The 1,039,247-nt window shown below is 45.3% G+C and overlaps 2 protein-coding genes across 3 annotated transcripts; one reads left to right on the top strand and one right to left on the bottom strand.

Moving 5' to 3' along the window:
* Positions 1-377,920: 377,920 nt before the first annotated feature.
* On the bottom strand, positions 377,921-393,499 carry C23H1orf94 (chromosome 23 C1orf94 homolog). The gene is made up of 6 exons (XM_065421889.1): positions 393,234-393,499; positions 385,755-386,422; positions 384,345-384,514; positions 382,039-382,113; positions 379,663-379,847; positions 377,921-377,996 (listed from the first exon to the last, which is right to left on the bottom strand). The coding sequence occupies exons 1-6, from the start codon at positions 393,497-393,499 to the stop codon at positions 377,921-377,923; spliced, it is 1,440 nt and encodes a 479-aa protein (XP_065277961.1).
* Positions 393,500-442,986: 49,487 nt separating this feature from the next.
* On the top strand, positions 442,987-961,779 carry CSMD2 (CUB and Sushi multiple domains 2). 2 transcript variants are annotated; one of them, XM_065421845.1, is made up of 69 exons: positions 443,008-443,195; positions 491,335-491,447; positions 561,246-561,440; positions 576,641-576,848; positions 669,616-669,728; positions 685,321-685,398; positions 694,904-694,991; positions 696,138-696,262; positions 706,766-706,887; positions 718,592-718,695; positions 724,488-724,600; positions 740,610-740,792; positions 752,426-752,752; positions 757,072-757,266; positions 760,266-760,404; positions 765,365-765,552; positions 767,061-767,249; positions 768,324-768,440; positions 777,885-778,100; positions 781,384-781,572; positions 787,354-787,523; positions 791,764-791,920; positions 792,651-792,842; positions 795,640-795,766; positions 810,174-810,376; positions 814,510-814,701; positions 816,958-817,096; positions 819,090-819,277; positions 838,513-838,707; positions 839,761-839,877; positions 843,102-843,215; positions 844,855-844,950; positions 848,637-848,840; positions 849,694-849,818; positions 855,458-855,554; positions 857,062-857,166; positions 865,808-865,926; positions 866,038-866,107; positions 868,841-868,957; positions 870,666-870,875; positions 873,215-873,403; positions 878,287-878,464; positions 880,430-880,575; positions 888,464-888,544; positions 889,677-889,790; positions 891,638-891,826; positions 892,872-893,018; positions 895,834-896,022; positions 904,440-904,625; positions 905,511-905,705; positions 907,333-907,506; positions 907,957-908,130; positions 912,336-912,509; positions 914,000-914,188; positions 918,019-918,192; positions 921,579-921,761; positions 933,615-933,791; positions 934,629-934,808; positions 937,844-938,017; positions 940,237-940,410; positions 944,624-944,697; positions 946,650-946,761; positions 949,928-950,107; positions 950,781-950,846; positions 952,929-953,090; positions 953,836-953,948; positions 955,707-955,794; positions 959,723-959,861; positions 961,620-961,779. In XM_065421845.1, exons 4-69 carry the CDS (start codon positions 576,781-576,783, stop codon positions 961,777-961,779), a joined length of 9,972 nt encoding a protein of 3,323 aa, XP_065277917.1. In that variant the 5' UTR covers positions 443,008-443,195; positions 491,335-491,447; positions 561,246-561,440; positions 576,641-576,780. The 2 variants fall into 2 exon arrangements, with proteins under 2 accessions (XP_065277918.1, XP_065277917.1); XM_065421846.1 differs by lacking the exon at positions 950,781-950,846 and having other exon boundaries at positions 442,987-443,195; positions 949,928-950,143; positions 952,920-953,090.
* Positions 961,780-1,039,247: the final 77,468 nt, after the last annotated feature.

Below are 1,039,247 nucleotides of genomic sequence, written 5' to 3' on the forward strand. Positions count from 1 at the left end.
TGCTTCAGAGGAAGGAGATTAAAAACCCCCAACAGAATGAATGGAGGGGGGAATATCCCTTCTGGACCCCTGTGGGGGGCCAGCTGAAACCCTGAAGCATGAACTTTGGGAACGTAAGATACAAAGTGGAAGTGAGCACCAGGGCATTTGAGCCCTGCCCCCCACCATCACAAACAATCCTGACATACAATTCCACTCATAAATTGGTCCAACTCTCTCATTAAACTAAAGAAGTTGTTTGCCCCACAGCTCCTGTTGGGAGGCTGTCCCAGAGCCTCACCCCCTGTTGGTTAGAAACCTAATTTCCAGCCTGAATTTGTTCATGGCCAGTTTATCCCCATTTGTTCATGGCCAGTTTATCCCCATTTTCCTTTCGCTTCAATAGCTCATCACCCTCTCTGGTATTTGCCCCCCAATATATTTAGGGAGAGCAAAGCATATCCTCCTCAGCCATCTTTTTCCTGGACTAAACAAGCCAAGTTCTGCCAGGCCTGTCTCCTAAGCCCTCAGTTCCCCGACCATTCTCGTAGCTCTCCTCTGCACCTGTTCCCCTTCAAATTCATCCTTTTTGAACAGGGGTGACCCGAACTGGACACGGTGTTCCAGCTGAGGTCTTAGCAGTGCCTTGTACAATGGCACTGTCTCTCCTAGAAACGCCTCACCCGAGGCATCACATTTGCCTTTCTCACAGCCGCATCACAGTGGTGGCTCATAGTCATCCTGGGATTTGACCCATGCACCCAGGTCTTTCTCTTCCTCTGTTCTTTCCGACTGATGAGCTTGCAGCAGAAATTCAGCAGACCCTCAGGGCATGATCTTACGCTTTGTCCCATTGAATTGCATCCCATTTCTGTCACCCCCATCTTCAAGGCCATCCAGATCTTCCTAAATAATATTCCGATCCTCCTCTTTACAGACTATCCCTCCCAACTTTGTATCATCAGCAAATTTCCTTAGCACACTCTGACTTTTTGTGCCAGAGTCATTAATAAAAAGAAGTTTGATAATTCACCTTTCAGCACAACCCATTGCTGTCTCCCCTGTAGCCAGTTCCTCACCACCTGGTAGTTCTTGTTCTGATCCCCATCTTCCCTTCCACTCGGCTCTTCTTGTCCACCCATGTACAAAGGGTTCATCTGCATGGTCACTAGGACTGTCTATCAACATCTGAAGGGACAAATAACAAGGAGTCAATGAAATTCACGTCACAACCTTTTCTGCCTGTTAACACATCATGATTTTTGCCCACTCTGGAAACTTTACTCAAGCAACCTTAAAAGACTCTGCTCTCCAGAAGACAGGCGAACAAAGACCTAGAGCTAATTAGGGGTACAGGTGGGAGGGCATCAGGTCTTGGAAAAGCAAAGCATTGTGGTGGTCAAGTAAGTACTTCTGTTAGCCTTCTGTGCCCTCCCCTTTCTCCAGGTGAGCCCAGATAATAACACATATAGCACTTTTCATCAGTAGATCTCAAAGCATTTTACAAAGAAGGTGAGAATCATTATCCCCATTTTTACAGATGGGGAAACTGAGGCACAGAGCAGCAACGTGACCCACCCAAGATCACCCAGCAGGCCAGTGACAGAGCCAGGAATAGAACCAAGATTTCCTGAGCCTCAGTCCAGGGCTCTGTCTCCAAAGAACGCAGGGACAAACCATGCCAGGTTGACATAAGTAGAGCGGAAGCCAAAGGCATCCAATTAGCACTAGGGGAAATGAACATGGGCAGTGTCCAAGGAAGGCAGCATCCAGCACTAGCAATGCTGCCTGGAATCGTATTAAAGCACAAAGAGAATCATCTAGACCATTAAAATCGCTGGTGCACGGATCAAAAGAAGAATCCCGGCTTTTTTGTCTCTGCTGTAGGTATGTAACTGAGCTGGAGAGCGGTGCCCTGGTCGGAGAAACCTGCCACTTAACCTTGATTGCAGGGGGCTATATAGTGGGTAATAACATTGATTTTTTCCTGTTAAATAATAATGGCAGGGCTGAGTCACAGCTCTGAGGTGAGCGGAACATTCTCACTACAGCCAGGGCAGGGTGTGAAGCCAGGCATGCTGCTGAGAGCAGAGAAGCTGGCACCTTTCCCCTGCCCCTCTTTCACTTGCCCTCTGACGCCCTCGACTGGCCAAAAGCCCAGCCTGGTCTCACAGTACAAGCTTCCGCCTGCTCCACAATGTAAAAAGGCGGTGGGGTAGGGGACAGCAGAGACAAGAGACGTCAGTATTCGAGTAATCTGGGGCAGAGACTGTGGGCTGTCTGGTTTGTACAGCACCTTGCACTATGGAGCCTGAAGTTGGTTGAGGCCTCTAGGGTCTACCACCACATAGGTGCTTCATAATTAGCGAAATCTCTATTTTTCCACATGTAAAGAGCACCCATAAACTTTCAGATCTCAAGTGACAGCTGTAGAGGAGAATGGGATGGGAAGGAACCCACGCAACAAGAACCAAAGTCTCCAGGCCAGAGCACAGTGTGTGCATCTCTGTAACGTGCTGCAGCAGCTTGGAGAACAAAACAGCCGCTGTCTCGGCACGCAGAGGGCTTAGAAATTTAAAGGTGCAGTGCACAAAAAAACCCAAAGGCACAACTACATGTGAGCAGGTCATGCTGGAGTCTTGAAGGACTTGCGTGAGAGCAGTAGCAAGCTGGAATGGTGATGCAAGTCAAAGGAAAGTACAAACAGGAGGAAAGAGAGATGCAGTGATGGGTGGGTTAGAAATACTTAAGGCATTTGAGTGAGTAGGTCTGGACCATCTGCTAACACACTGTCTCCCCCTAGTGGATAGACCGCACATGTCAAGGTTTATGAGCGCTACCACCGTCACCCTTTAGCTCAAATAGTCGCAGTTTGTGATTTTAGCTCAAGATAGCCCAAGTTCAGTCCCCTTAGACAACTCATTATCGATAGCTCTTGCAGATAGATAGGTAGCCTTTCCCTGCTCCGGATAACTCACTGCTCTGAGTGGCTGCCACTCATCCTGACAAAGGCAAGGGAATTATGGCCGTAGTGTTGGGGAGAAAGCCAACAGAGTGACAACGTTTCTTGGCGCATAGACAGAGTATTTCTGGGGAAGAGACAGACCGTAAAACGGTGTGTTGGAACAGACTTTGCAGGGCCACAAGGCAGCTGTCGACTCCTCTCTGTTAATTTAATCAAGCTCTTTTATATCGGTTTAATCTGGTTTCTGAAGAGCCGGTCTGCTTAGGAGGGGCTGGAGAGTGTAATACGAAGCCCTAGAAGAGGTAGCCCTTGGAAGCACAGCAGGGAAGGATTATTGTAATATACAAGTGTAACCCATCCTGCTTGAGGTGGTGCTCTGTCCCCCTCTAGTGGCACATACTGATTGATGAGTCTGCTACAGCCTTGGCTAAGAACCACGTGGCTTTTGGCTCATGAATTTAGCTCCCGAAGTCCCAGGTTCGATCCCACCCACCACCAACTAGGGTCTGTCGGTCTTACACAAGCTTTTGGGGGCAGGGCCCACCTTTTTTGCTCTGTGTCTGTACAGTGCCTAGCACAATGCAATCCCAGTCCATGACTGGGACTCACAGGTGCTATTGCAATATAAGTAATAATAGTAAGATTAGCGCCTAGGGTATCAGTTTCTGGAAATACCAGTAGAATGAAGGAGGTGGGCATTGAGAGAGAGGGGTGCCATAGTTCAGAATGCAGGATTTGCAATAGCAGATGCTTTTCTTTTTGGTGCACTGGCCTTGATTCTCCATTGCTCTTGTACCTTGCGCAGTCATTTACGTTTACACCACTATCAAACGCTGCCATGCTGATTTGCAACTAACACCCACTCTGCTGCGGCGTAACCGACTGCGCCAGGGGCCTGGCGACTGAGAACCAGGCCTTCGTCCGGACACACACATCAGCTGTTTCCCCCTCATTCTCGCTGCACCTCTCCCAGGGCAGGATTGTTCCCTGTGGCACATTGTCTAGTGAGGGGCCCTGTCTACTTGCCAAAGGCCCAATCAACAGGACTCCTACTACTTTCCTGGGGGAGACTATTCCCCCACCTAAATAGCTCCCTGCTACTCTGCATACTTTCCCCTGCTTAATTCCATCCCAGCCCTCTTGAATATCCCCCCGCCAGCCCGTATCAGCCACAATAATTTCTGCCTCTCCTTGGCATTTACACCATTCCATTTCCTATCTCTTCCCTTTGCCCCCATTAATTTCATCCTGGATCAAAGCCCAAAGCCAGTCGGAATTTTGATGGTGTGAGAACAGAGCAAAGAATTCAGGCTTCTGGCCCAGAGAGAGCTAGGGTCCTTTCTTTCACTACACATACACCTTTTTTGCTGTCACTCACTGAAACCCCTCCAAGTTTATACCTGGAGATCTACTTGCAAGCTACCTCCACCTCTGGCAGCTTCTTCACTGGACATGCAAACGCAAATAGAGTGATGTTGAGTTACCTGAGCTACTACCAGCCCTGTCTTACCCCTAATTCTGGACATGACTCTCTGCCTCTTCCGGACTGCTGGGTCAGCAGCAGGAGAGCCGGCTGGCTGGCAGGACTGAGCCAGAATCGTGTGGACTCAGGTGTGGATTGATGGTGTCGCGCTACAACAAACCAGGCAATTAGACCTCCAAGGCCTGTGGCCACACACTGCAAAAGTAGCTTTCCTATCCACCCGCCTTCGCCTGCACTGCTTCAGGAGGACAGTCAAGATCAACTGGGTGGCTACAGCCTTTGGCAGATCGGGGGTTTGCAAGGGGCACTCGCTCTGCCGATCATTGCAAGGAAAGCCACACTCGCCCCAGAGCTCAGGGACTGTCCTCTGGCAGCAGGAGTGAAGAGGAAAAACCTCCCAGCTGATACTGAACCGCGTGGACAAACGTGGCCTGAGGCTGCCAAGTGGCAGAGGTGAGCGTGGCCCGGGGAGATGGATAAGCATGACAAGGACAGAAAGAAGCCTGGACACATTGGGTCGGGATTCATGCGTGCTGCCTTTTCATGCATATTTATGGGGGCTCGGGGAGGGTTGATAAAACAGGAAGGGGGGGAGGACTTATGGACAGCCAAGACCCGAATGTCTGAGCAACTTCGGGCTGCTCAGATGAGCGCGGCCTGATACAGGGAAATGTGACATTTCTTGTCAGCGAGGTTTTTAAGGCAGAGTGGCAGAATAAATTAGCACCAGCGAGGAGCCAGCACATTTCTTTTAATGATCAGGAAAGGTTCCGAGGCATCAGAGTCTGTTCACTCTTGCTGATAGAAAGGCATTTGTCACAGCTCCCGTCTCAGATGCGTTGTTTACTCGGAGCAAGCCAGCCAGAAAACAAACACATGGGGGGGGGGAAGCCAAACTAACAACCGTGCCCCACCCCAGCCCTCGTGAACTTGTCAAGCTCATGGCGATGACACGGTGACAATGACAAAGTCATCAGCCGGGTCCAGAGGAACAGGCCTGTCTGTGAAGAGCAACGGAAGAACATTTCAGCATGCAGCAGTGTCAGCGAGTGAGTCTCAGCCTGTCACTCAACAGCAGCTAGGCAGAGCAGGAACACGGGAATTTCCACACTGGATCAGACCCAAGGTCCATGTAATATCCTGTCTCTAACAGTCGCCAGTATCATCCGCTTTAGAGGAAGGTGCAAGAAACCCTGCAGTTATGGGGTAACCTGCCCCCAGGAGACATTTCTTCCTGACCCTCATTAGTGAGAGGTTGATTTATGTCATGAAGCATGAGGATTTATGTCCCTGCCAAAGCTCTCTGAGTCTGCTCCTCAGCTGGAGTAAGTCAGCATAGCTCCATTATTCAATAGATCTGGGCCAGTTTACACCATCTTTCTTTTTAAATGCACACTGTAGTCACTCTGGATGTTCTGGAGAAAATGTCTGATCCTTGCTAAGTGCTTGGTGGGAATGAAGTCTTGTGGCAATGAGCTCCACAGGCTTCTTGGGTGTTGTGTGAAAATGTAGGTACCTGGAAGAGTGCAGCTCTGGGGAAAAAACCTAGAAAGGAACTGGGGCCAAATACGAACATATTGCTAGGCTCACGTTGTTTATTGCACCGTGCGAAATGGGCCAGTGACATGCCCCCGTGCTACAGCACACACTGGTGTACAGGGACCACTCTACTGCCATCAGCAAAGTTAGATCAGCCATGAACTTGACCCAGTGTGTTTTCCTGTGCTCTCTTCTTCATGCCCTCGTGGGTGCACAGCTGAGCCCAATATGCTACCTGCAGCAGTAGGTCTATCCCACTCTGCCTGATATGCATGGACGTCCTCGGAGTGAAATAGACCTGGTGCTTCTGCATGTCACGACTGAAGTGCACGGGGGAAGCCAGCTGTTGAGCTGCCCGTGACTGCGATCTGAGAGGATGCAGAAGTTCCTTAGGACTGAAGCGAATTTGGAGATCTGTGTGGAGGCCAGGAATGGCATGGCAAAGGGCGCTTAAAGTCCGAGCTGCTGGGGAGCCCATCACTGGTGTTGTGTAGCAGGAGGCAATGCAGATGTGGACTGAGGCCCCAGCATCTGGAATAACTGGGAAGCGGGGCTGCAGTTCTAGACTGAGGGGCACGGGGCAGAGCAGGGACTGTAGGAGGATAGCAGGGGATGGAGGCAGTTCTGCACTCAGGTGCTTGGCCAAGCTGTTGGGGAATGCAAGGCTAGCAGCCAGGGGTGCTGCAGGCACAGACTTGGATGCATTAGGGGCTCTGGGGTGGGGCCTCCAGGACCTGGCACAGTAGTGCCAGGAGCTTGCCAGTCGCAGGCCAGCAGTTGCTGTGCTCAAGCCAATTGAGTTTACCCCTCATAGCCCCAGTTGCTAAAACATCTCCAGTTCACCCCCAAGATTCTCCCTGCTCCCCCAATGTCACATAATATGAGTTCCCAGTGTCTGCCCACACCCCTTCCATGGGAGCAGATCTCACTGCAAAGCAGAGTTTGGGAGACACCACGAGGCCAGGGGGGTGGCTCACTCCAGCTCGCCTGCCATCCTAATTAACAGCCACCAACACTGTTTGTCCGACGGGGACCCTTAACCTTCTGCTGATGGTGCCAGAGGGGCTGAGGAAGGGGCCACGCCCGCTCTGCGGAGGCAGTGAGATAAATACCTGTCTAACTAACCCTTAGCGGGGGGGGGGGGGAGGGAGTGGCAGATACAGATGAGGGAGCCAAGCAGATGTCACTCATCAGCCACTCTGTCATTCTGATTTCACATCAGGCAGAAGACGCCGGGGACTGATTTCCCTACTTGTCGCCCAGACACAAAAGCTCTCCCGGTGGGGACCCTCCAGGCTGGAGCCAGACCAAGGGTACGAGTCAGGACTCCTGGGTTCCTTTCCCAGTTGGGACCCAGCCTTGCTCTGAGATCTCACACAGGTCTGTTGCCCAGTTTACTCTACCGGGTGATGGGGAGGAGAAGCAGTCACCAACTCCCCGCTGGTGCCGTTAGGCTTAATCAACTGATTAATGAACATTTGTGAAAGTGTTTCGAGATCCCCAGCTGAGAGGCAGTGACTGTGAGTGAGAGGCAGTGAGAGGCTGCAGGGAAAGTCTGGGGGGTTGACACAAAGCTCGGATTTTGGAGCGCTACGCTCAATTCTTACCCGTGCCAGAGATGGCAGGTGTGACCTGGGGCGAGTCACTTGATCTGTCATGTGTAAACCGGCTGATGCTAATAAATTACACTTCTCCAACCCGATTTAGAGCATAGGCTCGTCAGGGACTGTCTCTCACTATGTCTGTGCAGCGCCTTGCACCATGGGACCCTGATTGCAGTTGGGCTCGCTAATAAAAATGCGAGGCAGAAACCTTTATGGGATCTGCTAGGCTGCCGCCCCAGCTCTGGACTTACCCGGAATATTTTAAAAAATATTCAATATAAAACAAAAGATGCTCTGAGCAAAAATGGTTCCCTACAAGGCGGAGTGCTGGAGAGGAGGCTCTAAATGCCTGTCTCTGCCCAGAGTCCAATGTAATATGCTGTAATTCCATACCAGGCACTCTTGATTCAATCATCAAAACGCCTTGCAGGGGATTAACTACCAGTTTCCTCTTAATCCCTATTGATATAATGAGATGAAGACATTCAGCTTGGCGGGGGAGGTGGGGTGCTATTTGTCAGGCGGGTTTTGCTGCTCGGCACTTGGCAAAGGCTTACGAACCCAGCTGAGGTATATGAAATGCAGAACCATAGGGGAAGGCGAGCAGGTTTGGCTGGGGAATGTTTCCGAGTGAGCGCTGTTGCCCCAGCTTCCCTGTGGGAAAAATCAGCAAACCGACAAGGTGGGATCCCACTCGGGTTCCTGAGGTCACTCTGGACAGAAGTCCATAAGTCAATGGCAGTTTCCACATGTAATGCTGATGTCCAGATACCCAGCAGCAAACTTTGGCAATGGGACAGCGTGAGAGGGGCTACAGGCTGTAACCCAGATCTTCAGCCACCTAGAATTTCTATGCAGCGTCTCAGAACTAACCCACAGAACAATCCACATTGCTGAGTCCATCCTGCTGGTCCAGAGAGCTTTCTTCCAACCAGCCCAAGTGAACACGCACTGGCCCTCGGATGAAGTTTGAACTGGATTTGCCAGGGCTGTCCCCATATCAGAAATGTGTGTGTCTCTTTAAAGAATATTTAGGCACTTCTTTGGGGGTCTACAAAAGCCCCCTTGGAGATCCTTCGTGGAAGGAGAAGTGCAGCATTCACTATACACTTCACCGCGTCTGCCAGCTACCCAAGTGACTCCTGGAGGTTCAGTGGTAGAGGTGTGTGTTGCAGATCTTTGGGCCAAATACAGCAGCTGTCCTGCATGGGGTCATTGGGCCATACTGAGGGCAATGGAAAATGGAGTTCTGCTAGAGATTAATTTGGCCCTGTGTTTCCCTTTGTTTAAATTTCTCAAAGGGGCAGCACTGGCCTCACCTGTTTACAGTGATACTTTCTTAGTCTCCTGGGGCTGCCTCCTCAGCTGGCCTAAAGCAATGCTGACTTACATCAGCTGAGCACCTGGCCCATTGACTCCAAGGGATCTACTCTGATTTACACCACCTAGGGATGTGCCCTCCCTCTTCTTTGCTCCTTCCGAAGAATGGGGCTCTGGCATTTCCCCTGCAAGGTGATTTGCAAGCCCTGCTATAAGGCAGATCCTTGAGGATGCTAAAAGCATGGCATGTAGATAGCACTTCCCTGCCCCCCTCAAATCCTTCTCAGGTACCAAAATCAAAAACAAGGATATTAAAAATGTAATTCACGGAGCAATAAATCCTTCGATAAAAGAAACACTAAGACGGAAGGAGAGAGCCAAGTTTAATCCTCAGATAGTTTCGCTCTTTTTTCTTCCACCAGGATGGCTGCCTTTCAGACAGGAAATGTTTTCTATCAGAAATGATCCCCACCCAGCCTAATCTCCCTATATGTAAAAATTGCCAGGCGGATGCGGCATCAGTCTCTTCCCTGGGAATTGGGTGATTTCGTTTGAAACCCTCGTTCGGGGGCACAAACTGGTTTCTGCACTTCCCTCAGTGTAGAAGGACGTTCTGCCAGGGTTAGGCATTGGCAGCAAAGATTAAAGGGACAAATTCTGTTCTCAATGGGGAAAATTCAGAAGGCCTATGTCCCCCTTAAACCTCATGTGGTGTTGGAGGGTTAAACCCAACTAACCCCCCATGCCGAAGGGTCACCACATTATTATGAATTATGTGTACTGCAGTAACATCTGGGAGCTCCAGTCTTAGAGCGGAGTGCCATTGTGCTGGGTGCTGTACAAAAACCGAACAAGACAGCCTCTGCCCTAAGCAGCTTACTATCTCCACATAAGACAAGAGATAACAGCTGGATACAGATAGACAGATGGGGGAACCCGAGGAAACAACAACATGAGCTGCTTTCCCTTTCTTGGTGGCGGGGCACGCTAGGGGCAGAAGGGGCGATATCGGTGGAGGGGCGACACTGCTGCAGCCAGTGAGTAAGTTAGAGCAGTCTTTGGGATGGACAAAAATAAATGCCAACCTAAGTGGTGAATATGTAACAGCTCCCATCTTAACCACCACTCTGTGGCTTGAACTGGGGCCCTCCAGAGATTAAAAGCACCAGCTACTACAGCTTGAACTGAAGAGCCAGGCTCTGGCGATAGGACTCGCATCCTCTGTGGATGGGGGACAGAAGGGGACCTCTAGTACATTCACCAGGGGGTTACGTACAGGCCTCCCACTGCCAGCATCTGGGTTCCTCGAGAAATCGGTGATGAGGATGTTTCATTCAGATGTAGCTTATAAGACTCTGCCTTAAAAGGGAAGATGTCGAGGGGAAGAACCCAGCAGGGTTTGAGCTCAGCTCTTCAGCACCAAAGCACAGACTTCTGCCACTTGAGTGACTTGGGTAGCTGGCAGCAGTAGTAGGCTGTTATCCTCTATCGAGCAGACCAACCCCTGGCTAGGGGACATAATAGACACCGGGCCAATATTATATAGATCTACTGGAATAGAAGAGAAGTTAGTTCTCTCCCCTTCCTTCCCAATTACGAGGGGTATCAGTGAGCTTAACAACAGACTGGACCCAGCTCAAACTTAGTGTAAGTGGATGGAGCTGAGCCCACAAACACTGGATCCAGCCCCAGGAGTTGTTCTAACTGATGCCTGGGGTGAAACTGTCCCCAAGGGACCACCCAACAGCCCAGAACAGCCAGAGGACATTGTTCTCTGTTTTCACTTCCTATTCCCCCAACCCCCAGGGCTGTGAGAGGATCCACATAAGGCCATTATGTCAGCTGTGCACCACTAGATCATCCCTTTTATGCCAGGGGCACTTCCCAGGGGGGAAATCTAACTGGTTTCCAGCGCCTTGACCCTGCTGGAGCGGGTTAAAGAGACTAGGATACAGGCCTGAATGTGGATCTGAGAATCTACTTGCTGTGTGCCGAAAAATGAAGCAAGTTTGTAAAAGACAGTCCACGTTGAGCCAGGGATCCTTCCCCCAGGCTCTCCTCTCACCCTGTCTGATTCGTAGAGAGTAAATGCCCGTGACATAAGGATTATAGTTTTTACATCATATTTTGCCTAGGGCAAGGGGAAAGAAATAGATCAGAAGTGGCATGATTCATTATTATGAGGCGAATCAGAGTTGGGGATCACAAGGGCAAATTTAATAGAAAATGTATCCAATCCACGGTGGTAAATTTAATTGCGGCTATTAATGAAGCCTATTTAGAATGTATTATGTATCTGGCACTTTAGATGCAGCCCTCAATTCATCTTCGGTGCCAGATGTCTGCTTGCATCAGATCGAGAGTCTGATGGAAGATTTTTTCCCCTTCCTTGGGAACAATTGGGGTCAAACAACAACCTTGTTTAATCAATCAAATGTGATCAGCCAGCAATCCACTGCAAGTCCAGCGCATGATGTGAATGCGGCGTGCTTCCCTGAACAGAGACAGGATCCAGGAAACACGGACGGAGAGGGAGCCTTGGAAGAAATCCCTTGCTGTATGCAACTTTAGATTGTCTTTGTGTTGTACTGAGACTGTATTTTTTCTCCTATAGACCTGAAAGGGCTTTGCGCAGGCAGGTGAGGCATTATCATCCCTACTAAGGGTGGGGAAACTGAGGCAGCAAGCGAGACAGTAACTCACCCAACGTCGCAAAGCCGGATATGGAACCCAAGAGGACTGACTCCCACATCCTATACCTTGGGCCATGCTGCCTAGACTCAGTGTCCCACAGCTACAAGGAAGTGGATTCTCTGTTGTCCTGCGGCTTGTGAGGGTGGAACAGATGGGTCCTGGGAGTGTCAGCCACAAGAAATGGGGAGAAGGAACTTTGGCTTGCGGCCTCTTTGATGGGACAGTGACTTCACAATGGCAGCCACTCGCCACCCGCTCTCTAGCACAGCTGTGCATCATCAGCACCGTGAAGAGCTCAGTGCTGGAACCGGGCACATGCTCAGTCCAGGAGCCAAAAATCATGGGGCTACGTCTACAACGCCAGCCAGGGATACGGTTCCCCGGCTCGTGTACAGAGTCTTGTGTTTGTACTCGGTCCAGCTCAGCCAGGCCTCGCCTGCCACCACCAGTGCTACTGGGGCCACATAGCTATTTACACTCCCACTAGCTCGCTGGGGGCCAGTGCGAGGAGTATGCATACACAAGCAGGGAATTACACCCCAGCTCGTAATGTGGATGTAGCCACAGAAACATGGAGACTAGAGAGAGGAAAAAAGACCGACTCTTTCAGCCTGCACCCTGCCAATGCCCGAATGAGCCCTTCCCTAGTGTCTTTTGAGGCATCCTGCTGCATTTGGAACCAACGGAGGTTTCCACAGCAGTTGCGTACCCATCACTAGAGCGGTGGGAAGAAGGGATTGGTCCGTTCACTGGCGATGTTGAAAAGTTCAAAAAAAAAAAAATCATTTTGGGTTGAGCCGAACATTTTGCTTTGACAAAAATCGAAACATTAAAAGACAGTCAAAATTGAAATGGGTGGCTTTTTAAATTAAAGGAAACTTTGACATCAGAAGTCTTTAAACCAATAATCAAAATATTTCATTTCCGAAATGTGAACTGAAAACATCAATTCTTGGGGTGTTTTTCCCCCCACATGAACAATGCAGTGAAATGGACAGATTTGCAAAATATTTTGTGTCATCAAATCCGCATTTTCACCCCCTCCTCCCCCCAAAAGTTTACCCAACTCTTCCCATCACTCCAAGCCTACTTCACTTCCTTCCCCTCAAAGAACTGTCTGCACAGTCCTCCAGCCAGCAGATCCCCGCTGCTTGTGATTGGGGATGAAAGCCTATGTGCTGGTTCCTCTGTCTGAAAACCAGGCTTTAGGGATGCTTTGCTGAGAGAATGCTAACAAAATGATTGAAAAATACAAGTGTTAACTTAATCAGCTGAACTGGGTTAAACGGGGGAATTGATATCGGCATTGCTGAAAGGAGGCGCCTGCTGCTCAGGAGATGGGGAGCTTTGATGTTGGATTCACTGCCCAAAGCTATACATGCCTAGAACACGATGAACCCATTTCTCAAGCCGTCCCACCTGGCACATGTCAAATCTCAATGCCTCTCTGAGTTCTTAGCAGGCACCTGATTGGGAGAGAGCCCTGCTTTCTCGTTCACATGGCACTGCTTGAGTTCCTTTCTGTCTTCGTCAGCGATAAAGAGAGTCAGAGGGTGGATGGCATAGCTTTGAGCTGGCGGGTGATGCTCTGGGAGCTTGGAGCATGAATCGCCTTTGGCGGGTTCAGATGTGGAAGTAAATTCACTAGTGGTAGGTGGAGTCGACCGCCGAACACCCAGGAAAAGTCTGAGCCTTTCCAAGCAAACAAACTGGGATGAAAAATGGAAAGGAGATGGAAATAAGTGGTTTGATGGGAAGTTCCATCAGGTGATGGCATGATGGTCAACAGACCAGGCCCAGAAAGCGGAGGCTCAGGGTCTGGGTCTGTGTGCTAGCTTGCTGACAAGAGATGTCAGGCAGCGGTAAAGCCCGGCTCCACATGCTGAGTCGAAAGGAAGGACGGTTTTGTGTTTAAGGGACCAGAGGGGGAATCTTAGGAGACCTGGGGTCACTTCCTTGCCCTACGTCAGACTCCGAGTGTGACTTCAGGCAAGTCACTTCGGCTCTGTATCTCAGCCCCCTCCCTTGGAAAATGGAGACGAGAGCATCACTTATTAGCTCCATCACAGGGGCGTTGTTACGATTAATCCTATGCATACAGTGCTTTGATCCTATCAGATGCTACAAGTATTATTGGCTGACAAGGTTTCCCTTCTCCAATCAGGAAGCAGAAAGAATGCCATGTGACCGAGGCGACCACTCTGTCATCCACTCGGTCCTATCATACCTGGTGCTGAGGTGCTCTTAGAGGTGTTGAGTTTCTTCAGCTTCTGTTGGCTACAGTGGAAGTCTTGCGGTGTTAAGGATGGTTTAAGGACTTGGGTCTGAAAATCTGAGTCGGTATCCCTGTACAAGGAAGGGAGAATCATGTATTCCCCCTCCCCACCACATAAATCTCACTGGAATATTTCTAGCTACAATGGTTTCTCGGCCAACAAGATAACGAAAGAGAATGCTTGTGAGGCTGAGAGGCAATTACAGAGTCCCTCAGTCCCTGGCCAGCAGTCCATTTGAACAGCTTCTTGGTTCCCTCCACCCTGTATATTTCTTGGCAATACTTTGGGAATTAAGCAAAAATTGTCATTACTTTCTGTAGTAACAAAGGCTTGTGAGGAAAAAGCCAGTGATAGATTCCAGATTTTATCAAAGCTGACAAGGAGCATTACTTGGGCTGCATTAGAACTGGCACTTCGTCAAACAAGGAGGTCTGCTGTGACCAGCCCCTGGGGATGAATGGACACAGGGATTCGGTCTTTTTAAACCTGGAAATTAAGCATGCAGGTGGGATTGTTCTGCTCGGCTCTTGCGAGTGAAGAGACAGGGGGTGGCATGCAGTTTGTGGCTCCCTGGCACTCCTGTATTCTGCCCCTGCCCACCTGGGGCTGGCTGGTCAGGACTTGCATTGGGGGTGGGGGACACTCCAACCAACACTAGGGTTCTGCAAGAAGCCCTGATGTTCACTCAGTTGGCAGCACACCCCTCCATGAGTCGACACCCCACCATGGTTCTGGGGGTGGACTTGAGGTCCCAGCTTCTGGATGAGTTGTAAAGACTTCAGAGAAGTTACTCTACTTTATGGCAGGCAAAAGCCTTGCCCTTCGGGTTTTCACCCACCTAGAAGATGGCTCTCCCCCAGCAACCCTGCCTCTCCAACTCCAGCACCATGGTGGGACTTCAGGTTCCACATCAATACAGCGACAGTGACTCCCACCAGCTGGGGACCTGGACCTTTAAACTGTTCTCAGTCATTTGCAATACTTACACATCCCGTGACCTCTCTCACTTGCTGGGGTGGGAGCCTCGGTGTCCAGGCTGAAGTCCACGTTGGGTCATTACATGCAGCCTCCCTTATCTAGAAGGATTTTAGATATTCTTCTTCACTTCCAGTCCTAAAACATTGACCATTGGGGTGTGGCTGTGAAACATTCATCAATTCCAGTCCAGAACGAGCTGCATTTCAGCAATGAATAAAGCAGTTACTCTATACCCGATTCGTCTTTTGGAAGTCACTAACAAGCATAATAATACTGTTTTACAACCACTTTGCACAGGTGGAAAGGACTACATGAGGTGCAGAGACAATGGAGACTCAGACCTATGATTTGTAAAATCAGGTACTTCCAGTAAGATTCTATCCCTGTCTGGTCACCGGCACCGTTATCCACCTGGAGAACTGCTGAAATAATGAACCATTCTTCACAGTTCTAAGAATCTAATTCCCTTGTCTCGGAGAAGAAGCTCAAGAGTTCATATTTGTTGTTCTCTGTAAGTCTAGGTGTGGGCAACAATTTATTCATCCAAATATTCATGGACCCCAAGTTTTATCATGAATGAAAAGTCACAGCAGTGAAGTATGGTTTAGAGCCATTTGCTATTTCTCTGGATGATGGACACTTAAAACAATCAAGAAGCAAAAGCAATACCATCTGACTTAGGGAACCAATCATACGCCATGAAAAGAGATGGTGGGGGGGGGGACCATGGGGGGGAGGGGGATTGTAAAAATATCCCCTCCCCCCTTCTACCATTGTGAAATTCAAAACTTCAATAATATTTTTAGTTGAGATTTTGAAATTCAAAGACATCTTGACCACCTTTAACCATGAGTAACTGCTGAGCGGACAGTCAAAGAGAACCCCTTATGAGTACCTCCACAGGCTGAAATTTGTTGACTCAAAGTCTCTGGTTAATACCCACGTCACAAGACTCACCATCCTGGAGCACCCCCTTGTGGTATGGAGTGGCACTGCAACACTCCCGCCTCAGTTTACCCACAATGACCTTCAGCCTCCTCCTGCCATAGAGGGAATTTGGCCCTTCAGCCAAGCTACTTTAGAGAGTTCAACCCTTTCTGAGGTAACAGAGTCCTATAGATAAAGTCCAACCAAAAGCACAAAAACAAAGAACTCTTCAGCCCAACTGAGCTCAGTCTTCAGCCCCCTTCCTTACAGGCAGGCCTCCAGTCACAGCTGCCTGTCTCCCTGCCGGCTCCTGTCATCTGGGTCAGGTTTATCCTCCTACCAAGGGCCTCCAACAGGCTTCAGTCAATTCCGAGCTCAAATGCAGTTTCTTGCTTCACATCAGGGCAGCCTGTTCACTTTCCTCCTCTGTTGGCCCATCTGCCCTCCACCCCGGCCAGCTCTCAACTGCCGAGTTTTCCTCCTTGTAAGTCCCACACCTTGCACAGGCCTTGCAAGGTGGGGCTAAATACAGGGCTGACTGGCCCAATGCTTCATGGCCCTTAAAAACCAAACCAACCTTGGTTGGCTTTTCCCTTTATGTGGTTGCATCGGTGTTGTTTGGAACATTAATTCTACCAGTGACCTATATAAAGTCCATACTGATTCACCTAGAGCTTCTCTCTGGTGGGTGTTTACACACGCACCCCTTAGAGTCATCTCTGGGCTGCATTTATTGTTTTCTTGGCATGATGGAGAGTGCCCAAGCTGCTCTTGGATATGGGCCCTGCGCTTGGCAGACTCGGCTTGTTGAAGCACTGCCAGGGTTGGTCCCACGCTAGTGGCCATGACAAGGGCTGTCTCCTCACTTCATAGTTCTCTCTGTGTTAAAAGGATAGGCAAGGGGGCGGAAGAGGTTTTGTTTTCAAGTGACCTTTCTGAAAGGGCACAGGTTTTACAGCTTGAGGGCTCATCCAATGCCAATGAATGCCAGTCATCATCGACGAGACTTGGAGAGGACTCGACCGTCAGCCAATGAAAAGAACATGCCCTGTCAATGCTGGGAAGGAAGCAGAGCCAGTGATTTGCAGTGCATCATGTACTCAGCAGATTGAACTGTTTTTTCTGCTTTGTGGGATAGTTGCAAGCAGAACAGAATTTACATTAGAACAGCCATACTGGGTCGGACCCATCAGCCATTTAGCTGAGTATCCTGTCTCCAGTGGCTTGTACCAGAGCTTCAGGGGGAGTGTACAGAACAGGGCAATCTTTGAGAGATCCACCCATCTTCTCTTCCCAACTTCAGAGGTTTAAGGTCACCCCCAGCATGGGGTTGTATCCCTGACCATCTTGGCTAATAGCCACTGATGGATCTATCTAGCCCTTTTTTGAACCCCGTTATACTTTTGACCATCACAACATCCCCTGGCAGTGAGTTCAACAGTTTAATTGTGCGTTGTGTGAAGAAATACTTCCTCGTTTGTATTCAACTCGTTGTCTATTAATTTCATCAAGTGACCCCTTGTTTTTGTATGGTGGGAAAGGATCAATACTATATCTCTGTTCACTTTTTCTGCACCATTCATGATTTTATAGATCTCTATCATAGCCCCTTAATCTCTTTTCTAAGCTCTAATCTTTTTGGTCTCTCCTCGTGTGGAAGCAATTTCATACCCTTGAACATCTTTGTTGCCCTTCTCTGAACCTTTTCCATTTCCGCTGTATTCTTTTTGAGATGGGGCAGCCAGACCTGGACACAAGGTGTGGGTGCATCATGATTTGAAATTATTATTCACTGACTTTCTGTTCAGGCTCTAGACTGATCACAGGTTTCTGAGACTGTAATTCACACACACGCAGAGACACAGCACAAAGTCCTTTGCACCACATAATCCGCACTGAAGACTTCAAAATACAGCTGGAACTGGACATAAGAGGTGCATACTCCTTTTCCCTGCAAAACAGGGACTTTTGCCCTCTTAGAACACTGTAGGTCTATTTGGTAGAACAGGCCTCATGAATTCAAAGTGGAAGAAACAAACAGCCATATATTTTCCATTATTCATAGTTCCCCAAAACCCCATTTTTCCCCTTTCTTCATTTTTTCACAAAGAAAGATCCAAAATTTTCCATTTTTTCCCACAAAAATAAAATAAAAACCTAGAACAAAAGTTTCAGTTTTTGGCTTTTCAACTCTTCTTTCTCCACCCCTCTTCCCCCCCCCTTTTTCCTTTATTCTAACTTCCCCCATCCCTTTCTTTCCATCTTGCCACTGTAAAAGGGAGAGGAGAAGGGAATAACCCTCCCACCCCAAAAATGTGGGGTTTCATTTTTCATTAATGAAACAGAAAATGAAGAAAAAAAACCACCTTAAAATTTGTCAATACATTTTTTTTTGGCTAAATGGTCATTTTTCTTTAAAAAATGAACAAAACATTTCAACCAGCTTCAATTCTGTGTCTGAACCCTGGTCTGCCTGAGAGTTTAACCCACAGCCTATAATTGTGAGATCCTTAAATGGGGAGCTGCCAGAGAGGAGAAAAGTGCATTTTATTAGTGCTATTAAAACACACACTATTATTTGTATTGCAGAAGCACCTGGAGGTGCCCCATTGTGCTAGGTGCTGTACATACACATAGCTTGAAAATTCCTTGGCCTCTTGCAAACCAAGCAGGATTTACTCTTGTGCCCATTTTACAGCTGGGAACTGAGGCACAAAGAGAGTCCGTGACTCAGGCAAGGTCACAGTTTCTGTGCTTCAGTTCCCCACCTGTAACAAGGGGATAAGGACATTCTGGTCCCACAGAGGTGTTGCACGATAACTAGATAAAAGGCTGTGAGATGCTCAGTTAGAATGGTAATGGGGATACCTTAGATAGCTCTATCATATCCACAATATTTTAATCTTCTATCAGCCCTGACTATATCCCTTTAAAGAATATTGTTTGGTTTTCACTGGCAAAACAGGTTAAAGAGGAAAAAAAGCAGGGAGGGAGGGTGGAAGGAATAATTATGTTCCATGAAATTAAAGAAAAGAAAAATGATGTAAAGAAATTAGTTCTCATACAAAAGGGTATTTTATAATGGACCTTTAAAGTATTCCATCAAGCAAAACTAACATTTATTTGAAATGTTAAAGAAGAACCTTCAATCAGAGAACTGCATTTTACACTGTAATGAATTCAATTGACCTTTGTGTAGCAAGGAAAGAGCGTTGGTTGCGGGGGAGGGAAGATGCCTTGTTTGAAACACCATTTTATTTGTATGGGCATCTGCCTGCTAACTGCTGACTAATTCCTTGGGGGTAATTAGGTCAGGCCTCCCAGTTCAGTGCGGAAAAGGGATGGCCCAGCCCCTTCCACAACTCAGAATCCACTAGTAATGGGTTCTTTAGGCCAGAGGAATTAGCTGAGGGAAAAAGAGGGGTCTGTGGGGCAGGAAACAGGGGGATCCTTACCCTTCTAATGAAAGAAATGCCGATATTAAACCTAGCAATCGGTGAACAAGTTCCGATAAATTAACTCCCTCCCGCAACGGTCATAAAACTTGAACTGAAAACTTCCATGAGGTCTGAAAAATTGTGTCTCATTTTCTTTGTTCCCAAGGCGTGAGGAGATGAGCTGTTCTCATGAGATTCCCAGCTCAATTTCACAGTCCCAGGAGGTTCAAAGAAGCATCCAAACCGCATGGCACCTTTTCCAAACCATGCCTGAATTCCAAACGTTTGGGTGTTCATCCAAACGTACAACACCCAGCACTAGGATGATCAGACAGCAAGTGTGAAAAATCAGGACAGGGGGTGGGGTAATAGGAGCCTATATAAGAAAAAGACCCAAAAATCAGGACTGTCCCTATAAAATCGGGACATCTGGTCACCCTACCCAGCACACGAGGGCACCTGTCCTTAACTGGGGTCCATAGGCACTATGATAACACAAATAAACAATCCCTAAGTGAAAGCTGGTGGAGTGGACTGTTATTGATTAGTCATATTACACAAGCACCTAGAAGTGCTAGAAGTGGGGGCTGTACAAACGCAGAGTAAGAAACAGTCCCAGACACAGAGATTCATAGAAATTCTGAGCTGGAAGGGACCTCAAGAAAGAATCTAGTACATCCCTCCCATGCTGAACTTTACCGCTCGAATAGTAAAGAGCTTTCAGTCTATACAACCAAGACAGTCAGCGCCTGGAAGAAAGGAACCATTGTCTTCCCATTATTCGGAAAGAGAACAGAAGTACATAGAAATTAAGTCAACTGCCCAAGATCACAGAGGGAGATAGTGGCAGAGTCAAGAACTGGGCCCAGCGCTCCAGTTCACTATCTTAACCACCAGACCATGCCTTGGTGCGTTGAGGTATGTTTATCCTGCAGTTTAATCCCAGGGTTCAAACTCAGGCTCAAGCCTCCCCTCCCCCTTCTGTTGACACCACAAATTGCACGAACTCAGGTCTCGTACCCAGGACCCCATGGAGGTGGAGGGTCTGAACCTGGGATAAGCCAGGAGCCAGGGTTCTGGCCCTCTTGCTCGCAGTGTAGATGCAACCCCACTGGACTCATACTTTGGGAGTCCGACAAAAGTATCCCACAATCCCACAGGCCAACTTTGTGTGTCCGCTGGACAGTCAAATTTGGTGGGCCATCAAAGTCTTCCCACATGGCACCACGAACAAAGGGCGAGAGCGGTCACATTTCAGGAGGGCACTAGGCAGTCTGGGATACAGATGGTTGAATTTGGGCCCACATAATGCAGTGTAGATGCAGGAGCCCCAGGTTGGGACCCAGGGTTCAACAATTTCTAGCCTGGGGTTGCAAACAAGTGTAGACGCTGAAGCCCTAGGTTAAACCCAGGATCTGCTAACTGGAGTTCCACTAACCCTGGGCTCACATTGCAGTGTGGACGTACCCTCACGGGGTTCCAAAGCCCATGCTCCAGCCCAGGCCTGAACATCTACATTGCAAATTATAGCACTGCAACCCAAGCCCCATAAGCCTGGGCCAGTTGCGCATCTTTTACTGCAGTGTAGACATGCCCTTGGAATCCTTGCGTAAGGCTCCTCCGACCCTTGTGTGCTACTGAGTCTGTACGTGCTGAAGTCATCAGCTCACTTGTGTGTCCTGCCCAGCACACGGTGAGAACTTTACAGCTAAAATAAACACGATTAATAAATCATCCTTGTGCAAAGAGGTGGTGCCCTGTACTGGAGAAGGCTGGCATTCACTTGGGTGAGGCGACAATTCCTCTCTGGATGATCAACCAGGACATGAGTCCAATAGCCAAGGACTCTCTCTGGGAAGGGACATTTCTACCTGGCTTTGTTAGATCTGCGAAGGGCAATCTCCAGTCACAATGAGCTCAGCCCCGACTTTTGGAATCCCCCAAGGCAACAGAGGGGTGACGTGTTATGGTTAAACATCCAGGAGCAGGACTCAGGGACTGGGTTCTGCTCACATCTTGACCCCCCTCCCCCACCCACGCTGCTCACAGAGTGAGTTCAGCCAGTTGCATCCCATACCCAGTTTCTGAGCATGGAAGATTCCTCTTGCCTTAGATCATATTCCGATCCCCACGTCTAGCACGAGGACCTCGGCAGCTGTCCCGCTGATGCAGTCGCTCTCACAAGAACTCCAATGATTTCCAGCGCAGAGCTGCCTTTCGCTAGGCCCATTTTTCAACACAATGAGCAAAGAGGTTGCAAGGAAGCTCCCTGCATCCCCGAGCGATCCTGCTAGCTATGGGGCTGCCCTTGGCTATCTGTTCATCGCCACGACGCTCATTGCCACAGTACCAGAGTGCCTCTGCCCCTATCGACGTCAATGGCAAAAATTCCCACTGGCTTCAAATAGGAGAGTGGACAGACCCTGTGCAATGGAAGCTGTAAATCTCTCTGCATCGGGTTCTCCAGGCCCACTTCCCCTTTCCAACACAGTGAGCTTATTTCCACCTGTCTGGGCCCCGCTGTTCCAATCTTGGCGAGCCAGCCTGTTGCATTTCTATTCCTGGAGACAGCCACAAAAAGTCCAACTCCTCTTTGCCATTGGCTCTCCACACCTGGCCTCATCCCCTCTCATTAGCTCCCTGAACCTGCCAGACCTGCTCCTCTCAGAACTAGTGATCCGGAAGTGCCTCTGTCTTGCAATTCCCCCAGCTCCCCTGGGCCCAGGTAACAAAGGAACAGGGGACTCCCATGCAATGACCACAGTGCCAGAGGTGACCCAGTGGTGACAAACTCCTTAGAGCTCTTGAGGCTTGCACAGCTGCCGTCCAATGGAAGATGAAGTTCCCTCTTCAGCAGCACCGGCTTGGCAAACGAAGGGACTGAAGTCTGCTGACCACCTCCAAACAAGTACCTGATTCAGTGCTCAGTGAGCTGGTCAAGGAATCAGAGCTGGAACTAGAATCCAGCTCTCCTGATGCTGAGCAGCTGTAGGACCTCAGACAAGTCACCTCGCCTCTCTGCTTCTCTCCTTGTCTACCAACTACTGTGGAAGGGATAGAAAACCTTCTGCTTGAGGGCTCCTGACAGGCTAACTATTAGGGGCTAGGATGAGACCTTCATGGGGGCAGCTTATCCCCATATCTGCCTGCTGCAGGGTTTCTTGCACTTCCCTTAAGCAGCAGGGGCTGGCCCCTGTCTGAGACTAGATCCTGGGCTAGCCGGATCTGATTCTGTCTGTCCCATCTATTTAGTCTGTAAGCTCATGATGCTTCGACAACTAGAACACCCTGCAGGGGGCTAGCCTAGAAGGGAAGGTGATGTTTGGAGACATCTCAGGAACGTTCTGCCTTCCCCAGCTAGTGGAAATCCTTCTGCAAATTCGTTCATAGGGAAGGAACCAAAAGGAAAAAAAAAAAAAAAACCCCACCGCTGAGGTTGAGTCTCTGCTCCCAAAGCAATTATCATCCGCTAATGTGAGCTGGGAATCTCCTCTCCCCTTTCACAGACTGAAATCGCAGTTTGTCTCCCCGCATCGCAAATGGAAGGGGATTTGAGATTAAATCTGTGGCTCAAGTTTCCCATCCCTGACGGTCTAAGATGGATCACAGGCATGAGCAGAAAAATAGGAAATGGAGCCAGAGGGATAATGGTCTCTTAAGCCGGTTGCCTCAGCATTCCTGCTGGAAGAGTCAGCGGGGAGGATGGGCTAGGGAAGGAAGGCAGGCAGGCAGGCAGGCGAGCTGAGAAAGTGTGGCATCTGAGCAGAGTGCCCACCCCCTCCTGTTAACCTGGCAATGTGGAGTCACATGATAATACATAGCACTTTCATCCAGAGATCTCAAAGCACCTTGCAAAGGTACCCTAACCTCCCTTTAGAGCTGTGGAATCCAAGGCACATGAAGGTTAGCAGGCAGCCATTTCAAATCCCAGCTTGGAAAAGAGGCAACTAAGGGGGGATATGATAGAGGTCTATAAAATCATGACTGGTGTAGAGAAAGTAAATAAGGAAGTGTTATTTACTCCTTCTGATAATACAAGAACAAGGGGCCACCAAATTAATTAATAGGTAGCAGGTTTAAAACAAACTCAAGAAAGTATTTTTTCCACACAACACACTGTCAACCTCTGGAACTCCTTACCAGAGGATGTTGTGAAGGCCAATATTATAACAGGGTTCAAAAAGGAGCTAGATAAATTCATGGAAGAGAGGTCCATCAATGGCTATTATCCAGGATGGGCAGGAATGGTGTCCCTAGCCTCTGTTTGCCAGAGGCTGGGAATGGGCGACAGGGGATGGATCACTTGATGATTCCCTGTTCTGTTCATTCCCTTTGGGGCACCTGCCATTGGCCACTGTCGGCAGACAGGATACTGGGCTTGATGGACCTTTGGTCTGACCCAGTATGGCTGCTCTTATGTTCCCAGTGTCTACAGCTGGTCTCTTATGTCTATGTATAGGGACCAGAACTAAGTGCTCTAATTTCTAGAAGGGCGGAGCAACTTCAATGACCTAGAAACTGCTGATCCCTTATATCTGAAAATAGGAGAGGACCCAAATCAACCCCTAGAGCTGAATCCCTGAGGCCACCCCTTCCCGCCCAAATCCACCAAACTCTAGGGAAGTCTGGATTCAGATCACAGCTGAGGGGGAAAAGCCAAAGTCCACGAGCTTCATCCTTGGGCAGAGGGCCTGTAGTCTGTGTCCTGCTGCCCAGGGCTGAAGCCCAAGCCCAAGCCCCACCGCCCAGGACAGTGGGGGCTTGCAGGACGCCATTAAAATGGGGTTGGGGCCCCGACCCACAGTTTGAGAACCGCTGCTATAGGTGCTGAGTGCTCCCCCTGCTATGCACTGTCTGTCCTCCTGCATCACAGAAGTCCACTGTCTGCCTCAATATAACACCCTGCTGTCACTCGATTCACCCTGTCACTTGAGTATAGGAATAGGGTAGTACCCCTTTAAATAGTCAGTGTGGTCTACATTTTAGAAGCCGTAAGCTCCCAGCAGAATTGATGTCGCTGGCCTTGCACTGTGGCATAGATTTAGCCGACATGGTTATTAGAGACCCAACAGTACTCCTGTGGTTTCTTCATATTAATTCTGTTGTGTATAGAGCAAAAGACAGAGTCGCCTTTAGAGCACTGTGGCTAGGAAAGAGACATTTTGTTGAGACCACGTTGCAAAAGCAAGGTCTAAATGCAGCCACCAATAACTTAGCACAAAGGCCTATTGTTCATGGCATCACTAACAGATTCTTAAGAGGTGATGCCATGACCAGCTGTTGCAAAACATTGTAAAGGATAGATATTGTGCCAGCATTAAAAGATTAATGCAGGTTCCTAAGCTATTATCAAACAGTAGCTATAAACAGCCATACGACTTAGTAGGAAATGGAATAATTTATAAATTATTCCTTCTGCTCTTGCCCTAGCCAGACTCCCCTTCCAGAGGCATTTAAAAGTCAATCCTTCAGGTTATGATGTTTTTGCAACGGAGTATGTTATTGCGGTTCTAATTAAGGTTCATGGAGCTAGGGTTGCCAACTTTCTAGTTGCACAAAACCCGCCCTGGGGGAACGAGGGGCGGGGGGAATCCCACTGGCCAGGGTTACTTGCATTCTTCCAAAGCATTCAGAGGCCTGCATGTCAGGGTACATCTACACCACAACAAGACCCCTGCGGCTGGCCTGGTCAGCTGAGTGGGGCTGGCAATGCTCAGGCTGCCAGCACCAGCCCAAACATCTGCACTGCCGTTTTATAGCCCCACAGCCTGAGCATCGTGAGCCCAAGGCAGCTGACCCTGGGTGTTTTATTGCAATGTAGACATACCTTCAGAGGCCTGGTTGCAGCAGCAGGCCCAGATTAAGCTACCAATGTGCCAGTCACTCACCGCTAGCTCTGCGCCCTCGGGAGCGCGACTCCAAGCTGAAAAAGGTCTCCAGGGCGGTTCTCTCAGCACCATTCCCCTGCTGTCTCAGCATGGCTATGGAAATTGTCTGCATTCACCCTTAAAGCAGCTTTACATATTTCCTCCTTAAATTGTCCAAAATTCTACTGCTCAGCTCCTAATTACAGCCCCCACAAGCCTTTAATCTTGAGTTATCTCCTAGATGAACAATGCAGTGTGGCAAATAATAAGAGGTAGTAAAATATACACACACACAAAAGGCATATGCTACGGAGTGAAAAAAAACCCTGTAATTGCACCAGCGATAATTAACATTTACAAGAAGCACATTCATAATAAACATATATTAACCTTTGAAGCATATATAACTTCTGAAAACTCTATCTATTGTGATAGCAGAAACAAAACACTGAATGCCAGATTTTATTACTGCAAATGCCAAGACTGCCACTCCTTGTGTGAGTGAATTTTACCGGCACTTTTCCAAAGTCGTTTCAGCTTCTCAAAGTCCAGCTTTTGAGATTCTGGTTCCTAAAATGTCATTTGTTAGAATTATTTATAGGACAGGACCACCTGGAGGCATCTGGGTCCCACTGAGCTAGGCTTTGTACAAACACATAGGAAGAAAAGGGTCTGCCCCAATAGCACTTATCATCTGGACAGATGCTGGGAGAAGGAATATTTGATCCCCATTTTAGAGGCAGAGAACAGAGATATTAAGAGATTTCCCCGAAGTCCGTGGCAGAGCCCGGATTTGTACCATTACTCCTGAGTCTTTGTCCAGTCCCTTAACCACAAAACCATCATTCTGATATGGTTCCTGGGTCAGAGGGTGGCTCTAGGACTGTGTTCCTCCTCCGGACTTTATCCCCACTAGAGAGGAAGCAAAGGGGCACCTGCAGGCTCAGAATGGCAGCTCCAGAGCCCGTTCCATGGCTTCAGAGCAGGATTCTTGACCCCCCACATCCTGGCTCCTTTAGTATTTGGCCCATGGTAAAGACCAGTCTCTGAGTTCATTCGCTGTAGGTTCAAAGGGCCACATGTCCCATCACTGCACACAATAGCCTGCTCCAGAGTCCAATGAAGTCAGTGCAAAGACTCTGGTGGGTTTCCGAGAACGTGGGACCAGGCTCTAAGGGCTCAGCACCTTTGACTTCCCTGGACATCACTGGGTGCTGAGGGCTCTATCACCTCTCCAGCCTTGAGCCTTATTTCCAGCTGAGCTCAGAATGGCCATGGAGGTCCGAGAGGGTAGGTCAGCACTGCAGTAAAACCCGTGTCAGCTGACTCGGGCTCAGCGCTATAAAAGGGCCCGAGAGGCCAGCCACAGGTATTGGATTGCAGCCTTTACCTGTGCTCAACTGAAAGAGCAGCAAATGCTGCACCGAGATCCAGAGTGACCCATGGCTTTTGGAACGTGCATGTTTATTAAGAGTCGGACATGTTACCACCCCCAGCTTCTCCCTCACTGCAAACATCCTGGTGATTTTCAGAAAAGGTCAGTTAATAAAGTCCTCGATTCAACAATCCTTTTATTTCTGAACCACGATGACACCGGAGAATTTTTCTACTCCTTGATCTATAAGTGTGACTCCCCCATCAGAGTCAATGAAAATTGTTCACCTGGCTTTTGAGGCTCTCTCCAATGCCATTCATTGCTCTGTTAAATATCCCCAGTACAAATTGCCTCCCAGAGACTGCAATCAGTTTTCATCACTAGCAACACAAAAGACCCAGGCGGGGGATTGGGGGGAATCTTGTCCAAGATTTAAATTAAAAATAGCAATCAATATTTTTTTCTGAATGCAGAGAGAAGGGAAGGGAGGACACTAAAACATCCTTAGAAATTCTAGTCAGCAAAGTCTTTTGCTACATTAGTTCCCAGTCACTTTCTTTGTTTAATGGGAAGGCTGTAAAACGTACCAAGTGTCCTCAAGGAAAGTGGAAGAGATAAAAGTGTGAAGGACATTTGGGCAGCACTTGAGTAAACTTAAAGCTAGGATGGAATTCTTACCTCTGTGTGGCAACAGGAAAGGAAAGAAATTTCTTCGCCTTACTTACCCATTTCCTCCCCAGGCAGGTAAATTGTCAATGTCACACCTCATTTAACAAGAAACTAATAATGATCAATAATGGTGCTTTAGTCTAGTCTTGTCTCTGCTTTATTACTGGAACTGGCAACCTTCCCACAGCTGATCATTAACACAAATGCACGGCAAGGCCAAGCTGATGAATGGCCATTCATGCTTAGAGGCACAACTCCAGATTGCAGAAACCTAATGTTAGTCTTTGGGAGGCAGAAACTGATCAGGGTTCAGTGAATGAATTGTGCACATCTGGATACACACACAAGCGTGCACACAACTTTCCTCCTCAAGAGTTCCCCCTCCTACTTGTAAATGTATTGTCAGATGCTACTGCAGTTTCTCTCTCAGACCCAGAACCCACATCCATAGACCCAATTCATTGACTTTCAAACTTTTCCAAACTGGGCCTGTCCAGATGCTTCTCTAATAACAGGATTGATCTGGGACCCCCTTTCTATGTAGCAAAATGGGAAGGACAGATTGGTCGCAACATCTGTTTGTGGCCCCTCCTAGTTGAAAACCCCCTGGAATAAGTCTTCTTGGATAGGAGGAGTTCCTTCCTTCCTTCCTTCCCCCTTGCTCTCAAACCAAAGAGTCCTTTGCCTTAGTGCAAGGCAGAGTGTGAGTCCATGGGGCATTCAGGTCACCCTATTAAGTGCATTCAGCACCATGGACAGTGCATGGCGGATCCCTATGAGAGAGGCTGCCAGGCACAAAAATGAGGAAGAAAACAAGGTGGATCAGTTCCTCAGCTGGTGTAAATCAGTGTAACTTTATTGAGGCCAATAAGGTTACAGAGATTTACACCAGCTGAGAGTTTGGCCTGCTGGTGATTCTTACTATCTATCCATCTTGGGGGGTGGGGTTTGCACTGTTTCCCCATTACCCCAGTATCCGAGTCCCTTCCCATGTGACATACAGGACGGTGAAGTCCCTCAGCAGGAGAATTGCTGCATTTGGGGCCATGTTTTTAGAGGGTGGCCTTTTTGCCCCTTGAAAATGTGCTGCTGTCACTTTGCAACCCTCAGTGTTGTGGAGTTAAATCTGAGTGCTTGCTCCTCCACTTGCCTCATTGGGGTCCCTGCTAGATGGTTAAGAGATGCCAGTACTTGATTTATACTTATCCTAACAAGTCATTGCATAGGCGCAGAGAAGCAGCATGGTCTTATGACAAAGGCAGTGGTGTCAGTAGATTCATGTAGGAAGGAAAGTGCCTCCTACAGAGTTACCGACACTGCTCCCTGCAGTACAGGGCCTGCTAACACCAGGATGGGGCATTAGCATCAGCGCTGAATCAGGGGAAAAAGCATCCTCTACTGAATCACCAAGACCTCTTTCTGCAGCTCCATCAACTTTTCTAGCCCAGACTTGCTTAGCTGGAAGGTGCTAACTAGACCATATCTTGGCATGGTCTGGCCATATGCCAAAAAGGAATTAGCTATTATGGTATATTTTCAATGGTGACGCTTCTCAAAATAAGGTTATTGGATTCCATCTTGGGGCAGAGAAGGGAGAGGGGAAAGGCCAAAATGATATACACATCCCAAATTCTAAATTTGTGTTGGTTGAAAAAAAAGTTGAGAGAAAAATTTGGACCGGCTGTAATTGAACACAGATAAAATCCTAAGTAGCAGAAAGGGCATTTCATCTCCTAGTCCAATCAAGGCCTGAAAGCCAGTTGGCTTCCTGTGTGCACTGAGTTTGGAGGGGCTTAATCCAGTGTCCCCATAACAAAAAGCCAGCCACATACACAGCACGAATTCACACCGTTGTGGACAGAGTCCTTGGACTCGAGTCTATGATTGTGAAGAGCCTGCTCCCGCCCCACCACTAGAGGGTATTTTTCCAGCTCAGGGTTATATCCGTATGACAGGGCCACATGCAGGAAGCTTGGAGCTCCCAGCTTTCAGCAGCACTGGGTTCACTGCTGGAACCAACAAACCTGGAGAAGACCATTATTTTAACAAGCTGCTCCCTGTAGTGGAGGGGAAGGGAACGGATTTGCGAAGGACCTGCTCACTCCCTCACCTCTCCTTTTCCAGCTGTAAAACGGTATTCCTCTCCCCAGTCTCTCGGTGCTGGGAGTTATTACTTATTTACAGAAGGGCTTCAATATTTAATTGAGCTGCAGCTGTCTGTTCCCAATGCAGATTTTACCTCTCTCCATTCCACTATCTGGCTTTGCCAGGAGAACTCTTCTCCTTCCCCAGAGATCAACTTCTATGAACTCACACCCCAAGCAGCCCCCATGCCCATGCTTCTGGCTGAGTGAAGCATTCACTAGAATACCCCAATTCTGTGCTTCTCTTCCCCCCCCCCCATCATCCTACTCCCGCTACTACTCCATGCTACTAGACTTTAATCCCTTCCTGCCTATTGCTTCATTGCCTTTCCAGCAGACTGTTCTCTTCTTTACCACAGGCATTTGACCCAGAGACACCAGTTGCTTCCAGAACATTTGAGCCTGCAAACCTCTCAGTTTTCACAGAGAAATACCGGCAAATTCTCCCAGGTTCGGCGCAGCCTTAGCATCTAATGGGAGGCAGCTTACAGGCTGGTTGAAGCTCTAAAAAGAAGCAGACATGCACTTTTCCATATCTCCTTTGGGATCCCCTGACACTCAGGAGAAACAGCAGTGGGACATGGAACACATGGTCTCTGGGTAGCTGGTCCCAGCCCAGCAGTGGGCAGAAGTTATTACCATCTCATGGCTGGCTCTTCAAAGTGCTCAGATCTGGGCTGTCCTGGCAGAGGAGCCAGGGAATGGGTTGACCTGCCCAACCCTAGGGTTCAAGGATGGGGCACTGGCAAGGTGCAGTTACCCTGCCATTGCCCAGGCGGGGCTCGTACCATGTATCTCACCAGCTAACATCCCACCCCTGCCTCCACAGGGACCATCTCCCCACCACCTGGGAAACACTGCCACTGTGCAATAGGCAGGTGAAGCTGAATGTAGGGCGTGGATCCAGGAATACATAAGGTAGCATGAAACAAAAACAGGGAGCTGTCAATGCACCAGCCCAGAAGGGGGAAGCTTTGGGAGGGCTGCTTACTAGGTTGACCATATTTACCCAAAGGGAAAAATGGGACACCGTGCGAGGCCCTGCCTTCTGCCTCCTGCACGCACGGGATCAGCCGAGAACCCTTGCCACCCACACGGGCAGGGTTGGTCCAGCCAAAGCCGCTTTCCTGAGCCCTCCCTCCTTTCCACTAAGGGCTGGTTGCTGCTCTCCGGCCTCCACCCCACACATTCCTCGGTACCCCGCTATGGTTCACACCCCACTTTTTTGGCAAAACTGATGATCAGTTGGCAAGAGCAAATGAGACAAATGTCCAGTTTTGCCAAAAAAGTCAGGATGGCTGGGACAGGGCTTAAAAAAGGGACTGTCCCGGCCAAAACGGGACATATTCACCACCAAGTAAGGTAGGTGGAGCCCCCCACACTGTTAGTAGAGGGGGATACACACTCCTCCCTCTACACATCAGGTGACACAATGCCCCATAAAGATTCCCAGAGTCAACAAAAGGCAAAGCCATTGAATTCCATATAAAGGAGAGAGAAAGACCAAAGACTTTTCAGAGGGAACAATGAGGCACAATTATGCTTATCTTGATCATTTGGGTGAAATTCTGCAACTCTGCAGCCTGGGTGCCAATATCAGTTAATTTCACAGAGTCTTGATGACATACTAGAAAGATTTAGATGTTCTAATTACTCTGGTGAATACAGGGGTGCAGCAGAAGATGCATAAAATAGCCAAGCAGCTATTAAGGAAACACTAACAAGGACAGAGGGCTAGCAAGCTCTTTATAAAAAAGCAGGGCAGATGAAATACAGCTGGGTGACTGACTCCTTTATTGCCCAGTCTGAACAGGCTTTGCCTCCAGCCTGGGAGAGGTTTATATGCAGCAGCCCAAGAAGAAGGAATGAATTAAATAGGACCCAACATGAAATTCAGCCCCATCTTAAAGCAAACCTGCTGTTAATAGCATTATGGTAGCACCTACAGCTTTGATCAGGGCCCTGTTGGGCTCAGTATTGGACCTACAAATGTCAAGAGATAATCCTTGTCCCACAGAGCTCACAGTCCAATTAGTTGGTGGGTGGGAAGAGACACAGATGGAGCAAAGAGCTGACGGTCAAGCAGCAGATATGTGGTTGAATCAGGGAGAGAACCCAGGTCTCCTGCTTCCCAGTCCAGTGCCTGAGCCACCAGACACCCTTTTCCTCCCCATCTTTAAGCCTCTTTCATCAGCCATTAAAGGAAACAGGTTTACAGGGCTGGCAGCCCTGCTGAGGTAACTTTTGACAAATCCAACAGGTCAGACAGCTGCTCTGTTCTCTGAGAGCACACCATTGGTATTTTACCAGGCCTTTATTCAGAGTTTGACGAAGAAGCTACTGCCCAGAGAGCATTAATTACCCTCACTCATAGTTGCTCCAGCTTTCCGGACAAGGCAGAAGTTATGGTGGAGTTCTGGGGCTTAGCTGCTCTGAGAAGCAATGGTGATTGTGAGCCTAGCGGATTGGCTTTGTGTGCGTGAGTGAGATGTCGCCCTCTAGAGGGCATTTAATACATCAGGTGCTTGGGGAAAAGGAAGTGTCTGCAATACTACTGCCGTATAGATAAACGCTCACCTTCAGTCTCTACCATGGCATGTGTGTGGCTCCTTTCACTTCCCCTGGACAGCATCTGCAGTACATCTGCACCAGAGCCAGAAGCTGTAAACTGCAGCTCAAGGAGACATACCCCCACTAGCTCTGACCAAGCTAAAAATAGAAGCCCGGCCCTGGCAGCATGAGTGGCAAGAAGAGCTAGCTGCCCCGTGTACAAACCCGCCAGCACTCCCCGAGTATGGGCTCGCAGTGGGAAGCCCCGTGCAGCCACTCATCGCTGCCCCTGGTGCTGAGGCGACACTCCTATTTTTAGTACTGTAGCTCAATAGCACAAGTTTGTCAACTCAGGCTAGGTCTAGGCTAGGTCTACACTACAGCGGGGGTCCGACCTAAGATCACGTAGCTGAAGTTGCGTGAATACCGTAGCTGAAGTTGCGTATTTTAGGTCGGCTTACCTGGCTGTGAGGACGGGGGAAAGTCGACCGCTGCCGCGCTGCCGCCGACTCCACTGCCACCTCTTGCCGTGGTGGATTTCCGGAGTCGACGGCAGAGCGATCAGGGATCGATTTTATCGCGTCTTCACTAGACGCGGTAAGTCGATCCCCGATAGACCGATTGCTACCCGCCGGATCGGCGGGTAGTGAAGACGTAGCCTTAGGCTGGGAATCACACCTACAGCTCCACGTGTAGACACAGCCTCAGTATCTGGATAGCCTCTTCCCAAACAAGGCATTGTGCAGCAAGGTTCTCTGCTCACTCTCCCATCTCCCCCTCACCCTCCTACTTCCAACTTTGTGCAACGGCCGCCATCTTGGCCAGCACCCTGGACCTCCAGAGCTAAATGCATGAGCGGTTACGGCTTGAGCTGAAGAGGCCAGGCTCCCCAACAACAGACTCATGCCCTCTGTGGATGGGACCTCTAACACACAATCACCAGTGGGCTGCACTTTTGATTTGCCCTGTATTCTCTCCATACCAGTGTGACGGGTTGGATCACAGAAACCCCCTGGGAGCTGCCACCTGATGTGCCCAGACCACTTCTCCCCCTGCTTTCCCTGCCGGCTCAGGACCCCAGCACCCTGTCTTGCTGAGCCAGACACGCCCGTCTGCTCCAACAAAGACCCAGGGTCTGAATTACTTGCCCCAAAGCTGCAGGCTTCACTGAAAACAGCTCACAGAAGTGTTCCTGTCTTTAATACTCAGATGCCCAACAACTCCCAATGGGGTCTAAACCCAAATAAATCCGTTTTACCCTGTATAAAGCTTACACCGGGTAAACTCATAAATTGTTCGCCCTCTATAACACTGATAGAGAGATATGCACAACTGTTTGCTCCCCCAGGTATTAATACATACTCTGGGTCAATTAATAAGTAAAAAGTGATTTTATTAAATACAGAAAGTAGGATTTACGTGGTTCCAAGTAGTAACAGACAGAACAAAGTAAGTCACCAAGCAAAATAAAATAAAATGAGCGAATCTATGTCTAATCAAACTGAATACAGATAATCTTACTCTCAGAGATGCTTTAGTAAGTTTTTTCCTCAGACTGGACACCTTCCAGGCCTGGGCACAATTCTTTCCCCTGGTACAGCTCTTGTTCCAGCTCAGGTGGTAGCTAGGGGATTCTTCATGATGGCTCCTCTCTCCCCTTTGTTCTGTTCCACCCCTTTATATATCTTTTGCATAAGGCGGGAATCCTTTGTCCCTCTCTGGGTTTCCAACCCCTCCTTCTCAATGGAAAGACACCAGGTTAAAGATGGATTCCAGGTCAGGTGACATGATCACATGTCACTGCAAGACTTCATTGCCCACTTGCCAGCACACACGTATACAGGACGACTCACAGGTAAAAAACACACCCATCTGCAGACAGTCATCACGATTCCAAACCACCATTAATGGCCCACACTTTGCATAATTACAATAGGCCCTCAGAGTTATATTTCATATTTCTAGTTTCAGATACAAGAATGATACATTTATACAAATAGGACGATCACACTCAGTAGACTATAAGCTTTGTAATGATACCTTACAAGAGACCTTTTGCATGAAGCATATTCCAGTTACATTATATTCACTCATTAGCATATTTTTATAAAATTATATAGACTGCAACGTTACAACCAGTTCTTCGCCCCCCCCTTTCCTCCCCACTTCTGGAAGGGCAGGCAGCAAACGTGGTTAGGACAGTGCATCCAAGGCCCGCTCCCTTCACCCACCATAAATCCACACCACATTCTTCCAAGGCTGCATCACACGCTTTAACAAACTCTGCCCCACTAGTGTTTGGTTCTGGGTCAGTCCTGGTGCTCCTCCTCTGCAGACAGCGTCTGTGTCCTTCGGATGTTTACCCTCTGCTCCCAAGCGGCTGCTCATGGCCTACTTACTACTTCCCAGTGGCCCGGAGAGTGAGAAAAAGAACAACTGCATCCCCACAGCAATGTCATTAAGCACCAGGTGGAAGCATTCCCTTGCCTGTTCAGAGCTTCGCTCCAGATGGAATTTCTGATTTAATCAAAACCTTTTTCTTCCAACCAGCCTGAAACCCACTTAGAGACTTGATGGAAGACTAGAAAACCGCTAATAGGATACAGATTCCTCACCCCGGCCCTTCCTCAAGTCTGTCAGTAGCAAGACCCTTTCAAAAGAATACGTGATAAAGGACTAAAGCCTGTGAAAATGAATAGGAACTCTGGCCCCGGCTAGTGGAATGCAGTGATTACCAGCCCTGTCAGAAGAATAAGCATCTGCTAAATGGTTGTCTCTGCTGGGATCTTATGACAAAGCTTCCCCGCTAGGGTGCCTGAGGTAGAGAGAGCCTGTTAATGGAGCAGCATGTGAGGAGGCCACACGGTGTGAGCATGGGGTGCTCATCTCTGCAGCTTCTTCTTCAAAGGTTTCACAGCAGAGGGGTGTGTGCAGGAAGTATGGCCTAGTGACCAGGGCAGTGGACAGAGCTGGGAGACCTGAGTTGTACTCCTTGCTCCGCTCCTGGCCTTAAGCAAGTACTTTGTCTGCATGTGCCTTGACAGAGACAGTCCCTGCTCTAAAGAGCTGGTCAGCATAGACCAAGGAATTACTATAAATGGGGACTGAGGTGCAAAGAAACTCAGCAATTTCCCCAAAGTCACACAAGGAATCTGTGGCAGAGCTGGGAATCAAATCCATGTCTCCTGAGTTCCAGTCCTGTGCTGCATGTCCATCCTGCCTCTCCGGTAGGTGTTTGGAAGGCATGAGGTAACAGGTATAGCAATGATACCTGCAGGTAAGTTCACAGCTGAGTATGTGATATGGCAAAGGTAGGCAAAAATATTATTACTATGCATGGATGGATACAGGTGATGGATTAATTCCATGTCAATGTCAAGCCTGAGCCTTCAAAGATTCACCCATCTCTAACCAGAAATGCCATCACTGCAAATGTAGACGTCAAAGTTTGCTCAGACTTTGAAGCCCCTAAAGAACTTTCCTTCTGGATATCGCTCTTCAAATGTATCCTTCCCAAATCCAGCTCCAATTCCAATTAGAAAAAGAAAGTGCCTCTGCAATGATATGGCCCACTGACCATACTCTTATAACCACGTAAAGAAAACCTGTCCCGTCGCTCAGCTATTCCTCTCATAATCTCACTAAAACTGGGCGATTTGATCTGACAGATAGCTTGAGACAAGGTTACACAATGGCCCTTTGCATTCAGGACCCAGGAAAAATAATTATAGCACCATAGGACAAGGGGGTGGGGAGAGAAAGAAAAGAAAATGAGAAGAGGAAGGCTCTTGAAGACAATGAGAAGGGATTTTCGCCATGTGGAGTCAGGTGGAACTAGGTGAGGTGATGGGAGAAGACAGGGGAATAGAGAGTAGGTGATTAAATGTAATTAGAATGTGGTAAACTCTCAAAGACCATGGCATGAAACACAGTTGGATGCAGCCTTGCCAGGGGAGAATGTGTTCACCTCTTTGGCCCCTTTTGATTGCGCTCGCTTCCTGCATTATTATTTGTGTGGAAGTGGCGCCTAGCAACCCAAATCCTGGACCAAGCCCCCTTGATGCTAGGCATTGTATGAATGGAATGAGAGGACGCTTCCTGCCCCCTGGAGCGCACATCCGGTGGGTTTATTCACTTTGTGGCTTTTCAGGGGGAAAAATAGGCCACCCTCTTGTGGGAGAAAGAGGGGGTAGTCTTATTTTTGTTGGGCAGGAGAGAAATGAAAAACAAAAGCAGCAAAAGTTTAAAAACAATCCCATGAAGCTGCACTGTTATTAATATTTATTATACAAAGCTGCATTGATATTACTGCAATTATTAACATCACATAAAACCATAGCATTAAGTATTAAAATCACTATGTAACACCGCATTACTATTAACACAACCATTAATATATTAATATTGTTTTATAACTTATGATTTCCTGCATTTTTTTTCATAAAAATAAATATTTGGGGAGAGTTATTGCCTAGAGCAAACCACGGTTATTTAATATTTCTATTACTGTAACACAGAGAAACCCCAATCAAAGATCAGGACCCTACTGTGCTCAGCGTTGAGTTTCCCGCACCAATCAAGCACACAATCAAGGTGAAGCAGGACACAACAAGCCGATGAAACAAACAAATGGAACAGTGGGTGAAGGGACAGATTAGAGCACCCAGCAGCGACTGCGAATCTCGAATCTCTTTGGTCACATCTACACCTGGAGATTGTTTGCATCACGTTTCCTATTGTGGCTACCACTGCTTCGGCTCCTATGAGGGGTAGTTTCAGTGGGAGCAGTAAATTCAGCAAGGTGCCACAGGTATGTTAAGTGCTGTGCCATGCAGACCTGCTCTCACCATCGCAAGCCTTTGTGTGTGGTCACTATGGCAGACATAGCAATTTCCTGGGCAAACCTTACTGAATTCAGGGTAAGTATCTTAGGAGTTTGTTGTATTAAAGATGTGAGTGTTTATGTATTATTGTGGGATTGTATGTAGGGGGGGAGACATGGCCAGTGTCAACCTTGGGAAGTGTTTGGGCTTCAAAAGGACTATTTTAAACAATATGCCAGAGAAAGTTGAGGGATTCCCTGGGAGGAGGTGAATGCGAATTACCACCTCTGGTTAAGGAAAGACCCAGCCTTTGCCCTGAAGCGAAGACCATCGTCTGGCTGATTACCTCGGCAGATCAGAGACCCAGACTGTATAAGGGAGCGACTCTCCAATTGATGAGGGTGCTGGTTCTGAGCCAAGGCAATTATGAACTGGTAACCCCAGAAAAAGCCCTTGCTGGGGTCGGAAGCACTGATCCCTGCCAGAGCCCTTGCTGGAGATGGGGTGATCTCTGGTAAGCTTGTTAGCATGCGCGTAGGTTCTTTGGACTTGTTTTCTCTGGAATACTTTCACCTCAAGAATAAATGTGCTTGCTTAGGAAAGTCTGCATGGTCCCTTATAAGTGTGGGCATTACATGGAGGAGAAGTAAAGCAGGCCGGCTTAGGCAGTCTGATTTGCTGGGGAACTCAGGATAGGCAGGGAACTGTGCAGTCTGCAGAGGAGGGAGAGAGATGCGAGTCTCTACCCAAGAGAGGTGATGGCTGGGGAGCTTGAAGCCTGAGAGTAGGTGCCCTTGCTGAAGCCTAGTGGAGGAATACAGTGGCAGTTGCCCTGAACTGTGACAAGCCCAGCAGGGGCTGGTGGGGGTTTTGCCATTGCAAGGATCAAGAGTAGAATTTAAACACTGTCAAGTCAGTGCTGGAAGGGGAAGTTGCTTCGGGAAGTGGTGCTCTAATCCAGCAGCTCAAGAGACCCCGCCTGTCTCACCGGGATGGCTTCCTGGATTATTCCAAATACAAGCCCAAACTCCACTGCTGCTCTTCGGGAAGTTGTCACTATTCACCCACGTAGCCTATTCCCCTCTTGGGGTTTCCCACCAAGACCAGCCGCTGTCTCCCCTCCCAGTGAGAGGGTGTAATCAGAGATTGTGACCGTACATTTCACCTTCAGCATGGTAATCAAGATGCAGGAAACAGGAGACAACAGAACACCGAGTCCCAGCATGCAAGTTCCCTGAGGACAGCATCATAAATCCTGACACTCTACAAATTGTATTCTGCTGGGCTTTGTCCCAAATCACAATAACGCTTCACACTGAGTCTCTCCTGGGTTGGCAGGAAAACTGCAAAAAGGGCAGGCGTGGTTCCACTTGTTCAGGTGGGAGAAGAGTCGGCGCGACAGAGGGTAAATGAGCCGGCGCTGGGCTTTCCATGCATCTTGAGACCTCTCCGCAAGCAAAGTCAGACGTGATTGGGTTTAAAGTTACTTAAAGAAGAATTCGATCCTGTGGATGGTGCCAGCATTCATCGCCTCAGGCTGGCCCAGAAAGCGAGCTCCTGGATCCAGCCGCACCGGGAGAGTGGCCACAAAGTAGAAATGGAAGATTACCAGACCCACAAGGAGGGACAGCTAAGCCCTTTCCAAAGTCCTGTTCCTTCGGCTCACGTGTAGAGCACCTTTCACCCAAGGAGTTCAAATGCTGGGTAAACCTCAACACCCCAGGGCAGGAGGTCAGTACTAGTACCTCCATTTTACAGAGCAGTAAGACACGCCACAGAAAGGTGAAGAGACTTGCCAAAGGACACAGAGTCAGTAGCAGAGCTGGGAATAAAACTCAGGAGTCTTGACTCCCAGTCCCTTGCTCTAACAAGCAGACCAGACTTTCCCAGGAGCCTGAGTCCCATTGACTTTCAGTGATTTCAATGGGAGTTAGGAGCCTAAGGAGCAGAATCTCAAAGGTATTTAGGAGCCAAAGCTCCCTTGATTTTCAATGAGATTTCCTAAATCACTTTTGAAAGTTTTACCCTTATTCTTTTGGTGCCTCTGTTCCCCCATCTCTAAAGTATGTCTGAGAACATCCCCTTCACGACAGGGACCACCTCTCACTCTATCTGTACAGCACCAAGGACAGTGGGATCCTGATCTCACTTGATGCCTCTAGATGCTACCAAAAGAAGCATATTATATGTGCACTGAACTAACATCCAGCTTTCCAGGGCATGGAGCTTGTAGATTCCATCTTTGATGTGACCTACAGCATTTCAACAAACAATAGTAATCAGCAGCTGGGACTGTGATTTCTCTGGCAGCAGGAAGTGACTCCTTTATTACTTACCAGTGTAACCCATAGTGCATGGGGGCCTTGACTCCTAGGCACTTCCTTCATAGAATGAATTGGAACTAGCAGGATTACCAGCCCTCACTACTCCATAGCAAGTCATGGGATATTTGGTGCTTTTCTTAAAGCCCCAGCTCCTGGAGTAAAGGGATTATGTGAAAAATCTCAGTTGATTTCATTTCATTTTTAAGTTCGTAGCCCTTCTGGATGTGGGGAAGGGCTGGAAAACATGGCCCGAAAGGCTCAAAACCCAGAAGGCAAATCGAAAGTCCTATTAATCTCTTTTTTGGGGAGGGAGGAGGAGGGGAGAGGTGACAGGGCCTGACTCATGATTATCACAGATCTCAAGTGCTTGATACTGTAAGGTGGCCTAGTGGTTAGAGCAGTAGACTGGTTTTAGGACCACTGGGTTCTATTCCTGCCTCTGCTACTGGGTGACTGTGGGCAAGTCACTTCCTGTCTGTCCCTCACTTTCCCGATCTGTAAATACAGGAATAATGATACTGACCTCCTTTGTAAAGTGCTTTGAGATCTATAGAAGAGAAGGGCTTGGTAGTCCCAGGATTGGCATGGATGGCTGCACAGAACAGAAGAGGCTGGACAAAGGAGAGTGTCCCAGGTCTGCAAGGAAATACTGCATTCTATATACTGACTTACCTCTCGTCTCAGATGAGTCATAGAAATAAAGTCTTCCACTCTCCCCTTGTCTCCTGCTGTTTCAAACACCTCCCTTCAGGAGCAGATAAATACATAATAGAACAACTTTCATTTCCTTCGTGATCAGGGGCGGGTATTTGGGTCTTGATATATTAGCGTTTGATGCTCTGGATAACTGTAGACTTCTGAGGGCCAGAAAGACGACATTAATGCATATGCGTGTCCACTTCTGGGTTTAATAAAAGCACCGGTGCTTTTAATCTTCTTTCAGCTCTGCCTCCCATTGAATTTCAATACACTGGCGAGACAGAGAACCAGCTATACCACCCAGCAGCTTCTCATTCAGAACTCCTTGGCTAGCAATTCCAATGGATGGGGGAGCTGGAGCGCAGCCCTTATGCATTAGGTGTCTGCCACCCACGCATAGAATCTATTCTCACGACAATGAGGATAAGCAAAATGTTTGAGTGGCTAAGTGCCTTAGGAGCCTGAGGTTCATAGGTCACTTAGGTGCTTCTGAAAGTTCTGCTCCACTCGAAAGGCTAATAGTATCTTCTCCCCCAACAAAGAAGAAAGTGACATGCCCTGCACCAGCGTGAGGGGGACTGGAGAAAGAGCTCAGGTTTCATGAGACCCCAGGAGTTCCAGAATGCAAGCTACGAGCCAGGCCACTCCCAAACACCAGTCTCTTGGCATGCAACACTGGCGTCTATGCATGCTTGTTGAAGATCTTTCCCTCTATAGCCCTGCCTGCTGCATCACTTCGTGCTAATGGAACACTGGAATGAGTAAAATGTTATAAGGTTGCATTAGCCCGATGATGACCTTATCCAAGTGACGTGATGGAACAGAGATTGTCAAGAAGCCAGAGAGAACTGAAATACTTGTAGAATTACAGGAACACCTGGTTGGCTCCATGGAGATGGAATATGGGAGGCAGTGTAGTCTAGTGGCTAAAGCTAAGGCCTGGGACTCAGGAGACCTACGATCTATTCCCAACTCTGACACTGGCCTACTGGGTGACCCTGGGCAACTCATGTCTTCTTATCTATAAAATGGGTGTAATGTTCCTGACCTCCTTTGTTAAGGACTAGGACACCTACAACTGAATAGGTGTTTTTTGTTTTTTTTTAAATATCAACAAAAAACCCTCCTAAAGCAAACCAACCAAAATTGATAAAAAACCCTAAAATCCCCAGTAGACTTTTTACCCTTGAAAGGGGAGAAGTGCCAGAGATGCAACAAAATCCACTAACAATTTGCTATTGCTATGCATTTGACATGGACTGTGTCCAGATACTACAATGAAACCGTACGATAGAGATCTCAGTCATGACCCCATTCTGGTAGGCGCTGGATGTATACACATTGAGGTCTACAATAAAAATGCTGACTAATAATTGCTATGAAATCCATCTATGTCTTTTAAACAAAGGAATAAAAAACACAATGCTCCTTATTCTGGCTCCTTTGGTTTCTTATTATTAGTTAATTCCAGGATGGGGGAAAAGGAGGAAAAGCCTTCTAGGTTGTTGCACTGAGCCATACTTCATTCACTCCCCTCCTCTGTCTCTGCTGAATGGCTCAAAGGGATCCAACTCCCTGCAGCTGGCCAAGTGTAGATACTGAAAGTTTCAAATAAGAAAAACTTCCTTATCTTGCTGGGGAGACAGCGCTGGCTTTTAAATGCGACACGTTCAAACAGAAAATGTTCTTCTTTAGCCTCTGAAGAGCTGTACACAGAACACAATCTCAGTTCTTATTTTCTAACAACAGAAAGAAACTTCTCCCGTGGCTGTGTCCTTTTAGGTTTATTTTTAAGTATATATTTTCTTCCTTCCCTCCCTCCCCAACCAGCCCATCACTCAGTACTGTCGCCACCTCCCAAGGCTCTGACCCTCTCAGATGTCATGTTAAGCAGGTTTGGGCTCAGATAGGAAAGCAAGTGGAGGAAGTGCTGTCAGCGAAGGCAAGGAAATGGAAGGCAGTGCTGCCTAATGGCTACAGCAGTGCTGCTCAACCAGGGGTACGTGTACCCCTGGGGGTATGCAGAAATCTTCCAGGGGGTACATCCAGGGCCAGCTCCAGGCACCAGGCAACCAAGCTGGTGCTTGGGGCGGCACCTGGAGGGGGGCGGCGCGGCGCTCGGGCCACCGGGGAGAGCGGGGCCACAGCCGGGCTCGCTGCCCTCCCCCCGGCGCTCTGGCCGCCCTCCCCCCCGCGCCCTCCCCCCGGCTGCCGGGGGGAGAGCCGAGCCCCAGCCGGGGCTCGCCGCCCTCTCGCCGCCCTGCCCCCGGCGCTCTGGCCGCCCGGGGGAGAGCCGAGCCCCGGCTGGGGCTCGCCGCCCTGCCCCCGGCGCTCTGGCCGCCGGGGGGAGAGCCGAGCCCCAGCCGGGGCTCGCCGCCCTCTCACCGCCCTGCCCCCTGCGCTCTGGCCGCCGGGGGGAGAGCCGAGCCCCAGCCGGGGCTCGCCGCCCTCTCACCGCCCTGCCCCCGGCGCTCTGGCCGCTGGGGAGAGAGCCGAGCCCCAGCTGGGGCTCGCCGCCCTCTCACCGCCCTGCCCCCGGCGCTCTGGCCGCTGGGGAGAGAGCCGAGCCCCAGCCGGGGCTCGCCGCCCTCTCGCCGCCCTGCCCCCGGCGCTCTGGCCGCCCGGGGGAGAGCCGAGCCCCGGCTGGGGCTCGCCGCCCTGCCCCCGGCGCTCTGGCCGCCGGGGGGAGAGCGGAGCCCCCGCCGGGGCTCGCCGCCCTTCCCCCGGGGCTCCGGCCGCCCTCCCTCCCGGCCGGAGGCTTTTTTGCCTGGGGCGGCAAAAAAGCCAGAGCCGGCCCTGGGTACATCAACTCTTCTAGATATTTGCCTAGTTTTACAACAGGCTACATAAAAAGCACGAGCGAAGTCAGTACACACTAAAACGTCATACAGACAATGACTTGTTTATATGGCTCTATATACTAGACACTGAAATGCAAGTACAATATTTATATTCCAATTGATTTATTTTATAATTCTATAGTAAAAATGAGAGAGTCGGCCATTTTTCAGTAATAGCAGCCTGTGACACGTTTGTATTTTTAGGTCTGATTTTGTAAGCAAGCAGTTTAAGGGAGGTGTACCTTGGGGGTACGCAAAACAACTCAGACTCCTGAAAGGGGCACAGCTGTCTGGCAAGGTTAAGAGCCACTGGACTGTGACTCATGAGATCTGTGCTCCTGCCGAACTCTGCCAGCTATGTAACAGGAGGGAGCGTAGAGTAGGAGTTGGCTTCTACTCCAGGCTCTGTCTGATCTTGGGCAAGTCACTTCATACCTCGGTGCCTCAGTTTCCCCATCTGTAAAATAGGGATAATGATACTGACCTCCTTTGTAAAGTGTTTAGCAATTCAACATGAGCCATTTCCCCCTAAGAAGCATTAGGTAAGTAATGTCCCCTAAGGAGCACCGTGCTGTTGAAGACCCCATCTTTAACATGAGTTGTTAAACAGAGGTCCTGACCACTTGGGTTCACTGCACACCGCATGGCACTCCCCACACAAACCAGAGCCAATAAATCTGGTGCCGTGAGCAAATGTCACCTTGGGTAAATTATACCTGAGAAATGGAGAATTTTATGAGCTGATTCCTGGTATCTACCCCATTCCTATTTGTTGCAGTGCAACAGCAAGGTTGTGCAATAAGCAGCAAGTTCAGAGGAATTTTTTAAAAAACATAACACCCAGATATATTCAAATAAATATTTAGCAAAAACCTACCTTCTGTAATTCCACGGGACCCTTCTGCCAGAAACTCTCACCCTCAGCTGGAAGGGAAGCCAAGAAGTTTTGTAGAGGGTTTCCCTACCCAGAAGCCTTTGGGGGGAAAGAAGTCCCTCCTCTGTCTCTCTGGGTGAGTGACAGCCCAGCTGGCCAATCAGCTCTCTTTCCTTCACTCTGGGCCCTACAAGAGCTTTATCCCATCACACCACTGTAACTCTGATGAGTCCTTCCTCTCTCCTCCACAGCCGAAGAGCCCGTGTCAGAACCATAAACCGTCTAGTGAAGGAGCACAGCAATATGATATATGACCAGCTCATACACTACGCTCATAGCCTTTGCTTTGCCCAAGGTACAAGAGGCAGGCCCTAGTGGTTATTTTAATAATGGTGTAGTGGTAACAGTACTGGACTGGGAGTAAGGACACCTGGTTCCATACCCAGCTTTGCCACTGGCTCACTCTCCTCCTGGGCAAGTCACACAATCTTTCCATGCCTCAGTTTACCTGCCCATAAAACAGGCATAATAAAGCTTCCCTACATCAAAAAAGGAACGATTGAAGTGTAATGGAGATTGGTGGTCCAAAAATAAAGCCACTACAGGTGTTTGGCTTAGCTGATGAGCAGATGCACAGAAAAAAGAGAAGAGGGTGTGGGAAGCAAGTCTGTTTGGTGGGGAAGAGTTGTGTGATCACAGAACACCGCACCCCAGATAATGCCACCTCTCTGCTATATTTGTGGGAGCTGCAGTTTTTGTGGCATAGTGGCTTTAAAGCACCACAAAGGTGAAAAGCACTAAGCCCATCCTACCTTTGATTCTGAACCTGCTTTTTTAAAAAAAGACCCCAAAATATGTTTAAAAATAACTCAGCACAGGACCCACACATTCACAAAACGTGAGTGGAAATTCAAGCGGTCAGTCCATAGCTGCTATTAAAACCAGCTCTCCTAAAAGAAATATATCTTCCTGACAGCTTGACAAGCTATCCGAGGAAGGCAAAGTTATGAACTCAGTGCAGGCTCGAGCTCTGAGGAATTCCTATGCTGTATTTCACAGCGCCGTGGGTGGGGCACAAGGATAACTGTATTTCAGCTGACGAAACTAACCGTCATGAAAACACGGAGTTTTGTTTCTTTTGCATCTAGGCATTTATTGGGTTTTTTTGTATTTATCTGGTAATAGTTTAGTGGGGAGTTTTTCCTAACAGGGAGAGAAGGTGCTAAACCCTTTCATTGCAGGGGGAATTTTGTTATCTTTCCTATAGGCCCTGAATCAGCAACACACTTCAAACGGGCTTCTTTAACTTAGGAGAACAACTATAATTGTTTTGAGACTTGTGCTCCTAAGTCATATAGGTGCTTGTGAAAATCCCCACCAATGCATGGTCTCATTGACTGCAATGGCATATGCTTTGATGTTTTGCTGAATTGGGGGCATTGTTCCAAAAAGCGCACTAGGGGATTTGCAGACAGGAACGAAGGCAAAGAAAGGCCCTACCCCACACAGCTTGCAATCTGGTGCCCTGATCCTGCAAACACAATGGGCTGTTCTCTTAGTTGATACAAGGTATTGAAGCAGGTATCTAAAGAGCTGAAAGCCTGACCTTCTCCAGTCAGACCCACAGCCTCCGTAACTGGGTGCTGAGGGGGATCGGTGATACACCCAGAGCAGTGGGCTACGCAAACACACATGGATCTAGTCTCCAATGGCGACTGGTCACCTGTAAGATTTTGTAGTGGGCGAGGCTAAGCAGACCTTGTAGGGAACACAGTGGTGGAATTTTTGTTCGGATTTCTTCTCACCCCATCTTCTCATCTCCACAGGGAGACACGGCTGCCTTGCTGGCCATGGGGGCCAGGGCCTCATGTGAGGACTGGGGGAAGTGGTCTCACTTCATTTGAGGCAGAATTTCAGTGGGGTGTGTGGCCTGAGGATATCTTAAAGCAGGGGTTCTCAAAGTGGGGGTCCAGAGGGAGGGATAGCTCAGTGGTTTGAGCATTGACCTGCTAAACCCAGGATTTAGAGTTCAATCCTTGAGGGGGCCATTTAGGGAACTGGGGTAAAAATCTATCTGGGGATTGGTCCTGCTTTAAGCAGGGGGTTGGACTAGATGGCCTCCTGAGGTCCCTTCCAACCCTGATATTCTATGACCCCTGAGGGGGTCACAAGGTTCTTGCAGGGGGGGTTGTGAGCTGTGAGCCCAAACCCCACTTTGCCTCCAGCATTTATAATGGTGTTAAATATATAAAATGTGTTTTTAACTTATAAGGAGGGGTCGCACTTGGAGGCTTTCTATGTGAAAGGGGTCACAGTACAAAAGTTTGAGAACCACGGTCTTAGGGCTTGGTGCACAAGCCTCATTTGATCCCTGTCCCAGGGTTCTATTTTCCATCCCATACTCTACCTTGTATTCTGCTCATCAAAAGCTCTTGGCCACATGCTCTCCTCCATTGCATGCCACTCTGCTGAGGTTGAAGTGGTGTTGCACTGAGGGAGGCACACAGCCGACTGACTGAGGTGCAGGGGTATTACGACGTGTTCAGAACCATCTACTTTGCAAGATCTAATGCGGCGTGAGTAGCACTAAACCCCAATATGGCAAATTCTGATTTTACGACCCGGGCAAAGGGCTAGGCTGAGGGGCAGGAGGAAAATGTCAGTGTTCTCTGAGTTAGTCTCTCTAAACCAAAATTAAATTTAATAAACAGAGCAAGGGACAGATCCTCATCTGCTGTGAATCAGCATCGACTGCAGCAGAGCCACCGCAAATTAAAGCCCATGAGGATTTTCCCCAAGTGGATATAGGACAATAGAAGTTGTATAATTTGATTGTTTCCATTCATGTGTTGCTTGTTGTCTTAGACTGTAAGATCATTGGGGCAGGGGCTGCATCCATCCCTATGTTCAGTGCCTAGCACAACTGATGCTGACTGGGACCCCCGAGTGCTACCGTAATATATTTAATACAAACCTCTTTTCAATCCCAAACTCCTTTGCATCCCGCAGCCCAAGAGCAGCTTGTTGTGTCAATCAAGGCTTTGAATGATCGTTTGCATTACATTAACACCTCGCCGCCCCAACTGAGGTCAGGACGCCGCTGTGCGGGGTGCTGCCCATACACATAGTTAGAGACAATCCTTTTCCCCAAGAGTTTGCAATCTATGTAGACAAGGGTCAGAGAAAGGAAGACAGGGGAAGAAAGACAGAGCGATTAAAGGGCAGGTTCTCCAAAGGACTCAGCATGCTGGGTGCGGCCTGTGGGCGCTTTTGAAAATCTGGCCTTTATTTAGGGGCCCAAATCAGATTTTTGAAACGCTAGTTTAAATTGGGGTTGCTGAGTACTAGAAAAACCCCCAGCTTTTAGAGACTTAGCAACAGGCTATGGTTGAGATGTCACTTGAACCCAGATCTTGAGAGAGCCAGTACTGTTCCCCCAAGACCACCGTTGCGGCCCAGGGCATGTTTGCTTTTATATTTTTATCCGTTTCAACTGTACATTCCTACCCGCACCTAGAGAAAGAAAGACATTCATCTCCTGTTGAGAGCTGAGGGGAAAATAAATAAAAGGTCCTTTGGCTTTGAGTCGCAGCCCTTCAGGATCTCAAAAGCTTTTTCTCTCTCCACAATCCCGAGCGGCACCGGACGTATCTTCGTCAGCTCTCACCTAGTCCATAAGAACATGATTGATTCCTGCATTCAAGACCAGCGCTGTCTCTTTCCAAAAGGTCAGCGGACGGGCTTTTGTTGAGCTTGTCTATTGTGATCCCTTCCCTCTGCTTTCGCTCACTTTTACTTATTTCCTTTGGCGCTGTGCCCTGCAAACTTGACACCCTCCCGTGGAACTGTATGCTTAATTTCCACGCTATTGGATTTCGCTGCTTGCGGGGAGCCATGAGTCAGCGCACGAACCGGGGGAGGGAGAGACAGAGATGGGGAAGAGGCGGGGGAGGGAGAGGATTTTGGAGGGGAAGCATTAATAGCTTGTCCAGCATCCATTACAGCGAAAATGAAAAATGGGAGGCTATTACTCACAGACACCGCTCGCTGCCTGAAAATCCCAATATGAAAGTCTTCAGCAGCAGTGGAGCTGGGGATGCTCATTAACATTGGATGAGAATTAGGGATGAGCTGCTAGCAGATCAAGGTCCCCTTGGGGAGAGGAAGGAGAATTCCCTGAAGGGCTCAACCTAAAGGGAACCTGCTTAAGCAGCAGTGGGTCGCTCTCTGGCTTCAGCTGGCTGCTTCTGGGATTCAGCAGGATGGGGAAATCTCTGGGCACAGTCAGGATCAGCACTGTTTTAATTGCACAGCCAAGATCAGGGGTGGGTTTTTCCCCATGTGCATTCACCAGTTTTAAATTAAGCCAGAAGGGGTAACACCAGGGTTCGAGTTGCTCTTGACAATAATGCACTACGTCGGATATTAAGAAACACCCACAAACTTTGTTTCAAGATTGTTAAGATGCATCAGGGCCCGTGCCCTCAACTCAAACCTGAAGAGCGTGGCAGTAACAAGTTAAAGGCAGGTCTCCTGTGCTCCTTGCAACTTTCACATGGCCCACAACACAGTCAATAATGCGCTCCCTCACTCCAGAAGGCTTCTCATCCACCTTCCACAGCTACCAAAAAGCAACACATACATAACTCTATCCAAATGCACAGTCCAGGGCAAAGACACACTTGCAACCTCACACACGCTTGTATCAAGAGACTTGCACAGCTGACTGATGTCCCAGACACGTGGGAAGTTATTCCAGCTAGCTCTCTACAGTGCTTACATGGCCTCTATTACAGTGGTATCGGAGTACCTCACAAGCTTCAATGTAATTACCCTCACAACTCTCCTGGGAGATAGGGCAGTGCTACTGTCTGCATTTTACAGAGGAGGAACTGAAACACAAAAAGGCTAATTGACTTTCCCAAGGGAGCATACGGAGCTTGAAGTGAGGTCTTCTAATTCTTAGGCTAGTACCCTAATCACTGGACCATTGTCCTGTCTGCCAGTGCCTTCCTATTGCTGAGCCGCAAGCATGTGAGCCTGCGTTCACCCACAGGCATTTACATGTCTGTGCATTTAGTTGTGAGCATTAGTATATGAGTATGGGTGTTTGGGAGGTCAGTCACTCCACAGTTCAGTTCTATTCTATTCAGGTTCTTATAACACCTTCCTCAGCATAGTACATGCGCACCTTCCGCTAGTGCATTAAGCATGAGGTTACATGTGGTTCATTCTCTTTCTCATCTTTTCCCCAGGGGAGAGATTGTTTGCCCCCCCCCTTTTTTTTTTTATTGCTCTGTGTTAATGTAAGAGAAGGCTGGTTGGAGAATTGTGCCTGGCCCTTGCAGCAGAAGATGGAGAGGGTTGTGATGACCCTTAGTTCTCACGGAAGTTAGTTCCACAGTCTGGGACCTGTCCCCAAGAAAGTTCTGTGTCCTGTGCAGATTGAAGACAAGGGACCAAGATCTCAGACTTGACTCAATACTCAATGAGAAGTCAGTGTAGAGCCGAGGACAGGTTTGGAAATGCTTGCGCCAGGTTTTTGATGCATCTTCACGAAACACTAGAGCGGTGCAGCTGCATCGCTGCAGTACTAGAAGTGTAGACAAGGCCGATGACTAGACGCCATGACCTGTAGGTGAAAATCCCACCCTGCAATGCATCAGCCATGAAAGCCCTTTAGGAACCACAGGCAGAACAAGCATCCATCAGGGCTGATGCTTAAGCAACGAGGAAATAATGCGGTTCCAATTAAGGCAGGCCAGCCTCTCGTCCCACTTTTGTTTTGCAATCGAAAACTGTTGGAGACATGTCAGAGTTCCTCATTCTCATCCTGCTGCCCGGGGTCACTGGAGCTGCTGCGTGAGGAGCATTTGAATTCCGCTCAGGATTAAAAATTCAAAAGGATTTAGATTTAATCCTGTTCAAATTTTCATTTTCCTTAAGAGAGAAAAACCAAAGCAAACCGCTCCCTCTTGCTAAAACAAATCAAGGTAGAGTGACTGTGAATGTGGCAGCAGTTGCTTTACACTTCATTTCATATGCAGGGAATAAACATAAATCCCATGAGCTGGGAGTGGAATGAGACTCCGGTTACAAGTAACTCAGCCTCAGCTGAGGCTGCCCTAGCAGGATTAATGTGTCCATTTAAATGAGATGATCACCGGGTGTGTGTTCAGACAACAGTGCATTGTTGCGGGGAGGGGGTGAGAGTCAGTGAGGGGCATTCTGGGAAGAGGTACTTTCAGGTCTTCACCAGAGATGGATTCATTTTGGGAGGATGCTGGGCACAAAAGGAACTTTGTCTTTCATGTACCGTGTGCTGGGTAACAACAGGAGAGGACTCCATGTTTCTAAAACTAAACTGGTTCTTTATTCAGAGACCTATTTACAGACGTGCTACAGCTGCAGCCAGCATTCCAGCCACGTGCACACAGACTGGCTTCCTGGTGGCTCCTCTAAACTCTTCCCTATCGCAACCTGTGCTCCTCCGTCCAAGCTCCATGCAGGTCGCTACATCAGGAGGGTAACGGAGTCTCCTCCTCAAGTCCTGGAGTGCACATGTAGAACTCCGGGCAGCCTTCACAGCAGGGGCAGAGAAGTAAAGGACTGAGAAGTGACACAACCGAGGAGGAGTGAGGGGCATAAAAAAAGCCAAAGGGATGCAAAGGACACACATTTTACATGCTAGATTTATGAGGCTCAATTCACAACTGCCCTGTGTGGTACCTCAAACCTGGCTTCTGTTGCCCTGCCCCTTGTTTTGTCATTTATACCTGTGCCAAGGTGCAGGGCAGTGGAGCAGTCTTAATTCCTGGTGGAAAGTGGGTGCAAGATGCTATCAGTGGGTGCAGGGTCATGATGAATGATTTAAAAGGTTTCTCTGCCTCACACAAATATTGCAGACCAAATCAGCTAGCAGCTTTGACACCGTTTGCTCTCCCTCCTGTTAGAGGCCTGATTCTGCTAAATGCTGAGCAATTCTTGAGGGGCGCTGAGTGGAGCTGGTGGGAGGATTTTTTGATGAAACCTTTCTCCATCAGAAAATGCCGAATCATTGAAACCAAAACTGTTGGCAGGAAAGGGTTGATTTTGATGAACTTCCCATTTCTAAATTTATTTTTGGGGGGAGGGGGGAGAAAGGGTTTGAAATTGTCAAAATGTCCCATTTTGTCATTTTTAAAACAGTTCCGTTTTTTGGTTCTGAATGACTTTTTGTATAGAAATGTAAAGTTAATTTATGGTTAAAAACGTTAAAAAAATTTAAAAGATCAACTACAAAACACACGTTGATTGATCCAGTCCATTCCCCCCCCCCCCCAAATTTTCAGTTTGCTGAAATTTTAAGGATTTTGACATTTCATCCCAAGTTGGGTCAGGACATTTTTCCAAAGTCTTGAAACTTCTCATGGGATGGGAGAACCATTTCCTGTAGCCCTGATCTCCAACAGATTTCCCCTCGTGAAATGATCCCAGGATAGGGGCCTCCTAGGCCAACCCCATTTCCGTGTATGTGCGCGCGCACCCCCCTCCCCAACATGGTTTTCTGAATGACCCAACTCAAACTGCGGGAGCAGCTGCTCACCTTCTGCATGACAGATGTGCACCCGGAGGGGGTGCTGTTTGCACCGCTCCATGTAAGGGATGTTTTCTATCTGCTACTCAGCTCTGTGCCCGTGGGAATGCTCCTTGCAAAACTGTTGCCTGACAGTACATGAAAAGCAGAAAATTAGATCTATAGAGCGAGAGCCATCATGCAGACCAGAGATGCCTGGCATGGATCTAGGAAGAAGCAGGGAAATCAGAGGGGGAGGGCAGGAGAAAACTTTGGCAGTCAGATGCTTTGAAGTGAATGTCTTCGCTATTCTTGCACCCGGCAGCATCTCCCCCCGTGAGAATCAAGACTTCCCTAACTTTTAAAAACAAATTAGCTGTATTTTGTATTCTCGCTGGCTAAAAACCTTGCCTCCCCTATTAATATAATTGGGAGCTGCAGCTGCCTCCTCTCCAAGGATCCTGCTACGACTTGCCAGACTGGTCCTTCCTGCAGATTGAAATGTGTTTGTGACACACGCTGGGAACCCATTAACCTTCAAAAGCCATGAGGAGACCTCAGAGCCAGGCGCCACTAAAACTGCAAAGCGGCCTCCTTCTCCTGGTCCTCCCTTTTAATTATTTTGGAGAGTGTTTCACAGGACCAGCTGGGCTACAAAGGGGCTTCAAGCCAGTACCTAGGGAAGTGCACCCCCCACTTGCCCGCTTCAGAGCGCTTAGGAAAGTCATCTACAGGCAGCACTGCTGTGAAATCTACGCATAGCGCAGGCAAGCTTTGTCCAGGCTGCTCACGGTCATCTCTGCCACTCCTAACCTGCAGCCATCTGCCATTCCAGTGCTGCCCCCGAATCAGCTCGACCCTCAATCCCAATTTGCAACCCATGCGATTACAGTCTTGGCCCCTTCCCCTCAGTTCTGCTAGTGACTCTCAATCCTGACCCTTGCTTTTAAAATTCTTGGCCCAAAATGTATCCCAACCTGTTCCTGAGAGGAAATACTTGCTCTCCATTGAGATTGGTGCTAGGTTTGCTAGTTTCTGACAGCTCTGGAATGCCCTGCGAACAACCTGCCTTGTGATCTCTCAGTATTTCTGTTCCCTTTGCCAGACCAAGCTAGGAGGACACGAGATAGCCCCAGGCCAGAAAATACAGATGTGGATCTACATTTCAAACATCCAAAAAAGACAGGGGCTTGGGATCCAGACACCCCCTGAGCTGCCTTGGGGAAGGCCCCTTTCAAGCAGACACACATGAACTGAAGTGTTCAGAAAACAGGATTTCCATTCCATGGGAAAACCTGATACATTGACTTTTGTTTTCATCTCAAATTAGTATGAAACATCAAAATATCCAACGTTTCATTTGAATATTAATGTTGGTACCGAATGAAACTTTTCATTTCACAATGTCAGCTTTTGTCGTTGCTGACATTTTTGAATGTTAATTCAAAAACAGTGTTTGGTTTCGAATTTTCCCCTTGGAAAATTCGAAAATGTAGTGGAAATTGATGGTTTCCTATGAAAAATGTTGATTCTGATGAAACCCTGTTTTATCAGGCAAATTTTTCAGTAGATAAGTTTCAATCAATTCTACACATGAATGTTTAGGAAGAAAAAAAAATAGTTTGGCCAAACTTTTTTCCAACCTCCCAAAGGACTCTGGTCAGATTCAGCTCAAGGTGTGAGCAAAGGAATGAAACAGTCCTTATTCTATCCAAAGGAATGCACCCAGGCCTTGCTCACATGGCATTTGGCATGGACTATGCAGTGTGCCCTCTGTAACAGACAGGGACAAGTCAAAATACTAATTACTTAAGCTGTGTTTTTGCTGCGCACCGCTCTTTTTATCCAGATGAAATTTACAGCCTGCCTGATCATGCCCAACTATAAGTGCTCATGGAGTCAAAGTGCCTCTTTTGTCCACTGATTGTAAAGTCAATTTAAATTTTAAACAAACAGAGACAATCAAGTAGTGTTGGATGAGAGTGAAGGAGAGGTGAAATCAGAGAGGAAGCAAGCTTTTGGGAGGAAGACATGGACCTGGGATGTAGGGAATCTGGGTCCAATTCCTAGCACTGCCATAGACTCGTATCACCTTGGGGAAGTCCCTTAATCTTAGGCCATGTCTACACTATGCAGCTTGTAGCAACACGGCTGTGTCGATACAGCTGTGGCACTAAAAGTCAGGCAGCGTAGCTGCTGTTTGTCGGCTCTTTTGCTGACAAAAAATACTTCCACCCCCAATGAGTGGCATTCGCATTGTCGGCAGGAGAGCGCTCTTACTGACAACACGCTGTTCACACTGGCACTTGCCGCGGCAAAACGTTTGTCTTTTTTGGGGGGCTGGGGAAGAGGGGGTTTAACACCTCTGAACGACAAAACTTTTGTCTTTCAATTGCCAGTGTAGACATGGCCTTAGTTGTCTAGCTGTAAAATGTAAGCTAGCAAGACACAGTCCTTGCCCTGAAGAGAAGTGTACACAGAAACGCCAGACAAAGGGCAGGGGAAAGGAAGTAGTACCCGTAAGTTCCATATGGGGAATTGAGGCACAGAAAGATTAAATGATTTGGCTAAGGTCACAACAGGAAATCTGCAGCAGGGCCAGCAATTCACCCCGTCCCCTGAGTCCTTCCCATCTTTCCTACACCAGCTTTATCACCAGTGAGCCTTTGGGGGGGACAAGACTTGAGCACCTGGATTCTGATGGGAGTTCTTGGCTCTGAGTAGCCTAGAGCAATGTGAATGACAACAGATGCAAGTGTAGAGAGCCGGATCCAAGACAAACTACACGTGTCCTATGCCTCGTTCCAATGGTTTTCAACATTCTTTCTTCCTCTCCCCCCAAAACCACCAAATACTCTAAGGATTGTCTCTGCATAATTTAACAACTTAATAGACTGTGCGTGTTTGCTAAAAGCCTCTAATTGCCACCTTTGATCTATACTCTTCCAATAGCAGCGTCCCTGATAAAGGCAAGATGCCAACGTGCATGGAAATACTTGCAAAGGGAATTCTGAAGTAACAGAGCATAGAAATTCCCATTGAATCCATTTTTTTAAAGTAGGTTGCTGGTTTGTAGCTATCAGAAACCCTTCTAGAGGGTTTAGTCTGGTAAATTCAGGAACCTTTTATTTCCTGATGACTCTGATAACAGTTTTTCCACACAACTAAACCGATCTACTGATTTTAGGCATTTGAACACCTCGCAATCTTTATAATTATTCTCACAACAGCTCGGTGAGGGAGTATTTCTGGCCGCCCCATCTCAAAAAGGAGAGAGTGGAACTGGAAAATGTTCAGAAAAAGGCAACAAGGATGATCAAGAGTATGGAATGGCTTCCATAGGAGGAGAAACTAAAAAAGGTCAGGACTGTTCAGCTTAGAAAAGAAACTAAGGGAGGATCTGACAGATGTCTACAAAATCATGACTGGTATTGAAAAAGTGAAGAAAGAAATGTTATTTAGCCTTTCCCATGATACAAAATTACATCAGGTGACCCTGGCTTAACAGACAGGCGGTTTAATACAAACATGAGGAAGTTACTTTTTCTACACAACTAACTTGTGGCACTCATTGCCAGGGCATGTTATAAAGGCCCAAAGTATAACTGGGTTCAGAAAAGAACTGGATAAGTTCATGGAGGATCAGTCCATCAATGGTTATAAGCCAAGATGGTCAACCCCGTGCTTGGGGAGACCCTTAACCTCTGACTGCCAGAAGCTGGGAGTGAAAGACAGGGGTGGATTTCTCCAGAATTGCCCTGTTCTGTACACTCCCCATGGAGACAGGATACTGCACAAGATGGACCACGGTCTGACCCAGGATGGCAGCTCTTGTGTTCAAAGTCACAGAGTCTGTGTTAAAGGGAACCAGGATCCCTTGAATCCCAAGCCAGCACCCGAACCACTGGGCCATCCTTCCTCTCACTATCTAAAGCAATGACATAATCTGTATGCTTGTGGTAGAGAGAACTAGGAAAATGCTGATAACAATCAGCCGGTGGAACTCACCAGCACAGGATTCAGCTGAAGCAAACAGCAAACTTCAAAATGGGAATATGGCAGCAATCAGAAGCCACCAAGGGCCCCAGCACATGGCCATTTGGAAATTCACAGGAACAGTAAAGACAGAAATTGGACTCTTCTTTTCCAAAAGCACAGACACCCTCCCCTCCCTCTCCCAATACTTCATGAGCTAAAGGAGAATCTCTGCTAGCAGTACAGAGCTTGTGACACGCAGTTGAGCAATTCTTATTCCATCCAGCAGAGATGCACAAATACCCATAAATACTAATTAACTTACTATTTGCTATTGAACTACCGAGCATAAAATTGGCAAGAGCTCTCAGCCCTCATGCTTCAGCAATAACCAGCTGATCATCAGCTGGGGACACACACACACACACACACACACACACAAAGTCCATTGTACATTGCACAGCTAAGGTGCACCTTGTGGGAGATGGGCTGTGCCTTCCTCTGAAGACTGAAACATTGCTCAGTGAAAACCGTTTCATTCATTTATTTTACAACGTTCCTCTATGTGCCTGCAATGAGAATGCCACAGAACTGTGCTAGCGGGACCAGGCAGCAAAACTGACTAGAAACACCATAGTCTGGCTTCATTGTCACAGCCCAGAGAAGGTGAGAAATTAACCAAAGAACACAAATGGGGATGCAGTAAGCTGGCCAGGTGTCTCTTTGTCCCCATATAGTGGCTGAAGCACATAAGGGAACAAGCATAAGAAAGTTCACAATAGCAAACAGCACTCACACATTGTAGAAAGGTCCCCAAATCATCACAGGAGCCCAAGGAAGTTAGGTGTCCAACTCCTATTAAATTGGGTGCATGAATCCACAATCCCAGCTGTAGTCCTTTAGTTCAAGTGCTGGAGGCCTAGATTTTGGAACTAAAGGTCTTGGGATCCTACTGATCACCCTCAGCATGTGGCAGTTACTGTGAAAAGAAATCGAGGGGCCTAACGTTCTATTCTGCTCCTCTGGCAGCATAAAGGGCCCATATACAAGGGGTAATAGTACCCTTGGGAATAACCCTCTGCCTAGCACGGGCAAAGATGGCAGCCACTTGGCATGATGGCTGTCTTAGTATTGTTTATTATTTGTACGACCACAGCACTTAGGAGCCCTCGTCATGGACCAGGACCTTATGGTGCACCAGCTTCCTGCACTCAGTGCAGAAATGGAACAACTGGGAATAAAGACTAAGGTGTTTACAGTTCTTCCACCTTTAATAGCCCTCTGAGGGCATGATATAGAATCATAGATTATCAGGGTTAGAAGGGATCTCAGGAGGTCATGTAGTCCAATCCCCAAATAGCCCCCTCAAGGATTGAACTCACAACCCTGGGTTTAGCAGGCCAATGCTCAAACCACTGAGCTATCCCTCCCCTGTAGTGTGTGAGTGTGTGTGAGTGTGTGAGTGTGTGTGTGAGAGAGAGAGAGAGAGAGAGAGAGAGAGAATGGAAAATTGGTTTTCAACTAAATGAATTTTTTCCCCGTGAGGTTTTGGTATTTTGACAAAAAGTTGGAAAAAGCAACGGTGTGATTGTAGCATGGGCGGGCACACCCATGCTAGCTTTAACCTATATAGCATGGAGCAATTGAGAGGCTGCAGCATCAGCTAGCAACCCAGCCTGCTGGGGAAGACGGGTACATGCTCTGGTTGCCAGCCTGTACTGCCACATCGGCATTACGCTTGGTACCCATGCCCGCTAGAGTAAAGCTAACACACGTATGCGTACCTGTGCTACCACCACACCTTCACTTGCAGTGTCAGCGTACCCTCGATCTCTGCCTGTGCCAGTTCCCCATCTGCACAATGTGGAAGATACCCCTCCGAGGCAGGACAGGGTTATCGTGAGGTTAAATGCGTTGAAGATTGCAAGGTGCCCAGATACTATGGGAACAGGGGCCATATCAGTACATGGATGGCATCTCAGGAATCAGAGACTTTCTAGGTGTCTGGTATGCTCTGCCTAATAGCTTTGTTCCCAAATGGGTCCTTGCACAACAAACAGTGTTATGATTGAATTGGCTTTCGTTGCACTGTATCTTCACCCCAGTGTTTGCTGCCTTTGGCACTGTAGAGCCCCTGTCCCGTTTAATTCCGCAAAGAAGTTTGGGAGCAGGAATAGGCTTTGCATGAAGAGTGCTATGGAAAAATAAAGTTTTGTGGGGCTCTGTTTAGAGGGGAAACAGCCCCAGCACAGCAGAGTGTACAGATGAAGGTGTTTGGGGTGGTTACGGGATTAAGGACACAGGTGTATTGGATGGAAGAGAGGACTGGAGACAAGACTGATTGCTGTGGATTTAGTGTGATCTTCAAAGTGGGAACATAACGTGGGTGCATTATAAGGCCAATGATGTCATCCCTACATTGCTGCTGTGATTCTACCCTGGCTTAAGGTGTATCAGTGGCCCCTCTATGCCACTGGAGTGGCATAGAGGGGCTCAGGTAGGACAGGTGGGCGAATGCCTCCCACAGATTTTTGCTCTCCCTTTCTATAGATTTATCCATTTCAAGGCAAGAAGAGACCATTAGATCATCTAGTCACACCTCCTGTATAACACAGGCAGAGAACCTCACCCACCTACCCCTGCACTGGGCCCAGCCACAACTCAAGCAATGCTCTGGACCTGAAGACATCAAGAGATGGAGAATCTATCACTTCCCTTGGTCGTTCGTTCCAATGACTAATCACCCCCACTGGTAAATTTCTTCACCTTGTTTCTGTTTTGTATTTGTCTGGCTTGAACTTCTAGTCATTGTTTTTTGTTGTGCTCTGTGGACATCTTCATTATTTCCCCAAATACAAGACAAGGCCATAAACTCCAGGCCTGACCTGAGTTGACACAAGTACAAAAATGAGCTGCTGTTGCATGCCTGATTGTAACAAATGGATAAGAAGCATGGACAGGGCCGTCCAGATGTTCAAGCCATATGACACCATGTGTAGGGCTGTGGCATGGTATGCAAACATTGGGGGTATTTGTGGTACAGATGGCTCTAGGTAATGCCTTAATAATTCACAAGCCTGCAGCAGCTGGTCCTTTCCTCTGCTCGACGTCAGAGTTGGACGGATTTGATGCTTCCCCTCCTTTGATGGTTATGGCAGGTGACACAGGTTATGTTCAGTGACACAGAACCTTGAGCAATTGGTAGAAACACCCAAACATTTGACTGTTTATCTGAACTGAACTCACACCCAAACCTTTGGAGTTTGGTTCATTGCTGCCCATTACCAACTGGAAATCCAAAGTTGATTTGGGATATGTGCTTAAATCCAGGTGCATTGCAGAGACAGGGGATGATATCACTATGTCAGGGCCAGGCCATAGGCATAGGCCAAGTAGCAGAGCCAGGGGCAAGCCAGGTCAGGATACCAGGATCAGGCACCAAGTTGCAAGCGGGAGGCAAGTAGCAGTCAGGTTCGAGCTGGGTGAGGCAAGTAGCAGGGTCAGGGACAAACCCGGGTCAGAAGCCAGAGTCTAGGGTCCACATCAAGGCAAACTCTAGAGCAGGAGCTAGCAGGCAGCCCACATCATTGCTGAGATAGCTCCCCCAGCTGGCTTCCTGGTTTATATACCAGGATGAGCCAATCAGTGGGCTGCAGGGGGCCGCCACTCAGGCCTTGCAGGGCGGTACTTCCTGCTGTGTCTAGCTTCACAGGTTTCTCCAACAGATACTCAGGCCTGAGCTTCCAAAGGCGATGCAGAAATGTTTGTAGCTTACAACCCCTCCACTGCCAACATCCTGAATTTTAGTCCCACAGGTTCTTGCACCTTGGAACTCAGAAATACAGTCCCCTATTCCCAGCTCTGCCTATGACCTTGGACACATAACATCCTGTATTTGTTTCCCCCTCCCGCCCTCTGTTTAGGTCGTAAGCTCTTTAGGACAGGGATGTAGGAAGCCTAGCACGATAGGACCCCGATCTCAGCCAGGCCCTCTAGGTGCTACCAAAAAAGCCACTAATAAATAATTTCACAGAGCGCTGCATCATTAGCATCTGTGTTTTATAACCTCAGCTGCAAAGAGAGGGTTAGCGCATTGTCTAAAGTAGGTGGGATTATTATGACAACGATCAAATTATCTTAATGGCTTGTCAGGCAGCTGTCATATCCCGAGTCTGTTTATGACAAGGACTGGAAAGTGAAAGCAATCTGTTTAGTTTGTTTACCGTCAGGATGATCCGGACATGCCGGAGTCACTAAAAGAAGAAGAGGCATCTGAAGAGTTGAGGCTGTTTAATTATAGCAGGCTGGCCGAGCTGGCTTTCTGCAGCACAGCAAAGGACTCTCCAAGCGCATAAATCAAAACCTGCAGCAGCGTGAAATTTGACCAAAGCAAACCAAATTAAGTGTCCAAACCTATACATGAGGATTTTTCTTTAGTAGCTACTGCTTCACTGCATTCTTCAATGGTGTGTGTGTGTGTGTGGGGGGGGGAGGGCAGTGGAGGGGGCGGCTTCTTGGCCTGAGATGATGATAATCTCTCAGGGGGGGCTGACCGCTGGGCATGGTGCTGACAATGGTGGGTGCGGTGGGATGTGAGGAAGGGAGTGAGGTGGCATTTGGTAGGCACGGGGGGAGCTGTACCTCAGACAAGCTGTATCCCCAGAGCAAATGCAGGTCCAGTGAGGTAACTGGAGAATCCCGCCAAGCCTGAGGGGCGAATTCCATTGAGTAACACTGAGTTCTTTCTGGTAAAGACAGAACCATCCTGTGGGCCAACTGGAATGTTGGGGGCGGATTCTCATATGCAACTGAGGGCCTGAGGAGCAGGTCTAGTGGTTGGGGCACCATCTTGGGAACTCCGAGACCCTCATTCAATTCCCCACTCTGCTACAGACTTCCTGTGTGACCAAGTCATCATGTATCCCCGATGTGCCTCAACTCCCCTCCCCCCCCGTAACATGGGGATAATTACCCTGCCTCACAAGGGTGTTGTGAGGATCAAGGCAGTGATGAGGGCGAGATAGCCTGGAAGTCCCATTGACTTTTAGAGACAGGGGCTTCGAAATCTCTTTGGTGCTTTTTGGAAATCTGCCCCTAAGGGTTTCGGTCTCTGCAAAGTTCAGATAAAATAGAGCAGCAGCTGGGAGGAGAGGTGGGGTTAAAGGAGAAAAGGTGTCAATCAGCCTAGCTTCACTGGAGTCAAGGGAGCCACAAGGCTTTACACCAGCTGAGGATCTGGCTTGCAGATGGCATTTAAAAAAAAAAAAAAAAAAAAAAGAGATGAGAGTCAAGGATGGAGAAGAGTGCACGGGGCTAGTCCACATGGCAAGAGCCCCTGACCTCATGGGCAGAGAAAAGCCAGAGGAGAGGCAGATGCTGGATAAGTGGGGAAGGGAGCTAAGCCCGTGGAGAATTTAACGAACAAGCCTTGGGTGGGCTTTTCACAAGCACCCAGCCCATCAGGCGCAATTCTGCTCCCTTTGAGCACCCCTGGCTTTCAACAGGAGCAGAGGTAGGTCAACCCTGAGCACTCGTGAAAATCCAGCTGAAAAGAGCAGCATGGGCTGGATTCTGAACGAAAGGGAGAAGATGGTGGAAGTATGACAGAAGCCAGGCTCTTTGCCTGTGCCAGCATCAGGAGCTGGGGCTCGGGAAGGGCAGGGTGGAGACCAGAGTCATGGTGAAGGCAACAGGAGGCTGCATGGTCCAAGCAGCAGCAAATGAGTCCTGCAGGGACGATCTACCTGCCCCCCCCATTGCTGTTGTACCAGAGCACCTGGTGAAGTAAGGCAGGGCTATAATCCTCATTTTACTGATGGCACGAAGAGTCGAGTGACTTCCCCAAGCTCACACAGGGAGCCTGTGCCAGAGCTGGGAACCGAATCCAGGGCATCAGAGTCCCAAGGTAGCACGTCAAGCGCCAGAACGTCCTTCGTCCTGCTGACGCCAGTCACCCCGGCTGCAGGTTCCAGCTGGGCTCAGCTCCTGCGTGTCACATAGCACATAATAGCCCCCTGACAAATGACAGTCCTGTAGCACATGGTTTGGGAGAATGTAGTTACTGAGTGGAGAGCCCATTCACTCATCTTTACCAGTTACCCAGACATGCGGAGAGAGGTACAGAATGCCCACCAAAGGCAGGAGAATAAAGCAAGAGGGTCTAGGCTCAGAGTTTTAAACCTCACATTTAACACAGGTTTGACACAGGAGGAGGTGCAGCTTTGCAAACCTGTCTCACAGTCCATTGCAATGATCTGTATCCAAGGCAACAGTGGCTGCCTGGGGGGGAAAAAAAAAAAAAAGGCACCCAGAAAGTTAATACAAACACAAGCGGCTTTCTGAGGAAGTTTGGGGTAATGAGAGCAGATGACATCCATTTGCGGTGCTTTGCACTGGCTGCCAGTCATCTAGTGGGGGCGGTTCATGGGCAGGTAAACGAGGAGCAGATTTCTAAATGTATTTAGGTGCCTAAAGATACAGATCGGCACCTCGAGAGATTACAAAAGCCTAAGGCACAAATGCACTTTAGAAAATCCCACTGGGCACCTAGCTGTATCTTTAGGCACCAAAATAGCTTTAAGAATCTGGTCCCAAATCCAAAGCCCTGAACAGTCTAGGGCTGAGCCACCTCCAGATTCCGCCTCCGTGACCCGGGGGGGCACCTGTCTTCCGGATTCTTATTTGTATTTAGAACTCATTGAAAGGTTTGGATTTTCAAACGTGTTGAAAAAATCAGTGAAGGTTGCACACACAACACACACACACACACACACACACAATGTTGGGAAATATTACACTGGCATTTGAACCAGCTGTGTTTGAACTACACGAGCACCCAGACGCCAGAAGTGAGATCAGGGCCCCATTGTGGTAGGTGGTGCAAGACACAGAGGAAGAGCCAGTCACTTTTCCCCAGTCCAAAGAGCTTACAAAACAACTAGACAAGGAGATCAAGGAAACCGAGGGCAAGCAACTGGCCACACAGCATGTTAGCAGCAGAGGATGGAAGAGAACCCAGGCGTCCGACTCCCAGGCCAGTGCCCTGTGCACTAGACAACTCTGCCTCTCATGTAGCCTAGCTAGATAATTGGCTAAGGGTGAGCTCGAGGGAGCTGGGCCCAAAGCAGTGTCTGGAGCAGACACTCCCCACAATGGACTGCACACCCATCAAAAATGCAGCTAAAATGAGACATTCATGAAAACCGGAAGGGGCTCTGATTCCCCTAATACTCACCTCATTTTCCTTTTTTCCCCTCAAGAGAGAGTTGGTATGATGGGATCGGATATTGTAGCTTGTCATGCAAACCTTGCTCCACTACCACAGCCTTCGGTGCTGTATAAATAATAACGAAAGTCCCAGCTTTGAAAGAGAATCAGTGCTTGGGCGTTACAGGCAAGGGGCCCTGGAAAACCAGAGCGACAGCTCAGATTCTCAGCTTTAAACACTAGGCTGCACTAGAGCACTGTCATATTGAATCACTTCTGTATGTGGGTTGCTAGGTGCGTTATACATCCCAGGGTTGGGAGGACTGGTCAGAACGCTCATACGTTGCGTGCACCCAATGGGAAAGGAAACCCTCCTGGAGTCAGATGGGGAAAAGCGACTTCAGAAGTGGTTTGTTCTTGCTTAGGGCTAAAATCCTGCCGCCCTCATCACAGAGGCCACATTCCTATTGAATTCAAAGACGGGCACCCAAAGACAAAAATGTACATCTCTCTTCCCTTTGTGCCTCTTCAGAGCCATGCAGAATTCAGAGGCTTTGATTTGCAAGGGGGTTGTGCAAACTTTTTCTTTGTTTTGACCGTCTTGGGCTTTATCCTGCCTGAGTTTTGGGTTAAGATCTCACGGCAGAGGCTGAGTCTTTCTGGGATTTGCACTGAAGTCAGTAGGAATTGGTCATGAGTTCCGAGCCAAATCTGTACATCTGACCCATGATTGCTCAAAACCAGGTAAAGATTCACTTTAAAATGAACTCCTATTTACTGGCAGCTGAGCCCAGGATCAAAATGCTCAGCCAGGAATCAGGCTAGTAGATTAGTGTCTGTGCTTTCTTTCACTTAGCATTCTCCTGTTTGTGCATTGGTTTGCATGTTGCTCCCCCAGCTTTCTGGCATAAACATTTCTGTCCTCTTTGGAGAGGAGTCAGCAAAAACCAGAGAAATTAGGGATGGCAAAGACCTGTCCAATCACCTAGCCAGGGCAGATTGGCCTCTACTGTTCAGTTATGATAGTTTTGCAGACCATTTTGAAAAGAAGGGACAGGAGGTTCACTAAAGGGAAAATGGATTTACTACATTATTCCAGTTTTAGCCCTTGAGTCAAGAAAACACTTAAGCATATGCTCAAAGTTAAGCATGTGCTTAATAGCCAATGTCTTCAGTGGCAGACGTGCTTAAGCCTGTGTGCTTAAAGTTAAGCACATCATATGCTTAAGTGCCTTGCTGCATTGGAAGCTTACACCAGAGCAGCTCTGTTGAGTGCAGTGCGATTACTGTGACATTACACCCCATATTCATGGAAATATGGTAATGATAAGAATATGGTATGACTAAGATATACTTTATGCAAGATGGCTCATGTAGGGTCTCATTGGAAAGGGGATGATTTACTGAACGTTGTTAGGTGCCTTATTCCTTCACCTGCACACTTCCCTGGTCCTTCTCGCATGAACAGAGAGCAACAATGCCCGAAGTCCAAAGGTACAAACAATTCGATGTTTATTGGGGTGAACTTCCAGCAAGCAATGATCTCAATTTCCTTCCTTAGTGTCCCCCTTCCCAGCTCTGACACCACAGAGCCTTGCCTGTGTCCCTGTTCCCATTTCCCCCCCCCCTTAGTAAGTCCCCCCCATTCCCTGTTCCCATTCCCCCCCTTACTTCCTGATTGACTGCAGACTATATAGTAAAACTTGAGTTCTGCTTAGCTATACCTTAACCAATCATTTTACTGAAATTTAACTAACCAATCCTAATTTATTGTAACATGATTATCTAACCAATTATATCCCACCACCTTAATTAGTTTATACCCAGCAAAATTAATTATACAGCAGACAAACAATCACAGAACCAGACAGAGATTATACAGACAAACAATAGGGAAGTGGAGACTAAAATGATAGAACAACAAAGAAATGAGGATTTCACACCCCAGCTATTGATAAGTGAGTTCTTGCCAGACAGGATGCTATCAAACAAAGTTTCCTTTTACATTTTCTAGGCTCTTCCCTTTCTCTGGAGGTGATAGGCATTATTAGGACAGGATTGTATTCCTAACAGCCCAATAGCACCTTATTTCAATGTGACTAGCTTGGAATGTAAGGATGTGACCATACATGTTCCAGCTTATGGCTGCCTCTGCTGGTTAGCCAAAGATCTTAGCCTAAGAACACGGCCTTAGACTATCATAGTGAGAGAAGGCCTCTACACAGGCAGACTGTGATTTTGATTCTTGTTTTGTACCTCTATAACTAGCTAAGTGATAAGAATACACCTACATTCTTAAAGTATAGGCCTTTACAGACAGGTCTGAATATCTATATCCTAACAAATGTGTTTATCCAATTTGTATGCATGTAGCATTGTTGTACCTGAAGCTGGGAACATTGACCATGTCTCTGTATTTCAAATGTGCCATGTTGGATGAGGCCAAACAATATTAGTGGCTTACTGAAGAAATGTGCCAAGCACAAGGATTACCCCAGGAACTGTGTGCAATAGAAACCTCTCAGAGATAGCATTACACAATGGGAACGGTTTGACCCAGGTCACAGCAAAAAAGCTTTCCAGCAAGTGGGGTGGCGTGGGGGGGAAGAGATATAAAAGAGGGACACGAGGGGTCCTCACTCTCCCTACAACACCACACCTGAAAACACCTGAGGAACTGGCTAAGATCTTTAGCTTGTGTAATTAAACCTGGGAAAGCCTGAATCTGCCAGCCTGTTTACCACTCAGGGTGAGAATTTGCTAATTTGTAACCAACCTGTCTAGTGTGTTAAGCTCAGTCAGCGGCTTTTGTTTATTTACTAAGGGAATCGGCTTTGTTCTGTTTGCTCTCTCTTTAACCACTTAAAATTCACCTTTTGTAGTTAATAAACCTATTTCTGGTTTATAATAAACCCCAGTTTATGCAATTTCTAATTGGTTGGGGGGGGCAAGAAGTGTGCACATCTCTTCTTCACATTGAAGAGGAGGGTGGATTTTTAGGAGCTTGCGCTGTGCAGATTTTTCTATACAGCACAAGACAGTATTATTTGGGGTTTATCTCCCCAAAGGGGGTGTGCATGTGAGTGCTGGGGGAGTCCTCTCATGCAGAGCTGACTTCAGTCTGTGTCTGCAGTGGGGGGTGGCCCTACCTGGGTGTGGGCTGCAGGAGGCCAGACAGCTTAGTTCAGCAAAGCAGGGAGAGGGAGCCCAGGCTGATTGAGCAGCGGACGCTCAGTGAAATCCCAATACATCAGGTGACATCCCAGAAGGGGGGTGCGACCCGTCACAATGACATTGGCAAAACACTGGAGTGATGCAAGTGGGAATCAGACCCGCTGGTACAATTTGATCAACGGCATCTTCCAAGGAGCTCCTTTCCCCCAGTACACACACTTTTAGTCTGCACTGGAGTGTTCCCGCAGGGCTGTTGGTATCCAGGCTTCTTGTGACACTGCTCTACTTCCGCCACTGAGGGCAGAGTTCGGTCGTCTTGTAAGGACTGGTAGGGAACACCTGTTGTGATTCCCTGAGAAGCATCACATTGGGAAGTTACATTTTATTAAATTAGTTTAAAATAAAGCAGAACATTAGTGCAGAGAAGCTGCCATTGGGGAGAGGAGTGGGGCTAGAGGACAGAGCCCCGGACTGTAGGGGCAGGTGTACACTACCGCTGAAGTCAATCTAACATAGGTCACTGGGGAGTGGGGGTAAAAAAAAGACACCCCCCCCCCCGAGCGATGCAAGTGACAGCCACCCAAGCGCGGTCTGCACTGGTGCTAGGTCGGTGGGAGACGCTCTCCTGTCGGCATAGAGTATCTTCACCAGACACACTACGGCGGCACAGCTGCATGGATGTAGCGCTTCTAGGGTAGACTTGCCCCGAGTGTGAGGAGACCTGGGCTCTCTTCTCAGCTCTGCACTGGACTTGCTTACTTGGACAAGTCACTTTACTGCTCTGTGCCTCAGTTTCTCCGTCTGCAAAATGGGGATAATGATACAAAGGAGGGCAGTAACACACTGAGATCTATGGATGAAAAGTGCTACATAAGAGTTAGGCATTATTAGCAGCTCTTGTTTATGATCTACTCCCAGAAATCTCTTTCCTTCATTTCATTGCACTATTATAGGATTTTTTCTTGCCTCTTTGCGTAAACTCACATCTCTGACTTAGGGGCAAATTCCCACTATGGACAAGGCCTATTACACCAAGCAATGGCCAGATATATAGCTTCACAAAAACTCCAGGCATAGACAAGAAAAGCCATGATTTGCATCAATGGAGCTTATACAATGGTTTCAAGCACGGATGAATTCCACCAGTTCAAACAGCAGCGTTACCTGTCTGCACCAGAGGTTTGCATAGGGGCAGCTACATCACTGCCTAGTCATCAACTGCTGGAAAGGGGGCAAATTCCCAATCTAGACAAAGCTTTGGAAGGGGTAGACAAACTTCAAAAGGTTCAGGGGTTCTGTTTGGAGAATCAGAAAGGTCCAAATGATAAAGAAAGTAGGTAACTGGATTTGATGTATTTCTGCGGAAAGCAGTTTGATTTAAACTTTATAGGAGTTGCTGCTTTTGGAATCTGATGCTTTGTTTCTAGCAGAAACTGAGCAACCCCAAAGGCAATGCGCGATGCTAGGCTAGATAGTACCATATTGTGGTATCTTCTCCTTTCATTCTAGCCCCTTTGGACCATCTCCTGTCTACGAAAGCGAACATCCGACAGCTGGTGCAGTCTGCAAACAGATGCTCTTCTGCTTCCTTGAACTTGCCCTCAAATGTATCAAATGAGAAAGGTTTGCTTAGAAGGAAGATGAGAGGGAAGTTTCCATTTGCTCAGTTGAATTACCATTATCTTTGCCACTCTGCTTTGTTGTTTCTTGCAGCATGTTGCACCAGAGTAACACAAATCAACATCAGAGCAAGGGACGACCGCAGTGTGTCTCACAGTGCATGGCCTCTCTTCTGGCAGCAGGCTTCCATGGCCCGCTGCAAACCACACTAACAGCACAGTCTGGCAGATCCAAGCAGGGTGCTGCAGCAGCCTTCTCTGCACTGCTGCAAATCAATAGAACCTTCATCGACAGGGGAGAGATAGTGGGCCAGTGCGGGGAACCCATACACGGATGGGGTTGATCTTCACTCCAGATGGAATAACCACACAGCCACCGCCGGTGCATGCGTTCGGTTCCTGGCCCCACTGGCTATACCCTGTCCTTTCCCCTCCTTCTATGCTCCCCATCTATGGGCCCACAAAGTGAGTCACCTGTAGAGCAGATGCCGAAGGGCTGAACCATGCCAACTCCAGTGCAGTTTGCACCTGGTATGCGATGGGGACAAATCCTGAGAAGTGCATTGGGGGCGGGGGGAACAGACACCCATGCACCCATTCTTCCTTGCTGGAGGGATTCAGAGAGAATTCTGCCAGGAAAAAGCGCAGCTTCCCCGGTTTGGTCCAGTCCATTTTCCCACTGACACATCTCTGCTTCCCTCTCGGCTGCCTTTGTTCACAGCTCAGGGCTTGGAGAAGAAGCAGGAGGGAGACACCGATTTCACCAGCAGCTTTGGAGAACCCACGTTAACGCTACCACAGCTGATGGCGGCTCTACTGACCTCCATCTGTGCTCATCTCATCTTGCAGTCTGAGCTGGACTCATCCGATGCAAAAATGTTCAGTCTCTTAGCCAGCTGTAAATCAGCCCTGCCCTGTTGGCTTCACAGAGACTCCAATTTCCACAGCTGAGGGTCTGGCCCTAGAGATGTATTGTTCAGAATGCTGGTTTGGGTCTTTCATCTCCAAACCTTACTTGGTGCTTTACTGGCAGGTGAATAAAGAGGCAAGGAAACAAAGGAAAGAGACGAGGCCAAAGCTGCCTGTGTTTGCTGGCTTCCAGGGGGAAGCAGCGTTTGCAGGCCAAGACTTGCTGAGTGTCAGAGGATCTGGGGCCCTAAGGGATATTTTTATCAGGTTCAGTGCAGGAAACGCCAGTCAGGAGGTCAGACTGAACAGTGATAGTGATCCTTTGAAAGCCAGAAACATGTGAGGATTGAAAGGTGCCAGGAGAGCTCTTTGTCTCTGGCATCTCTAGAAGGAAACGCAGAGGGATCTTTTTTTAATAGATGTAAAAAAAAAAAAAAGCAGGCTAGCAATCAGACTGTGATCCCTGGGACAGCATCTTTGCAGCTTATTCCTCTCACTGTGGGGGACTGATGCAGGCAAACTTTCCTGACTTGCTGCAGTGCATGCACGAATAATTTGTTTCCAAGGAAACAAGGATCTTTTGCATGTCCAGCATGTGGCCGGAGCTTGGGAAAGACTGTGGAATCAGACTCTGGCTTTCTGCACAGCTGATCCCTCCCTCCCGGCCCCCTCCGCCCCTCACATTCCTCCCACTCTGACAGGGCTAAGCTCCTCTAACAGGTCCCTGTTCCAGTCTTAAGGAGTATTATCAATCTGGGGGCAGAGACTGTGTATCCACAGCATCTGCCCATGCAAATATATTTGAAGAGAGAAGTTCCCATAAAGTCCTGCAATTTTTATTTTAATTTGGAGAGGGAAGGGCGAACTGGGGAAATTATTGTGATGTATATTGCAACGGTGCCTAGAGGCCCCATCATGGTATGAACTGTTCACACAGAACAGGTGTCAAAGGAGAACACGTCACCTGTTGTCAGTGGCAATTTAGCCTATGGGCTGTCTATAAAGTTTATGGACTAAACGTCTCCCCAGCAGAGCAGATGACACATTCTTTCCCAAGCACTGAAACAACCGAGATAGAGATACGCAGGCTTGGAAGGATTAGGTCTTAATTGTTAAATGTTGATTAACGTCAATTTCACCATGTGCACTCAAATGGGGGAAAAAGAATATTTCCATTGATAACAGAAGCTTACAGATAGGCAAGGAAAGAAAAATCCCGCTTGACAAAGTAGGAGAGTTGGACTTAAAGATACGTACTTTGTATATTTTGACAGCGGCTGCTGACAATTTGTGTTTGAAGAATTATGAAGTGTCAACTTTTTGAATCTCAGCATCTGTTATTCAATCGTTATTGGCTGACCTCCTCTATTGTCTGACCCTGCCAATGATTTCCCACAACTGTCAAAATGTAAATCGACAAAAATCAGAAAAAATGCTTACAAATAAATATTGATATTAACTGTCTAAATTATAAAAAAAAAAAAACCCAAGTTGTACCAAACCTGGATACACACACAATGATGGTATTGCATACAGGTTCTAGGAGTATGAGCCAAGGAAGTGTTACTCATTCCACATCTTCCATCCTCACTGCTCCCTGCAGAGAATGAAATTCCTTGGAGGAGGAAGAGGAATTTACAATCCAGGACCATCGTTCCATAGCAGCGTGACAGAACTTAGCAAACAGCCTTACGGGGGAGAGGGGCTTGTCTAGTGAAGCCCCTGACTTTGGACTCTGGAGAGCCGGGTTCCATCCTCTTTTGGCTACAGACTTTGTGAGCGGCCTGGAGCAAGTCACTCAATCTCTCTGTGTCTCAGTTCCCCATCTGTAAAACACGGTGATCATACTCCTTCTGTTGGCGTTGGCTATTTAGATTGGACGCTCTTTGGGGCAGGAACTGTCTCACTATTTATTTGTACATTAGCTAGAACAGCGGAGCCCTGTCAGCTGGGTTCTTTGTGGGTTACCCTAATACACACGCTGTAATTCTCCTATGCTACAGTATAACTGGCATTTAACATGATGTCTAGAGATGTGCTCAAGCCATAAAAAACAGAGTGAAATCCGGGCCTCTTTGAAGTCAATGGGAGCTTTGCCATTAATTTCAATGGGGCCGGGATTTCAGCCTGAGCTCCTATCTGGACTTGGAGCACTTGGATTCAGGACTTTAGGCCATTAAAAGCAATAGTGGCCACTTTGATTTATTTGGAACCAGATGTCTTAGCAAAGATCCCTGCCCCCAAGTCACAGGCACTGGGATACAGCAACAACAAACTCCCCTTTCGACTTCACCTTTCTCCCTTTTCTGCTTGTTTGTCAACCACAGAGAATGGCCCAGATTCTGCCCTTGAATTGTAGGTAACGCTAAAAACAGTGAGATACAGTCTCCATTTATCCTGCATGTCGATAGACGCGGGGGAGACTAGAGCATGGGAGACTGCTTCAAATCAGTGAAAAGATGCTTTACTTTGAGCACGGCTCACCTAAAGGACAAGCTACTTCCCTCTTATTTTAAATCTCAGGAAATATGCACCCACTTCCATCAATACCAAGCTTTGAACAACTTTCATGACCTTTTGTAGTGAAGCAAAGAAGCTTGCTTTCTTTTTCTCTCTCCCTTTTTTGTTGGATTAGACTGTGGCTAGAACGTAGACACAAAGTACATTCTAATCTGCTCAAATATAGCTATTCATAGGTTCATATGTTATCATCATGGTGCACTTCTCTCTGCTTGCTTGGCACTTCCATTAGAAACGGATCTTTTTAGGAGTCTAGACCTTGGCTCCAAGAATTTGTTCTGCGTTAGAACAATCCGTCTGGATGGGGTTATTTTAAAGTTGGAAGAGCATGCGATGAGAAACAAAAGCTGGTTTGAAAAGTTATCCTTCTTTTCTTCGGCATTTGTGTCACTCTCCAGAAATGGGCTTTAGTTTTAAAAAGAGGAAATTGTACAGGGGATCAAAATGTATTTATAACTAGGGCTAGGCAGGAAATGGGTTTTGTGTCCGATGAGAATCAAGATACCAAAAAAGTTTCCCATGCCAAATCGAGACAGAGTTGAAATTGCAAAAATCTTCATGAACTGGCTAACCAAATTGTTTGTGGGTGAACTGGAACATTTCAGTAGCTCTGAAATATTTTGTTTCGATTTAAACTTTTTCCACCTTTTTTTAACCTCTTGCAGCCTAAATTTATTACAGTTTCAAAACAAAAAGTTGATTTGACTTGAAAAATCTGAAACTTTTCATTTCAGAAAATGTCAAAGTGGAATGTTTTGACAAGCTTGAAACCCCCCCCTCCTCCCGGATTTTCAAGCGGGAAGATTTGTCAAAATTGCCCCTGTTTCGGGAACAGTTTTGGTTTTGATTAACTGGCATTTCTCAGCAGAAAAAAAAAAAGTTTGATTGAAAAATTCCCGACGAGCTCTACTATGATCATTATTAATTATTCGCATTGCAATAGCCCAACAAAGAGCATCATTGTGCTAGAGGCGAAACAAGCTCACGGCACCAATGAGTCATTGCTGGTAATAGACTCAAGGTCTTCGGACTCTTAGCCCAATATCTAATCCACTCGGCTGCATTGGCTCTCCGAAATTCATACCCCTAACAATGGACCCTTTTCAAATCTGCTTATCTAGCACCCATCACTGGAGTATCTGAGTGCTGCACAACCACTAATGAAGTCTTCCTCACCACCCTCCGGTGAGGTAAGGAGGGGAACCTGAGGAACACAGAGAGAGAACGCAGCTTTCCAAAACCTCACTTTAGTGCATTGACCGCAATACCATCCTTCCAGCTGAGGAGCTCAACAGTCTTCACAAACTGTAATTCACCCTTGTGGGGAAGGTAAGATATGGATCACAGATGGGGGAAACCGAGGCACAGAGCGGCAAAGGGACTTGTCCAAAGTCATACTAAGGGTATCTCTGCACTGTAATCGGAGGTACATGTAGACACACCTGAGCTAGCTTTAATCTAGCTACCTTGATTGCCAATGGCAGAGCCAGAATTCTTACCCAGGTATCCTGACTTCCAGGCCGTAGAGTGACTATTTGTATGTAGCGAGGCACATTCAGGACACAACTTTGCTCTTTACTCCCCTTTCATGGGCCACCCTCTGGTGCCTCCAATCCTCCAGGGCAGTGTTTCCCAAACTTGGGATGCCGCTTGTGTAGGGAAAGCCCCTGGCAGGCCGGGCCGGTTTGTTTACCGGCCGTGTCCGCAGGTCCAGCCGATCATGGCTCCACTGGCCGCGGTTCGCCGCTCCAGGCCGATGGGAGCTGCTGGAAGCGGCGGCTAGCACATCCCTTGGCCCGCGCCGCTTTCTGCCGCCCCCATTGGCCTGGAGCGGCGAACCGCGGCCAGTGGGAGCCGCGATCGGCCGGACCTGTGGACGCAGCAGGTAAAGAAACCGGCCCGGCCCACCAGGGGCTTTCCCTAAACAAGCAGCGACCCCAGTTTGGGAAACACTGCTCCAGGGGGTAATGTGAGACCAATGCAATCCCTGCCACACAGGGGGGGTGACCAGCTGTAATTCATGCAGCCTAAAGCACTGTTAATAAAAGCCCCTTGTAGCTCTAAAGGGTAGCTGCACATGTCCACAGCTATATGTTTGCACACATGGTCTATCTATAATTAATGTTTGTGCAGTGCCTCGAAGATAAAATGGGTTGCAAGTGCCAACTGTCATTCTTAATACATCTAGATCCATCTTGATTTAAACCCACCAAAGCCAGGAAAGGGGGAGTTGAGAGTCCCACAGTCTGGTCGGAGATTCCTGCCTTAATTCACATACTTATGCTTTTGCATTTGGCTCTATAGGGTATGTTAAGTCTCGAGAGCCAGCTGTGGATTTTCGGCCTTAGCCCTGAATTTGCGGACTTCTACGGCTTTAAGGGAGAAATCTCTCACTGAGGACATGCGGGGTAAGGCGGGGTGGAGACAGTAAAACATTCTTACATTGCATCTATCCAATTTATGTGGCCCATCCCATTACCATAACATCTGAGCCCTTCACAGTCTAATGTATTTATCTTCATAACACCCCTGTGAGGGAGGACAGTGCTGTTATCCCCATTGTATGGATGGGGAACTGAGGCAGAGACTAAGTGACTTGCCCAAGGTCACACAGGAAGTGTGTGGTGGAGCAAGGACTTGGAGCCTCTAGTTCCAAAAGAAATCTCAAATAAGGGGCAGGGGAAATCAGGCACAAAGTGCTCTGGGAAATCCTGACTATGCAGTTGCCTCTCCCCCTCGCTGTGCTATTGATTGGTGTTTACAGCCTGGTAAGAAAAATACTCATTGTAACGGAGTTAATTTTAAATGTCAAACCATGCGGGTTGGGGAAGACTAATTAGCAGGGGTGTGTGTGTGTGGGGGGGGAAAACAAGGAGTTAGGAAACTTTAATTTCACCAGGTGCAGCCAACCCTGAAGAGAATTCAGAGCTTGCCATTAGCTACACTTCCTTAATTTGACTCCAAATGTTAGTCAATACCCTTAACAAATGGGAAGAGGCCGGCACAGCTACTATCAATGTCAGGCAGGCTCAGAGCAAGCTTCTAATTGGGGGCTAACTGGGGGACGTGAAGGATTAATAACCCTCCGTCCAAACAGCCTCCCAAAGCTTGTTAGGTCGGGATGTGGACTGAGGTGTGCGGCTCTCCCAGAGAGCACGGTGTGACTCACGGGCTACAATAGAAGCGGTGTTGGAAGCTTCACGTAAGTGCTCCTGCAGTCAATGGCTTTCATGGTCATGCAAAAAAATATACATATATATAAATGAAACAGACCAGCCAAGGACTGAATGAAGAGGGAGGCTGCATTGTCCTGCCACCAAAATCAAGGTCACAGGATATAGTCTGGGAGGTGCTGGAGGCCGACATTTGCCTTACCCCTCACATGTTATTTCCACCTAGTCAACAGGAGAAGAGAACAATTTATTGCTTTTCTTTCCAGAGCTGTTGAGGGTTTTCGTGTGAGAAAGCATCAAATTGGTGCATTCATTGCCCTTCTCTCTCTTCCTTCCGATTGTAAGCCTCAGATCTCTGGTGACGTCTCATCAAAGGGATGAGACAGACAAGGTCTTTCCAATAGTTCCTGGTGTCTTAGCGTTGCCTCTCCCGTCCTCTGCTTTTGGTTCATGCCTCTGAATCTGTGTGAAAATAGCCTTCGTTGGAGCACCACTGGTGCTGACATGGGCAGGATACTCCCCAAAAGAGGGGCAGTTCTGTGAGCCCCTGAGCTTTAAGGCTGAGAGGTAAATCAGTCGCATTTTATTATCTCAAAAATGGACCCATGCCATTCTCATTTCCGTGCAGTAGTTCAGAAAGATAGCATTTGTCTCATCTTCGAAAGATACAAAGCTATTCCCTTTGTGGTGGTGACCAGGGCCGGCTCTAGGATTTTGGCCGCCTCAAGCAAAAAAAATTTTGGCGGCCCCTGTTTTTTTTGTGCCCCGCCCCTGGTTCCGCCCCAACTCCACCCCTTCTGAACCCCTTCCCCAAATCCCTGGCCCCACCTCCTCCCCTGGGGGTGCCGCATTCCCCCCCCCATTGTTTCCTGCGAGCCCCCCGTGACCTCCCACCCTAGCCAGGGCAGGCTGTAACTTTTTTGCCGCCCCAAGCAAAAAAAAACAAACAAAAACAAAACGAATGCCGCCCCACAGTAACAACCCCCCCCCCGAGCGCCGCCTCGCTGAAACAATACAAACAAACAAACAAATCCCTAGCTCTGCTCCGCTGAAACAACCCCCCCACCCCGAGCGCCGCCCCGCCAAAACAAAACAAAAAAACCGGAGCACTGCCCCACCACCCCAAGAATGGCCGCCCCTTAGAAAGTGCCGCCCCAAGTAAGTGCTTGGTCGGCTGGTGCCGGCCCTGGTGGTGACCTTTCTATTTAACAGCCAGATCCAGGGGCTGGGATAATGATCTAGGAGTTGAGATCCTGGGTTCTGTTCCCACCCATGCCATTGACCAGCTGTGTGATCTTGAGCAAGTCATTTCAGCCCACATTTTTCAGAAGAGGCCACTAATTTTGAATGCACCTTAGATTTGGAGCAAGCAACTTGAGACAGCTGGGGCCTAGTTTTCAGAGATTCTGAACACCCTTCTGGTCCAACCGATCTGGATGGAGCCCTCAGTACAATATGGGAAACATGTCTAAAAACTGCACATTATTCTGGAGTGACTACTAGCCCCTGCTCCAGGCCCTGAGGAAGCAGAGGCGTTTTGGGTATACTGGCAGATCTGCATGGGGGCTCTCCTCTGGACATTCTCCACATCTTTCCCGAAGTGTGGTGCCCAGAACTGGATACAGAACTCCAGCGGAGGCCTTATCAGCAGGGAGTAGAGTGGAAGAATTATTTCTCGTGTCTTGCTTACAACACTCCTGCTAATGCCTCCCAGAATGATGTTCACTTTTTTTTTTTTTTTTTTTAAAACACAACAATATTACATGTGGACTCATTTAGTTTGTGATCCACTATAACCCCCAGATTCATTTCTGCAGTACTCCTTCCCAGGCAGTCGTGTCCCATTTTGTATTTTGCAGTTGATTGTTCCTTCCTCAGTGGCGCACTTGGCATTTGTCCTTATTGAATTTCATCTCATTTATTTTCAGACCATTTCTCCATAAAGATTGATCAAGCATGATGATAGGCCCTTTGTCAGCACCTTCCATCTGAGAATCTCCCAGTTACCCAGTGCTGTCCCTATCTAAAGGCAAGGAAACTAAGGCACAGAAAGGTTAAACGATGAAGAACCCAGCTGCTCCTGACTCCCACGATCTTGCTCTAGTCATATGATGGGTTTCCTCACCTATCACCAGACCTATTTTTGCATCAACCCCAAGGTACTGTTAGCTGCATCAATCATCTAGTTTCCTTGCACAGTGGACCACTGACTGGTCAGCACCAGTATTGTCCTGGATCTCCATACCCTTCTGTGATTCAGAGCAGACTGCCACCACCCGACAGACGTAAAGAGGGTCAGTTTCTCACACACTAACCGTTAACCCACTCCTCTTGACTTAGCAATGCATCACGGCATGATGTGAAATCCAGGAGAACATCAGATGGGGGAGACCGGCTGACTTTTAAGAAGGTGAGTGTGTTATCCGTTAACAAGCTCCTGAACCCTCCTCCCCAATTTCTCAGGCAGGTAGAAACAGCCACTGTAGTGGAGGAGCTGACCACATTAAAAAACAAACAAACAATTGAGCACGATTAATTGTTCACCCATCACTCTGAAACACAGCTAGGGTCACTCGTTAGCTTTTCCACTGGTAGCTTTACAACGACATCAGGTAGCATCCAGCAGTAAAAGACAGTGGACTGGGCTAGGATTGTTCAGCACCACACGTAAGTGTACCTGGTAGGTGCATTTTACTTGAACGTACCTAATTCGCTAAGGATCATGCCACTTGGGAACACAGGGCACTGTGGGCATTCTGAAGAGGAAGGATGGTCTTGTGGTTAAGGTGCTGGCCTGGGAATGAGATTGTAGCTCCCACCTCAACTCTGCTCTAGACTCCCAGTGTGACTTTGGGCAAGTCACTTAATTGTTCTGTGCCTTGGTTTCCCCCATCTTTAAAATGGAAATATTAATCCTTCCTTTGTCCGTCTTGTCTAGTTAGACAATCTTTTCTTGGTAGGGACTGTCTCTTACTTAGTGAATGTAGTGCATTGCACAGTGGGACCTTGATCTTGGTTTGGGCTTCTAGATGCTACTGTTATATAAATTATTACACTTAGCCCCACTGAAAATGCATCCTATGGGCAGATACCCAGCGGAGTCATCAGATATGCAGGTGTGTAATACTGAACCGCCTCAAGAGGTTGGAAGAGTACCCTAGTGGTTAGAGCAGGGAAGTGGAAGACAAGATTCCCTGGCTTCTATTCCTGACTGTCCAAGGCTATGTGAAATGCATAGTTTTAAAGGGACATTGTGATTATTAGTCTGACCTCCTGCTTTAACATAGCTCATGGAATTTCACCCTGTAATGTCTGCATCAAGCCCATAAAACTTGTAGATGAGCTAACAGCCCATCTTTTAGAAAGACAGGCAGTTTGGATTTAGAGGTTTCAAGTGATGGAGAGACCTTCACATCCATTGGTAAATTGCTGTTAACAATTGGCCTCTTATCCCGGCCAAATCACTTCATTTTCCAATTCATCATTTTATCCATCTGTAAACTGGACACTCCGATACTTACCTTACCCTTGGTGTCTAAGGGTGTGACATCTGTCTGCCAAGCACTAAAGAACCCTTCAATGAAGGGTATTACAAACTGCAAGTGTGACGCGTTATTATAGCATCTGCTCAGTTTGTGTGAAGTCTCTCTCTCCGCTTTCACTGAGGAGATGGAAAGTAGGATTCTACAGATGCATATATTTTTGTCTAGCCTTTTATCTGCTTGGGGCGGGCAATGGTTTCTGATGCAGCATGTGAAAGCTATTATCAAATATCAACACAATATAACTATCTACCTGCAGAACTGACAGGCGTATTTCAACAGTGGTATATTATCAATTATGAGCTTAACAGAGCATGTTCTCCCATCGGATTGTTAGAAAAAGTCACTTGTCAAGGGCTGGTAAAGACCAGCGCCGTGTTCTTCAGACAGACAGCACTGTAAGAGATGCACGGCTGCTGAGTTACAATACTTTTTTATTGAGAGTATAATAGGAAAGAACAAGCGGATTTCTCTAGCATCTTTTATACCTATGATGTTTTACAAAGCAACTAGTTAGATACTAGTAGTGCAATGACCATGCTAATCAGACACCACAGTCACTGAGGGCTCAAATAGAGCTGATTCGCCCATACAATCTCCCATTGTGTGTTTCTCCCCGGGCCCCTTTGAACAACACTGCAGGTATCTTGCAATTTCCACCGGAGTCATGTAAAACAGGTGTCCTCTAACCCTATGGTTCTATGGTTTAATGAGTAACCACTGAGTCCAGCCCCTAGCCCAGTGGTACTCAGACCTCAGTGGTTCCAGAGCCAAATTAGGGACCAACATTACCCAAAAGAGCCACTGTAGAGTGAATTCATTGGTTTATAGATTCATATTTAAACAGGAGGGCAGGGGAAATATTTAGTTTTTTTATATCTATTATTCTCACAGCAAAACAACCGACCAAGCCTTATTTTACAGCTACAATCGGTTAATCACATAGTGAAAGCATCCTAGCTGGTTAATAATTAAATCACACCGTGATTTAATGTCATGTGCTGCAAAGAGCCGGAGGAGACGCATTAAAGAGTGTGGCAGAGCTCTGACCTTGTCCCCGTGGGTCCTGCGCTTCTAGGCAGTATATGCTAGCCTCAGTGGCTCTCTGTGACCCTCCACGTAGCCCTTTTCTCTCAAGGGCCAGGATTACAGTCTACTGAGCCCTTTTCATCATAAGCCAGCAAGGAGGTTGGTGAGAGAATTCCCACACTCTCTGTTGTCTCTAGGGCTTGTTTTAGAACAGTTTAGCCTCCTGTCCTGACAGGGGCCTGACTTCCCCTCCCAGGAGGTGTTCCTGGAGTGGTGGGTTGGGGGGGAACCCGGGCCCGCCCTCTACTCCGGGTTACGGCCCAGGGACCCTAATGGTAGCAGCTGTTGGCAGCCAACCTTTCACTGCCAGAGTTGCTACATTTCCCTGGGCCACTTCCCCACAGCTCTCCTGCTTCTCCCTTACCTTAGGGTTCCCTTATCAATAACTTGAGGGTGTCTTCATTAGCCTGTCCTTCAGCCACACTTCCTCTCCTCTGGCTCCCCTCTGCCTGACTGGAGTGAGCCCTTTTTATAGTATTAGCGGGCCTTAATTAGAGTCAGGTGGTCACATTCGCTTAATGGCCTCGCCTGACTCTTCGCAGGTTAATTGGAGTCAGGTGTTCTCATTAGCCTGGAGCAGCCCCTGCTCTGGTCAGTCAGGGAACAGAAAACTGTTAATCCAGTGGCCAGTATATCTGCCTTCTGCTATACCCAACTGGCCTGGGTCTATCACAAGAGCAACCAGCAGCTAGTGAGCCTCAGTCTGAGTGTCACGTCCCTCATCCCATGTGCACGCACACACACACACACTCCTGCAATGCTCCTGAGCTTAAGTCTAGTTGCGGGGCTTGAACTCTCTAAACTTCTGGCTTGGAAATGAGAGGCTGACTAGCAGGCATGCTCTCAGACCCACTGAACTAATGGGATTGGAGGGGGGGGGAAGCACAGGATAGGGCACTGGGAGAGCTGGGTTCGGTCCCTGGCTCTGCCACAGACTCTCTGTGTGACCTTGGGCGAGACACTTTCCCTTTCTGTGCCTCAGTTGCTTTATCTGGAAAGCAGAGATAATGACACCTTGTTTTGTAAAGACTCTTGTGAGCCTTGGATGACAAGTCCTGTGGAAGTGCTAAGTGCGGTTAGGTGAAGGAGGAACTTCCTCCCGTCTGTTTAGCTGGGTGTGGAGAGGAGGCTTGCTTTGGATCATAGACGTGAATCAGTCACAGGGATTCCCCCAGAGCCCCATGCACAAGGTGGTGAAGATAGCGTGGGGCCTCATTCTGATTCTCCCCTTGCAACGGGCTCAGCCAGATCTAAGCCCTGTTGCAGCAGCTCCCATCCAGAAACATCCTGCCCTACAATGGAGAGGACACAATGCAGCAGCTGACGCGTGGCAGATGGCCAGTTGCGATTACTGCTCCTGACTCCTCAGCATTGCAGGCATCTGATCCCTTTGGTTGTTCTCTCTCTCCCTCCACCCACTTAGCTCATCTACTGGTTATGGCTTGTATTTCCAGACTGCAGGCAACTTGGGGGAGGGACTATGGTGAGTCAGTCCTGGTTAGCACTTAAGCACTGTTGCAATAACAGCCAATAAATGAAGCATTCACCAATGCTGGCTATGTGTGGAGACAGGCTGTTGGCCTAGACTGACCATCACTTCAGATTATTGCAGCCATTCAGCTGGGCTCTACGAGAGGGCTCAGTGCACAGACAAGCACCCAGCGTGCATAATTTCATTCCACAAAAGCTTCCCTCAAACTAAAAGGCATTAACTTCATAATAAGCCCATTCCTTCAGTATCACTCAGAGGTAACTAATGATCATATTTGTCATAATGGGGACAGGTTTGCTTATTACCAATTTGCTGCTGTTGTGCATACATGTCTATATGGATATAATGCCAATTGCAATTATTTGCTGATGGGATAATTTTTTATTAAAAAAAAAAAACTTTTGCAGTAAAAGAGGCTTAATCAGCTTTGCTGTTGGAGTTGCCTCGAATTTGTAATTCAATCAAACACCCTGTAGCAGTGAAGATGGCGCATTCTTGATATCCACAGGAGGCTTCCAGGAGCTACAACCCGAGAGATTTATTCATATACTTTCTGCATTAGCTTAAGTCTATTTTGTAAGATACAAACCTTCTGCTTCCCCCCTCCCCTGACCCACAGCGGTGCTCCAGCAAAGCTAGTTTAATATTAAAACAATTCACTTACCATGACGTGGTGAGAACGCCGCTTCTGTGGAAAGGGTCTGTTTGCGAGGCCGTGCCCCAATGGACCTCTGTTCTGGATCAAAGAGATGTTGGTCCTTTTCTCTTAGGGCTATCATCCCCAAGGAACTTATTGAAGAGTTGAATTGATCAACAAAATAGGATTACTGGACTGGGTGGTTTTGCTCATCATTATACTTAGATGGCCACTGTAAACAGCTGCTGTCCCAGACCGCCCCCTCATGATCTAGGATGGTCCTGCAGGCACCCTGCTTCCATTTGTCCCCAAGTTCCAGGAATAATCACTTACACTCAGAGCAGTTCAGAACAATATTCCCCCGCTCCTGGGGGCTAGTTTATTCAGATTCACCAGCTCCCCACCCCCAAAGTGCTTCCTTTTAGATTCAGGATTTCACAGCCCTCTTTCTTGGGGCCTGTGTGTTTTTAGCCCTGGCCCACAAACTCTCCCTTCCAGTTTGGATATTCACTGCCCTCCTTCTTAGGATTGTGTCCCATCCCCGTGCTTCCTCTCACGTTCAGCAGCTCCTTTCTTGAGTGAGCTTGGAGCCTCTTTTAGTCACACACCCAGTCAGCTAATCACTCTCTTGATGCTCCTCAGCTGGGTCTAATAACCCCAAACACCTGTCTGCCCTGGCTGGGAGAGAGCGGAGCGTATGCCCTCCCGGAGAGCCAAACTCTTCCTTTAATACCATTTTCAACATTACCTCCCCAAAGGGACAGGGGGTGCCAAGCACCAACGGAGAGAAATCTCAAGGGGCTGAGATATTTGAGGGACAATCAAAGCCACAGTTTGAGACCCAAAATGGGAAAAATGCTGGGTTTTGGAGGGGCTGTCTCTTGGGAACCCCTTGCTCAACAGACACTACCCAGCACCCTCGTGAGGCACAGCAATCGTCAAGACACTCGGAATAAGCCTGGGGATTTTAGAGAATCCTCCTTTAAACAGAAAGCACTTACTAAATAAAGATGTTGCTGGCTCCAGAGTATCAGATATTCTAGCAAGGCTTTGCAGGTGAGTGGCTTGTCCAACCCCTAGAGGATTAGAAAAGGGAAGACCATTCGGTGGGGAGGAGAGGAAGTGCTTTTCACTTCAAAGGGGACATTATCCCTGCTCTATGCGATCAGGAGGAGGGAATAACAAGGCTAGAGGATAGATTAACCTTCTCTTCTTCCTCCTGTTTCCTTCAATCCATGCTTACCGCACCAGTTAATTAAACATTAAACAAGAAGCCGGAGTGTGAGAGATCAGTCCAGCCCGATGTGGGAGATTTTCTTATGCCTCCAGCAGCTCCGGCTGCACATAGAGTTGTTCTGCTTCCCTGGTTCTACAGCTAGCAATAGTGCTGGGGTGGGAGGTGATGGAGAATCAAGGCATGGATACCATGATAACTGGCACAGACTGGAAAGATGTAGAATCAGTTGAACTAGTCATTGAAAATAACGGGCCTCATTCTTCTTAAATTGGCAAGGTAATGGATGAGTCAGATGGAGGCAGAGAAGAGGTATCAGACAGGGAGATGGAAAAGATGTGCCCACACTCACAGGCGTCATATATAAACTATTGTTGATATCTAGCCTTATGTCTATATCTGCATAATCTTTATACCAATAACTGTACTGAAACAGAGAGAGACTATATAGTTATTGATATTAAGGGATTATGCAGATACAGATATATGGAGAGATATAGACAACAGGAGAGCGAGAGAGAGACAGAACTTTGACAGAAAAGACAAGACCACTGGGTTAGGAATGTTTTATCTTTCTCTCTGGATCTCAGAGGTAGCAGAATGAAAGTCGTGATGTGTGTAGAGAAACTGCCAGCAGAGGGAAGGAAGGTATCAACAAGGGAGTATCTCATTTTCCCTGAGGACATTGTTATTTTCCAGCCTGCCAGCACAAACGAATGCCTAGTGTATGTGCCTGCAGTCTGCAAAGGGATAAAACTAATCTTCACACTAGTCATTCTGCAGCGTGGCAGAAACATCTCAGCAGCGAGAGCAGAGGCAGGGTGCTCTGCACATTGCCAGAGTGGAGGACAGGATGGCAAGCAGATGAACGAGTGTGCAGGAGCATGTTAGACTATGAGACGTTGTGATCTGCTCACAGGCCTAGGAGCCAGAACTACTCTGTTCCCATCCTGGCTCTGACTCCTGCTATCCTGCATGGACTTGGGCAAGTCACTTAATCCCTCTGCCACAGCCACTGATCTACCTCCCAAGGGTGTTGCTCAGATACCGTGGTAAGGCGCTCGGTGAAAAAATCTGAATGGAACATGATTGCGAACATTTATTAGTGGGCTCACTCTTGAGCCATGCGGTGGTCCTGTTGTGACGCTCCTATGGTGTAAAAGTCCAGAATGCAGCTGGAGCTCCCTAGATGGGAAATCCCTCATCTTCCCACCCAACATACACCCTACAGCCCTTCCCTCCCCTTTGCTGTAAAATTGACAGATGGGGAAACTGAGGCCTGGGGAGACTGAGTGATTTGACCAAAGCCACGTGATGAATCAGTGGCAGAGCACAGAAAGAAATTCAGGAGTCCTGACTTCCATCCCTGAATGTTAAATGCCAGACTGTGCTTTCTCCCTCAAATCAAAGGGCGGCGCCAAACAATCAGTTCTCATGTAGCAAACAGAATGATGAGAATCTAGTAGTCCGCCCTAACCCGTTCCAGCACTGCACCAGCCTCGCTAAGCAAGAGCTCTGTGTGGCTTTGAAGGTCAAATCCAACTCTCACTGAAGTCACTGAGATACCGTCCATCAGCATGATGATTGTTATTGTCAAAAGAGCATTGTTTAGAGCTCCCTACTGTACTTGCAGCCTCATTGTGCAAGGTGCTGGATGTACATACAATAAGAGACAGCTGGGAGGGAATAGAGAGACAGTAAATTGTCCAGGTCACACAGAGCCAGGAACAGAACCTAGTTTTCCCAAGTACTATGCCAGAGCCCTGACCACTGTCCCATGCCAGATCTATCCCTAAGGATATCAGAATATACATTCTCCTACTGATAAAATGGACCTAGTGGGATGGGGGGAAAGCTTGAAGATATGTACTTGATAACAGTGAACGACCCACAGTTCAAAACTATTATTGGCATTTTTACTCTGCACTGAAAGGTCAGTCTTTCAGAAGCCAGTAGGTACAATTATAGTAATTCCCCTCTGTAAAATAGTTCTGGCACAGCAAAATAACAATAATTAGATAGTATCAGAGGGGTAGCCGTGTTAGTCTGAATCTGTAAAAAGTAACAGAGGGTCCTGTGGCACCTTTAAGACTAACAGAAGTATGTTAGAACATACTTCTGTTAGTCTTAAAGGTGCCACAGGACCCTCTGTTACTTTTTAATAATTAGATAAAATCAAAACCCCGTTAAAATGATCAAGTGAGCTATTGACCAATATAGATACACACTTCGTTCCAGGCCCTCTGGCTCCATAGCCTTTCTTCCAGGTGTAAGAGCAGGGTCCTTTCTGATCTGACATTATCATTTGACAGTTCCTCATTGATCCACTTGTAAAACAGCCTAGATGAAGCAGTTGCATGTTGCATACAGGCTTATCTCAGGCTGTGGGAGAGATTGCAAGCTTAATGGGCAAGGCCCCAGCTTATCCCAGGCTGCTACACTATGTGGACTTTGGTGTTGCTACAGTACCTCATCCTGTTTGCCAGCATCCTTATTTGTACCAGTACCAGCATGGACCCCGTAGCCCACTCTGTTTGGTGCATCCAAGGATTCACCTCTGGAGATTCACTATCCCAGATTCAGCCAGACCAAGCAGAATAGTGATTTGGATCACGTGCAAAGCTGGGATTGAACACAACCGTCAGGGCTGCTCTGTGAATTACACAAAGGCGCTTGGGGTTTCCAAGCTCACCGGGCCTTACAATGTACAAAATGATATTTTTCTCTCCCCAGACAAGGGGACTCACTGGCTGGGGCTCAGGAGAGCTGGTTCTATTCTCAGCCCTGCCCCTGCCCAACTCGGTGACTTTGGGTAAATCGTTTCGCCTCACACCCTTTTTACCAACTTGTCTGTTTAGGCCCCCGTGCAGGAAATCACTTACCTCTGTGACGTCGCTTTAAGCCTGTGCTTTCGTCCCATGGACCACAGAGTTAAAGAGGTGCTTAAGGGCTTTCCTGAACAGGAGTAATGTCAGGGCCTTCAGTATCTGTGCAAGCTCTTTGGGGGCAGGGGCTGTCTCTTGCTATGACTATGTACAACCCCCAGGACAATGGGGCTCCCGTCTTGGTTGAAAGCTCCAGATGATTCTGGAAAACAACAACAACCACATTGGTTCTGATACTGTCCCGTTCAAGTCAACTGCTCTGTTCCAATGAAGCCGATTCGGCTCTTACTAACACTTTGTAACTACAACGACTTCAGTAGAGAAGCTCCTGAGTTACACCAGGGTAAGGGAAAGTGGAATTAGGCCTGGCCGCTGTAATGGGTCCTCAAAATCCACAAACATCCCAACACAAGACATCCTCATGCCCCCTCTTGGGCTCTTCCTCAGACCAGCCTTGAAGCTCAGTCTTCAGCCCCAGCCTGGGATTAATAGTCCGCACATCAGGCATGTAGCCCACTTCCTTGAGGCTGGCAGCGGTATCCAGGCCAACCCTCCACCCTGGTGACCAGTCCAGGGGTCCAGGGTTAAGCAGGTAGGTCTGCTCCTTCGGATGTGCTGCTGTTTTCCTTGCCCGCTTCCTCTCTCTGAACCCCTTGCGCTGCTTCTCTGCAGCCTGTGCTTAACCCAGCCTCTCCTCTGGTCCCAGGCCTCTGGCTTCTCCCTAACTCCTCTCAGCACCTTCTTTCTCTGCTGGAACGTCGAACCCTCTTTTGATGCCCCCTTTCCATGGCCCACCACAGAGCTTAATTCCATCCCCATAGCCTTCTTCAGTCTGCATTCCTCAGGCCCTTCTGAAACCAAAGATGCTGCCCCCACTCCCTTTCCTGGACCTTCTCTGTAGCTTTCACCTCCACCTTTTAACAAGACCTACCTCCTCCTTAGCTGGGTCTAATAACAAATCAAGCCTGACACCAACTCCAGGTGCAGCAAGATGGGTCAATTGGGTCTCCAATTCTTGTTGGCCTGTGTGGGGCAGCTGCCCCAAATCAGTTACACTTCTTTCCCACTCACACCAGTTTTCCACCCCACGTATGCCCTATCTAAGTCACAGCTTAATTTGTCCCAGAGATCTATTATTATTAGTCGTATTTAGAGTCTTCCACCATGATCAGGGTCCCATTGTGATGGGTGCTGTACATACATATTGTGAGAGACGGCCCCACCCAAAGAGTTTGCAACCTAGATAAACAAGACAGAGGCACAGAGAGTGAAATGACTTGCCCAAGGTCACACAGCCAGAACTAGAACTCAGGTCTCCTGGCTCCCACATAAGTGCTTTCTCCACAACATCATGCCTACAACTTTCATGGGATCTTCACCCGCTTACACCAGTGGTTCTCAAAGTCGGTCCGCCGTTTGTTCAGGGAAAGCCCCTGGTGGGCCGAGCTGGTTTGTTTACCTGCCGCGTCCGCAGGTTTGGCCGATCGCAGCTCCCACTGGCCGCAGTTCGCCACTCTCAGCCAATGGAGGCTGCGGGAAGCGGCGCGGGCCGAGGGATGTGCTGGCCGCCACTTCCCGCCGCCCCCATTGGCCTGGAGCGGCAAACCCCGGCCAGCGGGAGCTGCAATTGGCCGAACCTGCAGACGCGGCAGGTAAACAAACCAGCCCGGCCCACCAGGGGCTTTCTCTGAACAAGCGGCGGCTCGACTTTGAGAACCACTGGCTTACACCACTTCGGAATGTGGCCCATAGAATTCAGTGGATCTGATGCTATGCTACGTCCCTGTATATGTTGGGAGGTGAAGGGGGAGGGCAGACCGTTACATGTGCTCGCATGGTTGTACACACAGTCCAGTAAATCTAATCACCACACACCACACCTAGAGGCTTTAGCTATTGTGAGTCATCCGCTTTAGTTATTTTGAGCCTCTCACACTTTACCGGAGATTAGCAAGTGACAATTATTTTCATAATCCCCCAGTAGGTGCAGCTGTGATCGCTCCGATCTCTGGGAGACGCGTCCCTTGTTTAAAAATAATGAAAAATGTTTCTTTGAAGAATCAATTCAGTTTTTGCTAATTAACCTTGCCCCCAAACCTTAGATAATCACACTTTACAATGATGCTGTAACCCTTCGATAATATTTCCTAACTAGTTTTGGTTCCAGGGTGGCCCTAGAAATACAAGTGCACTTGAAACAGCTCGAAAACTCATTTGTATTTCCAGGAGTGACTGGATGCTAAAAATTAAATTGTCCAAGTCCCTTCCCCAGGGCCGCCCTCCCACACACATTGCAAAACCCTTTTTTATCCAGGGCTCCCCAATTACTTCACCAGTAGTTATGGGAATAACTGATTTTTCACTTCACTGGCCTAACCAAAAAATCCATCCAAACGTTTGTTTGGGGTTAACCTGAAACTATATTTTTTCAAATTTTTCAGTGAACTGAAAATGTTAAGAACCCCACCCCGCCATTTTTAAACAAAACCGCTGGTTCCTCTTTTGAGTTTTTTAACCTTTTCAAATTAAAGTAAAATTTGAAACAAAAAGTCATTTAAAATACCAACATTGAAACGCTCTGTTTTGGACCCACTCAGCTCAGTGCTGTTAGACCTAGACGAGGAAGTCTATCGATGACTACCTCCAAAGGCCCCCCGACAGTTTGGAGATGTGTTATACTCTACTTCTAGAGCATTTGATCCCAGGTCTACTGAAGTTAATGGCAGGTTTTCCATTGATTTCAATATGCTTTGGATCAGCTTCTTAGGTTGGAGGGGTTGGTGGCATAGTAGATAGATCGCTAGATAGCCACAGCACACTGGGATTCAATCACATCCCACAATGGGGCCTTTGGCCATTGGAAGAACTGGTATGAATTTTGGCCAACGTGCTCCAAACGCTGAGTACCTAGAGCCCTATTTAGACACCTTAATCAAAATGCCCTGCCTTTGAGAAGTGCCAAGAGGCCACAACTCCCCTCCTGATCCATTCTGCGGTTCCTTGTGCCTTCCTCCAAAGCAGCTGGTACTGATCATTGTTGGAGACTGGAGAAGAAGGACCCTGGTTGGGTTCAGTCTTGCAATTCCTATGGTCTTGTTGAAGCTGATGGTAGCCCAGAAAATCAGGCTACTTTCACTTGCTGAGCATCTGCAGGTCCTGTTGAACTCAATAATCGCTGCAGGTGCTCCGCACCTCTGAAAATAGCCCCATTAAGTACATAACGTCAGGTCCCCAAGTATGAAGCTTTCAGGGGATTTTTTTGCACAGTCCCATCCCCGTCCTTGCTTGCCATCTCTCTAGCGCCTCATGGTTTTCAAGGCTTCCAAGATTCTGTGACGGCTTCAGTCTCAGGCTGATTTGGTTCACAGCCCTCCTTTAGACCAAATTGTTGTACAATACTTGACCTTGCTGACAGCAATCTTATACTGGGATCCTTGTTAAGTGTCCCATTTTTCTCTTATTCCCAGGAGCCCCTTGCTTGTAGTTTTCATCATCCCCAAATTTGCTGGGTAGTTGTTTTCCTTCCTTTCCAATAATGTCATCAATGACATTTTCAGCTCCCTCTTAGTCTCTGGAATATATTTATTGGGCTTTGCTTGTCAGGTTCATCTGTGGCTGGCAAGCAAAAAAATAAAACAACTTTGCAAGACAGACAAAGGGATCCCTGCCTGAGCTAATAGGAGTGTTTGAAGTGCATGAGGGAGAGTGATGCACAATTCCATCTTCCAGCCTTAACAGCTGGAGACCACTGCCAACATCTGGGAAGTGACAGAATTGGTTTTCTGTGATGTGAGTCAGTTGCCATAGTGAGCACCTAATAGCAGTCAGACACTAAAGAGGGGTTTTTACACTGGAGCGAACCTTAGCAAAGGGGACTTAACCTGAAACCATTTGATTTATTGATGTATCTACCTACCTACTTGTCTATGTACTGCCTGCCTTCCTCTCTCTCTCTCTACCTACCTTTGTTCCTTTATTTCTACCTATCTACCTGCCTTTCTATCTACCTGCCTGCCGTTCTCTCTCTCTACCGACCTGCCTGCCTTTCTATCTGTTGTCATATATTCAGGTTGCAAGCTCTTTGGGGCAGACACCACCTTTTTGTTCTGGGCTTTTATAGTACGTAGCTGGTCCTGGTCCCTGATTGGGACTCCTAGGTGTTATTGCAATACAACAATAAACATCTACCTGCCTACCTGTCTATCTAGCTGCCTAACCACCTACTATTCTATCTACCTACCTGTCTAGCTACATATTTATCATCTACCTACCGATCTGACTATGGAAGATACCTCCCCATCCCATTTATAACATGCCGGTCACTATGGTATGTAGGAAACATAAGATACAAGAAGCGCTTTACTTTTAGATCACTCCACTCCTTTACTATCACCGGGAGCATTAGCTATTAGAACGAAACATTAAATACACTGTTTGTCCTTTTAAACAGGCTTCTTTTCTTGGAATAACTCATGGGACAACCCTTCAGAAAAGTTTCCAGCCCACTAAGGAGCAGGCATGTGTCTCTCCACATCGCTGGAGGAAGAGGAGCAGCAAGAGCAATGTTGGTAGCACAAGGCCGTGGGAAGAGAAAAATCAGCCAGAAAGAAAAGGCACAAGGGAATAGTATGAGTCTGGAGAAGAGATAGAAAGGATTAGAGGGAAAAATCAGAGCTGGCTTAGAGCTAGCAGGATGAGGGGGAGGCAGGGTGGGCAGGTTAGACCAGCAGACAGAGAGAAAGGAAGTGAACAGAGCAAGGCTTTTATAAATTGCTGGTTGACTTTAAAATCTCAGCTTTTTATTCCTCCTCAAATGATTTCTGCACAAAATAGCCAGCTCCCCTCTGGGATCTTTATGACTGGTTCACCACAGAGGAGGCTCAGACTGGGCTAGGAAGCTAAGCAGGCCAAAATTTCCAATTCGACCACAGTGAACCTCCTCCTTGTGCATGCTTTCCCGGTGTTCTTTTCCATTTTAAACAGTCGAGGGTGATGTACAGAAATCCGTTCCCCTGAACCAGCAGCAAAAGTGACTGGCAGCCTCTGTCTACCTATGTGTAGAAAAGGAGCCAGAGCAAAATCTTGGAGCTCACTGCTCCTGGACTTGGAGGTGCCTGACATAGACCCACACTCCCAATATTTGGCACAATCCCATCTCGGCTGATGTGCTTGATGTTGATGTTCATTTTTAAAACTCCAGGCATCCAAGAAAGGAAATGCTGAGGGTGAAGCCAGGGTGACCATTTCCAACACCTTTCCCAGGCCCGTCCTTGTATGGAATTCAATACAGGGAATAAAATATAAGCCTGACATTTTCAAATTTTAGGCATCCAAATCCACATTTTGCCACATGAATAAGTGGCCTGATTTCCCAGAGGTACTGAACTCCGGCACCTACCTGGTAAAGTCAACAGGAGCTGAAGGGTCCTCAATGCCTAATAGAACATCAAGCTACTTATATAAGTGCCTTAATGAGGATGGATGTGCCTCTATTTAGGCACCTAAGTTTGAAGGCTGAGATTTGCAAAGATGCCTAAGAGATTTGGACCTTCATTGCCAATTCACTTTAATGGGAATTGGGTGCTTGAACCCCCTAGGCAGCTTGGAAAATGTCAGCTGAAAATATTGGCCTAAATATACCTTACAGACCAAATTCTCCATTGGTTTATGTCCTGTGGCAGAGGTCAACCCAATGACTGTAGTGTACAATATTCTATTATATAGGCTCCATATGTCACTATATTTGTTTTTCATTTTGAAGGGGAATTCAATGCTATTGTCCTAACTTGAATAAACCGGTTCTGAGGAAGGAACAAAGGAACTTCCCTGTCCTAACAGACCAAGGGTCCATCTCATGTTCTCTCAGAAAATTGCCAATCCTGGATCATTCAGAAGGGCAGCGGGGAGGCTACAACCCATAGTATACCTGTTTGTGCAACAATGCACCATGTGAGGAGTCTTGTTTCAGTGAAATCTTGTGGCAATGAGTCCCAGAAATTCATTTTGCAATGTATTTTGGAAAAATAAGTCTTTCCTCTTGGCATAACCATTTCTCAAGGTGGCAGCCTTAATCCAAACACGTTCCATGAATCCGCACATGAGCTTTGTCTCCTAAAGTGAATTTAAGGCAATTTGATTTAACTCAATAAGAATTAGATTAAATTGATTAGCTGGTAAAACACGCTGTGGTAGGCAGATCCACCGGTACACACCGTGCACCTATTGTACAGGAAAACCTAGTGAGTCAAACTGTGATCTTTTTGCCTACGTAAAAATTTTAAGCACTTTGCTTCACTTGTTAAACACTTTTGTTTGGGATTTCCAAAGGGAGTCAAGGGAACTTGGCCTTAATTCTCTTAGGAGCTGCTGAAAACGGTACACTCAGGACACTGCAGCTACGCCACTGTAGCACTGTAATCCAGACGCTTCCTTCTTCAATGGAAGTGGTTTTTTCATCTCTGTAGTTAATCCACCTCTCCACCTAGAGAGGGTAGTTAGACTGATGGAGGAGTCCTTCTCTCGACCGAGGCATGTCTACACTGAGAGATAGGTTGATCTTACTATGGTGCTCAGGGAGTGACATTTTTCACAGCCCTGAGCGACATAGCTGGGTTGACCTACATTTTAGGTGTAGACTAGGCTGAGTTTCCAAGGTGGAAAGAAGTTAATTACCCAGTAACTTCAGTGGCATATGCTGATGCTTTGCATCACACACCCTATCAATCACTTGGAATGTGTTGTCACTGATAGTTCTGACGAGGTGGGTGAAGTAGTATCTTTTATTGGACCAACTTATTTCAGTGGACAGTCAGACCCTTCCCAGCCAATCAGAATGACAGATGGGGCATTGAAGCCAATGACTGGTCATTCCATTCCGAGCATCTTCAGCCAATCACAATGTGAGGCCTCATTTGTAACTCGGCATAAGAGAGTCAATGGTGGGGAGGCAAAGCCCGCCCGGTTAGAAACAATAGCTTCAAAAATATCCCTGTTTCTTTTGTTTTGTGAATAAGGTACATTTCACACTGAGTGCCAGCCAGCCACATTTCTCTGTCTGTCTTAAGAGGACTCCATAAAGCTCACTTCACTTGGAGAGGAGAAAGAGATAAGCAATTAGGGCCCTAATCAATAATTTTCACAGCACTTCCTCCTTTGGGTTCCTTAATTGGCATCTCAGACATGTGGGAGGTGAAATTAGGTCTTTGAAAGGGAAGGAAGAACTAATCCCCCTGCTTTAGACTTAAAGCGAAAACAACTCCTGAAGCAGGATGTTTCAGCTCAGATGTAAGGTTTGTTCAGTGCTGGAAGACAGGATTGTAATGGGAGATAAAGAGCTACAGCCTTTTCCACTTGGGACAACACTACTGATCCCACTCAGGCCAAATAATACAAGTCTAAAATCTATTTTTATGCAATATTTATTGTGATGTTTTCTCAGTCCAGACCTCACCATCTCTCGGTTATCAGGTGCGCTACAAAATAATCCTAAATTTATGGAGCACCTTTTATTCACAAGGATCCCAAGGCATTTCACAGCCTGATGTACCTAGTTGGTTGTTTGCAGCTCTGATTTCTAGGATTCTCTCTGTCAGTCTCCACCATCCCTGCAATATCCGACTGCCATAAAACCAGTCCCAAACTCCCATTTGACACTAGCATGAATAAGTATCACATAGGCCCTCTAGCAGTGGCTTTGAATGGACAAGGTTATGCCAACTGGGTGTTTCGGCCATTCTTTCATACTGACTCTTCCATTTCTCCCTCCATCCACTGTTTTACCCATGGGGCTTCTTTCCTCATCTTCCGCCTGCCATCATCACTCTAGGAGACAGAGAGGCCAATTAGGACATTAGCATGCTAAGGAATTCATCTTCCATTCAGACTCTCTCCCAGTTGTGATCAAGTTCCCCTGAGGGGCCTTGGTTTACCCTATTCCTGCTGATCTAACTCAGAGTCTCTGTAAAATAAGCTTCCTATAAAACTGAGGGAAGAGAGAAGAGGTTTTCATCTTTTGTGCTCATTTACTGACTGTAAATTATTATTACTTTTACTACAACGGGCAGCACTCAACTAACTTATTCTTTTTCTTTCTTTCTTGAAACTGTAACCCAGAGCGCTGGTTGGGAAATGATTTTCTTTCCCTGTGAATAATTTTGACAACATTGATTTTTTAAAAAATTTTCATCTAAAATTTTTCTTTGAATTTGTTGGTGGGGTTGTAAAAAAAAATCAACAAAAAGATTGTTTTTTTGGTGGTAATTTCAATGTAATCAAAAAATCATTTTTCATTAAAAATAACCCCCGTTTGAATGGAAAATTAGCTCTAATAGTCAGCATTCAGGCCCCATTTCAGTAGAGCACTTGCTTAACTTTAAGCATGTGCTTAAGTCCATGCCTGTTTGAGAACGTGTTTAACCATGTGCTGAGCACTCATTGATTTGAATGGGACATAAGGACATGCTTAAAGTTGAGCGGGTGCTTAAGTGCTTTGCTGAACTGAGGTCTTCAAGAACAAAAGGCCAGACCCTCAGCTGGTGCAAACTGACCCAGCTCTTTTGACATCAAAGTCAATAGAGCTGGGCTGATTTGCACCAGCAGAGGATGTGATCCAAACTCTCTTACTGAAGCATTAGACCCAGCATGGGCCTGTCATTCATAACCAACCTAGTCCATTACCAGCGGAAGCAGAATGAAGATGTTAGCATTCACAACCCCTAGTCGTCCTGGTCCCTCCAATTTCATAGAGGTCATTGTCACGCCATTAAGAACCCAGCTCCCAGTGGTACGGCTGAGGACACAGTCTGTAACCTTTCGTCACCACCTAATCAGGTTCTTGCTGCAACTCCCAGACAACGCTATGCAGGAATTTGTCAAGGTGGTAGGGTTTTCAGTGCTTACAGATGCATCACTCTGCTTAGCTTGTCACCGCAGACTCCACCTGGGAGACAAATAGGCAGAAATTAGAGGCAGCTAGAAAAAAAAATCTTAATATATCAAGTTGCTCCCTGGGAGGCAGCTTTAGAGGGCCTGCGAGACAGACTGTCAAAAGCGGCCCCTAAGTAAACATATTCAGTTCAACTTCTTTGCACTGTTAAGTGCAGAAGGAATGCTGTCTGTCACTCAGCACAGCTGGAAAAGGGAATCCAAAGAGGCATTGCTGTATTAACTCCCCCATGAGGAGGGGACAGACCAAAGGACTTCAAACTGACCATCTTTCTGCTTCACAGGCCACGCCTGCCGTGTTGCTGGTGGTGCACTGTGTGACGAAGTGGGGGGTTTTCTTGTTTTCTGTGGAGTTTCAATGGTTTCCATGCGAAGGGGGTGGGACTCAGTTTCCCTGGGTGTTACTGGTTTAACGAGGTGAGGGGAGAGGGAGTTTGTTTTGCAGAGGACCGGAGAGAGGACTTGGGGACCCAGCCGATGGCCTGGAGGATGGATACCCCAGCGACCGGTGACCTGGCGACCTGGTGACCCGGAGGCCCAGCTGAGGAGACGCAGCCGGTTCTGGCCAGTGGGCGGACAATGGGCTGCAGAGTGAGGACCCAGTGACCTAACCAGCCGGTTCCAGCCAGAGGACAGAAGCGAGGAGAGGAGGCCCCGGTTTACCACCCTGTTTACCTGGAGAGAAGACAATGGACAGAGGCGGGGCCTAGGGCCGGTGATCTCAGATGCTCAGCTGGGAAGCAGGGGGGCTCTGGGCTGGGGAGGGGGAGCAGGCAGAGCCCACCTGGATGCAGGGGAGACTGGGATGTGCTGGGCTGAGGGAGGCCAGGCCTGAGGCCCTGAGAGTTTCCTGTGCTGTGTTCAACTCTCAATAAATCCTCCTGTTTTATGCTGGCTGAGAGTCACTCCGGTCTAGAGAACAGGGTTGCATCAACCCCTTCGGGGGTGGAGGCCCTGAGGGTCCAGAGCGAGTGGACTCCCTGAGGGGGCCCACGGCAGAGACAGATGTGCTAAGGCTCAGAGAGGTGCGGCTCCAGGAGGTGGAGGGGCCTGACCCCGAGAGAGAGTGGATGCCCGAGAAGGGCTGTTGCACAAAAAGGGGCACCCCCCTCGGACCGCACGGGGCCAAGAGTGGGCACGATCTGTGAGTCTGTGACACACTGCAAAACGTACGAGGAGGAATCTTGGGGGGGGGGGAGTATTTTATGGGCATGGGGGGTTAGCCTCAAGCCACACTGTGTGTGATGGGTGGAATTATTAGCCAATGAATTATTCTGACAGAATGAAGGAGGGTGATACCTTTGTAGCTCTGCCTTTCGTGTCTACAGCCTAGGAAATCTCAGAGTGATTTTTTTTGTCTCCCTTCAAATACTCTCTCTTCTAGCCAACCTCTTCTTTGCTTTCAGGTGACCAGGTCTCTAGCTCAGCTTGGGGCTGGTTTGAAAACGGTGACCCTTTTTCTCCCCAGAGGGAAGTTGGCTGTGCCGTTTCTTCTTGGGGGCAGGTGGACTCCACTGGCTTCCCTTCCAGAATGGTCCCAAGAAATCCCTTTCTCCAGGACACCTTTCCGTAACCCTGGGCTTCTCGTATCTTATAAGCCCTTCGTACCACCCACTCTCCCCAGTAAACTTTCCCTTTACCAAATGCAGCCCCCTCTGGGGTGGAGGGGCACAGAAGGGAGGCAGGAGGGGATTTTGGGGGGCAAACTCCCACTGTTATTTAACTCCCTGGGGAGGGATGTGAAATGCCCCAGAGCATTTGAATTTTACCCCTTGGGAAGGACAGAGCGGCTTGCCTGGCCAGGCTGATATGGGGCAGAGGGAAGTGAAGTGCTGGAAGAGATACTGTAGATACATGAATAAATCCAGCCTCCTTCTCGGACGGAGCCAGATCCTGGCCTCGAAGCAGAGAATGCCTGCCTGCCCTGCCCATTCCACGCCCCATGGAAACCATGCTTCAAAACTGATTGTCACAGGGCCTTAGGGTGACCAGATAGCAAGTGTGAAAAATCGGGACAGGGGGTGGGGGGTAATAGGAGCCTATATAAGAAAAAGACCCCAAAATCGGGACTGTCCCTATAAAATTGGGACATCTGGTCACCCTACAGGGCCTGGCTTCCCATTGTGCCCCTTTTGGTCGGGTGCTTCAAGGACTTCCTGCCTCAGTTCCCCCAAACTCACGCCCGCCATCACTTTGCCGTTGTTTTCAACGGTCAGTCACTCGCCTGCCGTCTCCACCACGTGCTCACCATCCTAGAGGTGCCCCTGTGTGGCATCAGCAGGAGCCTGCCTGTAAGGCAGGGGACTCTGGTAGCCTCTCTTAGGGGGCCTCCCTACAGACCCTGCTTCCGGTCCCCATCCTTGCCTTAATGACAGACCAGCTCTTCATAGGGAACACTGTCCCCCTCTCAGCTGCCTCTGCTTAAAGCAACATCAATACTGCCTAACTACCTGACGTGAGGACAGGCGTAGTACACAGCGGGGTTTTATTTCATCTTCTCGTACCCCACCCTCATAATCCACCTTCCCCAGCCGCTCCTACGACTGTCCACTCCCCTCCTCGGCCAAGGGGGGAATTTCCACTGTGGGAGGGGGACGCTCTGGGCACTTGAGCAAGGGACGTGGTTACAAGCATATGAACCCGTGGTCTGCAGAGATAGAACGAGGCACAGAGCAGGGACAGAGGGCGAGCCACCATCACTGTGTGCGTGCTGGGAGGGGACACTTGCAAAGACTTCCCAAAGATTGCTGGGAAAGCATTTTATTCTTTAAGTTTCCCCAGCCCTCACCCCGGGGTTTATCCTAAGATTTTAGTCCAAGGGCGGGAGAGGCCCTACCATTTTGTATGGGCTTCTTGATTCAGACTCTCAGAAGCACCAAACACCCAGAAACTCCCGCTGACGCCAATGGGAGCTGCACGTGCTCAGCAGCGGAAAAATCAAGACTAAGGTGTCTTGAATTGGGCATCCCAAAATTAAAGCACCCCAAATTAGCTGCCACTTTGGCTTAATTGTGCAGAGTCTAAGCTTCCCTTTCCATGTTCCTGCAAAGGGAAAACCCGCCGGCCACACGCAAGGTAAGCTAGGAACACGTGTCTTGTCTGATGGGAATGGATCTGCCCCGTCTCCATCTTCCTATCTGCTGTAGCCATCCCTCTGCCTTCTCTACTCTTCATTGCTCTGACTTCATGCTTCAAGCCAGAATCCTGTCTCTTAATAAATGCTGTCCCAGGTAGGGCTCACTGCTCAGGAAAATTCATGCCTGCTAAGCAGCCAGGATGGATTTAGGGAGGGTGGACGCTCAGCTCTTGTCTGTCTCTTTCAGGGCCTTGAGTTGGTGTCAATCGTCTGGAGCAGTCAGCCGGCGGGGAGGTGGGGATGAAAAATCCAACTGGCTGAACGCCGAAGACAATCAGAGGCAGAGAAACTGTGCAGGTCACAGGCTGGATGGGAAAGTCAATGGGCTCCGACAGAGGAATCTAGGGAGTAAATAATAGGGGGTGGGGAAAACAGATGAAATCTGGTGGTGTTATTTAATGCTTTTGAGAAAGAGATTTGGGCTCTACAGAATGTTGAATGTAGCTTCTGACGTGCGGAGGCTTCTATTTATCCACAGGACAGATACAATATGAGCAGCAGTGATGCAAGGTTACTGCCTGCCTCCCCTCCCCCCACCCCAGCTGATAAGTCCCCATGGCCCTTTAAGTCTTTGCTCCTCTCTGAGCTGAGGTTGCCAATCCGGCTAGATATTTAAGTACTTAACTGGCCCCTCCCCACCACAGTATCTGAGCGCCTCACAGAAGTCCATGCATTTCTCCTCGCAGCCCCCCCATGAGACAGGGAAGGGTTATTCTCAGGACACCCCATCCTGATCCGCCAACGCACCATGACTGGGGACTGTAGCCTCCCCTTTGTTCAAGGCCTAGGGGTTTCCTAACTGGAGGTGTGTCCAGCCCGCTGGTGGAGACGTGACTATCATGAAACGCAGCAAAGAAAAATGTCATTGGAACCTGAATCCCCAGTTACATTCCTGCCCCTTTACGCCCCTCTGGCTCCGTAGAGGGGTCTGAAAGTGGGCATCCACCAACGAATGTAATGCAAGGCTCTTTTACACTGCCAGGAAGGTGTAAAGGGATCTTAGCATCCATGAGAAGCAGGCTCAAAAACTAACTTTAAATGGGGGTGGGAGAATAAACATTTTAAACAAGGTTTCCTCACGAGGTCAGGCTGATGGGGAGAGGAGATTCTCCGTTGCCCTGCACTTTTCATCATCCCTTGTGCCAGTGCAAAGTGCTACCATAGAAGCATGACATTCACTGTGCATGGGGCCAAATGCATACACCAGGGGCAGGGCATTGCAGAATTAGGCCCGATGGCTCTATGAGGAAATCAAGATGTTCCCGAGATGGCAGCTGGGTAATTTTGCCCCAACGCCCCAGCTGGGCCTCGTGTGTCTGTGACGCTGGCAGCACATTTCCCTGCAACTTTCCCATTTGCATCAGGCCAGTGACCGCTGCCCCGCAATGTGTACCTAAGGGACTCTGCTGTTGTCTCGCCTGGCAGCGTTCAGCACAGCGTGCTCCTCAATGTCAGTGCTATTTGCACTCATAAACTCTCTCTCTGTCGACGCTATTGACCCAGGCTTGCCCTGTGCTGTCTGGAGGCGCTTCTGAGGAAGACGGTGCAAAAGAATGGGGTAAGATGCATGCTCTCCCAGAATTCCATGCTTCTAGGGGCATGGCCGGGAGAATGATTTTTGCAGCAGCATTTGGAACGTATTTAAGAGGAGGACGAGGTTGCTTTTGTCCAAACCAGAAAGAAGGAGCTTGCAGGAGTTGAGAGGTGAGATAATGAGAACCGAGGCAAGAGTGTTGGATGATACTGTTGGATGGGTCATTACACAAAGTAAAACTATTTCCCCATGCTTATTTTTCCCCCAACGGTTCCTCACACCTTCTTGTCAACTGCTGGAAATGGGCCATTTTGATTACCACTACAAAAAGTTTTTTTTCTCTCCTGCTGGTAACAGCTCACCTTAACTGATCACTCTCATTATAGTGTGTATGGTAACACCCGTTGTTTCATGTTCTCTGTGTATATATCTATCTTCCTACTGTATTTTCCACTGCATGCATCCGATGAAGTGGGTTTTAGCCCATGAAAGCTTATGCTCAAATAAATTTGTTAGTCTCTAAGGTGCCACAAGTACTCCTGTTCTTTTTAATGTTGTCCATGCTGCCCAGTGGCATGACAGGCTTCTCTAGCCTGGCCCACCATTCTGCTACTTAGCAATTTAACTGGCAGGGATCATTATAAACTGCAGGAGAATGAGCCACAGTCATTAACCAGGCACTCTATTTATTTACTAGCAGAGCTGCTTACCCAAGGAATGGCATAAAGTACATGTGAGAAATTAATAATTCCTACTGGTTGAGTTTATACCTAATGAAATTATAGTGAGTCTATTGCAATAAAATCATGCATTTGCCTGCCCATGCTGTTCCTATGTAGGGTACATCAGGACCGCATGATATGGAGGTCGTAGGTCAACGGTGAGACTATCATACCATACTTTTCTGATGACATATGACTCAACCTTCAACTCCTAAAATAATAAAATTCTAATGGGAGAAAAAAGCAAGTATCTTTATTTGTATATTACATCTAGGGAGAATATTGATTGAGCTCATAGTTCTAATAATAATAGTAAAAGAGGACAGATGGACTGATGATTAAAGAACTGGATTGCGATTCAGGAAACCTGCATTTAATTCCCAGCTCTGCCACAGATTCACTGTGTGACCTTGAGTGAGTCACTCAGGGCTAGATTCTTAAAGCTATTTAGATGCCTAACGATGCAGATGGATGCCCACTGGGCTTTTCAAAAATGGCTAGACACCTAATGTCCAATGGAATTGAAAGTCTCACTAGTGCCTATCTGCGTCTTTAGGAATCTGAATACCTTTAAAAATCTGGCCTGCAATCTTTCTGCTCCCCATCTGTAACACAGTGATGGTAACACACACTTTCTGCCATCCTTCCTCTGTCTTGGCTATTTGGACTGTAAGCTCTTTGGGGCAAGGACTGTCTTGTACTATGCGTTTGTGCAGCACCAAACACAACGGGGCCCTGATCTCAGTTGTGGCCTCTGGCTTCCACTGTAAAATGAATAATAATACTTTAAAAATAGCATCCAAGAATCTTACACCACTTTACAGTCATTTATAAAGGAAACCTCATAACAGTCCTGTAATGTAGAGAAATATTCCTCATTTTACAGATGGGGAAACTGAGGCACAGAGTTGTGAAGTCACTTGACTCAGGTCACCCAATGAGTCAGTGGCAAAGCCAGGACTAAAACTTGGGTTTCCTGATTCCTCGGCCTCTCTTCTTAACCAGTAAACCAACCCCCTGTCGGAAGCTCATTGCAAAATGCCCTGGTCTTTACTTTGCTGAATTCCAGCGTGAGTAAAACACCTCAAGAGAAGAAGGAATTATTTATTGTTGAGCCTGTTGTTGAGTTTGGCATGATTTATTTTAATACGTGCCATTAAACAACAGAACGGGAGGCTGTGTTTCCAGCACTCATACTGTGGAGTACTAAAGGAAACAATAACAGACCCTGTTATTGTTACTGTGGGACTTCTCCTGCCAATTACGATGAATTATAAGTTTCAGTTAGGGGATATAAAATAATTAGTTTCATAAGGTCGAAGAAAAATTGCTTGCTCTATATGAAGAATCTTCTTTCTTTGGGGTTTTCTGCCAGCACTGTGCGTAATGACTGCCATAAAAATCTATGTATTATGCAGAGTTCATGTAGGAGATGATTTCATTGCTTTTCATGCTCACTGCAGTCTTATCTCAACGGGTGCAAAGAAAGGTCTGCAGGAGCATACGAGACGGTAAATTGGCCCCCCATTCCCTCCATTCTCCTCAGTGACAGAAATTCCGTGCACAAAGGATTATAGATTCACGACTATATATATTTAGTGAAAACTGCCTGAGTCTTGGCATATGAGCTTCAGCTTAACGCAAAAAAAAAGAAAAAAAAACTGAAGAAAAATGACTTTTTCCTTGGGTATCTCCAGGTTTTGGAAACTTAATTAGAAAGAACAAATTCACATAGAATGGCCCAGAATGGAAGACATGACACAGTAATACTCTTAGATTGGCATCGAAAGAGATACTGTAAGAGAGATCAAAAACGGAAGGAGAGGACTGTGGGAACAATTGTTCTGAGTCTCTTCTATAGCTAGTCAGCTCCTAGGAAACAATGGCCTGGCCTCAGGATCTCTGATTGGCCAATAACAGCTTGTTCTGATGAGGTAATGCTCCTGTCTTGTCTTTCACTGGTTGAGTGTTTCATTCAATATCCTGCGAGGAGCATAGAGTTTTTGTGACTCATTTGGGATTGGAATAATCCTCCTGCATCTGAAGTTTGAATTTGTTTTAGCCAAATGCAGCTCTTGAGAAAAGCCAGTTATTATTTTGTTGTCTAACACACATACAAATAGGTATGTGATCACATAATTAAAGACTGTATCGTAATTCATAAACATAAAGGGGCCAAATTAAGGTGACACTGACTAATTTTGAGTGCTTGAGCTTGCCTTATGAACAATGTTCTTTTAATGTATGGTTTTTGTTGCACGAACTATATCAATATATAGAATAAGCAATAAACAGAGCACTTCCAAACCTCAATAAAGCTTTGGGATTCTGTTTAGAACTGGCTGGGAAAAGGTTTTCATGTCCCATGAACATTTTTGAAAAAAAAAATTTCCCATCCAGAATTGGGATGAAAAGTCGAAATCCTGAAAATTTTAGTGAACCAAACATCCCCCCAAAAGTTTTGATATGTGTTAAGTGAAACATTTTATTTTGATAAGTCTAACACATTGTGTTTAGATTGCAACATTTATGATGTTTAAAGAGTCTTTTAAATATAATTAGCTTACATTTCAAAATAAAATTCATTTTGAACGGGAAAACTGGAATTTTTCATTTAAAAACTGTCAAAACAAAGCATTTTAACAATTTTGCATTTTTTCCCCAAAAAATTTTGTCAAGAAATTCATCAAAACCAATCCTTTCCCAAGAAAAGTTTCCACTTTGACAATTCAGCATTTTCCTACAAAAAACAAACAAAGAACCAACCAACCAAACAAGCAAGCAAACAAACAACACTGTCAAAAATTTCCTAACCATCTCTAGGTCTGTTGACGTTTTAGGTGAAGATTCATGTTAGCTATTTATCCAAACTGGTTTGCCTAGCCATTAAAACAGGAACAATCTTTTCTTCTACTACTACAGGAAACAACAGAAGCTACTCTATTTATTACTGTGCAGAATTCTCCTGCTGGACGTACCTTACAGAACACACTTCTTTTCTTGCAGAAATGTCATGGCAGTGCAAACAATTTGAGAGTGGAAGGGTTAATATAATAATGCTCTGCAAAATGAGAAAAAAAAATCAAATAAAACCTGAAATGGAAATTCTGGCATTCATTCCCAACAGTGCAGTGCCAAAAAAAGATGTTTTAATTACCTATAAGTCTCACAACAGCAAATGAACGTGCCCAAAGAATCTTCACCTCCAGAAATTAAAAATACCCTAATTTATCAGAGCTGGCTCTCTAAGCCTTATATATACGCTGTCACAATTCAACAGACTTTGAAGAAATAGAATAGCATACCCCAGCCATGCGGGGTACTTTGTCTGCATGGTCTTTCCCACCCAATAAATGGCAAGATATTTGTATTTAAATGCAAGTCTTTCTCCTTGAGACTGGGCAATGTATGGTGAGTAATAATGATGGGTGACTACTGATACTGTGTGAGAGCCCAAGAGCACATTACTAGCTTCATGGTGATTCACCCTGGCCAGATGCCAGCACAAAACGTGGCCATCCCCCATGTTCTACTTAAACCCAGAGAGAGACTTAAGTCCTTCACGGGCCTAGTGCCCACGGATGGATTTCCCGCATCAGTGATTCTCACAATGAGAAGTGGGCAAAAGGTGACATGTTTTCCCGCTGCAAGGAAAGGAAGGAAGGAGGGTCAGTTTCAAGAGACCCAGACTCAATTTCTGGCTTAGCCACACCATGTGCCTTGGTTCCTCATCCATAAAATGGGAATTATACGGTCCTGCCTCCCAACGGGGTAGTGAGGATGAAATCCAGGAATGACTGCCAGCAAGGGGAGCCCCAACCACAACTGTGAGGTGCTCAGATATGATGATGAGGAGGAGGGGCAGATAAATACATAACACAGCTTTTCCCCTGCCGAAACCTGGAAGCATTAAAGACTTCTGTTGAAACATGAAAGAAAAACTTACCAGAACATTTCAGGGCCCCAGGAAAACTTTGGTTCCATACGCATTCTTTTGCTCTGATCCGTCCATCCAGTTACATTCTCTCAGATTAAGAAACCAATTCAGAGCTGCTGCAACTCACCTGGTCAAGCTTTGGGGAGGCCTCTCCTTGGCACTTTGCACTCTCAGAAATTGCTGTATTGCGAATCCAAGCAAGCTGCTTTGTCTTATGCCTATTAGAAAGTTCATGACAGGAACAGCTACGCTAAATGGACTCTGTCTGGTTTATTAAAGTCCTTCAGCGTCTTAGATAGAATTGAACTGGCACCGCTGTACACCACATGTATGCCTCAGAAAGCTTGGAAAGGCAGGGAGATGCTGGTTCCGAGATGCCCAACCAGCCAGTGCTCCACATCCTATTACATACACTCAGGTTGTTACTTAGAGTCCTGTTGAAAAGTCTGCAAAGAAGATTCAGTTGCCAGTGAAATTAGCATAACAAAAACCTCAGTATGACCAACCTCAAGTGTTTTGAAATGTATCAGTTTTTCTGGATTTTCCCCCCCCCCCAAAATGAAAATCTTGGCAAAATCAACAGGAATTCACAAAACGTTTCAATGTCTGCATTTTTCAGCGAAAAGATGTTCCGGCTGAAACATTTCGCCCAGCTCTAAATATTGCATCTCATCAGCCCGGCACTGGAGAAACCGGTAAATCCTGTGTCTTACATGGCCACTTACGAACAAAACAGTGCCTTGTTTTAATAACAAACCTACAGAATTTGCTTAGTTGTTGTGATGACCGTGTCCTCTGGGGTGTTTGCAATGGCACAATAAGCTCCTTGTAATGCTATCATTTTAACTAGAGTAATATTCTCCATATAGTTTAGTTGATTAATTTGATGGTATTTTTCTAATCCATTATTGGATGAATATTTTAATCCGTTATTCGCCCACGGGGGAAAGCTTGGATTTTCCTGTTGAGTCCATATCTTGAGGCAGAATTTACAAGAGGGAGTGTGTGGCAGTGTTCTCTTCTCTGACTCAGTTACAGACACAAAGCTGGTGGTGGGGGAGAAATCACAATATAACACTCCTGATATATTTGCATCTTTTGTAAATGCGAACTCATTAATGAACAAGCCAAAGGGGTTTTCCAGGAGCTGCATAGTTTCCTATAATATCCCCTTTGGCCTCTGGAGTTTCAGAGAGTCATTGGGTTAGAGTCTACTTTGGACATACACAACTATTTGGCCACCAAAAAAGACTAGTATTTTGCCTGCAGCATAAAGCAGATGCATAGTATTGCACCTGGAGATAGAAAGAACTGACCAGAGAAAGAAAACTATTAATTACTATTTAGAGCGGTGATTCTCAAACTTTTGTACTGGTGACCCCTTTCACATAGAAAGTCTCTGAGTGCGACCCCCCCCTTATAAATTAAAAACACTTTTTAATATATTTAACACCATTATAAATGCTGGAGGCGAAGTGGGGTTTGGGGTGGAGGATGACAGCTCATGACCCCCCACATAATAACCTCACGACCCCCTGGGGGGTCCCGACCCCCAATTTGAGAACCCCTGATTTAGATGCTTGTAGCACCCACAGCACAGCAGGTGTTTTCCAGACACAGTCGCTGCCCACTAGACACCGAATTTCTAAAGTGGTGATCAGGGATGCGGTGAAAGGGGCCGTATAGTTAGCATGGACCCACTAGTGCCACTCCCGAGCCTCCCGAGAGCATAGTGTCCCCTTTGCCCATTACAACACTCTATGTACAAAGCTAGAAAGGTCCGTACCATCCCAGCTCATGCTCCGTCCCTTCCTTACAAGTAATGACCCCGGCCTCCTGAAATCTCCAACCCCCACTAGTTTAAATTAACCAAGAGGCAATCTAGGCCCAGTCCCCAAGCCAACCTCCTCTGCATACAGGTCTCTTATACTGAGATGCAGTTCTGGACATACCTTACTGGTGCTGTGCGTTTTTGTGCAGTGTGTGTGTGTGTGTGTGTGTGTGTGTGTGTGTATCTTCTCTCAGTCACTGCCTCACACCCGTTGTCATGGAATCTGCTCCTGCAGGATACTGTTGAAGCAAATCGCTTGGTGAGCTACAGAAAAGGATGTGAATGAGAACAGATCTGCAGATACGCAAGCTTGGATCAAACTCAGACAGGTTATCACTTAGTTCCTTTGTCCAGATGGAGTGGGTGTCAGGCGCACACAATCAATGGCCTGGCAGTGGGACTGGACCTCCAGAATTTAGGGATAGTGGATTCTTCTCATCCACTTCCTCTGTTTCTGTTTGGAAACCCCCTCCCCATCTCTCCCAAAAAGAGAATTCCGGGCAATGAGGGCTTGATCTCACATCCTCTGAAGTCAAAGGGAGATTCTGTTGGTATTAACGGGCATTGGATCGGGGGACACAGAAACGGATCAGCTCCCCTGGCACAGTCCCTCATCTCAATCCAGTGCAATGCAACTTTATTTGTTTATGGCTCCTTACAAGCAAATCTCCACATGATTTAAAGAGTTACACATGGAAGAAGAAGAGTGAAGGGAAGAGGTGCAGGTGAGAGAAAAAACGATGGGTGTTCAGGCTAGGCTGAAATGAAGTGTCGATGTGATGAAGAGAGGCAGGGATGCTGTTCTGCACATCCGGGGCTGCGGAGGAGAAGGCTTTCACTAACATGACAGAATGAAGGAGAGAGAGGAAACCAGTGATAGTGGAATGGAAAGAGCATGGATGTATTATATAAAAGAGAGAGCACTAGGGACTTCGCTATTGCTATTGATTTTACATGGAAGGCATTCAGATAGTATGGTGATAGGTAGCAGTATGAAACCCTACAATAGATATATAGGTGTGATACAGTCTGGAGCCACTCCACAGAGAGTTTTATAACCCAGGAGGGCTGTTTTGAACTAGATCCATTTAGGTCTGGCATAGCCAGTCAAGGTGTCTGAGGCAGTTATATAGATCCCGTCCCATCTCATTAATTTCACGCACCAGCCTGAACCCCCTTTTTCAATTGAAAATGTATTTTTGTTATGAACCTTCCTCCTTTGCCTCAAAGTTTCAGCCATTTAGGAAATAACTAGCTGTGATACGGCTTTGTTTCCTGCCAGGTTAGCATCTCAGCTGCATATTTATTACTGCTTTTGTTTTCTTTTGATTTCAAAGTCTTTGGGCCCTTGACAGAAAAAAACTGCTGCCTTCCTGTTTGGCAGCTGTCTGTATTCTGCCTCCTCAACATGCTGTAATAACTATTTTCATATATTAAAACAAAGGTCTAATAAAATGATTTTTCTTCATCTCTTTTTGTTTCCTTAGACACCTGTTCACCTTCCACTGTTTCATGGTATCAAACCGATTCCTAAGAGGGTTTTGCTGGACCCTGGGGCCTGAGCAACTTTTCATTCTGTAATCATTTTTCAGAAAATGAGACAACAAAATACAGAAAACTGACAAATGGAAATATCACTAATACCATCATGGCCACAGAGGAAAGGGTAATAAAGAGAAATCTGACCGTGAAATTTTCTGTTATGAGTCTGCTGAAGTTCTTTGTTTCATGAGTGTTATGGCCCAGATCCTCAGCTGGTGTAATGTGATGTAGCTCCACAGAAGTAGACAGAGAAATGCCAATCTACACTAGCGGTGGATCTGGCTCTCTGACTTTTAAGATGTGTTTTTCTGCATGTTATATTTTGCATTTAAAAAGCAAATGCAGTGGGGGAGTGGAAAGGAGGGGGTCAGTCTTGCTTTCTTTGCACAAACAAAAAATGATTTGTGGATTTGTTTAATTATAGGAAGGGCTTTGTCAACATTAGGGAGAAAATAATCATCTAATTTAATGGTAATGGCCAACTTTACTAGCATTAAAAGCCAGAGTGTTGGACATTAAATGTATATCTAGCACTGCAGACCAAAGTGTGTGGGGCTTTTTTGAAAGTCACATTATCTTATTTGCAGGTGTAAAAGCTATTGACAAGGCTGTAAAAACAGCGATGTTAAAATGGTGTTACCAGGGCTTAAATTCAGCTGGAGCTGTCCGGAGCAGAGCTCTGGTAAATATTTTCAACCCCCCTGGAGTTTTTATAGCATGGAGGGGGCCATTGGGGGGCTTTGGGAAATACTCTATGAGAATTTAAGCCCTGGATGATACCTGCTAGAAATGTCACATCCCTTTCAGCATGAGGGGTGCAATCTTGCAAGCCCACATTAAGAAGTCAGTGGGAGTTTTGCATGCCCGGATCTTTTAGGATCAGAGCCTTAAGCCATGATTCAGCAGAGGACACGCTTAAAGTTAAACATGCTTCAATGCTTTGGAACCAGTTCAGCAAAGCATTTAAGCCCCGTTAAAATAACGCTCAAGTTCTCTGCTCAATAGAACTGGACTTGAGCATGTGCTTACAGTTAAGTATGTGCTTCAGTGTTTTGATGAATTGAGGCTCTAAAGACAAATGAACCTTGTGTCGGATAGGGATGGTCGTTATTTATTTATTATCCGTTTAAAAGTTATTGATTCAAATAGGACTGTGACTCACCAATGTACCAGAAGTAGATAGATAGATAGATAGATAGATAGATAGATAGATAGATAGATAGAGGGGGTGGATGGGGATAGATAGATAGATAGATAGATAGATAGATAGATAGATAGAGGGGGTGGATGGAGATAGATAGATAGATAGATAGATAGATAGATAGATAGATAGATAGATAGAGGGGGTGGATGGGGATAGATAGATAGATAGATAGATAGATAGATAGATAGATAGATAGATAGAGGGGGTGGATGGGGAGAGAGAGAGAGAGAGAGAGAGAGAGAGATAGATGGGGTGGTTGGAGATAGATAGATAGATGGGGTGGATGGGGATAGAGAGATAGATAGATAGATGGGGTGGATGGGGATAGATAGATAGATAGAGGGGGTGGATGGGGATAGATAGATAGAGAGATAGAGAGAGAGATAGATAGATAGATGGGGTGGTTGGAGATAGATAGATAGATAGGGTGGATGGGGATAGATAGATAGAGAGATAGATAGATATATGGGGTGGTTGGAGATAGATAGATAGATAGATAGATAGATAGATAGATAGATAGATGGGGTGGATGGGGATAGATAGATAGAGAGATAGATGGGGTGGTTGGAGATAGATAGATAGATAGAGGGGGTGGATGGGGATAGATAGATAGATAGATAGATAGATAGATAGATAGATAGATAGATAGATAGATGCTGCCTTGCCATCTATAGGTTGAGGAGACCCAGACTTATTCTGAATTTGGTGGCCAGTAGACTACCTGAAGTGAAAACAACGGCAGAGAATCACAATACAATTTAACAAACCCCCCCAAATCCTTTTACAAACTTCTCACAATCAGGGCTCAGAATGTGTGTGTTTGTGGGGTGATGGGGAATAAAGTCTGTTTTCTATACAAGCTCCTCCCAGAATTCCAAATTCCACCCATAAGACTAGTCACCTGCTGTGGCTGAAATCACGACCACTGTTGTCATTAGGTATCTTTCTTTATGGACTGGATGAGATACATTTTAGGGATTTTTTTTAAAAAAAATCAAGTTAGCTGGGAGATGTTTTGAAGTCTTGATCATTAAAGGCTCTTTGTTTAAATGGGTTAAAATGTGTTTTGCGTGTTGTGAGAAAAAAATGTAACACCACTTTTGCAAAGTACATAAAAACTCCCACCAGTATTAATGATTTATTACCCTCTGGGCTCTCTCAGACTCCTCTGCTGTTAAAATGGGCGACGTTTTAGCCCTTTGAAAATTAATTGCAGACAACTTTCTCCCATGATGTATATCTCCTGAGCTAGTCTGGCAACTGACGGTTGCTGTACTGCACATCTGTACTAAACACTGCCTGATAGCCATAAATCCCCTCTGCTCCCTTGGGTTATGCAAGCCTCTGTCATCCCATATATATTCCAAAGGGAGATGAAAGACAATGGGGAATAAAAATAATAACCAGTCAGGAGTGCAGCCATTTTACACTCAACTGCAGTAAAGCAAGGGTGGCCACAGGACACGGAGAGCTACTGTGATGCACTGATCATTGATCAAGAGATCTTGGCGTCAGCATGGAGAGTTCTCTGAAAACATCTTCTCCATGTACAGTGCTAGTCACAGAGGATTTTGTGGATTTTTTTCCCCCTGCCCCAGAGATTTAGGGGATTTCTAAAGGCCCCAGGGCTTTTGGGATTATCGGAGGCCCCAAATCTTTTGGAACATTTGGGATTATCAGAGGCCTCCTTATTTGGAGATTTTTTGGAGTCCCTGGTGCTCTTGGAGGTGCCAGGGATATAGGGCTTTTAGGCAGCAGGTTTAAAACAAACCCAAGGAATTACTTCTTCACACAACACACAGTCAACCGGTGGAACTCATTGCTTGGGGATGTTGTGAAAGTCAAAAGTATAACTGGGTTCAAAAAAGAGAATAGGTCCATCAATGGCTATTAGCATGCATGGTCAAGGATGCAACCTCCGTGCTCTGGGTGAATAGGCATGATGTATGGGAATTGAATTTTCCTTTAGATAAAATCTTGTGAAATCTTACAATTTGTCCTTCCACTTGTTTTTTTTTTTTTCCCTAACTGATTTTCATGCCCCTGGATCTCAGATATATCTGAGTTTCAGTGATCTCAGAACTGGATGTCCTTATGGCACACACTCATATAAGTTGTACAGTGATTGTAGGTGAGCACTTTTTTTTCTAAATTCCCCAGTGTAGACCAAATCTGAATTTGTAATCTGAATTGTGGCTCCGTTGAATTTCAGAGGACATTAGATTTATGGTATGTCTATACGGCAATCACGGGGTGTGATTACAGTGTGAGTAGATACAGCCAAGCAAGCATGAATCTAGCCAGCTCAGGTCCCAGAGGAGTGAAACCCTGGTCATATGAGTGGGTTGCAAATTGGTGAATTTCTTTAGTTGCTCGCTTAGCAGGTGCAGGTTAAACTTTCAGCCTCTGCCATCATTTGGGTTCATTTTCTTTTCCTGCTGTCCAGAAAAATTATTTCTGGTTCAAGGGGAGCTGCTAAATACCTAGCGTCGGAATTTCAAACACCTTCTTTTATTCCGCTGACTGAGGCACAAAAGGAAATAATAGGTAAAATGTGAAATATGTGGCCAGCGTTTGTACCCATAAAGCCAAGAGGAAGGAATAACCGTTTAATAATGGCTTCCCTATTAGCAACCTAGGAGATCCGAAAAAGACAAGGAAAAATTCATGGCATGATCCAGGCAGCTGAAAACATCCACCTATACCTATTGCCTCTCAGGTCCCCCATATTCCCATTAGCTCATTCTCTGGCTCTATGCTCTTACCCAGCACTCTGACTTGAGTCACAGACTGCAGTCTCGTGTGAGCTTCTGTTAACCGATAACCTTGGAGTGCACCTGAAATAAGAATTATAGGGAGCCTGGGATGGGAAGTGGAGGGAGATAAACAATTTCTCCAGCAGTGAAACGGCACATGGAACAAACTGGAAAGGAATAAAGCTGCCAGCACATTATCAAACACCCAGCAGCATTTGCAGGGAGCGAGAGACATGCTGCTTTCTGGGCTGCTGTGGGGAAAAGTGCTGAGAAGAGATAAAGGATTAGAAGTGAAAGAAAGAAAGTTAGAGACAGCTGCGGCACGGTGCGTATCACCTTTGCACACTCCTGATTTCAGAGGAATTCAGCACAATTAAACATTGTGTGGAAATGGCTAAAGGGGAGGATGAGAGTTTTTAGGGAGGGATGGGGGCATGCAATTCAGATGCACTGGATTTAATACAGGGCTTGTCTACTTTAGGCAACATGCTGCATTGGAGCTGCCTGTACCGATACAGACAGAGCCTCAATCTCTGACGATTCCTGCTTATAGGGGGCAGCAGGAAAATGCAGGGGTGTCAGCCCCCAAACCCCAGTGCTGCTTTGAGGGCTCGGGGGGAGTGTTTGCAGACGGAGGCAGGGTGAGCAGAGTCTCCCCGGAATGATACCTGGGGCAGATTCCATCCTAGGAGCGTTCTTGGGGAGGTACCCCACCGCTGCTGGGTGTGAGGAGATCTAAGAAGTAGGGAGGTAAGAGGATGCAGCACCTGTGGAAGATGTGGCTGCTACTCTGAACTGAATGTCCAAACCCACACTAGTCTGTCACTCTCAGACCGAGGCCAGCTCAGCCTTTTTTGCCCCTTCCCTGCCTCCTTTCAGGCTGCAGCCTGCTTATCTCTTTAAGCCTTGCAGGGACCTGAGCATGTTCTCTGCAGCGCCTTTGCATAGACAGCAGGTGCTAGGTGGCTTGATGGGCCCAGAGACCCTTTGGGCTTGGCTACCTTTCTAGGGAGCAGTAGATGCAGTTGCACATTCCCACCAGCCACTGCCTTTTGTGCTGCTAGGCTGGAAGGGAATGGGCCCATGGCAAGGGCTACAGACTTAGCCTCACTTCCTCCACCCATGAGTTTGTTGTCAGCATCATGGAAGAAGTCAAGCTTTTTTTCTTTTTTCTTTCTTTTTTTTTTATGCACAGGAGGATAAAAATTAAAGTAGGAGGGCGAAAAGGCGGGAAGGAAAGGGAAAGGGTGTGGCATGGAGAAATCAGGGATTCTAAACTGTTCGAAGGTCAGCCTGGTGCAAAGCTCTAATAAAAGAACCCAGGAAAGAAGCAGATAAGGAACAATCAGGATGGGAGGAGATGTCACACAGACATACAGGCTTGCTGTAGGTTAAATGCCTTTACTTTTTGGCCGTTCTCTGTCTAAAAGAGTGAGACAACGAGGGAGGGTTTATTTTGCAAAACCAAAACTGGAGCAGGAATGTGGAGGTGGGGAGATTGTAGCCTTCACCGGGGTCCCATTTTAACCTAAGCGCCAAAGTTTGAGTGCTGACAGGTGGGTTTCGAGAATTGCCTGATTGGTTCTGGCTGATTTCTAGTAAGAGGATGCTCTGTCTTGGCAGCAGTGGCTTGCTTTTGCAAGTCACTAGGGTCCAGAACCTCAAAGGTATTTAGGTGCCTACCTCCCATGGCCTAGATGAAATATCTGGTAATAAATTGTTGTCCGGGTTATTAACTGGCAACAAACAAATAATTTATCTGATGAATTTGTGTTTCTTTCTGGTCATAAGTTGTTTGCAAACAGATCCTGGGGTTTTCAGTGTATTTCTTCAGAATTATTTGCTGAAAAACTCCTCTGAATAATTCTTGGCCTGTAGGTTGTTTGCACACAAACTTGCTATGAATATTTGATATTCAAACTGATTTGTTGTGACGTTTAGGCCACAGGTTAGTGCTTCTGCTTCCTGATTGGATGTCTGAAGCAGTCAGATTTGGGTATCCAAGATTATGAATTTCAAATTCGCCTTCTATAAATATTTTGCAATATATGCTTAAAACGAACTCTTTCCAGGGATGTTCCTGCCAGAGATTCATTTTGCTGGGATGCCTATCGTAAGGGAATCAAGCTAATCAACAGATTCCATAGATTTTGAGGACAGAAGGGATGAACAGATCTTCTCATCTGATCTCTGACATAACACAGGCATTAGAACTTCAGCCAGTTACTACTGTATTGAGCCCAATAACTTGGGTTTGACTAAAGCTTGGTTGAAGTTATTAATGGAAACTCAAGCAATATTATCCTAGCTGTACTGAAGAGTGTTCTCCACTTCCACTGAGTATAATGGGAGATAAATTAGTCCGGTGCCTTACAGCACTGCATATTAAGGGGTGATCACCAATTTATTTAAAGGCACATTCGCCTTCCTCAATATGTGACTTTTCCCCTTATCTCTGTATTTATTGCCTGTTTAAAGCATGGTCCGGCAACTACCAAGGACCCACATTTATCTTGATATTTTCTCTGGGGCTGGGTAGTTTTTCATCTGGGCAAACCAAAACCATGTCTCTCTGCAGCAATTCCACATAAGCTGCATTGCAATTCACTCTCTCTCTGCAGGTTGTTGCAGCAGGTTGCACGGGGCATGCCGTAGAGACCACTTTACAAATAGCGTATTGACATTTGAACGAATAATAATGGATTACATTACTTTTTGTAATTGGCATGTTTTCAGAAGTCCCTGCTTCTGCCGTCTCACCCTCTTCTGCTGCCTTCATTATAGGAATTAGTTTTCTGTGATCTAGTCATGTTTTGGAATGCATTGGATTCTCATGAATGCTCCACGCTCCCTTCCTCCTGCTTGAGTTTTCTGCCATATCCATAATACTTCTCTGGCTCCTTTCATGTGCTTTAGAAACATGGATGAATTATACCTCCCAACAAATCTGAGAAATAAAGGATCTACAGGGATTAATTTCACCAACCATTAAAGGTCAGCCACCTCTCGTGTGGAATGCAACAACTGTTTAACAGCATACAGCAGCACTGTGCAATGTTTTGGCACAAATACCTGGTCTAAACATAAAGTTGCAGCAGCTTAACTAAAGGTGTGATGTGGAATCAATTTACTGAAACCAGTGCAACTTTAGTGTGGACACTTGTATATCCATTTAAACCTGCCTTACATCAGTTTAGCTTGCCACACCTTTAGTTAAACCAGCACAACTTCTGTGTCCTGGGTCACGTTTGGCTTGTTAGTGTTGGTATAGCCTGCAGGCAACAAGCACTCTGAAAGAGAGCATTGTTGGTCAGACACATTAAAGCAGAACAAATTTCACTCATGATATCCTCAGCAGCTAAAATATATGCATCATGGTTGACAATACACATTTCTCCAAGATCTAACTCCTGTGCTTTCAGATGAACAGATCTATCGTGCATATTGAAAAACTAGCACCATCTGGTGACTCCCAGTAATGCTACACCCTGAACCAGCATTTAGGTCAGGAAATGAGAATCAGACAAAACTGCAGGCAGTGGGGGTTTAAAGAGGCAGAATGTCATTACCCTATTTGAAGTTTGGTCTAAAAGTCAGTTAACACTCTTGGCTGTCTGGGATCTTGAATAACTACAAGTTAACAAGTTAGAACATTTACATCTCATCATAGAGGCAGGCTCTCCAGCCTCAAAACAAACCCCTAGTGACACGTTTAGCGCAGAGTCATTACTGATTCAGAAGTGACAGTCCCAGCTAATGAACTACCAGCATCGCTCTCTCACGGAAGATTTTACTTTGGTTCAATCTGAGAGACTCTTCACTTTAGGTTAAAGAGAGAAAGTCTAGCATTAAATTGGCTTATAGAAAAATTTAACAAGCTAACTCCAGCTGAAACCAACCCCCCCACCCCACAAAATGGTCTGTTAGTTTAACTTTAAACACTGCCCTGCATTTTAGTCAAATTTTTGTTTCCTCCTTCTGATAGGAAGGAGAGGGAGAGAGTCTATCTGTCCTTGTAACATGCTAGTCAAGGCATGGGTCAATTCCCCCTCCCCCCCAGTAGCCTGTTCAAATATAGGACCACAACCTATAACTGCTACTAGCTAATGGTGTTGCTACTTCAGATCAAGTAGCAAAGATCTGTACTGTGGTTCTGAAAGCTCATGGTTTGAACCCTGCTGACGACTCCTATTATATTCTAGGCTGATTTTGACACTCAAGATGCTTGGTTAGTTCAGAATGGAAAGAGGAGTTCTATGAGATGACATTTCTTCTTGTATCTCCCTCCTCCGTTATCTGAAAATAACAACACCCAAGCCAGCATCACCTCCATCCACAGAAAGGGCACTGAGTCTATTTCTGAAATAACTGAGTACCTAGCTGCTAACATCTTTCTCCATGAGCTATCCCCACAGTTACATTGTGTTTAGGACTTGATTTCAATCACAGCCCTATTTTCATGTACAGCCTTAGCGTCTTTTTAGGACTATGTAAGTAAATGGTTCATAAATAGCTTCTTGATTTTCAGCGGTTCATGCTGATATCATATCATACCTATTTTTCTCCTCTAACTTTTTTAGCTTTCTTGTGTTAATATGTCACACTGCATTCTGCCCTTATATGCTTTGGGGCAGTAACAGAGTCCCCTTAAAGTCCAAGAGGCAGTTGAGAACCAGCATGAGCATAGTTGCTTCTACAAACAGCCTCCTGTGTCCTTTGGCCATAAGACAAATGGCAGGCTGGCTAGGTATGGTTAATTCTACACCAGTCATGATATAATGCAACTATATAGCCACAGTGCCCCTTGTTAAACATATCAAGTTATTGCTATATACCTTAATTGTACCTACTGTACTGTGTCGGGTTCATTTGAAAAGGGTTTTTTGGTTTTGTTTTTATTGATACTAGCACTTATATGGTACTCTTCATAAAGGTGGGGAAGTATCAATCTTAGAGCTGGTCAGAAAGTGGATTTTCCATTTCACAAAAAAATTCAAGATTTCGGGGGGGGAAAAGCCAATATTCTGAAATTTTTCATGAAAGAAAATTCTGACTCAAGTTGCAGTTTGGATCAACTGAAATGTTTCCTTTTGATACATTTTAAATGTTTCATTTTGGTTTCAACCATTTTAATATACTTTGAACTTGTTTATATATAAAATCAAGTCAACTTCTAAACGACAAGGCATTTCAAAAATGAAAAACTGAAACATTCCATTCTGAACATTTTGAAACAGGACACATCAACATTTAAAAAAATATTTCCCCCCCCTTTTTTTTGGCGACAGAAAATTTCATCGAAATCGACGTGATTTTGCAAAAAAAAAAAAAAAAAAAAATTGGTTTTGTCAAATTGCCATTTTCTGACAGAAATCTGTTTCAGCAACAATTTTTCAACTAGCTTTATTCATGATCTGCATTGTACAGATGGCTTCGATTTTTCCACTGCCTTGCACCTTGTGTATCATTTACACATGTACAAAATGAGTGGGTTGTCAGATCAGTGCAAATGAAGGCTAGCAAGTGGAAGTTTCCACTCACATGGATGGTAGCATTTTAGACCCACTTTGTCTGGACGCCAATATAGAAATGAAGCTATTCTGGACTGCAAGCCTATCCTTTGCTCTTTCGGTATGGAAATATAACAGAATCAAAAGTGAGGTCTGCTGCATGGTAGGGCAGAGCATTTAGCGCTCCTTACAGAGCAAGGAAAGCTTTACTATGATATATTATGAAGTGCTGAGTCTTCTTTCCTGGAACAGGAATAACCTTGGGGCATTGCCACGAACCTCACCAAGGAGTCATTCCTGGGTCTGGTATTATTCAATAATTTCATTAACAACTTGGGTAGTGGAGTAAGAGTACGCTTATAAAATTGGCAGATGACACCAAGCTGGGAGTGGTTGTAAGCACATTGGAGGACAGGATTAGAATTCAAAACAACCCTGACAAATTGGAAAATTGATCTGAAATTAACAAGATGAAATTCAGTAAGGACAAGTGCAAAGTACTTCACTTAGGAAGGAAAAAATCAGATGTACAACTACAAACTGGGAATAACTGGCTAGGTGGTCGTACGGCTGAAAAGGATCCGGGGGCTAGAGTAGATCACAAATTGAATAGGACTCAACAATCTGATGCAGTTGCGAAAAAGGCTAATGACATTCTGGGGTGTATTAATAGAAGTGTTGTGTGTAAGACACGGTAGGTAATTGTCCCACTGCACATGGCACTGGTGAGACCTCAGCTGGAGTTCTGTGTCCAGTTCTGGGCTCCACACATTAGAAAAAATGTGGACAAATTGGAGAGAGTCCAGAGGAGAGCCACCATGATAAAAGGTTTAGAAAACGTGACCTATGAGGAAAGGTTAAAAAAAGCCTGGGCATGTTTCATCTTGAGAAAAGAAAACAGATGGGAGACCTGATAACAGCTCGTACTATATTTGAAAACTGTTATTTAAAAAAAACAACCCTGAGATCAATTGTTCTCCATGTCCACCGGAGTTAGGACAAGAATAATGGATTTAATTTGCAGCAAGGGAGATTTAGGTTAGATATGAGGAAAAACTTTCTAACTACAAAGATTGTTAAGCTTCGGAACAGGCTTCCAAGGGAGATTCTGGAATCATCACTGGAGGTTTTTAAGAACAGGTTAGACAAACACTTGTCAGGGATGGCCTAGATTTACTTGGTCCTTCCTCAGCACAGAGGGATGGAGTAGATGACCTCACAAAGTCACTTCCAGCCCTACATTTCTATGATGCTATAATGGTTACCAACTCCTCATATCTTCACAGATTCCTCTGCTGTTAATTCTAGCCCTTAACTGGGCTTTAACTGAATACCCCAGAGAGCCAGATTCTGCTCTGTCAATCCAGTCACTCCTCTGAAGTCCATGGAGTTAGTCTGCATTTCTGCCCATGTGACTGAGAATCTTATCCACAGTCTCTGGAGTGCCAAGTGACCTGTTTTCCATCTGAGCATATCTTTCTTTTGCCTCCCTTCCTCACTGTGTGTATGTGACTCAGTACCAACCACCCCCTTTAAACAGCTATAAACAATTTCTGGTTAGTTTGCTTAGGGAGAAGGTCAATATTCCTGAGCTACTGGCATTTGACTGATCTTGCTAGTTCTACTCCATCAAGAGAACAACAACAAATGTAAACAGGCCAGTACAAGGCCTGGTCTACACTATGACTTTAATTCGGATTTAGCTGCTTTAATTCGAATTAACGCTTGACCCGTCCACACAACGAAGCCATTTAATTCGAATTAAAGAGCCCTTTAATTCGATTTCTGTACTCCTCCTCGACGAGAGGAGTAGCGTCAAAATCGGTATTGTTAATCCGAATTAAGGTTAGTGTGGCCGCAATTCGATGTTATTGGCAATTAGAGGTTATTGGCTACCCACAATGCAACGCTCTGGAAATCGATGCTACTACGGTAGCTTGGACGCACACCACCGAATTAATGGTGCCTAGTGTGGCCGAATACATTCGAATTTATAAAATCGGTTTCCTAAATTCGAATTATATAAATTCGGATTAATCCCGTAGTGTAGACATACCCCAAATGTAATTCTTGCCCTGTTTTTATTCTTTCAACCTGAGCAGATTTATCATGCCATTAACAAATGAATAGTGAGTAGGTGATGAAAGAACCATCATGAGGGAGTGACTAATGATCCTCAGAAAAGTTATTAGTAGAACAGCTGCAGCCAGGGGCTTGTGGTGCATTATGGTTGGGTAGCCCTGAAAGACTTGAGCCGAACAGTCACAAACAAAGCCTCCCGGCAAAAAGACAACATGAAGGCTGAAGAGCAGAATAGTCTTGTGGGTAAGACACTGGCGTAGGACTAGAATGTAGAAGCTCTGGGTTTAAATCCTGCCTCAGACACACCATGTAACCTTGTGCAAGTCACCTAATTTCTCTCTGCCCTACCTGCAAAATAGGGATGATAACCTGTCCCTACTAGAGCGGGCTGAAATATTCTTCATTTAAAAAAATTAGATTTCACTTTTTAAATACTGTGAAAATCATCCTGAAAAGTTTTTGTTTCTCACATGGGAATACAGATTACTCCCAATTTTCCAAAACCCCATGAGCTGAACGTCCGCATTATCGAAATCCGTTCTTTGTCCCCCGGGGAAGAGGAAGGGATTCGGACAATGGGGCGGTTCAGCTGAGAGAGAAGAGACCGCAGCTGCGGCAAGGCCATCCTACTGCCGAATGGCCCCTGCAGCAGTGCAGGGAACCCTCTGCAGACCTGCGGCCACCGTCACGGGAATAAGGGAGCAAGGTGGTCACATACCCTGCACTGCCCCTCCTGGCCTCTTGATTATCCGAATAAATCCCATGTCCCCGGTGCTATTCGGAGAATGAGGCATGAGCTGCACATCGGTGCAAACATAGGCTTGAATCAAAACATTGCATCCCAACATCCCGAGTAGCAGATTTTCCAACGTGCGCAGCATCCAGGCTTATGGACACGTTTTCCCAAGAGCACAACATCCAAAGCGTATTTGGTGCCTAAACTGGAGCTGAGCTCTTCTGAAACCTTTCACGTCTGGTTCAGGATTGGGCCCATCTCTAACCCTAAACCCTTTATGGCACTTTAAAGGCTTCCTGGGCCTAAAAAATATATTAAAAAAAGGCAGACGGACTCATTCCTAATAAAACAACAATATGAGCTTGCTGCTTTGCACCTCCCGTTCATTTCAAATTGATCTCGATTTCTTTCCCAGGGATTTTCATGTATGCAATAAGCAGAACATGAAAAAACGTGACCTGGGTCAGATTCATTTAGTGGCCACACGCCAGCAGGTTAGCTACATGCAGCAAAAAATTCTTCTTCTTCCTGCTCCTGGAGAGATTAAGCAATGGGAAGAGGAGAGGCGCATCCTATCTGATGGCAGCACAGAACTGCACAGTACTCTCGTTTTTCATTGGACTGGGCTGCTACAAATCGGACGGAGCGCAGAGGGAGCTGTCCTCAACTGTTGAATGAGTGAACTGATTCTGTGGTTCCCTTGCTAATGGCTGACATTCAGCTCCATCTTATAACCCCCCAGATGCTCAAAGATACTCGAGTCAGGATCTACATACACAATCCTGCAGGCTTCCAATTGCCGCTGAGTCCTTATAAACAGAGACTCAATGAAATTCCCTCCTGAAGGGCAGGAAAATGCCTGTGGGACATTCCTCACCGCCTTGCACTTTGTGTAGGCACTTACACCAGTGCAAAGGGGGTGTGAGACTCTACCCAGTCAGAGTGGTTGCATTTTACACCAGTGTAAATAGCTGCACATGGCAATGGAGAATCAGGCCCCTAGATCTTCACACCGCCAAGACTGCGTATGCCAGACATACAATTGCTTCCATTCAGGGGTGAAAGTAACTTAAAGTCCTGAGCGGGGGTGTGGCCTCAACCGGAAGGGGCGTGGCCTCAACCGGAAGAGGCGTGGCATTTCAAGATTTAAAGGCCCTGGGGCTCCGTCTGTGGCTGGGAGCCCCAGGGCCTTTAAATTACCGCGGAGCTCCCAGCTGCAGAGGTGGCTGGGAGCCCCGGGGCTCAGGGGCGAATTAAAGCTCCGGTGGGGATTTAAAGGGCCCGGGGCTCCCCGCAGCGGCTGGAGCCCTGGGCCCTTTAAATCACCACCGTGGAAGCCGGTCCAGTCCGGCATGGCGTACTGGCTCTTTCCGGTATGCCGTACCAGACCATACTGGCTTACTTTCACCTCTGCTTCCATTTCTAATCCAAGCTTCCCTCTGCCCTAGAAAAGTGCTATCAACAGCTCTCCAAGTGGCACAACTTTATTTGTGTATTTATTTTTAAATCTAGAGAGAGCTTTCTTGTAGGGGAGATGAGTGACATTTTATTTGGCATCCTTCTTAGGCTGAAAAGGATTCCTTACAGAATGCAACTTACCAAAGACACTTGCTTGTCAGTGAAGGTTACAAACCTATTTAATTAAAGCCAAAGCCAGGGACTGACAGCTGGACTGAGCGGCTTTTTTTAAATACTGCGCAGAGCCTGGAATGGGTTTAAAGTTTCTATAATACCCCCGTATTTATCTCTGAAAGGGGGAAAAGGAACAACCTGCATTTGCATTTTGCACAGTGACCAAAAGAAAATGGACACAAAGCAGATGCTTGAGAATAACTTTCTGCTTTGCATTAGCTCTTTTCCAGGATGTTGTTTTACAAATGAAATGCCCAAGACTCTGTACATTTGGGTTTGTGCTTTGCAAAGACCTGACACATCCCAGATCATGAATGCAGAAAAGTTAAACATGGGATGAAAGAAAAATCAACAAGGTCTCTTGCAATCTATTGGCTGACTCACAGGATGTGCCAATTTGGAAACTGGGAACTCGGGATGTTACCCAAACTAAATAATAATACTTTGCAGTTCTTTATTGTCTTTTACAGGATCTAGACCACTTTACAAACACCAGTTAGGCCTCACAATCCTTCTGAGACTTGGGTGCTATTTTACCCTAGTTGATAGGTGGGAAACTGAGGCACAGAAAGGCAAAGTGACTTCTGCAATTTCACAGAATGAGTCAGTGATACAGCCAGGAATGGCATTCAGAAGTCCTGACTGAAATTCCCTTGTGGTGACCACTAGACCGCACTGCCTTACTTGAATACTAATATTTTGCACTTCTACAGCAGCTTTCATCCAAGGATCCCAAAGCACTTTACAGATATGAAAGAAGACAAAGCAAGTTCCTGCAGAATTTCCCATCAACACCAGAGTGCAGGAGCAACCCATGCTGGCACAGTTCATTTGATGTCCCTTTCTAGTGGCTTGTCCCGATAAGAGCCTACTAGTGCTGCCAGCTAATGGAGTTACTCAAGTGGTTGCGACTAATGCTTCCAGAGCCAAAGGGGCTGCATTCAAACGTGGCTGCTGGCCTAGACTTGGAACCATTACATAAAAGATTCTGTATTCACTGTACTTCTACTCTGAGGGGTAAAACCCACAAGATACTCAGCATGTGAACTCCATTTCAGATCAGTGGGGAATGAGGTGTGTTCAACACCTTCCCTGAATTGGGCCCTACTCAAGCGCCAGAGAAAGTTTGCTATTGGCATCTGAACGGAGCAGTTTGAAAGTCTATCCCACCTTGAAGTGGGGGGAAACAACTCAAAAGTTTTCCTGTCCCAAATCAGGATGAAAAGTCAAAATTTCTAATTTTTGTGTGAGAATAATAAATAATAAATACTACTACTAATAATCATTAATAAAAGGTTTGGATCAACTGAAACTTTTCATTCATTTAGATTTCAACTTTACATTTTTTTTAACTATAATGAGTTTCAGTTTCTAAACAAAAGTTCATTTTGAACTAGAAAACTGGAATTTTTCATTTAGAAAATGCTAAAACAAAATGGTTTGACCATTTCAAAACCTTTTCTTCCCCCCAAAATGTTTCAAGTCACAAACTTTGTCAAAACCAACCCTTTCCCGCAAAATGTTTTTGTTTCAATGAATTGCTATTTTTTGACCAAAAAAAAAAAAAGTTTCCTCAAAAAATTCCCAGCTAGTTCTGGTCCCGTCCCCAGTGAGAAGACATGCACAGAGAGGGACAATAAATATCACAAAAGCAGAACTCAGCCGGTGAACTCCAGGTAACCCACATATGCATTGTAGTTTGGCCACAGCTGCCTGTATAAAGACATCTTGCAACTGTTCTCCAACTACGACCTAATTGAAACATAAAACTGTATTTCGGGTTTGGGGTTTTTTACAGCTAGACAAATATTGTTCCTCCTACTGGAACATTTGAACATCCAGAATGAGCAGGTGGATCGATAATTCTTCTATTAGATAATTGAAACATGTCTCTTGGTTTACACTAATGCACTTGTTAAGCACTGAGTAATCAGGCCTTGGGCAGGCCTGTGTTGCTGAAGGAAAGATTTGATTTAATGGTCTGTGAGTAGGTACAGAGCTAACTCACTTTGATGCTGTGTGCATAACATACTGGCTCAACCACACTTCATTCAGACAACACCTGACGCCTGCCTTCAGAATCACAACCCGGACTTTTGCGCTGCAGAGACGGGCCAGCGTGCACCTATTCTGCGATTGTGTTTAAATGGGTGTGATTGGTCATTTAGCTACCACTGGTCTGGTCCTAAATTTTCAGATGTGACTAGTTTGGATGCTTCAAGCACCGGGAGGGACCCTACGTGAGATGCCTTAAGGGGCCTCACCTCTGCAGGACAGAGCGGGAACATGAGCTGTGCGCATGGAGTGGAGGTGGGGAGGGCAGACATGGGCGATCGCTCTGCTGAGCGTGCCCTCTCTCTTCATTTAAGATCAATATCTTTTTTTTTTTTAAAAAGACTGGGTTTCAGGCTATTTGCAGGATGAAAGCACACAGTGGGACAACACACACAGTTGGACATTAATAGGTATAATGCACCCTAAACCTGATCCTCCAAAGGGATGAACCCCCTCCTCCCCCCCAACCTAGGGGGCGGGCTGTCCTCAACCCCAGTTGAGGGTTGGAGAGTTTCAGAAAGGAAGACAAATACTTTCTGAGTTTTGAGTTCTTTATCTTGGGATCAATTAACCCCTTCAGTGTTGCAGCAACTCTTAGATGCATTGGTTCTTCATTCCACTGGCCTGGCTGTTTCTTGGGACTCCTCCCTGGCTTTTCACAGGCTCCTTTCCTGATTTCCTCTCAGCTGGGAGCTCCGTTACTGGGTTTGCCAATTCGCTCTCAAAGTGAGGTTACGTATCACATTGCCCTTTCCCCAGCATTCCTTGCTTCAAGCCTACAGTTCCCATGCACCTTGGGGACTACAATTCTCAGCCTCTTTCCTGGGCTGAAACCAGACTCTGTTAGACCTGTGACCTGCATTAAAGGGCCAGAGAGCCTTGTTACTGCTAAATTCAGAAATGTATACACAATGGTAACATTCACTTTGCAGCTAATCGAGGAGCAGAAACCTTGCCAGATGACTTCACCAAACCAGGACGAACTGTAGCAAATTCTTCATGAGACACCTGCAGGTCGAGAACTCGTTCCTTGAAAGAAACTCTTGAATAATGAATCAACACGAGGCTGCATGATCTGTTTATGAAGCAAAGCAAAGGCAGAAGTCGTCAGATAAATTATTTGTGGTGAATCATCCATTCAGCTCTATTACTAAGCGGCGTTGGGAGATCTGGGGAACTTCAAAAAGAACCTGACGGAGAGGACTTGGCAAGCGTATTTACATAAATAAGGTTGAAAAGATCAGATCCAAAGGGCTACTTCAGTCACATGGGTTCACCGAGGGCTTCCTTTCTCCTTGTTTACCCAGCAATTTGCCTGTAATTGAATTGGATAATGGAGTAAGTCCTTTTAATTACACTTGTTAGAATGTAGGGTTGGTGACCCGCAGTGCACAGCTCTCTCCTTCGCCTGGAAATTTGTTCCGTATCTCCTTCCAAAGAACAAACTCCAACCTTGTGTAGCACGCACACCAAACACAACAAAATAATGAGCGAGACTCAGGGAAAAATTATTTTGCTGTACTGAACTAATGAAATGCCAAGGTATCTGAGCACAAGGTGAGGCTGCGAAACCAACACAGGCGGCATAATGAATCCCATGCTCATTCAAATTGGTAGGAAACACTAATAGGATTGCATAGGCCACAGCAACCGCGTGGCCAGCAGTAGAATGGCATTGTTCATGTGGGGGACACCGTTCCCTACCCCAGCTTTCAGCAAGGAACTTGGCCGGGAAAGTATTTTTAAAAGTCTAACTCAGCCCATCCTCCAGTCTGTATGTAAAATCTTTTAAAGGGACACCATCAGGTTAAAAAATAAAGGACCAGATGCTGATTTACACCAGCTGAGGATCTGACCTATGGTGCTTTTAGAGAACAAATATCCGCACGTTGGGTTACAAAAAAGCACCATAGATCAGTCAAACTGAAAGGAGTGGCAAAAGCTAATTTCATTTTCAGTATTTAATATGCTTTTGTCTCTCTTTCCCCTTGTGTTTCTCTCCACACGGCCAATGAAAGGAGATTACTCTTTTTTTGTTTCTGGTCAATGTTGTTTCCCAGTTCTCCTGTGCTAGCGCAACACTGACATGTTTGCATTGCAACGTGCTACAGAGGAAAGTTTTTCTGCTTCAAATGGAAGGGGGTTGGAGAGAGAGTCATATCCTCCACTGGTATAAATCAGCATTGCTCCATTGAAGTCAAAGCCCCAGGACTTTTAGTAGCCAGGGTATTAAATTCTCTGGACTAAGGCTCCCCCTGGCTGGAGTTATGGGAACTCTGTAAACTGGCCAGTGCAATTATTTGAATGGCAGCAGATACAATAGCTCCCTTATTTTCTTTCCATCCAGGGTCTGGTGAATCATTTCCCATTGTATGGACGTGCACCTTCTGTTACGAGAACTCCTGAAAGTCTTTGCTCCCAGTGCAGCTCCATAATCCAGCCACTTGTGATATGGCTCCGCCCTGGATCTGCGCCTGACACTGGCTGTTGCCTTATGGAAATACCAGAGTTGCGGCACCTGAACTAGAAAGCTATTAGCTGAGCAATGACTTATGGGGGTGAATAGGCCCCGCTGAGCATCCTTAGGGGCAAAGCATCCCCTCTTGGGGGTACGTTTTACAATATCGCCGAGAGGCCCTAACTGAAATCAGGCTTGTGCTGGGCACTCTCCAAAAACGGCCCAAGAACAGAGCTGGGAATGGAAGCCCAGTCCAGTAGCCTACCCACTAGACCACACTGCCCTCGCGGGTGTCAAATGGGGATCCACTGGGCAGGACAAGCAGAGGCTGGCCAGACTTGCACCTTCCTCTTAAGGCCACTCGGGCCAAGATTTTCAAATGCAGGTGCCTAAAGCCAGTCCCCTAAGTCCACTTTTAGTCACCTAAATAAGTGGCCTGAATTTTGAGAAGTGCTGAGCACCCAGTAGTCCCAGCTGTGAGATTGCAAAGCAGTGGCCAGGGTGAGCGCTGGGGCCCCTCCCAGAGACTAGGGGCTGCCCCAGGGAACAAACTCTGGTGACACAGGGCCTTTCATCACCATTTAACCCCCCCCCCCCGTCCTGTCTGTATTTAATTTGCCACCCAGAGCTGCACACACACGGCATTGATCGCTTGTGACCGGAAGTCGCGCCGAGAGCCGGGAATGACAAGACAAAGCAAACTTACTGGCAGCCGGGGCCAGCGAATGGATTTCCATCCATGCAAGGCAGGCGGGCACCTCGCCCTGGCAGGATGGCCTGACTGCCAGCACCGCAAACACGTCCCTCAACTCATCTCACAAGTGATGCTGGCACTGCACTGACTCACACGGGGAGATGCAGCTGCAGCAGAAAGAGATGGGGCTCAGGTAGGACCAAAGCAGCAAGGGACATCTTTAATTAATTATTCGTACTCTGGTAGCATCTACAGGCCCCAGCCAAGATCAGGATCCCACTGTGCTAGGCACTGTACGTACACAGAGTGAGAGGCAGCCCTGCCACAAAGAACTTGCAGTATAGGCAGACAAAGGGAGCATTTGTATCCCCATTGCACAGATGGGATCTGAGGCACAGACAGACTGAGTGGCTTGCACAGGCAGGCAGTGGGAGAGCTGAGAACTGAATGCAGCTCTCCGGAGTCCCAGACTAGCATCTTACCTAAAAAGTCTATCAGGATGGAATTTTGCCATGCTCCTCTCCCAGATCTGAGAAGAGAACCCAGGAGTCCTGACTCCCAGCTCCTGCTTCTCTGTCCCCTAGACTACGCTCTTCTACCAGAGCTGGAAGGAAAATTCCCAGTTCCGTGCTGTATCCTAGACCAGACCACGCTCCTTTCCTAGAGCTGAGCACACAACCCAGTCCCTAGCTCCCTGTTCCAACTGCTAGCCAACCTCTCTCCTGCAAGTAAATGAGGCGGTTATCTAAGAGTGAGCAGGGAAGACTTGGTTTGCTTTGCTTCATTAGGACATAATTCTTGAGTTAAGGACACGTATGCAAATGAAGCAATTTGCATGGATAAATAAGGAGCTCTGGGCAGTAACCCAGTGGCTGCTGAGCGGAATGAGCCCCTTTGGAGAGTCATTTGGTCGACTTCGGTGGCACATCATTTCGTTTGACCAAGTGACTCATTAGCCCTGAGTGGTGGTGGGGAGAGTCCCTCTCTTCCCCTTCTTAAAGGGGTGTAAATATTAATCGGTGTCTGCTAATGGCCCGGCTGAATGAGGGGAGATGTTGGCTCATTACAGAATCATTTTTAGCTTTGAGAAGCAGATGCTCCTGATGTGACGGTGCAAAGAGAGGGACAGATCGTCTTCTGCCCCGGCCACCCAATCACCCTGCTCGTCTTTTGCTCAGCGCAAGCTTCTCTTCTTCCAAAGGCTCTCTGAGCATAATGAGGACAGAGCCAGCAGCCGGAGGAAGATCAAATGGAGATGGGGGGCCGATCTGCGCCTGGCCTGCCAGCGAGCACTGTCGGTTCCGTGGGCTGATTTCTGGTTTGCGTACGCAGCAGCCCTCCAGCGCAGCCGTTGCTCATTAAAACGCCTCTGCTCTGACTGAGAGACCGGGCAGATTCGAAGCTTCGCCCTCCCTCACGCCATCCCCTCCTGGTTGGCACGTGACCATCCCACTCCCAGCGCCCTCATTACACAGCACAAGAACCTGGCTGCTGCTGGCTCGGACTGACCCACTCCTTTCCCCATTCTGCAGGGCTCACAAAGGTCCAGATCCTCACGACCAGATTCTCCTCCAGCTCAGGGTCAGAGTGGAGGCACCTTGCGCTTTCTTCCTGCCCACACAGAGGGGTTGGGAGCTGGAGTGGCAGCCCAAGATACATCTCTTGCCTCAGTTGGAGAATAGCTCTGGAGTGTGAACATCCTGGCCATGCCCTCGCCAGCCCCCTCCAGCCTGCCCCGTCCTGTGCCCACTGCTCTGTGCATTGAGCTGTTGTGGAGGAAGCACCACAGGTAGAATAGCCAGCTCTGCACCGGGCGTAGGGGGTCCATACACAGAACCAGCTCTGCACCAGGCGTGGGGGGTCCATACACAGAACCAGCTCTGCACCGGGCGTAGGGGGGGGGGGTCCATACACAGAACCAGCTCTGCACTGGGTGTAGGGGGGTCCATACACAGAACCAGCTCTGCACCGGGCATAGGGGGGGTCCATACACAGAACCAGCTCTGCACCGGGCGTAGGGGGGTCCATACACAGAGCCAGCTCTGCACCGGGCATAGGGGGGTCCATACACAGAACCAGCTCTGCACCGGGCATAGGGGGGGTCCATACACAGAGCCAGCTCTGCACCGGGCGTGGGGGGGGGGGGTCGATACACGGAGCCAGCTCTGCACCGGGCGTAGGGGGGGTCCATACACAGAAGCAGCTCTGCACTGGGTGTGGGGGGTCCATACACAGAGCCAGCTCTGCACCGGGCGTAGGGGGGGTCCATACACAGAACCAGCTCTGCACTGGACGGGGGGGGGTCCATACACAGAGCCAGCTCTGCACCGGGCATAGGGGGGGTCCATACACAGAACCAGCTCTGCACTGGGCATGGGGGGTCCATACACAGAGCCAGCTCTGCACCGGGCATGGGGGGGGGGGTCCATACACAGAACCAGCTCTGCACCGGGCGTAGGGGGGTCCATACACAGAACCAGCTCTGCACCGGGCATGGGGGGGGGGGTCCATACACAGAGCCAGCTCTGCACTGGGCGTAGGGGGGGGTCCATACACAGAGCCAGCTCTGCACCGGGCGTGGGGGGTCCATACACAGAACCAGCTCTGCACCGGGCGTAGGGGGGGTCCATACACAGAGCCAGCTCTGCACCGGGCGTAGGGGGGTCCATACACAGAACCAGCTCTGCACCGGGCATAGGGGGGGTCCATACACAGAGCCAGCTCTGCACCGGGCATAGGGGGGGTCCATACACAGAGCCAGCTCTGCACCGGGCATAGGGGGGGTCCATACACAGAGCCAGCTCTGCACCGGGCGTAGGGGGTCCATACACAGAGCCAGCTCTGCACCGGGCGTAGGGGCTCTTATACCTGCTTTGTGGCCCCTTACGCTAACCTAAAGGGTCAGTGATGAACACGGGATCTTAGAGTTTATACAAACTCTTTCCAGCCGCCCACCTCATGGCCAGAATTTTGCCCTCCTTTCATTTTCTGTGTCTCACGTGCATCTCTCAGTCTCTGTCTCCCTCTTCCTCGGAGAATTTTGTAGAATAATATCGAGTGAAGAAGTCATTCATAAAATTAACGACAAGTGCCCGAGAGTGGCACCGAATCACTCTTCTCCTCTGCACACAATGATAAATCAGCAGGCTGTTGTGCTGATCCTCCAGAAAACCTCATCTCCAGAAAGCCTCTCCCAGCACTTTTCTTGCTGAACTCAGGGAAAGGCAGCGGAGGGGCTGCGGAGAGGACAGCTGATCTGTAACATGTTCCAGGGCTCCTGTTCTTTGTCGATTCACTAACCCCTCCTGACCGACCGTTGAACCAAAGCCTGTCGCCCAAACCCACAAGTGGGAGATGCACAAAAAATAAATAAATCATCAAACTCTTTGAAGGTAAATAGGACATCAATTAAACAAGAGTGCACTCACCTGGGTGAAATACACAGGCCCACTAAAGCAAGAGCTATTGATTATTCCACTAGACAGTCTGGACTTAGTTAGCACACGCCTGGGTTATTATTATCCGTGGGAGATAAGCAGGAAAAGGATATTTCCCGTTGGCTTTATTGTATGCTCTGTTTTGTTGTTGTTTTAAAAAGCAATTGTAGATTGAAAATATATTTGATGGTAGCATTTCAGAAATTGCCACAGCAAAACCACTTTGAAATTACTGGGGCAGAGACTCAGCTGGTGTAAATCACACGGCGGTGTCTTCACTTGAATGGAGCCATGTTGATTTATACACCTTGGGGATCTGGCCCCTAGAATGCATTTCAGCCCAGGATTTCAAAGCACTTCATACTTACGGAATGAGTCTGATTGTCCCCATTGCAACAGATGGAGAGAAACTGCGGAATAGAGAGTGGAAGGTGATTTGCCCAAGATAACTGGAACAGAACCCAGGCGTCCTGTCTCCCTGTCCCTCTCCCTAACTACCCAGCATGTATCTCCAGACCTTCCAAATGCAGGCTGAGTGAGCTGCTGGAGGTTCCAAGGGCCACATTTTCTGAAGTGATGTGAGCACATTGCTTACATTTGCCAAAGTTTATGGGGTTACCTGTTTGCTTCTGCATGCAATTCAACAGGTCACTGTTGATCTAGGAAGCCCTACATGACTTGGGGCCTGGCTATGTGGGAATTGTGCCTGTCTCTCTATGCATTACCACAATAGTTCCCACCAGCTAAGGAGCTCTTGCTAACAGTCAATAGAGGGGGATAATCTGGGGGTTGGAGACAATTGGTCTAAGCAAAAGGATCTCAGTTCAGGTATTCTCTCCCTCTGTTGGTCTACAATGCAGCAAACCAGCTATCGCACTGCAGATGTGCTGTTGTAGCACCACAATGTAGACACTTCCTATCTCAACAGAAGGGGTCTCTCCATCAATGTAGTTAATCCCTCTCTCTAAGAGATGGTAGCTAGGTCAATGAAAGAATTCTTCTGTAACCTAACTATGTCTACAGCAGTGGTTCTCAACCAGGGGTACATGTACCCCTGGGAGTACGCAAAGGTCTTCCAGGGGGTACATCAACTCATCTAGATATTTGCCTCGTTTTATAACAGGCTACATAAAAAGCACGAGCGAAGTCAGTACAAACTAAAATTTCATATAGACAATGACTTGTTTATACTGCTCTCTACACTAGACACTGAAATATAAGTACAATATTTATATTCCAATTGATTTATTTTATAATTATAAGATAAAAATGAGACAGTCAGCAATTTTTCAGTAATAGTGCGCTGTGACACGTTTGTATTTTTATGTCTGATTTTGTAAGCAAGTAGTTTTTAAGTGAGGTGTACCTTGAGGATATGCAAGACAAATCAGACTCCTGAAAGGGATACAATAATCTGGAAAGGTTGAGAGCCACTGGTCTACACTAGGGGTTAGGTTGACTCAAAGTAGACTCAAATCCATTGACCTTTGATCACAGCAGTTGAGACTTTCAGTGCTCCCTAGGAGATTTAAACACGTATCTTCCTCTTTTGAAATGAATGGAAGAGAAGTGTCTAAATCCCCGAGATGGCGCTGTGGCTAGGGTTTCAGACAGGGCAGCAGTAGCCTCCCGCCGCTCATGTTATCACGTCTATTTATAGTGCACTAGTTCAATCAGAGTCAGTGCGAGAATGTCTACCCGGGCAGGAAATTACAACTCCAGCTCTAGTGAAGACAGCCCCTTCATCAGCTGAATACACACTCCAGGGCGCCCAGCGCCTGCCACTCCCAGTGACTTCCAGCTTCTCTGAAAACCAGCTGTACCTTCGCCAACGTTAACCTTCTTTTATTAAAGTGGCCCCGATTCGATTGAGTTTAATTCACTTCCAAAGTGAATTAATCTAAACAGAACTAAGGCCACCATAACTCTGAATAAGAGCATGCACTCAGGGGTTTAATGTGGCTTAATCGTTCCACTTTAAATTCACACCTTTCGTTAATTCAGATTAACTTTCCAGCGCGTCTCTGTGAAGACAAGCCCACCGGGTACGTTTACACTGCAGTCACAGGGCATGATTGCAGCTTGAGTAACCAGACCTGAGCTAGCTTTCATTTAGCTGGCACAGTGGGCACAGCACAAGCTCCACAATCCTCCCAGAGCCCCCGTGGGGCCAGCCCATGCTTAAGCCCGTGTGGCAGCATTTTTGCTAAACCCAGGGTTGTGAGTTCAATCCTTGAGGGGGCCACTTAGGGAGCTGGGGCAAAATCAGTACTTGGTCCTGCTAGTGAAGGCGGGGGCTGGACTCAATGACCTTTCAAGGTCCCTTCCAGCTCTAGGAGATAAGATATCTCCATTAACTAATTAATAGGACCCAAGCTAGCTAAACAAATGCTAACTTGGGTACACCTGTGTGAGTTGCAATCACACCCCATGCCTGCCGTGGAGACAGGCCCTAACGGTGTGTCCAGACGGCATAAAGCACAATGGGGCCAGGATCTCAATTGTGGCCTATGGATGCTACTGTAATACAATAATAAGGTGTTTTAAAACCATGTGACTGGGTTTACATTGCTGTTAACTAGAACAGATGACGGGTCTGATCCAAAAACTCACTGAAGATCAATTCCCATTGATTCCAATGGGTTTGGATTATGTCCAACAACAGCCCCCTATCTGTGGAAGAGTAAATATATTAGCAATCAAGGAAAAGAGGCTTTAGCACCTTTCCATCAGCCCCCCCACCCCCAAAAGCATTCAGTGGGTCGGCTCTTTGATCAATCGCTGCAAATCCTAAAAGCATTTCAAAGGTGCCTCCTTTAAGCCATTCGTCAAGCAGGATCCGGCACTTTTTAGTCCTTGTATTAGTACCGCTTGTGGGAGAAATTCACTCGGAGCCCTTGGTTAATGCAGTGAGCGCAGTACATATTTCTGTGCTAGAGCTATCCATTATTCACCCCAGCACAGAGATGTGAAGGGGATTTAATGAAGCCCTGGTTTGGAAGGAAATGTGCTCCCCACCCGCGGTCCCTTCTTTGTGCATGTGTGTGTGTTTCCCTTCATTCTGCACTTCGGCCTCAGCGTTCACTTAAATTGACACATTTGAAATGTATCGGAGGTGACTGAAAACCAAGCATGTGTCTGTGAAATGAAGGGAAGTGCAGGTCGGGTTCAGCACTCCTGCCAGTGAATCCAACTCCCTATGCAATCAGATCATCTTGGCGGAAACTGGATGGAAAGAGGTGATGTAGTAATGCTGCCTTATTATTAATGATCTGTAAGGAGGTTGAACCCAGAGATCCCAACGAAAGCCAGGGCCCCATTGTGCGAGGCACTGTACACAGAGACAGTACCTGCCCTGAAGAGTTGGCAATCTAAAGAGACAGATTACGATCACCCCTATTTAAAACATGAGGAAGGCGAGGCACAAAAAGATTAAGTGAGTTGCCCAAGGTCACATAGGGAGTTTGTGGCAGAGTTGATAATTAAACTTGGATCTCCTGAGCCACAGTACAGGTCCTAAACCACGAGACTGCTGTCCCTCTGCTTCTGGTCAGCCTCACTAGATTGTAAGCTTTTCTGGTTAGATTGTAAGCTATCTGGCGCAGGTGCTTTCAGTTACTATGTGTCTATACAGCACCAAGCACAATGAGGCCCTGATCTCCCCTGGGACCCATAGGTGCTACAGTAATAAAAAAACTAACAATAGAATGGGGGGATTTACAGGTGTCATCTGGATGGGATGGTTCCATTAGTTGCTCATTTCTGCGTTTGCAAATCTTTTGTTGCGTTCGGACAAGGACACGCTTCTCTCTCATGTGCGCCAAGCTCGGATGACAACTGTGTGGTGCTGATGAGACCTACAAGGGACAGACACATGCTTACGGTCGCTTTGGGCAAACCAACTACTGCAGCCTTTTGAAAATCACACAGTCACCTCAGCAATCGGAATAGTGCTAACCACAGTGCTTTGCCTTCCAGAGATTTACTCTGTGTGTGTGTGTGTGTGTGTGTGTGTGAAAGAGAGAGAGAGAGAGAGAGAGACCCTAACCTTATCCAATATCTCTCTCTTGACTGAAAGGGGCTAACATTTTCTCTGTGATAATTGAAAACTACTGTACAAATATGATGCATGAAGGATATCTGTGGGTGGTGTTAAATCTGGGATGGTGTCTGTGCTTAACTGGATAGCCCTTCTGTGGTACTGCTGTTTAATCTTATATGTACTGGGCCAGATCCTCATGTACCAGGCCAATTCCTCAGCTGGTGCAAATCCTTGCAGCCCCAGGGCACTCAGTTGAGCTATGCTGATTTATGCCAGCTAAGGATCTGGCCCACAGTATGTGTTTCTTCCTAACCTCATTAGGAATATCTATACAGTGTCCTGATTTCATTTCACCCGATCAGGTATAGACACAAAAGTTGTGAATTATGGTGCTGATCCTGCCAAATTTTGCTCATGCCCGTTCTTTCTTATGCAATTCACCTACTGAGCTTAATGGGACTGAATAAGGGAGCCAGGACAATGCCTATGACCCAGGATTTGCAAGGTCAGCTCTATGACCCCAGTCCACCAAAGCACTTAAGCAAGTGCGTAACATTAAGCACGTGAGTATTCCCGTTGAAGCCAATGGGACTATTCACGTGGTTAAAATTAAGCACTCGCTTAAAGGCTTTGGTGGATCAGGGACTATGTCTTGAGCATAACTTCAGCATTTTAGTGGCATTTGTATAGGAGATGTGGATGGATCGACAACTAGAAATACCTTGGGCCTCATTTTCCTCTGGTTTGCACAGGCATTTACACCTGTGTGGGAATCCAGCCAGACCATTCACTTATTACCAGCGTAGTATTTTATGCTCACTTTCCACAAGTGTAAAGGACTGCACAAGGTTTAAGGATTGAATTTTAAGATCTTTGAGTTGTAGCTTAGGGAGAGATTCTAGACCCTTTAACTGATTGGCTCTAGGCACATTCCGTTTGGAGGACAGTGAGATCAGATGGCAGCTTTGCCTAGCCAAGGAGCAACATGTCCTGGGAAGAATTCTTTTACCTACTAACCTGAAGGGGGAGAGGAGCCACCAACTAACAAACAGATGAAAGAAACGGCCTTTTCACCGCCATAGAGCAAACTGACACACCACCACAACAGGAAAAGGAAATGGAGCAACAGATACTAAGGCACGAACTACCATCAGAAATGAACTCATGAGAGTCAGAACCGCTGATCTGACATGGAGAACAAAGACTGGGAGACTCAGGGCAGGTGAATAAGATACTCATTGAAAAGAGAAATCAGTCACATTCCTGCAGGAGTAAACAGAGAGATCCTCCCCCCGAAGAGAGATTGGGACAGTCTGTGATTTTGGAGTGAACTGAGAAAGGATGACTGTGAGGGTGTAAGCAGTCAGCACACTTCTAAAGTGACTTAACAGACAGTAGGGAGTGTTTGGGTATGGAATCCAGGAGCTTTAACAGCCTTCCCTGCAAACTTTTAGATCATTCTCCGTTCCCAAAGGTAGGAATAAAACCCAGGAGTCCTGGTACGCTCCTAGGTCACCCTCACTTCCCAGAGCTGGAAAGAGAACCCAGGAGTCCTGGTGATCTTGCAACTGTAGCCCATTCTCCTTTCCTAGAGTTGAGACCAGAACTCAAGGGTTCTGACACTCACGCTAACCACTCTTCCTTATTACAGATAACTCCAGTCCAAGGGAATGTGGAGAAACTTTATGATTTTAAAATACAACCTTTTCTGAGACACAGATGTATTGGCACAGGGCAAGCATATGTGTGAGGCCCAGGTGATTGCTCGGTATACAGAAGTTATGCAGACAGTTTATTTATCCTAGGACACAACAGGCTTTTCAAGTCTGTGAATGATTTCTGAATTGTGATTGTATTAATTACCAAGCAACACTTAGGCCAGTTTCAACTGTGTTGGCTAGTCTAATTATTATTACTGTTAAATGCATTTGATTACACATTAGCAGCCATGCAGGATATATTATGTGGATGTTTAATTCAGATAAAAATAATGAATGATATTTAACACAGAAAGAAATAGCTAGCTGGCACAGGGCTAAAATCCCTGCTGACCCATCCATCATTCAGGATGTGTCTACACTGAATTCTAAACCTGGGTCTGTGGGACCTGTGCTTGTGGACTCAGTCTTTTCCAACCCATGCTTGAGCATCCACACTGCATGTAAACCTGGGTTTACAATTGCTGGACCTGGGTCTCACAACCCTGCTAAATGCAGTGATACTGCACTGTGCAAATCTCCCAACTCAGGTCTAGGGTTTGAGCTACTTCCACACTGAAAATTGACAGGGCTTGAACCTGAGTTTCAGCAGGACTTGGGCTAAGACCTTTCTCCTCCCTTCCCCAGGTGGGTCCTAGGACCTGGATCTGAGCGCTTGCTGACCAGACAGATTTGTGTGTGGACCGTAAGGGGGAGGGTGTGGCTCAATCCTAAATTAGAGCCCGGGTTTAACAATGCAGTGTAGACATACCCCCATAGACATTGTAGTGTGACCGATTTAGCCAATGCAAACTCTTGAACTAGTCATGAAGCCTCTATTCTCTATCATCCTCTTTCTACCTGGATAGGATGAATGCTTCCTCGAGTAGCTACATGCACAGAGTTCAATGCTACGTGTAGTAGGAGTGGGGCCTGTTTGTTGGAAGGCAGGCCAGGCCCTTAGGGTCTAGCTCTAACCAGAGCTGTGCGAAGAAAGGCCATTCTGTTTCATGGAGGATTTCAGTATCTGGTTTTGTTCCAAGAAGAAAGGAAAACCAAAACCCAAAAAGTTTGAAATTCTCCATGAAAGGGAAAGCCCTGGGGTCCACAACTCAGGGACAGGCCACATGGCTCGCTGCTCCAGAAATGCAGACCCTAGAAGCCCGAGGGTCTCTGTGCCCACAGCAGGCTGCCCTGAAGCGAAAGACCATGAAATCAACTGTATTTCAACCTCCAGAGTCACAGTGCAGCTCAAGATGCTTCCTATCATTTGATAGGCAAAACAGGGTCTAATCTTTCAAAAGGGCAGAGCACCCACCATTCCCAGAGATGCCAATGGGAGCTGTGCAAGGGACACATATTTCACCCTCTACTCCCTCTTTCGCCTTCCCAGTGGGATTGATGGTGCATTAGCATCGTGCCCCTTGGAATGAGCCATCGGGCCTAAGGTGTCTCAAGTTGACCACCCTAAAAATCAGGGCATCCAGAATCAGTGGCCACTTTTGAAAACATTGTCCTTAAGCTCCCTGGGCCTGAGATAAAGCACTGGAGTTACTCCAGCTCTTCATTGGGGCCACTGAGATCACATCTGCACCCATTTATGCCATAGATACGCTATCATTCATGATCATCATCTATATTATTATTTTGCACCAAGCAGCTCTCCCAGGTTCTGAATCACACTATCCAAAGTGTAGCTAAGACTTGCGGGGAATCCTGTCCCCGTTCAGGACAATGGGACTTTTGCCATTGACTTCAGTGGGGCCAGGATTTCACCCTTACACTGTAAAAAGAAAGGGCTTGAAAAAATATGTATACTGTATTGTGAATGGGAATGGAAATCTCTTCCTGACTACGCTATAAAGTAGCTTTGGAGGAACCTGGGTGTATTTTCCTATCACAAACATCTGATCATCACAATATAACAGCCACCTCACCTCTGCCATCAGAGCTATAAATTGCAGAGATTGGAAATAACAGGTTTATTGTTTCTGAGATGATAGTTGCTGAGGAATTTTATGGTGCACTAGAGAGATGGGGGTGCTTGTTTATAGGCAGGTGGTGCTTTTTGAAGGACTGCGGGACTCTATGAAACTTATCCTGCTGCTAAAGTCCCTGGTTTAAAGAAAAGCTATTCCCTTTGATTCATTTCTGAAGTGCTACAATCAAATCCAATGATTCAAATTCAAGTACATTTAGTGATGGACTCCATGTCCATTGAAATCAATGGGAAACCTCCATAGGTCATTGGATCTGGTTGCAAAAGCAACAATTTTACAACCTTATGCACACCAGTGAGCTATAGAAGCTAATAAGTAGCTTCATTTACTGGTGTGAGTAAGCACTCACCAACCTAAGTAGGAAGCTCGGATCACTGCCTTTGTATTTATTATCAGGAATAGTAATTTGTATTACGGTAGCACCTGGAGGTTCCAACCAGGATCCTGGCACTGAATGTACAGTAAGACAATCCCTTCCCCAAAGAACTGTTTACCAAGCACATCCCATCCCTGAAAGTATTTAACAGCCATCCATGATCTGCCGTAGATCTCCTTGTCTGTCTCAGCGTATGCAGTGGGGGATGGATGTGTGCAACCGGTCTTTCCACGTTTGGTTCCTTAATGACTTTTTTCAGCTTCAAAACCTCTAAGGACATGATGTCTGCTTCCTTGGGCCATAAATAACGCCAGGAAGTATGAGGCCGTGGCTGCGGCAGTAACTTTGAGTGATGGCTTTTAGGTCTAAATGTTCCTTTAAAAGCCTATTCTTTTCCAGACCGGTGCGAACACAAGCCATTGGCTCCCGTATTTATGTGACAGCATTCAGCGAGCGCAGGGAGCTGATGCATTAACGAAGGAATGTTTCATGTGTGTTCCTTTTGGGCTCCCGCTATTCCCTTCGCTGTTCTTCATCTTCACCCTCTTGCACGCTGGGGACATGTGGTTCCCCTTGCCCTCCCTCCTTCTTCCTTCCTTCCGATATGGTGACTTAGCATTTCGCTCTTCGGGATGAGTCTGAGATTGCTTGGTATCTTCCCACCGGGGCATGATTTTATTTTCTGGGAGCCTCTGCTGCTCTTGTATGGCCGGCTCTGCAGCCTAGAATCATAATAAAGCAGCCAGGGAGATGGTTCCTGGAAGGTGCTGAGCTTCTCCAACTTCTGCAAAGTGCTGAGCCAGCAGCAGGCACTAAGGCTCTGGCAGGATCGAGCTTTGCATTCACCCTTCCCCCATCTCATTTTTTTATGGACATAAATTAAGTTTAATACCAGAGCAAATGTGCAATGTTATTCAGGGCCGAGTGAGCCCATGAACTGAGCACTGTACTAGAGAATCACTTTTTCCCCCCTTCTCCTTTTTGCATTTTAATGCTTGATCTTTTCCAAAAATAGCTGCGCTGCTTGGCCCTATTAATATGGCCTTAATAAAAAGTGCTCTTAATGAGAAGATCTTGAAAGCTCTGCTTTGGATTTAATAAGCCAGGCAAAACAGTTATCCCAGCAACCAAGCTGAAGAGCTCCTCAGGAATGTGACCGCATCCTCCCCTGGGCTGCGGTTGGAATGGGGGGGGGGGGCACAGAGGTGGGAGACACAAAGCAAAATGTGTGGAGGGAGAGTAGGGTGACCAGATGTCCCGATTTTATAGGGACTGTCCCAATTTTGGGGTCTTTTTCTTATATAGGCTCCTATTACCCCCCACCCCCTGTCCAGATTTTTCACACTTGCTGTCTGGTCACCCTAAGGGAGAGAGAGAGAAGAGGCATCTCAGAAGAAACTGTGAAGAAGAGGAGGAATGAACAAAACACAAACACACCCTTATAAGCAAAGAGGGCATTACGCTCAAGGCAGCGGTGTGGGACATAGGAACGGCCATACTGGGTCAGAGCAAAGGTCCATCTAGCCCAGTATCCTATCTTCCAACAGCGGCCAATGCCAGGTCCCCAGAGGGTCGTCATCAAGTGATCCATCCCCTGTAGCCCTTTTCCCAAGAGCTTGGGGTTCAAATCCCAGCTGCACCACAGCATAGACAAGTCACTTCCCATCTCAGTGGAGGGTACTAATAATTCCCTTTCTCCATACTGTCTATTTACATTGCAATCTGCCTGACGCAGGGACTGTCTCTTACTCTGTGTACAGGCAGCCCATAGCACAAAGGGGACCTGATCTCGTTCAGGCTCTACTGTAATCCCATTATTATTAAACAGGAATGTTATAATATAGCGATAAGGATAATAAAGTAAATGTCTAATTAGCATTTGTGATTCACAGCAATTGCTCCCCAACCCAGACCAGGGTGGGAGGAAGGGGCAGAGAAATGAAGGGAAAAGCAGAGGGATGTTAGATGAACTGAGAAATGTGCACAGCGAAGAAGCGTTTAAAAATCAAGACTTAGCAGGAGGACTCTAGCAGGTTCCCACCCGGGTCATTAATTACAGTTTTGTGTTGGCAACATGCCACAGCAAATGAAATTTGATTAAACGCACTCCTCTTGCTTCTTCCCACGCAAAGACAATTGGCCCAGGTCGGATCTCACACTAGTTTTTACACTGCTGGGTAACTCCATTACCTCTCATTTAGACCAGAGCAGGAGGGACACGGGGCTCAACGTTACCTTCTGCCCTCATCCCCTGTTACACTGGTAAGAAGCAACAAGCAGGTGGTAGGTTTGATTCACTACCACCCCTTAATGCACGTATACATGCAAATGTCAGCACCCCCTGGGATGGAGGGCCTGTAGCGGTCCCTCACTCTCCAGTGGGGAGGGAGGCCACTCCACCTCATTGTAGGGGTGGCAGTCTTCAGGCTCGGGCCGGGCCATACGCAGTCTATGGTTTGGCGTCTGTCTAACAGAAGTAACCACACAACAATAGTCTGGGCTCCCGTCCCCACCCTTGGGTGGGGCCGCGCCTGACGCAATCTTTAGCCCTCAGCCCGGGCTGACACTAATTAACAGTCTGAGGCCCCGCCGTGGGGCAGGGCCGGGCTCGTAGCAGGCTATAGCCTATGCCTCTGGGACGAGGCAGCCAGCAATTATACACAATCAATAGCCCAAGCCCTTTGGGTGGGGCAGAGCAGGGAGCAGGCAGCCAGCAAACACACAGGATTCAGGTAGCGGTGACCACCCACACAGCCTAGGGGGCTCCAAAAGGGTTGAGCACCCAGCAGGCAGTCTAGGGTGCTGACAGGGGTGTTCAGAGAGCACAGGCCTTCTGACCTAAGGTGAGGAGTCAGCCACCCCGGGGGATGCGGGCCCACCCTACTCCACCGCGTCCCAGCCCAGGGCCCTAGAGAGGTCTTCCACTGGGTCGGCAGGGATCCTGCCGCAACACGCCAACCTAGAAGTGGTCAGCCCTGTAGCCAGCCAGTCGTTGGCTGCCCTGAGCTACTTCCTACCTCCCCAGGTTTGGTATCTCGGGCATCCACCGGTCCTCGGGCTCCTCGCGCTACACCTCCGACGGTAGTCCTGGCAACTCCTCATCTGGGTCCGTCTCGTCCGGGATAGCGTAGATTCAGCTCCTGGGCACTGCATCAGGGCAGAGGCATCTGGCTCCTGCTCAACTGAGCTGCAGGCCCCTCCCTTTATAGTTCCTGCCCCGCCCCGGTATTTCCGGCGAGGGGGGCAGGGTGGGTTCAGCTCCACCTACCAAGGGGAGTCTCGTGGTCCCTCACTCTCCAGGCTGGAGGGAGGCCACTCTGCCTCACTACAGGGCCAAATTCAGCAATGGTGTAAGAGGGTGCACCTATATCGACTTCAGTCTGGAAAGGCATCCAAACTCTTCGGGGATACTTTTGTGAGTAAAGCTTCCGTGATTCCCATATTGAGGTGAACGAGGACATTTTTTTTAGAAGGACATGCGCTTTTAATGTAGAGACTAGAAACAATGCAGAATCCATCCACCCCTGGGTACCTTGTTCTAGTGGGTAATTACCCAGAATGCTCATCGTTTGCATCTTATTTCCAACTTCCCCCTATGCACAGTGTCGGTGAGACTGATACTGGAATCCTGCATACAGTCCTGGTGTCCACATTTTAAAAAAGATGTTGAAAATTTGGAGAGGGTGCAGTGAAGAGAGACAGAAATGATTCCAGGGCTGGAAAAAATGGCCTATAGTGAGAGATTTAAAGAGCTCAATCTGTTTATCTTATCAAATAGAAGATCAAAAGGTAACTTGATTAGGGTGTGTAAATTCCTTCACGAGGAGAAAATACTAGGTATTAAGTCTTTAAGCAAGCAGAGGAAGGTATGCGCGCGCGCGCGCGCACACACACACACACACAAAAGGTGGAAGTAAAAGTCAGCCAAATTAGAAATAAGACACACTTTTTTTTTTACAGCCACTGGAACAAATTACCCAGGGAAGTGGCGGATTCTCTGTAAATCCAGGTTGGCTGCCACTCTGGAAGATGCTTTAGCCAAACACAAGTTATTCGGCTCAATACAAAGGTGGTGGGTTGAAATGCCTTGCCCAGTTTATGCAGAAGGTCAGATTAGATGATCGACTGGTCCCTCCTGGCCTTAAAATCTACGAATGTTTCTTTCTTCATCTTGCAGCCATTATTAGCTCTTTCCTGATGCTGAAGAATCTCAGAAACCATGATGAAGAGCTGTAGAGAGGAACCCCAGTGCAGCTACGTCACATAGCATGCACATGGTTAATGTTCGGATAGGAAGAATGCACTGCTCAAGCCAGCCCAATAATTATGGCCCTAATTGATATAATATTACATAGAAAGAAAGGCAGCTTTGAAACAGATTAATGCTCTCCACATCAAATTAGCAACTCTAGTTTGGATGCTCATTGGCAGGACTAACTTTTGCATCCTATATAAAACTCCTTGGTGTCTCTCCCTTGAATTCAGATATCTTATCATTTGTTTAACTTACTGAATAAAGTAATTAATACCAAGGAACCTGGATTGCTCGTCAGAATATATTGTTACAGCTAACAAATTTGATGCCTGTAAGCTTCACAGAAGAATTTGATTTAATTTGTCCCAAGGTTAAGACACTCTTGGAATAATTTATCACCCTCACCTTTGACAGAGACACACATCCTTCCTGAATTAAGTCGGCCTTCGAAATTTACACAATCGTCTTTGCTTTACCCGCTTGTGCATCTCTTATCAGCAGCTGTGTGTGCAAATTCCAGTGTGTCTCCCTGCTATAGGCAAAGGGAGAGATGGCTGCATGCCCCAAATGGGATTCAAATTAGCATCATACTTGGCATGCCAGGAGCGCCGTTGGGATGAAAACTGCAGTCTTACCAGCATTAGTTAATTAAGACTCAAAAAGACCTCTGTGAATTAGGTAAGCATCATTAGTAAGGCTGCTCAAAAATGTTCCATCTAAATTGTTTTTGATGGAATATTATCGAGTTAGATTTTTTTCCCCAAAAAGTGTCTGCTTTCCACAAAAAAATGTGAAAGCCCCAAAACTAAAAAAAATTGCTTCAGATATGCCATGCGAGCTGTAGTTCGGTTGCCTCAAGTCCCCATTCTCCTCTGCGGGCCAGGATTTCAAGCCAGACAATATAATATCTTCCATGATGCACTACCTCACCTCACCAAAGGGAGTCCATGGTGCATGATAGGAGATGTAGTCTGACAAGGGAGCCCAACCTATAGATAGGAATGGAAACACGATGCACCTGAACTACAGCTCCCATGAAACACTGTGGCAGCATTTTTGAATCAAGCAATTTTGGCCAATACATTTCAGTTTTTGATTTTTTGCCAAAAAGTCAAAATTTTCTACAGAAACCCCCCATTTTTCAGCCATCTCTGGGGAAACCGAGGGGCTAATGGCTGCTGAATATCACAGCTCCCATGGGTGAAATTCATCCCTAGGCATGAGGCCAGAACAAGGCCTAGGCACCACTTAAGCCCCATAGGTCTTTGAACCCTGCAACACCATGCTGAAACTTGGCTCCAATGAGCTACTGCTCCAAGTGAGCTCCTGCCCTTCTGAGCATTGTCCAGGTACCATAGTCCCACAAGCTCCAGCCTCTTCAGAGCACTGGGTTGCGACTCAGTTCACACAGGCTTCTTGACATGCTGGGATTCTGAGTGACTTGGATTAGTGCTCCTCACGTGATCTCCCAGCTGGTCACTTTGGATTGTGCCCTAGATGAACGAGTGTCTCACCAAGAATACAGGCTTCAGGATTCATAGTATGTGCTAATGTCAGTAGGCGCATGTGCCTGGGATTCTGACTCTAATTACTTATGCTTCCCGATAAGGGAGTTCTTAACATGATTTATTCTAGAGGCTATAGAAAACGACAATTGCTGATCGCTTAAAATAACGCCCTTTCCAAGTGCCCTGACAGTTTAAATGGTGAAAAAGTGAGAAATTGGTGTAAAATCCATTGCCCTTTGATGGTGCTACATCAAGTTACACCCTCAGAGGGTTGGCCCAAGACAATTTAACTCCCCCCGAAAGGCGCCCGGAGATGATCAATTCGGGCATCACCGACATGACTTGGAGAGAGAGCTGGGTGCATGCCATTCGCATCTGAGTCTTGGCATTGTACAGGAGAGGCAGCCGGCTGGCATGGTGTATGTTACAATGCAGAGGGAAACAGGCCATCAGTTACTGTAGCATTCTCTGCAAATTGCCCTCTCCCGTATCTCTCACTGAGAGCGAGCGCTCAGCGGGAATGCAGGGAAGGAAGATGCAAAGTGGCAGGACACTGGACAGAAGGAAGACACAGCATATGCCAAAAGCCTTATTAACTTAGCTCTTTGTCCTTCTCTAATGACCCCCTTCTGCTTGAGATAGTTGCTTCAACAGACCGGTTTGGGGCTTATATAAACTTAAGCTTCCTTCACCTCATTACACTGATCATATTCATCTCACCGTTATCTGGTCCTCCTTGCGTCTTTACGTCCCTCCCCCTCTTGGCTCTCGTCATCTGTGTAGCTAGTAAGCTCTTCGGGGGAAAGGGCTGTATTTTTGTTACATGAACGTACAGCACCTAGCACAATGGGGCCTCGATCGCTGATACAAACAAATAATTAATCATTAATCCAGTTGGGGCCTGCCTGGCCGATTTCCTTCTAAAAAGTCAATAAGGCAAAGTCACGTGGATGCAAACAGATATAAAATGCCGACTTCCCAAATACGTGCATTTATTTGTCTCCGTTTGTGAGGCTGAGGTGGAAGGAGCTGTTAGCAATGAACAGGATTTGATTAACATCGTAAACTCCAAGTCTGTGTCAGCTGGATGCATCTGAAGATGTAGTTGATGCACGCTATTTTTTGTTTAGCAGGGGTGCAAGATTTTGCACGGATCAGGATAAAGTCTTGTTGAACCGCTGGGTGTGCTTAGGGTGAAATTCACCCTTGTGAAGCAGGAGTGCCTATGCACTGCCCTCCATACTAGGGCAGAGTGCGATTGAAGTGGGTTTTATTATGATTATTTATTTGGATTATAGTAGTGCTTAGAAGCCTCTCCCAAATCAGGGCCCCATTGTGCCAGGTGCTGTACAAACACAGTGACAGTCCCTGTCCCGAAGAGCCAACAAGAGTCAAAGGGTGGGATGGGAAAGGAGGACACAGAGAGGTGAAGGGACTTGCCCAAGGCCACCCAGCAGGTCAGCAGCGGAGATAGGAATAGAAGTGGTGCATAGGCCTTGTGTTAGCTCTCTACTCACCCTTAGAGTTATAGGACAAGAGCTGTAGCTGGTGTGAATCAGCATCGCCGAGGGGATTAAGGATCCAGCCCTTATACTGCTTGCTTAAAACAGTGACCCGACCCCATCCCTATTGAAAGCCACCAAGAACTCTCAGCCAACACGCCTCTGATTCCCAGTTGTGCCGGCCCTTTCTGCTTTAGCTGCAAGGGACATTTTCATTTCATTTCATTTTATTCTTTTTTTTTTTTTTTGGTAATGGTTCAGACTTATGATAATGTTAAGAAATAGCTATTGCAATCAGCCATTGTTAATCAGCAAATTACAGCCTTTCATGTATTACAAAGCATTTAACTACCAGCTGCTTATTACCGCATATTTATGCGGGAACAACTCTGCAGAGCAAGTTTCATGTCTATTACAGAGCTATTAAACCTCCATAAATAGGGCCTTAATGACCAACCGGTATTTATTTAAGGTGCTATAACCTGTCTGTTACAGTGAATCAAAAGTTAGACATGCAGGTAAGTGCGTTGAAGGCGCTGCATTGGAAGTTTTATGGCAAAGCAAATAGGAGACTGCCTGCTGTCCTGGCTGCATTAGTAGCTTTGGGGACGCTATTTTGCAAGGTCCAGCGTAGAACAGGCCAGCATGGTGCACTCCTTTCTGCAGTCTGTGACTAGCTACACATTGAGCAATAACCATATTTGTGGCTCTGAAAGTTAAGGGTAAGCAAATCTCAAGCTTCATGGCATAAACTGATGGCTGTAGGGGTCAGGGAGGAATTATTTCCCATGGGAGCAATTTGCCAAGGTAGTTAAGTCCCAGGCCTTCTTCTGGCTCCCACTGACTTCACTGGGGCTAACTCCAGGTTTACCCCAGTGTGAAAGCTGAATTTGCCCCTTTGGGTTCTGTCCCATGTTCTCTGGCAAATCCTAGAGATGGTGTAACTAGGGGGTTCTGGTGCATAGAAGAAAGGCAGGGTGGGATTTGGGGAGCAGATTTCCTGTACCCGGAGAGCTTAGCATCTTGGGGCTCCCTGAACACCCCCATGAAGTGGGTTTCGTGGGCCTAGCAAGAGAGGGGAAACTGAGGAAAGGGCTCAGGGCTACAGTAAGAGCTACGCAGTATGTCTCCTGCCCCTCCACAGCTGTGGGGAAAGATATCTTCCCACCCATGGCCTAGTGGCATAGCCCTGCACCAGGCCTGGCCCACGTCATTGAAATCAATGAGAACTGGATTGGACCCTTAGGTGAAATTCACCCCACATAGGGGCCAGCACAAAGTCTATGCACCACTTACATCCCAGTGCATGCCGGAGGATCCAGCTGGAGCCCATGTTGAATGTTTATAAGCTCATATTGCAGGACACAGACAGTGCACAGGGCTTGGGCTAGCTGTCTGAACAAGGCTGAATTCCAGCCTTTGGGTCCAATCAAAGTCCCACTGAAATCAACCGAAAGCCTCCCAGTGACGTCAGTGAGAGCTGGATCAAGCCCCTGTACAGAGCAGTGTTGGCACAGGAAGCAGCTGATCTGTTCACCCAGAACTTAAGTCCACAAAACCGGGCTTTACTGGAGCCTATAGACCTGTAGTGCATGTCTGCACGGGCATGAATTCCACTTTTAAGGATGGACCAGAGCCCATATTAAAGTTCTATGATTAGTTTTGCTGTCATGCTCAGGAGGCCCAGTTACAGGCCAGAACCCCATTGTTCTAGGCGCCGTAAACCACAGAACAAAAAACCATGGCTGCATGGACTAGCCCCACCCGCCCATCACCCCGGCTTACCTACTTGAGCAGCGGCTACCTGTGCTGCGTGGTTTCACTGCTGTTACTCTAGCTAGCTTTGTTCTAGCAACATGGGTATGATCACAGCTAGCTCGGGTATGTCTTACACATGCTGCAGTCAGCCCGCCCGGTGGCAGTGTAGGCGTACACTCAGTCATGAGAGAACAGGTGGGTACAGACCGATGGGGAAGCACGAGTACCGAATGAGACAACGCTGCTCGGCATGACCGGCAGTGATCTCAGCACACCAGCGGCCTAACTCGTGTCAAGACTTTTGTAGGCGTCACCGCCAAGGAGAGATATAGGAGGTGAGCTGTCGGAAGGTGATGGGCTAGCTATTACTAGGATGCTCCTCCCAAGCATGAGGAACTGCAAGCTAGAAGGCCAATCCATTTGTGGAGCTGCCACGCTGGGCGACAGCGAGATGGTTTAGGTCAGTCTGTTCCTTTCTCACTTCCCAAATAAGAAAATTGCCATTTGTGGTATTTTTTTAACCTATAACTGGAGAGAGAGAGAGAGAGAGAGAGAGAGAGAAGAATTAAATTGCACTTTTCTTTCAGCCAGAAATTGCAAATCATGTGCTTTTTAAATACCTCGTTCTGGAAAACCATCGTCTCTCTCCCCATTTTCCTTCCCTTTGTCGTTTTAACTTCTCCTTTCTTTTCATTTCACAGCTTTGAACCTTGCCCAGTTGTCTTTCTTAAATACAAACAAATGCTCTTATTCAGCGAGGGAAATGGTTTTCAATTTTATTTTCTAAATGTCTACACAGGAGTTGGGGGTGAAGGGGGAAAACAGCAAAAGGTCCCTCCAGAAAAAACAACGTATTTCCTCTCTCTCCCTGGGGAAAGGCAAGTTCGGTTGCCAGATCTGAGGAGTGACCCTCTGGTAATCAATAGTGTTTGCAGGATAATTAACCGAAGGGCAGGGGCGTGGAGGGTAAAATAAACTTGTGCAAGGTGGCTCCACTGTGTCCCTGGTGATTGTTCTGGAAGGCTGGAAGGTGAGGAAATTATGATTAATTCACCAGGAGAAGTGGGCTGAAGAGCCTTTGTGTAGTCGCAAGCTCTGCTCGGTGACTCCTGGAACACAGGTGGCTTGGTAGAGCTACAGATGGTTTGTAGTTAAGGCACCAGGCTAGGCTGCAGCAGACATGGATTCATTACCAAGAGGTGCCACTGTGTGACCTTGGGCAAGTCATTTAGGGATAGATTGTGTTACCTTCATGCCCGTGCAAGGGCGAAGACCCTACCCCAGTGGTCACCTCAGATAAGGGAGCTCTGTGTGTCACTCACTGGTGAGTGTGTGTTACAGGTCCCCCTCGATGCTGGATCTACTGAGGACACGAATTTGCTGCAGCCTCAGCTAGGAAGCCTGCAGGCTGTAGCAATTCAGGCTTTTAGCACTGGCCTTCCCCAGTTCAGTCCCTGATGTGTCAGTCCCGATAGTGGCCATCACAGGTAAACAGGGGTAAGCAGGCTCTTTGCACTCACCTACCCCTCCATCCACAGGCAGGGGGGCAGAGAGCACTGCTTTCCCCATCCATGCCAATAGGTGTGAGGGGGGAATAGTATTCTCTCATTGGTAGGGGTCTTATTTGCATAAAGAAAGGCAGCAGTGAGCACAGACAGTAGTTTGGATGTTTCCCACCTGCCTTGGCAGAAGACAGGAGGAAAAGGTGCCCTCTTTCTGAGCACTCAGGTGGGTGGCTGTCACCCAGAGGAGAGACTGTAGAAATTGAAGCTGAAGAGACCTGCAACTGAAATGGAACTGGGATCCCCCCCCCACCCACACACACACCATTGCAGCAGTGCAAGATGATGTCACTCACAAGGTTGTGACATCATACCACAGGCATTGTGTCAAGTCATTGCATCATAAAGTTGCACAGTTGCATCACAACGGCAGTTCGTTGCATCACGTTGTTGCTTCATTGACTGAAGATGGAGCCTAAAAGCTAAATGTTGTTATAGATTTGTTCTTTTAATGGCACATTGAGCCATTTATCAAGCTGAAGTCAAGTGAGATGCAGTCATCTCACTGACTCTTCAGGGCTGAGTGGATTAAGGCAGGTAATTGTAATAATAATATAGATTATTTCCAACATCTAGACACAGGTCAAAATAATCAACGAGCATCAGCGGGGGGCTTTGCAGAACCTACATCTTAATCTGCCTTTCAGAGAACATAGAGTAAGTTTGCCAGACATAAATAATTGAGAATACTTATTTTAATTATAACTAGATGGAATAAATTAGAAATTCAATTACAGAGCCACTCACTGAAGAGACATTCAAAATGTTTGGACTATTAGTTGCACAAATTATATGCAAAAGACAACAACATTTGTGGGAAGTGACCTCACACCCTTGTTTTAATGAGAAAGTCAAGGTGCAAGGCATGACAGATCAGTTTATGCAAAGGACTAACCCTACCACCACTGTCTAAGCTCCGTATGACACAAGCGTCCACCATCCCTTTATAGAAACAACTAGCTCAGTGGTTCTCAAACTTCTGTAGTGGTGACCCCTTTCACACAGCAAGCCTGATTGTGACCCCCCCTCTTATGAATTAAAAACACTTTTTTTTATATTTAACACTATTATAAATGCTGGAGGTGAAGTGGGGTTTGGGGTGGAGGCTTACAGCTCATGACCCCCCAGATCATAACCTTGTGACCTCCTGAGAGGTCCCGACCCCCAGTTTGAGAACCCCTGAACTAGCTGATACACATGGGACAATTCATGGCTTGGTGGATAGGAGACAAAGTGTAGCTCCTCCCTTATGTCATTTGCATACTGAAATCCTATTGGTTACAATGAGTCATGTTCAGTCATGTTCTCAGAGGTAGCTACTCCCTTCTCAACTCATTTGCATACTGTTATCTTATTGGTTAAAATGATACACCTGTTCAGTTTTGCCAGTCTATTAAGCCTGCAATTGACTAGATCCATATAAGATGCTTTGGTTTTTGCCTACCAGGGTTTAACTGAGCCAAGGTTTTCCAAGAACTCATCAGTTAGGTTTTGATATTGCAAAACCCCAAGCCAGGGTATTTCACATCTAGGTTTCTTTATCTAATTTACCAAACTTTTGTGGGTGGATGGAGGGGAAGGAAGAGAGAGAGAAATTGTTCATGTTTTCATCTCTCTCTACTGCAAACACTTTCTTTTATCTTGATTGATACGGGATTCATCCCCCCAACTGAAGTTTCAAAGTTAAATGGACCTCAAAGCCAAACCTCCACCCAAATCACTGGTTTTATGTTAAAGCTCCACAAGAGGTTGAAATACACACGACACAAAACCCATGAAATTGCATCAGTTTCACTGAAAATGGAACCCAGATTTGCGCTAAGACTCATGGACCTCAGCAGAAATTTGCCAAGAATCTGGTTTGTGTTCCAAGACCATTTTAAACTTTCATTACAAACACAGCTCTCCATTTCATGTCCGGCCACGGTAGGCCAGACAGGCAGTGCTATAGGTCTAATGAAACCAGGACCAAGGCCACCGAAAGTAAGCAACTGGGGGCAGATTCTCAATTTGAGGACTGTCATAGCGCCTCTGACATCAATGCAACTATGAGATCTGGAGGAAAGTATCATAGCATTTTTTTTTGTCACCAACATTCATCTTTTTCACCAAATTTTGAAATCTGAAAAACACTGACCAGTTATATAGCTGGCCCAGGGACATGAGAAAATAGCACGGACATTTCTTCTAAATGTCTTTTGGGAGTTTATTTGTCTGAAATTGAAATTTCAACAAAAAAGGTCATAAAAAAATTGAATTTCAGAAAATACACACCTGTCCTACTTTCAGAGTATTCCAAGGGTTTCCAGGCTTGCGGCTTTCATTGTTTAGTGAAAGAACCCAGCTGTTACAGGCAAAGGATTATGGATCATGTCTAGCTGCTCTCCTGCCCGTGGGGGTTAGAGTCTGCTCTCAGCTACATCAGTGTCAATCCTGAGTAACTCCATTGAATACACAAGAGTCACCAGTGTAATTAAGAGCAAGATTGGAACCCTTGACTTTCTACTGCCTCTTAGCTGGCTGCATGGAGAGGATAACCCCAGAAAGCCACTGTTTATTAAATCACACGTCTTCACGCCTCTTCTTAAGGGGTTGTATCCGGAGAGTTACTCTCCTCACCTCTCCAGACCCGACCCGATATGAATAATGCACGAGCTACCTGAGTGCCAGTTGCTTGTTGAACTGTGGCCAGCCAAAGGGCTCGCTCATCAAAACAGAAGCCAATCAAGTTCATTTCAATATTTATTTTAATCCTCCCAATGAAAACCATAAATATTTAATCCTGTGCCCTTCCTATGGAAACGAAGCTGAGGCTGGGAGAGGGAGTAACCACGCAGGCTGCTTGTTCATGCTAATGGCTGCCCAAGCAGGCACGGCTGATTTGGGCCATTAATATTCTTCAATGAATCTAGCTTGTTTGTTTGAGTCCTCTGAGAACCTATATAGCTAGAGGACAGAGCCAAGGACCTGGAGGCAAGCAGCAAGTCAGGTTTTGTTCCCCATAGTTGGGGGAAAGGGGAACTTCCAACCCTAGAGATAAATGTCTATAGCAAAATCTGTGTGCCCCAATATGCTTCTGACAATGCTCCGTTACCCTGACCACCTGCTAGTGTAACCACCACAGCTCAGTCCGGACCTGCACCAAGGGTCATCATGTAGCTCTGCCAACACCCCAGCAAAGGCTCCTGTGATTATTCGCCTCAGCAAAGCAACATGCAGCTGCCCTCATGGGTGAAAATCTGCAATGACCTGTGCACCTCTCTTGCACTTAGATTTTAGGGAGATGGGTGTTGTACAAAACTGATAGTTAGACAGGTATGCAGGGCAAATAGATAGATCGATGAACCACGTCATTTTCACTGCCACCCAACCCTTACCCACCTGCAAAGAGGTGAGAAGAAGGGCAGTGAAAGACAGAGGCAGAGATGAATTGAAGATCTAAGAGAAGAACCTGGACAGTAACTCATAGCTCTGACCAAACATCCCACCAATCAGTATTTAAGGACACGTGGCCGATTTCTAAAGAACAGCATTAATAAATCAGGCTTTTTGACAGGGATTCAGTTTTCCAGAGAGAGCCATTTAATAAGTTTCACTCAGGAAGTCTCTGCTCCCAATAAAGACTTAGCAAAGTTAATTATACTAAACAGTAATTATCGTGTCCCTTCATTGTTCAATTATCTTGCTGAACTGGTGTTTCCTGATTAATTTTCTGATTAAAATGTATTAAACTGAGAAAAGCTTGCAAACACGAGATGACAGATTTTTCCACCACTCAGTGAGATTTCAGGCAGCCGGGAAAGCAAGAACGGGACGATGCCAGCTTAGGAACCAAGCCATTCCCTGACAGCACACATGCGGTGTTTTGGCTGAGGAAGAAGAGCGAGCAGTTGATGGGAGCAGAAGATGTTAAGAGATCCCTGCATAATGCTCAGAAGCGAGGAACTCAGCTTGTTTTACACTCCTGAGTTGGGCAGGTGAACTCACGGCGGGGAAAAGAGCTGGGATAATATTGGGAAGGGGTTGTGCAGGCTGTACCCCAAGAACTCTGCCAATGCACCTCAAACCTAACCTGCAGCAATCCCGGATGTTCCAGCCCTGGGCTCGACTGATGCTGATCTGCCTTATCTCTTGCTATTCCAGCTGTGAGCACCCACCACCACTTTGCCAGTGCAATGCAATCCTCCTGAAGCATCTCTTGTTTATCTATCCCAGGCCTCCACACACCTCTGCCAATCCACCTAACCTTGACATTATACCCCCTGGTAGTCCAGGTTTGGATCCCCACACTTTCTCTTGGTGCAATTTGGGTCTTGCTTGGCACTCTCCACGGTCGCCCACACACTGCTGTGCTGATTCTCCGTCATCCTGCTCTAGTTCAAATAGGAATTAACTAGGGAAAATTCTCTGACCTGTGTTATGCAGGAGGTCAGACTAGATAATCATAAGGATCCCTTCTGGCCTTCGAATCTATGTACCACAGCTCTTCCAGTCCTGGTTCTTGTCTAGGGTGACCAGATGTCCCGATTTTATAGGGACAGTTCCGATATTTGGGGCTTTTTTTTTTATATGGGCTCCTATTACCCCCCACCCCGTCCCGATTTTTCACACATGCTGTCTGGTCACCCTATTCTTGTCTCAGTAATGCCATGCTCTCCTGATACAGACAAATATGCACCAGTACTTGACTGCCCAATTCATCTCCACATTTGACCTAAATGAAGGCCTGGATGTTCAGCATGTCCCTGCAGGCGAGCGCCTGGTTCCCTGATCCACCAGGGTAACACTTCTGCATGAGTGTTGCTCAGGCGCCAGAACAACATGGCTTTCCATGGGGACTGTTTTCGTATGCACTCTTAGCAATCCGGTAATCATCGGCATTTTGATCAGCTGCTGATGCCATTTGCATATCCTTTGTAAGACTAAATCAGAAAATGGGATTAATTTGTCTTTCTTCGCTTAAATATCACCTGTGGCTGGGGCAAAAACAAACAAATTCCTCGCCTCCTTCCCCAAATCCGTACGATTAGGTTATTAGAGCCCAAGACTTAAAGTAAATTATCGAATGGATGCTGCGGAGGCCAGACCCCACGATGGGCTTATTTTGAGTTCCATAATGCTTGTAAGTCTTGATTAATTCACTGCTAGCATGAGGCAGGGAGGATGAGAGAAAGGTTGGAGGCACCGGCGTGATTAACACCAGAATAGGTAGTTTGGCTCTGAATGAAATATTCAGTTCAGGGCATGGAATAAACACCCTTCCAGAAGAGGGTTTAACAGGCACATGGAAGAATTTTTTTCCTGTTTGTTCCTGAAGAAATTCAACAGAAAGCCTGTCGCTATTGCTGAGGCTTTGGTCCAGACCCTCAGCTGGTGCAAATCAGCAGAGCTCCGTTGAACTCAACGGATCTACAGCTGCGGATTTAGGGCAGTGGAGGGCACGTCTGCATTGCAATCAGAGGCGTGACTGCAGCATGCGTAGACACACCTGAGCTAGCTTTCATCTAGCTCGCTCCAATGGCGATAGCAGTGAAGCCGTAGCAGCATGCGTGGTGATGTACAACCAGCAAGCCAGTGCTGCCCGGCTTCGCTGCTATTGTTATTTAAGCTAGTCGGATCAAAGCTAGCTTGGGGGTGTCGATACATGTGGTAGTCTTCTGTCTTATGCTTCGATTGTAAGCTGTTTGGGGCAGGGACTGTCTTTTTGTTCTGTATTTGTACAGCACCTAGCACAATGGGATCCTGGTCCATGACTAGGGTTCCGAAGCGCTACCGTAAATAATAAAAATGTTCATCTTACAAATATAACTTTCCCTTTTTAAACTTTGAAATCTTTCTTTTGATTCTAGAAAAGAAAACCGGCGTTTCTAGCCAATTTTCACCAGTGTCCCTTTAATTCATTTGCTTCTGCAGGATGTTGTATTTTGGCACCGTGCAACATTGTTTGTTTGTTTGTTTGGTTGTGCGGGTGTATACTGTAGGCGGCAGCTCTTCCCCCAAAAATGATTTTGCTCACTCAGAAAGAGACTAAGTCAGGCAAGAAGCTGACTTTGCTTGTGACATGCTCAGCTTCTGAAAAGAACTACATCGAAGCTAACAACAAGCATCTGTCAAAGTGCTAACTGCTTATACATTCAGAGGAATCATAAGCAACAAGGCCATCTGCAATAGAGTCTTCTACTGACTTCCAATAATGTTCCAGGGGACACATTTTTACAAACATCTTACATTTGCAGCAACTTTAGATCCACTCAAAAGGCTGCACAACTTGGTTACAGTTTTAATTTCCAATTCACAAAGCAAAAAATTCAAACGACCAGAGTAGCGTTTAGATTTGTTTTCATTAATAATATAGTTAAGTAATGAATCAAACTGCATTTGGGTTCCAAACTATTATTTGGTAAACAATTACACTTATGACAACCAAACCTAAACGCAATGTTTTAACATGACCCCATGTTTACCAGCTTACAGTACTATTTATCCTGCATCAGGCTGAACGGAGGTGTCCGTAGGGGGTTAGCTGTGAAATGTTTGATTTCAAAAGCCTCCAGCAAGCTGATTCAGGTCTATTTAATTTTTCCAGGCAGTTGCACTGGCGTGAGTGTGTGGATGTGTGTTTATGTGCGTGTGTATCACAAAGCCAGCAGCTCAGTCTTACCAAGCTGTGGAATACTGCGTACCTTTAATTAAAGCACATGCACATATGGGGAAAGAGTGAAGGAGTGGGGGGGAAATCCTATTATCCTCGTTAAGCCAATATTTTTGTGCTGAAAACAGAAAAAGCCATTTTCTATCAAAAGGCCCAAACCAGCACTTTTAAATTATGCTGGAATTCACTGCATAATCAATTTAAATCTGGGGGAGATTGTACGTTAGCACAGAGCCCAGTACACATTGCAACAGAGGTTAATTAGACTGAACTAGCCAAGCTCTGTCAGTCCCTTACTCAATGCCGGAGTTTATGGATGCTGTGAAGCAGCGTTCACTCTCTGACAGGTTAACTGTGCTATAAAGACAATATCACTATACGGTACCCAGCTAATGGTTACAAGGCCATCTTCCGTATCTTCTGAGCATGGCAGCAATACAACTGTCTGCCATCAGAGAGTAAAAGGCAGGTCCCGATCCTGCAGTCTGATCCACTCGGACTGATTCCTGCATCTACGCAGAACTCCGTTCCAATCAGAAGTGTGCACGGCTGGAAGGGCTGCCCATGAAGATCCAATTGCAAGCTCAAGGCTTTACCATTGCTACTTTTTATGTAATTAGAGGAAGGATAGCTCAGTGGTTAGAGTGCCAAGGGTGGTACTCTGGAGACCAGCGTTTAATTCCTTGCTCTGCCACATACTCTGTGTATGACCTTGGGTAAACCATTTAGCCTGTCTTTACTTCATTTTCCCATCTGTAGAATGGGGATAATAGCACTGCGCTACCCTGTAAGGGGGTATTATGCGGGTAGATAAAGATAGTATGTTAAGGTGGGGGCGAGCATACAACATAAGTACCTTGGACAGATAAAAACCTTCCATGTGGCAGGACCAGCCATGGGAAATAAGGTATTTCCTACTTAGAAAAGTGAAGTAGCACACACAACTTTGAAATGCTCACTGAGAATTCAAGATCAGTCCTATTTTTGCAATATTTTCATGCTAAAATGAGACCAGGTGCAAAGAACCTATTTATAATAGCATTCCAGTCGTGTCTCAAGGCCTTCTGAGATCAGGGCTGTCTCATGCTAGGCACTTTATAAAATACATACTTAGGGAATATCCCTTCCCCAGAGTGCTTACTATCTCAATAGACAAGATCTATTGGAGGCAAAATAGAGACAGAGAGAGGTGAAGTGACTTGCCCTAGGTCAAACAGCTGGTCAGTGGCAGAACCAGGATCAGAACTCAAATCTCCCAGTGTCTTAGCCAGCAGGCCACGCTGCTAGATAAATGCAGACACAAGTTCTTTGGAAAATCTGGCTTCCAGTATAGCTATAGGACATGGAACATAGAAAAAAATGAATTTCTAAGCTATGCTCATTTCCAAACAAGTCCAGAGTACATTATTAACTAAGACAAATAAAAAAGGTCCAACTCTGAGATGCTACTCCATAGTATACTGCAGCAGGGTACATTTTGTCCAAACAGCTTGTTATATTAAAAGCATATTACATGATTAATACTGCAGGGAAGATCTCCTTTGCATTTATTTACTGAGTGTTCATGAGTCCCTCTCCCAGCAGCTCATCGCATGCTAACGGTGCATGACAAACATCAGGCACATTAAATGCTGTTACATCTAACAATACACCCCAGGAACCACAGCGACTTGACACATGAACAGAAAGAGACCTCTGTGCAACAGGGGGGCCATTAGGCCCCATTAAAGCCAGAGGAGCTGAAATCCCATGAGGTACCATTGTGCGGAGGCTGTGATGAATTTTGCAGGGTTTATTTCCGACGGCGGGATATTTATAATGCAACAGTTTGTTGCTGATGATTGCTGTTGTATTTTTTCCTTTGACAAACGCATTCAGGGAGGGAAGCAGACTAGAAAACCTCCCCTTAAGGGCTCAGTTGTTTAAGGAAGAACACCAAGGAGCTTTCATTCTGGAAACAAAACAGGATGCTCTGTGTTTGATTCTGTCGGCACAGGGAATGCTCCTTGCTAGATGCCCTTAGCGGACATTGGCTCCACCCCGCAGCCTTGGGTCCCTCCAAACACGCTCATTTGCACTCACATTTTCCCCATTCACAGCTGCTTCATTGTGGCTATGGGAGAGATTGGCAAGGCTTGACTGTTGCAGATGTATGGACCGAATACTGCTCTGCAGGGTGCTTCACTATCTTTACTGCAAGAACAAATAGGGCTGTAAAACGGAAGAGGCCCTCATAAAAAATACACTAGCTGGAACTCAGAGGTTTCTTTACTCTTAACTTAAGCCCACCCCCCGGATCTGGCTGGTAGGGTGGAGTACAGTCAGGCTGCCATCCAGAAAATGTTTGCTACAGCCAGAAAAATGCTATTTCAGCTTTCCTTCTCTGCAGCAACAAGGATGCAGGGTGGGATTTTCAAAGGAGCACAATGGATGTATTTGGGTACCTAACTCCCTTTGACAATCCTAGCCAACTCCTGGCTAGGAGCATATGCAGGCCCAATGAAAAGGGGCTAAAGTCTCCTAGGACACCTTCCATTTCAGAACAGAGAAGAGGGTGGGGGTTGGTATAGTGGCTGATAGCTCATTTCAAACTCAAGGGGCCCAGTCCTCCTTCCAGGCCAGTCTAACACTGGTCTGACTTTCAGTAATATCACTCCTGATTGGCACCAGTATAAATAAGAGAAGCAGAAGAACACCCAGCTCTTGCGTAACAGTTTTTCATCCATAGATCTCAAAGTGCTTCACAAAGGAGGTCGGTATCTTTATCGCCATCCTATGCATGGGGAAACTGAGGCACAGAGCAGAAGCGACTTGCCCAAGGTGACCCAGAAGGCCAGTAGCAGCGCTGGGAAAGAACTCAGATCCCCAGAGTGACAACCTAGTGTTCGATCTAGTAGGCTTCCCTGCCTCTCAAATCCAAGCTCTTCCAATGCATTTACCAATCAATGACTTGCACACTGGACCATCATTGCTGAGGGGAGCCTAGTCTCCCCTTTGTAAAAGGAGAACAATATAGCACCTGCTTTGCGAATTTGGATTGTAAAATTTTGGACAGGGCCTGTCTCTCGCTTTTGACAGTGCCTAGCATCCGGGTTGGGGCCACTAGGTTCTACTGTAATACAAGTAACAACAGTCTAGAAACAAATGCTCTTAAAAGGAAAGCCACTCATGGCTCCAACCCCTGTGACGCTGGTTCCCTTAGACGCAGATGCAAACAACAAAGATAAAGCAAGGAATATTAATTAATAATGGTTTGCCTTGGCGGACAGAGGAGAAGAAAGCCACGTAGCAGCGCTCCAAACCCAGCCCTATTCCATATAGAGAAGCCATTATACAAAAGAACAGCTTAATAAGGAACAAAACCGCAAGGAATAAATGTTCCTAGTGTATTTAACGATGCTCCAGCCTCTGGTGTATGTAAAGAGCAAGGCAATTAATAAGGTATATTTAGCATGCTAAGATGAGGTGCTCGGCTCCCACAGCAGCTGAGATACAGCAATTTAAATAACATTTATCTTAAAGATCACCCTGGCTCTGACTGCCGTTGGAAATGCTGGCTGCTGCTCTGCAAAAAGCCCACTTCACGCCCCGCTGCACTAGCCCCTTAGACATTCAGGACGCTGGATCGTGCTCAGTACCCCGAGCAAAGGGTCAGGTGCCAACTGCACCAGCCCGGGAGCCGCTACAGACAGGGAGACACCCTCCGAGTAATTAGTCCCTCCCTGTTTCTTCCTTGGCCTGGGAATGCGTGGCTGGCCCGTGCAAGCCACTCCCTGCATTGGCCAGAGAGTAGGAGGGTGGAGCCAAACTTCTAAGCATTCCCCACCCCTTCCACTAAGTCCTGACCCCGCTGCTCTGTGGGGTAATTTCCAGCATGGGTAGACATACAGACACTAGCTTTGATTACACCTAGGGTGGTCCGTGGCTACGCTGCCATTTTTAGTGTCCTAGCTCAAGAAGCAAGCACGGGTACACCTACCTGACCTGGAAATTTCCCCTCCAGCTTCAGAGTAGATAGACTCCCCGTGTCTATTTACTCCCGTGTGCCCACACAGGTGTGTAAGGCATGGCCAGACTCCCCCTTGCTCCCTTGGGTGTGTAGCCCAAGTTACAGCCTCACCCCCAAGACCCCAAAGAATGGCTCTGCCTTTTGGGGGGAAGGAAAGAAATGTTACATACAAAAACAAGAACATTATAAAGATGACAAGGCAGGTAAAAATACATCAACACATCTGAGTGACGAGGTTCAAGGGTTGCTACCCTGGCTAGAATGAAATTCTAAAAGGGTCTCAGTCCTCATACTTCAAGGCACAAGCTGATCACCATCCGGGCTCAGGAGGGAATTTCTTCTCCTGGCCATAGTATTGTATATTTCGGTGCATGGTGCAGAGGATTTCCTTTTGTCCTGAAGGAGCCACATGTCTTATCAGACTAGACGACTCACGGGATCCATTTCAAAGCAGCAACCCCCACATACACAGGGCCGGCGCAACCCATTAGACGACCTAGGCGGTCGCCTAGGGTGCTAACATTTGGGGGGTGGCAACCACGGGGGCCGGATCTTCGGCCGCCCTGGTCATCGGCGGTATTTCGGGGGCAGGACCTTCCGCCGCCTCTGTTGGGGGCGGCATTTCGGGGGCCGGACTTTCCGCCGCCTAGGGCGGCAAAAACGCTGGCGGCGCTCCTGCACATACAGCTGAGCAATTGTAGGCAATAACTGAGTGGAAGGAAGATAAATGCTCACACTTCAGGGCAAGGTAGAAATTTGTCCTCTAGGGTTTTCTTGGACCATATGCTCTTCCAGCATGTGCTGTCTGAGAGAGGGGAGGAAAAGTGGAGGGATATTTATCTCCTTGGCAGTTGTAGCCCAGATCCTTCCTGGGCCGTTTATACCAGAGCAGCCCTTTTAGTGGTTTACTAAAGAACCACCCTCCCTCGGGGCTTTGTAAATGGCGCAGCTGAGTCAGTAGAAGAAAGTTCAATACATGAAGTCATTGGGATTTGTAATTGGGTGAAATGACTTTTCACCCTGACCTTGCCCACTCCCAGCCTGTGCCGTTCCAATCTGCTGTCAGGCTGAGCGGTGCTGCGAGTCTTGGCTTGACTGAGGAAGCCTTCACTGCTGCTGGTTTAAAAAAAAAATCCTGAAAAAAATGGCTTTGATGAGAACCACAGAATGGAAAGAAAAGGTTAAAAGAGAGAGAGAGAGAGAGCTGCTCTCAGAGAAATCTGTAGGCAAACAAGGAGTTAAACTTCCAAAACGTGATGTTATTGTTCTGGAAGTAAGAGTCATCGTACTGACTTTGACTTCTGAAAGGAGATGAAGGCCTGGAACGTATGGTTTTGGGGGTTGTTTTGTTATTATTTTAAGGGCTTAGCTTTACAGCAGTAGCAGAGCTTCGTGTGTGACTGATGATCCAGCCCTGATTCATACAGACCCAAAGGCAGATAGGTTTGGTGGGTTTTTTCCGGGGTGAGTGTAAAACTGAAGAAGTTGCTGGAGGAAGGGGGTGGATTTTATATAAATGGCAAGAGGGGAAAGGGGTCTATCCCTGATTTTTGAACCCTGTCCTAAATTACAAAGTCAGGGGTTCCATTCTTTATTAATATTTCACTAACTGCAAACCTACCAATGCATCGGACCCCGCATGTTATTTTGTGCCGCCATCCAATCAGATCTCGCTAGTAAATCAAGGCACATAGTGGCAATGAGAACTGTTATAAAGTCCTTATTACCAGCCATTCTATGCTCCACAGCCATCTGGTCCCTTGGTGGTAAGGTAGATAGCAAAGAAGACTGGAGGTCCTTCTAAAATTTATCCTCCAGATCAACCACTAGTTGCCAGGTTTCATGCAGCGAAAACAGAGTGAAATGTATGGCCTGTGTCATGCAGAAGGTCAGACTAAATGATCATAACCATCCCTTCTAACCCTAAAACCTATGAATCCGCAACATCCCCAGCTAGCAGACAACATATTGATCCACTTAACCAAGGGAGGCAACACTGTCTAGTAATTTCAGCAGAAGACTAGGAGCTAGACCTCTGGGATTCTATTCGCCGCTGTGACATTGATTTGCTTTGTGGATTCTTACTAGCCTCTGCCCTTCCATGTTACCCTCCCGTTCTGCAAAAGGTATCACTCCTACAAGTATCTCACCGACGCGTTGAGAGAATTCACTAACTCGCGTTTTCAAAGCGCTTTGGGATCCTCGTGTGAAAGGGAACACGTGAGCACACGTTATTGGGATGATGATTAGCACACGCTGTTCCCATGCAGCAATGCACAGATATGCACCAAGAGGAGCGAGCAGTGGAATAGGATACAGATTCTGAGCAGAGAACGACCAATTGTGTTCAGTTAAAGGGAGCGATTCCACTAGTCAGCCTGGCTTGTTTGGTTTTGAAATGGTTTTGAACTTAAGACATAAGGGGAGAGGTTAAGAGACCCAGACACATCTAGGACTAGAGAAAAGAGGGGAAGCAGAAAGTATTGGCCACTACTGGGGATAGTATGTAGGGCTAGATGGATCCCTGGTCTGATCCAGTGTGAGAATTCCTTTGATAAGGGGACAGGGATTGAGTCTCACCGGTCCACAAGGAGAAAAGAAATTGTACAGTCACAGTCTTAAGCTGCAGAAGGGCAGATGTAAGGGGATACTTTGTAATTTTAAGAACAAAGAGGCAATGGAAGGAGCTGGCAAAGGAGATGTTTTTGGGAGAGGTTCATTGTTCCTCTCTTAGGGATGGTTTAGCAATAGTGAAATCAAACCCACCATGAGGCACTGGGATGGGATGGGATGCTGTGCACAATGGATCAGAACCATGGGCTCAAGGGGTCAGCAGAATCCGAACCACAGGCCCAAGCGATTCAAACCCCACTAGTTTCAGGACCTCCAGAAAAGTATTCTTGGCCCCCATTTCCATGGGGATTTTAGCCACTGGTGGAGCTGCATGACTGCAACTCTCTTACTTAGAAACAATCGACGCTAGTACTGTGGAGCAAGTGGTACTGGTACAAATCATGCTGCACCAGTGTAAATCGCGTCCACACCAAAGGTTTGCACTGGTGTCGCTAAAAACCCATTGAAGGCAATGGGGAAACTGACTCTAATGGGGCCAGGATTTCAATCCTTGCATAGATCCTCTGTGCTGCTTCCCACCTGCTAGTATTGGCATCACAGCTGGCATATTGCCACACCACTATATGCACCAAGGGAAATTAACAACGCTCTCCTCTGATGCACATACTCGTGTTTGCACACATCTTTGCATCACCTGTTTTTCTGTGAACATTCCTACAGACAAATCTTTGCTAGCCCCGTGGTTCATGGAGGGCTGATAAAGGGGATTTGCAAACACCAACCAAGTCACTTTGGGGGTTTTATATCAAACAAATGGTCACACATCCTTTTTTTCTTTTGCAATATTTTCCCCAGCTCTACCCAGTGCTAATAAACAGTCATTTTTCTCGTGTTAAAATCACTCCTGCAGCTCTGGGAGATTGCAGTTTGTTGCTGACCTTAGCCCTCTGTTCCCCAAGATCTCACAAAACTATTAAAGTTCCACTAAAATTGTAACAAAACATCTGTCTCCTTTATAGCAGCTGCCACCTGGAGTATACAGCCGGAGAAAAGGCTGTTCTGACCTCACTGCTACTAGAGTCTTTGGAAACGACAGCACATCTAATAGCAGCAACAAGGACATGCTGCATTTCTGCACCAAGGAACCGTAAAGTGCTTTGCAAACATTGAATTAGCCTCATCACACCCTGTAAGTTATTATGTCCATTTTACAGCTAGGGATATCATGGCAGGGAGAAGCTAAGTGGTCTCCTGGAAAGCACATGGGTGATCTGGGAACAGAACCCAAAAGTCTTGATTCCCAGGCCAATCGCTGTAACCACTAGGCAACATTTGCCTCCCAGACCAGGGAACAGAAACCAGGAGTCCTGATTCTCGTCCTCTGATACCAGAGCAGAGGCAGTGTGTTCTAGTGGGTAGCACACTAGAAATCAGGAGACGTGGATTCTATCCCTTGTGTGGCAATTGAAGTGCTCTGTTACCTTCAGCACACTACTCCATCTCTCTGTCCCTCTGTTTTCCCTCCCTCCCTCTGTCTGCCTGGTCTATGCTGTAAGTTCTTTGAGGCAGGAGCTGTCTGCTCTAGTATATTTGTATGGCACCTTGCACTATGGGGCCCTGATCTTGGCCGACACTTCTAGGCACAAACTGGTCTATTAATTTATTAGTATAGTATAGTCCAGGGATCGGCAACCTTTGGCACGCAGCCCGTCAGGGAAAGCCGCTGGCGGGCCAGGCCGATCGCAGCTCCCACTGGCTGTGGTTTACCATTCCAGGCCAATGGGGGCTGTGGGAAGCAGTGGCCAGCACATCCCTTGGCCCGTGCTGCTTCCAGCAGCGCCCATTGGGCTGGAACGGCGAACCGCGGCCAGCGGGAGCTGCGATCGGCCGAACCTGGTAAAGAAGCCGTCCCAGCCTGCCAGCAGATTTCCCTGATGGGCCGCGTGCCAAAGGTTGCCGATCCCTGGTATAGTCTGACTACTACTACTATACTCTCCCTCTGACAGCAGGGAATATATACCTGATTCCCAGTCCCCTGCTCTAACCACTAGCTACACAGCCACATGACACCTATGACGGCACCTGCAACACACTTATACTTGAAATAATGTAATCTCTTGTGGATAACTGACCAGCAGCAGTGAAAGATGGAGGGCTGTAGACTACAGGAATTGAATGTTTTAAAAGGGGGGAAATAAACAGACAAGAAAAATGTAGGACAAAATATAAACCCCATTATAAAGCAAACAAAAGCAGCTATATATTAAAAAAACAGACAGACAATGCAGACCAAAAATATTCTTTATGCTGCACTGACAGATAGACAGCAGGCTGAAATAATTAATTGTATCCTATTATAGCTGAATGAGCGACCAGATGTGAGTGTTGACAGAACGATCTTTTTTTTTTCCTGGGGTGGCAAGTTGCAAACTGTGGAACTCATCACTCTGATAAATGTAAAGAAGGAAATTGACAAATTTTACTGGCCTGTTCTATGCCGGTAATATAGATGGCAACTCAGCTAGGCATGAGGCCATTGCGAAGGGAATAGCATATCTGCTGTTAACATGAAGTTTGGAGCTATTGTTCAGTTGTAAGACTGCAGAGTTAATTGAGCAGAATTGGGGTATAATCTAGAGGTGAATTTACAAAATCACATGAGCTGGGAGATTTCAGAGATACCTGGGTTTATTTAAGGATGCCCACAGACACAGACACACAGACAGACAATCCTTGCCCCCTCCCCTCCCCAAATCTTACAATCTAAGTAATTATATAGGATGGTTCAAAACAATCTATAGAAAGGGCATACTTTATAAGGCTTTTCTATACGGGAAGGTATGTGAAATAAAGTTTATGGACTAAAAGCAGGCACGTCTCCATGTCAGCTCCAAGACATGCCAAACGTCTCCTAAGAGCTACCAAAAGCAAAATCTTAAGGCAAAGGGAAACTAAAGAAGTCCTGTTCTCTTCTGTATATAGCTACAAACTTCAGCTGAGCATCATTAATTAAGAATTAGAGAGAAGCAGGATGCAAAACTACGACTCAATGGGTAGTGATCAATGACTCCATGTCTAGTTGGCAGCCGGTATCAAGCGGAGTGCCCCCAAGGGTCGGTCCTGGGCCGGTTTTGTTCAATATCTTCATTAATGATCTGGAGGATGGCGTGGACTGTACCCTCATCAAGTTTGCAGATGACACTAAACTGGGAGGAGTGGTAGATACGCTGGAAGGTAGGGATAGAATACAGAGGGACCTAGACAAATTAGAGGATTGGACCAAAAGAAATCTGATGAGGTTCAACAAGGACAAGTGCAGAGTCCTGCACTTAGGACGGAAGAATCCCATGCACTGTTACAGACTAGGTACTGAATGGCTAGGCAGCAGTTCTGCAGAAAAGGACCTAGGGGTTACAGTGGATGAGAAGCTGGATATGAGTCAACAGTGTCCCCTTGTTGCCAAGAAGGCTAATGGCATTTTGGGCTGTATAAGTAGGGGCATTGCCAGCAGATCAAGGGATGTGATCATTCCCCTCTATTTGACATTGGTGAGGCCTCATCTGGAGTACTGTGTCCAGTTTTGAGCCCCACACTACAAGAAGGATGTGGAAAAATTGGAAAGAGCCCAGCGGAGGGCAACAAAAAAGATTAGGGGTCTGGAGCACATGACTTATGAGGAGAGGCTGAGGGAACTGGGATTGTTTAGTCTGCAGAAGAGAAGAATGAGGGGGGATTTGGTAGCTGCTTTCAACTACTTGAAAGGGGGTTCCAAAGAGGATGAATCTAGATTGTTTTCAGTGGTACCAGATGACAGAACAAGGAGTAATAGTCTCAAGTTGCAGTGGGGGAGGTTTAGGTTGGATATTAGGAAAAACTTTTTCACTAGGAGGGTGGTGAAGCACTGGAATGGGTTCCCTAGGGAGGTGCTGGAATCTCCTTCCTTAGAGGTTTTTAAGGGCAGGCTTGACAAAGCCCTGGCTGGGATGATTTAGTTGGGGATTGGTCCTGCTTTGAGCAGGGAGTTGGACTAGATGACCTCCTGAAGTCCCTTCTTACCCTGATATTCTATGATTCTATGATTCTATGAATGCATCAAATCTCACCTCTGGAGACCTTAATACCAATTCTGATCTCTCACAACCGAAGAGGACTTTGCTGTTTTTTTTCAATTCATCCCAGCCCCCACTAATGCACATTAAAAGACCATCCAACAATGTAGAATGGCAGAGGGTCTCTGTGCAGCAGGGGACCAGGTCAGCAATAGTTGGAGGTACTGAAGGAAAGAGGGTGGAGGTTCACTGATGTGGAGGCCAGGAATGGAAAAGCAAGGGGTTCTGAAGTGTTTTAGCCAAGCTCTATCCTCAGGACCAGGGATTATGCCAACTCGGGTAGATTGGTAGAACTGGAACAGTCCAAGTTGCTAGAGGGAGGGATTGAGGTGTTTTGGCAGAGCTGGGTGGGGGTCTGGGGCTGGAATAGCAAGGGTTGCTGTAGGGAAGGACTGATATGCATTGGCAGAGCTGGGTGAGTTTCACAAGCATTGAATTTACTTTTTTATTTTATATGTCAATATCAATTAAAAATTGCAGTTGAAATTACTGTAAATTATTACACACCAAGCCAAGTAACTGTTGGAGATATTCCAGACTGACTGAGTGAATTCAGATGGAAATCCAGAGCAACTCTTCTGGGGTTACTCCACATTGACAGTAATGTACATGAGATCACATATAAATCCAGACTAATTCTATCAAGTTTACTCTGGGCTGATACTAATGTAAATAAGATTAGATGTAAATCCAGAATAACTATTAAGGTTACTCCAGTTATACACCAATGTACATGAGATTTGATGTGAATCCAGACTAACAATCCTGGGGTTGCTCTGGATTTAAAGCCAATGTAAACAAAAACAGATTCTGACCCCTAGCACCCAGCACATTTTTGAACTCTAAACATCCCCCATACTATATGTAAGGGACTGTTGGCCCCTTACTAAAACTCAGTGGGGTTTTTTGTTTGCTAGCTCCCAGAGCGGGGTGACGGGCTTTCTTTTAACCTTTCCCATTTCCCCTTCTTTTTTAATTGATTGCTGTTTAATAAATCATATTTGCTTTGAACTGTATGTAATGATCAGTGGGTCAGAGAAGCGTCCTGTGCAGAGAGAGCACCCCAGAGTGGGGACACCCTAGCCCCTATCCTAAGTGACCACAACAAGGTTGGGAGTCGAGCCCCCGAGGAATCCTGGGCCCAGCCTTGTTGGGGTTATGAGGACTCTGCCACACGGGAGAGTAGAAGGGGAGTCCTCAAGGTCAGGCAGGACTCTGGGTAAAGGAAGTGGGAGCGAGGACTCAGATACTTTCACTAGCCCATTTCACCGGGGTAGGGTATAAACCTGGAAAGTTCCCCACAACAGCTGGACTATTCCCCCGCTTACATATACACCAACCTTTCCTTAGCTTACGTTTTCATTTCATAGAACAGAAAATTCCACTGCCAATATTACAATCAATAACTGCCTTAAACACACCTGCTGTTTGACCACGTAAATCAACCTGAAGGCCATTCACCAGAACCACGACAACACCTTTAATTGCAATTAAAGGGATGATGGCCAGGAACACTGGGATTGTAAATATTCATGTCGCCTGTGGAGCCTCCTCTGCGAAAGGTCATTTGAGATTAGATAAACAGGCTGTCACTGATACTGAATGATTCTGTCTGCATTTTGAGGGTGTTGTAAGACACAAGCTTAATGGACCCAGACAGTGTAGGTGATTCACGAGTGCAGTGAGTCTAACTACACCGAATTCCTTTCTTACTCCCAGCCAGTTCCCTCCAGGAGCCCCATAACACCTTTAATTTAAAAGTGCTGTAATCTATTCCCTGTCTGCTACCTCTTAAAGTTGTGTTGATTTCCTCCTTGGTGCTTTGCAGACATGACGTTTTCCACTGTGTTAGCTTCTTCTTTTGTGCGGCTTCGTTTGGATGAGAAGCCGCAGGCCTGCATTTTTCCTCTGTTCTCCCTTTCTGTCAAGGTACTCGTACACAGATATTTTTTTGTCCCTAATGCACAAAGACACAGAGCCTGCAGCTGGAGGTTGGCACACTCCCATCAATCCCAGGCAGCACGGGGACGTCAGTCACACTGTGAAAAAGAAAATTAAAAAAGAAAATAAAAAATTCAAATGGCACTGGTTGATTTGTTTTGTTGTAACTTGGGGTAAATTTTAGTGCTCGGGAACGACAAGGACTGTATCAGTGGGATGAGCCAGACTGAATCAGTCATCGGCCCAACCAAAAACCTGGGCCCGATCCCCATGTGGTGCAAATCAGCAAAATTCCATTGATTTCTGGGTTATGCCAGTTGATGGTCTGTCCCCCTCGGGTTCAAACACTGTATTGAAGCACCTAAAAAAGTGGCTTGATTTTCAATGTTTGCTGAGTGCCTGCAGCTCCCATTAATTTTAATGACATTTGTGGATGCTCAGCACTTCTGAAAATCAGGCCACTGTTATTTAGGTGTTTAAATATGGATTTAGTTGCCTAATTTAAGAGCCCAAGTTTAAAAACGCTGGTCTAAATGACTTGCCCATGGTAACAACATAGTGACCCAGTGGGAATAGAACTCATGAATACAGATACCTCATCTCCTGCGCTGACCACTGGACTCTCACATGCTTCCTGGATCACTTCAGGCTAGTTAAAACGTTTCATTTTGATAATGTTGAAATGTTTTCTTTCCATTTTGGCCTTCTTTTCTTTAACATTTTTTTTTATTCTAAATTTTACCAAATGTCTAAAGCAAAAGTTGTTTTGACTCAAAAAGACCCAACGCTTTTTGTTTGGAAAATGTCAAAACCAGGACATTGTGACAATTTCAAAACTTTGTTTCAGTTTGGGAGTTTCGTCAAAACCAACCCTTATTTCTCGAACAGTTTTGGTTTTGACAAAATCAGCATTTTTCGCCTAAAAAAGCAGTTTGTCCAAAAAAATGTGACTAGCTCTACCAATAGATGAAAGAAGGACTGTAAAGAAGTGATTTTAAGCTCAATTGGAAGTTTGGGCTCCCACGCTCCTGCTGTAACCACTAGACCCCATGTGCTCCCAAATCATGGAAGAAGGGAGAGGCGCTGTACACACACAGTAATCAGAACTAGAAAGAAGCTCTCTTTAGTCTGACTGACCATATGTTTCCCAGTGGAAATCACAAACTTTCATTACAGGGTTGATATCGCAATGGGATGCTGGGTAAATGGTTCTTGATGCCACAGAGAGAAAACTGTTCCCTTGAGTATAGAATAAGCAATAGGAACAGATAAGCATTTTACAAGCAAAGCTCTTGTTTCCATGCAAATAGCCTCAATAATAAAAGGACAAGGGGAAAGAGATACAGAAAAACATCCGATTAGCTATGCAGAGTCCTTAATGCACAGACAATGTGTTTGTAACATTCTCAGTGAGGCATTTTCTTAGTGCATCTTAATGTTTGACATCATTTATACATATATTTGGAGCTATTGTGATCAGGCTTCCACTTCAGCTCCTACAAACCCAGGCTGATAAGCCTTCCGGGGTGGTGTGGGTAACCCATCACGCGAGTTACAGTCTGCTCCTCAGATTTGTATCTAGCTATCCCAAGAATGTTTGGGGCCTGATTCAACACCCATTGAACTTAATCGGAGTCTTTCCATGGACTTCAATGTGTAATGGTCTGGGCCCTTCTTTTATGGCACAATCCAGCTTTCTAGCTCCCTCTTTAATGATGGCGTACTATGCCAGCAGCACTTGTGAAATACAAAAACCCTGGTGTTTTAATCTTCATTTGGAAAATGTAACCAACACATTCACTCCAGCTACTTGCCAACGGGGACCCAAGGGGTCTAGTTCAATTCCTTACCTATTGCAGCATGTGTCTTTGGGGAGTTTATTCAAAGTGGTTGTTTTTATGCCCAGAACCTTCAACGATGGAGTTGTTAAGTGTGTTTAAAAGGAGGAACTGGTCCCGATAATGCTTGGACGTAATTAGTTACAAGCTAATGTACTTTGATGACAAAGGGGCTTTGAACTTGCGGACTGTTCAGTACCAGGTTCTGTAGGGTATGCCAATTGCTGATAGCAGTCACAGCAAGGCAAACTCTGATGTTACTCTGATAAAGGCAGAGTCTATGTAACTCAACCAAAATTATATCACTTGGGTTTAACTCTCCGGCCAATGCCCGGACTTTGGCAGACACCCTTAACAATTAACATTTTGTTTTAAAGCAACAGATAAGAACTAGAAACACAGAAAATAAGCAAAAAGAATCCAGCCATTCTTGCAACAGGCAGTTCTCTGCACTGAGCCTGGACTTCTGGCAGGTAGCAGTAGCCCAGCAGAGAGAGGTAATAAAAAGAAGTAAAACCGGTTTTCCCAAGAGATCTGTTCATTGTTTCTCATTGTGCCTTCTCTCTGCTGCATGGAGTTTGGGGCATTGGGAGCATTCATCATGCCATGTGCTGCAGGGACTGGGAGGAATTTGCCAATGAGCAGCATTGTCGCTTACCTGTGAATTTCCATCCAATTGACCAAGGGCCTGATCCAAACCCTGCTGAAGTCAGGGGCTGTCTTTCCTTTGTCTCAGTTGGGACTTTTGAAGACAACGTCCCTTGGTCCAGGAAAAGATCAGTGTAGTTTGTTTGTATCTGCGAGAGAGAAAAGAGATTGGGTAGAAAAATGAGGGGAGCACCGCAGGAGGGGGGTGGGTAGGGAAGGAGAGCCGCTGGTGGATTGAGGACATGGGGTGTTCAGAAGCAGGCAGAGGGGAAGGTGAGAAAGTGAGTGGGGAATGGGGAAGCTCAGACAGCTAGTGGGGAGAATTCAGGCTGTTGGGAAAGCTCAGACGATGGCGGAATGCGGGGTGCAAGCGCTCAGTAAGCAGATGGCTGGAAGGAGAGATAGCATCTCAGGTCCCATGGGTTGCCAGCTATGGACAACAACTCCTCAGATGTGCTCCTCTGTCCCTCCCGAAACACAGCAAACTGAGCAGAGCAACAGCACAACAAACTAAAGTCATCGTTGCCATGTCAACTGCCAACCTCCAGCTGACGGATGAGGAGTTTGTGACAGATGAGTCTTCATTCCCATTCTCCATTATGTCTCCTCGATGCAGTATTAATGTCATCCCATCATCATCACAATCATCCTTCCTGACCTTGGCTACAGCTCATCCTGGTTTGCCGCAGCACTCTGCCAACGGGAAGGCGATACCCAGGACTCCCGAAATGGGTGACATCTCAGGGTCTGCAGGGCTATGGTATATCCAGCCTGACTGTAACAATACTAACCCCTTCTGCTGCAAACATAATCAATCTGAAACTCACCTGCCACTCAACAAAATAGCCACGGATGGGTATTAATCTTGGGGACAATCGAGCAATGCGGACGCAGGGATATTTTAACAAGTGGAGACATAAAAATTACCTCAGTGTCATTATTCCTGCAGGCCATGGTGACATTTCAATCTCCTGACCTCTTGATCTCAGTGCTAATGACCACAAGGTCATCAAATGAAATAATATTTCTTTTCTGATACGGTGGTCTCACTTACCAGAGTTCCGGGCTCTCGTTACATTTCTGGATAGTTCTGAGTTTGTTTGGTCCCTCAAGTGGGAGCTGAGGGTCCCAGACAAATCTTATTACCCAGTTTTATGTCATCAGAGCCTCTCAAAGTTCCAACCTGTCGGCTTTTTCTTTTCAAACTGACAATACATCTTGTTAGGCGCACAGACCTTGCTTTGCAAACATTGATACCCAAACTCTACATCCAAGAGCAAAATTCAACGCCAAATCCTCAGCATCACTCCTCTAGCTTCAGTGCATTTATGCTGATTTGTGCCACTCAAAATCTGACCCATTGGCACAAAACCAATCAATTTAAACTCCTAAGTGCAGATGGGAGCATTCAAATACATTGCACAATGGCCGGGTGCATTACGGGTGGGGGTTTCTTCTTTCCTCCCTGCAATGGTACTAACCAAGCAATATCTCAGATCAGGGTAAGAAAAACACATGATGCTAATATTTCCATACACTGTACTATATGGATGTTCGACACAGATAAAAGCAGCAGAGTTCAGAAGATCCAAACTTTCCCAAAGTTCTGAGGTGTTAAGGCTTAGAATGGAGCTGGGATCTGGACTTTCTCAAATTTTGGGGATTCCTATTTCTAGGATTTTGCATTGGGCTCCTCTCTGATATAAATACTTGTGTAAACCAGAGGACCAAAATGGTATGGGCTGGTTATTCCATCACTCACAAATCGCCAGGAAGAAGATAAGTTGCTCAGGGGTTTTCTTGAATCCCCTAAATCCAATGACCTCCTCCCAGAGTCTGTTCCTAAAGAGTTCATATGGTTGATACCACTGTTGAATGTACAATTAACTCGCTGATCTGAGGCTGTGATAATAGATGTCTCTTGAAACTGAGCATACATTAAACAACAGAGGGAGTGGGAGCCAATAATTCCTCTTGTCATGTCGATGACATGGAACCGAGACAACTAATCTCAGCAATGCGGGGTCGGGGGAGTGGAGGAGGGTTAGAAGCCATTTCCATATTTATTGACAAATTTAATTTACACCCTGAGTTTTCACTTTGGAGAGAATATATTTCACTTTAAATATATCAGTCTTTAACAGTCAGCCCGGCAATAATGATTTCTGCGCCTGTAGACACTTTTATACTGGGATACTAAATTTATATGTAACACTTTTGAAGAAAATGATATTAAAATTCACCATTTAGAACCAAGCTGTAAATGTACTGTAACCAAGAACAAATGAGGGGGTGGCAGAGGGACTTTCATTTTCAGTTTTTAGGATGTAATTCCATTAATACAACATGCCCAGCTGAGCTCGTATTAGCCCTGGTACTAGTACGAGACTGGGTGTTTAGGGAGCAGTGTCGAGAAGGCTAGAGTGTCCCACCAGGCAAGGCCAAAGTTGAGTAACAGCCCCCCCTGCAGTTCCTGTTGCCACAGGAGGTATAAGGACATCCCTTCTGACGTACCAAAGAAGAATCAAGATGCAAAACAGAATCTCAGCTGCAGGTACAGAGTTGAAATGAAGTCAGATCACTTCCAGTCCCTGTTTCAAGGCAGGTGAGAAGACAGCATGGAAGAATGTTCTCACACTTTTCATCTGGCAATTTCAAGGCATCTGCCAAACAAAAATCATTTAGAGACGCAATACCCACTGTGAGACACCTAAGAATTATTATACCCATCTTACTGACTGGAGGAGGGTCAGAACCCACGGACAACTACCAATTAGGAGGAGTGTCCCAGGAGGCAAACTACACAGAGAAAGAGAAAGCCTGTGAAAAGGGAATTCCACCAATCAAATTAACACCTTGGAAGTTTAAAAGGGCTGGAGGAGCCAACATTTGACTTGCCTTCCCCCTCAAAACACTCTCTTATACTTTTACATAAAATCTCTATATCTCTTTTTGGATTTTTTTTTATGTGTTTCCCACATAAAATGCAAATGTATGCAAATGCCTTAGCCACCATCTTGGCTAGAACACTGGGGATTGAAGCCAGGACCTCCAGAACGAAAAGAATAAGGGGTGGTGGTGGTGGGGGGGCTACAGCTTGAGCTAAAGAGCCAAGCCTCTGTAATCAGCGGTTGTAACAACTCATGAATTAGCAGAGAGGGGGAACCTGTAACAGAAGCTCATGAGAGGATTACACAAATATATTTTTCAGTTAAAAATATAATCAGTGCCAACAGCCCAGCATCCTATTTTGAGCAACCCTATAACAACAAACCTACGCACTCATAAGCAACCCTACAATAATGAAACAGTATACTCATGAAAAACCCTATGAAAACAAGAATGCACTTATGAGGAACCCTACAATAACAAAACAATGTGTTCCTGAACAACACTATGATAATAATCCAGTGCATCCCTAAACACCCTAAAATAACACACCAGTTTTCCCATCAAGAACCATACAATAACAAAAACGAATCTTAAGTGAAGAGTGCTCATGACAGTAACAAGCCACTATGCTCCTGAACAATATTACAAAAATGAAATAGTGCAACATGAGCAACCCTACAACAACAAACCGAATTACGATCACACAGCAGCTTGTGTGGGTGGTGGTGGGAGAAGATACTGTTAAGGGAACATTAAAGATCTGAGCTTCTCCAGCGTCACCAACTCTCACAATTTTATGGCAACTCTCGTGGTATTTTGTGTTTATCGGAAAGCCCCAGCTCCTGGAGTCATGTGAATATGTAAGTTTCTAGCCCTTGTGGTTGCAAAAACCACTTGGAAATATGAGCCGTAACGACTGAAAAAAGCAGAAGGCAAATACATTTGTTTTTTAAAAATCCCATGATTTAAGCTGATCTACTGATTTTTTGGACCCTGCCTCACAATTTTTGACTGCCTGGTGCTGGGAATGCTTCTTCTGAGATGTTAACAAGGAGAGAAAATAAATGATGATGATGATTTAACAATTATGGGACGTATCATTAGCTGGTGTAAATTGGCAAAGCTCCACTAACATCACTGGAACCAGACCAGGGCTTAATTTGTAATGAAAGAGGTGCCGGGGCTCCAGCAATTTTTTCTCTTTTATCACAGACATGGCAGGCCCAGAGGTGCCATGGCTATGAACTGCCAAGCCTAGAGGTGCCGTGACTATGAACTGCCAAGCCTAGAGGTGCCGGGGTTCATCCCTCGCACAAATTAAGCACTGAGCCAGACCAAATTACACCAGCTCAGGATCTGGCCCTATGACAAAAATATCTTTCTTAATTTCCATCTTCCTTCAGGAAGAGCCTTAAAAAGCACCTTTCTACCCACCTGCTGGAATCTGGGCAGATCATTTGCAGCTCTCCAACTGTCCTGGCTAATAGCCATCCCATTTCAGGAGGATGAGGAGAGTGCTTCAAAACATAACAATAACTGTAAAAGCTGTGGTTACTCAGGGTAAACCTGACCCAGTCTGTTTCCTAGAAGTATATCCCACTGCATCCTTTTTGACACATAAGGGGCCTGTAGAGAACAATAATTGTAAGTGGAAAGCAAAAGACTCATCATAACAAACGTTTTTTCATGGGCATAGAGTTTTCTCTTCTAAGAAGTTATTCCGGAGAGGATGAGGTCTGGTATATACGGGGATTTGGTGCGAGGGAACAAATGAGGCCTCATCCGTCCCTGCCCTCAGGACACCAACTTCTCACCAACATTCAGTCATTAGTGAGCTATCTTGTCATGCACTCGCTCAGTTAAAGGGCCAGGGTATGCTTTGTAGGGCTAATAGACATTTTATACCTCATTAAAATAATAGCTTTAGGTTACAAAATGTCACGTGCACCTGTGTACTTGTTACACTGTTCTCAGTTACTCTGGGGTAAATCACAGAAATGCAGGGCTAGAAGGGACCCAAGAGGTTATCTCCTCCATTACTCCATGTTGAGGCAGGACCAAGTATATACAGACCATCCTGGACAGGTGTATGCCTAAGCTGTTAAAAACCTCCAATGACGGGGATTCCACAACCTCCAATTGTAACCTGCTCCAGAACTTAATTATCCTTAGAGATAGAAAGTTTTTCCTAACATCTAATGTAAATCTCCCCTGCTGCAGATTAAGCAGATTACTTCTAGTCCTACCTCCAGTGGACACGGAGAACAATTGATCACCATCCTCTTTGTAACAGCCCTTAACATATTTGAATACTGTTATTAGACCCCTTCAATATTCTTTTCTCAAGACTAAACATGCCCAGTATTTTTTAAACCATTCCTCATAGGTCAGGATTTCTCAGCCTGGTATCAGTTTAGTTGCTCTCCTCTTGACTGTCTCCAATTTGAGACCATCTTTCTTAAAGTGTGGCACCAAAATTGGACCCAGCACTTCAACTGAGGCCTCACCAGCATCAAATAGAGCGGGGCAATGACCTGTGTCTTACATAGGAGCCATTTGTTAATACGCTCCAGAATGATATCAGCCTTTTTCTCAGTTGCATCACATAGTTGGGTCATAGTCAATGTGTCATCCACTATCATTCCTTTTCTGCACTATTACGGCATAGCCAGTTATTCACCATTTTGTATTTGTGCAAATCTATAGTAATGTCATTTAATCTAGAACCAGTCTGCTTTCCGTTACATTGGTGTAAATCGATATTAACTCAATCCAGAGCAACTCTGGTCTCAGTTACACGCGTATAAATCTATAAACTCCATTAATCTCGGTAACTCTACTCTTAGATTCACTTGTGTAAATCTGAAGTAAGGAATTTGGACCAACCAGTCTCTGAACAGCCCGTATCATGTTCAAAGAATGTCAGAACCAAAGGCTGTCCCCACCCAGCCACAATTCCCACCAAGCGAGCATTTTTCAGCAGCTTAGCTCATTAACATTGTGCTTACTGCGGACTGCCAGTCCACTCGGTACAAGCCAACTCCTCTCCAGGGGGCTGTTCCTAAATGAGCGTTCGAACCATTCATTAGCTCTGCGTTCTAGCTCCACTTGCTACTCAGTTATCATTGCCAAAGAAGTAGAGCAGTGGGCTGCAGGAGCGTGCGTACTTATAAACAGGGGAACAAATCAGCCTGGCTTTACTAATCAAATATTGCCGGCCGGTTTAGGTCTCAGAACTTCGCATTCCAACACGGTCAGAGGGGACTGCCAGCATGTTCCCTGTAGCCTTTCCTTCAACTGATAGAGAGACACAGTGTATATATTTTAGCAGGAAAGCAATTATCCAGTAACCTTACCACCTACGATTTGTTTCATATCCACATTCATTTAGTTGTTTCTTTGATGACTGGCCATGTAGCAACTGCAAGAGGGAAACCTTAAACCTACCAAGAGATTAATGACAGGCTCTGATGGAACAGATGTATATGAATAGCAAATGAGGCCACTGAAAGCTTCCGATAAAACTAATGACAGAAACCTTCACTGCAGCAGAATATAGTAGCAGAGACAGAAAAGCTCATCCCACAGCTCACCAATTAAGCAAGGCTTGGAGTAGGTTGGAGGTGGCACTGCAATTGTGTCCCATATGCAAATCTTCAAAATTAGGGGCCAGGTCCTCAGCGGGTGTAAACTGGCATAAATTGATTTCACTGGAGCTGCACAGATTTGCACCAGCTCAGGAATTGGCCCATCCTGCTGTGTTCCCCCCCCCCATACGTTTACTGCTAACCTGGATATTACACCATATGGGCTGATCTCCTACAGTGGTGAATATTGGGATGAATCAGGAGCTGTACAGGTAATACAAGAAACCTTGAGCCAGCTCTTCAACTGGCCCTTAATCTTTAGTTATTTGGCTGAGCACGCAAGGCCCTTACACTCAACTTGTGGCATTTCTCCATCTGGCTGTAATGCAATAATTTTTGAAAGTTGCATCTGATCAATGCCAATATTCCAGGGAATGTTCTAGGCCTCATTGGGCAGAAGTGTACTGATTTTTGTGAAAATTGGGGGGGGGGGAAGAGGGCAGGGGGACATACAGAGCCCCTGACATAGGGGGAGTGGGGAGTTACACAGTTACACAGAACCTTTGGCAGAGGGGAGCATGGGGGATGCCGGCATGGAGAGACATGAGGGGAAGAAGGTTTGGGGGCAAATGGGGTTGCACCCAGAGGCCATGGCTTGGGAGGAGAGGAGAATGGGGAAGACCCAGAGCCCCTGGCATGAAGGATGGAGTGGGGGAGTTGTAAGGAGAACTAAAATAAAGGGGGATGGGAGAGAGGCACCCGGGGAGCTTGTGGCGGAGAATGGAGGGATGCTAGAAGCACCCGAGCTCATCGCACACATCCGGCCTGTAGGAGCAACAAAGTCTTCGATCTGCGGCCATAAAAAGAATACTTGTTATTTATTTTAGCTCATCCATGGGTAACACACTATGGAAAACTGGACTCTGTTAAAGAAATGGACATTGGTGGTAGTAGCAGGTATTTCCAAATCTGTGCCTCTCTGGTCCCTTGCTAAAGGCACTGACCGCATGAAAACCACCGGATGAATTCTAAAATTATTCCAAACCCATTCACCATCCCTTCTTTTCCCATCGCCTCTGGAAAGTCCCTCCTCAGGCGGGGGAAGGGGAATACACTGAAGTTTAGCCCGTGCAAATTTTATGTTTTATCTGCCTCATTCTAACGCACTCGGCTCAGAAAGACAGGAACAAAAATCACACTAGATGACCATGATGGTCCCTTCTGACCTTCAAGTCTATGAGTCAAAAAAAGGCAGCAGTTAGCAAAAACATTGCTAACGCCTCATGGACCATTACCACTTGCAGAACAATTTGAGCTCCTTAGATGAAAGAGGCTAGAAGTGCAAAATACTAGAAATGGCTTTGGAGAGCTCTGCGACTGTCCTTTTCTGCTGAAAGTTGATCAAAACTGATTATATTGTTTCTTTTTCTCAAGTCTATATTCTGTATGGCATCAGACACATGGACTGAGGCACACAAAGACACTCAAATACATTCCCACTCAAATACAAATTCACACACACAGAGGCAAACACACACTCAATTACAAATGCGCGTACCCAGCAAGACAGATTTGTCATATTAACTTACATCCAGAGACACTAACACACACACACGAGCAAATGCACCTCATACACTACACACACACTCACTTAAAAACTCATATGCCTGCAAACACACGCACTCAAATTCAAGCATGCGCGCGCACACACTCGAATCCAAGCGCATGCACGCGCGCACGCACACTTTTTGTCCATAAATCCTAGGCAGCAATCAGGGATTTATTCCATGAGTCAGACATTCACAAATCAGGCTGCCAGCCCTGAATAAAATTATACAGGTTGGAGCATTCTGCCATCTATGGAGGGTGTTTTTTCTCCTCTCAAATGAGGCCCTGGGTGAATCTGAATGTTGATCATCTGGGAAGTGAGAGAGCATGGGGAGAAAAAGCTTCATCTTGATCAGCCGCTGACACCCGAGACTTCATTTGCAGTCCTAGTAAAATTCAATCCAGTGTCCGCAACTCTCTAAAAATGCCAGTGCAGCAATACGCGCTCTCAGTCCTTTAGCAGCTGAGGCAGGGGGTTAGGGTGGATTTTGTTGGGGTGAGGAACTCCCTCTTTCATGCTGTAATTCTTGCTATAAGGGACTTGATGGGGTGTTCTTACTCTGCTCGTCTTGTGCTGGAAATGAGACAAAGGGAAAAGACTTGGAGGTCTGGAGACAAGCTCTTAAAGCATAAAGAGATGAAAAGTCAGGATGTGAAAATGTCACCAGGTGCCTGGCAGTCTTTAACAAGCAGTGACACTCAGGAGACAGAGAGAGACTCCACTCTCAGATACACTGACATAAATCGGGAGTACACTCCTCTGAAATAATGGAGTCACTTTGGAGTGGCAGTGGCAGTGTTGCCAGCTCTCACCATTTTATTGCAAATCTCAGAGTTTTCTTCTTAAAACCCCAGCTCCTGGAGTCATGGGGTTATGTGAGAATCTTGCTTTATTAAAAAGGAAAGCTCTCTTTCTAGCCATAGTGGATGCGAAGGAAATCTAGGAAATCTAACACATTCCCCTCCCCAGAGGCACAAAACCCAGAAGGCAAATATAACAAACCCTAAATTAAAAAAAAAAAATTTGAAAGCCAAGCTCATGATTTTGAGGGTATCTGATTAATGATTTTGGAGCCCTTGGAGCTAGCAATACTGCATTGGTGTAACTGAGATAAGAATCGAGGAAGGAAGGAGAGGTAGAGAAAAGAGAAGAAGAGGAGGAAAGAAACGAAGACTCTGAGGGTTGAGTTGTGCCTTTTGTTGCAGGGGATGAGGTATAAGTTGCACCACACCAGGAATAGCCGCAGGAAGCCTCATCACCCAAAGAGTCACAATTCATCCCCTATTTCCTCCTTGACATCGACCATCAGCACATTATGACACCGTCCTACTGTGGCTCACTTGCAGTGACCGAAGTTAAGAGCTCTATGTAAAGAGCCATCCAGCTGAAGCCTTTTGCAGTGCTCAAGAACCAGAAGTTTTACTGGGGGCCTAGAAAACCCAAGAGCAATGATGCATATGCTTGAGTGCCATCTGCTGGCGCCTTATCTATGAACTAGCTATTTATGTATGCATGGACCTCTCTCTTTTCTGGAACACTCTAGTGACAGCCGGTGCATGGCCCGAGCGGAGGCATGGCTCCGCCCACTCTCCACCCACTGCCCCCCCAAAGCGACTTGAAATGAATTTTCCAACCAAAAAATCTTCCCATCATAAAAATGCAATATTTGGGGGGACATTTTTCAAATGGGCACAAAAATTGTTTGTTTAATTTCAAATGGCATTTTTCCTTTTGGTTACTTGGTTATGTTCTGAAACATCGCCCTCCCCCCCCCCGAACCAGAAGCGCCATCTTTCAAACTAGATCTAAAACTGAGGTCGCTGGGAGATGCCTAGATACTATAGAAGATCTCAGATACAATGGGGATGGCTGAAACCGAGAGAGAGAGACGTAGACAGGCCATTTGTGGTCATTAAGGAGGCCACTGAATTTTTCATCCAGAGTTGTCTGTCAAGAACTTTGGATGAAAGCTGCTCAGTGTAAGACATTGCTATAATCTTAGTAGGAGATAGTAGGCTTTGCTACGCTACAGGAATATAGATAATGAGCACTGGAATGGGTTACCTAGGGAGGTGGTAGAATCTCCTTCCTTAGAGGTTCTTAAGGTCAGGCTTGACAAAGCCCTGGTTGGGATGATTTAGTTGGGGATAGCTCCTGTTTTGAGCAGAGGGTTGGACTAGATGACCTCCTGAGGTCCCTTCCGACCTTGATATTCTATGATTCTACAATAATCAGTAACCTCTCTGGTCAGCTTTTCCCCCCGTCACCTTCTCCTTTCTAAAAATCAAAACTGAGAGCAGTTAGTAGTTCGGGGTGTGGGGGGGAAGGCTGATATATTTTGCCATTAAACTCAATCTAGCTTTCTGGTTTTCATAACAGATGTTAGTCTGTGAAAAGCACATCCCTGTGCTTCACATTTATGGCTCAGCTGGTGACTTGTGTATCAAATCCACTCAGTTTAAAAGTCAAAACAGGATCTCCCGGCCCTAAAATACTATTGATCACATTACAACAAGGACAGAGTCAGACCCTAATTGAACACACAACATGATACCCGGCTTTGTCCGTGCATTTGCAGGCAGAGCGGAATCAGTGTTTTATCACTGATGCTGTACATTTGGCTCAGACACAGTGGGCCAGGTCCTCATAGACTGTACAGCAGCTTAGCTCCATTAACTATTATGTGTATCACAGTCGAATATACAGACCCCAACCAAGGTCAGGGACCCCGTACACTAGGTGCTCTACAAACACATGGTACTAGATAGCCTCTGCCCCAATGAACATACAACAGAAACTCACAAAAGGTCAGAGGGGGACAAGAAGTGAAGTGACTTGCCAAGAGTCATACCATAGGTCAGTAGCAGAGCCAGAAACAGAACCCAGGTCTTCTGAGTCCTAATCTAGTGACCTAGTAGTCCCTAGGTCACATTGCCTCCCCAAGCTAGCTACTCCTATTTACAGCAACTGAGAATCTAGACCGGTATGTAAAACAATTCTATGCATGTCTTTAGGACCTTTTATCTCATGGTCCCTTTTCATCACCCAAACATTATGGGCCTCGTTTTTAAAATGGACTCCAATTATGCACCCACAAATGATTGAGGCCCAGCTGAGAACTTTTCAAAAAATCAGCCCTAATTAATTAAGCCTCTGCCCTGCTGTGTGGTAAATTAGTATCCTTAACCCCATTTTCCAGACTGAGAAATGGAGTCACAGAGAAGTTCAGTGACATACGGTGAAATACAAAGAGAAGAAAAAGAAAAGAAAGTCACGTGGGATGTATTTACTGGTTACCAATTTGATTTAAATAGAAGAATATAAAACCAGAGCCCCTTGCATTTTTACTGAAATAAGAATTTCTCCCCTAGGGAAAAAAAAAATAACCCTGAAACAAAAAAAATCCATTGGTCAAGATTTTCAAAAGCAACTAGTGTTTTTGGGAGCATCAATTTGTAGGTGGCCAACTTGATACACCTTAAAGAAGCCTGGTTTTCATAGAGTAAGTGCTCAGCGCTTACTGAAAATCAGCCCATTTAAGGCATCTCTAAATTGGGCACCTGAAATCACTAGCCATTTGGAAAGTCACAGCCACTTATTTTTGTACCAGTTGTGTCCAATCCATCCCTGGTGTAAACCCACACCTCTGATGAATCGCTCTGGGGAGGACCATGTCAATCAGTGTAGCTGAGGATCTAGCCTCAGTCTTCCTATGGCTTTGTACAGCACCCAGACCAATGGAGCCCCACCCCCGACTGGAGCTTCTGGGCACTACTGCCGTATGAATAACACTAAGGAGAAGTCCCTTGTGGAGCTCTCTTTCTAAAACTGTCAGGCTCAGTGTGAGATCTGAACATCTAGCAGGGCTTTTCCCACCTAAAACACGTTTACCAGGGATTATGCCGCTGAATGCAGCTAGACTGTGTCTTCTATGCAGGCAGCACCAAGAATGCTGTCCTTGCCCATAACCTAAGCAGATCGGCTGTAGAAGTGGGCTCAAATTGCAGGATCGGGGCCTTGGGCTCCTGGTTGCCAATAAAGCTGAGAGCTAGCATGTTAGCTCTTCATGGGTGTGAAAAGGAAGAACAACACACAACTAAAGAATGAAGAACGTCAAAAAGAAAAGCAGTGTCCCAGGGCAAACAGCATGACCATTCTCAAAAAAGATGGAGTCTCTCAACCCAAACACATGGAAGGATCTATAAAGGAAGGGCCAGATTGGCTGGGAGCACAATAATCAACACGTGAGGCTGCTTGGATGCATTTGGTATCTGCATCTACTTTAAAGAGGTTTGTGATGAAGGCATTGGGCCTTTATTTTACTCTTGAGGTAGTGGGCAAGTGCCATTCAAGAAAGAAAGAAAGAAAGAAAGATTGTTGAAAAAATGAAACTACATTGCTCATCACCTCTTTTTTCATAGCAAGAAAAAGCCTAGCACAGTTACTTAACCTGAATCTGTGTCACTCTAGCCCTTTGGCTGAGCCAAAGGAATCTCACCGCTTCAGCTCCACTTGGCCGTATCGTACAGGTGTTGTCATGGCAATGATTTAGGCAAGAATTAGTCACCGCTGCAGCACTTCTACAATAAGATGAAAAACAATGGGAAGATTGTAACATGTGGAAGTGCTTGTGACACACAGGTTGAGGTTGGGGAGGAGATAGCACATTTCCTTTTCCCCAAACAATCTCTCCGTGACATTTATACAGCTCAGAGAAAAGTTAGTCCCTAATCAGAAATGTTATTAATAGTAATCTGACAATAAACCAAACTTCATATTAAACTTTGCCAGCAGCTGCCATAGCAAATTCTCTAATGGCCCATTCCTTTACTAAACTTCGATTGGGTAACAGTCAGAGCGGGAGATGAAATTATTACATTTACATTGTTATATAAGAGGAAAATTGGAATTTCTTGGCGATGGGGTCTGCAGGCTCTGCTGTGCCTTGGGGGGAGGCATTCATGAAGGAGATATAGCAAAGCAAAATTGCAAAGCTGCATTTGTCTCCTGTTGGCAAGATCGGCCCAGACAGGAGACCCCCAGTAGTTTACCAGGGCCTCTAAGGATATGTCTACACTGCAACAACAACAACAAAAAGCCAAACAAACCCATGGCGCCAAATCTCAAAACCCAGGTCAACTGACTCAGGCTTGCCAGATCCGGGCTGTGGGGTTAAAAACCCAGCCAGGGGTATAAGTCAGAAAGTCTGTGTAATGCAATAGGGAGGTGTTAGCATGGCTGTGAGACCTGTGCCAGAAATTGTAAACCTGGGCTTACTACTCAGCGTGGATGCTCAAGCTCCGGTTTCGAAACACCAAGTCCACAAGTATGGGTCCTACAGACCCAAGTTTACAGTGTAATGTAGACATACCCCGAGGGATTTTTGTAAATGTGGAAAGCAGGTTAGGATCCTTTGAGAGGAAAGCCAGCCAAAGGAGAAGGCTGAGACTGTGGCTAAGGCCCAAGAGTGGGATTCCCATGAGATCTGGGGGTCACTTCATGGCTCTGCAACTGATTGTTCTCAGACACTGGTCAAGTCACTTAATCTCCCTTGGGTAAAATTTTCAACAGTGCCTAAGGAACTAAGGAGCTTAAGTCCCATTTTGAAAAGTAGCAGGCGATTAGGAATATAAATCAGTGAAAGTCAGTGGGATTTAGACCCCAGATCCTCAACATCTATTTAGGCGCCTAACTCCGATAGTGTCAGTGGGAGTTAGGCACGTAAATACCTTTGACAATCTGTGCCTAAGTGCCTGAGTCACTTTTCAAAATGGAACTTTGGCTCCCGTGTCCCCTAGGTACTTTTGAAAATTGTATTATCTGTGCCTCGGTTTCCCCATCTGTAAAATGGGATGAATAATGCTCGATTGTCTGCCTTCTCTAACTAAATGGTGAACTCTTTTTTTTGGGGGGGGGGCACTGTCTCTTACTAAGAGTTTGTACTGCGCATGCTGGAGGCTTCAGCTGCTACTGTAGTATGAAAACTGTCAACCACAACGTTGCAATCCAATAGGAGCATGATAGCACCAGCACATAGCTGAGAACAGCATTTTGCCCTCTGAGTGTACGGCAGTAATCATTAGCAATGGGTGAGGTTCAAAAGTGCTTGATCCAGTCAATAACAACACACATGTAGGGAAAGACAATGATGGATGATCAGATGAGCACAGCATTCGGAAGACATTAACACACACTATAGGTAGTGATTTATTCTTGTTTTCTTAAAAGGGCCAGATATAAATCACCATCATCCCATTGATTTCAATGGTGCTCTACTGATTTACACCAGATAAGGAACTAGCCCTGGATATTTGGATGCTATAACAAAGGAAGTTCATTTAAAAAGTCAATTTCAGTGACAGTTATACTGAAAACTATGTTAACAGAACATTAAGGTTGCACTTAAAAGCTAGGAAATGCCAGAATTAAGGTTGCCTGTGCAACCTTCATTTGGCCCTCTTGAGCATATGCATTATGAGGCAGTCTTTAATGACATGATCACATCCTAATGTTTCCATGTTTAAAGTTTGGCAAACTTAGAAGCAACTGAAAACAGTGTTTTATAATAATGGGAAGTGTCTGCAACTTTAATAGTAAGCAAAGCTGCCAGCTCCACTTGTAATACAGGGTCCAATTCTGCGCCCACGTATTCTAACTTCTTCTAGGCACCTAGGCTTGATAGCAAGCTATGAAGCTATGGACTTCATTCCTCCTGACTTGCTGGAATGAATTCAGAGATTTACCCCAGTGATGAACTCAGAATCAGACCCAACAGGTGTGAATTGAAGTTAAGAAAAGATCATTCAAAGCTAAGGTTGAAAATCTGGATCTCTCTCTTTCTGCCTATTTTCCGCTGTGTTCTTCTTTTTATTGTCTTCACTGAGTCGAGGTGGTTATGTCTTCCTACCTCGAACATGATTTTCCCTTTTCTCTTGTGGGTTTCGCTCACCTCCTCATGGCTCCATGAACAGAGTTCTTCTGGGACTCAGCTTACCATTAATGTCTATTTCAGCTGACAGATCGATACACCCGAGAAAGCCCAATCTGCCCCTTTCCAGCTTATTGACAAGCTACAAATGCCAATAATTCCTCCAACCACAGTCCCCTCACAAGCCTAGACTTTGCAATCACTTTCATCCTCTTCCTCCTGAATTTTATTTTTTGACTGGCAGTAAATCTTTACTAACTTCTTAATAGTTTTTAAACATATGCATTGTCATATGGGTTTACCATCAAACTCAGCCGTTAAGCCTAGTGTAAGCCTCACGGGCACAGAACGTATCTGTTCAAATTATATCAGTTTGCGTGGATGTCTTTGGAAAATAACAGATCTGTACTATGTGCTAGTGCTTCGGCAGAGGTAAAACATCTCCTCTCCTGGCTGCCTTTAACCCATTTCACGCTGGACATCGCTGACCAGGACACGTGGCTGGTTAGCACTTGGAGCCCAGACAACAGGTGGTGGTGGAGTGCCCATGCTTCTCCGACGTGAAGCTCAGGGTGGAGGAGAAGATGGAATGAAAGCAGAGGTGTCCGTCTCTGTTCTCAGCCTTTCTTCAACTCACACCGACACCTTTGGCGTTTACTGGAGCAAGGTTGGGTAAATGCACAGGGATCCGCCACCTCAGAGCTATCACAAAATCCTGGAGTCACAGCAACTTTTCATCACCTGAAGTTTCAATGGCTGACTTTGGTGGTCACTGGTTGTAGACGTGCCTTGGGACATTTGCCTTCCACATTCTCCACCAGGACTCTGGAAGAGCCAGTCAAGCAGCTGCAGCACCTAGAAACTCTCCCCAGGTTTTGCACTGAGCCCAGCACTAGATGGGATAGAGCTTTGAGGGGGTCAGTCAGTGCTGTGGGGTTAATCATGCCATGTACAAAGGAACAATAAAACTCATAATCCTGAAAACTGCTATTAGTTCTCACTGACACCTCGATGCTCCAACCAAGCTTGGGGCCCAATCGTGGTAAGTGCAATACACACACACACGTAGCAAGCTTCAGTCCCTGTGCTGACAAATTTAGTCACACAAGAGTGATTAGCTCCAGTTTACAGATGGGAAACTGGGCTAGCGAGAGAGAGTACGGGTCTTATCCAGGGTCATACAGTGAGCCTGTAGCAGAGGTGGGAACTGGATCCAGATCTCCTGGGTCCCAGTTCCGTGCCTAAACCACAAGACCAAGCTTTCATCTTTGTACTGAGTTAATTTCATAAGCCCTCCTCGATGAGAGCGGTTCTTGCCGAGCCGTCAGAGGTGTGGGGCTAAATCTTGGACGTTAATCCGCCAAGCAGTCACCAGCCTCAGATGGGGATTCTGGAGACCGTAAACAGTAAGTGCCCTTCACATCTAGCTCCATCCCCCAGGGACTAACACATCTGGCTCTGACCCATGTCTACTCATCCCATTTCATTCCTGTTGCAGAGAAGGCAAAGAGGGAGTTGGGAAACAACAGGAAACCAAAAGTAAATGCCCAAATTAGACATGCTGAGGGCTTTGCCTGCTAAGCCGTGTCACTGATGCTTTCAAACAGATGCCCCAGGAGGTCCCTCACTTGTCAAGAGGCCACGGGCAAGCCCCTCTGTTCCAATGCCCACTGCATTCCCTATAGTGCTCAGATTCAGGAGATGATCTCCCCATCTGGTGCAACAGCCACGCGACTGTCCTAAGCCACTTGGACCCATGTGACTTGAGGATGTCCCTCGCGTGACAAAGACAAGAGAGGAGCATTAACTGGGCACAATAATGCAATTGCATTTAAGTCAGCTGGCTGATTCCAGGCACTACAGAGTCCGGAGTCACGGCCATCCCCTTCCACAATGGCAGCATAAAAGCGAGGCTGTTTCCAGAGCGCTCAGAGCAGCCTTTGCCCAGCCAAGCAATTGGATGGTGCCAGGGCCTCTATTTCCCAGCCTGCTGGGCAGCAGCTGCTTCATCCGCTTGGCAGTAAAAGGCTTCTCCTGGTAGCTTACAGGGCATGCTGGCAGATTGCTCGAAGGCTGCAGGTGGGTGATGGATGATTGCGAGATTGTGGTTTGGGGTTGGAGTAGCAGTGTTCCCCACTGCGGGAAGGAGGGGAGGGGGAGAGTACACCTGAGTAACGTTGCTGTAAGCCAGGAACCCTAAATTCAACCTACCTTGCAGGAACAGCAGCGATTAACTGCAGAAAAGCCACTCCCTTCAAACAGGCCGGATAGATCAGAGGGGCTAAATTCCTGGCATCACCGAAGTCCATTCCGAGATTCCCATTGACTTCAGTGGGACCAGGATCTTAGCCTGACAGGCTAGCCCCCTTTCACATGGGGCAGAAAAAGCTGGGTGAACGATTCTGAGTGAATCTATTCTGCGATTTCAGCCTGGGATTGGTTTGGTTTTTTTTAACTGGAAAAGGAGCTGAGACCAGGCTTCTCTGAAGAATGTGTTCAAAGATACTCAGCACATGGCTGATACAAAGGTGCCTCAGCCTATGGGTTGCTCACTAAGGGCTAGATTGTGCTTGTTAAGTGTGTAAGTGTCATTAACCAAGGACTAGCCCCAGCAGGGACCCCTCTGCCAGGCCTTTGCTCCTAATTTGCTGCTTGACTACACAAGTAGTAAAATTGTAACAGTCCCTGCACTGGCTTAGCTGAACTGTCTGGTACATGGGGGTGGAGCCAAGGCTCGGCCAGACCCCACCTCACCCACCTGCTCTGTAAGAGAGCAGTAAGCAGACACTTATTCCTACATGCTTAGATCCAAGACCTGTTCTGGGTGGTCATGGAGTCCAATTCACAGTCTTAGTTCTAAATATTTCCCATGTATCTTGCTTTAAGTATTTGCTCTTCATACTTTGCACAGTGTGACGGGTTGCCTAAGGCACATGGGCCCAGATTTCTATAGGATTTTGTCTCCTAAGTGCCTAAATCCCTTTTGAAAATGAGACACAGGCTCCTGAATCTGTTAGGCGTTGCAATGCTGAGCACAGCAACGCCTAAATACTGTTAACAAATCTGGAGCACAGTAACGGCTCAGTTCTCTGCCTGGATGATTCCCAAACCTGCAAACAGCTGCGAAGACGAGAACGCGAGAACTTCTGGAACAAGCACACGTGAAAATGTGGATCTGCACCCCTGTCTCCTTCTGCAAACAAAGCTTAGGTCACAGAAACATCTCCCAACGAAGGCATGGTTTTCTAGGGATAAATGCCCAAGCACAGCAGTTTTCCCACCATGCTGTTGAAATGCTGGGGATAGCACAAGCCCTCGGTGTGTTTTTGAGACCCAAAAGACTGTCCTAGGATACAGGCCCCCGGCTGCTCCCTGACAATGCCCTTCTGAATCCTCGCTCCTGGAAAAACATTCTCCTCGCTGCATCCAATTCGGAACTGGGGAGCCGTGAGCCACCTCCCTGCTTATTGCAACAGAACAGCAAGCAGCTGATTAGCTTCAGCCAGGGCCCCTTCAGCTGCTTGATGTTATTCCTGAGGGAACACAGGATGGAATCAGCATCTTGGGCTGGACCCTGATCTTCAATGGAGCTATGCCAATTTCCTCGAGCCGAGGAGCGTGCCCTTTAACCCAATTGCACGAGGCTGATAGGGGTCTGGGGCACACACAACATCTGACGAGCACAGCTGTGTCCGGCTGTCGCCGGGAAGGATCCTTAGCCTTGCTCTCTTCTATAACTGTCTCTCATTGCAACCAGCTGCACGGACATTTGTTCGTCCACCCGACTGACAAGTAGCCAAGCAGTGGGGAAGCAGCCATTGGAAGGCAGAAGAAAAGCCTGCCTGGCAGGGTTTTATCTTGTGCCTGGAAACCTACGTCTCAGACATGCCTGAGCACACAAATGAAGCTGCGGATGCAAGCGGCACAGTTGGCTGGGAAGATCTGACCTGCACAAATGAGATGCTTTTTTTCCTGGGTGGCTAAGAGGGATGGCTCTGGGGCAACTTCCTGGTGTGAATAATTGCCATGTGAGAAGCAAAAGGAACTTAATGAGGAAGCGGACTAGCCTGGCGTGTATTAGGCATGGTCTGTGCTACTGTGTGGGGGCTTTTTCCTCCCCGCTCCTCCTATTCGTTACGTGACACATTGTGCCATGCGAGAGGGGGACCTTGCAGGCAATGAGCTTAGGAAGACGGCATCGCGTCTCCTGACCATCAGCTGTCAGGCAGCCATGGGCTGACTCGCTCAAGTGCTGGCAAACAAAAAGAGCCCTTTTTGGAGCTCCTGGTGTCAGGGCTGTCAGCAGCTGACCTGCGGGCTGGCTCAGCAGTAGAGAACATGATTCTTCCTTACAGACTTCATGGCCTCAGGTTTGCATGGTGCGTTTCAAACAGCGTCAAGACATGGGTTAATGCCCAGGCAGCTCAGCTTGGCAATAGAGCCGGTCAAACTCTATACTGGCCTCCATTGGTGCAGCTGCACTCACTCCAAACTACGCCTGCAGAAAATTTGGCTCCGAGTCTCAAATCTGGCTCAATTTTTCTCTTCTTCTCCTTCCAGCATGTGCGGGAATTTGTCACTGGTGAAAGGGGATGGCTCAACAGCTCTGGTTGCTGAAGATCTGCACAGAACAGGTGACGCTCAGACAGCAGCCACGCTAGATTCCTACACGTGGTCTCCCCACCACGGCCTCTATCCTACCTATCGAAACTCAGCGGCAGAAGATCAGGCCCTAGGTATCTCAGCCCTCCCTAGGTATCTAGGCAGAAGATCAGGCCCTAGGTATCTTCTCTAGGGCCAAGAGGGCAGTTCAGCCCTGCAGTACTTCTCCAACTCAGAATAGCCACCCAGGAAAAAGCATGTTTTGATGGCGCACGAACTGCAAGTTATAACAGATACGATTCTCCGGGGTGCAACATACAGGGCCTAATATGGTGTTGCTTGGTGCGCGGAGGATTTTCTGCCATTTCCCAACCACGTAGCTTCTCCTGTATACAGACCTCCCAACAGACCCACACAACCCCCTGTCCCAGCTGCAGCATCTCCCATCCTGTGGGGCTGGCTGGGCTTGGCTCGCCACTCTGGGCATTACGACCTGGCCCCCAGTGCGCGGGATTGCAGCACTGCTCAGGTGCAGTTGGGCCGAATGTCAGTGAGTGGCATTGTGACCCTGTGGGCCAGAGGCCAGATTGCAACACCCAGAGCAGGGAACTGAGCCCAGCCAGCCCCATGGGACAGGAGCTGCAGAAGTCACGGGTGTGGGGTGAATGAAGGATAGGCTCACTCTGCAAATCCCTCCCTGGCAGACATGCCAAACCTGCGGAAAAAACACAGAAATTAGGCTTGTTTTTGGCTTAACTGGCGTGTGAGTTGCTTGTTGGCTAGTTTTTGGCTTGTTGCTTCTTTTTTTTTGATTGGCTCCCAGCAAGCAAGGGCAAAGGGGGGCAAGCGGGGCAAGGGTGGGAGAGAGTCAGTGGTGCACAGTGGGCCCACCACCATCCCAGACTGCATGCTGGGGGGAACTAGTCACATAGGGTGTTGGGGTTCTTAGGGATTGGCTTGTTTTGAAATGGGATTAGCTTGATTTTTCGCTTATTGTGAAAGTCGGGGTGTTTATTTACTGCGTGAAAGTTGGCAGCTGTGCTGCCTGGTCTATGCCCCACCCTCAGGGGAGCAGCACCTATCCCATGTTGGGGGGTATGTTTATAAACCTGTCTTTGACTGGCACTTAGGAAAGGTTGGAACCAGCAGACAACCTCGCGAGCGGGCGCAATGCCACCCATATAGCTGGGGGATTAGATATGAGCATTTAGACAAACCAGCCAATATAGGACTCAGGTCGGCGCCATGAGCAGCCAGCTCCCTGTTGATGACTATCAGACAAGCAGCCCCACGCAGAGCTGGAGTAAGAGATCGGGTCAGCCGTCAGTACCGTTTCCAGCTCGGAGCCAGAATCCCTTTGAAAAGTCATAGATAGCGTCTGCCAGGGGCACAGACTGTAACGTTGGGCTCGTGTGACTTAGGACTAGTGCTCCACATGGGGAGGAGAGAAGGATGCTGTAGTGAGGCTCCAGCCCCGAGAAGCTATGAGCTAAAAGTACTCGCAGACCTGGAGAAAATCAGTTCTGTGATCCAGCTCAATAGTCTAGAAACCAGAACTGGGACACGATTTTATCCCATCCTTCCTCTCTCATTGGTCACTTGCACTTCCTGGTCTCACGCACGACCCCAGGTCTTGTGCCAGAGTGCCCATAAACGCGTGGAAATGTTCTGATCTCCTTCATCACCCTGGCCCCCAACCCTCCAAAAATTATTGCTTTGGCTGCTTAACCCTTTTTAAAATGTAGAAGTCGACCTTTATCTAGAGCAAATTGGCAGAGCTCCATGCAGACCAACGGGAACTAAGCTGAGGATTCGACAGAGGACAGGACTAGATGACCTATCAAGGTCCTGTCCAGTCCTAATTTCTGTGAACTTCAAAGATCATTGGTGTGCAATTGGTGCCAAAAGTGCAGGCCCATTTAGCAAACCTGTGTGTGCAAATGGGCACGCCCTGGGCAGAAATGTGTTTAATTCACCACTGCATGTAGAATCATTGAGTTTAAACCCAGAAGGGAACCCAGATCCTCTAGTCTGACCCCCTGTAGAGCACAGGCCACTAACACCACCCAGCACCTGCTTGCTAAACCCAGCAACCAAAATTAGACCAAGTCTTACAGCCCACAGGAGACTAGACCATGATGTGCCACAGGCAGAGAATAGGAGGGACCGACGTGCATCAGTTTCCGAGGCCTCCGCATTGGCAGGGAAATAATTAAGTGAGATATATACTGGCAAGTGACCTGCACCCCGATGCTGCAGAGGAAGGCAAAAAAACCCAAGGTGACTTCCAGTCTGACCTGGGGGAACATTCCTTCCCCACTCCACATATAGCGATCAGTGAGCATGTGAGCAAGAACCAGCCAGTCAAACCCCTGAGAGAGAGAAAACGCTCAGTGCCACTTCAGAGTACTGGCCCACCCCACCCAATGTAGCATCTCCAACCATGGCTGTATCTGATGCTTCAGAGAAAGGAAACCAACCCTCCACCCTGAGTACACTGTGGAGGAGAATGCCTTCCTGGTCCCATCAACCCGCCACAGATGGTTGAACACTCTGAGTTCTTTGTTGGCTGATATGGTAATATTCCCGTTATTGGTAATATTGCTTGGGGTGCAGGAGGGGGTATGGGTGCTGGCTCCAGGAGGGGGTATGGGGTACAGGCTCTGGGAGGGGGCTCAGGGGTGGGGCAGGGGATTGGGGTGCAGGAGGAGGCATGGGGGACTGGCTCTGGGAGGCTGCAGGTTGGGTGGTGGAAGAGCTATTCAGAACCTGCCCATTGAAGGAGGCGGCACTTACTTCGGGTGGCCCCGGCCCCACGCCACTCCTGGAAGGGGCCAATGCGCTCCTGCAGCCCCTGGGGGCCCCACGTGGCTCTGGGGCAAGCAATAGAAGTAGAATTACATTCATATTAATATCTTAAACTGGTTCAGAGCATTTCAGCAATGTGAGCTGGCACTGGACCAGGAAGTTACAGCAGCAAGGTGATTCAGGGCAGGTAATTGCTAAAAACAGAGCGCGAGATTAATTAATAATTAACAGTGTAAGTAGAACTCGGCAGAAAATATAATTAGCACTGCACAAACTTGATGCAACTCTGCCTTCTTAAAGGCTAATAAAAGGGCTCCGATGCTCCTTAGGAGGTAGATGGGTTTTTAAAACTACATGGGGCCAGATCATCAGCTGGGGTAAATATGCGTAGCTCCAGTGACTTTGACAGAGCCATGCTGATTTACCCCAGCTGAGGTAATGGGGCCACGGTATTTCCTGCCTATGTACAGTGTGCGTAGATATAGGCATTTATTCTTGTATTAGGCAACTTCATCCAAAGACCTCAAAGCCTTTTATGGATATCATGGAAGGCTCCCAACAGACTTCTGAAGAACATTAATTATTATTACCCCTGCTTATTTCTAAGTGAATGGAGGTGCAGAGAGGTGAAGTGACTTGTCCAAGGGTCGCCATGCCAAATAAGCACTTGCAGAATCAGGAACCCAGGAGTCCTGGACTCCACATCTCTAAGTGGCACTTTGCTCTGTAAGCAACTATTCACTAAGGTGGGCTGAGTAATCAGATATTAGACAGAAAGGACCAATATACAACCCTGTCCTTGGGACATTCTTCACAGCCCAAGAGACCTCGATGGTCCAAGTGACATCTCATTTGGTCATGAACTTCTGCCATGGAGCTTTAATGTCATGGGTCTTTTGTCTGGACTGGTACATGAAGAGTTGGAAACCACGGTCCACATCCTCAGCTGGAGTAAATAATAATAATAATAATAATGACAAGGACTTGTAAATCAACATATCTCCATTTAAGTGGAAACTGTCCCAGTTTTCACCGACTGAGGATTCTGACCCTGTAGCTCATAACACTGCAGTAGGAAATAACTGGGACAAAGTGTTTTCGACTAAATACCCAAGAGGAAGCATCATGCGACAAGACTCACACAAAGCTATACGAGGGTCACCATGACCCAGAAATCATCTGTGAACGGTCCAAGATGATGTGCTATGGATACGTGAAATACACCAATTTAGTTAAATTCACCAACTGAACGAACAATTCTAACCAGCCGTCTCAGACTATCAGCGCAGTGCAGAAGGCCGCTAGCAAAGCTAAAACAATATTTTTGTTCTGACAGGAAAATTAGATAGGGCGCTGTTAAAGCAAAACTCCAAAGGGGTTTCAAAGCAGAATGACACATCTGCCATCAGCGTGTGCTATCTAAATCTGGCAGGATTCCGAACAACCATTTTGCTCTCCCAACTCCGACTCCTGTTGCAAACCTAAACCAAATGAATCTCCAATCTCAAACCTGTATCCCCACAAATGATGGAAGGAGGAGCAATGGTAGTCTTAGGCCAAGGTGCAAAAAAACAAAAAGCATGATAATGAAACTTAACACTAAATCTAAAATGTTAAAATAGTTACAAGTAAGATTAAAAAGGACAAAGACCATTAAAGTGTATGTGGTTACCATGCCACTTGCCTTTTCCTTACTTTAGAGGCTGCCCATGCAAATAGAGCAACTACTCGGATCACAGATATATTGTCAGTTCCTAACAAATATTCTGTTTTCTGAGAGGTTGTAGAAAAAGGCATCTTGGACAAAAACACAGCAAGCCATTTTGAACTTCCAGTGGCAATATAGATTACAATGTAATAAATAATGGAGAAGGTCTTCCACCTGCCCTAAGACACGTGGGCAGAGGCAGTTACATTTCTTAGTGCCAGTATATTGGCCTTCTAAGTAAGCTGTCTGTATGGATTGAAAGCGGAGAGCTGTAAATGCCCTCCTTAGCGTGTTATTACACAAACTATCTAAATATCTGGCATACCAATGAGTCCATTTAACAAGGGGAAACCAAGGTGACATATCTGAAAAAGAAACTACCACCATATCCAGCAGTTTATTAATATCCTCTATTCTCAGCTGGATTATGGATTTCACATTTTTAAACTTAAATCTAATCATTTCCGATTCTGAGAAACCTAGAATAAAGGAGGAGCTAATATTGCCCCCGGCGTTGCCACCTCTCATGTTTTTGTCATGAGTCTCATGATAATTATTGTTTTACTTAAAGCCGCAGCTCCTGGAGATAAGTGGATGTGATGATTTCAGCCATCACTCTTAAAGATAAAATAAGTTTCTAGCCCTTGTGACTGTAGAGAAAGCTTCAAAATGTGACCCCAGCGTGCACTAAAGGCTCAAATAGCAGAAGGCAAATAAAAAGAACCCCAAATCTATTACTTTTACATAATCTTATGATTTTGAAGCTAATCTCATGATTTTTGGTGAGCCTGACTCATGCTTTTTGAACATTTTGAGGTTGACAATGCTGTGCCCATTAGTTGGGGGAGGGGACCAGGAGGTCGAGCTTCCAGGTCCTTTTCAGGTTCTGCCAATGACTTTGCTTTGTCCTTGAATGGGACTCATCAATACCTCCCAGGGCTGCTCTAAGGATTCATTGGGCAATGTTTGCAAAGTGCTTTGAACATGAAAAAACTCGCGCTTTCTGTGCCTCTGTTTACACACCTGTTAAAAAAGTATCAGAATGCCCACCCTAGAGGGGGGATGGCAGGCTTAATTACTTCATGTTTGCAAAGCACTCCTAGATCCTAGATGAATGATGCTACAGACGCAAACGGTATGATTGTTATTAGAGACAGGTGCAAGCTGGAAAATTCTCAGCCAGGTCCAAACTTCTGCAACGTTTGGAAAGAGTCCAGAACTGCAGTTTTGATTTGGATTCAAAATCTGGGTTCCAGGGACCTGGAGTTTTCTCTTCAGGTCTTTCTCTATTTTGTTATCTGCATAATGCAGGTAGTAAGTAGTACTAGTTAAAAGCAAAAACAAAAGCCTTACCAGTCAAAGTCAATTGGCTGACTGACTGTGCATTTTTAGTATGGTCGTACCGACCGACATCAGCCGTGACCAAGGCCCCATTGTGCTAGATGTTGCACAGACCCATAGAAGGAGACAGTCCCTGCACTGAAGAACTTACAAGCTAAGGATGGGACTTCCAAAGGGGCCTTCGGGAATTAGTCAATAGGAAGTGGGCACCTACTGTCCTTAGACACCTTTGAAGATCCCCGCTTAAAACAAACAAGACGTGCTAAGAGAAGCATCATTATCCCCAGATGGAGAACTGAGAGGCAAAGAGGGGAAGTGACTTGCCTAAGGTCACACACTGGCGGTGCTGGGAAATGAAACCAGATCTCCTGGGTCCCTAGTGCTTGAATTGCAAGACCACGTTTCCCATCATCAGCGGACTGACCGGTTCCTTCCTCCCGGATTAAACAAACAGAACCAACTAATCTTATTTCCCAGTAGCCCACCCTTTGGGGTACAATGTAAATTACCACTGAGTTTACACTCTGGATGGCGTGTCTTTACAAGCGTAGAAGGCACGGCATATGCATCTGCTTCCTTGGAAGAGCATGGCATCTGAGCTGCGTGGCTTTATTTTAATTACCAGAAACAAATGGATGCCCAAAGGTGTTTGCTTCAATCATTTGGCATCGCTGCATGCCTCCAAGCTCCTGGGGTGACCGGTGATAAAACTAACCATGGGTGGTCAATGGCTGTCCGCTGTTCTTTCTCGGAAGTGAAATGCATCATATTGCTGGAGCCAGCTCGCCCTGCTGAATTCTCCTCTTCCCAGCATAATGACTGCATCGCTCTTTGGAGATAGCTTGTGAAGGAGCTAATTATGCTGCACCGAGGAAAGCCGGTGCACATTGCTCATGTTTCGGTTGCTCCAAGAGGGTACAACCAGGAGTAATGGGGTAAAATTAAGCACAGAATAATCTAGGCTGAACATTGGGATAAACTTCCTAACAGTGATACACACTCGATGGTGCAGTGATCTGACATGGGAAGCACGGAAAGATACATTTTAAACCAGACAGGATGCAGCTGCAGCAGCAAGTGAAGATGCTGTAGGGAACAATCCTGCATGGACATAATGCTTACTAATCTCTTAAATTGTGCAAGAGCAGTTTAGGGGTCTTATCCTTCCTTGGAGACAGATTGGCAGCGGGGAAAGAAATATACAACAAGAAGCCTGCCCATCTGTACAAATTGCAAACAGATCATTTCGTCCATGCACCTGGTCACCAGAAAAAGGAAAGAAAGTGCAGTACTTGGGAAATGGCTGCCGAGAGCCAGCTCTAAGAATCTGCATTCAGCACCATGGAGAGGGCTTGGGCGAGAAATTACCGCCTGAAGAAGGCGCCAGAAGACAATACACACACTGGGCATTAACTGAGCTGGGGCAGAAAAGCAAGAAATAACCCTTTGTTTACAAGATCTTTATTCCAGTCATCTATAGGACTGTGGCCTAGTGGTTAGAGAAGACGCTTGGAGTCAGGAGGCCTGGGTTCTTTTCCCATCTGTGGCAGAAGAGTGTGGTTTGTACAGATGTCAGCAAGCTAGGACTCCTGGGTTCTCTTCCCAGTTCTGGGGGGGGGGGTGATCTAGTGCTTAGAGAAAGGGACTGGGAGCCAGGTCTCTTTAAATAAACTAAGAGGAAGTAGAGTTTAATTTATTGCAAAGGTACAATGAGTTGGTAGCAAAGTCTGGAATAGAATCCAGGAGGCCTGACCCCCTTCTCTGGCCACTTCAACACACACTGGCCCTCCGACCTGGAAAAAATGAGGAAGTGGGTTTTTTGCCTCTCTAATTTTTCTGGATCTCTCAGGAGTGGTGCAATAGGGAAAATCCTTTTCTTTCCCCTGCATTCCAATTGTCCCCAATTTCTGTACCGTCTCTGCTGTCAGCAAACATCAACGGCACCGGGAAGCAACAATAGTTTAGCTACTAATAAATGCAGAGCAGGAACATACTGTGGCATCCATGCTCTTTGTTCTCTTGTCATTAACAGACTCTTGACAACCTCGTTTACATCCTCGTAAAACTCGGTGGGGCATATTCGTGCCTTTGGAATCAACCGTCCCCCAGCTCGGTGGTGTAGAGCGCGCAGGTAATTCTGATCTGCTCCTCTGCCTTAATGAAACTGCTTTTCAAGCCACCTCTCCTGGTCTGTCAATAACCCATTCCCCATGGGACCCCAAGGATGGCCGAGTGAATTCAGGCCGAGATTCCAGGCCAGGCGGGATGGTTCTAATCAGCAAACCGGGACTATGCTTTCTAGGGCTTTGTTTGTTTGTTTACAATGAAAGACAGAGCAGCCTATGAGGCTAAGGGGGGATTAGAGGGGATAAATCCTACAAGCACCTATAATAATTCCAGCACCACAAGGCAGTAACCAGAGAAATCAGTAACCCACAGGCAAGATTTCTGCCATCAATGAACATGGATTTTTACTCCCTGGCTGATGACGTGACATGAAAAAAAATTATGATGATGTGTATTACAACTTTCCAATGAGGCCCCAAATGAGATCAGGGCCAAGTGATGCTATATGCTTCATGTACTAAGAGACAGCCCCTGTCCCAAGGAGCTTCCGATCTAAACAGACAAAGACCAGGGAAAAGGAAATATTATCCCCATATTAAAGGTGTAAAATGGAGGCACAGAGAAATAAAGGCCCTGATTTAAGCAAGCACCCATTGCCCCCTGACCTGATCTTGGAAGGTTTATAGTTTGGGGTTAAACATAATTGATTTGCTACGCATATTATAGGAATAATAATGGAAGTTATGAAAGCTGTAGCAAATAGGAGAGCACACGTAACTGGGTTATTAGCCTTTGCAATGGTTAAAGACTTATTTTATTGGGGTGAGGCCTTGCGGGAGTAATCAGGCTAAAGGCTGAATTTTAGCTAAAAAGTTTGCAGGCCCAAGAAAATAACCTCAGGTCGCAAATTCTGCACTCGCATTTGGAAGGACAAACAAGTAACCACAAAATGTCCAATACACTGCAAGTTATCCAAGCTAGAGGGGACTTGGGGGTCTTTTGTAATATGGTAACTAGAGAGTAATGAGACAGTTAGACCACGGTGATGCACTGGAATGATTAAGAAATTATTAATGCAAGTTATTAATATTAATGATTAGGGGTATGATTATAAACACCCAGAATGCCGCATATGAATAATAGGCAGATATTAATCCTGTTATGGTTAAGGAAATTGATCCGATATGGTTGTATAGCCAATAAGTTACATAAAAAGGGGTACAAAAGACCCAGTCTAGTTTCCTAATTTTGCTGGTTCATCAAGTCCCCCAGATGGTGTAAACTGAATCAGGACTTCCCTTCTGATGGACTCCACTTACTTTTACTTCCACCTTTGTTTCCAATAGCCTCCACAATGCAAGACTCTAAGTATGTACAAAATAAGATTGTAAGTAGGAACAATGCAGAAAACCACTTTAACTGCACTCATCTCACTCTTAGGGATATTGATTTTTTTTTTTATGATTTCAATTATATTTGTCTGAATTAACTATAAGACCATAAAGTTTCTGTGTGTGCTTCACCAAATTTTATCTTCTCAATTAACTCTAAGTAGCGGCCCGAAAAAGGAACCTGTCATCTGCGACAAGTGCACGCTGCACTCCAATAAATAATTCTGTAATTATAATAATTGATCAGGCTACACACCTAAGCACATCCTTGAGTCTATCCCTCCTGTGCTTAAAGTTAAGAACATGCTTACGTGCCTTCTTGAAGAGGAATGAACTGAAGCATAAGCTGAGCTGCCTTTCCTGAATCAGGGCCTACATGACTTTTCCAAGGTCATGCAGGGAGCCTGTGGCGGGGCTGGGAATTAAACTCGGATCTCCTGAGCCTAACTCCACTTCCTTTAAACACAAGATCACCTTCCAATTTGATATGGGGTGTGAATGGATCAAGCGCCATCCAGGGCTAGGATTATGATTTAATAGGTTGCCCTCTAGTGGTGGGTCTGGATACAACTGGAGAGATAGCAATGGGATAAAGATGGATGAGCTAACCAGTCTATTCTCGTACTGTCAGTGTTGCAGGCTTTGCCTGAGGCACTCAAAGATAGGCTGTAAAGCTGTCTAGAATCCCCTAGCGTTTGCTAGCAGCTGTCGGGCCCAGCAAGCAGCAGTGATAATGAAGAGCCAAAGTGCAAGAGTGATTTTTAAAAAAACTGGCAGGAAGGTCCCCAGCTGGAGAGCCAGCGCCACGCAACCCCATGTCAGGACTGCAGTTTGAATCCCGGCTTGGCCTTCTGATTCATAGTCTCAGCAAGAACTGGGAGAGTCGCAGCTAGCCTCTGCAGCACGGGGAGAGCAGAGTTTTAATAGCTTAGGAAAGACCAAACACTTAAACAAGGCAGCGGCCTGTGGCTTTATTGGCTTCAGCTTCTAGCCCAGGCTGGCGCTGCAGGGAGGGACCTGTCTCTGAAGTAAGGACGGTTACAAGAGCAATACAATACGGTTAACTCTTCAGTGTTTGAGTTCATTACATGGCGGGGGGGGGGGGGTGGGATTTAAAAGAAGGGAAATATTATCTAAGGTACTTACATGGCCCACATTACCTGAGCGCACCTCAGCCTAGAATGTATTTATCCTCACAACACCCTGCGAGGTAGCGGAAGGCTATTACCCTCAAGGACGATGGGGAACGAAGGCACAGGGAGACAAGACTTGCCCACGGTCACACACAAAGCCTGTAGCACAGAAAGGAATTGAATCCAGGTCTCTTATGTTACAGGTTAGTGCCCTAACCACTGGAATATCCCTCCTCTCTGGCACCTAAAGGGCATCTTCAAGCCCGCACTTTGGATGAACTGGATGGGGCAGGACTATGGATTCTATCGAAGTAAGAAATGACAATACTAATTATGAAAATAAACCCCAAATATCCAATTAAAGCCACGAGGATTTGGGGAGACACGTGACTATTATTGAGGCTACTGACGAAATCTGAAGCCAGAGCCTCAGCTGATATAAATCCGCAGAGATGCACTTAACGTCATTGGAATTCCCACCAGCAGAGGTCTGGGGCCTTATGATTGTTTTAACAATAACACCTGTCTCTTCAATAGCATTTGCCAACTACGGATCTCTACACAGGACAGCGAGCATCACGACCTCCATCTAGCAGATGGAGAAACTGAGGAAGGGAAAGATTAAGTGACTTGCCTGAGGTCACTCGGAAAGACAGGAGCAGAGCCCGGAATTGAAGCAAATCCAGATCTTGTGCTTCCCAAGCCAGCACTTTACCCACATGACCATCATTCTACCCTAAACTATGACCCATTGATCTTATGTCACATGAGCCACCAAACACTCTCAGCAAATATCTCCAATGGCTGGAGATGGGACCCTAGCTGGGGAGGGCGCTGAGTTACTACAGAGAATTCTTTCCCTAGCATCTCACTGGTGGGTCTTGCCCATATATCAGGATCTAATTGATCACCATATTTGGGGTTGGGAAGGAATTTTCCCCCGGGTCAGATTGGCAGAGACCCTGGGGGGGTTTGCGCTTTCCTCTACAGCGTGGGGCATGGGTCACTTGCAGGTTTAAACTAGTGTCAATGGTGAATTCTCTGTAACTCGAAGTCTTTAAACCATGACTTGAGGACTTCAGTAACTCAGCCAGAGGTTCTGGGTCTATTTCGGGAGTGGGTGGGTGGGGTTCTGTGGCCTGCAATGTGCCAGAGGTCAGACTAGATGATCATGATGGTCCCGTCTGACGTTAAAGTCTATGAGTCTATAGTAGCAACTTCCGACTCCGATAGGAGAGGTTCTCTGGCGAGTCCGTGCTGAGGATACAAGAAGGGCAGGTATCCCCATCAGCTCTCTCCAGGGGTAGGAGGCTAATTCAGAGTGAGGCGCTACTGTTCCTTTCTCCTCATTGCCCTTTCTCGGAACAAACTCACTGGAAAACTCTTTCAAATGATGCATAAAACTCAAAAGCAGATTTTAAATTTACAAGCACAACCTTCGGAGCGCTGCTGTGCCCTAATAACTTAACAGAGCGGAGAGGATTCGCCAGCATGCTTTAAACTTTTCATGGAAGCAGGGCTCTGAACCCAGCCTCCTGCTTCTGTTCCCTCACACGGAGAATTATGCAAAGCCCCCTCTTTGTTTTATGCCACTTTGCAGAACGAGTCTCTTGGTTGCAGCAGAATTGACAGGCTGGCTGAGTGGCAGATGATTGGCAGAAGCCACTGAGGAGATGTCCACTCAGAGTGGAAAGGAGGGTGTAGCTAGCAGGGAATTATCCAGAGGGGCAGGGAAGTCTCTGTTGTGATATTCTCTCTCCTCGCGAGTCAGCTGCAGGTGGTGGCCGGGGCTTTGATGATAATGGCTTTGCCCTGGGGTTGCACCCAGCTGTCCTGCTATGGAGGAGTTAGGGGCCCCTTTGTGCAGATATGAATAAAAGAACACAATGCAATCTAAAGCCCCAGGCCCGTGATATGACCAAGCTGGCTGGACTGCTGGGCCCACACACAGACTTCAGTGCAGCATCAGGTTCAGAGTGAACGGCTCCTTCCCAGGGGCAGAGGGGAGAGAGCTCCTGCTTGTACCATGTACGCCGCCGCTATCCAGGGGTGGCTCCAGGCACCAGCGCACCAAGTGCGTGCTTGGGGCGGCAAGCCGCGGGGGGCGACCTGCCGGTCGCTCTGGGGGCGGCAGGGAGCCTTTGGCGGCAATTCGGCTTCGGCGGCAATTCGGCGGCGGGTACGCTGAAGCCACGGGACCAGCGGACCTCCTGCAGGCATGCCGCCGAATCCGCGTTACCAGCTGGACCTCCCGCAGGCATGCCCCAAAAGCCGCCTGACTGCCGTGCTTGGGGTGGCAAAATACATAGAGCCGCCCCTGCCGCTATCCTTACCATCCCTAAAGCTTTTCACCCGCAGTTCTCCAAGCAGCCTGATCATCCCCTATATTGTACAGAGAACAGAAGGGGAGGCCCAGAACTACCCACAGCCACACCCGGGAACAGAACCCGGGAGCCCTGTCCCCCAGTCCCATTCCCCACCCACTGGCACATGCGGCTTTGCTCAAACAGACCGTTCCCCTCGATATCCCCTAGAATGCTGGATGGAGCTGTGCAAAGGGAGGCCAGGTGCTTTCTGCTTCAGCATTAAAAACATAAATAAAAATAGCCCCTGAGCTCATCCTTTTTAGACTTGCTAATTTGTCCATAGGCAGAGGGGATTGGCTGGGGTAGGGGAAACCAGAGCACTCCCTGTACAGTTATAAAAATAACAAAAAGTGATGAATGACCCTGCACTGCACAGGATGGAGAGAAGCTGCTTTGTTCAGCGCAAGATAAATTGCTCCTGTCACAGCAGGTAGCGTAGTGATTTACCCGCAATATACCTAGGCCAGCTTGGCTGTGACCTGGCTTTGCCGGCCTTGCTTATTTCATCCCCAAAGGTTTGGTTTAGTTTCAAATCGCAATGACCACAAGGCGGCTCTAATTTACACCTGGACCCAGGATGTAAGCAGCTTGATTCACCATTGTCCTGCACCTTGTACCGTCACTTATGTGAAGAGTGGCTGTAAAGACCTCCCAAAGGAAGCTATGGGCAGTGCACAACACTGGACTGCGCTGGGCGTCCAAAGCCCAGAAACAATGCTACATATTCCCGAGTGCCATCTACTGGCACGTTTTTATTAACCTGCGATTTCCCTCTATGCAGAGAGCACACTTGGAACAATTGACACCAATGGAGCTTGCTACCCTTGGCCTTGCACCTTGGGCAATCATTGACACCAGTGCAAGGTGGCTATGAAACATGCTTTCATGCTCTGTATGCACTAGGTTTAAGGACGGCCCAATACGCTGGGCACCAGAGAATCAAACCCAGAGAGTGCAAAGGGGGCTTAAAGACACCGAACCACCTACCCCACACCACGTCCCAATTGCAGCAATGGGGGCCTCGATCTTCAGAGAAGAAAGGCTGGTGCATTTAACCCTTCTTATCCCCATCACCACAAGTCAATGTTACTGACCTAGAAGGACCTAACCAGAGGCAGCGGAGGAGGAGGAGCATGAGGGAGGGACTGTCTTTTTTTTAAAATTATTTCTTTGTATTACTGTTGCTCCTAGGAGCCTTGCTGATGGACCGGACCATCATTGTGCAAGGTGCTGTACAAACACAGCCCCCCAAAAGCTTACAATGTAAGTGTCAGACAAGCAACAGCAAGTGGATACAGGCAGACAGATGGGTGAATACAAGGAACGAATACGACAGTATTGGCCAGCAGGACAGGCGGTGGTCTCAGCGCCCCAGTGGCCTACACCTGGTCACGTTTTTTGCAGGCATCAGGGCAAAGGAGAATTTAAAGGAGGGGTTTGAAGCAGGATAATAAGGCAGCTTTGTGGATGTCTGCAGGCAGCGCCTCCTAAGTACGAAAGGTAGCATGGGAGAAGGTACAAAGGTGCTTATTTGAAAACGGAAGTGGCTTGGTTCTGTTTGTACAGCGCCTGGCACAATGGGGTCCTGACTGGGGCTCCTAGGTGCTACCCCAATACAAATTAATAAAAAGAGGGGAGTGACGACGAAGCCATGGCTCAGGAGGAAGAGCTAACAGTTCACAGGAGACATAGAAGACCTCCCCTTGCCACTCCCCTGTTCTGCATTTAAAAGGTTTGGCAGTTGCACATGGAATACCCATTATCTCTGGCCTCTTCCAGGCACCGTGCCACCTAATGCATTCATGTATGCAAGTTGGGGGATTGATATGGTTTTTTTTGATAAGCTGCTTCCCTGGGCCAGAATTCGCTTTCCATTAATGTGCTGATGGAGGAATAAACTTTTAACTCCAAGGATCAATCCTGTCAACCAGGAGACGTTCTCTCCCTGGTGATCTGAAAGAGAAGTGAGTCGAGAGCCGAGATCTGCTCCAATCTAAGCAGGGGGCCTGCTGGTCAGCTTTAACCGGCCTGTCACAGCTGGTCAGAAGTGTTTTCTTGCTTTCAGATCTACCTCTGATATCTGGCTTCTTCCGGTAGGGTGTTTGGCCATGGCCGTGCTTCTAATTTGCTAATCTACAGTGTTCAGTGGTTGTAACATGGAGCAAAGTCCCCGCTCAGAATGACAAGGCTTTGGACCAAAAGAGACTCCAAGAGAGAGTGAGATGGAGAGGAAGGTGTGAAAGAAACAGAGACACTCAGGGTACGTCCAGACTACCCGCCGGATCGGCGGGTAGCAATTGATCTATCGGGGATCGATATATCGCGTCTCATCTAGACGCAATATATCGATCCCCGAACGCGCTCCCGTCGACTCCGGAACTCCACCAGGATGAGCGGCGGTAGCGGAGTCGAAGGGGGAGCTCCGGACATCGATCCCACGCCATGAGGACGGGAAGTAAGTCGAAATAAGATACGTCGACTTCAGCTACGCTATTATCATAGCTGAAGTTGTGTATCTTACATTGACCCCCCCAGTGTAGACCAGCCCTCAGAAAAAGAGACAAACAGAAAGGGAAAAGGTTACTTCTGCAGGGAGTGGAGGACGTAGCTACTACAGAGGGAGAGAGAGAAAGATTGACCTGGGAAGAGAAGGAGAGGAAGTCTGTGTTACTGCAGATAGTGTAACGACACCCCTGAAACGGTTAATTTGATCCAGCTCTCACCCACCCTGGTGTAGATCAGGAGTAACTCTTGTAAGTTGAGTTATAGGGTTGTGAGAGCAGAATCGGGCTCGATAGCGGCTAGAACCAGGAGCCCAACCCTGATCTCATTTGCCCCCGTGTGAATCTTGAGTAACTCCACTGATCTCAAGGACGGTACTCCGGGTTAATGCTGGAGCAACCCAGAGCAGTATTTTACCCAGCCTCCTGCTCTCAGGGTAGGATCAGCCCATCAGAGATGGAGCTGATGAACCTGGGGCCCAGTTCTTTGATTTAAATGAGGAGTGGCTCCATGAAAGCCACTAGAGCCACACCAAGGTCACAGGGAGGAAAACCAGGTCTTTTGTTACTGGGTTGCAGAGTCTGGATGAGGGGAGGGGTTAAGGTCTGTGGGAGCCATACAAACGTTCTCTCTCCCAGTCCTTCAGACTATGCATTCCCCAAGGCAGACGCCTATTCAAACCCACAGCCTTAAGCAAAGAGATCAGGGTGATTGACTTGGGGGATGGCTGGTGCTTTATTTTCAGCACTGAGTGCAAGCCACAGTTCTCAATAATTTATTGCACTATTTATCCGCTAATTCAATAAGTCTCCATCGGAGAGGCCTCTGAGTCCAGTTTTTGCTCTGCATCTGCTTGTCTTTTTGTTTGTTTGTTTTTTTGGTGAATCATGCGGCTGCTTGTGAAAGGAAAAAGCACTGAGTAGCGGTGGGCAGAATGCTCGCACAATGCAATGGCCCAGCTCTGCTAACACAATCCTGACCCCTCCTCCGCCATCACTATTCCAGTCTGGTGCACCCACCCACCCACCCCTCTGCTGATGCACCTCAAGCCTGATCCACAGCCTGCCTGCTTTTCCAGTTGAGCCCCTTCCCCCCTGGACTCCAGCTCTGCTAACACACTTCGTTACTGATCCACAGCCTCTCCTGCGATCCCAGCCCCGGGCTCTCCACCACCCAGAGCTCTGCCAATACCTTCCCATCTCAACCCACAGAGCCACCTGCTAATCCAGTCCTGGGTTCCCCACACAGTCCTACTGCTGTTCCTTAATTCTGCATCACCCCCACCCTTCGGGTTTTAGGCCCTGCCTGAATGGAGGCTGCCAGCTGTAATTACTCATACTAGTCATTAACACATAGATGGCTGCTTTCCACCCAATAGTTTCTTCATCGAGGAGAGTGGGCATTAATAGTCCTATTTTATAGATGGGAAAACAGAAGCACAAAGAAGTGAAGTGACTGCAGAAAATTAGCAGCGCCGCTGGGAGTGGAACCCAAGAATCCTAAACCAGCCCTTGACCATCCTGCCGCCCAGACTGGCAACCTTTTCTCATTCCCCCTCTCCTGATATTTTTGACCAGGCTAATCATTGACAAAGAACCTGACTAAAGGCCTGATCCATTGCCACAGTCACTGGGAGCCTTTCTAGTGGCTTCTGTGAACACTGCATCAGGACCTAAGAGACCACTACATCACAGGGGTGAAGGGCAAAAGGGACCCTCCAGAGGGGGAGCTAGTGATAAAAGTGTAGGAAATTAGGCCTGCTTCCCACTCAGCCCCCCAACCTGTTCTGTGGCTACTTAGCAACAACATGGATCTAGGGCTCCACTACAATTAAGTGAGCAAAAATCTGCTGTTGGGAGAGATCCAGGCTGAAGATTCCAAACAACCCCCGTCTGAATTCCCAGCTGTTAACAGATGTGATGGGTCCTTTTCAAGCCATGCAGGAACCATCTTCCTGTGGTTTTCACATATCAACACACACATGCATAAGTTGTTTTCCTCCATTTTTCATACAGAATAATTTATTTCATTTCCATATACACACACAGATACACACACAAATCAGGTTTCAGAGGGGGAGCCCTGTTAGTCTGTATCAGCAAAAACAATGAGGAGTCCTTGTGGCACCTTAGAGACTAACAAATTTAAGCTTATGCCCAAATAAATTTGTTAGTCTCTAAGGTGCCACAATGACTCTTCGTTGTTTTTACACACAAATCAGTTTCCTGGTGTGCTCTCTCTCTCTCTCTCACACACACACACACACACACACACACACCACTTTCCAGGTGAAATGTAACATGCATCTAAGTTGTGTCTCTGGGAGACATGTCAACAACACATAGTCACTTTTCAGTTTTCCTTCCCCCTGGAAGATGTGTGTGGATGACACAATGACTCATCCTGGAGGTAAAAGACCCCCAGCAGAAAACACACTTAACTTGTCCTTACGAATCCAGTGCTCCCCCTCCCCTCCACTTGTTTGTTTCAGTTTAACATCTTTAGGGCAAGCTGACGAATGGGGCTGGATGCAGAGGCCAGCCAAGCTTTGATCGATAGTATTTGACAATAAAGTAACCAGCCCTTTTTCACTTTTCAATTTAACTTCAGCCCTTCCTATCACCGTGCTGGAAGGAGAAAACCTGCAAAACACTTACCCCAGGGGCAGCTGGAAAATTACTTTTCTGATGCCGTCTGTCATCATGACGATCTGTTGCAACTTAGAGCGATGCCAGTTTCCATAGTGGACTGAGGGGACCTGAAATTGTTCGGGGTTCAATTCTGAGCAGCACCCTAATGTCTGGACAACTTGTGCAAAGTTGATCCAAATTATCCTGATGCCTTGGCTCTGTTAAAGTGTGCAGGAAATCACACTCCTGTGTGTAACCCAGCATGGGGCCCATGCACCATTGACGATCCACTGGGACTTAAGTGATGCATAAGCCTTGTACTATCTATGGTATTTATATTCTAGTATCCGAGCACGGCACAATCTTTAATGTATTTATCCTCACAACACCTTTGGGAGGCAGGGCAGTGCTAGTATCTCAATTTTACAGATGGGAAACTGAGGCCCCGAGAGGTTAAATATCTTGCCCAAGGTCACACAAGAAGTCTGGGGCGGAGCAGAGACGTGAAGCCAAGTCTCCCAAATATTTGGACACTGGACCATCCTTCCTACGCACTGCTGTGGAGTGAATTGCATCCCTGATGAATTGGTTCAGTGGATCAGTTCTCAAAGGTCCTGATGCCACCTGGAAATGCCGTGAAATGCTGGAAGCTGAACTGACCTTGGCACAAACACAGAATTAGCGGGGACGGGGGGGGGGGGGGGCGCGAGGGGAAGAACCAGGGGGAGGGAAATTGGGGAACAAAGTAGTTTTTTTTTTAATACCGTTTCATTTGGATTGGTTTCCAGAAGTGGGAAACGGTTCTGGGAGGGTCTTTGTTACATCAGAGAAAAACTTGGCAAGTTGTTCTTCTCAGGGGTTCAAGGCCACCCCCAATATGAAGTTTATGCATCAGTTTCAGGTTCCATTGACACTGAAAGCCCCAACCCTGAGCGTGAGTTCCTGATCCACCCCGGGTTCGGATCTGCCCAGAGCCCAGCCTAAACCAAGCAACAAATCTGGGGGAAGGTCCAGTTGGGAACTGGATGTCAAACCCCCCTGTTCGGAGTGTTCGGAGCTGGGGTTCTGGTTCAGGGGCTAGGGGATGGTATAGCCCAATTTTGGCAATTAATTGATCTTTGACTATTAGCGGTAAATATGTCCAATGGTCTGTGATGGGATGTTAGAAGGGTGGGATCTGAGTTACTACAGAGAATTCTTTCCTGGGTGCTGGCTGGTGAGTCTTGCCCACATGCTCAGGGTTTAGCTGATCACCATATTTGGGGTCGGGAAGGAATTTTCTCCCAGGGCAGATCATCAGAGGCCCTGGGGGATTTTCGCCTTCCTCTGCAGTGTGGGGCACGGGTCACTTGCTGGAAGATTCTCTGCACCTTGAAGTCTTTAAACCATGATTTGAGGAATTCAGTAGCTCAGACATAGGTTAGGGGTTTGATACAGGAGTGGGTGAGTGAGATTCTGTGGCCTGCATTGTGCAGGAGGTCAGACTAGACGATCATAATGGTCCCTTCTGACCTTAAAGTCTATGATTTAGCCAACTAGAGAGATGGGGCCAGACCCTCAGCGGATGTCAATCTACTGAATGCTCATTTATACCAGCTGATGTCCTGGCCCACGAAGTTTGGCTCTGGCTTATTCAGTCTTTGGTTCCTCTGCTGAGACTATCACTCAAGGGGGCAAACTAACATCCAGGGTGGTAGTGGTTTCATGGTGCGGACACTCATGCACTTGAACTGCCCAGTGGCCACTAGACTCATTTCACACGGGGGCCACTGAACAGCTGTCTGACCTCAGAGGGGTTGTAGTTGGTGGTCTCACGTTACAAGGCTCCCACTTTCCTCTGTCAGCCCAGCACTTCGGGAATCTTTTCTCCTCTTGAGAAGCACTGGCTCTGGCGTCCATCCCAGCACAGGTCTGTCAGGCGGACAATTCACAGCCAACTTTTGTCGTTGAGTTTGTTTTCAAGCATGAAGTCCCGAGGTCCTGTCAGGCCTTATTCAACCCAGCAGGGGCAAGAAGTGGCCGTTCCCTCTGGTGCAGCAGGAGGGTTTAGCAATAAAAGCAAATCAATACGCTGAATGAAGACATAAAACGCCAGATGTTGCTCAGAGCTGTGTAAATTGTGTCAGTCAGAGGAGGGAGGGGAAAGGCAGAGGAGCAAAAGCACAAAAGACCCAGGGAGAGAGGACAGCAAAGACCCATAGACACAGGCAGCAGCCTTCAGAAGGATGAGCAGTAGGATTTAAAATCAATTTCCCAGTCAAGACAAATCCATCCTGCTAGAGTGAAATATAATGTTCAAAGCATAAAGGAGAAGGAAAGAGAGACAAAAATTTCCTTCTAGCTGCCTGCGGCTCCACAGTTTATGAGACAAATAAATAACCTCCTAGACAATCTGAGTTGGGTCACTCGATCTAGCCGATTTCAGAGTAGCACCGGATCCGTCCATTTGACGCACAAGCCCTCCCGGTTTAGACAATGTCATTCAGTGCCCATTGCCAGGCCCCATCCCACCCGGGCAGCGATGGCGATTGCTTGGCGCTGGACACTGCACTTTGATTAGAAGAGACAGGCGCCCAGTAATAGTCTTATGCCTCGTGGGGACTCCTGCAAGATGAGGCAGGGAACTGGTGAGGCCAGCACCCTGAAGAACTTGGTCAAACACTGCCTCCCTTATTCATGGGAAGTAGTGACGTACACCATGCATAGTCCTGATGAAACCCAGGGGGTTATTAGTGGAGTGTGATGCTACGGGGAGGGGGCAGAATCTGGCTCTTACTGTTGACGGACTGTATTCTGTTCTCAATTACACCAGGATAACGCCGGAACAATTCTATCCCTGTTAGTAGAGTTACACTGGATTGAGGAGGGCATGATTGAGAACAGAAATGGCCCTAATTTAGGGCCTGCTTCTACAATCCTTATTCACTTCGGTCTGGGTTCCTGAGCCCTTATTCACACTGCTAATAGGGTTGTCAACGTTGGTTGGATGAATTCCTGGAGGTTTCATCACATGAAATTATCTTTAATTAAAGATTAATCTTTAATTCCTGGAGACAGTGGGACAATCCTGGAGGCAACCCTAACTGCTAAGCAGCTGTTCACCTCAACAGTGCTCTCTGCAAAGAGACTACTCATGCGAGCGACTGCTTAGCAGTGTAAGAGGTTCGCAAGCCAGTCCCTGGAGCACCACCTTCCCCTGCAAGCCGTCCCCTCGATCTCAGTGTGACTAATCACAGAATACCTACCGTTCAACAGGTGAGATTCCCTCTTGCCCTGCACCTAGTTCACACTAGTGCAGGACAAAAACAGAATAGCATCATTTTGCTCTGGTGTAAATGACTGCAAAGGTGCAAGGCTATGGAGGATCAGGCCTAATCTAAATAAGTGTGGCAGAATCAGACCCTTCGGCAGCACAGCAGAACCTCAATTATTGGAGCCTGTTGTCCAAACCTCTCCACCTTCTCTGGCCCCCATTACTAGAATCTCTGAGCGCCTCACAAGCTCTAGCATATTGACCTTTGCAGCCCCCCTGTGCAGTAATGCAGAGCTATTATCCCAAAGACGGGAAACTGATGCCCAACGATATTAAGTAACTTGCCCGAGGCGTCTGTGATAGAGGCTTTGAACAGAATGGAATCCAGGTGTCCTGAGTCCCAGGCAAGTGAACCATCCTTCCGCTCTATCACCCAAACCAGGGAAAAATCTCTTAACACCACTTAATAGTTACAGTGGGGAGCCCCTCGATTCTCCAAACCTTTGGCTATTCAACCGTTCCCCATGGCCCACGTGCCCTGGGGACAACGGAAGCTGTAGAGTATTGCCAAAGAGCAGGGGCAAAGGATTATTACATCCATCAGTTGGACGAGTTCGGCTAGGCAAGCATATGCCTTTGTTTCCTCTCCCTACCCACGTCGGAAACGTTCATGGGACTTGGATTTCATTTTGGACGGTATTTCATAGCTGTGGTCTCGGCACTGGGAACAAGAGTTGACTGGTTAGTGGTGGCAGAGGAGTGTGTTTTGAGGAGAGGGTGCAGGAGGGAGAGGTACCTTAGCAAGCAGGCGACCACTGATTCCTTCCTATCAGAACTTCGGAGCCGGGATGGGCTTTAAAAGGAATAACACTAGATGGTCAAGGCCAAAGCCTTTCTGCTTACTACCAGCAACATTCCTCCTCTCACCAATACGCTCTTCCCAGGTTGAAAGTCTGGCTGCAGGAAGAGTCGGGGCAGGGAGGGGCTGAGATTTCAGTTTGAGGCCTGGGAACTGATATGTATAAACAAAGGCTGGGGCATTTTACAGCCATTAATAATGTTTGTCGTTATACAGTCACAAGGTTAAGGATAAATCAACCTCATGCTTCAGGGCATGAGCCAATCATCACAAGGGCCAGGAATGGGGCAGCATTGTTCCACCCACATGCACAGCTCTGCACAGTTAGCCAGGCGTGCTATGGGAAACTATCACCTTCATCTGAAGCCTGAGTATAATCACCCTAGATACTGTGCTTCATGGACCACTGGCATCTAAACTAATAGATCACATTGTTTAATAATAATGGTAATAATTTGTATTGGATAGTGCCTAGGGACCCCAATCGTAGACCCCACTGTGTTAGGTGATGCACAAACGCTCAGCAAAATGACCGTCCCTTCCCCATAGAGCTAACCGGCTAGTATCACTTACAGCTAAACCTTCCTTCTTCCAGTTTCAAAACACCTTCTAGGGATTTCCCATGTGTTGTTTTACCCATGACTCATTGCCTAATCTCCATGTTCCAGCATACCCATTCATTCCTGCAAACCACTGGAGGAGTTGAAAGCCAAATTTCCAAAGAGGTATCAACCGTAGCTATCTATCCCCATGCCCACCCATCTATCTATCCATCCATCCATCCATCCACCAGGTTTTACACCCCCTCCATTTCCAGGGTACCTTTATCTCCTATACTGAAGAGCCCTCTATTATCAAATTTCTGTTTCCCATGTAGGTACTTCTAGACTGTGAACAAGTCAGCCCCTTAACCTCCTCTGTCAAACTAAACAGATTGAGCTCCTGAAGTCTTCCACTACAAGGTATGTCTTCCAATCCTTTAATCATTCTCGTGGCGCTTCTCTGAACCCTTTCGAATTGTGGCCACAAGATCTGGACACTTTATTCTGGAAGTGGTTGCACCAGTGCCAAATGCAGAGACAATATAACCCCCTTCCTCCTCCTCAGAAGTCACTTGGTTTTGTGACATTGCTTTCAAACCGCAGCAAGCGCCACAGCCACAAGGAGAGGAAAAGAAATAACCGCAACAGAATTAGGCGAGTCCCAAAGTCCTTGTGGTGAAGTGTTCAGCAGCAGAAACCCAATGAACACAGAGAATTTTGCTAGTTAAAGCTCAGCTGTTTTTCTATTGCAATCTGTGTCTCTGTGCAGGGCAGGGACAGGTGCCTAGTGTGAGCTCTTACCAGACTGAGCAGCATGAGAAGACTGGTGCCTCACAAGAAGACATCAAGATACGGTATCGCTTCTAGTGGTCAGAGCTGATTTGTCACAGAGTCAAAAGGGGGGATAGGATACAGGGGTCCTGATTCTGTCTCTTGTTCCAGATAAGCTAAGTGCAGAAGATGGAGTGCTATTCAGGTCCTTGCCATACTAGATTTTTTCCCCCACTGCTGTAGCTGCTCCGATGTAACAACACCAGTGCAACCCCCCCAGTGCAGATACACTACACTGATGTAGGATAGGGCTTGATTTACAGCAGGAAAGCAGGAAGAGAATCATGCCCAGTGACTTACAGCTGAGGTATTTCGGATTTATTCAAGGCAAATGAAAGGAGAATTGGACCTACTGAGTTCAGTGGAGTTACTCCTGATTTACACCAGGTGAGAGAGAGGAGAATCAAACCCACTGTGCTTACAATGGTGTTACTCCTAATCTATCCCAGCATACGTGAGAGGAGAAGATCCCTGCAGCCTTAATAGAAAACTGATCAGTTTGTTAGACAGGAAGAAATAGGAGGTAAAAATTCATGAGAGCAAAAACACGCCGTACTTATTAATTCCTTGCAATTTCTGCTCATTCCTGCCAGTCTCTCTGGTGTCCTTGGCTGTCCCAGAATAGCCATTCCAGAGGTGGCGTGAAGATAAGGGTGGGTTATTAGACCTTATTTAAATTCCCTGTTTCTGGCTCTCTGTGTTTAACTGCTTGTTTTCTCCACACTGAGCTTAGATTTTTATGGGGAGGAATAAAAGACTGTGGGAAGTAGTGTGGCTCTGCAGAGCCAGCTCATAATAGCGGTTACAGAGCTATGCAGGCTTGTAAAACGAAAGGGAGCTAACTAAAGGCTCCGGAGATGGTCGATCCTATACAGGAGGCTGCTGCACTTAATCTTCTGGCCCTTTAACAACCCCTAAAACCAGCATAAAAGGGAGAGAGCGAGAATAACTCCAAAGCAGGGATTTGATGGCTCCAGTTAAAGCTCCTTGCAAAGAGCAATGGGTTGGCAGCAGGGGCCACCAGCAGTTTGTGCCTAGAACACGCACTCTGGCACTCCTCAACTGAAAATAGAGTCCCTCACTCAGCCCCGCACAGCAGAGCCAGGCTTCAGCCCAGAGGTGACTTGAAAGGGATGTCAGCGAGATGGAACTGTGTGTTCCAGCTGAGGGTATGAAATGCACAGGGCCTTTGCCTGGGAAAATTGCCCTCTGATGGTTTTTTATGCTCTTTCTCCGATAGGGTTGCCAGCCCTCCAGGCTTGTCCTGGAATCTCCAGGAATGAAAGATGAATCTCCAGGAATACAGCCAACCCTATCGGATACACTTGCTTTTTGTCTTTCACATTCTCCCTCCCTTTCTCATTCTCTCTCTCATACACAGTCTTCCTTTTCCTTTCATTTGCTCTCCAACTCCCTGTTTCTCATTCTCTCTCTCTCTCACACACACACACACGCACACACGCACACACGCACGCACACACGCACGTATGCAAGTGTACAGCTGGCAACGGGAAGAGCAGCACTTCCAAAGGGCAGTGCTCTCTGAAAACCTACCCAAACCCACCTTTTCTTAGGCTCTTAGGCAAAAAGTAGGATCACAGAAGCCCATTAGATCATTGATTCTGTGCCCCTGCTGAGGCAGGTTACAGGCCCTGGTAGAGGAGGATACGTTAGAGACACTAACCCAAACTCCATTTGTCCTTGCAGACATTAGGGATAGGATGGCGTGTGCCAGCATAGGAGTTACATATATTGCTAGGACCATCTTTTGCCACCTCCTTTGAAAGCATGGGGGAGGGTTAGCTCAGTGGTTTGAGCATTGGCCTGCTAAACCCGGGTTGTGAGTTCAATCCTTGAGGGGGGCACTTAGGGGTCTGGGGCAAAAATCTGTCTGGGGATTGGTCCTACTTTGAGCAGGGGGTTGGACTAGATGACCTCCTGAGGTCCCTTCCAACCTGGATATTCTATGATTCTATGGCATGAGATACATCCACTTCCAATTGCCCAAGCATCACATCCCTGTTTCTCTGGGCAGATGCACAATTACACACTGTCTGATCACTAGCACATGGGTGCAGATAGACAGAGGGATCCAGCCATGTGTTAATAAAAGGCCTGGTGAAGAACAAAGCAAACCTGCCAGTTGTCATGAGGAAACACTGCTGTATAAATAAATATGATGTAACGCACCCATCTGTAGCTGTGTACAGACACGCACTCTCATTCTTCACCTAGCATAAAAAATCCACCCTTCGCCCATGCACAGCTCTAGCAACTGGGCCTGGTACATGGGGAGCAGATAGGGAGACACACTCATTGCATCCCATGGGCTAGAATAGCAGCTGCCTCCCCTACCTACCCTCATATGGGGATGTCAAGCCAGTGAACAGGCCTAGTTCTCAGTTACTCCATTCCTGCACTTGGAACAGGGATGCAGCAGTGAAAGACGGGGTGGGGCGGAAGTGTCTTGAAGCCACCTTCATGGGTCCAGGCAGAGGTCAGCCCAGTCCTTGGTATAAGTTAGAGGAGCCTCGAGGCTGCTCTAGTTATCCTTTGCTTCCCCTAACTCCCAAGAAAAAAAGAATAACCATAGTGCAATGCGCTTTGGCCACACCCGACCTGATCCACCCCAGATGGGGAGGTCTGTGTTTGGGGCCTTATACTAACTCTATGGCTGTGTAGGAGGAGGGGGATGTTCACAGGGCCTTTCCCACATACTCTAAGACTTCTTTACATTGCCAGAGCAGAATGCTCTAAGAATAGATAGGGAAACTTGGACAGATGGCTAGGGAGGAGTATAAAAATATTGCTTGAGCATGCAGGGGTATAATCAGGAAGGCCAAAGCACAATTGGAGATGCAGCTAGCAAGGGCTGTGAAGGGTAACAAGAAGGGTTTCTACAGGTACATTAGCAACAAGAAAAAAGTCAGGGAAAGTGTGGGACCCTTAATGAATGGGGGAGGCAACCTAGTGACAGATGACGTGGAAAAAGCTGAAGTACTCAATGCTTTTTTTGCCTCGGTCTTCATAGACAACATCAGCTCCCAGACTGCTGCACTGAGCAGCACAGTATGGGGAGGAGGTGAGAGGCCCTCAGTGGTGAAAGAGCTGGTTAAGGACTATTTAGAAAAGCTGGACATGCACCAGTCCTTGGGTCCAGATCCCCTAGGATGCTGAGGGAGTTGGCTGATGTGATTGCAGAGCCATTGGCCATTATCTTTGAAAACTCGTGGTGATCGGGGAGGTCCCAGATGACTGGAAAAAGGCAAATATAGTGCCCATCTTTAAAAAAGGGAAGGAGGAGAATCCAGGGAACTACAGACCGATCAGCCTCACCTCAGTCCCTGGAAAAATCATGGAGCAGGTCCTCAAGGAATCCATTTTGAAGCACTTGGAGGAGGGGAAGGTGATCAGGAACAGTCAACATGGATTCACCAAGGGCAAGCTATTCCTGACCAACCTGATTGCCTTCTATGATGAGATAACTGGCTCTGTGGATATGAGGAAAGCGGTGAACGTGATATACCTTGACTTTAGTAAAGCTTTTGATACGTCCTCCCACACTAGTCTTGTCAGCAAGTTAAAGAAGTATGGATTGGATGAATGGACTGTAAGGTGCATAGAAAGCTGGCTAGATTATCAGGCTCAATGGGTAGTGATCAACGGTTCGATGTCTAGTTGGCAACCGGTATCAAGCAGAGTGCCCCAGGGGTTGGTCCTGGGGCCAGTTTTGTTCAGCATCTTCATTAATGATGATGGGATGGACTGCACCCTTAGCAAGTTCTCAGATGACACTAAGCTGGGGGGAGGGGTAGACATGCTGGAGGGTAGGGATAGGGTCCAGAGTAACCTAGACAAATTGGAGGATTGGGCCAAAAGAAATCTGATGAGGTTCAACAAGGACAAGTGCAGAGTCCTACACTTAGGACGGAAGAATCCCATGCACTGCTACAGACTAGGTACCGAATGGCTAGGCAGCAGTTCTGCAGAAAAGGACCTGGGGGTTACAGTGGATGAGAAGCTGGATATGAGTCAGCAGTGTGCCCTTGTTGCCAACAAGGTTAATGGCATTTTGGGCTGTATAACTAGGGGCATTGCCAGCAGATCGAGGGAAGTGATTATTCCCCTCTATTCGGCACTGGTGAGGCCACATCTAAGTACTGCGTCCAGTTTTGGGCCCCCCACTACAGAACCTTTGCATTAACCACTAGATGGCACTCCCTCCCATCGCCTTACCCCAGGAGCTTTTCAGTGCCCTAGTCTGACTGTAGTTAACGTTTTACCCCATCTACTAAAGTGACGTTCCTTCAACAACCATTACATCTTGTGCTTAATTATTTGACTAACGATGGCACCTAAAACCCAAGGTGAGATCAAGCCCCATTGTGCAGGATACTGTTCAGATGTGTAGTAAATAGCAATTTCTGTCCTGAATATTCATAGATTAACTGATTAAACGGCCAGAAGGGACCACTGTGATCATCTAGTCTAACCTCCGGTCTAGCTAGGCTTTCAATTTCAATGGTTAGTCATCAGTAAACATCGATTTCACCTGGCACACACAAATTGACAACAGAAATAGCCATTGATAATGGCAGGCAAGACCACCTTTCCTGGACTGGGAACCTCAGCTCGGTGCTTTCCAAGGAAGGATATAAAAGGTTTAGCTCAAAGATGGGGGAAGAAAGTCTTTAAATCAAGCCACAATTATGGCCAAATGGGGCAGCAACCTTTCCCAAAGAGCTATAAATAATATATTCAGCACATGCATCCAGGGTGCATCTGAACTTCTCTATCAGTCACTGTGCTGAGGAATGAATTTTGGAAGGGGCCAGCTCGTTACAGACCAGATGTGTTTTCCTTGTGGCTTCTTCCCTCTTCTCCCACCCAATTAATAAACGGTCAACAGAGAGCTCTGGTGAGTTGGTGTCCAGAGTGAATTAGCTGCGTGAAGGCAGCATGTGCTGGGTGAGTGCAGAAATGGTGACTCTCCTGGATATTATAAGAGAAGGTTTGTGAGCCCCTAATCAGAATGGGTTTGCCACCTCTTTACGGCTGTCTCATTAATGGCTCGAGGGTTGCTCAGAGTCACAGTAATTGTTCAATCATTTGAAAGTTATGATTTCCAGATTATTAGTATTCATTAAAATGTCCCTTTTGATCTCAGCAAAGGGCCCACCAGCCATCTGGGAGCTCGGCCTGTTTGGTTAGAGCGGCAGAACAGACCACTCGCAGCTTTGCAGGCCAGTGTCAAGGGCCCTCTAACTGGGATGTTTTCACTAGGGGCAGGTTAGTGAGCACTGGAAGTTGTCAGCTTGGGCAAGACTTGTTTGGGGAATTGAAAAAAAAAAAGTGACTTAAATCAGCTCAAGAAACGTTGTTGCTTTGCTCTTTACAAACACCCAGTGGCGTAGCCAGGATGGGACTCCTGGGTGGGCCCTGACGTCGGGTGGGTGGGCAATGATGGGGTCAGAGGGCAGGGGGGACAGGAGAAATCGGGGCTGCTTCCCACCCAGCCTTACAGGGGGCGATGGACATGCTGGCCAGGGGTCCCTCTGGGCCCAGGCATGCACCTGGGGAGCAGGGTTGGGGCACGGGGGCTTGCCCTGCTCCGCCACCCAGCGCTCCAGCCAGGGAGCGGAACACAGATCTAAACTGCAAAATCCTCCACGTTTCCGATGCTCAGTGTGAGACTCCTGGGGCCTTTAATGGTTTAAGTTGTTCAAAAGCTTTAAGGGGCTTAAGAGGGACATTAGTGGTGCACAAGTGTTGTTCTACCCTCCTGGGTAGGGGTGAATTTCACCTGCATGGAATTACAGCACAGTCAAAATCCCCCTCCTTCCCCCCCAAACACACGCTAATTGCAATCTAAAGGCAGCAGAGCCGGGTGGAATCAGAGAAGCCCGGCAGCGCCTCTTAGCCTTTGCAGCTGGGTTATGAGCAAGAGACACATTTATGGCCCCATACATTCCCAGGATAATCACTTCAGTGACTCAATCCCTGCACCATACTGCTGCGAGACTGCGCTAAAGCACCCCACTTATTAGCCAGGTCGTACCTTGTAAGTGGTTTTGAAACCGAAGAGGCAGGTAGCACATGGAGCTCCCTGGAGCTGCAGCCTGCCCCGTGCCTAGCAGAAGGATGAGGCGAGAGGTCTGTGGATAGGAAGAGATGCAGGAAATGGTTAAGGAGGAGAGGTCCAAAGGCACACGTTGGAATTAAGCATCCAATCTCCCTTCGTTTTTTAATGGGATTTGGGCACCTACATCCTTAAAACATCCCAGCCTGTGTGTTGCAGTAGCTAATAAATGCGCTGTGGGTTTCACAAGTGCTATGGGGCAGGGGGGGTAGAAATGAGCATCGCCAGCTGGATAAGCAGGCCCTACATCTTCTCTCCAGGTCCCTTCACCTTCTGTTCCAACAAATCGTTTTGTGCACCCAAAGACCGCTCTGGCTTCCTAAATGCAACAGAAAGGTCCTGATTCTCTGCTCCGTTACAACAGATATACATGGAAAATCTGCGGGGTGACCCCAGGGAAAGGGTGGCGTGATGAAGTGCGGAATCAAGCCCAATATGTTTACACTGATCAATAAAGCCTTGCGAGCATGGGTGGCGGGTATCAAAGGCAGGAGAAGGCGGAGCCTCCCCAAAACAGCCTTGCATGCCCCCCCCACACTCCTTCCTGCTTCTGTTCTGCTTCCCCGTGTGGACGGGCCCCCAGGCTGGGGCTAATGGGGACCAGCCTGTGCTCCGGGACTGGGGGGGGGGGGGGGTTCACCCCCATGCAAAGAGCAATTTACCAGTTATGTGAGAGTCACATAGAACTGTAGGACTGGAAGGGATCTCGCGAGGTCATCTAGTCCAGTGCCCTGCACTCATGGGAGGACTAAGAATTATCTAGACCATCCCTGACAGGTTTATATCTAAGCGGATCTTAAAAATCCCCAATGATGGAGATTCCACAACCTCCCTGGGCAATTTATTCCAGTGCTTCACCACCCTGACAGGAAGTTTTTCCTACCGTCCAACCTAAACCGCCCTTGCTGTACTTTAAGCCCATTGCTTCTTGTCCTATCCTCAGAGGTTAATAAGAACATTTTTTCTCCCTCCTCCTTGTAACAACCTTTTATGTATTTGAAACCTGTTATGTCCCCCATCTTACCAGGTCTTTTCTTCTGCAGACTAAACAAACCCAGTTTTTTCAATCTTCCCTCATAGGTCACGTTTTCTAGACCTTTAATCATTTGTGTTGCTCTTCCAATTTGTCCACATCCTTCTTGAAATGTGGCGCCCAGACCTGGACAATACTCCAGTTGAGGCCTCATCAGTGTGGAGTAGAGCAGAAGAATTACTGCTCGCATCTTGCTTACAACATTCCCGCTAATAGATCCCAGAATGATGGTGCAGAGGCTGTGGTATGGCCTCTCGACATAGGCAATTAATTCAATACTAAATAGTTTATCTGAACAATTCCAGCCCCTGGGCTTGACCATTGACCATAACTGTTCATCATTTGTCATGTGCCATTGGTCACTGCAATCACCTGGTGTTGCCCCTGCTTGGATGGGTGGAACTTTCTCTCTCCATTTGGGAACAACAAATCATTAATTTTAACAAGTGTGCTAATGAGTGGTTAGTGTGGCCTGATGGGCAGAACACTGGCCTGGGATGCAGGAGACCTAGTTCTAGTGCCAGCTCTGCCACTGGCCTGCTGGGTGACCTTGGGTATGTCACTTCCCTGCTCTGTGCCTCAGTTTCCCCTGAGATAATGATACTGACCCTCCTTTGTAAAATGCTTTGAGATTGATGGCTGATAAGAGCTAGGCATTATTATTGATGGGGGAGCCCTCACCAAAGAGCTCTTGTGTAGATAACTCCCATGATCCCAAGAAAGGCACTGGGCCAAGGGCCACGTGGTGATATGCACAGGCCCTCACATTTCCTTAACCTGGCCCTGTCAAGAATGCTTCCTATTGACAAACTGTGAGACCAAAGTTCTTGACCTGACCACGAGCAACCTCAAACCAGTCACTTCACCTCATTGTGCCTCAGTACCCCCATCTGTAAAGTGGGGCTAATGATACCACCCCTCCCTTGTGATATGCTTTGAGAACTACAGATGGAAAACTCTCTATACAAGCTAAGTATTATTATTAGGTACGGAACTGGAATGATAACCCAGCCTCTGCTGCATGGTCTTGCACAGTGTTCTTGGATAAGTAATCTCCATGGCCCTGGCCCATTGGAATGCATGTGCTGTTAAAAGGCTGGGCGAGCAGCCTGCTTTGCTGCCCAATTACTGTAAGCAACACATCCCAGGTGTATCATCCTTAATTAGGAAAAAAGTCATCTCCTATACAGAATTAAATTTTTGATCCCCATGGCTGATCCCTGGCTTGCCTGCAACCTCCCCTACCGTTACAGAATAACATATTGAGAGAGAAAAGCTTGAAAGCATGATCTGAAATGAAGACAACACTGGTCTAGGTTTACTTGGTCCTGCCTTAGTGCGGGAAGCTGGACTAGATGACATCTTGAGGGCCCTTCCAGCCCGACATGTCTCTGATTCTATTATTTTTCTTCCTTGTCTGATGCATCTTGAATGGAAGGAGCAGGACAAATGGTATATTCCCTGTGAATTATATTTTGTCAGCTCAGTTTCTCTCTTGTTCTTCCTTCCCCTTTAAGTTTGTGTCCTGTCTCAATGCCTTTTCCTTTTTCCACACTTCCCTCAAGAGTTGGAGAGAGGGAGCGAGCGAGCGAGGCCTGGAATATTTTATGTCCAAATGACACAGGATGCGATTTTCAAAGTCACTGGGACTTGTGCTCCTAACTAACTGAGGCACTTTTGAAAATCCAGCTCTTTATACCTTTCTGCTAACCCTTGTGCATCACCAATTAGCTGAAGGTCATGGTGTTCCTTGTTAAGAGAGGCTGGCATCTTACTTCTCTCATTGCTGTCAGTCCATCGTACACCTAAAGATTCTGGTCAAAGCAGATGCTAAATCTCGATGCACAGCTTGAGACCTTGGGTCCTGGTTTTCAGCCCCCACAGCTGCCACTGACTTCAACCAGAGTTGTGTGGTTGATCAGCACGTCAGAGTCAGCTGGGCACCCAAAAACCATGCAGAAAGGTATAAAGAGCTGGATTTTCAAAAGTGCCTCAGTTAGTTAGGAGCACAAGTCCCAGTGACTTTGAAAATCGCATCCTGTGTCATTTGGACATAAAATATTCCAGGCCTCGCTCGCTCGCTCCCTCTCTCCAACTCTTGAGGGAAGTGTGGAAAAAGGAAAAGGCATTGAGACAGGACACAAACTTAAAGGGGAAGGAAGAACAAGAGAGAAACTGAGCTGACAAAATATAATTCACAGGGAATATACCATTTGTCCTGCTCCTTCCATTCAAGATGCATCAGACAAGGAAGAAAAATAATAGAATCAGAGACATGTCGGGCTGGAAGGGCCCTCAAGATGTCATCTAGTCCAGCTTCCCGCACTAAGGCAGGACCAAGTAAACCTAGACCAAGCCTCACAGTTTGTCCAACCTGTTATTAAAAACTCCAATGACAGGGATTCCACATTCTTCCTTGGAAGCCTGTTCCAGTGCTTAACTATTCTTAGCATTAGAAAGGTTTTCCTAAAATCTAACGTAAATCTTCCTTGTTGCAGATTAAGCCGATTACTTCTTACCATCAGTGGGCATGGAGAACAACTGCTCACCATCCTCTATAACAGCCCCTAACATATTTGAAGACTGGTATCTGGTCACCCCTCAGTCTTCTTTTCTCAAGACTAAACACTACCAGGTTTTTTACTCTTTCCTCGTAGGTCGAGTTTTCTAAACCTTTTGTCATTTTTGTTGCCCTCCTCTAGACTCTCTCCAACCTGTCCACATCTTTAAGTGCAGCACCCAGAACTGGACTCCAGCTGAGGTCTCCACAGTGTGGAGTGGGAGAATCACCTCCTGTGTCTGGCACACAACTCTCCTATTAATACACCACCAAATGATATTCGTTTTTTTCGCAACTGCACCGCACTGTTGACTCATTCAATTTGTGATCTACTCTAATGCCCAGATCCTTTTCAGCAGTACTACTTCTGAGCCAGTTACTCCCCGTTTTGTTGTTGGGCATTTGATTTTTCTTTCCATCCTCTTGCAGTTCTTTGCCCTTGTCTTTGCTGAATTTCATCTTGTTGATTTCAGACCAGTTCTCCAATTTGTCAGGGTCACTTTGAGCTGGTCACTCTCTTCCCACAGCTGCTTCCCCAGGAGACAGGCACAGGGGGAAATTCAGCCTCGTACAAAGATGTCCAGCACAAGGCCTATGTGACTCTTGAGGGAGCTTCAGTAAGACTTAAGTGGTGCACGTCTCATACTGGCTCTTCTGAATTTCACCCATTACGTATATTCGATGAGAGCTGATCACATCTTCAGATTGAAAGCTCCCAGGGGCAGAGAGGATGGACCAGATCCTCAGCTAGTGTAATTCAGCTCAGCCCCACCAATGGAGGTATAGTGATTTACACCAGCTAAGGATCTGGAGTGTCATTACTGAGTTCTGTAGCACTGACGACATGATCCGTTCTTGGCAAGTAATACACAACAAAAATAAAATCTGCAGGAGATACAATTACAACTGTTAGATAAGGGGGCGGGGGGGGGGGGGGGGGTTGTATCACAGTTGTGGCTGGAGATGCCAACCAAGATCAGGGCACACACACACACACACACACACACACGGTAAGTGCCTTTCCTGCCTCTCCTTGTCATCGTCTCCTGAAACGGTTTGCCTAGCATTAGGACGAATCAGCCTGGCCACACCCATACATCATTAATCCAAGGGCATAGCCAGAGAAGCGGCAAGCGTCATTATACAGCCATGCTTGAGATTTAAACCTGGGTTAATTGACTGCACACAGCTCTGCCACTGAAAGGTTTTGCTGCAGCGCTGGCTGCCTCCTCCAGCGCCCCTCTCTTGTCCTGTTTGTCACTAAATGCTGGATGTGGAAAAATAAATCCCGAGAGGTCACATCTCAAAAGTCTAATGAATTGGGGGTGGTTTCCTGGGGAGAGCTGGACAGACTATTGCAGGGGGGTCTCAAACTTCATTGCACCGTGACCCCCTTCTGACTACAAAAATTACTGCATGACGCCAGAAGGGGGGACCAAAGCCTGAGCCTCACCACCCGGGCAAAGCCAGAGCCCCAGGGCTTCAGCCCCAGGCAGGGGGCCTGTAACCTACCCTGCTGCCCAGGGTTGAAGCCCTCGGGCTTTGGCTTTGGCTCTGGGCCCCGGCAACTCTAAGCCAGCCCTGGCGACCCCCCAAAATGGGGGTCGCAACTCACAGTTTGAGACCTGCTGGACTATTGTTACTCTCCTTGATTATCTGTATTGCCATAGTGCCTAGAGACCCCCAGGCCCACTGTGCTAGGAGCTGTGCAAATATGTCGTGAAAAGGCAGTCCCTGCGCTGAGGAATTTACTGTCCAAGTGGTCCAGGGCTGTCAGTTCGGATACCACCCAGTTGTGCCCTTTTGCCACCACCGCAATATAAAGATTAAATAAAATATAAGGCAAGATATAAGGTGGATATAACACGTCCCAGAGCACAAGGTAAAGAGTGATCAGTGTGGTAAGCAGTTGTCACAGCACAGCAGCTGCCTATCCATTGTTGGACTAGCTGGAGCAAACCATGTATGTTACCTATTTAATGGACTGGGCAAAAATACCTTGTGATACGAGACAGAGATAACCACACACCTTGGGGGGAATGGTCTGGACGCAGGCCTTGTGGTCCTGCTAAGTAAGTAACGAGCAGTAATTCTCTGGCCTGTGCTTTGCAGGAGGACCGACAAGATGATCTAATGGTCCCTTCTGGCCTTAACATCTATGCATCTAGGTGAATATTGTCCAAGGGTGAAATCCGCCCCTGTGCAAATTGCCTAGGTGCTATTGAAGGCCCACATTAGCCTTCCAAATCAGGAAGAGTATGAAAAGGAGTTTGGAACATAAGTGATTTGGGGTTCAGCTCTCTTTTTGCTACCGCTAGCATGAAAATCAGGAGGAACTCTGTTAAGTTAAAAAGAACAGGAATACTTGTGGCACCTTAGAGACTAACAAATTTATTTGAGCATAAGCTTTCGTGGGCTACAGCCCACTTCTTCGGATGCACAGAATGGAACATATAGTGAGGAGATATATATACACATACAGAGAGCATGAAAAAGTGGGAGCTGTCTTACCAACTCTGAGAGGCCAATTAAGTAAGAGGAAAAAAAACTTTTGAAGTGATAATCAAGATAGCCCAGTAGAGACAGTGATAAGAAGTGTGAGAGTACTTTCATGGGGAGATAGATTCAATGTTTGTAATGGCTCAGCCATTCCCAGTCTCTATTTAAGCCTAAATTGATTGTATCTAATTTGCATATCAATTCAAGCTCAGCAGTTTCTCGTTGGAGTCTGTTTTTGAAGCTTTTTTGTTGCAAAATTGCCACCCGCAGGTCTGTCATTGAATGACCAGACAGGTTAAAGTGTTCTCCTACTGGTTTTTGAATGTTATGATTCCTGATGTCAGATTTGTGTCCATTAATTCTTTTGCGTAGAGACTGTCCGGTTTGGCCAATGTACATGGCAGATGGGCATTGCTGGCACATGATGGCATATATCACATTGGTAGATGTGCAGGTGAATGAGCCCCAGATGGTATGGCTGATGTGATTAGGTCCTATGATGATGTCACTTGAATAGATATGTGGACAGAGTTGGCATCGGGCTTTGTTGCAAGGATAGGTTCCTGGGTCAGTGTTTTTGTTCAGTGATGTGTGGTTGCTGGTGAGTATTTGCTTCAGGTTGGGGGGTTGTCTGTAAGCGACGACAGGTCTGTCTCCCAAGATCTGTGAGAGTGAGGGATCATCTTTCAGGATAGGTTGTAGATCTTTGATGATGCGCTGGAGAGGTTTTAGTTGGGGGCTGAAGGTGACAGCTAGTGGTGTTCTGTTATTTTCTTTGTTGGGCCTGTCTTGTAGGAGGTGACTTCTGGGTACTCGTCTGGCTCTGTCAATCTGTTTTTTCACTTCAGCAGGTGGGTATTGTAGTTTTAAGAATGCTTGATAGAGATCTTGTAGGTGCTTGTCTCTGTCAGAGGGATTGTTAAGTTAGTGGAGTGACTCTGGTGTACAACTATTGTAAGAGAGGAGAATCAGACCCTGTGATTCTAGGTAAGTTCTACATTTCGTAATTTGAGTTCCCCCCTCCCATCCACACATGGGACCCAATCCTGACCCCGTTAGAGTGAACAACTAACCTTCCACTGACTGCCGTGAAAGGAAGATCAGGACTAGTGCTGCTTACAGAGGAAGGGGGGTCTTGTGCTTAAAACAGTGGCCTGGGCAGCCGGCAAAGATGGGTGCAATTCCTCTCTGTGCTACAGACTCCCTGTGTGACCTTGGTAAACCACTTAATCTCCCTGTGCCTCGCTCCCCAGCAGGCAAATGGGAGGCAGACTGGCCTTCTGGATGGAGCACTAGAGTGGGACTCCGGAGAGTTGGGTTCTAGGCGCAGCTCTGCCACCAGCCTGCAAGTCACTTCCCCTCTCTGTAAAAAAGGGATAATGATGCTGTAAAGTGCCCGGAGAGCTGCTGATGAGACGAGCCAGGTGACTAATCCCGCCTCGCTGCCACCTTGTCTGGTACGATCGTTAGCTTGTTGGGGGAAAGCACAGCCTCTTGTGCTCTGATCTCAGCTGTTATTAGTAATAAAATAAATGGGGATTAATTAAAGGGGTCAACCTTTAAAGAGCCTGTAAGTCAGGGGGACTCCCTCGACTTCCTAGCAGGGACAGGCAGCATTCGCTGCCATTTCACGTGGCAGTTCTCTTTCCAGCTTTAGCTCCCCCGCCGCCATCCGGGGTTATCTCCAGGGCCCTTTACTGTCCTGGAAAATCCAAAGGCTCTTCAGTGAGCAAAGCTCTTTCCTGCCACCAGAATTGTTTATTTTCTCCTGAAGCCGCGTGATAAATCAACCTGACACGCTTCAGCCGCCATGAAGCCTCCTCAGCTGTAAGAATAGCGTCACGACACCTTTTGTCCACCTTGCTCGGTACATTGTCAACATTTAACTTCTATTTGGGCAAGCCGCTCGAGTCAGCCAAGATGGATGAGGCTGGCTAGCTAAGCCCCTTTCCTTATTCACGTAAAGCTGGGAAATCTGCCCTGACTGTGCCATTAAACTACCCCAGAGCACTCACAGGGTTACACCAGAAATGTACCCACAAGGATATCGGTGCTCTGGCTGTCCAGCCCAGTGGAGAATTCTCTCTACACTGCAGTCCACAATGTCTTATAGGAGCATTGGGTCGGATTCTCAGCGGATGGAAGTCAACATAGCGACATTGACATTAAAGCGTTTCAGTGCCTTTTTTCTTTAAAAAGCAGGCAAGCAAACAAAAACCAGCCAACAGTTTAATACTGAAGCATTCCCCTATATCCACCTAGCACAATGGGGCCCTGGATCCAGGATTCGGGCCTCTAGGCACTCCTGCAACACAAATAATAAATAGTAATACTACTACTGTACAATATCAAGCCAATGTGTGCAGACAAGATTTCATCAGGAGTCTTATACTAACAGATGCATCTCCCAGACCTCACAGGCAACCCTATAACAAGCCAGTGTTCACAGTCCAACCTTCATGAACAATCTAGCATTAACAAAATAGTACGTATATGCATTCAGATGCTATGGCTAATAGCATGGGCCAGGAACCTAGAGAGCATAGCTGATCAAAAAACAAAATTTCCATCGCGTGGGATAAACTCTAATATTTGAGCAGGGGATTGGACTCTATGACCTCCTGAGGTCTCTTCCAACCCTAATATTCCACGATTCTATTTCAACATTTGTCTTTGTTCCCAAAGTCAAAATATCAAAACTTTTAATGGCACAAAAAGTTCAGAAATATTTCACTTTGGAAATGACAAAATGTTTCATCTTGGGTTGGGTAGACATTAATCTCTGCACCCACCCGAGATGCCTCCTAGGAGTTGTTGTAAAGATTCCCTCTTGCCCCCATTCTTCCCTCTAGGCCTTGTTCCAAAGTCAAACTACATCTCCCAAGATGCATTTCAGCCTCTCCCCGTGGTGGAGTCACTGTAGTGCATCACAGGATTCACACCATGAACCACAGCAGCTCAGGCACAGGAAGAGACTGCCATGCATCATGGGATAGGTAGCTCAGGTTGCGGAGTGGGATCAAGTCTTATAACGGGGTATGGTGGACCCAGAACTACAACTCCCATGAGGTGCCATGATGGCGTAGGTAGATGCAGAGATTAATGTTGGCCCAACCATAATCAAAACGCGTCATGTAGGTTTGGCCTTTTCAGCTTTTTGTGTGAAATATTTTTTTCTTAACAAAATCCCGTTTTCTGACGTAAAAATGTTTTGTTCAAAAATTTTCAACCAGCGCAACTAGAAAGGGAGGGAGGAGCTAAGATAGATAGCTAGCTAAGATCTCATGAGCAACCCTATGATAACAAACCAATATGCATAGGCAGTGCAGCTTTTATGAAATTCTCTCTGCAATAAAGTGACTGCACATCAGGCCCTTAAACAAGTCCCTGTAGAGCATCGAAGGTTTTATTGCACATTCGGTGGCCTCAGAGGCTTGAGGCAAAGAGTTAAACTTTCTTCCCTGCCTCTTCCATAAAACCTTTGTTCCGGGAATGTAAATAAAACAAGAACATTGTTAAATCTGTCCTGTGTGTTTTAGGTTTTTTTTTTTTTTTTTTTTTTTTTAAATAGTCCCACCTGCAATAAAAACCGTTTTCTCAGTGAATCGGCAGCTCTGAGTTCCCACAATCCCTTAATCCCCTGGTGAAAGAGCCCCATTATCTCTCCAGTACAAGACACATTATTAATGGATTATGTTTGCAGCAGGTAAAGGTCGTTTTTAATGCTTTTAATGATTTAAACCCGGATTTTCTTTCAGATTTACTGTTTTCAAGGAGCCTGGCTGTGAAATCCTTGCCAAATAATTAATTTGCATCCAAAGGTGGAGACACGAGCCTATTTAATTCTCCAGTGTAGTGGCCTGGGATGGAAAGTATACACCACCAACGCACGGTTTTCCAGTAGAGATGTAACAAGCCAGTCAGGACAGAAATTAGGGGTCAGATTTTCAAAGCGCCTCTGAAATCAAGGATTCACCAATTTAAAGAGCAATCTCACAATTTTGCATCTTCTGTGTAGACAACGGCCTGCTTTGCATGGGCAAATGCCACTTTCTGCTGCGCGGATATTATGGAGTATTATTTCTCAGGTCTCTTCAGAACAGGCTTAGCCAGCATCTGCCTGCCATGTCTCCTGGGTGGATTATACTGTGTTTGCCCCTGCTCCGCTCACTCGTCATGTGGTCTCCTATCAGCTTTGCCAGGATTGTGCAAAAGGTCTCCTACTTTCCTAGTGCACAGGTCACAATCCTGCAAAGCACAGTCCTGTCAAAGCGGATAGGAGGTACGAAGCTGTTCAGGCTTTAGAGAGACTGCTAGCCTAGGTCTGCACAGAAAGGTGCACCGGCAGGGTTGCCAACCCTCCTGGTTTGGCCAGAAGTCTCCCGGAATCGGGCTCCATCTCCCGGAATCGGGCTCCATCTCCCGGAGGCTACCGAAGCTAATCCGGGAGATTTTAGACCTCTAAAAGTCCGGCAGCACAGTGGGGCTACGGCAAGCTCCCTACCTGTCAAAAGTATGTTGCACTGATGTTGCTTATTCCACAGCACCTACGCTAGGCATGTGCACTAGCACAGTTCTGATGTGGCCACCTCTGGGCAAACACATCCAGGGTGGATGAGTCCTCAGGTGTATTCCTGGGCATGCTGTGATCTGCTAGGCCAGCGTGAGCTAAAAGAAGGAGAAGCAATGAAATAAACGTCATCCATTCTCATGCATCGGGCGCCTCCTCATCCTCTGTGCTGCTTAATATCTGAATGCGTTTCTCCCAGTCATTGCAGCAAAGTCTAAGAACATCTTGCTTAATTGGGTTGTCCAGCCCCTTCCCCATTCACGAGGAATCAGGTTGACAGCGTGACTCACACAGACAGACTGGAAAAGTAATAGAGAGGGGAAAAAAATAAAAGACACTGCTTTGGGAAAATCACCCAGAATCAGAACCACACAAAAACAGAAGGAAGAGGAGAGAGGAAAATAACCTCATAATTCAGCCGGCTCTGGTCCTGCAAGAGCATGCACCACCCACCGAGCAACTGGAAAGCAGCAGTACATTCCTTAAGAAATCCATCTGCAAGGGACCGGATCACAGCCGCCCCACAATGCCGTCTCCTAGCTGAGCCAATGGACAGTTATCAGCCCCAAACAGGCCTGCATCCCCTGCCCAACCCAGTCCTTCCACGCTGGAATCTAGTGAGGATTATTTCTACTACGGTAGCATGTAGGAACCTCAGTCAGGAATCAGGGCCCCATGGCGCTAGACATTCTATGGATAAGTAGCAAAGAGGACTGTCCCTGCCCCATACAGCTCCTGGTCTAGGATCCTGATTCAGGAAAGCACGTAAGCACTTCCTTAACATTAAGCACATCCTTAAGTGACCTTCCTGAACAGAGATACTACGTGGGATTTTCAAAGGTGCCTGAATGCCTTAGGAGCACAAGCCATTGGGATTCGTGCTTTTAAGTCACTTAGGCACTTTTGAAAATCCACCAGCTTTTCTGAACTGGGGCCCAGGCGAGAGCTTAGAAACTAGCTTCACTGCCCGACCAATTCACTGGAACCCAAGTGCGGTGCCTTTTAGAACAGCGTTTCTCAAACTGGGCTCGCCGCTCGTGTAGGGAAAGCCCCGGCGGGCCAGGCCAGTTTGTTTACCTGCCCCGTCCGCAGGTCCGGCTGATTGCAGCTCCCACTGGCCACGGTTCGCTGCTCCAGGCCAATGGGGGCTGCGGGAAGCGGCGCGGGCCGAGGGACTTACTGGCCGCCGCTTCCAGCGGCCCCCATTGGCCTGCAGTGGTGAACCGCGGCCAGTGGGAGCCGCGATCGGCCGGACCTGCGGACGGGGCAGGTAAACAAACCGGCCCGGCCTGCCGGGGCTTTCCCTACACAAGCGGCGACCCCAGTTTGAGAAATGCTGTTTTAGAAGGTGAGACAAGCTGCATGCATTTTACTAGCGATAGGTGAAATTGATTCCTGTTCACACCAGGTGTGTGAACCATTTAAATCCTTCTACAGGCTGCCTGCACCCGTGTGAATTTCACTGTGTGTGTGTAAATGAACTGGACTTGCCTTTTGAGATCAAACGCTGTTGCCGTTAGTTCTGTTCCCCCACCCCCATATTCCCATCTGCCCATCTGTCTGATACTCTCCACCATTTACCAATTCCCCAACCCAACTAATCAGCTCTCTCCTTTATTAATAATAAAGATATATGAAATTATAATAATACATCATTAGGGGCCCATTGCCCTACTGGAATGTCACTGTGATGCATCAGCAAGAGAGGCTGATATCAGACACCTGAGACCCAAGGAGACGCATTTGTCCATTAAGTTTTATTATACAATTTAAAACCCAGCCTCTGTGGAAGCAGAGCACTGTTTGAAATGCAGGCTTACTTTAGGAGAGCCCAGGAGTGAGCTGGGAAGTCACAAGGTACATGAAAATAGGTGCTGCCGATAAGGTGACAAAGGAAACAACATTGACTTTAAAAAAAAGGACACAGGAAGCGATGGGCAAAACCAAGGCTGGAATTCAGGGCTCAAATCCCATTAAAATAAATGAAATCAGCATAACTCCATTGACTCTGATGGATCTACATTGATTGACACCTGCCCAGGACCTGGCCCATTGACGCCCAGGGAGCTACACAGATTTACCGCAACTGGGCATCTGACCCAAGAGGAGCAGAGTGGATTTGGGTTTTGGAAACCTAAAACCAAGGGTGGTTTAGACCCTTGGTTCCATTTTAGCCAAGTCACTGAAGGTCACGCGTCATGATACGCAACATACAACAAATACAAGGGAGAGACAAATCAGTATCTCTGTCACATTGCAAAGTTCCCCCTGTTCCTGGAATTAAAAACACACCCTCATTAGGGATCTTTTAAGCGAAGAGAAAACATCTTTAGATCATTAGGGGGAGGAATAATCGCGCTAGTATCCAAAGACTGAGTAAAGCACCATTAGTCATTGTTTTGGTTTGTGTTTTTTTTAACTCTGATTTTCCCCAAGCTATTTTGTTTGTATATTTCAAAATATGACGGATTGCACTCCGGGAAAGCAAAGATTTTGTTAAACGTTTCCAATATAAATTACAATTAACAGCCAGACTTTCACTGGAAGGCATTCATTTCAAAAGACTGTTTTAAATGTTATTTAAACAGGGACTCTAGTGCGCATGAAGGCAAAGGGTTGATGCTGCAGGTGCCCTCTGTTCCCACTGACTTCAGTGAGAGCTCAGCACCTTGCAAGATTGCACCATACGATCAAACACTAACTGGGAAAATGCTAAGCTAGCTTCCCTCAAGCGGCTTTACCTATGCACTTCAGTGCAGACCTGCAACACCCACTGCTATTCCAGTCCCTGTCCCCCCACCCCAATGCTTTGCCAGTGCCTCTTCATTCTCACCTGCAGGCCCTGCCCCTGCTCTTCCAGTCTTGGCGCCCCCAGGCCACTCTGCTAATACACCTTAGTCCAGACCCTCCCCCCTGTTATTCCAGTCCATGGCCCCCTTTCACTTCAGTGAAGATATGCTGATTCACACCAGTGCAGCATCTGGACCATAACGTCTGCCACATTTGCCTAACAGAGTCACTGCATTATCAGTACATTTAGTCATTATTTCAAAATGCTTCATAATTGCTTGGCAGGCTGCCTTGGGAGAGATGGACCAGGAACGGGGATGTAAAAAGAAGCCACGCTGTATTGTTCTCTGCTATCCTTTCCTATTATTCATAACAGATCATTTGATATTAAATGTGACTATGTCTTTTAAATGGAAGGTGGATTTTTAAACACCTTTTTATTTATTGCAATTTTTCTGGCAAATAATATATAAAAAGGTTGTAATGTGCCATTTCTGCCTGACAGCCCTCCAGGCTATTATTCATGTTAAATTACCCCCCAAAAAGGGTTATAATTTAAGCCAAGAGATCTCATAAACATAACAATACTTTATATTTATACAACATTTTTCATGCACTGATCCCAACGTGCTTTACCAACATTAATAGCCTCATTTGGCATCAGCCACAACTGAAAAGATATCAAACAAAGAGAGGAAGAATTTTCTCTGATGGCCAGTCGACTTTGAAGTCAACGGAGATAAGCTGAGTTAGCTGAGAGTCTGACCCCTTAGCTGGAATTTTCAGAAGGGCTCAGCACCCATAGAGGGGCCCAAATTTTTCCAAAAATCTCAGCTCCCTCTCAGTCACCTGAATAAAGCATGGCTTAGTGGATAGAGCACGGGACTAGCATTCAGGAGACCTGGGTTCTGTCACTGGCTTGCAGGGTGTTTGAGGGCAAGTCACTGCCCTGCTCTGTGCCTCAGTTTCCCCATCTGTAAAATGGGGATAATGATGTTGCCCTCCTTTGTAAATTGCTTTGAGATCTACTGATGAAGAATGCTATATAAGAGCTAAGTATCAGAGGGGTAGCCATGTTAGTCTGGATCTGTAAAAAGCGACAAAGAGTCCTGTGGCACCTTATAGACTAACAGACGTATTGGAGCATAAGCTTTCGTGGGTGAATACCCACTTCGTCAGATGCATGTGACGCATATAAGAGATAGGAATTGTTATTTTCCAAATGGCCAGTGGCATTGGATGTGAGCCCTATTGAAGATCTGGTCATCTGTATCACAACCGGAGCTGCTGGGTTGTGAGCAATGGCCCTTATGTGCCCACTTAAATGGGAACTTTGCACTTGAAAAATCTACCTGAGTACTTTTGGGAGTCTGGCTCCATCGCATGCTCACCATCAGCTCCCACTTATGAACATACAGATCCAAATCCTCAGCTGTATGAACAAACAGGAGATGTTAGCCAGGCAGCTCATAGGAAGAAATGTTTGCTGGTGAAAGCTGTGCATCAGGACTCCCAGCTTCTCTTTCCGGCTCTGCCACTGACTTACTCTAACCCTGGGCAAGTCACTTAACTTCTCTATGCCTAAAATCCCAATTTATAAAATAAGGAGAGTAATTATAGCTTGTGCAAATGACGGATTTTTGGATGTCTGGAGGTTCTGCGAAAATTTAAAAAACAAAAACCAGAGAACCAAAACATTTTGATTAACCCCAAACAAAACTTTTCATTCAACCTGAAACTAAATTTTTTTGAGCTATTTAAAAAATGTTGAATTGTTTTAAAAAATGAAATTGGGGGGAAAGTAATTCTGAATAAAAAAAGTGAAATTTTTCATTTTGAAAATATCAGAAGATAATATTTCATTGTTTTCTAAAATTCTTTATTGTTTTGTTTGGTTTAGGTTCCTCCCCTCAGCCCCCAAACAAAACTCGGCAAATTTGACACAAAGTCATGAATATGTATTTTTTGCCAAAAAAGCTTCAGAGGAAAAATTTTGACCAGCTCAAATAGAGAGCGTTAGGTCAAACCCGTAGAAGGTTTGGAGATTGTCAGATGAAAGGTGATAGAAGTAACAGGATGAGTGTTTATCTGTTCAACAAATAGGGAAACTGAGGCACGGAGAGGTTAAGTGACTTACCCAAGGTTACACAACAGAGCTGAGAACAGAAGATCGGAATGCTTACTCTGACTTCCCCTGCTTGAACCACTGAACACTCTCCCTCCGGGAATATAGACAACAATAAAGACAGTCTTTATGATCTCATAGACACACCCAGTGCAGCACTCGTGAACCCACAAATCTATGCTGCCTGGATGCTCCTTCGAATTTGTAGCACAGAATTCCAAAAACTGTGTCTCTCCATACGGTATATTACATTAAAACCTTCAGAGGGCCAGCCTCTAAAGAACTGATGTTTAAGTGGGACAATAGCCAAATGCCAAGGACCAAAATACAGGCCAGATCCTTAGCTGGAGTATATTGGCATAGCTCCTAGGGGGTAGTGGGGAACAAAGCAATGTGTCTTCTTTTCTTTCTACAGCACCGTTCGCAGTGCCATTGTTAAGCATTTGCAGTAATGACTAAAGTTACGCCTAGGGCATTAAGCAAACATGTCAAATATTATGGAGCTAGGCCAGTTTACATCAACTGAGGATTCAGCCCCGTAAGCCTCGCTATCTCATCAGCCAGCTCCTAAAATAAATTAAAATCATTTGTTTCCTTCCTTGTTTCACCTTACAGCCCTTTTCCCAACCCAGGCAGCAGGAGTCAGAATTCATCCCATTTTCTGACGAAAGAAAAGTTACCTAACAAATCTGTTCATCCCGACGTCCTGCATCTGGTAAATAATTGTCACTTACTGGATGGGAGGTGATAAGGTTATAAGGGGGGAAAAATAAAAAGAAAGAAACCTGATGGTTCCAGGAAGTCAAATCACATGGGCAACATTATCGCTTTCCTGCGAGTGGGCATTCAAGCGGGCCGTGGTAATGAGTTCTCCTGGTGCATTCAGAATTGTCTCCACGCAGTTTATTGATTTTAAAGCTGTAGCTAGAGATTGGCAGGATTGCATGTTGCAAAATGTGAACGTTTTAAAAAGGGATGTGGGATTCAATAAAATATTCAAAATAAGGAAGCAGCAGCAAACAGTGCTTGGATCACTCCAGGAGGGATGGGACATCAAGCAAACTGAGGTCTGAGCAGATATTCTGTGTTAGACAAAGTTATTAGTCTTTACTTGACTGGGATCCTGATCCAAAGTCCCGGCATTAGGCTAGTGCCATGGTTCTCAGCCTTTTCCATACAGGAATTCCACGCTAGAACAGCAATAAGACTAGGGACCTCTCACCCATCTAGCCATAAGAAACGGGGGACATGTCATGATTAGGGTTGGTTGGGAAGTGGTAGTGGGAGGTTTCCCACAATTTTTTTTTTTTTGGCAAAAACAAAACGTCTTTCATGTCTGTCAGTATTTTTCTACAATTTTGGGGGGGAGGTTTTTTAATCGAAAAAACAAAAATTGAACATTTTTTAAAAATGGAATTTACTGCAATTTCAGCAGGTTGGGCAAGATGTTGGTTTACTGACATTTTTCTCCTGACTTGATGGAAATTTTGCAGCTTCCAGTTGCGGAAAACCAAAAAGTGTTCGGTTTTCCCTAAGGAAATCTCCTCCAAAATTTCATCGGAAATGAACATTTCCATTTTGACGTAAAAGCTATTTTTCATTGAGAAAATGTTTCTTGTAAAAAAGTTTCTACTTGTGACCCACTGACACTTTTTTACCACTCTCCCCACAGGGGTCATAACGAAACCCAGGAGCTAGAAGTGTTGAGTTCCATCTTTTGAATGAGGTATCAAGTGACACTGATGACCAGGGTTTTGCTGTGCTTTCATCGATTTCAGAGCTTAACACCAGAAGGGGAACATTAGATCATTTAGTCTGACCTGCTGCACATCACACGCCATTAAATGTCACCAAATATCCATTTATTGAGCCCGATGACTTTAGACAAAGCATGTCAGTCCTCAGGAGACTAAACGGTTATGCCACAAGCAGAACATGGGACACCAGGGCCCAAGGCCCCGGTAACAACAAGGAATTGATCAGGTGAGACATGCCCAGACAATCCCAGCAGGAGATCCACACCCCATACTGCAGAGGAAGGTGTTACTGTGAAGTTGCACCCCATAATGCTTTATAGAAATATGCTTATGAGTGTAAATATGACATAACTGGAATATGTTTTATGCTAGGTATGCCATGTAACATATCTTTGCAAAGGTTATGATCTACTGAATGTATTCGTCCTATTTGTATGCATGTATCATTTTTATATTTGAAGTTATGAGCATTGGCTCTATGCTTGTATTTAAAGTGTTTGCTGTAGGAAGCACATAAGGCAGATTTGGTCAACATAGTGTGAAGGGGTTATTCAAGTAATTGGAGGTACTTAACTAACAATGGACTTTGGGAGATGCCAGCCCACATCTAAGCTCTCCTGGGAACATTCAGACTAACATGTAAACACTGGCGTGGGCCTGCAAAAAGCTGAATCATTCATAGACACGTGACTTGCCCAGCTGACTGCAAAACTCCATCTTGTAGAGGGGTTTCCACCCACAAAAGAAAGACTATATAAGCCCCTGGAAACTCCTCCATTTTGTCTTCAGCTGGCTCAGAAGATAGCCCCCAAAGAGATGCCTGAAAGAAACTGGAACAAAGGACAGTAACTACAGGGGTGTGAGTGATTGCCTGACCCAGACTAGGAAGGAGTCTAGTCTTTCAAAGAAGCTTATTGGAACAAGTCTGAGGGTGAGATTTACCTGCATTTAGTTTCCTACTGTATTAGGCTTAGACTTGCATGTTTTATTTATTTTGCTTAGTAATTTACTTTGTTCTGTCTGTTATTACTTGGAACCACTTAAATCCTACTTTTTATATTTAATAAAATCACTATTTACTTATTAATTAACCCAGAGCAAGTAATTAATTCCTGGGGGAGCAAACAGCTGTGCATATCTCTCTATCAGTGTTATAGAGGGTGAGCAATTTATGAGTTTACCCTGTATAAGCTTTATACAGAGGAAAACAGATTTATGTGGGGTTTGGATCCCACTGGAAACTGGGTATCTGGATGCTAGAGACAGGAACACTTTTTAAGCCATTTTCAGTTAAGTCTGCAGCTTTGGGGGGGCATGCTTCAGACCTGGGTCTGTGTTTGTGGCAGGCTAGTGTGTCTGGCAGAACAAGACAGGGTACTGAAGTCCCAGGCTGCCAGGGAATATGGGTTCAGAGGTAGCCTGAGCATATCAGGTGGCAGTCCCAAGGGGGTTTTCTGTGACCCAATCGGTCACAGTAACCACCCCCCCCCCCGCATGATCCATATCAATCTCGCCTACGGTGCTGCAGGTTTTCAGAGGCCATGAGAGTGAGGCATGTTCCCACACAGCACACCTGAAGGCCAGACAGCAGGAGCGCTCACAATGATGGTTCAGGTCAAAGAGGATTGGGTTTTAAGCCTGCCTTGGTGCTGGAGCATGGCAGACAGCCACAGTCTGGCCACGAGGAAATGTTGGGGTGGTCTCTGAAGGCAAAGCAGTTGCTGGGAGAAGCTGGGGAGGCAGCCCCCCCACAAAACACTTTGATTGGATATAATTTCAGTCCTGGCCATCTGGCAATACCTGCCCTCCCAGGCACATGAAGGCGTGAGTGAGAGAGCTAGTAAGCAGAGCACAGAAGGCGGCTCCACTCACTCAGAGGTGCCGTAGACAGGCACGGGAGCAAAGAGACAGATCTCTCAGAACGATCCCCTCCTATTCAGAGAGTCACCTTAAAAAGAGATTTTTTTCTAACCCACGCGCAGCGAGCAAATCCATATTTGTTTGCTGCAGAGGCAAAAGGCCCCAAACCAGACAGTTATCCATAATAAGTGCTGCCAAACAGCATTCAAAGCCTATTGATCTCCAGCACCAGGATGCATTGGCTGAACCGAACGATGTGTCATAACAGGGACCGTCTGAAAAGTCTTCTCGCTATTGGAGGAAGTAGCCTGTCAGTTTAGCCCCATGTGGTGATCTTGATCAGCTGGGGTTAGGGTGACCAGACAGCAAGTGTGAAAAATTGGGAAAGGGGTTGGGGGGGGGGGGCGGGTAAATAGGCTTCTATATAAGAAAAAGCCTCAAATATCAGGACTGTCCCAACAAAATCGGGACATCTGGTCACCCTAGCTGGGTTTTACTTCAATCTCTTCGTTAGGCAAGACGCAGGCTGCAGAAAATTAAGTCACAGAGAAAGGAAATTATTTTGGTTTGTGCCAGCATCAGTCGGTTTTCTTTCCCCTGCAGCAATCACTTCGTTGTTGCATTTGTTTTTTTCCTGCTGTCTGCGTTTTTTTCTTTGAGCAAATGCCCAAGGAAATAAAGTTCAGACAGAAACCTTCTGCCGTTCATCTGTCCACCCACGGCAGTGAGCGTGTCCTGCTCACTCCCCTTGTTATTCTTTGATTGCCACTGTGCCGAGGGGTCTCAAGGCAGATCAGAGCCCTGTTGTGCTAGGTGCTGTACATACACATAGTGAGAGAGACAGCCCCTCCCTTGCCCTGCACAGCTGACAAACTCAATAGACCAGACAAATGAAGGGTGGAAGAAAGGAATGATTATTAGTCTCGTTTTCCAGATGGGCTACTGATACGTAGATCCATGGGGTGTGTCATCACTGAATAGCCAAGCCATGTTCTTACCCAGGTTTTGAACCCAAATCCTCTATCATCCACACAGAAAAACCCCTGACTTGCATATGGAGGCGCAGAAAGCCTGGGCTAGATGACTTGGCTGGGGCTATCGGTTGGAGCCCAGGCTCTGTTTTGACAACCCCTGCCTGCTTGGTGTGGCGCTCTGTCCCCAGCTAGTGCCCTGAAAACAGCGGAGTGGTGATGGCAGCATGGGTGGGTGCTTCGGAGGCTAGGCCAAGACGTCAGGGCCCCACTGCTGTTTTTAGCATAGTCGCTTGAGCACAGCTAGCAGGGGCACATCTACCCGAGCTGGGAATTACCCCTCCCAGCTCCTGGGTAGACAGGGCCTCAGAGACAGCCCATGTCCTGAAGAGCTTACGTTTCAAACAGACAAAGGGTGGGAAGTGAAACAGAGGCAAGGAGAAGTGACCTTCTTTTCTCAGGTCACCTAGCAAGACAGGGGCCAAGCCAGGAATGAAAACAGATCTGTTGAATCTCAGGTCAGTGCCCTATAACCAGTTGACCACACTGTCTCCATATCAATCAAGGCTCCCCCTCCCCCATGACAAGGTTATGCCATGCTAAATAAATTAAAGAAATGGAGCCATAAACAATGTTGGACTTGAGAGACCTAGTAGCCTGAGAAAAATGCCAACGTGGTTATTTGCATTGACCATCCGCTGCCTTGTCGAGATGGATACCTAAAAACACAGCTGTGGAGCTTTCAGCTTCATGCCGGCTGCTGTTACAAACAAACAAACAAACAGGGGCAGCATTAGCAGCAGCCCAGATCATTCCTGTTTGGGGGTGACGGTTTCCTCCTCTGGTGCAAACCATTCAGTAATCAATAGCACATGCTGAGCTCCAAAGACCCTCCCTTTAACTGTTGCTAAGCTGTGGCTCTCCCTCATTTCTTTTGAATGAGAGGACTAGGGGATTCTGCTAATAAGTCAGTGGCCATTTTTGTAGTGATTATTGACCTGGCCCTTTAATTTTGCCTGCAGGAAGGGGACTGTCCAATTTATAGGAACTCACTGTTATCCAATCGACTTCTCACTGCGGGACAGAAGGGATTTTGGTTGCGCGTGTTCTTTTTTTAAAGGGCTAGAAACTAACTATAGCATCAGCTGTTGTTGAACGATATGCAATTGTTCTCCTAACTGTACATGTCATGTATTCACAGAAGCATCTGATTTACTCAGGGTTCATGCTTTCAGAGGGACGAGAAAGAAAAACATGTTCTTTCCCACAGCATTTTTTCCAACTGCTTTTAACGTTCACTAAAATTGCTTGTTCTTCTTTGCTTGCCCCAAGCAATCCATACAATCTGCATGCTAAACAAGAGATGGTATCACCTGTCACACTGCATCCCAGCCACCGGAGCATATTATAATATCAGGCTTGCTGAGAAATTCTACAGGACGATCCCAAGGCAATAGGTTTTAGGTTAGTTGGAAAGAGCGGAATGAATTGACTTTAAAGATGACGGTCCAGATCTTCAGATGGTATAAATCAGTGCAGTTCCACTGATCGTACACCAACTGAGAATCTGGCCCTATATTCCTATTTCCTGACCCTTTAGTTTCTTTTATGAGATTCCTGTTTCAGCTGTCACTTTCTTGGCTAGTATTTTCCTTCTGGCCAGAAGAAGCTGTTAAGGATTCAGCACTCAAAAGGTCTGTGTACAAGGCACATCACCAATATTAAGTGGATAAAAATTGAAATATCTTTCCCTATTACCTGGGGGTTTGTGGAGGTTTTTTCAGCACTCCTTTCGTGTTTCCTCTTCTCATTTATCACACTAACTTTATGAACCCTTTCAGACTAGCTTCTGCCACGTTATTCTTTGCAATAAAGAATATCAAGGGATAATGCAACAGCTCAGACACTGGATGTTTTATGATTAACCATTTTGGGGATGTGTGTTTTCAGTGGTTGTGTGATGTGCTCAGGCAATGCAGTCATTCTATTGGCAAATAGGCAGATATTTTAAATTTGTTTCATGGCTATACAGAATTCAGTTATCCATCTGTATCAGTGAAATATATATATAGAGAGGCCTCAAATATAAGCGAACTGAAGGATCACACCTTTAGTCTTCAGTACTAGATGCTTTAGTAAAAGGCTTTCATAAAAGTATATAGTAGATAGTTGTCTGTTTGTCCATCCTTCACTCACCTGGAAGTAGGATGGATGGATAAATAGACCGACACTTTCCCATTGTAACTACTAAAGTTTGATTCAAAAGGTGTTTGTTATAAGCCTGCTTCCGCAAACCCTCAGTCTAACAGTCCCTTAGTCAGACGAGTAGTCCCATTAGTAGGGCGCTTCCAAAATTCACAGCCGTGAAAAACACGTCACGGACTATGAAATCTGGTCTCCCACATGAAATCTGGCTCTTGTGTGTGTAGGGGGGGGGAATAATAGTATTGCCACCCTTATTTCTCCACTGCTTGCAGAGCTAGGAGGCCAGAGAGTGGCAGCTTCGGGTCAGGCACCTAGGCCAGAAGGCAGCGCCACCTCCAGCAGCAGTAAGGGTGGCATGGTATGGTATTGCCTTCCTTACTTCTCCGCTGCTGCTGGCATCAACACTGCCTTCAGAGCTGGGTTCTTGGCCAGAAGCCACTACTCTCCGGCCACCCAGCTCTGAAGGCAGGGCAGAAGCAAGGGTAGCAATACCATGACCATTCTACAATAGACTTGGCCCTGACCCTCTATTTGGATCAGGACCCCCCACAGCTACAACACTGTGAAATTTAAGATTTAAATATCTGAAACCAGGAAATTCAAGATTTTAAAAAAGCTATGACCGTGAAATTTACCCAAAATGGACCGTGAATTTGGTAGGTCCTCCCCATTAGCGCCAATGGGCTTGGTATTTCCTATCCTATCACAGATATCTATAAATCCCCCCCCCCATCCATCCAGGCTTCCATTTTATCCTTTAGTTCTGTCTAGCCAGCTAGCCTTGTTCTTATACCACACCCATCGCCATGGCATCTGAGCACTACTACAGTCACCACAGTCTCAGGTTCCTCTCTGCTAATCCCTCACTGCTTCTCCCCCAATCTCTTCAGCCTTGCGGAGGTTTCTCTTAGAAGGTCTGCATTACACGCACTACTTCTGCGCCAACAGATGTCCTCCCTCCACATAAGTGATTATGCTCGTCTCCAAAAATCTCCTTACGCTCTATGTTCAGGAAGAATAAAACTTGCTGGTAGATGCACGAAGTTGCATTTGGGGCTGGTGTGTCAAGTTTTCAGAGTAATATATGGGATTGGCATAAGGTGCAATCCTGGCTCAGCATGTGATTAACAACTGTTTCTGCTGCAATTAAAACCAAGAACTTTGGTGAGTAATTATCAAGCTAATAGAGATGTTGACTGTCTCTGCAGGAGAGGCTAATTTATTGCACCAGCACTTTAAAAGTAATTGCCGGTCTGAAAGGGGATGGTGGCCATGTTCAATACCTACATAAGAACGGCCATACTGGGTTAGACCAAAGGTCCATCTATCCCAGTATCCTGTCCTCCAACAGTGGCCAGTGCCAGGTGCCCCAGAGGGAATGAACAGAACAGGTAATCATCAAGTGATCCATCCCCTGTCGCCCATTCCCAGCTTCTGGCAAACAGAGGCTAGGACACCATCCCTGCCCATCCTGGCTAATAGTCATTGAAGGACCTATCCTCCATGAACTTATCTAGTTCTTTTTTGAACCCTGTTATAGTCTTGGCCTTCACAACATCCTCTGGCAAAGAGTTCCACAGGTTGACTGTGTGTTGTGTGAAGAAATACCTGGAAGACACTTCACACACAAAAAAGCACCTGGATGGGGGTGGAGCTGTTACCCATGTCTAGACAGACTATGTATACACACACTAGGACAGAGCTTCTGCTGGTATAAACCAGCATAGATGTACTGATTTCCTGGTTTACACCAAATGAGAATCTGGCTCATTACTGTAGATACAGCTAGGAGTTGGCTAACTATGTGTAGTCCCAGCTTTATCCCCCACCCCCTTCCTGGGGTTTGGCTTTAATGATAACTCATCAGCAGAATCTAGCCCGCTCCTCAGCCTAAGCTTTCTCCCCAAAAATTGGTTGTTCTTTTTGTTTCCTTGCAGGACCTCCTGTGTCCCAAAATTTTTAAAAAGCTATGACCGTGAAATTTACCCAAAATGGACCGTGAATTTGGTAGGTCCTCCCCATTAGCGCCAATGGGCTTGGTATTTCCTATCCTATCACAGATATCTATAAATCCCCCCCCCCCATCCATCCAGGCTTCCATTTTATCCTTTAATTCTGTCTAGCCAGCTAGCCTTGTTCTTATACCACACCCATCGCCATAGCATCTGAGCACTACTACAGTCACCACAGTCTCAGGTTCCTCTCTGCTAATCCCTCACTGCTTCTCCCCCAATCTCTTCAGCCTTGTGGATTATTCATTATAGGTTTTCCCACTGAACATTTGCAGGATTTAAACCCTTTTAGGATCTGCTATGGGTTGAATCACAGGGGTGGGGTGGGGGTGGGGGGGGAAGCTGGGTTGACATACAATTTTGGAGAAAAAGGAACACCGCTGGATAGCAAATCTGTAATTGCCATGTCAGGATGACACCTTGTGTGAGGATGAATGTTCACTGACCTTAATGTCACTTTAAAATGCATGGACACCAGCCCACGCCATTGAATCAATGTTCAAAAGCATCATATGTCAGTTTCCCTTTGTGTTAGAGTCCTAGTGGAGGAATGAGGGATTAGAGCACTCCTTTTTACCTAGTTATTTGTTTGTCTATGCTACACGCTCCATTTGGGGGGGGGGGGACGACCCACACTTGTCTAGCCAACAACTTTAAAAAAAAGATTCTCATTTTCTGCAGTAATATAGGTAAAGAGAAAACTTTTCACAAACACAACATTAAAGGGATACCACCATGATAAAAATCATACATTGAAAACTGAAGGTTCATTAAACTGAAATCATAATATATTTCACCATTAGGTCTGTGTGTTTTACTGTTTGCACTTAGTTCTAATTGGACACAGTGCAATTAACAAATACTGTTTAGTTTCACTTCATCTTCCTGGATCACATCTAAAGCGCCTTGCCATCCTTTTATTGGATTTGGGTTTCTAGCACTGCAGGAGGGTAAGTGTTTAAATGGAAAGAAAGGAACCTCTTCAGCGTTTGAGTAACTCTGGCTTTACACTGGCAGAACGGAGATCAGAATCCATCCAGATACCTCAGCGGTAAAGAGATGCACATCAACCATCTTGTAAAACAGACAGTGCAACTTTAAGTACTGGAGGTATTCCAGCAGCAAAATGCCAGTTTATGCTCCAAAGTACGAGCAAAATATTCAACCACCTTTTGTGCTTCTAAAAACAAACAAACAAGCAAACAAAATACTCCTACCCCATTTAGACATCCACCCTTGTTTAAATTGGTGACATACAACAGCGTAAGCCCATGCCCAAGTCTCTTGTGGCTAGTTTGTGTAGAATGCAACATGGTGGAACTTTCAGGAAGCGAGCAGTTGCCTTTATTCTCCAGGAAACTAATTATTTTTGACATCCTTCTTTAAAACAAACCAAAGAAAGATTTCCTTTTCATTTAAAGAAGTTGGGCTCCTTTGGACAAAGGAAAGAAATATGAGGACAAAAACATAGCGAAGATGTTTTAAACAAACACCATAAAAAGCAGGTGAAGCATAAGATCTTATCGGAAGCCCCAGCTCAGGTGGGAAGGAATAATTTATTAAGTTACAAGCAATGCACAACGCAAGCACTGTTTCAAGTTTGACAGCTGCCTCCTTAGCCAACACGCCAGTGATTGAACCAGGGATCTCCAGAGTTAAAGTCATCAGAGGCTACAGCTAGGGCTAAAAAGCCAGGTTCTCGCTGGCGGAATAATAGACAACTCCTCTGTGAATGTCAGCACAAAGAGGAGCTTCCACGAACGAGCTGTACAATGTAAGAATCCCAAATACAGGAATTTATTCATCAAGGGTGAATTTAAGCCTGTGCAGAGGTCCAGCAGAAGCCCTATACAGCATGTAAGTCCCACTTAGGACCTCAAAGAGCACAGCTTAAAGGGGGCCAAAGGCCCTGTGCCGTCTTTCTGCAGAGGGATGAATTTTACCCCAAATCTCTAGAAAAGGGCAAGCTGCATAAAAATCTCTACGCTGCAAACTGAACAGTGTCTAACCGGGTATGTATCCGACAACACTGCACACAAATCATCCTAAGGCCTGGTCTACACTTGAAAGTTATCCCAGTATAACTAGATCAGTTAGGAGTGCGATTTTAACCAATAGGGTGAACACAGTTATATCGGTATAAAGGTGCCTTATACCCATATAGTTATCCCCCCAGGCCTGGTCTACACTAGAAAATATTACTGGCCTAGCTATGGCGATTAGGTGGGGGAAAAAAATAATCATACCCCAAACCAGCATACCTGTGCCAGCAATAGCCTTAGGCTAGGTCTACACTACAGCGGGGGTCCGACCTAAGATACGCAACTTCAGCTACGTGAATACCGTAGCTGAAGTTGCGTATTTTAGGTCGGCTTACCTGGCTGTGAGGACGGGGGAAAGTCGACCGCTGCCGCGCTGCCGCCGACTCCGCTGCCGCCTCTTGTCGTGGTGGATTTCCGGAGTCGACGGCAGAGCGATCAGGGATCGATTTTATCGCGTCTTCACTAGACGCGGTAAGTCGATCCCCGATAGACCGATTGCTACCCACCGGATCGGCGGGTAGTGAAGACAAGCCCTCAGTGTAGCCGCAGTTATACTGGCAAAATAGTGCGTTGGCCAATGTAGCTTATTCTGTTCAGGGAACTGGTTGAAGCTATGCCTGCAAAAGAACCCTTTTGCTGGTATAAGCGGTGACTCCACTAAGGGGGTTTGCTGGTACAACGATACTGGCTTAATTATACCAGTAAACATTTTCTAGTGTAGACAAGTCCCCAGTAGGAAACATCTTTACACTAATAACTGCATCCATGCGCCTAGAGTTTCTCTCAGCCCTGGGAAGCAGAGACTGGCCACAGTGGAGTACGTGATGGCCATATCTCTGATATACCACCTACACTGAGGGCCAAGAGCCCTTACCCCAGCCGGGGAGGGCATCTGCAGAGGAGTTATTCTCAGTGGGCTATTTCCACTCACTGTAAGATCCCAGAATAGTTACACCAATTTACAGAGGGCTGGGAGTAGACCTTACGAGTCCTGCCTCAGTACCAGCCTTTGCTTTAACCACTAGCCCAATATTAGAGGAAACCAATATTAGAGAGACCCAATATTAGAGGAAACTCAGATGAGTTTCTAACAATAGAGAAGATAAGCATGTTGGTGAAAAGTATTAGGAAAAGACGTTCCTGGGACAGATCCTCAGCCGGTGTAGATCAGCACAGTTCTATTGACACCAGTGGAACTACAATGATTTACCCCAGTTGAGAATCTCGCCATGTAAACACACGCACTGGACCTGATGTTCCTCTCACTTTGGCTGGCATAAATCAGGAAGAACAACGCGGAGATCAGAGTTACACCGGTGTAAAACTGGTGGGAGTGATAGAGGAATCAGACAAAAAATCGCTGACCATAAAAAAATAAAAAATATCAGTGAATGAAATTTGATCTTTCCACTATGGATTTCCACTTTGCATTGATTTCCAGGCATTTGTACAAATTTATGTCAGTGAAATAGACCCAATGAATTTTATCAGGTGGCATTTTTTAAACACAGGGTCTAATTCACCACTGCATTGCTCCGGTTTCACTACTATTTGAAAATCAATGGACTTTGACAGGTTTATAACAGCAGTACCACACTGATGAATCTGGCCTAGAAACTAGGGATAAAGCCAGTTGAAATTGTTTTGTCTAAAAGATTCCCAAGAAAAATGGCTTTTTGGCCCCAATGAACATTTTAATTTGGTCTAAATTTTACAGTTTTTCAATGAAAATCAAAATCAGAAAAAAATTAGTTTGGGGTTTTCATTAAAAACTGAAAACTATTTGAGGTTTTTTATTTAAAGTTTTTTTTTGTTTTGTTTTTTAAACTTCCCATGAAAGACAAATGGCATTTTTCAAAGAGCTCTTCTTGGGACCCTTCTTTTCTTACCCAACGCATTTGTGTTGATGCTGAATGGAAAGGCTAATGGAATCAAGACTTCTGTTTCTTCCTCTTATGTGTAGAACAATTGCATTAATGTGATGCAAACAAAGCAAAGATCATTTCCTTGCTCACATGAGTCATGGTTTCTCTGCACCTCATTTCCCATTCTATAAACATGTCTGGTTTTTCCCCTTCTCTGACATAAGCTATTGTTTTGCTTTCCTGGTATTTCAAAGTGTACAATGTGCTAAATTACCTCACACCGGGCCCTAGATGCCGGCTGTATGTTATTAACCACTTTAAATTTACAAGGTTTCCAACACCTGTGTATTTCCTTAGCTGCCCAGTTAATCACTCAGTTTAAACAACACTATCCAAAATTCATTTATTACATTACTGGCCTTGTAACACACAACTGAACAATTTAATCCAGCTCTCTTTGATATACAATTCTATGATACATCCCCAACTTTGTAGGCAGCACAGCGAAGATGACATGATCTTCTCAGATTGCATGATAATGATACAAAACATCCTATTTTAACATTTATTTCAAACAGCTGCTGAATCGGAGTCGCGCTGGTATTTATGAAAGCAACCCAAGGAAATGAAATAATTTTTATCATCTGTCTTTTTGAGAGCAGTATTTTTTTTACAAAATATCTAGACAGCTCCTGCAGACTGCAAAATATTCTGTTGTTCCTGTCAAGTTTTGGACAAACCAACTTGTGGTTTTTTTCCCAGAAACAATTCTCTTCCCTTTCTATTTTTTTTCTTTTATGGCATTCGCTGAAGGAAAAAGGCGCATTATCAGTAATAGGGTCTGCACATGATGAAATCTGATTGATGAGCTGTAATAAAAGAGATTATAATTCAACCAGTGACTCCAATGAGGTAGCCAGATATATCAAAAGTGGAAGAAACAGGAGGGAATATCTGCAGAAAGTGATTATAGCTTTTGGCTATATTACTGTTTTCCTCTATGCATCTCGTGAAGAGACAGCAGTAGCGAGATAACCAATTTGCAAACTGCTTGCAAATAAAGGCCATGTATACCAATCACCTGTATAATATTACTAGTGACAGCTAAGCGGATTTTTTTTTTTAAATAGAGCCACTCATTAAAATACACCGTGGATGGGAACTGGATGGCTCAGGGGGTTGATATATGACTGTGAAGCCTTAGATCAGAAGGAATCTAAAGTCACTGGGTGGGTCACTGGGGATTCCTGAGAATGTAGAAGACTCAGCTATGCTGCCATTTTACCTACCAGACCCAATGGAGCAACAAAAGAGGAAGGAAGCAGCCACTAGCCACACCACCAGAGGATCCCTCTTAAGCTGGGTAATCCTTCCATCAGCAGCCCTGCCAGTTTTAGAGCCACTTGGCACAAAGTGCCATGGTGCCAAGGGGCTGCTCCACAGTGCAGAATCTGGGCCAGTGTTTCTCAGGGAGTAAGGAGCTGGCGGGTTCACTCCGGATCCCAGTGAAAAAATGGTCACATTGCAAAAATCATGACCTCAAATGGACCCCCTTGCTGGCACTCTAAATGGAAAAGGCCTTGCCAGGCCACAGAGAAGGAATTAACCTCTCACTCATGAAGATTTTCCAAAGGGCTCAGTTCTCATCAGCTCCCACTGGGACAGCAAAGGCTTGAATTCTCAGCCTGCCAAGGCCCAAATGTGGGAGCCAATGTGTGACAAAGACCCAAAATGGGTGACCGGGGAGGGGGGGGAATGGGACACAAAAATGATGCATGCAGAAATAATGCTGGGGCATTCCTTGCTCTTGTAAACAGCTCTTTCTGCAACCTCCTAGAAAACCAAAGTGCTTTAGCAGCCTACTCCAGGAAAAAAATGTATTCTGTCCCTGAAATCGCAGTTGATGGCACACTGCTTAACGCAGTAGGAAAACGCTGCTGTCTTCGCAGCACTTTATCTAATAATACCCTGTTCAATGAAGAAATCATGCTGTGCATTTTTAAAGCCAGTTCCGCCTATGGGAGACTTTGTCACTGCCTGCAGAAGGAGTTCGACGTCACACCCAAATTAGCGTCTATCATGCAATCGTGTTAAACACTCTTCTCTATGGCTGTGAAACAGGGACACTGTATAGCAGGCACTTGAAGCAACTAGAGGGGGGGAGGGATAGCTCAGTGGTTTGAGCACTGGCCTGCTAAACCCAGCGTTGAGAGTTCAATCCTTGAGGGGGCCACTTAGGGATCTGGGGCAAAATCAGTACTTGGTCCTGCTAGTGAAGGCAGGGGGCTGGACTCAATGACCTTTCAGGGTCCCTTCCAGTTCTAGGAGATAGGATATGTCCATTAATTTATTAGAGCATTTTCACATGCCCACGCTGTGTCTCGTGGTCAGACAGGATACCAACATTCAAAGTCCTGGACCAGTGGTGCATGACTAGCGTTGAATCCCTAATCATACAGGTGCAACTTCTCTGGGCTGGTTGCTTCATATATAGGGATAAAGGACTCCCAAGGCCATATTTTAGGGCCAGTTGAAAAGGGCAGCACGTACACTGGGAGGCCAGTGAAAACAGTACAAAGACACTCTCAAAGCTCACCTAAAAGCTGGCCAAGTGGACCTGAACATAGGTTCCAACAGATCAAGATGGCAGCAGACCTACTGGTCTTCGGTTAAAAGCCATCATGAACAGCAGAATGGAAAAAAACAAAAGAGAAGCGTGAGGGAAGAAAGCAGGCTGCAGCAAAAACACTTGGCCCTGTCTCTTGGACGTGTGGACACATCTGCAGATCCCTCATTGCTTTACATTCGCAGAAGATGATGCACTCAAACAAACTGGCTCATCTGTCAACCACTATGGGAGACTCCAACCACGGGGCCTCCCAGAACTGGAAAATTCAGCTACCATATCTTGAGCTAAGGAGCAGGGGGGCTGTAAGAACTCATACCCTCTGTGAATGGGCACAGACAGAGATCTATAATAATCATCCACTCACCCATGGGATACATATATACAACAGTAAGCACAGCAGGGCCCTAATCTCTGTTTGGCCTGAAGTTGCTATTGTAACAAAAAGGGGGCTTCCTTTTCAGAAGGCACCTGGAGCCGTGGGTGTTCAGCACCACTTGAAACCAGGCATTATTATTATTATTATTCTTTAATTCCTCCTCAGGTGAAATGAAGACAAAGCTCATTTAGTACATTACTAAATGAGTAATTTAGTACTGTACTAAACGTGTACATCAATACAGAGCCAGAAGTGGCAGAATTGTCGATTGCGTTGAAGTGATGTTAAAATAGCATAAATTAGCAAATTTTAAAACAAAACACACATCCAAATTGGCGGCAGAGAAGAGAATGAGCTTTGTTTTACTTGTCACGAAGCACAGAGGGGAAAAAAAAAATGCACCTCCCCTCACTTCATACATCTCTGGTCCTCTCCCCTTGCATCGTGTCCTTTCTCTTTACTCACTCCAGACATTTACACAAGTTATTCCTTCAAGCATGAATGCTCTTTTCCCCCCTCCTTCTTCTTCTTCCCCTAGGACATTATCTTTTTACAAAGTCCTTTTTTTTTTTTTTTGGTCTCATGCTGTTGCTTTACAGCAGAAAAGGGGTACCTGGCTGTTAACATCTAAACTGCATTAGGATTTTTTTTTTCCTATGGAGAGAGGGAAAAAAGAATCAGACCAGAGAAATTTGGTCAGTTCATTTAAAAATTAATGGGCCAGGGGAGTGCTGCAGATGGCTCATGCCCCTCAACAGCCAGGGGCCCCTAATGCAGAGTGCAGTGAGCGATAAAGACCCAAAATGGGGAAAAAATTATCCATGCAGGAATTTAAAATTCCTTTCGTCAGGTAAATAACTCAATTATTGTTGTTATAGTAGCACATATAGGCCCCAACTGAGATCGGTGCCTCACAGTAGGTGCAGTACAAAAACACAGACAGTCCCTGCCCCAAAGAGTTTACAGGCTAAATAAAGAACGAACAGCAGGAGAAAGAGAGAAGGGAAGAGATTTGGCCCCCAGGTCACATAACAGAGCCAGGAATAGAACATCAATTCCATGGGTCAAAGGTCAACACCTTATTTACTGGCCCATGCTGCTTCTGTTGCCCTGCGATATAGAGAACTTTCATGAAATTCAAGCTGATATAAGTCATGGTGCTAAACCAATTTACACCAGATGAGAATCTGGCCCGATAAAAATGAATCCCCACCCTGAGATATTGTGACTCAGTCAATGCTTCCAAAGAGTTGTGAGCCCTTCGACAAAAATTGCACAGAATTGTTCCTCCTTTGACAATTGACTCCTGCACACTTAGTTGTGCACAGAATAGTTTGCCTGCATCCTCCTTCATGCACCACCACGTTTTGCTTACAAAAGATATTTTGATGCACTTTTTTATTATAGCTTTTAAAAATCATCATCCCCAACTGGCCATCACAGACTCTCCTCTTCTGCATAGACAATCTTATACCTCCCTCCCATCTCCCACACTTGGAGAGTGATTAATCTCATTACGTTTGCCTAGGACTGGTTTAATCTGCAGCGTTTTTTAAGGGATTGTGGTACAACAATTGATAATCCTATTCCCAGCTCACCATCTGAAGCCTAACTTCCACCATAGACAGTGAGAAGGTAGCCTCATATTTCACTTCTAGTCTATTTTAACCACTTTGATTTATATTTGATTCCTCTCACAATGCACCTTACTAGCCTGCCTGCATTCCCCACTGCAGTTGTGTACTGGGCTGCAGAGAATTTTCCATAACAGTTAGACGTTGTTCTTGGTCAGTTTGTTACAATTGCCTGTAATCCCCCCCTGTCCAAACAGACTTCGCTACCAAACCGTTTGCTACCTTGCGTCAACTGAGATCCTAATTCAGGGCAGTACATAAGTACCCTTCTTAAGACTATTTAAAGTCCCTGGGACTTAAACACATGTTTAAAGATAAGCATGTGTCTAAATTTAGTCCTGAACAGGGACGGAGCCCAAGCAACGGATCCTCAACAGGTGCAGATTGGCAAAGCTCCACAGATCTCAATGGAGCTACATCGATTTATACCAGCTGAGAATCTGGCTTCTAGACTTTTGTCTTTGTGAAAGACACATGGAATGTCACAGCCTTTGTGGAAGAAGTTAAGACTCAATTACGGTCTGCAAGTCCCTGCATGGGAAGAGAGTTCTGACAGCAGACATCTCCTAAATCTAGCAGAAAAAGGCATACCCGATCCAATGGTTGGAATCTGAAGCTAGACAAATTCACAGTAGGAATCAGGCAAAAATGTCTAATAGCAAGGGCAATTAACCATTGGAACAATTTACTGAGGAACCTTGTGGGCACTCCATCATCACTTGACAGTTTTAATCCAAGACTCAAAATCTTTCTAAAAGATGAATTACAGCTCAAGCAGAAGTATAAATCCCAAGTAACTCCACTGATTTAAACTGAGTTACTCCGGATTCAAACCGGTGTATCTAAGGGGAGCATTTGGCCCTACACTGTTTAATCATGAGCCAAAATTTCTCCGTGATGTAACGCCATTGCCCGAGGAACAGGATTACACAAGGAGTGAACGTGGCCCAATAGACTTTGCCTTCATCTAATGCACCACTGGTGAAGTAGGTTGTTGCAGTAGGTTAGTGCACCAGCATCAGCCTCAGAGAATTTTGTTTGTCACCAGTAAAAGTAGATTTGGGTTTCACTCTAGTGAAAATGTATCCTCTCCACAAGTGGCAGGCGTTTAACAGCAGTACCCCCGCCCGCAAGCAGTAGGTGCTGAAGTAGCATCAAGAGAATGGAGCATGGACTGGACTAGCAGGGTGAGCTGTGGTTTGGGATCAAGGGGAGCTGTGGTAGGGGGAGCCCAGGAATGGAACAGCAATGGTGTTGGCAGAGCTGTGGAGGGAGCCCATGAGCAACAGGTCCTGCAGGGCAACGCCGAGAAGTGCTGGCAGAGCTGTTTGTCCGGAGCCCAGGACTAGAAGTGCAGGGAGATGGGCGGTTTCTGTAGGTCAGAAGTGGGGTGCACTAGCAGAGCTAATGCAAGGCACCTGACTGCACTATTCCGAGCTCTTCTCAGTAGGATTAGTCCCTCACTAAATCCACTCATGAGGGTATTTTGCTGTTGCCCAAACCCAGTCAAAGCCATTAGTGGTCAAGAAACCCACCTCACGCATCAGCGAGATCAGTAGTTTTTTCCTTCCTTCTTGTTTTTTCTAGATCATGCAATATGGTGCCTTGCTAATCAAACTTCACACGGTAAGTCTTCATCGGTTGCCAATGAGACAAGTGAGCTCAAAGAAACTACAGAAATAAAAAGACCCCCCCCCACACACACCCCCGCAAAAAAAGCAAGTTGGGATGAAAGGGGCTTCCAAAATTACTGGTTTTTCCAATCTAATATTGTTTTTATTTATTTTCTACAGGGAACATTTTCTGCCAGAAAAGAGTAATGAAATATACCGCCCAAGCAAACTGGCTTCATTAGTTCTATTTTTCTGGGAGATTTCATCTGTGAGTCTCATACCAAAAAATAGCTCTGCCTTCATGTCTGTACAGAACAAAACTTTCCCTTTCATTCACTGCATTTTCTTATGCTTTAACAATCCCCAGCGTCAATTGTAGAGCTTCCATTACCCAACTACTTTTCTTCCTCCACAATCCTCTCCAAGAGGCAAAGAAAAGCCAGGTCTCTCTAGGTTCCTAAGTGACCCTCATCACCTAAGCCTCTAAGTACGTCATTAATGGATTTTAGTCTTAACCTGAAGAGGTAGGAAAGTATTAGCTTCATTTTACAGATGGGGAGCTAAGGTACGCAGTAGGTTAAGTGGCTTGCAGAAAGTCACATAGGAAGTTAATACCTAAACCAGAAATTAAAGCTAGCTCTCTCGAGTTTTAGTCCAGCAACAGATCCATTGGAGCATCACTATCTGGGGCTTGAGGAGCAGTAGGACCAGTGTAGATCCTGTAGGCCAGTTCTGTACCAGCCTGGGAGTCCCTCCATGCAGAGGATATTCTCAGGGGGGCATTTATGGGCCTTTGCAGCTCCTTTAAACTACTGAAGTATACCTGAGAATCAGGCCAGAGTCTTCCCAGCTTAACAATGAAGTCATCATATAATGACCCTGTAAAAGTTTGAGACAAGGGGGTAGATTGCTTAGGTAAGGTCTGTGAGTTCTCAAGAGGTCTGTGAGTTCTCCACCTGTCCTCAGGGCCTACCCCAGTCTGCATCTCTATAAAGGTGCATCGGAGGCAGCTGAGTTTGTTGACTCAGTGCTTTGTGGGTCGTTTTATATCTTCCCCAGCAGCTTATTGTTAAACGATGGTCCAGATGCAGCATCTAAAAGAGAAAATAACTACAGTTGTGTGGAATGAGGTGGCAGTTCGAGAGACATCTGCTTTTCCAATAGAAAAAAGGATCTTTATTTCTGCTTTAAAGTGCCCATAAAAACTTAAGGATCCATGAGAGGCTAAGAGAAAACGCCACAGTCCCCTCTGTAGCATGTACAGAAGGATTTTTTAAAGTGCATTTTTAATTATTAAAATCATGAAAGTTGCATATTTATCACTGCCGCAGCGTCCGCCCGACGCTACGGCATTTTTCAGGGATGCAGTAAAGGCCCATTTCAGTCACAACCCAATTTCCCTTGTCGCTAGAGGAGAGCCCTTGCCACAAAAATAAATAAATAAACCCCGCAAATGAATCAGATCATTATTTTCTGCAATTTAAAAAGGTTTCCTGAAGGAGCCAGGCAGGCGGGTAAATGACCCTCACTAGCAAGGAAAAAGACACTTGTGGTTTCCGAAAAGCGATAGCAGCCTTAAGAAAAAACAAACAAACCAACAACACGGATGAAAAATACCATTGGTGCTTAGCTGCCCTTAAAATGATCTGGCTGAGGATAAAGAATTCATCAGCTGCAGAGAATAGATACGAGTGCTAGGTAAATTACACAAACACATACACACACACACACACACACACACGGGGGGGGGGGGGGAGGGAGCTGGGGAGACCACTCTGCTCCATGAACAGAGGCCTTTAGTACTTGAGCCAAAGGTAATCTCTTTTGGCTGTTACAGTAGGTACGTTAACCCCAGTGAAGGCTGGTCACCAAGGGCAAAATTCTCTCTTACATGCACCTTTTATAATTTGCAAAATCATGGGCTTGTTGATTTTTTTCTTACTCTTCTCTTTCAATTCTACCCTTGAAAGGCTGGAAAATGAAATATTTTCCTCTACAAACACACACCTCTTGTTGTACCAAGCACACACTCATGTGTTGTCAAGCCATTGTTCAGAAGTGCACACCAGCTTGTGGCTGTCTCATGGGAAGTGGCCTACCCATATTTTTACTTATTATGTTGCAGTAGCACTGAGAGGCGCCAACTGACAGCAGGGCCCCCATGTGCCAGACACTGAACATACACATAGGAAGAGATGGTCCTTGCCCCACAGAGTGTGCAACTTAAACAGACAAGACAAAAAGTGAGAGGTAGGAAGTGTCATTATCCCCATTGTACAGATGGGAGAACTGATGTACACAGAGGTTGAGAGGAAGGATGGTACAGTGGTTTGGATGCTAGCCTAAGACTTAAAGATCTGGGTTTAAATCCCTGCCCTGCCACAGATTTGCCCTGTGACCTTAAGCTAGCCACTGCTCCTCATCTGTAAAATAGGGATACGTAGCACTTATCTTCACAGCACCTCTGTGGGATGGGGGAATACATTTAAAAACTGAGGGGATCAGATAAAATGGCAATTGGGTGGCGTACAAATACCACATAGAAATAGATTTGGCCAGAGAGACACAGGGAGTTTTTAGCAGATCCAGGAACTGAACCGAGGTTGCCTGTGTCCTAAGCACTGTACCAGCCTTCCTCCCGATCATCATGCCTACATTGAGCCCTGATTCCCAGTCCAGTGCCTTCATTGGAAGATATTTCCTCTGTTTTAAAACAGCGAAGCAACACATCTGCTAGGGGCAAAGAGCATGCAGAGAGAAAATCCAGAAGAGACGGACTTTCTAAACAGACCAAAGAAATAAAAGACTTAACAATGATCCTTTCAACACAAATCATTCCTTGGTGGATAAAAATTATAGCTCGGGAGGGTAACGGATGCAAAGCCAAGAACACGAGGCCTTCGATAACAAAGCGTTTTTCTGCTCAGAAGTAAAATGCCTTTTGAAAAGATTAGGCTGAACTCATTTCGCAGATAATGTACGTTACAGCTTTCCAAATGAATTTGGCATAAATATTTTACATGACACTACAATAAGCTTTGTGCAGAGAGCCTGGAAAATGTGGGTTTTATTTACCATCATTCTGGAAGAATCAATTTCAATTGATCAATTTCTACAGTCAGTGTCATTGTGCTTTTATTTTTGAAGCTGTTGCTGCTGCTGTTGTATTTAGTTTAGCTGTTAAACGGTGGAAATGGAAGTGGTTTCTTTCTTATACAAATAGCCCACTGCAGACACTCTCTTCATGTCAACCAAGGGAACATGCATAATATTTTGTAATAGAAGTTCAAGCATTTGAAAAGCTTAGAACTGACTAGGGAATCGATTCTGTAAAGTGTTCAGCAACCTCACTGAAGCCACTAAGGGCATGTCTACACTGCAATGTAAGCCCAGGGTTAGCTGGGACTAGAGTTGGCTCACCCGTGTTAGGGAAACCCTGGGCTTGAGGATCTACATTGTATTTTAACCCTACGATAAGACTTTTCTAACCTCTGCTTGAACCTAGGGCTCTGGAGTCCACACTGCAATGCGCACAGCCGCATCAAAATGAAGGAGGATGTATTACAACTAATCTAAGAACAAAAGAATGGCCACACTTGGTCAAACTAATGGTCCATCAAGCCCAGTATCCTGTCTCCTGACAATGGCCAATGCCAGATGCTTCAGAGGGAAGGAACAGAGCAGGCAATCATCCAGTGATCCATCCCCGATCATCCACTCCTCCCTTCTGGCAGTCAGAGGCAAGGGACACCCAGAGCATGGGGTTGCATCTCTGACTATCTTGGCTAGTAGCCATTGATGGACCTATCCTCCAGGAACTTATCTAATTCTTTTTTTAACCCTGTTATAGTTTTGACCTTCACAACATCCCCCAGCAAGGAGTTCCACAGGTTGACCATGTGTTCTGTGAAGAAATACTTCCTTTTGTTTTTTTAAACCTGCTGCCTATTAATTGCCTATTCATCTACTCCTATGACTGCTGTTAACTGGATCAGTGTGGTTCAGTGGATAGACCGCATGAATGAGAATCAAGAGGTCTGGATCCTGGTTCTGATACTGACTCTGTGAGGGACCCTTGGGAAAGTCATTCTCCCCCCTCTCCGTGCCTCAGTTTCCCCATAGCTAACATTGGGTTGATGATGCTTACCAGACTTTTTAGAGACCAATTTCTATGCACTATTATTATGCCCATTTTACTGAAGCCTCTGGCAATCCACCTAGACTTTTATATCACCCAAGGCCAGACAATAAACCTTTGTCACAGTTAGAGAAAGAACACAGGAGTCCTGATTCTCACTCAGTTGTGCTAATTAAATGCACATCCCTCCCAGCCTTAGTAAATGCCATTGCTTAAACAAGGATTATTGTTATTATGTTTCAACATGTCTTGGCAAATGTCTTAGCAGAGAAATATGACCAAAAAGAGCCTGTCAGCTGTTTATAATGCCATCAAATTTAAAGTTTCTGTTGTTTAAACATGGTAATGCTTGTCTCAATGGCTCATGCAACAGAGAGATTGGGACTGGAGAAGGGAAAGCACCCAGCATGTTACAGGAGTGGAGGTGGAAGCCAGGTGCATGAAAAGAAGTCAAACCGGCAGAAAGCTAATGAGCAAAAGACATTGATGGGGATGGGAAGGATGTAATTTGTCATTTTCAAAAAGGAATCATGACGACTCAAGATTGGGTAGGAAGAGAAATTCTTCAGAGAGCCGATTGTTCTGTCATTGGGATGAGCGGTGCTAACCACATGGGTTCCAGCTATGGTGTCCCTCATATCTTTGTTCTGGTTCTCCTGAATAGCCAATGTAAAGCACAATGGGCTACACTCTTCCTTGATGTATAGAACTGAAGCTAGACAAATTCAGTCCAAGACTAAGTAGTTTTTAACAGTGAGGTTTAACAACTATTTGAATAACTTACCTATGGCCTTGGTAGATTCTTCAGCACTTGGGAGTCCTATCAAATCAAGATTGGATGTCTCTCTAAAAGATAGGCACTAAATCCACCATACGAGATGGGCAATTACTGCTTGAAATTCTATGTCCTGTGTTATGCTGAAGGTCAGGCTAGATGATCATAAAGGTTCCTTCTGGCCTTAAAAAATAATAATAATAATAATAATCTATCCTTTCCATTGATTTCAATGACATCGCTTCTCAAGAGGGGTGGACCAAGATTTTTTTTTTTAAAAATGAGTGCTCTCATGTGAAGTGTCCTTAGACACAGGTGAATCTCAAAAGGGAGAGGTGCTTATCTTGAGACGTTTTTGTTTGGAAATCTCATGCGATTCCATATTTCTATTACTTCCTGCTGCTGCCCAGGCTAGAAATACAGACTCACTCATTGGATTTGATCAGCAGAAGCTTGGAATGGCAGAAGGCAGCCGAAGCGGCTGGGAGGTAGGTCGCCGAACTCTTCCGAACCTTTAGAAGGACTTGAGTTCCTTTCAGGTTTCCATTAAAGATTTAGGCCCATTTTGGTCCAATCCAAACCATCTTTCCACGTGCTAGCATAACCCAGTGGTAAGGATGTGTTACAGGGCTCCATTTGGGTTTAATCCACAAAAGATGAGTCTGTTAGAGAGCCATGACTCAAACTCAAGCAGCTCTGGAGATCCTCAGCATGTTGACAGCTGTCACGCTGGTTTATCCAACCACCCCACTCTCCCAGCAAGCACCAGTGTACAGAGAGCTCTAGAAAGGTGGTGGGGGATTTGTTTGCATCTTTCATTTGAACGATTTCCTTTAACAGCAAGAAAACAAAAGAAATACATGAAAGAAAGCGAAACTGCCCCGCTGAATTGAATCCCAGCCCAGCAACACACTGCTCCCTTTTAATTCATTAAACCCCCATTTTTATTGCGGAGCCACATTAAGGAAGGAAAATAAAAAGCATTTTATGTTGCTGCTGCATTTCATGACTGCCCCCAGGGTCAGTTTTAATGTTCGCCCCTTTGCTTACTGTGTGCACAAGAAGCGAGAGAGAGCCCATAGATACTGCATTTAATGGCACCTAGGAATTCTTCCAGCACACGTCCAGTCGCACCAGCTTTTTCTACGGTGCTCAGGCTGCGCTCACAAAGCGGAAGCACACGAGTATGCAAATAAATCACCATCCACATGAAAAGGATCTGTGCCACAGCAGCAACACCTGTAGGCAGCCTGGTTCCAGAAGGCACATTGCCGCAGGGAGCTTTGGGAGGCACAGAGGGCGTTTGCCCAATGCAAGGCGCTTACACTGGTGCCTGCTGTGTAGATGATCAGGGAGCCAGAGACCCTGGGTTCAATCCCCAGCTCTGCCAATGACCTCCCTTGTGACCTTGCGCCAGTGATTTCTCCTTTCTGTGCCTCCGACTTCCTTCCCACCCCTTGCCTAATCGGCGTGTAAGTGCTTTGGGCAACGACGCTCTCCTACTCTCTGTGTGTGTGTGTGTGTGTGTGTGTGTGTGTGTGTGTGTAACACAATGAGACCTGGCTACTATAATACACAATCATCATCTAGTCCACAGAAGCCACGGATAGTGCTATCGTAGGACAAAAGCAAGGAGATGAGGATGATGGGCTCGCCTCCATCAGGGGAACAGAGAAAGAACAGAACGTCTTCAGACCCCCCCAAAACTTTGGCTCAGGAATAGTTAAAGTTTTGGGCAGAAGCTTGTGAGGGGAGGAGAAATGGACTGGCTCCTCTTTTACCTCCAGCACTAAAGGGCCCCAGATAACAGTGAGTAACAAAAAGCTGGGCCAGCTGCAGTCAAGTCAGGATGAACGTTGCCGTGTTAGGGAGCGTCCTGTGACCGCTCCCCTTGGGTCTCCCACCCCAGCTGCTTCACGCACCTTCACAAATAACACACGCCAAGCAAAGACTTTTTCTTCGCTCTCCGCACTGCGGAGCCCATAAAGCCACAGGCGTTGGGAACCAGAGGAATGGCTGCAACGAACCCATGGCCGCACAGGACACTGCAGTGTTCCGCCCAGCATGACTCACTACCCTCAGTACTTAAGATTCAGGAGCCTTTGCAGCAAAGCCACAGCGGTCTCCTGTTGCTGGTCATTGCGTTGGGACCCAGGGGTGGGATTCTCACCCCAAGGAGTTAGAAAACAACTCCCACTAGCTTTCTGTGGGACAAATGCTAGAGCAGGATAGGACACCCAAGTAGGCCAGACGTTCCTTCCCGCAGAGGCACTCATATTGGCATTCGAGTTGCAAGGATGCTAGGAATGGGTGGGAAGATAACCTGTCAAGGATGCACTAGGTTAGCTGTGGGATGGAGAGAAACCAAGACCGGTATGAAGGAACCAGGACAAGCTCCTGGTTTCTTGCTCTTGAAGAATTCCGTCTACCTCTCCTTCAGTGGCACAGCTAGGTCCCGACATCTGGAACCCCCAGAAGCAAAGGGCTGATGACAGCGTGGTGGGGCGGTCTACCTCATTTGGAGTTGGAGGGGATTAGGGACACAGAAGTATGCTCTCTCCTGGGGGCTGGGAACTAGGAAGGTGAAATCTTGATGACCCTTCTCAGCAGGACAGAGTTTAATATCCCAATGTGTTATGTGGACTTAAATTCCAAGACAATGCCATATAAAATGGATCCAGGTTATTTCTTGGACTCCCTGCTGGTCTATGCAGAAGGGGCATTTTGCCGGAGATGGGTGTGCAGTGGTAGGAGTAGGGAGAGAGGCTGCTGCTTAACAGAGGATCTGGGATTGTCCCATATCTACTTCTCTTTGGACAGCTGCTGTGATGGAAGCTGCCATGACCTTAGACTCCATAGGCAGGCTGATCCCAGGCAATCATGCTGCGGGCAGCTCTAATTCTTTGCACACTCCAAACTAGTGAGAAAGGGAGTTGGTGCCTCCTGTGGTTAACCAGAGGTGCCAAAAGGGCTGGTTCTGAATCATTTGCCGTGGGAGTCATCCCCTTGCACAATTATGAATTGCACCATCCTCTCAGACATTTCACAGGCTTGCCCGATGTAATTCCTCTGGACTCAATAGTTACACCACAAATGAATCTGCCCCATGGTGAAATGACTCCCTTTACTCCACAAAACAGGGTGGATTATTACCGTTTTACCTACACGTCGAGATTGTAGGGCAAAGGGCGATCTTCTTTATTGTCTGTACAGCATCTAGCACAGTAGGATTCTGCTTGGCCCTTCTGTCATGGACTTGCTTGCTGCAGGACTGCTTTCATAAAGAAGATGCTTTTCTAACATTGGCTGGTTTTCTTGAGTTGTGAATGGGCCCTTTAATCAATAATGTGAAGTGATGTGTTTGAACCTGATCTGGTTTTGGGTAGCGTTCCAGAAGGAGAAATTTCATCTGCATCTTCCCCCCATTCCTCAATTGTTCCCTTTTTATATAGGGAAAATATTTGAAAAATTCTGAAACTTTGAAAGCAGCTCATTTTGGAGGTTCTGTATCTCAGGAACCCCTCAATGGAACAGCCTCAATTTCCCCCCACAAATTCTATCCTGGGCCTATCAACTTTCAGGCTGATATGTCCCTTTCTGTATATTTTAAACAGAAAATAAGGTCCAGCCTTAACAGGAGAACTAGCAGCAATTCCGTAATGCCCATCATTACTGTGTACCACTCCATTAATTGAATTTATTGGTGACACGGTTTGCTTGCCCCGCTGAGAGTCTATCTGTACTAATTTTACTGCAAATGGCTTAATCAAATATTAATTTTAAAGGAAAGGAAAGGCTAGCGGCAGTCCATCCATGTGATGTTCAGCACATCAACACTGCTGCCAGCATAGTTCTCTGGTAGCCATGTTGCTGTATGAACAAAACTCCTTTGTTTCAGCTTTCACTACACAATTGAGATTCAGACCAGGTTCATCAAAAGGGTTATCACAAACCTTTTTGGAGAGCCTGGATGTCGCTCAGAGACCAAGGTGACAGGCCCAGAATAAGAACCTCAAAGATGTAGTTTGGAAGCTTAATCAGGTGAACTCAGCAATTTTGACTGAGTTTCCCCTTGAGATTCTAAGTCCAAACTCAGAAGCAAATTTCAGGGACTGGGAACCTTGCACCAATCAGAAGTGAAGTCACAACCCCCACCAAGTGAAACAGGCAAGGTTTGCTCAGGGTCAGAACATGGCAGAAAGAGCACAGCTTGGTTCTCAGATGCTGGTTTGAAGCCAGCTGGGCTGGCAGTTAAACCAATTTTGGGTTCAATTTCTTCCATGACAGCCTCACTTCACAAACTGAAGGAGAATTGATATGGATCATCGAGAAGAAATATCTATCCATAACCCTGCTCCCTTCTGACTTCTCTTTCTCTGGGTCTGCCTCATTAAAGAGGCTTCAAATGAACCCCTTGTAAAACTAAGATCAATGGAACAGAGTTTGCAAGAAGCTGGGATATAATTACTCCTAAATTTTGATGAGCATATGTTAATTTCTATTAGCTACATGTTGCCTCAATCTTTGTAGGTTCCTACTGGTTTTTGCAGTTCCATTCTGATTCCTGTGCCTCTCAACAAAAAAAATCAGTCAAAATAAGTTCCAAGTAACGAACCAGACTGAGGGAGCTGTCTCAGATTGCAATCACACTGGCTTACAAGTGGGACTATTGAGCTGTCATTGTAGTTTGTTTGATGGATGAATCTTGATCGGGGCCAGATTCTGAACCACCATCTTCTTTCTGCAAGAAGACATTTTGTGTGAAAACATCCTGGTCGCCTTTTGCTATAATTCATGGATATGCTGATGTGACAACAGCACATGTTTAGTATTCACAGCCGCAGAGCCAGAGCTGGGGAGACAGAATATTAGTCTGATGTAGGCATACTTTTACGGGTGCCTATTTGCTGGTTATTATTAGGTGCAGTGGTGTGTGGTGGGGGGTTGTTTGCAGACTCATGGAATTTACTCCCCCAGAAAGCAGTTCAAACCAAGATGCAGCATGTATTTTTAATTGAGAATCCTACTCTTTTTAAAAAGCATTGTTTATCATTTCTATTACAGTAGCATGTAGCAGGGCCAATCAGCCATTAGGGACCTTTAAACAATCCCCACCCCAAAGCACTCACAGTATAGCAAAGTTAGTAACTACAATTAGCCATTTTCCATCTTGAAAGCCCTTTATACACATCAGCAAATTAACCCTGTAAGGTAAACAGCATCATCTACATTTCAGAGACAGGGGAAACCAAGGCACAGAGGTTAAGTGACTTGCCCAAGGCCCTGGCCGCTAGCATTGTCAGATCCAGGGTGTGAACTCCTGACTCCCAGTCCCATAGGGAGACTCTAGATGACCTCTCTTTCTGCAGCACACCATCCACTACACAGTAAAATCTACTGGCTTGCCCTATTGTCACACGGGCTGATTCTGCCCCCCCCCTTCTTTATGCTGAGTCACATCTTACTCCCTGCATGATCCCATCGGGACCAACACTGCCACCTTCAGTCTGCGAGCAGTTTCACAGAAGTCAATAGAGTAATGCTCCAACTTAGGCTTTGTCTTCACTACCCGCCGATCCGGCGGGTAGCAATCGGTTTATCGGGGATCGGCTTACCGCGTCTAGTGAAGACGCGGTAAAATCGATCCCTGATCGCTCTGCCGTCGACTCCGGAAATCCACCTCGGCAGGAGGCGGCAGCGGAGTCGGCGGCAGCGCGGCAGCGGTCGACTTTCCCGCGTCCTCACCGCTAGGTAAGCCGACCTAAAATACGCAACTTCAGCTACGGTATTCACGTAGCTGAAGTTGCGTATCTTAGGTCGGACCCCCGCTGTAGTGTAGACCTAGCCTTAGAGAGCCAAGGGCGGGGGGGGGGGGGGGGGGGGGAAACAGCATGAGGCCAAGTGCATCAGTCAGCAGGATTCGGTCCTGAAGTCCTCCACGATCTCATTCGCCTTTCTAATGACATGCTCAGACAGGGCTCAGTTGTTCCCAGTAGGCACAGCCTTGCTTTGCAGAGCCCCATGACCCCTGGGGGACCATTGGGTGTGTGTGTGTGTGAGCGAGAGAGAGAGAGAGAACAGCTGGCTCATGGTAGGTGTGGATGGAGAACCATGGTCCAGCCTCCTGGGGATGCACAGGGGAGCAGAGTAGTTATGGAGCTGCCCTGTGCTTCCTTGAGCACATGGACTGCATTCCTACCTTGGCTCTTCCCAGGCTATGCAAGAGGGAAAGCTTCCTTGTGTCTCCTCACTCGGACACTCTGCACCCCTGTATGGGCCAGGGAGGATGTCATGAGCCACGGTCACTAGTGTGAATGGAGTTAATCCAGTGCAGAAAACTGTAGCGACCTCCCAGCATGGAGTCTGGGAGCAGGCGTGTCATTTGCAGGCAGGGTCCGTATGGGGCTGAGGGCATGGCCATGGGAAGCAATGGGAATATGCTCCTAATGCCTACAAATTCACCCATTGCCTCCTTTACCTCTGTCTGCCAATCTGGCTTATCCATCCACCTATCATCTCTACCTCTCTCCCTACAGCAGGTGGAAAGCCCACCCCCGCCCCCTGCAAAAAAACCTTAGTACAATAAAAGGTTTATTCAGCAATTCTTGTTCAATTTTTCTTCCATGTTGTTGTGTTTTGCAGGAAAATTTTGAAATAGAACAAAAGGAAATTTGTTTTGTTTCACAAAAGTTTGTTTTTATTGGCTTTCCAAAACCCAAAACATTTACTTTTTTTTTTTGCAATAATGACGACATTTCAGATTTGTTTTCCCCACCCCCTTCACCCCTTGAGAGGCAAAAGGAAGAACTGTACATTGTAAAATCTGCCACTCTAACTTTTCAAAACTTCTAGTTGTAAATAAAAAACAACAACACACCTACACATTCATTCTGTTACATTTGGTGGTGGGAAAAAAAAAAGTGTGTGGGGGGGAAACCAGTTTAAAACTTCAGAATTAATTTGTTTGTTTTCAAAAACTAAAATGAAACAAATTTTCAATTCATTTTGAAATTCCCCATTAAAAAGGTAGTCAAAAATGACACTTTCCCATGAAGCAGTTTCAACAAAATCCCATTTGGGGAGGGGGCGGGGGGGACGGACATTTTTCAGGTGAAAAACTTCAACCAGCTCTGTTTTATCTGCAGTACCTCTAGGTATCTCCAGCATTTATAAGGCATCACAGTCTCTCCTTAGTCTCTGCTCCACCAGAAACATGTCCAAAAATGACACGGCAGCTTTAGAGATATATAAATTTCCTGGCACTGTCTATGCTACTAGATCCCAATTCAGTCAGTCAATGGCAATATTCATAGGTTCAAAATTAAGATACTTAAGCACTGTGCTGGATTGGGGCCCTATTTCCCCATATAGCACTATGGGCCAAATCTGGTTCTCGTCGATTCAATGGCAAGATTCCCACTGCTTTGAGGAAGAGAGCTTTACGAAGTGGTACATGCAGAAATGACATTGTAACACAGAGTTTGGCGTACAAGTGGCTAACATACCCATGCTGTATCTGAGATCACACAACACAATTTCATGATAAAATTGCTAATAAATGAAGCAGTAATATTTTGCCCTTATACAGCACCTTCCACCCAAGGATCACAAAGCTCCTTGCCAACTTTAATGAACTAAACATTGTGTGGCCCCTATGAGGGAGGTATTATCTCCATTTTTACAGATGGGGAAATGGAGGCACCGAGTGGAGATGACTCCTCTAAAGTTATGTGGCAAGACACCAGTTGAACTGGATAAAAAATACCCGAAGTCCTGACATTCTATCTCCTGCTCTAAGCCGTAACACACCAACTCCCTCATGCATTTTATGATGCTTACCCAGATTTTCCTCTTTGCATACTGCCATGGCAGATTTTATTTCTTTCACAGCCCTAGCCTAGGCTTAACCAAGTCCCCTCCTCTCATTATTTCTCATTTTAGAGATAATAATCCCTTTATTTATGGAGAAAACATTGCAGGCCATAGCCTGTAACCAATACTGGAAGCTACCTGCATCCAATCCAGTCCTCGCACCCAGACAATGTACAGCAGGGAGAGTCAGCACTTTTCACAGCTGAGTCCCACCAAATTAAGGGATTGGTTGTGCACTTTAGGGCATCATCCTATCAAGCGCCATTCAATTCCAAACTCAATTTAGGATGCAGGGGGTAGATGTAATGCACTAGCAAACTACATAGTTCAGCCATTGCGATAGCCAATTTGAATTTTATTATCACCATTTACTTGCATTACAATAGAGGAGCCTAAGTAAATTAATGTTCATTTTGCTTTCTGCTTCGCTAAAGATCATAAAGAATCCCCTTGAGTGTAACAATTTGGTTAAATTCTCATATTTGCTGCAGCTGGCCTCCACGTGGTCTGTGCTGCAAAATGGTAAATAGGGCTTATCATTAATAAATTGGGTTACAAAAAAATAAAATAAAAGGAAAGAAGGGAGAAAGATACTTTACTGTTTGTCTCAATATTTTATCCATGCAGGTTTGCAGCTACTGGCCTGAGACAGCAAAAAGTTTCGCAAGATTTGCCAAGAGCCAGTTATTGTTCAAAAATTCCAGGAAGGTGAAAGTGAAAACACCCAGAAATGCCAAAACTCTGGAGATGCCACCAGGCACTGGGACCTGTTTGTGGAGGAGTAAGAACTGGGTTTCTATCTGCGGAGGGGGGAAGGGGTCAACACCCATGGAGGTTCCTGACCACCCATGCTTTTCTATATGGCTAATTGGGACTGGGAGTGCAAGTGGGACCCAGCTAGATGAAAAGGAACAGACTGGGCCTATTGATCTGAGAATGGGGTTAAGAAGCCTGCTATGGATGTAGCCCAAAGGAATAGTGGAGGAATACATGGAGCAGGTGACTCATGAGGTTTGGAGTTCAGAAAAGCATCCGCTGGGGAAAAAAAAAAAAAGTCTGCAAAATTAGACTTGAAATCTCATCTCAAAACCTGAAGAATGATGCTTTCCATTGTAGATATGAACAGTGGGCTCACGGGGTTCTTATTCATCAGCGCTAGTTCACACTCCCCTAAGGGACACAGGCACACAGTCCCAAGTGATCTCAGGAGAACCACACCCAGAGATGAATCTGGTCTCACATATATACAATAGCACTATTACAGCAGGCTGCAGTACTCCACCTAAGGTTACACTTAGGGTACATCTATACTTACCCGCTGGTTCAGCGGCAAGCAATCGATCTCCTGGGATCGATTTATCGCGTCTTGTCTAGACGAGATAAATCGATCCCGGAAGTGCTCGCCGTCGACGCCAGTAATCCTGCTCCGCGAGAGGAGTAGGTGGAGTCAATGGGGGAGCCTGCCTGCTGCGTGCGGACCCGCGGTAAGTACCTTTAAGTTCGAACTAAGATACTTTGACTTCAGCTACGTTATTCACGTAGCTGAAGTTGCATATCTTAGTTCGAACAGGGGGCTTAGTGTGGACCAGCCCTTAGTAATACCATATTAAATACAGCACAATTGCTGCCTATGCACCTGTATATTACATAAAACCTATTATATAGTTACTAAAAGTAATTACCCTGTAAAATGGTGCTCAAAATCACAGTGATACACATGATATAAGTGATACATTAGAGACAACCCAATAGATAGAGCCCTAGAGATACTGTAGGCAGACAAATAGATCTGAAAGCTGGTGTTGGGGATAAGAGATAGCTATGTACACTGAAACCTGTTAGCACCACAAGGATTATTACTTCTCTGGCCATTACAACAGGTTGCCTTGTGATGCAACATGATTAATATTGAGTTACTCTCATGGGATAGGGCTTTGAGGACAGGTAACAACAGTTGGCTGTTAGCACAGATGGATTTGTAATCACACAAAGACCTATTCTGCAGTCCCGGCTTCCCCTTTATAGTCAAACTGATGTTTGCATTGAGCAAGAGTTGCCTGCTCAGGCCAGGAAGTTTAAATGAGTAATTATACTGTAGCGCCATGGTATTTATCAGGCCATTAAATAATCAATAGTTACTTTGTAAGAGGGCTTCCTATTACCTCTGTACAGCTATATTCTGCAAGAGCCCTGCTTCCCAAATATCACAGCAAACTGCTTCTTACTGTATGCAGACTGGAACACTTCCAATTTGCCCTCAAGCCTGGACAGGATTGCCTGTTTTAATTCACTGCAATACCACAAAATGATGCAGACTCATTTGATGATGAGAAACCAATAAATACTTCCCTCCTGCCCTTTGGATTCTCTTTCCCGGTTGCTCTACAATTTATTACAAATCCTTCCCCCCCTGGACCTATAATTGTTTTCCCTTGTTAAGCTGCTGATTCAGGGGAGTCACCCACCTCTGAAATGCATTCCTCGGTCATTGCCCAGACTTCTGAGGAGCAGCCTATGGCTGATTCACCAGGCTGTGCACTTTGTATGTGTCCCCACATGGGACAAATTGAGATATTGATTAAGCACCAGGTGAGTAGCCAATTAACAAGGGTGATTCAGCTCTTCAGCTGAGGAGAGTTGGGGAGGAAGGAAAGCTGAAGGAGGAGCCAGAGAAGCCCAGGGTCTTAAGGAGGGGAGATCTCTTCCCTCTCTCCCTTGGTGTCTGGGAGAAGGTAAAAGCCTTATGCTGCAGGGAACAAGCACTTAATAGCACACTGTAAATAGAGCATATGGTGTTGAACATGCCCCAGCAGTGTGGGCGGACTCTTTGCAACAAGGACTGTAGGATGAGGGAGCCTTGCTCTGTTACAGCTTCCTACCTCTGCATTCCTCAGTGGTATTAATGCCCTTGGACTAAGGAGATGCCAAGTCATCCCTCATGCAGACATCCACTGTGGTGTGTGAAGTGCTTAGCTCCCTGGTGAAGCTTGTTGTCTCCTTAGGCATTGATGCTGGGTCTGCAATGCCCATCAGTTCTTGTGCTTCCACCAGCTAACTTCTAAAATGGAGTTTACCACTGTAGTTAAGTTTAGCTCTTAGATGCCTATAAGCAAAACCAACCCCCCCGCCCCCCCCAGGCTACCTGCAGGATTTGAACCTGGGACCTTCAGTGCTAAATACATAAGCTGCTACCAACTTCACTAGGTGAAACCAGAAGCAACTCCAAACCTCTTATATGGACCAGTCAGTCGGTGGGGATCATTAATCACCGCCCCATCAAGTTACAGGCAATGGGTATTACATGGGTGTCCAAGTACAGAATTGGCTCTTAATCAGGAGGGCGTGCAAGCACTAAAATAAGGTTAGTTCTTCTCTAGCAAGCAACTTGTACCATCTTGTTAATATGAGCTCCCTCTACTGGTTTCTTACAGCTGGACTTCATGGACCAGCTTCAAAGGAGATCACACCCAGGGAAAGGAGATCAGCATTTGGCCCCACCAGAGGCCAATGTGTAAGATCAGTAGTCGCTAATAATATACTAGGAATTAGGCAGAGTAGCTAAGTGTGGTCTTCCATATTTTACAGATAATTTCTCTATACCTCAGTCACTTTAAGCAACTTGCAAAAGTCTGAAAGAGAATCATTGTCAGAACCCTGGAGCAGGAGCCCCTCTGCTGGAGATGTACCTGCAAGCAGAATTTAGGAGTTCCTGGTCTGGACAGGTAGTTCTTGCCTCTCTTATGCTCTAACCCTTATTGGTTTCCTTTGGTCCCTTTCTGCCCTTTGCCATGTGTTTTTCAATGCCCTTGCCCCGATGCTCAAATGTCGGCCCTGTGAAAGACGGCTCAATGAAGGAGGCTCCATTATCCACAATCACAGCCGTAGGGATGTTCATTTTCATCTTGGCTGTGATACACTTCCTGGAGGAGGCTAATAAATATTTATAGGCCTAAATGCTCCGGGGTGAGGATAATCAAGTCTTCTGTAAATGGCATAGACTGAGGCAGATCCTGACCTTGCTCAGGCAGAACAAGGATCCGTGACTGTGCAGGCCCCAGAGAGAGAAGTGGCTGGGTGTGGAGTGTGCCATAGGACCACCCCACTTACAGCAACGATCAACTCTCAAGTGCCTTACCAATGACTGTTAGCATAATCATCAGCTGTATTATAGCAGACCCCAAACGAGACCCACACCCCCATCGTGCAAGGTACTGTGCACAGAGAAAGAGTCCCTGCCCCAAAGAACTTACAAATAGATCAAAAGTATTAATATCCCCCCCCCCTTTTCTTTTTAAACATATGGGGTAAGCACAGCACAGAGATCAAGTGATGTGCCCAAGGTCAAAGGGAATCTCTGGCAGAGACAGGAACCGAACCAGAGATCTCATGAGTCCCCGTTAAATGCCTGAGCCAAAAGGCCAAGCTTCTTCTCTACATCTGATAGCACACCAAGTCCTGAACTGAACCTTACATGGCTGGAGCTTTTGCTGGTGGAATAGATCTCAGAGGACCACATGTTGCCATCAGATTATGTTCCCCCCCCCTTCATGTTCAAAAATAACCTCATCTTGTCCCTCCTACGAGTTGGGGAGCCAGGCTTAGAACCCTAGTATTTCATCTTCAGGAATTCAGGCCTCTGCTTCTTCAGTGGCAGGATGAACTGCCAAAGCATAGGACAGAGGCTGGTCCCATGCCATCTCTGTAGGCCACAGAACATGTTCACTCATCCATGTGTCCTTAGCCTTCACAAACGCACATTGGGGTGCAGTCTATTACTGGCTCCAATGTTTTCAGACTTGCAGCTGTTCTCGTGCTCTGCTTGCTTTGAATGGCAGCACAGCACCCTGGTGTTGTTAGCTCCTCGGCTTCTGTGATGTCTCCGACACCTTGCGTTACCATGCAGATCCGTGTCAGCCCTTTGCTTTGACTGTATGGGGATACAGGAGGGCATCCATCGTGATTCACTATTATTTCAATGGCTGGCAGATGCTATAACTTCTCCAGCGATGAGATGCCAACAGAGACAAGGTTCTTACCAAGTAGGTTAATAAACTCTTTAAAATGCTTCCAAGATCAAAGTGTCTAACCCCCAACTGTTCTCTTTACTCACAGGCTGTCGCATCCAGCCTGGGTGTGAACCCACCTATCACGACTAGCTGATGAAGAATGCACTTCTACCTTTCCCAAACACATCTTCTCACTGGCTATTCTACTACAGCAGAGGAATAGTTTCATGGGGATCAGGGATTTTAGAGATATTTTCAGTACTGCCAACTCCTGTTACTTCTAGCACAAGTCTCACAATATTTAGTGTTATTCTTAAAGCCCCAGCTCCTGGAATCTCGTGAGCAGGGGAGAATCTCAGCTTCCATTTTAATAAAGGAAGTGTCTAGCCTTCCTGGTTGCAGAGAAGAGCTGGAAAAGCATAACTGAGCACACACTTTAAGCTTAGAAACCACAAGGCAAATAAAAAACCCCAAAAGAATTCACAATTCTTAAGCCAACCTCATGGTCTGGGGCAGGGCTGGGGGGCGGGGGGGACTCGTGATTTTTAAACATCTGTGGTTGGCAATATTATCTCTTTCCTACCTGGTTTCTTTCATGATGGGATGTCCCCTCTCCACCGCAGCCCATCATCGGCAATAGTCAAATGTTCATTCATTCCACCCATGTGGGGCCTGATCCAAAGCCTACTGTAGTCAATGGGGCCCAGATGCTCCAAGGTATTTAGGCACCTAACTCCTGATTTAAATGGGAATTAGGCACATATACCTCTGAGGATCTGGGCCAGGGAAGTCTTCCCACTGGCTTCCTTGGGTGTTTGCTTTTTGCACATATACACTTACACCCTGTCTTAATTGTAACCTGCCCAATGACAGTTTTGTGGTCATAGAAAGAGCATAAATGCCTTTGATTGCTCTCCCTTCACCTCCTGGCACCGGTCAAGTCAATAGGTTTCCAGCAGAGGTGTTTTGGGCTCAATTTGGAGTAGCTGCACCCCCGCACTAGGAAGTAGAGTCAGTAGCCTTTTTGCATCCATCCTTGCATGGGCTACCTGCATCGCCGGAGCTGCACAGGGTGGTGGGAGGAGAGTGGACGGAGTTCTGGCTAGGGGATGCTCTTGCAATCATGGTCTGCTCCTGGGAATAAGTGCAGCTGCTAACATCATGTAACAGAAGTAGCTGCAACTACAGAGACCAAGGGTCAGGCTCCGTCTTGGAAGGCCAGGCACAAGACGGAAGGGAACTGCCATCCACACCGCCCTCCGGCTGCTTTTGTGCTAGAGCCACTGATGTTAAATACAGGCTCTCAGTGCCTTGCAAGAGAAGAACACCCCACATGTTCCCCCAACCTCAGGCTGTAAGGTTATGATCTAGGCCTCTGGAATCAGATGATTTGAGTTGAAAGTTTCTCATCACTGGTCTAACTGGGAGTCTGTAACCAAATGCTGTTTGCTGCCATTTCCTTAAAACAAGGAGATTCACTCTTTGCCAAAGGGTTTGGAAAATGGACCCTTTTTTGTGGCCACTAGAACTTGATGCCTCCATCCTGCAACATCGTTTCAAATAAATGAGCCCACCCTTAGTTTACAACAGCTGATGAGGTCTGAAGGTGGTATGGTCTGCAAGCCTGGGTAATGAGACAAGAGTGTCTCCTGTCCATGTTCCTGACTTTAAGAATGAAGCTGGCTCATTATGTCTTCAGCAGAGACAATCTAGCTGCAATCAAGAAATCTCACCATCTTATCCTTGGGAGCGATCTATCTAAGGGCTGGTCCACACTAACCCCCCCACTCGAACTAAGATACGCAATTTCAGCTACGTGACTAACGTAGCTGAAGTCGAAGTATCTTAGTTCGAACTTACCGTGGGTCCACACGCGGCAGGCAGGCTCCCCCGTCGACTCCACGTACTCCTCTCGCGGAGGAGGAGTACCGGCGTCGACGGCGAGCACTTCCGGGATCGATCCAGGATCGATTTATCGCGTCTAGACAGATGCCCGATCCTATTAACAGGATTAAGCAGGATTCCAGGCCTGTAGAGAAAACCCAGAGCCTACAAGGAGGGGGGGGGGGGGGGGGAGGGTGAGTCGATAGGTGCTGCTCTTCCATCTGCGTCAGGGCTGAATCAATCCCTCAGCAGAGTTATAGGAAAATGAAGCGTGCACTGTTTCATTTACGTGAACTTGTCATCTACAGAATAAAGGTCTAGTTTGTAATATGGAAAAATCACACTCACTCCACAAAGGACAATGGTGATTGTATAGACAACAACAACAACAACAAAAACACACCATAAAAAAGATAAAGAGAAATTGCAGTTATTCAGTGAACAGGGAGGGGGAAAAAAATCCATGCCCAGATAAGATGACCCCTTTCATGTTATTGTGTTCCTTGATGGCTTCAGTCTTTGTACTAGAGCTCAAACAGTTACTCAAGTCATGGTTCATTCTACAGTGAAAATAATTATCTTGCTATTTGTGCATTGGCAAGTTAGCATTACCAGGGAGAGAAAAAAAATCCTCTCCTCTTTGGGGAGGGTGTTTTCTGTGCAATTGACTCGCTGTCACTCTGTCAGCAAGGGCCATAAACAATGGGAGAAAAGGTAGAGCAAAACTCACCCCAGCTCGTTTGAGTCTTAGGCGAGGTGGCAAACTGGAGCTGATGTTAGTAGATTTATTATTTCCCAGCTTTTTATCCTGGGGCCTTGGAAATGGAGGACTTCTAAATTACAGCCAATTAATTGCACGATCGGTATTCCTAGTAGATCTAAATTGAGACTTACTGAGGTTTTTAAAATGAACAGAACAAGTGTTGCAACCTTTTTTTTATTCCCCTCCCTTTTCCCCATCTAACTTGTGCGTGCCATTTCTGTTAATTATTTTAACTCATTTGAAGTGTATGCTAAGCACTATACTTCTCCATAAATGACATGAGTGCTTAGAAACGGCTTACGGTGATGAAGGAAGAGCCATAAGCACCCTTTCCCCCTCCCCCACGGTATGCCTCTGCCTTGACTGCATTCCAAGAAGCCTTGTTAGTAAATAATAATTTTAATAGATATAATTTTAAGTGTCCCTGGAGTAGCAGCAGGGGAACACAAAAGCAGCACCGGCAAGGATCACTGGCTGACACTGGGTGTAGCCATGCTCGCAAGGACAGCTGTACTTCTTAAAGAACTCTCTCTCAATTCCCCAACCCAATTTTAAGTCAATAAGCCACTAACAATAACAAATGACCACATGACACCTGCATGGCACTTTTGGAACTAAGTACGTGTCATGGATCCTGCAATAAGCTCTATCAATGTCCTGTTTTTTAATTATACCATGCCTGCTTTCAAATCAAAGCCACACGCCCCAGCTAGAAACATGCAAACCAAGGCCCTGATTTTACAAGCGGAGGCATGTGGGCAAAGCCCAGCTGACTTCAGTGAAACTCCACATGTCTGCAAAGGTACATCTGTAAGAATCCGATTGCAGGATCGATACCAAAAGAATTAGCTTCCTGGAACTAGACTATCAGTCCGTCAAGTCTGGGGTCCAGCAATTGCCAGTAACTGTTTCTTGGAAGGCCAAATCTTCATTTAATTCACCTCACCTGTTGCCAATGCAGTTCTGGAATTCCTGCCTGACCATTGCAATGGACAGTTTATACCTTGAAGCTTGAACTTTGTGCACCCTGTTTTTGTAAGCCCTTATCCGGCGAGGGCACTGGGCATTCCTAACTTCCAACAAAGCCACGGGAGATAAGCTGCACCACCCTCTCAAGAGCAGTGTCCAGATGCTGTAAACCAGTGTCCAGGACAGTAGCACCAGTTTTCCCGTTGAAGGCAATCAGCCACACCCTGAGCCTTAACAACTCCCGTTGACGTCAGTGAGAACTACAAGTGCTCAGCACCATTCAGGATTTGGCCAAATGGAAGGACTTGTGTAAGGAAGGGCTTGAAGGTTCAGGTCTCAGGCCTAGACGGGGTGGTGGATGGGGACACAGGATGGTGCTTCAATTGAAAAGAATGGCATATAGACGGGGTGAATTTCATATTCAGGCCCTGACTCAAAACTCAGTGAAGTCCACCAAACAGCTCCTGTTGCCTTCGGACAGGCCCATATTTCATAACCCTGCATACTGCAATTACCCATAAAATGATCCAACCCTTTTAAAAATCCAGCTGCAGCACGAGCTCTTCCCAAAGTGAATTCCAGAGGGTAAATTTGCAGTAGGGAATCGGTAAAGAAAGCACCCAAGACAAATATTTCACTTGCGATCTTTGGTGCATTATCAAAACAAGCAGAACCCTGGGTGTCCTGGTTACTGTGTCACCGAGTTGTCGGGGTTTTAAGATTACTCCTTGGAAAAAAGCCAGGGCTGTTTCCATCAAGTGCAGAGAATATGGAATTACTGTAAATTATATTGAAAAATTAGATTCATTCACTGCTGTGATAATTGATCTCCCAATCTGCCTTAGAGTTGGCAGCTGGTGAGAAAATAAAATGTAATTTATTTTATTTATTAAAAAAAACCATTTTAATTCTAGTCTGGCAAGAAAATAGCCCCACCCTCAAGTAAATTTTGTTTGCCAATCAGGTGTTTCTACTGAATATCCTGAAACTAGATATGGGGGACATTTACTAGCCATTGGGATGATGTGTCACAAAATTGACTCCTTTTCAGTGAGTTAGCAGCACCAGGTGTACACACCACTGCATACCTCCAAATAGGGTTGAAGTGGGACTTACATAATGCATAGGGATTTTTGTTAGCCGTCTGTCCAGGGGCAGTTTCCATCCTTTAAATCCAGAGGGGTTGATTCTTATCTCACCAAACTGCTTTTGTGTGGATGTAACTCCACTGACCTCAGCAAAGTTACCTCTGTGCCAGTGTCTGCTCAAAGGCCTGTTGAAGTTAATAGGATTCTTTCCAGTGTCACCAATGGCCTTTGGATCAGTCCAAAAGGGAGATGAGAATCAGGCACCTCTGTGACTTCTGTTCTGACCCAGCTTTCTCCAACAGCAGCCCAGGTTTAGATCCCGTTGCCTCTGCAGACAGAGGCAGGATTTTACATCTGCATCAGGATATGCTAAAAAGGAGACATTTTTATCTGCGGGCAGGGAGATGAAAAAATAACTCTATAGTTCACAAAACAAAGTAACCAGCCAAACAGTGGTTTGGATGGTGGGAAAAGCTCACCTTGATTGTTACTACTACCGATGACCTCTGTGGGTAAAGTGGCCCATTATGGTATAATGGAATAGACACAACATTATTAGGCAATTCAGAAAACTGGGATAAAGGTACAGAGTGTTGGAGGGTTTTGACTGGTATCCAGCCCCACAGCAAGTGAACAATAGAATCCCATCCCTTGAAAGCTCCATTCAAGCATCTGACATTTCCCCCCCACATTGATGAGTTGCATGCAGTGAGGTGATGTAGAGGCTGCTCCAAGGGAAGTGGTCTCTCTTTGGCAGCTCCAAACTTCCCAGAAACTCCCCATCGAAGGGGATTCAAACCACCATTCACTCTAGAAATGTGACGGAGAAGTATGAAAGAGTTAATCGAAATGGAGAGATTTAAAACCAGATTCTGGAGCATCTGGTGTAAATCAGGAGCAGCTCCATTGAAGTCAATTATATTAGCTGTATTAAAACAGCACACGGATGTCGCACTGATTTTGTGTGTGTGTGTGTGTGTGTGTGTGTGTTTGTAGGTATAAAAGAGGTAACCCCTGCTCTGAAGAATTTACAGTCTCAAGCCTGGCCTACACCTAAAACTTTAGCTCAATCTAGCTGTGTTGCTCAAGGGTGTGAAAAATTCACACTCCTGAGAGACGTAGTTAAGCCCCAGTATAGACACTGCTAGGTCGATAGGAGAATTCTTCCATCAACCTAGCTACTGCCACTCAGGGGGGTAGCTTAACTATAGCGATGGAAAAACTCCTTCCATCACTACACTGCAGTGTTTGTAATGTAACATACCCTAAGGCTCCTGTATTGTTCAGCTTATAGGCACAGCAGTCCAGCCATGCAGACCACAAGCTAATTGTACAAGGCGGGGAGAAAGGACCTCTCATCATGCCCACTTGACTGGAATTGAGCTGCAAAGAGATGAAGTGACTTTTTCAAGGTCATGTGAAAGTCAATGGAGCCCAGGCCTCTGGAATTCTAGTCTCATGCCTCAGCTACTAAGACCATCTTTCCCTCCATTGCTGTCACATCTGTGACAAACTGGCATAAGTTTGCTCTGAATCAGCTCCTTGGTGCGGGTAATGGGTTAATGTGATCTATAGGAGGAAAGCTAAACCAAGTAGGGGGAGCAGATTAAAAACAATGAATATAACCGGTATTAGACCAAGTGTAGGTCTACTCGGAGCTTTCCCACACAGCGCAAAATATTCAGCCGAGTCTTCATTGGCCCAGCTCCGCCCTCAGTCACATGGGTGTGATGGGGCTAGCCAAGATTTTCATTGATATTCCAATGAAAGTGTCCATAAAAGTCTTGATTGTTGACCCCTCAAATGAGAAAAAAACCCTTTAACAAAAACTCCCCTCTCCTTGTTTTTTTGACCAGCTACAGTGTAAGATGTAAACCGCTTGGTTTTTCTTACTCTTTTTTTAAGACCGTTGAGTTAAGACTGAGTCAATCCTGGTTCTAAAAAAAAAAAAAATAATAAAAATCTATTTTCCCAAGCTCCCATCCTTCACCACATATCTACAAACATCACACATGTAATCCCTTTTCCTTCAGAGCATTAGACAACCTCCAACTAATGGGGGTTAAAAAGAAACTTTCCCTAGGAGACATATTATTCCACATTGTCCACAACAGGGTTTCGTGCAGCTGATTCTGGAGAATATGGTACTAACCACTGCCAGACAGGATACTGGCCTAGATGAACCTTGGGTCCAAGCAGTGTGGCTATTCCGATGTCCCTACAGCAGGATAGTAAAACACAGGTAAGGTGGAAGCTTGGCTCTGGGACTCCGTTTAACTTAATAAACTGGATTTAATTTATCTCAGCAATAATTGATGAATATTGATATGATAATTTTGTCCCTGCTGTGCTGGAGATTGTTACATCGCTGAACAAATTATAGTTGGAGTTGTCTTGTGCTCTGATTACACCAATAAATAATGCCTTCGAATTTACAAAAAAAACCCCACAAGAAACAAAACCTAAACTTCCCCAGAGTCATTACAATTAAGCCACTTTGACAGCACAATGAGGGTTAATCAGTCTCAAGATTCAAATTTGTTCTCTTCTGCATCTGTTCCAGTAGCAAAGGCAAACATACACAATAATGCCACATGCACCATAACAGCGTTGGCATAGTCTACAGCGACACCCAATTTCCACCAGTGTGGGAAACTAACCAGAGCATTCAGAGAACATATTTGTTATTATTTATGCTACTATAGTGACCGGGTTCTGTTGGGCTAGGCGCCGACCAGACATGTGGTAAGAGTCTCTCTCCTTGGCAGAGCTACAATCCAAGTAGACCAGACAGACAAAATGAGGATTATTAAACCCCATTTTACAGATGGGGGGCTGAGACCCTGCATTATTAAATGACTCTAATCTTCGGAGACTAACCCTGTGTCTTCACCACAGGACCATCCTTCCTCTCTTTGGATGCTGGGATTGGTAGACAGGTAAATGCCTATTTGATGAGCCCAAGCAATTACTACTATTATTTATTTGTATTTAAGTAGCATTAAGACCCCCAATATTACCACGCTAGGTGCTGTACAATTGATCTGACATGTTAAGTGTAGGATTTAGACGTCCTTTTAAAACCTGGACCTACAAGTGGGTCGGCTCTTCATATTGCGATTGTATTTGTTCTTGTGGATTGGTTAATGGAGGAGGCATTGATGTACCTCGCCAATCTAAGTTATCCAATTGGTTTGCTGCTCTTGTCTCGTTGTTATGGATTGTATATTTCAATCACGTGCAAGTGCCTACGGCTTTATGGAAAGGCACTTTTTTAATATGTAAATCAAAAGAAATTAAATAAGTCAATCTTGGTCTGGCAATGTCTACCCAATAGGCTTTACTTCACCACTGATTTGAATGGAATGAGCCCTGAAAAACTGCCACGAAAATGCAGCATTCGTCTCCCCGGTCCTACATAAGCCAAGTAAGGAACAGGCTAAACAGGGTTTTAACAATGGTCTAAAAAAGCCTCTGATGACACAAGGTCAATTCTAAGGTTCTTAACCCTGCAGTTCCCAGTTCTGCCACTCCTGTGCTGTGTGACCTTGGGCAACTCACTTCCCTCCTCTATGCCTCTGTTTACCCCTCCCAACCGTTGTCTGGATGGATGATTTAGACAAAGCTCTTTAGGGCAGAGCCTGTCTCTATTTCGTATGTACAGCACCAAACACAACAGAGCCCCGATCTCAGCTGGAGCTTCCAGGTGCTACTGTAATAGAAATATTAAAAAAAAAAAATGAAGTTCAATGGTAGTTTTGCCTGAGTGAGGACTAAGGCGATTAGCTACTTGGTTTGGTTGCGGGCTTTTCTAAAAATGGGACTTACAAGCTGTTTCATGAGATTTCAGTGTCTGTGTGTTGTCACAAAGCGTGAAGACACCACTCATCTAAAGGACGTGAGGGTTTTTCCTTTTCTTCCTTATACACTAGAGATGGCTGTTACATAGACCTGAAGGGAGTGATCCAGCCAGGTCCCTGCACCCTGGCATCAGGGAAATGTAGTCATTTCTCACTCTATTGTTTTTATGCTGCCATGCGGTTAAATAATTGATGAAAAATTCTGTGGGGCTCCCTCTTCCCTCCCCCCCTCCCCCAGATTCTAACACATTTGTGAATTCTCTCTTCACCAGCTCTCCCCCAAAACGGATTGTCTAGCTAACGTTTGTTACTTCTTGGGGAGATAGTAACTTGGAAGCATAGTGCAAGATGCACCATTGTGGCTGCAGTCTGCAGTTAGCTATAAAGGAGGAGACAACTGAATAGCAAAATGAATGGACTTGAAGTTTATATAAAACTTCCAGTGAGCAAGGAAATCCAGGCTAACTGCTTTGGTTGGAAGTATCAAAGGGGTAGCCGTGTTAGTCTGGATCTGTAAAAGCAGCAAAGAGTCCTGTGGCACCTTATATAGACTAACAGACGTATAGGAGCATGAGCTTTTGTGGGTGAATACCCACTTGTGACGGGTTGGATCACAGAAACCCCCTTGGGAGCTGCCACCTGATGTACCAAGACTACCCCTGCTCCTGTTTTCCCTGCCAGCTCAGGACTCCAGCACCTTGTCTTGCTGAGCCAGACACTCCCGTCTGCTCCAACGGAGACCCAGGGTCTGAATTACGTGCCCCAAAGCTGCAGGTTTACCTGAAAACAGCTCACAGAAGTGTGTTTGTCTATAGCACTCAGATGCCCAACTCCCAATGGGGTCTTTGGTTGGAGGCACTGTTTAGCATCAAGCCCACCACTATAAATAACCAGCCACGATACTACAGTGAGGTCCCAATGCAGCACAGTTACTTTAAGCAGCTGGTTTCAATGGCACTATTCAGGGGAATTACATGCACGTGCTACGACTTCACTGGATCAGGGCCTGAGTGTACAATCAAAATATTGCAATGTCTGTCGTTCCTTTCACCTGGGGATCTCAAAGCAATGTAAAAACAAATGAAAGAAGCTTCACAAGCCCCCACTGCAAAATAGGTATCCTACAGATAAGCCTACCTTGAAACAGTCCTGCTGTTTCTTGCTAACATCTGTTCTCATAACATTTCTGGTCTGATTTTGCAGGCGATAGAGGTTTGGCTAGTTAAGAGAAGCATCCAAACCCTGCCTGAACACCAAACCTGTACAGCTGCTTCCTTCATTAGACATGGTGTGAGGAGGTTCTTTTCTTTAGGTGCTACCATGATGCGAGGTCCCAAATGAGATCTGAGGCACACTGTGCCAGGTGCTACACAGACCCAGGGAGGGACAGCTGAGCCCCAAAGAGTTTACAAATTGAACACACGAGTCAAAACATGGGAAGGGAAACTGAGGAACAGAGCACGGAAGCAACTTTCCCAGCATCAGATAGAACCAGGAAGAGAACCACATCGCCTGAGTCCCAGCTGAGTGCTTGATCCACTGGTCCTCCCCCCACCCCCCCTTTAAAAGGCTTATAGCCTTCTATTAACACAGTTTTGAATGTTTACATTTGGGATGTCAGCAGTTTAGACAAATAATCAGTGGAATTACACTAGAGGTGTGTGTGAGAGACAGACAGATGACAGATGCCTGGGTCTATAATCAATTTACTGGCCTGTCATGAGGAATCAGCTGAGAATCGTAGGCTGAAACCCATGCCAGTTTAACACCATATTTGAAACGTTTCCTGGTTCTGCCACTATTATTTATATTGTAGCAGCACCTGGGAGTGTCAATCATGGACCAGGTGCTGTATAGACACAGAACAAAGATCACCCCTGCCCTAAGGATCTTACAATCTAAGTAATCCACTTAGCGAGTAAATTACAATCACTGACTTACTGTCTGATCTCAAGCAAGTCACTTGCCTGCTGTGCCTCAGTTTCCCCATCCTTACAATGCTACCGACCTCAGGAGACTTAAGTAAAGGGTTTTGAGATCCTCAGCTAAAAGGTGCCAGGAAGGTACAAAGCGCTGTGATTTAGAAAGCCCTGCGTCTCACTGGGGAACACACATGCATTGAAATGGAAAATCAATCTATCGCTGTTATTTCAGGGCCTTGTTTTACATGACAGCCTGAAAGCGGCACTTGTTGCATTGCATGGGGGAGGAGGTGATAAAACCCTTTTATATCACTACAAGGGAGTGAGGAGATAATTACTCAGTGAGTAAACTAGAATGTATGGGAACGTGCTTCTCTCATCACCACTCCTTGAAAGATCCTGCCTCTATTATTAAGAAAGGATGGGTTTGTGCCATGCTAATTCATATGGATTGTAATTTTGGGACATTCATTAACACTGGAATGGGTTACCTAGGGAGGTGGTGGAATCTCCTTCCTTAGAGGTTTTTAAGGTCAGGCTTGACAAAGCCCTGGCTGGGATGATTTAGTTGGGGATTGGTCCTGCTTTGAGCAGGGGGTTGGACTAGATGACCTCCTGAGGTCCCTTCCAACCCTGATATTCTATGATTACCCCATTATGTGTGTCCCATACCAAGGAATGGCAGCAAATCTACTCAGTGTCAAGACGTAGGTGTTAACAAGCTTCCCCTGCCCCCGCCTTCTGCCCGTGGTGTTTCACCCTGCCACCCCCACCCCAAGGTAACGGTGGGGAGAAGGGGGAGGAGCAACAGGTTTGGGGACGGGAGGGAGAGCTTGAATTGCCAAGGTTAAAGGGTGGGGTGGGGGAGAGTGGGCAGGAAAGGTTCTGCAGTCCCAGGAGGAGTTTAAACACCCTTGTGTTAGGTTTTGTTGTAGGGCGAGAAAGGGAAGGGAAGGGATGTCCTGTCCCTCTAAGGGTCAAGCCCAGCTACAAGAGGGCGTCCTCAGCCAAAGGCTAAAGCAACAGACTGGGGCCTAAGACATGGCTAACTTCCTCTCAGCTGCTGGGGAGAGGAGGGAATTGTTCTTTCCCCAGGGCCGGCTCTAGGTGTTTTGCCCCCCTACTCTACCCCCCCCCCCAAAAAAAAACCCCTAACGGAGTGCCGCCACCAAAGCAAAAAAAAAAAAAAAAAAGCCGGAGTACCGCCCCTTTAAAAGTGCCACCCCCAAAGGGCCAGAAGGCCGCCCCTTGAAAAGGGCCGCCCCAAGCAGATGCTTGGAACGCTGGTGCCTAGAGCTGGCCCTGTCTTCCCCCCTTCAACTCTAGCCCTCTTTCCGGAGACCTTTCCTCCCTGAACCTCTGCCAGATTCTGCTTCCCCCCCCCCACCTCTCTCAGAGCATAATTGAGAGAGGAGGGGGCAAATTAACCCCCGCCACCACCCAGCTGCCTCGGTCCTGCAAACCCCCACACCAGGAGAGGCGGGAAGCTATGTCGGCGGTGTGGACAGCGCTTAGGTCACTGCGACTCGCCTCGCTCAGAGTGGGTGTCTTTTTCACACCCCTGAGTGTGATAAGTTACATCAACTTAAGCGGTAGTGTAGACCTGCCCTGACTCAACCACAGTCTGGCCTTGGTCTGCTCCTGGGCTGGGGCAGCTATGGGCTGCCCCTTGCTCAGGGCTTGTGGAAAACGCACAATTGAGTATGATAGGGAGCCAATTCATACATGACTATAGAGCACTTGTAAGTTATTAACTAGTAAGCAGGGCTAGTTGAAACCCAGTACTTGTTTCTTGCAAAATAAATAAAATAAAATAAATTCAACAGAAACAAAGAAAACATTTTCCCATGGAATTTCTCCATTTTCATCAAAACACATCAAAATGAAGAGTTTTCTTCATTTCTCTGATTTTTGTTGTTTTTCATCTTTTCCCCCCTCCCCGGGAAAAGGCAGGGCGGGGACACGCAAGAGAAAGAAGTTTAAAAAAAGATCCAAAAAAGCGTTTCATTTCAATTTGTTTTGAGAGGGGGGGGGAAAAAAAGCTTGAGCAACATGAATATTTTTGTAGCCTTTGTAAAAAAAAAAATCTTGACCAGACCTGCTGCTAAGAATGAGGGTGAATCCTCCCAAAAGTGACGGATGAGTCACAATGATCAGGATTTTAGCAATGCTTGGCCAGGCCCATCCTGAGGGATGGAGGAAAGCAGGGGGTTAAGTAAGGGTCCCCGTCCCCTTTGTTATCATACGGGATTCATGTTCATATATATGTTTATTGGGTTACATGAGAAGACGGCAAATGTACAGACATATATTGTATTATAAGGAGCTATGCCCTAAAATGGTCTCTCTTACCCCTTGTAACTTATTAATAGGCTCTGTCATTGGGAGACTAGTTTAATGGTGCTGGAAATATGTATACCGCTTGTATACATTCTTTTTTACAGGTGATAAGGTATCATGGTCCATCAAGAAAGTAAATTAATTTAATATACATGGGATTGAGGACAGAGGCCAAGGAGAATGAAGGCTAAACATGTCACCAGAGACAAACACTGAACCTGATGCACTGTACTAAGTCTCTCTAAGCAGTTGCATTTATACAGCTCCTAGCAGCTTATTATTTAAAATAGCCAGTATCCCTACCCACCACCACAATATATGTGTGTGTGTGGTGGACAAACCAGATGGGATGAAAATGAAAAGGTTCCCACTTCTCTTCCCCAGCAAGCACACAAGTCATGTGATTCTTGGTTACCCCATTCCTGCCCTTGGGATAGGGTTTAAGGTTACCCGTAAGCTAGAGCAGCCTCACAACTCACTGGGCAATAGCAGTACAGCCATTGCAAAAAGAGCAAATCTCATTCAGGGGTATGTTAACCGGAGCGTTGTGTATGAGACAAGGGAGGTCATTGTTTCTCTCTAGTTGGCACTGGTGAGGCCTCAGCTCGAGTCCTGTGTCCAGTTTTGAGCACCACACTTCAAGAAAGATGTGAAAACACTGGAGTGAGTCCAGACGAAAACAAAATAGAGCTATAAAATGCTCAGAAAACCACCCCCTCTGAGGAAAGGTTGAAAGAATGGGGCATGTTTGGTCTAGAGAAGACTGAGGGGAACAGAGTCTTCAAATATGTAAAAGTTTGTTATAAAGAAGACCGTGATCAATTATTCTCTTTGTCCACTGAGGGTAGGGCAAGAAGTAAATCTACTTACTCTACAGCTAGGGAGAATTAGGTTAGACATTAGGAAAAACTTTCTAACTCTAAGGACAGTGAAGTACTGGAAGAGGTTAGCACAGGAGGCTGTGCCCTCCCAGTCACTGGAGGTTTTAAGAGCCAATACCTGTCAGGGATGGTCTAGATACACTTAAACCTGCCTCAGTATGAGGGACTGGACTAGAGGACCTCAAGATCCCTTCCAGTCCTACATTTCTGTGGTAAGTTCTTTACTCGGGATAGAGCCTATTCTGGGTACCCTGATACAGACCATGTTAGAGACAGAGGGGCAAGCTGTCTACTATACATGGATTCTCTGGGATGCATTATGCTCTGAGTACAGAGGGATTATATATATCAGGGGTCGGCAACGTTTAGCACCCTGGAGGGCCGGGCCAGTTTATTTACCTGCTGACGCGGCAGGTTTGGCCGATCGCGGCTCCCACTGGCCGCAGTTCGCCGTCCCGGGCCAATGGGGGCGGCGGGAAGCGGCGCGGGCGAGCGATGTGCTGGCTGCGGCTTCTCGCCGCCCCTATTGGCCCGGGACAGTGAACCGCGGCCAGTGGGGGCCACAATCGGCCGAACCTGCCGCGTCAGCGGGTAAATAAACTGGCCCGGCCCGCCAGGGTGCTTACCCTGGCGAGCCGCGTGCCAAACGTTGCCGACCCCTGATAAATATCCTGGACTTTTCCTTTTGAGATGGTTTGGCTCCTGTGACGGGGCTCACTTACCGCTTGCAGCACCTCCTGCTGGCCATCCTGGGGATTAGCTCTGCCAGTTTGGGCTCTTCCACCAGTGGGGTCTTCTCCCATCTTGTCTCGCTGTGCTGCCCTGCTCACTCCCAGGTCTGCAGCTTCCTCTCTGTGGCTTGGCCCTCCAGCCAGGTCACTAAATATAAAGCTTCCAAGGAAGTCACAGTCTTTCCAGACCCACTGCCTGTCTGGCATCTCCAACGCCCTTGCTACTCCCCAGTGGCTGGTAGGGGAACCCAGGCCTGCCTTCTACACTGGGTTCCAGCCCAGGGACCATATAACAATCAGACAGTCCCTGTACAGTCCTACCTCTTGCTGCTGTCTCCCTGGGCTTCTTCCTACATAGCTGGCTTCCCCGCTCTCTGGGTTTGCCAGCCTCCAACTCCCTCCACTCAGTGACTGGCCACCACCTACTTCCCAGCAGCAGCCCCCTCTTGGTAGCCAGCTACCTGACTTTACACTGTCCAGCTGAACCTGTCCTTAATTAGCTACCTCCAGCCTAAATCTCCCCTGCTTGCAGCCTAATTAGCGATTGGGCCCACCTGGTCCAATTCAGCTCTTGCTGGGCTAGTGTGGGGAGTCCACCGCATCCCACTCCTCCAAACCTTGCTTACCCTCTCAGTTTGCAAAGCACTTGGGGAGGCAAGTTATCCTTATTCATTGCTACATTCGAAGTGTTACTTAAACAGCCCCGCGGACCCCAGTTTGTAAGTCAAAGCACAGCTGTGGCAGCTAGGAGAGCAGGGTAGCATTCCACATTTTGCTACTGATTCGCTGTGTCACCTTGAGCAACCCGCTCCCTTGCTATGTGCCTCAGTTTCCCCATCTGGGGTTAATAATACTTACCTTTACACTGTGCACGGAGATCTTTAACTGGAAGGCGCTAATATATGAAAGCTTTATATTCACCGCTGCGACAACCATTACCAGAAAAAAATAGAGGCACCAAAGATGACTGTCTCTGCAGCTTCCTTTGAAGAATCTGGCTGGCCTTTGGTGGGGTCATTAGGATGGAGGATAATTCTACTCCTGGAAAGATATTGGAGAAAACAAGAGCCAAGTCCAACAAAGCCCAATCTGGAGCTCACACAGTGCTAGGCAGGTCTTATACCTACCCCCTCTCTGCTCAGAAGCTGAAACTCTAAGCAGGGAGTTGAGAAAAGGAAGGGTGATCTTTAGCTTAGCATAATGGAAAAGGCCATTTAGCTGAGTGATGAAAAAAAAAAAAGAGAAGAAATCTCTTTAGGAAACCAGATAATCCAGAAACTAGCGCTAATAAGTTATTGACTTTCCTGCAGTTCTTCTAGTGCCTGCTGATGGCTTCTGGTAATCACTTTGCCGCCATATTCAAGAAGTCCAGCTGTGTCTCTTAGAAGAGCTCATTTATGGCAGCTTGTGATAATGTGATATTTTAGCAATGTCAGCTTTTATTCGTGTTATAAAAACCCTCTAATATATCGCCTCTTGCTCCCACCGCACACATGGAACAGGGAAGGAACACATAAAAGTGTCGCTCTTACTCACATTTAGGTGAAAATGACTCTTTTTTCCTATCTTCTCGCAAACTCCCTGCCAAGGATGAAGGAGCCGCATGCCCTCCTCGTTCGGCTGTAATCATTCAGACTTTGGCATCAGCTGAACTGCGTTGAACAGAAAGTCACTAGGCTTAAAATGTGATACCACTCCTGCAAGCAACAAGGCAGAACAGTCTACAGACAGGGTGCTGGATTTGAGGTTATGAGACTAAGGTTCTACTCCTGGCTCTAATGCTGACCTGCTCTGTGACCTTAGGTATGTTATTTTGCTCCACTTATGCCTCTGTATCTGTTGGTCTGTCTAAGGGCATCTCTACACTGCAAGCGAAGATGTGACTGTAGCGCGGATAGCCATACCCGTGTGAGCGTCAATCTAAATTGTAGTGTAGATGTGGTGGCTTGGGCTAGCGATCAGGGTACGTACCAGGGACCCCAGGGTTCCCAATGGGCTTGTACTCTAATTGCTAGCCCATGCTAAAGCCCAGGCTGCTGTATCTTCACTGTTGTTGTTACCTGTGCTAGCTAGATGGGGCCCTGCTCAGCATGACAGACGTACGTCCGTTTAACTGTGTCACTCAGGAGTGTGGAAAATCCACACCCCAGAGAGACGTCGTTATACCAGCCTAACCCCCTGACTTCTCCCGTTGACACAGCTACCGCCTCTCGGGGAGGTGAAGTACCTATGCCAATGGGAGAAGCTTTCCCGTCAGTGTAGGCAGCACCTTCACTAAGCACTGCAGCTGTACCTCTACAGTGCTGTAAGTGCAGACAACTGCAGAATCTTTATTGTTGAAGATGTAGTAGCAGGAAAGAACTCAGCCTGACCTTCAGATTCCTAACTGAGTTTACAGGGCTGGCATTATATCCTGTACTAGCTGGAAGATGGAATTAATGAAGATCATCTAGGACATTTCTATCGCAAACTACTTTCTATCAACACTTGTTGGCACGTTCCATGGTCCAACTATGATCTATTCACTTGGGCACTCATTCAGGATGGCACTAAAGCATGCCATTCATTTTAATGGGACTTTGGCATATGCTTAAAGTTAAGCATCCACTTAAGTGAGGGAGAGGGATAGCTCAGTGGTTTGAGCATTGGCCTGCTAACTCCAGGGTTGTGAGTTCAATCCTTGAGGGAGATATTTAGGGAACTGGGGTAAAAGTGTGTCTGGTGATTGGTCCTGCTTTGAGCAGGGGGTTGGACTAGCTGAGGTCCCTTCAAACCCTGATATTCTATGAGTCTGAATGGGGATATTTTTTTGACTATGGACATTAAGTCCAGATCTGACACCTGTAGAAGTCAACGGAAGCCTTCCCTTTGACTTCAATGGACTTTGGGTCTAGCCCATCCTAAGGAGATGTTATTTTGCCCTTGCATGCAAACCAATTTTGCAATTTTATTGCAAGTGGATTTCCCCATTTAAGTAGTAGTAATTTCATTCTCATCAATATTTTAATCACTGTAAGAAGGATTTACTGTATTAAGAAAAAAAATCCAAAAAACCCCTTCTCCCCTTATTTTTAAGAGCTGACATGACAGCCCATGAATGACACCTTGCTATCACAGAGGACAAGGGATGACGAAAGCATTAAAACACTTCTATGTCCTGAATCAAAAACTGACCAACAACCTGAGCCTGAAATAATAAATCTTAGCAAACTGGAAGACGTTATACTATGTATATCACTCAAGACTGGCAGAGTCGCTCATGGTTTTTGAAGTGGCAATCATTCTCGCCAAGATAGAAATGATGACGCATGGTACGGTTGTCACCATACCCCGTCGCAGTTTGAGTTGAGAGTTCAATTTGTAGGTGAGAGTAGTCCTTCACCCTCGTGCTCCTGAGTCTAGGGGATACACCTCCTTAGCTGCCAGCCTCTAGGGACTGGAAAAGGAACTAATTTTAGGAACATTCTTTAGGAATGGCAGAACTTCAGTGATCCTCAAAGCAATCATTCACTTTTATAAACTGTTGCCAGCTGGGAGGGATTGTCAAGTGTGCTTGCCAGGAAAGAGCTGCTTGGACCATAACACTCCTACCCTAAGTGCAGGGGAGAGAGAGAAAGAAAGTCTAGTTAATGTTCAAAGTGGAGTGACAAGTACTGAAGAGGATACAGCGCGGGGAAGGGAGTTGAGACTGTAAAACACTAGCCTAGCAGGTCTTCTTCTAAAAGCACTTTGTTGGCTTGCTGTCTAGTATTTGGTGTATGGGAAACAAGCTTTGTCTCAAAGCTGCTTTTTGCGAGGGACCCTTTGCACAGAGGCATGAGTGCAGGAAAATAGCCGGAGCAAATGATGAGCAATTAATGCTGTGAGTATTAGCACTGCAGAGACTCAGCTCCCTCTCAACTGCCCTAGATGGAACTCAACCCTGATCTGGAATGACGACACTGGGTGGGCAACAAAGAGTCCTAAGGCACCATATAGACTAACAGACAGATTGGAGCATAAGCTTTCATGGGTGAATACCCACTTCGTCAGACGCATGTGGGTATTCACCCATGAAAGCTTATGCTCCAATACGTCTGTTAGTCTATAAGGTGCCATAGGACTCTTTGTCACTTTTTACAGATCCAGACTAACACGGCCACCCCTCTGATACTTGACACTGGGTGAGACCCTCAGCTGGTGTAAATGGATGTCACTCCTTTGAAGTCTCTTCTTGAAGTCAATGGAGATAGGCCCTTGTATGCCAGCTGGCAGCAGGGCTGCAGTGGTGGGAGCTCATGCTGCAGTCAGCCCTGTTCTACGGATAAACAAAGGTCTTCAGTTCAGCACCTTTCTCTGGGATAAAAATTCAGCCCTTATTAAAGAAAAAGAAAATAAAAAGGCATCTGACCTTTTCCTGACTAAAATAAAAAATCAATGCAAGTTTGGCTGAAGGTTCAGCTCTGATCTTATTCAACAAGTCACTGACTTGATGCGAGAGTTTCTGGGTGGAATTCCCTGTTCTGTGTTATGCAAGAGGTCAGATCGTGGTGGGGCTCTGAAAAGTGCTCCTAAGTCACTTCGGAGCACAAGGAGAGGTTTTCCAAAATAAATAAATCACAAAATGGTATTAGGAGTGCTTGTGCCATTGGAAGTCAGTGGGACTTCTGCTCCTAAAGCCTTTAGTCACCTTTAAAAATCTTCCCCACAAGTCCCATTGACTTTCAAGGTCATGTACACTCCTAACTCCCTTAGGGGCTTTTGAAAATCCCTCTCTAGATGATCACAGTGGTCTTAAAATCTCGGAAGTATCCAAACTAGCTGAGACAGCTCCGGGGTGCAACGGAAGGGAAATGGGAATCCCGATCATTAATACTATTATTATTTTAATAGGGGGGAAGCCACTTTTTTAAACCAAAGCAGCTTTTCCTGTAAAACTACCGCACCAGACGGCCTCCCAGGAGATCAAATCCTGCCAAAGGTTCATATTTCACGGCTGCTCTTTCAAAGGTTAGGGCAGCATATTTGCTAGGAGACAAAATGATAACTTTGTCCTTCAGGCTAAAATTACAGAGCAGAACATATTTTTATTCAAACACGAGCGGATTTTGTAGGATAAAGGGTAAGTGGGGCTGTGTGTGCGCATTGGAGGGGTAGTAGAATAGAAAATCTACAGCACATTGCCACAGGGGATCATGAAGGATATTGTGTGCCCAGACAGCATGGATAGTATTCAGGTGGGATCTGTGCACTGTTTAACCTACACAGCTGAAGAGTTATGAGAAGCCAAAGCAAGGAAGTTATATCTGGTTACAAGACATGTAAATACATTCTGGTGTTTTCAAAAATGCAATGCACTGCAAGAGAGAAAGACACACAGGCTATAGGAACAAAAGGGTATCACATGTAAACTGGTCTACTGGGGGCATCAAATCACTTCAACCATGCGAGAACGGCGTGGGAGAAATCAATAACCCAAGCAAGAAACCGTAATAACAGCTGACATTTATTTAGCATCTTACGTTCAGGTGTCCCCAAACACTTGATAAATATTGCAAACCAAACTGATTTAGAGACTGTGAGCCAGGGGGTTATTCCTGCACTTGATGTTCTTTACCAGAGCTGAGCGAATAGCTGATTTTTCAGTTTGGTGGCTGAACCAAAAGAATACTAATAAAATCATCATCATCATCCCCCAAAATTCATTTTGGGTCAAACAAAGCATTTTGTTCTCCCCCAAATGAAATTCTCTCGTTTCAAACATTAGTGGGTGGGTTTTACCCTTTTATTAAACTAAATTTTTAAACCTTGTCTTCACTAGGAAAAAAGGTGTGTTTCTAGGCATCCCCTAGTCTTTACATTGACCTGTTAAAATGACAACTGCCTCATCTTCACTAGGATTTTACCGCATGTTAACTAACATGATGGAAAAAGGGTGCGTTCATCAGTGTGGATGCACACTCCATAAGAGACAGTGCCTGCCCAGAGGAGTTTACAGTCTAAATTGATAAGATGGACAATAGGTGGGAGGAAGAAAGTATTAGTCCTTCCATTGTACAGATGAGGTTATGAAGCACAGAGAGATTAAGTGACTTGCCCAAGGCCACACAAGTAAGCTGCAGCAAAACCAGGAGCTGAACCCAGCTCTCCTGAGTCCCAGCCTGGTGTCTGGGCCACAACATGTGGCCAGGGCAGAGGTCGTGGTGATGAACTATTTCACCGTTGCTTGTTTTGGCAGAAGTATCCAGTTATGCTGGGACTAACCCACAGCGTTCAAGAAATCACCCTGGCAGGACATTTTGAAATGCTTCAATAGCACAGCTCTGCTCTCTGCGCCATCCTGAGCTGCGGAGGCATTTATACTTACACACAGAGTCAGTCCTTTTTCTGTACAACAGAATCCCAGTCAATAGGAATTGCAGAGCCCACTCCAGAAGGGGGTCTCTCCACTACATCCCATTATCTTCCAAATGCCAGTTTAAAAAAAATACTTCTTGCATTGGGGAGCCCAACCAGTGCTCTTCCAACAGCTGGTAGCAGAGTATTCAGATGTTTCTCTAAAGACAGATATCTGAACCCTTTCATGGTGCTCTGCTCATGTTAGGATCTCCTTAAATCTTTGGATCAGCTGTAAAGGTGGCACACCAGCCCAGGGGAGGGAGTGATTTCAGGAGACCCTGTAGCTGTTGCTTTTCCCTTGGCAAAGATGTTCAGCATAAACCACAAAGAAATTAGGAAGGGGAGTCTCCTGGTCTTATCATTGTGGCATCTTTTCAAAGCACATTGGGGGTGGGAATATATGAGATGCAACTCAAAGGCCCTGTCTACACTAGGGATGGTAGGGATTCTTGAAACTTCCTAGTACCCAATTCAGGTCCAATGCTGTTAACAACAGTGGGAGCCCTGGCAGAGATGGGTCACTGGTTGCTACGGGCATTTTTAACACCACGTCCGTTTCAGTAAGTTCAGATCACAGCCAGAGACCTATCTATGCAGGAGCTGAACCAGTGTTAGAAACAGTAGGGAAATTGTTAGAAAACTTCTAGTGTAGACAGGACCAAGGAGTGAGAGGGAACTTCCCAGGAAACCTATAGGCTGGTCCACACTAGGAAATTAGATTGACTCAGCTACATCACTCAGGGGTGTGAAAAAATCCACACCCCTGAGCAACATAGTGAAGATACCCTAGACAGTGCTTGGAAGAATTCTTCTGTTGACGTAGCTACCGCTTCTCGGGGAAGTGGATTTGCTACAGCGATGGGAGAACCCCTCCCATCACTGTAGTAAGTGTCTCCCCTAAAGCACTAAAACGGTGCAACTGCAACTGTTGCATATTAAGTGTAGAAATAGCCCTAGAGTAACACGAAGTATATAATCTACAGGGAGGGCTAAGCTATTTGCGTTTAAATCCAAAAGTATTGTTGCTGTAATTTGTATGATGGCCCTGCCTAAGGACCCCAGTCCTGGAACCCATTGTGTTAGATGCTGTATAAATACAGAACAAGGAGATGGTCCCTGCCCTGAAAAGCTTAAGAATGTGTATAATTAACACAGAAAGCAAGAACCCCACATGAAGGGCTTGAACCTGGATCGCTCAAGTATCAGGCCAGGGTCTGAGCCTTAGGCCCCCTCCCCATCTCTAGATGCATTTGAGTAACACCACTGAGTGAAAGAGGGGGCTTGTCAGGTCTAACCAAAGAGTTTGTTTTCATTTTAAAAATATCAGTTTTTCCTTCACATCCAAAGCAGCATCTGAACACCCAGCATCTTCAAGTTGATGCTACTGTTTGGTTCTAATAATAATGTAAACATAAAAAATCCCCCATATTACTAATAAAAAAAATCCCCCTGAATTTTTCATGTGGTTTTCATCTTGTGTTTTCCTCCTCAGGGTATCCCGCCCACACTGCGCAAATTGCGTAGGAGGTAGAGACTGGAACCAGCATAGCTAGTGAGCCTGGGCTGCAATGAACCACAGAACCACCTTCTGCAATCACAAGTGACAGCAGAACTTTCTGCTGCAATAAAATGTCCCAGGAAAAAACAAGAGGCAATTCCCCAAACTTTCTTGCATTCCAAGTAGGGTGACCAGATGTCCCGATTTTATAGGGACAATCCTGATTTTTGGGTCTTTTTCTTATATAGGCTCCTATTATCCCCCCCCCCCCACACACACACACACCCCTGTCCCGATTTTTCACACTTGCTGTCTGGTCACTCTAATTCCAAGCAAGACTTTTTCCTCTCTCTCCTTTCCCCCAAATGTGATGTCCCTTCTGAGTCCCATTAACCAGCTTAACTTCTCCACAGCATAAAGGCCAGATCCTTAGCTGGTGTAAATCAGCTGACATCAATTTTAAACAGTAATGTCTCCGTGCACATTTCTTTGAGCAGCTGCTCTGTCTGTAGCTTGCTATTTGTCTAAATAAGTGTGTAAGGTATGTGTGGAACATTAGGGGGGCACAAGGGTGAGTGAAGCTAAGAAAAGTTTTCAAAGAGATCTTGAATTCTTCTCTCTCTCTCTGTCTCCTTCTCCCCCACCCCGTGACGTCATTGCTGCTGCTCATCTCTGCCACTCCAGCATGCGTGAGAATTCCTCCGCTATTTCACTAAACCCCAGGAGATCAGCAGTCAGCAGAGAATGAATTTGCAAGTTACTAATGCCAAGGTTTCCAGAATCCAAATTATGCAACGGGCTTAATAGGAGGGCATCAAGGCTGACTGATACCTCGGACAATAGACCCGGATTTCATTTGCTAGATCTGTTCACAGTCCTTTTATAAGTTTAGACAGAGATAAATATCTCTGTATGGCTTGTGAACGTGTGTTTTCTTTCCAAATGAATCCTTTCAAGCCTTTATAGAAGATAGTGGCTTAAATTTTCCAAACTGACTACTGATTTTGGGCGATGAACCTGAGACAACAGACAGGGCCCTGATTTTCAGAGGGGGTGGGAGGTAGGAGCCATTAAGCAACGTAGGTGCCGAACCGCCAGAGTTAGGCCCCTAAGTCCCCGCGCACAGCATTGCTATGATCCATGACACTCCCGCTCAGCTGCTGCCTAACCTTGTAGGTGCCTAAACTCGCCCAGTGAGTAACTATCCGCAGTAAGAGTTCCCTTTGTGTCTGCGTTTTAGACCCTGGTGCATGCTCTCTGCCACCTCCCTCTAAGCGTCTGACACCTGCCTCCAGGGAAGCCACAAAGCGAGTCACAGACTGAGGGAAAATAGGCATTTGGCTACCTATGTTGCATGTGGACCCAAGCCGGTAGGCAGCCTCTGAGCTTGCCTACTTGATCAGGTCCCATTCCAAATCCGGCCGGAGGAGGTGATGGTGGTGCCCACCTTATAACGTTTAGTTCAGTGGTTAGAGCACTCACCAGCTTCAATTCCCCCCCGGGGTGTGTGTGTGGAGAATTTGAATAAGGGTCTCCCACCACTCAGCAATGTGCTCTAACCACTGAGCTATGGGACACCGGGGTGCAGGGCTCCCTCCATCTCTCCTGCTGAAGCTGTTCCACTGTGGATAACTAATGAAAGAGTGGTTGGAGCATAGGGACTGGACCCAGGGTCTCCCTCCTCCCACCCAGGTGCCCCAACCACTGGACTAGAGTCAGTCTCTCTCTCTGGCCCAATGGCTATCTTTAAGTATTTATCCACAGTGGAACTGCCATTGGGCCAGAGAGGCAGAGAATTATTCTAGTCCAATGCTTAGGGCACCCTAAGCCTATTAATCTTTTCTCCCCCTCTGGCAGAGAAGGGGGAATTGAACCCGCCTCTCCCACATCCCAGGCGAGTGCACTAACAACTGGGCTAGAAGTCATAAGGTGGGCACCCGCGCCGCCTTCACTGCCCCCATTTTGTGCAGCGTGGGGCAGGTGCCCCATTCATTCCTGCAAGAAGCCGCTTGGGCACCTGGATTGCTAAGCGGAGATAGAAGCCTCCCAGCAGCCTGGACATCTCAGCACCTAGTTCGGTGGGCTCAGCACACCCCCCTCGCATCGGCATCTCCCATTGGCTAGCTTAGGCAGTTCCCCACCTAGTCCTGTTGGCTTCTGGGGACTGCAGTCTAGCCAGCGCCTGTCTCTTCCTACTCATTGTACATGGAGCCAAGGCACCACTCACAGTGCCACTCCTGTGATTTTCTAGGTGCCTAGAAGTTAGGCGCCACGACGCTCAGCATTGCAAACCCTAAGTCACTTCCTTGATCCCACCCTGGGATCTCAATCTTTTCCTGAGAGTCAGGCCCCTTTCAGGTGTCTGAAGGAGAGCTCCTAAAAACTGAGGCCTCGGAAACCACTACTGAGGCCTGTAAAACGTGGGCCAAATGTTATTAAGAGCCCATCTCGCCCTGATGAATAACACTATAATTACAAATTAGTCTGCACAGCCCAGCATGCTGTACAACCCTACCATGAAAAACCCATAGGCACAGCTCAGCGCAAACCTACAACAACCCCATGCGCACTCAACCCAATCCGAGTCCGTGCTGCAATACAGAACAAGCATCCAGAGCCATGCTCCAAGGCGCAAGCCGGCGCCAACAAATCCACATGCGTGCTGGGGGGAAAGGAATTTCATCTGGGAAGCGGATTCCAGTTTGAAGCTGACAAGAGGTTATTGCAAATAACAGCGAGAGGAAAAAAATGTATTTGGAAAATTCCAGAGAAACAGCCTAATCACCCACACAGAGGCAAGCGCGCGAAAGAGCAGAGAGATAAAGGTGCAGGCAAACGAGGGCAAGGAGGAATGGCGGCACGGAGCTACACAAGAGCTCAAAGGTAGCTTTTCAAGGGCTCAGTTCTCACAACTGGGTGCAGATTTTCAAAAGAGCTCGTCTCCTACTGAGGGTTCAAAACAAGGAGCAGGTTGTGGAGCCCTCAGCACTCAGCCGCCCGCCTTGTGATGCTCCCCACCAGATTTCCCAGAGGGCTCTGCACCCACACGGACTGGGTGCTTCTGAAAATGAGGCCATTTGTCCCGATGCCCAAATGGGAGCTCTTCTGAAAAATGTGGCCCGATTGTAGGTTCTTTCAAATATCCTGGCTGGCACAGGGCGGGCTGCCCTGCCAACGGAGTTGGACCGGTGATTCTCAAACTTTTTGTATTGGTGACCCCTTTGACACAGCAAGCCTAGGAGTGTGACCGCCCCCCTTAGAAATTAAAAATGGGGGGAGTAATTTAATTTTAATTTAATTTAATGGGGGCTCGGGCCTGTCAACCCCACAGGGCTGACAGCTCGTGACTCCCACGTAACCACCTCATGACTGCCGGAAGGGTCACGACCTCCCATTTGAGAACCCCTGCGTTGAACTCAGCCCCACCTGTTCCTTGTCAGGTGCCTCCCCGGGGGTTAGGCATTGGTGCAGATAAATGGGAGTCTGCTCTGCTCTGGTGAGGGCAGAAATCTGTCGTGATGGGGATTCTTCACGCCAGCCAGAGAGCTAGGCCTGGCAGGAGCCTGAGGAAAAATCAGATGGCAGACCGGGATTATGGGAAAGAACTATTGACCCTAGCACACGGTTGAGAAACCAGTAGAGTAGAGAAAAATTTGTTTTGATTTCAGTGAACAATTCATCTGTGATGTTTTAATTAGCCAAATTCCAGGCAATGGGAAGGGGGATTGACTCATAAGAGTCTGGGTGCCATTTTTGAGATCCCCATGAAAGGGAAAATGTGGCAGCAGCAAGGTCTGATGCTGGGTGCACTAAGACCCTGTTCCATTGGCTATTTGTTCTTTGGCTTTCCAGCCTTTTCGGGCCCTGGCAGAGCCAGAAAAGATCAGAGAGAAGAACTCCCTTAGCTAAACTTGCTGTTGCTTTTCTGATTGCTGCTAACACGCCTGCTGTTCTTTAGCCGCTTACCTAGAAGCAAACTGGAATGAAGGTTTCTAGTTTGAAAAACAAGTTGCGGGAGGAAATTGGAGTCCCAGCATTTGTTCAGTGTTGTAAATGAAATCATCCGTCAAGCCCAACAAGTGTAAGTGGTTTCCGTGAGAAGTGTTTCAGTACTGTACAGTACCATTGAGGTTTGAGCCTGAACACATGGCATTTGCAAAACCATTGATACCTAGGCCCTCTTTCTATCTTTAAATTGTATGGGCTAGCTGAGTGGCTCTTAACCTTTCCAGACAACTATACCCCTTTCAGAGTCTGATTTGTCTTGCGTACCCCCGAAGTTACATCTCACTAAAAAACTACTTGCTTACAAAATCAGACATAAAAATACAAACGTGTCACAGCGCACTATTACTGAATAATTGTTGACTCATTTTTACCACATAATTATAAAATAAATCAACTGGAATATAAATATTGTACTTACATTTCAGTGTATGGTATATAGAGAAGTATAGCAACGTCATTGTCTGTATGACATTTTAGTTTGTACTAACTTCGCTAGTGCTATTTATGTAGCCTGTTGTAAAACAAGGCAAATATCTGGATGAGTTGATGTACCCCGTGAAAGACCGCTGCGTACCCCCACGGGAACAAGTACCCCCCAGTTGGGAACCACTGGGCTAGCTGACTCAATAGGTCTTTTTAGGCTCCCACTGGTCACACAGTGCCTATCCCAGCAGTACCTGTATGGCAGTGCAGAGCTGTCTCTACTGACTCATCCTGGTGGACAAAGCAGGTGGAGCCGACTAGCTCTTTTCAGGAAGATAAAAGGCTGAAAGCTTTTCTGAAGCAAGCAAAAGCTATAGAAAAGGGCAGGAAGGAACACTGATGAACCCCCTCCAAAGGGAGCTTAGGAAATATGTACAGACCTGTCCTAAATCCGTTACTTTAAAGACCACAGGAATGGGTGAGTTTGGGGCATTGTGTACCTGCTGTGTTACAAGCAGGGGTTAGAACCAAAATGGTAGGGATGGCTCTAAACCCACACTGCTCAATCCAAAGGAGTTTGGATTTTGAGTGTTTGCTTTTCAACCATCTCCCCCGAGTAGTCACTTTAGTCTCTCCAGTGGCTACAAAGTGCCAGGAAAGAGCAGCCATCACTCACCTGTGCCTACAGCTCTAGCAGCAAACACCTGCCTCACTGTGGGGATTACTTCTGGAAAATGCCAGCTCCTAAATCCCACTTGTTAACCTTTACTGCACGAGGGATTTGCCTCAGGGTAATAAAGAAGACTTGTAGGAACAATTTGTCAGCTTTAACTTTACTACTTTTGTATTCTCCTACTCCCCAACCTGTCATTTCCAATAATGGAGCTTTTTAATGAGATGCCAGAGGCAAACAGCCCCTTCTGCTGCCAAGGTTCTCATCGGGGTGCCAGGATTCCACTAACCTGCCCTTCCTAATTCACTTTAAATGTTTATCTTGTTTCCCTTCTAACACAACTCTTCCTTTTGCAAGTATGTTTCTGGTTCTCACATTTTAAAGGAGCAAAGAGGAGGATGCCTTAAGATGCATAAACCTGTTTAAGAAACCCAACAGCACATGAAATTTACCAGGATTAGCATCTTGATCCAAACCAGAAAGTTGGGCTGAATTCATCAATAGTTTTAATCAAGGTCTCTAGCTCTTTTCTGTTGGTGAATGTGTTTTTAAATGATGAGCAAAGAGTGCAGGAAAGCTGTGGAGATTTGCTTAAATCCAAGATGCAATTTTTTTGTAATATGTTTGTGAACCTTATTGTTCTAACAGGAACTGAAGTCATCCAAGCAGGGAACAGAAACATCACATGATTCAGGCCAGGGCTACGCTATCGCAGTAAATCAATTGAAGTTACGCTACTTCCGTTACATGAATAACTTAACTGATGTTAAGTATCAGAGGGGTAGCTGTGTTAGTCTGGATCTGTAAAAAGCGACAAAGAGTCCTGTGGCACCTTATAGACTAACAGAAGTATTGGAGCATAAGTTTTCGTGGGTGAATACCCACTTCATCAGACACATGTGTCTGATGAAGTGGGTATTCACCCACGAAAGCTTATGCTCCAATACTTCTGTTAGTCTATAAGGTGCCACAGGACTCTTTGTCGCTTCTTAACTGATGTTGACGTAGCTAGATCTACTTAACAGGGTATCTACACCACGCTGTGTCGACAGGAGACGTACCCCCGCTGACTTACCTTATGTTTCTCAGGGAGCAGGAGTACAGAAAATTGCTCGCCCATCGATTTAGCACATCTTCACCAGACCCGTTAAATCGATTGCCACAGCGCCGATTTAGCTCTGTAGTGAAGCCACGGCCTGAGAGTCCTCGATCTTAAGGTGAGCTGGGACCATTGCAGTCATCTCCAGGCTGGGTAAGTGGCGGACACAGCTCCAGTTTTGAAAGACAAAACCAGTATTGCCAACCCCAAATGTTCAAAAATCATGAGTCGGGCTCACCAAAAATCCTGAGATAGGCTTTAAAATCGTGAGATCATGTAAAATCAATAGACTTGTTCTTTTTATTTGCCTTCTGCTTTTTCAGCCTTTAGTGCGCACGGGGGTCACATTTTGAAGCTTTCTCCACAGCCACAAGGGCTAGAAACTTACTTTTTCTTTAAGAATGAAGGCTGAAATAATCACCTCTCCGCTGGACTCCAGGAGCTGACTGACTTGATTCAAATGTTGCCTGGTGGCGCAGCGCTTCTAGCTTCTCCCCAGCCCACCCCCCCAAATTCTAATTAATTAATTCTGTGTCCCCTACAGCACCACATCTTCCCACCCCCCAGCCCAGCAATTCTGCTCCCTTCTGCCCCATATCAGTTCTGTGCCCTCCACCGCCCCCATCTTCCCAAATCCCATCCCCCACATCAACTTTGCCCCCCAGCCCCATATCTGCCCCTTAGCCGTCAGCACACCTCTGCTGCTCCTGCAGCTTCAATGGCTGTTCACTGCCCTAGCCCAGGCTTATAGGGGCTCCCCTCTCCCCCTTCCCAAGCCAGGAGGTGGAGACAGGGCAACTGAGTTCCTCCCCCATCCTAACCCTAAAGTAGGGATGGCGGGGGGGGGAGGGGGGAGCAGAGAGTGAACTGACCCATCGTTCATAGGTGGGAGCAGAGCCACTCTGAGCTGCTAGGCTCTTTCTGCCCCCCTCACATCCCAAGAATGGTGTCAGCTGCTCCCCCACAACCCAAGTCTCGTCCCAGTACCTGGGCTCCTTTTGGAGCAGCTCAGATTGGCTCTCTTACCCTAGAAGGTAAGGAAGTAGCCAATCATGGGAGAGGGGCTTCACCCTGGGCAGGGCTAAAAATTGCATGCGGGGTGGAGCTTCTCCTGTAGTCTATTCCTAATAAACTAACGAACATAAGGACGGGCTATGCAAAACATTCATGGTCCTGGCAAGGACAGATCATCTCCTATGGAACTGTAAAGATTGTACCGGTGAAAGATATTTATGTGGAAAACTCAGACACTTTAGAGCAACACACATTTCTTTGCAACACCTGTCCAGAATTCAAAGGAAATGGGGCCCAATTAAAAAAGCCATTCTGCAATTCTTTCCGAATACTGGGAACTGACAGACTTTAAGTCATAACCTATCGATGAAGTCCAGTGCTTGGCAGCCAGAGGGTCAGAAAGCGAGTCTGCTATGCTGCAAAACCCAAGTAAATGCTTCTCTTGTCATTGGAAACTATGAGGTCCAGCAGGGGTGAAAATCCTGGGTAGCAACGCTGGATGAGTGGAGCTGGAGGGGGGATGACCTAGACTGGTGAGGAACCAGAAGCTCAGGATTGCAGGCCCAAGGGCAGCAGCTGGGGTACAAACAGCAGAACCTCAGCATGTAACATTGGCCGCTTAGTGTGTTCCTTGAAGTTTTTTGTCTTATCACTCTGCCTGCCTGCTTCATACCTTATTTCTAATGAACCAGACAGGCTTTCCCACTGTTCATATTATCCTACAGCCTTTCCTAAACCTCTAGAGTTGTATTCCTTTAATAAACTGGAGACACGAAAACAAAATCAAACTCTTCATAAAGAATAAAAATGAACATATTTACTAAACCGCTGTTTACGTAGGTACTGACCTGGCCTTCATCACAGTAGCACGTGAGCACCTCATGCTCGTGAATTCATTTATTCTCTCCGCCCCGCTGCGAGGTATGAAAGCATCATCGCCATTTACAGATGGGGAAACTCAGGGACGGAGTTTGAGCAATCTGGACCTACACCTCAGAGGAAAGCTGTTTTACACGCCAATCTCCTAAACCCCAGCCAAGGGCCTTAACCACAAGACCATCCTGCCTGCCTAGGCTGCTCTGCTGAGCTCTTTGTTTTGCATTTTAATGCAATCATGTGTAAAATCTACCCTTAGCAAGAGAGAGCTTTCTTCTTTCTTTTGCATATTGTAATAACAACATTATACACATACTACAGAGAAAGTGGTAGCTGTACAGTAATTGGGTCTATTGTAACTGTGAGTCAAACAAGCGAACGTACCAATTACTGTCAGGCTTTATTCCACACTGGTGTTCAAGTTAAACTCGCCAGCACAAACGCAGACAAAGTTTAACACCAGCCAGAAAGAGAAAACAGAAACAGTTCTCTGCATAAACCTTGCACAAAGCCTGACCCTGCCGAAGATGCAAGAGAAGCAACTTACTGTGCAAAGCAGAAGGAAATTAAAAACAAATAGAAGCCATCTGGTTACAGAAACCTAATTAAATCCCCATCGGTCTTAATATCAAGCCCCTCAGGACAGGTTGTTTCATTTGCTCAGAGTTAGAGAATGTATTTAGAAGACACAGATGTTTGTGGCTGATAACAGCCAAGTAGCCAATTCTAGATGAAGGGGGTGGCAGGTTCCATAAGGAGGCAAAGGTCCCAGAAATATACACCGTGGCTGCCTTCTTTAATGCGCAAAGTGCAAGTCATGGAAATTACAGCTGCTAGCATTCATGGTGCTCCGTTTTCCACTGCACTGAGACGGTGCACTGCATGCAGGAAGCTGAATCTCAGTGGACATCTGTGCTGGAGATCTGGTCCACTGTTGCTAATCCAGACTGAAAATTCGATCCATGTTTCTGGGGAGTTGCCATCCTGGCCCTCAGCTGGGCAGAGTTTGGACACGTGTGTAAAGCACCCAGCGCAGTGTGGCCACTGTCCTTGACTGCAGCTTTTACAGCCAGAAGGGAAAGATGATTTTACAGTTAAGGCACTGGTAAAGGACTTAGGAGTTCTGGGTTCAAATCCTAGCTCTTCCAGACTCCTTCTGTGATGTTGGCCAAGACTCTTATTCTCCCTGTTCCATCATGCATCATGATGCTTCCTTTTCTCTACTTCATGCCCATTTATTTCATAAGCTCTCTGGGGCAGGTACTGTATCTTCCTGCGTATCTGGACAACACCTAGCACAAGGAACAACTTCCTAGCTAGACCTGCCCTAATGCAATTAATAACAACATAAGATACAGGAAACCTACTCAGCTTCCCACTGGATGTAAATATTATTCTGAAGTCCTAGACTAGGGAAGAGGGAGAGAGAATTTTCCTTCCTGCCCCATCGCCAATTAAAGTTGGTGAGAGAAAGCATTTACCTAACGTGTGCATTTTAAGTGCATGGACAAAGTTTTTTTTAAACTATCTAGAGAGCAAAGCATTTCCTATGTACAATAATAATAGTAATAATTTGCACTTTCAGCTGTGGCACTTAAAGCACTTTGGAAACAGTGAATTAAGCCTCACAAACCCCCTGTGACAGGTAAGTGTTATTATCCCCCTTGTACATTATACACAGAAATTTCTGCCGTGCCTGAGCATTAAGGGGAAATGACTAGGTGAGATTTTATTATTATCTTTTTAAGCCTCAATGTTAAGTGATTGAAGCCTCCCTCAAAACCCATCTCAGAACAGGAGACAAAAAAAAAATAGGCCTCAATTCTGGCTCGTATTCCTGCCCCTTTGTGAAACTCCTGTAGCATAAAAGAGACTGGAAAACTGCTTCAGTATTGCCTATCCCAAATGGTCAAAAATCCTGAATTACACCCCCCCTGACCCCCACCCAAAAATAATGAGATTGTTTTTAAGCCAATCATGAGACTTAAACAAAGAAATAAATGTTGAGTTCTGGTTATTTTGCTTTCTCGTTTTTGAGCATTTAGGGGTCTGAGCTCTTCTCCGCAACCATGATGGCTAGAAACTCCCCTTTTCCAATGCAAGGTGACACTTTGATGTAATCACCTCACCACAGGACCTGGGGCTTTAAAAACAATAAACAAGTATTGTCAGACTTGCAATAAAAATGCCAGAGCTGGCAACGCTGCTCTGGATCTCCCCCCCCCAAGCATTCCTTGGTTCAGGAGGTTTGCCCAGGTGGTACAGGGCCAGCAAAACAGCCCAATGCTGCCACCCACACGACTTCTCCCACAAGGAGGAATGGTGTGGCTGGGGAATGGGGAATGGGAGTGGCCTGAGCACAGTGCGTGCACCATTTATGTTCCTAGGTAAATGGAGACATGTAGAATTCAAAGTATAGCAGAATTCTGGCTCTGATGCTGCAGACGCTTCGTGCCAGATTTCCCTAAGAGCTGAGCTCCCTAAATGAAGCAGCCAGATTTCCAAAAATGCTCAGCACCCAACCGATCTTATAGAGATCTTGTTGCAGTGTGGGGAAAAGCTGGCCACTTAATGTGAATCTGCCTAAGTACTTCTCAGTCTAGGTATTTATGTGGCCACCACCACTGTAGTTTTTGCAGGCCCTGATTCAGCAGCAAAGCACATGCTTCACATGCTTAAATCCATTCCTTTCTAGCAAAGCACACATGCTTAACTTTAAACCTCATCCCATTGAACGCAATGGAACTTAAGTATGTGGTTCAAGTTCAGCACGTGCTTCAAATTAAGCATCAGTTTATGTGCCTTGCTGCAAAGAGATTGTTTGCTGAATCAGGGTCTTACTTAACCATGTGCAGAATGGAGGGCAGAAGGCTTTATTTTTAGCAACTGGTGGGTATCCAATTAACAGCCTTTGGAACTTTTCTTACTACAGCTAAATTTCTTTCCCCCCTCCACCCTCACCCGTCTTCCTTTCTTTTTCATATCGCACACCACTTTAGATGTCTCTGTCCTATAAACACCCAATACGTGATACATCAGTAAAGACGAGCAACGATTGCTTCACTTTCACTTGTCAGCTGGTTACAGGAACCCTCCTAATTTAAGTTCATCCAGCTGGAAATGTACGTAATTGATGTGAACTTGAAAAAATATATATGCTTTGGGGGTTTTCCCTCCCTCCCATCTCCCTTCAGCAGTGTGTACCTCAGTCAATCATGCAGGCTTGGTTAAGCTACAGATCTATTATCGCCTTCCATTTCCTGCATCTGCTCAAGCAAGACTTCCACCAGGAAAGAGCTTATATGTGAAGAAGGTGTAAAATAGATGTATCTATATATTTCAGTTTCTTGGTTGTCATTGGTACCTAAAAATGAAATTGCTGTGAGGGAAACGAACCCCCACCCCAAAAAAATAACAATATATTTTTTTTCAATTACAAGTGAGATTCTGCTTGGTTTGATCACTGGCCTCGCCTGCTTTCTGGGAGGGATGTAGGGACTGAAACACCTCCAATTTTATGTGTATTTCTCTCATTTCATTCTCAGCCTCTTCCTCCAACAACCAGATCTGTGTTTTGAATGGGCAAAAGTGGCAGCACGTCCAGTGGGTGGGTGTGCTTTGTTTAGGAGGCTATGGGTGTGTTAGGCCTACTCAGGGCAAGTGCAGGGGGTGAACCGGAGACCTCAGAGCATGACCCACAAGATATGTCTACACTGCAACTAAACAGCCCCTTAGCCTGAGTCAGCTGGCATGGGCCAGCCGTGGGTGTCTAATTGCAGTGTAGACACCCCCCTAGAGGTTCTAGTGACGGGATCATTCCTTTTAGCTCAAAGGTGGGAGCAGACTCATAGAAACCTCTATATGCGGTATGGCAACTAGAGGGCGACAAAGAGTAGTGTGGGTTGCATTCTTGACCTCCCCTCTCAAAAGAGCTCAGAAGTCACTATTGTTATTGATACGAATTACGGTACCAACAGATTGTGGTGCAGGCCCCACGGTGCAGGCCCCATGGTGCTAGGCACTGCGCAGCCACATCGGAAGAGACAGCCCCGGCTCCAAAAGGCTTTACAATTTAACGAAAGCCCCCAGTCCCACCGGCTAGATTATGCTGCTGAACTATGGAAATACAAAGCAGATCATTAAAAAATAATATGAAACCATTATTGTTATTTACATTACGGCAGCAGCTCCAGCGGAGTTCAGGCCCTGTTGTATTAGATGCTGTGCATCTTTATTTATTTAGAGTTTGAAAAAAAATAATCAAAGCCACCTGTCCAAGGTACCCTACCTTAATTAATCAGACTGCAAATGTAAACTTCAGCAGCAATGAAATCAGTTGCACAGGAGTTTGGCCAGCTAGCTACCTACCCCCTTCATCATCTAGGAGACCCACCCTCAGCCTGAAAGACACCAAATTCGAGCTATTTCGGGCCAAAGGGGGAGAGCAAGTTCAGAGTCCTGGAGCCCACACAGAGGCTGGCCCACCTTTTTTTTAAAACAAGGGGAATCAACTCAAATGCCCCTTCTGAGGCTGGATGGGACAAGGAGGCTGGTCCCAGGCTATTAAGGGCTTTTTACATCATAAGACTAAATGATGTGCCCAAGGTCACACAGGGAGCCTGTGAAATTGAACCCAGTCCAGCGATTTAGCTGCAAGACCATGCGTCCTGCCCAAGGAGGGCTGTAATTTGCTCCTGACACTAGTCTTTTCCCTTTATTTTCATGTCACTTATTCACACACGCGCCCTTCCAAATGCACACGTATGCAACTGCAGGATGAGAAATACGTGAGCTCCTCCCCGTCCCCTCCTCGGGTCTCCCACCATGACCCCACCAGAAGAACACCAGCTTGATGTGATTTCGGCTGCCATTTTCACTCAATCAGCAGCAAACAGTCCAAACAGTCCACCTATGCACTGGCAGCAGGGAGAGGGCAGGAGAGAACTCACGAAATCCAATCAAAAGTGGTGTTAGCCTCAAGCCAGCACACACATCCGTTATTCACCCGGGCTTTGATTCGCCGTTCAATCCCAAAATGCAGAGATGTCTCTGCCTCATAAGTAGGCCATAATCTCCAAAGCTCCATGACGGAAGGTTTCTGTAATCCTAATATCTCTAGTGCTTTGTGTTTTCTAAACTGTGCTGAAAGCAGCCACTTGGTTATCAGTCTCCTCTAGCCAGACGCTTTCTCTCCCATCCACTCCCTGTGTTTCTCTCTCTCGGCCTGATTCAAGGCAGCACACAGGTATGTTAATGGCATGGTGAGAGTTAAACCCATGTTTTCTTGACTCAGGGCCGAAGGGTATGTCCACACTTGAGCTGGAGCTGTGATTTCCAGCTCAGGTAGATGTGCACACAAGCTTTGAACGGGCTAGCATGCTAAAACGGGCAGGGCAGTGGCAGCTGCGAGGGGGCAGGACCGTTTAGCCCAGTGTTTCTCAAATGGGGCCACCAGGGGCTTTTCTTGCGGCCACAGCCCCGTGGGCAAGGACTGGGGGGGAGCAGTGGGTGGGCCCTGCCCCTCTCTAGATCCACAGACGCCAGAGGAGCAGGCAGCCAGTGAGTTCCCCACCTTCTTGATGGTGGTGAGGCTCAGACTTTGGGACTCAGCCCTGGAGTGGTGGGTGGAAGGCTCCAGTCATGGGGCTTCAGGCTCCGGCCCTGGACCCCGGCCGCAGGTGCAGGCCCTCATCTCACACACCCGCCCTGCATCGCCCCTGGCCCCCAGTCTCCCTACCCACCTCCCCATCCAGGGCTTAATTTGTCCCCTGGCTTGCCAGGGCTGAGTAAGTCTGCTGTGAAGACTGATATTTGTATGTTTGCTAATATCACTTTTCCCAGCCTCCCAGCTAGCTAGTAAGTCTGCTGCTGTGAAAAGTGAGATTAACAAACATACAAATGTTACTTTTCGCAGCAGCAGATTTACTAGCTAGCAAGTCTTTTAAAAAAAAAAAAGCAAAAGAAACAACAACAACAACGACAAGAATGTGCAAAGCACCTTATTTGTGTTTCTATTCTGCTTAGGACCAGTAAAGAATAGAGACAATGTACGTTATTTTTATTATTGAGTCTGCAAAAAAACCTCTACATAAATAAATTACAATGATTTGGACACATACATGTACATATTTATTTGTTTTTCCTAAAGTTAATTAAATATTTTCGGAAAAATTGCCACACTCTGAGGCCACCAAAAAAATTGTTGTGGGAACGCCTGTGTTAGCCTGCCCAAGTACGATCATGCCCGAGACCCTAGGTACGTACCCGGTTGGCTAGCCCATCCCATCACCCATGCAGCCACGGTTACACTGATATGTTTAGCGCACTAACTCAATCAAAGCTAGAGTGCCTGCGTCTACCTGAGCTGGGAATTACATCTCCAGCTACAGTGCAGACATACCCTAAGTCTCCATCCATCAACCTCACTTCCTGCTGCCCCAGTCCCTGGGTGGTCACTGATACTCATGCAAAGCGACTGTCAAACACTACCACATCCAATGGGTAATATATCACACCCGCCTTGCACAGGGGTGTAATAGCAGGATTGATTCTCCACACCACTAAGTTTGCTTTGCACTGCTTCTGCCTAGGCAGTGCAGAGTGAACTTAAACCAGCTCGAGAATCCCCCCTATGCAAGGGAAATCCCCAGCGGCGCCGTCAGAAGAAGCAGATTAGCTGTCTGGTATGCCGGCAGCCCCACTCCACCTGGCATAAGAGGAATGAGGGGGACATGCTGGGTGTTAGAGAGGGCTTGCTGGAGCTGAGCTACGCTACACCTGATCCCCCCGATGGCATAAGTTCTAACACCCGCAGCGGGAGTTAGAGTTGGTTTCTTGTAGCTCCGTCTTCCTCTGGGGCTGGGCTGCTAAACTCATGCAGCTGGAGTCAGGCCCCTGGAGCTGCCGCTGTCCACGAGGTGCAAAGCAACAGATATTCAGGCCCAAATGTCTTTCCACGTCCCCTGGCCTTGTGCATGCGATGCAGGGGATTTGCCTCGATTCCGGCCATTGCTGGCAGCTGCCAGCGTACGTGCCCTGGCCCTAGCCCCTTGTGGAGACAGGCAGTGTCGCCGTTCGCACGGAGGGGGCTGGCCCCTGCTTGGCTCTGGGATAAGCTGCAGCAGTTTATAGGAATTTACACTGTCTGTGCTAGGGGCGAGACCCCGTGCTGCAAATAGGAGGTGACGAATAGACCGTGCAGCCCTGGGGGTAAGGCAAGGGACAAAGGTGGCTTTACACCACATCTGCACCCTTGGGTTCCAGGCTACTCTAAGGGCTGAAGCAACCCCTGGCGTAATATGACCCCTTCCAGCCCCCTGCACTAGAGCTTGTGAGGGGAGCCACATAGGACAGCCTCTGGTTCTCCCACACAGTGCCTAGGCCAGGGAGATCTTCTTCCAGTCAGCTAAGGGGGTTTTGCCTGTTCTATTTGTATTGTAACTTGCATTGCAACGTATGGCCCCTGTACCCTGCCAGGACATGCAGGGGTGAGAATCTCGCCCTAAAGGTCTGGGAGGTGAAATTAGGGCAAAACCCAGTGTGGACAAGGCCTCTGTCTCCTTCTCCTTGTCCTTGTTCTGCTTCACTTGAGGAAAAACCACCCCGATGGGCAGGGTATTGCAATGTCTGTCCTTTGGGACTCCCTCTTACGCTCACTTGATCTGGCTGATGATACAATATCGACTGAAACAACAGAGGGGGAAATCTACAGCCGAGAACCGAGTCCCACGTGGGCCAAGAGGCATCGGTTAGACATAAAATCAACATAAGGCTGGGAAAGCCAGGTGTGACGCAGACAGCAGCATCAAATTCTATTCCAAGACCTACGGGGCAGGGGGGCGGGGGGAAGAGGTAGAAATTCCACCCACTGGAGCTGGGAGTAAGACACAGCCTTTGTATCCGGCCTTTCCCAACCCAGTGACAAAATGACTCATTGAAAAATTCCCAAGCTGTTCTAGTTGTAAGCTCTTTGAAGAAGTGTCTCTCATTATGTATACGTACAGCGCCTAGCACAACGGGGCCCTGCTGTCGGTTGGGACCTCAAGGCACAACTGTTATATAAACCATTGGAGAATAATAATAGGAGACCAGACTCCTGGGTTCTGTTCCTGGCTCTGATGCTAAGTCCCTGTGACCTTGGGTGGGTTACCTGACCCCTCTCTGTGTCTCAGATTCACCATGCTGTCTCACAGGAATACATTCAATAAAATGAGAGACCAGACAGTTTGGCCAAGGGTTTCACATGGGCTAGTGATATTTTGGGGGGTCTTTGATTGCAGGGAGCCCAACTTGAGAGGCCGTAAAGGGTACTCAGACATTTCCTGAAAACCAGGTCCCTTTTAAGGTGTCTCAGGTCAGACATTCCAAAATTAAGGCATCCCCAAATACGCTAGTCACACTTGAAAATCTCGGCCTATGATTCTCTGCGCTTGTCTTTGCCCATGCCGTGGCAAGAAGGGTCTCAAAAAAGAGCAGTAAGAATCGAGTGTGTTTCAAGGCTCTATTTTTTCCTTTTTTTTGCAAGAAAACGATATAAAAAATAGAAAAATAAGGGTGGGGGGAAGCGTGTACACAGCAGCTGTGTGGTGTCAGCTTCGCTCTGTATCCCGGAGCCCTAATGGAAGCTGACAGGAAAAGATGTAATGAGTTTGACAGCCAGGCTTTGAAAAAGATCGGTTATGTCAAGCGGCCTCACAGTTCCAGGAAAGCGGGGAACGGAAGGAGTGGTGAGGACAGGAAAACGAGAAGGATAAAAAAAAAAAAAATGTACCGCGTGTCATGTGTACAACCCTGGCAATAAGGCACTTGCAACTGCAATCAATAGTGACATGAAGAGCCAGGCGGAGTGGGTGTTCGGCTGACCCAGCAGGGCTCAGAACAAGCCATGGGGGCTTCAGCTTAGTTAGAATCTGACCTGATGCGTTGCCTTCTGTAATGATCAACGTATGCCTCAAAAGCCCCGACCGTTCCTCCTTACGATTCACTGAAGGGAGGGTGGGCAGAATATGTAAAAAATACTTGCATAATATACAGTCATCAGTCGGATCTGAACATCCACCTTTTGTTACTCAATACACAGGCTCCTTCCTCCTCCTTGAGGTAAGGGATATGTTTTCTCTGTAGCAGTAAGTAGCAGGCTTTTGTAGTCACTAGGTTTCACCACTAGAGCCACCTGTGAGCTCTCTTTCTCTCTCTCTCTCACACACACCTCTCTTCAGAGGCAAGGTGTGGGGGGGGAGGGCATGTGGGATCATATGCCCCCCCCCCCCCAGATTTCTGCCTTCCATTTAGCACAGAGGTTTTCAAACAGTTTGAAAACCACCGCCTCCTGCCAGGAGCCAGCAGATCGGAAGCTGGTGGGAGCCACCTGGCCCGCTCAGGCCCCTGGTTCTCCACGCTGTGGGAGCTGGGGTGCTGGCTGGCTGCCTGGCAGCCCTCCCTACCCTGCTTCCCGAGCCGGGCCACCTCTGCACAGCCAGGCACTCCCCAGGCAGGGGTTGGCACAGCTCCGAGCTGCACCGGAGGCCTCCTTCTGCCCTGGCGCTCCGAGCTCTGCTGCTGCTCCTCAGCCCAGAGGCAATGCGTGGGGCAGTCACATGCCCCCGCAAACTTTAAATTATCCCCCCTCACCATCAAGAGTTATGCATCGTCTCTGCCTCTCTTTCTCTCTGCGATCCAGCTCCTGTGACATTAACACGAGGCTGAATGTTAATTTGGGAACTGGATCAGATACTAATCTAGTAAATGCTTAGAAGAGCTACAGACGACAGGGAACCAAGGGGACATGCTGGGGATTGGACGGGGCTTGCTGGAGCTGAGCTACAGACTAACCCTGACCGTCCAAATACAGACAGCAAAATTCAGACAGAAGTAACCCGATGGAGAAACACACTAACTAGGATAAATAAAAAGAGAGAGACAAGGTGGGTGAGGTAATATCTCTTATTAGACCAATGTCCGTTGGTGAAGGAGACAAGCTTTCGAGCTTATACAACTTGTCTCTCTCACCAACAGACTTTGGTCCAATAAAAGATATCCCCTCACCTACCTTGTGTCTCTATTATCCTGGGACCAACTCAGCTGCAACAACATGGCCCTTAAAAAAAGACAGTTGAAGAAAAGCAAGAGGCTGTATAAATCAGTGGAGCTATTTATGTTTCTTGTAAACTTCTGGATAAGGGTCCACACTGTTGCATATTCGTCCCAACGGAAACACTGATCCTTTTGACGTTTGTCCATCATGTGGCTGTTTTTGACTTGATCACAATCTATAAATACGTACATAGGCAGAAAATTTCTGAAACTAGAAGGTTCTTTAATCCAGCAGAAAATGGCATGATACGATCTAATGCCTGGAAGGTGAAGCTAGACAAATTCAAACTGGAAATAAGGTGGAAATTTGCAAGGGTGAGGGTAATTAACCACAGAAACAGCTTCTCAAGGGATGGGATGGATTCTTGGAGTCTTTAAATCAAGACTGAACATCTTTCTAAAATATCTGCTCTGGTTCAACTAGAAGTTTTGGCCTTGATGCAGCAGTGACTTGGTGAAAATGGCCTCTGTTATGCAGGAGGTCAGACCAGATAATCACAATGGTCTCTTTTGGCCTTAAAAATCTATGAATCAGAACTAGAGACTTTGGTCTGTGACTTCACAAAAGCCCCACTGGTTGAATTACCAAGCAAACAGCTTGTTTCTAACATACAAACTGGAAATTATATGTGTAGAAATCTCTCCTCTAAGACCCATTTCACACTGGAAAAGGAACAGTCTTTGCTCTTCTTTGACCAATGTGGGCAGCTCTTTGAAGCCACCCGAGATGGTGGAGAACTGTGTTATAAAACCATGCAAAAGACAGGATAATGGGAATCATCTACTGAACAGTATGGCTAGGACGGCTTTCAATTGTCCACACACTGGTCAGGAAAACATCGCTAGAATTCTACTAGCAACACCACATTTAAACACTGCTGCAGCTAGCATATCTGTTCTGGACAGCAGTGGAAGTAAAAATGCTAAATTCCTATTCGGCGGATCAGTTCTTTGCAGATTGTGGTAATAATGGGGATTCCCAAATGTTGGAAGCCAGTTTCTTGCATTCATTAATGTAAAAGTCCCCAGAGATGAGGTGAGCAAATAGCAGGTGATTTTTGTCCCATTGGTGATTAACTGACAGAATTGACACAACTTTGCTCAGAGCAATTTATCCCTACAATAACACAACAGTAGACCAAACAAACCCAACAACTCCCTGCTTAAACAAAGCTATGCAAGTCAAACACAAGCAATTTACAGCCCCTGTTGTACTCAAGTGAAATTTGATTATATCTCAGATAGCTGAATTGGCAACAAAATCACAAACCAATTTTGTAGCGTAGCAGCTCTACAACTTGTTTGCAGTGTTGAGATGGCAGGTCATACTAGAACATGAATGGAAGGTCTTCACTTGCAAAAAAATATTGTCAGGCACACTTTAGAGTGCTAATTTTGAAAGAGGTTAGATTGGAAGCTTTCCTTTATATGGAGAGTATGATGGGCTGAATATTATTTCTGAAAGCAGGGCAGCTTATTTCATAGTCCGAGAAACCAGCCTCTCAGAAATATACAGCCTTGTTGAAATACCTGGGAGTAATTGCTTTTCTTCAGCTCTGCACTATGTTACCGTGCACCAGATCGGACAAATAAATAAAACACAGTTCAAATTCAGCTCCTGCATTGTCGATAAAACCATATGACACTTTGACTCAGGATCAAGTCATTCTGGAAGGAAGGCAGCATTTACAAAAGCTCGATTGAGTTTGATTTAGGGGAGGAACACGTTGGAAGCAGTAAAACTCGACACTAAAATGTCTCCTTTTTTCCCCCTCTTAAAAAAAGGTTTTTTTGCAGGATTGAAATGGACGAGAGGAATCGAAGCCAATTTCACACCAGCCCGGGGAATATTTCAAAGATGAGTGTTTCCATAAGCTAATTGGTGGCCATTATCGTGAAATTATAAGGCAGCGGGAGCAATTCAGCCTTGTCTTCTTTTTTTTTTTTTAGGATTATTTTCGAAGAGCTGTCTCGATCTCTGAATAATTCCACCCACCCAAACACAGCCGATTGCATCTGCTCCGTGGCAGTCCCGCTGCCAGTGCTCCACATCCCTCGTCAAGGAGGGGCTTCACACGGGAAGGTCCCAAGGTACTAATAATGACAGTGGTGGCAAGTGATAAGCATGGATCTGCGATGATAGATTCCACAGATAACCAAGCAGTGCACCATTAAAATACGGCGTCAGTCTCTTGTGAGACGCCAAGGTCAATAAAAGCCTCACAGGGAAGTGAAACTATTTGGCTGTTTCCACTGTAAACTTACAGTGCCGGTCACTTAGGGCTCGTCGACACATAGAGCGCTGTAGCAGTGCAGTTGCAGCACGTCTGGTGAAGACGCTCTATGCTGACGGGAGAAAACTCTCCGGTCAGCATAATAAAACCACCTCTGTGAGTCCTTGCTGGGCCATAGCCTGCTGGACTCACTCCCTCACACAAAGAGTCAACCCATGGACTTTGATCAAACTACTCATGCAAGCAAAACAAGCAGGATTTTGGCCCCTCTGGGGTCGATTTATTGAAGATGATGCTCCAGTGAGATGCCAAGAGGTGGTAGCATTTTAGGACCGGGACGCTGTCTTCCTCTGTGTTTGCAGTGTCTAGCCCAACGGGGCACTCGGCACTTCCACAACATCAGCATTAATAACATTTGTATACTGTGGCCTAGTGGCTAAAGCCCTGGTTTAGGACTCTAAAGGCTACATTCTAGTCCCAGCTGTGCTACCAAGTGAGCTTGGGCATGTCTCTATGCCTAGGCGCCAATGGGGATTGTGATGTTAACCTCCTTTGGAAAGCTTTTTAAGACTTGCTGATGAAAAGGAATATATAAGAGGCAGGTGTCACTGTTGTCTTATGGCCACACAGTGGCAGGCTTTGGCACAGCAGTGTTTCCTGTTTGTACAGCCCCTAGCACAGAGGGGTCCTAGCCCATTGCCATAGAGAAGACAATCAACAATAAGTGGCAGGAACTGAGTTTCTATTGCTAGAGACATCTGTGGTGGATGCAGGGATGGTGCAGGTGCTTTATTTAAACCCTGTGCATACATCCTGCTCAGCTTTGGCAGAGGTGGCCGGAACTGTGCAAAAGAAATGCCAGAGACCTCAGTTGAGTCACCACTGCCCCAGCTTTGTTGCTCCCCTCGCTGATTCCAAGCGCCTTAGAACACTCTGTGCCCTTTGGAAAAACCTTGTTGCCCTCTCAGGCCCAAGCCCCTTGGCTCTTCACTGAGGATTACTCTACTCCAAAGTTTTCTCCAGGGATAGCTCGGGGGGTTGAGCATTAGCCTGCTAAACCCAGGGTTGTGAGTTCAATCCTTGAGGGGGCCACTTAGGGAGCTGGGGCAAAATCAGTACTTGGTCCTGCTAGTGAAGGCAGGGGGCTGGACTCAATAAGCTTTCAGGGCCCCTTCCAGTTCTATGAGATAGGTATATCTCCATATATTATTTATTTAAAAGCCTCTCCAGCAACTGTCCTTTCCCATAGCCCAGCTCTCCTGCATGCAGAAACTAGATGGAGCATATGTATATTCCAGATGATGGTTGGGTGCTGACACGGGCCCCTCAGAACGTTCAGCCTTTAATTTTGGATGGGTTTCAGAGTAGCAGCCGTGTTAGTCTGTATCTGCAAAAAGAACAGGAGTACTTGTGGCACCTTAGAGACTAACAAATTTATTTGAGCATAAGCTTTCGTGGGCTAAAACCCACTTTATGCATCCGATGAAGTGGGTTTTAGCCCACGAAAGCTTATGCTCAAATAAATTTGTTAGTCTCTAAAGTGCCACAAGGACTCCTGTTAATTTTGGATGCTTATTCAAAACCTCTTGCATGCAGAAGCAAGATGGAAATTGCATGGGGACGTGCATTCTTTGTGAGATTTCGGTCACCATCCAGGCCCCTCTGTTCACCCGTTGTTATAGCACCAGAACATTCAGTGACACCGAAATTTAAAACTAGCACAAGGCAATACCTTTATACACAAGGAGCAATTAGCCTGCAGAACTCATGGACAGACTGTATCATTGAGGTCCAGAGCATAGGAAGAATCTAAAAAAAAAGGGCAGGAAGGGAACATAAGCTTTCCTTCAGCATGGGTGGTAGAAGATGCCTAGATATTAAGGCCAGAATAACAATTAGGAAAATCTAGACCCATGCCCTACATCTTGCAAGCTCTACAATTTCACGTTGGTCATTCCTGACTTGAATCCTCTCTCATGACCACAGTGTCTATATGTGGATGAAGTAACAGCTCATTACACATGTGCAATTGATCTGGACACCTAACTCCCTTAAACTCCTTTTGCAAATCCCAGTTCCAGCCTCCACAAAGCTAAGTGATGGATCTTTGGCGGTTTATAAGTTGGGAACATAAACAGCCTCTCTCGCACTAGTGGCACGTCAGCAACAAACTCCACCGTGTCATTTGGTTACAGATCGCACAAATTCCAGGGGTTCATCATGTTTTAAAGGCCAATTCTTGAAGCGGATTATTCATTCCGTGCAAAACTGAAGCCGCCCGGAATCCCAACACATCACAGCTGTTTGTTTACAGCACAGCCCTGAAGTGGATTGGCACCTCTTACAAACACTGTCAAAGAGAACAATTTGTTACTCGTCTGTAAGAATCCCAAGGAAGCCCTGTTTATTGAAACAGAACTTCTTCCCTTTACATTCTGCAGCTGCGAAAGTGAAATGAATCAGCTCCCGTATGTAACATCCTCTGATTGTTGCCAGTGCTAATGGTGTGTGTGCTGGGAACTGTACTGCATAATTAGGTGTATTATGGGAGACTTTTATACCTCTGCTTTGCAGCATCAGCACTGGCCACTGGACTAAATGTACCATTGGTCTATTCTGGTATGGCAGCTCCTATGGGAAGATTGTTCATTACTGAATTCTTATTAGCAGTGACAGGCAGAGCTCTTAAATGTGCTTGATTGGTGATTATGAAGGCTACCAGTCATTTTCAGCTCAGATTTAACTCCCTCCCACACAGATCTGGTGTTAGCTTGCTGTTTACGGCCGCAAATTATTGACATCACAAACGTTGAATCATGAGGCTGAGGTTAAAAGAAAGGATTCCTGCCTTGTTTCTAGCTCCCTCCACTCCTGGTCTCTGCCCACCCCCTTTCTTTGTGCACCTCACATTGGGTATGTGTCATGCATGGGAGTCTCCGAGGGATGAAAGCTATGGCAACAGGAGTTGTGCATCTAATTCTTGATGCAGTGCACTAAAAAAGTACAGCACAACATCACATTTTCTATTCAGAGTGCCTGGGGGGATACAAGCAGGGTTGTCCAGATGTTTTTTTTTCCCATTGAAACTAAACTTGGGGAAAAAGTCCTGACTGGCCTGCACAAGGTGGGAGAAGTGAACATCTTCAGGACATGGTTTCTGAGCTTTTCACATCTAGGTCGCTGCTTCAACCTCTTGCGTAGGCTGGTAAGTCAGTAGCTGTTTGAATCTTGCAAACTGCCCTCACTCAGATCTTTAAATGGATGTAGTGTGGTTCTGTTCATCTGACAACTACCAGTTTGGTGGACACCGAACGAGGGATCTCCGGAGCTAAAATGCACAAGTTGCTACAAATTCAGCTAAAGAACCACTCTTTCAAAGTGAAAGCTGTAACAGACTCACATCCTCTGTGGATTGGGCACAGCCGGGGGCCTGTGACACCCACCCATCCCTGAGTAACATGCACACCCCTTTTGTGTTCATAATTAGATGGTAAGCAATGGAGGGGATGGACCATGTCATACTATGTATTTTTAAAACATCCAGTACAATGGGACCCTGATCTTGATTCAGGCCTCAAGGCAATACCATGATATAAATAATAAGTTTCCTCAAATATTAATCTCCCCGGCTGGCAGGAATATTGTGGGAAGAGCAAACGTTCATCAAATAGTATGAATACTGTTTATTATATGCATTATAGTGGGACCTAGAGACATCAAAGGAGATGGGGCCCCACTGTGCTAGGTGCTGTACAAACATGTTGTGAGAGACAGTCCCCACCCTAAGAGTTGGCAAGCTAAGAGCCTGATTTTCACAGGCGCTGATGACTGGTGAAGCCCATGGATTTTTAACAGCTCCAGAGCAAGGACTTATAATGGGATCCCGAGCTTTTCTTTTCTTGGCCAGTGGTTCAGACCCAGTCTAGACTGGTTAAGAATGAATGCCATTGCAATCTGAAAGCTAGTAGACATGCAATGAGTTTGGTTGGGTCTCAGTCCACTTACTAATGGGCAAATGTGCAAATCACCTCCCTTTCTGTTTGTTCCAGCAGTGTCAGTAAGGGTGAACTGGCGTGGAAAGCTACTGCCCTTAGAGATGCTCTTTCCACATCAAGGCTAAGGCACATTGGGCCTGATCTAAAGCCTTTAGAAATCAATAGAAGAACTCCCATTGACTTTGATGGGCTTTCGCTCAGGGCGGCCTGCGGGAAGTTTGCCTCACGGACGCCCACGCTAGATCTTTTCTGGGCATTGAATACTTGAATCTGCTGAAATTCAGCCCAGAATTCATTTATCTCCCCCTTCCTTCGCAGTCATAAATAGAACGATCAGGCTTTAGCAACGAACCAGATTGTAACAGATTTGTGTGGGCTGGAGTTAAATTTGGGTCTAAACTAAGAACATTCCTTTGTAATTAGAGATGGATTTGAGAGACAGAGTAATTAGGCAGGAAATTAACTGGACTGATCAGATGGCGAAGAGAGAGAATGTAAAAAAAAAAAAAATTAAAAAAGGAGAGACTGAGATTAGATGCCAGTAAACTGAGAAAAGAATGAGGAAGAAAAGACCCCACCGAGAAAGGCCAAGGTGACCCAAGGAGATGGTGTCAATCTACACAGGAGCATAAACAGCAAAAATGAGAGAACTGGGGTTATTTAGTCTGCAGAAGAGAAGAATGAGGGGGGATGTGATAGCAGCCTTCAACTACCTGAAGCGGGGTTCCAAAGAGGATGGAGCTCGGCCGTTCTCAGTGGTGGCAGATGACAGAACAAGGAGTAATGGTCTCCAGTTGAAGTGGGGGAGGTGTAGGTTGGATATTAGGATACACTGTTTCACTAGGAGGGTGGTGAAGCTATGGAATGGGTTACCTAGGGAGGTGGTGGAATCTCCTTCCTTAGAGGTTTTTTAAGGCCCGGCTTGACAAAGCCCTGGCTGGGATGATTTAGTTGGGAATTGGTCTTGCTTGAGCAGCAGGTTGGACTAGATGACCTCCTGAGGTCTCTTCCAACCCTAATCTTCTATGATTCTATTATTCTAGTGGGCTCCGCAAAGGTACGTAGGCTCCAAACCCCCAGATTTAGGTGCCTAAGTCCCCGTTTTGGCTCCACCACAATCCACACAACTCCCGCTGAACACTGTAGGTGCCTAAACTCACTCAGCACCTAAAATTCCATAGGCACCTCTACCCCTGCCTGTGCACATGCCTACTGGATCAGGTCCCATTCAGAATCCAAAGGGATGGGGGGAGTGTTGACACCCTCCTTGTAACTTTTAATGCATTGGCTAGAACACTCATTCTTTCTCTCTCTCTCTCTCTGCTGGGCCCAAAGTCTATTCTATTGTGGATAGAATGACAAGGAGCACCCTTATTCCAGTGGCTGGGCACCCACCTGGGAGGCGGGAGATCTTGGCTCCAGTCCCTCTGCTCCACCTACTCTTCCACTGTGTCCCCACAGGCTTCAACAAGAGCGATCAAGGGAGCCCTTCACCAGAATGTCCCATAGCTCAGTGGTTAGAGCACTCTCCTGAGAGGTCGGTGACCCCTGTTTAAATCCTTTCTCCCCACCTCTGGCTGAGAAGAGGGAGGGGGGAATTGAAGCCGGGTCTCCCCCATCCCCGGCAAGCGCTCTAACCACTGGGCTAAAAGGTCTAAGGTGGGCCCCTTTGTCTCCAGCCATCTTGCATGGAGCCAGACAGGAACTTCACTCATTTTCTCAAGAAGCAGCCTAGATACTGAAGGCACCTGACTCCCAGTGGCTTGCTAAGCAGAGATAGATACCCAAGTCCAGGCACCTATTTCCACAAGAGGGGCCAGGCTTTGCCCTTGCCTCTCATGTCAGCATCTCCTATTGGGTAGGTTAGGCAGCTCCCTGCCTAGAGTCCTCGCTAAAAGTGAGATACCACAATGCTTAGTGTTTCACAGCCTAAGTCCCTGCGTAGCTCACACACAAAGGGTCAGATCCTTAGCTGGGGTCAATCAGCATGTCTCCATTGTCTTCACTCACTGAAACCAGCCGAGGATGTGGCCTAGGTCAGTGGCTCTTAACCTTTCCAGGTGACTGTACCCCTTCAGGAGTCTGATTTGTCCTGCGTACCCCCAAGTTTCGCCCCACTTAAAAACTACTTGCTTATAAAATCGTACATAAAAATACAAAAGTGTCACAGCGCACAATTACTGAAAAATTGCTGACTTTCTCATTTTTACCATGTAATTATAAAATAAAGCAATTGGAATATAAATATTGTACTTACATTTCAGTGTGTAGTATATAGAGTGGTATAAATAAGTCATTGTCCGTATAAAATTTTAGTTTGTACTGACTTCGCTAGTGCTAATTATGTAGCCTGTTCCAAAACTAGGCAAATATCTAGATGAGTTAATGTACCCCCTGGAAGACCTCTGTGTACCCCCAGGGTGCACTTAGCCTTGGTTAAGGGCCACTGGCCTAGGTACTTTGCTAGGTGGGCGCTAGCCCAGACGTGGGCAAACTACGGCCTGCGGGCCACATCCAGCCCGCGGGACCATCCTGCCCAGCCCCTGAGCTCCTGGCCGGGGAGCCTAGTCCCCGGCCCCTCCCCCACTGTCCCCCTTCCCCCATAGCCATGCCACTGCGCGGGCCGCGCTCTGGCCCACCGCTCCCGCTGGGCAGCGTGGGGAGCGCAGCTGGCTCTGGCCGGGTGTCGCGGCTGCAAGCTCCTGCTGCTGGTAAGGGGGCAGGGAGCGGGGGGTCCTGGGGGGCAGATGGAGGAGGGGGCGGAGGTTCTGAGAGGGCGGTCAGGTGATGGGGAACAGGGAAGGTTGGGAGTGGGAGTCCCGGGGGGCCTGTCAGGGAGCAGGGATGTGGATAGGGTTGGGAGGGCAGTCAGGGGACAGGGAGCAAGCGGGGGTTGGATAAGGGGGTGGGATCCTGGGGGGCTGTCAGGGGGCGGGTGTGTGGATAGGGGTCGGGGCAGTCTGGGAACAGGGAGCAGGGGGGGTTGGATAAGGGGGTGGGATCCCAGGGGGCAGTTAGGGGCAGGGGGTCCCTGGAGGGGGTGCTCAGGGGATGAGGAGCAGAGGGCGGTTGGATACGGGGTGGGAGTTCTGGGGGGCTGTCAGAGATGTGGATAGGGGTGGGGCAGTCAGGGGACAGGGAGCAGGGGGGTTGGATAGCGGGCAGGGGTCCTGGGAGGGGGTGGTCAGGGGACAAGAAGCAGGGGGGGTTGGATGGGTTGGGGGTCCTGAGGGGGGCAGTGAGGGGGCAGATGGGGGGGGCAGCCTTCCCTACCCAGTCCTCCATACAGTTGCACAACCCCAATGTGGCCCTCATGCCAAAAAGTTTGCCCACCCCTGCGCTAGCCTCTGCTGCTTCAGCTTGCCAAGAGTAAAACAGTTAAAGTTTGGCCAGAACCTCAGCTGGTGTCAAGCAGTCCATGCCGTCAGCTGAACTGAAGTCAATGGAGTTGTGATGATTCACACCAGCTGAGGCACTGCCCCAGTGTTTTAAACTCTCCCTGGATGCCTGAGAATAGCTAAGTGTAGGAGCCTGGTTGACCGTAGAACTTGTAAAGGGTCTGTTTAGCCAATGAGTCTGGCTTCTTCTGTGAACCCAGGCAAAGTGGAGCAGGCAAGTCTGCAGGAGATGTGCTGTGAGAAAAGGAGTGTCTCTGACAAGGTTCCTGGTGTTTCCTGCTCACGGCCCCCTCAAGAAGTGGAATACGCGGCAGCAGTGTAAAATGAATAAACAGCAGGAAAGAGGTTAGCTAAAGGTTTTCAAAAGCTTGGGAAGGGATTGAGTTTAGCCTTTAGTTTGGCATGACAGTTCACTGGGGAGGGGGGTATTTTAATGAAATCAGTTTGCCTTTCCCTTAGAACTGACTCTGTGTGCATTTATATTCCAGATAGTATCTACAGGGCAGCACTGAGGTGGCATAGTTACGCAATAGCAGTGCTGCTGTCATAGCCAGAATGTAGACAGGGCCTTAGCCAATGCTGCAGCAGGCTCATTAATTTCTAGCTAGGGCCTTGCCACCACTAAAGCAGGCCCGCGTGGGCATGGGTTATACTAGCTCCAGTGAAGCAAATGGGGTGATGCCAATTTACGGCAGCTGAGGAGCTCTTCCCTTCTCTTGAGCCCATTGCTAATGTATATGGCCGTGTTAGTAATGAGCCATACAAATGGCATGTTTTCTGGCTGCTAATGGCTGGAAGGTGGGTGGCTGGCTTATCAAAGAGGTTTCACCACTGTATGCTAAGCACAACATATTTATGATTCAAGAACAGAGGCTGAATAAGTGACAAAACAGCTAGCTACTAAAGGGTAAAGTCACACCATTCCGTGTACGCCACGTATTTGTGCTGATCAGGTACCGATTCCATTTTCTGAGTCCTCCTGCTAATCAGCAAGAATTCCCCAGCTCCGATTGGGAAGTCGCCTTGTTTCTTTTTCTTGAACTGCATCCAGGGGCAGCTCACACAAGGAGATTACAGAATCATTAGAACACACACACCTCGGGGCCCTCTCCAAACAAGGACCTAGAGTGTTAATAAGTAAAGTAAACAGCGAAAGGTTCCACTCTGAGCCGATGGATCTCCTAATAACCAAAACCTTTCAGAGTCAACATTTGCCATCAAAACAATCTGCTAAGTCAGGCATGTATTTCCCCCCCCTCGATCTGTTGGACTAACTGGTGACCGCTGTGGTGTGCTTCATGCACTGGAGAATTAAACAAAGCTCCATAAATACCACACCTGGTATTTTCCCAACCTGCCTGGCAAATGAGTTTGCAAGGGGAAATCCCGAGAATGATTGCAGTTCACTGAGGGTTAATGTATTATTATTTTTGTAAGCAAAAAAAAGGTGGGGGGGAATCATCAAGTAATGATTAAAAAACAGACTAACCTTTTACACATCTTAAATGGTGTCACTGTAATGTGCTGGGAACATGTTGACCAGGAGATTAATTCAGTCACAGGCTAGATCTACACTTATGGCCGTGTACAGAGCACTGCACCTTCGGCTAGCATGGGTATAAGTAGCAGTGTAGATGGGGAGACACTGCTTAGGTGGGTTGAGTAGAAACATGCCAGAACCCCTGGACTATTCCACTACACAGCCCTCTGCACACCCAAGTAGTTCCTCCCACCTGTAATGCTATTTTTAGGAGTGTAGTGTCCCGCTGCCAGAGCCTTTCCCAGTTGTCTTTTCTACAGTGGGCAAAGGGTCTGGTCAGGGCAGCTGTTGGAGCCTTTCCGTGATGTAGCCTGCCTGTCTCTGTGGCATGTAGCAACTACAGGTATCCTACATGGCACCGCAAGTGTAGACAACGCCAAAGGTGAAACTGCCCCCAGCCTCAGAGAATCCATCCCTGGTTTTGTGCTGAGCCCAGTGCATCTCGAGACAGGACACCAGAGCTGAGGGCTCAGTGACGTACCACTAAAGTCAAGGAGAGTTTCACGCCACAGACATGGGCTCTAAATCGATGGTGAGTGGATGGATGCCATTCACCTACACAGAGCACAGCCTGCTCATACCTTGCAGGTGCAAATTGAACTGATACAAGACAGAAGCCACTAAACATCACTTAATAGCAAAGTTTTGGTCATTCTAAACATGGGCTGGATTTGAACTCGCAGCCCTGAGGTGAAATTCTCGAACCCATCATTCCTCAGTAATCTCGGACTAAACTGCCATCTGTGTTAGAGTCTGGGAATAGAGGGAGAAGGTTAGTGCTTTTCACTTTAAATAGGACATTTTTTTAAAAATTGAAATTCACTGCATGGCTTATTCCACTTAGAGAACTTCGTAGGAAAAATATAAGCATCAGAAGGAATGCCTGATGGGCGTTTTATTTTGCATCTTGATATGAAAATAAGATGATGGTTCATAAGGCCATAGGTAGAATCTCACTTTTTAAGGTTTCAGCCAAACACTATCATACATAACTCTGGCAACCTGTAATTCTAGCAATGAGATGTATCCAGCAGATGCTCTGTTTCTGCACAATATAGTTTGTTGTTCTTACTGTTCTGTATACAGATTACATCCATCATTATTTATTTGTATTCCAGTAGTGCCTACAATTTGCAAGACATTGCGTGCACACCCACAAACACATTGAAAGATTCAAGGTGGGCTTTCAAAAGTGCCTAATGGGCTTGGGAGAACAAGTCCCATTGACAGTCAAAAACTGGGATTTTTAAAGATGTTTAAGGTATTTAGGTGCCCAAATCCAATCACTTTTCAATGGAATCTTTGGCTCCTGAATCTCTTAGACACTCTTGAAAAATTCCACATTCCTCAAATCAAACAATTCTCAATCTAAGGTTGGGATTTTCAAAGCAAGCTAGGGGATTTGGACACCATTAACTGAGTGGAAATGTATCTAACCCCCCTAGGCCACTTTGGAAAATCTCAGTCTAAAGGCCTGAGCCAAAGCCCACTGAAGATGGAGGAACCATTCCCATTGACTTCAATGGGCCTTGGATCAGGTCCTAAGAAGTTGCATGATATACAAAGGTTGACAAAGAGGGGTGTAATCAAAATATGTATGTATTTTGTATACATTAACATTTTTACATATGCTGGGCCAAATTCTGCAGTCCATTTCACAGATGCAAATCCAGAATAACTCTTTCAACCTCAGTGGGAGTTGCTGGATGCTTATTGTTTTCAAAATCAGGTTTAATAAAAATCCCAAGAAAATTAATCAAATACTTTGGAATAACAGGGGGGAAAGTTCAGGGTGACTGATCTCCTCTGGACAGTCTTTGAGCAATAAGAAAAGCTAAATGATTTATTGCAAATAATGCCATGTGATTTATATGCCCAGTCATGACTAATCAACCCATTGTGCAGACAGGCCCTTAGATGTAGGAGTCTGAGGAGTGGTGTCACTTAATATATTTTAGGACTTGTCTATATGGGGAAATTGACCAGAATAACTATTGTAGAATAAGCTATTCCTCAATGGCTATCCTGGAATAGCTTCCAGCATGGACGCTCTAGAATAATGTGACTTTTAGCTTATTTGGGAATAGCTATTCCAATGACTTCTCTGTGTACATGGGCCCTAAAATACCTTACGCGAGATCACCTCCATCTGATGGCTGAGAAATGCCAGTTGTCACTGAGAACTCTGTATGTTTCACAGCTTGTAGGTGGTGTGAAGTGCTTCTCCTTTTCTGTGAATTTCCAGATGTCCAGGCTGAGCTGAGCAAAAAGGGGCTGGCTTTCTCTGTAACGGATGTTCCTCTTGTTAGACAGAGGACGTCCCTGCGACTGAGATGTTTTGCATCTCAGTGGATCTGGCCATGCATCAATAGAAAATAGACGTGCTAAATATATAAAACAGCCTCTTTTTTACCCCCTAGTGCATGCTGGGCCCAGGAGATTCTATCCAAGGAACCTTCATGTTAATGTTAAATATACATAATACACCTCTACCCCGATATAACGCGACCTGATATAACACAAATTCGGATATAACGCGGTAAAGCAGTGCTCCGGGGGGGCGGGGCTGTGTGCTCCGGCAGATCAAAGCAAGTTCAATATAACGCGGTTTCACCTATAACACGGTAAGATTTTTTGGCTCCCGAGGACAGCGTTCTATCGGGGTAGAGGTGTATATATATTTATCTGAAGATTAGCTTAGAAGAGTAGTTAAAACTAATGTAACAAGACGCATTCGACCCAGAAAACAAGAACCAATCCAGACACCCAAGTTCAGAACTCGGAATATATGACGTATCCAAAGTCTTACCTCGTTTTGCTCTTGGAAATGCGTATTGGGGCACTCATTATGTTTCTCCGTACACAAAAAGCAGCCATGTACTTGCAGTCTAAAGAGCATTTATTTTGACTGAGTGAAACAAGAATAAATATAGTCAAAGAAGTAAAATCTTACTGACCAAAAGTGCTAAATAAGACGAAGGAATCACTATTATTACTATTTTATTAATGTAAACGTCAATTGTAAACTTTTTGAGGCAGAGAGCGTCTTTTAAAATGGGTTAGCACAATGCCTAGCACAATGGGCCTTTGATCTTGACTGTGGCTCCTTGCCGCAAATAATAATGACAGTGAGGTTATAACATAGTAGCAATATGCTAGTAATGAGCTGCCCTGAAACATAGGGTGGTGGGAAAGGATACCTAGGTTTAAAGACCGAGAGAAGAATGAGATCTAATGGGGAAAGAAGTCATTTGATTTTCAGGTTTCTGAGCGAAGGTGTCATGAGTAGTGGAAAGCTCAATGGTAATAGATTTTTAAAATTACCCTTCCCTCCTCCCGGGCATAATTTTAATTTAAACGTAATAAAAACTTAAAAGGGAAAATTAAGATGCTGGAAGCAGTTAAGCAGCCTGTCTGGAGACATCTGCAAAATGGTTTTACTCCCAAGCAAATACAAGGAAACTGTGGGTGGTTGGTTGTATTTTTTTTTTATTGTCAAAAATAATAACGCCTGCCATTTATACGGTGCCGTTTTCAGCCAAATCCTTTTCACAGATTACTTCCAAAGCAGCCCAGAGGTTGATTTATTTTTAAACTCTGTTCTTGTAACCCTTTTTCTCCCAGCGGCACAGCATCCTTTCATCATGGCAGCAGGTTATTGAGAGCTGAGCATGAGGTTATATATTTTAAATAGGGGCCTGTCTGCTGCATCCAAGTGTAGCGGGAGCATGATTTTTTGCCAGCTTTGATCCTTCTGTATGTCTGACTGTTTCCCCTCTCTGCTTCAATGTGCAGGGAGCCCTTTGGGAGACTTCCTACCTGCAGCCTTGTTTCCACTGGGCCAAACTCAGTCCCTGGTGTAATGGCAAGATGGAGTTACACTTGGGCTGAACTGGGCCTTTTGTGCTCTGGGTACACGCTGCAGCAATGGGTGCTCTTTTGCCTGGTCTGATCTTTCCCTTCTGATACCTTTATACCACCTTCCCCCACCCACAGCACATCCAGGTGTTGGCAGATGTTCTCTGTGCATTCACCATTTATAGTCTGTCTCTTGCAGTCACTTCAATGGAGGAGAAATCTTCCCGTGAGGCCCATGGATTCAACTTCCCCTGACCTCCCCTAGCGGGCACAAAAATCAAATGATCTGGTTGTTTCCTTCAATGAAAGATGAAGACAAAGGGGCATCTATTTCCTATCTGTATCCTCTTCTTCTTTGCAGGAGGCAATAGGATTCTTGCAAAGAATATGACTGCTACGACACCTGGCATATAGACATGTCCTTTGGTCTGAGGATCTGAAAGTGCTTCGCAAAGGTTAGTCAGCAGCGTTCTCACCATTTTTATGGGTGGAGCAGGAAATGAGGCACAAAGCCTAAAAGCTCACAGTGCGGATGAGGTCCCATTGATTTCCGCTGGAGCTGCAAGCGTGTTTGGATCGAATGGCAGCATTAGGCATGGAGAATTTCAATGAGTAAACCAAGGTTTCTGAAGTGAAAGTAACAGAGAGTCCTGTGGCACCTTTAAGACTAACAAATGTAGTGGAGCATAAGCATTCACCCACGAAAGCTTATGCTCCAATACATCTGTTAGTCTTAAAGGTGCCACAGAACTCTCTGTTGCTTTTTACAGATCCAGACTAACACGGCTACCCCTCTGAAGTGAAAGTGGCTGTTTTGCAGCAGTCTCTCTAATGATTCATAAGTTGTTGTTTTTTAACGTGACAGGATACCGGAGGGTTCTGGAATAGGGATGCAGAGCTATTTTGCTGACTTGCTGCAGCAGCCAGATCAAGTGGGACTTTTTAGCTCCAATGTAGGGATGCAATTTCATGCATTCCAAAGAACCTCCAGTATGGAGAACTTGGAGATGCTCCAAGGACCCTGGGCTGACCTAGGCTCAGGTTCAAGGATGTTTGCAAGAGGGATTTGAAAACTTTCAACATCAATACCGTAAGCTGGGAAGATGCAACTAACAGGCCACATTGGACGGCTATGCTGCACCAGGGCTGGTCAAAGCGGCTGAAGGGAGGTGGCTGAGAGACAGGAAGGTGAAGAGAGCAAAGGGGAAAAGCACAGTGATGTGCCAACTTCATGTTCTGACCCTGTGCCTTACGCCCGCATTATCTGTCAGCGGTTACTGTGTGTCACGACGGACTTCTTAGCCACTCGCAATGCTGCGGAGCCACACACAGTAACCGAGCTGCTTTGGAGCTTACTCCATTGTCTTTTGAGCCTGACAGTTGCCATAAGGAGTGTACAAGGATTGAGAGGCCTCCAAAGGCGTAAGAATAAGCCATAGGCATAAGGTTGTTTGCTATTTATGTTAACTATTATTATGATGATTCATTATTAATACAGCAGTAGTGCCTTAGGAGGCCTTTTTATGTTCGGTGCTCTGTCAACACACAGGGAGAGACAGTCCCATGCCCAAAGAGTGGATATTCTCCCTAGACCAGAGGCAGCAGGGGAACCAGAGGTCATACAGGCCAGCGGCAGAGCCAGAAGTAGAATCCAAGCCTTCTGGGTCCCAGTCCAGTACCAGATCCACTGGACCACACTACTGCAATAACTAGAAAGGCAACCCCCCAAAAGACTAACCAACGTGTTAATGTGTTGGGGCAGAGGAAGAAGGCTCCATATTACAGTGACATAGCCCAGTCTAACCTTGCTTTTTGGTTACTTGATCCCACTTAAATAAATATATAAAACAAGCTAGGAGAAGAAGCAGCCTGCTCCAGATTTCTGGGGATTTATATCAGGCTGAGTCAAGGATGTCTGCCAATTGCACTGACAATCTGTTCTCTTAGGTATCAGTGTGTATACCCCAGCCCCCTGCTGGGCCAGTAGGCAGGCTGAACAATGAAATGGGGAAAATGATGTGAAATTAACCTCAAGAGCCTGATTCTCCTCCCACTCACATCTGTTTTACGCCAGCGTAACTCCACTTTATTCCAGATTTACATGACTGCAAGGGAGAACAGAATCAGGCCTGACCTCCACTCCCAGGAGCTGAGAAATCCAATCCCCAGACTTTAGTGCCTTCCAGGAACCCACCCCTTTGTATTATATCTCTCGATATGGTCTCATACAGGAGGCAGGGATGTACTGAGGGAGACCTGTACGTATCATATAGGTTCCAGTGTCATGAGACGTCAGATGTGTTACTAGTGGGATTTTAGCCTTTGGCTTCTACTGTTGCTTGGGCACAGGGTTCACCTTCATTCTCTTTTCCTTAAATGTCTTTTGTGTGTGTGCTATTAAACAGCTGCCATGTTTCACCCTAGAGGTGGCTGCATTTCAGCAGTGACGGGAGGTGATTTCTGTCAGGCACCCGCTGGGACGGGAAGCACAGCATAGAAGATTGTCAGACCCCTTTTTGTTACTTTATGCACCCGGAGAATTGGCTGCTTTCCTAAGGGTTAAACAAATTAAGACACAAGGAAATTAATGTCCCACCGCCCTTTATGTCCCCAGGCCAAAAAAAAAAAAAACTACAGACAAGGGACAGGAGAATGAGGAAGTTTGAGATTTACCTTGCTAGGTTTTCAGGTCTGCATTACACAAGGACACAGAGTGAGGAGTGAACAGCGCCTCTAACCACATGGCTTCTGGGTAGGGTGACCAGATAGCAAGTGAGAAAAATTGGGACAGAGGGTGGGGGTAATAGGAGCCTATATAAGAAAAAGCCCCAAATATCGGGACATCTGGTCACCCTACTTCTGGACATGTGTAGGGTAGGGGATGCGGAGAGGCAGGGATTGTCACATAGGCAGGCTGCCTCTCTGTGTTGCTTCTTTCTCCATTCAGGAATAGGGGTTCCATTGATTTACAGATTTACACTGATGTAAATGAGAGCAGAAATTGGCCCTCACTTTTTTTTTAAAAAAACTTTTCTGAAGGGACTTTAAAGACAGTGGAGGGGAGGCGAGGGGAACGGAGAGACGGTGGAGAAGTGGGATTTCTGTGTGCGTCATTCAGAAATACCCAGCTGAGGATACTGATTGTTTATATTCCTGTTGCACCTTCCGTCCGGGAAGAAAGGCTTACTCTGTCTCTGTTGGAAATGTAACTGCTGCCTCAGTTCCCCCTCTTGCTGGTTGGGTAGCTTATATACAGCTGGCATCTTTCCCAGCATCCCTTGCCAGCCTCTAATTCACATGATCTTTTTGAATGACAAGCCCCAGAATCCTGGAATTGGGCAGAGCTGGACCCCTCTTAAAGGGCCAGGTCATTGTGGGAGAGGGTCTCAAAGCACTTTATAATGCCGGGTGCATTTAACCTCATCACACCCCAGTGCGTTATTACACACCTCCATTTTGTTGATGGGGGAAACTGAGGCACAGAGCAGTTAAGTGACTTGCCTAAAGTCACAAAAATGAATCAGTGGCAGAGCCTGGAATTAGAACTCCTGACTCCCAGTTTGGAGTTTTAATTGCAAGAATTAAATTTCTCTCTGAAGAGAAATTTGCAGACCCGCAACCAATTAATAACCACTGTAAAAGAACACTGCACTCTAGAAATGCTGACGGAGCACTTATAGAACTCATGGAGGGCAGGGGGATCGCAGCTTAATTAATTTAGGTTTGGAAAGCATGAGATCCTTGGATGAAAGGCTCTGTATAAATGCAACATGTGATTATTACTAGTAATATTATCTATTCTAGCTGTGTAGAGACAGTAACCCTAGACCAGTACCAGTGCGAGTCACTGCAGTGACACCTGCCAAAAGAAAAAGATTGGGGCCTGATTCTCGGTTGCACTTATGGCCAATTTGCCCCACTCTGGCAACATAAAAGTGGGTGGAAATGGCCCTGGGAGATTCTCTCCCCCACAAGTGCAAAGATGGTGTATGGCTCTCTTCTGACTGCTTCCTCCCTTTGATGTAAGGGTTGGCTTGGGTGTGGCTGGAATGCACTGCGGTTACTCTCTGCTTCCCGGGGCTCATGGGAAGCACCCTGTAAGTTAGAGCAGCCTCAGGCCTGCTCTATCTGACACCAGGGGCTGGACAGGGCCATGCGTGGCCCCAGAACAGAGGGAGTGGAAAGGAGGCTTTGAGTCATGTAACCCACTGGTGAGTGTGTATTAGAAGTCCCCCTGTGTGCTGATCCACAGAAGATACGCATTGCTATAGCCTCTAGCTACAGAGCCGTGGCTTTTTAGCCCATGTTTCAGCACCTCACCCATTCAGCTCCGGAGGTCCCTGGTTCATTCCCCATTGTGTTGGCCAAGAAGGCGGCTGTCACAGTCACCTCCGTGCTGCTTCTGCCCGGCCCATGCCCCAAGCTCAGAAATGGAGTAACTGAAAATGCATCTTAGAGGCTTTATCTTCGTATGTCGGTGCATACAGGGGATTTGTACTGTCCTTTGTAATGGACTCTGTTTGCAATGTCATTAAAATTCCCCTGTTCTGCTGCAAGAAACTTCTGATTGTGCCTCATAGGAGCTGCTTTTTCCCCCATTCATCAGCATAAAAAGCCTTGTCACTTCCCCACAACACGGTGGCCTTTTTGTCACATTCATCCTCTGCTTACGCCGGGCCCCCTGCTGCCTGGCTTTGAAGGAACCCTACCCAAAGAATCATGCTCTTAACTGAGAGCTCTTCCTTCCCGCTGAGCCGTGGCATGTGGAGATCACAGGAGCCAGTTTTCTGTCCCTGCCTCTCTCCTCTGAGCATCAGCCAGTGCTTGGCAGCCACGCTGAGCGCTAGCGATCTGGGGCTTGTTCTCTTCTTATTAAGATCCTGCATCTCGAAAGGTTTTGCGTGAAAATGCCATGAGTAGAAGGTGCATCTTGGAGAAACAGGCTGGGAAGTGACAGAACGTCCCAAAGCTCCATGCTATGGCTAGGCTGAAGCATACGGCCCTTGCAGACACGGATTGCTACTGTCTGCTGTTCAGGGTAATTGCTCATCTGGCTAACAGCCATTCCAATTCAGATGTTGAAAAGGAGCTGCTGGCGACACTTACTGGGTTCCAATCCCTCCCCTCCTTGCTGTCCTAATTAAGTTAAATATAAAGGTAAAACATTAAAGACACTATAATAGACTTAATGAGACATTTATAACCCCCTGTCTAATCTGTTGGGGCATTCGTAAGGCAAATAAATATAAATGAGCCTACGGAGGATGAGTTGCTAGAGGTGTGAGTAATAAACATATTTGTATCTTTCTCTGCAAGTGACTTATTCAGAATGGACTTAGAGTATTAAACTAGGCCTTATGCTCCTGAAATGTCTTGCCATTCTGGGTGCAGTGAAATGTGGTGTATGCATCTTTAAACGTCCCAAAATAGTGAGTCAGGACCCCCCAAATCAAGAGTGGCTTAAAAATCATGTGGTTTTTTTAATGAATGTTTGTGTTTATTTTAATTTTCTTTCTGTTTTTTGAGCCTTTGGAGGGCGGGGGTGCGTGGAAGGGGAGGGGTTAAGGTCATGTTTTCAAGCTCTTCACTGCAACAAGGAGAGTAAAATGTGCACTTCTTTTATTTAAATGAACGATGAGATGCTCATGTAATCACTTGACTCCAGGAACTGGAGCTTTAAGTAAAATACCAAGTATTATTGATGAGAGCAGGTAATGCTCTACCTAGCTGCTGGGACTGCAGCCATTTTGCGCTCATACAAATCCCACTTCAGACACCATCTTAAGAGCTGCCAGAGGAAGCCATTTTCAGTGCACAACTCAGTTTTATTGGTCCTTCAAAATGTAGAAACTGTTACCTATTTTTGTGTGCTATCTATTGGCACCTTATCCACTAACTGTGTGTGTGTGTGTGTGTGTGTGTGTGTGTCCGTCCAGATACAGAGCACTCATATAACACTTTACTGCTCCCTGCAGCCTCCAGTGCAAAAAGACAGCCCAAACAAGCTGCAGGAGCCCCCTCCCCCCATGAATTTCCCCTGGGTGGAGACTCCTCTTCTTGTATGCTCTTCCCCAGAAGGCTGTGGTGCAGGGGGGTATTCCAGGGTCTGGCTGAATGTTTTTTGTGCCCTTGCAGTTCAGATGGCCTGGGTGGTGACCTCATGGCTGCCTTAACCCTGCAGCAGGAACTCCAATGAGCTATCCCGCTGCAGTCCCAGAATTAGGCTGGGGCAAATCACCTCCCTGCTGTCCCGGCACTGAGCTCTGCACCGGCCAGATAATGAATCCAGGCCAAGGAGGACTGATTCTCCTCTTGCTTATTCCAGGTGTTCACAGGTTTGACTCCACTGGCCGCCGTGGAGTTACTCCTGTTTTACACGGGTGTATGTGACCCGAATCAGGCCTCTACTCTTTGCACACACGTCTCGCTTTACCAGCAGCTTGCCTGTGCACCTGGGGTGGAAATCTAGCGAGAGCAGACTTTGTGGTGTGATTTTTGTGCCTCTGGTCTCAACCTGTGAAGTACTGATTCAGCACATCCATATCCCCTTGAAACTGGAAGTGAGTAGGGAGGAATGTACAATGGGCCTGAAACCAAAATCCGAAATCCATTCCCTTCTACCCTCCCCCCCCCCCCCCCCCTCTACCCCCCCCCCCCCCCCCCCCCCCCCCCGCCACAAATGATACAGGAGATGTAGGATCAGCCCAGCTGGACACATCAACCCACATGGCCTTAGAAATCAACACCGGTTCTGTTCTCTCCTGTACTTTCAAAATCACAGAAGCAAGTGAGCAGGTAACCTGAGGGAGGATGGTCTGTAGTGAGCGGACTGGAAAGGGACTCAGGAAATGGTTCACTCTCCCACAATTTTCCTGTATTACCTTGGGGAATTCACTTAGTCTCTCTGTACCCATAGGGGCTGGAACTGGGGGCGCTGCCGCACCCCCTGGCTTGAAGTGGTTTCCATCGTATCCAGGGTTTACAGTTTGGTTCTATGGCCCTCAGCGCCCCCCCACTATGCAAATTGTTCCAGCGCCCCCGTTTGTGCCTCAATTCCCCATCTGTAAAATAAGTATAGTACCCCATTTTTATCTGCCTCACCATTTAAACTGCAAATTCTTTGGGGGTTGGGCCCGTCTGTCACTTTGTGTTTGTACAGCACCTAGCACAATGAGGCCCCAATCTCAGAGCCTCTGGGTACTGCCATCCTACAAATCACAATAATAATTAGGCTCCCTCTATTACTTTCAAGTTCAGAGCAGCCCAGGATCAGAGCAGGGTGCTGCTGGTATGGTAGAAGGGGAGCTAACAGAGCTCAGTGCCTCCAGTAACGAACTGTTTTGCTTTCTGCACTTTTTAGGGCATCCCCCAAATGAATCCATATTTAAAAATGCACAGGTAGGTGTGCCCGGTGCAGCCAATCACCTGTCTGCTCAGTCTGGTATTGCCCACCTCGCAACCGGTGCTGGAACCTTGGACAGTGCCCCAGACAGGTGGGTTTTTGAAGGATTTGTATGTGTGTGTGCCCATTGGCTATTGCTAAGGTATTAAAAAGCTGGGCGACCGAACCCACTGTAAGATGAAAAGAAAAACAAGGTACATCATGCAGACAGTGCTGGGCAGGGAAAATCTGCTTCGACCAGCAAAATCACTCTGTAAGCTGCAAGATTGCCTATGTCATTTTAATGCTCTAAGGTGGTTTTTAAAATACATCACTTCCCTTGGCTCTTTATGCATATGGCAGGTTGCACCCGATGGGCCTGATTCAACGTCACATTGGGGCCCTCTGTGTGCCACCTAAATGGGTGCAAAGGGATGTAGGGTAGACCCCAAGGAATGCTCCACAACAGCCCCGGGTGGAGGGGGATTCTGGAGGAGCTGGGAATGGAGCAGGGTCAAAGGAGGAAGGGGCATAACTGCAGAAGACCCTAGCCATTCTGTGCCTATGCAAAGATCAATTGGAGACACTGTTGCAGGGTCACTCAAATGTGCCCTGGTGTTTATACCGACGCCCATGGTCCCTTAAGAGGGGATATCCCAGCTGCATTGCCTTTGTCTCTGCATTGGCTCCTGTGATTGGTCCTGCTTTGAGCAGGGGGTTGGACTAGATGACCTCCTGAGGTCCCTTCCAACCCTGACATTCTATGGTTCTAGGAGTGGATTCTTTCCTATAACAAGAAGTGTCTTCCTGTAGTACACCTTCCTCCCCGAGTTTAATGACTGCATTCAGGTTAATGCCTCGAAGTACTATTACAGAGAGAGAGGCACCAGGCTGGAATGGGCATTGTTATTCTTCAAAGAGAATTGGTTTAATTGCAGTGACAGCACCAAATAACTCCAGCCACAGAACTGGATTGGTGTGTGTGTGTTGGGGGGGGGGGGGGGGGGGGAGGGGAAGAGGGTTGTTTTTGTCCTTTTTTTCTCCCTGTTGCCTTGTTGAGTTCGTTTTCTTGTTTTGTCTCAAACAATAAACTGATCAATGAGCCATCTGCCATCGGCTCATCAAGCTAATTGCAACTAGTGAAGTGACGTTACCAAACGTCTAAACTGTTACGAAAATTACATTTGAGAAGAAAAAAAGGCTGGAATGAGGTGGGGAGGGGGGAGAGGGAGGTAAAGCTAGTTGTGTTCCATGCAAGCTGCTGGAATGATTAGGTAACCTTTGAGCAAAGTAGTCTCATGGGAGTAGAGCAAACAGAGAGCAGGCAATAGAATAGGTTGCGATCTTTCACAGACTAAAGAATAAGACAGAGTTGCCAAGAGCCATTTGATATTGATTAGACCAGGTAGAGTCGCTCACATTTTCTCATTGCGTAACTTCCCCGGAAGTAGCAAAACACATTTCTCCTTCTCTCTTTGCCCTGGTATAAATCTTTCTTAAATGGGAAGCATGATGTAGTTAGGAAAAACATGGTTATTTGGAACTCAACTGCATCTGTGTTTCTTAACGATCGGTGACCATGCGAGGCTTGGGTGACCAGACAGCAAATGTGAAAAATCGGGAGGGAGTGGGGGTAATAGGAGCCTATATAAGAAAAGACCCCAAAATCGGGACTGTCCCTATAAAATCGGGACATCTGGTCACCCTATGCAAGGCCAAGTTACACAAACACACTGTTCCCCTGTTAAGTTCTGGTGGCTTCTGCACCAGAAGAGAGGGAGGCCCATGAGGGAGCAAACTCTTTAAAGGGATCCTATCCACTTTCCATATGCTACAGGAAATAAGTGAGGTCTCTCCCTGTAACCATTGGTTGGGAAGAGGAGTCGGGTGACCAGATGTCCTGATATTGAGAGCTTTGTCTTATGTAGACTATCTCTTGTCCCCCCATCCAATTTTTCACACTTGCTATCTGGTCACCCTAAAGATGAGATCATGAACAGGGAGTGCTGTGGTTAATTTTGACTGGAGACTGACAGTGAATCAAGAACTCCTGGGGCTTTGCGGGAGGTTTGGATTCAGGCCTTTTAGACTGTAAGCTCTTTGCAGCAGGGGCCGTCTTTCCGGGGGTGTTTGTACAATGCCTAACCAAAGGAGCCCTGATCTTAGATGCTACTATAATATCAATAATAGATGGTGAAGATCTGGATCCATACTTTGGGTCCTCCTTGTGCAATGGGCTAGATCAGAGGCCTGAATTTCAATGTAACAGCCATTGCCACAGGTCATGGCTGGGGATCGACTCCAGGACCTTCATCACCAAAGCACAGACTCTGTTAAATGAAATAAAAGAGCAGCTCCCATTCATTGGCAGTAGCCAGAGACTGTTCCCCTGTGTGCTGATGAGCGGGTAGCAGGGGATGCCATGCACTTCTCAAGCATATTGCGTGAGCACCCCTGAAACTCTGGGGAAGTTACCATCTAGGTCCAAGTTTTGTTTGGGTCAGTTTCTATCACTGAAAGAATATATTCAATATGCAAATGAGGCTCTGTCAGAGCATGGAGCTTGGACATCTGACTGCTGTTCCCAGCTCTGCCACACCTTCACTGTCTCTTTGAGCCAAGCGCTCGTTCTCTCTGTGCCTCAGTTTCCCATCTGGAGAATGGGGATGATGATCCTTCCCTACTTCGTAAGAGGGTTATAAGGTTATATCCATTGAAGACTGTGAGGTGCTTAGAGTTACTGTGTTGTGAGGGCCATATAAATACCTAGAGAGATGTGCAATTGCAGGACTGTTTGATATGCACAGTGTTTAGCCTGTCATTTCAAAACTATTCTGTCTGCTGGGTGTTGTGGTTAAAGACAGTAGTCGCATCAAACTGATCCCGTTCAGTTAGACTGGATAAATGTATTTAAAACCTCAACTTTTCTATTAGGATTAAATGGCAATAGGGAATAGCACCGCCGTTCTGCACCTTAAAGGCATAAGCGATGTTCTTATGTTCAGAACAGATGTAGGGAGCCAGGGACTGCTGGAAAATCATTCACGGTTTAATTTTGAAAATAAGAAAGGCCCTTCTGTACAGGTTGTACTGGCCTGAGGACTATTTTTGACAGACTCCGTCAAGCTCTCACTGAAGGTTCAGCTGCAGGTATATCTAGGTTCACCAGATCTTTAAATGAGCGAAGGATTAGAAAGTCTGATTTACTCTAGTGCAGGAGAGGCCAAAAGATCTGAGATAGGTTATGAATTCTGATAGATTGGCTTATTCATTCGAGCTAAGTGTGGCATAAGAAAAAAAAATAGAAGGAAACCGTGTATCTTTGGAAACCCAGAGTGGATTAAATGATAGGGTTTTGAAATGAATAAATGTACTTATGTAACCTAATGTTCATACACTGTTAAGTGCATAAGTCTGCTCTGTATTTGTAATTCTGCAGCACCTCTAACACTAATTGACATAGAGTCCCAGGGCAATCACCCTACTTATAATTATATACAGTTTTTTGTTTTTACAATGGCTCTGAAATGCATTCAGGTCAACTAGTGCATCTTACTTTTCCTCTGAATTTGTAGATCAGTGTATGAGAATCACAGGCCCCCAGTCACAGAAGCTGTGGGCCCCAGTCACCTTATATGGTTACAATGTGTTTCTTAGCCTGGGGTGCAGATGGGACCAAAGCATATTTTAAATGTGTCCCCGACTCATTCTAAAAAACCCTGGGGGTAATTCATGTTCTCAGCCTGATTCAGGGGATTGGCTAAAATAAGATTCAACTCTATTTATAAGACCAGTTCACGTTTTATTGGCACTGGGCCCATTCATTTTGTGACTGGTCTCTGCAAACACGGTAGCTTTCCGAAGTCTCGATGGAAAGTGACGTGGTGTTGGAAGGAAGCAATTAAGAATTGGTTAGTCCTTCTCCTGGGGCATGTCAAATCCCGTAAACAATATACACACTAGAAGTGGGTGGAAAACATGGAGGAGGGGTTTCTAGGACAAATTTGATCTTTTCAGCAAATATTTGAGTACTACAACATGCATAAGAACATAAGAACGGCCATCCTGGGTCAGACCAATGGTCCATCTAGCCCAGTATCCTGTCTTCTGACAGCGGCCAATGCCAGATGCTTCCGAGGGAGTGAACAGAACAGTGATCCACCCATTCAGCCAAAACGGAAATATTTCCATTCAGAAATGTGTCCGGTGACTCATCAGAGTTGTAGTTTGGGTGACTCGTGCTCCCAATCTCTTCTATAAGCTGGACTTCCTGGCCAGACTACATCTCCCATTATGCAACACAATCTCCCTTCTTGGTGAGGGGAGACGGTGCATCATGGGAGTCCTTGCTTGTGGTTCATCTTGGCAGATATAGTCTGACCAGGCTATGGAGGTGAATGGGAAAGTGATACAACTGAACTACAGCTTCCACTGGTATTGCAGCAGCTTCACCAAATCATATTTTTGGAGTTTGTTTTTTGATAAAAAATAGACTCTCATTTAATCTAGAACCCAATTTTCGGTCAAAAAAACTCTTTCAACAGAAAATGTTCATCGAATCCAGAGTTATCAGTGCCACTTCTTGGCTAAAGCCAATATTCCATGCTGCCTTACAAATAATTTCTGGGTGTGAAAGGCTCTTTGCATTACCACGATGAGACGGCAAAAACTTGTGTGGTAGTTGTGGCTTTGGTCTGTGAATCCTGCTTTCTTCCCATCATATGTTCTATCCCTGGATGGATGAGCTTTTTAAGTATATTTGAAGGTTATGACAGACACCTGTAAACAGACAGATATTGATAAAAATGTGTCTTGGAACCAGATAGCTGCCTTTCTTGAAATCCAATTACTGCTGATGGCGACTAGCCCAGAACTACCAGCAAAATGAATTAAACCAAACAGGGATGGGGTGCCCTTAGAGAGAACGTGATAACAGCCTTATTTTCCTTTCTTTTGCACTGGTGTAACTCCATTAGAGTTAATGGAATTGCTCCTATTTTACACCAGACGACAAGAGAAGAGAATCAGGCCCTATGTCTGCTTATAGGTTTGCTGTGGGCCTATTGGACCAAGAGTAGCAGTGGAACAGTACTGAGGACAGTAGCCAAAGCACAAGTCTTGCCATCTTCTCCACTCACCTTCCAAGAGGCTTGCTCCAAAAGAGACAGTTCAGCATGAAAGATTCCTATTTTTTGCTGCACTATAAATCATTTTGAAAAATGTACTGGGCGAAGCAAAATAGGAATTAACTAGGTCCATGAAGATCTTATTTTCAAAGCAGATCTCGTTCACATGGGATAGAAACACACAACCCCAAGGTTCTCAAAGGGCTAGTGGTTTGTAGTGATCCTCATTCCAACGCGGGACATCTTTAAAGGGGCCTGATGTGCAGAGGGTGGGTGCCCAGCACTTTCTGGAAATCAGGCCTGGTTAAGGCTTCTTAGCTTGGACACCCAATAATGAAAGCATCTAAAATCAGTTGTGTCTCTTGAAAATCTTGGCCAATGTAACAAACTTTCCACTGGGCTAATGTTCCCAACTAGACTCAGTTTGTGGAGATTTGGACCATGAAAATGGAAATCATGTGGAATTTACCTGGTTTTATTTCACCCAGTCCAGGCTACTAGGATGATCCGAGGAATGGAAAACCTGCCTTATGAAAGGAGACTCAAAGAGCTCGGCTTGTTTAGCCTAACCAAAAGAAGGCTGAGGGGAGATATGATTGCCCTCTATAAATACATCAGAGGGATAAATACCAGGGAGGGAGAGGAATTATTTAAGCTCAGTACCAATGTGGACACAAGAACAAATGGATATAAACTGGCCATCAGGAAGTTTAGACTTGAAATTAGATGAAGGTTTCTAACCATCAGAGGAGTAAAGTTCTGGAAGAGTCTGCCAAGGGGAGCATTGGGGGCAAAAGATATATCTGGCTTCAAGACTAAGCTTGATAAGTTTATGGAGGAGATGGTATGATGGGATAGCCTAATTTTGGCAATTAATTGATCTTTGACTATTAGCGGTAAATATGCCCAATGGGACGTTAGATGGGACGTTAGATGCGGTGGGTTCTGAGTTACAACAGAGAATTCTTTCCTGGGTATCTGGCTGGTGAGTCTTGCCCACATGCTCAGGGTTTAGCTGATTGCCATATTTGGGGTCGAGAAGGAATTTTCCCCCAGTGCAGATTGGCAGAGACCCTGGGTTTTTTTTGCCTTCCTCTGTAGCGTGGGGCACGGGTCACTTGCTGGAGGATTCTCTGCACCTTGAAGTCTTTAAACCATGATTTGAGGACTTCAATGGCTCAGATATAGGTTAGGGGTTTGTTACAGGAGTGGGTGGGTGAGATTCTGTGCCCTGCGTTGTGCAGGAGGTCGGACTAGATGATCATAATGGTCCCTTCTGACCTTAAAGTCTATGATTCTATTAATTTCTTACCTGTGCAATATCTACGTAGACGCCACGTGCACAAGTGAATATTCCATTTGTTCCAGCTGAGAAGATGTAATTCTCCATCGCTTGCTTGTCCGTAAGCTCGAGAGGATTGTTGTCACATTGGCTACATCTATGCTGTGATCTAGGATGGTGATTTCCCAGTTCGGGTATGTGTACTCGCGGTAGCTCAATGAGCATGAGTGTGAGTATAATATTGCTGCGGTCGCACAGACAGCAGGAGCAGCCATACCCACAGGGTTTGTACTCAGCGCGGCTGAGCTCTGCCAGCACTGCCACTGCCCCTGCCAGGGCTGCCATACTGTTTATACTCCCGCTAGTGCTCATTGGGAATCAGACCCCTAGTGTAGACGTAGCCTGAGCATCTAGTAGAGACTGCAGCCATTGTCCTAATTAGGACGGATTTGTGCAGAGAGATGATTCCCATGTGGCAGCTCGTCCTAATCTTTATGTATTAATGTCAGCTTGAAATGCGGTAATAGCAGAGACCACAGAATTAGGTTAAAGGGTTGGAGTAGCAGAGCAAGGTGAAAGTAAGAGGCCTTGGAAAAAGAGAGGGAAGCTACATTTTCCAGGAGCTTGGAATAGGACCGGAAGGAGAGCCTGGTGGTCAAGGCTCAGGTGATCTGGTTTCAATTCCCAGATCTGCCACAAACATCTTAGGCACATCATTTAGTCTAATTCAATACCCCTACCCCCTGCCCCCACATAGAGTTATGCTTTCCCAGTCTATCTTGCCTGTTTAGATTGTAAATTCCCTTAGACAGGGACTCTGATGAACAGTGTCTAGCACGATTGGGCCTTTTAGGAACTATTGTAATACAGACAATAATAAGGAAGCCAACCTATCCACACCTGAGATTTGTATAGTGTTTAGCTAGCATTATTGGCTGGCATTATTGCATACTCCCATCACCACGGGACGTTAACGCATCCAACTTCCCATGGTTTCCTTGGCGGATGTGCAGAATGACTTTACCACTTCATGTCAGCTGGGGAGATAACGTGTTTCATCTCTGTGTTAGGAAGAGGTCACTAACGTCATATCCTTGTGGAAGATATGAAGGCCCCTTAAGAGGATGCTATCCTGGCCCCATTCATCACTGAAAATAACTTGGTGACACTGTAGACAGACGAAATGCTTACATTTTGATGTCCATTATTGTACACACCTAAAAATAATCATAAAAGCATGCTCTTGAGAACAAAGCACTCTTAACGTCAGGGAATATGTAGCTATTAACAACTGAATTCGCTTCCCTGCTAACCTCCTCTGAGTGCTCCTCAAAGGTTGTGAATGTAATATCTGTGTTTGGTACTAGGGAAAATCAAACTAAACAGCTTCATTTACCGGTAGTGCTTGGAAACACCAAGAAAGGGAGCTTAATCTTTTTGTAGGAAAACATGAATCGAAAGCTCCACGGAATTTTTTTTTTTTTTACTTTCAGTATTTGAAGTGGAAGTTCTGGTTCTAATTCAACTCGCGAGCTGAATTTTCCACACTTGGAAAAATGGTGATATTATAAGCTCAGAAGCCAAAGTTGAGGTACGGAGCAGAGCAGAATGAGAGCAGAATGAGAATGGTATTCAGATGCAAGCGTGGCTTTCAGAGAAGAAGCCAAACTGAGGAGAGGCCATTCCCAATCACACTTCACCTGGATCTCTCTCATTCCCTCCCTTATGAGCTTGTGTTCCATGCAGGTGCTTGGTTTCTAGCTTCATGTTGTCAATAAAACCCAACTCGCTTGTGGCAAGCAGGGGATTAATGCAGATTTTAAGGACTATATTTAGAAGTAATTTAGCTATCATCACTCAAAGGGGAGGGGAGATCTGAGATGCTTATTCATACCAACTGCATGTTCTATGGATAGAGAGATTTATTTACCTTAATCAGGTCTCTTTCCATCATGCTTTCAGACCTCAAACAAAAAATTGTCTCCTGAGTAGCAAAGATAAAAGGAGGTTGAATTTTGGTGAAGGGAAGAGCAGGGAGGCAGGTAGCTAGCTGGCTAATGGGACAGACCACTACAGTTGGACTGATAGCATGGGAGCAAGTGATACATACCATGATAAGCAGAGGGAGAGGAGACAGCTGGGTGACAGTATTTTTGTTCTCGTGTTTTTTGATGATGCAGGTGTTCAGTGTAGGGTGGTTGTTGTTGCTATTTTTATAAAGCTTGCTTCCAAAACAAGCAATGAAACCCCTCGCTAGAAGTTAAATTTATCTTATCACCACTAATTTAAAGCACAAAGGGGGGTTATTAGTTTAATTGGTAATTTTCTATTTTATGATGGTGATGGTTACCCCTTTTGGCCCACATGGCTAGCTAAAATCGGGGGTCTTGCAGGTTGTTCCCATTGGGAGGAGAAATTGATCGTAGAGTCTGCTACCTTTCCTGCCATCTTGTTTATTTACAAAGAATGTACAAAGTCCTGATCCCCTGAATGCAGGAGGAACCAAACAATTAGGAAGCAGTTTGCTTGGTCACAGCACCAAACCTCTTTCAGCCAGTACCTGCTAAAACTCACGCTCTAGGCTTTTCTCAGGGTTGCGCTACCGGCTGCTGCTTCAGGCTGTGTCTTGCTTTCTGGAAAAAGGCTAATGTAGTGCCCATCTTTAAAAAAGGGAAGAAGGAGGATCCGGGGAACTACAGGCCAGTCCGCCTCACCTCAGTCCCTGGAAAAATCATGGAGCAGGTCCTCAAGGAATCAATTATGAAACACTGAGGCTTTGTCTTCACTACCCGCCGATCCGGCGGGTAGCAATCGGTTTATCGGGGATCGGCTTACCGCGTCTAGTGAAGACGCGGTAAAATCGATCCCTGATCGCTCTGCCGTCGACTCCGGAAATCCACCTCGGCAGGAGGCGGCAGCGGAGTCGGCGGCAGCGCGGCAGCGGTCGACTTTCCCGCGTCCTCACCGCTAGGTAAGCCGACCTAAAATACGCAACTTCAGCTACGGTATTCACGTAGCTGAAGTTGCGTATCTTAGGTCGGACCCCCGCTGTAGTGTAGACCTAGCCTTAGAGGAGAGGAAAGTGATCAGGAACAGTCAGCATGGATTCACTAAGGGGAAGTCATGCCTGACTAACCTAATTGCCTTCTATGAGGAGATAACTGGCTCTGTGGATGAGGGGAAAGCAGTGGATGTGTTATTCCTTGACTTTAGCAAAGCTTTTGATACGGTCTCCCAAAGTATTCTTGCCGCCAAGTTAAAGAAGTATGGGCTGGATGAATGGACTGAAAGGTGGATAGAAAGCTGGCTAGATCGTCGGGCTCAACGCGTAGTGATCAATGGCTCCATGTCTAGTTGGCAGCCGGTTTCAAGCGGAGTGCCCCAAGGGTCGGTCCTGGGGCCGGTTTTGTTTAATATCTTTATTAATGATCTGGAGGATGGTGTGGACTGCACTCTCAGCAAGTTTGCAGATGACACTAAACTGGGAGGCGTGGTAGATACGCTGGAGGGTAGGGATCAGATACAGAGGGACCTAGACAAATTGGAGGATTGGGCCAAAAGAAACCTGATGAGGTTCAACAAGGACAAGTGCAGAGTCCTGCACTTAGGACGGAAGAATCCTATGCACTGCTACAGACTAGGGACCGAATGGCTAGGTAGCAGTTCTGCAGAAAAGGACCTAGGGGTCACAGTGGACGAGAAGCTGGATATGAGTCAACAGTGTGCTCTTGTTGCCAAGAAGGCTAATGGCATTTTGGGCTGTATAAGTAGGGGCATTGCCAGCAGATCGAGGGACGTGATCGTTCCCCTTTATGCGACATTGGTGAGGCCTCATCTGGAGTACTGTGTCCAGTTTTGGGCCCCACACTACAAGAAGGATGTGGAAATATTGGAAAGAGTCCAGCGGAGGGCAACAAAAATGATTAGGGGTCTGGAGCACATGACTTATGAGGAGAGGCTGAGGGAACTGGGATTGTTTAGTCTCCAGAAGAGAAGAATGAGGGGGGATTTGATAGCTGCTTTCAACTACCTGAGGGGGGGTTGCAAAGAGGATGGAGCTCGGCTGTTCTCAGTGGTGGCAGATGACAGAACAAGGAGCAATGGTCTCAAGTTGCAGTGGGGGAGATCTAGGTTGGATATTAGGAAACACTATTTCACTAGGAGGGTGGTGAAGCACTGGAATGCTTTACCTAGGAGGTGGTGGAATCTCCTTCCTTGGAGGTTTTTAAGGCCCGGCTTGACAAAGCCCTGGCTGGGATGATTTAGTTGGGAATTGGTCCTGCTTTCAGCAGGGGGTTGGGCTAGATGACCTCCTGAGGTCCCTTCCAACCCTGATATTCTATGATACTATGATTCTGCCCTCTCTGTGTCTGTCCCCTTGTTTGCACCCCTTTCACCCAGATGGTTTGAATTCCTGAGCAGATTCACATATCCCTTGGTTCTGGGCAGTGAAATGTGCTTGACTGTCCCTTACAGCTATCTTAGATGAAGGGCAGAGGTTAAACCTATAACAATATTATTGTTTTATACCAAGGAGCCCCATTGTGCTAGGAGCTGTACATACATATACTAAGAGATGATCCTTGCCATGAAGTTTACAGTCTAAATTGACAAGACAGGTGGGAGAATGGAAATATTATACCCCATTTTCCAGATGAGGAGTTGAGGCACGGAGGGAGATGAAGCGATTTGCCCAAGGTCACAAAGGAAATATGTGGCACAGCCAGAAATCCAACCCAAATCACTTTGAGTCCCGTTCCCGTGCCTGAACCTCCTTTAATATAGAGATGGGGCTGCCGTACTGGAGAGCCATATCTGGGAATTAATTCTGAATTTTCTGTATCTAAACTTTGGAGAGCTGTTTGTCACTCCTTGGACTTTTTAATCCTGCTGGCAACAAACTTGGCAAAACGGTTGTGGCTGGGAAGGACACCAAAGTGGCAATTTATTGTTGAGGGTGTGTTGTGGGTAGATGCTACCACATTTTCTCCACTCCACCAACCTGGCCAGGTCTCTATGGCTTGCATTATACGAGGATCTGACTAGTTTGTTGTATCAAGTGAGGACTAGAGATGAAGGATGATTTTGGAGTTAAAACACAGGACCGGGACTCAAGATTCTCTCTACCACAGACTTTCTGTGGGACTTTGGGCAAGTCACCAGATCCCTCTTTTTCTCAATTCCCTATCTTTAAAATGGGGGGCAGGGGTAGGAGTTTGCAATATTTCCTTTCTGCCACTCTTTGTCTGTCCTGTCTATTTAGACTGCAAGCTCTTTGGGGAAGAGACTGTCTCTTACTGTTTCCCTAGAATGGAATACAATCCAATGGGGACCTGAGGGCAGGAGTTGAAATGGGAGTGAAATCCACTGGGATAAAATCTCCAAGGGATTTGGGACATGCTGATGGGGATTACAGCAATACGGGTTTGAGTGCACAAATGCGGTAAGAGTCGTGCAAAGATGCATGGATTTTTGATATATACAAGTAGGCCCTAACCCTTTGTCTATATGTCCCCCTGCTATCTTGACCTCCACCTAAAGGTCTTAAATGATTGCTCCCTGTTCTCTCCCCCGCTTCTTGCATTCCCCGAGAAGAGATTTCATTTCAGATTGCACTGCCAGAGCCTCACACTTTTTAGGGGCATTTATCAAATGGAATTACCAGAAACAATCATTGTACTGTAATAACATAGAACGCTTGGGGAAGGAGATTAATTGCAAAGCTGTAATTCAGCTGAGGGAGGGTATAAACCGTGAGAGGGAAATTTGAACAGTTCAGCAGTAATAATGAGCACTTATCATAGTACTTCTCATCCAAGGATCTAAATCCACTTGTCAAATGGTAATTCTCTAGAGTTCACAATCCCCACTGTCAAGTAGCTTTTAATAGACCTTTCTTACAGATGGGGAAACTGAGGCACAGAGCGAGGCAGTGATGTGTCCAAGCTCATACAGCACGTTAGTGTCAGAGCTGGGAATAGAACCCAGGAGTCCTGACTCTAGTCCTTGCTCTCAGTGGAGAATAGTCCTTTCAATTCTATTGCAGCTCTTCCATATTCAGTTAATAAAATTAAATGACTTGCCTAAGGTCACTCAGGAAGTCTGTGGCACAGCCAGGAATTGAATCCAGCTTGCCTGGTATACTGGCTGTTGGCTTCACAGTGATACTGTCCTCCTTCACTGACTTCTGTCGGTCTACACCCATTTACACCCACTGAGAAGCTGGCCCACTAGCTGTAACACAGTCTATTGAACACCTCTAGATAATTTAGAATGGAGCTGGAGCTGGAGCTGGGGCTGGGGAGGGGAGAAGGATAGGGCGAGGAACTGGGTGGTGACACCAGACCAAAGAACATTATTCATTCTAAGACAGGGGTTCATGTTTATTACAGTGATTGCCGGGGAGGGCTGATTCCTACAACTAATTGCAAAATTTTTCTGTAGATGTAAGCAGTTGATTAATGACAGTTAGTAATTAACACCATGGAAACAAGGTCAAACCCAAGAACGAGACCCAATAAAAGTCACTTTCCCAAAAGTCATGTCAAAATTATTGCCAGGGAGCAGCTTTTTAAAAATAAATAAATAAATAAATAAATGAAATAGCGGCAACTGATGATGAGCTGTCTGACTTATGTAAATGCACAGGTATCTATGGGCTTTGACCTTTTTGCAGATGCAATTTAGCATTCAAGACATTGCTGTCTTGCTGCCAAAGTCAAATTAGATGCTTGCTACTGCAACTGATAGCTGATCTCCGATCTGCTCCCAGAATAGGCAGTACAGCAGGTAGGCAGAGCTGTTTGCTACAAGAACGGGAAGCCCCGTCTGAAATACAAAGAGCTTGAAGGGTTGTGAATCAATTTCTGATTAACAGTACACTTCATATATGTATCTATGGACCTGATCCTCACTGACGGTGCAAAATGGTTTAGGTGGAAATGACTCTCTGGGGCCATGCCCCCATCCCACCCTGGCTGGTTTACTACCAGCATAAGGGCTGTCTTCCAGCCCTGCTCCCAGCCTCCAGGACAGGGAGCAGACTGAGGGTGTGGCCCCATGGCACAGTACTACAGCTATTCTTGGCTTCCTAGGGTGCACAGGGGAATTGGAACACAAAGTAGAGCAGCCCTGAAGGCGTTCTAACTTACGCCAGAGGCTGGGAAGGCCCCAGAACAGGTGAAAAGGTGGCTTCCCTGCCCCAGCCCAAGGAAGCAATAGCAGAGAATGAACCCCTGTGAGTTGTGAAATGGTTTGGTGAAAGGCTCTGCACAGACAGGCTACTCCAACCCCCCCCCCCCCCCCCCGGAGATCATTGGGAGTCTGTCCAATGACTTCAGTAGACCATGGATCAGGCCCCCAAATGGCCCTATTCCTTCCATTTGCAAACTCCATCAGATCCATGTAAGGAATAAAAGAAAATTCTCTTCTCCACCAGACGGTGTAAGTCGCTGCCGTTTGCTGGAGGCCGCTCTAGTTCCCAAAGAGCCATGGCGATGTGCGGGGGGGGAAAGCCGATCACGTTCTGACAAGTCATCATCCAAACAGCTGCATCCGCCTCGACTTCGTGGCGAATCAATGCCTGTAATAGTAGATGGAAATGACTTGCCAGAGGAACACTTGCTCTTTCTGGCCCTCCTTTGACCGCAGCATCTGAATAAGTCCCCACCATGAGATCTTGTCTCTGCAGCTGGAGGTTGCATAGCTGGTTTACTGTTGCTTTCCCCAATGGGCCTGATGCCCTGCTATGCTAAGGTCCTTTTACCCTGTCTTCCAGGGGCCTTAGTATGGTTGGAAACTCCTTGTACAATGGGCCTCCCTGGCCAGTGCAGGGCTGGCCCAAGACTTCTGCACCATCTCTATTCCCAGCCTCCATGCAGAGGGGCTGGCACAAGGTCCATGAACCACTCCAGCCCCATTCTGCTTGCCTAACTGAGACTTAAGTGGTGCATAGCCTGTCTGCACTAGCGCTTCTGTGCCTGGGTGAAATTCCTCCTGGATGCATAGGAAATGCCCATTGGAAATGGAGTGCCAGGTTCTCCACAGGCTGGCACACCTTGCTTAGTTACTGACACCTCTGCAAAGTGGGCTGGTGTCAGTGAGTGGAGGTTTCTTATTTGGTCTGGTCTATGGCCACTATCTCTTTGGTAGCGATTTACAGTGAAATTTTTCTGAGCCAGGTGGGATTAAAACACAGGGCCTGATTCTCCAACACCTTACAGTTGACATTGACTGACACCCCTGTGCAAAGAGGTGTAGAAGTAAGTGACTAAGAAGCAGTGGAAAAAATCACGCTCTGTATCTTCCTTCTCCCTTGCACTGCAAAAGGCAACTTGTGGCCAGATTCCAGTCTCACTTACATCAGCATGAATCCAGTGGCTTCATTGGAGTTGCTCTGGATTTACACCAGTAACTGAGAGCAGAATCTGGCCCTGTTCCCCCTCCCCAACCCCTATGTTTATTGCCAAGAGCCAAATCTCATCTGGTGTAAACTGATGTCACTCCAGTGCTCTGCACCTTGTGAAATTATTTACCTTCAATGGAACTGTGCCAGTTTACACCAGGAGAGAATTTGGTGCCAGGTGTTTTGTTATGTTCAATTCTTCATTTCTCTGAACTTTTTTGCTTCTGTCCTGGCTTCTAAATCAGGTGCTTTTATGCACTTTGAATCTGGCTAAGAGCACTCGAAATGGATCCAGCTGTGCCTCCTTTGCTCTTTAATGGCTCAGTTAAAACACAGGTTTTGTGTTTAATGCTTCATTATTTTTTCCCCATTGTGTGACCATTTGTAAACTGAAGATAAATTGCACAATCTATTCTTCCTGTGCTTAAGGAGAGGACAAACCTCGGAGGATGATTTGGAAACTTCATTCCTTCAATCTGAAAATAACATTTATTTTGTTGGAGTGGCTTTTACAAATTGACATCTGACCACTTATTGCGGCTGGCTTCGTGTAACTGAGTCATTCACTGGGTCCCCATGCTCTGAGGGTATGGTGTGCCATGGGAGGGAGGAAATCTATCCATACAGCACTGCACTTCATCTGTTCTCAGCCACCAATGGCCCTATGGGGGCATGGGCAGTCTGAGCATAAGTTACAGCATCCCTGAAGCTGCTATAATTTATACCAGGGGACTGAACTGATTCCTGAATAGCCCCAAAATACAGGATGGCAAAGGTGGGGTAAGGCCACCTTAGTTTCTGCGCTCTGTGCAGGAATGCAGCAGCCGAGCCCAGTGGCTCTTGTTCCCCCATGAACTTTCATGGTTTTTTATGGTGATTTGCTTCTCTTACGGACAAATTTTGGAGTAAAAAAAAAAACCAGTTGTGTTGACTTTCATGAACCATGGCAGTTAAAGCACCACGTCTGTCTTGCTAGCTGACTTTAAATATTTCAATAGTTTAGTCATCATCAATATTTAACTGTTTAGAAAAGGGTCTTTCACATTAGGAAAGCATTTCTAATCTACCAGGCTTGAAAGCATAAATCATTTTCACCTTTCACACATTCTTCAGCGTGTTTCCCACTTGCAATCTCTTGTTCAAACCTTTATTTTTCTCCCTGGAGATTTATGGAAGGCAAATACACAGGAAATAAACATTGCGTCAAATTATAATAAATATTTTTTTAAAAGGTAAACTGAAATGGTTTAAGTCAGAGCTCAACATTTAAAAGCAAAATGTTCCTGCAGGTAAAGGCTTGTTTATGCATTCATGTTTATGTATCGCTGTATTTATATTGTTTGTGTTTATGTTTAATACGCTATTAATGTTTGCTACATCACTGATGTGCTCACAGCTGTCCAAGAGCTCTGCCCCAATGAATTTACAATTTAGGGATAGTTGGGGACTCTAGGATTGGTAAGAAGTCAGCATACTTTGCAATTCTACAAAGCAGACCAGATCTCTGGGGGGCAAATTTCAATTTGGAGGACTCGGGATTGTATGTGGAAGTCTATTTACTTAGCTTCTTATATGGGTCCCATTACCATAGTATCTGAACAGTCTTTAATTTATTTACCCTCACATTACACCAGTGAGGTAGGGCAGTCCTTTATCCCTATTTTTCAGGTGAGAAACTGAGGCACAGACAAACAAAATGACTTGTGCCAAGTCACACATGAAGTCTGCAGCAGAGCTGGGAATGGTGGGGGTAGGGAGGGGTCTCCCAACTCCCAAACTATTCCCCTAATCACTGGCCCATTCGTCCTCTGCTGGTTTGCTGAGGCAGCACGTGCCTCAGTTTCTCCATCCAGAGGTGACATGACTTGCCTGAGGTCCCATAGTGAAGTGTTGCCAAATCTCACTGTTTTCATCATGAGTCTTGTGATAATTGGTGCTGTTTTGAAAACTTCCAGCTCCTGGAGTCATATGATTGTGTGAAACTCTGTACTTTTTGTTTGTTTGTTTGTTTGTTTTTTGGTAAAGTAAGTTTCTAGTCCTGGTGATTGCAAAGGAAAACTTGAGGAAATGACCCCTAAATAGGACAAATAAGAATCCAACATTTATTTTTGATTTTAAGCCAATCTCATGAATTTCGAGCGCCTGAGATATAGCCTGCCTGGCTATTGTTTTCAACACCTGGGGTTGGCAGCACGGCAGTGAGACTGTGGCCGTGCTAGGAAGGGGATCTAGGAGTCTGAGTTCCTGCTGCTCTGCTCTAGCCATTCTCTTTCCCTAGCACATGGGGAAGGAGTCGTCCTCCTCTCCTTCATGAATTCAGCAGTCTTAAAGGATGCACTCTCTTTGTAAATGCAGTATCTGCAATGACACACGGGGTTCTTAGAAGAATGTACTAATTTGTCTCTCCTGACAAAAAGCTATTAAACTACACAGGCAAGATTCTCTTTGTCTTACCCTGGAGGCTTTGTCCACAGAGCTGAGGAGCCGGCAAAATATTTTCACTTATTAAAAACAAATGTCTGAAAACAGCGTTACCTCACCTTCTCTCCGGGGGGATCCCTACGATGCAGAGGAAAATAAACCGCTAGCCCAACTGGAAAAAATAAATACACTTTTTTTTTTGGTTTGTTAGTTTGTTTATTCTGTCTGCCTGCAGTTGCCTCTCTAAGAGTGTATTTAATTTGTGATACACACTCCAGCATAGCAACATCCACTCATGTTTCCGGATGGCTGAGCCCTTATTTACTGATAAAATAGCTAAAAAGATATACATCTTCCTCCCATTGGTGGGGCAGCCTCTTTGGAACAAGGCCTATAGACCAAATAGGCAATAACCCTTTTACACAGGCTTGGGGACTGACCAATCTGAGGTGTATTGAGAGGAAAAATGTTTTGACACTGGATCAGTACATCAGGAAACCTGTGTTTGATTCCTAGCTTCGCCACAACCCCCCTGTGTGAGCTGAGAAAATCACTTAATCTCTATGAGCTTCGGTCCCCCACCTGTAAAATGGGATGACAATGCATTGTCTGCCCTGGCTCTTCAGATTGCAGGAGCTTGGAATTGTCTCTTGTTATGTGTTATGCCACTTAGCACCATGGGATGCTGGTTTCGGGTCTTTAGGTGCTACTGTAACACAACCACAAATTAATGCATTGGCAGGGCGTATTTGTGGGTAGAATTGTATCGTTTTGATTCAGTAGCAAATGAAAGTTGTTCCTCATCTGATTCTCCTGTGGTGACTTCTGAGGTTTTGGGCTCAGTCTACTTCCGGGTGGAAAGACAACAACGCCTCACTAAGTCAGCACTTCTGGTGCAGAGATCTCAAAGGGAGGCAGGTATCATTAACTCCATTTCACAGAGGTCACGGAGATGGGATGGGATTTGCCTATATTTACCCAGCGGGCTGATGTTAGAGCAGAGGCTCTTGAGCCCTCATCTAGCACCTTATCTACCCAGCCCCATAGATCTAGACAAAGACAGATCTCATGAAACCTGTCCCACAACTGGCTCAATGCAGCACCTCCTGGCAGGTTCCCCTCCAGCCTTCTTTTCTCAAGACTAAACATGACGAATATTTTTTAACCTTTCCTTAGGTCACATCATTTTTGTTGCTTTCCTTTGGACTCTCTCCAATTTGTCCACATTTTCCTTACAATATGGCACCCAGAACTGGACAAAGTACTCCAGCTGAGGCCTTACTAGTGCTGAGAAATGAGACAATTACCACCCATGTCTTACAGGCGACACTTCTGTTAATAGGCCCCAGACCATGTTAGCCTTTTTTCGCAATTGTGTCACATTGTTGACTCATATTCAATTTGTGATCCCGATCCTGGTCAGCTATCACCTAGCCAGTTATTCCCATTTTGGAGTTGTGCGTTTTATTTTTGTTTCCTAAGGGTAGGACTTTGCCATAGTCTTTACTGAATTTCATCTTGTTGAGTTCAGACCAAGTTTCCAACTTGTCAAGGTCATTTTGAATTCTAATCCTACCCTCCAAAGTCCTAGCAACCCCACTCAAGTTGGTGTCATCTGAAAATTTTATAAGCATACTTGCCACTTCATTATCTAAGTCATTAATGAAAATATTGAATAGTACTGGAGTCAGGACAGACTTCTGCAGGACTCCACTAGATACATCCCCCCCCATTTAACAGCTAACCATTGATAACTACACTCTGAGTATTGTCTTTCAACCACTTTTGCATTCATTTTATAGTAATTTCATCTAGATCACATTTTCCTAGTTTGCTTATGAGGGACTGTGTCAAAAGCCATACTAAAATCAGGTCTATAGCTTCCCTGCTATCCACCATTAGGTTGATTTGACAAAATTTGTTCTTGCTGACTATTCCTTATAACCCTATCATCCTCTAGGTGCTTACAAACTGGTTGTTTAATAAATTTGTTCCAGTATCTTTCCAGGTATTCAAGTTAGGCTGACTGATCTATAGTTCCCTGGGTCCTCTTTGTGCTCCTTATTAAAGATAGGTACTATGATTGGCCAGTACTCTGGGACCTCAGCTGTCCTCCAAGATAATCACTAACTGTTTGGAGACTGCTTCAGCTAGTTTCTTAAATACCCGACGGTGAATTTCATCAGGCCTTGATGACTTGAATACATCTAACTTATCTAAATATTCTTTAACCTGTTCTTTCCCTTTTTTCGTTTGTGTTCATTCCCCTTTGCTGTTAATATTAATTGTGTGGAATATCTGGTCATCATTAACCTTTTTAGTGGAGACTGAAGTAAAATAGACATTAAACACCCTAGCCTTCTTGATGTCATCAGTGAAGCTCTCCTTTATCTTTCTCTTGCTCCTAATGTTTTAAAGAGTCTATTTGTATTGCCTTTTCTGTCCCTTGCCCAGGTGTAACTCATTTTGTGTTTTAGCCTTTCTGATTTTCTCCCTACATGCTTGTGGTATTCTTCGGAACTCCTCCTCAGCAATCCATCCATGTGTCACTTTTTGTAGGATTCCTTTTTGATTTTCTGGTAATTAAAGAACTCCTGATGGAGCCATATTGGCCTCTTTCTATCCTTCCTATCTTTCCTTTGCATCGAGATAGTTTGCAGTTGTGCCTTTAACATTATCTCCTTGAGAAACTGCCAGCTCTCCTGAACTCCTTTATCCCTTAGATTTTCCTCCCATGGGACCTTACCTACCAGTTCTCTGAGTTTGTTAAAGACTGCTTTTTGAAGTCCATTGTCCTTATTCTGCTGCTCTCATTTCTTCCTTTCTTAGAATCATGAAAACCGTCATTTCAAATCACTTTCATCCAAATGGCCTTCAACCTTCAAATTCGCAACCAATTCCTCCCTGTTAGTCAAAATCAAGTCTAAAATGGCTGTTCTCATGGTTACTTCCTCCACCTTCTGAAATAAAAAGTTGTCCCCAACACATTCTGAGAACTTTTTGGAAATGTTGTATTTTGCCGTCTTACTTTTGCAACAGATCATCTGGATAGTTACATTCACCATTATTACCAGGTCTTATGTTTTGGATATTGCTGTTATTTGTTCTATAAATGCCTCATCCACCTCCTCTTCCTGACCTGGTGGACTATAGTAGACCTCTGCCATGATGCCATTCCTTTATTCCCTTTTACCTTCACCAAAGACTTTTAAATGGTCTACGTCTCACCACCCATACCCCTCTATATCAATATTCTAGTCATGAGATTTGTCCCATCAAATCTCTGTGACACCAATTAAGTCATAATTTAGCTTATGTACTAATTTGATTGTGACAATCACAGCTGGTGCTGGGCTGGTTAGTTACATACATCATCTAATCAAAGGAGAGACCCAATACCATGTCACCTGGCCAGGTTCCCAGGGCAGCATGAATATTTGAAAATTGAAGTTGATCTGGACACCAGGAACTACTGGTGGAAGAGAACAGGTTTCAGAGTAGCAACCGTGTTAGTCTGTATCCGCAAAAAGAACAGGAGTAAGTCACAGTTCTGAATAGCAACTAAGTTAAAGAAGTGTTGGCTCAAGTTGCAAACGATCTGTGAGCAGAACATGAGGGGAAACATGTCAAATGATTCCCTGTAAATTATTCACCTATCTCTAATAGCTAGAGGGTAGAATCACCCCTACAGAGAGGGGCTAGCACAAATGATTATGCATTGCTTAAGACCCACTTAAGCCCTATTCTTAGGATTTAAGTGATGCACAGCCCTTGTAGTGTCTGTCTGAAGGGGGAGAATTTCACCCTCATGTGTAGGAATTTTCTGCTAGGTGGGCTGTGCATAACAGCCATTGCTGAGTCACGGAATATACATATTCAAATGTTCTCCATGCTCTGTAATGTCCCTTCACAGTCCCTCTCATAGCTCTGCCATTCTTGTGCTAGCTGCAAGCTTCTTACGTACACCTACGCGCAGGACCATCCAGAATTTGCCCCTTCTCTGTATAGAGCCGGGACGTAATCTGATGAACATTTGGCATTTTTCTCCCCATGGTAATTATGAATGTATAAAGAATGACAGTTTGCTTCAAATTGGTTTTCTTACCATCACGCAATTCTCTCTTTGATGCGAGCTGTCATTCACTGTGTGGTAATAACCTATTTTGTGTATTTCCTACAGATTTTCAGCTGAATTATTTGCAAAACAGAATGACACACAGGAAAATGTCATTGTCTACCCTCGGTGCTGTTCTTTTCTCACCTTATTTTCTTAGAGAAATGGCACTTGGTCTTGAAAACTAAGAAAGAGACATACTTGAAAATAGCCTGTCAAAGGAGCATGCTCTGATTAAAATGATATAAATCCCTTCTTGGTGCTACTGATATTATTCATTGTTTGTACTGTAGTATTGCAAGAGGCCCCAGTGGGGATCAGGGCTCTGTTGTGTTCGGAGCTGTACACACAGATAGGGGGACATGGCTCCTGCCACAGGTGGAGGATGTTTTTTTTCAATTATTCACAAAGTGGCCCTGACTTCAGCAAGTATTATTGGGAATTATTTGCCAGATAGTTTCAATGAATTATTTGCAGACCATGGGATAGGACTTCTCAAAACACCTGAATGATTGAGGAGCAGTGAAAGTTAAAGGGACTTGAGTTCCTAAAGTCACACAGGTGCTTCTGAAAATCTCGCCATGTGTGTTGTTTACCATGGCCCATATTCAGCAAAGTAATTGAGGATGTACTTAACTCCTGTTTGAAGAAGCACATGCTTAAGTCCTTTGCCAAACCAGGGCCCGATTGTTTGCTTCAGCTGTTGGTGGGGTATAGGGTGGTACCTAGTTCACATGGTATTGCTCTGATCTCTGATGGAAAAATGAAACACTTAACAGAATAAGAAATGTCAAATAACACACTGGCTGGTATGAATGTGTACCACTCATCCACCAAACATTCAGGATTTGGGAACTCTTTTCATTAATTGCCCTGCAATGTCTAATCCCTCACAGACAATGAAATGTGAATGGAAGAGTCAGAGTGATCAGGACTCACAACTTTTATTCATGGAAATATTTGTCTTTTGGTTTGGTTTTACCATCCAACCAGCTCTGTCGGACAGCGGAGCCAGAAAGGCCACTCTCACTTTCTGGATCTCAGGCAGCTGCATGGATGCTGTGTTTGGATTCCCCTCGCTGCAAGAGTTCTGTTTAATTTTTTTTAACCAAACTTTTTTTAATTGACCATTGAGGAAAATTGGAAACTTTTGGGGCCAGATCCTCAGCTGGTGTTAATTGTTGTAGCTATATCCACGTCAGGAGAGTAGCACCAATTTACGCTAGCTGAGGAGCTGGACCTGTATTCATTCGATTTGGTTGGGCCTTGATGAAACTAAATGTTGGGCCTAAGCTCGGTTAACAACATCCCTTTAAATACTGAAGGCCTCGTTATTTTTTTTTTCAGAGAGGCTGAGCACCCACAAATCTGGTAGACCTCAGTCCGTGCTGCAGACGCTCAGCACTTCTGCCTGTTTTAGTACCCACAGCTATTCAGTAATGGGGACATGACACTTAACCAGGACTCTAGTGACCTGAAGTAAGATCCTGGCTGCTTTGAAAACCATGGCAAAGCTCCCGTTGACTTCAACGGACCAGGATTTCACCCCGGGTTACATTCCTATGTCTCTCTAGGCCTATTATATGACCTTGAACAAGGGGTTTCACCCCTGTCTCTGGTTTACCCTTTGTCTCTCTTGTCTAGTTAGATTGTAAGCCCTGGCCTTGTTCTCTGTGTTTGTACGCACCTAGCCCAATGGGGCTGCTGTTATGGGTTGCAGGGGCCTGGCGATGTTATAAATAATAATAATCTGGGCACATCTGTCACTAATCAATATGCAGTTCTAAAGTCAGATTTTAATCCGAGCCGTTTTAGTGGACACAATAAATTGTGCACTCGATCTTTGTTCCATTTAAACAAACAGTTTTCTCACCCCATTACTTAGGAGAAAGAGTATAAATGGGGTGATGCCTACCTGATGGGGAAAGGATAAGTACAGCTAGGCATGGATGCCATGGTAATGCACTGCAATTAGAAACTGCTATATACATTTACCGTAATTTCCCAGAAATTTAAGGAAGAATTATTGGTGTTCTCTTACTGGAAGCCATGCATTTAATTGGCACCTTAATGGAGACAACTGATCACTTTGCTTCTAAAACCGATTTAGCAGAAAACTGGCTTTTTTCAAGTTAAACCATCAAACCCGAACGTATGGAACCAGGTAATGAATTCCCTTTCTGAAGCTCAGCAGTGGATCGCCTCGTCTTCAGTGCAGCATCCAAGACAATCTGGGAAAGAACTAGAGATTTCATGTTAATAATTTAGACTTTTGTTTAAACATTTATCAGTAAAAATGAACAGCCCTATATGAACAAAAGTGATTGCTTGAGTTAATATTAGAGTCTGTCTGAGGGATGTAAAAAGAAGAGTGATAGAAAAGTAATAGGGAAATATACAGCTGGTTATTAAACTTGAGGCTATAGAGGAGAGAGACTGCATAACAAGACAAAGGAAATCATGGATCCTAGCTGCAGCCTTCAAATCCTGTAATAGATAAACTCAAATACTGCGGTCCTTTGTCCTGATACACCATTGTCCTTCTCCTTTCCACTGATGCACAGTGAGTGTAAAATGGAAAGTGGATGCCAAATTGCTGCACAATCAGTGTGTTAATGTTTTAAACCCAATGTGCACTCACTCAGCACTGGTTTAAAGGTACACACTTGGGGCCTGTTTTTCTGTTGCCCTTGCAAAGTGAGTTCTTATTAGCTTTTGCTCCCACTTTGCATGTAAATGATGACACAGAGCAATGGGGCGTCAGGCCCAAGATGGGGAACAATGGTGGATCAGGCCCCTAGATGTTTTGTGGGAGGTAAGAACTGCAAATCTTTACTCCTCCCAATCGTCCCATTGCCCTGGGTAGGACTGGGTGGCTGAGTAAGGGCTGTCTGCATGTAGAAGAGTTTGTGGGATCAGGGACTTGTCCCATGCAGAGTTTCAGAGTGGGCATGAACAGAACCCATCAGTCCAAAAGATGATCAGACCTGCTTCACCACCAAGTGGCTTCTGTCACAATTTACACGGGTGTAAAATGTTGCCTCTCTCATTTACCCCCACCATGCCCAGGTGTCAATGAAAACTGAAGTTTAAAAGAGAACTGGATAAATTCATGGTGGTTAAGTCCATTAATGGCTATTAGCCAGGACGGGTAAGGAATGGTGTCCCTAGCCTCTGTTTGTCAGAGGGTGGAGATGGATGGCAGAAGAGAGATCACTTGATCATTGCCTGTTAGGTCCACGCCTTCTGGCATTGGCCACTGTCGGTAGACAGGATACTGGGCTAGATGGACCTTTGGTCTGACCCAGTACAGCCGTTCTTATGTTCTTATGAAGGTGCCAGGCAGTTGGGAAGCAGGAGGAAGCTTTTGCATGGAATCTCTTAGGCCCTATCTACCTAAGCAAGCTTACACCGATGCAGTTGTGCCACCGTAAGATCACTCATGTACCGCTCTATGCCGATGGGAGAGAGCTCTTCCGTCAACATCATAAAACCACCTAATGAGCAGTGGTAGCTATGTTGGTGGGACAGCTGTGCCTATCAGCACTGATGCCAGTGAATCTTATCCCACTCAGCGGGTGTTTTTTTCACATAAGCAACATAAGTTTTGCTGACACAAGTGATAGTGAATGCATGGCCTGAGAAACAGACGTGTGTTTTTTCCTCTAGGACACGCGTCTGCTTCCATGACAGGACTGAATTCAACTCACAATTTTAGAGGAGCAAAAAAGGCTCAAGTCAAATAATTCTTCAATTACCCACAATTTATTCCCTAAAGTGAAGCAAAGGGTAGCAATGGCAGAGGAGTCATAAAAAAAAGGGCTTGCATGAAGTGACATGCCATTTACAGGACTCGGTTCCTGTGGTTAATAGAGTCATTCGCGAAATCATTCAATAAACCCAGCTGCATCTTCTGCTGTGTCAGAGTGACACTGAAGCACAGAAATAAGGTACAGCAGAATACATCTTGGAACGTCAATAATATTTTATACGGTTGTGGCATTTTATTTTATTTTTTTAAACAAGAGGCTGGGGAGAAGGGGAAGATTGCTGGCAATACTGTGACAGCAAGACCTTCCAGCTATGAAAGTTGTATCTAGGCAAGACCAAATGAATCGGGGCTCTAGTGTTTATTTAACATCTTCCTGTTTGTCATCTACAAAGTATTCAACTTTATAGCCCCATTTACATGACCTGCTTCAAGAAGTAAAGGCTGCCACTGTTGTTCTTGATCAGCAATCTTGCCAACCGTCATGATCTCATTGTAAGTTTCGGGATAGCTGTTTTTTCCTTAAAGTTCCAGCAGTTGGATTCATGAGAATCTCGACTGTCATTTTCAAAACAGGAAGCTTCTAGCCCCATGATTGTGGAGAAGAGCTGGAAAATGTGAAGCAAATGCAGAAAACAAAAGGCAAATAAAAAGAACACCAAATGTATCTTAAAAAAAAAAAAAAAACCTCATGATTTTTAAGACAGCTTCATGGAGGTTGTGGGGGTATCAATCTTGATTTTTGAATGGCTGGAATTGGCAGTATTGTACCCGTTCTGTAAGAAGTGTTTTGGAAAGCCTTACTGCTTTTATAAAATTGTTAGCTAGCACTGTTAAAATTCTGTTACTGGCATTCATTGCTGACTCCAGGACCTGATCTACAAAAGTCCTGGGTTACCAGCAAATCTTTTCAGTGCAGGCAAAACCTAGGTCACGACTGTGGGTGGTGCAGGGTAATTTTCCTGGGAATTGCTTAGAACCATGTTTTAAAAAGTGCCTCTTTGTGCTGTCGCTGCTAAGCTATTCCGTGAAGTCTCCTTGCACCTGGTGCTTTAGAGCCCACCGCTGGAAAGCGTGCACTGCACGGTTCTGGGGTGCTTCATGTCCCAGGGTTAGCCTGCCCAATTAAGGACTGCAAATGGCACACCCAACTGGGGTAATTTTACTCTGATGTTTTCCCATGTTTGAACGAGGCAGAGCTTCCATAGGGTGGCCTTTTTTGTGAGCTGCCCATCAGAGAGCCCATTAGCATGCAATGCAGGGTGAGTTTTAAAAGTGCCTAAGGGCTCTTTAGCTTTGACTTCCAATGGGTCTTGTGCTCCTAACCCCCAGAGGCACTTCTGAAAATCCCCTGCTCAAACAGCAGGTGGTCGCTCGCCTCCTGTCTATTGCCGACTCCCTATCACATGCCCCAGCCATGTATCCAGTCCCCTCTGAATAGCGCCAGACTCGGTGGTGACTACGTCCCAGTAGATAAACGTGGCTCAGGGAATGGGGAGATAATTAGTCTCTGCTTATGGAGAATGACCATCAGCCCTTGTCCTGAGGTGAAATTCACTGCCTGGAGACCTAAGCACCTCTTACATCCCACTAAAGACCACAAATTAGGGGTTAGCTTTACACCCGTGACCATTCCCAGTGAATCCAGTGGGATGGGGCACATTTATCAAGGTAAACGTGTACATAGGACTTTGCAGAATCAGGGCCTCCGTGAGTAGAAATTATTTCTATATCACGTTTCCAATATTCGCAATATTCCAGTAACCTGATATTTAGCCAAATGGTAAAATCAGACACTCGGCAAATTGCCTGGTTTAGGCGCCAGTGTTGCAATCTGCTTGAAACACACCAACATGCACCTTCGATGCTCTTCGACAGACAGCACGGAAGCCTTTTTTACCTTTGATTTCCCAGTTTGCTCAGCCCACTATCTAATCAGTCCATATTTGCCCTTTTTTTAAAAGGGAACTAGAGTTTGTTCTAGCCACAATGTCTTTATTTCCTCTTCCTTCTGACCGATGTTAAGTAATTAAAGAACATGGCAGAGGGACGTGTTTATACAAATGAAAGGAAGTAAGAAAAAACCTTCTGAATATTATGTTTCATCATAAGATACATTCAGCAGCATGAAAATAGTGAAGTATAGCAGCAACGCATAGGCATTTAGGAGTCCCTTATTCCAATAAGAAAGCTATCTTATGGGGGGGATAGCTCAGTGGTTTGAGCATTGGCCTGCTAAACCCAGAGTTATGAGTTCAATCCTTGAGGGGGCCACTTAGGGATCTGGGACAAAATCAGTACTTGGTCCTGCTAGTGAAGGCAGGGGGCTGGACTCAATGACCTTTCAGGGTCCCTTCCAGTTCTATGAGATATGTATATCTCCATATGTTATATTAAAAGGAGGGAAATAACTGTGCACACCCCAGAATTCTCAACTCTGTTCTTTTCAACCAGTATAAATGAGGGCAGAGCGTACCCACTTGGACATGAACTACTGAACTGAATAGGAAGTGGAGTCAGCAGTGTTCCACAGAAATCAAATGAAGTGAGGTGGGGTCTTATCAAAATGTGTCCTACACTGAAATAGGTCCATCCCATCCTCTTAATTTCCAGCAGGGCAAGCTGTGCTTGCATATTTTGGCAGGTACTGGGAGCCCCAAAGATGCCCCTTTCCCTGTGTACAGACCCAGCTGAAAGTGGGCACCTTTTGAGGGAGATGGGGTGCCCATCCAGATATATACTACTACTGCATTTCTAACCCTGGCACCAAGACAGGCACATTCTGATGGGGTCCATACCAGTCAAAATGTGCCCAGTTTTAGGCCTAGCCTCCTCTTTGTACCCAGCCCGCATGCACTGAGGGTCACTCTTGGCCATTCTCTTTAAAACACTCTGCAGACACTGGCTCTTCTTCACATCACCTTGTGAAGTCAGCATTGTCCCTATACTACAGCTCAGTGAATGAAAACGGAGGAATTAAGTGGCTGGTACAAGGCCACATAGGGAGACTGTATCAGAGCTGGCCTCAGCACCTAAAATATCTCAGCTCCTAGTCCTGAGTTCAAGCCCCTGGATCACCCTAATGCTCATCTACAGCACAATCCTCGGACTGAAAAGGGGGCAAATACTCTGTCGTTCAGGCTGCTTTGAAACCATCTTGCTTTATTCTCTCTTGCCTTTCCCAGCTAGCACCAATTTGCTGGAACCCCGCTGGGTACTGACATTGCATGACGCCTACAGAGAGAAGGGGGTCTTCTTTATTTTATTTTAAATGTTCCTATCAAGGGTAGACGTTTTAGGACCAAAGTTTCTGCTCATGGATCTGAACTGGCTTCAGTGGAGAGAAGTCAGCAGAAAGCCTGGCATTTCAATTTCACACAGCTTGAAAATCAACTGCTCCGATTCTGCGGTGGGGGCGGAGGGGACACGTGACTGCTCTAAACCCAAACGTCATTAATCAGAACAGGCCGCGCTGTCTTGTCATTCCCCTCAGCTTTGCTGTTCCCCAACCTCCTGCCCCTCTGCCGTCTTCCCCCACCCACGCTCACTTTCTTCCCCATTACAAGATTTGCTTAGGTCACAGCTGGCACAAATATATAGAAGCAATAAGTCACCAGGGGCCCAGCTTCCATCATGGGAACTTTCTGTCTTATCAGCCGTGCTCCTTCTCTTCAATTGCACAGATGGAGAAGACCCTGACAGTAAATCATTGGAGTTCATCTCCCCCATTCTGTGAGGGAGCTGATGGGTCAAAGCGATAGCATTCAAGGCCCTATCACTGTGTGACAGTGATGGATTGCTGGCAGGCACTGATGAAGAGATGGTTACTAAATTCCTACCATTTCTAATCAATTCAAGAAGTTGGCAAACATTTTTTTCACCCCAGGCAACTTTACTTAAAATAAAGAGAGGATCCCTGGTCTAGAGAGGCTCCTAAAATCACAGCCAAGGTCCCGTTGTGCGAGGTGTTAATCAGATACAGAGCAAAAGACAGTCCCTGTGAAAAAGAGCTAACCATTTTGAAGACAGGACGTTACAGGTACATGATGTAAACAAAAAGAAAGAGTGTGGACTCCTATTCCCAGCTTGGCCTCTGACTTACTGCATGATCTTGGGTAGGCAAAGAGAGGATATTTCCCTATACCATTCATCTGTCTTGTCTATTTAGATTGTAAGCTCTTGCGGGGCAGGCATTTTCTCATACTATGTTTGTACAGCGCCTAACACAGTGGAGCTTCTAGGAGCTACTGTCATATACATAAGAGCAAAATTGTAATATGGACCCAAGCCAGAACAGTTTACCATCTATTTCCCTATTCCACAAACGTTAGGGACTTAGGGAAAATGGGACTTGGAATCCAAATGAACCCTTGGTTTGCAAAATTAAATATCAATTTACAAATTACACTGGTCTACAATTTTTGAGAAGTCGTCTGCTTCAGAGATAAAATGTGCTATTTATTATGTATTTTGATGTGCTGAATTCAAATATGACAATTAAAACAACTGATTGGCTACTGTTTATAAGATATTTAAGTTTTTACATTTTATGTCTATGTATATTGTGTAGATAGTAGAGTTTTAATCATAAATTGTAAACCTAGGTCTTTTCATGTGTTTATGGTTGCTTTACATGATAATATTTCACCTGTCCTGTTTATGTAACACTTTAAAAATCAGCAAAAGGGTTATATAAATAAAATTTATTATGAAACAAAAGGCAAAAAACTATTATGTACATAGTTTAGTCCTATTCAGTGTCTACTCGGCGCTTCTTGGCTTGTCTCTTATATTCATTAAATGGAGCATCTCTTGTCACTGTCCAGCAATAGTCTGCAAGCATTGATGGGCTCCATTTGCCCTGATAGCGTTTCTCCATTGTTGCAATGTCCTGGTGAAATCGCTCGCTGTGCTCCTCGCTCACTGCTCCACAGTTCGGTGGAAAAAAATCTAGATGAGAGTGCAAAAAATGTATCTTTAGTGACATGTTGCAACCAAGGCTTTTGTATGCCTTGAGGAGGTTTTCCACCAACAACCTGTAGTTGTCTGCCTTGTTGTTTCCGAGAAAATTTATTGCCACTAACTGGAAGGCTTTCCATGCTGTCTTTTCCTTGCCACGCAGTGCATGGTCAAATGCATCATCTTGAAGAAGTTCACGAATCTGAGGACCAACAAAGACACCTTCCTTTATCTTAGCTTCACTTAACCTTGGAAATTTTCCACGGAGGTACTTGAAAGCTAGGTCTACACTACCTGCCTGAATCGGCGGGTAGAAATCGATCTCTCGGGGATCGAATTATCGCGTCTCGTCAGGACACGACAATCGATCCCCGAATCGACGCTCTTACTCCACCAGCGGAGGTAGGAGTAAGCGCCGTCGACGGGGAGCCACGGAGGTCAATTTTGCCGCCGTCCTCACAGCGGGGTAAGTCGGCTCCGATACGTCGAATTGAGCTACGCTATTCGCGTAGCTGAATTTGCGTATCTTAAATCGACCCCCCCCTGTAGTGAAGACCTGCCCCTAGAGCAAGTGGTGTATAGACTCATGGACTACAAGGCCATTGTGTCCTGTAGCATAACACAGACCATAGGACTTCCCCAAACTCATTCCTGATTGAACTAAAGCATATCTTTTAGAACAACATCCAATCGTGATTTAAAAATTTCCAGCAACTGAGAATCCAACACAGCTCTTGATAAGTTTTATAAGTGGGAGAATGTTGCTATTCTGCCTCTGTTCTGGCAATGGATGGATATCAGTGTCCTAGGGGAGAAATTGCATGGACCAAGCGTCTAGGGTGACCTTTACAAACATACATCAGGTGACTGGATTGAAAGTAAATTACTTTATTAAACCACCAGCAGGAGGGAAAAAGGGGTGAAAAACCAGATAAACAAAAGTTTGTGTGCTTACAAAACAACCCTAAAGTCCCCTTAAATAACCTATATGTCTCTGCAAAGCTCTTACTACAGATAGAAACTAACATTTCTCCAATGTACTTGGCCAAAGAATGGATGGTAGATATTAAGCAGGATTAACTCTGCACATTTTCCAGCAGGACAGTCTTGTTCGTATCAGTTCCCTGAGCCTCCCTAAACCAGAGAAAGCCAAAACAATCCAAAGCTCGCTTTCTGATGCATAGCAAATACATTTCCCCCAAGAACTGAACTCCCCCTACAGGCCCAGCCTGGTAATGTTGGGCAGCCAAGGATTTAAAAATAAGAAACACTTGATATTTTTTTTAATCATAGTCACTAAACGGCATTCCTGTCCCAAATAAAAGTGCAGTTAAATGGTGGAAAACCACTCAGCTATAGAGGTTGACATATTTGACGAGAAGGAAGTCACAACGATTATATCTTGGGTCACTGTAAGAACATTTATTTTTGCCCGTTTGGCTTTTGAAGAAAATTAAACTGATCTATAACTCATGAATAAATGCTTGCATTGAGGTACCTGATACTTGTAACTAGCATTAAGTGCATAATTTCTAATGATTCATTTTTTTCTCTTTGCAAATTGTCCAGACGCAGATTGCAAAATTCCCTGATTTCTTCGTTTTTTGAAATTATGAGTGAGCTTTCTTCTGCTGGCGATTCTTCATCTCTGGAAATCATTCAGACTGTGAATATTATAAATTAATGTACTATCAACACTGTAACACAAACTCTTATACAAGAAGAGCCGACCATAAGCAAGGCCCTGTTGTGCGGGACCCTGTACCAATGTAAAGTCAAAGTCAGTCTTTGCTCTAACAACTTATAGACTATGTAGAGAGAAGATGTGTCAGGTGCACATAGAAATACAACAGAGGTTTTGGGAGGGAGAATTCAAGATTCGTGGTTAGGGAAACATCCATCTATTGGCTAACGTCTCATTTCTTTTTTCTTATTTATTATGATGTTTGTAGTTTATAAACGTAAATAAGTTGACTTGGTGTGATTTTTGAATGGTATGTCGGGCTGGAATTTTCACAGCACCCTATATACATAGGTGATCAATCACAGAATAGAAACTGCACCATATGGCTTATTCCGCTGATGAACACAGAGCAAACTGAAATTTGCTGTCGGCGAATATTGAAGGCATTTGAGCTAGAAATCCAGTCTTCGCACTTCTTCATGTGGGGCAAGGTAACTGCTTCAGTGCTAGTGGAAAGATAACATGGAAGAATTGCAAATACGATCAGTCATGAATTTGTGTAGACCATCTCCTGCAGTTTGCTCAGCTCTGGTGGCTACCTCTCTCCTCCCAGGAGATGTGATCTGAACTCTAAGGTGAGAGTGGAGCACAAATTCAACGCGACACTTAATTTCTGGTGACGTCCTCTTTTTGCATAAGCATCCAGCAGAGATTAACTGAGATGCACATTGGTAAAAGGTGACTATGCAGATGGAATTAGTTTTCATATCAACCCATTGGATACAATCCTGGGCCTCTGTCTCTCTCCTCTAACCCTGGGTAATAACTAGTGACAATGTTCCCTATATCTCAATCACAGAGATGGATTTACCTGCAGAATCCTGTAGACAGCTCTCTTCCCTCCCCCAGTGCAATTACACGTACAGATTGATAAATACCTACTTTGTGTGTGATCTGGTCCCAAGGGGCTGCTAACAGTACAATACACTTATTACCTGTGTCTATCATGGTAAGATAGAGTGTGAAGAGGTTAATGTATAAAGCACCACTAAGAGACCGAGAGAATTAAAGGCATGGAAGCACGCGTCCGATTTATCAACATAAATAAATGAGCTGCTCCCGATGTATAAGATTTATTGTTCGCAACACTTTAAAGGGTGATAAAATTCTTGTTTTAAAATGGCTGGGGCAAGACGTGATGGAAATGACTGCACAATGGACCTTACTCTGTCACAGGTGTAAATCAGGAGTGATTTCATTGAAATCGGTGGGGTTAACCTGGTGTAAAACCAGCCAGGGAAGCAAATAAGGCTTGATAGTGTCTAATGGGGATAGTGTCTTATAATGGGGATAATGTTTTATGCAGAAACATAATTTATTGTATATGCTCTCTCTGCTCCCTAAATCATTCCATTTCCCTTCTCTTGGTATAGAGGTGGTGGGCTTTGGTGAGACATGGACATGGACCCAATCCTCCTATTTTCTCCTTATTGTTGCCCCAAAAACAGCAGCAAAAGAAAATTGTATTGCTTCATTAAAGTGACTTTTGCATTGCAACGATCCCAATGCACTCTTCAAAGACCAGAAAGAGGACTGACAGCTATGGAGTGGAGCATGTCAGCTGTTTAACAGCACATAGGAACATTATAGGAGGATTTAGGACAGGACTTGGTGGCGGAATCCAATTGAAACTAGCTGCAGGAGGAATTGACAGTCCTCTCCAGGTAAAACTCCTAATTTCTCATCTTGGGGTTTTCTGTCTTGTCAAATGAATTTTGCAGAATATTAGTGTGTTCCTCTAAATAAGGCATGCCCTTTCTTCAGGAAGAAGGGGTTTTAAGTGCATGCGGCTATATTCTGTACAGTTAGCTCCCGTAACTTTTGCAGCAAGTGCCTTGATTTCCTTGGTTCTGACTTCAATTTTCCATGTCATTCAAGAGGCCTCTTCTCTTTCTTAGGGCTCTACAGTGAAGCTGTCCCTAACTACAGCAGCCCCTCATGGTGCTTTTAGACCAGAGGGCTTTTCCAGTTGATTGCATTGCACACCCTGTCATTTGGGCTCCTCTGTTCTGCTGTTGGAGCTGACACATGGATCTCAAGATCTTTGATTTGAGAATAGTTTTTTTTTTTAAAGTTACACTGGAAAGTCAAATAGTGTTGGTGATGCAACAGAGCCCTCACTTACTAAGCAACTTCCCCAGGGGGAACCCCCAAGGATCTGGGGACAATTCAGGCCTGCTTTGCTGCTCCGGTTATCACTTATGATGAATGTTGCTTTTGCTGTGACTTCTAGCACTATCCTAGTGAATCCCCTAACCAGAGGGGAAAAAGTCAGCTACTGAATCATCAACAGCACATGTGGGTTTTTCTTAGAAGCCTCCCATCCAAACACTAACTAGATTCGACCCCAGTTGACTTGTGACCTGTGCTGAATTCATAGCTGGGGTGGTCTGGCTCCAGGGCCCATGCTTAAGAATGTAATATCACGACACTGCATTCCTGAGGGGAAATAATGACAATAGAAAACTAAGGTAACAGAAGAATTGGGGTAAATATGGGTTTAAAGGAAGGGGTGCTTCTTGACACACCAGGCAGGTGAGAAGTGGATGGTAGCCAAAGAGTACAAGAACATGGCTGGGGAAGAGAGGCGAGAGAGGATCTCTCTTCCCACGAGCTGTCAGTAACACACCAATTGTTACAAAAATCTGCTGATCGCCTTGACAAACACAATATTCCTGTCCTGCTGGGCTTTCCTCCCTAACAGGCCTTGGAGCGGGGTGGGTGGCTTTGGGCCATTCCTGCATTCCCTCTCTCACCGGGGACAGCGGAGGGCTGGTTCAAATCCTGGAACAAGTCAGAGCAGCCTCACTACATCAGCTGGATATTGGCAAAGAGGAGAGATGTTCTGACCATGTCCCCTCCTCATTTGACCATGCGGCCTAACCTAGTAGTTATGCCAGTGTTATTCTACGCAGATTCCAGACCACTGTTGGAATCCCCAGCTGACCAGCTGGGACATCTTTCAGGGACCATGCACCAAGAACGCAGCACAAAGGTGATACAATGGGGTCAAGAATCTGGACCAATGATTGTGTCTGATATTAATGTAACACGCCAAGTGTCTTCTTGTCTCCCTCTAGTGGGTAGCCCATGTAATACATCTGTGAGTCTGCTACTGTCTCCAAATTAATGGACTTGATCTTTTAGATCAAAGTGTAGAGGTTCATGCTTTTAGATACACAGAGAAAAGCTTTTATCTTAGATTTTTCTCCACCCACTGCAGTTGCATCTAATGTCAACAACAGTATAAACTTTTTGGCCTGGCATAACCTTATTCTGCATCAGTGACAATGAGTCTGTTTTATTTTATTTTTTTAAATTGCATTTTTATACAGTAGGGAACCTTTTAATTTCCCCCTCTTAGCTACATATACAAATATAACAGATAGGCAGAAATGTGTTATTAAAGCTATCTATTTTTCTTGGCATTCCAGTAATTTAATAAACTGCTTGAGCTCGGCTACTGCACTTTATGACATCACGAGAATAAAACCCATCCTTTGATTAATAGCCATTCAATCAATCCCTCCCTCCCTCCCTACATATTCTCTTAAGTGTAAGGGATTTGGGAGCTATGCAAGCTAATTAAAAAAAAGTTTGCTTTGAACAGAGGGGTTAACCATTGACTTTGCAAAATCTGCAGTGGTGGCTACATGATCCATTCAGGGCAGCTACAGGTCATTAAAAGGTGAGGAGAGAGGGGGGGAAGTTGCTTCAGACCAATTGGTGTAGATGGTTATCTCACCAAAGGAACATTGCAACAAATCTATGGAAACTTCAGACTTCTCAGTTGTCACTATGCTGCACAGCATGGCCACTTTGACCCACACACAGGAAACAAGGATAGATTTCAGACCCTCTGGGTGCTCCAAAAACTATAGAGACCCCCATCACAAGAGCTAATAGAAACTCACCATCAGGTAAAAGCAGTGTAGGGCATATGAAACACAGTGGAACAATTCTGATTTCATCCAATGGCTAGAAGAACAGAACCACAGCATGGTGAGAGAGGGGGAGAAATTCTGAAGATATATATTTAGAAATGAAACTGCATCAGTGGTAGCAATGATGGGAAATTTGAGAGGGGAGAAGGTTATTGAGGGCAAAGCTGTTAACGCTGCAACTGGCCTATGGTCTGTTAAGAGCTCGACTCAGGAAGTGATTTGCAGTGCATAATAATTTTATTGAATCTACAAACATTTGACGAGTAATACTTACTCATATGTGCCAGAAGGTAGTGCTCATTGTATTAACAATGTATATATACAGATCTACTCCTTTATATAGAACTCTTGTAAAACAATGCAGGTACCAGCCATACTGTTTACTCCTCAATCGCGGCAGTGGTGGACAAGACTGGAACAAAGGTGAATTGTACTTTGGGGTGACTGTATGCTATAGTGTTACCAGCAGGATTATATTGGCAGAGTCTCTCTGCAACTCCAGCTACAGAGTTTCCATTTCAATTGTCTTCCATCTGTGATGAATTAGAAGTGATAAAAACCTCAGAGGAACATTAATCTTGCGAGGTTCTTGGATGAAGTCATGTAACCTCAGAGAATTACCTGAGTCTGTTTTTAAGGAGACAGAGAGGGAGGAGACAGACAGCAGAGTTAGCATTCTCATCCGGACTGGCGTTTCTGTCTGGGATGAGGTTTACCAACCTTGAGATAATCAAAGGAGGATTTACTACTGTAACCCACATGCTTGTATTACAGCATTTAGTGGTGTAAATGGGGGAAAAACTGGAGAGGAGATATAGTTTCTAGTTTTGTTTTGGGGGACTCTGCCTGGAGACTTGGCAGAGCCAGGCAGGGTGAAACTCTGCTGGATGGGCAAAAAACATCCAAAAATTGGATGTGGAGAGTACTAGGCATGTTCATTATCTGTTTGAAACTACTTAGGTGATTTCCATTGTGGGCAAGCAGCCTGGCAGGATTCAGAGTCACTGACCAATGGGAACTGAAGAGAAGGGGGAGGAGTTTATAAATAGGAAGAATGGGAGCAGGAGCTACTGGAGAATTCAGTAGGGGAGCAGCACGAGGACCAGAAGGTTCTGTTGTAAGGGATTGTGTTCCAGGGGTTTGGGGATTTTTGTTAGATTATGCTGCATATTCCCTCACCCACTGGAGAAGAAGAGGACTAGAATTTGCTTCAGGCTGTGCAGATGGCAGACTGGGGTTGCAAAGATTCACTGGGAGTTCGAAGGAGGCGGTGGGGCTAGCAGTCATTCCCCAACTTTAAAGAGCTGGCATGCCCTGCAGAGGGTGTGGGCACCACTCCACAGAGACTGAGAAGGGTACATCTTCCCAGAGAAGAGCCCAAGGGGAGGGAGTTATGTATGCACATGCTGTGGTGAGACAGATAACCTCCCCTGCCCCACACACACCAGCCAAGAAAGGGTTAAAGAACTTCTGTGGTCACAATCAGCCCCCACCCGATACACCTGTCGGCTTGTCAGGCCTGGGGCAGGCCCTTAAACGAGAGGAACTCAGCCCAGGTGTGGTGGGTGGTTCTCTGAAGCAAACAGTGCTAGAGCTCCCAGAGCAGGGCCACTTGCTGAGGAATGGCTGGAGCATGCTGCCAGCTCCAGTCTTTGGAGAGAAGGCGATGGGCTGATTTTGTTTCTTTTGTTGACGTCCCTAGAACTAATTCTTGGCCCTAAACCCTGCTGGATGGCAGGAGCTGAGACTTGTTGAAAGACTGCTTCCCCTCCTTTGGGTGAGGGAGGGGTCTGGCCATTTCCATTGTGTTTGGACTGTTTTATATCTACCCAGAGGGGAGAGTGGACTTGTGAAGAGGAACAGATGGAGGGCTGTGCCACAGGACCAGACCCTAGGACTGCAGTTGCTCAGGAAATGTCTGAGGTAAGTGAGGTGCCTCCCTTTACCCCAAGGGGGCAACCTTGAGATATAACCTTCAACAGTGTAAATTTTATGTTGCATTTGGGCCTATGGTAATAAGAATTGCAACAACGTGGGGAAGCTCCCTGAATGTTTTATCTTTAAAATGTTGTTATTGACAATAGTCTCAATTGTTCCATGAGTTCTAAGTAAACTGTTACACATTTATAAAGAGATTTAATGTCACTTTTGTTCTCTGAGTTTTAACTCTGTGTATAACAGAGAGAGAGAGAGACAAATTGAAGTCCTGAAAAGACTAAACTGTGGTCTGTACCCCAGCAGAGAGGTAAGCTGAGGTACAGGAAACAAATAACTAACATAAGCAAAGTGTTTTCCCCAAGCCCGTTACGTTCCGGTAGCTCGTATGCCCGTCTCTGCACATCAGCCTTCTGAAAAGCTGCATAAACCTTCCCAAGGTTCCTGAAACTTCAGTGTGTGTTAAGAATAGACAGCGGGGAGTAACAGATCAAGATGACTGGTAAGGAGAGAAGCAATTAGCCCTTCCTTGGAGACTAACCTGTCTTTAGGAAACTGGCTCTCTTTGGTTGAGAAAGAATGCAGCCAGGGGGTTGAAGGCTAGACGCTGGTGGTGGAATATCAGAGTTGAATTGCCCTTTTAGGCCTGGTCTATGCTACAGTTAAAACTGAGCAGGAATCCAGTTATGATGGGGTTGGGAAAGGATCAATGTTCTAGCATGATTGATCGATTGCCTTCATGTGATTATAACGTGATTTGGTCTGTTTGGAAAAACATAGTTAGGACATGTCGATATTAGAACTAGGTTCCCTAACCTGGCTATCGTTCTAGCTCAGGGACCATGAAAGATGTGAAGGAACTGGAAGAGGTGGGGGGAGGCAGCCTTTATGGCGGTGGGGTTTTGTTTTAAACAGAGACTTGTTTTGTGGGAGCCAGGTTGGAAGCTCATCACAACAGTGTTTATGGGGTGAAATCCTACCTCGTTGAAGTCAATGGGAGTTAATGACGTTTGACTTTAATAAGGATTTTACCCCTTTTCTTTTTACACATTCTGTAAACCACTGAGGTGAGGCCACAGTCCTATGCAGTTAATAAAAAAACAATACCTCGTGATGATGGATTAAGGGGAAAAAGCATGGCTAGAGAATTCCTCCTTAAAAAGAAACCCCTATGCCACAAACGGTAAATTACAAAAAAAAAAAAGGTAAATTAAACAGACCTTTGTTTAACAAGGGGGCTCTTGTCAAACTATACAATGTTTTTAGGCACTGCAAGGGGAAGAGAGAAACAAAACAATACTGTGGGAATGGTGCCCTTCTCCCCAGCAAGGAAAGTCTGTGTGATTGCATATGTAATCTTACTGTGGGGCTGGGTTTCATGTACCCTGACCCAGAACCCTAAGGCTGAATGCCCTGAACTTTGGCTCTACAGCCAAATTCATGGCTTTGAAGCATCTCTGTCTTCCTGGGCTGAATGTGTCAGATGCGTAGGGAACACTGGACTTTCAGCAAAGGAGAAGATGTGGCTTGTCAGAGCAGGGCACCAAGTGTTGGGCCTCCTGGGTTCTCTTCCTGGATTCGCCACTCGCTGTACGGCCCCCACTTCATCTCTGTATTTCAGTTTCCCTGCTCAGAAAAGTGGGCGCAAGAATACTTGCCTCCCTTGCGGGGGCGCTGTGGGACTTCTTGTTTGGGCAGTGAGATTGTTGGATGAAAGGTGCACATCATTATTAGTAATAATCAGGGCCCTTTGATCTCTGGAAGAGGAAAGGATGCTAACTCCATCAAAGGTTCTTATATGGCACCAATTACTGTAGTATCTGAGCCCCTCTCAGCCTTTAATGTATTTATCCTCATAACACTCTGTAGGTCAGTGCTAATATCCCCATTTTACAGATGGGGAACTGAGGCAATGAGAGACAAAGGCCCAGATCCTCAAAGGTGTTTAGGCACCTAAGTCCCATTGAAACAATCTATTAGTGGTAAGCACCTAAATACCTTTGAGGATCTGGGCCTAAATGACTCACCAAAGGGCACACAGGAAGTCTGTGGCAGAGCAGGGACATAATGCCAGATTTCCTAGTCTCTAACTGCTGGACCATCCTTCATGACTGGTGCCCTTTTGCACACATGCCTCAGTTGAATACTTATATGCCACAGAGTGCTGTAGAAAACAACCTGCAGTTTTTGTAAGTAGACTGTCTCTCCTTAGTCTATCCTTCAAGTTGACAGATGAGGATTTTTATTACATACTATTACTTAATGAACTCTTCTGTGGCAAATGTAATTCAATATAGCTTCTGATTCCTAGTTTGTCATCAGTCCTTTACTAAGGAAGAAAAATGTAATAGGACTTGATGATGCTTTCATCTTGTTACATTAATTGTGTTAGGAATATTGGAGAAAAACCTTGCAGTGGGTTGAAAGACTCGAGAACCCTACTATGTATTGTAATTCAGGGTGGGTGAATTCGGACAGAACCGAACCAAATTCTGAACCGGTTTTCAGGCTTGGAAAAAGGTTTGGCTGTTTTTTATTTTGTTCCATTTTAAACTTTTTTGCTCATATTTTCAGTCCTTGGTTTTGGCTAGACTAGTGGATGAGAGGGATATTCTGACTTGGGTGGGACTAGGTAGTGTTAGAAATCTCATGATATTTTTTGTCTGCCCACTGTTGGATATAAGCACCTGATTATTATGGGAATCAGATCTCCTGAATTTTCCAGGTTATTCCCGTCCTGTAATCAAAACATAATTGCTCTAATTGTCATATATGGAATAATCCTTTCAAATTGCAGCGCCAAGTGGGAGAAAATATAGTGCAGTGGTTATAGCAATACACTGGGACTTGAAAGCTCTAGATTCTATTTGTTGCTTTGTCAAAGGCTTGCTTGTGTTTTTATCCTACTATTACCCATTGGGAAACTGAGGCACGGTACAGGTAAGTTAGTTATTGACCCTCAGTTTCCCCATCTGCAAAGTGGGGGTAATAACACTTCTATGTGGTGATGAGATTTCATTATAGAGCTAGCTGGGAATTTTTTTTTTAACTAATAAACATTTTTGCCTGGACAACCTTAATTCAGCTCCCTTGTGCAGTTGATTTATGATACAGACTTTAATTACATGATCACATACTATTTTTTTCCATGAGAGCCCGCCTCATTCACTGCACAGAATGGACCTGCACTGGGGATGAATCGGGGGTGTGTAGTGAAGCAGGCAGTTGTGTGTAGGACCTTTGCCTCATTTGTTGCTAGAAGTTGGAAGGTGTGTAGTGAATGCGGCAGAGGGATTGCAGGGGAAGGAAGGACCATCTCATGGTTTACGCAGCTGATGTGCCCTAGAGAATCCGATTCTATCCCTGCTTCTGCCATAGAGTTTCTGGGAGGTGCTGGGCAGGCAAACTTTTCAGAGTTGGTTGCTAATTGTGTATTCATCATTTCCTGGGTGCCTGACTTGAGAGTCTGGGGTTTGCCTTGCATCTGAGCACTCACATCTGCAGCTGAAGTCAATCTGAGGGGTGCTTTGAACATATAAAGTGCATATAAAGTCCCATCAGGTCCTGGGAGCTCAGATTGGGCATCCAAAATTAGTGGGTCCCCATCTGTAAAACAGAGATAATTCCACCCCCTCAGCATAAAGAGGTTTTATGAAGATAAATTCATGAATGTTTGTTAGGCAGGTACTACAGTGATAAGTGCTATTGAAAAGCTCACGAGGAAATGATTAATTCTGTCTTCAGAGCAGGGTTTGAATATTGTGCAGTAAATACATTGAACAATGAGGATAAAACAAAATACTGAATCATTAATTGAGTACTGTCCATTCTGTGCCCTGACAGAGGCTGGGAGGCTGTTGAAAAAGAGTATGTGATCATGGAATTGAATACTGTATTATTGATGAATAATGATTATTGGTTGAGGGATAAATCAGAAGTTTGGACCACTTGTAGCGACTAATGATACTATGCCATTTTGCTCAAGAGTACGGTAAGGGCAGTAACCTTGGTGTCCTGGCTAAATTCCAATTGGAATAACTGCATTCCTCTCACCTAAATTGCCCTTAAAGTATCAAATGGGTTCTTCCTTCCTATCCTAAACTGTTGCATAATGTTACTGGGCCTAGTTAAACAGCTGCCATGTTCCTTCCAAAAGTGGGTGAAATGATCCCTATAGATAGCTTGTCTATCGATGTGTAAAGTGCTCCAAGCCTTTCTGGATGAAAGGTGCTATAGGGATTGTCACTGACACCAATGAGAGTTTTTAGGGCAACATATGGCCCTCAGCTTTGATTTTTTTTTTTTTTTTTCCCCAGCTGCCTTGGCACTCCTTTAACAATATTTCAGCTTGTGTTCTATTATCAAGCTGTCACGTTACCCACAAGCCACACATAGTGAAGGACATTGATACTTCACAAAAACACTGGAGGTTCTTAATTGTTGGCCTAATTGTGTCTGGTAGAGTCTTTGCCTGTGGTTTGGCTTGTGGTGCGTGCCCCCCCCCCCCCCCCCCCCCCCGGCGCCATAGCATGGATTTCTTATCATAAATTGTCCTCAGTCGAATCAATCATCTGTACAACCCGAAATAAAATGCTGACACAGTGTGGAGAAAGAGAAAACGTAGGTTAATAGTATGTTTGAAATGTCACCTGAAGGATTGCTGTGAGATGAGATGTCAAGTGTAGCCAATATGGACGATGCAACTCTGAAATCACTTAGGCCTTACTCATCTGAAGCCTGTAAAATATGGCAGGGGGAAAAAACATCCCACAGAGCACATTATGTGGTGTACAGGGAAGGGAGGTTTGAATTTATTTCCCAAACTCAGCTCTGTGGAGTGGGCTACCCAGAAGTTACTGCCGTCTGCATTTGGAGCTTGATCCTGCAAGATACTGAGCATTCTGCGCCCGATCCGAAGCCTGTTAAACCAAGGGTGTTCAGGGCTGGTCCAAGGCACTTTGGAAGACAATGGAGAGATGCCCAATATCTTCCAAAGTGCTTTGGATTAGGCCCTGAGAGAGGGGCTGAAAACCCTTAACTCTTGTTGAATTTAATATGGGGTGAGGGTGCTCTCCACCTTGCAGGGAACGAGTCTTGAAAACGCATGGGAAGGGATGGTGTCCCTAGCTTCTGTTTGCCCAAAGCTGGGAATGGATCACTTGATTATTACCTGTTCTGTTCATTCCCTCTGGGGCACCTGGCATTGGCCACTGTCGGAAGACAGGATACTGGGCTAGGTGGACCTTTGGTCTGACCCAGTATCCCTGTTCTTATCTCTCTTGTCCCAGATGTGTGATGGCAGAGATCAACCATATGTGCAGCTCATAAAGCTCCAATATGGGGCAAGACTCTGCCTGGGAATTATACAGCCGTCATAGTGTGGGCTTAATCTGATATCCCATTCCACTGTGGTTATGTTTCGGATAATCCTTTTCCTCTCTGGATCCATTTCCCCTCGTCATTCAGCAGAATGCAGGGCCTGCACAGAGCCCCGTTATTTTATCATTTGTATTGCAGAAGCACCTAGAAGACTTTCTCATGGACCAGGACCCCATTGGGTGGGTGCTGTACAAACACAGAACCAAAAAGAAGGTACTTGCCCCATAAGGTTTACAATCTAAGGCCTTATCTACCCAGGAAATTATACTGGTATAATTAATCTGCTATAGTTAGACTCCCTACGTGGACAGTCTTATTCTAGAGTGGCTTTTTTCTGGTTTAGCTTAAACTGCTTTGAAAGCAACATAAACTAAATCAAAACAGGCACTTCTACTGGAAAGTGTTCACTTGGGGAGTTATACCAGTCCAACTATAGTTGTTTATATTCACACTTAACCATATACTGGTATAACTCCCTATGTAAACAAACCCCAAGTAAAGACCCACTGACGTTAGTGCATAGGCAGACACTTGCATTATCAGTTGCAGGACCTTCCAATTGCAGATTGTAAACTCTTTGCAAAAGAGAGAACTTTTTTTTTTAAGGCCAGAAGGGACCATTATGATCACCTAATGAGTTTGACCTCCAGCATAACAGGCCATATAATTCCATTCAGTCCTTTCTGCATTTAACCCAACAGGTTGTTGTTGACCTAGGGCAGAACGACATCCATCATAGTTGTCTGTAGATATAGTCCCGAGCAGGAGCTATGCTGCAAGGGCAAAAGCTCACTTTCAAATGTTAGAGCCTGAAACTCTGAATTCAATAAAGGGAACATAGTAAAATAAGTTTCTTTGTACAGGCATTCTGGTTTCCTCTTCCTTAATGCTAAAACGTAGATCAGTATCATGGTTCCAGATACAAGACACAAGCATTTCCCCCCCACAGAATCAAGCCCCGTAGCTACTGAATGCCTCTGTGTTAATCTCACTTTGAATACACGACTCAAGTTATCACCTCTGAAATTTGTGGCCATGATCCTTTTTATATCAGCCATCTTTATTACAGCAAAATTCAATTTTAAGCAGCTCAGGCATCTGTCATAAATAAAACATTTTTTTTATTATTTCTCTCCATCATACCAAAAAGAGAAAATCTCATTTGCTTCCGCTAAACAAAACTCTCCTCTTTCGGATGAATTGTTGTGTAGCTGTTTCTTTACACATAAGTCATGTTGGCTCATTCGAGACAGAAATCTTCACTATGGGAAATACAAAATAAGTCCTTATTTGACCTCCGGATTCCTAACAGTGACTGAAGCTTCAGGGTCTCCAAACGATGCATCAAAAAGTTAGATGCTCTAAAAGTTTATACCACTCCCATTGGAAGAGAAATATGGGTTTGTCCTCACAGATCCACCAGGTGTAGAACTAAACCTGAAAAAATTTCAAATTAAATCCAGTTTCATTATGATTTCCTCCACGTTTCCCCTCCCCCCCCCCCTTCCCTTTTGAGCTTGTTGTTTGTAAAAGGTTTGAAATCTTGCTGAAGGGCCAGATTTTTAAAGGTATTTAGATGCCTAAAGATGCAGCTAGGGGATTTTGAAAATCCCATCTGCATTGTTAGATGCCTAAATACCTTTCCAAATCCAGCCCTAAGAGCCATTGGCCTTGTATAGATAGTTGTCTTTTCCCCCTAAACTTTCCCACTGTTGTTACAAAGAAGTGGGCCTCCAGCATTTTAACCATCATGTCTAGGGGTATGTCTATACTGCAAATTAAGGTGAAATGTAGCTGGTAGACATACCCCTGCTAGCTTTAATCTAGCTAGCGAGGGTAACAATAAATATATATATAATATGGAGATATATCTATCTCATAGAACTGGAAGGTCATTGAGTCCAGCCCCCTGCCTTCACTAGTAGGACCAAGTACTGATTTTTGCCCCAGATCCCTAAGTGGCCCCCTCAAGGATTGAGCTCATAATCCTGGGTTTAGCAGGCTAATGCTCAAACCACTGAGCTATCCCTCCCCCTAGGAGTGAAGATGCAGAGGTGTTCACCCCTGCATGGGCCAGCTGCCCCGATATAAGTCCACCAGGGACCTTAGGTTCGTACTTGGGTTGCTAGCCCTTGCTGGGCTCCATAAATTCTACAAAAAATGGAAATTCAAAACATTTAAATTGGCCCACTCTTGAAAAAGGGGGAGAATGTTTTTTTCACAAAAGTCTCATCTTATTTTGTCCTATTCCTCCCACCCCACCCTGAATTTGACGATTGAAAATTTTGCCATGACTTGAAAAATGTCCTAGAAATTCAAGAAAACCTTCCACCTCCACTTTAATGTTCTCTCATTATTTTGATGGATATAGCTGTGTAACCATTAACATTTTGTTTCCTGAGTAGTGACCCTGTACATTTCTAAGTCTGCCTGTGTGCAGGGACAGCTGTCACTTTTGCAAGGCAGGGCTGATGCTGCATGTTGCAGAGGAGACACGCATAAACTGTTCTCTTTTATTTTTGTTCTTACGACTTTCCCTTTATTTAAACTAAGACTCAAGATGAATGGCTTTGTGTCTGGAAGACAACTCCTCTCAGAACATGCAGTGAAGGTCGGGGGGCGGGGGAGGGAGCAGTTTTCCGTCGGATAGTATCGTTTTGTTGAAATCGAAACACTTTGCAAGAACATGGCAACTTTCACAATGTTTTTGATGGCAAATAAATGAAATAAATTATTTTGACTTTTTTTAGATCAGGTAAAATATTTGATTTTGACTTTCATTTCATTTGTTTGGACTCGTATTGAATTTTCTATAATATATTATAATGTTCCAACCTTACAGTAATAAAACAATCGAACATTATCACAACAAAACGTTTGTTTCTGGATGGATGGTTTTTTGGAAATTCTGTTCTGTTGTCAATGTTGACTTTTTGATCTGATTGGGTATTCAAATCGGTTTGAAATGTTGGCAATTCCAGCTGGATGGAAATTCCATTTTCCAACTAGCTCCAGTCAGTAGCTCCATGTGGTTTTACTGTAAGTCACCAAACCCTCCCATGATGTGCTATGAGAACTAGACCACACATCAGTGTGGACGTACCCATATGAATGAGAAAAATGATACTGCGGCCCATCACCCGCCATTGCTGGTGGATCACGTACGCTGCTAGATGGTTTGGAGGGGTTCCTCTGCTGGTATGAATAACCAGGCTGGACCAGAGGGATATAGTTCAATAAAGGGGTGTAAGGTGACCGGAAAATCTGCTGTGGATTGTATGGAGTTACCTACAGATGGTAAAGAAACAAAGAGCAAGAAGTTGGTGAAATAAAACAGTTTACAGACAGATCTGCACATGCCAATTGGAACTAGAGATGGATGAAATATTTCAAATTTTGAAATTCAAAAATTATACTAAAAAGGGAAAATATTCATGACATTTTTGCACAAAAATCCCCTCCTACTTTTTTTAGTGACTGTGGGTCTGGTTAGAGTGGGTTTCTTTTTTTTTTTTTTTTTTCTTTTTTTTAAATCAGTGAATTTTTTAACTTTGACAAAACAGGGACATTTTTGGGGAAAAAGTTTATATTTCCCCTGCCCCATCATCATTTTTTGATCAGATGAATTAAACCTTCAACTCTTACAGATGCCAAAGGGGTTGAAAGTGTACTCAGCACCTCCCAAATTCTAGCTCTCCGGAAGCTTAAGACATGATGACAATCAGCTGCAACTACAACAGGTATTTTTGCATCCATTCCTACAGAACCCTTGTAAATGACACAAAACATGTCAAGGATATCAAAGCTGACAAGGGCTCCTCATTCTATTTGCTATTGTTCGTTGTACAAAGAAATCGTGGTGTCATTCAGATCTGATTCAGTTGCATTCGGCATGATAAACGTGTTTCTCAGCCATGTCTCCAGTTGGAGAGAGAGTTGCAGTGATGTCCGCTATGTGGTATGCCCAGCTCTTAAATTTTGATCCGATGGGGTTTCCCCTTCACCCCACCTTCCTATGGAAGAGGAAAAAGCTGATGTGTCTAAGTGCTGTGTGGGTTGCATCTTGCTATAGAAGCTGCCTTATCTTGGAGAGAATGCCCAGAAGGGATTAGCTAATTTACTGGCTACAAGGGACCCAGCTCATGTTTACCCAGAGAGAGGGTCACAAGTTGGTGACTTGGTTCCTTTTCAAACAAAAGTCCCATCCTCCTTTTTTAAAGTCTTGTCAGTTCTTCGGAAGGAAAAGATGGAAGAAGCAAGCAGAGTCAAAGCAGACTGTCTCAGACAGAAATGTGTTGTCTGAAAAGTACACTACCTCTTGGGCAACCTCCTAAGTTCCATTAGCTTGGCAGGGGAGTTTATGCAGCGTGGGACACAGCATCCTGTTTTCCTCACCTATAGCAGAGCCAGCATGTGGAACAGGGAGATAGCCACTCCATAGTCCTTAGGCTGCAGTGATGACCATGGACCCACCCTATGTGTAGATGAGAATTTAGGCTATTGGAGCCATGCAGTCCTGACTCCTGGCCACCCCCAAACCACCTTCTGTGCCATCTATATTATTATTTATTAGCAGTTTTACTGCCCCAACTGAAATCGGGCCCCGCTTATGGTAGATGCTGTGCAGTTACTGAGGAAAAGACAGTCCTTGGCCAAAGAACTTGCAATGTAAATAGACAAGACAGGTGAAGGGTGGGAGGAGACACAGGAAAATTTATCCAAGGTCACAGAGCAGAGTTGGGATGAGAACCCAGGTCTCCTGCTGTCAAGGCCAGGGCCCTATCCACTAGATCACACTGCTACACCAGCTGGTAACATTTCTGTAGAATATGGTTATACTCTTTTCCCCCCCCCCCCCCCCCATCACCCTGGGATAATACTGTGGGTGTTGCAGGACACTGCAAAATTCTCCGTGTCTGCTGCCCTTTCAAAGTGATGGCACTTTCCCTAATTAATGTTTTAGCTCCCCCGCCCCAACTTGAGGAACCAATTTGGATCTGACCCAGAAGCGCTGCAGTGGCATGCATGAGATCAGCTCTGTTGAGGCTCTCCTGGTGACATCCAAGCCACTCCAGCTCTCTGTGGTGCCTTTTCCTGTCATAGCTTATCTCGCTGCAGCTCATCCAGTGTTCTCCTCCTCATTCATACATTAACTCGCAATAGAAATGCACCATTTCATGATGCTGATTGTACCATTCTTTACAAAGAGAAAAAGGACTGTCCTAAGTTAACACTAAATGGAGCATATACAATTGGATGTTTTGGTTAGAGGTTTGGGGCCAGGCCCTCAGCTAATGTAAACGGATGTAACTCCATAGACCTATGCTGATTTACACCATCTGAGGATCTGGCCCCCAAATCTTATTTTGCAAAGCTACCAATGTCAGTTATGCCCCATGACAAACAGCTCTGGCTAATTTTCTATGCTTAGTATCTGTGTTCTGCAAATGAAAGCATATTTATAACCATTTAGACACACCTGTCTCGAATAGCATCCTAGGGGAGGGTGTAAAGTCTGTTGGTATGGGATCCGTGCTCTCTGCTGATACAAGCCCTGTTAAAATACAAAAGACATGACTTTAAAACAGTCTGACTAGGTCTTATTTTTATTCTGCAATACGTTCCTTTGTCTTTTCAAGGGCACGTTATTTGTTCAAGGGAGTGGAGGTCAGCTGAATTTAGTTAATATCTTTGGCCAAGATTCTCCTCTCTGACTCCACAAGTCTAGGTTTCTTCTCTACATTACAGCTCTCTGCGGCAGGTTCTGCACTCTCCATCCTGTTTTGCAATGAGCTCAACTTCCCCTTGACCTCAATGAGAGAAGGATTAATTATGCATGCAGATGATCACTAACTTGTCATTGAACGTATTAAGCAGCTGACGAATGTCTATTAAATACAACTGTAGTTGATTACAGAGTGCAAAAGTGCACCCACAAAATGATAGGATAGGCTGAGTTGAGGCCAGTCAAAGAACTTCGTCTTAAGGATGAGATTTTCCAAGTGGTTTAAGGAAGTTAGGTGTTCAAATCTCATTGAAATTGGATAGTGTGAACAGGCCAGAGGGATGATAAGACTCTGCCCTGGGGCTAGGGTGGTATCTAGAGTTAAATCTAACAGAGTGAGCTGGGGATAAGAAAAATGCAGAGATAAGATTGGTGGAAGGTGGGACATGACTGAAGAAACTATTCCACATGTTAAGTGAAAGGAGAAGAACAAAACTGATGAATTTTTTTTCTGGTGGAACATTTTTCCCTCACCAGAAAATGTTGGTACGGATAAATCAAAATATTCCACATATGTATTGAACGAGGCAGGGAATTTCAGGAAGAGAAAGGAGGGTCTCATGGTTAAGGTAGTTAAATACCAACGCTGGAAAATTGGATTCTATCCTTGCCTCTGCCACAGCGTTCCTATGTGATGCTAGTCAAGTCACTTAAGCCAGATTTTTCAGAGGGGGTCACCAATTGTGTATTCTTCATTTTCTGAGTGCCTGACTTGAGACCCTGGTATTTGACTTGTAGAAGTGCTGATTAAAGTCAATGGGAGCTGTGCTTTGAAGTGCTATTTAGTTCTACATACTCAAAAATATCAGGTCTTGGAGGTCTCAAATTGGGCACCCCAAATTAATGGATACTTTTGACCTTTATCTCCATGCCTCAGTTTCCCATCCTAACCCCTCCCAGGTCTTATAGGGATATTGTGAAAATAAATTCATTCATGTTTGTGTGGCCCCTAGATAATATAATGATGATGAGCACAATAGAAAAGCCCATGAGGAAATTAATATTTCCATCTTCAGATGTGGGCTGTAATAGTGTGCAGTAAATAAGGCCTGGGGCCTCGCACAAAATGAGGAGAAAACAAAATATTGATTAGCTGCGTATTGAGTGAGCATCATCCATTCTGTGCACTGAATGAGGCCGGGGTCCTGTGGAAAAAATAGTCATCATGGAATTAAAGACTGTATTATAATGTATACACACAAGGAGAATCATAGAATCATAGAATCATAGAATATTAGGATTGGGAGGGACCTCGGGAGGTCATCTAGTCCAACCCCCTGCTCAAAGCAGAACCAACACCAATTAAATCATCCCAGCCAGGGCTTTGTCAAGCCGGGCTTTAAAAACCTTTAAGGATGGAAAAATAACAGGAGTACTTGTGGCACCTTAGAGACTAACAAATTTATTAGAGCATAAGCTTTCGTGGGCTACAACCCACTTCTTCGGATGCATATAGAGATTCCACCACCTCCCTAGGTAACCCATTCCAGTGCTTCACCACCCTCCTAATGAAATAGTGTTTCCTAATATCCAACCTAGACCACCTCCCCCACTGCAACTTGAGACTAAATTAAGGTTGTACAGGCAACCCTAGTTTTGGCATCCTTCTCTGTAAACATGGCGATAGTATCAAAAATCCATTTGGGGATCCTAGCAAATGAAAACTGTAAACTGGTACTAACCTAGGAATGAAAATGGGTACAAAGCACGGTCAGTCATAACTCACTGTCTCATAAATTCAGCACCCTTCCAGTGAAGCATGAACACCCCGAGGCACTAAACTACTTGTTCTCTTTATGTTTTGTTTGCCACCCAAAGTTATCCCCCATTTTTTCTCCCCCAAAGCACTGAGTTGGATAGCAGTCCAGTTCCATTCAGATCCTTCCAATGGTACAAAGCAAAAAGTAGGTTTAGAAGCAGTGGTGGCTGCAACCACAGGCTTGCCAGGCTTAGCTCTGACAATGCCAGACGAGAACCCTGCATGTTTATTGTTCTGTTACCTGGAACTGTGGAAAGTTTGAATGGTTTGGATAGATGGGGGGTGGAGGATAGTTCAGACTGAGCCACACTGGCTGGTTTAAGGAGGTGGTCGTTGACGTGGTAGCAAAACGCGGGGTGAAAACATTCCCATTGTATTTGAGGTTGTTCTTATCCGATGCTGCAGTAGTTACTGTAAAACAAAAGATGGTTAAACACGTTATTAAACAGACACGCTGGGCTTTTCTTTGCTCCGGTGGATCAACCTAACTTAAAAGGGTGTGCTTTGCCCACAAACCAAATTTACTTAAGATCTCAGCTACTTCCACTGGCTACAAGCTTTCAGTATTGAGACCCAAATTCAACAATTAGCACTTTAAATTCTCTAATTAGTAGGACCTGTCCATCCAGTCCCTACAGGGCTTGGAATTAACTGAAACTGTCTGAGTGATAAGGATGAATGAAATGGTTCAGCTAGAATAAGAATGGAACAAGACCCTTTGCACCGCATTCAAAACCTCTTTAAGGTTAGGGGGGAAAACTGACTAGCTTTTCGTTCATTTTATAGCATCTCCGGGTTGCAATACACTAGACCAAGATTTTCAAAATGGATTACTGATGTTGACTGCCCATCCTGAGACATCTGATGGGCAGTTTCCGAGGATGGGTGCTCAGTATTTTCTGGCCCCTTTAAAGTGTCTCAAATTGGGCCCCGAACAAAATATGGCCCCCAAAATACTTGAGTTAATTCTGGAAAATCTTGGGCCGTAGGGGCTAACTCTACCTTCACAAAATGTGAGATAATGCATTATGAACCCAATCAATGCCCGTTGCAGTCAATGGAAAGAGTCCTATTGTTTTCACTTGGCAGTGAATCAAGCTCCGTCAGTATTTATCCCGTAACCTTGATCATCTCAGTTTAGCCTACCACGAAAATCGTACCCTTGCTAATACAAGGAAAGAGATACATGCAAGATTTATTTCTGACCAGGCTGGCATCAAGTGCTGCAGATAGTAAGGCAGTTCCATACAGACTTTCAAGTTGGCTTCTTTAAAAAGCTACCAGTCATATCTGCCAGTCCGTGGGATCTCAATATTGGGGTCACCTCCCATCTTGTTAAGTGGGAGAAGGGTGTTGCATAGATCCCAGCTGGATGACAGGGAGGATGCTGGGAGTTGGTCCTGGTATGGAACTGAGGATCCCACTATGGAAAAGGTTAAGAACCACATTGTTTGTCCCCTATGAAATGACATCTCTGTATATAGCAGTGAATACCATACCTGTTGTCTAGGGCTACCTGCAATCACAGGGGACTGGACCCGACCCAGAAGGTCCCTTCCCATTCGATGTCGGCTGCATTTTAAACATCTCTTGCTTTACTTTATTCCCCCCCGCCAATCATTCCCAAATGATGCTTCCAAACACCCCGTACCTGTGTTCTGAAGTCCCTCGGGAACTGAGTCGGGATCAGTTTTTGAGCAGATCTTGGCAAACACCGGGAGCTGCTTCTTTGGCCCCGTGGTTTGGCTTTCTGCTGTCGTGGAAGGCAGAGGCACCACTGTGCTCTCCTTATGGGTGGGGGAATTGAACATGTTACTTTGTAGGTAGTCCTTGGTCAGCCTGGTTTCCTCCGCCACCACCTGATTATCTGGTGCTTTGGCAGCCTCTATGCGTTTCAATGGACACGGCACCAGTGACTTACTGGTCTCTTTGTTAGAAGCCACTGGGTTACCGCTACCATTGTTCACCCCTCTAGCATTCTTGAAGGTGCATTTTGCAGGACGTAGAATCCCAGCGATGGTGGATTTTGTAGAAAGCTGAGCATCACAGAGAGATCTGAGTTTCATCTCCCTTTCTTTGCTTCCCATCATTGCTCGGTACATGCTTTCTACTGCTTCTGTTTCATCTAGCAACCGGTCCCTCTCGGAAAGCAGGAAAAGGCTGTTGTTTGATGAAGTCTGATTTAAAGTAGAGGCAGTTTTTTTGCTTCCTTCTAAACCTTGCATTTCTGTCTCGCTAATGTTCTCCTGGGTAAGGCTCAAGTACTCCTGTTCCACCAGAAGGGAAATCTCATCTTTGACACAGTTCTGTTCCAACGATCTACATGAAAGAGAGAACTCTAACACGGTTAATGCACATTCAACAAGGATAACTGCAGGCAACTTGGATGAAACACGTGGGAGCGCAAAGAATTATTATGAGAGATTTGCTTAAAGTAAATTCTGGGTCTATAAATATATTTCTGCTACAAAATGAAATCCAAGCCTTGTCTACACTAGGAAAATGACTTACTGTTGACAATAGGGGCAGATGAATTAGTTGCCAAGCCCGATATGCTTGCAGCCAATATTGAGTTCAGCATCAGTTCACCTGGCCTTACCAGTTGTTAGCAGTGGGGGGGTTTCTGACAATCAGTTGACAAATGGGGAGAGAGAATTGTCGCCCCCCCCTTTTAACTGAAATTTGAAATGTTGATGAAATCATCAGAATTTGGGGGGAAGGGGCCCCCACAAAGCCCTAGTATAGATAAAGTTCCACTGAAGCCTACATTGTGCAACTGTACTTAAATGGCCCTCATCGCTATAGTTTCAGACCACTTCATAATCACTAATGAATTTTTATCCTTCCAACACCCTTGTGAGGTTGAGCTGAATTCTCTCCACATCACAGATGGGGAAACTGAGGCACGGGTAAATTAAGTGACATGCTCCAACTCAGAGAGAGAGTTCACAGCTAGGCAGAGAATTTAACCTAGCTCTTTGGGGCAGGGGCTATCTTTTTATTCTGTGTTTGTACAGCGCCTGACACAATGGGGCCCTGGGCCAAGCCTGGGGCTCCTAGATGCTACAGTAATACAGATGATAATCTTTATAATAAAATTTCAGGATTGTGTCTCTGTCTGGGTGCCACTCTGAAGCCAGGAATCTCTGTAGAGTCAGTGTGACGTGAAGGAAACATCTAGAAGCATGTCTGAGAGCTTGTTTGTTTAGAATATCACCAGGCTCAATCATCACTGGGACTGGCATTCTGTTACCATCCAGTTTAAGTTCTCAGCCATTTTTGGCTTTTTTTTACACAGTTTATGGATTATGCCCATGTTGCATCACAGACCGTCAGCTAGTAATAATAATGTCTCTAGAATTCCAGAGAGACAAGATGGGTGAGATAATATCTCCCAGTTGGTCCAGTAGCCTATTATCCACTAGACTGTCTTTCCCTACCTTTGGCCATTTCGGGGACCAGTACATATTGACTAGCTCCTTTGCAGAGGGAGTCAAACTAATGGTAGAACAAATGTTTACTGGAAGCCTTGGGGGTAGGTTAGAGGTCAGTGAAGGCAGAGTTGGGTGTGGTCTTCTAGTGCGGCGTGCAATGAGATTGGCTTCAATGTAAGCGTCAAGCTGATGTTCTGAGAACAGAGCCCTGAATTTGACGTCTAATGGGACTACACAATCACCTACCACATGCAATACAAATCTCTCTCTCTCTCTAAACACTCAAGTTCTTTATCCAAATTGCACACGCTGGGTGCACAAAGCTCTTGACCTAAAAGTGGTCTGATCTCCAGAGGTGCTTAGACTCTCAACTCCAGTTGCAGTCAAAGATCCCAGTCCTAGAATGAGTTCCATGTGAATTCAATAAGTTGATAGAGGACAGGTCCATCTATGGCTATTTGCCAAGATGGTCAGGGATGCAACCCTATGCTTTGGGTGTCCCTAAGCCTCTGACTGCCAGATGGTGGGACTGGATGACAGGGCATGAATCACTCAATTTAAAGATAATTTTAAAATCTATTGGGCCCGATTCACCATTGCCCTGCGTCTTGTGCAGCCACGCACACCAGTGCAAATGTGAGTGTGAAATGCTCCTGAATCACAATGGTAATGTTTTACACCCATTCTTCCCTAGCGTGTTGTTACTATTTGTTTGTTTTGTGGCAGCACCTAGAAGCCCCAGTTGTGGGCCAGGACCACGAAGTGCTAGGAGCTGTACAAACACAGGACAAAAAGATAGTCCCTGTCCCACAGAGCTTACAATCTATTGATGGCATAAGGTACAGGACAGTGGAGAAATGGGCATGTTCATGATTAGAAATGGGTTTCTTTTCAAGAACTTTTTAATTATGGATCTTTCCATTGTGGTTGCCTGCTCACAATACTCCTGCCTTCTGTTGATTACTTGTGTAATGAGGGACCCAGTTTGCTCACTTATTACCAAATGTGATTAGTAACTTAATGCATAAACTGGTTATCCTTATTGGCTTGGGGGACGGGATGGCCAGGGTTATAAATGTGTACATATAAATAGCTTGCCAAACTTCTTAATCATCAATTATAAATTCACCTAATTATGTCTGATTATGGACTCACTGTGTAATTAGCAGAGTTTTTAAACTGCCTGGCTCTTCTCTTCCTAAAATAAAATAACCAAGAAACTTCAAATGGTTAGTTGTTTGGGGGGTTTTTTTTGGGGGGGGGGTGAGCAGTTTGGGAGATGGTGAATTGCAGCCTGTTTAATATTTAAAAAAGTATAACCTTCCTCCCCACCTCTGACTTCCATTCCAGTTCAAAGCTACCTTTGCAGTACAGATTAGGGCCCTGATCCTGCAATCATATACACATGTGGTCTTACTGATGTGAATAGAGCCATTGATTTCAGTGGGGCTACTCATGTGAGTAAAGGTAAGCATCTGTATAAGGGTTTGGTGTGTCAAGTACCCATATCACATCCAGTCCTGTAGTCTTGTGGTCAATCCAGTTTTCCCAGAATGCGCTGGGAGAATAGGGAAGGGTCAGGTGGTGCAATCCTGATCACACCTGGTGCACAAATGGGGCCATCAGAGATTTCCAACCTGAGGCTTTTTTCAGAATCTAGGTGCTACAATGTCCTAGGGAGCCTTTGATAAAGACCGGAAGCCAAACCTCAGGAAAGAAAGTAAATTTAGGAAAGAGGAGTAAAGGTCTGCTGGTGGTGAGGCTGTTCAAGGCAATTCATATCCACATAAAGGGGGGGGGGGGAATCTAACATGGATTCCCTGCTGATACAGTTTGCTGATGACACACAAATTGGTGACGTGGTAAACAATGGGCTCACTCAAACCTGTGCTTTGTACTGTTAAATGTAAGGTGGTACATTCAAGGAACCAAGAATGCAAGTCACACTTACTAGGATGGGGGGTATATTTTGGGAAGCAGTGACTCAGGAATGCATTTAAGGGTCATGGTGGCTAACCAGCTGAACGTGAGCTCCAGCGCATCACACTGGGAGAAGAAAGCAGATGGGTTCCTTGGATGTATTAGCAGGGGAATACGGAGTAGAAGTAGGCAGGTGTTAAAACCATTCTGTATGTATCTTAGTGAGACTGAAATACTGGGGCCAGTTCTGGTGTCAACACTTCAAAAAGAATGTCAACAAATTAGATAGGATTAAGAGCTACAAATATGATTCAGGGTCTGGAAATCCTGCCTTACACTGAACTTCTTTAGTCCCTTGCTGTATCTAGTTTCTCCAAGAGAAGGTTAAGAGGTGATTCGATCATAGTCTGTAAGTACCTATGTAGGGGGGAGATTCCTGATAGCAGGGGGCCTCTTTATTAGAGAAGACACAGACATAACACATTCCTGTGGGAGCAAGCTGCTGAGAGACCCCTTCAGACTAGAAATAAGCTTCATATTCTTAACAGCGAGAGTAGTTGACCAGGTGAACAGTTTACGTAAGGGTGTGGTGGATTCCGCACCACTTGAAGCCTTTAAACAAGATTGTAGTGGTCTGAAAAAGGTGCTCCAGTTCTCCCAGAACTTATGGAGCTTGATGGTGAGATTTGCTTGGTGAAATTCTCTGGCCAGTGTTCTACAGGAGGTCAGATGAGATGATCAGAACAGTCCCATCTGACATTAAAATCTACGAATCCGTGTTGATCTCTGTGATGGTTTATCAGTATCGCTGCTTCCAAAGAAAACTTGCCCTTCCTTAGAACTATTTCAAGCAGCCTTCATATGGCACATCAGTTCTCAGAACCAAACACAGAAGGAAAGTTTTACAGCCAGATTTTAAAAGTGGGGAAGTCAGGAGGCCTGCTCTGCCACTGGGAGGACTTGTCTGTTGAGATTTTAAGAAATTGTCCCTTACTGTGTGTCTGTGCAGCACCCAGCACAGTAGGGCCCTGATTTCAGCCGGCTCTCAAAGTGCTAAGGTAGTACAAATAATAAGGGGGGCTTGGATACAATGCAAATTCTTTGCTGCAATATCGTCGTAAGTCCTAGTGTAGCATCTGTAAAATAGGATCAGCTTTTGTTTTTCCTGTTGTACTCGACTGGCACCTCTCACCCCAGTGTCTGAGCGCCTTGAAATCTTGTAATGTACGTATCCTCACAACACCGCTGTGAGGCAGGGCAATGCTGTTATCCCCAGTTTACAGATGGGGAACTGAAGCATAAGGACACTGGGAAGGCCCAGATCCTCAAAGATATTCAGGCCCCTTTGAGGATCTGGAACTAAGTGATTTGCCCAAGGGCAGGCAGGAAGTCTGTGGCAGAGAAGGGTCTTGAAACCAGGTTTCCCAAGTCCTAAACTAGGGCCTTAACCACTGAACCATCCTTCCTGTCTACCTCATCTGTTTAGATTGTAAGCTCATCAAGGTAGTGAACTGTCTGTTACTAGACGTGTGAAAACACCCAGCAAAATGGTTCCCTGACCTCAATTGGGTCTACTAGGCATGGTCACAATATGAATAAAACATAACAGAAGCTCTGGATGTTTTCAGTGACTTGTCATCCTCCTATGTCTAAATATTCCAGTAACAAAGCCAGGAAGGTGAAACTGTTTGTTCAAAAGATTCCAGATGCATTTAAAATGAACTTAGCTGTGATTTGCATAAGTCAATATTTTAAAATAATTAAAGTTTGCTAAATCAAGCAAGGTCACTAGGGCTAATCTTAGCCCCAGTGTTGTTGCAGATGACAAATCAGGTAATACATGGACCTTTACTGGCCGTCAGCATAGACTCTGAGGTTTTTATAAAATCTCTTTATAAAAGTTGGATAAGGACACTTGTACCTCCAGGATCAATGGTAAAAATATGGCCCAGGTTAGAATCCTGCTCACCGTCCTCATTTGAGCAGCGGCGTTGGTTTCAGAGAGATTACTCAAATGAGTAGAGCAAAGCAGGTCTTGGCATTTGGTCAATAGTAATCAAAACCGATCTGAAGGCAGTGCAGTTATTACTTGTATAGGGACCAAGATCGGGGCCCCTTAGCACTACGTGCCTTACAGACACAAAGTGAGAGACAGCCCCTGCCCTAAACAGTCAAGACAAAGTCTGTGAGGGAATGGGAGAGGTGGCTTGCCCAAGGTCACTCAGCAGCTCCATGGTAGAGGTGTCAGTAGAACCCAGGTCTCCCGATTCCTAGGCTTAGTATGCCCTGTCCACCGGACCTCACTGCCTCTCTCATTGCATGAAAAATGAGTTTGATGGGTCTCAGTCCAGTTTCTGTTTCTTCAGGTGTCCCCCTCAGAAGCTCCACCACAGCTCTGGCGCGCTTGTGGATGGTTGCGCAGCACAGATGCAAAGGAAAGAAAGCGTATGGAACTACACTCTAGTCTCTCTCCCTAGGTATGATAGTTATGAGGCACATTGGCAAGGGATAATGTTAGGTTGGCTGCCCTTGCAGAGCCAACTAAATTCACTACTAATAAACAAAAATTATGGTGCTTTAAGGGTCAATTTCATTTATTAAAACAGGGGAGGACTTAAAATTCAGATTTAGTAGTCGTTTAATTCTGTTCTACACAGGCTCTTGTGCACCGTTCTCACCATAATATCTGAGCGCCTTCCACTAGTGCATTAACTGTTGTGATGAACATCTGGTTCATAAAGACGCTTGGGCCTGCATTCTCCTTTCACTTACCCCAGCTGTGCACTGGAGACTGACTTCAATGGAGTGACTCCAGATTCACATGGATGCGAGAGGAGAAATGAGCCTGATTGACTCTTCATGACTTCTGGAGTCTACCTTCAAGATTACAGTACACTTAGCATTGATGGGGCACTGGATTTGGAGTCAGGACTCCTGGGTTCTATTCCTGGATACATATCACCTATTCACTATGTGACCTTGGTTAAATCCCTTCCCTTCAGTTTGTTTCCCCATCTGTATAAAGGGACAAATGATACTAACTTACCTTTCCTAAAGCAATTTAAGCTCGAATGTAACTTATTTACTTCATCAAAGCAGGCTGGGCCCAGTCTGTGCAACCCTGACTGGTGTATTGCATTTTTGCTTTAAGACCAGGGCAGTTGCCAACATCTGCTAATTAATTGCTGGGTTTGCAAATTTTAATTTTGTTGGTTCCCCCCTGTCCTGCTTCAGGAGAATTCTATAAATACTTCCCTCTTAAATTTGAAAATTGTATCTCCTTCCCTTCCTATGACTTACCCCATGGAGAGAGACTTGGCAGAAAAAAGTTCTCTGCCAAATTCAGCTTTCCTTTGTAAAGATCAGCTGTTTACAGTATAACATTTTAATTTTCTGCTTTGCTCTTTTGAAGGCTTCTTTTGCTTCTTACTGTAAATATTTTGATCTTTTTTTTTAAAAAAGCTGCTGTGGGGAACTGAATGCGGCAGCTGCTTACTGTGCTTCAGAATTACAGATGTGGCTAGGCATCCCAGGGCGTTTTGCATAGGAAAATGAATGCGTGGAGGGAAAGGAGATCATTTTGCTCTCTGGGTTGGTGCTGTGAAAATAAACAGCCACGGTGTCTTATCTCAACCAGTCTGAGAGCTTACCTAGTCTGTTTGTACACATGTTCCCAAAGCTACTATAGGGAAGAAAGGGCATAAGAGAGGGAGGGGGGTGAATTTCCACTTGGAGTTGGTCAGTGATCTCCTCTCTGACATTTTGAGAACACTCACTCTTTCAGGAAGTTGCTGCCTTCTCCTCTGAGGGGTTCTGGTGACACAAGTGGGTGACAGGTAGGCTGCAGGACTGGGGACGTTGACCTAGGCTGGAGCTCTTCAGAAAGACCTTGAACGCGTTTCCAGATCTCGTGACAGGCTTTGTCCAAGCTGTCTTGAGGGGTGTTGTGGTGGATCCAGATGTGTCTTGGGAAAGGTCCTAGAGGAAATGGGCCCTTGGGGCTTATCGTCGGATCCTGGAGCCCCCTACCACCTGTGAGCATCTTTCAGTCTCTTCCCACCCAGGGACCAAAAGACAACCTTTTTTTTATTTTTTATTTAAACAAAGTGTTTTTGTGGGTACAGAATGGAATGAAAAGCAACAAACCATGGTAACTTGGTAACCATAGAACCCCTGGGGCCTGGCAACTGGTACGAAGGACAACAAGCGGAAACAGCTGTAGGGATGCCAGCACCACCCAAAGGAAGAAGTGGAAGAAGGAGCCACATGTTCTCCTCCCCCCCCCCCCCCCCAAGCAAGGCTGAGAGCAGCCTCTGGAACCAGTCTCCATGTAATTGCCACCACTTCCAGACTCCATGTATTCTCAGGTCCATATATTAACCTCCCCCTCCTCCTTCCTTCATCTGTTCTTTATATTTGACGTACCCCTGGTGCATAGAAGGAGTTACCCCCAAAGTGTCTCCACTGACAGTGAGGGGTCTCCCCTCAGTTGTGTGTCCCTTCTCCTACCCCATAGCAGGTCCCCTCCTTATCCTTCTCTCACAGAAATAAACTGAAGCAAAGAGACGGGAGGACTTATTTGGGAGAGGGAAAGGGTATGCATGTGTGGGACTGAGAGCAGGGAGATATGGATCTCTTGTCCTGCTGTTTGCCTCTGTTTCTCCAATCCAAGGAACAGGTGTACAGCTAGCCAAGTCACCTCTTGTTCTGCAGATGGGCCCAAGAAACAAAGTTTCAGAATTTGCCAACATTTGGGGGTGTCTGGATATGGGATTTTTGCTTTGGGGACTATTTTTTTTCCTCTTAACGTTCCCTTTGAAGTATTGAGCGCTAGCCACTAGCTGATGCAGCATGATCTGGTCCAGCAATTTCTATTGCCGCGTGCTGACTTGTGTATGTCACCACTGCCTTTTGCTGGCCCAACCTTGTGATTGCCATCCATGAGGGTATATTTACTACACTGCAGCTGGGAGCGTGCTTCCCAGCACAGGTAGTGGCTACAGCCTGACGGAGGAGACAATCCTTAATACTGCGACAGCTAATGAAGATTCTTATTGCTCCCAAGGCCTGTTCCTGCTGATATTTAAGGCCATGAGGTGCGGGAATTATTAAATGAGGTTGTACCTGTGGACAGGTTTATCAGCTATGGTTAAAACCCATTTCGGTTTGGGGAGAGCAGTGGAATCTGACTGGGAAGAAGGAAGCCAGCACAGGCCAAACTTCAGAAGCACTGGTTAGATCTGCAAAAAATTATTTGGCAGTTGTGAGTCCAAAGCCCCTACGTCTGTGTGTGCACCATGTGTCTGAGTGTGCAAAAAAAAAAAAGGGGGTGGGTGGGAGGCAGGCAAAAGTCAAATTTTTACATGTAAAAGTGCCTTTGTACATCTGCAGGTGCAACACTTGTGCGTAGATTTTTTTATTACTGCAGCTGTTGCATCTTCCTTTGAAATCTCCGCTCCATGTGTAGTCTAATATAAAAAGTGGACTTTTCTATAATACCTATGCAAAGCCACAGTGACTGCAGCTTCTGTATAATCAGAGAGATTATTCTATGTATGCGGCTGTTGGCTAATACTTTATGCCCAGCTAAATGCTGCTCTTTTCACCCACAGCAACCGTGTTTGGTTAACAAAGTACATGTTGGGGATTTATTTTATTTATCCAAACACCTTTCATATCCCTATGGAGACTTGCTAATTGTGCTGCTTTTTATCTGGGAGAAATATTCTAAGATCACCAGCTCAGATGAATTCTAGGACTCCTCATTCATAACCACAGTGACTGTATATGTCGGCTGGAGTCTTGTCTAGCAGCAGTAAGGGGACGTGGTGTCAGAACTCCTAGATGATGATGATCCCAGTTTTGGCACCAATTCCCTTTGTGATCCTGGGAAAGTTCTTTCTCCTACCTGTGTCTCTGTTTCCCAATCTGTAAAATGGAGCAAATACTTCCTACCTCCAGACAATCATTGTGAGGACTAACTAAGCCCAGGTCTACATTAGACCTGTATTGGTCTAACTATATTGCACAGGGGGATGAAAAATCCACACCCCTGAGCGAGGTCGTTATACCCACCAACCCCCGGTGTAGACAGCACTATGCCTCCCATTGACATAGCTACCGCCTCTTGGGTAGGTGGATTAACTACGTTGACGAGAGAAGCTCTCCTGTCGGTGTAGTAGCATCTTCACTCAAGTGCTACACTGGTGCAGCTTCACCGCTGTACCTGAAGACAAGTCCTAACATTTGTAAATCATGCCAAGATCCGTGGCTTACAGACATTTAGAAATACTACGTTTTATTACTGTGTTTTGCGGGGAGTGTGTGTGTGTGTGTGTGTGGAATCACAGTCATTTACATGACTTTGGCTCTGGGGAAATGATGGGATACAATAGGTGTTTGCATGTCCGCATCAGGCAGGTTTTGAGCCTGGGGTCTGACTGTGGGTGGCAGTGCGGAGCAAAAGGTCCCTGCTCCTTAGTGGGTGGCTAGAATGGCAAAATCCTGTGTCTAGTCTGCTGTGGAGGTAATTTAGCAAGTGGATCAGCTGTGCAGTGGAGGTTAAGATCCGAGTTAACCAGTGCACGCGCGTGCGCGCGCACAAACAGTCACACACTTTCTCTCTCTCTCTCTCTCTCTCTTTCAGATGAGGGGCAAGCAAAATTAACCCTGATGGTTTCTGCCACAACACAACTTGTCTTTACCAGTCACCAAATATATGTAAATCTTTTAAGAGAGATAGAGACCTTAAGCCCAACATTGCTGTGAGGAAGACTTTTTTAAAAAAAAAGGGGGGGGGGGAGAGTTGATTTGGAAAAAGATATGATTTTACTAAGCAGGAATAAAGTGGGATTGTACCTCCCCAAAGACTTTATTATGCCTGCTTATTGTTCTTGATCCCTTGCTAGTCGTCTTTGTCTCACCCTATAACCTGTGTGCAGCAAGCAAGTCACATATTCAGCTGAATGCGATGTCGGGGGGTTTCTTTGAACTATCTGTATGAGGGGCCAGGGATGGATGGAGCTGCGCAGTGGAGTACCCTCCTCTCTGATCCTTTTCTATCTGGATCTCTGCCTTTGAACAATAAGGTCTATTTGAATAGGACACTGCAGTTTAAACAGACATAAAGCGACTCTTTCATGTACCAGCCCTGGTTGCTTTGGCTCTTGGCATCGGCTCCCGGTGTAGGCAGTGGAGGGATTGAAAAGCAGAGGGGACCGAGAGAAAGTGCGTGTGAGAGAGAGGATTGATCAGGGGGTGGAGGGAGAGATTTACCAGCCCTGAGTATAAATTGTTTTCTAGCTGTCAGATGAGCTCATTCAAGGCAACCGTAACAAGTCTGAAGAAGGGGGTTTTGCAGCAAGGAACTGCAGCAAATGCAAAGCAATAACGTAGGGGGATGGGTTACTAGTTCAAAAACACCCCCTCTCCCCCCTCTCCAGTCCCTTTAGAGGCGAGCCAAGGGAGGCAGGGATCGCAGCTAATTCTGGAGCAGCAGCACTCATTTGCATCTGGCATTGCCGACCGCCCAGTGGTGCCTTTGGACCGGTCTCCCCCTCCCCCCCCCCTCCCATGTGTTGCAGCTTTGGAGGTTGCAATGAGAAAATCAGCAGCATCCCTTCCTCTTTCGCAGTGGTGCATGTTCTGGATGCCAAGGCAGTGTGAAAGCCTCGGCTCTGGGTGTGTGTGGGTGTGTCCCCTCCCTTCTCTAGGCATGTCTCTCTGCCTTTCCCATGCACCCGCGCCCCCTTCTCCGGGGGGGGGGGGAGGAAGGCAAAACCTGCAGTTAAGATCCCCCCTCGGATCTAGTCCGATCCCTTCCACGCGGAAGGCTGAACTGAATCCGCAGATAACTGGGGGTGTGGTTGGGGGGGGGGGTCTCCTGCGTTTGCCCAAAGGGACTGAGCTTAAAACTGTGACTGCGAAAGGGGGCAAAGGGGTGTGGGGTTTCTAATGTGTGGTGTGTCGCGGATGAGCCCCCACGGAGCTGCACATCATTGCGAAGTGCCCGAATGTGGCTTTAACAGACTGTCATTTTTTTATTTGATTTTATTTTTTGCATGCAACCGTAGGGGCAAATGTGCTAGTCCATGCAAAAAAAAAAAAAAAAAAAAAAAAAAAAAAGCCCAAACCTTCCTCCTGGCAGCTCTGCAAAGCAGCCAGCCCAGTGAGAAGGAACATGCGATGATTTGGGAAGGGGTGACGCAAAGCCCGCCCCCCCTCCTCCCCTACAACCAGTCCCACTTGTCAGAACCTAATCTCTCCCCAGGAGCGCATGCTACTGGGAAAAGTAACAATTGCAAAGCGGGGGGGCTTTCTCTGGGGGTTGCCCCCTCCCCTTGCAAGCCCTCCTGTGTTTGTAACGCAATTTCCTTGGTCATAAAAAGTGTCCATATCATCAAGTTGTTTACACAGCCCCCCCAAAAGACGGGATATTGTGGGTGATGCATGCAAGATTTATTCTAGCGGATATGTGAACGCCAAGGAGAGCTGCCGATTGGACATTCTATCTGTGTATTAAGAGGAATCTGCGGGGAATTGCTTCTATAAAGGAGAAGAAACCTGGGGTGGGTATTAACATGAACAAATAAATGGGATCCTAAAACATAATGTGTGGTTTATTGTTTCTGGGAGGATGGAGGGAATGGGGAGTAGTGGTGGAATAAAAATCTTGAATCAGATACTGTCTACACACACACACACACACACACACACACACACTCCGCCAAAATAACACAGCTGAAGTACCCCCTTTCCCACGATTTAAGGAAGAAGAGAACAAGGATGTGGAGGTGATTAGTCACCTGGATGCTGATGATGCTGATCAAAAAGTGTAATTCCCTAGGAACCTTGTGCTGCTAATCCTGAAAAGCTTGATCCAAGATAGTCATTTTTTCTTTAAGTGGGGGAAAAAAGGAAGGAAGGGAGGGAGGGGGAGAAAAAAAAAAGAGCCAACCCTTCTCTCCCCAAGCCAGTGCGAGAGTTGGTTCATTCCAGCTGCAGAAGCTCAGAGCCTTCCATGCATTGGGATTTTTTTCCGAGCTAAAATAATAATCATAATCCTGACCTCCCCCACCCCACCCCCTTCCTTCCTCCAGCCGATCCGAGGACCATCCCAATTGTAAAGGGGAGAGGAAAACAAAACCCCACAACCCCTTGACATGCAACCTTCTTTGGGATGGGACAGGACGGGATGCAGCTGCGGCTTTAGAAGGAATTGGGGGAAATTGGGGATCTTTGCTCTCATGACGGTGGAAGTGAGCTACTGGAGCCGGATTCTGCTGCTCTCCTTGGGGCTGTTGGCTGCTTCAGCAACCGGTGAGTGCAATGGAGGAAGCTGGCAACTTTGGGAGCATTCCCCCTCCCCCCTTGCTGCTTGATTCAGATTTAATTCTCTTGCATTTGGAGGGGTTTATAGTGTGTGTGTGTGTGTGTGTGTTTGGGTGGGAGGAGGAGATCCTCCTTTATAGACCGTGCAGGGATCATGTTTGTTGCTGTATATCTCCATAGGAAGATAAAGTTTCCAGGTACTGTATATCCTATGGGTCAGCTTTTGTGGCTGGCATCATGCGGGAGGTCAGACTAGATGACCATATTGGTCCCTTCTGACCTTAAAGTCTATAAGTAAAGTCTATGAGTCTATGGGAGCAACAATTTTACAGTCTGGGTTCATAAAAAGGTGTGTTTGTTTCTTATTTTACTCCCCATCGTCAAAGGATCAGATCAGTGTGTCCCAAATGCGAGAGGACCAAGAAAAATGCCATCACTTTTTGTGTGTGTGTGCATCTTAGTTCATTATTTCTCTACCCAATGTTTGCCTACAGCCTATAAAATAGATTTAGGGATTTCTTACATGTATATGGAAGCACTTTTATGATTCCTCCTTTCTCCTCAAACATTTCAGATTGTGGTGCTTTTAAGCATTAGCTGTTTGGCCTCAGCATTGTACAGATGTATATTTTTAGCCAAATATGTAGTTTTAAACTTAGGAAAGGTCAAAATAGATAAAAAAAAGATTAGGTTTAACCCTCTCCCCCCTCTCCCTGCTTCTGAAACTGCCTTTGCAGCATATCCAAAGCAAAGGATTCAGTTTGAAACTGAAGTTTATTTCTGCTGTGGTCTTGTATAGGGTCTGGCTTTGTGTAATGGGGGGGGAAGGAGGGTGAAGAAAAACATTTTGTTCTTTTCTTCCTTTAATACTGAGGGGTTCCCAATTTCCCAATGTTTCTAAATAAGGTTTGCCCGAATGTGCCTCATGCAACATGGCCAAAAGGGATGTGTGTGTGTGTGTGTGTGTGTGTACGGGGGGGGGGGGGGAGCTGCCAATTTTTTTTTTTTTTTTTTTTTTGTAAACTTTATGTTGTATTTGAAATGCAACACTGATTTTATTATGTAAGGCAGACTTCCTCCAAGGAGACTCAGAAAGACCATCAGCACCTTATGCTCCTGAGGTATCTTACAATGGACACCAAAGAGTTTTACCAACTGGGGGCACCAACTAGGATAGGAGGAAATCAGTTCATTGGGAGTAAATAGCTAGCTAGCTAGATATCTTCCTGATTTTTTTTTCTCCCCTCAGCAAAAGCACTGAGTCTGTCTGAGGACAGAGAAACCTCCCCCCTAGCTCTGTGCTGTTTGGCTGGGTTGAGTGGAGTGCTGGACAGATACCTAAACGAGTGATTTACTATTTCAGGGGTTTACAATTCTCCTCTTTCTCTCTCCTTTCCCCCTTGCTCCCCATTGCTATCTTTGACTCATTCATGCAAGATCTTGTTGGTTTTCTTTCAGTGCCCAGTTGTTCTGCATTTAGTCCTCCTTGCTAGCACAACTCCCTTCTTTTTTTCTCATTTTTTGCTTCATTTAAAATTATACCTATCCAGGATCCTTCACTGCTGGGCTGTTAATTGATTTGTACCCCATTCTTCTTTTATACAAGTGCCAGGTCTGTGAAAGCTCTCCAGAAGTCCTTCATTGTTTTAGCTGCAGTAGGACCATGAGGCAATTATCTCTCTGTGTGTGTGTGTATGTTTTTGTTTTTTCCCCCTGCACACCACTGCTTCTTCATGAGATTCTGAACAACCTTTTTGTCAAAACAAGGGATCAACTCTGAGATTAGTAAGATGCAGCTAGTTAACAGGGATGCTATAACTGTGCCCATTGGGTGAAGGTGCCTACTGTTTCCTGCAGTCCTGCGATCAGATATTTTCAGGTTAGCCTAGGGTTGGACTTGCTGGCCCTAATAATGAGCCTCTATGGGACCATGTCCTCAACATGCTATCTCTTTAGCCTAGCCTTTTCCCGGGGATTGCGTGGCTAGCAATAACCATGAATTCCCATAGTGTGGCACTAGAGTTGTATATATAAAACTATCAGTTAGTAGTTTGAGCCTGTCTCGAAAAAAGAAAAAGAGCAAAAAAAGAAAATTGAGAAATCCTACTGTTACTACATGAACCTTACTCTATCTAATTATTCAGAGCTGTCAATATTCCTACAGCCTGATACAGTTCGGAGGGGTGGGGGGTGGGGATGGCAGGTTGCTGCAGATGATCTCTACAGATGCGTGTTTCTCAGGAAATGACAAGCATGATCAGTTGTCTTAATCTTCTGCAAGGAACTGACCCAACTGTAGCTAAAGCTATTCTCTTTCTAAGGTAGGGGATGTGTATTTTTCTTCAAAGAATAATACATTTCCTAGACCCTTGCTGAATTTAAAAAGAGGTGCAGGAGTAACCCGGCAGAGTTTGTCGTCTGTTTCGAAAAGATACTGGATTTTTCTTGTGGTTGCGAGCTGGCGACTAGCAATACGCAGCTAGTCAGAGAGAGGGCACACCACATAATAGTTTTGTAGTTTTTCTTATCCCTCAAAGGCATATACTTGTAATGATTATTTTTTCACCCTCAGCTATCTGTGCATTGTTAATCAAAGATGCCTCGGAGATGGATTTGGGGTGCATAGTTTGGATAATATATATGGACAGACACATATAGCTTTTTTTTTTTTTTAAAAGCTGTTATAATGGAGGTCGTTTGTACCATTATAGTTAAGACTGTGTTTTGGTGATGACTGGATTATGCAAAGATGCACTGGGTGGAACATGGCCTAGACATTTTAGTTTCTTTTGTCCTGATAGAAAGTAGTTTTTGGCTGATTTCTTTCTAAAAAGATGGGAGAGGGGAAGGAAAGTTGAGTACTAATTTTGAGCTGCTGTATGGGCGCACAAATAATTCATTTTTATTAATCATCCCTTTAAAAAAAAAAAGTCAGAATGTGGATTAATCCCCGGTACCTGTACTCCAGCTGAGTAGCGCTTCCTTACAGGTGGCGTAGCCCCACAGATCGCCTTGGGAAGTGAGTACTACTCAATGTAAAGCTGGCCGGATGTTTTGACAAGGTAGGGTTGGGAATGAAGAGCAACCGATATGATGAGATCTGACAGAACATTTTAAAGGGAGTTTCTTTCGTTGGATACGCCGGCACCTCGTACAGCAAAGCTTGGGATGCTGCTGCTTGCAACAGGAGTCCTGCTAACAACCGTGGTGCACTGGAGATTAGGGCTAGACTAAGCCTGTAAACAATGTCCTATGTAACTGTAATGAATTCCCTGCTCTCCCCTTATTCCTGGGGGGGGGGGGGAAGAAGTCATTTATTTCAGCCTTTTACTGGGTGCAGCTTATTTCCTTCTTCATGTTGGGACAACTCTGCCTAGTGTGTAGAGGGGTGGGCTGAATAAGGGTGTCAGCCTATCTCGGTGCCTCCTTACATCCTTCCTGCCCACCTGCTTGCGAGAGGTGGCAAAACCAGGCGCGCTGCCTCTGCTCTCCCTCCTTCCAGCAGTGTGGGGACCATGGCTGCAGCCTCATGGGAGTGCAGTCTAAGCTGTGACTCCTCCTTCCCACACTAGACACTGCCACTGTCTGGCCCTTCATGTTTGCTAGGGCTGTAATAAACTTGCTTCATGCAAAGGTTTCCTTGTCTCCATCCATGCGCTGTTCATACTCCTCAGCTTCCCATCAAACGATCAGGTTCAGACCCAAAATCTCAAAGCAAAATTTTTTGGCTGGGAAAAACCTCTTGGTTTGGCCCAGTTTTGTGGTGGGAAGCTAAGAGCTGGGAATGAGCCTTTTGGGCAGAGAACTGGGAGTGTATTAGGCTGGGAGAAGTAATGATTCCCCCGGGGGATATCTCTGTCTCGTTGGCAGCATAGAAGTAGTTCCGGCTGGCCAGGTAAGAACCCTTCTGAGCCAGCTCTCAGATGGAGCGCAGGGGTCTAGAATCAGCCCAGCTCAGAGCAGACTCCATATAGCTGCATTTCCCAAGCCAATTGGACCAGGACGCTGGTGCAGAATTGCATGCGGTTTTGCACAGGGGGTCGCACAGATTCTCTCCAAGTATAAACTGTTAGTGAATACGCTGGGGGAAATGTTCCTTGAATGTTCACTATACGTCCTGAAGCTTTGGCTTTCTTTGCGTTTGGGGGATCAGGATGGGAGTGGGAGACAGTAATTTACTGGAGAGGCAACATGGTGTAATGAATGTCTAGGCCACTGCACTATGATTCGAGAGACTCAGGAGCTATTCCATGCTCTGCCACTGACTTTCTGTGTGACCTTGGGTAAGTCCCTGCTGCAAAGCGTTTACAGCGTAACTCATGCATGCAGCCCGGCTAAGGCAGGCTAGTCCCTACCTGTTCCGACACCGCACTGCGCCCCAGAAGTGGCCAGCAGCAGGTCTGGCTCCTAGGTGGTGGTGGGGGTTACGGGGCTCCGCGTGCACGCCCTGGGTACCGGCTCTGCACTCCCATTGGCTGGGAACCAGCCAATGGGGGGGGCGGTGCCTGCGGGCGAGAGCTGCGCAGAGCCGCTTGCGCGCCTCTGCCTAGGAGCCAGACCTGCTGCTGGCCGCTTCTGGGGTGCAGCGCGGTGCCAGGACAGGCAGGCAGTCTGCCTTAGCACCCCCGCTGTGCCGCTGACTGGGAGCCGCCCGAGGTAAGCCCATGCTCCAACCCCACGTCCCAATCCCCTGCTTCAGCCCTGAGTCTCCCCCCCAAACCCGGAGCCCTCTCCTATACCCCAAATCCCTCATCCCTGGCCCCACCCCAGAACCTGCACCCCCAGCCCAGAGCCCTGACCCCCTCCCACACCCCAACCTCCTGCCCCAGCCCAGATCCCCCTCCCACATCCTTAACCCCACATTCTCGGCCCCACCCTGAGCCCTCACCCCTGCACCCCAACCCTCTGCCCCAGCCCTGAGCCCCTCCTGCACCCCAAACTCCTCATCCCCAGCTCCATTGAGTCTTGGGCATCAATAATTTTCTTCAACTGGGTTGCCAGAAAAAAAGTTTGAAAACCACTGCCCTAGATGACTGCAGCACCAGCAGCCGTAAGTTACCGGATGGAGAATAGGTGAAGGGTTACCAGGTTGGGCCATAAGTCTTGTTTGTTATTTATTGTGGTAGTACCTAGAGGTCCCACTCAGTTATTGGGATCCCAGTATGATAGGCATCATTCATGCACATCCTGAAAAGACAGTTTTGTTTTTTAATCCTCAGAAGATGGTGAGTATGTGGAGGTGGGAGCGCGGGGAAGGAGAGTCTCCATAATATATGAGACCCTACTGGGGTTTCTTCCATGACCCAAAGATCTGATGCTACAGGTTCTCTGGTCTCTTCTCTTCTCCTCCCACCAAGGAAAAATAAATTCTAAACTGCTTGCTAGGCCCGGGCGTGAAATCTGGGCCTGCTTTGCCATCTTGTTGAGACAGGCTTGACACACAGATCAGTTCTGGCTTTGTTTCCCTAATGCTTGTTTGAGAGCCCCTCTGCAAGGCTGTGGGGCAACAAAAATGAGGACATTTCTCTAAAGTAGGGATTACCGGATGGACAAAGAAAGATGCCATGAACAAGAGTACGGGGGCTCCCTGGCTTTTAGATGCCTCATTCGTTTTCCTGAAAAGAGAGGCTGGTCTTGCAGCACTGAAGTCAATGGGGATGTTGTCATTGACTTCAGTGGGAGCGGGGGCAAGTCCTGTAAGACATGGAAATTCTATAATGGTTATCTATCAATTATTGTAACTAGAATAACCCTACCGATGGCTTGTTCTAGGCTGCTACTTATTTTCAAGTTGGTTGTCATCAAGGGTATAGGCAACATCTTTCTATTTTAAGATTTTATCATGCTGCTCATTACCATAGTATCTGAGAAGCTTCCATGTTTTAAAAAAAAAAATCAATCCCATTCTTGAATGCTTGAATTATCCACAAAGACCTTCTGTCATTAGAGCTAGAGTGTGCAAGCGTCCAGGGAGGTTTATTGAGGATTGGCAGGCCTTGATAGTCTATTGTAGTGATTATTGTAAAATAAACATGAGTTTTTAGAAGCAGGATATAAAACCACCTGCTTCAAGGCCAAAACCAGCCTCTAATTCATGGCGGTCAGGAGGAAACTGTCCCTGAAGGCAGGTTATCCCTTAACTGAAGGGGTTCTTGTACCTCCCTCTGCAGCAGCTGGTTGGAGATAGGATACTGGTTTAGATGATCTGTTGCAGGATGGTAATTTTTATGTTGCTATGGAGAGAGTAGATAATTGCTACACCAGTTGAGATGTTTTAGTCCTTTTTTTTTTTTTTTTTTAAAGACAGACTTAGGCCATGTGTATACGTCGAACGCTGCAGGGGCGCTGCTGGACTGATACAGCTGCAGCACGTCTGGTGAAGACGCTCTATGCCGACGGGAGAGCGCTGTGCACACGGATGCTTATGTCGGTGTAACTTATGTTGCTCAGGAGGGTGGAATATTGGCACCCCTGAGCGACGTAAGTTTTGCCGGCACAGGCTGTAGTGTAGATCTAGCCTTCGGAATTACATTGACTAGTTAAAGAGCCTGTAGTATGCAGTGACTTTAGTACTACGCACTTGGTCACAAATAGTTGCAGAGTTGTGCTCTGCTGTGCATCACTCATTTTGAATCCTTTAGGGTGGGGTGTTGTAAGAGATCAGCACTGGTCCAGCGCTGCTGTGATCAGACTCAGTGGTAACCCCTCCACCCGCCCCACAGACTTCAGCGGGAGCCGAGTTAGGGCGACACCAAGTGCTCTTGCAAATCACCCCCTCAGATGATGGTAACGTGAAATATACATCATCCTTGTCCAGAAGAAACTAGTGACAATATTAATGGTCAGATGTATTCTGGGAAAAGTCAGGCAGTCTAACCTTATTTAGCATCGGCCATATAACATACGCCCAGGAGATTCCCAGCTGTAGCTATAAAGAACTTTGTGAGAGCTGACTCAAGAATGGCCTTTGAGAGAGTGTCTCATCTCTGAGCTTCCTTCAGCTGAAGGCAGGTCCTTAATAGCGTTTTCCACGGCGAAGCCCTAGTATGAAATAAGGAAATGCTGTCTGCTGGTCAGACAGGGACTTCCAATGCTATGATTCTGTTCCATCTCTGCAGCTGACCATGGGAGAGCGAATTCTCCTGTCTCACTTCCATTTACTCATCTGTACAGTGGGTGGAATAATACCTACACGACAATGTTGTTGTGTATAAAGTGCTTTAAGAGCCTTGGAGGGAAACTGCTATGCAAGTGCAGAGTTTTATAGCAACAGCACGTAAGACTTCAACAGAGTCCTGCTAATCTGCCTTTGTATCAAGAATATCCCAAGACAGTGTGCCAACGTCATCTTCCATTGGCTCAGTGGCATTCTATCAAGGCTGTATTTTATCCAGTAGGTTTAATAGGGGAGGCTTTTTGTCTGTCCTTCACACTGGTAGCTAGTTGGTCTGGCAATATCCTGAATGATCCAAGGTTTAAAATGTATCCACTTGTGCAAATACAAAGCACAGAGCTCCCAAAGTGTTAGATCAAAGCTATAGCCCTTAAGAATAGGACAGCAACTGGTAAGTTAACTCACAATGATCCTGTATTCATTGAATCTGTCAGTTCAGCACTCAGTTTGCTCGTTCAGTCTATAGTGATTGCAAATGTCAGAGATAATATTATCACTGTTCAGGCAGAAGGGGGAGTCCATCTTTTCCAAGGGCAGCCTCTGGTTGATGAAGATGTATGACAAGAGGTTAGCAGGATCAACAGACAGCTAAGTATTAAAAACAGGGGAAAAAATGGGTCCACCTATTGGAACTCTGGCTATAGAAAAGCAGATGTGACCTTATCAATCCTGCATATTAATTGAGGTTTTTCTATTCTAGCTCTATAGCTTAATGAAGTCTCTGTGTTGCTATTTATAGGTACAGCGTACATACAACATGTATTTATTGCTCTTCCCTCCCTTTCAGGGAAGTGAGAAATCCAGCAATATGTGCTCGAAGCATTTGACTTCTTGCAATTACAGAGAAAAGCCTAGGTCATAAAACTCTTCTAATACCATCAAACCTCTTGGGGGGGTGTCTCTTTAGGAGAAGATACATATCTGGAACCAAGCGACTCCTATTTTCCTATTCTGTCCTTTCCACCCTCTGCTTCACCCTTTAATCTCAGTTAGTGAGTAAATTTAGGGTTTATGAAACCATGGAAGAATAGCCCTGGCACCACCTCCTTAAACTGATCCAGGAGGCCCCTGCTGAAGTCCCTCTGAAAGACCCGTTTCTGCCATGTTGCTTGGTGTGAAATGAGCTGACTCATGTAAATGGCCTCTTCATAGAATCATAGGACTGGAAGGGACCTCGAGAGGTCATCTAGTCCAGTCCCCTGCACTCAAGGCAGGACTAAGTATTATCTAGACCAGGGATTGGCAACCTTTGGCACGTGGCCCGACAGGGTAAGCCCCCTGGTGGGCTGGGCCGGTTTGTTTACCTGCCGCGTCTGCAGGTTCGGCCGATCGTGGCTCCCACTGGTCGCGGTTTGCCGCTCCAGGCTGTGAGCGCCTCCTGGGTTCCTGTGCAGCCCTGTTCATGCATCTTGGTCCTGACTTGCAGCACACCCCTGGAGATGGAGTGAAATAAGGGCTGCATCCTGCAGAAGTGCCCTTCTGGGGAATAAGGGAGGCCCCCCCTTTACCTTCTAATGAGCACCAACATACAGAGACCATAATTCATCCCTTCAGTGTTTAAATCCTGGAGCCCCAACCAAAATCAGGGCCCTGTTGTGCTTGGTGCTGTACATACACCTAGCAAAAGACAGTCTTCGCCCCAAAGAGCTTACAATATAAATAGACAAGACACACAGGCTAGGGGAAAGGAAGGATGATTGTTAGCATCTTACAGATGGGGAACGTACCCCCAGAGAAACTGGGTTGCGCAGGGTGGCTTTGTCACAGGCAGGAATTGAACGCAGGTCTTGAGAGTCCCAGTCTGTTGTCCTAACCCCAAGATCATCCTTCTCTGATTTGTCCATTAAAATATTTCTCTGTGTGGAGTATGTGTAACTTGTACTGGCTACAGGCCTTGGTTGTGGTTCTGTGTGCATGTAATAAGATGTTTTTGACACCCCCAGCAGTGTGGTATCTCAGTGCCTGGCACCTGATGAGTCTGCATTGTTTTTTATGGAAACCAGGATACAGTGGTTAAAAGATACGTAATAGTAGCCCCCATCGTTACTGTATTTACACTGGGCTGTGCTGCTTGGAGTGAAGTATGGTGCAATTACAGAAATTGGTGTACTTTGCTTACAATACACACAATGCAGCGCAGTAATCTGCAAAAATATATACTCCAGACATGCAATGCAGTGGCAGACTAATTTGATAGTGGTTAATGTGTAACTGGGAAAATCCCATTGATTAAAGAAATCAAATTAACTCTGGTTCAGTCTCCTTGCTCGCTGCCATGGACACAGCCAGCCAGAATGGGGATATTATACTTCAATGAACCCAAATGTGTACCTTTTTTTTTTTTTTTTTTAACACCTCCCTTGCGTAGAAGCGGGACAGAGGGTTTTTAATACGTCACTTCACAGTAGACAAAGTACAATGTTCTTCATCTATGTTTAGATTCAGCGACGTCCCCATTTTCCTGTCGGCGGGAATAATCGACTGTCCTTATTAAACAAAGGCTTTATTGGTGTGGTAATGAACTATCTAGTGTGTGTGCATATGCAGCGGAGGGTAGTGGTGTGGATTCAGATCAGCACAGCTCTATCATAAGCCCAATAGTGTTAACAACCAGTGGAGATGCTCCATTAGGCCATGTGCTTCTGGAGCAGGAGGATATAATTTTTATCTCTGCAGTTGGGAGGTTCGGAATGGCCATGGCTTTACAGCATAGGGATGACTTTGAAGTGCTAGGTAGCTGTTACGAAAAAAGAGTACAATAATGGGCTGGAGTAGCACAGACTTCTGGGAAGCTTGTGTTGGAGAAAGAGGTGGAGAAGTGCATCTTCCCCACTCCTATAAACACATGCAAAGCACGCTGTTTTATTATTTATATTGTGGTATTATCCAGAAGCCCAAGTTGGGATCAGATCCCCCACTGTACTGGGTGTTGGATAATGTAGTAAGAGACAGTACTTGTCCTGAAGGAGCTTATAGTCTTAATGAAGATAATATGCAACAAACAGATGGCGTGTGGGAGGATGTCTGAGATGGGGACATGTAATGACAGACAGGTTGCATGCACAATTTGCAGGTTTTTGAGTCAATGTTTTGTAAGGGTCTAAACAGTCAAGATGGATTAATGGTAACAGTAACCCCAGCTGGCCACTCGCACAGGGTGTTCGTGTCTGACAGTAGAGTGCTGTTGGAGATAAGTCACAAACTAGGATTTCAACAGAGTTCCCAAAGTGGGGTATCTGGACTGGTCCATCAGTGGTGTATGGGCCACTATGCTGGTGGTCCAGGGAGATCTAGCTGGTCACATGGTCCTGGCTGCTCCTCCTTGTTTCCAGCTGCCAAATTGCATTAAAAGACGCTAACAATAACTTAAATGCTTTGCTAAGGAGTCTTTTTTTCCCATGTAAAGAATCACTGTTGTTGACACTTATTACTGTATTATGCTAGTAGCTAGAGGCAGGGCCGGCTCCAGGCACCAGCGTCGCAAGCAGGTGCCTGGGGCGGCCAATGAAGAGGGGGGCGGCACGTCCGGCGGCCGTTCAGCGGCGGGGCCGTCACTCCCTCTCGGAGCGAAGGACCTGCCGCCGAATTGCGGCCCTAGAATGAAGCGGCGGTAGAGCTGCTACAGATTGTGATTGCAGCTTTTTTTTTCTGGTGCTTGGGGTGGCAAAAATGCTAGAGCCGGCCCTGGCTAGAGGCCCCAACCAGGCGTGGAGCCCAATTGTGCTAGGCAGCATAAAAACATGGAGAGGCGGTCAGAGCTTACATCTACATTAGCAGAAAGTCGGATGGGAAACAAAGGCAAAGGGAGTCTCCCAAATTAACAGAGTAAAGAATAGAACCTAGATCTTCTGACTCCCAGTCCAGGATCTTATCTACTGGTCTACATCATAGGGATGTTATGCAGCTGTTGATGGGAGAGGAGATGTTCATGAGACACTGTCTCTATATGAAAATATTGTGTTCACGCTAGCAGATCCGGAGGCATTTACAGGAGCTATGGTTTCTCAATCCATTTATCAGAGTGCCTGCAGTCTTCATTTCAAGGCAGATAAAACAACAATGAATATCAAGTGAAGATGTCTTTATTCAGAACATTTTTTAAAATAAAAGAAAAGGGAGACGATCAGTGCAGTTGGCTGCTGTTTGTACCTGCTCTGTGAAACGTTAAGCCTTTTCTATCCTAATGAAATTACTTTATTTGGATTTCCCTCACCTATCTTTAAAGCCATAGATTTCTTCTAGTATAAATCGTACAGCCGCCTCTCACACTGACAAGACAGGAATTGAGAGAGAGACAGGGTAGGTGAGGTAATATCTTTTATTGGACCAATTTCTATTGGTGGAAGGTACAAGCTTTCAAGCTACACTGATCTCTTCTTGCCAGACCAAGTCAGACCAATGGACAATTTAGTCTGCTAACCTGTCTCTGATCATGGTACTTCTTCAGAGAAAGGTACAAGGAAAACTCGAAGTTGGTAACTATTGAATAAATTGCACAGGGTAGAAAGATGGTCCTGTTAGATGACTAGTCTGGGACTTGCTACCGACTTTCTGTCTAACCTTGGGCCAGTCACTTAGTCTCATTTCCCCATCTGTAAAATGGGGACAACAGCGTTCGTGAAATTCTCAAACTAATTAGGCTTTTGAAATGATTCTCAAACGTACTCTGCCAGCTGTTCTTAAGCTGGTTTGCAAAGCTTGTTGCAGATACTCACAGTTCAAAATTTGCACTGTTGATCGGTCACACCAGTTGTGCTCTTGTTTCTGTTCCTTGAATGGACAGAGTGAATTATGACTCTTGCAATTTAATACACAATTTGAGCCTCACTTTCAATGACTATTTAGAGTAGAAGTTTTCTGGTAAAGCTCAAATGCTGGAATATTCGCAGAAAGCCAACACAAAAGGGTTGAAAATAGAATCAAGTCAAAATTTGGTTACTATCCGAAAAGAGATTTGCAGGTGAGACTTTCCACTGTTTGCCTGACTCTTTGTACGTTTGTGTACTTATGGTAGTGGCTTTTGCTGGAATATCTCAAAACACTTCATAATTGTCCCATGCACGTTAGTATTGGTGAGAAAAGAAGAGAATTGTTACAGGGTAACTCAGTGCTTTTAAGACAGTGGTTCTTAACCTTTATTGCAGCCTGCACCCCTTTGGTTCTCAAAATATGTTCTCTCGCCCCTTAAACCTAGATATATATATTTTTTGTGTATTACAGTAATCGTTAAAAAATGTATAATGTTAATAAATACATAGGTTTGATGAAACAAAGTAGTTGTACTTACGTGCCTGTGCTTAATTGTAGTTGTACTTACGTGCCTGAGCTTAATTTGTGTTTTCGATGATTTACCTTCTAAAAAATCTGGCATGTCTCGCACCCCCAGAAAGGGCATCTCACACCCCCAGGGGGTGCATGCACCCCAGGTTAAGAACCACTGTTTTAAGAGATGGGATTGGAACTTGTCAAAGACAAGAATTTTTAAACCTCAGGGATCTGGGTTCTGGTCACTGCAGTGGTAGGATACTGATAGAGAAGATGGTCCAGTGATTAGGGCACTATCCTAGTCTGTAGGAGACTGGGATTCAATTCCCTGCGCTGCCACAGACTTTGTGTGGTCCCGGGCAAGTCACTTACCATCTCTGTGCCTCAGTTCCCCATCTGTAAAATGGGGATAAGACCACTTCCCTACATGTTGTGAGGATAAGTACATTAAAGATTGTGAAACATCGTTACTACATAAGAATGGCCAGACTGGGTCAGACCAGTGGTCTATGTAGCCCAATATCCTGTCTTCTGACAGTTGCCAATGCCAGATTCTTCAGAGGGAATGAACAGAACAGGGCAATTATCAAGTCATCCATCCCCTGTCATCCAGTCCCAGCACCTGGCAGTCAGAGGCTTAGGGCCACCCAGATCATGGGGTTGCATCCATGACCATTTTGACTAATATCCATTAATGGACCTATCCTCCAAGAACTTATCTAATTCGTTTTTTAACCCAGTTATACTACGGTGATTGCGGCTAGATAGGTACCATAGATATTTACGGGAAGTTTTCCCTCATTTAGTAAGGAAGACAAGAAGATTTAGAAACTCTACTTTTATTAAGTTGGTGGTGGAAAATATAAGAATCTTTCAAAGTAAGATAGAATTAGGATTGATTGTGGATGAACCACTGCTTCTGTGGAGACAGAAACTAGTGAGTGTTGTGTTGGAGATTACTGCATAAATCCATAGCTGTGTGGAGAGGCTGCCTTTTTAAGGATTATTTTTATTTTTTGTACCCAGATCGCTGTAAAAGGTTGTATCTTTCTGGCGAGGAAAAACACTCCGTCTAAAACCATTGTGCAGTTTCTTAGATTTTGTTACACTTTCCCAACCTCCTCTTTTGTTAGCAGTGTGCAAATCATTGTTCCCAATCTTAAGAGATCTAATCACTTGCCATGAGAATCCTTTGTTAATGGTCTCCTAGTTGAAATTAAACACTCCAGCTTGGTTTTAAGCAGCACTGAGGAAAGCTAGCCCTGCATCATCAAAATGTAAGGGAGTAGCTGGGCCTCACTCTGTTCTCTCCCTTGCCTGTTTTATGTCTCTGAAACTCCATTGGGTTCAGTGGATTTACACCTGTTTTACGTTGCTGTATGTAAGAGGAGAATCAGGCCCACTGTTAGAACGACGCTTGATCTGACATTTGATGAGATGTTAATGCCAAGTTGTAGGCACAGAAAAGTGGAAGCTCATTTCTACTCTAACAAAGGCACAATTCAGTGTTCCTTTCCCGCTGGATATACTGAATAATACTATCAAGAAAAATGTATTTCCTTCCAAATAGGAAGCATGTTTCCTGGTAAAGGTAATGAACTCCCGTGCTTTTTAAGAACCGACAGCATTTTTAAAGATGTTGCTCATATCACACAGCGTATTGATCGTCTCTCTATTGTTTTTCTTGTATCCATTATATAAAGGTTAGGCAGTGATTGTGGAACCTGGACATCTGTCAGCAGCCATCCAGGAATATTTTCATTAAAGTTAAGCATCAGAGAAAGATGCAGCATGTTTAATAATAAAATGGTGTCACCTCCTGAAATGCTCATCTTTAGAGACGTGGGGAAGCTGTACCTGATGACAATGTTTTATTTTTAATCGATGTTTAAAATGTTACACTCAAGGGAAAGCTTCTGAAAAGACTTAAGGCCATGAGCAGTCCCCTTACTTACATGCTTAAGCCTCTGCAGAATTAGGCTCCAGTATTGCAGCCAAGATGAAACATCGTATTTTCTGTTAACGGAGTATGCCAAAGCTACATCACCACACAAGTAGATCAATAGTAAATAGAACTTGCTTTTTAATGTAAAATTACAGTCATCTGCAGAATCCTTCCAGCTGGTCCAGTAAAGAAAATGATTGACATAGATTTAAAAATGGAAGGAGACCAGGGATGAGGTTAGTTGACAGCGTAAAATAGCTGGAGAAAAGTCACTCATGGCAACTTTGTTGTTGTTCAAGTCGGTGGAAGATTGAGGGAGTTTTTCACTTCTAGATCATTTGGTTCTATCCCAGGTGAATAGTGTCAGAAAACAGTTCTTGTCCTGAAGGCCACATGAAATAAGTAGGTGCTCTCAGATCAGTTTGTAGGGGACTGGTGTTCATGTCACCCTTGACACTTCAGGTTTTGTCTGTACTTTGTCACTGTAACATTTCACAACAGCAACCTTTTAACCTCTTGGTCCTCTAGCTCTGTTTTGAGCTGGGTTAGGCAACAAGATGGTCCAAATGCCAGAGGCTGGTCAACGGTACGGAAGGCAAAGAGCTATTTAAGTTAAAGGACAATGTTGGCCAAAGAACAAATAGGTATAAACTGGCCATGAGTAAACTTAGGCTGAAAATTAGAAGAAGGTTTCTAATCATCAGAGGAAGTAGGTTCTGGAATGTTCTTCCACTAGGAGTAATGGGAACCGCCCACCTAAGTGGCCTTAAGATGGAGCGTGACAAGTTTGTAGATCGGATTATATGACAGGGTTGCCTGTGATAGCCGGAGACTGGACTTGATGATCCAGAAGGTCCTTTCCAATCCTAAATTTCTATGATACTAAGGTAACAGGATCTTTAGAGGTACCTTAAATAGTCCAGCTCCAAATGGGCTCTTGGTGCCAGAGCCAAAGGTCGTTGATGTCTCTCTGCTGATTTAGTGGCTTTTGGATGAAGCCCTTGTGCCCTCAGCATCTGGAAAAAGAGCAGCAGTGCATTTGACAGAGAAGCCAAGAAGACTCCGCTACCTTCCCTCAATCCTACTCGTGGTTCCTTTACATGAGCATGGCATGGAACAGACTCTTGTGCAGTCCATGTGGCACAGGCTGTGTGGATGAATAGCAGAATCCGTTCCCAGCTTGCGGGCTCTGTGTGAAGAGCGAGTCTATTTCAGAGGACTTTAAGTGAGCAAGCAGCTAATGTTTTACAGAAGGGTCTGTCATTTGTTCCTGCTAATCACTGTGACAGTCTTAAACTAGAGAATAAATTATAGCCGTTTTCACCCCTAGGAACATCAAACTGAGGGATATTATTTTTCTTTTCAGGAGCACAGGTAGAAAATGAGACTATATATATATATATTTTAAAAAGTTCACCCTGTGTTAACTATTCAATTGAAAGCTGTGTAAATTCGAGAAGAGAGCTATTGATCTTTTTTTGGGTTGAGAACTAGGATTAAATAGAAAGTGTATAAAGAGGAAAATGAGGCTTTAAATGATAGTAGTGGAAACAGATTCCAAGACCTTTTTTATTTAGACCTACATGTAAGCCACAAACCAGCAAGCATGACACATGTACTTACAGCTCACGCATGTGAGTAGTTCATTGAAGTCGGTGGGGATACTTGTGTGTAAACTATGCAAGATGAGCACCAAAAACGAGAATTTTCTTTAAAAGGATCTATTGACTCCAATGTGCTAAAATAAGTCAAATTTCAGTGCCTCAGTCCGTTAAGAAGAAATAATTTGAACAGAGGAGCACTTACGTTTAGAGCAGAGCTAATAGTTTGCAATGAAGAATTCAAATTTTACTTTGTGTGAATGATCCATGAAGAGACTGGGAATTTCCACAATCATTTCAAACATTCCATTAAATAAAGTTTTATTCTGCAAACAGTTCTTAGCCTGTTAACACAAAGTTTGTTGCCGATACTCTCAAATCGAAAGTTTGAACTGTGTCGTTTAGCCACACAAGTCATGTGCTCTTGTTTCTGTCCCCAGATTGGACAGAGTGAGTTGTGAATTTTGCAATTTAGTATACAATTTGAGATTCACTTTCAGTGACTATTCAATGTGGATATTTCCTATTTGCTTGTAAAGCTCCAGTGAGGGAATATTCTCAGAAAGCAAACACAAAAGAGTCCTGAATAGAAGTAAGACAAAATTTGATTAATATCTCAAATATTTGCAGGCAGTATTTTCCACTGTTTGTATGTCTCTCTGTAATTCAGATGACTTTGTATTGTAAAAGTTAGCATTTGTGTACTTATGGTAGTGCTTTTGGTGGAAGAGCTCAAAGCACTTCATAAATGTCCCAAGTGCTATTGTATAGATGAGAAAATAAGAAAATTGCAGCAGCGAATAACTGAGTGCTTTTAAAGAGGGTGATATTTGAGCTTGCCAAGGACAATAATTTTATATATCGAGAAACTGGGCAGTAGTCACTGGCAAAAGTAGTCCAGTAGTTAGGGCGCTAGCCTAGAACTGTGTAGGAGAGCTGGGTTCAAGTTATTGCTCTGTCACTGACTTCCTGTGTGACCTTGGGTGAGTCACTTACTCTCTCTGTGCCTCCATTTCCCATCAGTAAAATGGGGATAACAGCACTGCCTTGCCTCACAGGGGAGTTGTGAGGATAAATAACTGAAGATTGTGTGATGCTCAGACGCTACAGTAACGGTCTGTAAACGTCGGATGCTACAGTAACGGTCTGTAAACGTGTCTACGACCGATACTGCACATGCAAGACTAATGCTTTGGAAATGGTAAATCCTGCATAGATATGGAAACAATCAGATTGCTACACTGATGCTTAGGGACATCTACCAGAGATTGAGACTTGAATCAGAACAATGGCTGCAACTCCACCTGAGCTCAGGTCAGACACATTTCTAAATAAGAACGTATTCCCAAGATGATGATCTCCCTGTACGCAGTTCCCCATCTGTAAAATGGAGAGAATAGCACTTTCCTGTCTCACCGAGGGTAAAACATTTTTGAGACTTTCAAGCATCAAAGTGATGGAGTCTATTCCCAGCTTTGTCACTGGCCTGCTGGATGATGTTGGGCAAGTCATTCACCGCTCTGTGCCTCAATGTCCCCATCAATAAAATGGGGATAGTGCTACTGAGCTCTTTGTAAAGTGCTTTGAGAACTGCTGATGAAAAGAGTGACTTAAGAGGTAGGTATTATTTATTAATACGGAGGCCATATATATAGCTAGCTTGATGGTAGGTGGAACTAGGTCAGAGACCTTAAGAGTTCATTGACCTTTGTAGATGGACACTTTGCTTCATAGTTAATAGAGATGAATGAAATCACAGCTTGCTTTAAATCTGTCCCCCCAGGGTGACACCTTTTTGTTTTGTTTAAAATAAAAGAGTACAAAAACTAAGCAAGAATGAGACTCTAACAGGCAGGAATCTGTAAATTAGCCTTTTTCTGTGATTTGTCAGATGGTTCAAAACTAAATCCTGTTTCCCCCCCCCCCCCCTTTCTATTTTTCTCTTCAGAGAAATGGACCCCCACCACCTGAGCTGAAAGTGACTTGATATGTTTGAATATGGCGTGTAAGCCATTTAAATGCAAATATCCTTCTGCCGCAAAATAATTGAAACACAAATAGAAAAACTTGTTTTGGGGATAATAATTAGTGCCTTTATAAATGAGGCTGCATAAAAATTCTGCCTCCATGAGTGGAGTCAGTTTGTGGGAGTTTGTGCAAACCTTTTCGTTTTAATTTTTATGGTGCTCAGCTCTGAGTTTTGCTTTCCCTCTCCAATTGAAATGGATCGCACAATTCAAGGCAAACCCCATTTGAAATTGGATTGTATTATTCTTATTAAAATGTTTGTATTACAGAAGGGCTTGGAAGCCCCCACCTAGGTCAGGGCCCCAGCATGCTTGGTGCTGCACAGATACATGAGACAGTTCCTGCCCCAAAGAACTTAAATCTAAATAGACAAAGTGTGGTATCATTGTCTCCATTTTACTGATGGAAGGGGGGTGACATTTTCAAAAGCTCCAAAGACTACCAGCAACACTTAGCCTTGTAGGCGCCAGACTGACAAGGGTATTTCGATGCCTAAAGATGCCTAGTGGGAAATACACCTCTACCCCGATATAACGCTGTCCTCAGGAGCCAAAAAATCTTACCGCGTTATAGGTGAAACCGCATTATATCGAACTTGCTTTGATCCGCCGGAGCTCGCAGCCCCGCCCCCCTGGAGCGCTGCTTTACTGCGTTATATCCAAATTCGTGTTCTATCGGGTCGCGTTATATTGGGATAGAGGTGTACAATACCACCTAAACAGGTTAAGTGCCAAACTCAGACGCTTCTGCCAATCCTACTAGACATCTGCCTGCATCTTCTGGTTCTTAAATGCCTTTGTAAATCTGCCCCAAGTGCCAAAATAACTTTCAAAAATGGGACTTAGGATTCTAATTCACTTAGGCACTTTTGAAAATGACCCTAAAGGACTCGCCCAAGGTCTTACAGGGAGTGTATAGAGAGGCAGGAGTTGAACCCAAATCTCCTAATTCCCATCCTAGTGCCTTAACCACAAGATTGTCCTTCCTCTCTTGGGCCAGCTTCCGGTTTTGCATCAAAAATGTTTGAACCTATAAGTTTGGATTCAAAGCCATTGTGCTATCACAAGGTGGAATATAGGAACTTTCTGCCAGCTCTGGCCCAGTTCTAAATGTAAGACATGGAAGAAACGCCAAAGGAAGCTGCTGACTGTTGCATTCTATTAGAGGATAACCAGGGACATTTTGAGAAATCGTGACAGGAAAGCACAGAGAAAACCTAATGAGGATTTGAGTAACACTGGAGACAGCATGGGAAGAATGTGCATTAATTGGTTAATGCTTGTAAAGTGTTTTGAAGATGAAAATGGCTATATAAGTACTTGATATTATTACTATTATGCTGACAAAGGCTATGTAGGAAGGAGTCGTGGAGCTACGGGAGCAGTCAGGATTGATTAAGAGACAATTCTGAAAGAGTTTTTGAAGGGAGAAAATTGCGTCTCTTGAGAAGAGGCCATTTGGGCAGAATATTGGGATAACTGCCTTGCTTGTCAGTAGTTAAGTAAATAACTTGTAGTGAGTGACTTCTTTTCCCCCTGTGTGTGAATTGACTGTGCAAAGTTCACAATTTCATCAAAATTATTTCTTCAAATGATTACAGGGCTGTTGGTGGTTTTCGAACTGTTTGTTGAGTGTTTGATTTGTTGCAAATATTCAGAAGCCAACTTGTGTTGGCTTGTTTTAAATGGGTATGTGGGTCACATGGTGATATTTCTATGTCTTGGTTGGATGAAGCTAACTCTGGAAATGGAGTATTACCAGCATGGGTAGAAAAATATCACTTTTCATCAGAAGTTTTTTTTTTTTTGAAAGCTTTAGACAAAACGTGTAGTCCTGACCCACTTTAGCTTTTTTTTTTACAATTTAATTTTCAAAAATAATTGCTTAAAATTTGCTGTCCATGGGCATTCCTGCAACATGAATATTGTAGTAGATGAGTTTATGGAAAGCAAACTCAGGAGGCACAAACAGACAAGCTATATTTTATTTGCTGAAAGCTTTTTGGAGTCTTCACCCAGCTGTCACTGTCCATGGTGAACCTCAGAAGGCTCAAAATTTGGGCGCAGAGGAGCATTCTCGTGTTCACATGCTTTTCTGCACATTATCCAAGCTCTCTGAACTGGTTGCATCTGCAGCCTCATGAGTGCCTCCTAATGGGCCAGAAACAGTGAGAACATCCTTTTTCATGGAGTTTTTAGTACCTGCACATGTTATGTTATGTAGTTAGGTCAGAACATCACCACCATGCTAGCTTAATTCTGCCGTATTCTAGGAAGTTCTATCAACCATTAAGGATTTTAATGCCAAATAGTCTCATCAGTGGCATTTTTTTTTTAATTCTTTAAACTTCCAACAGAGGATATCACAATGCTTGAGAAACACTAATTAATCTATGCAACAGCCCTGTGAATTAGGAAAGTTGAGTATGAGCTCTTTAGCCAGTGACCTGTCCAATGTCATTCAGAAACTCTGCGGAAGAGCCAGTTGCTGATAAGCTAGTGTCCTGACTTCTGCTTCAAGTACCAGACCATGCTTCCTCCATTTGTAACCTTAGTGTAGTGCCTTAGTATTCTCCTGTGCCTTTCCATCAGAGAATGCTCACGCAGATATTAACACCAGAAAGGAACATTAGAAGGGCAAACTAGATACTCCTAAGTAAATCAGGCCATGGAGATTCACCCAGTGATTCCTGCATTTAGCCCAACAACTTTTGATCGAACAAGAGCATGAGTTCTCATCCTTGGTTGTTGACCCACTGAGGGCTTTAGGGGGTTGCAACCACTCTCCTTTTGTTTATAGCTAGATGATACCCACCCTCCACTTTCTTGAAACTTCTGCCAGGAGGATACTGTAACTTGTGGTCAGGGTATGGACAAGGTAAAGAACCACTAAATTAGATCACATTTCTTGGAAAAGCATCCAACTATGATTTAGACTCCAAGTGTTGGAGAATTCATTACCTCCCTGGATGAGTTATCCCACAGGTTATTTGCCTTCCTGAAGCAACTTGAATCAGCATGCCGTTCCCATCTTGGACCTGGAAGCGAAAATGAAAAATTATGATTGGTGGAGAGGGTGGGGATCTTAGGTCAGTGTGACCCAGGAACCTTTTGATGCCAATTGGCAGAGGGCACAGGAGGTGCATAGAGTTGCATAAGGATCCCCTTGGTCGGATACATGCATTATAATTCACTAAAGGGTGGCATGTGCCAGTAGCCCACTGGTCATCGTAATCACTGTGAAATGTGTGTATGGCTTATATTTAAGGAGTTCTGTGTCTGTACTGAAAATTATGCTCATAGGGGCAGGTAACCAGGAGGTGACACATCTCGGATAGGTTCCTTTCAAGCAAGAGGTAACAGTTGCTTATCTCTATCTGGTCATGTGGGTTGGGCGTTGTCTACCTCACAATGAATGCCTGCTTGTATACTGAGCCAAATGCTAATCAAGACTTTGTGAAATCTTCAAGAGAGGAATTTTTACAGGAAGAAACGAATGGCAGGAGATGTTCCTGTTTAGGGGTAAAGGGCAATGGATTGGTGGTGTACATCGAAGGTTCTTCACTAAGGTACACCCTGGGCTCTTCATTAAGGAGGCAAGCGAATAGCAGGTTTGCCTTATGAATGGAGGGGCACAGCCAAGCCTAGCTGTAAAAAGCTGGCAGGACATTGGGTGAGCATTGCTCTGTAAGAAATAAAGCTATCTAGTTAAGTAAGTCTAGGATCTAGAACACATGCCAGTTGTATTTTAAATGTAATCATTTGTGTCTAATACTTTCTATCACTTGACTCTCTGTACTTCATTAAATAAACTTATATTTCTTTTCACTATACTCATGGCTAAGTGCTAAGTGTTAAGCAAAGTGGTGGTCTGAGATGAAACTGGCAAGTCTGGGGTGCACTGCACCTTTTGGAAGCAGTGAATCTGTGAACACTGCAAGTGTCCACACTGAGGGCACATGGCAGCAAGGGAACTCAGAGCCCTGGGGACCCCTGGAAGCATCAAAGCAAGCTCAGAGCTTCCAAAAAAAAAAAAAGTGTTCAGAGTTTGCAGTTGGGCTCATGTTCATTCTTATTGTATCTGGCTGGTGGTTAGAGGTTAGGCTAAAGGAGAGAACTTTTTTAAAAAGTTGTCCGAACTCTTTTAAGAGTGGGGAAGTCTCAGTGGCTGGAGAAGGTTGGATGGAGGAGAAGAGGTGGTGGTGGTTGTTTGGTTTGTTTTAATTCATCCGTATTGAAATATTCCCTGTGTAAGGCTGGCCTGCATCAGTGCCCTGCAAGGCTCATCTGCCACAGAAGATTAGCTCTGGGTGAGCACATTCACTTTGTGTGTTCGACTCTTCCAAAGAAGTTGTTTAACTTATTGGGCCTGATTCTTCAGTGCTTTGCCCCCTGTGCAGTCATTCACACCTGTGCAAACACTACCAGAGCAGAAGGTTAGTGTTCGACTCTCGTTTGCATTCCTATACGTGATGCATGGGAATGATGTGAAACTCTCACTTGGTGCTGATGTAAATGACTGCACAAGATTGGGGCAATGGAGAATCAGGTCCATTGCGGTGCTACCTGTGCACTCATTTCATCCACCACAGGGCAGTGAGAAGTGCTCAACCATGTGGCTTAGGCTTCACACTTCTCAGAGCTGAATAGAATCCCCCCTTTTAGTTCATGTGGAAATGGCTCATGCTTCTGGAACAGGAAGATCTAGTTAAGGAGCTTTAATGTTTTATCTGTCCTGCAGGAGGCTTCCTGCCATGTAGGGTGAGAGTCATTGAGTTTAGACAGATAGATAGATAGAGTGTGTGTGTGTGTGTGTGTGTGTGTGTGTGTGTGTGAGAACCCAAAAATGGTTGCTTGCAACAGGACAGGTGGGAGTTTGAGGACTGTAAGTGCTATCCCTGTTGCTGCAGTCAAGTGGGAAAACTTACACAACCACTAGATTTGTTATAATATTACAGATGTGCCCAAAGCAAAGCCCTGGAGCAGAGCACCCCAAGATCAAAATCTAGGTCCAATTTTTGTGGCTGAGGCCCATTGCTGGAAGAGTCAGGCCTGCTTCGGGTTGGTGCTGTCTCTTTTCTTCCTCGCCCCACTCTCCTTGGCTTTCTGCAATGGCCGAGTGCCCTGCGGTGCAGCGGAAAGCAATCTGTGTTGCTGAATACTGATGGCATGAATGCTGCAAAGGAAGAGGGGGAACAGCGTTATCTGTGACCCTCAGTAAACCTGTCATGTAAGGTCATTTTCAGACGAAGTAGGTTCCGAACTGGTGGCTAGTTGTTTGGCTTTAAATTAATTAAAAAAAAAAAGTGTATCTGTAATTTTTTTTTTATTTTAAATAGCCAGCCCTGTGACGGAACTGCAGTTAAACAACTGCATGTGTGCCTTTGCCTAGCAACCATGCCTAGCAACGTCACAGCATCTCAGAGAACCCAACATTAGGGACTGAGCTGCTGGCTGTCAAGGAGCTGGTTAGAATGGTAATTTGTGATGAAAGATACTAGGGCCTCTCTTTATGAAGCACGCAAAGCCTTGTTTCTAGTTCCTTGACCTTCAGGCTTCCTTGAATGCCTGCAGACAGCTTTTCGACACTGTCCCTCAGCAGATGAGACAGGATGAGAACAGCCCAGGGGTTAGACCTTCATGAAACGTTCCTTGGTGCTTTTTTAAAACAGGACCAAAATTTAGCAGGAGGGCTGTGTGCAAACCCCAAGGGTTGGTCATCTCGTCATTTTCTTCTGGTAGATTCCACAGAGTTTCTTCTCAGGCTTTAGAAACCTCTTGCCTCTGGATGAAAGCGCTTGTCTGTCTATTTAGATCTCTTTTGTTATCGGCTACCAGAAAACCTTTTATTAAGAGCATAGCATGCCCTCATGTTAAGAGAACTTTTTGCAGCCTGATGTGATTGTTCTGAAGAGAGAGAAATGTTAATATTTTGGAATGCTGGACACCAGGCAGAGTGTCTCAGACTTTGGCTACACTCAAAAGTTGCACTGCTCTAACGGTATTCTGGTATAGGTAGAGTGGTACAACCCCCAGTGCAGATGCGATTGTACCAATATAAAATTGCTCATACCAGCATATCTTATTCCCATATGGGCTGAGGAATAAATGATACCAGAATAAGATACTATTATTGGTATATCTGCACCCAAGCTTGGGGTTGTACCTGTATAACTATATCGGTAAAAAATCACACCCCTAACCATCATATTTATGCTGGCATGAAAATAAGATGTGGACCAGGCTATAGCCAGAAAGGAAGAGAGCTTGATTCTGCCCTGCCTTGCATCTTGTGTTGTCATTTAAACCAGTGCAAAGTGAATGTAAAATGCTACTAGATCATAGAATCATAGAACTGGAAGGGACCTCGAGAGGTCATCTAGTCCACTCCCCTGCACTCAAGGCAGGACTAAGTATTATCTAGACCATCCCTGACAGGTGTTTGTCCAACCTGCTCTTAAAAATCCCCAATGATGGAGATTCCACAACCTCCCTGGGCAATTTATTCCGTGTGTGTGTGTTGCACAACCATTTGCACCAGTGCAAAGCGAGGATACAGTATGCATAAAATGCTGCCAAAGGAGAGAGGGAGCATTCAAAACTTGCTTCCAGGGGTGTAAATGGCTGCACAGGGTGCAGGGCAATGGAGAATTGGGCCTGGAGGTGTTAACAGGCCAGGGCTACACTACAGACTTCTGCCAGCATACCTATGTCAGTCCGGGGTATAAAGCGGTGGGGTCCTCGACTGGCATAGCTATGCTGGCAGAAGTCCCTAGTGCCGATGCATCTGTGCCGGCAAAGCTGCAGTTCTACTGGTATAGCTTATTTCACTTGTGGAGGGTGTTTTTACTGTACTGGTACAAAGCCCAGCTTAACTGGTATAGCTGCGTCCACAGTAGGAGCGCGTTGCTGGTAAAGTATACCGGTATTTCTATCCTAGTAAAGCACTGCTGGCGTGGACGTAGTCGTGGTCTCATAATTGCAGGCCTCATGCAGTGGTAATGTAGGGTCAAATTCTAAAAAGTATGGAGTGCATTCTGAACTGCTGCTGCAACTCCCTAGGGGATTGGGGCCAGTGTCTTAACTCTCGGACCCTATCTACGCTAGGAAAATAGGTGTATTTTAACACCTGCTAAGATCCTAGTATAGACAAGGGAAGTTGGAATTCTCACATGTCAGCTGGTCAGAGTAAGCCCTAGGGTAGGAGCTCCAGGTTTACCTCTCCCAACTAACATGTTAAAACTATGCCTCCCCCCCCCCCCCAGTGGAGACAAGGCCTTGGATACTTGTCCACAGAGATCTGAAGGTGTGAAACCTTTCACACTTCCCAGTGAACAACTTGGATTCTGCACCAGTGGAGCTGAGGGAACCTACAGCTCTGCAAATACCTCTTCTGTCTGTACTAGGTGTTGAGTGGTATTTTAAAGCATGTTAGCTAATGTGCAAACATACTTTTACCACTCAGCACCCAGGGTAGACAGGGTTTGACACCTTTAAAAATGTGTTAACTGGTCTTGGTCTACTCTAGAGGGGAAGCCTAAGGCTGCAGTCAGAGCAGTGGAGAGTCAACTCTAGGGCTAACATTTAAACCCTGTCTACACTAGTTGCTCTGTGGTGTTTAAAAATACGCTCATCAACACATCTTAGCTAACACATTTTAAAGGACCACTTGTATTCTCAGCTGAGACAAGCCCATAGTGACTTGTGAAGATCAGTGTAAGAACCGATGATGCCCTGTTAGTGCAGCTACAGTTTGTACCTGACAGAGGGACCGAGCCTTCGGTATTGCAGTAGCAGGAGATGTAATCTGAACACTTGAGTAGTATGGGTGTGGGGGGAAGCAAGGAGACCGAGCAAACTAACCTGGCTGGCTTGGCCTGTATAATGAAAGCCCTTTGCTGGCACAGAGTGCTGGGTGGCAGGTTATGCAGCAGATGTGTGGATCTTAAAATGGGCGTGGCTCCTGGACAGTTGAAAGCTCATCTCTCTTGCAGACTATGACTACATCGTTAGCATAAGGCTCCTGCCTATCACATCTCCCTTGCTTGTCACCTATAGGGCAAGTGGGTTGAGTAGAGGAGGAAGGAGCTCCCGTGGTCTAGTCCTGTTTCTGCCCTGGACTTTGTAAAGCAGCCTAGGGCCACTCATGTAACCTCTGTACCCTGTCTATAAATTGGGATTAACACTTATCCACCTCTCAGGTGACTGTTGGTGTTTATATACTTATGGCCATATAACACTGTGAAAATGTAAAGTGCTAGAGAAGTTCTGAGTCGGATTAACCCTTTGGAAGTGGCAGAAAATTGCATCCATCCTCGTAGGCAATCATTTGACTTGAAGTTTGGAAAATGTTCAAAGTATGAATGTATTTCAAGCTCGTTCTCAGAGGCAGCAGCTGACTTTGATTGTCTTCTGGTTTTCAACTCCATGATGTTTCAGCTGTAATAGTTTATCATGAATCTTGGGCCAGCTTCTGCCTTAGGGTCCACACATGTACATGGTCCCTTTGTTGCTCCCACCGAATGCACTACCAAGGTGGAATTGAATTCAATATGATTTTCAAGAAAGAACCGCAACCCTGTTTTTGTTTTTTTTCCCCTGCGATTCTCACCAAGGTTTGTGGCAGCAGAAGCACATGGAAGTTAATTTTCAGAGGTGTTTGGGTGTCGTGTTGACAGGTTGTCAATTATCCCAGGAGTGCAAATGATCTTGTGGAGCAAGCACAGGTTTGGGGCATGTCTACACTGTGGCAGTGGGGGCGGGGTTCCCCTGATTACACCCACTGGTGTTCAAGGCCCAGTGTAAACCTCTAGCATAGAAACGGCTGTGCCTTTGGATATGTGTGGTAATTGTTGCATTCAATGGGAGGTGGCACAAACCTGTGATTCGTATTAGTGCAGCTGACTGTGCTTTCAGGCTGATGCAGCGGTGCAAAGCACTGGATGTTAATGGCTTGCTTTGCTTATGGTAGGGCCTGGCTCTGGTACACCTCTGCTCTGTTTGAAGCTGGGGTGAGCTGTGGTACATGTGGCCTTGCTGACGGTTGCCAAGTATCCATAAATTCTGAGTCTTTGTTCCCTTCAATGTGGAAAAGATTCAGGGTGGGTTTTTTTTTTTTTTCTTGCCGCATGCAGCATCGCTGGTATAAAGCGTGACGATGTTGGAGGTGGTAATGCTTCGTTACTGTCAGAGGAAGTTCTTCCTACAGTAGACAGGCCACACAGAGCTTGCGTCGCGTGTTGCCTACCTGGCCGATATTTACTTGTTGCCGGTGCCCTAGGGCTAGGGCCTTTTTGTGGGCACCTTGCTGGCTAGCAGATATCTGCGAGCGTAAACATTCAGGAGGTCGTGTATGTGCAGCCAAGCGTGGTTGCTGGAAGGCAAGGTTCCCAGGGGAGGAAAATGTATCTGGCGCTCCTCATTGGCCTAGCTTTCAGGAGATTGGGGGGGAGGGATAGCTCAGTGGTTTGAGCATTGGCCTGCTAAACCCAGGGTTGTGAGTTCAATCCTTGAGGGGGCAACTTAGGGATCTGGAGCAAAAACAGTACTTGGTCCTGCTAGTGAAGGCAGGGGGCTGGACTCGATGACCTTTCAAGGTCCCTTCCAGTTCTAGGAGATAGGATATCTCCATTAATTTATTTATAGATGTAAGCCAGGCTTGTCACACTCCGCGATGCTGCAAACCAGCTAAGAAAGAGGGTCGGGCAGAGAAGAACTGCAAACAAGAGTGGGTTTCGGGAGATGGAGAGACACTGTTACAATCAAGTCCCCACCCACTTCTGGCTCTTGCATTAGGCTCCCACCAAGCAAGCTTTTCTTGTCTGGCCAAGTTCAGACTAGTAGAAGGGAGAGACAATCTCTCCTTATACAGAATGGGCAGAGCCCATTGCTTTCCCTTACGGTGCAGTTTTGCACATGCCTGTGTTAGGAACCTCCCCAAATGACATGATCAATACGGCCTCTGTCATTGGCCACTGTGTTTTCAGGTGAAGTGTAGACCTGAGTTCTGGTAAACACCCCAGGGCATCTGTTGTAATGGAGGGTGGGAAAGGGTAACCTTGGTGCCCTTGGGTATGTCTACTCTGAAATAGAACACCTGTGGCTGGCCCAGGGCTGCTGGGCTGTAAAATTGAGGTAGAAATGTTTGGGCTCTGGCTGGAGCCCAGGCTCTAGGACCCTTCCCCTGCATGGGGTCCCAGAGCCTGGGCCCCAGCTTGAACCTGAACGTCTACACTGCAGTGTTATAGCCCCGGGAGCCTGAGTCAGCTCACATAGGCCAGCCACAGATGTTGTATTGCAGTGTAGACATACCACTAGTTTCCTGGCCAAATTCCCGTGGTGGTGATTTTAGCCTGCCTCCTTACAGTCACCCTGCCACATCAACTAAATAAAGTCATCTTCATTGCATGCTTGTTTAAGGGATATTTCATCCTGCACCAATGGCGGGTGGAGTGGAGTGCGTGCGTGTGAGTGTGTGTGTGTGTGTACATATAAATTTGAGATAGCAAAGCTAGAATGCAATATTCTTTGAGTTGGAAATGAACTGCATAAATATACAGGGAAATAGGTATTATTTTATACCTCAATGAACAAGGATTTCCTAGTGTTTTCTTTCTTTCTACTTGCATTACCGAGTTTGCATAAGCAAAAATATTCTTTTGATCTGCCTTCGAAGTCAAACGTACTCCTGTTGTATTCATCAAAATATTTTTATAATCAATAAACTTCTGCAGAGTTCTCTCCTCCCAATCAGAGAGACTCATGGGTAGTTGGTTATTAGGGACCACTATGATGATCCAGGCCTGGTCTACACTTCAGTTAGGGTGACCTAAGGCAGCTTACATTGACCTAATTATGTCAGTGTACACACTACAGCCTTGCTTCTGCCGATGTAAGCGCCCTACTACACCAGCATCATAACACCACCTCCACGAGAGGCGTAGGGCTTATGTTAGTGTAGTGAGTGTGTAGACAGTGTGTTACTTACATTGGCTGTTGGCTGTCTTGTCAATTTCACGACCGGAGCCATGACATTGACAAGAAAGCGGGGGAGCTAGAGCCTAGCTGCCCCCCGCTCCTCTGTAGAGCTGGGTGGCTGGATCCCACTCCCGGCGGGGAGCTGGCGTGAGAAGCCCTGGTCGGCTTCCCCCTTGTTCCTAGAGAAGAAAGGGGAGGTGAAAAGTCCTGGGCAGCCCGCTGGGAGCCTGTGGGGCAGCCAGGCTCCCGGGAGGAAGCTGCCAGTGGAGCAGAGAGACTGGGCTCTCGGCTCCCCACATTGCCCCTCTTAGGTCAGTGGAAGGCCTCCTGATGAAGACTGTGCACCGCCGCCGACCCAAGGAGAATAGTGTGGACATGCCTACTGCGGTGGCTGTAAGTCGACCTAATATAGGTCGCTTTAAGTTTCTAGTGTAGACATACCCCTAATTTCACCACCTGCATAGCAGAAGGCATAGAATTTCCCCCAGTTATTCTTACTCCTAATAGAGTTAATGAATATACTGCACATACCCTGTCTGTATAGTCATTATTAGAACAGCAGTGAAATCCTTGATAAAAGATCTACCAGATGCAGTTACAATCTTAACCCTGGAAGCAAAGCTCGGCTGTTCCCTTCACACTCTGTTTATACTTTCCAAACATTCACATACGTATGGGCAGAAACTAACCTCGTTTTGACGTCGGTCCCCATAACCTCTGCATGCTGATAGGCTGTAGCACTGAATAACCCATGTGTAACGCTTATCCCTGTTTGAAGAAAGCTGGGCACAAGAACAGGCGCAAGGGTGTTGTGCATTGTCATAGCAACAGTAGCTGAGGTTCTCTTATTGTGCATTGTGCATCTTCTTGCAAAGGCTGTTCTGTTTGCTGCAATCAGCACAAAACCTTTTTATTTGGGGGATTGTTGTTATGTGTTGGGTGGAGGTTCCCCCCATGCCACCCAATATCTTCTCATCGGTATGCAGAGGTGAACATTCAGGCCTGTTTGTGTGTGTCTTGTGCTCTGTGTGTACACACACACACACACACACACACACACACACACACACACATACAGACTGTGGAGTGAGGATTGTGGAATTGTTGCATTCTGAAAGTGGAATTGTAGGTTTTTCCCCTGTAAGGGCCCAGTCCTGCAGGGTGCCAGCTGCCTCTGCTCTGCAATGGGTGGGAGACACGAGCACTCAGCACCTCACAGGATTTGCCCTTGGTTCTGCACACATGGAATGTTGCTCACTCTTAAAGTTCACATTCTGTTACTGAGATGCTCGTCTCTCCCTCTCATGATGTGTCTTATGGCCGTGCCTCGACTTAGGCAGCAGCTCAGCTCAGTGTCCCGTTGTGCAAGGTGCGGTACAAACGTGGTGAGACAGCCCCGGTCCTAAAGAGCCTACAGTCTATAGACAAGACTGACAAACAGATGGGGAGTTGAGGTACAGAGAGATTAAGTGACTCACCCAAAGTGTCACAGATGTAGCAGAGCTGGGAATAGACACTAGGTTTCTATAGTGCCACACATATTCCCTAACCACAAGGCCATCCATCCCAGCTCTCCTTGCTTATTATATTAATTAGCTTTGTACTTTCCATGTAGTGTATGTTCCCTTCGTTTTTTGATTTATTTTTCTTCCCCTAGATTTTGTATTCTCAGGACAAATTCTCATCTTTTATAGATATGTCCTGTTTAATTTTCTTCTTGGATCCATCGACGCCACAAGCCTTTTGCTTCAGCAGCATTAATGCAGGTAGAAGCACTCTTGCCTTTGAAACCCTCTGATAACAGATCTTCCTCCGATGGGAATCTGTCTCGTCTTTCCAGAGTAGCTTGAGGCTTCTTTGAAGTCAAGCAGTGACTTGGGTGGGGGAAGAGAATCTTGACAAAAGAACAAAGTGTCAAAGTATTTATCTGCTGGGCTTTGGGAGTTACGATACGTCAGAGAAATGTTGTTCTTATTTGATGTGATTTTATTTTTAGTTAGTTTAATGTCTAGATTTCTTCAGTTCCTGGGCGCCTACAAGCACCTTCCCCCTTGAGCTCAGGTCTCCCTTGCATCTAATTCCACCCTGGCATTAGAGCAGCTGTGGGGCTGCACTGATTTACATCAATGAAAAATCAGCATAACAGAACTCCCAGTCCTCTCCAAAGAAGGCAGCAAATTCCAAGGCTTTGGACCCTCCATCTAGCCTGCTGCCATCTTTCTCCTGTGGGTCTCAGGAGGGGACTGAAGATGATTCTGCTATTTCTAATGTGACAGTATTAGTGATGGGTCCCTGGATTTGATCTGATAGTCCAGAACTGACCTTTCCTAGTCCCTCTTCCTCAGGCCTGTCTGAGTGCGGTGACGATGCAGTAAAAAGTGCCTGCCTGTTTGCTGCATCTAATCTGCGCCAGGACAGAGGACACCAAATCCTCAGCAAGGAAGAACATTTGCAGAGGCCTGGTGAGCCACTACCATTAGGGGTCTGAGTTTTATCAGGCACTGTGCATGGGGACATAATGCTTACAAGGCAAAAGGGTGTCTGCAGCGTCCAGAGTTGAGGTCTGGAGCTGGTTGTTACGAATGGTTCTGTCAGTGCTGTCTTCCTTCCATCTGTGAGAGTTGGAAGGAAGTGGGCTTATCACTTTTTCCAGCCTGCTGGGCACGTTCTCTTCCTTTCATAGGAAACACCATCACCTCTGTGTGCCTGAGCAAATAGTTGCCATTTGTGTAACTTATAAGTACCTGCCATACCTATTATGTTTCAGTGACTCCATGCATCAGGGCACATAACCCATGTGGATAGTTACAGATATAGGACCAAATTCTTGCTTACCCCAGTGTAACTCCATTGACTGCAGTGGAGTTACTCTGGATTTATACCAGTTTGTCCAGGAGCAAAATTTATCCTTTGGCCTGCTAATGATCGATCAGTTTAACCTCTTAGTTGCTCACTGAAATATTTTGCCTCCATTCAGTAAACTAAGAGGAGCTTTCTTCTTTAATTTCTTGCAATCTTAGGTTCCGTCTCATGAACCAATGGACTGATCTTACTATGGTTATAACGTTTAGATTTGACTCCCATTCCAGCTGTGCAAGATTTTTTGGTGGTGGTTTTAAGAGAAGCTTTTACGGACATGTTTGGCTTTGCATGCAGTGGAACAGCCCAAAGCTTTGTCTTCTTTGTAGTTTAGACGGAAGAGCCATTTTAGCACAGAAGATGGATGAAAGCCATTTTTCTTGTGCTTCACTGCAGATCACTCTTTACTTAGAAATAGGTCTAATTTTGCTTATTTTGTGCTTGGCAAAAGTATGCACCTTAGCAAAATTAGCCACCCCCCCCCCCCAAAAAGGGTCTGTTGTAGGTAATGAAACGTGAAATCCCAAGTAGTTTTGCATTTCATTAGCAATATTTCAAACTCTGGTAGGGTACAGATACTGTGAGGGCTTCCCACTGCAGCTGTCGTCAGTGAGTACGGAGTGTGTGCAACACCTGAAAGGTTTGATGTTAGGCCCCGATCCTGTAATGAGTGCCCTGTGAGCATACCCCTGTGCATGCATGAATCCCCACTAAAGTCACTGAAGCTCTACATCTGCCCATGGTGGGCACTTAGGAACTCCAGAGCCTCTTGGGAGTCTTTCTGTTGGTTTCATTGGGCTTTGGATCATGCCCATAGTTGGGATAAGCATCTAGAAATCCAGAGGGCAGATCATCAAGTGGTGTAAATTGTCGTAGCACCTTTGAAACTAAGGACGGTTTATGCCAGTTGAGGACCTGCCTCTGTATCTAAACTAACTGAGCCTAGAGCCTGAAAAATCAAAATAGAAACCTGTCGACCGGCTTTCTGATGAGACTTCCCATGCTTTTTTGCTTCCTTTAATTTCTGCGGAACAAATGTCCAGAGCAAGCCTTTTTCTTGGTGTACCTTCTGGGGCTTCAGCTCCAAGACAGAATGAAGAAATGTAGGAAAGACTGAAGGAGAAAAGCAGATGAATCAAACTTTTCTGGAACTCAAAAAGTTCAGTTCAAGTTTTTGAGTAATGATTGGGGGGGGGTCCTCTTTTAACCCACTTGCGTTTGCCCCATTCCTGTGATAAACCTCTGAGACAAGTGGGTTTCCAGTGGAAATACAAAGCTGGGCCAAATTTAGATCCAGCTGTGAACTGCTGCAGAGTTTTGGGGCTGTTCTGGATTGGTTGTTTGTGATTTGGGCCCCTCTTCAGACTTGACTCTTGGCTCTGGGGATGCAACGGGCACAGAAAACACAGTGAAGGCTCATCTGAATGACAAACAGTAAATAGTACATCTGTGGGTATTTCTTTCCCCTTTGCCCCTGCTGCATGGTTGTCTGTGGGGGCAGGGGAAGAGCTCTGTCCTCAGGAGAGCTGCCAGTTATCGCATCCATTTCATTTTTTGGCATATACAAAATGAGTCATGTATTTGACTATTAGACCATCGTTCCTCTATATTTGATGTAGCCCTTTCCACCAGTCACTATGCAAGGTCTATATCAGTGGTTCTCAAACTGGGGATGCCGCTTGTGTAGGGAAAGCCCCTGGTGGGCCGGGCCGGTTTGTTTACCTGCTGGCCACGATTCGCCGCTCCAGGCCAATGGGGGCTGCGGGAAGCGGCGCGGGACAAGGGATTTGCTGGCCGCTGCTTCCCGCAGCCCCCATTGGCCTGGAGTGGTGAACCGCAGCCAGTGGGAGCCACGATCAGCCGAACCTGCGGACGCGGCAGGTAAACAAACCGGCTCGGCCCACCAGGGCTTTCCCTACACAAGCGGCGGCCCTAGTTTGAGAACCACTGGTCTATATATAACCGTATGTGCCTTGGATTAGGCGACCGAAGGGATCTGCTGTAATACTGAGAGACTCTCTCCCCTCTACTCTCTTTACATCATGGATTCATGTAACACAAAATCATGGATTTGAAGTAAATGTGCTGGTCCTCAAAGATGGCAGGCTAGCAGCACTGGAGAGGGAAGTCTTCTGCCACTTTACAGCTTGGGTAGCAAGAGTGAAAGCTAACTCCCCTTCCCCCAGCCCTGACCTGCTGCTACTAGCCTGCCTCACTCCTTGTCCAACTAGCTGCATTCATTGCATGGAAGAGTTCATTCAGCCTCCGGTTGCCTGCTGAATCCTTGGCTTGTGTGCTGTGACTGTCAGGAAGGGAGACCAATTAGTACCAACTGTGGTGGGTGTGTTTTTTTTTTTTTTAGAAGCTGATATTTAAGGAATTTGTTGGAAACCCTCCGTCCCTAAACTCACTTTGTAGAGATCACCAATACAGCCTCCTAGGATGATGATTTTCAGCCCATCCTCAGCAACGAATTCCACATGGGCTCCTCACAGGCAGTCTCCTTTGCCTGAAATGGGGCTTGACTTGGGACTCGTTGCAGGATTGGGGCAGTGCCCTGTTGGTAGAGCCCTGCAAATTTGCAGATATCTGCAGACCAAATTTGTGGATCGGATGCGGATACAAATTTTGCAGGTCTCTACCTATTGGATTTGAACTGAGAGCTGTCGCTGCTCAATTTTTATTTTTTATTTTTTATTTTTTTTATTTTTTTTTGAAAATTCACTTTCTTTTTTCTTGTGGGGAAGGATCTAAATTTCCAATGTATTTTTGATTAAAAACAAAAATCTTCTCTCATTTACTTTCTTTCTTCTCCCCTTTTCCACCTCTTGTTCCAGGGGGAAAATGAAAGGAGGGAGGAGGGGAGAAGTCTGTGGAAGAATTAAGAAGGAAACCATTTTTTTCATTACATTTCAAATATTTTCCAGCAAATATAATGTTTTTTTCAACCAGTTGTTCTGACAGCCATCTAACTGTGTGCCGCGATTCAGATGCGTCACCTCATACTGCGATACTTATTGCCTTTGTGTTTTCTGTCAATGGCCAAACCTTTTTCAGAATTGCTTTTCTAGGGCAAGAAAATGCCTCCATCATGTAGGCAGAGTTCTGCTCTTGAAACTGATGTTCATTAAAGCCACTCAGAAGCCTTTCTCTTTGTCTGCAGATGGGTCAATTTTATCTGCTTGTTTGTGTGCCTGAGAAGAGACCAGTTTAATGCAAGGAACTCGATAGGATAATGAAATTACTGATGAATAGCTTGCTCTGGCAGTTACTTTCATAGCAGGCAGCGCTGCAAGGAATTAGTACTCTGGCAGAGAAATGCTGTCCCTACCCATTGGAGTGATGAAAAGATGAGCACCTGAACTCTTCACAGAACAACTGACCGTGAAACATTACAAACCTCATCAATTATTTGTTGTAAAATGGGCCTTACGCGCTCAAGCGTTCTGATTGGCTAATTGCGGGCTGTGCAGCTATGGTGCAGCAGTCGCCATGGGTGACACCATCAAACCAAACAGACTTCTCTCGAGGCAGGGGTTTTGGAGTGACCTCAAAAAAAAAAAAAAAAAAAAAAAATAAGTAGCTTAAATAACAATCCTGGTTCTTTTAGTATATCTGCAGTCAGGGACACACTTGAGTGTGCAGCGTTAACCCACAGCAGCATTGTGTCGGCTTGGGGAATTGGGAATGGGCAAAGGAGCCTTTCGCTTCTTGGTCACTAGAGTAGATATGGTCTGGATGGGTAGAGATGGAGCATTTAAGTTCCTCCCCCTTATCTACAAGGCCTTGCATAATCTCAGCCCTGCCTAGGTCTCTGCTGCCCCCCTGCTCTAACTTGTTATGTTTTCCCCATTCGTTATTATGATTTGTAGTGTGGTAGCACCCAGGAGCCCCAGTCATGGACCTGACCCCATTGTGCTAGGTGCTGTACAAATACAGAACCAAAAGATAGTCTGTGCACCGGAGAGCTTACAATCTCAGTAGTTGCATCTCTCTATCTCCCTTTCCAACTATTGACTTGATACCTTCTATCCGGTCGACTCCATATGTTCCATATCTGGACCATTCTTGTTGGCCAACCCTGCATCCCCTCCCCCTCCATCTCTGCAGGTTTCCTCCCTTGAACCTATGGCCTGTCTTGTGTTTGTCTTATTTAAGCAAGTTCCCATGGCTAGACTAATTCAGACTGAAAACAAAGGTGCAGTTTTTTAACAGTGTGGGTAATTAATCACTGGAACAATTTACCAAAGATTGTGGGGGACTATCTATCACTGGTAATTTTTAAATCAAGTTTGGATGATGTTCTAAAAGATCTGCTGTAGTCAAACAGGAATTAATTCAGGGAAGCTCTCTGGCCCATGTCATAGAGGAGGTCAGAGAGATGAAATCTAAAGTCTATCCATAGATTATAAGGCCAGAAAGATTGTGATCATCTAGTCTGACCTTCTGTGTAATACAGGCCATAGGACTTCACCTAGCAATTCTGGTTAGAGCCCAATGAATTGTTGAACTAGACTAGAGCAGATCTTTTAGAAGAGCATCCAATATTGACTTAAAGTCTTCATCTGATGGAGGATCCCCTTTGTTCATGTGTAAACTATTCTAATGGTTACAATCAGGTATTCTGGCACTTGTGGCTCTTGATTCGCGATGATCAGAGGCACTTATGGAGGGAGAAAACTCCAAAGTCTTATCAACCTCTGTGAAATAATTTGGTTTCAGTTGAGGCTGAAGATGTGGTACATAAGTACGTAAGAGCATCCATACTGGGTCAGACCAAAGGTCCAGCTAGCCCAGTATCCTGTCTTCCAACAGTGGCCAATGCCAGGTGACCCAGAGGGAATGAGCAGAACAGGGAATCATCAAGTGATCCATCCCCTTTCAGCCATTCCCAGCTACTGGTGCAAGGGAGAGATCTTATTTTGCATAAACCCCTCATTCGTCCATCTTTATCAAGCAATGGCAAATTATTGCCCTTTATCTTTTCATCTCCTCTGCCCAGCGTGTCTACTTGGGACGTCCTTAGAACTGAATGCTTCATCTGGCTATTGCATCAGTGTGCACGTGGGACAGGTCTCTCAGATAGTAGCCAGTCTCTAAGAACACGGGTTCCATTCTCAGGGTCCCGGCAGCGCTATGTGAGACAGCACACGATGATGCTGAATGTGAATGAAAGACGGATGGGGTGGATGAGAAGTAATGCCTCTCTGCAGAGTTCCCCCTGAGAGCTCAGGTAACATCTGGGAGAGCCGGTTTGATTTACAATATCGCTGCATCATGGTGCTAGTTTGAAAACTCTCACCACTACAGGTGCTACGTTGTGAGTTCCGTTGGGCCAGGCACTGGAGTGCCTCCCCCGGGATGCAGGCAAAGCCATGTGCTCCCTGTGCAGAGACTGGTGGGCGCCGAGCATCGGAGATGGCAGTCTGCCCTTCAGTATATGTTCTCCTCAGTGCTGCTGGACTTTAACAGTTCTATAGTAAATGGAATCTCTCTGCATTATTTATTACCAGGCTTTGCTTATGAGGCTGTAAGCTAAGTTAAGGGCGATGGCAAGTTGAAAGTTTACTGAAAAGAGACTTAAATGTGTGTATTGTGTATGTGCTCTGTGTGAGAATACATGCTGGCAAATGTCATAGTCACACCAGGAAGCTAGCTTTCTATTTGTGTCTATGTAGATATTGATTCCAGTGTGTTGTGTGTAAGAAAAATTAATTCCTGATAAACTGTTCAAACCAATAATCTGTGAAAAAAGCCAACTTGGGAAAGTTTTACCTCTTTTTAGTACTTTAGTTGAGAGGGTCAAATTAAACAAGTAAATAACCCAAGAGTTTTGGGTTACTTTATAAGACCCTGATCCTTCAAAACCTGCGTGTGAGTGACTGTGAGTAGTAACATGAGTAGATCCAGTGAGTAAAGTTACTCGGTTTCAGTGCCGGCAGAATCTCGCCCTTCTTTGTACGTCCGAGTGGAACATATATGTGTGAAAGTAAAATGTGCAGAGTAGTGGCTTTAGTTTTACTTTAGTATCTTGTTTGAAGTTCACACATTTTATTGACTAGTAAAGAACAATACCAGAGAAAAACATTCGAGTGTAAATAACAATAGCTAAGGAAAGTCAAAACATTAAACGCCTTCTGCAATAAGGAAAAAAGATGGCTATGTATCCTCCATAGATTACATTGCTGAGAGGCAATGCATATGATTTGATTTTTGTCCTTTTTAAAATTGTGCTGTTGCCGTACTTCAGTGTTGTTAAATTCGTTTTTGTTTCTGCTGAGACATTAAGTGCCTCAGCTCGTGTTATGAGAAACTGCCGAAATAAATTCTGCTTTCCCCCTTCTGCCATATAGTGGGCCAGATCCTTGGCTAGTCTAAATCAGCATAGTTAATAGTTACGTTGATTCACACTGGCTGAGGATCTGGCCCAGTAAATTTAAGCCCTAAGAAGAGGCTGGAAGACAATAAAATGTTGGAAACTGCATTTTGCACTTCACGCACTGGCAATATCAGGTGTGGCTCTGTCTATGATCTTAGTTTGATCTGACAGCTAGGAGAAGATTTGTAATGACAGTGTTGGGACATGTAAGTTGTCTGACTCAGCTATGCTGCCTAAGCACTAAGATGGGGCGGGGGAGGAACCATATGCCGAAGAGTCAAGTTTATTGAAAGGGTGCTTCCAGCTGGGTTTGCCCCTCAATGTTTGTTTAAAAAAAATAGTCAATTAAAAATCTTAACTTCTCTCTGGCTCTTTTCATTTTTAAATGTGATAAATGATTTGTTCCTTTGTTTTCAGTTGAATTCTTCTGCAATGACGATGATTCTACAACCCTTAGTTTGAGTGTTACTAACACGGTTCAGAACATGGGAACCTAATGGGTCAGACCTGCCGTCCATCTAGTCCATACTGTCTCCAACAGTAGTTGGAACCAGATACTTCAGAGGAAGATGCAGTTATGGAATCATTTGCTTATGGGGAGGTTACCTCCTAAGTTCTGTTCAAGTTTGGTTTATGCTGTGAAGCTTGGGTAGTATCATTTAAAAAAAAATAATTCTGTCTAATGTAACTCTGGCTGTTCTCTGTCCGTTTAAATGGCCAGTCGTATTTTGAAACCTGTTAAGCTCTTGGCTCCAATGCTAACTTGTGGAGTCAGTTCCATGGGTGTGTGTGTGTGTGAGATTTTTATGTAGTATTTCTTTTTATTGACTTAAAATGTGCTTCTTTTTCAGCCATGTTGGAGTCAAGGGAGCCGCTCCCTTAAGTTGGTATGATGAGGCATCACAGAATCAGGCCAGATGTTTGTTTGTAACTCAGTCGTTGCATCATTTTGCAGGTGCACAAAAGCCAGACCTTGAAACTGACTGCTCTGTTTACATTGTTTAGTGGACAAAATAGGCAAGAAGTAAATGGTGATGAGTAAAGGAGACTTTTCAGATTCTTTCAATTTCAGCTGAGGGTCCTAATACTAATTGAGGTTTCCATGCACAGGTATGAATCCTGCCATCTACACTCAATTTTTTACTTCGTCCTTGCCCCAAAGAGATTAGAATCTATCTTTTCATTATATAGAGCCTAGGAGAATGTGGTCCTGCTCCTTGTCTGTTGGTGTTACCATAATAAAATTAAATACATTCCTTTAATAAGATGCATGTTTTAAATCTGTGATTATCCTTATGATAGAACACTTTCCAGAATTCCAATACCAGCTGATATTTTCAAGAACATGAGTGGAAGCGGCTCTTTTCTTGTTTACCTCCATCACAAAACAGGTCATGTCCATCCAAATGTGTGTAGGCTGATGTGATTCCTGCTATCATGACGCTCTAGTCCATGAGCTGTAGTATTAGAAGTTGGAAATAGAGTACATAAATATTTACACTGCCACATAGGGCTGGCTGGCAGATGACATCCAATCTGTTAGCTTTATCTATTTACCCTTTTTCATTCACTGTTGTGGCTCTTGAATTAGGAGTTTCAGCGTGTAAGAGGAAGTGCTTTAAAAATACTACCCTCCTCCCCCCCCAAATGCAATAACTTTGGAAAGGATCTAATCCTTCCTGTTTCAGAGCTTAAACCAGTCTCTGACTAATGGGAGTGAGGAGGAAATTTCCTGGTATAGGCTGCTCAATATCTGCAGGGTTTCTTGCACCTTTCTCTGAATCATCTGGCACTGGCCACTGTCAGAGGCAGGGTATACGCCTGGATGGGCCACTGGTCTGATCCACTCTGGCACGTCCTACGTTCCCATGTGTATTGTGGGGAGAGGAGTGAAGTCGCATTTAGAACCTATGGGCTGGGGAAAGCAAGTCAGAACCATCACTGAAATATTGCTCTCCATTCGGAGTTCCTTTCATGGTGCATGGTTGCTCCTGACTCTCCCTAGCACGGGCTGCAGCGATGTTTGCTACATTAAGGAAAATGCAAGCAACCGGGTTAACAAGTAACACTTGTGTCTTATGTGGCTGTGCTCAGGCTTATGGAGTGGGTCTGATCATGTAGTTCTACTAGGCAGCAGCTGAACTCCAAATAGCTGCTCAGGCCATAGTGTATTTTGCAAGCAGCGTCTAGATGTTACAAAACCTGAACAGCGTAGATCTAGCTCAGATTCTGGAGGCTGCAGGTGCTAAGGGCTGGTCCCGTATGCAGAGTACAATGAAATTGGTTACTGCGTGCATTACAGTATTGTTATAAAACATGGCTTCTGCCCAAGTCTTCATGGTTATCACTGTGCTGTACTTCCTAGCGAGAGAGGGGATAGACCTCAGAGCCTCTTTCTCCAAAAGCACAGACTTGATCTGGGTTTAGCTAATGGCAAATCTATTAAGAGTAGGGTGTGTGTGACATAAGAGTTAAGTGATTGCAATGCCATCCAGTAGAGGGCACGGGGAGCCCACACATGCCATCAAGTTCATCCTGGTGGTTGGCACATTGTAGAAGAACCGCCATGGCTAAGCCTATTGCAACGTCTGATCACCAGCACGCAGGGGAGCACTAGGCGGGAGAAGCTCCTGCTTTTCCCTGAGTTCCGGGACTTTCCTTTGCCCTTGCACGGGACATGTGCTCCTGTTTCCCCTGAGGGTTCAAGTTTGCATGAGAAAGTGTGGATTTCTGCTTGTGCACAGTGCTGGCAGGCACACTCAAGAAGGCCCATTAACAACACAGCCCTGAGGGCTCTCAAGGTACCAGTGTGGGTTTCACTAAAACATTTTCCTCTGTATTTATTGATGCCCCAGGGCCAAAGGGATAAAGAGAATTGTTACCATGAGTCTTCAAAGGAGAAATGCAACATTTGATAGTCTTGTAACATAGGGTATGTCTACACCCAGCCGCTAGTTTGGCGGCTGGGAATCGAAGTTCTGGGTTCGACTTATCGCGTCTTGTCTGTACGCAATAAGTCGAACCAGGAAGTGCTCGCCGTCGACTGCGGTACTCCAGCTGGACGAGAGGAGTACCGCGGAGTCGATGGGGGAGCCTGCCTGCCGCGTGTGGACCGAGGTAAGTTCGAACTAAGGTACTTCGAACTTCAGCTACGTTATTCACGTAGCTGAAGTTGCGTACCTTAGTTCGATTTGGGGGTTTAGTGTAGACCAAGCCATAGACTTTAGATCAAGTCTTGGTGATCAAACCCAAAATGAACTAACTCAGACCTTAAACCAGATTATTGGGTATGAGTAAAACCTCTTGCGGTTCCTTGATCTATTTCCCATGTCTGCCAGCTGTTCTCATCAGTTTCCAACATGAAGGCAGTTCCCGGCTATTTCTGATGAAGGTATATTGCCTTGTAGATTGTCAGCTCTCGATAAATTAATTTTTGCTTCCAATAAGCAATTTTCTGTTAGCTGAGTCCATAAGAAGCATAAGCTCATCTTGGGCTGGAATCATGAATGTGGAATTATTTCAGTAGATAAGTTTGTTATAGAACCGTATCCGCTTTTTCTGTTGTTGTTTATTGTGTTTCTTCAGCTACCATCGGTTTGGGAGGATGTAGATTTTTGTAGCCATTTTTGTTTGTTCATGGCTTTAATCTCTGAGTTAGGGCCATCCTGGCATAACCAGATTGATTACATCTTGTTTGTCCTGCCGATGACCTTTTGAAGTGTTTGGAACACAGGGTCTCTGACCTTGAATATGCTTAGTTAGCATGATAGCTAATAGCATCAACAGTTTTTATACCAGCAACAATTATATAGCTACAGCCTTTTTAATTTACCCAAATTGTTCAGGTGGTATTTACTCATGATTAAAATTAAAAGTGTTCTGTAGATAAAATTATGTATCCACACTTTGCGTGCTGAATAACAGCCTGTGTGAAGGAAAGGGAATATGATCTAGTGGTTAGGGAGAGGAACTGAGAGTCAGGGCAATTTATGGATCTCCCAGTGTGGACTTATACTCAGTTTGCAATTTGTAAAATGGATTAATGTCGCTTGCTTTACAAAGGATCATGGGTATTCGCCCCAGCCTAGAATACCAGCACCAGATTTATGCATCACGTACGCCAAGTCCACAAACAAGTGCAATTTGAGAGTGCATGGGGATGAATTTTGCTCACCGGGGTTGCACTTGTGCTCTGTGATTTGGTATTTGCAAAGCAAACCTAGCCACAAATGCTAGGTGCTGTAGAAATGCAAAGTCCTATTCTTGATCTTTGTTAATGAGTTATATGAATGGGTCAGATTTACTCCACCACTCTGGATTATAGGGCTATCCTAAATCTTATTTGTAAAATAAGCCCTGGACAAAAATATTCCCCTTCTGGTACATCTGATTGACTGCTGCAGTTTCATAAAGATATGAGCTTTCATCTTGCAGGGACAGAACAGGTTCTACTAAGCGTTTTGGTTCCAAGGTAGGCCAATCGAATTATAACTGACTTTAATGAATGCTACTATCGTTCTTTACCTGTGGCTGGTTGGCACTCAGAAGGGCGAATAACTTTACTGATTTGGAAAACAGTAGTGAGAAATCAAAGCCATAATTTCCAGTCTGAACTATTTCAGTGTGAAATCCTCAATAAACAGCATAAATAAGGGCAAACAAACTAGCATCAATGGAAGAAGCCAGACTTGCTTTGTAGAGCTCAGCAATCTCAGCAAGCAGTGATCAGTCAAACTCAACTTGATCACAGGATAACAAGGTAGCACGGCGTTTGTTTTGCACTGCGTTTCCCTGCAAAAGGTTGGGTTGCCAACTGGCTAATCGCACAAACCCAAATTCCCTTGCTGAGGCTGGAATTCAGCTCTGATGTAAACAGGCGCAATTCCACTAACGCCAGCAGGAGTTGTACCTCTTCATAGCGGGGGTGAATTTGCCTCCCTGGGCTTGTCTTCGCTGCAGCAGTTAGCTTTAGTGAGAGCGACCGCACTACAAAATAATGCTGGAGCTACGCAGAGTGATCAGACGAGCAGCGGTTGAGTTGCAAATCAAGCTGCATTTCTAGCTGGAGCATCAGCTACACTGGGGCTTCAGCCTGTGCCACTGAGGGGCCAGCTAGCTTCAGTTCAAAGTGTTAGAGACGTGTGTGTGTGTGTGTGTGTGTGTGTGTGTGTGTGTGTGTGTGTGTGTGTGTGTGGACAGGAGTGGGGGCAAAACTCAAGTTCTACCTCAAACTAGCATTACAGTGATTACAAGTCCCATGTTTCAGAAATACAGCCTGCAAGGTTTAAAATAACACCGAAGGGAAAGTGAAATAGACTAAGGAGAATTTCCATGTCTCTTAACCTTTGTTTCCTTGTACATTGGCCGAGGCGTCTAGGCATTAATGTTATTATACTAATAATCAAATAGCCAAAGCTGGCTATCCCCTTTATACCAGGCCTACTCTAGGGCATGTCTAGTGCCGCTGTAGCACTGTAGTGTAGACACTTCAGATGTCAACTGAATGATTTTTTTCATTGATATAGGCAATCACCCCCACCCACTCACACCCTGCAGTGCCCCAGTGACAGAAGCTAGGTTGAAAGAAAAATTCTTCTGTTGACCTACCCCCGTCTGTCTGGAGGGGTTACGTTGACTTAACTGTGGCACTCAAGAATGTGAATTTTTCCCCCCCTGAATGCTGTAGCTAGCTCGAGCTAAATTTAAGTGTAGCCCAGGCCTCAATAAGTGCCAAACCAATCTGCCTCGTGACGACTCTGCCTTGTTTTATGATCTCTGTGTGATGAGTACAGCTCTAACGGTGCAAGTGTATTTCCAACCTGAACAAAAATCATTCTCCAGCAAGTTTTTGAAAATGAGCAACCTACATGTTGGCTCTGTTCAGAGGAAATCTGTATTAAGGGTGGTGTTGGCGTAGAATTATAAAGTCTGCTACAATAACATGTTTGTCTTTTCTCTCACCAGCCCAGAACTGCAGCTACGTCTTTCAAGGCCCAAACGGGACGATACAAAGTCCAGGATTTCCGTACGGATATCCAAATTATGCAAACTGCACGTGGACAATCACTGCTGAGGAGCAGAACAGAATACAGCTCGTGTTCCAGTCCTTCGCCTTAGAGGAAGATTTTGATGTATTATCAGTCTATGATGGACTGCCTCAGCAGGGGAATCTGAGAACAAGGTACAGCGTGTGCTATAACAATTGGTGGCGTTTATAAGCGTGTTCAAGATTTCTGCCACTGGGATTAAAATACTTAGGTTGGAGGCTTGCACTGAATCAGCAGCTTATTTGTGAGAGAGATTCTCTTAGCTGTTTTGATTTCTTATGTTTGATAAGATCCTAAATACTGCTGAGAGTGCCTGACAAACATGGCTTATCAATATATCCTAGACATCTGGGAGAATTTAATTTAGAAAATGGAGCTAGAAGAGAGGAGGTCTGATATGAGGAAGATTTTTCCCTTAAACCCAAAGCTTTACTATCAGAGAGAGACACGGGGTGGCCTTGTGGTTAAGGCATTGGACCCAGGACTCAGGAGAGCTGGGGTTAATTCCTGGCTGTGCCACAGATTCCCAGTGTGACTTTGGGTAAATCACTTAACCTCTCTGCCTCAGTTTCCCCCCTCTGTACACTGGGGATAACAGTCCATTGGTTCTGTAATGTCTATTTAAATTGTAAACATTTTGGGGGTGAGAACTGTCACAGATAATGTGTTTGTACGTTGCCTAGTGCAATTGCGCTTTTGTCTCAGTTGAGACAGCGACGTGCTGGCATAATATTATGAATAATACGTTAAATAGAGATGCTGATAATTAAAAATGCATGTGTGAGAGAGATAGAGACAGACATGTTGACTGGACTTTATGATTCAGAGACCAGACCCTAGATTTACTCCTTTGTTGTTGATTATAATGATAGGTTCAAAGGCTTCTTATTTCAGATTTTAACCAATAAAACTGGATTTTGGTGTTGGCATTGCACAGTGAATTCAGTGACATGAAGTGGCTGCTTTGTGTACAACTTGGACTAAAGGCTGTGATCTTGGGTGGGGAGGGTGCTCCAAGATTTTGTTTTATTTCATTTTAAGCCACTTGTTCACTGTGACTTGGTGTCTCGGCTAACTCATCTGGAAAATCTGGGTTAGAGAAGCAGAAACATTAAAGAAAACACTCTGTTGTATATAGTGGAGTTCAGGTGGATGGATAAATTATGTCTTCACCTTGCAGCTATGCTAGAGAATTGTCTTGATTATGAGATTTCATCATTTTATCAATGTTGATAAATGCAAAGTAATGCACATTGGAAAACATAATCCCAATTATACATATAAAATAATGGAGTCTAAATTAGCTGATACCATGCAAGAAAGTCATTGTGGATAGTTCTCTGAAAACATCCACTCAATGTGCAGCGGCAGTCAAAAAAGCAAACAGAATGTGGAGAATCATTAAGAAAGGGATAGATAAGAAGACAGAAAATATCATATTGCCTCTATATAAATCCATGGTACACCCACATCTTGAATACTGCATGCAGATGTGGTCACCCCATCTCAAAAAAGATATATTGGACTTGGAAAAGGTTCAGAAAATGGCAACTTGTGGTACTCCTTGCCAAAGGATGTTGTGAAGGCCAAGACTAAAACAGGGTTCAAAAAAGAACTAAATACATTAATGGAGGATAGGTCCATCAATTGCTATTAGCCAGGATGAGCAGGGATGGTGTCCCTAGGCTCTATTTGCCAGAAGCTGGGAATGGGCGACAGGGGATGGATCACTTGATGATTACCTGTTCTGTTCATTCCCTCTGGGGCACCTGGCATTGGCCACTGTCGGAAGACAGGATACCGGGATAGATGGACCTTTGGTCTGACCCAGTATGGCCGTTCTTATACTCTTATTTAATCAAGAGGCAGGACATTACTTTGCTCTTGGTAATGTATAAAGGAGACCCACATATGCTCAGTCTTCTCTAGGCTCAACTTCTTGTGAGGCAAGCTTTGCAGTGGTGGAGAGTCAATGCTGTGATTTGCCTCATCCCAAGCGGCCTCCATGCAAATTACTGCCTTTATTGGCATAAACAACAAGGAGTCTGGTGGCACCTTAAAGACTAACAGATTTATTTGGGCATAAGCTTTCGTGGGTAAAAACCTCACTTCTTCAGATGCATCTGAAGATGCATCTGAAGAAGTGAGGTTTTTACCCACGAAAGCTTATGCCCAAATAAATCTGTTAGTCTTTAAGGTGCCACCAGACTCCTTGTTGTTTTTGTAGATACAGACTAACACGGCTACCCCCTGATACTTCATTGGCATAAACTACCTTTGCTCTCTGCAAGTCGGTGGGAGGTTCTGCTGAGGGTGCAGAATCCATAAATGAGCTTAGATTGGAGGAAGGAGTTATGGTGGAGTGAATCAGTAAGGTTACTGTAGATTGATCACAACCAGAGATTCGTGTTCACTGCTAATTACTACCAAGCAAATATGACTCCAGACCGAGAGAATGTCGAGGAAATCTGAGTGTAAACCATCAGTGCTAACAAACCTCTGGGATTCACAGTGCTTGGATCCTATGGTGGTTAGAGTTGTAAAGGGTACCTGGACTGATGGAGATCATCAGAGGGTGAACAAAATTCCCTAGTAAAAATATGGTGCATTCACATTTTAAGTTTTTTTGGAATTGTAGTTTGAATGTACAGAAGCCTTTTTAAAAAAAATGAGCAGATTTTCTGTGGTTTTGCTGAGCGCTAGGAATATTTTGAGTGACTGGCACATTTTTACTTAATAGTCCTGTTTTGAGTGAAAAATCTCTTTATTGAAAAAAAAATCACAATTTAATTCAAAGGGTGAAAAAATAATTTTCTTATTAGGGAAACTAATGAATAGTCTGACTTTCCTGTGCTTCATTGTGAGCTGACTACTTCATGAGAAGCAAAATATCTGGCTTTGAAATGGCCTGGAGGGCAGTTGTGTGTTTAAACAAACAAAAAAATTGTATGGAAAATAATCAGCAAATTTTGCATCAAAAATACAAATTGGGGAGATTTTCAGAGGCACAAAGCACAGCGAGGTTCCCAACTCTCAGTGGCTTTCAATGGCAGTTGGTTGCCTTTGGAAATCTGGTATTACAAATGTTAGATCACTCACATACAAGCATGTTTGCATTCTTTCCTAGACGGTAAATTCTTTGGGACAGGGAGAGTCTCTTTTCATTCTGTAAAAAGAACAGGAGTACTTGTGGAACCTTAGAGACTAACAAATTTATTAGAGCATAAGCTTTCGTGGGCTACAAAGTGGGTTGTAGCCCACGAAAGCTTATGCTCTAATAAATTTGTTAGTCTCTAAGGTGCCACAAGTACTCCTGTTCTTTTTGTGGACACAGACTAACACGGCTGCTACTCTGAAACTTTTCATTCTGTGTTTTGTACAGCACCTGACACAATGAGTTGGTGGTCCATGATTGACTCTTCTAGATATTACCGCAGTTCAAATCATCATCATCATCCTGAAATGTGACTGCAAAAATAGCTTAGGAGAGGGTTCTATGTAGATTGTCTCAGTGACCCAGATTAAATTTGCTCAGTTTATAAATTTCTAGTTTACCAGCCCCACAAGCTCATTTTGGAATCCGAGAAACTGATGGGGGTCTTCCCTCCTTATGCATCATCGCTAATCGCTCAGTCGCCAAGTGTGTCGCAGGATAGCTAGGGTGTATAGGCACCTGCAAAACAAAAAGTGAGTGTGAATTTCACCCTCTAATATTTAGCTGTCATTTGTTTCCGTGTGTACAATTGTGGAGCCATCCATAATAAAACTTCTGAAGTCAGCATGATGGGCATTTAGTGTGAGATTTTCAAGGGCATCAAAAGGGTTTAGAAGCTCAAGTCGCGCTGAAAGTCCTAAATGACTTTGGTGCTTCTCCAAATTGCCCCGTAGTTACAGAATGACTCTTGAAATCAGAATTCACTGTTTCTTGGCTGTTCAACGTCTCAATCTTTGTTCAGCTAATATTTTGTGCATCAATCTTTCCTTATTAAACTTTGCAGCTGTTGCCAGCGCTCAGTTTTCTTCTTTTTCTAGGATATCAATTTTATGTTTTTCCTCGGTCTGCTTTCCAAATGTACTCCATTCATCATCTAAGTGCTACGCTAGGAGATGGATGAACTGTACATCATTTATCAAAGTTCATCAGTAAGTTGACCAAAATAAGCGATAGGCAAGTGCAATGGGAGGGAAAAAAACCCTGCCTCTATGAAGAGAATGTAGGTGTGCCATTCGCCATGATGGTGGCCATCAGTAAAATAGTTAACAGACGGACAATAATCTTCTCTTTTGGCCCTCCGGGTCTTCATTTGATTTTCACCTTAATAAACAAGAATCCCTTTTAAATGGAAGGAGTTATAGTCTTCCTCTCAGTAGGCCAAATTCTGCGCTTGGTTAGCTGTGCATAGATTCTTTCAAATTCAACACAAATCGGATACGTGAGAATAGTGGTTCAATGGGGGGATTGGATGAATGTGTTTGTATTGTATCCATGTAGGGACACTGGCTTGTTCAGTGTGTCATTCTTCGCTCAGCTTCTTGGTGCGGAAGAATGAGCTTGGTGGAAATTAATGTATTCCCTATTGGTGAAAGTCACCCTTGTGCAGGAGGAACTTTACCAGGCCCTACTATTGCATTTAATCTCTGTATTACCAAGAATTTCCCCTGCTTTTTCTGGTGTGGGGCTTCGTGCATCACGTCTAAGTCAATTTCTGAGAGAGAATCAGTAATTCTATTCTTTTTGTTAGCAAACACGCTATTGTGTGTTTAATGTGGTATGAAAGTTCCCTAATACAATAAGAGTAAACTTAATTCAATGAGACACTTGCTAATAAACTGCTTTACTGTACGTTGGGAAATTTGCATCGTGTGATGAGGACATGAGTATAAATGCATCTCAGTGTTTTCTTAATTTAGACCATCTAGAGTGGCTGTTGTCCTTAGATAGCAATCAAGGAAGAATAATGATACCAGCAGAGCTGACTCTTGGGGAGGGGTTGAGTCCTTATTTACTCCTGCAGCATCTCATGAATGTGACCACCTCAGTTTCCTTTCTCTCCCAATACCTTACATATCTCCAGGGCTCATCTTCAGAGGGAATGTGGAAATAGAATCTCCTTCTTCTTGGGTCTAGGGGATGGTGATAGCAAGAGGTCACTTTCTTCCCTGACTAGAGTGAGAGGGTGGCGTGTTTTCAATAATTCAGATTAAATGCTCCAGATCTTCCCTCAGGCCTGGTCTACACTACGACTTTAATTCGGATTTAGCTGCTTTAATTCGAATTAACGCTTGACCCGTCCACACAACGAAGCCCTTTAATTCGATTTCTGTACTCCTCCTCGACGAGAGGAGTAGCGTCAAAATCGGTATTGTTAATCCGAATTAAGGTTAGTGTGGCCGCAATTCGAAGTTATTGGCAATTCAATGTTATTGGCTACCCACAATGCAACGCTCTGGAAATCGATGCTACTACGGTAGCTTGGACGCACACCACCGAATTAATGGTGCCTAGTGTGGCCGAATACATTCGAATTTATAAAATCGGTTTCCTAAATTCGAATTATATAAATTCGGATTAATCCTGTAGTGTAGACATACCCTCAGATGTATGCGGGTAGCTCCCATTGGCTTCAGTGAGACTTTTCTGTGCATCACCAGGCCAGACAAAACTCTCCTCCATTCTCCAAGAGCCAAATATATTATGCTGGTCTTCCTAGGTCCCAGTCCTACAGGGCGCTAAGCGCTCTAACTCCCCCTGAAATCGTCGGGATGGGCAAGAGGAGTACATCTGGGGCTTTCTCATTTAAAGCTGCTATTGCCCCAGTTCCCAGTCATGCTTTGGTGAATGTATCATTGCTAAAGGGATGCTCCAGTCAGCTTAGTTTGGAACGATTGATTTCTCACAGCTCTGTGCTGTGGGGCTATGCAGGAACGCAACCAATTCTGAGTAATAACTTGGAGCTATTTATGGGGCTGAAGTAATCAGAGGGAGTTGAGGGAACTTAGCACTTTCTAGGAACTGGCTGTCTGCGCCTGGCATTCCCAAGCTGAGGCTTCCTCTTTTGCCGCAGTGTTTTCTGGTGCATCCAACCGTGTAACGTTTTCTAAAGAACTTTCACTGATGCTAATAATTTCCAATGACTTTCCAAATTTAAGAGTCTAAAATTGGGCAGCAGAATTCCTTATTTTAAGTCTCCGATGGCACTCCGCTACCTAGGGCATGTATTTGCACATGTAAGTGTCCCATTAGATGGCCATTTTACAAACTACACTTGACAGCTGAGGCAACAGGGAACAATCTGCAGGTGTAAGTAGGCTTGGTAAGCTGGTTGGTTGACCGCCTGTTGACGACAGTCAAAAATTCTCAAATATACCGGTAAGAATGCCTGTTGTATTAATTTAGATGGAATATATGGGCTAAAGGTGTTAGCATAACTGAGTCATTAAACAAGGTTTGGAGTTTAGTATATAGAGACTTTAGCTTGTTTAATCTTATGCTGAACATACTATGAACATTATTTTAACCTTTCATTAAAGATAAAGAAGAGAAGGAAAAACAGTTAAAATATTAAGGGAGGCTTTTATTTTAACAGTTCTTTAGAGAGTTTTTAGAAAGAAAAACTCCCTTGTTTGACCATTTTTTTGGACAGTGTTAAATATGGTGGTAATTGTTTTTTTGGAGGGGAGGAGGAAGAGAAGTTACCTGAGATAGGCCGGAGTTGCTGTTTGGTTTTATTTTAGATGGTGTCTGGGATTTAGCAGGAGACAATCAAGGTGGCGGTGGCTGTTGGGTTCCCCTTTTTTTTTTTTTTTCTTTTTTGCCTGGATGGTAAGGACACCTTTCAGGATTAGACAAAGAAGGTCCAGTGCTTTAGGAGATAGTGTGCATAGCACTTGTGATGGCAAAACTTGCTTTAGGAATTGGGGGTTAGTAAAAAAAAAAATTTAAGGATTTTAAACTGGGAGTGATGGGTTGAATCGCTTAATTGTATTATTTTTGTGTACTAATTGGTCTTACTTTTTGCTATATTAATTTAGGTTTATTGAGTTTTGGTTTTATATTTTCTTAAACATCATTTTTATATAGTTTTTCAGCTCTATTAGGTTTTTTTGTTTGGAAAAATTTAGTTTGTGATTTTGTATTTTTTTTATTATAGGTTATTGTGATATTTTATTTATTTAAATTATTTATAATTAGGATAAATTTGTATGCTTAATTATTATAATAACTTTTAATGGACAAATTCTAACTAGGATTAGATATTTGTTCATAAAATTGAAAAAAAACACGTTTATTTTAGTTTAAGCATGTAGAGGAAAGGGGGAAAATATTTTGGTTATATTAAGACTTGTCAATTTTTTATTTTAAAGTGGGAATTTATAAATTTTATTTGACTAGATGTTATAAAAACACTTAGCTTTATTAAGATCTAAAAAAGTAAGAACTTGCAACTTATTTGTTGCTAAAACAAAATTTAAAACTGCTTTGGTTGCATGTTTGTAAAATGTTGAAGAACAAATTGGCTTTTATTACTCTTGGTTGTATTCTTAAGATGGATTTTTTTCTGCTTACACAGTTAAAGCCATATTTCTACATCAACTATTAAAATTTGATGCAACCATGATTAAGATTACTTACTTGGAGAAAAAACTAGCTTTGATCGCATTTTACCTAAATGTGTTGCTTCTTTTTAAAGGAAGCAACAAAATTACGTCTTTTTGAAACTACTCTTGCACCGATGAGCCATTTGCAACACTTAATGCGGTAAAAAGGCAAGGGCAGTTTTAGTCTGACAGACCTTGCCTACCTGTTTTACACTAACGCTTGTTAGGACAATGTGGCTGTTGTGGCCACTTAGCCCAATTGCGTGTCTGCCAACGTGCTACTTTTTGACTATGTATTTAACCTGTTAGGCCCCATGATGGGACGCTGAAACATTGTATTAATTTAGATAGACTATATGAGCCAAAGGTGTTTGTATAACCCAATTACTATCTAATATTGACCAATGCTAACCAGGGACAGGGGTTTGGCGTTCAGAGACTTTAGCGTGCTTAGTCTCATGGCAAAAATACTATTAAAATTATTTTAACCTTTTATTCAAGGTAAAGAAAAGAAAGAACAACAGTTAAAGCATTTGAAATGTAAAATATTAAGTGAGGCTTTTATTTTACCAGCATCCCTTGCTCCCTTTCCCTTTATTTGGAGAGAGATTTTAGAACTAAAAACCCCTTGTCTGACAGTCTCTTAAATCGTATTAAAGATGGCAGTAACTATCCATTTTGGCAAAAGAGAAGAAGTTAGTTGAGATGGGCTGGTAGTGCTACTGTTCTTAAAGTCTGGCCCCATTTTATTCCCGATGGTATTTGGAAATGAGCTGGAGCTCATGTGGTGATGTTATTTGGGTCTTTCTCTTTGGGGTGGGCAGTCATTGATGGAGAAGCTCATTCCGGTAGCCAGTTTTTCTTCCAAAGTCTCTTTCTTTAAGGACCTCAAAAGGGAACGATGGGCAGAATAGTTCATGCCCTTATTATTTTGTCCAGGGCCTAGTTTTCAACACACCAATTTGGGTTTACTGATTGTATTTGGTTCTACACTTTTCTTGTTTACCAAGCATGATTTTAACATGAGTTATAGCAGGAGGCCATTTTGTTTGGACTAATTCAGTTTGTCTCCATTTTGTACCTTTTCCCATTAACATTTGTTGTTCTAGGTTATTGCCACATTGTATGAACTTATACTCACTGCCTACAGTTGAATATACAATTAGGGTATATTTGTAGGCCCGATTATTACAACATGTCCCGATGTAGATGCCATTCTTTTGGTATTAAGAAATTCATTTAATTGTGTTTCACATTTTCCTGAGTTAAAATAAGTCATTAAGTAACTTTTTTTTTTTAATTAGGCATAAGTAATCTAAGGCTAAGCCTACTGGAGACCATAAAGTCTTTGTCTTTTTTTGTTTGTTTGTTTCTGTTTTTACTGTTCTGATAAACTAATGTTTTAAAATATTTGAGCATTTTTGACATTATTTGACAATATTTGGCTGGTCAACTGATCAAGTAGTTTTGGACCAGTGAAATGCCCAATGCCCTTTGAGAGAGAATTGGGTAGCAGATAATATAGCTTGTACTAAGGTACAATTAAGAGTTTATGGCCCAGATCCTCTGCTGGTGTGGTTGACTGACTTCAGTGGAAATACATTGATTTATACTGGCTGCAGATCTGGTGCTATGGGTGTAGCACAGGGGTCGGCAACCTTTGGCAAATGGCTCATCAGGGTAAGCACCCTGGCGGGCCGGGCCGGTTTGTTTACCTGCCGTGTCCACAGGTTTGGCTGATCGCGGCTCCCACTGGCCGCGGTTTGCCGTCCCAGGCCAATGGTTGCGGCGGGAAGCAGCAGCCAGCACATCCCTCGGCCCGCGCCACTTCCCACCACCCCCATTAGCCCGGAGCGGCGAACCGCGGCCAGCGGGAGCCGCGATCGGCCGAACCTGCAGACACGACAGGTAAACAAACCAACCCGGCCCGCCAGGGGCTTTCCCTGGTGAGCCACATGCCAAAGGTTGCCGACCCCTGGTGTAGCATTAGCAGAGATGCGTTCTAGTTGTACAGTTGATACCACACATGATGTCTAAACTTCCCAAAGTCCCTAGGGGTGCTTGATTCTTGGGTTTGTTTCAGATCCTTCTTTCTAGTTTTCCAGGTTCTAGGACCTTACTATTAGGTAGATCAAAGGTACTTTGGTTCGATGTTACCATGATAAATTTTGCTTGGTTCATTAGTTGTAATACTTGCCATTAAAATATAAGCTGATCCCATTTTCCTCAAGACTGGAGAATGAAGGTCCACACTTGGTCATATCAAGAGCTGCTTCTTAAGAGAACAGTTTTTAATTAAAAGTTGCTGCATTATTTGTCCTACAGTAGCATCTAGATGGCCCAGCTTAGATCCAGCGTAGTCCAGTTTTGATCCAGCTTTGTCCAGCTTAGATCCAGGGCCCTTTGTGCAGTGCCTGGCAGAAACACATAGTAAGGAGAATGGGAAACTGGCATGGAGAAGAGAAGGGACTTGCCCAAGGTCACATAGTAGTGACCCAGTGACAGAGCTGGGAATAAATGCCAGCCTTCAGAATAAGGAGGACTAGAGTAGAATAGATCCCATGTCTCCTAGCTCCCATTCTTGTGCCCTATGTACTGGCCATCTTGATGTTGGCGAAGTGGCATTGTATAACTCTGGAGTGAGGAATGTGGTGCCTTTAGTTTTCGGAAAGTGCCTAACATAATGTGGGTGCAATTGGAACCTAGACAATGATGAAGACAGTAAGTGAAAACCCTGTCGTTAGACAACATGGACTGTTTTCAATACTTCCTTTAATATCAGTTCAAGCAATCAAGAAAACATTGTTTCTGTTTAAACATTAAACATTTTCTTTAAATATTTAAACAGAAACATTTTCTTCTGATTGTTCAACCAGTAAAAGTAACTTGCCAAGAGGTCTTTTAAGGCAAGCTGCAGTGCTCATGTTAGTGTACTTTATTTTTAATGGGCTGTTGTGATAAGTGCCCTTTGGATAAATTTATGCATATTCAAGGATTTAAACCATATGTTGCTGTTGTCTTTTATCTAGACTACAGTAGTGTATGGCGGCTGCAATTTAGATCAGGGCCCCGTAGTGCTAGGTGCTGTATTAATTCTTTGTAAGACACAATCTCATTATTCTAAATAGTACAAGATTTTACACTCTAAATAGATGAGAGGCAAAGAGCATGAAGGGAAAGACAGGCACAGAGAAGGGAGAATTCTGCTGCCAGATTGTCATGATTCTGTGTCTGGAGAGCCCCAAGACAGAGACCCCATTGTGGTAGGTGCTGTATAAATACATTGTATGACACAGTGCTTGGCTTGAATAATTTACAGTCTAGATCAAGGATGAGAGGAGAAACTGAGTTACCGAGAAAGGAAGTGACATGCCAAAGGTCGCACAGGCCAGGGACTAATCCAGGAATAGAACCCATGTCACTGGACTCCCAATCCAGCAAACTATCTGCTACATTGTGCTTCCTCTTAGAGCAAGTTAGCTGTACTGAGTTCCAAGGCACAATACCATGTGGCTATATCCTTAGGTGGTAGGAGAGGAGGACAGTACTTTGTGCCTTTATAGTAACTGCCCCGAAGATCATTAAGGGCAATGCAGATATTAATGATTTGAGACTCTGACAGCTGACGTGAGTATTGTGTTAAATTTAGGACCCGCTGAGTCTTCACTGCGTGGTTCTCTTGAGTTAACTCCTCTCAAGTTAACCTAGCTCAGAGAGAGTGTTCACGCTGTAAAACACTGGAGCAGCATGAAATTCTTGCATTAGCAGCACGGAGTACCTGAGTCCTCACTGCATTATCTGCTGTACTCGGGCATCAACCCACGTCCCTGAGGAAGCAGCTTGCTTGGGTTTAAAGCACCACTTAACTCAAGCTAGAGATTTTTGAGTACGGACAGGAGTCTGGTTAAGGGCAGCACTCACATTATACCTGAAGCTAACTCTGTGTTAAGGATAAGCCCTGAGAGTGCCTTACCCACCAGATCACCTTGTCTCTCTCATGCATAATAATGGTATTTAGTTCACTGGTGGGCCAGATTTTCAAAGGGACATAGCATGGGAGTTGTGTGGAGGATGGAAGTCTTGTTTCATGAAGGATTTCAAGATTTCCAAACAATGGGAAATTCTCTGCAGAAGAAAATTTTGAAAAAACAGTGAAGCTTCGGATTGATTGAAAAGTTGTTTTGACAAAATTGAAATGTTTTGTTTAGCTTTTGAGTTTTCTGTTTTTATAGCGTAATCCAAAATAAAACAAAAAGCTAAATAAAAGATCATTTCACAATGAAAAGTCGTAAGGTTTTGTTCTGACAATGCTGAAATGGGAGGTTGGAATATTTTTTCCCCGTTTTTCTCCTAAATGACATTTTGACAAAATTGACGTGATTTCGCAGAGTGTTTCAATTTTGACCATGGAAAATGGCTCCATCAAAGTTTTTCTCACCAGCTTTACTTAGTACACAGTTCTCAATCTGGGGGGAATTTTCCATTGTCCTCAATGGTGAATCCCTTTCAGAATTACACTCCATGCTATTTCCTTGCTTTCTTTTTAGACATTTTAAATATTGTTGTCATAAAAAAGGGGGAACAAATGTATAATTTCAGTACAAATACAAAGCCTGATATTTTCTCTCACCAGTACACTGAATAAACAGATAAAGTAGCACTTATGTGGAGAGGAGTCATTTAAGGATAAATATTTAAATAATTCCATATATAAATGAATGGCAAACACCCTTTCCCTTTTATCTCTTGCCTTTTTGATCACTTAAAGGCTAATGAATACTTTGCAGTGGATACATTATGCAGCAGTTTTTAAAAGGTTTGTTCGAATACCATCTCATTCTTGTGTGCTTTTCGAGATATCTTCCCACCTTGCCTGGTTAAGATTTACTGCTCTATATACAAAATTCATGTTAGTCCACAAAGAATGTTATTGATTCTTCTCTCCTCCACCCCCCCAACCTCAATAACTGGCAATTCAGTTGGAGCTATTTGACATTTTACCTGATCATGGACATCCGGCCTGCAGTTCAGTATTTAGATGCTTAGCAAAGGGTGGGGACTGATCATAGAATCATAGAAATGTAGAACTCCAAATAGATAGTCATTATAGTTGTTACCAGGTAAGTTCTGTCTTTAATAGAGTCATTTTAACACTGGATTTCTCGTGCTTTGCTCATGCATCCAAGGGCAGGTATACATACAGTTCTCGTACTGCTGTAACTATATTGGATTAGGAAGTGAAATAGTTAAAATGATAATCTCCCCCCCCCGCCCACACTGTGGATGCAGTTAAACTGGTATAAAGGTGCTTTATATTTCCTCACAAATGAAGTCTGACCCCGTACCCATTGAAATCTATGTCAAAACTCCCATTGATTTCAATAGAGAAAGATCAGGACCATGGAGAGTTCCAGTTCCTGTGACTATAACCCTCACCTGCGTTCTCCAACCAGTTCCATTTCTAATTCTAACTCTAGGACATCAATGGCCCAAACCCTAACCTTATTCTGAAGCAACGAAGTAACCCTAACTCTAGATGGTTTCCAAGCACCAGTATCAGATGAAGAACCCAATTTTAAAATATAAATTGCCTTAATATGCTGTACAGTTGGGCCTTTAAATCAGATCAGATGCTTACTAAGTGCTGATGAGGACCTTCAAATATAGTGTTTGGACATCATGTTAAGAAGCCCATATTTGATAAGCATAGCCGTGTCCTCTGTTAAAAGCATCCATAAAATTGTAACTCTCCCAGGGACACTCTATCACCATTCATGGTCACAGAGATTCTGGATCCGTTACAATTACTGTTAGAAAAGATGTATTCTAGACTAATATAATTAGCTATGTCTGTGTTGTTATAAGTAATTGGTTCCCTTCACTTTTCTCAGTCTTCTCCCAGTATAGGTAGGTCTTCAGATGGTACTGAATTCAGTTGTTTGAGAAAATGTTTGGGTGGATGTTTCAAGAAAAGTGAACGAATTTACATTATGGGGCTGATTGAAACAGCTATAAATGGGTGTAGATCCATGGAAGTCGACGAGAGATGAGAATTTACACAACCTTGAGAAGCTGATCTGATATTTTCACAATATTTTACTGTTTCTAATCTAGCTCCGGAATCTGTAGTATTAGGGACAATTGCTAAGAGTTACCACTGTAGCCTCCTACTCAAAGTACAGAGGCAATCTGTAGAATTTCAGATACAGTGTCACTAGTAACTGTCTGGCACTAGAATCAGTTTTAATGGCAACCATTGTTTATAATGCAAAATATTGACAAGGCTTATTGTAGGGAGACACCTGTTTTTTTTTCCCCTGAAGAACTGTCCAGGAGCGTTGAGGGGAATGATTGGTGTCAATGTACTGTGCATATGCAGTTGCAAAATGCCCAATCTCTTTGGCCATATTTAATTGCCTGAAAGATTTAACAAAATACTTTATCTTAAGCTTGCATGGCACTGCTTAAGGGAGGTAAGCTATTTATTGGGATGATCCATTTACAGATGATTCAAAAATACCTGTTTTGTGCTGATAATCTAATTACCCTTCTGAAAAATTGGATTGGGCAATCTGTACTTGAGAGCCAGTGAGGAAAGCAAAACTTCCAAGCCTGTAGGTAAGGGAAAAATAAGACAACCCCCCCCCCCAAAAAAAAAACCAACAACAACCCTTGCTTAAAATAACTCGCTGTCAAATTAATTCAGGCTTCCTGCACTGAAAAATCCACCCATGACAAATTCACTTCCAAAGTGTTGACAAAAATTGCTCTTTTCTCATAGGTGAAGTTGTTCTCCTTTGTCAGCATCTAGTACTTTACATGCAGAATACATATGATCCCCATTTTACAGATGGGAAAGTGAGGTACAGGGGGATCACTCAAGGTTTTGCCACAAATCCGTGGCAGTGCTGGGGGATAAAATCCAAGTTTTCTGACTCCTCATCCTTTCACCTGGACCACGCTCTCACTGTATAAGCACTGCAGATCAAAGTGTACTGTCTTTTTCTGAAGCTGCTCATATCCCACATTGCTGAGAGCTGCATAAATGCCTAGATGGATAGCATTGGTCATTGACCATTGGCAGACAGGATACAGTACTCTTTGTTTATCCTGGTTCTCTGTGGGATCACTCTTGGTCCCATGACACAGCCCTCTGCAGTCACCTCGGGTCTTCAAGGTGACCTTAGTTCATTCTGTTAAAATAGGAAAAAAATCAGCGTCAACTAAATTCTTCTGTCAATGCTGGGGAACTTTTACTTTGGAATCTTACCTCTTTTTTTCCTCCAGTGGAGTTTGTCATGTTGCGTTTAACCCTGCAGGAATAAAAAGCACTTAAATCCATGCCCTCTAAATGGAATAAAATAAAATAAACAGTTTTATTTCTCTAAGATGATATTCACCCGAGCTGCTCCAGTGATGAGAAGATTGTTAGAGCCTCTGTCCTATCTCTCCCAGGAAATGCTGAGTATACAAGCCTCATCTCTACCACAAGGCAGGTGCCAGATGTGAAGGTCAAGGTTGCCCCAGTGAAATTAGTCAGGAATTTAAAAAAAATGACCCTCTCCGAAGAAATTCTGCCTTGGGCAAAATGTCCTTAAAGTTTGAGAGGCGTTCAGTGCTGCTGCTCTGTGTTGGGCTCACATTTAGCAGATGCAAAGATCAGAAGAAGGGGCATGAGCTAACAGCAGATTCACACGTTGATGGAACATTGACTTCTGTAGGCTTTGAATGAGTCCCTCGGTAAGGCTAATCATGGGTGTTTCTCTGACCTTCTGCCCTTTAGATGTTGACACGCATGGGAAAACAGAGAGGTGGTGTCGTCCAGAGGGCTGAGTGTCAGGAGGAGCTGGATTCTCTTCCTGGCTCTCCCACTTATCTGCTTTGTAACATTACTTATATTGTAAGCTCTTTGGAGCAGAGAGCTGTTTGTACAGCATCTAGCACAAAGCGGTCGTAGTCCTTAGGCACTGTCACAGCACTAATAATAATAATAACTGGGGAAGTCGCTTCCCCTCCGTCTCCTGCCTTTTGTCTATTTAGATTGTAATCTCCTTCAGACAGAGACTGTCTCTTGCATTGTGTCTAGCACAATGGGGCATTGGTCTCTGTTGGAGTCTGTAGGTGTTACCATAATAACAACAGTAAGGCTCTTTCTTGGAATTGGTTTCTTGTTCATCTTTTCCCTCCACACTGAGAGTAACTGTTAACAAGCACGGGGGAGGGAGAGGGGGGAGGGGAGGGGAGGGAAGATCAGACTCCAAGAAAAATGCCAGCAATGGTGCTTGCCCAGTATTAAGGCGTGCTGAATAAGGAAAAGTATCAGAGGGGTGGCCGTGTTAGTCTGGATCTGTAAAAAGCGACTAAAGTCCTGTGGCACCTTATAGACTAACAGAAGTATTGGAGCATAAGCTTTCATGAGTGAACACCCACTTCGTCAGCCACTTCGTCAGTCACTGAATAAGGAAAGATTTTCTTTAATTAGATAGTACCTGAAAGATTTAGTTAAGGCTATAAGATGGAATTTTCTTTGATTGGTCTCCTGGCTCTGGATGCCATTAGTAATTGAGGAGGTAGATTTTAAAGGTCTGGGGAAATTAAGAGTGTGTTTTGATTTCCTGTGCTCAAGCTATTCATGTGAGCTGAGAGAGACTGATCACCTGGATGTTTAGCACCAGATCAAGGTGGGAGTTGCGGGGGATGCCCATAAATTGTATTTGCATCGTTATTCCTTGCGCAGTAGGACCCATTTTCAGTTTCACATTTCCAACTAAGATGATGTCAGGCTGCTCTGTTTAAGGAGGTGATGACGTCTAGTGGCAGTCAGGAGACCCCCCCAGTACTATTGCTGACCTGGCTGGGCAAGTCACTCCACATTTCTGGCTTCCCTTTTCACATCCTACAGTTTCTCCCTCTTGTCTATTTGGGTAGCAAGCTCTTTGGTGCAGGGACTGCCTCTTACTATGTGTATGTACAGCACTATGCACAGTGGGACCCTGATCTCATGTGGAGATAATTCAAAATAATAATTTAGTCACAAGACCAAGTTCATCCCTACAGATGATAAAAGTGGTGGCTCATTCGAGTGTCAGGTTCCTTTTTTTTAATATAGTAATTACTAGATTCTAGATCCTAATGAAATTCCAATGATCATTATCTGCCTTAGCATTTCCTGTAGTGCCCAACACCACTGTATCAAAGCCTTTTGTACATAGTGAGGTCACGAGCAGCCTCATGAGACTTCTGCTCTGCTCATTTTCCAGATTAGAAAACGCTACTTGGTTGGAGTCGATAATCGCTACATCATGAGATGCGGTCTCCCAAGATGAACATTATCCCCGTATTTGATTTTTTTTTTAAATTTTAAAAATGTTTCTTTAAAAAAGCAGCCACGTATTTTTAACGATTGAGTCACAGTTTCTTTTATTCCTTTAGCAGAAATGGCAATTTACAAAAGCCGGTTGGTGAGTGCTTGGGGTCATAGCAAGTGAGATTCAATTTCCAACACTAGAGGAAGAGAGATGGTACTAATAATACTTAGCACTTATATGGTGCTTTTCATCAGGAGGCTTTGCAAGGCTTTATGCAAGAGCAGAAGTATAGAGTACAGTAGAACCTCAGCGTTACCAACTGACCGGTCACCCACACACCTCATTTGGAACCGGAAATACACAATCAGGCAGCAGCAGAGATGACCCAAAAAAAAAAAAAAAAAAAAAAAAGCTAATACAGTAGAGTACTGTGTTAAACATAAACTACTAAAAAAAATAAAGGGGAAGTTTTAAATAAAGATTTGACAAGCTCAGGAAACTGTTTCTGTGCTTTCATTTAAATTAAGATGGCTAAATGCAGCATTTTTCTTCTGCATAGTGAAGTTTCAAAGCTGTATTAAGTCAATGTTCAGCTGTAAACTTTTGAAAGAACAACCATAACATTTTGTACAGACCTACAAGCAACCTCCATCCCCAAGGTGTTCATAACTCTGAGGTTCTACTTTACTACATTGTCTCTGTTTACAGATGGGGAAATGCAGCACAGAGAAGCTGACTTGCCAAAGGTGGCACAGTGAGTCATTGAGACTAGAACCCAAGTCTTCCGATTCCCACCCTTGTGTTCTGGCTGCCAGATAAAGAGGTGGTGGGTCAGAGTTTGATCCTGGACCTATTGGAGTCCACGGCAGAAGTCCCTTTGACTTCAGTAGTGCGGGATCTGGCCATAAAGGAAAACCCTTAAATTCTTCCACCCAGTAGTTTGTGGGTATTGGCCACAGTCTGCATCAATATTGACACTTTTCTCACCAAAAATTAGTGGCAGTTCTCCTCAAAGAATAGATTCTGAGCAGTGCAACAAGCCATGGAAAACACCTGTCCCATAACGGAGGTATAGGCAGAATATGTAGGTGAGTCAGCGCTGCCTAGTAAGAATTAGAGCAGGGGTGGCCAACCTGAGCCTGAGAAGGAGCCAGAATTTACCAATGTACATTGCCAAAGAGCCACAGTAATACATCAGCACCCCTGCACCCACCAGCAGCCCTGCCAATCAGCACCTCCCCCTCTCTCCCCGCCCCTCCCGATCAGCTGTTTTGTGGCGTGCAGGAGGTTCGGGGGTGGAGGAGGAGCGATGGCACGGCAGGCTCAGGGGAGGGGGCGGGAAGGGGTGCAGTGGGGGCAGGGCCTGTGGCAGAGCCAGGGGTTGAGCAGTGAGCACCCCCGGCACATTGGAAAGTTGGCACCTGTAGCTCCAGCCCCGGAGTCGGTGCCTATACAAGGAGCCGCATATTAACTTCTGAAGAGCCGCATGTGGCTCCGGAGCCACAGTTTGGCCACCCCTGAATTAGAGCCTCAGACTGGAGTCCTGAGTTCTGTTCCTAGCTCCAGAACAGATTTGCACTCTGAACTTGGGCAAGTCACTTAACCTCAGTTTTCCAATCTGTAAAATGTCTCTGGTAATACTTAGAGGTTTAGCGGGACTTAACTGTGGTTTGCAAAGTGCTTGAAGAGAAAGTATAAAGGAGGATTATTTGCTGGGGTGTGAAAATATGTAACAAAGGTGCAAGATAGAGAGAATTTGCAACCAGGAGTCTTAATTTCTTTTCCTGAAGTCAGGAAAAGTGTGTGTGTGTGTGTGTGGGCAGGGGAGGGAGTGTGTTTGGGTGGGGGGAGGGAGCCTTCTGAACTCAATCTTTAGGCCAGTGCAGTTTGTGTATCTGATTCTAAGGCATGACCTTCAAAGTTTCTGAAGCCGGACACGTCTTCAGTCGGTGTATTTCCCTTTTATCAGAATTAATGACTGTCTACAAGAAGCGATACAATCTTAGTAGATCAGGGAAGATACAATGACATTGTGGAGTGCTATTACTAGAGATATCAAATAGAAAATTGACAACTCTTCTGTGCCCATTGACTTTACTTCATTACTCCTGCTGCGTTGCAGAGAGTGGTGACTCTTCTCAATAGAATACGCAGAATTGGTATTCGTCGTATGAGGGAGAGCAACTGCAAACATTTGATTCTTTTCGTAAGTAAAGAATGCCATTGTCTGGTTTCGGTTTTATAAGTATTTGGAAAACAAAAAAAGTTCTGCTAGCTAAAAGGAGAGCTGGGGGGGGGGGGAAGTTTCACTTAAATTCTCACCCCTTTGGTGGCTAGTTCTATGCTATGCCTGCACGTCGTTAACGTAACTTTGAAATCAAAGAATAGGACTATCTATCACGTTGCGTATGGATGATCTGGATGGATTTTTTCCTCCCTGCTTCGTTTAGCACCTCGTTCTAGTCATGTGTTCCTGTGCAATGGTAAGTGTAAAATACTGCCATTCTATTTATTAGTGATGTTTGTTGGTGTTATTACGCCAGTACTTAGAGGCTCCAACTGAGATCAGGGCTCCATTGGGCTAGGCAGTGTACAGACACTCCTGTCCCCAAAAGCCCGTAATCTGCACAGATCAGGCAAATAAAGGGTGAAACGGGAAAGCGAGAGGAAATGACTTGCCTAAGGTCAAACGGCAGGTGTCACAACCCAATGGCCCCCACCCACAGGGGGTCCCCTGGGGAGGCAGATCAGCATTGTACATTGCTAACGCTGTTGCAGGCATTGCAAGGTATTTTGGGAAAGGTTAAAGGTGTGAGTGTGGAGTAAAAGGTTCCTTTGCAGGTTGCAAAAGGCCGAAGAGTTAGGGAAAGAGAAGGGAATGGGTTAACTCGACGCTCCAACTAGGTCCGAAAATAAGAGGCTGACTTCAGCCCAAGGCCACTGCACACAAGCGACTCTCAGCTACCTGCCAAGAAAGACGGGAGCTTAGATTCCAACCCCGATCAGCCGTAAAAAAGGAAAACTAAGCTAAGCAGGACTGCAGAGGCTGCAAAAACTAGTAAGACGGTAAGGCAAGCGAGGGGGAAAACCAAGTCTCGCGTCCCTGAAGCCGGTGTGTTTTGGGAAAGCTGAGGAAGCTGCAGAAAGCCGATTTGGACTGGGACAAAGAGCACAGGGGATAGAGGTCCCTGAACGAAACGACCTCAGGACTTAAAAACTAAGAGCTGAAGCAAATCGGAGATCAACAGCGGACCCTGGACGGCCTGTGCAGAGGACAGAACGCTCGTCCAGCCTTCCCACTCTTCTTCTTAGGTTACTCCCAGGCTTGGCCGGCCTCGGGTCCTGCGTGTGAGAGTATGAAAGTGGGTTAGGGCTGGGGCACTAACGCTTTCTTTCTTCCTCTGAGAGACGTGGGAGCGTTCCCAGCACTCACCGCTGTTATTTACTTAATGAAGCTTTAAAATTTAGTCACTTGGTGTGCTCCTTCATCTCCTCCCCTACGATCCTGCGGCCTCAGCCTGATCACCTGACACCTCAGGCAGATTGGTAACATAAATCTGTCACACAGGTCAGTGGCAGAACCTGAATAGAACCCAGTTCTCTCCACTCACTCGAGGGCCTGTCTAATGGACCACACCACCACAGGTCTGATTTGATAGCATTTTCCATCCACTGTGCACAGGTGTAAATGGCTGCACAGTGTGAAGGGCAACGGAGAATCAGGTCTGAAATGTTCAGCAATGCTGAATTCCTGGATGTATCTGCAGAGGCAGGGACAAGATCAATGTTCAATTATCCAGATATTTTCAATCTCTGATTTCTCAGTCTAATTTCTCTGGCTCTAGTCTGGAAAAAAAGACTACAGATAGCTTCAAGCTCATCATATTTTCTGTCTGTGGCTGTGAAGAGTCATAGTTGAGTTTAAAGATTAAAAAAAAGTTTTTATTTTATTAACTGCACGGGAATCTGGGCAAGAAGCTTTGGAGCCGTGAAAGGCTAACCAAGGAGAAAGGTTGCTGATGCCAGGTTCCTGAGGGCAGGCATAGAGTGTTGAGTTGCTTTTGCTCATTTCAAATCCTTCTGTGGTAATAAAGCTGGTCTTGAGACAAAGGTCTTGAGATGAACTGTAGCTCAGAACATAAGAATTGCTGGACCGACTCAGCGTTCAGTCTAGCCCAGTATCCTGTCTCTGACAGTGGCCAGCACCAGCTGCTTCAGGAGAAGGTGTAAGCATCCCAAAGTAGGGAGATTTGGGGTAATCTAACTCCCACCCTGATCTTTGATAGTTGGAGATTGGCTTAAGCCCTGAAAGCATGAAGTTTAATATCCCCTTTCAAAACGTTTGCTTGGCTTTTATTTTACCTCCCTGACTAGTGTATTTGTCTACACATTCTCCTGCACATGTTAAATAAAATAAAATAGGATATCTCCATTTATTTATTTATCTCCTAGAACTGGAAGGGACTTTGAAAGGTCATTGAGTCCAGCCCCCTGCCTTCACTAGCAGGACCAAGTACTAATTTTGCCCCAGCTCCCTAAGTGGCCCCCTCAAGGATTGAGCTCACAATCCTGGGTTTAGTAGGCCAATGCTCAAACCACTGAGCTATCCCTCCCCCCCTTACCTCTTGTGACTAGAAAGAGGAGCTTTACTTTCCCGGGCTGCCAATCATGTATTTTCTGCCAGCAGTAAATTCACAACAACAACAACAACGTCAAAAGGAAAATGAACCTGGCTCCTTGGAGTGTCTCAAAGGTTTGCTTTGCATTTGGGCTGCAGGGCTAGTTCAGCTCTCATCACGTCAGAACAGGTTCATCTCTTTGCTGGTTGTTAAGCCACAGTGGGTCAGGTGCTCGGCTTTGTGGCAAGGAGGTTCTTTCTGCTGCAGTTCCATTCTCTCCATGCCAGGCTCCAGCTCATGCTGACAGGTGAACTGTGACTGAGTGGAAATCTTGCATTGTTTCTGGATCACAGAGAAACTGTTTTTCAGAAGCAGAGTTGCTGTCAAGTCCTAGACACTTAACTTCCAGCAATATCCATGTGAGATACCTATAGCCATCTGCAGATTTTCTACCTCAGGAGGGTCTGTTCTGCCAGCCGCTCTGCTGACGTAACGTTAAGGATTAGGCGCAGTGATCGGCAGCAGAATATTGAGCTTTATCTTGGGGGTTTGTTTTAACCAATGCTTCAGAAATGCAGCACAGGCTTTGCAGAACTGATGCCTAAATCCCAGTCCAAGATCCTTACTTGTTGAGTGACCTGGATGAATCTTGCCCAGTTCCTCACCATACAAGTTGTAGAACAGCTGTACTTGGGCTCACTGGTGAAGTGTGTTCCTTTTGGCACTCACATGGAAAAGGGGCAAATGCATGCCTGAAAGGAGACAAATATGAATGGTGTCCCCTAGATTGGGCCTAGTAAATCAGGGGTGGGGTCTGAATTTTACCTTGTCAACTAAAAGAAGTACTTGGTTAACAAGTGTCCTATAAGCAAATATATTGGACTAAGGTCCTTTTGTCTTGTAGAGCATTGAAGATGTAGAGCGTCAGCAGACATGACCTGAAGGGACTCTGCTCAGACACGTTCTAAGAAGAATCCTCAACATGGTCTCACATATATTATTATTTCCCCCTGATTCAAGCCTTGTAACCACAAGAGGCTAAGACCATCACACAAGTGGGCTAGAAATCAGCCCATGTTGACATCCAAATGCCAGTTGATAAGACAGGAGCAAACTTTTGCAACAACATTAAAGTCAGGTGTCCAAAAAATCATAGAAATGTAGGGCTGGAAGGGATCTTGAGAGTCATCTAGTCCAGCCCCCTGCACTGAGGCAGGACCACATATATCTAAAACATCCCTGGCAGCTGTTTATCTAGCCTGTTCTTAAAAGCCTCCAATGATGGAGATTCCACAACTTCACTTGGAACCCTATTCCAGAGTTTAACTATCTTTATAATTAAAAAGTTTTTCCTAATATCTAATGTAAATCTCCCCTGTTGAAGATTAAACCCATTATTCTAGTCCTACCATCAGTGGACATGGAGAAGAATTGATCACAGTCCTCTTCATAACAGCCCTGAACATATTTGAAGATTATTATCAGGTCCCCATCAGTCGTCTTTTCTCAAGACTAAACATACCCAGTTTTTTTAACCTTTCCTCATTGGTCAGGTTTTCTAAACCTGTTATCTTTTTTGTTGCTCTCCTCTGGACTGGGAATGGGTGAGGGGGATGGATCACTTGATTATCTGTTCTGGTCAATCCCTCTGAAGCATCTGGCATTGGCCACTGTCGGAAGACAGGATACTGGGCCCAGTATGGCCGTTTTTATGTTCTTGTGACTCTCTCTCTCTCTCTCTCTCTCTCCAATTTGTCCACCTCTTTCCTAAAGTGTGGCATCTAGAATTGGACACAGTACTCCAACTGAGGCCTCACCAATGCCATGTAGAATGGGACAATTACCTCCTGTGTCATATGTACATCCCTCCTGGTAATACAGGCCATGATATTTGCCTTTTTTGCAACTGCATCACATAGTTGACTTCTATTCAATTTGTGATCCACTATAACCCCCAGATCCTTTTCAGCAGTGCTACCACCTAGCCAGTTATTCCCCATTTTGTAGTTGTGCATTTGATTTCCCCACCCTCCTTCCTAGGTGTAGTACTTTGCACCACTCTAGTCTTTTATTGAATTTCATCTTGTTGATTTCAGACCAATTTGTCAAGGTCATTTTGAATTCTAATTCTGTCCTCCAAAGTACTAGCCACCCCTGCCATCTTAGTGTTATCCAAGGTTTTAGAAGCATACTCTCCACTCCATTATCTAAGGCACTCATTAAAATGTTGAATAGAGCCAGACCTAGGACAGACACCTGTGAGACCTCACACCTTCCTTCTCTCCCGCCCCCCTGCAGTTTGAAAGTGAACCATTAAAAACTACTTTTCAGTACAGTCTTTCTACCAGTTTTGCACCCATTTTATAGTAATTTAATCTAGACCACATTTCTCTAGTTTACTTATGAGAACAACATGTCGGACTGTCAAAAGCCTCACTAAAATCAAGATACATCATGTCTGCAGCTTCCCCTCTTCAGTAACCCTGACAGTAACCCTGTCAAAGAAGGAAATTAGATTGGTTTGATTTGATTTGTTCTTGATAAATCCATTCTGGCTAGTACTTATAACCCTATTATCCTCTAGGTGCTTACAAATTGTTTGGGGCTTTTTTTCATTATTTTGTTCCAATATCTTTCCAGGTATCTCAGAAATTGGATATCACCAGAATAGCCTTTGGATTTAAGATCCAGTAAGCATGCACGTTCGAATCCCGCTTGTGGCAGCTTTTCTTTTTCAAACACAAGTTCTTGGGCACATTCCTGTTCACTTATAGAGCAGGAAAGAATAATTTCTTCCACCGCAGGAATTCTGGGGTGAAATTCTAGGGTCTCTGGTATGCAAATTCAGATTAGAATTCTGCATACCAGTGGTCCCTTCTGGATTTAAAATCTAGGGGTGAAATCCTGACCTCATTGAAGTCAGTGGGAGGAATCTCGGGAGACGATTTATCCCTAGAGCATCAGACAAAGAGATGCCTCTTTATCAAGCCGACACAACCACCTCGTTTTACTCCTATCTTTTTCTTGCGCACAAACATATTTACCGTGGCCGCCACAACAGAGAGAGGGGAATTGTTTGAAAGTGGAGATACTCCCACGCCAGTCAAATATTTATGGAACAAGCCTGTAATAGCCGGCGAAATCCTCATTTGTTGTGCAGATTTGTACTGTCTATACATATTTATATCGGTTATCAGCCACTGTTTATCGCTGCTAGATAGCATTCTTTTGTCTTAATCCCACTTCTGCAGTTAATGGCCTGTGCGTTTGCTTTCTATCAAGCTCAGACACAGAGTAAACACATATTTTTCAGTTGTGTTTCTAATCGCCCAAATGCCTGTATATCATGGAAACTTGCCATGTACATGAGGAACGGAATGATATTTTGAAATAAAACCTGTCGTGTTGAGCCATCGTCTTCTGGCTGCTGATTACGATTGCCTGAGTGGGTCTCATTTCTCTTCTCCCACCTTCTGTAACACATTTGTGGCACTCTGATGAAGGGGTAAATTTTGCCGGCTTCACACCGCTGACCCACAAATGGCGGTAATAAAAGAGATTAGCCTTGACCATCTGCATCTCTGGTTGGCTTCGCTCTGTCTACAAGAACCTTTTTCTCCAAGCATCAACTTGCCTGTCAATGGGCCAAATTGCCCATCAAAATTTGTCTACCCCACCACCTTATTCTGTGCTAAATCCCTCTTTAAAACTTCCTTCTTCTGCAATGGCTACAGATCATTCCCATCTGACACTGGCTAGGCTGGCAATCTCGTCTGACCTTTGGGTCTGCTAATTTATACACACACACCCATCTTGACTGTCACTTGTCCCTCCCAACATAACCCCATTTGTCTGCTTATCCACCTATTGTGCCTCAGCACAGTCCTAGTTCGGGGAGCTGTCTGGGGCAAGGGCTGGCTTTCACAGCGTTTGTACAGTGGGCATCGTGGAAAAATGTCAGTGCAGATGGCAAGTCATCACCGAGGCACTTTGTGCAAGGGAATCCTGTCTGTCTTGTTACCTAGTCGTCCACTTCCTTTTGCCTTGTCCCCACGTTTGCTTAGTCTACCTGTTGTATCCGAGACTGTAAAGTCCTTGCGCCAGGGACTGTCTTTTTAATAAGTGTGTTCGTACAGCACCTGCGCATGGGAGCACCTTGAGTCTCACTGGAGTTTTTCGGTGTTACCGTAATGCTAATTAATGAGTGTCTCTTGGGAGAAGATGGTAGCTTGGTGAGTCGTGATTGGGATAGCTTTCAGCGGAAAGGTGGAGGCATGGAGAAACACACAGAGGCAGCCGTGGGAGAAGGAAGCAGACGGAAGCATCAAGGCTGGCTTCTCTGGTTGAGCAGAGGTGGTGTTGTGGGCATGATCCTGACACTGGTGGAGTTGATCGCTAAGCTGCCCGCTGGCTTCATTGGTGCAGTATCAATCCCTGTGAGCCAAGGTCCAAGGCACTGTTGTTTCTCGTTGATGACATTGAGCTGTCAATTAAAAAACACTTGGGTCCTGCCCTGATTCTGCCCGTGGAATGCATGCTTGAAGGATGCATTAAAATGTCCCTTCCCAGGTGTCTCCCAAGGAAGGCCTTCCCGTGTGCTCTCAGCTGTGCTTTTGTCAGAAGAGGGGGGGGGATGTGGCTGGCAAGTGCTCCCCCTGCTTTGCATCTGCTTCATCCCTGAGGGGAAAAATAATCCTGTGTCTATTCAGAGCTCTGACTTTGGGCTCCACATAGTTTCTCCCCATTCTGTTCTTGAGATGCACCGAGATCCTTGGGGTGTGGGGAGGGGGGAGGTATTTGAACATATTTTCTTAATTGTCCTTTGCCTGCTCTTACAGCGCTGTCTGCTCTGCAGTTTAAATCACTCAGCATGCCCTTTGGGCTTCCTTCCAGATACTAGTTCACCCAGAAAGCTGTCTGTCTCCCTCTCTTCCTCCATCCCCCATCCAGAAAATTGCTTGAGCACATGCCGAACTTTAAACGCACGGGCAGTTTGATTGACTTTGACCAAGTGACGAATGATTTCAGAGGGGCTACCCGTGTGGTTGAAGTGAGGCGTGTGTGTAAGAGTGTGGCTGATTGGGGGCCTGAATCTCTTGTTTTCACTGTCATTTTCATTCCTTCTTCCAGGCTACCCGGAGCACTTGGAACTGCCCACCCTCTGTACAATTCACCCATTCTGTGTGGTGAATACTGCTTCCCAACCTGTTGTGTGGTGGTTGGTTTTTTTTCCTTTGGGTGGGGGATGAGGATTTAAGCTAGAACGTGCATCTGGATCTCCAGTGTTAGGTGTTGGTGAAAGGACCTTATCTCCTTAGGATAGCAACTCTGGTGTGCTAGTCTTCTCTCCGGTCTGCTTCTTTTGCACTGCTGGGAAGTTAGCAGTGACCTGATGATCTGTCATGACACCCAGGTCAGCTATGAGCTCGTGCCTCAGTGATGGACAGGTCTGGCAAATAATTAAGTGCTGCTTTGGCAAATATCCAGTCCCTGGCCATTTTGATGTTGGCATTGGCTTATGGGCAAGAGCCATGCCCTTAACAGTATGTATTGTCCTGCTGTTTTCAGAAGTGGACCGAACACTATGGATATAAGCAAAATCAAATGCAGTAGTAGGCTCCTAAGCCAAAGACTTAAATGCACTGCCAGCAGAAAAGGCATTAGGCACCAGAATTACGGGCATAAGAAGTAGGAAATTATTAGTAGAAAGCTGTATGAGTAGTAGCTGGACTGACTTTTTGCATGGAAACAGAAACAGAGTCCCTGAAATGCCTGGAGAACAGATTTTCACATTGTTTGTATGGTGTCATAACTGCTTGTGTGTATGTACGCCACTGCCTCTACTGGATGGAATCAGAGCTGTGTACCTGTGTGTGTGTGTCATAGACTCCTTATGGCTGATGAAGATTCTCCTTTAGCTCTGGTAGCAGAGGCTGCGATTTTGGAGCAGGAATATGCCATCACTGTGAATTTACAAGTGGCCCCCACTGTGACAGCCATGATGTTCTAGGCCCCCACCCTCCTTTCTGCATGCTGTTTTTTTAACCAAACAACCATCTTCCAATGCTAGTTGTGGATGATTGGTGTAGGAGGGAGTAATAGGGGCGTGCTGGAATGCCCGCATCCTAGGAGAGCACAATTAATGCCATGGCCTGTGTGTGGTGTAAGATGGTGGTAGCTGGAGGACTGAAGGGTATGTATTGCTAGGTACTAGGCTTGTGTTGTGTTTGTGTGCATGACAACCACACCTGTTTTACAACAAAGGTCTTTGTCGGTTAAGTGACACTTATTCTATTTGGGCAGCCCGTCTTTATTAAACAGGCCACCTCCATTTCAGCGACATGCCAGGTGTCACAGAGGGAAACGCATGGTAATTTGGGCAAATCAAAAATAAAGGCGCTTTTAGGACAGAAAATGGTTCTAAATGAATCCATTATAAAACCATTAAGTAGAAATGGAAAGGGAAAAAAGGCAGGCACAAAGAAGAATGTTAAATTGACACTTGCCCCAAACAGCTTTAAATTGTTGATCAGAATGATTTAAAAAATATATACTGGATGTAACCGAACCAGTGTTTAAAAAAAGAGAGAGAAAGGGAAAAAAAAATACCAACCCCAACATTTGCAGCAATGCCCGGAAGGGAATAATATTCTCTTTTGACATTATTGATTGCACGGTGCATATTCTCCTGGCAAGAAACATAATTAACCATTCTGTCATGCCCGCTAGATGGAACAGGCTGTCAGAATCTTTTCAAACTGACATTTTGTTGCTGCAGAAAAGAAAATAGCCCCACACAGAATAAAAAAGACCTTTTGCTTTGCACACTATATACACTTAATTGAATACATGCTAGTTACGACATGGAGTTGCCTGGTTCTTCTGATTAGTGTGTACAGTTATTGCAGTGTGACCCCAGATCTCCTCACTCAGTCTTCCACCTCAGACCACTTAACCTTTCCTGACACATGAAGGCTCAGAAATCCCTCAGCGTTCTCTCTTCTCTAGATACCGCATTGTGGAAAGGCACCTGTTTGACTTATGCTGCCTTTGCATCACTGGGCCGTTTCCTTGATTTAGTATCCCTGGGAATAGCTTGTATGTTTCTAGTAATGCCTCTTAATTCACTATTCTTTTCAAAAATGCCTAGCTATTGAAAGCAGAGTCGCGTAGCTTGTTGGGTACACACCCATCCTGCAGCATATGGAACTGGTGATGGCTCAAAGGAGCTCTCTCAACAGTTCACATGGTGGTCATAAAGATAATGCTTCCATCTAGGGATTTCAAAGTGCTTCCCAAACATTAATTAAGCCTCCTCAAAGCCCTGGGCGGTAGTGTGGTTAGTATTGCTACCCCCATTTTACAGACAGAGGAAACTGAGGTACAGATAGGCTGAGTGGCTTGCCTAAAGCCACTTAGCAAATCTGGGAATGTAACTATGGATTCCTGACTGCCAGGCCTGTGCGTTAAAGCCAAACCCATGTGACCTACAGACGGGCAATCTTAAGTAGTGTTGGGGACATTAAGTTTCTGTTTGCAAGGTTTGGGTTTTTGGTTTTCAAATTTTTGTTGTTTTGATGGAAACTCAAAAAATGTCAAAGCACAAAAATTTCCATTTAATTCAAAAGTAATTTTTGTCATGGGGGAGAGTGGAAGAGTCAATGAAAAGTTTTCAACCAGCTCTAGTGATATTGGGCATCTCAACTTTTAGGAGCATAATTTGAGGCAACCTTAAAGAGACTTGATTTTTAGACGGGGGATGTTTTCTGAAAATCCAAGCCCTCTTTACGGAGTATCTGGTTGGGCACCCAGACACTGTTAAGCACCTAAAATCACTGGTCACCTTTGAAAATATTGGCCTGCATTGCTTACAAGGTATCCATATCAATCCAATCATCCCGTAAATCCTTGGTCTCAACACAATCTGGATTAAATGTTGGATTTTTTTATTCACTCAATTTTTCCGAATACTTTGGTTTGCTCTACCACTAACGTCATTTATTTTCATTCCATTTCATTTTCTTTCTTCCATTTGCAGATATTAAGTGACTTGTATAACCAGAAGTAAATTTCTCACCCACAAACATTGTCAACACAGAATTTGTTTCAATTTGTGTATTTCACTGTACATTTACATCGCTACCTGTGATTTGAAAAAGAACATTCTTATATGCTAATTGAGTCCCTCCAATTTCTCTGCTGTTAATCATTCTGATTCATAACTTTGGTGTTTCCCAGCCAGAAAGGTGGCGACATAACTTATTTTAAGGCATTATCATACTTGAGGCAAGCTGGTTACTGCATAGAACAGTTAGTTGGACAATTTCTGCAGTAAGTGGGGAACTGTGTAGAATTATACAAATTAAGGATTGGTCAGGGGATAATGTTTTGATTTTAACTTTTTAAGGTCTTAAGGCTCTGAGTTGAATTCTGTCTAAATGCTACCATCACTTCCCCCACTCTGTCTGTCTTGTCTATTTCGACTATTATGTCTTTGGGCCAGGAACCGTCTACCATTCTGTGTTTGTACCGCACCTAGCATTGTGGAGTCCAGTTCTTGTTCAACTCTTAGGCACTATCGTGATAAATATGATTAATAATAATAATAATAAAGGTCAGGGGTGTCAGATAAAATCATTTCTAGTCCGTCTCCCTATTCTGTGGTTCTGTGATACCTGGATAATAACCTTCGTGATCCTTTGCACTCATACGGTGCCATTTGACAGGAAGGTTGGTTTTGTAGCTAAGGCACTCTGGGTTCAATTCCTGGCTTTGTCAGACTTGCTCTGTGACCCTGGGCAAGTCACTTAGGGCAGTGGTTCTCAAACTAGGGCCGCCACTTGTTCAGGAAAAGCCCCTGGCGGGCCGGGCTGGTTTGTTTACCTGCTGCGTCCGCAGGTTCGGCCGATCGCAGCTCCCAGTGGCCGCGGTTCACTGCTCCAGGCCAATGGGGGCTGCGGGAAGCGGCGACCAGTATGTCCCTCGGCCCACGCCACTTCCCGCAGCTCCCATTGGCCGAGAACGGCGAACCGTGGCCACTGGGAGCTGTGATCGGCCGAACCTGCGGACGCGGCAGGTAAACAAACCGGCCCGGCCCGCCAGGGGCTTTCCCTGAACATGCGGCAGCTCTAGTTTGAGAACCACTGACTTAGGGTATGTCTACACGGCAGCTGAGAGCAAGCCTCCCCACCTGCATAGGCAGACTCATGCTAGCTCACTAAACATAGCAGCGTGGATGTTGTTGCAGGGCCGGTGACGCAGCCTAACTGCCCAAGTTCAAACCTACCCAACCCCCTGGGTCCAGGTTTGGATGGCTAGCCCAAGCCACCGCCCATGCTGAATGTCCGCACCAGTAGCAAAGCCAGGTCTTGAGCAGAGATGGAGGCGATGGGTCATTGGAGGTGCCACCTTTCAGTTATACCTATTGGCTTGAAAAGAAGCCATCCACACAACCAAAGGCTGCTGGGTGGGCGGGGATTGGGTGGAGAGCTGGGAGTTGTCCCCCTCCGGCCGTGTTAGCTCCACCACTGGTCCACACTGCTGTTTTTTAGCATGCCAGCTCTAGCACAGCTAGTGAGAGTCTATACCCAGGCCTTCAGTCATACCTGAGGCTTCAGCATAGGCATATACCCGCAATTGCTCAGTGCCTACCCCATTGGTAAAGTGGGAATGATGATACTTTTTCCCACTCTTTGTGTGGTCTATTTAAATGGTAGGCTTGCCAGGGGCTGTCTCTTACTATGTGATTGCGTAGCACCTAGCTTAACGGAGTCCTGATCTCAGGCGGAGTCTAGTTTAGGGATTATGGTAATACTACAGCACGTTTCATTTACATATAGAGTCGATGATACTTACTGTTCAATCCTGTATGGTTTTGAGTTTGCAGAGTTTTGTGAGAACTTTTTTCTCATTCACTTGGGCTCACACCCCGGAATTTCATTTTGAACAGAGCCAGAAAACAGGCAGAAACTACCACGTCTGAGCTCTGCTTGATTTCCGTCCGGATTGGTCTAGGTAGGCCCAAAAGTCAGCTCCAGTTCACCAAAAGGCTTCTGAAACTTGGTTTCCTTGTTAGGTTTGTAGCTAACACACCTTGAAACAAGGAACAGAGGGTCCTGTGGCACCTTTAAGACTAACAGAAGTATTGCAGCATAAGCTTTCGTGGGTGAATGCCCACTTCATCAGAAACAAGGGACACTGCTGGCACAGATCTACTTCCAACTCCACAAGAAAGTAAAGGCAAAAATGAAAGTGGAAGAGAAATGAGATAAAAATCTGAGTCCATGGATTTTGGACTCAGATGGTTACATGGCATGAAAATCAGATATATTGAGATTTGACGCTCAGCCTCTGATGTTTATGGATGTGAGAGATGTGAAGGACTAATATATCTGGTTTGGATGTTCAGACCTCAAGCCCTATAAATAAGACTTGACTAGCAGGGATTCACCAAAACCCATTTTAAATGAGCACGGAAATCCATCCACCCTGCAATTTATGATCCCCGTGACTGTCCCGAGGGATCGTGTTAGTTAATGAAGTCGTTATCAGTGTCAGGTGAGCAAAGGACTCATTTTTGGCTTCATCAGTTACGCTCAGGAAAGAGAAGAGACGAAAATGCAGGTGATTTCTGTGCCATATCCGCATGGTCTTTGACTGCACATTCCAATTTAGATTGAGCAGTGTTTGCAAAGCCTTAAAATGGTATTTCCTAATTAGCCCAAGGGATTTAGATGCCCCACTCATTAAAATTAAATTCCCTGATTTTTCTTTGAAAATCTCAGCCTTCCTGCAGGTAGCAGCTTGCTCAGCCCCAATTCAAAAAAGCCTGCTATCACACCACCCACAGCTCCAAAACTTACATTGTGTTGCCATTTTGAAATTTGCATCATGAACATTACAAGGCATATAATCACATAAACCCTGCCAGGCAATAATTTTTGAAGCAACTGCACTTGTTACGGCAAAGAAATTGCATGGGTCAGCTCAGTCACGGTAATTTTCTAGTAGTAGTTACAATATCCATCAACAATACACGGAGGAGGAAATCATTCCAGGGCTCGAGGAACTCATGTACTATGGCCTAGCATTCAGGGTGGGAGAAGACATCGTGGGCTAGAGCGTTAGCTAATATAATTCAGCATAGCTCCCAGTGGAGCTGGGCTGGTTTGCACCAGCTGAGGCTCTGTTCCTGCGTTCCTCAGATGTGCTTAGCACCTTCTCCCAAGCCCATTGAGGTCAATGGGATTCTTTTTTCATTTACTTCAGTGGGCTGTGGATCAGACTCATGGGGCATTTTAGTCTCTTGGAGAAGATCTTCCATGTCATGTTGCTAAGTGAGAAAGGTGCACACACCTTAGAAAACAAGCAGCATGAGCTACCTTCTTTTTCATTTCAGATAGATTTAATGAATGCTGTAATTGCTGCTTGTCGTTTACCAAGGTTGACTTAGGAATGGTTCTATGTGAGGAGGAGCTAATATAAAATAAGTAGGCAGCTGGTATAGGAATCAGAGGATCTTGTTGCTCAATAGAAAGTATCTTCAGCTCTAGGTGCTAACTTTGAAGTTAGCATCTGGCACCAGCACAAAGTTAGGTGATAGCACTCAGGTCTAAGTTTAGTTGGGACATCAGTGATGCAGGTTTCCCCTATAATCTCCTGGAACCTTGTCTCAACTGTCACTGGAGGTGAGAGAGGACAGCACAGCCTCCATGGCCCAGTTAGTTCTTGGCATTCCCTCAGGGGTGCTAATTGTCATGGTAGGATTTTTTAAAAATGTGAATACCCATCCCTCAGAACTGGCCAGAAACCACAATGAATTCCACAGAGACTGCTGAGGAACCATCTGTAGGTGACAACTAGAGCCAGATGAAATATTTTTGAATGTTCAAAATGTTGATGAAATTGATTTGAAAATTGAAAATGTTGATAATTTTTTTCTGCTTTTTTTTTAAGACCATGTCTAGTAATATCCTTTACTCACTAACAAAAACCCTGGATGGATTCAAACTGATGGACCCCTTTGTTGATGCTTCATTTATTATAGCTGTCCCATGAGCCATAGTGTCCCCTGGTATAGATTAATCATTCCATTTTCTTTGTAGAGCTGATGTTTTCTACAATGGAAAAAAAAATGCTATGGTGCTGCCTGAAGAGGCCAGGTATATGGGGACACCCTGTTTCTCGTGCTGACCCTTGTGTCTGATCCTTCTTGAGGACTCATTGAAATAACATTGTAATGTAATTTTGGCACTGGAAAGAACATCCCCATATACAACACTACACAGTGATTAAAGTGGAGAGGAGATACAAAGTTATTCATATTAAGGAGAAAGCTTCATCTGCTATTGAGCCAGATTTTAGGAAAACATCCCTATTCATGAACGGTGCTTAAGTGCATGCTTAATTTTAAGCATGTGCTTAAGATGCAGTGAAGTCAGTGAGACTGAAGCATGTGTTTTTAAAGGGTTTTCCTGAATCGAGGCTGTAATAGGTTGTTCCGTCTGGTGGAAAACTGATCTAATCAGAGGTTCCCTTCCCTCCCACCCCCCCAAACCCTCCCTCCACATGATTAGCAAGAGTAAGAGCAGTTTCCAGCATTGGGAAGCCTGGATGCTATTTCTCTGGTGGAGGAGATAATTGGTTGTGGTGCTGCAAATATACTATTGCTTTGTTCTGTAACAGTTCAGTGCAGAGCTTGCTGGAGAGAAGTGATTAGCTTACAAGCCCTTCCAGAATATAACAACAAGATCTGAAAGTTGATGTAATTGCAACACTCAAAACAGACAAATTCATAGGCAGGGTACTTCTGATTTTCAAGAGCACTTTAGCCATCACGTTTGGAAATTATGGCCAGGAACTCATTCATTACCATGACCACCTCTCTGCAATCTCTTGAGGTAGGAAAGTATTTAGATCAATTTACAGATAGGCAAACCTCTCCCTGCCTCAGTTTACCTAAGGTCAGTAAGCAACAGAATTGGGAATAGAACCCAGGGTCCATACTAGCAGTTACCCAGTAGACAGCACTGGTTTTCTATCTGTTGAATTTACAGTGGATGGTCTGGCATCAAATCCCCTTTCATCTGTTCAAATTGACCAAACGTTTGTGATGATTCAGTGTATGGACTTTTGTAGACCTAGCAGGTTTCTCTTGTATTGCTGTAAAAACAGAGTGGACACATTCTACTGGCAAAGACTGACTATGAAGGGAGTGAGTGTAAGGGACAGAGAAAGATGATGGGTTTCTTAATGCCCATTGCTGTCCTCTTAAGAAAAATATATAATCATCAAACTCAGAGCGAGCAGCAAGTGAATTGATGATTTTATTTAAAAACAACTTAATTATCAACCAGCTGGGCAGACTGAATGATTGTAAAGTGTCATGGAATAAAATAGGATCCTTGGCTTTGGCTGGCAGCAGAGGAGACTTGGGTTGTGCTCTGAAGTATGAACAGTGAGTGGACAAGGAACTGCTGGGTAGTGCTTGCTTGCAACATGCGCATGATTGAAGGTGTTTGCTCAGGGATCTATTTGTAGCTTGACTGGAAAATAAAAGCAGCTTGATTTTGATCATAAATCATTCCAATGAGCCAAGTTAATCAGCATTCATCTCCACCCATCCCAGTGATGCATTCTCTTTTGAGCCGAATGTGTGTCTTGTGCACAGAATTAAAAAATAAATAAAACTAGGGACTAAAGGTATGTCTTCACAGCCTGCAGAAGCGAGCTTCCCAGCCTGGGTCAACAGACTGGGGCTTATCTAGCCCTGTAAAAATAGCTGTGTAGACAGTGCTTTGAAATAGTGGCTCGGGCTGGAGCTCAAACTCTGAAGCCTAAGGAGGGGTGTGCCACAGACTGACTGTCTTAGGGTTTTATCTACTGCCCATCACTGCAGTATCTGAGCACCTTCCATGTCAAATTAATAGCAAACTCCCTAGTGGACGTCTTGGACTCCCTGTTTAATCGTGTGCCAGTAACTGAATTCCTCTGCATGTCAGTTCCCTGCCTGTAAAATGGGGATATTAATTTTTCCCTTTTCCTTGTCTCTTTAGATTGTAACTTTTTGGGGACAAGGGCTGTTTCTTAGGATGTGTATTGACAGTGCCCAGCCCAATGGGCCTCTGACCTTGGTTGGAGCCTGCAGGTGGTACTCTAGTATAATTAATGGACATGGAGAGTGGGCTGATCTTATGCCTTAAAAGTAGGTCCCTATGTGATTGAGGAGTTGCACAAGGGCTGGGCAGACTTGCACTGATTCGGTTAAGGTAGATTCATGTTTGGATGGAGAACTCCAATCTTCAGAGATGTGGTTCTTAAGTGCTTGTCAACAGTATGCTCTGTGTTGTGTTCCAGCCCTGCCACACACACCCCGCCTCCACACAACCCCCCCAAACAAAACAGTGTCTTGAAAAGTCTTAGGGCTTGATCTGTCAAGGTGCTGAGCACTTTGGCCCTGATCTTCCACAGCATTTAAGCACGTAAGCACGATTGAGCCCTAAAAACACCTTCTCCAACATTAAGCTCTCCTAAAACCCCACTGAAAACAACGTGCTAGCCATTTCACTTGTTAAACTTCTGGTTCTTCCCATGGATTTAATTTATCTTAGCGATTTGGGGGAGGGGGATTCATTTAATCATGAGAACATGGAACAGAAGCCATTGCACGAAGACAAATGGCCTCCAAGACTTGAACTGAAACTGTGCCTTTGTATGTCATTACAATATCATTTTAAGTTGGTTGAGTTTTCTTGGCCTGGAGCACCATTCCTGCCTTGCAGGGACTCCAGATTAAAGGACAGCCATCTAAATAAGTGCTGGTGAGTCTTGCCTTACAGTCAATGCTGGCCTTTAAATGTTCCAAGATACGGCACGCTGCAGCTTCGTCCTCGGTTTATACACAGCTCATTTTCTTGGCTGATTAATGAGGGCATTTAAAATATCAATTATGTTTCTGCCAATATTAAAAAAAATCAAACTAACATTTCTCATTGTAATACTTTAATTTTTCATAAAACAAGGAAACAGGAGGAGGAAAAAATAAATTTGATGGCAGAGCTGCTGAAACCCCCTGAAGCGAGAAAGCAGTAGGAGTATGTGTGAAATACACGCAGTGGAGCTGCTGGCTCCTTAGATAGGTACCTTCCCTCGACCCCGTCTGAACAGAAGGTAAAGGATCAAGCCATTGGAGGGGGCTGTTACCTAGTTATCATGCAACCAATAGAGGGCTTCTTAATTTCCAAATAGCTAGAAAAGGAAGCTGTATCCAGAGATCAGGGCCGGGACCCAATGTGGGAGAGAATCAAAGCAAGCAGTCTGGGAGCTGGCTGCAGAAGGAAGGCCAGGAAATTGGGCCTGGAAAGCAGAGATGCACCATTTGCTGGCATTAGCTGCTGTGGGAGGATAGAGATCAGGGCCTGCCGGCAGATGGTGGTATGGAGAGGAACCCAATGAGATCTCTATACCCCAGTAGTGGGCTGCCCTTAGGCGCTGGGCTAGGAGCTGTTGGCTTGAGCCTTATTGTAATTGTGGGAATCCTTGTGCCTGGGGCATTTGTGCCCTTTATATTGCCAGCTCTCGTTAAGGACTATTTGAAATGTGGGAATGTCTGTGGGCTTAGAGAGGTAGACAAAGCATGCAACTAAACACCTAGAAGGGGGCATCCGTTCCAAAGCACTGGCCGCCACCACCCAGCAGTAGGTTTGGGTGCCAGGTGTGATGTATCCATTGCTAAAATTCATCTCCCTATGGCTAACTGATGCCTGCACCTGGAGCTCACAGGCACTGTTTTGCTGGAGGTGCCGTCTTTCAGGTGTGTGATACCACCCAAGGCCTCTGCTGATTGAGGTCATAACACGTTATGTATGCAAGAGTAGGGCCCGTCAGCCTAGCCAAATTCCAGTTCACAGAACTGTGTTCTCCCTATTTCAGACTCACTGTGGAATTGAAGCAGATAGAATATTCTTCACTTCCTTTTGCATAGTGCTCTATGAAGCTAAATAAACTGCTGTGTTTCGCCCAGGAGATGATTGTGTATGAGGCTTGGTAGAATTCAATTTGTATTTTTTTAATAATTTTGACAGATGATAGAGTATTTGTAAGCTTTTTTTTTTATTTGCATCTATTTAAATTTTCATAGTTGCACAGAATTTATGGGAGTTAAGCATTTTTTTTTTCAATTTTATTGATTTAAATTTTCATGGGGCAGGAAATTGAGGGGGTCAGGTTATTATTTAATTACAGTAGGTGTTGAGATTCAGAAAATTAATTTGTGTTTTAATAGTTATAAAACTATCAGCCTTACATGCTAAAAGATACAAAGTAAATATCCTTAAGTGGACCTCTAATAGGTTCTCAAGTAGAATGTTTCTTACTTTGCCTATCTGTCAATTTTGATTATTATCAATGGAAATATTTTTGTCAGATTCTGTGCATATGGTGAAAATGACGTTTACTGAGAGAAAGCTAATCCTTCCTACTTCACTTATAATATAGGTCCAGATCCCAAGAGGATCTGGGATTTGGCCCATAATTTGAAAAGAGCATTCTGCTCCTTCAGAATGACAGGCACTGTGTAAAGATAAGATATTACTTTGAATGCTAAGATGTTGTCCTCTCCATAAAGCACTTCACCCTTCAGAACACACCAGTAATAGTGTCTGTAAGGAAAACCAACCCCTAGTGATGAAATCTACGGTGAAATGGATTGACAGATAAATTTCCTTCTCTCTGTTGTATCTGCTCCTCCTTTTTCTTCATGGCGTACTCTCCGAAGCAGCCTTGAGCATGACGTCTGTGAGCAGTCATTGCCTTTCATATCTGGGGCTGGTTCACAGTCTCTTGAGGCTGCTTTTATTTTTCAAACATGCTGTGAGATATTGTTGAAGGTGTCATGTGCACACCAGCCTAAGTATGAGGATTGCATATATGTACTGAAAGGAGCACGTGTGGAGGAGGCAAGAGGTGTCCCTTAGCCAGCCAAGATCCTTGTGTGTTCCTTTGTCCAGTGATAACTGGTCTTCGTATTCCTTTCTGCATGATCTTTGCACCAGGGCCGATGTGAAGAGCTGTTCTGGGGATCAGCCCCAGCTGTTTTGTTGAGGAGCCAGGCTTTGATCTAATGACTCCTTTCTCTGCCAGGGCAGTGCAACTTCTCCAAAGGCACTTTAGAAGATGCCTTTAGGTTTATCAGCCGTAACAGAATTGGAGATGCTCCCTCATGTTTCTGTCTGACCTGCCATTTGGTGACAGCACTGGATGAATGTGCTGCATTCTTGGGGGAGCCCCTCTTCTAGTTTTTTTCTTGCTGTGTCCTACTGTGGAAAGATGGGCTTGTGGCTCATAAGAAGTCAGGGGGCTGCTGTCCCATCTCGGCCACAGATTCCCTGTATGATCTTAGGCATATCAGTTTGCCTCTCTGTGTTTCAATTTCCACTTTTGTGAATTGGGGCTAACTGCACTTACTGACTTCAAAGATGGCTTGTAAGGCTAAATTAGCTTATGCTTGCAAAGCAGTTTGATATCCTTGGTTGTAAGGCATTATAGAACTGCAAAGTATTAAGGAATTATATACACACTAACCTTTCCCCTGGCTTTTTCCAGTTGGAATCCGTGCTGTCATGTCAGTAGCACTTCATCCCTTCTCTGTATCTTCATCACCTTCTGCATGTATCTAAGACACCTTTTATCCCAGCAAGTTTGAAAGGGTTTTAAACTACACCTATGTGCTCACCACACTCTTGTGAAGTAGATTTTACCCCAGTTTCACCGATGGGGAAATGGAAACACGTGAAGATTGTGAGTTGCCCCAAGATCACGCATTGGGTCAACGATAGAGGTGGCAAGGAACCCAGGAATCCTGAATCTTGGTCCCTCTGCTCTAAAGGCTGAAAACATGCAGCTGCTGGAGAAGATGAGAAAACTCATGGGCTAAAATGCCTTCTCTTAGGCACCAGCACTGAAAGGTATGTAAGCCCACATCAAAGTTTAAGCACGTGAGTAATCCCATTGCAGTCAGTGAGACTACTCATGCACTTGAAGTTAAATACCTTGTTAAATCAGGCCTGTAAGACAAGCACTAGTGTCCACTGACGTCTTTCCACTTATGTCAGTTGGCTCTGGATCAGTTCCATACAAGTTTCAAATACCTTTGCTTTGGGTTGACTTCTGTTCATATCAGTTGTGAGATCACCTTGCACCTGAAGAAAGAGTTCAGATATTAATTAGTATTCAGACATTATTTTACCAAACGTTCCAAGCCACCTCTCTTGCTTCACGGTGCTGTTTTTAACAGAGCTCCTTCCAACTGGCTTAGCTTGTGTTTTGTCATAGGATAATGTGTCAGACAGGAAAATCAGTTTGGCCCTCCTGGCACCAATCATATTAACTGTAGATGGTTAAAAGTAAGAGAGTGGTTTTTTTGATGAGAAATTCTCTTTAATAGGTGCATTTAAATTGTGTGCAGGAAAAAAATCACTGAAGTATGATGTGGTGTAATTTAAAGCTGGGTTAAATGATGCAATCCAATAAGTTTTCATTAGAGGTGTGCGCAGAGGTTCTGAAGCATTTCTCTCACATTTGTGCTGTAAAGGGTGTCGGATTGCCAGCTGCAATAACATTTTTGATTGCAGCCCAAGCCGACGTTGGGCATCTTACCAGAAAAAGGAATGTGCGCTGTTTTAATTATGGCACCTGTGTTGCAAAATGGAGCCCATGTCCTGTTACATGACACAGTCAGATTTGATGCACTGGAATAGCCTAGCATGCAAAGTGGGGAGATGGAGACATTTAAAGGATTGAGATGAGGACTGTCGTCGACACCTCTGTTCCTCAGGCACAATGGAGTTGACCACTGCAAGGGTAAAACTTGCCTTGCACAGGTGGCAGAGATTCTTCAGGGGCCGGTGTGAGACTCACTCAGCAACTAAGACCCCCATCTCCCCACTTCCCCAGCATCTCTTTGTTCTCCCAAATGCACTTTTGACTTTGCTGTTGCTAACATGAACACATAGCGCAAGGTAGAGCTGATCTAAAAGTGTGTCCTAGTGGATAGTGCACTGGGATTGGACTCCAGAGGTCTGGGTTCTATTCCAAGCTCCACCACTGGCTAGCTGGGTGACCTTGGGCAAGTCATTTTCCTTCCCCGTGCCTCAGTTTCCCCATTTGTAAAATTGGGATAATGATGCCACTTTTGTAAATCTCTCTGATGCTGTGCTGTGTACGACCTAGGTCCTCTTATAAACAAAACAAAGAAAGTGGGGATGAAAACCAAGCAAAAGAAAACACTCCGCCGCATGTGCAATTTTGCCCACGGCAAAAGGATGAGAGAAGGTACCACATGTGACAGGAATTAGTCATTTTGCTGAAATGCCCTAATCGAAGGCTCAGATACTACAATGGTGAGGATGATATAAGAACTAGCATAGAATAGACCGTCCTACATGCCTGTGGCTGTACCACTTCTGGCTGTGATCTTCTTAGATCTCACAAGCTGAGCAGGGTTGGCTGGGAAGCGTTCCCCCTTGGCGTTATGTATTTCCTTTGTTTGCTTAGCACATTAGGGCCCCAACCTGGTTGAAGCACTGCCTTGTAAATGTTCAGAAATGACAGAATGTGTTGGCCCTGCTGGGCAGCTGTAGGTGAGCAAGGTGAATCTGCCCGTGCTCCTCTCCTGTGCCTGGGGACGGTGACTTGTCTCTGGCAGGGGAGGACAGGAGCAGGTCCCAGAGGTATCCGAGGAGTGGGGTATTGAAAGCAGTTGGTGGAGAGCGTATTAGGACCCACCAGGAGTTAGGACCCCATAGTAACTGAGGGATTTGCAGTGCTTGCTTAGGACTGGCACGCTACTGGGAATTGGTGTTCATGACCCCACGAAAGGGCAGTGGGTTCAGTAATGACTCGTTCATGTTAAAAATTGCCGCTGGGGTAGCTGTGTTTTGGGGCAAATTCTGCCTTTCTGTTGCACGAAGAGCCGTGTGCGCCTGGAACTGTTGTGCAGCATTGTAACACGTCACAGAGGAGACGCGCACATGGCAGTCTGTGAGTTGGAGATTTGACTTAGTTTCTTTCCTGGTGTTTGCACTTAATTTTAAAATAGACGCCTTTCCGTTTGAAAGCACATGGCTGCCCCTTGTATGTGGGTGGGGGACGACCCAACAACTGGGCCAAGTCCTGAGGCTGTTGCTCGTTTTATACGTGGTCCTTATTCAGGCAGAATCCGAGTGGAACCCCTGCACGCTGTGCCTGAATGAAAACTGAAGGAAAACCGCAGTATTTGATCCACAGTGGTTTCAGTGACAGTGAATAGAAGTGGAATGAGAATCCCAAACGGCTTCATTACAGTTACAGTAATTTTTTCCCCACTGCTTATACTGAAGCGTTAACCTGGCTCTAGTTGCTCTCCATTCCTGAAAAAGTCCTAGTCTAATAAACCACTCCAAATGCAGTGTTTATCACCTCCCAAAGCAAATATCACCTTTGCCTCTGCCCTGGCTAAGCCAAGGAGAAAAGACGTTGCAACTGAAGGAAACTCAGGACTTCTGGTTTGGCCACAGCTGATGCCGGGAGGGCTGGAGAAATGCCAATCTGATTTAATCTAGCAATGTACACTGGAATAATTGCCTAAGGATGTCCTTGCACCTGTCATTGCAGGTAGTGGGGAGGCTCATGGGGTGAAAAGTGGCAGGATCTCTTACCAGCTTCACCCTCTCCTGCTATAGTGACAAGCTGCTGATAGTGGTTTTAAAAAAAAAAAAATCTTTCCTCTGAGTGGGTTTTGTTACGTAAGAATGTGTGAATGGGAACGTTAATGAGGATGTGTAGGTGTTGAAAAGTATTTCTCTGTAGTGGCTCTTACTGCAATGCATTGCAGTTACTAGCAAATGCGTTTTATTAGCATAATAGATCTGTGACTGTAGTATCCCTCAAGTGGTGGAATGGGATATGTATGTGCATTGTGCAACAAAGAACAGTGATGGCTGAACTTTTAAAAGTCACCTAGGAAATATTCTCACAGACAGAGAAAGGTGCAGGAAGTAGCCATTGGTGATGCAAAGTGGCAAATGCATGTGTAGACAGGTACACTACTTGTGTGCTCAAAGAAATATATTGCAGAAAGCAAACCTGTACCATCTGGGAGTGGATTAGGTGATCTAATAGGTCCTTCCTCTCTGTCCTTTGGTTCCAGGAATTATCACATAAATAATGGCATGTTTTTGCAGGGAGGCTGTGTTGTCTAGTGGGCAGATCTAGGGGCTGGAAAGCAGCCATTGAGCATTTTGTCCCAGCTTTGCCACTGAATTGCCTTGTGAATTTGGGCACATCACTTCACCTTTGTTTTCTCATTTGTGAAATATAGATACTAGGCAAATATGTGGGCACCTAAATAAGTGGCATGATTTGTTTAGTGGTACTGAGAACCCATAACGCCCTAGTGAGGGATTAAGTGATGTGCCCAGGGTCACACATTGAATCTGTAGCAGAGCTGGGAACAGAATCCAGGTTCTCTCGAGTCCTAGTCCAGTGCCTTATGCACAAGTCAATCCTTCCCTTCTAAGGCCCTGCTTCAGGAAAGTACTTAAGCACATGCTTAAGGTCATCCCTATTCAGGATAGCACTTAAATCCTATTGTCTCCCAGCGGACATAAATGCTGGCTTAAATAAAAGCAGGTTCTGAAGTGCTGCCATGAAATGGGGCCTAAAGCTGCAAGCTGTGGTTATCTGAGCACGCTCGGATTATGTACATGAGCCCGAGCTCAAGTGTTGTAACAGCCTTTTCTCTTGCCGTCTCCATCCGACAGAAATCACCACCCAAGGATCAGTGCCACAATATTCCTGCATCGTGATGTTGTGAAACCAAAAAGGTTCTGTGCCTATAAGAATTTAGAATGCCCCTTAGTGTTGTCGTACTCCTGGATGTGCTATGATTTTCCATTCTTGGCCTTGTGACGTATTGGCCATTCAGTCTCAGGCCAGCATTTATGCATCTGCAATCTGCAAATCCCATTTACTGGAAAACGGGAGCAAAGGGGATTTGGCAGTGTCTGGGAGCTGCTGTTACTCTGCACCGTCATTATCAGAAGTAATAATAGGAGAAGCTGGTTGGGGCAAGTCCAGATGTCTTTTGGTCTGTTTACAGGGGTTGATTGGAGATTTGCAATGCACAGTGGCAGGCTTACCTCATGCCTTTATTTGTATCCGTTAATTTTAGTGCTGAACAGATGTAAGAACAATTCTGCCTCCGGTGGCATGAGACCCAAAGTCACCCCTGTGTGCAATGAGCTGGTGGCGGACAGTCTCTTTCATAATGTCTGTATTCCCTTATTCTTCTTTGATCCCAGGATAGTTGCAGTCAGCGGAAGCACTTTTCTGAACGGCTCCATCCTACCTGGGTGTAACAGGAGGGGACTGGTGAGCTGGCATACTCCGCAAAGAGTCTTCAGCTCTGCCACCTGGCTTTGAGAGTGACCAGAGTTTTTGACCCTCAGGGGACACCATTGTTCTAAGCTTTCCCACAGTCAGTGGGGCAAATGTTTGTGTGTGGGAAGGGGTGGGGGGTGTCAGGGAAGAGGGAGTTTTTATCTGTTGTGGGGCTTTTTGGGGAGACTGTGTAAAATACTCTACTTGATGGCGCCCTCTAGTTGTGGACCCATGGACAAGATAAAAGACTTACTACTGCAGTGAGGTAAGGGGTGATCTTCTTTAGCTCAGGTGGTACAGATCTGTCTTGGAGATAAAGGTGCAAAGTTCTAGTCCCTGCTCCCAAGGTACTATAATATCTATCTCCCTATATAGAGGGGTGGGGGGGAGAGGTGATTATGCAATTGTCTGTCATCTGCAACACATGGTTTCATTAAAATTTGTTCCACATTTCTGTATGTGCCTTTATTGTAAAAAATAAAGTGCTTGGAGGTTTCAATAAGCACTTCTAATTAAATCTAAAAATAGCCACCACACTTTTCTACCCATCTATACATGGTGAAAGGATACAAACCCTTTAAAATAGAACTTGATTTTTTTATTCAACAGAAATATTGGCTTAAAATACTGCAGACAATGGATTTTATTCTTCGCATCTGTGCCCTTCAATATTTCATAGCTTACATTAAGACTTGACTATCATATTTAGCAACTGTAAGGGTTTTGCTGGTGATGACTGAGGAGTTTCTCTTTAATAAGGTTCTCGGGCAGGGCATGTCCAATTTCATTATTCAGTCAGGGCTCAGTCCTTTTGGCACAATATTTAGACATATCAAGAATGTGGGGTGGAGTGGGGTGGGGAGTCTGTATTTGTTTTTTAGACTTGAATTTTCAAAGTAGCCGGGAGGTGTTGGTCACCGAACTCTTAAAGATTCCTTTAATAATCCCAGCCCTAATGGTTTACTTCTTGCCCTCAGAGAGGAAGAATGGCAGGGGCTAAGGTGCTAGTGTGGTCCATCGGAAATTGGGGTCACTTCCCTGCTCTGCCACAGACTTTCTGTGTGACCTTGGGCAAGTCATTGAATCTCTCTGTGCATCAATTCTTCATCTGTAAAATGGAGATAATATCGCTGCCCTGCCTCACAGGGTGTTGTGAAGATAAATACACTAAACAGATTGTGACGTACTTAGGTGCTATGGGGTTGAGGGTCATTTAAATACATTAGATGCTATATATGACTCTGCATCGTTAGTGTTATCTTGATGACAGAGCTCTTAAAATAGGTATGGTTGTATGTCATGAGTGTATTTAGGGGGCTGTGGTAGAACACCTGACAACTTTCTATCTCAAACCTAATGCTATACAAGGAAGGGGAAATATTCTGAATAAAATGCTCTTAGTTGTTTTTATAGGACTATAGGAATTGTCAGACTGAATCAGACTGGGGTGGTCTCGCTGCTCTAGTACCCAGTCTCTGACCAAGGCTAGCTGCTTCAAGAAAGGTGCAAGAAACTCCTGAAGTGGGCATTTAAATTGCCCATAAGGGAAAATTCCTTCCTATCCCCATTAATGAGAGGTTGGCTCATACTCTGAATATCCCTTCAAAACTTCTTAAAATACCACCTGTACTGTAACTGTGGATGTTCTCAGGATCTGAATTGATATTGAATTCTTTTTTGAAACCTGCTCAGCTCTTGGCCTTGATATCTTGTGGCAATGAGTTCCATAGGCTAAATTGCTCTTTCTTACATGTTTTTACAGCAGCCAGATTTTTCTGTGTGTTCTCAGACAGAAGAGATTGTATTTGGATTTTTCTTTGGGAATGGCAGGCAAGAATTTAACATGAGAGTGGTTGAAAAACATTTTTTTTTCGTTCTGTAAATCTATGATGTAAATCGTCTTAGCCAAGTGAAAGGGGATGGATTATAAGTTATAAAACTGTAATTGTTTGTCAGAAATTTACATTAGCTATTCTCTGTCTGTGTCAATATAGTATCAGGGAATTAGTGCCTGGGATCCTATAATGCCAATTCAAAAATGTTGATGAACAAATTTCTGTATTAAAATTAACAATTACCTTGTAACTCAGAGTCAATCTGTCAATCCAAAGTAATTAGGCTGAGGACACAATGTCGTGGAAGATTGTTCTTGCTTTGTTTATTGTACTCATGTTTTTGATACAATTGTCACCACTCTTGTGAGGCGTGTCACTTCCCTCCATGTCTCTTTCCCACTGGACTGGGGCTCAGGGGACCTGGGCTCTGTCTCCAGCTTTGCTACTGATGACCTGCTGGGTGACCCTGGGCAAGTTACTGCCATGCTGTGCCTCAGTTTCCCCCATGCTGTGCCTCAGTTTCCCCATATGTAAAATGGGGATAAAGCGCTTTGAGAACTACTGACAAAAAGTGCTGTATGAAAGATAGGTATTATCATTATTTGGAGGAACACTCTGTCTCACTCCTATTTTCCCTTATAATCACAGACTGTAACCTCCTTCCCTTTCTTCTCTCCATCCCTCCCTCCCTCCATATATTGCATACGAGAGCTTTGCAAGAAATCAGTCATCTAAAGGTCTTGAAAGCTCTGTTCTAAGGCATTTAGGGAGACCCACTGGCTCAGCTGATAGAACACTGGACTGAAACTCACGAGATCTGGATTCAGTCCCAGCTCTGCTCCGGTGCTCTGCATTATTTTGCGCAAGCTGCTTCCCCCATGTATAAAATGGGGATAATTACACTGACTCCTTTGTAAAGCACTTTGAGATCTGCTAATGACAAGCAAGAGCTAGTTATGTCTTTATTGGCTTTGTCCAGAGGAGAGTTCCTTTTGGGGTTAGCTGGCAGTTCTGTTGCCTTAAGAACACTCGGCTCCTAGCGCAAGCCTCGGCTCTGGTAGATATACAGAATAAATAGTCGATGTAAATCCAGGCAGCTAATTGGCAATGTCAATTTTATTGCTTCTCATCCTCTGCTCCTTTAGATTGAGAGTCCAACTTAATATTATTCGTATAACACTCTAGGCACTTATGTAGTGCCTTTACTCCACGGATCTTAAAGCGCTTTATAAATATTAATGAATGAAGCCTTGGGACTTTCCGAAGTTTGAGTATCATTCTCATTTCACAGGTGGTGGGAACAGACACAAGGAGGCTAAGTGACTTGCCTTAGGTCGCGGCGCGGGTCAGAAAAAGAGCCAGGAATGAGAATTTGGGAATTTGGACTCTGTCCCTTTCTCTGGTGTCTGGACTACACTCTTTGGAGTAAGTGGGGGGACGAATATGTGACCATTACAAATCTAAGAGAGTGTGGTTAGTGCTTAGGTACAGCAGTGCAGGTCGCTGTTGAAAAGCTTCAGGCAGATAAATAGACAATGGTTATGCTCCCTGTACCTTCTATAAAGTGTGAGGGTCTTTTTTTTTTTTTAATGTCATGCCGTGAACAAAATGGCAAATATAAAAGCTGACCAGAAGTAAACAGAACGGCTGTTAATGTAGATAATGAAGGAATTGGTAACAGCCGCTGGTAAGTGTGTGTAAGAGACCCCACTTGGTGCTCAATCCACAGAGGATGTAGGTCTGTTGTAGCCCCAGGCCTCATCTACACTATGATTTTAGGTCGAATTTAGCAGCGTTACCTGAATTTAACCCTGCACCTGTCCACACGACGAAGCCCTTTTTTTTCAACTTAAAGGGCTCTTAAAATCGATTTCTTTACTCCACCTCCGACGAGGGAATTAGCGCTGAACTTGGCCTTGCCGGGTCGAATTTGGGGTAGTGTGGAGGCAATTCGACGATATTGGCCTCCGGGAGCTATCCCAGAGTGCTCCATTGTGACCGCTCTGGACAGCGCTCTCAACTCAGATGCACTGGCCAGGTAAACAGGAAAGGTCCCGTGAACTTTTGAATTTTATTTCCTGTTTGGCCAGCGTTGCGAGATGATCAGCACAGGTGACCATGCAGAGCTCATCAGCAGAGGTGACCATGGAGTCCCAGAATCGCAAAAGAGCTCCAGCATGGACCGAACGGGACGTACGGGATCTGATCGCTGTATGGAGAGACAAATCCGTGCTAGCTGAACTTCGTTCCAGTAAACGAAATGCCAAAACATTTGAAAAAATCTCCAAGGGCATGAAGGAAAGAGGCTATAACAGTTAAATAGACTTGGTTCTTGAGCCCAAGCTGTAGACGCTCATGCTTTTAGGTTTGGAAGTTCCTGGTTCAGTCCCTGGTATGTTGGCCAAGGTGGCAGCTATCCCTGTGAGTACAAGTCTTCCTAGACTTGCTGGCTTGTCCTGTATTTGCCAGTATAACCTTTCTCTTGGTGTCTTTCAGGTTAACAGGTTTCCAGTTGCCTGCTCCTATCGTGAGCACTGGAGTTGTGTTATCTTTATGGCTCGTGAGCGATTATGCTGTCAGCGCTCAAGGCTTCCAGGCAAACTATGAAGGTAGGTCCGCCCCATTCCATTTGTCTTACTGCTCCATACGCTGTAGCAGGGACTAAAAACAAGAGCGGGTTGGAAAGTGTGGGAAAAACGTGTGGGAAAATTTTGGGGGGAAAATTACAAAACCAATTTTTTTTTCGGCGCCAATTTGAATTTTTTCCACCAGCTCTACTCAAAATGTTTTAAAAAGTTACCTTGTAAAGAAAGGGGATTGGAAGAGAATGTAGAACGTTAACTCTGGGCTCCGCAGGGTCACAGAGAATGCAGCTCTCTTTCCCGCCAATGTGACTTAGGAAGATGAGCTAATGGGGAATGCACGGCTGCATGGAGAAGGTGGCCCTCAAAAGTTCAGAACTTTGTTTATTGTTCCATGTGCATTTTCTTAAAAAACCCAAACAATAGGTTTTAAACCTTTTGCCGCACATTCCTTTTAGGTGGGGAAAAATGTTCTGTATTATTCAAAATTGTGGAGGTAGTCTGTCCAGCTACAAAAATGCTTGGGTCTCTATAACTGGTTCTTTGTTGATGGGACCAGAGAATAATTAACTGTGTTAATGAAAGGTCTTTACAAAGGCTAGAGCATGGTTATAATGTGAGTCGCTGTATCTAGGCACAAGAAAGCCTAAGTCATGTTATAATGTTCAGGACATTCTTGCTTTTAAGCACATTTAGCTGAGAGTGTTCTCATGATCCATGTAAAGGTTGAATTCTTCTTGGAACTCTGCTAAGCTCGTATACTTAATGCTACCATGTGACACTGCGTTCCACAGGTTAATCGTGCCGTACAAGCCAGTAGATTGCTTAGTGCATATAGAGCTCTAGTTTATGGTCCCTTCTGCACTAAAAAATCAGTCAAGTTAGGGCATCTCAGTTAGACACTAATCTCTGGTTAAAATGTGGCTGAGCCTTGACGTGTAGATCGGACTGAGTCATTTTTAACAGCGATTCTGAGCGTTGCTATAGCATTGGGGCATTGGTAGGACCATAGCCCAGTTGGGGACAGAGTTAAAACAGTTCAGCTCAGTGCAAAACCCTACCGTGTTGCACTCATGTAGCAAATAAGTTCTGACACAGTTGATTTTGCAGTGTAGATGAGCCTTCTAGCCACGTTTTAGAATGTGGCCCTAACATCCCTCTTGAGGAGGGGGACATTCTGCGTCCCTCTGCAGAAGTCACGCTAGAACCCAGTGAGCAACAACAGCATCTACTAGAGATGGTGGTAGGTAGCATGATTTTACTCGTGTTGAGGACAAGGCCTAATTCTGCATGCTCCTGGTTTTGGATTCTGTTTTTAGTTTTCACTCATGTATGTGTTCAGATTGTCACTGGCTGTTTCTCTTACGGCTTCCTCCCTCTTACTCAGGCAGCTCCAAAGAAGGTTACTTCAGCAATTGCCCCATCTCCTCCTTTTTCAGAAAAGGGGTTAACCCAAAATGCTACCTGGCTTGATCTCCTGCTTTTTTCCTTAGTGGCATTTTTAAGCAATGTTGACCTTTCTCCCTCCATCAGTGCACAAATGACTCAAAGTACCAAAGCATAGAGGTGACACTCAACTGTAGAACGAATCGAAATGTGCCTTGGAAATAGACCATCCAGAGTATTTACACAGGGAAGCTACAGGGGTTTATGTGCCTCCAAATGTCACATGGCTCTCCCATCATGTGGGCCGAAAGGAAGTGTTTGAGCAGCCGACTTTGTGTGCCTGCTGTTCAAACGAAAGTTTCCCAACGGAAATGAGCTGCAGCAGCTCCATTGGGGGCCGCTACAGTGGCACTTGGAGAGAACATGAATTATGAGAGAGGGAGTGCAGGGACACTCCCTCCCCCCGCACACACAAAACAACAAAAACCAAAACCGAGGTGTGTGTTGCTGTTGCCAGGACCTGGGAGATATGGGAGAATTCTCCTCCAAGACTCATAATTGTGTGTATTACAGTCATGCATAGAGATTCCAACTGAGATCAAGGGCCTGTTATGCTAGGCCAGGGGTTCTCAAGCTGGGGGTCGAGACCCCTCAGGGGCTCGCGAGGTTATTACATGGGGAGTGGGGGTTGCGAGCTGTCAACCTCCACCCCAAACCCTGCTTTGCCTCCAGCATCTATAATGGTGTTAAATATATTAAAAAGTGTTTCTAATTTATAAGGGGGGTCGCACTCAGAGGCTTGCTGTGTGAAAGGGGTCACCAGTAAAAAAAGTTGAGAGCCACCGTTCTAGGCACAGTACAAACACGCAGTATAGAATCATAGAAATGTAGGGCTGGAAAGAATCTTGAGAGATCATCTAGTCTCGTCCCTGGTTGGTTTTGGAGGAACTCTGGGAAGAGCTGCTTAGAACTTTGAGAATTAGAAATTTTGATACTTTTCCCCAAAATATTCAAAAAAAACTTTCAATGAGACAATTTCACCGTTCTTCTACAGTAGGTAGAAGTCTGGCCTGGGCAAAACTCAGTGGCTTCACTTCGTAGGGGTTTGTGCAAACATGTCGATCTCTCTGGGCTTCATGCTTCCTCTCCCAGGCTTCTTGCTTGATGTACCAGCTCTGCACATGCTCAGAATCTTAAAACAAACCTCAGGAATGACAGCAGTGTTGTCATCTGGGAGGGATTTTTTTTTTTTTTTTTTTTTGGCAGGGACAAAATTGTGCAAAACCACAAAATTTCAATTTCAATGCGAGAGACTATCTCTGCTGAGATTCCCTCAAATCTAGCCCGTGGGTGCACTTGGGCTAAACGGCGCATGAACCCGGCCCTAGCGCCAAACTTGTAGCAAGACGAGAATGAGGTGAGTCACACTTGCTTATGGTTTTTACTGCAAACATTTGTGCAAAGCCCCATCTCCTGAGTTGCTTGCAGAGTCTTTCTGTGAGAATCAACATGCTGGGAATGTCAGAAGAATGAGGATCACCTTTCTGCCCCCTCTTATGTTTGAACGTTACTCGGGATTGAGAGCTAATAATAGGTTTTTATTTTAAGGTTTAGCTGGCCACTTAAATGGGATCAAATTTATATAATTTCCATTTTTATACAGCTTTCCCCTCTTTGTCTTTTGTCTTCTGATACCTTTCTTCCTGATCATTAGTTTAATATTCCTTTGATATAGTAGATAAGCTTGATCCAGGATTGGTTTGCACCTACATATATTTGAAATTATTTGAGGGATGTTTGACTGGAGGCAAGGAGGTTTTATTTTTAGCCAAACTGGTTTTCATAGTCATTGAATTAATCAGAAATATGAAATTTCAGGGGGATATGGGGCAGGAGGGACACTGGGGCTAATTGAAAACCCCTCAGGGCTTTTCGCCTCTGGAGGCCTGGATTCAGATCTTGGCTCAGGCGGCAAGAAAAAGTGAGTTGTAGGGTCTCGCTCTAAGTCTGTGTTGGTGCACGTTGCAAAACTGCTATGCAGTTTGATACATCTGGCCATCTCTGCTCCTGGGAGATTGAGGCTTCCTGCCTTAGGGGGCTGAGCGGGCTGAGGGACCGTGACTTGGAAGAGTAGGCTGAGGATGAATAAAATCCGGAATGGTGTGGAGAAAATGAATAAGAAGGTGTGTTTTATCCCTTCACACAATACAGGAACCGGGGTCATCCAATGAAATTAATAGGCAGCAGATTTAAAACAAACAAAAGGAAGTATTTCTTCACATAACACACAGTCAACCTGCGGAACTTCTTGTCAGGGGATGTTCGAAGACCAAAAGTTTAACTGGGTTCCAAAGGAATTAGATGAACTAATGGAAGATAGGCCCATCAGTGGCTATTTGCCAAGATGGTCAGGGATGCAACCCCGTGCTCTGAGTGTCCCTAAATCTCTGACTGCTGGAAACTGAGGCTGGATGATGGGATGGATCAATTGATAAATTGGCCTGTTCTGTTCATTCCCTCTGGGGCCCCTGGCATTGGCCGCTATCGGAAGACAGGATACTGGGCTAGATGGACCAGTAGTCTGACCCAGTATGGCCATTTTTATGATTGAAGGGCATCAGGAGAGGTCCGTGAGGCCAAGAGATAGGAATAGAGTGGGAAAGGGAGTGGGGGTGTAGGTGGGACTGATATCCATTAGTAGAGCTGTGTGTGAGGAGCCCAGCGCTGGATAGTGTCTGGTGCAGCAGATCAAGATTGAGGTGCATTGGTGCATTTATGTATGGGCAGCACACACTAATGCCTGTCTCTAGATACCATTATTGTCACACTGCCTTTCATAACCATAATGTTCCCATTGCATATACATTGTTTTAATTTTACGTGTGTATGGGGGGAACCCCACGAATGGATCCACTCCCCTCTGCTGATAAATCCAGCGGGACCAGTGAATGATATTCACATTATGCAAGTTTAATTTTAACTTCTGTTTCTAATTAAAATTAGAAACATTTTCCTAATTGAGGTCTTTGTAGTATTGGCAACTGGAAACACAAATCTCCCCGTCCAGTCTGCACTTTGAATTGCTTAGGGACACAGTTTTGAAACTTAGGCCCATTAAAATGAATGAGAATTGGGTGTCCGGTTCCCCAGGATGGCTTTGAAAACTGTTTGCCCAAGGTCACAGAGAAATTCTGTGGCAGAGCTGGGAATTAAACTCACATCTCCTGAGTCCTGGGCAAGTCGCTCACCCACAAGAGCATTCTTTCTTTCAGTGGTTGCAGCTCTGCCCCCAAACAAATTTGGAGTTCAGGAAAAGCCAAATTTCTGGCCTTGGAACTTGCATTTTGCTCTGAACTGCTGGGAATGTCTTCCAGTTGACCTTAAACGTATTCAAAAATTGCAGCAAGGCTACAATTCAGCTGCCTTCAAACTCTTTTAGTATTGTTGTTTGTTGACTCACCAGGCAACAACATCACCATACAAGAGCTTTTCTGGGATTGAGCTGTGGGCGTTTTAGTTTTAAGCAGGTATTTCACTATGGGCTCAACTCCATATGAAATGCATTGCTCACTCTCGCTGCTGTTTGGCTTCTGCATGAATTCTCCATTTGCTGCCTTATGCAACGACTGAATTCATTACATATACCAGGCATGTTGTTTATCCCAATGGTTTCAGGTTTGCAATCCTCATTCCAGTTATTCTGAATGCTGGATATGAATTATTTTATCATTAATAATAATCATGGAATTACCCAAAAAAAAAAATATATGACCAGCATTGTAAAGTAGCGTGTTTCGACTGCAATGCTTTTATTATCAGAGTGGGTCTGGCGTAACATTTAAATACATTATACAGCCTTCAGTGATACAAAACATATCTTGTATTTGCCACCAGCTGAGCGTATTAGCCCCAGTTGTTTTATGACAACAGTGCGCTCTGTAGGTGTATGAAACATGAAACACTCCCACCCGCCACACACACTTTCCTTTAAAAGCTGCGTCATCCGTTCCTGAGTCATCCACTCCCAAGGATTATTTCAGTTATGAGGATGCTTGTTTTGATGTCTATATTTCAAGGAGGAAAATGTGAGGAGTTCAACACAAAAAGGTGAAACATACAAGCCAACAGCTTTTTCAATAGCTTTTATTTTCGTGGACTCAGAGAGAGAGAATAGAAGGAAAAGGGAAAAACCCCTATCCGGTCCCATCCAGTACATCTCGCTGGAAATAAGAGATTAGTACCATACCTGGCCCAACCCCAAAGCATTGCAGTCCGGGATTGCTTTTTTAGGTTACTGTCTGGTCTGTACTGTACCGATTCCCTGCAATGCAGTTTGGTCTCTTTTATTAACACCCCCCCCCCGCAAGCCTTTTGGGGGCAGGCTTAATAATTTTAGCAGAGACGTGCAACTGAAGCCCTAAAGTGGCCATTTTGCATCTGGCAGTTCCTAGCTGCCTGCCTCTCCACCGCAGCTGATAAGTTCTTGGGAGACTATTACATAGCCTTGTGTGATTTTTTTAAATTAATTTTTAAAATCATCTAATCAATGACATAGATATAAAAAATACCCAGGGATCAGCACCCTTTACTCTGTGCTAGGGACTTGTGAGGATTACATGGGGTTAACTGTACAACAACCCCAAATTTTAAATTCCCCCCATGTTTTCAGCAATGTTGAAGTATTTAAGGGCGTCTATTATTTATATTACAATGTCAACATTTTCCATATTTAATGGTAGATAGGTGGACTAGATAATCTCCAAAGCGTTTTCTGTCCCGCGTCTGATAGAGAGAAGCATGAGGAATTGCAATGGTTTTGGAAAGTTGGGTAAAGATCCTAATCAGCCATTTGGAAAAAAAAAAGTTTTGAATATACAGGCACACACTGTCCCGTTGCACATTTTGAAAGGGAACTAGGTTTACAGCAGAATTTTGCCTTTTCAATAAAACAGCTGAGTCTTGCTCGGGTTACTGCTACATAATAAGAGTAGGACCACATTTCTGCTCAGACGCTACTTCAGACTCTAGGGCGATGCCCTCACTGCTGAAATCCCAGGTGAGAGGGATAATGTTGAGCTTGTCTAGATAGATGAAGGCAAAAGCTGCCTATGTTTTGTCTCCATTAGGGTTTTACATTGAGATAGTTACCTTCCAGACAGGGTTTTGGGGTTGTTTTTTCAGTGAAGAAAGAAAACAACCCAAGAACAATCCTGGGGCAATGAGTGGATGTTATTTTGCCGTGTCAAGGTCTTAGTCCATACGCGCTCATGCCTCTGCATGTTTGAGCTGCAGTGTTGACTGCCTGTCCCATCCTGGCTGGGATTAAGGCTGCTCACGTTTCTGGCTTAGAAATTGGAAAGAAAGGCCTGGGGCTTGGAAGGGAACATGAGGGATGTGTGGAACTCACCTGGCCACTGGGTGGCAGTGTTCCTTCACAGACCTGCAGGTGAAACAGAGTAAGAGTGGTGTGTGACAGCTGGAGGTTCCGGTGCCTGGCTCTCAGATTCCCGCATTGCTCACAGCTCTTCAGTTCCTCAAGCAACGGCAATTAAATAGTCTGGACTGGATTCTGTGCCACTCCTCGGAGGGGCAGCCCAGGAGCAGCTGGTGCAAAGGAGGCTTCATGCCACCTGCGCGCCTCTTGGCTTCTGGGGGCGAAGGCAGCCCCTGACGTAAGCTTAGAGCGGTCCTGCACTGCTTCTCTTATAGCATCCTTAGCACGGAGCTGCTCTGCAGGTCAGAAGCCTGTTGGGAGCACTGCTTTGGGGACTTACCCCCAGTCTGCCTTCTGCTGCCATTGTGCCAAGCATGTGCCCTAGGCTAATGACTATGAGGAGGACATGGTAGAGCCAATTGATTTTCCCTACTCTGCCCCGGCACAGGGGAAATTCCCTCCTCTCCCATTATAGCCCCACTAGAGGCACTATACAACGTAGGGGTTTGGGCTTGGCAAAATCTCATGAGCTGGGTTTTTGTTTTGTAATAATTAAACCCCAAGCCAGGGGTGTTCAGGATCCAGGCAGTATTTTTATCCAGACACCCTAAAGTTCATGGAGACTGGGATCAATAGTTCCTGATTGGGTCTGCCTCCCTGCTACCAGCCCGCAGGGCCGGCTCCAGGCCATGGCTGTATAGAGAGAAGCGAGTATGAGCCACTAGAAGAGATCATTGTTTGCTTTGTGAGTGAGCTGTAACATAGATTTGCTGTCTGATGCTTGGGCATGGAGCCAGAGATTTCCTGGCTCCATGAGATCTGACACGTAGCTTAGGTCTAAGCTATACTGCTTGAGTGTAGGTATTGCCTGAAGTTTATATAGGTATGTATAGCTTGGCTAAACTGGGGGTGGAAGGGACAGATTTCCAAGCGCTCAGTACCCACATTTGTAGCCAAATTTACAAGAGAGCTCAGCATCCAATGCGCTGAGCTCTTTGGCTGCAAGTTTTGGTGCTTTCGATGGGTGCAGAACTCCCGTGAAAAACTGGCCTCAACGTTGAGTCCTGAGCACTTCTGAAAATTCTGGCCTACGCTGATGTATATTTCAAAGATATAAACACCAGGGGTAGGACAATAGTTTTTTCAGGTCGTGCTGAGTGGGGGAGAATATAATTAGTCAGTGGCTCTACTGAGGTTAGAACATGCTTTGCTGAATCAGGGACTAGATAGGTTAACATTGTTTTTTCCCCCCTCTTCTATAATGTTCTATAGTTCTGTGATGCAGAACAATTTGAGATAAAGCTAATGTTGTTAATAGAAATTTTTTTAAAAAAAGGTTTTCTTTCTCAAAGCAAAACCTGAAATAATTGATGGTGCTTTTAAAAAATCAAATGCAGACGCCTATGAGCAGCTGCTGAGATAGCAAAGATCCAAAATGAGTGACTGAGTTTATCTCCCGAGGGAAGAAAAATAAACCACTCAAAACTCAGCCTGTGCCACCAAACGAGAAAGAGAACTCCTGTTTTAATTAAAACTTAATCCTGAGAGGTAAGGGAGGAACACCCACTAACACTTCAGCTATACACCTTTCTCAAAGTGAGCTACTCATTGTTAGTTCAGAGTAAAGAAGGAGATAACTATGTTTCTGATGAAAGGGAATATGTTGTTGCTGTTGTTCTGTTTCAGTCCATTCATAATCTACGACTCACTGAATAGCTTGTGGTGTGACAATGTGTGTTTAAAGACAGAAATGAGAGTCCTTGCTGTAAATGGCTCCTTTATGATCTGCTATCAAAGCATGTTTGGTATCCTCCCCCTCTTTTTAAACAATCTCTGGGAAATGCAAAAAAAAAAAAAAAAAAAAAACCTAAGCAGAATGTTAACATTGGAACAAAACACTTCTCAGCAATTTTATTATTGAAAGCGGGAAATTAATTTTTATTGGAAGAGCAAGTGCAAAGATGGATGCATCAAAAAGGATAGATAAAGTGTACTCTTGGTACTTTAGTCTCTATTCTGCCTTGTTCCCTTGGAAAATGGGTGAATGAGGTCATTGTATCCAGCTTTGGATATTACTTAACATATATAGTGTAGTTACACCTAAAGGTCACATCAGGTTGGGCCCCATTGTATTAGGTGCTGTACAAACAGTGTTGTCTAACATAAGATATGTTTTATTTATCTAGTTATCATGGTATTTGTGCTAGAAAACAATAGATATTTCATATTTGTATGTGTAAAATCATTTTATTACCCTCTATATCAAAATAATATTTCTATAGGGCCAAATTCTGCCACGCTGACTCTTACTGAGTCGTATTTACATTGAACTCAAGGGCACTACATGTGAGTAAAGATGGCAGAAACTGGCCGATCAGGTCTTCCGCTTTAAAAACATACATTTGCTAATCTGTACAATAGCTCATTTTAGAAATGATTTAATGATAGATAGGGAATGTGAGGTGCTGAGAGTTTGTCACTTGCTCAAAGCCACAGCTAAATTTGGTGTGAGAGTGGGATTGGAATTCAGGAATACCTGACTTCCATACTGCTATAAAAGGGGACTGGATAAATACCTGACTTCCATACAGTTTAAAAGGGGACTGGATAAATTCATGGTGGCTAAGTCCATAAATGGCTATTAGCCAGGATGGGTAAGAATGGTGTCCCTAGCCTCTGTTCGTCAGAGGATGGAGATGGATGGCAGGAGAGAGATCACTTGATCATTGCCTGTTAGGTTCACTCCCTCTGGGGCACCTGGCATTGGCCACTGTCGGTAGACAGATACGGGGCTAGATGGACCTTTGGTCTGACCCAGTACGGCCTTTCTTATGTTCTTATGCTAGATCATGGCACATTTCCCCCCCTCAGCTCATGCTTTTCAATCTTCTTTACTTTCACCTGCCTAATTGCTATGTCTCTGTTTTTTCCTCTTTTCTCCCTTCCCATCTTCATCTGTCTTCTTTCCTTTTGCTTTGCATCTCAGGTCCTTGTCTCACCTATTTTTCATCCATTTCCATTCTTCCTTGTTTCTTTTTGTTTCCTAGTCTCTCCCCTTTTTTTGTAGTTCTGGTGTTTTTAATGCTGGATATATTGTTTTAAGCACCGTAAAGTGCAAGGAAAAGCTCTTTTGCACTGTCTCTCTATTTTTTAGCTGGGTGAATGTAGAGCTGGTGAAAAGTAGAAACATTGTCCTCCCTGGAGACTAAGCCACCTTTCTGCCGCAGCACAAGTATAGCTTAGGCAGATGCAGTGAAAGGTTCCCCATGTGCGTTTGTGCGTGCGTACATGCATGTGTAAAATATAAACTAAATTCTATTCTGCACACTTTCGGACAAGATTTAGTACTGTGCGGACAGTGCATAGTTGTTTTGTCTGGTGCTGTACAGTACTGACTGCTACTACTGTTGGTCCAAAAGGATTTTCAACATCTGGTTGTGAAGATGAGCTGAACGTGCATTAGCTTTCTTTTGTATGCAGCCCGGTGCACCAATTTTGGATGTACTCTACGCCAGGGGTAGTCAATTATTTTTTGTCAAGGCCCAAATTTCTTGGTCAATGAATAATCAAGGTCCAGACTCTGGAAAAAAAATAGTAAAAAAGAATAACAATAATGATGATAATAAGTAAATTAAAAGATTTCAGGGTCTGTTCAAAAGTGTCTGGCGATCCGGATTTGGCCCATGGTCCACCTATTGACAACTCCTGCTCTATGCCAAACTCCTTTTGTGTCTCCTGTAAAGACTCATATTTTGGAACGTTATGCAAACTAATGCACTGAAACTGGAAGAAAGGAAGTTTATTCTGAAATTTAAAACTTTCCAAACACACGGTGGTCCATGCAAGGACAAAACTGACATCTGCTATAGCTTTCACTTTACCAGTCAATATGTAGAGCAGAATCTCACACACGGTTATTAACAGGCATCCTGCTTCTTTTGTCTGTTAAATTTAATGGGATTAGCCATAATAATAACTGCTGTAGGCCTGGTTTTTCAGAGCTGCTGATCACCCATAACTTCCACTGCACACTGTTGGCACTGTGCAAATAATTGCTACTAAAAATGATGCTAGCAAGGCTGGCTGCTCGTTTGGCTAAAGTGCTAGATTGGGATTGCAGATCTGGCTTCAGCTCCCAGTGCTGACGCAAACATTCTCTGTGATCTTGGGTAAATTATTCAGCGTCTCTGCTCCCAGTTTCCCATCTGTAAAATAGGGCCGGTAATATTTCCCTCCCTTACAGGTGTGTTGTGAAGATAAATTAATTAATGTTTGTGAAGCACTCCGATACTAGGACAATGTAGGTACGAAGCAGATCAAATAGAATACTTGCTATACTCCAGTTAAGCATGCTCATCACATCATAATAAAAGAATACAAGTAATAATAGAAGTAATGCATGTTTACTTAAAGTCTGCAAAAATGTTTAGACACTATATGAACCTCTCTCTTACCCCCAGGACTAGATATTATCCCCTTTTACACTGTGCTAGGAAGCACAGTGCAAATCCCTGGAACAGAACCCAGAACTCCTGTTTCTTTGTGCTCTTCAATAAGAGGTGTAACGTGTTAGATGCTTAACCACACACAGCAACGCAATGGGTTAGGATTGGATGTGACAACCACTGCATCTCATTGTAACTGCAGGGAGAATTATGGAGGCACATTTATAAATAATCCAAGTTAGGATTTGGCCAGGTTTATCTTCCTACTCTTGTGAAAAATGCCATGGGATCTTTGAAGACCACAAGTGGTTAGAGCTTCGGTTTGATGTCTCATCTGAAAGACAGATGCTAAACTAATGTTAGGACACACTCTTGGGGTGGCATGTGCTACTATTATAGTATCTACAATATGAAATTGATTATAATCAGTGCTACAGCATACCTGATAACTACATAGTAAGGTGTTATTTAAAATAAATTGGGCGAGTCTTTAACCGTAAGGGGAAAATCGGTAGGAATTCCACATCCTGTCCTCAATAATACCAACAGTTCATCATGAGTGGATGGTGTTTTGTTTTTAAGTGTATTAATGTGGGTGTAAGATGAAACTGCATTATAATTTATAAACAGCTACCTCTTGGCTGCGTTGTCATTAATTTTAAGGGCATGAAGAACAGTCGAGGGACTTAACAGAATGCTATGAACGCTCGCTCTTCATCATACATGAATAAAGACAAAAGCAGTGCTATAAAACACTGAGCTGAGCTTAATAAAACTTTAATAGTCCTTTGCAGTTCTGAATAGTGCCTTCTGTCTGAGGCTTTCAAAATGCTTAGCAAATGCTAACTAAGCTGTCAGGTGCCGAGTATCGTACATAAAACTGTCTATCTAGACATGTGTGTTAACAATTCTGTAGGAAGGTGAAAATTCTTTAATAGCTAGTAGTGATTGGACAACTTTGTAAAAGGTTCCAATACTGCAAAGTGCTGAGTGCCCAAAACTGAAATCGATGGGAGTTGAGGGTGTTGAGCAAAAGAGTGGGCTCAAGATTTGAGTTTGGGGTTTTGGTTGAGGTATGTATGTTGAAGTTCAGGTGCTGTACTTGGCACTTACATTTTCCAGTTCCTTTGTTCTGCATGAATGGGCTGGAAATCTCTCACGACTGTAAGCTTTTTAGAGGCATTGTGGTCAAATATTTAAATCTCAGGAACAGGAGTCAGCAGCCCTGGGTTCCGCTCCTGGCTCTGCCACAAGCTAGTCCTGTGACCTTGGGCATGTCACTTCACTTCTGCATCCTCCATGCTCATATTTGCACCTCCACTTAGCTAGAATTTACTTCACTTTGCAATGCTTTCCAATTTACTTTCCAATGCTCCCATTTTTGAGTAGCATTGTATTATTATTGGGAGGCTCCGAATGGGATCAGTGCCCCATTGTGCTGTACATACATATAGTAAGAGACAATATCTTCTCCAAAGAGCTTGCAATCTAAATAGAGAATGGAAAAATTGTGTATTCCCATTTTATAGGTAGGGAACTGAGGGACACAGACATTAAAAGACCCAAGGAGTTTGTGGCAGATAGGGGAATTGAAATTGAGTTTTAAGTGCCAAGCAAATGCCTTAGCTGCAAGACCCACTTTCCTCCCTCTGGTGACACATACTTAGAAGATACAACGCTGTAGTCCTACGCATTAGAATTTGTTGAGGACGATTGCTTCCAGACTTGCCCTATTGGGCAAAAAGCACATACTGCTCTTAATAGAAGAAAATGTCTAAATCTTTCTAGGAATATTATATGCATCTTCAGCCATGTTAAGTGAAGGCAAGGTCTTCATGGAAGTGAAGTCTGGTCAGCCACCAAGCCTAGGGCATGTACCATACCATTACAAACACTGGGGTCCTTGGCTACAGAGGCACTAGTCCATAATGCAACAGGATTTAACAGTAGGTCAAGATTTCCTTTTCTGAGACATCGTGTTTGATTACAGCTGCGACAAATTTGATAGCTGCAAACACTAAGTGCCTGATTGAAAAGAAACAATTATGTCTAGAAGAACACTGCTTATTTTAAGAAATTAGAAGCGTTTAAATACAGAGAGAAACAGCCCCAAGTAAATGCTACTGTTTTCCTCCTTAATAAATACCCTCCTCTTTCGCATGTACAAATATCTCATTCTTCACAGTGCTTGTTTGTAGACCTAGACGTGCATATTTAGATGATAAAATAAAAGGTTCTAGCCCCCTCTTCCCCTATCTCTTTAACTAAATCTGAACTGGGACTCCTGGGTGCTATTTTCTGCTCTCCAGCTGATGGAGACATCAGCTCTCCTGCTAACATAGCGCTGTGCACACGACCACTTATGCCGGCGAAACTTATGTCGCTCAGGGGTGTGGTTTTTTCCACTCATTTTCACACCCCTGAGCGACACAAGTGGTAGCGTAGATATGGCCTGAGTTACTGCAAGCTACAGGTAAGATCTCATTTTGCTGGTGTGGGGAAGAATAACAATTCAGCTGTCTTGATCTCTGTTTTTGGAAGGTTGATGTCATTTCATTTGCCTGATGGTGGAATCCCTTAAAGAATTAGTGGAATCTAGTCAAAAACAAATGACCTGCAGTTGGAGGAATAGCTCTTAGTGCTTTAAATGATTGATTAGGCTCTAAATAGTTCTTTGAGCTACTTAGTATCAGCCTGGGTGTAAAACTTTAAGGAGCTATATGCAATGTCTTTCCGGACTTTTGTGCATTCAGCTCATTCAGGTGTAGGGTGACCAGACGTCCCGATAAAATCAGTACCGTCCTGATATTTCGGTGTCTGCCCCGCGTCCCGACTGATCTTCGGTCAGGACGCATTTTGTCCTGATATCCGCCAGCAGCACTGTGGGTTTTTTTGTTTTTTTTCTCTCTGCCGGCGGGCACCGCCCCCCATTTGTCCCGATAGTTTCTTCCCCTCGTCTGGTCACCCTATTCAGGTGACTGTTACTACATTTCACGAGACAACAGGTAGGTGAGGCAATATTTTTCATTGGACCAGCTTCTGTTGTGGAAGGGACAAGCTTTCGAGCTTCATAGAGCTCTTCCTCAGGTCTGGAGAAGGTAATCGGAGTGTCCACGCTAAATACAAGTTAGGACAGATTGTTAAGCATAAGAGGTTCACACAGGCTATAGGAGACCTTTTAAAATGAAGTGGACAGTGCAATAGAGGCTAAGTAGGCTGTATCATGTTACAAATTGTAATGGGCCACGAAACCAGCGTTCCTGTTAAGTCTGTTTTTTAGTGTCCAGCAGATCTATGAATTTAAGATCCCAGGGCTGTCTTTTGAGGCATTGTTCAGGTTTCCTTGGAGGACAACAATGGATGACTTTGTGAATAGTTTTTACCAGTGGCTGATGGGACGTTTTTCTATGTGAGTTCATTCAAGAGTGTAGTGATTGTTTGGTTTCACCCACATAGATCCCATAGTGTGTTCTTGGGGCATTGGATGAGGTACACTGCATGTTGTGATAGGCATGTTTGGGACCCATGGATCTTGAAAGGTGTCTTGTGGGAGGGGTGTTGATCATTGTAGCAGTGGAGATTTGTCTGCAGGTTTTGCGTCTGTTGCTATGGCAGGGTCTGGTGCCGCTTTGAGTTGGTGTGTCCTGGTTCATGGGGAGCTTGCTTCTGACAATGAGCTTGGCCAGGTTGGGGTTGCTTGAAGGCCAGAAGAGGCAATTCAGGGAAGATTTCCTTCAGGGTGTGGTCCCCATCAAGTCTGGATTGTAATTATTTGATGATACCTCATATGGGTTCTAGTGTGGGATTGTAGGTGACAACTAGGGGCTTTTTTAGTTTTTTTCTGTATTGAAGCAGGTTCTCCCAGGATATTTGGGTGTCCCATTCCATGATGTGATCTGCTGCTCTGGTGGAGTGTCCTTATTTGGTGAAGGTGGTTTTGAGTGTGTTAAGATGTGTATCCTGGACTTTCTCCTTGGAGCATATTCTATAGTATCTGAGGGCCTGGCTGTTAACAGATTTCTTGGTGTGTCTGGAGCAGTTACTGGATCTGTGGAGGTAGGTGTGGTGATCTGTGGGATACTTGTATATAGTTCTTTGTAGTGTTTCATTGCTTAAGCTGATTGTGGTGTCCAAGAAGTTGATGCTGGTGTGGGGATGTTCTGGAGAGAGGTTGATGGTTGGATGGTGGTAGTTGAAGTTCTGGTGGAAATCTGAGGGAGTTTAGGTTGTCTGTCCTGGGAATGAAAATATCATTAATGTATCTTAGGTATATCATTTTGTGGTGTGTTTTCCCAGAAAGTCTTTATCAAGCTTGCCTATGAAGAGGTTGGCATATTGGGGAGCCATCCCAGTACCCATGGCTGTTCCCATAGTATGGACAAAGTGTTTGATTGTTAAATGTAGAATTGTTAGGGGTGAGGGTGAAATGGACGAGTCTGGCGATGCGTTTGGGGAGGATTTCTGAGCGTTGTCCGTTGTCTTGTCGATATTTGAGGCAGGCAGCACTGCCGTTATGGCATACGTTTCATGTCCTTTATTCTAGGGGTCGTCATTTCATAATTATCTGCTTTGTTTAACATGTCTTGGCTTTCGTGCTAAAAATGACAAACGCTTTTATTTGCCCGCCGGCTCTGCTCTTTTGTTTACTATGCTGCATCTGGGTGACCTGGGAGAGCTGCGGCATTGCCACCCCTAGGCCGTGATCTCTTTGTATCTTACAAGCTAAGCAGGGTCGTGCCCGGCTCAATGCTTGGAAGGGGGATCTCTGAGGGAAATCCCATGATGTTGATGGAAGTAGTTGTAGTGATTCAGCAGATGGCACTGGGAGTCAGTATTTGGCCTGACATGACTGACTGTCTGTCCCTTTCCTTTTTTTTTTTTTTCCAAAAGAGGAGAATGTGCATACTACTAGCATGAGGAGCATGGTATAACTGCCTGGATTCTCCTGCTGTAGGTGCTTTCTTTTGATTGAGGTATGCAGTCCAAGCTTCTGCCTACCTGTGGTCATTAAAGATCCCATAACATTTTCATTAGCATTTTGGGGGTGGTGTGTGCTAATTTCGTGGTCAACTTCCACATTTGGACAATGCCAATTCCGCTCCTCGAAATTTCTCCTGAGTTTCCAGCGGATCCAATGTTCTTCCTCCCTCCTGTATTACACTATTAGGGTGCTGTTGATTTGTACTGTTAAACAGTACCCATGTTCCACTCTATCAATGGCTGCATTCTAGTGGTGGGAGAAGTCATTCCTCCATATGAATATAGTCCTGATCCCAGTGTACCCCACAGTGCCTCTAAATTCGCCCCCCCCCCCACACACACACACTTTGGTGTGGGGTCTGCTCCAGGATCTAAGTTTTCATTTAAAAAAGGGTTCTTACCCTTGTGACCATAGAGAAGAATTTGTAGAGGAAAAAAGCCTGGGAACTGACACGGTGGTGTCTCACAGTGCCGATACCCTGAGATAATCGGTTCAAATGGCCCCTTTGTCCCAAGGGGGCATTAACCCTGAAGTCTAAAGATGCTAATGGTAAATGTCACATTAAACAAAATGATCAGTGGTGAATTTAAGCACACGCATTCAGCTTGTGTGTGCTTCTCACACATAATGTGACTGCCTCTCTTCCGTCCCCACATGCCAAAAGACCCAACTGTCTCCTTCACAGCTGCCAAAACCTCCAGCTTCAACAGTAGCCGCGTGTATGGCTGTGAGAAATCTGCTGCCCTGCAGAAAACATGGGGATATCATTAATTAAATTTAATGAAATATAGAAATGTTAACGTGGGGGTTGCTGTGCTCCATTGCATTATTCTTTTTTTCTGTTTAATTCATTAAAAGCTGTAATTAAATGAATCTGAAACATTTCCCATCTGCCACACCAGAGTGCTGCAGAATCCAGGGGCCTTGCTTAGGACCGGAACTTTGCTTAGAATTTAGGTCTAGCTTGCTGAAAAATATGTGGAGTCTTGTGTAGATGTAAAAAGGTGATGGCAGGATGGGCCACAAATCTGGTGGCTCTGTGGCACCTGCCAGCCAACGGTGGCCCATCCTTGGCTAGGACAGCTGCGATTGGTTGATTGTTAGCATTTCTTACAAGTGCTGGGTTTGGCTAGTGGGCCCAAAGGGAAACCGCACAAGGACACAGCAACAGCATGGGATTAAAGCTGATCAGGAATTTTTCAACAATATTTTTTTTTCTTTTGGAAAATGCCAATTTGTCAAAACCAAAACTTATTATGGAAGTGCGTTGGTTTCAACAAAACTTTCTCCGGGCCGGGATTAAATTTTTGTGGGGTCAGGGGAAAGAGGGGTTGAGAGAGAGAGAGAGACCCACCCCAGAATAGACAGTTGGTTAGGGCATTTAGCTGAGGTGACCCCAGGCTCAGTTCCTTAGCCTGCCGGATTTGTAGTGGGTTCTTGGCGAGTGAGCTAACTCTGAATTTTTGCAATCTCTTGGTTTGATTCAGATACAGAAAGAAGTGTGTTTCCAAAACGGCAACATATTTTGCAAAATGGCATTCTTGTTTTTCAACCACTCCTCCATGTGGTAATCAGACCAGGCTTCTTCCTGCTTTATATTCTGATCCACTGCCATATAAAGGAAATAAAATATTTTGGGATGACAGGTGGGAATCATACATTAGAAAATAAATGCGTGTTATTTTTCTAGCTGTGGTGCAACATAAAATACAGTGAACGAGTACAGACCTCCCTACTGTTCATTTCATCTCCTGCATCTGTGTTCTCGTGTATTGGTTGCAGACTATTTTCTGTTCTTTAGCTTGGTTTCCAACCCATTCGTTCGTCCATAACTTTGATGCTAGGGGTCTGGTTCTCAATTGTCCAGCACCTTGTGCAGTCATTAACACCAGTTCAAAGGCAGTATAAACCACGACTATTCTGCTGCAGTCGTGTTTTATGTTGAAATGATTGCAGAAGGTGCAGGGTGATGCCGTACCAGCCCCTGGGATTCTGATATGAAAATGTGCTCCTCATGCTTCTAGAGGAGCCAGTGATGATAACATCTGCTGTATTGATTCTGCCATGGTAACCAGCTTAGAGCATTCGAACACCCAATGAGACACAAGTGGCTGTCCTGTCCTAAATGTGTTGTCCTGGTGTCTCTTACTTTCTGATAGTCCCTAAGCTCTACTGCACCTCAACCCCTTTCTAATATCGCTACCTTAATGGGGTTGTATGGGTTTGGGCTAAATTGGATTGCAGTGGGCCGCATTCCAGTTTACAAATGATAACAAGAGAATTGTTGGATTTAAAACAAAACCAGCCAAAATAATTCAACAAACGATTATTTGTGAATATAGACGTGCTTGTCCCCAAAAGCTCCTTGGGGACCCTAATGCCCATGGATTGAAAGCATAATTAATCATAATGGGCACCAGGCCCAAAACAAAGAGCAGGAGCCAGAAAGCACCATTGTCCCTCCTCACTGGCATTCCTGCCCACCAGGAGGCAAAAAACAAGCTACACGGATTGAAAAGGAAACAGAAGAAGCTTGAGAGTTGCCCGAGAGGGTGACAAATGCGTGCTGTACGCTGGCAGATAGTGAAGGGACAACATTCCTCAGCAGCGGGCCCTTCCTTTCCCCCACCTTCTGCCCGGGGCGCTGGAACAATTTGTATAGTGGGGGTGCTGAGAGTCATTGAACCAAACTGCAAATCCTGTATATAATGGAAACCACTTCAAGCCAGGGGGTGTGGGAGCACCCCTAGTTCCCGAACCTATGCGTATGCCATCATGTCTGAAACAGTTTGGCGTGATTGGGGAGTCTGTTTGCAAGAGGCACAGTAACAGTTGAGGTATCGCAGGGCAGGGATGAGCTAATTAGCAGAGCAGTAGGGGAAAAACACTTTCCTTTCCGTCTTCATGTCCTGGCCTTAACACCAACCACGCATTTTCCTGAGAACTAAAATTTGCTCCAATAATCTAGATTTATTACAGGTATTTTGAACATTCAGGGGATTCTCTTATTTGTAGTTCAGTTGTGGTATTCCAGGCTTGGTTTTAAGAAATCTGATTTTGGCTTTCTATATCCATCGCTGGCAATTTTACAGTCAGGATTGGATGTTTTTTTTCTAACAGACCTTCTCTAGTTCAAACAGGAATTAATTCAGGGAAGTCCCATGGCCTGTGTTAAACAGGAGGTCAGACTAGATGATCACAGTGGTCCCTTCTGGCTTTATAATCTATGAATATAGAAGGGACAAAAGTTTTAACTTTGAAATGCTTAAAAATTCCCTAGCTGAAGAACGATTTTTGTCTCTATCCATGTTGGCATAGTTTAAATTCACACAATCACCATTCAAGTCCTAGAGGATTTGCTAATCTGCTTTCCTCTTAATTTTCAGCTCCCAGGCTTTTCCAAGACTTTCCTGACCTCATTTACCCCAGTTCTGCTTTTCTCTAGACATATTCAGTGTATTCTGATTGTATTTCTGTTGCTAAAATGCAACACTTTATTCAAATAAATTGACTGTGTTTCTTTTTTATTATTTTGCATATTGGACACATACAACACAGTTTATGAGTGCATGTATTATGGACGCATCAGTAGCTGTTCCTCACTTGTGGGTGCATTGAGATTTGCAGTTATACTGGGGATTCAATCCCCCCTGTTTTGGTATGAGAATGAATGTGTTCATAACATTTGTTCTTAAGGGAAAGACTGAATTTCCAAGATAAATTACATGAGAACCTGTTGAGTAGCTAGAAGCAGTCAAAAATGACCTCTTTATTACATTTCAGACTCAGATTCCGTCTAGCTAACAAATGACTGTGTTCATGAGATCAGAGTACATGGGGGCTTGACTATAATGAACTCTTTTTTAGACTCATCGCCACTTAAAGGGAATGTCCAAATTACTACATTTTGGAAAAAAGTGTTTTACAGATTCCTTCCTGTTTGGTTCTGTGATTTTTAGGGCTCACCGTATAATTATGTAGTTCATACACATAATGCTACTGGTGCCATGCAAAGCTAGGTAACTATGCAACCAAGGACAATATATTTTAATTTATTTCTTGGTTATAAATTAACAGTATTTGGGTTACATGAAACACAGTGTTACACAATAAGCACTATAGCAATGAAATGTTGTCAATAATATTGAGTGACAGGATTGCTTTACACAGTCTATCAGAAAGAGAAGTCATTGTAAAATTAGGTTGAAAACGTATCAATGGATAGATTCTGCTGTCAGTTAATTAATTTAAGTGTTGTTTTCTACCTAACCTCTAAAAATGTAGTTTGGCAATATGTTTGCATACCATATGGTCTTGGTTTATCTCATCACTGCTTTTGAAATGTATCCAGAATATATCAGCTGTATAGTTCTTTCCCTTTCTATCATCAGCTGCTTACAAGATGCAACTTTTATGTAATGTTCCATGTGCATATTGGGAATAACAATGATTTCTCACAGTCAACTGTTCTGTGCACTCACATTCATGTTTGGAAACTTGACAAGAGAAATGGAAACCGATTTGGTTGGTCAAAGTCATTCAGCTGGGCTATGTATCCCAAATTGCTCTTAGTTCCTGCTAAATCTTGATGTTAAACTCTACCATTGGCCAAGTGTAGACTCAGCTGCTGGCCAACTCTAGCACTGGAAGGCTAGGAGGACTGTTGTGTATATTGTAGTTGTCAACAGATATGTGAATAGCTGAACAACATCTGGCGTATTTGTTGTCAAGTTAAAGATGCAAGAGCTACTCACTCTGATTTCAGAGAACCATATTTTGCCCTGCTAAGTCCCACAAAAACCCATTCCCTGACACAAACAGAGAGATTTCTCTTGCATTTTCACTTTAGAGAGGGCACTGGTCATGCGATCAAATTGTTTTGCTCTGTGTGTGCATATGGGCATGTGCACAGTTGAACAGCTTCTGCATTTACTATTAAAAAAAAAAAGTATTGACGCTGTAGGTTGTATTCCTTGAAATGGTTAACAGGCAAATGTCATTTACAAATATTGGCTTCTCAACATGTGTATTTTCCTGTTTATGATGGGGCAGTCCAGAAAACCGAGTCGGGAACTTGGGTGGAAGGAAACTTACTGTAACAGAAGACTGCAGGTAATTAAAATAAGTACAACTTTTTTGAAAAGGAAGCATGAATTATCTAAGGTCAATCTGCAAATCTTAGTTTGCTGTATTTCTTCATTGTGAATTCTCCCATCTCCTGTACACTTGCCTCCTCTATGAGCAGCACTGAGTGTAAAGGTGGGTATCAAAGGAAGAAAACAACCCAGTTAGCAGAGGCACACCAGTCACCAGAAGGAAATTAATGACAAATTGGTGAGACAGTGGTGAATCAGTCATGTCTCTCAGCCCTGGCTCTGGAGTCTGATACTTGCATGTAATGCCCAATAATTTTGGTGAAGTAAAATAAAACAAATAAGCCAGGCTTTAGCTCCTTGTGCCATTACGAGCTTGTCCATAGTTCAAGTAGTTAGGGGCTAGTAAAGCAAAAATATCTGGATGTGGACATTTCAACGCATTGAGGAAATAACGGTCAGTAGCTGCAACGGCTGTGTTTCCCCATATTGGTATGATGCATGAATAGAGGCACTCAACCTGTTATGAAAATATGCTTTTTTTCCCTTCTTCTTCTTGCGGATGTGGGCAGCATTCAGGTGTGAGCACCTATTGATGCATAGAACTGAAATGCTCTCTCTTAAGGGATAAGATGCAGTTCTGCTGTAGCTAATGAGAGCTTCTCTTGCTAGTTGCAAGGTCAAGTAGCTTACACGGATGGTGCTGACGCTTAACAAACCAGGGAGCTCTGTGGCCTGGTGATTCATATAGGCTGGCTCTGAATAAGAGAGTGTGCCTTCGAAGTTCCACGACAAGCGATCATCCTGTCAACATTTACGTCTCCCATCAGACCTGCGACGGTGAAAGCAACATATAGAATAACGTGTGTGTAAATCAGCACAGCTCTGTTAACGTCAGTGGCACTGAGTTGTTCTACACCAGGTGAGGATGTGGCCTGTTCTATGTTAGTTCTTGTTGATTTGAGTTATTATACAGCCACCATTCCAAGGCATTGGAAGCGCTCACGTACTAGGCTGAGTGTGACATAAGAACCTATATCGAGGAGCCGGGAACCTCTGCATAAAACCAGTTACAATTCTAAAAATAAATAAATAAAAATCCATGCCTTATATACAACTAGCCATCCCTCTGAAGTAGGCCTCTAGGGCCTGACACACAGGCTGTGGAGTTCCACGGCGGTCTTTGAAATAGCTTTTGGAGCTGACCATTAAGCCTGTAGGAAAATTAGCTTCAATCCAGGGACCACTGCACATTTGGGAGGAGGGGCAGGGCATACTGCAGATCTGGGGCTTCAGGGCCAGACACGCTTGTGGCAACCTTGCAGATAGGCCCGGAGTGTAAAATGTCCTGTCAGCTCTTGTAAGCTAAGTAGAGTCAGCTTGGTCTGTATTTGCACGGGAGGCTTCTAGAGAAGACCTCACTAAAGCCAGTTGGGAGGTGGGTAGGATTAGAAAGGGATGCAGGCCTCGTTTTGCATCGCATGGCTTGTCTGTTAGCAGAGGCGTAGCGAGCGCCCTCCGTACCCTCTGACCGGAGGGGGCCCCGCAAGGAAGGGGGCCCCTAAAAGTGGCAAAATAAATACCACATTCCAGTTTCTGCATTGTAAGGGGCCCCGCCCGGACATATGTTCGGAGGGGGCCACCGTTCGGAGGGGGCCACGTTCTTTGTTGCTACGGCCCTGTCTGTTAGGGCTGTTGCGCTGCCGAACATTACATCACCCTTCCTGGGAAGCCAGTGGTGGTTCTCATTGGAATGCTAATACCGTACTGGCAGAGAGACTGTGTGTTGTGACAATGCGAACAGCCTAGGGGCACCGCTCTGTAAGTGATCTGCTTTGTCTGTGATATCAGTGCCCTTGTGCTGAAAGACTGAAGCCACGAAACAGAGAGACGGAGGCTTTGTGGCTGGGCATAAATTGCTCCAGGTTCCTATTTCTATGGGTTTTACTAGCACCCTTCAGCTGTTACCCAAATAGAGGGTGCGGAATGTTCTCATCCATTGAGTGTAGCAATAGCTGAGCTTGGTGTAAGAGAAGCATATAATAAAAGTGGTTTTTTTTCCAATTATCGTTACCATTTTTCCCCCATGCAGTCCCAGGCAGACACCTGGCTTTCTGTTAGGACTCCAGCTTGGAACAACTTCCAGGGGATCCTGGGATGAGGAGCCCCCTACTTCTTTTTCTAAAGCTATTCCAAAAAAATTTATTACTTTAATGAGCTCCCAGCAAGTCTGGCTTAATATACTACTAATTGATTTTAAGACTTGAAAGCAGTGTAGCTAATTAGCATGTGCTGACTCAGCTAGAGAAAAACAGGGTACTGGAGGAAGGAGTCTGAGATATCTACCTCTGTTAGTTGCAACACCGAATGCCGAGGAGCGAGGACTGGGGACTATTAAGTGGATCATACTGGAGTGTGATTTGCATATGCAAATGAAATTAATCTGACTCAGGACAGCAGGAATAATAATGCCTTGTGACTAGGAACCAGTATTAAGCATTTGAACAAACAGCAAGTGATGCTTTCTCAGCAGCAAATCCATGGATGGTCTGCAGTCCAGAAGGCCACCATGCGTTTGTCCAGCTGGCCTGTTCTTGGTCAGCCCCACATAAAAGGTGAATGCTAGCAGGGAGACCAGAAGATGATGTGTGAATTTGCCTAGATCTAATGAACCACCCCTCTAGCTCTATTGCTATTTATACTACAGTAACACCTGGAGACCTCGACTGAGATCAGTGTCTCATTGTGCTAGTGACAGAGTAGATGGCACAAAGAGCTTGTGGCCTATATAGATAGGCAACTGGATATAATGTTCCTGTTTTTCAGATGGAGAACCGAGGCACCCAGATATTAAGTGTCTTGCCCAAGGTCACACAGGAAGCCTGTGGCTGAGCTGGGAATTGAACCTGTGTGTGGGGAGCCCAGGACAGGAGTAGCAGGGGGCAATGCAGGTCAGGATTGCAGGGGGATTGGTAGAGCTGTGTGTGGGGAGCACACACAGCAGGGGGCTGCAAGTCAGGGTTGATGTACATTGGAAGAAGTGCATGAAGGCCCATGAGTGGAATAAGAGGTTGATTTTGTACTTGAGATGTGTTGGTTAGACCTGTCTGCAGAGAGCCGTGTTAGTTTTGTGGCGGGCGTTGCAGTTCTGGACCTCAAAGTCTTTACAGAGCTTGCAAAGGACCTCTGATCTCAGTGCCTGTCTCTAGTCAGTGCTTTTGATACTCAATGATTCTGTCTCTCTCTCTCCCCTTTCTTTTCTTTCAGGTATAATAGAGAGCCGTGCTCTTTTCAAGCAGGGAATCTATTTGCAGAACATGTAGTCGTTAGATGCGTTTGGTTTTTGTTTCAGCGCTCATTTCCATAAAAAGTCAACACTAATGAGCTGCGAGAAAATTGCAGCTTCTCTGCCAAGCCAATTTGGTTAAAAGGCCTGTCCATCTCTCTTTGCCATTTGATCCTTATTCATGCACAATGCACTCAAACAGGTACAACCAGGGTGATTAAAAAAGGAAGGTGAGATACCTATGTTGACATCTCAGATCTTTGAAAAATTCCATGCAGCTGTTACTCTTGTTTTTATTTTAATTTTATTTTTAATCTCCATATGCTGGGTTCCTGGTTTATATCTCATCAGTGGAAGCAGGCAATGAGAATTAGAAACTACTTTTCAAAGCCTGTGGAGTTTCTTTTCATAGTTAGAATTGGCTAATTTTTCTTCTAATTATAGCCAGTGTTGAAAAATTTTTAAAGTCCTCTTATGATGTCACTTTATCTCTGAAATTGACAGAGGCTGAGAAATAAACAAAGCACATTGTGGCTTATTCCAAAAATATCCCAGGAGATGAAAATTCTTCCATTGTGGTTTCTTTCCTCCTCTTTATATAATTAGAGGGTTTCAGGCCGTGCAGTGGTAGTGGGGCTGGGGTTTGGGGGAGGGAGGAATGTAGCCCCTTTAAAACAGACAAACTGTTCATAAGACATGATACTTGCTTCCTGATATCTAAATGTATGTCTCCCCCAAGTTCTATAAAACATGGATATTCTGGGCTATATTCTCCACTGGTGCAAATCAATATAACTCTATTGAAGTCATTGGATCTCTGCCGACTTACAACAGTTGAGGATCTGTCCCTCTATTTTTATCCAAGGTGGTGGGACCGGGAGGCTAGTGTCCTCTCAGTGGAAATATTGGGGGGGTTTCACCCCATATAAACTCTCACACCCCTGGAGGTGGAGGGGTGCAGAGGCAAGAGCAGAACCTAGGGGGGCTGCAGCTGCTTTTGCAGGGCCCAATAGCAGGCTGGGGAACAGGGAGTGGGACCCAGAGGGGCCGGAGTGCCTTCTGCACCACCTGGGATCAGGCCGGAAAGCAGGGCCCTCAAGCAGGTAGGAACCCCAGGACCCTGATTCACAGCCTGGAGCTAAGTTGAAAGCAGACCGCGAGGAGTTACAAAGGGATCTCACAAAAATGGGTGACTGGGCAACAAAATAGCAGATGAAATTCAATGTTGATAAATGCAAAGTAATGTTCATTGGAAAACATAATCCCAACTATACATACAAAATGGGTGTCTACATTAGCTGTTACCGCTCAAGACAGAGACCTTGGAGTCATTGTGGATAGTTCTCTGAAAACATGCACTCGGTGTGCAGTGGCAGTCAAAAAAGCTAAGAGAGTGTTAGGAACCCTTAGGAAAGGGATAGATGATAAGACAGAAGATATCATAATGCCATAATATAAATCCATGGTACGCCCACACCTTGAATACTGTGTGCAGTTCTGGTCATCCCATCTCAAAAAAAGAGATGTTGGAACTGGAAAAGGTACAGAAAAGGGCAACAAAAATGATTAGGGGTATGGAACAGCTTCTGTTTGAGGAGAGATTAAAAAACTGGGACTGTTCAGCTTGGAAAAGAGACGACTAAAGGGGGATATGATAGAGGTCTATAAAATCATGAATGGTGTGGAGAAAGTGAATAAGGAAGTGTTAATTACCCCCTTTACATAATTTCATTGGGTGACCCCTGGGTTCTTGTGTTAATAGGAAGCAGGTTTTAAACCAATAAAAGGAAGTACTACTTCATGCAACACACAGTCAGCCTGTGGAACTCATTGCCAGGGGATGTTGTGAAGGCCAAAAGTATAACAGGGTTCACAAAAGAATTAGATAAGTTCATGGAGGATAGACCCATCCATGGCTATTAGTCAAGATGGGCAGGGAGGCAACCCCGAGTACTGGGTTCCTAAACCTCTGACTGCCAGAAGCCGGGAGTGGATGACAGGGGACAGATGACAGGGATAGCTCCGTGGTTTGGGCATTGGCTTGCTAAACCCAGGCTTGTGAGTTCAGTCCTTGAGGGGGCCATCTAAGGATCTGGGGCAAAAATCTGTCTGGGGATTGGTCCTGCTTTGAGCAGGGGGTTGGACTAGATGACCTCCTGAGGTCCCTTCCAACCCTGATATTCTATGATGAATGCCTCTTCTGTTCATTCCCCTGGGGCACCTGGCATTGGCCACTGTCGGCAGACAGGATACTGGGCTGGATGGATCCTTGGTCTGACCCAGTATGGCCATTCTTATGTTCTCCCTGCTTCCTCCTCCCACAGTTGAGCCTCATTGCCTCCTACCACACCTCGCCTCTCTCACTCACAGGGACCTTCAGGCCCCTGGTTTTATCTGTGTATTTCTATGCAAATCTATGTATAAATCTGTGCATTTATTTCTATTCCAGCACTGTAATATTGAATGAATTTGTTATTGTAACCCCTGTGAGGTAGGTCTGTAGTATTATCCCATTATACAAGTGGGGGAACTGAGCCACAGAGAAATTAAGGATAACATTTTCAGATGTGCCTGAGTAACTTGGAAGCCTAGGTACCATTTTCAAAAGTAAGTTAGGAGCTTCAGTCCTATTCACCCTCATTGAAATTTGGACTATTAAAGCCCGGATCCTCAAAGTATTTAGGAGCCTAACTCCCATTCTCTCAGAGAGAGTTAGGGAGCTAGGCACCATTAAGGATCTGGGCCTCGGTGCCTAAGTCCCTGTTGAAAACAGGACTTGTACTCCTAAGTCACACAAGTGCTTTTGAAAATGTAACCCTAAAGGACTTGCCCAAGCTCACACAGAGAGTCACTGGTAGAGCCAAGGGTAAATCGCCTGTGTCCTAGTTTGCTGTCTTAACCACTTGACCCGCCTTCCATTCCCCTAAGGAGAGTTTGTTATAAGAATGACCTCTCTTGGGTTTTCCATTTATTACCTTTCCCCAATTTCCCCTCCAGTAGTTCACACTCTGCTTTGAATTCCAAGAGGGCGTTTTGTTTAATTATATTTTAATTGGCTTTGACGGTGTTGTACAGCACTCTGTGCACCTCAGCAGGGGAGCAAATTCTCTTTATAACGACGGTGTTTATTATTTAGGCCTTTTGACGTGAACAGAGGTTTCAATGCAAGCTTGGTCCCAGAACTCCCTGCACAAATTCCCTGGTATGGGAAGTGCTCCCAAACACAATTTTAGAGGTTGATTTCTGATAATAAATTTAATCAACTGGCTTCTGTGATGGAGAGAAGAAGCCTAAGGGTATGTCTACATTGCAGTTAAACATCCGTGGCTGGCCCAGGAAGCTGACTCGGCCTGGAGAGGCCTGGATCCCAGGCTCCACGCGGGGCCCAAATGTCTGTACTGCAATTTTTAGCCCCACAGCTTGAGTCCCAAAAGCCCAAGACAGCTGATTTGGGCCATCTGCGGCTCTTTTACTCCAGTGTAGACATACTCTTAGGGTCAAGATCCTCAGCTGGGTAAATCTGTGTAGCTGTGACTTAAATGGGGCTACAGTGATTTACAACTCCGGAGGCTCTGGCCCTGCTAGAGGGAGAATGCTCATAATTTAATTTGCTTTCAGTGGCCCAGCTGTATTTATTTATTTAGTTAGTTAGTTAAAACATTCTGAAAATAGGCTCCTAAATCCAGATTTGGGCACCTAACGTGGCCTGTCTCATTTTTCAAAAGTTGCTGAGCTTCTAAAGAAGGAAGTTATGAGATGCTCAGAGCTTCTGAAAATCCAGATACTTATTTGTGTGCCTAAATCCATATCTAAGAGCCTAACTCTAGGGTCCATCCAGCCTCTCTGGTGAGGAGATGATACCTGAGGGATTATGCGTCCAATGCATGTAATGCAAAGAGGGACAGATTGGAGCAATAGGCATAATTCTTAAGTGGCCTGCCCTGAAGTGGGGCTTTCATTGCTGACCAATGTAAGTGGGAAGCACCTGCTAGTTTGCGGGGAGGTTGTTCAAATGGAGCCTGCAGCTGTGAGTAATAAAGGGAAGAACCTATCCCATGAAATCCGCTGACCTGAGCTGATTGGATCTAAGCCCCTGTGAGACATCTTGTCTCAATCCGCTCAAATCTGCCTGGTCTGTGGATGGTAATTCTTTTCCCTCTTCTTCAGCCTGTGGCATTTCTTTCCTGTTATGAGATTAAAATGTCATCTGTCCAGTAGAACCTGCCTTATGAAGAAGTAAATAACTACAAAGCAGTTTGCTGAAGCCTGTCTTACAAGCAGAAGTCACAGCTCTGTTTTGTTTGTGTGTACGTGTGCTCTAGGGTGATGCACCCTTTGCTTTATTTGCATTTGTGGCGATTACTGGGGTCTTTGAATGAAGGGCAGGAGTAGAAATCCTCCAGAGATTGATTGAGACTCTGCAGAAATGAGAATTTAAGGGGTCAAGGAGCCAGAAGTGTTCTGCCATCCCTTAGCAGGCTTCATCCCCGAAGAACACTTCTGCGTAGGAAGGGATGGTCTTGTGGTTGAGGGACTGCACTCAACCTTAGGAGGTGTATGATCACTTCTCAGCTCAGCCATGCATTTCCTGTGTGACCTTGAGTGAGTCACTTCCTCCACTCCCCATCTGTAAAATGGGGATAATACTTCCATTCTCCCATCTTTTGTCTGTCTTGTCTAAATAGATTGTGAGTTCTCTGGGGCAGGGGCTGTCTCTTATTGTGGGTATTGTCCAACGCCTAGCACCATGGGGCTCTCATCTCAGCTGAGGTCGGCAGGTGCTACTGGAATAAAAAGAATGAAGGACAATATTGCTGCGGTAGCGTTGGTAGTGTTGTTTACTCCTTCTCATAACACAAGAACTAGGGGTCACCAAACGAAATTAATAGGCAGCAGGTTTAAAACAAATAAAAGGAAGTATTCCTTCACACAATGCACAGTTAACCTGTGGAACTCCATGCCAGAGGATGTTGTGAAGACCAAGACCATAAGAGGGTTAAAAAAAGAACTAGATAAATTCATGGAGGATAGGTCCATCAATGCTATTAGCCAGGATGGGTAGAGATGGTGTCCCTAGCCTCGATTTGCCAGAAGCTTGGAATGAGCGACAGGGGATGGATCACTTGCTGATTACCTGTTCTGTTCATTCCCTCTGGGGAACCTGGGACTGGCCACTGTCGGTAGACAGGATGTGGGGCTAGATGGACCTTTGGTCTGACCCATTGTGGCCGTTCTTATGTTGGGAAACTTGCCCGGCCACTGCCTGTTTTGTAGATAAATTGAGGGCATCATTCTCAAGGGCCATTTGTCCAGTACTTTTCACCCAGACTTCACTTTACACACCAGTGTCCGAAAGAGGAAAGTTGTTCTGTTGTGCAGAGCTCTGACATATTTTTGTATGAATATTTGCTTTTGATGAGGAAAAACATTTAGACGGTCTATTGTAATAGGTGTCACCTTGGGTCCCTAACTCATGCTCATCTGCATGCTTAAAAAAAATTAACAACCAGAGCCGTCTCCACCAAAAAAGCCCATCGCTGTCTGAAAACAGGTAGAAATTTGGGGGTTAAAAAAGCAGTTAATGCAGTGTATTTATCACCCCCTTCCACACTGTAGGGGAGACCGTGTGTGCAGCACAGGCTGTTAGTCTGGGAGCTAGAGAGCCAGAGGGAACTACAGGGTGAGTCTGCGTCCAGGAGCTTCAGTAAAGAATCTCCTTTATATTCATTACAACTGCGTCCTGGCTGCTCACTACCTCAGAGACGGGCAGAAAGTGACCTTGATTGTTAGTTTGCTGAGTCTGAGATGGGGATGCTGAAATATCATTGATTTTAAGAGCCACGTGGATCTTCCTCTATCTCACTGGGACATTCCTTAAAGAGAAAAATCACAACAGAAATGCAGTAGAAATCACTGCAAAGGAGCAACAGGGAACGGGAATGGAGAAAACTTTCCTTGTTGAGAGATTGATTTTAAAACTTCAAGAGATGAAATAAATGGTGGTGGTTTAAAAAAAGTTTTAAAATCTGTTGGTTTTAATGGTTAAAAAATGTTGACAAAAATGTGGGCTCTTGGGTGCTAAGTACATACCACTGCCCCGTTCTGAGCCATAGAGTCCCCAGCAGAGATTGGGGCTAAGCAGACTACTGGATACATCCCTTGCTGGGGTGAAAATGTGATATGCAGTTAAGAATGGATAAAGGATCCTCTTGGCTTCGATTTGGGTGGTCTGGGTTAAGTTCCTGCCTCAGCCAGACTTCCTGTCTGACTGTGGGTAAGTCACTTAGGCTAGGTCTACACTACAGCGGGGGTCCGACCTAAGATACGCAACTTCAGCTACGTGAATACCGTAGCTGAAGTTGCGTATTTTAGGTCGGCTTACCTGGCGGTGAGGACGCGGGAAAGTCGACCGCTGCCGCGCTGCCGCCGACTCCGCTGCCGCCTCTTGCCGAGGTGGATTTCCGGAGTCGACGGCAGAGCGATCAGGGATCGATTTTACCGCGTCTTCACTAGACGCGGTAAGTCGATCCCCGATAGACCGATTGCTACCCGCCGGATCGGCGGGTAGTGAAGACAAAGCCTTAAAAACAAGCGGTTTAAAAGAATTATGAGAGGTAAGAATTTTAGGCCTCTTTGGAAATTCTAACCTTAATCTCTTTGGGCCTATTGAATCTCTCAAAAGCCCATTGAATCAGTGGGAATTGTTTCACTTTGGATCAGGAACTATGACTTAGTTCCCCATCTGCGAAACGGGAATAAAATACAGAAGGATATATTATTAGTAATGGCTGTGAGGTGCTACGGTCCTGTGGTAACCAGGGCTGGAGAAGGGCCTTTATAAGACATAGGTGGGGGCTGTGGAAAAGCCTATAAGAAGCCTGGAAAGGTTCCAAGAGTTCCATAAGCAAGTTTGGATCCTCTCCAAACTTTTTAAAGTCCATGTATAGACCATAGCTCTGTTGATTAAAGGCTGTATATATTTTTCAGGCTTCCCCCACCCCCTTCCACATTGAGAAACAGTCTGTTCACACCCTTACCCTCCCAGGACCCACAGCTGTAACCTCCTGTCCTGTGTCCAGAAATGCTTTGGTCAGCAGCCGGTCGATGCCTTGGGACGATGAGTTGTGAGGCAGTGTTTTTTAGGTGTGTGTGGGTGCGGCACCCTTGTTTGCTGTCAGAGCCTTGCGAGCTGTGCTGATCGGGGACTATGCGTTGAGGCTGAAGGACCCCGGAGGCTGTGCGGTGTTCCATCGACTGACCAGATGTATTAGCACACATGCCCAGGTGAAAACATACTTGTAGCCAAGGCTGGGCGCACGGAGTAACTGATTTTTTCCAGGGGTCTCCAGGTTGTTGGGTTTTTTTTTTAATGCCCAACTTTGAGACACCTTGGGCCTGACTTCTGGAGGCACTGAGCATCCACAACTCCAGCAGGAGAAAATGGGAGCCAGAGGTGCTCAGCCTCTCTCAAAATTAGGCCCCAAAATGTTTTAACTTGAGCACTCAAAAAGCAAAGTCCTCCTTTGAAAAATATGAGCTTAAGTGAGAGGCAGTGTGGGCCAGTGGGCAGGGACCTAGGACACCTGGCTTCAAGTCCCAACTCTGCCACTCCCCTGTTGTGTGACCTTTGAAAAGTCTCTTTCCCCTCCCATCCTTTGTCTGTATAGGCTGAGAGCTCATTTGGGTCAAGGCTGGTCTCTTATGGTGCGTTTGTACAGTGCCTGCCACGATGGAGCGCTGATCTTGTTTGCAGCCTCTGGATGTTACTGTAATATAATGAACGCTGTGCTTTGTTGGTTACTCAGCAAGTTGGTACCAGAGCTGGGAACAGAACCCATTCCTCCTGATTTTCAGTCATGCCCTTTCCCTCCTGGAACGCTCCTCCTTGTAGCAGAAGGGGAAAAGTTGGAAGCTACACTAGAAGATGGTGTGAAAAGCTCAGAGTGTGTACATTAGACTATGCAATTAGTGCATTATGTATAAAATGTAAATGACAGTGAGACTACTCCTGTATACAGTATACCTTTCCTTGTAGGTTTTGATCACCTCAAGTGGAATGAAACAATCTTAATTTAAATTAAATGACTGTTTAATTAACTTTATCTCCACTTCCAGAAGTGAGTTCACACGCTGCATGTTTATCTGTGTGTCTCTGATTACTGTGCCTTCTTACCTTGAATAATATTTTGATGAAGAATGCAGTATGATTAGGTGTCAGTCATTTAAGATAAAATATTGGGCCAAACTCCCCTTCCCCCACTACCAAAAAACAATCCTGCACACATCCTGTGTTCAACTGATACTCGTAACTATACAATCAAAGCACATGAGACTCTGTTCTCAGTGACAGCTGTTTGCGGCTGAAAAAGGACATATGCAGCCATCAGTTCCCATGGAGGCGTTGGCTACCTTGCAGTCATGGCGGAGGTCTGAAGCAGATCATCAAAGCATGTCAAGACTCTGGCCATTCACCCCTGGCCAAGTGAACGCAGGTTAAGGGGAAACGAAGTTAGAGTCGTGCCCACAATCCAGGTTAAGGGATCTGAGCTGCATAAAGTCGCTCCACAGGCTGCGCTGCTCTTATTCGTTCTGATTCAGTGGGATCGAATATTGTCAGTGGTCTCTCACTCACACGTACACAGAATGGGAGCTCATGGAAAGAGGCAGGTCAGGTGTGTTGGGAGCACGTGCATGTATTGGGATATTGCCCTTTGGTTACTGCTAGTTCTCTGAATGCACTTGCTGGTATATGAAGGATCAGAGCTCTGATCCTCCTGCTGTAGGATGGGTGAAATTCCCCTTCTGTGCACACATCCAGGGCAAGCCTGTGCACAATTTAAGCCCTCAAAATCGCACATGGACTTTGTGCTTACTCTGCTCAGGAGTGAATTTCACTTGATCTGGGTAATTTTTCATCAAATCAGTGGGAGCTGCATGTATCACTTGGGAATTGGGTCCCTCCCTCCTCCCATTGTCATCTATCATGGTTAAATTTGGTTCAAAGGCCAAGCCGGCCAGCCTTTCAGCGCTGGCTAGACATGGAGCATGGTTCCACTTTTCGGGCTTCTGGTGCCCTCCATCCCCATGTTTGTGATGGTGACGGGCTGCTTTCTTTAGCTGCTAAGCCAGTGGAATAGAAACACAGCCTCTGGCACCTGGCACGGCTCACCCTGACATTCTGCCTGGTTGACCGTCATCGTCTCCAATGAGATACTGCGGTTGGTGTTGCTCAGTGCTAATCCCAACTTCTGTACGGCTGGCGTTTCCAGTTGTGTCCCTACCATATGCTGAGCGGCTAATTAGTGTTTCCCACCCTATTCTAATGAGTTAAATCAATTGCTCCTCGCAGCCTTACGTTCAGTTCCACTCACACAGTGAAAGCGTGGCTCTGGTCTATATTTAGATGCTGCAGCTGGTGAATAGCATAGATTGGAGAAATAGTTGTCAAAAATAGTTATCAACGTTTGTCATATACCAAAATCCTCTGGCAAACAGAAACAACATGGACATTTTTGTTTTGTTTTGTTTTGTTTTGTTTTGTTTGTTTGTTTGTTTTACTTCCAACTAACAATTCTAAAAAAGGTCTATATTTTCCAGAAGCCAGTTTTGGCATAAGGACAGAAAAAATGAAACCAGTTTCTGACCCATATGGAGCTCCGCAAGCAAATTAAGAAAGAGTAACAGGTTATATTTATTCTGCATGAACTTTCACAGATCACTGACAGGCAGCTCCAGTTTTTGTAAATAAGCACTGCTACTACTACCAGCACCTAGCTCTCTTATTGTTTGATTAGTCAGTCATTATTTTCTCCCTGATGACAGCATAAGGCGTAGATAGAAAAGCTGGAAGAGCTTAAAGCCTTTGGTGACCTTTCACACCAGAAAAGGGGATGTTGAAAAGTGTCAGTTTATAAAAATGGAGCAATTGAGAGAATTCTCTTGCCATTTTACCTCCAGACACAACAGTGTGCAATCAGAATGACACAAACTGATGGCAAAAAGGAGTCATGATTTCCCCCCTTTTAACCGCATTTCATCTCAACATCTCTCATACTTAAAAAAAAGAACCAATTTGCACGTTCCGTGGTGGTTACACGCTTCGAGACTCCCCATAACGCAGAGTGCCATGTACACGCCTGACTGTGCCTGTCTCAATGCCGAATAGCAGAGCAGTTATCCATATAAAACTGCATTTTCAGCTTGATCCTAACAGAGCTTCAAAAACTGTTGAACATTAATAATCTCTTCACATATCAGTGGCTCGCACACTGAATGAAGTTCCAGTGCATCTGCTTTGCCTAAAACATCTATATCGGCCATTTTTCAGACACTGGGGTGGCATCTTCACATGAATAAACGCTTTTGCATGTTCCAGAAAAAATAATCAACTCAAAGAACCCAAGAGGAAGGCTGACAGCTGCGGTTTAGTGAAATGAGTCGTCTTAAACACAAACACACATGTATATGATATACACACACACATAGAAAGACTGAAGTATGCACAACAAAAATGTGACTCTAAAGAAGATGCTGTTAACCAGCAAGGATGGAGTTTTCAAAAGCAGCTAAGGGATTGAAATCTCATTAAAGTCATTGAGACTTATCAGGCATTGTTGACAATCCCATCCTAATAAGATACGTGTTACCTTCATTACGGTATTTTGGGGGCAATTGGGGGCCTGATCCTGCAGAATTGCTGAACTTCCATTATCAGTGGGAATAAAAGAACCGCATAGGATGAAGACCTTGCTCCAGAGGAACTGTACAGAGCATTGACACAATGCGGACTGGTCTACAAAGTGACACCAGTTTAATTTAAAGATAGGATTTAACACTGATTTAATTAACTTGGGTGCAACCCCCTGGTGTGGACACTCATAAACCAGGTTTAAATCTATTTTAACAGGTTTAGCTTGTGCTTGTAAACATTAGGCACAAACTGAATCAGTATAGCCAGTCTGAAACCAATATATGTGGACCCACACAGAAGTCTGCACTGTTTTTTAAACTGATGTATGTTAAATCGCTACAACTTGTGTGTTGGCCAGCCCTAAGAGAAATCATCATAAAGAATAGGTATATTATACCCAATTCCCAAAAGCTGGCAAACCTTTGTTCTGTGCTTTCTGTCCCATCATGAGCAACGCAGGTATCTGGGCATCACCAGCACTGTTTCTTTTCTCTATACCCATTGTGCTAGCCCCCAAATACAACCCAAAGACCCCATTTAGGGTGGGTTTTTCAAAACCGCCATCAGCGCTGACCTAACTCAGAACCCATGGAAGCCAACAGTAAAACTCCTGCTGACTTCCATGTGATAGGCCGACAGGAATAGCTGGCTTAGGTGGCCAGTGGAGTCCCACAACATAATACCCCAGCCCCCCAGAAGCTGCTCTTCTCTCTGCAACTGCTAGGCCAATATAAACTGCAGGCTTCTCTTGCTGTTCAATTTCATCAAGTAACAATGCTAATACGTTCTATTTGGTAGAGTGTCTCTTTAAGGAATAAGACAAGGAGCTGAGAGCCAAAAGACATGCATTGCAATCCAAGCCCTTCCCCAGACTTGCTGCATTGTTTTGGGTCAGTTGTGATCTCTCTGTGACTCAAGTAGAGGGAAATTGCCATTTATTCTTCCCTGGTTCGACCTCACACCCTATAACAGTTTTGATAAGAAAGGTGGAAAAGTGATTTGGAAAATGAAAACAATACAAAAGTCAACAGTTTTTCATTTGATTTTTTGTTTGGAAAAAAAAAAGCTATGTTTCTATGGAAAAAAATTGTGCAAAATTCTTTTGTTACTGAAAAAACAGTGTACACAGTCTCCTCTGTATTGGGAATATTTTATGCCTCAGGTTTTCTATTAATGCTGCACTTTTTTGAGCAATGTTTAATTACTTAATGTTACTTAATTATTAGCCACTCTGGGCCTGAAATCAGTGCCCGTTGAAATCATTAGAGATATTCCTATTGATTTCAATAGACGTTGCATCAAGCACTAAAAACCAGCACATATATTCATTCACCAAACTTTTGGCATTAAAGCTTTAAATGAAATCAGGGAGCCCCGTTTGGGTGGCTAACTACAACAAGAGACCAGATAGGTCCAAAGATAAATAGGAGAAATGGGCAAGATAGACACACAAGCAGCACATTTCTGTGTATCCTGAACCCTTTCCTGGCCAGACAACTGGCAATCCAGTTAGCTTCATGTTAAGTTGACCCATGTATAAAGAACACATTTGTCTTGGGTGGACTGAACATAATGATCCGGACACTTCGCTCGTGTAAATCGGTGAAGCTTTGTTGATTTCAATTGAGTTATGACAATTTGCATCAGCTTAGGATCTGGCTGAGTGTTTTAATATATACCACAAATGCACGTGGACTTTGTCATAGGGTAGGAGTTATTTTAGTTTATATGTGTAAGTATATGACATCTTGTATATGCAATATGTAGAATGTAGGTTCCTTATATAGCATTTATATGTTCTAATATATTTTTCCGAGTGTTAAATTTTCATTAGCGTATCCCTGCTGGAATTCATTACATGCCGTCTGGTTTTTGTTTGAAATAACATACTACAATTTCTTCGGTGTGTGGGTAAAAGGAAGTAATCTGATTTTCAGTGATGTAGAAATTCCAGCTGCTTTTCAACTTTTTGCCTCCCTTTCCCCATCTGTAAGATGAAGAGAACACAACCTGCCCCTCCGGGGGAACGTTGAGGGTTCACAAAGCACTTTGAGAGCCTCAGACGGAAGGTGTTATAACAGTCAGATGTTTTAACATTAATGTTTAAACATGTAGTTCGGCACCACGGTAGAGAGCTAAATGCTATTGCTTGAACAGATACTGTGTTGGGACCCATGTCAATGTATTTGCTATTTGCTAACTTGCCTGCCATCAGTAGGGTTACAATTTGGTGAACTGGAGAATAGCTAGTTGTTTTGTAGCTGGGTGATGGGCCTGAGTTTTGACTTCAAGATGTAGGTGCCCAGAGAAATGTGGCTGTTAGGTATCCTCTATGAAAATCATGGTTGGACACCTAGGTGTGGTTTAGATAAGGCTCTGAGAATGCTTGGTTTGTGAGCTGAACCTTGCAGGTGGTTCCACAGAGTCTGGAAATGATCCAGGTTTGCTTAGATCTTTGAGCTTGACTAACTCATTCAGTCGCACAAAGAGAAGCCCCCAACAGTAGCCCTCAGATCCCCACTGTACCTACCATCCAGGAGTGACTCAAGGGTTTGTGGGGAGGGACCTTTGCCGGCTTTCCAGGTGGGCAAATGACTTTAGCCCTTATTTGCCAACTTTTGTGACTGCCAGTCAAGCTTCACTGAGCCCTTGAACCAAGGGCTTGGTTTGAATGAGTTTGAGGTTGGAGGTGGATATTTCACACAGCCCTCATCTTGTTCATTTTCAGCACTAAAGTTCTATTTTGCTGTGTCTAATTCGGAGTGTAAGTCTTTGAAAATTCTGCAATAAATATATAAGCTTGGAAATCCATTGCCATTGCTTAAATGGTGCTGGGGTAATAATAACCTACCTTTAACCTTGTTAAACAGTTGCTTTCACATGTCTTTTCGGTATTTCTTGTGGCATGAACACTAGAAAACCTGGGTGTGAAAAATAGCCACTTAGCTTCCTTGGCGCTCATTCTTCCTGGAGCACTGTAATTATTACATTCTTGCATCTTTTATATGTTACATTGTTAATTATATGTTATCATGTTTAGTGACACCTGAAGGTAGAAGAACCATGTTTAAGATAACTGTACTTATGCCTTTCATGTTTAAACGTGGGTTTGATCTCTTGAAACAGCAAGAAGAGGAATACCTTCAAGGGAAGAGCCATTTCTTGCACAAGAACTCAAAGGGCCTGATTACCCCATTGCGCTGCACTTCGTGCATTCGTTTACACCAGGGCACAATGTGGGTAAAAATCCACCATTCTGAGAGGGTAATACTTTCCTCGCATGCTGTGTTGGTGTAAATGACTATACATGGAACAGCCTTACAGAAAATTGGGCCCAAGCAATCCTAGAGGCAAAGCAAATTACTCTTAAGGTTATGGTTTTCCTCCAAATTATTTTTGTCAGCAAGAAAGGCACTCTGAACATTTGTAAGTGGTTTATTGCAGAGAAGTCTAGCTTCTGATGTACTTGAATCTCAGGTCAAGCGGAGTTAGAAGTTTCTCAGGTTTTAGGAGAAGGAGCTGAAGCATTTGGTGTGTGGCTTGCTTGGATGCAATGGAAGATGTGGCAGAGATGAAAATACTTATTGGAATGTCTCCTCAGTAGAGCGTCTGGTTATTACCAGGAGATATTCTCATGATGTGTGTTATAGTAGCACCTAAAAACCCCAACTGAGATCAGGGTCCTATGGTTCTAGTACATAGTTAGAGGCAGTCCTTGCTCTGGAGAACTTACAATCTAAATAGGTAAGACAGAGAGAGTATTATCTCCATTTACATATGGAAAACTGAGCCACAAAGATAGTAAGACCCATATTTTAAGGTATTTAGGCATTGCCATGCTCAGCATTTCTATGCCTAACTGATTTAGGAGCCTAAATGTGATATTTTTTTCGCAAAAGGGTTTAGAATTATTTATAGGTTACCATAACTCTTGACTTTTTGTGGGTGCCATATAAGTAATGAGTCTTCAGGAGGGATGTAACTGGGTGGTCTTCCCTTTAAGAGCCAGGGGACCTGGGGCCATCTAGCCTTGTTCAATTATCTGACCCCAGCTGGGGAAAGGGTCAGGTGATCCACATAAAAGACTAGTGGAGCTCAGCTGGAAGCAGCTGCAGGTGGGAGATATACTCCTGCAGTAAGCTCTGAAGCAGGGTTATTGAAGGGATGGGACAGGTGGGATTGGGTGTGTGGTTTTTATTTTAGCACTGAGAGAAGCAAAGGGATGAACCTCTTGGGGAGCTGTAGCCCATGGAGGGCAGAGGAACTGTTTTGTTTTGATGTTTTGCCTAAACGGCTGCTGTTGTCTTGTTCCACAATAATCGTTCCAGGCCATGACGTTCGAGAATGAATTTGGCGACTCTTACAGGATCCTTTGTGAGATCCAAGGTGTCAGAGATGAAGAGCATCACTTTCCTTACAATATTACAGTCACAAGCATGGGCAGGTGTCAATGCCTGCTCTGGACGCAGCTCGCAGAATGGATGTATCTCGGTCCCATTTCTGTAGTGAAGACCATCCCTACCCCCCCCCCCCCCAAAAAAAAAAAACTCTGGCTAACAGGTCTCTGGCAATGATATTCCCACCGTGGAGTTGTGGAAGAGAGTTTTGTATTTACAGGATAAAACTTTGCCCTGAAGAAAGGCCTGAAAAGACTCTGGGCATGGCATTATCATTTCTTGGCTAGATTGATGAGCTGGCAACCTGCAGGGGGTTGACTTTCGTGGGTCAAAATTGGGTGGGGAGAGGGTGGTGATGGTGTAAGGTGAAGACATGGTTGGGAAGAAAGTAGATGGAGTGGGGCAGACAGGTTGATAGTTGGGGGCAGGCGGTGAAGGTGCAATGGACTGATCAGAGAGCCTGAGAGAACGTTTGGAGCGACTGCCTACAAAGCGGAGATTGTGACAGGTATAGAAAGGCCAAGTTTTACCAGCTGAAAGAGTAATGAAATGCACCCTCCAATGTCTGAGAGCTCAGTTTGGCATGATGTTCTCCTGAGGCTTTGCAATCAAAGGAGATAAGAAAACAACCTCTGGTTTCAAAACAGAACAAAACAACCCTCCCTGACATCTTTTGTTTAATAGCCTCATCCATTCGTTAACACAAAACCTCGTCTGCAGTTTCCCCTTGAGGGATGGCAAATGTATTTTGCATGTATTTTAGTGCCAGAAAAGATTAATTGAGTAAAAAAATAAAACACACACACACACACACACACACACACACTCTTATAGACCAATACATTTAATGTGCGCTCCTCAAAGTGGTTGACGCACGCAGTAATCAACAGAGGGTTGCCCCCAAAGTTCCAAATTAAATTCAGCCGTGTCTACTCTCAGAGGTAATTGTTTATTTGTAGCCTGTGTTGTGGCAGAGGAATTGTATGCGAGTAGATAACGCTGTGTACATGCTTTTCCGCCAGGTCAGCCGTTCGCTTTGATCAGCTCATGGATGTTACTTTTTTTGGGCTGCCAGGGCTGCCAAACCCTTGGTTCATTATTCTTGTTATTTGCATGAAAATTAGAAATCAGTACTTGATAAAGTGATGGCAGCAGCCATCTGCCCCCGGGGAAGTGATTTACATTTCTTTATCTTGGAAACTTTGCAGTGAAAGATCTCATCTAGAAGGATATAACTGAAACCTAGGTTTTTTCCCTTTGCTTCCTTCCCTGTGCGCCCTTCCCCACACCTTGGCTAGAGCAGATCAACAGTATGGGTCTTTTACAATTTCTCTCCTCACACAGGGAACTCCATGTTTAACAGGGTGAATGCCCCTGACTTAGTTTTACTTTTTGTATTACAGACCATAACTAAAATCAAGGTCCTATTGTCCTAGGCGCTGTACATACATAGATGTTATCAGAACCAGTCCCTACCCTGAAGATTATACAATCTAAATGGACAAGACGGAAGAAAAGAGGCTTATCCCCTTGTTATAGATGGAGAATTGATGTACAGAGGGACTCCATGATTTGGCCAAGGTTACACGGGGGGTGGGTGGGGGGGTGGGGGGTGGGCAGAACCAGGAACTGAACTCAGATCTGTCCCACAAGGAATAACAACATTGCCACCATCTCCTCATCAAATGCAACCTTTTAAATTTGTTTTACAGTCCTTTCCGCAGATGGCATGAAGGCCTCTTAGGGTGAGATCACACTGACATTGCTTGACATTGAGATGTATCTTGTTGAGCATGCTGACATCAAAATATTCCAGGGGAAACGAATGCCATTTTTTTGTTATTAGGCCTACATCTAAATCAATTTCTGTGATCAGGAAGAACATAACTGAAATCTCAGAGCTTTGCATCAAAGGGTTCTGAATTCTGCAGTGAAACAGCCTGGAAATGGAATGCCAGAATTCAATTTCTACTTTTTTTAATAGCAGTATTTAACTGTGACTTTAGCTGCAGATGTGGATGGTGTTCTGATAGGGATGTAACTTTATTCCTGTCTTGGGGTTTAGTACCGGCACCCAGCATTGTAGTATCTGAGACTGGCCCGGGTTATAATAAAGAGGTTTCCTCTTGGACTTCATCATTTGGTATATGAATTCTCAGCCTTGGCGTGCAGTCTCAGTGGAAATCTGAACCGTCCTATGCTGCACTTATATTACACCGCTCATCCCAGGATTTCAAAACACACTGTGAAGTTCACAAACCATGACCCCCATTTTTATAGGCAAGGAAACTAAGGCACAGAGAAGTGAAATAACTTGTCCAAATCAAAGTAGAGAGAGGATTAGAACCTAGGTCTCTTGGATTGAGGTTCCTATATTCTAACTGCAAGACCACTTGGTCTCCTTTTCTGCTGTAGCCTACTGAATGTCACTAGCAAATTCTGCCAGACATATGTTGGATGCCTATGTGGTTACTTTGCTTCATTCGTGAACGGTGTGGACAGAAGTTTGGGTCTATTTTATTTTGCTAAATTTTGTATCCAATAACCTGAAGCTCTTGATGTTCTCCATTGTGTACCTTTTGACACCTGTGATGCCCACATATTTGCTTTACACTCATTCAGTTTCAAATTCCTCTGCTTCTCTGTTGTAGCGGGTGCTGTGATCAGAGATTGATTCTGATCTCTCACCAGTTTGAATCAGGAGAAACTCCAGTTAAGTCATTGAAGTCCTGTTAGTGTAAAACTGCCTCCAGAGAGATCAAAAGAGGGTGTCCTGTGTGGGTGTGATGTGTGCATTGGGGTAGACACTGATATTTCAAGAACATTTTGCAGTATCTACTTCTGCTGGGTTTCTCTGTTATACATGTTTTGTTTAGAGATGTCCTTGGACTTCTATGCCCTGGAATGCAGACTTTTTTCTTTTTAATGGGGGGAGAGTGGGGAAAGGACTTACAAGCTGCCCTTACTGTAGATGGATGAATTATATACATCTGCTGTTTGAATTGGATTGTACAAATGCCATCAGGATAGAAGTCAAACTCACTGGGAAAATGCTAGGGGAGTTTAATCCTGGGATGGAGACACGGGAATTGTATCAGGTGGAGACATACTGTAGAATGCTTTGTTCACTGGTGGAAGTAAGATTTGTACCTTGGAATAAAGTCAAAGAGAGAGGAAGGGCACAGGATTTTGTGATAACTGAATCAGCTCATTTATCAAACTCTGCTATCCTGTGGGGTGATTGTAACCATGTTCTGTTGTGTGTTGAGAAACAGCTCTGGGGAAGGCCCAGAAAGGGAAGCACTAGGCAAATGGAGACGTAAGTCTTTTTCACCAGGAGAACAGAGTAGCTCACGTGCAGTTCATATGGGACTCATTCATCAAAAACCCGGTGCTCTTTCATCAGGTTTGTTGTTTATCTAACTTATTTTGGAGCTCCATTCTTTCAGTGCTTATCCTAGGCTCTAAATGCTTTGCTAGACTATATCAAGCAAAATACAAACTGTTGCAATAACATGCGCTGGGTAGGTTTCTAAAAAGTCAGGTAAGGGAAATAAGACTTCCTAGGAACAAGCTTGCCAGTATGAAAGGTGCCCCCAAAATCTTCTAATCCAAAAGAGATTTTTCTTTTACCCTGCAACCTATTAGCTTTCATTCGGCTGTTTAAAAAAATAAATAAAGATGAATCCACTTCCTCGGTTCCTGCTCAGAGCCATCTCTAAAAGGGGAGGGGGCAGAGAGAGGGAACAATGAACCTCATTCATTCAAACTACATCTTTCTGCCAAAACGGTATAAATATGTATTATTTCTCCGATATTGTAGCCTCCATTCCTGCTAATAAGTAATTGAGTGTGTTTGGGGTGGGAAATTTGGCAGCTCTGTCATTACTTGAACAAGCAGCAGTAAGGACACATGGATATTTTCAGCTTCGCACAAAAGCTCAAAGAAATAAAGGGGGGGGGAGCAGAGAGAGAAAACATTGGTTCCAGCTAATCCATTAAAGTTCATTGCTGCGAGTGGACGTAGTTTCTGAGCATTTCTTCTTGTTACTTCAGTGGCTGATGGTTAGAAGATTAATCCTCCAAGTGATAATTTGTGCACCGTGCAGTTTCTGAGATATGACAAATGCATTCATTCTGCTTCCACACAGACCAGGGGCTTCTGGAAGTGACCTCAGCGGGATTCTGGTAAGAGGGAAAAGATCTTGCAAGGATGCTTTTTTCTCCCTCCCTTCCCACTCCGTTTCAAAGCCAAGCTGATTTGGATTGTTCTGGTATGCTTCGTGCTGACGTGCTTGGATTCAGATAATTTGTAAAGAGTTTCAGGACACAGACTCTGATCCAGCTCTGGGTTTGGATGTGGGGTTATGGCTCAGGCCTATTTGTGTCTTTTCTCTGATTTCATTCACAATGAATTTATTTCCCCTACCAGCCCGGGCGCTCAGTGACCTTAAAAAAAGGGACTTTGCTGACACTCCTGATGGAAACACAAGTGCATGAGAGATCTATGAAATCATGACTGAGAGCCTAATAAAAATGGTGATTGAACTATCTTGTGATGTAGGGTTCAATCATGCAAAACACAGCAGAGCCAATGGGGCTACCCAGGGCAGTAAAGCACTCTGCTTGGTAGCGATTACAGGGTTGGGCCCATATTTGGAAGAAAGAGTTTAATTCCCCTTCAACTGATCTATGTTTTGCATCCCAATTTACATACCTCCTGCTGCTAGACAGAGTTTTGGAGTTAAAGATAGGGATCAACTTATTTCAAAGTTCTGGGACCGACAGAACGTACTTGACTTCATGCTGATCTTATATATATAATCTGCATACAATTTATATGCATGTGTGTGACAAAATGCCCATGACATCCTTTGCATTGAAAATACAGGATGTAGCCAGCCAACCTGAAACGCTGAACAAAAAGGTTTGGAAAGAACAAAAACAATTAATTTATGCCTCGCCTGTACCATTAGTCCTGACTGAGGGGGTGGTTCTTGACCTGCACTACCTTAGGAATAGGCCTGGAGATATTATGACACAAACCTCTTTCTGAGTCACTGTTCCTCCCCTGCTGCTCTCCTAAGCACTTACGCTGCGCCATTAAAGTGCATGGGAGTTTTGCCGTTGGCTTCAATGAGCACAGGATCAAGCGTTTCCTTTGGGGGGAGGAAAGTTATTGCAGCCTCTTTAAGTTGTCTCAAGTTGGGCCCTCCCCCTCGTAAATGGAGGCACCCCAAATCACTTGTTTTTGAAAAGTTGGGCCATGGTTCCCCCGCAGAGCATAGAATCAGATTTGAAACAAGGTCCATCAAATGAGTGTAACAAACCATAGGAGGGAGAGGGAAAGGGAACATGAGAGTAACAGCAGTGAGCACGTGCATTTACCGTGGCTGGTTACGTGCATGACTTGACGAATAGGGCGGGTATTTTCTTACTTCCAAAGCTGTGAGTGACCCAAGGAGTTTGATCTATGGATGACAAAATTAGGTACTTGGCAGAGAGCATTTGTGTACATAATAAAACAAAAGTCTGGTACACTACTTAGTGAAAGGGTCTTTTCTGATGAAGAATGCTGCCCAGGCGGGTGTACACTGGTGGTAGATATTATTGGCTGGTGGGAGGGAATCCTCCCAAATCAACAATCTCCTCTGGTCCATTGGGGTAGAAAACCAGGTCTTCTCCTGAGGTAGCTGGAGCTTTGTCCTTCTGGTCAATGTACATATTCCTTGGGAATAGCCCTTCTTGCAGATTTATTCTTTTAGCCTTTATGCTTCATATGCCTCATCCAGAATCAAGAAGTGCTGAAGAACCTGAATTTTTAAATAAATAAATAAATAAATATAGAATTAGCCCAGTGTGTTTTCCAATCTCATATTGATTTGTAATGGCTGACTTTAGTTTATACACATCATCCCTACTGCTAATGGAACCAGCAATCTTCACTGAACTTGGATACTCTGTAGGCTCTTGCCCATGTTCCTAATCAAAATGATACAGGGATGGAGCCAAGAGTTGTCTCAGAGATCTCCAGAAGGAAAGCAGCTTGTCCCAGACACTGGGCCAAGAAACTAATGTGATGGGCGCCCTCCGAAAAACGATAAACAGACCAGATGGAGGCCCCAAACTCCAGGCTCCTTTGAAGTTAGCCTTCCAGCCATTGTCTTGCTTTTCTTTTCTATGGCATAAGCTATTTCTGAGGAACCTTTATGATAATTAAGGTTTCCGGTAATCATTGATTGCGCTATTATCCGGTTCCTCCCACGCAACCTCTCACCCTGTAAAATTAGACCAGCTTTGGAGAAACATACAGTGGGAGGAAAATGAGTTTGAGTTAGTGTGTTTCAAGTAGTAATCTCAGTGGCGGTTGTGCTCTGTTGTGATTCTACCACACAGCTGTGTATAAATATGCCTGCCGTGTTTTATTCTAAAGCAGCTTCCCGCATCTCTGGCTGCTCTGCTGTTTTCTCGAGTGCATGTTCCCGCATCCTAATTAGCCATTAACCCGACAATGTGTTTGAGCAACACAAGAGGAGTTAGAGAAATGGAAAGAGGTCAGGAGTTGAAGGGATGTATGGTTTTAGGAACATAGGGTTCACTGTGTCCGTTTAGAGAGTTGGGTCTCCAAACTCAAACCCATCTAGGAAGACTGTGACCAAGCCAAGAACAGGACATAAATTTCTTTGGCCTGATTGTCCCTTGCTCTGCACCTTGTGCAGTCATTTACACCAGTATAAAGTGTGTCTTTCTCATGCCTTAGTGTTATGCACCCCCTTTGCACTGACTGCACACTGGTGGTCACAGCCCTGCATCATGAGTGGTTATTGAGAGACAGTCCCCTGGCACAGAGTGGTTAGGCCACTGGACTGGGACTCGAGATCTGTGTTCAGTTCCTGGCTCTGGTGCAAACATCCTGTGTGACCTTGGGTAAGTCACATGATCTCTCTGGGTTTCAGTTTTTGCCATCTGTAAAATGGAGATAACCCTAATCTCTCCCAGAGCGGGAGTGGAGGTCTTGTGAGGCTGAATTCAGATCCTTAGATGGAAAGCACTGGCAACGGACCAAACCTACATTAAAAGAGTTACTTTATTTTATTCAATCCCAGGCTCTGGATGCTTTAGAGGAAAAAAAAACAAAAAAACCAAAAAAAAAAACAACAGGACTTTTAACGAACTAGCTGTAGCACACACAATGGACTACCAATGGCAACAGCAGCATAAGATGGAGCTGGTTTCGGTCTGGAAATTGCAACCCTTCAAACGGGCACCAGCTCCATGTGTCTGTCTCGCATGAGGGGAATATCCCCCTTCTGAGACCCTGACGCAGCAAGGAACGCAGCCCACTGCATTTTTACAGCAAAGCAGCAAATCCAACATGCAGCTGTCACACCTCACCAGAAGGGGCATGTTTATGGTACAGTATATAGCCCCTGAGTGGCCAGTTGCTTATTTTCTGAAGGTTGCGTTTCCATTTACAATGCAATGTCAGTTCCCAAACTCCAGGTAGCCGTAGTTCAGTTGGAACGCTGGGATTCTACCCTCTCGGATCAGCAGGGCCAATGCTGCAGCTGTCCTGGCTTTGTGAAGGCCATGCTCTGACTAACGCAGACCCTTTGAAGCCATCCATTCTGCAAAGCTGCCTGACATTCGTTAGCTGTGCTTACGGGAACATTAAAGTGCATTTGTAGTTAGGAGAATGACTAAAAGTTATTTACTTTCTCTCAGTGACTCCCAGATCAATGGCTCAGTTTACACATCAAAAGATGATTTTTCGAACTGCCAATGCTCTGCTTGACCCGGGATCTGGAAACAAAGCTAAATTAAGCTCTTTCTCCTGCCTGTGATGTCAGCACCAGTGATAAAGATTTAGCAGTAGAAATGTTGTTAATTCGGTTGACGCACGAGAGAGACTCTGGTTTGCTCTCTCTTTGCTGGAATAGCTCTGCAGGGCTAAGAGGGTTAAAAATGTTTTTGTGAGCAGAGAAGCCACCCAAGGAGCATGTGTTGAGTTAGTGACATTTATAATCATTTTACTGGGTACACTCAAACTTCAAAAGCCGAAAATATTCCTAGATAATGAGGCCAGGAGGGACCATTGTGATGATGTAGTCTGACCTTCTGTATAACACAGGCCAAAGGACCGTCCTGAAATAATTCCTGTTAGAACTAGAGAAAGAGTGTGTGTGCGTGTGTGTGTGTACACACACACACACACACACACACACACACACACACACACACACACAAATGAACGCGAGAATTCAGATAATGCCTTACGGTTTAGACTGGAGACCAAAACATTCTGTTTTGCTTACTCTGGGGTCAGCTAGTACTTTGCCATAGACCTCCACATATGGGGCTGCACATAGCTGTGTTGCCCCAGGAGCCGACCAGGAGTGATCTGGTGACTCCAATTCCCGCTCTCCCACTCCCATCTTGAGTAGCCACAGCTGTGCTGATCACAATAGTGGCGCAGTACAGCCAAGCTTTATCCATCCCCCTCACTTTTCTGCCCTCTCTTTGCACACATATATGCGGGGGAGATGGGACATAGCAGCCCTATGGGGGTCTAGGTAAGCAGTGCAGGGTTTTTGGCCCCTTATGTCCATTCATGGTTGCTCAGGATGGGCCATGAACTAACCCTTAAGCTGCATGGGGATGTGTTTACAATGTACTTAGTGTGTTTAAAAATGAAAACAAAACAAAGACCAAAAAACACTGACCACAGTTGGTAACAGAATTCAATGTCTTTCCTGTTGCTTAGGTATTCATCACTAGCATAAAACCGCTTTATGGAACTTTAAATTCCTTACTCCAAAAGTTTAATTATACATAAGCAAATTATCAGTAGTTAAAACTCTTGTAGTTTTCTCTTTAGCTAATGTAGAAATCTGTCTTGCTCAAAGTACATTAACCGAAATTCCAACAAAATGTGTGTGCTGCAGATTTAGCCTTTACTTCTCAGTAGACATTTTGATTCAGACCACACTAATAAATAAAGGCAGGTGACTAACTTGAATAAACTAAGGGCCATCATGAACTTTACGATAGAACTCAATTTAAATGGGAAACTCTTTAGAGTTGGAAAAAAATCTGTCAACATTCTCTTGAGAATCTAGGTTGTGGATGAAAGCACACATGCTGAGATACCCCAAAGTAGGTCTCTTCTTATTTCTGACTCAAGTTGAAGCATGTAGCACTCGTGAGACCATTAATTCTCAAGAGAATTCCAGCCGAATTTATCAGAACTTTGGTATATGTCTGAACAGTGTTTTGGACGTTGAAAGCATTATGTAAATACTAGGTATTTTTTATTAAATTTCCAGTAAGCATCTAAATATTGTAGTGCTTATCCAATTTGACCTGAACCTCAGAATTTTTCTAGTGCTAATAAGTTTGTCACAACTCACATTTTAATGGACCACATCCTGCAGTCCTAATTCAGGCAGAACTCCTGTTGACTTTATTAAGGATTTAGTCCGTAACTTTTTTTTGTGCCCTTATTGGCACTAAAGACAACTGAACTATGAGCTAACTGTGGCATTTAAGCTCTCATTTCCAGTCTATCCACGTGCTCTGTTTTTCATTTGCACCAAGTAAATGCCAAGACAACTGTGAGAGGGGAAATTTAGTAGTCTAATAATAATAATAATAAGACTTTTTGGGTTAGATTGGCAGCACTTCTAAATCAATAGACCTCTTGATTTCCATGGAGCTGTGCAGATTTTCACCAGCCGTAGATATGACACTTTGTCTTCCCTCGGAGAATCTCAAAGTGCTTCAAGAGAAGCTAATGAACTACTTGTTCTTACTCCAGTGAGGTATGTATGTACGAACCCCACTTTGCTAACGGGCAGAGTGAGAGACACAGGTAAGGTGACTTTCCCAACACGATACAGCAAGTCTTTGAGAGAGCTGGGAACAGAGCCTAGCTGCCCAGGCCTGTGCCTTTTGACCATAAGACCCATTGCGAGTTAAGAAGCGGAATGGAAGCTATTACAAATCTGCCGCAAAGAGTCCCCTTTTATTTAATAGTTTTTGTCCTCCGTGCATTATGCTACCTTGATGATATCAATTTGGATGGTGACTGGAGATCTGTGTTGGAGGTTGTCACAAAGTGAGCTGGTACTTTGAGGGGAGTTGGGCTCAGCCTACCTGTGTCTAACTGTTATTCAGCTCCCAGGTGGTGGGTTTAGGCTTGGGCTGGCGGTTGCGTCAGGTGCCAGGCATTACGTGATGGCATCTTGGGGTGGAGATTCTTATAAGAAGGGGCCTGCTCCGTCACAAAAGACCAGTGGGTAGGAAAGACTTCAGGGGAGGTCTCCCCGGAAAGGCCCAGATGTGACTGTCTGTACCTCTATGTTCATCCTTTTTACAAGCCTATGATACATTATGTACAAACTATCCTCTTGTGAAGTATCATTTGAAAACTCTTAATCCACTGAACATTATTGTCCTGGTAAAATATGTGTATCAACATTGTATGTAAAGTCATAAGATTCTACTGTATAACATTGCTCTAGCATGCTCCAAGGTTAGAAGAGCAGGCACAAACCAGTTCCTTAGAAACAAAAGACAAGTCAACACCTAAGCCAGGTGTCAACAAAGTCAAGTGGGCTATCACCTGGGTAAGTGACTATTCTTTGGCAAGAAGAAGGGTGTAAGTGAGAAATTTACATATTGGCAAAGACACAGCCGGGGGGGGAGGGGTCCTGTCCCACAAACCCCGTGTCGTCTGAACCCCAGCTAGAGATAATTCTCAAAGAGGGGAGAGTGATAAAGAATAGAGAACACACACAACACAAATTACCTCTCGCCTCCACTCCTCTCTGCTTACAGCAACAACAGTGCCTGTAGAAACACTTAACTGGAGGAAGGGTCCTGGCCTGGAAGCTTCCAGCCAGTAAAGACTGTAAAGAGAATGTGGTGAGAAAAGAACCTTTGCTTTGACTTCATTTATCTTGCTAAGTTAGGTATTAGTTTGCATTTTATCTTTTATTTTCTTTGTAACCAATTCTGACTTTTATGCCTCATTACTTGTGATCACTTAAAATCTATCTTTCTGTAGTTAATAAACTTGTTTTATTGTTTTATCTAAACCAGTGTTTGGAGTGAACTGTTTGGGAGCCTCCACTTGAGATAACGGTTTGTGCATATCATTTTCCACTGAGGAAATGATGGACTTTCTATGAGCTTATATTGTCGGGGAGAGTGCTGGGCAGTACAAGACGCACATTTCTGGGGACAAGTCTGGGACTTGGAGTTTGCTGGTGTCACCCTGTATGTAATTCATCAGTGACTGGCCAAAGCATTCATGTAATTCAGCTGGGAGTGATTTTGCATCCTAAAGACTGTGTTTAACTGGCCGGGAGTGGTTGTTCTCATAGCAACACAGTGTAAAAGGCACCCCAGACTGAGAATTGAGGGGAAATAGTTGTTTGACAGTCCAGATTGTACCCTGGGTAATGTCACACCAGAGTAGAGCTGCAGAGGATCTAGTAGATACCCAGGATCATGGAGCATCAGGGACGAATTCAGAGGCAGAATACTGTGCTTGATGAAGCACATTGGTTTAAGCCAGTGCAGCCAACCCTTTGTACCTTCAACCATAGGTTAGGGGGCCTGGGATGGATGAGTTGACACATTACCTTTTTTGGTGCGGTTTATCAGATGCTGACACTTTGAACCATGGAAATCCGAAGCTTGGAAAGCTTCAAGTATTAAAAGGTACAAATCAGCTCTTTATATATTTCACTCTTTTGCTTTAACAGTGCTGACAAAAGCATTCTGCAGTATAATGTTAATAGTTGAAAAGATACTTATATGACTTTCTTCATCCTTTATGGGGTGCATTTAACTTTCATGAAGCAAATTATGATCCTGAATCCCTTTCAGATTGTCAGTGGGGGAAGGAGAGGAGAAATAGCCCTAATCCTGCATATGCTGTGATTCAGTCCAATAGTTGCTTTGTGCTTTTAGAATGGAGAGGTTTAACACACAAGAGGTACTCTGGTTCTCCCTCTCCCACGGCTCTGATCTTTAGCTGACTTAAGCCACAGCCCGCTGTGCTGCCTCTGAATCTATTTAATAGCTTGGTTGTTTGGACATGATTAAAAATATCATGAATGGAGGGAAGCAATAATAAGATGAACAGCTTGTGAAAGATTCTTATTCTAAAAATATCTGCTTCCATACAGCTAGGATAGTGAAGTCTCTGGCAACAGTCTCAGTGAAGTCCATTGCAAGTGTCTTTTGCAAGCCCTAGGGTATTGTTGCTGTAGACTGGACTTAGTGTGTCATGTCCCCTGGATTGTTCATTTTACCAGGGCACATTTTTTTCAACAGCAAGGCATTTTTTTTGGCTTCCTGGTGTTTCCCTACCTTTGCTCAGTCCTTGACTCTGAAGAACAAGGGATCACGTATTGCACATTGTGTACTTTTAGAGCAAGTTCTTCATTGTACAGTACAAGAATAGTAATGGATGTGGGGGGTCAGACTTGTGTTCTGAACCTGGATGGTTTTTAAAGGTTTAGCGGTGCATGCTAAGAAAGGGTAATCAGATCTCATGCTTCAAGGCATAAACTGATCACCCTAAGGGTCAGGAAGGATTCCCCTCTGCCTTTCCCTGCTGCATGTAGGTAAAAAATTCTATCCCCAGAGAACCAATTTTACCTTCTTCTGGCTGCTTCTCTGTCAGAAGCTAATGACGTTTGGAGTAAAAGAATTTAAAGAGTGATTTCCCCCCCCCCCCTTGTAACAGGGTAGTTACCTCTGCCCTGCAGGGTTTATTTTGATTAGGGGTAGAATTGGGGTCCATATATGGTGATGTTGCAAACACACGGATTTGAATCTGAAGTCTAGCAGTTTAGGTTTCTTTTGGAAGAGACAGGAACAGGAGAGATTTGGGCTGCTTTGTTTTGGTGGACTGGCTGACTGTTTTCCTTCTTGTAAATTGCTTGCAGGCTTATAATCGATTGGTGTTATGCTGATATTTAGCACTTCTAGAGACCCTTCTATGCCAGGATCTCAGTCTACTTTGCAAGTGGTTCACTTTTTCCCCATTTCACAAATGGGAAAACTGAGGCACAGAAAGAGGAAACTGTGCTCCAAATCAGTGGCAGAGGTGTGAACTGAACCCAGGATTGCTGATTCAAGTTCAGGGCTCTACCAAAGAACCATCCTTTCTCACGCTAGAAGGGCTTCACATAGGAGTTGCATTATAAAGGTCCAAAATCCTCAACTGGGGTAAATTGGTGTAGACCAGGGGACTTCAATGGAGCTGGGCTGATTAACAACGGATGCAGGTCTTCCCCTTGTTTCTTAAGCAGCTACTGGCCAGCTTTGAGATCACCAGCTCTCTTCTCTTCCAGATTTAGGCTCAATTCTTTCTCTTTCCATGGATACACATTCCTTTTTGATGTCCTTTAGGCCAGCGGTTCTCAAAATGTGTGTCGGGACCCCAAAGTGGGTCATGACCCTGTTTTAATGGGGTCACCAGGGCTGGTGTTAGACATGCTCGGGCTGAAGCCCGAGCCCCACCACCCAGGGCCAAACCCCGAGGGCTTCAGCCCTGGGTGGCGGGGCTCAGTTTACATGCCCCCTGCCTGGGGCTGAAGCCCTTGGGCTTTGGCTTTGGTCCCCCCACACCTGGAGCTTTGGGGTTTGGGCCCCCAACCCGAGGCGGCAAGCTCAGGCTTCGGTCCCCACTCCTGGGGTCGTGTTGTAATGTTTGTTGTCGGAAGGGGGGGTCGCGGTATAATGAAGTTTGAGAATGGATGCTTTAGGCAAAACTTCATGTTCTGTTTCCATGACAACATTGATCAAATAGCCTTCTTTTTTTTTTTTTTAAGAATGTGCATATGGATTTTTCTTCCATTGTCCCTCTTTCCACCAATTCCAGGTGGCGTTAACTTTACATTGCAATGCTTGATCCACAGTGCCATTCTAGAGAGACGTCAGTGGATTGACACCAGTGTAATCAAGAGCAGAATCCGTCCCTCTCCTTTGAAGGGTTCCTAATGTTAGAGTATTTATAGAGATTCTTCCATCTGGGATCTCAAAGCACTTAATAAGGTAGAATTACTTAAACTTCACAGCCTCCGCCCCCTCCCCCCCCCACACACACTCCATCCACAGCAGATAAGTATTGTTCATAGAGGTAACTGGATAAATGTCTTCACTTTACAGATGGGTAAACAGAGGCAAGGTCTTGCCACACGGTCACTCAAAACTGTGACTCAGACCAGATATCCTCCATTGATTTAGTTGGGGATTGGTCCTGCTTTGAGGAGGGGGTTGGACTAGATGACCTCCTGAGGTCCCTTCCAATCCTGACATTCTATGATTCTATGATTTTAGCCAGAAGGCAAATTCATCCATGATAGCTAAAATCATGCGCGTGTGCTGCTAATTTATTATTATTTACTTTGTATTACAATAACACTTATGATCCTCAGTAATGAACCAGGACCTCATTTGTGCTTGAGATATCTGAGCCATTAGTGATTATCTTTGAAAAGTCATGGAAGACAGGTGAGATTCCAGAGGACTGGAAAAAGGCAAATATAGTGCCAATCTATAAAACGGGGAATAAGGACAACCCGGGGAATTACAGACCAGTCACCTTAACTTCAGTACCTGGAAAGATAATGGAGCAAATAATTAAGCAACCAATTTGCAGACACCTAAAAGATAATAAGGTGATAAGTAACAGTCAGCATGGATTTGTCAAGAACAAATCGTGTCAAACCAACCTAATAGGCTTTTTTTGACAGGGTAACAAGCCTTGTGGCTAGGGGGGAAGAAGTAGATGTGGTATATCTTGACTTTAGTAAGGCTTTTGATAGTGTCTCGTGTGACCGTCTCATGAACAAACTACGGAAATAATGGATGGGGAGGATGATAGTGAACGGAATTATATTGCATGCTATGTTCAAATATATTTACCCTTGCAAGCTGTCTATATGCGAGTAACCCCTCTAAATGCCTTTGCATCAAAAGACCCAAAGCATTTACTTCATTTTCTATCTAGACTTTTCATTTTGCTGTGTCCAGCCTTGCCTTTGGATCTGAGATGAGCAGCAAACGTGTTATGTTCCATCATGAATCATGTGGCTTCTTCAGAGACATTCATGCTCCAGATAGGGATTTCTGTTCACTGTGTGCCTAGCTTACATTGGCCCAAACACATCTCCCAATGCACGGACATAGCCTGGCCTTACAAGCGGTATTTTTATTCTGGTGACCATATTTGCAGATTTCTGTTTTGAAATTTGTTGAGAATGAAGGGCATGTTAGGCAGAAATAAGGAGTAAACGCTCGTCAGCAGCCATTTTGGTTGCAGAAGTGTTAGGCAGCTGGATGGATGTTCCCACATTTTATATCTTTCAGTGTAAAGATCATAAAACACCTGTAAGCAATCTAAGCCAGCAAGCTGGTTGTGGATGCCCCTGGAAGACATGTCTTATCATATCCCACACAACCGGGCTGGCAGCTTATGAAAGATACACAGTGCTTGTTGCCTCTGCCTTCTCCAAAAATCACATGAAATCATACCCACATTCTTCAGGCTGTGTGCTCAGAAGTGACAGGGAACTCACCTTTCAGCATGGAAGAACTCAAATGCAAACTCAAGTGCTTCTCCCCCCCCCCCCCCCCGGAAGATGGACTTAATTGAGGGAGACAGTGGCATGTGTGGTTATTTGTCAGGCTGAGCTATTGTATTGCTAGTATGTGCCCATAGCCAAAAAAACAGCTGTTAGCAGCAGCTAAGTCAAAATAGGATTCTCTTAAAACTCAGGCTTTGGTTTGCGAACTCCTGAAAACGGTTCCCTCGCCCGGTTGCATTCTGGGTAATAGATTCATTCACATGATACAGCATGTTTTTCAGTAAGGCTCCAAATGACCAGCACTTCCATCTTGTTGGCTTTCCTCAGGTACGGTCTGATAAAACCCTCAATATGAGGTTTAAATAGTCTCAGCCCAGCTGGAATACTTGTATTTAGTCTCCTTTTCATAGCATGGGCCTAATTTGTCAGAGGTGCTGAGCACCTGCTGAGCTCCCATTTGGTTCTAACTGGAGTTATGGTTCTCAGCACCTCTGTGTAGGTATGTCCCCCATGCGTCTAGAGAAACAAGGTGGGTGAGGTAATACTTTTACTGGACCAACTTCTGTTGGTGAAAGAGACGAGCTTTCCAGCTACCGAGAGCTCTTCTTCAGGGCTGTGACAGGGATGAAGTTTCACAGCTAAATAGAAGATCAAACAGCTAGTTTAGCATAAATTGCTAGCGCATATTCTAAGGCAACATTCAAGGAGAACTATGGGTTTAGGCATGCACGCGCCATATGGACCACAGAGTGCATTTTTAATTTCCTTTGCTAACTTTATTTTGATCAGTAGGTTTTTAACACGCTGTTAGATCTCAGTCTGATTGTCTCCAGCAAACACAGTCATCACAGAATATATTATGGCAGTTTTACATGCTGCTTTGTGACTATTTATATATTGTCCGTGTGTGCGTTTGAAATTGTTGCTCTGCTGGGCACTTTCCCCCCCTTAAATTCTGAGCTCCTCGGAGCAGGGACAATCTTCCTGGAGTTTTTGGAAAGCTCCTAGCATGGAGTAGAGGCTACCATTGATGGAGTAATAATAATGGAATACTGTAATCCCCTTTCAATCGGCCTCCTATTTTTGGACCAGCTCCGTCGTATCTATTGTGTAACCTTCAAATCAAGTTCCTTGTCCTAGTAATCATGACCCTTTGTGGAATAGTGCTTGGTAGCTCCAAATATGTAGTCCACGTGTGGACCACTATGTATTCTGCAGCTGCCTATATATTAGGTAGGTAGTGAATATTTGCTGGAGATTTCCAGCTTGGAGAGACAAGCTTGGAGACTCAAAGCCAGAGATCATTTACACCCAGGCCACGACTTTACTCTGTTGTAATATCCTGGGACTAAGGATGTCTCTCTTCACCTGAGGCGTAGTTTTTTTCAGTGCTTTACTTAGTGGGTCCAAGAGGTGTTTCTTTCTTGGTCTTGCTAGTGAACACCTAATGCCTTGAAGCATGAGGTTTGATTACACCTGCCTTTGCTCACATAAATATTGTTGATGGTCACAAAAATAGCTTGGTCTGATTAAAAAATGACCATTTGAAAGAAAAGAGCAGCCCAAAAAACACCCGTATTCAGCCCCACAACCACCACATCTGAGCTGCTGCCAGAAGAAGCTTTGAAATTGGATAGCATCACTGCCTGCTTGTGTGTAAAGATCTGCAGGGATGGTGGTGAACCCATGTGGAGCTCAAACTTGTTCTCAGATGCATGTGCACATGTTACTGCGTAGCTTGCAAAATCACGCCTGTGGTCAATTTTGCAACAGAGACTGCTGTGAATGAATCCATGAAACAGGACTAAGACCCTAGGCATTTTATGTGACATAATGATATTGTTTTAGCTTTGTTTGTAGTGTAGTGTATTAGAATTTGTTTCTGGGTGTTTTTTCTAATCATTTATGATAAAAAATTACTAATACATCTCCCCAGTGCCGCGACAGAGGATGCTACATATCACTACACGAGCGCAGTGAGATCCTGGCCCATTCGGTGAAATGTATTTGGCCTCCTGTATCTCAGGTTTAGGTGTTTGTACTATGAGCTCAGCATTTCTGCGGGCTGTTATTAATGACTTTCCTACTGTGCAGTATAATATTCCACCCCTTCCAAACATACATGCTCCCTGATTTGGAATTCAGCTAATGTAGCGATTTTGTAATGCTGTGGTCAGATTCTCAGTTACAATAATGCCTCTGATTTTGGCTATTGGAATGCATAAAACAGCTGTTCAGCACTTGAAAAGGTACGCAGGAGGGCAGGAAGGCTCATGGTGAAGGTGGAGAGAATGAGTTATAATATGAAGGCAGGTTGAAACAGAAAATGGTGCAGGTTAAATAAATGCTGTTGTGGGATGGTATTGGCATGCCCTGCTTTGCCTTTTTAATGCAATCATTTGTTGGACTAGGTACTTGAATGGAAGTTAAAGTATCAGATGTGTACGACTGTGGAGGTTTGAGGGTCTATTTCTAAGAGGATAATTTATTCCCATTCCAAAGGCAGCACAGATTATGGGAAAACGCAGCTTGATTTTGTTTCTTGGTCCAGAAGCTCTGCTACCAGAGAAGGACTGCAGGAAAGGACGGAGTGTGGTACTTTTGCAGAGATCTAGGCAGCCCATGAGTGGAACAGCTTGGATACTGTAAGCCAGTAGTGAGGTGCACTGGTTGGCAGAGCTGTATAGGAGGGGGGGGGGAGAACTGGAAAAGCAGGGGCTGCTGCGGGAAAGGATTGCAGAGCGTTCTCTAAGCTGTTTGAAGGCTAATGGTTGAAATGGCAAGTGTGGTAGGTTAGCATTGAGGGGCATTGCCAGAGAACTGCTGGCTATGGGGGGCCCAGCTTTAAGCATTTTTATTGCTCTTCACTTTCTGTGACATGCACTGCTTCACCTCCCCCATCCGAAAAAAGAAAGGGTGAGGGTAAAAAAACATAGATCATATCTCTCTCTCTCTCTCTCTCTCTCTCTCTCTCTCTCTCTCTCTCTCTCTCTCAAATTACTTTTTCATTCGCTTTATTTATCAATGTACTTGGCAGTAGTTTTTATTCCTCTGCAACCGGGCAGTAGCTAGAGAAGGTCGATAAGGAGACAAACTTTTGTAGCCCCTGCAGTTGGAAGTATTTAAGTGGTTTCTTTACAAAATGAAAAGTGTCCCTTGTCAAAAGGGAAACTCTCCAGCATAATACTAAGTGGATCAACACTGGCACCCAGTGTCTAGATAGAATCACTTCAGATCTGGATTTCCAAGTTTCGCACCCTTTTTCCACGCTGGTGTTAGGTATAAAGGAGGGAAACATTTTAAATGCAGAGTTGGCACCTGAAGTCCAGGGCTAGGTGGTACCCGTGTGGTGGTTTGGTTCCTATATTGATAACCTTCCCTGTACCTGCTTTGTTACTGGCCTTTGATGTTATGAAGAGAACACAGGATTTGTTTTTTATCTTGAAACTTTTGGCTCTGAACGAGGATTAAAAGTAAAGAAATAATGAAAAAGCAAAACTCGTTTAATTTTATTATTCTTACCATAAAAGCTGTTAGACCCCAGTTCAGTAGAGCATTTAAACCCCTGCTTAAGTCCATTCCCACTCAGCAAAACACTTAAGCATATGCTTAATTGTAAGCTTGTATTTAAGATGCATTGAAGGCCGAGGGACTGCAGCACATGCTTAAAGTTAAGTGCTTTGCTGAATAGGGTCCCAATTCCAGAACGCATCCTGGTTCAGGAAGGGTACGTAAGATCCCCTTTAATCAATGGGAATTAAGCACCAGCTTAAAGCTCATGCGATGCTACTGTGCCCTGATTCATGGCCTATGTATGGATTGCTGAATTGGAGCCTGAGTCAGTGGTTTCATCCTGGCCACATTTTCTCTTCTGAACTCATCAAAGTCATTATTCTTCTGAATTTAAATATAAATAATGAATAGCTTAAAGTCCCAAATGTTGCAGATGCCTACTCGTCACTTATCTGGAGACCTTTCTGCATGTGATGCTGTTATTTATGTTTAATTCCCTTAGCGATCAGTGCTCAAAACAGATGATTTTTAAAAATGTGATTCATGAAGCCACTTTCATTAATTCTGCTTGTAATGACAAACTGATTGTAGAAAATCTGTGATTGTTTTTCTCCTTAATTAGTTGATTAATTATAACCGGCCAGATTCAGCTATTTTGTTTTCATGCAGCGCTGTTGATTTTTAGTGGGACTACTCAGAGTAAGGGACTGCTCTGCATGAGCAGGGTGGTCACTGTGCCTATGCATTGTCTTTCATAAGCCCTTGGAAGCTACTTGAATATGGACACCTACTAGATCTCTTCTTTGGTTCTTGTGCTTTGTGTTTGAAGCCTATGGCCTCGTACTGCAAACATCCATAACTCTCCTAAAATCTCAGTCTCACATAGCTCAGTGGGATTGTTCATGGCCCCAAATCAGTGAACCATGTAAGCTCATGTCTAAATCTCATTGAAATCAGTGAGTCTTACGCACTTGCCTAACGTAAAGCATGTGCTGAAGTGCTTTGTTGAAGAAGGGTGGACTGATGTATTGGGACATGCTAGCAAAATTATGCTCATGAGAAAATAATTGGAAGCTCAAGCTCTACATTGTTTTCTTTCAAGTCTGTAGTCAATGAAGCACATAGGGGTCTAATGCTTCTGGGCAAAATTGACGGTAGAAATATGTCAGGTTTTGCATCTTTTACGGCACGTTTCATTGTTATGGTCAATGAAGTTTTCAGTGCCTCAAAAGCTATTAAGGAAAAGCTTTGAAGAATGGATGTTCAGAAATAAAGTCCTGATTCAGCGGATCAGTTATGTGTTAAAGTTAAGTATGCGCTCCAGTCCCACAGAATATGTCTTAAGCATGTGCTTAAAGTGTTTTGCTGAATCAAAGCTAAAGTCTGTAGTCTTAGGAAACCATAGAGAAGATAAACAAAGTGGCCATTAAGTTCTTGGTCCTTGACATACACAGTCTATTTGTGATGTGCTCTGTACAGGTGTATACTCGCTATATATTAAAAAAGTCAACAATTGGAAAGGAAGGGCTTGTGATTAAGTCATTGGACTGGAACTCAGGAGACTTGAGTTCTGTTCACAGATCTGCACAGATGTCTGCAGCCTTAGGTGAGTTGTTTACTTTCTCTGGCTCCATTCCCCATCTGTAAAATGGAAGTAATAATCCTTTTCTATCTCAGAAGGGGGTTGTGAGGATAAATCCATACATATTGGGCAGGCACATGAATACCACTATAACTGGGGTTCTATAGGTGCCTAGATAGACTCAATTAACAGTGGGTCTGGAATAGAATAATCATTTCTTATTCAAAGTCCAGGGAAAACGTAGTGTCTCCGATACCATTGTGTGATGATATGTTGGCATATGCTGGTGCTTTACTAATGAACTGCTTGTCTCCAGTTGGACTGGAAGCAGAAGAGTCGCTTTTTCTCGTAGCAATTTGGTGCCTGCTCCAGCTGGATCCAGGAAGCACAAGGGAATGCAAAGGCAACTGAAAGGCAACCTCCAAAAGTGTTTCTAGGATGAGAAAAGGGGTCCAGGTCACTTGTTCTACCATGACAGGTTTGTCCATACCCTCGATGTGAAAGGGCTGAGGGAAGAAAAAAATAGTGACGAACATGGAAATGGCGAGGTGATATAGATGGGGCCCAGCTAAATCCTATTTCCTTAAGGAATGATTTCTCTTTTTTGTTAGGCTGATTTAAAGGCTCCTTATTTGCCTGCATGGTACTCTTGGAAGATAATGGCAAACTTGCACCAGCACAGTGCAGCAAGGGAAAGTGAAAACTGAAAGTGGATCTGCAAAAAAGCACCAAAACTACTACCACAAATAAGATGGATGATGAAGCATCCTCGTTCATTACTGTCCAAAAGTATCTGACTATTTTTTAGCGAACAAAGAAATATTAGAGGGAGAAAATAGTTTTCATTTAGCGTTATCTCTTTTGGCTGTACAGACGCCCCTGACTTACACAATCGTTCCGTTCTGGAAAGCCTTGCGTAACTCGAATTTTGCGTTGGAAGTTGGAAGTTGGAAACGTATACCCGTACATTACGCAATAATTTCCGCAACTCAAAAATCCTGTTTCTGGCTTATGGAACTTTTTCCGTAAGTGCGAATTTGCGTAAGTCAGGTCGTGCGTAACCCAGGGAGTGTCTGTACTGGAAATGAATCACGACATAAAAAAGAATAAAATGAAATTTAAAAAATACCATTTATTTTCTTTTCTGGAGCACATGGTGAACACTTATCTGAAGGTTAAAAATGTCCTTCTGAACTAAAACGGATCACACTAAAACACAGATGATATACATTAAAGGACCGTAGAACATCCCAGCACACTTAGCTGAAAAGTTATGGACAGGGAAAGGAGAAAATGGTATTTCTTCACCTAAGTCAAAATTCACCCCCATTCCAGCAAAATGCGTGCAGTACTTCCGGGCTGCATAGGCTTTTTGCTGGCATTAAGCTTTCTTATCACAATTCACCCCTGCGGAAAGGGAAAAAGCAACCTATGAAATCGTAAATTCAGTTTACTCCCTGGGTTGGCTTCTGGTGATGTTGAGTCCATCAGGAGCAAGAATGCAGTTGCAAGGTTCCACACCTGAGATTCTGCCAAAGTAGATACGGACCATTTAGGTAGCCAAATAGAAAGCTTTCTTCCCTGCAAACAAAACCCCTCTGTCTCTAATGATTTTTAAGCCTCCTCCTCCCTCCCTGTACTGTAGGCAGTACTGGTGTGGCAGAGCAGTGACACGTTATGAGCTAATTAATAAATTAATTAATAAAATTAAGGATGTCTTTTTAAATCAGGTGTAGGCTCTTGGTTTGGGTTATGCAACCTCTTCCTGGACACGTCAGCTCTTGCAGGTTGCTTGGATCCAGGGTTTCGCTTTGTCAGCAGCAAATTGTTGAAGTATGTCGATGTGAATATAAATTAGGAAGATCCCAAGTTCATAGGGCCAGATTGCCATGGAGAAATCTATAGGAAAAATGAGAGTGGTTCTCTCTGGTGGATCTTGCTCCAGGAGAAGTCTTGCCCTGCTATGCAGTGGGCAGCAGGTTCAGCCACCCCAGTACTTACAATCTGCTGCAAACCGTGGCCATCCATGTGGGAGGTCTTGTGCCTTTTTCCACGTTCTGGGACACTCTTCCCCTCCCTCATTTCCCAGCAGCACATCTCCAGGGTCTCCGCCACTCACTGCCACCTGTGGAGCCCTGAAAGGGGATTTCACAGTGCACGCATTGTCTGCTGAAAAAGGGGCTCCTGATTAGTCATTAACTCATCAGCATGGGAAGGTTGTTGGTGAGGCATGATGGGTGTAGCCCGCCCTTTCTATCCTGTCTCAAGCCTGCCCCTCCTACGATCCTCCAGAAGTCTGGGGAAAAGAAAGGAACCCTATACCTCTAAAGAAGGAACCCTATACCTCTAAGGAAGTGATAGGCAAATCTTAGCATGTCCTGGTCTGGGCCTGGCAGCCGCTTGAAGCCTGAATACTCTTGTGTCTGCCATTCAGAAGTGGAAATCTCATGGGAACATGCTCTCCTGTAAGGTTTCCCTTTCCCCCTTGTTCCTGGGATGGTGAAAAATACGGTGCAGATGTTTTGTTTGTTTTTCTTGGGAGATTCCTGGAACTTCCTGTCCTGGGTTGGACTGGAATTAGAAGAGTTGCCTTTTCCGTGGCATTTCGGTGCTTCAGCTTCCAACTGCAAATGGATCCAGGAGGCACAAGGGAATGCAAAAGCAAGTTGGAAAAAAGCACCTGAAAGGAAACTTCTGAAAATGTTTCTAGGATGCGCAGAGGTGTCTGAGTTAGTTGTATCCTGACAGGTCTGCCCATCTCACTTTATCTCTCAGCTCCCTCTAACACCTCTTGAAGACCTGTTTTGCTGCATTCATTTTATTCTGGAGCCCATGTTTTTGCTGGGAGTGTGAATTAATTGGGACAGAGGAGATTACATGAGTCCCCATATCATAAAAGTTGTGCTCCTTGTTAAGGCTTCAAGGTTAGAACAACACTAGCATTAAAATATCACTGTTATAAACAACCATAGATGATTCAGGCCATAAAAATGTTTCTTTTAGCCATGTAAATAGGGTAATAGAGTAGGAGACAGTAGCTAGATCTATTAAATGTTGGAGTTATTTTACACTTGAGCAATATAAAGGGAGAAAATAGGTCTGTAGATTAATCTGAATAGGAGCCAGCAAAGACATTTACTCTGAATGGCTAATAAGTAGATTGTTGTTGTTGTTAGCGTTTGAAGCTACCTGAAATGGTGCAATAGCTCAACTGTTTCACATGACGAATGGGATGGGAAGCATCTTTTTTTTGAGCTGATGAAGGGAGCCGGGGCGTTTGAGGAAAGGCTGATGCAATTAGGCTGAGTACGCCTTGATGGTGGGATTGTATCCAAGGATGCACCGAGTCACATCTGATGACTTCAAAACTACTCATTAATTTCGAATGAACAGGAACGAGGAGGAGAGGCCGCAAGTTGTGGCTGTTGTGAGTCCCACTACCTTTTGAAATCGTCCAGCAGAGTGATGCTTAACGTAGGGATGAAATGGGGTGAGAACCAAGTGGAGCCGGTTGAGAACAACGGCGCACAAAAAGGAATGGGGAGCGGCACCCAGGAGGAGAGAAGACAGTGAAGGGATTGGGGTCTCTGAAAAAGAACAGGTGTGTCTCTGGGCCCGGGGTGAACTCTGGCAAATGCTGTGCCTAGCTGGCAGTGAGGATAGACAGTGGCAGGTGCTCAGCTCTCTTCTGGCTCCCTCCAAATCTGTAGCTCCATTGCAGGCCACGTGCGACCGAAACCAGTGAGAGACTTCCTGGATTGGGACCTATGTACCTGGGGTGTGATCAGCTTCGTGGAGTCTGGCTTTGCCCAGGAAGTGGGCCTAAGGTAGGGTTTGAAGGAGGGAATTCGGGGCACGTGGTGCACGAGGTGTGGGAGGATGTTCCAGGAGGAAGAGGGGAGGCGAAGGGAGAGACGTATGTAGGGAGTGAGAGTGAAATGAAGGCAGACACATAGGTGGGGTGAGGGGTGGGGAAACCAGCGTGGATGCCTGGAGATGAGGACAGCGGAGCCTGAATTGAAATGCAGGAGGGAGGAAGCCAGCGAAGGGGTCAGCGACAGGGAGCAGCCGGTATGTACAAATTAATTTGAAGTTTGTTTCTGGGGGACTTTGAGGGATATGCTGCAGAGTCGTAGGAAGGCTGGAAGGAATTACAATTGGATGTTTAGGCCTGGCTGACCTTTTCCTTACCTGAAGTTTAATATCTTGTCTTCGGAAGATTATTTTTTTCTTCTTATGAGATAAATCATAGAGTTTAAGGCCAGAAGAAACCACCCTCCGGTCTGACCCCCCCCCCCCCCGGTGCATCACAGGCCGCCCACACCATCCAGCATTCGCACGCCAAGCCCAACAGCCAAAATTAGACTGAAGTATTACAGCCTGCAGGAGACCAGACTGTTAATGTGCCGCAGGGAGGCAATCGGAGGGACCGACGGGCATCAGTGTCGAAGGACCCCGCAATGGCAGGAAAAGGAATAAGTGAGAGAGACCCAGATAATCCTGGCAAGTGACCAGCAGCCACTCACAGCCCTTCATCTCCCACTGTGCCGCTGCACATAACCTGAGCAGTGACTGAGCTGAGGTGGAGAGGCAGGGCCGTCTAGTGGATATTGGTACTTCACTGGGATCCAGGTGAGCTGGCTTCTGTTCCTGCCCCTGTTGTGTCACCTTGTACCTACAACTCACATCCTCTTCCTGCCCCTTTTGTCTGTTTCAATTGTAAGCTCTCCAGGGCTGTCTTTTTACCATGTGTTTGTACAGCTCCTAGCACAATAGGGCCTGGATCTTGGCTGAGTGCTTTAGGTGCTATTGGAATCATAATAATTATAATAAAAAATAATACATTAAATCCTCACCCCCATCTCCCATAGCAAAAAAGGCTACAACTTGACACTGGGTTAAAACCGAGATAAATAAACCAAACTGCCATCAATTTATCATGCAGAGAAACAGACTTTTAGTTCAAACAAACAAACAAAAGCCAGGCGCTTTAATTCAGCTGTATCAATCTGGTCTATGGCTGCATTCATTTCCATACAGTCACTGGAAAATATTATGTTGATGGTTAGGAACACAGCTTTTATGGGGAGAAAAATCCATGCTGCCAATTTACAGTGGAATTGGTGAATGGGCAAGACAAAGCTTCAATAATACTATTCCGTGTGACATCTGGGTAAATAATATAGTTCTGTTAACCTCACGGGGCACGTCTTCACTACCCGCCGGATCGGCGGGTAGCAATCGATCTATTGGAGATCGACTTATCGCATCTAGTGAAGACGCAATAAAATCGATCCCCGATGGCTCTGCCGTCGACTCCGGAAATCCACCGCGGCAAGAGGCGGAAGTGGAGACGACGGCGGCGCGGCAGCGGTCGACTCGCCGCCGTCCTCACAGCCAGGTAAGTCGACTTAAAATACGCAACTTCAGCTACGCTATTCACGTAGGTGAAGTTGCGTATCTTAGGTCGACACCCCCCCACCCCCGTAGTGTAGACCTAGCCCAGTGGCTGGCTGTTGGATACCGCCAAGTATAAGTAATGGGCCCTGTAAGTCATGCACAGAACTCAAAGGCAGGCATTTGCTTGTGTTGCTGTTGGAATGAACCCGGTGGGCAATGCGGAAGGACATTTTTTTTTTTATGCTGTGCCGCTCAAAGGCCTCTATTGTCACCTTACAGTGCAGCCCTAGCCAGAAGCAGCATGTAGCTGCCTTGGCACAGGAGCAGGGCAGTAAGCGGATTGCGACAGTGAGAGTCACATTCTGGTCCTTGACTTTCCCCTTGCTCCTGAAGGAAGTAGTCTGTACTAGCCCTTGTCTTGGGGCAGATTTACTTCCTTCTCTGCCCCAGCATGACCGCATGGATGTGGCAGACAAAGGATCCAGCCACTTGATGTGCCTGCCTGCCCCCAACCCGTATGGGCAGGAGGAGGAGAAGCAGCACTGTGGAGCCTGTTCTCCTTCTGGCACATGGTGATAGGGTGCGTCTGTCTGCCCAGCGAAGGCATGTGGCAAGGGCTCACGACTGAACCTGAAGTGAACAATGAGCTAGCGCCGTCTTATCTCCTATGCGCAAAAGGCATCGTCTGCCCAGTAACACGACGTTAGTTAATGTAGACAAATGAAGCAGAATTTTTAAATGAGATCCCATTTTTCAAAGACGATCTCAAGATATGATGCAGGTCGGGGTTGTCCGATTCTTAACAGTTCGTTAAATAAAGAGCAGCTAGTGTTAGAGAGTGACTTTTTTAAAAATGATAGATTCTTATTTATAGCGAAGTTCCAGTCATTAATTTTAAAGGGAGAAAGCACAAAAGCAGGAGTGGGTTCATTAAAAAATGTGACATTAGTAATTTAATTAAATTGGGTCTTTGAGTATCATTGCAGAAAATGAAACATTAGTTTTACACCGATTCTCAACCCATTCGGCATATTAAACAATATCTCCCCCCTACCTATGAATTTCTTTTTAATATAGCTAGTAACTCCAAAGTTGTGGGTGAATGCCTATTAGTGGACTCTACAGAGGCACTTTTAATGTAAAGTGCTTAATTCTAAGCGCTTTCCAAAGGCTCAGTCATAAGCATCATCTTCTCTCTTTTCTGCCCTATCTGGGTTTCAATATAGGTAGGCATCACCATGGTATCTAAGAGGCTTTCTGGGGGAAACTGAAGCACAGGGAGGGGAAGCCATTATTATTAGAAGCAGTATTTGTATTACAATAGCCTCAATTGAGATCAGGGTCCCATTGTGCCAGGGGTCGGCAACCTTTCAGAAGTGGTGTGCCGAGTCTTCATTTATTCACTCTAATGTAAGTATTCGCGTGCCAGTCATACATTTTAACATTTTTAGAAGGTCTCTCTCTATAAGTCTATATTATATAACTAAACTATTGTTGTATGTAAAGTAAATAAGGTTTTTAAAATGTTTTAGAAGCTTCATTTAAAATTAAATTAAAATGCAGAGCCCCCCAGACCGGTGGCCAGGACCTGGGCAGTGTGAGTGCCACTGAAAATCAGCTCGCGTGCCGCCTTTGGCACACGTGCCATAGGTTGCCTACCCCTGTGCTAGATGCTGTACAGACACCTAGTAAGAGACGGTCCCTTTCCCAAAGAGCTTATCATTTAAATAGACGAGATGGAAAAAAAGATGGGAGGGGAAACTGAGGCAGCGCTGAGGTTTTCAAAACAGTCCAAAAAAAGATTTAGATGCATCTTCCATTAGAATTAATGGAAGCCTCGGCAACTCGGGTTCTGTTTAACCTGGGAACTGGAGCGCTTGGGAACCACAGGGTCAGTCAGCCACTTTGTCTGTTTGTCCAGCAGCCTCAATAAAAGAATCCCCCCTTATATTCATTACAGCCAAGTCTTGCCTCATCTTCAATGGACAGTGTCTATTTATAAATGGAGGCATAGAACCCCTTCCTACAGTGTCTTAGATGCAATGAGGTTGAAAGTGATTTGATGCGGGTTCTACCGGCTGGGTCTGGCTTTCTGTGCATGGCACAGCAGAAAATTGAGTCGCTCGTCTAAAATGTTTCCTTGTGGTAGGGCGGTAGCACGGTGCCATTACGCCAATTACAGTGACTAAATAGGTCGTTATGAACGTTCACTTCATTTCACCTGGCTGTGCACAGCTCTACCTTTGTTTTCCTCTACTACCTCCTCTGTATAGTTAGCATCTCATTTTGCTGTTACTCTTGGTCTTCTCCTTAGCAGGTTCTCAGACTCAACGTCCCTGAGCTCTCAGGAATTCATCCTTTTTGTGCATGCCCTTGGCAAAATTCCTGTATGTGCAGTAAACACTCAATCAGCTCTGAAACAGAAACTCTTCTCTGTTATATTTTCTGCAGTGTTGCATTGCTGAGGAAGAGGGATGGTCCGTAAGGGCCTGGTTCAAAGCGGACTACGCCAGTGGAAGTCTTTTCATTGTCTTTGTCGGGCTTTGCATCAGGCCCTAAAAACCTGAATACACTTGATCTTTTTGGAGTGTTTTATGGGAGCTTGTGGAGTTTGATACTAATTCTCTAGGGCTGCTGAACAGAGGCATTGGTGAAAAATGGTAGGATTTATTACAGTTTCTGCTGCTGCTGCCTACTTGACATTAAAATTGGATATTGTGGGCTAGATCCTTAGCTGATGTAAATCGGTGTAACTCTGTTGCCTTCAGTGGAGATATGCTAATTTTATACTAGTTGAGGATCTAGCCATATATGTGAAACCTAAAGTGCTGAGCTTTGGGCCTTTTTGTCTTAAGAGTAATTGCTAATTCCAGACTTTGCCATTTTATATACCATTACACAAAGACTTACACAAATTCACCTGTATTGCAGAAGACTTTGTGCCCTGCCTGGTGAATTCCATTGAATAACATTGAGTTCCTGACTAAAACATAATCTGTTGAGATTTTCATACTGTAAATACCTAAAATGGATAGAGAAAATATCTTGATTCTGTGACGGGATCCCCGGGGTGCAGCCTGGGATGGTGGGACCGCTGTGGCCCCTGAACTCTCTCCAGCCTTGGCTGTCTCTCACAGTGCCTTCTAGTGACCAGCAGCAAACCCCTCCAGGTGCTGTGATCACTCAGCGCAACTGCATGTGAAGACACAACAGCCAGCTAGATTGCATGAATGCTCCCAGAGCCACTCATGAATCACACCGGGAAAGGCAGCAGACAGATCTCCCCTCAGCTCCCAGCACTGTACCTCAGAAATATACCATCTTGCACTGCTCAAGATGAGCAAAGCAGATTTATTATCTATCTAACCCCATCCACCCCATCCACCCCATCCACCTATCTATCTATCTATCTATCTATCTATCTATCTATCTATCTATCTATCTATCTATCTATCTATCTATCTATCTATCTATCTATCTATGGCTAGAGAAATGACTTTCAGCAGATCATAGCCTTTCCTCTGATACCTTACAAGGAATGCTTTATATGTAAGATCACAGTCATATATAAATGAGGAATATAGGGGGTTACAGGGCACTCCCCCAAGGTACAGAAGGTCACAGATTCCTGATAGGAGTCGGGAGTCTGCTCTCCTATGCACAGCTTGGCACAGTTGTTCAGGTGAGTTACTGGGAGCGGTTACCCTTTTGTGATGCATTATCCTAGGGAAGGTAACATACCAGACCTGATGGGCCTTGAACTGATCAATGTGGTAAATCCGATGGTCAGTGAACTTGCGTTTTGCATTTTAAGTGATACGTTTGCGTTGGTATTGGAATGGTGCCAAACGGACATTGCATTTATTTCATTATATAATTGGGTTCTGTATCTGATGTGATGAACCTTGTAATAATACATGGGGCAAAAAAAGGAGGAGGGCGTTTTAACTGGATTGAGGCTATGGAATTTGCCGTCTCTCGCTAACCAGGAACAATTTTCTCTCTGGCAGTTTTACCGAGTCATACATGTGGAAATCCGGGAAGACTCCAGAATGGGATCCAGCAAGGGACGACGTTCAGCATTGGAGACAAAGTGAGGTATAGCTGCAACCCAGGCTTCTTTTTGGAGGGTCATGCCTTGCTCACTTGCCATGCCAGTTCGGAAAACAGTGCCTCCTGGGATTTTCCACTGCCCTCCTGCAGAGGTAAAGTGCTTCCTTATGTGACTCTTTAGATCAGTGAACACAAACTAATGATCATGAGAAAACTATAGCTAGAAAGATCCTCCAGCTGTAGAGGGAATCAGAGATGCTGCAGAATGAGCAGGTACATGGGACTGGCAACATTGCATTTTTTGGGATACTGGTTTAAAAACAAAACAAAACCCAGTGAAACCCAAACAAGATACAGTTGAGAGCCAGGCTTCATTTTAACAGAATCCCTAAAGCTCCAGAGATGTGGAGGAACAATAATACTTACAATGTATATAGTGCTTTAAATGTGTGCAACCATTTAATTAACTGATTCTCACAATCCCTGGTCATTGCCATTATCATCCCCAGATGGGGAAACTGAGGCAGTGAAGTTAAATGACTTGCCCAAGGCCACAGAGAGAGGCTTTGTGGTAGAGCCACAATTAGAACCTGGCACCTCCTGATCTCCCAACCTCATGCTCATGCCTCCAGTGCAGCTTCTAACATGGCCCCAGCTCTAGAAGGGAATCTTTTAAACTGCATGCAGTTTAACTGGATTCACTCTGTGCTTGAGGGTGAAATTCACCCCGAGGCCGAGGGCCTGCGCAAGACTTTATGCACCCTTATGCCCTGGAACTGTAAAGCAAACTTGCAAGGGATAGAGCTCTCCAGTTGGGTCTCAAATGGGGGGTGCCTTGGTGCTCAGCGGGTATGTTTCTGCAACTGATTGACTGGAAGATGTTGGAATAGTCTTCTCAAGGGAAATGGTGGAGGGTCCATAGCCTGCATTGTATCAGACTGGGCTGGAGAATAAACCATGGGGAACAGTCCTGCCCTGGGATGGGGCCCAAGCAAGGCAGTGTAATAGTTATCTTCCATCTCCGTGTTCTCTGGTTGATAGGCTCCATCAGGGAAACCTCTCTTCTTCATGTTCCCCATATTGTGTTTTCCGATCATTTCCTATTGTGCGTTCTGACCAAAAAAAGAGCTTCAACGGGGTCATTTAAAAAGCCCCAATACCCTCTGTGACCTAATGGTGCAGCAGGTTGAGAGTTTTGTTGGAAGCAGACAATAGAACAGCTAGTTTGTTGTGTTAAAGGAGGCTTAGAGCCTAGGGACTTCAGATCCAGCGTGGTGACTTTTTGCTTTTTCCATGTATTTTAATAAGCAGAATGAATTGTGGCCAGTTTTAATAGGCCAGCTTAATTAAAGTGGGAAATAACCAATGCCAGGCTAGGCCAGGCTGACTTAAAAAGCTTGCCACTGGCTCTAATTCTCCACTGCTTTGCACTTTGGGCCTGCTGCCAGCATCTTGTGCCGTGATTCACACCTATAAAACCCTACCATTCTGATTGGGTAGGGTTTGACACCCACTTTGCATTGGTTACAGGCTGCACACCGTAGAGGACAGCAGAGAAATAGACATAAAAACTCTGGGCTGGAGAAAGTTTTATACAGGAGGTAAAACTTGATTTAAAGCACTGCTTATGTAAAGGGCTGCAGCCTCCGGGAGCTAGTGGAATTTTAGTTTCTTTATGACTATGGAGAATTGCTTCTTGATAATCCTTTGTGGATTCAGGGAGCTTCAGGGGACTAGATTGTCAGTAAATATACAAGTGTTTGGGTTGTTTTACCAAAATAGTTGCTGGTTCCCAACTTCATTTTTGTTCAATTCCTTGTGTGCTTCAGCAGACCATCTAGTATCGATCCTTTTATTGATCCTTTGCTTGTGTAATCAATTAGCAAGCCTGAGCCAGAGCATACATCTTGAATTTTAAATACGAAAATATTGTTTGCCTGATGATATATGTTCCTAACACTTCCCTTGATGAGTCATGCAGTCGTGGTTCCTGCTGCTTATTGTGTTTATGTTACTTTGTTGCTTATCTATTGCTCTTGTGTGTTACCCATGGTCCCAATACAGGAGTGGTTGATGCATAGGTTGGTGCCGGAGAGGGATGTTTTACCTCCTTCATTTTTCATCTCCAAGTTAGCATCCTCAGTCTTGACTTTCTAGTTTCATGCTAAATCGGTGCTTCCATCATAAACCGTTATTCTTCAGTGTGTTTACAACTTGGCTGGAGAAAAAGCACCCTCAAGGCTGAAACATGGTATAAAATGTCAGATCGCTCTCAGATTAAAGGAAATGCCATGCAAGAATAGACCAGTGCTCCATCTAATCTGACATCTTATCTCTGACAGTGGCTGGTGGTTGAGAAAGGTTAAACATTGCCCCACTATTTAAAGGTGTTTGTACAATGCCATTCCATAAGGGAGGCAATCCCTCCTGACCCCAGCAGATGCTGATGCCTTGGAGCATAAGGATTAATAACCCTTGTAATTTTTATTTGATTTTGCTGCAGATGGTCTTTTTACCTGTGTGCAATCCTTTTGTTCAGGAAGCTATTACGGTTACTAATTAACCTCCACCCCCCCATAAAATTACCACCACCTCCTTGATATTTCATATACTTATAATTAAGAAATGTCAAAATATGCCGTGATGGTCACATTGCATTGTGGCAAGTATTAATTTGTTTCAAATCAGTTTATTTGCTCCAGCAGTATCATGTGGTGATATGTTCCAAAGGTTACCCATTCTGTGCAGCATGTAGTCAGATGTTTGCTGATCGTTTTAGTAGACTTAAGAACTTGGGATGAATTCTGCACCATTTGATGTTAATGGTAAATGCTCACTGAATGTAGTGGCAGCAAACATCAGACTCCCTGGGGTCTAGTCCCATATACTTACAGTTACAGTTGATACAAAAATGTAGAAAGCAGAAAAAATGGACAAGAAATTGACACAATAGAGAACTCAGAACCTGCCCAGCCATATGAACTGATTTTACCATAACAGGTTTTTCAGTGATCAGATTTAAAATTCATGTCTGACTGTTAGACTGACACTACAGACTGTAATGACTGCAAGGGTCAAAAGATTTGCATACAGGTAAAAAGTGTCTCATTCTGCTGGGAAAATAATGCGTCTTCAGAGCTACTGCCTGAATAGAAATATATATTTCTTTGATTGAAATTAGACCTTCTCAATGTCTGCATATCATGTATTCAGCCTGTGGATTTCCTTGCCTTAGGAAATCAGTCAAATACTGTATCTGGATTCTTTTTTGAAATGGCTGGATAACCTTATGACCAATATTTTTAGCTGTGTGAGCTAAAATAAGTCAGTCACATGCTTCAGGGCATAAACTGATTGCTGCATGGGTCAGGAAGGAATTTGTTCCCAATGTAGAACATTGCACAATTGGCGGGTTATATTTAGGTTTAAAAAGATAGCGTATAATTTCTGATGCATCTGGCAGGGGCCACAGATGGGTATTTGAGACGTGTAATGTGACTTGATGCTGCGTATCTTACTGTACTATAGCACTCTGTATATTCCTATAACTATTAAGGAACTGATGTATTTCTAAAGGAATCAGTGTCACCTACCTAGATTGTGTGAGTGGTTCCAAAGAATTTGTTACTATCTGCCAGATGAATAACATACATTTGTTTAAAAAGAGCAAAGACCGTGATTGCAACTAACAAGTCAACATTTGCAAATAGAAGCAACTTTGTTGTTGTTGTTGTTGTTGTTACAGTTATTTTGTATTACAATTACAGCGAAAAGCTGAAGTTATCTGAAATATTGCTGTGTGGTATCTGCTGACAAATGTGGATTTTTTTTTTAACAGCACCCATTGTACCTATTCATTTGATTCTAACTATGGATCAATATGATGAGCAGCAAAAAAGAAGCCATTTATCTCTGCTGAGAATCTCAACTGTCTTACAGCTCCAAGGGCATGCTTTGTTATTTGAACTATTATTTATTATTATGATTGTGGAATAGTGTAAGAGATTCAGTAACACATCAGCGCCCCATTGTGCTAGGTACTGTACAAACAAAAACAAAAGATGGTCCCAGCTCCAGAGACGTTACAATCTAAGTATTGTGAAACAGCTGGATACATTGGATTACCCTTTAAAAAGAAAAAGAAAAGCTCTGTGTATGTAACACACCTATAAAATGTGTCATGTCCGTTGCCAGTGGCTGGCCAACATGGAATATAACATACTACTACTACTGCTAGCTAATGCCTTTTGCTTAAGTGCTGGAGGCCTGTTCTTGCAACGCAAAGCCCCATCTTCAAACCCTGCAAATGGCTCTTGGAGTATGAGATGGCGACGTTAGAAATAGGCTGACTTCCTTTGTCTTTCATCAGTTTTTACATAAGCATAACTCTATATAGGCCCCAGAAGAGTTACTCCAGATATTCACTGATGGGGGGAGGGGGAGCAAAATCAGACCCCAAATCAGACTTGTCTCAGTCAGTATCACCCTCTGCTACCTCTTATCTTGTGTTTTGTTGTAAGTAGGATGCTATAAAGTGAAAGGGAGGAACAGCAGCTCACGCTGAGAATTCTAATGCTTTGCTTAGCTGGTGCTACGACCCTTTCCACGTTTTATGTAAACATTAGCATTTTGTTCTGTGGTTAAATCAAATTGAGCATAAACCGTGTAACAACACCTGCAGCTCCATTAGGAGGCGGAATAGTCTTAAGTAACACATTTTGTTCTGGAAAATAATGTCACATCCCTGCACAGCCGGCACTGGAAGCATGTTCCCTTAAGGCTGTGAGTTGGGTTCTGTTTTATTTACCTGATTCATTCTTTTGTCTCTCCCTGCCACATTTTTTCTTTCAAGTAGATTCGTGGTGCTCTGGGCCTGCTTTCCCCAACATCCAGTCTATACTGTAACATCTGAAGAAGTGGGTTTTTTATCCACGAAAGCTTATGCCCAACTAAATCTGTTAGTCTTTCAGGTGTCACCTGACTCCTCGTTGTTTTACTGTAACATCATCTTGCGGTAGGAGATAAATAATAATGTATGTCGGCAGCTGTATGTACTTATTGGGGAAGGCATCACCAGGGCTATTGGAGGAGTATTTTGCATCATATCTGATGCTATATTAGTCTTACATAAATGAGTGGTGTCTGGGGTTTTTTTTTTTTTTTTTTAACCCTCCATCTAAGGAATTACTTTCTATGATGCCTTGCAGCAGTGTGGTACTAGTATTTTAACAAGAGGATCCCACAAAAATTAAATTCCTTTCCCTACATCCTAAGGGATAAATGTGCTGGGGGAGAATCCGTTCTTATTCCATTCAGCCAGTGCTTCCTCACAACAAAAGGGAGCAAACAATTCTCCTTGGGACACAAACCTTTATTAAGTGCATTTTCTGGAAATATTTCTAGCTTGTTCCCGTCTATAATAGACACATTACAGATGGGTCAGGCTGCTGAAATCAGGATTAAGTGTCAAGGCATAGAATCGTAGAATATTAGGGTTGGAAAAGACCTCAGGAGGTTATCTAGTCCAATCCCCTGCTCAAAGCAGGATCAACACCAACTAAATCATCCCAGCCAGAGCTTTGTCAAGCCGGGCCTTAAAAACCTCTAAGGACTGAGGTCCAGATACGAGAGCGCTGTAATCATGGGAGCTGCTGCTTTGAGAGCAAATTGGTCTAATGTTGCTGTCTCTATAATGTACAACGGGTGGGCCCATGCTTAAGAGAAAATATTGTTGTCCTAAAAAGCATCAAAAGGGCCTGAGGGGAGAGCAGAAGTTAGAAAGAGGGGATAAACCACCACCTATCAAGCTGACCAATGTTGTCTCATTTCATTGTTCCTCCCTCATTGAGGTTGGTCTACTTGTTGTCACTTATCTTATATTTAGATTGTGTGCTCTTTGCAGCAGGGGCTTTTTGTCCTGTGTCTGTACAGCGCCTAGCGCAATGGGATTCTGGTCCTTTACTGGGGCTTCTAGGTGCTACTGCCATACAAATCATGACTGTACGCTCCATTTTCTCTCTAGATGCTAGTATGGCCCTCATCACCATCTGAGCACCTCACAAGTATGTCTGAATCCTTCTTCCTAATGTCCCCGTGAGGGAGCAAAAAGTTGTTGTTTCCAATTTTAAAGACTGGGAACTGAGGGACAGAGAGGTTAAGTGACTTGCCCAGGCTCTCACAGGAGGCCCGTATCACAACCGGGAATTGATCCCTTCTCGTCTGACTCAGGGTTCTAACAGATCATCCTTCTCCCATTACAAGTCCTTGTTTTAACAGACTAAGGTGTTGCTGTTTTAGTAGCAGAAATAAGCAGGCGTCTTCGGAAATGACTTATCCTGGCAGTATCTTGCCTTTTTAATAAACATGTCATTATTTTGGCTTATTGTAGCATCATAACTTGGAACAAGAAGTCCCATAACTTGAAATGATCAAAACTAGGCTGGAAAAACTGTATGGTAGGGAATTAATCCTGTATTAACCTGGAGCTGATGGAGTAAAGGGAACTATCCTGCCCTGCCCAAGCTAGTGGACGTAGATGATCAAACATAGATCTCTTTTGTCTTTATCTTCAGAGAGGAGCCTGTTAATTGAGTTGCCAAATTCCAAAACTCTTATTTAGGTAGGTCTGTATTTCTGCGCATCTCCAGAGAGCCACCCACGGTAAGCGCTGCCCAGAGCCTGCACCCCGAACCCGCTTCTGCACCCCAACTCCCTGCCCTGAGCTCCCTCCCGCACTCTGGACCCGTTGGCCCCAGCTGGGAACCTCCTCCTGCACTCCAAATCCTCATCTTTGCCCCCACCCCAGAGCCCACAGCCCCAGCCGGAGCTCTCACTCCCCCACACCCCAACCCCCATCCTAGCCCTGAGCCCCTTCCCGCACTCTGAACCCCTTGGCCCCATCCTGGAGCCCCCTCCTGTACCCCAACCCCTCATCTCCAGCTGTACCCCAGAGCCCAAACCCCCTCCCAAACCCCAAACCCTGCCTGGGTGGGAGAGAGCGAGCGACAGAGGCGGGGGGATGGAGTGTGAGCGGGGGCAGGGCCTCAGGGAAGGGGCGGGGGCAAGGGCGTTCGGTTTTGTGCAATTATAAAGTTGGCAACCCTACCCCTAGAATATGTGTTAACTACTTATTCTAAAGAGTGTGTTCCATCTTTTAGTTAACACCCTGAGCGTCTCTCCCAGACCGGAAGAAGAGCTCTGTGTAGCTCGAAAGTTTGTCTTTCTCACCAACAGAAGTTGGTCCAACAAAAGATATTACCTCACCTACCTTGTCTCTCTGGGTCCAATAGTGTCCCTTAGCAAGCAGCGAAGAATATTTCCTTCCATTACAGGAATCACAGGGTGAAATTCCACAGCTCGTATTATGCAGACCAGATTAGAATAAAAGGTCTTTGGGGCAGGGGACTGTCTGTTTTGTTCTGTGTTTGTACAGCCCCTAGCACAATGGGATCTTGGTGCATCATGAGAGCTCCAAGGCAATTCTGCAATACTATTACCAATAACGATAAATGGTCCCTTTTGGCCTTAAAGAGTGGGATTTTCAAGGAAGCCTAAGGGCCAAATCTCATGGAAATTCACTAGGAGATGGGTGCTGCACTCCTTCAGAATTTCCCTGAGATTTTCAAAGAAGCCTATAAGCTTCAGAGGAAGCGTGAACATGGAAAAAAAGTGTTTAAAACTAAAACTAAATTAGTCGTAACAGACTTCTTAAATTTAAACCTTTAAAACCAGGTCAGATTGGGTTCAGATCTAATTCTGGGTGCAAACTTGGGTCAGTTAACTTTATATCAAGTGGGATTTTCCATTTATAGCTCCAGTAGAATATTCTGAAATATGTTTCAGTAGATTCTGTTTGCTAAAATGCATGCATGCCTTCGGAGAGAAAAGTCTTGCCCAGCTTGTTTGCTGAGCGTAAATAGAATTGATAGGTTTATGACTTTAGTAGGCGGTTAAGTAAAAAATCAGTAAGCCAGCTGAAGAAGTCGAGAACATTTGTGATGCTGCATTTTAAGCATATCAAATATGCAGTAGCTCATTAAAAGTGTCCTGTCCTATTATAATTCAAACAGCTGCTTAGAGTGCGCTGGGCCCAAAACATTTTCAAGAGCTGTTCAAGACCATTTTAATATGTTTTAACAATAATATCAAGCTCATCAAACTGAAAAGCAAGTTGGGCAAACTACATATCTATCTAGATCTATATATAATGAGTGTTGGAAGTCGTTAATGTGTTTTAAAAGATTTTTAATTAAAGTTTTTAAAAATAGGGGGCTAGGTTTTTAGATGGAGCTACACCAATTTCCGCCAGCTGATTTTTTTTTAAAGAATGTTTTAAGATTGATGTAGCATCAAGAGGCAGAATTTTGTAGGATTTTCTTTTCTCCCTGGGAAAGAACATTGTCCCATGTTGCTTTATTTGAATTGCAGAGAAACCTAGGAATTGGCTGACTGGATGAGTCGAGTTCATCTAGTCCACTATCCTCTCTCTGACCATGTACACCTCTACCCCAATATAACGCGACCTGATATAATACGAATTCGGATATAACGCGGTAAAGCAGTGCTCCGGGGGGGGGGGGGGCGCACTCTGGCGGATCAAAGCAAGTTCGATATAACGCGGTTTCACCTATAACACGGTAAGATTTTTTGGCTCCCAAGGACAGCGTTCTATCGGGGTAGAGTTGTACTAGATGCTTCAAATGAATCTTCAAGACCCCACAATAGGCAGCTAGGAGATAACCTGGCTATAGGAAATGCTTCTTCCAAACTGCTGCCAGTTATAGGCTGGTTTAATTTGGATGCTGTTCTGGCTTAATTTATTATTTATGTATTAATAATTTATTTACCCTAGGGAGCCCCAGTTGTGGCTCAACACCCCATTGTGCTAGGCACTGTACAAACACAGAACAAAAAGACAGTCCCTGCTTAAGAGGGCAGTCCATCTCCTTTAGGTGCCTAGAGTCCCTGCATCCTGTAAACCTGGTTATTTTGGAGGCTCCAATTTTGGAGGCTCCAACTCAAGACACCTTTAAAGGGGCCTACATTTTTCAGAGAGTGGGAGCTCAGCACTTACTGAAAATCACAAGTCTCCAGCTGAGCGTCCAAAAAAATGTGGCTCCCCAAATCACCAATCACTTTAGAAACTGTAGGCCCTAGCTTTCATTAACCTTTTCACTGCCAGTCCTCCAGGCTGCCTGCTTTTGCCTGGGTCATTCCGTTGAAATTGGAGAAGGTGTGAATTAGGTGTCGGCTCTTGGCTTTGTTCGCAGTTGGTGCTTTCTGCCAGACTTACCTGGGTGCATACAAAAAGCTCATCGCTGTTGCATATATAATTCCTCCAGGGTATTAATATTAAAATAGCCCCATGAATGTTCCATGTTCCTGTCAGGCAATAATAATGTTTAAAAGGCAACCTGTGCCATGCTGGAGGTGGCTGTCCTTCTGCAGGAATGCCTCTCTACAGTAAATTGCCTCTGCTCAGACCTTTGCATGCATTATTGAAGCAGCTAATGGCCTCATCCTGTCTCCGTCATATCTTTCTGCCTTTCTGCTGGGCATGTGGCTTGCAGAGAGCTAGCTGACTGAGAGTAGCAGCATCGCTTCTACATTTACTGTCTTTCCAGCGTCCTCAAGGGGTTATTGAAGAGAATAGTTTGAAATAAGTCTGTGCGTATCTGCACATGCCAGCAAATGAGTGAATCGTGCTTATCCTTTGTGGCCAGAACCCATTCACACCCCAAGAAGTAAGAAGAGCTCCTGTAGTCTCAATGTACTGGGAAGAAAAAAACATCCTTCTGCTTCTCCCCTTATTCCTGATCCCATTTTAGCACCGTGGCTATCCATCTCCAGGAATCAGAGGTAAGACAGACTCCTGCCTCTTACATGGGCCAGAGCTGTGGAAGCTACCCCTGCTACCTTTATCTCGGATGAGTTCATATGTAGCAGAAAGGATCCTCTGGGTAAAAAAAACAACAACCCAGAAGAACCAGAGCCTAACATGCAAGGTCAATGGGGATATCATACCTTGAAATTGGAGACCATGACAGGGTGTGCAAACCCTACATGGGTCAGGGGAAGGGTCAGTGAGCAGCTGGAGGCCCTATCAGCCATGCTCTGTGACACCCGAATCTCAGGGGTAAGGCTGCGAGGGAGGAGCTAAATCGGTGGGGCTTTGCTCAGTTATTGCCTGACTGAGAAGGAGAACAGGCTGTTAGCCGTCACAGTGGGAGATCAGGTTAGCTGGGGTGGGGGTAGGAGCAGATGAAGATTGGTGCCTGTCAGGGCCTCCCTGGAGTAGGGTAGAGTTGGCCTGTCAAGAGATGATTGTCTCCTTTGGCTGCCAACGACTGCAGGTTTGAAAGAGCCCAGGTGGGGCATAAGCATTAATTTTCTTGGTACTCAGCAGAGCCCGGGAGAGGCAGAGAATCTGCTGAGGGTGGGTGGAGTCCACGAGGGATGGAAGAATTTATTTATTTTTGGCCTTTGGGTAACCTGGACAGGGTGGAGCTCTTACATGGCATAGCTCGGAGGGGCTAAGACGCCCCAGGCTGAAAGGTCTTGGAGGCTGGGTGGATCAGCTGAAGACTAGGAGGGAATATCACTTGAGTCTGGGAGTCTAGATACTTCTAATCTGAGTGATTGCCCTCACTCACCAGGAAGCCTGCGTTTGTGCATATGCATTCTGTGTGTTCGGCTGACTGGCTGCAGTTGGGTAGCAGATGGCCTTGAGAAATAAGAGTTGGCGTGAGCCAGAGGTTTGTTTTTACTTTGCTTTTGCAGCTCCATCCATCAGAGGCTGCAAGTCCCAGCCCCGCTGATAGCGGCTTGTACTGTGAGCAAGGCTCAGACCTGAAAAGGTTTTGATACTATCACACTAAGAATTTCCTGTGGAGCAGTATTCCAAAATCCTCCTGTCCCGCCTCCCCAGGAAAGTGCATCAACTGCTGCATAAAACACAGGAGAATCCCTGTGCTGAGTTTCAGTCTGGAAGGATTTTTTTTTAATAGTTTTATGCTGGAGTTTTAAACACTTGAAAATAGGTGTTTATAATGTAAAGCCTGAGAGCTCCTTGACTAAAGCGTCTGAAATGCCATTCTATAATGTGCATTGTAAAGTTAACAAGCTTTTCATAGTGCATTTCATATAAATAGCAAGGCATTTGACAATGCTGTACATACAAAAGTGACACACTGCCACAATGCAAGTCAAATTAATTCTTGGTTTCCTTTATCTTCCTGCCCATGTTTTCTCTTGATCCTCCTACTTTATTTGCTCTAGTAGCTTCCGCTAATAGAGTCTAGTTGTAGAGGAAGATAACCTGTAGCAAACAGCAGATCCCATTTCTAACCGGTAAGTGCCTTCAGCTTTAGTGACATATCAACTTTTTCCATAGGTTTTACTTTCCTATTTTTAAGTAGCATAAGCTCATAGCTCATTATAGAAGGGCAGTGTGCATGAATTACTGCATAATGTTTTACTAAGCCCAAGGATGTGTTCTTATCCAGTCTGCTTGGTTTTAATGCTGATTGGTAATGCCAAGAGGGTAAAGAATTAGGACCAAACATTCAAAGGGAATAAAATGCAGCCTCTGAAATTGCACCCCCATTTTTATGCGGGGGGAGGGATAGCTCAGTGGTTTGAGCATTGGCCTGCTAAACCCAGGGTTGTGAGTTCAATCCTTGAGGAGGCCACTTGGGGATCTGGGGCAAAAATCAGTACTTGGTCCTGCTAGTGAAGGCAGGGGGCTGGACTCGATGACCTTTCAAGGTCCCTTCCAGTTCTAGGAGATAGGATATCGCCATTAATTTATTTTTTAATTTTATTTTATGCATGTGTTTATCTGTGGCCCTGAACTGTGGCTTGTATGCACAAAATTGCAGTTGGCAGGGCAAATTGGGTAATCCTTAAAACTGGCTTTGTCTGTGCCCTTTAGGTACGTGGGCATTTCCTTATCCCATTGCCACATGCAAATCGTAGCCTGTGCTCTGAACTGTGGGCTTTTGGATGGAGAAAATGAGAACACTGAACAATTGCAGGGGCAGTTTTAGTTTCTGAAAATGTGACACTTAAAGGCAAAACAGCCGATGCTTTTATATAATATACAAATGTCAACATCGGGAGCTTGTTGTGGGAGGGAATATAAGTTTGAAACCTGTAAACAAGAGGGAAAAATGAATAAATGTTGCTTAATTCTCAACTCAGACATGGGTTCAGAGCTTTGACTCAGATGGGAACTTCATTGGATTTGCATCCTGTTTAGGAGAGATGATGCTGGGGAAAAGATGTGCCGATGAGGGAAAACTGAAGCAGAGGACAGGCGGCATGGGAAAGCGGAGAATGAAAATGGGAGCAGAGAGATGAAGAAAGATTCTGCTGATGAGTGCACACTTGTAGTGTATACAACACCACCTGTCTGTACCAGCTTTTGCAGAACTCCTCTGTCCCATGTATGTGGCACAGGCATCTCTTTGCGTTGGAAACCCTTTGTGTTTAACACAGCTCTCCTTCTGAAGGAAACCATGGCTCAAAGGACAGGAGGGGAAGAAAAAAGGTTTCATGCATTTTTGTGAACCCACAAATTCCATTTGAACTCCACAAGATTCATCCATCCCTAGCAGACAGTAAGGAGAGGGAGCTATTGAGGATGACTCAAGGGGGCTTAATTAGGAGTAAAGAGTAAGAACAGAGAAAGAGAACTCGGACAGAATGTCAGGGAAGAATCTGATGTATTAGGCTGCGTGGAACTGCTTCCCCCAGGAAGTGGTCGAAGCTCTGTCACTTGGGATGTCTAAAATTAGACTGAACAAATCACTGGTAAGTGTACAAGAGGGAATAAGCTTTCACTCGCAGGCAGATGGACTGGATGACCTAATAGGTCATTGTATCCTGTAACGTCTATGTGTCTTAACGGGTATAGGAAACAACAAAACAAAAAACAAACCCACTGCCAGCTAGTAAAATGGAGTCAATTAATATTTCATAGCTATGATGTCACCCAAAGGTGATAGTTTAATGGTTCTAACAGCACAACCCTGAAACATGACTTTAAGCCTGATGGGGGAGAAGAAAAAAAGCTGCATCATTCTTATGGTGTTTTAACTTCAGCTATGCTCTGGACCATCTCCTTTGTCCCAATCCCTCCACAAACAGTGGCCCCTGTCCTGCAACGAGCTCCATATTGGCAGATCCCGGCATTCAAGATGAGCTACATTAGCCTCATTGTGGGACTCCACGTGGGTCTAGGGGGGTGCCTATGCAGAGCTTGTGGCAGGATCAAGCCCAGTGGATGGTTCTGTAACTCTGGAGTTCAAGGTGTGGCTGTATAGTTGGTGCGTGCAATATATACAGATATCATGATGGAGCGGTAGTGAGACCACAGTTAAGCTTGTATAAAGGGTCTTAATTGCAGGGAGAGTCATTTATTCTATGTAGGGCCAAGAATTAAAACAAAACAACCCTCCCTCCCCAAAGTTACGTTTGTAAGTCCAAATTTAGGCATCTGCCCTAGATTTTGAAAAGCTCTGAGCACCCAACATTTCCCATTGACTTCTTTGGGTGTTGAGGAATTTTCGATCAGGCAGATGCCTAAGGTATGGATTTAGGTGGCTGAAATTAGGCACCTGTTTTCAAAAATCTTGACTTATATAAACATTTCCAGTAAATGTTTTCTTCTTGGAATGGGGCAAATATCTGACACCAAAATATTACAAATAATAAACCAACATCCATTAAAAGCAGAGGGGATTTTTTTAAGGAATTAAAGAAAAATATATACAAATATTTTAAGAAGACTCCAAAACCTCAGCAATGTGTATATGACTAACCAATGCAATCCTATGATTTCATATTGCCGTAACCACTTACTATCTTTATCTCACCCCCTTCATGGCTCTCATTTATTATGTTAAATCTTAGATTGGACGGATGGATAGAGCTTACAATCCTCCTCATCTTATCCTGCACTCATGCCCATGGTGTCCAAACACCAACAGTTCTTTGATGCAAAAACTTTGTCTCTTACTGGTCTCTCAATTGCTATGCAGTCCTATGTTGTTAAATACTTTATTAATCATACAAATTCATTTTTAAAAGTGTTGTGATCCATCAACTATATAAAATGCAACTCTCAGTTGCACAGATATCACCATGGGTGTCACTGCATAATAGCACCGTTTTCTCAATCACTGTTTTCTTAGGTGCTGTATACGTACCTGTAATAACCATGTCACATGCTGCTTATTCTGTCTACCTATCTGAGAGTTCTGTTGGCATGCGAAGGAACTTGACCTTTACTCTTATAGTTATCTTGTCGTTATCAGAACCCCTTGAACTCTCCTCTGTATAATGGACATCTACATGTCAGAAATCAGTTGTTTTGTAGAGCTGCAGCAGGCATAGTTCCACTGAAATCAAGGGAGCTGTACAGATTGAGACCTCCCTGGGGATCTGGGTGGATGTTTGCAATAACACTGGTTTCTCCGGTGGCTTTGGAGAGGGGTGAGAACCCTGTGAAGTTTGGTGGGTTCCCTACTCTAACTTTCCCACCTCTTGAAAGGTTTTCTGGTTTGGGAGGAAGAGCAGGGTATGCTATTGACACATCCACTTTCTGGGCCCCATTCCCATCAAAACTCATGCCACACGATGCAAGGTGTCTTCTTCCACACTATGGTGAGGAGCACTGGAGTTGTAGAAGCTAGAGGTGTCAGAGGTCTGTTGGATCATGTTTATTCCACTCATGCCCCTGGCTACTGCAGGGTTGCCCACTGCTACAGTATGATGGAGGTTTGAGTAGCTGGTTTGGGAGATTTAAACGTGTCACCTCTGTGTCTTCTGGTGAGAGGCATCTCTTCACATGCAGTGCACTTGCTGAATTTCCTAGTGCCCATATGTGTCTGATCAATGTGCCAATAAAAAATTACAGCACTTGAAAAGAAGAAGAACAACAACATAAAAAAACAACAACAGATACTAAATTATTTTTTAAGAGCTGAGCCTTGATCTTTGCAGCACACTCCAATCTCCCCTAATCTGGCATTATGTTTTGTATAGTACCTTTTTGATTTATGCTACTCTCTCCAGACTAGGTTTAGTTATTGTTATATACCAATCAATGGCCTTTTAAAATCTCCTTCCCCCGCCTTGAGAGTTTTGGAGAAATTATTGATCACGATTTCCCTCCGTTGTCTCAAATGTGGCATATGAGTCATACCCCCACCCCCTCTGAAAGCTTTAACACATTAAGGGGAAGAATAAAAAAAACCTCAGGACTGTGTTGCTCCAATGCCTTGGTGGCATATTTGCATCATGCTCCCTTCCAGCAAAACACCCATGATGTGTATTTTCTGCCTTTCAGCTGACGACGCTTGTGGAGGGACGTTACGGGGACAGAGTGGAATTATCTCCAGTCCTCATTATCCTTCAGAGTATGGCAATAATGCAGACTGTACGTGGACTATCCTAGCAGAGCCTGGAGACACCATTGCTCTAGTTTTCATGGATTTTCAATTAGAAGATGGATATGACTTTTTAGAAGTCACTGGAACGGAGGGATCCTCACTCTGGTAAGTGAGTGGCTGTATTTCCTTTTATGGCTGTACATGTTTAATTCTATCTGCACATATATAACTTTAGGTGTGAAATTAACTGCAATAGGATCCAGTGTGCACTTCACCTCGTACCTGAACCAGAAACTTCACGGTCAGCACTAGCAGTGGTTACAGCCACAATTCGAGATTTTAAAGTACATTGTAATGAAAAATCTCTGCATATATTTTTATGGCTTTAGTTGAGTTTTACAGTGATTGATGTCTGCTTTTGAAGTCTGCTCTTTCTTAAGAGCCCTGTGGTGTGTAGTTGGTTAACTAGATTAAAAACCTGTGGATGTAGAAATCTTGAACTTGCTTTTTGCTTAATTGTTTTCTGATTACTGGTAAATCTATTGCTGACAAGTTAACTTTACTGTTAACGACCCTGTGGCAAATGTGCTACTGTTTGATTTGCTCTATGTACAGCAGGCTGCAGACAGAATTTAAGTATTCCTGTTCTCTCGTCCCATTAAGTCTAGTTTGATTACTCTACAAATGTGCTTGCTTTGAGAGAGCGGGGTTTATTTTGTTGGTAAGAAACTTGTTGCGCTGCAGTCATTCCATTTCTTTTGCTTTCTTCAAGGTAACAATGATGTCTCCACGGTGAGGGCTGTGAAATTACAAGTTGGGGTTTGTAGAATAAATTTGATAGCTGAGGTCTGAACTAATAGCGTCTAACAAAAAAAAGTTACAGGATACCCCATGATGATGATTTAGGTTTGTTAATGTTTGGGTTCAGCAGTTGATGATGTTATAAAGATCTTGTTTGATGTGAATAGTGTTTCGCCGGTGGTTGAATCTGTTGAGATTTCAGCTGCATTTTAAATTCCCTTGCTGCTTAGTTGAATGGAATGTAAAAAGGAGGAGGCCAGTACGTTCACTGCGTGAGGTCTTGTCTACACTATGAAGACTTTGTGGGTATAGTTATGCCAGCAAAGCCCCCTAGTGGAGACCCAGCATGTACTGACAGTGGGCATTATTTTCAGAGTGTGATTAAACCAGCACCCCAAACAATGTAAGCTGTACAGGTGAAAGGACTCTGGCTGGTGTAAGCTGCAGCTACGTCTCTCTCTGTGTGTGTGTGTGTGTGTGTGTGTGTGTGTGTGAGCATTCGAACATAGATATGTCAGTTAAAGCTGTGGGATTTTTTGTGTTTTTTTTTTTTTAACACTCTTAACCGACATAGCTATGCTAGAAAAATATTGTAGCATACACTAGGCCTCAAATGCACGCATAACAAATGAAGATGGACCCATGTGAAAGCTCCAGATCCCATCACCTCCTATCTGCAATGGAAGTTCAGGTCCAGAATCTAGTTCTGTAGCTGGTTCTTACGTTGGATTCAGGGTGTTGGGGGCGGCCTGTTACAGAAAACCCCAAATTTTGCAGAAGTTTGGACTGAGATCTGAGCTTTGTGGTTCAGGCCCATCTTTAGTGATAAGAGAATTATCTTTCATGTAGATTGAAAATGACATAAGATCCTGTACATATAAACTATTTGATTTTGCGTTCCCCTCCGAGAATGACTGAAAGAGAAATAAGCATCATTATAGAAGAGAGGAGTGGAAGGAAGGAGATAGTCACTGTTTTCCTTCCCAGTTTTGGAGAGCATCAGAATAAAAGTGATGTTTAAGGAAGATTCAGTAGGGACATTAAATTACAAGGTTTGTCATAGCCCACTGGGCCGCCCATAAGAGAGAGAGCTCCATCTATGAGGTGCAAAGGCAGGGACGCTGGAACAATTTGTATAATGGGGGTGCTGAGAGCCATTGAACCAAACTGTAAACGCTGTATATCATGGAATCCACTTCAAGCCAGGGGGTGCGGCAGCACCCCTAATTCCACCGTCTATGTGCAGGGGGGCAGTGATTTGATTCACTGGTGACTTGAGATTTCCTCATTGGATTCCCTTGGTGATAAAGAAGTTAGCTCAATATCCTCATGCTTGCTCAGACATTGTACCTCTCTATTTGTCAAGGCCCGAATGTGGGGCACAATGTTCAGGGCCCCCCCCCCCAATGAGGAGGAGACAAACATTACTCAGGCAGGAGATTTAAAATGCTGTTGGCTTCATCTCTTTAGTGCAGCTGATCCTTCCTGTAGCCGCAGATTCGTGATTATGTTATTTTGGATGTAAATAATTTCTCAACAGTAACAGTGTGTGTTGGGGGGACACACCAAAATATGTGTGGAATGGAGGTCACTTTGGCACTAAAATGAGTGGAGTCCCGTGAAACGAGGGGCACCTGGGAGATGCGTTAAGCACTCTTCCGTAGGCTGCGGAGTAACCTTAGACATTGGAAATGGCAACAGGATAGAGACTTCTTAACCGGTTCCAGGTGGAAGGAGCAGATGAGAGAATGAATCTGAGTCAGGTTCAGAGTTGTAAAATGTTTTTGCACAGCCATTATTTCATGCGCCTGAACGAAAGGTTGGTGGATTGACAGACAGGGATAGAAATCATAAGGGATACCCAGTATTGGAAACAGCTGGTAATAGAAGAGCTGAAACTAAGGAGGGCAGTATTTAAATGAGAGGTTACTGTGGAGGTTCTTAATGGCAAAAACAACTAGACTCCCAAAGAAGGTGCCAAAAGCATCACTGCTGTTGCTATAGGGGAGAACAATGTAGGGAGCATCAATTTAATATACAAAGGGTCAGACTAGATGGCCCCAAACAGTTCCTCAGCTCTTGTAGGCAGTCGAGTGCTCGGTGCCTGGTGGATTCATGTACGGTTTTCTGCTCGCTCAACAAGGAGTTAAAACTTGTCGCTACTGATTGATGGAGACGACTATTCTTCGGGACCCCACCCTGGGGAAGGGGAAGAATTAAAGGTCTAAAATAATTAAAAAAATCACCTGGGAGTACCAGAAAAGAAGATTAAATTATGATGATTTACAAGGGTCCTGAAGAAGAGCTTGGTGTAAGCTCGAAAGCTTGTCTTTTTTGCCAACAGAGGTTGGTCCAATAAAAGATCTTACCTTACCCACCTTGTCTCACTAACATTCATTTATGTAATTTATACTTGCCTGGCAAATATGGGGGAATAAGATTAATATTCGGTAGCAGCCATTTATTGTGTACCAGTTGTTTACTGTTCCCCAGGACACCTTTGAAAATTAGATGTAGCTGTTTTATGAGCAAACTGTTTTTATTAGCATACATTAATATTTTAGGGCACTGTTACTACTTAGCTATTCAGCGCTGCAGGAAGGATCCGTAGGCTGAGTGATACAGCAGGGCTGGAAGTTATCGGATGGACTCTGAAGACAAACATTCTTCAACCTGTGCGTGTTGCTTCCTGAAAGTAAAACCACACTTGTTTGAGGAAACCTATGTTAAAACCAAATGATAACAGGGAATCCATTCATAATCCATAGATACACATTTTCAAAGCACCTACGTGATTTAGGCTCACAGTTGCCAAGATCCCTTTTGAAAACGGGACTTCAGTGCTTTTGAAAATGTTACCCCAACATTTACTTCCTCAAGGGTGAGACTCACCAGCATGCAGAAGGCCAAACACGTGGCCTGTGCTCTGCTGAGCATGTCAAAATAGGTGGTTACATATTCACTGACTCTCTTCCCTCAGTGGACTGCCACTGGGGTTTAGTTTTAAGACCAACACTATTAGCTGTGTCCAGTGGATCAGCCGCTACAGCAGGACAGTCAAGACACACTGAACTGGTGAGTGAAATCACACACCTTGTGCAGGTGTGAATTTCAATCTTAAGAGTCCATAGCAAGGTTTGTTTTCCAAGGTGCATTCTGCACTCCTCCTATATTTGTGAAATACACACAGGCAAGATTTATAGGCTCCAGTCAATTTGAAGGACCCAATTTAGTATTCTCTAGAAGCAAACTCGTCAGTTCCATATGCAGAATTACAGAGTCCTTTTTAAATTTCACTTTTCAAAGCTGGCCATTGCTACCCTGAGCCTGGTAATTAAATTCAGATGACTCATTTTTTAAATAATTTTTGCCTGTGGGGAAAAAACTGAAGCTCATATCTATTCTTTAAATATGTTGATATGATTCAGCTTGAAAATATTGCTAGAAACCCCTTCTTCTTTCTTTTTTTTAAATTTGCTTTATGAAAACCTAGTTTTAATTATTGGTAATGTGGCAGATAAACTCCTGGCCAAATAAACCATTATATCTAAGTACCTCGCAACTACAATATTTCATTTAATAAGTATTATAAACTGTTTTAATCAAGTCCAGAAATGCATACAAATAAACAAAATCCAGTCTAGCCCGCTCTCCCACAAAAATCACTCATGTCTCCTTCAAGCTACAGAATATTACAATAAAAAAATTTACAAGAGCACCAAGCCATGCAAATTATGAGCGTTTGGTTGGGGCCGGTGCCATTGTTACTGCTATGTTCCTCCAAGAATGGATTGAGCCACACATCTAGAGCCAGATTCTGCAGCACTCAGGCATTGATAGGCAGCACAAAGGTGCTAAACCATTGTACCAGACCAGTGGTTCCCAAACTTTAACAGCCCGCGAACCCCTTTCACTAAATTGTGAAATCTTGTGAACCCCCTCCTAAAAATGAATATTTCCAGGGATTTAAGTTTAAATTTCCTCAGTGTGATGGATGCGTTTGCTTTGCTCTGCATAGTTCTTGGAAGTCCGGAACCACTGGAGAAAGATAAAGTCTCAGTTCTGGTTCGGCATCAAGTCTGTTTCTGTATTTGGTTTTCAGGTGTGCATACGAGGAAAACGCTTTCTCGCATAAGTATGTTGTTGAAAATGGTAACAAAACTGCAGCAGCTTTTTCTGTCAGAAGGGGGTACTCATTTCTTAAACTCAGCCAAAAGTTGATTGGAGCGCTGGGGTTCGGGCTGCCGGCTCCCTCACTGACGGGGGCAGGGCACGGGCTGCCAGCCCAAACTGCCCGGCCCCGCTCTCCCTGGGGCTTGGGCTGCCAGCCCCATGCGGCGTGATGGGGTTCGGGCTGCTGGCTCCCCCGCTGTCAGGGGCAGGGCTCGGGCTGCCAGCCCAAACTACCCGGCCCTGCTCTCCCTGGGGCTCGGGCTGTCTGCCCTGCAACCGGGTCCCACCTGCTGCCTCCAATGCCCGGGGTCCTCTGGCCGCCATTAGTGAAATTTTTCTGGCGACCCCCCTGTAACATTCTGCAACCCCCCTGTAACATTCTGCGAACCCCAGTTTGGGAACCACTGTACCAGACAATAGATTTGACTCTCTGCAGGACGGACTGTCTTACCAGTTCCACCCTGGGTTGAGATTCTGCAGTAGAGTGGGGGAGAGTGAATTTAAATTACTCACGGGCTTCTGTGCAAGTCCGGCTTCTGCAATTTATGCTCACAGTGCATGTCTGTGGGAGATGCTCTGAAAGTGAGTATGAGCTACATCTCTCTTAACAAGAATATAGTTTAGCTCAGTTGGCTAAATTGGCCTAGGAAGGATGGTCCCATGGCAAAGACACTGGAGTGGCCCTTGTGAGATTTAGATTCTCTGCTTTGCTGCAGACTGTATGTTTGGACATGTTACTCAATCTCGCTGCCTCCGTCCCCCATCTGTAAAATGGGGATACTCCTTTTCCCCCACCCTTTTCTTTGTAACGTCTGCTTAGATTGTAATACATGGAGCAGGGGCTGTGTCAGGCTGTATGTCTGGGCAGCGCCTCTGTGCACTGCTGAAATACGGTTAATCAGGAATAACAAGGAGGAAAATCATGGCGTAATACAAGTTAATAAAAGGGTGCGTCAGTTTTACTACATTTTAGATGTCATGAAGGAGTGAATGGGAGCTGATAATCTTCTGGGAAGGTTCTTGCAAATTAACGATGACTCCTGCTGAGTTCTAACACTAAACTAACTCTGATTAATTTTTAATAGGCAAAGTGCTTGGATTGACTAAATATCTTGAGGGGGAGACGAGTACTTTACGCTGCCTTCCCACGCAACCAAAAAAAGTCATTTATAGGTAGAAAATCTGGAGGGAAACGCATTAGAATCAAGCTGTTCTTTGACTGGGAGAAGAATTAAATCCAAACTTCTCAGGGACAAGAATGTAAAGACAGGAGATATAAATTGCTAGTGTCTGTTGGTGGTATCACAGTATGCTTAGGCTGCTCAGGTGAGATCGGGGCTTCATTGAGCGAAGTGGAATACAAACACATAGCAAGGAAAGAGGCCCTACATCAAAATGCTTACGGACAAAATAGACAAAGTATGGGAGAAAGTAAGTATTATCCCCATTTTACAGATGGGGACTGAAGCCCAGAGACAGCTTCTATTTAGATGGTAAGCTGTTTGGGGCAGAGACTGTCTTTTTGTTCTGTGTTTGTACTAGGCCTAGCACAAAGGAGTGCTGATCCATGACTTGGGTTCCTAGAGGCGATGGTAATACAAATAATTAATAATATCAACAGAATGTGTATTGTCCAGTGTGTGACAATACAAGCATCATCTGCGTCGACCCCTCTCCCCCTCCCCCCCCCCCCCCCCGCTGCTTTGTGAGCAGCACCTGAAGCAGTGAAAGAGGATGCTGCCGGTTTTGTGCCTTTCTGCAAAGTCTGCTAGCAATGGTGCCACTTAGTGCCAAATTGTATCCCGAATCTAAATTCGAATGTAGATTTCCCTAGAACAAAATGACTTGTCACTCCATACCAGTTCATTTCAGTAATGAAGCTTTATTCCCATCCCCTCCAAAATGAATTAGTGTTGTTTTAAAAACAACACCACCACTAATGTTCATTTGTTTGACCGCAGCACTGCTGTCTGGAACGCTTTGATGTTGATTCAGTGTTTCTTGATTGATTGTGTCTCTCTTATTGGTCTAATCTTCAACTGAGAATTAGCCCTGAGATGTTAGGAGTTTTGAGATGTTCATTATGAAAGACAAACTCCTTTTTAAAACTACATTAGGTAACTGGACTTCCTAGATCGTAGGAAGGCAGGAAAGTGTAATACCCCAGATTGAAATTCAGCCGGAAGGATGTGTCCTTACTGCCCTCCCTATTGCTGCAAAAAGTACTGTGTGTTCTTGTAGAGTGAAATTCATCCCTGTATAGAAGCATAGCAAAAAGCATATGCACCACTCAAGTCCCACATGAGCACTCAAAATAGGATGCAAGTGGTGCATAGCCCTTGGGTTAGTTTTCTGTACAGGACAAATTTAATTACAAGTCATCAGGACATTAGGGTTAGGTCCCATATGAAACTCAGAACCTCCGATAGCACAGTACCTCTTAGTGCCACGCCGGGGAATTGAGTAACACTGGCTCACAAGAGGGTAGGGGAGCTCTTTCTTTTAGCATAAGAAACCGATTCAGGTGCTTTTACATCAGGAGGTCCAGAGTGCAGTGCTCATAAGGGCAATGTAAGAAATGGACATTCTGATATGACTGTAATGAAAACCCATTGGTGGTTTTTTATCAGAAATATTATCCAGGTAGAGTTTGAGTATTTGCAATTGAGATTTTTAATCAAACATTGCCATTAGATGATGATGATTACAAGAGTAATAAATATACTATAATAATTTTAAAATACTCAGCGTGCAATTGTTTAATGTAGCCGCTCTTGGCCATTTGGAAGATGAATATAGTGTTTAAAAGCGTGATATGTTTTAATTGATGTTTTTTTTATAATATTAGCTGATCATCATTCAACATTTATATGAAGCAAAAGTTTCCTGAATGATCAATTTTTACAACTATTCTACCCTGGAATGTGAATCTGTCCCAGTTGCTGTAGTTAATTATTGCTTTATAGCCAAATGTTATTCCCTCTAATGGAAACTACTTTTGATTTTAGTGCTTAAAGTCCATATAGCTTGGTGAGACAATCAGAGATTTCTACTTTCAGATGTAGGTGGAAAAAGAGTCTTATATTCTGTTGCAAAGTTAAAAATAAATGTCTTTTCTTTGAACTTTTGAGAGCAGCTGTGTATTTGGGGAAATAATGAGGTCAGTAAACTCAACAGAGAAACCAAACCTGAAACTGCTTTGAAACTTCAAAAACTGTTTGGTAAATTTTATTAGTTTGTTTAAAATTATATATTGTATTAATACATTAATTAGCATATACTTTTAAACAAAACTATAAACTGTATTACATTGATTGTGCATTAATAAATTTGTTTAGAATTATATATTAACTTTGGCCGGGTTTTGAACATATTTTATTGGTTTGCGAGAGTGGTCCAGTGACTGGGCTTTGCCACCCACCTGCTGTGTCACTTCACCTCTCTGTATCTTTCTTTCCCCTTCCACCCTCTGTCTAGATTGTAAACTTTTCAGGGCAGGAATTCTTTCTTACCATATGTATGTACAGTGCCCTGTGCAATGAGATCCTGATCTCACCTACAGGGTAGGAGGTACTGTACAACCATACTGTTATGGGTTGGTGTAGTGGGGCGGCTGCCCCACTTCCTGAGAATTTAGGCTGCAGCAGGCCAGTGGGCCTGCGCAGCTGGACAGCCAATCAGGGAAGGGCTTATTGGGAGCCAATCAGGGCCCAGGTTGGAGACAGCCAATCAGGGCCAGGCTCAGCCCTATAAGAAGGCTGCCCAGGAAGGGAGCAGTCAGTCTGTCCCAGGCCTTTGACAGGGGGAGGTCTGTCTCCTGAGCAGGAGACCAGCACCCAGGACAGCGCAATGCTGGGCGGGCTCAGGGAAGCAGAGTGGAGCTTCAGCCTGATACCTGCCAGACTGCCAGCCCTGAATAGAATGGCCTAGCGGGTGCAAGGGGCTGTAGGGGAAGCGGCCCAGGGAAGTAGGCAGACGGAGGGGAGAGAAGGAGGACAGTGAGGCTGCCGCCAGAGGGTCCCTGGGCCGGGACCCAGAGTAGAGGGCGGGCCTGGGTCCCCCCCTTTCCCCCTTGCAGTACACCCAGCCATTGGCCGTAGGGAGCGGCCATTATAGACCACGCCAGATCCCTGACAGGAGGGATTAGACTTTGGGGTGTGTGGTTGACCACGATGGCTGGGCATAGAGACTGCTGATCAACCCCCCCGGAAGGGGGTGTGGATGGACTGAAGGGCACTGCCGGAGGGCAGTGGTCCTGAAGAGGATGCTGCGAGCTGGAGAGCGATGTGGGCTCAGAAGCCAACCAAGGGCGAGACAACGGGCGGGACACCACCAGGAGAGGGCGCTCCACTGGACTGAGCTAATTCCCAGAGGCAACCAGTAGGAGGCGCCAGGTGGTGAGTCCCAACTCCGTTACAGTTGGACAAAACCTCCTTGAAGGCTTTCCTTTGGAGAGGTACGTATATAGACACTGAGCGTGTATAGTGCTTTTCATGTGTGGATCTCGGAGCATTGTACAAATCTGTGGGTAAGTATCATATTTAGATTATAAAGCCAGAAGCATGGTGATCACCTAGTGTGACCTCCTGTATAAGAGAAGCCCTAGGACTTCTCTGAATTAATTCCTATTTGAACTAGATCAGATCTTTTTTAGGGGGAAAAAAATCCAATCTTGATTTAAAAATTGCCAGTGATGGAGAATCCACCGCAACTCTTGGGAAATTGTTCCAGTGGTTAATTACCCTCACTGATTTAAAAAAAAAAATTGTGCCTTATTTTTTGTCTGAATTTATAGATGAAAGAGTCTTGTGATGAAACCACTGGACTAGGTCATGAGTGCTGGGGGGTTCAACTCCCAGCTCTGCCAGGTTCCCTCAACCAGTCTGTGCCTCAGTTTTGTGTCTGCAAACTGGGGATTGTAATGCTTCTGTGCCAACAGGGAAGTTGTGAGATGTCACTCATTAATGCGGTAAACAGGGCCGGCTCTGGCTTTTTTGCCGCCCCAGGCAAAAAAGCCTCCGGCCGCCCCCCCCCCCCCCCCGCGGGGGGGGCGGAGCCTGGGGGGGGCGGCAAAAAAGCCTCCGGACGGGGGGGCGGAGCCGGGGGGGGCGGCGAGCCCCGGCGGGGGCTCCGCTCTCCCGCCGGGGGGAGGGCGGCCGGAGCCCCGGGGCGAGGGTGGCGAGCCCTGGCGGGGGCTCCGCTCTCCCCCCGGCGGCCAGGGCAAGGCGCGGGGGCGGCCGGAGCCCTGGGAGGAGGGCGGCGAGCCCCGGCGGGGGCTCGGCTCTCCCCCCTGGCGGCCAGAGCGCCGGGGGCAGGGCGGCGAGAGGGCGGGGAGCCCCGTTGGGGGCTCGGCTCTCCCCCCCGACGGCCAGAGCGCCGGGGGCAGGGCGGCGAGCCCCGGCGGGGGCTCGGCTCTCCCCCCGGCGGCCAGAGCGCCGGGGGCAGAGCGGCGAGAGGGCGGCGAGCCCCGGTGGGGGCTCGGCTCTCCCCCCCGGCGGCCGGGGGGAGGGCGCGGGGACGGCCAGAGCGCCGGGGGGAGGGCGGCGAGCCCGGCTGTGGCCCCGCTCTCCCCGGCGGCCCGAGCGCCGCGCCGCCCCCCTCCAGGTGCCGCCCCAAGCACCAGCTTGGTTGCCTGGTGCCTGGAGCCGGCCCTGGCGGTAAACAAAAAACATGTGAACTTACCAAAGTACCTGGTTCTTTATGAAAAGTTCTGTAATTTAAACACTCAACTCCAGCAGTGACACAAAAGAACTATAGGGGAAACTAGCAACCCGGCCATGTGGGGCCGGAGGGCACAGGGCGAGCCTTGCTTGTATTAACCCAGTGCAGGGAGCACCCTGGATATCTCCTTCTTCCACAGAGCGGGATGCAGAAGGTCTGGTGCACTGAAATAACACACACATCCAAGTAACACCAGGGCCCTGATGGGGTGCAGCGACACGATATGGCATAATGGCTTCCCAAGGAATTGTCATGATATGTCTGCTAATAGGCTGAATATATAAGTAATTGTGTTATATGACATGGCATAAGTTATGCCAGCTATATAATATGTAACCTGCACCATGTTGCTGTGAGATGCCAGCATTGAAAGGAGTGTGGTGACAGCTTTTAATTCTGATTTTTCTGTCCCACGTGAGTCAGGGTAGCTGAAAAGGCTAAAAATAAACTTTGTAAGGCAAAACATCACATTTACTGTCTGTAGCTCCTCTCTTCTAAGGGAGTCTATGTTGTACAAGCATGGATGCTCACAAAACCCCAGGGGGTTGTTATGGTCACCAGGTGATAGGCAAACTGAGGTGCAGAAGGTTAATTGACTTGCGTAATTGTACATAAGCCAGGGGTGTACCTGGGGAAACAATCCAGAAGTTCTGAACCCTCGGCTTCTTCTCTAACAACTACACCCTTCGCCCTCCTTGGAGCTGGGCATGAAGCCCACGTGTCCTGATTCTCAGTGCCCAACTCAAACTACAAATAAATGTGTTAGTGTCTAAGGTGCCACAAGTACTCTTGTTCTTTTTGCGGATACAGACTAACACGGCTGCTACTCTGAAACCAGACAAAACATTAGAACACAAAAGTGTTTGAATGTCCTTTCTTCAGTCCCCCACCTCCCTTCAGAGAGTTGGGGGAATAGGAGTTCTTTTTTTAATCCCATAATGGCTGCAGCCATGACAAAACCAGAATGGGATGTTGAATCCCTGCTGTGTTTCAGGTGTTCAGGATGAGGAAGTTGGGCATCTCAGGTACCTTGCAGCCCCTAGCTATATAAGAATCTTCTGCTTAGTTTGAGTTTGTTAAAATCTCTTCACAGGATCCTTCTACTCTTCCCACTCCCCGAATTGTCCTGTGGACAGTGGGTGGAATACATGTCTTTTCCCTGCCCTACCCCCACCTCCTATTTATCATATTGCCTCTATATAAATGCATGGTATGCCCACATCATGAATACTGCATGCAGATGTGGTTGCCCCATCTCAAAAAAGATATATTGGAAAAGGTACAGAAAAGGCCAACAAAAATGAGTAGGGGTATGGAACAACTTCCATATGAGGAGAGGTTAATAAGACTGTGACTCTTGAGCTTGGAAAAGAGACAACTAAGGGGGGATATGATAGAAGTCTACAAAATCATGACTGGTGTGGAGAAAGTAAATCAGGAAGTGTTATTTACTCCTTCTCATAACACAAGAACTAGGGGTCACCAAATGAAATTAATAGGCTGCAGGTTTAAAACAATTGAAATGAAGTATTTCTTCACACAACGCACAGTCAGCCTATGGAACTCTTTGGCAGAGGATGTTAGGGTTCAAAAAAGAACTAGATAAGTTCACGGGGGATAGGTCCATCAATGGCTATTAGCCATGATGGGCAGGGATGCAAAACCATGTTAACTGACATCTAATATGATCTGACTGGTTCTCCAGTATCAAATCTGCTTTTTGCTCATCTTCGATGTCAGACATTCAAAACCACTGAATGGGCTAGTTCAATAATACATGTCATGGTCTACCCAGCAAATTGAGGAGAGCAGAGTACCTGTTCTTCAGAGAGTGGGTGGTTACAGTTTCATATCATGATGATACTTTGATTGCAAGCTCTTTGGGTCAGGCACACTCGTTGTTGTTGTTTGTTGTTGTTCTGTGTTTGTACAGTGCCTAGCACAATGGGGGCCTAGTGTCCCTGGCTAGAGCTCCTAAGTATAATAAATGATGATGATGATTCATAGCCATTAGTATTGCTGTTTTACATAGCTACTTGTAATGAATTGCATGGAATGGGTTTATTTTCTGATGTCTGTAAGTGCTTTCTGATCCCCGACTTCCAGCTTCAGGGCTTTCTAGAGAGAGCTTGTGTTTGAGAACTCTCTCAGGACCTGATCCAAATTCCGTTGAAGCCAATGGAATGACGTTTGGCTTCACTGGTCTTTGGATCAGCTCCTTAGTTAAGCAGATAACCCACTGCCTGTTGAAGTGTTTCTCTCTTTTCTACCACGGCTGCAGCTAAACCGCCCTAATCCTCCATTGCCCTGCACCTTGTGCAGTTGTTTGACACCAGAGGAGAGTGTGTTTAAGAATGTTTCCAATTGCCAGTGGTTTGCACCGACATTGCGTTCACTCTGCGTTAGTGTGAATGATTACACAAGGTGCGGGTCAGCAGAGGATTAGGCCTCCCTGGTGTATTTTTCATTTCAGATCCCTAGCTAGTTGCCAGTTGCAACAGAGAGGCTGTAAACCACACAGCCCTATCGCTGGGTAACAGTGGCTTACATCTATCTGCTGTCCTTTCCTTTGGGATTTGGCCTACCAGTGATTACTTTTATTTGAAAGTTGACAAGCATTCTATCGTCCCGCTGCACGCAAGAGGCAGAAAACTTAAGAAGATTAGTTATTGTGCTCCTTGAAATAACCTATTTCATCATCGGTTGAAGCCCAGATAATGCAAGTATGAAAGTTTCCCTTTTCTGTGCAGTGAATTAGATTTAAGAGCCGGTTAAATAACAGATACTTTTATCTGTAATATTTGGATGCTTTTCTTCCCTGGTCCTATTTTTTCAGAGGACTGGGAATGAATAAAAAGTGTATGTGCCGTGGCTTTTTTTAATCCACTGTTTAAATGTCAGCTACATCTTCATCAGGATGTGGAAACAGATTTACTTATTCAGCTTGTGCACTTTTAAAAATTTTTTTAAAGAGCTCAGTAATGCTTAAAACTGGAGACAAATACTCTACAGATGGCTTTTTATTTTAGCAGAGATAGATAAGTTCTTTCTTGCATGGCAAATTAATGTCTCCTAGCAAGTCCCCACTCCCTTTTTTTAATCTTAGAACCTATATTCTGCAGAGATACCGCACCTTTCATTTAAGGATCTCAGAACACTTTATAGATATTAAAAAACTAGTCAGCAAAAATGGATATGTTTGAAATTTCTCCCTCCCCCCACAACACACTCATCTTTTTACCACCCACTAACTTACAACCCCTTGTGAATTGGGTAAATATTATTATACCCAGCTCACAGGTGGGTAAATTGAGCAGTGGAGAGAGGCTATGATCGCTGGGTAACACTTCCTATGGTTCTGCACTCAAGACAAGTGATTCTCCATTGCTTTGCACCTCGTTCACGCCAGTGCAAAGTAGCTATAAAATGGGCTGACCAATCAGAATGGTAACATTTTACATTCTCATTGCCCTGGCATAAATAACCACAAATGGTACAAGTTGTAACACACTAACTATACCATTATAGATGGTACAACCTCCCTAGTGTGGACACAGTCATACTGGGAAGGGGAATAAGCCATACAGTTGTATAAGGTATCTTTATACCAGGGTAACTGTGTCTACACTACGCTTGTACTGGTACAACTACATTGGTAGAAAAATCACATCCCAACTGACATCGTTATCCCGGTACAAAAACCTTGTGTAGATCAGGCATCTCCTGGGGGACATCTGGGGTCAGTTCTGAGGGGCAGCATTTTCTCCCTTTGATTTCAAGTATACAGGTAACGTTTACCACATCGGTATGCTTGTCTCTTGGTACCCCTAGGGTGCCTTAAATGAATGTTCCTCACTGCAGCATTCACAGATAAATCAGTGCTTTGAAATGGAAAATTTACTGTCATTTGCTGTAGTGGCCATGACAATGCAGCTCTTTTCAGCCACCTTAGTTTCATGTTATACAGTCCCTTTCTTTCCCGTCTCTCTCAGATATTTCGACGTGCATGCAGTTTCCAGTGGTATAAGCTCCAAACCCGCTAGTTGTGCCCCATATTCTAGGCTTCACTGGTTAATGTTTGTTTAGCACCTTGGAAGTCTAGAGCGGTATCTGATTGTGTGCTCTTGCCTTCTTTGTGTTAAGTACCATGCACACTCATGCTGGCAGAGATGGGCCCTGGGGGACGGCGTTTCTCCCATCAAGGAAAAGAGGCGGATCCCTCAATTTGTGCGTGCAGATCTGGGGAGAAATCCACTCTACGCAGAGATCCTGTGCAAGGCCTGGGCATCATTTAAGTACCACTTAAGCCCAAACTCATAGGCGTCATGCCGGTTCTGTTTGCGCCGTCGTGACTTTCGCTAGTTAGTGTATCTTTCAGGTTGAATTGCACCAGGCGGGAGTGCTGTCTGTTAAGAGTTCAAAAATCTCAGGAAGACCGACTGGAAATGGAAATGTTATTTTATTGTTATGGTTTTCTTCAATCTCATGATTTTCACTAATTTTTTGGGGGTGGGTCTGTGTTGTGATTTTTGGACTCTGGGTCCATGACACTGCAGCTACCTGGAGAGACAGTCAGGAGGCCTGTCTGAAGTGAAGACCGTCTCCGAGCCTGCAGCCAGCTTTGGAAATGCTAGTAACTTACCTCGCAGGCAGGGCTGTGCTATTGTGCGATGTTCCCTGTTTGCCTCTGGCAGGCATGCGGCAGCTCGCTGGGATGATCCGGCTTCTGCAACTTGCTGGGCTGTGTTTTGGCCCTTGTTCTTCAAATTGCAGATTCATGTTAAAATAGGAATTTCGGGTCAGTGAGCTGAACTTTCCCCAATGGGAGGTAGCTGGCACAACTCTTGTGTGTGTTCATTTTACTGGCTGCGGTTTGGAGTTGGAGTTCATCTAAAACGCTCCCCCCGGGGGATGTGAAGATCTCATGCAACTGAGCTTTCTCATCTCAGTACAGAAGCAAAGTTGGGGGGATGGAGAGCATGATAACTTAGGGTATTTTATGGGCTGGCTTTTAATATTGTATTTCTTCATGTTGGCCTACTGTACTATATAAATAATAATAATAAAACATGGAACTCTGCAGGAGTTTTGCCCAAGTAACAGGGGCAGCTCTATGTATTTTGCCACCTCAAGCACGGCAGTCAGGCGGCTTTCGGCGGCGCACCACCGGGTGGTCTGCTGGTAACGCGGATTCGGCGGCATGCCTGCGGGAGGTCCGCTGATCCCGCGCCTTCGGCATCCCCGCTGCCGAATTGCCGCTGAAACCGCCCTCACGGTGACCGGCAGGCCGCCCCCCGTGGCTTCCCACCCCAGGCACGTGCTTGGTGCGCTGGTGCCTGGAGCCGCCCCTGCCAAGTAAGCATTGCAGGATCAAGTTTGAATAGAGAGTGGGTGGAGGCTTCACAAGAATCCCTTTGAGTGTAGGTCCACAGAGGGGCCTTAAGGCACAGGAGGTATAAAGCCCAAATCCTGCAAAGATTTAGGCATGTGCTTAATTTTAAGCCAATGAGCAGTGTCCCATGGGACTGCTCCACGTGCTTAAAATGAAGCATATGGCTTAATCTTTGCAGGATCAGCACCTAAGTGGTTTGCCCAGCGTCACATGGTGAGACTGATGCATGGCTATTAATAGAACTCGGGAACATTGTCTCCTGGCCCGCTGTTCCCACTGCTAGAGCAATTGCATTCCAATATTGCTACTGTGCTGCTTAAACTTGTCAATAGCAAAACTGGCCATATTCGCTCAGCCACACCCGTAAGTTTGGCCAAACTTCATTTGACTCCTTGGTAACATGGGGTCACTTCCCTTCTGTGAATGCTGCTCTTGGAACCCCATTCCTTCCCTGACTAGCTTCTAGACTCTGATTTGCTTTTGTTTTTCTAAAGTTGTTGAGCACTTGCAGCTCCCAGTGATTTCATCTGGACTACAGGGTGCCCAGCGCTTCTGAAAGCCCAGCCCTGCACAACTCCTTTGCCAGCAGCATGGCAGAGAGCGAGAGAGACTTTTGTAACAAATTACAATGAAAGGGCCCCTTGACCTCTTCTGCTTTGTTTCATGCAATAAAACATGATTAGATTTCTTATACCGTTTCCTGACTAATCTTATTTTTCCATGCATTAATATGATTAATTCTATTTGCTGGATGGTAGAGGGCATTTCTATGAATATTCAGGCAATTTTCATGGCCTAAAAACATCTTCTCTCATGGTTTACAAGCTACACTAATCATCCTTTAATTGTCTTTATCATCCTACTTTGTCCCTCTTTCATTTCACTGACTCAATGCTCCCCTCTCCTGAGCACAGAGAACCCTGAGTAACTAAGGTAGCTGTTCAGTGGACAGTGTCCATGTGGGAAAGAGACTGCAGGACATGGAGAGGCACCTGCAGCTTTCCAACAAGCAGAAATCAGCTTTCAGAAATGCCTGTCAGATAGCTGGAATGGTTGCTCCCTGCCTCTTCCCCCAAAAGAAGAGGACAAGCTAAAGCTTGCTTCTAAAAATGCTGTTTACTCACAGGCTAAAGGGAGGTCTCAGCAAGATTGCTCTTGTGTACAAACTTGGGTAAGACAAAGTTTTGGATGGAAATGGGCTACAAAGTGAGCAGTGTGTTAGTGATGAAGGGAAGACATTGTGGATAGGATTCTCCACTGCCTTGTACCTTGTGCGGGAATTTACATTTGGGCAAAATGGGTGTAAGGTTGAGGCTGGTTCGTGTCATCTGTACATGAGACTCCTAGAAGGGAACACTGTGATAATCTCGTCTGCCCCTGCTATATAACACAGGCCATAAAACATCCCCAAAACAATTCCTGTTTGGATGAGAGTAGATTGCGGCCATTTTACAGTATATATATTTAACAAATTTTGCATATTTAGTTTTGTTTTCCCCTCTTGGTTTGTTACAGCCTTTCCTCTTATGAAAGGATAGGAGAATGCCGCTTTACATGTGTTCTGTCCCTGTAGCTTTTCTTCCTGTGCCTTAGTTGGAAGTCACAACTAATTGATTCAGTTTGGGGCTAATTCGCATCGCTATTGTTGTTTAAATTCATTTTAGATGTCAAATGCTAATGTATATCATGTACCATGATTAAGTCCAAACTCCTAACTCCCCTCTAATTTCCATAGCATGTTAATTCATGAGGGGGAGAAGAATTGCATTTACCATGCCTTGCACAGGCTTGAATTATGGAGACGTGCCATTAATTTTCTGGCAGAATCTCTCAAGTCTCATTTCTTATTCATATACATCTGTCCCATCTGAGCTTCACAAGTGCATGGAAGCCAAGGAGGACATAGCTGCAGAGTGTCTGCAGGAGAGCTTTATTTATCGTTGTAGCAGTAATCATAGGGCGGTGCATGCGCGTATTATTTTGAGCACTTTAAACAGAACCCCACGTTGATGTCCGGGGCAGTTGTGCGGCTCTGGAAGACAGTGATCTTTACAGACAGTTGGGTCCTCATCGAAAGACAATTACAAAAACTAATAAAGAGATCTTCAGAGGTTCCCAGACAATACTGACTTGGGGCCAGCTGTCCACTGAAGTCAATTCTATATTAATGGTAGTTGGGTCAGCGTCATAAAAAGCAGCAAGTTGACCGCAGACTAGCATCTAGATAAGGGAGGTCTTGTGCTTGAGACGTTAGCTTGAGCCTCAGGAGACATAGGTTCAATTCCGGGCTCTGCCCAGATTTTCCATGTGATGGTGGGATGTCACTTCATTTCTCTTCTTCTGCTTGTATCTATGTAAATCAATGCAGGGGGCTGGACTTGATGACTTCTTGCGGTCCCTTCCAGCCCTACTTTTCTATTCTGTGTTCTAGCCCTTTAGCACCCCCTTTGTCTGTCTTGTCTATTCAGGATGTAATCAAATGGGATTTGCCTGGCATATCAGAAGCCAGTAGTGCTAGAGGGGTCAGAGCAAAAGATGCCCTTCTGCCTTCATGTGCCTCTGATATAGCTACGTGGCTGTGCATATCCAAGGGATAGGCAAAGCAGTCCAGAATAGAATAAGAGCATGTTCTTTCTGTTCATTTCTCACGCTCCTACAACAAACCTTTTCCCTCTGTAATATTCAGAGAACTATTTTGCTTGCTCATTCTGGTTCTGCTGGGACTTGGAAATTCCGAAGTATTCATGGGATTGTTGGGTTGAGTTGGGAGACCTGTGAACCAATTCTTGGCTCTACCACTGAGCCTGTGGACAAGTCCTTTCATCGCTCTGTGCCTCAGTTTCCCCTCCCACTTCGCTTCGTTTGTAAACTCTTTGGGGGCAAGGGCTGTCTCTTACTTGGTGTTTGCACAATACCTAGCACAATGGAGCCCTGACCTCAGCTGAGCTTTCTCAGGCACTACCATAATATAAATAGTAAGACCAAGAGAGAGTCTATTCTTATTGTGATTTTGCTCAATATCAGTAGAACATTTGGTCATGATATCCACTCCTCCTCCCACTGAACTGTTGTTTTCTGAGGGTCTTCCAATGCTCCTATAGGCTGCATTTCTTTAATCCTGTTGAGCTGCTTTCCCAGTTGAGTGTCTTTCCTTATATGGCCTCCACCTGAAATGGAAAGAGATTGTTTGTTTTAAATTTTGTTTTAGGGTTCAGAGGAAGACCGGGTCAGAAATTACTTGTAAATTAAGTATGCTCAAGGAAGCAGGAAGGGGGATGAGATGGGAGGATAGAAAAGGAACATTTTGGTGTTGAAAGAACTAGAAACATTAATTAAATGTATCAGATACAAAGCCCTCTACTGTAGAAGCAGTGAAACAAAGGCACATGTTATCCTAGTCATCTCTGCAACAGCACAGAGCGAGCGAGAGAGAGAGAGAGAAGCACTTTTGAGATTAAGGATTAGAAAGTGTGTTTGGAGGCAGTCCATTGTACTTATTCCAAGATATTTTTAATAGGTTTGTGTTTTCTCTAGCCAGCCTTTTGAAGTTTAACTTGACAAATATGCTGTAAATTAGGGAGGACTTTTGTCCTTGAGTAACAACCTTTCAGCTCGAGTGAAAAATTATTCATCTGCTGCTGCTGTTGATTTATTTCAGGCCTGAGCTATTATTTCTTTTAAAATGAATAAGTTCTGCTAACGATCAACCTGTTTGGAGGGCGGGGTTGTGCTCCACTGTACGTCTCTGAGTGATGGCTTTGGAAGTCAGCGGTCCATAAGAGAAAAGTCCCAGTCATATAAACAGGAGAAATAAAACACAGATACTCAGGGTGAGAGAATGGATTGATATCTGTACAGCCCTTATGGAGTGATTGTTAGTTTATTATTATGGTGGCACCTAGAGACCCCACATGGCAAGAGACCGTGAAGAGCCTGCACTCTAAGATGACAAGACAGTCAAAGGATGGGACTGGAGGAAGAGAGCAAGATCACACAGGAACTTTCTCAGACCCAAGAACTGAACCCTGGTCTATGGAGTCATAGCCCAGTTCCCTCACCACAAAGCATACTTCCTCTCTTAGTTGAAAGATTATGGAGCTGGCTTGCAATTGGACTTCTCTGGCCACACTTGTTTTCTCTTCTTCCTTTGTTGACCCCGCTTGGTAGGTGATCAGTTCATGCTTCCTTTTTCTCGACAGTCACATGGTGACCTATTGCTGATTCAAACAAATGTCTTCACCACTTCAATATCTAGAAGCAGCTTCCCCCCCTCATCTAGAAATGGGCATTGAAGCAAATTGCCAGACTGGAAAAACCCTACATGCTTTGTGGGACTCTGAATCCATTTCTAAGGGTTGAGTCCAATCCCTTTCTCTACAATGAGCCGATCCAAACATCTCCCAAAATTATACCACCAAGCAGCCGGACAGTGAAAGGTGGGTTGACAAGGTGGAGGACCAGGTGTGTTTAATAAAATTGCAGCGGGTGGCAAATGGACGCTGATATGCTTCAGTGATAGGTATTTCCCATCTCTCCCTGGTACTCACATCCCTCTTGACCAACACGTATACAGCTCTTATCAATGCTCTTAGTGGTTATTTGCTCCTTAATGTAAACCTCTAACTCCAAATCTCTAAGCCCCTCTCAATGCTCAGTTGTAATGTGACCTCCCAGCACTGCGGGCAGTGAAGGGAAGCTGATTTTCTGATTCATATGGGCCAGTCTGTTTGCTGCTTTTTTCTGGTGGTTTTTCTGATGATGTTTGATCTCTCTAATGCCACATAGTTTACGGTTTTCATTCTAATGGGCAGCATTGGTCTTTAAAGATCTCCTTGAATGCCAGACTTCACTGGGACATGAGTGTCCTCTCATTTTGTGGCTTTCATCTTGAACTTTGCTGTGGCAGGCATGCTCTCCCCGTGGACAGTACTCTTGGGAGGTAAATAATTTCTTTTTCCCCAGTGGATTCTGGCATCAAAAGAAAGAGGAGCAGGAGCTAACAGTATGAGAGCTCTCAAAGATTATATCCAGAAATAATAACCAGTTAGTGTTAGAACAGGCATTTTGATTCCGCTTTCACAGGTGTCATGTCAGGTCAGGGTCAGGCAGGCCGCATTCTGCAATGAGTATTTGTGGGATGGACACTGATCACAAAAGGTAGGCATGGTGGCTGGGGCCATCTTTGTGTGTCTAAGCTGGATCAAGCATCACAGCAAATCTCTGGTACCTGTTGTCATGGTAACGCCCATGGTGAAAAATGATTCTGGTTCTGAATAAATATTAGAAGGTTGAGGCAAAGTCAGGGAAGCCATGGGAAATGATGCTAAAATGGACAGTCTGTCCTTAACTCAGCATTTCCCATAGAGTGGGGCCCCTTTAACAGTGTGGGGCTGAAGGATTTGCTGAGTGGCATGTGGATAGGCCTTTCACTTGCTCTTCAGAACCTAAGCTTTCATTACAAAGAAGAAGTCAACAGTCGCTAGGCGTGTGATGGAAACCTTGAAAACATGAGCTAAGTGTACCTAGTGCAGCAATGCCTGCCTCGGTTTGCAGAGAGCCTGAAACAATGGGTCTGCCGTGTGAACTTCCCCATTCATCTCAGTGGGTGCTGCCTTGGATGCCGGTGATACATTAAATGTCAACATAGTTTGCTGTTTCACAGCTCAGCGCAAACAAGAAAGGAGAGGAAGTGTATCGTATTGTGAAGATGTACACAAGCTCGTCTCAGTGACTGCTCATGTTGGGCAGACCTTTAACAAGAGGCAGTGTCGTTGCGAGGGGCCGTGCGAGGATGATTGGCTTCAGTTTCCTGAAGAGGGCTTCGGTTTCATACATTTGGGAATCACTGCCTGACTTCTATCTAGTGTGCTTGCTTCAACATCTGCTTGACTGTGCCCCGCCTGCCTGCACTTGTTTCAAAGACCACGTTACTGCTAGATGCCCTTTGCTAAGAATGGCCCCCAGCTCCAAGCTGCACGCTCTAGCTGTCGCTACTGCAGGTGCCCTCAACCTCCTTTGTCTCTCCAAAGCTGGTTACGGCGTTAACTTTGTTCAATCGTGATCTGTATTCTGAATTTTGATGCTGCACAGGTACCCTGGCCTATCATCTGGTTGAGGATGCATTTTATTACCGTCAGAGGTTTATACATTAGCCCAGATTTCAGACTGTCACTGGAACGTGTCTTTAAAAATAAAATCTCCCTCCCGAGCAATGGTTTGTGGTAATTCAGAGTTAAAGAGAGACTGATTTGCCAGGTTGAAGAACTCTTGTCAGTTTAAATGCCTCAAAAAATAAAGGAGCCCTCAGCCAGCTTGGCAATTCTGAACACATCACCAACTTCTTATTAATCCTGTTTATTGCAGTATTGCCTAAGGACCACTCAAGAGCAGGGTTGCTCTGTGCTAGGCACTGTACGAACACAGAGTAGCAGATAGAGACCCCGCCCTGAAGAGTTTATACTCTAAATAGACTATAAGAGAGAGGCAGGTTAGGGGGAAGGGGCCTAATCCACAAGCAGAGTTAGCAATGTGGTGGTAGCAAACATCATGTTAGTTCCATGATTTTCTAACATAGTGCTGCAGTCTGTTAAACACAAATAAACAAACAAGGGCAAATAGCCTGGAGATGACTCAGAACAGGTGGAGTCCATTTAAACCAATATGAGCTATACTTTTTTTTTAATGTTTCAACTGTGCTCTGGTCTTATTCTGCATTGGAGACTGGCATAGGCTTGGGTGATCTGAAAGCCTTTAAAAGTTAGCAAGGTATGCCACCTCCAACACTGTCATAAAATAAGAGACAAGGTGGGAGAGGTAATATCTTTTATTGGTGAGAGAGACAGAAGTTGGTCCAATCAATGATATTACCTCACCCACCTTGTCGTGCTAAATTCCAGGGACCAACACTGCATTCCTTCATAAAATAACCGGGTTGTGCACTGTGTACAAAAAAACCCACTGGGCTCTTTGTGTGTGTTGAATATGCTTTTGCGTGACATTATTTACCCCCAGGAACCTTTGTTAATATGTGGCAGGCTGGCTTGTTAAATATAAATGATTCAACATACAAACATAATAACATTTTCAATGGCTTAGACAACCTAGATTCCATTAGAAAATACTCCAGACTAGCAATACTATTTACAATATAAAACCACCTATTTAGATAGGTCACAATTGAAGATCATATGATCACTTTCCTATTCCCTGCATCCTTTTCTCCACTCCCTCTTTATTCAATATGTGTTTTCTAAATTAATTTTGATAATTATCTTCTATGTGACGGAACGATTCAAATTAGCACTTTTAGCCAAAATTACCTGCATTAAGGATCTCTCTTTTCTTTTCTTTTTTTAAAAAAAGTATAAATGTAATTAATTGCATCAATTATAATAATGTGGCTTAGCTTGTGTTAGTTTTCTCATTATAAAATCTGGTTTTGATAAGTCAGCTCTTTTAAAGGGGAAAAAAGTGCTCCGGGCAGGGAGTTGGTGTTGAAATGGTTTTGATCTAGGAACCTTTGAAGGGAAAAGATTTATATATAATAGATAGATGAGCTGATGCAGGGGTTGGTGCTGGGATGTGGAGCCTTCCCCTGTCAGTGACAGGCTAGAGAGGAAGAATGGCCTTGTGATCTAAGTGCTGGCTCTGTCTGCAGAAAACCTGGGTTCGAGTCCTGGCTTTGCTGCAGACTCCTGCCATGAATCATTGAAAAGCTGGAGGAGCATTTCAAAGGCACAGGTGGCGTTTGGGTACACAACACCTAGTGACTTTAAGGGCCTCGTTTAAAATAACAATAAATGAATTAAATAGTAATTTAAAAAAATACATGTGTAAAGTTCTAGCCACCCTGATGCATAATTCCCCGTACAACAAAATCCCAGCAGCATGAAAACAGTCATTCAAACAGGAGCATAGCCAGCGAACAACTATGGGGAAAAGAGATCCCCTTTCCACCCCTCCACTGTCTCCCAAAACCCTGTAAAACAGTGGGTCCTTTGCAGCTTGTCCAGAAGGTCCTCAAATTCAGGCTGTCTCAGACCTGGAGGCAGGGCCGGCTCCAGGCACCAGACGAGAAAGCACGTGCCTGGGGCGGCACATTGTAAGGGGCGGCATTCCGGCCAATCTTGGGGCAGCCAGCCCAGCCCTGCAGGGGCACGGACCCTGGCCCCGGGGGGGCAGGAACTAGCGATCCCCGCTGCTCATCGTGCCGCCGGGCTCCCCGGGATGCGCCACTCCCTGCCGCCTGCACCGGCCTCCGCCTCCCACGCTGCTCTGAGCCCAGCTGAGCCACCTTTAAAGGAGCGGCTGAGCCAGCACCTCCTGCAGCTCCCGGGGGCTCCGCCTGCCCCAAGGCCGGAGGGGGGAGCCTCTCTCGCCTGGCTGCGAGCCGCCTTGACTGCCCTCTGCGGCTGCGTTTTTTTTTTTTTTTTTTCTTGCTTCGGCAGTCTGGCCGCCTTTTAGCCTGGGGCGGCAAAAAAGCTAGAGCCGGCCCTGCTTGGAGGACAAGTTTCAGAGTCCGTAGAGGGTGTCCTGCTAGCTGTCCCTGCTCCTTTATAATGAGGGAAATCCTCCAGCTAACCTGCCATTACTGACCTCAGCTGTAGCAGCATAGCAAGGGGAGAGAGGCAGGCGCTCAGGTAGGGATGGAATGGGGATGATGGTGCTGGTTTACATTTCAGAGAGGGCTGTGCGAATGCAGTCAGTATTGCTTGTGGGCACTGGAATGCTATGGTGATGGGTGGGCATACAATTAGATATGCAGTCAGTGTTTCAAACTCTGACCAGCTGCATGGAAGTCACTGCTCTCCGGTAGTGGATGGGGGAAAAGCATTGTTGAAAGTCAGTCAGTTCCCTAGTAGGTGGTTTCTCAAGCTGGGGGTTGTTTTTGTGGGGAGGGGAGGGGGGTTCCTGAACTTTTATTTCTGTTGTAACATGGGGTCTCGTTGTGAAAAAGATTGTGATCCCTGGCACTCAAATCACACACACATCCTCTTCCCCCAACCACCGTCACTGACGCATTTAGTGAATTTGTATCAAATTCACCACATGGTTTGTTGGGCGGAAAAAAAATACTTGAAAAAATCAAAACATTACTTTCAAAATTTCCTTCAATTTTTGAAAAAACGTGCAAGTATTTTTTTTTTTTTTTAAAAAAAGCTCAATTCAAACGTTCCATTCAACCCAAAATGATTTTTTACTTTTCCCTGAAAATTTTAAAAAGAATCTTTTTCAGGTTGACCCAAAACATGGTTGTTATTTTTTGTTGTTTGTTTCTTTTGAATTGCCGGCAAACCAAAAAAGTCAGTTATTTGCGCAGCTCTTCTCACCACTACAGGGCGTGTGTGTGTGTGTGTTCACGTGCGCTTTTGCTATTGCTCTTTGTATTGTTCTCCCTGTTGTCAGGAGTAACCGGACTTCTGCACTCTCCCAAGTGGCTGGTACAGAACCATCCACCAGCACGAAATTTACTCCTCACACTGTGCACACATATTATGTAGTAAAAATAAGAAAATAGTAATAAATAAAAAGAACCAAACCCTGCCAGCAGACTGTGGTGTGTTTGTGCTTGCAAAATTATAAAATAAAAATCTTTTAATTGCTTAAATGAAAGTTGGCAAGTGATCAATCCACAATTCAAACAAATCAAGGGATTTTACAGTGCAGTCTACCAGAAGGGCCAGAGAACAAAGGCTCATGGTGCTCAGTTCCTTTGCATACCAGCTTGTGCCTAGAAATTGTAGTTTGTGTGCAGAGAGAGATCAGGTCTCCCCTTGCCCAGAGGGCTGCTCTGCCACTCATCTGGATTTCTTTGCTTTTGTGCCTTTAGACCTTAGGCTTGTTGTTGTTCAAACAGCATGTTTCTGTTTGGAATCACTTTGGTATCCTCCTCTTGTGTGTGTAGGGCCTGCATCATGTCAGTGAAAGTGAGCTGGCTCCTACAAAGTGAGTTTGCACTCCCCGGGGGCATTCTTAGAAGCAGGCTATGGTCTAAAGGGGACTCCATAGGGCAGCACACAATCTGTCAGTCCCTCCCTTCTCTGCACCAAGAGCCTTCTGTTTGGCAGCCTGCAACCCACTGGGGTCTCTGGTGCTCCCTGTGGAGCGAGGGTTGTGAGCAAGCAGAGTCTTCGTCTTCCGGCTCAGAGGGAATCGGTGAGGCATTCTGCAGTGCTAGGTGGGATGCTGGGAAAGCTGCACAAAGGGGGACCTAAACGTTCGTCCCCCAACACAACCTGTATGGAGGTTTAATTTTTGGTGTTTCAGAATGCAGCAAAAAAAAAACCCCCTGCCTAGCTGACTTTTGATTAGCCCAGGCTCCCAGTTCTCTCAGTATATCTGAGCGCCTCACAGACATTAATGAATTCATCTTCTCCATGTGGGTAAGGTAGGGCAGTGCGGTTATTCCCCTTATAGCCGGCACACAGAGTAAGGGCCTCATCTTTTGAAGTCACCTGATGCCGGTGTCCCAATGGGTGTGAGCCACCGCCATTCCAAAATGGCAGCATTTTATACCAGCGGGAAAGACGGCAGAGAGGGCAGCGCAACGGAGAACCAGCCCATAAGTAACTTACCAAGGTCAAATACGCACAGTCTGAATAACAGCCAGCAATTGAGCCCAGTTTCCCAAACTAATGCCTTAATCCCAGGACCATGATAGTAACCTCGGCGTGATTTTAGCCAACAGATCCTGTTCCGGCTGTACTGGTGGTACGTTAAATGATTATTTATGTGGTACAGCAATGAAAGTGTCCATGATGTTCTATGACAGGTCCAACATATCCCTCAAAATATACAGTCTAAATTTAGTCCCAACCTGGGTACCATGTGATGTAAGACAATATGGGCACACAACACACCTGGTAGGTGACAGAACGGCAGGGGGGCATTTTAGCCGCCTGCAAAGAAGTTAAATAGAAGTAAATTAATACATGGGCACTTTCATGTATTTTACGTGTATTGGATCTTATGTGGACTCTGGTATAAGCAGCCTCTTTAATACACTCCTGTCCACGCACATCAATAACACGAATGCATACTTCATGGAGAGTGTGCTTGCCCTCTGCATGAGTGGAATTCTTCACCATTAATCATCTAGGCTTGGTGGTAGGGTTGCCAATTTTGGTTGGATGTATTCCTGGAGATGTCGTCACATGACATAATCTTTAATTAAAGATTAATCTTTAATTCCTGGAGACTCCAGGCCAATCCTGGAGGGTTGGCAACCCTACTTGGCGGACTTGTCCCTGCCCATGTCAAGCCAGGGGAGTCGAGGTTCCATCTGAATCAGGCCGTGTCCGAGCCTCCCTCAGTTCAGAGGTCTGTTGAATGGAGCTTGCTCACTGGGGATGCCCACCAAAGCTGCCCTGTAGCTGTCTTGGGTCATTGTTGAGACTTTTTAAATTTGGGGTCAGCTCACCTTTTGTGCTCGCTTTGCCTTTTGGCTTATTTAGTGCTGGAAACAGCATGGCCCAGAGGATGTGGGATCAGACTCTGAGTCGAGAGACCTGGATTCTGTTCTTGGCTGCAGGACCATGGGCAAGTCCCTTAACTTCTCTGCCTCAGTTTCCCCAATCTGCACAAAGAACAAAACCTGACCACAATACCCACCTTGATAAAGTGCTTTGAAATCTGTCAGTGTTGACTCTTGGGTGTTGCATTAGCTTTTTATCCTAAACAGCCTGTTATGTTGTTTGGCACATTGTCTCTAGTTCTCTGGACCATTTGGCCCAGTTTTATTTAATTAATGTTGCTCTTTTATTGTAAAGCGTCCCAGATACTGTGTGGGTGCTGAAGATAACTGGTTTTTTTTTTTTTTAAGTATTAATTACTTTGAGCAAAAGGCTCAACTGGATGTGATTTAAATCACTGGATGGGCTGCCCCTCCTCTGATCAAAACAATTAGGGAAGCAAGGCATTAATGGAAACACAGCTGTGCTTGCCATTGTAACAATAACAGCAAAACAAGAGTTTATCTGCATTGCATATTAATACTACTTGGGCCTTAATGACATTTGGAATTTGCAAAGCACTTTCCCAACATTAACTAATTAATTCACACAACCCTCTATCCTCTCGGAGGGATGCAGGGCTTAACGTGCATCCTGCAGATGCAGAAAGGACTGGCCCAAGACCACAGAGGGAAGTCGGTATCAGAGTTGTGCTTAGAATTCGAGAGCTCCTGGCTCCAAGTCCAGTGGTTAGACCATACTGCCCCTCTCCTGTTGTCGGATATGCACCATCTCATTGCCATAGTAGTGCTTGATCAATCTCCATAGCAGGTCCTTTGTCCTGAGAGATGAAGCATGGGGTGGGCGAATTCAAAACGTTTCTGCTTTATTTCGGGGGGAGGGCGGAGTTATTCTCAATATGGGGTAAACCCATAACACAAGGTCGTTGACACTGATGTTGCAGTATCATCATGCCAAACCAGCCTGGCAGCATCCATGTTTTCGGGAGGGAGTGCAGGGTACCAGGAGTGGGCAGGCCGCAGTTCTCTCCTTCGAGAGAGCGGGGCTCTTCCTGGCAGAACACTTCCCATGCTGCCAGTACACGCTTTAAATGGTGTCTGTGTGGAACTGTTGCACCATTAGAATGTGGCGGGGGGGGGGGAGCATGAATACATTTTCAGACCTTGCAATGTAACCTGGCTGGCTCAGTTGGGGCCGGGTTGGAGTAGCTTTGTCTTGTTTTCCTGACCCCTGAGACTTGATGTGAAATGCTGCGTTCCATCTATTCTGTGGACCATTGGCTGAGGTTAGGAGACAGTCTAGAGATTCCTTAGACTGTTCAATCTTTGGGGTAGGGACTGTGTTTGTTCTTTGTATCGCTCCTCACCCAGTGGGATCCTGATCTAGGACTTGGACTCTTAGGCACTACTTCAGTGCAAATAATTCATAATAACTAGAGATGGAATAATGACTGGTGTAGGGAGTTGCCATTTAATTTGCTGGACTTTTGGCTTGGAAGATTACCAATATTAAAAAAAATAAAATAAAGGGCAAACACAGAGCAGCAAAAGCAGATGGAGGAGAAAAGAAATGAAACACACAAGGATACTTCTCAGAGTGAGAAACAAGGGAGACCCCCCCTGTTGCCAAAACCTAAAGGGCCATAGCAGATGGAAAGACAAGTGCTAGCACTTAATAAAAGCAGAATAAAAATGCATGGAACCAGCATGAAGGCAGCTTTAAAAAGCCTTCCTAGAATTGCTGGATCCTGGAACAAAAATTCAAGGAAAGGGTAAGGGAGGGGAATACCCTGAGATGGTTACATTGCAAGGTCTGAAAGTGTATTCATGCCCCCCCCCCCCAAGTATCTTTTAGAAGACTGACAATGATGCTAATAGGACTTAACATCCAGTGTAAGATGCAGCTTAAGGATTGAGAGCAAATGACTTTAAGTACGTCAGAGGAAGGAAGCCTATAGAAGAATCACTGAGTCAGCTAGGACCACCACAGGGATTGAAGAGGATAGGGAGATTGCAAAGGAGTAAAGGCATTAATACCCGTATTTAGCACTATTGTGCTTTACTACTTCAAAGCACTGTAAAGACCGTCATGAAGCAGCGTAATGGGATTTTTGCATCACCTTGCACCAGCTCCATAGAGGATAACGGAAAAAGCCTTACCCTGGGGTTCCTGTGAATGGCCTGCAGCTCAATCACCTGGTGCTATGAAGCTGGTAGCACTCCGAAGCGAAGCTGAAACCTCCACAAGGGCATGGTCTAATGGATGAGACGTTAGATGGGGAGTTAGGAGATCTGGGTTCTGTGCCCATCTTTAGCACGGACCTCTGGTGCGAACTTGGGCAAGTCATTTGCCCTCTCTGTTCCTCTGCCTCCCCGCCTGCCCTTTGCCTTGTCTGTTTAGATTGCGAGCTCTTTACTGTGTGTGTTTTCACAATGCCTCACCCAGTGGGACATGGATCTTGGCCGAATCTTTAGGGCACTAATTCTATAAAATAAATAAAGGTAAAAGGTAAATAAAGGATAACCTCCACGAATTTAAGTCCATTAATGGCTATTAGCCAGGATGGGTAAGGAACGGTGTCCCTAGCCTCTGTTTGTCAGAGGGTGGAGATGGATGGCAGGAGAGAGATCACTCGATCATTACCTGTTAGGTTCACTCCCTCTGGGGCACCTGGCATTGGCCACTGTCGGTAGTCAGGATACTGGGCTAGATGGACCTTTGGTCTGACCCAGTACGGCCGTTCTTATGTACTGGTGTTGGCAATTCTGGTACTCATGTCCTGGTATGAAACCAGGCATTTCTGATGCGTTAGTCTGTACAACGAGGCCTCCAAATGGTTGGAGCTCATTATTTAAGTGGTGCCGTGGGTGCACGTGGCATTTATCCCTACCAAATGTAGGACCTTTAAGGCATTTGTGTGTCAGATGAGGCAATTTCTGCAGTATCTTTGCGATATTATTGAATTACATTTAAGTATCTTTGGAGTCCATTGTATTAAATGCACAGGCTCTGTATTCTTCTGGTCCTGGAGGCTCAGAGGACTCTATTGGACAATGTGGCAGACAAGAGTGAACTTTGGGACCATGCATGTGAAGTGCGTTTCCTGGGAAATATCTAGGGGGAAGGATATTTGTTCCCTACACCCTGTCTCTGGTTATGCAAAACCCCAGCACCCTTTGAAACTATGGCCTGAGGAACGTGCCAGTGTCTGCTGCTGACCTTTCCCCAGGGTACCAAGATCAAAACCCTAAACTATATGAGTGACTGACAGATTCATGGGGGAGCTCTGAGGTAACAGCTGTTTTGAACTTAGAACTACAGGAAATCCCCATTGGTGGGGTTTGAAGGACTGATCACCTGCCAAAGCCCTTGTTAGATTTGGGGGTGGTCTCTGGTAAGCTTATTAGCATGGGTGTAGGTTCTTTTATTGTTCTAATATGTTTTCTGAAGTTATTCAACTTTGTTTTATGTACACAATTGCTTTGAATTAAAATTAAGTTTGGATCAAAGTCAGGTGGTATTTAGATCTGGGGTTTCTGGTCTGGGGGGGTCCCTCTGTAATTAAAATAGAACATATGCATATAAATTATTTATTTATAGTAGTAGGGGGGAAATGTGATGGCAGATATTTAAGCAGAAGCTTTGGGACACTGCTATTTAAAACTTGTCCCAATATCTCGCCAAAGGAAAAAGACCTCAAGAGGATGAACTCACTCAAAGGGTCTGGTCTTTTTTTTTTGTTTTTTTAACTCTCTTAAACAACTATGGGTTTTAACATGAAATTCACATATTTGACTTTTTGTGGAAGGAATAAAAAACCCATTAAATTATACAACACCAGAATATATGTAAAACCGAAGGCTTGCAATTAAACTTCCGTTTGAAACAAGTTAACAGAAGATGTGTTAATGTTTAGCATCTTTATTGGTGTCATCCTTTTGTAAATTGGGACTAAGTCCAAAGGGACACAATGATAGATTATATATGTGCTATGGTGCCAGGGTATATATGCCAATGATCAGTTTGATTTTTGACACTTTTTCATTAGTGAAAGTTCTCCTGATTTTCATAAATTGCCAAAAAAAAAAAGTTACCTATTTAACTTTTTATACCAAGTTACTAGAAGCCATCTTTTCCAGCTTCAAATGGACTATCACCTTCCTATGCTAAATGCCTGTTCCAAAGCCCATTGAAGTCAATGGAAAGACGGCAGCTAACTTCAGTGGGTTTTGGACTAAATAGGCAGCATGAAGGCATATTTTAGCTTATGAAAACTTCCGGTTTCCAGTGTGATGCAAGATGGCGTTTGGAGGTCGTGGCCCAAGTTTGAACTTTGGGATTTCATTTGTTGTTATACAAACCTGTGTGAAATGTAAGTACCGAAGAAGTTTTGCATAAGCTCCTGTGCTTACTGGAGTTGTGCTCTTTACCCCATAAACCCAAGTTGTCTTGCTACTCTATGAACCAGTGAAAATATGGAAAATATCTCCTATTAAAAAGGCTTAATCCTGCAGGAACCATGGATGGAAACAGATCTGCAAAGTGTTCTCTTCAGGAAGATGGTGTGGTTAAAGCACTTGGTATGGATCCAGGAATATTTAATTCAATTCCTAGCTCTACCACAGACTTCCTGGTGACCTTGGGAAAGTCACCTGATCTCTCTGTGCCTCAGTTCTTCTATATAATGGTAGGGGGCGGGGACAGAACATTAAACCATTCCTTTTTTTGCCTTGTCTATTCAGGTTGCAAGTTCTCTGGTGCAGGGACCATCTCTTATTGTGTGTGTATGTACAGGCCAGGATGGATCGTCGATGGAACCTTTGTGTTCTAATCAAACCAAAAAAAAAAAAGGGGGGGGGGACCATTATTTTCTTTGGCCGTCACTCTATCCACCATCACTCCCTTTCTTGAATTCCTCCAGTGGGTCTCCATTTTTCTTGGCCTCAAGTTCAAAGGGCCTACATGGGCTGTACAAATAGTAAGCATGGCAATATCTTCAAATATGAAGCAAACTTAACCCTTCAGAAACCAGAGACTTACCTCAGCAGACCTGCTGAATATTCATTTGGCTAGCAGGCTGGAAAACACCACAGCATGGTGGGTTAACTCTGCACATAAACGCCGACAGACTATCTGCAGCAAAAAGTGTGCTATGTTCCAGTTTAATGCAATTTGAGTGGGAATATCTTTAATACACTGCAGGCAATAATATGGCTGTGTCGAATCTCTAACCATAAACACAAGGCAGGACTTGGAGAGGATTTTTAAAGGCTTTTTATTGATTAAAAGAGGGGAAAAGTTCATCTAAAGTGTGGCTAATTTTGGTCATTTTCTTGCAAATTTGACTGCAGTGTAGCAGTAATCACTGCTTCAAGCTTAGAAATGACTTATAAGTAGCGATGCTAATAAACTGATTAACATATGTTGTTTCTTTGTATTGCAAAGCTGGAAAGCTTCTTTTTACAGCCACTTGACATGGTCGTCATTACCCCTAATTGGCTCATGGATAACCTGGGTTTCCTGCTAGGAAGCTGCTCAAAATTCCACCTGTCCTTTGTGGAATTAACATACTAGGGCTAAGCCACTGGGGTTACCTTATACTGCTCTATTGCTTTTTTTCCCATTTTTGTTCTTTTAACCCTTCCAAAATAATTCCCGAAGGGACCTAAGGGGGTACCTCCAGCTCCCACTGACTTTCAGTGGGAATTGGGCACTCAACTCCCTTAAGGTCCCTTTGAAAATTCCAGCGTAGGTAAATGGAGAAGGGAAAGGCCGAACTTCCAGAATTCAGATTTTGGACACTCCAAATTTAGGGTGCGTTTGCATCTGGGATTTGCATTCTTTCTTCCCATTATACAGATAGAAGTCAAATTGCAAAACTTGCTTCCAAGTCTGGGACCGGAGGTGGGATGTGGTTAGGTCTGGTGTTTTGTTATGAACCCATCTCTTAAAACAAACAAACAAACCGACAAAGCGATTATTATTCAAAAGCAGAATTTTGAAACTCTAAATAGAAGCGAAGCGTTCACCCCTCTTCTGCCAAATAATGTCGTTTTCAGTCTATTTCAGTTCACAGTAAGGCTTGTGATTAATTCCTTCCTACCAGATCAACTTGTTGGAACAATAAGGTGCTGTGTAAGTGCTGAGTATTATTATTGTCCGTTAACTCCTCTGATGAGATTCAGGTGGCTGAAATAAGGCAGGGTTTCGCAACCTTTTTCTTTCTGAGGACCCCCCTAACATGCTATAAAAGCTCCACGGCCCAGCTGTGCCACAACTGTTTTTCTGCATATAAAAGCCAGGGCTGGCGTTAAAGGGTAGCAAGCAGAGCAATTGCCCTGGGATTCCACGTCACGGGGGCACCGCAAAACTAAGGCGCTCACGCTTCGCTTCAGTCCCTGGTGGTGGGGCTCAGGGGCCCAGGCTGCAGTCCTGCGTTGCAGGGCTTTCTGCCCTGGCACGTAGCGAGTCTAATGCCAGCCATGCTTGGCGGACCCCCTGAAAACTGCTTTCCCCCCCCGACACCTGGTTGAGAACCACTGAAATAAGGTCTGTCTTGCAGGCCTCGCAATGCACAGCACAATCCCTTTCAAAGAATTCCAACAGAGCAGATGGTAATTGATCCATCTGGAGAACAGACTAAGGAGGGAAAGATGCTGGGGAAGTGAGGAGCTGCTGACGTTTTCTCAGGGAAGGTAGCAGCAGACTTTGATGGGGTAGTAATACCTTCAGGGAGACTATGCAAGCGGCAACAAGTATGCATGTAGAAGCCTTCATGGAGTGGCTAAAAATCATCCCAGACGATTCCCCGGTCCCTAGAAATAAGACAGCTGTAATGTTTTTTTGTTATACAAACTTTCATCCAAGGATCTCAGCAGGTCTGTTAATATATGCCCATTCATTTGCTAATTAAACCGCATAACCTTCCCAGGGACGCAGACCAGTCATCGTATCCTCAGATGAGTGAAATGAGGCACAGGGAGGTTAAGTGACTTGCCCAAGGTCACGCAGCAATGAGTGGCTGCTTAGCCAGGAGTTCTGACTCTTAGTTCCCTGCTCTGACTGCTGGCCGAGCTAGCTGTGATCTGATAAAGCTCTTCTCGAGTGCAGCGAGGAAGGATTAATATGTTTGCTTTGTTTTAGGGGATGCTTGATGCAGGGCTGTGTTTCAGCTACCTGATGTTTCATCCAGCATTGGAATTAAGCCAGGCAGTGAACTCTATTGATTTTCTGGAGAAACAAGGTCATCATAAACTCTCCTTCTGCCTTTTAAAACTCAAGCGTGGTTGAAACAAGGTGTGTGTGGGTGTATGTGTGTGGGTGTGTATCTATCGATTATATTGTTCTCTTGATGCACATACATAACATCCTTTAATATTAATGATTGTCATATGATTGTCATATACCAAGAGGCATATACTAAGTGGCAGATTCATATTCCCTGCAACTCAGGATTTAGACAATAAGGCAGATCATCCAAACCAGTTAGTCTGCAGTAGAGGATAGTTGTTAGATTACTGTGCTAGCATGTACACTGTCCCATCCTTACAAGCAACCGGTGGGATTCTGTAGCAAGCATTTCATTTCAGATTGTTGCTGACTGATTTCTCCTATGTTTTGTAAATTTTGTGAATTATTATTAATTCAGTTAATTCTCTGTGAATGCACTTTGTGCTGTTTGCTGTACTTATAAGGACAAAAATCCTTTAAATTTAAAAAAAAGTTCAAAAGAAAAAATATTTTATTAGATTGGAAATGATTTCTATGACTTATTAATGATGTGTAATGTACCTATCCTTAATTAACTGTTAGCGGGGTCTATTTTAAATGCAGAATTTATTTTCCTTTTTTATATGAGAAGATAGCAAAAGGCAGCCATGTACATTATTACATATATGTGTATGTATATATTTATATTTCACTTGGTGTCTTAGTCATAATTCTATCCCACTCAGGAGCGCCGCCAGCTTTTCTGACGCCCTAGGCGGCGGAAGGTCCTGCCGCCGAAATACCACTGCGGTCGCCGCCCCCCAAATTGTAGTGCCCTAGGCGACCGCCTAGGTCGCCTAATGGGTTGCGCCAGCCCTGATCCCACTATAGAGAAGAAAGTTAGCCTCATATACCCAAGTTAATAATGTCTCTAATGATCTACCATACCTGGCATAGTTTTAATTTAGGCTGGAAGGAACAAAAACAAATATTTATTTTATCAATCTAGTTGGTAATACCTTGAAACATCGGGGGGGGGGGGGGGGGAGAGAGAGAGAATCAGATCAGTTTAAAAAAGCAAAGGCAAAAACAAAAACCTCCCCTAATTGCACTTTTAATAACATAGCATCTGCCTTTTTGTTGGTGTCATTATTGTCAAATAAATGAAACAGATGGTTACATGGTTAGGTAATAATAATGCACTCATGAAGACCCGTGTTTCATTAACCAAACTCCAATTTACAGTGAGGATGCTTTTGCATTAAGAACTGCAAGCTTGACAGAAGGAATGGATGGTAAACAACTCACCATGTTGAACAGTGATGCTTAGGTTTAATAAATAAGATATTATTTGTATCACAGCGCAGCACTCGGTAAATCGGGGCTCCATTGTGGTAGGTACCGTACAGACATACAGCGGAAGCCATCCCTGTTCCAGTGATTGTAATCTAAGCTGGAGACAGACACAGCAGGAGTACAGGGATCCTGTTACATTGACCGGTATTTATCTGTTATATACATCTACAGAGATAAATAAACATACAGGAATAGTGTCAATGTTTGGTGGAAGATGCACAGTTGGATCGATTTGAAATAGGCCAATTACTGCTCTTCCTTCTGCAAGGAGTTCTGGCAGCTTTGTTATGTATTAAATAAATAAATAAATAAATACAGATACCTGGTGGCCAAATTACCATCATGTTGCCAGCACATTGGGATACTGATCTTTTCCAACAAAATGGCTGGTGGTTTGCCAGGCAGCCTATGCGCATAAGGTACCTAAGCAACCTCTTGTATCTTCTTTTTAAGTAGGAAAAATGTTTTTCTGATTGCCACATATCCAAATTAGCTTGTGAGCAGTTATTTCCTAAAAGGGCTGTGCAGGGTGAATAGTAATTTGAAGGTTCTGGAGAGGTTAATCTCGGTTGTTTGTTTGTGTTTTTTTAAAGATATGCTCCAACTGCCTAAAAAAAAATTTTTTTTTCCCTTTTACATAAACCTCTAGTTTCTCACATTCTGCATACTAGATCATTGTTGGTTTTTCTGAACACTGTAATTTTCTTCAGTAGGACTAAAGATTGTGGTTGTGTGCTTTGCTGAGTTGGAGCTCAGGAGAGGTAAAGTATCGTCCCTAAGCTCTTGCGCTGAATCAGTAGGACCAGAGTAGAGCAAGGATCTAAGACTGCAGGGTTCTAAATGGAGCGATTTTTCTGCAAGACCTCAGCCTGGATGGAAGTTTGGTGAACTGTGTTCTTAAAACCCTCAGGGTGGTGGTGGTGGTGTGCTGGCCAGGGTGGGGTGAGGGAATGGAGAGGCTTATGACGGAAACTGTTGACACAGCTCTAGCTCCCATGTTGGCTAGATGCAACCTCCATTAAAAGGGACTTTCCGGAAAGAGAGCGTAAAGCTGGCAGAAGTTTGCTCATTTCTCCTGCCGAAGTAATTCACCTTCTGCACAAGCGATGGGAACACAAACCTAGCCAACAGATTACTTCAATTGCAGGGTTGTTGGGTTTTGTTATAATCTTTTTAATTTTTTTTCTCCCATTTAATACTTACTATAATTTGCTGAAATGCCAATAAGGCTAATAATAGCGTTTATTTAATCAGTCTGCGAGGGGAATCCTAATCTATTTAATGTCCTAGCAGGATTGTTTTGACCTTCAAAAAATAAAACAAGTGCTTGCAAAAACATGCTCTCATCAGTTTTGCAACATCCACCAGGAATCAAAACGTTTGGTCCTGGAAGATTTTTCTTTCTTTCTTTCTTTTTTTTTTTAAATGCAACAATGCCGGATGCAATGTTTCAAAAAGCTTCTGTGGACTTGACTTTTCTTCTTCCTGCCTTATTGACTCAGGAAAGATAAGGAACGTGTCTGAAAGCATTAAAGTAGAGAAGGAACCCCACTAACCTAATCTGTTTGGGGAAAATTCCAGTGCTGAAAGGAATTTACGTTCCCTTCTATTGTCAGTATTATGATAGCATCAAGAGGCCCCAACCAAGATTGGGGGGTCCCTTGTGCCTGGCATCGTGCAACCACCTGGTAAGAGCGTTCCTACCCTGAAGAGCTTGAGATTGGACAAAGAGTGAGAGAAAAGTGTCCTTGTTCCTGTTTTATATCTGGGGAAATTGACACACAGAGAGGTTACGTGATTTGCAAGAGGCCAGGTAGAAAGTCACAAGAAGGGCTGGGATTAGAATTCAGGTCTCTCCACTGTATATTCAGGCATCTTTATTTCTGTCCAGAGCAGCAGTTTTCAACCTTTTTTCATTTGCGGACACTTAACAATTTTTGAATTGAGGTGCGGACCCCTTTGGAAATCTTAGACAGAGTCTGCGGACCCCCAGGGGTCTGCGGACCACAGGTTGAAAACCATTGGTGTAGAGCATTCCAGAAAAGCACTTGAAACTTGTTTTGTTCTTTTATGGTTTGAACTTTAGCCAAATCTTTAAGGCTCTGAAATTTTCAGATAAGAGAAGTAATGAATCTGACATCTGAAGTGCAGAAGTACCGCCAGAGAAGTGGCAGTAGTTCTGTATTTCTGCCTGTAATTAGAACTGGAAGTGTGGGAAACTGCCAAGGAAAGCAGATTTCTGCAGACTTGATGTTTGGATAAGCATCTAAAACTTCTGGTCGCTTCTCCAAGCTGAACCCTAAACCTTTGATATCCATGCATCAAGTTGACAAGAAAACTAAACACTTGTCTGGTTTTGTACTGCTGCCAAGGATCCAGATTAATCCATTTAATTGGCTCACTAAAGGAAAGTGGCATTCCAGCTAATTTTCTTCTGCAAAACTTAAAAGGTATTCTTTACCCATCTTTCCCTTAGCAACGGAAACAAAGGCTGCATTAAGCTGTGTAAAAATGTTATTACGAGATCTATTATAATGTCATTATCATTAGTTTTGAGTATGTGAAAAGCATGTGGAACAGCTTTCATGCTAAGGCTTGTAATGAGCCTCAGCTGAGCTGGATTGTTTCAATATTGAAAGAATCCATGGACTTCAGATACAATTTAATCGTCTGTTTTTACTGGTGCATAGAAACTGGATGGAGGGGGAATCTGTCCATGGTCTTCAAGGTGATTAGTGCTAGCTGGGGAGGGCTCTGAGTTACTACAGAGAATTCTTTCCCAGGTATCTGCATGGTGGGTCTTGCCCAAATGCTCAGGGTCTAACTGATCACCATTTTGAGGTTGGGAAGGAATTTTCCCCCAGATCAGATTGACGGAGACCCTGGGGTTTTTTTGCCTTCCTCTGCAGCCTGGGGCATGGGTCACTTGCAGGTTTAAACTAGTGTCAATGGTGAATTCTCTGTAACTTGAAGTCTTTAAACCGTGATTTGAGGATGTCAGTAACTCAGCCAGAGGTTCTAGGTCTATCGCAGGAGTGGGTGGGGGAGGTTCTGTGGCCTGCGATGTGCCGGAGGTCAGACTAGATGATCATGATGGTCCCTTCTGGCCTTAAAGTGTATGAGTCTTCATTCAAGAAAGTCTAACAATGTCGAGCCCCCTCCAACTTCAAATTTCAACAGGTCCTGAGAAATAACTGCTTCCTTCAATAATGCTACATGGCAACTGAGAAAGTGTTAGGGGTTTTTGTTTTTTTGTTAATAACTCTTATATAGTGCATTTAATCTGTAGCTCTCAAAGCAGTTAACAAAGGAAGATAAGAAGCATTCTCCCCACTGATAGATGTGGGAATAGAAGCCCAGAGGTGTGAAATGACTCTCCCAAGGTCATATAGCAAATGCACGGCGGAGTCAGAATTAGAGCTGGGCAGCGTCAGGTCGAATTTGGCAAAGAGTTTTGGCCAAAACAAGGGGCGGTGGGGGAAATTCCAAGGAAGTCCTACTGTTTGTTTTGACATTTTCAGAATAAAATGTTTCAACATTTCATTTTGAAACACATTTCCTTTGAAAATGTAGCAGGATTTAGCAGTTTAAAAAGACCACCTGGAAATTAAACAAAAAGATTTAGTTTTGGAGCAAACAAAATGTTTCATTTAACCCAAAACAATTTTGGGGATTGGAGCATTTTCCTGTTTGATTTTTCAGCTCAGTGGCCAGTTATTCACCCTGTTCTAATTAAAACACACTTCCCTTAGTCCAGAGACCTACTCATCAGATCACACTGCTTCCCTTAATAACGACTACTGTGAAGGGAAGCTGTGTAACAGAGATGAATTCTATCTGCTAATGCAAACCAGCTAGTGTTATTACTGATGCTCTGTGGAACTCTGAAACATTCAGAATTCTAAAATTACTTATGGTCTCTTCTTCTTTTGCCCGTTCCCTGTAATAGTCTGTCCTGGCTCACACTTTTAGTGCAACGGTTTCATTGAGATGTGTGGCCCAGTGCCCTGAGCAAAAAAATTGGGAAGCCAAGAACTCAATGAGTTCGAAACCCAGGATTCTTTTATTAATCTCTTTGACTTTGGCCAAATCAATTAGGCAACTCAAGTTTGGCATCTAAATAAGTGGTCTGACTTTCAGAGATTCTGAGTGCTGGTAGCTCCCCCTGAAAATCAGGACCACTTTTATTTAGGTACCCAACTATGGATTTAGTTGCTTTACTTTCAGAACCCAAGTCTGAAAATGTTGGCCTTCACCTCCGTGCCTCAGTTTCCCCATTTGCACAGTGTGGATAATATCTACCTTTTGTAAAGTGCTTTTCCCCCCAGGAGGTATTAATATATGCAGTAAACATTGAGCTGCTCTTATTCTTACTTTGTTTGAGTGATGTTCCAGAAAACCAGCTGGAATGGCTAAAAAAATAAAATCCTCTTCTGTTGATCACAAATTCCCCGACCTTGCAGTCAGTTGACAATCAGGGGGGCGGAAGGATGCGTTTCAGTGGTAGAGGATTGGTAACAACAGCCATATTGAGACTCTGTTGGAGTGTGTGTGCGTTTGCACAAAGGTGTGTGTGCGTGGAGGCCAGGCTGCAGGAATTTAGAGACATTACTCATGACCAGACTCCGATACATTAAATTGAGTGGAACCTATGTGGCATCTTCACAGAGCATGATTTTGCCTGCATACCAATCATGCCCTGGCATTTTGTGAAGTATGTGACTCAAAGAACCAGAGACCCAAACATTTCTTAATTTTTAAAAGTTCGGTTGGATGGATGATGCCTTGTGCATTTTTGAGGGTGTGTATTAACCTCTTTGTATTTGCTGTATGTAACAAAAATAGCTAGACAGCCTGGAGTCACCCTCACTAGTGCAGCTGGAAATAGATTTTAATTGATGGGGCCTGTCAAGCTGTTAGTGACCATGCAGTGATGAGAACCATTAATGTGATATTTTCTTGTCTCTGCTCAGTTAAACACTCTGCCACTGAGTCAGAGAAATTATAGTTGAGAATTATTTTTTACTTAATATGTCAGCAGTGTCTTTACTGACTATTTAGTGGGCCATGTATCTGAGTTTTTCCTCTGCATGCAGTGAAAGCGCTTGGCCATGGTGACTTGCTCTCCTGGTATTACAGCAGATGGTGCTAAGATCCCAAAGAAGTCCGGTTGGTGGACTACGGGACAAAGATCCCATCACCACCAGGGCCAGTTCTGTTTGGAGTTTGGGGAACTGAAATGATTTTCTGGATGAGTCTGGAAGAAAGGTGAGGATGGGATTTGACTGAGCTTATAACAAACACAGACCTACCAAAACAAAACACTACACTGCACATGCAATTCTTCCCCTAGAGCGAGGATGAGGGAGAGCGAGCTACGTGTGACAGCGGTTAGACTCGTTGTATAAGGTATGTCTGCACTGCAGCTGGGAGGTGTGATTCCGGGCAGTGTGGGTATTGCCGCATGGGCGGTGGCTTGGGCTAGCTGCCTGAGCTCAGACCCAGGGCATCAAGTGGGCTTGGACTTGGGTGACTTGCCTGAGCTGTTGCCCATGCTGCAATGTCCACACTACTATTTTTGGCACGCTAGCCTGGGCTGGGCTAGCATGAGTCTGTCTACCCCCTGGGAATCCCCCCCCCCTGCAGTGTAGACATACCCTCGATACACTAATCAAAGGCACTCAGATACTATGGAGATGCAGGTGGCTTAAGAGCCAATATAGGATATAATAAGGTGTTTGGGTACCAAGCAAAATGCCACCTTCCCACCTCTCTGCCAGCTCAACCTCAATCTCTGACAGGAGCACCTCTTGCTCTTCTGGGGCCTGATCCAAAGCCTGCCGGAGTCGATGGAGAGACTCCCATTGTCTTTAAGTAGCTTCGGATTGGGCCACCTCATTCCTGCCCTCTAACATGTTCTGTGTCTAGGTTCTCATGCTGTGTTCAGGAGCATAGTATCCAAGTGCTCCCCGTGCTGCTCACACACAGCTCTCCTCGCCTTCCTCTAACAGTCTCAACCTGCAAACACCCACTGTTAATTCTTCCTCCCTCCAGAACAGAACCGACAGCCCTTCCAAATGCTGTGATTCCAGGATTTTGAAAAATGGAGTCCGGAGCAAAATAATCAAACTTGTTTTCACTTGGGGAGCTGAGCTGGGATTAGATCCTTGGTTTCAGACGTCTCCAGGGTTTTAAAAGGTGGTTTATTATCCCAGGGCCTCACGGAACTTGCACTCACAAATGAGTTTTTCCACCTTAATCAAACAGCGGATTGGCTTTTTTAAATCATAAAGGGAGGAACAGCTTCCCTGCTTTGCCACAGTGTTGTTAGTCACCTTAGCCTTGGGAAATGGTGAATAGTTTTGCAAAACCATCCTTCCTCCACCAGACCAAGGAAATGTTCAGTCCCATTCAGATCTGCCCTATGGAGATCAACCCAATACTTACAAAAACTACAGAGCTAGGACAACAAACATTTAACCAGGGGAAGGGTGCCCTTTCCCTCCTAACAGGCAGCGACATTGGAATAGGGGGACTGGGAATCGAGACCTCTGTGTTCAATTCCTGGATGTGCCCCTGGCTTGCTGTGTGACCATTAAGGCATTTAACCTCTCTGTGCTTTAATTTCTGCCCTTGTAATGTGGGGCCAAGAATAGGTTACTCTGCCACACAGGGGCATTGCGAGGATCAATTAATATTTAGTTTTTTGAGATATTCAGGTAAGCTTCTTACAGTTGTGGAAAGTGTGTGTGTGTTTATGTGTGTGAGAGAGTGATGGTGTTCCTGCGCGCTTCCTTTATTTGCGGCATTTATTGTTTCATTGTAACCGTTTTCATAGAAACAAACTCCCTTCATCTATTTCCTGATCAAGCTGATCCCTGTCCACATTTCATATGTATTTAGAAAATGTGTTTAAAAGCCAAGCAAAAAATTGCTTTTCTGTTTTTATTTGGGGGTGGGGGTTGTGTTTGTAGGTGTGTGTATGTTGGTAGCCTGATGAAAATGATGGTGCCAGAGCGGCTCATGCCTCAGTTCTCTATAGATCCAAACCAATGTGCTAACAGAGGTTTTGAAAGGAAAATGCACCCTGGTGCCATTTTCTCCCTATCAGTGGGAACGAGTGAGTTGTGCAAAAGGACGTTCTGTTGTTATGATTCAGTTGGGTTTGTGAGGGAGGGGGGTTGTTTTGTTTTGTTTTGGGGTTGTTGTTTTTTTTGTAATAATGGTGAAATTTTTGATTCAGGAATTTGGAAGGAAACCATCCTGAGGTTTCCAGAACTATAGCCCAGTGAGGTTTGAATCTGAACTAGTTGGATCTCTCCTTTTTGTTTTCCTGTGACACTGACTGACTGAATAAGTATCAAGATCTTCTTTGGATCTTAGGATCCTTTCTTTGTATAAGGTTTACCTATCAGATCATTGGAATAAAGCTTTTTGACATGCATCCCATCTGGTTTTAGCACCTTTCATTTTTAATTTCCTCTTAATTTTTTTTTTTTTTACAGGACTTTTTCCCATACTGTGTCCCAAGCTAGTTGGGATGGATACCTGCCATATGCTTTCTAGCACTTTGTCCATTTGAGTTTTTCACAACGGTCTCCCAAAATGTGCATGTCTAATATTGCAGGCCTGCACCATTACACAGTGCTCAGTCTGGGAGTAGATGCACAAAAAGTTACATTCAAATGCAGTTTGTGCAACCACTTCTGAGATTTTGCACATGAAAAAAGAAAAAATCCAGGAACCAAAAAATGTAGGTTCGGCCACAGTTTGAGGCTGAGCTGAGATTCCTTTGACAATCCAGCCCTAAACATCCCATGTTATTACTGGATTATTAAAACCAGTGGCTTGGCCTTGAATGATACTACGGCTGTGAAGTGCAACCGATTGTCAGTGGCACAGCTTATGCCTGTGGATGTGACTTTGTCACGTCTTGCGAGTGAATTAGAGCCCGAGAGGTGTGAAGACACCGAATGTAAAATCTGCTACTCTGTATTTTAGATTATACTTTGTTCCAGTGTTGGGCTCTCATTACTACTGAAATGCAGTTGCTCCTCAATCAGTCAGTAACACTGAAGTATAATGTGCCATTACAACCTCCTCATGTCGTACTCAGTTTTTAACTCATACTGTGTATTAATATAATGATTGCCACATGCTATGTCTTAACATAAAGATCACTTAAGATCTAATGATAAAACCACTGCAGCAACTTAATCCTTGAGGTAACACTGTGACCTGGGGCCCCATTGGTGTCAGCTGCCAGAAGGAGTGCATAGGTTTTACAGGGTTTCCCTGGGTTGGATATGTACATAATAGGTCATCAAGGGGTAGAATGTGAGGTCTCTATTGCGAGCCAGTAGCCCACTGGCCACATCTGGTGTATTGCGTCCAGTTTTGGGCCCCCCACTACAGAAAGAATGTGAACAATTTGGAAAGAGTCCAGTGGAGGGCAACAAAAATGATTAGAGGGCTGGGGCAAATGACTTATGAGGAGAGACTGAGGGAACTGGGCTTATTTAGTCTGCAGAAGAGAAGAGTGGTAGTGATGGTGGTGGGGGAGTTGATAGCAGCCATCAACTACCTGAAGCGGGGTTCCAAAGAGGATGGAGCTCGGCTGTTCTCAGTGGTGGCAGATGACAACAAGAAGCAATGGTCTCAAGTTGCAGTGGGGGAGGTCTAGATTGGATATTAGGAAAAACTATTTTACTAGGAGGGTGGTGAAGCACTGGAATGGGTTCTCTAGGGAGGTGGCGGAATCTCCATCCTTAGAGGTTTTTAAGGCCCAGCTTGACAAAGCCCTGGCTGGGATGATTTAGTTGGTGTTGGTCCTGCTTTGAGCAGGGGGTTGGACTAGATGACCTCCTGAGGTCTCTTCCAACCCTGATATTCTATGATTCTATGATCATACTCATGGCAGAATGTATGTACAGATAATGTTTGAGGAGTTATGTATCTATACTGAAAAAAATACATTCTTAACGTTTTGGAGTTAAGGCAGGTTACCAGGCAGTGAGAGACCTCAAAGGTGTTCCTTTCAGGCAGGCAGTCACTAACACCTGTGTCCCTGTCTGGAGCCTGTTGTGTGCCTCCCATTGTAGGCCTATTTGCATACTAAGCCAGATGCAAATTGAGATTGCATAATATACAAGAGAGAAAACCTATAAGAAGAAACAAAGAGCAGGGTGTGTCCTGTTTACGAATAATGAGAAAGGATTAGTTTGGAAATGCGGAGGGACACACGGAATCCTTCACCGAAGAGACAAGCTGACAGCAGGCTGGTCTCCGGCGTGGCTTGGGAATGAGCAAAACTCTGCAAGACATGAGTGTCTCGTGAATTAAGTCAAGTCTCTAGAATGCATGTTATGATTTTATTTGATAGGTAACCATTTGTCTCCCGCATGTCTACTTGCTGTTACTGGAATCTCTGTGCTTTGTTAAATCAATTTATACTTGTTTTCACTGTAAACATATCTGAGTGCTGTGCGTGAAGCGTGCTGTCATCTAAAGTGGAACTGGTCAGCGAGGCGTACTGTTTTCATGGGAGTCGTGAATCTGTGAATACTGGGAATGTCCAGTGGTCAGGGGCTGGACCACTCGGACATCTTGAGGATTGGGGCATGTCATTTGCTAACCTGTAGCAGGGCCTGCGAGGCTGAGAGGGGATTGCTTGTATTGCCCATGGCCGGTGGAGTTGGGGAGCTGACCCAAGGCAGGCACGCTAAGGGCAGGTGATAGCGAGGTACCCCTGGGAAATGGCATAGACACCAATGACCTCACTGGAATTATTCCAAGGATAAATCTCCCCTGCCATACGCCACTCAGGCCGGTTCTGCTAAAGAAGTTGTTACCAACGGATAGCCTCGGTGAAGCAAATTGTTGGGTCTGCTCTAAGGAGCAAGAGTTCACGTCATAAAAATCATTCCCTCCCTGGGTGTGAATTGGCACCTCTGCCAAGGGGGCCAGAGTCCTTTGCCTCTTATGGAAGGACCTCATTCCAAGCTGTGGTAAGAGGGAGCCCGCACTGCCGTTCTCCACGCTGTACCTGTGCTGTGGGTAAATGGAGGACTTCTGTCTCTGGGCATTGTGAACTCCTTGCTTTTCACCAGCACAGGTTTCACTCTATTAGTTCTGAATTGTTTCCTGTAAAGAATGACACTTAACATAAGTCTGCTCTAATTTTTACTTAAGTTCACAAGGAGGGGTGCTCAAGATTCCCATTCAACTGCACCTACATTAATGAGGAGCTGAACTTGATGAGTTTTATAGGCTTAGCAACAAATAACACAATCAAAGTCCTCAGCTGCTTCCCTCCTCTTGGATCCTCTGCGCTGTGACCCTCCTGTCTTTCTCGATCGCCCCCGGCTTCTGCCCTGACCTGCTGCTTTGCCCTTTCGTTTTTTCTGCCTCAGCTGGGCTGCCTTCTGTTTGTACATCTCTTTGTCTTTGTCAGGCTGCTGGTGCCACATTGTTCCCAGCTTCTTGGCGATTTCCACCATGGTCCAGCCCGGATTTGACTTCTCAAGTGCCGGGCGATGCGCAGCCATGAAGAGGAAGAAAGCAGACAGTGGCCTCTTCCTCTTGGTCTGAGTACCTCTCTTCCCATGTCTCTTTCTCTGCGATCTCCTCACGCCCCGCAGAGGATCTGATTTTTTCTTCTTCACGCACTGGGCGTTATGCACCCTTGCCAGCTCTTCGTACTTCTTTTTCTCCTCCTCAGAGATGGTTTTCCACTTTTCCGAGCACTTCTTGGATAATTCAATGCAGTTCAAGGCGGGGTCTGTTTGGTTTGTCTTGTACTGCTCTTTGAAAGATATGAAGAAGAGCAAATAGGAAGATAGCTTCCCCTTTGGTTTTATTGCAGCATGCCCGACCATTATTTCAAATGTTTGATCTTACATAATGATTAAGTTTGTCCAGTGATCTGCTCTGAGCTCCTTTGGTGCAAATCAAATGAATAAACATAATTTTAAATACTAGACAGACAGTCCCCTCCTCCTTGTGGCATGATCATGGGGGGAGGGTTCTGCCTAGTTTGGTGTTGCAGAAGGCAAACTTGATGCTGTACTCAGGTTTCTTGACATTGTTTGGTAGGTAGTCTGATTGTGACATCAAGTGAAACCTCTCCAGTCAACCTAAGAGCTGAATTTGGTCATTTGCATACTAGAGTCCGATTGGCTAAAAGGTTGAGCTGAAGTCATAATTGTAGTTATGCAATGTAGTCCTTTACAGACCTCATGGCTAGGAGAGGATGTTTCCAGTTGCCTGTGAGATTCCCATCTGTTTAATGTACAGTATATTATAAATGTAGGTAATATCCAGAGAGAGAACTGGATGACTCTAATTCTTTGTCGTGATAAAATGTGAAGCCATTGTTAGCCTCTGAGAGGTGGCGGCTCATAATGTGAGACTGGTTTAGTAGCAGCCCTAAAAATAATTGTATGTGACAGCTGTTTCTTGGTTCCTGTCAGGATAACAACCATAATTTAAATCTGCAGCACTTGGCCTACTAGTCTAATTTACTTGGGTGGACTTTTCATTAATTTGAAAGGTTCTGAGGGTTTAAAAGCCTTCATTAATTACATTTTTGTAAATGAAACTGTGATAAGGTTCTGCAGTTTTGGGTGGGATCACAACTAGCTGGTTTCCCAGGCTGGTTGGTTTGTTTAAGGTTAAAAAATCCCACACAGAGAAAAGACCCCAGTTCTGGTCCCATCGGAACTTTCTTTTGTGAGTCTGACTGATGCCGAGAGCAAACTTATGAATAGTGGTAATGAAGCCGACTGGAATTTTGGCCGTGCAGTTCGTGGGCTGGGGCACTTCTTTTTATTTGTATTACTGTAGCGTCTAGAAGTGTTAACCAGTGTCAGGGCCCCAGTGTGCTATATGCTATACACCGTGTACCACATAATAAGAGAGTTCCTGCCGCCAGAGAGCTTATAATCAAAGGGGAGAATATGCCTCCATGGGAGACTAGCCCAGAAAGTGGATCAGGCTAAACTGCAAAAAGGCACTAAATGCAGAATAAGATTGTCCGTGTGGGGAGCTGTTCCAGATTGGCTCGCGTGCTTTCAATACACGCCGTAGCTTATTTTGCAACATGTAGGCAAGTCCTAATTACACAAGACAAAGGAAGGGAAAAGGGAAGTGACATTATCTCTCTTTGAAGGTGGATAACTGAGGCACAAGAGCCTTGACTCATTTACGCACCTGCTTAATTCCTATTAAAATCAAAGTGCTTAAAGTAAAACCCATGCTTAAGTGCTGCGCTGAATCAGGTTTAGAGAAATTGAGTGACTTGCCCTTGGTTATATGGGGAGAATGTGGCAGAGCCTGGAACCGAACCCAGATTTCCGTCAAGTGCCTGAAACACAAGACAAGCCTTCAGCCCATTCAAGTGTTGAGCCGTTTTGGGTGTGCAGTGCTGAGCAGTTTTCTTTTCAGTCAGTTTTGTGGTTTATGAAGCAAAACAGAAACATGTCAGGTGATCTATAGCATATTCCATTACTGTGCTTACCTTTTAGCGGTGACCTTGCAGTCGGAAATAAAAATTGAATAAACTCCCAGTCTGTTTGGCATTAGCATAAGGCTCACTTCTTGTATGTCATTTTAGTTTACTGTGTTCCCCGTGAGGGAGATTTGAATTCCATTTATCTATCCTGCTTCTCCTTCTGTTGATTCTTTCTTCTGAAAAGGGAACCCGCATTTGTGATTATTCTGGGGCAATGAAATAATTTGATTACTGCACTTGGAGGTCTCTTCAGCAGGTGCTTTATTATCTCACTAATTCAGCCTGGGGGACTTTCTCTATTCCCCAGTTCCCAGAGTTTGAGAGCTGCAAATAAAGCTCTTCTGCTCCTTTCCTGATTTCATTTATTTGGCCTCATTTATCTGAGTCCTTTCCAGATCTTCCCCAGGAATTTCATTTAAATGTGGAATTGATTATATTCAATGTGATTATCTTAAGGAGCGTGTGGTGTTAAAATGCGCTTGAGATGGACAAACTCACATTTGGCTTAGGTCATTTACAAAATCACTTTGAGTTGAGGCTGTTAATCTAATCCCAGTAGAACGTTTGCTCAAGTCCCCAAATTACCTACCTAATTTAGCACAATAGGCAGCTTCTACTCAAGAGAGACCCAGGGCTGGAATATCAGGGCGTAATGCAGGTCAGGGTTGGGAGGGATGGGCAGAGCTGTGTGAAAGGCTCATTACTAGAATGGCTGAGATCGTAGGCAGTGGATGAAGGATCGTTTCAGTGGTTAGAAAGCTCTTTTGGGACTAGGAATAAGATGGTTCAATTCCCTTCTCTGACACAGACTTCCAGAGTGCCCGTGGGCAAGTCATTTAGCCTCTTTGTGTCTGTTCCCCATCTGTAAATGGGGATAATAGCGTTGCTTGGCATTGTGGGGATAAATTAGGGTAACCAGAGAGCAAGTGTGAAAAATTGGGACGGGGTGGGGGATAATAGGGACCTATAAAAGAAAAAGACCCAAAAATCGGGGCTGTCCCTATAAAATCGGGACATCTGGTCACCCTAGGATAAATACAACCAAGATTGTGAAGTGCTTTGAGATCTACTGATGAAAAGCACTGTACACGAGAAGTGTTAATATTATTGTTCTTAACTGAGCTGGCTGGCAGAACCAGGGGAAGGGCTTCGTGACTGGAACAGAAGATGGCTGGAACGGTGGTGTATGCGCGAAATGTGTTGGACCCAGGGAGTAGAAGGCTGATCTTGCCCAGACTCCAGCTACATCTCTTCATCCTCACAAGCAGACTGCCCTAGAACCTGTCCCTGTGTCAAGCATGCACTCCCAAACGTCACTTGGCTACGTGGGTGTAAATATAAGAACACTTGGACGCCATCGTATTGGTCATACACTCTCTAGAAATTTAGTTTCTAAAGAGCCATTTTGTGGTGGTGAAACTGACTTGACCTGAAAGGTGACCTAAGATCTTCTTTAAGGGCTAGTCTAGACAGAAAAGCTGTACTGATATAATTCAAGTGCTGCAACCCTCCACCCTCCTCTGCTTGTCAGGTGAAATTAGACCGGAATAGATGTGCTTATATTAGTATAGCTTATTCCTGTATGGGAAGGGAAATAAGAAATACGGGCATAAGGTGCCTTTATGTTGGTATAATTTTGTCCACACTAGGGGCTGTACCCATATAACTCTAATGGTAAAAGAAAACAATGACACCTCTGACCACAGAGTTATGCCAGCACAAGAACTATGTGTTGACCAGACCTAAGTAAAGATTAAAAGATCTTAAAATGCTTATGTATAAGTGACTTGCTCTCTTTTGGATTGATTCTCCAAATTTAGAGCATATTTTTATGGGGTGTCTGGGTGATGGTTGGGTTTGCTTGCATCATTAACATTGCATCCTCTATTTTTGTACAGATACAGGGCTGATTAACAGTCATCTGTAACTAATCTTACCGTTTTGAAGGAATTTATCCTAGGTAACCAAAGAGTACTTTCCCCTTTAGAATGTAGCTTTTTAAGGTGCGTTCCACCTTGTGTTAGTTGAATAAAAAAAAAATACTTGTTGATGAATTGGTCATTGAACTAGAAACTTGGTTTTGATTTGGCATGTTTTATTCACTGCTCATGGACATTTGTACAAGCAATTTTTTTTCCATTCAAATATTCATGGGCAGTTAATTCTTGGCCTGTAGCTGAGCTCTGTTTAGTCAAAAAATGAAATCTGTCAAGGCTGGTGTTCACCCATCTGCAATGGGGCCAGCACAATGACTATGAAGTACCTAAATTCCACTTCATCTTCATTTGGAAGGTTTTGGTGCATAGACTGTGTGCTGTCCCTCTGCATAGGAGTGAATCTCACCTGTCTGATAGATGAAATTCAATTTGAACGGAAATGTGACTAGTTTATAAAGGTTGGGATTATCCAATAGGGAAAGAGAAGCAATGCCATGTGAGTTTTACAGTAGGTGACCTGTCACGAAGCACCAACTGTGCTTCCAAATAAGACTGAATACTGGATGCAAACCGCTCATGCAGAATCTATTTGCCTAATGATTTCAAGCAACAAATGTGTAAAAATCGTGATCTTTTTGCTGGTAATTCGGTGCACAGGGAAAAAATGGCTGAAATCATTGCGTAAGCTATTGACAATGAATAGTTTGACCAATTCTTTAAATTCCCTGGAATGGCTACTTTCTTTCACAGTAACGCAGCTCATCCGCTGAGTAGTGACAGTGATCTTGACATCCCCATGGTATGTTTGCTCATGTACACACCATATCTTTGTGTCTGGAGCTCAGCTTCTCTTTCATCTCAGCAAAACGCTTAATACTTGTCTTCGCGCTTCTAGAGCTGGCTGAGGCTAGGAATGGTTTCAGTTTTGTTTTTTCCCATCTGTCATATATGATAAGTCAGTAACGCCACAATAAAATAGAACAAGAGTTATCTGATAGCAGCTTATAGGGAGCTATAATTTAAAAACAACTGTCCCTGCCTGATAACAAAATAAGGTACATCGAGTCTGCTTTGTGTTCTGTTATAGGGAAACTGATGGTGTTGAAGACACAGAATACTTGGTGCTTTAATATGCTCCCATTCACTTTTTCATCTTACCTTGTTGAACTTAAAAGCTGAGCTCTATCTCTCTTAAGAATCCGGCCTCTTATTTACAAAATGAATGTCTTTCTGTGCACTGGGGCTTGGTTCCTTCCCCTCTTCCTTTTCATTGTATTGCTGAGGGGGTCAGTTCTTGCCTCGGTCCCCTGTATTAGTATCATACAAACGAGGCTGTTGAGGTTTCTAAGTGTAGGCAGATTGGAAGCAGAGGATATAAAGAGTTGTTGTAGGGGAACAACTATGAGTTGAAAAACAGAAGCCATAATTAGGGTATTTGAGGGGGCTTTGCACAGGGTAATCACTTGAACAGAAAAGACCGCTGTTTTCTATCCCAGGTAATTTGTCAGGGCTGCGGTTCTTTGCTGCTATTTATGTCTAACAGGAAGAACCTTTCTGATCTCCATATTTTACCTGTGCTTATGATGGGACTTGGTTGGCACATAGTTCTGATTACTGTCTTACACCCCATTTCTGAAGGGAGATTCCATTGAGTAACATTAGGCTCCTGTATGAAAATCACATTTTTTTTTGTCCCCTGCAGGACAGGTGGGATATTAAATCTCTGGGATTGTTCTACATTCTTTAGCTTCAGAAGTCAAGTGGCAAATCTGTATTGAACTACATCTGGATGGTTTGTTCTTCCAGGCCCCATAGTGCTGTTGAACCCAGGTCATCTGACTTGGTTTCTGCCCCTCAAAGTTACAATGGGATGTTGTTTCTGCTAGCAGGTGGGAGAAGACTAGTCCAGTTTGCAGTGTCCTCAAACATATTTTGTAGTGTGTGCACCCTGCACATGAACACAGCTGGCTTTCAAATGAGACATCAGGGGATATGCTGGAGAAGCCTGTCCCTGGGCTGAGTTATTAGGAGCTGTTGCAATAATTGGGGCATTGTAGCCCTGCACCAGTTAGGAATCTAACTGTGGGAAAGTGGATAAACATTTATAAAATGTTCCAGTCACCAATTAACACAACAGAGCCAGGCTAAGTGCATCTCCGGGGGAAGGGTCTCAAAATTGGGGAAGAATCATCATCCCTGTTTTACAGACAGGGAAACTGCTGTACAGAGAGGGGAGGGGACCATTCCAGGGTCACCCAGTGAGTACATGGAAGATGGGGACTAGTCTGGCCTTTAACACCCACGCCCCCTGATCCAAGTACTTGGCATGTTTCCTCCCTGGGAAACAATGGCTTTCAGAAGGGGCATTGGACAGAGAAGGCCTTTTTATTTCAGTGGATGTGCATGAGGAAGGCATGTTGAAGTGGTTCCATAAAAAAAAAAAGTTTCAAAACCCCTGAATCGTTGTCAATTTCCAAAACTGAGCCTGAGCAAAAGCCTTGGGAGGTTCTAAAATGTCATCTTAATGTCTTTATCTAGCCACTTGCGTATTTACAGGTTCCTTCCAGGACACCATAACCACAGCTTTGCCAGCTGGGACCTGTAGCAGGAAACTTTTGTTGTGGACGCAGCTTGTTCTTGTTCGATTCCTAGCTAAATGTTTTAGAATTGAGAGATTCATATAATGCATGTAATAAACAGATATCCTTGAGAGAAACCGATAAGTATCCAGACTTCAGCCCTTGACCTGCTTGACCCTGGAGTCCTAACCTTTTGAGCTCCACCAAGCTGTGAAATTTGAGATAGAAATTCCTGACAGAAGGGTAAGAAGTGCAAGGCTATGTGGGGAAAATAAGAAAAGAAAAGAAAAAAACAGAAGACCGTGACCTGGTTTGTTGCCCCAATAAAGGTGAATCTTCCGCTGCATTCACCTGTGGCCTGAATGTTTTTTAAAGGTCAGTATAACCAGTGATGACAAATTAATTCTGACCCACCTTCGCCACATACATTAGCTGTTAATTTGAAAGCACAGTTTTGGACTATTTTTTAAAAAAAAAAAAAGAAAGAAAAACAGCTCCCTGACAGAAGTTATCAAGAAACGAAAAAGCAGGAGGATGATGAGAAAAATGTCTGCTGATAATGATGTTAATTATAAGGAAAATGAATGTTGACATTTGAGAGTTCAGTTGAAAAGATCAGACACCCACTTGGGCATACAGGATCCATATAAAATATGATGTAGTGAGAAGCAGAGCTGTGTAATGTCTGAAACATTCTGTGCTTATATAAGAGTGGTAAAAGATTAAAAGTTCTGTGCTGTGTATTTTAGCGTTGCCAGGTCTCATGATTTAACCATGTTTCATGCAATACTTGATGTGTTTTTTTTAAAACTTCAGCTCCTGGAGTCATGGGATTGCATGGGATTGCTTTAGATTAAAAAGAAAAGTGAATTTTTAGCCCTGGCAGTTGCAGAGAAAAGCTTGAAAACGTGACCTGCGTGCACCTAAAGTCTCAGAAACCAGAAGCAAAATAAAAAGAACCCCAAATTTATTATTTTTATAATGTCTTGATATTTTGGTGCCTGTCTCATGGTTTGTGAGCATTTTCAGAACATCACAAAAATGAGAGGCCTGGCTATTCAGCTGGTCTAAATCAGAAGTGCTCCCTTGACTTGGGTGAAGCTATGCGCATGTACAGCTTAGGATCTGCCTGGGACTGAAAAGGCAATAAACAAAGCTGTTCTTTGACACACACCCTTGTTGAATTTTCGATGAAATTCACCGGTGTGCTGGGGACCACCACCCTGAGACCTCTGCACCACTTAATTCTCGCTTAACCCTGGCGGTGCTGTGTCTCAGACGAGGATTTAAGAGCCCTCTGCCCATGAGTGGATCCCATCCTTTTGGGCCCAGTTGTGGGAAGTGCTCTTCAAATGTGGAGCTCAGCCCCTCTGAAGATCAGGTGCTACTGAGTCAGGAACCAGGGGAGGATGCTGCCTGGAGCATTTACCACGAAGCCTGAAACGCGGGTGCAGTTTACTTGATCATCTACTTCTCCATCCTGCTCCGTTTAGCATTCAATGGCAGAACCTCCAGTGACTCCTGTGGGTTGGGCATTTGGCCCTTTCATCTCAGAGTGGGCTGGTGCTTCTATTTCACTGAGACACGCGGAGCCGGGCTCACTTAAGAGCTCACGGGTCCGTTTGTGGAGGAATGTTCACTTCTCGCTGGCGTTCACCATCTCTGAGTGGCTTTGGCGTGATGCTCTGCAGGTTGCATTGGGTTTCACGGTTTGCACCTTGGTTCATCTGAAAGTATATAGCAAAGCTTGGAGGTGAGAACAGCTGGGCACCAGGGTCAAAGGGCAAGTTCTTGCCCAGCCCTGTGCAGACAGACCACTGAATTCAGCACAGCTTCATCTCCAGTAAGCTGGAAAGTTGGAGGATCTTAAGTTTACCATGGCGATCACATGCTTTTGGGGAAACGAAGATGATATTGATCACTCGTTATCTCTCTTCAGAGGACTTGAGCTGTTCTGATGAGGTAGACCAAAAGGGGATTTGAGAACCCCTAGATTACTGACCTTCCAAAATTCCTCCCCTCTCTTCTGTTCCTAGTTCCAGTTCAGAAAAAGGCAGGGAGATAGTTACAACTTCCTCCGAGCCACAAGCAAGCACCCTCCTGTGTAGATGGAAGACCCTTGCATGTTGAAAAGTATTGCTGCTTTATCTCCTGTGTAGTGGTTAGAGTAGGGAACGCGAGGCTGGGCTATATTCCTACATCTTCCACTGGCTATCTGTGCAACCCGGGAGAAATCAATTTGGGCCAGATTTTTTTTTTTTTTTTAAAAGAGCACGGTGCACTATTATCCTCACCTGACTTGCGAGTCTGCACCCTCTCACACATTAGGCAGGCGTGCACTCAACTCACAGATTGCACACACGCACCAAAGCTTGCAAATGTGCAAGTTGAGGTGTGCAGAAATACACCGTCACTTTCCAAAATATGGCCCTTCACCTCTGTATCTTGGTTTAGTTATCTATCAAATTGAGACAATAATGTGGACTATTGTACCGCGCAGTGGGGTTGAAAAGCTTAATGAATGTGCCACGGAACCTAGAGACCCTTGGATGGCATGCTATCTAAATGCTAAGTGTTGATGATGATGTGATAATTAATAATACAAGGTGTTGCATATTTATGTGGAAACTGATGCTGCAAAGCACCATCTCTGTGATTACTCCTCAGGAAAGTTGTATCTCCTGGAGCATCTTGTCCTTGATCTACTAACTGCATAAGGGAGACCAGTTTATCAAATTTCATTGAGTTCCCATGAAGAACGTACAGTTCGTTTTCATTCATTCCTTTCTTGGTTCCCTTTTATTTTCCATGACGTGATAAACCCATGCAGCTAAGAGAGGAACGGTCCCTGAAGTGCTGAATTCGTTTTTCAGAGGCTGCTAAAACCTGTCAGATCTTTCAGCTGTGCGTAATAAAGTATTTATTTTCTCTCTGATGCATGCTGTGTTGCCTTTTTCTTCCTGATTCTTTTTTATATTATTTAGTTAGTGTTTTCTGCTTTAATACCATATTTAACTTTTCACTATTTCAGGTTGCTGACTAGTTTGCTCAACCGTTACACAATATTAAATGAAGTAATTGCCATATAAAGTTTCATTTAAGGTGTGATACACCTACAGACCTGTGTGACACATGTACCTATTAGGTCAGATGCTCAGGTGAGGCCATGAATTACTCCAGGCTCTGTGTGGGTGGGTGTGGATGTGGGTAATGTGGGGCTGTGCTGATTTCATGACCTCCAAAAGGCTGACCTCTGATAAGGGAATCAACACAGATATTTATTCTAGTGCCCTCCTTACGATGTACTTGTTACAAAGACAGGGACAAATTTATCAGCTGCTCTGTGCATCCTGCACCTTCGGTTGACTTCAGTGGGTGCTAAAGATGCTCAGCACCTCTGGAAATCAGCCCCCCTCCCCAATTTTAAACTGTAAACATACGTAACCAATCCCTGGATGTAGTGTCATGAAAGGGGGTTTCTCCCTTGTGCCCAGGGGCCAACTCAGTGAGGAGTTTACCCTATTCTGCTGCACTGAGTGGGGTCACTTATTGTGGTCAAGTGGGTATATCCCACATAACCAGCTTCAGAGGGTGGAGATGGATGGCAGGAGAGAGATCACTTGATCATTACCTATTAGGTTCACTCCCTCTGGGGCACTTGGCATTGGCCACAGTCGGTAGACAGGATACTGGGCTGGATGGACCTTTGGTCTGACCCAGTATGGCCATTCTTACTTTCTTATGTTCTTCTTATGGTATCAAGGCTCTGGGCCTTTTCATACCCTATTTCTGGGAGCTAAGATGTCCATTTCATATGGTGCATGTAGCTATGGGGCTGTTGTTTTCTTGCCTGTGGTCTGCACCTTGAGATGCCTAGGAGAAGTTGTCTACAGCCATAGGCTACCTTTTTGAGAGGCAGAGTTTCAGCATAGAGCATTATAGAGGAATCTGTCTCTCTCTCTCTCACACACACACACACACACACACACACACACACACACACACACACACACACACACACACACACACACACACCCACCCACCCCCCTCTCAAAGGGAGAATCTACTTGTGTCCTTGTTTGTTTAACCTAAAGGATGGGTGATTTTAATGTAAAGTATAATGGTGACTCTTTGTGGATGGCAGAACATAAGACATTGTCACCTGTCCAGAAAGGAAAGGGGAAACAGACATTGGTGAAACGGGCAGCCATTTTAATTGAGAAGAGTAAATAAGTAATTTAACGACATGGCGTTGAAAGGCTCTGATAAACATCAGGTAAATTGTTGAGTCTTCCCATTCTGGGCAAGCAGTCTGGTTTCCTGGTAGCCAGGATTCCTGTTCTGGAGTCTCTGCGGTGCCTACGCCATTTTGCTTGAGTCGGGGGCACGGCCTGTTTGCTCTTACTATTAAGAACATTTCCCACTAACAGCTTGCCCCACTGTAGCTCTTTGTCTTTTATACTGTGCAAAATGATTGTGGTTGTTCTCTTTTGTGTCTAGTCTTGTTAGAGGGGTTCTGTTAAAGGAGTTGGAGTTGTTTTTCTCTTCCCACCAGCAGTCTGCTCTGGGAAAGTGGGATGTGAGGAGTGGAATGAGTGGGATGTTGTAGCTGTGAATGAATGAATGTTGTAGCTGTGAAAATTCATTCCCGGCTGTATTTGTTAATGGTTTAACAGTGACACAGCAAATATTAAATGACCCGACTGAGCTTTAATGAAGTCAGTTTAATGAATTAAATGTATAACACTAGCTAGAGTAAGTTATTTATGAACAATTACAGCAATAGTTTGTTTCCAAATATTTTGCTGTATTGATTTTTCAAATATTAAAAAGCTTTAGCCAGCCTGTAATGATACTCAACTCTTGTACAGCACTTTGTACCCATACATCTCAAAGTGCTTTATAAAGGAGATGAGGATCTTTCTCTCCATTGTACATATAGGCAGGAGAAGCAACTTTCCCAAGACTACCAGCAGAGCTGGGGCTAGAACTCTGATCTCCAGAGTCCAATCTAGGGGCCAATCCACTGGGTGACACTGCCTTCTATAGCATTTGCACTTTCACTTGATGCTACAGGTGATTAGATACTAGGATGATACATTATAGAGAACCAATAAATAGATTAGGACGATAGTTAGGATTAGGTTGGATACCCTGCTTCATGACCCCTGTGGATTGCTGGTGCCTCTGCCTGTTTGTGGTTAGGGATGCAGTTAAATGTGGTCGACATTAATACCTCCCTAGCAATATTTTGGGGAATAACATGGCCCAAGGAATGTTTCTGTAGTGGGTCCTTTGAGGAAAGGCACCACTGAATGGCAATACTGGGTTGGTTTCATATGCGGTTTGGAAGATCAAGCGTGCGGGTGTTTTGGCTTCTGAGTGTAGACAGTGTTCGCCATCTCAGGTAACGACTCCTGTGTCCTCACCTGTCATGACGGGGGCTGTCCTGTGTCCTGCAATATTATTGCCCATTCCATCTGCAAGAAGCATAAAGAATCATTTGGATTTGTGGATCGTTGGAGAGTTTTAAGGGTTATGGATGTGACTTCAGAAGTGCTCAGCGCCCACAGCTACCAGGACAGTCTACGGGAGCTGGAAGTGCTCAGCGCCTCTGAAAATCAGGCTTTGTCTGAGTGATATGTGGGTAAATGTGTGCCAGAGAGTAAAGATGGGCTGTGGTCCAGGTGCTGTTCTGGGACTCAGGAGGTCTGTGTTCAAGTCCCGGCTGTGCCATAAACTACCTGTAAGAGACCTGGGGTGAGTCATTCAGTCTCTCAATTTTTCCCTTCCGTAAAATGTGGGTAATACTTCTTCCTTTGTCTTATGTGTTTGGTTTGTAAGCTCTTCAGTGCTAGGATTGTCTCTTACTCTGTGCATGCACTGGGGCCCCATTCTCAGTTGCGGTTATGTGCTACTGTAATACACATAATAATAAACATTAATCTACTGCTGCTTCAAATCATTCCTTCCACAATGGTAAAGGGGCTATTTTTGTCCCCTTGCAGGACATTTTTCCCGGCATCTTAGGGAATACAAGTCCCTGCCCCAATACAATTCAAGGACATTTTTGATATCACAGCTCTGACTAAAGGTAACAAAGCCCTGGTTTGCTAGCATCTCCTCCACAGTGGCCAGTTTCAACAGTGGTCCACGGGGCTGTGGCAGATCCTTCTCCCACCCCACCAAAAATCCCATTGTGGAGGCTCATTCAGATAAGGTAATGGAATTAGCGTCCCAAGTGGGGAACTTGGGGGTCTTAGAGTAGGAGAGAGCGCGCGCAGAGAAATCAGTTCTGGTAAAGGCCTGAGGCAGAGGGAGGAGAGAAGGGGTATAGTCTGCAATCATAAAGGGTACATGTCTCCAGGGAATCTCTAGGGCGAATCTAGCCCTTCCGTAAATTGTTTCTAAGTGCTTTCACATTCCAGGCATTCGTCCGGTCATGGGCTGATTTGGAAAGTGTAATTATAACTTTTAGGGATTGGAGATGGATCTGGTTTTATTTTCTTTGTTTTCAAGAAAGCTGTGAGGCGGTGTCATGGAGAAGGGCTGTTTGGTTTCAGATACCACCCCTCTTATGGTGATAGCTGGTAATGTGGCAAAACTGCTGCCCTAGGAGCACCCGTGAGCCAACGTGCAGGACGGCAGGATGTTCGGGATGATGGGGTGATCTAAAAGGGAGAGAGAGAGAGAGAGAGAGAGAGAGACTTTAGCATGTGTGAATGTTGCCCATTTAAAAGTCCTGGCTGGAGTCTCTCTGGTTGGCCTGTGATCTGTAATAATACCACCTAGTTCTTACATAGCATTTTTCATCCATGGATCTCAAAGCGCTTTACAAAGGAGGGAAGTATCACTAGCCCCGTTTAACAGATAGAAAAATGAAGGCACGGAAAGGGGAAGTAACTTGTCCAAGGACACCCCGCAGGCCAGTGGCAAACAGCTGGCTGGAAATGTCGGAATCTTGGTATCTTCATCTTTTCAGATAGTGACTAATTACAAAGGGGCAAATCCTGATCGGAGTCAATTCAGTGTCTTGCTGTCCTCAACAGGACCTGTGGGTGGTCACATGACACTCCTGGAATGATTCCTTTCTCTCTCTTTTTTTTTTTTAAAGCTACACAAACCCAGAGACCACCTGTCCTCTGCGCCCCCCCCCCCAACTCTTTCCCTTCCATGAAGCCCCCAGCATCACAGTTACCAGAGGTGCTGTGCGTGCAGTGTGTGGATTCTGTGGGCTGCACTGCCTGAGACTTGCATTACATTGTGTCTAAAGCTGCCATGTCAGGCTTTGCAGTCATCAGCAGGGCCAGAACTGACAGAGAATTTCCATTAGCTGCAACAGTACTAATGCTGGTAGGTGCTCGAGTGCCGCCTCTGACACACAGACATTGAGCAGGGATGACATGCCAACCAGTATAGGAAACAGCAGTGCTGCCCTTTGCACCTGGGGGAGGGTTTTTCTAAGCATTCTGTGAGCACCACCACCACCACCTTCCCCCTGAGTCTGTCTGTTAGTCTGAGGGATATTATATATGCCATTCGCCATAATATCTAAGCGCCAGGACTGTGCAGCCTGCCTCACGGCTGCACCCAGCCCTTTTCTGCCTGCCTGTCTCAGAAATCTGCTTCCCACATGGAATGACGCTGAGCAGCTCTGAGACAGTCGAGTCAGTCTAGAATTAATTATCTTTAATTATTGTTATGGATGATGCAGTTCATTTAAACGGAGAGCAACATTTAGTCAACCTTGACACATTCCATGAACGTCTCATAGTTTCAGGAGTTTGCCGGTCTTGAGTTCTACAAAACTTCTATGCTTACCTGTCAGTATCTGGTAATGGTCAGAGGAGCGAGTGTTACATTGATACCTGGTCATTCGACAGCTCCTGCCCTCCTCGAATACGTCTGGCTCAGCTCTGTGTCGTTTGCTATTGTCAGAACCGATGGTCAGTTGTGAACAGTCAAATGTTCCGACCTTAACGGGTTCCAGCGGTGTGTTTGCATGCACAGATCAGACAGTCAGCCCAAGCACTATTCTATTGCAGTTTGCACCAGGCCATTTGCATGCACAGCTATTTTATTTGTGGAAGAGCTCAGGTGGGAAGAACGGTGGCTGCAGTTTTAGAAGATGTGCCCACCCTCTACTGCACTCCGGTATCTGTGATGTAGGTAGTTGGTGCATGAAAAGGGCTTGATGCGGTCCAGCAAAGGTGAGCGTTGTATGTATAAGCACAGAGTGATGATAAGCAATGAACAGAATGGCAGAGCACAGTCCAGTAATGACACTGCACAGCCACTGAGGCCCACCTCCCACCCGTGCAGGAGAGAGGCTTGAGAGGGGAGTGCCTCGCCCCTCCTTAGCAGGATGGGGATTGATATGAGCACGTTTCCACAGACATGCCCAATCTCTCAACCTATCGTAGGCAAAGATATAATATTCATGGCCCCCATTACTATAATAACGGAGCACCTCGCGGTGTTTAATGAGGCAGGGAAGTGCTATTATCCTTACGCTGCAGATGGGGAACTGAGGCTCAGAGATACTCGCCCAAGGTCTGGGTGTTGTAATCTGGGTCTCCGGAGTCCCACGCTAGCAACCTCACCACTGGACGCTCCTTCTCCACCATTCCCTGCCCTGGCCTCACCCCTTTTATACCTGGTGCACTGAAGAGTAAAGGAGCGGGCATTCAAGGTGCTGGAGACATACAGCTGCTCACTGTATAGGACTCCTACTGCTTAGCCTTCTTGTGCCCATGTATAGCCGCTGCATAACCTCACCCTGGAATGCAACAGCTTTTCATTCCTTGCTGTGTGCCAGGCAATGACATGCATTTTTTCAACCTCTTCCTGTTTGTGTTTATTAACCTAAAGCCTTAGGCAGCCTGTTTGATAGCAATGCGCTGTGCCCAGCCATGGTGCCTTCTCTGGCCTGACATTACAGGACTTTTTTTTTTTTTTAAGATCTTGCCCAGACAGAAGGCAGCTGTTTCTGGCAGGCCCTACCTTGGGATTCAAACCAATTAAATCTGCATTGCTCTCTCTATCCGGCTCTAGCTCACAGACAACTTAAATCCATTGATATTGAGCAGACAGCATGCAACAGCCCTGATGTAAATAATAGCCTGAATTTAAATTAAAACAAAACAAAACAGCAAAAGGGAGAGAGTGCAAAGTAAGTTACTTTATAAATACCAGGCTGATAGCACAGGAGTGTTGTGTTTCTGTATTGCACACTCCGTACATGCTAAAACATATCTTGCTGGGTTGATTCTGGCCCTGACTTTACCACTGACCTGCTGTGTGACCTTGGCCAAATGACTTCCCCTTTCTGTGCCTTGATTTCTCTTCCCACCCTTTGTCTGTCTGGTCTGTTTAGACTGTAAGCTCTTTAGAGCAATGTGTATGTACAGCCCCTAGCACAGTGGGGTCCTGATCTTGGATCTTTGGGTCTTTGGATGCAGCTAATGCCAGTGGCACCAACTCTTGTGATTTGTATCGTGATTTGTGGGGTTTTTGTTTTGTTTTTTGATATTTTTCTTAAAGCCTCAGTATGCGGCATCAAGTGACTATGGGAGAAATTAAATTATTATTTTGGGGGGGGGGGGTTAACTCTCATGAGTGCATGAAAAAGAGACCCTAAAGGCTTGTAAACTAGAATTCAAATAAAAAGAACCCCAAATCTGTCATTTATTTTTTAACTGCATGATTGTAAGTGAAGTGCAATGATTTATTTGCTGCCCGATGCTCATTTTTTCAATGCTTGGGCAATACTGCAGTAACAATATTGAGCTTTCTGCTCTCCATGGAACAAATGCAGAGATGCCTTTGGCAGCCAGCAGTGGTACAGGATGAAAAGCATTTTCTTTCTTAAAGCGAGTGCTCATGAATGGTGCCAGATTGGCGCTCTGGAGACAAGTCCCCATGCGTATCCAGAGAGCCAGGACTGCACAGACAGGGTTAGAGCAAAGCTCCCCCATGTCATCCCCAGCTAGTGGACATTGAGCACAGAGACCCGCTTTCTAGGGTCTGAGGAAAAATCTGTTTCCATGGCTCATTCAGTCCTGGGTGTGTCTCGTGAAAAGCTTTATTTATACATAAAATACGGGGCGAGTTCGCCCCTCGTCTGCGCTGCTCTCCTGGCTGTAATCCAGGGCAATGTTGGTGCAGGGTCTGCAGGAAGAGTGGTGGCTGTGACACAGGGCAGCCCCACACCTCCCTTTGGGGGAAGTTGTCCACTGGAAAGGGAGGCAGGACACGTCCAGAAAGGTCTGTGGCCACCTGTGCATTTCTGACTGCAGTTTACACTTGTCCCAACTGCCATGTCCAGTAAAATCCAGGTTGTGCGAAGGGGGCTGGGCCTATAGAGGCTCCTCCATCCCCCTTGCACCTTCTCCCAGTGGCCATAATCACGACCCTTGAACTCTACTAACCTCTCCAAAGGAGATTGGGAGGAAGTAACGCCATGCTCCCACAATCCCTCTGCATCAGCCTGTGAGATGTGACCGCCAGAGGCCAGGAGAGCATGCTATGCCCTCGCTGGGTGGGCTGGGAGTCCCACCTTGCCTCAGTGGTACAATCTAACCCTAAATAAGTATCTTGCTGACTTGGAGAAACAGGAGGGAATTGTCACGTCTCATTCCAATTTAGTTTTTCTTTCGTATTTGAAAACTTTCAGCAAGAAACGCTCCAACTTAAAATCGCCAAGGACTTATTGGGCACACAAACATATTAAGGCCGAGACTCCGGAGCCCCCATTTCACTGACCAGAACACGCCACCCATTCCTAGGAAGCAATGATTTATTTACTCAGATCGAATGCTTGGAGTGCTCTGTCAACAACAAACCATTTTGTTACACCATCCCTCTGAAAACGGACTCTCTAAATAATTCACCAAAGAGTTTGGAGCCAGGCTTGTTTTATGCTGTTCTGCTCTAATTATTCGGCTCTTGCTAAGTAAATACACGGGATCTCGCAAGTGCCTGTTTGAAATGTCTCTCTCACGCCGAAGAGCTGAATCCATTAATGGTGGGTAGGGCAGGGGGCCAACAGGAAGACCGAGCAAAGAAAGGCAGCTCATTTTTTCCATAACTTCTTGGCAATTGATGCTGTTGAAGAGAATTCCCTTTTCCAACCTTTCTGCTTCTGCTGGTGACCTAATCGGATGTAAGCTTGTGCCTAAAGTGAGAACGTTCTTAAGTGCTTTGCCAAAGAAAGGATGGAGTTAACCACCCTGTTTAGCCACTTGGATGAATTGGAGCCCTGGAGGACCTATCCAGCAAGATTCTATCATCCAAATATTCAAAGATGGCCCCTCACTTCAGGGGCTTGGGGGTTTCCAGGTCCACCTCGAGACACCTTAAGCCTAATTTTCAAACGTGCTGAGCACCCAGCTGAAGACAGTGGGAGCTATTGCTGCTCAGCGCCTCTGAAAATCAAGCTGTCGAGGTGCCAGCTTGAACCCCCAAAAATTGATGCATCAGTGACCACTTCTGGAAATTTTGTCCCTTCTCCTGTCTCCTGGGCTGTCCTGCTCACATTCCCTTTGCCTCTTTCCACACTCCAGCCCTCCTTTAATCAAAGGATACATCTCACATTCCATTTTTATTGATGCAAGGATCTCAAAGTTCTTTGCTAAGCCTTGCAGCAGCCCTGTAGATAGGTAGACAATTATTGTCACCATTTTACAGAGGGGTAAACTGAGACAGCGAAGCAACTGTCCAAAGGCTGCTCGGTGGTTGAGCTGAGCATGGAGCCCAGGGATTCTTTGCTTTAACCACTAGACAGCACCTCCTATGATGATTTTAATATCCTGACAAAATATAATATTTGATGGCACTCAATTTAAGAATTAGCGTAAAATGATCATATCCAACTGAGTGGAGAACCTGCTTCATTCCCAAAGAGTTGCCTGCAATGATCCTGTGTGTTAAAGCTCTCTAGTCCCTGTAGAAACTACCCTGGGGCCCACTCTGTACCCACTCCTCCTTCTTCAACATCATCACTACTGTGTTGTTGCTCCCTTGTCAACATTCCTCTTGGGCATCCCATGGATAATTTTTTGTTGCCTATCTTGTATTTATTATCCTACCCGAGTGACAATAGTAGTGGTGTTGAAGAGAAGGAAAAGCTCTGGAAATAACTTGCCTTTGTAAGAACTGGAGCAATATATTTGTCTAAAGGGGCTAGGGGGTGAGAACCCCTGGAGTCTGATGTCCTCCTCTATTCTTGGGGTAGTCACCATACAGTAAGCAAGAGGCAGCGTGGCTCAGAGATGGGGCTTTACAATTTAATGAGGAAATCCTTAACTATCTATGGCTAATGTGCTGGAGTGGCTGCTTCCCCCACTCAGTCCCTCTGGGGTAGTTGAGGGATCTCTGCTGTGCTGGCCCTCAGAGCTATAATCCCCATGTGTATTGTTTCAGAGTAGCAGCCGTGTTAGTCTGTATCCGCAAAAATAACAGGAGTACTTGTGGCACCTTAGAGACTAACAAATTTATTAGAGCATAAGCTTTCGTGGGCTACAACCCACTTCTTCGGATGCATATAGAGTGACACATGTGTATTGTGTCCCTTTATTGCATCCCATATATATGGTGCTGCCTTCTAGAGCATGTCACCCCAGATTTGTTTGGTCTAAGGCAGCATGACCCTATTGGAATTTGACAAATTGGATAATTGGTCTGAATTGAACAAGATGAAAGTCAATAAAGATAAATGCAAAATACTTCACTTAGAAAGGGGAAATGAAATGCACAACTACAAAACAGGGAATAACTGAGTAGGCAATGGTACTGCTGGAAAAGATCTGGGTGACATAGCAAATCACAAAGTGAATAAAAATCAACAATGTGATGCAGTTGCAGAAAAAAAGCTAATATCATTCTGGGGTGTATTAACAGAAGTGTGGTGTGTAAGACATGGGTAGTAATTGTCCACTCTGCTCAGTTACGGGTAAGGACACAACTGGAGTACAGTGTCCAGTTCTGGGCGCCATATTTTAGGAAAGATGGGGACAAATTGGAGAGAGTCCAGAGGAAAGCAACAAAAATGATAAAAGGTTTAGAAAACCCGACCTCTGAGGAAAGATGACTTGGGTGACCTTGGGTAAGTCACTTCCCCTCTCTGTGCCTCAGTTCCTCCATCAGTAAAATGGGAACAAGAATACTTCCCTCCTTTGTAAAGTGCTTTGAGATCTACTGGTGGAAATTGCTGCGTAGGAGCTCGTTGTCGTCGTTACTAAGGCAGCTTTCTCAAGCCATGGGATACATATCGCTGATGGTAGGTGGGCCTCGATCTGGCTGGTTTAAAGTATAGCATCCGAATAAGAACACATTATGACCACAGCAATTAAAATTAAAATTCCCAAAGGTGATTGATTGCATGAATGTAGAGGGGAAGCTAAGAATTATTTTGTATGTTATTGAGATGGTGAATCTCTTTTAAAACGTATTTAACAAAGTTCCTTTGAGTTCTCAATGTAGTACACTAAGTCTCAAACCTGAGAACCATTAGTCTTAGGCTTTTATATTTGGATCACTGCCTCTTTTCTTTCCCCCTCCCCCCCTGCTCCTTTTTTGCCAGTTCTTCCTTCTCAGCCTCTCATTTGATTTTTGCCCATTTTTCTGGGAATCGTGCCCAGCTGTTTAATTTTGTGCACAATCCCAGATAACTCATCTGGAGAATGGGAGCTTTGTAAATTAATAAACTAAACAAATGTTCATAAACTGAAACAATCTTTACCTGTATCTCTCTCCCCAACTCTCTCTCTCTTTTGAATCAGATCCAGAGATTCAGGCTTAACTCTGGATTTCCAGCCTTTTATGGCTTTCATTCAGAGGCTTAATAACATTTGATTTTTTTAATGTTTTAATATACAGGGTATATATATTTCAGTTTTATGAATCCACAGAGAGGCCTCATTTGCTGAGAGCCTGTCACAGTGACCTTGGAGGCTGATATAATTCTTTTTTTCCCGCTACCTGCTTACAGGCATAAAAGATTAGGATGGTTCATACCGGAGACTGGGAAGCTGTTTTGCCCCTTCTCGTTAAAAGTAAAGGGAATGTCTATAAAACAAAGGTATTTATTGGTGAGAGTTTTGAAGTGACTGAGATTTTGCTGATGCTGCGTCTACAATTATACAAAGCTGCAGTGTGAGCGTCGGTTTCCTTTTCGTCTGCCTCGTTGGTCTGACCGTGTCAGATACTTCAGCCTTGCTTGGGTCCTAAAGTTTAGTATGTCCGCACTGCAATTGACAGTGTGATTGTATCATGGATAGGCTTTAACCTAGCTAGTACCGGTAACAATAGGGGGTGTAGATGTCATAGCGTGGGCTAGCAAGCTACTAGTGGGTTTAAACTCCGGTTATCAGTTCATGTGGAAGCCTGTGTTGTCACCTGCACACTAGGTAGATTAAAGCTAGCATGGGTATTCCTACCTGTGCTAGAAACCCAGATTCACTTGCAGTATAGACATATCCTTTGAGGAAAGGGGGGGGTGGAGTGTGGAAAGAGGCAAAGGGATAACGTATGGTGATGGGGAACAACTCTAGGAAGAGGAGCTTTGAAGAGGGAGAAGGATAGAGGGGGCAGAGCTAATAGGGGAAGGGAGAGAGGTGAATGGGGGCTGTGGGTGCTTAACATCTCTGAGAATCCAGGCTATTCGTTAGGTGTCTAAATATGGATTTAGGTCAGGGTGGATTGATTTGAATCACTGTTTTGCATTTGTACTTCTTAATTATTTTTCTAAAGAAAGGTTGATTCTTATTGGTTGGTAACCATTAAATACTTAAATAAAAACATCTGATTTAAAGAAAAATGACTGATTTTTTTATATCATCGGTTTTTATCTGCCCCGAGGTAGGTGTCTAACGTTAGGTGCCTAAATTGAAAGATGTTGGCCTTGGGTTCTGATTCTCCTCTCAGCCGACGTGTGCGTTGGTGTAACTCCACTGGCCTTGGAGGGGGCCCTGGTTTGCATATCTGTTTGCGAGGTACCTTTTCGTGCTTCCACTACCTTAGCATAGCACGAGACTGGAGATTAGGAAACTGGTGATCCTAATGGTTTTGGACCCAGGAGGGTCTGAGAGTGTTCTGGCCATAGCTTTGCATGGACAGTGGTTTCTGTCAACTTTTGGCATCCGGAGTCTCCCACGTGGTGAACATCAGTGGAATTACACCAGCGCCTCTTGGTTGCATGACATGTCAGAACAGTGGTGCGATTTGAGTGAGGCTGATTGGCACGTTTAGGCCAGATCTTCAGCTGGAGAATCACTGGAGCTCCCTTGACTTCAGTGGAGCGATATCAATTTGCACCAGCTGAGGGAGCTGGCTTTTAGTCTTAGCTTTTTTCTTAAGCGTTTCAATCCTTGAATGAAAATGAAACATGGAAAACTCCACAGTAATTGGTCTCCCTTCAGTAACTCATGCTGAGGGAATAGAAGCCCTGCTGATTTGCTTTCAACTCACTTTCATTGCACCACCCAAGCCCGGGCTCCCTTTTCTGAGCTGCCTTTTCCCATTACTCTGTCCTGCTTTTCATTCCTTTGATTTTCCCTTTCCCTTTTACCTATCCTTCTGTCTACCTTGCTCTTTGAACGGCCCCCTCCCTACGCTTGAGTCTCCATTGCCCAGCATCTTCTGCGGTCATTTACACCAGGGCAACGTGGTCATTAAGTGCTACCCAAATCAGAATGATCTCAGTTTGCACTGACATAAATGACTGCATGAGGTGCAAGGCAATAGAAAACCAGGCCTCCAGTCTATATTTCTCTCCCTCTCCTCAGTTCTCTGCCTTCTTTGGCCTTTCCCCTTCCACAACTTTCTTCATGAATTTTATTTGCTTCTCCCCTTTCTGTCTTTGTCTGCTCATCACCTCTCTCGCTTTTTTTTAATTATATGGAGATATACCTATCTCATAGAGCTGGAAGGGACCTTGAAATGAAAGGTCACCGAGTCCAATCCCCTGCCTTCACAGCAGGACCAAGTACCATCCCTGACAGATTTTTACCCCAGATCCCTAAATAGCCCCCTCAAGGATTGAGCTCACAACCCTGGGGTTAGCAGGCCAATGCTCAAACCACTGAGCTATCCCTCCCCCTCGCTGATGGTTTTCTGCACCTTACACAGTAGCAGACATTCCATCCGCTCAGCACAGCACCTATTATGCGGAAGCACGAGAACTAGCTGCCCAAAGATTCGCCTCTCTCTAGCCATAACTATGTTCAAGGCATAAGCTGCTCGCTCACATGTGCCTTTTGGGGAGCGTGGTTTTGCTCGTCCCTTCTCTTGGGTGCAAAAAATCATCACTTTGCTTGTCTTTATCCTGTTTGTTTCCATTGCAGAAAAGTTGATTTCTGTCTGCTCCCAGTGCGCCTCTTGGCACACTTAAATTATTTCTGACGACACAGGTCATAATCCTCTTGTTTTCCCTTAACAAGAGCCGTCTGAGCAACCGCCTCTGTTGCTGCTCATGTCATCTCGGCTGTAGTGAAAGTAGAACCAATGCATGAAAATGAGGCAGGATACGCTGTGCATACCAGCCAAGTCCAAGTGCCGAAAGAGGGTTGATATTCGAGAATTCCACGGGAGGATAGGGAACAGGTGTTCCGTGTGGCACTGTGGTTGTTGAAGACGCTCCTCATTGAAGCTTTATCCCTGATTTGCTTCTGAGGCCAGGATTCCCAGGAAGAGGATAGATATTTTTTTTGTCTATCTGCGTCCTTAGATGGTCCCTCTTACCATAGTTTCTGAACATCATCCAGCTATTAATGTGTTTATCCTCACAGTACCCCTGTCGAAGAAGCATCGTTATCCCATTTTACAGATTAAGTGAGTTGCACAGGGTCAGACAGGGAGTCTGTGGCAGCGTAGCGAAATGAACCCAGATGTCCTGAGTGACAGCACACTGTCTGACCCATGAGACCATCCTAATTTAAAATGGTGGAGCATGCATTGTGTTTGTGTGTAGGTTAGTGGTGGCCTTAGAGATAAGACTATAATTGCCATAATGGAGCCATCCCTCTAATCCGGGGTCCTATCTCTGACAGTGGCCTATGCCACCGTCAGAGGACGGTGTGGAAAAGCTCAGCAGTAGGCCATGATGGATGTCCCTCCTTCCTAACTCACAGGCTGGCTGTTGCGCTGAGGGTCCGTTTCCTTTCCAAACTTAAACAACCAAAAACCTAAATAATAGAACTCTGGAGGCTCGTGCTTAAATTTTCTCAAGTATGTTTTCATTGCTGCAAAACCAGCATGTCTCATTTCCAGCCGCTGCAGCCAGCCGCATTGCTCCTCTATCTGCCTGACATCCATTTTCTAATGACCACAGCAGAGACTCGGCAGTGGATATTTAATATATCTGATGCCATTAATGTACAACACAACCTTAACCTTGCAGCATGTCTAATCTTGAAGGAATTGTGGCCGCAACGAGTTTTTGTTGAAATCCAGCATTTAGGAAACCATTATTTTGCCTTGTTTTCTATGGTAAGTTATTGCAACTGACAGATACCAAGCTAAGAATTTCGAAAACATTCCTTTGGCAGCTGCTAGCAGAGGAGCGAGTGTTGTGATTGAGTAAGCCATTACTGGAGGCTAATGTCTAAGGACAAGCTTTAAGTGCTGCTATTAGAAAAGAGCAGACTGCAATTGGTTTGCATGCAATGCGACGTTCTCTGAGAGATGGAAGGTTAGGGCCTGATTCTCAGAAATGCCTGTGAGAATCTTAAAGCCACCCTTGTTACTTATGTAAAACTAAGACGGCATGTTTAAAACCATCCAGCCAACCAAACTTCTGGATATAATGGGGGAGGGAAAGAATCCCCTGCCCATACCAAAAATAGAGCTGAACCTTAGCTGCAAAGCTCGGATCTGAATCCAAACTATCCCATATATTCTGGGGTGTTTAGATCCATCTTTGCAGGAAACTGGAATATTGGGGCGAATTGTCGGCTGGTATAAATTGGCTTCAGTGGAGCCGTGCCACTTTATACCAGCAAAGGACCTGGCCAATGCCCTGCAATTATCCCGCTGTTCTGTGGTTTCAGTAAACCTCACAAGCCAAGCAGGCTTGGGCCTGGATAATATCCAAGTGGGGCACCCCATACAATGAAAATCATGGCCTTGCAGGAAGTGGTAATAGTTATTCAGTAGGAGGTTCTCTTTCAATAGTAAACAAACACCTCTGGGTGATGCTAGGGAATATGTACTGCTGGAATTGCTGTGTTCTGGATGAAATGAAAAATGGAGAGTCCTTTAAAAATAAAGATCTCCTGTTTCTTACTGGAAAACTAGACAGGTTCACCCTAGTAAGCTGGGTAAATGCCAGTTTTAGTAACTAAATTTGCTTTTCCAGAATTCCCTGTGACTCCAACTGGATACAGTATTCTTGATTAGGGTGTGTAGCATTGCTGTGCACTCCAAAACAGCTGTTGTGTTCTGCACCAGAAGTGGCTGAGTGATGACAGTATAGTATATACAGTAGAGACACTTTAAAAGCTTTCAACATTTTTTTTCCTGATTCCTTAGATGCACTGTAAAATTTCTACTGTTTTTAAAGGTTTTTGTTTTATTTCCCCCCCCCCGGTTTGTTAATAAGTGCAAAAACAAACAAACAAACTTGAGCTGCTATGAACTTTCATGCTGGTAGAAACATTTAAAGTGCAACCCATTGTCTACAGCCTGTGAAGTGTTTGAGAATGAAAGGTGCATAACAATAAGGGATTATTCCAGCACAGAAGAATCTGGGATAGACTCTTAGCTCTTGCTAGTTGCTCTGATGCACAGTGCAGTGGAAATGTGATAATTAATAAGGAATTATGATCATACCTACTCCAGAAAACAACCTGTCTCTGTAAATTGGTAGATGTCTGGCTATCAAAAAGCACAATAATGCTTAAGGATGTTGGATGTTTTTCAACTCCCTGTTTAATAGGATTTCTTATTGCAATGTCTGTGGTAAATGAAAAGGAATGCACTTTCTTTCACACTGTGTAAACAAAACAGCTCCTTGCTCCTGCATGAAATAGTAGTTTCCTTCCAAGGGATGTTCTCTCTTTCTGTAGGGTTTGAAATGCTTTCCCAGTTCCTTGCCTCATGTTCGGGGATATATGTTTTATTGGGGTTTTGTTACCTGCTGAAGAAGAGCTCAGAATTGCGTGCGTCTCAGGCAGCCCACCCTTCATCACTGAATCACTAAGAGATCATTCTTAGAGAAATTAGAGTGGCAAAATGGGTTGCATTTGGGTTTGCGTCTGTGTGTATCAGTTGGAGATGTTGCAGATCTGAAATAAGGGATTTCTCTTCTTTTTATTCACATAAAGGCAGTACTCAAAGCACAGTAATGGATAATCCTTTTCCCACCAGGATTATGAGCATCAGATTCTAATTCCAGATGTTCTAAACTTTCCTCTGTTTGTAAGAAGATCTAGGGTTGTTTCCCCAACTTCCACCATTCCAAGGCATTCACATCTGTATTTACCTGATTTATTGAATGCTAATTCCCTCAGGCTAACAATTAGGTAAAATATTAGCCCTGTTAATTTGCTTGCCCCATTGAGTTTTTGGTCAAGCAAGTTTGCGCGCATTGATCGAGTGCGTTCTGCATGCTATTGTGTTTTCAGTGCTCTTTCTATCACTGAAGTTCCCTAGCAGAAGTAAACACTGTTGGCATTAACAGTGACAGACTGTGTCACAGTGGTGAACGGGGAAAGATGACGAAAGGGGAGTGGCTAACTACATGTCATGCTGCCCTGAATTGGGGCAGTCCTTGTTCACATTGCTAAGAGGATTTAGCAATATCCAGAAGGAGGGGGCTCCAAAGTGGAGGGATCATAAAACTGAGTACAAGATACAATACTGCACATCTCTCCCTACTCTACAGAACACCTATTTTGCCCCGTCATAGCTGTGAATCCCAGGGTGCAAGCCGATTCCCCTCATGCGGGCCATGCTCGGCACGTCAAAATTCCCATGCTGACAGCGGGATTAGCATCTGGGACCACAAAGCATCTTTGCTGTTGACCTCTTGGCTTTGTTTTCAGTTCCCCGGCCCCAGTGTGAGCCTGGAAAGATGAATGCCTCATTAAGCTTGATGAGAGAGCACAGGTTTATATATATAAAAAAAGAAAGAGTTTGGAAAATCAAATAAGTGTTCCCATTGAAGCTGGGCTTTGCGCAGTGGCTGATTACAATTAGAGGCATTTTTGTACCTGGAGCTCTGTCATTTAACCGTTTCTCTGGCTTTTCAGACAGGGAGGCATTGTGCACAGAGGCAAATCAGACATCTCTAAGCTACATGTGGCTCAGCAGCTCACCCTGCTGGGCTCTGGGTCAAGCTCTTCAAGAGTGGCTAGTAATTTTTGAGTACCCCAAATTCTGGGTGCCCAGCTTGAAACTCCTAAGAAAGGGGCTTGATTATCAGAGGGCAGGTTCTGAAAATTTATGCCCCTTTGACATGTTTCAAGTTAGCGACCCAAACAATTCTTGGGGCACCCAACGTTGCCGGTTGCTTTTGAACATCTGGGCTTTGGTCTGCATTGGGCGCGTGTGTGTGTACAATTTTTTGACCCTTTGGGAATTTAAGGAGGCAACAATAAACTTTCATGTAAAGTGAGAGCTTCTCCTCCTCTTCTCTAAAACTATTTCCTCCAGGAGATTGGCAGCACATCAGACAGGGCCAGAATGACCACATATATATTTATTTAGTGCATGGAGAATGAATAGCCAACAAAGGACTGCTGGTAAAATGAACTCAAGACAGATACTAATAACCTGATCCAAAGCCAATAGAAGGACTCCCCTTGACTTCAGTGGGATTTGCATTAGGCCCTAAATAGGACCCCGATAATGTGTCTGGTGGCCGGAGGTCTAGAAAGAGCTGATAAGTGCTGCCAGTAATGCACACAGCTAATGGGCAATCTTGTTTAGTACAAAGTAGCGGAGAGCTGTGTTAGTTTTAATCTGAAGGGCCTGCGTTCTCTTTGCCATTCTGTGTGTGTATCTTAGCAAATGACCACAATATCTGAATGTGTTTATTTACTTAGCATGTTTTATTCAAACATTGAGTCATTACAGGTGATTGCTTCAATCTGTCAGCCCTTTGCAATCAGTGCATTCAAAGGCAAAATTTCCACCCTTTATTTCTGTGTGTCAGTTAAACCAAAATGCTTTGTTCTGAGATGATTGTTAGGTCAAAATCCACCATTTGCTTTCCCCGTTTGCCTGTTGGAAAGAGAATTTGCTGCAGTCACACAGGCAACATAAGAACATAAGATCGGCCATACTGGGTCAGACCAAAGGTCCATCTAGCCCAGTATCCTGTCTTCCGACAGTGGCCAATGCCATGTGCCCCAGATGGAATGAACAGAACAGGTAATCATCAAGTGATCCATCCCATCACCCATTCCCAGCTTCTGGCAAACAGAGGCTAGGGACACCATCCCTGCCCATCCTGACTAATAGCCATTGATGGACCTATCCTCCATGAATGTATCTAGTTCTGTTTGAACCCTGTTATAGTCTTGGCCTTCACAACATCCTCTGGCAAGGAGTTCCACAGGTTGACTGTGCGTTGTGTGAAAAAAATACTTCCTTTTGTTTGTTTTAAACCTGCTGCCTATTAATTTCATTTGGTGACGCCTAGTTCTTGTGTTATGAGAAGGAGTAAATAACACTTCCTTATTTACTTTCTCCACACCAGTCATAATTTTATAGACCTCTATCATATCCCCCCTTAGTCGTCTTTTTTCCAAGCTGAAAAGTCCCTGTCTTATTAATTTCTCCTCACATGGAAGCTGTTCCATACCCCTAATCATTTTTGTTGCCCTTTTCTGAACCTTTTCCAATTCCAATATATCTTTTTTGAGATGGGGCGACCACATCTGCTGCACGCAGTATTCAAGATGCGGGCGTACCATGGATTTATAAAGAGGCAATATGATATTTTCTGTCTTATTATCTCTCCCTTTCCTAATGATTCCCTGTTGAGCTAGGAAGAGGACTGCAAAATATGCTTGTGTTGTAATTGTCACTGTGAGAATAAGGCAGCCTCGTTCCAGTGCCAGTTCTGTTTTGTGCTGTAATGTCCGTCGAGGGCAAGGACTATTTACTATATGTAAATGCTGTATACTGCGGGGTTCCTGATCTCACCGAGGAACTACTGTACAATAATAAAAACGTTTAAACTTTGTGGTCATGACAGTTACCAGAGTCTGATCACTAGTGGTGGAAAATAGCAGCAACAAAGCACAGTGTAACTAAGAGGGAAGCTGGGGTGTGAAAGGGGTAGTGAATGAAGGGTGGAATAGTGGAACGGTGTGTAGCATCTTCCCTTGCCCCCTAGAGTTTCATAGGTCCATTTGCTGAAGTAGCCCTCCAAGATACAGTCTTCAGAAGAGCCCTTTCCCCACACCCAGTCTCTCTCTTTATGCAGGGCTCTGGAGAGTTGAATGTCCAACAAACCTGGAACCCCAATATCAGCAAACCTCTTCAAGCTCTTATATATACATTTTCGGGTTTATTTTGTTGGTTGCTAGAGGGACACATTTCGTTCCCCTGGCAGCTGTCGCAAGGGGTGATGCCTGTTCTGGATAAATAATAGTTTGGAAAGGAATTCCCAGAAAGGCGACCAAAAATGGATCTCCACAGAGAGGCATGTAAAAGATGATGGAGGCAGACACAATAACTATAAAACCATGTGTGAATATACCAAAGAGGAAGGGGGAAGGTCTATTCTCTGTAGTAGTCGAAGGTAGAACAAGAAACAATTTTACAGCTGTCAGGACAATTATTAGGCAGTGGAACAAGCTGCCAGAGGGCCATGTTGAATCAGCATCAGCTGGAGACATTAAAGCCAAAAAGGCTGCACAGTGGGAATGAAGTGAAAGAAGCTATGAAAACTTTCCAGCTCTAGCCTTCAGTGTAGTTGCCCATGTGTAAGCAAGGGCCAGAATTTGGCGCTGTAGTGAATTAGGATTGTCAACGTAGCTGCTCTACAAGGCAGACTAGAATCCAATTAGCTCTCAACCAGCTGTGTTGGCTTCGCAGGGGTAGTGGGAGAGCAAAGGAGTAAACACTTATTTTCCGTCACTAAAGCAAGCAGGTAAAACATGGAATACCTACAGAGAGCAGCTCTGAGGCGTGATCAAAAATCCACTGAAGCCAATGGAAAGACTGGCGTTGATCTATTCATATTATGGTAGCCCTTTTTGGAGCCCCAGTCAAGCTGGTGCTCAACAAAGCCCCATTGTTCTTGGCACTATGAAGAAAAATAACAAAGAAAACTGCCATGCCCTGGTGAGTTTATCATCTAGGTGTTAGGACAAAACTGAGAAATGGGCATGGGGCAAGGGCTTGGGGAGGTGGGGAAGGGACAACAATAAACAATTTAGAAAAAAGAAATTAAGAACATAGGAACGGCCCTACTGGGTCAGACCAAGGGTCCATCTAGCCCAGTATCCTGTCTTCTGACAGTGGCCAGTGCCAGGTGCCCCAGACGGAATGAACAGAACAGGTAATCATCAAGTGAGCTGCTTGCCCTTGCCCAGCCAATGCTAGTTGGTGGTGGTGGTATTTTATTATTTATTTGTATTATGGTAGGTCTAGAGGCCCCACTCAGGGTCCAGACTAGGGAGCTAGGGGCTGTACAATCACAGAATAAAAACACAGTCCCTGTCTCCAAAAGTTAAGTGATCTGTGGGCATCACAGCAGAGGTAGGTTCCAAAGCAGAGAGGACAAGCCAATTAAAGTGAACTTTAGACCAGGCTCCTACTGAATAAGACGATGCCATTTTTGTCATTCTCCTTCACTGTTGGACTTCACTTGAAGAAAATATGGCCTGTGAGGTTGCCAGCTGTAACCAGACAGACAACTCCACATATCCCTTGTTTAAAGAGCTAGACAAGATTTTGCCATCTGCTGAAAGGATTGGAGGTTCAGTCCTTTCATATAAGTACCCAAAGGTGCAGGCACGGTGTTGGGCGCTCATATGCATCATCCCTTTAGAGCGTAGAGTAGCTCGGGATGGTCTGAGGAGCTCTCATGATGCTATTCTTTAAGTGTAATGAATTAGGACTGTATAAGCAATCTGGACAGGCTCTGGTTTTAGACTAAGACGGACGTTGTAATAGTCCCAAGATTCATCAGACCGTTCATTTAAAAAATTAAAGACGTCTTCCCAGCCTCTGTTTGCTGATGTGATGGGAAAGGTGAGCAGCTTGTCGTATCCCCTAGCTTTGCTGCATTGTTTCCATCAGTCAGCGTCTCACTGTAGGAACCGGTGAAGATAATTCAAAGGACGGGCTGCTCCAGACTCCCAGCACCAGAGGAGCCGTTTGTCACTTGATTAGTTTAGACTTCTGCTTTGAGGCAGAAACCATTAGGGCAGGCTTGTGCCTTCCTCAGGAGACTTCAGCACCTCTCCTGGCACAGCCCATCAGTCCCTTTCATCCTCAAGGTGTTGATGGAAGCACCGTGCCTGCAGAGAGACACTCCTGCTCCTGGTCCACTTATGATCAGCTCTGCCATGTGTCCCTGAGGCCAGTTAGCAGGAGTTGTGACTGCAATGTCTGTGGCTATTTTATTGTCCATGTAGTATGTTTGCATGGGACTGCCTATATGCAAGGGTCAATTGGTGAATGTTTTGGGGTTTAATTTACCTCTGTGGCATAGTTGAGAAGTTGCAGGAGAGTCGTAAGCTGCTTCAAATGCTGCTCCAGATGCTGCAAGGAAGCCACTTGCAGCCAGTCCTAAATAGTGCATGAGCTGGTTTAGTGGCAGCCCCTGGTATCTGGGTCACTAACAGTGTCTTACTTCCCTGGCGCTAGCATCTCTGCACATGCCGGGCAAGCCTTGGGGAGCATCCTTTGCAACTTTAAGGAGGCAACTAAACCTTCACGTAAGTGAGAGCCTCCTCCCCCATCTTATTGTTGAAACCATTTCCTTCCAGGTTTTGGCAGCTTGTCAGACTGGGCCTGATTGTCCGTAAATAGTCAATGAACAGTGGCCAGTAAAATGATCTCAAGTCAGTTATTAATGGCCTGACCCAAAGCCCATAGAAGTCAGTGGAAAGACTCCCAGGGACTTCAGTTGAATTTGGATCAGGCCCTAAGCAGGACCCTGAGAATGTCCTTGACCACGGGCTTGGAGCGTTCCAGTTGTGGATATGACACTTAGAAGTTGGGTGAAGGTTAATGACCCTTTGGACCCTAGCATTTTCCAGTGAACTGCTACCCCAGCAAATGCTCAGAAGGATCTATGTAAGTTAGTTTTTGTGTATTTGAAAGCAATAGTGGCTTAAATTGAATGTTCACGGTCCAGTTCCCAAAGAAACCACCATCATAAAAACCCAGGTGGGCAGTCCCAGCAGAGCGGCCAGCCCAAGGACTCATGGAGACTGAATTGTCTTCCTACTCCTTGGGGTTGGTCTTTAATGTTCAGGGTTGACCATTGTGTAAATACATGCCCTGCTGTCATGCATGCTCTGCCTAATCTATGGTTAAAGAGAGAGCTTCTGATTCCTGGGTTATCAGTCCAGCACCACTGCCTCCCACCCAGCAAAGCACTTAAGCATGTGCTTAACTTTGAGCATATGATTAGGTCCTGTTGAAATCACAAGTAAATTCACTCTCTCACTCACACACTTGCGTGCACGCGTGCGTGCATACACACACACACACAGCATTTATTATTTAAAACAATAATTAATAAAAATGTAGTGGCTCTTTGCTGTCACCATACTAGCTGTGTGTGTCCTGAGAAAAAGCACTCTCTGTAGCATTGGTAATAAGGTGGAAAGAGGTTACAGGAAAGTGTAATAAAACTGTAGCAAATTTCTTTGGGGGATTTGCACACGGCATTAGCAGCTTTCAAATGCATTAGCTATTTTACCTTGGGTTAAATTAGTGTTTGTTTTCTCCTGAATAGAATAAATATAATCATATTAGTTACCTTTCTTTTTCTATGGCTTGAACCTAATGTTATTGAAGTAATAGAAATACCATGGCAAGCACTTTTATATATATAATTTGATCTCTCCATCCTATTAGGCTAAGCCTTCTTTTGTAACCATTCTTATTGCAGTTTATTGTGTCTATGCATTGTACGGGCTTCCCATTCTTTTCTGTTGTAAAGACTGTGTCATGTTTACATGTGTTGTCTTGTATCAAGTCACTGTAAGAATATTTGCATTAAGACTACCTTAGCTAGTTGGCGAAGGGGATGTGAAACTTTCATTTCTAGTTCTCAGGTCACAGTCCAGTCCAGCTCAGTAGTGAGTGTGAAAGCCATTTCCATCGGATGTCTGTCCAATAGCCATAGGTGATTGTACATGTGACCACATCACTAAACCATCCCCCCCATAATGGACAATATTTGGCTCCTGGATTGGGTGTGTAACCAGGAAGGCCATGGACTGCTCACTGAACATCACTTCTCATGCCTGAGGGTATGTCTACAATGCAGTAATTTATGACTGCAGTATTTTCAGATATACCTAGGCTAGCTTTGATCCAGGTAGCTCAAATAACAATAGCAGTGAAGTCACAGCAATAAAGGCCTGCTCGGTACCCTGGCCCCGCTCTCGAGTGGCTAGCCCATGCTGCCATGGCGTCACTGCTATTGTTATTCCAGCTAGCTGGATCAAAGGAGATATGTCTACAGGTGCTGCCGTCACATCTCTGATTGTGGTGGAGACGTATCCTGAAGCACAATGGCAAGGCAGTTACCACTTCATCTACTAGGTCTTTTTTGGATTGAGAGAGGCTGTGATGGCCGTCATGAGCCTTTCATCCGTATTAAATATACTAAGGGACAGGCCAGGGGATTGAGTGGCTAGGGATCTGAGTCTCAGCAGATGTGGGTTCTATTCCTAGCCCCCTATGTGGCCATCAGTAATTCACTCCAACTTCCTTGTGTAAATGGGTGTAATGATACTTTCCCTCCTTTGTAAAGGGCTCTGAGACCTAGGAATGAAAAGAGCTATATAAACACCAAGTTTTGCTACATATTAAAAAAAAATTGCCAAAGGCCAGGGCCTGGAATATCTATTTTTAATATCTGAGGGTATTGAGCACAACTCTTATTTTGAAGTCACCAGTACAAATCTTTTTGCAAGAAGATGAGCAGGGTCATAGGAGGCTCTGTATCAGTGACAGCTGTCTGGCTAATAGCTAGAGTAGCCCTGGACACCTATTAAAACAAATTCTTCTCCAGGAGTAAGAATCTCTTCCTTTTTTCTCCTGAATGGGCCTGGGTGGGGATCCACCTCTGCTGGGTCCATTTCAGAAGTATTATTGCAGCAGGATTTTTTCCTCCTAGTTATACATATAACATCCCCACCTGTTGGTACCCGGACAGGCATTAAGAAATATTAGCAGCAGATGGCCTGTTTTCACCTTCATCACTGGTATGCATTTCTCCTGCAGCAGAATGCGATAATGCTCTTTTAGAGACTGTGCCACTGGATATGTAGAGTGTTTGTGTATTAAGAGAGATTTTAGAGTTATCCAGAATTTTTGAACTTCAAAGTTTAGGGTCAGGATAAGTTTTGAGACAGTTTCTTGGTTGATTTATAACTGGGCTATAGCACCACTATACTCAAGGTTGAGGTTCGCTTCCTGTTTAACAGCTGATTTCTGTAAGTGCTCTAAATCTATATACAATCCAAAATCTTTCACCCATCACAGCAGAAAATCCTTGTTGCATCTTTCGAGTTTTTGTCTGTGAATGGAGTTAAGAATTGCATTTATGGGAGCAAAATCCACCGTGAGAATGAAGTATTAGAAGTAAACTGGACCGTTTCCTTTAACACGCATGTGTGGAGAGGGAGGGGATGTGTACACAAAGTGTGTTAAATTAAACAAGAAATCTTTAGCATCCAGACTTCACCTTGTTACTGTGAAGCCATTTAATAATTTCAGAATTTTTTTTTATATTTGGAGATATACCTATCTCCTAGAACTGGAAGGGACCTTGAAAGGTCATCAAATCCAGCCCCCTGCCTTCACTAGCAGGACCAAGTACTGATTTTGCCCCAGCTCCCTAAGTGGCCCCCTCAAGGATTGAACTCACAACCCTGGGTTTAGCAGGCCAATGCTCAAACCACTGAGCTCCCTCCCCCCAGTAGGCATGTAAATACATTAATTAGATTCATTTTAATTAAACAGTTTGGTATGAGGGGTCCAATAATGTGTAGGCTGAGGGGGAGTGAATTAATTTTGAAACATTTTGTAAGTCAGGAAAATAAATTGCAGAGAAAATAGGTAAGGCCAGATCCTTAGCTAGTGTAAACTGGTGTATCTCCTTTACACCGATATATACCAGCTAAGACTCTGGTTTATAATTTTATTTTAAATAAGCTGGGGAGACCAAATCTGTGTCACTTTAAAAATAAAAAATTAAGAACAATGTAATTCTTTTGCAAAAAGTATTGATTCTTTTTAGCCAGCAAATTTATCTGGGAGCAGACCGTAATTAAAGTTGATGGCCATGGCTGATTTTTTTTGCTGCTATGTGGAAGTACTGTCATCTTTCAAGGGAATACAACCAGAAAAAGAGTGCAAACCTAATGTTAAAAGAACTTGGTGTCACTTCCAGCACCAGCTTTTGTAAGGGATACCAGCAGATGGACTCAAAGGCTGGAAACTGTCTAGGAAGGACTGAGCACTCAAGTATTGGAAAGTAGAGGCTGGATCCTCAGATGGTGAAGCTCCATTTATGTAAACAGGGAGATGGTGAGAGCTTGAAGTCAGTAGAGTTATGACCAATTTACAGCAATGGAGGGTCTGGCCCTAGAGGTGGGTCTAGGATGCAAAATTCAGAGGAGAAATTGAAATCAATGGGAGATCTGACATTGACTTCAGCGGGGCCAGGATTTCACCTGAGATCTGTAAGGCTGGGATCGGAAAACAGAGCTGCCTGCCTCTGCCTCAGTGAATGCCCTAGAGCAAGTCACATATGGACTGTTTTCTCTAAAGATGTTGAGCTCCTGTTAGCTTCATTTGGATTTGTGGGTGCTTAGCATCTCTGAAGATCAGGCCAGTAACTTCTTGGTGCTTCTGTTTCCCTGTCTATAAAAGGAGAAAGTAATTTAATTCCTTTCTTTCCTAGGGCGATGGGATGAGGGAGTCAGAAGACTCTGTTCATGGGTGTAAAATGCTTTGTGGTCCTTGGATAGCTGGTGCTATTGAAAGGCATTGCTGTTAGTCTTATCGGTGTATTTTTTTTTCTTAGTGCTGCAACGGGCAGGAGTCCCGTGCTCAATGGCAGTTCAAGTGTTAATATCCAGGGACTGTCAAAGACTTAAGCTCAGTCTGAGCACCCAGTATTACATCACGCTCCCTAGGAGAACTCCAGGTTGATTCATTTCTCTTTCGAAATGATGGAGTTGTATTTAGGGATGCTTGTTTTGTCCTCCCCACTTCCTGGCTTTTACTCTTGAACAACTTGACCTAATTATCTGTTGTCTTTCTGAAGTCCATCATGATGAAATTGCTCTGATATCACAGGTGAATGAGGTGAATGTTAGAGATTCTCACTGCATGCTTAACCATAAGAGGGTGAATATCCTAAAGTACAGTGTTCAAAATTAATGACCGTTCACCTCTCAAGATGATTTGAGTAGAAGTTTGGCTGAAAAGGTAAAAGTACAGATGAAGTGAATAATAATAAATAATGCACTAAGATAGGAAGAGCATCTGAAATATGGCCTCTTGCCTACAGAAAGGATAGATTAATGTGCAGGTAGAGATACCATATCCAACCTAATGCTATCCTTCCTTGCATTGTGACTGTCATGTTTCATAAATTAAGCCTGGTCCATCTGGGCCAAAATTTGCCTCGGAGACTTTAGGAAGCTGGTGGGCGGTCTGACCAGCCCAGCACACAGCAGTGATGTGCTCACCTCTGATTTGCTCCGTGACTCTGGGCATGAGTAATGGGTTAAACAGAAAACTTGCAACACCAAAGCAAAGCAGTTCCCTTGCTCTCCAGGGCACACCCTATTGTTAAACCCCTTGCTGGGTCACATGACAGGCAGGTACCCTTAACCCTTTACTGGCTGCTTCACAGAGGCCTTTAGGGAAGACCATCTGGTGCTTCAGAAAGTAGTATTGATTATTTAAAGAGCAGGTGCTCTTCTTTCTGAGTCAGTGATTAACCCACTGTGGAGCGAGGGAGTGCTGTGCTGCTGGGATCTTGCAGAAAAGACAGATCCTCCTGACTGTTCATAGTAGTTTGAGATCTGATGGTACTCCTCACAAGAGGAAGAGGTGTTAGTACATCCCAGCTGCAGTAAGTACAGTCGGCCAGCCTCTGTTTGCCTGCAATTTCAACGGGCTTCAGGGCCCAGGGTAGCGAAAAGACTAACTAAAACTCTGGGATGAAGACCCCGGTCAACAGTTTTGCTCCTCTGGCACAGTGGAACTCTACAATAAGGCTGACACTCACCTGTGCAGGATGCAGGGCTTTCTAGGGTGTGGCCCAAGACTGGAATGAACTCGCCCAGGGACCATCACAAATCTCACCAGCTTCTGCTCGAAGTGGAGGCACATTTCTTTGACCTTGCCTTCTCTAACAAACACTGTGTATGTGTGTACACACGCGCGCCTCACTACACAGACGTTGTCCCCTGGTGGAAGGATAAGAGAACATACAGGTTTTAATCATGTTGCTTAATGCACTACTAGAAGGCGTCTCAAATGCTACGGTGAGAACCTCTATAGAATAGAATAGACATTTTTCACTGCCTGTTAAGAGCAGCAGCTTTCTGTTGCACTAGTCAAACATCTGCCACAATCCGCACCAGATGCACAAGGGGCTAAAAGGCATTGCTCTCCTAGGTGGTGAGGCAAGGAGTGGAAATCCACACTGAAGAATGCTGGATTGGAGGTTCACATGCCAGCCACCACTGGTAACTTGACTGCTGAGTGGAACCACTGGAACGTAGTGTAACACCAACAGACCCTGGTAGTTGGTGGGCGGGATCGAACCTGAGGCCACTGGAGCTAGACGCATGAGCCTCTACTGCATGAGCTAAAAGCCATATAGCCCTTAGCTACGACTGTAGAGCAGACTCATTAATCTCCAAGTGGTTTCAGTGCCACTGGAGGTGACAGAGCACCACACCCAGGAGGTGTGTGCGTTACAATAGCACGGGGACTTTGCAAACCAGACCATGCAAGCCCTTTTTCCAAGGGTGCAAGAGAAATTTTGAGTTTAATGTACAAGAGTAACACGAGGATTTCTTTAGGCGCTCTCGCGCTCTGGACATGCCCATTTAAATGAAGGATTCAGAATCCCTGAGGGACCCTAAGTGAGAGCAGTGGCTATAAACGGAAGTCCATTAAAGGCCTCATCCTGAAGATACAAACCTGTTAGAAAATGAGAGGCTTTGTTAAGAGGTTCATTATGGCCCTTGCATGAGGGAAAGCTTTGCACAATTCCCATCGAATTTGCAGTTAACCAAATGAAATGGGGTTTCTTGTGTTTAATTTATTCAGCATAAAGGCTGGCAGCTCAGACAATCTCTTCTTTGATTGCCAGCTTTTAATTACATGTGTTGCAGCCCTGCTTGAATGGGATACTAAGCATGAGGAGGCATTAATTCTATGTGTGCCTCTGTAAAATGCAGGGGTCTGGGACTGCAAGGGCTCATGCATGTAGGAACATGGGGCGAGACAGATAGACTGCTGGTTTGCCTCAGAGGAAGGTGCAAGAAATCACAGAGGGGGCAGTTATATAATAACCTGTCTACAGGGAAGGTTTCTTTATAATCCCCATTAGTTCTTAAGAGATCTGGGTTCAATTCCTAGCTCTGTCACAGACATATTTTGTGACCGTGGGCAAGTCATTTCAACTCCCAGTGCCTCAGTTCCCAGTCTGTAAAACAGGGACAAAGATCTGCCTTTCTCCGCTCCTTTATCTGTCTTCCCTATTTGGAGCCCAATTCACAAAAAGGTTTCAACTTGGGTTAATTCTTCCTATTCAGAACATCACTTACGTATATGCTTGAAGTTGAGCATGTGCTTAAGTCCCGTTGATTTACAACAAAACACTTACTTACGTGCTGTCCTAAATAGGGTTGCTTTCTTGAATTGGAGTCTTTGGGGCAGGGTCTCTCTTAGCATCTGTTTGCATGGCACCTACACAATGTGTTCATAATCTCATCAGAGGCCTTTGGGAGCTACCATAATACAAATTAATAATAATATAATCCCAGTAATTTGGGGGTGCTTGTGCGTAAATTGGCATTTGTCTGGAAATACTCTCCTTCTAGTATTCTACTGCTTCTGATTCACATTTTGACATTTTATTGATTTAGAGGAAAAAATGGAAACTAAGTAAAACGGGAATCGGGTATTATAAATGGATAATGGTGCCTGAGAGCTGGAGATTAATCAATGCGGTATGCATACAGTAATACTGATCATGCTGATCAAGGAATGGCTGAGTGAACGGTATAAATATGTAATGACTAAATCCAATGTAAAATACAAGAATGGAAGAAAAAAAAACAAGTAAAATAGTTTAGAGCAAGGGACCACACTTCATTGAGTTTGCTTAAAAGGCAAATGTTTGGGGGCATTAACCTTTCTGTAGTATGTAAGAAAGGATGCCGATGAGCTGTATTTAACTTGGAGAATTCCATTCCAGTTAAGGGACATTGCTTTAATGCTGTGGTTATAAACAATGTTAGAAGGTTTCTGGGATGAAATCTGTGAAAGTCTTTGCCCCTCTTCTGACTTCAACAAATAGATTTTTCACAGGCCAGTTTTGTAAGCCGCTGAGTAGTTCCTGGAAAACACTGGGGTCCTAATTCTCTTCTTGCTCACACCAGTGTAAATCTGGAATAAACACACTCAAGTTAAGAGGCTTACACCGGTTGTGACTCCATTAACTTCAAAGAAGTAGTTGCCGGTTGTTTATAGTAGCATTACAGAAGCAGTTAAGTGCTCCAACTGAGATCAGCAACTGCTTCTGCTAAGTGTTCTACATATATGTAATCGGAGGCACATCCTGCCCCTCTAAATAGACAAGACATTAAACAGTAAAGGAGGTATGATTATCTTCACTTTGCAGATGGGAAACTGAGACATAAAGATTAAGTGACTTGCTGAAGGTCACATAAGGAATGGAACAGAACCAAGTGTCGAAGGCTAGTGCTGTTAACCACAAGAGCAACCTTCTTCCCCAGGACGTGACTCCTGATTCACCCCATTAGGAGTGAGACTAGAATCAGATCCTGAGTGTCCTTTACTCTGGTTGACATAGTGGGAGTTGAGGGTGCCCAACACCTGACAGGATGTGCTCAGCACTGGGCTGGCTCTGGTACATGCTAACAGGTTGTTTTGCAGGAGCAGCACCTAGTGTTGCATTCCAAATGGTGGTTTGCAATTTCCGGGTTTCCTGTCTTAGGCACTTGTGTTTAGGTATGACATAAATTGCAATGTCTGAAAAGACGGCCCTCACAGCACTGGAGTGAAGCATTGTCTTAGGCCTGGTCTACACTACGACTTTAATTCGGATTTAGCTGCTTTAATTCGAATTAACGCTTGACCCGTCCACACAACGAAGCCATTTAATTCGAATTAAAGAGCCCTTTAATTCGATTTCTGTACTCCTCCTCGACGAGAGGAGTAGCGTCAAAATCGGTATTGTTAATCCGAATTAAGGTTAGTGTGGCCGCAATTCGATGTTATTGGCAATTCAATGTTATTGGCTACCCACAATGCAACGCTCTGGAAATCGATGCTACTACGGTAGCTTGGATGCACACCACCGAATTAATGGTGCCTAGTGTGGCCGAATACATTCGAATTTATAAAATCGGTTTCCTAAATTCGAATTATATAAATTCGGATTAATCCCGTAGTGTAGACATACCCTTAGGAAATCAATGAGGATCAAGCTGACTTGGGGTTGTTTTTTTCCCCCTTCCACCCGGAATCACTGAACATGAGGGCAATAAAATAACAGATGTGAAAATCCACTTCTCCTCAAACCAAAACCATCACGTGACTTTGCCCCTTCCCCCCTTCTCCCCCCCTTCCCCCCGTTTCACCTTGCTTCCAGAACAATTATTCAGTCTTTTCTAAGCCTCAGCACTTTGAACATCATTTTCTCATCCACACCCTGGTCTGAATGCTCCCTGTATTAAAAAGAGGGTTTAATTTAGAATGAGCACTGTACCTCCGTGAGTGAGTAATGTTGGGGTTTTTTTAAATAGATAACCAGCTAGTCATCCAAAAACCTTAGAATTTCCAGTTAACATGTCACCATATTCAGGAAGCTGAATACTTAATCAGGTGATTCATGTCTCCTGATGATGCTGGCAGGAAAAACTTGGGAATGGTTAAAAAGGCTTCAAAGTTGCTAGTCGTCTTCTTTTTCAGATACGATCCAGAAAGGCACAGTAGCAAGGATCCAAAATAGACTTTCATTTATTCCAGTGACTCACTGAGCTATTAGAAATGCAATCATTTATTGGGCTAATGGCAGGGGTTGGAAATTCATTGTGCATCATATAGTAGAAATGTGTCTTTGGGAACACAGAAAGGAGAAAAAGTCATAATTTATTGTCTGGATAGCTCCGTGTGGTTAAGCCTCTAGAATTCACTTTCCCCTTTATTAATAGACAATAGCCCTGCGTTGTGTGTCAGATAGGGGTGCTCTATGGGTTATATACCAAACACAACCCTGAAAATTAAGGAATGAAAATCTAAGGCTAATCACAGTACAATCCCTCAAATCCCCATCTAGCACAAGACTGTACACTGCTGAATATGTGCCACCGCCTTAAACTCTGCCCCGTGCCAGTCTAGCAGCATCTCTGCTCCCAAATTCCATCTACCAGAAACAGAACCGGCTTCCTTCTGCACAGTTCAGTGAAACACCCCGCACTCCACTTTGGAGAAGGAATTGCTAGATGGCCTGGCATCCTGGCCTCTAGATGCTACCTCAATACAAATGCTAAACCATATAATTATTGAAAGACGTTTTGGGTCCAGATCCTCCCCTGGTGTAAAGCGGCATAGGTCTAGTGAAATCTATGGAGCTATGTTGATTCACACCCGCTGAGCATCTGGCCTCTTTGCATCTGAGATTTTGTGTCTGTAATCCACGGCATTTGCACTCAGGGCCCGTGCAGCTGCTTCCGTTCAATACGTGTTTAATTGTAATTAATTATTCCAGTATCAATTAACCATTAATGCTTCCTAGTGATTATGTGAAACCTGTGGGATCCCATCCTTAGGGTGAAAAATGAGTTATTAACTGCTGACGAGGAACACGTTTCCCATTAAATACATGGCTCCAGTCCGTCATTTGTTTTTCAGAGGATTCTCCCCCCTCCTTTCTTGTTAATATTATTTGTCCACTCCAGTGCTGCGGTCTAAGTATTTGCTTGTAATTTGACACCCTCTCCTGCCCTGGTGTGTGTGGGAGGGGCGTTGTTGTAGCCTTATTTGTCCCAGGATATTAGACCAGCTTCTGTTGGTGAGAGAGACAACATTCCTGTGTCCTAAACCTTAACCTCAGATCTCTGTATCTCCAAGTTTAGGGGAAGTTCGGATCCAGATTCAAGTTCACTGCTAGCACCAACCTTTGTTATAATGAACCGAATCAGAACCGTGCATCCAGGATCACCCAGAACGTAACACAGTGGATCGGACCTTAGTCTGGTACAAACAAAAATTTCTTTAGTGATACAAAGACATGAAAGGCTTGATCTAAAACCCAGGGAAGCCAGTGGAAAGATTCTCGTCAATTTAGGCTTTGGATCAGGCCCAAAGTTTGTCCAAAAACACTTCATGCCATGTAAGTTTTAACACCCAGGAAGGTTATAATTAACAACAGCACCCATAGACCAAATGTCCCTGTACATCCTGTAGAGATTTCCCTTCTTTGGGTCGTACGTGGAGCACAGTGCACATGTAGAACTTCAAGTTATATGTTTTATGCAATTAAAGTAATTATAAGATGAGGCCTTCAGGTTCTTGAGCTGGTTTCCATTAGTGAATCCCTATTTAACTGGAACCAATTAAAAAACTCACTTTAATTGCTTAACTACGCTTTATGTGGTGTTGAAAAAGCAATTTGGTGGTGGGGTTTAAAATGCTCCTCACCTGTTGGGAAGTTAATGTGGTCAGCAACCCTAGTGAGGGTGGGGATTATTATTCTTTTTGCTTTAAAGAAGAGAGACAAAATAGGAAGAATTCTTCTGCTACTGTGCAGAATCCAGATATAATGCTACCAGCTTTTCCTTACCACAGCTTAATAAAGTGGATCAGCTGACTCGTTAGCAAAAAAAAAATGTTGGGCGGGAGAGGGTATGAACCAATGGCTTTGTGATGCTCACACTTCATTAATTGCATGTCTTTGTATGTATATGTGCACACATGCATATCCCCACACAAGCAGTACCCAGCCCAGCTGTGCAACACTCACTCACATTGAATCGGCTTGGTCCACACCCAGCCTTATAGTGATCTCAGTGGCACTATTCATGTAGCAAAGTACTGTCATCTTTAGTGATAGCAGTCCAGCGGTTGTGGATAGCCAGAGATGTGGGTTCAATTCTTGTTCTATCACAAACATCTTATGTCATCCTGAGCAAGTCACTTAGCCTCTCTGTGCCTCGGTTCCTCATCTGTAAAATAGGGACAATAGCACTGACCGATGGTTCAGGGTTTTGTGAGGATAAATTCACTAAAGATTGGGAGGTGCTCAGATCCTCCAGTGGCTATATAAGCACATTAAATAGATAGACCGGCACTTCGGGGTGTCCTTAAATTCTAGCTTTAGATGTATATGCTTTTTGAGGAAGGCTGTCTCTTCACTGTGTGTGCGGGTATGGCACCTAGCACTTGGAAGCCTTAATCCCTGATTGGTGCTCCTGCAGTACAAAGACTGGGGGATGCTAATGACCATCAATAGCTGTGATCGGGCATAATGCTGCAGGAGGCCATCCCGCTGTGATGCAACATTTTAAATTAAAAGTCTAATTCAGTTTAGAAAATAAAAATGAAGTTGACGGGGGGAGATGAAGGAGGAAATTTTGAGAAGTGGCAGATTGTTGCACTGGCACCTCAGAGAATACAAAGGATTTAAGCAGGTGCTTAACCTTAAGCACATGCATAGTTCCATTGGAGTCAGGGTTTGATGCTCAGATTCTGCAGTGATTAATGCCTTCAAAATCCTGTAGATGGATTAGGCAGATGTCACGAGGTGTTGATGAGTTCCATGCACGAAATATATACTGCTCGATTCTTCCAACCCACGTCTTGTGAAATCGTTTGCACCAGTGTGAGGTGCATAAAAAACACTGCCATTCTGGTTTACTAGCATTTTGCACTCGTATAAATAACTACACAGGGGTGAGACAAAAGGGAATCTAGCCCGTTTTTAAAGTAGATTTGCAGAATGATAATTTACTAGGATGGACTCAATGGTAGATTTCGGGCATTTAACTTTACATACACAGGTCAAGTTGTCTGACCGTTGATTCAGAATACACAATAACATTATAGCCTCTGGGTTAAGACAAGGATTAAGTTTAATTGTGTTGCCATTGTAACCATCCATAGTAACTTTCTCAAAATTGGTAATAAACAGCCAATGTTTGATCTCAGCCAAAAGAGGATTATGTTTGAACTTATTTATTTAGAAAAGTTTTAAATGAAATTGGTTCAGCTCTCTTGGAGTTATTCATGGGTGGGAAAATGCCATATGTGATCTATTTCTAGAACATCCCATGTCGCAAAGGGCTTTGCAAAGATCAAATCTAAATAAGCAATAGATAAATGACAGGAACAATCTTAAGAATTAGTATAAGAGAAACATTTTAAATTGTGTTTCACAATTGCCTGGAGTTGCGCCACCTGGGTGGATATAGGTTGAAGGTTAAACTTTGTTTAAAGGCTGTACAGTAGGTGGCAGAGAAGTGTTAGCTATGCAGTAGACTCATCTTGGCTGCTTCATTAACACATAGAACAGGGATGTATTGAAGTTCACCATCATTAGTAAATGTACTGCAAAATATCATCCCAGCAGCTTGCTGTTTTCCAGAAGGAAAGATACTAGTTATCATAGGGGTGTTACATTTGTGTGGGATTTCTTATGTTGCTTTGGCTATCTGGTCTGTTATTGGAAGGGTTGGCTATAAAATTTGCAGCCTCTCTGAGAAAGGAATTGATTTATTCAGATTCTTTCCCTCTCGTCCAGAACAGAACTGGTGTTAGAATACTGATATTTTTTAAATAAATGGCTTAGTCCTATAATAAAATATTTTAAATGGGCTTCGGTTAAAGTAATTGATTCTGTAATAGCTGATATCATGGCAATGTTGTTTGCACTGCTCTAGTAAAGACTGTTATAAACCCCAGTTTTCAAGGATGCATTCTTGCATATGACTTTTATGTAAACATTTGTTCCAGGCTGAGACATGGCACATGACAACTTAGCCAAGAGTTGTTGTTTTTTAATGTTCCTGCAATGTATTAAAGCAATCCATTTATCATTAAACAAGGAGTTGGGGGTGTAGGTGGCTCAATGGGTTGTTAATGGGATATGGTGCTTTCCACCTGTAGTTTGAGGGCTCCAGTCTTCTCCAGGTTGGTGCGGATTGCACGTTATCACTGCTCAACAGCTGTTCGGTGGCCTTAGTGAAGTCAGCTGGTGGACCTGGCTCTAGGGTGACCAGACAGCAAGTGTGAAAAATCGGGATAGAGGGTTGGGGGTAATAGGAGCCTATATAAGAAAAGGCCCCAAATATCGGGACTGTCCCTATAAAATCGGGACATCTGGTCACCCTACCTGGCTCATTTCTTTACAAGAAGTAGCCTTCCTCGCACCAGCCCTCCCTCTCCCCTCAATTAAAATCAGCACTCTTGTTAGTCTGAACCAAGTGGCCAGGAACCAAATGACATTGAAGTCAAATTAACCTCGACTGCTCTAGAAGCAGCTCGTGTTGAGGTATGTTGGCTGAGTAACTTCCTCCGCCACTCCCACACTGCCAGAAGTGCACAGCTAACACCAAACAATCCAGGCTCCTTAGCTCCGAGGACATGAACAGAGTCTCCCTAGTGAAGGATCCTTGCCCTCCCCAAACATGCTCAGTTCTTGGTCACCTGCACTCCTTGTCCTAAAAACAAGAGAGAGAGAGGGAGACATAGTCAGTTATGAATATAACCCTTCTAATTGAGAGAGAGAAAAAATCCCTAGGACCTTTCAAAGGAAAGGCAGATTTTTTTTTTAAATTTTTTACAGTGGGATCAAAGAGCAGTCCAGAATGGTTTAATGACTTTCCTCTTTGGTTTCACACTGTATCATCCTGCGTTCAGCAGAAGTTGAAAGGCCCAGAAAGGAGAGCAAGTGGTAACTCGCCAGTGGGTGGCTCTAGATCAGGATTCGAGACTGGGCCCGGCATTTCTTCTGTCTCATTCATCAACTAAGAATGCCTCTTGGAAGCTTTCCAGCTTGCTCTTCTGCTGTGGCTCCTGGGCTGTTCCTTTGAAATGGGGATGCTTTTCCTTTGACTTCCCCTTCTGGAATGCATGCTGCCCCTGCACGAGTCCTTGAGGTGGAAGATGGTAACACTATGCAGGAAAATACTGTCTATGTATTTTCATTCCATTTTCTTCAGAGTGGGGCAGGATGCTCTGAGTGTGGAACAGTTCCTGGCAAGCACCTGCATGGGTGACATCTGAAGGGCAGCTTTCTGGTTAAGTTCACAGAAGACCATTTCCAGCCACATGCATTTTACTATCACTGGTTGATTTTCTTACAGGTTTACTGGAATGAATCTGCCCGCCCCAGTAATCAGCAGTAAAAACTGGCTGCGACTTCACTTTACGTCGGACGGCAACCACAAGCAGAAGGGGTTCAGTGCCCAGTATCAAGGTAACTGCTTATTGACCATTTTGAATCATTAACCAACGTTTTTTAACATCCTTCCTTTCAGCTCTAGGGAAAGATGCTTTAGCTTCAAAACTACACTCAACAGGCTAGCTCAGGTGCATCCTTCCTCTTCCACGTTTTTCAGCCTAGAGGGCCACCCTGGCAGCTTGCTAGGAGCACGAGGGCTGCATCTCCCTGGAAAATAAATGTGCATATGTCTAAAAAAAAAAATAGAAGCACACATCCGTTTGCTCTGTTTGCACTTGCCTCTGGCCTGGGCGCATTCTCTTTTTGTCAATAGCAAACAGCAAGTTAATCAGTTCTGTTTCCTCACCCTGAAGATGTAGGGAGAGAGTGTCTGCAGGATGTGTTTTCTCCTCACGGTGCAGTTGGGTACCTAATTTACCTCGCTAAGTGTCCATCTAAGTGAGTCTTTCTGTAATGATCCTATCGATTGCTTTCTGCTTGACTTGGGGCAAATCTATGCTACCGTGTTACGTCGGCCCAGCTGCATCAGTGCAGCTGGGCCACCGTCGCACGTCTGGTGAAGATGCAGTATGCCAACGGGAGAGCGCTCTCCCATGTTATAATTACTCCACCTCAATGAGAGGTGGAAGCTATGTCAGCGGCAGACGCTCTCTCGCCAGCTTAGCGCTGGTATGGACAGAACTTAGGTCGATGTAACTTGCGTCGCTCAGGGGTGTGTCTTTTTCATACCCTGGAGCGATGAAAGTTACATTGACTCAAGTGTCGTGTAGACCAGCCCTCAGTCAGAATGTCAGAGCCCAGATTTATTTTGACTGATCCTGATTTAGATCTCACACTGGTTAAATCAAAAGTACCGGTATTGAAGGCGGTGGAGTTGCAAACTGGTACAATGGAGATGAGAATTAAAACCGTTGTGTTGAAGGCCTGATTTAAATGTTGTTGGTGGTAAGTCTCTCTGCCTGCTATAGAGCTACTAAGCTCCAAAGCTCCATCAGGGGGTATGATGGACAACTCACTTATCCAGCCAAAGCAACGTGAGTTTTGTGGACATGATGTTCTGCTGTCTTTGGCTAGTGCACTGAGTGTGTGGGACTATCTCTAGTAGCATGTGGAGGCTGTGGAGAGCTTTACAAATGTGTAGGGGATGTCAAATGTGTAGGGGATGTCCCCCTCTAGTGGCTGATCCACATAGAGGATATCAGCCTGCTATCGCTGCCAAATTCAGTTCATGTGGCAGAGGTTGATGCTGAAGGTCCTGGGTTCAAATCCTGATAATGAGCCAGGGTTGGGGACTGTTACAGGAGACCAGCATGGACTGCAGTTTAGCACTGGGATGTAAAGAGCACTGTCCACTTGTGCTTTGGAAGGAGATGGTGTTTTGTCTTCTTTACAAAGAGATGCCTGATGAGTTGAGCTTTTTTGTTTTGTTTAAATCATAGCACAGAGCAGGGATCTGTATGAAAAATAATCCTTGGGGGTGCAGTGTTCAGCCCTGTTCAGAGGAACAGCTCAAGGCCCCTATGCCACTTGTGGCCCACTTAAACTTTATTTTGAAGGCTTAAGTGGGATTTAAGTGACATGCAGGGTTTCTGTAGAGGGCTGAATTTCACCGGGGGTTTCTTAGGGTGTTACTGAGTGGGAATAGGTTGGGTCCAGTGGTTAGGGATGTAGCCTAGGATTTCAGACCCAACTCCAAGTCCCCTCTTTGCCACAGACTTCCTGTGTGACCTTTGGCAAGTCACTTAGTCTCTCTGTGCCTCAATTCCCTGATCAGTAAAATGGGATAAGAGCACTGCCCTGCCTCAGAAAGGTGTTGTGAGGGTAAATTAAAGATTGGGATGCACTCCGATACTACAGTGATGGGCCCAGTTAAGTACCCAAGATAAACGGAGTAAAACTGAGCACTATAGCAGCAGCCTAAGGTGCTACAGCGAAAGGGCAGAATTAATAGTTAAGAACATGCTATTATTACTTTGCACTGCAGGATGCTTTATGGTTATTACAATGCAGGAATATGCACCATAAAAAAAATCAATGAGATAAATAAATGGGGAGAGAGGCGGTTCCCACTCTTAAACATCTCCAAGGCATAGGCACGCAGTAAGCAGGAAGCTTGCTGAGATATATCCAAACGGCACTCTCCCAAATCTTCTGAGGTTTTCCCATTGCTGCTAAGCAAGTGACATGCCACGCCCTCGGTGATGAAGGGCTTGCCTGACGTAAGGAGCAAAAGAGGTGGTTATACAACTCTACCCATTTGTCTCTAAGGCAATGATCATCTCCAACAGACCACCTGTGACATTGGCTTAAACCAAGGGGAGCTGCTTGTGACCGGATCCCCAGGGTTCAACCTGGATCTGTGGGACTGCTGTACCCCCTTAACTCTCCAGCCTGGGCTGTCTCTCACAAAGCTAGGCCAGTGACAAGCAGCATACTCCTCCGGGTGGTGTGATCACTCAGCCATGAGCATGTGGAGACCCATACCCAGCTAAATTGCATGAATGCTCTCTAAGCCACTCATGAATTATACAGAGACGGACACCAGCAAATCACCCCCAGCTTTGCACCCCAGAAATATACCATCTCACACTGCTCAAGACTCCCTTGGACAGCGCAAGCTCATTAATTAGTTCGCCACCCCAACAAAGGGCAGTGGACGTACAACAGCCCTTGTTAACCTGAACTGAGATTTCCCCAAGCACTTCAACCAAAAACATAGACTTTAGACTTTAAGGTCAGAAGGGACCAATATGGTCATCTAGTCTGACCTCCTGCCGTTTTAGATAAAATACAAAAGAGATTTATTAACTATGGAAAGATAGTTTTTCAGTGATTATAAGTGGTAGGCATAGAGATCAAAGTTGGTTACGTAAGAAATAAAAAAGAATAGAATTTAGACTGCAATTCTAACTTTAACAGGCTAAGTAAGATTTGAATCAAGCAGCTTTTCTCATCCTAATAGATGTTACGGGCAGCTCATAGTTCTTAATACACAGGCTGGCTTTCTCTCTCAGCCTGGGACCAATCTCCCCAGTTCCAAGTCTTTGTCTTCCAGGCGATCTTCCAGAGGTTGAGATGGGGGAGGAGAGAGGCCGAGTGGTGATGTCATCGACCCTCAGTTATACTTTCTCTCCAGGTGCTAGAAAGATCCTTGCTGTGACATGGGTGTTCGGCATCCCCCACTGCGTGCGTGTCGTCTCTGAGAAGTGGATTCTTCTTGATGGGCCATCAACACCTGTCTGGCTAGGGATAATTGCTCCTCTGTTGCCACTGGCTGTGGGGGTCTCCCACTTACCACATATTTCAGTAACAATCCTATAGCAATACTTCATAACGTCCATACAATGATGGTACGTGCAATTCAACAGGATATTTGTGTTCAACAGATCAAGACGCTTGAAATGATACCTCACAAGGCATGCATTGTACAGAACAAATCATAATCATCTCACAGTGGTGAATATGGGAGTTCCAAGGTGCTACTTTGAGGTACAGAGTATCACACTGCTCACTTCGCCCCCACGGGGACATACTGCTGTTAGGCCTCAATTCAGGAAATCATCTATATTTAGGAAATCACTTGCTTAACTATAAACATGCTTAATTCCTCTTGAAGCGAACTGGACTTGTATACATGCTTAAAGTGTTTAAGGATTTTCTTGAATAGGAATGGATTTAAGCATGTGCCTTCTAGTATCAGGGCCTTTGTTACAATCTCAGTCTGAGGTTTTCAAAGTACTGAATGGAGATGAATGAGTCAAAGCCCACAGTCCTGCTTCGTTATTATCTCCTTTTGTACAGAAGGGAAACTGAGGCACAGAGTGGTTAAGATCCATACTTAAGGCCGCAGAGGGGCGATAGATCCCAGATGCCCTGATTCCCAGTCCCATGATACAGATACACGGAAAATCCTTCCCTTCATATAGCTCCAGAAATCACTCTAGTGGCCTTAATTTGGGCCTTGTTTTATAAATCATTTTTCAGTTCCTCCCCCCGTTGCATAGTCACAGTTTTAAATCAAAAAGTTCTGCCGTAGCTTTTCGTTTCTAACATAAACTATTGCACACCATTGATGGCTCTTGATCTGACATTTTCCTTCCACAGTCATGATTGCTGCTTTCTATTAAAACACCTGTCTGAATCATGCCTTTTTTCTTAAATAGAAAAGTAACGATTAATGTTATAATTTCCTCTGATTAGATAAATGTCAGGGGGTTCTAATCTAGTGAGCTCCTCGGAAAACGTTTTGTTGGATATAATGAGCTCTGCGTTTTGTGTGTCAAGCGCTTAAAAGATTAACTTAAAAAAACCTTCACAATATGGCAATGAGGCAGGACCTCGATTGAGGTGGTGGAGCGCATCCCATCTGCTGCACGTGTCATGCTCTAAAGGTGCATTTGTGCTACGAATTCAGCACAGGAGCCATTAGTATTAATGGGGCTTGGTGAGTGGGCATTTTTATCCTCTGTGTGGAACCTGGAGATTTTGCTATGGGTGCTTCAGTGAATTGAGAAATCAATGCGTGGAATATGTGACCAAAATTACAGCCAGGTAAATGTGCTCTGGGAACCCAGAACACACATCAGGATAGCTTGGGTTGGGTTTTTGCTACAAACTCTATACTAGCGGTGATGACACATTTAGATTCCTTTGGAAGGTTTGTGTTGCAGGTGGGGCTGCTCCATAGCGCTCCCTGCAGGGCCACACATGGTACTGCAGGCACTCCCTGCTTTAGGCCACAAGTTCTGGCTACCTGCCACAAGCTTGGCATCAGTCTCTACACAGTTAAATAAAAATAACAAACTCAAAATTTCTCCCTTTGCACTTTTTAAATAAACAAACAAAAACTCAAAGGTTAAGTGCTTCGTTTGCAGCACTTGAAGACAAGGCCTGAGCTGGCCCTAAGGTTTTGGGCTAGCCATGAGGTACTGCTTCTCTAGCCAAAGCTCACCCAGTACTCTCCCTGAGAAAAAGCAGGCAAGCCCTTTTAACTGGCCTGCTGGCGCCCAATTGGTCAGTGTCTCCTCCTGGCCCTTCTAGGCCTCTGGAGGATTAAGTTGTTGGTAGCCTGGCCTGAGCAGGTGAGTGTCAGGACCCCAGTACTTCCAGCAGGGGACAAAGAAGGTCTCTGTCCATTTGTGATGTAATTCTGTCTCTATGTCAGGAGTCGGCAACCTTTCAGAAGAGGTGTGCCGAGTCTTCATTTATTCACTCTAATTTAAGGTTTCGCATGCCAGTCATACATTTTAACGTTTTTAGAAGGTCTCTTTCTATAAGTCTATAATATATAACTAAACTATTGTTGTATGTAAAGTAAATAAGGTTTTTAAAATGTTTAAGAAGCTTCATTTAAAATTGCAGAGCCCCCCGGACCGGTGGCCAGGACCAGGGCAGTGTGAGTGCCACTGAAAATCAGCTCGCGTGCTGCCTTTGGCACTCGTGCCATAGGTTGCCTACCCCTGCTCTATGTAGTCAGATAATCTCTCTCGAGATAATCTTTCAATGTGTGTATGGGTTGGTTTTACACATTTTTTGAACCAGTATAATTATTATTGATTTAGAAACTGAAATAGTTAAGATGAAGTGTTACATTCTCCTAGTCTAGATGCAGCTGTACCAGAATAAAGGTGCTTATATCACTCCACACCTATCCCATCTGTCATACATAGCTTCAGTTTCTAAACCAATGTAGTTATAGTGGCACAAAACTGTGTGTAGACCAGCCCCTCGACATGGAAAGAGAGTTTGTCTAGCTATGTAGCCAGAGAGAGAGAGTTATATTTGATTCCCTTGAAATAGTTCTGAATGTTTGGTGGAAGCTAGTTTAGAGTTTGTAGTTAGAGCTGGGTGGGAAACAGTATTTCCTGTCCACAGTGGGATGAAACCAAGACTTTGCCATATTTATTTATTTATTTGACAGGGATCCCCACTCCCAGCTAGCCAAGAGCCCAGTGATGATGGCATCTGGGATGCACAAGACATGGGCAAACCAGGTTCAAGTCTGTTCTCTAGAGCAGCGAGCTGGACCCAGATCTCTCTTATCCTAACAGAGTGCCTTAACCACGGGGCTATTGGCTATTCTGGGGTAGGTCTCTCTCTCACTGCTTTGGAGCAGAAATTCTCCCCTTGATCTGAGAAACCTTCCCATTGAAAGTGACTCTTTTGCGGGAAACGTTTGGGTTTTGATGAATTGGCATTTTTCGATGAAAAACCGTTTTTTCAAAAAAAAAAATTCATTGCTGCTCTATTTGTAACACTCTCTCTCGATAAAATCTATCTCTACGTAGCTAGCTAACCCAGCTAGGTTTTTGTTCTATGCTCATCATCTGAACTCCATACAAATAATAAAAGAAACATAGGATCTCAGATGCTCTCTGCCCTGCAGGAACTCTGATCCTCCTTGTAGTTTTTCATTAATAGCACATGGGATTCACAGGCCCAACATCTGATGGCATGACCCTTGGCAGTTTTACCTGAACTTCACTTGCAGTTATTGAGTTCATTGCAGCGTGAATCCCATGCATGGTCAGAACTGAAGAAATCATTGATGTGTGAACCTCTGTGAAGGGAATTTGAGGATTTTCACACATCTCCCGTTCTCTGAAATGTGCAAATTTTCATACTTTGGATCATAGATAATTTAGTTTTAATAATGTCCAGTCCTCTCATGTGACCCTCCCACACAAATTCCTGCTACCCACTCTTGTTCTTCTACAATCTTATCAACCTCAAGCATTCAGAATCATGAATCAGGCCCCCAAAATCATGAGATTGGCTTAATAGTCCTGAGAATTAGAAAAAAAATTGTAAATTTTGCGATCTCTTTATTTACTTTCCATTTGCAGTGTTGTTGTAGTTGTGTAGCTCCCAGGATATTAGAGAGACAAGCTGAGTGAGGTAATGGCTTTTATTGGCTCAACTTCTGTTGGTGAAAGATACCAGCTTTGAGCTTACACAGAGCTCTACTTAAGGTCCTGAAAGCTTGGCCCTTCCACAAACAGAAGTTCCTCCAATAAAATAAATTACCTCACTCATCTTGTCCCTCTTATTTACTTTCTGATTTTTGTGCCTTTAAGGGTCACATTTTCAATATTTTTTTCGGCAACTGTGCGAGCTGGAAACTTACTTTATTTTTTCAATCAAAAGTAGAGATTCCCACATATTCACATGAAGCTAAGGCTTTAAGAAAAAAACACATAATATCCTGAGACTCGTAGTAAGGTCATGATAGCTGAACACTCTGCTTCCAGCCTGGTTTTCATTTTAGAGTTAGTTCCATCCTATTAATAAAGACCTCAAACTGTGCAAAGATCCCATCTTTGTCCTTTTTTTAATGCGTTAATGAAACCATCTTCCATCCTAGTGGGGCCTCAGAAGACTGTACCTCATCCTCTTTAAAAAAAGAAAAGAAAAAGTATAAGGTGGTTTTAACACAAATATTAAAGATACATAAATACGTACAAAATAGGACATGTCATCAACCCACATGAAGCGCACAGCAAATAGTTTTAATCACCAGAGATGCAAACTGAGCAGAGGATTGCTGTAGTTCCAGGCTCGGGTTTTGAAATGCATAGATTTTATTTGTTGTCTGTTTTCCAAGGGTAGGGATGTAACTTATTAGCATCTGTGATGCCCCCTCTCTGTGACTGTCATCTGCATTTTCAGATTATCTATGACAGTGTTTCCCAAACTTGGGACGCCGCTTGTGTAGGGAAAGCCCCTGGCGGGCCGGGCCAGTTTGTTTACCTGCCACGTCCGCAGGTTTGGCCGATCGTGGGTCCCACTGGCCACGGTTCGCTGCTCCAGGCCAATGGGGGCTGCTGGAAGTGGCGGCCAGTACGTCCCTCAGCCCGCGCCACTTCCAGCAGCCCCCATTGGCCTGGAGCAGCGAACCGCGGCCAGTGGGAGCCGCGATCGGCCGGACCTGCGGACGTGGCAGGTAAACAAACCGGCCCGGCCCGCCAGGCGCTTTCCCTCCACAAGCGGCGTCCCAAGTTTGGGAAACACTGATCTATGAGAAGCCTTTTCCCATTCCAATTTCTTAAACTTGATTTTAACTTTTACCAGAATGTTTTCCTTGTATGCTTCTGTTCCGATGTTCATAATCCATGCCTTAGCTTTGAGATCTTGCTCTCTATGAATGTAAAAGCAAAGTTGCATACAATCAGGCCATAAATTAGTGCTCTTTCTATTGACGTAGACATGTATAGGAAATTCATTCCTTTCAGTAGTAATAATCAGGCTTTGCTCTTCTCCAGCATCTTTCAACATGAAGTCTCCCCAGATGCTTTGCAAAAATTAATTATATCTTCCAACACCCCCAGCAAGAAAGGAAAATGAAGCAAAGAGAAGTCAGCGGTTTGACTTTCAGAGGTGCTAAGCGCCTGTTGCTCTGAAAATCAGCCCATAAGTACTCGTCCGAGGTCAGTGGCAGCTCAGTGGTTAGAACCCATGAGTCCTGACTCTTAGTCCTTTGCTCAATGATGAAGTGTTGAAAGTGAGCTAATGAAAAAGCTGCTGAGTTTAAAACAATGCTAAATGGATCTAACTAATGATCTGGCGCCTGGAGCCCTCTCACTAGCACATATTTTAGGATCCCAAATTGTTTTTTAGCTGATTGTTACCAGCACATTATTGCTTCCTATATTACTTTTTATCCCCCCCGCCCCCCCACCCCCAGTCAGGAAATAAATGTGGGTCTAGTCATGGCCCAATCAAGCCGTTGCAGTGCTCTGAAGGGCAGATGAACTGTGGTCTTCAATAATGGGTTGATAAACTGTTCAGAGAAGCCCTGAAAATATGACACCACATTAAAACAAAGTGCCTCAGATATTCTTATTCTGTCTTCATCAGATCTGTCCAGCTGAATCCCAGATAACTGGGTTGGACTGCAAAGGAATACAGCATGCATTGTATCGACCTGCCAAATCCACTTTGGAGGGCTAGCCCTGGGAGTTTAAAATACAGGACCCTAATAATAGGAACCATTAAATCCTACAGGAGAATCATTTCACACTAGCTTTTCGAGTCCCCATTGGAGGACAGAGCTCGCTGTGGTAGGGGCTGTACAAACACATCGCAAGAGCCACTCCCTGCTCCAAAGAAGTTACAGCCTTAAACAGATAAAAGAAGGGGTGGGAGAAAGGAAGGATTATTGTCCCCATATCAAGGAGGGAAACTGAGGCACAAAGAGATAAGTGACTTGCCCAAGGTCACACTTGGGGTTTGTGGTGGGGTCAGGAATTGAACCCTGAGCTTCTGAGTTCCACTGCAGTGCCGTAAACTCACAAAATCCTTCCTCTCAGTGTTAGGCCCACTACAAACCTGACTTAGAGGTGCTGAAATGTCAGAATCCGCACTGATTGTAATGGGGATTTTGAGTGCTCAGCAGCTCTGAAAAACAGATATGCACATACCCAGCTTAGCTATAAATGATGGCTACAATCTTTGAATTCAGCTTTGGAATCCTCAACCCTACAGAAAAGATACAGGTTTTAATTTGGCTGTTTGTTGCGATAGTGAGGAAATTTACATATGGATTTCATCTTGGATTCCAAAGCCTTTAATGTTTGAGGATGGTGCTTATACAGATTCATTTCTCTTGCGGATTGGTTAATTGCAGGCAGAAATGCATGCAGGTGGAAGGCATGTCTGCATACTCCGCTCTGCGTGCACAATTTCCAAGTTAGCAAATGAGTGCCCAAACCAGCAAATAATCTGCTCCAGCCATCTGAATAGTGCAGATTGCTCACAGGGATTCCTACAATCACTCGCGCTTAAGGTATCTTGCAAGCCACCTCTGTCTGCGTGCAGATCATGGTCTGGCTTTGATTTGGGATTGTTGAGTTCTAAGGGGAGGCGGTGGATGGTTTTGTCCCTAAGGCAAAGGACCCTCCCCTGTAGCTGGAAGAGCTGTGGTGTATTTATTTATTTATTTATTTAATTTTGGTATTTGTTAGTTATGTTTGTTTTTTGGTTAAAAAATAAGTCAAGGTGAGGAGAGGGGAAATGAGTTTAAATTACAGGTGAAACAACAATCCTAAAACACAAGTTAGTTTGTGCAGGCCCACAAAATGGTTCAGGGAGTTATAAAATCAAATCAAATCAAATCCCCTGCCCCTTCCCTCCCCTCCCCCCAAGATTCCTCCCACCTTTTAAGCAACACATCGTAATAGGGCAAATGCAGGATTGGACTTGTCAGCCGGAAGAATCAACAGAAGGGAAAGAAGGAAACAATCTCCAATTCCGACATAGAGCTTTTCAGTAGCTCCCACAGCAAGTGGAATCGGGGATAGCGTAGACACAAGGAACAGATTTCTGCTTAAACGCTCTTTCTTTTATTAAAAGTTTTCCCCATGAGAAATTCCTATGCAAAAGCAACATGAAACCGCTTTTAATACACCAGATTGTCTGCTCACCCCAACCGCTTTGTAATGTCACACTTCAATTTGTCAAGAAATTGAATATTCTGTCAGATCTATCAGTTGTTTATGTGCAGCAAAACCCTCCAGAAAACAGTACAAGTTTTGTTTGGCCAATTATCTTGGCATGATCCTTTGAGGTACTGTTCCGCATCTGAACCTGGAAGAAGATTGGGCCTTCCACAATCTGATTTTGTATTTTTGGGGAAGAGGGTGGTGTTCTTGCTTTTAAGTTATCCTAGTCATTAAAAAAAGAGAGCGAGAGAGAAAATGTATCTCTTGAATTGTGCTCTTTTAAATTGATGCCTTTATTACTGGTTACCCCTTAAGATGTTGCCAAAGTCTCCTGTGAAGCTTGACTTTCATAATTTTATCTCCATGTAATGAGCAAAATAAAGCATTAACTGGAAAACATCTAGGAATCTCTCTCCAGTTATTATTCCTAGAGGCCGAATGCAATTAGTGTAATATAGGGCACTGAAATCATGGGAGAGAGACTGTGGCTTACTAGTTAGAACATGAGACCAGGCCTCTGTAAGAGCGATGTGGTTCTGCCCACTTTGTGACACACTTTGTGATCTTGGGTGAGTCATTTAGGCCTAAATTTTCGACAGCGTGCACTAATTTGGGGGTGGCTCTGTTTTTAAGGCCCCAAAGCACTAAGCATGCTCTTAAAGTTAAGCTTATATCTGATGTTCCATCAGCTTCAATAGGACTTACGCATAACTTAATTGCTTTCCTGAATCGGGGTCTAACTAAATGCCCGACTCGAGACAGCCGAGGACCTGATTTGCAGAGGCCATGAGCAGGGCCAGCTTTAGGAAGTGCAGGGCCCGATTCGAATACCCAGCGACGGTCCGGGTCTTTGGCAGCACTTCGGCAGCCACCGAAATGCCGCCGAAGACCCGGGGCGAGTGAAGGACCCGCCGCTTAAGTGCCGCCGAAGACCCGGACCGCCGCCGGGTGAGTAAAAATTAAAAAGTCAGGCGCTCTTCTTTAGGGCGCGGGGCCCTCTTAGGCGCGGGCACGGGGCCCGATTCGGGGGAATTGGGGGAATCAGCCTAAAGCCGGCCCTGGCCATGAGCACCGACAGCACCCACTGACTTCAGTTGTGGTTATGTGTGTGCATTGCTTCTTTGAAGCCATTGGGCGCTGCAGTTGGTCAGCACTTCAGTAATGTCTGCAATCAAAAGCACTGTCAATGCTTTGTAAAGCGTTGGGTGGATTGGGTTAAACCTTGTCTAAACTATTGTGACCTCCATCCCTCGTGTACGCTAGCTGTGAGAGACAGCTAAACAGTCCCGCCTCAGACAAAGGGGTTCTGTGAACTGGCCCAGTAATTTGGACTTTGTGGGCAGGAAGCTCCACAGGGCATTGTTTTTGTCTGTGTCTTTCTGTGTGTGGTGGGACGGAGGCAGCAGAAGCAGAGAGATACACAGGGACCAAAAGACACAGAAGCAGAGAGAGAAAAGCAAGCCATGGAGCCACAGGGTGGAAGCACAACCTGGCCCTAAAATAAAGCTAAGAGAAAAGTCTATCTGGGTACAAAGCATCGGCTGGAAAGGCAGGCTTGGAACAGCGAACAAAGAAACCGTCTCCTGCGGTTTGATTCCTACTGTGTTCAGAGAAACAGGACTTTGTACATTTCTTGTAAATAAACAAGACTGCATCAAAAGACTCCATTATCCGTTTCTGATCCCATCTGGAACCCCTGCAAGGCCCTGAACTTTGACGAGCCGCTTGGGTCAAAAGGAGCTAACGACAGAATATCCCGGCCACTCCCACAGAGGCAGCTATAAAGGCTGTTAGCCCCACTGATGTCAGTCAAGTGTGCAGTGGTGGATGGAAAGCATTAAATGCCCCTATAAAATTAGAAATTTATTTTCAAAGCCAAAGGACAGACAGATTTTTTTTGATCAATTGATCAATTCCCTGTGAACATATGACAGGCAAAAGATTCATTTTTATCTGTGTGCATTTCAGAGCTACCAAAAAAAAATCCTCAACTGGCACTCACACAATAAGATGCGCTATGAAGCCAGGCAGGGAGTAGAGTAGAATTTGGTTTTGTATAGCTCCTTTCATATTTAAGGTGCCCCAAAGCATTTTACAAAGCAATGAGTTAGATCTCGTAAAGTCAGGAGCCATTATGCATCCTGTAATAGCTCAAATGGCACTTTAGACATTTGGACTTGACTATATTTTATTGACAGAGAGGGAATGTTGCCCAGGACTATGGGGTTGTCCCTTAGTTGCCTGGTAAGTGCCAGAGGACCATTAACTTCTGCCTGCAGAGTCAGCTGGAGCAGGTAGAATGGGACCTCGATTTCAACATTTCGGCCAAATTGCAGCACTTCTAGCCATGCATCAGCCCTTCATTACTGCACTGCGGTGTCAGCATTCGAGCTGAGAGCTCCAGTTCTGTTGTGATGCTGCAGACTTGTGTAGGAATTTCTCCTGCAGTAGAGATGGGAAAGGACTCCATTGTATTGTATATGAAAGAGATTCTTCATTGAGGCTGCAGGCTGCAGACAGAGCCTGCCTTTTTCTCCGGTTCTCTAGCTAAATACAGCACAGTGCCACCCCAAAGCGTTCCCCTAAACCCTGGCCTGGTTTAAAGCATTATGGAAAGGACTGCTGACTAGTGTACAGTGTGCATCTATACAGAGGGCACAGGTAATCTTTGTAGCCCAATGTCATATATTATATAGAGGTATATTCCATCCATGAGATGATTTTCAAGATTGGATCTAAAGTACCAGTATTTGCATACTCCTTAGCCAGTCAAGGTTCTGACATGGAATTCAGTGTGGGGCAAAGGCCCATCACATGGGACACAAGAAAACAACTTGTTCAGGAATCTTGAGATGATACAGGATTAATTCCTTCAGTATAAGTAGCATCCGGTTAAATGGATCTGTATTTCTGTTGTGAATACTTTACGCTGGTAGGAATTAGCTCCAATTTTTGTAGAATGATGGTAAATCTGGATCTATAAAGAGGAACCTCATGAGTGGGTTACTGGCTACTGCAAGTAACAAATGCTTTCGAATTGCTAAGCTTGCTTCCTAGCCATTTGTGAAGGTGCCCACTCGATGCTTTGCAGTCTTCACACATACTGTTTTCTCCAAGTATAGTTTCCAAAGAGATTCTTCCCTCCCTCACCATCATGGTCCTCTGAGACTAGCAATAGAACCCTTTTGACCTGCTTCTATATGAAAAGGTTTTATGGGAAAAACCCAGACCAAATGCAACAGGATTTCAATCATTTTCTTACATCAGAACTAAATTTGCCCTGTGCCTTTAACAGTGTATCTGTATACCACTGCCCTCTAGTGCCTGGAATGTGTCAGATCACCCCAGAACAACATTTTTATATTCTCATTGCTAGCTGGACATTTTCATTTAGTTTCAGTTTTTGAAAACCACAACAATTCAAGGTTTCCAGTTTTCATTTTCCCCATTCTTTCCTTTTTGACACTGATTGCAATCAAACGAGGTTTTTTTTGGGGGGGGGGTTCCTGTCACTTTTTTTTTCCTCTCCCACCATCCTTCTTCCCCTTTTTCTTCTGTTTCTTTCCCAAGTTTCTCCAATGTTGTAAAATTTACAAAGTGGTCAAAGAACAAACGAAACATGAACTGCGACACTGATTTTTCCAAAGTTGAGGAAATTTTGGAAAGTTACCGATTCGCTGAGCTAGAAATAGCTCATTGGCTTCCCAAAACAGTCTGGGCTTTTGCAGCCAAAGTTAGCATTTCAGCGTGCAGCAGGTTTGCTGTTAACTAATGACTCAGGAGACACCGGATTGCTTATAGCCAGGAGTCATTATGCTATATGACCCTAGATGAGTATTGCCAGTTAAGGCATTCTGAGACAGGCATATTCCTTAGCATATCTGCAACTGGTTTATGTTTAAACAAGATTTAAACAGATCTGTGTGTCTCAGATTTTCCTCTCCAATCAGCATACTTGTCATTATTTTGCCCTGCCCAAAAGATGAAATCCATTAATGCTTGTCGGAAAGACAAGAGTTGCCTAAGCCCACATACGTATATATTTATGACTATGGACCTGATCTCAGCTTGACATTTTGACTGCTTTATTTAAAGATAAGGGGAAAAAATCCCTCAAAATGCCATAGCCACATGATAAAGTGAAAAGGTGCCAACAAACATGTAGAGCAGAGAATGTGTTACTTGGGGTAAGCTTCAAGAAAAGGTATTTGACATCTCCCTGCCTGAAGTTCTTGCACACAGATGCTATTAACAGATTTTGTTTTAACACACACGCACGCAAAAGTTGATTAAAATCCCCGCTAGTTTTAGTGGTAATTTTTCTTGACAACGTTGTCTTAGAAATGTGCTAATGTAGAGATGAAACAATAAAGTACACAGAGGGAACTACTTGAAATGAAATATAAACTGGCTGAACAGATGAAAATAAAACGACAATGGAAAGAATCATGTAAAATGACTATGGGCACTTTGCTTTCAGAGGCAAGATTACTCTTTTCTCATATTAAAACCAACCCCCCACTAAAGTCTGCTCTCCTAGCCCCCAAACATGGCACTGCTGCTAGTGAAAAAGCCACCCCGCTGAGCGACAACACCGACCTAAGCGCCGGTGGAGACCGTGCTATTTCCTCAGGAGACGTTCTCCCATCGACATAGTTGGGGGTGGATTAATTAAGTTGACAGGAGACTTCTCTCCTTTCGACTTAGAGCAGCTTTACCAGAGAGCTTACAATGGTGCAGCTTCGTTCCTTTGGATCCCCCCGCACCCATTTACTGGCCCATGGAATATTCACTGTTGGTTGTTCATACTGTGTCTGTTGGTCATCTAAGTCACAAGTTATTGATTTTGCTTCCAGATTGGCCAACCAAACAGGCAAATAATAAATAGGCCACGTAAAACTTTTTGCTATGGAAGTTGATATAAATAATCATGCTAAGGTTATTGTGAATTCTGGGACCTGGGGACATTTTATTCTTTTGTTTGGTTTTACTCAGGATCAGGGCCTCGTTGTGCAAGGTGCTGTACAAACACTGCGTTAGCAGGGGATGCCCAAAAGAATTGGTGCTTCGAAGTCTCTGAATCAAATCAATAATCCTTAAAATCTAGCTAAACCTCTCTCTCTCTCTCTCTTTCTTTTTTTTTTTTTTTGGTTAAAATCTCTTTCCAGTCAAGAAGCAAATTGAACTGAAATCCAGAGGAGTGAAGCTGATGCCCAGCAAGGACAATAATCAGAAGACATCAGTGTGTAAGTTTCGCTGCTCCTAGATATGCACTCTTTGCAAGATGATCTCCCTGAACATTTCATATGACAATAATCTCTAAAATGTTGTCACTCTTAAAAGGTTTAATGTGTATCCCTCCTCTTTCCCCCTGGCATTACCACATCACCTCCTTCCAGTGCTCTATTCACAAACATGTACTAACTCCTTAAACTGGGACTGCAGGGGAGCTGGTGCATGTGTGTATGTGTATATATACTGTATACATATATCTGTTGTTAAACACCGGGTAGGGGGTCATTACTTTTGTGTTTTCTTTTAGTCTTAAGAGTATCCAGATGCAAATGAATTTGAAAACAAACGCATTTATCTAGTGTAAAAGTAAGAGGAGTCAGAGCTGCAATGAGGAAACTATAGACAGAAAGTTTAGTGAAGAAGGAACAGTAACGGTGGCAGTAATAGCACCTTTGCTCTCTTTGCAAGTTATTTGACTTAATTATACCGCCCTGCAGAAAAATCATACCACTTTGCTATGAAAGGACTAGTCACTGAAATGCAAACTTCAGCTGCATCCCACATCTCTGTCAGTTTCTTATGTAAAATGCGTATAGCGGATGAAATCTATTAGAGAGGTGCGTAGGAGGTCACTTTGTCCCCGGTATGTTTTCCTGCTCCAGTAAGTGAACCCATTTGGACCTTCCAACTTTGTAAATCAGAAGTGACATTCAGAACTTCTTTAGGCTTATGTTTTTAGACAGATGACTGTGTTCTTAAAGGGCCTCCCTCTCTACCTTTTGTGAGATTAAGTAGGAAAGGTTTGAGTCAGAGTTGAGGTGAATTTTGGATAAATTTGGCTCTTGACAAAGTTTAGCCCTTTTGGACTGAAATAATCATGTGTGAGAAAAAATAGTTGCTCATCCATTGCGTAATACATGATGCCCATCCAAGATGTACCATTTTGATACATTGTATCTCTAATTCCAGCAGGGAAAATTCAGTTAAGAGAGAAATGGACACAATGAAAAAAATATAAAATGTCACTGAGCATCTATCTGAAATGAAGTTCTACTCCTTGGCTCAGTTCTAGCTTTAACACCGGTGTGTTGATGCCCTCTGGTTACTCTGGAAGGATGAGAAATCGGCTAGTTAGGCATGGTTGGAGAAAACACGTGGGATTTTATTGGGATGGAAAATCCACATGCCCAAGTTACTTCTGGCCCTATGAAAGAGTCTAGCCAAGAGGAGTTTGCCTGATCCAAGAAGCTACCATCAACATTCCAGTCTATGCATTGATGGTTAATGTACGTTGGAAGGTACCATTCACTTTGGTGTTGGTTTGGACACTGGAACTCTTAGAGAGGTGGGCACTGGGGGGGGGGGGATGGGGATACATTTTGTTTTGGACACCTCAAAGGTGGTGGGGGTCCTTATCTAAAGAAAAGCCTTGGCCTGGATTGGAATCATAATTTGCGCACACAGAGGTGTTCCAGACAAAGAATTTGTTTTTTTTAATGGAAGGGTGCAGGGCTTCCCCCATTTAACATGGTCAGGAGCGTCGGGTTTCTTCCACTCCCTAACTCCACCAGTTGTCATTGATCATTACGGTGATTCAAAAAACCTAGAGTAGCAAAATAACGATGCATCCAGGCACGGGCTAAGAATTGAATGTTGTGGTTGGCTGCGCAGCGATCCGGTGACGGTTGGTTCTGATTCTGGTTTCCATAATACAAGGCCACCCCCGTCATTGGCCCTCGAGGTGGCCATCTCAGCAGAAGCGCTGAGAAATAAGTGGGAAATAGAGAGTTACGCTGGCTCGGCTCAGACTGTCCCCATCTGGTGGATACGTGACTCGTCACCAGGACTGTCAGTCCAGCACCCTACATAATGCCAATTTTGCACAGGGCACAGCTGCCCCCTGAAGCTGTGGGAGGCAGATGAGCTTGCAAGCAGTTGATCTAAAACTACATGTGTGAGAAACTATGACCCAAATTCCTTTCTGTTACCAGCTTGGAGCCTGCCACGGGCGTTGGGTATTCAGCCCATTCAGGGTAAATCGCTCTCAACTGTGCCTTGTTCATAGCCTCAGATTTACTTGGTCTGCTGTTACCACGCATTCGGTTTTAGCAAATTCTCAACTTCCGAAATGCTGACTCAAGAGGCTGTGGCACCAGGACATGTTATTTACCTTCAGGAAATGGATTCCAAACCGTTACAATCTCCTTACCTGGCGGTTTTCCTTGCGTACCTAACCATGTCTCTCCCACCTTCCCCTCATATATATAATTAACTTATTAAGGACAGTGGTACAGTTGAGAGGGATGATTAAAGAACCACAGAGCTTATTTCTGGTGCCACTACCATTTCTTGTGGCTTGCTTCTCAGATGTTTCTAATAACGTGTCTGTATAAAGGCTAGTGCTAAACCCTTTCCTACAGGTAATATTTTCTGCTGTACATTGCACCTCTCCAAAAATTCCACCCTACCGAAGCCCCTACCAAGGAATAAGGCAGACTGCGGCTATGTTCTTAATATCCTGCAGGTCTTTCAGAGAAATTGTTGCTTTGCTGAACTGTAGCCATGGATGGCTGCCAGTTTCCAACTGGCTAGTTAAAACCTGCAAGTTTCACATGACCCATTGGCGGCAAAATGTATTTCACATCTTTAAACATGTCTCTTGTGTGCCTAGAAATAAAAATGGGAAATAATTTTATAAGTCCTGGTGCAAATTGTATTGCATTGAATGATGATGGAACATTTTAATGTGAAATTTTACATCTGCTGCATATTGCCCACTTCCCCTAAAATTAATTGGACATCTTTCTTTTAAACATGCTTTTTTTAAATTGCTTTGGAGAATAAGCAGAAGAAATGTAGCTTAAAGCTGAGCCTTCACTTAGGGGATTATGTTTTAGGAGTCGCTTTTCTGTCACCGATACTAATTGAGAGAGAAACTTTTTTCAACATCGGCAGCATTCCCGAAGCTGTGGAGTAGCGTAGATATTGTGTACAATATGAGTATTTTGTCCTTATGTAACTAGCATGGGAAAGCATCTTTTCTAGAGCATCTTTCTTTCCTCTGCTGCCTAAATATAAAAATAACAGAAGTAAGTTTCTCTGATCTTTCAACAGGATATTCCTAAACTTTTGCTGCTGAATCTTGTTGGAAAGAATTGTGTGCAGTAAGGGCATTTTCCAACTTGCTTAGATGAGAATTAAAAGAATTTCAGAGGCGCTGAGTAGAACCTAGATTCCAGCCAAGTCACTGGGAGCTGCAGGGTGTTCATCACTTGTGAAAAACAGCTCACTTAATTAGGTGCTTAACTATCCATTTTAGGGTCTGGTTCTCCATTACCCTGTACCTTGTGCAGTCATTTACACCAATACAAAGTGAGTGCCATACAAACGTACATCATCGCCGTTCTGATTTGGGAGCATTCTACAGACGCATTGCACTGGGGTAAGTGACTGCAGAAGCAACAGAGCATCAGACTCTGGATTTCTAGCAGTAGGCATCCAATTTTGAAAATATAGGTTGAAGGGAGGAATACTATAAATGTGTCTCTTGTAAATTGCGAGTAAATTCAGTTTCTCATAAAGTCTGAGATGGTTAGAAGCTGGAAACATGTGTGACGCTGGATTTCTGGTTTCCTGGTGTTCAGAAGAGGTATCTGGAACCGTTCATTTACTTTGATCTATTCTAGAGAGAGAGCAGATAGCAGTGACATGTGGGTTTGGAAGACCCTTGTGTTCTGGGGTAACCAGATATGGCGTGTAGCACACGGACACCTTTTCGCGTAAACACAGACTAAAATTGCAAGCTCCGTTTGGAGATTAGCAACAAAACACACGGTTTGAAACCATCCAGACAGTGGTGTCTCCATTCCATGGGTCCCAGGAAAGACATGAAGCTGAAAGTTTCCAGAACCTCGGTGGAAGTGGCCAGCACCTCACAATATCAAACCCTTGTGTCCTAGATCCTTCAAACCTGCTAGCACCTGCATAGCTTGAAGCATGTGAATAGTTCTATGCCTGATCCTGAACCACTGATGTCAGTGGGATCCACTCACATGCTTAAAGATACCTAGGTGCCGAAGTGCTTTCTTGGATCGGGACCACAGTAAGCATTTGCTGTGTTGCTATCAGGGGATCATCTCTTTATATTTGAGAAGTAAATTCTTCTCCCTGTTACCGGACAGAGGTTTGCATGGGAGTAACTGGAAGCAGAGTTTGCCTCTTAGGGTATTTCTGGGCTGGGAAAAAAACGTATTCTTAATGTGGGTTAGTTAGCTTGGGTTAAAACAGCAGGGAAGCCACTGCAGAGTGGCTTTTAACGCAGGCTAGCAGCTCAAATCAGAGCCTGTAGATGTGTGTCTGCACAGCAGCTGGGAGACAAACTCGTGTTGGCGGGCTCATGTTTGCGCCCTAAAAATAGCTGGGGCTGGAACTCGGGCTCTCAAGCCTAACTCCAGCCTGAATGGCAGCATCTACACCGCTATTTTCAGCACGCTAGCGTGAGCCCAGCTGACACAAGTCTGTCTGCCTAGGCTTGGATTCTCACTCCCAGCTGCAGTGTGGACATAGTCTAGAAGAGCCTGGGTGTGAACTCAGGCCAACCCAAGTTAAAAGTGGAGCTGCTTTGTCTTCACTGCTATTTTAACCCAACTTAATTAACCCCAAGTTAAGAATACCCCCTTTTTTCAGTGTAGTCATACCTTAGAAATCATCCAGCTTAATTTGTACCTCTTCAGAACACATGATGGCTACTGAAATCCTATTTTAAAATAGAAGAGCTTACTTGTATCTCTTCTCTGCTTTCCTTGCACTGAGAAACTTTCGGGGGGGAGGGGGGAGTTATACCTCTCTATTAAATACTTCTCTTTTATCTTGTAGCTCATATTAAACAATCCTAAATTCAATAGAAAGCTGCCCCCAGGAGAGGCATCAATGAAATTCCTTTATTAACGTGAGGGGGAAAATTGAGGATCATCCTCTTTAGCTCTTCTTTCAGTAGAAGGAGTAAATTACTTTGGCAAACAATGCAATCACAATTGGCTGCTTCTGAATAGGGGATGGAAAGAAATTAGAGTTGGCAAAAGGAGAAGAAGAGGGAAGGAGGGGGAGAAGAAAACCCCCACAACCCTTTGGGGAAGAAAACTCTCGAAACTGTAATTTATAAAGTCAACAGTTCATTAAGACTGAGGCTTATCGTTTCCCCCGTAACCTTGAAGAATTCATTGACAACGCCAGAGCCCGGAGCTCAGCTCAGTCAAACCTCTTGTAAAATGAAAGCAGACCTGCCAACAAATTGTCAGCATGGCAAATATGGTTTATAGCCTCGCGCAGGGTTAAATCAAGGCATTTCTCTCTATTTAAAAATAAATAAATAACAGAAGAGGGAAGGTTTGTGCATTATAGTCAGAAGCAAGCGTTGTGGGTGAGCCATCCAGTGCATCCTCTCCCCTCCTCCTCTCTCACTCCCACGTTTACATTTATAATATCCCAACTACCAGGACATCCGGGTGACTTTTCTCTCTCCCCCTGCTCCCTATTTTATCACCCGACCTGCTGGCTTATCTGTCCTTTACTAAGTGGATATTAATAACATGCTAGCATAGAGGGAAATAACCATTTCCAGGAGTCACCGATGTGATGGATAGTTGACTGTTGCTCCTCTGGTGCCTTTGGGTTATACGTGACTCAATTTGGTGCCCCACTTCCTCGGGTCAATTCCGATGGGCCACTGGGCTCCAGTTGCATCGCCATCTCGTATGGGGCTTAGTACGTTCAATGGAATGGATTTGAAATAAGTAACTTTGGAGGATACGTGGATAATGTTGTTGTCTTTTTAGAGAGCTGCAAGGAAGACGATGGGGTAGGGCGGTACGTGCTGGCTGTGTTGTTGGAATCTGCTCTGCAAGATGCTTCGAGAACTCGAGTGCTTAAATGCTGACCCATCCCCAGTAAAAGTATTGGAAACCATGTGACATATACACTGTGTGCATATCTGCACAACAATGCATTTTTGGTCTGGGAAAAGGTGTAGGAAGGAAAGAAGAAATCGTAGCCTTTATCACCTTGAACACTTGTGATTTGTACACTGCAAATATGGTCAACACCCACTCTCCCCCCGGGCCTTAGACCATTTCTTTTTCATTGTCGCGACATCTCTGCACATACATGAAAGTTAGGCCCAGCAGATTTGCCTTGAGGTGGGTAATTCATATCACATGGGTGCAGGGAGGCAGAATAGAATTAAGAAAAATCAAGTGACTTGATTGACCCACCCTACAGACCTCTCCTTTCCCAGAAGTGATTCATTATTTCCAACACTTCCATCACCCCACTGGGTAACACTGATGGATGATGTCATTCCCACAAGTACCTCGTCCATCTTTAAAGAGCTGATGTCCTGCTCAAGAGTCCCTCTGGGAGGCAGATATTTGTTGCTGGTTTTGTTGTTTGTGAAATGTTTCCAGTGAAAATAACTCCTTTCCTAAAACATGCTCCCTTGTTCCTGGATTCTGGAGGACATTTTACCCTGACCTTTCTGTTTGTTTGCTTTGGCAGAGGCCATCCAACCCCTTCATTGCTGGAGCCCCATATCCACCTTTCCTTGCTGCTGATTCCAGTTGATTTTCCAAGGACACACAAAGCACTTCCAAGGTGCGCTGCATCGTAGCAGATCAGCAGCCCAGGAATGCATCTCGTTTAGCAGCACATGGTACATTTAGCAGCCTGATTTTCAATATAACATAAGTATCACTTGCATGGTATTAAGACAGAAAGAGCACATGTCTGGCTGGATTGCCTCTGTCTGAGCCACTGTGCTGGGTTGCATTTCAGTGCATCCCTCAGTTGGCTTCAGGTCTCAAAGAAATTACCCTTTGTCATTCAGCTGGTTTTCCAGGTTGCGTACGTGTTCTATTCTAAAGCTTCTGCTCCCTGTTTCAGACTATCAGAGTTGTGCAAAATGTTTGCACCAAAATGCAAAGTGCTTTCCTAGTTCGGGGTTTGCTTAAGACTGCGAAATTCAGGCCAGTTGCCTTGATATCTTTCTTGAAACTGGCAGACCCCTCCAGCAACTCTGGGCCCTCTTTATGATTTCAAATCCAAGTTACACCACATTCATTTCCATTGAAATCCAGGTAAAACATGGAGCTTTCATCTGTGTTTTGCTTTGAGGATCTGTGTGTGTTTGAGTATGATGTTCAGAGGGGGAGTGGAGGATTGGTGGTACAAATTCTCACATCTCATAACCAAAGGAAAAATTTTCACAAATCTCTGTGAAGGAAAAACCACTGGGTATCTGGCAGCTCTGTTAACTAATGGAGGTGCCCATTCAGGAAACAGGTTTTTTTTTAATGGCTGCCTACATTATCAGATGATTCCTGTCTAATCTGACACTGTATTGCAAATATATATGGCATGATCTTCTTCTCTAAGGAGGAGTTCCCTCCAGCTTCTCCACACATTCAGACTCCCCCGGATATATAAAAGGTGGCAGCAAATTTTGTTGTTATAAAACATAGCGAACAGGAAATAAAGCGTGGACCACTGTATTGCTGCTATTTCTTTTGCTTGTTTCCCTGGCTGCTCTGGCATCCCTGAGCCTGTGAGTACGAATTAATCAGAGAGTTCTGAGGATGCCCTGGTACCCACAAGGTTGGAAAGACGCTTCTAAGAGAGATTGCTCCTAAAGCCTGTGAAACATGGCACTTAGAGACAGCAGGACACCACATCTCCCCTTGTGGTTGCGTAGCTCCTGCAGTGTGTCAAAGGAGTTGGGTGGTGCAGCCTGTACTAAGATCCTAGCAAGCATCTGGGTCCTGAAGATAGGCAGGCAGATGCCGTGTTGGGGTGAAGGGGGCAGTTTAGTGAAAGGATTGTGGCTGAGGCAGAAGGTGAAGAATCTATTTTATACATATTTTAAATCCTTGTAGAGCAGCAGTGGCAAAGAGTGTAAGATGTCAGGATTAAGGAGAGGGAAGAGAAGGGCCTTGTTCTTCATGCCTCTCAATGAAGGCATGGCATTCAGATACTACGGGGATGAGCTGTGTAGAAAATCCTTTAGAAAGAGAGATGTTGTGTCTGCCTTGGCATGCAGCTGAGGACCTCCACCCCGCAAAGTCATGCTCCTGTAGCACTGGAACCAAAGGGGAACCTGTATTTGCTCTAACAATATTAAGGCTTCCAGCATGTGTCAGCCGCAGCTCCTTGTAAGGCATTGGGATTGAAGCTTTGAACCCCTGGGAGCAGATGGCTCCTTCCATCCGTCTGAGAGCAGCGGTGTCTCACGCACTTGGCAAGCGCAGTACCTAACGACAAAGCGGGGTTTAACTGTATAGTGAAAAATTGCTAAATGGAGCTTACTTGCCTTTAGCGTACTCAGTGGTCCGTGGGGCCATGTCTCCACAGACAGTGCATGTGCATCTATTGTTCCATAGAAACGTTCCCACACCCCCACACCTTTTCCAGCGTGCGCAGTGTCCCGTGGCACTAACGCTGCGGGTACACTCATGCCGTGTGAAAGGCGTGCTTTCCATCGGATTGCCATCCAATCTCGAGTGCTCTGAAGGTGTGTAACCGAGGGGATGGTTTGGCTTCCTTTCATTTAGTGAGCTAGGCCGAGGCAGGATGGAAGCATGCTCATTTATGTTTCATGCTTCATCGCTTCAGCATCATTGCCGAGAAATGCCACATTCTTTCCCTGCGTCTTTTCCTCTGCGACGTGAGAAAATTGAATCATATAGACTTCAGCCACTCCATGACAAAACTGTCCCTTTTCTGATATTAGTGTGCATGAAAAAAAATTTGTTGGTGGTTTTCAAAATGTAAAATTGAAATCAACATATTGCCAGAGCTCATTTGATCCTCGTTGGGAACCATCCATGTTTTATCCATTCTCTGAGTCTATGCTTGTTTGCGCCATTTGACAGATTTGCGGGAGGAAATGGGAAAGGGGTCAAACGTACAGATGTGTTTATTCAGTGCTGATACCTCTTGTTTATAAGCAGCTATATCAGGTTGCTCCATAAAAGTTTTCATATTCAAACGTAATGACTTACTTTAAAACTTTAGACTGGCTTTTATTTTGGGCGGTTTGTATCACACATCCACCTTTTATTGAGTTGTTTTCTTTCACCGGCACCAGTCAGATGGGAGTTTGATGGGCACTAGGGACACACCTTGTCATGCTGCAGGTGGCCTTTTTAACAGCGGTCTTTGGAAACGTTCTCTTTAATTGGTATAATTTTGCAAAATGCAAGACTTCTTTTACAATGGTGCGTCTGTAGTGTAACGAAGAGAAAGCCATGTTGCTCACTGGCATTGAGCAGAAAAACATGGTGCATAAATTGAGCTGAAATGACTTCAGTTACGCTTGTTTCCAAATTAAAACAAAACAAAAAGCTAATGCATTCCAACTAGCAATTACCCATTTTCTCTTCACATCCACCTACCCCAATACAGTCGATATAAGATGATGTTTTCCTGTGCTATTCTATCTCTGTATGTGCTGTTTTTGCTTTGTAGTAACTCAGGTTGGTGTGTCCCAGGGACATAATATGTGTCCAGACCCTGGGATTCCAGAGAGAGGCAAAAGAATAGGCAACGATTTTAGGTAAGAACCTTGTATGTGTTTCTTCTGCATGCAACGAAGCTACTGTTCATAACCACCATATGGGCTTTGTGTGTTGTATACTCTTTCTTTAGCGACCCACTGTACACCAATAAATGGTTTATGTCTGAAAATCTTGCAGTGATAAGTGACATAGAAAAATTGTGTGTATGTGTGCGTGTGTGTGAGAGAGAGAGAGAGGGTGTATAATCAGCCTTGTAACCAAGCTTTTGCAATCAGGATTCTTTGTAATTCATTTTTTCCTGTTGGTTAAGTGCAGCAAGAAATGTTTTAAACAAACAAACAAAAGGCCCTGTTTTACATTAGCATGAGTCACCGCAGGGCTCTGTCCATAGAGGCTTCTGAGACGGCTTCCCAGAACGCTATGTCGACCCTTTGTCAATAAGCATACGTACTGTTGGATAATTGTTCTCGTCTAACGGTTAAAACAATGCCTTTGTCCTACTTTAGTAGCTGGCCTTCATGTGAAGTGTGCAGGAATAAATCAGCCAGCTGTTAGCAATGACAGATCAATAGTTAATCTTATTTCTCTGTCGATTGCTATTCTGTTCACTAAAAATGTCTAACCTGAAACCATCAAGTTCCCTGAAATCCACAAAATGGATTTGTGAGCAAGGGAAGAAAAGGGGCTGCAAACAGAGTCCTTAAATACTATGTGCCAGATTCTCAGCTAGTGTAAATCATCACCACTTCATTTTTGTGAATTGGGCTGCACTGGTTTACACCAGCTGAGTCTCTGGCGCTAAAACGGTGGAATTAACAAATGTTTCCAGTACTAGGTGATTTTTTTTTCTTATTTATTTTGTCATTTATAAAAATGCTGAGCATGTAATGAATTAGGGCGCGAACCTATGCTTCTGCACTGAGGAAATGTCTCCTGAAGTCATGTTGAAAGCTCTGGCCTCCTATTAGACTATAATTGCCTTAGGAAATGAGCTCCCAACACAAGCAAATGCATGAGAAAAGATACTGACCATTGTTCATCCCATCCTATGCCCTGGAAGCCAGAGAACTATTGTTATTCACATTATGGCGAATCACTGAGGAGTCAAAGAAGGCAAAGGACAAACACTGTTGCTTTGTTAGTTTCTCCAATGCTAATTAGCTCCCTTTGGTTCTGTCTACTAGGTTAGGATCCAGCATCCAGTTCACCTGTAATGAAGGCTATGATTTACAGGGGTCCAAGAGCATCACCTGTAAGAAACTGAGTGACATGATCGCTGCCTGGAGTGACCAGAGGCCGGCGTGCAGAGGTGAGGGAGGATTAGGAGTTAACCTAGCTATGGTGATGGATGAAAAATCCAGTTTCGTAACCCTCCATTCTATCCTTATGTTTGTGTTTGATAAGGCCTTGGTCTTTCCACTTTCTCCTTTCCTTATATCGGAATTCTTTATCCACTCTCAGGAGTGCGGTTGGTAATGGCCTTTAAAGGGATGCTCTCACGTTGCTAAGACCCAAAGGAGTCGTGTATCTTTTGGCAAAGCCGATGCAACTCTTATCTGTGGAGTCTTGCAGTCTCTTCACTCTCTTCTTGTTTGGCTCACTGCTCGTTCACCCTGCAAAGAGGGCCCCGGAGTAGGTGCCAGGACTCCTGGTTCCACTGTCTAGCTCCAGGGCAAGTTGGCAGCTGCCAGGGACAGCGAAAACTCCCTAAAACTGAGGGGGGGGGCTTGGGCACCCAAACCATGGCCCCGCCCCCTGCACGGCCCCTTCCCCCAAGGCCTTGCCCCACGCTGCCTCGTCCATCCAGGAGCTCACCCCCCACTCACTCCTCCCCCCTCTGTCGCTCCCCTTACGCCAGGTAAAACGTGGGAGGGCATAACCCTCCCACTTTTAAAAGTGAAAGCCCATGGCCCCCCGCGCCCCCATTCCGGCACCCCTGGCAGCTGCCCTCCTGCCAAGTGCGGGGCATAGTGCCTGCCTAGCTCATGGAGTGGCTGTTAGGCTTAATTATTTCAAGCTTGTCAAGTGCGGTGAGATCTTTGGTTGCGAGGCATTAGGACAGGGCCGGCTCTACCATTTTTGCCGCCCCAAGCAAAAAAGAAAGGCCGCCTGAACTACCGAAGCAAAAAAAAAAAAAAAAAAGCCACTCGGCCTGTGCCGCCCCAAGAATGGACGGAGTGCCGCCCCTTAGCATGTGCCGCCCCAGGCATGTGCTTCCTCCGCTGGTGCCTGGAGCCAGCCCTGCATTAGGGGAGAACAAAATATTATTGTTAAGGGGAGAGGCCAATGCCATCCGCTCAGCCCAGTGGTGGAAAACCCAGTTTGGTCACAGAAATTGGCCCCACTTTCCCAGGGGGTCATTAGAAACAGCAAGGGGAAAAAAATTAAAAAGATGGAAGCTGTGCACAGTCCCCGGATGGGTGTCGCTTTCAGAATAGCACCTCTGATACCTGGGCAGCCTGGCGCTGCTGAGGCTGGCATTAACTGAGCAGTTTGTGCTGCCTCCATGGTACCGGGGTCACTCTAATTGCTTCCCTCTGGTGCATGTGGTTTTCTCTATGGGAGGTTGTATCCTTAGAATGGTTTCCCTCTAAGTTATCAGGTTCAGTGGTGATGATGATGATGATGATGATAAAGACATCTTGTTAGGTCTCTAGCAGAAAAGAACTATCGCCACATAAGTGTGCACCGCGGGGGAAGGTCACTGATCTTGCTTCTTCCCGCAGGCTATTTCCACAAGGCCTCATTGACGACACAGCATTCCCCCCACCTCCCCTTTCACGGGAGCCTGTTGCAGAGAGATGACTAGGAAATGGCATTGTCTAAACAGGTCCCCTCCTCATCGCTGGAAGAAATACAAGCCCAGGGCTTGGTCGGCCATTGCATTGAGCCTGGGCCGCCATTTACACTAGTGCGAAGTGGGGACATACCACCAGCAAATCAGAACGGTTGTGTTTTGCACTCCCTTTGCACGGGTGCGAATGGCAGCAGGAGATGCTGGGCAGTGGCGAATCAGGCCCCCAAAGTCAGTAGGTAATATAGTTTAAGATAGGATGAGTCCCACTCTATGGGGAAAGTCTGGTGCGCGGGGGAAGCGGGGGTAAATGACAGCCCCTCATAGCCCAGTTGTGAAGGGTCTCCTAAGAAGTGCTGAGCGAGTCCCACTGATGATGGTAGGAGCTGAGCTTGCTCAGTGCTTAGCAGGATTAGGCCTTTGAGGTCAGCATTGTAAGCGGCTTTTGCCTTATGTGCACACTGTTGCACTTTGTGGCGCAGTGATCTCTACACACCCTGGCCCATTTCCCTGCTAAATGCTTAGTCGTGACTGGATGAAATTACCTTTTCCCCCTCCACACACACATCCTTTTACACACACACACACACACACACACACACACACACACACACACACACACACACATATATATATATATATATATATATATATATATAGTAGTTGGGATGCAAAAATCACATACCTGTCTCTGGTGTGACAGCGATATATCAATACTGCACTCAGAGCTGGCTGGAACATGGAAAGGATTTTCCATGAAAAATATCTTTAAAAAAAAACAAACAACTTTTTTATCATTTTTTTTTTTTTCAATGAAAAACGGAAACCAGAAAAGAATTCTGCTTGGTTTTGGATTTTAAAAATCGAGACGTTTTTGTTGCGATACCAGAACATTTTCAAAGAAGCAAAACATAGCTATTTTTCAAACTGAACATTTTTTGTCAACAATTTTTAACCAACTGTAATTTCAACAAACTTGCTAGTGTGCATGTGTACCACTGCCATTCACTGGTGAGAATGGGAATGGCTCAACTGTGTTTCATAGGCCCTCTACTGATGTATGTACTGAGATACCACAGTGTTGAGTGTGTTATAAACATTTAGAGGTAGTAAAGGCTTGTCTCCTTTAGCTCAAGAAGGAGGGTCTTGGACTTTTGGAGCAGGAGGACTCAAGTTCTATCCCCACTGAATATGTTTCTGAATATGTTCTGAATCTGCAGCATGCTGACAGCTGTGAAGCTGTAGATGGGCACAGATTTGTTGCAATACCATTAACGTGGCTGCAGATATTACATGTTAATTAATTAATTAATATGGGAGGGATAGCTCAGTGGTTTGAGCATTGGCCTGCTAACCCCAGGGATGTGAGTTCAATCCTTGAGGGGGCCACTTAGGGATCTGGGGCAAAATCAGTACTTGGTCCTGCTAGTGAAGGCAGGGGGCTGGACTCAATGACCTTTCAGGGTCCCTTCCTGTTCTATGAGATAGGTATATCTCCATATATTATTATATTATATTATTATAGAGAACGGTTAAATAAATAAATAAATAAATTCCAAGTAAAGTCAACCCGATAGTTTAGATCTTAAATGATCACTATGCCTGGAAGGACATGAGAATGGCTTGTCTATTTGCTGTCTTTAGTAGCTTCCGAACAGTTAATAAATGATGACTTGACTTGACTTTCATCCCAACCAGAATGTCTGGTATTTTGTCTGAACCACCAGCTTCTGTACCTGAGGCTCTTTCCTTCCATAATTGATAGCTCTCTGCACACTGCCCTTTACACTTGCCATTTCAAAAGTAATGGACCGTGCTGTAGTATCTTTGAAGGCTGTTTAATGCTCATAGGCTACAGAATTGCCCCCCTTTCGCACTAAGTAATATCAGCTGACTCACTGAATGTGGTTGGTTGAGTTCATCCAATGGTATTGCAGTGGGTAATGTATGCTTCGTTTACACTTGGGACTGTTAACCCACGGAACTCACTGCTAGAGCATAACATTAGAGCCAAGAGTTTAGCAGCATTTTAAAAAGAATTAAGTATTTATATGAACAATAAAACATTCATAGTTACATTAGATGAAATATTTATGAGGGATATATAAACCCTCATGGTTTCAGGACATAAGCTAGCCACTAATTGCCTATTGTTGGGGGGGAGGGGGAATCTTCCTTATAGCCTAATTTTGGCAATTAATTGATCTTTGATTATTAGCAGGTAAATATGCCCAATGGCCTGTGATGGGATGTTAGATGGGGTGGGATCTGAGTTACTACAGAGAATTCTTTCCTGGGTGCTGGCTGATGAGTCTTGCCCACATGCTCAGGGTTTAACTGATAGCCATATTTGGGGCCGGGAAGGAATTTTCCCCCAGGGCAGATTGGCAGAGGCCCTGGAGGTTTTTCACCTTCCTCTCCAGCGTGGGGCACGGGTCACTTGCTGGAGGATTCTCTGCACCTTGCGGTCTTTAAACCACGATTTGAGGACTTCAATAGCTCAGACATAGGTTAGGGGTTTGTTACAGGAGTGGGTGGGTGAGATTCTGTGGCCTGCGTTGTGCAGGAGGTCAGACTAGATGATCCTAATGGTCCCTTCTGACCTCAACGTCTATGAGTCTATTCCATAATTTTTCATTACTCTGGACCTGCCTACACATATAAATTATACCGCTTTAGTTATACTGGTATAATTAAAATAGTACACACACACACACACACACACACACACACACACACACACACACACACACAGTGTGAGCACAGTTATATCGGTTTACAAATACTTACACCAGTATAGTTAAATCCTGTATCAGAAGGGGAGTAAGTGATATTGGTATAAGCACTTTTAAACCATTAGAACTGAGTCCTCATTAAGGCTTTTGTTGGTATAAAACTAAATTTGAAAAAATCACCCCACTAAGTGAAATAGTTATATTGATAAAACTTCTAGGTGTCGACTAGGCCTACGTCTCAGAGATAGTATCTGGTACTAGACACTATTGGATACAGAATATTGAGCTAGATAGACCATTGTTCAGATCCAGTTTGGCAATTCTGATGTGACTTGAGCCTTTGTTTCTAAGGGTATGTAGTGGGGCGACTGCCCCACTCCCTGAGAGTGTGGGCTGCAGCAGGCCAGTGCGCCTGCGCAGACGGGCAGCCAATTGGAGGAGGGCTTGTTGGGAGCCAATCGGGGCCCAGATTGGAGACAGCCAATCAGGACCAGGCTCAGCCCTATAAAAAGGCTGCTCAGGGAGAGGAGAGTCAGTCTGTTCCAGACCTTAGACAGGGGAAGGTCAGTCTCCAGAGCTGGGAGACTAGCACCGCGGACAGCGCAGTGCTGGCCAGGCTCAGGGAGCTCTAGCCTGCCAGTCTGCAGGCCCTGAAGGGAAGGGCCTAGCGGGTGCAAGGGGCTGTAGGGGAAGCGGCCCAGGGAAGTGGACAGACAAGGGGAGAGAAGGAGGACAGCGAGACTGCCACCAGAGGGTCCCTGGGCCGGGACCCAGAGTAGAGGGCGGGCCTGGGTCCCCCCCTTGCAGTGCACCCAGTCATCGGCTGTGGGGAGCGGCCATTACAGACTACACCAGATCCCTGACAGGAGGGATTAGACTTTGGGGTGTGTGGTTGGACATGGTGGCTGGGGCGCAGAGAGACTGCTGATCACCCCCGCCCCCCGGAAGGGGGTGTGGATGGACAAAGGGGCACTGCCGGAGGGCAGTGGTCCTGAAGAGGACGCCGTGAGCTGGTGAGCGACGTGGGCTCAGACGCCAACCAAGGGCGAGACACCGGGCGGGACACCACCAGGAGAGGGCGCTCCACTGGACTGAGCTAATTCCCAGAGACAACCAGCAGGAGGCGCTGGGTGGTGAGTCCCAACCCTGTCACAGGGTATGTCTATGCTGGAGCTAGAGGCTTAAATTCCAGCTTGAGGAGACGTACCCCCACTAGCTATGATTAAGCTAGCGCACTAAAAACAGCAGTGTAGCTGCTCTGGAATGGGGTGGTTAGCCCATTCCATCACCCATGCAGCCACAGCTACGCTACCCTTTTCAGCATGCTTGCTTAATGAGAGCTAGGGCAGGTATGTCTACACCTCCAGCTGCAATGTACACATACCCTAACAGATGAGACTGGAAAATGTCCACACACTGGGGAAGTTAGGATTTGGATCAGAGTCTTAACTTCATGATTCGGACTTATTTTCAACAATAGAACAATGACCCTGGGGAAAAATGGATCCTAGTAATAAAGACTGTCCTGAAATTAGCGATGCCATATATGCTAATGAACCAGCTCGTTGTCCTTCTGTGATCAGCCCCACAGAGCATTCATTCCAAACAGAGGCAACGGGACATGAGGCTGTTTGTATTTTTAAGTAGTAGTCTCCATTGTTGTTACTTCCCCTGCATGGAAGTGAATGCCTCTAATATGTGTTATTGTTTTAGGATATTTGATTGAACGGCAAGTCTCTGATGAGTAGTATTTTCCCAGCAATGCTCATAAGTACTCCATTGTCTAACCATCAGCAAAAAATTGACTATTGTGTTGTGCCTGGGGATGCTTCAGCAAGACACATAACCTCTACCCAGTTATTATTCCCTTTATGTATGTAAACTCCTCTGTAAGTATCCACTTTCTAGATTCAAACCACCAGGGGACACATTCAGCAGAGGTGCGTGGATGGGGGCTGTGTTGAGAGGCTGCTCTGTGGGCTGTGACGAAAAGAACTGTTTCCATTGCTTAGCTCAGCATGCAGCGGCATTGGGGCTGGCCTACGGGGACAGCTCCTCCGAGCTGCCCGAAGCGGTGCTAGCTCTTGGCCTTCATAACCGTCTGTTCTGTGGCGCTTTGGGACACGGGATGCGTGTTCAAAAGCTGCTGAAAGACCTGCACCAGGGACTGGGCTCTGATAGAAAAGTAGGAGGAGGCTGGTCAGATCAAAGTGCAGAGTCCAAACCTGCAGGTAGCTTAGGGTCACAGAATAGTCCAGTGGGGCCATTACGATTCTAGCTCAGCTATTGTTAACCGCTCTGTCTGCATGTGCATAGATTTTGTGGACCCCTACACCCAGGGTGGGCCAGAGAGAGAGAGTGTGTGCACTAAGGATTCTTGATCACTGGAGGTGAATTTCACAGTGTTGTCAACCTCAAGCATTCAAAAATAAGTCTGACCCCCAGTATTTTTTTTTAGTTGGGTTCTTTTTATTTGCTTTCTGAGACTTTAGGGTGCACTGGGGTCATGTTTTCATTCTTTTCTCTGCAATCATAAAAGCTAGACACTTTTTTTTTTTCCTTCTTCAATGAAAGCTGAGATTTTCATACAATCTCTTCATCCTAGCAGCTGTGCCTTTTATTTCAGGAAACTCGTGATAAATTCTTGAAAGTTGGCAACACTGAATTTTCACCCCTCTGAAGAGGGACCAGCACAAAGCCTGCATGTCACTTAAGTTCCATCTGAATCCTACCCGAAGGATTCAGTGGGATGTTAAGTGGTTCATAAACTTTGTGCTGATCTCCTGCCGCAAAGGACAGAGAAGAGGTTTTTCACCACAGTGCTGATTTTTCAGCTTTATGTCGCTCTCCCTCAATTGCCATCCAGTTCTCCCACAATAACTGGGCTTCACCCAGGCCCTGCTTAATATGGTTCAGATTGCAAGCCCTTCTATATTACAGCTTCAACCGAGACATGAACGGCTGGGATAGTTGAGCCAATGCAGATCACAATGCCCAGAACAAAGTGCATGAGAGCTGGTGTCAAGGCATTCTTACCTGAACTTCCAGGGAGACTCAATGAACCCAGAGCCTGATCCATCTCTTGGGGAACAGTGCAAATGCTTTGTTTGATAAATCTTTTCCAACCACAACCTGAACAACGTTCACAGCATCAGCTGCTCCCCTCTTCCCTACCCTTAACGAAATACAGAAAACCCGATCTACCTACCCTTAGCAGAGCTGTCTGTAACCTGAAAAGGAAGAAGAGATAGAGATGCTTTGAAGTCAAAGTGCAGAACTCTTAATGCATGATAGCAGGGTCCATATAGCTGGTTAATGCCCGGGCAGTAGAGTGCAATAGAGTTCTACCCTGGCTTGCTGCTGTGTGCTAAAAGGTTGTGTGGACAAGCCTGTAGTTGTAGTTGTAGTGTACGCAGGGCCTTCAGAACAAAACAGTCATACTGGGTCAGACCAATGGTCCATCTAGTCCCGTATCCTGTCTCCGATAGTGGCCAGTGCCAGAGCTTCAGGGAGAGCGTACAGAACAGGAAAGTTGGAGTGATCCGCCCTTGTCTTCCCCTCCCAGCATCTGGTAATCAAAAGTGTGTTAAAGCCCAGTAATCCTGCTCATTATGACTTATGGCTTTCACTAGGAAATGAGCAAGTAGCCAGCAACTGGCAAAATATGGATGTCCCCGTGACCCAGCACCGGGAAATGTGTGAACGGAGTTTTACTTAAGAGGACAACATATACGGATGCCCATCTAGGTCTTGGTTGTTTTGGTTACGTTTTCTTTTTAACCAGCATGTATAATTGTGATGTTTGTAATGCTAATAATGAACAACTTGTAATACTTTTAATTAAATCCCTCTGAAGCCCTTAAAGTCATGAATTGTTATTTCTTCAGTTCTGCTTTCCCCCCACTTTTAATTTCCTCTGCAGATTTTTGCAAGGCTTTAGAATACCGCCTGATTCTTTGGAACAAGTATAGAATAAATTGAATCAGCGTAAGAGGATATTTGGCATAAATATTCGACACTCTAAAGGAAATTTATAGCGTCCTCTCGTTTGAGATAAGAAAGGATTTGCTTGTGTTATTACGACTCTGTGAATCAACTTAATTTTTTTTCATTCCTACCCTCAGTTTTTTTTTATATGGTTTTGTTTTGGTTTGTTGCTTCTTATTCCGGTTCCAAACCATTTTTAGCATTGTTGCTGTTTTTATATTTTTAGTTTTTAAATGACAAATTCCTTTGAAATGCAAAGGTCATTCTGTAATGGGAGGCCACTTTGTATCTAACTCCTGATTGTCCAGCTGGTAGGCCACTAGCCTGTGACTTGAGAGATCTAGGTTTAATTCCCTGTTCTGCCACCGACCCCCTGTGTAGCCTTTAACAAGTCACATAGCCTCTCTGTGACTCATTTCCCATCTGTACGATCGGGATAACACCACTTCCTTGCTTCAGAGGGGTGTTGTGAGGATAAATCCATTAAAGATTGTGAGGTGCTCAGATACAATGGTGGTGGGGCCCAATAAATATGTAGATGGATCTTCTCAGCTCCTCTACAAGTGACTCTTCAGTTCTACTCCATTTCATCCATGCTGCCTATGAAGTCCAAAGGCCCGTGTGAAATTTCCTATGCTTTGCCCGTGTGTATGAGCAAACGGAACCTACCTGTGGCTAGTGAAACCCTTGGAGTTACTCGGGGCTTGATCCGAACCCTATTGCAGTCAATGGAAAGACTCCCATTGACTTCAGTGGGCTCAGAGAGCAACCACTTTGGACCTCATCACCATATCCTTGCATAACTATTTACTGTCTTCTCCGCTACCTAAATGGTGCCCCCTACTGCGAATGCCTTCGTGCTGACAGCAACCAGCATGATCCTTTCCAACTTCATTGGCCACAGCCATTGAGCCTGTCGATTGGGTCCAGTCTACCAGTGCTTCCACCCAAAGATGTTTCCCTCCTCGTTGCCACTTACCAGTCACAAGGGAGCAGCCTCCGGTAAGGCGAGTACAAAGGGTGCCCATGGATCTCACGTTAACAAGATACAGCAATCACATCAGGAGACTGACCTCGGTGGGGCTCGTTTGGAATAAGAGAGAAGCCCTGTTGTGAATCCGTCCCGTTAACAGGAGTTCCATTTGTCCCCATCAGTGGCAGGATGCAGCATCGCAGTGTGAAATCACTGACCAGGGGAGCCATAGGGAAGAAAGGAGGGGGTGAGACTTGGATCGGGAAGCAGAATGCCCCCAAATATATGTCAGTGTGAAATGAAATTATAATGTAATTATAAATTACACCCTTTAACACCACCATTTCCAGTAAATTTGGCCCAGAGTTGGTTGCTCTGGGCTTAGACTCTGGGTAGCTGTACTGAAAGGGCAACTGGTTAACTCAGGAAGGGGGTGTTTGTTTGTTTGTGTTTTTCATATGGCATAGCCCTTAATCAACAGCTCTGTGGAGCTGTATTTGTTCTGTCTAGCAATGGACCCAGAGCAGAACCTTGGATCTGAACGCAGGCACATGCACGTACACACGCAGCTCCTTCAAACATCGGGAAGGTACAACTCCCGGATCTGATGTTTGTGGGCCAGGCCCCCCTGACATTCAGCTCGGTAGCAAACGCCGATACAGAGCCAGGACTCTGCATTTCACGGTTGCCAGTGGAGAGGGAGTTGCGGGATAGTTCTGACAAAAGGACTCCACGGGCCTTTTCCTTTCTGTTACCCTTATGCACTTTCCCATCTCTGCTTCACTTAAGCTGTTGTTAAGGTGCTAAGCAGAGCTGCCAGCTGTATTCTTCCCCAGCCTGTGGAGAAATCGGACTTAACGCAGCCTCTCCTCATTAACCGTTTGCTGTGTTGGTTTTTGCTCAGGCTGTCAAAAGGAGCCTGGGGAAAAGAAATCAGGGCCTGCCTGTTGGAAAGAAGCAGGGCTTCCCAGTTGGATTCTGCAGCGTGGGCTGCAGTGCCCTTCATGAACCAGGGCTTAGAGAAGCCCCTGTGTGGTGGCCTTAGGTGTAGCCCAGGTTCTGCTAAATCAGTCTGAGCCACAGGGTCGGTCTCTGTTCAGCAGCCTTAATCAAGAATCCCCTTTCTATTCATCACAGCCGAGTCCTGTATCTTCTGTACTACAAGGGATGCAGCAGCCCCTACCTGCTGAAGACAATGTGAAGCGATTTATTTCCCTCCTGATTTTATGCAAGCACTCCTTCCCCTCCCGAAATAAGGAGCCAAATGTACATCCCAGGGCTGATGAACCTCCCCCAGACACTGTCTTATTTTCTTCTTCACAGCCAGGATGTGCGATACATATCTCCGGGGCCCCAGCGGAGTGATCACCTCTCCCAACTACCCCGTACAGTATGATAACAACGCCTACTGCGTGTGGGTGATCACCGCCCTCAATCCAGCCAAGGTAGGTCTCAGAGAGATGTCGCCATGTTAGTATCTTTATTCGCTTTTTTTTTTTTTTTAAGTCACCGTTCATCTTTCTCTCTTTCTTACAAAGCTGCTCAGGTTTTTGGTGCTGTTGTTTCCACCTACCACGTTTGTCTCAACTACTTAGGGAGGCTGTGACACGTCACGTACCTCCCGTTTAAAATATCTTTCTTTAAAGGATGTAATTAAAAGTCAATGTAATTATTTTTAATCAAAGCCTTTTTGATATCTCGATGTGAACGGTGCTGAAATGCCAAACAGCTTAGCAAAGCATTTCATTAAAACTGGCTTTCAGTTAGGGCATGGAACGTCCGTGCCGCGAATGCTGATGTTCACTGTTCTTGACTGATACCTGGCCCCCGGCCAACTGGGATTTACAGTCTAAAGGGCAGAAGGCGAGCCAGAGAGGAGGAGGAACTGGCTCTCTCCACTGCTGATACTGGCCAGTCCTTCCTGTGCTTTGGGGTTTGGAGCCGGGAAAGAAAACATTGAGTTTTCTCTGCCATTCCCCACTTGGCCTGTGCTGGGGGAGAGTTTTAGATTGCTGCCTTTGCACCCAAACTAGTGATGCTTGATAACACTGAGAGTTCCAGGTGATAATGCTTTGGCCTTGCTTTGGGTCCACAAGGTACTGGAGAATTGTGGAGAGCTCCCAAAACTTCAGGAGGCTCTGTTAAACAGGCTAGAACATACTGCTAAAGCCCTGAATTCCCAAAGAAGAAAATTCAGGTGTCTCTCAGTCAAGTGTTTCTTTCTCAGTCTTTTTTCCTTTTTCTTTCTTTCCCCCACAAGTTCTCCGAAACCTTCCCTGGCTGATTTTCCCCTGCATTTTCCCCTTAGCCCTCATCACGCCCACTTGTGGCAGCTTTTGCTGGTTGATCAGTTTGGTCACTTGACAAGTGTGAACAAGTTGCAAGAGTATCAGAGGGGTAGCCGTGTTAGTCTGGATCTGTAAAAGCAGCAAAGAGTCCTGTGGCACCTTATAGACTAACAGACGTATTGGAGCGTGAGCTTTTGTGGGTGAAGACCCACTTCGTCGGATGCAATGAGGTTGCAAGAGGGCTTTTGAAATAATCTTAAACATAAGAATAATCCACCCCAGTTGAGAACTGTTTGGGGCAAAGTATGGAGTATGTTATGGGTTTTTTGTTGTTTTTGTTTAATTGATTCCATAGTAAATGGCTTGCGAATTAACTTTTTTATCAACTGAAGATTTAAAAACAGATTTCAGGGAAATAAAAATGCTGTCATTAATTCCTAAGCCTTTGGCTTTACTGATAATAAAACAAAAGGGAAGTAGAAGGAGCCATGTCTAACCACGTGATTGCAACTGATATTTCCAAGTGCTTTTAAGCAAGGACGTGAACACCAATGCTGCTAAATATACTAAGCATGTCCAAAGAGAGTGCACCTATCCTGCTGGCGAATGTACGAGAGGTGTCCAGCTGCCCTAGACCTTCTGTGCTGCTGAATGTGCATTGTATTTGTACATTGTGCCACTGGATGATATTCTATGGCCTAAGCTGATCAGGTCACCTAGGTTAGACTAGTTTATCATAATGCTCTCTCTTGGCCTCAGAATCTATGGATCTGATTTAAACAGAGGATCAGCAGAAGGTATTAGCACAACAGATATGGTGGAAAAAAAAAATGTGGTACGGTAAGGGTTAAACTAAAAAAAAAAAAAAGAGAAAGAGAGACTTTCCCAGAGAAATGGAACCATGCCCAGCTTTGGAATCAACAATACCAAAGGGCAGTGCTGGAGGGAACATTCCCTTCGACGGTGCCAAGCCAAAGTGCTTGATTTAGTTGGGAATTGGTCCTGCTTTGAGCAGGGGGTTGGACTAGATGACCTCCTGAGGTCCCTTCCAACCCTGATATTCTATGATACAAACCGCATCCCAGAACTCCAGAGTTAAGAAGCAAACATCCCTGGCAAAGGGTAGCTTTAAAGAGATTATCCCTATGTCCTTTAATTACATAGTCCTGTTCAGGATACATTCTGTTTTAAGGGCTCTCATTAGCTGAACACATCATATAATGAGTATCTTGGTTTGGCGTCCCAGGCGGGTATCTAGGCCCCAAATTCAAGGAATTGCATTGCTCTATTTTTCTACCCTGATTTATTAATGCCATAGAGTTTAAAGCCAGAAGGGACCATTGGATCATCTCGTTTGATCTCTTGTATAACGCTGGCCAGAGAATTTCACCCAGCTACCCCCGTATTGAGCCCAATGTCTTCAGTTAGACCAAAGAAGACTGAACTGTTGTGTGTCACAAATAGAGAACAGGAAAGACTGAGGGCAGGTCTATGCTCCGGCCTCACGTCTCCCGTGCACATGGGGTACAGTGTGGGGACATCTTTGATTCAGTTCAGCAGCCAGTGAACCTGGCCCTCCTCCTGCCCTCCCCCAGGTCCCTGCTAATCTGACCGGGGTTGGGGGGGAAATCCTTCCCAGCCCCAAATCTAGCGATCAGATTTGCATTAGTGTTTTTCCTGTCTGCCTATCCAGGCAAGGGACAGGTCCGTCCTAACCAGGATTCTGTACCAGTGCAGAACTGACTGCTGCTAACAGCCAGCATTGATAATGTGAAGCTCTGCAAACATCATTCAGTAATATTTTGATATAGAAAGACCTCATTCAGGCCCTGGCTGCTGAACTGAATCAATGATGTCCCCACGCTGTACCCTGTGCACATGGGAGACATGGGGCCGGATCCTCAATGTAAATCAGAGGAACTCCACTGACATCAGTGCATTGACGCCAGTTGATGGCCTGGCACGTTGCTGTAGATCTTCTTAATGTGGCCAGCCCTTTTAGCAGGAGCCGGGCTCATGCACTCAGTGTTGGTGAACATGGATGCAGGGAACCTGTCAGAGGGTGACGTGCCCCCACAGGCCAGTGCAAGTGAATCTGGGAACCCCTTGCTGAGCTATTCAATTGGGCTCAAGGCTAACTGTGCAACCTGCTACTTCCCACCTGCTCTACCGTGTTGGCAGGGCTCACAGCGACGGGAGATCGAATCGGGGGAGAGTGGCCAGGACTGTTATGGATGCTGGAGCCAGGGAAGCAAGGGGGATAATGGATGGAGGTTTCCTTTCAAGTAGGTGGAGGCGAGGAAGCTGCAGAATGTTCCAGGTGGGGCTAGGGTAAAGGGTGAAGTGTCCTGTTTCCCCAGCGGTGCTGAGGTTATCATCAGCAGGGAGCTATCTGTCGTCGGGAAAAGATAGTCTTGCGCACCGTGTGGCCCTGTAGCAAGGGCAGAAGCTAGGATGAGGGCTGATGGGAGGCTCTGTGCCCTTGCTGGGTGTAGCACTGATTTTGTCTGTGACCTGGGAGCCCACGAGCCTCTGAAGCTTCCCTATTAACTATTGTTGCCACTTCAGGAAGTATTTTGGGCAGTTGAATCTCCTGTTAGAAAACAAACCTATGTGCCACGTGTCAGCTTGTGGGATCTGAGGCTTGGAGCTGGTGACATGGGAATATAGAGGGGGGTGATGTGAATGAGGAGAAAAGATCTAAAGTGTAGCCATGGTTGGCTTCTGAGCAGCTTAGCTGGCGAGCAGCTGGTGCAAAGGGCACAGTTGAAAAGCAGCCAGTACCAGTGACCAGCTAGTGCTAGTGTTTGTTTCTCCAGGGGACTGAGGGTGGTGCTTTCTCAGTGAACATAGTGTAAACCTGTGTGCAAGCCCTTCCATGCACCTGCTCCACTGCTGCACCCTGTGCAATGCATGCCAGGTGAAACACACAAGAAGTGCCCTCCGGGGTGTCTGAGTCTGAAGAGAGGATATTCCAGTGGAACATTAATGCTTGAAAAGAGATTTCACTGCAGCTTGGAAGCTATTGCCAAGGTGCAGCAGAGGGATTAGATATAGCTCGTGTCAGTGGCAAATATCACTATGCATTAGCTGCATAACGTGCACTCAGGGGTAGGTTTTTGGACACAAGGACTTTGGGGCCATAATAGAAATTGCAGGGGAAGAGGTGAGAAGTGACGTATTTCCTTCATTTTTCTTAATTATTTTTCTGCATCTTTATTTGTTTAAAAAAGAAAATGGACATGAAATTTTGGTAAATAAAATTTACAGAAAACAGTTCCCTTTGTTCCGGGGCTTGGATAGGAAGTTGCCGTCAGCCTGGCACTGTCTACACTGGCTTTCAAATAGGCAAACACTTTCAAGCTTGGGTGCATGACTTTGGGCACCAAAATTCGTGTTTAGGGCCATGTCAGTTGCTTCAGTGATCCTAAACAAGAGAACTGCCTTGTGCCACTTCCCCGGGGTGCTTGAATGTGCAGACTCCAGACATTCCCATTTGCTTTTTCACCAGTCACAAAAAAGCTGGTAAATGAACTTCTCTGCTTCTCCTCCAGCAATCTGTTTCATGGGTTTCCCTCTGCTATGCACAATTGCTAGGCGGAATGGCCCATCGCATGCTTCCCAGACTGTCCCCACCCTGCTGCAGCTTCCCCCATCCCCACTGTTCTTTCTCCAGTTGGTATCTTCCTTAGCTTTTAAACATACTTTAATAATAATTAATTAATTAATTTAAAAAAAAACTTGACTAGATAACAGCAGATCCATAGGACCAGATCCTCAGCGGATGTAGCTTCACTGACTTCAATGCCTAATAACTTCCTGTAGAGAATACACATTGTTCTCTATGGGGCACATCTTCAACTGGTGTAACTCCCTTGATGTCTGCAGCTATATCAATTTACACCAGCCCATGGAAAATAAACAATCTTTTCCCCTAAGTAACCTGATAATTATCAGCCAATAAAGGGTTTCTGGGAAGACTTCAGACTGTTGAGTGCTTCATCCCAGAGACACGATTTCCAGGTAGGGAATAATCTCTCCATCTCTTTGCAGCACAAGGGGTTGGGTGAAATGCACTGATGTGTTCGGAAAAGCCGTTGCTGTGCCTGCTTGTCACGTGTGAACAGTTTAGCTTGTTCACGTTAATCTGAGATGCAGTTCATGACCAAAGAATGATGTCTTGCTCCCTGTTCAAATGGCAGAGAATGCTCTGCGAGGTCCCAGGGGCCGATCCAGGGAGAGGGCTGCCTTTTGACACTCCCCAGGAAGATGGCAAACAGCAAAAACAAATCAATTGCATTTAGCGTTTGCTGCTACTGAAGGAATCTGTTGAGGCTGCAGAAACCCCAAGCTGTGAAGAGATCTCATTGGCAGGGAGAAAACACACGTATACAGCTCCAAATCATTGCATTCAACAGGAAAGCATGATCACTGAATAAAATACATGTGCTGACAACAAAGGCCCCAATCTAGCAAGTAGATTGCCTAGTGTGGCCAGTTCCCTACGCCCACGCAGAGTCCCATTAAAGCAAGCTGTCTGGGTTAGTTCATTGGCTTACAGCACATCCTCAGCTGGTGTAAATCAAGTGGATCCACTGAGTTCAATATGGCTATTCCAGTTTATATTTTAAGATTCAAGTGTCCTTGGGCTTGGGAAAAGGAGAGAGCTGGGCTGCTGCATTTTTTTAAATTTATTTTTCTTCTCAAGAAGCAAGGTATTAAATAGTTTACAACCAACATGGGGCAGTAGCATTTTGCAAGGTTGATGTTCTGTATGTGATATAGGGCAGGTTTGGAAGGATGAGGGGTTTTTTGGTCAGCGTTGGTAAACGTCCGTTTCACTGCGCATGCTAAACCAGCGGGGGAAACATCTAAATTCATGAATAGCCAAAGTAAGAAAAATGTTGCTTGAGAATTTTAGAGTTTGATTTAAGGATAGTTACTTTATATTTTGACGTGTGATGTTGATAATTTGTATTTCAACGGTTATAAAGCTTTAACTTTGTAAATCTCAACATCTGCTGTCATTAAATAGTTATCTGACCCCATCCCAATTTCTCAAACTGTGAAAATTTAAATCAACAGAAATAAAAAAAAAAGTGCTTTAAAGTCCCAACAATGCTATTGCTGTACACTGGAACATATCCTAGTGCTCCTAGCAGTGGTTAACTGGAGCCGGGGATCAGAACTGGAGTTAGAGCCAGGGTCAGTAGCCCGGGGTGGGGTGTAGAAGCAATAACCAGAAATAAGACAGGAAGGCAGGAATCAGGGACAAAGCATGGCCCAGGGGTCAGGCAAGAAAGCATGGTCCAATATAGCAGCGAGCCAGGGATTCATCTAGTTACTCAGACAACTTTCTGTGCCTCCTTCTCGCTTAAATAGAGAGTCTGAGCCAATCGGAGAGGCTGGACATTTCCTCCAATCGGGAGCTTCGTGATGGTGCCGCTGAGCTAGGTCCACCAGCCCGCGCTCCCAGCTGGTACCAGTGAGCGGCTGTGTGGTGGCTGCTGTTTGAGGACGACTTAAGGACCTGGATTCTAGACCTGCCGTCCCTCACAATGATCTGTCAAAATGTTATTCTGTGGAGCCTAGATATAGGGTGCAAACCCATTCTAGCATTCATTTAGAGAGCTCACTAAGAATGGAAGTGAGGGTGCAGTGGCGTGAGGCTCAGTAGTAGCTGCCAAATCTACCTGACACTCCCCTCCCCGCTCAGGGTATGTACTCTCTTGTGCAGCCTGCACTGAAGCCGGTGGTGCTAAATCCCCATTTCCATTTTTAGCGAGCTAGCCAGATGAAAGCTAGTGTGGGGCATGCCCATATGAGCTGGGAAAATCATATCCCAAACCGTGTAAATATACCTATCGTGAGTCCAAACCGCTGAGTTACATAATCCGCCCTGAGGTGTGCTTAGAAACCCTGGGTACAGTGCAGCATTGGTTGAAAACTTTTGTGTACAATGGGCCCCATGTACCACATGAGACCACTGTCTGTAAACACTCTTTTGAGGACTGAAGTCTTTGTGCTGGCCCCTGGGCTGCAGGCTTTGGTTTCTCGAGTGGTGAGTAGCCCATTGAACCAGAAGCAAACTGAGAAGTGTCTGGGGAGAAACAAGGTTTGAATTAAAATTGGCATTTCTGAGCCCCCCCCCCTTGCTGGCAACGCCTCCCCCGTTCTTAAAATAAAACTGAGCTCATTTGTCAATGTTTCTTCTGAGAAGGACTCCTAGAGCTCAGTGTTACAAGACGCGAAGCAGGAATTGCTCACATCCTTAAAATAAAAGCACGTTTATGTGGCTTGCTCCAATTGCTCAGCACCTTACAGGTTTGAAACGCTAAACTGGCTTCTGATTAACGGAGGCGTGGGATACAGTTTCAGGTAAACCAGCCAAAATATTTGTACTCTGAAAGAGCTGGGTATCTAGTGATCTGACCCAGAAATGCCTGAGTTTCTGTGCCCAACTCTGCCACCTGCTCACTCTTTGGCCTTGAGCAAGTCCCTTGACCTCAGTGTGTTTTTTTTTTTTTCCCCCTCCAGCTGTAAAAACATCCCCTGCTGTGTCGATGTATCTGCTGGATAGCAATGTTTACTTGTTGACCTCAAACAGATATCGTGGGGCTTAATTAATATTTGTAAAGCACTTTGAGAGGAGCACATTAAAGGCGCTATACTACATGGACAGGATTATTATTGTAATTTTGTTCTCCAAATGTGACCTCCTTCATGTCAGAAATTGCAGTGGATCAAGCCTTAAACTCATGAGGCATATTTGAGCCCATTTCTTTGACTTTGCCAATTGTTTCCTGTCATGTCAATGAATTAAAAATGAGGCTTTGTCGCATTAGTGTTTCTGCATGTGCCAGGAGGTCTTCAGGTGTTTGTCCCATTCAATAATGTTCAGTCTTCAGCCAAAAGGAAAACAATATAAACTGTGAGGGAAAGATACATAAATAAATGTTACATTCGCTATCCTGTTCTCGTGCAACAAGGTTATGGTCTACAGTATATTAGAAGGTAATTAGCTATTTAATGAGGGCCGGACTCTTTAAAATGCAGTTTACTTGCATGACTGGTTTAACTAATGATGTGTGCCATTTTACAGCCCTGTGTTCTTTGTATTAATCACATTATTTCATTGTTACATGGTTCAATAATATTCTGCTTCGGTTAATATTTCAGCCTTGCTGATAATCTTAGTAGCTTTTTATTTAACATAAAAGAATGAAGATTGGGGATTTTAAGAACATTTACTGTAAGCCGTAATCAGGAATTGGAGCTGATCAGTACTAAAATGTATATAAGTTCCTAAACCTCCGTGAAATACCGTGAATCCCTTTGTTTTAGAATCCAAAAGCTTTTGAAGGCTCTGCTCTACCCAAGATGTGATAGCCACAGTGTCTAATTTCATTAGATTTCCTAGATTTACACATTTTAAAGAGATGAGTTATAAGAAAGGAGCGAAGAACATTTTGCCTGAATCGTGGTCTCACGGGGGCTCAGTCTATCCCACGGGCGTCACCCCCATTTTCCCAGTGCAGGGTTCATACACCCCGTCACACAGTCCTTGAGATTCCCTGCTAAGTCAAGTGATCACAATGAGGAACTCCAGACCCTCGGGCAGGGCAGAGCAAACAAGCAGTCTATAGCCTCTTGGCCAGGGCAAACAATAATAGTTTAGGGGTTCTGACCCCCTGAGTGGGGCAGAGCAAACAATTAGTCTATATCAAGAGTCCCCGGCAGCCACGACTACTGGCAAATTCAGGGGGATAGGGGAACCCAGGCCCACCCTACTCTACTGGGTTCTGACCCAGGGTCCCATGAAGCCAGTAAACTCCCTCTGAAGGAGCCAAGTATCAGAGGGGTAGCCGTGTTAGTCTGAATCTGTAAAAAGCAACAGAGGGTCCTGTGGCACCTTTAAGACTAACAGAAGTATTGGAACCCTATGAAGGGTTCAAGCCTCAGTCCTAACACGTTCCCTGGTTAACTTCCTATCATAAAATCTATCTCGGACATCTCCTCTGCTGGCAGCAGCTCGGCATCCCTGTCAGTCTCCGCGGTCGGCTGGGCCTCTGCACCATAGTCTAGATCCATAACCTCAGCAGTCTGGAGAGTCGATGGCAGCATACATCCTTCCTCCTCCTCCTCCTCCTCCTCAGCAGCCCCAACTGAGCTGGGCCGTCCCCTCCACCTGGAACATGCACAGCAGACGGGAGGGGGGCGTGGTCTCCTGGGCCCACAGCGATTGGTCAGCCGCCGTTGGCCCAGTACAGAGTTGATACACCCTGTTGCACATGTGTGTGTGTATATATATATATGTGTGTGTATATATATATATATGTGTGTGTATATATATATGTGTGTGTATATATATATGTGTGTATATATGTATATATATATATGTGTGTATATATATATATATACCCGTTGTTCTTAAAAGGGTATTATCCTTTGGATACCTGGTCAATTAAAATAAATAAATAGATAAATAAAATTAGAAGTGGCTTAAGATGCTACATCTTCCCTTGCGCCAATAGTTGTGATTTTGCACTCACATTTTTTTCTGTATTTTTTAAAATGTTTTCCTCTCCCTGCTGCTGTGTGAAAGACCCACATAACATGAAGGAAAACAGGAAATACAGTGAAATGAGTTTTAACAAAGTGCTGTCAAATGTGGAAAAAAAGGAAAAGGGAAAAAAAAGAGAGACACATTTTTCTCTTGTCTACTGCAATTATAGTAATCTTAGGCTCCGGTCCCACAAGTACTGGCACACTCATGTAATTTTAAGCATGGGGGTAGCACCACTTAATTTAATTGCCATTGAAATCTGTGTTCATTTTGAATTCAGTGGGCTAACTCGTGTGCTTAAAGTTATGCATGTGCTTAAGTCCTTGCATGATTGGAACCTTAAATGCTGCTTTTAACTATAGTAGATGAAAAATGTTTAGACAGACATCTGTTTGTTTTCTTTTAATGTCAGTGGTGTCCCTTTGGAGATATATGTTTCCAAATATAATTGATCTTTACATACTTCTTAAATAATTATTATTTACCCACAATCCAATATGAATAGACCCATCTAATACAATTTTATTTTAAATTTCAGTGACAACTGGGTTTAAACATTCCTCCCTCATCTTTGGTAACAGGCTAGTGCATGACAGTGAAACTGACGGGAGTCAGAATGTGAAATTGACCAACCTAGGGTCAGATACTCAATCGATGAAACTTGATGGAACTACATTGGCTTCAATGCCTAATAACTTCCCATAGAGAATTGACTATGGGCAATGTTCCTCAACTGGTGTAAATTAGTGTAACTCCAGTGGTGTAAATGGAGCTTTGTCAGTTTACACCAGCTGACGATCTCATACCTAACTCCCCTGTCCCAATCCGGATGAAATGATTTATTTACTGGCATAGTGCTTGTGTGGTGTTGTGCAGACATTTGGGGTGACCAGGTCCCTGTCTTTATGACTTTAGATTATTTCTAATCTGAAATGCAAAATTAAATAAATATCATAAATAGCTGAAAAACAGATTAGAGTTAATAAATTCATATTTGATAATCCCAAGGTCTTGTTAGTATCACAGGACGGTATTTTTCTTATAGGCACATGCATAAGTGCTTCTCCGAATAAGGATGCATTTAAATACATGCTTACGTACTTTCCTGAATTGGGAGCCTTTGAGAAGTACTGAGCAACAACAGCTCCCGTTGATTCCGATTGGAGTTGTGGATGTGCAAAGCAGGCCATTATTAGCATCAGGTTACAGAGCTTGCCCAGGGCAGAATTAAGGTCTAGCCACAGTAGGCCAACGCCTATGGCCCCAGTCCCCAGTTTCAGAATGAAGCATTCATTTTTTTAAAATGAGTGGAACTTTCAAAAGCATCTAAGTGACTTTAGAGCACAATTCTCTTTGACTTTCAGTGGGACTTGTGCTCCTAAATCACACAGGTGCTTTGGAAAATCCCATCCCATGTTTATGTGAAAAAAGTCTGAAAATTTGAACCAACTGTAAACTAATTCAGTGACGTCTGAGTCTGCAGAGAGCCTGAAACCATTGCTCTGAGATGGGGGGAGCTGCCCCCAGTGTAACCAATGCAGTGATGTCTCAAGCAGAGGGAGAAACAGCAGCCACTAAAGCCAGGAAGGAAACCCCCTGAGTGCACAACCACTACCAAATTGACTAGCCTAGGGCCCCAGGCTGCTTTAAACCAGGGCCGGCTCCAGGCACCAGCCTGGCAAGCAGGTGCTTGGGGTGGCCGCTCCGGAGAGGGGCGGCACGTCCAAGTATTCGGCGGCAATTCGGCGGACGGTCCCTCACTCCCGCTGGGAGCAAAGGACCTCCCGCCGAATTGCGGCCGCAGATCGCGATCACGGCTTTTTTTTTTTTTTTTTTGGCTGCTTGGGGCGGCCAAAACTCTGGAGCCGGCCCTGCTTTAAACACACCTGCACTGTGTTTGATTGATAAATGCCACTTACACGTGCATTCAAATCCATCACCCAAAGCCAAATCCCCAATTTGCAAAGAAAATCGAATGGTAATAGTGACCAACCAGCAGAGCGAATATAACCCCTGCTCTGTAAGCTCAACGGGCGTGTCTCTGTATCAGTAAATGCATAGGGTAAATCGATAGACACAGCAGAGAAATCTGAAAGATGATTTCAGTAATAGCTGTGTGCGTCTGGGGAGAAATGCCACAATGCAATAAAAAGTGAGACCAGACACCATTTCCATTGTCCAGAAGATTTAATGCACCTATAAATTGCTCCTCGATAGACACACACACAAATAAACAAGAGGAGCTGCAGGCTGCCTCCGTGGTTGATTCATATTAACATGCTGTATCTTTGCTAGGTTATCAAACTCACCTTTGAAGAATTTGACTTGGAAAGAGGATACGACACGCTGACAGTGGGTGATGGAGGGCAGGTTGGAGACCAGAAAACTGTGCTCTATGTGTAAGTAGTTTCTTTTAGCACTGTGCAAATCAGTACACGAGTTTTGCATCAGGATATTTACTGTAGGTGTTTGGATTCTGGAAGGGCCAGGGCCTGTTTGCTAGAAGCCAGTGAATGTTTTATGTCATGGTCTGCAGTAGAGAATGAAAGGAATGTTCTTGCTGGAGCCTTGTATTTCCTTCCTAGTCACCTTATCTTCAGGTCCATCCAGGGAAGCCGTCAGAATCTTCGTTCCCTCATCCGGCTGCTTTCATCCTTCTGGGATGTCTCTGTGTCTGGACACTTGACAGAAGAAAGAGAGAGACTAGCAATAGCTAGGAAGCTGAATGCATGGGGTCAGAAATCTAGTGCAAGAGCAAATACTGAAGAAGCAGGAATTGAAAATAGATTACACTTGATTCTGAATTGCTCTGCATCTTGTGCAGTTGTTTTACCTGTGCAAAGTGCGTGTAAATCATTACCATTTTGAGTTGGTAGCATTTTATGCTCATTTTGCACTGGGGTAAATGGTAACACAAGGCCCAAGGCAATAGAGAATCTGGTCCACTGAATTGATATCGGTTCCTTTACAGATGTAATATGCAGTGGCAGTTATCTCGGTAGAGAAAACATTGTGAGGCATCCTTTTGCTTATAGGGCTACATTCCATCTTTGTTCTGCATGCAAAAGTCACATTGCTGGCTAAGCAATTCTGCTCAGTTGCCAAGGAAAGATTTTGGTCCATCTGATAACCTAGGCCACTCCTACCATGCTAAAGCAAGGTTGGACTACAACTTTTGATAGTAAATGATCATTCAAACCATGGTGAATGGCATCATGCTAACTGCCTGGAAATAAGTACTTCGTGATAGGGCTAACTTACGAGGATGTTAACACCATTACAGAGCTCCTGTATAGTAACTGGAGAGACGGTTTTGCTTTAAGCTGAAGGCATATCTGAATTATTTGTGTGAGGCTGCCTGAGAAAAGCAAGAGAGACTAACAGTAGCTAGGAAGTGGAATGCATGGGGTCAGATATCCAATGCAAGAGCAAATGCTAAACAAGCGGGAATTGAAAGTGGATCGTGCCTGACTTGCTGTGCATCGTGTGCAGTTGTTTTTACCTGTGTAAAGTGCATGTAAACATGGAGCTTTGCAAACTCAGAGAGTGAGAGGCATGCCCTGCCCCAAAGAGCTTACAATCTAAGCATCACTTCTTGGGGTCCTGAATCAGGCAAAACTCTCACTGAGGTCACTGTGTGTGTGTTCAGGTGGACTAAGTAAAAACTGAGACGGGACCTCAGAATTTGGACCTAGGGGAATAAGTGTACATAGTGGTAAAGGTCTCCGTTGTCCATTGGGGTCTCTCTCTACTCCATACTTTGTGGATTATCTGGTTAAAACTGTGCGCACACCTGTGAATAAATAACTCCACAGCAGGCTTTGACTACCCTTCTGCAACACGAAGATAAGTTGAGTTCTCTTAAATATCAAGCAGGATGGGACAAACCTTAAAGAGAAAATGAGGCCTGGAAGCCCCAGTCTCCGATCTACCAATTTCTGAGGGTGTGCCTCTGATCTTATTCCAGTAGGTCCCATCTCCCCTCCACAGCCTGAAGGACAGGGGATGAGGGGGAGCACCAATTGCTGAAAATGACATCAGTTCAAATCCAGCTCCAGAATATGGAAGGAGCCGTAGCTTTAATCATACGATACACTGAAGGAGAATGCAGTGTAGTTTTGTGTAGCTTTGTAGAGAGAAGCAGCCTGCTATGATGGTTAGAGCAGGCGACTGGGAGCTTTAGCTTTAATATAGCTAGCACGCTACAAATAGCAGTGAAAACACTGCAACATGGACCCTGACGTGGGTTAGGAATGGCAGTGTGTACCCAAGGTTATGGGAAGCCTTCTACAGCCCATGCTGAAGCCCATTTCACCATGTGTTCACTGATATTTTTAGCTGTGCTTGCTAAATTAAAGCCGGCCTGGGTACTCCTACCCACCTGCAATTATATGCCTCACTGCAGTGTAGATCTACCCTGAGGTGCCGGAACAGGTACTGACCTCTTCTGCAAGTCTGACCTTTAACCTTTTTGTTGCATCCCTTTCCTATCTCTGACATGGAGAAGATAACAACTGACCATTGGGGACTGTGAACCTCATTGAGTGTGAGGTTTTGTAAACATCTTTAACTCCGTTTTTTTAGTTCATGTGCAGAGGCAGGGAAGGATGATCATCTCCGTATTATAACTTTCCGGAGATTGCAAAGAGTGTTTGTGAGAACTGGGAACTGATCCAAGTTCTCTGTGGTCCTAGTTCAGTTCCTTAACCACTAGGCTCTCCTTCCTCTTTATGTAGATATATTACAGCTAAAGAAAATGTGTGCCATGCATTATGCGTAGAATAACTGTCCAAAAGCCTGGCTGGCATAAGTGGTTGCCCTATTTACTGTATATAACCTATTTCTTACTATATTAGATATTAGATTTTTTTCTCTCTTCTCATTTTGCCTCTGTCTGTCTGTCTGTCTGCTTCTCTGATTTCATTTTGCTTCATTTTTCACTCTTTTTCCTCTGGAATTTCTCTCTGCCTTCTCTCCTTTTGCACTGTCTCTGTTCAGCGGAGTGTGAACTCCAGTGACATTTGAGTCAACGTTTCTCACCCGCGGTGTATATAACTCTGAAGTATGACTTGTGAAAGTACTTGTAATTAAAGTGTCGCAGAACATTTCACAGCTGATTGGTCTGACCATGGAAATTAGAGCAGAGGAAATAGACTGTAATAAATAATTTAGTCAATGGATAGTCCCTCATTTTCGCGTTGTGGGATGTCCATGAACAGAAGGAACAGGAGTACTTGTGGCACCTTAGAGACTAACAAATTTATTAGAGCATAAGCTTTTGTGGGCTACAGCCCACTTCTTCGGATGCATAAACAGAAGGAATCAGTGTGATCTAGTGGATTGAGTACTATGTGGGGACTCAGAATACCTGGCTCTGCCACTGGCCTGCTGGGTGACCTTGGGCAAGTCACTTCCCCTCTCTGTGCCTCAGTTTCCCCATTTGTAAAAGGGGGATGATGACACTGACCCTACTTTATTAAGTGCTTTGAGATGTGCTGATGAAAAGCACTATGTAAGAGCCAGGCAATGGTATTATCATCAGGATCATCCCTGATTTAATCTTAGTGCTTAATTGGTCCACATTTTTTAATATTAGATACTCAGCACCTTACTACTGCAAATTTGGAATCTCTGTTGCTTAGCCGTGATTGGTTGCACAAGTCACACAATATCGTTTCTGTTTCCTGCCTGGATGAGTGTAACTCTTACTATCAAGTGAATGGTGCAAAGATGACCAGGGAGTGAATTTTCAATCCCAGAGTGTGAGCTGAAAATGCACTAGTGAGAGCGGGTGCAAAGGGAGCACAAAGGCAGCAGAAGTGAATGAATATTTGGGGGGGTGACATCCTGCAGCATTCGCCCAGCTCTAGTGCAGATTCAATGAAACCTGCATGCATGCATACCCGCTGGCTACAGCTACTGGCTGAGAGAGCTGGATTCTGGAGTCAGATTCTGAACCCACGGCCAGCCTTGCTTCTGTCACTAGCCTTGACCAGTTCTTGTCTGCTTGTTAGGACCTGAATCCTGCATCCACTGAAACCAAGAGGAAAATTCTGAATGACTTTAATGGTGCAGAATGGTAAACAATCGGAGTGCCAAACTGAGCTGTGGGAGCTTGGTGGTTGTCATTCTCCTTTCTTTCAGCCCAGTATGATGTCTGTGTCCTTCAGATGAGATGGAGACTCTTAGGCTGAGCTGTTGGGGATTCAGCTGCCCAGTGTCCATTAACATTAATTGGAATTGGGCATCCAAATCCTTCCTTCAACTGTGAACATCTCAGCCTGACTGCCTTCGGGAAAGTGAAGTTTGAAAGCGTGTGTGAAACCTTGAGGCAATGATCTTTTCCTCTTTGTCAATCCTCCATCTCCCTTCCTGTGTCTGCCTCTTTCAAAAACCCCAAAGAGGAATTGGTGCTGTCGGTGCACAGCCACTGTGGTCGCTCACATGCAGTGCTGGTTTGCAATAATTTTGCCTCATGAGCTCTGGGATCAATTTAACCAAGCACACTTTCAGGCGCTCTTATTGCTGGATCTGTGGATGATGCAGGACATACAGCAAATGTGTTTGTACGTTTATGCAGTTGTTACAAAAAGTGACCTACTCATCCATTGTAAGCACTGGATTTAAAAATACATGAATAACATGATTTAAAAATACATCACAAATAATACTTTAGCTGCAGCAGTCCTATTTAATATAAACCACTGCCTGTAAGCCAGGCAACTTAAAAAGTCAAATCCTGCCCCTAAACAAAGTGAATTCCTCACCTTTATGATCCACGCCCCCTACTCCATTATCGTGTGTGTGTGTGTGTGTGTGTGTGTGTGTGTGTGTGTGTGTGTGTGTGTGTGTGTGTGTGTGTTGAACAAAGATAAGGTGAATAGTCCGGGTGGCTAGATAAGAGGCCCTCTGTAGCTCGTGAACATGGATCTGTTGTGGCATTTCTCTAATGGGTTGCAGGTTCAGCTCTCCTGAGAATATCTTTCCAGGGTGAGCCTTACTTAAACAACGCTCCAGCGCTTCCCTAGGGTGTGGCATCATCAAGGGTTCATGGAGGATCAGCAGAGGCACTAGTGTTTGTGCCTGTCTGCAGTTTGTTTGCGGTCCCCATGAAAACTTACCTGTCAGCTGAGAAGTGCTGCATGAAATGTGATTAAATTAAATTTCTAATATTTGGCTACATTTTTGCTTTATAAGTAACTGCAGGGGGGAGAGGCAATGAAGGTGACTCAGTCACCCGCTTCCCTCACCTGCAGGTTTTGCGTCCTGTTTCAGTGACAAAGGAAGTTGCTGTTATCCACATTACAATATTGCCCGAATGGCTCAACTGAGATCAGGGCTTCCCTGAACATGGCGCTGTGCAGACACTTAGTGAGAGCTGGACTCTTGCCCTGAAGAGCTTACGGTCTACTTGGACAGCAGGTGGGAGAGGAAAGAGATTAGGGCCTGGTCTGCAATTTTAGCAGACATAGCTGCAATGCTCAAGGATGAGAAAAATGCGCACTCATGAGCAGTGCAGCTATGTTGGCCTAACCCCTGGAGTAGATGTAATAGGTTGATGGAAGGATGCTTCTATCAACCTGGATACTTTCACTCAGGGAGGTGATGTTCTACAGTGATGGAAAAACCCTTCAGTTGTAGGCTGCATCGACACCGCGGGGTTATGCCAGCATAGCCATGGTGTCATAGCTATGCCGCCTGCAGTGTAGACAAGGCCTAAGTGGTTTGCTAAGGTCACAGGCAGAGCAAAACCCAAGTCTCCTGATTAAGAGACCAGTGCCCTATCCACTAGACCTCACTGTCTTCTGATCAATTTGTTTCTTGCTGCCCTTCAGCGAGGAAAAATAAACCACTGCAAACCTTGGCCCCGTTATCATTTTCTGTTGCTAGTCCATTTCGGACTGGCCCAGGGAATAGGAGCAGTGCTGTGGGTTGGGATTGAGAGAGAGATGTGGCTGGGGTGAGGTTGTTCAGCCTTTGCCTACTCTAAGCCTGGATCCTGGAAGATGTATCAATATTTTACTTTTAGAAGCACTAAAATTTGCTCAATTAGGTTTTTTTTAAGTGAGATATGATAGCACTGATGCAAGTTATTGTCTACCCCACAGAAAAGGGGTATGTGGTCTTTGAAATGGACAGCAAACCAAATACTCCTGTAGGGGAAATAAGCATTATTATTTTTTTTTGACAGTTTGACAGGTACGACGGTTCCTGATCTGATTGTCAGCACAAATCACCAGATGTGGCTCCTCTTCCAGACAGACAGTGTCCGCAACTTACTAGGATTCAAAGCAACCTATGAAGGTAATCTAAGTTCAGTTCTTGGCATTTGCTTGCCTCAGAAGAAGCAGGGATGTGGTCTCGTGTGGATCTTGTCATCTCAGGACATGTAATCCCGCTGCAGTTTTGACAGCTCCATGGTGGGCATTGCACTTGGAGGATTCTGACTCAGAGCTTTTGAATATTTATTTCTAAAGCACCTTAGAGTGTGATACGTTCCTGACACTAGGTGCTAGTGGGCTGTGATCTGGGCTTTGAATGACTGACTCTATACAGGGAGCATGGTGTATTTGAATATGTTAATGTGCTTCATATTACAAAGGGAGAAGTGCCAAGAAAAATTGGAAAATTTATGATAGACTAAATTCCAAATAAGCAGGAGATTATCCTGTGAGTCATAGCTGTCACATATCTTGTCTTGCAAGCTGTAAGAGTTCTGAGGGCTTTTCTCTTCAATGATCTTATGCAGCATAATTCAGCACTGGGAAAATATTGGCTTCCTTCTTGTAATTTTAGTTCTTGTTTTCTTTGAAGGTTCTATTTTTGTTGCCTTGTTTTTTGTTTTATTTTTTTTTCACATCAGTCTAACATGGATATCAGACAGTAACTTTTTTACAAGGGAATTGAAAAGCTTAGGGTTTTTTAAGACAATGTCAAAGAATACCAGCTATAAACAAAAAAAGTGGAGGAAGGAGGTTGTCAGATTCCCAGAGATGCTAAGCACCTGCAGCCCTCTTTGAAATAGGGATTTGGCCCAATTTGAATAGAAAACATTTCATAATATTTTGTTGCCATGAAAATGGTCAGGGTAGGTTTTCTTGAGCATTTCCCTTGCTTTGATGGGAGTGCAAATGCTATAGCAATGATCTTGTATATTTCAGAAAACAAGTGGGAGTGAAAATAACCAGCCTGGTTTCCTTGTGCAAAGTGTAAATAATCAATCTCATCAATAGTGCCTAGTGAATATTCAGAATAAACATCTTTAAATTGTAATGATCTATGCCAGGTGTGAAAAGGAAAGGTAAGAATGAAGCCTGGGATTTTCAAAGTAGACTATTGAAATTCATTGGGATTGGAATGCTGAACTCTCTTAGATTTCTTTAAAAAAAAACCAGCCTTAAATAAATAAAAATCCAGGATTTTGTATCTTTACAGTGGTCACAAGTGTTTTCTAATCGCAGATCATTAGAAAAAGTGTATTTTAAAAAAAAAAGACAAGGCAATCTTCTCCCAACTTGTTTGAAGTCAGTTCTTTCCTCTCTTACCTTAAAAACATCTCCGAGATTTTCAAAAGTGCCTGGTTACTTTGGCTGCCTCTATTTCCGGGTGGCCAACCTGAGATGGCTTTTCAAGGGGCCTGAACTTCAGAGAGCAGGTGCTAAGCATTTCTTGAAAATCAGTCTTTTTAACATGTCTCAAATTGAGCACCCAAAATCACTAGTGTCTCTTGCAAACTTTGGCCCTGAGGTCTCTCTCTAGTGGTCTGATATCCTCAAGCAGTGCAAGGAATGTTAGAGGGTCTATTACAGGAGTGGGTGAGGGAGGTTCTGTGGCCTGTGATGTGCAGGAGGTCAGACTAGATGTTCATGATGGTCCCTTTGACCTTAAAGTCTCTGAGTCTATGAATGCCACTCCCTGTTCTGGGCATTAGCACCTTTAACTGGGTGCTCACTCCAGTGGTGAGTCACATGCCAAGGTTTCCCATAGTTTTCCACACTTTGCTACTTCATTCACTTCCCAGAACCTGTGAGAGGAGAAAGGGGAGCACTGTGGCTTTGCAGGAGGAGGTGACAAACGTCCTATCATCAGTGTGAATGCACCTTCCTCTTCAGGATGGAAGAGGCTGCTTGACCAAGAGACCCCTGGTCACTAGGAGCCAGGAAGTCCCAGGCTAATGTGCCCCTACAAAGTAGCCAAGTGTGAACCTCATGCCCCTCCCACCTAAGTGAAAGATGCACGTTCTCTATAACTGCACCTCACTTAGAAGAGACTGAAGCCATCTTCCCAGAGCTGTTCATTGTGCCAAGGTTACCTGCTAATACGTCCAGTTGGCTAGTAGCCCAAATTAACCTATTCGGGGTGGTTAGCATGGAGATGTCATCTCTGCCCAAGTGTTAGACAGATGCATGAGTGGAGTTCAAGTTAGTTCCTTACCCCATAGCCAGATTCATCATGTGTGCATCGTAGCCTAAACTCACAAGATACCAGCATGAACCTAAAGGCATAGAGCCTTCCTATGAGTGGCCCCTGTCCCAAACTGTTTCTGAGCTGTAATCCACCCTTGCATGGTTTACAAGTGAAGAGCCATCCGCTGACTAGTGTCCAATGTCCTTTTTCTAAGCACTTTGCCTTGTCTTAGGGCAGCAATTTGGTTTTGGTCTTGCTGAAAAGCACCGGTGCATGAGCCGCAGGATGCACCTCTGTCTGGTGTTCCCGAGGACCCATGCTGGAACCATCCCATAGCTTGGCTTTCCCCTAATCAGCCAGTTGCATAAAACACATTTCATTTTGCAAATACTTTGAGCCAAACGACAAAGCAAAAAACATCTAAGTAAGAGGCAATTAGTGCTTGGCAAATACAAACGAAATTATACACAACTTACTAACAAGTTTCATTGCCAGTTTTACAGCCACCCTCTTCCCTAATTGCAAGAAAGAAATCACAGTTAATGGATCCGTATAAAGTCAAGATGAAGAATTTGCCTAATAGGAAATCAGAGTATTGCTTATGTAGTATGTTTAAATAGCTATATATCCTAGCATACTTCTTGGGTTTAGTGTACCTTTGAAGTGTAATACAACATTCGTTGCCGGTGTTCAAATGCCTGTGCTAATCTTACTCCTAAGGATGTATTGAAACGTGTTTCAGGACTCAGAGAAAGGAACATGTTGAGTGCAGCAACATGTTGCCAGTGTTTTAAGAAGGAGCTCCCTGAAAAACCAGTCACCTTTCTTAGCCATGTCCTAGGGATACATGTGCCCACAGTAAAGAAGGACAGTGAATCTAGGCTGAATTCAAAGCTGTCTAGTTCGGCATGTTGGGCCAGATCCTCAGCTGGTGTAAATTGGTGTAGTGCCATTGATTACAATGAAGCTGTGCGAATTTATGCCAGCTGGCCTTTCAATAGCAATGGAGACTGTGTGTCTGAATCCACTAGACAAGTTTGAACATCTGAACCACGGCCTTTTCTTTTCCCCTGGAAACAAAGACGCTCTCTTGGGACGATAACCGAGGATGGCAGCCCTGCTGTTTGCAAGAGAAATGTATATTAAGCTCCACTTTGCTGGAAAAGTCCTTCGTCTCTGAAAACGATATGGAGCTGATTGATGCCACAGTGCTGTGTTCTACTTGCGAAATGGGGTATGGTCTTGTAGAGGGTCTTGGATGTCTTCTTCTCCCTCCCGTCCCTCTATCCGTAGGGTCTTTTGACATTTAGTGCACGCTCATGCACCCCAAAGACAGAGTAATAGCTCCTCAGAAGACTCTTTATGAGCTCCAAAGAGAAATCATCTCTGATAGGGATGCTTTGACGGTATCCATAGAGGAAGTAAACTCCATGAGTAGCAGGAAATCATGTCCCCTTCTGACTCGTCCTTTAATTTGCAGGCAGAATTCTACCATGTGCTCCTAGGAGCCTGCTCCATGACATCCCTATGTGAGAACTTGGTGTATGAAAGGGCTGCCTGCCTGTTCCAATACCCTTTGAAGGACTAGACTTCAAACCCCATCTGCAGTGTCCATTAATGCATCTCAGCTGACCGTAACTGAACGTTGAAAGCTGAAGCAGACTGGCATGAGCTGACACTGCAGAACACAAGAGTGAAAATATGATGCCTCCCTTAGAACGGGAGGAGCCAGGCCCTGAGGCATTTACAGCTACCACTGAAGTTCATTGCAAATATTGTGCTGGATCCTGCTCCATTGATTCAATGGGAGCTTGGCCATTGCCTTCAGTGAGAACTGGATAAGGTCCTAACTGAGGGATGGCTTTAGCCCACATCCTGTCACTTGGAAATGGGCTCTTTGCGCTTCATAAAAGGTTAGCAAAGCAGACCTTCTAATGTCGTTTTAAACTTGTGGTTCAGAGGCACGGTGGATGAGCAAACAGAAACTCCCCCCTCCCTTTTTTTAATAAAAGGTCATTGAAAAGGAGTTTTGCTTCCGATTTAGGTGTATCCCTGTGGAGCTGGGAACAAAAAGACATGCCAGTGAGCTACCAGGAAGTGCATGAGAACCAGAATGTGAAAGTAGAAAAAAGTTAACTGGGGAAACTAAACCCCGGCATTAAGGGTGAGATGGAAGAGAGTCTTGTGGGTAAAGCACTCAGCTGGGGTTCACAGCTCAGGGGTCGACTCCCAGCTCTGCCACTCATAACTGTTTGGGGTAAATTCGCTGAGGGCACCTAAGGAAATTAGCCCCGTGTCATTGGGACTCAAGCTCCAAAATCCCACCGAGAACCAAAATGGAGATGGTAATCATTCCCTACTTGCCAGAGGTGTTGTGGGGATAAATCATTGTTTGTGAAGTGGTGATGAGGTGCATCAAGTGACCATCAGAAACCTCATCATCTTCTTCTCCAAGTCCAAGGCACATTTGGTTGACCTGCCCTTCTCTAACATAAAAACATATCAATTTAAAAACAAAACAACCAAAAAAAAACCATCTAAAACCCTACCAAAACATGACAGTTCCCTGCAAGTGCTTCTCTGCCTAAGAAGAGGATGAGAGAACAGATATATGGAGATGTTGGTCACATTGTTTAATGCGTTGCTGGAAGGCAATCAGAAACTGCAGTGAGGAGTGGAGTATAAGAACCTATCTAGAATAGAATAGGCGCCTAGAAAAAGAGAGGAATGAGATTTTAGAAACTCATTCAGTTTTAATAATTTAAAGTGGTGCTAGAAATAACGCTAAGAATATTGTTAATGAATTCCCTATTGATAGTTCCCCAGTAATCCTGAAACTGTAAATCAAAACTAATAATCTTTTTTCTTTCCAAAATACATCATTTTGAGAGCCTCAGCCCTTTAATTATTTTTTATTGTGTTTTTCAAATGTGACATCAATGTCAGTTCGCAATATTTTCTTTTCCAGACTCAAATTCACAGGGCACTTGGCTGTTTAATCTCATCCAGCAGATTCCCACAAACCATCAGACATCTGGATTCGCAAGTTTTTGCAGCCTGGAGTCCCTCGGAGCTTTCTGTCAAGCACTGAGTGGACTCATTTTGCACAATCCCTTCCCAATAACTCAAGTCCCCTGTGTGGATGTCATTTTCATTTATTGCAGTCTGTCTGTCTAGATCCCCTTGAGTAATGTCCGTTGGTTTCTTCTTGTGGTTTAAAATCTAAAGAAATCCAGCTGCAGATGGAAAAGGGGGAAAATTCCTAGGGAAGGAGGGTCTCTCAGTCAAATACGCCCGGCATAATTCTTTATGATCAGCCTTCTTGGCTGGATACCATTACACTAGATGAGTGCCTTGTTTAATCTCCCCTAATTTAAGTCCTCAGTGGGGTGAATTTCCATAACACTCAACTCTATTTCTCGTTCACTACCGATGCAACAACCACTACTACTGTATCCCCTCTGACCGGCTATTTGCCAGCATAATCCTTTCCTTCCAGAAACTCTACGTTCTAATGATGGGCAAACTCAAACTCCCAGAGTTTGCTGGTTCAGCTCTGATGAATACACAAACCCCAAAAAGGTGGTTTTTGGATACGAATTTGGACTGGGTTTAGACTAGGTTTTAAATCGGAGGCTGACGGAGGCCTCTTTCCCCAGCTAATGGTGTGCTGCAGGTGGATGAGTTTGGCGGATGAAAAATGAATAGTATTTACTATCATTTAAATGCTGACTCAGCGCTTGGCTGTGGAGAGCCCTGATGAAGCTTAGCTTTAGCCCCATGGAACTTAGAAATGTAGGAGCTCTGCAGAACTGAAGGCATAAGATTCCCTCTGTACCGAGCTCCTGGGTATTTCAATCAAATCCGTCCGACCCAAGCAATTTGGATCACTGGGTTTCTGTGTGTTTCCCTACCTCTGTGTATGCATACACACTGTATGTAAATATGCACATCTGAATGTATCTATATGCAAATGCAAGTGTTTACAGGTCTGTCGCATCTTATGCGCATTTAACATGCACAAATTCAGCTTTACGCGGTCAGCAAAAACAAAAACAAAAAAAGAGAAAAATAACAATTTAAATACTGTTCCTGTAGTGCGGGCGATTCCGCCCGCCATTACACTCAATGTAATTTTGACTATACGCGGTTTTCGCTTTACGCGCTGACCGCGGAACATAACCCCAGCGTAAGATGAGACAGATCTGTATACACATGCACATAGATTGTAAGGGGAGCTGATAGTGACCCCTATATTTAGATTGCTTAAAGCTTTCAAATTTATAAAATATTTTCCTAATTTTTGAATGCTTGAGTTTGGAATCTAAGGAATGTTATTTGAATGTAATTATTCTGTATGTAATACACACATCAATACATATTTGAGTGTATGTGCATTAATACAACATAATTAATATAGAGCCTGATTGTTCATTGTCTTCCACCTTGTGTAAAGTGAGTACAAAACACTCCCACTCTGCCTTGGGAGCATGAGACACTCATTTTGCACTGCTGCAAAGGTCTGCCCAAGGTGCAATGGGGAATATCACTCCTATACAATAGTGTCACAATGGGAACTGATGGATGCTAAAAGTTTTTATTCAAAATTTGGCCCTTTTTACATTTTTGAATGGGAGTTGAGCGCTCTTGAAAATCTGGCTCATAATGTGAACATGGGGCTTTGGGGAGGAAGGGTAAGGTCCAGTGGGTAAGTCACTAACCTGGGAGTTCTAGCTTCAATTCTCTACTCTACCACAGACTTCTTGTGTGATCTTGGGCAAGTTGTGTAGTCTCTCGGTGCCTCTATTTCCTATCAGAAACATGGGATAACAGCTCTGCCCTGTCTCACAGGGGTGTTGTGAGGATGAATACATTAAAGATTGTGAGGTGATCAGATACAACAGTTATGGGGGCTAGATAAATACCTGAGAGAGAGATCCATGCATACATCCATATGTACACAGTGCAAATGGCCACCTGTCCCAAGAGACGATCAATTTTTCCCCTCCCCTCTGACGGTTCCCCTGTACGAATCACACAAATGCATTACTCCTGTATTCAGGGGTCCGGATTATAACAGTCGTTCTGGTGGCTGCTATTAACAGGTTTTCGCTGTACAGAGACAGACACCCATTGATCTGTTTTGCATCTCAGAGTCTTTGTTGTGTAAGGAGCTGCCACAGAAACCCAGGGGTCCAAGGGCATCTTCTTGACTACTTGTTTCTTTGAATTCCACACCAGATCTGCTAGCACAAGCCATCTCTAGTAGGAAGCCATGCATAGCTTAGTGGTTTGAGCATTGGCTTGCTAAACCCAGGGTTGTGTGTTCAATCCTTGGGGGGGCCATTTAAGGATCTGGGGCAAAAATCTGTCTGGGGATTGGGCCTGCTTTGAGCAGGGGGTTAGACTAGATGACCTCCTGAGGTCCCTTCTAACCCTGAGATTCTATCATATTGTGTGTTTCTTTTCCTGCACGCTCTCCATTGATTAGATGTGCATATTTGTTTTTTATTTGGACCTACATTATAGGAAAGCCCCCCAGTCTCCCAGGCATTGAAGTCTGTTTACTTCTTCCCACTCCCCGTTTCCATTAAACAGATTGACTCTTGTCATAAAGCAGGAGGGCTGGAGACTGCTGAACCAACACACATTCAGGCTTTTAGCTTTAGTCAGTGCCACTGACCTGAGCTGCATTCGGAGTCACCTGGTTCCTATTTACCTTTAAAGATGAGCATAAAAGCTGGAGTGATTTGACATTATGCCATGAGGGATTTTAATGAGTGACAGCCTGCTGGATACAGGTTTTATTTTTGCCCGGGAGCTCTGGCCTAGACAGTGGATATGAGGGGAGATATAAGGGCAGGGGAGTTTTCTTTTTTTGTTTTGTTTCTTTCCTTGACATTTCCCCCCCCACTTCTGGAACCAACAAAAGAAAATAGGCTTCTTGCAGCTTGTGTATCCTGGATCATGCTGCAGTTCTCTCCAGAAGGTAGCTTCTTCCAGTCTTAACTACTTGTGCAGTCACATCGCTGTATAAGAGGTTAGACAGCTGAGACAATTAACTATTTTGCACCATGTTTAAGCACTCTTTTAAAGGTCTAATTCCCACTACCCATTGAAGTTAATGGAAAGGCTCCATGGGGGCCTGAGATTGGGCTCTAAGAAAACAGTGACCTAAATTTTAGGTGCCTCCATTTTTGATAGCAAAACTGGAGATTCCGTAGAGGGTGTATGCTGGCCACCCATGCTCAGAAAATCAGGTCCCTTTTCAATGTCTCAGGTTGGACCCCTGGATGCTGAAATACCCGCAGTCATTAGTAGTTTTGAAAATCCAGGCTTCCTTCTACCACATTATGTGCCAATATGCAAATTCCCCACCACCACCCATCACCAAGCTACATATGGCCTAGGTAGAGCTGGTTGAAAAATTTTCAGTGGAACAGTTTTTTGTTAGAAAATGATGTTTCAGCCCAATTGAAATGTTTTGCAATATGGTGTGAATTTCAATGAAATTTGCAAAAGAGTTTTGAAATGGTTCATTTTGACTTTTGCATTTTGTTTAGATAAAGTTGAAATGTTTTGTTTAGATTTTCTCATTTCATTTTGTTCAGACTTTTACCTTATATTATCTTATGTATTTTTATTTCTCAAAAGTATGAAAATGAAAAGTGTGACGTGTGTTTTGTAGTAGTTACTAATTCTAAGAGTGTTAGTAACAACACTACTACAAGTAGCAATTAGTTACAAGTTAGAAGTACCCTCAGAACAGCCCGTTCCATTTTCCAACCAGCTCTAGGCATGAAGAAGTCTGCTGGTTTGTTTGCATGACGCTTACAATGAGGAACACGCCTTGTAGAAGGGAAAGGACGTGTGAGCAATAATCTTTCATTCCACTCCAGTTCTTAAATCTGCCATCTCCCTCCCTTAAATCTCTCTCCCTCTGTGGAGCCCTTTGTGCCCCTGGGGTTCATACCGTAATGCAGAAGGAAAGTCTTTCTGCCCAAGCAAATAGGAATGAGCGAGAAGCTTTCAGAGACCTTCTAATCAGCTTCTTGGGGGGTGTCTGTGTAAACTTCATTCTTTCCCTTCACTAGGTCAGAAAGAAGATATGCCTTCCTTTCTTTGTATGGCTGCACTTCTCTCTTTTCCCTCTCTCATTCTGAGTATCCCGCGCTCTAATCATGGCCTGATTTTACAAAAGTGATGAGCGCCTGCATTCCCATTGACTTCTGTGGCACGTGGACTTGCTCAGCACCTCTGACAGCAGCCCCCTGGCTGTGTTCGGGTTCCTAGTGCCCTGTGCCTCCCATGCCAGAGCTGAAAATTTGGAGATGGTTACAAAAAAGCAAACAACCTGGGGTGAAATCCTGGCCCTATTGAAGTCCATTGGCAAAACTCCCATTGACTTCAATGAGGTCAGAATTTCACCCCTGGGGCTTGTACGTCACCTCCCCTGTGCAAACTGACCCTTTTAAAGGGACACAATGTTATTCAGTGGAACATACCCTGAAGTGAGGTGTACATTTCACCGAACAGCCCCAAGGACGTTCAAACCACAACAGCAAGGAACATGGCGAGTGGTTTTAGCACATTCATCCAGAGAAGGAAACTGAAAGAAATAACCCAGCTGAGATTTTAAAATGGGCATTTTAATTGGATTTCAAAGGCCGGTGTCTCCTACCACAGGTATGCTAGCGAGAGTAAATGGTGTCGTGCAGAGGGGGAGAATCAGGCCCGAGTTCTCTGCGGCTTCATTACTTAGGTCCCAATGCAGCGAAGTGCTTGATTTCAAGGATGCTTGACTCCTTTGCTGAATAATCCTATGACAAAAGTTAAGCTCGTTCTTAAATGCTCGGCTGGATCTGGCCCTTAATCTTTGCAAATTTCTTTGAGAGATATCTTGATGAAAGATGTTTATATCAGTGCTGCAGTTAACAGGATTTAATGACTCCTAAGAAGATCATGTTCATATTATGTTAGGATGGTTGAGGTGTGCATGCAAGAGGCTTTCGTGTAAGAGGGTGAGTTGGGAGGAGGGATCAGTAAATGGAGGCATTTGTAGAGGGGTGCCCAACTTTCCGGGTTTGGGGTATAACCTGTTACAACAAAAGGGAGGGAGGGATGGTATTGTGGTTAAAAGCCCAGTGCTGTGAGTCAGGAGGGCTGAGATTCCACTTGTGAGCCATGAGGCCATCTAAACGCATGCCACTCAAACCCTTTGCTGCTACATCATGGCATCGTGTCTCTCTCTTTCTCTGCATGTCTGTCTGTGCATGTACGGACATGCTGCGGAGAGCAGGGATGTGTTTTTATATAGTCTGTGGAATATATATTCATAAGTGTTCATTGTGTGGGTGTGTGCATTTATTTACTATATGTACAGTGGGGGCGGTATTGGTGTTAGATATAAATCCTGAGCCGCCAAAGAGCTGACCCATTCAATCCCGATGACTGATAAGAAGCAATAATAGATTTGTATTTGAAGTAGCAGTTCCAGAAGACTCAATACAACTCAGGCATCCCAGCATCATATAAGTAGCACATCCATCTTTTGTAGCCATTAGTTTTGTTCCTAACTGCTGTGTGGGTTATTTATTTATTTTACATTATCTCCTGTTAAGCTATGAATGGGTTCTTCCTCAGTATCAGACATTTTACATTACCAGTTTTTAAAAGGAAGTAGGTCAACACGGATTGCTTTCTAGGTGCTGTATATTGTCTATCAGCTATTTGTAGACATAGTTTTATGAGCTCACAGACTTTCCTAATGGATGTTTGCAGAACATTTTGAGGAGAGTTTATTGCTAACAAAATCCCTCCCACCTTCCACCGTTGTTTTGTATTATTTCTAACTGCCTGCTATTGACCTCTATTAACAACTTCAGCACTGAATGCGGTGCAGTCTAAAAATGGAAAAATATTTCTGATCGTCTGCATGCATGAGGAAACTGGCAGCTTTGGATGGGTTGTTGCTTGTCAGAGCTGTGTGTGGGCCCATATTGGAAAGTCCTACAGAACTGAACTAATGGTGGAAATTAATAGAACTTCTATAGACATGTGAGTGTGTTTTGTAGTAGTTACTCTAAGTAGTGTATAATTTGAGAGAATTTGCTCATTTCTAGGGTTTTTTGGAAACTCCGCAAAGCAAGCAGGGAAAGAATTCTCTATTTAGGATGCTTCAAAAAACCTATGGGAAAAGTAAACATTTTCCTTACATTGCATTGGACTTTTCCATACAGTTCAGGCATGATGCTTTGAATGGTGGATTCTGGCCTGTTGCAACAGTTCCATGGACACAGGACTCCTGGTTAAAAGCAAAGATAGAACATGGGACTTCCTACCCAAGGAGACAGGCCTTTACTAGCTGTGCTAAACAAGGCTTTTGCCATTAGCTGGGGAAGTGTTAAGAGCTCTTCTCCTCCGCAGATAATCCAGGTACTAGGAGGTACCTTGATGTCACGCATTTGAGCAGTGCTGATACTCCATCCAGCAGAGGTCTGCAGTGTGCACGCACACAAGTCAGTACATTTGTTGGTGGTGTGGGTTTTAAATATTGTAGAAGTGGCTGGCGCTAATTGACCAAGAACTTTGTGTATGAATATAAATGCCTTATGACTTTTCCAGCTGAGGCCATTGCCCACATTTCTGTTTGGTTACAATCATCTATGCTTTTAAGAAAGGCCCTTCCTGTAGATTATTATAACTGTAAGACTCTTACAAGTTGAATTTCCTTTTCATAATTTACACTATTGGTCTCCCACTTTGCTCTGTTTGGAGAATAGCAATAAACTGGTCAATTTCATTGTTGTATCTAGTCTGTTTCACTCTCTTTCTCAGCATTTGCAAAGCCTGCACGGCAATATTTAAATCCAAACAAACTGCTTTCACTGAAAAGCGGAAAAGAAATACACTTCATGAAAACTTTTCTATTAATATTAAATTATGTGTGATCATATTTTGGACCCCATTACCTGACAATGACTTTTTAGTGCATGACATAAAATGCAATAACAGAAACCAGATGCTCTGTCGTGGCTTCTGTTGAAAATATACCTGTATCTAAAGTTGCCTAGAGTCAATATAACAGTAAGAGAAACTTGTTGATATTCAAATCACATCAGAATATTAGCTGGATTAATACAAATCTTGGTTTATGTGATTTCCTCTGTAAGGGAAATGTCATAAAAGAAGTTTCCAATTTGGTGTTAGAAATTGAAAACTGGGAGAAAAGACAGTGAGGCTGATCACAGATGATGCAGATAAAAACCAGAGAAAGTGGAAGATGAGATGAATGCAACACAGATTAATAGTGCTGAAGCACCAAAGAAGGCTTTAAAGGAATAAAGTCTCATCACTAATAGCGATAGAGAGGGAAGGAACTCTTTAGAAATGAAACTGTATGAAAGCAGATAACAGAAAATCGCATACACGATTTTCCCAAAGTCAGAATACAATTAATCTCTTGCTACCTGTACATCTCCACATGAGAAGGTGTCATCTGTCTACTTTAGAACTGCATGGGGGAATTGCTGTTGAAATGGAATACGGTAAAGCAGAGAGAGAATGTCGACACAAATTTAGCAATCCAACTTGCATTTTGTAGGTATCTCCCTCCACTGCGACGAAGACTTAGGCCCCTATCATGCAATGAGCTCTCCAAGGGTGGAACCTTGCAGTGAGGCTCTGCTCATGCCGAACAACTTCCAGGCCTCCTTATTATGACAAGGATTAAATGTTCATATCATGGTAGTGCCCAATCAGGAGGGTCCCCAATGTGCAGGGTGCTGTACAAACATAGAAAAGAGACAGTCCCTGCCCTAAAGGGCCTACTCATACAGTATATGCAAAATGAGAGCTTTAAGAACATAGCGAATACCGCACTAGGTGAGACCAATGGTCCATCCAGCCCTTTATCCGAGAGTGGCCAATAGCCGATGAGTGTAAAACACTCATAATTATGCCAATTATGCAGGGGGGTAATTTGTTCCTAAACCCAAGTGTTTGGGGGTTGATTCGTGACCTGAAGAATGAAGGTTGATACCAGTAAAAGTGTCTACCCTGGCTGAGACAATGCAGGTGATATTCTTATTATTCATATACATGTCTTGTTGCAGAGAGTTCCATGATGCACTGCATCAAACCATGCAAAATCTATTTCCTTTTATTCTTTCTAAGTGTATTGTCTTTTAAATCATGAGCTGCCCTCTTGTTTTTGTATTATGAGAGGGTAAAAAGGAATGCATGATTGCTTTTCTTTATATTTCAGTCACTATTGAATCATTTGGTAGCAAGGGGTGTCGAGGGATACTTTTGCCTCTAACATAAAGTAAAAAAAAAAAAAGAATAAATACAGAAGACAGGATGGATTTATGCTGAGGCGCTGGGACTCAAATCTGGGTTTGAATCCCAGCTCTGCAATTTACTTAATTTCTGTGGCTTGTGTCAGACTAGATGATCATAAAAACTATGAAGTCAGCCTAAGTGTGTTTCATTCCTTATTGGATACACTGGGGCATTTTGTGGTTCTGTGATGCAGTAAGGAAAGCAAACACATTGGGGTTGAAAGACTTCAGTGAAATTGAAATCTGGACTCGGCAGGCTGTGGATGTGGTTGTGGATCAAGATGTGACTATGGAACCTGTTGGACCAGAGCACGCTCACGTTTTCTTGTTTAAAAACCGGGTGACACGTTGGGAGCTGTCTGGAGATCAAAGAATCCAAAGTCGTGATGTGGAATGTAGAAGAGGATCTTTCCAAGATAACCCCATATTTTCCTTTTGTCATCGTTAGTTGGGGAGTGGAGAAAGCAGAGAGACAGACCCCATCTTATTGAATACTTTACTAAAGTAGACTTGCAGAGCTTCTCTTATACAGTCATTACAAGATGCCTTTCCTGAAGAATTAAAGGTGTGCTATGCATTCGTATATTCATGAAGGAGTGTCACTAATTGCTTCAGGAGACGGGATTTATTCTAAAATTTCCAGAACTACCATTTGGTTGAACTGTTCCATCTGTGACCTGAGACATTGCTCCTTTATTAGCTCAGATCAGAAAACTGAGTGAAAACGATATAGTTGGGAATGGTATATGGGATGCAGAGCTTTACAACTCCCAGGTCACTGTTTTGAAACAATCAAGGTCGATCACTCATTGCCCCCTGTTTGTTGGGCTCTGTGAAATGGGCTGCCGGCCTCAGCCCCGTCTGTTGATTGAACTGATGGCCTTCCATATAATAAAACCACCCACACAGTTGGCACTGTTGTTAGTTTCAGGATAGGGGCAGAGGATTGAATCTGCTGTGTGTAGGGAGTGTCACAGGGTGACCTAGCCCCTTTAAAGGACTTTGGGATCAGCCACACCTGTGACTATTTTATCTTCCTGATCATAGGACTGGGAGTTCAGCAAGGGAGTTCCCAGTGTCTGAGAGGGACACTGCTCACAGGTGAGGCTAAATTCAGACTCTCTTAAAGGGGCCAGCTCACCCTGTGACACACTGCTATAAGAGTTCCCTGCAGATGCATGAAGTCCAGGTGCATCTGGATGGAAGCTTGTCCTGTTTCAACCAGTGCTCTGTGGATCTAGGATTTCAGTATCCAGGGTAGTGAATCTGTAGCGATAAAGACCCTCAACTTAGGGCCACAGCCTGCTTTACTCATCAGAGCACCTCACCTCATTCCCACGGGGCTAACGTCAGAGTCACGAACAAAACGTTTGTAACTCTGAACAAAACGTGATGGTTGTTCCTTCAAAAGCTTGCAACTGAACGTTGACTTAACACAGCTTTGAAACTTTACTATGCAGAAGAAAAATGCTGCTTTCCCTTTATTTTGTTGTTAGTTTACATTTAACACAGTACCATGCTATATTTGCTTTTTTGTTTTTGTTTTTGGTGGGGTTTTTTTGGTCTCTGCTGCTGCCTGATTGCGTACTTCCGGCTCCAAAGGAGGTGTGCGATTGACCGGTCAGTTCGTAACTCTGGTGTTCATAACGCCAAGTTCTACTGTATTTGATAAGGCCAAGACCCTCAAAGGTATATAGGCAACTAACTCCCATTGCCTGAGTCTTCTACTCAGTGTAAGTGTGGCAGAATCTAGCCTTTGAGAAGTAAATGAATATCTTCTGGCTCAATGTGGATTTTAATTTCCGACGAGTAGTATAGATGTGTTTATTTACTCCTGAGATAGAACGTGAGTTGATGGAGACAGAGAGTTCCTTTACCAAGATCTACAGAACTTTTTTTCTTTATTAAAGAGGATTTTAAAATCGTTCATTGTATTTCAATGGCCGGGTTCGCAAATCAGATACCCTCCCTCCCCAAAGGTTTCACAGTAGCTGTGTGTCCACTTCTCATGCCACCCAGATTAAATATTCAGCTGCATGGGAAATCAGTATAACAATCAATCTCTCTTTCCCTGTAGTACTTTCGTATTTAGAAAGGCAATTGGAAATAGATCAGTTAGAAGGATGGATGGAAAGGGATTAGCAATTCAGATCAATCAACCAGGAAAACCATCACCGTGCCTGTAAATACAGCTGTTTAAAATAATTACTTGCTTTAGTTGATGTCCCAGCACTGATACGTGTACCACTCACCCAGTCAGTGTAACATGCTGCCCCCGTGTAGTGGTGGCTGGGACGTAGCTAGGGGACCATAAGGCTGCTGGTGCATTAGCTAATAGAGGTGGGTCTTTTAATTTGAGTGATGGAGGCTCATGCATTGAGATACAGAGGCTCCAAGTTCAATCCCCCATGCCAGCGACCCACCCAGGGGTGTGGCATTATGTAAGGGTAATGCACACGTTATCTGTTGATAGCATGCAAGCAAGAGCATAATACAAATGTTACAACAAAGTATCCAGTTGCCAGAACCTTTTTTCCCCCCACTTTTGTTTTATTTTCTTTCAGAAATTGACCAGGGGAGTTGCGGCGATCCTGGGATACCAGCCTACGGCAAGAGAGAAGGCTCAACATTTCGCCACGGGGACACTTTGAAGTTTGAATGCCAGCCTGCCTTTGAGTTGAAGGGACAGAAAACAATTACCTGCCAAAAGAGTAGCCAGTGGTCCGCTCAGAAACCAGTCTGTGTTTGTAAGTCAGTGAGGAGACTGCTTTAAAGTGTTTGCAATGTCCAGTGAAGTAGCTACATACGCAATACATTTGTGCACTGGATTTAGTACCTAGAATGCAGAAAATACTGGAGATAGAGAGATGGAAGCCAAACTGCAAAATATGGATCAAGATTTCAAATCCCCCAATGTTTGACAGTGTTTGAATCTGAGAATTTGGTTCTGTCCATTACAGGGGAAAGGGACAGCCTCAAAATTTGGATCTTCAGATTCCAATCTCTCCTCCCAACATTTATTTTTTAATGGTATTTGGTTTCAGGATTTGGGTTCCGGTTCATCTCTGAGAGAAAGTGGAATGTTCCATGCTGGTAAAAACCCATTAAATTAGATTCAATTTTTGGCCATTTAATTCTGCTTTGTAACCTGACAGCTCTCACGTCCCCTACCTCCAAATCTCAACTTTAAATTTCTTGTCTTAAATCATCAGAAATAGGGCTTGATGCTCCCAGTAGTGACTTAGGGGGGAGATTTTCAGAGGCATAAGCGGGAGTTAGGCACCCAATTCTTTCCGGCTTTCAGTAGTCCTGACTGCCCTTGGAAAATCTCCCCTTTAATTGATAGTGTTAAGCACAATAAAATTATAAATTATTGGAACCGTCACCCAAAAGGAAACTGTTAACAAGGCTAACAAAAGTATTTACTTTATTTTGTCCCCTAGCTGAGGGTGAGTGAACTCATTGTGTCTAATATTTTACCCACTTGAGCACTCTATGATCTGAATGTTTAGCTTTGAGGAGAAGAGAAGGGAAAGTGAGTGAAACAACAGGATGATCAAATGGAGCTGAGAGTGAATAACCGATATAGAGGAAAGGCGAGTGTGTGGAAGAGTGTGCCGAGAGGAGACAGCAGAAATGTTCCTAAAATGATACACTGTGTGTATATTTATTATAATACAATAAATGCACACATGCATCCCGTCCAAGGTACTCACTTGTAGTTTACGTAGGTTTCTTCTGTACCAAAGACATTGCAAAGCCTAGAAAAACAAATATATTATTTGAAAATTGAATTACCCTTGCTACAAGGGGCAATGCATAGAGGCAACTGTGGAAGAACAACAGTTGCAAATAAGTAAACTTGCTTTTAAATTATAGGGTAAATGTTTCACATGCTTTGAACAAGTTTTGCAAAACCTCTAAGCAGCTTGCACAATTTGTGAAAGCCCTTGGCGTCCACAAGGTTTGCCCATTGCTAAATGTCATGCACTTTTGCACTGCTTGGCTTTGTCCAAAAGCAAACACACCCTGAGACGTTGGAGGAAAATAGTCCCCCTTGTATTTTCCTCCTGATCAAAATGGGAAGTGCTAGAATTCTCACGAGACAGCCCTTTTTTGTGAGACTCTCCAACCCAGTTTTTTTCTACCCCAAACTATCCAATATTTGGGATTTTGGGATTTTTAACAAAACCTTCAGCTGTTTCTGAGATTCCCCCGAACTGACAATTGATAGATGCCTGTTATTCACACCTTGGGTACCTGGAGTGACACAGCTCCATCAAAATGTTAGCACGGTTGAAATTTCCCCATCTTCAGTCCAATAAAGGTGTGGAATTTTCACCTACTCTGTCCATAAATACAGAATGGGGGATGGGCATCATACCAAAGCCCATATTGCTCGGGGCAGGGGAAGAGAAGCATGATCACTAAAGAGCCATGAATCCACCAGTTAAAATCATGCAGCACCTTCCACCCCCATTGGTCCAGCTGTGGATATTTACTAATCAAAAAGGCAAAATGTATAGATAGTGCAAAGAAGTTTTGCCCGTCCGCCTCCTGCCGCTCTTGTGTTTGGTTACTCTAGACACCATCACATGAATGTGTGTCAGCAGAGATGACACAATAGAATGGCACAAGAACGTAACTCAGCATAAAATCTGTATCTGTACCTGTACTGGGCATCAGGTGGAAAAACAAGGTAACCTGATTCATATGCTGCTAGTTGGAATATGCAAACAATTCAGTGCCTCCAATTCTAGCTGCAAATGCATGACAAATGCAGAAGAAAATTAAAGCAGCATCTGCTGGCCTGAGCAAATGATTTATGTCCATGATGTATGTATCTCAGAGAACTCATGGCCTGAGCTTCCAGTGATGTGGCCACACAAAAATATCATGTACCTGCCTTATTGCAAGGGATTCCTGAATCCACCATTGTCTATGTCTTCACGATAAAAGACCTTCCATCTTTATCCTTGTGGTTGTCGTTATACCCCTTAACCTTCCATGCTATGTACGTGGGGCCCTTGGGCATCTTCAGCAGACTGTCCCATGCATGCACTGTACTGCCCTCTTAGGGACAGAGTATGTCTGGCTTTGAGTGTACATAGGTTCCCTCTGACTGGCTGAGCTAGTGGAAATGGTTCCTTTTGCTCACTGTGTTTCTGTAGCTGAAAGGGGTGAGTGCAGTTATCCATCCACATGTTTGCTGTTAGCTGATGATGACAGTCTTTGTTGCACTCAGCCACGATCATTACTAGATGTGGAAGACCTCTCTCCCCACTTCGCAGTGTCTCTTAGACCTCAAACCAGCTTCATGGTTGCAGTTATTCACCCTGACGTGCGTTTTGAAAGCTACCATTTGTAACATCATTCCAGGGTCGGTATCGTTTTCACAAGCAGGGGTGATCCAGCTTTCATAGCACAGTAGAACCAAGATCATCACTTCGGTATCAAGTTGTGGTTGTCCTTCAGGAACTTAAAGATATTGAAAACAGGGTGAGGAAGTGTCTAAGGGAGAAAATTAGTACCTCAGACATGCAGTTGTGTTAATTAATCTTAGGTGCCGCATCTGGATGCATTGGTGGGATCTGATATGAATATGAGGCAATAATCAAACTGTAGTTACCAGTGAATGAATAGAAAAGCAGGTTTAAGAATGGGGAAATAGTCCCATGGTAACCGAACTTTCATAGGGAGCAGACTGGTTGTTCATATACCACAGTGATGACCCTGGTATAATGTATGGGCAGATTGACTGGAATGCCCCATTCCATTGCACTAAGTGTAACTTTCAATCATGTGTCCGTATTGCTACTTAAACGCACACATCTGTGTTATGAAAAATAAGGCGTTTTGTAATTCTTACCTGGATTTTAGATGGGCTATTGCAACCCTAGGCCCTGATTCAAAACAGGTTTCATGATCAGGCTTTGCATTTAAAGTATAGATTTTACAACGTGCGAATTACAGAGCTAAAGAAAAGGGAAAGACTAGCATCCCTGGCTAGCGCCAGCTCGTGTCTAAGATATTCTGACAACTTCCCCTGCACAGTTCTATTCCGTCCCTCAAACCTCTTTGCTCTTCTAGTCTTGGGTTCCCCACACTGTCCTGTTAAAGCACCCAAACCCTGACCAGCCATGCCCGATGGTCCAATCCTGTGCTATGAGCAAGTGAGACAATTGCGCCAAATGTGTGATCATTTTATGTTGTGGATAATTATGGAATAAGCTGTAACTGCCAGGTGATACCTTTTGACACCAAATCCCGATGAATGTGGGTGATGGTTTTGCCTTCCACTCCCCCTCCTCCATTACTTGTGCTGGTGAGTGTCTCAGGAGAATTATTTCTGAAATGGAATCATTTCCTGGCACATTAGTTCAGTGTCTTCACGCTCATGGAGCTGTAGTTTGCTGGACCCGTCAAGCACTGTAAAGGTAAAGTGTGTGTGCATGTGTGTGTGTGTGTGTGTGTGTGTGTGTGTACATATATGTGCATGTAGCTGTAAGTGATTATGATCATGGATGCGTGAAGAGGACATGGGGGCAAATTTTATGGTTTTACATTGAAGTTCTGCTACAATTGCCCTCAGGGCCGGTGCTACCATTAAGGCAAACTAGGCGGTTCCCTAGGGCGCCAAGATTTGGGGGTGCTAAAAAGTGTGCCCCCAATTGTTTACAGCGTTCCTGGGCTGGGCTGCCGGCGGCGCGCTGACACATGAGGCTCAGACTCCCTCTCCCAGCGCAGCGGCCGCTCCACTTCTCCCGCCTCGCAGGCTTGCGGCGCCAATCAGCTGTTTGGCGCCACAAGCCTGGGAGGGGAGGAGAATTAGAGCAGGGGTGGCGTGCTCGGGGAGGAGGCGGAGCAGAGGTGAGCTGCGGTAGGGAGCTGCTGCACGGCTCCTGGGGGGGGGAGCTGCCGCGGGGGGGGACGCCTCAGGGCAGGGGGGGAGCTGCCGTGGGGGGGGGGCGGGGCTGGGGGGGGCGCAAGGTGGAAGTTTCACCTAGGGCGCGAAACTTCCTTGCACCGGCCCTGATTGCCCTATAGGTTATGTGTGGAACCTAATGAAGAGTGGTGTTTTTGTTGGAGGATCCATATTTTTGGGCCTGTTTGAGATATTGTGGGGTGAGCCAGAAAGCTTGGGTCCGTGTCCTGATACAAACTTCTACAAAGTTTCCAGGTGATTCTAATCTGGGGTTTTAGTTCAGGCTCATCCCTGGTTTCTGGTGGTTTTTGCTTTATTATTATTAGTTATTTTATTTTTTTAAATTCATTAGTATTGTGGTAGCACTTAGAGCCTCTGTCATGGACCAAGGCTGCATTGTGCTAGGCACTGTACAAACCCAGAACACAGGGCAGCTCCTAGCCCCAGAAAGTTTAGCAAGTGACATTATAGTTGCTCCCCCCCCCCCCCCTTAGCTGTAGTCCATGTGGTGCACTCCCCCAGTTCCTTTCGTTTCCGGTTTAAAAGAATCCAGTACACGCCAGTGGAAACTTTTTTTTTTTTTTTTTTTAATGGTGAAAGTTTCTGCTATCTCTACTTGTGATGTGCTGGTTTTCAGCACAACTTCACATGGTTGTGTTATGGGTCTGGATGGTTGTGATGTGGCATGGTGCTTTGCGTTGTGACTGTGTGTGTGTGTGTGTGTGTGTGTGTGTGTGTGTGTGTGTGTGTGTGAAACTGCAAACTTGCAAGTTCCCGTGCCCTGGAGCTGACTGGAAAGGAGACTCGGGGTCGTCATACTGTATGGTTAGAAATGCTTTTTTCCACCCAACCTTAGTTTCCTATTCACCGCTTGAAACCTCCCTCCAGTCTGTATCTGATTGCTTTGACATATATGACCTGTAAAATGGGCACTTACCTGATACTGGAGCCTATTCAGTAGATGTTTTAGAACTGGCGATTTGTGCCCAGAACCTGTTATAAACTAGCATGGAGTGAATCAGCAGCGCCTGTTGCTAGTTGTGGTGATTTTGAATTTGTCCCACAAAAGCACCAGCCATTGTGTGTGCAGTTAGCAGCTTGGCTCTGAGCTCCTCGCCTGAACTCCCATTCAGTTATACAGCACTAAAGTTTTCTTTTTGTTCTTCGTGAATCCTTCCAGCCCATCTGTGCACCTGATGTTTTATGCTTCACATATAATTTTTCTCCCCTTTAGCGGTAATTACTCTTCCTGTTAATCTCATATTGGCTTTTTATACCTGCTGAATAATCCTAACTCCCCACTGCAAATGGTGTGTTTTCTAATTTAAAACTGAGTGGCTAACCTTTTGCATTCACTTCCTGATACATACATATAGGATTCCGAGCCGGTAATACAAACTGTGATAGACGTTTTCCCAGCACCGTACTGAACAGCACCATGTAATTTTGTATAACTTGACAAATTTTCAATTTTAGCTCTAAATTAACCTGTCAATTAGTTATTTTTTCTTTCTTTCTTTCTCTCTCTCTTTCTTTCTTTTTCTCCCTGCCCATGATTCACGGCAGCAAATGGAACCACCCTAACAAAAAACAATTTGCGAGTTTTCAATAAGTGGCAATAAGAGGAAAATATCTTCTCTGTATTTATTTATTTTAAATTATGGAAATTTATGTTGAGACCGGGGAATCCAGACAGCCAGATTCCAGAAGGCAATAATACTCTGTTGAATTTGGTTGCGCTAAGCTTTGTCAAAAGCAGAGTAGGTCTGGCAGAGGTAGGAAATGCAGTTCTAGTCTAAGTACAGAGAGGCCATGTTTGTGTGTGCAAATTTTCACAATTTCAGCAAAGCTTTTTTTCACCCAACATTTAAAATGTGTTTCACAGAAAACATTTACTATCCCCCCCCCCCCGAGTTATAGAGTTGTTCATTTAAAACATATAAAATAAAATATTGCTATTTTTTAAAAGTTTTCCATGTCTGACCCGCTCTAGTTCTAATAAAGAAAAGGTAAATAGCTGCCCGTTTAGTTATTTGAGAAGAAAGGCCGTTTCCCTAAACTTGTGCATGTGCAAATCCAGCCAATACCCAGCCTGGAGAGAAATAGTTGGATAAAATAAATAACCTGAACTTTTCTCCTGAATGAAAAATAAAAAAATTGACCTGAATCTTAGCAAAGGGAGGAAATGTTCAGACTGGGCCAAACTGTAAAATTGGCTCTGGATTCCAATTTTCTAAAAGTCTGTGTGTGTTTGGCTCTGGGCTTTTGGCTTGAGTCCAGCTGTAGGTCAGATAAGTGCCATGGGGTAGTTAGTAGATGGTATTTTGTGCATCTGAGAATTTATACAGTCCAACTTGGACTCTAAGGCCTTGTCTACACACCAATTTTGTACCAGTCTGGCTGTTTTGGAGAGGGATGTGATGTTGAAATAGTTAGGCGAGTACAACGTTAAGTGTGGATGTGGTTATACTAATATTAAAGAGCTCAGGTTGGACTAGCTTATTCCCCTTACCATATAGGAATAAGCTATCGTGGTATAAACACTTTTAGGCCAGCATAGTTCCACATTAGGATAACTGTAGTGCTCTAACTATTCCAGTACAGTTAATGCAGTACAAAATTTGTGAGTAGACTAGAAGGCCTAAGAGCAAAATTGAGAGGTAGTGTGTAATTAGACTCCGTAAGGGTACATTAAATTCCCTAGACCTATTTACTCCCACTTGCTGATGTGCACTCTATGAGAGAGGCCAGCGCCAGCTTCTAAAGAGGATGGTGCCGAAAACCATGCAAAGGGCAGCTACAGATGGGGGCTAGTTTCTTCCTGTCCCTGCCACTCATTAGGGAATCACATCCCTTTCAAAACTCTTGGTAAATTTCAGATAATTATTCAAAGTGTATGGGGTTGTTCAAATCTCCAGAAGTTGGATCTTTATAGGCACTGGGGGTTTTCTCATTTTAACAGCCATGGAATAGTGTGTTTCCTTTCTCCAATGGGAATTGTTCCAATGCACTCCTTGTAATGTTTCCTCTTGATCTTCTTCTTTTTCCACTGTGCAGTGCTGATTGAATATGGTGTGTATAGTGTATATTGCATCTGCAGGCTGCTCCACCCCTCTGTTACTAAGGGGTGAGACTATTCTTCTAGGTTATACCTGTTGTGGATGTTAGTTGCTCATCTGTTTGTAGACTCAGTTTGTTTAGTGGCTTTCGGGCGAGTAATAGGACATTTGTCATTTGTTGCTTTGGGGCTGGTTTACCTGGTGCCTTTTTTGCCTTGTGTGCTCAGGAAAGGTGCTGGAATGAGATCTCTAGATCTGCTTGGATCCACCAAACAAATAGAGGATGGGCGCTGGCAGGGCAAGCTCTCCTGCCAGCGTGCCTCCTCTCTGACTGTTATGGGCCATCAAGGTGACTTCTGGCTTCATGCCATCAACAGAGTCGGCCATGAGTGAGACTAGTTATTGCTGAGTGATGACGTGAGTGTGTGTGTGCGCACGCGATATGAACATGTGTCCACAAAGACCCATTACTAACTTTTGGTTACTGTTGGCCAGAGTCAGGTTCAAAGAGGTTAATTATTGGTGAAATGCTCTGAATCCTCTGACGGCTCCCCTGAGTCCTTTGGACCATTGTTTCTTGGATTACTCTGATCTCTGTGTACATGTGGGATTTGTAGCTCTTATTAACAACCTTCTTTCACAGATGCAGCCATGTAAGAGCGTCCTGTTCTTAAAATTAAGTTGCCATTCTGCATCCAAAGTCTTTGTTCTGCATTATGGCCCCAATTCATCAAAGCACTTCAGCACTGAGATTTAGGCACATGCTTAAGTGCCATGGTGACTAGGGATGAATTTATCCATGTGTTTAAGTACTTTGCTGAATTGGGGTTTATTGTCCTATGATTCACTCCCCATCCATTTCTTATTGTGATCCACAGGGATGTTTCCATTTCCCCCGTCTATGACTCGAAAGGATGTACCTGCTCTGTTGCTGACTGGTGGGCCAGTCCCTTCTGATAGAGCTTTAACTAGAAGGGTGCTTGTTTTGTGTTTGAGTGTGGCTGTATGGTGTCCATCCAGCAGGGAAGTCGCAGGGCGTCCAATACCACCCCACTTCCTTCAGTTGTTGTATCTCTCTTAGCATCTATATGGAGATGGCTTTGGTATGCACAGGTCAAGCGGGAACCATGCTTCTTGTTTCTGTAGCGGATATCTTTAGTTTGGGATAGAACTTCAAGTGGCCTTCAAAGACTGTCCAGGTCTGTCTTTGCCCAGCAGTGGAATTTTGTGGACCCATAACAACATTTTCAGGGCTTGGACAGTTTTTTCAAATACTTCTTTAATGTCTCCAGACTGGCAACAGACCTGGCTTGGAAGCTCTTAAGCCCAACAGAGACTGTGCTGGGTTACTCTTAGTCATAATGAGCTCCTGAGCTCCTGGATTCTTGACTCTCAGTTTAACTAGAAAACCTGCAAGTATGGTGTTCCGATAATGGATCCTGCCTGTTAGGATAGCTTGAATCAAAGCCTCCATTACTATGTTGTGTTATCGTTAGCCTTGTTGCTGCACATTCTGATTGTCAGAGGTGCTGACCAACTACCGGCTGGCTGCTCAACGCTTTTGAGTCAGGTCTCCAGTGCCTTAAGATCCATTTCCAGGGCTGAATTCTGCTCTTATTTACACTGGTCTGGAGTAACGATTCTGGCCGATTTATACTGGTGCATCTGAGCCTCCCTGGCCTGAGGAATTTTCCTTATTCCTGATGGTGCTGCTTATTTGCTGCGTGTGTCTCTCTGTGTACCTGGGTCGGGTGGGATCTTTACTAGTGGTTTATCTGATTTTTACCTTTGCACCTTTTCTCCTCTCCCCCAGAGAAAAGGAAATGTTCAGGGCGTCACATGCCTGTCTTTAATCTGGACCATGGAGTGGTTTTCTCGTGTCTCTTGCATTTGTTTTCCTGTCCTAATTTTACGGTGTATTTTAACCTAATATTTTATCTTTGCTGTTGTTGTAGCTTGAGGAGATTATTTTTCTTTGCATTGGTTTCTTTACTATGCAGAGTGCCAGAGGCAGGGGGCTGCAATCTCTTGAGATTCTTCTTGTTCTCATTATTTAACATTTATATTGCAGTACCTCAATGTTTTGCTAAGTAAAGGGACACTCTGTTTGCATGTCTATTAATATACATGGCCATATCCTCACTTGAGGCAAACCTGTGTCTCAGACAGTGTATAGTTGCTTTATCCCAGGAGCAGATCAGGAAAAAGATTGTGACTTTCAGTCACAGTCTCAATCCCATTTTTTCCCCCACTGCTCCAGGGCTAATGTATCCTATGTCAGCCCAATACCTGGCACAGCACAGGTCTTCCAGCATGCCCAGCCCACCTCCTCTCACTCGTACCAAGCTCTGCATGGGCTGTTCCCGCCCCCCGCACTACTACCTACAATGGAGGTAGCCCATGCAAGTGGGCCATAATCTAGCCCCTGGTGTAACTCAGTGTTGCTCCATTTACTTCTGCTGCTGGTTGCATGGATCAGCAGAGCACAATGTTCCAGGTCCTACATTATTATTAATTCATTATTGGTATTAATGTAGCACCTTGGAGCCCTAGTCATGGACCAGGACCCCATTGTGCTAGGTGCTGTACAAACCCAGAACAAAAAAATGGTCTTATTTGGATTTATAGGACCACATAGGAGTCACTTATCTCATACTTCCACAGTAGTGATTCCCATATTGTTCAGTGAGTGGGCGTGGGGTTGTTTTTTTAATAGACAGATATTCCCAGACACCTTATAATAGGGTTTAGTTGTCAAAAAGACTTGACAGCATTCCTTTTAATAAAGATTCCTACATACACCAAATCCTTGGTAGATGCTGCCGCCTGTTTCTTTTCTCTTTAATCTAGCTGCCTATTCTCTTTGTTATCAGGAGCAGGAAATGGCTTGTAGCTCTTAGCCTCAGTAATGCCCGGTAATGTGCATTTTATTTGATTTAAGACCATTAGGTATTGAAGATAAAGGAAGCTCATACTAGGGGGAGGGCAAACGTCAGACCAAATAATTGTATAAATGCCAAGCCAAAGCCATCCTCTGAGTTACAGCCTCGTGCCAGGAATTAGCGTGAAAAGCATATTAAATGATAGCTTTTAATAAATGTATATCAGGCGATGTGGTGGGGGCGGGGAAAGGAGCAAGCAAGATGTACATAAAGCATAACCATCATCAGGTAGGTATCAATTAGATAGTAGCATTGCAGTTCAGAACTAATGGACCCTGTCAGCTAAAATACAGCCTATATTGAAAACAGTCACCCCCTGAGGGCTGAGGATTTTTCATTTGCACTGGTTACCCCCCCCCCCACCCCCCGCGCGCTCCACACAATTAATTATGTTCATAGGGGCAGGAGTCCAGTACGATTCTTCTTGACATCGTTAGTCCGGTGAAAGTCAGTGATTTATTCCTAATGGCAAGGGAGCTGTCCAGTGCGCGCTCAACACTCTAGAGCTTGGCCAATCATATGTTGCCATGTCTGTTTGCACCAAGCAGTGTGAGTATGCACAGCATTTTTTAGAGAAAATCCAGTCACTGGGCCTATTCCCTGGGAAGTGATTGACCCCCGTGCAAAGTGGCTCTCAAATCACAACGGCACTGTTTTATACCCACATTGTTTTGGTGCAAATGACTGCAGAAGTGGCAGGCCAATGGTGAATCGAGCCCACAGCTCCTTCCCGCAAGGAGCTTGCGATTTGTAGCCCTGTCCTGCAAGAATTTAACACATGGGAATAATGCTATGCATAAGAAGAATCCTGGTGAGTTCAGGGAGGCTGCTTATGTGCACCGAGTTATGTGGATTTGTAGCATTGGGGCTTAGGTTAGAACTGCATTTAGCAAATGATCATGTAAACCAAATAGCACCCTGAAGCTTTAAAATGCTCCCTGTCCTGCTGGAAAGGGGATCGTTGAGGGGTTTTTTTTAAACAGCTAAGTGTTATTCAATGGAATTCACCCTGCAAGGTGCAAACTCTCCCGCAGGGTGAATTCCATTAAGTAACATTGAGTTCTTGAAAGAAAAAAAAAGAAAGAAAGAAATCCACATGCTACTTCCTGCAGGGTAGGGGTGGGGCATGAAATCCATTGCAGGCATGGTGGGACTTTAAAGCTTCAGGGTTACGCAAAGCATAAAGAAGGGGACAATGCAATCCCTGGCTGGAAAATTATTGACCATTCAGAACCAAGGACCAGAGAATATTTTTTGGATTGAAGATATTTCTTCCTCCCCTTTATAAATAAATCACTGATGCCCAGCAGTGAATGGAGCACTGATCCCTTCCCATCCTAAATTCTTTGAGAAGCAAAAAGGTTATGAATTTGCATGGGGGTAGGTGGGGGGAGTAACAAGTCAGGGTTATAGGAACTGTGTGCTGCATGATTGATGGCGATTTCTCATTGCAGTTTCCTGCTTTTTCAACTTCACCACCCCGTCTGGGATTGTCCTGTCACCAAATTACCCTGAAGAATACGGGAGCAGCTTGCACTGTGTTTGGTTAATAATAGCTAAGCCTGAGAGCCGGATCCACTTGGCTTTCAATGATTTTGATGTGGAGCCTCAGTTTGATTTCCTAGCCGTGAAAGATGGAGGAACCCCTGAGTCTCCGGTACTGGGGACCTTCTCAGGGAGCCAAATCCCTTCGTCTCTGACCAGCAGCGGCCACGTAGCCAGGCTTGAGTTCCAGACCGACCACTCCATGGAGAAGAGGGGCTTCAACATCACATTCACCAGTAAGTGCAGAATCCTTCCTTTCTGCTAGTACCTGGAGGACAGGCGTCTTGCCAAGTGGAATTATCATCTTGGGCCAGATTCCGATCGAACGGAAATCACAGTAAGTCCAGAGTAACTCTGATATCAGTGGTGTTACTCTGGATTGACAGATGGTGCAGTATTGGTCAGAATGTCGGCCTTTGGGTCTAAGGCACAGAACTCAGAGACAGTAGTCACAGGTTCTGGTTCCTGGCTCTGGAAATGTGTGTGGTCTAGTGTTGAGAGCCATGAACGAGGAATCTGTCTTTCTAAGGTTCTTACCTGGCCTGCATCACTGCAGCATATGAGCACCTCACAGTCTTTCATGCATTTATCCTCATAACCCTCCCTGTGAGATAGGACAGTGCTAGTATCCCTGCTCACAGATGGGAAACTGAGGCAAAGAGAAGTTAAGTGACTTGCCTAAGGTCACGTGGGAAGTCTATGGTGGAGCAGGAGATGGAACCTGGATATCCCAAGTCCTAGGCTGGCGCCATAACTACAGGGCAGGTAATTTTCCCAGCTCGGAAAGAAAGCGGGGTCTAGGGTGAGAGCAGGGGATTGGGAGTCAGGATCTCACGTGCCTCAGTTTCCGCATCTGTAACATATGAATGCTTATCTGACAGAGGTTTAGTTGATTTAAAAAAACAACATGAAGTGCTTTGAGATCTTTTGATGGAAGGTGCCATATAAATGTTCAGTACTATCATTATTCACTTGTACTGGGAGGCATGCAGAGCCTGTGAGGACAGTGTGAGAGACGCTATATACAATGAAGGAATGAAACAGACAGGGTTATGTATGGCTTCACATAAATTCAGGCCTTCCGTGTTCAAGTGAATGCAAACTACCATAACAATTTACACTCATGTTACCCTGTAATGTTCTAAAGAACATTATTAAACCTACTCAGCAGAAATGATAAATGATTCAAGTTATAACAGCAGCTAGTGGCACTGCTAAATTAATAGTCTTTCCTGCTGATGACTGCAAATCAGCCATTTAAAAAAAAATGTAGGTCTTAAGAAATCATTTGCCACATCAGATCAGGCTATTGGCTCTTCAGGTAAGGTGGTCTGCTTTGGGCAATGACTAATCCTTGGTGCTTTCAGAAGAAAGGGCGGACCGGCCCCTCTGCCAGTGCTGCTTTGCATTGCGGTAAATGATGAACTGAGGGCAAGGCCCGCAGCATTCCGCCCTCAAGCACAAGTCTCTTATGCCATGAACTCCTGAGGGAGGGAATGTCACATGCTGGGTGCTCCCTGTATGAAGAGGTGTTTAGGCCAAATTATCTGCTGCTGTAAATGAAGCCTATCAACTCTAATTCTTCTTGCCCATTTATACCCGCAAAGAATTTGTCCCTTTCTTTTCATCTTTTCTAAATCTGTCAACCATTAACTTTCTTGACACTGGTTGACAGGATAAAAAAGTAGGGATGGAGCCCAAGTTTCTAAGTTTCACAGTCCAGTAGATACCACTGTTAGCAAGGGGAATGAGGAGTACTTGTGGCACCTTAGAGACTAAGGTACTCATTCTTTTTGCTGATACAGACTAAAACGGCTACCACTCTGAAACTGTTAGCAAGGGCGTCCTTGTTATTTATTTATGTTCCATTAGCACCTAAGCACACCAGTCATGAACCAGGACCCCCATTGTGATAGGCACTGTATAAACGTGTAACAAACAGCTAGTCCCCCTCTCCAAAGAGCTTACAACCTAAGGATAAGATAAGGGACAACAGATGCATACAGTAGACAGTCGGGGAGCACAAGGAAATGGAGACTGTGATATTCAACCTAAATGTTCCCGCTTTCTTAACTGAAAGTGGTCTTCACAGATTGTAGTAGTGCTGTGCCGATAAGACTGCTCCAGACATAGTCCAGAACTCGTCCCAGTCATTACACTTGTAAGAGCATAGGTGTGCAATTGATCTGGGTACTGCTGCCTTTCATACGGTGCTAACCCCAGAAGAACATCACAAACTTTGTTCAGGTATGGTACACATAATTATCAACTTAATGAAACATTGAGACCATTGCTTTCTGATTGATGGCCTTGGTTTTTAACTGCTGGTAAAGGCCAGTGCTGACAACTACCCTGTATCTATGGGTACATGCAACTCCACTTTCAATTTTCCAATACATAAAAAGGTAATTACTTTGTTTCCTTTGTTTTATAATAGCAGTAATGACTGAGGTCAGATGTTTCATGGCAGGCCATGGTTAAAGTGCTCTTCACGTTAGCCTCAGGTCCTCAAACCTTTCATATTCTGTCAGTTCATTGCCCCTCTGTGCACACATGCCCATTCTTGGCTGTTTGTTGTGTAGCATTTCCGGAGCTTCAGGGAAATTCTCTCAAGCAATGTTTTTGTGCAGTTTCAATTCTTTCAAAAGTGAAGAGTTGTAAAGAATATTATTGCAGGTGTTTCTGGGGTTCCCATCCCTGTATTATCTCAGCACCTCACAAACGTCAATGGTTTTGTCCTAACAGCACCGCTGCGAGGGCGAGAAATTATCATCCCCGCTTTGTAGGTGAGGAACTGAGGCAAGGAGAGATCAAGTTATTAGCCCAAGGTCATTCAGATTCAGCGAGGCCAGGATTTCAATCCCTGAAGTCCCAGAACAGAGCCTCATCCATAAAGCCACCCTTAATTCTGCCTGTTGTTATAAAGTGAAAAATACCGTTAGTGTTGGTGATGCTGGAGTCATGAAAACTGGGTGCGTATGGAGAGAATGGATGGCTCAGGGGAGTGGCAGTGGGGCAGAGTTAGCCGCTAGTTAACTGGTTTGAATGCAGTACAGGTTACAGAAGAGCACAAGTCATTGCTGTCTGATAGCTGTTCATTGCTTATGCGAATTTGCAGTCGGAGGCTAGGTCTACATTACAAACACTACAGCTGTAGCACCGCTGCTGTGCCTCTGTAGCACCGTAGTGTAGCCATTTACTGCAGTGACAGACAGGGTTCTTCCGTTGACCTTGCGCTGTCTACACTGGGGCTTAGGTCAGCTTAACGACGTCTCTGAGGGGTGTGAATTTTTCAGACCCCTTAAGCGATGCAGCTGGGTTGACTTAACTTTCTAGTGTAGACTAGCCCTCAGTCTCCACCTCAGAGACCCACCAGAGCAGTTGGCCCTACCTTGCACCATTGGCATTCCTGGACGCAGAGCCTGGGAACCTAAAAGGACAAGACAACTGGACACCCTCACCCTAAATGCCAAGGCTGAGACACATTGGTGGGGAAGCTTGCAATGCCGCTGCTCAGCCTGTACCTGTCATATGGACCAAAAAATTTAGGCTGGGATTTCCTAGAGCCCATGGGAGTAGGGTGCTCAAATCCCATGAACATTCACTGGCAGTTGGGTTCCTAACTCCCTTGGCTACTTTGAAATTTCCAGTCTCTAGAGCTTTCAATCTGATTAATAGACTTACTGTGTTTGTATGATTTACTTAGCTCGAGGAGCTAAACAGTGGTGTTTCCTATGGGAGGGCCAGCCAGAGACCACAGCAGGGGGGGAATAAGGTGGGAGCACTGGACTGGGACTCAGAGACCCTGTCTCTGTTCCTGGCTCTGCCACTGACCTGCTGGGTGACCTTGGGCAAGCCAAATCCCTTCCTGGTGCCTCAGTTTCCCCATCTGTAAAATGGGGATAATGGTACTGACCTCCTTTGTAAAGCACTTTGAGATCTATAGTCGAGAAGTGTGATGTAAAAGTTGGGTGGTATTATTGTTTCCACTAGGGCTGCCTGAAATTTGTTTTGAATTTTGACCAAAAATGTCCCCGGGGGAGGGGGGGGGGAGTTTTGCATAAGCTTATGCTGTTTTTTAACCAGCTCTACCCTTCACCTACACTTGAGGGACCTGATCTATCTATCCATGGTGCTTAGAGGACCCCATAACCATAGCATCTGAGTGCTTCGTTATCTTTACCATAACTATCCTCATAGCATCTTTGTGAGGTGGGGCAGTGCTATTAATGCCGTTGTACAGATGGAGAACTGAAGCAGCACAGAGAGGCTAAGTGACTTACCCAAGGTTACAGAGGAGTTCTGTGGCAGAGCAGGGACTTGAATTCAGGTCTCCTAAATGCTAGGCTAGCACCTGACCTCCTGCGCTGTTCTGTCTCTTCTTGAGCCAGCTCCCATTGAAGTCAATGTTGCCTTCAGTGGTGCAGGATCACGCACCAGGCAGCTCTGTGGAAGTGAAGATCCTGGATTTGGGTCTGACCTGGTTGTTTCTCCATTGGCAAGAGGTTGGGTGGGGAAGCGACTGACTCACCGCCATCTTGTCACCCCCCTGCAGCGTTCAGGCACAATGAATGCCCCGATCCTGGGGTGCCCGTCAATGGGAAGCGGTTTGGCGACAGCCTCCAGCTAGGCAGCTCCGTATCCTTCCTCTGTGATGAGGGCTTCATAAGAACCCACGGGTCAGAGACCATCACCTGCATCTTGAAGGAAGGCAATGTGGTTTGGAACAATGCGGTGCTGAGATGTGAAGGTAAATCGCTGTTTCCCCTCCCTCCCCAACCCCAACCCCATCTCCAACTCCAACGATGATTTAGAATCTGTTTTGGATAGGAGATTAAATACATGAGGACTTGACTCTGGCCCTGATCCAGCAAAGCATGTGCTTAAAGTTAAGCACATGGATAGTCTCATTGAAGAACATGGGCTGCTCATGTGCTTAAGATGATATGCTTTGCTAGGTCAGGGCCAAAGGGCTTAGCAAGTTGCAAGATCAAACCCTAAATAGATAATTTAATTGTGGGGGGGGGGGTTAGTGTTAGAGAGAGAAATCTTCCGCTAGTGGCTGCAGCCTAGAGAGAAGGAAGCTACTACTACTTCCCACTAATGCCCCAATCCTACAAAGCTTTCTTACGTGCCTTGCATACTGTGAAGAGCCCCAATGACATCAAAGGCTACCACACCATGGATAAAGCAAAATTTATGCATAATTCTTTGCAGCACTGGACTCTAAAGGAGATTTCTGTTGTCTCACACATAGAAGCTTGTGTTATTTCAAGCTGAAAGACCAAGGTTCTAATCCCCAGCTCCACATGTGATTTATGTACCATTGGACTCTTGTCTGCACCCTATAGTTTCCTTAGAAACTTAAACAAACCAAATAATCAGTGAGTGATTAATTCTGTGACTTTTTTTCAAATAAATTATGGGATTTTTTTTATTAGTTCAGATCTATCTACAACAGGTGTTTTTCTTCACACGCGCACACACACACACACACACACACACACACACACACACACACACACACACACACACACACACACACACACACACACAGCTTTGATTTGTTAATAACAAAAATAAAATTCTTTACCACAAGTCGCATGGTGAGATGTAAAGAAAAGAAAAAGGAAAGGGTTGAGATGCATTCCATTTCATTTCTTTTTTCCCCCCTCCTGATTTTGGAGACTAAAAATCTTATGTATTCTTCAAATAATAGAAGAAGCAATAGGCCTTTGCAGTGAAATGAACAATGAATTTCTTGCTATAGAAATTCAGACCTGTCTATGAATCTTCAGTATATCAATGACTGCATCAGGCCCCTATAATGAACTCTGGAATTAGATGTTTTGCAGTTACAGCTCCATGCCAATATGTCTATGACCACACACACACAGACACACACACACACACTCTTAATTAAAGGTTCTGATATGGATTTCAAAGCAGCTCCTGGTGCTTTAAAGTTTCCAGTGTGGAAAACAGAAATGAAATGAAAAGAGCTTGTTAGAAATTAAAAGGCCTCTTTCCCTCTCTGTTCTCGGAGAAGAGATGCCAGGAAGTGATATTTGCAAGCGTTTGAATTACAGATGTGCTGAAGTATTGAGAAATAATTTCAGTAATTGGCCATCCGTGTTTTAATGCCAGTCTGCAAATAGCATGGAGGATGCTTTATTGTCTTTTCCATTAAAGGGAGAAGAGGGTACTTGCTGTCCAGAATGATTGTAATTCAGTAGGAGACTGCTTTTTTTGGTTTGTTTTTATTTGATTTTTGCAGGGAGTTGGCAAATGAAATATTTGTGGGGCTGGCTCAGTACTTCAGTTCCCTTTGTGAGCCTGAGTGTTTAACTGCGCATGTCTCTAGCTGGTCGGGGGAGGGGAAATATATAAATAAAATTATATTTTTATCGACTTTTATCTGTGATAACCCAGCTCTATTAACTTGTACTTCTCTGTGCATGATCTCTTGGCTTGCCTTTGACTTGCCCTCCAGTATGTGCTCAATTAAATGCAAATTCTAATTAGTTCTTAAAAAAGAAAAAGGGTATGTGTAAAAGTGTAGAACAGCTTGTCTCTCACACCAACGGAAGTTAGTCCAATAAAAGATGTTACCTCACCCACTTTGTCTCTATGAAATACTGTTTGGTGTCTGGAAAATGACTAGACAAGAAGTCCATATCTGAAAAAAGAGCATCTTCTCCCACAAAACCAACAAGGTGGACAGCAGGTGGGAGGTTTGGGAGACACTGGAAAGTTCATGTGTTTGAGAAATGGATTTTTGCTTTTGGATCACTGATTAGGACCCAGCGTGGGGAGGGCTGATCCCATGCCCTGTCAAATCAATGGATCAGGCCCTTGGGGCCAGACTTGCAAAGGCAGGCAGACGCCTAGTGGGGTTTACTAAAGCATGTGAGCAAGTTAGGCAGCTAACGTTCGTTGAAAGCCAATGAGAATTCGGCACCTAACACAAATAGTCACTTCTTAAATTCCCACTGGGCCCCAATCTGCATCTGTAGGTGCCTAAACACCTTTGTAACTCTGGTCCTTAGTGACTGAGAGTCATTACCGCCTGGTAGCTGTTTGTTGGCCTGTGGGAAGTGAGTTTGTTGGGTCTCAGCCCTGGTGCCCATTTCGTAAAGCCGCTGCCAGAGCTGGAACTGACTGAAGGCTTTGATGGCTGTCTCAACAGAGAGAGGTGAAGTCCCAACTGGGCCGTGAAGACCAAGCTGTCCTCATGCCTGCAGGGCAGGTTTGAGGCCTGTAAGTTGGGGAGTATCATGGGGAATCTTGCATAAGTAGATTTCAGCCTCCCAGACTGTCCACTTTCATGAGACCTAACTTCACTGTGAACATAAATTATTGACCCTACCCGTCTAGGAACTGATATGTCCTACATCAGCATACTTACTGTCTGCAGAGGACTCGAGGGAGTAAAATGAGGGTCCGGCTGTAGAATCTTGCCTGTATGCTCGGGGTTCTGCTGATCGCCATATTTGGGGTCGGGAAGGAATTTTCCTCCAGGGTAGATTGGCAGAGGCCCTGGAGGTTTTTCGCCTTCCTCCGCAGCATAGGGCAGGGGTCGCAGGCTGGAAGATTCTGTTGTGGGTGGGTTAGCTTTTGTGGCCTGCATCATGCGGGAGGTCAGATTAGATGACCATATTGGTCCCTTCTGACCTTAAAGTCTATGAGTCTATGAGTAAACTCGGCTAATTAAACCTTTCGCCTGATTCCTGTGTCCTCTTTCCCCAGCTCCGTGCGGTGGCCATCTGACTTCTCCGAGTGGAATGATCCTGTCCCCGGGCTGGCCTGGCTTCTACAAGGACTCCCTGAACTGTGTGTGGGTGATAGAGGCTCAGCCGGGATATCCCATCAAAATTACATTTGACAGGTGGTCACTGAGGATAAAGAATAGCATGGCTTCTGTTAACCAATACTGCATGTGTGTCTGACCCTGTGCTCACTGAAGTCAATGGAAAGATTCCCACTGACTTCAGACAGGTCCTTCATCAAGCCTTATATCCAGCACTAAAAAGTAGCACTTATGAGTTTTTTGTTAAAGTCAGGCAATTTATTTTGCACATTTTTTCAAAAATTTGCATAACAATCCAGATTTTTTGTGTGATATTTTCCCCATCATTCAACCAACTCCACAGTTGGTTAATCTCCCCCTCTCCCCCTGACCTTCCTCTAAAAATGTGAAATTTTGAAATTGAAATAAATGAATAAATCAGAAAAGGTTTTTTTGTTTTTTTTTTAAGGAAATATTTCCCCTTTTTTCAATCAGCTCTCCTTTCTGTCTATGAACTAATCCTCACCACAGCCCTACCAGCTGGGTAAATAAGTATTCTTACCTCCATTTTGCAAATAGGAGCACTGATGCCGAGAGGTCATAGGGCTGCAAAGGGATTCAGGGCCACAGTCAGATATGAACCATCAGGCTCCTGTTTCCCAGTTCTGCACTCTGACCACCATTTGCTAAAATCTAGACAGCATTGAGGATGTGTAAGCCAACTGGCTCGGATGGCTAAAATAAGAACTAATCTACATTTTGAGCCAGAGCTAAGAACATGTTGAGGTGGTTCTAACTTTCAAACTTATGAGAGGAAGCATGGTGCAGTGGGTAGGATAGTTGCTTGGGACTTGAGAGGATCCAGAATCAATTCTGTGCTCCAGCACAATGACTTTTAAGGCAAGTCACTTTTGTATCTCAATTTTCTCTCTGTAAAACCTCCTGGGGTGTTGCAGGAGTAAATACATTTTGTGAGGTACTTGCGCATTATGTTAATGAGGGCCAGAGAAATAAGTTGGATAAAAATTTTAAAATACATTACATTCTGGATGTGACTTTGCTTCAGAAATGGGGCAACAAATTCCTTTTTCCTTATGTATTACAGAGAACTGTTTGAAAAACTGCGGAAACATTTTCATAATTTTTTTTTCTGTATTCCAAAAATGAGATGTTTGGTGCAACTCCACATACATCATGGATGAATCTGGCATATTAATTACCTGTCTCTCCCCTGACGTAGGACTGTGTGGAGAAATTCACACACAACGGATTTAAATCAAGGCCCTTATTTTAGGGCTAAATCTTCCAAAGTGATCGCCAGTTTCAGAGAGGCTGACCATCCACAATTCCAGTTGACCCCAAACAGGAATGTTGCTCAGTGGGGGAATTTACTGGGGTTTGGCCCATTGAGAGCATCTATGTCTGGGATTATAGAATTGATACTTATAGTGGCTGCTGCTTCTCATTATGATTATTATTTATATTACAGTAGCACTTAGAAGCCCTATTGGGCTGTGAACTGCATATACACCTAGCAGGAGTCACTCCTTGGCCCAAAGAGCTTACAGCAAAATACACAAGACAGAGAAAAGATGGGAGAGGAAAGAAAGGCACAGAGAAAGACAAGAAAGAACTGATTCGACCCAAATGACACAATGGCTCTGTGGTAGACTCAAGAATTGAGCCATTTCTCCTGAATCCCAGTACAATGCTCAGTCCACTGGGCCACACCATCTCTTTTAATCAACACAACAAAGTGCACGTACATATAGTAATAGATAGTTCCTGCCACAACAAGCGTAGGGCCAGATTTTTAAAGGCCTAATGGAATTTTCAAACGTATCTAGGGGCCTAAAACTCACTGCTTTCAATGGATGTGAAGTGCGTAATTGCCTAAATACCTTTAAAAATCAGGGCCTTAGCTTGTAAATAGACAAGACAGACCAAAGGTGAGCAAGGAAATGAATCATAGATTCATAGATTCTAGGACTGGAAGGGACCTCGAGAGGTCATCGAGTCCAGTCTCCTGCCCTCAAGGCAGGACCAAATACTGTCTAGACCATCCCTGATAGACATTTACCTAACCTACTCTTAAATATCTCCAGAGATGGAGATTCCACAACCTCCCTAGGCAATTTATTCCAGTGTTTAACCACCCTGACAGTTAGGAACTTTTTCCTAATGTCCAGCCTAAACCTCCCTTGCTGCAGTTTAAGCCCATTGCTTCTTGTTCTATCCTCAGAGGCTAAGGTGAACAAGTTTTCTCCCTCCTCCTTATGACACCCTTTTAGATACCTGAAAACTGCTATCATGTCCCCTCTCAGTCTTCTCTTTTCCAAACTAAACAAACCCAATTCTTGCTCTAGGTCGTGCAGCACGCCAGCGGTAGAACCATGAATTGAGCTGAGGACTCCTAGTCCAGTCTCCTGTGTACTGGACCACGTTGCCTCTCTGCTCTACAGCCAAAATGCTTCTGAAATAAATGTAGTCAAACTTTACTAATTCTGGGTCACTGAGAACGAAAATGATGCTTAAAATTGTTGATTGGCTCTAGTTTTCAAGATATGCTATTGGGTCAGTATATACGACCCTTGACTTGGGAATGGCGGAGGATAAGTGAGTTATAAAGGGAAGGGATCTCAATTTAAACCAGAAATGACTAAAATACATCTTTGACTGGATCTATGAATAAATCTATGACAGGGTTTGGACAGTACTTGCTTTTTAGGCAAAACAATGAATGATGCAATCTGAAGCTGGTATTGCGTCATACATGATATGAATTGCATCATGTTATTCCTAGAAATCATGGATGATGCAATCATAACGAAGCTTACATCACTCTGCTGAACAAATTGCCCTATATCAGCTCTAGAAATCATACAGTGTCGTGCTCTCTTATTTGTCAGTGTTTGATTTTGCAAAGGGACACATTTCTGTTTAGCCAAAGTGAGTAGAGATGCCTCGTACTTGTGTGAACCGTGCAGATAACTTCTGCTATGTTTGTGGTGAAGTGACTTTTGCATCACAAAAGCGCAGTATAACCACTATGGTTAAGAAAGCCTATCACCTTTATTTTGGCTGCAAAATTGGAGATCGGGACAAGAGGTGGGCCCCACACATATGCTGCAACACTTGTGCAACAAATCTTCGCCAGTGGTTGAACAGGAAAAGGAAATCTATGCCTTTTGCAGTGCCAATGATTTGGAAAGAGCCAACAGATCATACCAGCAATTGTTATTTCTGCATGGTGCCTCCAGTTGGGAAAGGTGAGTCAAAGAAGAAAAAGTGGACTGTGCATTATCCAAACATTCCATCAGCTATACGCCCAGTACCCCACGGAGAAGGACTGCCGGTTCCTGATGCACCAGAATCATTCTCACTTGAGTCAGATGAGGAAGAGGAAGAGGATGAAACTTCTGGTCCTGAACCATCAATGTCACAGGACCCACATTTTCTCCCATCCTCCTCCTCTGAACCACACCTCATAACACAAGGTGAACTGAATGACCTTGTCAGGGATTTGGAACTACCCAAGAGTAAGGCAGAGCTGTTGGGCTCCAGACTACAGCAGTGGAATCTCCTGGCAGGTGATGTTAGGGTTTCCATGTTCCGTGACCGTCAAAAGGACCTTGTCCCATTCTTCTTCATGGAAGGTGATCTTGTAGCCTGCAACAACATCGATGGTGTGATGGCAGCCCTCAGCATCGTTCACGATCCAGATGAGTGGAGACTGTTCATTGATTCATCGAAGACGAGTCTTAAAGCTGTTTTACTGCATAATGGCAATGTTTTACCATCAATTCCAGTTGGTCATGCAGTCCATATGAAGGAAACCTATGACAACATGAAACAACTTTTGAGGTGCATAAACTATGACCAACATCAGTGGCAGCTTTGTGGCGATTTGAAGGTTGTTGCTCTCTTGCTTGGTCTGCAGACCGGATACACAAAGTACTGCTGTTTTCTCTGCGAATGGGATAGTCGTGCAAGAGATTCCCACTTCATCAAGAAAGATTGGCCACTCCAACAGTCATTGGAGCCTGGGAGGAAAAGTGTTCAGCATCCACCACTTGTTGAATCAAGGAAGATTTTGTTACCACCCTTACACATCAAGCTGGGTCTGATGAAGAACTTTGTCAAGGCCATTGACAAAACACAATCAGCTTTCAAGTACCTCCGTGGAAAATTTCCAAGGTTAAGTGAAGCTAAGATAAAGGAAGGTGTCTTTGTTGGTCCTCAGATTCGTGAACTTCTTCGAGATGATGCATTTGACCATGCAGTGCGTGGCAAGGAAAAGACGGCATGGAAAGCCTTCCAGTTAGTGGCAATAAATTTTCTCGGAAACAACAAGGCAGACAACTACAGGTTGTTGGTGGAAAACCTCCTCAAGGCCTACAAAAGCCTTGGTTGCAACATGTCACTAAAGATACATTTTTTGCACTCTCATCTAGATTTTTTTCCACCAAACTGCGGAGCAGTGAGCGACGAGCACGGCGAGCGATTTCACCAGGACATTGCAACAATGGAGAAACGCTATCAGGGCAAATGGAGCCCATCAATGCTTGCAGACTATTGCTGGACAGTGACAAGAGATGCTCCATTTAATGAATACAAGAGACAAGCCAAGAAGCGCCGAGTAGACACTGAATAGGACTAAACTATGTACAGAATAGTTTTTTGCCTTTTTGTTTCATAATAAATTTTATTTATATAACCCTTTTGCTGATTTTTAAAGTGTTACATAAACAGGACAGGTGAAATATTATCATGTAAAGCAACCATAAACACATGAAAAGACCTAGGTTTACAATTTATGATTAAAACTCTACTATCTACACAATATACATAGACATAAAATGTAAAAACTTAAATATCTTAGAAACAGTAGCCAATCAGTTGTTTTAATTGTCATATTTGAATTCAGCACATCAAAATACATAATAAATAGCACATTTTATCTCTGAAGCAGACAACTTCTCAAAAATTGTAGACCAGTGTTATTAGTCTTTCCAGAATTATAACATGGAAAATGCCAATTTCTTTATGTCCCTGGCAGGTTTAAGACCGAGGTGAATTACGACACCCTGGAAGTGCGAGACGGCAGGTCCTATTCCTCCCCACTGATAGGGGTCTACGATGGAACTCAAGTGCCCCAGTTCCTCATTAGCACCAGCAACTACCTCTACCTCCTCTTCTCTACCGACAAAAGCCACTCCGACATCGGCTTTCAGATCCGATATGAGAGTAAGTGTAGTTCCCAGCAGCACAAAAGGACTCAATCAAAGGCCCATTGGAGCTACTTCTCCATTCTGCTATGCAGTTAGCGCTGTTACTCTTAAGTGTTTTGAGGACCTCAAGCTATTGCAATCTGATAACAGCCTCTGCATTATGATTATCTTTATTGCTATTTATTTTATGTTATTTGCAACAACTTGAAACAACATCTTCAGAATAGATTTTTTTTTTTTGGTAAGGAAGCAGATTCGACTTCCTCTTTCTGTGTTATCCCCTCGCCTTGAGACTAATCAGTGGCACCTCATAGGAACAGCCTGTGAGGATCCCAGCTTGACAACAACCCATTACAGCGCAATCCTTGCAGACGTTCGAGTGATTTTATGGGAGTCAGAGGAGGGTGCTTGGCTAGAGAGAGGAACTTGTGTTTGTTAAGCATTGTGATTATTATTCGGTGGTTATCATTACCTGCATTGATTAACGTGCCCATTGCAGTGGCATCTGGGTGTGCATTGATTGAGTGAAACACATGTTTATGGGCAAGCTGTGTTCTCAGATACTGTCTGTGCAACTCATGCGTCTTCTGTTGACTTCAGCGGCAGTCTTTTTTTCTTGTTTTCTCTCTTCAAAAAACACCTGTCACTTGCTCTGCGTGCTATGCTGTATGGTGTTTGTGTGTCTGTCTATCAGTCTGTCTATCTGTCTATATACATAGATATAAAATATGTGGGTGTTTTGCATAGATAAATAAATACGTCTCACATACAGAGGTAAATTGTATCCAGCAACAAACTACGAACGAACTCAACAAAAGCAAGGAATACGTTTGCTATTCATCTGCGACCATATGGTCCAGAATAATCACCCCACAATGATGTTGATAATGACAACACTTGTCAACCATCATCTCCTTCAACAAAGCCTCTCTCCCGCCCCCCCCCCCCCCCCTGCCCTTTGCTCAGTTGAGGAGCTTCGCTGCATGCCTGGAAGGGTAAGGACTCTAGGCTCTGGCGTTCCAAAGTGGGAGCAAAATCCGTAGTCCAAGGACCTGAAGAGAGAAACCCAGCCGCCTGCTGCTTCCTGTTTAAATTGAGAGGGATCCAGCTGAAGCCCCTCCACTAGGTGCAGCACCAGTCATTGCCATGGGATGTTCAAGGGCAATCTTCAGCTCTGCTGCTGTCACTGTCAGAACTCTGGTGGAGATAGCTCTGTTCCCCACCAGTCCTGGGTATCCCGCTTCACGCTTTCACTGCCACTCCTGAACAGCTGAGTGACACCAAACCTACCCATTCCAGGCAGTGAACACCATGCTGTCTGAGTGCTTCCCAGCCGAGGGGTGATCCAGGTCTGGGGAGCAGAACTGGGGCCAGCCCAGGTCTTGTGCATGTTTCTCAGATAGCACAAGAATGATTTAAAAGTTCATGATAAAATTCCTCCTCCCCATGCAGCCACCTTCTGGTTAGGGGATGCAGAGGGATCTAGTTGCTCCCGTTAAATCTCTGATGGTTTCTTTGCTGCAGCTGTGAAGCTCCAGTCAGATCATTGTTTGGACCCCGGGATCCCCGTAAATGGACAGCGCCATGGGAACGATTTCTACGTGGGAGCTCTAGTGACGTTCAGCTGTGATTCGGGCTACACCCTGAGCGACGGAGAGGCCCTTGAGTGTGAGCCCAACTTCCAGTGGAGCAGGCCTCTGCCCAGCTGTGAGGGTAAGGGTTTTGGAAAAGAACATCTGGAGGAGGGGAACCCAAGAGTGGTGAATTCTCAGCATCCTGTGTAGGGCTGATGTGAATCACATGGCTGAAACACAAGGCACTAGAAGCTGGTCTTTATGTACAATCTGTACCATTAAAATTCTGCAGTGACTGGAATACTGCAGTACCTCGGGTATCCAGGGCAATGATCGTGATGCTGTGGTGTCTCCAGTTTTCACTGTAGCTACCACTTTACTGGAGGGGCCCGGGGCAGGGATTGTTGAATTTCTAACAGCACCTACTCTGTGAATCTTATTTGTGATTTCACAAGCAGCGTTTCCCCTGGGAGGGAGGCATGTTGGTGTTCACCAAGAATAACTATCCTTCTGAATGTCTGTGGTTTATTGGAGGGGCTGGTGGTGAATTTAGTTTGCATTAGAGGTGCCCAATTTACAGATCTGGACAACAAAGGTCTCTGTTGATACACAGAAAAATTACAACAGCAGACCGCTTTCCCCCATACTGCCCCCTGAGCGTTCACCCGTTCTGATCTGGGACAGTTTCTTGGCGAGCAAACAGATAGTTTAATCTCCGTGGCCCATTCAATCCTTGGCCATTGGTCCATTGGCTCTGGCATTCTGTCTCTGGCAATGCCCAGAGTGCAGGTGAGGCAAGAAAATGAAGGCATGTAAAATGCAATTGGCCACAGTGCAAAGCTATACATAGGGAAGAGGGAGGGTTATTTTCCCTGACCTGTGCACTAATCAAGTGTATGCCCTGATGCAAGAGTTTTGATTAGCTGTAACCATGGGTAGTATCACTGATCATAAAATTAGTCATCCACTGTAGCCAGCATGGGTCCCCTTCTTCAGTGGGTGCCATAGGCTGACTGCTACATGCCACATAGCAAAGTATTTCCTTTGTACGTTCTAAATGTACTTAGTGTGGATTTCCTCACGTTGTCCCCAAGGGGAAGGGAAGAAGAGCCTTTTCTGTCCTAAATATCCCTGCCCAGTTCTCTCTAGCTCTTCTCCTTTTTCATAGTCACTCCGTTGGCTTGTCTGATTTTAGCACGTTTGATTTTTGCAGCTCTTTGTGGAGGTTACATCCGCGGCTCCAGCGGCACCATCTTATCCCCAGGCTTTCCTGATTTCTACCCCAATAACTTGAACTGCACCTGGGTGATAGAAACTTCTCACGGCAAAGGTGAGACACCTTTAGATTAGGGTGGTTTTGAAAAGAGGCCGTGCTGCGGGATAGTGTGTGTGTGTGTGGGTCGGGGGGGACAGCGTCCCATGTAAACATGATGGTTGGCTTGCAGAAGAGACAAGGGCAACCCAAAAATAGCCAGGGTGTGTTGGAATCTCTCTCTCTTGTTTCCCATCAGTCCTCGCAAAAGTGATATGGGACTGACACTGAGGGTTGGGTAATGCAACCAAGGCTTTCTCAGAAGCACCTCGTCTTTCCTCCGGAATGGGGAGAGGTGGCATAATAACATAGGTAGATGGACCCAAACCCTCACATCCAATCTCTGCAAGCTTTGGTGAAGTCCCAATCCATAACTAAACCTTACCTCTGGTACTGGTCTTCCATATGGCCTGAAGCAGAATCCCATATCTGAACAGATCCTCCTTATAGAGGGGCCTGGGTCCCGCTCCTTTATGCTGAGCTGTACTGCTCAGGTCCAGCTGTGTAAGGAAGTGAAATCTTGCAGCACATCCTAGCAGACCCATGTCTGCTCAGAAGTGATGTCACCATTACAGAAGAGACAGCAATGACGTCTGGTGGTTACAAAAAGGGACTGGTAGTCAGGACTCCTGGATTCTACTGCTAGCTCTGCCACTGAATCATTGCATGACCTTGGGCAAATTAGTCCAATGCTTCTGCTTCCCAACCCGTCAATCTAGAGCAAAAAACCAAAGTCACCTTTTGAAAGCATGTTGGGATCCTCGGATGAAAACCACTGCATACATACAAAGTATTATCGTGGTCTGACTGCTTAATACTCGGTTATTCCATCATGTATGTTCACTCTTCTGCCTCTTATTGACATGGAGGCCAGGAGTTAGCGCCCCCCCCCCCTCCCCCAGGTGCCTGGCTCCAGTGTGCAAGGAGCTACCTCCAAGCTTAGGTTGACTTTGTGACAGCATCTTACGGGAAATGAGGTTAGATTTGATACCCATGCTGCTCTGGCTCACTGGGAAGTTTCTTCCTAAAACAACCTGGATTAAGGGTGTGTGGGGGGAGTTATATCCCTTATATAACCATGTCCCTCTGTTTATACCAGGTAGCAGCACATGAGAGCTAGGATCAGCCAATTTTGCAAGACCCATTTTTATTAAAGCATATAAACTTGTCAGTGAAAAGCACAGGGCATGATGGGAGCCTTCACGTGCTGTGAAAAGTATCCTGTTGAGCAGTGCCAATCCACTCTTCATTAATCCACTCTGCCCTGGATTCAGCTTTTCTGATGAGAGACATTGCATTATCCTGTTGCTAAGCTAATGCACAATACAGAGACCTGACACCCTCTCATAAGAGGTAATGCAGACGGTGGATGTGCTCCCCAACTCCGAACAAAAGAATATCTCTTGCCCAAGACAAGCTGCATTTTCAAACAGTGGCGCTGTGTCTATACTAATCTTTCTTTTTTTAATTCTCCTAAAGTGTCCAGCAATGCATGCGGGAGCCTGAGCTCTTTGGAAAATCTGGCTCACAGTTAAAATTCGCGTCCCTCCCCCACCCCCACCCCCCGCACTGTGTCCACAATAGTATCCGAGCACTGATGGGAAAATATAAAGTGTAAAAACGGCCTATGGGCCAGAGGGAAGAGAGACTCTGTGTTACTATGTATGTGTTGGGGTTTTTTTATTCCCCTTTTTCCCTTGCTAGGATCCTTCCACCAATGCTAATTACCAGAAGCCTGCTGGAAATAAATACCAGGGAGCGGTGGAATCTCTCTCCTTGCCCCAGCCCACTGTCTGCATTCAAAGGCACTTTGCTGGTCAGGGTTATGACTCAGCAGTTTGGGACTCTGCCCCTGTGCCTCGCTGAGTCACCTTTCCTGTATTTCTGCAGCAGCCTGGGTTAGGCACGCAGAGGCCATGCTGCTGTGTTAGTGGGGGAAATCAGGAGAACATGGAACCGAATTAGAGTTGGGTGGGAAAGGAGAAGATACAACAGAGGACATAATCCAATTATAGGAAGTTGGCACCAAGCTGCCTTTTATGTCAGACAGTCCACTCCCTCATTGCTCCTGGAGTTCAGACAAGTCGCGTTTATTTACCTGCACAAGAAAAGGGGAGCGTGCCTGAAGTTTTCCTTTTATCTAATGATTTTGTGAAAGGCGACAGAATGTAGCCAGAGGCCGGACTGTGATGTGCTGTATATACATTCTGTTTCCATTGAAGCTGTGCACGATTTCTTAATGATCTGTTTTTGCTAGGCTTTACTGCATTAAATTGCAGAATAATGCGTTACACGGAGATCTCCCAGCCCCGTTCAGCAGCCTCTCTCCTACCTACAGTAAGAGGCAATGGAGCTGATTGTTACTTTCACCTGGGGTCAGATTGCGATGGGATGAATTTGGGTTGGTGGGAAGTGAAGAGGCTTGCAGAAATTGGGGCAAATTCTGCTCCTAGTTATTCCCATGTAGCCTCACTGACTTCAGTACCACCACCCCCTTATTGCAGAATGTTGTCTATTGTTACATCCTCATCTCTGAATTCTCTGTTCTCTAACATTGCAGTTGAATTTGGTGCTCATTAAAGTCAGAACGTTAACTGCTCTGGTGTGAGCAGCATTGACCACCGGCATGGGATGAGTTCCCCTTTGCAACACTCACTTCTTGACCAATGCCAGTTCAGTTTGGACTTGCAGCACCCCATGCTCTTCCTGATTCGGGCCACTCACCCTGAGCTCTACTGAAGCACCTCCATTCAGAATTGCACTGCGCCTTACTGCTCCAGTCCTGGGCCTACACACATGGCTCTTAAAGCATATCTCAGTCCATACCTCACTCCAGTACTGAGCTTCCTCCCAGCTCTGCCAATGCAACCCGGCCCAGACCTGCAGTATCGTCTTGCTGTTCCAGGCTTTGACCCCCCTCATACTCAGCTCTGCCAGGGAATTTCAGTCCAGCAGCCTCTTCTGTACCAATATTGGGAACCTGACACAGCTTTCATTGTCCCATTGTTGGAATGGCAGCACTCGTGCCTGGGAACAGATGGAGTTTCCAGCTGCCGGGTTCTGAATCTGTTGGAGATTGTTGTGCCATTTTTTGCATGGGGATTGCTCACATTGGAGACACAACAAACTGTACTTGCTGGAGCTTTGCAGTGGCTTCTGCTTGGATATTTACTGGGTCCTTCAGGGGGTGGTGCAGCTTCTGATGAGATGCTGAAGTGAGGGATCTTTTCCCGGGTTCCATAGCGTGTTTGCCATCTCTTTGCAATTGGGCTTCCTAATGCATGACTGACATTTTGTTGTTATTTCCATGTTGTCTTTCAAAAAGCAGCTTGAGTGGGAGAGACGTTTTCTGAATTCTGATGTAGGCTAGGAGGAGTTTAAGGCCGTGTGCATGGATAGCTACAGAATGGCCAGGTCTTATACATGAGATCAGCCTGATCCCCACAGGTCACAAGTCAAAACTGAGACTGTATAGCAACTCCATGGAAAGTGACCTTTCCAGTGACAGATACTCTAGCACAACTTGCCATTTCTAACAGTGTGAGAGGAATTTGTCCCGCCATTCTCACAGCACCCCCAGATTATAAAATGTGCCCAGGTCTGCATATTATTCTGAATGTTCCTAAATGCATCCTCCCTGCTAAGCCCCATCCTTTAGATCACTGGTTTTCAACCTTTTTTTCACTTGTGGACCCCTAAAAATTTTCAAATGGAGATGGGACCCCCTTTGGAAATCTTAGACGTAGTCTGCGGACTACCAGGGGTCTGCAGAGCACAGGTTGAAAACCACTGCTTTAGACATTTACTACTCCTTTCTTTATTGTCTTCAGGACTCCTTGTTTGGCTGATGGGTTGATTCCTTAACCACCTTCCACCCTTTCATTCATGAGCTCTTCTTTCCCACACCTCTTCCTGCTGACTTACCATTTGCAGTGGCAGATCTTTCATCTCAAGATTCTAGCAAGGTTATTGACTTGCTTTCGGTCTCCTTCCTTAAGAGCTGACCCGGAGAGCTCATTCTCGCTTTTCTCTCTCGCTCACTTGCTTTTTGTCTTTTGTTCTCTCCTGCTTTTATTCCTCTTTCGTTTCTTCTTTTTTTTTCTTTTTCATTCTCTCTCTTTCCTCCTTTTTAAGGCGAAATCCCTTGTTTTGGGATGCGGAAGGGGTTGTTGAGATCTGTTGTAAAAATCTCAAGCCAGCTCCTGCTCCCGTGGAAGTTAGTAGCAAAAGTCCCATGGTTTTTTTTTGTGGGGCATCTCCCCAACTCTTATTGCAAGTGGCCAGCTGAGCCCCCGCGTGGGCAGTCTCAGTGGAGAGAAAAGGATTTCATGGTCCAGAGAGAGAGAACTGCCATCTACTCCCTCTGAGCTGCCACTCCTAGCTCAGGGCAGCAGCACAGCACCAAGGCAGTTTGCCTTGCCCTGGTTTGTGCCAAACTCCCACAAGTGTCCTCTTCAGGACCTGTCAGTCTGGCCTCTCACCAGCAATAAACTCTTCATTTCATTGCCAGAGTAGCGGCTCTGGCCTCTCTCCTGCTTTGCGAGCACATTTGCCTGTTCCCCTCTCAGCTCTCCACTCTGCACGGTGCCCCCAAGGGCACAACCCTTCCCTTTCTCCCTCTGCATTCCCTGAGACTGGCTCTTTGCTTCGCACTGACCCCAATGAAATATTTATTATGGATGATTTTTCAGTGACATATCGATCCCGCCTCCTTTCCTGTGCGGCGGGCTCACTTTCACTCAGACATTGCCTGGGGCTTACCTAGACGCTCCGTCTTCCTGCTCACATCTGCTGCCCTAGCCTTGATCTGCCGATCTCTCGTAGGGGTGATACTTTCTAGTCTGAACATCAAGGATCTCACCATCTCTGATCACTGTTTTTTCCCCTCTACACTACATCTCCTTTGAAACGAAACATTGTCCCTCGCCCCAGGCTAAGTCCAAACTCAGCCCTTCTGTCGTGCCATGGAATTCTATAACCCTTGTTTTATAATGTATCTTCAAACAAATTGCCCTATCAGAGCCTCTTTCATAATCCAGGTCATACCGTTATTTTACATTGGCGCTAATGCCACCCCCCACCTCCGTGGGGGGTGGGGCTTGGTGGGGCCAGTGGAGATTGGCGATGGCCCCAGGTGAATTGGGGAGGAGAGCACTTGCATGCATGCAGGCGTGGCGCCTCCCCCTCCAGCAGCTCTAGCCATTCATTGGTCAGCTGGGGGAGGAAGAGAGCTGATTGGTCCCTCGTGCTCCCCTTTCATTAATTTAAACTATAGCCTGGGCCACATGGAGCATCTTTTTTGCTCCGTTTCACCAGCCATACATGTGAGCATCAGTGAAAAGTAACCGAGTCTTAGCGTCAAACAGGCACAATTCCCATTTTCAACTGTCTGTAATGGGCCACTCTCTTACTACTTCAAGTTATTTTTCCTCCTTTGGTATCCTGCTGTTAATTGATTTATCTCGTTAGACTGACCTCCCACTTGGTAAAGCAACCCCCATCCTTTCATGTATTTATACCTGCTCCTGTATTTTTCACTTTATGCATCGGATGAAGTGGGTTCTAGCCCACGAAAGCTTATGCCCAAATAAATTTGTTAGTCTCTAAGGTGCCACAAGGACTCCTTGTTGTTTTTATTGTCTTCATCGTTATTCTTCCTTCTAAAAGGCTCGCCCTTGCTTCTCCAAGGACATTCAGCATGCTGCCCTGATTCCTGAAAGCCAAGGCTGTCCAGGATTGGGAGGGACAGTCTCTATACAAGGGCAGGTTGACTTCCTAGATACATCAGGGCTTAAAACCAGCAGAAACGCACCCATATGCCGTACCAGCCCTTCCCTGAAGATGCAGCCTTATTCTCCAGAATCTCAGTTTGCAACTTTAAAAAAAAAAAGTTGATCTCTAGCTATGATGGTTGCAAAGAAAACTTTTAAAACGTGACTCGAGTGTGACTGAGGCAGATGAGTCTTCAAAGAGACTGGAAGAATAGCTCAGAGAAGAGTGAGCTGCCCCATACACCTCAGGGAGGAGTTAACTCAGATGCCCAATGATAATTTTTATATATATATATATAATATATATACACACACACACACCCAGGGACCTCAGCAGTGCCAAGCACAGCAAACACAATCATATTCTAAACATCTTCACAATGTACTGTCTCATTTGGTAACTCTGATGCGGGGGCAGGGCTCATTTTGTGGGTGGAGTCTGGAAGAGCCCCGCCCCTCCCTCCCCCCTTCCTAGTCTGACCCTGATGCCCATTTATTTATTTCTGAGCCGCTGTGTTGAGACTGCCAAACGTTATGCTAGTTGAAGCCATCTGCATTAATGATTTCCTGGCGGAGCTGGTCTGAGGAACACCAATTCTTCTGATAGGCCACAGAACAGCTGTTGTGTGGTAACTTTTGGTCCTTCTTCCTGCCGTGTTCTGGGTTGAAAATAACACTTAGCTCTCATAAAGCGCCTTTTCATCTTTGGATCCCAAGCACTTTACAAAGGAGCTCAGGATCATTATCCCCATTTTACAGAAGGGAAAACCGAGTCACAGAGCAGTGGAGGGTATTGCAACTCAGTGACAGAGCTGGAAAGGGAACTGAAATCTTCTGATTCCCAGTCAGCTAGACCACTAAACTAGCAGTGAAATACTCTGCAGCACAAATACCAATTTCATGAGTCATCTGCTCCCAGATCTTTCTGAATTTTTGCTCTGCTTATTGCATGTGAGCAATACACTCGTTTTCTAAAGGAAGCAGCTGTGTTGTTGTAATGTCTTTTTTTACATGCCCAAAGGCACTAATTTACATTACGGACTAATGGGCTGTAAAATTTCAGTTTAAAAAGAGTTTAATTTTTAAGATACTTAAGTCTGAAAAAAGATTTTTTTGTTTTTAATCTGATAACTTCTGAGTGACCAAAATGATTTCTTTTCCCCCTGATTTGGTAAAAAGAAATTTGCTTTCAGGCTGACACATTTTGTGCTGCAGTCAATTTCAGACCAGAGCAAAGGTGTAGTCAGAATTGCAAATTTCTTTTAAATGAGTCTGTAGTCAGCCCTATGGCTTTAGTTATAGAGCTGTTAACAGGCTCCACTATTAGAGGCTATGGCCTTGTCTACACTGGCACTTTACAGCGCTGCAACTTTCTCGCTCAGGGGTGTGAAAAAACACCCCCCTGAGCACTGCGAGTTGAAGCACTGTAAAGTGGCAGTGTATACAGTGCACCAGCGCTGGTAGCTACTCCCCTCGTGTGCTCTAGATGGACCTTTGGTCTGACCCAGTATGGCTGCTCTTATGTTCTTAGCAATAGTACTGAATGCCAACAGAAAATTTGGAAGGGATGTTAAATCTCACGCTTCAGGGCTGTACCCAATCTTGAATTGTTAGAAATCAGGACGAGACTTCACGCGGGAACCAGATTATCCTGCATCTACTACTGTGTCAGGGCCGGCTCCAGGCACCAGCATTCCAAGCAGGTGCTTGGGGCGGCAATCTGCAAGGGGCAGCACTCCGTGTGTTTTTGCCGCCCCAAGCAGCGCGCTGAATTGCCGCTGTGGACAGCGGGGGCCGTCCGTGTGCCGTTAGGGCGGCACGCGCGTTTCCGCCGCGGCAGCAATTCGGCGGCAGCTTCTATGTTCAGCTGCCCGCGGCGGCAATTCGGCGGCTTCTGTCTTCCGGCTGAAGACAGAAGCTGCTGCCGAATTGCCGCTGCTGCGGAAACGCGTGTGCCGCCCTAACGGCACACGGGCTGCCCCTGCCATCCACAGCGGCAATTCGACACGCTGCTTGGGGCGACAAAAACAGTAGAGCCGACCCTGTACTGTGTGGAGTTCTTGCACCTTCCTTTGACACATCTGGTGCTGGCCACTGTCAGAGACAGAACTAGATGGACATCAGACCTGATCCAGTCTGGCAATTCATCCTTTGTCAATTAGGGTTTTTTAATTAAATACCTTTGTTGTGCCACTGGGCGCTACTTGTGTCACTAAAGGGGATTACAGTTCAACTGTAACTGATTAGAATCCAGATTGGGATACTCTTATTCTGAGTAGTGATTTAATCCACCAGGAGCCCCACTGATTTCAGTGTATGCCTAGTGTAAAGTAAAAGTCAACATGAGATTGGATATCAGTCTGGTCCTTAATGTTTGGAAAGTACATTGAGGTCTTTGGATGAAAGAAACTGTATCAACGCAAAAGGGGTTTATTTGTTGCTTGATGTTTCTTTAGCCCAGGGGTAGGCAACCTATGGCACGCATGCCAAAGGCGGCACGCAAGCTGATTTTCAGTGGCACTCACACTGCCCGGGTCCTGGCCACCGGTCTGGGGAACTCTGCATTTTAATTTAATTTTAAATGAAGCTTCTTAAACATTTTTAAAACCTTATTTACTTTACATACAACAATAGTTTAGTTATATATTATAGGCTTATAGAAAGAGACCTTCTAAAAACGTTAAAATGTATTACTGGCACACGAAACCTTAAATTTATAAAATAAATAAATGTAGACTCAGCACACCACTTCTGAAAGGTTGCCGACCCCTGCTTTAGCCTGTTAACTTCATTGGATGGTTTATGTGACAAGGTCTGAGATGTAGGAGCCCGCCTTTCCTGTCTCCACAAAAGCTGCTGCTGCCATTTTTGCAGCAGGGCTTTTTTCATAAACGAAGGGTTTCTAATTGTGTTTGAATTCCAGCGTGGAAATCACCCAGCTGGAGGCCTCTGTGGAAATTCGAAATAGTAGCTGTTTTTGCGAGTGTGTAGGTGTGAGGGAGATGTTAAAAAATCCATTGCTGCCTCTAAATACTTAACAAATGTGGCCAGGTCAAAGCCTTTCAGCTTCATTGTTCAAACTATGGAAACCTAGGTTTTGGGGGGGACGAGGGGAGAGCTTTTCTTTCTTCGGCTGGCTTTAGTCGTTGTTGTTGGTTCAGTTTTAATTTCTCTTTTGGCCGTACGCTGTCAGGAGGAGAGTGCAGAATCTTTCTTGCTCATAGGACTTGCCATACCAGATAAGGCCAGGGTCTATCTAATTCAGTATCCTGTCACTCACAGGCACTAATACCAGCTACTTCAGAGGAAGGTGCAGGAAACCCTGCAGATTTGGCATAACCTGCCTCCAGGGAAAGCATCTTCTTGACCCCCATTAGTTTTTCCGTCTTGCTCTGCAGCATGGGGCATGGGATCACCTGCTGTGATCATCTCGGTATATCTCACCGCATCAGTTCACTGCTGTTGCAGGAGCCTTAGGCATTGGTGGCACCTATGTCTCTCCTGTTCTTCGCCTGTTTCTCTCCTCTCTAAAGTAAACGCTCCCAATCTTTTCAGTCTCCTTTTTCTTTTTTTGGGGAGGCGGGTGTTGAACTGCTATTTTAGGGAGCAGGAAGGTTAACAGGCTGCACTGGGCATTTGGGCACTGTAGAAACACCTGCTGAGCTGGGCTCCTCCCTTCTCTTCCCCGCAGGTGTGTTCTTCACCTTTCACACCTTTCATCTGGAGAGCGGCCATGACTACCTGCTCATCACCGAAAATGGCAGCTTCACCCAGCCGCTGAAACAGCTTACCGGGTCCCGCCTGCCTCCCCCCATCAGCGCCGGGCTCTTTGGGAACTTCTCTGCTCAGATCCGCTTCGTCTCGGACTTCTCCATGTCCTATGAGGGATTCAACATCACCTTCTCGGGTAAGAGCAAAGACTGATTCTTTTCACGAATTGAGTTTGCTGGCGGGAAGTGCCTTGGAGGTCAATCCTCTGCCTAGCCACATTCACGCCACTGATGCACCTGAGCCCTGAACTGAAGTGCTTCGAGGACTTCGACAGGGTCCCTCTCCGCATGATCGTTCAGTCCTGGCTGCTGTACAATTTGCAATCAGGGTGACCTGAGCCAAGTTCGAACTGATGACCAAGTATAAAAGGCCCATTCCCCTGAGCCATCTGATGATGATGATTATTATTAATTTTATTTGTATTACCATAGCTCCTAGGATCCCTAGACAGGGACCAGTATCCATCCATCCATTCTTCATTTTAAATCAGGAATGTTAAGGGATATTTCCCTTTTTTTTATTTTATTCCGTGTCTTCTGATCCATGCAAGTACAATATTAATAAAAATGTACCTGTGTAATTATATTTCTTCATTCTTGCATGGCATCAGCCAGTGGACTAAATCTGCTGAAATGAAATCCCTCTGCACTGGAATTTATCATCCCCTCCCAACTGGCTTTTTGTTTTCTCCTCTGTTCCTGGGAACCCAGTTTCCTCTCTGTTTGCCAGCCCTCCTTGCTCCAAATACCCCCATTCCCGGAATACTAAATCAGAATCACTGCTAGGGTACAGCAGTTCCATTCTCAGCCCATGAAGCTGTGGCAGATGGGATGCCTTAGAAAGAGACTCTAAGCAATCTGGACTCTTTGGAGAAAGGAGCATGGCTGGTCGCTCCTGTCGCCTGGCTGGTCTCCTTGTACATTGGTCCTGTGCCCTGCTCATATGCCAAGGGCACTTCATCAAGCAGCTCATCCAGTGACCCAGCCACTGCAGCTGGCTCTGGTTGATCTTAGAGAGAATACATGTCTTGCAAAGCCTCAGCCTTTAGATTAGCCTGATGGCATTGCTGGGAAGCTGGAACGGTACATTTCTTTGCTCAAGATGCTGTAATAAGAGTTGCTGATAGAAGCAGGCACCCTGGAGCCTAGGAGGGCATTAAGGGATGTAGAGCTCTGAAGCGGCTTGGGCCTGATGCTGGCCACCTAAACTTCTATTCATCTCAGTGGAGCTGGCAGGTGCTAAGTGCTTTGCTTTATTAATTATTTGTATCATGGTAGCATCTATGGGTTCCAACCGAGACTGGGGTCTCATTGTGCTAGGCTGTGTATAAACCAGTAAGAGACAGCCCCTACCCCAAAGAGCTTACAATCCATACAAGAGGGACAAAAGACAGAAAGTGAAACTGAGGCACAGAGAGGGGAAGTGTCTTGCGTCAGGTCACCCGGCAGATCAGTGACAGAGCCAAGAAGAGAACCAAGCTCTCATGATACCAAGTTCAGTCCCCTACCCACCAGACCATGCCACCTTCCTCGCAGGGTCAGGTCCCATGTAATTGTACAGTAGACTGGTTTCCCTAAGACCAAACTTCACATATATAAACATCTGCTCTGCCCGCAAAATATACCTGGTGCAGCTAGATAAAGACCTTAGCAAATGCATATTTGCATATGCAGAACAGGTGATTGCACATGCAAATGGTCACTTGACTTGTGTAAGCTCCCTTTACAGTGTGGAGGTGGGTGTTTTGCACTTACCCGTCTGAACCCGTGGCCATGATTTCTGGCATGTTTGCCCATGTGCACGTTTTGATGGCACTGCATTTTGAAAATACAGTTGCTGCTGTCTGGCTCTTCAGGTGGCTCATGCATTATGGTAGACTCTGTACAGAAGAAAATCACTGTTCTATATCTTATATGTACCTCCTCAGCTTTGAGGGCAACAGCTGCAAAATACTGCCTGACGGGGCGAAAAGTGACAAAAATTGTGGTGATAATGCCTGATGCTGTGCTTGCATTTATTTCTCTAGGCATAGATAGCTAGTGTACCTTCGTGCGCTGCTATGGATGGGGTAGAAAACTAAGCATTGATTTTAAATACTTGTATTAGGGCTTCTGAAACCAGGAGTTCAAGTCTGTTCAGCCTAAACCCCCGCAGCAAACAGAGCTAGTCAAAAAAGTTTTCATTCACATTTTGATGAAAAATGGCTTTTGACCAAACAGAAATTTGCACAAGAATGTGTCCCTTTCTATCAATATTTTTCAGGAGTTTTGTCAAAATTGTTTTTTTTTTTTCTGTTTGTCAGCTAAAAATGGGAATCCACTATATATATTTTTTTAATTTTTGGTTGTCATAAACTAAATAACTTTTGTTTTGGGGGTTTTCTTTTTTAACGAAAACCTAAACAATTCGTTGAAAAATGTTTGTCTTCGGAATGTTTTGTGGCAAATGAAATATATTTTCCAACCTGCTTTAACAACAAATGCCCTTCCGGTTAGCAGCTTAGCCATTCTTCCACAGTCCCTTAGCAGGATGTTTTGTCTCATTCACTCTGTGGATTAGCAATTCAGAAGCAGCGGAAGTCCCAGTCGCATGAATCCAGCCTCATTCCACTAAAGCAAATAAAGTGAATATCAAGCAACTTACTGTATGTGCGTCTTTCTGGATGACACTTTTAAAAGCTAGCTCTAAATGGAGCAGACAGGAAGTCAAAAATCTCTATGGCATTTTACAGAAGTGGCATTTTTGCCCCTGCTTTCCTTGGCTCAAGTTCCTCACATCCTGTTTTGCAAGGTGCAGCATGTCAGTTGGCTTCTGGATTCCACCCCAGAGGTGGGTGCATTTCAGTGGTTTCTGTAGTCCGTTGGGCACTTTACGCCATCATTTCAGGATGAAAGGTGTGACAGTAATGTAGGGTAGGTGCTGTCTCAAAGGCTGACTGAATAGAGCAGGTGTGAGAGAGAGCAATGCAGACTTGAATACAACGAGGGTGCCAAGGGGGGCTCTTGGGAAGAAGAGAAGATGGGAAAGAACTATTGGATTTGACTTCCCATGTCATTGACACCCGTCCAATGGGAGAAGAAAATGTCTCCATTCTGACTTGGTACCATTGGTGGTGTTGTGCACTCACATGAATCTGGTGTCAGTGATGGAGAATGAGGCCCAGTGTCGGGTTAAATCTAGAGCGCTGTTGACTGCTCCCCTAGGATGAAACTCACCCCTGTTTTGAGGGTTTAAGTGGAACTTGCGCCTTGCGCTGGCCTGGTGCCGGCCCCTTTCCCTTGGCATGAATTACACCCAGGCTGCAATCAAAACACCGAGCACTATTGTCACCAGGGCATCGTTTCTGTAGCTCCTTGCGGGCGGGGGAGAGGAGCCTGATGAGTCACCCCCTAACGTAACGTCCTCGTACCCCTCCTTAGAGTATGACCTGGAGCCCTGCGACGAGCCCGAGGTCCCGGCCTACAGCATCCGGAAGGGCCTGCAGTTCGGCGTGGGGGACGTGCTGACCTTCTCCTGCTTCCCCGGGTACCGGCTGGAGGGCGTTTCGCGCATCACCTGCCTGGGGGGTAGACGGCGTGTGTGGAGTTCGCCTCTGCCAAGGTGTGTTGGTAGGTGGTCATGTGCTTTCATTTTGCTTGGTCGACGTAGTCTATCGTAATGTGAAACGGGCAGGGGCGTGCGCCGGCGGTGTGCGGCATCCCTCCCCCCCCCCCCCCCCGGGCCACGTCTTTGTGCTCACCGCGTGGGCGGGGAGGGAGAGGGAATGAGCAGCAGCTCTGGAGACAGTCCATGGAGCAGCAAGTAAATCATAGGGTATCGGGGGGGGGGGGGGAGTGTGGGGGGCTGCATCCCTGATGAAAAGTCTCGTGAAGATGGCTAGAAAACGATGCCCTTTCCACCGAGTCCCCGTGGGGCACGGGGGACTTAGGAGGAGACGCCCACAAGTGAGCGGACCAGGAGTTCATACAGAAATTGTCTCCTGGAAAACACTGCCCTTCCTATGCCCCCGCCCTGTCCTCCCATTGCCCCACCCCACATTACCCCACCCCCAACCTCCTCCCATGGCTCAGTCCCCACCTCATCCTCCCATTGGCTCCTGCCCTCCCCTCCCTTTGCCCAGCACCCCCCACCTCTTCTTTCCATTGGCCCCTCTTCACCACCCAGTGACCAGCCTCCACCACCTCCTCCTCCCATTGGTCCCTGCCCTCCCTTCCCACTGGCCATTGCATATCATCTCTGGGGCACCGACAGCAATTATTTACATAGAGGGGTGATCCTAGGGCAGTATTTCATGTACATTTTTTAGTTTCTTGTAACGCAATCTGACAGTTAGAAATAAACAGCCAGCACCGGGTTATCAGCCAGCTCCCTGCAGACCATGAGCAAGTCCTCCGCCGACCACCAGTGGGCTAGAGCATGCAGTTTGAGAGCCCTCTGCTTTAGAGATAATCCCTGATCCATTTATCCCGCCGCTTCCAGTCTGGCAAATCCTGCCATTTCGAGTCTGTCTATAAATGTGAGGAACCTGTTGCGGCCGAGGCAGAGACGGCATCCCACAGAGAGCAAGGCTGTCTCTGCAGTCTGCAGCGCGTTGCCTGTGAGTCCTGTCATGCTGAATCCATTTCCTAGCACTGCTTAATGTCCCGGTCACAAGGTCACATCATCCTGCCATGACAAGCACCCATTCCAGGGCACACATAGTAATCAGGTTGCAGGGAAAGCTAATCAGGGAAATAGAAATCAAAAGGAGTCATAACACCACTTTAAATTCGATCCACAGGCATCAGCGCTAAGCAAACATAATGGCTTCCACTTATCCGGTTTACTCCTGGTTTTAAATTAACATGTTGGTTTTATAATAATGGATCAAATTTACTGTCTGATGGTTTGCAGGGAACTCTGGTGTTTGGGTGACTAGTTCCAGGATGCTGGTGATCAGATTCTCAATTGTGTGTGTTAGCCTTGTGTAAAAGAATACAGTCAGGAATTTTATGCCTGATTTTCCATCACCTGCTACTACTTTACGTGTTTGCAGAGTGCATGCAACAGCCTTTTCCTGTAAAGAAATAAGTGCTGAAATACTTTTTGTGAGGGAGACTAGGGTCAGCAGTTACAACTGAGCAAATATCCCCAGACATTCCCCATGGATATTTGCTTGAATGATATAACACGGTTCCTTTGGCTGTGCTAGCACCACCTCTTTAAAAGAGGAGTAAGCGCCATGGAGAACCAGCCCTCTGCACTGTGATCAAGTGCTCCCCAGGCTACGGTTAAGGGAAATAGGACGGACAGATAGGAGCCCAGCGGAACTGACCAACCCTCTCGCTGAAAACTGGGGCTGCCCAAGAGGCGTCACTGTCCTATCTCAAATGCGTAAGACCTAGTAGTTCTTTGGCTCTCTGAGCTCTTACAGAATCACGGGACTGGAAGGGACCTCGAGAGGTCATCTAGTCCAGTCCCCTGCACTCATGGCAGGACTAAGTATTATCTAGACCATCCCTGACAGGTGTTTGTCCAACCTACTCTTGAAAATCTCCAATGATGGAGATTCCACCACATCCCTGGGCAATTTATTCCAGCGCTTAACCACTCTGACAGTTGGGAAGTTTTCCCTAATGTCCAACCTAAACTGCCCTGGCTGCAATTTAAGCCCATTGCTTCTTGTCCTCAGAGGTTAAGAAGAAGAATTTCTCCCTCCCCCTTGTAACAACCTTGTATGTACATGAAAATTGTTATCATGTCCCCTCTCAGTCTTCTTATCCCTAGTTAGTGTTAATAGCACCCTCTAATTTAATAGGAGGTGAGGGAAGTAATAGGACACTACTCTAGTCACATGTCCATGTAGACTTCATCCTGAGTTACTCAGGGGGCTCTGTGGTTTCTGTAAATGTCTCAGGATGCCCTTGGGACCTTCACTGCTCAGGGAAGATCATGAGAGCCTTCCCCACCTTTTCCCTTTACAGGGGAAGGGTTTGGTACCAGCTTTCACACATTGCCTTGAACAAATGCTTCCTTATTCAGCCTGTATTTGGTCCTCTCTTCTGCACGGACACCAGCTTTACGTCAATCTATTTTCAGTGTTATCTACCTGCTCTTACGCTGCTGGCTCCCTTAGGAGCCTGCCTGTGCCTTACTAGCTTTGGAGAGACAAGCTGCAAATGGATCACCATGAGTGATGCAAAAGAGGCCTGGCGGTTCTTAGACACAAGTAAAGCAAAGCGAGGGGCTACTTAGAGCAACACTCTTTTGTAGGCCCCATTTCCCTTGGAGGCTCTGCCCTATCTCGCTCTCTGGTAGTAGGTTTGGAGAGGAGGAAAAATCAAGCCCCTGCCCCCCAGTAGCAGGGTCAAAGAGGGAAGGCAGTGCCTTGCTTAACTTACCGCCCTCACTGAGATCTTGGGACCTCACTAACCATAAGGCCGGCCAAGTAACAGAGTAGCTTCAGTGGTCAGAAGAGGTGGGGAGCACAGAAGCTGGTTCCCTTGCGAAGGTACAGACTTAACACGCAGGGTAAAGCTACCTAGCAGGTGTGCAGGCATCTGAATCAATATTTGCCTGATCAATTCTGTCTGAGAGTCTCGGGTGAATTCCTTGTGACATACCTGAAGATACGATGGCGGGGGGAGGTGCTTTGTTCTAGGGTGAACGCCAGCCCGGATGATGGTTAATGCTTTGAAATGTATTCAAAGGTGCAAGCAGGGAGGGAACATAGCTTCTTAATGGTATCTGATGCACAGAATCTTGAAACCATCACATCTCCAGGCTCTTAAATTGCTTTGTACAATAGATTGCATGTGTCAATGGAAGGTTCTTTTTAATTCTGGGGGGAGAAAAGTACCTTTGAAAGCCATGTGCATTAGATTATAACAAAAGCCAATGTGATTTCACTGCAGCCTGCTAAGGCCAATTCTTTGCCCTGATTAGTCTTCACAGTAGCCTACTTGATGCAATGCTGAAACAGCTGCTGGTGTGGCAAAGAGTTGGTAGGGATCAAGGAACTAATAATAATGTTCTGGGTATTATGTAGTGATAGGATCTCTAAGAAAAGGGCTGTGGTTTATGGTGAGAGTGCAGGACTACATCTGGGTGGGGAATGGTTTTCTCAGATTGTGAGAAGGTTTGAGATTTAAAAAATTTTTCCTGTCCTGAATTGGACTGAAAAGTCAAAATCTCAAAGATTTTCACCCACCGACAGACTGATATTCCTTTTTTTTAATTTGGGTCAGTCAAAATGTGTCATTTCAGCAGTTTCAAAATGTTTGCTTTTGCTTTCCACCTTTTAAAAATGATTTTTTACTTTTCTCCTAGTAAAAGTTAACAAAACAATTTAAACAAAAAGTCGTTTCAAGCCCCAAAATGTTTTGTTTGTTTGTTTGTTTTTTGTTTAGAAAAAGTCAACCGGGATGTTTTGACAATTTCAAAACTTTGTTCAAATTTTCGAATTGGGAGGCTTATCAGAACTGACCCTTTCCCGCAAACCGATTCAGTTTTCATAAATCAGCATTTTGCAAGGAAAATTCCAGACTTGCTCTGCACAGGACTAGGAATTAGGACTCCCAGGTTCTATATCTACCTCCTCCACGGGCTCACTATTAGACAAGCCACTTACAGCTTGATTTTCAGAGGCGCTGAGTGCTCACAGCTTCTTTTGGGAGTCCGTAGAAGCTGTGATTGCTCAGGACCCCAGAAAATCAGGCTTTTTAATTCCTCTGTGCCTCATTTTCTCAAGTGCTGTTGTTGTTGTGTTGTTTTCCAGTAACACCCAGGACCCCCAACCAAGACCAAGGCCTTGTTGTGCCGTGTGCTGTATAGACCCCTAATACGAGACAAACCTTGCCTAGAAAGGCTTCCAATCTAAATAGACAAGACAGATAAAAGAGGTATTATTATCCCCACTTTATAGATGGGGAGCTGAGACGCAGAGAAATTAAGAGATTTGCCCAGGGTCACACTGGGAGTTAAACCCACTTCTTCTGAGTCCCAATCCAATGCCGTCACCCCAAGGCCATCCTTCCTCTGGAAAGTAGCTTGCTTTGAAAATGTGAGCCATTCAGACACTGTGGAATCCAAACTTTGGCTTGAACTCAAATGCTACAGGGTTCATGTTTGTATTAGGAGACAGTGTAGACGAAGGACCCAAGTAGGTGGAGTAGGGGAGAAAACCCAGTGGAAACATGGACTGTGACAAAAGGAGCAAAGAGAAATTCTAATGACAAAATAAATATAGTCTATATCCTGTCTATTGGTCTGCCTGTCAGGGTCAGCTGAGCATTTCTGCAATTCTCTCCCTAATAGGGGGCTGGCTTTTGTTCACCTACAGAAAACGGGGTGGGGTTCAAATGACTCGCCTTTGAAAAATCTCTGGGCTTAAATTTTGGGAGGAAACAAAGGTGCGTGAACTTGGACTAGTTTGGGAACCAAAAAATGTATATGAGGGAGTGGGAAAACCTTCATATCTCCACAAGCTTCTCCCATTCCTTGTTGAAATTACTAGATCTGGCAGCTGCAAGGTTGGGGAGAGAAGTGCTGGGTCAGTAAAGGAATAGGAGGGTTTGAAATAATGTCAGATAGTGAATCCCCGATCTGCTATCGTATCACTAGAGCTAAGGGCATAATTACCAATGAACAGTGTCTCGCATTTTGCCTATTCTTCTGTCTTCAACTTTATTTTCGGGAAGATTGTGAAATTCACAGATTTGGTTATTATTTAAAATTATTTGTGAATTTCACCTCCGCTTATTTTCCTGCACAACTAGCCTTTACCGTTGTAAGAGTTTGTTACCAATATTCAACGGCTGAGCTACGAGATATTGGCTGCGTTGGTTAGTTAAATAGAAGGGGTCTGGTTTTGTTTTTTGTGTGTCGGGTGACTTGTATAAGCAGACAGGCAAATGGTTGAATAGTACAATGTAACATGCACTTCAAAATGTTCTTTCGGGCCCTGATTCAGGAAAGCATTTAAGCATGTGCTCAAGTCCTTTTGATTTCAGAGTTAGGCAGGTGCATAGGTGCTGTCCTGAATCAGGGCCTCAGTGAGTAATGGTACATCCAAGCTTAAACTGTTATTTTTTTTTTCTTTTTGCAAATAGCTGCGCTAGTAAAGCTCAGCTCTTTGAATGTTCATAGATCATACACAGTCGTATTAGGATTAATTTTTTAATCTGAATATTCGCAGAATTTTCTAAACCCTATTCGCTCAGCCCTGCCCATTGCTGAAATGCCAGCTGCACTTGAAGAGAGAGCACAAGGCAATGTGGATTTGGGGTGTGTGTAAGGGACCAAGTGCCCTATACACAAACATGCAGGGATTCAGATACTATTGTATGCGTGTACCATATTGCGAGTATTTCCATATGGTTATTAAAATGTTTCTTTGTGTCTTCCCACAGCTGAATGTGGCTCATCTGTAACCGGAACTCAAGGGGTTCTGTTGTCCCCCAACTATCCAATAAACTACAATAACAACCATGAATGCATCTACTCCATCCAGACCCAGCCAGGAAAGGGAATCCAGCTGAAAGCCAGGACTTTTGAACTGGAGTCAGGGGATGTTCTCAAGGTAATGCCTCTCTCTCCTCTGTTGGAAAGTAACATTTTGGAGAATTTAAGGAGACGCTTGTAAAAGACAAATATCATTCTGAACAGTTTCCTTCTGGGTTAGCCAATTACCTGTTGACTGAAACACACCCCTTCAAAAGGCAAATGTGCAGCTTCATCAAGCAAAATCCAGTTACCTTGAAGTTTATTAATGATTGCTATCATTTGTGTCATGGTAGCACCCAGAAGCCCTGCTCGTGGACCAGAGCCCATTGTGCTGGGGGCTGTACAGACACAGAACAAAGGGACAGTTCCTGCCCACAGTCTAAGTAGTGTCAGCAGCATCTCTGGGAAGTGATACAGCCTTGAGTCTTTGGGATAAAATGTGAGATCTGTAAAGAGAGATGAGGCAGATATTTAGAGTGGTGCACATCTGGGCATAGAAAAAGTTTTGCATTATTTGTGTCCATAAAGCTTGTAGTGCAGGTTTAGCAACCTCTAGCCACCCCGAGACCCAACAGAGCATTACTGAATTTGGATCAGCATCAGGGATGGGTAAAGTCATTTGGATAAAACAAGGAACCTACCTGTAATTTTTGGCTAAATATGGACATTCCAAAGTAGTGCTAAGAGATTAACCAAGTGGTATTTGCAGTGTGGATTAAACAAGTTAATGGCTGGTTAGTAGTGGGAAAACTTAAAGGAAATTTTTTTCTCTCAGTCTGGTATTCAACTTGGGTATCCGGCCTTTTTTGGACGCTTTACCAACCCCTCCAAACTTCTTGAGTTTCAGACTTTGTTGATTAGCCCCTTCATTGTCTGTCTGTCCAACTCTCCTTTGCTGTATGTCTTCATGTGCATTCATTGCTGGTGAAAGCTGCTGGGCTAATAGCCCTGGAAGCTGAAATGTGCGGCACGGGCATCAGCCATATGGATTTCCACCAGGCTACTCTCTGCCCTGTCCTCTGCCATCCCCAGGAGGGTGGGAGAAGAAGCTTGGCCTTCACGTTCTTTCAGTCCTTGACCATTCGCCCAAGATTGCCAACAGGGCTGCCCATTGTAATGTTGATTGTAATTATATAGATACACATGTTGTCCCACCCCTTGGAAACTGGACTCAACTCTCCAAATGGGTCACTAGACAGCCAGCCAACCAGTAGTTATCACTTATCATTTAGGGCCTGATCCAAAGCCCCTTGAAATCAGTGGAAAGACTCTCTTTAACTCTAGATCAAGAAATGCAACTGAGCCTCAGCAATGTCTGTGGTTGGGGTACCTCGCTGGGGTTAGAGAGAGAGCTGCAAATGACTGTGTATTTGTGTGATGTCTGTGAAACAACATCCCACTGTCCATGGGCACTGTGCGGTTTGTGTTGCTACTATGCATTAGTTTTCAGTGCTCTGGTATCACAAGCCTCTGTAGAGCCAAACCTCCCCAATTCTCACTATTATCTGGGAGACGCATTGCTCATGGCTGTCTTTTGCACACACAATAAATAAAAGCAACATTAACACACCACAAAATGTTCTCTGCTGCTTGCATGCGTTAGCTTAGTATTCATTGTTTCATGATGCTTCGCAGTCTGCTAATAAATATGTAAGTAAAGTATATAGTCTGTAAAAATAGTAATATCACTGCAACTTCAGCTAGCAAGTCCTTGCTGAGAGGTGGGGAAAGGTCTCAGTCTTTTATGTAAATGATGTAGTGTGCTCTTTAGATTGATAAAAGGTAATGGAAATATCCTGCACAGACCAGCTAAGAGGCTGTTTTTTTCCCCCTAAAAAAAAGGAAAATATTTTGTGTCTTATGGTAGATAGATAGAGATGGGGCTCTAATCTGGCAGCTTCAGACACACCACAGAGCAGCAGACACTGCACAATGTGCAGAAATGTTTAGAAACATCCATTAATAGAGGGGAAAATGACTCCGTTTCAGAGATTTGCTGGAATGCCAGGGGGTCACTCCCTAAAGCCAAACTTCCATTCTTATCCACATCATTGTAAAGCAGCAAGTACGAACCCGGAGGATGCGCGAGGTTCTTCGTATTATTTTTGTGTGTCTAAGTGTCAAGGCTGATTTGCCAAAAAAACAAATAAAAAAGAAGATTATTTAAACGGAAAACGCCAGACCCGAGCTCTTCAGCAGTGCAGCGCCCAGCATTATATTCATCTGCATTTACAAGTTTCAGGACTCGTATAGAGGGAGACAAATCTAGGCCGTGTTATATTAACCACAAAGAACTGCCTTTTGTAAGGAGCATTATTACAAGTTCCATGCTACTGTGCTAAGCCATCTCCCAGGAAAACATCTGTCCTTATTTGAGTGTTGTATTTATTCGGTGCGAGGTGGGCAGAATCCCCCGACACGCTATCCACAGATTCACTGGAAAGAGAGAGATTTCCTACTAGTGCAAAGCAGGATTAGGTTGTTGGAATGTTGGCCTAACCTAACATGTACTGACATCAGCTCCCTACCGACTAGCGCTCGTATGCTGGAAAGAGAAAGATTTGGGCAGAAAGATCGGGAGGCAATGTTAAACTCCACTGAAATACCCTGGACTGGGAGGAACGTTCCGGTCAGAGCAGGAAACGTAAATGTTTCATTAATCTCTTCTGTCGTACTTATATGGTCCCCGTTACCGTGGGATCTGAGCTCCTCATAACCTTGAATGTATTTATCCTCACAACACCTCGTGAGTAGGGAAGTATTTCTCTCCTCATTTACGGGTCTGAAAATGAGGCACAGTGAGACTAAGGCCTAGTCTGCCCTAGAAAACTAGGTCGGTTTAATTACGTTGCTCAGGGTTGTGAAAAATCCCCACCCGTGAGTGGTGTAGCTAAGTCTCCATGTAGACAGCGCTAGGTTGACAGAAGAATTCTTCCATCAGCCTAGCTACCGCCTCTTGAGGAGGTGGATTTCCTGTACGGATGGGAGAATCCCTCTCATCTACATAGGTTGTGTCTACACTGAAGCGCTACCGCGGCTGTAGCATTTGAAGTGTAGACAAGCCCTAAGTGACGTGTGCACGGTCACACAGGAAGCCTGTGTCAGGACAGGGAATTAAACCCAGGTCTCTCAAGTCCTAGGTTAGGGCCCTAATCCCAAGCCAACCTTCCTCACTGCTGACCCAGGGACAGGTGTTACTCACAGACATCAGCAGTGTGATCCATTGTTTCATCCCAGATTGTCTGTATCATGGCAAATGACAACTTGCAGCAGATGTGTGTGTATGTTTTTGCCCAACAAAAGGAGGTGCATTAGGTTAGCCACAAGGCTAGATTGTGTGTGTCTGTACTACCAGGGTGAAATGGATGGCTCAGGTCATCGGCAAACATGATAAGGAGACTTTCCCCTCTGGGTCGTTAATTAACGTGGCCATTTGATGGCCTAAGTGAAAATATTTGGTGGTTTCAGCCAAGTTCCTACTACACGGGTGACTCCAGTCACAAAAACCATCCTCAGAATTGACCACCGATGTGTCACTGTGACAGAGAGAACTCTTACGTGGTTGTGGGGTGGGGAAGCAGCTGGAGCTGGTGAGCTACTCCTGAAAATGACACACAGGATGTGACCCAGCTGGCTCTCATCAGCCCCTCCATCCTCTCAGAGGCTGTTGGCAGTGGGAGGGGTTTGGGTCCCATGTAAGTCCAGACCCAGCTCATTCCAAAGGGTGGCGGAAGCAAAGCAGCACCAGAGAAGGGTGTGCTACTGTAGGAACATCAGAGGGGTGACCTAAAAGCGAATGGGTGTAGATCAGTGGTTCTCAAACTTTTGTACTGGTGACCCCTTTCACATAGCAAGCCTCTGAGTGCGACCCCCCCTAGTCAATTAAAAATACTTTTTCTATATATTTAACACCATTATAAATGCTGGAGGCAAAGCGGGGTTTGGGGTGGAGGCTGACAGCTCGCGACCCCCCGTGTAATAACCTTGTGACCCCCTGAGGGGTCCCGACCCCCAGTTTGAGAACCCCTGGTGTAGATGGTGATAAAATACATACTGAGGCACCCCTTTTTAAGAAGTGCTGCGTTTCCCAGCTTCCTCCCCTGACTCCGTTCCTTCCCATTTCCGTGGTGGTCCCGTCATTCTGGCCCATCAGTCAGTAGCCCGGTGACAGGCATCCTTGTGGATGTTCATTAGCGTGATCAATGATTAAACGTGTGCCACTGTGATAACACTGGGTGGCTCTCTGTCCCCCTCTAGTGGCTAGACCCCTGAAGTACCAAATATACAATGTTGTTGTTTTTTTTTTAATCTTCCAGGTCTATGATGGTAACAACAACTCTGCTCGCCTGCTGGGCTCCTTCAGCCGCACTGAGATGCTGGGCACCAATATCAACAGCACCTCCAGCAGCATGTGGCTTGAATTTATTTCCAACAGCGAGAACACAAGTAAAGGCTTTGAGCTACAGTTTTCTAGTAAGTCACAGGCCTGCTTGCTCATGAGATGACAAACCCGGACTGTCATTGTTCTTTCTTATTGCGCTGAGAGGCTCCAACTGAGACCAAGGTCCCATTGCGCGAGGCGCTGTACAAACCCATACTGAGAGACAATCCTTGCCCTAAAGAGCCAGTAGCCTAAATAGACATCGCAGAGAAGAAACATTCTTATCCTCATATTGCAGATGGAGAGTTGAGAGACAAAGAGATTAAGCCCTGGACGGTCTACACTTAAACATTTTAGTGGCATAGCCGTGTCAGTTAGAAGTGTGACAAAGTCATCCCTAGGGTAGATGGAATTATACTAGTAAAAAGTCCTTTGGCCAGTATAGCTTATTTCATTCATGGAACTGGTATAAGCTGCATCTCCACAAGGAAGATGTATCAGTACAGCTGTATGGGGATAGTTATTCCAGCAAACCCTTTCTAGTGGAGACAAGGCCTGGGGAACTTGCCAGAGGTCCCACAGGAAGTCTGACAAAGCTGGGCACTGAAATCTCTGGAGTCCCAGTCCAGTGTCTTAATCAAATGGCCATGATTCATTGAACATTCCTTCTCTCCCACTAGCCGTGAGATCCACATTAGGAGAAGAAAATTCTCACACCTGATGACCCGGGAAAAGCAGTAACTGTTTTATTATCTTCCCACTTATTAGCGTACCTGACTGTTAAATATCTGATGAAAACAGCTTCCTCGTCTCTGGTTCCAGGTTTTGAGCTCATTAAGTGCGAGGACCCCGGCATCCCACAGTTTGGCTACAAGGTCCGTGACGAAGGGCACTTTGCGGGCAGCTCTGTGTCCTTTAACTGTGACCCTGGCTATACGTTACGAGGCAGCAGGGCGCTGGTCTGTTTGACAGGAGAACGCAGAGCTTGGGACCAACCACTGCCGGTGTGCGTAGGTACGACCGCTGTCATTTCTTAGCTAAGTGCTCTGTTTGCCTCTCTCGTCCCAAATGCCCCTTTGGCCTGCATAACCAGTCCACTAGCCTGAGATGGAGTCATGCTGATCACACCCATCTACACTAACAGAGACAGCACTGTGGAGCCCTTTCCACATGTCCTTTTGTCAGACATCTTTATGTTCGCGTTGTGACTATAGACTGAGAAGACCGGGCTGTGCATGCACTCCACAAACAGCCCCCTGTTTAATGTGCCCCAGTCCTGACCTGAAGCACCCCTTGCTGTCATCTTCAAGCTCTGGTCCCTTCAGCACAGCTCTGCTAATGTCCTTCATTCCTCATCTGCACCTCTCCTGTTGTTCTGGTCTTTGTCCTCTCTTAAATGTGCTGAGCAGAGGGGTGATTTCCGATGATGGCAGACATCAGTAGAGATCTAAGTTTCAAAGTCCAAAATCACTTTAATTTGAGAGCTACACAGGATTTAATCCCAGATTCTCAGCGGTTTTAACTCTGTTGCATTAACTCTCCTAATTTGCCTCCTCTCCACAACTCCCAAGTGGTCCATTCTCCTCCTTACCCCACAAGAGCAGTACATTCTTGCCTAGAAAAGTCTGAAATTAAAACCTTAGTATCCAAAATGAGTAAATGACCCCCATGGGCTACATTTTCGAGGAGGATCCTTAAAATTCACTTGCAATATTGATTTTATCGCTTCTTGTGATATTTTCAGTTGCATCCATTTGCTCATGGAGCATGGAGAGCTGTGTGCACAAACAGATCATTGTTGTTTAGATTGAAGTGCTCAAAATATATCACATGCTGTACAGACCACATAGGAAGACAATGTCCCTATGCTGAAGAGCCTATTATATATATATAGACAGAGGAGGAGGATGTTGGAAAGGGATACAATAGACAAGTAGTGGTCAATGGACAATCAGCATGTGTCTGATTAATTCCATGCGTGTACACACTAACCTCAACAGCCCTTTACGTAACCATTGTTAGTTCTTTATTTTAGATAGGCAGCCAGTCACTTATTTGCTGTAGCCAATGTCCATGTACATGGACAAATCATGGTCTTTGTGCTTGCAAATACAGTGCATCCAATTAAGGAGGCCATCAAAATGTTAACCCTCAGAACCCTTCCGCATTGGCTTAACTCTTCTTTGATTCATGCTAAATTCTCATTGGTGGTAAAACTCCCATTTGGCTTCAGTAGGCACAAGGTTAGGCCAAAGCTAAGAGAATCCTCCCCTGATGAAATTGAAAGTTAAGCCCAGAAATTCTTCTTTGTGGGAAGAAAACTCCTCCGATCTGCCAAATACAAGGCGTCACTTTGACTCCAAGTAAAGAAAATTGGTTGCTTGTCATCATCAGCATCATCTTCGTGAACTTTAACGTCCACGTGGAGTATAGACCAGACTGTTTGCAACAAAATTTTGTGTGTGCATGCATGCTCTCGCTCTCTCTCTTTCTCCCCCCGACCTTGGAAACAATAAAAAAACTATTTAAGACCCACAAACAGAGGTGTGTGTTTGTGTGTGTGTGTGTGTGTGTGTGTGTGTGTGTGTACGTACAATCATGGCAAACTAGTTAAACAAGAAACATGATAAAATAGGAGACCCCCTTTTTAATGGAAAGATTTATATCCCCATCTGCCAATAAAGAAGATATACAGTAGCGTCACAATTGACTGCATAGTTACTCTGAAAGTTATTACACAGTAACTGCAAGATAACTCATCATAGCAGTTAAAACTGCTGTAGACATTTAAAACTAGGCTGGACAAAGCATTAGGAAATATACGGTAAGAAGCCTGTAGTATTGACTAGAATATCCAATAGATTTTTTTCCCCACCTCTAACTACAGTACTATGATTCAGTGATGATCAGCTCAGCCCTAATATCCTGTTAACTGATAGCTGCACAATTAACCTGTATTTCCAGTGCATAATGAAATCTCTTGGAGCACCGTTCCATAGGAAAGTCTCAACAACTGGTGGGTTATTTTCAAGCTCAGAAATGACACACTAGGAGTTGGGTCAAAAGCAAACTGGCTTCAATTTATGCAATGACCTTACACCAAAGTTTAGCTCTGGCTGCTAAAATTAAAAGGCCACGTTTTTATAATCCACTGAACTTCTCATCGTCTCCTCAGTGCTGTGTGTGTGAAAATTCACAGAATTGTAACAAATGTTTAACAAAACACATTAAAGGGGGGGCACTATGTTCTTTATAAGCCAATTAAGCAGGTATGTAGATAACTTGGCTTTATTATGCTTGTGAATCATTATTAAAGCTTTTTGCATATGCATGCAAAGGTATTATGCTCTCTCAAATCACCCCACAAAGTGTGAATTAAAGAAAGCTGAATGCTAATAAGCTCTAAACTTGTGCACTGTGAAGCCAAAGGGGGGATGAAAGAATCTTTGGTCCGCTGTGAGATCACATCAGGTTGTAGGAACCTGTCCTGCAGAGAGGTGCAGAGCTATTCTGCTGACTCACCCTGCAAGCCAGATAAGGTGAGTCTCATTAGCTTTAATCTAACAAGGTTGAGAATCTCTCTAAGAGAAAAGAGAGATTCCTACCTAGGAACTGCCACGCTCTGTAGTAATTATAGGCTGGGACTTGCATCTGTGATTAGTTACATTAGTGATAAAAGGTTATCCCAGGAAGGAGATGCATCTGTACAACATCCTTTGTGTGTGAGCCGTGTTAGGGGTAGTTGGATGTATATAACCACAAAACATCAAGAATCTTTTCCTAAGCAGTGCATATGTTGTTGTTTTTTCAGCGGAGTGTGGAGGCACTATCAGAGGAGAGTCATCAGGGCGGATATTGTCTCCTGGATACCCAACACCCTATGATCACAACCTCAACTGCATTTGGACTATCGAGGCAGAAGCTGGTTGCACAATAGGGTGAGTTGGGGGCCAGATATAGGGGCTGTTTTGCTCCTTGTTTTTACTCATAGCTCTTCTGTGGTGAGGCTTTGGTTTACTGCATTCTTTTGCCGGCAGAGCTGAGCGAAACTTTTTGGATGAATAGTTTATTTGCTAAAAATGCAGTTTGGGGTTGACAGAAATTATTTGTGAATTTGGGTCAAATTTGGTATATAGTTTTAGCCAAAAAAGAAGAAGAAAAAGAAGTGATGACTCAAAGAGCTCAATCTATTTAGCTTAACAAAGAGAAGGCTAAGGGGTGACTTGATGACAGTCTGTAAGTATCTACATGGGGAACAAATATTTAATAATGGGCTCTTCAATCTAGCAGAGAAAGATATAACATGATCCAATGGCTGGAAGCTGAAGCTAGACAAATTCAGACTGGAAATAAGGCATAAATTTTTAATGTGGAGAATAATTAACCATTGGAACAATTTACCAATGGTCATGGTGATTTCTCCATCACTGACAATTTTAAAGGTGTTTTTTTTAAAGATCTGCTCTAAGAATTATTTTGGGTAAGTTCTCTGGCCCGTGTTATACAGAAAGTCAGACTAGATGATCGTAATGGTCCTTTCTGGCCTTAAATCTATGAAATTATGAAGAAAAAATTGCAAAAAAATCAAAACATTTCCTTTCAGAACGAGGTTTTGTTTTGAAATTTAGCTAGATTTCTTTGAAAAAATAACAAGAAGAAAGTGGGGGAAAGACCCCCAGAAATGAAACAAAAAAGCTGAAATAAATGTTTCATTCAACCCCAAACTAAATCTCTTCAGTCTTTTGTTTCAGCAAGAAAAAATGAAAATAAAAATTCTTTGGCTTGATCTGAACAAAATGAGAGGCTCCAGGGTGGGGAGGAAGGTTCAGCCTCTTAACTGGAAAATCAGTTATTTGCTCTGTTATCAGCCCTGTTTGCTCTCTTATTTATTATATTATCTATTTTCGCTGTTATCAACTCTTTTTACAAGTAGGCTGAAGTCAAAACTGGTCAATGGATTTGATTGTCCAGTTCCCATTAGACATCCAAGTCCCAGAGACAGCATTGAAAATGTGACCGGTAATTCTGCTGTAGGGAGGCTGGGTTACCATGTGCTCTTATGCAGTCTTGTTTGTTATGCTGGGATTTCATGGTGGTTACTATAGGCTTGTTTATTTCCCATTTGCTGCTTCTGTAATGCTGGAAACCGGCTAGCAATTACTTAAAGAGGTTAGAAAGAATGTTATTTCACTTTGCGGATCACAAATGAGCCACCAACGCTTGCTCTTCTCCTGCCGGGATGGTTAAAAGAGGCACCATTTCCCCCCCATTCTGGCTTTGGTTAATTTATATCCCCTATACGGCCTGTCTCTGAAACACACATTATTGTCAGAAGCATCTGTCATGCAACACTGTGGAGAAGGTCAGGTAATTTGCTGCTGCCGCTGTTCCCTGATATTATTGCTTTATTAAACTTTCATCTGTTAGCCTTCAATCCTGTGTCTGTGTGCCATGCAAGAGACTTTGATTTTGGTTCCTCTTGGGATGTATTTCAGAGTTGAAAACCGGCTCGCCACCAGAGTAGTGCACTGAGATTTCCCCAGTTCGGTCCAACATGCTTCCAGTTGTTTTATCCTACCAAATGGGCTTCTATTTGAAATCCAAGCACCTACAAGATGATATCCTAGGCAGTTAGGGGCTTGAGCCATCTCCCGCTCATACCACCAGCATAAATTAGGAATAGCTCGTCCGAAGTCAGTGGAATTACACGGCTCTAGATGAAGAAAGAATCAGGGAGTGGGTCCCCAGATATGAGCAGTGAGTGGAGGAGCTGGAAGAATAAGATCGCAACACATGGCATCTTTTTATTATAACTTCACTGTTTTATAGTTTTAATAATAAAAAGCAACATACAAAAGGGAATTATTCGCCCTAAAAGAAGCATCAAAATAGTTCGCAAACATCTGGCGAGTATGGAGACCAGAAAGCGTTTCCTCCTCCCACTTCTCCCCCACCTTTTGTTATTGCCCCTCCTACCCCTTTGCCTTTGCTTCATTGCAGTTTCAAATTTAATGTGTTATAGTTTTTAAGTTATGTGAATTTGGCACTGAGGCAGGTGGGGAACTGGCTCGTGGACTTAGTGCAGCCACCAGCATGCTTTTTGGAAACTTCTGCTTCCCTGATCCAGCACTGAATTCCCCCACAGCCCTGCCACACCACCTCAATACAGCCCTGTACTTAACTGGATATTCCAGTCCAGCTACAGCTGCTTTTAATACAAAACCAACAACTATTTGCAAATACATTTTTTGCTCGTAGATGGAGAAATGAGCAGAATTTATTCAACAAATTGTTATTTAGACCAGCTCTTCCGTTGCCCATCTATTCACCCTACTGCTGTTGCTCCCTATAGAAAGCTCTGCGGTAACACGTCTATACTGATCTGCAGAATCCCTTACTGTTCCAATCCTGTGTTCTCGGATTGCTCTGTCCCGGCACCTCTATCCTGACCCACAGCCTACCTGCTACAGCAGCACTGATCTGATCTGTACCAGAGACAGTTAATCACGTTGCACTGTGTGGTGCTTTTATTCAATGGCTTTATGCTGGGATGAATTGGGTCCAGTATTTTTAAATGCAGAAATTCCTGCATTACTTCAGTCTTCTCAAACTGATTCAGTGATGTATGGTTTGGGGAAATCAGCATGAGAACTCTTAATGGATGCAAGGGGGGGACTTTCAAAGGAACATTTCTCAAAAATCTCTTCTCCTTTTTCATCCCCCTGCAAAGGACTTTGTAATATCCCATGCAAATCTTTAACGCTCCTTGGCTCCCATCAGGCAATGATGTCTTTTGATTGAGCTTATCTCCACTGATGTCTTACTCACATCCTTGTTGCAACTGATATATTCCAATTAACATGTACACGCGCTGTCACTATTAATAGCACTAGTTTGCATCACCTCTTGCTGATTTAAATGATGATCTGACCCGTGGTCCTTGTTCTAAATTGGCAGTGGTAGAAGCAGGCATTAAATTGCAGCAGTAGGAACAGTGGTTCTTGCTGGATTGCTGGGTACCCATTAGGTAATCAATCTAGGGAGAAATAAAATAAATGTAAATTTAGTACTCGTGGAAGGCACTGGCTTGACAATCAAAAAGATCGGAGTTCTGTATTTATTCATGGAATAAAGACTGCATGTGTAGCTAGCATAAACTGGCAAGTACAGTGTCCTAGATGACTATGGCTCTACATGTAACATGCACAATTAAAATATAAGGTCCCAGTCTTGCTGCCTGATCCATGCAGACAGATTCCTGACCGTACGCACAGCCCCATTATCTTCGGTGGGATTCACTCTGCCAGACCTGTACAACCACACAATGTCCCCTTGAAGCCCAGAGATCTGATTCTCATTTATCCCAAGGCCTCTTTACACCGTTGTAACAGTGCAAAGGGACCGCAGAGTGGGTGTGAATATAATTCACCTGCACAGAGCCCAAAAGAGCGTAGCAATGGTGGCTGATCCTGCCTCCACTAAAGCTTGTGAGTAAATTTACCCCCACGCCTATCCCTGGCCACTTCAATGGCAATACATGAATGAGTCATGCTATATGCTAATATTTGTAGGATCAGACCAATGGTTTGGAAGGGCTCAAGAATGGAATGAAATTATGCCAGGTGATAATACAAATTGCGACCCTCCCTTTCATCAGAGATTAAGCCCCCTGTTCTGTTCCTCCGAACATCTGGTTTTTGTGCAGCTGAAACAGAACAGATGAATTTTGGTTTGTTGGGAGAGCAAATTTCCATCAACTTCATTTTTATGGTAATCCATCAGAATAATAATCCTCTTCATGCATGATACAATTGTATAAAGCTCTCATTTATAACTTCCATTAAAATTAATCACCAAAGCTTTTTGAATAAAGCTGTATCTCTCGGCAAGGGGGGGGGAGGAAAAGAAGAAAAGGAGGAAGATAGAAAATGGAATGTCCATTATTGCTACAAATGTTAAAAGGGGTGCACTTCAAAAGGGGATTAACCATCTCCCCCACCATAAAATTGCAACTAAAAAGTCTCTAGCTCCAGTAAAGAGGTAGGGGGGAGAGGGAGGGATATTATAAGACAAATGAAACTTACCTCCGACATCTGTGTGTATGCCCAAGAACAGTCTGTGAATATGCTGATTCGGTGGTGTTTTATTGTTTAGCAGCCATCTCGGGGTTGTAAGAGAGTTTATTGTAATTGCTAACCCCGGCCTAATGAATGGCACTGTACTGACAGGTCCATTTTTCAAAGTCTCATCTAAAAATATGAGTAGAAATATTTGGATGCTTGGATCAGCTTCATTAGAGACTTCTGGGGGCAGAGAATTTGAGGAGTTCTTATTTTGTTGGTATGGCGCTTTCAGGGGGTTAAGAAGAGCCCCAAACTCCTGACTCTGAGGGTCCTAGTCTTAAACAGAGGCTTGAACCTTTGGCTGATGGGCTATAAATCATTAGCATTACAATCATTCTGCTTCTTAACCAGTTCAGGACCTGATTTTGTGTTGTGTAAACTGAGCAGAATTGCTTGAATGGGAGACATTAATGGAAAACCCTGATGGCTGCAGTCACTGAAGGTGTTGGCTCAGTATCATTATTTGTATTATAGTAATGCCTAAAGGCTGAAAGCCAGATATGGGATATCACTGCGCTAGGTGCTGCACATACACCTACTAAGGGGCAGTGTCTGCCTCAAAGACCTTACCGTCTAAATAGACAGAAGTGGGGAAACAGGCTGTATTAGTATCGCCATTTTATAGTGGGAGTCAGAGGCACAGAGAGATTAGGGGACATGCCAAGGGTCATCTAAGGAGCACATGGCAGAGCCAAGAGTTGAATCCCATCTGTCCCTGTCCTGCAGGAGTGCCCCTCTTCCATTGCAGGCAGATCTCACCCCTGAGCAGGGCTGGATTTCCCTCTGGGACTTCCCTGTGGTTAGGGGAAGGGGTTAGTTTTAATGTTAGACCCACCGCGTCACGTCATTACTTCTTCCCATCATGTTTGCTCGGGTTCCTGCCGTTTCCATTTAAAAGTGCGTCCTCGTTGCAGCAGCTACAGATGAGATTTTTCTCTCCTTCTCGTTGAGTGAGCACCCAGGGCAATTTTCCGCCATTCTGCACCCTCTTAAGAATCCCTTAATGCTTTCAGGCATTTGGGTAATAGAGTACAGCATGTTTCGCTTGTTCTTTAGAGGACTTATGTCACTCTGGTGTGGAAAGCCTCTTTGACCTGCATCTCTAATCATGGCTGCCTTATATACCTAGCAGCAAAAGCCAGTTCTTCTCTGTGTATGGCATATCCTTCTGCCCGTTTTATCCAGGGTTCAGAGAGCACTTGGGGGAGGCTTGGAGCAGAAAGGGTGGCTCCTGGAGTTGTTGCTCAAGGAGGCAAATACCAGCCTGCTCCCAGGGCCCCATAGTTTTCACTGGCTTGTATTCTTTAACAACAGTGGTTGAAAGAAAGAAGGAGGTAGCCGGTGTAATAATTCTGTGCTCTTTGGTGGCGTTCATCTGAAGATCTCAAGGCCCCTTATAAATGGGATTTATCTGCCTGACTGGGGGGCTAATTCATTATGAATGCCATTCTCCAGCTGAGAATATTGATGTACCTAGAGGATAAGGCCCAAGTTTGCAATAGCACCCCGTAATTTGAGGTGCTTCAGTTCTGGGGTGTCCAACCGGAGGTGTTTACAGCCACCTCTCCAGGGGAAGTTAGTGTGAGCTGTGGGTGCTGAGCACCCTTTGGAAGTCAGGCCCTGGGTGCCTCAAATTGGGCTTGCTAAACTAATTGGGCACTTTTTGAAAACCTGGGCCTACGGGACTCCTCCAAGACCACACAGCAAGTCAGTGGCAGTGCTAGGAATATGACCCAGAAGTCCTACCTTCCACCGCCTTCCCCTAAGCAGGAGACAACTGTACTGTGGTTTATACATAGAACCACTGCCTCACTTGCTTTTAGCTGCATTTTAATACACCTATTAGTGATTGTCAGAATGCAAAGGTAATTGTCCTCCTCCGTATGATTTGCTACACCTATTTGTTGTGTCCTGCGTAAATGACACTGTCAGCTCTTTGGGGCACAGGGAAGGGAGGGTGATGGTAAGGAAAGTTACATGAGCCCCTGTTGAGTAGTTCGATTGTTCCCAAAGGGACCTAGTCTCTTACATTAATACATAACTTCAGCTATCCTGACGGATGCACAAACCAACCACCCATCTGTTGACTCTTGTCTTATACTTAGATCGTAAGCTCTTAACAGCAGGGACTGCCCCTTTGTTCTGGGTTTGTACTAGGGCTAGTGCAAAGGAGTCCATGACTAGGGGTCCTAGACGCTGCAATCATTGGTCAGCCTGTCCCTTGTCATTACATCATCAGGTTGCCTGTTGATGGCTCCCTGATCGCTTGTGAGTCGCTTCTTAAAGCTCCATTCGGAAGTAAGGCCCTGTTCCCAGTAATTGGAGAGCTTGTTGGGGTTTTCCTTTAACAGCTGGTAGGACAAGATGTTTATAGGAATTCCCAAGCCTTCCCTTGCTATACTCTTCCTCCTCCTCCTCCCCTCCACCACTTCCTTACACGTGTCTTTCCATCCGCTCTGTGTTCCAATTGCTCCTGTGAATTCACTGCTGAGTTTTCATTGCTAGTAAGTTAGCCCTGAAGCAAACGCTATTGCACCGAGATATCTGAGACTGATTCCAGTGTGATCCATTCTTATTTTGCCTGAGTCTGTCTTTTTTTCTTTTCTTTTCACTTTGCTCAAGATCCCTGCTTAGATAGATTTATGATTCAGCTCTTTTGGCTGCTGTCTGATTCTGTGGACTTCATTTTCTTGCTGAGTACATTGCAAGGGTTTTTTTGGTTTTGTTTTGTTTTTTTAACTGTTCTATTTGGGGGGGGGTTCTGTTCCATCTTATTTGTTTACTATTGTTCTGGATAAATGGGAAAACAGTTAATGTTTCTGTGTTTTCTTCAGTAGACTCTTAGCCAAGGTTTTAAGCCCACTATCAGATCGTTTTATTTTCAGAGGTTTCCTCAGCACAGCACATAGAATGCTATGTCTAGAGTTAGTCCAGTTTTAGCCTGATTTCATTGTGTCATGCAGTGTTTTCCCTGGTGATAATGTGGCAATGAAAAACAGGCAATTAAATGACCAAAGTGGGTCAGCCCAAAGGTCCATCTAGCCCAGTATCCTGTCTTCCGACAGTGGCCAATGCCAGGTGTCCCAGAGGGAATGAACAGAACAGGTAATCATCAAGTGATCCATCCCTTGTCGCCCATTGCCAGCTTCTGGCAAACAGAGGCTAGGGACACCATCCCTGCCCATCCTGGCTAATCGCCATTGATGGACCTATCCTCCATGAACTTATCTAGTTCTTTCTTGAACCCTATTATAGTCTTGGCCTTCACAACATCCTCTGGCAAGGAGTTTCACAGGTTGACTGTGTGTTGTGTAAAAAAATACTTCCTTTTATTTGTTTTAAACCTGCTGCCTATTAATTTCATTTGGAGATCCCTAGTTCTTGTGTTATGAGAAGGAGTAAACCACACTTCTTTATTTACTTTCTCCACACCAGTCATGATTTTATAGACCTCTATCATATTCCCCCTTAGTTGTCTCTTTTCCAAGCTGCAAAGTCCCAGTCTTATTAATCTCTCCTCATACGGCAGCCGTTCCATACCCCTAATCATTTTTGTTGCCCTTTTCTGAACCTTTTCCAAGTCCAATATATCTTTTTTGAGATGGCGTGACTACATCTGTACACAGTATTCAAAATGTGGGCGTACCATGGATTTATATAGAGCAATATGATATTTTTTGTCTTCTTATCAATCCCTTTCTTAATGATGCCCAAACATTCTGTTCACTTTTTTGACTGCCGCTGCACATTGAGCAGATGTTTTCAGAGAACAATGACTCCAAGATCTCCTTCCTGAGTGGTAACAGTTAATTTAGACCCCATCATTTTACATGTATTGTTGAGATTATGTTTTCCAATGTGCATTACTTTGCATTTATCAACATTGAATTTCATCTACCATTTTGTTGCCCAGTCACCCAGTTTTGAGAGATCCTTTTGTAGGTCTGCTTTGGACCTAACTATCTTGAGTAATTTTGTATCATCTGCAAAATTTTGTAACTTCACTGTTTACCGCTTTTTCCAGATCATTTATGAATATGTTGAATAGGACTGGTCCAGTACAAACCCCTGGGGGACACCATTATTTACCTCTCTCCATTCTGAAAACTGACCATTTATTCCTATCTTTTAACCAATTACCAATCCATGAGAGAACCTTCCCTCTTATCCCATGACAGCTTACGTTGCTTAAGAGCCTTTGGTGAGGGACCTTGTCAAAGGCTTTCTGAAAATCTAAATACACTATATCCACTTGATCCCCCTTCCACATGCTTGTTGACTCCCTCAAAGAATTCTAGTCAATTGGTGAGGCATAATTTCCCTTTACAAAAACAATGTTGACTATTCCCCAACAAAGTATGTTGATCTATGCGTCTGACAATTTTGTTTGTTAGTATAGTTTCAACCAATTTGCCCAGTACTGAAGTCAGGCTTACCGGCCTGTAATTGCCGGGATCACCTCTGGAGCCCTTTTTAAAAATTGGCATCACATTAGCTATCTTCCAGTCATCTGGTACAGAAGCTGATTTAAATGGTAGGTTACAGATGACAGTAGTGCTGCAATTTCACATTTGAGTTCCTCCAGAACTCTTGGGTGAATACCATCTGGTCCTGGTGACTTATTACTGTTTAGTTTATCAATTTGTTCCAAAACCTCCTCTAATAACACCTCAATCTGGGACAGTTCCTCAGATTTGTCATCTAAAAAGAATGGCTCAGGTTTGGGAATCTCCCTCATATCCTCAACCGCGAAGACCAATGCAAAAAAATTCATTTAGTTTCTCCGCAATGGCTTTATCGTCCTTGAGTGCTCCTTTAGCATCTTGATTGTCTAGTGGCCCCACTGGTTGTTTAGCAGGCTTCCTGCTTCTGATGTACTTTAAAAAAATGTTGCTATTATTTTTCGAGTCTTTGCCTAGCTGTTCTTCAAATTCTTTTTTGGCCTTCCTAATTATATTTTATACTTCATTTGCCAGAGTTTATGCTCCTTTCAATTTTTCTCATTAGGATTTAACTTCCATTTTTTAAAGGATGCTTTTTTGCCTCTCACTGCTTCTTTTACTTTGTTGTTTAGCCATGGTGGCTCTTTTTGGGTTATCTTACTATGTTTTTTAATTTGGGGTATACATTTAAGTTGAGCCTCCATTATGGTGTCTTTAAAAAGTTTTCATGCGACTTACAGGGATTTTACTTTTGGTGCTGTACCTTTTAATTTCTGTTTAACAAACTTCCTCATTTTTGTGTAGTTCTCCTTTCTGAAATTAAATGCTACAGTGTTGGGCCGCTGTGGTGTTTTCCCCACCACAGGGATGTTAAATTTAATTATATTATGGTCACTATTACCAAGCGGTCCAGCTATATTCACCTCTTGGACCTGATCCTGTGCTCCACTTAGGACTAACTCAAGAATTGCCTCTCCTCTGGTGGGTTCCAGGACTAGCTGCTCCAATAAGCAGTCATTTAAGGTGTCAAGAAACTTTATCTCTGCATCCCTTCTTGAGGTGCCTGTATCCAGTCAATATGAGGATAGTTGAAATCCCCCATTATTATTGAGTTTTTTATTTTAATAGCCTCTCTAATCTCCCTGAGCCTTTCACAGTCATTATCACCATCCTGGTCAGGTGGTCTGTAATATATCCCTACTGCTATATTCTTATTGTTCAAGCATGGAATTACTATCCATATTGATTCTATGATACAGTTTGGTTCATTTAAGATTTTTACTTCATTTGATTCTACGCTTTCTTTCACATATAGTGCCACTCCCCCACCAGCACGACCTGTTCTGTCCTTCCGATATATTTCGTCCCCTGGTATTACTGTGTCCCATTGATTATCCTCATTCCACCAAGTTTCTGTGATGCCTCTTATATCAATATCCTCATTTAATATGAGGCTCTCTGGTTCACCCATCTTATTATTTAGACTTCTAGCATTGGTATATAAGCACTTTAAAAACTTGTCACTTTTTAGCTGCCTGCCATTACATGATGTAATTGAATGGGACATTTTTTCATTTGACGGTTCCTCATCAGATCCTACCCATATTTTATCATCTTCCATCCTCTCCTCCTTATTAGGACATAGGGAATGCCCACTTATAGATCCTCCCCTAAGGGATGTCTGAACCACATACTCCTCTTCACCTGTCATTTTGAATGAAGGGGTTGAACCCTGGTGTATTGTCACCTTGTGCTGCCAGCTCCCCTGGTTAATAGTAATAATGACAATATCTTACACTTAGATAACCCTTCTTATCCTGGAAGGTCCAAAGTTCTTTGCAAACTATGTGTGTGCAGCAGTCATTTCACATCTTTTTGAAGCAGAAGGCAGACGGCCATTGAAAAGCCTGCTGCTATCTGGGACAGGAAATGAAAAGGGATCCCATATCTAATTGTAGCAACGAGGGAAAGCATTGGATAAGTAGAATGGAATTTGATCAGGGAATCAGGATCACGAGTTAACCCTTCTGCAAAGTTCCAGAGGAACTTTAATGGACACAAGTGGACAGAACCGCTGTCTCTCATGGAAAGCAGCAGCACCTCTGCTACCACACAGTCCTGACTCTGAAGTGAAGAGCCATCTACTGACTCACCGACCCCACTTCTTCCCAGGGTCTCTGCTCCAAGTGCTGGCCAGGCATGACCCTGCTTACCTTACAAGGACAGGCAAGATAACAGCCCACAGTGGTAGTGGTGCAGGCAGCAGCGTACTGGGAAACCTTTGATCCAAGGCAGGTGAAGCAATAAAATACATGGAGCAGAGAAATGTGATCTGCATTCAGAGTATTACAATAAATACAAAACTGAGAACATTGTGTAATTTCACTGGCTGTTGCTTCTCCTCTTTACTCTTCGTTCCCTTTTAACTATATTTTGGAGAGCTGGTCATAATTTCTTACTCTACAGATATTCTCTTGGAACTTATTCTATCAGCTGATTGCATTTAGCTTTGTAATAACTAAAGTTTTATAAACGATGGTATCCAAAGCAAACTTCAGTACAGGGTCCATCTAGGACAGAAATGCACCTCCCCTGCTACGGCACCTTTTGTCTGAGCATCTCAGAACTCGGTCTAAAGGGAGCAGCATAACACCTCTGCGAGGTAGGTATTCTTCTCCCCATTTTGCAGATGGGGAAACTGAGTCACGGGAGTAATGGGCCTGATATAAAGCCCACAAAAGTCAGTGGAAAGACTCCCATTTACTTCACTCCAGAACCTAAGGGACTTGCTTCAGGTCACACAGCAGAGCCAGGAACACAACCCAGATTCCCTGATTCCACCAGCCGGTGCCCTTAACCATAATTTATGACCATCATTCCTCACCCAGCTCCTAGTTGTCTGCTCGCCCTGCCAGGAAGTCAAGGTGGGGGGGGCGGTGTTGCACACCTTCCAACCCTCTCTCCCTGGGGTGCTCCCTGGCATGCCAAGGGGCCACTCCTGGTCCTCCTCACCTGGGAGTGGAAGCCTTCAAAGTTGGTTTAGACGGGAGGGAATTTGAATGAGGAGAAACTGGGGGTCACCTCTCAGAGCACCACATGGGGAGCAGAATTATAGGCTGAGGTGTTATAAGAGGAAGCCAGTAAGATGGTGGTTGTTGGCATTAATATAAGGTAAGCCAGGCGTGCTGCCTAATAAATAACCAGGAGAGCCCAGCAGCTGAATTCCTCTGTGTTTTAATCAATATTTCATTGTTTTTCCTGTACAAAATTATTACACTAAAACAAACATAACAAGCATATTAAGTAAAAGCCTAAAATGCAGAACCCTCCTGAGTAGTCAATTAATAATATCAAATCACTGACTAACATATATAATGCATTACTATAGTAACCATTATCTTGCATAGGGAATTAAAATATTAAAGCGGCAGACAGGTGCTGCTACCTCAGGAGAAATGAATAAAACAAAACAAATAAAGGAAGTGAAGCCCTTGAAAATCAATTGATTGAAAATCACATTACGTGTTGCTATTGTTCCTTCTCCAAGCTGGTGGATACTGGGGGTGCTGGAGGAGCTGGTATTACCAGTTAACATTAAGAAATGGATTGCAGTAACTGTTTTAGTGGGCAAAACAATTATTTTGAGAAAATGGAAATCTGCAATTCCTCCGCTCCCTCACACACAGACCGGCTGAGTGAGCTCTCTACTACTGCATTAATGGAAAAAATGACTCTGTCTAATAGAAACACTTGGAAAAAAATATGAGGACGTCTAGTCACACAAGAAACTATTGCATACATTTGCAGCTTAGTATATATTAGTCCCTGATGCTACGTTCTGACTTATTTTTTTATTTAATCACTTTAATAATTGATGCCCTGCATGATCTCTACAGGTTCAGGGTTTTTTGTTTTTCTCTCCAGGTTTTACAAATAGTGACATTGAATTGTGTTATTTATAGGCTGTTTCCATCTTGTGCATATATTCAGAGGGGGTTAGGTTTTGTTATGTGTTGGCATTTGATATAAAAACAATAAAAATAAAGTTAAAGAAAAGAAAAAAATAAATTGGGCCCCAGGGACCCAGCCCACCGTCCATTGCACATACTTGCCCTGACCGCATGTGGGGCAATTCCTAAAGGTTTATTGTTTCACTTGAATGTGGCAAAGGATTCAAGGATGGAAGTAGCACAATGAAAGGGGAGAAGGAATGAAAGCAGGGAGAGAGGAAAATTAGAGGGAGGCTCGTACGTTTGCTCCCCCATGATTCCCATTTCCACAGTCACCTGTTACTTGGATCAGACCTGTGCTGCCACCTAATGGGAGCTTCCCAGCTCGCCCATTTCCTTCTGTGCCCTGCTTCTCAGGCCAGCCCTGCACTGCACCATTGCAAGAGTCCCCTGGCTTTCGTCTCTGAACTCTACTTAGACCTGTGTTGTGTTGTTTCAGTGCTCCACTCAGACCTACCTTGCAGCATCATGGTTCCTATCCCCTGACTCCATCCACTGCTGTGCTACCCCACTCAGCCTTGCCCTGCACCTTTACAAGAATTCCCCTCATTTCCGATTTTCCACAGTGCTCCCAGCTCAGCCCTGCCCTACAATGTTCCAGAAGATCCTTTCCCATCTCCCCTGTTTTACCCCGTTTCCCATTTCAGACCTGCATTCCAGCATTCAGGATCCCCCCCCCCCCTTTATCGATAGATACAGGCCTGTGACAAAAAGCTCTTCCACTGGGAAGCAAAAGGGGAGGACACTGGGAAGCAAAAGGACAGCCAAGGTTGACTCATGCAACATAGGGATGAGATGTGAATTAGATGCATGCACATCAATTATCTTAAAGGGTCCCCGCACATTTCTTCTGGGTTTAGAACAGCTTCACGGTTTTACTGTGTTTGTCTTTATCTTTAATAAAAAGAGCTCAATAAAACACTATTGGATGCACCTCGGCAGCCCCTTCACTGCTCCTGCACAACTTCCTCACGCTTTTCTGTGTCAACTTGACTTTAGTCTGTCTTAGGGTTTTACCCTCCCGCCCATCACCCTAGTAACTGAGCGCCTTCCACATATAATCAATGGCAGTAGCGAAGTCCCTAGTGGAGATGTTCCCACTGACTTCAGTGGGCTTTGAATCAGGCCCTTAGTCTCTCTGGAGAAGTTTTAGGGTTGGTTAGTGATTTTGGATGCCCGGCTAGACATACCACGAAGGGGCCTGATTTTCATAAAGCGCTGAGTACCCTGTCCCCTGGAGTCACTTTTCATCGGTAGCTCACAAAGGAGATTATCTCTGTTTTACTGACAGAGAAGCTCAGAAATAGAGAGGGGAAGAGACTTGCCCTAGGTCAACCATCAGGCCTGTAGCAGTGCCTGGAACAGAGCTCGGGTCACCCGAGTTCCCATCCGCTTCCCTGTCCATTCGGACATGCTATCTCTTATTGGCATCAAGCCCATTTTTAGCTGCATCCACAAAGGACACAGACTGTGCTGTCGTCAGGCCGGATCATCCTGGAATGGCATACCAGTACTTTTGCCCGCATGGAAGGTGCCATTTTGTTCTCAAAATGGTGTCCTCCACTCAGCGTGGTGTGTGCGAGGACACATAGAATGGAGGACTCCATTGGGTAGAGCAAAATGGCGTCCTCTACATAGCTTGTTTGTGAGGTAAAGTTGGCGGGGGTGTTCTAGTAAGTGCCCATTCTGGACTACACCACTGGATGCCTACCCTCGTATTTAGTTTTGCAAAGGATTCTGATGAGAGTTTGTTCCTTTTCCTACACGCAGGCTCCATTTCATGGTTTTCCACACGGAGGAATTCCACGACGTTCTGAGGATATGGGATGGGCCGGTGGAGAACGGGATCATCTTAAAGGAGATCAGCGGCTCCAGCTTGCCCAGCGACGTCCACAGCACCTTTAACTCCGTCGTCCTTCAGTTCAACACCGACTTCTTCACCAGCAAGCAGGGCTTCGCTATTCAGTTTTCAGGTAGGCGCCACGGAGACTCTGTTTCCTCAGGGTTGTATGGGGCTGGTGATGAATGGGCACGCACACCACTCAGCGTTCATTGGACGGGCCACGCCTTTGAGTGCCGCTGATGTGTGCCTACCGTAACATAACGTAACGGGGAAGAGCACTGCATTCCATTGCGCCGTATCCAGGTTCACTGGGATGAGCTTGTAAATGGCACCGTTGATCATGGGAAATACGTTAGGAGGAATTGTGGGTATTTGTCCCCACATCTCCACAGTTCCTTGTGAGGTATCCCACGGCACCACAATGCACAGTGAAAATTTCCCGCAAGGTGATGCACCTGCAGGCGGCATGGAGGGCACTGGGATGCCTACCCACAGGGCACCATGCCTTTGCCAGTGTTACCTGAGGCTGTGTGGACACAACGCCGTAGCACAAACAGTCCAGTGTGAGTGCACTCCACTGAAATCGCTCGGTTAATGGAACTTTACCAGTGCAACTTCAGTGTGTAGACAAGGCCTGAGAAGTTGTGTCCAGTCTGGTGGCCCTATTTGTAGTGTCACATGCAGTGAGGGTGGGGACTAGTGCGAGACCTGTGCATTGTATTTTGAAAACATAACTGGTGCAAGGTATGTCACACCAGTGCAAACCCATTTTGCACCAATCTACTGTGTCTGCACTGAGAGGATTTGCACTGTGATGTAGTTAAACCAGTGCAAATTTCCCTAAGCTAGAAAAGCCCAAAGGGGATTTTGCTTTGCCCAGAAAATATTAACGGACTGATTTTCAGAGGCACTCTGCACCCAAACAATGGGAGCCGCATGCTTATTGCATGTCTGAAAACCAAGCCATAAACACGGTGTCTCATGTACCTTATGTGCTGCACCAAATCTACAGATGGGAAGACAGGCCAAGGTTTGAAAATGACTAATGATTTTCGCTTCCTCCATTTTTTTTTAGTGTCCAACCTGAGACACCCTAGAGGGTCCTGATTTTCCGAGTATGGGTGCTCAGCAGTTTCTGAGAATCAGGCCCCTTTATGATGACCCAGGTTGGGCCCCCCAAAAATTGAAGCAACCCAAATCAGTCGTCACCCTTGAAAATCCTGGCCTTAGTCTGTTTGTAGCCCAGTGTTGTTGTTTTGTACAGCGTCACTGTATATAACATACATGGCCTGACTCTGTGCTCACTGCACGGGCCCTGAGCCTGCAAACACTTACACACATTGATTTCAATAGGGCTACTCAGGGTAGTAACATTAAGCATGCATGGACCGGTTACAGAGGGCCATAGTTTGTAGCTCTAGTGGCAAGGCAGGGCTGTATCGGTTTTACTGCAGTAGCCAGGCTGCAGTGTTCCTGGATCGCTGAGTAGTGGCTTCTTTGATATCTAGGCAGCAGCTCTTGTCCCTGCTTCCAAGTTGTTTTGCGAGCTGATTGTGCGATTCTGTTCTTGGTACCCGAGTGTGGGCTGGAGAGGTGCGTGCATTGCAGGTAGAGCCCTCCAGGCAAATCCTACCCGAGTCAGAGCTCCTCCTGGGAAGCACAGGACAGAGTGGTGGCTCAGTGCCCTTGGAGACAATGCTGCATCCTCTGCTCTATGCCTGGCTTGCTTCATGGGCTGGAATGGAGCAGGCACATTTTTCTGACTCACCCTAACTGCTGTGGGGTGCTGGAAGAGAGCAGGGACTATGCTCCCCAGCAATATTTTGGCCAGCTCCTGCACTGGGGTAACCGAGTGAGATGCAAAGTCCCTCCAGCTCCTTATGCTGGAGCTTGCCATAGCATGAGCTAATTGCACAGAGCCAGGTTACTATAGCAGAAAATAAGCTCCAGGCAGCTGTCTGATGTAGAGCTGCATCCTACAGCCTTTGTTCGTAGGGTGTGATCCTGTAGCCAGAGACCTGAGCTCAAACATACAGGCTGGGATCTGGTATAATTTAAATATATATTTATATAACCTCCCCATCTCCTCCAACTCCAATGCTAAAATGCAGGAGGCTAAATAGTTTTATTGCCATGGGGACATTATGGTGCAGATCCTCAGCTGGTGTAAATCAGCGAGGATGGAACTATGTTGATTTACAAGGGCTGAGGATCTGTCCCATTGTATTTTTTTCTGTTGCCTCGTAAGGACAGCTGCCAGGATGCTAGGTGAGCACGTCCATTCCTAAAAGTTCAGGCTTGATGCGTCCCAGGGCTCGAGGCTAAATTCCACTGCCACGCAGTGACAGGGAAAGCTGCTAGCGTATCAGTTTATTTTACAGCATATGTTTGACGCAGGATTGTATAAAAATGCCATGTAAGGTTAGTGGATGCCTGGGCGTATTAAGTAAACATGTATGTGCAATGCATGCGTATACATCAGACTTGCATTCTGTGTTGCACACTTGAACTTACCATTCCCCGAAGCCTTTCCCAGCTGGAGGAACAGATGCTAACTGCAAAGTAAAAGTGTGTGTGTGTGTGTGTGTGTGTGTGTGTGTGAGAGAGAGAGAGCGAGAGAGAGAGAGAGAGAGAGAGAGAGAACTTTAAGGGGAAACAGAGACAAGAAAAAGGGAGAAAAGTCATTGCTTGGCACAGTGTATTTAAAGAGGATAGTACAGTCAGCACTAATCATCTGCATTATGCATCTTGGCTTCTCCCCGCCCATCACCCAGTTATTGCAGTTGAGTTAACAACACAAGATGAAGGATGGTCTTGGAGTTCAGACACTGGTCTGGGACTTGGGAGGTGGAGGTTTATTTCTTGGCTTTGCCACCGATTTCTTCTGTGACCTTCAGGAAGTCATTCAGTCGTTCTGTGCCTCAGTTTCCCCATCTGTAAAACCAGGGCAGCGATATTTTCTTCCCATTTACAGATGGTGTTGGGATAAATATATTAGTGTGCGTGGAGCACTAGGATATTATGGCAGTGGGGACCATATTGAATCCCAGAGGGACATATGTTCACCTCCCACACTGTTTTGTGGAATCTGCACTTACGCTGGATGCAGCAAGAAAATCAACATTTGCAGCTAGCAGAGTTCCCTGCCGCAGGAGTATCATTAGGTCAAATAACAAGGCTGCCTTATTCTAAAAGTCTGGATAATTTTCTGTCCAATATTTGCAGCGATGTAGGTTAAGAGTTCGCAGATGTCAGTGCTTGAGAGAGCAAGCAGATTGCCACAAGGATACGACAAGGAGGGTTTAAAGTCACAGTATAAACTGTGTACACTAGATCTGGCCAAAAATGATGGGAGAGGAACGTGATAGAAATAAATCCCCATTTTCCTCAAAAAATTCAAAAATCTAAAATTGTGAAATTTGAAAAATGTTGATTAGCTCTATAATTTCCTGAAAGACTGGGAAATAATTTCCTGAATAGTAGAGCTGCTTGGAAAATTGTAATTATTTTTTGCAGAAATTTTTTTAAAAGTTTGTTTTATCAAAATTCTCCACAAAAATTGTTCCTACTCCTCCCCCGCCACCCTACCCTTTTTCCAGGGACAAAATTGAAAAGGGAGGAAGAGACTGGGGAGGGGGTAGAGACTGGAATTTTCCATTTTTTGGATTAAAAAAAATCAAACAAAAGAAAAATGTACAGCGAAGATTTTTTTTTTTTTAACTTCATAATAAAACACCATTTTTTGTTGAAAAATGTTTTGGAAGGAAAAATCTCAGTTGGCTGCACAGCCGTATTGCCTTCACAAATCAGCCCCTTCTAAAATCATGAGATTGGCTAAAAGATCATGAAATATTTTTTTAAAGATGCATTTGGGGGTCATCTTTCTCTTCTGGTTTGTGAGCCTTTAGATCACACTCACATCGCATTTTTCAGCTTTACTCTGCATCCACGAGGTCTAGAAGCTTCCGATGTTTTTTTAATCAATGAAAGCCAAGAATACCACATGATCCTATGACTCCAGGTGCTGGGGCTTTACAAAGAATACCAGATAGTGTGAGAAAAGCATGACAGTTGTCAACACTGTTCTTGAAGAATTTCCCCCACCCCGCCAACAAAAAATGTTAATTGAAAAAAAATTCAACCAGCACTTCATTTTCTTAGGCATCATATAGAATGTGCAAGCTATAGAAGGATAAGCTAGGCCTGGGGAGGTACGCAAACCTGTATTTATAGATTTGTTTGTTTGTTTTTTGATACTCCCAGTTTCCACTGCCACCTCCTGCAATGACCCAGGGATTCCCCAGAATGGGAGTCGGAGCGCAGACAGCAAAGAAGCAGGTGACTCCATCGTCTTCCAGTGCGATTCAGGATACACCCTGCAAGGGGAGGCCAAAATCAGCTGCGTGCAGATTGAGAACAGGTTTTTCTGGCAACCCGACCCTCCCTCCTGCATAGGTATGATCTGTGCAACATTTCTCTGATTGTACAGCAAGGGGTCTAGGTTCCCCTTGCTAGGGTGTGTTGGAACATGTTGCATATTGAAAGGGGTAGAAATCCCAACTGATTTGGTGGATAAGTACAACAGGGTGCATAGGGTTCACACAGCCAGTGGCAAGGGGTTAGAATCCATATCTGAACTTGAGGACATCATCAGGGGTCTGTCCTGCCATGTGGGTGAGGAGGTAGAAGTGGGGAAAGCTATCACCTAGCTACGCTGTGCAATCAGGTTTGCCAAAGGGGTCTGGTATATAAAGCCCAGCGCGCTCATGATCCCTGAGCACAGAAAGGGAGGAGAGTGAGATATTAGGTAGGAGGCAGGAGATTGTCTGGGCAAGCCAATTATTTTTGGTTGGGGAAGGACCTTGGTTGGGTGACTTTTGTGCAAGGAGGTAACATATTCTGAATCACAAGAGAAAACTGTCTGACATTCTCCATGGGTTCATAAAGACATAAAAGAAGCTCATGAAATCTATTATTTTTTTCAATACGGCCAGAACATATAACAATTGTCATGCTACGCACATAAAAGCAATAAATGTTAAATTAGCTGGCTAATTAAATGTTAGCCAGATATTAGTCATCCTGTAACCTTTATTCATGTTTATGCAATGTTACCCCAAGCAACTTAAATTAATTAACTCCATTTCTTAAAACAGATTTAAAGCCAGCTGGGAAACTTTTATGACATGCCCAGAATTTGTTTGCTGCAGGACAGCTTGATATTTGAAAGACTCTGTTAATAATCTCACATGGCATCATTTCTATCTGATGCTGACAGCCCTTTTAGTTGTCGTGGAGCTGTAACTAAAATCACAGTGTTGTGTATCTAGGTATCTAGCTAATCCCCTGTTGAGTTCTCATTCACATCAAAAGCTGAGATCTTAGTTCTTCTTTCCAGGGAGTGGAACTGAGGTGAGATGATCCGGGCTAAGGGAATTCTCATAGGGTGTCTTCAGTGAAGGTCATTTGACTTAGAAAGAGCCATTGTGGTGGGTTGCTTTTGGACAGAGCCCTGGCAATCCTTTTTTAGGAGATGCAAGATCTCCCAATAAGCTGGGGGGGGGGGGCAAACAGCAGTGACAAGGTTCTCTTTCAATGACAAAGGGCTTTTGGAATTTTTGGTGGTCAGATACTATAAATGATTCTACAATAGCCTTACACTATGTTGCCTAATTACAGCTGGTTGAAAAGTGTTTGGAGTTTTTTTCCCCCAGTGGAACATTTCCAGGTTTTGGTGAAAAATAAAATACTTTGATTCTGAAATACCTCTGCGGTGCCTCCTGGGAATCGTGGTTCAGGTGTCTCCTGCGTCCATTCTTCTCTCTAAACTGGGCTCCCTGGGTGGACTACATCTCCCATGATGCATCATGGTATCCCCTTTTGGTCTGAGGAGGTGCGGAGCATCTTGGGAGATGAAGTCTAATCCATAGAGGAGAATGGGAGTATGTAGCAACTGAACTACAGCTCCCTTGAGATACTGCAGCAGCATTTCATATCTATATAAATGTTTGTTTTAGGGTGTTCAGTTTTTTGACAAAAATATCAAAAATCTCCCTGGAAAGCCGACACATTTTGCGAAAAATGTTGTTTCAGTGAAAACCAAATTTTCTGTCATAAAACAAGCTTAATTGGAAACTTTTCAACCGAATGCTTAGCCTTCCTGGCAATGCAAAGTAATCATTAATCCCTGACAGCACGTGTTTTCACTTCTTGAGCAGGAGCCTTGATTTTGACCGGGAGCTGCCTAGATAATGAAACAGGAAGGCTCGGGGCATCTTTTCTCTCTCTCTCTCTCTGATGATCCATTCGTATCTCTTATGAAAATTATAATGGGCTTGGACTGTCTCTTGCTATGTGTATGTCCAATGCCCGGTATAACAGGGCCCCAGTCTCGGTTAGGGTCCCTCAGGGCTACTGTATCACAAATAGTATCTTATTTCTCTGGCAATCTAGCTGTCTGTCTTTCCATCTCTCTCTCTCTCTCCATATGGCTGTTTGTCGCCATCTAGCCAACCATATTTCCATCCATCTCTTCATCTCTCTACCGAAATCTCCATCCATCCATTTCTAAATCTACCCTCCCCATGACTTCCAGGTGCACCTAGTCCACAGCTCAACCCAGGAATCTAATTCCCACCATGGTCTGTTGTTTTCCCCGTATGGCAGAATGTGTATCACTATCCCCCTCCCCCCCTTGCTTTCTTGTTTCAGCTCCCTGCGGAGGGATCCTGACGGGGCCGGCCGGGGTCATCTTGTCACCGCGGTACCCTGAGCCCTATCCCCCGGGGAAGGAGTGCGACTGGAAGTTGACGGTCTCTCCCGATTATGTCATTGCCCTGGTATTTAATATGTATGTACCCATGAGCAGCTCAGCTGCTCCCTTTCAATTCTGCTGGGACCTGTGGGGAGAGGGGAGGAGCTAAGAAGTGGGGCAAGGCCTGAGGTAATGGGCTTGCCATTTGCATCACCTGCTCTCTAAAGGGTTGTCCCAGGGCTCCATGGATCAGTTTCTTAGAGAGCCTTAACCAGACGTACCAAACCTGCAAAAAAAGCAGAAATTGGGCTTGGTTTTGGCTTAATTGGCTTGTGAGTTGCTTGTTGGCTAGTTTTTGGCTTGTTGCTTGTTGTAGCTTGTTGCTTCTGTTTTTTGATCGGCTCCCGGCAAGCAGGAGCAAGGGGGGACAAACAGGGGCAAGCGGGACAAGGGGGGGAGAGAGTTAGGAGTGCACAGCAGGCCCACCACAGTCCCAGACTGCATGCCGGGGGGAACTAGTCACATAGGGTGTTGGGGTTTGTAGGAATTGGCTTGTTTTGAAATGGGATTCGCTTGATTTTTTTGGCTTATTGTGAAAGTCGGGGGGCTTATTTACCACGTGAAAGTTGGCAACTGTGCCCCTAACCTATGTCCAAAGCAAAGAAAACCACTTATATCCCGCCAGTCTCACCAAGGATGGTGTCTGGTTCCTGTAGTGTTGGCTGATTGGCTCCCATGTTTAGCCTCAATCCGTCCCGGTTGGGAAGAGGATACGTGTATTCCCACCACAGCCCTGCTTTATTTGTGCATGTGTTTAAAGAGCATAACCCTGGTGCTATTGCAGAGCGAGTGTCTGCCATGCCCCCCGTGAGCCCCCCGGCCCTTCCAGCTCCTGTTAATTCATTAGCGGGTGTTTTCAAAGGACTGGATCCAAAGTGTGGCTGGATCAACAGGTTAATCCTTTGGGCCATGCTGCCTGTGGCCCATATGTAAAATCTGCACAGAAGCTTATGGACTCCTCTGCCCTCCAGTGCCTGGAGAACTCAGTGAGACCTCCCTCTTGCAGCTCACACCCACGCCTGTGTCAGTGGAGGGGTCGAGCAGCCTGCCCCAAAGGCCAGGAAACGTGAGCTTGGTCAGAGTCACAGGAGACACTCAGGCTCCACTGGAAATGCCCTGACCCTGTCTCCCAAGAGCCCAGATCAGGGGACAATCAGCCAGGGTATCTCAACTGATCTCCACTGTGTAGATGCCACCTCAGGAGAGGGGCCGGTTGGTCCATACTGCTCCGTATCGCCTGAGGAGATTGACCACTGTAATTCCTGGACAGGATCTAGTGTAAGACAGAATCAGACTCAGGTTACACCTGGCACAAAGCTTGGGCTGGATCTAGAGCAAGTCTGGAGTTAAAACACTGTCGAGCTCAGCCCTCTGCTCTGCCTACCGTAACCCTGAGGTGGCTTGAAAGGGGCATCTTCCCAGGCCTGGGTGGCAGACTCAGGAGCAAGGCCTTGTCCTTCCAAGCAACAGCTGCTTGTGCTGCTGGAATCTTTGTCTACTGCTTATGCCCTCTGCACCTTTCAAACTTCCCTGGGGGTACTTCGAGGGAAAGAGCCATCTCTCTGTGCTCCTCACCTTTAATTTGCACTTTTCAGTAACCGCGGTAACGGGCATCTTGAGAGACTCTCTGCGTGGAAGAGCAGAGAATGGCAGCATTAGTAGATGTTGATTTGTACAGGATTTTTTTCCCCACCTGTCACCAGGGCAACCTTCTGGTTAAGGCTGGACAGGGGCTTTGGAGAGCTAGATTCAATTCCTACCACTGCTATGGGCAGTGTGAGAGACTTCAGGCACGTCAGTTAGTCTCTTGGGACCTCAGTTCCTAATCTGTAAAATGGGGATAACAATCCTCCATTTCCTCCACCTGTCTTGCCCACTTAAATTGGAAATATCATGGTGGTGAGGCTGTTTCCTTACTCTGTGTCTGTACAGCACCTAGCACGCTGGGTCCCGATGTTCTGTTAGGCCTCCCGATGCTCCCACAATACACGTAATAGTTCCAGCTCTGCTTGTTTTGTTTCTTTCCCAGCTTTAATTTGGAGCCCGGCTACGATTTCCTCCACATCTACGACGGCCCCAGCTCACTCAGCCCCCTGATCGGGAGCTTCTACGGCTCCCAGCTGCCCGACCGGATAGAGAGCAGCAGCAACAACCTCTTCCTGGCTTTCCGAAGTGACGCCTCCGTGAGCAATGCAGGCTTCGTGATCGATTATACAGGTAACCCATCGACCGTAGCGTGTACCGTGCCCTGCCGTTCTTCAGCCCAGCCCGACCCAGTGGAGTATGTCAGAACCACCCCCACTTCGATCAGGCCTCCTGGATGAGCCATAAGCAGGAGGATGCTTACCCAATTGGTAGCTATAGGAACCCTCCCATCATCAGTCCTGCAGTCTGTGTGGCTGTTGCGAAGGCCAGCAGGGAGAGCAGCCGATTGCTCTCCAAGGGAAAAATTGTCGAGAAGAGTGGTTGGGAACAGGGACGAGATTCATACACCAGATCACCTCGTCTGACCCGCTGTACAGCACAGGCCACCAACACCAGCCAGCCTGCGCACACTAAACCCCGCTGCTGACATTAGACCAGGGTATTACAGCCCACAGGAGGGACCCAGGTGCACCAGTGCCCGAGGCCCCCGCAGTGGCAGGTAAATGATTATGTGAGATAGACCCAGGTAAGCCTGGCAAGCGACCTGCACCCACACGCTCCAGAGGAAGGTGAAAAACCCCCAACGTCTCTGCCAATCTCACTGGGGGAGGGGGAGAATTCCTTCCCAATCCCACATGCGACGATCACTTAGTCTGTGAGTATTTGAGCAAGAACCAGACAGCCAAGCACCTGAGAGAGAGAACGCTCGGTGCCACCTCAGAGCATTGGTCCAGTGTCCCATCTCCAGCCAGGCCCATCACTGATTCTTCAGAGCAAGGAGACCAAAAAAACCCAGAATACAGTGCGGGGAAAAGATCCCTTCCTGACCCCTGCAACTGAAACCCTGAAACATGAGCTTTAGGAATATAAGACATAAAGTGGAAGGGACCCCGAGGGCTGCCATGCTCTGCCCCCCACCATCTCAAGTAGCCCCGTCTTTCAATACCACAAATTGATCCAACTCTCTCTTAAAACTAATTAAATTGTTTGCCCCACAGCTCCTATTGGGAGTTTGTTCCAGAACCTCACCCCACTTATGGTTAGAAACCTTCTAGTTTCCAGCCCGAATTTGTTCATGGCCAGTTTATCCCCATTTGTTCTTGTGTGGCATTATCCTTTAGCTTGAATAGCTCTTCTCCCTCCCTGGGGTTTACCCCGCCACACCATGTATTTACAGAGAGCAATCCTGTCTCCTCAGCCTTCTTTTTGCAAGCTAAACAAGCCAAGCTCTTCCCATCTCCTTCCACAAGATAGGTCCTCCATTTCCCTGGTCATCATCAGTAGCTCTTCTCTGCACCTGAATTTCAGTCTGAATGAATCTTTCTTGAACAAGGGTGACCAGAACAGCACACAGTATTCCAGGTGAGGTCTTACCAGTGCCTGGTACAATGGCATTAATCCTTCTCTACCTCTATTGGAAATGCCTCGCCTGGTACATCCTAGGATTGCCTTTGCCTTTTTCACAGCGGCATCACATTGGTTTGAGGTCAATCAAGTCCTCTGAATGACCTGATTTGTAAAGTTTCAGTTACCGTCAGGTGGGAGCAGTCCCAGGGGCCTGGCTTCAGTGGAGGCTTTGGGAGGTGCCAGCTCTCAGAGTGGTTCCCTAACTGAAGTGGACAAGCTCACCAGAAAGTACAATGCTGTGATTCAGCTTCATTACTGGCTGCAGAATTGACTCTGGCATCCACATTAGCATCAGCAGCAAAGAAAGGGCAGGGAAGGCTGCAAGGGGGAATGGTTTTCGATCAGCATTGTCTTGTATAACGCTCTAGGAACAGCTGGCTCTGCCACTGATGCTCCTGTCCTTGGATAAGTCATTTAACTTCTCTGTGCTTCAGTTTCCCCAGCACTTTGAGATTTAAATGTAAAGCTCCATGTTAGATTCCCAGGGTGAAATCCGAGCCCTATTGAAATCAGTAGCAAAACTCCCACTGACTTCTATGGGGCCAGGATTTCACTGTCAGGGCTTCCAGTTTCTCATCACCGTTACACAGACCCTCGTGTTCGACGTGGGAGCATGGGGGCATTCCAGGTCCCTGATTGGATACGAATTGGGCAAACAGTTATGTCTGTTTCAACAGAGCCTGTCTTTTGCAAACAGAAACACAACCCCCTTTGCGTGACTAAGCTTCAGGTTCTCTTCTGAGATCAGTTTTTTATTAGTATTATTTGTGTTGCAGTACACCCAAGAAGGTCCAGCCTCATTGTGCTGGATGCTGAACACACACCAAGTTGAAAAACAGCCCCTGCCTCCAAGATCTTATTTCCCCAGCCCTGCACTTCGAAACATTCACCCAAAAGCTGCCCGTGAGCCGGGCTTGGTGCTGGTCCCTTTGCCCCTTGTCTTTGCTCATTTACTCCACTTAAATGAACGCCGTGTTGTTGGTTTTCCTCCAAACATCATATTTTACCCAGTGCTGAACAACTTGGACGTTTGCTTGCCAGGCTTTCCTTTGCTGAAATGTTGCCAGTCTGCTGCTCTTGAATTATTTCTCCATGCTGAATCGCGTGGGCCTTACACAGACCTTCCCTGGTGCGCAGGCCGTGTGGCTGCAGTTCAAGGAGAAGACGCAGGTTATGTCAGTGGGACATAGATAAGGCAATGGGGGAATCGTCGTTACGTTGCAGGCGGTTGGGTATGCCTCCAGGATTCTCTTTGTTGTTTGACATCTATTCTCCGTGGTGTGATATTCCCCCACAGCTGAGGCTGGCTGTGTTAGCGTCTGGTTTGTGCTCTTTTCTGCCAAGTGCAGGAGCGGCAGGCTTGCTTTCCATGCACCAGCAGGGACTTGGAAGGTTGAGATGGCAGCGTATTCAGCTTCTGGGCATTAATGGGAAGTGGAGGGAATGCTTTATGAGACTCGGCACCAGCGCTTCGTGAAGATCGAAGCTCAAACAATTTCTCCTCTCCCTAAACTGGAAATGTGGGGCCTGATGCTAAGTGACTCCCTCCCTGTGCTCACAGCAGGAATGCAGGAGATGGGTTTCGGGTGTTTTTGAGCCACCTTTGTACTCTTCAAACTCTGCCATGCAGGCACCTGTCCACCCTCCAGTATAAGTTAGAGCAGCCTCAGGGCTGCTTTAACTTACCCTTTGCTCCCTGTGTGGCCTGGGAAGCACAGAACTGATGTCGGTTTTGGCCCCGCCTCCAATCCACCCCCCTACACTGGGGGCTGGGAGAAGAGACCAGGTAGGGTTGGTCTATACTGCAATTTGAAGACCCACGGCACAGCCACGGCTGGCCCAGGTTAGTTGACTCGGGCTCGCGGGGCATGGGCTATGGGGCTATAAAATTGCAGTGTTGACGTTCGGGCTGGGGCTGGAGCCCGGGCTCTGAAACCTGGCCAGGAGGAAGGGTCTCAAAACCCAGGCTCCAGCCCAAGCCCAAATCTCTACACTGCTAGTTTTAGCCCCGCAGCCTGAGCCCCACAAACTGAGTCAGCTAAGCCAGGTTCTGAGACTCCATGCTGGAGGTTTTTTACTGCAGTGTAGACATACCTGTAGAGTCCTTATAGCAGCTCGGCTGCAGCTCGGGAGGCCCATTGTACAGGGGGGATTCTCAAGGCTAAGGTACGTGCGTCTATCCTCACCTTACGGCCCCTGCATGCTGCCAGACAGGGCTGCCGAGAGCGAGTTCGGGCCCCAGTGAAAACATTTTTTCGGGCCCCCCGGCTAAACAGGGCCGACGAAGCTGGGCCCCGGGCCCCCTTCCGGACCGCTGGGCCCCAGTAATTTCTACCGGCTTCTCAGCCCTGCTGCCAGAGCAGCTCTTTTGGGAGAGCAGAAGGAAATAGTCTGGCTTGCTTTTCACCATTCATTTTTCCCAATGAAACTAGTAGTGCCTAGATACCCAAGCCAGGTTAGTGTTCTAGAAATGGAGCGAGCAGAACTAGACTGGTGAGTTTCACATTCTGTTTCTAGTCAGTTTCACTCTCTGGTTCTCACCCCCTCAGCTCAGAATTTTAAAATTGGGAGCAGCTTTTCTAGAGTTCCGCATGTGCTGGGGGCTGAGTTTTTTGGGAGAATCTGCCCAGAAGTCTTGCAATGGGACTTTGTCCAGTGCTCAGCTCCCAGAATCTGACCCTTATTTAGGCCCGTTTGAAAATCTGTCCCTGAGGGTTTGTATCCTGCCCGGTGTCCAAGCACGTCAGTTAGTTCTCAAGTGTCCTCACCTGGCATTTGCAGGACGGAATCATAGAATATCAGGGTTGGAAGAGACCTCAGGAGGTCATCTAGTCCAACCCCCTGCTCAAAGCAGGACCAATTCCCAACTAAATCATCCCAGCCAGGGCTTTGTCAAGCCTGACCTTAAAAACCTCTAAGGAAGGAGATTCCACCACCTCCCTAGGTAACCCGTTCCAGTGCTTCACCACCTCCTAGTGAAAGGCTTCTAGTGATGGAGCCTTAAGTGTGGTGGTATTTGCATTTCCAGAGCTGCAGGGGAATGTCTGTAACAGGGAGAGATTTTCTTCAGAGAATTTTAGTTAAGTAGATGTTAACACAAACAATGTGCAGTCAGAGGGCCAGCTCCGCCACTGGGGTAAATCCCTGTAGCACCGTTGAGGTTAACGGAGATGTGCCAGTTTATTGCCGCTGAGCATGTAGCCCAGCGCTTCCGTCTCAGTTAATGAGGATCCACCTCCTTGGCCTTCGATGCCGTACATCTACCAGTTCTCTGATCTTCCTGTAACCCACACATCTTCTGGGTGGGGTGCTCTGTCCCATCTAGTGGAACCGAGACCCCTTAGAGAGATTAATGAGTCTGCTCTACAGCCTTAGCTAACAGCCAGTTGGCTTTTAGCTCATGCGGTAGAGGTTCATGCACTAAGCTCCAGAGGCCCCAGGTTCAATTCTGCCCGCCGATGACTAGGGTGACCAGATGTCCCGATTTTAAGGGACAGTCCAGATTTTTTGGGTCTTTTTCTTATATAGGCTCCTATTACGCCCCACCCCCTGTCCCGATTTTTCACATTTGCTGTCTGGTCACCCTACCGACGACCGGGGTCATCGTTACATTCCATCAAGTTTTCTAGGGCAGACCAGACTCAAAATTGTAATGTAAAAAACAAGCAGATTCCATGGCAGGAGGGGTGGCTGTTTGGGGTAGCTTTTAGCTATCATAAGGAAGCAAGAAACCAGCATTATAACCCAATCCCCCCGCCCCCCCGCCCCGGCAGCTCACCTTTTAAAGGGCTATTCGCAGATTCCTTTTTAAGGCCTTGGTTCAGGAAAGCATCTGGCCTTAAACCCTGGATGAATTGTGCTCTCCATTATGCATGAGCTACTCCCATCGGAGTGGCACAAACGTATCAGGCGAAAGAGGTTAGGCCCCAAAGTATATTTATAAAGGGAGCGAGTTGCCAAGCCAGGTGTCCTTTCTTATTAAAGCAGTGGCTTTACGGCCTTTAAAGTATTTTATTTCTTTCTCCAGGGAATCAAGGGGAAAACACACCTTCTGGTGGATTCGGCTCTAAAGGCGAGGGGTGTAAGAAATGATTAAAGTCTTAAGCTGGTCTTTTGAGCTATTCTTTGCTTTCAAGCCAGGCTGGGATGTGACAGAGCCAGCGCAGTTATTCAGGGAGAACCGAAATGAAAGCACCCCCCAACAGACTGTTGTTCTTAGCATTGTTAGTGTGTGCGGGGTGGGGCTGAGGGTCGAATGAGAGATCATTTGGCAGGGTTTAGGAAGGGCTGCAGCTTGAGAAATGGGCTGTGATTAGAGGCAGCATGGATTTATTTGGGGAAAGGCTAGCCACTGCTGAATAAAAAACAATTCTAAATGCTGTGTTGGGACTGTCTGAGGGTATATCTACACTGCAAAATATACACAAACAAACAAACAACCCCGCAGCGAGTCTCAGCTAGGGTGACCAGATGTCCCGATTTTATAGGGACAGTCCCGATTTTGGGGTCTTTTTCTTATATAGGCTCCTATTACCCCCCACCCCCGTACCGATTTTTCACATTTGCTGTCTGGTCACCCTAGTCTCAGGGTATGTCTGCATGGGCATTAAAAAACCTGGCTGGCCTCGGTCAGCTGGCCAAGCTCACGGGGCTCAGGGTCCAGGACTGGAAAATTGCTGCGTAGACATTCGGGCTCAGGCTGGAGCCTGACCTCTGAGGTCCCAGAGCTTGGAGTCCAGTCTGTGGCCAGATGTCCATGCAGCGATTTTAAACCCTGCAGCCTGAGCCCCGTGAGCCCGACCCTGCAGCTGACCCAGGCCTCCCACGGGTTTTTTATCCTTGTGTAGACATACCCTGAGACTCGTTGCTGTGTAGTTGTTGTTTTTTGCGGGGGGGGGGGGGGGGGGGTTCGGTGTTGACATACCCATAGCAGCATGAGACATTAGACTAACACGTGCCCAGAAGGTCATTCAGAGCTAAAGAAAGTTTTCCAAGTTTCCTTTTTAGGCCACCTTCACAAGGAACTGGATTTTCTCTCTCTCATACACACCCTCTTTTACCTACATACAAATGTGATTCGCTGTAGGATGTGATGAGAATTTGACTGTCAGAAGATTAACTAGTATCTTAATTGGATTCAATTTGGGGAGGCAAATCAGAAGGCATCCAAGAAAATACATTGAACAAACCCTCTTCTTGTTCTTCTCTCGTCACTTATGTTCTTTGGAGCCAGGCCATATATCCATCATGGGGTTTTGTACTGGTGCCCATCACTGAAGCGCCTGTTCTGCTTTAGCCTTCAGGGATTCTGGGTTTTCTCTGTTTGTCAGACCTCTTCTAGTCGTGCTCACAGCCAAACAGTCTGATAGAACCTGAGCAAAGAGCCACATGGGCCAATGGGTGTTGCATCGTGGGCTTAATGCGTTGTTCTTGTGGCGGGGCCATTCGAGTGGTATGGCGATCGGGATCTCATGCGGCTCTGAGGAAAAATGCAGTAACATTCCAGGAAGGCTTTTCTAGTGGTTATTTCAGGCCCATCAGAAACAAGAAACTCTGTGCATCTAGCGATGTTCATTTGAGACTTTCAGCTCAGATTTAGAATTCCAAGAGGTTGGCAAAGTTTGGTTAAACTTCATAGAAGTAACTGAACTGCCATCAAAATTCTTCTACTTCTTTGCCTTTGCCTTATCCCATTAGTCGGGGTCAGTGGTTCTTGTTCTTCGTCTCCAAGTATTCCTATCAACTGCCTCTTTTAAGCTGACACTGACCTTCTTCATGTCCTCCTCTGGTGTCTAGAACCATCTTTTTCTAGGTTTTCCTCATGGTCTTTGCCCCATGACTACCCAGTCTTGGCTCTGGCCATCATCCATCTCATCACCTCACATGACCAAGCCAGCTCAGTTGATACTCCCTCAACTTTTCTATGATGGGGGCTACTTGCATCATGACTCATATCATGGCATTACACAGTCTATCAGTTCTTGTCTTACCCAGCATCCACCTGAGCGTTCTCATTTCAGTGTTGTGTCATGGCTTCTTTCTTCCTCGTTGGCTAGCATTCTGACCCATACGTCGTGGCCACCCTAATCATGGTCTTATACACTTTGCTCTTTAGTTTACTTGGCATATCATTATCTCAGAGAGTTCCCATCAACCCTTACGTTTGCACCGTATGCTCTTCATGTGACTCCTAACGTCCGCATCCACAGTTCCATCATAGCTCAACACTGAAACCAAAGTGTTTGAAATGTTGCACAGACGTTAGCTCTGTACCATCTTGTTTTACTGGTTTCACCTTGTCCCGTTCAACAAAGCACCATCTGTATCCTGTCTTTTGTCAGCTGAGGTGTAAACCATTTTCTTCTAATGCAGCCCTCCATTGTTCTAGATCCCTTCCCAGTTTGTATTTATCTTCGTGGTACAATGTAATGTCTCCGCGAAAAGCATGCTCCTTGGAGCCTCTCTCCTAATCTCCTGTGTCAAGGTGTCCATTGAATCACAAATAGGAATAGGCTTAACGCTGATCCTTGGTGTACTGTAGACCTACCTTCACAGTGAATGGCTCATTGTAGCTGCAGTTGCTTCTCACTACTGTAGTACTGCTCTCATTCGTGTCCGTGGTAGTCTGCACATATGTCTCCGGCAGCTTGCGTAACTGCAAGCACGGCCATATCAGTTCTCTAGGAGCTCTGTCAAAATATAGGACCCAATTCGCCACTGCCCTGCACTTTGTGCACTTTTTTACGTCCGTGCCGAGCGAATGTGAAAGGATCCCGTCCTGACGGGATAGCATTTTACACCCATCTGGCACTCCCGTGGTAGCAGTGTTGATGACGGCACGAGGTGCAGGGCAGCAATGAACTGGGCCCGTGGCACTTTGCATCTCTTCGGTGCTTTCCATCTGGGGAGCTCGCAGCAAAGGGTGATTTAGCCTCGCCTCTCCCTCCTGCGACTGAGGCGAGCTATATCACCTCCGAATCCCTCAGTACAATCATCTCCATTTTACAGATGGGGAAACCAAGGGACAGAGAAACTAAGCGGCTTCACATTGAGTCAGTGAGAGAACAGGGAATAGCACACACTCGTCCTGATGCCCAGTTCTCTGCACTGAACACCCTCCCTCCCTCCCAACCCAACCTTTTCGGGTTCGCCCCCTCTCTGATGGGAATGGATCTGGTGACTGAAACTAGTGTAGACAGTGCTACAAGTCAAGTGCATCCTTGCTACAGCAATGCATTTGCATTTGGGATCCTCTCCTTGGCTCCCACAATTCACAGGGACGTGAGGTTTTTTTTTTTTTTGGCCACCACAAGCTCCTCCTTGTCACAACCAGCTTGCATTTTAGCTGAAGTTTTGTGGCGGGGGGGGAGGAATATAAAGCTCAGCCTACTGTGCCAAAGGCAGAGAAATGATCGAAAACATGGAATGTTGCTCTATAGTGCAGAGCCCGGAAGAATGAGAACCTCGTTGCCCAGTTCCTGCAGAGCACATGGATGGTTTGAGAGGTGGAGCAAGGAGTGGAAGGGTGTTGCCAGGGATGCAACAATTGGCAATAATAGAACATGTCCTGCCCCATTCGCTTGTTCCTGTGAAATTTCAAGCTGAGATGCTGCCTCTGCTAGGACATTTTTGTCATCGGGTCCCCTGTGCGAGCCAGGCTGTTATTGTGTGAGTGATGAATGCGGGCTGGATTCCTGGGAGGATGTATTGATTCAAGCGTCTATGGAAAGGAAGGGCTTGGACTGCCAATGTGCGTTACATGCCCAGCAGGCTACAGTGAGTCTGCTGTTCCAAAGGCACCCTGCTGCTCACCAGCAGTTGATGGGGACAGAGAGAGAATGCATCTGGACTAACTGGGGAAGCCAGGCTTATGCAGAGAGGGAAATGATAGAAGTAGGGGCTAAAAAGAAATGACTCCTCAAACACACCTCCACCACAGGCAGATTAGGTGCACCATTGGGAAGGCTTGTCTGCTTTCAGATGCATCAGAGACAGAATGCTAGACTTGCTGGCCCAAACCTATATACATGGAAGCAGTATGGTCTAGTGGATAGGGTGCTAGATTGGGATACAAACGCTGCCAAATATCCTGGGCCAAATCTCATCCCCTTTCTCTGTGCCCATCTGTAAAATGGGGGTGATGATACTTTATCCTCCTAGGGAAAATGTTTTGAGGTCTACAGCTGAAAAGCTAAGTAGTATTATAGTCAGACATGGCAAATCCTGTCCATGAATGGCCGCGTCTTCAATAACTAGCTATAAACTAAGAAGACAAAAGTAATTAGCAGCTCTTAAAATTGAACAAATTAAAAAATTTCCAGCCTTTAATTAGAATTCTTTTTAGTACAAATGAAGGCCTTTGGTTTTGTCTCCCTTCCCCCCCACCCCCTTTTGGCAGCCAAAATGTAGTGAACAAAATGTAGTTGGCCTCATTAAATTAGGGCTGTTGTACAGTGTTATTTTTTTCCCTAAACACACCTACAGAGTTAATCACGCCTACATACTTCCCACGAAGCCAAACTGCTGGGAGAAAAGAATGAGGCTTTAACTTTGCTCATTAACTTCCCCACGCATTAGAAGGAGACAGCAATTCGAGTTTGAGAAGCTGCAGAAAATGGAACTTTGGGGAATTGGAGGAAGAAGAAAAAGAAGGGGAAAAAAGGAGAGTATATGAAAGAGAAATCAAGTATCTCATTGGGCTTCTTGCCAGAACAGAATGCCAAGTACAGTTCAAAGACACGGGCTTGTTTGTAACATCTCAATGCATATGGTCAGCTCCACAGTCCATAGGCTGATTTCACTCTAGGTCCCCAAGCTGCTTCTCTCAGCGGTCTCAGCCCCAGACGAAACAGTCCAATTACCGGGGACTTCGTAATCCTCCACTAGTAATGTGCAGGGAAAGACGTCATAACCATCCACCAGCCCCTTTTGGAAATCCAACATCTTCTCGGGGACTGGGATCAGATTGCTAGCCTCGAGCTACAACACGCCTGGTCATTTTCAAACAGCCCCGGCTCTTCATGTTAAATTGATTCGGGGACCGATGGCTCTGAAAGGGCTACTTTCACACTGGCTAGGGGAAGGAAAAAAACATGTAGAAACATAATGGTTTTGGTTCTGGTTCTGGGTCTGCCAGTACTTGTGCTGACACAGCAGGGAGAGAGCAAAATGTGGCTGCATATAGGTATGAAGGTATCTTAGGCCAGATCTATACTAGGAGTACTTTGCCAGCATAGCTATGCGCTTATCCCAACAAAACTGCACTTTTGCCGGTATTGTTTATTTCAGCTCCCCCTCCCCCAAGCGAAGCAAGCTAAAAGTGCAGTTTTGCTGGTACGCAACGTGTCTGTATTAGGAGCACTTTATTGCCACAGCTATGTTAGTCAGGGATCCCACCTCTTCACACTAGAGCTGGGCAAAATAATTTGGGCAAATTGATTTTTCTTCCAAAAACGCATTTTTGGTGCACTGAAATGATTTGTAAATTCAGGTAGAATTCAACAAATAGCTTTGGCTGAGAGAAAAAAAACTTATTTTTTTTAAAGTACAACTGCTTACTTGTGACCATTTTGAAATGTTTTGACGTTTTTGTTTTGAAATGTTTCGTTTTGATTTTTCATTTCAAAATGGCGTTTCTAGTTCAAATTTGGCCAATTTTTTAAAAGAATACCCCAAAAGGCGTGACGAGCACCCCAAAACCAGCCGAATTGAAACAAAAAAATCACTTGAAAAAATGTTTTTAGTAAATGGAAAGGTTTTGATCTACTCCTTTTTTTCTGTCATTTTTTGATTTGCTGAAAATTTTTCAAAAAAATTGTTTCGGTTCAAATCGAAATACATTCCCTCCCCCGCCCCAGATTTTCCATTTCTGTCCCCAAACTGAAAAATCCATTATTCACCCAGTTTTACTTTGCATCCCTGACCAATACACCTATGCCAGGAGACATCTGTAATGTATGTACTGGTATAGCTTACGCCCCTTCTCTTACACAGGAACCAGCTATATTGGTATAAGCACTTTATACTGGTGTAACTACTTCCACACTGGGGTTGGTACTACTTTCACCATACCAGTACAGTTAAAACAGCACAACTTTTGTGCGTAGGCAGGTCCTACAGGACAGAATCAGCATGGTTGAGGAGACACGGCTTTAAGATCAACCATCATCCTGTTAATGTGCATTTAGCTATACACTCCCCGTTCCCCACTCTCACTCCTGCTACGAGACAGGAGTGACTTGTTCTCATTAACACAGGATCCAGCGTCCCTGTATTCCCAATTCAGCTGACTACATTTTTAGCTTGTGCTTATGCTTGTGGAGCCTACATTTCCAAAGAACCCATAGCGGGATTGTCCAGTGCTCAGCACACACAACTGGGGCCAGTTTTTCAGAAGAGCTCAACATCCTGTTTGCATGCAGCATGTTCTTGAAAACCACCCTGCTGTGCAGAAGAAATTGCAAATTACATTAAAAAATTGCAAAAAATATATATTATTATTGCTATTTATTTCCTCCAAATGCTAAAATTTACCCTGTCTCTCTGCTTGTTCGTCAAGGCCCTGCTCTGAAGTCACACTCTGGTAGAGAAGGCATCACAATCTGTTGACTTGCAAAGGGCTTTTGTCCCAGATTCAGCATGATGATGACTTCTCTGGAGGACGGAAGAAAAGACACTCATTAGGGAGGAAGCTCTGTCGAAATACAGATTTGGGGTCATTCATAGTGGCTGCTGAACCTCAAAAGGATCCGAGGTTGCACTGGATTTTAGTATGCACTCCAGTAGTTTGAGTGCTTTGATGCTTATCTGAATTTTCCAAACCTCCTGAGCCTCTGGTGACCACATGAGCACAGTCCCTCCAGATAGCCAGCCTGCCGTCAAATCTTTCCGCTTTGAACCCCAGTGGCATTTTTTACTTTGCATCCCAGCTGGCATCAGGAAGTGCTGAACTGGGATTTTGGGGAAGTAACTGCATTTTTTTTTGAACCTCAGGAGAGGTTTGATTTGCAGTCTGGGCACAGGCTGAGATCCATTTTTCTTTATCTATATTGGCTAGCTCTTCTGTAACGATAGCTTAAATGCAGCATCAAGAAGAATAAGAAAGGACTTAAAGCTAGATCATTGTCCATCAGCAAGAGAGAACGTTAATCTATGGGAAAACATGCCCGTGATGAGTGGATTTAAGTTTCAAGCGGCATTTGAAATGATTCCCTAAGCTAGAAGGCACTCATTTGCAGCAACACTATGAAGGGCTGTTGGAATCATTGAGCATTACCCAATAATTCCAGTAGCTAAAATGGACAAGCTGCCAGTTTGTCATATCTTGCTTGTATAGAACATATGAGGGCTTGTGGCATCCAAAATGTAGTGCCCGCAGTATTTGTAGGTCTCAGGTGAACACACAAATATTGGAGGACAGTGATGCTCTTCGGGATAATGGGGGAGGGAAAGGGGTGTTCAGAATGGGAAATTTAGATAAGCAAGTCCCTGTTGAAATCAGTCCTAAAGCTGTTCAGAGATTTACTACTTAAGAGTGCCCCAAAATTTGGTGGCGGGAATCTGCCCCTATATGTAGCTCTGGCAGAATATAGGGGATATAAATACCCTGCAAGGGGCCGGAGGAAAAATCTCCGAGGGAGGGCACTTTGTTGGGTTACTATAGGCAATCCTACACAGGTTCCTCCTCCCCCTCCCCCACCGCATCCCTAGCTTAGGGAAAAGCACAGGGGTGGAGTTGGAGACAGGAGGGGCCAAGCTGTAGCGCATGTTGCTGCAACAATTCTGGCTTGTGTGCTGCAGGGTATAGGCAGGCTTGGGGAAGCTGACATAACTCAGAGCAGCCCCTAGAGCTGGCTAAATTATGCCAGGAACTTAGCACAAAGGTGGGTTAAAGCCGCATTTGCTGCTTCCTCCCCCTGGGCTATACCTCCTGGAAGCTCAGCACAGCATCTGACCCTAGACGCTTATCCAGATTTATCCAGACCTCTTTGGTACAGGAGGGATGAGAGAAAGTCACGATTAGGCATTTCATGACATTTCTCGCACTCTTTGAATGCTTCCCACTTTTGTTCCTGGCTGGAATCTGGAAGTGAAGAGGCAAGGAACCGAAAACAAACGAGGCACAGCTGATTACTTTTCACCCTTCCCCAAACCGTCCATTGCGAGTCAGTTATTACTTGATCAAAGCGGCTTTGCCCATACCAGGCTTATAAATACACACACGGCGATTCTTTCAACAATGCCTGTGTTCCCTTTTGGAAGATGGAAATTCCCACTGAGCTGCAGCACGCTTAGCGATATACGGCAGGACGTGCTACAGAACATCCCGTTGTGTTTAGCATTCAGAGAGACCCAAAGCGGGGGAATGGTTCAAACTGCCCCATAAAATGTTTCATTGTATTGCACTTGGAAATACGGGTATGTGCATTGTAAAGGCACCCGGCTTTTGTGTGTCTTGTGATCTTGCCGTATCAAAGGAACGGAGGCCGTGCTTCTTTCAAGGCAGCATTGGCATTGTCACTGGAAAAGTGGCACCCCACTGATGGCTCTAGTTGAGCAGCGAGGGCTATGTGTGGAACCGAGGACCCAGCATGCTAACACTCTGGCTTATTTTTTTTCCTTGCTAAATGATACTTCACGCCGATTATTTTCTTTTCTGCAACTTCTCAAAGCGTTGTCTGAGCATTTAGTGCTCATGACGAGCCCCGTCACAACAGCCTTAGAAGCTACTGTCCTCTGTCTGCAGAACAGATGCAATGTAGACAGTTGCTGCACAAGTTTTCTTCACAATGTCCCACCAGCATGTCCAGTCTATGGCCGGAAAGGACTGCCTCTAGGTGTCAGAGGACAGGTTAATAGCCGTGCCCTATTTGGCTCAGTCATTCTTTGCTCTTACTGCCAAGTTGGCTAGGACAGCTGTTCCTTTGGAACTGGAATGAGACACCCAAACTCTCTTTGTGCAAGATGTCAAATGCTTTTCAAAAATAACAGGAGTACTTGTGGCACCTTAGAGACTAACAAATTTATTAGGGCATAAGCTTTCGTGGGCTACAACCCACAGTCACTGCCAGCTGGGACTGGTTTTGAACCAATCGCCACTTACTTCACAGACCTGGAATTTGTTGAGGTACGACGCTCATTTTGCAGACGGGCAAATCAAAGGACAGAGAGATTAAGACTTGCCCGTGATCACATGACGAGTCTGATGGTCGTGCTGGGGATCCAACCCGGGAGTCCTGACTCCTACTCCTCTGCTGCCACCACTGGACCAAACTCCTCCTTAAACTGGAGAATGTCCTGATGTTTTGCTCTGTGAACACATTCATAGGTCAGCGTTGGCTGGTGTCACAGCGACTCGCCAATGAAGGAGTTGGTGGATTGGGGCGGGGATATTATCAGCATGCCAAGGGGAATCTTCCGCATGCCTGGCTAAGGTACATACTGTCCCGAGGGGCATGGACTCTCCAGGGAAAAGAAAAACAGCCAAAAAGGAAGAAAACAAAAGAGCAGCAGGGGGATACTTCAGCAATCCGCCACCAGCCCCCGTCAGCAGAGTGGCTGGAGCACTGAACATCGTGATTTTTGAAAGCGAGAGCGGATACTGAGATCAAGCGTATGGCTAAGGCACCTGACAGCTGGATGGGAGGCTGATTGGCAGGTTGAGGCGACATCGGCTTGTGAGATGAAATGCGGGGAAATGGTTCAAAATCACAAGAGAGGCATAACGTGGTCATGAGGAAACCTGTCGGGTGCAGCCTTGTTAGGGAAGAGGCTAATAACAAATGCTAGCATTCCAGAGGCATCAAGGCCTGCAGAACTGAGAAACAATTTGGACAAGCAAGCGCAGAGTTTACTTTTGCAAATGTCTCCTGGGCGATGATGTACTTGGCTTGGCTTTGCCGGGCGGCAGCACTGCTGCCTTGTTCAGGGCATGGGACGCAAATTCAGGCACTGCCTGGGGTCCCTCACTCCCAGGCCGATGGAGCCACGGGCGCACTGCAGATGTGCAGGGGGGTGCTCAGCTTCTGATCTCGACCCCAATGGCTGGTGCTGGGTTCTAGCGATGAGGTCCGGGCCCAGTTTTTGGCCTCAGCTCCAGGTCCGGGTAGCTATGCTCAGCCCTGCAAGTGTTTCTTGAGTGGTATATGTTAAAACGGACCTTTAATGGCCCACAACTGGGCGGATTGTTACCGGTACCAGTGAAAATTCAGATTCAATATGCTTAATGCACAGTAGTTTATTTGAGAAAGAATTACACAAGCAGTAAAGGTTACAGAATATACATCTCCCTAATAAGCTTCAATTCCCCAAGCATAAACCCTCAGTAACTGTGTTGGCCTTACACAGTATCCTGCTTGGCAAACAAAGCAGGTATAGGTACCAGTCCTAGAGGGAGACTTCTTTTCTTTTCTTCTTTTCCCCTCTCAGGTACTTGGTCTGTCAAATATCCCTCGCTGCAGGGTCTTGGTTACCCCGAGGCCTTCTGATTCAAAAGTCCCACACAAGTCTCTTGTAGCAGGGTCTCAGCTACCCTGACCCTCTGTCTTACAGCATCACAAACCTCTTTAGGTGTCAGTTGGGGAACTAACTAACTAATGTACTCTGCTTAGCATTTATACCTTTTGTTCTCACAGGAGTCACATGTCCCAGAAATATGCCCTGTGGGCATTTCATTACTGGTTTTCTTTAATTAATCTTTTAGAAGGGGGCTGCAAAACAGGCACAGACCAAAGCTCAATCAACGTTTACCCTCTCATCAATCATTCACTTGAGCTCCTAGTGTGGTGTTCTACAGAAGGGGTTATTTTGACCCGGGTCAACCTGTACCAAGCTCACTGATGGCCTGTTTTTGCTTTTTCTTTACTTTGTGAGCTGGTCAATCGGCTGACAGGTTTCCAAGTCTCCTGTTGAGAAACACGCACAGATACCGCCTTTATTAACCATTCAAGTGCAATTTCAGTACTCTCAGTAAATTTCCACACCAACTATCTGATGCTAAGAGAATCCTGCTCCCAGAATCCTCTAGCAAATGCAGACGTACCAAGCCATACCAAACTCATGCTTACCACACTTATGCATATCGGCCACAGTGATTCATAGTAATTTGGCACCATCCTAACAGTATACAGAAGAATCTTAGTATTGGCGAAGGCTGCCTGCTCACTATTATAGCCTGGCTGAGCAGCAGTGGTCATTATCCAAAGAGTGAGGGTTAAAGAAGACAAAATGGCGGCTCCTTGTCTGACTGCATAGCCTGGTGGTCATGCTCTCCATCGCCATGGGTGAAATGAGACCTCCAGGCCTGGTCTCTTCCTAGTCGGCCTGGCTAATGTCTCTTTATTGCATCCAGCTTCTGCTCAGGCTGGAACTGCATGAAATGATGGAATAAAAAAAAAGTGCTTTTATAGCTTCTGAGAACAGAACTATTCTACCACCTTATGTCTGAGCATCAAAGCCCTTTACAAACAGATGCTAATTATGCCTCACAGCACACACACACCCCTCCCTCCAGGAGGCAACTAAATTGCATTATCCCATTTTACAGTTAAGAGAATAAAGTTGCAGAGAGGGGCAGTGAGGTGGCCAAGGTCATGCAGCGAGCCTGTGGCAGAGCCAGGAAAAGAACCCTGGAGTTCTGTCTCCTCGTCCTGTGCTTTTACCACTAGACGGTGCTTCCCTCTAGAGAGGAAGAGAGGCTTTACCTCCTGTGTCCCAGTTCAACTATCCCTAATAGAAGCACTTCAAACTCTTTGTTCTCTGCCTACCTGGGCCACTGTCTAATGGCACAGCTGTCACAGGAAGGAGATCACAAAGCTAATCCTGCTTTTCACTACAAACAAAGAAGCCAGGGCAGGGCCTGGTAGGAGTGGGTTGAGTCTTTTTTCTTTCAAACAAAATTAAAACTGCACGATATAATTCTTAGGCAATTGTGATTGTTCACAGACCCCACTGTTCACCAAAAAGCCCTGAGCTTTAATCAGCAATTTCTAAATGGCAAAAGCACAGGAATAATCAAAGCCCCTAATTATATTTCATTTAAAAAAGTCCCTCCGAAGCGGAAGAAAAATATGCACAGCCTGACAGATCTGCAATCTTTACTGGAATTTTCATATATAAACGGGGATTTTAACTCTGCAGAGCATGGGAAAGAGAATGAAAAATGTCTTCATTTTGTCTAATTGCATGTAGTCATTCTGCAGTAATCTGCACATCTGGATAAAAAACCAGCTATCACATGGCCCTGTATATCACTGTGGGTAAGAGCACTAAGCTGTTAGATGCTAGACTGACAGGTGCCTGAGAGATACTGTGAATAGATGTAGTGCATCCAAACTATATTAAGAGAATGGATCCCTTACTTTACAGGCCGCACGTGCAGTTACATGCTCTGGTTTGCAAAGTTCATTGCATTCTGTCTCCAGTTCAGCAAAGCATGTATGCAGCTACTTAAATAAAAGCTCTGCCTATGTGCCTGATTTGGTACCAGTGAATACTTGCACAATCACTATCTCTCCTCCTCCACCACTCTGTGCTTTCACCAGTAATTTAGAGATGGGCCTAGACCAAAATCTGGGATCTGAATATCCCCAGCTTCCTCCGTGTGTGAGAATGTGTTTGAAATCCAGGCGTGGATCTGGATCCAAATCTTGCGATGACCCCCATCTGTTATAATGGGCTGAAGCCGAATCCCAGATCAGAAAAAGCTGGTTTTGAAATTGGGATCTGCCTGTTGTATGGAAGAGCATAGTTGCTTAGGGAGGGTTTCAGTTTTTAATATCATCCATAATTTTATGTCCAGGCTTACTTGTAAAGACACACTATAGGACTTGGGGGAAATCGTCAACAGTGTCCAAGTGATTTAGGAGCCTAACTCCTATTGACTTTCATTGGGATTTTTCTAAGTGCCTAAGCCACTTTTAAAATTGGGATTTAGGCACTTACGTCACTTAGAAATTTTTCCCCTGAGTGTGTAACTCCGTGACTATGGTTTGTGGTGCCCACAGCGGAATGTCTGTGCAAAATTAGAGGCCCAGTTGAGGGCCTATAAAAAAATGGCCTGTAATGTCAGCAATACCACAGCATTTCCAGAGGTTGCATGTAATAAACGCTCTTCATCTGAAGATCTAAAAGCACTTTACAAATAGTAAATAAGGCTCACAAAATCCTTGTGATGTGTTATTCCCCCCCATTTTAAAGATGGGAAAACTGAGTCATAGAGTGGCTAAGTGATGTTCCCAACGACACCCAGTGAGTGAAAGTTTATCTTCACTGCAGAGTTAGCCCAGGTGACTGGCATCTGAGTTAGCTAGCCCAGGTGTGAGCAGCCATGCTGCAAAGCCTGTACCCAAGTTACTGGGTCCTCACTGGTGCTGCACTTCCCCATGTTTGTTGCTAGGGCTCCTGGTGGCATATCCCGTGGCTCTTTGCATGCTGCAGTAAGCTGAGCTGCTCTATGACTCTTTCCGAGTGAATTGTCGGAGATCTTGTCTGTCCTTCTGGGCACATGGGGGGAATTGTGGGAAGGCACTGGAGGACTATCAGCACTCGAGTGATTTAGCCACTGCAAAGTGGGTAGTTTCCACTGGAGTGAAAGCAGAACCTGGGCTCTAACCCACAGCCCCAACTTTGCTAGCTTGAAAGTACCACTGAACTCAAGTGAGAGGTTTTTGTGTGCAGACAGTGGGGGGGACAGGGGCAACACCTGGGTAAGATCCCAGGCTGATTCTATAGGGACGACAGCCCCTGAGTGGCACAGCTGTTAATAATAGGACTCAGTAGTCTTGACTCCCAGTTACCTGCTGTAACTGATAGGGCTGGCATCACGTACTATTTACCTGCTGGATGAGCCTCTTAAACAATCAAATCAACACGCTAAACCTCCTTGCAATGTTGTTTTGCAGAAAATCCCAGGGAGTCTTGCTTTGATCCCGGGTCAGTTAAGAATGGCACCCGAGTGGGCACAGACCTGAAACTGGGGTCGACAATTACCTACTACTGCGATGGTGGCTATGAGATCGAAGGAGTCTCCACCCTGACATGCATAATGGGAGGGGATGGGAAACCCGCGTGGAACAAACCTCGGCCAACGTGCACAGGTAAGGCTGGTGGGGTGAGCGAGGAGCCGGCTCCGAAATGTCCAGGCCTGCTGCCGAGCCTCGCTGCGGCACAAACCATTCAGACGCACGGGCGTCCCTTTTATAGCCAGCTCATCGGGGGTAGGGGGGAGTTTTGTTTTTACTCCTGTAAAAAATGTTGAATGAAAAATGAAAGCACTCACTGTCTGAGGTCAGAAAGAAACTTACTCTGTATGCAAATTATTTCATAGATATCCATTATGAGGCTTTTTGTCCCTCCTTCGGAAGCATCTAACAAAGACAGGGTACTAGAATAAACCAATTATCAGATCCAGCAGGACAAATTCTGCATTCCGAAAACAGCGTCTGATTTGGAAAGCCCACTTAAGCCTGTGCTGAAATCCATTCTCATTTAGGAAAGTACCTAAGCATGTGCTTAATTGATTTCCTGAGCCAGGGCGGGAGCTGGTAAGAAAACAGGAAAATGTTTTTTCTCATAAGTTTTTCCTGTTTTTCATCAGAAAATTTTGATTAAATGTTTCTGACCAGCTCTATTTGCTAATGGGAGCTGGACAAGAGACTAATATGAGGCTGGAACATGGGTGTGGAAGGGAGAAATCGATGGTTTGAAAATGTTCTGATGGGGAGTGCTGCATTGGTCCCTGAGCCAGTCTCCTGTTGCTGAGAAACAATGAAAAGATTAAGAACCCATCCCTCCAACTCCTGTGCTTTAGAATCAGATGGATAGCGCTGGAGATCACTCATTCGGCTACCTACTGTACGTGACATCCACCCAGTCCCTGGTATGGTGGTGGTAATTAAACGTGAAGCAAGCATGAACTCGAGTTAGGATAAGCAGTATTGTTCTTAATAAGAACTTGCAGTGGGTGCTGCTCCACCTGAAATGTAGAATTGATCACAGACCTGGGCAGCCGGTCGTGCACAGAATTATAAGCACATGGCTGGATGTATTCTGAAGCAGTGAAGAAAATGGGTAATGCTTGAAGCCAGGGCTTGAATGACAGCTGCTCCGGTGATTTCTTCCAATGATTTCTTCCTGACTTTGTTTTTCAGCGCCGTGTGGTGGTCAGTACACTGGATCAGATGGAGTAGTTCTGTCTCCAAATTATCCTCGGAATTACACCAGTGGACAAATCTGCCTATATTTTGTCGTCGTGCCAAAGGACTACGGTATATGCCGTGCAGTCAGTGGGCTAGATTCTCAGCTGGTATAAATCAGCATTGCTCTGTTGAAGCCACTGGAGATAAGTCAGTTTATACCAGCTGAAAATGTTCCCCACAGTCTATTTTCTACAGTTGAGTGTGAGTGTATTATTATTGGGGAGGAGGAGGAATGGGAAATATGGCAGAAGTGGCATTATTGACTGTAAATTCAATTTCATGTACAGAGATGTTGGAAATTTGTTAATTTAAAAATTACATGAAAAATGGCAAAAAAAAAATTGACAACGTTTTTGTGAGGGTTTTTTTTTTTTTTTTTCAGTTTCTCAACCAAATCTGAGAGTTACTGATTTGAAAAAAAAAAAAAAAAAAAAAAAAAGAGTGAAAATTTAATTTACAGTAATTAGGTTTTGCAATGGAGCAGTGGCAGCAGTCTTTTCCTTCAGAAGATGTCTGAGAGTGCAAATGTATTCAGCCCAAATATATGCTAAATATTGTGCTAAAATTGTGTGTGTGTGTGTGTGTGAGAGAGAGAGAGAGAGAGAGAGAGAGAGAGAAGTATGAGTAAAAATCAATCTGGTGGCCCTTTAAAAATCTTTCAGAAAATAAGTGTTTGTTGAATGGATATTTAGAAGGTAAATATAGAACTGTTAGAACAGCTGTTAGAACTGATCTTTGCAATTCAGCCACTGTCAAGTGAAATACTATCACAGTCAGTAGATAGAAATGTTGCCCCAGCAAGAATGATAATGCTCTCTGCCATTCTAATATGCACAATGAGGAGGTGCAGTCACTTGTACCATATTTATACCGTTGTATGAGAAAAGCTATCTCCCTCGTGCAAAGCTCCTTTTGAGATGTTATTTTTCCTGTAGGCTCGTCGTGACCTTCATTTTGCTAAAGCTACTGCATGGAATATTGGCATCTGAGATTAGAGCAAAACTCTGTGGGTGGGGGGAAGGGTTGGTGATTATTCTGTGATAACGACAGCAGTATGCCCTGATTCAGCAAAACAAGTTGGGCTGAATAGGTGTGGGAGCATTCACGTGCTTAAGTACTTTGCTGAATCAGGGCCTAAATGTGCATCAGAGCCAGATTAAATCCATGCACCAACATTTTAGTTATCGACTCTGATGTTGCTTAATTTTGTACAGTGCCTGGATATCAGCATATGTACCTTGGAAACCCTTGAGACAGCTAGATGGATGGGTATTCATGTTGTTTAACATATTTTCTCTTTTTCAAAGTGAACGTAGGGCTCATGAAACTTGCTGCACTGACAGCTCTGTAGAGTGAAGCCCTGTAAATTTTATTCCACAAGGCAAGCTTCTGTAGGCTGCCATGTTATATTGATCTACAATGGAGACAGTTCCCATAGCCCTTGACACAGCAAGGTGAGATAAGGACACCCAGTTCTATCTGGGACTGAATTAGGGCTACCAACTTCTTCCCCTCAGTAGCTAGCATACATCAATGACCTTCAGTCTTTACTGACTTGAGGTGGATTTGGACCCGTGACCAAGCTGTGAAATACACCATAGGTGGTTACCATTCCACAGTGCCATCCAGCCCCGTTAAGGTGCTACTGTTACTACTTTTGCTGATCCTTATGCTTGAATCAGTCAAGTATCTAGTGGACTAGGCAAAACTTCTTGATGAGCAGCCTGACTTCCTATCTACAGTATGATGACAGCTAAGTTAGTTTCTTTCCCCCACCCAGGGCCGGCTCCAGCATTTCTGCCGCCCCAAGCAAAAAAAAAAAGAAAAAAGGAAAAAAAAAAGCCGCGATCGGCGGCGGCAATTGGGGAAAAAAAAAAAAGCCGCGATCGGCGGCGGCAGTTCAGCGGCAGGTCCTTCGCTCCCTAGAGGGAGTGAGGGACCTGCCGCCCCCGAATTGCCGCAGGTGCCGCCCCTCTCCCTTGGCCGCCCCAAGCACCTGCTTGTTAAGCTGGTGCCTGGAGCCGGCCCTGCTCCCACCCACCGTGTTTCAATAGCTTCATTAAAAGTGAGTGGGGAAACTGCTAATAGCAAATTCTGTAGGAATCCTGTTTCCTTTCCTTTCCTGATTCTCCAGACAGCAGGTGTCAGGGGGCTGGCCCAGCTCCCTCGCAGTGTCCTAGCATGGAAGACACGCTGTAAAACTGAATTTGCAAGTAACAAACGTTGCAGCTTGATGAATGTCACAGTGAGGGACCTTACAGTTTGTGACTCTGTAGCTGGGCGTTTGCAACTTACAGATACACAGCTCAGGGGGGGAAATAGAGGCTTGGGTTCTTGAGGAAAATACTGTTGTTGTATTTTGAAAAATTTACAAAAATTCCCCAAACCCGCACACACCAACTTGAAAATGGCCTGATCGCCTCATTATCGTTTTCCCATGGATGAGATTGGGGGTCATCTGGGTGCATTTACAAAATAAGCAATAAAATGGGGAACACAGAGTGACTTCCTCATTGGCAGTCTCAGCAGAGGTGCCTAGGACTGACTGGAAATTCAAGTATCTTTTCATCACTAGGAGCTATCCTTCCAGAGCAGATGGGCTTGGTGCTGGAATTGGGCAGGGATGGTGTCCCTAGCCTCTGTTTGCCAGAAGCTGGGAATGGGCAACAGGGGATGGATCACTTGATTCCCTGTTCTGTTCATTCCTTCTGAAACACCTGGCAATGGCCACTGTCGGAAGACAGGATACTGGGCTAGATGGACCTTGGGTCTGACTCAGTATGGCCATTTTTATGTTATGTTCTCAATTAAGGGCACAATTTTTTAATTTGAAATAAATCTTGCCCTAAGCATTTTGGGGCAGGGACCAGCTTTTTGTTCTGTGTTTGTACAGCGCCTAGCACCATGGCGTTCTGGTCCATGATGGAGGCTTCTTAGTGCTATCAGAATACAAATAATAAATAATAATTGATCATTATCACTGGGTGAAATTATATAGCCTGTGCTATGTAGCAGGCCAGACTAGACTCGCCATAATATGATCCCTTCTGGCCTATGAAACCTTGGTGAGCCAGCATTTTGGAAGCTTGCTGCTGCCCATGTTGTACCTGCTTTGTGGATAAATAAGGGATTTCCATCTGAAGGGCTGACAATCGGGCACTTTTCTCTGGGTTCTCAAGACAGTCTGGAGGTACCTGAAGCTGAAGCATCTCAGCGTTGAGGGTTGGCTTTAGTTGAATTGCAGTGTGTTCCCTGTCTCTTGCCCTTACTGGTTCCGTTCTCTCCGTTCACAGTGGTTTTCGGGCAGTTCGCCTTCTTCCAGACAGCGCTCAATGATGTCATCGAAGTTCACGATGGACCCAACCAGCACTCCCGGCTCCTCAGCTCTCTCTCCGGCTCTCACACAGGTAAGGATCAGTCACCGGTGCTGGCAGAGACGGAATGCCCCGTAACGATCGATGGGGCCTTGCCTCTCAAAATGTCATCGCGCTGACTGATCCGTGACAAGCAACGACCCCAGGCTATGGAGAATATGGCAGCACTGCTAGCCGGTTGGGGTAAGTTGGGCAAGGCCCAATGGGTATGTCTACGCTGCAGCTGGAAGTGAGCCTCCCAGCTCACGTACACAGACTCGTGCCAGTGAACCTGGCCTGGGAGGCTCACTTCCAGCTGCAGTGTCAGGGCCGGCTCCAGGCACCAGCTTAGCAAGCAGGTGCTTGGGGCGGCCAATTCAAAGGGGCGGCACTCCGTCCGGTATCGGGGCAGCACGTCCGGGTCTTCGGCGGCAATTCGGCAGCGGGTCCCTCATTCCCTCTCTTCCTCTTTGAGCTGCTGCCAAATTGCCGCCGAAGAGGAAGAAAGGGAGGACCCGACGCCGAAGTGCCGCAGAAGAAGCGGCGCGGTTGAGCTGCCGCCGAAGTGCCGCTACTCGTCTTTTTTTATTTTTTTTTATTTTTTGCTGCTTGGGGCGGCAGAAAAGCTGGAGCCGGCCCTGGCAGTGTAGACGTGCCAAATGTGGCATGCTGGGGAATGGTTATTTAGAAACAGAGAGGGATTAATTCCCTCTGTTACACACTGTGCAGGCATTGCGTGAGTCAGCCATAGGCTGCCCTGTGCACAGCCCCTCACAAGCCCTTGCAAAACGGAGGGTGGCAAAATCAGGGGAGAAAGGGGCCATAATGCAGAGCACGATGGTAGATTCTGAGCAGTTCCAGATTGCTGAGTTCTTCATGGGCAGCCCCGGCATGGCTGTGGAAGTTAGACCATCTTCCTGGTTTGCCAAAGTGATGCTGGAGACTGATTCAGTTCTCGGCCAACACACAATCACTTCCCTGCAGGAAGCGATTGCAGTGTCTCTCCCCTCGTAGCTGGTGTTATCTTCCAACTGAACATTGCCTTCCCTTCATTTTCAGGACCCACCTATCCCTTGTTTGGCTTTATCTCCCCAATGCTGTACTTAAGGAACTTGTTTCCTTGTCGCATGTGTGGCGCGAGATCCCCATTAGTGGGCGATATACGTCTAGGCCAAGATTGACCATTGATATGGGGTGCTTCATTTTTGGGAAGCCCAGCTTGAGACACCTTAGAAGGGCCTGATTTTCAAAACATGCTGAGAACTTGTCCTCATTGCTGATCACTTCTGAAAATCTTCACCAGGGACTAGACTTCTCAGGACAGTGTTTTTGTAAGGTGTGCATCCTACCTTTTTCTTTTGAGTTCGGTTCTTTAAAAAAAGGAAATTAATTTTTTTTTAAATTGCAGTCACAATTGCATTTTTTTCTCCCCGAAAGCCCCCCCCCACCATAGGCAACCCCAGCTGTACAGAGCCATGTGCTTCTACAGATAGATTCTCACAGATCCCTTGGTACAATTAACAATTGCTCTGTGCGTAAGGAAGTCTCCTCCATGCCAACTTCAGAAAAACCTATATCGTAAAAGTTTCCCATGTTGAGAAAGTCTTAGTAGAAAGGCCTCAGTAAACCAGTTCCCTGGGTGATGCTGTAATACGTGTACGCCTGCTGTCTGTTTCCCTCTCTCCCTGTCTAGGTGAATCATTGCCCTTAGCCACCACCAATCAAATCCTCATCAAGTTCAGTGCCAAGGGTCAAGGAACTGCCAAAGGATTTCATTTTGTCTACCAAGGTAGGTGCAGTTGTGGTCCAGAGATACGTCCATGGTGAATAAATATCTCATTGACATTGACAAGCACTTTTTTTTTTCAAATAGGTGGCCCAGATTTGAACCTGATCTTACAAAGTCCTGAGCATCTTTGATTGCTCTTGTTTCAGTGGATTTGAGGGCAGGAGATCAGTGGAGTCAGGCACACAGGTGCAATTGTTTCGGTAGCTTGGAGAGAGGCCAAGCACATGGTTGGTTGTCTGTCTAATGCAAAAACGATTCGTCCCATTCACCCTATTGAGCCGCAGTTCAGATTCATAGGAATCTCTGTTCTCGTCAGAGCAGAACGTGCTGGCAAGTGGACCCTTTTTTTTCAAAAACACAGATGGGCGTCAAAGTCTAACTTCTTGCTTCCCCATTTCCTGGCAGTTGTGTATGCATAGGTGGGGATGTCTGTCTGAGATCTGTTAGAGGGAGGGTGTGCAAGGCATCCTGGGTAAAACAAAACACATAGCACATGCACATTCATCTCTCTGGACCAAATTAAAATCAACGAAAGCACGTCGCTAATGTGCTTGTAATCTTTGTTTTTCCCTCTCTTCCCAACAATTCCCGCCTGAAGTGCTAATAAATCTTAGCGCCACTGAGAGATGAAAATTCATTGATTTCCTACTCAGGAATAATCAGTGCTTTGACTTCTTTATTCCCACTGGGAGCAATTGCCCACTCACACAACGGTCTGAGAGTCAGTTTCTCACCCCTTCGCTCTCTCTGAAGCTCAGCTGTTTCCCGTACCATACAGCTCACAAGAGCATCATCCGCAAGTGGCAGGAGTTCAGGCACTTACAGAAATAAGGGCAGTGCCTGGGCCCGACTGTCTTTTCTCTCCCTCGCTCGTGTTGACAAGGATTGTTTTAAATTGTTACAATAACACACTCCATTGTTACAATCCATTACAATAAGGAGACTCCTAGTAGCCTGAAAGAACCAAGTTTCAGAGTAGCAGCCGTGTTAGTCTGTATCCGCAAAAAGAACGAGGAGTACTTGTGGCACCTTAGAGACGAACAAATTTATTTGAGCATAAGCTTTCGTGGGCTACATGCATCCGAAGAAGTGGGCTGTAGCCCACGAAAGCTTATGCTCAAATAAATTTGTTAGTCTCTAAGGTGCCACAAGTACTCCTGTTCTTTTTGAAAGAACCAAGTCAGTTTCCTCTTGGTTCCAGTCCCAGCTCCACTGTGGCTATGGGCAGGTCACTTAGGGCAGAATTTGACAGGGAGCCTAATCAAGTTAGGTGCCCTGTTCGCTTGAGCGCCATTGAAAAACTCAGCCTAAAACCTCTTTGTGCCTTGGTTTTCCCATTTGTAAAACAGAGGTAACAATACTGCCCTGCCTCGCAGGGGTGCTGTGAGGGGAAACACATTAGCACAAGTAACACCTGAGATGGTGACAACAAAGAGGTTAAAGTGAAAAATGATCTCTCTTCTTTGTTCACCTTTGGATGTGACGGCACTTTTCATCATCAGTTGCACCCTCTATAGCCACTTTCCTCTGTTGTTTGTGTGGGTCTTTCACACTGGAGAAAAAAAACATCTTGAACTAATAGGAAAAGGTGATTGTAAAATCCCCAAAATTTATCAGGGGGACTCAGGAGCCAGTGTTGTACCAGGAACTATTTTAAATTCATTTTTAAAAAAGTCTAAATCTTTAGCTGGTGGTGTCCGTACATCACTGTGAACATGTTAAGTGCTAATCAAAGAATGATTGTGTGCAAGGACTCGTGATTTGTGTGAACTGAATGATTCTTTCTATGTGTCTCTAATAATAATAATAATACCTAGCTCTTTTATATAGCACTTTTCATCAGTAGATCTCAAAGCACTTCTCAACCTTTCCTGTATTTTATTCTCACAACACCCTTGTGAGCTCGGGCAGTGCTATGATCCCCATTTTACAGATGGGGTACTGAAGCACTGAGAAACTAAGGGACTCTCCCAAGGTCACACAGGAAGTCTGTGGCAGCCTAGAGAAGTGAACCTGGGTCTCCCAAGCATGTCAGCACAAAGAGCCATTAGATTTGCCTACAGACACACATGGGTGAATGCAGAACCCATCAGGGCACAGTAGGGCTTTGCAGTGGGGAGGCCGCCACTAAGGCTAGGCTAATCCAGATGCTCAGACTGAGGGCCAAACACTCGGGTTACCTGTGCAGTGAAGATGTAGCCAAAAAGACAGCGTCTGCCCTATACAGCCTAACTGCGCGTATTCAGTAGGTACCTTTTAAAGTCAGAACCTATGATCCTGGGGCAGAATCTTTGCCTGATGTTCCGCGTAACATACATTCTTGTTTTGCAACCGTGTCTTGATCTAACTGTCATGCTGTCTGGAATGGCTCACAAGCAAGAATACCAACCTCGGGCAGACTGTTAAGAGGTAGGACACAAGCCCCAAACTTAACAGGAGTACTTGTGGCACCTTAGAGACTAACAAATTTATTAGAGCATAAGCTTTCGTGGGCTACAACCCACTTCTTCGGATGCATATGCATCCGAAGAAGTGGGTTGTAGCCCACGAAAGCTTATGCTCTAATAAATTTGTTAGTCTCTAAGGTGCCACAAGTACTCCTGTTATTTTTGCGGATACAGACTAACACGGCTGCTACTCTGAAGCCCCAAACTGGTTGTGAGTTCTATAATTCGATTTCACCAACCAAGTAACAAGTGGTAAATTCCTCAGGTCCTATACAGCCTTAACATGGAGTCATGGACAGTCCCCTTGGGCATTCCGATCTATCTTGCCACCCAGGCAAGCTTGACTCTGTGACAGATGGTCATTTTACCCAAAGAGCACAAAATATTGAGGTTACTCCCAGTCCCAAAGGAGCAGTCACATACCCCAGGTCAATTTGCACCTTTGATCTCACACCAAAGACAACGCTTGTAGCCAATCCTGTAATAAACTAACTAAAGATTTATTCAGTAGGAAAAAAGGAATGAGTTATTTAAGCGGTTAAAACAGATAAATGTGCACACACAAATGAGTTGCTGTCTTAGGTTTCAGATGGTGAAAGAGCTGCTGAAATATGCCAGTTCCATATGTCCATTAGGGCTAACCCAAGTTAATCCTGGGGATCTCTTGCTTATGTTTAGCAATCTTTGTCCGTTAGAGTCCAAACATCATAAAAACACCCTAATTCCTTCTGGTCAGGGAGTCCAAGCTGATGAGATGAGCACTTCTGCACCTAACCTCTTCATTGGGGGCGGAGGGGGGGGGAGAAGAGAAATTGACAACGTTTCTGTTCCACAGTGGCCCATTTGGATTCAATAGTCCTTCCTAATGGCCAGGAGATAACACCTTCTGTAGGAATCCAGCATTTTGCATTAGGTGAAGCTTTCCCCTCCCATTTGGTGAATTACATAGTTTCAGAACAAACATTTTAGTTATAGAGCGAACACTTGAGAATTACTTTATAGCATGGGATACAGATATTATAAGTAGGACTAATACAAGCAGCATCCTACAAGCATGCCATAAAGTCTAAACACATTCTTATAACACTAATATCTATTTTAACCATACTAATCCACAGGCGAACCAAACCGTTTTCCAGCTAAGCATTAGTCTGTGTTCAGAGAGCCCTGGGGCCTTGGCATGAGCTGGTTCCTGGTCTGCTAGCATCACACTACCATTTTCTCCCTCTGTGTTCAAAGCGGTTCCTCGCACCAGCGCCACACAATGCAGCTCCGTGCCGGAACCCCGCTACGGGAGGAGGATTGGCAGTGATTTCGCTGTCGGGGCCGTTGTCCGATTCGAGTGCAGTGCCGGATATGCTCTCCAGGGCTCCCGGAGTATTGAATGCCTGACTATGCCGGGAGCGTTAGCTCAGTGGAATGTCTCTGTGCCTACCTGTCTTGGTTTGTAAACCTGGTTCTGTGGGGGATAAAAGGGAAAGCAAGGTTCTCTGCATGCCTAGCTCTTTGTATTCCTTGTGGGAAAGCCCGATAGAAAGTCATGGAAAACCATCCTCTTTCTCTAGGGTTTTTTTAACAGAATATTGAATTCTATGGGATGGTTACAATCACCTTTAGAGAGGGTATCATTCTCTACTAAGGACTCTGCCCCTGCTCGCCAGGTGTGCCAGGGTAGTGCCCAGCAAAGCTGGCCTAAGTGGGAGGGTATAAGTGGCATTATGCCACCTTTCTTACCACCCTTCACAATGCTGGTGGCTGAACCAGGCCCTGCTGTAAATTAGACCAGCCTGAAGGCTGCTCTAACTTGCGCCAAAAGTTCATGGTTTCCACACTGATCCGGATTGCTGAAATGTGGTGCACTCCTTCCCCATCCCCGCCAACCCCCGATTTGGGGCCAAGATCGGGTTCCCGTTGAGCTGGGTGCTGTGCTGCCAGGAACAGAGTTGCAACCCAGATGGTTTTATTCACAAATCACTTTCTTAAGTAATCACCCAGTCCCAGGTACTTTTCTGCCCATATCTAGTGAAGTGTTGGGGGGGGGGTAGCTCAGTGGTTTGAGCATTGGCCTACTAAACCCAGGGTTGTGAGTTCAGTCCTTCAGGGGGCCACTTTGGGATCTGAGGCAAAATCAGTACTTGGTTCTGCTAGGAAAGGCAGGGGGCTGGACTTGATGACCTTTCAGGGGTCCCTTCCCATTCTATGCAATAGATATATCTCCATACATTATTTATTATATAAAGCTGAGCTCTCCCACATTCAAGTTCTTGTTTGCTTTTTTTTTTTTTTTTTTTTTCAGTGCCTTGTGGTGGAAACTTGACTGAGCGTAAAGGCACCATCCTTTCTCCTGGCTTCCCTGAGCCCTACCTGAATAGCCTCAATTGCGTGTGGAAGATAACCGTCCCTGAAGGAGCAGGAATACAGGTACCATATTAAACAGCCGTCACTGCAGCATGATATTGAGAGAAGGAACATACTGTATCTCGTGCACTTGTAGAGGTCAAGTACCATCAAGTCACTGCTACTCAGAGGTAGGAGATCGGTGGAATGCGTAATTCTTTTCTGGAATCAGACATTCCTTTTCACCCTGGCTGGCAAGGTGGGTGAGATTTCAGTGGGAGGATTACTACATGGGGAAGTTGGCCGGCCGCTATAGCTATGCTAGTCTAACTCTCTGTGTGGATGCTCTATTCATAGAATCATAGACTATCAGGGTTGGAAGGGACTTCAGGAGGTCATCTAGTCCAACCCCCTGCTCAAAGCAGGACCAATCCCCAACTAAATCATCCCAGCCTGACCTTAAAAACCTCTAAGGAAGGAGATTCCACCACCTCCCTAGGTAACCCGTTCCAGTACTTCACCACCCTCCTAGTGAAAAAGTTTTTCCTAATATCCAACCTAAACCTCCCCCACTGCAACTTGAGACCATTACTCCTTGTTCTGTCTTCTGCTACCACTGAGAACAGTCTAGATCCATCCTCTTTGGAACCCCCTTTCAGGTAGTTGAAAGCAGCTATCAAATCCCCCCTCACCCTTCTTTCCTGCAGACTAAACAATCCCAATTCCTTCTGGAATAAAAGTGAGTCTTTGTTGATGTAGCTTACGTTGCCTAGAGCAGCCGCATGGTGCGTAATTTTGCAGGTTTAAAGTCATATGTACTATATCAAAATAAATCATTTTTAGTCTGGATTAGATTATCCGCACAGGGACTATACCAGCATAGCTATAGCAGTATAATTCTACCACTGTAGTTCTAGTGGTCAGTTTCTCCACGTACTGAAGCCCTGTGTTTTGGTTTCTCTGGCACTTATCAGTCCTCCACAGAATCCCTGGCACAAACCTGAGGAGACTGAGAATTAAATTCATTCAAAGCACATCACAGAGACCAGTCCTTTAGATAAAGTTCCCATCCTCACAGAAAGGTATCTAGCTACATGTTACGCTGGCATCAATTGATGCAGATAAGATGGATTCATTTAATAGGGTTCATTCATTGCACGAGTCTGATAATCGCTGGGCTTCTTTCTTCTTCTTTACACCATTTTATCTGCAGGGGTTTTGTTTATTAAATGCTCTTATTTTTTTATCAGGCGTTAGGTTAATAGAGGTTTTTCCCCCCCCTCTCTCTGCAGCAGTCATAGCTGTTTGGCACACACAGTAAATGTATGTCTTATGACATGTTTGTTCTGATATCAGGTACACTTTTATTATGTGCTGCGGATCTGTGTCTGACACGAAGCAACCAGGCTGCATTCTGATCTCTGGGACACCGGTGTAAATCTGAAATGATTCCATTGACTTCAGTCGTGTCACTGAGATTAGTATCTTGCCTGACCATGGCCTGTCACATCAGTGACAGTTTGTTAACAGGCGGAATGGAGGGGATAAGTGCTCTGTGGCTTCTAATGGGGCTGTCACTACTTCCAGACTGGCAAATTCCTGCTCTTGTTTTGTATTTTAAGTCCAATTAACAGACTGTTTTGCAAAGCTGCAAAATGCATCACAGATTCCTTCCCACTCATCTGAAATGTTAGCCATTAATACAATCAAATTGCAGGAGGCTCTGTTTAAACATGTAAACAGTCGATGCATTTTGCAAAATGTTTGGGACTCACATTATCAAGAGGTGATAAATAATTCACTGATTTTTTTTTTTAAAGTGATATCAATAGATTCTTCCTTCCACCACTTTTAATGCAAAGCTTCAGTGGGAATGTTCTCAGCACGTGTAGCCAATCATTGTTTTTACATTCCTACATTGGATATGGAAGGAAGTGAATAATAATGTAGGCTGGTAAGAAAAAACGTGTCTTTCATTCATAAGTGCTCTCCCCGCGATTTCGTCTCCCCATCATCATGATGCATCTAATAAACCCTCCCAGAAACCATAGTGGGTAAAACTAGGAAAAGTAATATGAAGGAAATCAGGAAATGATCCAAAAGCCCTTTTTCCACTAAGGGTTTATCTACAGGGGGACACTCAGGAAAGTTAAAGTGGATTAGTTAAACCTCACTAAACCCATGTGGACACTCTTATTCAAAATTAAAGTGGCCTTAATTCAGTTTACTTTACTTCCAGAGTGAATTAAGATAATCTAAATTGAACAAAGCCAGTTTAATTCTGAATACAAAATGTCCACACTGGAGTTTAATGTGGTTTAACTAATCCACTTTAAATTCACCCCTTTCCTTAATTTGGCTTAATTATCCTGAGTGTCGCTGTGTAGACAAGCCCTAAAGGTGACCTGCAAAGAGAAAAAAAAATAAGTTTGGGTTTATGCACATGAGAAACAAAAAGCATCTTGCCTCTAAGTGAGCATCAAGTCAATCATTTCCAAAAGCTTAACCAGCTCAGTTCAGCATCCAATACCATGGTGATGAGTAGGACCCTACCAAATTCACGGCCCATTTTGTTCAATTTCACGGTCATAGGATTTTAAAAATCTGAAATTTCACAGTGTTGTAATTGTAGGGGTCCTGACCCAAAAAGGAGTTGTGGGAGGGTCGTAAGGTTATTGTAGGGGGGTTGCGGTACTGCTACCCTTACTTCTGTGCTGCTGCTGACAGCGGCGCTGCCTTTAGAGCTGGGTGCCCGGCTAACAGCCGTTGCCTTCTGGCTGCCCAGCTCTGAAGTCAACACAGAAGTAATGGTGGCAAAACCGGGCCCCCCCTAAAATAACTTTGTGACCCCCCCCAACTCCCTTTTGGGTCTGGACCACCAGTTTGAGAAACACTGATCTCCCCCATGAAATCTGTATAGTATAGGGTAAAAGCACACATAAGACCAGATTTCACGGGGGGAGACCAGACTTCACGGTCCGTGACGCATTTTTCATGTCCGTGAATTTGGTAGGGCCCTAGTGATGAGTCATCAGCAAGGGACTGGCCCTTGGCCCTTCAGCACAGGCCTCTGCCACTTGAGCTAAAGAAATAACTCTGTTAGCCTGGAGCAGCACTTCTACCCAAGCCAGTCTTCACAGGGGGCCACAGTGCATTTAGCTAACGGTACGAGTGGGGATATGGATGATGGATAGATCCACAGCTCCTTCAGCTTTACCCATGAAGACGCACATAGAACAAGGGGCAGAGATGTGAATCCAGATGACGTGACCCCCTTCTGCTGAGGAGGCTGATGTTGATTTGTCATTCTTTTTCTCTGCTGGAAGTTTCTCAGCTGAAGGAAAGTTTGCAAGAGCCATTGGGCTTCGACAGGTGGAACATGTCACCATGAAGTCTGCCTCCGGGAGCCGTCAAGAAAAGGGATGCAGTAAAGGCAGAACAAGAGCGATCGCTCTGTGTTTGACCCACATAGAAGCAAAACTGGCATCTAGTTATGCTTATGCACCCCAAGGAGCTCTCTGCACCGAGGTGGACCACAATATAACCAGAGCCACTTAGCCCTGAGCACCTCATGTGCCCCATCCCCCCAATTACCTCCTTTTGTGTGTGAAATGTTCAGAGTTATTAGATACTAATTTAAGTCTCAGTTTACCCCCGTTCTGTACAACAATTAAAGGTTAAAAAACTGTCAATGAGAGGAGGGGGTGAAACGAAAGCTTTCTTAGCAGCCGCGAGTCAGCGGCAGGGGTTTTTATGTAATCAATGCACCAGCTCGCATTTCTGCCATGAATTATTCATTCTGGGAGCAAATCTTCCTGTGAATTAATTTCTATACATGGCAGAAAATAGATGCAGATCCCTCATGAATCCACATCGGTCTAGAATTAGAACCTTAAAATGTTTGTCTTTATAAACATAAATAAAGGAATTTTAAGACAGCAAATGAAACCCACTTTCCTTTGTAAAAATGTAAGTAATAATTGGGGTGCAATTATGCAGGCTGACAGGTATTGACTCTGTCAGTGTGACAGGTAATGACTCCACAGGGGTCATTAGTATTCCAGCTAGATAGACTCCGTTTGTTTAAAAAAAAAATAAGGCTGTAAAGTTATTTTATCATTCAGAGTAAATCAAGCAGGAAAACAGGTTAAAATGCCAGAAATAATGGTTTGATTTTTTTTTTTTAACTTTGCATTAGCAGGCAAAAGGAAGTCAGGCATTTGGACTGGATTTGTAAATGCAGCATGTAGGCATTTTAGAGGAAATGGGGGTGTTTTCGTAGGATTTCCAGATGGGCAGGGGGGAGGGTTGTCTGGGAGTGTGTGTGATTATATATAAATCAGGATTTGTCATGTCTAAAAGTACCTGTAAGTGCTTAGTCCTGCAAATTGCCTCCTGCTGAGCTCAGTGCTTAAAAGAGTAATTTCATTGAATTTAATTGATCATAAGCATTGGGATTGGTAAGAAGTATTTACATCATCCAAGTGAATAGCAGCAATACGTATATGCAAGAGCCCTGGAAATGAGAGAGATTCTATCCAGCCAGCCAAAATGCCCAAATATGGGTACAAAATTCCATCAAGTTAAGCACCTAGATAAATGGTCTGATTTTTGTCAGGGGCGTAGCAACCACAGTCCCCATAGATTTGAATGGCAATTGTGGGCACACAACTCAGCACTTCTGAAAATCCAGGCCTCTTGTATAGGAGCCTAAATATGGGTTTAGGTGCCTAACTTTAGGCCCCCACTTTTGAAAATTGTAGCCATAGGGTAATTGTTAAGCCGGGGACTGTCAAGGAATGCTAAGGGTGCCCCACTGCCTTTGACTTTCAGTGGGAGGTGGGCCCCTAGCTCTCTTAGGCTGCCTTGAAAATGCCAACCTAGAAGCACAGAGCAACTTGTTTCTCCAGCACTTTGAATTCCTTGTCCCCAGAAATACTATTAGAATCTGTCTGAAAAGGCATCAAGAGAAAAAAAAATCCGCTGGTAATCACTGGAGGTGTTCTTGCTGAAGAATAGGAGCTATTTCAGAATGCTGTAGCAATTTTATTTATTTGGTGATTTTTGAAGCCCCTGCTCCTGGAGTCATATGATTACATAAGAATCTCAGTTTTCATTTTTAAAATAAGGTAAATTTCCAGCACTTCTAGTTGTAGGGGAAAGCTTGAAAACAAGACTAGAGTGCACCCAAAAGGCTCAGAAACCGAAGGAAAATATGAAGAACCTCCAACTAAAAATAATCATCATCGTATCATGAGTTTCAAGCCAGTCTTGTAATTTCTGATCACGGGGCATTGGCATTACTGTACATGAGAGCATCTTCCTTCTGAAAACATCACATTTTAGTGTGAAAACCTACAGAACTCTGCAGGAATTTTGCCAAATTGAAGCAAAGGACCAGATCCTCAGCTGGTGCAAATCAGCTTCTGAAGTCAAAGGAGCTGTGCCAGGTTGCACCCGCTGATGATCAAGCCCAGTATATGGACTGATGCTTTCCGGTTTTGCTGTAATCATTTCACTCAGCCCAACCAGTGACATTCTGAGACTGCAGTTCTGTTAACTTTGGTAATGCATCATCACGGGCAGAATGACTGTTCCTAGTGAGATCAAACCACGGGACATATTGTTATCTTTATTAATGACTCTGTGGTTGGTATTACTTTTGCCTATTAACAACATAGGTACTAAGTGAATGATACTCTTTTCTTTGTTTAATGTTTCAGATTCAAGTGATCAGTTTTGTCACTGAGCAGAACTGGGATTCCCTGGAAGTGTTTGATGGAGGGGATAATACAGTCACCATGCTGGGAAGTTTCTCTGGTAGGTGGCTATTTAAAGTCCTATTTGCAGTATTCAGCAAAGCACTTAAGCACAAACTTGATTTCCATTGACTTCAACTGGACTGCAACAGATGCTTAAAGATAAGCATGTTTAAATGCTTTGCAGACTAAGGACGGATCTAAGCATGTGCTTAAATGGGACAATGTGCTTTGCTGAATTGAGGCCTTGGGCTATGGTTGGCTTCAGAAGATACCAGCAGAGAACCTTAAACATGGCACTGGCTGGTCACCTTTGTAGTGTTATTAGGTTGGTAACAGCAGTACCATGTCTTAGAGAAAATGGAAGAAAGTGGTCTAGTAAGTAGGATCTGGGAGTCTGGACGCTTGCCTCTTACACTCCAGTGGTGGGACTGACCTGTCACTTGGTGACCTTGAAAAGGTCAGTTAGTATTGCTGAGTGTGTCCGCACTAGAGAGTGCTGTACCCATTTTCCAGCAATGTTCCAGTAGCAATAGTGTAAATGCTAATGTAGGGCATAGGTGTTTGTACCACCCTGCTTGTGAAAACCTGCTGTAAATCCTGTCTGCACTAGCACTCTCACCATTGCTAGCATTACTAAGCTGCACCATTGCTGGGTGCAAAATGTTGTGCTTTAGATAAGGCCTCTGTGTCTCATTTTTACTCATCTGTAAAATGGGTACAATACTATGGCACTTTCCCTAAACTGCTCTACCAACCCGGTGCTTGTACAGCGTAAAGTCCGAGATTGCCGCCTTTTTGTTAACAATGAAAACAGGAAAAAGAGAACATCAAAACTAACTCAAGCTTTCTCTCTAGACTTGGTTGCTAATATGGTTTCTCCCTCAGTATCACTCAGCCATCACCTTAGATCCTCTCATCCCAGAGAATGAGATTACCTTACATCCAAATGGGGTAACAAGTCACCTGCAGCATTGAGTCACCAGAACCCTTTTAACCCCTTCCCTGCAGAATCAACACCTGGGTGCAGTGTTTCTGGCAAAAACTTGCCGTCGGTTATTCACAGCATTGTGAGATTTAATTGATTAACATTTTTTAATGCTTTGAGATCCTCAGATGAAAGGTTCTGGGTCAGATTCACAAAGAGTAGCGGTCACTGCGTCCAGGGCTGCACTCAGTCCCACGTATCAGATAGAAACACTTGCACCTGCTAATTTAATAGCTAACAGGGGCGGCGTAATGCACTCCTGGCTTCCCCAGCGACTGAAGCTCTGCTCCCACTCAAGCTCATCACCAAGTCGATCTCTCAATCCCTCAGTCCGGCTGCTCTCTGGCTGATAAGACTTTACCTGATGAAATGTGTCTCTAGGCTTTGGAAACGTCTTTTCCGACCGTTCTTGGCTATTCCTCTCCTGGACTCATGAGAACCTGTTCAAACTGAGCGGGCTGTTAAATTAAAGGACTTTCTGTTCTCAGATTCTTCTCAGATTTATGCAGCAAATCTCAGAATATAAAGGGGAGGAGAAAAAAACACCTTACAGTACCATACATCCCTCCTCTTTTCCCAGGTACGACGGTGCCTGCTTTGCTGAACAGCACTTCGAACCAGCTCTATCTGCATTTCTACTCAGATATCAGCGTGTCCGCCGCGGGATTTCACTTGGAATACAAAAGTAAGCGCAGGTCCCAGATGGGTTCCTGTAACAGCACATGCTCTAGCTTTGATCCTGCAGGTCCTAGCATGGGGTGTAAGGTGGTGACCATTCAGTGCAAGTTGAGGCTACATAAGGTGGGTGGTGCAAGTGAGGTTAAGTGCCAGGTTTTGACCCAGTGCTCAAACACCATCCAGGCCTACTCTCTTGCGGTCAAGTGCACAGGGTGTAAAAGGTATTCATGTGGGCATAGAATGGACATGGCCAAGGAGGTATTTTCATACATGTGATCCTCGTGCTGTGGCTGATGCGCTTAGCTGTGACATCCCCTGTTTAGCCTCGCCCCTGTTACAAGGCAGGAGTAAGTTGGCAGCCTGCAGGTTCATAGATCAGGGTCCCCTGCACTTCCTCAGCACTTTATGCCTTGCACTTACACATGCTGTACTCCGCTGCTGCGCCATGTCAGTCCCCCAGTGCATGAATGTGTGTGGTGAGCGTACGTGCACGGCTGTCCTCCAACCTTGACTTCCTCCTTGTGCTGGGATGCAGAGATTGTTGCCGTGGGCACCGCTTTGTAATAGCACCTGGCCCTATGTGGAATGAAAGAATAGAAATGAATGTGGGCTTGCGACAGTGTCTGTCATAACCCACCTCCCGTCCCAATGAACTTTGTGAAGCAACAAGTTAGATGCTGGCAGTGCAGCGATGCTGCAGAGGAATATGGCAGAGGCATGCTTATTAATGGCTTTCACAGCCTGAGACATCAGACCTGGGAGGCTTCTTAGCATGAACTGAATAGAAAACCCTGAGGAAGACCGTTCTGCCAAAGCAGCTGCTGCCCCAGGCAATCTAGGGCATGTTCCATTGCTGTCTCCCAGTCTTTTATTGGAAAGATTCAAGTGTTGGTGCATCCCCAATCACTGTTAAAGGGTCTGACCACTAGGGATCTGGAGGTAACGTGACGTAGGGTCGCTTCCCATTCTTGGACCTCCACTCCAGGAGGATGTGGGAGCATCACATGGGTTTGGACAGGGAGCCTGGAGCCATCCATATGAAAGGGGGCCTGGATTGTGTGCATCTCTGCAGTACACTGAGTCTGACTGGAGTGGGGGTGGGAGGGATTTTCATTAAAGAGAACCGGCAAGTTTTGATCATGAAGCCAAAGGTTCGTTCTTCCTGATGCCTGTACTTTGATTCCTCATCTATGACCAGATCTGGTCAATCCAGAAAAGTTGTCTCTTGGTAAAGCTACAGCAGACAGCCATGCAGAGGTGGCTGTAGGTATATGAATGATAGCTGGAACAGAGTCCAGCAATGTATGAACTGTAGGTAGCAGAATGATAGCTGTTATGAAATTGAAGGTATCTGTAACAGCAGTGGAAGCAAGCAGGCTTGTGCATTTACAGTGTACGACTACAACAACCAATCCAGGGCATTCTCCGCTCCCTACATGCGTGGAGGTTAATATACAGAGATATTCTGACTCTCTGACTCATGCCTGAATCGGTATCAGCAGCACTGAACTGATGAGAGATGTGCCGGGACTCTTGTCTCCTTTAATGGAATCTTCCTGCAGGCGATGTGAACATAATTGTTTCTTGCTGGACACCCTGTCTTGACAGCTGCTCACAAACATGACTCTCGCCTTCAGATCTTGAGCCAACAGATTGTGGGTTTTTTTCTCCCCAAAGCCGCAGATAGATTTAGACTGTTTCTCATTTGCAAAATGTCCACAAAACGGCATAAGGTCCTGTGCTGTACAGGTGCCTATCTGCAGAGACTCTACCCTTGAGAAATGTCTGCTTCTACCAGACTTTCCAGGTTGCTTCTGTTTATGCCTGTGTGTGCTAATGGTTAAAACAAAACTGCAGGAGAGGAGGCGGGCTTGGGAGAGGCTAGGACCCTGGAGTGGGACTCAGGAGATACAGGTTATGAACTTGCATAAGTCTCTTCCCCTTTCTGTGTCTCCTCCAACCTTTTGTCTGTTTAGTGTGTAAGCTCTTCGGGTCAGGAGCCGCCTCTTACTATGTGTGTTTGCAGCACACCACGCAGCGGGGCCTTGATTTCATGGGGACCTGTGGGCACTACTGTCATACACATAAATGATTCTGGATTTTATTTGCTTTGTGGAAGCACCTGGAGGCCCCAGATGAAGGGGTCAGGGCCCCATTGTGCAAGTTGCTGCACTCACAGAAAATAAAAAGACAATCCCTGCCCCAAACAGCTTATCGTCTGAACAGCTTCTCCTTGTAGCCGAGCCACTGGCTTGTTCCATGGCTGGGATCCCAAGGGATCAATGTAGTGGCCCAGGAGTCCTGTGTTCTAACTGCAGCTCTGTCAGTGACTTGTTATGCAGGCTGGTCACTTAATTTCTCCGTGTTTCAGCTCCCCATCTGTCAAATGGGAGTGACAGCTTGCTGAGAGGATCGGTTAATATGTGTACTGCATGTTGAAGTTGTTTGAGATCTTCCTTTGGGGCCCCATCCCCTGTGCCAGTGTGGGAGCTTTGACCTCCACTGGGAGCAGAGCCGGCCCCGTGTTGCCTGGTGTTTGGCACGGTATAATGCTTCGCGGTTTCCGCTTGCTTGTTACGGGTAGGTAGCAGGGCTATTTATTTCTCCCGCCATGTGTCGGGGATCTGTAGAGTATTCCTCGTCAGTGTCTTGGCCAACACTGTGCTCCAGGAAGCTCAGTTACTGTGTCAGGAACCGCTCATCTGTTCGGAGCACAGCCAGAGGTGAAACCTAGAGCAGCAGATGCTTCAGGGAACTGTTAACCACAGCAAGAGCTGGTTGAAATGGGCTGGGCGTGTCTCTTCTCTGATTTATAATCATTGAACCGAGAAGGATGCAGGACAGCAGCTGTTGGGAGCAAGGCTGTATCAGGAACAAGCAATATCCTCTTTGATCTGGACCTGATCGTAGTATTACCAGCCCCAAATGTTCAAAACCCACAAGTCACATCCCTCAAAACCATGAGATTGACTCAGGGTGGGCGGGGAGGAAGTGTAGCGTTTAAAGTTTATTCTCTTTACCAGATGTTCATTTAAGTCATTTGCTCCATGCCTACGGAATGTTTTGGTTTGGGGGATGGTGAGCTTTGGCTTGATATATATGACCAGGGTTGGTACCCAGGACCTCCAGCACTGAGAACCACAAGCCCCGCCGGTTGAGCTGAAGGAGCGCTCCTTTGTATGTGAGTGAGTCGCAGGCTTTTATACTGATTGGCCCCAGCAACTGTAGCAAAACACAATCCCATGCACAGAACCAGCGTCCCGAGGCTGCAGGAGTTTGCAACCCATCTAGATTCCTCGATTTGTAAGTCAGAAGGGACCATCATGATCAACTGGTCTGATCCATAACTTTTCACCCACTGATTTCTGCCACATAACAGATAGGGTGCCATTTGGTAAGGAGACAATATACAGAGACGCCACCACGGATAGAACCCCAGACTGTCAGCCCCCAAAGCACATGGCTTGGCTAGTTGAGCTGAAGAAGAGCTCCTTTACCTGTAAGTAGCAGGCTGTTGCCATTGCCAGAGCCAGCTATTAGGCAAACAGTAAGCCTCACTGCCCAGGGAAGATCTCTTAGCGTGGGCTTTGCTGCAGGGGGCATGATTGCGTTCATCTCTCTGCAAGGATTGGGAGGGTTTTCAGCTGCTCATTGGCTCATGTGCTGCTTTCCCTTGGTTAGCTCCTGCTGGAGCGCTTAGCCCTCCCTCTGCGCTCTACCGAAACAGATACAGGAGAAATGCCCTGCGTGGGAGCAGGTGACATTTCCAGGTTTGAGCCATTACATGTTGCTCCCTTATGAGCGGTGTGTCGGGGGGAGGGGTGTTTGAGCAGGGAGTTCTCTCCTACGTTCACGACCCGGGTGCGAGGGGAGGGTTGGAGGGAATCTGTTTAGCTGGTAGAAGGGGGAAGAGTTTGAAGATACGCAGTTTGCATAGAAGGAGGCATTGCATAGGGCCCTGCCATATTTTTTGCCATTGTTTCCATCCCTCTTTGATGGTCACTAGATCAGCTTGGGCCAAGGTCCTTCCCACTGACTGGGATAACTTCCCTGCATGCTGCTATCTCTGAGTTGGGAGGGGGGGAATTGCTTCCATCTGTCCTTTAAAGCAGGTCCTAGAGATGAGCCAAACCAGATCCATGTTTCCAGCTCTCCCCTTGCATCCAGGAACTGAACTGGATGTGAGAGCTCTCCCCTAACCACATCCAGGCGCCTTCCCCTGTTCTCTAGAGTTCCCAATGGGAGTGTGAGGCATCATCTCTTGCTCTGAATTAAGCTTGAGTGTGAGCATTCAGGGGGGTTCCTAGATGGTAGCTTATGCAAGTAAATTACCTCCGTATTGAATTCCATTGCTGAGGTTGTGAGCTCTTTGGAGCAGGGACCTGGCTTTCTGATCTGTGTTTGTAGGGTGCCGAGCACAAGGGGGCCTGGTCCATCAGGGTGGCTCTTGGGCACTACAGTAATACAGATAACAATACTTATTATCCGACTGCAGTTCCCTGCCCAGATACACACACACACACACTCACTCTCTCTCTCTCTCTCTCTCACCTGGAGACTGTTTGGCACCGGAGCTTTGCTCTGTCCACAACCTGGCTCCCATCGTCTAACCCAGATGGCAGCTCCCACTCAGCCAGCCAGGCTGGAGAGCTCAGTACCACTTCCCCGCCCTCAAGAGAGCCCTGGCCTCAGCAGGTTTGGGGTGGAGATGTGAAGGCCCAGGCTGGCCCCAAGGCTGCCTTCTGTGTCTTTGGTCTCTGGCAAAACCACGGTTGTGCCCAAAAGCTGTGCCAGGCCCTTCCTGGCCCAGCTACAATTGCCCAGGGAGGGGTAAATAGGGCAGCCTCCAAGCTCCCAGCATGTCATCTCACCATTCTTCCGTCCCTGTTGCACTACAGAAGGTTCCATAGTAACTGCAGAAGGGTCCTGCATTTCCTGCCATCTCCTCCACCCTTACCCCCATTTCCTGCCACTTCCCTTAGTCCCCAAGGTCATGCACGGATTTGCCCTCTCCCTCTTGTCCCCCGCCACGTTCTCTCCTTGAAGCCCAGTGTTGCTCTTGTTTACGGCTTGCCTGTCTGCAAAGGATGCTGTCTCTGGGTCTGTGAAAGTGAGACCTGCCACTCAGCCAGCTGCCTGGGGCTTGTCATCCCTTCTGGGCTGGTGTCTCTGCTATGGAGCGGCGAAGAGCCTGGGAAGCAGGGTGCAAAGGATCTCCCCAGCACGATGAGAAAGGGGCTGGCCAGGCATGCTTTGACATTGCGGCAGCGGTGTGAGGCATCGGCTGGGCCACCAGCCCACCTGGCAGATCTGCTTCCCATCTGTTTCCTCCTCTCTCCATCCATCCCATTGTTCCCAGCAGTGTACACATCTGTAGCCAGAATCCTCTCTCTCTCTCCATGCAGCCTGGGGGCACTCCCAGGTGAATGCTGCCAGACAGGCACAGGGAAGAGGCTTGGGTGGGTCAGCAGATGAGCGACTTGCTGGGGAATACAGCAGTCTCCCACATGTGTTGGAGGGTGTCTTGCCCTCTCCTTCTCGGGGGCAGGTCACCCTGGTGCTTCCTAGTACTTGTTTGATTATTGAGGGAGACCATCAGAACTCTGTGGGGATCCCAGGTCCCCTCATTGCATTTCCAGCCCCTCCTCCATGCCTACCAACTCACTTGCAGGCACGTGCTAATCCAGCCAGTGACCACCAAGTTCAACCGTGGTTTTTCCTAGCCATTGGACAGCATATCGCCAAATGTGCCCATATCCCATGACTTTCTTCCCACTGGGCTTTTGTTTCTTTACTAGAGGAGTCTTGCTTGTAGAGAGAACCTGCGTCCTTTGGGACTGCCGTGACCAACGGGCCAGGAACAGTCAAACCTGACCCATCAGGCGCATCCTCGGGTGGTGGTGGTGAGATTGGAGTCATGATTAGAAAGGGTGGATTTGACAGCTTTGGTAGCCCAAGAGAGGTTGGTCATTTGCTATGAAGACTCTAATTCAAGGCAGTGTTTTGGGCATGAGGCAGGGAGTCAGTAACTCCTGGGTTCTGACCCATTTTCTTCTGTTGTGCGACCTTGAGTCATTTCACCACCCTCTGCCTCAGTTTTCCCTTCTGTGAAATGGAGATAAGAGCATCTCGCTCCTAATGCGTTCATTAGTAAAGCAGTACCTTAGTGCAAGGTACAACAGCGAGAACGCCAGCGAGTCCATGAAGTCTAGCAACGATGTGGCTACTGCCATTGGTTTTACATGGAAGGCACCCAGATACTACGGTGATGGTCGGCAGTATAAAACCCTGAGGTGGATAGATAATCATGGTTCTCAGCTGAGGCGTTGGCTGAAATATACTGGGTGCCCCATTTTGGGGTCCGGTTTCGAGACTGGGACAGGAAGTTTCCAGCTTGTACACTTAGGAACACCGGAAGGAAGCAGCGTGAGGTGAGCTCATATGTAGTGTTTCTTCCACCTCTCCCCCGATCTGATCCCTTGAGAAATAGCCCTTATCTCCACATGCCCAAAAGCCAGAGGGAAATGAGTGGACTTTAGAATCATAGAATATCAGGGTTGGAAGGGATCTCAGGAGGTCATCTAGTCCAACCCCCTGCTCAAAGCAGGGCCAACCCCCAACTAAATCATCCCAGCCAGGGCTTTGTCAAGCCTGACCTTAAAAACCTCTAAGGAAAGGAGCTTCCACCACCTCCCTTAGAGGTTTTTAAGGTCAGGCTTGACAAAGCCCTGGCTGGGATGACTCAGTCGCCCACTGTTCTGTGTGAGAAGTTATTCAAATCTGCTCTCACTACTCCCTGAAGGTCAGGAGATACAGCTACATGTGTGGCCATGTGTGTTTTCTTGTCAGGAAGCATGACTCTGGTTTCAGAAGGGGAGTCACCATCAAACCCGTGTCAACGTTATTTCTTTTTTCCCCCCGCTTTGTAGTTCAGCCTCCAGATTGTAGAGTCGAAGCAGAACGTTAGCCCTTGGAGTGATGCTGAAGGTTATCTTTTAGCGACAGCTGTTAGTGTGGTGAGTGAGGGAGGTTCTGGCAGACAGCTGAGCTACGGTGGGCATGAGGTGACTGCAAACTACTGTCTTAATTTTTTCCCCATGTGGCGCCATAGAAGTGAGAGACGGGGGAATACATAAAGAGGAGAGCACCTCACCGGACAGATGACCTTTGGGGTTGCTAATCCTGTTTGCAGTGGGCCTCCTTCCCATTGTAATTGTGGCCTGGAAGGAAACGGGATTGAGTAAAATCTTCATGGAATATTCGATTTAGATGCTATGAGAGACCCACATCTATTACTGTTACCTGTCTCGAATGATAAATTTATTCCATAATTGAAGAGAAAGAGGGAGGGGGCAGAGAGAGAGGGGGAAAAATGGGATTGTGCCATCTCTGTCCCCAAAACGGATAAATTACATACAAGAAAAATAATGTACTCTTTGTACTACAAGCGTGACTCAAATAAAATGGAGTTGGTCAAGCAAGGGACAACTGGGATTGGCTTCCTCTTCTTACAGATCAGGCAACATCGGATACAGAATGAGTACAGCAACATGAATACAAACACAATTTAACATTCTCAGGGGGGCTTTAGTTGCCTCAGTGCTTTGCTTTTCTACTCTTTGTTACTTTAAAGACTGATGTATTGTTGCTTATGTATAATACAGCAATTATTACACTGCTGACTAGCCCTGAGTCAGTGAGGTCTGATCAGTAGCATTCATGCCTGTCAACCAGAAGGTTACATCTTACTTATTCATATCCAACGAATACTCTCCCCAAGGGAAGTGTTGGGAGCCCGCTCATGCAAGACGAATAAAATTGGACTGAATAAAGCACTAGAGAATAGAGCGTGGGGAACTATTAAGATACCAGAGAAAGCTGCCGAGGCCAGGATGTAAATGAGATGCTGGAGCTTCTTCATGGAGGATGGAGAAAGGTGATTAGGGCTGTTAGGAAGACGGAGCCATGGCGTGGGCATACAGATCAGGTTAGGTGGCAAAAGAAAGTCGCACGGGATGCAGAACGAATTTAATTCTAGGGATCCAGCTTTCTTGCTGATGGCCCTTGGGAAGAGGTTTTGGCGGGTACAGGTGTTCCCAGCCCAGAGGTAAAGGGATTGTGTAGAGGAGGGATTAGAACTAGGACCAATGGGGTAAAATGGAAGAAGGGTGAATTTAAGGTGACTAACAGGGGGAAATAGGGCAGTGGTGAGTTCTGTTAGACCTTGCGATGGTCTCCCAGTGGAAGTGACGGAAGCCCCATCACTAGAAGCATTCAAAGCTGGACTGGGCAAAGCATGCCATGATACACTGTTTTGGGGGGAATTTCATAGGGAGATGGAGATGGCAAAATGGAGTTTCCCCGTCTGATTTCTATGGGGGAGGTCATTAGCGACCATTGAAGGGTCACAGTGAGTTAAGATGCAGATTCCCCTCTGTGGTTTATGCCCATTTCAGTACACACGCTCAGTTGCATTGGATCTTTCTCTGTGTTTGCTCCTGTGGTCTCTCTCCCCCTTGTTTGTCGTGCGTCTGTAAGTATGATGCCCTTGTCCCATTGAGACCCAAGGTTCTTCCTTCTCTGCCTTTGCCATAGTTCACATTCCCCTCTCTCTTTGAGCTTTCAGTTTCACGCTTTCTTTTTCACAGCCGTCGGCCTGTCCAGCTGTCCAGAACCTGCAGTGCCTGGGAATGGCCTGAAGATTGGAGAGAGGTACTTGGTTAATGATGTCGTCTCCTTTCAGTGTGAGCCAGGCTATGCCCTCCAGGTACTAGACACTTGCAAATCCGGAAAGTTTTTGTTTTCTGGACTTCAGCGTTGCTGTGAAACAAAGAAACCCCAAATCTTCTAAACATCTTATTTTATTTATTTTTTGTAGGGGCACTCACACATTTCCTGCATGCCGGGGACCGTCCGGCGCTGGAATTATCCACCTCCACTTTGCATCGGTAGGATTCGTGCCACAGCTTAGCCGCTTCTATATGGTGCACTTTTAAAATGTGGGGGAATAAGCGTGGGTGAAAAGGGAAGGACCGGTAGCACTGGGACTGGGACTGGCGTCCAAAACAACAACAAAACTTGGTTTGGTTCGATTCACAAAGCCCCCATCAGTGAATCTACATCACAGAACCATCACTCCTGTGTAGAGGGAGAGCCATTCCCCCCACCTGGCATTCAGTGGTGGTCACCCTGCAGGAAAAGAAGAATGGTAAAGAACCAGAAGCTCACCATGCCTCGTTCACCATGCTTGCCTACGGTGATGTCCTGGGGAAAGGTGGTGATGAGTTGCCAGCAGCGTTAAAGGTGGTGGACCTGTAGGGCCCATCCTATTCCTGTTGAGGAGAACAAGTGTCAGGCTATTGATTTACATAAGGGCAGGAGCTGGTACTGTAGAAACAGAGGCATGAAGGCAGCTTGCGGGACCTTTTGGGTTATTTTAAGGCAATATTTTGCTTTTTAACAACTCTAGATGTTTAATATTCATATTCTGCACTTTATGACTTTGCGAGAGACACATTTATGCATTTAATAGCGTTAGTTAGTTAACAGTTATTTCAGGCCCCTGCTGCTCCAGCTCACATCATTTAGCTTTAAAGTAATTATAATAGCTGCTGGCTCTTTTATCTGATGATCTACAGGCCAGAAATAAATAGAGAGATACTTACAGCAGAAAGAAGTGAGCGGATAGGACTCCTGCCAATGGGAGCTGCTTAGAAAGGAGCCAGAACCCCTTTGGCTCAGCATTATAGTCAAGGAATTCAGGTGCTGGGAACAGCGTCTCAATACTGCAGCCACGGGGACCTCCAAGATTAATGGATAGATAAGCAAGAACAAAAAACTCTTATATTATCGTTACTATGATGTATTTGTGTTGGCATAGCACCTAGGAGCCCAGTCATGGGCCAAGACCCTGTTGTAGACGTTAGTGTCTGTACAGTGCCTAGCACAATGGGGCCCTGGTCCATGACTGAGGCATCTATGCATTACCACGATGCAAATAATACTGGGGTTTGCTCCAGATTGTCCCTTTAGTGTAGTGCTGGAAAGTTCTGTCTGTGTGTTCCTCCCCCTACATGCCTGCCTATCTGTCTACCTACCTACCTACTTACTTCTCTTCTCCTCCAAATCCCAGTGATGTCACTAGGGGGCAACCCCTTTGCAGGACCGGGTCACTGCTGTTTTAATAAAGGAACACAGTGTGTGTCTGGGGTTGGTTTGTTCAAGCCCAGGAGTGTAAAGCTGGATCCATATTTAGGCACCTTAAATAAGGGTACGTCTCCACAACCAGTGACAGCCCATGGCAGCAAGCCTCTGAGCCCAAGTCAATAGACTCGGGCTTGCACTACCGCACTCAGCACAGCTGCGGAGACAGCCCTTCTAAGTCGCGGCTCAATCTCTGATGCCCGCCCCCTGCCTAGGCCTCAGAGTCCAAGCTCCAGCCCAAGTCGCTGTGTCTACACAGCTGTTTTTAGTGTGGTATCGTGAGCCCCATGAGCCTGAGTCTGTCAATTCGGGCTCAAAGGTTCGCTGCCGCAGGCTGTGTAGACCTGGTGTTCGGAGACGCTGAGCACCGGCAGCTCATTGAGTGAAAATCAAGCAAGTTAGCAACGTGTGTGTGTGTGTGTGTGTGTGTGTGTGTGTGTGTGTGTGTGTGTGAAATTCTACATATATGTGCCAAGCATCTCCCAAGTATGACAATTTTCACCTAAATGTAAAACCAGAGATTGGATTCTTCGTCGTTCTCTCATTTCCAAACCATATACAAAAGCCCCCAAAGCACTGGAGAAAACATATTAATTCCCTGGCAAGGTTTGCTGGCTTCTCTCAGTTTATTTAATCCAGATGTTTTCCTTTTACATAATTTAAGAGCAGTTATGTTAAGCAGACATCAAGGGGGGGGAAAAAAAACCTTACAAGAGAAGCATTGCACAGACATGAGCATGCATAGTGAGATGCTGGACAAAGGGAAATCTGTACCTTCAGTGTCAGATTGGATTAAGGATATGAGTGCATGTTTTCTGTTGGAATGTATTACAAGAGTAACGCAGAGGTCAGTCAGATAAGATGGTGTCTTGAGTTGAAATTTAATCTGTCGTCTTTTGTAAACATCTTGTTTGTTTTGATGTTTGTGCACTGGCCTTTGTAGAGGTTTCATTTGAGCCAACTGCATATACGCATTGTTCTGTATTTATAATTGTCCAGAGTTTGCTAAATATCATACCAATGGTTCCACCTTGATTTGGATCAAACGGAGGCACTCAGAATCAACGTAAGGACTAGACAGATAGATTTCTTAGCTGTATTTTGTGCCTTATTTAAGAAAATGAAATAGTTACCGCCCGCAGGCCCCATTGGGCTTGATATTGCATGGTAACAGACGCCCCCTGCTTCTAACACCTTACAACCTAAGGTCCCAATGCTGTGGCCAGAGCTGCTCAGAGGTATGGATCCAGTCACAGGATAAGAGCTTTAATAGGTCAGACACAGAGTGCAGGAAAAACATGCAACATACTAGTGGGGTGATCAGGGTGATGGTTGGCAAATATCATGTTAGTTCCATGGTGAATTTTTCTTCTTTTCCATAAAATAAATGGATGGCTGCGGCTGTATCCCTGTGTAAATGGTAAGTGACCTTTCCGCAGATCCTTTCCATTAACATCAGGCCCTTGTCAATCTTACAGCCCAATGTGGTGGGACCGCAGAAGAGATGGAAGGAGTGATCTTGAGTCCTGGGTTCCCAGGAAACTACCCCAGTAACATGGACTGCAGCTGGAGGATCTCTCTGCCCGTAGGGTTCGGTAAGGCTGCCGCTTCTTCAGACCAACACTGTTGCTTCTGGGTGCCTATTTCTGCTTGTGGCCTATGTGATGGTAGGCACTCAGGGGTTAATCTGGAAGGTCTCTGCAAATACCGCTGATTCTCTGGGTCACTTCTGAGTTTTCTGGACTGAAGCTTTCCCCCTTGTTGTAATCACGCATGCCTCTGTATGTTGGGGTGCAGTCAGGAATGCAACAGCCTTGCCTCCCCCAGCACCCCAGCTGGCCACCCGGATCATGGCTCGGTCACACACCACAGCATGCGGAAAGGGGGAGAGATTTGCCTGGTGCTCCCCTTCCTCATAGCACATCTGCTCAGGACCCAGTCACAATCCAGCCGCAAACAGTGCAGCGCAGGAACTCCAGCGGCACTGGGCCATTCGCTTGAGAAGCGTCCCTTATCGAACAACTGGAAGCCAGCTGAGTTGTTTAAAGGGCAAATCAAGATACAATTAGATCATGGTCTCCCCCTAAGCAGCGCCTGAATGCTAAATTCTCACACTCTCTGTGCAAGATGGGAGCGTGTGTCTGACTCGTTTCTGTCAGAAACCTGGTCTTCACAAGGCAGTGGAAGTGGTGATCTGGTCCCCATGCTGAACTTATCCCTGAGAGAGCATTAGTCTGAGTCAGTGGTTCTCAACCTGCGGCCCAATCAGCACAGAGCTGCGGCCCATGTGGCATCCTCTGGGCCATATAGGTAGTATTGGACGCAGCCCATAAAACACATTCTAGGCCATATATGCAGCCCACAATGGTAAATAGGTTGAGAACTACTAGGAACAGATGGACTCCTCTCTCTGGATGGATGGAGGTAAGGTAAGGCGTGAGCCTATTTCATGATGTGTGTGGCTGGAGGTTTGGACATAAAGGGTCTGTCTACACTGTCCACTAAGCCATGTTTGTGAGACTCGGGCTTGTGGACTCACTGTTTCCCTGCCCATGCTTGAGCGTCCAGGCTGCTTTGTAAATCTGGGTTTGCAATTGCTGGACCCGGGTCTTTCAGCTGTGCTAACACGTCCATACTGCACTGCTCAGACCTTCTGACCTGGGTCTACAGCATGACCTGCATCCACACTACAAAGTGACAGGGCGTGGACCCGAGTCACAGCTGGACCCAGGCTCTCACCCATCCAGCTAGCTGGATCCTAGGACCCAGGTCCTGAGTGCTGACCCGAGTCAGATGGATTTGTGTGAGGTTGGGCTCACAACTGGGTCAGAGCCTGAGCCTAGTGTACAATGTAGACATACCCAAAGGGCCTATGTTCTTAAGCAATGGTTCCCACTGAAACAGTGGGGTGAATGATTTTTAAAAAGAGTACGAATGTTCAACGCTCCAGCACTCAACTGCTGAGTGTCCACTTTGCCTACTGTGTCGCAGCACTCCACTGAATAACAGGAATGAAAGAGCTTAGCTGGTACAGTCAGTACAGCAGGTGCTTTCTGTCTGGACGTACCTGGGACATTCAACAGCACAGCAAATGTATTCTACCTGCGTATAAACAGGTTCCTTCAGTCCACCTGCATGCACCTGGTACATCCACCACCAGGCTCATTGTGGCATCAGACACTTGCTGAATATAGTTCCAGGTCCTGCTGCTTGACCCATCGGTATTTGCCGATTTCCGAACTAGCAGACTGGCTTGACCGTTGCATTCATTTCTTCTCCTCTTCCTCCTCTTCTCCTTCTCAGGCGCCCACATCCAGTTTCTGAACTTCTCCACCGAGCCGAACCACGATTTCATTGAAATCCGGAATGGACCGTACGACACCAGTAACGTGATTGGCAGGTTCAGCGGCACTGAAATCCCGGGCTCCCTGCTGTCAACGTCACACGAGACCACCGTGTACTTCCACAGCGACCATTCACAAAACAAGCCAGGGTTTAAGCTGGAATACCAAGGTAACAAGGCCACCAAACAAGCAGGGAGGAAGAATTCTGTCCCCAGGGCTGGCAGTGGAGAGGGAACGGATGGAACAAGAGCTGCTCTTGTGTTGAATTAGTACCATGAGGACTTAATCCAAATGAGTGGAAAGGTGTTACATGAGATCCATACTTAATCCTAATAGCTGGGTTCCGTTCATCCTGCTGTCGCCTAAGGCAAATAACAAATGTTTCTGTAGTGCTTTGTAACAGTGAAATGCCTCAGAATTAATTCTGGCCAGACTGACTTTGATCTTGGCTCTCTAGACTGTCGTGTGCCATAAGAAGTAGTCCCCAATGGACATGATTTTGCTTTGGAATTTTGCAGGTGCTTGTCTTTCTAGCTCAAAAGTCAAGTTTGGATCCTGAAAGCTCCTCTCTGTTTCCTAGAGCTGCGATGCACTCTTGATTTGTGCTGAGATGGGTTGTGGAGAGGGGAACTGGGCATTTAAAAGAAAAGAGGTGCAGTAGTTTAACTGAATATTCATATGCCATGGCGCTGGGCATGGTTTGAGAATCTTAACAGAGAATGAGAGTGGGAGCAGAGAAATAAATTAGCACCAATTCAAAAGGAAACCCTGGCGTAAAGTTTCACAAGTGACCAGTGAATTTGAAGAGCCTCTGGTTTTGCATCCTCCGCTTGAGATCACCTTACAGGGAGTCCTGATTTTCAGGGGGATGGGGCTCAACTCTCTCAAAATCAAGCCCCATTTAAGGTGTCTTAAGTCAGGCACCTGAAAAATTGAGCACCCCAGATCCCTAGTCGCTGTTAAACATGTAGGCCCCTGAGCAGTGAATGCCTGTGAGTCTGTGAAACCCTCTGGGCAGGAGCTTTCTGGGCATTTCTTGTTGAAACTTCTCAGAGTGGATTTTCTGCTTTTGGAAGGCGCTGGGCTCCTTGATTCCCTGGATGCTGAGCTCCTTGGTTCATCCAGCTGCAGCATGGGCAACAGCAGTGCTGTTTCCCCTCACAATGTCCCTGTACCAATGTGCCTTTGGAGGGGTCGTCTCGCAGGGTGTTGAGTCTCATGGCTCATTCGCTTGTTGGCCTCTCTGCTGAGGGGCCATTGGTCATTGCAATACAAGAAGCCAAGGGCTGAGCAGACCAAAGAAGCAGATTTCCATGCATATCTGAGTCTGCAGTGCTGTCAATCCGGGGCGCTCATGAGGACTACATTTCTAAAAACACTTGGCCTTCTCTGCATCTCCATCCTTGGTGGATTCAAGCATTGAAGGGACAAGGTATCCTGCAGGGGAGCTGTGCGTCTTGTGACGAAGGAGATGAGGGTGGACTTTGATGTGCCGCAGCTGGGAGCCGAGTGAGCCTGCCACCACAGAAGAGAGGCAACCTAGGAGTGGAAAAGGCAGAGCGTATCTCTCTGTCCATGTGATGCAGCCAAAGGCTGGCAAAGGGCAGACTCCCCAGAAATAGCACTAAAAGCAGCTACTCAGACCTAATTGAAAACATTAATTTTCCCTCAGGTTTCCCGTGCGTGCACCATATAACTCATGCGCTGTTGTACGATTTAGGGGGGAAAAGCACAGTCCAAGGCACCATGGGTAATCTCATGGAAATTGCTATGGAAATTAGATCTGGCTGTGCTGATTAATAATAACTCATCGTGTCAGGCAGAGCATGTTAGCCCACTGCCAACCAGGCAGATTTCCCCCATTAGAAGCGAGCTCTGGGTTGACTCTGCAGATATAGGCCTCGCAGAGACAGGATAAACCAAAAGTGGGGCCCATTGCTGCCCCAAGTAGCAGGATTTTCTAATCACTATCGTTCAGAAGAACGTTTGGCTCTTTAAACCCTTTATAGAGTCACTACCAAAAAACCCAAACCAAACCAAAACCGCCAAGCATTGTGAAGAATCTAACGGTGGCATTCTGGCCCCACTGCAGTCAATGGCAAAATTCCCATTGAATTCAGTGGGGCCAGAATTTCACCTGAAATCCTTAATCATGCCAGGGGGTAGATTTTTAGGCGGGAATTGCCATACCGGATCAGACCACTTTTATATAGCTTCAAGCCCTTCTGGTCCTATGTCCAGCTATAAGGCAGGGAGAAAAGGGGTATTTACCACCATAGGACATGTATTTATCAAGGGATTTTTGTCCATCGGGGTGACATTTTGGCCGTCTGTCCCATGCCCCGTTTCCTCCTCCACCCATTATACCTCCATCCTCTAGAGCGACAACCAAGATATGGTGAGGACAGTGGCTCTAGCACTACGAAACCCTTGGCAGGAGGGAAAAATGACTCCAGCCTTTAGAGGAAAGCATGAAATACAGAACCTGTCTCCTTCTTGTATTTCCAGCCTACGAACTCCAAGAGTGTCCTGACCCTGAGCCTTTCGCGAATGGCATTGTGAGAGGAGCCGGTTACAATGTTGGCCAGTCTGTATCTTTTGAGTGTCTTCCTGGATACCAGCTGATTGGCCACCCGGTCCTGACGTGTCAGCACGGCACCAATAGGAACTGGGACCACCCACTGCCCAGGTGTGAAGGTACGACTTTATCGGGTCACCTTTGAACATCATGAGGATTTTCTGGGTAGCCCGAGGAGTCTGCTCAGTACTGGCTTCTTGTAACTTGCTTGCCTTGGGGATTGTGATGGATCAGCTGGGAGGAAGGAGGAAATGACATTGCCTTGGTATTTTGAATCCACCTTCTTTCTAGGTCAAAGCCCAGATTGCTGACTCAGGTTCATTCAAACTCGTATGCAGTCTGGCTTTGTTCCGATGCTGATTAGTGGGAAGGGAACAAGCTTGCAACAGCAGCTCAGTGATACTGGAGGATGCAGTAGAAGAGATAAAAATATGGTCTGCAGTTTCTTTATGTTTTATTCATGTGATCCTCGAGGGCATAGCTCTTCCTTTCCTAAGCCTTTGTGTAGCGTTGCTGTGCACTGTTTAACAGCGGCTTTGTCTCACCCCAGAGCCAGCTGCATTGCATCAGTGAACAAAGTTCTTATCGTTTGTACAGTCCGTGGCTCTTTACGTTTGTAAAACCTAAAGTGCTTTGTGATCCTATAGGGTGAAAGTTTCTCTGGAAACATAAGCTGCTGCTAGAGACAGGCCTGAGCTGTGGAGTACAGATACAGGTCTCGACCCTGGTAGTGTTTGGATCAGCGAGTTGGGGTCAGCCCACTTTGAGCGGTGTGGGCGAGTGGTGAAATTCACACCCAGACCTGGGTTCATCTTCCAAAGTTAGGGTGTGTTTGCATCTGGGGTTATGATTCAAGCCCATCTCTGGCTAGCAGCGTTTTATTCTTTGCTTGTTCCATTGCTGACTATCAATGGGAGTAGTGCTTGTGCAATAAGGCGGTATATGGCCCTGAGAAGAATATGCCTGTTGGGCCTGATTTTTGAAAGTGCTGAGCACTTAAAGCGCCCATTGTCAGAACCTCTGCGAACCAGGTCCATAGCGCCTGTCTTCCAAGGACAAAGGTGGGCTTCACAGATCTTAATTATCTAACCCTCTCAGCTCCACTGCCTTGTGTATTATCAATTCTATTGTACAGATGAGGAGCTGAAACACAAAGCATTCAAGTGACTTGCCAATGGTCACCCAGCAACTCAGTGGCAGAGACAAAAATTAGAACCCAGCTCTCATCAATTCTTAATCTCTCCAGGGACAGTGGCTCCACATTGTAAATGCATTGATTTGTCTTCTCTGCAAGCTCCCCACAGAGCACATTTCCCTGAGCGCTGTCACGTGGCAACTTCAGAATCTGTGCTCCCTGCTTACGCTAAGAAACCATCATCATTTTGTTGATTTATTAACCCCTGAGAAATTACTGCCAGCTCTTGGACAGGTTTATGGCCGCACATGGCCAGCATTCTCTGCCTGGTTTTCTTTCTATTTTTTTTTAACTTTTCCTCCTTTCCCAGCCTGCTATTTCATGCTGACATTGAGCCTGATTAGAGCAGTGTTTTATTGTTCTAAATAAGTTTTGCCTTTTTCCCATTCAAACACCTATCAAAGTCAGAACTTTATGATGTGTCAGAGCAGCTAAATAAATAAGGTAAAGAACTGGGGCTATGATCAGCTCCGCGCTTTGGGTTTGCAACACCCAGTGCTGTGCTGAAGTAAATTTAATCACCACCACTGTGCGGAGCCCTTGCTGAGAAAAGACCCTTGCAGCTCTTGGGCTTCAGTGGTAGGATTGTGTCAATGTGCAGTCTGGTCTCCCTTGCGCAGCGACTGCTGCATCACTGAAATGCTGCTGAATCTTTCCCTGCTGGAGGTGGAATTCTTTAATGATCTTAGCAAGAATCTCCGTTTGCAAGACCTGTGTCTGCAGCTGTGGTTTCAGGGTGTTAGCCGGAGCGAATGGCTCGGTGTTCTTGACATCCAGTCTGAAATGTATCAGAGGGGTAGCCGTGTTAGTCTGGATCTGTAAAAAGCAACAAAGAGTCCTGTGGCACCTTATAGACTAACAGACGTATTGGAGCATAAGCTTTCATGGGTGAATACCCACTTCGTCAGACGCATGTGGTGGAAATTTCCAGAGGCAGGTATAAATATGCAGACCAGAATCAGTCTGGAGATAACAAGGTCAGTTCAATCAGGGAGGATGAGGCCCTCTTCTAGCAGTTGAGGTGTGAAAACCAAGGGAGGAGAAACTGCTTTTGTAGTGGGCTAGCCATTCACAGTCTTTGTTTAATCCTGAGCTGATGGTGTCAAATTTGCAAATGAACTGAAGCTCAGCAGTTTCTCTTTGGAGTCTGGTCCTGAAGTTTTTTTGCTGCAGGATGGCTACCTTTAAATCTGCTATTGTGTGTCCAGGGAGATTGAAGTGTTCTCCTACAGGGTTTTGTATATTGCCATTCCTAATATCTGACTTGTGTCCATTAATCCTCTTACGTAGGGATTGTCCAGTTTGGCCGATGTACATAGCAGAGGGGCATTGCTGGCACATGATGGTGTATATTACATTGGTGGACGTGCAGGTGAATGAACCGGTGATGTTGTGGCTGATCTGGTTAGGTCCTGTGATGGTATTTGTGGTGTAAATATGTGGGCAGAGTTGGCATCGAGGTTTGTTACATGGATTGGTTCCTGAGTTAGAGTTACTATGGTGCGGTGTGTGGTTGTTGGTGAGAATATGCTTAAGGTCTGAAATGTGTAGTTTCTCTGTTCAAGGCTATCTTGGCCTTTCATCAGTCCAAGAGAGAGAGATTGAGTTATGTGCAGTTTACTGTAGCAGGGTCTTTTATATAAAACCTTAGGAAGTGCAAGATTCCCCCCGTAAGCAGGATGGCTTGTACCAGTTGCTCCCAAACTTGCCTTGTACTGCGGGGGCTGCGTTTGTTTTTCTCTTTTGAATCAAGACTCCTTCGCTCTAGAGGACATAAAACATAGAGGGCCACAACGTCAGCTGGTGTCAGTTGACTTCAATGGAGCTCTGGTGATACACACCCGCTGAAGATGTGGCTGAATATCCGCCCATTAGCACCCAGTCCTGTAAGGTGCTGCACACCCTCAATGCTCGTTGATTTCACTGTGCCTTGGAGGTAGCAGGAGCGAGCCCCTAAGGTATTTAAATAACCATTCTGCCCACATTTTCCATCCGGCCCTTTCTTTCATCCCTGCTTGCTTTCTTTAGCAAGAAGCCTGCTACACCACGAGAAAGGGAGTACAAAGCAATTGGCATATCCTGCAGTACTTCTAAATGTGATGCTTCAGGAGCCACATACTTAGGCGCAGTAAGAGGTGGTTAAGTACAGTTTGGGGGGGTGTTTTTGCTGAGGAGTCACTGGGCTGTTAGCACTATTAATATCATTGCAAATGCTCCCTTTCCAGATACTTTTTTTCTTAAACACATCCACCAATCGCTGTCTGTTTTTGCATAGAAGCTTCCCGTGAGTAATGGTTGCCCTAGTCCAACAATCTCCCCTTCCCGTGCAGGTCACAGCGGAAAGTCCATTTAACTGTAAGAGAAGTAGTGATTTTGAAATAAATCTGTATAGGCTGAGATTTCTAAAGCCACTGAAGGGATTCCGTTGGAAATCACTAGGTTGCACTGTTTTTATTACAGTTGAGAGGAATTGAGCATCCCAAGCTCCGAGGTGGTTTTGAAAATCTCATCCTTGTTATATAAGGTAAATGTGTGTGTGTGTGTGTGTGTACACGCACACTCTCACTTGGACTGCTCACGTGAATAGGCAAAGCGTGATTAGGCACTAAATACACAGGGCCTGCCTCGGATCTGATTTACACCGTTAATTGGAACTAACTCCCTTGAAGTCAATGGAGCGACTCCGGCATGACGCGCTGTGTGTAAGCAAGAGAATCAGGCGCACAAGGTGTGAGAGACAGTCCTGTCTGCAGGGGGCTAATCACGCTCTGCAAATCCACCAAGGCTGTTCCAAGCAGATTGGAAAAGGTTCTGCACCAGAAATCTTGCGTCCTAGAGAGGCAGCATGATGCAGTGGGTAAAACCTAGATGTGGGACTCAGGAAGCCTGGGGTCTGTTCCCTGTCTGCCACTCATCTGCCGTGTGTCTCTAGGCAGGTCACATCACCTCTCTGTTTCCCCTCCCATTCTTTGTTTGTCTCCGGCACAGTGGGCCCCAGATCTCAATCAGGGCATGTAGGTGCTGCTGGCATGCAAATAACAACTACTAATAATCCCCACCCCTGCTCTCAGATCCGCTCTCTAAAACACCAGCTGTCCGGCAGTTCTGGCCCAGGTCGTGGCATATTTATGGTTGGGTAGCTTTGCCCACTGACGGGTTTAGGAGCATGCTGTTCCCCCATGAGTACACATGGCTGGAGAGCCCTAGTCCCTGTATTGGAGCGTGGGGTGTGGTTTCTCAGCGCACCTTGCTGTCAACTGGGTACCAAAAGCCTCTAATTGTTTCTGCCCAGCCCCGAAGCACTAAGCAGGGTTTACTGTTAACAGGTTGGAGCTGAAAAGTTTGGGACAGGATCCACAGATTCCTAGCGTGCACATTGGGTTGGATCCATCTATAATCAGAACCACTGTCTTGTCTAGCTGCTCTATCTCTGTCCTCTCGTGTATTTGTTGAGACCAGTCACTGCAGCCCCTCAGTGCTGGCTTATTCCCTGTTGACACTGTGCAAAAGAAATGGAGTTCAAATCTTGCCTTTATCTTGAACCCTCTGGGCTAACGGGAGCTGGGAGCTATAGTTAGACATCGGGATCAGCCTCTGACTCTCGGATCACTCCTGAATCATCCTCTGGGGCTGAGGAGCAGATCAGCATCGTTGGGCACAGGAGTGAGCGGTGCATCCATCTCTGCTCAATTGGAGGGAGGAGGTTCACAGCAGGGGAAGGAAGGGAGGGTAGGCGAACGGGGCAGGGGATCCAGGAGGGGTTTGTTAATTGTATTTGTGTTTTTCTTTGTTATTAATGACGTGCAGTCCCATGCGGAGGAAATATCACCACCCAGAACGGCACGGTCTACTCCCCGGGGTTCCCCAACCAGTACCCCAATTCCCAGGACTGCACCTGGCTCATCACGGTGCCTGCAGGGTATGGGATTCATCTCAACTTTACACTGCTGCAAACGGAGCCCTACAATGACTTCATCACCATCTGGTGGGTGCCTCGGCGGGCGCGTGAGAGCTGACTTCGTCGGTCAGTCGGTCTGTCTGTCTGCCTGATCTGTAGGGATTTGAGCCCCGGTTCAGCAAAGCACTCACGCACGGGAATAGTTCCATTGACTTCAATGGCGTTATTCATGCACTTGAGTGCTTTGCTGGACTGGACCATTATAAAGCATTCGGGGGGGAAAGGGGTGGAGAGAAGAATGCTTCTGGAGGGGTTTGGAATATAGCTAGGAGTGATGGGAATTTGGCCTAGTAAGTATCAGCTCAGTGTCTGATAGGCCCTTTCTCCATAGAGCCATGTGTTGTGCTGGCTTAGGGGAATGGACAAGATGAGCTGAGAGATCTTCTCTAAACTTAGCTTCTGTGATCTTAACCTAAAACTTAGGCTGGATTTCAAATGAAAAGTCCCCAGAGGGAATGAGACTGAACATGGGCTGGTTTCCTAAAGGAACTGGTGGAAACCCCCTTCATTTGGGACTGGACAAAGATCTGTAGATGGCTCCTCAGCCGATGTACATTGGCCGTAGCTCCAGTGACTTTGAGTTCTCACCATCCTTTTCCCATTGACTTCATTGGAGTTATGCCGTTTACAGCAACCGAAGATTTGGCCCCTGGAGGATAAATACTGTCTAAGGACTGAGTGGCAATGGGTCTTTCCGAGCCCTAATTCTGTGATCACTGCCTGTTCAAAAACAAAGAAATCAAACCCATGCTGTGCGCAGTTTAAACAAATGCCGCCCTCATGCGTCCAGTCTGACCCAATTACTCTCTCTAGATGCTGCATCTCTGCTGGGGGCAACTGCAGGACATCATCCCAGCTGAGACTGGACATTATTAGGTTACAGGTCCCTCCTCCTCCTGCTGGATTCTCTCCTCAGCCCGGCCCTTCATCTCTGCAATGCTCTGCTGAAGGGAATAAGAGAAAATCTCTTGACAGAGGATACTTTTATGAATGGCAAACGGGGTCTTTACCTCAAGCTGAATTTAGATGAAATGAATCTGGTTCAAACTAGCATAATAGGAATTGCCTTTCGCTTCAGATTTCCCCAGCAGACGTTTTCCCAGGCTTGTTTATTCCTTGGCAGAACGACTTTGTGGTACTAGATAGATATAGAACAGGGGGGAAATACAACATTTGCTGATGTCCTCTTTAGCTTTTGCTTTGTCATCAGACATAAGTAGCTGTGCAATCCAAAGGGAAATCACAGAACGCTTTCACTCAGAGTGAGGGCACAGCGTGGCTTCAGGAATGGACAGCTGGGTTCAAACACAAGCGCCCAGAGATCGGGAGCCAGGTCTTTAGCTGGTGTAAATGGGCGTAACTCCACCAAAGTCAGTGTAGCTAGGCTGATTTACATCAGCTGAGAATTTGGCTCCAGGAGCATGGCAGGGTAGGATCTTCATCTCCCCTTAGGATAGGGAAGGAGAAGTAATGCACGGCACGTCAATAACTCCACCCACATTGGTCCATCGAGGGGGGCACATGGGGCCAAACTTCCTAAAGAGCTCAGAGCTACATTTTGAAGTGCTCAGTGCCCACTGCTGGAGCTGGACATTCAAAGGAGCTCAGCATCCACTCTGCACCAAAGTGCAGAGCTCTTTGGACCATCTGGCCTTAATTCTCCAAAGGCAGGTGATGAAAGTTCAGAAGGCAGAGATGAACCCTCTCTTCAGAAGCAGATTACTGGTTACATCTGGAGTCCCCATTGCCTGCAATTATATGGGCCAACCTGGGAAGAATCCACTTGTACCACTCTGGAAGTGAAGTTATTGGCTGCCAAAGGAGTAATGGGAAACCTAATGTCGCAGCTTGGGGTGGTGACAAGAAAGATAGGGCAGGAAAGAACAGGAGGTTGTGTGTATGTGTGCATTGGAGTGCCAAGAGGCTGATCCCACCCTGGGATAACAGGGAAAGGTGTAATGTGGTTGTGTTCTTTCTGACTTGTGCTTTCAGGGATGGACCACAGCAAACAGCCCCACAGCTGGGCATGTTCACGGGGAACTCAGTGAAGAAATCTGCCCAAAGCTCCTCCAACCAGATCCTGATGAAATTCCACAGTGACGCAGCCAACGGAGGGATCTTTGCTATCTATTTCTATGGTCTGTATTGCTCATTGAGTAGTCTGTGTTTTAATTTCTTGCCCCACGATTTTGTTGCATGTAGAGGGGTCTGAGCCAGTTGTGGGTCATCAGGAGGAAGAATAATGCTCATGAAAGGGATATATTTAGAGTGCAAGATACAGAAAATACCCTGCTGCTTGAAGCACCATCTCTCAGATGAGACCTATCATGAAGGGTCTGTCTCTCAGAGAGTTGAGACCTGCAGTCTCTGTGCAATTTTGCATGTGCAAATGCCTGCCTTATGCACACACTTATAATTGCACATGCGAAGTAGGCATGCGTACGCCATGCAGAAGTAGAAATATATCAGCAACTTCTTGATAATCAGAACACAAATCAAACTCCTGCAAACTAGCAGCTGTGATATCTCACAAGGTGACAGCTATTAATACTGCTCTCCTTGGTAAATTCTATTTCGTGTAAATCCATTTTGTTCCCTAACGTTCCCACTTCTTGCAATTTCAGTTGGATATGGTGCTATTCTTCCAATCCCATGCTAAACTGCTTGGGTAGCCTTGCTGTGCTCTGTTAAACCACAGTCACGTTCCAGCCCAAAGGTGGCTTCATTTCTCAGTGAGAGAAATGATTCCTTAAATTATTTGGGGATTCTTCGGTCTGAGTGAGGCGCATGCTCGAGAAATGTTAGGTAGGACGCTGTAAATAAGAGCATTTTTACCCCATCACTAAACAAGAGTCCAACTTTAAATTGGATTAGCAAACAAGAACCTATGACAATTCTGGGATTTCAGAAAATGTGAACAGGACCTTCCACTCACTACAATAATTCACTTGTAACAACTGCAACAAAGACTAATATCAGTTACATGCCAGTCTGTACAGAACACCAAATGTTATGTCTGATAATGGAAAGGCCAGTATTACATGGCCAGGCTAAGTTTAAAGAATCTTTGCTAGGCTTCTGGGGGAATTGCTTGATTACTGCAAAACACAATAAGGTGTGTATTAATACACAAGGGATGTGTGTATAACAGTAATGCAAAAAAAACCCACAGAAAATCTAACAATGGAAGGGAGCAGTACATAAATCCTACTGCAAGTCAATTGACACTTCTTTTACTGGGAGTTAGAGACCAGAGTTACTATAGTGAAAGCCCACCAGAATATATTTATATTCACGCTTTATATTAAAGTTATTTTTCTGAATGTTCTTTATGATCTAAAGAGAAGTACTGTACAAGAGTCAGGTATTGTTATTAAATGTCCTGCATCTCGGCAGGGAGTTAGACTAGATGACCCTTGTGGTCCCTTTCAACCCTATAATGTTATAAAGGACTAGTAAGTGATTAATAAGATGTCATAAGCATTTGAGCCCTGCATCCGACCTGAACCCACCCTAACCCGACTATAAGCGTCGGGTGTGAGTCGGTTGGGAAAACAACCAGACCCGCTCGGGTCAGCTCGGCTCCTTTCCTGCTGCCCGTGGGGTTGATGTGGGGGCGCTGTGTGTGTGAGTGTGCACAGTGAGTGTGCCAAGGAGTCCCAACACGGCTCACTTTGCAGCACACGCACAGCACAGCAGTGGCAGCAGCCGGCAGAAGCAGGGCACACAGGGGAGGACGGCCGACCCCATGGGCAGCAGGCAGCCATGCCGCTGACCCAGGTTCAGGGACCAGAGTCAGGGGTCGATCAGGTTGGAAAATGACTCTGCCCTCTCGGATCAGGTCGGGTGGGCTTGGCTCCGGGTCAGGCCTAATAATTAGGCCCAAGCAGACGTCTAAGGAGCATGTTCTAGTCATGAGTAGTATGTATATAAGCACCTCAGCAGAAGATGGTTATAAGCAGGCTTGGCAGGATTAGACTTTTATCGGTAAATGTCACTAAATGTCGATTTCACCGCACACAGATGAAAAAATATTTTGATAATAATTGAAGTTTACAGTTGGGCAAAGTAAGAAAAATCCCGCTCAAGAACTTATTAGAGTTTGATTTAAGGATATTTGCTTTGTATATTTTGCCATGTGAGGTTGGCTATTTGTGTTTTAATGGTTGTCAAGCATTAACTCTTTGAATCTCAGCATCTGCTGTCCTTAAATAACTAGTGTCTAGCCCCACATCATCTGACCCCTCCTCATAATTTCCCATCATTGCGAAAATTTAAATTGATACGAATCAGAAGAAAATCTTAACGCCCATATTGCACAATAGTGAATATTTAAATTGATAAAAATCAAATTGTGCAAAGCCTAGTTATAAACTGTGGCTAAAAACTTCATTGATTGAGCTGGTTAAAAAATGTAAAAAAAAAAAGCGCACAAATTTCATCCGTTATTTTTTCATAGAAATTTCAGTGAGGATTTTCATTTTTTTAAAAATGACCTATCAGAAATCATCTGCAGCTGTGTTCATTAACGTTGAGTTGAGGTTGCTTAGATTACATATCCCACCAAAGCTAACCAGAAAACAACCAGGAAATAAGCAGCTGAATCATCCGATATTCATTCCACTCATCTGATCCCCCGTTTCAGCCTCAGGCCACCTTCCTTCTACCAACTCATGCCTTCACCCTCATCTCGGGTGACCAGACGTCCCGATAAAATTGGGACCGTCCCAATATTTAGGCGTTTGTCCCGCGTCCCAACCGATGTTCGGTCGGGATGCAATTTGTCACGATATTTCGCGGTACTCGGTTTTTGGTTTTGTTTTTTTTTTTGCTCCGCCGTCCGCACTCCCCCCCTTTTTTTTCTCCGCTGGCAAACCCCCCTCCCGATATTTTCTTCCTCTCATCTGGTCACCCTACCCTCATCCTGAGCAACCAACTTCCACAAAGTATTTAAAGATTGATTGCCAGCTGTTTAGCCCTCCCCAAATCATTCCGTTCCAATGGTAATCTTCATCCTGGTGTGGGGGGGAGGCACACAGCCTGGGTTCTGTTTAATGCTCTGCAACCGTCTCTCTTGGGGACTGAATACTGTTACTATTAATGTCTAGGCACAGCTCTGCAGTGTTTCTTCTCTGTGCATACAGCATGATAAAAAGACATAGGGTCAGATTCTGCTCTGTTCTGCTCAAGCTTTGTATACTTCAGTGGATAAATTACACATGGTACAACAGAAAATTTGCACACAGGTGGCTCCCTGATTGACCAAAGTGGGTGGATTCATTGACAGTGCCTACCATATGCCAGTGTAAGTCCACTGAGTTCCATAGAGTTTCCCCTGGATCTGCCACAATGTAACTCTTTGTGCATGCACAGGCTACTTAGATCGGGCACACAAGACATCCCATTAAATATCTTCCCCAATGCAATGATGAGCATCATCCGCTTACGGGAACCACCCCCCTTTAAACACCTATAGGGAAGCATCTCCTGGAAAAGGAGTGATTCGGGGAGGCTGAAAGGTTGGCAGCATCCCTTGAAACTTGATGATGTTGCACCTATTATTATTATTTATTTCTTATTTCTGGTAGCAGCCCAAGAACCTGATGTGTGAATGTGATGGGGAAGGGTGTTTATGGCACCGTAACTCAAGGTGGGTCTCAGTGGTGTTTCAAAGACACAGGCTGCACTTTGTTGTGGTGCAGGCACATCAGGGTGCTTTCAGAGGAAGGTTTATCAGTGCGGTGTTATCCAGATGCTGAAACCGTCGTAATCATGGCCCTGTATTGAAATGTAGCCCATTAAGGAATAGAGATTGATGCTCCAATTGCTAGGTTCTCTCTCCACTTAAATAGATGCTGTCAAGCATTTTAAAATAGCATTTAATTTAATTTTTGTCTGGGTTTTTTTTTTTATTCTCCACTGTCAAACATCCATTTTAAGCTTGCAAATAGCATTTCTCTTTCTCTCTCCTAGGTGTATTGTTTGGATTTCCTCCTGGGTTTGTTTGTTTTTTTTATTTTATTCCACAATCAAGGGGATTAATTCAGCCGTGGACTCTGGAATCTTTATTCCACTCTGACATAAAAGAAAGGAAATTATTCTCTCTTTTACGGTCGCACCTAGAGCCGAGATCAGGGCTTCCTCCTGCTAGGTGCTGTGCATACCTAGTGAGAGGCAGTCCCTGCTCCAAAGTGTTCACAGTCTGTAGAGAGAAGACAGAGGTTGGGAGGGAAAACAGATGCAGAGAAATGTGCCCATGGTCACACAGCAGGTCAGTGGCTGTGCTGGGATTAGTACCTGGGATTTTTGAGTCCCACCACGGTGCCACCTCCTTAAAGGGGACCGCTGAGAGAAAGTGCTGAGTACCCAGACTCGGAAAATCAGGCCCCTTTATGGTGGCTCGAGTTGAGCTTCCCAAAATGGAATAATCAATCACTGTTGAAAATCTTGGCCTAAAGCCCAGTTTGCCACTTAGGGTGTGTCTACACTGCGATCACGGGGTGTGATTGCAGCTCTCTGGGCACACCTGAGCTAGCTTTAATGGCGCTGGCTTGGGTCCTGGAGCAGTGAAGTAGCTGCAGCACATACACTTCAGCGTGGGCTCACCTCCCGAGTTAAGCACCCAGGATTCCAGGCTTCCACCGCTTCCCTGCTCTGGTGCCCAAGTTGGTGTGTCCACCTGAGCCGCAATGACACTCCCCGATTGCAATACAGACATACCACTAGCGTGGAGTTTTATTTAAATGAAAATAAATCTTTGCAGAGATGCTTCTACCATTAAAGCAGTTGTCCAACCTTTGCTCTTTCTTCTGGGGCTTTTTCTCCCTCTCCTTGTTTTCTGTTGGCCATAATAAAGCACCTGTTGTTTATCCAGAGGCAGAGTGTCCGGAGGAGCAAAGGTTTGGAGTCTTCAAGCAACTGTTTATTTCTGGGAGCTTGACAAAATGGCTGATGGGAAATTCATTCCCGTTTCCTCCCCCTCCCTCCCTTTTATTCCTCCATGACCAAAGAAGCTTTGCAGGAGAAGAGACAGGTTCGGCAGTTAAACTGCCCAAATCTCTGGAACATGCATTGTTCTCCTGCTCATTAGCTCATCATTTCACTGTAACTTTTTGGTAAGTTGCAAAGAACTTCTATAGAAGGCATCTCAGAGAATTACAGATCTGACAGTTCCCTTTGATCTCCTCTGTTCAAGCTTAGCTCATTATGATGATGTCAGGATTTTTTTTTTCTTTTGCAAACGTTGGGCCATACACTGCCCTTAGGCGCTGCATGGGTAAAAATAAATCACCCTTTTCATCCAACTCTTTCCAAACATTTCATGAACATTAATTGAGCCTCACAACCTCTCTGGTGAAGTAGGGGAGGTTATTGTACCCCAAACGTATAGATGGGGAAACTGAGGCACAGAGAGGGGTGAGTGGGTGTCTAAAGTTAAGCAACTAAATCCTAATTTAAGCATCTAAATACATTATAATAAAGTCTTAGGAACATTGTTCTGCTGCTGCTGTTTCCACTAGCTTTGTAGAGTTAGTGAAAATTAGCTCCTCTCTAGTAGGTGGATCATCTACATCTGGGCTTAGCAGGCTGACACCAATTGCAGAGAAGTTTATGGTGGGTACGATAGAATAGGACTGAGCTCAGAAAATGCTTTCCAGGTCTTAAAGGTGCCACAGGACCCTCTGTTGCTTTTTCCAAGAAGAGTTACTCAGATCCAAAAGCAGATGTTTTAACCACGTTCACATTCCTTGTGTGTTCATCTCCATAGGGATTAGAGTGTGAAGCCATTATGAGCTCATCTGTTGGTGAGCAGCAAATTATTTTGCTCAAGTTCTAGAATATTTGCTGATAGTTCATTTCAGGCTGTATGTTCGATTGTAAAATTTGCTCTTTGTTGTGTTTGGCCAGGCTCATAAGTCAAACGGTATTGTTTTTGTTCCCTGACTGGATGGCTTCTTTATTTCACCAACACAGCACCAGCTGAGAAATGTATAATTAAACACCTGCTTCAAACCTGCACTATTGTTTTTTACATCACATACCAGGGAAGTTACACTGGGCACTGCAACCTGCATCTTTGATTTTAATATTCTCAATTGGAAGTTCAAACCAGCTGCATCCCAGGAATTATTTGCAAAATAAAATAATGAATAATTCCAAGTGACAGATCAGTGAATTTTGCGATCTTAGTTCAAGGACAGGGACCAAAGATGAAATTCTCAGAATAATTATTCATTGTGACAAGTATCAGGGGGTAGCCGTGTTAGTCTGTATCTACAAAAACAACAAGGAGTCTGGTGGCACCTTAAAGACTAACAGATTTATTTGGGCATAAGCTTTTGTGGGTAAAAACCTCACTTCTTCGGATGCATAGAGTGAGGTTTTTACCCACTTTCACTCTATGCATCCGAAGAAGTGAGGTTTTTACCCACGAAAGCTTATGCCCAAATAAATCTGTTAGTCTTTAAGGTGCCACCAGACTCCTTGTTGTTTTTATTCATTGTGAATTATTCACTTGGCTGCAGAGCAGAACAAGATTTCCACCCATCCTCGTTATTCCTGGATTGACCTAATCCGATTGAGGTTGTCCAGTCTCTTCCACTAAGTATCCCAGACTCCGTGGATGATCTCGTCACCTCCGCACACGAGTCACTCAGTAAACACCAGTCACCCTTCATCTGTCCACGAACGAAGCCCTCTACTCTTTCATACTAATAAAGAGCTTTCTTCCCAGTGACTTTGGGCATGGAGGGTTTGTAATGTGCTATTGAATGGCATTCTAGGCAGACCAAGACTGTTGAGGAAGATGTTCTTGTGAACAAATTGCTGCAACCAGCACCATATAGGGTTTCTTGTAGTCTTCACTCTCCTTCCATTCACCTGTTTCCTGGGCGGAGAAGTGCTGCATAGTGTGCTCTCCATGGTGCTGATTCTCAATACAGACACCATTCCAAGGACCTGAGAGAGACAAGGTGGGCAAGGGATCCTCTGCAATCATAGGACAATGGTGAGTTAGTAGACAGCAGGGTGTTTTAGAAATTGTTGTAATAGGCATAAAACAAGTCCATGGTTTTTTTTTTAGTGTCGTGCTGCCTATTAACTCTCCATTGTCCTATGACTGGAGAGGTGTTAACTGCCCACTTCATTTTAAGTGGTCTCCTACAATATGTGTGAACTCCTTATGCTTAACAATCTGTCCCACCTTATGTTTAGCTTGGGCATTCTGGTTACCTTATCCAGACCTGAGGAAGAGTTCCGTAAAGCTCATAAGCTTGTCCTTTCCACCAACAGAGGTGGGTCCAATAAAAGATATTACCTTGCCCTCCTTGCCTCTCTCATATCCTGGGACTAACATGGCTACAACAACACTGTAATAATACCTGGGGGCGTCTTGCATCTCCTCACCTGCCCTTTCTCAGAAGCCAGGTAGGTTGGACGGATGTTGGAATCCATTGGCTATTTCAGCACTGGCTCTGGCTGTAGCAGGCACTGAACAAATCTGGGATAATGTAGGGAGCCTGAGCCAGAACTGTACAGTCGTGATAATGGGGGATCACATACTGGGGAAGGACGGGGTCGATGATATTTTCATAAGGTGTTAAGTGTAAACTAAGGCTGAGCCATGGCCCCACCAAGAAAGAGGGAGGATGGTCCAGGGGTTACGGGGCTAGCCTGGGACTAGGGGGACATGGGTCCTGCTGCAATCTTCCTGTGGGACCTTCCACTAAATTTAGCATCTCTGTGCTTCAGTTCCCCATCTGTACAATGGGGACAATAGCACAGCCCTGCCTGCCGGAGGTGCTGTGAGGATGGAAGATTGTGAGTTGCTCAGGGTAATGGGGACCAGATAAGTAACTGAGATTGATACGGCTGGGTTCTCCACCCTTTTTCCATGCCGCAGGGTGGCAGTTTGTTTCAGAGAAGCAGATCCTTGCACCACACTGAGCTGTTGTTAGGCGTGTGCTAGCCTTATCCCGTTGGAAGCAATTCCATGCCCTGACCTTTGCTGTTTTTCCTTCGTTTCAGCCTATCAGCTCTTCAAATGCCACCCTCCGACCATTGTTCCCAATGCCGAAATCATCACCGAGAATGAAGAATTTAACATAGGTATCTTCTCCCCACCCCCATCCCCGTAGGATAGGCTGCATCAGAACAGATGAGAGCTCCCTGTGGTTGGTATCTTGGCTCCAATGCTGTGTGCTTCAGAGGAACCCATCTAATTCTGCGCTATTCAGTATGGGAGGTTGGAGGGCTTGCCCCAGTTCGGTGACTGGCTTATGCACTGAATCAGCTGGATTTGATAGTCTTTAGGATTTTTATCCTCACCAGTGTAACTGCAAGGAGGCGTCTCCTATGAAAGCCCAGTCCGTGTTCAGAAACGTACAGAGCTATTTGCCTCAATCATGTCCCGCCGCATTAAGATGTTTAAGGCGATTAAACTGTGTAGCAGGCCATGAGGCTTCAAACAAAAGCTTTCCTCCGTATTTCCTGAGCTTTTTGAATTGTCAGTGTCGTGCCTGTGTTTAAAGTATGTCCGCAGCCAGAACAGTACCCATGATCAAAAGCTACCTTGCTCACTGTATCTGCTCTTTCTGGGCCAAATCCTCAGCTGGTGTAAATCAGCATAGCTCCACTGAAATCAGCGGAGTGACACTGATTTACACCCGCATGTGCCACGTTTTACTTGTATTGCCCTGTACAATCTATCTATCTATACTCCACATATTATCCCCATATAGCTAAGGGGGGATCCAGCTGGATTTGTGTCTTTCTTGCGCATTATCAACACCATTGCCAGCTAAATTCTGGTTGCAGGACCCATACTGGTGTAAGACCCAGAGGGAGCTGGGTTCTCAGATCCTGAGGGACTGTGCAGCACTGGCTGTTAGAAAGATCATGGTATGTCTGTGCAGGCACTCGGTCAGATTCACCGATGTGCAGTGGATCTGCGCCTCACTGAAGTCCTTAAAAGATGGTTGAAGTGGGAATTAAGTGGAGCTGCACATGGGCGAATTTCACCCCTGTGGATTGGTATTCTGTGGCTATAGAATAGGTGAATTGTGCGATTGATGCACTGGGTCCCCTGCAGTCAGCCCCTTTGAGCTTTCTCCTGAAATAGCAGCTACAGCAGGAATGAAATGGTACCTAAGCCTTGTACTGGCCACTCTGCATAGGGGTGAATTTCATCCTTGCTAAACCAAACCTTCTCCCCAGCTGAGGGCGTTGTCTTTCTTTCCAGGTGACATCGTGAGGTATCAGTGCCTCCCCGGCTTCACCCTGACCGGAACTGAAATCCTGACGTGCAAGCTGGGGACTCATCTCCAGTTTGGAGGGCCGCCCCCGACCTGCGAAGGTAACTGGCCTGGGTCCCAACACATTTGCAAAGCTTTTCTCCCTGAAAGACCATGGTGCAGGGAGTGGCTTTTCTCCTGCCGTGGGACTCAGTCTAGCCAGCTGCAGGTACTGAGCAAAGCAGGGCGAATAGTAAAATATTTATCAGTTAATTTATGACAGTATCCGTCTGAGAAATGATTTGAGAAATTATATATAGCCAGTTGCAGTCCCTGCAGACTGCTGTGGGAGCTGACGGCTCTCAAGCCCCCTTGTAGAATTTGTCCAGCATTGGGTAGTGTTATGCCTTGAGGCCCCAGTCGAGGAAAGCATTTGAGCACATGCTTAATTTTAAGCATAAGTGTAAGTACTTCCCCAAGTCACAGCCCGAACAAAGCCTTTCTGGGCACTGTTCTGACACAGCAAACACCTGGCTACATCCGTGAAGTCATTAAAACAACAATCCAAACATCCTTCTCCTCAGAGAGACAAAAAGCCCTCTCTGACCGTTTGCCAGTGATACACGAACCCCTGTAGCACCGAGGAACTGACTTCAGCTAAGTACAGTCCTCCTGAGGGCAGAGTCTGTGAGGCGCAGCTTCTGCATTAGTACTACACAGTGCATTAAAGGAGAGAAAATTGAATGCTCTGAGTGTGATGCATCACACCCCTTCCTGTTACTCAGAAGGAATGCCAAAGATGCACCCCTGTTATCTTATTTATCCTATCGCTTCCTGTTGATAGGTTTTTTTCCACTTCAGCCATGGTTATCTCTTCATCTTCTTTCCGCCATTGAACATTTTTGCTGTATAATGGGAGATTTTTCTATAGCTTTGTCTCTCTCTAATAGTGTGAGAACGGGGTGGGAGGGGCAGGCATTTAGTTATTTACTGGTGGTTGTTAGCCTGCAAACCAAGAGATTGCTTAAATGATATCTGGTCACCAATTTACAGAGGTAAAAAAATCATTAATGGGATTAAGGATTTGGAAAGAATCCACTGTCCCTTCTGGACAGCTCTTGCTGTTTTCTGTAATCCCAAGGATAGCGTTCAATACAGCATTCAATCGCTGATGGATGGATGTACAGATCAATAAAGATCCTCTTGTGTATTTGTATTTCGGTGTCTCTTGGGTTAGGTTTTTTTGGTTTGTTTTTACACCAAACTTTTATTTAACACTTACTTCTGGTATAAACACTTCTGAGCTTGTGTGAGATCTAGGGATTAGAGCAAGCAACTAGGACTCAGGACTCCTGGGTTCTAGTCTAACCGACTTGCCTAGTAATCTTGAGCAAGTGTCGCAAGATCTGTGTCTCAGTTTACCAGTCAGTAAAATGGGGATAATAAAGTTTGCTTGGTCTTGGAGGGAATATTCTGAGGCTTGATAAGAAAATGGCTGCATAGTGCTTTAAGATCGTCAGTCAAAAGGTGAGGCCCTGATCCATCCCTGCGTTACTCCAATTTTACACCCATGCAACTCCCATGTGGGGATTTTGACAGTTTCCCCACACAAAGCTGGAGTGACACAGAGGTCAATTGGACCCAGCACATGCAAAGTGCTGTTTTTAACTTGACTTCAGCTAGAGTTGCTGGGTGCTCAGCACACTTAAAAAGCAGCCCACTTACTGAGGAGCCTAAATCAGGATTTAGGTCTGGAATTTTCCAGGGATCCCAAGAGAGTTAGGAGCCTAGATCCTAATAAAGGTCAATTGGAGTTGGGAGCCTTGTCCCCTTAAACCACTTTGGAAATTGCAGCCTAACTCTAAGCGCCTGCATTTTAAAACCTCGGCTTTCCTTGCTTCCCATCATTTTCTTCTGCCCCTGAAACGAGGTCTCATTTTCTGTGGACTCTTGTTTGGGTTTGGTTTAGTGCACTGCCTGATGAACGAGGTTCTGACGGACTCCACCGGCGTGATCCTCAGCCAGAGCTACCTGGGGCGTTACCCCCATTTCCAGACCTGTTCCTGGGTGATCAAAGTAGAGCCCGGGTACAACATCACCCTCGCCATCGAGTACTTCCTGAGCGAGAAGCAGTATGACGAGTTCGAGATCTTTGATGGTAACTGTCGCGGGAAGCACACGGACGCTGTCTGTTGGGGGTGGGGGAAAGGACACAACCGTGTAGCAGTAAGTGTTGCTGTTAGTCACTAAACACTGTCTTCCCTGAGCCGAGGAGGTTCTTTCCACCGACACGCCTATCACCCTGTATTGTGCTTGAAAAAGCCCCCCTAAGTGGGTATGTCTACACTGCACTTAAACACCTGCAGCTGGCCTGACTTGTGTTCATGGGGCTTGGGCTACGGAGCTGTTTGTAATTGTGGCGTAGACATTCAGGGTCATGCTGGAGCCCAGGCTCTGGAACCTTCCCCCAGTCACAAGGTCCCAGAACGCAGTCTCCTGCCCGAGTCTACACCACAATTATAACGGCCCCATCGCCCAAGCCCTGCAAGCTGGAGTCAGGTGACGCGGGCCGATCGCGGGGTGTTTAGCTGCAGTGTAGACATACCCTGGGGGAGCATTTTTACTTGGGAATGCAGCACAGTGAGAAGCTCTAGCTTTGTGCTTCACTTCTGGGAGAGGGAGAGGCCGGGATTTCATCGCAGCGGGATGGCTCAGGGAAGTAGTTGGGATAGCTTTGCATGGAGAGAGGGGAGTAGTTGGAGGATGTGCCAGGCTGAAGAACAGTGAGGAAGGTCATTGGGGAGGATGGGTTGAGACGGGGAATGAAAGGATTTTAAAGCAATCCAAGGACATTTCCCTAAACTACACACCAGGCACCTTGCAGGAGAGCCGAGGTTCTCCTGTGTCACAGGAAATGCAACCTCATGGCTGAACCGAGAACACAAACCCCTGGCTCATCGTCCCAGTGAGTGTGCAGAAGGTTCTGTCCCGGGAAGGTGAAATCCTGGCCCCACAGAACTCAATGGCAATGTTCAAGGGGAAGTCAAAGCTCCCACAGTATGGCCAAAAGCAGGTCTGGCCATGTGTTCCTTCTGCAAAAATCAGGTCCCGGTGTGTGAGGCTAGGAGTGGCTATCGCTGAGGGGAGGGGAGGGGTTGCCGTGTGCCGGGCCCAACCTTCACTTGTCCAATCTTTCCCGAAAGGTCCCGCTGGCCAGAGTCCACTGCTGTTGTCTCTAAGTGGGAATTACTCTGCTCCTCTGACTGTAACCAGCACTGGGAACAAGGTCTATCTCCGCTGGTCCTCCGACCATGCGTACAACAGAAAGGGCTTTAAAATCCGCTACTCAGGTGAGTTCGTAGTAGAGACTGGAAACCGGCCCCTGAGAATGTGGCTGTTCCTTTGGCTGCCTCCCTTTGCTTTTCCCCTTTAAGTGTCGTTGCTATATGAGCCACACAGGGCTGTGTTGGGGGAATGGAGCTGTACAGAGCATTCTGGAGCAGCCCAAAGCTTGCCTAGTTTTCAGTTCACTGCACCGGTCACTGATGTTTGGGAATCTGGGTCAGTTTGGGGTTTCCAAAGGAAACGTGCAGCTTTTGCCTGCGGTTCACCCTGCCTTTTGTATTGCTGATGCCCCCATCCCTGTGATATCTGGGCATCAAACCTTTAGTTTTGGGGGAGGGGGTGTTGGGAGCAAAAACTCCATGGAACCCTTCCTGGGGAACCGAAACCAGAAAAATGTTGCATGATCTCAGTGATCCGAAACTAGTTCCACGAAATCCGACCAGGCATCGAGTTGAGTCCCACTGAAGCCCAACGTAGAGCATAGGCTTTTTGCAGACTATTGGCATCGGGGGGGAATTTTATCCTAAGGAAGCACCACCTCTTATGTGGATCTGAAGCCCTGGTTGGACAGTTTCTTCCACCTCTAAGTCCTTAAAACAGCATTTCCCTGGTCTGGTGCGTAGCATCAGAAGCGCAGCATTTGGAACTTGTGTGAGAATCCGTTTGGTGCATGAGAAGTGACTCAGGGGTGACTTCTTGTATTACGGCACCCAAAGGGAAATACTAGGGCTAAAATCCTGCTCCCATTCCAGCCACTGAGGGTTTTGCCATTGCTGTCAGAGGGAACAGGGTTAGTTTTAATGTCTCGTCCAGCATAAACCAATTACTGGGTACTGACTGTTTACTAAGAATTCCTCAAAATTAATTAGCATCTTTTGGAAGCTAGCAAATTTCAATTACTTAATGAAGGCCATAAAACTAGAGTGCGACCCTGAGTGAATGTCATAAATAAATGACATTACTCAGTAAATGAATCAATTAATATTTAATTACTAGACATTACTCCTAATTTCCACAGCTGGGTAAATCTTGGTGGTTTTGCTCCTCTCAGGGTGGGCTTGTGAACATTTCCTTTTTGATTTCTGACCTGGACCTCCGCTGAGAACATAAAAACCCAAAGCAAAACTCATTCGAGCTCACTGAGTTTTACCTGTTTTTGTCTCCAAAAGACTTGCAAAATTGAGAGTTTTGCCCAGCTTCCCATACAAGAAAAAGTACTTGAATGATGGTCCCAATCCGACTTACAGGATGGGGGGACTCTATCCTGGGAATCAGTGACTCTAAAAAAGATTTGGGGGTAGTGGTGGATAATCAGATAAACATGAGCTCCCACTGTGACCCAGTGGCCAAGGGGGCTAATGTGATCCTTGGATGCATAAACAGGGGAATCTCAAGTGGGACTAGAGAGATTATTTTACCTCTGTATTTGGAACTGGTGCGACCACTGCTGGAATCCTGTGTCCAGTTCTGGTGCCCACCTTTCAGGAAGGATGTTGATAAACTGGAGAGGGATCAGAGAAGAGCCAGGAGAATGATTAAGGATTAGAAAACCTGCCTTCTAATGATAGACTCAAGGAGCTCAATCTATTTAGCTTAACGATGGAAGGATAAGGAGTGACATGATTATAGTACCTACATGGGGTACAAATATTTAGCAGAGAAAGGTAGAACATGATCCAATGGCTGGAAGTTGAAGCTAGACACATTCAGACTGGAAATAAGGCATCCATTTTTAACAATGAGAGTAATTAACCATTGGCACCATCTACTAAGGGTTGTGGTGGATTCTTCGTCTCTGACCATCGTTAAATCAAGATGGGATGTTTTTCTGAAAGGTCTGCCCTGGGAATGGTTTCGGGGCAGGTCTCTGGCCTTTATTATACAACAGGTCAGACTAGATGATCCCGTGGTCCCTTCTGGCCTTAGAATCTCCGAAAAGCACAGCAGCGTCTGGATTGTCACCTGCAGCGTTTTCGGTGCTGACTCTAGAATGCTGTGGTGCTTTGTAATAATGGCTCCGGGTCCAGCCCCAGTTTGCTCAAAGGGAGTGTGACCGTCAGACCAACCCTGCCTACTTGGAACAGAACCTGAAATCAGCCGCGTTCAGACGCTTTCGGTGTTCAAGAACACCCCCGCCCCTTGCGCAGAGCCCTCTCAAGGCCCCATCCTGAGCACCCACAACACTCATTGAATCCAGCGGGAGTTGGGGGCACTCAGAACCTCGCAGGGTCAGGCCCTAAATTACTAAGGGCAGGACTTGGAGCTGCCGTTACTCCAGTGCTGCATCTCACGGTGCTGGAAGGGCCATCTCCGTGAATGGCTGCTCCTTCTCCCATGCAGGTGGGCCGAGCCTGGACGCCATTCCCCCAACATGCCAGCCAACAGCCCTGAGCTGGTGCAGAGGGGGGAAGTCATGTGGCATATACCAGTGTAGCACGTTACTTCCCCCTTTGAGCCGGGATGGAAGTGTCTCTCTGTTTCAGTTCCCTCCCTGGTCTGCTGCTGGAGCAGGACAGCTACGCACTGCCCCAGATGCAGGCCACAACGTTACAGTCTTCCCCTAAATATGCCTGGAAATCACTCGCGGAGCGGACAGGTTCTTTGCACTGCTGTTAATGATGCCCGTTCCTGATTATGTGCCATTGTAACATTTCCCCCTTTGGCTTTGTATTTTTTGCAACCCCTCTCTTTCCTTGTAAGGTCTCAGACCAAAGCAAACGCCGTCTAACACCTACGCACAGAGAGGAGAATTTGTGTCGACATGGCGCCTCTTTTGTTCCAATAGATCTGTGTGTGTGACATATTTTCCCCCTTTTCCAGCTCCTTACTGCAGCCTCCCTCCACCCCCATTCCACGGCTCGATTCTCAGCCACACCGGGCTGCAGCCAGGCAGCGAGATCCGTTTCGGCTGCGACGCGGGCTACCGTCTCATTGGCCACAGCAGTACCACGTGCTCAAGGCACCCTCAAGGCTACTACCACTGGAGCGAAGCGGTCCCTCTGTGCCAAGGTGGGGAGAAGACAAATGAATTCCTGTGGGGACACCCAATCCCCTGAGCTCCTCAGTCTGAGCTCGGATGAAGCACTGGCTTGCTTGGGGGCATGGGCTGGGTAGAACTGCACTGCCACGGCCCTTTGCCCCCTGCTCGCTGGGTGCCTCTGGCTGCGGGTAGGGGCAGGGGGAATGTTCCCTCCGGGCGAGCAAGGGGCCAGGAGGTGGAATCGACGTTGCGGCTTGGGCGAGAGCTTAGGCTCTGAAGCCTTAGGGAAGGGGACAGGGCTCCAAGCCTGGGTCGCAATGTGTAACAAGTGGGTCATGGTACAGCCCAGCCTGGAGCGAGGCCTTTCGAGGTTGGGGTGGGGTTTTCAGAAGCACCCACGGAGGATGGGTCTCCTTGACCTGCAGTGGCTTCAGTGGCAGGATTGTGCTTCCTAACTCCCTTAGGCACATCTGAAAATCCCAGCCTAGGCTAATTATTGTGTGCTAAGGGGGAGATTTCCCAAGCCACGGACGACAGGTAGGTGCCCAGCTCCCACTGGCTTTCAGTAGGAGCTGGGCACATAATGGTCCTTTGTGAATTTCTCTTATTGATCATGTGTCTCTAGCACACGGCGCTTTGCACATGCATCAGAGGGGAAAGCTCCGGCCAGAACATCACCTGCTGCATCACCATGTTCCATCCTTGTTTTTTTTAAACCCAGCTCTCTCCTCCCCGCTCACTGCTTTTGGTATTTGTACCTGTTTTCAATCCCACGATCAACCCTGCTTTTCTCTGTTGATAAAACACTCCTCTTTATCTGGACGGGGTTTTCCAATAGCTCTGAATGTTTCTTCCTGTAATGTTCCAAGTGAATGTAATGCTGGGGAATCAATGTTGTATTGATGGTTCTCGAAACTGGCCAGAGAACAGGTACCGTGTAGGCAAGGTGTTCTTATACTAGTGTTCTCCGTTACCCTGCGGCGTAGCAGGATAGTTCAGGATGGGATTTTCAAGAGATGCTTAAGTGTTTTAGGAGCGTAAGGTACACTTGTGCTCCTAAATTACTTAGGGACAGATTTTTAAAGGTATTTAGGTGACTAACGCCCATTAAAAATCTGGGTGTTAGGCTCTTTTGTAAATCCTGTCCATTCACACCTTAGCTTCTCTGAGGACTGGGGAAAAATTCCCAGATGGCTACATCTTTCAAAATGCAAAACTCTGACGAACCCAGCTGCTGTGTGGGGGGGAACGGGAAATTTTGCAACATTGTCTCTATTTTTTAACCATTTTTCGATAAATAGCATTTCAGGGTGATGTTGTTCGGTTGAAATTTGAAATTTCGACACAAAAAACTCAGGAGTAAAATTCGCAAAAATGTTGCTAACTTCTTTCTTTGTTTTTCAATCAACTGCAGAGGGCAGGAGGGGATATGGACACTCCCGACTGCTAGGGATTGCCCTGGGACCCATCCTTTCCAATTGCAAGGGCTGCTCTGTGTTTGGTTGCTCTGAGTTCCTTTTTAGGGTTTGTACTAACAGAAGGGCGAGTGGGGTAAAGCAATCCAAGCCGCGGAAAGCTGTGCTGTTAACAAGAGGCGGATAAGGGATGTGGCTGGGGCAAACAAGTGAATAACCCCAGTCTAAAATACAAACTGGGGTAAGAGCTGGTTAGTTGAATAGAGCAGCTGAATCAGACAGTAGGACACAGTTCTATTAGCAGCAGGCTGTCATGGCAACTACTGCTCATGAATCCTGGTGGAATGAGACATTAAACCAAGTGTGAAGAATTTCTATCTGGTACCTGAGAAAGCAGGAATTACTTGCTGAAATCTTTCTAAAGGAAAGCCCCACCACCCTTGTTGCTGCGCCAGAGGCTTGTAACACTCCTGAGCGTTTACTAGATTGGCCCCTTGAGATGCCACCTGCCCTAAAAGATGATTTACATTGGGGATCGCATTCTCATTAAACAAAACAAAACCACCCTCCAGCCTAGATCCTGAAAAGTATTTAGGAGCCTAACTCCCGTTGGTTTGAAGGGGAGTTAGGTGCCTAAATGCCTTTGAGGATCTACGCCTGCCTTCCTGCAAGACGGGGAATTTTAAAGCACCAGGGAGATTTTACTTATATAGAGAGAGTGTGTTGGTTCTTGGGTTGTGGGGGACACGTCCTGCAGCTGCACCGAGGGGGAGAGCGACAAGACAATAAAAGTGGGACGGGGGGCCCGAGTCCCATTCGGCCTCCCTTGGTGATTGCGCTGAAGCTGACTGTCAAAGCTCCCCTGAGTTGTGCGGACCTCTCTGGATAGTCAAGTGCTGCCTGAGAGCAGAGTTTCGCTCGGGAGCTTCTTCCCCAATAACACCTGCCTGTGCCTGTGGATCGATTTACTGGCTGTGACTCGGCCATGCACCCTGCCCTGTAGGCAACTGGCATGTTCCAGTGAAGCAGCAGGAGTGCGCAGGGAGACCCAGCAATGATAGGGTTAACAGTCTGCCCTTTATTTGGGTTACTTCTTTTATCAATGCACAGCAGGCCAAACTCCTCCCCGGTGTGACTGCACCCACTCCGGAGAGTTACCTCAGGAATGCGTATAGCCCAGTATCTTTACAAATATTAGATAGGTGAAGTTGGGGAAAAGCTCATCCTTTGGGACTAGTGGGTGGAGTACAGGCCTGGGTGTCAGGACTCTTGGGTTCTCTCCTTGTCTCTCTGTACGACTGTTGGCAAGTCACTTCCCCTCTCTGTGCTGTAGTTTCTCCCCCATTTTTAAAATACAAATCCTATTTCCCCACCATTGTCGAGAGCTTTGAGCTCTGTAGGACTAGATAAGTAGCGCTAGCTAAGTGCTACTTATTTCTGTAATTCACAGTGGTAGCAGCTCCCCCCTCTGGCCTTGATGAGATGAGATCAATTGCTGGCTTGTATATGTTGCCCAGTACAACTACATGAACTCCAGCACGTATTTTTTGTTGCTCTCTTCCAGCCAACTGGCAACCTTTTGTTTCTGGCTGTCCTCAGCATCTCTCTTTTCCAGTAGCTAGCATCACACAGCAGGGATTTGGGAACTTGCCCCACAACATGAAATAAATTGCTCAGACAATCAGCCGTGTCAGGAGGATGGGAACTGGGGTCCCCATAAACACATGGTTTAGTTAACAATGACATTTCCCATAGCCCCCTGCTGCCAGCTCATAATCCTCCATTCCTTTCGCCATCCTTTCCAAGTAAGCTTTATTGCCTGCTCTGTCCTGGTTGACATTTATGGAACTAGTACAGAACATTCTGCAGGGAGCAATCGTGCATTGGCACAGAGGGGACAATACAAGACGATCTAATACATCTTTTCTACCTCTGCTGTCTATTTTTAAGCTGCCTTGTTTTTGCAATCACAGCTACATGTTTGCCATCAAAGCCTGTGTCGTCTTCCCTAGCACACATTCTTTCTGCAAACACTGCTCTCATACCTTCCCCCTCCCTCCCCAGCAGTTCCCCCCTCCCCTATCCTGAGAGCTAGGCTCCGAATGGGTCCCTCAAAGATATTTGTTGACTTTGCTTTCCCTGGGAAGAGTTCCAATATTTCATCCTCTTCTCTGACTCCCCTGGATTGAGCCGCTTGCATTTCAACCTGGGTAATGCACTGCTGGAGCAGATGGCAAGTTTATTGCAATCCTGAAAACCAAGCCTCTCTGCTCCATGCCGGGCCCTGTAAATAAAGACTAAATAATCCCACATTCTGTTCAAGGATACCAAATTTGCAAGTAGGAACATCCTTCCACTGCAAAGCTCAGGGCGCCGGAGCCCATGTCATGCAGCAAGCAGAATGTCCGAAGGCCCAACCAGCCGTCTATGATGGACTGTTCATATTTCAGCCTGGCCATCTGCAGGTGCAGAGGGTTTTGTGGGGAAGGGAGGGGCTTAGTAGCCTAATGAACTTTTTATTTAACTACATCTGGTCTGAATGGCCCAGATTATTTCTGACTACCCTCTGTGTCCACACTGGGTTTATGCAATGGCAGGTGTCCAAATAAAATCAAACAGGCAGCTACAGAGACACAAGGAAACCAGCATAAGAAGAAGAAATAACTGGCTATAGTGCTAGAAGCCCATAAATAGCATGGGGCTAATTCTCCTCTGGGTCCCATGGTGTCACTGCGGTGGGGTTACCCCAGGGTAAAATTAGCACAACAGAGAGGCAAGTCTGGCCCCTTCATTGTAGTGCTTCTTCTCTTGTCATTACCCCCTCCCCAATATTACGTCTGTGTTGCTAGTTGCTTTGGTGTTGCTTCTCCAATAGTATTTATTGTGTGTATTGTAGCTCCTAGAGCCCCATTGTGCCAGGCGCTGTGCGCACACACAGCAGGAGACAGTGCTCACCCCCCAAGAGTTTACAACATAAATAGACAAGTAAGGGTGGGAGTCCCCATTTTACAGATGGGGGAACTGGGATACCCAGCTTAAGGTTGGGGGTTTTCAAAGGAAATTTAGGGAATGGTGTGTCCAAATCTCATGGAATTTCAATGGAAATTGGGCACCCAGTTCTCGTCAGCCCCTTTGAAAAGCCCAGCCTTAAGCGCTCCGTGCCTCAGTTTCCCCAAATGGGGATGATAATCCTTGTGTCATGCTGGGGGCTTGTGACAGAAGTTGGTTCTGCTCAGGTCCAGTACCTTGCCTCAGCCACTAGGTCCTCTGGTTTGCAAAAGGCATTGGTGCTAAAGGATCCCGGCCCCAGCATAAAGCACGGAGCAGTCTCCGCTCTCTGGTTCCAGGCACACGAAAGCCCAGCTCCAAAGCCCTGTGAAGTCAACAGAGAGACTTTTAGGGTAGGTCTGCATCGCAGAGAGACAAAACCCCGCAGCAGCTAAAAATAGCAGAGTAGGTATTGGGGCTTGGGCACGAGCCTGGGCCCTGAAACCCAGCCAGGAGATTGGGTCTTGGAGCCCGGGCTCAGCCCAAGTGGGAATGTCGACACTGCTGTTTTTCGTCCTGAAGTGCGAAGCCGAGTCAGCTGACCCAGGCTCTGAAACTCGCCACCGTGGGTGGTGGTTTTTTTTGTTACTGTGTAGACGTACCTGCACTGACTTTAATGGGCTTTGGATCAGTCCATTAGTGTTTTCACTTCTGAGAGTTTTCTTTTTGGCAAAATCCCTAAACACCACCGTCTCCTTGTCTCTCCTCTTTCTCTTTGACTCCAAGAGGCAGACAGGGTGAGGTAGACACCAGAGGAAAAGCTATTGGCTTGGTGGTTACCCCTTCGATTGCTTTGATCAGATATAATGGGTGAAAAAAAGTGATTACAAACTGACAGCTAACAGGCTAAGAATGATACGAATTTCCAGCACCATCTTCTTTCACCTCTGAATGAAATTGGTATTCAGCAGGGCAACTTGTCTAGACACCCCGTCTCCTAGCCGGATTCATCAAGCTCCTTAGCTCGCTGAAGTGACATACGTGTGATTATCATTTCAACCGGGGATATGCCTGATCCCGCTAATACCAGGTTGCTGGATTACCCACGTGTATGAGCAAGACTAGCTTATGTTAGGTGCTGCTTAATTGCTTTCCAGACTGGAGCATTGAGTGGCTCCAGCGCTGGTAATGAGAGGAAAGTGCTTTGCACCTCTAAGGGTGGAAAGCCATGCCACCAATAGCAGGTCTGTGCAGAATGAAATGAGATGGGTCTGTCCACTCTCCTGACTGGCTCTGAGTTTTGCAACCTTTCATGGCCTGTAGGGTGAATAAGAGGAAGGCTGAAGTGTTGGACTGTGACTTGCTCTTCCAGACTCCCTTGGGTAGGACCTTGCACAAGCCACGTCACCTCTCTGTGTTTTCGTTCCCCACCTGTAGGGGTGATCAGTACTCTCCCATTGCATGCCTTGTCTGTGTGGCTTTTAACCCCTTTAAGGCTGTCTCTCGCTGCGTGTTTGTACAGCACCTAGCACACCAGGGCCCTCATCTCAGTTGAGGAGGATGGAGGAGGACTGGACGCTCCTCTCACCACTAGAGGGGGTCCCATCCTGGTGAAGCTTGAATGCAGCAGCTGTGACCTAGTGGCTAGAGCACCGATGTGGCATTCAGGAAATTGGGGTTCTAGTCATGGCTCTGCCACTGGGTGACCTTGGGGAAGTCATGGTGCCCCTTTGTGCCTCAGTTTCCCCATTTTACAAGCCCTCCTTTGTACGGTGCGTTGAGTGTGCCCACGCAGTGGCTGAGCAGAGGAAGCTCTTTCTCTGGAGATGGTCACTCCAGTAATAAATTCACTTTAGACCCTTTTAAAAAGAGACACCCAGGTGTGCCGTTGTTTGGTGCAGGGGTCCACCCCAAAGCGGCCGTTCCTAAAAGTCCTGTTATCTTCTTCCACCTCCCTAGCCTGTGGTGGCATTTTGCGGCGAGGCTCCGTTGGCTGCTTTCTAATGGCAGCATAACATTACACAAGCTCTCCATTCCCGTTTGCCATCCTACGCCAGTCCAGATGGGTGGGCTCTGAGTCGGGGCCCGTGACTCACCAGTCCAAATGGACCGGCTGCTGTCTTAGCCCGGACTCGAGAAGAGAGGGGCGGGAACCCACTTGTTATTTTTGGAGGCGAGCCCCGGGCCACTTTTCCAGCCATTGTGAATGCTGATGAAGAAAAGGGGATTGAAAGACAGCTTCTGCTTGCCCAATTTTCCAGCTCTGTGGGCAGGGGAAGAGGTCAGCATGATATGCAGCATGTTGTACAAAACCCGGAGCGCTGACACAAGCATTGCAATCCACCTTGTGCTTGGGTGACAGGCTTCTGCGTCCACTCCTCTCTGTCCCCTAGGACCAGCCCCCTTGCCAAACCCTCCACGCTCTCTGTCCCTGCTGCCCCATTAAGCCAGACATTTTCAGGGCCTTGAACTCCAGCCCACCACACTGCATGAGAATGGCCATACTCGATCAGACCAACGGTCCATCTAGCCCAGTATCCTGTCTTCCAACAATGGCCAAGGCCAGGTGCTTCAGAGGGAATGAACAGAACAGGTAATCATCAAGTGATCCATCCCCTGCCACCCATTCCCAGCTTCTGGCAAACAGAGGCTAGGGACACCATCCCTGCAGCCCCCTGTTTTACAGGGGCGGTGCCCAGAAATCAGTTGGGATAGACTAGCAGGGTCAGGAAGGGCTCTCAACAGTGTAGCACCCAGTTGTCAAGGGCATCCTCACCTCTAACGATCCAGTGTAGTAAAGTGGTCATCATGAGGTTAACTGGGTTACCTGGAGTACATGGGGATGGAGCCATGTTCCCCCCGTCCCTACTTCCTGGTTTTCAATGAGAGCTTTCCCCACACTCATTAGGTGTGGTGCAGTTGAACAGAGCAGCAAGTCCCTCAGCCTGCAGTCCTGTGTGTGTACAAGATTATTTTTGTGGCACTGAGCGGGTCCCTTTACAAAACACAGCAGTAGGGACAGAGGCCAGTCAGAATGCATTTGTCCGTGGTGACCTATTCGTCCCGGGAGCCGAGAGGTTCTGGAGCTACGTTTGGATTGGTTTGCTCTTCCTGATGCTTCAAGAACCTGACCCATAGGGAAGCAGGGCCCCATCGGGAAGAATTTGGATGGGTGTCCCTTTCTGCCTGGAGAAATCAAGAGGAATCGGTGTGCCCCCTTCAAGATAGGTATCTTGTCTTAACTCAGGGTGTGGAATCCTGCCCCACAAGTCCTTGAATGGAAAGGGTTAATAGACTCTCTGGCACCTCTGTTTATTGGACACCGAGCTGACCACCAAACCATTCCCCCTGGCTACTACAGTGAGTGTCTTCGCACTAACAGTGCGAGAGCCTTCTCCTCTGCAGCTCCAGTCACCTGGAACAGCCCCCCTGCCTCACACCACTTTGTTGGCTCCATCTAATTTCACCTGTCATCTGACAACCATTTTTTCCCTCTTGCCTGTAACTCTAAATTTAGTCCTGCCTCTGCCACAACTAAACCATACAATTCTCTGTATTCTATACTCCCAGGGTGTCGGACAGCTTAATTAATTAATGCTAGGAATACATTTTGAGGTCCGTGGTGCTATAGGATCTAAATACAAAGGTCTTTTTTTATTTAGTCTTGCAACTCTGTTGTTAAAACGGTGGAGCACTTTGTGATATATTTAGTATTTATAGGCACCATATAAAACGTAGGTTGGGGCATAACGCCATTGACTTTAAAAAATGGAGTTGCCCCCATTTACACCAGCTGAGGATCTGGCCCTTTGTGTTTATTAGAGATGGGCCACAGCTCTGGGTTTGAATCTGGATTCAGAAATCTCAAAATTAGGAGTGGTTTGGATCTGGGAAGTTAGCTCAGTCTATCACGGCTGAGCTATGAAACCTTGATCTGGCTTGGAATATCCACCGGTGGGGGCACCTGGAGTGGGCCCAGTTCTATTAATTAACCATCTATCAACATTTCAGCTCAGAGGGCAGTATTTTCCCCCTTTCCCCAGCTATCTCCTGTGGAGTGCCCAGAGCCCCGAAGAACGGAATCGTCTTCGGCAAGGAGTACACAGTGGGTACCAAAGCTGTCTATCATTGCAACCAGGGATTCCACCTGCAGGCCGCAGAGGAGTCCACCACAGAGTGTCTGCAGACAGGGCAGTGGAGTAACAGCAACATCCCTCCACAGTGCGTGGGTGAGTAGCCCCCAGCTGGGCCCGGTCACCTTATTCACGAGGTGGTTTAGAAAGGCTCTCCAGCCAAGGGAACGTTACATTTATGGCTTTGTTTCTGGTCTTCTAAAATGTGCAGCACGGCCCCCTCTGCTGGATGGAACGTGTATGTGAGCGAGAGCTACAATGTCGCCCTCTAGGGGCTGTTCGTGAATTCTGCAGCACATTTTGGGAGGTGATTTTTCAAGACCCACCTGCCCCTTGTAATACTCTGTAACAGCAAAACAAACAAGAAAAATTAAGGACCCGCCCCTAATGCCTTATGTAACTTCTGGACAGCCCCTGAGTGGCAAAGCCCTAACACTACCCCACTGTGTTTCACAGGTTATCACCGGCTGTTTTGTAATTAGCTCTGTTCAGAGGTTAAAATCAGATATTCAGGCAAAGGACAGAAGAAGCCCTGTAAAAAGAGGGCCCTTTAAGGGAGGCTGCAGGCCCAGCACAGTCTCTGTCCAGTTTCAGCCCAGAACAAGGCACTTCTGAGAGGAATAATGCCTGGGAGTTGTAGGCTTAGCAGCAATGCATGCTGGGAGAGGGGGACCGAGACGTGAAAGAGCTTCCTTTCCCCTGACCTCTCTCTTAGCAGGCATCCTCTCTCCCCTTCCCAGCATCCATTGCTGCCAAGCCACCAACTCCCATCAAACCTAGAAACTATGTCTCCCAGAATTTCCTGGTTCTGGGCTGTAAACAGAAACAGGCTGGGCTGGTGCTGAAGCCTTCCTTAAAGGACCAGCACACCCTGTTACAAGCCCTAAGGCAGAAGGAGCCCCAAAGCGAAATCATTAATTAATTCCCGTGTTTCTGCTTCCCCCCCCCCCTTGCTCCCCCACTGTTGTGGCGGCTGTCCAGCCGTCACCTGCCCCGATATCAACAGCATCACGGTGGACCATGGCCGATGGAGGCTGACCTACGAGACCCAGTACCAGTACGACGCCCAGCTCATGCTGATCTGTGACCCTGGGTACTACTACACGGGCCAGCGGGTCATCAAGTGCCAAGCCAATGGGACGTGGAGCATAGGTGACCCTATGCCAACGTGTAAAAGTAAGGATGGCAAATGTCAGTGGCCTATTCATGGGCAGACTGCAGTGTTAAACATCTCACAGAGGAATCTGTTTTCCCTCCCCACCAAGCCCACAAGCCCCCTCCCCTGCATGCACACACACACCGACCCCTACCCTTACCCTTGCCTTAGTTGCTGTGCTGCCGAATTCCTCAGGTAGAAGGAGCTTGGAGCAAGAGATGGGCCACATGTTGATCTGCTTCTTAATTTAATTGGAACCGCTCTACATGGACCCAAGTGCAGTTGTCCATCCTTTGCTGTCAGATCCCAGCCTGTCAGCTGCCACTAGTGCCATAGTGAAGTTTGCATTTAAAACAAACAAACAAAAATCCCACTTGAAAATCCAACCTGAGCTTCCAATCTGACACAAATGCCAAGTTCACAAGGGCAAACTGTGTAGATCTGTAAATCAAAACGCTCTTGCCAAATGAATTAAGTGACTCCTCCAGGCATCCTGTCTGTTCTGATGCAACTGCTGTGTTTTAGATCTTTCCTTTGTAAAAGGTCTTTTTCTCTCCTTAAGTGCAGATAGAGACAGAAAAATTACTCCTTCAAAATGTCACTTTTACTCAACCTTTGTGTCTGGAGATGCAGCTGCCGACTTCACTGTCAGATGCAAGGTTTTGCTCTTGTTGGCATTTCAGGGCTCAACCTGTTCTGGGAGTGAGTCAGCTCCCATTCTGCCTCATCGGGAGCATTGTCAGCTAAGTTCCAATTGCAGAATCTTGGTGGCAAGAGAAGGGGCAGAAAGACCCCAGCTCAATCCTCAAATCTCATGTTGAGTTCAAAGCATTAGGGAGTTTGAAAATATTAGAGACTGCCCAGACAGAAAGCTTGAAGAGGGTCAGATCTGAACTTTGTGGGCGGGATCTCAGTCTACAGCTCGTGATAATTAAACTTTGGATCCACACTTCCCCCCAATCACTGGGGAAGTTTGGAGGGTCATCCAAACTTTGGGCACGTTCCCTGGAATATATCTTTGTGACTTTTAAGCAGATCTGGCTGTCACTGGAAGAGAATAAATATGGAAGTCTCTGGGGTCATGCTTCTGATGTCAACTTCATAGTTTCTTTAGAACTCAGGCTGCCCGAATATTCATAGATTCATCGAGTTTAAGCCCATAAGGGACCATTAGATCTTCTAGCCTGACCTCCTGTATATGTCAGGCCATTAAATGTCACCCAGCTACCTCTGTATATCTTCCCAAAAGGCATCTGAAATACAAAAATATAGAGATTGCCAATGTGCATCAGACTGTCTAGTCCAGTATGCTGTCTCTGACTTTGACCATTGCCAGATCCTGTAGAAATCCCATACTGGACAATTCTGGAAATACCAGTCCATAGGGGATGTTTCTTCCTGATCCCCATCAGTTAGAGTTTGGCTTATGTCCTAAAGCATGAGGGTTTATACCCCATATGTTTTCATCTTGTGTCATGTAACTGTGGATGGTCTCATTAGCCATGTAAACATCTAATCCTCTTTTTTAATTCTGATAAGTTCTTGGCCTCCGTAATAATTTGTGACAATTGGTTCCACAGACTACATTGCATTCCAAAGCATTCCCCAGCCGCTCTTCCTTACTGCATGCTTTGGGATCTCTTTCAGTTATCTCCTGTGGAGACCTGCCAACGCCTCCCAATGGGAACAGGATTGGGACTTTAACCATCTACGGCGCGACGGCCATCTTCTCCTGCAATACTGGCTATACCCTGGTGGGATCGCGTGTACGGGAATGCATGGCTAATGGGCTTTGGAGTGGAACTGAAGTGAAATGTTTGGGTAGGTGCTGGAGCGATATCTGTGTAAAGTGATGAATTATGTTTCACAAAGGAATTAGAGACCAGAACCCCAATTCAAGAATTTATGCATGTGCTTAAGTCCCACTCCCACTGAATTCAAAGGGGTTTAAGCACATGTTTAAAGGGGATTTGAGGCTCAGCTGATCAAAGAGTGTAACAAGCTTTGGATTGGGAAGATGAAAGAGGTTTATAAAAGTGAGACATTATTTTTATTTGTTGCTATTTTATTTACTATTGTGGGGGCTAGGCCTCTTCACCCTCTTAGGAAATGCCCCCGGGCCTGACCCCAGAGCACATTCCTGTCAGTGGAAAGACACCCATTGGCCCCGGGTCAGGCCCCATATCCGGAAATGGGAAGTCCTTTGCTTCGTTGCCACCAGCCCCTGCGTGCGCACAGTTCTGAAAGGATCCCCTTGTGTGCCCCATCCAGCCGGGCACTGCGGCGTACCCAACCCCATCGTCAATGGGCAGATCAACGGGGAGAACTACAACTACCGAGGCAGCGTGGTGTACCAGTGCAACCCCGGCTTTCGCCTCATTGGGATGTCTGTGAGGATCTGCCAGCAGGACCATCACTGGTCTGGAAAGACTCCTGTCTGTGTGCGTAAGTATGTTGTCAGGTTTATTTAGCCCTGCTATTGAAGGGACAGAGGCGGAAGTGTCAGGGCATTGTTCATCTAGGAGTTCAGAGACTGAGAGAGCAACTGGGGAAAAGGCACTTGAACAAGCAAGGAAGGACTGGTTGGAGCCGGTTGGGGAGGGAGCATTTTGCATCTAGGTGATGAGTCGAGGTTTCAGCCCTAGTGAGAAATGATTGCCAGCTAGGCCTGTATTAATGACTGTGGGTTGGGAAGATAATCTCAGTCTTGATCCTATCACCTACAATAAAAACATCCCCCCTTCCCCTCTGAACTGATACTGGTGTGTTGGTAGCCTCAGCTGCATTGCCAAGGAGTTGAGTCAGCATGGAGGCTACTTGCCACCTCACGCCTGCAGGCGGTCCTTCCGGCTCAAAGTTGAGACACATGGATGAGGAACGTTGGCTGCAGCCCGTTCTGTACCGCTTGTCCTCTCCTTAGCCAAGCACCAGCCTCCAGGGCTGTGAATCTGGCACCTTTCACAAGCATTAAAACTCATTTCCAAAAGGGAGAGAATAAAATGTAATCAGGTTTCCAAAAGATGCCCTGAATTGGAAGCAAACAAATTAATTCTCAGGGTGTTCCGAAGAGCTAGGGTGATTTCAGCCACCATGCTGGGAACAAAATAGGACTGGCAAACTGTGTAGGCAAGCATCCTCATTTTGCTAACTTGTGATTTATGGGCTTTCTCATGAGCTGTCCCCCTGTTGATTTTGTGCCTCTAATCTACCATCTGTTCAAGGGATCCCTACTGCATAAAGAATTTCCCCTTGCTAAAATACCTGTGGCCAGATATTCACAAATTGCCATGGTGTGTTGCCTCCCTCAGGTGCCTGCAACTATTGTGAATGCAAAATGAGTGCTTGTGTGCACGAATATCTCACCTGAATGTGCAAGAGAATACTTTGTATGTGTAGCGTGAGTGGTAAGATTTGAAATATTGACCACTGATTTTCTGTACACATTTCAGTGTCAGATCCACAAACCCTCTCGCCTTTTTCTTGGGTTTATTTTATTTTTCTTCATATATTTTTAACTGATGAGAGCTTATGAAGTTGCTGCACTTGTGTCTGTGCTAGAGGACCATGTCCTGGGAGGTACATTGGAATGGAATAATACCATTCTATATTCCGATCTTAGTTCCACTGATATCAAACTGGAGAAACTGTATTGAAGTCAGATAGAAAAACCTCCATGGCCAGGGTGGATATCTGCCTAAAAGATAACTTGTGGTTGAATTAGAGGATATTGGTATGGATGTGGGAGTGACCAGGTGACATTCTCTGGACCTGTGTGTTGCAGGAGACAAAATCGTAATGGCCCATTCTGGCCTTAAAATGTATGAAGCTAGTTTGGATTTAGACCTGAGGCCAGAATCTGGCTCAAAATACTGATTCTCACCTCATTTACACCTGAGCAACTTTATAGACATCAGTGGAGTCACTCCTGATTTACACAGGTGTTAGTGAGAGGAAAATTAGTCCCTATCCCATGATACATTTTTAGGAGTCACCTTGCCTAAAATGCAAGGTTTCTTTTCAGTAAATAAGCTAATTAAATAACTCACTGGATTTCTGACTATGATGTTAATATCTTCCAATCAACAGATGACGCAGTCCATATATTTCATATCCTGGTTTGCCGGTTGTTTGCTTCCAACCTCACCTATCTGTGCTGTAGCTTTATGTGCTCAGATGTGATAGCAACATCCATTTCAGAGCAAGATACAGAGCAGCCAGTAGATGCCCTGCAAAACCATAAATAATACAGACGCAAGTCTAATTGTTAGAGCTGGGCTCAAACTGCAAAACTTTATGGATGCTCCAAAATTCAGGGCCGTTTGCACCCAGGGTTTTCCTTCATTCTGTTATGAGGATAAAGATCAGATGAAAATTGGGCTCAGACTCTGATACCAGATTCCAAATAAACCCAAAGTGTGAGAGTGTTTAGAGGCAAGATTTTGGTTCTTCTCTACTAGCCATCTGTGACCCACAATGAGACGCAGAAAACACATTTAGCCCACTAGGTGAGTAATGAGCCCGGGCCAGTACGTCAGATTGCTGGGTAGCCAACCGTTATTGGCTGGTGGGAATTTTCAAACCACACCTTCAGCCAGTTAGATTAATTAAACCACAGCATTTGTAAAGCACATGCCTTTTCATGGATCAGTTGGTCTCTCATGGAATGAATCCAACAGAAGTTCTGTACGCCCAGCCCATTAGAATGAAGCAGGTCCCATTGCTTGACTGCATCAATGCACTTCGCATTGGTGACCTACCTTTCAAACGCAGGGGCCTTAATAGGACTTTCAGTTGCTTAGCTTAGCTTCATCTCCTTTTTTTGGCAATTAAAAGCTGATTTGGCTGCTCGTGGATTCTGAGCATCCTGAGCAGGGGCCTGATATTCAACGATGGCCTCAAAGTAATTAAAACTACAGCAGTCCTTTGGGGTAACATGCATTTAAAGTAATTAAAACGGAGCATTGTTGGGTTTTGAAAATAGATGCCTGGAGGCTGTGTCATTATTTATATAGAAGCGGGGCATTGTGTTATCCCATCATAATTCCCTGCCTTGTTAATGTTTCTTTTCTTAAACCTGCTCCACAACAGTTGCTATGCTATGTATGAACTTGAATTTGTGATCGGTGCAGTCAAAGGAGACTCTCCTTTTTATGTTGACAAAGAATCCACCACCTAGTTCACAACCACTATAATAGGACCCTAATGGTGACTCATGGGTACCTCGGAGAGAGCCTGACATCTGCTTTGTGTAGTACCAAAAGGTTATCAATCTTCATGCTTCAAGGCCTAAACTAGTCACCAGCTAGAGTCTGGAAGAAATTTCTCTCCCCATGGTATAGTCTTGCCCAATTGACCAGGTATATTATTTTCTCTCACCTTCCTCTGTAGCATTTGGCACAGCTGCTGTTAGAGACAAAACACGGGACTTCTAATAATGGATTATCAGTCTGCTCCACCATGGCAATTCCTATGTGCTCCAATCAGTGTTGCTTTCTTATTGACTATCCAAGGATGCCATATTCTTAACGTGGCCAGAAGGCTCTTAGCTGAAAATCCTCACGCTTCCTTTGCAAACCGAAAATACTGCTGTACTCTGGAGTAAAGGTCCCCAACTTTACTCCTTGCAGTAGGGTTGCTATGGCTTTAAATCTTTCTTTAAGACCTGTTTCTGTAGGAGGGGGGGCAACCAGCCATGAGCCAACCATGATTCTGTCGGGAGGGGAGAGGGCCAACCAGCTATGAGCCAACCAAGCCTATATTAAATCCAAGCACTGTCTCTACTGGTTGTCCACATAATCCTTTTGTTGTGTCTCTCTGCCCCACCCTACCCCTCGCATTGTCTTCAGAACATAAGCATCCCACACTGGGTCAAACCCCCGGTCCATTTAGCCCTGCATCCTGTCTCTGACAGTGGTCAGTCCTAGTTGCTTCAGAGGACGGTGTGAGGAAAATCCTGCAGTAGATGTTCTGGGACAATCTGCTGATGGGTTTCTTCCTAACCCCCATCAGTTAAAAGCTGATTGACACCCTGAAGCAGGAGGGTTTGTGTTCCTCTCTCTCATCTCATGCCGTTTGGATTGTGCGCTCTTTGAGCTAGGTACCAGGAACCTGATTTTCTTCTTACTGTTAAATCTGTTTCCTCTCCCCTTCCTCCCTCCCACCCAGTGTGACTCCATGGACTTCAATGGGGTAACTTCTGATTTACGCCAGGGTGAGTGAGAGAAGAATCAGGCCTCATGGCTTTGAATGTCTGGGTGGTGCCTAGCACATCTGTGGGTGCTCGGTGAATGAATGAATAATAATGGCTGGGATTTTCAGAGGAGCCTAGGGGCATTAGGTGCCCAAATCACAGTGGGAATTGAGTGCTGATCTCCCTTAGGAAATGCCCCCAGCAGTAGCAACACAGGGCGAGATCCCCAGCTGGTGTAAATCAGTGTGGTTCCAAAGACATGGCCCTCGATGCTTAGGGCGGCTGGTTCCAAAGACATGGCCCTCGATGCTTAGGGCAGTTCTCAAGGAATAAGGTCACCAAGAAAACGGTGGTGTTTTCTTGGTGACCTTATTCCTTGAGAACTGTCCTTCCAGGAGGAAGGCTCACTTTCTGCAGCCACGAGGGCCGCAGCTGTAATGTCTCCGCTTTCTGATCGTAGCCATCACTTGCGGTCACCCGGGCAACCCAGCCAACGGCCTGACGCAGGGGAGCCAGTTCAACCTGAACGACGTGTCCAAGTTCGTCTGCAACGTCGGGTACCACTTGGAAGGGGCATCCCAGTCACAGTGCCTGGCGAACGGCCAGTGGAGCAACTCCCTGCCCACCTGCCGCAGTAAGTCATCTTCCCCCTGGCCCTCATTCGACCACTGGGGTTGAGGCCTAGAGCGTATGAATGTGCTGGAAGGGGTAGATGGTGGCTAGAGCTATAGTCCAAGGATCAGAAATGCCTTCAGTTTTGCAGCGTAATGGGGTTGTGACAATGGAATAGCAGCAGCTCGACTTCCCCCTCTTCAAGCACTTGGGTGCATCAGAGGGGCCGCGTGGGAAATGGCGGTAGAAGAAGGGTATGTTCCATTCACGGGGCAGAGCCCCAAACAGGGGACTCCTCTTCTATTTTCACCCTGAACTTTTTGATTTCTAGTTACAAACCCTGGGCCAGATCTTCCACTGGTGTAAATCTGCGCCGCTCCGTCGCTTTCAGTGTCACGTCAGTCTGTTGACGTGGGTGGAACTCCACCAGTTTTCACCAGCTGCGACTCTGGCCCAGGGAAAAACCCTTGCAGACTGAAGCTGTGTTTTGTTTTTCCTGCTCAGTCATTCCTTCAGCTGCCATGGTGCTATTAAGGTAGCAGGGGAGGGTAAGTGGGAAGCACAGAGAGGATGCGATGGGGGTTTTGCTGATGAAGGAACGGTGCAAATGCCACACCCTGTGATCAAGATGAGTTGAACTTTGTTTCTCTCTGGGCCACGTCCTTGGTTACTCCTGGTTCCTGAAATCCAGTTAGATGCCATCATGAGTCAGCGTAAAGCAGAGTTTGCAGCTGAGTGGGAACATAAGAGTGATGTTTGAAGGCCAAACATTCCTATGTGGCATAAGCAGATACAACCCCTCCCCCGCCCCGCCCCCCCCGAGTTCAGGGGCACTGCACCTACTCACCCCAGAGCTGATCCCGATGCTGAGGCTTCACCCTCTTCCCCACCACCTTCCAATCGATTGACGTGTGAATTGCTAATAAGAACAAAACAATCACTGGGCCAGATCTGCAGCTGGTCTCAATCAGGATAGGCTCCATTGAAGTCAGTGGAGATACACCAATCCATACCAGCCGAGGATCTGACCCAGAAACACTCAGTCATGTTCCCATATGCTAACCTCTCTTCCCTCTCATTTCCAGGGCTTCCTGCCTCCTTCAGTATTAGCATTAAAGTTCACTTACCAAATTCCCTCCTCCCCTCCCCATCCCTGCACTCCGTTCCTCTATACTCCGTCAAGCCACTTATCTCTGTCCCTACTGCTGCCTGGTCAATGGCAAAGTCAGCTCTTCTCACCTGCCCGCTAACTGCCCAATCCTGCAGTGAGCCAATCAGCGAGGCTCTGTCTCTGCACGTCACGTGGCAGGATCGGGCCCAGAAGATGATCTCTTCTTTTGAATCCAATTATTTTGTTTGATTTTTTTTTTTAAAGATGGAAAAAAGAAAGAACCCAAACTGCGGAATGTGTGACTTGAGATTTCTTCCCCTTTTCCTCCTTGTTTTAGAGAGTCCTTTGTTCTTTGTTACACCCTTTGTTTTGTATTTTTGTTTTCTGTTATTTGTTTGCAGTTGTAAACTGTACTGACCCCGGGCACCTGGAAAACAGCATCCGTCAAGTGCAGCCAAGTGGTCCTCACAGATTCAGCTTTGGAACAACTGTCTCATATCAATGCAGCCATGGATATTACTTATTGGGCACACATGTACTTTCCTGTCAGGGGGATGGCACTTGGGACCGGTCCCTCCCACAGTGTCTTTGTAAGTTGTTCAGAGCCTAACCCTTTTGTTTAGGGCATTGCTAAAGAAGTCATACTCAAATGATCCATTGCAGTCTTTCATCCCAAAGGGTTTCCATCTCTCTTTAGCTGAATGATGCCTACAAGGTTTGATCCAAAGCCCATTGGAATCAATGTTTGTCTTCCTATCCACTTCACCGGGCTTTGGATGGTGCCCCTGGAAGGGAAAAAATATGGTCTAGGGAGAGATTAGATTAGGTAGGGATCCTTTCACCCACCAGTGAAATGCAGACGCCTTTGAGTTTGGATTCCTGACCCCATTCCGCTCCAGCGACAATATTGTAGGTGGCGAAGAGAAGCGTCAGTTCTCCAGTAGATCCCACACAGGGAATTTATAGCAAGGCAGCGTGTAATTAGCCACAGCAGATTTAGCGCAGCTCGTACACATCCGAACTTCCACCCACCCACTCGCTCACATGTCTTTGGAGAAAGGCAACGTCAGTTCAGTATCGAAATAAACACCTTCATTGCTCTTACTCTTTTGCAAAATGCATGTTCCCGAGGACTCACTTCTTGACTCTTGCTGTAGATTTTTTCCCCCTTAAAGTAACCTTAATGCTTGCTGCCTTTAAGTTAGTTACAGATGTTTATACGTAAAGGCACAGTGAAGAGAGATGGGAGATTCTGTGCCAAGGCTTGGGTTAAGGGAGCAGTCTGATTTAGGAGATGGGAGCTCTGAGCTGTGTGATTTTGAGCCAGTAGCCACACCGCTCAGAACTGATCAAAACAACCATTTGAATACGCGGCAGGATGTGCAGTTTGGGCTCCAAGTACCCTGCTCTTTCTGTCTCGTGAGGCATGCCTAGGGGGCAGCCTAGGTAATGCACCCTGGGGTGGGTTATTGCTTATGAGTGCTTTAGAGCTCACATGTGCCCACACACACGCTGCTGTCACCTTAAAAGTATATTAGACCCAAGAACTCTGAGCCCCAACCAAGTGTGGACCCATATAACCCCAAAGATTGGTGTTTGGAACCAGACAGGATGAGACACCATGTAAGAAAAACATTTTATAACAACAGTGACACATTTCAAGTAGCACAGCATCACCCAATCCTATGTGCTTAGGTACAGTGGGGGAGAGGCAGTGTACAAAACCCATAGATAGATAGATACAAGATCTGTAATACAGTACAGGAAGTTCATACTAGTCAGGCAGCTGGGGACGCTGGACTCGTAATACCTAGCTCTTCCATGATGCTTTTCATCAATAGATCTCAAAGCACTTTACAGGAGGTCAGTATCACTCTCCCCTTCTTTTAGATGGGGAAACTGAGGCACAGAAGGGCAAAGTGACTTGCCCGAGGTCACCCAGCAGCAGAACCAGGAATAGAACCCATGTCTTCGGAGTCCCCGCCCAGTACTCTAGCAACTAAGTCACACTGCACTTGGAGCCTGACTGCAGAGTCCTTCCACTGATTGCAATGGGCATTGGATTAGGCCCTGAGAAAATGGCATAATTCACCATGCACCTAATGGTCCCCAACAGAAAATCCAAAGCAGCCAATGTATCATTATAACCCGGCAAAGGTGATTGCAAATTATATAGCTGCTCAGGCAGATAGAGAAAGCAGAACCTCTCTATGGATGTGCTCACTTCCTGCACAGCTAGACATAACCTTTCAGTTCAAGTCTCCTCAGTGGATCCAGTCAATTTTCCATGAAACCCATAAAGCACTTAACAAGGAAGAAAGGCGATGTGGTAGGGACAGGGGGCAGGTGAGGTGAAAGGGAAACACACTAGCTCCAGATAAGCGATGGTTATTGATTTTCGTGTTTACATTCCTTCTTCAAGAATAAAATCATTAGGATTTCTTTTACTTGCAATTGGTGCATCTGCTGTTCAGAAGTTGTACCTTGCAGGACAAATAGGTCAAACAGTCAGAAATGGAGGGGGACAATCAAATCTCCTACCTAGCCGCTTAAGTTTCATTCAGCTGAGCTGTTCCAAAGCCTCAATCTTTTTTTTTTTTTTTAATTACTTAATTTATTTGTCCTTTTTACACCAACTCATAAAAACTAGTTTTTTGGCACATTTTCTTTTCCTTTGTTACCAGCATGCCACCATCTTACATCTACAAGCATGCTGCACAAGCCATGGGAAATTGACAAGTGATAACCACATCCTTAGAATCTACAGGCACTCAAATCAAAGAGCCAACCCGCTCATACCTGGGTACCTCAAGCCGGGCTCCTTACATCCATAGCCAAGCAGCTAAATAAACGTGGTCTTGTGTTTTAAAAACATTGAGCACCTACAGCTTCCATTGACTTCAGAGGATTTTATGGGTGTTTTCACCACCTTTGAAAATCAGGCCAGTTTTATTTAGCATCTGTACTCATTACTCACTTTTTAAAATGTAGACCCAGGAACCTTGCCATCAGGTAACCCAGGTTTGAGCATTTTGGCTAGTGAGTATTTTAGAGAAGGAAAAAACCCTGTTCTGTAAGGGGCAGAAGAGGGATTCTGATACAATAAGTGAAATCTACCACAGCAAAATCTAGCACAATGGAAGAAATTTGTTCCGACTGTCTGTACAAATGCTTTACAACCCCCAATACGGTCACAGATTTTTAGCTTAGATGTGTCTGCTGGAGTATCCATTATTGAATTGTTAGTTACAGTACGAGTTTATTAGCTCTCAAACTCATTTCTTTTGAAAAAGGCCTTGGTTTTAGTCACAGCTCTCAGTGCCCACGTACTGTATATAAACATCCGCACCCTTTTCTTTTTCTTGAAGTATACATCATGCATTCCACCTACGCAGAAAGGGGAAATGCATCCATTGCTGATAATTCCCTTCAGAAATCCTAATGGCATGTGGCCCTCACATTAAGATTCTTTTAGATCAGATCATATTTAATCGCCTTTAGAGCTGTCAGCTTGTTTGTGAACAGCCAAGCTTCATCTACCCTAATAGCTAAGCTAAATAAACCAATTAATTATTGTTAACAATGTTTTTACTAGCAATCATAGGGTGAGCGGTTCTTACAAGCTGCCAGAGTAATTTCATCAGGTGTGACATTGCATCTAATACGGCTATGTGTTGACAGAATCCCACACTGCCAAGGGATATGTGCGTGTGTGTGTGTAAATATTCATTTTTAATAGGGGATGGATGTTCACGGGAACGTGCAAAGTGCATGCCTGGAAAATCCTTGTTTGCGTGTGCATTTGGGTATTTGCATGCACAGACCTGGGACAGCCCCTGTGCAAATGTTTACATGACCAGCCCTGGTGAAATCCACCCCGGGGATCAGTGCAAGGTTTGTGCACCATTGCAACTCTATTTTGAACACCTCAGTGGTGCATGACTCTCGTGCCAGCTCCTCTGAGTAGGGAGTAAGGGTATGCAAGATTTCAATGGGCAGTTCATGCTAAGGTCACTTAGCGCCAGATCCTCAACTCGTGTAAATTGGTGAGGCTCTGTTGAAGTCTTTAAACCATGATTTGAGGACTTCAGTGGCTCAGACATAGGTTAGGGCTTTGTTGCGGGAGTGGGTGGGTGAGATTCTGCGGCCTGCGTTGTGCAGGTCAGACTAGATGATCATATTGGTCCCTTCTGACCTTAAAGTCTAGGACTCTATGACTCTAAGTCAATGGAGCTATGCTGATTTACACCGACTGAGGGGTCTGGCCCATAACTGTTGATTGCTCTGTGTCTGCAAATTCCACTTTGTGGGTGCAAAAGGGGAGTGTTTTGCAGCTGCACCCATTGCACCTTCCTTTTGAACGCTCGTCCCCGGCAGTTAGATAGTAACGCAAGCCATAATGTTGTTCTCTTTGTTTCAGTGGTTTCCTGTGGCCATCCTGGCTCTCCGCCCCACTCCCAGATCTCAGGCGATAGGTACACGGTAGGGTCTGTCGTCCGCTATAGCTGCCTGGGGAAGCGGAGTCTGATTGGCAACTCCACTCGCATGTGCCAGCTGGACGGGCACTGGAGTGGCTCCCTCCCTCACTGCTCAGGTGAGAAGGCCAGGAGACTTGGTCAGGGTTAGTGCGATGACCCTTTGCTTCTTCACAGTCCACCACACTTCCACCCGGCCTCCAGTTGGAGAAGAGAAGCCACGAGGCCTCTCAGATCTATATTATTCTGAACAAAGGAGGGATCTTGGAAAGCCCAGCTGGAGCTCAGCGGTCCAGCCTCCAGCACCTTGGACAGTGGGTGCCGATAAAGAGTAAACTTTGTCCCGTGGCACAGGATGAATAAATCATTGCAGTGAATGCTCTAAACATAACAAATAATACGGCACAGTCAATACTGCAGCCTGCTCTTTGCTATTCAATGGCTCCTATTGTGCTTCTGTGAAGAGCATTGATTTGGGGGGAGGTTTCATACTCACAAATTGCTCCTCACAATGTAACTTCAGATTCTCCCTTTCTCTCTCTCATGCATTCAGATAAGTCAGATGCTCCTATCTCAGGCTTCACACCTGAGCTGTTGCTCCATGCAGCAGCGCTGTCCCGTGTACCGCACATCACTTTGGATAATGCATATATACATGGGATGTCCCGTATCCACGACGGGCAGGGATAGACTCACGGTAACCGATTTCCAAGTGCTCATCACCGACAATCAGGCCTATATTTTTAAAAGCGCTCAGGTGTCAAAATAAGTGATAGATTTACAAGAACCCTCAGCTCCCATCTCAACACAGGCAGATTTTTTGAAGATCTGACCGCCCATCTTGGTGTCTCCCTGAGAGCTGAGCTATTCTGAAACTCTGGACCAGAGTGGGGTTTCTCCCCTCACAGGTTGAGAAATGTCCTGATAAGCAAACATCACATGTGATGATGAGAATCTGGAGTAGTGCGGAATCCATCCTTGTTCCAGTCTTGTTCCTCACCCACATCCAAGTCTCTTCAGTCACAAAATCAGTGGATTCCCTCCCCGATGGAACTGAAAAACTGCCCGAGCTGTGTGTAAAACCCCACTCCCACCCCATGCAGCCCTCCATCCCCTTGAGAGCAAGGCACGAAGGAGATGGGACTCTAGCTGGAGCAGAGGCAATAGGAGGAAGTGGTTAATTTTTAATTTTGCCACTTTAGACCTAGCAGCTCCACTTGACCAAGTTTAACCTGCACTTAAAAGGGGGGAAATATTAAGAGGCAATTTCAACCTCTCTGAAGGACGTATGTACAGAACAATTTGTGATTTGCTTAGTGTTTTATGGCCACTTGGAAAGGTTCTTTTTTAATTCATATCCATTTTTTTAAAAAGCTTTCAGCTTTAGCCTAACTCTGCTCCTATTGAAACCAGTGGGATGGGAGGTCTGCTGGTGACTTCAGAGAGAACAGAGTTAGGCCAGTGCCATGTGCTTTTGAAAACCCCACCCCCTGCAACGAACTCCAAACCACTTGGGACCTGACTTCCTCCCCACTACCCCTCCCGGCTTCCTTGCATCCTATGTGAGTCATTTCCAGCCCTGCAAAGTGGGCGTGAAACATGACCACTGGTACGTGTCAGCCAACGATTCTGATTTGCTACTTTTTCACACCAAACTCAACTTGTACTGGTGCAAATAAGAACCAAGGTGATGGGAAATCAGACCTTTTGTCTTGTGCCTGCGCTTTAATAATCAGCAATTCAAACATTAGTTAAGGGCCTGATTCTCCATTGTCCAGCATGCCACCTCCTGCCCCCAGCACTCCCCTACACTGAGCGCAGCATAGGGCCATCTATGCCACCCCTACCCTGCTCCCGCCCTGGGGAAATTCTCCTCCGGGGCCAACCTTTGCAGCCCAGAGCGATGCATAGAGGCCAGAATCCAGTTGAAGCTGTTTCCAATGCGAAGGTTTTCGCCATGTGCAGGCAGCTCGTTAATTGCGACAGTGGCTTTAGCAAATCAGAACAAGCCGTTTTGGAATAAGTCGCCCGCAGAGGAGAACAGTGAGGCCAGAGAGAGGGATTCCCGCCACCCTTTTAAAAACAAGTGTTTTCCTGGATGACAAATGTCTTCATTATTTTTTACATCCGACACGATGCCGCAAAGCTCATTACCGTAGCAAAGCACAGAGGGCCTGGGAGCCAGGGGCTTCAGCTCTAACTGTAGGAGTGAAATATTGCTCCCTGGATTGGGGCTGGTGTGTTTACAGAGATCATTAGCAGAGAGAGCTGATAACAGTCAGACATGGCATGAGCCTGGCATGTGGGGAGACATGTTCTCAAAGAATCCCTGCAAGGCAACCTTTTCAGCTGCCTCTCTCTTCATGTCCCCCTAACTTTCCGCCAGCAGTGCCGAGCGCTAGCGATTTCTGCGAGCGGATGTTTCTCGGCTGGGTTCCTAGCGCGTCTGTGCTGCAAAGCTAACAGCTCCTTGCTCTGCAAGGATAACGGGGTTGGGGCGGGAGGCTTTGAGCATCTCATCATTTCTGCTTGGAGGGGAACCATCCGCCTGACTGATGCTGGCAAACAAACCTCTTGCTGCCTAAGCAGCTGCTGCAGAAAGTCTCTGCATCTGTCTAGGTTTCTTTCTGGAGATTCGGGAGGCATGGGACCTCTTTTGCAAGTGCTTAAAAAGCAATGAGCTTCCAAAGACAGTAGACACATGGGTTGAAATAACCACCTGTGCAGAAGGTCAGCACAAGAGCTAAATTCGGACTTTGCTGGCTTTCTCCACTGGGTGAATTTCACCCTCCCCACTTACTACAGTGATGTGTGCGGTATAATGAAACATGCCATGCCAGGGCTGTAACAGCCACCACGTTTCAAGGCTCGGCTGACTTGTGGGAGAGCAGTTTTAGAGACACACACCCCACATCACCAATGGGTGAGGGGAGCTTGGAGCTCCCTGGCCCGCTATGTAATTCTGCTGCTTGGTCCCCAAGGAAGTCACCAGGAGCAGAGGGGTGAAACTGAGGGAGAAAATTCAGGCTGGCTATAAGAGAAAAAACGTAGTGGCTGTAAGATTTCTCGGGCTGTGTCTAGTCTCCCAAGGGAAGGGTGGAAGGCTTATCATTTAGGGGTATTTAGAGCAAACCCACTGGGCAGAACATTGGAAGACATCCGTCCCTGGGATGGCAAGGAGAGGGAGTGGATGGGTTAATAGGTGGTTTCCCCCCTACCAAGAGAAATTCTATGGCCTGCACTGTGGAGGAGATGAGGTTTAAAGATCACAGTGGTCCCTTCCCACCTTAAAATCTATGAGGCTCCAATAACTATGGCTTCATGATCCCAGCGGTTAACTAGAAGGTTAATGAGAGGATGCAGCGTCTAGACTGGCTACTCTATGGTAGCTGCTTGTGTAGCACAGGTAACTCCTCCCTGCAGCTGGGGAGAAGATGGGCCAGGACCGACGCCTGCACTGCTGCCCCTGGCTGTTGCTGACAAAGTGTTTTTTTCTGCTCGGCAGGAGGCAGCCAGGGAACGTGTGGTGACCCAGGGATCCCTTCGCATGGCATCAGGCTGGGCAGCGAGTTTGGTGTGGACAGCATGGTTCGGTTCAGCTGCGAACCGGGCTACACCCTCCGGGGTTCGTCGGAGAGGACCTGCCACGCCAACGGCTCCTGGAGCGGCACGCAGCCGGAGTGCGAAGGTACCGCTCCCCTGCTCGCGGGCTGTCTCTCCAGGGGAACGTGGAGTACGCCACACCCCTTATGGTGCTGGTATGTGCCCCATGTACCACAGCTCGGAGGCAAGCACCGTGGTTGCCTCATTGGTGAGGCCTTGTGAGGGCTAGTCCTGATGGGTCCCAGTAACCACTCAGACACATGGCGAAGGGCCAGGGTATTTTACTAAGCTTGTCAGGAAAGGGAAAGGTTACAAATACCCTAGGTACAGAGGCTGAAACAGTTACAGTTCAAAGTGAGCCATAGCAAGAAATGTCTGGGTCCCAGGAGCCGTCCAGTGTAGAGTCCGGACCTAGAGCCTCAGGCATCCTCTCCAGTCCAGACTCTGTTCAAGCAAATAGGAGCTTGTGGGTTTCCAGTTCAGACTCCGTTACGGTGTCTCTCTGGGGCCTCTCTGCAATGGTTCCCTGCACGGTAAGGTAAGGTCCCACACAGACCTGCACCTCGCTGTCATGTACGGCATTCACAGCCTGGTCCGCACTTGGCTCTGCCTCCTGTTCCCGGAGATTCCCCTTTGCATTCAGCTTCTCTGCAGCTCCCCGCCGCCAGGCAGCCGCCGCTTCCAGACGGAGCCCAGTTACTTTCTGGTGCAGGCCTTTTCCCCTCGCCTGGCCAGGCGATTGGGGATGTGCAGCAAGGAGGGGGCTCCTGGGTGTTGTAGTGCCCTACTTAGTGGAGCCATCACAGCAAGATAATTAGGGCTGCCTCACACCCGGCCTTGCTGTGCAGGAGGGGCAGAAGGCGTACCAAAGCCCCCCTTCCTCCCCCAAGGGGGGAGGGCAGGAGCACGGCTGACCTCCCCTCTGCTCTAGCTGGCAAGAAACCATGAGGGGCACCTGTTTCATTAGCTTACTCCAGGGTTTCCTGCCAATCTTTGAGGGGACAGTGGTTCACACTTCTGCACCCTCCAAATACCTGCAGGTCTCATCCCCCATGTTCCACTTCCCAGTAGAAAAGGGGTGGGGGGCACATGTCTCTGTGCTGTGTCCAACCTGGATCTGCCAGGCCTCATGCAGTGGTCTCACTGGGGCCCCACGATGGCTGGGTTCGTTTCAGCATCTGAGGCTGGAATGAGGAAAAGCCCTTTGGCCTGTTTTATCTTGGTTGTGTCTGCTGGAGGCTGATCCTCAGCTCTGTTCAGCCGGTGTTCCCAGGGCCGGCTCCAGGCACCAGCTTGTCAAGCAGGTGCTTGGGGCGGCCACTCCGGAGAGGGGCAGCACGTCCAGCTATTCGGCGGTAATTCGGCGGACGGTCCCTCACTCCAGCTGGGAGCGAAGGACCTCCCACCGAATTGCCGCCACAGATCGCGATCGCGGCTTCTTTTTTTTTTTTTTTTTTTTTTTTTTGGCTGCTTGGGGCGGCCAAAACCCTGGAGCCGGCCCTGACGGTGTTCCCACCTCACCAGTTATTGGGTTGGGTGTAGGAATGGCTGGGTGGAATTCTCTGGTCTGAGCTATCCAGGAGTCAGACTAGATGGTTGTAATGGTTCCTTCTGGGCTTAGAATCTCCAAATCCGGGGCCACCAATGGATTAAATACCAGTTTGGGTGAGAAAATTCAGCAAAAAGGGAAACTTTCCTTGCCTGGAACCTTTGTGAAAGCTAGAGCTGGTGCATGCATGAGTAAGTTACATGACACAGCGGTGCATAATGCAAATTAAAATCCTAATAAACATTTTTTTATTTTAAAAAATCCCTTTTATGTTGTTTGAAGAAAAAGAATAAAACCCCCTAATGCAACTTGATAAACCCCGGGCCAGCTCCTGCGAGCCACTATGCTGCCTGTTGCTATTACAGAAGTATTTAAAAATCAATCCGAGAAGGAACAAAAGCCCCAAACTAGGCAGGAAACCGATGAGCAAGGAGACCTGCGCAAGTCCTTCTCCCCAAGAACTCGGAGAGAGTTTAAATGAATTGGAAATTTATTCCAGTTTGATGCAGCCCTTGATTGAAGACACCGCGTCACATTTATTAATTTACTGAGGCCTTCGGGTGGGAGGGGCATTATTTTTTCTTTCCCGTTTTTTGGGGGGGTTTTGGTGGAGGGGATCGGCAGGGGCTGTATATATTAATACTGGGATCAATAACCCCTCGAATTCAAAAGGCACCAGGATGCAGTGGGGATATTTTAGTTTTGAATCACAGCTTTATGAATAATAGTAACATTATTCCTGTAATGTGGTGGTTTAGTGTTGGCCCTCGCCGACCGAAATAGGCAAGTCATTCTCAGTGTGGAGTCGTGCGCTGTGTCTCTGTCGTTTGTATTCATGGCAAGGTGCAAACAGGGTCAGGTATCCGTGGGGCTGCACTCTCTGAGTCTTAGATTTGACTTTCTGGAGCAGGGATTTCCATCTTTTTGTTTTAATGTTGCGAGTACATTTAAGGCAGGCAGGAGTGAGGACTGACAGCACTGAGGCAGCACAAGCAGGGTTATGCAAGCTCTTCACCTGCCGTTATTTCACATCTTCTTCATCCTGACCTGCAGCACAGCCAGCCATTCAAGACCCCGCCTCCCCCTGAACCAACGCAGCTCTGCCAGAGCGTCCCGGTCCTAATCCGCAGCACCCCTTCCTGTTCCAGTGCGGGGCTCGCCACATGCAACGCTGCTGATGCCCTGACTTGCAGCCCCTCTGCCAGGCCAGTCGGACTCCCCAGTGCCCCTCCCCTGGCTACTCCAGACCTGTCTCTACTGAGCAGACTCTCAGTTGTGCCAAATGGTGCCGGGGAAGGCATGGTGTTTGGGACATAGGCTGATCGGAGACGTAGGCCACTGGCTCACTGGTGCTTCAGCTCTGAGTCAGGCTTTGAACCCAGGGTTTGAGAACTGAGCCCACAATGCTGACTCTGCTTCCCAGCCTGGCATGCCCACGGCCACTGTTACAGACACGTGCGTGGTCATTTTTGTCCCACGCTGCACGGTGGTGGGGTTTTAACCAGCTGCGCTCGTTATGGTTGGCCCCAGGCATGTGCATTTTGGAAGAGGTGGAAAGCAGGTGGCAAAGTCCTTTCTCCCATCCCCGTGTACCCCCACAGGGGCAGCCAGTGCAGCTGGCAGCAATTATCTACCCAGACAGGCATGTTTGGGCAGGATGGGGGCCAAACCCTGGCCCCAACCCACTGTCCACCAGGTTGCACTTGGGGGAAGAGCGCAGGCAAGTGAAACAAAACTTGTTCTTTGCTCTGTTTCCGTCAGTGTCCCTGAAGCCAGCAGGCCATATCCAGGCATGGTGCCTGCCTCCATCACTGCTGAAGGTGCCGTCCCCAGCTCAGCGCCCCCCCCCCCCCCCAATCTCTTTGGACCCTAATCAGCTGTATGTGTTTTTAGCTAAGGATATACATGTAGTGGGTAAGGCCAACGCTTTCAATGCCTAATGGGGCGTGAAACCATATTTAAGCAGAAGCACTATACTGAACAGAAGCTACAGGTGCTCAACTCCTCTGCAAGTCAGGCCTCTTATTTAGGTGCTTGACTTTAGTCACCAAGGACCTGATTTGGCAATACACATCCTTAACATAGAGCATGTTCTTAAGACCTATTGGCGTCGATGGGACATAAACACAGACTTCCCTGCTTTACAGAAATGGGGTGGGCTTAAATGTATGCTTCAGGCCCTCTGATGTGCCTTAAAGCTAAGCGTGTGCTTAACTACTTTGCTGCATCGAAGCCCAAACGTTGACATCTGTGGCCCGCATACTCTACATGTCACTAGCTGATTGGTCTGCTTTAGAAACCACACCCAGCGCCGGGCTTTTTTAGCTTCTGCAGAATGTGATAATGGTTTCTCAGTAGTAACCACGTTCCCAGACTAATGAAATCAGATTGAAAAGCTTGTTCCGACTCAGCCGCTCAGATGTCTGTAAGTAATTGCAACTTCATCAAAGGCATACCTCTTGGATCGGGTTCAGCAGACCCGCCGTAAATAAGCCCAGGTCCGAGAAGAACTCCCAGAGCCAGGAGTCGTCTTTTATTAGCAAAAAGATTTTTTTTTTTGGACGGGAGGAGGGAGAATATCCCCAGCACCCAAGTTCCATATTCCCCGACTCGTTAAAACCTGTTGATTAAAGGTCTCCAAGGCGTGATCTGAATCAGAGTGATTAATATGTTCCATATCCCTAAATCGGGGCTAATCATATTTAAAAACCTGCTAAATTGCATCTCCCCTTCCATATTTCTGAATTAGCCCATTTGAATGTATGGACGTCTCCATGGGAGCCCCATTCAGCATTGGAGTGGCAAAGCTCCAGCATGCCAATGCAGCCATTCAGCGCCTCTGTAGGGCATTGTCTGTCTCTGACTCACACCTCATGCTCGGCGGCTAGGAACAGAAAACATAATCAAGTCAGGAGGAGCCTGCAGGGCCTCAGTTCGACCCTGCCCAGCGAGTGAAAATCGTTCCCTTCTGTTAGCCGCGGTGCAAAATGAGCATGGAGGAGCTCTGTCTGTTCTTGAGTAGACCAAGGTCTACGGCACAAAAAAAGCACCGTTGATTAATTGCCATCCTCGTTAATGTTCCCAGAGAGGCTGAGAAATGAAAGGGGACAGAGATCAAGCTGCCATCTTGCCCCCTGCAAAGCAAGGCTGCACCAGCTCACTGCAGGCGCTGCGCTGGGCAGAATCTTCTGTTGTCCCTGCCCGGTGGTGTGGGTGCAAGTTGTTTATAGTCCCTAGAGGCCCCGGCTGGGATCAGGACCCTATTGTACCAGGTGCTGTACAGACGCGTAAGACAAGACCGTCCCTGCACTACAGGTCTTACCATCTAAATAGACCGGGCGGGGAAAAGTAGGAAAACTGCAGCAGAAAGAGGTGATATCCCAGTCCAACAAAGCAGCTGAGCAGATGCTTCACTTTGAAGACCATGGAATTTAAGCATGTGCTTAACTTAAAATAAGTGTTTTGCTGAATCAGGACCAAAGTGACTCACCCAAGGTCACGGAGAAGGGGTGTGGCAGAGGCAGGAACCGAATCCAGATCTTCTGAGTGCCCAGCTGGGTAAGGAAAGGGGCTTTATTCCCTCGAGCTGTCAGGTGCCTTTCAACTGCTCTAAAATTCAAACAAGAAAGAGGAGGAATTATTTTTAAAAAGTCCACAATCATTTTTTCATAAGGTACAAATGGATTGAAATCAAACGAGTCAATTATCGGTAGCGGCTGGAACTCCTCAGCGCTGCTGACTGTGTTAGACAGCAGAGGCCGCATCGTTTCCAATAGAACCAGCTTTCCAGGCTTTCTAAAATCTCAGCTTTCAAGCCCCATTTAGCTTTAATTTCCAGCAAGTTTTAAAATGTACATGCAAATTTACAAGCTCCCCTCCCTCCCCCTGCTTTCTTCTCCGTCCATCTCTCCATGCACAGCGCTAAGGAATGAGGGACCGGGGGAACAAAACAAAAATCACTTGCTCTCCTGCACAATAGACGCTGCAATTGCATTGTTAGTTGACGTTAAGCTTTATAGTTTCTCCTCCTTCCTTGAAAAGCTGAATGGAACATTTGCTTTTAGCGTGTTTATTATCGCGCCAGATGAATTAAACAAAATCCGCAGCCAGAATGAGGCAGGACCCTCGCTGGTGTTTGCCAGTTTAAGTAAACAGAAATGCGTTTATTTTAATTGATCCCAATTTGACCACTGAGAATATGCTTGTGACAGGATTTTTTTTCCCCTCTGCATGTTGAGTGGAATGTAGGTTACTATTTAATTTAAACAGTATGTAAATTACCATCTGCAAAGTGAAGGCTTTAGGACTCCGAATGCTCTGAGCTATGTGTTATTCCCGCAGTGGATTTTGCCTGATGTGTCAGGCATTGTTAGGAGACCAATTCAGCCTGTCTGCTGACTGGCAGCAAGACCCAAAAGGACGATTCTGTCCGCTGTAAGGATTAGACCGGGGGGCACGTGTGGGACATTTTATTTACATGCTACCTAGACTGGAATCCTCTTTAGTAAACAGCTTTAATCTGTAGGAGAGGAGAAGAGAAGCTTTATTGCTCTTCCTGGAGGGAATTGCTCTGCTTCAGGTTTGACAATCATCAAGCCTTAAAATGCCACCAGTTCGGAAGGGGAAGGACCTTTTTAAAAAAAAAGAAAAATTAAAAGAAACACCACTCAGTGTAATTCAATGGGATTCACCCTGCCGGGCAGAGGGAATGTTAAGAGCAGCACTGTATGTAACGGTATGGGATGAGAACACGTGCCCTAGAAGCCTCTGTAGTAAATAAATAATAACGTGGCCCCTTCTTCTGATATTTGTGATGCCCCTTATGGCAAATGGTAGCTGATATCTGTGGCCTTGTAGCTTGGCTTCCCAGGGGAGGATAAATCAGCGACATAGTCTGAGTGTCTTCTAAATGGAACTTGGTATGTTTAGGCACATACATCGGTCCTGAACTGAGATGGTCAAGCAGCCCACAGGACACTCCCTTCTTCTGGGAATCTCATCCCAACACGCCTGCCTGGTTCCCTGGAAGCAACTGTTCCTCAAGAATTGACTCTAATCAAAGCCGAAGGCAGACACCAAACTCCCCTACTCCCTCTCTCCCCAAGCTGCCTCTTCACACCCTGGCATAACTCAGAACTAACCACCACATGCCATGTCTTCCCAAGAGTCAAAACTTGCTCGCAGAAAAAGAACTTGGAAGACTGTGTGACAGCGCTGTGATGGGTTGCCCCCCTTTGGATGCCACCTGATGTGCTGAGATACCACTGAGCCTGCCTGTTATGCCAACCTGGGCACCCTTTTTACCTGTCTTGCTGAGCCAAGCTATTGAGCTTCCTCCAGCACACACACAGGCAGGGCCGCACCAAACTGCAGAACAAAACAGACACTGAGTTCAGTTCTGGGAAGGCTCAGCTTAAGGGACTTGCCCCAGCACTCAGGTGTCCACCTCCCTTGGAGTGCAGACCCAAAGATATATTATAAAATCCGCCTCCTGCCTCAATGTGGAGGAAGGTATGCACAGCCTCTTATCGCCCCCCACCCCCCATTCAATTATGAACTGTACACACGGGGTTATGTTATAAACAAGAAATATGTTTATTAACTACAAAAGGTGGATTTTAAGTGGTTAAAGAGATAGTAAACAGAACAAAGCAGATTACTGAGCAAATAAACCAAAGTACGCAAACTAAGCTCAATATACTTAAGAAACGGATTACAAAATGTAATTTCTTACCCTAAATGTTATTTTAGGCAGGTTGCAAAGTTTCTGTGGTTCAGAGTTCCAGTTATATTTCTTTTCAGACTGGACCCCCTCCCACCTTCCCTTCAGGTGTCTTTAGCAGTCTTTCTTCTTGGGCAAACAGGCCGTGGAGAGGAGGAGTCCTGTTTGTCTTCCTCCCCACCCTTAACTAGGATTTACATAACATGGCAATCCTTTGTCCCCCCCCTTCCCTTCCAGTGGAAAGTTACAAGTCCCAGGTCATGTTTAGTATCAGGTGACAAGACCACCTGACCTAGTAATGTCACTGTTACATCCCCGGATACCTCCCAGGAGGGGGAGAGATTAGTATCTTCCTGGGTCTGTTGTTCCTTCCTGATGGCTCATCAAATTTGATGGCCTGTCATCTGGTGGGTGTCTTCCCAATACACACCCAGTTGTAATTGTTGCATAGTCCATATTCCTAACTTTAGATACAGAAATGATACATGCATACAAATTGGATAATCACATTCCGTAAATTATAACCTTTCCAATGATATCTTACAAGACCCATCTTGCATAAAGAATCTGTTATGTTATATTCATATCATAAGCATATTTTCATAAAGAATATGGAGTGAAACGTCACAAGCGCCACCTGGTGAAAACTCCTATACCAATAAATGTTACTGCTCGCCTTCATTTTGAAGTCACTCTTGATGAGTAGCCATCTTTATTTAATAACCGCAACTTGAATAGGTAGGAAGCCATGCAGGAAAGCAATCAAACTTTCCCTCAAATGAACAGCAACGAGGGAAAACAATTACATGTTGAAAGGATCTACAACTTCCAAACTACATCAGTGGGAAAATTTTCAGAAGAGCTCACGGCCAGATTTTCGAGTGCCCAGCTCCATTTACAGCCAGATTTTCAAACAGTCTCAGCACCCAATGCATTGAGCTCTATTGAAAACCTGAGCTGATGCTGAGGTTGTTGTTTTCCAAAATCCTGGTCCACAGGTGTGTTTCAGGGGTCTGACCACAGTCTGGTGTTTGTCTGTGTCTTGATCTGGATTCTGTAATCTGCCCTGGCTTCTTTTTGACTTTGCTGGCCAGTGCAGATAACTCATGCAGGGAAATAAGGATGCTGTTTATGCTCTGTTACTGTCTTGTGTAGGCACGCAGCCAGTTTCACAACTGAGCTGCTGTCTCCCTGCATAATGGTATTAGCCACCCCATTAGTGAATCTCATGCACCACCACAAATGATAAAGTCCCATTACTTCCCAAGCAACGCTCGCCTTCCTCATTGTAATTCTTGGCCTGATCTCCCCCTCCCACCCCACCCCCCCCACCCCACCCCCGGCACAGGGCTCTCGCCTTATCTTTAGCAGCAATGGTGATTACTTTTAACAGCCATGTGTATCTTGTTGGTTTCAAAGGGACTCCATCAGAATAATATAGGCCCAAAATATAGGTGTGCTACAGAAACAAAAAAATATGGGGTGAAGAGATTTACAACAATTAGTTATTAATAGAAATGTTTGCAATTAGATGTGTGTATCTATATACATCGTTTTTAGTGGTAAGCATTCCACGGCATTGCTCATAAACCAGAGTGTGTTGTGCTAACTCTGGAATACAGTAAGGCTGTTTTAGTGGTTAGAGCAGGGGATTGGGAGACAGGACTCCTGGGTTCTGTTCTCAGCTCTGTGAGGAGAAGGTGCCTAGTAGTTAGAGCAGAGGACGGCGAATCAGCATTTCTGGGTTCAGTTTCCAGCTATTCCACAGAATCATTATGTGATCTTGGCCAAATCATTTCATCTTGCCCTGCCTGATTTTCCCATCTGTTAAAATCAGCATAATCATGCCTCCCTTGGGGGCATCATTCATTACTCATTTGAAAGCGCACTGAGACCCTGAGAGGAAAGGCGCTACAGAACAGCACGGTATCATTATTGCTAGACCCCGAAAGTGAAACTGACTAAACAGATCAATCTAATTTCACTTGCCACGGCTGAGGGGAAGTTCAAGAAAATAATCAGCATAAAGTGTGAAAAGTGAATTAGATCGTTCAATTCCTCTCCGTTTTGACAGTCTGACAAGCTGTTAGTAATTCAGGTGGAGATTTATAAACCCAGATTCAGAGCAACAATCCAGCCACCGTAACAAGCCAGAGGAGGCTCACCCCAGTTTAGGGAGATGGCGGTACAACAGCTCCCCTTCCTGTCACCAGTGTGGGGGTGTGGCCAAGGGAAAGGGGGCAGGGCCATGGGTTCCCTATACCTTTGCACTCCTTCGTTGCAGCTGAGGATCTGACGCTTTTTGTTAAAATCTATCATTTTATATGGGTCTCATCCCTTGAAATATTTTCCAGTTAAAGAAGGAACAAGACCAGCAGTCCCAATCCATGTATTTTGCTTGTCGAATTATTTTCCTGTTTGGTGGGGAGTGGGGTTGATTTTGATATGTGCTCCCTCCAAACACCAATGCCGCTCAGTTTTCTTCTGTCACCTGATCGTGCAAGGTGCTCCCAGCTCCCATTAATGCCATGGGAAATTCTTTACATGGATCGTAGCTTCCTGGCTTGGGCTCTGAGTTATTTTAAATATGACTTTCAAGTCTGCGCACTTGCCCATAAGTTTGAGGTCTCTTTTATATCCAGGGCAATGCAGGCTTTTGGCAGATGTCTGATTGGAATTACTACTCTATATTCACGTGCTCGACTGTGCCGTAACATTGCACCGTCGTCATTCCTTTCCCATTGACACCTTTTCCGAAGTCACGATTAATTTTTGTAGCAGTGGCTATTTTAGAATCGGCTGTGTGCATTTTGGTGTGGGCGTACGCGAGGCAGGTTGGGGGGAGGAGAGAGAGGATGATGCATAGACATGACAGTGAAATATTTATCCAGTGCTTTTCCTAAGCTGATAGAATCTGACTTTTATCCCCACATTTATTGGAAATGACACTATGTATCATTGAGACTTTGGCTGCATGGGGAATCTGTAACTAGAGAGCACCCCACGTGATTTCCGTGCCATGCAAAATGTCTGTGCACACAAGCTGGAATGGTTATTAGTTTTTCCCTGTCAAACAGATACACATCTGACAAGCTCATAAGTAACAAGGAAGAAGGGGGCCTCTCCTTCCAGCTGTGCACAGTACATTCAGTCCGTGACCCAAGTGAGATTCATTTACCTGTGCAGAATGGCAGGCAATATTCCATTCCCACAGGTGTCTGGTCTGGGGGGCAGCGATAGAGCCTGGAGACTTGGGCACCTTGTTATTTCCAAACTGATGCTCTTGCAGCCTGTGAGATGGTGCTGCAGTGCCAGGGGAATTTCCTTGTCAAATAGTCAGAGACAAACGGTTTAAGCCTTTATTGATTCATGTGATTTTCTTTCATGTACTGTAATTCCACAGTAAATGAGGGCTGGATGCAATTATTGCAGGTACTTATTTTGCCATGACAGGACTGTGCGTACTGCCATTCAGTGTGATGCCCTTTTATTGCAGTGGTACCGAGGCAGTTTAGACATAAAACCTGGGTGCTGACAAACCTATAATTGTATCGTCGCAATAGTCTCCCCCAGCTGAAAGCATAATTGGATATACGCAGGCAATAAGCAGGAGCGGCTGCCATTATGGAAGGGTAGCTGAGTCCCCTGCTGCTTCAATTCCCTTGAAGTCTGCAAAGATTGGCTTCCAAAGCAGACACGAGCCCCAGCTATGAAGCTCAGATCCCAAGAATTTAACTGTCTACAGATGCTGGGACCTAAGGGTTTGGTTCAACCCATGATAGAGACTTGAAGCCAGCTGTGAAATTCAGAGCCAGATCAGGGTGCCGATTCCCATGCCCAGATGTGTCGTAATCTTGAGTTGCAAGAAGCACCTGAAGGGAAAACAAGGTGTCTCATGGCCCATATCGGCTCCTCTATTGACACTAATGTGACAGTCATCGCCAGTTTCTCCGTTTGTGCAGCCACTTCTAGAAATTGGACTGAACCCACCTTGTTTCACACAGCTCACCGAGCCAACATTCAATGGTATCTGTTTTGGTCACTACCAATCTGGGCTTGAATTCAGACTAGCAATGAGAGACTCCAATAACCTGCTAGTTCTGAGCTGTCGAGGTGCCACCTCCTCCTCCATCATTCCACCCAGAGCCCAGCTTTGTCTCTTTGAGCTGCATGTCAGGTTCGGCTAATTTAACGGCTCGATCCTGCAGAGTGATCAGTATCCAGGGGCATAAAACCAGCACCTCTTTCAATTCAGTAGAGACCTGTAATCTGGAGTCTTGCAGCCAGGGTATGTTCTTGAATCCCAGTGTGAAATCAATGGGGTACGTGCTGGAGTATCTTGTGCTGGAGAAATTAGCTTCTGGTGCAGGAGAACTTCTCAGTCGCTCACCACAGAAGTCACACAGCATTGAGATGTGCTTCCTCGTGGTTTCCCAGGGAAATTGTATCCATTGCTCTTGGGATTCTTTACTTGCGTTGGTAGGTACAACGCGACAAAGAGTCCTGTGGCACCTTATAGACTAACAGAATTGATAGGTACAGTTGATTTCACTCCAAAACCGCATGTGGTCCACTGATTAATCCGGAGATTTTTGCAGCTAAATTGCTTTGGTTGAGATCAGGGTCATCTTTAATTTTTTTCTAATTCTGCTATTTTGGCTTTTTAGTTATATCTTGTGGAAACCCAGGGACTCCAAGCAACGCACGAGTTGTATTTAATGACGGCTTGGTTTTCTCCAGCTCCATTATATATCAGTGCCGGGAAGGCTATTATTCCACGGGCGTGCTGAGCAGGCACTGTACTGTCAATGGAACCTGGACAGGCAGCACTCCGGAGTGTACAGGTGAGCAGCTGAGTGGATTCCTGGGAGACAAGGTAAATAACAAACATAAGGTACTAGGGCTAGGTTTTCAAAGAGTGCATGTGACTCCAGCTTAAGACTTACAGGCACATGTAAACCCAATGTGTTCAGAAGTGTAATAAAACTATCTACTGCCAGTGGAAATAATTCTTCGTGCAAACTCTTTGAGGCTCCGAGTGACTCATGGAATACTCCCGCTTCGGATGGTCTTTTCAGCTAAACTACGTGCTCTGCAGTCATAAATCTCAAGACTAGACGTAAGCTCTACTACAGAGTCCTGCCCTATGGTGTGTCAGCTCCCAGTACGTGCCCTGATTTGGCCATAGCTCGGAAGCTTTTGTTGAACATATATTGTGTTCACTTAGGTTCTTAGAATGATGGATGAAAGGTGTGGATGAGGCCAGGCCTGTGTTAGGAAATTGTATTCTGTCTGCAAACAACATACAGCATCTAGGACAAACAGGGACAAGTCATGTTTAAAGGCATGTTAACTGGTTATGATTAAACCTCAGGGCCCCCGTAATGTGCTAATTAACATGTCGTTTTGCATAATGCTAGGCCTTAGAGCCATTTGTTATGACTATTGTCCACTCCACTGAGCATGGGCAAAGTTTTTTGCGCACACATTTCCAAACTTTGCCCTGGTTGAGCCAGCTCCCTGGTTTACCCTGTAGCCCATACATCTCAGGGGCTGATAGATCACCACCATCCGTTGAAAGATAGTGGGGACTGTGAGGTTTCTATCCATTGCATATCCATATGCTTGAGACATGTTATGTGCACCAGAAAATTTAACCATTGCGTCTTCTCCTTTCCCAGTGATAAACTGTGGGGATCCTGGTGTACCAGCCAATGGCTTTAGGCTGGGAAATGACTTTAACTACAATAAAACGGTAGTGTTTCAGTGCATTCCTGGCTACATGATGGAGTCGGACAGGGCGTCCTCTTTGATTTGCACAAAAGACCGAACCTGGAACGGCACCAAACCTGTCTGCAAGGGTGAGACCCCATTTACTATAAATGTCTGAGGATATTAGGTTACAAGCCTCAAGGCTCCTGTAACTAATGATATCTTAGTAAGCTTTACTGCGAAAGTGCCACATAACTACATGGGGCCAGACTCTGAACTCTTTGCTCTTATTGATGAAGCAATTATATGAGGAATCATTGGAACTACTGGTGAGTAACTGGTCATCAGTGGGAGTTAAAGGGCTCTGAACCATAGCAATTCCTCACTCATTCAAGCGAATTATGCTGAGTAGGTCCAAAAATAATGACCATCTAGCACAGGGGTAGGCAACCTATGGCACGTGTGCCAAAGGCGGCACACGAGCTGATTTTCAGTGGCACTCACACTGCCCCGTCCTGGCCACCGGTCCGGGGGCTCTGCATTTTAATTTAATTTTAAAAGAAGCTTCTTAAACATTTTAAAAACCTTAGTTACTTTACATACAACAATAGTTTAGTTATATATTATAGACTTATAGAAAGAGACCTCCTAAAACGTTAAAATGTATTACTGGCACGCGAAACCTTAAATTAGAGTGAATAAATGAAGACTCGGCACACCACTTCTGAAAAGTTGCCGACCCCTGATCTAACCTGTACTGTGGTTTAAAAGAAAGAAATACTCCTATATTTACCCTGCAGGGATACCGTTTACTCAAATTGCCCAGGCACTGTGTATGATACATCACATGCAACCAAATAGTCACAAATAGGACATTCACTGGACTGTAGTTCAGCATGGCCAGTGAAGGTAAATCTGCTGCCTTCTAGGAGAACCTGAATCTGATTCTCCATTGCCCTGCACCAGGGCAAAGTGTTTCCATTCTGAGTTAGAAGCATGTGGCTTTCCCCCTGCCCTCACACACATCCTTTGCCCTAGTGTAAATAACTGCACGTGGTTACTGCATGCAGCTCACTCTCCTTAGTGGAGGGAAACTTGGCATATTGTCACATTTGCCCCGTTAGTGTCACCTGACAGACAGCAGGAGGTCAAGATGCACAGAACACGGAAGGCTTGCAGGAGTGCGCCCAATAAATGATTTGTAAAGGTAGCACCCACTCCGGCTCCTCTGGGCAGCCCAATAGTATGCATGACGTGCAGTAGGAAGGAAGATCAGCCCCAGTCTGGTTAAAAGTGGGCTGCAGAATCTATCGTTGTAAGCATCCCAATGCACAAGAGGATCCAAAAGTAGCCACCCCAGTGTGGAACTTGCACTGTGGTTTAGAAGACAAAATGATCCATGCCTTTACCTTGTAGTGATATACTTTGAAATTACCCAGCCGCTGCAAAATGCTTAACCTGTGCAGTTTATGGTTTCTTAAGTATGGCTTATGACTTACTAATCCAGTTGCATGAATATCTCAGGTTCCAATAACTGTTGCATTACGCTCGTAAGTACTTCTTGTAGAAATGATTGACGGTATTATAGCTCTGCCATGCTAAAGTGCTGTTAAGCTGTGTATATACGCTAGTCTGCAGAGGAACTTTCACACTGGGGTAATCTGTCCATCCTACAGTAGCTCAGATTTAAGAGTCACATAGTTTTCATGTGTTTTGCCATAGTTTCTTCTTTGCACCTTTACTGATGATCAGAGGTGTTTGATGTTTAATGATTTTTCACTCTGTCTTGAGTCACTTTCTCCACCTTGGTATTGCACAGAGCTGAGCGCTAACCACACCCAACCCCCTTGAGTTCCTTTGACAATCCCAGCCTAAATCTGCGATGCAACAGCTTTCGATGTGTGATGGTAGAGCTAATGCAAACCATTCTTAACAAACCTCAGAACCAGCCTGTCTTCCTTTTGGACATGTCATGGTTCAAAAGGGAGAGTTGGAGTACCGGTGGCCCCTCTTAAAGATCAAATGTGTCCATTTAAAAATAAAAAGTATGATTATACGAAAGCCACATTTTATTTGAAATCAAACACGGACAGCAAGCGCCCTCTAAAACAGAGCTTTCTCCAAACTGGGTTAGCCTCTAAGGGTCAGATTCTGATCCCATTTGCACCAGTGTAACTCTGGAGTACGTCCATTGACTTCAGTGGCATTATTGGGGATTTACACCATTGTAAAAGAGATTTCAATCTCCCTCATTATGAATGGATGAAGCACTTTGCATAAATATGCAAGTCTTCACCCCAAACTCAAATCAAACCTGAATGAAGCATTTTCTTCGGCCTCCCAAAAGGTCTGGAAAGCTTTTCTACCCCCTGCTTGTATTATTTTTCAGAGCTGTGGTTGCCTCTGCTTCTCTGATCAGAATGCGGAAGCACTGGGCATCTTGCAAGAGAGGCTGATTTCTTTGTCAGTGTTTTGCTGACCCAGGGGTACTGACAAAATGTGAAGCAGCATCTGGATGCTTGTCTGATCTCAGTCTGCAAAGTTCTTAAGGTCCACCTGTCAGAAATGCAGGTCACTTGGGATCTTCCCTAAATACTTCACTCCCCTGCAAGGCTGTGAAGATAAATGCTTCCTTCTTTTTTTCTTCTTGCCACTTTGAGCTAATGTAGCAAGAGCAAGACACAATGTGGCTAGATTCTCACTTAGGAGCTACATTGATTTACACCACCAGCTGAGAATCTGGCCCCGTGCTCATATGCACTTGAAAGCAGAGTACTATAAAACTTTCCAACCAGGCAAAAATCAACCTAGTTGTTGAGTTATTTGCTAACTTGAAACTTGTCTAGGTTTTCCAAAATCTGTGAAACTTCTGGAGTCCCTGGGGTGATGTTCCCACTAAGCTGGGATCAGATTCATAATCTTCGGTGGAAGCTAGCAAAAGCCTGCTGATCTGACTGTGAGGTTTGGGATTTGGTTGACCCTAAAACTCAAAGAAAAAAATCCCAGGATACACAAACACACATGCATATAACAGAAAGTGTGCACAGACCCCCTCTAGCTACATTCCCTGTGATGCATTCAGTTCACAGAAAGTAACTTTGATCCTATGTGGATTTGTTTGTTAATGGAAATAACTACGCTGAGAAGTCATTAGAACTGAATGTGCTTTTTGTTTGCTGCTCAGCTATCACCTGTAAATCCCCACAAGTCATCCCCAATGGGAAAGTCGTGGGCTCAGATTTCAGCTGGGGCTCAAGCGTGAGCTATGGCTGCCTGGAAGGATACCAGCTGTCGCTACCTGCCGTCCTGACTTGTGAAGGGAATGGGACATGGACCGGAGAACTGCCACAGTGTTTTCGTAAGCCAACATCCATGTGTATTCACGTGCAAAGGGGATGGAGCACTAGCCTTAAACTCCAACCCCCTTGTGTCCCACCACCTCCAAAGGATGTCTTTCTCGATCCAATTAATGATCCGTCCAAACTAGTATCTTCTCTCGAGCATTGGCTAGTACCAGACGTTTGAGAGCAAGGTATGAAATCTCCATAATGGACAATTATGGCATAACCTGCCCATGGGAGAAGTTTCTTCCCACCCATACACAATTAGTGATTGACTTATTCCCCCAACCTTCAGATAGCATCATGGCTCATGCATGCACCCACAGTAGCAGGAAATATTTTGAATTAAAGGCAAAACACTTTTCGGTAAAGCATAACCTTGGCTGCTGGTCTGGAAATTGCCTGGTGCATAAGGGTGAATTGCACCTTGGAAGGAGATATCAGGGATAGTGACCCAGTTGTTAATACCATCCATTAAAGGTGTGCCTGATGGGAGATGAAACTCATGGTGGGATTTTATACATTGTTTCTCAAATAATGGGAATTAGCTATGGTCATAGATCAGGACATGGGTGGTCAGACCTAGTGGTGAGAGCAGGAGCCTGACACCAGGAACAGGAAGTCAGAGGCAGAGTCAAGAACCAAGCCAAGGATTGGAGCCGGAATCAGTAGCCGGGGATGGGATGTAGAAGGCAGGGATTTGGAACAAGGAAGTAGGGCAGGAACACGACAGGAAGTCAGGAATCAGGAACAAGGCAGGTCTCAGGAGTCTGACAAGAAGGCAGGGGTTCAATGTTGCAACCAGCCAGGGATTCAAATAGTTACTCAGACAACTTGCTGTGCCTCCTTCTGGCTTAAATAGTGAGTCTGAACCGATCAAAGAGGCCAGATATGTTCTCCAATTGGGAGCTTTGTGGGCGGTGCCTAAGGTGACCTAGGTAGGGTCCACCAGCCCACACTCCCTGTTAGTACCTATGAGCTGCTGGGTGGTAGCTGTGGTCTGAGGACTGTTTGGGGACCCAGGCTTGAGACCCCCCCCCAATCTCTCACAGCTATGTCTGTGCCTCAGGGGGGAATCCTTGTCCCATCCTTACAAGACAAGGACTTCCCCCGTGGGGCATTAAACATTCATATGGGTTTGGAGACCTAACTCCAGTGATTCTTGACCCCAGGCGAAATCCTGACCCCACTGAGATCAATGGGAATTTTACCACTGACTTCAGTGAGGCAAGGGCATCACCCCATCGGGAAAGAGGTGGATGGCAGCATGCTGGCGAAAAGGAAGACGTGTGGTGCGCTGAATGATAGGGCCAAGAGTTTTGGGTGCTCTCCCCATCCCTGCCACCCGCTTGCTCTGCAAGTTACCCAACTGCTGTGTGCCTCAGTTTCCCCTTCTGTAACATGGAGACACTCATCGCCACCTTAGAGGAGTGGTGTGAAGATAATCGATCAGGACCCAGCTTTCCAAGCACTTAGCATGCAAAATGGGGGCCAGATTTTCAAAAGACCCCTAACACCCGCCAGGCACCGATGCGCTGTGCACTTCTGAAAGTCTGGCCCTGATTTAAGTGCCTCCGTTGGAGCTGAGCTCTTCTGAAATTCTGGCCCCTGCAGCTTGCGAAGGCCTTACATGAAAAGAGCCCCGTAGTGTTACAGCAAGCCTTGGAATGTGGAGCAAAGGCAGAGCCCTGTGGCTGGATGAAAACCTGCGTGCATGATACAATACAGATTAGTGAAACAGCTCAGAATGATAAAGCCGGATTTTAGCTTTGAGTATTTGGCAGCTGCACAATAGCCATTTTCATATTAAACAGCACAAAGACCCAACCACATTCCTTACACCTTTCCCCGGCTATTATATAATTAACGGGCTTTACGTCTGACACGGCACCGCGTGGCAATTTGACCTTGTGCAATTAAAGATACAGTCAAAGTTAAGCACACCATTGTGCAGAAAAAAGACCAATAAAAAAAGGATCCAAACCGTCTGTTCCTCCTCCCTGCCGGGAGATGTTGGAAAGTGAAAGTTAATTAAACAGTAATTGACAAAAAGACAGAAGTGAGCAGAAAGCAGCCAGCACACCTTCTGCCACTTGTAATTTCCTGAGCCATTGCAGCGCTTGAAAGCCGGGGTTGGGAGGTTTTGGCCATTAATAGAATTGTCTTTAACCCATTAACACTATTTGCCCTTACTGAGATTCATCACCATCCTCTGACTACCCTTTGGCTTTTCTAGCTGTGTTCTGTGGTGACCCCGGGACACCAGCTCAAGGGAGGAGAGAAGACAGAGGATTCACTTACCGCTCATCTGTTTCATTCTCCTGCCTGTCCCCACTGGTGCTGGTGGGCTCAGCTCGGAGGTTCTGTCAGTCTGATGGGACGTGGAGTGGAACCCAGCCCAGCTGCATAGGTAAGGGAACATCCTGAATCTGACTTCTCATTCCAAAGCTTCAATTGTCCCTTCCCCCATCAATCTACTCAGTCTCTCTTCCCCAATTTCTCCTACCCCTTTCACCTACTTACTCGTCCCTGTCCCCTGTGGTTAGAGCTGGAGGAAGATAGTGGATCTTCTTCTGCAGAGAAGACCAGCACACGACAAATTCATCTTCCTTCTGCTAACTTGTCAGATCCTCCTCCCCATTAAATCTCAGAACAGCTCTGGGTGTGGGCTCACCTCACTTGCAAGCTTCCCAGCCCCAGATGCTTGCTCTGCCTATTGGTCATCCCCACCGGCCATCCGTATTTCATGGCAAAGTCGCAGTCCCTGGAACCTGTGGGAGATTTTTGCTGATGGGACCCAGGGCCACGTTTCCAGAAGTTCTCAGCATCCACAACCAGGGCCAGATTGTCACAAGAGCTCCTGATGGAACAAAGTAAAGTGCAGCGTGTGTGTCCTCGGTAACATGCTGCATTTGAATGGGACCCAAAATGGCAGCTGCTCCCAGCAGAACAGGAGACCTCTGGAAAGGTACAGGTGCTGTCCATAGAATACAGAACCATACGAGTTACTGTGCATAGCTGTGGAGTTGAGCTGCTGACTTGGATACAAATCCCCATATCCCTAACAAATCCCTTGTCTGTCACTTCCCAGTGGTTTCCAAGGCCCCACGAAAGCTCAGGGCAGTACATAATCATTAGTAGTCAGATCATTCTCATCTGTTTCTAGCTTCAGTAGTTGACTCAGGCCTCTGTGGCAATGAATTCCATGGGCTGACGACATGCCGTCTATCCCTCTAACTTGTCCATCTACCTATCCATTTCTAATGCCACCATCACCTTATTATCCGGGCACCAGGCGCAAAGAAGCTGCATTGTTCTAAATTTACCTGCCATCAATCGCATCCTTGTTCTCATATGTGGGATGGTGTGATGAGGAAGGACTAATCAGATTTCATTCTACCATTCATGATCTTTAATCTAGCAAGTTAGCCAAGTATACATGTACCATTAGCTATGCATGTAGCGCCGGTCACCGGAGCATCTTGGCATTTAACTACCACAGCTAGGTTTGCCTCCAATGTTTCATCACTTCTCCACGAGTCCTTATTCAGGGCCCTGTAATATACGCTCAGGCTGTGGCATCCACACCTCTGGAAGAGTGTAGCATTAAAGGACACAATAACACAGTCGTTTATATTGCCAACAAAATTTATTTTCCTTCTTCAAATTTGTCTCCCTCGTACAAATCACAGGAAGGGAAAAAACTTGTCTGCCGGTGAAAACCTTGATCCAGCATGTCTATTTCCAGTCCAGGCAGACGATAAAAAAGCATTATTTATTCAGATCCCATCTGATCTCGAGGTTCGTTAGATGGCCGGGCTCTCAGGTCCCCAAAATACAGCCCGGAGACCCGGATTTAATACACCTCACCTGGCGTGATCCGTCAGCCTCCACCTCATCTGTGGGATGGGACTTCATTTTAGTTAGTTAGTTAGTTAGTGAGATTAGACACTCTGATGTATCTGGGGGGCCTCCATCAGATGCCATGGAAACCGCACGGGTGATAAATGACAAAAGCTCAGCAGAGCTGAATAAGTGAAATGAATTAGCTTGTGTGTTGCAGCCCCAGACCGGCTGCACTTTGTATCCCTTGTTTACTGACTCAGTGCGGTTCCCAAGGACCTGCGGAGAGCTCAGGGAAGCACGTAAGGATGCTGGATGGAGAGGCTGATTAGTCAGGTCATAAGGAATAAAACAACGGGCCTGTTAGTTACAGCATTGGTGTGCCCTTTTCCCCTTAGCCGCCAGGAGGAGAGGGAGTGATCTCTGCTCCTGCTGTGTGTTTGATTGTGAGGGCTTTTCGCACTGTGTGTTTCCTATGTCCGGATACATCCGATTCATTTGAGTCTCTTTTTAGCTTAGGGAGAGAGTTACCAGAGAAGGTTTGATCCTGCTCAGTGTGGTGCAGAGCAGCTCAGTGTAAACAGGGGTGAGGAACAGGATCCTGGCCACAGGAGAGCCCGATCCGGCGTTGTGGAGAGTCTGCATGCACTCCCATTGTCTGCTGACATCTGCCTGTTGTGTGCATTTATACCAGGACCTCGCCAAGTGGTCTGAGCCCCTGTTAGTGCTAGTATTGCTAATGTCGCAATCAGAGCCCCTGTTTTTATCCTGTGCTCTGCACGCGAGGGACCCAGCACCCAGGGAGCTTGTGACTTACCTCTGCTCAGTGCACACGGCTCTGGCTAGTGTTTAAACTTCTGTGCATCTGTGCACTGCCTATTCCTGCTGAGCCCGACTCAAGGACTGAATGCAATGCCCATGTACATTGCCCACAGCTGATTTTACACCCAGGTCACCTACTGATCCATCCATATCAGCTGTTCTCAGCCCATTGCTGGGCAGAGTCTTATTCAGAGCTGCTCCTCCTGTTCCAAACATTTCGCCCATTCTCATCCCACGGCAGGAGAGGGGGCTTTTCAGCTTCACTCTGGCCTGTCATAGGTTCACAAAAGCTCACAGAGTTTGCAAGGAAATTGCAGTTTGTCAGCTAGTGCTGCTTCCCCAATGGATCCAGCAGGGGACTGTCCATCCTAAGTATCTTTGCTTGTGTGTTGGGTTGGTTTGGGGTTGGTTTGTTTTTCCGTCTCCCAGTCAATCTTGCTGCTGCTACCTATCAGGCAGGGATTACAACTCCTTTGATCAGTTTGGAACTCGAGGACAAACTTGATACATTTCTGCTTTCATTCAACTGATTCACAGCTCTTGTCTACGCACTGGAAGAAGAAAGTGATATATGCTGTAATGACAATGGCAGGTATTTCTGACTTGCATGTATCCATCTTCTGATGGATTGAGACCAAACTAGGCATAAAGAGAGATTATATATCTGAGATGCATTAACATCTCCAGTCACCATCAATCACCATGAAATAGCAGGGTTATGAGATGAGTGTGTGGTGACAGAGGCAGCCGAGCAGAATCCTGATGGAAAACCACACTGAACAACTTTCATAACATTGCTTGTCGACCGCAGAGAGGCAGAGAAGATATAAAGGGAGCTAGTGCCTCTCGTAGGCCAAAACCAAAAGGTCACGTCAGAACACAACTGCATTGCATATAGGTGACCCAGTACCATAATAACTATAGCACAGATGGGGCCTAAATGTCAAGACCAGGACCTGTTTCACTGCAGATTATTGTAGCAGAATCCAGCTATTCCAGGGTCGTGCATGGAACTTGGAATTAAACCACTTTATTATTCCCTGTGTAAACCCTGCCTGGAACATTAGAAAATGAGATTAAACAACCCTGTTGATAGAGAGAAAATGACCAATAAACCAAGAGGCTGCACGTCAGTGCGCAAAGTGATAACATCTCGGCATCGTCCGAACGGCCAGGGAAAGGGTTTTGTAATACCTGAAATGCCCAGATGGGGGAGACATTACCAATGTGCCTTTACAAATGCTTGTATCTCCCGCCCAGACAGTGATAACGGAGCAGTCTGTTAGACATTCTGTGGTGCCAGGTGCAGCTGGGGGAAACTGTCTGTGTCTCTAAATTAAGATTGTGGGTTGGGTCCTGCTTACCCGTGGGCTTAAAGACACTCTCTAGAGGTGGTTGAAAAATGGGATTTTTTGGAAGATTTTTTACCAAGAAAAAAAAAAAAAAGTTCCAGTTTTAAGTTACTAATTTTTTTCCAACCACTCTTGCACTTTCCTCAACTACGGCCAGTTGAATTAGGAACTCCTGCTGCAGCTTTGGTGCGTGCTATTGGAATGCGCCCAGGCCAGCCTGGGATGCCACAGTACCTGCTCTTGCATGGATCCCAGGTCTAATAATGTATTAAATTAACTGTTGCGAATGGTGTGTAGAACTGTAAAAGGGAGGGAAATATACACCACTGGTGGATTTTTGTCTTGTTTATTTTCCCCTGAGGGATGCAATGCTTCCCTGTTACCCTGTGTTGGACCCACCCCAGGCTAAGAGACAGAAGTAGCTGTTTAATTCTCTCTAATGGTACATATTAGTTCTGTTGCAAAATACATAAGTCCCATGTGAAAAGGAAAGTGAAACAGCTGTAGAGCGAGCAGGGAGGATGCATAGCTCTGAAATGGATTTCACTAACACCCTCAGTGTCTGAGTCCTTTTAATATGGCTTGTTCGGTTTTTTTCTATTTAAGATCCAACTCTCACTACATGTGCTGACCCTGGTGTGCCTCTCTTTGGAATGCAGAACAATTCCCAAGGTTATCAGGTAATGTAATTACCATTTTATCCCCATGTCTCTTAATCCATTACACAAGCGCAAGTTGCGTAGACTGTGCAACCTGTACTGTTGTCGGTTAGCACTGACTTGCTCGAGAAGTCCCTGGGACCTCAATTAGACTTCATGCATATGGACTCTTGCCAGAGTGTGCAGTGATTCCACAGCGACCCTTCAGTGTGTTTAAGTATTAGATTTATGCTGTTAATTACGTTGCTAACTAAGATTTATTATTAGTGGAATTAGTATTAGCATTGCATGCCCCGTTTCCATTACTTTTAAATCCAAATCATTTAAGTGGCTTTCCTAATCTCAGGCTTGATGAGGGAAGAAATCAATGTAATGTCATGGAGAGATCCCCTCCATGTTCCACCTGTGCATTCCCATCCTGTGTCTTACACAAGACACCTTACATGCTAGGGTGGGGCATGAGGAGGGTTTATCCTCCGAAAGTGGATTTTTTTAGTAAAGCTGCTAATTTGTTACCTTGATCCAGGGGTTTAGTGTGTTAATTCTAGGTCCTCATTAATACGGAGACGCCGCAAGTGTGATTTTTTTGTTTGTTTTGGTAAGTGGTGTTGGCAAGAGATCTGAGCCGCGCTGGTACCCATGCTGTGGATGAGACTGCGCTCTTGGGCTGTGTTAAGGAGAGCCAGTCATCATCAGCCAGGCAGAAACCCATGAGAGCCTGCACATGGTGAAACATCACAAAATCAGAATGTTTGTTGATTGGCTGATGAGGAGGTGGGAGAAAGTGCAGGGGAAAATCTTATGTTACTTCTGCCCTTGTGAGAGGTGGATAAGATGATCAAATGTACCAAATTTCCAGCTGGCTTTGAATGTTTAGCCTGCAAAAAAGATTGGTAAGCACCCACCCATGCAAATGCCAGGAAGTTGTGATAATTGGAGTCAGAAAGGTGTGTAGACCTCAATCAGTCATTTCCTTCTAATCCCTGTGATCATGGGGGAAATCCTGGCAAAATACCCATTTGATTTAAGAGGGGGCTAGAATTACACTCCACTATGTATCTTGAACTTCCATGGAAAAATCTGAAATAATGTTTCTGATAGTTTGTTAGTTGTGGGGGTTTCTTTAATGATCAAAATGTTTCAACAACAAAAACCCACCAACAGCAAAAACCAAACTAAAAAAGAGCAGAGTTTATATAGAATTAAGAAGTGAAAAGTGCTTTCACAGTTTTTTTTTATTTTTAATCTATTCTATTTTTAAAAGGAAACACTTGCTTGCAATGATGGAAACCCAAAAGAAATAGCATCATGCTAGCAGCCTATGAAAACAGGACCTGAAACTGACTAGTCTGGCTCTGCTCTCCTAGTAGAACAAAGTGTGAAAAATAAATAATACTGATGAAAAGTAAATTAGATTTTTAGAATCCTTTTCAGTGTCCATAAGCCAAGGTGGCATCGATAATGTAAGTAAGGGATGTTTCCTATTATCATTATTTATTTGGAATGTCCCTTTAAACATTTATCATAAGGAAAATAAACATTGTTCCTTAAGGCAAGGACCATATATCTTCTTGTGCATTTGCACTTCACCTAGCATAATGGGGCCCTCATCTTGACCAGGGCCTCTAAGTGCTACTATAATAAATAATACCAGAGTAGGTGAAACGTTGACTAAACATTTTAATGAAATTTTATTCCTGGATTTTTTTATGGACACAATTTTGATGAATATTGTAATCAACATTTTGAAAAATTTCGATCAGTTGTAAATCACTTGTGCTGCTGCTAATTTGGGGGGAATGGTATGACAAAAAAGCCACACTCACCTCTATGAATGAAGCAGCACTGTGCCCACTTCATGCAGAGTTTTTTTCCAAGAGCTCTGAACACTCTGGGATTGGCGTAGAACACAGGTGTGTGTCAACTGGTTGGTTACACTGGACAATCCGGCTCTTTATCTTTTGTTGCGATAGGTGGGAAGCATCATGTTCTTCAGGTGTCAGAAAGGATACCTGCTCCAAGGCTCGACCACTAGAACGTGCCTCCCCAACCTGACGTGGAGCGGAGTACAGCCCGATTGTGTTCGTAAGTGTCGCGGGGAAGCTTTGTCTATGCAGCAAACTCCTTTGGCCGTGTGCTTTACACAGCGAAACACCGTTCCGCGTTAGAGGGCAGAGGCCACTGAAATATCATATGTTCTGACTCTCTGTTGCAAAACCGCAGACCACTTCTCTGGTGTCATGGATACAGCAGATGAGAACAGCCAGTTTTCAGGCTGGAGGGACCAAGTAATACTCTTCAGCCAGAAGACCGCTTCAGTGGGATGATGTTTCTGTAGATCTTGAATAAATTGTAGTTATCTCATTCAGTTCTCCTTATACAGGGCGGAATTTAATTCAATGTATTGAGCTCTAATTTGGTATCATGGCATCTAGCGCCTCATCAGAAATATTAGAATTCTTCTCCCTTCCCCTTCTGGGGTGACTTATTACCATGATCTTATCCAGTTAATGTAATTCTGTAAGTGCAGGTACTACATACATTTAATTAATAACTCTGTATTGGCCCAATGTCGACTGAAAAGCTATGCAAGCTGCAAGAACTAAACCTGCTGAGGGGGATGTCTTGACTGCAAAAAAAAAAAAAGGTGTGTTCTTAACTCAGGTTAAAACGGCACTGAAGTCCCAGCAGTTCATCTCTGAATTCAGGTTAGCAGCTTCAGTTCAAGCCTACTGGGGAGTCTGGAGTTGAACTCAAGTTGCTAACCCCAGTCAAAAGCCAAGTTGCCAAGTCTTCACTGCTGTTTTAGCCCGAGTTAGCTCACGCAGGTTTAGAACACAGCTTTTACTTGCCGTGAAGACACACGCTTCGTGTGGTGCTGGCGGGCATTGCCATATGGTTGGGGACACGTGACTTCAATGCAGATGTCTCTTTCTCTGAGCTCTGAAGATGTTGAGATGCCCCACTGTAAGCATGGGCCCTTAACTGCAAAGGGAAGCAATCAGGGTCACGTGAAAGCAGGTCCTTTGGCGGGGTAGGGATTGGCAATTTGTGGTATGGAGAACCTTATTCCTCCTCCTTTGAGCTGTGGATGGGGATGGGGCATCTCCTACCAAATGTAGATTGGGATTTTGTGCCATTCTGTTCTACTCAGATCATTACGCTACTTTCCTTACCGTGGTGTGTGAACACCTTCAAACACCTGGCCTCACACTGAATGTAATTTCAGACCAGGGGACTTACTCAAAGCCATAAATTGCTTTGAGCTGATCCCGCCGCCATGGACGTCCATGGAAAAATTCCCAACAGGTGCTGGATTGGGCCCTTTAAGAAACAGGAAAATGTCGTTCATCGCCCAGTTCCCTTTAATCCCAAGGTCTTGTTCTCTCACTCCCTTGCTCCTAGAATTCTCTTGACTGTGTTCTTGGCCTTCTTCAGCAGATTATTTCAGATGTTTGTTGTAGTTAGAGCAAGGTGTGCCAACCTGACGTAGCTTAATTCGGCGTCAGCCGTTACAATTCCTAACATGGAGAATCGGAGGAGAAAGATGCAATTGTGTGCTGTTGTGTGGCTGCTTCGCCCTGGCAGAGAGTGGTGTTTCTCCTTAGCTTACAAACTCCCCTCCCTTGTTTCTGGACTGAGTATGAAGAAGCAGCGATGGGTGTGAGTGGCAGTTAGTTGCTGCTTTTAAGAGAGTTGAAGCAAAAATGTTTCTGTTGCTTGCTTATAACAGGCAGAAATACTGAGTTGCCATCTATCAGTTCTTCTCGAAGCTTCGTCTGTCAGTGCAATCTACAGGAGTAGAATTAGGTGCCGTTACTCTAATTTACTGACAGCTGAATTATCATCTACTGATTTGCATAGGGCATGTGTGACTTCGGGCTAGTCATTTCTCTGTCTTTGTTTCCCCATCTGTAAAATATAGATTATAATAACAATAATAGTCACCACACAGGGGCTGTTGAGGCTTCATTCATGTTTATAAAGTGCTTTAAGATCCACAGAAAGGGAGAAATCAGAGGGAGGTTTGGGGAAAGCTTCCTACCAATGAGATTATTAGGTGTGTTTAGTAACCGTTCCCCCCCTCCCCCCCAAGGAAGCTGGTGGTATGATTAACAACAGGACTGCATAGAGCAGTAAATCTCATATACACACACACACACACTCACACAGATGTCATAGATTTCTCATATCTAAGGGCCAAACCCTGAAAGATTCTGAGTAACTGTGGGAACACAGGTATTCAGCACCTCTGAAGATTTGACCCTGTGATTCTGCCGACAGGTAGGTAGAAATTCTTAGTTAGAAGGCCAGTCAATAGGGATCCTTGGAACAGAGGCAAAATAAGGAGAGAATCCATCACTCAGCCACCGTGTAGAACCACTGATACGATCACAGCCTTAGCAGGGTTCGATGTTCTTCTGCAAAAGTAGCTCAAGATTAAAGCAGGATTTGCCTTCAGGCCATTTTCTATCTGCATGTTAACATGATGACACAATGCTGGATCTACGGCCAGAGGAGGCATGGGGGAGATTAGATTATTTTCTTTCTTGGCTTTTTTTCAAGCACAGTTAGGTTCCGATAGGGGACTGTGTAAAAACGGCCCCTTCTTGCCCCATGTATTCGCTCGTTTGCCTGCTGACTTCAAGGTGCAAGGTCTTGCAGAGCGGTGGGAGAATGAGCTGAATTCTATTCTGCCTCGTGGATCGGCAAGGGTCTCTTCAGCACAGTTCCGATTTGGGGATCTTTGTCACTGAGGGGGACGTAAGAAGTGTGGGATGAACAGGGCTCAGCTCTCAAATCCTTGCTGGAATCGGAGGTGCCGTTAACTGGGAAGCTCATTGGTTGACTCATAAACTGATCAGGTAGGATCAGAGAGTGAACTCGAAACCCGGCAGTGTGGCTTTTTCTGCCCATAGATGTGCACTTCTGAGCATTCCCAGAGGAATCCTGCTGTTCGCTGATACCATTTGCAGAAGTGTTTGGGAGCGCACAGGCTCTGATTCAGGGGACCTGCTGAAAGTGGTGCTCTGCATTCAAAGAAATGAGCGTCCAACTATTGAGGCAGGCGTCTTTGGCCTGTTGAATTCCCTGTATCTGTGAAATGCCCAACCTTGACATCTTCACAGAAGGGCTTCAGAGAGTTTTAAGCAGGACAAAACTCCCTTGGGTTAAATCCTGACTGCACTGAAGTCAATGGCAAAGCTCCCACTGGCAGGTCTTCTCATCTCCGCCCTTTCTGTTTTTCCAGCTCATCACTGCAAACAGCCAGAGACCCCATCCCATGCTAATGTAGGTGCCCTAGATTTGCCCTCCTTGGGCTACACCTTGATCTACTCCTGCCAGAGTGGGTACTATCTCACGGGAGGATCCGAACACAGAACCTGCAAAGCGGATGGCAGCTGGACAGGGAAACCGCCCATTTGCCTTGGTAAGAGCCCTGAGCCCGCAGGGAGGGAAGGGACCAATTGGCTTGGGTTGTGTCTTGAAGCCCATCCCATTGCTACAGCAATGAGGAGTTGTGATCCAAGGGGAATTTGCTGTCTCCGGATACATCTGAGAGAAGCTGGCAATGGTCTTGTTGTTTTGTGACTGCAGGTCTTATATAAACATATAAAGCCTGATCCAACTTGCGATGATGTCAAGGAAAACACTGTCATCGGCTTCAATGCCAGGTGACTCAGGCTCATAGACACCAGGGCTAGCAGCTGAAGGAGATTCTCTGTTTTACCTGCAGTAGCATTTGGCTCTGAAGAACCCTAGTTAAAGTCCCAACAGAAACCGACTCCTCACAGAGAGGCAGATAGATAGGAGGGGAATTCCAGATCCCAGGGCTATTCCAGCTACCAACGGGCTGTTTGGGGGGCCGTTTGGGGGGCCAGTTACTGGGGGTGAGCACGCACACTGTGCGCATGAGAAATGTTAGCTCAATGTTTATCTCCTCTTGCTGCTCCTTTCTGAGCTGTCACAAATATCTGAGCGCTGGGAAACGAGTGTGAAGCGACTCCCACGCATCCATCATGCGTTGCCACAAGGGAAGGGATTAAACCATACTTCAGCGTCCTGTAATATTAATTTGCTGCGGTTTTGCCCATTCTTTTTAGCTGATATACGACCAAGCGGAAGACCGGTTGGCACTGCCAGGGATCCACCCCTTGCTAAAGTGTCAGGTACTGTAGCCTGGTTATTTATTCTGTCGGAAGCATTGATATTTAGTCTTAACGCAGAAATGGAAGGTGGCAAGGAGCAATCTACAGCTCCCCTGCCTTTTCCTGTTATCAAATCGATCGGAAGGCTAACAAATAGCTTTTCGATTGTTCCCCGCAGTCCTTTAAACCATAGGGCTGGTGGAAACACCCAGAGTCCCCTAGCCACTGGGTTCCATGGTAGCGCCACACTTAGACATCTGTGAGAATCACAGCCCAAGGGAGTTAGGCACCTATCTCCTATTGAATTTCTCTTTGGCTCCTTTGAAAATCTCAGCCCTGTATGTCTCCTCGGACTAGAACTGGTCAGATTTTTTGATTCAGAAACTTTTTAATGAAAAATTGTTGTTTTTTCATAAAGAAAACTTACCCGAACAGCTGTGGTGTTTGGGGTGGGGTTATTTTTTATTTTCCAGTGTTTTGTCAAAACTGGACATTTCAAAAGGTCAGAGTTTGTTTTTTATCCCCGTCTCTCTCCTCCTTTTTTCCTTTATTCCTTTCTGCTGCCGAAAACAATAGAATGAACCAGGGCTTGGGGGTTTTCTCACTTTGTTTTTCTTTTCATCTTCCTTTTGCCACTTTTCAAAACTTCCTCAACACTGGACAAGTTGCAGACAGAGGGGCAAAAGGACAAATTAAACTCCATAAGTTTTCAAAAATTGGAGAAGTTGCAGGGGCCTCGGTCATTCATCTCTTCTGTTTACTCTCTCTGGCACACACGTTAGGCTCCCAAGGAATGAAATGTTTTAGTCTAATGGAAATCTTTTGTGTTAGTATAGGGGTATCTGGGTGAAATTGAATGGCCCTGTGTACAGGAGATGAGACTAAATGATTAAATGATCCCGTCTGGCCTTAAACTCTATGAAAAATAATATGGATCAGAGTGGCAGTTTCGCTTTTCCTTTCACGCTCCTTGGCAAAAAAAAAAAAAAAAAAAAAAAAAGAGGGGGAAAAGGAGGAGGAGGGGAAGATTCTAAATTTTTCAAAAAACAAATTGCGATAATTTTTTTAAAACATGACACATTTGTTCACAATTTTTTTTTTCAATTTTTTACATGAGACCTTTGGGAGAGAACTTTAAAAATCAAAAGTACTTTTTAGAGGAAGGATGGTCTTGTGATTAAGACCCTGGCGTAACACTCAGGACTCCTGGGTTCAATTCCCACCTCTGCCACAGGCTTTCTGTGTGACTTGGACCAAAGTCACTTAAACTGCTCTGTTCCCAATCTGTAAAATGGGCATAATAACATTTCCTTTCTCCTGCCTTTTGTCTGTCTTTAAATTGTAATTTCTTTGGCTAATACACTATGGCCCAGATTTTTAAAGGTACTCCAGTGTTTCTCTGCTCAGCATTGCAACACTTAACTAATTTAGGAGTCTCAATCTCATTTTCAAAAGAAATTTAGCATTTAGGAGCCAAAATCTCTTTGACTGTCAATGGGCTTTAGAGGAAAATGAAAGTTAGGCTCATAAATCACTTAGGCTTTGTAATCCTGAGCACAGCACCACATAAGTACCTTTAAAAATCTGTGTCTTTCTCCTACTATGTGTATATACAGCCCCTCGCATGATGAGTCCCCAAACATGGCCAGGGTCTCTGTGCAGTACTCTAATACAAACATTATCAATACTTTTGACATTTTGTGCTGCTTGTTTCCTGTTTACCCTTTCCCCACTTGAACAAGGAAACCAGACTGATCAGTTTCCCTTTAGTTTCTAGTCTGTTACATTTTGTGTTTCTCATGTGTTTAGGGAGATCTTTGTGCATCCAAGTTTCCAAACATGACAAACAATTTTCTATTCATATTAGACTTTTTTTAAATACATTTTTAACCCAGCTAAAATTGCACCTTTAAATAAATTCATTCCTACGGATCTGCCTGTTCTTTGTCTTCTTTTCTGCCTGTTCTTTGTCTTCTTTTCCTCCCAAGGGATGTTCATAATATTATCAGTCATCGAGCAATATGGTAGAATATACCTTGCATTCATTCAGATCTGCTCAAAACCCCCTCTTTCCTCCCCACCCCTCTTTCTTACTGTTTCCAGTTCCCGCCGATGTGTTTGCAAAGAATTCTCTGTGGAAAGGCTCTTACGAATACATGGGAAAGAAGCAGCCCGCGATGCTCTCTGTCACTAGCTTCGATCCCACTGCCAGTAAAGTCAATGCTACTTTGATAGACCACAGTGGCGTGGAACTGCTGGTGTCAGGTAAGGAGACCTAGCACGGCGGCATCTATGGAGCCACACTCACCATGGCAGGTGCAGTCAGACTCTTGCACTGAAACGGTGGCCTTTGGAGTCACAAACTGAAGCAGCGTTGTTCTGTCTTGTGAATGATATTGATTGCCTGCTGGATCTTCGACAGAACCGCTGAGCTTTGAAACCTCCGCTCTTTGATAGCGTTAGAGATTGAAACCGAGGAGTTGCTGCACCTGGAGTTGCTTGTATATAAGATACAGACTTTTGTTTGCTCTGATTCCAGCTGAAAGCCACTGCTGAGCTCATGCTTGGTTCTGCAGTGGCAGATTCACAGTTAGTTCATACAAATGAGGTGAAAAGGCATAAACACCTCCTGCCTCATTCGCCTCCGCTCCGTGCTTCCTATAATGAACTGGTTATAAAGCTTAAACCCTGACCGGCGAGGTTCTTCCCGTCCTCCAGATGGTTTATTATCCTGGGCAGGTCTGTGGGGTGGTGGTTTGTTTTGGTTTTATTGCTTCGCGGTGACACTTTTATATGGCGCCGGAGTTGTTTCTTGCTTTGGGAAGAAGCCGTTATTGTGCCACCATCTCTGGCTCCGGTAGAAAATTCTCAGAAGCTACTTTTATAAATTGTCATCTCAGACTATTTGTTCCCCGGCTGAGCCCCCGCACCTCCATATCGAAATAGGGCACCTGCCCGGTTTGCTAGACCAAGAATGGCTGATTGGTAAAACCCCTGTGTTCTTTTCCAGGCATTTACAAGAGAGAAGACATGCACCTACTTCTCCAGGTTTACCAGATAACAGGACCGGTGGAGATCTTTGTTAACAAGTTCAAGAATGATAAATGGGCTTTAGATGGGCACGTAAGTATATCGGCACATGTGCAAATGTGTACTGTAAGTACACAACCCTCTTGCGTGACAGTGTGTGTTAGTGTAACAGCCCCTTCGTGGGTTATCAGCAAAGTCTGACCTTGAGAACCACAGCACAGACCTCTGCCACCTGAGCTGAAAGAGTAACTCACTTAGCTGGTAGCAGTAGTAGGTTGTTATCCTCTGCTGCTAAAGGGGGATGCAACGCTCTCTGCCAGTGCATTAGATTAACATTGCACAAGCAGCCCTTCTGCTATCACTTATGGCCATAAGGATTTTCATTGCCCAGTGTTGTTAAATCTGCATGTTCTCCAGATAACGCAAAAGAAGAAGCCAAGAAGGTTAATTCCAACTCAGCATTATGTCTCGGTTTAACATCCAAAAGAGCTAATCTTTCCCTGAGGACTTGGCTTCCCACACCAGCTTTTGTCTCTGGTAACTTCACATGTGCCTCAGAGGCCTCCTGGAGCTTAGGAGGAGACTTCATCTGATTGACCCCATGACCAGATGCAGCCTTGGCTCTGGCTATCTCTGTTATCTGCAGTATGTGCAGCAGTTATTACAAACAAGATTTTCCCCCTCAGGAACAAGTTGTTGGGTTCTTTGGGTTTTTTTTTTTTTTTAATGCTTTCAGCTTTCTGTGCAATTGAACTAAATTAATGCTATGCATAAACTTGGAAGAGATTGCAAAGACGAAGCAAGTTCTGCTCGTAAACAGGTGGCTAATGTGGAGTCTCCGGTAAAAATCCAGCTGCTGCACTTTTCAAGCTGCTGTTGGGAGCCAAGTACTAAACTTCATGTGCTGCAGCAAACGGTGCATTACAAGAGTTTGGATACTTTGTTGGTCTTGTTTTATGGCACACATTTTTCCTCCGTTAGACTCAACAGTTAGTTTTTTAGTGCCACTCTGTGCCTTCAGCTAGAATCTCCTAACAAACAGGCACTTTGCAGGACTTCCGGACACCCAGTGGGGCATCTGGCGAGACGGATGCCAGTATTCTATGCAATTAGAGAGTAGAGTTGGAAGCAAGACTACCGAGAAAATCAATGGTGGGCTTCCATTCTCTCAATAGCTACCATGGTAAATTCGCTCATCTTACATGTCACGGGATTATGTTTCGAGCTGCCATTGCTACAGACTCCATCTGGCATCTGAGAATCATGCTGGGTCCTTTCTGCATCTCCTCTCCTCACCTCTAATAAATGTTCCATAGTCTGAAACTTTAGCTGGCAATTCTTTTGATGCTAGCCAAAGCAGAATAGACTCCGCTCATTCACCCAAACCTGGGTTGGCTCTGCAAGACCAAAAGGAACAAACCCTTGGTTTTGTCAATGAAGTCAGCTGCTGAAGATGCTAAGATTAGAATTCACCCCTGTGCCAAGGGCCAGCATGAGATCTTTACAGCACTTGAAGTTCAAAATAAGGCTTCAATTGAAATTACATCTATGCTCCCCATGTTGCACTGGGGTGAATTTCACCCTCTGAAATAATATACATTGAACAGGAGAGAGTGTCATTTGTATGTGGCCATGCTTCTAATATTAACCGAGCACATCATGAATATTAATATCGGATATTTAGCTAAGTTGATCTTTGGGTGAGTAAATGTATCCATGCTTCTGCCGCCCACTGTGCTTTGAACAGATTTATGGCCAAACCACCAGGGTTGTGTTACATCTGTAGTAAGATACAATGAACTTTTGAGACTCCATTGTAAATATGATTTATTTGGGCTCCCACGATTACAGGTCTCGTCTGAGTCGTCAAGCGGCACTTTTGTATACCAGGGCTTTGTACGCGGCAAAGGGTTTGGGCAGTTTGGCCTTCAGAGACTCGGTAAATTTTGTTTTATTATTATTTCAATATCCGGATGGTTTAAGATGGATTTTGGCACTGGTGAAAGTTTGAAAACATGAAGTGTTTTACCATTCTTGCATTTTGGTTTTCAAATATACCGGGCCTTATCTACACGCGGTGTAAATTGGCTTAATCCGACTGATGCTAGTGGATCTGCACTTATTTTATACCAGCTGAGGATCTGGCCCAATATTCCTCGCTGCTTTGGCTGTTTGATCTGTCCATCTTTTAAACACCCGGGCCTCCTCCCTTACTCTCAACCGCCTGCTCCTGAAGCAAGGACTGACCTCTGCATTGGTGATTTCGTGCAAAGGATGTCTAGCCTTTGCAAAAAAAAAAAAAAAAAAAAAAAGGATGTTCTTAACTCAGGTTAGCTTACTCGGGTTAAAATAGCAGTGAAGACATGGAAACACGGCTTTTAACTCAGGTTAGCAGCTTGAGTTGAAACCCAGGCTCCCCTACAGGCTGTCACTTGTGCTGCTAACCGGAGTTAAAAGTTGAGTTGCCATGTTTTCACCGCTATTGTAACCTGAGTTACACCCAGGTTAAGAACACACCTTTTTTCCAGTGTAGACGTCCCCTTACATCCGCGGCGTAAGGCGGTAGCTTTCTCTATGGCACGGTGATTGGCAGAGTCAATGCAGGCGAAACACGCCTCTTTAAGGATAGCAGAAAGATATATATCGGTAATGAAGCCAAAGGAAAAGACAACCGATGTGGTCTAGTTGTTAGAGTAAGAGACTGTGGAGCCAGGACTCCTGTGGGTGAAATCTTGGCTATATTGGAAGCAATAGCAAAACTCCCCACTGCCAGCCAGAAATCATGCTACCTACTGGACTGGCAGCTGGCAGACCTGAGGCATGCCTCTGTCACTGTCCAGTGTCAAGCCACTCCACCTTTCTGTGCCTCAGTTCCCCCATCTGTCTAAAGGGGGTGAAACTACTTTCCTGCCTCGTGGGGGTGTTCTGAGGACACATTCATGACTATTTCTGACATGTTCGTGTCCTGTAGTGGTGGGGGCCTTTGGAGTACCTGGGTACAGCAGACAGAACTGGAGTCTTTTCAGAACGCTACCTGCTAGAGAACTGACTCTTAGGTTTTCCATCAGCTGTTGCTTGCTAGTATTTGAGATACGATTAGCCTGCTGTTACTGCAGCTCTGAGCATGACAACATAAGCAGCTGCCCCACTGCTCCTCTTCCGCCCCTGTCTGCAATCACCCAATTGCTAGCGGGCCAGCATTAACATGGGAGTACAGGGAACATGAGCGGTGCTGGAGACATGTGCTGCATCTCCCCCTTACTAAACCGTGCTCAGGAGACCCGTGTGCTGTTTGTTTGTTGTTATAGGTCTCAGTATTTTCCCAGAGTACAAGTGCCCCATGAAGATGTTAGTTGGCTCGTTTCTGGTGTCGTATGTCCAGAGGGCTCTGTCAGTAAAACTTTAAGGAAAGTTTACAAGGGGGTTCTTAACAAAATTGGCATATCACAATAAGACTTTCTTATATTGACATGGAGCACCTTTCCTGCCACAGACACCCAAAGGACTTTACACACTGTACATAGACTCACGCTATGCATTACCGATGGGCCCATAACAAAAATACTGATATGAACAACTCCCCATTTAAAGAAAGCTTGGGTCCAATCTGAACTGTGCAGTTTGGGCACGTCTTTAATACACACACACACACAGACACACACAGAGAGAGAAATCACTCCTCCCACCACTGAAATGCAGCTACCTCTGGGGTGAAACTTGTCTCTTGCAAATTTGGGGGCATAGTTTCTGTGCGCCAGCCCATAGCAGGTGATGTTCGAGACTAAAACTCTATGCCAGTGTTTTCAAAATTCCGTGCCTAAAGTTAGTTACCTAAATCCATATTGAGGCACCTGGAAAGGTGACTTGGTTTTCCAAAGGCTTTGAGGATGAAGGGTAAAATTTTCAGAAGTGCCCGACTTAGAAGTCTAAGTGCCATTGACGTTCAGTGGCTCCTGAATCACTTAGGTACTTGTGAAAATGTTACCCTGAGTACCTGCAATGCCTGCTGATTGCCATGGGTGTTACAACAGCCCAGTGCCTCTGAAAATCAGGGCAATTTTATTTATGATTGTATAGCTCCTTGACTCCTGTCAGAACCCCATCCTGTTCTGAGCAGGCTATACCCTTCCCCCTAAGGGATCTATATAAGAGAGAGACAAACAGACTTCCTGCCCTTAAGGTCTCAGCCCTAGATGTGCTGGGAAACCCTTCAGAAATAAAAGCCTGCCCTTGGGACACAACCAGTCCAGGGGCATTGTGCAAAGTCCTCCGCGAACAAGTCAACCAAAGCAGTTCTTGTCCGACAGTCCCCTGGTGGGGGCCAGGAGACGGTCGAATTACAAAGCAGGACTGTTTCTGGACCAAGTTTCCTTCAAAACTTTTGTTTGAGGGCATCAGGTAGTTCCTTTCTCTCTCTTTTTTTTTTAAAAAAAACAAGCGACAGCGATTTTCATCGCTGTTTTATGTACAGAGCAGCGTTAAGCCAGCGCTTCGAAAACTCCGCAGTTTATTTCCATGGCCAGGTGCCAGCTCTCTCTGAAAGGAAATGTGTTGCGTTCACTTGCTCCCCAATCAAACCCAGGAGAGTCGTTAATAAGCAGTGACGGGCAGATTGGTGTTGAGGGCACAGGCGAAACTGGCTCCTGAGGGGAACTTTGGAGGGGCTCTTAGGAAACACCCCTTCCTCTGAAAACCAGGTGCTTCGAGTTCACCCCCTGAACTTGAGGCTCCCCCAGTAACTAGTTGCTTTAGAAAATCGTGGCCTTTACTTTTAGACTTTTTTTCTACTTTATCCATTTAACAAAATACTCCTCTGACAGTAGGTTGGGTGCCAGCCTGAGACTTGGGAGACCTGGGTCAATTCCCTCCTCTGCCACAGACATCATGTGTGACCTTGGGCAAGTCACTTAAGCCCAAATCCTCAAAGGCATTTAGGTTCCAAACTCCCATTGAAATCGGTGAAAGATAGGAGCCCAAATATCTCTGAGGATCTGGGCCTTAGCCTCTCTGTGCCTCAGTTAATCTTTAAAATGCAGTTCATAGCCCCACCCTGCCTCACAGGGGTACATGAGGATAAATTCATTAAAGGTTGTGAGGTGCTCGGATGCTACGGTTGTGGGTGCCAGAGAAGTACTTTAGAGAGTACAGAAAATGGTTTGTGAGACACAACTGATTCTTCTTAATGTTTTCAGGCTGGGATTTTCAAAGCTCTGGTGCTAACGTGAGGCTCCAAAATGAACAGCCTGCTTTTCAAATGGGGGGTTAATTTTTGAAGGCACACCTGGCACTTAGGCACTTTTGAAAATATTATCCTACATGTCTAAATGATTTAGGAGCCTAAGTCCCATTGGCTTCCAATTGCATTTAGGGTATGATTTACAGAAAGCACCTACGTCTCATTTTCAGTAGAGACGTAGGTCTGAGCAGTCAATGGGATTGCAATTCCCAAGTGCCTAAGTCACTTTTGAAAATGGGACTTAGCCTAAATCACTGCGGGGCATTAGAAAAAGTTACCCCTCACTCCTCTCGCCTGTGTTGGGTGCCTGTGATTGGTACCTTTGAGCATTCCCCCTTAGAACCCTACCTTTCGGCACTGACACTTGAGCATTCTGGTGTTAGTATTTTTACTTTACTTAGATCTTTGCTGGTTTTTTTTTTTTTTTTTTTTACTGTGAAGTCAATGTAGAAACCTCAAACTAGGCAACGTTATGCGTTGTACTATAGCTGCAGTCCAGCCTGCATATGAATCCAAAACTTTAAATTATCTTTACGCTGAAGCATGGAATGAACTTGTTCTAGCAGAACTTGAGCAAACCCCAGTTCCCAGCAGCTGGGGTTTAAACGTATTTACTTTCGTTGTGTTTCAGACATCAGCCTGATTGAAAACGATCCAGAATCAATAGGACATCATTTTGCATCAAACAGCAGTTCTGTGGCAGCTGCCATTCTTGTGCCTTTCATAGCCCTGATTATTGCAGGGTTTGTGCTTTATCTCTACAAACACAGGTAGGTTTCAGGAGCCAAAGCGATTAAAAAAACCTGTTTCATTGCTGGGCCGCGAGGGGCAAGGTATGGAGAAAATGGGATCGAAAAGAGCTAGGTGCTGAGGGGAATATTAATATTTGCAAGCTTAGCTTAAGAGAGCTCCTGATAGTTCTGCTTTCTGATGTGGTTGGTAAGGTGAGGAAATACTGTAGCAGCATATTTGCAAAGGACTGGGTAATTTAACAACTGCTAAGAAGATTTGTAGCAATGCCAGGTTAGATAAGGCAAGCACATCTCATGCTTCAGTTTAAGACTGATCCTGCAGGTGTTGCAAAGAATTTTTTTCTCAGGATTGATGCTTTACAGCAAGCGCTGTGGCTTTGGTTTGAAACTTCATGTATGTTGGTCACTGCAGGAGGTAGGATACAGGACTTGCCCACCCCATTGTCTGGTCCAGGGTGGCCAATGATGCCTTTGGAAATCTGGGCATTGCAATGATAGGAAAGCTAAGGGTGAGATTGTCAAAAGTACCTAAGGGGTTTAGAAGCACAAGTCTCAGAGAACGCTGGTGGAATTTGTGCTGCTAACCATCTTGGGTGCTTTTGAATGCCTCCCCCTCAGTCCATGTGCTAGTGACCTGAGCATCATTGCTAGCTGGCTTACGCAAATGACAGATATTTACATCTTGGTAATGCTAGTGTTGCTCACCACTCGGGGATGAGTCCTATTCAGTTGCACACGCAGCTTACTCCTTGGAACCGAGACACAACAATGGAAAATTGTGGGCACTGAATGCTTGAGAACCTGGCCCTGAGCTCGTCTCAAAATTTGGCCCAAAAGGCCTTGTTAAGAATAGTTGAATTACCCACAACTCCAGCTGAGGACAGTGGAAGTCCCAGTTGCTTGCCACCTTTTAGGATGACCTTGCAGGCTCTGCAGGCTGCAAACAGATTTCACCTTCCATTGTTTTTTTTGTCTCGGATCCGGTACCGTTTCCTCATGACCCTTTGTCTTGAAAGGAACAAGATGGGGGAGCTTCATCTTGTTTTGCCTTACAGCAGGCAATTGGGTGTCTCTGAAAAACCTCAAGTCCCGATCAGATAGCAAGACTTCTTTTCCAGACCTGTCCTGCTAGCGATTCTGGGCCAGATCCTAAACATCTGGCCCTCCATTCCTGCTTAATGCCCTCAGGGCACCACCAATGAGGTAATATTGATACAACTAAGAAAGCGCCCAGAGATATCCTGTAGATATCCATTTGGGCACATCTGACCCTGCTCGAGTGTAGTGAATTCATTAGAACTTTCTGTGAGACAAGGTGGGTGAGGTAATATCTTTTATCGGACCAATTTTATTGGAAGGGAGAAGCTTTTGAAATTCACAGAGCTCTTTTTTTCAGGTCTGGGGTAGGTAACCAGGATGTCCAAGCTAAATACAAGGTGGGACAGATTGTTAAGCATAAGAAGTTCACATATACTGTAGGAGACAACTTAAAATGAAGTAGGCAATAAACCCCTCTGCAGTCATAGGATAATGGAGGGTTAGCTGGCAGTGGGGTGTGTTACAAATCGTTGTAACGAGCCATAAAACCAGGGTCTCTGTTAAGTCCATGGTTTTTAGCATCCAGCAGACACTATTTAATTTAAGTTCCCAGGCTCATCTCTTAGACCTTTCAGTGTTGTTTTGGCTCAGCATCCGAGCTGGGAGAAATGGTCACAAGCCAGATACCGTGAGGAACTAGCCGTGATCTCTTTGGATTCTGTTTCCGGCACCCTGCAGGAGAAGACCAAAAGTACCGTTCAACGGTTATGCCGGCCATGAAAACACCAACGTCCGAGCGACGTTTGAAAACCCGATGTACGACCGAAACCTACAACCCACGGACATCATGGCCAACGAGGCAGATTTCACTGTCAGCACCGTGTGCACGGCGGTATAGCACTCATCCTCTCATGCGGTGAGTGTGAGAAAAGAAAACTTGATACTTGGCTGTTGAAGGCACCCGCAGATCTATCTATCTCGTTGGCCCAAGTGCCGCGCTGTTAGTTGGACGGAAATGGGTGTTGATCCATACAGATCCCTGTTTGCCTGTGAAAACCTAATGTTTAATTGGCATCTTTTGGAATTCTAAGTCCAACCCGCCGAGAGGCACATGCTCACCCCTGCCCTTCCCCCCCCCCCCCCCCCAGTGAGGAGAACAGACACCTGGTGGGGGGAGGGGGGAAGTGAGTCTAAATTTCAAACTGGAATCATTCCCTTAATAAAAATACAAAATTGCAGGCAGGGAATCTCGCCTAGTGGTTTCAGCAGGAGCCTGCGTTCGAGTCCCTTGTGAATTCGGGGAGCGTGAATAGCCTTGTGGTGAAGGCGCTGGATTGGAACTCAAGATCAGGACTGGATTCCTGGCTCTATCACAGACCTCCTGTGTGACCTTGGGCAACTCACTGAGCCTTTCCCTGCCTCCGTTCCCTCTGTACAATAGGGATAACTGCCCTGCTCTACCTCACAGGGGCATTGGGAGGATAAATACATTGCAAGATTGTAAGGTGCTTAGATGCCATGGTAATTGGGCTCAGATAAGCACCTAACAGTTAGAAAGTTATTACAGTCAGATCTGTGACTCATCTCAGCTTTTGTTAAGGGGAGTAGAGACAGGTTCAGTCAGTCAGCGCCAGTGCTTGAACCCAAATGTTTGGGAATCCATCGCTGGCAGGCAGACACACCAGGCTATTATACAGAGGAAGAGATTTGAGATCGTCCCCAACACCTTAGATCCACACATCCAAACACTTTGGATCTGATCACTGCAGTTTGGTTCCATCTTTAAGCAGAGACCATGATGCTGTTACTGAGACTGCCTTGTGCACAGTGGGAGGAGAGGAGCAAGGTGGCCCAGTGGTTTGGCCAGTAAAAGACTTGGAAAAACTGGCTTCAAGTCCCTGCTCTGCCACAGACTTCTTTTGTGACCGTGGTCAAGTCACTTAGCTTGTCTATGCCTCAGTTCTCCATCTGTACGGTGGGAATCATAGCCTTGCCCTATGTCATAGAGGCGTGGGGGTGGGAGGGTAAATACATTACAAACGGTGAGGTGCTCAGATATTATGGTAATGGGTGCAAGGTAAGGTATATCTTAGGCCAGGTATACACTAGAAAATATCACCAAAAAGTGTATTTGCTGGTATATCTTAGACAGGTTTGGCGATCAACATAAGCTACACCAGCAAAAGTACTTCTTTTTGCCAGTATAAGCAGCATCCCCACCCCTAGCCAGTATTGCTACATCAGCAAAAGTTCCTAGGGTAGCCCTGGCCTCAGAAAGATAGTGAAACTGCCTCTGGTTCTCTGGTTTTTGCATGTCTAATAATAACTTGCTCCTCTCTCTCTCTCTCCTTTCCTCCCCAACTGCCCCAGAATTCTCCACAGGCAGGTGTCCTGTTGATGATTGTGTTTCACCTCACTAGTCCTCGGTCATTCTCTTCCCTACCCCAATCATGCTGAGGCTGTGGAGAAGTTTTGCTGCTCCTTTGTTGGACTTTGAGTTACTCCAGAGAGAGCCTGCTAGGCTGCCATCCATCCTCCTCATCTTCACCCACCCACCACGTCTTGCAGTGGATAATCAAGCCAACCAAAGTGTCTCCTCCAGCACAGCTCGGGAGAACCTCTCCTTTTCCCCTCCATTGAGCCACTTCCAGTTCCTCCTGGCCAACTTCAAGATCCCAGTGCTGCTGCTCAGAAATCAGACAGCGCCCAGCTGCTGAGCCTTAGAAGGCAGGTGATCGCCTTCTGAATTGCCTTGCCAACCTGCTGTTCATTATCTCAAGAGAAGCAGTTAATGCCGGATGAGTACTTTTCTAGCAGAGGAAACAGTTGTTGCGGGCTTCTGTGAAACCAACACCCCATTGCTTTTGGGAAAAAGCTTTCTTGGCAAAGGGATGGACTTCGGGTTGCACGGCACAAAATGCCTATGGGTGTAACTGAGACGTCCGACTTCTGGAAGGGAGAGATGATTGGTTTATTTGTTGTTGATTTTTGTTTTGGTTTTTGGCAAGGGCTTTTAGTGATGCAAAAGTTCTGAACGAGGATTTTTTTGGTTAGAGAGAAGGAAAATCTTTTTTTCCCTTCTTATTGATTTTTTCCCTTGGTTTTCTTCTGCTGCTGCTGTTAATTTCAACATCCTTTCTCTAAATCACAGAGGTCACCATGGGGCCAATAGGAATTGAGTCTCTCAACCAATGGTTCTCTGTCCCTCCTGTCCCAGCGGGTAATGATTGCTAATCTTCTGTAACTCTTTACACAAACATCTACACACACAAAAATTTAGGGGGAGAGAAAAAAAGAAAACTTCTTTTTCAAAATAGACCCTACAAATACAGATAATTTTTCCCCCTAGTGAGTTCAGAAACCTTTGCCCTTTCCATATTGATCCTCCACATGGCAATACAGTAAGGGCTTTAATTTCAATGCAGTGCCGTGGACTGTATTTCTCAGAGGCCAAAAGGTTGTTTTGACCGCAATGAAAGCAGATAAGAAGACTTGATGTTATTATTTTTCCCTTCAAAGAATGATGCTTTGGTGATGAGACTGATCGGCTCCAATAAAGGGATTTAGGTTTTGATTCAGGATTTAATTCTGTTTGGTTTGAGTAGCTCTTTCTTAGTCAGGGCTGAAGTCAGAGAAAGCAACCGTGCCGTTTTATCACATCATGAGCCGACCGCTTTTCCCAAATGCAGCAGACTTAGACCAGTATGTGTCAAATGAACTTAGAAGAAGAAGCTTTTTGTTACTGAAGAGGAGACGAGACTTTAAAAAAAAATAAAAACCCAAGGTGTTATTTACATTTAAGTTTGGTTTTAAACAGTATCTTTCCCCTGTCTAATATTGTCTAGGTTCCTGTCTGATTAAAACCACACTGTAGTTCTTTTCTTTGCTTTCCCCTTTACTGGAGATATAGATATATTTATTTTTACTTCTATCTATTATTTAGACAGCTGTCTTACAATAAGCAGTGATCTACAGCCTGTTTGCTCAACAGCCAGCCTGCCAAAAAATGGCCAGTTGCGCTCCCAGAACCATGCTGCTCAGATTGATTGGGAAGAGACGCATGCATGCATGTGTGTTTGTGTATGTGTGCGTATTCAAAGCAGGCTTACATTTTTAACAGTGTGAGTGATTAACTACTGGAACAGCTTAGCCAGGGTTGTGGTAGATTCTCCATCACTGGCCATTTTTAAATCAAGATGGGCAGTTTTTCTAACGGATCTGCCCTAGTAGTTACTGTGGGGCACGTCTCCGACCTGTGTTATACAGGAGGTCAGACTAGATAATCACAGTGGTCCCTTCTGGCCTTGGAATCTATGAAGAACCAAGGCGCCGATCCTGCAATGAACGCCAGTGGTGCCAGTGAGATGCCAGGGGCTGCTCACGTATTGCTCCTTGACAGTTTGGGTAGTGGGCCCGTGCTGACAAAGAGCAGCTCCCCAAGCAGGACACTAGCAACAGGTCGTACCCAATGCATTGATGAGGCTGAGACGGCATCCTGGTGCTACTGGGGGAGGGGGAGTTCCCTTTTTAGTGGGGGGTTAAAGTGGTGATGAGCAGCTCCCTCTAAAGCAAAGATTTTGTGGGTCATGAGTCCCATTCCGTCCCCATCCCCACTTGTGTGGATTGATAGAGGGTCTGGATCCAATTGCAAATTGAGATAGACGGATGTATAAGAAAAGCACTCCATACCGCGTGACTGAAGTGTGCAGCAGCATTCGGTCTCATAGCCACAGGGCCAGCTTCTTGCCTTTGCACATGTGTCAATGTGGAGTAACTCCTGTGAGCTCAAAGGTGTAACCAAGCTAAGGATCCGCCCAGTGATTTTTATTTTGCCTGCAAATAGGTGACCAGCTTCAGATTTGAAGATTTGAGACCTCTCTCTGGTCTCCCTCCATTATCCCAGCCACTAGTTCAACCAAATAAGCTCCCCAGCTGATTGCACAGAGCCTTATTCCTATCCTTTTTAGTGACCCCCGGTATATTGTGAGGACCCAGCTCCCCTAGAAGGAGAACTGTGCAATTAGCAAGAGAGCATCCTCTTGCAATCATTCATGCTCTGCTGATAATTATTGTATCAAATTGGCAGCCCTCTCGACCTTCACACTTACTGTTCTGCTTCAGAACTTCAGACCAAGAGTGGGGACAGAAATGACGTCCTCCTGCTTCCGACATACAGAGCCCCTGCCACTTGACCTAAATTAGAATCTTTGCCAGCTGTGAGCAGGACAGGATCTATGACACATATTTGAGCAGTTCTGATTCTGTTCAGGAGAGGGCAGTCGCACACACACACACACACACACACACACACACACACACACACACACACACACACACACACACACACACACACACACACACAGTTAACTAAAGAATTAAGGGCCCCACATTCTACTTCTCAGCCTTTCTGATTCGTTCAGATAATGCAACAGTACAGGATATACATAGAGGTTTAGAATCCACCAGATGTCTTTGAATAGCATGGCAGGATGAACTGTGGCTCTATTTAAACACAGCACTAGCTGCTTTCAACCAATTATGTACCAGTTTTCATTGCTGTTCATGCAACAGTTCAAAGGTGGTACTGCCCCATTTTTTTTGCAAGCTGGCCAGGTCATGAAATGTGACATATTTTTCATTCTTGTGCCCATCGGACTTGCATTATGTTTAAAAAAAAAAAAAGAAAGAAAGAAAAAGAAAAAAAATCCCTCTTTTGTACAGAGATATATTTTTATGAAACAAAAGTTTGTACAGTTAAAAAAAGACACAATGTAAATGGGTTTTTTTTTTCATTATTGTAGTAAACAGTAGTGGAAGATTGGCTTTTTTGTAAATGTAATAAAATGTATAAATATGGTTTACATTAAAAAATTGTAAATATGTAATCTATACATACACTTGGCTTGTCTGCAGTATATTCAAGTTAATTTATCTGTCTCTGTATATGAGGCTTTTCATTGTGTCCAGGCATACTTTACTGAATTTGAAAGCTATTTTAAATTTTTGAATTAAAATAAAATATAAATTTTTGCATTGCTTTTCTTACATTTTCCTGGCATTTTTTCATATGCTTCCAAGGATCTCCTCATTCTACTCTGCAAGGAGGCTATAAACACCAGCCACATAAACTGGGGAAGGCCTCTACATATCTCCTGAGAACAGAGGCTATGGACACCAACCACGCAAGCTGGGGAAGGCCTCTCTGTATCTCCTGAGAACAGGAGGTTTCAGACAGCCTGCGGATAAACCTAGATATGGGTGGGCTGAGGTCACACAGGATTCTCGTTGCTGTACTGAATCTTTTCTCTTTCCTTCATGCAGTTCTAATCTAGAATGGCGGGGTTGGGGCTGCAAGTCAGAACTGAACGGGATTGGCAACGCTGAGGAGGGGAAACCCAAGAAAGGCCTAGCAGGGAATGCGGCAGAGTGGGAGTTGGATCCAAATGCAGAGCTGAGTGCGGGGTGTGCCCAGGACTGGAATAGCAGTGGGGTTCAAAAGATGCGTTTGCAGAGCTGCGGGAGAAGCCAAGGGCTGGCTTAGAAGGGCACTGTCGATCTGGCTGAGGTGCGTTGGCAGAGGGACAGTACAGGAAAAAGGAGGACGCTTACGCTAGCCACCTTTCTTGCTCTGTGACCGGCTCTTCAGAAGGCCTTTATTTCCTTGCCTTCCTGAGCACCATGTTCACAGACCCATAAAGTGAACAATAGGAGCAAAAGGCGGGAAAGGGAATCAGACAAGACCCTTTTCCCCTCCCACTTCACATACTCGTCTCTCCTACCACAGCCGGCAGCCATCAGGAGTCCTTGGAAGACATCCCCAATCTGGATTCAGTCCGTGCTTCCTGGCTTGCAGCAGATTCATGCGCAAGGAGCTAAACGGAGCGGACGCCTGTCCTCTATTCCCCCAGGGTGACTTCCTCTCTCTCCATTTGCTCTGCTAACAGGGTGGGATGATATTCCACCTGTAATCCTCACCTTTTTTGGTTTTTATTAGCGAGCTGTTGCTATTTCATCCACGGGGGAGGGGGGACAGATGGGGGATTCGGTGAGATTATAGAAAGAAAGAGGGCCAGATCCTTAGCTTCGGTGCAGCTATGCTCATTTACAGCAGCTAACAACGCTACTGAATTACCCCAGTTGTGGAGCGGGACTAGAAATTCGGAGGAGCTGCATGAGCTGCTGGATGAAAAGCGATGGATTTAACTCTGACACCTCCTTGATTCATCCACCCTGCTCCCAATCAGAAGAGCGGGGACCTGTGTTCCCCCTCGCCCTTCAGTGTGGTCAGTAAAACGAAAGAGAAGAAAGTGGGGCTGGGGAGGCCAGAGAGCGAGAGGTTGTGACATGAAATCAGCTCCTTAGCTCACTTACTCCTCAGGCCGCGAGAGACAGGGAGCTGCCTTCTCATCTGCTCAGCAATTATTGGCCTCCTTCGAATGCCCCGTTGGCGCTGAAAGACATTTTCCTTTGGAGTCCGTGCCGTAGCATAGGGCTAGGTCGGCCTGCGTGTCAGTTGGTTTATGCTCTTAAGTGATGCGAAGACAAAGCAAAGATCCTGCCGGCAGCTGGCGCGCAGTCAAGATCCCATAGGACATGTTGTAGAGCAGAGGTTTTAGCCCCCTATGTCCTAGCCAAATTATTAGAAAAACCACATTCTTCCTCCCCCATGTCCACCTGCAGTTTCAGCCGGATGTGCTGCTCTTCAGTTGGGGCCCTAGCCCATTGCATGGCGTGGCTGTGCCGGGCCTCACCGCAGCGGTGGCTGCGGTTTTACTGGCTCGTAAAATGATCCTTTAATATCCCTCGCCTACCTCACAAGGTGTTTGTGAGATGGAATAGGCAACAGCAAACTCCGATTGTTGGCAAAATAGTGTCATAGGAGCGCACAGTGTTACAACTGTTGGTTTAGTCCTGATTTGGGTAGAGGGGCTGAACAACTGAACCATGGTTTTATGGGAATTACTAGCGCTCCAGATGTTAAAGGGAGCCATGCTGGTTGGACCAGGAAGCATTCGTCAGACTTGGTCCCTAAAGCACAGAGTATGTAGTTAAACTACACAGAACTAAAATGTTGGCCATGCTGCCGTGTGCCACAAGTCTGTGCCTATCGGAAGAAGGGTGGGGTCTTAGCTACTACACAGCAGACTCAGCCATGCCATGAGTATTTGGCTGGATTTTTAGAAGGGTTGAGAAGAGTTGGTTGAACTATTTTGACTTTTCAACCCAATTTTTCATCGAAAATTTGGCAGAAAAGAGCACCCAAAATATCAACAAAATCTTTCGTTGAATTTTTTTTCAGTTTAGCTGGTTTGAAATATTTTAATCTTTTGCAAAATTAGAGGGGGAGGGGGGAGTCCAAAATATTTACAAACGAGGGATAGTGCTGAACACACGGTGTGAATTGGCGCTGTGGGGGCTCATCTCTTCAGAAAATCAGGCTCATGAAGACTAAAATGCTCGTGTGTGTGATTTTCAGAGCTGGATGGGAATATAAATAGGGAATTACATGCCTAACTGGGTGCATATGGGAAAGTTATAAGCCCATAGATTTTTTTCATAAATTGAGCATATTTTTAACCACGGTTTCCAAAAAGCGCCCCGATCATGGTTTTTTCAGTCTAATCCTGACTTTATACCACATTCAGCACCATCTCAGCTGGCACCCAGGGAATTTTCCTAGAGTTGACAAGGCTCAAGAGTTGTATATGTGATACCCCTGTGTTATTAGCAGTGCTTAAAAAAACACCACTCTTAGTTCGTAGGCAGGCAGTTCTGCCCATTATCAAGGCCCAAATGGAGAATAACTTGTTTTGATGTAGTGCTTTTCATTTGGAAGGGATCCCGAAGCATCTGCAAACCACATATTCATGGATCATGTCTGCCAACCATTGGAATGCAGCCCCCTCTGGGAAGGAGCGCGGCAGCTGTTCAACAACACGCTGCAATGTTCCTCAGCAGTTTACGTCAGGAAGAATAATGCACAGAGGGCAAATGTGGGTAGGCAGAGAAGGTATTTCCTCTTCTCCCCCCCGCCCACATCTTTCCTCCGCATCCTAAGGCAGAACGCTAAATAAACCATTTCCCGGTATGAAATCAAGACCATCAAGTGAGACATCTGTGACAGTGCACAACTTTAATCCCCGCGCCCCCTGGAGAAAGGCTCAGCAGAAAAACAAATTAGTAATGTAATTGCTGTACTGAGCAGCGTGGAAGAAAAAGCCCCATGTCCCTGCCAACATGGTTCAGTCCACCCGGCCCCAGAATTGCTTCAAAAAGCTGTTTGCTGAGGTATTACATTCCTACCCATGAGCCCCCAAAATGAGCTCCTGACAATGGCTGGGCTGGGTCTTGGGCTGGAAACCGCCCCAGCCGGATTAACGCCTTGTTCTCCCAGCTCTTCTCTTCCTCTTCTTCACACAGTGGCCAAAGACATTTTTTCTTTTCCGCCAGTAATGTAATGGCCCACAGGTGGGTTTTAATCTCGTGACTGTAGCAAACAGCCCTGCAGCAGCAGCATCCCCTAAGCACTTGTGGCATTTCAACAGGGCGAGTAAATGCAAACACCAAGTCCATTCAGGAAGGGAACAAAAATCTTGTGCCTATGTTCCATGTGCTACCACGCCAGGTAATATCTGTGCTGGTGTTGGGCAGGGAGAGGGCTCCTTAGGAGGTTTGGGGATGTATGTGGAGGGGCCGGGGGGCATTAAAGGGGTCTGTATCATGGTCAGACGGGAGGCGGGAGGTGTTTGGGGAGCAAGCCCGACCCACACTCACCCCAACACCTCCTGTTGCACAGGGCTGGGCCCAGCTCCACGCTCCGGGCTTTGCCACCTGGCACTTGGGCTCATAGCGTCACTCAGGTTTGGCCCCGGCTGCCCTCTCCTCCTCACCGGCCCTGTGACCCACCTTGAACGTGCCTGCAACCCACTGGTGGGTCGGGACCGGCCGTTTGGGAAATACTGACCTACAGAGCGAGAGCCTTGCTGCAGAATCCTTACAGCAGCTGACTGTATCCCCGTTTCCGACTGCGGTCAGCAGTGCCTGATATATGAATGGGAGCAGAAAAGGGGGAGAACGGTGAGGTGGGAAAATCCAGACACGAAAGGCGTCTCTGTGGGCAAACGGCCCCTTGAATTTGGGCCGGAAACTGGGCAGTCTGGAATTATTTTTTTAAAGCTGTCTCTCAAATGAAAGCCCTCCAGTTCTCTGCATGTGACTGGGGACAACGCAGAAAACTGCCAGCTGCAGCCTTTTGGAAGCACTCTCCTCTCTGGCTGGAGTCAGATGTGCACGGAAAGGCTCCCGAGATGGCCCAAGCTTTGCATGGCTCAGCCAGGCTGGGAGTGGAAGGAACTTTAAAAGCCCAGCTGCCGAAGCCCCTGAGAGTCCCAGTTAAAGGCTCCGCTGCTGTCCATACAGAATATACCATAGCAAGTCCAGGCCCCGGAGATGGGACTCGGTGTCTCTCTTCTAATGTCTGCGGCCGGATGGCAGGTGCAACAGGCTGGGCTACTCCCAGTGCACTGAGGTGGGAAAGGCTGTACGTCTGCAGCCAGCCGGTAAGAACAAAAAGCCAATCGGTTTCTAGGCCCTGTAGTCAAACCAGCCTCCCAGGATCCCACGGCTCAGCAGGGTAAGGTCCTGGGTAGCACTCGAAGGGCTGATCTTCATGGAGAAATGGGTGCAGGCGGTAGTGTGGGTGAGTCCATAGGGGGCGCTCCTCTCTCTGAGTCAGTACTGACCTCAGCGCAGTGCTTTGGGGCGCTGTGGTTCAGGGAGCTCACTGGGTGGGCACTTCCTTATAAGTATTGACCCCAATGTGCTTGTGGGGGGGGGGGGGGATGGTGCTGCTGAGGTTTCTTTCAGGTGAGACGTAAAACCAAGAACTAACCATTTGTGGACGTTAAATATCCTGTGCAGTTCTGTCAAGAGCTGTGGTGCTAGCACCAGTGTCAGGGACAAAAAGTCCAATCTGGGCGCTGCCATTCCTTCTTCATTAATTGCTGCCGCAGTTTCAAGTGGCCTTCATCACTTCCTGTCCCAAACTGAAGACCGGCCTTCTTAGAACGGCTGACATCCCCCAGAAGTGGCTGCACTCAAGGGGTGAGTAGGCGAAATTATCTGTCTAGCTCTGCGCAAAGCACAGCGGGATCCCATTGAACGGGATGATTTAGTTGGGGATTGGTCCTGCTTTGAGCAGGGGGTTGGACTAGATGACCTCTTGAGGTCCCTGCCAACCCTGATAGTCTATGATTCTATGAATGAAAGGCCCCGGAGAAAGGGAAGCTACTTTCCTTTTGGCTTGGATTGTGTCCTGGCTGCAACGCTTTTTTGTGTGCGTTTGGGGAATCCAGACTCTGGGACAAGGAAATTTCTCTCGCTTGAGTTCCGTCTGGTGACGCAAATGGATGGAACAGAGACGCCATCGGGCAGAGTTGAGAGATCCATGGGAGAGAGGGGCCCGAGGCTGGAATAGCAGGGGAGCAGCCGATTGAAAACCTCTGCACAGCTGGAGGGAGCTGCAGAGCAGGACTGGGGGACACCAGCGGAGCTGGTGGGGGGTTGTAGGGCTGGAATAGTGGGAGGGCTGCAGGTAAGGATTCCACAGCAGCGAGCCTGCCCATTCCTTGGGGAAGGGACCATACCTCGCTGGCTACTTTCCATGGCTAACACTTTTCAGGTCTAAATAATCAGCAGGGTAATTTTGGAGGGGACCTTACACATCCCCTGCCTGTACAGAGCCTGCCTCTGACCTGGGCTTTTACAAGCACGGAGCCTTTTAACATTCCCATTTTGATCGCAGGCCCAGGATGCCCTCCTCCCAGCCTGGGCTAGGAAGATGAAACAAAGCAGTTACAAAGAAAACCTATAAACCTGGTGCTGCCTTCAGTTCAGCCACAGTAATTCAGTTCCACCCGCTAACCAGTCGGAGTCATTTGCTCCTGGCGAGTCTGCAGTATCTATAATAAGGGAATCATTTGACTCCCAGAGGGAAAATCAGACACGGAAAGTCGCCTGCACTCCTGGGAAACTGCACACTCCTTTCAGCAGGATCGTCTCCAAGTGAGCTTATGTCCCTCCTTCTACAACCTGCATCTCTGCAGTTTGGATCACCCCGCAGGGAAAGGCAGCCAGGCACGACACATGACTGGGAGCCAGGACACGGAGGCGGGGACTCGGGCTCCATTCACACCCACTCTAAGGCCCTTTACGCTGCCAGGGCTGCATAAAGGCGACTCATGTCCTGAAGCCCTGGATGCAGTTCCTGGCTTTGACAAAGGCTTCTTGCGTGACTTTAGGCAAGTCACTTAGGCCTTTTCTATTATTATTATTTGTAATAGTGTCTAGGAGCCCCGGTCATGGACCAGAGCTCCACTGGGCAACAGACACAAAAAGCTTACACCTACGTATAAGACAAAAGACATGAGACAACCAGTGGGTACAGACAGATGGGGGAGCACAAGGAAACAAGGGTGCATCTCTCTACATTTGAGCTGGCCGGTCAAATTCCCACCTTGAGCAGACAGCACTCTAAAAACAGAAGTGGAGTGGTGGGAGAGGCTAGCTACCCTAGTATGTGCATAGGGTCTTGACAGGATTGTACTCTAGGCCTCGTGCCACCGTGGTCAGGGCCGGCTCCAGGCACCAGCTTAACAAGCAGGTGCTTGGGGCGGCCAAGGGAGGGGGCGGCAGGTCCCTCACTCCCTCTAGGAGCGAAGGACCTGCCGCCGAACTGCCGCCGCCAATCGCGGCTTTTTTTTTTTTTTTCCAATTGCTGCCGCCGGTCGCAACCGCGGCTTTTTTGCTTGGGGCGGCAGAAATGCTGGAACCGGCCCTGACCATGGCGACACTGTTATTTTTAGCTCGCTAGCTCTGATCAAAGCTAGTGTGGGTGTGTGGGTGTGTCTGCAGATTACACCTCCCAGCTCGAATGCAGACATCCAGAACAAGCCAATGCTGGTCAGCCGGATGGGCAGTGGCTCAGCACACTTGCTGCATAGCCATTGTCATGCTTGTGTGGGGTTTTTTTTAGGCAGCACTGCAAATTTAAACTTAAATAAACCTGTTTTTTAAGTAAGTGTCCACGCAGCCTTAGGCACCAGTTTAACTAAATTAGTTTAATGTCGCACCTTAAATTAAGCCTGTACAACTTTGCTGTGTAGACAAACAAATCTCGCCCCGTAATCTCTCCCCGGTGCAAGTCAAACCCTTTAGGGCATCTCCTGTCAGGCATCCAGAATCATTAGCGGCTTCTTACTATTCTATTTATGCAGCTGTCGAAAGGTGCAGCAAAGAGATTGCCCTTTCCCTGTGGGAAAGCAAGTTTGTGGAGCTGTAAATCCCAGTGGCAGGTTTGCATTAAGCCCATCGCTGTAAATTCCTTCCTTCCCTGCCCAGTTCATAGAGAGACGACTTGTCTACGGAGGGTTCTCTTCTGGGGTTGGTTCTGGGAGTTGGCAATAAGGGGCCAACCAGGCTGAGAGATTTGCCTTCTTACCTTTACCTCTCGCTCCAAACGGAAAGCAAAGACCGGTGGGTTCCTTCATGCGTCTGCTCACTGTCTCTCTGTCACCTGCATACCACACTGAGCCTGGTACCAGGCCTGCTGCCTCTTTCTTGGTGGGATTTCTTAACGCTGTCACTTCCTGGCAGCTTTTGGAGAAGGGCAGATGCCGTGTTGAGCCAAGAATAAGCCAAAGGAAAGTCCTGGCACACCTCAGTCCTTGTCACGAGCGGCACTTGGGTGCCAGTCAGCAGCCCCTGTCCCGGAGGTCATGACAACCCATCTCGCCTGTGTGTTTGTGACCCGCATTCTGCTCAGGGAACAGATGCCTGAGGGAAGCAGGCAGAGAGGGGAAGTATGTGGGGGATGTCCAGTCTACTCAGGCCCATCTGCACCTAGGGGTCTGAGGTGAGGGGCGGGGAGCTAGGCATACCTGGATGTGGGGTATTCGGATGGTAGCTGGTCCAGCGGTTACAGCCTTTGCTCGCACTTCCTCATGTAGGCCCAACAAATTGCAGCCTCGGGTGTTCTCTCTATAGCCTGCAGTCCAGGGAGCCCCGCAGGAAAGAATATGTGGGGGAGAACTTTTTCCCAGTGGGAATTATGTTCTTGCGGGTGAGGGGCTGGCTGCAGCCCAGGATAGTGGAGGTAAATACAGAGTCCCTGGAGGATAGGGTGACCAGATGTCCCGATTTTATAGGGACAGTCCCGATTTTTGGTTCTTTTTCTTATATAGGCTCCTATTACCCCCCACCCCCGTCCCGATTTTTCACACTTGCTGTCTGGTCGCCCTACTGGAGGAACAGGTTCTATCCACCTGATTGACCCATTCTCTCTCAATCCAAGAAAACCCCACATGCTAACAGCACTCTGAGAGCCAAGGCAGGTCCTTACAGTGACGCTAACTAGAGCCATGTGGGTGGCCTGAACTGGAACTGCAGCAAAGAGTTGGAGGCCTCAGGGGAGGTTAGAGGAGGATTCTGAATGGTTGCTGTGTCAGTACAATTATTATTATTTCTATACCAGTAGTGCCTATAGATCCTATGGGGGATGTGGGCCCCACTGTGCGAGGTGCTGTACGTAATAAGACACACTCCCTGCCCCAAATTGCTTGCAAGCTCAATAGACAAGGCAACCAAATACCTAGTTGACAGATGGGGGAAACTGAGGCAGAGAGAGATTAAATGACTTGGTCAAGGCCACACAAGGAGTCCGTCGGAGCCAGGAATTGAACCCAGGGCTCCTGAGTTCCTCAGCCCATGGCCTTACACACAAAGCTGCTTCTTAAGGAGTGTAATGGATCATGGCACAATAAAACCTACAGCAGAAATTCAGTCAATAGAGACACATTTTTCCTCAGAGAAGAAGGGGTTAAAAGTTGTTTGCGGTTGGGTGGGGGAGGGATGGCGAGAGAGGAGTGGGGTAGCTGAGGAGTAAAATAAAATGAGTCAATTGCTTAGCCAAATCCAGCAATCCCGTCCTGTCCACTGGTTTCCATTCCCCTCCCGCTCAGAGCTTGCTGTGCCGCTGCTCAGAATTCAGCCTCATTCCGGGTCACGGACACTCAGGCTAGAAGAGAGAAGCAATTTCTCTAGAGTTGATCACCTGTGAGATCAAAACAGAAGTCCCGCTTTTTTTTAAGTGAACCTTTTACATCTAATCCCCACGCCCCTGAGGCGTGAGTCCCCCATGGGAGGGGCGGCGGCAGCAAACAGGAGAGACCCAAGACAGGATGGAATCAAAATGATAGGAGGGGGAAGGGAGACCTTTTGCCCCTCCCATTCAGTTTTTTAGTGTGCAGGTATTTTCAGTCTCTCTTATCACTTAGGTAGGCACAAGAAGCTGCCCCACCACCTGGAAACTGGAATTTCCCCTCAGCTCAGACTTTGTCCTGTTACACTAGGCAGGGAGCTCTGCAGGGAAATCGCCTCCTTGGCTCTGTCACACTGAGCAGCGGGCAGTAGACCGGGGGCACTGCAGGGAAATCACACCCTGAGCTTAACTCTGCCCTTTGCCCAGCTGTAGAGACAGTTTAGACCTCAGCGGGAAATGGCAGCCAAGATACCAGTTCCCAAAGAAGGAGGGGCAGCTGGTGGAAATTGGCCAAGCACCATTGACAGCAGCTGAGAATCTGGCCCCTTCTTTGCTTTTCTTCTCAGAATCTCTCTCTGCCCCTTGCTCTCTCTGCCTCCTGCCCTCGTTAGCTGTTTCTTTGTCTGTCAATGCGCCAACTGCCATCATCCACCCTCTCTCTTGTCTCCCTCCCATCCCTTGTTTCCCAGTGCGTTAGCTCCAGCCTTTGGCTTCCTGCTTGAAAGAGGATGGATCACAGAGATGCTTGGCAGGCAAGAAAAAACTAAAAGCCCTAGGCAGTGACTAGGGAAGAAAGTGCCTGGTGTAGAATAATTCATTCTCACTTTACTCTCCCGTCCCCTCTTCGAGAGCCGGGGTTCCTGGTATGCAGCACCAGGCTGCTGGCACAATGCTGCACTCCATGGGCTGGCTCCAGGAGGAACAATTCATTTTGTTACTGGCACTGCTGCTCTGTAACAGGAAGCCGTGCACAATGGAAGGGGGCACCTGGGACAGATCAGTCCCTGCCAAGAAGAAGTGATCATTGCCCTGCTGGGAGCTGTCACTGTGATACCTCGCTCCTGCCAGGACATGCTTTCAAAGGGGGGTACAACGCGGGGAGTAGGGGTGGGTTAGTGGTTGGGGGGGGGGAGGGGGCTGGGAATAAGATTTGTTGGCTCCAGTCCCAACGCTAGGAGGTGAATTGGGTGTAGAGGTTAGAACAGAGGCACAAGAATCTGGATTCTATTCTTCTAGTTTTGAGTGTGGCCTTATAGTTAGACCTGGGGTCTGGAAGTCAGGACCCTTTGGTTCTATTCCCAACTCTGGTAGGAGCTTGGGGTATAGTGGTTAGAGCAGGGGTCTGGGAACAGGACTCCTGGTTCTGGTGACTGGAGCAATAAGCTGCGAATTTGGGCTCCAGGTCCAGCTTCCTTCCAACAAATTCAGCCCCTGACATAGAACTCCAATCCTGTGCAGGGCAGAGTGCCTCCCACTGGGAGTTGAGGGCGCTGCACCTTGCAGAATTGGGCTGCTTTCCAGAAGGCATTGCTATTCCTCTTTTCTGTCCCTTCAAAGGCTACTTTCTTGGTCTAGCATTTTGACCCTAGCTGCCCCAATTTGCTTGAATGGGCCTGGCATTCTCTCTTTAATGCCTCCTTGCTTTTCTCTGGCCATTGATTGACTGCAATTAGCTTGCATCTTGGCTTCTATTGATGAAATTTGTTTTTAAAAGGGCATTATGCTGCCTTTGATATCCTGCTGCCTTCTTCTGCTCCACCCACGCTGACTTCCCTGGATACAAGTTTGACTCACCCTGTGGTTTTCCTTTAACTTTCTATTTGTTTCTTCCAAATCAGAGGGTACTTTACCTGTCTCTCACTTCAGTTACTCCTCTGCTAGTTTGCTCCCCTGGAATAAGGCCAGCAGTCAAAGGCAGTAACTCCCAGCTTCCTTTGGCTATGAAGATTTCAACAGATGGTTTATGCCAAGGGTCTGACTGTGCTGAAGTTTGGTAGAGACCATCCATCACATGCTGAGAGCGGTCTGTCTTTTTGCTTTGCATTTCAGGGATCTAACCATAGTCCTGTTTGATTTGGGAGGGCACCGGTGGAGGAGAAAAGCCAAGTCCTGATGCAGGATTGATGTAAAGACTTTCAGAATGGTCCATAGTTGCACACTACTGCAGCGTCGATCCTCAGCGTAACATTCTTGTTCACTTCCCCTATCTGCCGGTGAGGATTATGACCTGATTGGTGGTGTGCTGGCTATGGTAGCAGGCTCTGAGCTGGGCTTTTCAGGGTTAAAGCATGTTGGATCAGAGCTAACATTTTTCAGCCTCCATGTTTTGCCACCCCTAACTTCCCCTACTCCCTCTCTTGCACTGGGAGTTCCCACCCCTACGGTATAAATATGGGATTTGGACAGGCAATGGTGAATCCTTGGAGCTAGGAATCATTAGCATACTGGAGTTAGGCGCCGAGCTGGAAGTACTTGTCATGTTCAGAATATTTGCTTTTTAAACCGAAGTTCTTTAAACTACCATCCCCTGCATGCACCTGGCCTGGTATTTTTGAATATTCTAAGGTTTTAAAAACACCTTTCAAACTATCAGGTAGCAACTGGGACATCTTGGCTGGAGGCTAAGGGGAGTTAGACACCCAGCTCACACCTCCGCTGGCCAAATTAGGTCCCATAGGATACCATACTATGCCATTATAGGAGACTGAGGCCTTCATGTAGGTCTCTGTGGGGTGATAAGAGCGGCTTTTCACTCATTTGTAGAGGAGGCTTTCAGACTTGCACAGCCTCATTAGCAACAACCTGCTGCTGAGTTTCCTCACACTGAAATCTGCCTATGGAATACTCTTCCCCATGGAAAGTAGCAGAAGCCCCATTGCTTGAGTTGCTTAAAATTGGCCAAAGCCTTGGAGAACAGATTATCCTGCTCTGACAGAGGAGAACAGACAAGAACCAATCAATCGCTTCCATCTCTAATGCCTATAGCTCTGTGGATATGAGGTTTCACAGCCCCATGAACATGTGCAATGGAGCTGTGAATAGACTGATCAATATCAGTGCACAGTCTCGGACATAGGGCCAGACTCACCCTCTTGCTGGGATTTGGTTTTATTAGTAACCCACAAACATAAACACCAGCCTAAGCGTCTTCTCTGAACTCACCTGTCCCTAGGGTTCCGCTTCTGAACTCAAGAGACATTTCACTCCCTGACGTCCTGCTTGGGTTTAATAGGACCCACCGGCCAGCATGATTCAGCAGCAATTAACCTGAATTTTTTAATGCAATATTTTAACAGCTGTCCCGAGGGTGTCTCAACAGAAAAGTCCTGCATCACTGTGCAGGGTATTGAGACCTGATCCATTAAAGTAAGTTGGAGCTGGCTCAGACCATTGGCATCTGTTCGCTTATGGGATTAGATGGGGAAAATGTATTACTCACCCAGTGCCTTTCAGACGTGGGGCTTCAGCTAATCACACTGTAGTGCAACATATTGCTAGTGAGTTTTCATCCCCACTTCTCTCTTTCTTGGCAGGTTTGGAACGCAGTGTTTTGTAAGAGGATTTACTCTCAGTTCATTAGGGCGCTTCGTCCTTAGGGTAGTTGCTGAAGTCATCTGCATTGGATATGACATTCCTATTATCTGCATGACAGTAGCACTTAGAGGTCTCAACTCAGGTTGGGGCCCTCATCGTGCAAGACGCTGTACATACATAGTGAGAGACAGTCCCTGCCATAGAGCTTAGAATCTAAATACATTATACGGAGAAAGGGGGAGAAACAGAGGCACCAAGAGGGGGAGTGATAAACAGCAGGTCAGTGACAGAGCTGGGGATAGAACCCAGGTCTCCTGAGTGCTTTATCTTTGTGCTTTTTAACATAATAACCAGCCAAACCACTCCATCAGCTCTAGGTTGCTACTTCACCAGCCAACATATTGAAATACAGCCTGGGAAGCCGAGGGTGAAAGAGAAGAACTGACTGTCACAATGCCAGTGGCCTTTGAGTGTTCCCCATTTCAGCCAGCTTCAGACACCCTAATCAACAATTTCCTTCAAAAACACCAATAACCAAAACCAATCAGCATGGTGGCACATCTAACCCCTTCCAGCAGCTTCTAATTTAGAAGGCACAATAAGCATTTACAGAGGTAATTAACAGCAATTTATATCAGTGCTTTGTAAATGAATGGTTAACACTAGGGGTATCCCGTACGTACAATCCACCCATGGCTCCTTCTCCCTCTGCACTTTCCAACAGCGTTCAGCATGTTGCAAAGAAATTTTATACTAATAGTTTCAATTAGGTAAAGCTGTTGCCCTGTTCCCTATTTAGATTATCTTTCAGGACCATTCCATGCAAGGAGTTTGTTTATTTTTATGTATCTGTTATTTGCAATTGCCAGACCCCTCTGGCTCTGGCAGTGTAGGTACCGTCTGCTTTCCCTACTGCATCCCATTCATCATGCTGCTGCCATTCTGTGGGATTTTTATTGTGCTGGTGCCTTTCATCAAGGAAAAGACAGCCAGTAGTCCGGTTCGAGGGGAAAGTGAGCCAGGTATGGAGTGTCTCTCGTGACCATCACTTGTCTCTGAACCTTTCCCTCTGCAAGATGACACAGATGTTTTCAGTAAACCTAAATGTGATGGGGATAGCTGTGAGACAACTCCGACCCCATCTTGGCAGGTAGGTCATTTTCTCGGCAGGGACGCTGCTGCTGTACTTAAATAGTTCCTCAAAGCTGCCTGGCTGACACCAATATAGAGGACTCTAGCCTACTGCAGAAATGTGCAAGTGTCAAAACAAGCATGCGCTTCCCCAGCAGTGGGCCTGATTCCCCCCTGCCCTGCCTGTCACATAGGTAGGGCCTCATCTGGGAGACTGCCTGAGCTGCCACTGCTTAAGACTCTGTGGATCAGGCACAGAGATGGACGGGTAACACACATTGTAGGTGTGGGTTACACGTTCACCTTGCAACTCCAAGATGCTTCTGTATATTCTGAGCAAGTATTGTCCGCAGTACAGTACACCTGTCCAGGTGAATTCTAGAAGTCATTGGCATTGATTTCACACAGTAAAACTGGACAGAGAGTCCCTGGAAATTCATTTACTGTAGGGCAGGGGAACCAATGGAGGTGGGTAATGAAGTGCTGTGATAATTAGCTGCAGGGGTAAATCAGCCAGGCTATGAGAAGCAGAGGATGGAGGCATGGGAAAGGGCTGAGGAGAACCTGCTCAAATCCCTACTTCATTTATAGTTTCAGGGCAGGACTTAGTTTTGGGCTCAAATTAATTGTTGCTGAAATGCTGCAAGATTTCACTTGGCTCACAGAAGCTCAGCTAATGGGGTGAGATTTTTGTTACCTTGCACGGTTGGAGAAATTTCATCTGCATCCACCATGGACCTGCATAACAGACCCCTTCTTACTTTGTATCCAGCCAGGAGCCGGTGGTTTTGGATCCAGAAATCTCCAACACCTAACTTGGGTTGGAAGTTCAAGCTCTACCTCATCTATGGGAGTGCTGACTGCCAATCAGTTGCATTTATGTATCCATGAGCCAGCTGGTATAAGTCAGTGGAGCTACGTGGATTTACACCAGCAGAAAATCTGGCCCTATTTCTCTACACCTGACATTGAAACCACAATCTCCTTTCCATTCTCTGACTTAAGAAACCATTATGTTCCTTAAAGAATTTTTCAATGCTACCCAGTACTGCTCTCTGCGTGGCGAATCCCTGATGCAATTTTTAAGTCAATGGAAGCCCAATTAGACCTTAAGGGTGAAATTCACCGTTGTGCAAAGAACTAGCCCCAGGCATATGCATCACTGACCCTCTATTTTATATCTATATATATATAATAGAGAGAAGAAAAGGATCTATGGCTTACAGCCATCTAATGATAACGTACATGAGATAAACTGCAGCCTTAATGCTCCCTAATTACTTGGTGAATGTTATTTTATCCCTTTCCAATTTTCCTCATCAATTTTTAAATTTCATTATAATGATCATGGTTTGTACATCCCTCTTCCCAGACTTTTATTATTTTTTAAAAGGAAAACTGGAGCCATTCATTTATTTTTTAATTAAAATTGTTTTTTGTTTTGTTTTTTTAAATCAAACCCCAGATGTCATCAGTTATTTTCCTTACTGCTAGGAGAGGAGAAAGAACAGTGGCCAGTTGTAGGGGCTTAATGAGTGTCAACCCCAATTTAAAACTTGTGATTTCATTATTATTGTGGATCATATTATGTTAGTACCTAGAGGCTGCCGTTGAGATCTGGATCTCAGTGTGCCAGGTGAATTTCAAAATTTGAATTTGAATTTCAAAAAACGCGACTTCGTGCAATTATCTTTGCGGCATGCACCCCAGCTCTAGCTCATTAAGTACAAGACATAAAGAGATCATTTCCATGTCTGGTCTTGGACCCCATTGTGCATTTATTCTGGAATGTGGAACGTCTTTCTGCAAGTGTCATTTTCCAGCTTTACCAGTGAATATCATGCACTCCTACAGCCATAAAAGAAGCTAGCGAATCCGTGCGTGTATAGACGTGTGCATATTCATGATCTTTTTTTGCTTTGTTTCACCGTGGCAATGGACACGGCAGTTGGCTCAAGTGCTAATCTTCAGGCCTTGGTTGTTACTCCCACCTTGTCATGCTGAAGGCCAAATCCCTGAGACCCTTTATCTCCGCCTAAGCACTGCCACTGCAAAATAAATAATTAACAGCATCCGCCACATTAGCTTTATCATACAGATGCAGGCTCTACCCATCGCCACTGTCTTTGTCAAGTAATATTGTTCTGTCTGAATTTGTAGCTCCAGACAAGAGAACCCCACCATATGGGTGAATTGCGGATTCTCTTAACTCAGCTTTACCCATTGCATTATCACAGCGGGATGTCATCGTAATAATACAAAATACTCAGGCAACCTCCTTGTCTTGTTTCCTAGGGCTTGGAAACAATCAGCTTCTCTACCAGGACACTGGTGATTAAAAGAAACAAACCCCACCACCCTAAGAAGCACTAAAAGAATAGCCGAAAAGAATGAAATAATCCCAGGGCTGCTGGCACCCTAACAAGATAGCTTGCGATTCCACATTAGCTGTGTGATGGCTGCCACAAACCAGCTCTTCGCATGGCTTTACCTACTGGGACAGTGACGCCGCCGCTGCTGACAAAGTCATAGTAACATTGCTTCGCTGGAGAGTTAAGTGGCCTGATTTTTAACTCCCACAGATGGGGAATTGCAAGGGCCCAGCCCCTTTGAAAATCAACTCACGTATTTATAATTGGCCTTGTCTAGACTAGGAAAATAGGTCTGTAACCTGTACTCCGGTTGAGTAGGATTTACTTGACACTGAGCTCAGTGTGTGTCTCATTTCTCCGAACTTCTCTCTTTTCTCCTCACAAAGATTCATAGATTTTAAAGCCAGAAGGGACTATTAAATCATCGAATCTGCCCTCCTGTACAGCACAGAACTCCATCCAGATACCCCTCTACTGAGCCTGATCGCTGACCTCCCAGAAAGGCAGCAATATGGATGGTTGCTATCTTGGCGAGTGTTCCCCGATGGTATTGCACTGAGTAACCACGCCATGAGAGAGATGTAGAACATCACCAGGTCGTGACGACATTGCATCCACACGTTGTCAGGTCGATATTTGATCATTCCATTGACAGTGCCATGTCCACCTTCCAAAGGCCGTGGGAATGATCCGGGACCTGTGAAATGCGCCACACCAGGAGTACGATCACCCCACTGACGTTGAAGCTTTCCCAGAAAACCCTGAACAGGTGGGAAGCCTCGCTCAGCAAACTAGGACATAAAGGATGGCCCAGTAGTTGGGGGCATCCTTTATCTCCTAGGGTTTGGGGCTTGAGAGACCTGGCTTCAGTTCCTTGCTCTGCCACAGACTTCCTGTGTGATCTTTGGCAAGTCGCTAACTTGCTCTGTGCCGTAGTTCCCCATGCGTAAAACGGGGATAATAGAACTGCCCTACCTCGTGGGGGTGCTGTGAGGAGAAATGCATTAAAGGTTGTGAGGTGGTCAGACACCACAGTTATGGGGGCAACGTCAGCACCATAGATAGAATCCTGTTTGTCCCGGCCTTCGATTTATCAGTGGTGCAGCCCCAGTGCTGGAGCTCAATGTACTCACTTCTTCAGTCAGGAGGAACTGTGGTGGCTTGGGACCTGCAGACATCCGCTGAACCAGTTGTGTTATTGTTCTGAGGCCCAGATGCTGTCATTAAAGTGACTTTGCAAATGGAGCACCAGTTAATATCTGAGGTGTGTGTCTTTAGTGCCTGTCACACACACACACACATATAATGGCTCTGGCCCATAGCTTGCATTTGTCTGTGGAGCTCATTTGGTAAGAGGCCTCAAGGGGCTGGGAAACTGGTTCTTGCTGAAGAAAATTTCTCTCTGCCCAAGAGGTGCTGAATTTCCAATCAGGTTATAACTCTAAGCTAGGATTTTCAGGCACCCAGTTCCCACAGAATGCGGGATTTGAACCTTCTCTGAAGCTCTGTGCAAGTAAAGGTGTTGCACAGGTTGACTCGAGATGACTCACCCCAGAGATCAGGACGATGCCCCTCTGCCACTGTAGATGAGTGTTTAGTGCAGGTTTGGTGGCTCAGCTGTGTGCCGAGAAGACAGTGCTAGAGCCAGCCAGGGTAGTGTGCAATGGAGTTACTAGATACCTCCTGAGGTCCCTTCCAACCCTGATATTCTATGATTCTATGATTTGCTAGACACATGGAGTGGCAAAATTATTCTTCACCTGCAGAGAGAATTCCATGGATTAGCATGGAGTTCCTGTAAATGAAAGACCTTCCTTGCCTACTAGGCTGCTAGGACTTTTATGCTGTAGGCTGGTAAATACACAGTTATCCGAGCTGGCTGGGAAGGCGTGTATTACCCCTGGGGCCTGCAACCAAGAGGGTCTGGGTGTAATAAAGGAGGTGCCCACATGGGGCAAGCTATTTAAACAGAAAGCTGAACAGAAGAGCAGGGACTAGAAGCCACGCAGGCTGCAATGGGCAATGGTCTCTTTCTCTCGCTCAGGCTCCATGGAACTAGCCTGGTAAGGTCTGCAAACGAAGTCTCTGGGCCTAATGTTTGGAAGCTCTGACCCAGGTCCTGAGGTGGGGGTCTTTCATAGATTCATAGATTCATAGACTTTAAGGTCAGAAGGGACCATTATGATCATCTAGTCTGACCTCCTGTTAAAATTACTCCTTCCCTGAGACCTTAGTGAAGAGGAGACAGGGTTTGTTGGGTTGTTTTTGGCTTCCCCTTGCCCAGATCCTTTGTAGTGAACTTACTGACCACTCAAGTGGGGGAGTGTCGGCAGCATGCATCCACAGCACCGCACCTGGCCAAAAGGAAATGCAGGGGGACAGCACACAGCTTTTACCCTGATCAAAACAGAGTCCCAGTGATGACAGTAACATTGAAAGTTGCAATGGAGATCAGGGCCTGACTGTGCTGGGCCATCTACACACACCTAGTAAAGACAGACCCTGCCCCAAAGAGCTAACCCCCTAAAGAGACAAGATAGCTCAGGAAGGATGGTCCAGTGGTTAGAGCACTAGCCTGAGACCTGGGCTCAAGTCCCTGCTGTGCCACAACCTCTCTGTGTATGACCTTGGACCTCTCTGGGCCCCAGTTCCTCATCTGGGGATAACTGCACTTCTGTAGCCCTACGAAAGACTGTTGAGGGGCTCAGATATTCTAGTGCGGGGTGGAGTGGGGCTAGATACCTACCTTGGATGGATAAACTAAGTGTTAGCCTCATTTTACATATTGGGGAAGTGATGCACAGATCGAGTAAATGATTGGCCCAAGGTCATGCGGGGAGCTGATGGCAGATCCAGGAACAAAACTCAGGTCGCCTGAGTCCTGCCGCACTAAATCATGCTGCTTCTCCTTGAGTAGCATCCGAGTCTTGAAGTACACATGCCTTGTGTTATCTCCCTGAGACGACTGCAAGGTTATACAAATTCCACACAGCCGCTAACAGACAAGTGATGTAAAATCCATCACCGGGGGATGATGGATGAGAGGCATCCACAGTAAATCTGCAGCTAAATGAAAAACACAGGTGTGACTTATTTTCGTGTTACTTAACTGAGCTCTTACATCTGGGGGCAGGGAAGAGTGAGGGAACGAACCAGAGAATGAAGGAAGAGGAGAAGGCAGGTTTCTTTTCCTGTCAGAAACCCTCGAAGCATTAAAAGCAGAATTTATAATTCAGCCCTGGGGGAGCAAGGGAATGTGTAATTCATTTTCCATACATGGGAAGACAAAAAAAAAGTGGTATTTTCATTTGTGAATTTCAGATAGAGCCCCTCCCACAACAACCTTCCCGTATATGACATACTAGCCAGGAACTGTTAGTTACCTGAAAGTTATGCAAAGTTGTAGCTCGACATTGCTGTGCTGTGGTTCATCAAAGCAGGGAAGGTGGTGGGGGTTTATTTGGGAATGTGTAGAATGGCCATGACGTTATGGGTATGCAGTTCTTTTCCTCTACAAGCATCCCAATGTGATTTTGAAAATATATAGGAGCCATTTTGCCTACTAGCCATGTGCAGTGTTGCTGAATGCTGTTTAACAACTGCCATGTTTCACCCGAGAAGTGGCGACCTATCAGAGCTCTCTACTTCCCAACAGTACCCCCGAAAGAATCAACTTTTGGTTAAGGTACCAGATGGGCACTTGGAAAATCTCAGGTTCAATTCCCCATCTACTTGTGTCAGCCTGGGCAAGTCACTTAAATTCTCTGTACCCATATCACTGCCAAGTGCCGTAGGTTGGTTAGTATTATTCACAGAGCTAGTCAGGGGGTGCTTCCACTGAAAATTTCAACTCTTTGGTGAGATACCAAAACCTGAAATATTTCTATTCAAAATAGTGCCTTGGTGCCTCATGGGAGTTGTAGTTTGGGTACCTTCTGCCCCCATTCTCTTCTATGGGTCAGACTCTCTGGACAGACTACATTTACAATGAAATACCATTTTCTCCTCACTTGGTGAGGGAAAGGGCTATGTCATAGGAATCTCTGGCCATGTTGCATCATGGGAAATGTGGTCCGGCTAGAGAGCCTGTCTCACAGAGGAGAGTGAGAGCATAAAGGACCCATACTACAACTCCCATGAGGCATTGTGGTCCCATTTTGAACATATATTTTGGTTTGAGGACATTGGTTTTTTTCAATGAAATGTCAAAAATGTCCACATAAAGCAGACACTTTTCTCAAAAAACAACAACAATTTTCTGTTGATATAAACAGTTTTGCTGGAAATTTCTCAACCAGCCCTAATTATTAGGCCAATTTTAAAGATGGGCAAATTGAGGCACAGAGAGCTGAAGTGACTTGCCCAAAACAACATAAGGAGATAATTGCAGAGCCAGGATTTGAACCCAAGAGTGTTTGGCGCTTACCCACAGGCTCAATCCACTTGACTCAAATGATTCTCAACAATTTCCATACTGTGCCCCCCCATGTTATGACAGGATAAAGTTTCAGGACACTCCCCCCACATCTGGCCATAAAGAATAGGATGTTGGTCCTGACCCCCCTGGGCTGCTTGACAACATCCCTGGGAGGTTGTGACCCCCTCTCCAAGTTGACATTGGACTAGACCAATGTCCTGAGCAAGCTCCAACTCAAGTGATGACATCCTGCCTCTCCAACTTCTTGCAGTTCCAGTTGCATACAGCATTCTTCTTCTTAACTCCCTATCCCAGAGTCTCATAAAGCTGCTGTTTAACAGCTGCCATGTTCCACTCCAGAGTTGGTTGCATTTCAGTGGTGGGGGAAGTGATCCCAGAGATATCCCTTAGCTAACCCCCAGAGGGATGTTGTGCCCTAATTAGCCAACAGGTGTGCAGTGCTTGGATTTAAGCTGCTGTATGGCAGCAAATTGGAATTCGTGCAAGAGATATTTTAGCTATTCAGTTGAGAGGAAATTATTCCCCTTGTAGACAAGTGGGATAATTAATCATTATCATCTCACCATTAGATTTAATATTCCAGGATTCTGTGCATTCCCCAGCTAGGCACTGTAGCCTTTATCAGACAGCCGTTGACAGTAGCAGACGGTACTCAGCGCTGATTAAACCCCTCCCTCTTTGAATCCATTTATTCCCTTTTGAGGATGTCAGTTAATTGGTGGCATCCATCTCCCTACAGATACGGAAGAGATCACTCCTATGCAAACACACAAGAGCCAGATCCTCAGCTGGCACAAAGCAGAATAGCTCCACTGACATGAATAGAGTTATTCCAATTTACGCCAGCTCAGGGCCTAGACCACAGCCTTTCATTGCAACCCCATAGCAGCATCCATGCCACAGGGAGTTCCTGTGATCCAGCCAGATAGCTTTCACAGGTCAAGGGAGAAGAGCGACAGAGACTGACCAAATCAGACTTTTTTTTCCATCATGACAGTTTTCTCATGTTAGAAACCTCTTTACACTTCACAGAAAACTTCAGAAAAAAAACATTGTACTTAGAAGCGATTCTGCTGTTACACCATATTAAAAAATTCACAAGCATTTTCTCCCTTTGTTTCTTTGCCTAGGGTAAGAAGATAAGTTCTTTGTTGTGTAGAAGTTCACCTGCTTCTGCTGCTTATTTCCCCACTTGAAATCGCAGGGTGTAACCCCACTGTGGGCAATGGACATGGTTCTGAGATGCCCTGGGCTTTGCATGGGGCATATTTGCACTGATTTCATTGGAACAGTCTAGTATCTTCTCTCCACCCAGGGGCTAATATCAGGTGCTTCCAAGAAAGGTGTTAAGTAACCCTGCAGTAGGCAATTATGGATTAATCTGCACCAAGGGGAAAAAAAATTCCTTGCCCCCTTGAGTTAGAGATTAGCTTCTGCCCTGATGTAGGCGGATTTATATCCCTTCCAAATCAAGAGCAGCTTCACTGAATAATAATGAATAATACTTAGCTCTTCTCCGGGGTTATGACCCAAGAAAGGCAAGGGAAGAAGTAATCTGTAATCCAATTTTCTATGCACAGGACGCACCAAATCTTTCCTCTACTGAAGTCCATGGAGTGACACAAGGGTTAAATTTGATCCATTGTTTCAAGGTTTTGCTGTGCAGTCTGAGAGTGGTTGAATGAGTCATTGCTATTGAGTGAGGCTCTGTGTTTGAAAATTTCACCACGATTATTCTCCCTCTGCCAGTTTTTCTGTTCCAGCTCTAAGATTTTTGGCTTCCATTCTTGCTTTTTTTTAAATTAAAAATATAATTAAAATAAAACAAAGAAAGTTAAAAAAAAACTTAAAGCAAAGGGGATGGGGAGCAGGCAAAAACTAATCTACTGCACAGAGAGTAGCCTTCATGTGTTTCTTCAGAGAGCTAACAGCAGTGCCCTTTAACTTGGAAAGCACACCAATAGGATGCACTTGTCTTGTCCTTTATCATTCTCCCATGCAGCAACTTGAAACTCCACTGCTTGGTCCTTTAAGATGTTTTATCTGTAGAGACTCTGGGTCCAGTTTGTCCCTCTTCTTCTTTTCTCCCCTTTGATACACCTGTGCCAATTTGTCACTTGCCTCTTTCTGTTCAGAGCCCAGATGGGAACAGGGCCAAATGGAAATGGTATCTTTTGCAGAGGGCATCGAAAATGTTCCTTGAATAATTGCCAGCAAATACAGTTGCCTGAACTGACCATTGATTTTTTTTCTTCCTTTCTTTCTAGAAGATGAGAATATAGCTCGTTATGAGGGAAATCAGCTTCTATTGATCCTAAAGCCTGGATTCTGCTTGCAAAGCTCAGCTTGACTACAGCACGCTCTGCAAAACTTTCCACTGAAATAAAATTCTTCTCCTAGGCTGGGAGGGTTGTCTAGTGGTTAGAGCAGGGAACTGGGGCTCGCTGAGAGCTGACAGCATGCTCAGTGTTGTAGCAAACGGAGGAAGACGTTATCCCAGCCCAAAAGAAGTTACAATCTGTTAGACAACCAGTACAATGCAAGCACTAATGCACTGAGTGACGAGAACGGACCAGCTTTTCTCTCTCTCTCTCTCTCTCTATATATATATATATATAAAGAAAGAGCTTGATTTTTTTCCCCCAAGGTGTTGAGGATCCACAAACTCCACTGACATTTTGGCAACCTGGTTTAATGCTCTGAAAAGTTGCAGTGGGTTAGTTCAATACCACTACCAATCAGAGAGGCAATATATAACCTCAAGTGTCCTGAGCATGGGACCGGAATTATAATCATAACTCTGTTATTGATTTACTCTATGCCTTTGGACAAGTCACTTTGAACTTCTCTGGGCCTTTGTCTATTAAAGTGGGAGGGGGGATAATACCCGCCTCACAAGAAGCTGGTGAGATTTAGTTGATGAATGTTTGCAAAGCACCTTGAGAATCTCAGATGATAGAGGAGTGGAGAGTATTATGGCAGTGTCTTCTCTACAGAGGAACCGAGGAGACGACATGTGGGTCAGACTGGATACATGTGAGGGTTTGGGTTTGAGACAGAGAGTACAGTGATGGATGCCCATATGAGAACCCAGATAGTGGACAGTTCAGAGCTGGGGTTCATGTTTGCATTCAATGACACCAGCAACTCATGAGAACATACAGAGTTTGCAGGATTTCCATCATTTAGGGTTGACATCTTGGGTGAGTTCCGCTGCATTTGATCTGGGAAAAAAGGCCATTTTTGCTTTTGGATCCACCCAGGGCAATAAAAGCATGGGGTGCTGTGGGTGGCTCTAACCTGGGGATTGAAATCCCACTGTCCCTGAAATTTGAAGGATGTCAGAGCTCCAGGTTTGTTTCCTCGCCACTCCCCGTGGGAGTTTTGCCTAAGTAAGAACTTCAGAATTAGGTCTGTAGACTTTAATGGGAGTTTTGTCTCAGGATTTGGCCCATTAAAGGAGATATCTTTGCCTATCCAAAGAAACACTTTATATCCACCCCTTTATCAAGCTACTTTATATGCATATAACTGTGTTTACACCTCCCCGTTCCCCCACCCCAATCCAGCCTTAATTTCCAACAGTTAATCAGGCAAAGTGCTGTAGCATGCTATCTTGTAATTAAAGAATTAAAGGCATACCTGGAGCATGCAGATGTGATGGCAAAGTTACATTATTTAAATAAAGCCAGGCCATTAATTATGCATGTCCTTCAATCTTTCATCTCTTGATAAACCCCAGCAGCTTTTGGATGAGGGCGGGGGGAAGTTAAAAAGTCTGTACGAATTAATGAGGCAGAAGAAGCCCCTCCAGGGGCATTGGGAACTGCAGCTGCTGAAATGCAATTTGCAGAGGGGGCAGATTTCCTGTCGTTCTGATCCAAACTAGGAGCCAGCTGCATTTACATGAAAAGAACATGGGTTTGTTGTTGTTGGTCATTTACGTACTTTTTGAATGTCGTACCCAGAGTCTCATGCTATTGATCACCATCCCCCTTTTTCCACAGGTGGAAGCGACACACTAGCCCCGCCAGCCAGAGAGGGTTCTTGGCTGCACCTTGATCAGCCTGCACTGGTTTGCAGGTTCAAGTGAATCTCCCACTAGAGACGGCTGCTGCAGAAGTATAGTCTAGTTGATAGGCCTCTCAGTTGGGACTCAGGTGAGCTTATTGCAGTATGACTTTGACACTGTGCTTCTGTTTCCCATCCCACCTTTTCCCTATCGGGGCTGTTTAGACTCTAAACTAAGGATTGAGGTTAGGGAACAGTCTCTTATTCTGTATTTGGCCAGCACAACAGGGCCTGATTTTGGCTGGAGCCTCAACTAATAAAAGACACAGGTTCAAACCCCCTCATTCCTGCTTGTAGAGGTGGGATGTTCTTCCTCCTAGAGAACATTACACAGTCTATGAAAGGCACTCTGACGGGGGACCCAACACTCACCTACGTGGCGGCCATGAGATGAAGCCCCCTGCAAGAGCAGAGGGATGCTGTGTGAACGAGCCACAGGACATGCTGGGGTGCGAGTCTAAGTAGCATCACCTTAAACCCCCAGTTGTGCTTCTGAAAAGTCTGTATAAAGAACTAGTTTATCAGAATCATGTGGCTAGGGAGGGAGCAAGCATGTCACATCTGCCCCAAATCTTGGCATCCATAAACTTCAGTAGGAAACCAAGTGATAGTACCGTGCCGCCAGAGAAAGGAGAGTAGCAGCAAGTGGGTTGGTAGCTAGGGATGTGATCAAGGGCTGTCAGAAAATTAATGGAGGCAGGTGCTGGACAAGTGGCCAAGAATCTTCTCCTGCGAGAACTGGTTTGTGTGTAGTAGTATAGGTCTGATCTTGGGATTGGCTCATGACCCTCGGCAGAGGTTTTCATGCCAGGAACTGGTTTTTGCGACTTGACAAGAGTCTGTGATCCAGGGAATTGCCTTACGACAATGATTGGTGTCTGTGCTCCATGGGTCAACCCTTGGGTATTGACAGGAGCCTTTTATCTGCAGTCCAATTCCAGGCCCCCGCTAGCCGACTTTGATGCAGAGACAGAGCTCTCAAGTCTTGGCAGATGTCAGAGATCCAGAGGCCAGTTTTTGCATGTTGCCAACTTTAAACTGGGAACTAGTCCCTTAGATTTTGATAGGCTCCAAGTTTCTTAATTCAGTGAGCTTCACAAAGCAAAAAAAAAAAAAAAAAAATCATTTTAAGACCCTCCCAAAAATAAATTCCTCAGTATCCTAAGTTCTTAGCTACAGTCTAAGGCCCTCGTCTGTTACGCTCCTGTACACCCGAGTAGCTTTTGGCATGCGAGTAGTTCCATTAAGTTAATATACATAAAAGTTATTCTGGTGCCTAAATGTTCATGAGATTGAGGTTAAGTGGTGTCAGTGCTTGAAAGACATCTACTTTATTCTGTGACCAGTTCCAACTGGCTGTGCTTAACTACAACATGAACTTTTCTCTTTGGGACGCTCAGCCCTTAAAGACAGGTTTCAGAGTAGCAGCCATGTTAGTCTGTATCCGCAAAAAGAACAGGAGTACAAGTACTCCTGTTCTTTCAGCCCTTAAAGGCACCATCACCAATACCACCCGTGAGTCAGTGGGGAGCCCCTTTCTATATAGGACAGTGTACAAAAGATGTAAAAAGGGTTGTTTGGGGATATGAGTCTTTCTTACAAGAAATCTGAGACTCAATTAACATTTCATTCCATTTATAATCTCTCTGGAGGGGCTATAAACCCTCATGGTCCAGGGCATAAGCCAACCTCTAATATTGGAAGGTCAGGAAGAAATTTTCTCCAGGAGCAGGTTCTCCCCTAACTGCTTGCTACAGCCCTGCCAGGCCCGGGATGTAGGCGCCGGGCCTAGTTGTTAGCATAGGCAGGGGGCTGGGCCCCCATGGAACCAGGATTCAGAACTGGAAGGTCAGAAGCCAAGCTCAAGAACTAGGCCAGGTCAGGGAACCAGGAGACGAGCAGAGAGTGCTAGGTGCGTGGTCTAAAGCCTGATGGAGCCCGGTTGTACAGATGACTTCCTGTTCCTTCTTCTTGCTTAAACAGGAGGAACCACCAGCCAGGAGCTCTGGTGTTCCACCAGTTGGGGCCCAGGACTGGAGTCTCCTATCCAAGCTGGGCTTGAGGAGTCCTGGTTCTTGTTGATGCCAGTAAGCCATCGGTTGCAGCGTGATGGAACGCTACAGACCTGCATGCATGACAACCACTTGGCTAGTTCTGGCTAGCAGCAGAGGCAGGCTACTGGATTAGATGGATCCCTGGTCTAATGCAATACAGTAGTTCCTATGATCTAGCAGAGAAGAACTCTATTTTAACTAATTATTCAATAGGAGACCAACAAGTGCTCACCTGGACAGTCACTGAAGATTTGGCATGGTCAGTAAATTACTGGGCTCCCTGGGGCCCATCCATCTTTTACATTAACTGTATTAATTCATTACAAAAATAGTAATCCTGGCATGCCGGATCTATGCTTGAGCTACTATAAGTGCCTTGACAAAGGCAGCCAGCTCTCTGACACTGTCTGAAGGCAGAGAAAGTTGTCTCTTCTCCATTTGGAGAAATTTTATGAAGTCAGAGGAAGGATGGTTCAGTGATTAGGGCACTAACCTGGGATTCAGGAGACTTGGGTTTTATTCCTTGCTCTGCCACAGGCTCCCTGTGTGACCTTGGGCAAGTCACTTCGCCTCTCTGTGCCTCAGTTTCCCATCTGTAAAATGGGGATAATTGCACTGCCCTGCCCCAGAGGAGTGCTGTGGCATTCAATACATTAAAGAGTGGGAGATGCTCGGAAACTATGCTAATGGGGGATCATATAAGTACCTTAGAGATTTGATAAGAGATTCTGTAATGCCACTTGCTTTGGGAGAGGGACTGATTCCACTGATTTTGAGGTGAATCGTTGGAATTTGTTCATCCAAAAAGGTCCAGAGCTTTCTTCCCCACCCCTTACACAATCAGCTGTGTCAATGAGCCCCCACATTCCGCTTTTCATTCTTTTTATAGTAGATTCTACAGCCCTCAGCCAAAATCAGGACCCCATTGTTCTAGGCACCGTGCAAACACAGAGCAAGAGACAATCCCTGCCCCAAAGAACTCACAGTCTAAAGACATAAGACAAATGCTAGGAGGGGAAACAGAGGAATGGAGACTTGCCCAAGGTCATACGAGGTAGTCCATAGCAGAACAGAGACTTGAACCCGGGTCTCTCAAGACCCAGGGCAATGTCCTGTGCACTGTCATAGTCCACCTCTCTAAGTTGCTTTGCTTCTGACAATGTTTTACATCTCTGCAGAAGCTTTCTTCCCAAGGGGCTTTACAAGCAGCAGCAGCAGCAGCACAGAATTGCAGCCACTGCACTGTTGGGGCAAAAGCAGCGAGGCAGGCAACTAGCACAGAGAAGATTTCACAGCAGTGAATAGGCAGGGCTAAGAGTATGGCATGCCATCTAGTATTTCAGGCTGCCTCCACTTAGTAAATTGCATGCAATTCAATGCATCTTCATGAGGATGTGGCATTTAACTGACCCAGCTGAGGACTGAACCTGTGATTCCAAGGCGACCTGGCAGCCGTATTTCAAAATAGGCTTTTGAGCCAGTCCCCTCCAGCTTTTCCTGTTGCGTAGCACTTAATGTCAGAGTTAAAAAGGGAAAAGATTAAATTCCCTAATTGGCTTTATTAAGAACAAAACCGACTGGAAAGGTAATTTTTACATCTTACTGAGCAATTAATAGGATCCATTCCGTACATTTCGGGAGAGCCCGTCAGTGTGGATGGTAGAGAAGAGAACTTCCAGGCCCCGTACCAGTGCCCAGTGGTATCCTCCAGCAAAGATTTGCTCAGGTCAAAATGACCATCAGAAACTGGTGATGTGACTGGAAATTCCTCCCAGGACTCCTGGAGCATGATCAGTTGTCTTTGCCAGCAGAGGGCTGCAGGCACAGCTTGCGAGAGCATCCCCAGAGTGGGGCAGTGCCTGTCTCCCTGTTTCGTTTCACACACCAGCTTTATAGCTGTTTATGTTGTGACATTTCAGATGAAGTCCTTGGTGCCTGTTTGACTTTACAGCTGCCGTAAGAAAGACTAGAGACCTGGGAGGCTGGCTCATACTGCAGCCCTGAATCAATTTCATGCAGGGATCTCAGAGATGGTGTCTGGATTTAAAAAGTTAGAGTCTATACCTACTATACTACATGTTACTGCCACACTTCTGCTGCCTTGTGACCCAGACAACTGCAAGTGATCAAATGATCACACCACCTAATTTTGATGAACATTGTGTGTCCAATAAAACCTCCTCCTCGTTGATCCAAGGAGTGTTGTGGTCCAAAGCTGAGTTCTTGTTCTTACTGGGGCAAACTCCAGCTAGATTCATGCAAGTAAAGGCCGAGTAATAGCTCCTGGCCCTGGCCATGTGGTAACTTTACAGCAGCTAACATTTGGTGAAAACCCCAGTGTGAGCACACGCCCTACGAGTCACTGGCTAGTTGTGGCTCTTTGCTAAGTGATGCACCAGCTGGCATTTTACATGAAATATTTAGGTCCTCATGACTCTCACTTTCTAGCTAATCCAGAAGAGGGAAGTAATTGGAGGCATTTCTAACAGGTACTATGTGATTGCAACCGTATTACACGGGTATAAGTGTGCGAGGGACAAAGCACACTGAAAATGTGCACTCAGAGTTTTTCAGATGAATGGGTTGAATGATTCAGTTTCCAGATGAGTTTAGCCCTGGTTTTTATGCCTGTGACTAGTCTGCAAACCGATCCTGATGGATGTGACTGTATCTGTTTATTCACGGGAATCCACACACGCAAGAGTTTGTGTGACCAAATGTCAGTTATTAATGATTGATACGATCAATACGATTTTATTTTGGGTGCGGTGGCACTCAAAGGGTGAAGTCCGGATTGGTCCCCTCCTTGTGTTAGGTGTTTTACAAACACACAGGAAACCACAATACTGGCTTTCAAGTGTTTTCTAAGAGTTATTTACATACTATTTGCTTTTGAGTATTTGCTCATTGGGTGTGAGATTGGTTACTTGAGTCACATGGCATAGTTCCAGTGACTGACGTTTTATAAAGAGAATGATGAATAGCCAATAACAAGTTGTTATGATTATTATTTAATTAGTTGCATTATGCTCACATGTCAGGATTGTTGTGCTAGGTGCTACATAAACACACACACACACACACACACACACACACACACAGATAGTCCCTGCCCCAGAGTGCTTTAGGATCTAAGAAATATGCAGATTCTGGTACAAGTTTTCAACCCAATCATCATTCTTGGTAAAACCTTTGAAACTTTCAGGATTCCCAACACAGTCGGGAATAAACTAGGGCTGACCCAAATCCTCAGGAATAAGAACTATCAAGGCCTCAGGTGCAACAACAGCAAACTCACCACATGAATCCATTCAAATATACATAAATAACTATCTGTACTATTCCGCCTGCTCCCGTGTTCAGCAGATGTGACTCTAATGGCAATGAGATGGGCGCTTCTGAATATGGATGGGTAGCTCAAAATAGAGCCTAATTTCCTTTTTTTTTTTTTTTAACAATGGCTCATTTTAAAATCCAATACATCTGATCCAGTGACAAAAGAAGACAGAGATGGAGGAAAAGTGCTTACAAATAACCCTGGACATAAGGCAAGGTCAGTGGTCCTTTTGGTCTGATAGATCAGTATCTCGTTAGAGCAGTCAGGATTCCCCAGCATTCTCAAACCCAGGTGGGGGCCTCATTTGGTGCAGTGCTGAGAGCCTCCTGGCTTTCAGTGGGAGCAAAGAGTGCTTGGCTGCTGGCCAGAGGCACTCAGCACCCTGCAGGATCTGCTGGCTATTTTGCAATGAATCTTCTCTCACGCGTTCTTTGGAGGGCAGGGAATGCTGACCTGCTTGTTGAGAAAGTTAGTAAGAATTCCTTGTTGTGGGGCAATGGAAGCTTTCTGTGTGACCCCTGGGCACGTCGCTTAGGCCCAGATCCTCAAAGTACCTAATTCCCATGGGAGTTCGGTGCCTAAAATGCTTTTGAGGATCTGGGCCTTCATCTCTCTGTGCCATCTGTAACATAGGGGATAATAATCCTTCCTTTGTCTATTTCCATTGCAAAATGCCTGTGGTCAGGGCCTGTCAATGACAATGTGTTTGCACCGCACCTAGCGCAAGGGGGCCCTGATCTCTGCTGGGGCTTCTAGGTGCTATTGCAGTACAAACAGGGATAATAAATTCAGAAAACAGCAATTGCAAAGTCATACCAGCAAAGCTAGTCAAATAATACCACCGTCTCCTTCATTCAGAGACTAAAACCATTGCACCGTAAGAGGTCTCCATGGTAACATGTTTTAAGTGATGATAAATTTCTCCCCCACGAAAAGCTAGAGAAAAGTAATAAACCATTTCTACTGTTGAATCAACAAGTTAGACTTTTCACTCCTCTCCAACACTCTAAATTAAATCCAGGCCGAGGAAGAGTATACATTGCTATACATACACACATAACCTAATTGCCTTCTATGATGAGATAACTGGCTTTGTGGATGAGGGAAAAGCAGTGGACGTGTTATTCCTTGACTTTAGCAAAGCTTTTGATACAGTCTCCCATAGTATTCTTGCCAGCAAGTTAAAGAAGTATGGTCTGGATGAATGGACTATAAGGTGGATAGAAAGCTGGCTAGATCGTCGGGCTCAACGGGTAGTGATCAATGGCTCCATGTCTAGTTGGCAGCCGGTATCAAGCGAAGTGCCCCAAGGGTTGGTCCTGGGGCCGGTTTTGTTTAATCAGGGCCGGCTCCAGGCACCAGCTTGGCAAGCAGGTGCTTGGGGCGGCCGCTCCGGAGAGGGGCGGCAGGTCCAGCTATTCGGCAGCAATTCGGCGGATGGTCCCTCACTCCCACTGGGAGCGAAGGACCTTCCGCCGAATTGCCGCCGCAGATCGCGATCGCGGCTTTTTTTTTTTTTTTTTTTTTGGCTGCTTGGGGCGGCAAAAACCCTGGAGCCGGCCCTGTGTTTAATAACTTCATTAAAGATATGGAGGATGGCGTTGACTGTACCCTCAGCAAGTTTGCAGATGACACTAAACTGGGAGGAGTGGTAGTTACGCTGGAGGGCAGGGATAGGATACAGAGGGACCTAGACAAATTGGAGGATTGGGCCAAAAGAAATTTGAGGAGGTTCAACAAGGACAAGTGCAGAGTCCTGCACTTAGGATGGAAGAATCCCATGCACTGCTACAGACTAGGGACCGAGTGGCTAGCCAGCAGTTCTGCAGAAAAGGACCTGGGGGTTACAGTGGATGAGAAGCTGTATATGAGTCAACAGTGCGCCCTTGTTGCCAAGAAGGCTAACAGCATTTTGGACTGTATAAGTAGGGGCATTGCCAGCAGATCGAGGGACGTGATCATTCCCCTCTATTAGGCATTGATGAGGCCTCATCTGGAGTACTGTGTCCAGTTTTGGGCTCCACACTACAAGAAGGATGTGGAAAAATTGGAAAGAGTCCAGCGGAGGGCAACAAAAATGATTAGGGGGCTGGAGCACATGACTTTTGAGGAGAGGTTGAGGGAACTGGGATTGTTTAGTCTGCAGAAGAGAAGAATGAGGGGGGATTTGATAGCTGCTTTCAACTACCTGAAAGGGGGTTCCAAAGAGGATGGATCTAGACTGTTCTCAGTGGTACCAGATGACAGAACAAGGAGTAATGGTCTCAAATTGCAGTGGGGGAGGTTTAGGTTGGATATTAGGAAAAACTTTTCCACTAGGAGGGTGGTGAAGCACTGGAATGGGTTACCTAGGGAGGTGGTGGAATCTCCTTCCTTAGAGGTTTTTAAGATCAGGCTATGAAGCCCTGGCTGGGATGATTTAGTTGGGGATTGGTCCTGCTTTGAGCAGGGGGTTGGACTAGATGACCTCCTGAGGTCCCTTCCAACCCTGATATTCTATGATTCTATGATAACGGTGGGTAAGTACGAAATGCACAGTTTGGGTTTTCTGTAGCGCCTTTCATCTGGAATGACCCAAAGGCATTTTACAAACTATTCTCAGAGACCACATCACCCACATCTCATGCGCCGCCACCTCCGGGGTTGTGCAACACAGCAGCTTGTTTTAACAGCACACAGCAACACCACACTATATAGGACAGGGCAGTGGAGCTGGAACACTTTTAATAGTGGGGGTGCTGAAAGCCAGCCCCCTTATCCCTGTCCGTGCCACCGCCCCCGCCCCCGAGCTGGGGCCAGGAGCAGGGCCGTGTCTCCGGGAGGGGGGGACCAAGGCTGGGACTCTCAGCCGGGACCCTGGGCATGGGGCCAGGAGCAGAGCCCCGCCTAAAACCTGGGGGGGGTGCAGCACCCCCTGCACCCCTAGTTCCCGCACCTGTGGGATAGGGAATGCTGAGGCATGCTCTGTCTGGTGGAAATGCAGAATGTAGGCAGGAAAAATGTAATTACCCAGTTTGGAACTTAGCCAGGTGACCACTGCTAACATACAGAAAGTGTCAAGGGGATCTTAAATTACCATAATAGACCTCGATTTCAGGGAATACATTTCATATGAAAGATGGCACAGTCAGCCACACAGCGCCATGAAAAACAATGCTGCAACACTAGTTCAACTCTGGCTCAGAGCACCACCTACTGGAACTGCAAAACCTTTTCCTGCAGCATATTCTGTTTCCCATCAACACACGGGAGATGCTCACCCCTGCTTAGCTTGTGAGCACGGTGTACAAGGTCAAGGTAGCAAGACTTTAGGCAAAGCACAGTAGATGATGCCTTTGCATTCAGAATTCAGAGCAGAGCAAGTCACAATAACTGCTCACTGAATAGTGTGGTGAAGCCTTGCTGAACATCACCAATATTCTGGTCTTGGTCCTATGCAAAGCAGCTCTAACACTGGGGAGAATCTAGACTTCTCTGTTAATAACCTTCTGTGTTGCTCACTCAGGCAGAAAGGGGAGGTATTTAAAGCTGCTTATTTCCTTTCACCCAGCGACATAAATAAATTATGATGCCTATTCAGCAGGAATCATCCTCCGCCCAGGACACAAGCTTTCAGAATGCATTACACCGGGATCTGTGATTGCCTGTGACCTAGTGAGCCGGGTACCTTTTAAGTGTTCTAGTCTTTGCACAAGGACATGAAAGCACATTTCGCCTTGCAAGTTTCACACGTCCATCAGCGGAACCTCTCCGCAGCAGAGAGAGGCAGCGTTGCCCTTTGGAATGAATTTGATCAGACTCCATGTTCAGGTTGCTTTTATTGACTGGTGCAGGTGGAATAGTTTGAAATAACCCAATCAGCGGGGGCCAGCCGGTTCACTCTCTGCAGTGACGGTGGCTGGAGATTATTAACCAGCCACGGTCACCAATGAATCTTAAATGATGAGCTAAAGCATTACATTTTTTTGCTTATTACATTTTATATTAATTAGCACCAATTACACCCTGGTACTAAGGGTGAAAAATCAGGTGACTGGGATATTGCAGTGGGAATTGCAGACATAAATATGGGAAGCTCCGGTCCTTGAGACACTCAGAAATAGATAGTACAAAGCATAGGCAATGGGGACTCGTTTAGAGAGGTCCTGAGCACCTGTGGTTCTCATTGAGTCCAGCTGGGGCTGGGGGACAGATTGTGGAGTGTTCCCCAATTTGTGCCTCCCCCTGTGCAAGGGTCAAAGGCAGTAACCTCCCCTCCCTGAGCACCAGTCTCTCCAAAAGGAGTCGGGAGGAGACAGTGTAGTGCGGTGGCTTCTTAACTGCTTGGGAAGGCACTATGCCTTCTTGAGCGACAATGTCTCCCTGGGGTATTGTGGTGCTGCTCTGCTCCCTTGTCCCCCATGTCCCCGTTTAAGATTTGTGCCTTAGTGGCAGAGGCTGACCCACAGGGAGAAGAAGATGGTTAAGGCACTCACTGGGGCTTTAACACACGTGGGTTCAGTTCCCAGATCTGCCCCAGACTCTTTGGTGTCCTTGGCGGAGTCATTTCATCTCTCTGTGGCACGGTTCCCTACCTGTCAATTGGCCCCAGCCCTTCCTGTGTTGGTCTTGTCTATTCAGGCTGTAAGCTCTTTGGAGCACAGGCCATGCCTTGCTATGTGTATGTATAACGCCTAGCACATTGGGGCCCAGACCTCAGTTTCATAGTGGGTCTGGACTAAATGGGATCTCATAAGGCATGTCTCTCTCTGACTTTAGTGATTCCACGTTGCTGGTGGCTTGCACTTCTGCTTGCCAGGAACACCTACTTACGTGACATCTATCACTCTACCCGACATTCTCTCCCCCAATCTCCGCTGTTTCTTTTCTTAAAAAGGCCCACATGTTACCTGTGTCTAAACAAGAATCCCAAACAGCCCCAGTAGCTTAGAGGCCAATGAAAAAAGGATGCTACTCAAATGGGAAATTATTTCTGTCCTTCATCTGAATGCCATTTAGTGATGCTAATATGGAAACGTATCTTTGATCACTGCCACCCCACAAACAGAGCATGTTGCCGCTTTCTCTAGGCCGCTGTTCCTGGCTTTCTTCCCTTCGCTTGCCAACTGCATATTTATTCATGCCCTGGCCTGGGTCCTGGCAAAACAACAGTGGCCAATAAATGTGTCAATAACAATTTGGAATCATCGGGTCATGATGTCCTTGAATTGGTTTTATTCAGGGGGATGATCTGAAATATTTATATACAGAAGCCGGGCTAGTGAAAGAGTAATAGAATAGAAGGAGGCTATTAATGGTTGACAAACAGATTTACTTGAATATAATCAAATTGTAGCATATGCTTGGGGGGGAGGGAGGAAAGTCAACAAGTTAACAAATGACAGTGTAGACATGGGCTGCGGTAGCCAGCCAGTGACTACACCTCTACCCCGATATAATGCGACCCGAAGTAACACGAATTCGGATATAACGCGGTAAAGCAGTGCTCCGGGGGGGCGGGGCTGCGCACTCCGGTGGATCAAAGCAAGTTCGATATAACGCGGTTTCACCTATAACGCAGTAAGATTTTTTGGCTCCCGAGGACAGCATTATATCGGGGTAGAGGTGTATATACTGTAGCAGTTCATATTGAAATTGCCATTTACAGCGATTATATTATTCCTTTCAAAATTAAAAGATGCTTTATATATAATAGGCATAATAAATGTATGCGTGCCTCATATGCCAGGGTGCTGTGTTTAGGTAGCGTGTTATAGTGGTTAGAGCAAAGGATTGGAAGACAACTGTAAGTGTGAAAGGGGATCATTTTTTATGAATTTCCCAGAGATGCCAGTTAGATTTTAAAGCTGAAATCTAACAAACTAGATTTGCTAATTGGATAAGTATTATAGCCTATATAGACTGGATAACCCCTTCTTATTGAGTAAAGGGAGTGTGAGTTAACTAATTTAATATTGGGTTCTTTGCAGGTCAAATTTTAAGCTGAAGAGGTTTTGTTTTTTTCAAATCAGGACACTTGGTTATTCTTAAATAATCAACAATTTATTAATTCACCCAGAACCACATGAGTAAACATCAACAGTTTCACCCCTCCAGTGTAGACACAACCAGAGTTCTAGGTGTGTACTGCACACACAATACAGCCTTGCAAGCAATTATCACAGACTAAAGTTAAGACTCAGTAGTTATACACTGTAGTTCATCAAGATTTCTTATTGCATTTACTTCTGATCATCAATTCTTTAGTACCTAACACATTTATCACACGCCCAAGGATCCATTTGTCTTTGAGGCACTTTTAAGAGCATAGTCCCTCCTATTTGAATGGATTGGCCCAAAAGGGACAAGTTTAGAATATCAAATGCAATTGCTTAAAGTTAATGTTTGAAATCTCTCTCAGGCCGACTTGTTTGAATTTATAAAGGAGCTTATGAATTAGTGAAAATCTACTTACTTGATGTCTCACTGCAGAGTGTAGACTTTCTCAAGATAGACTTCAGTTATTAAGGAACAGAAGGGGAAATACAATCTTTGAAATTAAATCTCATCACTTCTTCTTAGTCTCTTAGCCTGGGGATGTTGGGAGAATTCTTTCCATGCAGTCGGTCTGGGCATTCCTTGCACAGGGGGTTCTGCAACTTCCTCGTGGGTTCAGCCAACTCTGGGGTTCACATGGTAACCTCCTGTGTTATCTATCTATCTATCTATCCTGATTTCAGGGCTCCTGGGGAGGGGACTCCTTGGATTTCTATTGGATATTTGCCAACAGAATGGTCAGATTTTAGCTGTCTCCGTTTTTCTGCTGCTACCATCAGTGGTGGTGTGTAACAAGTATTGTCAATCCTTTTCTTATCTGAGGCTTTTTATGTTTGATTCATTTCAATAATTGTATTTTAATATTAACCCATATTATTCATCAGAATTTCCCCCTTTTTAAGCAATGTTTTTTAATAATCCAAAGTTATGCCCTGCTTTATATCTTTCAACATTCCTTCTTCCTTATAATTCTTCTTTCTGCTAGAGTGCCACAATTATTTACAATGCAAACCAACAACCTCCCCTGTGATCTTACAGATTTGGTGGGCATGCTTCCTACACTCTTTGATTGTACATCAGCATTTCATGGCATTCAAGGTTTTCAACAGGACAAGAGTTACTATCCACATATGGAGAGATGCACATCTGATCACAAGGCAAGCAAATGTGCAGCTTCCAATAGAGGGCGAAACACATATGGAAGAGGGGGAGGAATAGATTAGCCATAACATATTTGGTTTACAAGGTAAACAAATGTATAGTTTAACATTCGGGGTGAAAGCATGTGGTTTGGATTTCTTGGGGTAATAGGCAGTTGGCCCTATTTGACCTTCAATCTCCTAGCAAGTTATTTCTAGTTTGGACCCATGTCTGGATCCATTCACACTGTGCAAAGGGACATTGCATAGGAAAGCCGTTGCTTGCTAACTTTTTGGCATTCTTTTTAGCTATGTGGTGAAGGAAAAAGAGGTTTTATCCATATGCAAATTATGAGCAATTCTTGCCTAGATGATTAACAATAATCTCATTTAACCATTTTAGTTTTTATCCTTGGGGAGTGAACTCCCAATTATGTCTCCTTTCTGGGCTCTATTTCCAGACGTTCCACGGACTTGCTGCTTGAGCTGCTCTGTGCCTCGTTTTCCCCATTTGTTCTAAGAGGGGTATTAGTACTGCACTTACAGCAGGGTTGTAAGGGATAATAATTATTATAGAAAGGCCATTTGAGAAGTGCTGCAGGTCTGGGTTATTGCATAAGGCAGTGACACAGATTTTAATAGAATGTGAGCACATGTGGCGTTTATCTGCAGAGCCACGTTACCTCGCTGTCGATCTAAACATTTCTAAAACACCCATCACAGTAGTATCTAGGTACATTGTTGCCACTTTGATGCACATACATTGTGCTTAAACATGCGTATAACTTGCTCTTAGAATATTGTGATGGATCTCTTGTGGCAGCATGGTTTGATAGATTAATACAACCAGTTCACTTCTGCAGCAAGAGACTGGGAGGCTCTGGTGGGCCTGAGAAGTTAATCCTGGTAGTATGCCCCTGCACCTAGAGGCACTCCGAGCTATTGATTTTCTTGATTATTCTTATTTGCCTGTTGATATTCTTATTGATTTATAAACAAATATGTTTTCATGAGAACTCCACAAGTTTGGTCCACTCTGGAATTTTGCCTTTTCTGTGGCAGAACAGTTTTTCATGACAAAATACAATGAAATGTCACCACTTTAAAGCAATCCCCGGGGTCGATTGAGGAAGGTATGGGATGGGTGGGGAAGGGGCTTTTTTATATGCCAACACTGTGGACATCACAGTTTGCTGTTTGCTGTGCCGTAGCCAAGTACAACATCATAGCAATGGTGGGAGAGCTCAGAACGTCCATCTTCAAAAGCACATGGGCCTTCCACTGGAGCTAAAGGAGGATTACTGCCAGTGGTTAGCGGTACAAGACCTATGACACACAGCTGGGTAGGTTGCGTCCATCCAGCAGAGGGCAATGACACACACGCACATGATATATATATAAATATCAGAGGGGTAGCCGTGTTAGTCTGGATCTGTAAAAGCAGCAAAGAGTCCTGTGGCACCTTATAGACTAACAGACGTATTGGAGCATGAGCTTTCGTGCATGCATCCAATGAAGTGGGTATTCACCCACAAAAGCTCATGCTCCAATACGTCTGTTAGTCTATAAGGTGCCACAGGACTCTTTGCTGCATATATAAATATGTTATTTTAAAGCAGAGGCACGAGAAAGCAGCGTTAAGGTTAAGCATTCGACCTTTTCGAATTTTCTGACTGTTGACCAGTTATTTCCTCAGCTTCAGTGGTGCATTGATACTACGCCTCTTTACAGTCGGGGGGGGAAGGAGCAAGAGAGATTTAATGTGTGTGTGATGTCTATGCACATCTAGTTGAGAAAGCGCACTGCAGTCCTGCAGGATGAAAGGAACTATAGTTATTTAGGTGCCTACACTGGAGCTGAGCTCTTTGCAGTCATTGCAAGGTTGCTAAGCTAACCCCAAGACTTTGCCTTTGACCGAAAACAAAGGGCTCAGGTAGTTGTTTGCAAGCTGTGCTCCTCACATCACTGCACAAGGTGGGAGAGGTATTCAGCATCAGATATTCTCCTGCCGGGCAAGGTTGACAAGCCACAGAGCAGGTATCATAAATAAAAGAGACCCACAAGAGGCTGACTTTCCACTGGGAACAGAAGACAGACCTTCTGCCTGCAAAACATGGCTGTGCTGACCTTAAGACTAGTTCAAACAAGCTGGGCCAATTGCCAGTGAAACCCCAGAGCCAAGCGGATTTGAGGTCAGAGATTACTGAAGTTCATCACCTCCAGATGTATCGTCCTCTGGACTTGCTGCCCTGGCCTCACCTCTGCCTGCATCCCTTTCTCAATAATACATGACTGGTGGCAGCTCAGCTGAATTATTCAAATGGCACTTTCTTCTCTCTTCTCGCACCCCCACCTTGTATTATTTATCTGATTTTCTGTTTCCATGTGTTATTTATAAAGCTTTCCATGTCAGCTCCTTTGCCGGCCGGCTGATGGGGAGGCCTGTGGAGGCAGTCAGCCTGTTCTGCATACAAGGCCATAAATAACCTGAAAACTGACAAGCTGTGACACATTTTGGGGACTTGGACTTAATATCTGGCAACTTCCGTGGCATTGTTTGATATTTCTATCTGGATCCAGCCAACGTTAGGGCCTGTCACTCAGCACCAGCCGATTTCCCCCCGTTAGTTCTCCCTGCAAATTAAAGGACAGGAAAGGTGACGTTCTAATAGCATCTCTTCAATAATGCCATGAGTGAAACTGACCCCTGGGCAGAGCAGCCAGCACAAAGACTATTTATGGGGTGAACAGGGCTTGTGCTGACAGCGGTGAATTTCACCCAGTGTGATCAGACTGTAAAGTTCATTATTTTAAAAAAATACAGAGCAGTAATGCCGGCTCTCTGATCTCCTGGGGAAGGAGAAAGGAAGGACCAGAGTGCTGCAGTTTAAGCCTTTACAAGTCAGTTTAGTTTATTGTGTTCGGGAAAACAAAATGTTTTAATCCAGAAGTGAGTTAGAAAAATAGCAACAGCTGGATTTATTAAGAGCGAGAGAGGCACCAGAGCTGTGGGGAGAAGCCCAGGACTAGAACAGCAGGAGGTCAGCTGTTGAGATTCATTGGCAGAGCCAGGAGCACACCGCTTGAACAGCAGTACTTCTTGCAGGTCAAGATTTAGGGGCATCAGCAGATCTGTGCAAGGGGGTCTGGAAAGGCAGAGATGTTGAAGGTTACGACAGTGACTCTTAGCAGTGTGGGGAGCCCAGAGCTAGACTATTGGGGGGACGTATGGGGGGATTGCAGGTCAGGAGAACTGAGCGTGAGAACCCCTAATGGAATAGCAGGGAGCAGGAGATGCGCTGGCTGAAGAGGGAGGCTAAGTCAACACTTTCCTGCGTGCTGCTTGATTCTAACAACCCCTGGCCATTAGTCTCTGGCTTACTTCAGTGCCCCCAAATCAGCACATGAGTAGCAATTGTTTCCTTGGCCACGCAAGGGTAATTGCCTTAATTCGATCATTGTTTTTGTGCTGGACAGAACTATTGTCAGCAGTGCAGAACAGGGGCCCGAGACACAGAACAGCTCCTTGCTGCGAGTGGCAGTGGGACAGCTTTTGACTGGTCCGAAGCCCAAGTCCGGGAGAGAGAGCCTCTTTCCCGAAGGGCGTCTGGAGAATGATTGTAACCTAGCTGATCGGTCACGGGTGAAGATGAAGGATGGGAAGCCTGGGAAGCAGCGCATTGGTGACAGGAGGTGCATTTAACTCCTGGGCGCTGCAGAAGGGCAGGGTGACCCTTTAATGGCCGTTCTCTATCATCGTTTCTCCTGTCACCTCTGCACAAAAAGGCAGCGTTTCCAACCAAACAAGAGGAGTCAGCCCATGTTGTGGAGGGAACGGGGGAGCCACCAGGCTTCAGTGCAGTTGTTCCTATTGTCGGTAGCATTCTTAGTTATATTACAATAGCACGTCAAGGCCCCCACTGAGCTCAGACCCCTTTTCCCCCCCTCCCCCCCCCCCCAGTGCTAGGTGCTACACAGACACGCAGCAAGGAAGTCATTGGCCCAATGATCGAAAGCGGCAAGACAGAGGAAGAGTGGGAGGGGAAACTGAGCACGGAGAGGGGAAACTGAGCACGGAGAGGGGAAAGGGATTATCCAAGGTCAGCCAGCAGGGCAGTGGCAGAGCAGCGATGAGCATTCAGACCCCTAGTGTAGTGCCTCATCTGCCAGCCCATGTTGTTGCTCCTTGTGCTTGAGCTTGTTCTGACCAGACAGCAAGTGTGAAAAATCAGGATGGGGTGGGGGGTAATAGGAGCCTATATAAGAAAAAGACCCCAAAATCGGGACTGTCCCTATAAAATCGGGACATCTGGTCACCCTAGGGGTTTTTTTTTTTCTCTCCTTTTGTCTCTCACTTCCAGTCTCTGCTTCCAAGATTTGATGCAAAGTGCTGCAAGTTTCCCCCCAAAGCTTTCTATTAGGGCCAGCTCCTCAGCCGGTACCAATAGAGGCAGCTCCATTGAAGTCAATGGAGCTACACCGCTTGACACCAGGCGAGAATCTACCCAAGCCCCTTCTCCATGGCGGGATGAAATCAGTGGACATCATCGCAGATTGGAGCTCTGTCGTCGCTGACTCAGCTCTGTGTGTCCTTCCAAGGCAGGTTCGGTGGATTGCTGTGCTGTGGTTCTTCTGAGTGGGACCTTTCAGACTCCAAGCGTCTGTCTGCTCTGCAGTGACATTTCATACATTAGCTTGAAGATCCCGAGCAAAATTCTACCCCAGACCTCAGTCCATTTAGCTGCACCCCTTCTCCCCCACACACAGCCTCTCGCCATGCTGCCTGCTTAAATATATCTCAAAAACCTCTAGCAACAAGTAACTATACCCGGAGCAGAGGCTGGGATGAACAAACTAGGGAAGCAGGGCTATCCTCAATTCCCTTCACTGTCACATGTTCCACCTCCTTGGGTGGAGTTCTCCTTTGCCATGTTGGTAATGCCCTTTGTTGCAAACTGACAAGCTCTGAGGTCCCTGGCTATTGCTTCTGGTAGGCGGGATGTTAAGAGCAGACGGGCAGATTGCTGAGCTGCTGCTGTTAGCATGAATCTTCATTCTTTGCACCTCCCCTCCAATTTTCTAACTCTTCTGCCCCCAAATCATCTGACAAACATGTTCATCACACAGCAGTGGGGATGGGGGGGTGGAGGAGCAAACCGCTCAATGGAACCTACATTTGGAGTGTCGATCTTTGTCTCCCTCTAGTGGCTGCTCCACATAAGAGGTTAAAAGTCTGCTACCGCCGCCAGCTAACAGAGTTACTCCTTTAGCTAAAGTGGCAGTTCCCAAGTTTGCACCCCACCATGGCATTGAGGGCAGTCAGCACCCTCAAGAATGGACAGCTGATGAGTGGCAACTCTGCCCACAGAGGAGTAAGATACTTTCCTCTCTGCAGCTGCAGAATCAGGTGGGTGTGAGTTGTCGTCCACCCTGCGTGTTCGCCTTTGCAGGAGGTTTGGCATTTGGCCCCTTCCTTTGAGGAGATTTCAAGGGTAAGAGCATTGTTCCTCCTTTCCCCCACAAATGTCATCAGACCCTTCTCTCAGCTGTTGGTTCTGGTCAGCAGGCACTAACTGGGGCTGGAGGCCGGTGATGGCAGCTGTTGGAGGGATGCTCGCGATTCCGGCCATTTGTCACAGTTAGCTCCCTGGTAAAGGATATTGGAATCAAATGAGAATCTATGAACCTCTGCAGGGAAATCACTGGGAGAGAGTTCATCGGCCACAACCACTCAAACGACCTAATTCCAACAGAAACCTTTCTGCAAAGAGCAAACAGACAGTGCGGGAGTCTGTGTCACTCTCTGGGGGCTGGAGCCTGAATGCTCTGCATTTGGTTTCTAAGCCTGGCTGTCACTCTAAAGTCAAGTTAGGCATGTGCCTACGTGACTTCCTGAAGGGGGATCTTAGCACTTGTCATCCAGTAGCTAGCAAAACCCGGCCATACTCCTGGAAGGTTGGCTGCTGTCATTTTTTGGCTGTCCAACTTGAGACATCCTGGCCCCGATTCTGTGAGGTGCTACATGAGAAAGTGAAGTCAATGGGAGCTGCAGGAGCCCAGCACTCTCTGAAAATCAGATTCTATCTGGGCACCCTAAATCAGGCCCTTATACAGCAAAGCACTTAAGCATGTGCTTGGAAGAGGTGCTTAAGGGCCAGAGAACTCAGCATCAAGCCCATGGTAAGCACTTGTTGGTTTAGTGACAGGCCCAAGGCCATATGAATCAGTGTCAGAGCTGGGACTAATAGGCTCCTATTCCTATTCTCACGCCTCGTTTTTCCAACCCTCTTGAATATTTTGCATGTGGATTCTTGTGTGCCAATGATCTCCAGTCACCGTTGAAAGCGTTGGTGATAGAGTGTCCTGACCACTGGCCCTCCCTTCTCCCACTAAAGCAGTTTCCAAGGCTGTACAGGAGCTGCTGTTGAGGAAATGGATGTAGTAGCTACTGGATTGCCCTTTGAGACCAGGTGCATCTCTAACGCTTTCTCTCTATAGCCAGACATGCGGCCAGAACGTCACCAAGTTTATTCACCTGGATCCTACGGCCACCTGGGCGCCCCCTAGAAGGGAAAGCAGGTTTTGCAGCCGACTGTGAGGAAGATTCTGAACTGTTTTAGAACAGCCATAAAAAGATGAATAATGTAACAACTCCTCAACCCCTCATCCTGCCCCAGGGCACTTCCTGCAAATGGAATCTTTCATCTCAGTGCTAGTGTCTTTTAAAATAAATAAGAGGCTGACATCTCTTAGCTCGCTTCCCTTATTGAAGTTTCTTACGTAGCACATATTTTTTTCCCCTTTTTCTCTTCATTTCTTTTCGCTGACATGTTAATTTGTGCTTGGTGTTTAAGAATAAAAGGCAGCTCCCCACATTCATTTCACAGAGAAGGGAAAACTCTGGCAAAAAGATTTATACCTTCTGAGTTTTCTGAATATTTATATATAAAACACCCCCCCCCCCATCTGCTTTTCTTTTTTTATCACCAAAATGTTTTCCTAAAGGGAAGATACATCACAACAAGAGACCAAATCTTCTTCCCAGTCCCCCTCTTTGAATTGGACGGAACAAAGTAGCAGATTCCATTTCTCCAGGCATACACAACCCTGCACCCCAGCTACATGGGGCTATGCCAAGCCCTCAATGCTGCTGGCATTTTAATTCTTCAGGAGGGGCATGATGAGAGTTTGCTAATACTTCACCGACCCATCACACCTCCCATATGAGGCGCGCAAAATCCTTTCAATATAGTAGGTTTAGCTTCACAGTTCCCCTAATTTATAGATAAGGAAAATGAGGTACAGTAATATTAAGGATCTTGCTATAGGGTGTAGCAGAGCCAGGAATAGAACTCAGGAATTCGGGAGGCCCAGGCCTGTGCTTAGCTAATCCTTCCTTTTCAAAGAGAAGGAATGGGAGTCTATTAGAAGAGGGCCATAGTCAAGTTGTAAGGTCATGCCTGCTGATGTCAAAACTGACTTTCTTGTTTTAAATCATCCACCAGGTGACCAGCTGCCTTAGTCAAGAGCTCATGTCGGTTTCTCCAGGGAGTGGGGGGAAGATGGTTTGTTTACGGTCTGCATTTCACCTGCATTTCTGCTGCAGAGTCATAAACCTGAGGCTGGCTGCAGCAAGGGGAGCTTTCTGCTAATTCCCTCTTCTGTGTCTTCCTTTTGACAGCAAGTGCTGGAGCTTGATTTTTCTGGCAACTGCCCTGAGCCGAGAGCAATAAATAACTTGTGAATTGATGCTGAGGAGGTGGAAAGGAGCCACCACAAAACCATATGCGCACGCCGCACCTCGAAATGGTGAAGGGATGACTTGATATGCAGAAAACCCACAACTGCCAGCTGATGTATTGATCTCGCCCCGACGTACGATGGCTCCTCAGCTAGTCAGGATAGCATAATAAATCAGGTAACAGCCACCCCCACTTCTTGACATTTGTATGCCAGGCTCTGCTTCAAAAATCATAAAAATACACTACAGAAATAGGTGTGCTCATTGGCAACAAACTTCCATGTCCACTCGGACAACTTAATGAGAATTTTTCCCTTGAGTTCATCCAAATTAGGTGAGAATCATCACCGTATTAACTAATCACAATTTAATGTACAAAATTAGGTTATATCACTCCAGTTCCAATTGGGCAAAATCCTATTTCTTTTTCTGGTTCTCCTTGGAAGGTTATATATTTATATACCCACACGCACGCGTGATATGCTTATGCCACTAAGGTTGCTTAATGAGTTGCTGCAATGGATTTGCATAGCAGAGAGGCCTAAAATCTCCATTGAGATGCGTTGGATCAGCTGCTGTAGAGGCATCAGGATATTTCACAGCAATTGAAACCGATTTGTCCATCAAGGTCGGCATCAGAAGTGGCCTAAACTTCAATACTTCAGAGGCAGATGATCCGCACCCCAGTGCAGCTGGCCAGTTGCACAAGGTTCTATAGGTAGGAGCTGTGAAGGGATTGAGCATGCCCAGTACAGAAGGAATAGTTAGAGACTTGAAACGCCAAATTCTAAGAAGTAGAGGTGGGTGGGAACTGGTTTTCCTGTCCCATGAACATTTTCCCATCCCAAACTGGGATGAAAAAGTTTGAAATCTCAACAATTTTTGCAAACTGAAAATCCCTCGCCCCCACCAAAAAATGTTCAGTTTCGGTCAATTGAAACATTTTGTTTTTATAATTTTGAAAAATTTCATGTAAATTTTGATCACTTTTAATTTTTTTTACTGGAATCAGCTTAAATTTAAAACCGAAATGTAATTTCATTTTGAACTGGAAAAACCCAACATTTTTCATGCTGAAAATGTTGAAACGGAACATTTCAGTTATTTGGAAATAATTTTTTTCTAAAAAAAAATTGAGTCACAAAAAGTTTGTGGAAATGGGCCCTTTCCTATTAATACTTTTATTTTGGATTAAACAGCATTTCTGATGAAAAGAAAAAATGCATCATCAGATAATTCCTGACCAGCTGTACTAAAAAAGCCTCTATTGAGCATAGGTGAACTGTGATTTCAGAGGCTGTGATAACATGGCCAAAATTGGACATACATCCTCGCCATCCCAGCAAGCTTCCCTCCTCTCACCTCCGATGTTCAACTTCTGTGCCAAAGCAAGAAGGTGCTAGAGCTTCTCAATGAAACAATTGTGAGATTTTTTTTTTAACCTGGAAAGAACATATTTTCCCCTAATCATTTCCTTGGAAATGGATGAACTGTTTTAGCTGAAACTTGCCAAAATAATTCAGACCGAGGCAGATGCTTGGAGTGGAAAATTTCAGCGTGAATACTTAAAATTATAAGCAACTGAAAACGGGGTCTTATAATGTTATCAGACACCAGCTCTGCCTGTAATATACATATGTAGTTGGTTAATAGATAAGGTGCCAGTCGATAGCACTCAAAAACAGGTAGCATTGCTCCTGAGCTATATAGGACCAATAAAACTCAATGCTGTGCTCTGCAAAAGTCTTCCTTTAGCAGCTTCGTACATGTAGCTCTTAACAGTGGCGATTCCTACCTGACCTGAAGTGATGGCCTGAAGCATGAGGTTTGATGGCTCCACTCCGAATAATTTGGGTTCAAGAGCTCAAGAGGTGTGGTTACTCCAGATTTACACCAGTATAACTGAGAGCAGGGATTTGGTGATGTGGGCCAGGTTTGTGGGCTATTGCACTGGGATTATAACCTTCATCCATTGAAATCAATAGAGTTATTGAAAATGTAGGCCCCGATCCTGCAATCAGATCTGCCATGATGGTGTGCGCTTCATCACGGACTTTGCTAGGATTCTGTGCAGGCACAAGAGCCTATATAGTTACACCTTTGGTGCCACCCTTTTTATATATACACTGATGAGCGGATCCAGTCTTAGCCAGTAACAATAAAATAGTAAGACAAGAGTAGTCAAGCTTGATTGCTTAATTAATAAAGTGGCCCTTATTATTTAAGAATAGTGCATAACAAGGAGAGATATACAGTACTCAATACTCATGGAACCGAAGCTTGCAGCCAATGACACAAATGACAGTCTGGTCCCAGTCTGGTCAAATTTCTCTTCTTTTTTATTGTCTGCACTACAGGCAATCTAGAACTTCCCTTTTGTCAGACACATGACAATTACACATATCCCTTTTTGTCTGGTACATGTTGCAAATTTCCAAGCACATGTTCAAATATCCAAACTTTCCATACTAGAGCGGTTCATGCAGTTTGCTGTTAGAACACAGATTCTGGTAAACAGGATATTATGCTAAAGATTAAGCAACTAAACTGTCCAGTCTTACTTGCTAAGTTGTTCCATTCTTAATAAAGGTTACACAATTTATTATTATTATTACAAATTAATCTTAAAACGTGCTAGGGTTTTGGTTCCCTTGACAAGAGGCCTTTATTTAGCAATAGGTCCTTTGGCTTAATGGTCAACGTTATCAATTGGAAGGGGTTCTACAGTAGGAGCTGGGGTTTGGAATCAGCTGGAAAGTGGTTGTCTGTCTGTCTGTCTGTCTCTCTCTCTCTCTCTCTCTCTTCTGGGTTTTGACCAGAAATTCCATCCTGGACCTGAGAAACTTTCATCAAAACTGATACATTTCTACAAGAAAATTTCAGTTTCAATGAACTGGTGTTTTCCTATGAAAAATTGTTTCACTGAAAAATTCCCAACCCGCTTTAGTTATAAACACCTAGATAAATAGACGAGTGGGAAAGTGGGAGTTATCTAGCAATTACAATAGGGCTGGAAGGCACGTCTCCTGGGTTCTCTTCCCAGTGCTGCTACTGCTCTAGGGTGAATTTTGAATGAGTCTCTTGACTTCTCCATTCTTTAGTAAACAGGGGGTGACAAGGGCTTGTTGCATGTTTGTTACACACCATGTTTGAAAGCTGCTGCGTAAGTGTGGAGCCTCGTTCATGATGATCTTTGCTGTGACAACATTTTCAGTTTAGCTGAACCCATTCTAGTCATATGAATTTGGACAGGCCCTGGGAAGATAGGAGGGGACCAGAAAGTGTCTCCTTTGGGTCTTACTTCCTTGCTTTGATGTGTTTGGATTCACCTACATGGTCCATTGGCCTTTGGTTGCTTTTGTCCACAGGATGCTGCAATCTCAGTGCTGATGGATGTTGAGCCCTCAGTTTCTGGTTGCTGGGATTAGCCATTATTCAGTCATTAGCCTGTAGGGCAACCTCAAATCAATTGTTTCTGTTGCTCATTATCCTACATAACAACCTCCACCCACATGGAGTTCTGTGCTGCTTGACAGTGGGAGTTTACCCTACAGCCCTAGTTGAAAACAATTGCCCCACAAACACAACCAAGCTAGTCATTAAAGGAGATTAGGTTTTTTATCGGCAAACCCTTTTCTCGGTTCTCTGTGCCAGGCAAAGCCATCCTGTGCAGTTCTCTCCAGTTTATGTCACAGTGGCTTTGGTTTAAAATCCAAGGCTTAATGGGCTCTCTGGGGCTATCTGGGCATAAATCCAAGCCATTTCAAACAATTCATCATTATTAATATATTTTGTTGCAGAACATAACGAGAGGAGATATGTGCCTCCCTGGCATGTGAGTCTGCATAATGAAATTCACTTTTTATCTTAAGTTTCATCTTCTAGTTTGTCTGTCTACATTCTTCAGAGAGGTTGGTATTTTGCTTTGGTAGAAAGCATAGCCCAGTGGTTAAGGTGCCAACCTGGGACTTGGAACACTTGGATTTAATTCACTGCTGTGCCACAGATTTCCTGTGTGACCTTGGGCAAGTCACCTAGCCTTTCTGGGGCCTCAGTTCTCCATCTGCAAAATGGGGATAAATAATATTCCTTCCCTACTGCACAGGAGTGATGTGAGGTTACTGACGGGGTCTTCACCTGTTTGGACAGAGGTAATTTGACTCAGGGCCTCTTATTATTTATATTACAGTGCTCCTAGAGAATCCATCAATGACCAGAGCCCCACTGTACTAAGTGCTGTGCATTCACAGAGTCCGTGCTCCAAAGAGCTTATTATCTAAATAGAGAGACAAGGTGGGTGAGGTTATATCTTTTATTGGACCAACTTCTGATATCCTGGGACCAACACTGCTATAACAAGACTATAATCTAAATAGACAAGACACACAAAGAGTAGGAGGTAAAAGAGTACCAGAGAGGGGAATTGATCTATCCACGGTCATACAGCAGGTCACTTGCAGAACTAGGAATAGAACAACCCGTCTCCTGAGGCCAGTGCTCTAGGCATTAGACTACACTGCCTTTCTTCTGTTGCAAAGCCACCTGGGAAGGAGGTGGTGACGGTGAACGTAGATTCCAGGGTGACAGGCTGCTTAGAAACATTTAAAACACAGAGACGGTAAATGGAGGAGATGGAGTGTTGGCTGCCGCAGGCTTCACAAATTCAATCTCAACATAAGATAGACATTTTTAACTGTGAGGGCAATTAACCATTGGAAAGCTTGGCTTCTCTCTCACAGCTATTGGACTTGAAGCAGGAATTACTTCAGGGAAGTCCTGTGGCCTGTGATATGCAGGAGGACAGACTGGATGATCCCAGTGGTCTCTTCTACAAATCTGAAACTGCCCTCCTAGCACCATGGACAGAGCTTAGTGCAACTAATAGCTCCCAGTGAAGAAGGACATGAAGGGGGAACGGTGTGGAGAGAAGACTTGTCTCTGAACTATGTTGTGGTCTCTCCTGAATCACGTCTCTTTAGACCATGGGCCTGTGCCAGGTTAAGGAGTGGGACAGCAGGTGGGGGTGGGTGAGTGAAGGGCCATATCAGGGTTCCTTGGCAAATCCAAGGGATGCTGCAGATCAGAACAGGTGCCTTGACAGAGCTGTGTCCAGGGCGCAGGACCTGAATCGCAGAGCTGCTCCAGGGACTGTAGTCATGTGCATTGGTAGGGCTATGCAAGTCCAGCTCACACATCACCTCGGCTTCATCTAGTCCCTCATTTTCACCACCACTAACAGACAGGGCCGGCGCAACCCATTAGGCGACCTAGGCGGTTGCCTAGGGCACTAACATTTGGGGGGCGGTGATTGCGGCGGCTGGATCTTCGGCCGCCCCAGTCGTCGGCGGTATTTCGGGGGCGGGACCTTCCGCCGCCTCTGTCGGGGGCGGCATTTCAGGGGCGGGACCTTCCACCGCCTCTGTCGGGGGTGGCATTTCGGGGGCGGGACCTTCCACCGCCTCTGTCGGGGGTGGCATTTCGGGGGCGGGACCTTCCGCCACCTAGGGCGGCAAAAAAGCTGGCGGCGCTCCTGCTAACAGATTTAATGCAACGTCAAGAAAATACCCTCTTATGGATGCTTCCCAGGACACGTCCAATAAAGGAAATGGAGAAAGGGTCAGGAGGGAGCTTTTACATGGCACATGCAATTAGAGTTCCAACAGAAGGGGCTCTTGACAGATCCCGGTGCAGACCACAAGGCTAAAGGGAAGCAGTTTCAAACACTTCTTCCAGCTCTTTGAAGGCCTCCATGAATTATTCGAGGCAGAAATTGAACTTAGTCTTTCAGCACTTCACAGGGTTCAATATCAAAGGTGACAAGATGATGGGGAGCAGCATTCGGGATTTGTGTGTCTCTCGTGCTGCGATGTGGCTTGCTTATTCCCACTTAGATTCAATCTTATTTAAACCTACAGAGGCTGTTCTGCTCAGCTAACTCCCTGGGGGTGGTAGGTGAGGATGCTGATCGATGTGGACTATGGGGAAATCAAATGTAGACTTCCTTTAGGAAGTCAGTGCTGTATCGTGTATATTAGTGGACCCCTCTCATTGTATTGTGATATCTGGGATTGGTCTCCTTTGGATATTAGAAGGATTGGAGCTGTAGCATGTTGGGTTTTCCCCTCTCAGTTCCAAGACAAAAAAGATTAATAAAAATATAGATAATGGGCCAGATTCTCTGCTCAGCTACGCCAGCTTAAATCTGGAGTAACTGTTAAAATTGATGGAGTTAGTCTGGATTTGAACTGCTGCAAATGAGAGCAGAATTTGGGCCTATGGAGTATAGATTTTCTCTCTTCTATGCTATGCTGACCTATCCCCGCTGAGCATCTGGACCAAGGAATCTGAATTCCCCTTTCAGTCCCTAGGAGTGGTGCCTCCAGATCAGAGGTTGAGACGCCTCTGCAAGGGGCAGTCTGGCAACGCTTGCCTTGCCGCTCCCCATGTGTAACGTGTGTGCAGAGAGGCAAAGAACTTCGTTCTCCAAGGGTGTCACTCTTCTCCAGCAATCAATTTTGTTCTAAAAGAAAAATAAGAAACCCTTGCACCCTCCCATGGGATTGGAAAGAAGAGAGTTGATGGAGAACAGAAATTACCATCTGAGCCATCTTAGACTGGCAAATTCCAATTTTGTCATTGTGGCAAACACTAAGCAACTTCGGTGCAATATTCAGAGGAAAGTGCAGAGCGGGATGATCCGCTGGGCCAATGGTTGGACTGGACACTCAAACAAAGAAGAAAAGACTACCACAGAAACCTCAGACTTTGAGCCAAATGGGACCTGCTGCCCCAAAGCAGGAGCATGGGGCAATGAGAAGAAGAAATGCTGGATAAAGGAGCCCTTCAGAAAATGCATCATGAAGAACAAGATACATCCTTCTCTGGAATATGTGTTTTGGGCTCCACTGGCAGCAGAAATCGTAGCACTTCCCAAGGAGATGGCGCAGATGCTGGATATTGGACAGCTAAGGAATCCTAAGAAGAATCGCAAGCACAAGGGGAGCCTGAGCTATATTGAGACCTCTGCCCTACTCTAATAAGGCTCAGACTCTGCTCCCAGGGGTACAATGAAATGCTGAGTCAGTGTATTTCCTGGGTGGTGCTGGCCCATAGGGAGAAGATGGTTTCAGTTGCTTTGGGCTGACATAACACTCCCCCAGTTGTGGATTTTCTGCGTCCTGCAGATGAATAGCCAGGGGTTGACGATAGCATGAGCCAAAGTAAAGCCAGAATGAGTAATGGCTCCCAGACTCTTGGGGGCTTATCTGAACCAAATCACTGCTGAATGCCAGGAGGTCTTGGCCATGCTCCCCTGGCCCGTATGATAGCTCGTTCCAAGAAAGCACCAAAGTCTGGATGGGACATGAAGCTGCCCAGCCACCGTGGAGCCCCATGCAGGGATCACTGCTGGTTTCTACCAGTGGGTATCTCCTTCCCTGGGGATGCTGGGAGCCAGGTTGAATCAGCCCTGTTGCTTGTAAGCATAGCAATGGGTATTACATTAGAAGGAGGGCGGGGGAAATCAGAGGGCAGCCTTGGCTATAGTACTGACTTCTTCCCAGTAGTGTAATTTCAAATTAAGCTAGTAACACTCCAGCTGGTGGCAAGAAGGCAGTTTTCCTGAACTCATTTGACTCCCCTCCTGCCATGTACTAATCCTGTGCTGTGTAAATACAATCCAGCCCTCGCAATGCAGCTCTAAAGACTTTAATAGTCTCCTGTAGGGTAGATTTCTCGCCCACCACTGCTGAGGGCTCTTTCCTCTTGGTGGGAATCTTGGAGGTGACAAACTAATCAAAGTGTCCTCGATGGTTGAGAAAAGGGGCTCTTCTGCCCTCAGAGGCTGGCAGTGGGCGGACTGGGGCTGTCAATGGCTTTGCAGGGTGGAAGCGGATGCAGATCATGGTGGGCAGTCAAGAATCTCTGGCTGTATCATACTCCCTGGCTTGTGAAGCTCAGATGCAGAGTGGAGGTGACATTTACAAGGTTCATGGAGTGGGTGGAGGAGACAATACCAGATCCTATATGGCAGCTTTCCTCTGAAGATCTCAAAGTGCTCTACCAAGGGTGGTAAGTCTCAATTTTCCCATTGCGCAGAATGGGGGAAACTGAGTCACAAAGAGCTTAAGACTCCAATCCCGCAAAGCACTTAAGCATATGCTTGACTTTCAGGAGGTACGTTGTCCCATTGACTTTGAGGAGGTTGCTCATGTGCCCAGAGTTAAGCACGCCCTTGTGTACTTCTCTGGATTGGGACCTAAGGCCAGATCCTCAAAGATATTTAGGTACCTAACTCCCGCTGAAATCAATGGAAAGTCTGGGCCTAAATGACGTATCAAAGGGAAGGTCTCAAGAATCTAAATCTCTTGTTATGTAGTGACAGGGTCACCCCATCTCTCCCCAGGTTGAATATAAACATAGCGAGAGGCAGTGCCCGCCCAGAGGAGTTAACATTTTAAATAGCCAAGAGAGACAAAGAAAGGAAGGACCATGACTCCCGTTTTACACGTGAGGAACTGAGGCACAGAGAGATGAATTGACTTGGGAAGCCAGGGTCACACAAGGAGCCTGCGGCAGAGCCGGGATGGAATGCCGGTCTTCTGGGCTCTAGTCCAGGTCCGTAACCACAAGGGCCTCCTACCAAGTGAGGTTTCCGGGTTGTCTCAGCATTGTTCCTGGGGGGATTTCCTGCTTGTCCTGTGGAGGTTTTGTGGAATGAGAGCAAACGTCTGCACAAGGGTGAGGAGAGAGACTCACTCTAGAGCCCCCGCCCTTGCACACCAGTAGCCAACTCTTCCCCACTCGGCTTCATTTCCCACTCAGTCCTTGTTAAATCATTACTGGAGATTAGCTTGCAAGACAGGAGCTCAAATTCCCTGTTTCCATGGGAAACTGACCAGCCTGCAAGCTCCAAACACCAGTGCTGCCAGAGCCACTTCCCAGCCTCCCCGCCACGAGCCAGAAAGGAGCAGAGCTGCCTCCTTCTCTGACTGACGCTGAGAATTACATGCGTGAGAGCAGGGGCTGGTGCTGCTCTCTGCCAGTGGGGGAAAGAGAAGTGGGAAGGAAGAGGCTTTGATATCCCAGACTGAGTTGCCATGTAGTTCAGGTGATGGAGGTAAATTGGTGTCAGGACAAGTGAAGGTAGGGGTGACCCTCCTGCTGCTCCTTTAATTACCACTCACTTTGCTGGCTGGCAGATGTCTGAGGCTGCCCCCAAGCATCTCCAGCTTCTGAACACTCCCTGTGTTCCAATTAAAATACTTTTTTTGCTTGATTTCAAAAACAAACCACCCCCACTCCCACTCCCCACACCAACCCAGCCCGTCTTTGTTCTGTGTAAACTCTGTTGAGAAAAGTAAAAGAGGGCAAAGGTAACTTGCTCACTCCTCTATATGACCCCCCCCAACCCCAGCAGCTGACTACCCCCACAATCTTTAATTCACAACACCCCTGGAAGGCAGGACAGTGCTGTTATCCCTGCTGTGCAGATGGGGAACTGAGGCGCAGCTGCACAAAGGTATTTAGGTGCCTAATTTCCATTGATTTAACTGGAAGTTAGGAGCCTAAATACCCTTGTAGATGTGGGACTATGTGACTCACCTGAGGAGTCAGAAGGACTTGAACCCAGATCCCCGAAATCCTAGGCTAGTGCCCTAACCGGTGGGGAGAGCTAGTCCAGCACCAGCTTGCGCTCTCCCCGGCTGTTCCAGTCCCGTCACACCTCTTGCATCCGGCAACACTAATTTCATTAAAAGAAACATTAAAGGAAAAAAATAAAACCAGGAGGACCAAGCGCTCCTGTCAGCTTTTCAACATCCGCTTTCTTTCGTGTGCTGTTTAAAACAGCAATAACAGTGCTGCTTGGACTTCAGATGCTCCCTTGCTCCATGCGGTTCTGGGATTAATTACCGAACTGATTAACTACCTTTTATTCTTCTTTGCAGCCTTTCTGTGTGAAGCAGCCCCACTGCACTGAAAACAGGAGACTGACTGGGCCAGATGGCTTGTTAATTAGGAGCCACTGACTGGCCTTTCTTAAGGGCACGGGGGGGGGGGAAACACTCTTTTCTCACTCAGCTCCTTCAAAGGTGCGCTGGGCTGCAAGTTCCTTTTTTACCACAGAATCTGGAGAATAATCATGTTGTCCTTTATTTAGTGCTGCAGGAGCAAACAGCGTCAGGGGAAAGTACCTGACTCTGGGAACAGGGTTGGCTAGTTAATTGGTTTTAGAGAGTGAATTTTAATGCTTGTGAAAGGTGTCAGCTTCACTGGTCTGGAGGCAGATGGTCTGTGTTTATGCACACAACAAGTAGGATGGGCAGAAGAACTGCAAGCTTCTCCCCCTGGTGCTAACCCAGCACAGACCTAGAGGGCCAATATCTAGGTCTAAGGCTGCTTCAGCCCCCAGGGTCCAGTCTATCCTTGGCCTCTGCTGAGCTTGCCAACGAAGGAGCCAGATAGTGCAGTAGCTTTTGTGCCATGAACACCTGTGCGCTAGGAACATCCTAGCTTCATGGCGACAACTTTTCATCACTACTAACCTGAGCCAGGTCTGAATCAGCAGCCTCGAGGTGTCTAGAGTCCATCCCCGGTCACCTGAACCATCCCATTCCCCAGCAGTGTCTCCTTGTTAATACATTCTATGGCTGGTAGAAAAGCTGTGGGGAAAGTAAAGAAAAAACCTTTCTGCATTTGTCTCCCCAGCATTTTCACTTAAATCAGGTCTGGTCCCTGCGGGGACAGTTAGCCGAACAGGGGCCTATATCTCAGCTAACTAAACCTGGAGCAGGAGAGATTTGTAATGTCAGTCTGGCTCAGCCAGATTTCCAGTTGGGCTGGAAATATTCCAATCAGGCCCTGTCAGTAGCTATTGATAGGCCCTTCACGCAGGCGATTTATCGCCAGTGGATTATCTTCCTGGCGTGCCTAGCCGTGCCCGCTGGCGTCTGTGCACAGGAAGCAGGTTGCAGTTAAGCAAAGACACTTGGTCAGATCTGTTCCCAGTGCAGGGAGGGAAAATGAGGTGAGTGGAATAAGGGGATGAGAGAGAGAGAGAAAGGGAGAACGAGCTGAGAGGAATGTGTAACCCACACTCACGCAGGGTGGCACGCTGGCCGCTGCTGCTGGTGGCTAGGCCACCCATAAAACCTGCTGCAGCTATAGCGGCTGCTTGTAGCTCAGGCAATAGACTCTCTTGCTTTAGGATCCCCAGGTCCTCGTTTTGTGCCCCACAACTGATGACTCCCCGAGGGGCTCGGCCTTACAAAAGCATCTGATATTTTAATTATCATCAGGGTGATGGGCCAGGCTAATCCTGACAGCAGGTAAGTCCAGTGCCCAGGTGGGTCCCTAGGCCAAGTGGAATGGTGGCTGAATGATGATGGAGGTTACATACCAGGTGGTGAGCGGGAATATAGTGTCACTTGCACTGATATTTCATGAGGTGGAGGAATTCAGGAAAGAGTGGAGGGTAGAGAATGCCATGAAAAGACGCCAGCAGGAGGCTAAGATGTCCCAGAGAGTGGCCCTGGTTAAAATTTCCTGTTGGAAAAATTCTTTTTTTCAACAAAAGCCCCCAAGTGCCAACAAAACCAAAAACATTTTCATCAAAGTACTTTGCAGGGCGAGGGCTAAGAATCATTTCCCAGCCAGTGCTGCCAGGAATCGGCTGCTCTTCCTGTTTATTCCACCTTGCTACCACTGCACCCAGCTCATCCCACATTCCCATGGGCCATTGACTGAGACGGCGCTGAGTGTACAGTCATGAGAGATCCAGGGATGGTTTCCCAGCCTCTGCTCCACCCCCCGCATTACTGATCTGCCCATCTAGAAACATGTCTGTGTTTTCAGGGCCATGGTGCCGCTGCCTTGAGGAGAATGGGTTCTTTTTGTTCCCCTTGTTTGCAGACATATCAGCTTTTGCAAAAGGAGATACTGGGGCACATCCAGTTCTGAAGACGCGAGGTCACCCACAATGTTAACGTCGTCTGCCTCTTTAGCCCATGTTAACCCATCCGTATCTCCCTCCAGCAGCTGGACAACCATTTGGGGGTGGGGGGTCGCATTATTAGCGTGGGTTGGAAAACGGGGTTTAGTTCCATTAACTATTTTGACTTTGTCGAAGAACCACAACCATTTTTGGCTGAAAACAAAACAGAACAAAAATTTTTTTTTCAGTTTTCTAGTGAAAATTTAAACTTTTCTACGAAAGCAGCCACTGTTCATGTAGTTAAAAACCCAGTTTTCTGTTGGGGGGGGGAAGGTTTTGGTGGAAAAGGTTTGCCCAGCACTAAGCAGCACATGTGCACATCAGGCAGCGCTTGGCCCTGGCTTCCAGTAACGCCAGGAGGCTGAGGGATGCTCTTTATGGCCGCGGAGGGAAACCCCAGAGCCTCTGAGTGGGTAAAATTCAGCCCTGAGCGGAGGGTTTAGAGTGAGGCATTTGCGCCAGCAAATCCCGCTAGCACCCCCTTGTTTGCGAGTGTGTTTGTATGATGCACGTGCAACTCACCTCTGCACTTTTGTCACAAGCCGGGGCTGAGGCGAAGCGGTGTGGCGTGTTCCTCCGTGTTCTACTGCAGCACACACACACGTCAGTGGGCAAACAAAAGCCCAGACTCGACACATGAAGACCTCGCATAGCAAAAGCTTCCCTTCATGCGATGCTCTTGCCAAGGTCACCGCGGAGATCATGCTTCAGTCCCAGCTTTGCTGCTCATTGTCTGGAATGGCATTCCTTGGGCTCATCGGGTGGATGAAGGTCATGGCTGGATTTATCCTGGGGGGAGAGCAGGCAGGCATAATGGGGTCTTTTTCCATTGAAAGTATTTTGCGCCAGTTAAAAAGATGCATTTTTTTTCTGAGAAGGAGCGGAGAGGATGAACAAAGAGGCAGCCACAGGGGGAGCTGGGTAAATGGCTGTGCCTTGAACTCATGCTTCAATATGTGCATCTTAATAGGCCTAGAAGGAATTCCTCCGCCATATGCAACATTGCACCATTATGAGAAATTGGAATAGATGGAGACAGTAGTCTAATCTAGCTTCTGATGCTGCTTCTACTTGATGTAGTTTCCTTTGCTGTATCAAAAAAACTAAATAGCAAAAAATCTATCCCTATACACCCCTATCTATCTATCCCTATACACCCCTATCTATCTATCTATCTATCTATCTATCTATCTATCTATCTATCTATCTATCTATCTATCTATCTATCTATCCCTATACACCCCTATCTATCTATCTATCTATCTATCTATCTATCTATCTATCTATCTATCTATCTATCCCTATACACCCCATCTATCTATCTATCTATCTCTCTATCTATCTATCTATCTATCTATCTATCTATCCCTATACACCCCATCTATCTATCTATCTATCTATCTATCTATCTATCTATCTATCTATCTATCTATCTATCTATCTATCTATCCCTATACACCCCTATCTATCTATCTATCTATCTATCTATCTATCTATCTATCTATCCCTATACACCCCTATCTATCTATCTATCTATCTATCTATCTATCTATCTATCTATCTATCTATCTATCTATCTATCTATCCCTATACACCCCTATCTATCTATCTATCTATCTATCTATCTATCTATCTATCTATCTATCTATCTATCTATCCCTATACACCCCTATCTATCTATCTATCTATCTATCTATCTATCTATCTATCTATCTATCTATCCCTATACACCCCTATCTATCTATCTATCTATCTATCTATCTATCTATCTATCTATCTATCTATCTATCCCTATACACCCCTATCTATCTATCTATCTATCTATCTATCTATCTATCTATCTATCTATCTATCTATCTATCCCTATACACCCCTATCTATCTATCTATCTATCTATCTATCTATCTATCTATCTATCTATCTATCTATCCCTATACACCCCTATCTATCTATCTATCTATCTATCTATCTATCTATCTATCTATCTATCTATCTATCTATCCCTATACACCCCTATCTATCTATCTATCTATCTATCTATCTATCTATCTATCTATCTATCTATCCCTATACACCCCTATCTATCTATCTATCTATCTATCTATCTATCTATCTATCTATCTATCTATCTATCTATCCCTATACACCCCTATCTATCTATCTATCTATCTATCTATCTATCTATCTATCTATCTATCTATCTATCTATCCCTATACACCCCTATCTATCTATCTATCTATCTATCTATCTATCTATCTATCTATCTATCTATCTATCTATCCCTATACACCCCTATCTATCTATCTATCTATCTATCTATCTATCTATCTATCTATCTATCCCTATACACCCCTATCTATCTATCTATCTATCTATCTATCTATCTATCTATCTATCTATCCCTATACACCCCTATCTATCTATCTATCTATCTATCTATCTATCTATCTATCTATCTATCTATCTATCTATCTATCCCTATACACCCCTATCTATCTATCTATCTATCTATCTATCTATCTATCTATCTATCTATCTCTCTATCTATCTATCTATCCCTATACACCCCATCTATCTATCTATCTATCTATCTATCTATCTATCTATCTCTCTATCTATCTATCTATCTATCCCTATACACCCCTATCTATCTATCTATCTATCTATCTATCTATCTATCTATCTATCTATCTATCTATCCCTATACACCCCTATCTATCTATCTATCTATCTATCTATCTATCTATCTATCTATCTATCTATCTATCTATCTATCCCTATACACCCCATCTATCTATCTATCTATCTATCTATCTATCTATCTATCTATCTATCTATCTATCTATCCCTATACACCCCATCTATCTATCTATCTATCTATCTATCTATCTATCTATCTATCTATCTATCTATCCCTATACACCCCTATCTATCTATCTATCTATCTATCTATCTATCTATCTATCTATCTATCTATCTATCTATCCCTATACACCCCTATCTATCTATCTATCTATCTATCTATCTATCTATCTATCTATCTATCTATCTATCTATCCCTATACACCCCTATCTATCTATCTATCTATCTATCTATCTATCTATCTATCTATCTATCTATCTATCTATCCCTATACACCCCTATCTATCTATCTATCTATCTATCTATCTATCTATCTATCTATCTATCTATCTATCCCTATACACCCCTATCTATCTATCTATCTATCTATCTATCTATCTATCTATCTATCTATCTATCTATCTATCTATCTATCTATCCCTATACACCCCTATCTATCTATCTATCTATCTATCTATCTATCTATCTATCTATCTATCCCTATACACCCCTATCTATCTATCTATCTATCTATCTATCTATCTATCTATCTATCCCTATACACCCCTATCTATCTATCTATCTATCTATCTATCTATCTATCTATCTATCTATCTATCTATCCCTATACACCCCTATCTATCTATCTATCTATCTATCTATCTATCTATCTATCTATCTATCTATCTATCTATCCCTATACACCCCTATCTATCTATCTATCTATCTATCTATCTATCTATCTATCTATCTATCTATCCCTATACACCCCTATCTATCTATCTATCTATCTATCTATCTATCTATCTATCTATCTATCTATCTATCTATCTATCTATCCCTATACACCCCTATCTATCTATCTATCTATCTATCTATCTATCTATCTATCCCTATACACCCCTATCTATCTATCTATCTATCTATCTATCTATCTATCTATCTATCTATCTATCTATCTATCTATCCCTATACACCCCTATCTATCTATCTATCTATCTATCTATCTATCTATCTATCTATCTATCTATCTATCTATCTATCTATCTATCCCTATACACCCCTATCTATCTATCTATCTATCTATCTATCTATCTATCTATCTATCTATCTATCTATCCCTATACACCCCTATCTATCTATCTATCTATCTATCTATCTATCTATCTATCTATCTATCTATCTATCTATCTATCCCTATACACCCCTATCTATCTATCTATCTATCTATCTATCTATCTATCTATCTATCTATCTATCTATCCCTATACACCCCTATCTATCTATCTATCTATCTATCTATCTATCTATCTATCTATCTATCTATCTATCCCTATACACCCCTATCTATCTATCTATCTATCTATCTATCTATCTATCTATCTATCTATCTATCTATCTATCTATCCCTATACACCCCTATCTATCTATCTATCTATCTATCTATCTATCTATCTATCTATCCCTATACACCCCTATCTATCTATCTATCTATCTATCTATCTATCTATCTATCTATCTATCTATCTATCCCTATACACCCCATCTATCTATCTATCTATCTATCTATCTATCTATCTATCTATCTATCTATCTATCTCTCTATCTATCTATCTATCCCTATACACCCCTATCTATCTATCTATCTATCTATCTATCTATCTATCTATCTATCTATCTATCTATCTATCTATCTATCTATCTATCCCTATACACCCCTATCTATCTATCTATCTATCTATCTATCTATCTATCTATCTATCCCTATACACCCCATCTATCTATCTATCTATCTATCTATCTATCTATCTATCTATCTATCTATCTATCCCTATACACCCCATCTATCTATCTATCTATCTATCTATCTATCTATCTATCTATCTATCTATCCCTATACACCCCTATCTATCTATCTATCTATCTATCTATCTATCTATCTATCTATCCCTATACACCCCATCTATCTATCTATCTATCTATCTATCTATCTATCTATCTATCTATCTATCTATCTATCTATCCCTATACACCCCATCTATCTATCTATCTATCTATCTATCTATCTATCTATCTATCCCTATACACCCCATCTATCTATCTATCTATCTATCTATCTATCTATCTATCTATCTATCTATCCCTATACACCCCATCTATCTATCTATCTATCTATCTATCTATCTATCTATCTATCTATCTATCTATCTATCTATCCCTATACACCCCTATCTATCTATCTATCTATCTATCTATCTATCCCTATACACCCCTATCTATCTATCTATCTATCTATCTATCTATCTATCTATCTATCTATCTATCCCTATACACCCCTATCTATCTATCTATCTATCTATCTATCTATCTATCTATCTATCTATCTATCTATCTATCCCTATACACCCCTATCTATCTATCTATCTATCTATCTATCTATCCCTATACACCCCTATCTATCTATCTATCTATCTATCTATCTATCTATCTATCTATCTATCTATCTATCTATCTATCCCTATACACCCCTATCTATCTATCTATCTATCTATCTATCTATCTATCTATCTATCTATCTATCTATCCCTATACACCCCTATCTATCTATCTATCTATCTATCTATCTATCTATCTATCTATCTATCTATCTATCCCTATACACCCCTATCTATCTATCTATCTATCTATCTATCTATCTATCTATCTATCCCTATACACCCCTATCTATCTATCTATCTATCTATCTATCTATCTATCTATCTATCTATCCCTATACACCCCTATCTATCTATCTATCTATCTATCTATCTATCTATCTATCTATCTATCTATCTATCTATCTATCTATCTATCCCTATACACCCCTATCTATCTATCTATCTATCTATCTATCTATCTATCTATCTATCTATCTATCCCTATACACCCCTATCTATCTATCTATCTATCTATCTATCTATCTATCTATCTATCTATCCCTATACACCCCTATCTATCTATCTATCTATCTATCTATCTATCTATCTATCTATCTATCTATCCCTATACACCCCTATCTATCTATCTATCTATCTATCTATCTATCTATCTATCTATCTATCTATCCCTATACACCCCTATCTATCTATCTATCTATCTATCTATCTATCTATCTATCTATCTATCTATCTATCTATCTATCTATCTATCCCTATACACCCCTATCTATCTATCTATCTATCTATCTATCTATCTATCTATCTATCCCTATACACCCCTATCTATCTATCTATCTATCTATCTATCTATCTATCTATCTATCTATCTATCCCTATACACCCCTATCTATCTATCTATCTATCTATCTATCTATCTATCTATCAATCTATCTATCTATCTATCTATCTATCTATCCCTATACACCCCTATCTATCTATCTATCTATCTATCTATCTATCTATCTATCTATCTATCTATCTATCTATCCCTATACACCCCTATCTATCTATCTATCTATCTATCTATCTATCTATCTATCTATCTATCTATCTATCTATCTATCTATCTATCTATCTATCCCTATACACCCCTATCTATCTATCTATCTATCTATCTATCTATCTATCTATCTATCTATCCCTATACACCCCTATCTATCTATCTATCTATCTATCTATCTATCTATCTATCTATCTATCTATCTATCCCTATACACCCCATCTATCTATCTATCTATCTATCTATCTATCTATCTATCTATCTATCTATCTATCTATCTCTCTATCTATCTATCTATCCCTATACACCCCTATCTATCTATCTATCTATCTATCTATCTATCTATCTATCTATCTATCTATCTATCCCTATACACCCCTATCTATCTATCTATCTATCTATCTATCTATCTATCTATCTATCCCTATACACCCCTATCTATCTATCTATCTATCTATCTATCTATCTATCTATCTATCTATCTATCTATCTATCTATCTATCTATCCCTATACACCCCTATCTATCTATCTATCTATCTATCTATCTATCTATCTATCTATCTATCTATCTATCCCTATACACCCCTATCTATCTATCTATCTATCTATCTATCTATCTATCTATCTATCTATCTATCTATCTATCCCTATACACCCCTATCTATCTATCTATCTATCTATCTATCTATCTATCCCTATACACCCCTATCTATCTATCTATCTATCTATCTATCTATCTATCTATCTATCTATCTATCTATCCCTATACACCCCTATCTATCTATCTATCTATCTATCTATCTATCTATCCCTATACACCCCTATCTATCTATCTATCTATCTATCTATCTATCTATCTATCTATCTATCTATCTATCTATCTATCTATCCCTATACACCCCTATCTATCTATCTATCTATCTATCTATCTATCTATCTATCTATCTATCTATCTATCTATCCCTATACACCCCTATCTATCTATCTATCTATCTATCTATCTATCTATCTATCTATCTATCTATCTATCCCTATACACCCCTATCTATCTATCTATCTATCTATCTATCTATCTATCTATCTATCTATCTATCTATCTATCCCTATACACCCCTATCTATCTATCTATCTATCTATCTATCTATCTATCTATCTATCTATCTATCTATCTATCTATCTATCCCTATACACCCCTATCTATCTATCTATCTATCTATCTATCTATCTATCTATCTATCTATCCCTATACACCCCTATCTATCTATCTATCTATCTATCTATCTATCTATCTATCTATCTATCTATCTATCTATCCCTATACACCCCTATCTATCTATCTATCTATCTATCTATCTATCTATCTATCTATCTATCTATCTATCTATCTATCCCTATACACCCCATCTATCTATCTATCTATCTATCTATCTATCTATCTATCTATCTATCTATCTATCTATCTATCTATCCCTATACACCCCTATCTATCTATCTATCTATCTATCTATCTATCTATCTATCCCTATACACCCCTATCTATCTATCTATCTATCTATCTATCTATCTATCTATCTATCTATCTATCTATCTATCCCTATACACCCCTATCTATCTATCTATCTATCTATCTATCTATCTATCTATCTATCTATCTATCTATCTATCTATCCCTATACACCCCTATCTATCTATCTATCTATCTATCTATCTATCTATCTATCTATCTATCTATCTATCTATCTATCCCTATACACCCCTATCTATCTATCTATCTATCTATCTATCTATCTATCTATCTATCTATCTATCTATCTATCTATCTATCCCTATACACCCCTATCTATCTATCTATCTATCTATCTATCTATCTATCTATCTATCTATCTATCTATCCCTATACACCCCTATCTATCTATCTATCTATCTATCTATCTATCTATCTATCTATCTATCTATCCCTATACACCCCTATCTATCTATCTATCTATCTATCTATCTATCTATCTATCTATCTATCTATCTATCCCTATACACCCCTATCTATCTATCTATCTATCTATCTATCTATCTATCTATCTATCTATCTATCTATCTATCCCTATACACCCCTATCTATCTATCTATCTATCTATCTATCTATCTATCTATCTATCTATCTATCTATCTATCCCTATACACCCCTATCTATCTATCTATCTATCTATCTATCTATCTATCTATCTATCTATCTATCTATCTATCTATCCCTATACACCCCTATCTATCTATCTATCTATCTATCTATCTATCTATCTATCTATCTATCTATCCCTATACACCCCTATCTATCTATCTATCTATCTATCTATCTATCTATCTATCTATCTATCCCTATACACCCCTATCTATCTATCTATCTATCTATCTATCTATCTATCTATCTATCTATCTATCTATCTATCCCTATACACCCCTATCTATCTATCTATCTATCTATCTATCTATCTATCTATCTATCTATCCCTATACACCCCTATCTATCTATCTATCTATCTATCTATCTATCTATCTATCTATCTATCTATCTCTCTATCTATCTATCTATCCCTATACACCCCATCTATCTATCTATCTATCTATCTATCTATCTATCTATCTCTCTATCTATCTATCTATCTATCCCTATACACCCTATCTATCTATCTATCTATCTATCTATCTATCTATCTATCTATCTATCTATCTATCTATCTATCTATCTATCTATCCTATACACCCTATCTATCTATCTATCTATCTATCTATCTATCTATCTATCTATCCCTATACACCCCATCTATCTATCTATCTATCTATCTATCTATCTATCTATCTATCTATCTATCTATCTATCTATCCCTATACACCCCTATCTATCTATCTATCTATCTATCTATCTATCTATCTATCTATCTATCCCTATACACCCCTATCTATCTATCTATCTATCTATCTATCTATCTATCTATCTATCTATCTATCTATCTATCTATCCCTATACACCCCTATCTATCTATCTATCTATCTATCTATCTATCTATCTATCTATCTATCTATCTATCTATCCCTATACACCCCTATCTATCTATCTATCTATCTATCTATCTATCTATCTATCTATCTATCTATCTATCCCTATACACCCCTATCTATCTATCTATCTATCTATCTATCTATCTATCTATCTATCTATCTATCTATCTATCCCTATACACCCCTATCTATCTATCTATCTATCTATCTATCTATCTATCTATCTATCTATCTATCTATCCCTATACACCCCTATCTATCTATCTATCTATCTATCTATCTATCTATCTATCTATCTATCCCTATACACCCTATCTATCTATCTATCTATCTATCTATCTATCTATCTATCCCTATACACCCCTATCTATCTATCTATCTATCTATCTATCTATCTATCTATCTATCTATCTATCTATCCCTATACACCCCTATCTATCTATCTATCTATCTATCTATCTATCTATCTATCTATCTATCTATCCCTATACACCCCTATCTATCTATCTATCTATCTATCTATCTATCTATCTATCTATCTATCTATCCCTATACACCCCTATCTATCTATCTATCTATCTATCTATCTATCTATCTATCTATCTATCTATCTATCTATCTATCCCTATACACCCCTATCTATCTATCTATCTATCTATCTATCTATCTATCTATCCCTATACACCCCTATCTATCTATCTATCTATCTATCTATCTATCTATCTATCTATCTATCTATCTATCTATCCCTATACACCCCTATCTATCTATCTATCTATCTATCTATCTATCTATCTATCTATCTATCTATCTATCTATCCCTATACACCCCTATCTATCTATCTATCTATCTATCTATCTATCTATCTATCTATCCCTATACACCCCTATCTATCTATCTATCTATCTATCTATCTATCTATCTATCTATCTATCTATCTATCCCTATACACCCCTATCTATCTATCTATCTATCTATCTATCTATCTATCTATCTATCTATCTATCTATCTATCTATCTATCCCTATACACCCCTATCTATCTATCTATCTATCTATCTATCTATCTATCTATCTATCTATCTATCCCTATACACCCCTATCTATCTATCTATCTATCTATCTATCTATCTATCTATCTATCTATCTATCTATCTATCCCTATACACCCCTATCTATCTATCTATCTATCTATCTATCTATCTATCTATCTATCTATCTATCCCTATACACCCCTATCTATCTATCTATCTATCTATCTATCTATCTATCTATCTATCTATCTATCCCTATACACCCCATCTATCTATCTATCTATCTATCTATCTATCTATCTATCTATCTATCTATCTATCTCTCTATCTATCTATCTATCCCTATACACCCCTATCTATCTATCTATCTATCTATCTATCTATCTATCTATCTATCTATCTATCTATCTATCTATCCCTATACACCCCTATCTATCTATCTATCTATCTATCTATCTATCTATCTATCTATCCCTATACACCCCATCTATCTATCTATCTATCTATCTATCTATCTATCTATCTATCTATCTATCTATCTATCCCTATACACCCCATCTATCTATCTATCTATCTATCTATCTATCTATCTATCTATCTATCTATCCCTATACACCCCTATCTATCTATCTATCTATCTATCTATCTATCTATCTATCTATCCCTATACACCCCATCTATCTATCTATCTATCTATCTATCTATCTATCTATCTATCTATCTATCTATCTATCCCTATACACCCCATCTATCTATCTATCTATCTATCTATCTATCTATCTATCTATCTATCTATCTATCCCTATACACCCCATCTATCTATCTATCTATCTATCTATCTATCTATCTATCTATCTATCTATCCCTATACACCCCATCTATCTATCTATCTATCTATCTATCTATCTATCTATCTATCTATCTATCTATCTATCTATCTATCTATCTATCTATCCCTATACACCCCTATCTATCTATCTATCTATCTATCTATCTATCCCTATACACCCCTATCTATCTATCTATCTATCTATCTATCTATCTATCTATCTATCTATCTATCCCTATACACCCCTATCTATCTATCTATCTATCTATCTATCTATCTATCTATCTATCTATCTATCCCTATACACCCCTATCTATCTATCTATCTATCTATCTATCTATCCCTATACACCCCTATCTATCTATCTATCTATCTATCTATCTATCTATCTATCTATCTATCTATCTATCTATCCCTATACACCCCTATCTATCTATCTATCTATCTATCTATCTATCTATCTATCTATCTATCTATCTATCTATCCCTATACACCCCTATCTATCTATCTATCTATCTATCTATCTATCTATCTATCTATCTATCTATCTATCCCTATACACCCCTATCTATCTATCTATCTATCTATCTATCTATCTATCTATCTATCCCTATACACCCCTATCTATCTATCTATCTATCTATCTATCTATCTATCTATCTATCTATCTATCTATCTATCCCTATACACCCCTATCTATCTATCTATCTATCTATCTATCTATCTATCTATCTATCTATCTATCCCTATACACCCCTATCTATCTATCTATCTATCTATCTATCTATCTATCTATCTATCTATCCCTATACACCCCTATCTATCTATCTATCTATCTATCTATCTATCTATCTATCTATCTATCTATCCCTATACACCCCTATCTATCTATCTATCTATCTATCTATCTATCTATCTATCTATCTATCCCTATACACCCCTATCTATCTATCTATCTATCTATCTATCTATCTATCTATCTATCTATCCCTATACACCCCTATCTATCTATCTATCTATCTATCTATCTATCTATCTATCTATCTATCTATCTATCTATCTATCCCTATACACCCCTATCTATCTATCTATCTATCTATCTATCTATCTATCTATCTATCTATCCCTATACACCCCTATCTATCTATCTATCTATCTATCTATCTATCTATCTATCTATCTATCTATCTATCTATCTATCCCTATACACCCTATCTATCTATCTATCTATCTATCTATCTATCTATCTATCTATCTATCTATCTATCTATCCCTATACACCCCTATCTATCTATCTATCTATCTATCTATCTATCTATCTATCTATCTATCTATCTATCTATCCCTATACACCCCTATCTATCTATCTATCTATCTATCTATCTATCTATCTATCTATCTATCTATCTATCTATCTATCCCTATACACCCCTATCTATCTATCTATCTATCTATCTATCTATCTATCTATCTATCCCTATACACCCCTATCTATCTATCTATCTATCTATCTATCTATCTATCTATCTATCTATCTATCTATCTATCCCTATACACCCCATCTATCTATCTATCTATCTATCTATCTATCTATCTATCTATCTATCTCTCTATCTATCTATCTATCCCTATACACCCCTATCTATCTATCTATCTATCTATCTATCTATCTATCTATCTATCTATCTATCTATCTATCTATCCCTATACACCCCTATCTATCTATCTATCTATCTATCTATCTATCTATCTATCTATCCCTATACACCCCTATCTATCTATCTATCTATCTATCTATCTATCTATCTATCTATCTATCTATCTATCTATCTATCCCTATACACCCCTATCTATCTATCTATCTATCTATCTATCTATCTATCTATCTATCTATCCCTATACACCCCTATCTATCTATCTATCTATCTATCTATCTATCTATCTATCTATCTATCTATCCCTATACACCCCTATCTATCTATCTATCTATCTATCTATCTATCTATCTATCTATCCCTATACACCCCTATCTATCTATCTATCTATCTATCTATCTATCTATCTATCTATCTATCTATCTATCTATCCCTATACACCCCTATCTATCTATCTATCTATCTATCTATCTATCTATCTATCTATCCCTATACACCCCTATCTATCTATCTATCTATCTATCTATCTATCTATCTATCTATCTATCTATCTATCTATCTATCTATCTATCCCTATACACCCCTATCTATCTATCTATCTATCTATCTATCTATCTATCTATCTATCTATCTATCTATCTATCCCTATACACCCCTATCTATCTATCTATCTATCTATCTATCTATCTATCTATCTATCTATCTATCTATCTATCCCTATACACCCCTATCTATCTATCTATCTATCTATCTATCTATCTATCTATCTATCTATCTATCTATCTATCCCTATACACCCCTATCTATCTATCTATCTATCTATCTATCTATCTATCTATCTATCTATCTATCTATCTATCTATCCCTATACACCCCTATCTATCTATCTATCTATCTATCTATCTATCTATCTATCTATCTATCCCTATACACCCCTATCTATCTATCTATCTATCTATCTATCTATCTATCTATCTATCTATCTATCTATCCCTATACACCCCTATCTATCTATCTATCTATCTATCTATCTATCTATCTATCTATCTATCTATCTATCTATCTATCTATCCCTATACACCCCTATCTATCTATCTATCTATCTATCTATCTATCTATCTATCTATCTATCTATCCCTATACACCCCATCTATCTATCTATCTATCTATCTATCTATCTATCTATCTATCTATCTCTCTATCTATCTATCTATCCCTATACACCCCTATCTATCTATCTATCTATCTATCTATCTATCTATCTATCTATCTATCTATCTATCTATCCCTATACACCCCTATCTATCTATCTATCTATCTATCTATCTATCTATCTATCTATCTATCTATCTATCTATCCCTATACACCCCATCTATCTATCTATCTATCTATCTATCTATCTATCTATCTATCTATCCCTATACACCCCATCTATCTATCTATCTATCTATCTATCTATCTATCTATCTATCTATCTATCTATCTATCCCTATACACCCCTATCTATCTATCTATCTATCTATCTATCTATCTATCTATCTATCCCTATACACCCCTATCTATCTATCTATCTATCTATCTATCTATCTATCTATCTATCTATCTATCTATCTATCTATCCCTATACACCCCATCTATCTATCTATCTATCTATCTATCTATCTATCTATCTATCTATCCCTATACACCCCCTATCTATCTATCTATCTATCTATCTATCTATCTATCTATCTATCTATCTATCTATCCCTATACACCCCATCTATCTATCTATCTATCTATCTATCTATCTATCTATCTATCTATCTATCCCTATACACCCCTATCTATCTATCTATCTATCTATCTATCTATCTATCTATCCTATACCCCTATCTATCTATCTATCTATCTATCTATCTATCTATCTATCTATCTATCCTATACACCCCTATCTATCTATCTATCTATCTATCTATCTATCTATCTATCTATCTATCTATCTATCTATCTATCTATCTATCTATCTATCTATCTATCTATCTATCTATCTATCTATCTATCTATCTATCTATCTATCTATCTATCTATCTATCTATCTATCTATCTATCTATCTATCTATCTATCTATCTATCTATCTATCTATCTATCTATCTATCTATCCCTATACACCCCTATCTATCTATCTATCTATCTATCTATCTATCTATCTATCTATCTATCTATCCCTATACACCCCTATCTATCTATCTATCTATCTATCTATCTATCTATCTATCTATCTATCCCTATACACCCCTATCTATCTATCTATCTTATCTATCTATCTATCTATCTATCTATCTATCTATCTATCTATCCCTATACACCCCTATCTATCTATCTATCTATCTATCTATCTATCTATCTATCTATCTATCTATCTATCTATCCTATACACCCTATCTATCTATCTATCTATCTATCTATCTATCTATCTATCTATCTATCCCTATACACCCCTATCTATCTATCTATCTATCTATCTATCTATCTATCTATCTATCTATCTA

This window comes from Emys orbicularis, chromosome 23 (genome assembly GCF_028017835.1).
Source record: "Emys orbicularis isolate rEmyOrb1 chromosome 23, rEmyOrb1.hap1, whole genome shotgun sequence".
NCBI classification, from domain to species: Eukaryota; Metazoa; Chordata; order Testudines; family Emydidae; genus Emys; species Emys orbicularis.

Excerpts from the sequence above, each read along its gene's own strand:
- CSMD2 (XM_065421845.1), top strand. The coding sequence starts at position 576,781 with ATGGATTTTCAATTAGAAGATGGATATGACTTTTTAGAAGTCACTGGA. Across the intron at positions 765,553-767,060 it reads CTTTCAGATCCGATATGAGA|CTGTGAAGCTCCAGTCAGAT; the intron begins GTAAGTGTAGTT and ends TCTTTGCTGCAG. Across the intron at positions 918,193-921,578 it reads CTCCCTCCCTCACTGCTCAG|GAGGCAGCCAGGGAACGTGT; the intron begins GTGAGAAGGCCA and ends TCTGCTCGGCAG.
- C23H1orf94 (XM_065421889.1), bottom strand. The coding sequence starts at position 393,499 with ATGCTCACAGGTGGTAGGGGGCTCCAGGATCCGACGATAAGCCCCAAG. Across the intron at positions 386,423-393,233 it reads GGCAGCAACTTCCTGAAAGA|ATCGTTGGAACAGAACTGTG; the intron begins GTGAGTGTTCTC and ends TCTTTCATGTAG. Across the intron at positions 377,997-379,662 it reads CATTTTTCTCATTCATATGG|GTTTAGTTCTACACCTGGTG; the intron begins GTACGTCCACAC and ends AAATTTTTTCAG.